At 44.2% G+C, this 1,153,433-nt stretch overlaps 7 protein-coding genes, 4 long non-coding RNA genes and 4 pseudogenes across 30 annotated transcripts; 7 read left to right on the top strand and 8 right to left on the bottom strand.

Moving 5' to 3' along the window:
* Positions 1–435: 435 nt before the first annotated feature.
* Positions 436–171,731, bottom strand: FLT1 (fms related receptor tyrosine kinase 1). The gene is made up of 30 exons (XM_022574557.3): positions 171,431–171,731; positions 144,780–144,876; positions 144,162–144,394; positions 121,477–121,601; positions 117,811–117,973; positions 117,566–117,702; positions 114,526–114,700; positions 113,412–113,529; positions 111,132–111,301; positions 110,618–110,777; positions 89,563–89,677; positions 81,613–81,721; positions 75,083–75,391; positions 70,382–70,528; positions 50,433–50,564; positions 40,730–40,836; positions 34,916–35,048; positions 29,967–30,071; positions 26,493–26,606; positions 24,994–25,082; positions 21,034–21,190; positions 20,504–20,601; positions 19,649–19,771; positions 17,577–17,688; positions 15,984–16,083; positions 10,456–10,561; positions 10,036–10,178; positions 8,107–8,191; positions 6,276–6,370; positions 436–3,491 (listed from the first exon to the last, which is right to left on the bottom strand). Exons 1-30 carry the CDS (start codon positions 171,492–171,494, stop codon positions 3,290–3,292), a joined length of 4,023 nt encoding a protein of 1,340 aa, XP_022430265.1. The 5' UTR covers positions 171,495–171,731; the 3' UTR covers positions 436–3,289.
* A 39,983-nt stretch (positions 171,732–211,714) lies between these two features.
* LOC111175110 (nuclear receptor-binding factor 2 pseudogene) lies at positions 211,715–213,253 on the top strand (annotated as a pseudogene).
* Positions 213,254–251,997: 38,744 nt separating this feature from the next.
* Positions 251,998–302,152, bottom strand: LOC111175189 (uncharacterized). Of its 10 annotated transcripts, XR_016388743.1 has the most exons (5): positions 294,887–302,152; positions 279,126–294,037; positions 278,811–278,894; positions 272,955–274,753; positions 251,998–271,312 (listed from the first exon to the last, which is right to left on the bottom strand). It is a non-coding gene; the product is annotated as an uncharacterized LOC111175189 (long non-coding RNA). The 10 variants fall into 10 exon arrangements; XR_016388742.1 differs by having other exon boundaries at positions 272,955–274,194; positions 274,654–294,037; XR_016388735.1 differs by having other exon boundaries at positions 278,777–294,037.
* An 11,642-nt stretch (positions 302,153–313,794) lies between these two features.
* POMP (proteasome maturation protein) lies at positions 313,795–381,957 on the top strand. The gene is made up of 8 exons (XM_089899297.1): positions 313,795–313,899; positions 314,767–315,105; positions 317,636–317,733; positions 319,459–319,519; positions 321,493–321,594; positions 323,306–323,399; positions 377,460–377,491; positions 381,823–381,957. Exons 1-8 carry the CDS (start codon positions 313,795–313,797, stop codon positions 381,847–381,849), a joined length of 858 nt encoding a protein of 285 aa, XP_089755423.1. The 3' UTR covers positions 381,850–381,957.
* SLC46A3 (solute carrier family 46 member 3) lies at positions 345,239–361,680 on the bottom strand. Of its 4 annotated transcripts, XM_089899691.1 has the most exons (7): positions 361,258–361,665; positions 360,561–360,774; positions 358,110–358,238; positions 354,376–355,246; positions 352,829–352,912; positions 348,529–348,685; positions 345,239–346,507 (listed from the first exon to the last, which is right to left on the bottom strand). In XM_089899691.1, exons 2-7 carry the CDS (start codon positions 360,771–360,773, stop codon positions 346,423–346,425), a joined length of 1,539 nt encoding a protein of 512 aa, XP_089755817.1. In that variant the 5' UTR covers position 360,774; positions 361,258–361,665; the 3' UTR covers positions 345,239–346,422. The 4 variants fall into 4 exon arrangements, with proteins under 4 accessions (XP_089755817.1, XP_089755818.1, XP_022430268.1 ...); XM_089899692.1 differs by lacking the exon at positions 348,529–348,685 and having other exon boundaries at positions 361,258–361,680; XM_022574560.3 differs by lacking the exon at positions 358,110–358,238 and having other exon boundaries at positions 361,258–361,660.
* Positions 361,159–370,409, top strand: LOC149746880 (uncharacterized). The gene is made up of 2 exons (XR_016388731.1): positions 361,159–361,884; positions 362,183–370,409. It is a non-coding gene; the product is annotated as an uncharacterized LOC149746880 (long non-coding RNA).
* Positions 381,958–396,390: 14,433 nt separating the features above from the next.
* LOC149746879 (bolA-like protein 2 pseudogene) lies at positions 396,391–400,612 on the bottom strand (annotated as a pseudogene).
* Positions 400,613–410,671: 10,059 nt separating this feature from the next.
* On the top strand, positions 410,672–902,955 carry MTUS2 (microtubule associated scaffold protein 2). Of its 2 annotated transcripts, XM_022574568.3 has the most exons (15): positions 410,672–411,066; positions 573,984–576,437; positions 581,263–581,503; positions 607,338–607,535; positions 740,332–740,493; positions 768,460–768,558; positions 788,921–789,132; positions 851,462–851,528; positions 878,664–878,878; positions 886,505–886,610; positions 889,834–889,907; positions 894,514–894,612; positions 895,708–895,827; positions 898,205–898,302; positions 899,404–902,955. In XM_022574568.3, the coding sequence occupies exons 2-15, from the start codon at positions 574,227–574,229 to the stop codon at positions 899,615–899,617; spliced, it is 4,116 nt and encodes a 1,371-aa protein (XP_022430276.3). In that variant the 5' UTR covers positions 410,672–411,066; positions 573,984–574,226; the 3' UTR covers positions 899,618–902,955. The 2 variants fall into 2 exon arrangements, with proteins under 2 accessions (XP_022430276.3, XP_022430278.3); XM_022574570.3 differs by lacking the exons at positions 410,672–411,066; positions 573,984–576,437; positions 581,263–581,503; ... (2 more) ...; positions 768,460–768,558; positions 788,921–789,132 and adding an exon at positions 840,397–840,828.
* Positions 807,584–809,647, top strand: LOC111175196 (2-iminobutanoate/2-iminopropanoate deaminase pseudogene; annotated as a pseudogene).
* On the bottom strand, positions 889,155–944,471 carry SLC7A1 (solute carrier family 7 member 1). 2 transcript variants are annotated; one of them, XM_089899689.1, is made up of 13 exons: positions 941,488–944,471; positions 939,131–939,227; positions 925,520–925,903; positions 922,287–922,445; positions 920,446–920,620; positions 918,729–918,850; positions 918,024–918,246; positions 917,161–917,300; positions 914,508–914,610; positions 912,554–912,771; positions 912,161–912,327; positions 911,330–911,438; positions 889,155–889,391 (listed from the first exon to the last, which is right to left on the bottom strand). In XM_089899689.1, exons 3-13 carry the CDS (start codon positions 925,887–925,889, stop codon positions 889,219–889,221), a joined length of 1,959 nt encoding a protein of 652 aa, XP_089755815.1. In that variant the 5' UTR covers positions 925,890–925,903; positions 939,131–939,227; positions 941,488–944,471; the 3' UTR covers positions 889,155–889,218. The 2 variants fall into 2 exon arrangements, with proteins under 2 accessions (XP_089755815.1, XP_022430282.1); XM_022574574.3 differs by lacking the exon at positions 889,155–889,391 and adding an exon at positions 905,363–910,101 and having other exon boundaries at positions 941,488–944,469.
* Positions 944,472–949,098: 4,627 nt separating this feature from the next.
* On the bottom strand, positions 949,099–974,347 carry LOC149746878 (uncharacterized). Its single transcript, XM_089899695.1, has 2 exons — positions 974,040–974,347; positions 949,099–950,049 (listed from the first exon to the last, which is right to left on the bottom strand). The coding sequence occupies exons 1-2, from the start codon at positions 974,279–974,281 to the stop codon at positions 949,701–949,703; spliced, it is 591 nt and encodes a 196-aa protein (XP_089755821.1). The 5' UTR covers positions 974,282–974,347; the 3' UTR covers positions 949,099–949,700.
* Positions 974,348–974,418: 71 nt separating this feature from the next.
* LOC111175198 (uncharacterized) lies at positions 974,419–1,091,424 on the top strand. Of its 3 annotated transcripts, XR_002644651.3 has the most exons (5): positions 974,419–974,715; positions 974,827–975,040; positions 1,022,333–1,022,412; positions 1,055,113–1,055,198; positions 1,076,674–1,091,424. It is a non-coding gene; the product is annotated as an uncharacterized LOC111175198 (long non-coding RNA). The 3 variants fall into 3 exon arrangements; XR_016388744.1 differs by lacking the exon at positions 1,055,113–1,055,198 and having other exon boundaries at positions 1,071,033–1,091,424; XR_002644650.3 differs by lacking the exons at positions 1,055,113–1,055,198; positions 1,076,674–1,091,424 and adding an exon at positions 1,023,391–1,030,474.
* UBL3 (ubiquitin like 3) lies at positions 1,046,099–1,116,414 on the bottom strand. 4 transcript variants are annotated; one of them, XM_022574575.3, is made up of 6 exons: positions 1,115,579–1,116,414; positions 1,096,377–1,096,517; positions 1,059,234–1,059,342; positions 1,054,088–1,054,174; positions 1,049,953–1,050,030; positions 1,046,099–1,049,023 (listed from the first exon to the last, which is right to left on the bottom strand). In XM_022574575.3, the coding sequence occupies exons 1-6, from the start codon at positions 1,115,603–1,115,605 to the stop codon at positions 1,048,971–1,048,973; spliced, it is 495 nt and encodes a 164-aa protein (XP_022430283.1). In that variant the 5' UTR covers positions 1,115,606–1,116,414; the 3' UTR covers positions 1,046,099–1,048,970. The 4 variants fall into 4 exon arrangements, with proteins under 4 accessions (XP_022430283.1, XP_022430284.1, XP_089755820.1 ...); XM_022574576.3 differs by lacking the exon at positions 1,096,377–1,096,517 and having other exon boundaries at positions 1,047,312–1,049,023; XM_089899694.1 differs by lacking the exons at positions 1,046,099–1,049,023; positions 1,049,953–1,050,030; positions 1,054,088–1,054,174; positions 1,059,234–1,059,342 and having other exon boundaries at positions 1,096,420–1,113,456.
* Positions 1,116,076–1,122,013, top strand: LOC149746877 (uncharacterized; annotated as a pseudogene).
* Positions 1,122,014–1,128,975: 6,962 nt separating this feature from the next.
* LOC149746876 (uncharacterized) lies at positions 1,128,976–1,136,203 on the bottom strand. The gene is made up of 4 exons (XR_016388730.1): positions 1,133,819–1,136,203; positions 1,132,029–1,132,073; positions 1,131,501–1,131,573; positions 1,128,976–1,130,571 (listed from the first exon to the last, which is right to left on the bottom strand). It is a non-coding gene; the product is annotated as an uncharacterized LOC149746876 (long non-coding RNA).
* Between the last annotated feature and the right edge of the window lie 17,230 nt (positions 1,136,204–1,153,433).

The raw sequence follows: 1,153,433 nt of genomic DNA, 5'->3' as shown, positions 1-1,153,433 counted from the left end.
CTCCGATCTGGTTTGCTTATGATGTTATTAGGAAGGTGATGGTATGACCGCTTTCTAAGACAATGTGTTGGTCACTTATTCTGTGTCTATTAGTGATTACCTGAATGGTTCCTCTTTCTAGGATGTGATCCACAAAACAAAATTGAAGAATACGTAGCTAGTGTCCTTTTCTTAGGGAAGCTCTTGTGTCATTGCCTAGTTATTTCGTATGGTTCCCAGCACACAACCTCTAATACACAAATATACACCCACGCGCGTGTGTATACACACACACACACACACATTCTGTGGTCATGGTAATGTTAGTGTTTGGGAAAGCCTGCCTCTTTTTTAATTGAGGAGACTTTGGTCTGCAGCCAGCACTCGCACTCAGTCTGTCCATTTTACTTGTGATCGTATTCATTTTATATTTTGATGTTGATTTACTGTTCGCAGTGTCTCAGTTGTTTAGAGCAGCCACTCTGTGGACTGGTAGAAGCTCTGTGCCCCGTCTTTAGTGGCGCTTGGTTTCTGTTTCTTGTGCCGGATTAGTAATTGGTATTTCATGAGCTCTCCCAGAACACCTGTCCACTCCCCCGCCCAGGGAAACCAAGACCCCTTTTTTCATTTATACGCAAAATGGAAAATATGGATGTTTTTGTAAGTTAATTTTATTATATGAAGATAGCATACAAAGTACATTCATAGTGACTAGAGATGTAGGACGAGATTCTGTCTTACTTATATCTGCAGCATATATTCTTGGTTTGTATAAAAGTAACTTTAAAATTCCAGTTTCCTTAAATAGTTCTGCACAAAACACACACACACAAATATACATATAGTTACTACCACTGTCGGTCAAAGACGCGCTCCTTCTTTGATCAGTTAAAAGGGGCCGACACGTGGTTGTTTCCTGTGCGGCATTCTTAGGGGCTGGGAAGCGAGGCGCAGCCAGAAGGCCGAGGTCACCTTCTCGGGGTTTGGACCCACTTGCTCCACGGGCCTGAGCGTCATTCTTAGACCAGCTAGATACAGGCTCGCGCGTGGTTCCCGTCCCCTCCTACCCACGCTGCTCCGTGTCCTTGATCTCACAAGTCCTGAAAGGGAGTACTTGTCCTGTCGTTGTTCAGGCCAGCCATTTCTGTCGGAGATGACAAATGGGTCTAATAATACCATCAGTCCACTAGTGATTGCATTTTCAGTGCTGTTTCAACGAACCCGTCTGGGACAAGCCCCTCGCCACTGGATACACTCATTCCTCCCAGCTTCCAGTTTTCATTCTATGTTAAGACTCCAGATAAAACCGGACTGATGGGACAGACCCGAGTCTCTGAGGAAGCCGGATTAACACAGTCTAACGTGTTCCTTTGGAAAGATGGTATTACTAAGGCCTCTTAATGATTAAGAGTTAGATTATTGAAATCAAGACATTATATGCATAGCTAAGGTTTTGCTTTGTTTTCACTAACTGCTGGATCCTTAACTGATTTGAGAAGACAGGAGAATCGATTGTGGTCTTCTTGTAATTGCCCTGTTTGACCTCCTCCCGGTTACCCGATTTCTACTGTTGCCAGGGGTCACAGGTGCTTTCGGGCTTGTGAAGAACAGGAAGAAGGCCCCCCCTCTCCAGGGCCCTGGCCCGATACTGTCTGCACTTGACTCTTGCTGGAGACTGGCTCCTCCAGTAGAGTCCCCGCCCCCGGAAGCAGCCGACGTCTTGCTGGGGACGTTCCAGCTCTCCCATCTCTTCATACGAAGAGCCTTGAAGCGAGACTGTGGCACACGGGGCAGGAAGCACAGGCCCGTCTATCACTTCCGTCTCAGGTTCTAGAGTTAAGAAGGGAAGCGTCCTCTTCTCTACCAGGAGCAGTGATTCCTTGTGGCCTGTCTGGCTCCAGCTGGCCCCAGAAGGTGTGCACATCCTGAACACGCAGCGTCACGCAGCGCCGGTGAGGGGTCCAGGGCCTCTGGACCCTGAGAAGTAGGCACCCTTTTGTACCCTGTCTCCCCATTTCCATCATCCTCAGACCCAAGGCAAGGCCCAAAGTAGATGAAAAGAGGCTTTTCTCCTACTGTCGGCTCATTAACTAATACCCGGAGTCCCCATTCTAGAAGTATCTTGCATAAATTACATACCACCTTTTTCCTCAAGGAGCATAAAGCGCTTAGTAGACATTGGTCAATGCTCTTCTGTCTAAGAGGCGAGCGTGGGTAGGGTCTCCACCGAATAAGAAGGACACCTGGTTGACTTCTGTCCTCGGGTCGCCACGGTTTTCGGGAGTTGGTCTGGTTGGCGTGGAGATGGGGTTTTCACTCCGCCTTCTCTTTTTTCCTCCATCTATCCTAGTTTGGGTCTAGAGTAAACCTACACAAGACTGTTTTCCTTCTCCTCAGCTTCCTTTTATAACTAACTGCACGAAACAGGTTAATACCAAAAACTGAGTTAAGTGTCTTGACTAGATGTTAATACTCCAGATGGAATCTGACGGTATCTTTGAAAACGTGGCTTTAAGCCGAACCGGTGATCTAGCAGACCAGACTCACTGGGCTGAGCTTCCTGGGAGCGGCGCGTGGGGAGAGGCGACCCCCGCCCCGCCCAGCTCAGGGGGTTGGGGTCAGCGTGTCCTGCTGGGGGGCCGGCGGGGGGACGGGCTTGGCTTCGAGCTCCACCCAGCGCTGGAGACGAAAGCCGTGCCCCGTCTGGGAAGAGGCACAGAACCCATCCCATAGCTGAGGTGGTGCAATGTGCTTGGTCGTTCCAAAAATTACGCTTGGCCTTTTTTGGCCTCTGCTCACCGCCCACCCCCTGTCCTGTCTGCTCCCTGGCTGGTTCTCGAACGTGGACCCAGTGGCACTGTCCCCATCCCACTCCGTCCCCGCGCCCTGTCCTGTTCTCTTCCTCTCTCCCCTCCTCCTCCCAGGCCGTGTCAGCTGCTGCAGGGCCCCAGAGCCACGCCTTTGCTGCACAGGCCTGTGACAGGTGACAGTGTGTGTCCTCAACCACCCGGAGCCCGGCGGCCCTGGGGCCCCGGGGAGGAGAAGCAAGTCCTGGGGCTGAGGAAGGATTTCTCCTACCCTCCGAGTCCCGCGAGGGTTGGCAGTGGTGCTCTTGGCTTTATCTATCTGGGGTTACATTCTTGTTAGTCAAAAGAGACAAAAAGCACTATTAACAGTCACACAAAAGCAGCTGGCTTCTGTGGAAAGGAAAAGGTGTCGATTTATATATGCATAATACTGGCAAAAGCTACTTTTCTGGGGGTATGAATACACACGTGGTTCTAGAAAGAAGGCTGTGCTGAGTCGGGCTCTAGACGGGTGCCGTGGAGTACGGGACCACGGAGTTGTAGTCGGGTGGGGGAGAGCAGCACGAAATCTTCCTCTCCAGCTCCGAGGGGTCATAGGTGAATCTGCGCCGGCCTCTGCTGAGGTGCCCACAGCTGGCATGGCAGAACGCGGGTCTGCTGAGGTCAGAAAGGCCCGACTCCTTACTTGTACTTGTTACTCTCAAGCTAAAGAAAGAAAAGAAAGGAAAAGAATCAACCGTACAAAGTTGATTTCTTGAACACACTCAAGTCCACCCCTTAGTGGGTCGTTTGCTCATAGGCGTCCTGGGGTTCATGGCTGTGGAGTCCCACCTCGCCCTCTGCCCAGGTCTCTGGAGCTGCGCACGGCCTCTCTGCCACCAGCTGGGGGTCATTCCGCCGGCCGGCCAGGGCCGAGGGTGGAATTAGTTAAGGCAAACCCAGAACTGCTGGTGGAAAATAGCCCCCAGGCTTGGGTCCAGCCCTCCCCTACTCCTGTGATTGGCTCAGAGATGCTCCCCAGCCCCGCAAATATTCAAGTCGAATCCCTGGAACCTAGGAATAGCACTTTATAAGGCAAGAGCTGCGATTGAGCTAAAGGATCTCCGGAGGCGGCGCCTGGCCTGCGTCCCCCAGGTGGGCCTCAAGCACAATCACACGCGTCCTTATAAGAGAGGCGGAGGTGGCGTCACGGCGCACGCAGGAGGAGCGGGAAGGTGGGGCCGAGGAGACGCGGGGGGCGGCACCGCTGGAGGAGGAGAGGCACGGTCTTCCCCGGGGCCCCCCGAGGGAGCGCAGCCCTGTGACAGCTTCATCTTGGACGTCCGGCCTCCGGAACTCCTGTGTTGAGCCACCGAGTTTGTGGAAGTTTGTTACAGCCGCCTGGAGAAACTACTAGAACGTCCTATGGAAAGGTGAGCACAGCCGTCCGTCTCCCTCTCCTGTTTGTGCTCCAGAGGAGAGGCATGTCCAGGTAAGGCGGTGTATCGCGGCAAGGGTGAAGGGGCAGGGGACTGGCTGCTGGCTTCCGTGCGTCGCATGCAGCCCAGGACGCCGCGCCGGGCAGAGGAGCTTCTCTTGTCCTCCCGTGTTTGGTGGGCTTAACAGCTGGGATGAGAATGAGAACCCCGGGCGCCACGACGTTGTTTGATTGGCTCTGCATTAGCGCGCCCACCAGCCTTCGATCCATGTTCTGTATTTTAGTCTCCGAGTAGAGGATGCAATGGGTGGTTTTCCTTTTTTCCACACAGGAAAGTGTTTCTGGAAGTGTTTTAAAGCAGGAAACAAAAGCGCGTGGGTCCCGCTTCTCCCGTCACTCCCCGCGGTGTCCCCTGACCTGCCCGGCGCGCGGCTCTGGGCCCCCGGGCGGGGGAGGGGGGGCGCCGCAGAGGACACGCGTGCGCAGGTGTTCGGGGCCGAACGTTCCCGGCCCTCCAGCTCCCTGGGGTTGATGCGCTGTGGGCCCCATCGCTCAGAGGCGTCTGTGGCCACCCTTTGACTTGGACCAGGGCCAGCAAACTAGCCGTGCGCTGGCCACTTGTTTGGGTTTTTTTTGTTTTGTTTTGTTAAGCAACAGATGTATTGACATACAACTTACATACTATGCGATTCACCTATTTAAAGCGTACAGGCCAGTGGTGGTTAGTATATTTACAGATGGCTCTTCTGGGCATTTCATATACATGGACTCATACGAGGCATAGTGTTTCATGAGCGGCTCTTTTCACTTAATTCAAGGTTCATCCATGTTGCAGCGTGTATCGGTACCTCATACTTTTTACTGACAGATCTCCTTCTATTGTACAGATATATGCATTTTAGTTATCCCTTCGCCAATTGATAGACATTCGAGTTGTTTCTTCCTTTGGTCATTATGAATAATGCTGCTGTGAACATTTGTGTGCAAGTTTCTGTGCGGACGTAAGTTTTCATTTCCGTGGGGTATATACCTACGGAGCTGAATTGCCGGTTCCTAGACTATTTAGCCTTCTGAGGAACTGCTAGACTGTTTTCCAAAGTGGCTGCACTGTTTTATGTTCCTACCGGCGAGCATACAGGGTTCTAATTTCTCCATCTCCTCGCCAGCACTGACTCTGATTCCAGCCATGCGGGCAGGTGTGAAGAAGGGGTGTCTCATGTGCCTTGCATCTCCCTGATGACTAACGAGGTTAAGCATATTTTCCTGTGCTCCCTGGCCGCGGTTGCCTGCTTCTGTAGGGAGAGGTGACCGCACACAGCTGCAGCTCCTTGCGCGTGTACTGGGGACGGCTGCTTCTGTAAGTGGCAGAGGCGAGCCGTGGTTTGCCCTCTGGCTCTGTGAGTCAGCAGAGCCCTGATTTAGGTACAAGAGGAGCAGGACGGTTCTGCCTGTGGGTGAGTCAGGGGCAGGCGTTTGAACCGGGAAGGGACGAGCACCAAGAGGGTCGTCCTGGAGGGTCCAGCGACAGCCCACGTTTTCTGACGGCGTTGCCACCGGCCGCTGTGTGGAGGAAGGAAAGCCACGGTCCACAGGACATGAGCACTCACTTGGAAGGGTTGGGGTGTCAGGAGGGCGAGTCTCAGGACTGGACGGCAGTAGTCAGGCCCTTCCTGTGCCGCTGCTGCCGGCCCGGGATGGTGAGGGGTGCGCGTCCCCTCCCTGCCCCTGTGAGCAGGTCTCTATCTGACTGTGCACTGTTGACAGCTGGAGACATGGGGCTCCTTTCCACCGAGGGGCTGTGCTTCATGGGCTCGGACTGCCTGTCCTTGCCCGTGAAGCAAGTTCTGTTTTCTCTTAAATCCCAGTCTTCCTTCCCAGAACATGGCGCTCAGATATCTGATTTTATGCCCTCTTTCCTGTCCTTCTGGGGAGAAAAAAGTGCTTTCTGCACGGCCTGGACACTATGGTCTAGGAGGGCAGGTAGCCCTCAAGTATCGCCATGAAACCCTCTCCCCTGGCATCTTCCTTCTCGCCCCTCCGGGAACTGGTCAAAGCCCCCCCAGCGTCCTTACTCAATCTTCAGTGAGGCTTTGGGTTTACTCTCGGCCCAGGTGAAGCGCTTTAGCAAGGGAGAGGCCAGCAGGGTGCCACTGTCCAGCTGGTAGTCCTGAAGGGAAGAAGGGAAGAAGGAAAAGGTTACACCTCTTGCTTGACCTGGAGGGGCCCATGCCAATCGGGGTGTGATGTTGGGATGCGCATCTAAGGTCACTCCAGGCTCTGGCCTCATCTTCCACACTCCCTGCCTGTGAAGACACAGAATTGTCTCCATATCGGCAAGTCTAAACTTTGTCAGTCACAAGAAATCCCTGTGCCCAGTGACTGAGGCCCTTCCTCCTGACGGTGAAGAAAGCAAATGTAAACAAAAGGGAAAACTGCGGGTACCAGGTGAGCGTTTTTCCTAGTCAACTTTTATGCAAATTATTGCTTAAATATATTAAAGATAGTTGGACGGATGACTTGGCAATGATATGTAAAGACTCTGAGAAATGATAAAGACACAGTTTAATTTTTCTTGAAGATTCTACAGAATTTTTTAGGCCCTCCTGTGTGGTGGTTTCCAGCCATTCTGTTTCCTTGTTGGTTCGTATTTAGCACTGAGTTTTATGCAGGGTCCTGACTCTGTTGACACGGCGTTTCCAGTGAGTGGACCCCACACGTGGTTCCTGCCACCTTCAGTCCCCCCGTGGCTCTGTCTGTGTCCTTAAGTATCGTCAGTAAAGGAGCCTCAGGAAGGGGCCTACCCCAGTTCCCCAGGTACTCAGGTGGGCAGGGCTGAGGGTCAAAGAAGCCTTCCATGTTTTGTTTCTTATCGTCTCCTTGGACTTAAAACCAGTGTTTCTAAGCAGCAAACCAAAATTTCCAGCCACTTTGCCTTTGTATTCACCAGCTTATTTGTAATTTTTTTAGTGTTTAAATAATCTTTCCTTTTTATCTGGTGTGTTTGGAAGGTTTTGGTGTTTTTCAGTGATGACTGTGCTGTGTCTCAAGGCCACGCTCTCTGTGGTCATCACCTTCACACCACAGTAGGTTTTTTTTTTTTTTTTGCGGTACGTGGGCCTCTCACTGCTGTGGCCTCTCCCGTTGCGGAGCACAGGCTCCGGACGCACAGGCCCAGCGGCCGTGGCTCACGGGCCCAGCCGCTCCGCGGCATGTGGGATCTTCCCGGACCGGGGCACGAACCCGTGTCCCCTGCATCGGCGGGCGGACTCTCAACCACTGCGCCACCAGGGAAGCCCCCACCGTAGGTTTTACAGGCCTTTTTTGGGTCACGACTCCGTGAGCGGCCCTGAGATGCAGCGGCCATGTCTCTTGTCCAGCCCTTCCTCTCCTCCCCTTATTCTCTCAGCCCCACATCCCAGATCTTTTAAAGGGACAAGCTGGTTGAGGCCTCTTGTTTGCTGGGCTGTATGGATCACTTTGCCCTGTGTGGTTGGGTGGGAGCAGAGGCCTAGGAGATTCTTCCAGGATCTCAGGGCTGCTCGTGGGAGAGGGCTCTCTGTCGCACCACGAAGGTGCAACCACTCATACAGCTTTTAGTTCCTCTAATGCTCTGAAAGCAAGGTTCCATCACTGATGGCCAAGAAGCTTAGAAACACACAGGTTTCGTAGCGGACTGAGTTACGCCCAGGCAAGGACATGGGCCCTGGAGTGAATCCTGGGTCATCTTCAAACTACAGAATTACTTTCAAATTAGCTCTGTGTATTCTATGTCTTGTTGTCAGCCCCCCTGAAATGGTCATTTCAGCCACCACTGATTACTGGCCCCCGTTGACCTAGAGCCACCGGACGACTGGAGCTTGTGTTTGGATGGGGTGCACTGAGTGGGTTCCTTCCATTACTTACATCAAGCATGGACGTGGCATTTGGTGAAAGTTCTTCAAAGGTTTTGATTTTTTCCAGGCTGATGAAATTGAGAGCATTTACATATCTAAAGAAGAAGCAGAAAGAATAATCAAGACGGGAAAATGCATCCAGTTTTGATTAGTCAGGAGACCATGGGCACCACATCCCAGCTAAGGTGAACCCAAATACTAGGAGTCACCTCATCCCTCTTGAGGCTGCAATTCTCTGGCTGTGTCTCCCTGGGAATCCAGACAGTGGTGCTACTTCCTCCTGTGGTTGCTAATCCACGTTGCATAGTTTTGAGCAAAACCCCCCAGAGGGACCCTTGAGAGACGAGGTAGCGGTCAGGCCTCTGGCCCCCCGTGGAACCAGATGGTGTCGGGCTGAGAAGAGACCTGGGTCGTCATCTGGTCTAAACACCCATGTTACAAAGAAATGGGAAATGATGCCCAGAGAGGTGATGTGGCTTCATCATGTACAGCTGCTACTTCTGAAAGGACATGACCCGTCAGGGTCACACAGCTGATTCAATGGCATAATCGAGCACCAGGGCTAGTCTCGTGTATCCAGTTTTGCGATCACAGATCGGGAGAAAGGGGTAGTATTTGGATGAGCTCCCTGTGACTGCCTGCTGAGCTTTGGTTGATCTGTTGGGAGGGGCCGGCAGAGGGACCCTCTGTACGCCCCCTCACCTGAGGCCCTGTCACCACCGACAAGGCCCCATCTCTTAGGCGAGCTCCCTATTGGGCCCAAGGCTAAGCAACAGACCGGAAAGGCCCGTGTAACTTTGACACCTTCCTCCCCAGGTCTGACCCAATCCGCCCCTGCTAATTTATTTAATCCACGCTTACTTTTCTCATCTTTAAAACAATGGATGACTCATCTGGGCCGGTTGTGAAGTATGAATCGTGCCGCTGACCTGTGACCCAGCACCGCAAATCTGGGCCGGCCACTGGACTTCTTCCAGGCCTGTCCCAGACCATCAGTCTTTCCAGCTCTTCCCTAGTCACCTGCCAAGCTTGGCTGAACTGAGGTTGGAGCCCTAGGAGTATACCCACTGCAGGCAAAAATGCTAGAAGGCCCCCAGGATAGTCTAAAAGTCCTGAAACGAGTCCTGACCACACGGGGACAGGGAGGGAGTGTCAGAACACCTGGGTTAGAAGTTCTATTCTGCGGCTTTCGAGCCGCACAGTTTTGGCGAGCTGTCCTCTGTGGAGCTCTAATGTCCCCACTTGTATAACAGGAACCCTTCATAGGATTGGTTTGAGCATGGTGCCAGACCACACAGCACGTGTCTAACCATTAGCACTGACTGTGTGTGACACACGTGTCACTGCTAGGACTGAGGTGCCGACCCCGCCCAGCACGGCTACTCAGTACATCTTTCTTCCCTTACACCTTCTCCAATTTCCTCTAGGCTAACGAGAGGTACTTAGTTTGTCAGGTAAGAAAACAAATCCACTTTGTTGCATTTTATCGAAGGTATCATGAAAAAAGTCAAGGTCATTGGGGGGAACAAAAGAGGAGTTCTTCTAGAATAAGACAGACTAAAGAAATGAAAGAAAATGCAAAGTGTTCTTGATTGGATGACGCTTTTAAAAAAGGTACATAAGACATTTGGGGGAAATAATGGAGATTTGAAAATTTAATAGTATGAAGGGATTATCAATTTTCTTTGGTGTGATAATTTTTGGCATGGTGGCACAGAAGACTATCCCTTATGAGATGTATACCAAAGTATTTAGAGGGAAGGTGTTACAGTGCCTTATGCCCTTTTCCAAAAGGTTCGGCAAAAAGAAAAATACACACATACACACGTATCGAGTACGTAGACGAAATAAGGTAAAATGTATGTTTGGGTTTAGGAGGTGGGCTTTTATTTATGTTTGAAAATTTTATAAAATGAAGTTGGGGAAAGAGAGATCTTACCTGACATTATCAGAACTTCCTGAATTAAACTTTGGAGCAGAAATATCTTCCTTGAAGAAGTCCTCTGAGAAGGCAGGAGTTGAGTACGTAAACCCACTATTTCCTGTCAGTATGGCATTGAGTGGGATATAGTCCTTGCCATCCTAAAACACCAAAGACAGGTGTAGTCGCATGCATTTCTACTTCAGCCTGTTTCTGTGGGACACTGTTTCAGTTCAACTATGTCATTTCCACAATCTTGATTGTGTTTGGGGAAGATAAGTCTGCACACACCCGCACACGCCCACACCCCCCACACACACGTGTTTTCTTTTACTCCTGAGCTCAGCTATTAATAGCCATTAAAATAACAGACAAAGAAGACACTCCCTTGACTTATATTGAAGGCATCTGGCCTTCTGATACTCTAGATAAATTTACCTGTTGTACATTGGCTTGAAGCAAGTCGCCTAGTTTTTCCACAAGTTCTGCGAATCTTGGCCTTTCTTTTGGGTCTTTGTGCCAGCAGTCCAACATGATCTGGTAGCTGTTGGGTGAGAGCACAGCAGAGATTGCTGGAGAGCAGTGGGGGGTACATAGACTGCCCTACACACTGGCCAAGGGATGGGTGTTGTCATGGGTATAAAGACGATGCTTCTCGTAGTATGCAGTGCTTGCTCCACTTTTAGATGTGGGTATGCAGCCACGACACATAAAAAGGGTGCTCGGGCCAGGTCCTGCTGGTAGTGGAAAACACGTCTACACAGGCAGACTCTCAAACCAACCCCCCAGAGCCCATGACGACCCAGGCTGTTGGCGGGAGGGGGGGCTGAGCTCTGAGTGAAGCCGAGCTGTCTGGGGGGAAACGCCAGTGGTCACTCGGCCATGAAGTGTCACGTCCTCCCCTCACTGTGCAAAGCAGGACAGTGTCCTTAAAGGTGGAAAGTGGATATAGACACAGATATCCACGGGTGAATAGTCTGCAGTCTTAGGACCTTCTCAGGCTGGAATGAAGGCTGCCCTGGGCTCCTGCATGAGCACATGGGATGTCTTACCCCTCACAGTTGCTTTGTCGAGCTCAGCAGTGGAGGTGGGCAGGGGGAGGCACTGTGTACACGACCCACATCGCATCCAAAAGGTGGACGTCCACACAGAGTGTGGGTAGCTCCTCGGGCCGTATGCTAGTTCCTTCCATGTGGCTGACTGCCCCACCCCCAGCATTTCAAAGCCACCATTACAAACTGGCCTCTCTCCGCACAAGGCAAAAGTACAGGCTGGCTTTTGGATATGAAACCATTTGTCTTAGTGTCCCAGAAGCCGACTCTTGTCCCGGGATTTAAATGTCAACAGGGTTCCTCTGTGATGCTCCTGACACTTTAGGCCGAAGGGTATCGGGCTCCTCTCTCAGTCACGTCTGCAGGGAGTAGAGGTCTCTACCTGCCCCTTTTGGGCACACCACCTCCCAGGCATCTGTACACACACTGGCTTTAGGATCTATTCTCTTTGTTCTCCTCGGGATGTTGATTGTAAGTCATCTCTTCTCTCAGGAGATCCCCTAGAGAGGACTCTGACCAGGTCGGATCAAAATCTAAATGGGCCTGGACTCTGGGTCAGAGCCCGGCTGAGAGCCCTGCTCAGGCAGGGACCTCCTCTCCAGACCCCTCACCTAACCCAGGGCCTGCCTGTGCGCACTCAACAAATGTCTGCTGAAGGAAGTCAGACTGATCTCCTAGAAGAGAACGTGCTGCTCCTTCCATGAATCCCTAATTCCCAAGGCAGACTACAGACACGGCTGGGACCTGGGCGCTGCCAGGATGCACCTGAGGTGACGCATCCCTGCTGCCACCTCTCAGATGTGAGCCTGCAGGCGGCACCCACAGCTCCAAGTGTCTCTTAAGGCTATCCCTATTTTGTGTCAAAGTCTATGAGGTGGCTGACGGACAGGGAGAATATAGGAAGGTTAAAAGAAAAAAAAACAGAGTATGAGGAGGGATATAAAAATAACAGTGAGAAAAGGTTGAAACTACAGGCAGAGTTAAGATGCACAATTTATATCATGATTTTGAGTAGTTTGACAGAGGCAGTGCTCTAAACTTCCAGGCAGCTGGTGAAAGGAAGGAATAACCAGTTCAATGATGCACGTGAGCCGGAAGCTAAAAATAAACCAGCTACTTGGAAGAAGTATGGCTATTCCCAGAACTGAAATCTGAAAGGAGGTTCTTGTAGACACCTCTCAACTGCATCATTATCCGGGTAATAATGACTTCATGGGATGGCCTTGTGCATTGTCTTTCAATGCTGGCCAAAGTCTCAATGGCAAAAAATCCCGTTCAGTAAAAACAATGCTAAGAGGTAGAACAGTGTGGTCCAGGTGTGTGTCCAAAGGCTCTGATTTAACCCCGGGATAAAATTCTAGGTACCCAAGGGGTTGGGAGCACCATGTGGTCTTCAGAACGTTCCACGGGCACTGGTCTTCACAAGCAAACTCTCCTGATACTTGGCTGGTGGAGCTGAGGTCCTCCTTTCTGATAGGATATCTGCTTGCTGGGTACTTAAGTCTTTGTTTAGGGACGGACAGGAGTTCATAAAGATCACATGTCTGAATTGCTAACTTTCCTCCATTTGTCCAAACTTCCGGGTCAAGACTCTTTTCAGAAGATGATTCTGGTTCCCTCCCACCTGTGTCTCACCTACCGGACCTGTTTGACCTAAATCCTAGGGGCGGGCTGTGGGTTGACTTGTTCTAAGAGTGGTGAGGGCCCTTGGGTGAGTGTGCTATGTGGTCCAGTGTCAGGTACCACTGCAGTGGGGCTCAGCTTATAGACACCAAGGAGGCTGGGACTCTGGGCTGTCGTCGCTGCTCTCTGGGAGACACGGGACAGGCCCCTTAACTCTCGCTGACGAGCAGTGCCTCAGAGTGAGGGCTCAAGGCACGTGCTCCATCCAGGCAACCCAGGCCAGCCTGCTAGCGACCACAGGGCTAGAGTAGCATAAGACAGTCCCGTGTGGATCTCATATTAAGGTCCGTTTACACATCTTACTAATTTATTGAGATAGGTACAGAAATGCACGCTACAGAGGCAGGTGGTCACGAGACTCGAGTCTGGGATCCTCACCCCAGGGGCGTGGGCTGTGGCAGAGGCTGGCCTGTGTCTGCCTTACCTTGTCTAAGGCTCCCTTTTCTTTAGCAAGAAACAGATTCTCAGAGACCACTGGAAGAACAGTAAATATATACACAGATATTCTATACAAGGCAGCCAAAGCAAGAAAGGCTTGAACCAGGCAAAAAGAAAAGAAAATATATGGGGGGGGGTGCCCTGAGAGTAGGGAGCATTTGGTCAAGCAGAGGCCCCAGACTTATGCCGACCAGCATCACTTCGCTGCTGAGAGGCAGCTGGTGGGGGAAATGCAAGGCCTGTGAACAGGATTCTCCCAGGTTCCTCTCTGCTGAAACCAGCCGAAGGGACCACCTGCGACTCTTGCTGTTTTTTATTTTGATTCTTGGTTTCTGACTTCTAGTTTCCACTCCTCTTGCCTAAGATTCAGTGCAAATCATCTCAAACACCAAAGGAAAAGAAAAAAAAAAATCAAAACATTCATTATTTCTTCCCTTATTGAAAGACATCTGATTAAACAGGCTCTGAGCGAGGAATGAGTGACTCACGTTAAAACCGTTTTACATCACTAAGTAAACAGGTTTAATAAAGAAAAGAGACACCAGTTACACCCAACCCCATGGCCCCTCTAGAAAACAAGCCAAGGGTGACGGGACTGTGAGAAAAGCTTCCTTTCCAAGCTCTCACCCAAGCTCCCAAGGGCACGCCAATTTAGACCAAGTTCAGGTCATAGAACCCTAGTTCTGAGAGCTGCCCTTCATCCTCACCAGGGCCTTCCCGCTGTTGGAACAAACAGGAGGGAAATGACTCCAACAGCTTTCAAACGCTGAAGGTTTGAATTCTGGACTTCCCAACAAACGATTCACAAAGCTGCTTCTTTCTTTTTATAGTTTCTAAAATAAACTCCCTAGAATTGAGGGACCATCCTTCTTTCTGTGGACTGGGGTACAAGTGCTACCTTATATAAAGACTTGAAGGTTTGATAAAGTCCAAGTGAGTTTTGGGCCCAAAGTTGATGTGAGTTGTTTTGGACCAGAACCTGGGTAAGAATTGGAAACACACCCTGCAGGTGTGTAGCGTGGTGCTGGGGGCTCGGTTTGCTTAACTAACGGGCAAAGTGGCAAATCGCTTAGACGTCCTGTGCCTTGGTCGTCTCATCTGTAAGGTGGAGATAATGACAGCAGCCACTTTACAGGGTTGTTATGAGAATGAGGTAAGTTAATATGTTAAAGTGCCTAAGACAGTGCCTGATGCTTAATAAGGACCAAGTAACGAATAAATGCTGTTGTTAATGACCGCAATCATTATTACTGTTAGTCACTGGGAACTTGCTTTTGTGATTTTCAGATTATATGAAAAGTCAAAGGAAATATTTAATTCAAAGCATGAGTGGACATATTAGACATTTCTTCTAAGGAACATGGGGTATATTCCTAATTTAACCGTCCTGTGATCTAGGGAGCTCAGTCCAGAGGACCGCCTTTAAATCTGTCTCCTCTCTACTTAGCCGGCAAATCACGAGACTTCTCAGAGGCTTAGTTTCGTCACTCATCCAATTCAGGTGAAAATTCCCGTCTGCCTGCCCCTCAAGCGGGCTGGGATCTTCGCTTAGAAAACTGTAAAGTGCAAAGTCATCTCATTTTAAACCAGACCTCCTGGTGTCTGCCCCTGTCCACCACGTAAAAGCAGTGAGCAATTGAGAACTCTCCTGCCTTTAAAATCTCTCTCCAGTCCAGCGCAGGCCTGGGGCTAATCTAGCCGCGTCCCCAGCTCTCAGAAGGGCCTTGTGCTTTGCTGGCAAGGACACCACGTACGACCGAGAAGGCCGGGTCCCTTCTCCCCTCTGCACTCAGGCCGCTCCCCAGCCCCGCCTCCGTGGCCCGAGTCCCCCGTCCTCATGGTCCCGGGTCTGACCTAGCTTGTCTCTGGGCCGTGGAGGAAAGAGAGGGCACTTTGGCCAAGCGCACACTTTCTTCGTTCCCTCCGACTCCTCCCAAAGGCCATCGAGGGGCTCCTCACAGCCCCAAGTTGTGCGGGTGGGAGGGGGAGGGCCCCCTGTCTGTTCGGGAAAGGTGGTACCGCCGCGAGCATGGGCGGGGGGCCGGGGGGGGGGTGGCGAGTCCTTGTCTAGCAGCCTGAGAGAACTGCCGGGGTCATCACCTTCCTGCCCAGGCCTCAGGGCAAAACACCCGCAGAGCGTCAGGAAGACAGAGTCTGAGAGGGGCGAGCAAGCACTTGTCCAAGGTGGACAGCCCTCACCCTGGTCCTCCCGTCCTCCTAGAGCCACGGGGCCAAGCGGAGGGGCCACCGCCAGCAGCAGCCCCAGCCCCCCGCTCCGCACAGGCTGAAGGTGCCTCGTTGCCCACGCGGGCCTCCGGGGAGCAGGGTTCCTACCCAGTCTGGACCCCCGTTCCTCTCCTCCACATCTCCCCCTACACTCCAGCCAGCCCCCCATGGTCCCGGGTGTGGCTGGAGGGCCGGTCAGCTGCGGAGCCCGTGGACCCACTTTGTGAGCGGGCACGGGGTCTGGTCTCCACTTCCCGGGCGGGCTGTTCAGTTGTGCCCGGGCTCCTAGCTAGAAGCTGTGTTCCTAACCTCGGCTCGCAGCTACGTTGGGGGTGGAGAGAAGCCCTAGGTAGGGACGGGTCCAGGACGTGACGCCTCGCTTCTGGAACGTGCTCCCGGCACGGCTGGGCCCCAGGGGGCTAGGCAGGGGCAACCCTGGAGTAAGGAGAGCCCCCTGCATCTCCCAGGACAGGGGCTCTGGACGTCAGCAGCACGTCCCCTTCCTGAGGCGGCCTGGCCGGCGGTGCGGGGGTGGGGAGCCATGGGCTGGAGGTGACGGGGGCTCACATTTCGGGCGTGGCGTACTCCGGGGCCCGCATCCTCATGCCGTCCTTCAGGCGGCTGCAGAAGTCCTCGTCCATCTGCACGCCCGGGTACGGGGACCCACCTGTACCGGAACACAGGGCACGTTATGGCCTCAGGGCACAAAACGCCCCGGGGGGCAATTCCGTGTCTCTTTCCTCCCTTCCAGGTGAGGGCTGGGTAGTGAACTCCTGGTGATCAGCGCACAGCGCAAGCCCCAGGGCAGCTCAGCGGATCCTTGCTGGCGACAGGCTTGGCTGCTTGGCGCCCTGGTGCTGGATGTCAGATGCCCGCAGGCCGTTCCCATGGCTGCTCTGGTCTGTTGGGTCAGGAGAAAGGGTGGCACCTGAGGGGTCCCTCCCCTCTCCCTACAAGGAACCCTAGAGAAAGCCCAGCATTTAGAAACTCCTTCCTTGAGTTAATGAGCTGCTTTTTAAAAAGCCAGTAGACTCGGGAGGCGGTCACTGGTGGCTCACTCACAGCTCACTGAGAACGACTTTAACTCACTACTCCCGTGTAAGGTTCGCACAGCACTGGGGGACCGGTTGCCGTGAGGGGCCCGAGGGAAGGGGGCCAGGAGCTGCAGGACTGGGCTGGCTGCTGTGGGGGCGGGGCCTGCAGGGGGCCCAGAGGAGCCTGGACTTTGCCTTTTGCCAGTTTTTCTGGGCAGGGTCGCAGGTAAAGGTCCCTCTTAGAGGGACTGGTGGCTGAGGTAGGGCTCGAGGGTAGCAGGCCCTCCCGATCTGCCCTGTTCCAGACCTCGAACCTAGTGTGTCTCAGCATTTGTTTGTCTGCACTTTCGAGTGACTGCTGTCAGGAGGAAGCAGCTGGGCGGCGTGCAGCACTGGCCCTGCGTCACCGCGGGGCCACTGTGGCCGCCAAGCTGCTTTCAAAGACTGGAAGCAGCAGGTGCCTGTCATCGAAAGCAGGGGAATGTTTTTCACACATTACAGGAAACCAGGGATGTTACTGGGTGACTTTTTATTTGCTCTGCAAGGCAAGTTTCTGGCAAAGTCCGAAAGACTCTTGGCTAGACCCAGCGTTTGGGAGGCCTCGGAGCATCGGTGCATGTCTGCGAGCAGATTGGGGCTCCGGGCGCATCTGTGTGCTTGGGCGCCTTGGACGAGGCTTCCAGCCACCGCAGTGGGTGCTGGTGGAAGCAGGGTAAATACAACCAGCGTTCCTGCCGCTCATTCTGCATAAACCAGTGTCTGGGGCTGGCTGTGCTGACATCAGAGGCACGGGTTGAGCTGTGTTTGTTGGGTCTTTCCTGGGAAATTCTGCGGGGAGGGGGGGACGTGGGGAGGGAAGAGGAATGGGTGTTTGAGGAATTAGAAAAAGGGGGCCGAGGACAGGGAAGGAGTAGCCAGACTGGCTGAAGACAAGCCTGACTGCGGATCTTACTCTGGTCAGACCTCGTTCACGGCCCTACGAACATCTTTGCGGTGCAGGCGCACGTGCACACGCCACTCGCCTGAGCCTACGTGGGTGTTAGATGCTGATCTGCCCGCGGACACTCGGCAGAGGGGCGGGCGTTCGGTTCTGGCCTGTCTGCTCTCATCCTGCCCCCAGGTTTACCTAAGGAGAAGATTTCCCACAGCAGTACTCCGTAAGACCACACGTCGCTCTTGGTGCTGTAGCTTTTGTCAAAGATGGATTCGGGAGCCATCCACTTCAGAGGAAGTCGAGTCTAGAAAAGGGCAAGGGGGCCTTGAGCAGGAGAACGTGACAACAAAGCACATTCGACCCATGTGCCCACGGGGTCACCTCCCAGATAACATTTGGCCTATAAGTCATTTCCTAGAGCAGCAATGGTTTCCCAGCATGGAGGAAACTCATAACATGCAGTGTTACGCTGAAAGAGGGAGAGTTGTGTGCTACACCAATTCCTGTGATGGCAACAGTTGTTCAGTGAGCCCTTCCTACGAGCACAGCATGTCCTGACTCTGTAAGAAATCCTTCTCCCCACAAGAGCTCACACTCTACAGAGACCTGGGAAAGAGTGATCTGAAGTAGAAGGCATCCTGAAACTCGATAATTTCCTGGAATTTTTCTTAAGGATTTCGAAAGGCATTCCTATTAAAAAAAAAAAAAAAAAAGGATTTAAAAAGTCATTGAATGGGGGGAGTTGGCAAAGGCACCAGAAAGAAGCAAGTTGATAGTTGATGGACAGTATTCAGGACGCCATGTGGCTGGTTTTCAAGCAGGAACTCCAGTGAGTTAGGCCCGGCCACTTCAGAGGGATGGGGATTGACAGGGAGCCTGGGATAGTGGAGAGACAAAGAGAAAAAGACGGGGGAGGGCCAGGGGGAGGCTGAAAGAGACACGGATGGACACAAAAGAAGCACAGACTGACACATGGGTAGATGCCATCTTTGCAAATCGGGGCTCTCAAGGAAAGCTTGTTGTTTTCCTTTTATAAAAAGAAACAGTGGGGCTGGGCTTCCCTGGTGGCACAGTGGTTAAGAATCCGCCTGCCAATGCAGGGGACATGGGTTTGAGCCCTGGTCCGGGAAGATCCCACATGCCATGAAGCAGCTAAGCCCATGCGCCACAACTACTGAGCCTGCGCTCTAGAGCCCGCGAGCCACAACTACTGACCCCGTGTGCGTGCCTAGAGCCAGTGCTCTGCAACAAGAGAAGCCACCGCAATGAGAAGCCCATGTACTGCAACGAAGAGCAGCCCCTGCTCGTCACAGCTAGAGAAAGTCCGCGTGCAGCAATAAAGACCCAACGCAGCCAAAAAATAAATAAATAAATGAAAGAAACAGTGGGGGACTTCCATGGTGGTCCAGCAGTTAAGACACTGTGCTTCCAGTGCAGGGGGTGAAGGTTCGATCCCTGGCTAGGGAACTAAGATCCCACATGCCTCACAGTGCGGCCAGAAAAAAAAAAGAAAAAAGGAAAAAAAACTGTGGAGAAGTGGTTCTCAAAGTATAGTCCTGGGACCAGCTGAGGCACATTCTCAGGCTCCACCCAAGACTTTCAGTTGAACAGGCTCTCCAGGTGATGTGTGTGCTCGCTCAAGTTTGAGAACCGCGACTGTGGAGTAGTCATCAGAGCCCAGACACAGACTTAATTAAGGCTTCAGGGTAAAGGCCAGAGAAGAGGGGGCACAGGAGGTCACCCGCAAAAGCAAAAATAACACTATGTTCAGAAACAGGCGGGGAGGAGAGGCCCGTGTGAGCTGGCAGCGATGCTGGGTCTGAAGGCAAACCCGGGAGGGACGCGATTTCCTCCCCGGCAAGGTCATCCTGACGCCTGCCCCCGCCCTTCCTGAGATGTGTACACCTGCTGAATCCATCACCCGGGTTTATTTGAGGGGAAGAGTCCAGGCTGTTCTTTCCAGCGGCCCAGGGAACTCCCCCAGGGGGCAAAGGGGAGGGGACGCTGTGGTCCCCGCAGGGCCCACCGAACAGCGCTCCGGGGCCCAAAGGACAGGAGCCGAGCAGGGACAGGGGAAGGACAGGAGGAGGGGACCGTGGCCTCCCGGAGCCCCGTGCGAGGGCTCTCGGGTCCACGGTGCACGCGGACCGTTCGCCTCCACAGAAAGCACGTGCTGGTTTTCAGCGACCTCTGCCGAGGGCTTTGGTCTGTGGTTTGGAAATGATAGGGCCTAAATGAGCCCAAGAAACGTCCAACTGACTTACATCTCCTTTTCTCACGTAATCGGGGTTCTTATAAATATCCCGGGCAAGGCCAAAATCACAAATCTTCACCACGTTGTTCTCAGACAGCAGTATATTTCGTGCTGCCAGGTCCCGATGAATGCACTAGAATAAAACAGTGGCATGATCAGTGCATGTCCTCGATCTCATCGGCTGATTTCCTGTGCCTTCTCAGTGTTCTCCTTCTGAACTCGGGGATCCATTTCGCACGCTTCCTTTACATGAAGGGAGCGGCTCCCGATGCATGTGGCGTCGCCCCAAACGTGAAGCACTTCTCTACCAATACAGACCCCCGGAGGCGCCCAGGTCAAGAAAGGCCCCGAATCCCCTTTGCTACTGTGTTGCAGGACAGCATCGGGGAAACAGAGCTGGCCGTCGGGTTCTCCCAGGGAGCACAACTTCCCCAAAACCTCTTATCCTGAGCTGCTGAGATCAGATCACGATCTAGCTGGAGTTTCCTGGGGGGACCCCACTGGGATGTGTTAATAGATGCCCTCCCATGGAGTCGTGTACTCTGAGAGTCTGGCCAGCTCTGAAAACACGCCAGAGGACGTTGTGGAGCACAGGTGCCAGGTTCATCTAGTCTGAAACCCAGCGAGCTTTTCCCCTGGAATTAAGTTCTACCTGCTGGTACCCAAGAGTCACCGTTCTCAGACTTCCTCACTCATATCAGGATAAATTAGGTCGCGTGTTGTGAAGTTCACTCTACATTTAAGGACACACGTACAAGCAAATACGAGGAAAAGTGGATTTATAGCACAGGTGTGTGTTTGCCCATGTGAACATCCACACGACCAGGCCTGGTGAAGAAGCAAAACAGTAAAGAGTGAGGCTGACCTTTCTGGAAGACAGAAACTCCATGCCTCTGGCCACTTGAAAACTGTAAGAAATCAGATCTTCCATAGTGATGGGCTGCTTGTAGAAATCGTCAGAATCTGGAAAGCATTAAAACCGTAACTGTTTGTAATGGCTCTTGTTATGCCACCAAATCCCAGTTTATTGGAACAATGTTAGCAAAACACGAAACAAACCAACAAGTAGATCAGAGTTCATTTTCGAGAGCATTTTTGAGTTTCAACATGAATATCCGAGATTTTTCCAGGCCTCTAGCCCATTTTGCCCAAGCATGGGGGGCAGGGGATGATCCATTAAGACAGAAAGGCCGGAGGGGAGACAATTGTACAGTTCCCTGTCAAAATTAGTAACTCTGTAAGTAATCTAAATTCAAATCTTACCTCCCCAGGTCATTACGCTTCGAGTCTCCCACGGGTGTTTATTAGGGTGATAAATAAGAAAAATATTTCAGAGATGCACGGTATGCTGTAAAAATATCCCAGACTGTAGGACAGGAAGGAATTAATACCTACCCTCCTCTTCCTCGGCATCACTCAGACTTTTATCCTCCTGAAACCCGGAGCTTGCGAAGCTCTCGCTGCTGGTAACACTGTCTAGTCTTTGTTTCTCGCCCTGCTCCAGGTCTGGCTCCATTTTCTCTTTCTTAGGCTCCACGTGTAAGGCTGCATCCTTTAACAGACCAAGAAAGACACAGATGAAAGGGACAGAACAGTAACGGGGAGACCAGTCCCTCAAGCTGGCACTCGCCTGCACTAGGAGAATGTCGTCCGACAAAATGGAGAGTAAATGAGTAGCCTGGCTTCGCAGCTGCTATTAACTGAGAGCTTACTCGGTGTGAGCCAGTACACTAAGAGTCTTTGGGACATTTTCTCTTTTAATCTTTCCAACAATTTTATGAAGTAGTTCTTGCTTGTAATACACGAGGGAATATGTTCAGAGAAGTCAGGTAATGAAAGTCACATGCAGCTAGTAAACGGCAAAGCTTGAACCCAGGTTCGGCCAACTCCAATCTATGCCCTTGAGCGCTTTTCCATGCCTTGCGCCATCTTGTGAAAGATGATACGGAATGACAGAAAAGGATCCCCAGTCAACTCAGGGCCTTTGTAATCCCTGGGAGGAGTAATAAGAGAAGGCTGCAGTTACCAATTTCTCTGGTTTCCTTGGAGAAGGAGGGAGCAGGAACGTTTCCTTGTCTCCCCTGCATTCAGAACAAAGATAGAGTTTGATGCTAACGAAGGTAGAAAAGGCCTTTCACCCTGGACTGGGCCTCTAAGCCCTGGTGTGTATCTGGTTCTTTCATTGACCATGTGATCTTGAACAAAGCACCTTGCTTTTCTGGGTTTCCTTTTTCTCATCGGAAGAGCTCTATCATCTTACTACGTTTTGACTCACGGGGAAGGAGTTGTTGATTCAGGGTGGAACCAGAAAAGATTTTTATCACCTTTTCGTAATTCACCTAATCACTGTGACACTAGAAACAGGACTCCCAGTGGCTTCATGACTCGACCGAGTACCTAGCTCAGTCCTGCTAGATGGCAATGCCAGACAGGGTCGGAGAGGGACTGGGGTTCAGTGGTGTCCCCCGATCCATCCGCCCTTTGGGGCAGGGCCGAGATTCACCAGGCTCCCCATCCTTCCTTGGCTTTTCCTGGAAGTGTCACAAAGTGGGAATGGTCCCTCCACTAGAGGGCGCCGTGGGAGCAAGGAGAGGACAGAGGAGGCTGCTTCAGCCTGACAAACCCTGGAAGCGTGGAGGGTCCCCGGCTCCTGCCCCCCGACAAGAGCCCCTCCTGTGCCGAAGGGGAGTCAGGCCTCAGAGGGAACCCCGACTGCCGTCCAGTTGACCTACCCGAGTGGAGATGGAGATCGTAACTCTTGGTTATTACGTGTCCCCGAGGCAGTTAGACTTGATTCTGCTCAGTTGGGGGACAGAAATTGTATTTTCCACAAGACCCTTCCCAGGACAGAAGGCAGCAGCAGAAGGGGGCTGGCAAAGATGCTGGGGTGAAAAGGGCTCGAGTCTTTGGCGTGACTCCAAGGACCGTAACTCAAGACTCCTTCACCCCTTCCTGACTCCCAATCAACGGTATATTTAGTTTTGCTTATTGGTAACCATTTCTGGTAAATGTTGATTTACTGAACTTTTGGGACTCTGACAGGATACAGTGAATTCATTACATATAATATGTAAAGATCCTAGTGAACTTACTTGGAAAATGAAATATCCCATTTCTGTTAAGCCATTTGGTTTTTCCTTTAGGTTCCAAATATGAAATACAGCCGTGTGTTTTCCACGAAAACACTAAGCTCCACCAAGAGGGAGGTGAATCATTAAATATAGCCAGAGAAGGAAGCAATCTCTTCAAACAAAGGACGCAGGAACCCAAACGTTCCATCCTGCCCGGGTCCCTGGGGTATTCTTGCTGGATTAGTTCTTCCTGAAGCCAGCCCAGGATTTCAGGACTGAGGAGTATTTGTACTGCTCTCAGCCCAGGGCACCAGGCTCCACTTTTTCTTATGTTTTTTTCCCCTCTTTACCTAGTGCAGTGCATGGAAAGAGCATTGAAGGCGGGGGGAAGTCAGGAGAGCTGGGTTTTCTCCTCGACTTCACCTCTTGCCTTGTGTGTCCTTAAGGCCAGTCACTTGACTTTTCTGGGCACATCTGTAATGTGAGCGTGTAGGCTAGCTGGTCACAAAGTTCCCTTTCAGCTTCAAGGGTCTCATTATTAGAGGGCATGGTTTAAAATTGGGAAAGTATGTTCTTGCGTATATGTTGCCAGTCTGGTAGAAAACCTATGTCTCTGGTTGGATCAAAGGCTGAGAGAATGGGCCAGCTGTCCGGTGGGTCTTCTTTGTGTGCCCTATGAGAATCTCACTCGCATGACAGAGATGGGCATCATTCTTGGGTGTCGTGTACCTTATCCGTCATACAGATCCTATAGGTCAGTGGCATTAAGTTAGACTCACCCGGTCCTTCTATCTCGGTGGATCAATGATAATGATGATGGTAATTAACATTTATGGAGTGATGAACGGAATTTGATTCAACAATTCCGTCAGCTGGGTTCTATTATTATCTCCATGTAATAAATGAGGAAACTGAAACTTAGAGAGACTGAGTAACTTGCCCAAGGTCCCAGATTTCTTGAGTGGCAGAGATAGGATTTAAACCCAGGAAGTCTGATCCTGGAGTCTGAGCGCCTAAACCACCATGCCACATGGATTCATCAACTACACTGCTAATTACAGGTGAATAATGTCAAGTCATCGTCTCGTGGGCTTCTCTAGTCCAGAGAAGGGCACACCATTGGTGAAATAGGTCACATTGGCCAAGGCTTATTAAACTCTCCTTCACTCAGTAATCCCTTTTAAACTCTGTTTGCGTTCAGGACTTGGACCCTTGTGTTCCTTTTATTACATAGCTTTATTTTAGTGGGTAAGGCCGGTTCAGTATGTGTATGGGGTGACACGGGTGGTGAAGGTGTGGGGAAGTGGGAGAAAAGGCAGTAGGGAGGGAAGAAGATGATTTCTCTGGCCCCATCACTGTTGTTCTATTGTTGACTCTAAAGTCAGTTGACTGAGTCCTTAATTTCTCTAATCAATGGAAACAATTATGCTTGCCATCATCTTTTAAGAAATGAGTGACTAAGTGATTTGTGCATGTCTGAGTATCTATGGAGAGAGAAAGAGACAGAGAGAGAGACACTTATCAAGATGCTTTGATATTTAGGTAGATGGCTAGTGAATTTTAATCTCTAATTATCACTGCATACAGTGGGCTCGAATATTCTCTGTGCTCACCCCAAAAAGAGTGTGATATATTAGCGTGGAAAGAAAAATAATTTTTTAAAGGAAAAAAGCAGAGATTGTGTTTTAAGCTCAGTCATTAATGGTGTAGACTGAAAAAAAATGCACAGCGTAAAAGCTGTGAGTTGGGTTTATTCAGTGTCTTTCTGAGGACTGTAGCCCGGGAGCAGCCTCTCAGAGAGCTCTGAGAAACTGCTCTGAAGAGGTAGGGGGCGAGGTCAGCATATACGTGATGTTGGTGAAAAGGGGACGTGCAACCAAGCACACATCTTGGCAGAAGGCTGCCACTAGTTACGCAGAACAGACATCTTAGTTAATGGTTTCGGGGCTTTTCTAAGTATGAGAAGATGCAAGAATCCAGGTTCCACACACACACACACACAAATTTTCTCCTGAAAATATGTAACGATCTGAAGGCCTGTTCTGCTAGTTTTCTCAGAGCACAGAGCGCCTCATTCCTGATCTCCGCCCCTGAACTCCTTTCAGGGTGTGTTAAAGGTCAGCGACTGCAGTGGCTCATGACTCAGTCCTTGCAGAGCTGGATGGATGGCTAGTGACATTCTTTAGTTGGCAATGGAAAAATAGTTTCTCTTGCTTTATGCTGCTACAGCCTAAACGGAAACTCACTGCTGTCTTGAAAAACCTCCAACCCCTAAGTTCCTTACCTTGTTGAGAAGGAATAAGGCCCGTTTGCTCTTGAGATAGTTGGAGAGATTTCCGTGTTTGCAGTATTCCACAATCACCATCAGAGGCCCTGCAGCCAAAACGACACATGCTCAGCCACACCAAGCCAGCCAGCCATCTGCCAGCCATCAGTGGGCCTGAGAAACCTCAAACCAACTTGTCTTTATATTAGTGGGGTCTGGGGGATGCAACTTGGGGGTGGGAGAGTTTTTCTGTTTTTGTTTTTCCAACTGGACCAGAGAAGGGGTTTAAAAAAAAATACAAAAGGAAAAGGAGACAATTGGTGGGGGGTCGGACTGGGGAAGAAGCAGAAAAAAAAAGAATAGGAGAGAAAGAACTGTGGGGAGGGGAGGGGAAGGGCCAAGGTCAGAGCTCTACCTGTAACTGCCAGTCACCCTCTTGGCCCCTTGGCCTCAGGACACTGTCACACCAGCCCCTCCCTCCCAGGTCCTGTCTGGCCTGACCCCCACAGCTGCATGGCCACCTGGGGGTGTCTGCACGGAGGTTGCCCCAGGGCTTGTAAGGTCTAAAAGCAGGGATCGGCAAACTCATAAAGAAAGAGACAGAGACGGTAACTGTTTTAGGCTTGTAGGCCACACAACTACTCAGCTCTCTGCCTTTGTAACCGGAAAGCACCTGTAGACGACAGTACAACCAAATGAGTGACCGCGCTCCAATCCAACTTTAGGAACGCACGAATTTGAGTTGCATAGCGTTTTCCCATGTCACAAAATATTCCCCCCCCCCCCACAACTACTAAAAACGGTCAAAGTAAGCTCCCAGGCTGACCGGCCATCGTTTGGCGACCCCTAGTCAAAAGAGGAAAGAGGGTTGGACACTGCAGGTCCCCTGGGCTCCCCGAAGGCGCCATCCCCACCGCTCACCCGCTGGGCTCTAGGCCCACAGGGGAAGAACAACTTCCGGTTCTGGGTCAAAGCGGAAGTGGACCCAGAGAGGCTTCTGCACGTGGGCCCTGTCCTGGGGCATGCTGGGAGTACTAAAGGCACCCTAGGGGAGGATGGAAAGGTGTGCGAGTCCTCAGTCATAATACACCCTGTCCCTGCACTTGGCCCTGTGGGTACGGCCTGTCCGAAGGCCGTGTCCCCACCCCACCTCTTCCTGGGATCCTGCCAGGAGTGATTCCTTCCTCTGGATGAAGCTTCAAGGGATGCTAACCTTCTGTGCATTTACCTTGGCTCCGGTCATACTCCTCCCAAGTCATCCTGGGAAAAACGCCCTGCACTTGACCTCGAGCCTGCGGAAGGAGGTCTCAAAGGGAGTCCTTCTGTTCAGAACCTTTAAGCTAAGTATCCAGGGAAGGCACTTCCAGGATGGGAGCACCTTCCATCAACGGACAGGCTGCTTCCTCTGGACTATTACCAGGCCATGTGCCAGGAGGTGGGGGTGAAGGGCTGCGGGACAGGGAGCTCGCCCAGGCCGTGTGAACTGGGACAGGGGCAGGCCCTCCCTTCCCCTTTACCTCCTTGCTTGGTGCAGGCTCCCAGCAGGTTGACGACATTCAGGTGGTGGCCGATGTGGGTCAAGATCTTGAGCTCGGTCATCAGAGCCTTGTACTCACTGGCCGTGGCCCCCTCTGTGTGAGGATCAAGGGGAGAATCAAGGCAACGGGACAATGGGGCTCTTTCCTCTGGCGTGGCCCTCCTGCCCTCTGTGTTTGGCAGTGCTCAGCCCTTACTGCACTGGCTTCCCCACAGTCTGCAGAAGGGCCAGCCTCCAGCCTGTATTCATTCCTCCCACCCTCTTGAGCCAGCAGGGTCTTGGTTACAGTGAGGCGCAAAGTGGTGGTGGGGTTAGTCACTGGACGTTTCCCTTGGCGGACCTCGTCCTGTTCAGTAACATGCTGACTCGGAGCTGGGCACCTGGGGAGAGCGCCTTCCAAAGGCTTCCTTGCGTCAGAACCAGGCCCAGCGAGAACTTTCCAGGCGGGGGATGATCCCACACCTCACCTCTTTTTCTCACTTCCCCTGCTTTGAGAAGTTACAAAGGGGCCTGCAAGGGCAGAATGGCCACTTCTGTAAACATCTTTGCCATGTGTTATTTTCTCTCTATAACCTTTTCCTCTCCGGAGTCTGCAGGGTTATCTCAAGTCATGAGGATCCATAAGCATCTGAATTCAACTTCATTCTCAGAGATAAACAGTGTCAATCTAAGAATTAGCAGAGTCTAAAGCCAATTAAGTTTGTCTTGTCTGTTTGTTCTTATTGGTTAACTTCTAAGGCATTTAAAATTTTTTAATTATGTTTATAAGTAAAAAAAAAAAGTCATATAAGCTTGCTGTAAACATATTTCAACAATATGATGTTTATAGAGTGAAAAGTGAAAGCCACCCCAACTCACCTTTTTAGCAGTAACCACTGTTCATCATTTGGAGTTTCAGAGCTTTTTCTATGCATTTATAAATATATGTACCCAATCAAAGGTCTTTTTCGTTTACATAAATGGAATCATATATAAAAATATAAAAGCAAATTTGATATATATAATTTGCTTTTCCCCCCTTTTAAATGTCATAGACTTTCCCAATTCTTTTAAATTGATTAATGGCATTCCTGACATTTAGACTGTCTACAGTTTTGTTTTGTTTTTGTTTTTGCCATTACAAATATGCTGGATAAACAGCCTGTGATCTTTGTACCCATGTGCAAGTATTTCTGCAGGACAGTCCTGGAAATGGGTCGTGCATTTCACATTGCATCTGTGCATGTGAAGGATGTGCATTTCACATTGTGGTAGATACCAACGTGGTATTTCATAAGCACAAATCATTTTTTAATAATAACCAGATAAACTCTAGAAGCCTCCCAGTGGGATTGGGACTGGCTCACAGTAGATGCTCAACAAATATTTGTTAGACAAATAAACAGCATGATTACTCTTCTCATTTCAGACATGGGCTTAAGGCCCAAAAAGGTTAAAGGTTTTGCTCAAGGGCACTTTGAAAGAGCTTCTGACTCATGGCCTTTGTTTGACATTCTGCCTTTCCAGTTTCTCCTAGAAACAGATGGCCAACCAGTTTAAACAAGAAAGCTTGAATGAAAATAGTTTTTTAGGAATGTTACATAGTGGGTGACTTGGCAGTCTTTTTCAATCAAGGCTGATGGCTTAAAAAAAAAAAAAGATAAGCATTTATACAGATACTACACACCCTATTTCTGTATTGCATAGAACACATTCTCTGGCCCGTTAAAAAAATAAAATTGCCAGTCAGAATGTCCCCCTCAAATTCATCCCTCCACGCGTTGATGCCCCTTTAGCCACAGTAGACAAGCACGGGCAGCCGACTTGCCTCTCCTAGAGATGGTGTGTCGTAGTAAGCAGGGAGACAAAACTAGCTGAGGAAAACAGATGCTTCCAGATTTAGTTTCAACTTATCTCAAGGCTGGATATACTAGCTTGCCTCCAGAACCCAGGCCAGGACCACTTTCAGGATTTTGGAGCAATGGATCATTTCTAGGAGGCTGTGCCTCTGCAGCCCTTCTGTAGCACTGAGGTGTGTGTGTGTGGGTGGGGAGAGCCTGGCACCCAAACCCTTAGTTTTGCACTGCTGAGCTGTGTGGCCTTGCAGAGGCTGTTTAACCTTTCTGGGCCATGTTTCTTCATCTGCAAGTTGGGATAATAATATCTACCTCACAAAGGCTGTAGAGAGAAAAATAAGAAAAGTGGCAACTTCATGTGGTTCAAGCTACTAAAGTAAAGTACCTAGTCTGGTGCTTTCTCACATGGAAGACACGTTGATGCCTCTTCTCTTTAGAATCTGGGTGGGAGTGGGGTATGGGGGGGTGCTGGACTACAGGTATTCTCACAGAGATGTCCACCATCATCTGGGTAGTTCACCTTGAACAAGGCCTGCTTTGTGGATGCAAAGCTCTTTCCCTGGCTACTTTCAGAGTAGAACTGTCAGGTTCGTTGCAGAGTTTTATCAGAGCCTTCACTCAACAGCCTTTTGAAGTGGAAAAATATTATTACATGGGACTTTTTACAATGATGGTGTCACTGCTGGATGAAAACGAAGGCTTTGAAGTCTCCCTCAGCCCACGGGCCTTTCTGCTGGAACCTTTGCCAGCTACCTGCTTGGCTGGGCGCATAGCCTTCTATGCCTCAAAATCCCCTGGCAATATCTTAGAGACTTTGGAAAGCTGAAAATTGCCCTTTGGGTTTTCAGTCCTGTTTCTTTTTGGTTTGGGAAGCTTAAAACGCATTGAAGTAACATAACAATTTCATCACAGTGAAGTATTTTCTATGCTTTAAAGGACCTATGAGTCTTGGAGATGTTTGGTTGACGTGACTTTCAGTGACGTTTCATTTTCACTCTGTCTTAGGGGGCGGGTCATAAGTCACCGTGTGCTTCGTCTCTACCTCCCAGTGCCTCACAGGGTGATAGTATCTTCAACATAGGAAGATAGGTTGTTGTTTTCGGGTTTGTTTTGTTTTTATCTCTAAAGAGGAAATGTTTAATGGGTGGGACCTGATGCTATAAAATAGCTTGAAGTTCTGATCAATTCAACTGTTCTAGCTTTATATTCTTACTTTATAGTGAGGTTCAGCCCCAGCTAAGCCTTTGAGATTTATGACGTACAGCTAAGTTGCCATCATGATGCCATAAATGGATCATTCCCAAATTTTGTACCTGTGGTTCCTGTGGGCTTGAGTCCCTGGTACTCTAGAAAAATCTGAGATGTGGTAGGAGAAAGATCTCTGAGGAGACGGAAATCATTTTCCCCATGGATAACGCTGAACTGTTTCCTTTCCAAGGTTCATTCTGAGCTCCTGCTGGCCTCATCTAAAGCCCCGGAGGTCAAGGGGCTTCCAGCAGAAGCAAGTTTTGTGGCCAGAGCAGAAATGGCTTCTGTCTGTTCCTAGGCCACACCCAACTTGGGCCGGCATTTAGGGAACGCAGTGGGTGGGCTGAAAGCCAAACTTACACCATCCGTACCTTTCAGCATCTTGACGGCCACCGTCCGGCAGGCGGGTGATTTCTTAATGCCGAATGCAGACGCTTGGACCACTTTTCCAAAAGCCCCTCTTCCAAGTGATTTGCCTACAATGAAAAGAAGACGTCGGTTTGCTTGCCCAGCCAGCAGGGTGAGCTTAAGTCTTTTTTCAGGAAGAAAGGGCCTTTTCCCTGTGTGTGTATGTGTGGCATGTAGCTCTGAATGGAATCTCCAATGAACTGACCCCAAAAGGGTCAGGACACATTTCTGGGGTATCTTCCTTTCAACTCTTTATTGTGCTTCTGCGCTGCCCTCATCCTTCACAGCTAGGCTAGGCCCCTAGAAGGCATCTGGTGCAGGTGGATGGCCAGTTTCCTCTTTTACAGAGTCCTTCTTGTGGGGAGAGGCTACCACATCCTGAGTGGTCTTTTCCATTGTTTACTAACGTCACTACCACAAAAATTTCCCTATGTTTAACCTAAGCCCCTTTTCTTGCCACTTAAGCTTACTTCTTCTGATCTGTTTTCAGCAAAGGGAGGAAATTGAGAAGGGGGGGTTACTGCTGTTATAATGATGCTTCAGAGCTACCAAAAAATAATGAAGTCGTTTCTCAGACCTCCTCGCCAGGCAAGATATTCCCAGTATTTCCAACGTGTCTTTACATGATGATTATAAATCTTCATGGTTCCAAACATGGGCCTAGTAATTTGTTTCAGCCACAGAGAGGTGGTTGCCAGATGCAGTGACAAAGTGAGGTCTCATTCACGGTACCCGGTACGTTATGTCGTAATGACTGTTAAACACATTTTTTTTTTTTTTTTCTCACCCTTGAATGAGACAAACTTCACTCAAAGGGGCAATGACCATGTCTGAATCTTCCCAGAACTTGGCCTGGTGCCTGGTGCACCTGGGTCCCCTGTGTATTAGTGCAGAATGAAGAGTCGCATCTGGGAATTTGTGAGATGCTGACAGCAAGTCTCATGTAGTCCTGGGTAGCCAGAGGGGCCCCCGTGAGTTGTACACCTGAACGGTGCACAGAGATGAGGAGGGACCACCCCTGCCCCCAGAACACCTCTGCCACCTTTTCTATCAGGGCTTCCTTCTGCTCCACCAGGAAACAGGTTGCTGAGTACGACCTAGAGGAACTGTGCACTCAAGCATGATATGGCAGAAGAAAGGGTGAGCCTGAGAAGTCGCCTTTTTTTTTTGGTTCTTCTGGCGGCAGGTGTGGGGGGGGTGTTGGAAAGCCAACAGAATGCCTCTGGTCAAAAGTAAGTCCTGGTAGGGGGAGTGTTACTTCCACACACAGCCTCCAGTTCCAACCAAGTCCTCGCGCTGAGACTGTTCTGATGATGTGCCTCCAGTGAGCTGACTTTCCTTCCCTCCTTCTTTCCTATCTTCTTCGTACGCCAGTCCCTTCCCCCAAAGGACACAATTTGTTGTTTGTGTTTTAAGATTCCCAGAAAATTGGTAATGAAGCTTTCCTGCTTCCTCATCCTATTAGAAGCTTTGTACTTCTATGTGCAACTCCCGCCCGCCACCCACCCGAGGTCACGTCCAGAGAGGAGGTGGAAAGAGCTCCGTCCCCAGTGACATCAGCGGCGGCTCCCCGCCTGGGTCTCACGGGGACACGCTCTGCGTTAGGAGGAGACACTGGTGAAACGACACGCTTCCCCTGGTCAAATGTGCACCTGTCGTGGCTGATCAGGTCATCCTCCCAGAGCATGCTCCATGGGCAGGGATAGAGTCTCTGCTCCCTTCTTCAGATAAAAGCATCCAAGAAGTAGCAAAGTCGGGAGTTCTCGTTTAAATAAAAGAGCCTCCGGTGAACCCCGAAATCACGTATGGAAGGAAGACTGGCAGATACCTTCTCCAGATTGTAAACATAGGCGCACTTTGGTTAGAGGCTTATCCCTTGCTTTTGTAGGGTAAAAGAACACCTTTTCTTCTGCACTGCCTTCTACCATCTAATATGAAGTGTCCTGAGTCTGAGACAGATGAAGAGCATCTCTGTGTTGGGACAGCTCTCCACAGGGTCCACAGACCCCTGCTCACTTGGGGCAGGCGACATCCTTTTCCTTTCCACAGCTTCAGCCCCCATGCATTCCCTTCTTAGCCATCACACAAAACACTCTATTTTGACAAGTGTTTGGGGAGTTTGCTTTGACCAGTGAGAAGGCGCTCGTACTCACTAGACTTCCCTGTCTTTTCATTTATTCTCTTGGAAGCTGACTGCCGCCTCGAGCACGGCCTGAAGCTATCACTGGCTCTTTAATCATCTGGCACAGTTGCGATCCTTTGGCAGATCTGCAGTTCCAGGGTCAGGGGAGCCCCGTCACACCGGACTCCATCTTGCCTGATCCTTCTTTTCCCTTAAAATCCTCCTTGGTGTCACCTAAATGCCACTGACTTGGAAAAGTGCTAGGTCACGGTCATACCACGAGAGGACATCGGAATCTCCTCCGAGAGTGACTGGCCAGGGTCCCTGGGACACGGTGGGGAGAGTGCAGGGCAGCCCGGGGCTGAGACCCTCTTGGGCATCCAGGGCTCATCTTACACCAGGCAGCACCATCCACTTGCCACACTCCACACTCCACACTCCACGTGTGCTTTCCCATGTTAGGTAATCCTGACTTTACTTTCCAATGGGAAGATGCACTGTCAGGCATTATCCCAACTTCTGTGATAAATGCACAGAAGTGGAATTCTTGCCCAGGTTGAGTGAGGCATCTCTAACAAAACAGGGTTTTTTTCCGTTCTGGGTTTCAGGAATTTCAATGGTAGCAACACCTTTGACCCAAACTCTCACTCTGTCTATCGGGTGCTATCAGTTCTGACTTCTGTCACCAGGGCTACGAGTCGTAACCCAGAGTACACTCAGCTGAAATCAGAAGCCGTTTGGTCTGTGTATTTCTCTACATTTCTAACCCACTGTAACTGCCCATCAAGCCAGCTTTTCCTCTGCATCCATCCAGACATAATTTTGGTTACTTTCAGTTGCCAGACGTTACTTCAGATTATTTTCTGTCATGTTTTTTTTTTTTTTTTTTTTGTGGTACTCGGGCCTCTCACTGTTGTGGCCTCTCCCGTTGCGGAGCACAGGCTCCGGACGTGCAGGCTCAGCGGCCACGGCTCACGGGCCCAGCCGCTCCGCGGCACGTGGGATCTTCCCGGACCGGGGCACGAACCCGCGTCCCCTGCATCGGCAGGCGGCCTCTCAACCACTGCGCCACCAGGGAAGCCCATGTATTTGTTTTTTAAGCCAAATAAATCTCCTCTGGCCCTTGCAGCCACACTCTGCATTGAAAGGCAGAGTTAGCTGATTTGACCCACTTACCCTTATCCGTCAAAGACACTCACACGTACATTAGCCGAATCATAGCATCTGGCAGCTCCGGGAAGGAAAAGAACCAAAAGATCTTCAAGGAGACTCTTCTGAAATGGGATTCTCTAAACTCACAGAGCCCCAGGGGAATTCTGGTAGAAGGGTTAGCATTCTCCCTTGATGTGCTGTCAAGGATCACAATGGTACTAGGCCAAGGAATGAAGAAATGGGACAGAAAGCTTGTGTTTCCTATACAGAAAGACGCATGTCTGCTTGTGACTAATAACTCTGGAAAGCAGTGTGACCTGAGAATGGCTTACGGTTGTGGGAAAACTATCCCATGTTCCCTGCCAAGGTCACTGGCGGGGTGGGCTGGGCCAGCTGCCATGTAATTTAGACTTGCAGAAGGAACTCATCTAGGGTGGCACCTGCCCTGAACGACTCTAAATTTAGTTGATTTTTTTCCCGCCCCGTCAGCAGCCATTGCTGGCTTTCGCCTGTCTCTCCGGCCTTTTAGTGATTCCTAATTTCCTTCCCCAAGCCAAACAGCAGGCACTCTTGGGGCCAAGTCTTCTTTCTCATGGAGGGAGAAATGTAAGTGGAATCATTTCAAGGCCCAAGAGAACAACAAGAAAAGCCATTTCTCCCTCTCTGTCCCCTCACACCCCTACCCCAATATAGTCTGCATGTGGGGGGGGGGGCCGTGCAAGTGAATTGGAACAACAGGCTCTTCAGGCAACAAGCTCCACTGGCTCCACGACCTCTTTTCTTAGTTCCGAATATTAATGATTCTGGCACACACAGGGGAGAGTGGAAAACTTTCAGAAGCCACCATCCAGATGTCTGGGCAAGAGTATCTGAGGCTCCTGTTGTTTTGTAGCACCGTGGGCTGGAGGTTAAGTTGCATTGTGCTGTCTGAGCTGGAGGAGATTGGGGGTAAGCTGGAGAGAAAGCACGTTGGCCCGGGGTTTAGAGCGTCCCTGTTACCTAGGAAGCAGCAATCCTCCCTCTTCATAAATGACACGTAAGTGACACCCAAGGGCTTTTTTCTCTGTGTGGACATTTCAAACACCCGGGGAAATTCAAAGCATGTAATTTATAGGTTCGTGCACAGGGGGTTTTGATCCTCAGCCTTGCAGAGCACCAACCCTTTCACCATGTATTTGGTTTTACTGCATCTCCTCATCCTGAATTGTGTTCTACGTCACCAATTTCTCATCCACAAAAATTTCATTAGTTAAGAGTGTCTGTACTTGTAAGACTCTGCTGGAACTAAGCTCTCCCCTTCTCCTCCACTTATCGGCTTTTACAGCTGTGTCCTTGTCCCTTCGAGGGGACAGACTCAAAAGCCTTTGCATCCCCAGCACCTAGACGAGCAACTGCTGCTCGGCGAAGGTGCTTAATAATTGTTGAAAGAATTAACAGATGCTGCCTTGTCCCCTTGACCTTCTGTCTTAGGATCCTAGAGACTTCTTTATCTCTGTGTCCATCTCCCTTGCTGGTTTGTGAGCAGCTGGAGGGTAGAATCCCGAGTCTAGTCGACTTCTGCGTCGCTCAAAGCGCAGTGCTTTGCAAGTAGTAGGTGCTCGGTTATGGGTTTAGGAATCTGTGGAACAAATACTTTACCCAGTTTAAGTCTCTCCCGGGCAAACTCCCACTTGCTGGCATCGTAAGGGAGCCGTTCGCACTGCTCATCCAGGGGAACTTCATCTGGGTCCACGATAATCGATAGGTAGTCAGTTTTCATCTCGGAAGAAGACTGAGAAATAGATCTCAAAGTCACCAAGAAGGAAACAACTTTAAAAACCCAGATATTCAAGAGACCACACTTGGCAACATCGCCTGCTATTTTGGTTCGGAGGGTTGAAACCACGTGGTGGGGAACAGGAAGGACCCTCCGCATACACACAGACACGTCACACGTGAGCGTGCAATTTTCATCAAGCAACCCCTTACTATTCCCACAATGCATTTCTGTGGCACCCGCTCCACCGTCCTGTCTCAGACCAAATGCGCTCAGATCCTGCTGTGATCCCATTGCTTGTTCTTAAACAAGCAATAGTCCTCTGAAAACAATGCAAGGCATTTTAATAAAACCATTCCAAACTGTGACTAAAAATAACTTTCCATGACCATTCTCCACATGCAGGAGTACACACGACAGATGAGTCAACAGCGGGCTCCATGACTGTGGCTTTTCTACATTTGCAAGAGAGGCCAGAGGTGGCAAAGTAAACCCAGGATCCCTGGGATGGTTGAGAGGCACATTTCACGTGAAGTGTTTAAATATGGTCAGAAGGCCTGGCCCCTTAGTTGCTGCAGCAACCTGAGAAGACTATAGTGAGATTAGTACAAGATTTTCCTGGAGGAGTTTAAGAAAAAGGGTTCTGAGCTCAGCACTTAATGAACACTGAAAAGTCAGCACTTCTGAAATAAAGGAATCCACCAACAAGTAGGCTACACAAGTTTCCTGGTGACCAAAATTTTGTGAGTCCCCGTTCAGATGTACTGGATTCATCCAAACTGTTCCGTTTGAATTTGAGTTATTTATGTTAAAATTCGTGTAAGATGCAAGCTTATTCAATATATGGCAAGTTCATATTTACCATACATTACTGTGACTCAGACGCAGGGAAAAGATAAAAATTAAAAAAAGGAAAAATGTACAAAAAGGAAAAAAAAAGATTTATCCTCAATAAGAAATAGTAGTTGATTATTTCAAAGGCCAAGGGGTGAGACTTACACACGGTCACATTCCAAGTTCTTTTGGCCACTGGTCAAATAAATAAGGTGGCCTCTACCTTCTAGTGCTTGTTTTATCTTGGTAATGCAAATTAAGCCCAGAAAACACCCTTTATTTCAGATCATACGTAACTGGTTTTACATTTAGTGTCTTAGGTTCACATTAATGGGTGATGCCCCGTTAATGTTAATTCATTGTAGAATTGACGGCATTTCTGTGGGCAGGACAGACGGGAGGTATGTTTGCCTATATATGCCAGGTTTTGATAACTCTTGCCTAGAAGTTATGTACACTTCATTTAAATGAGTTTCAGGCCCTTCCTTTCAGTGCACTTCCCTAAACAGGATCAGAGTTCAGTAGAGAAGATGAACCTCTCCATCCACCCGATTTCACACCGGCCCGCATTCTTCGGCCCTGACTCACCCCGTTCTGGGCTGTCACAGCTCACCTCATCCATCACTTGCAATCTGTCTCTTTCTCACAAAAATTATCACTAAAATGTGTGACAGATAGCCCAAGGCAGGAAGATTTGCCTGCCACGAAGAGTGGAAAATGGAGAAAGATAGGGGGCACGTTTGTCACGAATTGCGATTGCCAGTGGTGTTAGACGGGAGGGCCCCAGCCTGTCAGACGCTCGTGCGAGGCTGTGCGGCTAGAGAGGAATGTAAGTTCCTACGCTAGGGCGCTGGGTGTTCATTAGTGCTCACTGCTGGAAGAGGTTTCATGACTCAAGCTTTCAGTGTCTGCTGTAGCCACGGCCATGAGAAACGGTCTCCAGTCTTCCAAGAGCACAGGAAGAGCTGAGGCCCAGCCAGGGACAGCCTGGGTCCTGCAGGAAGTGAGGGAAGGTGGGCAGGGGTGATGGAGGCAAGGCAGCAGGCCATGAAGGCGGTCTTCCCACATGGCACCTGTGGAATCTGCGCTTCATCTCAATAAGGCGGATGAGAGGAAACGCCCAGCAAGCCTTCAGGAAGGGCTTTGAGACGAGTATGAAAGTAGAATCTTGGTTGACAAATATTTATTCCTTCAATTGACATTAACACCGAGCAGCCACTCAGGTGCTTGGCATGGAAATTGCACCGCCAGGCGCTTCAGAGTCCAGGCTCTGAATTTGACAGCCTGGATTGGAATCGGACCAGCATATAACCTTGGGGAAGGTGCTTAACCTTTTTAAGGCTAGTTTTCTTGTCTGTAAAGTAGTGATGATAATGGTACTTATCTCATAGGGTTGCTGTGAATATCAGATGAAATAGTCCACGTAAAGCAAGTACGGCCTAGAGTATAGGAAGTATGAATAAATGTTAGCTTTAGTTGTAACACTGGCCTATGCAGGGTGAGGATAAAAAGAGAAAATACAGGGCTTCCCTGGTGGCGCAGTGGTTAAGAATCTGCCCGCCAAGGCAGGGGACACGGGCTCGAGCCCTGGTCCGGGAGGATCCCACGTGCCGCGGAGCAACTAAGCCCGTGCGTCACAATGACTGAGCCCGTGTGCCACAACTACTGAAGCCCGTGCACCTGGAGCCTGTGCTCTGCAACAAGAGAAGCCACCGCAATGAGAAGCACGCACATCGCAACGAAGACCCAACGCAGCCAAAAATAAATTTATAAAAATAAAACGAGAGAAAATCCAGCCCTTATCAGCGAGGATTTACTCTGAGGTTGGAGGAATCGTCTGGAAATAATTCCTGACACCTTGCTCCCCCTCACCTCCTACAACCAATTACTTCTCGAATTCTATAGGCATCCGGTTACTGATAAGATACTTTCTTGCTCTCATCCTTTTTTTGTTTTGCGGTACGTGGGTCTCTCACTGTTGTGGCCTCTCCCGTTGCGGAGCACAGGCTCCAGACGCGCAGGCTCAGCGGCCATGGCTCACGGGCCCAGCCGCTCTGCGGCATGTGGGATCTTCCCGGACCTGGGCACGAACCCGTGTCGCCTGCATCGGCAGGCAGACTCTCAACCACTGAGCCACCAGGGAAGCCCTCTCATCCTTTTATTGACATTAAAATTTCCTAAATTTTTAGAAATACAAAGGACCTCTTCAATTTAGTCCCAGTTTGCCTTTCCAGTTTTATTTCCACTAGGTTCCTCTATGCAAGGTAACCAGACTCCTTCCCTAACCTGGGGAGTGGGCAGGAGTTCAGGTGGGATGTGTCTTTCTGCTGCTTTTCTTCCAGCCACAGCCTTCAAAGTCTGTCTCTAAGCTGGGCTTTCTCTGAAGTTTTTCTCCCCCTCTCGTCCTTTGAACTCTGTAGTCTTTGTACCTCCCTTACAGATTTGGCAAGTTTTGCTTTTGTTAGCTCTGTTTCCCTATATGATGTACCTCCCCTTTCAAAACCCCATTGTTTAACTTTCCTTTCCTTCGAAAGCAGTGGCCTTCATTGTCACGTCTCAAAGCCAATCACTCCATACAACAAAAGCCTGATGTTACTTACTCACCGTGGAGGAGGGCTGCCATCCCACATACCAACACTGTAAAGTACACCTTCCTGGTTCTGAATAGCAAGTCTAAGGTCAAACAACCTGGGTCAAAACTCAGCTCTGATTCTAACTAGCTTAGTGACTTTGGGCAAGTTACTTTACCTTTCCAAGCCTCAGTTTCCCTCTCGATAAAATGGGAATAATAATATATTTACATCTTTGTGTTTTTTAAAGGATTAACTGAGATACAACATAACGAACGTCCCACAAGGTGCCACAAAGACCTGGCACATTAATAAGGGCTAATAGGGACTTCCCTGGTGGTCCGGTGGTTGGGACTCCACACTTCCACTGAGGGGGGCACGGGTTCAATCCCTGGTCGGGGAACTAGGATCCCACATGACCTGTGGTGCAGCCAAAAAAAAAAAAAAAGCTTTCTAATAAGGGCTAAGACATCTCTAGAAATTGAGGAAGCCTCCTTGATACCTTCCAGGTCCTGTTGATTTTATCTCCCAAATATCTCTTGACTCTAATCATTTAGACTAAGTGACCATCATTTCTTTTTTTTTTTTAGTTAAATTATTTATTTCTTTTTGGCTGCGTTGGGTCTTTTTTCCTGCGGGTGGGCTTTCTCTAGTTGCGGCGAGCTGCGGCTACTCTTCATTGAGGCGTGCGTGCTTCTCATCGTGGTGGCTTCTCGTTGCGGAGCACGGGCTCTAGGCACGCGGGCTTCCATAGTTGTGGCACGTGGGCTCAGCAGTTGTGGCATGTGGGCTTCAGTAGTTGTGGCTCACGGGCTTAGTTGCTCTGTGGCACGTGGGATCTTCCCGGACCAGGGCTAGAACCCATGTCCCCTGCCTTGGCAGGTGGATTCTTAACCACTGCGCCACCAGGGAAGTCCCTCTCTCTCTCTCTCTCTCTTTTTTTTTTTTTTGATATTTGTTTGGTTGCACTGGGTCCTTAGTTGCAGCTCATGGGCTCCTTAGTTGCAGCACGTGGGATCTAATTCCCTGACCAGGTTTCGAACCTGGACCCCCTGCATCGGGAGTGTGGAAGTCTTAACCACTGTGCCACCAGGGAAGTCCCATGACCATCATTTCCGACTTGGACTACCAAGGTCTTCTGCTAGGTTCTTCTCTATTCACTCTTGCCCACTCTGGTCCTTTCTCCTCATACACCTGAAATCATCTTTCCAGACACAGATCTCTCACCCTTACAATCACCCACCTTTGTTAACCTCACCCCTTCAAGGCTTCCTCTCACTTCTAAAACACAGAGGGAGTTTCTTCCCGCAGCTTACAGGGCCCTGCCTGGGCAGCCACTGCAGCCTCTCCTCTCCTTTCCTGCGCCCCCTTGGTCTCTCATCCCCACCTCTTCCCCGGGTCAGTCTCTCCTCTTCACTGGGTCCCCTCTGCTTGCTCCAGCCCCAGACGTGTGCTGTCTCTCTGACTGCAGACTCCCCCTCCCTTATGTGTTGTTTAGTCGGCTTTGTAGCATTTGCTCAGCACTGTTGTCAGAGGTCCCTACACAGGGTCTGGCACTCTGCCCCGAGCAGGCACACGGGAAATATTTGGGCCATGAATGAATGAGTAAGGGTTGGCTCTTTCCCCCACTAAACTTCAGAGAAGCAAACTGTGCTACAGGCCTAATGATAGGAATCTGATGTCCTGAATTCCAACCTGAGCCTCACACTCTAAAGAGCTTAATTTTATCATGGGGCTCAGAGAGTATGGAAGAGCAGAGCTGAGACAGAGGTGGGCCTTTATTTTGCTTTTTCCCTTTTGCTTCTTGGCAGAGAGTGGGGTTAAGAACATGAACGCTTCCCAGGTCTCATGTTGAATTTAATTGAAAGACTTTATATCAAAAATGTCCCTTCTGTGTCTGGGAAACAGTCATCTGATCATTGTTCTAGCTTTTGTTCTGAACACCCCACATTAGGGTTGAGATACTTTTTTTTTTTTTGGCCATGCGGCACGCAGGATCTTAGTTCCCCGACCAGGGATCGAACCCGCGCCCCCTACATTGAAAGTGCGGAGTCTTAACCGCTGGACCACCGGGAAATCCCAAGCGACGTTTTAACGATGCATTTGCCGTGTTCACCAGGTCAGAGGGAGGAAGAGGGTCTGCCATCTGTCCAGGGCCTGCTCTGGACATCAGGCAGGTATTCTGGGGCGGGGGGGGGAACCGTGCATGATGTCACTACACCAATGGCGCTGCTAGGCATTTGGGCAGATTATGCAAAAAGAAGCATAGCATTTCATCTGAAATGGTCTTACCCTTTTCAGTTTTCGGATAAAGAGAGTTAACAGGAGCCAGAAGAGGGTTGCAGCCACACAGGTACACGTCAGAGTGATCAGCTCCAGATTAGACTTGTCTGAGGTTCCTGGAGAGAGAAAAAACACCAAGAGGGCGTTAAAGAGCAACTCGCAAACTCCGGGTCTGTGATTTGACAGAAGAAGGTCGGTGACCTGGAATGCTTCATCAGAGTGCAGTCGGCTGACTGGAGCAGGAATCCGCTTCCAGGACAGAGCCTCTTACCTTCTCGGTCCGGCAGGGTCCGTGCTATTATCATCATAAACTTACGTGGAAACGAAAAGACTTTCCAGAAATTTTGCTGTTGGGTTTGCATACAGTCTCAGAAATAGAGGAGAAATTAACAATGGGAAAAAACATTAAGGCAGGAACAAAACCTCATTACAGCGCTAGATCTGGACTACATGAGATCTCCCTAATGGGTTTTAGAGGAAATTCTAAAGAAAAAGAAAAAAAAAAAAGACATAAGAAGTCTCCCTGGGGACTCACAAAATTCTTCAAAGTGGGTTTTCAAAATAAAAATACAACCCCAGGACTGTCACAATTGCCTGCTCACTCCTTTTGGAGCGGCCAGGCCAGCGCTTCGCAGTCCCGCTGTTCACATCTGGGGCTTCTCAACAGGCGGCCTGCAGGGCCGAGCTCAGCAGAGGTACCAGCTAGAGCCAGTTCTTCCCAATCACCTTATTTCCCAGAATGACACAGATCCAAAGCCGAGCACTGTTTCTCCATGACCAAAAAGAAAAGACCCAACGTAACCAAGAGAAGCTTCCAGAGAGGACGGTCTCTGGGATTTGTAAAGGAATGCTCCAGTGGGCCAGAACTGTGGTTCCCTGCTTCCTGATTCCAGTGGACACTTTCCCAGGAACTCTAAAGTGATGTTCCTTTCTTTGAACTTCATTAAAAGGAGATAAGAGTCTTAGTATTAAGTTAGGCCAAGATCAAGTGAAACGTATTCCTTTCAGAAATGGTGAGGGACTTCCCTGGCAGTCCAGTGGTTAGGACTCCATGCTTCCACTGCACGGGGCGGGGCTTCGATCCCTGGTCGGGGAACTAAGATCCTGCGTGCCGCGCCGCCCGGCCGAAAGAAGAGAAAAGAAAACGAACTGGTCATGTGTATGATGATACTTTTCATTGAGCGCTTCTTATGTGCGAAGTCCTCACATGTGCCTGGTGAATAGGGGCAAGGATATCTCCATTTCATGGATGACAGTTCTATCTGGTGGGCTCTTTGTTTTAACTCAACGAAGACGTGTTGAGTCCTGCCCCAGGCAAGGAGATGGGAAGGTGAATAAGGGAAAGCTGCTGTCACTCCCCAGGAGCTCACTCACAACCTAACCAGGAGGCTTAAGGCAAATACAAAGAAACTAGGTACAAAGAGTTTGGAGATGAGGGACACTAACGCCTTTTGGGAGAGGTGACATGTGAAATGGATTTTGACCTACAGGGATGAAGGCAGGGGAGGGCATTACAGGCAGAGGGAAGGGTATGTGTGAAGGCCCAGAATTGGGAAACAATAGGGCACTGACGGAGTATATAATGCAGGATGCGGGACGGGACCAGACCACAGGGAACTGTGAGCATCCCTGTGGTTTCAGCTCAGTGCTGTGGGCAGCTGCAGCCCGTGAAGGTTCTCTGCCCTCAACAGTAGCAAATACACAAGCTAAAACCGAGGCCGCTTCCCTCTTCTCCGTTCAGCCACCACATACCTACACTTCCTGTGGCCATTATCCTCACCACGGCTAGAGGGGAATCTGGCTTTTTCTCTCCATCCCCAAGTCCTGCTTCTTCTGCTTCCATGGCTCATGAAATTGTCACGCCCTGTCCTACCGCGTGATCACCACCTAAGTCCCCCTGAATGACCGCATCTCCTAACCAGCCTTGAGTCCCCAGTCTCTCCTCCGCTCCAGCCCGTGTCATCTTGCCAAATCACGGATTCCATCCTGGGACTCCTTAAATTCCACCATTGCTGCCCACCCTCAGCCCCGTCAGGATAGAAAGCCCAAGCCCTTAGGTCCTTTCTGCCCAACCTTGCCTGTTTCTTCAGCCTCATCTCCTGCTGCCCTCCCACGTGCTCTACATCAAAATACTTGTAGTTTCGTAAATAGACCAGCCCTTCTGCACCTCTGTGCTTTGGCCTTCGCCCTTTCTCTACCGGGATGTAGGCTTCCCAGGGCTGAGGTCACACCTTACTCATCTTTCTATCCCCACTCACCGAACTGGGTGAATAAGCGGATAAATCATACTTTGCTTTGTCTCCAGAGAGTTTCACGAAGCTTTCAATGGGTCCCGGGCCAAATTCCCTTTCACGTATATTCATCGGATAAACACACGGAACATCACCCGTGTCCCAGGCTCTGCTCTGAGTGCTGGTGTACGGTGGTAAGTGAAAGGGCACGGAATGGAGCTCACAGTCTGGTGTTCAGGTATGAACTGACGGGTGTGTTCAAAGCGCTGCGTGAAGCAGTGGAACGGAGGTCCTCTCGTTCACTGCTGCATCTCTGGTGTGGAGACGAGTGCCTAGCACGTAGCAGGTAGGCATCCTGAAAGTGCTGGGTGAGTGAGTGAGTGAATGAATTTGGATTCATTCGCTGCTGTGGCATCTTGCCGTCACTTTTCCCCTGAATCTCCTGAGACTGAGAAGTTTCAGTGACCACCTTTTCTCTCAGTACGTCCTCTTGATGGGAAAACCGTAAGCGCAAGTTTGTGAGTTTGGATTTCCTCCCCCGCAGTAAGAGGTTTAACGTTGCCTTGCTCTATTCACACATGCACGCACGCGCGCACTTCTTTGCTTATGCGGCAAATGCGTTTTGTGGAACCGAAAAACTGATTGGGACCTGCTCCAGGGCACAGTGGCCTGGGGCTCCTGGAGATGCTGAGAGCATCTTAAGACACGGCTCTGTCTGCATAAAGCCTCCGCAGAGGCCTCCTGCACGGAATGCCCTGGGAGAGACCCCCTCTCGTGGGAACTTTCCCACTGCATTCCCCGGGGCAGGAAGTTGACCCCCCGAAGTAATTCCACGGTCCTTACTCTGGCAGAATTCCCTGCAGTGGGAGCAAATGTGTTTGTGTGCACTTAGGCATTTAAGGAATCATCTCATTAAAGACATCTTCAAGATGAACGTTAATTAGAAGGGAAAGGTCTATTTTATGTTCTATTACGGTTGACTGAGAACTAAACTCATTCTGTAAGATGTAGTATCTAGGCTCTACCTCTATCTTGTCTGATAACTTGATCTCCATCTTTATTTGGAAAGTAACTATTAGGATAGTCTGCTATAGATTAATTTAAATCAGCAGCGTCTCTTCCCATCCAGCTCTTGGATGTGTTTTCAGAGGTCAGACATCTACACGCTGGCCAGACTACGGATTTGACAATACTAGGAGTTAGCACTGGATCTCAGGGACGTCCCTCCCGTCTGATGTGTGTGAGAGACCAGCACCAGGACATGGTACAAGGGTATCTTTATACGCGATAATGACAAGAAGGTGGCTGTTTCGAAAAGGTCAGGTATTTGTACCTCTTATTTCAGGTTGCTGACCTGGCTGCCCAGAACATTGCATGTCAGTTACCCTCCCAGGCTTCGTCCCATCCCTGCTGGGATAGGAAGGGCAGGTGCCAGACAGAGGAAGGGCTGATTTCTGAAGATGGTAATCCTCGTCTACAGTCTGTACAGCTGGGCGGTGTCTTGCCGTCCTGCCCTAGGCCTTTCTGCTAGTGATGGCAGCTCTGTCTGCATGGGGCCCAGGCTGTGTGATGTGGCAGCATCACACCAGCCCTGACATGTGGCTCTGAGTGGTACCAGACTACTTGAGTCAACAGGCAACAGAATCAGGCAGCTCAGCTCGTGCGGTATAACTGGGTGGTGCCTCCCAAGAAGTTGGGGAAACTCCCCAAGCAAAAGACCAGGGTCCCTGGCCCCAGGGCCTTCCTTAACTGCAGAAAAGGAAGTCTTTATGTGACCCTACAAGCAGCTATGTCTGAGGCCAAGGACTCTGTGCCCCAGCTTCCTCATCCCTAAGGTGTGTGACAAGAGCACCCCACCTTACGGGGAGATGGTTAAAACCAGTGTGAGCTGTTACTTTGAAGGCCTACCCCCAACGCCCGCCTTTTCCTTTTTTTCCCTTCTTATTACTTTCTGGACTTCAAGTGCAAGATCGTTTTCTTCATCCAAACACATCTCATATAACACAATTTATCTTTTCTTTCTAAAACGAATCAGACTTTGACCCAAGTACTGATCATTTTCTAGGAACAACTGCGTTACTTTCCCTGAGAAATTGGCCTGACGCTGCAGCCTGGCTTAGGAGTTATTCTCTGGTTCTGGCATTGTTTTAATTTGAGGTAACTGTTTATGTGGGTTTACTGCCCACGAAGCTATTAGGACACAGAGAGGAGGGTGTGTTTCTTGTTCATTTTGCGTCTTGAGCGCTGGCCTAGTGAAAGTCTCAATAAATATATATGGATGAAAAGAAAATCAGTACACCTAGACCTGGCCTCCCATGTGAGCAAGTCAAGCAGTGCTACCTCCTTTGATTTAAAATCCAGTAACCAGTAATCCAGTTAACCTTATTATGTAAGTCTCTAAGGTTTATTGGACATTAAAATTGGCCTTCATACTATTTATGAAGCTTTATAGGAATCTACATAGATTCGTGTACAGCCATCAACTTGGAATTCTTCTTAAGGACAGTGATTGTAGGCATACTCTATTCGGATTAAATCTGAAGTACATTTCGAGAGTAATTTTAAGTAAAGATACTTAAAATTGCTATCCTATCAGTTCTGTAATACATTTTTATCACAGGAAGTTAAATCCTTAGGTCAAAGAGGAATTTTGTGGTCCAGAACACCATTTGTGTGACTTACTGGCTAAGTCTAGAAAAACTATAATACAGAAAGTTTTGTTGAAATGGAATTTGGTTTATCATATTAACAAATGATAGTGTTAGCTAATATTGAAGAAGTTTTTATCATATGCCAGATATGGTGTTAAATGTGTTAATCCTTGCAACAACCCTATAAGGTTGGTATGCCATTATTCGCACCCATTTTGCAGATGAGCAAACTGAGGCTCCAGGAGGGAAGTCATTTGTCCAAGGTTGCACGGCTCACGAGCAGGGACGCACCTGGCTTCAGAGTGGGGCCTCTTCCCCACCAGGCTGAGAGGCAGGAGAGCAGAGTGGTTAAACAGGGATCCAGTTCTCTCAGCACTGCCTCTTCCGAGCTTTGTAACCCTGGACAGGGTCCTAACCCTCTCGGGGCCTCGGATTCTCACTTGTAAGTAGGAAAAAAAACCCTCATTGGATTGAAGGAGGCTAATGCATGTTATGTGCTTAAAACAGTGGACCACACAGTCCACAAGCATTAAGATGTTGTAATCGAATTCCATGACCATTTTTTGCATTCTTGATCAAGGCCAACTTTACGTCATTGCTTGGGTTTAATTACAAAGGCATGCACATCCCGCCCCCAGCCCTCCCATGTGAAATTAGTGAGCTGCCTGCTCAGCGGTCGGTCTCTCTCTGTTCTCTCCTGGGGAAACCCTTCTGAACTGCCAACACCCATGACGGGAGTGACATCAGTCACCAACAGCTTCGTGTCAATTAGTTTATCACATCCTCCCTAGTGCCAGGAGAGCCGGGGGAGAGAAGTGGGGGCACGCAGGCTTTAGGAAGAGAGGAGCTAAGGTAGGGGCAGTCAGAGATCAGAGGAGGCTCAGAAAGGAGAGATGCAAACTCAACGCTGGCCAAGCGCGATGAAAAAAGGCTGGATACCCAAGACAAGTCCCTTTTGAGCTCTTCTTACCCTTTACTCTTGGGACTTTGTTAAAGATGTTAAAGAACATAGTGTAACCTTCCTGCCATGTGAGTCCTTTCCTGAAACGTGTTAATGTGCGATTATTGTGGCACAAAATTTACAAATCACACCTGTGGTGCCACCTGAAGTATTCAGAGTGCCCTGAGGCAGTCTTGTGCTTTCCATGGTTTTTGCATCCATCAGCCTTCCTCAAAAAAATGTTAAAAATGGTAACTATTCTTCAAGTTGTTTTCTCCTGTGTGATTATAAATGATATTATAATGCTTTGGTATTATTTCAATAGCAAAGCCTAAATCTGTTAGAGGAATATATATATACACACACACACACACACACACACACATAGTGCTTATTACTAATAATGATAAAGTATAGTTTATTTTAAATCCTTGGATGAAAATGTGCCCCCATTGCACTGTAACGGTCCCGTTGAGTTCCACGGGCTATGGCGTGCTATGTTAATTTCAGAAATTATTTTGGTTAGTTACAGTTTTGTTGCTGTTGTTTTTAATATTAGAACTTCCCCTCTGAGCACTCCACGTATGCTCCTGAGCAGTCCAAACCAAACAAGACCTGTGATTATTTAAAGAAGCCACTTTGATTCCCCAGTCCGCTCATCCTTTTCAGATACAAAAATAACACATTGTTTTATCTATGAGTATAAGAATCCTTTTTCAAAGGAAATAAAAAGAGCAGACAGTTTCCTTCCTGGCTAATTTGTGAACCTCTTTAAATATGTTAAACATAGCCACAGACACAACTTATTTCCCTGGTTTCACTTCCTAAACTCAACCTGACAAGATAGGTCAGTGTGGAGGGTCTATACTGCATATATTAGGAAATCAAGTCTAAAGCTTTTTTACTTTTTTCTTTAAATTTATTTATTTATTTTTGTCTGTGAAGGGTCTTTGTTGCTGCACACTGGCTCTCTCTAGTTGTGGTGCGCGGGCGCTACTCTTCGTTGTGGTGCGCGGGCTTCTCATTGCCGTGCTGGTGGAGCACGGGCTCTAGGCGCGCAGGCTTCAGTAGTTGTGGAGCACGGGCTCTAGAGCGCAGGCTCAGTAGTTGTGGCGCACGGGCTTAGCTGCTCCGCGGCATGTGGGATCTTCCCAGACCAGGGCTTGAACCCGTGTCGCCAGCCCTTTAAATATTTGAAGAAAACAATCCTGTCCTCCCCACGTGGACTCATTTTTGGACTAAGCGTCCTCATTTCCTTGCGCTGTTTTATCGTTACCGTATTAGGATATGCCTTCGTTTGTTTATGCTTCCCTTAGAAATAGGTACAGATATTTCATGCGTGGCTTGATGATGGCTGATCAGGTAATTTCTCAGCTAACCACGGTTTTTCAGCAGAGAGGCTGGATACAGCCATCACTCTGAGAGCAGAGAAAGAGTTACAAAAGAGAGCAAAGGAGGAGACGGCAGAAAAACTATAAAAAGCAGACACAAGAACTCAAAACAGGGCTGTTGGGGGCAATAATGGGTGAAAAGAAGGAGTCATATGTATATAGTGTCTGCAGCTACCTTGCAGATTAGACTGTTTCTCTAAGTGACACTGAAGATTAATGCCCCGTGAGGAAAAAGAGATCATGAATCAAAAGTACCAGTTCCTCGGGGTCGGGGAGGGATGGATTGGGCGTTTGGGATTAGCAGATGCAAACTATTATATAGAGAATGGATAATCAACAAGGTCCTACTGCAGAGCACAGGGAACTATATTTAATATCCTGTGAGAAAGCAAAATGGACAAGAATATGAAAAAGAACGTATATGTATAACTGAATCACTTTGCTGTACGGTAGGATTAACACAACGTCGTAAATCAACTATACTTCAGTAAGATAAATTTAAAAACAAAAGTACCAATTCCTCAGAAAAGTCAATGGACCAGCCAATAGGAAATGGTTAGAATTGTTTAGATTCTGCCATTGCCAAGGGAGATATCAGCGTGGGAGGTCCAGAGCTGCCACATAACTCACTGTCTTCTTTCCTGCCCCATCCACTTGGCCAATCCAACATCCTGCAAGGCCTCCTTCAGAGGTCAAGTCACTCGCCATATCATTTTTGGCCTCTAGGAAGTCCTTTAGCCTTTATCAGCGGCACTGTGTAGTCTGTTTTATACAAACTAGGGTTTCTGTGTTACCCACAGGAGGAGCTCAAAATGTTCACTGATCTGGTTCTAACGGTTTCATGTTCCCCTTAATCGCCTTCCAACTAGGTTTTCAAAGCACAGAGAGGTTAGGGATCGTGACTTGCACGTCCATATCCTGCAGCGTCCTGGGCAAATATATAAGTGGTTGACTTAATTTAATTTGGCTTCTCTCTAATGCCCTCAACAATATAGTGATGTGTTTCTTTCTTCAGACATTCACTGGTGGTTTTCTAAAGAGATTAATCCAACGAACATTTCTCGAGTGCTCTGGACCGGGAGAGTGAATAATGCGCAATGATGAGCATTGTATTCAAGGTCCCTGCCAAGTGCTGTGGGAGCACGGGGTTCAGGGGGCACGGTGGTGAGACACGAGAGATGGGGTGTAGAGAAAGTGACCCAAGAGCGAAAGTGAATTTGAAAAGATGAGCAGGATTACTATATATAAAACAGGTAAACAACAAGGACCCGCTGCAGAGCACAGGGAACTCTACTCAGTATCTTGTAATAACCTATAATGGAAAAGAATCTGAAAAAGAATGTGTATAATGTATAACTGAATCACTTTGCTGTTCACTTAAAACTACCACAATGTAAATTAACTGTACTTCGGTAAAAGAGATAAAAAAAAAAATAAAAGGTGGGAGTAGGATTGTCTGGGGGAGAACAAGTTGGGAAGGAAGGCTGTTCAGACAAAGGGAAAACGACGTGTAAAGGGCACAGGACCAGGGGGAGTGCGGTGTGTTCTGGTTTAGTCCAGGTGGGGGGCCTGGGGCGTGTGAGGGGACGAGAGCTGAGGCTGGAGGAGGAGCGTGTGCGGGACCGAGTGTGCTGGGGTGAGGACGATGGTAACCACGAACCGCTGCAAGACTTCCTGCAGAAATTCTTACATATTCTGAAGTCTACTGGGGAGCATTTGCAAACAGGCTACTGAAGAAATTCCATCTCTTCACGTAAAACCTCAGCGAGCCATAGATGTGTATACATCTAAGAGGTGCCAATTGGAAGACTTTACGGTGCTATAAATGTTATGTTTTCTGGGGTGATTTTTGGCTTTGGAGAACTGAAACTGAGGTCTAATCTCTGTTCTAAATGGAAACCACATGGCCAGATTCCACGGTCGGATCAGGTCCCTTTAGGTTTTGCTGCTCAACAAAACTGTCTGAGGAAGCCCTTGGAATATTTTTCTTCCACGTGGTCTGTTTATCATGTGTTGCTTCTCTCTGAGAGTATTTTGCAGCCTACTTCGTGTTAAAAAACCAGTTTACGAAAACGGCGGGAAGAGCCGGCATATGTGTAACTGGTGGGAACTGGAAAAAGAATGGATAATTTCCAGTGTGTGGGGTTTTTTTCTCTCTACACCCGTCTTCTGCTTTCTTGGATTTCTTTCTCACAGGTGTGGCCACTCTGGTCATTCTCTGTGGGTCAGTGTCATGGCTCTGGCAGCAGCTGGCTCTCCTGTCTTCCGGGAACTACCGTCCCCCCACGGAGACTGTGTTCCGACGGTGGCCTGTGTCCTCACCGTCAGCCTCGCCAGGAGGGGGACCAGCCAGGCCTTCCCAGCGGGACGGGGAGGGGAAAAGGAGGTCAGGGAAAGGAACAGACTGGAGGGGCAGCGGGCCACTGGGAGGTGGACAGTTCAACAAACAGGGAAATAAGTGTCTGAGCAGCTTCTCGCGCTTTCTGAGCAGTTGTTTACCTTGCACGGTGAGGTATGCCGAACTCTCCACGGACCCCTTCTGGTTGGTGGCTTTGCAGTGATAGACACCTTCATCCTCTTCCGTGACTCTTTCAATAAACAGCGTGCTGCTTCCTGGTCCTAAAATAATTCCTGGGGAGCGAGAGATGTTTAGATGAGTAAGCCTGGATGACAAACCAAAACGGCCACTTCTGTACCACAGCCCTCTTCCTATCATTATGCCTCCAGACGAGGAAATCCAGGCTCTGGTTCACCTGGGCCAGGGCTGTGCATTTGTTTTCTCTCCTCCAGGCTTTTTCGTAGTACCTTCTATAGCTCTGCGCCCCTACTTGGGAGATGCAGATCTGACCCAGGCCAGAAAGAAATGAGATGGGGCTACCGCCCCCAACTTGAAAGAGCACATATCAAGGAGGTAGCATATCTAATAATAATAATAATAATAATAATAAACTACCATTTCCTCAATGCCCGCCGTGTGTCACGCAGGACCAACACCCCATTCCTATCTCGACAACCACCCTGTAAGGGGTTATCGTCTCCATCTTTCAAACGCGGACACTGAAGTTTGGGGAGGTTAAGGGACTCAACCGAGAGCGTGCAGTTTGATGGAAAGCACATTCGTGGCTCAGGGGTCAGAGCCCATCCCATTTCGTTCGTCACAGTGGTAAAGAGCTTGGGCTGGGCTTTAATCGAGGCCTCACCAGCACAGCTCTGTCACTTTAGGCCAGTTACTCACCTTCTGTTTCAGTTTCCTCAGTCTTACGATGACGGTGCAAGCAGTTCCTACTCAATCAACGGGAAAATGAATAGCAAGCGCCCAGCACATAGTAGGTGCTCAGTAAATGCAGGTTTAAGTATTACTGTGGAGCCGCTGCGAGGGAAGGAGCGTCCGGACCCAGCCGCTTCAGTAGCAAGTACTGTCCCCGTGTATTTGAGTACTGACTGGGCTTTAGTCTGTGGCAGAGACTTGGAGGGGTAGGGAGGGGCAGGCTAAGACACCGTGTCTGTCGAGGAGGGAAGATCAACTCATACCAAATACAACATACATACATACATATTCTCTCTCTCTCTCTCTCTCTCTCCTCTCTCTTCCTCCCTCCCTCCCTCCCCACCCCTCGACACACACACACACACACACACACACACACACACACACACCAGCAAACAGAAAATGTTTGATGCGTGAGAATAAATACATGTAGCACAGCGGACCCAATCAAATGTAAAGTGTGGCTGGGGAGGAGCTCAGTAAGAATAGGCCACTCAGGGAAGGCGTCATGGAGTATATGGGCCTTGAGCTGAGGTCAGGTTATCACAGGTGATGGGAGAAGGGGGGCCACTGAGAAAAGGCAAGACCCTGAAATGAGCACACACCAAGTGCTTGTTCCGGAATAAATTGAACCCGACCAGACCAGAGGCTGTATTTTGTTAGTTGAAATAGTTTGTATTCTCCTGATTATAAAAACTATATCTGATATAGAAAACTTGAGAAATACTGGAAAGCATAAAGAAAATGTGAAAAGACAGACAAACCTACAATCTCACCCCCAGTCAGTTCTCCTTTAGTTTTTTTAAAGTGGCCTTTTTTACACAGCTTGTTCATTGACATAATGACTATTTTTGAGGTCCACTGTGTACTGGACACTAGTCTAGATGCTGGTGATATGGTAAGAAGCAAGGCAAATGAGTCCTTGCCTGCAAAGGGCTTAAATTATAGTTTGGGAGAAGTACCAGTAAAGAATGTCATTTCAAGTAGCCATAACGTTTGTGAGGGAAATAGACCCGGTTAAGGAGGTCACAAGTTAAGGAGGGTGAAGAAGCTGCCTTAGATGGGGTGTTCTGAGGAGACTCTGAGCACGTGACGTTTTGAGCAGAGACCCGGGAGGTGCGCAGGGGTGAGCAGGTGAGGACCTGGAAAAGGGCATTCTAGGCACAGGGAGTAACAAATACAAAGCCCGTGGGGCAGGAAGGAGCTTGTTTAGGGAAAGATACAGTGGCTTTGTCCAGGGGTGACTGTGTTTGTTGGAAGTGGTAGGGATTGGTGGCGCTGGGGATCTTTTGAAGGCTTGCTTATGGGTTAGCATGTGGTACATGAAAAAGAGAAATAAAAGTCTGGCTTCAGGGTTGATCGTTTGAACAGCTGGGAGGGTGGTGGTACCCTTCCTGGGGGGGAGCAGCTTTGAGGGAGAAAAATCAACAGTTCTGTTCTGTTTCGTGAGGTTTCATTGGGGGCCCAGGGAGGAGGTCGGGGTTAGAGCTGGCTGCAGGGACTCAACATTCGGGAGTCATGGAAAGCCAGGGGAATGGAAACAAAGCTCATGGGAAGTGAGTCCGGAGAGAGACGACAGCTGGCCTGAAGGCTGAGCCCCGGGAAATTAGAGAAAGAGGAAGCAGCAGGGATTGAGAAGGAGTAGCCCAGGAGGTTGCAAGAAAACCAGGAGAGCGTGATTCCTAGAACCAAGGAGAGAGCTTGGTTGAGAAGGGCGACGAGCTACGTTCGGTGCAGCTGAGAGACTACGAAGAAGGGAGATCACAGACCACTGGGTTTGGCAATGAGCCGTTTCAGTGACATCTGGGAACAGAAGCATGAGGACTGTCACTTAGAGACAGGAGGTGATGGAGGAGAGACGGCTAGGGGGTTACTGTCAGGAGGGTAGCTGGAGACCAGCACGAGGTCAAGGAATGAATTCGTTTTTGAAATGTGAAACTTTACAGCATGTTTACGTGCTGATAGGAATAATCTGAGATGGGGGGGGGAGAGAGAGAGAGAACGAGAGAGAGAGAGAGAGAGAGAGAGAGAACGAGAGAGAGAGAGAACGAGAGAGAGCGAGAGAGAGAGAGAGAACGAGAGAGAGAACAAGAACAGAAGGAACAGTACCAGGAGTGGATTCTTAAAGAAGTGAGAGGGGATGGAACTCAGTGGCTGAACTGGCCTTGGATAGGAATCGGGACAGTTCATTCAACTTAACAGGAAGAATGGCAGAGCGTAAAGGGACATAGACTGGACAATTTGGTGATACATTTTCTCAATAAACAAGAGGTACGCATCTGTTGAAACTGAGGAGGAGGTAAATTTGGAGGTTTGAAGCGAGAGAAGAACGTGTGAAATAGTGTGCTGGGAGAGAGGAAACAAGTCCAGTAGTGAAATGTTGGTAAGATTTCTCCTAATGCTTATACAAATTTAAATACTGACCCCACCCCCCCCAATATCATAGCATAAGTTATTCCCCATGTTCTTACATGCTTTGAATATAGTCATTCATCGTATGCATGTACCCTAATGATTGGTGTTAGGTTATATCTAATTGCTCATAACTATAAATAATAGTGCAATGACATCTTTAAGCATAAAGATTTTTCTGAATTTCAGATTATTTCCTTAGGAGAGATTTCCAGAAACAGATCTATTAGGTCAAAAGCTCTTGATTCATATAATCAAACTGCCCTCCAAAAAGATAACACCAGTCAAAGCTTCTACCAGCAGAGGATAAGAGACTGTTTCATCACTTTCCTACCAGTAGCATCTAAAAAATAGAAAACATAAAACTTTGTTGATTTGATAGAGTAAAATGATGGTTGTCTTAATTTGTATCTTTTCGGAACATTCTTTCATGTGTTTCTTAGCCGTTTTTATTTTCAAAGCACCTGTTTTGTGTAGTTGACTGGAAAAGGTGAGTTCAGATTGAGGAGAGCTTTGAAATCCTGGCTGAGGAGTTTCCATTCAATGGAGAAGGAAAGAGAGGGTCACAAAGATTTTTGAGGGAAATGACCTAATGAGAGCAATGTTTAAGGAAGTTTAGTCTAGAAGGAGAATGCAGGATGGACTGGAATGAGGAAAAAGTGGTATCTGGAAGTCCAGCTCAGCAGTGGCAATTCAGGCAAGGAGTGATGAGGCTCCAAGTGTGGACGGTGGGAAAGGAAGTGGACGGGGGAGAGATGGAAACAGACGCTTTGTAGAAACAAGCCACAGAAATTGGTGCTTTATTGGATCCAGGAATAGACAGAGATGAGTCCAGGATGGTTCTGGAAAAAAACATGAGAGCTCTGCCCTGTAACCTTGGCTAGATCATTTAATCCCTGTGGGGCGGTTTCCCCATCTGTAAAACAAACAAAAAACCCCTGCTTTATCTATTTCATGGTATTGCTATGAGGATCAACAGAAATAATTTCAGTGAAAGCTTTGAAGCTTTGAAAAGTGCAAGATATGGTATAAGTGGCGCTCCCAGAAAGTGAAAGTGTGGCTGGAGAGTGGGTGATCGGGGCAATGAACGTTTGGAAGAGCAGCGATCTGGCTGCCCACCGTGGTCTCCACTGCAGCTGACCTGAGCCTCAACCAAGTTTCTATCACTCAGATCCCAAACTAAGGCTAACGGCATGATCAAGTAAAGTCAAAGGACTTGGATTTCACCCAAGGAGACAGATGTGTAATTGTAGAGGTGAGAGGATGGTGCCAGGGATGCTGAGGGGCTGACATCATCTGGCCCAGTTCCCTCTTCCCATCACGTGGAGGAGAGATGGGGTGAGAGTGTCCAAAATCAACAAGCACAGCTCTTCTTTCTGACTTGGCCTCACTCTGCACAGCAACAAAGGCACAGACCTGGATACGGCGTCATCAGACCCCTGAGAAACCTCGTCACGCTTCTCTCATTCTCCACTCTCGCTACTTATTTCCCTTCTCACATAAATAGGCCAGTTAATCCCCTTATTATTTTTCCCCATTCATCAAATCTTCTGCCCATACTTAAACTAGGGGAGACAACTATAGTTCTTTTTTTTTTTTAAGTCTTTATTGAATTTGTTACAACATTGCTTCTGTTTTATGTTTGGGCCGGGGGGCACGTGGGATCTTAACTCCCCGACCGGAGATCGAACCCACATCCCCTGCATTGCAAGGTGAAGTCTTAACTACTGGACCATCAGGGAAGTCCGTCCCCTAGTTTCTTTAATGCCTTAACCTGTTGCTACCTTGATGCAACCTGTTCACTATGATACAGGCTCTGGTCTACCAGTGGAGCTCACCTTTTAAGGAGGGCTCTCTTTTTAGTTTTGAATTTTTTCATTGTAATTTCAAAGATTTTAAGAGTGCAGAAAAAATATAACCCATGTGGCTCACCATTAAGAGAGCCAGATGTCAGCGTTTTGCCATATTTGCTTTAGGCCCCTCTCTCTTTTTTTTGACGTGTTAATTTAATTTTAAAATTTTTATTGGAGTATAGTTGATTTACAGTGTTGTGTTAGTTTCTGCTGTACGGCAAAATGATTCAGTTATACATATATCCACTCTTTTGAAGATTCTTTTCCCATATAGGTCATTACAGAGTATTGCGTAGAGTTCCCTGTGCTACACAGTAGGTTCTTATTAGTTATCTATTTTATACATACTAGTGTGTATATGTCAATCCCAGTCTCCCAATTTATCCCTCCCCCCTTTCCCCGTTGGTAACCATAAGTTTGTTTTCTACATCTGTGACTCTATTACTGTTTTGTAAATAAGTTCATTTGTACCATTTTTTTTAGATTCCTCATAAGCGATATCATATGATGTCTGTCTGTCTGACTGACTTCACTCACTATGACAATCTCTAGGTCCATCCACGTTGCTGCAAAAATTTATAGATACTTTCCCCCTTCTCCTCCCTCTCTCCAAAGCTACCACTATGCTAAAGTTGGTGCACCTCATTCTCATGTTTTTGTACTTTGTCTACATATTGATGGATGTGTATCTCTACAGAATATATAATATTGTTTTGTGGGTTTTAAAATTCCAAATAAATTGTGTCATATGGTACATATCCTTTTTTAACTTGGATTTCTTTTCTATTCAACAGTGTTTTAATATTTATCCTTGTTGATACATGTAGATGGAGTTCACTTCACTGACATGTAATATTCCATTGTATTAAAAAGCCACAGATTTTTGTTTTTTTATCCACCTCTCTCCTATACGGTAGTTAGGTAGTTTCCACTTTTTTTTGATGTTACAAAGAAGGCCACAATGCACATCTGATACAGCTATGTGTACCTTGTTATGCAGTATCTCCTGGTACTGGGTTATAGGATATACCCATTTTCAACTCTACCAAGTATTACAAAATTGTCTTCCAAAATATACCAATTTACACTTTAACCAGCAATGAGTAAGTGCTCCCCTTTCCCATTACTCACCAGTATTTGGCGTTATCAGGTGTTTTAACTGATGGCAAAATTTTGGGTGTGAAGTGACGTCCCTGATTACTAGTTAGGTGGGACATCTTTTTCCATCTTGGTTGGCCATTCAGGCTTCTTTTCCTGTGAATTGCCTGTTCGTGTCCTTTGCACATTTTCCTATTAGCCTATTTGTTTTGTTCTCAATGATTTTAGGGTTCTTTATATGTTTTGGATCCTGAGCCCTTGTTAAATATGTTACAAGTCTTCCCCATTCTATGAACCGTCTTTGAAACTTTGTTTATGGTGAATTTTTTTTTTTTTTTTTTTTCTGTACGCGGGCCTCTCACTGTTGTGGCCTCTCCCGTTGCGGAGCACAGGCTCCGGACGCGCAGGCCCAGTGACCATGGCTCACGGGTCCAGCCGCTCCGCGGCATGTGGGATCTTCCCGGACCGGGGCACAAACCCGCGTCCCCTGCATCGGCAGGTGGATTCTCAACCACTGCGCCACCAGGGAAGCCCCTATGGTGAATTTTTAATTCAAAAGCTTTTAGAATCTTAATGCAGTCAAATTTATCAATCTGTTATCCTTTGTGCTTTTTGTTACTTGTTAAAGAAATATTTCCTATTCTGATTTTCCTATTCTGTTTATAGTCCTATAAACTATTCATTCCCCTTATATACTTTCTTCCCCAAAAAATCTGATTAAAGAATTTTGCCTTTTCTCACTTAGGTGTTTAATACATCTAGATTTTCTTTTGGAGAAGGGTATGTTTATTGCGTGAGGTAAGAATCTAACTTTTAGGGCTTCCCTGGTGGCGCAGTGGTTGGGAGTCCGCCTGCCGATGCAGGGGACACGGGTTCGTGCCCCGGTCCGCGAGGATCCCACATGCCGCAGAGCGGCTGGGCCCGTGAGCCATGGCCGCTGAGCCTGCGCGTCCGGAGCCTGTGCTCCGCAACGGGAGAGGCCCCAGCAGTGACAGGCCCGTGTACTGCAAAGGAAAAAAAAAAAAAAAAAAGGAATCTAACTTTTACTGTATAAATAGCCAATTATGCCAGCTTCACTTAAGGAATAATCTGTTCTTCTCCCACTGAGTTGTGGTGCCAGCTCTGTCAGATACTCAGTGTCCATATATTTGTGGTTCTGTTTTTAGGCTCTCTATTTGTTCACAATGACCTATTTATCTGTCCCACATGAGTTAAACCATGATTAACTTATGATTGCTTGATAACACAACTTGATATTTGGTATGAGATGATCCCTTTTTCAAAATTGTCTTGGACCTTTACACTTCAATATGGATTTCAGGTTTAGCTTGTCAAGTTCTGTAAAAAGCACTGTTGGAATGTTGATGGGAATTCCACTGAATTTATGTAGTAATTTGGGGGAAATTGTCATATTTATTTTTAGGTCGAAACATGAAATTGTCAATATTTTGACCTATAAAATGGCTCAAAAATGGTTCGACTTGATAATAAACATTCCCATCTAAGAATACCAAATATCTTTGCGTTACTTAGGTCATCTTTTATGTCATTTGACAGCTTTAGGATTTTCTCTTTAAATATATTGTTCTTCAATTATATTTATTCCTTGATAACATAATTTTTGTTATTATGCAAAATGGCATTGGGTTCTTTTTTTTTTTAAACATCTTTATTGGAGTGTAATTGCTTTACAATGGTGTGTTAGTTTCTGCTTTATAACAAAGTGAATCAGCTATACATATACATATATCCCCATATCGTACTGGGTTCTTTGAAGAGTCACTTTATCTGAATTTCGTCTTTCCCCTTTGGGTGTTAGTTATTAGAACAAGTAGAACTCATAAACGTGATGCTCTGCTTTGTGTTGCTGAGGTAATTTAATTGTAGGCCTGCTGCCTTCCAGATGGATCACCTAAATAATTTCCAACCACAAAAATCATGACAGTTCCCACGGAAACTTACAATTTATCATGATCAAAACTCTTCTTCACCCATCAAAGTCCAATTCAAATGACATTTCCTCCCTGAAGCCTCCCTTGATTACCTCAGTCAGAGGTGCTAATTTGTATCTGACGGAATTTTATGCCATTCACGTTGCATATTTTTGAGTTGACTTTGTACCTATTATGTGTAAGTTTTTCAAAGGTAAGGACTAAGTTTTACTCACTTCCCTTTTCTTTAGAATATAACAAAATGTCTGGCTCATGGTAGGGAATGAGTGTTACGTTTAGGAAAAGAAAGTAATTTTTGTTATGATAGTCTTGGCTCACCGGCTAAATGATAAATGCTTTGAAGTCGGCATGTGATAAGTTCTCAATAAACGGCAGCTATGAGGATGATGTAGGCAGCTCTAGGTGCACAGTAAATAATCATACCTTTAGACTGGCAGCTCTTAAAGGAATTCAGTAGCTGAGAGCTGTATCTGAATTAAGGATCAGAAGAGCGAAAATATAGATTCAGGATGGTCGAAGGTGACCCAAGAAAACTAGCGATAGGATGTCTGATTGATTTCCCGCAAACAACACAAAGGAGATAGTACATATCCAGTCAAACTTTGGAGGCTGGAAAACTATGTCTGGGGAAGAGAAATCCAAGCTTAGTAAATTTTAAAGGCTGACGAAAGCCGGGAATGAAGAATGATGGGCTCATCAAATAGCACTAAAAAGATGAAGGAGTCCTATGTTTTCAAATGGTCACCGTACAGCTTCTTCCTTCTTTATTGAGAATTTCACTCTAAGATCAAGCCTTGTGGCAAAGCCTTTACAGATGTAAGAAAAAAAAAAAGTTGGTAAAGTATGGAATAATCTGAGACATGGTGAAAAGCAGCCTTATAATAATGTGCTAAGTTGTAAGAGAGTTGTGAGATGTTTAAAACATATGGTCTAAAGGGGATCTGATGGGCGATGTGATCTGTGGTGAGACTCTTTGCTCTATAGCCTTGAAAAAGACAGAGAAAGAAGAGAAGCTCTTAGAAAAGAATGAGATTAAGGACAGTGATGAACAAGCTGTATAATATTCCTCTCCATGCAACCACTGAATAAGGGAAAAGGCATAAACAAAGGTTCTTTCCTTTGAGATAAGGTCTATTGCTTCACTAGTTTAACTTCCAAAAGTGGGTTATGATAACAGAATAGTTTCTAAACGCTCTTAAGAAATTGTAAACCAGTTGAATTGAAGGGGTTGTGGTTGAAGTGAGCACCCTGAAACTATGCCAAAAACACATGTATTTCTAAACACTTAAAAGTGAAAAGCATTTTTTTGCCCTTTCACTGTGAACTTTACTATTGTTCCAATGAAGTAGTTCAAGATGATTTGGGCACTTAAAAAACATGTCAAGTGGTGCTAACTCTACAGTTATTAGCTATAAAACCTTGACTATTCACTATTTATGTCTATAAATTATACACACATGCACTCATCCCCGCCCCAATAAATTCTTGTGGTATGTTCAGATTGGCCATAGCCCCTTCCATGAGGTTGGATGAATTTGTACTGCAGGATACAGCCATTCACCTAAAGTGGCCTTTCTGTGGATAGTAAAGTAGCGTTTCTATGACCATTTTAAGGCAGGAAATAATACGGCACTGCACAAGAGGTTAAAGTCAAGAAGGTATTTTTCCATCGTTAGGAGAATAGCTAAATAAATTATGGGAACACATACTACGTTATAGTGTATGCCTGCTTAAAAAAATGAGGCAGACAATAGGTACAGACATAGAAAGATCTCCAGGATATATCGTGATAAAAGCAAGTCATAAAACAAAACACGGAGTATGAGCTCAACTCAAACTTATCTTAGAGATGCTGGCTTTCCCATATAGCCCTACTGTAACCCATTATCTTATTTTGTTCGTCACAGTAGTTAGCACTATCTGATTGTATGCTGTAGGCTTATAGTTTTGTTTGTTAAATTTATTACCTGTACTTTCCCATTAGAATGGAAATTCAAGGTCCCTGTTTTGTTTCCAGCACCTGGTATACTCCTGGCACAGAGCTGGCTCTCAGTGAACAGCTGTTGAATGAATGAATGAACCCCATCTATCATTTGCCTCACATATATCTGTGTCCCACATTTGCATATATACACATATGTAGGTAAAAAATGGAAAAATCTTTGATGAAATACACATGAAACAGTTATGTGTCCATTCCCCATAAGGGAAATTTTTACAGCTTATTCTATTTTGGTACTATGTGAGCTTTTAAAATGAAAACGTACTCATGTATTACTTATTAAAATAAATAACAGTAGTTTTAATAATGAAATTGTAGGCCTCTTTACCATCAACAAAGAGCCACTGAATGAACGTTGAAAAGCTCTGTGGATCCAAAGACTTACATATTTGCAAAACTTTATAATATTGACTATGTATAGAATGATAAAATATTTTTGAAGAAAAGCAGATCTATGCTTCACAACAATTTACAGTTGTGGGTTAAAGCAATAAAAGGACAAACCAAAACCTATTCCTTCAGGAGACCGGCGAGAGGGAGCAAGGGAGAGAGGGAGAGGGATCTTAGAAGCAGATTATGCAAAAATCAAGCTTTGACTGAATGTGGGTGGAGGAGGAATGAATTTACCTGATTTAACTTTTTCAGCAGCAATTTAGTGATGGGCTGAGTTCACAGATGAGCTGATCTGGGAATGTATTTGTTGGCATATTTTCCTTAATTGAACCGGGCAGAGTGGTGACCCCAGCTGCATTGCTATGTGTCACTTTAGATCCTGGTTAAGCTGTTTCAAGTTTGTCCTTGGGGGGGGGGAGGAGGGGTTTCCATGCAAATGCTGAACTTGTGAGATAGAAAAACCTCATCTCATTATTTTGCCAAGAGATGGAGGAGAAAACTTATCCAGGTAGTGTCTGAGTTTTCTTTCTTTAGTCACCCAGGCTTCAATGTAAGCAGGAAATTGTGGATTGGGGATGGAGACCCGCTTCCACTCCAAGAGCCCAGACCATGGCTCTTAGTTTTGGAGTTAGTGACTTTGGACAGGGCACAGCCCCTGCTGGTCTCTGGGAACACTCCTGGGAGAGTCTGCCCTTGCCCTCCCCCTCCCCCATCCCTATCCATCTTTATTTCTCTCTTGTTTTTCTTGCTCTCCCTTCCTTTTTCTCTGCTACTGGTCTCTCAAACATCGACTGCTCTTCAGACAAAACAAGCTGCTGATCGTGGCCATGCTCAAAGTACAGTTCCATGTGTCACAAGAGGTCATAGAAAAGGTCAAAAGAGGAGGTGAATTCACAGTCAGAAGGGAAGAGCCTTAAGGGGTATGAGGTTTCCGTTTGAGGTGACGCGAAAGTTCTGAAACTAGACACTGGTGATGGGTGCAGGGCATTGTTAAAATACTTACTGCCACTGAATTGTGCACTTTTAATGGGTAAAATGGTAAAATTTATGTGTATTTTGCCACAATTTGTTTTAAAAAGGGAGAGGATCTTTCTAAAGCGATGCCCACATTTACAAGTTCTCTCCCATTTCTTATGTTCTAAATTTTTCATTTGAACATTCAAGAGGGCTTCTAAAAAGGCACCCAACCAAACGTAAACAACTTGCAGGGGACCTTGTCGTTTATATGAACGAGTCTGTGCCGGCTTATGTGTGACCCCTCAGCTGGGTCTTGCTGTGGCTGACAGCTTTTGGGAGGCTTTTCTGGGCTGAATGGGGATGAGGATAATAGGCTGGAAAAGGCATCCAAGTAGTTTTCTTTGGGCAAAGCATTAGGATGTGATACGATGCTATGTATGTACATGTAAGACCTAAATACGGTGGAACTTGACGATAAAGAGAGAGATTTGGGGGTGTCAGGATTGAGTCTCCATAAATAACTTCTACTGATTTCCAGTACAAAACGGGCCTCTACTCACGGGTTACTTTTCTGGATGTAAACCGTACGGCTCCACTGCCCTACATGCGTCAGTCCCACCAAACCAGCCAAGCATTAGCAAGTAATCGCAGGAAGTAATTCTCCAGTCTTTCAGCAGGTTAGAGCTGAGGCTAGGGTCAGGGGTCCTCTTGTCTGGGTTGGGCTAGTAGCTCTGAACTCTGGCAGTGCCAACCAACGAACTGCTATTACCCCAACTCCAATCCCCCCTTAATTCCACTCCTTTTCCCCTCACCTTCTAAATGGAAGTTTATCCTTAGAAAAGAGCTGAGCCTCGGTTCTATGCTATGTTCAGGGTGTCCTTCACGCTTACGTTGCTCTCACAGATACAACTAAACCTTGAGATATTCTGGCAGAAGAGTTTTGGATGAAGAGCTACCGGGGTATCTACTAGTGAAGCTTGGCCCTTCTTGGTCTGGGTACCTAGAACCCCTTACCTTAAAGACACAGATGGAAGAGGAAGGGATGACGTGATTGGCTGATGAGCCGATCACGTGAGCACATTGCCTCAGTGCATGATGGGAATGATAAAACAGAGCAGCCCACTCAGCTCCCCCTGTGCTGCCCTGTGTGTACCTGGGATGTGTATACTCATTTCTTTCCTGCAATGTCTCTTAATCTATTTTGCACCATAAGGGTACATTTCATGAGAAAGAAAAGGCAATTACTATTCAAGTTTTGCAAAAGGTTAATTGACATTTCTGAATTTTATTATTCTAGGAAATCATGCAAAAATAGCCTGAGAGTGACGGTCAGTTTGTCATCCCGGGGCATCAACATCCTCATTGATCTTTCTCCTCTGCTCTTCCTCAGGATCTTTCTCAGATCTATGAAAACCACTTGACACTTCAGGTGTAATTCTGTCCCCCAGGTACTAGGACAGTAGGTCACCTTGATCTGAATATGCGCTTACAGGTACAGATATTTGGTGTCAGTGACACAGTGACGACAGGAAAGATGCCCCTTTCAGATCCTTAGATAAATAGTCCTAGTGACCAAGATCTCACTTAGGAAGGAACATTGAGAGTGAGACGGAATTAATTCTTTCGAGATGGAATTAATTCTTCCTAAATTCTTTGTGGTTCCAACCCTACTGCTTTAATCTTAAAATATTCTGAAAATGTCTTGCTGTTCTAGAAATTTCGATGACGGTTTCTTGGGCTTTACTAAAAACATCTCAGGTCAGTATTGCCTTCTGTTCTCTGAAATATTTTCAGAGAGGAAGGGTATACTTTTTTCAGCAGTTGAATGGCTTTTGTCAGGAACCCCGTTTTCTCTGTACCCCCATCTGGGAGATGGTTTGTGCATGCATCAGTGTAGACCTAAGCTGGACCCACCTCCTGCCACCTCTGCTTTGCAAACTGATCTTGATTCCTTACAGTGTCACTACGAACTCAGTGGCCAACAGCCCCACTTGCTGTGCTTACTCAGCTCTGTCACAGCTTTAAACATTTTAGGACCTCACTGGAGAATCTGGGAAGAGTGTGAGCTAGAAAGGTGACGTTTTTGATCATTTTGGGGGAACTGCCAGTCCCTTGGGCAGGTGGCTGGAGGAGTTACGAAGACACTCCGGGGAGTCAGAGGTTCTCCAGGGTGACTTTATTCCATTGTTCCAAATCCTTAAAATGGTCAGCCTGACAGAAAGAATGTTTCTTAAAGAAGCTTTCCTGTCTGTCTACCCCTAAGAATCAAACCATACTCAAAGCAGCCACTGTCATGGAATCTGTCTCCAACTTAGAGCTCTCATGGTGCTTTTCTGGTACTGGTCATTTCACATTTTCCTTTCATGTCTGGTCCTTTATATTATACTCACTTTAGTGGCTCCGTTCTCTTTTAACCTGTCTCTTCAAAGTAAATATGTCTCAAATCACCTCCCTCTTTCAACACTTTGCACCCTATCAGTCCCTCCTAATCGTTCCCAGTCCTTTACTTGGGTCTAATCTGGAGGTTCTCCTACCTTTTATCACTCTTTGCGTATTTTCTCTTATTTCCTCCTTATCTCTCTTCCATTCGATGTATTCCACTAAGAATGAATGATTGAGAACCTACTGTACACTCAGTGTTGAAGCAGGAAAATTAAAGTACAAAGGATGTATTTTTTCAATTATCTAATGTATTAAAGATCTTTTAGTCCTGTGATGGAGCCACATTTTCTACCTGTCCCATTTATTAATTCACCTTATTCAATTTTTAGGCTCATTAACTCTGCTGCCCATTGTCCTGATGATAGTAAGTTAGGACACACATGGCTGGTGCCTGAAGAAGCTGTGTTCACTTAAAGACGTACACTAACTGATTACCTTAGATATTTGCTTATTCAGATTTTCATTTTCTTGTTCACTGCTGTATTTGCAGAGCCTTGCACAGCACCGGACACAAAATAGTGCCTTAATGATGTCTCCTGAATGAATAAAAGACTGTGGGGCTGATATGGAATGAATTCTGGACCTTTTAAAACTAACTGGATTTTGGTTCAAAATAATTTTTAATTTTATATATGGCATGTCCACTTCTTTAAAATGCTTTGAATATTTTAATATGCTTTACTTTTTTTCTTTTTTTGCTGTACGCGGGCCTCTCACTCTTGTGGCCTCTCCCATTGCGGAGCACAGGCTCTGGACGCGCAGGCCAAGCGGCCGTGGCTCACGGGCCCAGCCGCTCCGCGGCATGTGGGATCTTCCCGGACCGGGGCACGAACCCGCGTCCCCTGCATCGGCAGGCGGACTCTCAACCACTGCGCCACCAGGGAAGCCCTATGCTTTACATTTTTAAAAATAAAATTTTAAAAATAAACTACAGTTTTTATAGCTTAATCTTTAAGGGTTGGAAATGAGAAAATATTCATTGCTTTAAATGCTTGTTAATGCCCACGAGGTCATTTAAAACTAGTGTCTGTTCTCTCCTGAGTGATGGGAACTAGCGTTTAGCTCCACGTGCTCTGCGTTCAGAGTTGCTCTTCTGGTTTAAACCTTGGTCTGCTACCCACTAACCCTATGACCTGGAGCCACTTATTTCCCTTCTGTTTCTGCCTCCTCATCCCATAGCCTGTCAAACAGGCACAGTAATTTAGCAAACCTCATAGAACTGTTCGGAGGAGTAAACAAACTAACATTAGTAAGGAGCTTAGAATAGTACGGCCACCTAACGAGAGTGTGCAGAGTCAGAACAGACCTGGAAATGCAGTCGATAACAGCACCTACCTCAGATGACAGTCGTGGAAAGTATCAATAAACGAGACATTTGTAAAACTCCTAACAGTTTCTGGGTACCTGGTGAGTGCTCAGTACATTTTTATTATTATTTTCGAAAAAGAAAACCTATGAAGATAGTATATCTATCTTCAAAGGTTTCAACGGGCACACATCAAACCAGAGAACAGCTAAGTGATGTGCTCTACGACGTGACACAGATGGTAAAAAAAAAAAAAAAAAAAAAAAAGCGAACATCAGAGAGAAGGAAGGATTATGTGCTCTGGGATGTGAAAGGAGGCTCCTCTGGCCAGAGGCTGGGGGAGAAAACGAGCCAGTGCAGGCTGTGGCGGAAGTCACGGGGGTAGATGGGAGTTAGCAGGGTTGGGCCGTGCAGTCGAGGCCCTGGGAAGCCTGCAGGTGTGCTGGGTTGTGCGGCTGGCAGTAGGGAGTCCGCCCGTGGGTGCCCTGGGGAGGGGACTTCCTGCCCCCCCTAAGCACATGCTTCCCTGGGCTGCGTGCTTAGGACCTCTTCTGTCCCTGCTTGATGTCCCTTGTCCCAAGAACTTACTACTTGGCTTTCATAGAACTTTCTAGAAATTGCATTTCTTCTCTAGAATGGCTCTGCCCCCACGGAAAGGTCTTCCTGAAAGGAAATGAGAAGGGAGAAAAGAAGTTCCCCTCCCCTAAATTCTCTCGGCAGGTGTTTGATCGCCACTTGTCCAGAGCATTAACTCTCTTCTCTGTTTTCTTTGGAATCGAGTAAGTTGTCATTTACCAAAGACAATGATAATGGGCCAGATCGTATCAATGATCCAAGGTCACCAAAATACTCTCAGTATATAGGTTCTTTTTGAGTTGCCAGGCTTCATATAAAAAGATGCATCTCGGGCTTCCCTGGTGGCGCAGTGGTTGAGAGTCCGCCTGCTGATGCAGGGGACGCGGGTTCGTGCCCCGGCCCGGGAAGATCCCACATGCCGCGGAGCGGCTGGGCCCGTGAGCCACGGCCGCTGAGCCTGCGCGTCCAGAGCCTGTGCTCCGCAACGGGAGAGGCCACAACAGTGAGACGCCAGCGTACCGCAAAAAAAAAAAAAAAAAGATGCATCTCAAGTCTCCAAAGGATGCACAGTTTATTCTCAGGTTTTAAAAACCCAGTTGAGCTTTCCAAAGGCTTAGGATATAATGAGCTAGTTTTCAGTCTTTTTCAGCCTGTGATCTTGATGTTTTTCTACATCAGCTTTGGAACAACCAGTGAGTTAATTAAGGATGATCACTTTGGTTATCTGTAATCTTCACTTATAGATTTGTAAAAAGAAGCAACCATAAAAGAAGTGGTATTTTTGAAGATATCTACACACACGGACAAAAGGGTCACAGTCATACAGGGTGTTGCATTGGCTGCCGATCTGCCGCCTCAAATGGGAGTCTTACATATGAAACTTTACAAATACCATATAAATGCACGTAAGAAAGAGATTATCTCCAGAAAATTAAGAAAGTCCTTTCCGAAAAAACTATAGTAGTTTTAAAGAGTGAATAAAGGGAACAGAGAGAGAGAGAGAGAGAGAAAATTGACAATTTAGTATAGCGGAACTCAATAAATGCTAATAATAGCATATTAGAATGATATTTAGGGAAGGTTTTATATAAGAATTTATATAAAACTCTTTTTAGATGTTCTTCTTTTGGCCCTCAGAAGATCAAAGAAAGCTGTGAGGAGGACATCTTTGTTAGATTTAGAGTCGTTTGACATTTGAGCTGACTTATTAATTAACCCCCTGATACCTTCCAACAGATTCTGACAATTCGTGGGCCAATTTCTATACAGATGAGGGAGGTGGGTGGGAAGATAGTATTTACTAAACCATGTCTATGGGTCAGCTCAGTTATATTAACTCATTGCAACCATACCACATTCCTCTGTGGTCAGTATTATCTCAGTTTTATAAATAAGGAAATACAGGCTCAGAGGGTAAGGATAAGTGAGTCGCCCAAGTTCTCTGACCCATGAGGACAATGCTAGGATGCAAACCCGCCCGACACCTCATCATATTTTTCCATTTATAGTAACTCCCTGGTCTCTCCCTCTAATCCCAGAACAGTCATGAGCGTTCAAATTGGTTCAACTCTAATTCTTGAATCCATATCCAAAGCACAAAAACTGAATTTAAGTCAAATTTACTACTTTCAAAGAACCATCCAACATTTTACGACATTTCACAAAATATATTTTGTGATCAAGTCAGTTTGGGGAATACAGAACTTAACAGCACAGTTCACCTGATTTTTTCAGTACAGGACTTCTTTGGGTCTTTAATATACTAATGTGAACTCTGAATCTCTAAGGGGAGCACATTACAGACATTGTTTCCCAAGCTATTATTTATTCACATATTCATTCATCCTTTTATTTTGCTAGAATACTTCAAGGGCTGAATTTTCTATGAAACTACCTTTCTTTTCCTTTTTTATTTATTTATTCATGTTTGCGGTACGCGGGCCTCTCACTGCTGTGGCCTCTCCCGCTGCGGAGCACAGGCTCCGGACGCGCAGGCCCAGCGGCCATGGCTCACGGGCCCAGCCGCTCCGCGACACGTGGGATCTTCCCAGACCGGGGCACAAACCCGCGTCCCCTGCAACGGCAGGCGGACTCTCAACCACTGCGCCACCAGGGAAGCCCGAAACTACCTTTCTTAATAGTGTGTCATCTTGGGCAAATCACTTTACCTCTTTGCACCTCCATTTTCTACTCTTCAAATGGAACTAAAGATATTCCAAAGGTCCCTTTAGCTTTAAAAATTCTATGGTGCAGCCTCTCTCCTCCGCCAAAGTCTAGGCATTTGTGCTACCAAGTGAACTTGCTAAGGATAAGATTTTCTGAAAACCATTCATTCATTCATTCATTCACGAAACATTGATTCATTGCCAAGCACTATGACAGGTTTTGAGGACAAAAGGACAAGATACAAATAACATGAAGATACACTGTACCCAGGATGAGGCCGTGATATGATGATGAACACAGAGGAAGAGAGCACACACATGAACTCATGATACAATACAGGAAGAGGGCAGTAGCAACATGCATAGATAATACAGACTCGCACGAACCGGTGACTATAAAACAACTCAGGAAGAGAGAATAGAAATACGCCTAGATAATAAAGACTCACGGAGAACCTGCCTCCTCTTTGCAGGGGTTGAGTTAAGGCTTTCAGGAGGGAAAACACCCAGTGTCTTAAGGGATGGGTCGGCATTCCATGAAGGGAAGGTACTCCAGGCAGAGGGGACACAGGAACAAAAAAAGCATAGGGGCTGAAGCAGCATGACATGTGCCGCGATCTACAAGAGTTTGGCAATTGTTAGAATGTAAATAAAGTTCAAGGCGGGGGAGCATTCGCTGTAAGAAGTAGGCAGGGCCCGTTGTTGAAGGCCTTCTTTGTCAGATGCTTGAACTGGGTCCTGTGATGGAGAGCCAGTGGAAGACTTGGAACAGGGATGCGCCATTTTACTTGTGTGGAAGACAGATGCAAAGAGAGAAAAGAGAGGTAGGGAGACCAGTGAGGAGACTCCTGCAGATGTCCAGGACATAGACAGTGAGCACCTGAACCAGGAGACTGACGAGAAGAAAGCAGAGGAAAGGATGGATTTGAGACACAGTTCACATTTCGTAGGTACAACCTGCTCAGCCTGATGGATTAGAGGAAGAGGGGGAAGGAGAGAGACCGCCTCTAACGTGGATGATGGATACACGATGTCTGTACAAGAGGAGGAAAATCATGTGATGTGATCAGTTTTGGACCTGCTTAGTGTAAGGCCTTTCTAAGATATTTGTAGATATGTTAAAATTGGAGATGCTCTACCACAACCTTTTTCTGTGCATCAAACTCAAATGGAGATTTCATTTTGAGGATTTGCATTGAAGGATGACTCCATATTGCTGGTTATTTGATTTAGGTTGTCAGGATGTTGCAAATAAACGGCAAGTTTATCTTTAATAGAAATGTAATTACTAATCAAAATTATAACTAAGTTCATTTTACTCTTATTTAACCATGGAGTCATGAGGCACACAATAGTGTTTATACTTGCGGATTTAAGTGTAGTTGGTATTAAATATATATTTTTGTTGAAAGACAATCAACATGACCATTAATTTAGATTTTTTTAACCAGTATTATAAAATGTAATTTAAAATATTCTTCTTTTTACCAAATCACTGAAATTGTTATAAGGTGAACTAAGGAGGCTATAAATCTACTCTGAACTTCATCTATGCCAGGCGTTCAAAACTCTGCTATACCTCAAATCAAGGAACTAACGCCTCACTCTTCACTGCTGTCAAGATGAACTGAAACATTTTCTGAGGGGCTCTTACCATTTCTCTCTGAATGCACGATTTTTTTTTTTTTTTTGCCGCATGACTTGCAGGATCTTAGTTCCCCAATGAGGGATCGAACCCAGGCCCTGGCAGTCCTAACCACTGGACCGCCAGGGAATTCCCTGAATGCACGATTTAAAGCAGATTCTGGAAGGATCTTTCTGTAGGGGTAGGAATATGGTCTGTAGTAAGAACTGACTCCAGTATCCCTCGCTGGAAGTGATATAAGCATGAACCAGAACCCAATTCATTTTTGCAGGTCTATCAGCAAGTAGTTCTAGACATCCTGAAAGGAGGTGATAGGAATTTTAAGGGAAGAAGAGGGTGAGAAGAAAGAGTAAACACAAGGAAAAAAAAAATCTCTTACCAGGTTCTTGTTGTATTTTGTGGTTGTTTTTAAACCAGGTTATCTGAGGCTCTGGGACACCGTTAGCGTGACAATCTAAAGTCGTAGAACTGCTGATAGCCACTGTGTGATCACTGAGGTTTCGTAGGAGGTAGGGTGCTTCCTGATCTAGTGAATAAAGAAAGGGAATTGTTATTACTCGTCAATTTTATTCTTTTATTATATATGCATATCAACATTTTAAAAGTAGAGAGGAAAACAGCAAAACTCAACTATAAGTTTTCATTCATATTTTATTCCCTCAATTTCTCCTCTATGGTTAGCCTACTGCTTCCTCTTTATTAAGTTACTACAATAAATTGAAATCTGTTAGAACACAGGAAAATCAAGAACTCAACTCTGTATTTTTAGATTTCAATATCAAGGTTTTTGCCTGGCCAACTAGTTTCCTTCCTTTCTTTGAGAGAAGCTTTTTCTAAAACCTAAGGATTTTGCATGATATTTTAGGAACTAAAAAGGAAACAGACATGATTTTGGATATAGGCTTGTAGTGAGTTTTTACATAAATACAGAGAGTTATAGTAACGAGCTAATCGAATTTTGTATTTTTGTGTTTCATTAACATGTGAGGGCATGTTTGTGTCACTCAGCTGTCAGTAACCTAAACTGTAAGGCAGCAGACCAAGTGGGAGAATTTCTTGCACTCTGAGAGCTTTATTGATTCTCTCTTTCCTCCAATCCCTTCCCAAATGCAAACGAACAAAAGGATTAATTCAAGAGGCAGAGGCACAGACTTGTAGTTTTTGCACTATATAATAGTACAAATATTGTATTTTATATTACTTTCTCTTAAAACATACAAATATGATACAATTTATTTTAATAAAATGCCAACCGATATAGTACAACAAAATGGATTTAATACATTAGGATGCAATACATTACAACATTAAAATCTCACAGAGGGACAGCAGTACCCAAGGCCCCCGTGAGTACGTGTCTCTATTTTTATGGAATCAGTCCTGCTGATGTGTATACATTCTAGTTGGGCAGGTGCTGGATTGGTAACTCAAGCTTCCACGGTCAAAGAGCAAAGACAACTCCTGAAATCTTCCCCCCCCCCCTCAAGTCATCCTTCCCCCCCCGCCCCACTCGTTGCAAATCCTGGAAGACAAATCAAATCAAAACAGTTTGGGCGTCACTTACACATTCTGCGTCCCTGGTTTCAGTTACACAGTCTGAGCTTTCTCTGACCATTCCTCATCTTATTGTACTAACACTGTGGAAGCAGCTTAGGGGTGATTACAACGCTCTAAGAGATGACACCTTGCAATGGCTCTGATTCCATGTCCCTGCAGGATTCTGCCGAGTCCCCAAACCTTTCTGTTTTTAGTCCTGCAGGGAAACTCTCAGGATTAGCATTCATTAAAGCAATTGAGAAATCTCAGGTTAAGAAGTATATTACCACATGACTTTGAGAACATGTTGACATAGCATGACATGGCAGGGTGGCTATCTGTTAGGAGAAACAGATTTCTCATTCCGTTTTGATTTCCATAGCTTATCATTAGTCTTTTCACATTTTATACAAAATGCAATCTGAAGGCAAAACAGACTTGAAGGAGTGCTAATTTATAAACTCGTCAACTATAGTGTGAAATGCGTGATAGCAACAATCCTTTGGCCTGTTTCAGTGTAGCTTTCCTAGCCTCATCTTGCGCCCCCCCCCGGCAGACCCATTTTCATAGTTCTGGGTTTACATTCTGTCCAGTCTGTCAAATAGTTTTTCCTAATTGAAAACGCGGCCATGTATCAAAATCTTCCATTTTGATAATTCTTACATGCTTGATCATTACAATTTTGACATTTTTACACAGTCAAGACCCCAGACGTATCAGTGAACGTGACAAGAGAATAAAGAACAGTATATTACTATTTAGCATCTTTTACAGCCAACTTTGACGCACCTCATTTAAAACTCAGAACAGACCCAGTTCACTGAGTTATACTTGTAATAGCTTCCTCTGGCACATTTACTGTTTCCCAGGCATTAAATATGATAAAATAATCTATCATTGTCCATAGGTCTTATTAGAAGAAGGAAGTCTGAATACATGGCCTACCACACCCGAATTATTTTCATAGCTACAAACTGTAACATCATCAACACAGACAGGATTTGGCTTCCCTGACAGGTGTGTTTGAAAACAATGCTTATATAAAAGAGAGCATCTTCTTTTAACATAAACGTCACGCAGAACTCCCAAAGGCCCTATCTGTACTACACAAACTTCAGACGAGGGAAGCAGCCGGAAGGCTGCAGAATGAACAGAGGATTCTCAATGAAATACAAGGTTCATATGAACATGTCTGAAACATACAGTATGATGATATTTTTCTTTGTACCCTTTTGTGGAAAAAAAAAATAAGTTCTCATTTTTGGCAAGTTTCAAAATGACCAATCAACCAAGGAATTGTTTTTTAATCAATTCCCACTTTATAGTAATCTACTTTGGCATTTTAAATAGGAATGGTACGTTGAACCCATATTTTTAAACCTGAGTTATTTGGTGGAAATAGCGGCTTTCCAAAGTTTAACAAAGGGGAGCTTTCAAACTGAGAAAATCAGAATGAACGGACTATTTCTGCTGGTTATCAACAGCCAAAGATTGCTCCCCACCAGGTCCTTTTACTTCTCGGCATTCGAGCCCAAGAGATCTGCCAGGTCCCACAGATACGTACTTCCGATTCTCCATTTGGAAAGGGGACCGAGGAACCAGCCTCACACCCTCTACCCCATCTCAGTCATTCTCCATAGCAGGCTCTTGGTTCTTTCTCTATTTCCCCGTTATCCTCCCCTTACACCACACCTCGGAGACTAACTAAAAAAAAATCAAAACCCACCCAGTCCTTTCTTTTCCTTTTTGAAACTCTCTGGAAGGATTCGTGACTCTATGGAATTCTTCAAATTATCTCTCGGAAGTACTTCAAATCATCTTCTGTAACTACTAAACCCTTCCCCTCCCTAGGAAAGGATAGGTTTTGCATGTCCATTTCACCATGTTTTTCAAAAGTACTCCCTAAACCATCTCATTTGCTCTTTCAGCTTTAGTAAAAATTGAGACTCCCGCCCCCCCCCCCCCAGGTCCTCTGGTACTAAGGCAGTTTCCTGAAGGAACACACTGACTTATAATGAACAAAGACTCCAGGCAAAAGAGCCATAGGTAAAGTTTCCAGATACAATCGATTATTCTTTCCTTTGGGCTGACAACTTCCAGGTTACTAATTGTTTTCAGAGCATTTGGGGCTCCATAAAAGTGCTATTGTTTACTCCTTCACATTTGACAAAAGCAATTCCCACGTGAAAGACAAGTTGAGCCGTGGGACAGAGTCTGTTACCTAAAGGAGGAAACAGTCTGGTGAGTTCCCAAGCCTGAAAAGCTGTCATATTGTCACCTCCTACTGAACAACCCAGCCACTGTGTTCTCAGCCATGGCTATTTTGGTCATTATAGTTTGTTTTCCAGTAGTTCAGGCAAGTCACATGTAATGATCAATCATAAATGAAAACAACAGAACAACGCATATGAAATTGGTGAAAAAGTCACTTTCCCCGGGGAAAAAAATCCTACTCAATTTGCATATGGGGAAAGTGGACTTTGTTTTTTTTTAATGGACAAATTTGAGATTGACATTTAGAAGAATGCATTAAGCCTCTGGTCACAAGAGCCTTTATTTCCTTGATAAATTGATCATGGTACACAGTTGAATGCCATCCGTTGGACAGGATAAAGTTCTTTAACCAGGGACAAAAATATTAGAAACAAAGGCATGAGCCACTTTTGTTCAGGTGCTATCAGTGGCTATGTAGCCCACTCAGAGGCAGTGAGGAGAAAACCCACTGGACTTGTTGACTAGCTACTGGCACTGCAGGAGAGAAGTGGGCTTGATCTGGGTGGACTTTTGTAATTCATACTGTGATAAAGCTTTAATACCTCTGAATGACACCAACACCTTGCACCTCTGGGGCCCACCTTAGACGCTCCAGTTTAAAATTAATGTGCTTAATATAAAAAAAAAGCATCTTCAAATAAATAAGCATTATAACTTGCTATCATCCAGGTGCTATTTACAAATCAAAAGCAGATGTAACAGTACGAAATAAAACCCGGCAGAGGTCCGTCAGAGTCTCCAATTCAACTGTCCTCATTCCGAGCTGGCCAATGAACTGATTCATGTCCATCTTTGGCAGACACCAGCATCTGTTTAAATTATTCGGGTTTGGCAGCTTGGAAACATAAACATAAAAAGAGGTGGGCATTAAAGTGGAAGGAAAGGATCAGTCCCGAGTTGTTGTCTGTCAGGCAGGAGAAAACAGCAAAGAGCAAAACACACAGAGAATGCACTGCAGGGATCCTCCAAATCCAAACGTGCACCAGGTCGGCCCCAGAGAGCGGACCCCTCAGCCTGAACGGGGCGCCCAGAGCTGGGGGTCCCGGGGGGCTCAATGTTACTCCTATCATGGCCAAACTCATTTTGGGAGGAGCTTCTCCTCTGAGCCGGAAAATGAGCAACAGTGACAATAAATCAAGATGATATGACACAACTGTTACTTTGTAATGAGTCCTTTAATGTTTTACATTACTTTGTGAGGTACAATCATTCCTTGTGCTTTTAAATTTGGAGATCCGAGAGAAAACAGCCTTTCTGTTGCAGTGCTCACCTCTAATGGTCACTTCTTTCTTCTGGAGGATTTCTTCCCCTGTGTACATGTTCCTGGCTCGGCAGGCATAGGTGCCCGAGTCTTCCAGGGAAACGTTCTTGATGACGAGGTGGAGTGTCACGGAGTGCTCTTTCGTGACGGCCGTTTTCTGCTTGCGGATGCTGTGCTGCATGGTTCGGTTGTTTACTGTCCGCAGCAAGATCCAGGTAATGTCTCTGTATAAGAACTTGTTAACTGTGCAAGACAGTTTCAGGTCCTCTCCTTCCGTAGGCATTTTTTCCAAGTTAACGTGAAATCCATTGGGCACATCTGGAAAAAAAAGAACAAAGGACTTGAGTGCATAGGAAAATCAATGTCTCATCCTGAGGACGTATCTCATTCTAAGACAGTCAAGGATCTTAAGGATTGTTCCTACACAAATTCAGCATCAACATTAAAAGGATGGTATTTATCTTTTTTTTTTTTTTTTAAAGGGGAACGGATCAGACATGGCAGGTAGGAACCGACTCAGTTCGTTCCGTCAGAAGCGAGACAGGAAATGCAAAATAGGACGTAATTAGGAGGGTACGCTCATTTGCTCAAAATTGCTCTTCAAAGTGGATGCTTTTTTTTTTTTTTTTTTTACGACTTGGGATGATAACCCATTGCTTTATCATGTGCAGAAGTCCTCCTGGTAAGTGGGCAAAATAGTGAAGGACTCTAAGAGGAGTTTGTACTAGAGACTACAGGTGCTTTGATAGCCAAACTTATTTAACTAAGTTGTGAACAAGTGAGAACAGGAAGTCCCAGGTCTGCGCTAGGAGACTCCAGTTAACACTTTAATCCTAAACTTTGGACTGATGGCATCCTCCTCCTGCTGCTGGCCCATCACTCCCCCTGCTCTTTGCTGGCACCAAGGGGTCCTTGCTCAGGTCCCCTTTTATGGTGATTGCTCTACTCAGACATAAAAAAGCAAGATTTCTTTTTTTTTTTTTTTTTGCGCTACCCGGGCCTCTCACTGTTGTGGCCTCTCCCGTTGCGGAGCACAGGCTCCGGACGCGCAGGCTCAGCGGCCATGGCTCACGGGCCCAGCCGCTCCGCGGCATGTGGGATCCTCCCGGACCGGGGCACGAACCCGCGTCCCCTGCATCGGCAGGCGGACTCTCAACCACTGCGCCACCAGGGAAGCCCAAAGAGCAAGATTTCTTCTGAAAATGCGGACAACTAATCTCGAAGAGTTGCTAGATTGCAAAGTGGGGGCAGAAGGTTTCTAAATCAAATCTGCTCTTAAAAAACATATTAAACATTTTCCTAAAAGGACTGCATCATTGGAAGTCATTTTCTCCAGTGTCATTCCCAGGTAACCTTCTTCTCCATCTTCTTGGCGCCTCTAGCCACAGCTCACGAGCTCCCCTCCTCAGCTTTCTTAACCTGGACCATCATTTAGCTTCTGCACTGAGAGTTCCTTAGTCTCCTTTTGGACCATCTCACCAGACGATTTTAGAATACCATTGGTTGTTACTAGCCCTGAACTGGCCTGCTCTCAAAACCCTCCCATCGCTTGTTACTAGCGGCATATCTGTACTTGAGCAAAGAACTGGGGCCAACATTTCACAAAGAACTTTGAAGATGAAAAGCGCTATGTTATGCTATTATTATTATTATCCTTTGCACACAAAGCTATAAAGAAACCTTTAAACCTTAAGGGGACAATAGTCCAAAATTAGATATCATATCAACTCTTTCCTAAATCTCACTTTGCTTGTTTTTCTGATTTTTCTGGGCTCTGGCTTTATTATAAATTGTCACGTCTGAAGAAATGCCAAAGTATTCATCTGGAACCTGGGAGCCGGGGGGTAGCAGTGGCTTACGAAGCTGTCAATGACTGGAGAGAGAGGAGGCCAGTGGAAGTTTTCCTGCTTTTAAAATGAAAACCTAAGAATGTGCCAGAAGAGGCAGAAGCAGCTGACCATAGTTTTTTAACATAACAATAAGGTGTCAGAAATAGCCCCTCTAATTCAGCATCTTTTTATACTTGGGACACTTTCCAAGCATGAGGAGTTAAACATTAGCCATCAACTTTTACCCAGATACTAGGGCAGAAGTCTTGTGCACTGGTTGCAATCAAATTATTTCTGAAAAGACGGTAGGCTTCCATTTACGAAGTCCCATCCTGGTAGTCAGAACCCAAGTGGGTCCCAAGTAACACCACTGAGATCATGTAGAGAGTTTCTATTTACTTTAGTGATTTGAAACTTCCTGTGGAAATAGCTCACAGGTTTCCTGGTGGAAGATTTTGTTTATCTTTGCCAAGCACCACCAGGAATCTCAAAATAAAATGCATTTAGTGACATTGGGAAACCAGGGAGATAAGGCAGCGCTGTTCCTGTTTCACCCTCAGTAATTGCTAACACACCCAGAGTCATGCTGAGTGCCAACAGAACAGAAAAAACACACACGGAGGAAAAGAAAAGAATCGAATCCGTTTTCAGGTCCGTTTCTCATATGGGGACACTGTTAGGAGGCTAATTTGGTTTATGTTGTCAGATGGCACTTAGAAATGATCTGTTTCTCAGTATAGCCCCTCCACTATTCTTTTCTGATCCATGGAAGGTGATAAATAAGATGTCATAAACTAGGTAATGAATCCAGAGGGATTTTTCCCTTAATTCATGTCGATTTTTTTTTTTTTTTTTTTTAGCCTGAGTACAAAAACAGACCAAAGAAAGCATTGCCTTCTAACTCTCAAAATGAAAACAAGAAATCTTCCCACACTTAAGGATCTGTTGCAGATTCAGCCCAGGCTTCAGTAGCACCAACTAACACTCATCCATCCAACACATAATCACATCCACGGCGTCTTAGGAGATGTGGTGGAGAAGACGCCACCCTTGCTCAGGAGACATCCCACCCAGGGTTAGGTGAAAGGGTAATGTATTTACAGAGGTGCACACCTGGGGGTGGACATCTTGACTTGATTGGATCAAACGTGTGAATTAAGTTCATGAAAGAGACAAGCATAGACATTAAAAGGATGAAAGGTATCTCCTTTGTCAGGTGGAAATAAAGGCTTTACCTCAACTAGAGAACAGAAACAGCATTCTCTAAAAAGAAAGTGAGTGGTGACTAGAAAGTTTTGCTCCTTTCAAATAGATACTATGGACAAGTGAATGGCAGAGTTGGAGTAGAAGCTGTGGAGGATGCTAATGGCCATAGCAAACTGGTTCACATCAGTTCAGAAGGCAGCTCTGTTGTATTTTAGGGAAGGGGCAGCATGATTGGAATGAGGATCAGTACAGACCCGATTCTAGATCTTTTGATTTTGAGCAGTTCAATTTTAGACAGCTCTTTTAAAGCATGACCTGCACTAGGTCGGGTATAAGCATGGAACAAATATACATTCATTTTTCAGAAAATCGTCATGGAAGGTGCAACATTCCTAAAGAATATTTAGTCTCATCTCTAGTGAGGCTAAATCTCATGACAGAGATTTGAGTAAGAAAAAGGGAAGAGTTTTAGAAATAATGAATGTAAGTAATCTATGATTACCCATCAAGACTAGAAGTTTTCAAAACAGGGAGCAAAGCATTTAGGAGAATTATATTCCGGGCACTGGGGACTTGATTGGATGAGTTTGTGCTCAGTTTTAAGATTAAATTTCTGGAGGAAAAATGTCGTGAGCTTCGAGTTAGGTATGTTGGAAATAGAATTCCCATCGCTCCTTTCAATGGATGAGGAAAGGTTTCAAGCACCCCGTGGTTATAAACTGGACGATATGGTGGGAGGCGAAGGGGGATTGCTGCCTGAGTTCCGCAGGTGGTCAGCCGTATCAGCTGGGGCCCTTGCAGCAGCCATGCTGTGCGCAGATACAGGCCGGAGCCATGAAGCACTCGGGGGAGGGGCGGGCTGGATGTTGGTGCTGCAGTGAATAATGGGCATCGATGAACCTTCCTGGGACTCGTATCATGAGGGAAACGAGCAGGGCGTGCCCTCAGTCAGGGCATCCTCTCCCAGTACTCCCTTCAGACCCAGGCAAGGGGGCTCTCTGTTCAGGCTCTACCCCTCCCCACAATGGAGAGAGTCTAGCGGAGGTGGGGGGCTGCCCACACAGAGCCTATGCTATCCCCACTCTTTATCTTTCGTGGGGCCCCAGAATTCCCTGTAAAGATGATCCCAAGTCTGCTTCCAGACTGTCTCAGACCTCTTCCCCCTTCGCTCTGTCTGTCCTCCTGAGGTCAGACTGCTGGGCAGTCTGCACACTTATAGGGCCCAGGGAGACTGTTTGGGGGAGGGGTGGACAGAGTTTGGAGGTGTGGCCTGGGGAGATCATCCCCAGGAGGACAGGGCCCCTTACCGTGAGGGCCGAGCCCGGAGTGGAAGGAGAAGCAGGGTGAGCCGGGGGTGGGCTTCTCCTGCACCGTCAGGCACCGCCACACTCTGTGCAGTCCCGGAACTCTAGACCTGTGCCTGACTTTCCAGGTCATCATGAAAGTATCTTTGTCCACCAGAGGCTACAACATGTTTCACAGCTTGTTCATGTGATTCAGAACTTGTAAGTGGTTAGATGTATAGTCTGTGGGCCTCTGTTGGTCTTCTCGCCTTGATTCTGAAAATGCCAGGGCCAGCCTGTCCTCTTCTTTCTACCGATTCTTTGTACCCACAGGACTACCTCAAGTCCTGCTTCCTTCTCAGAGGCTTAGAGCAACGCTCTACAATACACGGCTACCTGTGGCTACTGAGCTTTGAAAGTATGGTCAGTGTGACTGAACTGAATTTCATTCAGTTAGTTTTATCTCATTTCAATCCTGATTTTAAAGAAGCGATGTAATCTTTTAAAAAATACTGATGACATGTTAAAATGATAACATGGGATCTGTTAGGTGAAATAAAATGAATTTCACTTTTTTTTAACTTTAAAAAAAATGGTCACTAGAAAATGTTAAATTATGTATGTGGCTGACATATTTTTATTGGTGGAATTGGCTTAGCATTGGTAAATTCATCTGTCACGTTACTTCTGCTCATTCCTTTTGATACTAGGATACAGGTAACATTTCTTCTTTGTGTCCACGGTGTTCAAACCGTCTTCCGAGAAAGACAGGGCCTCCTTGCTATCTCTTTGAACGCTCAACACAGCGTTGAACTGTCCTGTTTAATAGTTGGTGCTCATTAAACTTGTACAAACGTATTGAATGTTACGAATAGAACAGGAATGGCTCAATCTTTTGTACTCTAAATCACAGAGACAGTGGCCGTGGGCTTGGATGGTTAGGGTTAGCTTGTTGCACCCCAAATATAGATGACAACACAAGCCTTTGGACTTAATTAGTCTAAATCATCTGAGGTTGATTAAAGAATTAGTATGTGTGAAACTGCTCTCTGAATCCTTCTCTAAATAAAGGGCTTTTCCTATTTGGAATGAACGCAAAGATGATTTTATCTCCGCTTCTCGAATATTGAGGGTATAGGGACTGACTTGGTTTTCAGAGGCTCTCCCGTGTGCCCCTCCACCTCTCTAAACCGCATTTCCTCATCTGGAAAATGCAGGGCTATAATGTCGAATTATAGCCCCTAAAAGTCCCTTCTGGCTCTGACATTCTGTGAGCACCTACCCAAGGATCTCTCCCCTGGCACAGCTTCTCTGAGGGTCAGCTAACGTGCCAGAAGGCTCCCTGTGATCTGGCAACCCATACTTCTCATGCAATCGGACATAACCTATTTCTTTCTGGTGAACTCAAGGCAACTGCTACAGCCTGCCCCAGGCAGTGCGAAGTTTCCAGAGAGTTGGCCAACTGCCCAGGTTTTTTCAGAAAATTGGGGGAGTGTGGAGCCAGGCAATTGTTTTTATACTCTGAGCTACTTACTTCCTTCCTGTACCCATGGAGGGACATAGGGAGTGCCATTTGTGTACCTTGGAAGTTATAAGATTTGCAGACACCATCATATTTAAGGTTAAAAATTCTGAAACGCTACCAAAAAATAACACACTAAGAATGATCAACCAAGCGCAGCTTCAGATTTCTTTAGGAGAGCCTCATGTGCCAAAAAGCTGAAATTCAGTTGTGAAACATTTGCTGTACAGCAGAAATTAACACAACACTGTAAATCAACGATAACATCAATTAAAAAAAAAAAGTTGTGAAGCAGTTCGCCTCTTGGGTTACAAAGATGTCATCCCATGTATTAGAATTGGTTTCCTTGACTGTTACTGAACAACCCCTGTGTACCAGGCCCTGTGCTGGGGACTGTAGGGTGTTCAAAAATGAACACGACAAGATCCCAGATTGACAATCAAGCCTAGGAAAGAGACGTAGACAAATAGCTCTAAAAGGGAATTCAGGGAAATAACCCTTCAGGAGACCCAATGACCCAATGATGCTGTAGAAAACTATTCCCGAGAGCAAGGATGAAGGTACTCAAAGCTGGACAAGTCTATGGAATGTTTTTTTTTTTTAAATAAAAGTCACTCGAGTGCACTCAAAGCACAGAAGACTGCAAGAGAGACTTGAGGTCCCTGGGCTGTCTTCGTGAATACAGGACACGTGGCTTACCTGTGATGTAAAAGTTTATGTTTCTTTCCACAGTCCCTACTTTATTGGCAGCCATGCAACTGTAGATTCCAGAAATTCTAGAGTCGGCCACAGCCAAGGTGCTAGCCGTCTGCAAAAGAAAAGGCAACTTCAGCGACAGGACGAAGAACCACTGGACACCCCCTGAGATATTTCTGAGCGGGACATGATCCGGCTATTCCATTGCCTCAACAGAGGTAGAACTGCACACGTGGTGGTTACCAGAAACTCTCCCCTCGCCGAGCCTCAGCAAGAATGGAAAAACAACAGGAAAGCAGGTCCTCAGGAGACCGGGGGCTATGACATCCGACTCATATGAGGGCTTCAGGCTTATTTATCTCGTGCTGCTGGCGTAACAATTACAGACCTGAAGCCCAGATGCGGGACAGCACGTCCTACCCTATGAGGTGGTCAGGGCCACGCCAACGAGAGGGGGAGGTCCAGGCCTTCCCTTTTGTTTGGATGACCTGTGATCACGAACGCCACTTGGTAACAGGAGCCTTCTTTGCCGTCTGGTTCTGTAAGCGGTGTGTTAAGGGAGCACAGACACTGGAGAGAGGCTGGCTGAACCATTTCTTTTCTGGGACGTGGCACTGCAGCCCTAATAACGCAGAGGGAGGGGCGGAAACTCCCTGAGGCTCTTGCGGGTGTTTGTAAATTACTTAATTTCTCAGGCTGTCAATCCCTACTCTAGAAAATGAAGATATAAATCATGGATTCACACGGCAACGTGGCTTCTCTAGGGTTTAGTGCTGCTCTTGGGCAGATGAGCCCCTAACGAGGCAGAAGGAGTCAAAGCTATGTGAACTTGAAAGCACTTTCCAAACTATGATGTTGCAAAAAGTAATGTCTCAAAAAAAAAAAAAAAAAAAAGAACCACAAATTTATACAGCTTAAAGGTTTGCATGGCTGTCTCCTTTTAAAGATAAAAATTAGCAGTATGAAATGAATTGTTGAGAATTCTAAAATTTAACCCAACCTTTCAAAAAAGTAATGCATGCTATACATGAAAAAAAAAATGAAACAGCTAGTAAGTTTTTCATATTTAAAATTACAAAAAAGGTTGATCCAGTTACTTATAAATCGTTGCAGCCTATCTCCTAGGACACAAAGAACTGGTCATAAGCCCTGAAATTGTAGAGGCTGTGCTGATGCTTCCAGACTAATGGGGTGTCCCGGCTGGAGGAGAACGATCCGGTCACTTACAGGTTAACGTGATACATACAGAGAGGCTGAACTGTGACAGTGGGCTTTCTAAGATAGTAACACAAATTCTACAAAGGGTCCTAACATTTTTCTAAGTTGCTGAGTTATGCGGTAGGCACTTTACTCGTATTCTCATATCCCTTATGAGAAATTAAAGTATGTCTGTCTTTACAGATCAGGAAGACTAAAAAATATATTCGTAGTTTTTTTAGCCAGCAACTTCACTGCTCCAAATTCTCTGTAATTTCCACTAGGGTACAGTTGATATTTCATGATACCTTTTCTGTTTGTTAGATCTGTTTAATTACCTCTACCCACACATCCTCTGTGTATTACTGAAATTCTGGGAAATGAGTGTCTGCGATTCGTGGCATTTTCATCCAATGTGGAAGATACTGATTATTTGTTAAGGCATCACCCAGACGTCGTAAAGGGGACGGACGGGAGTATGACACAACCCTTATTCTTAACGTGAAGGACTACTTCTAGGTCACAGGGAAGAATTTCCCTACTTGAAGCCCAAGTATATCTTATTCTCTCTTTTACAGAGGAAGACTCCCACAAAAGCAAATAACCAGTGGAGAGAGCTCAGGTGTCTCTTTCTCTATTTTGATTACTAATCATTATAAGAGGCGGGGAATACAAAAATTCTGGATGGCTGTTTAATTATTGCACCCACCACTTCAGAGTTGTGGAGGAAAAAGTAGCTAGAAGAGAAGCTTGTAGGTGACAGGTGGAAGGACAAGAGAGATCACCAAGTGAGACTCTGACTCCTGGAATTTTCTCAGGAGACGAGCTTAGGTGCCTGAAAGCAGCATGAACAGGGTCAGAAGAGGAACAGTCGTGGAGACCTCACAGCCCCTCTGCTGTTTGCCTCTCAGCTCAAGCACAGCTTTCCTTACGAAGTTAGCGCTCAATGTTTATCCTAAAGGGCCTCAGCAGAGCCTTATTTAGAGTCTCAGACGTATTGCTGCTCAATAAATAAGTGAACAACTCATTTCTGTTTGGCTTGAACATCTGAAATGATGAACAACGATTACCTGAAAGTTGCATTTGGATTTCTTTTAAAATTATTTTGATTTCACTGAGAGCGGGGCAGCTGAGAACCAGAACTGGGTTTCGTGCCAAGGGCAATCAATTCAGATGTGCACACTTGCCATATTTAAGGCCTGTGCAGGCAACCGGGGGAGGGCTGTAGCCATTTTACAACACTGCGAAAACAGATAGCTCAGGATTTCTGTATAATCAGAGAATAAAACTGAGGTCCACAGAAGTGAAGTGAATCCAGGCCACACGATAAACCATGGAGATAACAGACGCATCTGAATCTCTTGTTTTGCCTGAATGACCTCTTCCAAGACTGACACCTTACCCCAAGTAGAGCCTACCCCAGAACTCACCTCTCCAAAGTTTCTATTAAAATTGAACTAGAAAATGACATTGATGGGAGCTTACATTATTTCTTTGTTTCTGGGTACCTCTATGTTACCCTTGCTGTGCGCCAGTGTGTGAGGCATTACCTCATTTAATTAATCCTCCCCGGAGCCCAGTGACGTGGGTGTATTACTTGTTCTACACAAGAGGCAACTGAGGTTATAAACTGATTCACTCAAAGATCCACGGTACCACAGACAGCCCCGAGCAACAATTATGCCCAGGTTTGTCTGACACCAGTGCCTGTGCTCTTAATCTACACGAAATTGCTGCTTGCCGCCTTCAAACCCTTTAAATCTAACAGTACAGATCTATTGGTAGAGTTCTGTCTATGCTTTGAGTCGGATTTTCTCTCGAGAATACCTCCTTTAATAAGCAGACATGGTCACTACAAGCTCAATGCTACTGTGTACAGAAATACTGTTTTTTTTAGTATTTTATACAAGTTGCAAGCTGATACAGTGTTATATGGTTTGAAAATATGATTGATGATGGACAAATTATAATTAGAGAAGAACATTTTAAAATAAGATGGAACTTACATCCTGTGAGCAACATTATTCAAAATGATCTGATTTCTAGAGGACTTTTATTTTTCTAGAGTATATTTTTAAGCTATAAATTAAAATACTTTCATGAAAAAACTATGACACTTGAAGTATAAACTATAGAGTCAGAAAAGGGAGGTCAAGTGTGAGTTGAAGGTGGGTGTAGTTTGGACACAAGAGAGCTTCTCACAGGACAGGAGTCTCTTGGGTTAAGGGGACAAATGTGATCCCCGGCAGTCATGACCAAATACTACTGTTTCAAGAAGGAAAAAATGGAAATAACAGTTGGAACAGCAAATATCAACTTAATACTTGAAAAGAGAAAGTATTTCAAACTCAAGAAGTTGAGTTGTAGCATATGTTTGAAATTATCATCATATATTTTATAAGGTACACCAAAAGAAATTCCCAAGGCTGTCTGCTTGTATCCATTCTAGAATTAGTTTCCATTTGCCGCAGTTTTTTTTAGTTCTGAACCCACACTTTGGGTGCCTCTGTTTTCCCTGCGAGGACCTCAAGGATTAAGATATTAGAAACAGACCCTTCAAATCCATTCTCTGGGTTCTTCTGTATGACCCAGGAACGCTGGTGAACACTGTCGTCAGGTACTGTAAATTTGGAAGTTATTCATTCTCCTTCCTTCCTTCCCTTTCGCTAAGCGTTAGTGATTCACTACTGGAACGTGGTTTGAACCTCATGGAACAGAATGGATGGGATGATGTGTAATTCAGCCTAATTTCCAGCACCCGCCTTTAAAAAAAACCTATATATGGATTTTATTCTCGGATGTTTCTATTACAGTTTCCTTTGAAGTGTTTCAGGGAGAAATAAAAGCAGATATGTAAAGGTCAGGGAAGAATCTAAAATGATCCTGGGGTGGTGCATTTGAGCCAACTGATGGGAAATAGAACGTGAGAAGGTAGACAAGGTCGGGGAGTGTGTGGGAGAGCGGAACCCAGGCTGTACTCCCGGGATGAGGCATTCATGCTTCGGTCATGGACGTGTCTTTTACGGTACACACATTTCTCAATGAAACCTCAAAACGATTTCAATGGAGATGTTGCTAAGATGTTAAATTGTCATGATCCTCCAGCCTCACAGAATTAATGCTGTGAAACGCATTTCCTGTGTATTTTTCCCTAACACAGGGCTCCTTCTACTTCCTGCCCCAAGTCTACAGAGTCTGGCAAACCCACTGAAACCATACCAAAGCTCCATGTTTGCCATTAGCAACTCCAATTGATGACTTCACTTCTCACAGATCTGGGCCAAAACCTGGCCATAAGGAGACTGAATTTTATTGTCTCGTGCACCCTTCCTTGGGTTAAACAAAACAAAACACAACAGGGGGGTGGGGCGCGGGGGGAAGCAAGTCCCTGAAAGGCAGCAGGTGCTCGAGCAGGACCTCGCTCCACTGATGGCTGGAGCAGGGTCCCGGGCATGCCGACTATATGACTGGGGAAGAGCATCTGTGTGCTCTAAGCTGGGACTTAACTTGAACAGAAAAGAAAAGCAGTTTTAATTGTAAAGGAAATAACAATGCAAAGAATTCTGAGATAGCAAAACATCCGTCTGTCATCTGAAAGACGTTTTTCACACACAAAGATATATTAATAGATGCTAAAAGCAAAATTAGTAAAGTCTTCTAAATTTAGGACATGAAATTAATAACTCAAAGTCTAATTTGTTACAGTTACTACTAGGATATGTATGTGTGTGTGTGTGTGTGTGTGTGTGTGTGTGTATACACACACTTCGTTTAGAAGGAGTATTAAAGGTTTTTCAACACAATTGTTTAATAAGTAGTCTTTACTGCGTAAGTTCACAATCAATTTGCGGGATTGCATTAGGGAATATAAGACAGTCATCTTGATAACAGGCAAACGAGACAGGTCATGTGTTAGGAGCTCCATTTTTTGGAGGAGAGAACTCAGGTTCAGAGAGGTGAACTGATTTGCACGTGGTTACACACAATAGAAAGGGCAGACCTTAACCCATGCTCTGCAGGTTGGATGGCCCAAGGGCCAACTGTGTCTGGAGGTCTCTGTTTAAAAACCTGGTGTAACTACAGAATTACAAGACAATAAATTTGTTTCAAGCACACATGGAAAAAATCAGGAAAGATTCTTTATCTCACCCAGGTTTTGTCATGGAGGCAGGTGGCTACTTCATGGTTCAGGCTAATCAGAAACATAACCTAGCTTTTTCACTTTCTATTTTCTGTCGTATTTTTTTTTGCGGCTAGAATACCACAAACCGGACTAGAAGTTCTTTGGAATTAAGCTCATAAATGCGTGTTTTAATATCCAGCAGTTAACAGTACCAGCACCTGATAGGGTCAGGGAAAGGCAAAATGAATCGGCACAGTCAAGGGCATCTTGAAATTTTCTAGTACTTTGTGACAACTAACTTGCTTTCTACTCTGAGGCAATTTCCTTTTTTTTCAAAAATGTAGTGTCACTCAAACTTTTGAGTTTACAGAGTTTCCTCTTTTCTAAGTATTTCATTAAACTGCTGTCGCATCAATAGCTACACGTCTTGGAATGTTTTAAACTACAGTTTGTTTGCATTTGAGAAAAAGAATTGTAAGCCACCTACAGCTTGCTGCAGTGGTTAGAAAAACTTTTCCTGAATCCTTGACGAGTGATCGCTGATATTATCGTGCAAGCCATCACCATCTTAACTAATTTCTGTATTGGCTTAGTTGGCAGAGCCCTGGGTTTTGGCAATGAAGACTTGGGTTTGAGCTTCTCACGTGCCACTTCTAAGCTGCGTGACTTGGAGTCAGTCATCTTATCACCTCGGTTTTTCTCATCTTTAAAATGGAGATAGCCACTCTGGCCCACCAAAGAATGATGTTGACATAAGCGTACGTCCAAAAGTTTTCCATCAGGAAGAATTCAGATGTTATTTGTTATTATGAAGTCCTACTCGGAGAATGATGCCATCTATTTTGTTGCTTTCAAATGCAAATATAGCTGAACAGATAAATAAGCATGACCACACTTAAGGAGGTAACACCCATATTAACAGACTACTCCAAGTCAAGATATGCATGTAGAAGGAGATATTCTAGCAAGGGGTGATTTGTATGGTTTTTTTTTTCCCCCTTCTTAAAGCATCACTACCCCTGTGCCTGATAATAGCAGATTTTGGAGTTGCATTTTTCACTAATTTGACAGAGAAGAAAACCACCAGGTCTGAGATCTGCTGCGATTTCCCTGGTTCACAAGGTATCAGCTAGTGTTGAGGTTAAGGGAGTGGAGAAAATATGTCCAAGAGCAGAAAAGATGCTCCTAGTCCCTGACTAGGTCAGGGAAACTTTTTTTTTTAAACTGAGGCATAATTGACAAATAACATTATATTAGCTTCAACATTTGTATGTATTGCAAAATGATCACTACAATACGTCTAGTTAACACCCATCACCACACGTAGTACAAGGGTTTTTCCTGTGACGGGAATTTTTAAGATCTAATCTCTTAGCAACTTTTAAGTGTGCAATTCAGCAGTATTAACTATCGTTGCAGTGCTGTATATGGCGTCCCAATGGCTTATTTATATATTATAGGAATTGGAAGTTTGTACCTCTTAACCCCCTTCATCCATCTTGCCTACCTCCTGCCTCTGGCAACCACCAATCTATGAGCTTGTTTTCCTGTTTGTTTTCGTCCACATATAAGTGAGATCATACAGTATCTGTCTTTCTCTGTCGGACTTATTTCATTTAGCATAATGCCCTTAAGGTCTGTCCGTGTTGTCACAAATGGCAAGCTTTCATTCTTTTTCATGGCCGAATAATATTCCACTGCGCATACAGACCACATTTTCTGCATCCATTCATCTGTCGATGGACACTTAGGTTGTTTCCGTATGTTGGCTGTTGTGAATAATGCTGCAGTGAATACGTGGGTACCTATGTCTTTTGAGCGAGTGTTTTTGTCTTCTTCAGACAAATACCCAGAAGTGGAATTGCTGAATCATGGTAGTTATATTTTTAATTTTTAAAGGAACCCCCATACCGCTTTCCATAGTGGCTGCACCAATTATATTCCCGCCAATAGTGCACAAGGGGGTCTGCACACCCTCACCAACATTTGTTATTTCTTGTCTTTCTCACAGTAGCCATTCTGACAGGTGGGAGGTGATATCTCATGGCGGCTCTGATTGGCCTTTCTTCAGTCAGGAAATCTGATACACTGTGTGTGTTTGTACGCCCCAACTTAGGCTTCGCCCGTGCGAAAACAGAGGGGAAAACAAGATATTTTGTGAAATGGAAACATTCCATTTTAGCCTAAAGTTTTGTGCTAGCTTTTGCTTACTGACCTCTCACTTTATTTATGTCAGAGGTTCTCAGTTCTGGTTACGCTAGAATCTCCCAGGGAGCTTCTGTGAACCCTGGGCTCCACGCTAAAGATTCACATGTAATAATAATCGGTAAAGTAGATTACTGTGCAGCCAGAGTGAGAACCACTGATGTGGACCAGTTTGATGCTCAAGAGGCATTTCTCCCTCTTCCGTTAGGACCAAGGACTCACTCCTTCGGGACTGGTGCTCGGTTGGGTATATACAGCAGATTGAATAGCCTCCGTGCATCGCTCCGTAAAGACATACTACTGATTTTCTTCTCTCTGAATTTTTGCTTGAGCACTTGAATTCCTTCTGGCTCTAATAAACCCAGAACTGGGAGCTGAGTGTGTACTTTTAGAATAAATATCCCCATGCTTATTTTGACGAACAGTACCTTATTCTTTCCTTCTAAGACTGCCGTGCGCTGAGTGATGCTCTCAATTCTGTTTCCTACGGTGCTGTCAGGATCCAGGATAAAGGACTCTTCATTATTGGAGCAAAAGTCATACCTATTTTTAAAAAAAGTAAGCCATCACTGTGTTGCTTTGCAGCATGGTCTAGCCCATGGTGACCCGTGAAATGAAAACCATTAAGTCCTCAGATAACAAAGTCACAATTTTCTTCTTTTCCTTAGACGCTTCCCCCCCAATATGCATCCTCAAAACTTAAAAACAGCAGACAGATTTTGCCTGATCTGCAAAACAAAACCAAACCAAAAAACCCACACCAGTGTATCTCCACATATCCTTCCTGTTCTTTATGTTAAATATTAAATAAAAATGCATAAATTAAAAAATCTAGTATCTAGATTTTAATTAGTTCCTAGTGGAAGAAACATGCAAACACGGAAGAAACGGAAGTTATGTTAATGAATGTAAACCTCAAGGATAACAGCATTTCACAGCTATAAAAGGCTGGCATTTAATATGAGAATATTCCATCATACAGCTAATTTTTTCCAGGGCTGATTAAGTGTATATGGAAACACACATCATGGAGCAGCTATTAAATTCAGTCTATTTCTTTTCAAGTTTTGGAGTATCACAGCAAGCTCTTTAACATCTCAGGCCTCAAGTGTTTAATTATAGAATATGTGTGTTGAAGTTGTTTAAGATCTTTTTTGCTTCTAAAAGTCCATGAAATCTCCCTCTCTTACTGTTTAAACTAGCTGGAGCAGTACCATTTTAAAGAGAGATTCCAACCTATATCCGAAAGTGTGTTCTTTCAAACACCTGATTGTCAGTAGGGGCCCGTCAGTTTACTACCTAAATCACTGGTGTAAATATCTATTGATCATTTATTATGTTTCTTCATCTCTGTTTCATTTACTTCTGCTGTGATCTCTATGATTTCTTTCCTTCTACTAACTTTGGGTTTTGTTTGTTCCTCTTTCTCTAGTTGCTTTAGGTGTCAGGTTAGGTTGTTTGAGATTTTTCTTGTTTCCTGAGGTAAGACTGTAATTGCAATAAACTTCCCTCTTAGGACTGCTTTTGCCGCATCCCATAGGTTTTGGACCGTCATGCTTTTGTTGTCATTTGGATCATTTATTATGTTTCGTGTATCCTGGGTTCTACACGAATAAAAAATCCGAACAACAGAAAGGACACTTACATCCACTCTGACCCGAGCAGTGCAGTAGTGCTTCAACATGCCTCTTCCCAAGCCAACACCCACAAAGCAGACCAACCCCGAGCATTCGGGATTCTAGTGGAATCCTCTTTGCTCCGAAAGCTTCAACAACTGTACTGAAGAAAGCCCAGGCTTCCGTGACTGAGTCAAGGCCATCCAAAGTCCATTCCCTACCTGCCTTTTCAACCTTACCGCTACAGACACGTTTCCTCACGGGCAAACCACAGTTTGGTTCAGCTACTTCAAAGAAGACTTGAGTCCTAGAGCTGCCCTGACTTCTAGCTGTATGACAGTTTTCTCCTCTGAAACACACAAATAAAATTATACCTGCCCTGTTAATCTCATGGGATTATACATGTGTTAAATTTAATTACAGAGGTTTTGTAAATTAAAGACACCCTAGAAAAGCAAGGAACTATTCTTCCTGTGGCTCGGGGTGTACACACACCTGATTCCTTCACCTTCACTCACCAGTTACCGCTGCCTCGATGCCCCTCACCACCGGCCCGATCTCCTCCAAGCAGCTTATCCTGATCACTGTGAACCCTTACAGTGCACAGGATCAGAACCACTTGATGAGCCTGTAGCTAGACCACCTTAACTTGTGCTGTGATTTCTATTTGCGTGAACTGCCCAGAGCCTAGCTCTGTACCACCACGTATGGCAAATGCAGGTGCTCAGTAAGTGGACACTGCAGGTGCTTTGCTTTCTACCACTCATGACGAAATGAACACTGATTTCTTTTTTTAAATTATTTATTTGGCTGTGCCAGGTCTTAGTTGTGGCAGGTGGGATCTTTAGTTGTGGCAGGCGGGATCTTTAGTTGTGGCATGTGGGATCTAGTTCCCTGACCAGGGATGGAACCCAGGCGCCCTGCATTGGGAGTGCGGAGTCTTAACTGCTGGACCTCCAGGGAAGTCCCCAACGCTGATTCTTTTAAAGCAGCCTTTTGAGATTTAAATATGGATTTTGGGGGGGGACACGATGCAAATATACAAAGAGCTATTTTATGTGCCTCAAAAAAAAAAATCTGTGGGTTCCCAAGGTGTTCCCCTGCCAGACTGGGTAGCTTAAGAGACAAGTGCGCGTAGGAACTGGGCTGAGTGCCTGCAGGCAGCTCACGGCCTTTGCTGCTTTCCGACCGCCTTATGGATTGATGCTGTTCATTTCTGTATCTCTCCTGGATGCAGTCTTTCCTCCTACCTCCCAGCCTAAAGAGTGAGGACCCTGTAAGGCAGGGAAGTGGTCATTTGTATGATTACTTGCACTGTGAACTTTTCATGGTGTCACTTCATATTCCTTCCTTCTGGCTTAGAATTTGTGGTGAGCAGACAGCTGGCTGGGCTCTAATCTGTACATGTCTTGGGCAGATTCTGGAGATTTTCAAGCCAGAAAGAATGCATGGTTGCTCTTAAGTCACTGTTGCCCTTGGCTACTTATGTGAGAAGAAAGTGAGAGGATGAAATAAGTGAGAGAAAAGGTAAGAGAGAAGGGATTGTGATGATCAGAAAAAAAAAAAAGTTCTGTAATTATCCCTGTCTGGTCCTCAAGCTGAGAAAGGACTCCACCATGTGAAACTAGGGAGTCTTCTGGGGTGGTCTCCCCTCCTGGGGCGGCACACTGCCATATAATGTCCTCTCCCCCAGAGCATTCACCAGTTTCTAAGTTTGCATTCAGTGCTTCTGAGGTCCCACTGGGCCGGCAGCTACAAGGACCATTGGCCACCTCTATGGGATCACTCTGTCTTCATAGTTATGCCAGGGCCAAGCATGTAACCGGCACCCCACAAACATTTGTAAACATACAGGCGTGAGGTACTGATGTGTGGTTTCTAGTAAGAGTTTTCATTGGTTTTAACTGTTTATTATTTTCAAACATATTGAAGAGTAGAGTCATAGTATAGTAAACCCCCATATACCCATCACCCAGACTTACTAATTACCAAGAGTTTGCCACATTTGTTTCATCTATCCCTTATTTCTTTTTACTTTTTCTTTTGAGAAATATTGTAAAGCAAATCACAGACAGCATGTCATTTTAGCCTCACATATTTAGTGCATGTCTAAAAATTATGCACGTTTTCTAATAACAACAACGCCATGATCACACCTAATAGAATTAGCAATAATTCCACGGTGTTGTTTGTATCTGGCCCATATATCAGATTTCTCCAAATGTTTTTAAGATGTCTGTTTTTACAGTGAGATTATAAGATTTAAAATAAAAAAGAGGGCTTCCCTGGTGGCGCAGTGGTTGAGAGTCCGCCTGCCGATGCGGGGGACGCAGGTTCGTGCCCCGGTCCGGGAAGATCCCACATGCCGCAGAGCGGCTGGGCCCGTGAGCCATGGCCGCTGAGCCTGTGCGTCCAGAGCCTGTGCTCCGCAACGGGAGAGGCCACAACAGTGAGAGGCCCGCGTACCGCAAAAAATAAATAAATAAAATAAAATAAAATAAAGTAAAAAAGAATTCATAAGGACAAACCATTCCTTAAGGAATTTCTGAGATTTTTTGACTAGCTATTCCTGTAATCATCAGGTAAATAAAGTGAACGTTTTAACTTATTGATTAGTAGAAGGAACGGAACCAAAGAGAAATTATACACTTTCTCCTTGACTTGAAATATATCATGGCCTTAAAACTTTATCATTAAAATAAGTTATTTTGTCCTACTTTTCATAACATCTATACCTTGAACTACTGTCTAATCTCAGATCTTTCACACACATGGGGTACATATATAGGTTTATATAACGTGTGTGTCTGTGGAGATATATATAACATGCATATGGGGGGTTGTTACATATGTGTACACCTGTGACATGTACACACGTTACACAGGTACTTGGTATTGTGACATCCAAGAGCTGAAGTTCTCTTGTATCTGAAAGAGAAGCCTGTAATTTCATTCCTTTTTCCCCAAAGAAGTGAAAAAGATAAGGGAGGCCTTAGACAAAGGTCTTAATTTCAAACTCTTGGTTGTCAGGAAATGCAAAGAAATATGTTAGAGTGAAGCAAGTCGAGGCATTTCCCGAGGGAAACGCAGTCGGCTGCCTGAGTTCACTCGGGCTGCCAACATACACCCCCGACCCCCCGCCCGTCCCTCTAAGGGCAGCTACTGTCGGCACAAGCCCTGGCCTGGAAACTAGAGTTGCTGCAAGGTCCTCCAAATGGAAAAGGACAGGTTCTGTGGCTATTTTCCATATTGGGGACTGTGATTTTTCCCTCTTTGTCACTGGAACCTTAAAAATAGAATGTCATTTAGGGGGCTGACTCTATAACAGCACTTGAAACGAGAGGTAGGGGGAGGGGAATTTGCCTGAGCCCTTAAGAATACATCAAGCTCTTCAGGAAGTAGATTGTGCCATGTTTGAAGATGCAAAGATAATCGCTGTGCTGGGAACCGTCTTGAGGGGGGAGGAAGCCGAACAACAAGAGGAAAGCAGCGTTCGCTCCTGATTTCGCACAGGAAGTCCTCAGCACCTCCTGCCAAAGGGAGATAAGAAAGCTCCCAGGCACTGTTCTGGACAAGGCCGCTGTTATCAGCTTCAGCTCCACGCTGTCCTCTCCGTGCTCCAAGCCCCCCATCCCTTTCCTAATGAGCTTTAGGACTCTGACCTCTATTTGCATACAGCATGCCAAGTACAATAGCGTGGAGGTATTTATAACCATCGAGAGGAAAAAAAAAATTTCCGGGGTAAGAGTGTACTCCATTGTCGATTGCCCTGGAGCTGAAACAAATTAGTTTTGGACTAGAGATTGATATAAATAAGTTAAAAGAAAGCAGCCAATTATGGATCCAACACACGGAGCCGGGACCCTCCATGTGACATGTCTGTCTGTCTGACTCCCAAGTAGGAGACATCTGTGGGGCTCTCCCATCTGGTCCAAGTTACCAGGCTGCTTTGCTCCACACATAGTGCTCGACACACACCCTCCATAGATGCAGATGATGGGTTTTTCCCTGTAGTGCTGATGGGTTTGCCCTGTTCCCTGCACGCTCGTAAGTATTTGGCTCCTTTGTGACCAAACACAGTTTGGAGCCACAGAGAAAGGCAAAGCCAACGCTGGGATCCAACCTACAGTCTTGGCAATTCTGACTGTCGGTCCCAACAGGCAAGCCATAGGCTGTAATAGTTACGGTAGACACTATGCGATATTACATTCTACTATGATAAGGGTTATACTTTCTATGCGCTAGGTACTGTGTTAGGTGATTCATGTACACTATCACACTGATCTCTACAACATCCTAAAAAGTAGGTGCTATCATCCCCCATCTAATGGACAAGGAAATTGAGGATTAAGGGAGGTTAAGTCAATTACCCAAGGCTAAAGGGCTAGTAGGTGGCAGAGGCGGAATTTGTAGTCAGCTCTGGCTCATTCCAGAGTCTGTGCACTTAACCTGTATGCTGTATGTAACATAATATCCATGTTCTATCAGCATCATATCAAAAGAAATTGTCATACTTCAGTGCTTCTTTGTATATAGGGAGAAAAGGCTTCTCAAATATTCACTACACAGATACCATTACTGCAACGGGGATTGAATGTCTTTTTCTAGCCCTTTTTGCATAACCTGGTTAACTTCCTCCCAAGATTTGGCAAACAGCTCTCATGATACCTAGCCCAAGTGTACTGAGTGCCCACTGTGTGCATGGTCTGCAACGACCATTTACGTTACATTTGTCATCCCATGATTTCTGACCTCAGGTCCCATTCACCTTTACAAACCCATCACAGGGAAAACAGTGCAGAGCGTGTACCCTTAGGTACCCTCTTGTGTCCACCTGTGCTTTTCCTTAGGTGCTGGATTTGAACAGTTCCGATCTGCACACTTTCTGCAGTCCTCCTGCCTTTCTTTCCCCTGCCCCAACCCAAAAAGCAGAGTTGGCACTTTCTTTAAAGGATGCATTGTTGCATCTGGTGGAATCAGAGGGGAGAGGTGACCTTTAGCCACGGATGGCTAGTGTCTGTGTTTTCTCCGGAGTGGCCCCCGTGGGACAAAAACAACAGACTCTCTGAAGTACCAGGTTGAGAGGGTTCAACCCTTCGCTCGGCCTTTCTAGAAATTGCCCATTTAGTGCTATGATGTACCTGTGTTATGGTACCTAAGACTCCTGTAGTTATCCAGTGTAAGATTCTCATTTCATAAATGACTTCTAGCAAGTTTCATAGCCACCCCGATCCCAGAAGGTCTACTCCACCACCTGAATCTTAAGAGGTGAAGGATCCCCTTTCACCCTATGATAAATGACGTTAGGCTGACCTTTCTTTCAAAACCTCTGTTCTGCTAAATTGGGCTCTTGGTTGGCTGAAGGGAAACCAGTTGTTACTGGGCTGCTTTTAATGTACCAGACTTAGGGTAGCAGCTACACACATGTAAGCTCAACTAATTCTCACGGTCACCCAGTGAAGCAGGTATTATGATCCCCATTTCACAAACCCTTCACCAAGAAGGAAACTGAGACTCATGAAAATCAAATGTCTTACTCATATTCATAGAGAAAGTAGCAGACAGATCTGCGATTAGAACCCAGATATTCCTAACTCTTCCTGCCACACCAGAACTCGTCCATCACACGGCATGAATTCTGCTCCCAAAGACCACCACCCCGCCCAAACCTTGACCACCATGCTTCAGAGTCACGTGTTAGGAAACTCTGGGGTTCCTCTGAAGCCAACCGGTACAGACACCCAGAGAAGCAAAATATTGGCATTCAGGAAGTAGAAGTAGCCCCTGGTCCTTTGGGGGAGGGGGGAGGGGGCACAGCAATATTTTATAATTACGTTTTTTACATAAATTCTGGTTAGTTCTCATCATTACAGAGTGTTAATGCTAAAATTATATGAAACCTTGGCCTTCTGTGGGCTGATGAGTTTCAGCATTAGACAACATCTCGCAAGAAAATAAAAAGATCCAGCTTTTATTACAATCCTTTTCCCCCCCTGGTAACTTAAAACTGCTGTCTGCGTGATTCCTAAACACGTTCTGGGATGAACGAGGCCTGCTTTGTTAGGAACTCCGACACATTTAGAGCAGCAGCTGGTTTTGAGGGGCCTCTGCGGGGGGCGCACAGTAGTGAGCCGGGCCCTACGCCCAACGGTTGCCTACCTGAGCCCGCGCCATCGCCTGGGAAGGAAGGCGTACGTACGTTAAAGTATAGTTAAAGCACATTTAGTTTGGAGGAGAAAAGGAGGCTCCAGAAAGTTCTACAAAGTCCCAACACACACAGAATCATCTCCCTCTCTCTCTTCTCCTTTCTTGGATGATGCAAGCTGAGGACTCGAGCGGACTCTGCTTCTCCACGTGATGGGATTTGTTTGCACGCGCTTACTGTGATCGGAACCTGTTTGTAAAGAATACTGCATCATTTCAAGGGAGGAAACAAAGGGGGAGAGCAGTAATAGAGAGCAAGTCGAGGCTGTAAAACGTCTTTTAAAAAAAGTGGAGAGGGGAAAAAGAAAAAAAAAAAAGACCACCTGGAACCGTGCCCGAGGGCACGACCGGGCGGCTCCCCAACCGCGCGCCATCCTGCAGAAGGGCCTCGTGTAAACTTTCCTGCGCTCCTGCGTGTGTCGTGTCAAAACATTAGCGATCGTGTGTCTGAGCCATCAGATGAATAGAATCCGCAACACTATCTTTTCCCCTTCTCTCACATTCTCTTAAAACAAACAGAACAATATAGAGGAGAGGATGCTGGCAGAAAAAGGCGTGTTTAGACAGAATGGTTCCTGCCCCTTTTGCTCCAGGAAAAGGGCCTGGGCCTCCAGGCTGGTCACAGGGTCAGGCTGGGGGGATTTTGTTGGTAGGGGCGGCGACTTCTTGCCCAGGGAGAGACCTCGTGACGCCTTGGAGCCCATACTGAAAACTACTTCTTGTCTGAATGGCGACGGGGGAGTGGAGAAGGCTTTTCGGGGACTGAAGGCTGGGGTCAGCTCCCGGGACAATGGTGGAGGTGATCCAGCGTCCTGGCCACCTCTGTTTAGATAAGAGCTTTTCCGTGAGCGTCTTGGCCTGCGCCGCTTCCTGCTCTCGAGGGCCCCGCGGTCCATTCACACTCAGAACAAGGCCTGTCTTCCCAGCCTCTGCTTTCCTTCCTCCTCTCTCTCCCGCTCGCCTCCCCCAAGAGCCCCAGAGACTCCCCCGCCCCTGACTCGCTCTCTTTTAGGGAATCTGGGCCAAGGCATCCCGACAGTCCCACACCGGGTGACTAGGAGGCCAAAGGGTGGGTACCTACTCGGTTACACCCAGATAGGAGCCTCGGAGAGGCCATCCATTTTCTTCATTCATTTTTCTGCCCTAGTGAAAGGCTGGTCAGCAGAGAAAGGGTGATTCGATAAATAAAAAAACCTTCAGGGAAACGTTAGGAGTGGCTACAAATAACATCCTTTAACACACGCAAGGAGCCTTAAGGTATTAACTCCAGTCACCCAGTGAAGCATATTTCAAGCTATGGTTACGTGTTGTTCGCCTATCACTTATTACACGGTGGTCAGTACGGAAACGTCCAGAAGGCCTTCGGGGTGCGGGTAGGGAATCACATTTAGCAGAAATTCTAGGGCTAGTCAGACCTGAGCTCAGATCATGGTTTTGCAACCGTCTGGTTATGGAACGCTGGATGGCAAGGCTGGGAGAATCATCGTCACAGGGAATTGATCAGAGGACTTACAGTCTTTTTAGTCCCTTGAATAGTTCTGAAATCACTGGGTCATGTCAGCCCACAGAACCACTTTTAATAAATTCTACATTGGTGTCATGCCACCGGTCACCAGGGAGGGAGGTGGTGATTACCAGTCCTGTGACACTCTCTGTACTAGAAATGTGGTTGAAGGGTTCGTCTGCTAAGACTACAGCACACAGAGGGTGAGAGGAGAAATCATTCTTCTTGGATTTTAGTTCCCTGAAAAGTTGTACTTCTGCTACGCTTTTATCTTATGGGCCCCTTCTTCTCGCAAATATCTATCACACGTCTCTTTCTCTCTCTTGACAACTAACATGTAAAGCATGCAGGCCATATCTCTGTCTTACCCCATTTTCATCCAGATTTGTTAAATTATTAATTGTACTTTTCTATGAACCACCTCGAATTCTTTGGGCACGGATGTGTTTTTAACATTGCCAACTCAAAGGAAGCAAAGCCACGTTACCACGTCTTACCGGTTTTCTTATAGGGATTAAAAAAATAGAAGGGAAACACTTCAGAGAAGATCCTTTTGCATCACCAAACATGCGGGTGGATGCTAAGTGAGTTAATTGGTGTAACATGCTCGGCACAGTGCCTGGTCCACGGCAGACAGGTCACTCATGTTAGCCGTGATTATCGGACCAGATTGAGAGCTACTTAAGAGTGGGGACTAGGTCTTATTCGTCATCCTAACCCCAGGGCTTAGTCTAACTAGCCGGGGAAGCAGAAGAGCACACGTGTCCTCGCTCAGCTATGGCCTGACGAGAAGAGCGAATCCCGATAACGCATTAGATGTGGACTCAACCTCACGTGGGTGTCAACCCTGCCATCCATCACTCACCTCAAACGTGCTGAAAAGGGGACACTGCTGACCCTCCAGTGACCTCACACATCCCGCCTCAACCAAGCGCCGTGTCACCGTCATCAGGGCTGTCCGTTCCCAAGGAGGAGTATTAATGACCTGGGATGAACCCATCACAGCGTCTGACGAGTTGATAGTGGTGGACAGTTTCAACTCAAGCAATGATGCTGACATGTGCAGAAGCACCTTCTGGGCTAACAGAAAATAACTAACCAGCAGTGGTCTTCTCCTGTCTTCAATCACTAGCACCATTTGCTAGGCAATTACTAGCACTGATTCAAATAAAAATTAATCTGTTCACACACATTCCATTTAAGAAGTAGAATCATGTCCTCTGAAAGAAGTACAAGATTTATTTCCTTCCATTATTAAGGATATGGTTATTGAAGAGATAAGTCAAGTGCATGGGAAAATATCCATAGACAACTGAGCACAAGCAAGTAGAATGTCCAGAGCCCATGCGCTACTGTAGGCTGGACAGTACGTGGGTCAATGAGGGTCTGAATAGCTGAGGCAGAATTCAGAAACGCAAGTAGGTCCAGGATATTACAGCTCCTCTAACTTCCTGCAGAATCTGAAGATTCTCTCATTTCTGGTCCCATCTTAATTTCTTTGCAGTAAATCACCATAGTCAGAAGACCTGTCCAAAGACGCAAGCATGCTTCCTGGGAGAACGTGAACCCGACAGCATGGATCGTTTTGTCAGATTGTCAGTGTTCACAGGATACTTGTGTGTATCTGATGCTACCTCAGAGGGAAGGAGCTTTGCAGTGGGCGGCCCCAGAGCAACCAAAAATACTGGAAAACTTTAAGCAAAACAGACGTGGGCTAAGTACCACTGGGCTAAGTACTTCATATAAATCATCTCACTTAATTCCCCTAAACAACCTTAGGATGTCAGCGCTGTTACCTCGATTGTACCGATCAGGAAGCTCGGACCCAGAGAGGTGGTTTACTTTGCCCAGAATCACCCAGCTGGTAGGTGGTAGTAGGTGGCAGAGCCGGGATTCAGGCTCCAGAGCCCATGTCCTTAAACTCTAGACTATACGGCCTTTCTGCATCCTCATGCCTTTTAAAAGTAGCTCTTGATGTCATCACACAGGCTTCTCAAAGCACATTTGCTTTCTGGATCATGAGCTTTTGACCAAAAATTATTCAACTTAATGTCTACGGAGTTGTAACAACACCAAGCCTCGTGGTGACGTGCTTGGAGAGCCACCGGCTGGCTCACTGGGATGAGGGAGAATCAAAACCAAATCAGGAAAGGGCGGTTCGGACCTGACGTGGACTTTCTTGAATGGGGGCTAAATAATTTGCCAGCCGGTCCTTCTGCTTGAGCTCGCCTTCCCTGGCCGGTGCCCCGGTACCCTGCTCTCTGGTTACCAGGGTCCCATCCCCCACCACCCACTGCGCTGACAGCGTGACGGACTTGTTCCTAACAAGGTCTTTGGAACTCTCTGTGCCTCATCTAGGAAATGGTAGTACCACAGTCCCCTGCGTCGTAGAAGTTCTGTTAGAATTAAATGAGGTGATACGTCTAAAGCACAGATTAAGCACTAATCCTATAGACAGGTGCTTAATAAGTTTCAGCTCTAAGGAAAATAAAAATAGAAACCCTAGGCCCTGCAGTCTTCTAAACTGGCCATAACCTTCTGTTTGGTGCCAAGTAGCTTCTAAACACCCATTTTCGTTTTCCTCACCTTACTTATCCAAAGACTTTTTCACACTCACAAAAGAGGATTTCTCAATAAGGTAGCAATCTGTGATCATCTCACGTGGTTTTCAGTGTTGAGGACAAGGGGTATGGAACATGAAAGGCCTAAGAAAAATGGGATGATAAGCAGCTGTACAACTTATTAAAAGGCCTGAGTGAAAACCTGAGCCTTTGACCTTCCGACCTGGAAGGCGAGTTTCAGAGCTGCAGGGCACATAACACGGGGCCGAGGACAGGAGAAAGAGCTCCACCCCCGAGTCTGTACAACTCCGTCACGTCACGCTGTAAGCGCAATGGGGTGGGCGGCGGGGGGAACCCTGGTAACCAGAGAGCAGGGTACCGGGGCACCGGCCAGGGAAGGCGAGCTCAAGCAGGACTGGCTGGCAAATTATTTAGCCCCCATTCAAGAAAGTCCACATCAGGTCTGAAGCGCCCTTTCCAGATTTGGTTTTGATTCTCCCTCATCCCAGTGAGCCAGCCGGTGGCTCTCCAAGCAACTCCTCAACCATCCTATCCCCGTGCCCCTCTATCACATCTGTCCCTCCCCCTTTCCATCTGACCTCCCAGTACCTTCCCATCACCTTTAGGACCCAGATCTTCCCTCTCCACAATGCTCCCCCTTAACTGCAGTGCTCACCATCTGCCATCCACTGAAACCATGTTGGTTCGCTTATCCAACCAGATTATAAGCACTTCCCATGGGGACTCTATACAGTGTCGTGGTGGAAATAAGAATAAACAGGAATAATAAACAGAACTCCAAGACTTGGGTCCAGTCCTGGGCTTGCCATTATCTAGCTGTGAGGTGAGGGATAATTATCTTTGAGTCTCAGTTTCTCATCTCTAAAATAAGCTTTTTTTTTTAATTTCTAAAATGTCTTAAACTCTTTTTTCTTAATTTTTAAAAATTTTTATTGGAGTAGAGTTGATTTACAGTGTTGTGTTCGTTTCTGCTGTGCAGCAAAGTGAATCAGTTATACATACACATACATTCACTCTTTCATAGATTCTTTTCCCATACAGGTCATTACAGAGTATTGAGTAGAGTTCCCTGTGCTCTACAGTAGGTCCTTATTAGTTATCTGTTTTATATATAATACTGTGTATACGTCAATCCTAATCTCCCAATTTATCCTTCCTCCCCCTTTCCCCCCTGGTAACCATAAGATTGTTTTCTACATCTGTGACTCTATTTCTGTTTTGTAAACAAGCTCATTTGTATGATTTTTTTAGATTCCACGATATCATACGATATTTAAAATGTCTTAAATTCTAAGCGAATGAATCGTTCACAGTGACTAGATCCAGCCACGCTGAGGCTGAGCTTTGCGGCCTCCGTGTGCCCGTTTCACACACTCACCGGCTGTAAGCTCTCCCTCTTTCTCCTTCATCTCCTTTCATCAGTCTTCCGTGAGCTCTGTGAGGCCCCCGGAGGGCTGAGTGCTTGCTGAATCCTGACCTAGAAAATTAATCCTGAACAATGAGCGAGAGGGAATGGGACTTCCCTGCAAGAGATCAAAAACGCCTGCGTGGTGGGCAAGTCACGGAGAGGAAAGTGTCCACAGGAAAAGCGCCAAATTAACTGTTTGACTTGCTGTCCTCCTGAGGTTGGTCCTATTCAGGCTCGCTCATCCCCTTGGGCTTTCTAGCCCCTCAGAGGGTCTCCTCCCACCTGCAGGTTTGGGGCCTGAACCAGCATCTCATCATCCCTGGTTCCCGAAGAGACGGTACTATGGGAGTCAAATTCCCCCAACTGCCGCTAACCTCCTTCTCCAGCCCCCGTTCAACTCTAACTCAACCGGTGGACTCTGTGATCAGTGGGGACAAGAGTAAACCCAAGAAGTGAGGTCAGTGCTCTCCTACCCCTGTCACCTCGGGGATTTCGGTTCCTTTCTCTGGGAGCCGACGGCGATCCACCTGAGGAGTCCCATGGGTCACCAATGAATAGTAACCTTCTGAAATGCCAACGTACTTAGCCTCTTTTACTCCACGATCTGAAAACACCTGAGAAATAACTTTCTGAGCTTCAGTTTCCTTATGGGGAAATTATGGCCATGATGTAGAATTGCTGCCCAGATTACGCATAATGTGGAAAGGGATGGGCGCAACTTTGGCACTAGAAAGGGCTGGTTGATGGAGTCTCTTACAGCTATTATCATGAAGTAGTCAACTGCACTCAAGGGGACCAAACATCCCATGAGGCTTCTAGAGAAGGTATGAAGAAGCAAGTATTGGAGCTCATTATGAAGCACTACCTGGGCCAGAGTCTAAATCCATCACACCCTTCCTTCTACTCCAATCCACCAGGTTCTGCTTTTTCACCTACAAGGGCAGTGAAGTTACATGATAAACCACAGACTAAGGTCCATATTTCAAGAAACAGTCTCCCAAGCCAACAGAGATATAACTAAAATGCCGCGTTCCAAGGATAGGTGCATGTTTTACAAGTGATTTCTCCTGTTTATGTATGACTAAGGATCTTGTGTCAGGACAGGAGTTTCTAGATTCAGTCATGAAAATGCCCCCTTCAATTTTTAAAATCTGTGAATATGGGCCAAAGACAGTAGGAGAGGTTCTGCCAGTCTTCCCAAATTGTGTGTCACTAGCTTCTGGTCCTCCTAATCCTGGGAAACTACACTGAACTCTGCTCAAAAGATCCCTCTAAAAACCATCCAGCATGGACTTCCTATGATTCAGCCTTTTGGCTTAATTTAAGCACATAATGAAACGTTTGATAGGAATTACAGGAGACAGTTAATTAGGAACAATTATTCATCGGACTCCCTGAATTCCTACAAAGAGTGGGAAAAGAGGAAAAAATCTCGCAAAGTGTAGAAAAGTGGCAAAGAGGCATCTGGCAAACGAGCTCGCTCTCAGGTCTTTGCATGAACTCTTAATAAGGGCTGTTGTCAGAGCACTCACATGGGGTGGCAAGCACTTCCTCATCTCGTAATTATATAACAGAACGCAAGACGTTGCCCATTAGCAAGTGAGCAGTCACTTGGCTTGTGATGAAAGCGTCCCGGAGATGGCCAGATTTACTCCGTTGTTTGTTTAAGCTCAAAGTCCTGCTCAAGTGGGCTTGGGGGGAAGTGGTCGCCTTCAAAGTCCCCGTTTTGATTCAGGGTTTTGCGTGTGGCAAGTTAAAATTCTCTGGAGCCTGCCTGGTTTGAGTCTGCATACCCATACACACACGAGACGTGGATACAAATTGTACGTATACTTAAAAGAAGCGTGCTAAATATTAAAACGTGTAGACTGTGGTCATATTTCCAAAAGAAGAGGTCTGCTTAAAACTATAGCTTCCCTCAGACATTGACCTACATCTAGCCCCCAGGAGATATTGACTTTTTCAATGCTTAAATTGGTAAAACTTTCATTTTGTAGACAGAAAATCCAATACAAAACTGTTTCAGCCTAGAAAGAATAGACATTCACGCTGGTAGTCAATTAAATTTGGGTCCTTGAATACATTTCTCATTAACTACCATTAGCAACCGTTTTGTCTTTGCCCTGTTAATTTTACATACCCCCCTGATGCACAGAACTGTGTTTCCCCCAAATGATCTAGACCTAACACATCCCTAATGATTCAGGCCTTCCTTTCTTTGCCAATTTGGTGACGTAAACAATAGAGAAATGCAATTAGGCAACTTCTGAGAGTTCCTAGATGCCTCTGTCCTCCCTTATTTTGTAGGCCACCCCCTGCCACCCCTCCCCCACTAAAACTCCTAGCACACTTAGTCCTGGAGTGGCCTCCTCATGGAACACTCATGCTGAGCAAACGAAGAGTGTTCCAGAAATGGGGAATCAAACTGTGAGGCAGGGACTGTTATTTTCTCTCTCTTTCCTTTCTTTTTCTTTTTTGATTGATTGAAGCATAGTTGATTTACAGTGCTGTTACAGGGAATATTATTTTCTATCAAACGTCTAAACACATAGAGTTTTGGAAGCAGGTCCTTGAGATTCCATGGATGTCTATTAGGCTTTTCTTAGCAAACCCACAATTTTAGCTAAGAAAGTAATAAAGAATACCCTAGCGCCTCCACCTTCCATGAGTTGAGAATCCAACTACAGTTTTTTGCATTCTGAAGGGGTTCATTGGCAAAACACCAAGTGAATCAAGCAAAGTTTTAGGGCTAACTGGGCAAAGAATGATAATGCCTTGGTCTGTATGGGCTGGACCAAAACTGACAGAGGTCGTCCAGGTTGACACTGAGGAAAATAGGGCTTCACACCGGTGGTGGAGGAGCTGCTGCATTTTTTTTTTCTTAATGGGTGATTATTGACATTACTGAGTCAATTCTGTACCACGGAATACATAATCACAAGTAAGACTTTTCTGATGACCATTCTATTTTTCATAAGTTGTTTCTTTTTCTGATAATTTGGCCGTGATCTTCAGAGTTAACCCTCAGGTCCAGTGGCTTTATAATTTGTAAGCAGCAGAAGGAAAATGTGTGCAACAACTAGGAAATCATTTCAAGCTTTTTTGAAGAAGACGTCATTTCAAGTGAATTTCTCACTTCACTCGTTACTCAGTGGGTATTATAGGAAAGGGGAAGCACGGCAGTTACCATTCACAGAAGGGGAAATTGAAGCCCAGATTAAATAACTGGCCAAGGTCACACAGAAGTCAGGGACTGGGCCAAGAATAGAACCCATTTCCTTGATTCCCAGGTCTCTATCCCCAAGACTGTGGAGGAGAGATCCTGCAGGTCCGTATATAGAGAGGACAAGTAATCACCAAATAGATCTGACTTTACATAATTAAACAAATTCTAAACACAAATGCTATGTATCTTTGTTTTGCACATGGTTGGTGCCCAATCAACATCTGTGTGATAACAGACGGTTGACAGTATATTTAGACTGAATACTGACCCTGTGCAAAACGCATTGTAAGATGTGGGCAATGTCAACACGGTAGAAGTAGCAGAGATTTCTCTCTACCTATTTTTATTGGTCATCACAGATAGTGGATGAAGGAAATGAGACTTTCACAAAGAATCTACTATACCTAACACTTTTTCCATTAAAGAACGATGATATAGGGACTTCCCTGGTGGCACAGTGATTAAGAATCCGCCTGCCAATGCAGGGGACACAGGTTCAAGCCCTGGTCCGGGAAGATCCCACATGCTGCGGAGCAACTAAGCCCGTGCGCCACAACTACTGAGCCTGCGCTCTAGAGCCCGCGAGCCACAAGTACTGACCCCGCGAGCCACAACTACTGAAGCCCACACGCCTAGAGCCCGTGCTCCACAACAAGAGAAGCCACCGCAATGAGAAACCCGCACGCCGCAACAAAGAGTAGCCCTCGCTTGCCACAACTAGAGAAAAGCCCGCACGCAGCAGCACAGCCAAAAATAAATAAATACATTTATATATAAAAGAATGATATATGCAACTCTATCAGTGTAATTTATTTATGACCTGGAAATGATGATTTGTGATGGTTAGATGGGGAGAGGGAATTAAAATAGCCTGTGATCTAAAGAATGTCTGTTCTAAAACCCAAGCTGCCATCATTAAAGGCTGCCGGCCTTAAACCTCCTTATAGAAAAGAAGCAGACTGCTCTTTCCTCATTCCTCCTGCGTTCCTCAAATCCATCCCCCTTCCATTCCCTAAAGAGGGGCCCCTTCCAAAGAGTCTAATATTGTTCCTTTACAGACCATCCTCCGCTGAGTGGGCAACCTTATCCACATAACAGTTCCTGTGAGACTGGACCAGCGCCGTGGCGAAGCTTATCAAGGACCATGAGATCGAGACCAGCTCACTGCGTGGGCGGTAAGTAGCCCTACTTAGTTCTTCAAAATGCAGGGGGGGAGGTGAATTTCTAGAAGTCTAACGTGGGCTCTCCGAGCAGGGGTCAGCTCTCTCACGTCCTGCTCTGCCCCATCCCAGCCTCGGCCAACCCACAGGCCAGAACCACTTCCTCCTATGGCAGGAAACAAACGAATGGGGCTGGCCACCCAACTGGGGGGTCACTTTATTCCCCCTGTATACCCTTGAGCTTATTCTCACTTTTGCCTAGCTCACCTACATGGCCGTTTTCTTTATTCTTCTTCTGAAAAATCATAAATTCTATTTTCCTCAATTCTATAACCCAGACCTACTAGAGATTTCTATTTCTAAGGCACGGCAAAATTACATTTTACTTTCCACAGTTTGTGTTCACTTCTCAGAAATATTAGGTAAACATTCTCACTGTTGTGAAACTAGGTCTACAGTAGGCAGAAAACTCTTTTCAAGTTCCTTAAAAGTTTCAGAGCCTTATTGAGAGACATTTACCCTAATGCTAGCAGTAATTACAACCTTGCATTATGTCCATGGCACTCTGTACCCTTCCCAAATACACTGCCTCATTGGATGCTCATATTATCTATGAAGTATATGGAATTACCTCTATTTCATATGAACAGAAGCTGTAAACTACACACACGTGAAAGGTACTATAAGTTCACCAACCTTCTGTGTGCTCCCTGGGTTTATGTTCAGGCTGACATGGGGCAAGTTTAGGACAATCTATTTAAGGAGTCCCTGCCAGCTTCTAAGCATGAGAAAAATCCCTCATTCGGTGTTAATAACTTATTTTTTCAAAATTCAAAAGAAATAGTCTACTACTTTATCACCCATATCTGTAGAAAAGTAAAAGGGGGGAAAGATTGTGCTGTATTTCCCCTCAGCTCATTACGTACATGAGTTTAAAAGTAACCACCCCTGCCCCACCCTTACTCTTAATGTTTTATGAGAACAAATTCTAGGTGAATCAGAAACCACAGTGTTTAAAAATGTGCTAAGCTGCTGAGTTACGTTCTTTCTCAAAAAGGAGGAAGTTTCTGTTCAATTTATTTATGGCTCTTAATACCCACAAAGATGACCTAGTTGAGCAGTTGTTCTGATCGTTTTAAAAATATATATTTATTGGATTCCAGAAAACCATACAATTTGAGTCTGAACTTCTTTACTTTAGACCCATTAACCTGTGGGCCATATTAAACCAATTAATAATTTTGAGCTACTGAAAACATATACCTTCTAACCTCAAAACTAATGCTTTGGTTGTGGTCCTTATATAGATCTATCCCTTATCTAGAGCCTCAAATTTAAATACCAAGAACTATTCTACATATTCAAGAGTAATGTGTATATATTAATCACCTAATCTCTTTTGACAATGATGCGCAGATACCACTCTGCAACTATGTACCATGTAACCCAGAATAAGTAAGATTTAAAAAATTCATGGAATGGAACATCCCTTATTCAAATGTCACTAAAATTCCTGTCTGCAACTGAAATTAAGTATATAAAATAGATTTATATAAAGACATATTTGAAAAATTTTAGTAGTAAAAGAGGGCTTCGTTTACCTGTCAGTTTGAGCTTTTATCTCTCTGCAGGGTAAAATCGAATTCTCCTATTTGCTTTCTAGTGCACAAAGGTCCCATATATCTTTCTGAAAATTATTTCTACGTTAAATGTACTGATTTAACCAACAAGCATCAAATCTGGACCTGACACAGGTAAGCTACTCAGTCTACTGACTTTAAAAATGAGAGCTTCTTAGGGATATGCACATTTCCTGCAGATAATTTCAAGCAACAATTTGAATCATCACTGAAAGAGTTAAAGCTTTCATTTCTGATCTGTCTTGTGACTGGTTAAAAAAGAAAGAATGCCTTTAACATTAAGAGAATAAGTCAAATGGCCAACAAACATTTACTGAAGATGTAAGGTACTGCTCTGAATTTTGAGAGAATTCCAAGAGGAATACGATATCCTTCCATGCCCCGGCAAGCTTACTCTATAACATGGGAGAAGGATCCCATACACCACAAAGATGCCAGAAGAAGAGAGGTAACGTTTACAAAGTTTCGCTCCAGCTGACCTCATTCCCCAAACCATATTTTATTAGCATTATTCAAATCTAACTTTATAATGTTATGTTCTATCACTCATAATTGTTATTTTCTCATAGTTACTAGCTCTAATCCTAAACAGAGCTGAAATTTTAGATTTGCTCCCATCAAAACAAAAATTAAGAATATCTTAAAAAGGCTGTTATTCCATAAAAATTCAACTCTATACCTTTATCCAAACCTAACAGCTTAAGTTAGTTATTTTAAATTTATCTGCAAGTTAGGTTAGCACAAATACTTAAAGGGACAAGTCCATAAATATGGATGTCCATCTCCAAATCGGCAAAATAAATAAAATCTCAGTAGATCTCCCTTTCTTTGGGGTTGAATGATCACAGTGGTAAAGAAGGTATTCAAGATATGCTTTTTCTTAGCAAATTCAAGATATTTCTGTTCTTAGCAAATGATTCACTCAGATGAGAAATCAGATGTGTGGAAACAGCTACTACTCAGGAATTCCGTAACTTACCAGTAACTTTCACGATCAGAATGATATGCCTTAAAATACTAAAACACAAGATGAAGACAAGTTGAAATTGCAGGAAGAATCTAGAAAACCAAATAGCCTCTTCCGTTTGTGCCAGAATTACGTCATATTTTTTATCAAGCTAATTTAAAAAAAAAAACTGCAATTCTCCCAACCACTCTGCTATAGTGGAATTAAAAGCAATAAAGAAAATATTTGGCCTAACGATAATTCTTGAGCAGTCTCAATGCTATCTTACCTGATAGTAAGATTGTAAGATAGTCGCACCTATCAACAATTCTATTCCTGTCCTTCAAATTTGCTCCCGTGAACTATCATTAGTATCAATCCTCTAGACTAAACAGTCATGGAAAACAACAAACAGGGCTTGGTCGTCAACAGGAAGCAAGGAAACACTGCACAGTTAACCAAGGGCAGGGCTGAATTCATTCAGCAGATACACCCTGAGCATCTGTGTGTGCCAGACACGGTGCCGGCCCCTAAAGACAGAGAGGTGCTGAATCAGCTCACAGCTTAGAGGAAAGACAAGTGCACGCACACCCTGTGATGTGACAGTGGTGTCAGCAAAGTGCTGTTCACGCTGAGGAGGGAGAAGGGGGTCTGAATGAGAAAGTCTGGAGGGTGGGGAAGGCGACAGCCTTGTTGAGCCTGGAAAGATATAGGAGGACCTCCTAGGAAGCAGGAAATGCATGGAAGCTCATTTCCGACAGATGAAGGAGCATGCTCAGAGCCTAGGAAAGGTAATGATCTTCAGCGGTGGGAAGATCTGATGCCGTACTCGGTGCTTACAGAGTGGGGAATGGGGAGACCAGTGTAACTGATGCAGTGGTGGAACCAAAGTCTGGGTGTTCTCGGTTGGAAAGCAAGAGATGCGAGTTCCAACCTGAGTTCCAAAGAATGGCTCACAGGGCGACCTTCATTCTGTCCCTGTGCTCCTGGCCTTAAACTGTAAGCTAGAGAGAAAAATTATGAAACGGTTAGGCATGGGTAAGGAAGAAGAGTAGATATATTGCCTACCTTTTCCCAAGGCAGGGAGAGCCTTTGCCCCCAGTGGACCGCACGTGCCATCTACCAGCTCCCATAAGACCCTTGAGTCCAGGGGTCAAAAAGCATTGGAAAGTTACTCAAGAAACGAACTGTCCCTACCTTGCTTTGGAATGATTATGGTTACAGGGATGCCAGAACCACGTGATGGTAGGTTGAGGGATACCGTAAATGGTGCAAGTCAGGATTTGTCTGCTGCCCAGTGGGTAGAGAGTCGGGTATGGAAACGATGATACAGCCTTTTCATAAATCTGGGGTTTCACTGAAAGGAGAAAATAGGACAGAGGTCAAGAGCTGTTATCATGACTCCCTCCCGGACCACATTCTCGCTGGTGTTGCTGTCAGGGAGACACACATGGACAGAGCCCTCGGATTTGTCATTATAACGCCAACTGAAAAGCGTATGTACATTCCGACCACAATGAGAAAAAAAAAAAAAATCATATTGCTTATGGAAGAGAGCAAGCAACCATGAAATAGTTGGGATGGGGAAATCAGTGGTTTTCAAAACAATTTTTTTTAAATTTTGCTTTCTTTGTTATACTGACTTTTGACACACATTTTCACGAATTTCACCCCCACCAGAACCAAAAGAAAGTCTGAACAGTGAACTTACCATTGACAATCAGAGTGGCAGTGAGGTTTTTTAACACATTTGACTGCTTTAGGCCCAGCAAGATCGTGTAATCCCCTGCATCTTCGGCAGTCACATCTTTGATGATTAACGAATAGCCACGAACCAAGTAGCGGGCAGATTTCTCAGTGGCTGGTAACCCATCTTTTAACCTGTGGTTAAGGGCACGATCAGTAAGTCATGTCACATTGCCTCTCCAACATCACCTTAACGTTGCCATTTAAGGATGTGAGATCCAGTTTAGACATCTGGAGCCTTGGATCCTCAATATTCATTTAAAACATTTAGACACTGACTTTTTAGTAAAGCCCAGTGGGATTTTTAGACTGGGAAACACTTCATGTTGATTGGCAAAGAGGAAAGAAGTAAGCCGAAAGAAAGGCAAGTGACGGTTTGATGCACCCACACGGACGCTGGTCACCACTGTGACTTAAGTATAACCCTAGAAGCACAGGCTGACTCCATCTGACATGTTTTTCAGAGTTCTCCACGAGGCTCCATCAGCAATACCAGGGTCATTGTGAGTCAGATCAACTAGATCACTTCTCCAGATAGAAATAAAAATAGATTTTCCTATTGTGGCCTCACGTGGAGTTCTTATTAGTTATATAAATGGTCACACCAGTTGCCCTTTCATGAGCTAGAGTGAAACCAAGATTATCAAGGTTCTTTCCCATGGGGAAGAAAAGTGAAGGCAAAGAACTCAAACAAAAGGTATAAACTTAAAAAGAATTTTTTTAAACTGCAGAGACAGACTTAATGCCTGGATACCATGCAGTTGCATACAGAACTGAGAGTCAGGCTTGAAGGCTTGTCCTGGCTCTGCCACTGTGTGCCCTGAACTTATCCATTTGAGCCTCAGGTTCTCCGAGTTTCTCAAAGATCTCTTTTACTGTAAAATTCTAGGATTTCATTAAATGACAGTTCTTTCAATGGGCATTTTTCATCTGTTAGTAGGAGTTTACTGTGTCCTGCATAAAGCTGTAATATTAGGAAGGGCACTGGTTCATAGTCATGCATGTATTACATAGTCATGCAAATTCCCATTACTAGTGGGTCTCAGTTCCAAAGCAGCTAAAACGCCTATGCTCTACTTTGTGACTACAAATCCCATTTTACTATCCTTGAAATTATTTCCTCTAAACAAGTCAGTATTTTCAAAAATGGGTTGATATTTTTGGTTTGTTTTAGGTCCTTGCTACTTAGCTACTGAAGAAGTCAGCAGTGTTGAACAGTTGGGGATACTCTCAGATACTGAAAGAGGGAATGTACTTCCCAGAGCGATTCAGTTCCTATTCAGGAATAATGTACATTCATAATATCTAAACAGTTTCATAGTAAATTTCCTATGAAACAAACAAAAAATCTCCTTTCTACTGCGAAGGCATGAAGGGGCATAGCACAAAGTCTCATTTTCTCTTTAATTCCCTATTAACGATTTGAGGAAACTGAAAACAAATGCTACAGCCATATGATACTGAAAGCAAAACAAGCTACGGTTGAGATTCTATATCGTATGGGTTGTTTTCCTAGTCAGTTTTGTACTCTTTGTTTAGAATGTGGTGGCTTGAGCCAAAGATCCTGGCGTTTCAAAATGATTTAACAAAATGATTGCAGATGATCAACAGATTACATTGTTTTACAGCAGGTATTGGGCTTGCATTAAAAAAGACCGCTTAAAGAGTTTCTGAATTTGCAAACTTCGAGCCAAAAAACCCTTAATTAGTTCAAGTAGGGCCATGAGTGCATCCCTGCCACTGAATAAGTCTTGTCTCTATTAACGTTTGTTTAATTTTAAAACAAGACTGGAACTTGCAGCCCAGCAGTATCTCAAAGAATTAATTTTCGATAAGAAGAGAATTATTATCCTCATCACAAGGGCCCACTTCTTCAGGGTTAATAGAGCATGTTACACACTAGAGATGCTTCCTAATCGTTGCTCGTTGACATCATAGGAAGGTTTAGAGAGGCACAGATTTAGTCGCAGGGAGTGAATGACTAAACTGAAATGAGCACTCAGAAAACGAATCCCTTGCTCCATCCTGTTATTTACATTATTTTCCTTCCCCTCCTGCCCTTCCCACCCACTCCCCTCCCAGCCCAGAAATCAGCCCAAGTTCTTAGTTCTTCACTGCTGTCTGGGAAGCTTATCTTGATTTTTTTTTTTTTTTTTTCTTTTCAGGAATTCAAGTCACTGGGCTCCTGCATCTTCCTACTGACAAAGCATATCTTAAGCCGGTAGGAACATAACTGTGAGCCTACCATACAACTTCTGGCGAGGGAAACGCCTTCACTTTCACAGAGAGCCGATAAGACCGCGTGCCAGCTACAGTCTCAAACACCTGCTGCTGTCGAGGTTTCACTGTGATGAACGCTTTATCTTCGAAAAGAGAAGTGATAAATCCATTAGAAAAGACTACATTTATGTAAACAAAAGAAAACCAAAAAAACGCCAACTCGCTGCCTCATTCAAGGAGGGTGCAACCAATGACTAAGTAGAGCTGAATTATGATCAAGGCCATCGGTGAGCCCAAATACTGATCAGTGAATAAAATCACTTCAAAGTACTCTAACTGGTTTAACACTTGCAAAATCAAATGGTCCCAGGGATATAAAAACCCAGTGGCAGGGCAACAGAAATAAAACACCTTAAACACCTATATTGAAACAACAGAAGTATAAAGATACTTCTAAAAATCTACCCGGCCAATGTGAATACCACGGGAGAAGGTTGTTCCACGCCCTTCTAAAATAACTAATTTGATATAAGACATCAACTGGAGAAAGTCAAAAGAATATCAAAGGCCGTTGATAGAACGGTCCCCTAGTTTCTGCTCCTTACAAGTTTTTCTTTTCAGTGGTAGAAACAAATAAGGTTTATTAAAGATTCTAAAGAGGGTGAAGTATTTTCTTTACAGAATTTGCCTACTGGCACTGAGCAAAACTAGTAGGATTTCAGGAGCGTAAAACCAGAGATAGAAGAGCATCAATTCTAGATAATTTATCACAGCATCTTTTTCTCTAAATCAGTAGCAGTGCCTGAGAAATTTCTCCCAGAAAATGAAGGTGAAGCGGACTGTGTTTTCCTGTTTTGTTTATACGCAACACTAATTAAAGAATTTCACATAGATTCTAATACCTGACTTATTAGCCACAATAAATTTGTAAGGAAAAGATTCTGTAGCCAGTGCAAAAGTATTACATTTAAAGAACACTTAATGTGATTTGCCCTTTGGCAGGGGGGCGGAGGGGGACAAAGTTGTATTTGTTCACGACAGTGTACCTCTTGGCCAAAAGAAAATTTACGTTTTGTTTTGTTTTCTTATAGAACCCTCCAATTCTGCAATGATTAGAAAGCAGAGCATGGGTTGCTTACCATATATATGCACTGAGGTGTTAACGGATTTCAATGACGGGCCGCTTTTCACGTGACAAATGTAAAGTCCTTTGTCTTTGTTCTGCACTTTGTCAATGAGAAGAATGCTGTAGAATACATTGTTACGGGAATTGCGTCGGTCAATTCGTTGCCTTATAGAGGCTCTCTTATTTATCTAGAAAGAAAACGGGTAACAAACGTAGAAGGAGTCACTGTTTGCGCCCAGAGTTACAGCATTTCTCAGATGATTCCTCAGACTGATATTTTACGCTAAGAGGCAAACCCACCCAGAGCGAGATGCACAGAACTGACATCTCTGTCTCGATGTGTTTCCAACACGCGCCGTGGAGGCACTGACTTAGCACTTTATTTTCCTCAAATGGACTTTCACACACGATATCTCAACAGTTTCTCACAAGCCAGGGAGATTGGCAGGGTTATTGCCCTTATTGTAGATGAAGAAATTGAAGCATCAGAAACACTGGCCAGTGTAGCCTGGGAACTTGGGTCTTCTGAGTACAAATCTAACTCTTCCCTCCAGCACCTACCTCTCTAACCAGTAACCTGTTCTCTAGGCAGCGGTATCACACACAGACTCGGGCCATGATTAGTATCTGGATTAATCACAGGGTTTCTCTTAATAAATCACCACGTGAGTTTTCTTTTGTTTCCTTTCAGAAACGAAGGGAAAGATTATGAATCCTGGCTACACCCATTCAGGCGTAATGATCCTAGTTTCATTATTTCCCGATTTGCGCAAGGCTTGCCAATACCTGCTAAATACCGCTAAATGGGTCTGGGGGCCTGCAAAGCCGTCAACAAGTTTAGCCAGCGATCTGGGGGGTGGGGTGGGGTGCCGTCCTATGTTCGCAGGCCTCAGGCTCAGCGGTATAAACTGGCCACAATGACCCACTCCTGGCTTTGCGAAGATGAGGTCACTGTGCCTTTTCCTTTCATTGTTCCTTCCTTTCTTTTCTTTCTTTTTTTTTTTTTTAAGCATTGCATTTTATAACACATAATACGTTATTTCCTCCTCTCAGTTCGTCCCCGTGACGAGGCACGGAAAAAGACTTTGGAAGCCGGTCAAACTAATCTCTGGGTCTTGAACTTAGCTCTGCTGTGTGCCACGCTGGATAAATCCTACCCACCTGTCCTTCTACTGCCCTGTCGGAACAGACACATGTTACGCCATTTTCTCCATTCTCAGCAGCGACCACAGAGAAGACATCGATCATAGCAATCAAAAATCAGAGACTCTGGGCTTCCCCGGTGGCGCAGTGGTTCGGAGTCCGCCTGCCGATGCAGGGGACGCGGGTTCGTGCCCCGGTCCGGGAAGATCCCACATGCCGCGGAGCGGCTGGGCCCGTGAGCCATGGCCGCTGAGCCTGCGCGTCCGGAGCCTGTGCTCCGCAACGGGAGAGGCCACGGCAGTGAGAGGCCCGCGTACCGCAAAAACAAACAAAAAAACAAAAAACAGAGACTCTGTGCCCTACATGAAAGGCTGAGGGACCATCGGCAACTCTGTTCACGTCGGTATTACTTCTCCCTTCTCCCTTTGAAAGAAGGCTTTCTTTCCTTTCTCGAGTTCGAGTAACATTGGTATTGTTTCTGCCCTGGTACCCTAAAACTGCCCCTGGGTTTCAGAACAGGGTCATCAGCACCGTCCAGCAGCCACGTGCGGTTATTTAAATTAAAATGAAACGAAATGTAAAATTCGGCTCCTTAGTCCCGCAAGCCACATTCCACGTGCTATTAGGCATAGGTGGCTAGTGGTTAGCGTTTTGGACCACTTCCATCACAGCAAGTTCCACTGGACGGCACCATTTTCGAAGGTTATGGGCATTCAGCAGATGTACTACCATACTCTCACAGCAGCAACACTGACAGGGTACACGTTTCTTCCCTCGTTCCATGTACTGAGTATATGATTTCCATCAAAACCCAGAATATATTACTACAAGTCGTAGCATTTTTATTTCAATGAAACAACACCATTTTCTAGAAAATACCTTATGACTGTTGAGTCAATGTGTCCCTACAGGGCACCTGTGGTACCATTTTGTTGCTAAGTTATTCTGTTTTCATAGCAAGCAATGTATATATTATACAGCACAGGGAATACAGCCCAATGTTTTCTAATACCTGTAAATAGAGTATAATCTATAAAAATTTTGCATCACTATGCTGTACACCTGAAACGAGGATAACATTGTAAGTCAACTATACCTCAATTAAAAAAAAAAAAACTCGGGACTGATGCATTAATCTTAATTATACATGCATAATTTAATCATAAGCTAACTTCGTGATTGGGCCATCTGAATGACGTAACAAGTGATTACCTGGGATATGCCACATGAATCACATAGACATACAAGAAATGGGGCTGGAACCACTTTCAGATGTTTCTTAACAGTTTACCAGAGATTCCCCGCCTAGACGTTTTTAAAACAATGATTGTTTGCAAGGATGTTTAATTTGAATGGGAACACAACTCAGCCTTCATTCTTCTCATTTTTCTGAAGGGCAGAATTGCTCCTTTGTCACTTAACAAGTGGAATATTGGATGGCTGGGTTGTATTATCTTTTCCAAACATGCTCCAATCAGGTGCATGCCTGCGTGTCTGCCAGTCTCTTAAATTAATGCGCCGAGACCACAACTTTTTGTTGTTGTTTTTACAAAAGATAGTCCCTGCCTGGCGTGTACTGATAAATTTCTCTCTCATCTCTAAATCCTAGAGAATCATTTCCAAGGATGAAACAATCCCCTTTTCCACCCAGAATCATGCAATAGAAATACCAGCCTACACACTTCAAAACAAAACCTCCAGACATCAAAGGACCGTATCTCTGCCTATCACACTCATGAAATGTCAGGCAAGGGAAGCACCCAAACCAAACCCAAAGCTTCTTTATTGACTTGAACTGCCAGAGGAGTCAGAACATTCTGCTTTTTCCCACTTCAAAATCTCAGTTTAGCATTTCACTTGCTAAAACTAAATACTGTCCTATAGAAGAAATAGAAAAGTAGGTCACTCACTTCCCCAGGGTAACTCCAGGTCATCTGAACTCTTGTGTTCAAGGGAGTGGTGGCCGTGCAGTTGAGGGTGAGAGCATGACCTCTAAGTAATCTGACTGGGCTTGGCGTGCTTATTTGGACGTCTGTGATTGTGTTGGCTGTAAGCATAAGAAGTCACATTTTTTTTTTAAAAAATCAACGTTTCATTAAGCAGATAAACCCTTGAGTATTCTGGCTTATGCTCATGCTTTCGGAACATCACTTACTTTGTCGAAGTGTGAGATAGTTTGTCTTGTACTCATGTCCGTTGACTGTTGTTTCACAGGTCAGAAGCCCTATTTCTTTGTATGTTGCATTTGATATTATAAAGCCCTTCCTACTGTCCCACGTTATTCTTTTTCCATCAGGGATCAGAGTATCAAATGGAAACTGGAAAAAGAAGAAACATGCTTTCACAAAATCGTATTAGCGCTGTGGTAAGAGATTCCCTCATAGTTTGTGAAAATGTAATTTTTACCGCAAATGAGAATAGCGCAGGCAAAAACTCCAGGTTGTCATAATTGGTTCTTTAGTTTTCTTTGCATGTAGGAAACGATACATTAACTATGACAAATTATAGTAAGCAGGATAGTTTGTTATTAGTCTTAGCAACAAGCTGCACCCACCTAGGGTAGACCTAGTGGTCATGTCAGAATTCTAGCGGGAGTGCCTGTATCTTTGGCCTCTGGGAATCTCTGTAATAAACTGGCCTGATACTCAATAGAAAAATTAATTAGGATTTTTTCCATTAGGGCTGCCAGGTTATCCTCTTGGTCTCATCATCGGGAGCTTTTAACAAGCCATACCTTGTCCTCTCATTTTGCATGATTTGTTAGAGGTGGCTGTCTTAAAAGGACTGTACGTAATTCCTGGTCCCCCAAGATTCATAGCGTTAACTTGGCACTCACTGGGGTTATCCCTCTGGGGAAGACTGAGGGTACTGACTCTGCACCTGGAAGGGAAGCGCCCAGAAGCAGAGGCTCCTGTCGGTGAAGAGAGCCGAAAACGGATGTGAGGCCAGAGACAGTTATGAATGAAGTGCTCGCAAATTCCTAGAAGTATTCCCAAACACAGTGAGGCCGAACAGAAGTAAAGAGCCCACGATTTGATTCTCTGCTTATGCCTTCTCCTACGTATCAAGGACTTAATTTACACCTTCTACCTTGGGATTAGACTTTGTAAAGGGCCACTGTCTCATAGAGCAGCCCAGCCAAATTCCCCTGATGCCAGATTGGCAGCCAACTCCAGAGGCAGTGGTCTGACAACTGCTTTTAACCCCAGCTGGACAAGGGGGAAAAAAAATCAGATCACCTTCTCACAACAGATTATAAAGATTCATAGAATTAACTGCCATAAGGAAGTTTCAAATCTTTTCTATCTTCTTTAAAAAAGCACACGCCTTACATCACTCTATCCACAATATCCTTTATATACATTGCTTGCGGAAGGAGCGAATCTGACTGGGATTTGTGATCTGATGGCAGAGATTTCTACTCCAAAAGCACTGGTTGCCTCTCCCAGTGAATATGTCTGCATTGGTGTATGTTACCAGAGCGTTACGTGGGTTTGACATGAATTGCATCCTGTTTATGAAGAACTGAAAGCAATTAAAGGATGCACTTCATGTTTTAGTAAATTAGGATGCTACCTGTAAACTTAGGAATGCCCTGCATTCCGTGGGGGGGAGAAAGGAACCTTCTAACTTGGTGCAAACTATTAAAGGAAAAACTCAGAAAAATATAACTCAGGGATTGAAATCTGGGATGCTTTAAAAACATGTGAAAACAAGCACGTGCTGAACCTACAAGAAAGGTCGGCTGATGGACTTGGTCTGCACAACTTAAAAATACATCAAATTTTCCTCTGAAGTGTTTCTCTTACTCTATCCGTTACTGCCACTCGTTGTAGTTCCTTGACAAAGTCACTTTATTTCTAGCTGACAAGAGCTAAAATTGCAAAAGACTACAAAGCCCATCAGCTGTGGCAGTGTGTGTGTCATAAAGGGGCAGACAGATGGGCAGTCTGGAGACACTGCTGAACAGGGAGGCTTGTCTCCAGCTGACCGGGGCCCTGCTGAAGCAGGCATGGGAAAAGGCGGGAGCAGCAAGTTAGAAGAGAAAGGACAGTAAGAGAAAAGGAAGGGAACGATCTTCTGTTAATTTCATGTCAGCATATATGTGTAATAGGTTAGAGTATTTTCAAAATATATGTGATAAACCAAAATCCTGGTTAGAATGTTATGCTTCTCTCCCTCTCTTTTCTTTTTTTCTTTCTTTTTTTTTTTTTATGTATTATAGATCTGGGTGGGAAAACACAGAAAATAAGCTTTCCCTCCCAAAATGTCTGCAGGTGGGAATTCGGGAAAGTTCCTCAAACAGACAAGCGATCTGCATTAGGGCGAAAAGGCAAGGGGTGTGCATGAAAAGAGAAGTTTCATATCCTCATGGTTTGTTCCATATCAGTCACAGACCAATTAGCATCTCGGACTCAGAGGGGTAATGGCAGGCTATGGAAAACATCACGATAATAAATCGATTATTGGGCATTAAACTCTTGGATACGTAACGTGAACAGCTAATCCTTGAACAGGCCTTGCCTGTGCCAGGCATGATCCTAAGGGCCTCCGAGCACCTCATGTAGGCTTCCTAACAGTCAGGTGAGGTGGGTGCCCCTGTAACCTCTCCCATCTCTCCAGTGAGGGCACTGATGTGGAGGGAGGTCTGATAACTTGCCCATTTTCCAGCGGGTTAAGTGGTAGTGGCGGGGGTGGGGGTGGGGGATTGCAGAAAGAATCCAGGTGGTGTGGCCCCAGCCTCTGCTCTGAACCACTCTGCCCCTCCTCCTATGCAGACTAAACCAAGAGCAAAGGATGGCAGGAACACGGAGGAAGAAGACAGGACACGGGCTCCAATGCCCAGTGTGGCCTGTGGCCTGGACGTCCCTAACTCCCTGGGAACCTTAGTTTTTTCTTCCACCAAGTGAGTGTGACCCCGCTGGCATTTCCAGCTCCAACATACTACAATTTTGTATTTCCTGGCGATGATACCCAGTTGTCATGGGAGCCGAGACCTGTCACTGATGGACTATATTGAAGATTTAAGTCAACAACTTGGGGGAGTGAATGCAAGGGGAGAGGACAGGGAGACACGCTACCTCTACGTGATGGGCAGCGCTCGGTGCTGCCTTGGGACAGCCTGCACTTTTCCTCTGAAAGCTCTAAGCTCTCAGGAGCCACTAGAGTCTTCCACGTGGGAAGTTTTTATCCAACTCTCAGACCCAGCACACGCCTAAAGTCACTGCAGCTGGCATGTCACATCTTAGGGGTTTTGTCTTTATTAGATTTTACTCCGAATCTTTTTCCTTCTCTACATGCACAATTTACAACATAATATGAAGAGAAATCTCATTTATAGCTTTTTTTTTTCCCGTAAGAGGTTAAATTTGGATGCCCATCGGAAGATAAGCCTTTTGTTACAAGGAACAGCCCAACTCAAACCAAAGCAAGAGTTCTTAAATGCCTGGCGAGTCTGGTACCCTGCCTGACAGTTCTTCCTTCAGCAAAAATCTGCATTAGTAATTTGTATACACAATAAAATTGGTTTTCCTGACATTTACGGACATTCAAATTTGTGGCAATACATAAAAATGTTCACGATTGTAGTTCTTTCATTATTCATGTAGATTTACGCTCAAGACATTATCCTTTTAGTCCATGTAAGTACACGCAGGGGGATAACGCCTAACACTCACATAGTAAAGAGCTGTTACAGAAAAGTCCGCCGAGAAAGCCCAAATGTCTCTAAGATAACTATTCCAGGGAGAGAAAACGACTCAAAATTCAGTATGCTCGCTTCCAGTAAAAAGCTTGTGAGAGTAGCACTGCTCAGTTTTACCTTTTTTAAAGTAACAGTGATGTTGGGTGATGTAACCCGGCAGGGGATGACGACCTCCTTTCCTTCGGTCATATTTACAATTTCCGGGATTTCACTGTGCATCTCTAAGAAAGGTCTACCTGTATCTGAACAAGAAAATGAAAATACATAAACGATTGTATTATGAACACGCAGACACTGCAGCTGGCGAGGCAGCACGGGCACCACCAGTTACATCATTCTCCTTTCGTGTAACCCATAAATCCACATTCTTCTCTCGGAATCTGGTGCTCTGTGTTTCTGTTTCTCTAAGAAAACCGAATTCCTTATTCAGGTCTTAGCCTTCCGTCAGGGAGCCCCGATGCCCTACTTTGCAATTGTGACCTGGGGGGTGGGGGGAACAGTAAAGGTGAATATTCTGCATAAACTTCTTTCCACAGCTATGCTAAGTGCCTCAGGAAGCGCCCTCCAGAGCCTTTGTAAGAAGTCAGAGGGGGCGGGTACAAGGGTCCTCTGTCTTTGGAGCACAGATGAGGGCGGATAGCGGCAAGCTGAGGTGTCAAGTTGGAGAGAGGATTAGCATTTGAATGACAGAAGCACATGCCTTCACCGTTTTCTAGAGCTTAATGGCAGCCTAATAAGATGAGAAGGTCCGAGCTACTTCGGGGGAGGGGGCGGGCTAAAGGCAGGAGACGCAGTGGGAATACCGCATTTATTTCACGTGTATGTGACATCCGTTTGTTTAGCCTGCACTGCACATCTACTAACAGCAAAGCATGCGGAAGTGACACAAAGAGGTCTGGAAAGGGCTCTACCTCATCACCGAGAGACCACCCTTCAAAGTATGGCACTGCCAACTACAAATAATTGGCACTTGCCGTCTACCTTTACTAGGATTGAATCATGAGCCACTGCAGGTGCTGGACCTCAACACCCCCTGAAAGGAGCTCAGGGTGGAGATCAGGAATGAGGCGCTCCGTGCGCCGGGAAAAACTGGCAGAACGGGTCTTCAGATAGTTAGATATTTTATGAGCCCAATTTTTTGCATCTCCTTGTATCTAGAAAAGCACTAAAATCCTTCAAGGTGACGCCTGCTCCTCGTGACTAGCAGAAACCTTCTGCCAAAAATATGTGCTTGATCGCGTGTACTCCCTCTTCACACCGAAATCACATATACACCGACCTTCTCCTCTATCTCTCTGGAGCTGTTTCTCAGAGCTACCTGAAATGCTGACCCCGGGCTAGAGTCTTCATTTTTGCCCCAGATGAAACTTAATTCACAGGTCTCACGTTGTGCGTTTGTTTTCAGTCGACAGAATTTTGCCAGTCTCAGGACCACCCGAGCGGCTTCCCTGCGATACCTCTAGAGACCGGAATGAGCATCCTTTCAGAAACATTCTCACAGTGCACTGTGCCCTTGCCCTTGGGACTCCACTGACAACGATCTCTTCAGGAGATACTGTGCTGTCAGCTTCTCCCCTGGCTCCAGCCTTCTATGCCCAGATGGAAAGAAGTCCTGTGAGGACTCTCTGTCTGGACCCTCACCTGCTTGCTATGGTTTAGGAAGCTCATCCTGGATGCTGAATGGAGGACAAAGTGGAGAAAAACAAGAGTATGAAGGAGGCCATGGCTGCCTGGACTAAATGGGGGCTGCAGACATTGTTATGGATTGAACTTTGTCCCCATCCCCAAAATGATATGTTCTACCCCCCCAGTACTTCAGAATGTGACCTCATTTGGGTCAAATAGGGTCACTGCCAATAGAATTACTTCAGTTAAGTAGGGTGGGCCCCTAATCCAACATGCCTGGTGTCCATATAAGAAGATGGCTATGTGAGGACAGACATACGGGGAGAACGCCACGTGGGGACAAAGCAGAAGTGGAGCGATGCAGCTGCAGGTCAAGGATCGCCGGCTGCCAAGGATCGCCACCCCCAGGAGGTAAGGAGAGCCAAAGAAGGATCCCCTACAGGCTTCAGAGGGAGCATAGCCCTGCTGCCATCTTGAGTTTCTAGAATGTGAGACAATAAAGATCTGTAGTTTTAAACCCCCCCCCCCAAAAAAAGTGACAATGCTGTAGCCTGCTGAAGGTGAGAGAGCGTGACATACACTAGAGGGGGCCCTAGAGAGACCAATCGCCACAGCCTATCTTGGATGCCCAGAGACACAGATCCCTACTGGTCCTCTGGGAAGCCTCGCTGGGCCAGCCCTTCCTGCTTCTACCCTCTCTGCCCCAGCCCATCTCAGCGGCTTTGTCAACATCCCCAGGACTCTCCTCTTTTAGCACTTATAACACTTCTTCTCTGGCTACACATGGGATGATGAGTTCCCAGGAGAGGAAACAGACCGTATTCATCTCTGCCTTGTGTGTATTAAGTGAATGAATGAACACATGAATGAATTGCTCTCCAACCCTGTCACTTTACAGATGAGAAAACAGAGGCGTAAACAGGTATAGTGCCTTGTCTCGCTGTGAACAGAGCCAGGCCCAGAGGCCAGTTTCTCCTGAGCTCCAGCCCAGGGCTCCTTCCCTGCCCCCATCCCCTCATCACTGGGCCCGCCTCCCCCCATCATAGGAAGGGCCTTCGTGGCAATTGTTTTTCAGAGATAGGATGATTGTCTCAGTTCCCATGTGCTATGTCACACTACCCAGTGTTGGAGGAATTCTGAGAGGTCGCTCACCGAGGGACAGGGCTGGGGGCGGGCAGGCTTTGGGACGGGCCCAGCATGAAGCTCAGAGTCGGGATGGATGGGTGGCGGGGAGGCAACAGGTCTTGGTTAAGAGCACACATTTTGGAGAATTCCCTGGCGGTCCAGTGGTTAGGACTCTGCGCTTTCACTGCCACTGAGGGCGCAGGTTCAATCCCTGGTCCGGGAAAGCCGCAAGGTGTGGCCAAAAAAAAAAAAAAAAAAAAAAAAAGCACACACTTTATAGCCAGGGTTCAAATCCTGGCTCTGTCCCTTCCTAGCTGTGAGACTGTGGGAAAACTGTTTTACCCTCTGTGCCCCATTTGTAACATCTGCCTCAAAGGGTTACTATGAGGGTGACATGAATTCATACATGTAAAGTGCTTAGAATGGTACCTGGCAGAGAGTACAATACTATGTATGTGTTAGCCGTTAATTTTCTTCTTCTTATGAGAGATTTGAACTTAAGGAGAGAGGGCAGTTAGGATATATGGAAATCCTAAATCATACTTATGATCTAAACTATAAAAAGTACAAATCTATATTCATATAATGGCATAGAAAAAAGGCAAAATGAATACACTAAAATGTTAGCAATGATTATCTCTGAGTGTTATGGGTCGTTATTATTTTCTTACTTACCTTCTGTATTTGTCAGGTTTTCTAGAATGCTCATGTATTATTTTATAATAAGATTTTAAATTATTGCATTTAAGTCTCAAATTCTAAAGCACCATCCAGTTTTACTTGAGGAAAACTATACATTTTGTATCTGATTTAATTCGGTTTTGCCCAGTATACTAGGAGGCATTAACTACCACATTTGTAGTTACATGTCTATTAGGAAGGCACAGTGGGTGTAGCATCTGGAGAGAGGAAAAGTTAATTATACAGAGACAGAGACAAAGATTCACTTATCAGCACGAAATTCCTCCCCTGAATAAAATTGCTGAGCTAGACATCCAGGCAGGGACTATTGGGATTTGATCATTCCTTTCCTTCCTCCTGTGAGTCTATATTTTTGTCTCCTTTGTGAGCCCCAAGGTAAACACAAACACCAGGAAATGGTTTAATTCACGTAACCAAACGGTAAATCCTTCACATTTAATTTACTGTCTCCTTAAGCAACCATTTTCAACAAAGGACACTGGCATAAAAAGTTCCTGCAGGAAACAGGAGACCTCAGTGCAGTCATTTTGAGGGCCTATGAATGCCAACCCCAAATGAAAATAGAAGCGGCTAATGCAACGTGCCTTTGAATTTCGTCTTTCCCTTGCTCACTCTGGATCCCTCAAACACTTGAATTTTATGATAGCTACTGGCCTTTGAAAGCCAATTGCAATTTGAGCACTGGGCCCACTGTTCAGAAATATCAGAACTTCGATGATTTGTGTCCATCCCGGCACAACTCAAAACACATGATCTGTAGCACAGTTAATCGCGGCATTTTAAATCCGCTGTGTTTGCAAATGAGCTTATGCCTGTAGATCCACACCCACACACCCACACACGGAATATTCTCCAGGCTCATTAATAGTATATTTCCTCTGCAATTTGTTTCAAGGAAGGGCTAAGAATGAACTTGCCTGACATATTATAATACAAACATTTTTTGTTTTGCAGGACCACAGTGACAGAAGAGGTCAAGGTTCCATTAATATCACCAGTAAAACCACTTACTACTCCCAAAGGATGCATTTGTCTTTGTCACAAAATTAAAAATGACTTCCAAACCCAGCCAGCGCTGCAGAGTGGTTTCCTGAGACCAAATTGGCTGGCTGTCGAAAGAGTGAGGAAGAGCTGCTCCAGAGATTGCCGGTGTACCCGCGGTGCAGACACACTGTCACCAGGGACTCATGCCAACACCAGCGACGGGGAGGTCATGCCACCCACCCCTCTCTGAACTCTTAGAACTCAAAGCAGTGACAGGAAACTGGCACAGAATATGAGGTTTTCTCATCCAGTGGGAGTAGCTGGGCTGTCATCCTTCAGGACAACAAGCAGGCTAGGACACAGGGAAAGATCAAACAGGGATCCTTGTTCAGGATGGTATGACGTGTTTTTTCCTTTTAAAATCTGTAATCACTCTGGCACATCAGGGCACGCAGACACAGAGGCCCCAGCATGGCAATCCTCATGCCACTCCATTTCCCAGTGGCATCGCCTGGGAGTTCTTCTACTGGGTTTGGAGCAAGTGAATGACCCAAGGATTTTAGGGAGCTTTTCAGACTTGAAGAGGAGTTCAAGAGTAAACATCTTGTTTCCTAGCACTTGTTCGTTCCCATGATTTTCATAAACTTTTTCTTGATCTCCTTTCCCTTTAATTTCATTTTTTTCCTTACCTATAAGTCCTGGTCAGAAGGACTCCTACTTATTTTCAAGGAGGATGTGATTTTAATTTATTGAGGACGAAGCGAAGAAGATAAGAAACTAGTTAACCAATCCCATGAAAAGGATTCTACCTAGACATGAGAGTTTTCACAAAGCAAGTCTTTGTGCTGTGGACCATTCCTAGTGCTCAAGGAGAGTTTGTTGACTGGTGAAATAGTTCATTTGAAATATGAGAAAAAAAAAAAAAGAAAGAGGCAATTTCTTCTTGACTTTCATTGCCCATCAAAGCTTTTGAGAATTCAAAAAAGAGCTTTGGAGCAACCACAAGAAAGCTGAAATAGCTATACTAATATTAGATAAAATAAACTTTAAAACAAAATATGTTACTAGAGATAAAGAGGGCATTTTGTAATAATGATAGGGTCAATCCAGCAGGAAGATGTAATAATTATAAATATATATGCAACTAACAGAGCACCAAAATACATGAAGGAAAAACTGACAAAATTGAAGAAAAATAGAAAATTGAACAATAAAAGATGAAGATTTCAATATTTTACTTTCAATAATGGACAGAACTAGACAGATGATTGAAAAGGAAATAGAGGACTTGAACAACACATAACCAACTAGACTTAACAGATATAAACAGAACACTCCACCCATCACAGCAGGATATACATTCTTCTCAAGTGCACATGGAACATTCCCCAGGATAAACTACATACTAGGTCATAAAACAAACTTCAATACATTTAAAAGGATATAAATAACACAAAGTATGTTCTCTAACTACAGTGGAATGAAATTAGAAACGAATAAGTGAAAGAAACTTGAGAAACTCACAAATATTTGGAAATTAAATAACACACTCCTAAGTATCTAATGAATCAAAAAATAAATCAAAAGGAAAATTAGAAAATACTTTGAGAATGAAAATAAAGACACAACATACCAAAACTTATGGGATGGAGATAAAACAATCTTTACAGGGAGATTTACAGTGGTATATGCCTATGTTGAAAAAGGAGAGAGATTTCAAGTCAATGACTATCTTCTACCTTAGAACTCTAGGTAAGGAACAGCAACTTAAACCTAAAGAAAAGAGAAGGGAGGAAATAATAATAAAGATTAGAGTGGAAATTAGCAAATCAGAGAACAGAAAAACAATAGAAAAAATCCCATGAAACCAAAAGCTAGTTTTTTGAAAAGATGAACACAATTGACAAACCTTTTGCCAGACAAGCCAAGAGAAAAGACAAACTAATAAAATCAGAAAAGAAACTGTAGCTATTACTATGAACATTACTAAAATAAAAAAGCATTATAAAGGAATAGTATAATTGCATGCCAATAAATTAGATACCAGATGAAGTGGACAAGTTCCTAGAAAGACAAAAACTGCTGAAACTAGCTCAGCAAGAAACAACCTGAATATACCTATAAGTAAAGAGATTAAATTAGTAATCAAAACACTGTCTACAAAGAAAAACCCAGGCCCAGATGGCAAGTGAATTCTATCAGACATTTAAAGAACTAATACCAATTCTTCACAAATTTTCTTAAAAAACAGAACAGAAGGGAAAACTTCCCAATTCATTTTATAAGGCCAGTATTACCCTGACACCAAAACCAAAGTCATCACAAGGAAACTACAGGTCAATATCTTTTATGAATGTGGATGCAAAAAACTCAACAAATTCCTAACAAACTCATTATATATAAAAGAATTATATACCATAACCAAGTGGGATTTGTTCCAGGAATGCAAGGTTGGTTTAACCTCCAAAAATCAGTGTCATTAATATACCATATCAATACAATAAAAAACAAAACTTACATGAGCATTTCACAAGGTGCAGAAAAAGCATTTGACAAAATCCAAACCCCTTTCATGATAAACACAGTCAACAAACTAGGAATAGAAGGGAACTTCCTCAATCTGATAAAGGGCATACACCAAAAAAACCTAACAGCTAACATCACACTTAATGGTTAAATACTGGATGCTTTCCCCCTAGGATTAGGTACAAGACAAGGTTGTCCACTCTCACCACTTCTATTCAACACTGTACTAGGGCTTCAATGGCTATAATGGCTATTATGAAAAATGCTGCAATAAACATTCCAGTCAGTGCAATTAGGCAAGAAAAAGAAATAAAGGGCACCCAGATTTGAAAGGAATAAATTTTCTCTATTTTCAAATGACATGATTTGTATATAGAAAATCCTAAGGAATCTACTAAAGAACTGTCAATTGGAACTAGTAAATGAGTTCAACAAGATTTCAGGATTCAAGATCAATAAACAAAAAAGAATTATGTACCTCTATGTACTTGCAATGAACAATCTGAAAATAAAAATTTAAAAATTCGTTTAAAATAGCGTCAAAAAGAATGAAACACTTAGGAATATACTTAACAAAAGAAGTGTGAAACTTATACTTCGTTATGGAAAGAAATTAAGGATCTAAAGAATTGGAAAAATCTCCAATGTTCGTGAATTGGAAGACTTAATATTGTTAAGACGGCAGTGCTCCTCAAATTTATCTGTAGCTTCCACACAATCCCTATCAGAACGCCAGCTGACTTCGTTGTAGAAATTGACAAGCTGATTCTAAAATTCAGAATTGAAAGGGATCCAGAAGTGCCAAAACAATCTTGAAAAAGAACAAAGTCGGAGGACTTGCTCTTCTCAATTTCGAGAGTTACTACTAAAACTATAAACAACAATGATTAAGACAGGATGGTACTGGCATAAGGACAGACATATAGATCAGCGGGGTAGACTAAGAGTCCAGAAATAAGCCCACGAGTCCATGGTCAGTTGGTTTTCGACAAGGCTGCCAAGACCATTCAATGGGGAAAGATCTGTCTTTTCAACAAATGGTGCTGGGGCAACTCCACGTGCAAGAAAACAGAATTGGAATTTTACGTCACACCATATATAAGTATGAACTCAAAATGTATCAAAGGATTAAGTTTAAGAGGTAAAACTGTAAAACTCTTAAAAGAAAGCACAGAGGTAAATCTTCATGATCTCAGATTTGGCACTGGATTCTTATATATGACACAAGCAACAAACGAAAGAAACAGATCAACTGGACTTCATCAAAATTTAAAACTTTTGTGCTTCAAAGAATACTATCAAGAAAGTGAAAGCCCAGAATGCGAGAAAATATTTGAAAAGTATATATCTGATAAGAGATTTGTATCTAGAATATATAGTTATATATCTAGAATACATTAAAATCTAGACATAGATATATGTATCTTAATACATATCTCTAAATTATATGTCTAGAGTATAAAATATATATTTATAATATATAACTATATAAAATATATTTATATTAACAACAAAAAGTTGAAGAACTCTTACAACTCAGTAACAAAGACAACCCAATTAAAAAAATGGAAAAGGGATCTGAATAGACATTTCTTCAGAGAAGATGTACAAATAATCAATGAGCACATGAAAAGATGCTCAGCATCGCAAGCCATCAGGGAAATGCACATCGAATCCACAATGAGATACTGCCTCATATGCACTAGGATGGCTACAACAGAAAGAAATGATAACAATTACTGGTGAGAATTTAGAGAAACTGGGACCCTCCTAAGCTGCTGGTGGGAACGTAAAATGGTGCAGCCACTTTGGAAAACAGTCTGGCAGTTCTTCAAATCTTTAAGCATACAGTTACCATATGACCCGGCATTTCCTCCCGTAGGTATCTACCCTAGAGAATAAAAACTTATATACACACAAAAACTTGTATAACGAATGTTTATTGCAACATTATTCATAATAGCCAAAAGATGGAAACAATTCAAGTGTCCATCTACTGATAAATGGATAGCTAAAACGTGGGAGACCCATACAATACAGTGGGATATTATTTGGCAATTTAAAACAATGAAGTGCTGATGAGAACCTGCTGTATAGCACAGGGAACTCCACTCCACTTTGCTGTACAGTAGAAACTAACAACATTGTAAAACAATTATACCCCAATTAAAAAAATAAATGAAGTGCTGATACATGGTACAGCACAAATGAACCTCAAAACATTATGCTGAGTGAAAGAAGCCAGCACATATATGTGAACATTGGTGATGTGGTAATGGCTACGTATGTCTGTCCGTGTGCTAAAGAAAATTAAACTGTACAATTTAAAAAGCTGAATTGTATGGTATGTGAATGATATCTCAAAAAGCATATTTTGAAAGAAAACAGAACTTTGGGCTCTTTCTCAGAAATGGTGACCCACTGTTTCCTGAGCTGGAACGGTTCCTGAAGATTACCCAGTGTAAACTCCTTACCTTATGGGTCTTTTCAACCTTTCTCTCCCATTCCCGTTTACATTCGAGGAGGCCACTCACCAAAAAAATGGAATTTTCTCCTGTGACAAAGTCTTTTTTTTTTTTTTTTTTTTTGCCGTACGCGAGCCTCTCACCGCTGTGGCCTCTCCCGTTGCAGAGCACAGGCTCCGGACGCGCAGGCTCAGCGGCCATGGCTCACGGGCCCAGCCGCTCCGTGGCATGTGGGATCTTCCCGGACCGGGGCACGAACCCGTGTCCCCTGCATCGGCAGGCGGACTCTCAACCACTGCGCCACCAGGGAAGCCCGACAAAGTCATTTTGATTGTAAACATGTAGTTTAGTTCCCCTTGGCAGCCCCAGGTCAGTGGGGAGCACAGTGAAACATCTCTGCCTTCATTCAGCTGGGAGGTTACTACTTGACTGGTGTATCTGAGAACTACAGTCCACACAGTATTTCCTAGTGAGTTATCCCCATTATCAGTCAGATCTTCATCTTGATCAATTAAAGCACCTCAAAAGAAAAGAAAGAAGAAGAGAAAGCTAGGAAGGAAGGGAAGAAGGAAGACAGGGAAGGAGGAAGGATGGACGGACGGATGGATGGACGAAGGAAGGAAATGAAACAGAAATAAAGGAGAAAGGAAAGGAGAAAGCAAGCAGCTCTGACGGACAACCACAACTCCTTCTCCTACTGCCAAGATTTTGGGTCATGTCCCAAGTTCTATTATTCCCAGCTCTGCCGCTGAATCATAAAACTGTAAAACTGTTAAGGGACTTGTATGATACCCTAACACTGACTCTCATGTTATACAAGAGGAAACTGAGCCCCAGAGAGAAGGAGAGACCTTCCCACAAGCATAGGAATACTACAAACGGCTGAGCCAAACCCGCATTCAGGTGTCCTGGTCCTAGACCATCCTCTCTCCACCACACCAAAATCCAGCCCTGACCCTCCTGAATGACTTGGGAGTGACAACTACACCTTCAAATACCCGACCAACGGGATGGAAGGAAGGAAGCGTGGAGGGAAGGAAAGATGGCACCGAGACAGGGATAACATGGGATCTTCTGGCAGGAGATCAGAAATATGAAATGACAGACTGATAAGAAATTCTCACTGTTAACATCAAGCTTGAGTCACTGGACCCTCTGCGTAGCTCTCTCTGCTGTAAGGTGCTGGGGGTTCTTTGGGGGGGTCTCTGTGACCACCTCAGGACCAAGAGCAGACAAACCAGACAAAGTCCTGTCTTATGGAGCCTAGAGATGGAAGTCCTTCCAAGGGGACAGTCATCCTCCAGTGCAGGGGGGTGCCTGCTCGCTGGGACACAGGTTCTCCTAGAGGGCAGCTGCCCATCAGGAGAACATTCCCTCCGGGGTCATGCACTGTAGGAGTCGGGAACCAGGGTTCTGTTGAGGTCAGGCACTGCCACCCTGCGACTCTCTGGGGCTCAATTTCCTCTAGAAAATGGGACAGGCACTTTCCTGCCCCCAAACCTGTGATTTGTTATGCATGCACATGAAATGTCCACACTGGGAGAAGCACAGTGACATCCCGCGGGGGGGGGGGCAGGGGGGAGAGGCAGGGAAGGCAAAGGGGGCAGGGTAGCCGTATGCGAGGCAGTAGGGCTGGTGGCCGCTGAGAATGTGAGGCCATGTCTGGAAGGGGCAGTCCCTGCTTGCTGCAGACAGCTGTTGCCAAGTGGGAATACAGGCCAGCGTGGCTAGAGTTTCCAGTTTTTAAAGATAAGTAGGAAATCAGATTTTTATGTGAACTCCTCCAATTATTAAATACTGGCAGCGAAAAGCACTACGCCTGCCAATCAAAACGTTTGTCAGCTGCATCTGGCCCGAACACTTCCAGTCTGCAGCCCGGCACTGCCCCCCATGGCCCCCCACACAAAGTTCCAAGGGAGTCATGGGTGGGGAAGCTCAGCAAGGCCGTGTTGCCAAGAGCAGGCACCTCGGAGTCAACCAAAGCTTGACTTGGGAACTTACACAAAGTACCCAAACTTGAATGTGGTATTAAATTTCTTCAACTTTCCTGTAAAAGGAGACTGATAATAGAATTTTTCCCATTGGGTTTCAAGGATGAAATGAGATGATATATGGTAATGAACCTCAGCCAGGGATCAATAAATGATAGCGATGCATACTAGGCCCTACCCAAATCTCAACAGTGGAAAGGCCCTGGGGCATCAGCTTATCCAACCCCACCAAGTGAGCACCTGTGCTGTGCTTGGAAACCTAGACACACGGGGAACTCACCACCTCCCAAGACAGGTCGTTCCACTGTTGGATAGCTTTAGATGTTAGACAGTGTTTTCTTACATGGAGCTGAAATCTGCCTGTCTTGACTTCTTTCATTCTTAAATAGTAGCTCTGCCATCTAGGATTATAAAGATGAAGCTTAATCTCTTTCCCACATAGGAAAACTTTGAAGGAGACGATCACACACTCGTGTCTCCTATTTTCCCACCCAATTCTTTACTTTTTTAAACATTTCTGTTCCTTTAGTTGTTCCTTGCCAGTGAAAATAAGAAAACCATCAAATTACTTAACACTCACAACCCGGTGGGGCAGGTACCCATTTTACAGATGAGGAAAATGAAGTTTGGGGGACAGGTTAAGGAATTTGCTCAGAATTCCTGTCTTCATTGTCCCTCTTGAAATGTAAACTAAACAGTATGACTAGCACCACCTTTATTCTGAACCCCATCTATTTGTTAATGCAGTTCAAGGCTGGGTTCCTTTTCTTGGTGAATGTGGAGTCAACTAGAAGCCTGAAGTCTTTCTCGCATGTGTTGTCTCAGCCGCCACCTCCCACAGCCCGTAGTCCTAGAGTGGTTAGCGGGCTTTGCAAGCCAAATACAGTCCTTTACACTTATTCCTGTCAAATCTCATTTGGTTAATCCCAGGCCACAGTTCTAGTCAGCTGGACATTTTTTGGATGGTGATTCTGTCACGTGACATGTGCATCTTTGCCCCTGATTTGGGCCCTTTGCTCCGTGTGCCCTTCGTTTCCTCATTAACACCCAGGAGGTCAGGTGAGACTAATATAAATTTTAAAACCTCATGTTTGGGCTTCCCTGGTGGCGCAGTGGTTGAGAGTCCGCCTGCCGATGCAGGGGACGCGGGTTCGTGCCCCGGTCCGGGAAGATCCCACATGCCGCGGAGCGGCTGGGCCCGTGAGCCATGGCCGCTGAGCCAGCGCGTCCAGAGCCTGTGCTCCGCAACGGGAGAGGCCACAACAGTGAGAGGCCCGCGTACCGCAAAAACAAAACAAAACAAAACAAAACTCATGTTTGTTTCACTTAGCAAACACCTCTGAACACCTCCTACTTGGCTGGAGCCATCAGGGTGAGCAAGACAGTCGGTGCTGTTCCTCACAGAACGGGTGAGGTGAGTCCTACGTGGGGGGGGGTCAAACCTAGATTGGGGGGCCTGAGGAGCTTCCCAGGACGGGTGATGTTTAACTCAAGACCTGAAAAATCAGTGCGAGAACGCTGGTGCAGAAGAGTGAGGGAGGGGTGGGGAGGGGTGGGGTGTCCCCGGCAGAGCATCCCTGGTCTAGGCCCCTCTTACTGCTCTCTTCCCATAGTGCTTTACAGTATGACTAGTTGTAAACTATTTTATTTGTATCACTAATTGCAGACCCTTGACAGTTAAGGGGATCATCTTTGTACTTCCTCCCCTGCCCAGTGCACTGCCTGTCACCATGGTAACTACAATTGACTGGTCCCCCTATAAGTGTAGGCACAGTGCTATGGATATTACCTCACTGAATCTCCTGACAAATGCACAACGTACCACTCTTCTGGTTTTACAAATGAGGAAACCGAGGCTCACAAGATGGTAACAGTAGCAACAGTAGCAGCAGTAACAGGTAAGCAGTGCACACGACGCGCTAGACACTAAAACTAAGCACTTTATATGTATAAACTCCTGATGGGAAAGGGGGCTGCCGCCTTCTCCACTGCGTACTAGTTATATGACCAGTTAGATGGGCAGTTACTCAACCTCTCTGTGAAAAGGAGATGAAAACGATTGCGCTGCTTCCTAGGGTTGTCATCAGAATGAAATCATTAACCAGTACAGGTGCCTAGGACAGCACCTAGCACACAGACCTAAGAGTGAACTGTTATTAAGGAATCTGCACAAAGACAAAGCCTTCTCATGTACCAGAACAGGGACTGAATCTAATTTGAACCCTGGATCATGTTTTCTCAAATATAGCTTATTTACATACACACTACTATATATAAAATAGATAATCAACAAGGACTTACTGTAGAGCACAGGGAACTCTACTCAATATTCTGTAATCTAAATGGGAAAAGAATTTGAAAAAGAACAGATATAGGTATAAATGAATCACTTTGCCGTACACCTGAAACATTGTACATCAACTATACTCCAATATAAGATAAAAAACATAATATATTGATATTTGATGAAGGATGGAAGAGAGGGGCATTGATTGCACTAGTAAGTCACCAATCGTGAATAGCACAGTCAGTTAGCCAAGATGACTGCCAACACAACCCAGCAAAAAGGCACTGGATGCCAAGACAACAAATATTTTAAATAGTAAAGGAAAACTGCAAGGATCACAGAGATCAAAACTAGGGCACCTCCTTGTCTCTAGGCGGGGTTGGCATTTCATTACCGTTGTTAGAGAAAGTTATGAAATGTCAGAAACTTAAAGCCTTTTCAGCTTGAGGGGATTTCTCCTGAAAAAGTCCCTTGCTCATTTTTCTTAAAAAAATTACACGAAGGAGATTTTTTAAAAATCCTTAAAAACCATAAAGTTTTGATGGACAATCTTTCACACTTTCTGTTTGTGGGGTGAAATATGAGAGGATATGGTCGATTTTATTGGATTTTTATTTGGACTTCACTGCCATCTTGAGATTTCATAATTCTACCTCAGTCACTAATTTTTCCTGGTCTTGGGTTGTGTCCAAGTGGCTCAGTCAAGAGTATGTTCATTCTGATTATTTTTGAGGATTTATGTAGTTGTACTCAATGCCTGGTGACACAAAATAGTGTTACTGCGAGCAAAGCTTAGCTGTGTGGCTCTCGAGAGCTGGCACGCCACATTTTTTTGGTATGGAGCCTAGAGAGTGTCGGGAAACGCTCTCTCTGAAGGAATGACCTGGACATTTAATTGGCAGGTACCACCAAGGGCTAAGGGTGAAATTCCTAGGAACACGCTAGGTGAACACAGGGCTTGAGGCAAGGGCTAAAGAAAGAAGATGTGACACTCCCGACTTCCAACAAATCCACCACCACAGGTGGCTTCTGTCCCAGCCACATGTAAATGTTTCCTATAATCAAGGTCCCTTGGTGTCTAATGACAAAAATGTCTCTAGAAGGGAAATGTGAAACGCCAGGGCTTGAAGATATCAAGAGTGTCTTCCATCAAATTTTCACGTAGCTGGAAGGAGAATGGATAAGAGTTAAGTCACTCTTCTCTAAACTTTTGCCCTGTGGTCCTAAATCAGCTGTTCTCCGTCCCCACCCCCGCCCCATGATGGAGAGAATGGATAGTCTCCTTCATACCTCAGCCTTAGAAGCACAGCACCAGCCTGTAGGGGGGTCTGCTTCCCAAGGAAAACTCCAACCAACCATGTCGTCAGTGTCTATCTTATAATCCTAGCAATATGTGTTTCCTCTTTTTCACAACTTCATCAAAATGCAAAAAAAAAAAAAAAAAATCCAGCAAAACCTGACCTTGTATTAGATGTTTGATGAAGCTGTATGCAGAGAGGCCAGAGAATTCCTAGGAATTCTTTACAGAGGATCGTTTGAAGTAGAATTCTGCAAATACAGGTCAGCCTCAAACTGCCGCCACTTTAGGAAACCCACCTGGGCTTCCAGACGCGTAATCCAAAGGCTGAGAGTCCAAGCTCTGTTCACCCCAACGTGTTCATCTGTCTCCTGGGCAGATACATCAGGCAATGATGTGAGAAGGATGGCAAACAAGATCTACCACCCAACCTGTCTGCACTGGCTGCTTCCTGGGGGTACAAGGTGTCTAGTACACTTTCTTCTCCACAACCCTGGGCTTCAAGCAGCATCAGGCTTAGTCCCTGAGACCAAAACTCTGGGAAGCAATTCTTACGGGAGTATTCGTGCTAGAATAAGCAGAGGTTTCAGAAAGTAAGTGAAAGAAGCCATGCATTGAGGATAGAGATGAAGTGAGTACGGGAGGTGAGGGGAGCAGCTTTTCCAATGGGCAGCGGGAGGGGTGATGAGTACCTGTTGAAACTGACTTTTAAAACCAGAGAAGACCCTGGACAGTAACCAAGCAATAACAGATAATATCATAAATTTGCTAAGAAATCCAGACCTAAAGAACTTGGCCAACCTATGGCTAAGTGGTCTATTTTTAAAGACGGTTTCTTTGTTGTTTGCTTTTTTTTCTTCCTACAAAATGTCAACTGTCTTAGCCTGCTTTTCCTCAGAGGAGAATTCTGATGAATGGAAAAAAACAGTTTCTCTTGAAAGTTTCTCCCACAAAAATACAACAATGATGCCACTGAAAATGTTTCAGAGGCTTTGAAAATCTGTTCAGCCTCTCTCTCTCTCCCCATCATGGTTCTGACCTGCATGGAAGGCGGCGTGTTGACAAGGCAGCCAGTGATGCAACTGAAAGCACAGAGACCTCCTCTCACTTTGGGCTGGGGGTCTGACACCCTTCGTGCATCCCTACCTTAGAACTGTTATCACCACCCAGGAAAAAGTGCAGATGGGGAAACTCTGAGTACATCTGCAGATCACTACTCTTTTCCTCAACGTCCCTGCTTGTTTCACGGCCGTGCTGATTGGACTTGCCACACACTGTGGCAAACTGGGCAACAGGCAACCACTGCTCAGCCACTACCCAGTGAAGCAGTGCTGCCCCAGCATCCTTTGCACGCCCCGCGGTGCACTGGACCTGGCTAGGAGTCCAAGGTAGGTGGTGTTGGAGCAGAACGATCCATACAACCTCAGTAAGTTCTATTGCGGGGCTCAGTAAGGACCATTAGAGGCATTCTCTTCAGTCCCTGGAAAGACGCGCTTCTGGGCAATAGCTATTATTTTAAGAAGTTCAACCCGTACCTTTTAAAATCCTCATAGATCTATTGTAAGTCATGGTCCTAGAAAGGAACCAGGGGCCTCCAAAACCCTAAGATGCCGCAACTCTGCTCTTCGTACCTTCCACAGAACGGGAGGGCCCTGCGGGCGGCAGGTGTGTGACCCATGTCTACCGACAGACGCCATCTGCTGACTGCAGCTCCTGGGTCACACCTATTTGTGGGAAACCCCATGTCAGGAATGTGAGGAGTGTGTACTGCATAAACCCACACATTTTATGACGGGTTGTAGCCACATCAACTCGAGGAGAGGGGTTATTTCCACCACCACGTTCTCGCCAGGCCTCTGTTTCAGGAGTGGCGTGCAAAAAAACACCATGGTGCTTACGATTGGTGCTGTTTTCTTAAACACAAAGTACAGAAATGACCTGTCTCAACCTGTTACAATTTTAATAAGTTCACCCGTTTACACTTTAATAAGATTGAAACTTTTAAACTTATTGTACTGAGTTCCACAATAAGAAATACATTTCACTTCAGACCCATTAAACACCTACACACACTCATATGTATTTTACACATATGTGAGTATAATGTATATATGTTGCGTATTTTATAAAATGGAAACAAAAGATGTAAAAGTTCCACTAAATGTTTACCCTTACTTTTTGCAATATACTTGGATATTTTCCATTTTATTGTTATTTGGGGGGGGGCGGGGGCCCCGCAGCTTGCGGGATCCTAGTTCCCCAAACACGAATCCAAACCAGGCCCCCCGGCAGTGAAAGCGCGGAGTCCCAACCACTAGACCGCCAGGGAATTCCCCTGCTTAATTTTTTTAAATGCTGATGACAGACCACTAATTTAATTACACAGCCCATTGATGGTTGGGATTTTTAAGAGGCCTGCTCATCCTGGTAAACAGAATGATGTCTCTTTCCCTTGCCACGTGAGCTGGAACGCAGCGGTGAAAGAGCGTGTGCCCGAACAAGTTCTGACCCCATCAGGCAGCAACACAAAGCTGTCTGGGATCGGGATTTGTTTCCGTAAGGCCTATCACTCAGAAAAACACCCTGAAACCCATGTAACCTACCATTCCTCAAAAGAAAGAAGACAACGTTGAATTTGAAATTTAAAAGAATGTAATAACCGTAGAATGTATACTGTCAAAGATGAACAGTTGGTTCATAGTTTGAAATCAATAGCTAAAACGGTAGCATCGCGGAAACAGTCTTAACCTTGGGATCTGACCTGGATTCTCATCCTGGCTTGTCATTTTATTCGCTCTGTCTTGACCAGGTCACAGCGGCTGTTTTCTCATACATAAAATGGAAGAAATAATTCCAAAGTGGTTTATCTCAGAGAGTTATGTAAAAGCCCTTCAGGAAAACCTGATGTGTTGAACAAGAGAGTATGTTGAATCCTTTTCAGAATATCTGCACCTTTAGTATTTTTACTTGTTGGAGATCCCCGAGCCACACAGAGCTTTTTCCCACTAAATACGTTTATGTGAAGGCACAATGATCATTCTCTCCCAGGATATCTGGGTTGTTAGAATTTCTACTACTTTTCAATTACATACACAGTGTGTCTGATCATTTTTCTACCTGAAAGTAAGCTGCTATGCAAATCTCATTCATTTTATACATAAAGGAGAACCAAAGGAAGGGAAAGCTGTTGTGAAAATGCTCCAACCCATTTGCTTTAATAGGCGTAGAGAGTAAAACAACCAAGTAAAGAGAAGCAGAAGAGATGAGTTTCTTTTACAGGGAAGAACTAGAAGATATCCACTCAACCACAGCGCAGACTCCCATTTTCCTTTCCCTTTTCAATTATAATGCTTCAAGAGAAGACATTATACTTAAAGAGCCCCGAAAGTCTTGGACCTGGAGAGGGGAAGGGTATATATAGGCTGACTTCAAAGCGTGGGGAACTCAACAGACTAAGTTCAAGGTCTTCTTAACTAAATTAGAGATACTGACAAAGTACTAATTACTTTGGAGATGCCATTAAAATCTCTTCTGGTTAGTTTCCTTACTTTACAGGCAAAACTCATACATGAAAATACTAATTGCAATGAAATCCTCTAACTTAGAAAAGGCTGATCTGGAGCCAATTTCTTGTCTATACCAAAAGGTCAGAAAAGAAATGCAAATGTGTTCCTTTTTCTCTGCAAGGCAGATGAACACTACCTAAGCAGCCCTGGCATTACCGTTCAACTAACATCTTTTTGTTTTGTAATTAGTAAAGCATCGAGGGGCACTTTTTGTTTTTCCTTATGACCCAGAATTTTGTAGCTATAATCGCTGGGGTAATCCACTCATTTTCCCAAAAGCAATTTTTAAAAAATGTATGTAGCATTTTTCAGTTACTCTCATTCAACAGCCACTTGTCAAGATCAAGCCAAGGGTGGGAATTTCCTGGCGGTCCAGTGGTTAAGACTTCGCCTTCCAGTGCAGGGGGTGCGGGTTCAATCCCCGGTCGGGGAACTAAGATCCCACATGCCTTGCGGCCAAAAAACCGAAACAAAGAAACAGAAGCAGTATTGTAACAAGTTCAATAAAACTTTAAAAATGGTCCACATCAAAAAAAGTTCTTTAAAAAACAAAAAAGATCAAGCCAAGGGTATATCAGGAGAGGAAGATGATTGTCTTAGAATCAGTGTAATTTACTGAGACAAGGCTCTACTTGGCTATGGGACCTGGGACCAGTTGCCCAGGTACCCCTACAGAACTCAAGCGTCACTTTCCCTCCTCCCTTCCACCACGACCCTCCAGCTCACCAAGGTGGATTGAGTCCCTCCAGTCCATCACCTTCTGTCCTTTCCCACAGCTATGACAACGGTGACCTTGGCAGCAGCCCTACCTGGTGTTCCTGCCTCAGTCTTGACCCCTCTGGTCTCCTCCCGCCACTGAGAATCTGAAGGGAAAAATCTGACCACTTAACTCTGTTGCTAACCCTTTTCCGTCGCTCCCCACGTAGCCTCAAGCGAAGTGGATTTTAGCCCCTTTGCTTGTAAAATGGAGAGAAGAAAGCTTCACGGGATTGCTGTGAGAATCGAACAGCATAATGTAAATAAAACCATTTGTTTAAATGAAAAGAAACCACGAATGTAAGAAGTTATTAAGGGAAATTTAAACTTACCAGTTATTTAAATCCCAGGTCCCATAGCCAAGTAGAGCCTTGTCTCAGTAAATTACACTGATTCTAAGACAATCATCTTCCTCTCCTGATATACCCTTGGCTTGATCTTTCTTTTTAAGAATTTTTTTTGATGTGGACCATTTTTAAAGTCTTTATTGAATTTGTTACAATATTGCTTCTGTTTCATGTTTTGGTTTTTTTTTAAAGTAAAGTAGTTAAATGTAGTCACTTGAGTAATTAAATTGATAATTTATCTACTTGAGTAAATACATTGAAATTAATGCATTATGTCAGAGGTTTGGTAGATTTCTACAAGCTGTAATGATAAAGTGGTGATACTCCTGAGTCACAAGAGACCAGACCAGTTTTTGTGCCCCTGAATAAAATTAAACCTGGAATGTTGTAAATATTCAATAATAATGGAAGCCTGAGACCAAATCTTCTCAGACACAAAATTAATAAAAGAATGAAAATAGGAAATGCATAAGATGTTAGGATACTTGGAAAAGTTACAGCTGCTGAATGAATTATATCACGGCTAACTTGGATTTCAGTAAAGTGTGATTATGAGATCAACATCACTCTACCGGGAAACAGACAACAAAATCCGTGTTACTATCCAGAGCAGTAGAGTTACAGGCACCTAGCCAAGTGTTCCCTAAATATTTGCTAACCAAATTAACTGAGAAACAAGGAACATTCAGGTGCTCTCTTATGGTCACCATTATTGATTCACGTATCTTTTGTTATTAGTGCTATTTAAAAGGCACGTCTCATAAAGATTTTCCCAATGAACGCATATAATATTCATGGTATTCCAATGATAATGCCCTATGAAACACAATGAACGCATTTTGATATCCTTCCCTCTCCAAGAACACAGTCTTTGAAATAGAGAATTTCCTTCTACCCAACCAAGTTGTGCAGGAGTTTTGAGATACTAGGACTTGTACCTTTATGCTAATGTTTGTGGGCTACTACCAGACAGCAGACATGATACATACATGACACCACGGCCAGTACTCACCCCCCCCCAGCCTCATACCAGACAGCGAGAATTAGTGATGCCTCTCTTTCCTACTTGGCCTGAAATTCATCCTCACTGTCAATTTCAACAGAGTATTCCACACAGCCCTGTTAATCGCTTCATGTATTCATGTGACAAATATTACCGAATTCTTGCTATGAGCCAGGCGCTGTACCCGGGAGGCACTTTGCAGATAAAAGTAATTAAGGCAGACATGGACCTTGCCCTCACAGGGCTTAGAATGACTATTGATTTGACACCCAGAGTGATCCTTACTTGCCAGATCTGCTCTATTGTATAGTGGAAGTGGAGATAATTCTAAATAGCTAAGTTTCTCTTCTGTTTTCAAAGGGGCTTGAAGCTGACAGGTTCTGCACACCTACCTACTGGCTGCATAACCCATGAGGCCTACTGAGTAATGTAGGAGTGAAAGATGAAAATAACCGAATGTTATTTCTTAGGGAAAAAAAGAGAAATGGTCTTCTTTTACTCATTTAAGTGTTTGATTCGGAAGGTCAGACCAATAAACCCACAGGAGAAAGTTTTATAAGAATTTTAGTGTAAATGAATTTTCCCCCCATTTCCCCTAGAGAGACAGGAATAAAAGCATTTTCTTTCCTCCACAAGCACCAGAACATAACCTACTATGTGGAGCTAGAAAAAGAGAACAGATGTCTGAGCACATGCCTTTTTCCATCGCCACTGGCACACGTCGTGTCTGTGTCTCTCCCTTTAATCCTGCTCCACCCCGACCCCGCCCTCTCTTCCCTCTTGGAGAAGGCAGCTCTGCCTTCTCCAAGCCAAGATCCCTGGCCTCCTTCCTCCTCTTATTTTTAAGTGGGCTGGTTGCGTTCCTATGATGGCGATCAGCTAGCAAGTTGTCGCCTCCTCCCGTTCTCTGCCCACCCCACCCCCTCCCCCCGGAAAAGTGCAAGATGTACAAACAGGGGTTTGGCGGAGCAGGACAGAAAAGTGACTCGGTCAAAGCAGGCTGATGCGAGCTAATATGTTACTGCCGATATCACACCTACTGTTCTACTGTCTCTAAGACTAACCCTGAATCTGGAAAATTACGTATTAGGCTCGGGTAAAACACTCCAAAAAAGATTCCCACCAAAATGTAAGTCTGTGGTGCTGCCTTCAGTGCAAAGACCCAGTTCTCTAACTCGCCGGGAGGAAGACCCAGGATGTGTGTTTAGGCTATTGACGCTGAGGGTTGGTTGTTTTGTTTTTTTAACTTGAGTTTGTGCCTGAGGTGCCTACTAATTTTGCTCTATGTGTTAGAGCTCTAGCTCTAAGGCTAGAGTCTTGTGCAAGTTTCGGAAACTGGCTGGAACAAAACAAGGAAGAACAAAGTGACAAGTCATCTTCCTTATTATTCTTTCCAGGGATCCATTGCTACTGCCACTTTATGTTTCTTTAAGGATTTTCTATTTCTTCCCTCTGAATATTATTTCATTGCTTCACTCTCTAAGGAAGGAAAAAACTAAAAAATTATACTATAAAAATTATAACCAGAACATGATTCCTTTTTTGTCTTTCGCCCTTTTCACTATGCAGTGGCATGTGCCTGCTCTCATATCTTTTTAATACTCACTTTGTGAACATGAAATAATACAGTATCATTAACTGGAATTAATTTTGTAACCTTCAAGTGACACTGCCAACATTACACTTATGAATTTAGTATAGAACCGTATTTTACAATTCCAACCTATCAGAGAATGCGGTTGTGTTAAAGGACAAAAATCTGTATTGTATTTTGGGCTTCTCAATAATTAAGAAATAGAACTAAAAGCTTGCCATTCATTTATTCATCCCACGATGTGCCAGACAGTATTCCAGGTGCCATGGATACAGTGGGGAACAAAATAGACAAGAGTCTCTCCCTTAAGGGAGCATGCAATTGACTGGCTGGTCCTTGAAAATTCTGGTTGAAACTGTCACTCAGGAAATACATTAAAACGCACTCCACAAGTTTCAACAGCTAGGGTAGGCTCTCTTTCCTGGCCCACTTCTTTCACAGTCACTAGGAAAGCTCCCTTTCCAATGGATCAGGTGGATTTATGACCCACTGCAAAGTTATAGCAAAGAGAATGTAGAAAATGGAAGTCTTACCATTAATAAATATGTAGATTGTAGATTCTGCTTTCTTTTTCTTGGAAGCAGGTGTAGAGAGATACTTGCAGCTGTAGAAGCCAGTGTGGTTTGCCTGAGCCGCGTTCAGAGTCAAAGTACTGCAGAACTGCTTGCCACTCCTTCCACAGGCAGATTTAGTTATGCTCAGCCTCCGGCTTTGGCTTTCCTTATTCACTGTTGCAGGCAAAGACCAGGAATGGGCCCCTTCCCCTCTGCAGTCACAGATAAGAAAACAAAACACAGTCAGTCACGGCTGGGGCCAGTTCTGAAGCTGTCATTTCTATCCTGATGTCTTTTCTTAAGTACAGTCACTTTCTTTACAGAAAAGTAACACATTTAGAAAAGCTTTTAAACAACTCAAAATGTTCGGGGCATCCCTTCCCCTGATTCCCTGTGAGTAATTCCCTCCCATCCCATGGATGAAGGAATCACCCTCCAGGGGAAGCTGGATGCATGAGGTTTGCACTTGGCAGATGACAAAAGACCACTGACATCTACCTGTCTACTCTGGGGGGGGGCACCTTTCTATTCTCCTAAGGAGTGGTTCTGCCTAAGGAAGAGCAATCAGATTGTCCCCAAACCAACACGGTCACCCACCTGCATTTGAGATACAGCGTCTGGCCTGCTTGCATCACGTGCTGGGTGCCTTTTAAACTCAGCTCAGGACCTTTTAATTTTGAACCTGAACTACATCCTGTAAAAAAAGTTTTTGAAATGTGTTATTTGCAAATTGCCCTCTCATCTTTTTTAAAAGGTGTATCTTTCCATAAAAGGTAACTTTTCATCTTTAACTTACTTGCATAGGCAAAACGGTATATCTGATACAAATTTATTTTAATTCACAAATTTTTTTCTATTCCAAGACTTCCTGCTCATGAATATTGTATATCTTACTATGCTAGATGATCTAAATAATATTCAAAAGCCCATTAATTTAGAACATTAATAAATTCAATCATGATTCAAAGTGCAACCATATTAAAATATATAGCGACTTCTTAAAAACTCTCAGGATTAAATGTCAGTGTCATCCAAAATATATTTCTAATACTGAACTACCAACATGGGTCATCTGGTTACAGAGGCCCGTCCGATCTTTTTCCTGAATACAAGGCATGGAACTTTTCCTGGACTCTAGACATAGTTGAGTCATTAGTTGAGCCATGATATTCTAGGCGAGTCATTTCTCTTTCTGAACTGGTTTCCTCATTTGGAAAACTAATTATAGAATCAAAATCAGTTTTAGAAGCCACTTGGTTTGTCTTACATAATCAACTTCCTTCTATAATGGAAGAGAAAAGAGGGAACTGTCTGCTCCTACGTGACATTTGAAAAGTATATTTCACGGGGATCGTTGTGAGACAATGAGATGAGCTATGCAAAAGTGTGCTAAAATCAACACATCTCCCTATGCCACAATATCTCCTCATGACACAGTATCTCCTCACGACACAATATCTCCATACAACACAGTATCCATCCCGGGGACCAGCTATGAGACCCTGGCCAGGTCACCTTCTCCAGATCACAGTTCTCTTATCTGTAAGACGGCAGACTGGACTGCGTGACTTTGGTTCTCTGTCCATTTCTGACATCCCCAGACCCACGATTCTTTGAGCCATTGGTGCCATAGAGGTTGAGACTCTACTGAAGCTCTCGACTTGGCAGAAGAGGTCTCTGATCAGGAGCTCTCCCCTCATCCCCTGCTCTCCCCCTCCTCCTGGTAAAAGCAGGAGATGGGGCTCGGGATTAGCAGGGGTAAGGGTCAGCAGGAGGGAGAAAAGATATTCTTGGAAGGAGGGAAGTTATGTTTGCAGAGCCGATCCTAGGGAATATCTTCTACATAAAAAATACGTTTCCAGGGCTTCCCTGGTGGCGCAGTGGTTGAGAGTCCGCCTGCCGATGCAGGGGACACGGGTTCGTGCCCCGGTCCGGGAAGATCCCACATGCCGCGGAGCGGCTGGGCCCGTGAGCCATGGCCGCTGAGCCTGCGCGTCCGGAGCCTGTGCTCCGCAACGGGAGAGGCCACAGCGGTGAGAGGCTCGCGTACCGCAAAAACAAAAAAAAAAAGTTTCTGAAGTGGAATCCAAAGCAGAAGACTGGGATCTTAGACCACAGACCTGCATGTGTCAGACTCCACGGGGTAGTCTAGCAATGCTCCCTAGTGTTTCTCTCAGGTCCTAATATCGCAAAGAAAACTAGAGTCGGTGAAAGATCTGCCCTGGAAGCTTAATCTCTCCACTTCTTGCCTCGGCATTACTGGATGTGCTGCTCCTTGGCAACCTCACGTGTGAGCCAGAAAGTCCACAGGCACAGCATGGGGACTTGGTGCTCTGTTGTCTGGGTGGCAGACAGATGCCCCTGTCACCGACACCTAGCAGAATCACTCCCCTCCCCCACTCGCATCAAAGAACGTTTTGCCGGGTTTGTAACTGCAAAGATGTTAGACGGCCATTAGCTGCTCTGCTGATGACGTTAATGTTTTGAAAGTCACTTTTATATACAACAGGCCCTGGTATCAAATTCTGATCGGAGCAAATGGCTCGATATTAACTAAATTTAAATTCGAATGACCGTTTCATCGAGCTCCCCTTGTTCTATCGAATAACCTCACAGAACAAGTCGACCCATTCAGGTACCTAAAGAAGAATTTTGTACTTTCCTCATGTTTATGAGTTTTCTGAAGTAACAGGGTAGCTCAGAATCAGTGATCCAGGAGGACACTACGTCCTTCAAAAGCCACAGCCAGCAGTAAATAACGCCTGCCCTAAAAAATGTCCAGGCCAGAACAGTTTCTGCCCTTCTTTGTGGCATGGAACTCCAGGGATTTAACTGAGCAATTGTTCGTGGGTTGGAAAAGGTCCACCCCAAGCTTCCTGTGGAAAATTCTGGCAATACTTGCAGGTATCTCTGTGGTTTGTGTGCACATATGAGTTTTCCCATCCAGGAGAGGCCAAGGGGAAGATGCCTTCCTTCCCTAGTATGAGGCGATTCCTACTTTTTTCCCCCTTTTTTGTTGCTATTTTGGTTTCCAAATTGTGTGAATCTTTCTCTATCAGTGCCCTAGAACACCAGTACTCCTGACCCTTGTCAGAGAGGATCTTAAACCTTGAAAGAACCACCCAGATCCCAGCAGAAGGAGATGTGTCATGTAGAGAATATCCCTCAAAAAATATGCCGACTGCACATCCCTCTCTGCGGTCCCCACTCCAGCTTCCAACCAAAAGAAAACCACCTAACTGAGTGGTTAAATAAGACACTGAGAGAAAAATAGGATTATTGGAAAGCTAAGGGGGATATATATTGAGAAAAATATTTTGCTATAGAATTTGTCTCCACTGACATCATGAATTTTGCCCTTGGAACAAGGAAGCTAGATAAAAGTAGTTGACTGAAAGAAAGGAAAGGAGAGGTATCAGGAAACAGCATTTCGAAGTAACTGGACACTTTGGGACATCACATCCTTCAGTTAATAGGAAACTAGAATCTCATAAAGATGAACGGAAGTACCAAGACTACAGTTTAACAGGAAAACTCATAAAGAAAAAGGAAAGTGAGATATTTATTCCTCAACTGCTCTGAAATGTCCTTAGGCCTTGAAATACTTCTTTGAAACAGTTTAATGCCCATACACCCACTTGTGTCATGAATATTTAACACTTTTTGAGTGTCTCCTGCGTGTCAGACACTTCCTCCGTCTTGGTGGTGATGTGTATAAGGACGTGAATATGCATACATCCAAGATCTGATATCTTCTTCCCACCATGAGCAACTCTGTTTGCTCGACTCATGAGTAGCTCAGAGTCACATTGTCCACTTAGAAATAAATCCACAGGATACTTCATTTCGAAGGGTGGAGTGCTACAACTTAACAATGATCCCCCATTGTGAAGCTCGGATGCGGATCAGAACTTTCCACTGTTTGCCATGGTAGAGCCTAGAAGTCTCGTTTAAAAGAATCATTGTCGCCTCAGGAAACTAGGTGGTCCATGAACTATTGTTTTCATCAAAGTCAACTACGACAGAACAACGAGGGTCAAAGAGATCTTATACGAGGAAAATTACTATTTAAATAAAACCAAACAAAAAACTCAATGCAATCAACATGAAAAGGCAGTCTACTGAACGGGAGAAAATATTTGCAAATCATATGTCTGATAAGGGGTTGATGTTCAAAATATATATTTAAAAAACCCACATACAACTCAATAGGACAAAACCAAACCATCCAATTTTAAAAATGGGCAGAGGATCTGAAAGACATTTTCCCCAAAGACAGACTGTCAACAGGTACATGTAAAGATACTCAACATCATTAATCATCAGGGAAATGCAAATCAAAACCACAATGAGAGATCGCCTCACACACAGAATGACTATTATCAAAAAGACAAGAAATTAACAAGAACTGGGGAGGGTGTGGGAAAAAAGGAACCCCTGTGTACTGTTGGTGGGAATGTAAACTGGTGCAGCCACTACAGAAAACAGAATGGATATTTCTCAAAAAGTTACAAATAGAACTATCACATGATCCAGCAATTCCACTTCTAGGTATTTATCTGAAGGAAACGAAAACACTTACTCGAAAAGATAATGCATTCACATGTTCACTGCAGCATTATTTACAGTAGTCAAGACTAAGTGTCCATCGATGGATGAATAAAGATGTGGTATATATACACAATGGGATACTATTCAGCCATAAAAAAGAATGAAATCTTGCCACTTGTGTCAACATGGATGGACCTTGACGACATTTTGCTAAGTGAAATAAGTCAGAGAAAGACAAATACGGTATCATCTCACTTACATGTAGAATCAAAAACAAAAACAAAAGCAAACTAAGTGTAGACTATGAAAACGGGCTTTATCACATGCTTCTTTATTAGGAAAAACTTAAGGTCAAGCACAGTGGGCTAATAGCATTAAAAAGCCAATATGTGTACGTGAACTTACTGACTGAACACTGACACTTCGTACTGTGCTTGTCTGAATATTTTCCCTCGTTGTTTGTCTGTTCTGTATTATTGGGTAGGTAGAAAGCGAACAGAGCTTTATGGCTCTTAAACAAACACCCCTTCTTTCCCCACATGATGAACCTCTGGGAGGAAGCCCATGCATAGACTGTTCCAAGATGCTGCTCTACATTTCCCACCCGTACTTCACTGGGCAAAATGGAATGCTTTCTGGGACCTCAATGGGAAGCGTGAGTAAAATTCCAAGTAAATAAAAAAGGCTTTATTTTGCAACCAAATCAAAGCCCAAATGATTAAGGTTCTTTCTTCAAACCTCTTCAAAGCTACCATGATGGACACTAAGAGAGAGAACACCCACCACAGGTCATTATGAACCAGAAAGCCTGGCCCATCACTTTTAAGACTGAGAGCAGGCTCTTATATAAAGTTTGACTAAAAGTTATCTTTAGAAAACTGCCTTTTTTATTGATCTGAGTAATAATAGCGTTCTGACCTGTTAAATGTAACTTCAAGACAAGGTCATTAGCCCCTCTTCCTTCTAGACGACACCCCCTCACCCCTACTATATTGAAATCAAAGGGCTGTTCTCTGTAAGAAAGGGGCCTTATTCAAACAGGAATCATGAAACAGCTATGTTATTCCATTTTTGATGGGGAATCATGGATCTCCCCAGCTCTGCTACTAACCAGCTCTGCTGTGGCCACTGGCAAGTCACCTTAAGCCTCAGATTCTTCATCCGCCAACAGAGGAGGCTGGACTTAGATTTTTACAATTCCTTCTGGCCTAAAAAGTCAGTGATTCTGAAATCCGCAGTGATTCACAACAATGTACAAGTTAGAAATCACATTTTAAAATACTTAAAACTACTGGAAGAACAAATGACCCATGTAAAAAACTGACAAAAGTATCTGAATAGACATTTTCCCAAAGAAGAAATATAAATGGCCAGGAAGCACATGGCCATCAGGAAAATGCAAATCAAAACCACAGTGAGATACCAACTTCACACCCGCTAGGATAGCTTCAATGAAAAAGACAAGAACAAGTGCTGATGGGGACGTGAAGAAACAGGAGCCCTCACGTATTGCTGGTAGTACTGTAAAATGGTCCAACTGCTTTGGAAAACAGATTGCAGCTCTTCAGATGGTTAAGCATAGAGTTAAACAGAGGGCTCAGCGATTCCACTCCTAGGTATCTACCCAAGAGAACCGAAAACGTATGTCCAAATAAAAACTTGTATACAAATGTCTGTAGCGGCATTATCCGTGATAGCCAAAAAGTAGAAACCACCCAAATGATGGGTGGACAAACAAATGTAGTCGATCCATACAATGGAATATTATTTGGCAATAAAAAGAAATGAAGTACGGATATATGCTACAACACAGATGACCCTGGAAAACACTGTGCTACGGCACACAGAGGTAAGGCCACGTAGGAACACAGAGAGAAGACAGCTGTCTACAAACCATGGAAAGAGGCCTCAGGAGAAACCCAAACTGATGACACCTTGAGCTTAGACTTCCAGCTTCCAGAACCGTGAGAAAATAATATTGTCTTGTTTAAAAACCAAAAAGAGGCCAGTCACAAAAGGCCACATGTTGTATGATTCCATTTATATGACACGTCCAGGATAGGCAAATCCATACGAGAGAAAATAAGAGTAGTGGTTGGCAGGGGCTTGGGGGAGAAAGGAACAGAAGTGAGTAACAACAGGAGTTTCTTTTGGGGGTGAGAATGTTCTAATATTAGATAGTGACGATGGTTGCACAACTCTTGTGCATATACTAAAAATCACTGACTTATACAATTTAAAATGGTGAGTTTCATGGTATGTGAATTTTATCTCAATAAAGCTGTTTTAAAAACAAAACTTATGACTAAAATAATCAGAGTTAAGTTGCATATTGAGCTATTTTGAACTTTGTCGCTACATACAACCTCATCAGTGTTAGATTTTTATACTTGTAGTTGTTTCTCCAGCTTAAAGCTTTAGAAGGCTGATGTTAGAGAATTTTTACTTCGTGTTCAATAACATCATTATTTATGTATTAGAAGATTTACAAACATATTGCAAAAAATTCACTGTTCCCCCAAATTGCAATCTTTTAAATTTAATGTTAATTTAAAACCACTTCCAAGTGCATCTTTTGAATTTTACCTATTTAAATTGGAATTTTAACAAATTGAGTCATGTCAAAAATTATGTTGCTAGAGCTCTTGGAAGAAATCTACGGTATTTCCTTTAATATTAAAATTATTGATTTCTAATGGATTTGGTTTTAATGCAAAGCTTTGTATATTAGGTCTCTTTCAAATGAGAGGCATCTGTCTTTGATTTTACATACCACGTTTTCAATAGTACATAATCCTACATGATAAATGACCTCTTTATCTAAATATAAATCCCCAAGTATCATGTTTCTAAAATTTGATGTTAAGACCCCGAGTCTTTACCAAGGTTGTGTGAGGTTAATTAAACATAATTCATAATAAAAGAAGACTTTTCTTTCCTCAAGATGTAGCTTATTAAAAGCTTAAGTCTCATAGACTAAACCTCATGGAATCTTTTTGGTTGGTGGCAAGGGTGGGAAAAAGGTTAAGAATGCAAATGAAACAAATTTCCAGAAACTTCCAAAACTTTTGTTTGAGATGCTAATGCCTACGGGGCTCTAATACTTAATAAGAAGTTAACTCTTGGTCTTAACTTCTGTGTCGTGCCTCTATTAAAGTATTTGTCAGATAGTATGAAGGGTCCCTTATAACTGAACACAGTTCAGTTGTATGTTCAGTTATAACACTGAACACACAACTGAAGACATTATACTACTTGAAGTATTATAACGTACTACTTGAAGACATTATAACGTACATTTTTCTCTCACTTCTAGCATGATGGGGAAAGACTAGGGCGCCTCTGTTTCGTCTACCAGCAGACTAAATCAAAGGTGGGAAAGCCATGGGAGTCTGTATGACAGCAGCGTAACTCAAGCAAGTCCCACAATGAGAGGCGACATTAGTTTTTTAAATGTTATTTTCCTCCCAGAACAACTGGCCTTAAATCAAGGAAGGATCTAGAGAAATGAAAGGATGTTTACGTAAAGACATGCACACATACATTGCTGCCTACAGGGAACATGCTTTCCTCCCCGGGAAGTTTGTTTTAGGAGTGGTGGAAGGTGGGTTTAGAAACGAGAGGGGGCATGTACATTCTCTCAGGCACAGGGAAACCTCTTTCCACGCTTGGACTCAGAAACTGACATGTACTCGGCAACAGCAAGAAGCTCTGACTCACTGCTGACTAATCCCTTGTGGAGATAAGATTGTGACTTTTAGATGGACAGATGTAGGATATTTTAGGTTATGATAACTGTGCTCTTGGTCCCAGGTCCACAAAGGACGGAATGGTTAGGTAGCTGCTTCCAGCAGGAATACACCTAATTTGTAGCAAGTTGCTAATCCCAGAGACTTGCTATTTTCTTTCTCATCTTTTTATTATCAAAGGGACCCACAAAAAAAGAATTCAATGGTTTCTTGCTTCAGAGTTTCTGCTATCCCAAGTAATCCCCAAATCATCAGATCCAAACTAGGAAGCACCTGATCTCCATGCCTTAAGAGAAAATTTAAGTCATTTATATAGCATTTATGTCTTGAATTCAGGTGTAAAAAAACAAGTGAAAAAATTGCTTAATTTCAGCGGTGACAGTTGGCACAGCCCTAAACCTACGTTTACTTGAATAATTTGCTTGTTTTAAAGCTTACAGTTCACACTTTGTCAGTCAATAAACTTTCCAGTGCAGCACACAGAGGACACCATGGTGTTAGCCCCTGAAGTGACCATGGTCTTGGTTCCATCCATACATGGGTGATGGACTTCACTCATTTTTCCTTAAACTCTATAAAGGTTATTGAAAAGAAAAACAGTCTGTGTGGTTTAAGATGTTTACCAAGAGAAAAGTCCTCTACTGACATCAGCATTCCTACGGTCAACGTTTACGAGGGGCACGTCTTCAGGGTACCTCTCTGAGCTTTTTCCTTGACACTGGCTTCTCGGAGGGTCATGGTTTAACAGGGCACGTTCATTTATCATCGGGCCTGTCACCGGCTACCATCAGGAGCCTACCCTCCGAGTGACCTGTACCCAGGAACAGCTCCTTTTCATGTGACATCAGAGTTAATTAAGGTTGGTCAGTGAGAAATCTCCTGCCGACCGAGGAGTTACCTTTTTACCCCCGCCAAACGCTCGACTCCCACACTGATGTCCTTTTATTGAATGAGTTCACAAGCCACCTCCATAGAACTGTCTAACAAGATGTCATTTCAATTTACCATACGATGTCAAGGGAGTTATCTGAGCGGCTTGGAGCAAGGGTCAGGATCTGGTTGACAGGGCACGAGACATAGCTCACAAAGCATTCAGTAGAGAAGACGGTAGGCTTTCCTCTGCTTACACAAAAGGAGATGAACAGAACCAGTGCACTTTATACCCTAAAAACGCAAAGAGGAAGGTTTGGGGTATTAGGGAGGGCTCGGCACGGCTGTTTCTCTACCAGTAGCAGGAAACGCACTACATGTGAAGCAGACACACCCTACCATCCTCCGTTCTTATCCAATGTTACTGTTCAGAGGACTGTGGGGAAACTGGACCTGATGACCCCTCACACAGAAGGGCTTATCATCACCGGCAGCGTTATGCTATCATTCATGTCGATTTACAAGTTATTTCAGGCCAGACTATATTAACTTTCAGGTTATAAACACCTGAAAAGAAAGAGCACTCCGCAGAGATTCAATAAACACACATGCAACATACAAACACTTGGTTTACTGGAAGCATCCAGGGTTTCTCTGCTGTTCTTCGTCTTTCATCAATCGGTGCATCCTAGCATTTGGAGCAAGTTGCATCATTAGGCATAGTAGTCGTATTAATAAAACGTGTGAACTGCCCTAATATTAACCTTCTATCCTCTGAATTGTTTAGGATTACAAGTTTCAGTTCAGCCAAAGGTATCCTCTGTGTTCTTTTTAAACAAACAATCCCTAGTCTGGAAGCACCGGACAGTATGTAGGCAACCCACAATTTAAAATCTCAAGTCTTCCCTATTCTACATGGCATTAGGATTATGCTTTGTTCTACCACAAAACATTTTACCACATACTCTGTGTATTACTGGTCAATGCCAAAGTTCCGGGCATCTATGGAGACAATGACAGCAGGGCCCCGGAATACATGTTATTTACGTGGATCCCTCTGGGTTCCTTTAAGAAGGAAAGCATCACAGAGGAGACCTGGGAAATATTTCATCGATTCAATAAAGGAGCTTGCCATAGAATGGTTAAAGTATAAGAACGGGAATTAGAACTCTAAATTTTAGTTGAGACATTGTGTATAACCTGTCATGTAACACTGATAATCCTCAGGTTCACACACAATTCTTTCTGGAAAAAACTGAATATATCGTGGAGCTGTATGTTGCAATGCTATTAAGCAACCATAAAAAATATTTATCATGCCAGGGCTTCCCTGGTGGCGCAGTGGTTGAGAGGCCGCCTGCCGATGCAGGGGACACGGGTTCGTGCCCTGGCCCAGGAAGATCCCACATGCCGCGGAGCGGCTGGGCCCGTGAGCCGTGGCCGCTGAGCCTGCGTGTCCGGAGCCTGTGCTCCGCAACGGGAGAGGCCACAACAGTGAGCGGCCCGCGTACCGCAAAAAAAAAAAAAAATTTATCATGCCAAAGTTTTAATTTCAAATCCAACATTATGCCTTAAAAATTTTGTCCCATAAAATGAAGAAAGGCTAGCGAGTAGGCAGGCAGGAAAGCGTGTACCTTAAACTCTAGCTATCCATGCAAGAAAAGGACGAAAACGTTATTATCCTTAACTCAAATTTTGGTCTATCCTTTTTATATTGTATATTCTTCAACTTTCTAACCTATTACAAATAATGACACAACCCCACTTGCTGAGCATATAAAAATACGGGGGAAATAAAATGAGATTGGAAGGCTGAGTGTGATAAAGTCCTGATGTTAATTTCAAGTTTATTCCGGTAGAGATTCTGGAGTCCAAACTACATAGAACACATCTTCCGCAGTACTTTAGACTGTATATAAAGGAGGTGCCTTATAAATTCACTCACTGAAAGTCGAGCGATCTCCAGTCTTTGTTACCAATAACATATACAAACCCTCTGACCCTTGAGATTTAAATAGCCAAGAGTGTGCAATAAAGTTATCCATCATAGGGGAATTGAGGTTTTGAAAGCTGCGTTAGCATACTTTCTAAGGCTCATTAAACACTGTCCTTGACCATTGTGTTTCTATTGTCAAAATCAGTTTCCGTCTAAATTAAACAATTTGGAATACAATTGCTTTTCATTACACATATTTTGGAGATTAATCCTGCACAGACAATGGGGTGGGTGTGTTGACTGAAAAGTTCTTTTAAATTCTGCTTTGCTTTAATTTTCATGTTTTCTTTAGACTCAATTTACATAGTAAATATGGGTAATAGCGGGCCTTCCTAAGATTTTTTTTTTTTTTTAAGTTTGTAAATTCTTAGATGGAATTAATGTTATACAAGTTTTGCTGACAGCCAAGCTTCTGGAAGGAAAAGGAACCAATTAAAAGCACTATGCTGCCACCAGAAGTATCTCAATTTTTAAAGAAATAATTGACTGAAGGTTTTTCAGTCACCTCAGTATGTGATATTCAGGTCTTCCTTACAAATATCCATGACAGACTTTAAAGTAATTTGCACCCAAAACCTGGAGAATATTGGTTTTAATTCTCGGGTCACTTTTACTCATACAGTTTCATTAACCTATTATAGAATTCGCATTTTTAATATCCTCCAAGATATCATATATCGGATGGAAGAAAAAATAAAACCAAACACCAATTTCTGTTATCAGTTGGCCATCGACCTCACAAGCTTTAAAATAACTTATGGATCAGCTCATTCTGGAGGACAAGACCAAACAAAACCAAGAAGCAGAAGTTACGTAAAAGCAGAAGGAAGCACTGTGAAGAGAGGTAGTGAGGTCCCCAATACTGGAGCTGTCCCCACAAAGTGAAACCACCAACCCCGAGATGAGACTGATGAAGTGAGTGGGTTAAGGGTTGGCCTCCCGTCCATGATTCCAGGAGGCTGGGAATGCATCACCCTCATTTATCTATCCTTCTTATCTCTTTTACTGCCAGCCAATCCTGGTTTCTTCCCTACTCCCTTCCTGATACTACCCCTTCCTCTCACCCCCTCACCTTGGTGCTCTCTCTGCTCTGTAACCTCAGCATTTACTCTTCCATTTAATATTTCAAACATATTCTAACAGAAGGATACAATAATAAACAAGACAAACAAGATCGCTTCTTTGAAGGGTTTATAACTTAGGCTGGACAACAGATAAGTATATACAGACAGATGTAATTTTATACTTATAAATTAGTTTTTATACAAGTGTAAAATTACATTATGTTAGTGGCTGATCAGAGGGAAGTGTACCAGATGTGGGAGGGAGGGGAGGAACCCAGCCCAGGGAGTGAAGGACGTGCTCTCAGAAGAATGATGTTGAAGGTAAGACCTGAAGAATGAGCGTGTGTTTGCTGAAGGGTCTCTTTCTCTCTCCTTCAAATCTGCAGACCCTCTAAAACGCAACTTTACTTTGCAAACAACTGTTTTCTTTTATCAGCTACTCTTAATTCTCTTGCTTCTACAGCTCTGCTTTCCTTGATCTCTTTGCTCAGAAGAGAGACCTCTATTGTTTCTTTCCAACGCCTTGGTGTGCATAGATAGACAGATAAATTTTTTTTTTTTTTTTTTAAGTCTGGGGTCTACCTGACTTCAGTTGCTATTAGGGAAAAAAAGCCACAAGTGAACATTCACTAGAAGATATGCCTAGGTCACACTGAGCCTTTTTTTGTTTTAATATAAAATTTATTTTTTTTGCAGTACGCGGGCCTCTCACTGCTGTGGCCTCTCCCGTTGCGGCGCACAGGCTCCGGACGCGCAGGCTCAGCAGCCATGGCTCACGGGCCCAGCCGCTCCGCGGCATGTGGGATCTTCCCGGACTGGGGGAAGAACCCGTGTCCCCTGCATCGGCAGGCGGACTCTCAACCACTGCGCCACCAGGGCTGCGTTGGGTTTTCGTTGCTTTGCGCAGGCTTTCTCTAGTTGCGGCAAGCAGGGGTTACTCTTTGTTGCGGTGCCCGGGCTTCTCATTGTGGTGGCTTCTCTTGTTGCGGAGCACAGGCTCTAGGCACGCGGGCTTCAGTAGTTGTGGCTCGCGGGCTCTAGAGCGCAGGCTCAGTAGTTGTGGCGCACGGGCTTAGTTGCTCTGCAGCATGTGGGATCTTCCTGGACCAGGGCTCAAACCTGTGTCCCCTGCATTGGCAGGTGGATTCTTAACCACTGTGCCACCAGGGAAGTCCCACACTGTGCTTTTTGAAATCATGGAAGAGGGACAGATACAGAATGAGGGGAATAAAAGAAAATGATCAGATGTGATCAGTCCTAGCCAGGACTTAACTTGTGCCTCCTCTTCTCTCCTCTTCCTAGCCTACACCATGGATGGTCCAGAGCTAAGGGGAAATGGTTTTCAAAGCAAATGTTCTTATCCAAGAGGGCGAACACAATAGCAGCAATAATAACATCACCTGATATGTTTAGGCTGCGTTGCTGTACCTGCAAATTAAGGTTCCCAAATCAACTGTCTTTCTTCTGTGCTGTTTGGGAACCTTGACCAGCTAAGTGTATCCCAGGAGGAGGGTCCATCTAAAGGAAATATCTCTTGGGAGCCATTTCTGTGGTGGCCAGGCAGCTTACATCGGAATTCTGAATTCTGAGTCTAGATTCGAATCAGGAGAACACAGCAGCTCAGTCAAGGATAAGAAAGGGGTCATTGGAGCCAGAGGATGTCCCAGAAGGGAGGAACAGAACATTTCAGATGTGTGGGGAGAATTCCTGCCAGCTCTTGGACATATTTCTGCCAATCTCCTCCACTATACCCGCACAATATCGAACCAATGTGGAACCCTGATTCCTAAAAGGCCTCTGAGACCCAGAGGGACGTCTAGGATACAGCTCTAGTCAGTTCAACCAGCATTTATTGAGTGACTACTATATGCCAGGCACTGTCCTAGATTCACAGCTGTGAAGACAGGGCAGAAACCAGCCCTTCCTCTTGAAGGGCTTTCAGTCCTGAGAGGCCCCTTAGGACATGAGTCACCAAGAAGCAGATTAGGTGAATACCACCACGTGTTCAAGATTATCTAAGTCAACAAACAGAGATCACCTCAAAGCTCGGTACACTTTGTTTTTAAAGGACACGTTTCTGAGTACAGGGAGTCACAAATTCTTCACTAACATAGATGAGTCATTTCAGTAAAATTCACAGTTAACATCACAAAATAAGACACTCAATGGTCAATACAGAGCACGATAGATACAACCATGTTTCCATCTTGAAATAAAATATAATAGGTTAATTGATGATTGCTCGAGCACTTTTTAAGGGAATATGTTAAAAGTGCTCTCAAATAAAAGGGTCTTCCAAGCATGCCTGAACTCATGCTAGAGGTTGAACATGAACCTGGAATGATGACTGGTTATGAAACTGACATCACGAGAATTAAATTCAATACAGCCCATGCTTTCCCTCATGAAATCACAGCAGAAAATACAGCATTCCAAAACACTGTCAGAAAACGTATTTCTCAAAAGACATTCCCCCTCCCAAGTTTCTACTTAACACTCTTCCAAAATGGTGAGTGAATTATTCCAGCAAAGCAATCCTATGCCCATCTGCTTGCACCATGAACCACACTGAAAATCAACGACAACAACTCTATTTCTACACTTTAGAATTTTACTACTCCTAAAAAGACATCTACCCAGATTATAGAATCACTAAGTTTAATGACCAGTCCAAAAGGGCTAAAGCAAACTAGAAATTCTTGAAAGTTAGCATGCATGAGAGTCTCCTGCATTTTTAAGTGACTTTGTGTGGCAAATACTGAACTTAAGGTATTTTTCATTTACCAGCTTTGAGGACAGGGAATGGGGCAGCGGAGTGAGCGGCAGAACACTTCTAATCTGCACACCAGTGATGTGTGTCAAATATTCCCTAACCCCCAAGAAGTTGTAGGTACACAAAGTCCATTCTAGGGCAATACAATGACTCAATTCCCATGCTTTTTTTTTTTTTTTTTTTTCCTTCTTCTCTAGTTCTAGCAGAATTCCCTATGGAGAAGATTTTAAAGCTATAAAAATTTCCAGAGAACAAAAATCTGATCCAGCAGGAGACATTAAGTAGAAAAGAGTTAAACAGAGTTTTCCAAAAAGAAAACAATACCATTCATCATAGACAAAATGCTATATAACACAAGTTTACATTGCCTTTTAAAATTGTTTGTTTGCAATCCCCTCTAATATATCCCTGCCTTTCCATCTGTTTACATATATTTTTGGTTTCTCTAATGCCAACTTAGAAAAAGAAAATCATAAAAATCAAACTGTATATATATAACCACTCCTTATAACTTTCATCCAAGCCATGTATCCCTTTGACCACACTTTCTACTGTTTCCTTGGAACAAAAGATAAAACTCCTCTATAGGTGGCAAAACAACATTTTTCTCAGATTCAGATAAACATGGCCATGTTCTGGTATCAAAAAATATCCTTCTCAACGTGGAGAAAAGGGAACCCTCCTACACTGTTGGTGGGAATGTAAGTTGGTACAGCCACTACGGAAAGCAGTATGGAGGTTCCTCAAAAAAGTAAAAATAGAGCTACCATATGATCCAGCAATCCCACTCCTGGGCATATATCCAGACAAAACTATAATTCAAAAAGATACACCTACCCCTATGTTCATAGCAGCACTATTCACAATAACCAAGACATGGAAGCAACCTAGATGCCCATAAGCAGATGAATGGAGAAAGAAGATGTGGTACATACGTGCAATGGAATACTACTCAGCCATAAAAAGGAATGAAATAATGCCATTTGTAGCAACATGGATGGACTTAGAGATTATCATACTAAGTGAAGTAAGTCAGAAAGAGAAAGACAAGTATCATATGGTATCACTTATATGTGGAATCTAAAATATGACACAAATGAACTTATCTACGACACAGAAACAGACTCACAGACAGAGAGAACAGACTTGTGGTTGCCAAGGGGGATGGGGGGTTGGGGGAAGGAGGGATTGGGAATTTGAGATTAGCGGATGCAAACTAGTATATATAGAATGGATAAACAACAAGGTCCTACTGTATAGAACGGAAAGTAATATTCAATATCCTGTGATAAACCATAATGGAAAAGAATATAAAAAAGAACGTATACATATGTATAACTGGGTCACTTTGCTGTACAGCAGAAATTAACACAACATTGTAAATCAACTATACTTCAATTTAAAAAAAACTATCCCTCTCCAGGTAAGGATCAAGGAAGAAATCAAATACTTCTTTCTCTTTCTTGACTTCTTGTACGTTTGAATGCCTGAAGGGAATGATCTAGGGAAGAGAAAGAGACCCAAAGGGCAATAGACCTTAAAGAAATGCTTCCATTTTTGTTAACTGTACGAGGACTACCAGTCAAACAAGGAAAGCAGAGACTGTGTTCGTGACCGTCCCAGACCAATGGGCGCTCCCTCTAGGACAATGCCCTTGGACAGCTGTCTTTTTCTCACGGGCATACTAACTTTCTATTCTAAACCCTGAAAACCAAACTCCTTGGTTTTCCTGAATTCCTAGATTTGATCATTCAAGATCTTTTGGATAAATGTTGGCGGAAAGAGTACTGATTTCAAAATCACAAAGACCTAGGTTTCCACCCTGGCCTGGTCACTTGGTAAGAATGTGACCCTCAGGGTTTCCATTCATAAAAGAAAGTTAAAAGCGTGCAGGCTGGATGGTTCGGAAGAGGTTCACAGCGCCCGGGTATGCACATTCCTCCTCCTTCCCCCGGGGACAGAGTCCTCCCCCACCCCAGTTCACGAAGCATCAGGGTCCACCCCTTTACTCCAGCTTCATTAAGAAAAAGCTCCAGGCCATTGCGGTTTCTGGGATCTAAAAGGCACACAGAGAAGTAGACATTTGATTCCCAGAAACAACCTGGCAGAGGGCAGCCCGGCCGGTCGGGGGACCTACCTGATGAGACCTCTTCCAGAATCAAAGTGCCCTTCTGCCCTCATCCGCCCTCCCGCGCAAGCTCAATTCATCCAAAGCCCCGTGTGGGAGAGCAATCTGGAAGCCTATATAAAGTCATGTTCTTAATGGTTTTGGAGCTCCTCCTCTGACTTGAATTTTTTGGAAGGGCCTTGAATACCCATGATAAGAAAACCCACATGATGAAAATTCTGTCTTAATGGAGCCTTTAATGGTGTCTGCCACACACAGCAGTGGAATCTCCCAAGGCCATTTGAGGCCGGAGTTGCAGTGGAGTCTCACATTCTTTGGAAGTGGCAAAGCTCCAAGGATAGAACGGTTTGGAAAGAAGGGAAGACTAGCACACTCTCACCCATGCTCTTTCCCTTCTCTCCTTTCCTTTAGGTTCTAAGGCGTGGTAAGAGGAGGGAGGTTTGGAGTCTGACGGAACCAGATGGAAAGAATTCCAGTTTAGGGAAAGTATTTAATTTATCTAAATACTTAGGTACTCTGTGATCTTAGGAAAAGTATTTAATTTACCCAAGCCTCAGTTTCCTCATATATAAGAGTACTGTACCTACCTCTTGGGACTAAGCAACATAATACGTATAAATCTAAGTCCTGACCATCCATAAGCGTTAGTTGCCTCCTTTCTCTCCACCCCGCTCCCCCCAAACACAGCCTCACCACATCCCCCCGGAAGATGCTCAGAGATCCTCTGATCTAAGCCCCGAGAAGCTGCCCACTGCCTACACTCGCAATCTGAGGGTCAGCTGTCCCCCACTTCATGCTGGTGCCATGGTGGTCTTGAGAGCCTGGCAGCTACCTTAACTGTGGCCTCTGTCCCCTAATCAACAGAGTTACGAATAGGAAGCTCTTCCACTGGACCAGCTGTCTTTAGCTCACAGGTTAAGAAGGGCCAAGGCATTATTCACTATTATTTTCTTGGCCAAACTCCAGAATCTTTTCAAAATCTAGATTGAAAAGAAAGGTTAGGGACTTCCCTGGAGGTCCAGTGGTTAAGACCCCGCGCTTCCAATGCAAGGGACACAGGTTCGATCCCTGGTCAGGAGACTAAGATCCCACATGCTGTGTGGCACAGCCAGAAAGAAAGAAAAGAAAAGAAAGGTTTAGTACTAAACAGCAGTGTATACCTCAAGAAACGAGCCCACAAGACTACGCAGCTCCTCCCGCCTGGAGAGAATCTCTTTCCCCACGCCCCACCCTGAGTTAGGACTGCTCTGACCGTCCCAATGTGGCATAGGTGGTGCTGTAAGAGTTCCAAAGGCCTTGAGACATCCGCTGTTGTCCTCTCAGACGGCCCCTGCCCCCAGTAAGGAGGGGGGGGCTAGACGGCTGGGGGGCAAAAGGCCGCCTGCGGAGGGTGCCCCCCCCCCCGACAGCCAGCGCCGCGGTCCCAGGGGCAAAGCCAGGGGACTACAGCTGCATGCGCGACCCAGGTGAGGCCCAAAGCAAACCACCCAGCTGAGCCGCGCCCAGATTTCTAACCCACAGACTCATGAGACATAATGAACTCCCCTCGTAGGCCACTGGGTTTTGAGGCAGCCTATTATGTGGCAGGAGATGACAGACACAAACGCTATCATGACTCAGGTTTGAGAAGCACTGATTCAGCCGTGGGTGAAGGATATGCTCCTTCTGTATCTGAAAATGAGAGCGTCCGAATAGAGCTCACACAATATTAGGTCTTAAACGCCCTATAGGTACCCCGAGATGCTCTCAGGGAAGGAGCAGCGGCTTATACTCTTGGCGTTTCACGAGAAGGGTCCCAGCACCACGATTCTGCCCAGTGAGAGGCCAGCTCTGTCTCCGATGTGGCAGCGACTCTGCTCACCAAGGGCGACAGACCCCTGGCATATCCCCGGAAGTCAGCAGAGCCATACTGCTCCGACAGGTAGAGGTCAGCCATCCAAGTGGGGACGCTGATCCCAGCAGAGGAATTCAGCTACAGAGGCTTGGTCGGGGAGGGAAAGATAACAAGGCTTCCGACAGCTTCGTGGAGGGCTTACTGAAGGCTAGCAGGGCTGGACCAGAGGCGCGAGGGCGCCCAGGACAGGTCAGTAGCATGGCACCTTCCCAAAGGACTCTGTAGCCATGTGCCCACATTTCTACAGAGGAAAGGCTGAGGACTCCACAGCGTGAGGCAGGGAAGGAGAACCACTACGAGCTTTCCTGTCTAGACCAGCAATCCAGGTCTGGTTCCTAACTCACATATACCCTGCTCTGCAAAACAGGCCCGCCCGTACCAAGCACTTTATCCCAGAATCCCCCTCGTTCTAAGAGAGGAAGAGTTCCTTTCTTCCTCACAGATACAGTTTCCTCCACCTTGTTAGATGTCTAGCAACGATTTAATTTCGTGCCTTTTCCAGACTGGCCCCAGGACGGATGCCTCCCGGGTAGCCAGGCCTCTCAGTGGAGCCCGAGGTCAGGGGCTCAAAGCAGTGATCTCTCCATCCGTGCCTCGGCATCACCTGGGATCTTGTTAGAAATGCAAATTCCGGGCCCTATCCCAGGCCTACTGAATCAGAAACTCTGGGGCCGGCCCAGTACTGCAGCGCAAGCTCTCAGGTGATTTGGATATATGATAAACTAGAAGGTTCCGTAACCTCGCCACCCATTGGAATCACCTGGCAGCTTTCAATGAACGATGCCTCGGTCCCACTCAAAAACTCACGATCAGAAGTGCTGCCAGGGCAAGAGGATTCTAGAAATAAAGCCCCCCAGATGGTTCTAATGTAGAGCCAAAGCCGGGGACCCTGGAGAGAAGCAAAGGGCTTCACAGCACTCAGCTGGCAGACTAGTTACTGATCAAGGCCGCCAAAGGGGGCCTTGAGCGCGAGTGGTTTCATATTTGCATATAACAGAAGACAAGGCTTTTCATTTATACAAGGTTCACTTCAGGCCTCGTTTCACAAAAGAACCTGATCGTTGTTATAGCTTTGCTTGTGTTGACCAGGCGGGAGGGTCTGTGGTTTGAAAGGAAATGCAGTCACACTCCACCTGTTCGATAGAAGGATAGAAGACCAGGCTGAGAAAAACTACCCATAAGCACTGTGGTAACCTGGGAAAAGACAAAAGCATCTGCCAAGATTTGCGATAATAAGACGAGGAAGAAGGCAAGTGCATTGAATTTCAAGCCAGCAAGAAGCACAGACAATGTGTCACCAGCGGCAGGATATGACAGCATGATGAGACAGTGGTGCCTCCTTGACAACAGATTACAGGGAAGGATGCTCACCTCCCTGGTTTTTACACCAGGTGACTTTGTTTTGGAAGCAAATGCTTTGTAAAACTTTTATTTATGGTTAAAACCCATCTGTTTAATGCCATTTTTATTGTACTATTTTTCACCAGGTCCCTATTTTCTAAGACCCATGGTTTGGTGAACCGTGGTATTCTTCAAGACCACAACCTCTGTATGCTTTGACTACAGGTCCAAGCTAAGCCTAAGATTTTGTTAAAAAAAAAAAAAGTCTTGAAGCAGGTCACAGGTGTCCCGGCAGAAGACAGGGCACAAGAACAGTGTGGGAGCCGGAAAGAAGCTCCTGGCTGGCCAGGGTCTAGTCCCTTGGTCATACAGGTCAAGGTCATCACTAGGATGCTGGTGAAGACGATTTAGACCCTGACACCAGAGCTAAGAATCCTTCACTACAATCAGCGCGCTTCTCAATTTTCTAAGGTGCAAAAACACATCTGGGGACCTTATTAACATACAGGTTCTGATTGGTTAAGTCGCCAGAGGCTGCTGGGCCATGGACCACACTTTGAGAAGCATGCTGTGGGCATGTGCAAAGTTTGGGGCTGGGGATGGGAGTGGGGGAAGGGAGGCACCAGCTCGAGGCTGGATCGGGGGTTCCGATTTTTCAGAACATGTTTCACACCTAGTAGGCTGGTCCTGCCAGAAGAATCTATTTGCGTGAATAGTTAAGGAGAACCTACTCTAAGGAGGGAGGAAATCAAGCAACTAGCGTGGTCCTGTAACCAGGCTCCTATTAAAGCAGTCTTGACTCTGAGTATCTCCCCATGCCACACAGCCCAGCACCCAATGACTCAGGTTTGAGTCTATGAGAGGATAAGTCAAAGTATAAAATCTAAGAGCACTAAAAATGGTATAAAGCACTGAGGAGTAAAGGTGAAGGCCCCATACTGATAGAGGGTTAGGACAGAACTGCTGCACGGACCCAAGCCCAGCTTTGCTGGCCCAGAAGCCCCAGGGAATCATCATGACCAAACAGGAGGGATCACAAGACATGGGTATCTCAGAGTTGAAAATCATAGCTGATTTCCTATATCTTAGCCACTCGTTGCAGAGGACAAATATTCTCTATTGAGAAACAGCCTCTTTAAGGAATCCACTGTAACTGAGGCCCAATGGACAGGCAAGAGTAACTAATAACCTGGAATAAAGTCATATCTGGCCCGGAAAGATTTCTTCTTTGAAATGACAGTGTGGCTACATCATTCATTCATTCCAACATTTACTGAGAGCTTCCATGCCAGCCATGAGAGTAGGTGCCAGGGATGTAAGAGCAGTTAAGACACGGGCTCTCCTCCCCAAAGAGTGAGGGCAGCCTCATAAACAGAATACTAAGCAAGGTGAGAAGAACGGGAGGACCCATATAGGGGCTATAAGAGGAGGCTACATATAGGATCGGAAGAAACCAGTCATCCTGTCTGGGGCTCTAAGGAGGAGCTCGTGGAGCTGGTGATTTCTACGCTGAATTTTGAAGGCACGGGAAGAAAAGATGCAGAGGGAGAAAAAAGGTCTTGCAGGCAGACAAACAGCATGAAAAGCGCAGGGCCCATCTAAAGAAAGGTGAGCTACTTCTTTGACGGCGGTAGAGTTTGTGTGGCTGGGACACGGGGTACGCGGAGGGAAGTGGTAATAGATGAAGCTACTACCGTAAGCCACAACTATTTAAGCTGCACCCATCCAAAAGGCGGATTCCAACTGTGCACAAGAAAAATTAGTTTTCTCCCCAAATCTCTCAGTATTTTACTGAGCAGCCATCATTTTGATATTCCTAATTAAACCCCTTACGGGCTTTAAAGGTTTCTCATACTAAAAAAAAGATGCCAGTTGGGTTTAACAAGTTATGGCATAGCCATACCATGAAATGCTATGCAGTTATTGGAAATACTGTTGTAAAAACTTAATGATGGTGCATTAAAATATGAACGATGTATTATGTTTAAAAAGGCAGTTTAAATAGATTTTTTCGCAGAAGAGCAAATAAACACATATCTACCACTACAATATGTTCATATGGTCCTAGTTTCATGTGTGTAAGAAAAATTTATTCGTGTGCTGATGGTGGGAAAGAAGACTCTTAAATATATTCAATAAAATGAGAAATAAGATTAAATGCCAGCATTTAAAACGAAATTTTAGCCCTGCAATAATGTTATTCAACAAATATTTTAACATCTCTACTCTGTTTGGGGTAGAGGAAATACAAAAATGAAGAAGAAATGTTATCTGTAGGGTGAACATCAGGTTCTGTTCCTGGGTCTGCCGCCAGCCAGCTGTTGAGCTTGAAAAAAAAAAAATCACTAAACTGCTTGTCTCTGAAAGGAGTAGATTAGATCCCTGAGGTTCCATCTAGCCCTCACAGTGTATGTGTCTGTGCAATGAGATCAATTCTCTCAAGGAGCACAAAATCAAGGAAAGGAGCAATAATCAGACATGGCTCTTAGGCATCCAGCTTTACCAAGACTGATGGGAAATCCCCAGGAATTCTTGACATCCCCCGACATCCGCCCCAGCAGCAATGCAGGAAATCTAGTCCACTATCTCCAGCAGACTCAATGGAACCATTTCCTTAATGAAACCCCCCTGCAGTCCCAGATACTAAACCAGAGGCTCTCCTTTCAAGCCCTCCCTCCATCAGCCCCCATTCCTCCAGTTTCCTTCCCCTTCCTCAATCTGGAATAAAATCCAGTACCGTCATCAGCCACATGCAATTTCCAAGGCACCCAAGTGTGTGAGGAATCAGCAATGCTCCTGGAAAGCATCTGGCAGGAGCTCTTGTCATTCCTTTACAAGCCTCCCCAGTGGACTGAGCCCAATGGAACAGAATGGACTGTTCTCGTAGATCGTTTTCAACCAAATGCAACCAATGCTTCTAATGCTTTTAACCGTTCCTAATGACGTATTTTTACTTAAAAATTAAGCCTGGTGTTCTTTCAAATGTCCTTCCTCCTCTAGCTACAATGACAAATGCTCTGAAAAACTATGATATTCACTTGCTATCCAACAAACTCCTGACCGTGCAGTTGAACCAAGACCCTAACACGAGACAGCTCTGCGTTTAACACCCGGGTGCCAAGAGAACTTCCCTCACTCTCCAGTCTCACACTCACTGCCACGCACGCCTCAATCTAAAGCGCTGCAGAAGCTACACATCTACTCTGTTATTTACTTGTTCTTGCTTTGCAGGATTCTCAAGCCGGAGTAAACATTAATCATAACTTGGTGATCTACTGCGTAACCTTCCTCAAGGATACTACCTTTTTTTTTTTTTGATGGATATAAAACCATTTTGGGAGGCGATATATCACTTTCAACTTCTATACTATATACATTCAAAGGAGATTTAAAATATCTAAATAGTTTTGGTAAAAACAAAGTGATTATTTGGTCTGTTCTAAAAAGCCATATAAAATAAGTTCCAGTTTAAATAAGAGGTTTAGTATTCTTGTTGAAATCGGAGACTCTTTTAGACTTAAGTTACTTGGGGAGCAAATAAGTATTATTTGCAGCTAGTAAGCATTAATTGGAAAAACCAAGAAATACAGACGGGTTTTAAATGACCAGTCTCCTTAGAAGACATCATGGAACTAGAGTTATGAAATAGAGTCTATTTCATTGAGTTACACATTCTGTTTAAAAAAAAAAAAAAAAATCCCAAGATCATGATTCGTCCTGGCTTGGGCATCCTGTAACAGCTTAGTTCTTGCAAGCGAATCGGTTGGAGTTAGGTGTGTTGCACTAGTGAAAAAGAAAATCCACCGTGGTTACTGACAGCAGGGGAAAGCCAGCTCAGCCTTTCAGCCCCGGCTCCGGCATCGCGGGGGTGGTCACCCATTCTATAGGCAAATGCAGTTAAGGGAGGGAGAAAAACAGACACCGTGTTCAGTCTGTTTCTTGGAATCATTCATTGAATTTTAGAGTTGGGAAAGGCCCCTAGAAATAACCATCTATTCTAACGTCTGAATTTTACATGTGAAAACACAAAACCCACTTAGTGCTCCCTAGAAAAGAAACTGGATAGCCTATTATAGAATTTTCAACAGGGAGAGAAAAAACTTAATAAATAAATAAATAAGGTCAAAATATTGAGGAACTAGAGTAGGTGACCACCTACAATTTATCTGCAATGTGATCCATCGTTTGGAAAACTACGTGGACCACCAAACGTGCACGGAATTAACATTTCAAACGTACAATTCCGGAAAAACACAACCCAAAGTGTGGCTCTATAAACCTTGGAGAAAAGACAAACTGTTATGCGAAATTAGCTTGATTCTGAGAGATTTAGTACATTCATTTTGGAAATGGGGATCATTGTCATGTACACTTTTGATTTAACTTTCTATCATTAATTAACACCACTCACAAAATTGGCAAGTGAAGCACTTCCGATTAGCTATAGCAAATTGTACATGTCAGCTGCTCAGAAACTCTAGAAAAGGGGGGGCAGACAAAAAGGGTCTGTGGCTTTCCTCAAGGGTGTGCTGCCTTAAAATAAGAAAATGAGACTTTGAGCTGGAGAAAGGAAGCCTAGTATCCTTTTCAGAGGAAGAGATTGCAATATAGAGGACTTGGAAGCACGTGAATATTGCAGTGTTTTTATTTCCCAGGATATTTAGAAGAAGGTAAATACACTCTTTGCGGGGAAAGGCATTATCTTTTTGTATTACTGAACCTCTGATTATTTTATACCTCAGTGAACGCCCACGTAATATTAATAACTCATAAAATTATATAGCACCCAACAGTGAGCAGAGCTGGCCCGTGATGGGTGCAAGCTGAACTCCTCATAAATCCACAGGGCAGAAACCTGGCCCCTATCTAGACACCACTCCCCAGACATGCAGCCCCTCGTTCAGTCTGAAAGCGCTGACGCAGCTTAGAAAGCAGGTACCTGATTGTTTTACTGTGACGCAGCTGTTAACCCGCGGCAGAAGCCTGTGGTTTAGATTGGCGATTACAGACCCCAACAGCTGATAGAACATTCCCTAAACCGGCAGGTGAAGAGGTTCTCACCTTGCCAATGTTTGTCTTGCTTTCTCCCTATAACACATATGTAAAACATTTTTTTAAAAATCACAAAAGAGTTCCAAGATTTCTGCCTCATTTAAGTAAAATCTAAGAGGAATCGTAAGATCTCACTCGCGTTTCTGAAACGCTTCCACGGATCTAAGTTGCTTTGAACCACGAACAGAACTATTCTTTGCTAGTTTTTGAAACAAAATAAAGATGTCTATGTGTGAAGCAGAAAATCCAATAAAGCATATACTTTCCCCTCCATGTTCTGGATTCACAGTAATTTACCTAGATTTACTTTTACATAATAGACGATGGACTTCAGCAAGTTACTTAAATGCTCCAAGCAATTGTATTTCAAAACACATGACTTTTCAAACCCCCAAATGTAGTTTTGAAACAGAAAAGCAGTACTTCACTTCGTATAGTTATTTTAGCAACATTTCCAACTTAGAGCGAGTTCTCTCCAATTTAGTACGAATTCGCCTTGCCTCTCGGTTTAACAGCTTCATCCAGGTGGAACTATTACTTGTTATTAAGAAACAAGTGGTTTAATTAGTCTTCCCGCTGAGAAGGAATATTTGTTACTGCCTTTTGAGTTTAACAAGCACTTAAAAAAATATATGCTCAACCCTACGGACTTTCCTACCCAGGGATCTTTGCAATAACCTATGTTACTGTATTTTATTTCATATTTTACCTTTCCTCCACGACGCTTAAGAGACAGGCGCTCCAAAACCTGGCTCTCTGCGCCCAGGGGGACTAAACCAGGGGGCTTGGCCACTGAGCCCCGCTGAGCAGAAAAGGCAAGTCCGCGTCCCTAAATGCCCTCGGGTTTTGGCGCCTCGGTGGAGGCCACCGCCACACTAACCAGGTACTACCTACTGGTCCCTGAAGGTTCTGCCGCCAGTGTCCCTAACGCCCAGCAAAGGCGCGGACCTCACCGATTCCTCAAACCGCACCTTTTGGTCCAAATCATTTGCCCTTTCTTCTCTCGGAACTTAAAGGCTAGGCTTGCAATTCTGAAACTTAACGGGACTTGGGTCCTCGACTGCCCTCGTCGGTCAAGGTCACTCAGGTCGGCGACCTGGGCTGGACCCGTGGCAGAGGCTCCACTCGGATGGATGCGCGCCCAGCGCTCAGGCCCAGCGGCCGGCGAGCGGGGGGGCGGGGGAGAGGAAGGAGAGGACGCTGGGGGAACGTTCCCTGGACACGCGAGCTCGGGGGCCCAGAGCGGGTCGAAGGATACCAGCTCTTGCCATCTTCAGGTATCTGTGTGCTCCCGCCAGGCACGCGATCCCCTCCAAAGGGGCTCACCTCCTTCCCTCGGGAGGCGCGACGTCGCGGCCCGTGCCAGACATCGCCAAGGCCGGGCCTCAGCCCAGCCCCCGGGCAGCCACGCGGGCGTCCTAGGAGCCGCTGATCCGGGGGCCTCGCGGACCCGGCCAGGCCACCTGAGAGCAGGCTATGGGGTGCCAGGCAGGTCCGGGTGCGCGGCACTTTCCGAGCCCAGAACCTGGGAGGGGGGCCCCGGCTTGGGGGAGGTGGCCAGGCAGCGAGGATCAGCGACTCCAGCCGCAAGGGGCAGCCCCAGCGCGGACCCGAGCGCGGCGATGCTCGCGGATCCCAGCCAGCTGCTCTCCGAGGCGCCCAGCCCGACCGCCCGGCGGAGGAGAAAGGGCGTCACGGCCCCAGGCGTGTCCGCTGCAACTAGTGTCCCCGGTTCCCTCCGAGCTCGCTCCCCGCGCGCACCCGGCCCCCCGGGCTGCGCCCCTGCCCCCGCCAGCCCCGCGCCGGCCTCCGGCCCCGGCCGCGCCTCACCTGTGAGAAGCAGACCGCCGAGCAGCGCGCAGAGCAGGGCCCCGGTGTCCCAGCAGCTGACCATGGTGAGCGCGACGCGGCCTGCTCGTCCGGTGCCCGCGCTCCTCGCGGGCGCCCGCCGCAGCCGCCCGAGCCTGTCTCCTCTCGCTCCGGCCCTCCGCCCCGAGCGCCCCTCTCCGCGGCTCCAGCCGAGAGACAACCACTTCCCCCGGTAATCCTCGCAGCCCGGCGTCCTCCGGCCGTTGCGTTCCAGCCCCGGAGCCCGCTCCGAGCCGCAGCCGCCGCCGCCGCCGCCGCCGCCGCCGCCGCCGGGGAGGAGCCGCGAGGAGTGCTGATCCCGCGCGCTCCGAGCCTCCAGCGGACCTCGATTAAGAGGAGACGAGGGCGGGGGCGATTTATAACCTTTCCCCAGCCCACTTCCTACCCCGGCACCTCCTTCCAGTGACGTCAAGGGGTCCCCCACCCCTCATCCGCCTCCCCACCTACCCTCTTCCTCCGGGACCTGATTCCCTACGGCTCGGGAGGGGGCGGGGGCCGCCGGGCGCGGGGGCGGGGAGGGAGCGCGCGTGGGGAGGCGCGGGCGGCGCGGCCCCGGAGCGCCGCCGGGCAGGTTCACGGTCCTTGCTCCCGGCTCCTGTCCCGGTCCCCTCCTCCTCCTTTAGCTCTCAGGAAATCCCTGCAGTCTCCCTCCGCCCGGCTTACTCAGCCCTGGGGGCCGCCCGAAGCTGGGAAGGGGACGGGGCTGGACCTCCACCGCCCGGCCCCCGGGGCGGAAAGTCCGACCCTGGGAAGCTGGCCGCGCCTCCGCGACGGTGTCCTTGGCACGGAGGGGCGAGGCGCAGGCCGGCTCCCTCCCCCTTCCTTGCTCTTCCCGCGCTGTCCCGCCGCCCCGCGACTCTCCCAACTGTCCCCAGACGTCTAGGAAGGCGCCGGACACCCTCGGCACAGGGGACTGCGCCAGGAGCGCCCGCGGGGACCGGACGCTTGGCTGGCACCTTCGGGAAGACAGCGAAGCCGCTCGGGTCCCTGGGGAGCGCGTCTGTGTCTTTTTCGACCTCACAGATGCACCCGCCCAAGTCATTTCCTAAACCCTCGGCTTCCTAGAAGCAAAACAAGCAATAACATCATGATACCTTGTAAAAAGCTGGGACATGAAGCTGCTCCTGCAACTTTTAAAGGCCGAGCACTTGAACTTTATTTCCCAAATGCTCGAAAAGAGTCTTTCTGATGGCTGCTTGCTACGCAAGATGAGTGACTCCACTGCCCTCCGAACAAAACCCCGGGGAATTAACATGAGGCACCAAATCATTTGCGATGACACTAATTCCACCTCGTTCCCCAATTATGTTTCCATTACCTCAAAGGCTGATATCGTCCTAGGCTCCACGGAGCAGCCCAGTCTTGTCCCTGTAAATACCGCTGGTTTGAAAAATACTTCTACTGCAAAATGCCAGATGGCCACGATAAAAAGGAACGTGATGGCTCCTAAACACTGGGCCAGCGACTCTTCCTGAAGGACTGGACTGCCTCCCGCCGGGGAAGGTTAGGCAACCCGGAGTTGCCACACCTCTGAGCGGTAGGGCCAGGACAGGTCCCCGCCGCCGGGAGCCCCACGCAGGAACAGCGCGTCCGCCCGCCTGGCGCTGGGGCTCGGGAGTGGCAGCCCCACGCGGCTCCGAGGGGAGTGAGACTACGCGGAGCCTTTGCGCACCTGCTGGCTTCTCCACTTTTTCTAGGGCTCCTACTCCCAAGCTTGACTCCTTCAAAAGCGAAGCATCATTCCGTGAACAGTTAATTACGTATCTCAGGGTTAGAGCCTGACAGCGGATCTTAACTCACAACTGGTCCCCCAGCCTCGGTCACAGTCTGGGACACACCCGCAGAAACGAGGTGTCCCCCTGCCTCACTTCAGAGCTGCTTGTCCCTCCCATGCTCTCTCCCAAGAAGCGGGCTTAGAATCTGGAGAGGAGGTTGACGCGTAAAGAGGCCACGACATTACAGTGTGAGGATCCCAGAGCTGGAGGGAGCCTGCGTTCACGATGGGCACAGAGAAGAGGTGGTCCGTCCGAGAACTCAGGAGCGCTTCTTAGGAGAGACACTTAGCTGACCCTGGGGGAAACGGTCCATAGTACAGTCTACAAAAGTTTACCACGACCCTTCAAATGCTATCTGAGAGACAACACTTCACATACCGGCTGTCAGACATGACTCTGCATCGAGTTTACTTGTGAAGCCACAACGGGTATCTGATGAATAGCTGAAACAATCTTCATGACCTCAGACGTCCATCAACAATACTAGCATAGGGACTTCCGTGCTGGCGCAGTGGCTAAGAATCCGCCTGCCCATGCAGGGGACACGTGTTCGAGCCCTGGTCCAGGAAGATCCCACATGCAGCAGAGCAAGCAAGCCCGAGCGCCACAACTACTGAGCCTGCGCTCTAGAACTGGTGAGCCACAACTACTGAGCCCGTGTGCCACAACTACTGAAGCCCATGCACCTAGAGCCAGTGCTCTGCAGCAAGAGAAGCCACCGCAGTGAGAAGCCCGTGCACCGCAACGAAGAGTAGCCCCTGCTCGCTGCAACCCGCGCACAGCAAGGAAGACCCAACGCAGCCAAAGATAAATAAATAAATAAATTTTAAAAATAAATGAAGAAAATTAAAGAAAAAAAAATACTGGCATATTGCTCAACTATTTAAGGTTAAAAGAGTCCTGGTCGAATCTAACTTAATTTACACCAAAATCATTCTGCATTAAGAGTGGTCTTCCACAAATTCCCAACTATTCTTTCGAAAAGTTGCAGGTTTTAATTATAGTCAGCAATTTCTTCACTTCTTACTTTGTTCGTTGCATTAGCCTCCTAACAAAGAACCCAAGATGCTACAAGTTCTCACAAGGTTTTGTTCTTAATTTCATTTTAGCTCAGATAGATATTAGCATTTAGGTAAATGAATATCTAAGCTAAACTCATGAGGTATGGTTCTCAACCCCCCACTCCCAAAAAAAGAGATAAGACCTTTGAACAAGAATGGGCTACAGCACCCTTCCAACTAAATCACTAACGAAAGGGGTTTTATAGATAACAGTGATGGAAAAGATCAATTTCAACATGCCTGGTGGGTATAAAAAGCTATTGAAATAGGCTATCTGCTTGCTTCCTGCTCACATACAAAAGAACGTTTCATCTCCTGCAAAACCAGACATTCTCTCTTGTTATCAGCTACAAACGTTCTCTTGAGGATTCTTTCCAGCCCCTATTCAGAGGCACACTGTTGGTAAAACCAACAGCTTTAATATTCAAGACTGAACAATAGTGCGGGAGCATCCCTGTGAGAGACAGGAGGGAACCCAGGGCCTCATCTTCCTAGGGTGGAGCAAGGGTAGAGCCGATCAGCTTGCAGTCACCAGGTCTCAATCAGGACTTTGTCCCCACGTGGGTTAGGTGGCTTCAGAGCAAAGGAAAACTATACTCCACGGCTACACACTGCGTAGCATAAATATGTATGGTTGGTTACAAGAACCAAATGACTTTATAAAACCCTTCTGTGTTATATGGCAAAAAAAGCTCCCAGCACATCTCTGCTTGACAGTTCAGGCTCATTTTGATTGATTCGGGCTTTCAGCTTCTTTCTGAGGCAGAGTCTCCTAGCTCTGGTCTCCTGGTTAGCCCTGCACCTCCTCCGTAGGAACTGTGACATGGACACTATACTTCTGTTACTGCAGCCTAAGATCAAAGGAGCCCTTTCTGTGGGCCACTTTGTACCCTGGATGCTTGTGGAACTCACTGTTGGTTAAAAGCCCCGAGGCTTTTTCACAGGAGCTGTGGTCTGGCTGTACTGGACAACCACAGGTTTTGATGACCCAAATTGCAGACCCTTATACCCACTCTTATTAAATTCCTTGTTTGATTTAGTCCATCTTTCTGGCCTGTTGAAATCTTTCTGGCATATAGAAAATTCAGTGCATTTTCTATATGTCCTGCTTCAGATTATCCAAAAATACGATACATATGCCTTCTGTATCATCATCAAAATCACTGACCAGGGCAGCGCTGAATAAATGAATAAAGGAAGGACGGAAGGAAAGAAAGAAGAGAGGGAGGGAGGGAAGGAGGAAGGGAGAGAGGAATCAGCAGACATTAAGTAAACCAAAGCGTTCTTTGTGTCATTATCTCTGATGCATGATGTGTCATGCATCATCACCAAGGGAGGCTGCATATTAGTTTGTCACCATTTACCATGTCATTATTCAGGAATAATTGATGGTCCTAGCAAGAGGTAATAAGACAGGTGAGTTTTATTCAAGGTATTTTAGGAAAGTTTTTTTTAAAAGCCCAGATGGGGATAATTAGAGAAGATTGGGGCAGGAGACAGCAAAACAGAGAAGGGACTAATACCTAAAGGAAAAGTAGCTGGCTAAGGAAGTCTGTACAGTGGTCATCTAATCGATAGAATTAACAACTTTTGCCAAAGGTTAATTTTATCTCAGCCTATAACTGTCAGCTATTGACTTTTCCTCTTTTTAAAAAATATGACATTACTTTTAATATACTCTTTTAGTTATAAAACATTTTAGACAGATGCAAAGATGGGGAGAGGGCTGGAGGATGAACCATAACCCCATCATCTCTATGAACCCACCGAGATCTCTTTGGTATATTTCATGTTAGTCATTTTCTTAGAGAGTGCTTTTAATTTTCTGTGTTTCTATATAGCCTTCATAATTATTATATTGAATAGCTGTAAAATGTTATCCTACTGCCGGACATTTCAATTTCACCATTATATATAATCCCCAAATGCATTTAATTTGACATTGGAATGTTAGTCAGTTAGGCACATCCAGACACTCGGTAGCCATTCAGAAAATGTATTCTCTCATTCAGTAAACATTTTTTTTTTTGTACCCATACGCAATCCTGGGCCAGTCTTGTTGAAGACGGTAGAATACAAGATATAATTATTGCCCTGGAAAGCCTTCCATTTATTTGAGAAGGCCAGACTTCATGAAACATTAGGAAACAATTCTACTGCAATTAAAACAGTTCTAAGGCAAGAACAAGATACAGTTGTGAGTACTAAAAGGAACTGTTCCTCACTGAATTGGGAAACGGTTTTGAAGATAGTAACAGATTTGTGTGGGCAGAGAGGGGAAGGCATTCTGACAAGGAGCGAAGGGAACGAAACCAGCCCGCTATGGGGGTGGGGGGACGTGTGAGGGGCAGGGGCGGCCAGTGGAGGAGGGAGGGCGTCAGGGAACAGCGAGGCAAGTTTCAGCAGGTAAGGCTGAGGGACCTTGACTACTTGGTAGGTAAATTTTTAAATGTGTTTCATTCTGCCAGTCCTAGGAAAGGACAGTTTAGGATGGTTAGACTAGCATATAGGGGATTAAAGGGAAGACAAGTGAAAGGAATAAACTGTTAAATAAATCTAGGAAGAAACAAACTGTTAAGCGGCAATAGGATAGAACTGGAACAATGATGGGAAGGAGAAAGCAAGAGGGTAGGTGGCTCTGGTTAGTAGTTCGGAGAAGGGATGGAGAGAGAAATTAACACCGGGGTCGAGGTGAGGGAGACAGAGGAGTCCAGGAGAGCCCCAAGGTTCCAGGGAGGACTCTAAGATCGCTGAGCATTGCCAGGATGGGGACGCTGGTGGGAGAGGAGGGGAAGGACTTGTTGGTTTCAGCCAGGTTCGGGTGAGCGGGCAACTGGAAGCAGCCTACTTTATTTTCCTCCTTGAGCCAAGACAGGGTTTAAAGTGATCGTCTGGCTCAGGTCCAGACATTTTAAGGAAGTAGAAAGTCATCATCGGATTGCTGTACCCTAAGACTGGACCCAAATTTATATACTCATAACGTCTGAGTTTTATGTAACGGCTGGGCTGTGACTAGGAAGTTTATTAAATGCCATGCGCTGGATTCCCACGTCTGAGCAACAGAGCTCTCCACCTTCAGCCCTTCCTTCTTCCAAAGTTCCGCCATACCCAGACACAGCCTCTGGGCAGGTCTGCTGGCCGCTTCCGTGGAAGACCATCCCTTTCCTTCCTGATCTCTTCCAGACTCCTCCCAGATGTACTTTTCATGCGTATCAGCAGCAGCAGAAGTCAGGGAGGAGCCCAGCCACTCTGCCCTGGACCACAGGCCCACGTGAACCAGCCGTCAGCCAGGATGCAGGAACGGGGCCCTGTAACGTTCAAAGATGCAAACTGGCAAATCTGACATCAGACGCCCAATCTGGCAAATACGTCATTTCGTAAGAAAGTTAGACCCCCAAGCTCACCTAATCCAACTGTGGAGGGAAGCCTTGAGTTCAATAAGTGCCTTTAGGTTGTTTTTCTGTTGAAAAAATAATATTCCATAAAATCAAGTTCTGGCTAAACTGAGAACATGGCTTCTGTGAAAGACATGACATTATAAGCTGCTTTCCACTAACGTTAAACTGCTACATAACTTTGTTTCTATAATTTTATACTAAAAATTTCTTCGGAACACCTATAAAAAATTATCAGAATCATTGTCTCCGTATTTTGGTGTATACCCCCTGTTTGTCTCCGTAAGAGAAAAAAAGTTGACGCCAAGATATGATAAACAAATCTTGGTTTTGGACATAAAACAGATCAATGTCCAAAGCAACAAGTCAAATACTAGGGTGGTTTTTCTTGATGAAATTTAAAACCCAGCCAAATAATAATAATAATTTAATAATAATAGTTTTAATAGGTATTTAATAAAAAACATAGTTTATTATTTAAATAGACTTCCCTTTCTTCACATCCTGAAGTAATCACAGATAAAGTGATAAAATGTCTGAGATGTGCTTCAAAATTATCCAAAAGGAGTAAAGATGAAACGAGATAGGCCCTATGTTGATAATGTTGAAGCTGAATCATGGGTATGTAATTTATATATGTTTCTTTCTTCTTAGGTATATGTTTAAAATGTTTTCTTCATAAAATACATTCTTCTTTCCTAGTCTAAAACTGAAAAATGCAAACTATCGACCCAAAGTAAATTTTAGTCTCTGAGTCTAGAAAAAAGTGAAGCTAGAGAGAAAAGGAGGACAGTGAATGTTACCTGGCGACCAGAGCTTTGGTTTCACTGACAGTCAAGAGGACAAGTTTCCAGCAAATCCAATGTTCGTTGATAAGAGGTATGAATAGGTGCAAAGCAGTCACAAGGGAAACTGATGGTTTAAAAACTACACTTGGTTTGAAAAGTACTGCTGTATTCAGAAGGAACACAGATAAGCAGAAACAAGATCAAGAAGGAAAAATACAGAAAATAGGAATATTTTTTAAAAGGAGAATCGAGGAAAATATTCTGTATGTGATGGAGAGGAGAGAAATGCGCAAGCTTTGAAAATCGCTTTTCTCCTCCATCGTATTTATTTAGAAATTGTCGTGGGTGACCATTAACTAAAGAAAATGAAGCTGAGGGAGGAAGTATAGAAACCCATGCTTAATCATCTCATGATATAAAGACCTTAAAAACTATGTGTTTTTTAAAAAACAAAATGAAACAGGATTTGTTGGCAAGCATCCTAGGCAATTTAGGAACAGAAAGGCAATATTGCAAGACATTTTTTCTAGAACATATGACGAAGTGTCTAAGGTTGGACAAAGAAAGATTCCAGAAGACTGACTGGGGAAGATAACACATAGAATCATAAAATATTAATGTACAAATGAACCTCAGAGACGATCACATCCAACCGCTTGATCTTACTTTAAGAAAACAGGCAGAGAGGTGATGTGCTTTGCCCACAATGAACCTGACTCTGCAGGACCTCCTTGGGCTTATGGTTTAGACTCCACTCCCACCCCCAGAATCCCCTCAGCTCTTCTGGTCTGTTAATGCCAAGCTCATCATAGGGGAGGAGAGAGCTGGTTCCTAAAGACCCATTGCTTCATCCCCTGGATCATCGTGAAATGATCTGATAACTCGGTGGAAGAAGGATCTGTCTGTAGGTCAGCTCAGATCTCAGTTAGGTCAAGATCACCACCTTTGAGCAGAAGGTCACCTGCGCTCAGAAAGCAACGGAAAGCAGAGAGCAAAGCACTTCTGCTAGTCTGGGGGGATGTGTGCAGCTTCTAGGGTCAGCCGGCCAGGGGCTCTCTGTCTCCTGCTGGATATATGACCTTGAGCAAACCCACCTAACCTCCTTGGGCCCCAGTCCCTTATCCTGGGATGTCAGCAGGACTGATGGGTTGTTGTGAGGATTAAAAGAGAAATCCAGAAAAGCGTTTATAATAGTGTATTTATAACACTGAGTAAGTGTTAGCTCTTGTGACGTTAGTAATGTTTCTTTGGCATGCCCGCTGCACTCTCCCTAACTGGTCCTCCCCTACCTACCCCCAGGGGGTGGACCACACTTCTGCCCTCAACTTCCAGGTCTCCCACGGGACTGGGCCTCGAACGGCCCACCACACTGTCTACACCTACGAGCCTTGTCCCTAGAGGACAGAGCCACTTCCCCTTACCCTAGGGCATCGTTTGAGACCCTGCCTCTTGTCTGATTTCAAGGGTCTTCTAATGCTGACAGCCTCCAGTTGCTGGCCCCATCCTCAGATGCCCGTCTGCTGAGTAACTGTTGCATCTCATAGCCATCCCTGCAGGGACCAGCTTATATGTCAGGTTCCACTGCTCCCTTTCCTCTCCACCCTGCCCTGGTCCAGCTGCCCATCCCCTCTCTCCATGGGCCTCTGCTACTGAAGTTCCCAAGCTTTATATAGGAAAACCTGCTCCTTTAACAGGCAAAAACCTTGATCCACAAAGGCTGGCAGTGATGGGAGATGCATCTTGGAGAAGGCCTCCCCAACCTCCTCTTGTCCCAAGATCTCCTTTCCTGAGTTTCCCACTAATCACTGCTACCACCACGGAGCTGGTCTTTGGGGGCCCAGTGTCGCCCTGCAGCATTCCACACGTGTGGATAAAAGCTTCCTTTACCTGCCATCAGCAGAGCTGAAATTGGCTATAACCGCTATCAGGATCACACAAGAGGCTCAGCTAGGGTAACAGCAGATGTGGTCCCCTCCCGAGCCCACCGATGTTCCCCAACCCCTCCCCGTTCCGTCGTTCCACAAGATCTGGCAGAACTCAAGGACCAGGGAGAATCCATAGGTAAAGGACTTAACAATAAGGCTGACTGGCCTGCCTGGCCCTCCTGTGACCATCATTCCTCCTGCTTGGCAGGCAAGCTACAGCTTGCTTTTGCCATTGCTTATTTGTTCTCTGGACTTAAAAATCCCCCACTGTAAAAATGGTGGTGGAGGATGAAGAAGGAATCCTGTGATTTCAGTATCTAGAAAGAACAGCAGCTGTAATTAACAACTCTTATATGAATTCAGTTTAGAAAAGCCCCAGTGATTCACTCCTTATAAATGAAGAAAATGAAACCTCAAAGTACTAAGTGATGCATCCAGCTAAGGCCACGGGACTCAGTTAGTGACACATGCATACAAGAGACCGGGTTTCCCTCTACAGCCATGGTGTCATGCCTCACAGATGAAGATTCACTTGAAAAAAAAACATGGTTTTGTTATTTGTCATCATTGATAGTGTTAGGTGACTTGAGGAGCCTGACCACACCTAGCAATTGGGAAGTTTGCAACAGGACACCAGGAGCGCCATTAGCTTAAGAGAACCCTCTAGGGCAGTGAAGTAAATTTCCTGACCGTTGGCCTGGTCCCCTGATACTAAAATTAAGAATGACCAGGGGGGCTTCCCTGGTGGCGCAGCGGTTGAGAGTCCACCTGCCGATGCAGGGGACACGGGTTTGTGCCCCGGTCCGGGAAGATCCCACATGCCGCGGAGCGGCTGGGCCCGTGAGCCATGGCCGCTGAGCCTGCGCGTCCGGAGCCTGTGCTCCGCAACGGGAGAGGCCACAGCAGTGAGGGGCCCGCGTACCGCAAAAGAAAAAAAAAATCACCAGGGAATTCCCTGGCAGTCCAGTGGTTAGAACTCAGCGCTTCCACTGCACGGGGCACGGGTTTGATCCCTGGTCGGGAACTAAGATTCCTCATGCCCTCGGTGCATGGCCAAAAGTAAGTAAATTTTAAAAAATAAATATATAAACAAAATTAAGAATGACCACAAAAGGAGATAAAGATCTCAGTCTCAGGAGGAAGGTATAGGAGGAAGACACGGACCCCACGCAGTGAAGAGCACAGCCTAGATTTGGGGTGAAAGAAGACTATACAGGTGCTTCTCCACTGCAGAGCTTCCCACCTCCTCACGTGCCCGGCTCCATTAACCACCATCCACAGGGTTTTCTGGAAGACTGAGAGCACAGCTTTCCATGGGATCTGGGAGGCTGGTAACACTCCGGCAGGCATTTAAATGCAGACTGCAATCCTGTCCCCTGAGGCATGTGAAAGACTTGTCATCCTCCGCTCGTGCTAGGACCTGCTACCTCTCCTTGAGGCACCTGACACCCTCTCCTGCCTGTTCAGCTCTCACCTGCTGTGCATGTCCCAGTCTAAGTGCCACATGTACCATGAAGTCTCCCCTCAGCATGACAGTCAACCAGGCCCCTCTCCCCTGCACACCTCTAGAACGCACAGTTCTGCATTTTATCCTGTGCTTTCTTGTTGAGAAACTATTGGGAACTGCAAGGATGTTTTTAGGCGTTTAAGTGCTTGTTTAAAAAGCAAATATAATGAATATACTAGTTAGGCATGCTTTTGGTTGCAAGTAACAGCGTACTTGACTACAAGTGACTTAAGCAATAAAGACTAAAGTTAATTAAAGTAACAATTACTCCTTAGCCTGGAGAAGGCAGTTCCAGTTCAGATGTGGCAATTCCACAATGTTGCAAAGTACCCAGGCAGGCGGTCTCAGTCTGTCTGCCCTGCCATCTCTGATGTTGCTTTATGGTTACAAGGTGACTTATGCAACTACATTCAAGGCAGTGAGTGGGGCAAAGAGGTCTTCTCCTTGCTGGGTTCTATCTATGAGGTGAGAAAAACTCTCCCAGGAGCTCTACCCAGCAAAATCTCCTTTATGTCTCATTGGCCAGACTGGGTCACCTGTCAACTGTTAGACCAGTCATTGGCAAAGGGGAGTGAAGTTAACATGATTGGTTTAGGACCATCATGATTAATTCCCTGCCACCCTATCCCCGTCCCCACCACACACACAGGGCAGGGCACTGTCTCCTAGAGCAAAGAATCTCTTTCCCTCCCACCAACCGGAACAAGTTCAGGGATCTGTTAGCAACCAAGAGGACAGAAATTATCCTTTGTGTGAGCAAAATCAACGTCAACCACAGTGAGTATATGGATAGACGTTGATGAACGACACATTAAGAGCCATAAAAATTGGCCTTCCTAAAGCACAGCATACATCATGTCCTTCCCATGTAAAAAAGAGTACAGAGTATCCATATCCCTCCTATTAACAGAGTACAGAGTATCCATATGCCTCCTATTAACCTTAACTTGGAATCAGAAGAATTGAATTAGAATCCTGGATAGCATGACTTAGCCATGTGGGTAAATGAATTCACTTTCTTGAGCCTCAGTTTCCTCATTTGTATAAAATGAGTGCGTTGAATTTGCTTCATCCCTTTTAATTCCAATACCCTGTGAGTTCCCTTTGGATTTTTTTTTTTAACATCTTTATTGGAGTATCATTTGGCTTTCAAGGCCTCCTCAAATCTGGTCAGAAATATATATTTAATCATGTTTTCTGCTTATTTATTTCTATCAAGATTCTTACTTCCTTTAAGCTAGTCCTTTCCTTGCCCCAGAACACACCATGTCATTCATTCATTCCTTCTTTCATTCCAGAAGTGCTCATTGAATGCCGACCAAGTTCTAGACATGAAGAGGATGGGGCAACAGCCAGGAGGGACTTGGGTCTCTGGATGACAATGAAGAAGCCCTGTACCACCTGATTCTTCTAGATTGTTTCAGGAGAAAAAATAACATTTTTTTTGCCAATATATTTTTGAATCTCTTAGCCTATATCCTAACTACTACAAAAGTCTCTCCTGATTTATTTGTTATGGGCTTAATTGTGTCCCTCCAAAATTCATATGTTGAAGTCCTAACTTCCAGTGTGTCAGCATGGAACTGTAGCTGGAGATAGGGTTATTTAATTAAAGTTAAATGAGGTCATTAGAGGGGGCCCTAATCCACTATAAGTGGTGTCCTTATAAGAAGAGAAAACTTGAACACAGACAGGTACAGAGAAGAAGACTGTGTAAAGGCACAGGGAGAGAAGATAGCCATCTACAAGCCAAGGAGAGAGGAAGAAACCTTGGTCTTGGACTTCCAGCCTCCAGAACTGAGAGAAAAGAAATTTATGTTGTTTAAGCCACCCAGTCTGTGGTGCTTTGTTAGGGCAGCCCGCCCAAGCAGGTTAATAAGCTACTCCTACCTGATTGCTTTCTTAGTTTTTTTTTTCTTTTTTTTTTTTTGGCTGCACCGCACAGCTTGCGGGATCTCACTTCCCCAACCAGGGATTGAACCTGGGCCACGGCAGTGAAAGAACCGAATGCTAACCTCTAGACCACCAGGGAACTCCCTACCTTTCTTAATTCTTAAAACTACAATTTTACCTTCTAGTCAATAATATTAAATTTAAATCTTAATTTCCTAATGTTCATACCTTTGTTAAAAGTTCACTAAGAATAGAGAACATGTCTTAAACGTTTGTAGAATTTCTATTGTTATTATTATTTTGAAGTCAAAAGCTAGATAACTCTTTAGCAGGAGTGATAAGGAAAAAAGGAGAGAGAGAAGAAACAAAAATAAACAATATTAGTAGTGACAAAGGGGCCACACAGCAGAGCTAACTCGACAGATACAGTCCAGAACTTTAAAAAAATCATAACAAAACTCTGAACTAAAGTATGCACATCACTTTGAAAACTTAGATGAGTTTGACAGTTACCTATAGAAAAAAATCACAAAATTGGACTAAAGGTTCAAAATGACAGATGAGATTCGTATCTAAGAATTTCCCTTGCTTAATATCTAAAGAAAAGAAATCATGAAAACCATCCCCCAGATCTGCATTAATGGCAAAGAGGCAAGGATGGAACCACAGCTTAATGAAATACGCTTCAAATATTAGTAGCCAAGGAGACAGGAAGCTCTGGAGCAGGGCTGAGCAGCACAGCAAGGCTAGACTTCTCATCCCACCCTCTACCCAAACCCTGTCGGTGAGCGGAGAGACCCTAGGAATGCTTACTCTACCCCCCACGAATACCCACTCTGAGAGGACCAAGCTACGTGGGTGTCTTCATCTTTCAGCTCTTCTGTCTGACAAAGAGCTGCAATAGACAAACAAATGAGCACATCACTAGGAGTCCCAGACCTGAGAACATCCTCCTGGGGTCTTTGGAATCCTGCATGAGCATTTTAACAAAATCTCACAAGACAGCAAAGGACCACATGGCCCAGCAAATCCTACTTAGCACCACAGATAAACTTTTCCCTTCCCACCATCCCCTCATTCCTATTTTAAAAATATAACATGAGATGCTCAACCACAAACTATTATTTGGAGAAGAAACACTGTTTTTAGACACAGTGTTAAAGAAGTAAAAAAAAAAAAAAGTCCCCCATATTGTATCAGAGAAAATAGAAGGTCTGGACAGAATTGCTTAAGATGAAAAAAAAAGCAAAAAACCCCAGCAAGACAACTATGCAAATATACAAAAAGGGAGGGAATAAAAGAAGTAAAGAAAGAGGAAGAGAGGGAAGAAGGAAGGAAACAGACAGACCAGCACGAGACTGGTGAAGAACTTAAGTTTGGAGACAACTTAACTCAAATGAATGAAGAAAACTCATCCTGATCTCTTTACACTAGAGAATGATTTTTTAAAAACCCATGGATTCAGTAAAGCAAGAGCTCAAGGATGTTATGGTAAATGGGGCAGAGATAATGCCACGTGTTTACCAAATCTTGTGTCGGTTTCTTCTTCCTGCACATATAGCCATTTTGCATTTCTTTGCCTTCTTTGTGCTTAATACTAACCATCTGACTAGTTCTGTGCAAAAAGTGTAGATTCTAGAAATAAATGTAAGTGGGGTGTGACAATTTCAGGCCAATTCCAGAAAATTCCAGGTCAGCAGGTGTGAGTTTTTTTATGCTGTCATTTCTCCTGCCACGGCAACTTAGAAGCCGGTGGTATAGCTTCAAGATGCAAGTATATTGCAGAATAAATCCTAAGAGTTCTCAACACAAGGAAAAAAATATATTTTTTTCTATTTCTTTAATGTTGTATCGATATGAGATGATGGATGTTCAATCACTAAACTTAACTGTGGTCATCACTTCATGATGTATGTAAGTCAAATCACTGTGCTGCACACCTTAAACTTATACAATGCTGTATGTCAATGACATCTCAATAAAACTGGAAGGAAAAAGAAGATGAAAATATCTTGGGCTCTGAGTTATCTCTTAGAAAGGAGCTACTCAAAAAACTGGAAAACTGTGAGCCCTCAGCTGACTTTGCATGAAAAAAATAATAAACCTATATGTGATAAGCCACTGGGAATTTTTAGTTAACTAATTACTGTAGCAGAACCTAGCCCATCCTAATGTATTGAAACAACAAAATGAAATTTTAAAAGTTTGCAGACATAAGGAAACCAATGGAACTCCCAAACAACATCATTACATAATAAACATATAAATTAGGAACAGAAAGAACAGACAGATACCACTGAGAATCTAATTACTGACATAAAGGAAAGTCATGAGTTATTTGAACTAATATATATGAAAAAGACAAAGAAATGAAAGCAACTAATGAGACACTAATAGAAACGGAAAAAAGATTAAGTTATACCAACTTAAGATAATTGATGTCCCTGAAGTAAAGAATCTAAAAATTTAAGAGAATATTTATTAAAATATGGAACAAAAATTCTGTGAAAGGGCTTCCCTGGTGGCGCAGTGGTTGAGAGTCCGCCTGCCTGTGCAGGGGACACGGGTTCATGCCCCGCAGTGGCTGGGCCTGTGAGCCACAGCCGCTGAGCCTGCGTGTCCGGAGCCTGTGCTCCGCAACGGGAGAGGCCACAACAGTGAGAGGCCCGCGTACCGCAAAAAAAAAAAAAAAAAAATTCTGTGAAAGAACTGACTCTGCAGATCAAAAGAACAAATCGTGTTCCAGGAAAACATAATACAGTAAAATACCAAGGAGACAACTTCTAATTAAACTATTGAACTTTAAGGATAAGGGAAGAATTTATCAGGTATTCAGGCCAAAAAGCAAATTACTTATAAGGGAGAGAAATTAGACTGGCCACACACCTCTCCCTCACTGAGGGAAGACAACAGGGTGAGTTCTATGGGAAAGGATACTAGACCAGGCCAGGATGTTTTTGAAGTAGAAAGGCAGAGGCAGACATTTCTCAAACATGGAAGAATTGGGGGAACACAATGCCAGGACTCTTCATGGAAAAGCCATATGACTTGACAATAAATCCAGCCAATTAAAAAAAGTAATCAAATATAAAAACTCGGGAATGAGGAAACCACAGTAAAAAGATTTAAGATAAACACTAAATCCACTTAAGACATATATATATGTGTGTATATATATAGTGTGTATATATATACACACACATATATACATACATACATACTAAACAACTCTGAGAATTATGCTACTTAGTAGAATGTAAATGTTGTGAATTGGGGCAAAAATCAGGAGGGGAAGAGAAGTGGCAGGAAGTAAGATACTATTGTCATCTGCTCTCATGGCAGCGGGTCCACTGACGCTACCTAAAAAATTTTTAATGTAATTTTAAAAACACAATGGATCGAATACCTTAATTAAAAAAAAATTCTGTTCTTAACTTTTGAGAAAACTTAAAGAAATTAATCTCTCTCATTTGCAATCCAGTTTTACTTTTCTTTTTTCTTTCAATAAATTCAAGTAAAACTAACAGTATTTATAAATATTCCTATCTATCTATCTAAAAATAGCATTTATAAATATCCATTCATCCACTCATCATCCATCCAGCCTCTGTCTGTAATGCATTGAAAATTGTGTGGGGACTTCCCTGGTGGTCCAGTGGTTAAGACTCCACACTCCCAATGCAGGGGGCCTGGGTTCTGATCCCTGGTCAGGGAACTAGATCCCACGTGCATGCTGCAACTAAGAGTTCGCCTGCCACAACTAAGACTCAGCGCAGCCAAATAAATAAATTAAAAAAAAAAAAAAAAAAGGAAAATTGTCTGGAAAAAAGATTGACTTATTAATGATGGTTATTTCTTAATGGTGAGGTTTGGAGTGACTTTAAAAATAATTTTCATCTTTATACTTTCTGCATGGATTATCTTGACAAATTATCATGGTGACTTTTTTCTCAAAAAAGGTTGAGCATATGTATGAAAATATTAAAAATGGTGATAGAATTTTGGATTATTGTTTTTCTTTATTTTTAATTTAAAAATTTTAACAACTAAAACTTCTTAAGAAGAAAAATTAGGAAACTCAAATAGATCAATAACCATTAAAGAGCCTGAATTAATGCCCCCCCATCCATCTCCTTCCCACCTACTCCCATCCCCAAAATATGTATAATCACATTCGTTCCAGGTACATTTTAATAAATCTTCAAGAACCAGATCATCTCTATCTCATAAAACTGATCAAGGGAAGAGGTATGAAATCTATCAAATTTGTTTTATAAGGTTACCATAACCTTGACTCCAAAAACAAATAAGGAACGTGTCAGAATTAAAGCTATAACTGGTTTCACTTATGAACAGTAGATCCAGAAATCTAAATAGAATATCAGCAAATCGAAAAAAGAAAAATCAGACATTTTGATGTTGCAATCATATTGATTGATCAATTCCACTGTCTTGAACCCCTGTCAGCCTTCATAGCATAACTGAATATTGTGTCTAATTTTGGTATCCTTTTTTTTTTTTTTTTGCGGTACGCGGGCCTCTCACTGCTGTGGCCTCTCCCTTTGCGGAGCACAGGCTCCCGACGCGCAGGCTCAGCGGCCATGGCTCAAGGGCCCAGCCGCTCCGCGGCATGTGGCATCTTCCCGGACCAGGGCACAAACCCGTGTCCCCTGCATCGGCAGGCGGCCTCTCAACCACTGTGCCACCAGGGAAGCCCGGTATCCATAATTTTAAAGGCTATGGATTCTTAGAGATAATTTAGAGAACATTCCACTGTAAAATGATTAAGAGGATAGAAAAATATGTACTCAGATTTTTTGTAATTGCCATTGATTGGCTCAGAAAGACAAAAATACCAGAAAACATATTTGAATTAATAAAACAACAACAACACAGAAAGTATGGATTTATCACTGCTGAAAAGCATGATTTTTCACTTGAACTACCATCATCAATAACTCTGTTAATGAGCCCCCCAAAAGGTATAAGCATCAGAGGAAAGTCCATAGGAGCAGGGCCACTTCAGAGGGCAAAATCATGCAGCTGTACACGGCCCCATGTTTGGAAAGGTCCATACTTGGTTTAATGCTCTGCTGTAGCCATCCTTAAATTCTTAATACTTTTTGGAAAGGGGTTCTACATTTTCATTTTACACTGGGCCCTGCAAATTATGTAGCCAGCCCTGCACAGAAGGGTAACTAAACTAGTCAACCAGCTAGCTCTGTTGGCCCTGAGGACGGGCTGAGACACTAGAGATGCCTCCAGCTGGAAAGAAGGTGATGGGGACATGATTCAAACCCATAAAGCGGCGAATAGGTGGGATGGACTTTTCCCATCATGTCTTCACCGTGAAACTTGAAGGTTGAAACGTTATGACCAAGGCCAGTTCGGCAGCATAGAGCCCGGAGGGCTGTTTCTCTTAGACTATACACCACTGAGCAACTCAAAGTAATCCCACTGTCAACATTTTAATCCCAAATCAAACTACAAAAACTATGAAGTGTTATCTTGAAGGGGAACATAAGATATCAAAAAGGACCACGTGATGGGAGGGGAGGGCACACGGCTTTCGGGAACCAGCAGTGTATATCTGCACATCACCAACTCTCCCAGCACAAACTTTTCAGGGCCTGGTTCTTAATGAGAAAAGCAGCAGAGGGAGCCCAGCTCAATCCAGCCCATCCCACAGATAGGTCTGCCCGTCCCATAGAACATCAATACTCTGCATTGGTAGTAAACATATGGGATGCCTTGCTCTGAACGGTTGTATAGGCATATTTTCAAATACGTGAAGGCATATTTTCAAATATGATAGCGAAGGATGTTAGGGATAACAATGAAAACAACCATTTACGTGCTTGACACCAAACCAAGAACTCTACAGGCATAATTTACAGGGAAAGAAAACTGAGTCTACTTTTTTCTTTTTTTTAGGTCTTTTGTCTTTTCAACCAGATGAATACTTTTATTAACATGGTAATTTTTTTAACACATGGTAGGATTTTGACCTCAAATACACGTCAGGTCTGCTACCCAAATGAACTTACAGCTGACAACTCATGAACCCTGAAGATACCTGGTCCCTGTCCACTTTCAGGTCCAATGCAGACAGTCCTCACTTTCCTTCCCCAGCCCCTTAAGGGCCCTTGCGAATACCTCTTTCATTTTTTGCCCAGGATACCCTGAAGTACATTAGGGTATTACATCAACTTGTACAGAATACCAAGATCTCATCTATCCTAGGAGTCAAATAAAGTCATGTCAAATAAAGCTGAGTTTGTCCAAACAAACTGACCAGATAAGTTACATCAGATAATATGTCATGAAAATTTAAATTTTGAACAAAATACATCTCTCCTGCTTTGGTCTCACATAGGAATTCAAGTGCCCAAATGCAGACAATACCATCCTCAAAAAATTAAAAATAGAACTACCGTATGATCCAGCAATTCCCACTTCTGGGTATTTATTCAAAGAAAGCAAAAATGCTAATTTGAAAAGATATCTGCACACCCCATGTGCATTGCAGCATGATTTGTAATAGCCAAGATATGGGAACAACATAAGTGTCCATTGATACATGAATGGATAGATATGGTATATATACTACATGGAATATTACTCAACCATAAAAAATGAAAACTTGCCATTTGTGACAACATGGATGGACCCTGAGGGCATTATGTTAAGTGAAATTAGTCGGAGAACGACAAATACTGTAGGACCTCACTTATATGTAGAATCTAAAACACAAAAACCAAGCTCGTTAGATACAGAGAACAGATTGGTGGTTGCCAGAAATGGGTAAAGGGGATCAAAGGGTACAAACTTACAGTTATATGATAAATAAGTCATGGGGATGTAGTGTACAGCATGGTGACTATAGCTAATAATACTATACTGCCTATTTGAAAGTTGTTAACAGAATAGATCCTAAAATGTCTCATCACAAGAAAAAAAATTTTTGTAACTATGTGTGGTGTTGGATGTTAACTAGACTTAGGGTGGAGATCATTTCACAGTATATACAAACATCGAATCACTATGTTGTACAACTGAAACTAATACAATGTTATACATCAATTACATCTCAATTTTTAAAAAAGGGTAAAAAGAATAATACAGTGAACATCTATATACATACTATTCACTTTAAAAATCTTCCCAATTCCATTTCCCTCTCCCTTCTTTTTATTACCCCCATAACACTCTTTATTGAACTTGGTGTTCAATTTAAATTGGCATTCAATTTAAATAATATTTTAGATGTCCAAATTACTATATATTTTAGGATTACACACTACATAGAAAATGATAACATTTGGGGAATTTAAAAATATTTTTCAATGTACGAGTATAATCCTAAAAACTTGGATTATATAGAAATTTGGACATTAAAAAAGACACAGGATGTGTTTTCTCTTGAATCATTTAGGTCAAGATTTATAAACTATGTTTTTGTGAAACTCCGGCACTCAGGAATTGGATGAGATTTTGAGCAGAAATTTGCAGAAAATACCAAGTTAACAGAAACTTTCTCTCTACTTAAAAATTTTATATCAACTCTTTCTCATAACTTTGACACCTCTTTCCACCTAGCTACATAATAAGCTACTCTGAGATGGCATGAAACTTTAGCCTAACATTACGTGTTCATAGAGGTAAAGTCCTGATCTTTGGTGCCAGGCTGCCTAGATTCCCCTCTGGTTCCCTTCCTTCCTAGTTGGTAGTCTTGGGCCAGAGGTCAATCGTATGGGAAGCTTAAGCTTCTGGACCGCTCACCCAAGGGCCTATCCCAATTTATTTTCATGTGTTTGTATTCCTTTTCTTAAAGGGGGCCTCTAAAACTGCATATACATCCGGCCCACAAAACCACATCTGCCTCCGCCTGATGCAAATTCCTTAACCTCTCTGAGCCTCAGTTTCCTCCTCTGTAAATGGGGATAATCATAGTAGAGCAGTATTACCTCACTGGGGGAATTATATGGGATAAACTTCAAAACAAGTAGAACCATGAGTGACATATAGTAAGCCCTCAATAAATGTTAACTATGACTACCATCACCATCATCATTATTGAACTTATTGTTTAATTTAGCATGTTTTTCACGGTGTTCCCTAAGAACTACATGACAGTCAGGAGCTCCACCATCTGTGTGTCTGGGAACCCCTGTTTGAAGGGTCCAGCTCCTTGGACAAAGAGGCCCTGGACCCCTTGGCAGCTTTGCAATCCTACTAAATCATGAAGTCCTAAGGTAACCTGGGGTTTTAGCCACTAGTTGTCGTGGTGGAGAATTGCTTTCAAACCTTTGAGGCCAAGATCTCAGACAATAAAAATGTAGTAGTTTTCTGCGGGGTATAACAGGTAAATGAAATACTTTCTAACTAAATGAACCTAGAGAGCATAGGCAGCATTTTTCAACACAGGTTCTATCTGCATGTCAGGTAGAACTAACTATTTTTACAAATTACTCATCATTCTTGAACGGCAGTAGTAAGTCTGCTGTACCCTGGCCCACAGACATACCTCCCAAACGCCCCCTTAGTGGGTCCATGTCATCCTTTTTTGGTGTGTAGGCAAGCATGTGTTTTAATTATGAATGTCCCATCAAACTTTATGTAATTAAAGATAGAAAGCTGTGCCATTTCAACGCTCTTGAGGTAACGTCCCAGGGACACTAAGAGTGAGGTAGGTATATGCGTCCAGCCATCAGAGGGCAGAAGAAAGCAATCAGAACAAGCTTTGGAAGCAAAATACATAGACAGGAGCTTGATAGGAAGAGATTCTTTCACCGGTTTAAAAAAACGAACATTTACTAAGTGAAAGAAGCCAATGTGAAAAGGCTACGTACTGTATGGCTCCAACTATATGACATTCTGGAAAAGGCAAAACTATGGAGACAGTAAAGAGATCAGTGGTTGCCAGGTCTTATGGGGAGGGAGCAATGAAGAGTGGAGAACAGAGAATTCTAGGGGCAGCGAAACTACTGTGTGTGATACTACAATGGTGGCTACGTGTCCTTATCCATTTGTCTAAACCCATAGAATGCACAACATCAAGAATGAACCCTAATGTAAACTATGGACTTGGGCGATGATGACGTGTCAGTGTAGGTTCATCAGTTGTAACAAATGTACCACCTGGCGGGGGATGCTCATAGTGTGGGGGCAGGGCAGGGTAGTGGGAACTCTATAATTCCCACTCAATTTTGCCACGACCCTAAAACTGCTCTAAGAAAATAAAGCGTATTTTAAAAATTTTAAACCTATAAAAATTTTTTAACCTATTAAAATTTTTAAACTTATTTTTTAAAAGTGAACTTTCGTCTTCTTGATTCACTAATTTTTAAGTATTGCAAACTTGCCTCTTCACTATTTTTAGCATCCACAGAACTCTGAGGCCTAATTTTGTTCAATGTTTCCCAGTGTCTGCCAAAGAAGTACAACTAGATATTACTACCGTACAATTAAAAGTCACGAAATGCCATTATGTGTTTAAAAAAACAATTAGAGGGCATACGTGGGAAGTCTCACAACTGAAAAGAGGAAAAACATTAACCTAAAAGTGATGATTAATTTAGCAACTTAAGGAAAACAATCCCACCACAGACAGAGCTGCACTGTGTGTAGAGCACATGTACTGTGACACACAAGTAATCCTGATTCATGGTCTTATTCATACCACTTCCATTGTGTTCGCAACAGTTACCTTCGCGTTTATCTCAGGAATTTTCTTTTCTGAACCTCCTTCCTTTCATAAGGTCCTTTCCTAAATTCACTTAACGTTTTCACTATAAAATTAGGAGAATGTAAAGGAATACTTAGTTCCTGAGATTCAAAGCAGGCTTCAGACGCTCTTGAGACCAAAATGACTTGATCGTGTTAAAAAAAGGGGGACAAAGGAAGTGAGGGTGGTAGGAGTTGAGATCTCGTGGGGCCCAAGAAAAGCTGGCTTCAGCAAGGGGAGCCTGGATCTTCCTCTCTTGCCCACCAGGGAGTGAGGAAGCTGGCTACCTCTGAACGGAAGACATGTGTGATCCTGGCAAGGGACAAAACTGTGCTGAGCCTCAGTTTCCTCATTTGTAAAACAGGGATGAAACTGCTTACCTTTTGGGGCAATAGTACGGGAGAGGCATTGAGGTGCTTTGCACCAGACTCAGCCCGCTGGATGTACTCAGCCCTCTGGACATGCTCAGCCCGCTGGACACACTCAGCGGGGCTTCCCCACTGACATGACTCATTTGTCAATCTTCTCTGCCGGTAACTCTTCATGATTTAAACTGTCAAGAGACTGTGTCTTGTTGGCTCAGTCGAGCCTGTGGATTGGTTTGCCCTAGGCTGGGTGACAGGTATGCATGCATGTGTATGTGTGTATGTGTGTGAGCATGCATGCATGCATGGGAGCAGAGGGGTGCATCGGCATATCGGATGCCTGAACGTGAACTTTGGCTTCAAAGTTCTTAACTTGGCAAAGAGCCTGGTTAAGAAAGGTGGCCAAAATGTAAATTCTTCTTCTTTTTAAAAAAATTTTATTGAAGTATAGTTGATTTACAATGCTGTGTTAATTTCTGCTGTAAAACAAAGTGACTCAGTAATACATATATATATTCTTTTTCATGTCCTTTTCCATTATGGTTTATCACAGGATATTGAATATAGTTCCCTGTGTAAATTCTTCTTTTTTTAAAATTAATTAATTTATTTAGTTATTTTTGGCTGCGTTGGGTTTTTGTTGCTGCACGCGGGCTTTCTTTTTTCTAGTTGCGACGAGCAGGGGCTACTCTTCCTTGCAGTGCGCAGGCCTCTCATTGCTGTGGCTTCTCTTGTTACGGAGCACAGGCTCTAGGTGCGTGGGCTTCAGTAGTTGTGGCATGTGGGCTCAGTAGTTGTGGCTCACGGGCTCTAGAGCGCAGGCTCAGTAGTTGTGGTGCACGGGCTTAGTTGCTCTGCGGCACGTGGGATCTTTCCGGACCAGGGCTCGAACCTGTGTCCCCATTGGCAGGCAGATTCTTTTTTTTTCTTTTTTTTAAAGGCTGAGCCTTCTTTTAATTTATTTATTTTTATTTTTTGGCTGTGTTGGGTCTTCGTTTCTGTGCGAGGGCTTTCTCTAGTTGTGGCAAGCGGGGGCCACTCTCCATCGCGGTGTGCAGGCCTCTCACTGTCGTGGCCTCTCTTGTTGCGGAGCACAGGCTCCAGACGCACAGGCTCAGTAGTTGTGGCTCACGGGCCTAGTTGCTCCGCGGCATGTGGGATCTTCCCAGACCAGGGCTCGAACCCGTGTCCCCTGCATTAGCAGGCAGATTCTCAACCACTGCGCCACCAGGGAAGCCCTAAATTCTTCTTTTGATTAGAAAGAAGACAACCGTGGTGGCCATACTGCACGTGCCATTTCATCCTTTCTCTTTCTTCATTCAGAGCTTTTGGGAGGAAGACAAAGGGGGCAAGAGGGAGAAGCAGAGGAGGCCTTTTTATAGAAAAGGTTCCGTCTATCCTAGGGGAGAACAGCCTTGCTGTTATTATAACTGGGAGTTAACACAAGGGAAGAGGCTGGTAGGAGGTGGGCAGTGCTGAAAGGTTACAGGTGCGTTAAAAGGTGTTTTCAACTCAAGTATACACATAAGACCAGGGTCTGAACGCAGCTGAAGATTGGTGACTCACTGAATTTCATTTATTACCATGTTTTATCCAGAAGTTTTATTTAGTTAAATCATGCTATAAGGAATACAATAAGTTTAAATTAACTTCTAGATCCCAAACTACTTAGGACAGGGTGGAGCCATTTAGAAACGAAAGCTTATTGCCAACAGGAGGTCATCATATGACCTTAAAGATCATGAATCTTTAAGATTCATGTTGAAGATTTTAAAAGAATGCTTACTACACCAACAGTTTCTATATTAAAGGCATCTTCTTTTACATGCGTAATTCATTCAAGCCATGCTATGCCCTTGGATTCACTGACTCTTATGGTGGACAAATCTAACCATTTGAAAATCTAAGTCACCACTGCTCGCCAGGTGGCAGCTTGCTGAAGATGTGAGCAGAATATCCAGGAGAAAATAAAAAGACCTGGAATCTAGCCTTGCAGACCGAAACCTGCAAGGTGATTGCAAACATCACTGGGTATTTCAAATCTTGCTGTGATTCACGTTTCTGTTTTTTTCAGATGTCATAACGATGACTCTCTATTAAGCTTTTAAAAGTTTACACCTGTCTCCTTTCAGAAAGGTTTTCAGCTGTCACTGGGTGCAGTCAGATACTTGCAATAAACTGAAGCAAGTGAAGAGGAGGAAAGCCCTACTCCAAGGAGGGGTGCAGAGGCCGGGAGAGTCGACCCTGCCACGGATGCTCATGTGAGAGGGGCGTCCACAGGTTATAGTAATCTTTAGTCCAAGTCTAGGAAATTAATCAGCAATAAAGGAAGGAGCCCAGGATGAAGGAAAAGGATGCCTGGATATGTGGGCAGAGCACCACAGGGGGAAATCGGGGTGGACACATTTCATAGGAAGGAGTAGGCAAGGGGCTCTCGACTAGGTCCCAGCCTCGGGACCCGAGTTGGGGAAAAGGGACCTGGCAACCGTCCTAGACACAGGCAGGAAACCAGGTTAGGAAGGACCAGAGCCAAAGCCCAGGAATAGAGTGGGATGTGGAAGGCCGAGGCAGGATGCTTCACAAAGCAAGAGAGGGCTTGTGTTAACTCCCTGAATGAATTTCTTTCACATAGACTCAGTTTAGAGGAACCAAGGAACAGCTCGACTGATATGTTTCAGTAATCCATGAAGAAAAGAAAAGATTCATCTATAGTTACCTACACAAGTTCAGCCAACATGAACAGCCCATTGGAAGACAAGAGACGCAGCCATTCTGCATCGGCCAGCTCAAGGAGCCCCGAAATCCTCCCAGCTGGAGGTTATCAAAGACGATCCGCCCGACTTGTTTAGCTTAAATTCGGGCTAATTCTGAGAAGACTTGGGGGGGGTGGGGGGTGGGGGGAGGGGGGAGGGAGCCACCTGCTTTCTGCCGACAGCAAAAAAGTAAGGTGGAAACGCCCACAGCCCAACAGCGTGTGGACCAGTGGAACCTGAGAAATCAGAGCTGCTGGGCCCAGGGAACTATTTCTATCGAAGAGGATAGAGGACTAAAACCTTCCTCATTCTCTCCAAGTTCTGAGCATTTCTTTTCTGAAAAATGTTCTTTCTGGTTCGTAGAATATAGAGCATATTCCGAAAGGTTTTTTCAGGGTTGGTGATGGGGAAAGTTCAACCTTAAATGTTTCCTCCATGAATAGGTCTGGGATGGCAATCTGCCTTTGTCTGCTGCTGTCATTCTTCTAAGGGGGATGTTTGCAAAATTGTCCTGAGCAGTAGGACCTCAAATATAAAAGCACTCTAGGAGAAGTGTCCCTAGAAACTTCCCTTCCCCACTGGTCCCTTGAAGCACATCCACGGAATGCCATTGGACAACTGCCACTGGAGGGCATTAGACATCATTTAATTTGCTACACGATGACTTTTGACCTCTGCATTCGTTTTACACGGGTCACTGTCTTATTCTCGTTGTCATGGTCAGACATTTATTGACGTGTTTCCAGGTGCAGGAAACAGTGATAGATCTGCAGAATCAGGATGATCCTTTAAGGGGCTCACAGTCTAATGGGATCACATGAATAAAAAGAAGAAGAACCACGATAGGGTCGACTCAGAGCGGCACACACTCTGTCAAAAAGCCACAGCAATGAGGCTCTCGGGGGCAGTAAGCATTCTGCAAAAGCCGTGAGGACCCTCCTGAGAAGTGAACTCACAGCACCACAGGGCTTTTTGCACACCGTCTCCCCCACTCTTGGCTAACCACAGGAGCAAGCCAAATTCATTATTAAAGAGTGTTGAGCATTTAGGATGCACGCATTTTAGGGATCACCCCATCTGTTTCTCCCCAAATTGATTCCTGTAGACGGCAAGCTATAATCGCTTTTCTAAACTTATAAATAAAAGAACATGTAAATGAAAAATAGAATGTACAGTCGAGCATTCACTCATTCAAGAAGCATTAAGCAGCCTTGGCTTTCAGCCCTGGTTCACCTCAGAGGACAGTAAGAGCTGAAGTGACTAGGAGCAAAGCAATTAGACGATGATTTTCACATTACAAAGAGTCCCAAGGGTTCCTTTTAGTGCTTCCCTAGAAGATTTAAATATTTAAGTATTGTTTTACAGACCATTAACTCTTGCAGTTGGACGAGGAGGGAGGGATGGACATGGGCGATCAGGAAAGGGCAGATTGAAACCTGGAGGGTTAGAAGGCAGGGCCACCATTAGATCAATAATTCCAATAACTCTTATTCATATCCTTCTCCCATAGGCTAGAAGGTCCTCAAAGCGCTTTCTCCACATTCTCTATTTTGATCTTAACATCAATTAGGCATGATGATAAACTCAAAAAGTGAGGGGTTCGAGGGGTGAATAGATGGACCACAGAGGATTTTTAGGGTGGTAAAACCACTCTGTATGATACTATCATGGTAGATACATGTGGTTATACATTGATCCAGACCCATTGACTGTACAACACCATGAGTGAACCATAATGTAAGCCGTGGACTTTGGGTGATTATAATGTGTCAATCTAAGTTCATCGACTGTAACAAAGGTACCACTCTGGTCAGCGGGGGGGAGTCTGTACCGCATGGGGGGAGGGGGTGTATGGGAAACCCTGTACTTTCTGCTCAATTTTGCTGTGAAGCTAAACCTGATTTAAAAAATAAAGTCTATTTTTAAAAATTGAGAGTTCAAAGTTCGATGAGAAATACCATGTTCAAAAATTAAATTCACATCAAATGTTAGAAGAGTTTGCTACAAAAGAAGATTAACGAGAGGCAGAGGTATACCCGTCACAGATTTGAGATGGAGTTTCCATCTTCTTCTCTACAGAGGATCACCAAGAGCAAGGTAGAGGAGAGCCAGATGGTAGTGGTATTGCAGTTACTAAAATGCACATCGTAGTACGTGTTCTACGCGTGTGCATACACAAGCATGCCGTGTAGAAAATAGCATGTGAATTACGTACACATATAGATCCTATGGGTACGTCCGGTAGCCAGCTGTTAGTATCCCCAGTCTACAAATATGAACAGTGGGAGGCGGTGGCAGCAGGGGTAGCAAAGAGAGTCACAAATGTCTGCATGGTTAGTGACGTTTATAGTGATAAATGCAGGCAAAGGAGACCCCACACACACACCCCACCGCACACCGCCTCCTTGGTTTTGCAATCGAGTGCTACTCCAAGGAACAATACAGGATGCAGGGCAAAGTGAGATGAAATACTAAGTGGACTACGATAATGTTTACGAGACTTTTGTGGGCCGAACAGTTGTTCCGTTTTGTGCATTTGGGGACCACCTAGGCAACTCGTCCCATTGCCCAAGCTTGCACAGCTTGGAGCAGACTGCCGGTACCTCCAAAGCCGGGGTCCCCTTCTGCCAATTTCCCCTTCCAAACAGAAGGGGCGCAGGAGGGCAGCGAGCCTTGGCACGGCGGGTCCCCGAAAGCCCCAGCGGGAGGGTCACTGTTGAGACATCCAGCCCCATCTCATTGTTCAGCGCCGGGAGTTTCCTCCTTTGGCGGTGACCCGGAGCCGGAGCGGGAAGGGGACGGACCCGGGCGGGGCTGTGGGATGTCTACTGCTGCCGCTCCTTCCCCTCTCCGGGAGCTCGGGTTTCCCGGGGTGTGTGCGGATTCTCCATAAAAAGGGAAAAGCACGATCCAAGTTAATTTTCCAGCGCCGAGAGGAAATGCTGTTTCCTGCATCGTACAAAACTGGTGCCAACAAGACTGACACAGGAGCCCATTGTCCCGCTAACAATGTGGTGATGGGGGAAGGACGCCTGAGAAAACAGACTTCGGGCTGCCGTGCGCGTTTGATCTTTCCCCGTAAGTGTGAGGGTGCATGTGTGTGTGTGTGTGTGTGTGCGTGTGTGCGGTATAAGGATGGTCAGGCTGCTAGAGACGGGCGCTGCCCCTTTCTGTCCTGCCTTCGCGTCCGCGGCGCGCTCCCAAAGATGGCAAGAGAGACCTAGCCCTCCAAGGCGCCCAGGGGACAAGAAAGAAAAAGAAAACGGAAGAGAAAAGGATGGAAATGGAAAGGAGAAAGGAAAAGGCAAGACTCCGCCCAAAGCCACCCAACGGGCGCATTTCAAACCTTCCACCGGCCTGGGTCACAGGCAGAACCGAAAGTTCCCAATCCTCGGCTCCACCCGGTGCCAACCTCGTTCCTCCCGTGACCTGAGCCGAGGGTGATTCTACACGGAGCAAACCCAGCGGCGAAGGGGGCCGGCGAGGCTGAGGGGCAGCCTCTCACGTACGACAATGTCCCTCGAGAGCTGAGCCCCTGGGCAGGGCTGACCCACTGGCGACTCGGGTCAGCGAGCTCCCCGTGCGCGCGCGCCTGGCCCGGCTCCGGGGCGCTGCGCCTCTGGGTGGCCCCCGCCCGGCCCCCGGCTGGAGGGCGCGGCGGTGACTTGCAGACACGTGGCTGTCTGGTTAATTTCACCTGGGCGCCCCGGGGTCAGCCTCTGCCTGAGGACACGTTGCTCCGGGCTCCAGAGGACGCGGGTTCATCCCAGCGCCCAAACGTAACCTCCTCTCCCTTCGCCCGCTCACGTAGCCCCAGGTTTGGGGACGTGAAGTGCTGGCGAGAAGGCAGCTCCGGCCACCGCATGGGCTGGGCGATAAACAATCTCACAGGATACACAACACCCTGGACTGTCACAAGTCCCTCGCAGGAAAAGATAAATAACATCTGAGGAGCCGCAGCGCAGCTTCCCCCGGGGCTGAACAAAAACCGCTGGGAGAAGTAAGTAAACAACAACGAAAAGAGTTCCCCCAGCCTTGGCCGAAGAGAAATCAGATCAGCGCCCTTCCCCCTGCCCTCCCCGGTAGGGGTTTCTTCCAGTGGAAACGAAGAAAAAAACCCCAAAATAAACCATACACGGTGCAAACGTTGTTCTTTAAACCGACTGGCAATTGTCACTTTCTGGGTAAGGAGTGTGTTTCCTGGGCACCCTAGGAAACCTTTCTAGAGCAGGGGTTGAGATGCCATGGGTTTTCTGGGGGAGGAGGCCAAAGAAGAATTTCCTGAGGAAACGACTCTTTTCCAAAGGTTTGCTCCTCGGGATCAGAGCTGTCAGCTACAGAAACCACCCTCACATCTGTGGTTCCATCTTGATTTCTTGTAAACAGATCAGAGGTGAGGGCATGGGGGCCAGGGAATTGAAATGGGAACAAAACCCAGACCAGAGAACTACAAATGCTGCATGGGTACAATTAAATGGCTGTTAAAAATGCACACCTACAGCAATCCCATCCTGGGAATATATCCAGAGAAAACCATACTTTGAAAAGATATAGGCACCCCAATGTTCATCACAGCACTACTTACAACAGCTAGGACGTGGAAGAAACCTAAATGCCCATCGACAGAGGAATGGATAAAGAAGATGTGGTACACATATACAATGGAATATTACTCAGCCATAAAAAAGAATGAAATAATGCCATTTGCAGCAACAGGGATGCAACTAGAGATTATCATGCTAAGTGAAATAAATCATAAAGAGCAAGATAAATATATGATATCACTTATATGTGGAATCTGATTTTAAAAATGATACAGATGAACTTATTTAACAGACTCACAGACTTCAAAAACAAACTTAACGGTTACCAAAGGGGGACACGTTGGGGGGAGGGGTAAATTAGGAGCTTGGGATTAGCATACACACACTACTATATATAAAATAGATAACCAACAAGGACCTACTGTAGAGCACAGGGAACTCTACTCAATATTCTGTAATAACCTATATGGGTAAAGAATCTGAAAAACAATGAATATATGTATATAACTGAATCACTGCTGTACACCTAAAACTAACACAACATTGTAAATCAACTATACTCCAATAAAATAAAATAAATAAAATAAAATAATTCAATAAGCTAAAAAAAAAGCACACCTAAAGGGTTCACCTTTCTCCCACTTGGAATGTGAGTGCCCAAGGCAGTCTTTGGCCTTCTGTGAGGGAGCCAGGTCCAGGCCTCTGAAAGTCAGTGCTAAGGCACTGGGCCTCTTCTTTCCTCCCCTCTTCCTGCAAAAAGTCAGGTAGCACCTAGACCGCCAGTCTCCACGGCCCAAGCAGAACCTCTCAAAAAGTCCAGCTCCAGGCCCAAATTTCCATCAGTCTCTTAGACACTGCCCAAATTGCATTATGAGATTTATTACTTTGGAATAAGGGTTAGACCCAAAATACAATTTCATTCATTACTCACACACCTATTATTTACCTGTTGATGTAACCTGGACCACTCCAGGAGCTTATTGCCCACTGCATACTCTTTTGTCTTTTCAGTAATCTTTACAACCATGTGAAAAAGTTTATGTAATGTTTTGAGATTAGGGAAAATGGGATGAGGACAGAGGGGTATGGTGAGAGTGTGGGCTGGCCACTTACTAAATACCATTCATAGCAGACTGATGTCCTGGTCCCTCTGAATGCTCTGACCCCTAACTCAGCAATGATGTACAGACATAGTGTATCCAGATTTCTAGATGTTCTCCAAGCTTTCTCATGCCAGCCACTTGGGGAAATGGAGCCATCTGGGTTGGGTGCTGGTACAAGTAGATGTATCAGTGGCTGGTTGAAGACAGGAGGCCTGGTGTTCCAATGACTATGCTGATGGGGTCCTACGGGAAACTTTCACTGTATTATACAACGTGGTCATCTACTGGACCGTAAGCACCTCTAGAGAGTGGCCCCATTCAATTCATCTTTGTATTTCCAGTGCCTGACTGGGTGCACAGAATATAGTAGCTGCTTAACAAATATTCATTGCTAAACAAAGGTATTGTAGACCTGCTTATCCAATGTGGAGGTGACACAAAGTTGAGATAGTAAACATAATTGATTTTAACATCAGCGTCACCCAAAGCCCTAGGAAATGGGGCAATGAGTAAATCTATAATGAGAACATGTATGGTCCCTCTCTTGAGTCCCCCAGAGTTTGATTCTGCAGATACAGATTGGGGAAGATATGAGTAATTAGCCAGCCACACAGACTGTAGCTGCTGGTAAATTCAGTGGGAAGCACCAGAGACCTCTTAAAAAACTGAATGTGACCTTCAACTGAATTAAAAGTAAAGGCTCTGGATCAGAATCTCCTCCATGTTCGCTGGACCCATTGAGCTCTGGGCTCAGTGCTGAGCTCCCTGGTCTGGGAAGATATCAGACCCGGCCAGATCCACTGACTGACAGGAGAGGGAGGGATGGGACACTCAAAATCCCAGTGTGTGAGGATGGTCGAGAGAACTGGTGATGTTTAGTCAGGATGAGAGGCGAGTCCTTTAGGAGCCGTGAGAGCTGCTTTCAAATATTCGGAGAGACATCAGATAAAAATAGGGATTGGATTGGGGCGTTGGGACAAACAAGAGGTAGAACATCAAGGATGCCAAAGGCTCTGCCCCCCTAAACCAGGCCCCCTTCATGGGGCTTCATTCTCACCAGTAGATTGGAAGAGGGATCCTGAAGGTGAAAAAAAAAAAAAAGGTATTGGAATCATGTCGGCACCCGTTCCCCAAACGAGACCAATGAGCTGAAGAACCGTGAAGCAAGGGTGACTGTCCACAGGGGACACAATTTCTGCTGACCGTGTCTTTTGGTGGCAGTCAGACTCCTGATTGCTATGGGGGTGGGGAGGGGAATGGAGAGGGAGATAACCTGAGAGAGAATTGATTACAGCGGAACCTGGATGGCCCCTTGCCAGGAACACAGTAAGATGGATTCAAGCGTCCCATGGGGGTGGGGACAGGGGTGGGGCTGGAGAGAAGGCTTTTAAGATCCCTTCTAACACTGAGCATGCACTATTCTATTCTTTGTCTATTTCTATTTTGTTAAAGGGCTAACTCTGCCTTGCTGTAATTTCTTAAACCAAATGAGATCATTAACGCACTTTTATATTACTATTTTATAAAGACATATATGCACCGTGGAAACAACCAAGCAGTGCATATTTCTGAGCCCCCGCTTAGAGCATGAGAAGTTTAAAGATACAGCCACATATTGCAGATGACGTAATGAACGTGATTACTGCAGGTTTGAGGTAATTAAGGTGCTGATACTTGCGAAAAGCTTTGTCTGGTCGGCAGGGATGCAGAACGACTTGAACTTGTATATATTGCTGGGAGGAATGCAAACATGTTTTAGAGTTTAGTGTTTAGTTTAGTGTTTCTAAAAGCTGTTTTAGAAAACATCTGGGCAGTTTCTTATTCATTTAAACATACACTCTCCAAATGACCCAGCAATCCCACTCCCAGGTATTAATCTAAGAGAGATGAAAACTTATGTCCACACAAAGACCCATATGCAAATGTTTGTGCACCCAGCCTTATTCATAACGCTGAAAACTGGAAACAACCCAAAGGTCCATCAGCTAGTGAACGGATAAATAAGCTGTGGTACATCCAGACATGGAATACTACCCAGTAATAAAAAGGAATGAATGACTGATCAGGAAACAATATGGATGAATTTCAAAAGCGTTACACTACGTGAAAGAAACCTGACACGAAAGCTACATACTGTGTGATTTCATTTACTGGACATTGGAAAAGGCAGAACTATAGGGACAAAATTCAGATTAGTGGTTGCCAGGTCCGGGAGGGGAGGGGAGGGGAGGGGAGGGCTTGTTTACAAAGGGGCACAAGAGAACTCTTCGGGATGATAGAAATATCCTATGTCTTGATTGTGGCGGTGGCTATGCGATATACATTTGTCAACTCACAGAACTGTACACCTGGAAGGGTGAATTGTACTGTATGTAAGTTATACCTCAATAAAATGGACTCAGGAAAAGCTCTGTCCTTATTTTTAATAGTTATTTTCAAGTGGCTTGCAGGGAGATGGCATTCAATAAATGTTGAATGGATAAATGAGTCTCTATGGAAGTTGTGGTTTACAATGAAGTCAGATTGTACAGAAGTGAAATTGGAAAAGAGTAAGTGCTCTGGTTCTCTCCAAGTTACCCTGCTCTCTGTCCGAGGAACCCGCCTGCTCCATGTGACACCTCAGGAGGAACCCCTCAGGATGAAGCCAGCTTTCTGAGGAAGTCTTTTTCATCTGGAATTGGGACATTCATTCAGGAAACACCCAGTAGCCAAGCCAATATTGAAACATGCAAATGTTGTTTGGAGGGTCTGCATGGGCAAGGCTGGGCTGGATGCACTGCACCCAGGAGAGATTCCCATTGGAGGGCAGTTGAGGATTCTAAAACTGCAAATGCCACCCCGAAGGATCGAAATCTCCTTCTATGTTTCTAATCTAGCGATTGTCTTTTAAAATTTATTACAGAATAGATAATAAAACACCCCCCCAATTTAAACAATATACTACTAGTAGTTACTATAAGAGTACAGCTGGCTTTAAGAAAATATGCCAATTTGTACTTATAGACCTGTTACTTTGCAACTTTTTTTTTCTCTACCAATATCACAGGATTCCTTTTTAAAATCATGGAAACCGGGCTTCCCTGGTGGCGCAGTGGTTGAGAATCTGCCTGCTAATGCAGGGGACACGGGTTCGAGCCCTGGTCTGGGAGGATCCCACATGCCGCGGAGCAACTAAGCCCATAAGCCACAACCACTGAGCCTGCACGTCTGGAGCCTGTGCTCCGCAACAAGAGAGGCCGCGATAGGGAGAGGCCCGCGCACCACGATGAAGAGTGGCCCCCGCTTGCCACAACTAGAGAAAGCCCTCGCACAGAAACGAAGACCCAACACAGCAAAAAAAATTAATTAATTAATTAATTAATTCCTACCCCCCAACGTCTTCTTAAAAAAAAAAAAATCATGTAAACCATTTTAAGCATATGGTTCAGTAATGTTAGGTGCATTCACTTTGATAGGCAACTAGTCTCCAGAACTCTATCCATCTTGCAAAATTGAAACTCTGTCCCCATGAAATAGCAACTCCCCACTCCCTGCTCTTGCCCCAGCGCCTGGTAACCACCACTCTACTTTCTGTCTCTGTGAACTTGACAACCCTAGGTACTTCATGTAAGTGGGATCATATGGTATTTATCCTTTTGTGAATGGCTTATTTCACTGAACACAATGTACTCAAGGTTCATCCATGTCATGGCGCGTGTCAGGATTTCCTTCCCTTAAGGCTCCATAATATTCAACTGCATGTATAGACCACGTTTTCTTTATCCATTCATCCATCGATAGACACTTGGGTTGCTTCCACCTTTTGGCTCTTGTGAATAATGCTGCTGTGAACATGGGTGTACAAACATCCCTTCAAGACCCTGCTTCCAATTCTGCTGAATATCTATACACCTATATGCCTCCTATATCCAGAAATGGAGCTGCTGGATCACACGGCAATACTACTTCTAATTACTCGAGGAACTGCTGAATAATGTTTTCCACAGTGGCTGTACCATTTCACATTCCTAGCAGCGGTGCACAAGGGTTCCGATTTTTCCAAGTTCTTGCCGATACTTGTTATTTTCTGTTTTTGGTTTTGTTTTGTTGAAGTGTTTTATAGCAGCCATCCTAATGGGTGTGAGGTGGCCTCTTTCTATGGTTTGATTGGCATTTCCCTCGTGATCAGTGATGCTGAGCATCTTTTCATGGGCTTATTGGCCATTTGTGTATCTTCTTTGGAGAAATGTCTGTTCAGTCCTTTGCTCACTTTTAAATTGGGTTGTTTTTGTTGTTGAGTTGTAGAAGTTTTTTTAATATATTCTTGGTATTAACCCCTTATTGGATATACGATTTTCAATATTTCCTCCCATTCTGTGTTTTATTCGTCTTGCTTCAAAAGGAGACTGGACCCCCTGCTTCAAGGAGGAAAACTCGTTGCTGCTATTCATGTTCCAGAGCATCTGTGGTGTGAAGCTGAGGTGAGACTTCAGCTGAAACCACATCTCTTCTTAGCTGCCCCCCTTCCCTCTCCTATTTCACTCACCTGCCTACAAATCCCTCCTAACAGCACTCTCCCAGGCTACCACTTGTACGAGAATTCCATCTGCTTGCAGGGAACCTGACCCAAGAGAGGGGGCTTGACTGACACATGTCAAGGGGAGAAAGCAGAGCTTGGAAAGTCCAACCACACACTAGCAAGGCCCTGGCAGCTGAAAGAATGTGAGCTGATCCCACAGAGCTTCTCTGCCAATGACCACTGTCCCCAGGGTGCTCAGCCAAAGCCACCCCTCAAGGAATTGATGAAGAGACAAGACAGGAAGTGTTACTTTACCAACCAGACAGGAAATTTAAGATATTGATTTACTTTTTTTTTTTTTTCTTGCTGCGTCGCACGGCTTGTGGGATCCTAGCTCCCCAACCAGGAATCCAACCCAGGACCCCTGCAGTGGAATCGCGGACTCCTAACCACTGGACCGCCAGGGAAATCCCTGATTTACTTTTAAAGAGAGATGATTTGCTGACTATTTGCCTATGTGCCCATGCTGCTCTACAGGACCCTCTTCCTGCCAGGCTTTTCCGGGAAGGTGGTGTGTATTTGGGATAAACCCTGAAAGATGAGATGCAGTCGGCAGAAGGTGGACGGGAATGTGTCCCTGGACAGAGGAAAGAGCTTGTGCAAAGGTTCTGAGGCAAAACCAAAACTCCCCACCACATCCACCACCACCACTAACGGGAAAAGTAGAGAGTGTCTCCGGGACCCAGAGGAAGCCAGTGTGCCTGGTGCTGGTGGAGTTCCAGAAGAAGGAGGATGGGATAAAGTTGAGAGAAAGGGAAAGGCCAGACCACGCAGGGCCTCGTAGGAAAGCCATGTGGATCTTATCTGAGATGTAATGAGAAGGTTTTAGGCATTGTGATAAAGCAATCTGTTTTCCATTTTTAAAAGATTATTTGGTTCTGGAGTCTCTCGTGTTAATAGGGAAACTTCTGCAAGTTCAAAAGAAAAATTAGTGACAATCGCAAGGGTAAGAGAATCACTTTTCCATGTATCCTTGAAACTGTTAAAAGCCATTTAAATTTCCAGGCTAGTACAGGAAAGGCTAAGGAGGGTAGCTCATTTGTTTTTAAAAGTAAATTGACCTAAGTCCATAGGTATATGAAACCATTCTGAGATTTTAATTTTCTTTTTATATCCTAGCAAAGGATGAACATTAGTTGAACAATTTTTACTTGATTAGATCATTTCAGGCAGTTCTTTTATTCAGGAGCCTTATTTTGATAGCTTATATGCAAAAGGCTTTGGTGACCTTTGGCAAAAATCCTGTTAAGCTTTGAATCTGGAAATTCTGCTTGCATGTACTGCTGTTTTTAAAATGGCAGCTACAATTTCAAAGCCTAAATTATTGTAACAGAAATTATTTCTTTAAATGAAAGGAGATAAAACGGTGCCTATGCAAATTCTATAAATTTAAAAGATGAATAATTTCCATCAAATGAATTTCCGTCCAAGTTTTCTGTTATATGTTCTCTCTTGAAATGGATTTTTTTTTTAATTGGAGTATAATCGCTTTACAATGTTGTGTTCGTTTCTGCTGTACAGCAAAGTGAATATAGCTAGGGATATATGTATACATATATCCCCTCCCTCTTGAGCCTCCCTCCCACACCCCTCCCTTGAAATCTTGTATAAACTTGTTCATTTCTACACAACTGAAAATATTGGGACTTCCCTGGTGGCACAGTGGTTAAGAGTCTGCCTGCCAATGCAGGGGAAACGGGTTCAAGCCCTGGTCCGGGAAGATCCCACATGCCGCGGAGCAACTAAGCCCGTGCGCCACAGCTTCGAGCTTGCGCTCTAGAGCCCGCGAGCCACAACCACTGAGCCTGCGCTCCAGAGCCCGTGAGACACAACCACTGAGCCCGCGTACCACAACTACTGAAGCCCGCGTGCCTAGAGCCCGTGCTCCGCAACAAGCCACCGCAATGAGAAGCCAGCGCATCACAACAAAGGGTAGACCCCGCTCGCCACAACTAGAGAAAGCCCGCGTGCAGCAATGAAGACCCAACGCAGCCAAAAATAAAGAAATAAAATAAATTTATTTTTAAAAAAATGTTGTATTTGTAGTTAATTTTGTACACTTTTGCAACTGACAATTTCCATAGTGAAATAATTATTTTTCCGTGTATCCCTGAAGTTGTTAAAATCCATTTTATTACTTTAAGCATTTGAAATATGCTTATTTATTTCCTTTCAACTTTTTTGAAATGTATTTTTATTGGAGTAGAGCTGCCTTACAACGTTGTGTTAGTTCCTGCTATACAGCACGGTGAATCAGCCGTATGTATACATATATCCCCTCTTTTTTGGATTTCCTTCCCATTTAGGTCAAAAAGCCGTTTTAATTTCCAGGATTTTCTTTCTTAAAAGTTTACTCCAGCAGTTTTGCGGAGACGATGTTAAGCACGGGCAGCAGTGGAAATGAAGCCAGTAAGAACGTCACTGGGCACAGAGAGGCGAGGCGTGCGGGTGACTCAGAGCATTGTGTGGAGAGAGGCTGGGGCTGAGACGTACAACGTGGAAACAACAGGCCCTGCCTTGGGCGTGGGCGGTGAGCACAAGGGAGGGATCCTGGCTGGTGGCCACGTTTCCAGTTTGAGCAGATGGCTGAACCGTGCCACAAGTTACTGAGATGCTGAGACTGGGAGAGGCACTGGTTTACCAGGGCTGAAGGAATCCAGAGTTGCCCTTAGGACACATCACCTTTAAAGCAAAACATGCCTCCTGGCGGGGTCGTCAATGGGCAGTTAGATGGAGGGGTCGGGAGGCTGGAGCGGTCTGAGGAATCCTTTTGGGAACGCTTAGCATGTAAGTCATGAGACAGGAGGGGGTCACGCGGGGAGAGAGGGCAGAGGAGAGGAGAGAGCCTAGAGCCACGCTGGAAGCCAGCATTTAGGAGGCATGCATGTGTCTAAGGGAAACAGGGAGAAGCCTGCAATCGATTCTGCAGATCAGCAAGAGAAGCTGGAGCAAAACTCAGCAAAGTGCAGCATCAGAGGAGCCGGGAGAAGCACGTGTTTGAAGATGAGGACTTGGGCGGGGAAGATGGATGCGAAGGTCAAGCAAGACAAAAACAGAGAAAGTATCCCCTGGATTGGTAACCTGGAGGAGCTCGGCAGCTCTGACAAGGACAGAAGCAAGGCTGGAGTGGGCTTGAGGAGTGAATGGCTGAGAGGAAGAGTCACACCGTGGGCAGCTCTCAAGAAGTTTTGCTCAAACGAGGGCAAAAGTGTCGGGGGGAGAGGCGGGTAGCAGAGAAACGTGTCATCGGTAGCGGCAAGAGGATGCAGGATAAACCAGTGATGAGCTTGATAGATGTTTAACAAAACCCCCTTTGGAAACCGAAACCTTCATTTGTATTGGTGTAAATACTGTCCACACAGCCAATTCCAAGTCACCGACACAATGTCAAAGAGTTTGCAGAATCCCTGAAAATATAACAACGGGCTCTGAGGAATGAGGGTGACCCATCTCCAGCATAAACCGTACTGGGAGTGGTCCCGAGGAGGAGAAAGAGAGCATTGTTTCAAGACAAAAGGGAGGTGAGAGGGCGGGGGAGGGGGGGTGAGTTGGGGGAAGGATGACAAGGTTCCGATTAGGAGGGAAGCCCCTTCCAAGTGCACGCCCAGGGGATGCTACTGCTGGTGGAGTTAAAGGATCCTGTGGTGGCTTCTGAACAGGAGCAGAGGGCCAGGGAGGGGTGATGGGTGAGAGGGATGTAGGGTTAGAGCCCAGAGGAAATATGCTGACCTAATCCAGGGGGGGGTGGCTGCTCCCCAGACGCTTGGTCTGTTGAGGAATCAGGGTCTGAGAGGCCAGCGTCGTGGATGTGTCATCTCCACAAACCTTGAAAGAGGCCAAAAATGCTGAACGAGTTGAGTGGCCAGGCAGAGAGGCAGCCGGGAGGTAAAGCCTTCTGGATGTGAGGGGCGTGTGTGCGTGTGCGTGTGCGTGTGTGTGTGTGTGTATGTGTGTGGAGTGGGGTGCTTTTCTGGAAGTCCATGCATGACGGACATCAGAAGGAGGTGGCATGGAAGAGATGCAGGGACTTACTCAGCAGAGAGGGAGAGACATGGTCTGCACGTAGCACTGGTGACCCGGGAAAACACAACTTTTGCTTGTGGTCCTGAGGTCCGAGAGGTGAGAGAGACCAACAGCCCCAGTTGCTAGGGCTGTACTGGAACATTCTCAGGGCGAGCCAGGTGCTTGTGAAGGAGCGGGGCGGGGCTGAGGGGTCTGCTGATGGCAAAGTGAGGCGGCGGTAGAAGCCTGGAGAGGAGGCCTGGCTGGGGACTGGGTCTGATGGGGGCTGCGCAGAGCAGTCTGTGGGTGTGATTCTGGGTGAGCAGAGGCTTGGGTTTCTGGCAGCGGCTGTGGTTAAGAGTGGCTTTGAGTCACGCGCCCTTGTTTGGGTACCACAAATTCCACACCAGTATACCTCCAACATTATCAACAAGACGCCAGACTTGAGATCCTGTGAGGTATTACCTGAGTTAACCTCTAAGCAGACTGAAATTCTCTCAAGTATCATTCAGCAGCCCCCAGTCACTGAGCCCTTAATTCCTTCACTTCGGACCTCCTGGGTTCTTGTCCAGATTCCTGGCACCCAGTTTAGATTTCTGGGCCGAAGACATTCCTGCCTTAGAGAGTTTTTCTCTCTGAAATTTCATTTCAAATACCTTTTGTATGTCCTCTTTAGCTTCTCCTAAAGCTGTCCATTTGTGATCCGTAAGACTGTTTCTTTTATAGCATTTGTTTTCCCTTAGTTGTCAGATTAACTCAAAACATACTGCTTCCAAGGGGGTTTTCTTTGATTCCTCCAACTTTTCTCCTAAACAAAAGGGAGGTTTAAAAACATTAGCCGGCTCCCTCTGCGCCCACCGCTGGCTCCCGGGGCGCGGAGTGGGGCCAGAGTCGCAGCCGCTGCGTCGCGCTCTCCAGCTGTTACCCTCCATGTGCCCGGGCTCCCTCGCTCCCCTTCCTCAGGCCGCCGCTTACCCCGGGGTCTCTGGAAATAATGGAAGGACCCCCTCAACCTGGCTCATCAGAGCAGACGAGCAGATCGTTTAGTAGCTGCAGGGAAATACGAAGAGGCTATTTCTTGTCACAAAAAGGCTGCAGCGTATCTTTCTGAAGCTATGAAGCTGACACAGTCTGAGCAGGCTCATTTATCACTGGAACTGCAAAGGGATAGTCACATGAAACAGCTTCTCCTCATCCAGGAGAGGTGGAAGAGGGCAAGGCGGGAGGAAAGATTGAAAGCCCAGCAGAGCACAGACAAGGATGCCGCTGCCCAGCTTCAGGCATCTCACAGACCCTCTGCTGAGGACGCAGACAGCCAGAGCCCCCTGCTCTCTCAGAATTACAGCCCTTCCACAGAGAAACACTTGCCTGAAATTCAGGGGGTCTTTGACAGGGATCCAGACACACTACTATTTTTACCTCAGCAGAAGAGCGAGCCAACAGAGCTGTGCATTGGAAGCAAAGCCCCAAGAAATGATAAAACAATTATAGAGGAGCAGGCAACCCAAATTGCAGATTCGAAGAGGCATGTGGAATTCTTCGTGGCTGAGAATGAAAGATTAAGGAGAGAAAATAAACAGCTAAAGGCTGAAAAGGCCAGACTTCTAAAAGGCGAAAGCCAAGGATATTCCAATATCCAGTCTTCCTCCCTTGGATTTTCCATCTCCAGAACGTCCCCTCATGGAACTCTCTGAAGATATTCTGAAAGGACTTATGAATGATTAAAATGGAAGGTCAGGGCTTCCCGGTGGTGCAGTGGTTGAGAGTCTGCCTGCCGATGCAGGGGACACGGGTTCGTGCCCCGGTCCGGGAAGATCCCACGTGCCGCGGAGCGGTTGGGCCTGTGAGCCATGGCCGCTGAGCCTGCGCGTCCGGAGCCTGTGCTCCACAACGGGAGAGGCCACAACAGTGAGAGGCCCGCGTACCGCCAAAATAAAATAAAATAAAATAAAATAAAATGGAAGGCCATAGAAGAGGTGAAAAAGAGGAAATAATACGGTAATACAGTTAATCCAGCAAAAAAAAAAGAAGAAAAAGGAAAACCACATGCAAGGGTGTCCCGGAGATGCTGCACCCAGCACCCTGCGGAGGAGAGGCATTGACAAGACTCGGAAACAGTCACTGTGAAGTATGTCGCGCATCGGATTTACTGACTCGAGCTAATGATTCCAGACTTGGCAGATACTAAACTCTTGGAGGTTCACTTTCTCCTGATACAAACCAAATGGCTACCTGGAATAATTTTTTTTCAAGCAACAATTATTTTTCTTCAGGGTTAAAATGTATAAAAGTATGTTATGTGTCATTAATCTATAATGCCATAAATGATAATGCAAAACCCAAATAGCAATGGTCACCTGAGGGGCTACCTTGTATTTGAAACATGCTTTCTATTCACGCATTGACTATATGCATCTTGTTATGCACATTTCCTTTGTTTAACAAGGTGTGTAAGACACACCTTTCTAGAAGAAACTGTGTGCCACACTTTGCACTACTCGTAACATAATGAGAACCTCAAGACTATCGGGAGAAATATTTAAATTTCCATTTTATGAAGAAAGGAACCAAATTATTAGTTATGCTTTTTTTTAAAATTACCAGTTTACATAATTAATCAGGGTGCATTTTAAGTTCTAACTTTTTTTGTTTAATGTATAATGCATCATTTGAAAATACCAAGGAAATATCCTTTTTGTTTTTAATGATGCATGAGTGGAAGTAATGCTGGTTGGCAGTACTGGTTGTAAGCAATCAATAAACTAATTGTATTTAAAAAAATTAGCCAATCGAAACCCTCCTACACTGTTGGTGGGAATGTAAATTGGTACAACTGCTATGGAGAACAGTATGGAGGTTCCTTCAAGAACTAAAAATAGAACTACCATACGATCCAGCAAAACCACTCCTAGGCATATATCTGGAGAAAACCATAATTTGAAAAGACACATGCACCCCTATGTTCACTGCAGCACTATTTACAGTAGCCAGGACATGGAAGCAACCTAAATGCCCATCGACAGAGGAATGGATAAAGATGTGGTACATATATACAGTGGAATGTTACTCAGCCATAGAAAGGAATGAAATAATGCCATTGACAGCAACATGGATGGACCTAGAGATTATCATACTAAGTGAAGTAAGTCAGACAGGGAAAGACAAATATCATATGGTATCACTTATATGTGGAATCTAAAAGTATGATACAAATGAACTTATTTACAAAACAGAAACAGACTCACAGACATAGAAATCAAATTTATGGTTGCCAAAGGGGAAAGGGGGGGAGGGGAGTTTGGGATTGACATATACACACTACTATATATAAAATAGACAATCAACAAGGACCTGCTGTAGAGCACAGGGAACTCTGCTCAGTATTCTGTAATAACCTATATGGGAAAAGAACCTGAAAAAGAATGGATATATGTATATGTATATGTATAACTGAATCACTTTGCTGTACACCTGAAACTAATACATTGTAAATCAACTATACTCCAATATAGAATAAAAATTAAATTAAAAAAAAACCAAAAAACCAAAAACGAAACATTAACCAATCAAATCTTCTTGATTCATGTACTGGTATTAGTCGGAATACATCTAGCAGTAGTCCTACTCTTTCTATAAGTCTTTTGAAAGAGTACCAGAGGGAATACATCCACCACAAGTATTTTTCTGACTTAGAAGATTCTTTTTTTGGGGGGGGTTGGGCAGTGCCGTGCAGCTTGTGGGATTTTAGTTCCCCGACCAGGGATTGAACCTGGGCCCTTGCCTGTGAGAGCGCTGAGTCCTAACCACTGGACCGCCAGGGAATTCCGGGACTTAGAAGACTCTTAGTAGTCAACCAAATACGATAATGCAATCTGTTTGTTGCACTAATATAATTGGTAACACAGCTGCCAACTCCTGTTTCAGAGGAAAAAATATGTTGAAGACAGGATTTTAAATGCCCAATTTTATAACCTGGAATTTTCCATCTTTAGAACCTAGCCTCTAGAAACAAGAGAAACGCTATCTTGGGTTCCTGTTTTCCAAGGTGGTGGCATTTAGTGGAGTAATAATACAAATGAGAAATTCAAAAGGTTACAGGAACAGCTGATAGAAAAGAAGCGTCAATTTGGTGTGGGTGTCACTAGCAGTAACGTTTAGTTTTATTTTCCTTCAACACAGAGAGTCCTCTGATGAAATTCTCCACATGCTTTAGAACTTTTTTTAAAAAAAAGCACACCAGGTCCCCAACCATTCTGTAAAAGGTGTCCAACAATTAGAGAATAATCATTTTAAATAACGTGACCATGGGCATGGCTACTTCCTGACCCCACTTAACCATATTCAGAAATCTCTAAGAGCCTGAAAGATAAGGTATTTCTGGCTGTGGTGGACAGATTCCCTTATTTTGATAATGTTTGAGGTCCACAATCTAAGCCTGTTTTGACGATCCATTTTTCTATTTACATTTATTGAGGGTCTGCTCCATCAATGTTTTGGGGGAAGCGTTAATCCATGTAAATAAGTTACAAGTAGTTGTAACGCAAAGCACGCGTGATGAGATATAAGGAAGACCCCAAAACACCCTGGGGGTTTAGAGAAAGGGGCGTTATTGCTTGCCAGGGAACAACAGAAGAAATCTTAGAGGCAGTGGAATTTGAATGATGTGTCACAGGAATAGTGAGTTTGTTTGTTTAATTTTTGTTTTATACTGGAGTGTGGTTGATTAACAATGCTGCATTAGTGTCAGGTGTACAGCAAGTGATTCAGTTATACCTATACATATATCTGTTCTTTTTCAAATTCTTCTCCCATGTAGGGAGAAGTACTGAGTACTTACAGAGTACTGAGCAGAGTTCCCTGTGCTATACAGTAGGTCCTTGTTGGCTGTCTATTTTACATATAGCGGTGTGCACACGTCAATCCCAAAAGAGATGATGGGAAGAGCAGCCAGGGCAGAGGAATTAGGAGAGCAAAGATGCATGGCATGTTTGGGAAATGCCAAGTAGACTGGTTTGGGGAGCACACAGGACACAAAAAGAATAAAAATTAGTTTATGGCCAGACTCATACAGATACCAGGCTAAGAAGTATGGCCTCCACGGGAAAGGCAATGGGGAGCTATTTTAAGCTGAGAGCACGTGGTGCTCCCGTAAGTTAAATCTCCTAGCACGTGTCAGATGATTTGGAAAAGCAGAGATTGGTGCAGAGCTGACAGCTAAGGCACTGCATGCATCCCATGTTTAAGATATTTTCTATTATTATTTCACTGTTATTATCATTATTACCTTTCACAGTCATTTATTCGACGCCTACCATTGTACCAGGCACACTTGTCAAGCCTTGAAGATACACAAGTGATCAAGACAGAATGTAAGGGAGGATAATCTTGTTGGAGTCCTCAGATAATAAGCAAGAGTAAGGAGGAAAACTTCAGGTGAATCAATTGTACTATGAAAATCAAACAAGGTATCCTTCCTTTCCGGGAACAGGGTGGGATAGGTTACTTGAAAGAGCCCTCCCACGGAAAACAACTAAAACTGCTGGGTAAAGTACATTTTTAAAAAAACCTTCTTAAGAGCTCAGATACAATAGTAAGGAATTTACTAGGTTGAAATCTGTAGGAAAGAGGGGCCTGGAGAATTCAGTGAATCTTGCAGCTGCTTTTGCCCCGAGGACAAATGCAATCCGTGAGAACTTGAATTTGGGGTTTGGTGGCCTAGAGGGGTAGAAGGGAAAATCCTAGCTCCTCAAACTGGGGGACTGGTAATGTGGCATCCTCATCGCACCAAGCTCAATTAAGATATGAGTCAGTGTAAGGCTCAACCAGGAGTAAGGCTTCCCACCCCCATGATCTGACCTCATCTCTGCCAAAACCCTGCAGGATTTAGTCCCTTCTCAAATATGCGATTAACTTTTTCTAGAAAGTTCTTCTGAACCATGAAGATCACGGAGACTATCTGAAGTGCACTACCAAGTTTCAGTTATTCAAATTCTCGTGTCTATTCAGAGCGCTTTGTAGACAGTGAAACAGAGCAGAACTGTGTGGGGCTCCTGGGCACAAAAGTCTTTTTGTGTCCCCATTTTCTTGTTTGCAGGAAATAGGCTTCATTCAGCCTCCCGGAGGGTAGGTTCAAACAGTTGCTAATCAGAGAAGGGAGGGGATTCGAGGCGCAGTCAAGAGACAATAGTGCAGCCTTGGGGCAGGGTCCCTCTTTCCCCTCAAGTGATACACAGAACAGTATCTTTGAGTTATTTTGCAGTTACTGAAACCCCACCAGGTGAAAGAAGTTAACTGTCTACTGCCCACAAGCGCGTGACCCCAGACGGGTCGGAACCTGAAGGTTGACGATGCAGACTCCCACTAAGGTCACCACCAACCACTCAGAATGTCCACGAACTGATCACACCCTCTTTGAACCATTACTATAAAACTCCTCACTAATCCCTCCCAGTTGGGACACACAGTTTTGAAGGCATTAGCCCACTGTGGCACCCTTTGCCTGGCAAAGCAATAAAGCTGTTCTTTTCTACTTCACCCAAAACTCTGTCTCAGAGTCAATTCGGTACCAGGGTACAGAGGCCGGATTTCAGCTGCAATAGGCAGGAGAAAAATCCACTGGAGACATTTGGTTTCCCGACCAGCATGTAAGGCTCAGAAGACCCTACTCCATCCTAACAAGTAAAACACCGAACACACCGAAAAATCAACTGCTCTGCTTAAATCTGAAAGAGAAGTGAGAATGCAGGGAAACTGCTACACTCTCCAAATTGGAAAGACACCGAGGCAGACACAGAGAATCACAACTTACCCGAGCAGAAATCCCCCAGCAACACACTTTCTCAGGAACCCGTGCTGGTGTGGAAAACGTGAGCTGTAATGTACGAGCTGCTGGCGCCTCGGTGAAGACGAGTCTGAGGGATGAAAACTCCTGGGACACCCAGTCATCCGGGGGCCTCCACGCATTGGGGAGTTTTAGTCCCCAGAGCTCTACCCGGTTCTCCTAGTGAATTATCAGAGAAAAGTCTCCCGCGCTGCTTCTGGCGGGAGGAGGCGTAAAGGAATCGGGTTGGAATACACCTGGAGCCCTCTGTTCTTTTTAACAAGGCCTGCCCTCAGGGGAAACTAGGTAACCAGAGCCTGACCTAGTGGGTTGTGATCGCAGCCTAACCAACCTGGGGAAGGGAAATACCCACCTCCAGCCCTCTTGAGCGATAAAACTGAGAAGCACCTGTGAAGTTCACAGGCTAGAGGCACAGCCTCAGAAAAGTCGATTGGAAAATGCATCTTCCTGGTCATGAAGAGAGAACCAAGTGCCCCCATTAGACTCTGCGGCGATCACGGAATTGGGTTGGGTTGGGAGTGGGGTGGGAATGAACAGTCGATATTTACATGATATGAAAGCCAAAGCCTGGAAGGGAAACCAGCAACCCCAGTGCGCTGTCCCGAAGGACATGTGGTGTTAAATCATAGGAGCATCTTAACACCGCGGACCTAACATCGCGGCACCGTCCAGACCTGGGGGCAGCACCTTCCTTCTGGGCGTGACCACGCAGCACCGCATCACGAGAGGCGGCCAGATTGGAGGGGTGGCCTTCGTTGTGGTCACGGAGGACGATTCCCACCCACCCAACCCCCCGCCACATTTATTCGTGCTGGAACATCACCACACCTTCAGCACAGGCAGAGAGAATCGAGGGTCCTGTCAGATACTTTTCCACCTGCTGGTTGTTAGCTACTTAATAAAGTGGAGGAGAAAAGCAGTTATTGGGCCTATTTTCTGATGAGCTGTTCAGTGCATTAACTTACTGGCAGGCAGCACAACTACACATCACAAATATTGACACTGTTTACTCAATTTAGCCTTTCTAATTTGCGAATAGATAAAAGGATTTTAAAAACTGGCTCTTACATAATAGTAAAATTGATTGGCACTTGTTAGGTATTTTACACTTAGTAAGCATTACAAAAAACAAAACAAAACAAAAAACCTACATACTCTGCAAAGGGCGTATCATTTTGCCCACGGTATAAAAGAAACTCAGTGGGGGAAAGGGGGCTTCATGTGATCCTTGTAGAACACCCCGTCTTCCTAACAGCACCCTCCTCGTTCTCTAGTGTAATTGTTGTAATTAAGGTCCATCTCCCCTGCACACCATAAGCTCCATGAGTTCAGGAACTGTGTGAGACTTGTTTGCACCTGCGCATGCAGGGTTAAGTGAGGTATATACGTATAGGGTGTTCGGTAAACACTGGTTGAATGGAAGAACAAATGAAGAAAAGGAAACTGAGTCCAAGGAAACAATTTGTGGGGGTAGAGATAGTTTGGTAAAGTTCTTTTTTGGGGGGAAACATACTGGCACAAACCCTTAGCATCTTCCGGAGGTTGTAAACTGCTGATAATGGAAGCAGATCTGAAGAGCACCAAGTGCCCTCAGTTATACTAACTCACAAGTTCATGGAACAAAGTTTGCTTTAGGGTTGAGGACCTCCTGGTGGCCTCCCTCTTTCTCTCTGGTCCCAGGCACTTTGGACATCAGTGCAGACACGGCCAAGTCCAAGAAACACAGCACGCACAGCCCATCCTGGAAATGGCCCAGAAGCAGCATCAAGAAGCCCCAACCATGAAGATGTGAAACTCTTAAGGGGCTGGGCCCCGAGTCCTGAGGAGCACGCGCTTTGCCGAGAAGCACAACAACACGGGCCTGAGGAAGATGCAGGCCAACAAGGCCAAGGCCATGAGGGCAGGCGCTGAGGCTGTCAGGCGCTTGTAAAGCCCAAGGAGGCCAAGCTCAAGACCCCAAAAGGCATCAACCACAAGCTCAATCAACTTCCCTACCTTTCCCACCCCAAGCTCAAGAAGCATGCTTGTGCCTGCATCGGGGCTCAGGCTCTGCAGGCAAAGGGCAAGACCAAGGCTCAAACCAAGACTGGACTGCAGCTCCACTTCCAGCTCCTGCTCCTGCTCCAGCTCCTGCTCCTGCTCCAGCTCCAGCTCCTGCTCCAGCTCCAGCTCCAGTTTCTGCTCCAGCTCCAGCTCCTGCTCCAGCTCCAGCTCCTGTTCCAGCTCCAGCTCCTGCTCCAGCTCCAGCTCCAGCTTCTGCTCCAGCTCCAGCTCCTGCTCCAGCTCCTGCTCTTGCTCCAGCTCCAGCTCCTGCTCTTGCTCCAGCTCCAGCTCCTGCTCTTGCTCCAGCTCCAGCTCCTGCTCCAGCTCCTGTTCCAGCTCCAGCTCCTGCTCCTGCTCCAGCTCCAGCTCCTGCTCCAGCTCCAGCTCCTGCTTCAGCTCCAGCTCCAGCTCCAGCTCCTGCTCCTGCTCCTGCTCCAGTTCCAGCTCCTGCTCCAGCTCCAGCTCCTGTTCCAGCTCCAGCTCCTGCTCCTGTTCCAGCTCCTGCTCCTGCTCCAGCTCCAGCTCCTGCTCCTGTTCCAGCTCCAGCTCCAGCTCCTGCTCCAGCTCCAACTCCTGTTCCAGCTCCAACTCCTGTTCCAGCTCCAGCTCCAGCTCCTGCTTCAGGTCCAGCTCCAGCTCCTGTTCCTGCTCCAGCTCCAGCTCCTGCTCCTGTTCCAGCTCCTGCTTCTGCTCCAGCTCCTGCTCCTGCTCGTGCTCCAGCTCCTGCTCCTGCTCGTGCTCCAGCTCCTGCTCCTGCTCGTGCTCCAGCTCCCAAAGATGTCCAGAGCCCTACCAAGGCTCAGAGCAGAGGTGTTTTCTGCCACTGTGAGCATGTAAGGACTGGTTTGATCCCTGGGCTGCTGAGGGGGCTGGTCTTCTCCTGTGCTATTAGTATAAATAAACATGAGGCAGGATCGGTTTAAAAATAAAAAAGAGGATGGCAGGCCCCTGCTGCTGGGAGGTATATAGCAAGGATGTGTTCTGTTTTCATCTGCCTCCCACCCTGACACATCTGGTAAAGTACCATCCTGTGCAGGGTTGTATGTTTTAAATAAACAATTTCCCTGTATTTAGAGTATCGTTATTGTTACTTCTGTTGTTTTCTCCTAGAGAAAGAAGGCAGTAAGGTTTTCTGGTCTGTCTCCCACTCCTGCCTTCCCAGTTCATCAAATCTAAAAAACAAAAGAGGCTTTCATTCAATCACTATTTATAGTGGGATTGGGTTCCCAAATGAACATATCAGGCCAAAGTCATAAATAGTCAGAACTACACTAGAAAATCTTTTAAGTTGCCTGTAAATTAGTGTTCTCTCCTCTCTTAGCCTAACAGCCAGTCCTGCCTTTGGCATTGGAAGGGATCACTGTGTCTTCTGTTGACACCAGAAGAAGTAGTTGCCTTGTGTTTGGGGTCCATGACATAGACACTCAGGAAAAACGCTCGCACCTTTAAAGGGTCCAGCAGATGCGAATGGGCAGTAACGTGCTTCTCATCTCCCACCACGCAGGGTGGCTGCTCAGTGAGGGGCAGACTCACCAGGACTCCATGTGTCCTCCCTCCCCACCCCTCCCTCCCGGAGAAAATACGTTACCTCTTCCAGGAGCTGGTCCCCGTGCTAGGCCAGGGGACACAAAGAAAATGTACTGTCCTCACCCTTGAGGAGTCCACAACCTAGTGAGGTCACAGCCATGAACCAAAATTGCATTACAACGGATGAGGTGCAAAGAGAGACGTGCGTAAATGGTGCAGAGTAACCAGCTGAGTGGGGCTGGGGAGCTGCCCTAAAGAGCTGGCATTTGACCTGGGTCTCAAGGGTTGACTTTGGCTTCTCTAGAAGGGGAGGAAAGCCTAGAAGGCACAGCACATCCCAGTCACGGCAAGACGTGGGGGAAGAGGGATCCAGGCAGAAGATGTAGATGGAAAATACCCTGGGGGCCATACTGCACTTGGTACCAGCACATCCCCTGAGAGAAACACCGCCAGAATTGACCCGCTCCGCCGCTCTGTACACCAGCCAGGGGAGCAGAGAATACTGAGCCTCCGGAACGCTTCCTCTGCAGGTAGCTACTGTGAGTAAAGGAAAAGACCACAGTAAACGTCTTCTCCAGACCCACCTCCGGGACAACCGCCTCTGGACGGAGTAACTGACAAGCATGGCCAGGGCCACGGGGTTCCCATCCCTTTGCCTGATCTTGTCTTCCTTTCAGCGACCTTGCTCTGGGGTGAGAAGCACAGCAGGGGGCTTGACCTTTGAAAACGCCGGAAGCCTCTAAATCTATTCTTCTCTCCTTAGCTGGACACCCTTCGTGCTCAGACCCCAGCCATGCCCGCTCAATATAGTTCATGGTGTGGGAACTTGATCTAGACCAACATGTGATCTCCAGCCAGTAGGGGTTTGGCAAGATCCCAGGAGAGAAAGAAATTTGTATTCTAAGCTGAAGCTAATCGCTCGGTATTGTGTTGCACTTCCCTGTGACAGGCGCCGTGTTCATGCTTGAGGCAAGATACAGCCTGAGTTAGAGCCAGTGTTAAAAGGAAGCAGGCCTGTGACATATACAAGAAAGGTGAAAACCAAGGTTCCACAAAGAGGGGGGTGGGATCAGACACAAAGCTATTTTCTGACTCAGAATGTTACGGGGAATCCTCGTGATGCCACGCCCTGCGAAATTAACGCTTCCTTTTCTTCATCCTCACAGTTGAGCCTTGTGAAAGGTCAATTGATGTCAACACTTCTCTGTTACAGGCAAATGTACAAATTCCCAGGAAAAATATTTGAGTATGTTAAAATCTTTGGGAAACATACAGAAAGAGTAAGGGAAGGGTGAGGCAAAATGCCACCCCCTCCTCAGAGCTGTTAAACAAGATTCAGGAAGAGATTTCAAAGAAAAATGTTCAAAACATCTGGTTCTTATCTGAAATATAATTAGAAATGTATCTTAATATACAAGGCATTTTTAAAAGCCGAGAGGAAGGACATTTCTGGGTGACCAAATGTCTTGGATGATGTCATAATCGTGGCATGAAGAGGAATACCAAAGACTCTTTGGCAATATTTTGAGAGATGTGCTTTTTGTATTGTTTTATTGTTTTTATGAAAAGTTGTTTACCAATGAAATAAGAAGGCAAAGAATGAGACTTTATCAAACGTTATTTGGAATCAAGGGATCCCTAAACCTAGGTGGTATAAAGAGAGAAGGTGGTAGATGAGATATGGTTTCAAAATGCTAATCGGTTATAAAGTAGATGTTTTGAGACGTTTTCTTTGCATTCTCTGCCACTTCCCACTCCTGTTTGTTTTTATTTGGTCCATTTTCCACTCTGAGAATAATAAAGAAAAAGGAGCATGTATTTGGTTAGAGAACAGCAGAAGGATATAAATGGCTGTTGTCTGGCTGGTGGTCCCAGCTCACTCACCTGGCTCTCCTTGGCCAACTTTTGAAGTCCTGGCATCCAGACCTATTGCATTAGAACCCCTGGGGGCCAGACCCAGGGAACAGTATGTGCTTTTTTAAAAAAACAAAAACAAAAAACTCCCCAGATGATGCCAACTGTGCAGCTAGGTTGGGAACCACTGTCATCAACTCTGCAACATCATGAGTGAGAGATGCCCTCCCCGCTCCCGCCAGCAACTAAGTATTCCCCAGGCTTTTGTACTCACAGACCGGGAACATTTCAAAACGCACTTGGGGGAGCCATATAGATTTTCGTTTGTCAAGACTGTAAAAACAACAGTTACCATTGACTATCATGATCATTTCATGAAATACAGGACATTTTAATATCAAAATAGCAGAAATGACATAGTCTCAGTATTAAAAATCTGATTACATATGTATTTATACACATACCTAGATACCTGCACACTTGTATATGTTTACATGTATATTTCATCATATTTCTTTCTCTCTTTTACTAAGAAGAGTTCTTGGACTGCCTGGCTTTGGGACCAACTTGCATCCTATCTGCAACACCCCTTCCAAGAAACTGACACCAAAATGAGCATTTACTATATGCCAAGCCCTTGTCTTATTGGTTTACATACATGAAATTGTTTAGTTCTGACAACCCTAAAAAATAGGTACTGTTATTATATTCATTTTTCAGATGAAGATATAATCACAGCAGGTGAAGCAGTTTGCTCTGGGTCACACAGTCAGTGACAGAGCCTGATTCTGAACCCAGGCAATCAGATTTCAGAGCCCCACATTCTCAACCTCTTTTCCGCACAAGTAGCTATCTGTTCATGTGTTATATTATTCAGCAAACACTTATTAAGCAACTACTATGTGCTAGGCAGCATGATGAACCCATGGATACAGAGATTAAGGAGGGTAAAATCTAGGCCCTTGGAACCTCGGTGTGTTGGGGACACATTTATTCCTACTCCTCGTGTTTCCCCAGAAGAGTGGGCCTTCCCACTCGACTTTCCAGGAAGGAAATGAAGGAGGAACCCATCTGACTTCTCTCTGTCCCCCAACTCACTCCTGGGAAGGAGTGGCTTGTGATGGTTTACCAGATGAACCAGGAAGAAGAAACCTGGTTGGCCAAGCAGTGAGTTTCCCAGGCCAGGCTCTCTTCCGGGGGACAGATGATTTGCACTGTTCTGAGGCTGCTGATGACCTGACTAAAGGGAAGTCTGACTAATTCACTGCCATCCTGGAAGCCCTGCTGGCCGCTCGGCTACAGAGGAGCCTGGCCCAAAGCCCAGTTCCTGCCGCAGCTGGACCTGTGGGCACTGGAACAGCACCTGGGAGTGATTAAGGGTTTGTCACCCAGTGAAAAATGGTCATCAAGTAGAACTTAGTTTGTACTGGAGGGATCTGCGCTGAAAACACATGACTGGGCATCTGTACCAACATCCTCACATCCACAAGGGCTGCCAAAGGCCAAGAGTCTTGTGTATAATGCACAAGTGCCTGCAAAGGTAAACCAGGAGGCTGGGGAGCCCGGAGGAGGGGTTTCCAAGCCAGACTGCGGGATGGGGCACATGAACGGAGTCCTGAAGGACCACAGGCATTTTAGACTTTGAGCAGTGGGGTGGGGGATGGAAAGACACCAGGCAGGGGTGAGAGCAAATGCAGAGGCAGGAGAGGACATGGCATACCATTCAGAATGACCAGAGCATCCGGGGCAGAGAGGTAAGAAGTGAGCCTGGAGGGATAGGCAGGGATGGAATTGTGAAAAGCCTTGACCGCCACGCCAAGGCCTTGTGTATTTCACCCTGAAGGCAACGAGGAGCTTGCGAAGGGTTTTAAGCCGCAGGGACATGATGATCACTTTCGGTAAGATTTCTCCAACAAGAGTGAGGTGAACTGGGGACCAGAGGACCTCCTGGGAAGCTGGGACAGTGGCCGGGCAAAAAATAATGAGGTCTGGAAAGAAGGGAGATGGCTGTGAGGCTGTAGAGGAGATTAAAGAGATGTCGTGGATCATAGTGACTGATCAGCTACGGCAATCAGGGGAAAAGGAGACCTCTGATTTCTGGCTTAGGGACTGAGGGTGCGTGCGTAGGTGCAATTCCCAAGATAAGGAACCTGAGATCAGGAAGAGGATGACAGTTCCACCGCGGCCAGGTGCATTCTGAGGTGCCCATGATGGGAGCTCTTGTCATGCTCTGTGGTCGGCCCCTCCCGTGGGTCACTGAACTGAAGCGGTTCTGCCAGCATGCCCACAAGACTCTCCCACAATCGCCAGTGGCACCCATGAGGCTGTGCTGCTGTCCTGTCTTATGGCCTGGAATCCCTTCCGCTTGCTCTGGGCACTGACAGAGCATCCCCACTGGCTCCCAGGCGTGGTTTTGGCTTCCGCCTGCCTGGGAGTCACCAGAGGCCCCTCCTGAGCTCATTCTTCCTCTGACTTAAGGAGGGAGAATACTTCCTCCTTCATCTCCACAGCAACTGGTTCCACCAGTTTTCCGGAGCATTTCTTCCTCTTCCGCTCCAGCTGAAAGCTTTCTTGATCATATCACTTAGCCTCCTGGCAAACTCGCCCTTCCCTTCCTCGTGCAAGACACCCCAACCTAGCCAAGAAGCCACAGTCCTGCTCTCTTAAATCATGCTCCCTGCTGATCGATCTGTCTCATGTGGATGCATTTGGAGTCAGCCCTGCCTGGGGCTGGCAGATTTCCATCAAACATCTCAGTGGATCTACTCTATTCTTAGGTCTGCCCTGACAGAAGGCACACAGTTTAACAGGAAGTTCAGGTGAGTAGGGCTAACCTGGGGTCAACAGAAGTGCTTGGGGCCACACCAGTGTGGCGTTAGAGCAACTCCAAGAATCTCCCCAGTGCCCCGGCTCAGACCCAGCTTTGACCAAGAAAGAGTCTTCAGGATCGTCCAGCTCCCCCCTCTACCCTCCAGGACTGGGCCGAGTTTGCGAGAAGATGGCTGGATTCTGGGTCAATCTGAAGGTCACAGAAGAAGCTTATTTTAGTACACGATAGAGAAGTTAAGTTCAGGACTGAATTTGATCTCAAATTTCCTCCTGGACCAAGCAGCTCGAGGAACTTGCCGACGTGGTTGATTAGTGTTGGTGAGGCCAGCGTGGAGGAGGCCTCCGGACTGTCTGGAGCATGGAGCCCCCGGACTGTCTCCTGGGCACCTGGCTGCCCAGCTCCATCTTCTATAACTTCATACTTTCCCATCCAGAAGGCTTCATTTTGGTGTGACTTGGAGTTCAAACATGGCTTGATCATAGATGGAGCCCTGGGAATGAAATGGAGTTGCTATAGGAGAGCTGGCACACAGAACCCAGACAAAGACAAGTGGCCCTACTGCCAAAATACAAAACTATCACTCTGTCACACTGCTGCTCTGGTGAGGCCGGCAGCCCAGCCAAGGGAATTACCCCAGCGTAATAACTTTCAACTCCAATCCAACTTTTCTTTCACCCCCCCTCTGGGTGTGTGATGTCATGGGAGTGGTTCTGGATTGGGAAATTTTCTGGGTGCCTGTTCTCTCTCTCTCTTTTTTTAAAATGATTTTCAGTACTCACAGTTTAGTAGATATGTTTGAGCTATCTTCTCATTTCCAGATTTTGCTTTTTTTTGTTTTTTTTCCTGAACCAAACGAATCTAGTGAAAAAAGTCCTTTTGGGTTGAATTAAATCCTTTAGAGAGAAAGTTGAAGTAAAACTAAACATTCCTGACTAGACAAAATTTATTAGATTTCTCAAAATGCTTTCGATAACATGCATACAAATGATGTGTATGAAGATATGAAATAATATACAACTCTTGGACAGAAGAGTAGAGGAAAACAATGCAAAGATTTGAGGCAGATAAGTTCTTCTGGCTTTGAGAGAGCCTTTTAACCTACATGCTTATCTCATACAGTTTCTCTGATCTACTGCTTTGTGCTAAACCACACCTGGTCCCTGTTGTTACTCTGCCCCACACCATAGGGTCCTTCGGGCAGGTTGTTTAACGTCTTTGGGCCTCAGTTTTCCCATCTAAAAATATTACATTAAAAAAGAGATCTAAGGGGCTTCCCTGGTGGCGCAGTGGTTGAGAGTCTGCCTGCCGATGCAGGGGACGTGGGTTCGTGCCCCGGTCTGGGAAGGTCCCACATGCCGCGGAGCGGCTGGGCCCGTGAGCCATGGCCGCTGAGCCTGTGCGTCCCGGAGCCTGTGCTCCGCAACGGGAGAGAGGCCACAACAGTGAGAGGCCCACGTACCGAAAAAAAAAAAAAAAAAAAGAGATCTAAGGAGATTAAATGAGCAAACACAGGTGGAAACTCTTGCATTTAGTACAAAGCAGTCAAATTAGAATTTTTGGTAGAGGTTGCTTCAAAGCACTGTTGACCTTTCATATATTAATTTAAATGTTTCCTTTTGATTAGCATTCACTGTGCGTTCATCCAGCAAGCAGTTCTCAGCATCACTATGGTGTGAAGGCGTCATCTTGTTCAGTGGCTTTGTCTGTGTTTTTATCTCTCTGGTATTTTCTGTGACCCCCCCCGCCCCCGCAATCCCATCAGACAATAGTAAGAGGCTCTGTTTTCACCATCCTCAGTGTTGAGAGGGTAGAGCAGAAATGTAGAGAGAACAAATAAAGCCACACTCAGCTTTTGTATTTCAAAATAGATCTTGGGTCTCATAGCGGAGACGAGATAAAAGAAAAAGGTTTTGAGTCTCAAAAAAAACAAGATCTTGAAGGACTGAGGGCATATAGCATTTGTACCATAAATGACGTAGTTGGGAGAATGAATAATCGGATGCGAATGGGTTTTTACACTCCAAAGGAATCATCCAGGCCAAATATGGGGGGGCAGGGGGAAGACATCAGAGGGAGGGGAGAGGCAGGGGATGAAAGAGTCCCTAGGTATGTCAGGGCACTGTAGATACAGACGTCCTTCCATATCAAGGATACTGGGTTTGGTGGTGAGGCTCTCTCATGCTGGTAGGGTAGGGCAGCAGTAAGGTGAAAACAGCACCCTGGCCAGTCTGCATGGATAAGATTTAAGACAGCCCCACCAAGTGTCCTCTAGCCCTAGTGTGTCGCATCCAAATATTTCCCATCTCTCCTTCCTGGAGAGAGGCAAAGAGATAACTGAGAGAATCAGTAAACCTGCATATGAGGGCGAAGCATGACCCACATGGACCCACTAACAGAAACCAGAAGAAACATGATTATCGCGGCCAATGCCAACGTTGGGAGATGACAACAACCGGGGACCTCGTGGAAGAGGGAGCATCTTGGCAGATGCCAGCATGAGGAGATGAGGATAACCAGGGGTCTGATTCCTTGAAGGCGTGGCATGTTAGCACCCTTGAACTCAGACCTATCCCCAGGTACATGGGGAGGGAGGGAACACTGAATCAATCAAGAAAATCCTGGGGCTTCCCTGGTGGCGCAGTGGTTAAGAGTCCGCCTGCCGATGCAGGGGACATGGGTTCAAGCCCTGGTCCGGGAAGATCCCACATGCTACGGAGCAACTAAGCCTGTGCGCCACAACTACTGAGCCTGTGCTCTAGAGCCCGTGCTCCGCAACAGGAGAAGCCACCACAATGAGAAGCCCACGCATCGCAACGAAGAATAGCCCCAGCTCGCTGCAACTAGAGAAAGCCCGCGCGCAGCAACGAAGAGCCAACGCAGCCAGAAAGAAAGGAAGGAAGGGAGGGAGGAAAGAAGAAAGAAAGAAAGGAAATCCCAACTCAGTTTACTCTGAAGTGATTACATTTTTACCACCAACAGAATAGGGGTGCAAGAAACAAAAGTAAATTTAGTCTAGAATATTAAGTTATACAGACAGCTTTGTGTCTCTGAGTTTTTGAAAGGAAACTCCCATTCAATGGTCAGGTGATGGCCCTGGGACTACTGATGACCTTAAGAAAACTGAAGGTCAAATGAGCTTCAATGTACCCTAAGGCTAATGTTGGAGCAGCCACTGGGTTCCCCCCCCGCCCCCGCCAGGTCCCAAGGCCAGAGTCAGGATTCAGCTTTCCAAAGCTTCCTTTCCCTCCAGATCCCCTCCCACCCCACCCTCCATGAACATATTCTCAGCCTCCTGTTCTCATCCCTGATAAAAGATATAAACAGAAACAAAAAAAAAAGAGAACCATATGAGATGGGGAAAAAAGTACAGTACCTGAGAAGAGGGAGGGTAGAGGGACAGAAATGGAAATACAAAGAGGGAGAAAATAGAGGGATAGCATTTAAACTCTGCATGGACGCTGCTGCCATGACTGCAAGGAAGGTAGCTATTACCTTCTCCTAAGGGGAGTCGCTCCCCTCTTGGTGAAAGGATGAAAATCTAAAATAATAATAATGATAGCTACCTTGATTAATAACTGCTCTGCACTGTGCATATACATACATATATGTATAGAGAAATGTAGATAAATGTATGGAGTATAAAGTTCAATAATTACAAAGTAAAGATTCTTAATGTCTTAAGAGACAATGTCAGCCAAAAAAAAATACTCTTGTTGGGGGTAAAGAGGTATTTCCTCATGGGAAAAAACACACACACACGCACACGTACGAAATATGCGTGTATGTTACATTGTAGATTAAAGTGATTTAGTTGCTTGGGTAACTTGAAAGTAAATACACACGTACGAAATATGCATGTATGTTACATTGTAGATTAAAGTGATTTACTTGCTTGGTTAACTTGAAAGTAAATACACACGTTCGAAATATGCATGTATGTTACATTGTAGATTAAAGTGATTTACTTGCTTGGGTAATTTGAAAGTAACCTTGTGACACTCCCTGAGGTAAGATGCAAAATCTGAACATAGGATGAGTGGAAATCTGGAACCCGTTCACTTTAGCTCTTCAGCATAACCTCCGGCACAATAAATTCTGCTGCTTTCTAAAGATAGCGGTGGTGATAAGATGTCTTCCTCGACAGAGGCTAGAGCCCTCTGATTCTGTTCCTCTGGGTTTGTTACCCTCTGTATGCCTGTGTCCTAATTCCCCTGCTGAATGGCTAGCTCCTTTTCTTTCTCCTCGTGTCCCTCCCTGACGCTGCTCTGAGACCTGGGGTGTGAGGAAGGCTCAGTAGATACTACTTGGTGGGTCGATTGCCAGCTGGGCGAGGCGACTTCCTTCAAAGCCAAAAGGATGACTTGTCTTGACAACTTATGCCTTGGGGATGAAAGGCAAGCCAAAGACTGATTTAAAATGTAGGTCTGGCTGTTGGAGCAGACCAAGGTGGGGAGAGTCCAACTGTGTGGTCAGACCACCACGAGGGCCCCCTGCCTTGATTCCTTGGTATGTGAAGGCCTCGCCGTGTCCTCCTTTGAGAAGAGAACAGAGCCGTCGCTGAGGGTGTGAAGTTCACATGTGATTTTTCTGTTGGATCAGTCACCTCAGATTCCTGTATTGCTTGCCCCCGCCCTTTCTCTGTGTCTCTTTCTGTCTCTCTTTCTCTGTCTCTCCCAATGTACACCGAGTTCATTTGGGGCATGTAAAAAGGAAGAAAAGGTATGGCAGTTCCTATGAGAATGCCCCCTCCCAACTGAGCAGTTATTTTATTCAAAAGTGGAAAGATGCTTGTTTTTGAAGCAGGGTCCTTTCTACCTGAAATGTCTCTTCTCCCCCCACCTCCCTCCCCTATACACCTCTATGGCATTCCTTAATTCTGGGAATGCCACGGTTGTACACCATTCCTGTATCCTCTATTAAAATATAAATACACTCGTTCAGATAGCCCATTCAAACAATGGTAGCAACCATTCACACTTTAGTATGAGTGAGTTTATCGTTACTCTACTGTTTCTAGATTTCACTAGAAAAGGAGCAGAAGGGACTTCCCTGGTGGCGCAGTGGTTAAGAATCCACCTGCCAATGCGGAGGACATGGGTTCGATCCCTGGTCCAGGAAGATCCCATGTGCTGCGGGGCAACCAAGCCCGTGTGCCACAACTACTGAAGCCCGCGTGCCTAAGAGCCCATGCTCTGCAACAAGAGAAGCCACCGCAATGAGAAGCCTGCGCACCGCAATGAAGAGTAGCCCCCGCTCTCCGCAGCTAGAGAAAGCCCGTATGCAGCAACGAAGACCCAACGCAGCCAAAAATAAATAAATAACTTAAAAAAAAAAAAAGAAAAGAAAAGAAGCAGAAGAAAGCATGGGCCCTGGGAAATGGGAGGCTAGAAAGAGATGTGGCTTTAGGGGAAGGAGAATTGGAGAAAAAAATGAAGCAAAAAGGTGAGGCTGAAAATACCAAAGAGAAAATTTTCTTCTTCCTGATTTTTCCCCAATGTCCTCCCCGCCCATCTCTCCCTCCGATGTTGCTCCTTTTCTTTGTGTGTACGTGTAGGGTACTCCTGTGTGTACCCACAGGCGCACCAACATGATTTCAACAGTGCACAACGTTAACTGATCCTTTGAAACCCCTTCACCATTTGGCATGGAAACCATAGAAAATCTCCATTTTCAGCCAAATACCTTTCATTCATTCATTCTCACAAATATTGATTTAATGGTGTGCTGGGCATTAGTGTTACAGAAATGTACAAGACAAATCAATGGTTTTTACCTATACTATAATGAAAATATGTGTGCCCTTTGTCTAATTAGACTGGGCTTGGGAAGAAAAAAGAAACAAACGTGGCTGTTTGGCTTAGGTTGGTGGGAACGTGTGTGTGTGTGTGTGTGTGTGTGTGTGTGTGTTTGCATGTGTGAGACATTGAAGGTAAAGGAAATCAGTGAGTCTTTAGAGTATTTCTATATTTATTTCTAATCATTTTGAAAGTTCAGATTACCTTGAATAAAGGTAATCTTAATTGCTCATGCTGCAATTCAAGCCATTATCTCCTTTTCTTAAGGTCATAATGTTGTAAATAGAGAATAAATTCCTAGCTTTAAATGCCAAAAGTTTAATAACAAAAAGCAGAGAAAAATAAAAGTATACTCCAATATATGCTTTTTATTTACTTAGTAAGTTTCACTTAAAAGAGACCGTGTTAATATTTCTTTGGGGGATTTTTTCTGCAAAGGATGTACTTACTGGAATTCTTAAAAATGACCCATTCAAATCTAGACTGAAGGTAGATTCTACTGTCAGCATAGTCATCCTTTACTGCCAGAAGGCCCTTGATATAACACAAAACTTTAAGCGGCATCTTTCTCAAGCATCTTTTTGCTAACTGAATGTTGCCCTTGAACTTGCTCGAACGGTAACCGCCGAGGAGCTCCCCTTTCCTGGCTCACCAGACAGATAGGAAGGAGGTCAGTCCCTGGCGAATCAGGGCTGTTTGTTCTGCCCCATGCAGACAAAACCCTCAGTGTTCCCACCCAGGACTGGCTGTGTTGCTCGTGGGACGTAAAATAAAAATGACAGGCCCCTGGTTCAGAATTTCAAGGAGGTGACAGCAGAGCATTAAACCAAGTGCAGGCCCTTCTGAGTGTGGGACTCTGGGCAAATGCAGTCTGCCTGTCCTGCACCCACCCAGAGAGAGACACAGCTGGGAGAGGCCCTGGCCACCTTCTTCTCCTTACTCCCCACCCCCAGCTCTGCAGCACTTCTGCTCTCTCCTAGGCTCTGGCTCCACTCTCCTTGTCCCAGTGCATTCTTCTCCTACTTGAGCAATGTCCCTCTCTCAGCCTCCACCCCCTCCTCTCTCTCTTCCTTTCTTCCGAACTCCAGCATTTTCATCCTTCTAGATATGGCCTAGACAATCTCTAGATGCAGATCCAAGGCCTCTTCCAAGATTAGTTCTAGCCTCAGATACATGTGTGTCTTTCAAAACTTCCCCATTATTTCTGGGTCTTCCTCTCTTTGGTGCCCAAACAGGTTTTAATGACCAAGTCCTAATGTGTCATGTGTGTGTGATGAGGCGGGCACACAGAGGTGGGATGCAGGGTGTAATCTGGGCCTCATTACAGGGCCAAGAAAGAATCAAAGAATGAAACGATGCTCCAACGCGATCCTGGACCCACACAAGACAGGGAACCACGAGGATGAAGGTGTAAACAATGGGCCCGGGAACAAGTGTTCACCCACAGCGCCATGCACACGAGAGCTGTGAACTTCCTCTGACACATGTTCTAAAGGAAGAGGAAATGTTCAACGCATATCCCAGATCACCTTTGTGGAAACCGCTTTCAGATGGTTCTCGTCTAGTGGCATGACTCACAAAGCAGTCTTTATTCATTGACCCTTTCTTCAGGGCCCTCAATGAAATGACTCACACCTCTATTTACTAGATTTTATTGGGAAGGTTAGGTGAGATCCTTTCCCCTGGGAACAGGAAGTTGTTGGTGTTTCTTATACAGATTAAACACCGCTGGGGGTACAGTAGCATACGCACTGTTGCTGGGCTGACTTCCTACCGGGGGTGCTGCGTGCTATCAGGGGCAGCAGAGCCACAGTTCTGGGGGCAGCAGAGCAGCTTTCAAAAGGCACAGTCAGCATCAGTACACTCTGAATAATCCAAATGCACAGAAGATAAGGCCCGACAAGATATTTCCTGTTTGCAATATTTAGAAGAGAGACCAAGAGTAAGAAAGTATTGTGGGAAGCGTTGGCAAAAGGCTCAGTGACTGAGTTTTGGGAATTGCAACCCCTGATCTTGCCTAGGGAGGATACTCAGGTGTCTGCAGTCAATGGGAAATACGGGGAGATCGAGTCCATTGGAGGTACCACTAGGGTCACTGCCTGTAGCAAAAGGGCAGGTCAGGAATTCACCAGGCAGCAGACTTCAGGCCCGGGGGTAAGCGGGGCAGGTGACAACTGCGCAGACGAAGGACTTTTTATTTTCTTTTCACTTTTTAAATTAATTTATTCAATTACCCTCCTTTAGGAAGATTCACATTAGAAAGACAGGGGAATTCTCAGCTGCCTAATCCAGATCATTAATGGGAAGTAGCTATTTGAAGAGCGTTAGAAATATTAAGACCAGGAACTCTTTCCTTGGATTTTTCATCTCACCCTTGCCTGCCCTGTCCACCGATGACAGCTGGTCCAGAGCAGGACTCCCCAGGAAGAATCCACTCTGCCTGTGTGCCCTGCTAACTAGAGAGGAAGAAGCAGCTAGCCAGGTCTCTGGAAAGTTCCTTGTCTGGCATGAAGGACCTTCTCTTTGTCAGTTGTAGAGAAATGTTGCAGCCTTGCCAGGCGCCACTGGAGGCTAAGAAGTATCTTCAGCTGACATCAAAGCAAGAGGCCAGCGCTACTCTCAAGACATCAGTCCTTCTGCATCCACCACCCCCGCCCCCGCCCCTGCAGTTAATGCTACAGTCACGGAAAGGGCTCTTACACAGGTCAAGTCTGGAGACAGAGCCTGGAGTCTAATCCCATAGCTCCCAGACGGGCACTTTAACCGCAGGCCAGTGGACGCTACAGTGTGTGTATCTCCAGGGATCCAGGCGACCCCCTCCCCCCAGTCCCATGGGACAAATAAGCCACACATCCCTCCCCCAAACAGCAGATACCATCTTGGGGAAAGAAGCCGGAGGAAGGGAAGGTGGTCTGAGACGCTGAGCAAGAGAAGAAAAACATGACCCAAGGAAATAATTTAAATGATCAGATGCACAAAGCCTTAACCCATATCAGGCATCCACTCAAAAATGTCCCCGTAACCGTTTGATGGCAGCACGAGAAAATAAGGTTATTTATAGAACAAAGTCATTACGTTTTTGTCCACACATCAAAGGGTACCAGGCATAAGTTAGCAGCCCTGCCACACGGTTGATTATTTATCACCTACTATATGCCAGATGCTACATTTGATGTGGAGGGGACAAAACTAGCTTAAGAGAGAAGCAGACAGGTAAGTAATTATTAGATAGCGCTGTTGGTAAGCTCTGTGACAGAGGGATACCTCAGTGACACAGGGGCCCGGAAGGGAGGCATTTAACTCAGAGAAGGCTTCTGGATCGTTGAGACTCGAGCTGAATTTGGAAGGACAAGTAGGCGTCAAATGGAATTTAGGTTTTTTTTTTTCTGTATGTTTGTTTGTTTTTACATCTTTATTGGAGTATAATTGCTTTACAATGGTGTGTTAGTTTCTGCTTTATAACAAAGTGAATCAGTTATACATATCTCTTCCCTCTTGCATCTCCCTCCCTCCCACCCTCCCTATCCCACCCCTCTAGGTGGTCACAAAGCACCGAGCTGATCTCCCTGTGCTATGCGGCTGCTTCCCACTAGCTATCTAGTTTACGTTTGGTAGTGTATATATGTCCATGCCTCTCTCGCTTTGTCACAGCTTACCCTTCCCCCTCCCCATATCCTCAAGTCCATCCTCTAGTAGGTCTGTGTCTTTATTCTTGTCTTACCATGGAATTTAGGTTTTAGATGAAAAGCTGTGGGAAACACTTTCCAAGCCAGGAGGATCGTAACAGACACAGAGGCAGGGAGGTGCATGACGAGGTCAGAGGACGGAGAGGATTCTATGTAGCTGAGGTGTGAGGAAAAGTCAAGAGATGATGCTAAAGTGTCCAGTCAGGAAGAGATATGTGTGCTGAGCTAAGGCATCTGAATTTTGTCTTGAAAGCTATTAAAAAAAAAATCATTGAAAGATTCTAACCAGGGCAGGACAGAATCAGATTCTCATTTGAAACAAATAATTTGGGTGGCAGGGTGCAGGACAAGCACAGGAGGGCAGGGAGAGGAGAAAGGAAGGCGGAAGCCTGGTGAGAAGTGATGAGGGCCTGAACCAGGAGGGTGGAGCTGTGAATGAAGAAGACGCTCCAATTTAAAACATGCTTGGGAGATGGAATCTACAGGATTTCATGACCCGTGAGATGAGGGGGGTGAATGAGAGGGACCCGCAGAGCTCTGATTGGATCGTGGTTCCCGAGTGGGTACCTTGCTCCAAAGGGAATACAAGACAACGGTGGGTTTGAGGAGGGAGGCGATGGGTTGGTTGGGACGTGGTGGATACGTTTGTGGTGTTTCCGTCCAGTATCGGTCAGGGTGGCCAGTAAAAGTCAGTGCCCCCGAGAAGTGAAATCAGGACCCGGGCTTGCTGTCGGGCTGTCGTGTTGGCAGTTACTGGGGGCCTTGATAACAGCACACGCAGTGTGGTGGTGGAGATAAGACCCCACTGGCCGTGGATTGAGGAGAGACTGATGACGTGAAGCTGGTATCCTTGCAGCCCTGTCTTGGTGAAGAGCCCCCCACCCAGGCTGGGCACCTTCCCCGCGGACGCCCAGCTCTTTCTCATGTCAGGTACTCGGTCAGTCACTGGGGCCTGTTGATTCTGTTCCCCTAGGGTGTCCACTGCCCACCGCCCACCCCCGTTCTCCACACCACCGCCCACCTCCATTCAGTCTTTCCAGGATGCTGCCTGAACCCAGGCATCCTTTAACAGCACAGATCTGATCATGTGACCCAGGTGAGAACCTTCTGGATCGAGTCTGGACCTCAGGACTGGATCCCTGAGCTCCTGCCTAGCCCTCACTCTCCCCGGGGCTCCTTCCAGCCCATCCCCCAGATACCCTTCCCTCACTCCTCCGCTCAGATTGAAATCATGTGGCCCCTTCTGTCCCCCTTCAGCTCTCATAGCCCCTGAGTTAGGGTGATGGGGAGCCGCCCACAGGTGTGGCGGCCGAAGTACCGCCGTCGCGAAGGGCTTCGGAGCTGTGAAAAATCAGGGTATTGCGAGGTCAGAGGGCTGAGTCGACCATTTAAAAGAACCCAGGAGGTGGAGGTCACGCTGTGAGTTTAGAACCGAAACTCTCAACAGATGTGAGAGCTGACAGGTGACCACAGGGGGCGTGGAGGATGGCCCCCGTGAAGGACATCAGCCTCTTTGTGGGAAGGTATAGGACAGTGGCCTGAAAGTGGCAAGAGGTAGACAGGAAAACCCTCAGGCATTTACCTCTTCCTCTGGGCCAGGTAAGGGGAGGGGTGAGGAAATATCATCCCTCTCCATTTGGTCAAACTGCAACCTGGAAAATCCTCGTACGCTGACGATGCCTAGATCTACGCTTTGACTTGGACCTCACTTCTGATTCACACGCCCCAAAGGCAGCTGCATGTTCATACACAGCCCAAACCCTTGGGTCCAAAACAGAATCCCCACCTTTCCCACCACGTCCCTTTCCCCCACTCACACCTTTTCCTGTCTTCCTCCTCGTGCGGGTGAATTACAGCATCCTCTCCTCGTTGCTCTAGTTGGAAGTCAGTCACCTGACTCCTTCCTCTCCATCGCTGTCGAACAGCAGCCATGTCATTGCACCAGGCACTCCTACCCTCCGGCACTTCCCTGGCAGTGCGGTCACTCCACTAGGCTCTGGTGTTCTGGCCGCTCTCCCCCTCCCTGGCTCATTCCCACTGCACCTACAGCATTGACATGGCAGCTGGGTTCATCTTCACGAAATTAAAAGCTCTTGCTGGGCCCAGGGCAATGCAGGGCCCCAGCTTGGGGCTGGGAAGTTAATCTCCTCTTCCCACAGACTCTGCTGTCCCAACCCATGGCCCATGGTGACCCCCAATGGGTTGTGACGTCCACACTGGGATGTACTTGGTACGCAGATCAAGGGCAGGCAAGACGCCCCACCTGGGCTGCCCACAGAGTGTCCATGGGGCTGCCAGCCCGAGGTGGGGTGCCAGTGCCTCGCTCTGCCCTGAGATGCTACGAACCTGCACCCAAGCTCTTACACGTGTGCAGCGAGGCCCCCGCCAGGGGTGGAGGGTGATGGTAGAAGAAGGGTCTCCTGCCCTCATCTCCCCAGGTGGAGGGCACGAGCCATGGGGGGGCAGGGACGGGGAAGGGGAGTCAGGCAGGGTGGGCCCACCAAGAGAAAGGGAGCAGGTGGGCAAGAACTCATGCTGGGAGACAGCGAGGGGTGAAGAGGTGGGACCGCACGTGAGCAGAGGCTCCAAGCCCCCTGACACGCTCTGTTGTCCCTTTATTTACAGAACACAAAGTCAAAGATAAAATTCTTAAGGATTCCAAGACAGCAGCTACAGAGTATTGAACCTCACCCTTCTAAGTGCACATCCTGTGCAACGGCACTGGTCACACCTCTCCATGATTTCAGCCCTGCCTCTTCCGTCCCCTCCTTAAAATCCTTCAGGGCTCACATCCTTTTTTTAGGGAAGAAAAAAGCCCAAATGCTTTCACTTGCCTTTCACTGTTAAGACTTCTGACACGCTGGTCTCACTGCCCAGAACACATTTACCCCCTCCCAATGCCCCTTGGTCTATGTTCACCAATGGGGTCTTGGTTTCACTTTCTCTGGGAAACTCCATGACCCCCCCCTTTTTTTTTTTGTTTTTTTGTGGTATGCGGGCCTCTCACTGTTGTGGCCTCTCCCGTTGCGGAGCACAGGCTCCGGATGCGCAGGCTCAGGGGCCATGGCTCACGGGCCCAGCCGCTCTGCGGCATGTGGGATCCTTCCAGACCGGGGCATGAACCCATGTCCCCTGCATCGGCAGGCGGACTCCCAACCACTGCGCCACCAGGAAAGCCCGACACTCTTTTAAAAAAATTTTTAAAATTTTTTTTTTGGCCGCACCCTGTGGCACATGGGATCCTAGTTCCCCCACCAGGACCTGAATCTGTGCCCCCTGCAGTGGAAGCGTGGAGTCTTAACCACTGGACCACCAGGGAAGTCCCTCCATGACCCTCTTGTTTGAGTGCCTCATTTATCTGGCCCCATGACACTAAGATCAAATGGAGAAGGAACCACACACACTCCAGAATGAGGGCTACAATAAGCACACAACTTGGAAGCTGGACCATCAGCTTCTACCCCCAAAATAGGAGGAGTTGCCCCTCGGACTTGATAGGGCCTGGGGCGGAAGAGTTTGTGACTGCCTTTACTAACCTGCCCCTCTCCTGAGGCTGTGCTGACCATGAGGGGTGTCATTGCCTGTGGGTCCACATCTCTGCTACTCGCCACATATGTGCCCACCGTGGAGGCTGGATTTTATCCTCAGTGCCTAACACGATGCTTGCCACATGCTAAGTGCTCAGGAAATATTTACTGACTAAATTGAATGAATGGGTTGAAATCAATCAGTGAATGAACGGAGTTGCATGCTCAGGTTATCGTAGCATTATCGTATCATAGCTGCAGAGCCTGTGTCCTAATACCAGCGTTTTCCCCAATAAAACACCCAGCCTCTAAAGGAGAGGATCTTAACTGGAGGTCCACCGGGATTCCAGGGGAATCCATAGACTGGGTGGAAGGACTACAAATGCCAAAAGTTGAACGCACAATTTGATGGGTACGTGTAGTTTGGGGAGGGAGGTGATTAACAGTTTTCATCAGAAACTCAGAGATGTCTTGAATCCCTAAAGTTAACAAATCCTTACTCTGAAACAGTGGTTCTTAAAGTGAAAGCATCTTCAACATTATTTGGAAACTTTATTAGAAATGCAAATTCTCAGGCCCCGCCTCAGAGCTGCTGAGCCAGAAACTCTGGGTTCAGGATCCCAGTGTGTGTATTGTTGGGAAGTTTTCTTGGACATTTGGTTCACACTCAAGGTTGAGAACCGCTAAAGAATCAGAAATAGGATGCTGTATCTTCCAATCAGTAGAGGTGAAAAAGAAAAATTAGAGACAGCCCAGAAGTAAACCCTCACATTTATGGTCAAATGATTTTCGACAAGGGTGTCAAGGCCATTTAATGGGGAAAGGACAGTCTTTTCAACAAACGGTGCTGGGAAAACTGGATATCCACAGGCAAAAGAATGAAATTGAACCCTTATCTAACTCCATATACAAAAATTAACTCAAGGGTCTTCCCTGGTGGCTCAGTGGTTAAGAATCCGCCTGCCAATGCAGGGGACACGGGTTCGAGCCTTGGTCCGGGAAGATCCCACATACTGTGGAGCAACTAAGCCCATGCGCCACAACTACTGAGCCTGTGCTCTAGAGCCGGTGAGCCGCAACTACTGAGCCCGCGTGCCACAACTACTGAAGCCCACATGCCTAGAGCCCGTGCTCCGCAACAAGAGAAGCCACGGCAATGAGAAGCCCGCGCACCACAACGAAGAGTAGCTCCCGCTCCCCGCAACTAGAGAAAGCCCGCATGCAGCAACGAAGACCCAACGCAGCCAAAAATAAATTAATTAATTTAAAAAAGAGACCACTTGTTAAAGAGCAGAAGATAAGAAGCAAGATATGCAAAATGAGAGTCCCATGGAGCCAGGAAAATATAGGGACGAACCTTCTGTGGGCCGACAGAGCCGTCTGCTGGGGCTGGAAACACAGACTCACAAGCCGAGATCGCTTTGATAATCTCTTTGATAATGAAAAGAAAGCATTTGACCTAAGAGCAGAGGAGGTTATATCCCCAAGAGACTTTTTTTTTAAATCTTTATTGGAGTAGAATTACTTTACAATGTTGTGTTAGTTTCTGCCGTATAACAAAGTGAATCAGCTTTACTATACATATATCCCCATATCCCCTCCCTCTTGAGCCAACCCCCCACCCTCCTCACCACCCCCCCCCCCCACCAAGGGACTTTGAAGTCCTGTCTCTTTTCTGGGCTGAACTGAGATTGGATTTCTTTAGCAGCTCCCAGGGATGGGCGGACAGCAGAAGGGAGCTTAAAGAGAGGAGCACGGAGCCATTTGAAGCCCGGCATACCAGACTTCACATTCAGTGATGCTGGGTAATGGTTCAATTTCTCTGAGACTAAATTGGCTTGTCTTTAAAATGAGAGTAACAAAATCACCTCCCCGAGTTATAAGGATGTTATAAAGAGGCACAGGAGGGACTTCCCTGGCGGTCCAGTGGTTAGGACTCTGAGCTTCCACTAAGGGGGCAAGGGTTCGATCCCTGGTTGGGGAACTAAGATCCGCATGCTGTGCGGCGTGGCCAAAAGAAAAAACAAATTAAAAAAAAAAAAAAGAGGCACAGGAAAAGTCAGGGGTAAAATGGGAGCTCAAATATTACTTCCCCTTCACCCCAGTGTTGACTCATATGGCTTCAAACTCATTTTGTATTTCTAGGTCTCCAGCAAATGTGTTTAGTGCGGCACTAACTGAACTTCTCTAGAAAACAAAGCCTGTCCTTGCCCTGCAGCTGTCCTCTATTTGGAATCCTTCAAATCTAAAAATTCAGAAATGTTTGCATGTCCGTTCCCCTCTCTGAATCGTCCTGGGATGTCCTGACTCTTGTTTTCTCACCCGCTTTCCCTTCAGTGGTTCAGATATCCTCTCAATATTTGTGTTTGCAAAGTTCCATCCCTGGGCCTGAATTCCCCCCAGAGTTCTCGTGGCCCAGATCCATACAGCCTGCAAGCATGTCCCTTTACCTCACCCGACACTCCAGTCTTGTTTTGCCAGCAAATATGTATGGAATGCCACTGAGTGCCAAATTCTGTGCCGGGACTGTGGTTTTCAGCTAAATTAGAAACAGTTCAGCCCTCAAGGAGCTCCCGTTCAGGGAGAGATGGATTATGCAGTGACGGTGGTACGGATGCGCTCTGTCCCAGCACCCAGGAGACGCAGCAGGCCAGGCGCTGCCTGAGGATAGAAAAGCCATCCAGGCACGAGGAGACATGCAGCCCCCAAGCTGTGAGGGCCCGGTCACCTCAGAGGGCCCACCTGTGCGGGGGTCCACCGGGGTTCCTGGTGGGCGCTGTCCACTCTGCAGACAGAAAAGGAAGCCCTCACACCAGTTGCAGCCTGGGAGTCAGAGCGGAGAGAAAAGACCTTCTGCCAGGGTCCGGCAGCCAGGGCTCCAGCCTCATCAACACCCAGCGCTCAGCTCATGGGATGTGAGAACCGCGATGCGAAATCAGGGTGTGGAATCCGGGCACCCCAAGGCCTCCCGGGCTTGCTTGGGAAAAGACAGGAGACGCATTGTGTGAGCTGCTGCTCACCGGGGATTCTCAGTTAAGCGAACATCAACGTTGACTCAACACGGGGGCAGCTGCTCTATGCTCAGGCTGTTTGCCAGGCAAACTGCAGGACCGGGGACACCGAGATCCAGCAACATTGCAGAGACCAAATCGCTGGGCAGAATTCATAAAAGGCTGAAGAGACTGGCATGTAAACAAACAGCCATAACACAGGGCAGTGTCGCTCAGAAGCCACCACATGCACAGTCACTCGGCAGCGTGACGTAGTGAAGAAGACACGGCCTTGGGTCAGACCTGCCAGGCTCAATCCCAGCTCAGACATGTAGTAGCCAGGAGACCAGGGCCTCAATGTCCTGATCTGTAAACTGGGGCTGCAGGAGGATTCACTTAGCCTTGATATATGGAAAGTGAAGTGCCTGGTATATAGGAAAGGTTCAATAAAGGGTTCTTGTTGGGCTTCCCTGGTGGCGCAGCGGTTGAGAGTCCACCTGCCGATGCAGGGGACATGGGTTCGTGCCCCGGTCCGGGAAGATCCCACATGCCGCAGAGCGGCTGGGCCCGTGAGCCATGGCCACTGAGCCTGCGCGTCCGGAGCCTGTGCCCCGCAACGGGAGAGGCCACAGCAGTGAGAGGCCCGCATACCGCAAAAAAAAAAAAAAAAGCGTCCTTGTTATGGTTATTATTATTATTGTGAGCTGAGCCCAGTGAGCTTTGCCCTCTCCCTCATCTTTGCGTTCTGCAACGGGTCACCAGACAAGTCCGGTGTCGGCTCTCCTGTCTGTGTTCCTCTCCCGTCCCCCCCTCTCACCGGGCCCTCCCTCCGGCCTCACCTGAGGCCCGGCCTCAGCAGCTGTGGACCTCCTCTGCTCACCTCTCCGCTGCCTTCAGCCTGGACACGTGCCTCCTTAACCGCATAGCTGGCCCTCCTCACACCAGCTGAAGGGGGCCCCTCCCACCCCTGTCATTTACACAAATCGCATTCTGCCTGGCATTGCGGTGTCTGAGCCCCTGGCGTTGACCCCATGCTGAATCAGGCATATGAGTGCAGAGAGCAGGACATTTGGATTGACTCCCGTTCAGGACCCAGCAGACTGCTCTGCATCGTAAGTGCTCACTAGGTACTAAATCTCTCTACAAAAAACAGCGCATATTAAATACGTTAGCAAATAAATGAAAGTACCTTTTCCCTATACCGTTCCTTATACTAACCCACCAAGACGTGGGTGAATAAAGGTTATCTAAGCCAATTTCCCATGGACCGTATCCTCCAATAGCATGCATTTAGCACCTAAGTGCTTGTGTCACTCTTCAAAGCAGGCCACCAAAACCACATATTGTGGTCTTTGGTTTTCTGGAATCTACAGTATAAAACAGTATAAAGCTTGATGCCACAAGTCCCATTCTGCCCTGGAATTAACAGAACTTAATTCCAGGGCAATTACAAGTCAAATCCCAATACTATAAACTCCAAGAGATCATAAAATACATCATAACAAACATTACTTCTGAGAGTCTGGCTGGCTAGGGTTTTGAAATCTCTTGGTTTGTCAGATGACACTCTGTTATAATCTCATTTCCCTTGTGGCATTGTCAGCAAACTTTGTACATACTGACGACGTTGTTGGCAGGGAGAGGGGTAGAGTTGTTAGAAATGCCAGGGGGTGGAAAACATGCAAGACATTAAGGAAAAATATACAAAGGAAATGAGGGCAGAATACGCAAAATGGGGAATTGGATGAGGTTTTGGTGGCATGGTGCTCTATTCTGAGCCTGAGTTTCTTCTTCCTCTTGGTGTTTCTTTCTCCAGGCCTGGACAGACCCTAAAGATGAGAGGGTCAGCTAAGAAATCCAGGGAGCAGGGCAGGCTGACTGGGGAAATATTTGTGAACTATCCCTTACAAGGTTATTCTATTCTAAAGAACTTGAAAAAGGTAGAACCTGCTTATATGAAGGATGAACATTGGAAAATGGTTTTCTTTTCCTACCAGTTTCTACTAATCTCAATCTCTACGAATTGAGATTCCTCCGAACTGCAACTAATGATCTGCACATAGTAGTTTCTCAATAAAATACTTTTGAATTGATGTTGTGTGTGACGGCAGGTGGTTTCGGTTCTGATTCCTGCTACGGGAAGTTGTGTTTTGTACAATTGAGGGTAAGGTTTGTTTCACTTTCGAAATTGTTCTGAAACCTTCAGCTCTGTGGGGTCTGAACAGCTTTGTAATGGAGAAGCTCCAGCAGGTCCCTGTGTATCTCTTCCAGGAGTCCTGCTATGCGTCTGCTAAAAGAGAAATACAAGCACTCAAAACATAGCTCATTTTACCTTGAAAAAAAAAGAAAGGCCACAGTGCCCCAGGGCACAAGCGACAGCCAATGAAATAGCAAATACCAACGAACAGCTGGAATTGGGTTTTTGCTGGGCCACAGATGGAAACACATTTGTACCTAATGAAGAGAGGCCGATGGGCTGGATTCTATAGGAAATGACAAGTAAAAGGAGGGAATGGAGCATGGACAGTGAATACTACCTGTGTTTTTAAATAACTCCTTGTGATTAAGGAAAGGTAGATTAATGACAAGTCTGGTGTTCTGAAGCACTGTTCCAGCTCCGTAGATGCACACTAGCAAATCCAACAACAAGCCTAAAACAGCTGGATGTAGCGTGTTAACAGAAGAGTGAGGACGGGGATTTATGTGGCATACTTGGCACATAGTAAACTTCAGCCTCTGCCATAGCACACGCTCTTAATAAAACATGCATGTCGAGCATTTATGTCGCCCTGTTGATGAAGCACTGATGACTCTTGCCACGCGCCTCAGGAAGGGAACCATATTTAGCCTGAGACGCTGCCCCCGAGGTGTTTTCATGCAGCTGAAAAGGCCACAGTCCCTCACCACACTAGGTCCCATCTTGCTGACGCCACCAGGTTTTCTGCCCTAGAAAGACACCCGCCAAGCAGCCAGGGGTTCCCTGGAACGTCAGTGAGACATCGGGGAGCAGAGGAAATCAGAATCTGACCTGGTGGAGTATCACTCCTGGGCCTTAGCTATTTATTTTCTCACATTCCTCCTGCCCGGCACCTTATACCTCATCTTCTACCCCCTTCTGTGACAAAGCAGAACCAATAGACATGAATACAAGGTTACAAAGGAAGTGGGCCAGGGAGAGGTTTGGGAACGTAAGCCCTGGGCTGGGTGGGAAGGTCAAGCCTGTGGTAGCCTTCATTTAGTCCAGAGGTGGGACGGCTCAGAGGGGACTTAGTCCCAAGAGCTCAAAACAGGGCAGCGGGAATGCTGTCCATGGGTGACAGGATGGGAGGGAGGTTTATACCCCAAGAGGAGTTTGACTGGAACAAGGAAAGGTTCACTTGTCTTCCAGAAGTTTTGTCTTCCAAAAGATGGTCAGTGGGGGGGCTTCCCTGGTGGCCCAGTGGTTGAGAGTCCGCCTGCCGATGCAGGGGACACAGGTTCGTGTCCCGGTCCGGGAAGATCCCACATGCCGTGGAGCGGCTGGGCCTGTGAGCCATGGCCGCTGAGCCTGCGCATCCAGAGCCTGTGCTCCGCAACGGGAGAGGCCACAACAGTGAGAGGCCCACGTACCGCAAAAAAAAAAAAAAAAAAAAAGATGGGCAGTGGGGTTTAGCAATCATGCTACACAGAGAGGCTGCTTCACCTGGGTGAGGGACATTCACTTCAGTATGTATTTATTGGAAAAGCATTTTATCAAAAATGATCATTTTCGGACTTCCTTGGTGGCACAGTGGTTAAGAATCCTCCTGCCAATGCAGGGGATGTAGGTTCGATCCCTGGTCCGGGAAGATCCTACGTGCTGTGGAGCAACTGAGCCCGTTCGCCCTAGAGCCCACGCGTCACAACTAGACGATAAAGAAACAAACAAACAAACAAAACAAACAAAAAAAGGACTTCCCTGGTGGCACAGTGGTTAAGAATCCACCTGCCAACGCAGGGGACACAGGTTTGAGTCCTGATCTGGGAAGATCCCACGTGCTGCAGAGCAGCTAAGCCCATGCGCCACAACTACTGAGCCTCCCCTCTAGAGCCCGCGAGCCACAACTACTGAAGCCCATGTGCCACAACTACTGAAGCCCGTGCACCTAGAGCCCGTGCTCCGCAACAAGAGAAGCCACTGCAATGAGAAGCCCGCACACCACAACGAAGAGTAGTCCCCATTCGCCACAACTAGAGAAAGCCCGCGTGCAGCAATGAAGACCCAATGCAGCCAAAAATAAATAAATAAATAAATTCATTTAAAAAAATGTTCATTAGGAGATGGAAGGTGATGTCCTCCCCTACACCCTTACACACACACACACACACACACACACACACACACGCAAATATTTCTCACCAGGGATGTCTGCCCCCCAGATATGGCCTCTAGTGCACATTGGCTTTATGAGAAGGCAAAGGAAGACTGCTTTACGGAAAAAACTAAATAAGATAGTTAGGAAAAAAATTTTTTTAAATATCTACTCCTTGTTATTTCACTATTATAGCTTCATTCCTTGGGATCTTTAAGAGTTACTATTTAAAATTTTAAATACCTTGGGTCAGAGGCAGAGGGTAGCCCATAAGCCCCCCAGTAAGTAAACAGAGCGATTTGTTCTAGAGGTTGTCCTGGGAATCTTTCATCCTGAATTATTTTGACATCTCAGACTCCCTGGCCTGGCCTGGTGTTATCCAGGGACCCAGGCCTCCTAGGCTGGGACTTAGATATCACTGAGGTAAACTTTTCCTTCTGGCTGGCTTAGGTTTCAGGATATAAACCTAGCTAGAGATTTATATGGCCTCAGGCCCCAAATGAAAATTAGAAAGCAAGCAACATATTGGGAAAATATTTGTAATTTGTGACTGAAGTTAATTGCCTTAACATAAAAAGAGCTCTTGCAAATCAAAAGATGAACACTACAATAGAAAATCAGCAACAAGAACAACGAACTACCCTCCACCCCAACACACACACAAACGGTGCAACAATTCATACGGGAAGAAATACAACATGATAAAAAGGCAAAGAAAACCAGTTCAAACACTCAAGTAATTAAAGAAATGCAAACTAAAGCAACAGTGGGATACTTTTTTCACTTATCAAATTAGCAAACATTTTGTTTTGTTTTACTAATGATAAATTTAGTATTGGAAGGCGTTCAGGAAAATGGATCTCTTTTATACCTTTTGTAGGAATGTAAATTGGCACAGTCTTTCTGGGGGGAAACTTGGGATATTTGTCAGTGGCCCTTTAACCCAGCATTTCTCAATATGCGCACCACAGGGAATTGGTTAAATAAACTATGGTACAACTACATGTCACTGTGAAAAATGATGTTGTAAAAGAAACATTCAGTGTCACGGATAAAAAAGTAGATTACAAATTAACATGTTCGGTACAAATATAATTGATTAAAAAATATATATATATATATATATATGTAGGCTTGAAGAATCAGATTCTTTGTGATATAAAATTATTAAGTTTGAAATGTATTTTGCTTCCATGAATGACACTACTTAGAAGTCTAAATAAAGAATTTCCCTAGCAGTAATTAGTTTGTCCTACAAATATTTATTAAAATCCTCCTATGGGCGAGGCACTATTCTAGATGAGAGATACAGAACTGTGATAGAGACTGTCCACAGGTCAGGGGACAGCATTAGATATGATGACCGATCAGATGAAATTATATTTGAGTTGAGAGCAGACTCGGGAGGAGACTCGAGCCACAGGAAAAGCCTTCCAGGTGGGAGGGAGAGCACATGCAGAGGCCCTGAGGCAGCAACAATATTGGAATGACTAAGGAACAGAAGCCGGTTAGTTCAGTGTGGTGAGAATCTGTGTATGAAAGTGAGTAAGAGGGTGGTAAAGCATGAGGCCAGAGAACTAGGCAGGGGCCAAATCACATACACTCTTAGGCCAGGTAAGGAGGTTAAATCTTATTCTAGGGTAATGGGAAGCCATTGGAGGACTTTACTGATAATTTGATAAAATGTATTTTTTTAAGGATAAAAATAAAATCTAAACTTTTGGTAATACGCAGTTAATAAATTAACTACACATATACAATTTCACTTGATAAAACAATTCTGTGGGATAGGTATTATTTATTTTCCTCATAGATGCTGAGTGACTTGGCCATGGCCATACAGCTAGTAGGTGGCATGATTGGGACGAGAAACTGGGTAAGTCGCTAGAAATGGAAAATTTTAAAAGTCTTGTAAAGTAAATAAGTCACGGGGATGGAATGAGTAGCATAAGGAATACAGTCAGTAATATTGTAATAACTCTGTGTGGTGGCGATTTTGAAGTGTACATAAATATCGAATCAATATGATATACTAAAATCTGATACTGTATGTAAATTACACGTCAATAAAAAAAAGAAAGAAAGAAACAGTCTGCAACACTGAATGTTAGTCATTTGTTGTGGTGGCTAAAATTCATACATTAGCATTCCCATATGAGTACACAGAATGAACAAATGAATTCTCCTGTCACCACCTCCCCTTAATACAGGATTTTAAGGAAGCAACCAAGGAACTCACTTGTGCTTCCCAGGTTATAGCACCAGGTTTGGAAAATCTGAGACTTTGGTTGCAACACTGGGCACCTGCACTTCAGATAATCTTCAAGCCTTTTGAAAGACTGGCCTAAGTGTGCTGGATGCAGCCTCTCTTTTGAAAGGGTCACCCAGCCCCACCTCCCTGGGTATCAGCTGTAGGAGGACCGAGCATTTATTCGAAAACAGAGGGACTGCCTCGAGCCATACCATCAGGCTCCAGCAATGTGTCCTTTTTCAAGTCAGGATGGGAAGAAACATTTGTCTTGGGCTTCGACCTGCTCTTTCACCATTCAGCCTCCGTTTGAATGGAAAGGCTGATTAAGCCGACCCCTCTCAGCTGAGTCTTTTCCAGCTGCTGCTGAAGCCAGCCTGCATCTCTCTGCTCCCTAATAGTGTTCCAACAGCCACTGGCTAGTTCTTCTCTGTGTGGGACATTGGAATCTAACTCCTCTCCCAGTCTGTCCTTGGCTTTCCCTGTCTCATTGTTGAGGCAGCTGCAAGCTGAAAGCATCCCATTTACTCAGTGGTCTCTGTTTTATCCCTGGATTCCCAAAACGCTGCTCTTGGTTAGCTGGACGTCCCCGAGTCTACGTCTTGCCAGCCTGTGCTTACATATTCTCTGTGCAGCCTGGCTGTTCTTCTGTAGGATCCTTCACACATAAATCTCCTCTGGGATCTGAGTCCAGCCTTTTAAAATAAGAAAATGAGATGTCTAGAGTAGTCAAATTCATAGAGAGAGAAAGTGGAATGCTGATTGCCAGGGGCTGGGGGGAGGGGGGTGGAGAGCTGTAATTTAACGGGCATGAGGTTCAGTTTTGTAAGATAAAATAATTCTGGAGATTGGCTGTGCACCAGTGTGAATGTACCTAACACTCCTAAACTGTACACTTAAAAATGGTTAAGATGGTAAGTTTCATATGTTAAAAAAAGAGAAAGAGACAATTGGATATTACATTCCTCCTGAGGAGGAATATACCATCACCTATGAAAAAGTCTTGCCAAAAAATCAAACCCATTTAAGTCTGATCAAGCCTCTGGGTTTAATGACCAATTTACAGAAAATGCAGGAACAGAGGAACGTGATAAACAACATCACGAGGAAGCAATCAGCAAAATCCAGACTGTGGGAAACTGTACAGGAAAAACAGTGGAGTTTCTTTAATAAATAAATTGCAAAGAAAAAAAAGTAGAAGAAGGAGGAAACCATAGATTAAGAGAGTCTTAAAAGACAAGAAACCAGTTGCAATGCATGGAGTTATTTGGATGTTGATTCAAATAAACCATAAAAATGTATGACACAATCAGGGAATGTTTGAGAATGTTCAGGAATCTAATGGTTATTTTTAAGTCCTTATCTTCTGGAGACAGATACTAAAATATTTATGGGTGAAATAGTATAATAGCTGGGACTTGCTTCAAAATAATTTGGGGTGGGGAAGTTGGAAGGTATAGAGGAAATAAGATTGGCTGTGAGTTTATTGTTAATGAAGCTGGTTGATGGGAGCCATTACTCTATTCTTTTCCACTCTATCTTTATGTCTGACATTTTCCATAATTAAAAGTTTTCTTTTAAAAATATTAACCTTATAGTCCACTCAAAGCTTTTCTCCTCTTCCCCCAGCAGTACAGTGTAGGGGATGGGGCCACGGTCTGCAAACCCTCTCCCTTTCTCCTGCACCTGGCCTGCTGGGTCCAAACAGGGGATGGAGCAGGGTGGGCAGGGCAGCCTCCTCCCTCTCCATACAGCCTGGCCATTTGTGTGGCAGGGTCCACATGCTGGGCCTTCTCGAACACATCTGTGGGTTCTCCAGACGAGCCGTCAGCTGGCCTTCTCTGCTGCACCTTCCCTAGCATGGAGGTCAGGCTCCAGCTCAAGTGTGGGCTCTCCCAGTCACAGTCCCCACCACAGCCACCTTCAGGTACCCAGGTAGGTACCTGAAGAAAGCTTAAGCCTGGCCATCTACTGAGCTGCCTACAAAACCCATAGGTAATCCTTGTATCCTTTCTGTGTCAAATGGAGGAAATACAGCTTCCCAAGTGGCACACCTGCTCCCAGCCACCTCTCTTGCTCTTTTCTCCACATCCAGGCGGCATTAGACAACATTTGGGCAACTTGTAGACAGAAGACAGAACTGGGGCTGTGGTTGGGATCAGGTTGGGCATATCCACTCTTTACCATTGATTATCTTGGTGTTTCTCTCCTTCATTTCTTGAATGAATAAATACATGATAAAAAGCTCCATGTAAGATATGGCCAGACTGAGCCTGCCAATAAGTTCTACCCGCCCAAGTATTCCAAGCAGGGAGAGTCTGGATTCCATGTGATGCATAGAACTGGCAACTAGGATAAGCTTGGATTTTTTAAAAATTAATTAATTAATTTATTCATTTTTATTTTTGGCTGCATTGGGTCCTTGTTACTGTGTACGGGCTTTCTCTAGTTGCAGCGAGCGGGGCTACTATTCGTTGTGGTGCACGGGCTTCTCATTGTGGTGGCTTCTCTTGTTGCAGAGCACGGGCTCTAGGCACGCGGCCTTCAGGAGTTGTGGCACACGGGCTCAGTAGCTGTAGCTCGTGGGCTCTAGAGCACAGGCTCAGTAGTTGTGGTGCACAGGCTTATTTGCTCCGCAGCATGTGGGATCTTCCTGGACAAGGGCTCGAATCCATGTCCCCTGCATTGGCAGGTGGGTTCTTAACCACTGTGCCACGCGGGAAGCCCCAAGCTTGTTTTTTTTTAATGACTATGTTTTATGAAAGAATCTCTAATTATTAAATATTTCAACTTGGGGGGCATATTTTACAGATAGAAAGAGTTGTAATTGTGCCCAGGAGTATAAAGTTAGTATCAGATCATCAGCACAATACCTGAATAAATTTCTTACTCTGAAAGCATCTTTCCTAGCACAAAACTAATGCACATGGAAGAGTCACAAAACATAGCATAGCCAGCAAAGAAGAGAACGGCAGATACCACTGATTGGCACAGGTACAAAGCTAAGTACTTTGTAGATGTTACCTCACATAATCCCCACAACAATCCTGCATTGTCTGCATTATTGTCTCCAACGAGAGATGAGGCAAGCAAAACTCAGAGAAGTGACTTTAGTAAATGAAGGAACCAGGATTAAACTCCACCTCCATTTGACTCTAAAAGTTGAGTTCTTAATCTCCATGTACTACTTATAATAAAACACTAAAAGGGACTTCCCTGGTGGTCCAGTGGTTAAGACTCTATGCTCCCAATGCAGGGGGCCCGGGTTAGATCTCTGGTCAGGGAACTAGATCCCGCATGCCGCAACTAACAGCCCACATGCCACAACTAAAGATCTTGCATGCCGCAACTAGAGATCCCTCATGCCTCAACTAAAAAGATGCCACATGGTGCAACAAAGATCCTGTGTGCCACAACTAAGACCCAAATAAATATTAAAAAAAAATAAACAAACACTAAAAATATTTGCCAGGTTGGGAGACAGATGTGTACGTATATGCATACGGTAGATATGTATGTATATATATGATAAAGATAGATATGGGTATAGATGTAGACTATATATATTTAATATTCAAGTTAAAATTTATTTCCCTTCTAAGATAAAGGATTTGTGAAAAGCTTAGTCTGCATAGTTACTAAGTCCTTATATTTTTTTTAAAAAATTTTATTGGGGTATAGTTGATTACTAAGTCCTTACATATTTAACACTGCTTCTAATCTATCATACGAACTACTTTCCAGAAAATGTGAATCACGGCTGAATTGAAGAGTATTTGGGAAATGTAGCAATGTTGTTTATATAAGTATACCATATTATAAGTCTACTGGAGGTCCAGTGAGATTTGCCTTTGTGGAATTGGAAACAAAAGAACAAGCAGCAAAAGTTATTTAGGTAAGTCCAGATCTTAAAAAGAAAAAAACAAAAAACTTAGTGTTATAAACAGTAACAAACTTTTGGGAACCATTTTAGTTTCTTAATAATCTACCAGACGAGGCACCAAGAAAACCTAGTATATTCCCTGAGACACTGAAAAGAAGCCCAGTCTAGTCGTAAGAACGGCCAGTGAGTTATTTACTTAATATTTAAATAGATATAGCTAAAGTAAAAGGGATGAGTGATAGTGTAAAATGATAGATGAATGATAGAAAAGAAGAAAGGCTGAATGAAGAGTCCAATAAGGAAGCAGCCAGAGAACCTGTAAAACGCAAAGATCCAGACCCACCTTACACCTGAGGGCTCCGACCTAGAGATTCCTGAGCCCCAAGGCACCCTCAAAGAAAAAAAAAACAGGACAAAGTTGAAGTATCCAGCTTCCCTGATGTCAGAACAGGGAAAAGACAAAGAGAGTAGCTCCGAAGATGCAGAACATGTAGCTTCCAGACCAAAAGTAAAGAAAACGGCTCAGAAAAACAAAAACAAAAAAACCCATTTAAAATGAAGCTTCAGAAGCTTAAAAAGAAAACACAGGTATGACTGTTCTGAAGTTAGGCTAAGATAAGTAAGATTATATTTCATCTATATTACTTAGCCACAAATAACTGTATTTTTAATTTCTCGAGATTTAGAAGTCTCTACAGAAGAGGAGAAAGGATACTGGAGATACAAAAGGTGGATTTCTCTCAAAAGCGAAAAAGCAGCATAAGAAAAAACAGAAAGAGACGTAAAATGGGGGAAGAGGTTGTACCATTACTAGTACGATCAAAGTAAGTCTATGGTATAAATTCTGTTGTTGGCAATTGACATGCCCTCTAAGGTTAGGCTATGTTTTAATGGCTATGACAGTACTTGGAAGGAAGAGTTCAGGTGAATTGCATCTTGTTGTAGATAAAGAAGGTGAAACTATATGGTTCAGGTATTTGAAAGCCAAAGCTTTTGATGTAGGGGCAAGTTTTATAATTCTGAAGACCATTTTGCATTTGTATATACATTTCCTGACACTGTAAAAGAAGGTGGAGACAGAGGAGGAGGGAAAAGCAGTACCACGCTGTATTGCCTAAATCTCCAATGACTCAACACTATTTATTGAGAGCACATCATGTACTGAGCAGTAGAGCAGGAGTTAGGCGATTTCCCAAGGGAATCCCCACAAGCCATATTTATATCTAGGATTTGTTTGAAGAAAGTTTAGAAGTCCCCATGGACACACTGTTTTAGCTAAATTCCTTAGCTCCCTATAATTTAAAATATATCTCTTTTGCATAAAAGTAAAGCAAAGTTTTGTTACTTTCATTTGCTAGAGGGAACTATACATTTCATGGTGCTAGACATGTTTGGCACAAGATGTAAATTTCAGTTATTCATTTAATTTTTATTTAAAATATCCTTTATCTAAAAGGCAAATTATATTTCACCTTTAGGGAAGCTCGGTATCTAAGACAAATAAATTTAACTTTTCTATGTAATCAAAATATGACAGAGATTAATTCAGACCTTTTAACTCTTCTCTAAATAAAGCTAGCTGGTAAGTGTATTAGTTACCTACTGCTACATTACAAATGATCCCCAAACTTAGTGGCTTAAAACAACAATGAAGATTTATTATCTCATACTTGCTGTGGGTCTGGAATTTGGGAAAGGCTTCACTGGTGGTTCTTGCTCAGGGTCTCTTGTAAGGTGGCAGCTGGGGCAGAGTCTAATCTGAATGCTTGAGTAGGGCCAGAGGCTCTGCTTCTAAGATAACTCACTCATGTGACTGGCAAGTCGGTGTTGGGGGTTGGTAGGAGGCCTCAATTACTCATCACGTGGACCTCTTTATACGACTGATCGAGTGTCCTCACAACATGGTGAATGACTTTCCCGAAGCAAGTGATCCAAGTAAGCAAGACAGAGCTGCAATGTCTTTTCTGACCTTGCCTTCACAGTCACACACTGTCATTGCCACAATATCCTATTGGTTATGCAGGTCACTCTATTCAATGTGGGGAGTACACAGGGACATCGAAACCAGGTAACAAGAATCACTGGAGACCATTTTCGAGGCTGGCTGCCACCGTCATCAAGGTACACTAAGAACCCATGATTCCAAAATAAAAAGGCGCTCATACAAAGAGCATGAAACACAATGTAGCATATTCTGTAAAGCACGGTGTGGTAGATTGCTACAGAAATGACCCCTAAGGATTCACATCTTCCCGAACCCGTGGCCTTGCATAGCTCCCTCTCATATTGACCCTGAGTTTGGCCATGCAACTTGCTTTGACTAATGGGATACTGGCAATGTGATTCGAGCAATAGTTTGAAAAGTAAATGTACGTTGGGACCTGCCCTTTCGTGCTGCTGGGGATTCTTCCTCCACCATGTAAACGAGCCCACACCCACATACACACATTATACGACCCCGTCCTTGGCCAATGTCCTCCTGTTTTCCTACCGAAACTTGCTATCAAGAAAAGGTCTAAATTCATTCATGCTGCATGTAAAATTTAACGATAGCTTAAGTGTTTTAGATCATTTTAACTTTAACAAGTACATTTTTTAGAATTTGAAAATCTGAGGGTGAAATCATAAGGAATATGTCAGAAGAGTCGTTATCGCTCCCTGCTCATGTCCTCCGACCCCTCACCTCTCCACCCTCCCAACTGGTGTTTGAGAGGGAAGAGGACCTGGGAGGAAGAGACATGACCAATGACAGAAATAGCCTCACCAGGAATAAAACACGCTTCATCTACACGTCCTGAGCGTGCTCTCAGTTGCTAATAATCAGGAAGCCAAAATCCTTTCACTGTGGCCTTAATAGAATCTTTCCTAAAACGCTTTTCTCACCCCTGTACACTCCCTGGGTCCACTGCTATAGGCTGCAAAACAACTTGACAAGCCCAGCAGTGTGCAAAGAAAGGACCCTTTAAAGGCTTTTTAGTCCATACACGGTAGCCTGTTACCTTTCCCCAGAGCAATCCATTCTTACCACCATGTAGGAAAGGATTGGGTCCTCAATGTGTTCTTAGGATCCATAGGGCCTTTTTTCTATGAAAATACTATTTAGAACTACCATATGGGAAAATGCAATGTCTGTACACATTTCATTACACTTGCTATCTTTCTTATACCTAAATGAAACGATAACACTCACCCATCGTCAGCAGGGTGTATATTTGGAATTAATTTTCTAGTAGAAGAGATGGATTTTCACTGTCATCCTCTCTCCCTTGTGATCAACATATCCATTTAGAGGATGTTCTGAGGCTCTGTATTCTAAGCAAGTAAGGTGAATAATACTACCTGCTATACATGCTTAGGGTGGCCACAAGAACAGAGAAATTCCAACAGATATGGATTTGCATATTGGTTCCAGAACTTATGGTTTGATTTTAGGTGCACTGCGTAGCCTCTCTGAGCCTCGTCTAAAGAATGAGCACAATGATACATCCCGTATTGGGTTCAGGTGAGAATCCCTAAGACGCTATGTTTAAAGCGCCAAACACAGGGCAGGGCACGTGACAAAGGGTCTTAATAAATGCTGGCTTCACTCAGCTTTCCTCTTCCTTCCTTTAGTTAACATACGAACTATGGGAGGTAAAGGCATCACTTCAGTTCTGATGTTTCGTGTATTTGGCCCGAATCTGAATCAAGTATCTTTTACCTGAATCAAGCATCATTGACCTGAGAGCAGAACATGATTATTAGCAGCTATAAACAAGGATGCAAAGATCCCTTCTAAAAGCTTCCAGTGTCAGATGGAACTCACTGATTCAGACTAACAACTACGACTGGGCCAACCAGCCCAAGACAAATAACAAGTGTGTTAATTAGTGAAATGGGATGAATAAGTGAATGGTGCAAGAGTTTCCGGTGTGGTTGTGTGCAGAGCAAGTCCAGACAAGATGGGTTTTGGAGGGGGGTGAGGAGTGGGATAGGAAATCATCACCTCGGTCCAGCTTATTGGGAAAGGCTTTGACAGAGAGGTCTGATTTTGGAATTATTTGAATAGTGGTAGGAGGGGGGTTTTGAGCTAGACGTGAAGCAGTGTTTCAGGTAAAGGGTGCGTCCTGAGAAAGAGTTCAAAGGACAGAGAGGATCTTGCTGTAGAGGAAAGGAGACACCCAACCACAGCCAACATTATTCAAAATCAGTAGGGAAGGAGTAAATCACTGACCCATAACAAGAGACGGGTGGCATCCGTGGGTGAGGCTCCTGAAGAGCTGGTAGCAGTGTGAGCCTTTGCAGAGGTGCAAAAATGTTTCCATGGGCATTGGCTCATGTTTAAGGCCCTAACATAGAGTGAGGGGCAGGGGACTTGGGGCCATTCCAAAGCCAAAGTTATTGGGACTCATGAACTTGGACAGCAGATGGCTTAAGGAGAGACCTAAATTCTCTTCATTTTTTAAACAACTCCTTTGGGGACTTCCCTGGTGGTCCAGTGGGTAAGACTCCATGCTCCCAATGCAGGGGGCCTGGGTTCAATTCCCGGTCGGGGAACTAGATCTCACACGCATGCCGCAGCTAAGAAGCCCATATGCTGCAACTAAGACCCAGCGCAGCCAAGATAAATAATAAATAGTTTTAAAAAATAAAATAAAATACATGACTCCTTTGGGAGCAGTGTGGCTGCCTCTTCTTCATTCCCATTAATGGCAAAGTCACAGAAAGGTTTTGAGTTTCAGCAGAAGAATATAGTAGAGACAAGGAAAAAGTCGTGATTCATATGAATAGGAGACAAAAGGACAGTTTGATGAGAGGGCTATAAAATTTAATTCCCAGGAGTTCTTTCTGAAGAAGCGAAACCTCCTCTGTCTTCACGCTACATTTGTTCATGAGCCCTCGGTCTGACATTTATGACATTCAATCAATGGATATTTGCTAGATCCAAGTTCATAAAGGCAGAATGTAACCTTAGCATACCCAGTGCCCAAGGATTTGCCTTTATGTAGGTTTCAGACCCCCTTTAGCTCATGTTTCAGGAAATCAGCTCCCTCCCTCCTATATCTCAGGTCCTACTGCATCTCCCATCACTTCTGCTCACACAGACCTTCACCTTTCTTCAAACCAGCAACTTCCCTCCACACAGGCTCACTGACTTGAATGTGAGCCTCCAGAGAGGAGAGATGTTCCCCTACCACCAAAAGTGGAAGAAGGAGGTTGGAAGTGGATGGTTCTGGACAGAAGTTAGAAGTAAACACACAGCTACACATGATTCTTAAAAATGATGGTATGGAAGACTGCTGTGTGTTCACCAAATTCTGTCTCCTTTTCCTCCCAGCAAACTGTAAGTCTGATTTCTGCTTCCCTTGCAGCCACTTGGGTGATGTGACTGAATTTGGGGGAATGGAAAGTGGGCAGGAGTGATGCGTATCACAAGCTCCCACAAGCTCCTCCAACCTGGAAAAGGATTAAGAGGCCACAGGGGCACAGAAACACCAGATGGAAAGAACCTGGGTCCTGAGTGACTGTGTGGATGCCTCCCCCTGCCAGCAACTCACAATGGATGCGATGAGAGAGAGAGGGAAACCTTTATTGTGTTGGGCCACTGAGATGCAGGGGAGGTGTTTGTTACAGTGCGTGGTCTATCCTGACTAATACACATGGAGATTAGAGGGTGGCTTCTCTTTGGGTTATAGATACACTAGTGCCCGTGTTAAGACAGATCACCTGTGGGAGGGTCTGGCCATGGCGCCTGAACTATGGGGCCAGAAACGATGAAAGAAGATAAACAGATGTTTAAAGGGATTGGGGTAGCATCAAGTGAAAATGTAAGATGACATCTAAAAATCTATTCTATGCCAAGTCCGTTCAACACAGAAAGAATATTCTTTTCAACAAATGGTGCTGGGACAACTGGATATCCACATGCAAAAGAATGAAGCTGAACCCATTCCTTATACTGCACACAAAAATTAACTCCAAATGTATCAGAGATCTAAATGTAAGAGCTAAAACTATAAAATTCTTAGAAGAGAACATAGGAGTAACTCTTCATGGAGCTGGGTTAGGCAAAGCCTTCTTAGATATAACATCAAAAGTCCAACAACAAAAGAAACAAAAATAAATTGGACTTCATCAAAATTAAAAAAACACTTTTGTGATTCAAGGGACATCAAGAAAGTGGAAGGACAACCCACACCATGGAATAAAATATTTGCAAATCACATATCTCATGTGGGACTTGTATCCAGAAATCTTACAACTCAATAATAAAAAGACAAATAACTCAATTTAAAACGGGCAAAAAAATCTGAATAGAAATTTCTCCAAAGAAGATACACAAATGGCCGACAAGTAACAAAATATGCTCAAAATCATTAGTCATTAGGGAAATGCAAGTCAAAACCACAACGAAATCCCATTTCACATCCACTAGGATGGCTGATATAAAAAAGACAGACAGTAATGTGTTAAGGAGGATGTGGAGAAGTGGAACCCTCACACACTGCTGTTGAGAATGTAAAACGGCACAGCCTTTTTGGAAACCAGTTTGACAGTTCCTCAGATTGTTAAATGTAGAGTTACCATACAACTCAGCAATTCCACTCCCTGGTATGTGTACACCCAAGAGAAAGGGAAACTTACATCCACAAAAAATCTTGTACACGAGTGTTCATAGCAGCATTATTCAGAGGAGGTAAAAAGTGGAAACAACCCAAATAGCCATTAACTGAGGAAAGTATAAATAGATGTAGTCTAGCCACACAGTGGAATATTATTCAGCAATAAAAAGGAATGAAATGCTGATATATGGTACTACTTGGATAAACCTTGAAGACACTGTTATGTACAAAAAGCCAGTCTCAAAAGCCCACCTATTGTACAATGTCATTTATATGAAATGCCCAGATCTATAGAGAAAGAAAGGGAGTTGGTGGTTGCTTAGGGCTAGGATGGGAGAGAGAAGACTGAGGTGGAATGGGACTCACCTCTAATGGACACAGAAGGTGACCAACATGTTCCTAAATTGATTGTGGTGGTGGTTGCACAATTCTGTGAATATGCTAGAAAAATCACTGACCCGTACACTCGACATGGGTGAATTGTATGGAACGTGAATTACATCTCAATAAAGCTGCTGAAAATTTATTCTGAATTATATTCTATTTGATTATATAATTGTATATGTCCATCCACAGAATGATATGATGCCTCAGTACAGAATAAGTGGGCTGCAAGTGATAGACCTAAGATTATGGTCCAGCAAGCATTGCTCAGGAAACCTGTCCTATCATCAGAGATCGCTGGGCTGGATTGCCCACAGCTCCCCAAGGCCTATGGAAACTTAAGCCAGTCTATGCCTAAGAAACTTCAAAGGGTACCTTGCATTGGTGTGGTAGTAAATATTTATCAACTGACTCTCTGGTGGGGGGAAAAAAAGCCCTGTTTTGCAGCGCTTTGCCAATTTCCCCGGTGTAAACGCTCCCACCATGGACAATTTCTAGCTACCGACATGAGATCACTGAATGTAGCCTTGGAAAAGAGACAAGCAATAATATGTCATCATATGGTATTTCCACTATAGAGATATAATAGATGTAAATCATCTCAAAAGCTTAACAAATAGTAAAATGTAGTAAAATAATTAGGAAGTTACAAGTTTTGCACATTTCTTACCTTTGTTTTTAATATAATTTATTTAAATGTAAGTTTTGTTTGCTTAATCGTGATAATGGATGGGTTTATCAACCAATTTGCAAAATTCCTGAAAATGTAACCATTGGCTCTTGAGAGGTGGTAAAATTGGTCCAGGAACCACCAGTCCCTTAGTTTATTTCAGCCTGTGATAGGTCAGAGCAAGAGAAGAGACCAATAGACAAAGTTTCTCTCTCCTCTCACCTCATCCATCCCCACCCTGCCCCACCGTTAACTGAACAGAATGCCCTGCCTCCCTAATGCAGAATCGGGCAATTCCTGGAAGACTGTAAATCTACTGGGAGTTTTGTTTTTCTTCCTATTTAAATAAAACGTCTGGCTTTATGGTTCTTTTCGCCATATTCACTTGCATCTCTGAATATTCTGTCCCACCCTCACCCCATTCCCAAGGAAAAATAACAAGGGAATAAGAAGCAGACAGGCATGGGACTTCCCTGGTGGTCCAGTGGTAAAAATCCACCTTCCAATGCAGGGGACGCAGGTTCGATCCCGTATTGGGGAACTAAGATCCCATATGCTGCGGGGCAACTAAGCCTATGAGCCAAAACTACTGAGCCTGAGCACCGCAACTAGAGATCCAGTGTGCCGCAAACTATAGAGCCCACATTCTCTGGAGCCTGCGTGTTACAACTAGGGAGAGAAAACCTGCACGCCACAACCAGAGAGAAGCCCGCGTGCCGCAACGAAGACCCGATGCTGCCCCCACACCCCCCAAAAAAAAGAAGAAGAAGAAGAAGAGAGCAGGCAGGAACAGCAGCCGGTTTAGTACCTTCTCTGCTCTCTCCAGAAAGGTAACACTCTGGTCCCTTCCATTCACAATGAGTGAATTTTGAAGTTATAAGAAAGGAGGCTTGAGTCTACCACTGCCACCCTAGAGTCAGGTGAAACTTGTCAAAGAGCAAAATTTACACGGAAAAGTGTAAAGACATTTTCAGGCTGTTATCTTGACAGCTTGAGGTAATATATTTAGAACAGAATCCGGGCTTGTTTTGTTTGCCTATTTTGTTGGTCAAAATAAATAGAACCTTTTCTCTTGAGGATTTAAAAAATTATTTTATTTTATTCTATTTATTGACTGTGCCATGTGGCATGCGGGATCTTAGCTCCCTGACCAGGGATCAAACTTGTGCCCGCTGCATTGGGAACGCAGAGTCTTAACCACTGGACCACCAGGGAAGTCCCAGAACCTTTTTTTAAATTGAAGAATAGTTGACTTACAATATTACATTGTGATTCAGCAATTTCAGGAGTTTTAGGCGATTCAGCATTGTGATTCAGTATTCTTATAGATTACACTCCATTAAAAGTTATTACACACCCATTTATGGTAAAAACCCTCCAGAAAGTAGGCATAGAGGGAACTTACCTCAACATAATAAAGGCCATATATGACAAACCCACAGCCAACATTGTTCTCAGTGGTGAAAAACTGAAACCATTTCCTCTAAGATCAGGAGCAAGGCAAGGTTGCCCACTCTCACCACCATTATTCAACATAGTTTTGGAAGTTTTAGCCACAGCAATCAGAGAAGAAAAAGAAATAAAAGGAATCCAAATTGGAAAAGAAGAAGTAAAACTGTCACTGTTTGCAGATGACATGATACTATACATAGAGAATCCTAAAGATGCTACCAGAAAACTACTAGAGCTAATCAATGAATTTGATAAAGTAGCAGGATACAAAATTAATGCACAGAAATCTCTGGTATTCCTATACACTAATGATTAAAAATATGAAAGAGAAATTAAGGAAACGCTCCCATTTACCATTGCAACAAAAAGAATAAAATATCTAGGAATAAACCTACTGAAGGAGACAAAAGGCCTGTATGCAGAAAACTATAAGACACTCATGAAAGAAATTAAAGATGATACAAACTGTTGGAGAGATATACCATGTTCTTTGATTGGAAGATTCAACATTGTGAAAATGACTATACTACACAAAGCAATCTACAGATTCAATGCAATCCCTATCAAACTACCAATGGTGTTTTTCACAGAACTAGACAAAAAAATTGCACAATTTGTATGGAAACACAAAAGACCCCGAATAGCCAAACAATCTTGAGAAAGAAAAACGGAGCTGGAGGAATCAGGCTCCCTGACTTCAGACTATACTACAAAGCTACAGTAATCAAGACAGTAAGGTACTGGCACAAAAACAGAAATATAGATCAATGGAACAGGATAGAAAGCCCAGAGATAAACCCACACACATATGGTCATCTTATTTTTGAGAAAGGAGGCCAGAATATACAATGGAGAAAAGACAGCCTCTTCAATAAGTGGTGCTGGGAAAACTGGTCAGCTACATGTAAAAGAATGAAATTAGAACACTCCCTAACACCATACACAAAAATAAACCCAAAATGGATTAAAGACCTAAATGTAAGTCCAGACACTATAAAACTCTTAGAGGAAAACATAGGCTGAACACTCTATGACATAAATCACAGCAAGATCCTTTTTGACCCACCTCCTAGAGAAATGGAAATAAAAACAAAAATAAACAAATGGGACCTAATGAAACTTAAAAGCTTTTGCACAGAAAAGGAAACCATAAACAAGACAAAAAGACAGCCCTCAGAATGGGAGAAAATATTTGCAAATGAAGCAACTGACAAAGGATTAATCTCCAAAATTTACAAGCAGCTCATGCAGCTCAATAACAAAAAAACAAACAACCCAATCCCAAAATGGGCAGAAGACCTAAATAGACATTTCTCCAAAGAAGATACACAGATTGCCAACTAACACATGAAAGGATGCTCAACATCACTAATCATTAGAGAAATGCAAATCAAAACAACAATGAGGTATCACCTCACACCAGTCAGAATGGCCATCATCAAAAAATCTACAAACAATAAATGCTGGAGAGGGTGTGGAGAAAAGGGGACACTCTTGCACTGTTGGTGGGAATGTAAATTGATACAGCCACTATGGAGAGCAGTATGGAGGTTCCTTAGAAAACTAAAAATAGAACTACCATAGGACCCAGCAATCCCACTACTGGGCATATACCCTGAGAAAACCATAATTCAAAAAGGGTCATGTACCACAATGCTCATTGCAGCTCTATTTACAATAGCCAGGACATGGAAGCAACCTAAGTGTGCATTGACAGATGAATGGATAAAGAAGATGTGGCACATATATACAATGGAATATCACTCAGCCATAAAAAGAAATGAAATTGAGTTATTTGTAGTGAGGTGGATGCACCTAGAGACTGTCATACAGAGTGAAGTAAGTCAGAAAGAGAAAAACAAATACCATATGCTAACACATATATATGGACTCTAAAAAAAAAAAAAGGTTCTGAAGAACCTAGGGACAGGCCAGGAATAAAGACACAGACGTAGAGAATGGACTTGAGGACACAGGGAGGGGGAAGGGTAAGCTGGGACAAAGTGAGAGATTGGCATGGACATATATACACTACCAAATGTAAAATAGATAGCTAGTGGGAAGCAGCTGCATGGCTAGTGGGAGATCAGCTCGGTGCTTTGTGACCACCTAGAGGGGTAGGATAGGGAAGGTGGGAGGGAGACGCAAGAGGGAGGGGATATGGGGAAATATGTATACATATAGCTGATTCACTTTGTTAACATTGTAAAGCAATTATACTCCAATAAAGATGTTAAAAAAAAAGTTATTACAAAACAGTGGATATGTTTCCCTGTGCTGTATAATATATCCTTGTTGCTTATCTATTTTATGCATAGTAGTTTGTATCTCTTAATCCCACACCCCTATCTTGCCCTTCCCACCTCCCTCTCCCCATTGGTAACCACTAGCTTGATGTCTATGTCTGTGAGTCTGTTTCTGTTTTGTTTTATACATCTGTTTGCTTTATTTTTAGATTCCACAAAAACAGACACATAGATCAATGAAACAAAGTAGAGAAACCAGAAATAAACCCACACAGCTATGGTCCATGGCCAATTAATCTACAACAAAGGAGGCAAGAATATGCAATGGAGAAAAGACAGTCTCTTCAATAAGTAGTCCTGGGAAAACTGGACATATAAAAGAGTGAGATTAGATCATTTCCTCATACCATATGCAAAAATAAACTCGAGATGGATTAAAGACCTAAATATAAGACTTGAAGCCATAAACTCCTAGAAGAGAACATAGGCAGAACATTCTTTGACATAAATTGTAGCAATATTTCTTGGGATCTGTCTCCTAAGGCAAAAGAAATAAAAGCAAAAATAAACAAATGGACATAATTAAACTTAAAAGCTTTTACACAGCGAAGGAAACCATGGACAAAACGAAAAGACATCCATGGGAATGGGAGGAAATATTTGCAAATGAAATGACCAACAAGGGGTTAATATCTAAAATATATAAACGGCTCATACAACTCAACAACAAAAAAACAAAAAACCCAATCAAAAAATGGGCAGAAGACCTGAACAGACATTTTTCCAAAGAAGACATACAGATGGCCAACAGGCACATGAAAAGATGCTCAACATCGTTAATCATCAAGAGAAATGCAAATCAAAACCACAGTGAGATACCACCTTACTCCTCTCAGAATGGCTGTCATCAAAAAGACCACAAATAACAAACTTTGGTGAGGACGTGGAGAAAAGGGAATCCTCCTACACTGTTGGTGGGAATGTAAATTGGAGCAGCCACTATGGAAAACAGTATGGAGGTTGCACAAAAAACTAAAAATAGAACTACCAGATGATCCAGCAATTCCACTCCCGGGTATCTATCGAAAGAAAATGAAAACACTAATTTGAAAAGATACATGCACCCCAATGTTCATAGCAGCATTACTTACAATAGCCAAGGGATGGAAGCAAACCAAGTGTCCATCAACATACAGCTGGATAAAGAAGATGTTGTGTGTACACATATATACACAATGGAATATTACTCAGCCATAAAACGAATGAAATTCTGCCATTTGGAGCGACATGGATGGACCTAGAGAATGTTATACTTTGTGAAATAAGTCAGAGAAAGGCAGATACTGTATCACTTATGTGTGGAATCTAAAAAATAATACAAACAAGTGTATATAGCAAAATACAAACAGACTCACAGATATAGAAAACAAATAGAACATTTAAAGATAGAATGTGGGCTGCTCAAAGGCCTCCTAGGAAGCAGGGGTGAGGGTGTTCTTCTCCCTTCTCCTGATGAGCTGGGATTCGTCCTGGACTCCTAGGCAGGATTCATCAGTACCTCCTCTGTGCTTCCACAGCTCTTGGTTTATTTTTCTATAACTGCACCCAGTCAGCACACATTTGTTGAGCACTCAGTATGTCCTAGGCAACTGGGGATATAGTTATGAAATGACCAACTCAGTCCCTTTCTGCAGGGACCTTCAAAGTCTATTGGATGTAAAGCAATTATACTCCAATAAAGATGTTAAAAAAAAAAAAGTCTACTAACTCATCACCTTGTATTATAATGCTGCACACACACATCTACGTCTGCTTCACCAGGAGCCCAAACAGCACAGCAAAACAGCCTTCCAGACCCAGTTGGTGCTCAATAAAATTTGCTGAATGCATGAAACAGGTTGGAGGGAAAGGCTATTCCCCAGGCCCAGGCCTCTGAAAGCTCCCAGGGAAAAATCTCCCCTGAAGAAACCTGACACTCTTCTATTTGTCAGAATTGGGACACAAATTTCCCAACTGCCATCTTCCCCATGACTTACAAACGGATTGACTTCCTAACCACAAATGAGTGAATGAATACATGAATCAGTAATTTAAGAGCAGCTTAAATTTCTGGGTCAGAGACACCCTGAAAAGAAAGTAAAATGATTGTTCAAAGGATGAAGATGCCTGGAAGTGGCAGTTTCTGACTGCTGAGAAGGAGTCTATTTTTAACCAGCCATTGCATAAGAATTTAAGAAATGTCTTTTGAAAAACTGAATGAAGACAAAACGGGAAGCCAGGAACAGATGGGAATGTTCCAGCCCCTTTCAGCCGTGCCCATCTACCATCTGCATGACTGCAAATATCCAGGACACAAAAACAAACACCCACAAGGAGACACGTAAACATTCAAGCACATACGTGTCTCACACGTGCAGGGCCACCTATGACCAGGAGGACAACTGGTGTCTTTTGGTTTTAGCAAATTAGCTCTTGAAAAGAGAAAAGTATTTTATAGGCAAAATAGCGTACAGTAATTTCATAGGCAAAATTAGTATAAACTGACTGGGCTTTTGTTAAGTAGGTGCATTCTACTGTTATATTTAAAACGATCGCCTTGATGCCTGATTTTACACAAATCAAACAGGGCCTCCCGACTTTGGAAGGTAGTTTATCTGATGGAGTGAACAGCTCTTTTCATCTGTAAGGAAATATTGTGGAAAAGTCAAATGTTTACATCCTTTCCCAAACAGTGTTACATCCAACAGGAAAAACAAGTACGAAACATATGTAAGACTCCACCACACAACTCATCTCACTCTTGGTGAACTGCACCCCACCACTAGAGAGTCAATGGAGAGAGAAACTGCTTCACCTGTAACAAGAGCAGTCTTCGTGGTCACCCAAAGAACGTGGAATCCGTTCTGCAGCCTGGCGTCCATGGGAGCACAGAATGCTCTAAAAGGGAGCGTACAGATCTCTCTCACTTCATAGGCAAGGAAACGGAGGCCTGCAAAGCTTGCAGACTTAACATGAGGTCCGGGAACACCTTTAACTACATTCAACAGGTTGCTTGTCGTCCCAGACACCTTCTCCACCTGTCTTCCTCCATTTGTTGCTGGAGGCCCACTTGTGTGGGCTTGTCTCCAATGTGGTCCTCAGATGAACATTATCAGTAGCACCTGGGAACTTGTTAAACATGCAAATTCTCAAGCCCCACCTTAGACCTGCTGAATTAGAAGCTTTGGGGTGGGGTCCAGCAATCTGTTTTGCCAAGCCTTCCAGGGGATGCTGACATTTCTTAAGGTTAGAGAGACACATCCTCTAGATGTGTGTCTAACGGATACCGTTAGAGAGATGGGTTTCTTAACCTCTGGCTTCCAGCTGGGCCTCGGCCAAGGAGAAACCCTGGCAGGAGGTCCCCAGACTCACGTAAGAGGAGTGAGTTAAGGGTATTTTTTTCCCCAGGTTCCCTCCCTGTGAGATTGCCTAGGACTGGCTGCATCCATGCACCAAAGGTCACTGGACCTCTCAGGACAGTCTCTGAGCCGTGTGACTCATTCCTTCTTGACCCAGTAACTACTCCCTCCCCTGACTCTACAGGTCTAGGGATGGCAACAATCCCTGCTGCTTGCTCTAAAATACTGCTCCATCCTTGGTGATTCCCCATCCACATCTTTGTAAAGGGTTCCTTTACTCAGCCCTCCTCTAATTATCCTGATTTAGATGTGCTTCCTGAGATCCTCACCTGATACAGATAGAAAGATGCTTGCCTGGGGTGATGGGTAAGGAGCACAGCTTTTATGGGACTTTTCTAACTTGGAATAAGACCCTTTCTGCTTCTCTCCAACTTCAATAACAGGAACGACTTTAGGAGAGTTCCAGATACCGTATTTACAGCAAACGAGCATAACATTTATTTATACTAAACATGACCATTGATGTTTATTGTGTAATTTTCAAGACACAGCTGTTTCTCCCCAGAGATCACCTAGTCGGAATTTCTTCTTTTCATCCTCTCCCCTCTCACTGTTGCACAACACGGAGCAAAAGATGTGGCTTATGCTGACTCGGACCCGATTTGCTTTTACCTGCCGGTCCATCTCCTAAGGTCTCTGCTCCCAGACTCTTCCTTCCCTTTAAATTCACTCTGCCTCTTGTTTGTTGTTGTTTTGGGGCCTTTTTTTTGAGGCGAAATACACATAACATAAAACTTACCATCTTATAACCATTTTTAAGTGTATGGTTCAGTGGCATTAAGTACGTTCGCATCGTTGTGGAACCAACACCGCTGGCCATCTACACACTCTTTTTATCTTGCAAAACTGAAACTCTGTACCCATGAAACAATAACTCCCCATCCCTGCCCCCAAGCCTCTGACAACCACCATCCTACTTTGTGAATTGACTAAGGATGTCACATAAGTCAAGTCTTACAGAATTTGTCTTTCTGTGATTGGCTTATTTCACTTAGCATAATGTCCTCAAGATTTATTCGTGTTGTGGGATGTGTCAGGATTCCCTTCCTTTCTGGGGATGAATACAATTTCACTGTATGTATTCATATTGACCACATTTCACTGTATGTATTCTATTGATCACATTTGTTTATCCGTTCATCCATCAATGGATGCTTAGGTTTCTTCCACCTTTTGACTACTATGAATAATGGTACTATTAACAAGGATGTACAAATATCCATTCACGTCCCTCCTTTCAATCCTTTCAGGTATATACCCAGAAGCGGCACTGCTGCATCACGTGGCAGTTCTATTTTTAATTTTCTGAAGAACCTCCATACTGTTTTCCATAGCAGCTGCGCCATCTTACATTCCCACCAACAGTGCACAAGGGTTCCCTTTTCTCCACACCCTCACCAGCTACTTTTTGATAGCAGCCATCCTAATGGGTGGGCGGTGGTATCTCATTGTGGGTTTTTAAAAAACGTATCTCCTCCACGTAGAATGCCCTCCCTATATGCCCATTAAGCGTCTTGCCCAGTTGAAATTAATCTCCTTCTTTGTATTATCTTAACACTTCGGACTTCATTTGAGCATCTATCATTCCCCCCTCCCTTTCTCCTTCAGGTTTTTATCTGCCTGTCTCCTCAGGTTGGATGCAAGTTCCTTTAGGGCAGCTGCCTTGGCTTGCTCATCTTTATATCTTCCATGGTGTTTGGCCCAAGGCATTGCACAGGTTCATCCAGTTAGTGGCAAAACCAAAATCAGACCCAGGTTTCTCAACTCTCAACCAAATACTTTTTCTGCTGCTGAGGAACAGTGGAACCACATAAAACAAAAACAAACAAACAAACAAAAACATTGTGCTGCTTTTGAAAAGGAGATCTGGCTTCCTGACATTAACGACTAGCCGTCAGTTTCTTACCAACATATTCCCAATAATTATACCAACATCGTGCTCTCAAATACGTAGAGTTCACGCCGTGGTTCGTGAGGACCAGTGACAGGATTTCTGACAATCAGCCCTGAATTGTGGTGCACGCGAACCGACTCTCCCTTTGGACCAGATACAGGCGGGTCTTGTTTTCACCATTAGAGCTTGTCCTGATCTGTTTTAATCCTGATGTGTTTTCATGGGCTCTCTTTCCTCTGAGGGATTGATGCTCCTGTGTCCCTCTTGCCTGATAAAGATGTCAGTGTTCTCACAGAAAATCCAGAAAGTAAGTTACAGGGCAGGAAGGATATCTAATCTGGTGTTGAAGTCTTTCATGATGCTGTAAGGGAACTGGCCCCAGCATCTCCCATGCATCCGCTTGTTTTCCTCCAATCTGCGGGATGAATTCCTCAATTGTTTTGTCCTCATGTCAACTCTTTAGAGTTTTAGCCACAGGAGTCTCCTGGAGATTATGATTTAAGCCCCTGATCAAGCAGCCGACATCCTGCTGACAAGACCGCCTTAAGCTCCAACGGCCACTCAGATCTTCCAAAAAGCATCTTTCTTATCACTTCAGGGAAGAGGCCTCCCTTTGGGGCACTGAAGCACCAAGTGGGATGCAGTGAGATCACAGGATAAAGGCGACTTCCTGCTTTCGGTCTCTTTGATTTCTTCTTTAGAGAATCTAAGAGGAAAAGAGAGAGATGGGAAAGCCCACGTTCCTCCTTTTAAAGGTCTTCTCGGGGAACCTGCCACCCTTAGCAGGCCTTGAGTTCGTCATCATAACGAGTTCCATATATCCTTGGAAGAGGGTTGCGATAGCGTGAGAGGCCATACAGAGCAATCTGATGAGTTCCCACTGTAGGACCTGGATGGTGAGGCCAGGCGTTAACAGCCAAAACATCCCTGCGTGTCCTTCACGTTGCAAGTGAATGAATCACGACCTGTTGTTTTTGGAGGCATATCTTGATCTCTACGGTGGACACTGCTGTTCTTCCTGCCGCCAGAATTCCTGTCAGTACTTGTTTCAGCGGGAGCATTGCGCATCTCGTCTGTGTCATGGAGAGATGGAACGTGACACAGTTTTTCCAGGGGTGGGCTGCCATTTCTCATGAAAAATTCCAGACGTTCCCTTGTTAGACACAACTTCCTTTTATCGTCAGGCCCCCTCCTAGGGAGGCGCACTGCCCTCAGTCACTTTCGAGCCTCGTGGGACATGGATTCCTTGTCAAAGACTTTCCTCCCACTGTAGTTGGTCCTTATACTCATGTCTGGATTGATCCCAATCCAGGAGAAAAACATGGGGCAGTTGCTGTCATCTGATTTCAAAATACACTGATTTGGGGTCAAATCTAACTCAAATTTGAGTTTCAGTCTGTGCCTGCCTTCAGCTGGCACCATGATGGGCTAGGAGGAGGGGGCGGTTACGGTACAGCGGTCAGGAGCGAAGCCTTCAGCACCCTACTGCTTTGTTTTCATGGCTTGTCTCTGCTGTTAGCTGTGTAACCTTGGCCCAGTTACTTGATCTCACTGAACGTCAGTTTGTTCATCTGTAAAATGGAGAGGTCATCGCATCCAATCTCCATAGCAATCATGCCAAATGAATCCGCACAAAACATTTAGTGCAGTACCAGACACTACTAGTGAGTAGAGGATACTGGATTTATCTGGTATGAAAGTAACTTCATAGAGTGAGCTTTAGTAACACAATGTAGTAATAAGAAGTCATTTCCAGGCTTCCCTGGTGGCGCAGTGGTGGAGAGTCCGCCTGCTGACGCAGGGGACACGGGTTCGTGCCCCGGTCTGGGAGGATCCCACATGTGGAGGAGTGGCTGGGCCCCTGAGCCATGGCAACTGAGCCTGCGCGTCCGGAGCCTGTGCTCCACAACGGGAGAGGCCACAGTAGTGAGAGGCCCGCGTACCGCAAAAAAAAAAAAATAGACATCATTTCCAGGGACTTCCCTGGTGGTCCAGTGTGTAAGACTCTGCTCCCAATGTCCCAATGCAGGGGTGCTGGGTTCGATCCCTGGTCGGGGAACTAAGATCCTGCGTGCATGCGCAACTGGGAGTCCACATGCCGTGACTGAGAGGTCCACATGTCGCAACTAAAGATCCCACACACCGCAGTGAGGATCCCACATGCAGCAGCTAAGACCTGGCACAGCCTAAATAAATAAATATTTTTTTAAAAAAAAAGAGAGACAGAAAATAAGTCATTTCCAGAGCCCTCTGCCATAATGAGCCTTGATTCCTGGAGCACCAAGCGGGACCCTCAGATTTATTCTCAACCCCTCAACCCTTTACTGTTCTTACTTATTTACTCAGTTCCTCCATCGCCCAGACCTGCCCTTGTCCAAAGGCTCAGTGGCCTCCTCGCTGTCTATTTCATTCAGGACCTGATGGTGAAACTAGGCAAATGGGAAAGCTGTCCCAAGGTGTGAATTCCTTCAACACCTTCAGGGCATGTGCCAGCCCCGTGCTAGACATTAGGGATACACCTTGAGCCAGGGGAACGTGGTCTCTAACCTCATGGAGCTTACTTGGATTTGAGGTTAACATGGTCACTCTGCTCTAGCCACACCACTTCTGCTTATTCAATGTCCTGAATATGTCAAGCGCGTTCCTGCCTCAGGGCCTTTGCACTGGCTGTTTCTGCCACTTGAACACTATGTGCCCAGACATCTTCATAGCTTGTTCCCCTAATTCCTTTGAGCCGATGGTAAAACAAGCGTTCCCGTGTCGGATGCCTTTCCTAATCACTTTATCTAAAATAGGCTTCCGACCCCTATTAGTCTCTGCCTTCCCTGTTTTATTTCTTTATAGCACTTATTAGCACATGACATATAACTGAGTCTCTATTTGTTAACTGCTTATCTCTTTCCACTAAAATGTAAGCTCCAGAGAACACAGACCTTGCCTATTTTGTTTACTACTGTATCCCCGGTACCCAGAGCCATGCCTAAGACATCCTGGGTGCTCAGATAATATTCAGTGATGAATGAGTAAATAAAAACAAATACTTAAACATGCAATTACAGGCTAATGAGCTAAGTGTGAGATTGGAGATACACAGGGTGGTATAGGAGCCCATGTGAAGGGTGCTCAACTCAGAAGCAGAGGCCAAAGCAGGGGCAGGAGGAAGTTAGAAGGAACGGTCTGTGCAAAGACCCGGGGATGGAAGGGAGCATGGTGCACTCGAGAGTCTGGGGGTCTTCAGGGTGGTTGGAACGTGTCATAAAGGGACAAGAAATAAGGCCAGAGGTACCAGTTCACAGGGCAGGCTTTCTAGTCCTGGTGTCCCCCTGTCATCTCACACTCTCTTGGTGGCTGAAGCACGTAAATAACAATCAGGTAGTGACCCAAGTGCTAGGATAGAAACGGCATATGCCTAAAACTAAAGGAAAATAGAAGAAACCACAGGCCTAGGCTGGCATGGAGTGAAACAGGTAAAAACACGAGAACAATTAGTACTTTAATCTTGTGTTACACTAGGTTAATAAATTCCATGTATTCATTTATTCTTGAATATTCTTTAACTTATTCTTTTAACTTAGCAAATATTAACTACCTACTCTGTGCTAGGCACTGTCTAGCCACAGAGGTGATTAACCCAGACAGATGTCGTACTCCCCACCTTCATACAGCTTACTGTCCAGGGGGGTGAAAGAAGGAAAAACAAACAAACCAAGAAAACAAAGAAGGAAAATCACTGCAAGTTGTAATAAAACCTGAAGGAAATCAATAAGAAGCCAGACAGGACACCTGCCAGCAGCAGAATGGCATGAACTCTGTGAGCGGCTGACTTACCCAAAGATGACCAGGTGTGTGGTCGGGGATGCTTGAGGGAGCCGTGGAAATGGTCACAGTCATGCTTCCTGTCTTCCTTCCTGGCACGGGTGACAGTTACCTAGAAATGCTTCTGTGAGGACCTGACCAGAGAATCTTCATTGGTGGGTTATTTGGAGGGACGTCCATTTTATTCCAAAACCTCTCCTTTGCATCTAATCACTGGCCATTTCTCCTTCCAAGAGGTACCAAGAACATCCCCTTCTGTCTCCAGGACCTTTGGGGCTGTCGAAAATGTCCAGCCCACTCTTTTTTTCTTTTCCATTATGCTTTATTACAGGATATTGAATATAGTTCCCTGTGCTCTACAGTAGGACCTTGTTGTTTATCCATCTTATATATCAATATAATAGTTTGCATCTACTAATCCCAAACTCCCACTCCATCCCCCCCATGCCCCCTCCCTCTTTGCAACCACAAGTCTGTTCTCTCTGTCTGTGAGTCTGTTTCTGCCTTGTAGGTAAGTTCATTTGTGTCATGTTTTAGGTTCCACAGATAAGTGATACCAGGTGGTGTTTGTCTTTGTCTGACTTACTTCACTTAGTATGATCATCTCTAGGTCCTTCCATGTAGCTGCAAATGGCAGCCCACTTTTCAGGGTCATCACTCGGCTCCTTTGCCTCTAGTTCATTTAGGACAATAGGTATAAATGCACCCTCTTCAGAGACTGTGCAGGGCATAGGGCCCCCCAAAATGCGGGAGCTCCCCTCTCCTGGAGTTAGATCAGTGCAGTCAGTCAGCAACGTCTCCTGAGGCCTGCTGGGCTGACACTGTTCTAAACTCATCTTCCACTCCCCACAGGGTTCACTTTATGATGAAGAACGGGCAAAGGGCCACTTCCTGGGGTTGTCAGGCGTGGGACCCCAATATAAATGCGCCCCTCATCGGGTGTGGGATGGCTCTGGTTGCGTTCCCTCTCAGGCTGCACCTGTGTCCTCCCCCCTACACTCCACAAATGTCCTCCTGCCACAGAGACGACTTCGGAAACCTCCCTTCCTCCCCTGGAATCTCTCCCATCAGAAAGGTTCTTTCCCTCTCACCCCACTAAGTATGTCTAAGTATGTTCCGCCCATGACCCATTCCCTTCAATACACCTGCCTTGTGGCCCCAAGTCCAGCGAATTGTCTTGCTGTTTGTCCTTGGGTTCCTACGAATACCTGTGGGCAGAATTATCAGCAAGCTTCGAAAGATCAAGACGTATCTGTGTATTTGGAACAATTGTTATGACAAGTCAAAAGTGAATCCAGAAAATGAGAAAACTTACGTAAACACACCCAAGACAGCACCTGTACCAGAGAAGCGCTGATAGAAAGCAGTTATCAGTCAAGGATAGACTGTTTTTATACGTATACCTGAATCACTTTTCAGTGCGCCTGAAACTAACACAACATTGTAAATCAACTATACTTCAATTTCAAAAAAAGAAAAAAAATCATATTCCAGAAAAGAAGAATAGGTCGTTTTAAACTCTGTATTTGCTTCCTGGGGGAAGAAATATGTGAATATGGTCTGGAAGGGCGTAGGGTGACTTTTCTCCCCCAGCTACACGATTCCCCCTGGCGACAGCCACTGCCAACCGTTGCTTGTGCATTTTCCACAGGTTTTGTGAAGAGCTTCTTAATAAGTGAGGCTTTCACTGTGGAGAACAAATTACTCTAACCTGGCTTCACAGTGACTTGTGGAAACGATCGTCTTCCCTCTCCTCCTGACTCCAGCCAATCCCCGTCATCACCTGCACGTTTCCATTGCGTTATTCCATTCTGAAAGAGAAGATGAATAAAGGTAACAAAAAGGCTTTGAAGGAATGTAGACTCTCCACTGTGGCCAAGGTTAACAGGAATCACACTTGGCTCGGAGCCCCTTCAGAGCTCTGAGCCCGAAGCCAGTTTCTCTATAATGGAATTGTTCCCTAATTGTTCCCTAATGAAAAGGAATTATAATGTTTGATATGATAATTATATATTGTAGAATCTATTTATAGAAAAAAATAAATGCACCATTGCTAGTACAATAGCAGAAATATATATATATAAAGGTGGTGGGACTATTTGTGAATTACTTGCTTGCTTGCTTTTTTCTACTTTCTAAATATTCTTTAATGTGCTTTATAATAAAAATATATACACTTTACAATTTGCAATACTTTGATTTAATTTTATCTGGCGTTCACTCTGCATGTGTATTTAAATATTAATTACGCTCCACTGAAAGAGGAAAGGTAATAAACTCTTCCATGAACACAAACACATCTAGCAAATGAAATCCACTCTGTTCTGGCCTGTATGTTTATTTCTTGAGAGCATATACAGCATCACAGAAAGTGATGATTCTCTGCCAGGCTTGAGTGTTGGGCTCACCTGGGGATCTTTAGAAAAATCCAGAGGCATAGGTCCTGCCCACAGAGATTCTGATGTCGTTCTGTGGTGTGGCCTGGTTTGGGGTTTTTATAAGCTTCCCAAGTAATTCTAACATGGAATCAAGGTTGAAAATCACTGATTTAAAAAAAGAAAACAGGAGTGAACCCCACTGAGAATTTACTAAAATAAAACGTCTAAGAGGGTGTCTTTATGAACTACAGCCAATCTTGCTCAAATTAGTAGAAAAATCTAGCATTTTGACAGTTCAAGAATGAAAAATACCATAGAATTTAAAGTTTATTAGAAATAATCATGATCTTCCATACTCAGCATGTGCCTGGCATTTTACATATATCACCTCTAATCTGCATAAGAGCTCTAGACGTTAAATAGCGTGGGACCTTAGTTCCCTGATCAGGGATCGAACCCTGACCCCCAGCAGGGGAAGCTCAGAGTCCTAACCACTGGACCGCCAGGGAAGTCCCCAGTACCCATTTTATTTATTTTTATTTTTATTTTTTTGCGGTACACGGGCCTCTCACTGCTGTGGCCTCTCCCATTGCGGAGCACAGGCTCCGGACGCGCAGGCTCAGCGGCCATGGCTCACGGGCCCAGCCGCTCCGCGGCATGTGGGATCTTCCCGGACCGGGGCACGAACCCGCGTCCCCTGCATCGGCAGGAGGACTCTCAACCACTGCGCCACCAGGGAAGCCCCCCAGTACCCATTGTAAAAGATGAGATTCAAAGAAGTTACGCAATTTGCCCCAAAACACGCAGCCAGTAACAGAGGGGCTGGGGGCTTACAACTCTGATGCAGAAGCCTGCGCTTACTTCCCACCCCACGTCACTTCCACTTAAGAATAAAAGATGCAACTGTCACGCAGAACAATGCACAGAGTATGATCTAACTTTCGTTAAAACAAACAGTTCTCAGTGTGCGTGCCTGGAAGAGATCCAGGTGGATGGTCACCACCCTGCTGACCCCCTTCTGGGGAGGCAGGCCCAGAGATTTTTGCTTTACATACTTTAAATATTTCTGTTGTTTGGATGTTTTTACAAGGAGCATGAGTTCTATTTGTAAAGTATAATCTATAAAATACTAATACTGAAGTAACCATCACCAGTAGTTGGGGCTCGAGGGTGAACTTCTCAAGTCCAGTCCAGGGTTCCCTAAACATTTGTCCTCTTCATTGTCAACCATGAGTCATAGCCCTGCCTCGGGGGGATTCACACAAAGGGAATAGGGTGTAAACTATACCTACATCATATCACCTATAATCATTATAATAATCTATGCATCACTGTGCCATAAAGCAGAAACTAACACAACATCGTAAATCAACTATACTCCAATAAATAATTAATAAAAAATGATCTATGCAGCTCTTTACCCTGAAGGATCTTTAAATTTCTTCCTTATTTAAAAACCTGGCAGGACTTCCCTGATGGTGCAGAGGTTAAGAATCTGCCTGCCAATGCAGGGGACACGGGTTCGAGCCCTGGTCCGGGAAGATCCCACATGCCGCGGAGCAACTAAGCCCATGCGCCACAACTACTGAGCCTGCGCTCTAGAGCCTGCGAGCCACAACTACTGAGCCTGCGTGCCACAACTACTGAAGCCCGCGCACCTAGAGTCCATGCTCCGCAACAAGAGAAGCCACCGCACCACAACGAAGAGTAGCCCCTGCTCCCCGCAACTAGAGAAAGCCCACGTGCAGCAATGAAGACCCGACGCAGGCAAAAATAAATTTTAAAAAAAGATTAAAAAAAAAACAACTGGCATTTTTGCGGATGGGGAACTGAGGTCCGACTCACGCAATACTTCCATGGCTGTTTACACGGCTTCAAAGTTTCCGAATTCAAAATCTCCTTTCCTGGCACCAGCCCTGCTCCAACTCTGCATTCTGGGGAGGTTGGTGACTTCCCATGAAGTCACATTGGACAGCGATTAGGTCATTTTTAAAACTTGTTTGCTCTTTTAACCATGAGGGGAAAAAAGTCCAAATGAGTCAAAACAAAACAGCAACCCTATGTGTCCAGAGATGTCCATGGAGAAAGTGGAGACAAACAAGCCGCACTCCTGCGTCTCCTAACAGCAGTGTGTCTCAGCTCACTCTTTAAAAGCTGCAGGGTGCCAGGCCCTGGGTTTTATCAGACCCCCTCAGCTATCCCCACAGCTCTACCAGGACTCACTGCAGGGGACCAAGAGCCCATCGTGTGGTTTCCAAACATCAGAGCAGGCCTCGGTCACAAACAGTTCCATGTTTTTGTTTTTAGCATAAGATAGAACAAATAAACTCTGCAGACTGCTTGGTCCTCAACGGTATTGATGAAGAGAAATTGCAGATCACAGAGACACGCTTTAAATTAACAGGATGTACATGAGCCAGACGTAATTAACCGAGCAGGACAAAGGGAAAAGAACCTGCTTTGGAACACTTGTTGAAACCCTCCATGCAACTTCTCAAATAAAAACTCCAGGATTTAACTGCTACCTCTGACATAGTATAAAATAAGGAACAGCCACTTCCTGGAGAAAGTTGACTATAAGTTGAAGGGAAAGGAGAGATTGATCTTCCCTCTGCAGGAAGCAGGGAGGTCCTCGTGGTCTCAACAGCCCTTTCATGTGCACACGTAGCCCTGAGACCGGGGTTCAGGCCGAGTTAATTAGCAGCGTCTGCTTGGGAGAAAGTTCCAAGCAGGATGCCGAGCTGGAAGGAGGGGCAGGCCAGAGCTCACGTAGGGGCCAACCCGTCCTGCTGGGCCTCTGACGACAAATGGGGTGTGGAGTCTGGGTGAAAAGGGGGTACGGGCATTGAAGAGAGAAAAGACACGTGCTCTCCCCCTCACACACACACACAGGGTGGGAACGCAAAACAAATGATGGGAAGTGTGATGAAAAAGATCTAGGTCCCAAGAGGAGCCAGATTAGAGAAATGCTGACGTGTTAGCAACGGGTCACATACTCGGAAGTGGGCACAGCCCAAAATGAAGGGCCCGGTCAGCCTTCTTCTGAAGAGGGAGAAGTAACTGGTGAGGGGAGAGTGTGTGTAAAGAGAGGAGAGACGAACTTTTCGTGACTATTAGAGGCTGTTTATCAGGTAGTTGGAGTGGGGGGGGCGATGGGAGCGTCCAGGAATGAAAGTCTTCATCAGAGAAAGAGCTGAAGGCCTCAGGGCTGGTTCCGGGATTAGAAAGGATGAAACAAGATTCAGAATCAGGGGAAATGAGAGGGCAACATGGGTGGGGGGAGAGGGGGGCAGCAGCTAACACTCAGGGAGCAGCTCCTATGGACCAGGCAGCAGCCCTTACCCTTCAGCTACACCATCTCTCTTTTCTCCATAAACTTGAGGTAGCTTCTAGAAAATTCTACTCCGGAGGAGGAATTCTGAAGCTACAAAAAATTAAGTAATAGGATCAGCTTACACAGCCATTAAAGGAGGTAGAGATGGGACTTCACCTCACTGCGGCCTTGATGCCAAAGCCGCTTGCTCTATCCCCTTCACCGTGCTGTCACTCAAGGTGCGGACAAGCCATGGAATACCTTAAAAGAAAAAAAAAAAGAAACAGCCTGAGAAAGTTGAGAGCAATAGGAAAGTATCAAATCAGTCTGACTGACCCTCTCAAGGGCTCTGACATCTTAAGATGCATGGCCTACGTGACATAGCGCCTGAGTAGGAGAGTTTAATATTTTGGCATATTGTTTTTCTGGGTGTGGTGCGCTATTGTTACAGGCTGCACACCCAGACAACATTGTGCGAGGGTTGCTGCTTACCTGGAAACTCCAGGCACCAGGATTTTAACTGCAAGAGTCAGAAGGGGTCCACCCTGTGCAGGTATCTTGCTGTAATAACAGCTGGCAGCTCTCTGGGACCCAGGACTTTATGAAGATGACAGAAGGAAGTATCGAGAATGCTTGAACCCGCACTATGAAATAAGACCAACGCAGGTATTTCTAGATAACTTACAACTTGATGCAACAAACTGTACATGATATAGAAAAGAGTTTTGGCATAAACTCCCAAATTCTTCTCCCTGAAGGGTAAGAAAAACTCTCTAGTCAGGGGTGGCTCAGGGGTGGCTCTCCTAAGCTCGTAGCTCTCCTAAGCTCATATCTCTACGTGGGACTTGCTCAGATTTCACTTTGTGCAGTAAATACTCAGTAATAATATTCCTAAGGAGATTTGTTCTCTGCCATGGGCTCACCCAAATGCCTGCTACTACTGACTGCTGCTTTGCCAAGGGTTTCTCTACCAGAAAGTCTGAAAACCCATGGTTCTGGACAGTGGTATTTGGATTCTGCCCAGTTTGTGTCAGAAGAGATTGTATTCAGCTTCTTCTGATGGGAAGAGTGACCTCTTTATTTGGGACCCTCCTCTGATTGAGAACAGGGATGCTGGGACACTTGGTGTGTAGTGTATCACAAATCTTTAGGAATAAGAGTTCAGGGGGCTTCCTATTAACTATTTCATCCTCAGTATTGTGGAGGCTGCACTACGATATGCCACTAAAGGCCTAGACCTAGTAGGTCTAGGTCCTTAAAAGAAAACCATCCAGGTTTTGATAGTAGGGGAACTAATTCAATTTAAATGAAACGTGAACACCTTTGATGTGCTAGGTGCTATGTTCGGAGCTTCACATACATGCTTTTATTTAGTCCTAGAATGTCCTTATGAGGTGGGTGTTCTATGCCCATCTTACAGATGAGGAAACCGAGACTCTAAGAAATTAGCTGGCTTGTACAAGGTCAAGGTCACACAGCCACTAGGAGACCAGAAGATCTAGGATTTCAAAAATTTTATGGTTGGTGGTGCTAAAAACACATAACATAAAATTTACTATCTTAACTCTTTTTAAGGTATAGTCCAGTAGTGTTAACTCTGTTCATATACTGTGCAAAAGATTTCTGGAATGTTTTCACCTTGCAAAACTGAAACTCTAAATCCATTGAACAATAACTCCCCCTCCCCCCTCCCTGTAGTCCCTGGCAACCGTGAGTCTACTTTCTGTTTCTATGAGTTTGAGTACTCTGGATACCTCTTATAAGTGGAATCATACCTAGTATTTTTCTTTCTGTGACTGACTAGTTTCACTTAGCATAATGACCTCAGGATCCATCCATGTTGTAGCATGAGTCAGAATTTCCTTTCTTCTTAAGGCTCCGCAGTATTCCATTGTATGCATACACATTTTCTTTACAGAGCTAGGATTTTAATCCAAGTTCGGGAGGCTCCAGATCCCATGCTCCTCTCTTGTGCGTAAACCACGTTCTCTGGTCAGTGCTTTAAAGAGAATTGTAAATTTCACATTCTACATTAAATGCAAGAGAAGTGAGACGGCGGTGTCCCGGCTCCGCTCTCAGCACTGCAAGCCCAGAGGTGGAGTGGCAGAGGGCTGCCTGACTTACACGCTTCCAGGGGAAGCATCCCGACCTTCTCCTCGCACCGAGCCCAGCTCGCCACTCCTCCCATCACTGCCTCCTGACACACGCCTGCTCCAGCACACGCCCGGGCCTCTCCTCTCCGGTATGTCACGTACCAAGGTCTCCAGGACGTCTCCGGCTGAATATAAATAGCCCTGAGACCTCAACCTCCCCACCCTTCCTCACCCAGCCTTCCCTGTTGCCCAACTTCCCCGTCCTGTGGGCTGTGCCGGTGTCCTGCTGCTTCTGCAAGTCTGCAGCCTGGTAATCTTTGCCGCCTCTCCGGTTTTCATCACTCACCAGCCACTGCCAAGGACAGCAGCTTCCTCCTCGGCAGCCCGAATCTTTCCCTTCCCCGGAATCCCATGCAAATCCCTCGACCAGACCCAGATGGCTTTGCACCTGCAACGTGGTTCTTCCTATTCGCCCCCAACACTCCCACCCTCCCCTCCCCCACCCCCGAAGACCGGTCTTGAATTACCTGTAACCGTTTCTCCACAGTCATCTAATCAAGGCAAGCTCAGCACCGTCCTGCTCAGGTCTTTCCCCCAGCTGCTCCTCCTTGCGTCCTCCATCTTCCCCTGACCCTCCTCGGTCAGCTTTGTTCTGCTCACGGGTATTTTCTGGGCCCGCCCCACCCCCAAGCCGTGCACTTGACCTTCACCTCCACCTCCAGCCTGTGGACAGGCACCTAAGCCGCCTCGGTCCTGGGCCTCCTCTCCCATACACTGCCAAGCGTCCCCACCCTCCTCTTCTCCCTCCTTCTCCTTGGATCGCAATTTGTGACCCAGATTCATTCCACCCCACTGTCTCGTCTGTCATTTCTGACCTTTCTCAGGTTTTGAGATAAGTAACCTGTGTCTTTATAAATATTTTAATCAACTATATATGGATTTATCTTTCTTTTCACCTAAGTTCCCTTGAGCATGAACTTGGATGGCTCTTCATATTCCCAAGTGGCTCCCTCGTCCTCCCAGCATGTATTATACTGTAAATAAATTACGCCATAAATAAATCAGGGGCGAGGAGAGTCAGGATAACATCAGAACTGTTTTTCCAACCAAGATGAGTTCAGTGGGGTCAGGGCTGGGAAGGAGACTCAGAAGCAGTGGAGCTGGGGTCCAGATGCTGATGAGCTCCTGAGACGAGGGCAGCATCTTCCAGCTAAACAAGCCCTGATGGAGATCCCTGAGAAGTTTAGCGGGTGTCTCTGTTCAGGTCTGGCACCTAGGCATGAAGGAGGGCTCCCCGGGCCCTCAGCTAGAGCACGATCCCGAGGGAGACCGCCAAAGTCTCCCAGCTACACCTGTCCCCCAGCATGGGATGCACAGAAGGACCAAAGGAAAGGGGAGCCACATGCTGGGCACCACAACCGGGGAGGGGGCCGGGAGGAGCCTCGCCATGGGCAGGGGCCGAGGGCAACACTCTGGACCAGGGGGCGGGTCCCAGCTCATTGGAGGCCAAAGACAACCATGGAACAGACACAACCAACTCTCGCTCTCCACCCTGTCACGGATGTAACAAAACCTTAAATAAGCCTCCCTTAATCCCAATTTAATCCTGAGAGAAGGAAAGGGAAAGAGAGAAGTGGGAGGGTCCTGAGCTGACTGAGGGTTTACCCCAAAGCAACAGAGTTTAAACCGGAAGTGACCCAGTTACTCAAATTGGCAAGAGCCAGGCTCCACCACCAGCAGGAAGCGGGGCTGAAGAGCTGAGCTGGCTTCATGACGGTCTGTGGAATTCCTCTCCTCTGTACAAATGATGTGCCCAGCAAACAGCCTGCAGAAACGGACGACTTGTGAATTAGGCCCTCTGGGATGGCAGGGGCTTTGGAGGTGACCTAGGTGGAGCCTGTCACTTCAGTGCCAAGGACGCAGGACTTGAGGAGGAGCAGGGATGTGGCCAGCAGGTGGGGACCCAACACCGGCGCCTGCTTCCCCGCCTCCCCGGCCAGGCTTTCCATCACCTGCCACTGCTGCCCGGCTCTGTCCTCCTCTGAAAGCAGGAGACGTCACACTGAGGGTTACAAGGACAGGCAAACTGAGTTAACACGACAGCATTGGTTTAAATGAAAGGACTCAGTAATTCCCAATATCCCACTGCCTGTATGTACATTGAGAATGTGAAATTGATGTGGGAGCAGGGGTGTGCAGAATGGTAAGAAGTTTTTTGGTTTTTTTTTTTTGTGATACGTGGGCCTCTCACTGCTATGGCCTCTCCCGTTGCGGAGCACAGGCTCCGGATGCACAGGCTCAGCGGCCATGGCTCACGGGCCCAGCCGTTCCGCGGCATGTGGGATCTTCCCGGACCGGGGCACGAACCCATGTCCCCTGCATCGGCAGGCGGACTCTCAACCTCTGCGCCACCAGGGAAGCCCTCTTGCTGGCTTTTAGGGGTGGGGAGAGAGAAGGGAAGGTGATAGAGAGACCCCTGGGGTCTTTGGCTCTGGGTTGATCATATGTTTGTGCTTATGGGCAAATAAACAGCCACAAATGAATCTTGAGTCACTGGGCCCAGGGAGCTAGGAAGGGGCGTGTGCTCGGTGTTGCTGTGGACTCAAGCATGAGTCTGCGAGTCAAGTTGGAGGCCTGTAGTACTTTCTGCTTACAAACCCCCAGGTGATGTGACATTTACACAGGTGAGGGTACCCGGCACCACTTCCTTGCACTGAATGTTAAAGAACAGCTAAGTTCTCTCAGGTTATTTTGTGCAAGGGAGTCAAAGGTGACAGTACTAATCATGACCATGTGACTAAGTACCATAGGAGGAAGGCATGGTGGACCCTGCTGCTTGTGATCCACCCCCGCAAATCCATATGTTGAAGCCTAATCCCCAAGGTGATGGTATTAGGAGGTGGGGCCTTTGGGAGGTGGTTAGGTCATGAGGGTGGAGCCCTTGTAAATGGGATTCGTGCCCTTATAAAAGAGACCCCGGAAAGCTCCCTTGCCTTCCACCATGTGAGGACACAGCAAGAAGGCACCAGCTATGAACCACAAAGCGGCCTCTCACCTGACACTGAATCTGCTGGTGCCTTGATCTTGCACTTCTCAGCCTCCAGAACTGGGAGAAATAAATGTCTGTACTTTATAAGCCACCTAGCTGATGGTAGTTGCTATAGCAGCCCAAATGGGTAAGACAACCCCATTTGTGTGTGGTGGGTAAAAATGGAAGTGGGCAGCTGAACCCGTCAGTACATATCCTTGCTTTGTTTTATTTATAATACTAACATAATATTCACCGTGTGCTGGGCATTTTCCCTAAGTGCCTGACTCAGGCTCACGTTCATTCATGACAACCCTGAGCCTGGTCGCTCCCCCAGGGAGGTGGAGCTGGGCTGGGGACACTTCACGGCTGGTGGCAGTCTGTGCCCCCTGCCCCGCACTGTTCTGACCTTCCCTGCGGGTCAGCAGTGCCGGGTCACAGCATGCTCCTCTCCCTCTGGCCCTAATCACCTCGGTAACCACCTAATTATTTGTTCACTCCTTCAGCCCCGTGTACCCCGCAATGGCAGAGTCTAGACCTGTGACACTCACCAGTGTCTCCAGGACCCAACTCAATACCTGGCACATCACATAGGCCCTCGAAAACGAATGGCTAGATTCAAGCATCGGTTCTATTCATCTGTAATATATGTAGAACTGAGCTGACAACAAGAACAGTCTTAGAATTAATCTTGTTTGGTTGAAATTGATACATTCCAAGTATATGAGACATTTCCAAAGTCTGAAATCGTCTAAAAACTATGGTTTTACAAAATAGCAATTTGAGATATCATCTCTTAAAAATGTACTCTTTTCTGGGCAGTTATGTTAAGCATGTGACATGCATTTTCTCATTTAATTTTTATCACAACTCTATAAAGTAGATACTACTTTGTCTACTTCTTTTCTTTCTTTCTTTCTTTCTTTCTTCTTGCAATCTCAGATGCACTAGCACCACATTGGTTAATTGTAATGGGTTAATTGGTTAAGGACCACTGTCGTTCCAGGCATGGCCCTCTCCTGCTCGTCTTTTATTCATTTATTCATATTTTAATTAACAAAATGAGCTTGTCAATGAACTTGCCACCCAACCCAAGAGCCAGAACGTGAACAGTAGCTCGCATCCATCTCTGTGCTCCTCCCAACCCATTCTCTTGTTCACCTCCCCACACAACCACTATCCAGAATTTTGCATTTCCTTGTTTTTTTCTACTGTATACCCAAATACTTGATTGCTTAGTTTTAGTTAGATTTGGACTTGACGAAAAGGGTGGCAGGCTTTTGTTCACTGAGCATCACATTCCTCAGGTTCGTCCATGCTTTTCACAAGGGGCTGGAGTTCATTCATTTTCTCAGCTGTGTAATTTTTCCATACATTCTTCTGTTGATGGGCATTTCTGTTGCTTTCTATTCTTTGTTATTATGAAGGGCTGTTTCTCTTAGGTATAATGTCGATTTTACAGAGGAAGAAATGGAGGCACAGAGAAGTTAAATAACTTACCCAAGATCTCCCAGCCAATGAGTGGCTGAACCAGGATTTGAACCTAGGTCTCTCTAGCTCTGAAGCATGTCATCTTTCACCACTTTATTCTACAGCCTCTATCAGCCTTCCCATAAGAAAAAGATAACAGGAAGTAAAGAACACATTTTCCTTCCTCATTTTACCGGTAGAAAGTGACCCCACCCTCGCTTTGTCTATAGGAGAAGAAAAACTTGTACGTTGAGTTAATTAGCCTTTCAAATAAAATCACTAACTCTCTTCAATGAAGCAGCTATCCACTCCTCCCCATTTCAAAAAGTGACATTGTTGGGTACAGTATTTATCTCAGAAGACTACGTGTCCAAATAGTTTGGCTTTACACCTACAATCTGTTTAGCTCCTGGTTTGGAACGTAAATTCCCTTTACAATAGAATCAATTGCATGTGCCTGTGTGTATTTCTTTTTTTTTTTAATTAAAAGTTTTAAGGTAGAAAATGATGGGAAAATAAAATGTTCGTTTCTACAGCCTGCTATAATGTTCCTAGAAGCAAGTTAACTAAATTCAACTCTTTGGGTTAAAAATAGGTTTTACATGGAAAACAGCTCAGTAAAATAAAAGAAGCTGTGATCATATAAACTGTAGATCACAATTTTAAAACAGAAATGATTTTACTTACTTGTGAGGAAACTTTCCAAAGAAAATGCTTAGTTATTTGGAATTTAGAAAAAATAGGAATGAATGCAATATGTGTTTGTGTTTATACAGTTTGCTCTTTGAAAAAACAGACATTGCTGTACTTTGGGCACTAAACTGTGTAAACCTTGAATTTGTGTAGATGTTTGATGTGGACCAGATTGAGGTCTGGTTTCTACAAGGTCACGTTCTGGCTCCAGAAACCTCACTGACCCGGTGCTGCCCTAAAACAGACCATTCTGTGGGCAACCCATTTCTTTTTTTTTTTTTTTCCAACCCATTTCTTTAAGAGATATTTCTCACTTCTATTTCCAACCTTTCTGTGTATGTGGATTTGAGGCACACAGATGTTTTTACTGTTGCTTAAACATATAAAACAGAAAAAGTTTATACTCATATAACAACTTTACAGAAAGTTTAGAAAATAGAAGGAAAAAAAATCTGACATACTCTCACCATCCTCATTTAAACTCCTGTCATTGTTGTGTTTTTCCTTTTCATCCTGGCCTGTGTGTATATACATCCTCTATAGGGCCAAACAGGGATGTGTCTAAATTTCCCTATGCTGCATGTTTTTGCTTGGGTTTTCCCAGCAGCCGACCCTGAGATGAGGTATTCATGCAAAGGTAGTTTATTTGGGAAGTGCAGGCAACACCACGGGGGGCATGGGTATCAACACAGGGAAGGGAGAGCAGCTGACAAAGAGCACCCTTATCAAGTGATAGAAGCTTAACCCCATAGGAAATTTGGGGACACAGTGCAAAACACGCAGCTCAAAGGGGTACTGAAGCTGGGGAACTTATACATCGACTCCCCACGGCCATTGCTTAAGGACTGCTCGGGGGTGGAGAAGGGGAGCCAATTACCAATTAGCTAATTCCTAATTTCTGTGTGTGTGTCCATAATTGAGGGTGCTTGGGAAAGACACCACCTCCCCCCCCACCCATCCAGAGATGCTCAATCTGGTGGCTGGAACTTGGTTAGAACAACTGAGAACGCTTGGTGGCAAGGGTGGACCCAGAGTGTCTGCTCTACTGATTTGTTCACTTTACACTCATTACGATACCTACCTACATGTCCTTGTTGTTACACAGTCTTTACCCTTATGAGATTAATTTCTGCACAATATTTCATAATGGAATCATAATCTAACTATCCCTCTAATATTGGATATTTACATTGCTTCAAAATGGAACAAGTGAGTTGGCAACAAATAGCTAACTCATTTCTGTCCAAGCTCTAAAAGCTGGAGCTGTATACCAGGGGATGGAAACATGTGTTCTTAAAGATATTGGAAGTTCTCTAGTCAAACAAGCCAAGCAGAACACCTCAGATGAAGACAGCCAAGAGAATCATGACCAGGTAGCCCAGCAACATGTGCTCTGAATCGGATGTACTGTTATTTAGAGTGACACTTGAATTGTTGGTGTGTGTTCACGTGATAGCTGTACTTTGTTCTTCAAGATGTCTAAAGGTCTACAAATTTTGTATATCAACAATTTGTACCCAGGCCATGATAGTTAGGAAGCACAAAGCTATCAAATCATTTGGTACCAGAAAGTAACATTGAAACAAGAGACCTAGATTTGGCTGTGGTTGGCTGCCATCTTGGGGCGGCCACGTGCATCTCTGTGTTTCACCTGGAAATCAAGGTGTGCAGCAGACACAGCCTGCAGCTTCTCCTACAGCCATATCACCCTCCCCCTTCTTCCTTGCTAACACTACTCTGATTTTATGTAAATGCCAGGTGGAGAGTCCCTCTTCTCAGGGAAATCAGTCCTGACACAACCCCAGGGGAAAGTCATATTTGGTTTGAGTCACTTGCAGTAATTCCTTTCTCCTTAGCCACATACTCACTTTCCCAGCTTCCTCTGAGGTTAGGAAAGGCCAAGTTAAAATAATAATTCATACATGATACAACATTTTCCACATGCCTTTAGGTACTTTGTGTATATTTAAACTCATTTACTTCTCAAAACAACCCTAGGGGCTAAGCATAGTATTACTATCCTATTTTACCAAGGAGGAAACTGTGCAAAAGAGAAGCTAAGTAAATTTCCTAGGGTCACATGGCTAGCAAGGGTTGGAGCAAAGACTCTCACTCAGGCGTGTTTCCAAGATCAATGCTCCTTTGTCATATGGGGAATACCCAGGCTTGTCTTTATGTAACCAGGAGTCCATCCAAGTATATGAGTGAAGGAGCAAAGGTTGTCCTGTAGAGACATTGGCTTTCCTGTACCGCCTTCCTCATCACCAGTGATTCCCACAGGAGTTACCTCCCGGCTTTGAATGATCAAAATTCAGAGTTTCTCATAAAGGCCTCACAATCACAAACATTAGTCAGAATCACCTTACTGAAAGGTAGCAGGTAAGAGTGCTTAAATCTCCCTTTTTCCTACCCTTTTGAGGTTAGGTTGTGTAGATTAGACTGCTTGAAGAATTGCTTTCCCTCCAGTTCCTCCCTGTGTCTCACACGAGTGCCTGCGCGCGCGCACACACACATGCACACACGCACGGCACCCATATTGGTGGTACTTCAGGACAGGCTCTCCTTCTCTTCCTGCTCTTTCAACTTCCTGTTCAGAGAAACTTTTCCTCACACCTCATCCCAACCTGCTCTCAGCTTTTTAGGTCACTGACTTGTATTTTTTCTTTAGTTTTTCTGTTGATTCTCACTTGTTGGCCCAAGGCACACCACATAATCTTTCAGGAGAGAAGGATGGGCTCTTTTCACAGAGTCCTTATGTTCTGTCTTAGCGACTGGCCAACACTGCTCCCAACTCCACAGGGCCTTTAGGTCCCACCTACCTTGACCCCAACCTCCAAAGTAGCAACTTGAGTTGGACCATCAAAGACTCAGGCAGTAACTTTCTAATTGTCAGTTGTCAGTGACATTGGGCCCTCCAGCAAGCACCACACATCCTTCATCTAGGTCCAGGTTAACAGAAATACAGTCCTGGGAAAAAAAATGATTTGAGGTTTTACTTGAAGAACCATTCTGATTTCTCTTTGAGAAATCACATAGAATGATAGAGTGGCCAGAACATTGGTTATAGGAAAACATTATCTCAGTGGTCAAATGGGAGAAGGCTGTATCACAGAAACTCTAACCCTCTAGCTTAATCCACCCTGGACATGACCTAGAGCATTCTGAGAAGTCCAGAGAGAAGCCCCAAGAATCATCACGAATTCACGAAGAATGAATCAGGCCAGGCTGACCTTGCCTTCCCTTTTGAGAGGGCTGGTAAATGAGAAAAGCAAATCTTAACCTCAGCTCTCAATACAATCAGTGCAAGGAGGGTGGAGTTATACCTTGCCCTCCAGGGATTAGACATATATTCAGTCTATATCACTCTGTTTCTGGCTCTTAAAATATAAAGGAGGAAGCTTTAAACCGGGCAGTTGTTACTCTTAAATACTCAGAGGGCTGTTGTGTAGTAAAGGATTCGACATCAGAGGGCAGTACCAGGATAAGTATGCACAAAACACAGGGAGGCTGTTCTGCACTCTGTATAGGGAAAAACTTTCTCACACTTAAAATGGGGTTTCTTAAACCTGACTCCTGTACAGACTCCCTCATAGAGAAAGGTTATTCTTGAAAATCCCCCGGGTTTACAAATATTTTTTCTATAACTTTTTTTTAATTGAAGTATAGTTGATTTACAATGTTATATTAGTTTCAGGTATACAACACAGTGATTCAATATTTTTATAGATTATACTCCATTTAAAGTTATTACAAAACAATGGCTATATTTCTCGGTGCTGTACTATGTATCCCTCGTTGTGTATCTATCTTATACACAGTAGTTTGTATCTCTCAATTCCCTGTCCCTATCTTGCCTGCCACACCCTCCCCACTGGTAACCACTAGTTGGTTCTCTAGATCTGTGAGTCTGTTTCTGTTTTGTTATATACGTTCATTTGTTTTATTTTTTAGATTCCACACATAAGTGATAACATAGAGCATTTTTCTTTGTCTGACTTACTTCACTAAACATAATACTCTCTAGGTCCATCCACATTGTTGCAAATGGCAGAATTTCATTCTTTTTTTTTTTTAAAGGCTGAGTAACGTTCCATTGTATATACGTACATACCACATCTTCATTTGTCTGTTGAGGGACACGTAGGTGGCTTCCATATCTTGGCTATTGTAAATAATGCTACTGTGAACAATGGGGTGCACATATCTTTTCAGATTAGTGTTTTCATCTTCTTCAAACATATACCCAGGAGTGAAATCGCTGGATCACATAGGAGTTCTGTTTTTAGTTTTTTGAGGACCCTCCACACTATTTTCCATAGTGGCTGCTCCAATTTACATTCCCACCACAAAGTACAAGTGTTTCCTTTTCTCCACATGGCTGCCAACGTTTTTTATTTGTGTTTTTTTGATGATGGCCATTCTGACAGGTGTGAGGTGGTACCTCGTGGTGGTTTTGATTTGCATTTCTTTGATGATTAGCGATATTGAGCATCTTTTCATGCGGTTGTTGGCCATCTGTCTGTCTTCTTTGGAAAAATGTTTATACAGTTCTTCTGCCCACTTTTTAATCGGGTTGTTTGTTTTTTTTCGATATTGAGTTGTATGTATGAGCTGTTTATATATTTTGGATCTTAACCTTTTATTAGTCATATCATTTGCAAGTATTTTCTCTATAGCATTTCTTAATTATGGGGCGTACAACTAGGTATAAGTCCTTATGCCTACAGTTATACAAATCTGGAAATTAAGTTAACAAACCACATTTACAAATGTATAAATTAAAAGCAAACAAACTACAGTATCAACAATATTGAAATAGGCTTATTTTAATGTGAGAGATGATATCATTTGCCGAAACAAAATCACCCTTCAGGACACGAATACGGTACCAGTGATGGCTTTTGTCTTGGGGAGGTGTAGACCACTGCATAATTTGTGATAACTCAAACCAAACACATTTCTTTTTCTGAACCACAGACAAACCTTCATTTATGAGGCATACTAGGATGTCACTTTCCTTCACTAAAATTAACATCATTTGTTGCCTGTCAGTCCAACTCTGTTCTTTACTTATTCGTCCCAAACAATTAAAGTAGAACTAGTCCCATAACACATAAACAAAAGTATGATTGAAAATATCTCTGGTGGTCCTCAGATAAAAAGTGGTCATTGCATTTGTCAAAACCCCTACGGGTAAGGGAGGGATGGATTAGGAGTTTGGGATTAGCAGATGCAAACTATTATACAGAGAATGGATAAGCAACAAGGTCTTACTGTACAGCACAGGGAACTATATTCAATATGCTATGATAAGCCATAACGGAAAAGAATATGAAAAAGAATGCGTATATATAACTGAATCACTTTACTGTAGAGCGGAAGTTAACACAACATTGTAAATCAACTATACTTCAATAAAATAAATTTAAAAAGTAAAATCCCTAGAATGTACAACACAAAAAATGAACCCTAGCAGTAAAGCATGGACTTTAATTAATAATAATGTATTGATATTGGCTCATCAACTGTAAAAAACATGCTACACTGATATATTAATCATAGGGAAATCGGAGGTGGAGGGGTTAGGGGGTATGAGGTATGTCTAAACTTTTCACTCAGTTTTTCTGTAAACCTAAAGGAGCTCATAAACAGAAAGTTTACTAATGAGAAAAAAGTGGTCACGGTGGCATGTTTACATATTAATTCTCTTTCAATTGTCCAAATAAAACAACAAAAATTTGCAGATCTTGTTTAGAACACTTAGACCTCCAAAAATATGTCTGTGCGTTCTAGGTTCCTCACCATGGTTCAAAAAGTGCTGAAATCGGGGGTTTAGGAATGGAATGGGGTATTCTGAAAAGTTGCTAGAGCTCTTTCTTCAAAGTGTTCCAGAAAATGCCTGCAAGGTCACCTTTCAGAGACGTTCTTCTGGGGATATTTGCTTTGGGAGAGAGGTCAGAACACATGATCTCTAATTCCAAGATTATATAATTCCAGTTTTTATGAAGATTTAACCCCGAATTAATCTGCTTTTAGCTCTGCTTTTCACAGACTTCAGTGACCCAATGCCAGAGCTATAATATGCTTGAACCTGCAGCTTTCTAAGTCTTTCTCCTAATTCCCACAACCCTGTCCAAATAGCAACAATTTCATTTAGGCCATCCAGTTGTCAATTTTTGGTCCTGGGAAAGAAAAACTAATAAACCCCACTTCATTCCAGCAAACCCAGATCACATTCCTTTCCGATGGCCTACCGCATTCCACTCCGAGCTAAGTACCATAGTTCTAGCTCTGCTTGACAACTTCGGGCAATTCATTTCCTAACTGTTCTCTTAGAGAAACCCTAGAAAACCTTTTTATTTCATGATTCCCTATGGAAAATATTTCCTTCCATGAATCTGAGGCTAGGATAGATCTGCAAAGGACTCCTGTAATTCTAAACTTTTTAAAAAAAATCCACTTTTTATACTTTATTGAATTCACATGTGTACATCTTTGTTTAGTTTTAGCAAACGGCATTGGCATATTAGAAGTTGTAACATCATGGGCACTGAGTAAGTAAAAACCCTTCTGCAAAGTGTTCATTGGGTCTGAATATTTAATTTCGCTTGGGGTAGAATAGTTTTCCATTTGAAAGTAAGGAAGCTGGATCCTAGTCATAAAAATGGGTGTCTAAGGGAGGAGTAGACACCCAGGTTTTCTGGTTCCCATCTGTCTCTCTCTCCCCTGCCCCATTACATCAGAGTTCTCACACTTCTGATTTGGGACTGCCAGAGAGGATGGCTGGCTGAGAGGCATGGCTTTTCATCGCCACCTACCGTCTACTCCAAGAACTGCATTAATATTTCAGACATCCCAGTCCCAAATCCATGAGTGGAGACAACTCTCCCAACCGCAGAAAGAAGAAATGTATTGGAATAGAAAGAAAGAATAAAATGCAAGAGCAAGCGAACAAAGATTCTGGGGAATCTGAAAAATGAGGCACCAAGGAAAACCTGTCTCTATCTCTATTTTGATATTTCCAAAAGGGAACCCTTATTTATAAAAGGTTACAATCAAACTCCAACAGGTTGGAATAAGGTGATGTTTCCAGTGCAATAAGATCTAGTAATTATTCTCACATTGACTTAAAAGCAGTTATTTGATAACATATTTATTGAGCGATGTAAATACCCCTGTTTTTATAATTGCTATCCCTGTGTGTTCCTTGTCCGAAAGCTATTACAAGGTTAGCATCAAGATATTTTTGAACACAGTAACAATCTAAAAAAAGACAAAACATGCCTCCCTGATGTGTTGAGATTCTTCTTTTTTCACTTCAGTGGTCATTTTTTTTTTCATACTTTCACCAGTTTCAGGAAAGGGTGGGTTAGAGTCAGGGGCTTCCTGAAACTTTTCAGAACAAGAATTCTAATTCAGTGTGTTTAGAGGGGCCCCCTGAGAATCGTGTTTTGGAACATACCAACCCCATGTGGTATTATCTTTGCCAATTTTGCAGTTTCGTGTGAGATTTATTTTTAATCTTTAACAAAGCATGCCCGTGTTTATCTTAAGTTATGAAAAAGTGTAACCGTTTAAAACAAAACTTTTAAAAATAATTAAATATACAATGAATGCTGAAACATAAAAGTCAGACAGAATGTTACCTTAACAAGAAAGAGCTTCCTAAAGATCAAAGGATTGTTGTTTGTTCTATTTGCTAAAGACAAGTAACAAGTACTTTCACTTTAAGGGATTCGGTGGCTATTTGAAGGAGGCTAGAAGTCTCCATTGCCCGACCCCAACAAGATAAACGCTTCCCACCCCTCACATTCACAGAGCTGGAAAATTTACTTATTGACGCTAAAAATATATACTTCGTGTTTAGAATGGAATGCTGAGATTTGATTGAAGGCAGTACATGAATCAAGCCAATGGCATTTGGGGGGCACGTCTTTCAATCTTATTTAAAATTATGGGGGAGAGACAATACTTTGGGCTTTCCTTTATTTTGTGTATGGGCAACATGTAATCAGTGCAGCACTGTGTAGGAATTAACTGAACGGGCTTCTGTACCCATCATGGAATGCAGCTGCTTCCAAGTTCAATGCACCTCTCATGTTGTGTTGATTCGATGCTACCTTTAATAAAGAAGGGAAGAAATGGGCTTTTAGAGCATGAAAGCCCCTTTTTCCTAAGTACCTACAGATCTGGGTTTTCTTTAAGTCAGTAATACTAGTTAAGTCACTTATGGACCGACACGTCAGAATAGGATAAGATGGAAATACACTCTCAGTTCAATTGGGGGTGGCCGGTAAGAGATGAGTTTGTATAATGGTGGTCCCTACTTTTATGCGGCCATTGTGATCAGTCGAAGCAACTTTAGATGGTGCAACAACAGGCTGTTTCCCATCTGCAGAGGTGAGCCCTACCAAATGCTGCAAAAACACTACTCAAAGAGAAACGACGGTTCTTCTCATTTATCTCCTGTGTGTCCTCTCCAAAGAGCTTCAAAATATGCTCGCTATTTTTTATGAAAGCTTCCAACTAATATTTATTTTGCACGTGGCTAGATGGTGATTTCTGTTTTTTTATGGCATTGTGGCTGAATTTTCTACCCAGGAAGTAGAGCAAAATGCTAAGAACTTGAGCTCTAGAGCCTTACAAACTGATTCTGTCACTGGCTTAGGAGATCTGGGCAATGAAGTTTCCTAAGCCGTAATTTGCTCATTTGCAAAATGGCAAATGTTAACAGGAATGAACTTGAAAGGTTTGAACATAGGTCGGGGGCTCAGCACAGGGCCTGGCATTCTGTGGTAACTGTTGTTAAAATCACTTGTAAGTGATTTAGGGGTCGTGTCCAAGACCCTCAATCACTTACAAGAAGCCTAAAAGATGTTAGACAGTAGTTGAGGGAAATCCCACACCACCTCTCTTTTCACCTCGGCTCCTTTCTGCTATAGTCTCACTGAACGATCTGAAGTTCTTACCAGGGTGCTCCTCAGGGGGCAGTCCACAGCCTCATGCCGCGAGGGGTCAAAGAATGAAGAAGGTCCTGCAGGGAAGACAGTGACCCCGACAAATGCAGACATGACAGAACATTCATACTGAAGAGGGTTTTGTTGGTCCAATCATTCTTCAGAACCCTACCTGGGACTGAATTTAACCGCAGTGTGTGATAAATATCCCATGACTCTGGGAAATCTTACAGAAAACAAACAAACAAAAAAACCCTCTCATGGTTGGGAGAGCAGTAATGCAAATATTCCGAACACCAGACACTCCCCAAATCATGGTTTAGGAATGCAATGAATCAGCAAATTACTTTGTTTTGCTTAGTTTACTTTAATGGGCGGCATTATGGCAGAATGGTGAAGTCAAGAAGCTCGGTTGTTATTGTTGTTTTAAAAATTACTTCATGGTATTGTCATTAGTAATTGTTTGTGATTGCTGATTGACAGTTTGTAATTACAAACCCATCAGAACAGCTGGAAAGGTAGTTCATACCTGTGAGAGATAATAAGTTTTAAAAGTATTGAAGACAGGGCAGGGGACTAGTTATTTTAAAAGGGAGGAAATAGGATAAATTATTTGGGATAGACTAATTCTGTTATATCAGGTTTCCAAGAGAGTTGTTTTTGGTTTGCAGAAAGACTTGAGCTTGGATCCTATCAAATATGTTTCATACATAGGTTTCTATTTAGTTTCCAATTGACTGAATAAGTGATTTTTTAAAACCCTTCCTTTCATCCACAGCATGATTAACATTAATATTTGGACTAGGTCTACAATGCTTTTCCTAAAGTTGATTTCATAGTTCCTTTGCAATTCTGGATTCGGAAAAGCTTTGGCCTGAGTATGGCTGACTCAGTGAAGGTAGACTGTGCTATGAGATGGCCCTGCCGTATCTTTATTGGAATGTTTTTTATAGTCACATCCTGATATGCAAATTATTGGTGAGTAGACACTTGTAGCCCCAATTCCATAACTCTACCACAAAAATAGAATTTCAGACTCTGTCAATATGAACATCATCTAGATAAAACTATATCTAGGTCTTCCGTGACAAGTTTTATGATTCAGTGCTTTGTTTCTATATACTAAAGTTAGAAACTCAGAGTGACTCACTTTTCTTTTTTGCATGCATCTAAGTGAACAAGGAAGTTAGACTGCTTCTGGTGTTGCTTTCTTTAAAAGAAAAAAAAAAAGACATGCTCCTTCTCAAGTATCCTTTTTAGGTCAGCAATTTTGAAGTGCAAGACTTATTGGTATCCAAGCGGAAAGGGCTGATGCTCTGATTTATCACGACTCCCTCTGAGTGGAGTTCTTCCATGGCTGGAGAAAGGAAGACATTTGTTGTACTAATACTGAATCTGCTTCCTGTGTAAAACAACCTTTAACTCTGCGGAGATCCCCCATTTTAATGACTAGGACATAGTGGAAATAGAAGGAAATCCAAATACCCCACTGGCAGCCATTCTGTTCCCCAGCAGGTCAAGCTGCAACCCTCCTCAGGACAGAAATGGTTGCTTGGGGAGGGTTCGGCTGGGCTGCTGTTTCTTCTATTTTAAGATATGACCATTTTGATTGTTTAAAGATGTGTATGACACTCTGACCCATTAAGAAGCCTGGGCTCTGTCGATCAGGGATCATGAGGTGGGTGGGCCTGGAGAATTCGGGAGGGAATCTTGTCAACTATAGGACCAGCTCTCAAACCCCAAGCCAGACTGCAGCTTCATTTCTTCATTACAGAAACATGACTGAGTCTATGGTGACTGCCATGACCATCGGAACTTCTCTTTCCGTGTAGAACCTGAAGTGGGATTCCCTACACTGAACGAGGTGAAAACCCGGCAGTGTTCAACTAGAGAAACAAGCTTTTCAAGTATATTTGAATTTTTGCAGTAAAGTAGCCCAGCTCTTTAGATTCTGGGAGAGTATGCCTGCGTGATGGGGAAAGGAGGTTAATAAATGCTTTCAGAGCTTCCCTGGAGCGCGGGCACTACGTGTCCTACTGCAGTACACAATCACGTTCTGTCTCAGGAAACCACACCTGAATAATGCAGTCGGTATTCCCAGAATGCAGTTAGCACTGGATGAACAGGAGAGCTTCCCACAGGTCAATCAATGGCATCTCTGCTTCCAGCTCACTTGCAGATTGCTCCTTCTCAAAAGACATGTCTACTTTCTAAAAGACAGCTGAGCTGATTGGGAGAGAGAAGAAGAGTAAAGGGGACCAGATGTTTTGATCTCTCTCTCATCCTCTATCTCACTCTCTCCTTCCTCCTCATCCCCACTTATACCTGCAACTCCCTCAAGCCAGATCTTCTGATTAATCTGGATTTTCATCTGTTTTGCCTCCTCCTCCCTAAGAATGAATGATTTGTCTCAGTGAGTACAGACCAAACCTGATGAAATAGGAGTCATGTATTTCACATGTCTTAGACTGCATTTCTGGTTCCTAAAACTCCAGCTAAGTCTGACAAGCTATGGTGTAGTAGAAGAAACACTGACTGGTACTTTAGCAGGTTATTTGATATTAGTTTGTCTTTTTTTTAAAATTGATCTGTAGGTCAGCTATAGGTTTTTGATGAAAAATTCTTAAATATAATCAAATTTATCAATATTTTCAGAAATTTTCAAACACAAAACACAGATTTCTCCAAGTACATGATCCAAAATGATCAGTAGTCATTTGAAAAATGTTACTGAGCACTTACTCTGTTACAATGTTTGTTGCACTTCACAGGAGAAATAAAGGATCATGTTTTAAGATTAATTTTGAATGTAACAGAATACCTGACTAAAGAGTATACATTAAGTAAAAAGGCAATTATTTTCCTACTATAGCATGAAGCCTAGAGATAGGCAATTCAGTGCTCAGTGAGGTTACCAAGGACATGGATTCTTTCTCTTCAATTTCTCCATTCTTGTGTTTGTAACCTCATAATTTGAAGGTGATTCTCACAGCTCCAGATCTCATAACTGTGTTCAAAGGAGGTGGTGGCAGTGGGCGGAAGGATAGCCAAGGGTAAATGTGACTTTTTTTGAGTGTCTCCCCTGTTTTAGCACAGAAATATGCCTAACAAATTTCAGGCAGGATATATAAAAAGGCTTTCACACCAAGACACATTGTGGTCAAATGCAGACAAAGGGAAAATCTTAAAAGCAGTTAGAGAGAGAAATACAGACTATTCACAGAGGAATAACAGACTTTGGGCATACTTATCAAAAGCAATATGGATTCCAGAAAGTAGTGAAATAATATCTTCAAAATGCAGAGTGAAAATAACTAACAACCTAACTTTCTATACACAGCAAAACTATCTTTCAAGAATGAGGGCAGGGCTTCCCTGGTGGCACAGTGGTTAAGATCCGCCTGCCAGTGCAGGGGACACGGGTTCGAGCCCTGGTCCAGGAAGATCCCACATGCCACGGAGCAACTAAGCCCGTGTGCCACAGCTACTGAGCCTGCGCTCCAGAGCCCGTGAGCCACAACTACTGAAGCCCGTGCGCCTAGCGCCCGTGCTCCACAACAAGAGAAGACACTGCAATGAGAAGCCTGTGCACTGCAACGAAGAACAGCCCCCGCTCGACACAACTAGAGAAAGCCTGCGTGCAGCAATCAAGACCCAATGCAGCCAAAAATAAACTAAAAAAAAGACCCAATGCAGCCATAAATAAATAAATAAATTTATATATAAAAAAAAGAATGAGGGCAAAATAAAAACAGTTTTTTACAAACTACAAAATGAGAGTTTACTATCACTCACCAGAGAAATTTCTATAGGATGTATGTCAGGATGAAGAAAACTCATCCCAGAAAGAAGGTCAGAGATCCAAAATAGCAAAGAAAATGATGAATACATGGGTAAATCTAAACAATCACTGGCTGTGTTAAATAACTGTAATAATGTCTTAATTATGGGGTTAAGAAATAATATAGAATCAAAATGCTAGTAAAAAATGGCATATAAGTAGGAAGGAGATAATAGAAATAAGGCATTCAAACGTCTGTACTTTGCTCAAGAGGGTAAAACACTAACTTAAGACATTAAATTACACATTTGGTTAGTTATACACTTTACTTAATTACACATACACATATGTATATTAAAAAGTCTAGGACATCCCATAAAATATAAAAAAACCAAAGGTATAAGTGCTAAACAAATAAAGGGAAAAAACAGATTAAGAGGAAACAGATAAGAGAAAAATAAAACATGAAACTTAATCCAAAAAAAAATTCAAGGAGATAAAAAAAGAATATAGAAAAAGTAGAACAGAATTCATAAAATATGGTAGAAATGGAATCCAAATATATTAAAATAAGAATAAGGGTAAGTGGACCAAATTTTTTATCAGATTGGATAAAAAGCAAGATCTTGCTACATGTTGTTTATGAGAGAGACATAAAACAAATAAGTTCATAAATGAGTTGAAAGTAAAAAGATAGAAAGACATTTAATAAATACTGACCAAAGAAAAACTTGTGTGAATATATTATCAGATAAGTAAAAAATACCTTAAGGTAAAAAGCAATACTAGAGATAGAGGTTCATTACCTATTGAGGAAGGTCCAATTCATTAGGGAGATGGAAACAATTCTACACTTGCATACTTCTAATAGCATAGCTTCAAAAAATAGCTAGCAAAAAATGACAAAACAAGAAAAAGAAACGGACAAATACACCATTACTGAGGTAGAATTTAACAAGTCTTTGTCAGAAGTTGACAAGATAAAAATATCAGTAAGAATATGAATGATTTGACCATCACAAGAAACAAACCAGGTCTAATGAACATATGCAGATGCCTGTACCCAGCAACTAGAGAATACACTTCTGTTCACAGGAACAATTATAAAAACTGACAATATACTAGCCCACAGAGAAAATCTCAACAAATGTCAAAGAATCACTATCTCATAGACCAGTCTCTGACCATTACACAATTAATAACAAAAACAAAAAGACTTGGAAATTTAAAAGCACAAATCTAAATTGTTCATGGGACAAAAGAAAAAGCAAAGGGAAATTAGAAAATACTTAGAACCAACAATAATGATTATATAGGAAAGCTTGTGAGATACAGCTCAAGTGGTAGATGGAGGAGGTGAATAGCTTTATAATACTTACATTAATAAAAAAGTTGAAATTACAAAAAGAACCCCCCAAATCTAAATAAAATTGAATAAAGGAAATAATTAAAAATAAGAGCAAAAATTAACAAAACAGAAAACACATTCAATAGAAAGGATCAACAAAGCAAAATGTTGGCTCATTGACAAAATTTTAATAAAACTGACAAACCTTTAGCAAATTAATGAAGAAAGAGAAAAAGCAGGTAAAATTTTAAGAATGGAAAAGGAAGTCAAAAATATAACAGAAATTACCCAGATAAAACATTACAAGCAATTTAGCAATAAATCTTAAAACTTAAGTAAAATGGAGAAATTCCTGGCAACATAAATTTACAAAACTGACTTAAGAAGAAATTGTAAATCTGAAATTTAAAATATAAGGGCTGATACTTAGCTTATATGCAACTGTATGATCATACAGTTTGCTTAGGGCCAGGGTCATTTCTGATTGATTAGTGCAACCATCCTAATTGGTTAAGTAATTTGATTACCACCTAGCCTATAATCATTTATAAAATTTTATCAGTAGTTAAAATTTTTCCCACAGAGAAAATTTTTCCCACACCAGGGCCAGGCAGTTTTATAGGCAGACGTACCAAGATTCGAGGAATGGATAATTCCAATCTTAAACTCTTTCAGAGAATATAAAAGGAGGAACATCTCCTAACTAATTTTATGAGTCTAGTATAACTTTAGACAAAAACAGACAAGAAAAAAGTTACAGTCCAACTTCATTCTTGATCATGGATGCAAAAATCTTAAACAAAACAATAGCAACTATACATATAAGAAAATAATGATCAGTTGGGTTTATTTCGAGGATGGAAAATTGTTGCACCATTAGAGAATTTATAAATGTAATTTACCATATTAACAGATTAAAAGAGGAGAACAACAAGGTCATTTCAAAAGAGGTTAAAAAAGCATTCAAAAAAATTTTACAAGGCATTTATAATGGAAACAAATGGAAAACTCATAGCCAAAAAGGAATAGAACATCCTTAGCCTACCTAACAAAGGATATCTGCAAAAACATCTCCAGCAAATATAATACTCCACAGTAAAAACGTTAAAAGCATTTCCTGTAAAAATAAGGACTAAGACAAGGAGATAAGCTATTACCATTCCTGACAACTTTGTGCTGGAGTTCTAGTCATTGCAGAGCATCAAGAAAAATAACAAAGGGGTATAAGGACTGGAGAGGAAGAAACCAAATTAGCATTATTTACAAGTTAAATGATTGCCAATGTAGAAAACTCAAAGAATCTTATTTCTTATAAGAAATAAGAAAATTTATCAAGGTTGCTAGATATAGGGTCAAAGGCAAAAATTAATTGCATTTCTTTGCATTTCTATATACCAGCAAAATAGCTGCAAATTTTAACTTTAAAAGGATACCATTTACAATAGCACAAAAAATAAGATATCTAGGAATAAATCTAACACAAATATTTTTGTGTTATAAAATTAATTTTGTGTAGATATTTTTGTGTTATAAAATTTTGTGTAAATATAAAATGTATTTTGTGTAAATAAATCTAACACAAATATTTAAGAAACTTCATGTTGAATGCTATAAAATCTTACGGAAATATATGTAAAAACACCTAAGTAAATGAAGAATATACTGTATGAATGGAGAAGTTCCATCTTTTCCATTAAAGTTGTCAATCTTCCCCAAACTCTAAAGATTCAATAAAAATCCAAATAACCTCTCTAACTCAACTTTAAATGAAAGAGCAAAGTGCCAAAGATAGACAAGTTACCTCTAAAGAAGGAAGTAGAAAGTCTTGTCCTATCATATAGATCAAGACATATCATAAAGCTATAGTTAGGACTTCCCTAGTGGCGCAGCGGTTAGGAATCCGCCTGCCAGTGCAGGGGACATGGGTTTAATCCCTGGTCCAAGAAGATCCCACACGTCGTGGAGCAACTGAGCCCATGCGCCACAACTACTGAGCCTGCAATCTAGAGCCCACAAGCCACAACTGCTGAGCCTGGGCACCACACCTACTGAAGCCCGCACGCCTAGAGCCCGTGCTCTGCAACGAGAAGCCACCACAATGAGAAGCCCGCGCACCGCAACGAAGAGTAGCCCCCACTCGCCACAACTAGAGAAAGCCCGTGCGCAGCAACGAATACCCAACACAGCCAAAAATAAATAAATTAAATAAAAATTTTTTAAAAAGCTATAGTTATTAAGACAATACAGAACTTGCACAGAGATAGACAAATAACAAATAGAACAGAAAAGAGAACCCAGAAACCCAGAAACAGATATTTGGCAAAGCTAGCATTGCAGATGAGTGGAGAAAATGATGGATTTCTCAATATGAAAAGAGCTGGGATAATACATAAGGAGAAAATAAAAGAAATTAGATCCCCATCTCACCCAATATGTGTATATATATTTCTGTATGTATATACAATTACAGTTACATTAGGGACATGTAAAAAATATGTGAAAGGTAACTCTTTGAAAATTTCTGAAGGAAAATATTGGTAAGTTTAATTATATTTAAGAATGTTTATCAAAAACCTACAGCTGACCTACAGATCAATAAAAAAAGACAAACTAATAGACAAATGAGCAGAAGATGTGAACAGGCATTTCATAGGAAAGAAAACATGAACTGGCCAATAATGTGAAAATACACTCAATTTCAAAAGTAGATATGAAAATGAAAATTATAACCACAATGAGATATAATTTTGTACCCAACAGCTGAGAAAAATGCAGAAGTTGATTAAGACCAAATACTGGCAAGAATGTGGAGAAACAGGAAGTTTATTAGCTGGAATGTAAATTACTTCAACCAATTTGGTTAACATTTTGGTATTATCTAGTAGCTTTGAGTTTACAATGTAGCAATTCAGCTCCTAGTAGAGAAACTCTTGCACCAGCAGACTTGTACAAAAAAATTATATTACCCCTATTTATATTAGCAAAAAATGGAAACATGGAAACATGGAAAAACATGGAAAACATGGAAAAACATGGAAACATGTTTCCATGGAAACATGGAAAAAATGGAAAAATCTAATGAACCAGCAGAATGGATTTTTTTAAAATGGTGTGTTTATACAATGAAATATTATACAATAATAAAAATGAATCAACTGTATGTCAACATGGATGTATTCCAAAAACACTGCTGAGTAAAAACTGGAAGTCTCGGATGAATGATGAATATACCTTATGATTTTGTTATTACAAGGGTAAAAAACAGGCAAAACAAAATAATACATTTAAGTTACAGAGAAATTGAGTACAACTATAAATATAAGGGGATAATTTAAAACTTCTTTTTCACACATCAGGACCAGATAGTTCAAAGTTTTAAAAATTATTCTAAACCATAGAAAAAGACCTGAAAGCTACACATTTGATTGCATAAAGCTAGCAAAATCTTAATCTGATATTTTTAAAAACAGTACAATGAAAGAAAATATAGAATGACCTCACTTAAGATTACTAGTGCAAAAATTCTGAATAAAATCTTAGGAAATAGAGTATTTTGGAATAACAAAAGAAAAATGTATTACAACCAAGTAGGGTTATTCCAGGGATACAGGGCTGGTTCAGTATTAAGAAATCTGTCAACATAATTCATTGTACCAGCAAATTAATGGAGAAAATCCTTATATAAATAGATGATTAAAAGCCATCTGAAAAAGGTGAGCAGTCATTCCAAATATAAACTCTACCTAAAATCTTATTAGAAGATGTACTACTAGCATAGGCTAGCTTATCTTACAAAGAGCCCCAGACCTCAGTGGCTTCACATAATAAATTATTTCTCATCACATCATAATCCAGTGTGGGTCAGCAATGCAGCTCTCCTACAGACAGTTATTCAGAGACCCAGGATATTTCCATCAGTGGCTCTGCCATCTTCAAGGACCTCAGAATTCTCCACCAAGTCCTTTGCATCTGAATGGCAGAGAAGGGAAGACAGAGTGGAGAACCACATGGCAGGCTGAGGTAAGACTGGAAGTGTGGTAAATCTTTTCCACCCACATTCTTTTGACCAAAATTCAGTTAGACGGACCTGAATCATAATACCCACTATCACCATTATTTACACCATTATTTACTCATTTTGGAGGTTGTAACAAGTGCAGCAAGAAAAGGAAACAACATAAATTTGAAAAAGAGATTAAATTATCTTCTGCTGATAACCTATTTAGAGACTGCAAGATAATGCTTTCAAAAAGAGCATACTACATTAGAATGGGTATCATCAGAAAATCTACAAACAACAAATGCTGGAGAGGGTGTGGAGAAAAGGGAGCCTTCTTGCACTGTTGGTGGGAATGTAAACTGATACAGCCACTATGGCGAACAGTATGGAGGTTCCTTAAAAAACTAAAAATAGAATTACCATATGACCCAGCAATCCCACTACTGGGCATACACCCAGAGAAAACCATAACTGAAGAAGACACATGCACCCCAATGTTCATTGCAACACTATTTACAGTAGCCAGGTCATGGAAACAACCTAAATGCCCATCGACAGATGAATGGATAAAGAAGATGTGGTACATATATACAATGGAATATTACTCAGCCATAAAAAGGAACGAAATTGGGTCATTTGCAGAGATGTGGATGGACCTAGAGACTGTCATACAGAGTGAAGTAAGTCAGAAAGAGAAAAACAAATATCATATATTAACGCATATATGTGGAATCTAGAAAAATGGTACAGTTGAACCGGTTTGCAAGGCAGAAATAGAGACACAGATGTAGAGAACAAACATATGGACACCAAGGGGGGAAAGCGGCGGGTGGTGGGGTGGTGGTGGTGGGATGCATTGGGAGACTGGGATTGACATGTATACACTAATATGTATAAAATAGTTACCTAATAAGAATCTGCTGTACAAAAAAATAAAATTATTAAAAAAATTTTTTTAAAAAGAGCATACTACAAAAAATTTTTAAAAAAGAAAAAAAAAAAAAGGGACTTCCCTGGCAGTCCAGTGGTTAAGACTCCTCCCCACCTCCAATGCAGGGGTCGTGGGTTCGATTTCTGATCAGGGAACTAAGATCTCACATGCCACGGGGCACGGCCAAACAAAGAAAAAAAGCATACTAGAATTAATAAGATAATTCAGTAATGTGGCTGGACACAAGATAAAAGAGACATATACATATACAAATTAGTACCTGCATGCATAGAAATATAGTACAAAGAGTACAGAAGCTCTCTTAATTCACTTCTCTTTAAATGACCCTTGGGACTTATGAGGCTCTCAATTTCATCTGTAAAACCTACAGATTATTAGCTACAGCAAGATAAATGTTCTCACCTTGTGAAACAACCATTTATTCCACTTTCACCAGTTGACTGTACACTTACTAATATCTAGTTGTGCTTGCTCCTAAACATTTTTATGACAGTTGTACTATTATTATAAATAAGTAATTTAAAGAAATATTACTGAATCCAATAAACAATAATGTGAAAAGAATGAATTGTTTTTATGAAAACTAAGTTGTCTGCTTTAGAAAGATTAAACAAAGTTACAAAAAATGCTGTTGGTTTGGGTGTGACAATTATAAAAGATTAAGGGGAAGTTGTAAGATTCTGTATTTCTATTTTTCTACAAGTATTTTAAAGTTCTTGATCCATGGTAGAGAAATCCAAACTGGAAACTGTATAGGATGCATTATGAATGTGGTTTATGCCACATTAGGGCATCCAAATCACTGGACCGATCCTTAAAGAAGTTTGTCCTACATAACAATATGGATCAATGAATACACACACACACACACACGTTTTTTGTTAAAATATGTAAAATAGGTATGTTGTATTAGTCAGGATAGGCTAGGCTATGTTGCAGTAAAACAAACAAACCAAAAAACAAATAAAATCCCTTAAATCTCAGAACTTAAAATCATAAGCTCTTCACCTGGGTGGCCAGCAAGGCAACTGTCTTCTATACGATGGCCCAGCATTCTAGCTACATTGGTCTTTTGGTACTTCCGCATCAACACATACTTCCACAACCAATATGGCAGGGAAGATAACGTGGGGAATCATGCTCCAACTCCTCAGTGCTTCCATGCAAAGTGAAACACATCAGTTCCACTCATATTTTCACTGGCCAGGATTAGTCAGATGGCTGTGTATAATTTTAAGAGACAAGAAAGTATAATCTTGCGAACTTGGAAGGAGACAGGGACTGGATATTGTTGAATAGTGATATCTATTACATAAGTTTCATTTTCTAGGATTTCTCAGTCTTGCCAATGTAAAAACAAAACACTGTGATAGACTGTATTACTGATCAAAACATTTGCTGCCCTTCATGTTGGAATATTACTTATCTCCATCCCACTGACGTCAGGCTTGGTACTGTGACTTGAAGGGCCCTTCCCTGTGGGAGGATTATGCATCCTTGACACTTCAGTGTCAGATACGGGCTTGTGCTTTGCTCTGGCTTAAGAATGTAAGGGCGGGGAGGGGTGTGACATGGGGCACTTCTTTGTAGAAGCTTTATGAGCCAGGAGACGCTGTACCTTGATTCCTTTCTCTCTACCCCAAGGCTGCAATGTGCCTGACAGCAGTCACTCCATTAGCCTGGGTGCCAGGGTGAAGATGATGTGAAGGAGATGCTGCCAGCTTGTGGTGGACACATAGCGTGAGCAGAAAATTATTTGTTGTTCTATACTACCAAGAATTCAGCTTGCCACTGCGGCATAATTGACCCTAAGCTGCATAACAGACACACTATTCTTACTGCATCAGTAAGAATGCTTATAGGAATAGCCAGAGAGAAGTGAAAATGAAAAAAACATATATTCCATTTCTAACAGTGATAAAAGTACAGAATACTTAAGGCTAAATTTGACAAGACAGGTTTAGGACATATGATAAAATTTACAAAATATTATTGAAGGATACAAAACATGTTAATTTCCCCAAAATTACTGTATAAATCTAATGTAATTCTAATCATAATCCCGATGGTTTCTTTTTATTTGATAAAAGCATTTTAAAGTTCATGTGGAATAGTAAAATTGACCTACAATGTTACTGCCAGGATTAAATGAGCTGAAATATGTAAAGTGCTTAGGGCAGTATTTGGCACAGATATGCCCAATGAATGTTACCTAATTTGGTTATTTGGAAAAATAATTAGATCATTAGAATGGAGAATCTCAAAATGTATCTTAGTACAAGCAAGATTTTAACATAGCCTCTAAAGGAAAATAAAATCAGACTCCTACCTTAATCCATATCCAAAAATAAATTCCATATGAATTAAAAGCAAAATGTGAAAAACTATTGTAGAATAAAATTTGAGAATAACTTTATACACTAGGAGTCAGGGAAACATTTTCAACTGAAACAGTAAGCCAGAGAGTGGTAAAGGAAAAGAGACATTTATTTAAAATGTTTAGGTCAAAGATACCATAAACAAAAGAAAAATATTACAACAGATTGTGGGAAATATTTGTAATGCATAAGACAAAGGTTAGTATCTATAGTATATAACAAGCACGTACAAATTTATAGGAAGAAGAAAAACTCGGTAGAAAAATGAGCAAAGACTGTGTGAACAAGCATTTCCAGAAAAGCAAATCTAAATGATAAATAAACATGAAAAGTTGCTTAATCTTACTAGCAATCAGGAAGACACAAACTAAAGTGACAATGAGCCATCACTTCTAACCCATCAGATCAATTTTGTTGGCAGAAATACGAAGTTATACATTCTGAATCACTGTTTTCTTTTAGAAAATGTCTCAAAGCAGCCCTTTAACAAATACAGTGGCAAAGGAATTACTTTGTATCCCAAGTAATCACACACAAACCACAGTATTTTGAAATTTCAGATTCTCAGGGAATATATTTTGAAAAGACTGATTCCTGTTGCTCTTTGTATTTCCCACACTGTACGTCTCTCTCAGCTCCAAACAAAGAATTCTGCTACGACTTGTGGTCACTGGACAGTGTCTTTTGACTTCATTACCACTCTGAGCCAGGACCCCAAGGAAGCCCCAGTAACACACCCCTGAACGCCCAACCCATGCAAGTTCCCGCTGTCTGCACCTGATTCCTCACCTAGTTTCTCATAGCCCCTGGCGGCGATAGGGTCAAGGCAACCTTGATATAGGAAATAAATTAGACCCATGTTAATCGTGCCCTGAGGCTAATTCCACCCAGTCTCCATCAGACCTTTGGAACACCAGCCATCATTTACTGAGCTTACAGTACTCTGGAGATGGCATGGAGAGTGAAATCAGGGAGTAGGTGAGCGTGGAGGGGGGCAGGCAAGCTGAAAGGCTATTACAATGTTCCTAAAGAAAGAGGAAAACTTCAAAAGGATATATCAGCTCCCAAAAGATGGTGAATGGGGTTTGCAGACTAAAAAGCTTTGAAAAAGACAAGGAGAGGCACATGTGCAAACAAGTGCAACAATGTGTTACAGATGCAGTGAAACAAGTATGTATATGTGATGGGGCACAAAGGGTCCCCTCTCCCAGGAAGGGGGAGGGCGCTGGGGCAGAGCACGTCAGGCAAGATGTCACAGAGGAAGTGATGCTGAGCAGAGACAGTGCAACAGAGCATTCCAGAAAGAGGGGAAAACAGGAATAAAAGTGCAGGGGCATGAAAGCAGTGACATTTTCAGAGAATTGCGAGTAATTTAATATGACTAGCGTAAAGGATTTAAGAATAAGGTTGGCAGTCAGATCACTGAAGGCCTGTTTGCCATTGGACAGAGTCTGGAATTAATCCTGAAGGGCAGGAACCAGGAGCAAGTGAAGGGCTTTAAGGAGGGAAGCCACAGATTTGAATTTTAGGGGACAAAACATCCTTGGCGCAGTAGGGAAGATGTTTTGGAATAAAGCAAGGAGTTCTTGTGGCTCAGGCGTCGGGTAATTACTTCCGTTAACTATGATACCCTATTTCTCAGGAGATTTCACTGAGACATTTTAGAAGGAATACTTTCCTTTCTTGCTGATGTAAAGATACCTAAGTAGAATGATAAACAAGGTCTTTTTTTCCCCATCTAAACTCCATTGTGTAAACTTAGTTGTACGCTCTAATTTAATAAATGGAGAGAGGCTGAATAGCCTTTGGCATCAGTCCCAGACACTAAAACAGTGAGAAAACAACAAAACATGGAACATAATATCTATCCATAAATCCAATTGTATGGTTAGGGCTATGGAGCATTTTAAGAGTTATGATTTCCCTGGCCAAGTACCAAAAAAACAAACCTTCAAAAATTAGAACAGCCATTTGGCATCCAACCATGCTGACAGAATGAAAAATGTTGAGTAAACAGCCTACGTGTAATTCACCACCCTTGAAGAAGTAAAGGAAGGGTGTTTTCTAAGGCTTCAGAATGACATATTTTACTAAGTAATAACATGGTCATGAAAAAAGCCAAGAGAAAACTTCCCAGCTCACTTAGAAAATGGAGTCACTCAATTTTCTTCAAAATGATAAATAGATATATTCTGTCATATAAAAGAATGTCTCAGGTCTGGTGCATTCACAGTGGTTATCTCTGCTCTCCATTCCCTTCTTTTTGCCTTTTGTTGTTTTCTAATTTTTTGCAGTGAGCATGCATTGCTTCTAGAAAGCAAAACAGTGAAATAAACCAATCATACAATCAGAGTGACTTAGGCTGTCTTTTTCAGCTTTCTGATTCCAAATAAGATTAATGTAAATTGCTTCTGAGATAACCTTCTAGTGTGCTTTGAATATAGGCAAATTTTCTCTCAAGTCTTTGTCTTCAAGGAATAAATTTTTGAATTTTCAAAAATACAAAAACTTCCCCTCTCAATTATTCATGCCAGTGGAGGGGAACACTGACACTAGTATTCGAAAACAGCGTCCAAGTAGAAAACATCAAGCATATGGCTATAATATACTAGGCTTTGTAAGGCACTGTACAATGTTTCTGGCAGATACGCCTTCTGAATTAAATTTTTAGTTAATATTAAAATGATTTTATGCTCCTACATGTGGGCTGGCAAATGAAGGGTAAAAGAAACAGGTCTAAAATTTAAAATTCATTGCATATAATCTACAAGATGCATGCTCCACAGGCAAATGAATAAAGACCCTCTATGCTGAAAATACAAACCGCTTCCTAAAAACACAGACCTGAAACAGGGCTATGAAAGCATGGAAAAATGGAACGCTAACCTCAGCTGTGTCTGATGCAATGCAGATGTAAAACAAAACTCCTGGATTCAAAAGAGTCAACTTTAGTAAGTACTACCAAAACCCAGCTTTTCATAATCAGAGGACACTCTTTTAAAAGCAGCTCCAACTGAAATCATAGTCAGCAAAGTACTTCAGAAGAAATATGAAACATCTCTTAGGGTTAAAGAGAAGCGTCTGTCAAATAAACTCGATGTAACGTATTCCTCCATCTCTTAACACTTATAAAGGGACTTGCAAAGAAAAATGTGTAAATAGGATTTATCTTAAATTAAGCACATTGAACCTTTCCCAACACTGTAAGAATTCAGATAGTTTAAAGAGGATCTGGATGTACTCTATAATTTGTAGATTCTTTTCAGGTCCTCTGAAACACAGTAACTTTCTTACTAGTTGAGATTTGTACTCCCTTGCCAAACCTTGTAAGGGAGCAATTTCTGAAATTTACACTTAATACAACATTCTAAGTTTTAGGTACCTTGAAGAGAATATGTCTTACAAACTTTCCACACCAATTGAATTACTTTCCCTCCCATGTCTCTCAGACAATGGGGCCCTCATTCTTCTACCCTGAATGCCGAGGGAAAACCATCACCACCAGCCCTTGCTGCCAGCCCCTCTCCAAATCCCCCCATTCTGATTTCAAAGCTCTACAGAATCCATCTGGCTGAGAAGTGCCCACAGAGGCTGGGAGGGAGAGAGGCCAAGTGGGCCTGGCCAGAATTGGTAGCTGGCGGGGGAGAGGAAGGCTGGGCACATCACACACACACACACACACACACACACACACACACACACACTCCTGATGTTAGAGGATGTCAGAGTTGTAGACTTTGTGGTGGGATGCCAGTTTTTGTTGAGTCTAGCCCTGGGGGAAAGGGCATAACTGTAACCAGACAAGAATTTAGGGCCTTGGCTTACAGTCCTGAGCTTTCAGGTTGGGCTCCAGGCCCAGGAAGGTGCTTCTGGAAACTTCTCCAAATAAGTTATCTTGGATCGCCCATATCTACCTCCAGCCTATTTCCCAACCATATTAGTCAGTCTCACCTATTAGGCACAAGTATCCATTTTCCCCCCACTTTTCATTTAATAAACATTTATTGAGTGCTTTCTATGTGCAAGGTACAGATACGATAATGTGTAAGACATCGCCCCTGCCTGTAGGAGCTTGTGGGAGAGAAACAGATAGATGTGTCCACAGATCAACACAACTGAGTGCTAGAGGTTATGGTAAAGGGCATATAGGTTGCATGAGGGCAAAAAGGAGAGAATTAACTTCTCTGCCCCATGTACTCCTCTGCTACCGTTACCTGCTCGGGCCCCGAACCCCCTGAACTCACTCGTCTTCCCTTCACAAACCCCTGCCACTGTGTCCCTTGGAATATGCAACCAAACTTCCCGGTACTTTTTACTTTGCTACAAGATCTTTGCACGTCTCAGCCCTGGCTAAAACCTAGCTTTCTCAAAAATGATGCCACTTTCCTCAAACGCTTGTCCAGTGGTATCTGCTCCTTCTCCCACTTTCGCTGACTCACGGGCCAAGAAAATGTCGACGCGACCTCTTGCTGCGGACAGTCACTGCTGATTCTTAACATTATCACTCAACCACCTCTTCTCGAAGTGCAGCACCTGCTCTGCTCCACCCTTTCTCTTCTTTTGGAGGGAAGAGGGTTCAACCAAAGTCATGGGGATTTTTCAACTCGGCACGCTTTTGCATCTCCTAATAACCAGCTCAGCTCTCGTCTGGCTGTACTCATTCGCGTGCTTCTCAACCATGTTTCATCACCGGCCTGCAGTCTAGATGGGAGTTTTTTCTACATTCAACAACACACTTTCCACAAGTATTTCTGCCAGAGAGGCCTAAGAGTAAAGTCAAGAAAGACAACAAAAAGTAAAGTAAAATGGGGTACTTGTTCTCATACAAGGCACACAACAAGGCTTATTGTTTAAAATGTGGGTATAGTAGGACCTACATCATACAGTAATTGAGGATTAACTGAAATGACATACGTAAAGAACTAAGAACAGGGCCTGACACATAACAGGTGTTAACTATTATTATTGTATCCTCCAAACTATATAACATACACAAAGCTTAAGCAATGATATCAAACCATTCTAGAATCAAATCTAATCTAATTCTTCACATTACTTTAGCATACTCAACACCGTCTTGTATTAACTGATGCTATAACGATGTGTGAGCTGCTCAAAACGAGGTGATCTTTCTCCTTGCTTGCCTTCACATTGGTCGCCAAAGGCCCATTTTTAAGACTTCATGATTTTTTTGAACTATTTTAAAACCACTTTCTAACCTCTCTTTGGAACTGCTTTCAACCCCTCAGCACTTTCTTCCCCTTTGGATTCTAAGACAGCAGTTTGCTTTTCCTTCTGCCTCTCTGACCATTTCTGTTTTGTCTCCGTGGCAGGCTCCCCTCCCTCTGGCTGCCCCTTGCAGTCTATGTTTCTCAGGGTCATCCCTCCTTTTCGCTGCTTCTCAAAGTCTTTCCAAGATGCTGTGCCACCTTCATTTATACCTTTATCGTCTCTGCCTTGAACTACTGCAATGCTCTAGGTGGTATTCTGGTGTCTGGTTTCTCCTGATTGCATATATCCCTCATGCTGCCACCACAATAATTTTTTTTTTTAATGTCAAGTGTTTATGACAAGGCCTCCATCATCCCCTGTTCCCTGTAAGAAAAAGCCCCAAACCTCAGCACACCATCCAAGGGCCCTTCACGTCAGCTCTGACCAATCCCTCCAGTCTCATATCATCTTGGTCCACCTACTCACCCAGAACTCCAGCCACATGGAAACAGTCTTCAAACATGCCCTCCTTCAAATCCTCACCTTTCCACGTTTCCTCTTCTTCAAGTGCCGTCTTTCCCTGTTCCCAACCTGATTCAGCTCCTTTCTCTATTAAGCATTGACCACAGCGCATTTTAAATACCTGTTTATGCGTCTATTGCCCCAGGAAAACAAAAGCATCTCAAGTACAGGGAAATGGCTTTTTCTTCTCTTTAGCTCCAGAATCTAGTATCAAGCCAATGCTCAACAAATATTTAATGACTGGGCTTCCCTGGTGGCACAGTGGTTGAGAGTCCGCCTGCCGATGCAGGGGACACGGGTTCGTGCCCCGGTCCGGGAAGATCCCACATGCCGCGGAGCGGCTGGGCCCGTGAGCCATGGCCGCTGAGCCTGCACGTCCAGAGCCTGTGCTCCGCAACGGGAGAGGCCACAACAGTGAGAGGCCCGCGTACCAAAAAAAAAAAAAAAAAAAAAATTAATGACTGAACTGTGAGCAATCAACAAACATTAAAAAAAACTTTTTTAAAAAGATGCAGTTTTAGAATGGATATATGTGTCTGTATAACTGAACCACTTTGTTGTACACCTGATACTAACACAACACTGTAAATCAACTACACCTCAACATAAAATAAAAATTAAATTAAAGAAATAAATAGAGATGCAGTTTTAAAATTTCTCCTTAGGTGGAACTGAGTGAAAGGAAAAGGATGCAAATGAAACACTCGATCTCAAATCTCAAGGTAAACATGGATATTCTGAAGAGCGAGAAGGAAACACATAAGGACAGCAGCAGTGCACAATACTCAAAACGTGGATTATCGCAGAAGTTCAAGGTTGTGGAATCCATGACAGTATCTACTGTCATGCGCTGCATAACACATACAACCTTATGACCTCCCTCCTTAAAATCCCTCAATGTCTTTTTAAAGATAAAGCCTCATACTTAATCTGGCACACAAGGGCCTCCACGATAAATCCGCCTCCATCTCCTAAGCCTCATCTCACACTCCTCTCTACCTTACTCACTGAAATTTAGCCACACAGGCCTTCTTTCCCACTTGAGCTTTTGCACAAGCAAATCTACCAGCAATGTCTTTCATATTCTCTCCTAATTCACTCTTACACCTTGACTGCCAGCCCAAGGATTCCTTAAATTAGCTCCATTACATGGTGACAACGCGTGAGTCCGTTTTACCACATCACATTTGGAAGGCAACAGAGTATAGTGTATGACTGTAACTATAATAGATTATGTGTCCTTGGTCATATCTATTTAAACTCTTTTATGTCTTGCTTTCAGCGCCTGTAAAACTGAGGTAAGTGTAGAACTCACTTCATAAGATTATTCAAAGAGTTAAAGGAGATAGTTCACGTACAGCACTTGGAATTGTGTTACTACATAGTAAAAGCCCTCAAAGGTCACTGATATCATACTTACTTAGTTGTCACCCTGCCCACCCCAAGAGTTCCTCTACTGCTGGAGCCCAGGAACCACACGAGCCTGTTCATTTCTGTATTCTTAGTCTCAGCCCGGGGTCCTGAACATAGCTGGCCTTCGATAAGTAATTAAAAAAAATAAAAGCAAACCGGCAAAAGCTTTGGCTTCCACGTTTGCCTCACTAGCTGGATGACTGCACGCGAATCACTCATTCCACCTGGGCCTCGTTTGCCCTTATGAAAAACGTAATCTCGACCTCAAAGAGATTTTGGATGAACAGGGCGATGCATCCAGCAAAGTACACTGCCCATCTCCCAACGCCGCACAAGCGGTCGGGGCTGATAACGAACAGAGTGAACAACCGCGTCTCCCCTCCCCCGCCCTCCTCCAGCCCACACCCCCTTACTGCGCCCTCGGTCCCCGATCCCTCGGGACTTCAGGCGTGGGAGTTCCAGCCCCGTGCGGCTCCCTCCAGGTGCCCCGCACCCTCCTTCCTTCCTCGCCCGGACGGACGCACTTCCGGCGGATGTGGGTGGGGGCAACCCCGGAAACGGAAGTGAGCCGCGGGTCGGCTGACGGTAACGGGCTGAGAAGCTGTTCGCAGAGCGAGTTGAAGATGGTGAGTGAGACCCTGGGCGACCCGAGTGGCCTGCGGGCTCGGGTCCGTGGGCGCAGGAGCAGGCCGCCGCTCCCCAGCCCGTTCCCCGGTGGCGGCGGCGGCGGGAGGAGGAGGCCGGCCTCGGGCGCCATGATTTGTCGAGTCACGGGGTCCGGGGGTTCGTGGCCGCCGCCTGGGCAGGTCTCCGGCGCTGGTCCCGCGAGCGGCGCCTCGGCTTCATCCTTTCCCACCGCCTCCTCTCTCCCATCCCCAAGTCCCCCAGTCGGCCCCGACCCCGGTCCCTTCCCGTAGTTGGCGCCGAGCCGGAAAGGACACCCCCCAAAAGTGCAACGGTCTGGGGTGCGGTGCGGCCGACTACCCCTCCCCCGAGGGGAGGACCTTTGGGAGCCGAGTGCCCGACATCCTCACCCATCCCTGATCCTCGGAACTGCCTTGATAACAAACCCACAGCTGTGGGTCCGTTTTCCATCACTCAGCTTTACCCCACAAACATTTTTGGGAGCTCGTAGTATGGCAGGTGTTGGAGGGGGGAAAATTGGATAGTTGCTACTCCCCGTTTGTCAGTATTGTTATTGGGTCTCCTCCTGCCTCGTCCCTTTTCTCTTTTTAACTTAAAAGTTTGATGTTTGGGAGAGATTCTTGAATCGTCATTGCTTGCGACTCTGATACCACCAGTACTGCTGCTGGGCCATCCAAATCTAGAAAGTTTCTGTTGGTAAATACTGCTGAACATAGTAAAGAGGTTTAATAAACATTCTCAAGTAACTAGTGTTAATTAACTTTTCATAGATTTGTTTTCCTCTGCTACTTTATTAGAAATATCATGTACTGATTCTCATGTTTTACAGGAGGGAATTGGGAAAGTGATAACAGTAGGTCCCAGAGATCAGAATCCCCCTTTTCTTTGTGTGTAGAAGAAACTTTTCTTCCGTTACTCTACAATAAAGCAGTCTGGGAGGAGGAGAACCTTTATGTAGGAAAGCAACAGAAGGTGTTTTTGGAAAGGTACAATCATACAACTCTGGTCCTGGAAAGAGTTCAGGCAGCTGGAAGGATGAGTAAACAGGGCCAGAGAGGTTCTGTGCCTTCGTCAGGTTAGTGGCCTCCACACTAGATTTCAGCTTCTTTTCCTAATTAACTGTGACTTCTGTGTGGGAGAGTTGAAACCTGTTGTACAGCTTCTTGAGTTCCAGGCTTCGGACCTTGGACATTATTCAGGCAAGACATTGACAAACCAGTGAAAGGTTTTTGTTTTGTTTTTTTAACAGCTTTGGTGAGGAAAATTGCTTATCAGGCAAATCTTGCTGTGCAGAATTGGAAAATAGAACAGGCTAGAGGCAGTGCTGTCAGCATTATCCAGGTGTGAGAGCCTGGACTGGGGTGGTAGATTGAGGAAACCCGGGACACTGTGCAGTACCTGACCTAGTAAAATATACAAATAAAGTAAAACATCAATTTAAGAAGCTGGTTTCTCAGAATAGTTTTCCTAGAAGAATATAACACTCCAAACTACCTGCAGCTGTTTTACGGTTTTCTGCAGAATTGCAGGGATGATGTATTTCAGCAACAAGTAACTTAAACTCAGCATCTTGTGTTTTAGCTATGGTAATATGTATTACATTTTAATTGCATGTTTACTCTATCTTCATTATATTAAGCCCTGGAAGACAGATATGTATCTTCAGTATCTAGTAGAGAACCTGCCACATAGTAGATATTTAATAAATATTTGGTGATTAAATTATAGTATAAATGAGTAGGGTGACCATACACTAGTAACAAATATACCGTGAGTCTTTGTTTTTATTTTTTTTTATTTATACCATCCTGATTAGGTACATTTATTTTTCATAGGTGGTACCCTCTTATGGGAACCAAATACTTTCTGAAATTCCCTTTCTTTCTTAGCTCCTGTGACTACTCTCTTCTAGCTGCTCTCTCTGTTCTTAATCCCATTTTCCTTGTTCTTCCTTGTCCATAAGGAATGGTATTCCCCAGGATTCTGCCCTCAACATTTTTCATTCTGTGCCGATCATTCTAACCTAAGGGGGGATCTTTCCAATAAAAGTAAATCTGATCATGCCATAACCCTTCAGAGGCTCTCTGTCTATTTCAGAATAAAACAAGTTTCTTTGCATATTGAAGCCTTTTCATTTTTTCTTTTGGCCAGCCTTTACCGCTCTACGCAGACATGTAGTTAGCTGGTCATCTCAAACGGCTTGTAGCTTGCTCATTTATATTTTTATACTTTTACCCATGTTCTTTCAATCTGGGTATTGAATGCCTTTCAATCTGACAGCACTCAGAGATCAACTCAGGAATCCTTCCTACCCCAAATTCGATTTTATTCACTGAACCATGTATATTCCTCTACCATAATGCTGAGGCTCGTGGTACTTGTCTAGACTGGGCCCTTTGAGGGCAAAGACCTTATCCTTTCTTTCCAGGGCTTAAACAGTGTTGTTTACATAGATGTTCAGTGTTTTTTTGAACTGTTTATATTTAATAGTGTTTTTCCTTTCTGTTGTAGAATGCCAGAGGACTTGGATCTCAGCTAAAGGACAGTATTCCAGTTACTGAACTTTCAGCAAGTGGACCTTTCGAAAGTCATGATCTTCTTCGAAAAGGGTATATGGGGGAATTGGGACTTTGACTTTGTTATGGTAAAATGTGAATTATTTCTCACAGTATTCTTTAAATATTTTGGTAGGCCATAAATGTATATTTAATTTAGGAGGTAGCAAGTAATACACTTTAGGAGAGGAGGGGGAGGGTAGGATTGGATGTGTTCTATAGTGGAAGAAGCATCTTATCAGAGTAGTAGGTTCCCAGGAAAGGGCATCTTCCTAGGAGATGTTACCCAGTAGCATGATTTGGTAGGATTCTTCTTTGTGCTGCTGATAACTTGGAGAGCCATTTGTCTCTTTATCTTATTAACTATTGGAGTAATTGACTGTTCTTTGGGAGACACTAGAACATAGCAGTAAAGAGCGTGGACTCTGGGTTTTGGTCCTGGCTCCGCCATTTACTAGATGTATGCCTGTGGGCAGGTTACTTAATTGTTCTACGTCTCAGTGTCCACACCTGTGAAATAAGGCTAGTAATAGCATATATGTTATTTTGAATGAGCTAACACATGGAAAGTACTTAGACCAGTACATGGCATTAGTAAGCACTGGGTAAACCTTAGATGCTCTTATTTTTCTTTTCTAGTTTCAGTACAGTTATGCCCCTTCCCTCGATTTTCTATATTTTTCTATGTGTTTAGGTCTGAATTTCTAGTACTGGTCCTTTTCCTTGGCAGATTGTTTTTCTGCTTAATCAAATAAGGATAATGCTTTCCTCCCCACTTTGTATGTACTGTGTTTTGAATTTTTGAATTTTGTATCTAATATTAAGGTGTTTACTCTTACTGTCTTAGAATATCATTCTAATATTGGTCTCTGGGAGCAGACATAATACCTCACTATTGTCTTTTCATTCCGTAGTAAAAGATGCACTATGTTGCCTTTGGAATTGGCAGTAGTATAGTATAATCAGATTTATAAGCTAGCCAGTAACCAATCCGGGTGATTCGTTTCTGTGTTTTTTGTTTTCACATGAAATGCTTCTCTTCCTTCCCAGTTAGACTGGGAAGATTGCCATGAGCAGAGCCATTATCAAATTCCACTTTGCAGATAATGTTCTGTACAAAGATAGTATTCAGTAAACGATTGTTGCAGGATTTCTAAGGTTTCCTTCAGCTCTCAGATCCTGGTTTGGACAATAACATAGTCATCTTTATATACCTAGGGTGATAAAGACCCGCGGCCTGGTTCTAGCTGTATATCACCTAATATGGTACTTTATACATGGTAGGTGTTTGGTAAATGTCAAACAGTTCGTTCAACATGTGTTTACCAAAAATATATTAACTATTGAATATGCATTAGATCTGAACAAAAGAGGCTTAGATATTTTATATAATACAAGAATCATGTCAGCAGAGTCATAGTATTAAACATACTTTTTATTAAATTTCTTCTAGATACAGGGCATCATTGAGCACCATTTTTGGGGGTGGTTCTCCCCAGTGAATTGAAGTCTTGACCACCAGTATCTATAATAGATCCATTTCAAACAATATTCAGTAAATTTGACTTCTTGTCTTCCTTTTGGTGTATAGTTCTATGAATTTTAAAACATGTGTTAATTCCCAGAACCATCACCACCACACTTAGGATACAGAACAGTTTACTCATCCCCCCAAAACTCCCTTGTGCCATTTATTTATACTACAACAGTGATAGATGTGATTTTGAGCTCTAGGTATTCAGTAATATATAATCTTCCATCTTAAATGTTTATTTTCAGTTTTTCTTATGTGAAAAATGAACTTTTGCCCAGTCATCCTCTTGAATTATCAGAAAAAAATGTAAGTATGTTACCTGTGTTTTTATTTTTATCCTTTAGTAGAAAAATATTTTTAATAATACTTGATTAAGACACTTCTGGTGTTGAGCATTTAACCATGAAAAACTTGAGGCCTTGTTTTTGATATCTTAATCTTTGAGTTATCATTGTATTGCTTCACTAAAGCTCCCTTTCTACACATTCTTCTTTGTCTTTTTTATAGACATTTCTAGAGGTTAGTCCACCTTTCCATTCCTTTCATATGTTCTCCTTTGATGATCCCATTTTCTTTTACGTTTTTCCCCTGCCATTTTTGCTGTTGGTCTTCCCTAGCCTATATCTCTAGCCTTGACCTCTTTTTCAAGCCCTGCATCTCCAGGTTACTGCTGGGCACAGTAGGTGCACAGGTGAATATGACATAGTCCCCATCCTTAAGGGGCTGAAATTTTAATGGGAGGATAAGCAGTGGATAGGGGCTTCATAAAGTGTTGTAGAGGACCAGGGATGGAGCAAGCATCTGTGGAAAGCTTTCTAGAAGAGGGCATTTGAACAGTTTTAGAACAGTATTAACCAGATAAATAGGTGGGGAAAGGTTATTCCCCAGAGGGTATAGCTTGTACAGATGTCCTAAAGACAACCTAAAGGGTTTTTAAATAACACATTCAGAGCAAGAGCAAGGAGGTGTCTTACTACTTGGGAATGATGGTGCAGTGTCACCCAGTTAACAGGAAGCTGACCTATTCAGTTTTTTTTGTTTTGTTTTGTTTCCTCCCTCTTCAGCAAGGGGAAAGATTTTTCCTTAAGAAAGAGTAGAACAAATAATTTGATGATGAAATTGAAGTTCAAATTAGACGAGAAAATAAAGGGTCCCCTGGCTGCTTTAGCTGCATTCTGGTTTCATGCTCAGAAGATGAGAAGGTTGTTTTTCAGAGATTTCAGATTAGCCATAGAAAACATATAAATCAGGTTTATGGAAGAAAAAGCTAACACGGATAGCTCGTTTTGATGAATAAGTGAACTACATCATAGATGACCCAGTAGACCAAAAGACTAGGCCAGAACTTCAAGAAAAACAAAGAGGTCAATGTGAAGTTCTGCATTTGGGTTCAAAGATAAATTATACATATTTAGATGGGGTAAACCTGACTCTTTTTTTTTTTTTTTTTTTTTTTGCGCTACCCGGGCGTCTCACTGTTGTGGCCTCTCCCGTTGCGGAGCACAGGCTCCAGACGCGCAGGCTCAGCGGCCATGGCTCACGGGCCCAGCCGCTCCGCGGCATGTGGGATCCTCCCGGACCGGGGCACGAACCCGCGTCCCCTGCATCGGCAGGCGGACTCCTGACCACTGCGCCGCCAGGGAAGCCCTGACTCGTTTTTTAGAAGTAGTATCAGTGCTTAGTAAGAGTATGATTCCAGAGTAAAATTGCTTATTAGTACCCAACACAAATTGGGTTTCTTTTTTCCCCCAGACTCAATTACTCAGAAAGGTGGAGTTTAAGGGTTGTAGTTTAATTAACAGGACCGTATAATGGGTCTGATTATTTCTTTTATGAAATCCTTTGAAGTAGATGCTTTCATACTTAGAAATTTCTTACTAATTATTGTCCCTGTATAAAACTTTCTGGATCTGAGGTTATTTACACCTTTTCTTTGCTCTACCAGTTTTGCAGTAATTCTAATCAAAAGCATTGAAATATGATTATGCTTTGTAAATACACTTTTGCAATGTGAAAAACATTCCCTTAATGTATTAGTTCTGTAAATCTAAATTTTAGGTGGTAATTTTACACCAGTGAAGGACACCTGCATGCCAGGTAAAATATAGAGATACATATTCTAAAATTTGTCTAAGAAATTAGTAAAAATACTTCGTTTTTATTTCAGTTACGGATATTGAAATCTTTCTTCAAAGTATTGTGTCACATGCGTATCAGTGCTAACTGTTTTGAAAGCAGAATGTTGAGTAACATTTAAAATTACATTGTTGTCTTTGTAGTTCCAGCTCAACCAAGATAAAATGAACTTTTCCACACTGAGAAACATCCAGGGTCTATTTGCTCCATTAAAACTACAAATGGAATTCAAGGCAGTGCAGCAGGTGGGTTTATGAATGTCAATTTGTATGCATCCCACCTGTGTGTTGATATCAATTGGAAGGAGCCTTCTATTTTAATAACAGCTGTACAAACCTTACCTTCTCTTCTGCCCTACAACCTATCCTACTTTCCCCCTTTTAGGATATGACCTTGATTTCTACTTCATAGAGAAAAGAAGCTTTGAAATGGAAAACTCCTTTAAATTATAGGCTCACTGTCTGAAAACTTACCTGTGTTCATTTTTCATGTTTTTCTCCTTTGGGGGGTTACACTGAATCTGAGATGCCTCTAGGAATATCCAGGTGGAGGTATCTAATAGGCAGGTTGTATATTGCTGAGTATACCTGTTGCTTAGGAAGAAGATCTTCGGAAATGTCCTTCCAAGTGTGTAAGGACTGTCCCCCCATCTGTGCTCTGGATTCTGTCACATCACACTACATTGATTCCAGTGATTGCTGGACAACTAACAAAGAACAGAAAAACTGAAAATTTGGTTTGGCTACATTAAAGTTTGTTGGGTACAAACTATGTGCCAGTGACTATATATGTATACTTTACACTGCACCATGCTACAGGTTTGAGAGGAAGGTGCTATTATCCTAGTTCACAGATGGAAACAGGGTGAGACAAGTCAGGTAACTTAGGCAAAGCCTAAGTAAGTAATAAAAGCAGAATTTGAATCCAGATCTCTCTGACTGTACAGCCCATGCTTTCTCACTGTACTTAGATACTAGTCTGCAGTATATGTATTTAATAATTGAAAAAAGTATATAACACTAGTTCACAATGGCATTGTGGTTTTTAAAGGCCCACAGGTGACTTTGATCTTCATTTCTAGTTACCACTACTGTTTTTTTTTTTTTAATTAATTATTAGTTTATTTTTTGCTGCGTTGGTCTTCGTTGCTGCATGGGCTTTCTCTAGTTGTGGCGAGTGGGGGCTATTCTTCGTTGCGCTGCATGGGCTTCTCATTGCGGTGGCTTCTCTTGTTGCGGAACATGGGCTCTAGGCATGCTGCCTTCAGCAGTTGTGACACGCAGGCTCAGTAGTTGTAGTTCGTGGGCTCTAGAGCGCAGGCTCAGTAGTTGTGGCACATGGGCTTAGTTGCTCCGCGGCATGTGGGATCTTCCCAGACCAGGGATCAAACCCGTGTCCCCTGCATTGGCAGGCAGATTCTTAACCACTGTGCCACCAGGGAAGTCCCTATCAGTACTGTTTTAAAGGGTCATAACTTAAACATTTGTGTGAGCAATACAGAACAACATAAAAAATGAATAATTGGTTTACTAAATAGAATACTGCTCTCGCTGAGATGGAATTTCTTCAGGAATTTGATCATCCCACGTTTATTGGGAACAAAGAGTGGTGTTGGGCTCTAGGATTTTGCATTTCATCACATGGTGTGTGCTTTGGTTTCCTGGACAGAAGCGAAGCCCTCGAACATGAGCAAGCCTGATGGGATTATTAAGTGTCAGTGAGAAGCTCTCAGTTTCAGTGTATATATTTTGTGTAAAGTGTTGAGGAATTTTTAAAATTTTGGTTTGGGTCTCAAATGTGACCTTGGATGTTAAATTGATTAACCCACATTGGTTAAATTGATATCTTACTTAGTTTTGTGAATTTTGCAAGTAAAGAATGAAGAATGAAATTTGGTCATGTATATTTTTTCCCCTTGGTTTTTTCTAATTTTGCCTTTTTATACTTTTCCTGAAGGTTCAGCGTCTTCCATTTCTTCCAAGCTCAAACCTTTCATTGGATATTTTGAGGGGTAATGATGAGACTATTGGATTTGAAGATATTCTTAATGGTAAGTGTCATTCCATACCTTTTTGTAGAGCTCCAGTAATGTACAAGACAACAGCAGCAGATGAAACCCCCAGCGTCTTTGTCCTCGTGGAGTTTATAGCTGATTGAATTCATTTGTGTTTATTCAGTGAAATAAGATAAAATTTAATGGTAATAACTGTTTAACTGGTTTTAAAAGTGAAAATTATTTATGGAGTTCTGAGATTATAGTCATTTCAGTCAATTAATGACAGTCATTCCTTTCATATCCTGAGGATAAAGTCTGATGTGTGAGTCCAGTACAATATTCTTAGGGTAGCTTAAACAAGGATTGTTGTTGCACTATTCAGAATGTTTGTGGGATGTGACTAGTTTTAAAAACAACTAGAAAAAATAAGGTCAAAGTTTTCTTTAAAAAATACCCACCCTTTCCTCCTATGTAATTGTTGTGTTTCTATAGATGGTGAATAGCAAAGAAGAATCTGTCATTTTTAACAAAATTCTCTGGATGATTATATTATGTATGACATAAATGGCTTTTAAGTAAGAGCAATACATGCAGCGTCCTTTATTTTTTTCTGGTTCTGAGGAAGGTAAACAAATATAATTCTGTCCAGTATTACTTCTGTTCATTATGCCTCAGCAGTTTAGGAGAAACAGAAAAACCCAACAGGATTAAATTATATTACTTTTGCTTGGCTGCTAATGTCCGGTAACGAGATGTTGTGGATGCAACAGAAATCTCATGAGACTCCTCTTTGAGAATCTTCCCTGAGGGAACTTTCTGAATGCAGGAAAACCTGGAATTCCTAAGCTTTTACATTGAATTTAGACCTCATTTAAAATTAGTAAGGTGATAGCTCAGGTTTATAATTATCTTTTAGTTATAAAAATGGACTCATTTAAAAATCAGCCTCTGTAAAGTCACGTGAAAAAAAGGGAGAGGGACTTACTGAGCATTTATTCAGTCAGTAAAATAATTGTTATATGTCAGACAGTGGGCTAGGCTTTGAATATACGACGGTGAAAAAAACAAAACATCTGTGCTTCCTAATGGGGGAGGTAAACATTAACAGTTAAAACACAAACATGTAGTTATAAACAGTGATTAAATTCTAAGAATAAAGAGGGTAGGTATATAGTTTGTTGTTGGGTAGGAGGGCCAGGCACCTCTGGGAATATGACATATAAATTGATTCCTGAAAGATACATGAATTAGTTGAGCTAAAAGTAGAGGGAAGAATATTTCAGACAGAAGAAGCTGTATGTCTAGGGTCTCTAACCTGAGAATAGCCGAAGAGCTCTGAAGGGTTTATTCCACTTAAGAGCTAGCAAGTTAGCCCTCTATGGTTTCATGGATGCTGGCAGAGACAGACTCCTCGAGACAAAGGGCAGTTTGTTATTCACTGCAGTAGCAGAAGCCAGAGCATCAGCTTTTCTGTTGGGTCCCTAAGCCCCAGTTCCCACAGGGCAGCAAGAAGAGGGTTAGATGAAACCTGCATATAGAGTGTATTTTGTTACAGTAAGGGGAACCCCAAGTTCAGGGCCCCTGAATCTTATAATGGGCAGTCAGCCTGCCTATTCTGTGCCCCAAGGGCAACATGATCTCTCTTTAGAAACAGCCTTGGAAAGAGAGTCCAGAACAAAGGCAGACAGTGCCTCTGCTTCCAAGACTTGTGGAATCAAGAAAGGCTCCTAGAGAATTGTCTCTCAACACACATAAGAACATGTTAAGAAGGCCCATGTAGCTGGAGTGTTTTGAGGGAAGTGGAAAGTAGAATAAGGTGAGGTTGAAAAGCCAGGTAGGTACAGAGGAGCCAGAGCCTTGCAGACCATAAAAAGTTTATTCAGAATGCAACAGAAAGCCATTGAGTGATTTTTTTTTCTTTTGACATCTGAAGACTGTAACTTTATTTTATTTTTTTCTTCAGCTCTTTTGTTTTCTTTCAATTTATAATCTTTTTTTTAATTTTATTTTTTCAAACAGCAGGTTCTTATTAGTTATCTATTTTATGCATATTAGTGTATATGTGTCAATCACAGTCTCCCAATTCATCCCACCACCACCACCCCTGCCCCCCTTCTGACGTTCCCCCCTTGGTGTCCATACCCATTGAGTGATTTTAAGCCGTGACATGTGATAGAATTTCAGATTTAAAAAGATCACTAGCGGGGGCTTCCCTGGTGGCTCAGTGGTTGCGAGTCCGCCTGCTGATGCAGGGGACACGGGTTCGTGCCCCGGTCTGGGAAGATCCCACATGCCGCAGAGCGGCTAGGCCCGCGAGCCATGGCCGCTGAGCCTGCGCGTCTGGAGCCTGTGCTCCGCAACAGGAGAGGCCACAACAGTGAGAGGCCCGCGTACCACAAAAAAAAAAAAAAAAAAAAAGATCACTAGCTCTCTTATGGACATCTTTATATATTCATTCCTTGCATCTCTGTAAGGCAGCTAAGAACTAGAAAGATCCTCTGTTTAGGTAGGTGATTTTTGTCAGGATGAGATCACTGCACTGCACTTTGGGTAGTTTCCCCCTTGTGGGGACTGTAACTGTATAATTTATGGACAGTTTTTGGCTTCACCTTAGGGCCTTGCCTTAGCTGTTCCTTCTGCTTAGAATACTTCCCCCCTCACTTTTCAGATCCCAGTTTAAATGTCACTCCTTCAGAGACTACCCAGTCTAAAGTAGTCCCAGTCACCCTGTCACCTCATTTTCATTCTTTGCTTATCACTTTTTCAGTATTTTTCTTGTTTCTTATTTGTTTTCCCCAACTTAAATACAGGCCTCACAAGAGCTGGGGACTTTGTCTTGTTAACTCTTGTGTCTCCAGTGCCTCATAAAGTGCTTAATCCATGATGAGTGTTGAAAGCTGTTGCTCACCACATTCTCCTCATCACATTTGACCCAGAAGGAATTTTAAAGTCTGTAATGAGGGAGTAGTGTGTTAATCTAAGCATGATATGAAGACTAGTCAACTGTGATGAAAATCTGTATAATTCTCCAATTTACATTTTTTAAAGTGTTGGAGGTGATCAGGGTTTTGTTTGCTTGCTCATCGGGGAAGCGCTTGGCCAAGAAAAATCTGCACATTATATTTTAAGGAAGGGAAGAGAATGTGAGGAAGGCAGTGAGAAAGTCACAACTAGCCTTTTTCTTAATGCTGAAAGCGGCCTTCCGTTTACTCTAGTTCTGTCACTTTGAGATGAGGGAACTGAGACTGACCAAGAGGCCGGGTCCTGCCTGGGAGTCTCACAGGCCAGGGCCTTGCTTACATGGTGTGCTGTCTTCTGGTGCAAGTGATTTATTTAATAAGCATGTATTTTATTAAAGTCAAAAGCTTTAAAAAGCAGAGTTTAAAAGGAAAGTTGTTATTATATAAATAAGGATATTCTTTGTTTAAAAATTGAAAACATTACAGCTGAGACTCAAGTCCTCCATGTTTAGCCCAAACCCATTTCTCTCCCTGCTTCCCTGTGTGCCTGCTGCGTGCTGCTTCTAGTTAGTGTATGTCCTTCCAGACTTTTTTCTGTGTCTTCATACAAATATATGTAATCAGAAAATATCTGGCGTTGCTTTGTGTATATATATTTTTTATCACAATTGGTATCATACTGTGTGTATCTTACGGTAGTAGGTATGCTGCATCAATACATGTATTGAGTTTTCTCTCTCATTAACACAAAACAGCGCTGCAGCAAACATCTTTGTTCTTTGTACTCATGTGCGGACATACTTTTTCTTAATTTGGGTTTTGGATGCCTGTTGTATACATAGCCATTTACTCTATTAATAATTGTAATAGTATCAGTTGTTGCTAAGGTTACTTTGTTGTGTGACAGATGTCAAGAGTAGAGATTGCTGAACTAATGTGACACAGTAATCTCCAGTCTCTTAGGAGATCCAGTGAGGAAACATCCAAATTGATCTGTTACTCTTGGTAATCATTATTTTAATGATTATTTATTTTTACAAACTGATTTTACAGTTTATTTCGTTGGGTATTTATTCTGTTTCTTGTCCTGTGTGGAGGAGAAGAGGCTTTGTTTGTTTGTAGGAACCTTAATGTTGTTATTCATTTTAAAAACTCTTAGGTGCATTATTGCAGTTAAAGTAAGACTTTTGTCTGACTCGTCAATACAGACAAGAGAGTGAAGGTTTTTAAGGTTTTCTTGCTCTAGACTTCTGGTTTGTGTATATATGTATTTGCAACAGAGCACAGAGTGATAGAAATAAAATGGGTTTTGCAAGTTAGATTACGGATTGTTTAATCTCTTATTAGACATCGTTCCTAGAGTCAACTGGAAAGCACTGGAAAACTTAAGAACTTTGAAAAAGAACTTATTCAATCTATATTTTCTTTTACGATCACCTGAATTGAGGTATACTTGACATACAGTAGAATGCACCCATTTTAAGTGTCCAGTTCTTTAATATGTTTGTTTTTGTTTGTTTTCAGACCCGTCACAAAGTGAACTAATGGGAGAACCACATTTGATGGTTGAATATAAACTCGGTTTACTGTAATGCAGTGTGCTGTTCATGGAAATAGAGGGGCTGCATCTTGTTTATAGTCGTTTTTTACTATAATTTGACATGCACAACATTAAAATTACTGACACATGAGAATTTTTGCCTAAATAGTATCTGTGATCATTTGAAGTTCTTTGGGTCTTTGGTTTATGTGATAATTAAAGGCACTAAAGGGAGATGGTTTAAAAACTTCTAATTTATATTAAAACAATAATGCCTTCTATGTCTTTAAAAAAATGTTGCTAATTAATATCATAAAACTATGCACAGGTTCCAATTCAGCCTGTTTCCTAGTTATTTCATAAATTTAATTTTGAATAATCATTGGTATTTGAGCCTGCAAACTTCATAGTAGCATCTTTCAGAATACACATCTGTTCAGTGGCAGCATTTCAAAGTAAGTACAAGATAAGACTATTATATTTTACCTTGTTTCAGTATAGTCCATTAATACTCATAAGAATAACACTTGCTTTATTGATGCTACTTTAGAATTATAACTACATTCTTTGATTCTTTCAGGTTGAAAAGTATAAGTTCAGAGGTTTTGATTTTGGTCTTGTCTTTAAAGTGAAAAATTAATCAGCAGATGTCAATTAAACTGTAGTACTGCATAGATTAGTATATCATAAGATGCTTAAATTTAAAAAGGAAAAAAGAACATTCATGTACACATACAACTGTTCATGAACAAATTCAATAATAGTTTATTTAAAAGTAAATCTTCCCTATGGTTGTTCTTTGTTAATAAGGTATTTTTTTATGGACCTAGTATACAAAATTAAAGATTATCAATTTCTCAGGAGTATTTTTATTGTCTAAGTCACTGATTTATGACTGAAGGCAGTGTTTTCTCTCCCCACTGGGAGTGGGGGGGGTCATTTAACAGTGTCTAGAGAAATTTCTGGTTGTCACAACTTTGGGGAGGGTTTCCAACTGGCATCTAGTGCAAGGAGGCTAGGGATGCTGCTAAACATCCTACTATAAAAATTGCTCCTGACCGTTGAGATTGAGCTTAAAACTGTCTTTGCCAACACAGTATTTGCCAACCCACTGTACACTTAAATTATGAGAAAATATAGAAATAATGAAGGTTCACTAATTGATTGTTTCTAAATGTGTTCTCTTTCAACTAATTAACAAGGTTGGATATTTCTGTACCTTAATTAGTTTTAGGAATAGTAGATACTCTTCCTGACCAGTAGAAGGTACTATGAATTAATGAACATAGTTTAAATGGAAAAGCTGATGCTTTAAACACAGAAATTGGTAATCATGATTAGTGCTTATTCTCTGAAGGTCTTCATGCTTCCCCCTCTCTCCTTTTCCTCTTTTACCTCCTTTGTGTTTACACCCATGATCCTTATCCCTGGGTGCGTGTAAAATCACCTGGAAATCTTGTGAAAGAATCTTGGTGTCAGGGTCTGAATCTCAGAAGTTCCAGAAGGACGAGTCTGGGGTGGATCCCAGGAAGTCTACTTTTGAAAAGCTCTCCAGGGATGAGAACCTTTGATTTGTATGCTTGCTTTCGCCTTTATAGTAATATTTATTAGCATCAGTTAATTCTTCCCGTGTACCTCGGTGCTGGAACGTTTGCTAGTAGTCTCTACAAACTGCAGTGTGTGCCTGGAGTTGGGATGATTTGGGTTCCTTCATAAGAGTAAATTTCAGGTTCCTCTGAGATACTTTGCCTAGGTGCCAGACTCTTCAGTTAGGCATTTTTTCTTTCAGATGCTGTGGGGTTTGTTTTAAGGAATTAGTTTAGTATTTTGGGGGTTTAAGAGATACTTCACAGGTTGGTGCCTGATTACAATTAATTTTACTAACACTAAAATGATAAAATTCACAATAAAAGATATAAACATAATTAATGGACTGTAATGTAGTTCTGTGTTACTTTTTTTTAATATGTATGTGAATAAAGGAATTTGTGGGTTTTATTGTCTCAAAGCGGGTGGGTTTGCAAATAACTGAGCACTGTTTGGCACATCATGGAATGGCTCTTTCACTAGACACGTCTCTTCACTCCTACCCTCTGTACAAAATATAAATGAGAGGCTTATTATTTTTTTATTAATTTTTCTTTTTGCAGTGGGTTTTATCCCTCTTTCAGGAGTACACATAAGTATAACCCAGTGCTTTCCTGCATTTTGTTACTCCTTTGAATGCAGACATTTCAAGAGTGTAGAAAATTGTCTGAACAGGTAGATTACTTTTGAAAAGCTGAAAGACTGTATAGTGTATAATCTTCCACTGGAGTCTACAATTGGATGAATCTAAGTTTAACCAAATTTTGACTTGATATTTCAATAAAGCAAAACCAAAAATGTGATACTTCATTGAACGTATTTAGCTCATGATTTCAAAGTTGAAATTCAGGTTCCTTCAAGTACAACAAATCCTTAATTAAGAGCCCATACCGGGCTTCCCTGGTGGCGCAGTGGTTGAGAGTCCGCCTGCTGAGGCAGGGGACACGGGTTCGTGCACCGGTCCGGGAAGATCCCACATGCCGTAGAGCACCTGGGCCCGTGAGCCATGGCCGCTGAGCCTGCGCTCCGCAACGGAAGAGGCCACAACAGTGAGAGGCCCGTGTACCGCAAAAAAAAAAAAAAAAAAAGAGCCCATACCTTGGTGGGGGCAGTGGCCAAGATGGCAGAGTAGAAAGTCCCTGAACTCACCTCCTCCCATGGGCATGCCCAAATGACAACTGTTTAACAGCACACAGCTGTCTATGGAAACAACCTGAAGACTAACAGAAAAGATTTTCCACAATTAAAAACATAAAGAAGGGGCTTCCCTGGTGGCGCAGTGGTTGAGAGTCCGCCTGCCGATGCAGGGGACACGGGTTCGTGCCCCGGTCCGGGAAGATCCCACATGCTGAGGAGCGGCTGGGCCCGTGAGCCGTGGCCGCTGACCCTGCGCGTCCAGAGCCTGTGCTCCGCGACGGGAGAGGCCACAGCGGTGAGAGGCCCGCGTACCGGAAAAAAAAAAACCATAAAGAAGGAAGCACGAGTCAGGTAGGAAGGACAGAGATACAGTATATCAGGACCCACACCCACAGGTTGGTGAGGAAGTGGGAGGAATATCACAATTATAGAGATCCTCCCCAAGGAGCAAGGGGTTTGAGCCCATTGGACTCCCCAGCCTGGGGGGTCCTCCACCAGGAAAATGAGCCCCCAGAACATCTGGCTTTGAAAACCAGTGGGGCTTATGTTCAGAAGAGCCAGAGGGCTACAGGAAACAGACTTCTCTCTAGGGTAAATGCGATCTGACTCCCAGTGTAGACGTTAATTCGAAAGGACAGAGGGTCAGACCTGCTTGCTGATCTTGGATCCAGGGAGGCAGGAGGCACCTGGGACTCCCCCTGGGGAGAGATGCTGGCAGCATCCATTTTGGGGAACTTGTTCTACCACAATAACACCAGTTGTGAAGCACCATTTTGGAATTCTCATGTCCTGTTAGCGCCAGGGACCTGGTCCCACCTATCAGTGGGCCAGCAGCAGCCCTGTGCCCCCCTGGGTCAAACACCCAACCACGTGGGAAGCCTACCCTGCCCTCCGGCAAGTACAAGCCACTGCACACGGCACAACCTCGCAACCAAATGGGCCAGGGTCCAGCCCCACTGCCAGCGCACCCACAGTAGTCAGTTTTGCCACAAGAGAAGGGCACACACAGCCTCCCTAGAGCATAAAGCTCTGGTGACCAGAGAGAAGCATGCTGCTGGACCCCGTAGAACATCTCCAACATAGGAACACTTCTCCAAGATTAGGAAAGTGGCTGACCTATGTAACATATAGAAATAAATTTGCCCGAGAATTGGGCAAAATGAGGAGACAGAGGAATATGTTCCAAGAGAAGGAATAAGAACCTCAGGAAAAGAACTAAATGAAGTGGAGATAAACAACCTCCCTGATACAAAGTTCAAGGTAATGATCTTAAAGATACTCAACAAACTGGAGAGAAGAATGATTAACGTAGTGAGACTTTCAACCAAGAGTTAGAAAATATAAAAAAGAACCAAACAGAGCTGAAGAATACAATAACAAAAAATACACCAGCAGGAATCAACAGTAGCTTAGATGATACAGAGGAATGGATCAGTGATCTGGAAGGCAGAGTAGTGGAAATCACCTAAGCTGAACAGAAAAAAGTTTTAGAAAATGATGATAGTTTTAAAGAGACCTCTGAGACAATATCAAGCATACTAACATTTGCATTACAAGAGTACCAGAAGGAGAAGAGAGAAACAGGCAGAGAACTTATTTGAAGAAATAATAGATGAAAACCTTCCTAATCTGGGGAAGGAAACAGACATCCAGGTCCAGGGAGCACAGAGAGTCCTAAACAAGATGAACCCATAGAGGTTCACACCAAGACATACTATAATTAAAGTGGCAAAAAAAAAAAAAAAAAAAAATCTTAAAAGCAGCAAGAGAAAAGCAACGAGTTACATACAAGGAAACTCCCATAAGGCTGTCAGCTGACTCTGTAGCAGAAACTTTGCAGGCCAGAAGGGAGTGACACAATATATTCAAAGTGATGAAAGGAAAAAACTTAACAACCAAGAATATTCCACCTGGCAAGGTTATCATTCAGAATTGAAAGAGAGATAAAGAGTTTTACAGACAAGCAAACGCTAAAGAGTTTGGTGTCACTAAACTAGCTTTACAAGAAAATGTTAAAGGGACTTCTCTAAGCAGAAAAGAAAAATCCACAACTAGAAAATGAAAATTATGAAAGGAAAATCTCACTGGTAAATGCAAACATACAGTAAAGGTAGTAGATCAGCCACTTATATAGCTAAGAGGAAGGTTAAAAGACAAAGGTAGTAAAATCACTTACATCCACAATAAGTAAAGGTTACAGAAAAAGATGTAAAATATGACACCAAAAACATTAAACATGGGGTGGGGAGTAAAAATGTAGGTTAGTAATGCATTCGAACTTAAGAGAGAAAATAATCATATACATGTTGTTATATATGTCTCATGGTAACCAAAACCCTAAAATCTATAATACACACACCCACACACACCAAAAAAAAAAAAAAAATTCAAACATAACACTACAGATAGTCATCACATTACAAGGGAAGAGAGCAAAAGAAGAAAGGAACAAAAAAGAACTACAAAAGCGACCAGAAAACAACAAAATGGCAGTAGGTACATATCTATCAATAATTACTTTAAATGTAAACATAGGAAATTCTCCAATCAGAAGACAGAGTGGCCAAATAAAAAAAACAAGACCCATATATATGCTGCCTACAAGAGATACACACAGACTAAAAGTGGGGAATGGGAAAAGGTGCAAATGAAATCTGTGGTGGAATGCTTATATCAGACAAAATAGACTTTCAAACAGACTGTAACATGAGACAAAGGACTTTACCTAGTGATCAAGGGATCAATCCAACAAGAAGTTATAACAATTGTAAATATATAGGCACCCAAAATAGGAGCACCTAAATACATAAAGCAAATATTAACAAACATAAAGGGAGAAATTGACAGTAACACAATAGTAGGGGACTGCATTTACATCATTGGACAGATCATGCAGAAAAGAAACATCAGCCTTAAACAATACCTTAGACCAGATGAACTTAACATGTATACATATATGAAACATCCAATCCAAAAACTACAGAATACAAATTCTTTTGAAGCATAATATACATGGAACATTCTCTAGAATAGGTCATATGCTAGACCACAAAACAAATCTTAATACATTTAAGGAGATTAAAATCATATCAAGCAACTTTCCTAACCACAACAGGATGAGACTAGAAATCAACTACAAGGGAAAAAAAAAAAAAGAAACCTACAAAAACACAAACGTGGAGGCTAAACAATATGCTACTAAACAACCAATGGCTCACTAAAGAAGTCAAAGGTGGAATAAAAAAAAGATAATCTGGAGACAAATGAAAATGGAAACAACTAGCCAAAATCTATGGGATGCAGCAAAAGCAGTTCTAAGAAGGAAGTTTATAGCAATACAAGTCTGCCTCAGCAAAGCAGAAAAATCTCAATCTAACCAAACCCAAAGTTAGTAGAAGGAAAGAAATCAAAGAGCAGAGTGAAATAAATGAAATGGAGACAAAAAACAAACAGTAGAAAAGATCAGTGAAGCTAAGAGTTAGTTCTTTGAAGAGATAAACAAAATTGTTAAACTTTTAACCAGGCTTATCAAGGAAGAAGAGAGGGGACCCAAATAAATAGTCAGAAAAAAAGAAGAAAAAAAATAAAGCTTTTGCACAGCAAACTATCAACAAAATGAGAAGGCCGCCTACTGAATGGGAGAAGATATTTGCAAGTGATGTATCCGATAAGGGGCTAACATCCAAAATATACAAAGAACTCATACAACTCAACATCCAAAAAACAACCCAATTAAAAATGGGCAGAGGGGCTTCCCTGGTGGCACAGTGGTTAAGAATCTGCCTGCCAGTGCTGGGGACATGGGTTCCATCCCTGGTCCGGGAAGATCCCACAATACTGCAGAGCAACTAAGCCCGTGCACCGCGACTACTGAGCCTGCGCTCTAGGGCCCGCGTGCTGCAACTACTGAAGCCCGAGCGCCTACAGCCCATGCTCCGCAACAAGAGAAGCCATTGCATTGAGAAGCCCGAGCACCACAACGAAGAGTAGCCCCCGCTCGCTGCAACTAGAGAAAGCCCGCGCACAGCAAAGACCCAAATGCAGCGAAAAATAAATAAATAAAATTTAAACAGAAAAAAAAAGGGCAGAGGATCTGAATAGACATTTTTCTAAGGAAGACGTACAGATGGCCAACAGACACAAGAAAAGATGCTTGACATCACGGATTATCAGGGAAATACTAATCAGAACCACAATGAGATAACACCTCACATCTGTCAGAATGGCTGTTATCAAAAAGACCACAAATAATAAGTGTTGGCGAGGATGTGGAGAAAAGGGAGTCCTGAATCCTGTTGGTGGGAATGTAAACTGGTGCAGCCACTGTGGAAAACAGAGTGGTTCCTCAAAAAATTAACAATGGGACTACCATACAATCCAGCAATTTACTTCTGGGTATTTTTCTGAAGAAAACAAAAACACTAATTTGGAAAGATACATGCACTCCTATGTTCATTACAGCATTATTGACAATAGCCAAGATATGGAAGCAATGTAAGTGCCCATCAACAGATGAATGGATAAAGAAGATGTGAGATATATATATATATATATATATATATATATATATACATCATGGAATAATACTCAGCCATAAAAAAGAATGAAATCTTGCCATTTGTGACAACATGGATGGACCGAGAGGGTGTTATGCTAAGTGAAATAAGTCAGAGAAAGACAAATACCATATGGTTTCACTTATTGTGGAATGTAAAAAACAAAACAAAGGAACACAACAAAACAGAAACAAACTCACAAGTACAGAAAGCAAACTGGTGGTTGCCAAAGGGAGGAGGATGGGGGGTTGGGCAAAATAGTAAAGGGGATTAAGAGGTAGAAGACTCTAGTTATAAAATAAATAAGCCACAGGGATGTAATATACAGCATAAGGAATATGTCAGTAAAATTGTAACAACTTTGTACGGGGTCTGATGGTTACTAGAGTTATCATGACAATCATTTCATAACGTATGCAAATGTCAAATCATGTAGTACACCTGACACTAACATAATATTGTAGTCAACTATATTTCAATTTTTAGAAAACCTATACTTTTGTTGTATTATACATCCTTAAATATTGTTTAAGTATGAGAACATACTGTTAGGTTTGTTAATAGAATTTCAGCAGAGGTTTTTTTTTTTTTTCCAGATCGAAAAAGTATAAGAGACTTTAAAATGTTTTTTCTTTTAAAGATGAAAAATCAAGTTTTGAAAATTTAGAGTTTGCTCCGAGATCTTGAATTTATTTCTAGAGCCAGTAGACATGCTTTGTCAGTTGTACTTTGTCTTTTTGCTTCTTTTCGGTGTCTCAACCTGGTGGAGACAAAAGCTATACTGTTCATCTCTGTGACGAAATAGAGGTCACATAGAGGATACAGCTTTGGATCAGCAAGGGACCAGAAGGAATTCAGCTTTCACTTTGGCTAGGCTTATTTACTTTTGGAGAGATGGATTGATTTTAACTCAAGACTTCAGCCACTCTTTTTATTTGTTTTCTGTATTGTATAGAAACCTTGCAAAACATACACCAAATTATTTTTTTCACCAATTTGGAAACTTGGAGAAAAATAGAATAATACATAGAGGGGAATTGCTTGGCAGTCCAGTGATTAGGACTCTGGGCTTTCACTGCCATGTTTCCGGGTTCAGTCCCTGGTCGAAGAACTAAGATCACATAAGCCACGTGGTGTGGCCAAAAGGGAAAAAAAAATACATAGAACACCCAGTATAACCTTCATGAGATTCACCAATTGTCAGCGTACTGCCTTGTTTCCTCACGAGTAGATTCAGGATAAACATTTTTGGCAAGAGGTCTACAAAGGTGCTGTATGTACTTACTGTGTCATATCAAGAGCCATGTGAGGTCAGGTTGTCCCACTTATTGGTGTTGCTAAGTATGATCACTTGGTGGACAAGTGGTGGCCGTCAGAGCTCTCCATTGTAATAGTACAGTTTTCCTTTTGTAATTAATAATAATAATTCTGTGAAGTAATAACTTGAGACCTTGTATACATCCTGTTCCCGAAGAACCTTTCAGCCAGAGGTTTTAGCATCCATGAAAAATCTTTACCTCAGTCATTTACAACATGGTCATTGGAGACAGGAAAGGGCCGAAAAATTGTGATATTTTATTATTCCTTCTGCATTTATTGGTTGACAGATTTTTGTAAAGCCAGGTTTCCCCCCCATTTCTCTTCCTTTTTAAGGTATCCTTTGGACTCATGGATTCCTACTTAATGTTTTATAATCCATTTCTATCATTACTCTTCTTAATGCCCTAAATCTAATCATTTTAATGAATACATAGACGTTCCATTTGAACAGAAGATTACATTGGTTTTAAAGTGCTACATTTAATTTTTAGCATTACTAATGTTTTTCACAGAATATTGAATATATTTGAGATACTTTAGTTATCATAATCATAGTTATCATGGAAGTTATGACCAAAGAAATCCTATGTTAGCCATAGGGAAACACTGCTGCCCTTAATCTACTGATGTCTTGCCCGATCACATGAGAAAGTCACAAGACCAGGACAGGCAAGGGCAGCCAGAGCCTTCTCCATTTGGCACTGTGGCTTAAAAGTAGGCACTATATTATGAACATTTAAGAAAAGGTCCAAGAAGCATTGCATTTTTCTTCTTTTTAAACTTTTTATCTTGGAAAATTTCTAACACCTAAAAACACCTAAAAGTAGATGGAAAAATATAATATAATCTCATGTTTCCATCATCTAACTTCCATAATTTATCCATGGCCAATCTTATTTCATCTATTTCATCTTTTTACCCACTTTCCCCCTCAACGTCATTTGGAAAGAAATTCCAGATATTATTTATAGGTGTAAATATTTCAGTTTATAAAGCTAACCTAACCACAATACTATTATTATCATACCTGAGTTAACAATAATTCCTTATAATTAAATGTCCAGTCAGTATTCATATTTCTGAAGGTCCAGTAATAGTTTTTAAGCTATTTTGTTTGCATCAGATCCAAGTAATTTACACGCATTGTGATTGGTTTTGTGCCAGCTGTTTTATAATTTATGGCTTCTACCTCCATTTCTTTCTCTTTTTCTTGCTAGTTGTTGAAGAAACCAAGTTGTTTGTTCCATAGAGTTTCCCACAGTCTAGTTTTTACTGTTTGCATCTTTGTGATACAGTTTAACATGTTCTTCTCACCCCTGGCTTCAGAGGCTCTCTCTTAATAAAATGAAAATTGAATACCTCCAGGGTTTGGCTTTGGGTGAAAGATAGGCAAGGTCAGCACCCAGATTCCATTTCTCTTTATTTCACCTTGCACTTTGTAGGACTCTTTTGTCTTATTTTGGCTGTCCGGCATCTACTCTGATAGACTCTGAATTCTTTAGGGGAACCGCCTTTCCTCTGAGTTGTGTTGTCTTGGGGGAGGTCGTGCTGTTCCCTCTCTAGAATGCTAAGAGGGCCCACCTCTCTGCTCCTGATGCCTCCTGGGGAAGGCTTGTGACCCAGGTCAGCTGATCAAACTTCAGTCCTGGACTTGGATTCTAGAGCAAGGACAGGAGGAGAACAGTGAGGCGACCCATCACTGCCAGAGGCAGTGCCCTTCGCCCTTCCGTGCTGCATGATCATTGCTGTGTTGCTGCCGCTTTATGTCTGGAGCTCCCCTGGCTCTTGATTGTTTTCTTAGGCTGTTCCTAAGCTTTTTATTGGAGCTGTGAGCTCCTACTTTTATTCCAGTAAATCCCCGTGGGCTTAAATAAACAGAAATAAACAGTACACGTTGTTGCCTGCAATCGGGATCTCTGAATGATGCAGTAATTGGCATTAAACAGTTGGTGTTACAGGAAACACGTCCCCAGAGAAATTTGGGAACTGGGGCTGGTTATCTCACTGAGTCAGGTTAGGCAGTGAATCCAGGTAGGAAATCTAGCTGTCCCTGGCAGGCACCTGTAAGATAGCTACCCCATCTGGTCACATGAAGTCACACGCGCAATTTACAGCAAGGTTCTGGGCAACCAGAATGGGAAGAAGTCAGGATGGTGGGGTGGCTGCTTCTGACAGCAGTGAAAGTTTAAAGCAAGTAAATAACATATTCAAATCTCCAAACCAACCTACAGAAACCTAAAGAGTGTCATTTCTTACAGGTAGAGCACTTGGCAGAAGACAGATGTGAGTCTCCTGACTTAGTACAGCTAGTGCAGTTACTGCCCTACCAGGTTTAAAGTGTGAAAACTGGAGCACTGTGTAGGACCCCGAGAACTAAGGGGGAATATGATTGAGGAAGGAAGCAGATTCTTCACTTAGAAGGAAGAATTCACTTCACTTAGAAGTCGTCCTTTTTTTCCTTAAGACTTCCTTCACCTGAGGGGTCAGTGTATCAGGGAAGCCAGTAAGCCTCTTGCCCCAGTGCTCTTTATTTTCAAACCCAGAGCCAGTGGTTAGAGCCCAGCATGCCCCCTGGAGGCCAAACCCAAAGAAATTTAACATGTAGAAAGAATGTGGGGACCTTGCCAGTTTACGTCTACAGGAATTTCAGGGACATGTGAACGAAGAGATCTTGAATGTGCTTTTAGATAAACAGTATGATGCCCTTACACAAGATAATTCCAGATTCATTTAACTCAAGAAGGTGGATGTGTTTTTAATAATTTCCCAAACTGGATTCAACACAGGCCTATACTGAATGAAGATGAGATGCCAGAAGTCCTTAGTGTAGTGCAGAGCAGTGGTTCTCAGACTTTTTTGTGCATTAGAATCACGGGGCAGCTTTTAAAATCATAGATGGCTGGGTCGCACCCCTCGAGTTTGTGATTCAGGAGGTTTGAGGTGAAGCCTGAGAATCTGTGTTTCCAGCAAGTTCTCAGGTAATGGTGATGCCGCTAATCCAGGGACCACACTCTGAGAACTGCTGGTATAGAGGGAGGAGATCAAATACTTTGAGAGGAAGGAAGGTTGGAGTAGTTTGCCGATGTAAATCCCCTATTCACTGGCCACCTAACTGTCTTTCGCAAGACAAGCTGGATAACATACCTTTACCAAGGCTTTCAAACATATATCAGTGCTGGCTTCAAAGCCCTGATATAGTCTTTCTTATTTAACATTATCGAGGTGTAATTTACATAGAACAGACGTACCTACTTTAAGTATACGGTTATATACATTTTGACAAATATACGTATACAACTGTATAACCACCACCAAACCACCCCTAAAAGTTCTGTCCTGTCCCTTTTTATCCCTGTCTTTCCTGATGCGAGCCCCAGGCAAACACTGACCTGCTTTCTGACATTGTAGATTAGTTTTTTTTTCAAGAATTTCATAGAGAGTCATACAGTATGTAATTTTTTGTGTCTGGCTTCTTCTGCTTTGTATAATGTTTAAAAACTTATCAATGTTGTTGAGTAGTTTTGTTCTCTTTTATTGTTGATTAATATTTCATTATATGGATATAGCAATATTTTGTCTACTCATTCATGTATTGAAGGATATTTGGGTCATTTCCAGTTTGGGGCTATAATGGATGAAGCTTCTATGAGCATTTATATACAAGCCTTTGTACGGACATCTGTTTTCATTTGTCTTGGTAAATAACCTAGGTGGCGTTGCTGAGTCACGTGGTAAGTGCATGAACATTCCAGGTGCTGGCACCCTCATTAGTACTTGGTCTTGTCACGCTTTTTAAACTTAGCCATTCTAGAGAGTGCATGGTGGCATCTCATTGCGGTTTTAATTTGCATCTCTCTGATGACTAATGGTGTTGAGCATTACTGTATCTTTGTTTTGTGAACTGCTTTCTCAAATCTTTTGCCCTTTCCTCCACCTTTTAAAAAGTACAGCCAGTCCCCAACTTACAATGGTTTGACTTATGATTTTTCGACTTTTCCATCGTGCAAAAACAATTGGCATTCAGTAAAAACCGTACTTTGAATGTTGACTGTGGCTCTTTTTCTGGGCTAGCGAAACGCATAGGTCCTCTCTTGTGCTGCTGGGCAGTGGCAGCGAGCAGAGCTCCCCGTCAGCCACGCCGTCACTAGAGCGAACAACCGGTGAACTTACAACCATTCTGGACCCAGACAACTATTCTGTTTTTCACTTTCAGTACAGTATTTGATGAATTGTGTGAGATATTCAGCACTTTATTTTGAAATAGGTTTTGTGGTAGATGATTTTGCCCAGCTGTAGGCTAACGTTAAGTGTTCTCAGCGTGTTCAAGGTAGGCTGGGCTAAGCAATGATGTTCGGTAGGTTCGGGGTATGAAATGCATTTTTGACTTATGATATTTTCAGTTTATGATGGGTTTATCTGGACGTAACCCCATCATAAGTCGAGGGAGATCTGTAGTTTGCTTACTTCGTTGAGTTGCAAGAGTTTTTTTTTTTTTTTAATGTATACTGGATATAAAGCATCTGTCAGATATATGTATTGCACATACCTTCTGGAATCTTGGCTTGCCTTTTCATTTTCTTATTGGTGTGTTTCAAACAGCAGAAAATTTTAATTTACATGAAATCCAATTAATCTGAGTGTTGGTGTTTTGTGTCTTTGGCATCCTATCTAAGGAATTTTGCCTAACCCATGATTATAAAGATTTTCTTGAATGTTTTCTTCTGGAACTTTTATATCTTAACAGTGTTGTCTTCTAATACATAAGCACGTATCTTTCCATTTATTTAGGTTTTCCTTAATTTCTCTCAGCAGTGTTTTATAGTTTTCAGTGTACAGGTCTTAAACATATTTTTAAAATTTGTCCCTAGATATTTTGTGGGTTTTTTTCAATACTATTTTTAAGTGGTATTGGTTTTGATTTTGATTTTACCAGTTGCTTGTTGCTAGCATATAGACATAGAATTGATTCTTGTACATTGACTTTGTATTCTATGACACTGCTAAGTTCATTTATTAGTTCTAGTAGTTTTTTTTTAATGAAGCTTTAGAACTTTCTGTGTCATGTCATATGCATATAAACAGCTTTACTTTGTCCTTCCCCATCCGTATGCCTTCTTGCCTTACAGCTAGGACTTCCAGTATAGTGTTGAACAGGAATTGTAAGATGGGGTATCCTTGTCTCATTCCCAATCTTAGGGGGAAAGTATCCAGTCTTTTTACTATTAAATATCATGTTAGCTGTATGGGTTTTTTTGGTTTGTTTTTGTTTTGTAGATGCCCTTTATTAGCTTGATCCTAGGTTCTTGAGAATTTTTATCATGAATAGATGTTGAATTTTGTCAAATGTTTTTTCTGCATCTATTGATATGACCATGTGGCTTTTTTATCCTTAGTCTGTTAATATGATGCGTTATTACATTAAGTTATTTTCAAATGTTGAGTCAGCCTTACGGTTTCTGGATGCCCTCACTTCGTCAGGATGTAGTATCTTTCTTATATATTACCTGATTTGTTAATATTTTGTTGTGAATTTTTTGCTTATGTTCATAAGACACATTAGTGTGCAGTGTTGAAATAACCTTCTAGGCCCAAGATGGAGCTGCTCCTGCCTGGATGCCACATCAGCAAACCAAAACTTAGGTAACTGTCGTGTCCATGAATTCTTCCCTTGACCAGAAAGGCAGTATATCCAGTCAGCCCATCCCCAAATGCCAAACCAGCTCTGGGCTTTATACAGTTGTATATAGCCTTTGTATCCACATCCTCAGATTCAGCCAACCTCAGATCAAAAATATTTGGAAAAAAAAATTCCAGAAAATTCCAAAAAGCAAAACTGGAATTTGCCATCCCAGCAACTATTGTATTAGGTATCATAAGTAATCTAGAGATGATTTAAAGTGCACAGGAGGATGTGCATAGGTTATATGCAAGTACTGTGCCATTTTACATGAGGAACTTGAGCATCCATGGATTCGGGTATCCTCAGGGGGAGGGGGAGGGAAGGGTCCTGGAACTGATCCTGAGCGATGACTTTTCTTGATCCGTGTTCTTTATCATATAAAAAGCTTCCTGCCTTCCACTCCGTTTTGCCGGTCTCCAAATGTAGATTGTCCCCTTCATGAAGTGTTAAAGTTTGTATCACTTAACTTGTCTTTTTAAATTATTATTTTTTTAGCAGTAGTTTGCTTTTCTTGTAGTTTCTTTGTCTGGTTTTGTATCAGGATAATGCTGACCTCATAAAACAAGTTGGGAAATGTTCCTTGCTCCTATTTTATGGAAACACTTGTGTAGAATTGACCTGTTTGTTCCTTAAATGTTTGGCAATGAAACCATCTGGGCTGTGTCCCATCTTGATCACATTCTAGCTGCATATCATTCCCAAGAAAGGTGTCTCTAAGTAATGATCTGTAGCCATGTAAGTCCAGAAACTTCTGTCAAGTGCAACCAGAATCGATTTGACTCAAGGGACTGCCTCACGCTAATCAAATGAGACTGATTTTTTAAGCCTGACCTGAGCCAGGCGCTATAACAAGTGTTTTATATTAACACTATTTTATGTATTCTGTATTACCATGTATTACCATGAGGGACATATCTCTCCAGTAACCAAAATATGTGTGTCCTCCATGGAGAGCAGGGGTTCAGCACACTACTGCCCTGGGCCAGATTCAGCTTGCTGCTTGTTTTGTTTATTGGAGCACAGCTATGCATGTTCGCTTATGCACAGTCTAGGATGCTTTGTGCTACGACAGCAGGTAAGTGAGTAGCCGTGACAGACTGTGTAGCCCACAAAGCCTAAAATATTTACGTTCTGGCTCTCTGGCCACTTACAGAAAAAGTTTGCTGACCCCTGATCTAGAGCAGTGATTCTCAACCCTGGCCACATACTGGAATCACCTGGAGAACATTTGAAAAACTACTGTTGTCTGCCTCCCGCTCCCAGCAATTCTGACTTGGTTGGCCTGGGCTGGGACCTGGGCATTGGCGGTGTTTAAAGCTCCCCGGCAGTTCTGCCCAGCAGCCAAGGCTGAGAACCACTGGCCTAAAGTAAGGCTTGGTATTTGTATTTGTTTAACTGCCCGCCCATGCTGATTGTCTGAATGTGCATTTAGGGATGAGAAGCACTTATCTAGGGCAGTAGTTTCCAGATCTGAATGTGTATCTGTCACCTGGGGAGATTTTTTTTCATAGATTCTAAGACCCCACTCCAGACCAAGTGAATTAGAATCTCCAGAGATTTTTTAAAATTCCTCAGGTGGTCCTGATATACAGACATTTCTTTAAGAAAGACTGAACTTAGGGCACCTTATTGTTATTAGCAAGATTTTTGGGTACTGATTGAGTAACCAGAGGATTATTTAGTGAGCATAGGAGTGGAGAAAAGGGGTTTCTTGAGTTGTGCGCTGCAGGCTATGGAGGATCCTACTGAATAGTCTAGCCTCACAGAAACGGAAATACACCCTCCCGAGTGATGAAAATGTTTATTTCTGTTAGATGTGGTATACCTAACCGCCCTTGTACAGTCCTAGATGAAAGGAACATGTTTTTCCTTTTGGTTCCTCTTTATATAGATGCCATAAAAACAAATCATCCGTTAATATTCTTTGTTCAGATAGATAATCAGGTCACATTACAGGAGGTTAGATAATAGCTTCCCCTCCACCCCTGCCACCCCATGTCTTGGCTAAATACCCCCATCAGCTTGCATGCTTCTCTAGGCTCCCGGCATCCCATTTACTAATTATCTCTTAGGACAGACTCTTTGGAGATGGCTAAGCCCATTCATGCTGTGTTCTTACCCTGGGCTACCCCAGTCCAGTCCCCTTATGCACTTACTGCATCTCAAATGGTCTTTGCTCAACTGAGAAACTATCTGTTAATCCTCCCACTGTATTAAACATTCCCATGTGTGCTCTCTTCACTTCAGGAATGTGTAAAATCAGGGAAGGTTGAGCTGGAAGGGACTTTGTTATAGACCTTATCTAACCTCAAAAAAGTCAACCTTATGGGCAGTTAGTTGGGTACTGGTAGTGCTTATGTGTTTTGGGGGGGCACTTTATACTCTCCTTGATACAGTTCTCAATATTGGATTTATAATCTGTCACACCCTTCTGTGAAGAAACTCAGCAGTGCCAAATCCATCTCTGTATAATACTGTTGCTTAGTGGTAGCTGAATAACCATGGTCAGGTGAAGCCTGAGACTTGCCTTCCTTGTCCATAAAATGGGAAAAAGGAAGATCTGCTTTGCAGGGTTATTAAGAGGGTAAAATAACTTGACATAGCATTTTGTAAACCATAAAGTACTTTTTCTTTTGTTCTGGGAAGAGCATTGAACAGGAAGTAAAACAAAAATCAATCAATCAGTCAATCTGAGAATAGCCCAGAAGACATTAGCTAAACCTGAAAGGAATGGTCTTGGAAAAAAGAAATTCTCGTCTTTTAAATTGTGAGTGCTATTTGCTGGTCAGACAGTCATTGATTACCTTACAGGAAAAAGCCGTAAACAATGTTATGAAACAGAAGACTCTACCTACTTTCAAGAGATTACAAAGGAGTTAATCAGCTAGGTGTACTTCAAGACATTTGTGTTATTATATATGGAAACTTAGAAAATGGGAGATATTGAAGGACCTGTGAAAATACCATAAACCATAAATGCATATGGGCTACATATTTTTCAATTTATTTGCAAGGCTGGCTTAATGACTATGGCATGGTATCAGTGGTTACTCTCATAATGCATTAAATATATAGCTTTAAATGATTTTTACAAGTGAAAACAAAACTCTGTGTTCATTTAGTTCAAATTTTATTGTGGATATAATGAGGAATCAAAGATTGTCCCTGTCCTCAAGGTGCTCATTGTCAAGTAGGGGAACAAACATTACAAGACAAGGGAAAATGGTTGGATGGCAGTACCCAGAGAGCTGTGGGGGCCCTGCAGGGACGGGGGTGGGGGGTGGAGGTGGGCAGGAGGGGAGGGTAGAAATGTCCGGAAGGGACACGGAGGAAGCGGAAGCAATGCCTTGGCTGAGACTTAAAAGTTTCAACGTAGGGAGGGAAGAAGGCCCAATGGAACCCTGTGTGCAGACAGGAGGCAGGAGAGGATGCGGTGTTTTCAGGGACCATGGTGGTCCCAGGATGAGTATAAGGCAGTAAGAGATGGATACCCTTTGACAGAAAGAAGGAGTGAATATTGCCTCTATAAATACTAGTTACTTTACATCATGATTGCCTGTTTACTCAGTTTTTACATTTCTTTAGGAACTATTTGTAATCTCTTCTTTCAGTCACCCCTGTGTTACTTATGGAAATATTATCATGCCTGTCACTGATGAAACATATTAGGAAAAGTGAAAACGTGTTCATTAAAGTGCTTCCCTTTGAAGGATATTGCAGCTACTGAGAGCTTTGACCATCACTAACACCTTGATGGGCTCTAAAAAACAAAGCATTACCCAAGTAGAAGAAAATTATATTATGAATACTTGAAACTTCTCTCATTCTCCTATAAGCGACTGACATCATAATTTTCAACAGTCATGCCTTCAAAATCTTTGAGAGGGTCAAAAAGTCATTTTGCAGATGAAGAAACTGAGGCAGACAAAGAGTTCTTCCTGGTCTTAATGTGAGAGACTGGAGTATATCAGGGAGATTATTGCTTTTGATTGTATCAGATTTCTTAGTCCCATTTTATACCGATAAGTTTCAGTTTCTTTTGTAAATCCCAAAGTGGGAGGTGTCTTGAGATTTGTTCTTTTATCTACTGAGAATGTGTCACGTGATCTTCATAAAGCGCTCAAAGTGCACGGTGCCGTACGAAGCTAGAGCAGCAACTATTTCTGACTGTTTAGTTTAGAAGAAAGGACTTGCAGCATTGATTATTCATGAAGTACTGATTGTGGAGCTAGTTTATATCCTTCAGAAGTCAGAAGTATATGAGATGAGCATTTGGATTTTTTTAAATCACAATCAATCATCTGTCTGAAGTGTCTTCACTGGATTCTTCTTGTAGAAGAAGGACATAGCTTCCCGCGTTCCTGCTGATGCACTTGACGGCACTGCCAGAGCAAATAAGACATCGATTAAGGCAATACATAGATAAGAAATAATCTGTATTCCATCTTTTCCCTGGTTACATGGCTTTTAATAAATTAAACAAAGAAGGAGGATACTGGTATTTTGAATCTAACAGGCTTGTTATGCATAGCTTTCTGAAAATAAAAATTAAAAAAATCTACATGAGTTCTTCCCCTTCCAGATCCCTAAAATGTCCATCTGTCCCATTGTCTCCTCCACATAGTCCACATAAAATAGTTGTAACTAAAGCTATTACTGAAGTTCATGTCTAATACCTATAACTGAAGCTAGGATAGAAGACATCAGGAAATAATGAAAATAGCGTGTAATTTTAAATTTAAAAATATTGAACAGATTAAAAAAAAATCTCAGAAGACCAACTACATTTACACTAGATGCATTATTAAAAGCACAATGACCTTTAATCTCTCTGCACTAACTTTTCCAATTATAAAAGTTATATGTGTTCATAACAGAGTATTTATAAATATATGAAGAGTAAAATGAACATGACCCATTATTCTACTTCCCATGTAATACAGTTCTTATTAAAGCCATTTTTCATGATACGGATGCACCATCATTTACTTAATCATTTCCTGTTGTTGGCCATTTTGGTCATTAAAATATTTTTTGCCATAGTGAACTTGTTTATATATAAATTTTTGACATTTCTGATCATTTCCTCAGGATAGGATTCTAAATGGGACCACTGGTTCAAATACCATGAATTTTTTGGGGAAACTTTTGATACACGTTCATGAATTGCTTTCCAAGAATGATAATGCCGAATAACACTGCTCCCAGCAAAGTATAAGGTTGATGGCCTCATCATGTGTTCACTAGCACAGCATGGAGTTTTAATTTTGCCAATTCAATAGGTGATAGTCTCCTTTTAAAAAGATACCTAGTAAAAATAGCTTTTCATCACAGTTACAGAGGAACTGTAAATACTATTGTAGTCCACCTAACACACATCTAGGTATCAGCATCCCACTGAGACAGTATGTACTGAGGTCCTACTCTGAATAAGACGCAGGCCAGCCCTTTAAGGAGCTCACAGCCATGGCAGAGTTTAAAGCCTGTGTGGATAGATTCTGTTCTCCCTCCCTCGCAGCCACAGCCCACAGTGCTTAGGGGAAGGCAGATGCCAGACCCTGTGCCCCACCTTCTACCCATCCCCATCACCCTGCTCTGCGGCAGCCCAGCCGTGTGAAATGGGCAAGCCCAGCAGAGGCAGGTTAATGAGCTCTTAGCTCAATGCTTGGGCCCCAGAGAATGTGTCAAATATATTTGCTTGTGCGTTTTCACAACCACTTATCTAGTTGGCTTACACATTTTGTTCATTAAAAGGGACAGGGAGAATACATATTTCTTGTAAGTTTATGCCTCTGGTCTTTTTATTCTATGTACTATTCACAAATAGAATTTTGTAGTTTGTATTTACTTGGATATTTACATTTGAAAAGGAAATCATCAAATAAGCCAACTCTCTGTAAAGGAAAGAGAATTCTTAATATCCAGTGCATGCTATCTGCTCTTGTCATTTACCCAAGGATCTGTATTAAAGTATATCTTCTTAGAGTAATCTTTGACCTTCAGGGGATATTATACTGTAGGAAGTCATTGTTTGAATGTATATATATGTATATACATATTCATAGAATATATGTGTATTGAATATACATACGAATATATATGTACTGATAATACATATATATTCTTAGACACTAAATTCATCAGTTGTTCATATTTAAAGATAAGGGGGTAACTTCTCAGAGTCTCTGTCTAACCCAGTGTTTCTTTCTCTTAGTCCTGGTTGGCCACACCACTGTCTCTTTCTAAGTCTCCAAAATTATTGACAGATGTCTTCATGTCTAAAAGTTCTTGAGAAAAGTACATTCCAAGGCAGAACTTCAACAGATCTATGTAATTGCACTGGTGAGGTCAGGGAATTCAATCCATCTATCCTTTGATAAAAGGATAAAAAGTAATGACATACCATAGACTGATGGCTGGAATTAGTAATAAAACAGCGGAGAGCAGAAAGACGAAGCCTTTGTACCAAGCAACAGTGGCTGAATAAATTCCGTTGAAAGTAGAAACTGCAGTGATTCCGCCAAGTGTTTCTAAGAAAGCGAGACAAGCGAACATGGTGCCTGTTTGGGGTCAGGGTGTGGAGGGAGTGAGAGAAAAGGCTGAGTTACAAAACAACAAACAAAAATAATGCAGAAAACGGCTACTCAGTGAAAAGTGCAGCCCTGGGGGCACTGCTTGGTGAAGGAAAGCTACTCCCTCAAAATCCCTGAGAAGGCAGTCACCCGTTTTGTGGGTGAAGAAACGGAGCTCAGGAGTTCTCCCTGGACCTAGTGTGAGAGGAGCTGGAATCAGTACTTCCAGGGTCCGTGCGGCAAAGCTAAAAGGCACTGGAAGCTGAGGCGTGTGGAATCTGCCACATCTCCCGTCCCTGCTACAGCCTAAGACGCAGCCCCACCTGCCCCTGAGGTTCGAGGTGCCACCTTCCACTCTCAGTCCCTGCGCTAATCTGGGACACACCTGCAGGGGCAGGATGGCTCCCAGGCAAGCAACGTCCCACCCACCGGCCCTCTGAAAGGTCAAGTCAGATCTGGCAAGAGTGACAGGCAAGGCGGAGAGATAATCTTCTTACCGTACATTCTGCAATTTGAATTTGATCTCTTCCTCCAGAGTAACAAAAAGTTCAGTCACACTAGATTCCTGTGTGACTCATCAAGTAACTACGTAAGTGCCCGGTGCTCTAGTGAAGGTTATGCCACAGTCTGACATTGAGTGATTCTTTAAAACGTATTTTTCTGTCTTACGTGCTTACAACTGGCTCCCCTCTGAGGGGACTCTGCTGTCCTTCCCGCTTGCCACACGCCGAGTGTGGGAAAGGGCAGGCCATGGAGCATTGCTTAAGAAGCCTGAAATGGCTGCATGGTCGGCCCAAGCTCACAATCAGAGAAATGGTCATTATTCTACAAGTTTTGAATTTAGTCTGGAATCCAAGACCATACTGACTGAAGAGTGAAACTTCCGAAAGACAGCTGGTCATCTTGATGTGCTTTTTTTCCTCTTTGTCAAATTCTGCATCACTACAATTGTGGCTGTTCTCAGCTCTCTGTGGCATAAGTTCCTACGTAGTTTCTGCAGACTCTTCTTAAGCCATTGCTTGTTCCCTACTTTGCCGAGTTTACTTTTCCATGACAAATTGTAATATATTTTTCTTACAGACAGTGCACATCCTATAAATAATTGTGTTTGATTGGACTGATAGGAAGGAAGAGGGCAAGCTTGAGGATCTAGCTTGGTTATAGTTTACATGTCTAGACTTTAACTTTCCCCATGGTCTTGATCTTTTAGACTGTGTATTGATTTTTATCTATTTAAACTTTCACTTTATTATACATATTCTCATACATTGCTTCAAAGTCTTCACTGAACAACGGGACACATGTTCATAAAACAAACATCTCTATGCAGAATGCTGGGTTATCAGAGATGTGTCTTCTTTTGACCAAAATGAAAGTTCTGTCAATGTCAAGGGCACATATGCTTTTTTCACTGCTGTGTCCCCAGGGCATATAGCTGTGCTGGCACCTGGTAGACACTTAATATATATTTGTCAAATGAATGAATAAAAGCTTCATTCAAGGGCAATTACCAGTCATCAAGTAGCATATGGACTTACTGCCTCTATGATTTATGACAATACAGGAAGTTAGTTGAATTGGAAAGAAGTTCTCCTAGTTGTGTATCTACGTTATTGTTTCATTTTATTTCTGATCCCTTGCTGCAGCCGGGGACAGGTGGTATGGTGCTAACCCTGTTATGCAGCCGCTTGAGTCCTTTCTTGTTGGGAACTCGGTCAGGCCGTGCTGTGTTCTGACAAACAGCCATCTCATGAAGTAGCTCTAGCTTGTTGCTGAACTTCCCTGAGCAGCACAACTTATGATTACTTCACTTCTTTTTAGTGCGAAATTATATTCCGTTGGACAGACACGCCTCATTTTGTTGATTCATCAGTTCATGGACATTTGCATTGTTTATGCTTCTTGACTATTACAGATAATGCTGCTGTGAACGTGTGTGTACAAGATTTTGTGTGGACATATGTTTTCATTTCTCTTTGGTGTATACCTAGGAGTGGAATTGCTGAGTCATAAGGTAACTGTTTAACTTTATGAGGAGCTACGAAACTGTTTTGTAAAATGGCTGCACCATTTTACACTCCCACCAGCAGTGTATGAGGGCTCCAGTTTCTCCACATCCTCGCCAACACTTCTTATGGGCATTTTCATCTTGGCCATCCTAGTGGGTCTCACTGTGGTTTTGATTTGCATTTCCCTGATGGCTAATGATGTTGAGCACTTTTTCATGTGTCTGTTGGCCATTGGTACATCTTTGGGGAGATGTCAGTTCAAATCCTTTGCCCATGTTTTAATTGGGTTGTCTTGTTATTGCTGAGTTTTAATAGTTTTTATATATTTTGGATACAAGTTCCTTATCAGACGTATGATTTGCAAATATAGTCTCCCATTCAGTGGACTGTCTTTTCACTTTCTTGATGGTGTCCTTTGAAGCATAAAAGTTTTTAATTTTGATAAAGTCTAATTTATCTATTTTTTCTTTTTTTGTTGTGCTTTTGGTGTCGTATCTAAGAAACCATTGCATAATTCAAGGAAGCAGGTAGGTTTTTACATACTGTAGTTTTTATATTCCTAAGTGGTTTCCCAGTTAATCCTCACCACACAATCTGTAAACAGCTGTGTGAATACGTAGCTACATATTATGAGTGGAAAAGGATCAAGAAATGTATTCTCAACCTTATTGAATTATGCAGTCTTCTCCAGTGTTGACTAAAGGGCCATAAGTACAACAGCATAATTATGCATTATTCATAAACACTTGATATGAACATTTGCACCAGGCTAAGACATGGAACAAAAGAAAGCTCCAAGGTCTCATAATATTCGTATGATCAGAGCAAAAGGAGGTCCACCACATATGCCTGGTATCTAACAAGTACCCAGTCCTAACTAGAGATTTAATTTTTGTTTTCCTTCCGTACTGGTCATTCTCTGTCCTCCCCTTCAGCTGTTGGATCTTCTGTGCCCTGCTCTGTGCTCGGGAGGCTGACCCCACAGATATTATGACTTGGACTTCCTTGGACTTGGTCAGTGGGGTCCAGGAGGAGAAGGCTGTGCAGTTTCTTCTCTGCTCCCTCCCTCCTTGGGCCGTCCTTTCCTCTGTGCTGCCCTTCCCTGAAGTCTCGATTGAATCAGCTGAGTGGGATGCTGTTTTTTCTAGGACTCTGACTCAGGCCCAGCTCTAACATTTGGGGGATCCAGCGTAAGAATACAATTAGAGGCCTACAAGTTCTAAGTATTTAAAAGTTATAATTCTGGGAGTTCCCTAGTGGCCTAGTGGTTAGGATTCTGGGCCTTCACTGATGTGGCCTGGGTTCAATCCCTGGTCGGGGAACTGAGATCTTGTAAGACGTGTGGCGCAGCCAAAAAAAAAAAAAAGTTATAATTTTGACTAACAGACTGTTAACTAAGGTATGTTCTGTCTCCCTACTCTGAGAAAATACCTTCCTAATGATTTGGAGGTCAGACACAAACTTAGAATTCTCAGACGTTTTAGAGTTCCATGTGGAACATGACAGCCCTGGGAGAGCTGGCCCTCACCCTCCAGTCCCCAGCCTGCAGGCTGCAGCCACCCACATTGTATTCTACCTCTTGTTCTGCTCAGAAAGGGTCATTTACACGTGGGTGTAGACACCCCGCCCTGCAATTCCAAGGTTGGGCCAGACCCTCCTGTAAAGAGTCACCCTTTGGCTACCCCTTTGGTGTACAGGAGAGCACACTGGGGTCACAGTCTACCCTCAGGAGAACGGGTCTGAGAAAGAGGATCATCAAGGCATTCACTGGATATGAGCTGTTCAGCTGGGAGTTATGGGGACCCACGTACACGTACCCAGAGTGTAGCCTAGAAGGGGGGAGTGTTGTGGGCTCCCAGGGGGCATAACGCCTGGCCCTGAGGTCTCCTCTCCCCTTGGGGCGGGGCAGCTCCAGAGAAAGCCCTCTAAAGCACCAGGCCCCGGGCAGGGGCTCCCTTGCTTGAATATAAGCTCTTCCTAACACAGACCTTACCAATTCAAAAGGAGCTCTGTGCAGAAAAAGGGTTGTAGAATATCCTGAAGAATCAAACACTGATTGTACACAGATATGAGTTGGTACAGATCATAGATTCATTCTGTTCCTTAAGCAAATTAAACTCACCTTGTTCAGTAGAACGAACCACTTTTGATATCATGGACCGTAGAACAGAGAGCGGCACAACAGTGAAAAGGAATGGCAGCCTGACTGTGAGAGGAATAGTCGGAAATTACTGGCTGAATCAGAAAACTAAGGGTCCATTTTAAAGGTAGAACACTTAATCTCTAAATACTTCATTTTCTATAAGCATCTTAACTCATTGCATCTAACGGCTGAATTAATTAATGGTAGAATTCTGTTTAATGAATTAAGATAGACTATAGACAGGTCAGTTTAAGATTACGCTCAAGTTTAAGTTTACTCTTAAATGCTTATTCTAGTGCAGAGAACAAGAGTTCATGGAAGTTACAGGTCCAGATCTATATAATCTGCCACTTGAAATGGATCTGTTTCCCTAGTTATTAGAGTAACGTCATGTTTAGCAGGTTGTGACTGTTAATAAATTTTTTGTTTTCTGTTTTTGCTCTTTCAGACTTGCCATTCTCATCGTTAAAATTCTTTTATTATATTGATCTACTTATTGGTAAATTGGTTTCTTCTTGCTTCTTCATCTTTGTGGCTGAATAATTTCACGAACACAAGTTGCCTCTGCTCTGAAATTATGACCCTTAATAGTAGCATTTTTAGTTATATGACAAAATGGTAAGATATTACATTTGCAGACCACTTTAAGTTTTCAACATGTTTTCACATATATTAACTTACTTGGAGTTGGCAACTCCAAGGGAAACAGGGAGGGAGAACTGGCATTTACTGAACCCTTGGCATTGCGCTAAGTGATTTACAGTTCTCTCTTCTAATATTCGTTATAACCCTCTGAATTAGGTACCACTATGCCCATTTTATAGATGAAAAAACAAGGGCTCAGAGTAGTTCAGTAACTTGCCCAGGGTCACCTAGTGCTGTAGATGGAAATTAAGCCCAATTCTGTTTGGTCACTCTGCTTCCCTGCAAGGTAGCAAGAGGTTAACACTGCCTTTGTAGAAAAAGACTAAATTGGATCTTTCTTGAGGTCCCACTTTAACAGATCCTTTAACCCTTTCAAACACAGTATCTCACTCAAGCCCTAGTTAAGGAAGCAGTCCTATTTGCCAGAAAGTGATTAATCAAAAGCCAATTCATGAAATGACCAATTTGCTGAAAGATCGATTTGCAAAATCTTCTTGAATATATTCAATGAATTTTTTTAATGTATCTTTTGAGTATACTTTAGACAGTTGTCTTAAAATTGTAGCCTTCTTAGCATCATTTTAAGAAATATTCAAGTTGGTGAATGCTATTTTGAAGGACTGATTCACATGAAGAATGTTCCTCAAAACAATTTTTTGGCAAATGTGCAAATTTGGAAAATTATGGTTATTCAACTTTTTTTTTTTTTCTTTAACGTCAGTTGGTTTTCAGCTTCTGGAAAGCTAGCTTTAAACAAATTACCTTTACTTGAACTAAAATGCATTAAATAGAGAATTTTATATTAAAGTTTCTCACCCAACAGACTAAATTCATTTTATGTAAACATCAATACACAGTTCTAGGCTACATTTGTAACTTACCTAAAAACATCATCAGTGTTGTTCTGGCAAAAGCAATCATAGCCATTCCTACCATGGTGGTAAAAATTCCAATGAAGGCCATGTGAATATCTTCCATACAGTAAGAAAAAAGCCATATTCCTAGGAAACTGCTGAAAAAAGAGACACTACCCAAAGCTGATCCATAACCTATTAAAACTTCATCCCAGCAGAGTGGTGAATCCAATTCATAAAGGATAAAAATGGGGGAAATGCCAACTGTCACGAAAAAATAAGTGATCATTGTAAAAAGCAACAAACAGAGCAAAGATCGTTGCTCACCAGAATTATTTTTAAAAAGCATGTATGTTCGGTAAAATAAGTTTTTAAAGCCTTCAGTCCATGATATAGAAACATTCTGAGATGAAGGCTCTTTCATCGAATCCTCAAGAAAGAATAAAATATAAATCAAGTTAACAGTAAGAGCCATAGTAGCAATTGAAAACGACCACACAAAACCTAGTTCTCTAATAAAATAGCCAGAAGACAATCCTGTTAATCCAGTGACAATTCCAAGCAGGAAGTCAATTATAGCTATTCGAATTGTTCTTTGTTTCTTTTCTTTACATTGATCAACTATGTAGGCAAAAGAGGCTCCCAGAAGTGTGGTGTAATTGCCACAAAGTGCACCCAAAAAGGTAGATGCAATCAAAAGCTGGATTGGAAAGGCAAAATAGGAAAGCAAACAGAGCCAAGCACTGTTTGCAAGAGCACCAACAGAAGACAAAATCAAAGGGAATTTTCGTCCTCCGTGGTCACTATGAGACAGAAGCATGAATGTAGACACGAGACCAGGAATTAACCCACTTATGTCCATCTGCAGATTAAAAAGAGACACTTTTTTCTGAACTTCCTGCAAAGAAATAAAAAGAAGACAAAGTGTTTACAGAGGCTTATACAATATGCCTAAAAATACCCTGGAACATACTTTTTCTTGATATTGCCAGTAGGTCAGGGATGGGGAATCTCTAGTGCATGGGTTTGATATAGCTTAAATCTTCATCCAGTTCACAAAGCAAATATCAAGAGGTGATACAATCATCAATGCTCAGTCACAATATTCAAGTACCACAGTGGAGACATTAATCCATAAAAATAAAAGTGTGTGTATTGGTGTATGTCTGACTTATATAGAGGATCCACAGAACCCAAGGCCTCAGGGACTGGTTATGTAATGACTTCTCTTTCTTCTGTGAACAGTTAGCACTAAGAGATCATGACCACTGTTCTAAAGCAAGAACGGTACCCTTTCCCATGATACACCTTTCTGTCTAAAGGGGAATGAATATCACATGTAAACATCGTATCTGATAGGCCTTTATTTAGATAAAGCTCAGTTGTCCTTTTCACGTGTCTCCACAAATATTCCTTTATTTACTAAAAATTAAGATAAAACTCGAAGAGGAGCTTTGTATTGACTAAAGATGGTAGCGTGCCATGAACTAAGGAGTGAGCTAAACTCAACTTTCCTGAGGCCCAAAACAACTACGTACACGTGGATTGGCAGATGTAACAATCGTGACACTAGGTATATGATGGGAAGAACTTGGGGTGATTTAAAAGCATTTTCTTCTCACCACTTTGCTGTATTTTCCAAACTTTATATTAAAGGATATGTGCCGTTTCTATAATGGAGATTACTAAACTCATTTTAAAAAAGATTTATTCATGTAATATTTAGAAAGCACCCTAAAAACCACAAAAATATGATGAACCACAAAAATATCAGATACCGAATTAATGGTTTTTTAAAATAGTGAGCCTATCTTTATTTTTATGTATTTATATAATTCAAGCCATTCCATGTTGCCAGGAAATGTTCTGGTCACTCAAACCCCAAACTTCGGTCATCTTTGCTTCTAGCCTTTCCCTTCGTCCATGCCCCCCAACACAATCTATCCTGTCCCGCTAAAGTTTCTCACTTTACCTTCTTGATGGTCCCATAGTTGCCACTTGGGTGACAACTCCCATTGGTTTTCACGTGGACCACCCTGGCATCTAACTGGTCTCTTCATTCAATTCAGAATATAATGTCAATCTCACCACTTTGCAGATCACAGACACTACTGCTGGGCGCATGTTGCATAGCACCACAGCTTACTATCGGCATGTCTCTCACCTGCCCAGAAGCTGCAGTGTCTCCCCACTGCCTGGGAAAGTCCACACTCCTTAGCCTGGTATTTAAGGCCCCCGAGACGTGGCCTGATCTCATCTTCAGCGTTATCCCCACTCTCCCCCCAGATACGGTCTATGCTCCAGGCACAGTCCATAGTCAGGTCCCACTTAGATTTCCCTGAAATTCCCAAACAGGGGTCATCACTCCTTTTTCTGAACCTTCTCATAGAACAGTTATCATTCCCCAGCTGTACTTTTTTGTGTATTGATTAAGAGCTTGAGCTCTGGAGTCAGAGGAATCTGGATTCAAATACAGTCAGTTCTGTACACCACAGTTTGAGTGGTCTTTAAAAACACACATCAGCTCGTGTCACTCCTCTGTCAACCCCCCAGTGGCTTTCCTTACACTGGAATAAATGCAAACTCCTTGCCACGGCGAGGGGCGACCCCACGTCACGGAGCCTCTGATTCATCTCCCCTTCCTCACTCCTCTCGGCCGACAAGCCATTCCACAAACCTCCATGCTACTTGCTGTTCCCTCTGCCTGATGGTTGCACAGCTCACTTCCTCAGTTCAAAACCACTTCCTCAGAAGGGCCTTCCCTGACCATCACTCAATCCAAAGCAACCCCACTAATCCCACCCAGCGCTCCAGCCCCTTATCCTTGTTGTTCTTCTCCTTAGAGACTCACCAGCTCCCTGATAGGAAATTATATTTTATTCGATCTGTGCATTGTGTGACTTCCCTCCTACAACCTAAGCTCCCGGCTGGGGTGAAACCTTGTCCTCTTCACCATAGTATCACCAGCTCCAAGAACAGCGCTTCCAGGGAGGGTAGGTACTCAATAGACAGATTGATTAAATGAACAAACCATCAAGTAAAATAGGCCTCTGTAGCTTGCGTGCTCTGTGTGATCCTGACCAAATTACTTGTCTCTGCAGCTTCTTCATCTGACCAGAGGGAACGTCAACAGTCCCAATCTTGCAGGCTGTCAGGAGACTTAAAATTAAAGTCAATATAAGGTGCTCCACACAGGGCCCTCATACAGTCAGTGCTGTTTCATTTTTACTAGGTTAGATCTTTTGAGCACATCTTTGTATCTCCTACAGATATAGAAGCCATCAAGTAAATATTTATTGAATAAACAAATAAATGAAACAGTTATCGTTTAATCAGCTCCTCAGCAAGATGTTCCAGTTTGGGGTTCCTCCTCCCATTTCCACGCCTCTGCCTAAGTCCTGTCCTCTCCTTTTTTCCTACTGTCATCCCAACCCAGTCTGTTACACAGACTGCAGCCCATGTTGTGAAATTCAGATCTTAACAAACTCAAAGCATATTTCAACCATACATCAGTGTTGAGACAGAAGAAATTGTGTTTGAACATTATAAACTCTGGAGAATTATGTGTTATGTGTTATAGTAGGGTAGATGGGAGAGATCAGAGTTAAAAAAAAAAGCTATTTCCTATACGAGGTTGAACAGAATGACAAGGTACTGAGACGGGGATAAACTAAGGAAAGTGCTATCAATTTTAAGGAAGGCACAATTTCATAGGCTAAAATGCACATATTAATTCCAGTTGAGCAGAAGGTATTCCTTACCTGATGGTAACCAGGGATTGTGTTATTAAAAGGTTTATAAATAAATTCCTGAGCGAGAACAACTTCATGATCTGTTGGGTGACCCGAAGTTGTCCCCTCCAGTGGCACAGTCTCTATCTTGAAAGCTGCCTGAAGAGAACAGGCCACAGTGGCCGGTGTAACACTTCAAAACCAATCATTTACAAGGGAAGGAGAGGGCGGTAAGGGCCTTAAAAATTCCTTTCTCCACAAAAGTCAATAGACATCCCAGAATTCCCTACTCTCTGCCCTTTGCCAAGAGTTTCCTTCCACAGCCTTGCCACTTTGTTAAGAGGCCTTTTAGAGATTAATCTCATCGCCCAAGAGAAGTATGTAGCTGTACTTACAGTCACAGGGCTCAGAAAACTTGAAGATTTGAAAGATAGGTTAGATCAATATCCATATGAATATATATGTTATATATACCTTAACCCCAGATAGATTGAAAAATATGACTTTCATCCAAATAGACTTTCAAAATGTTAAATATAAGTGAAATTGCTCCGATTATTCTTATATTTGTACCCTGAAATTCATGATACTATCTTGCATACCAATACGTATGTAAGTGTGTATATTTGTTACGTGGGAAGGTTAAATAAAAACGGCATAACGGAGGTTCAACACGTTGTATTCTTACACACAACTGATCTTTTGGGAGAGATGTGAGAAAAATCTGAGCTGAAAAAATCATTTATTTATCTTATCAGGGGCTGACCCTGTACTATGACATCTCTTATTTTTAGGGTTACAAGAACAGTCCACAGATCTCTAAGCGGAAGCTCACAGAGCAGGGAACATTTGTTCTCAGATTTAAAGGGGACAGAATATTCTCTGAGAAGCTCAGCAGGGACAGGATCCAGGGAAGGGGTCGGAAGGAGGTGTTCCTCTGTCCTAAGGAGCAAGTGGTGAGTGGGTCACCACGCCCTGTCCCAGTTGTGGGTGGGATGGTTTCTAGTTCCCCAATCTTAGAAGAAGCACCTGTAGCTCCAGCGCACCGACTGTAAGGCAAGGATCTAGGGCGGTATGTTCTCTTGAACATTAATTCAGTGAAACAGCAGTCAATCGATCAAAAAATGTGGCAGAAATCTTCAAAATGAGACCCCTGCTCTGGGCAGTGGGGGGCTTTCAGCAGCTGGGTTAGGCAGGGAGTGGGGCCAATACTCAGCACCTGCACAGTCACAGAGGTCACCAAAGCAGCTGGACCAAGGCCCGTCTCCCGTCACTCTAGAGGGTGAGGACAGCCGACCTTTCCAGACACTCAAGTCCTCTCCTCTGTCCCTCCCACTGCTCCCAGGGGGCTGGTGAAGGAACTCACAGTATGAAATGGAGAAACTGATGAGCCTCTGGAACCTTCTTACTCCCTGGGGATATATACATGTAACAGGAAACATTCTTAAAGGGAGACGAAACCAAGAGGAGAGCCCCTTGTTGGCCCTTCTGTTTTTATGACCTCACTCTAGGCCAGAACCTTGATATCTGCATGGCTGTTCAGAAATAATCTGTTCTTTTCTCCATGGGTGCAGATGACTCAGAGTCCCTTAGACTCTTTTCATCTTTTGACTGGGGAAGCAGCACCACTCTTTTGCCATCACAAAATATTCCCAAGGGGAAGAGTTCAAAGTTTACAAGTGTGGTTGTTTTTCAGGCATTGGGGGGGGGGATTTCCAAATCTGGATGCTCTCTCTGCTTTGCATTTGGACACTGGTAGACTGGTAAAGACTGCCTAAGGGAATGGAGACTGGCGCCGTACCTCCTGGGGGAGGAGGCTGGACCTGGGGAAGGAAGGGCTCTGGAGTATCTGGCTGAACATTTTCAGTGTCCTCAGAGCGCAAGTGGGTGCTCCCCACCCCCCATATCCTCACACAGATGCTCCTCAGCACTGGGGGGTCAAACTGATTTGATAACACCGAATGATGGATGACAAATGCGACCCTCACCCCATGACAGACCCTGGCGCCGGGCCCACAGTCTTCAGGGATGGTCCACTTTCTGGGGTCACTGAAAACTGGGTCATGCCCGTGAAGCAGAAGCGGGTAGGGAGGAAGCGGGCAAGGGAAAGGCAGGACCCATGCTTCACCCGACCCCTGGCCACCAAGTACCATTCCAGCCTGCCCTGTCCCAACTGTCAGGCTTTCCGTGGGGAAGAAGAAAGGAGACAACCACGGAGGAGATGAGATTGCCCTGACATTTTCTGAGACAAAGGAGAAGAGCCAGTGTCACAGAAGAAGGGGGTTTTAAGTAGAAGAGGCAGATTAAAGGTGTCAGGAAGCTTCAGACAGAAAGGAGAATAAAGGCTTTTGGTTTGGGACTTAGGGGTTTTCGTGTGACCCTTAAGAGATCAATGTATGAGGAGTGCAGGATCCTCTTTCCTTTAAAATCCTGTTGCACATTCCCTTTTTAATACATGTTAGGAATATTTTAATTTCTTACCTCCTGGAATGTGAAAATTGGGCTGCTTTTGTTTTTTGCACACTCGGAAACATTGCTATCGGGTGCAATGCTGTAGTTGCCTGTTTCCTCCCATATTCTCCTGTACACATATTGTGTTGTCAGTGGAGCAGTCAAAGTCATAGCAAATACACTAAAGCAGATGGCAGGTTCCACAAATGGAATCTTCATCTTGCTTGGGCAGGTAGCTGACATTCTATTAAGAAGAAAAGGAGAGAGATAATCAGTTGCACTCTTATCTGAGAGGCTGGATTTTCAATGATGGGGAAGTTAGGGGAGCTTTGTGGAGTAAACAAGCAAACTAGGGAACAGAAAGCAGTAAGCACTTCCTAAGACAATAACTTTCACTTAGGAACAGGGTATTCGGTAAACCTGAGACTGTCATACTTACCATTTTTAAGAGCCGGACCTTTAAGGACCCAACCCGCCCTTGAGATGATTCTTTAAGATAGTCTTAATAAGCTGTCTACCACTTTGGCTATCCAGTGGTCGCACCGCAACTCCCACACTGAATACTGCCAGCGGGTTTTCATAAGGGAAACAGTGCGGTTGCTCTGGGGACGAGACAATTACGTAATTGTTTATTATTGATTTTGCTGCTTGTGAACAGCGGACAGGAAGGGGGCCTTTAAAAAGCAGCTTCCAATCGTAAGGGTTTGTTTATGTTGTTTTAACTCACCCCACGGTCACAGTCTTCCTGCCGAGCTAGGCGCGGGTCTGACCGTTTTCGGGGCCGGAGTCTCGGGGGCTGTCTCCTTTCAGGGGCTGCTGGGCAGCAAGTGCGCACGGAGGCTGGGTCTGCGCCGCCGCGCTGGGATGGTAAGGGGAATTGCCGCTGAATTCGACCAGATGCACAGGTCGGGAGACCGCAAGCCTGATTTTAAAGCAAAACAGGAAAGCGCACTTCCGCGTCCAGAGTGACAACGGTGACAGTTCACCGCGCAGCCCTCGCTCAGCTCCTGCGTGGCCCTGCGGGCTCCGCCCGGCGAGCTCCCGCGGGGCCCGCGCGCCGGGCAGCTGCTCCCTGAGCCGTCGGCGGGCTGTCGCTGGGTCCGCGGCCCGGCCTGCGCTCGCGATGACTCAGCCGCGCCAGCCGAGCATCGCCTCCGGCCCAGGAGACGGGCCTCGGGGGTGCTGGTCCCCCGCCGCCTGGGCGGTCGCTGTCCTGCTTTCCTGCGACTGGGCCCCTTGGCCGGCACCCCCGCGGGGATTGGTCCGTTCCGACGTCGCTCCCGAGCGCCCGCCCCCGGAGGCCCCGGTGGGGTCGCCGCAGCCGGCAGCCCCGGGCTCGTGCAAGGACTCTGAGGTTAGAGAGCTTTTCTGGGTCCGAATATCGCTTCTCACGGAAGCACACAGGAGATTTGTTGCAGAAGTAACATTTTGGGATTCAGGCCACTGTAGCATCTGTGCGGGCCAGGCGAGTGCTCTGAGAAACGCAGAAGAGGGGGGGGGGACCGGGTAGGGGCGCCCGTGGAGGGTGCGGGAGAGAGAGTGCTTCTGGCAGGGTTAGCCGGGGTCTGGAATGTGGTCGCTAGCTCTTCTTGGTGATGCAACCTTGGGCTAATTATTTCATCGCTATGAACGTCCATTTCTTTATCTGTCAGGTGGTCATTAACAGCCTTACCGGATCATTGTGATGAAACCCTCGAGGTGTGCATACAGCACATCCCCGGGGCAAAGGAGGGACAGTACATTCCCCCCAGCAAGCCCACCAGGAACACACCTAAAGATGAACGAGCTGGATTTACTACTTCTTGTAACGGGGAGGAATGTATTCACGGGGAACCACGGGATCAAAAGCTATATTTTCCAGGGCAGAGGTCTCCAGGAGGATTTTGAAATTTTATGTTTTCAGTTTAATGACCTAGAGATTTTAACGTAAGCATATTCTGAATTGTCTTATAATCAAGTACCGGCACTTGATGTCACCTGTATTTGTATTTCCACTTATGATCACATTGGCTCCAAGTAGAAGTACTTTAGCAATGTCGGAGAAAAGAGGCGGACTAAATATATAAACGATACACCCAAGCTAAATGAAGACCAAGGATGCCATATCATGTTCAAAACATTTTCATAGCATTCCAGTAAAAAGTGTGGGAGAATTGAGTTACCACCTGACACATGAATAGACATACTGATCTCAAAAGAACCTGTGCTGTACCAGGCAGTGCCATATTCAAGTGGCAAAACCAAAACAGAATATAGTAGCTACTAGATTTTGTTAGTTTCAAGAAGAAATGGCTTTTAAGCTTCTGATAAAATCAGCAAAGTAAGATGTGGTGAAAAGATCTTAGTTACACTAAGCAATGACTGCTAAGTAGGTGATTGTCAATACTGTGCTCATGAGAGTTTAATCATACAACTCCAAGGACAAGTTGTTGAAAGACAATATAATCTGATCATACGACCTTGGTCAATAATACGCCAAAACAGACCTGGATAGGTCTTATCTACCTGAGAAATTCATAACCTAACTTCAATGCTTGTCTTTCTTGACCTCTATTGCCTTGGATGCCATTGAACAAATTCCTCCTTCTTGAAATATTATCTCTCTTTGGGTTCCATGACACAACTCGATCTTTCTGTCACCCTGAGAGCGCCTTAGCTTCCTCAGTGGGCTTGCTTCTCCAAGGGTACTGTTTCTCAGGTTCCGTCCCAGCTCCTCTTCTGCCCTGTCAGTCACATCCACACTTGTGATCAACCACCAGTATACCCGTCACTCCCAAATCTCAAGCTCACCCAGTTCTCTTGAACTTGACACCCAGAGCTTCCACCGGAGTATTTTAAAAAAAACACTGCACACTTTAAAGTGTCCAAAACATATACCATCTTCCTTATAAATCCAATTCCCCCCTGAAATCCCTGTTTCAACTAATGACATCACCTGTCCAGTCAGCAAAGTCAGAGACCTGGGAATCATAACTGGCTTTTTTTTGGCTGCGTTGGGTCTTCGTTGCTGCGTGCCGGCTTTCTCTAGTTGCGGAGAGCAGGGGCTACTCTTCGTCGCGGTGCGCGGGCTTCTCCTTGTGGTGGCTTCTCTTGTTGCGGAGCCCAGGCTCTAGGCACGCGGGCTTCAAGAGTTGTGGCACACGGGCTTAGTAGTTGTGGCTCGCGGGCTCTAGAGCGCAGCCTCAGTAGTTGTGGTGCATGGGATTAGTAGCTGTGGTGAACCTGTGGCATGTGAGATCTTCCCGGACCAGGGCTCAAACCCGTGTCCCCTGCATTGGCAGGCAGATTCTTAACCACTGTGCCACCAGGGAAGTCCTGTACCTGGCTTTTTGATCACCAAATGCTGTAGCTTTTATGTCATAAATATAACTGGTATGATTTATACCTCTTTTAGGTGTGTGGCTATAAGGCAAGTGGGCCCCTGGATCCAGAGCATTTGGGCTGAGCAGCAATTTTTCGGCTTGTCCGAGGTTGGGGCTTTGTCTCGCCATCAGCCCACTGGTGAATGGAATCTGAAGGTTGCTGGGGAGGAGGTGGGCAAATCTGCAAAGAGCCCAAGGATTTCCCCGGTAAATCAGAAATTCTGACTCTTCCCCTTTGGGGTTTCAAGTTATTCTAACAGTTGTGATGTGTTGGGACAGTCCTAGTAAGCCGAGTGGTGAGAAGTGTACCATAATGGCCCGCAAGAAGGTGTCCACCACGCTGCCGGTGCTGGTGCTGCTGGGGGTGCAGTAAAAGAGCGGGGCTGGTACGGCAGGCCCAGCACCAGAGCCTTTCCCGTCTCAGGGGAAGGCCAGTCAGGAACAGGGGAATGATGTTGCACCCTGTCCTCATCTGCTGCCTTGGGCCTTGGGGTTCCTTAAGAGAAATAACTGATTTTCTATAAATAAAAATATCTGTCTCTACAGTTGTACTGGGAACCCAGTCTCCAATAGTGTGGGGTAATCGTTGCTAGCCTGGGTTCTCCTCCCTCCCTGCGATCTGCGCTGCACTGTCTCAGTGGGTAGACTTTGAACCCTTACACCTGAGAGCCGGACTTCCTGTTTTCTGTGTCAGCCTCACCAGAGCAGCAGTTGGAAGCTTACGCAGTCACACCAGACTTCTCAATTTCTTTGCTCCACAACAGAAATACTAAACCAGACTGACTCACCTGGATGAAGTAAGCACCTTGAGGGGGTCTTAATTTGCAAGGAGGGGAAAACTCAGAGAATGATGAATGGACTTCTGTCAGTCAGGATGGAAGCTCAAATTTGATTTATTTGCGTAGTAACTTAAACGTGGCTTCATTTTCCACCACAGCAGGTGACATAGGATATATGTGAAAGCTCCTAGAACAGGGCCTGACACTTGGTGGGTATTCAGTAATCTTTGGATTGGAAGCTAAATCTTGCTTAATTAGACACACGTACTACTGTGTTTGAGAAGTTACGGAGAAGAACCTGACCTCTGCTTCAATTTGGCCTTTCCTTTTTTGATCCCACAGAGCGATCACTTTCCTCCTTAAGAGGAGTCAGCCCCCTTTTTACTGGGCTATGGGAGTAGGGAAGGATTTAAAGTCAGCAGAGTACGTGAAATTCAGACACAAGTGACTCCATAATATAGGCCACGTTTAGAGGATTAGTCCTCTGCCTTCCATCCCCAGCTCCTTAGAAAGGCCATTAAACTATATTTTTACAGAATATTTAGTTACATGGAAAAATTTCCATGCTATGACAGTAAGTAAAAAAAAAAGGAAATAAAAAGTATATCGTATATCCCAATTTTGTTAAAAATACATACTTTTTTGTTAAAAATACAAAAAAAAGTATACATATGAATGTGTAGAAAAAAGGCCATAAAGTAATGTATCAAATTTTAATAACAATTATCTCTGAGTGGTCGGATTACCAACAATTTTTGTGTTATTAAATACTATAGACAGTATAATTTTCTGTATTCTCCACATTTTCAGCAATAAACACGTATTAATTTATAATCAGAAAAAAGTTTATTTAAAAAGAAATGAGAAAAGGAATTGATAAAACAATTTCTTGTAAAATCATTATATTTGTTACAAAGCTTTAGGAAAAAAGCCCCAAAGGTTGATTCTTTTCCAAGTGGTTCTACAAGCTTTGAAGTTGAATCAGCAACCACATGGCAAACTGACATTCTTGGACTGTGACAGGTGGCCCGAGATAAGACAGGATGGATGCCAATGGCTGAAGGGGAATCAAGAGTCCTTTATCTAGAAAAGTTACTTAAGAATGGAGAAAGAACTGTTCTGAAATGGAGGGAGAACCAGGGTGAACTTTTGGGCAGCCTGGATCAACCTATTTAAAACCAGACTCACAAAACAGGGAGACTCATAGAGCATAGAAACCCTGTAGTCGGGGCCCATAACTTTACCCGTAAGAAAACCAAAACCAAAGGGAGTTGCTGTGTTATTCTTCATGGAACGTAGTTGCCGTTTTACAGTCCTGTGCTCACAGAGATATGGAAAGGACCCTGCTTGGAATCCAGGCCCTCCTGCCACCCATCTTTCCTCCTTCGTTTTCCTGACAGAAAATGAGTGGAGTTTTTAAGAAGGAGTTTAAGAAGGTAGTTTGGAAATTTAAGAAGAAGATTTTATAAAGGAGAAGCTCTGTGGTATGCAAGTGCCCTGGGAAGATAAAATGTATTCTGTTATCTTTCCACTCAGCACCTGCTCCCACCATTACCCAGTTTTTACTGCCGTGTCCTCCAGGCCACTGCACTCTCCAAGGTTATGAAAACAGGGCAGTCACGCCACCTTCTCTATGACACTGATGGGGAGCCGTGCCCGCGGGTATTTTTAAATGAAAGGAAATATAACTTGTGCTGTCAGCATTCACATCAGTCCCGACCAGATGGATTATTGTTTATTTTATTTCTCGTGTAACTCTGATCATAGATTTCTAATGCTCTGCAGAAAACCCTCAGGTTAAGGGGAAAAAGTAGGGCAAGAGAATTACCCTTGATACTGAGAAGAGAGAGGGGAAGAGGGAATAGGAAAAAAAGACAGAACACTAAGAGGGGAAAGTGTTATCACTTCACCTCTCTCCCCGCACTCCCTGGAGTATATAAGAGGGTCAACCCAATCATTGCTTCCTGGCAAGTGCCTCCCTCCTGTGATAGGCAGGATAGCGCCCCTGCTAAAGAGACCCATGTCCTACTCACTGGCACCTGAGAATAAATTACCTTGCATGGCCACAGGGACATTTCAGATATGTGGAGTTTCTGGATGGACCCAATGTAATCACAAGGGTCCTTACAAGTGAAAGAGGGAGGAAGGAGAGTGACAACCAGAGAAGTATTTGACTATGCTACACTTCCTGCTTTGCATACAGAGAAAGGATCCATGAACAAAGGAAGGGAGGTGGCATCTAGAAGCTGGAAAAGACAAGGAGACAGATTATTCCCCTAAAGGCTCCAGGAGGAGTGCAACCCTGCTAGCACCTGGGTTTTAGCCCAGTGAGACCCATTCCAGACTTCTGACCTCTAGAGCTTAAGTGAATAAATTTGTGTTGTTTCAAAAAAGAAAGAAAAAAAGAATACCTTCAGGTAATCAGAACAGGTAAGCTATAGGTATTCAGGACAAAACTAAGCGGAGCTCCTTATTAATGAGCTTTTTGGCTTGTTAGCTTTTCATTTTGCTCCCTACATATCTGCTCCCCACTGTGTCCCTTCTCCCACTGTGTTCCACTCTCACCCCAGCCAGACCCCGGTTTCATCCTGGACTTCTCCGTCTAGTGCATTCGCTCCTCAAGTGCTCATTCAGACCTGGTTATTCTACTTTATTCAGTCAACAGCAGCGTATCGAGGGACTGCTTTCAGCTCCAACGTGTAAAGAGCTTGGGAGTCATCACTCTCATCCTTAGAGCAAAAGAGCTGAAGGAGCTGAATTCAGAGCCTGAGGTCACAGGGCGCAGCTACATCCCGTGATCTGGAGGGACAGGCAAAGCCAGAGTCACAGCCGAGGTCTCCTTAGCTGGACAGAAGGCGCTAGAGACACATGCTGGCAGGAACATTTAATGGCAATTTTGATAAGTTGCTGGAGGCTGAGCGTGGAGTAGCCCGAGAGTAAGAGACTCCTGGGATCTGTCACCTAAGGGGGGCTCCATGCTTTTTTTTTTTGTCTACAGGACCCCCACTAGGTTCTCTTGCTGAAGAGCCCAGAATGATTTCCTTATGTCTGGCAGAGGGAGGGGAAGATTTTGAAATATGCCTAGAGCATCCTCATAACAAAGGCCTACTCTGTCAGGGAAAAGACCTGTCCCACCTGGGGACGGGCATTTCCCTGACTCCAGCCCCCTCTAGCCTTCCTATCTCACCTAAGGGAGGAGAAACAAAACTAATAAATACTTGTGCAGGTCACAGCCCAAGGACATGGGTCCACTGAAAGACTGCTATTTAATCCCAAGATTATATAAGAATGCTTCCCGTCCGCCCACACCTGGCCACCAGCGACAGAGCTGCAGTAAAGAACAGTGGGTTACAGCTTGAAGAGCCGACTCTATTTACTGTGAAGCCTCTGGCACCCGCAGCTACAAAAGGTTAAACACAGCCTAAAACCCCAGCCAGACTGATAGCAAAGCTCAGGCTAGCAGCCAATTTAGCTCAGTTCCTATAACGTGACACGTCATGTCCAACTTTCAACAAAAAATTGCAAGGCGTTTTAAAAGGCAAGCAAAAACACAATCTGAAAAGCATCAGAAGCAGACTCGGCAGATAGGGCAGAGATCTGGGCATTACTGGACAGACCATTTCAAATAGCTACGATTAATATTTTAAGAGTTCTTTTGGAAAAAGCAGACAACTTGCAAGAACAGATGGGTAATATAAGCAGCAAGATGGAAACTTCAAGAAAGCATCAAAAAGAAATGCTAGAAATCAAAAAACAAAGATCCCGCAAGCCGAGTGATGCGGCCAAAAAACAAACAAAAAAACCAAACCCCAAAAACCACTATAACAGAAATGAAGAATGTCTTTCGTGGGCTCAAGAGTAGATTGGACACAGCCAAGGAGAGAACCAGTGTGGCAGCTTCTTTGCCCTGCTGCTAAAACAAAATCAATCTCTAATATAAAACTGGCTGCTTTCTCTCTACTTCAGGGGTTACATGTTGCTATTAGGATAAAGTCCAGATTCCTAAGTGAGACCTACAGCACTGACCTCTACCTACTCCTATAGCTTCAACTTTTACCACTCCCCACCCAGAATGTTACGTACAGACACACTAAGCTCTGGTTTAGTAACTTAATGTCCTGATGTGCTAAGTTCCCTCCTCTTAATGGAATGTCCCTCCCCTTTCCCTTCCTGCTTTTGCCATCCAGTTTATCCCTTAAGACACAATTCAGGGAGCAGTGGCCACAGGACCCCTCCCACCCTTCCTTAACATGTAAGTTAGGCGCCTTCTCTCTCAATCGTTGCAATTACACTCTGTAGCATAATCAACTGTTTTCTTGACTCTTCGGCCCTGGACTAGGCTGTGGGTTTTTAAAGGGTAGGGGCCGTGTCTTAATAGGCCATGTATTCCAAGCACCTAGTACTTTGGCATAAAAGACAACCAATGAATGTTAGACGGATGAGTGAATAAACGAATGAATGCAGAAGGCTCATGGGAGGAAAGAAATGGGTAAATAAAACCAAACTAAACAGGCATTTGAGCCAAAAACCAATTTCTAGTGTGTATTAGTCGGCATTCTTGGTTACAAATAACAGAAATTGACTCTGGTTCACTTAAGAGAGCAGTTTTCTGGAAGGGCATTAGGTAGTTCACAGAATCAACAGGAAGTCCGGGGAGTCACAGAAAGGAAAGACAAAGCGAAGAAGTTGCCACAGGACTGGTCACGGGGACGGGTCCTGGTCCCAGGACACTGGCCGCAGTGCTGTTCTATTGACTCCGCCGCTGTGAGAATCTCAGGGTGATAACTCAGTCGCTCTTCAAGGTTCAGAGTCTCAGAGGGAGACTCCAACTCGCCACGCTTGGGTGAGGCGTCTGTGGTGTAGTTGCCGGGGACGGGAAAGGGGAATAGCTTCTCTTCAACTTCCCAAATAGGAGTGCCGTTCACATGCTCAGTAGCCGAGATGACAAAGACCTGTGGTTTCCCGGGGCTGCCGTGACAGAGGGCTACAAACTGGGAGACTGAGAACAACAGAAATTTATTTCCTCACAGTTCTAGAGGCCATAAGTCTGCAATCAAGGTGTGGGCAGGGCTGGTTCCTTCTGCGGAGGGCCTCTCTCTTAGCTCCTGGTGGCCCTGGCCGTCCTCGGCATCCTCTGACGGACAGCCGCCTCACTGCTATCTCGGCCTCCGTCAGCCAGGGCACTCTCCCTGTGTCTCTGTCTCCTCTTCTTACAAGGACACAAGTCACATTGGATTAAGGGCCATCTGCTCCAGTATGACCTCATCTTAACGAATTACGCCTTCAACGACACTATTTCCAAACAAGGTTTGGGGACACAATTCACCCTAGAACTCCCCGTATCTTCTACATTGGTGACTTCCTTCTATTCCATGGGATACCAAGGGCAGGGAAGTGGGGTTCTGTCCCACGTGCAGATAGCAGGGGTGCATTGCCTGTGAAGGATGTAAAGACATGATAAAAATGACTAAAAGATGGCTGCTTTTTATGAACAACTTGGGCCAGCGTTCTAAACAACATCAGAGATAATACTTCTCCCCACAAATGTGTGTTCGTTTTAAAGAATTGCTGTGTGTGGCAAAAATATGTCCACAAATCCTTCATACTCCTCTTTTTAACAGGTGGAGCCCAACTCCCCTCTCCTGAATGTGGGCTGGACTTAATATTTTTGTTTGGTAAATGCACATGTTAGTTCATGCATAATATATTTACAGTTTGAATTAAAAAAAATTTTTTTACACAAACTTGGAAATTTTATTTTTAAAAAATTTTAAAGGTTATATTCCATTTGTAGTTATAAGGACTTCCCTGGTGGCTCAGAGGTTAAGAATCCGCCTGTCAGTGCAGGGGACACGGGTTCAATCCCTGGTCCGGGAAGATCCCACATGCCGCGGAGCAACTGAGCCCGTGAGCCACAACTGCTGAGCCCATGTGCCACAACTACTGAAGGCTTCACGCCTAGAGCCTGTGCTCTGCAACAAGAGAAGCCACCGCAATGAGAAGCCCACGCACCGCAATGAAGAGTAGCCCCCGCTCGCCGCAACTAGAGAAAGCCCGCACGCAGGAACAAAGACCCAACACAGCCAAAAATAAATAAACTAACAAATAAATAAATATATTGGCTATATTCCATGTGTTGTACAATTTATCTTCGTAGCTTATAGCTTATTTATTTTATACCTAATAGTTTGTATCTCTTATTCCCCACCCTAACTTGCCCCTCCCCCTTCTCTCTCCCCACCAGTCACCACTAGTTTGATCTCTATATCTGTGAGTCTGTTTCTTTTTTGTTATAGTCACTAGTTTACTTCTTAGATTCCATATATAAGTGATATCATACAGTATTTGTCTTCCTCTGTCTGACTTATTTCAGTAAGCATAATACCCTCCAAGTCCATCCATGTTGTTGAAAATGGCAAAATTTCATCCTTTTTAATGGCTGAGTATGATTTCATTGTACATATACATCACATCCGCTTTATCCATTTATCTGTTGATGGACACTTAGGTTGCTTCCATTTTCCGGCAATTGTAAATAATACTGCTATGAACATTGGGGTGCATGTATCTTTTTGAATTAGTGTTTTCATTTTCTTTGGAAAACTCCTCCCCTCCCCCCTTTTTCTAAACATCTTTATTGGAGTATAATTGCTCTACAGTGCTGTGTTAGTTTCTGCTTTATAACAAAGTGAATCAGCCCCATCACGTACACATTTTTTTAACCTTGCTGTAAAAGCTTGAATTATGTTCAGATATTTATCCTCCTCCACAAGCCCTCAGGTAGGTCTACCATCTCTTGTCCCATAAATAGAATCATTACTGATCTAATCCAGCCATTTCCCTCCCCTGTAATTACTTTAGCCATGGGTGTGTGATGTAATCCTGACACATGAAGTGTCCGGAGAAGTCTGTGAGATTGCTTCACTGTTCAAAGAGGCTACATGGGAACACACCCTCCCTTTTCTTGTCTCTGGAAGTTGTGCGGTTGTGAGCTCTGGAGTTGCTGCAGCCATCTTGTGACCATAATGAGAGCTAGTAGAGGATAAACAAGCCACTGACAACAGTGGGCAAGGTGGAGAGATGGGAAGAATTCAGATCCCTGAATGAATCGTTGATTTGCTGAACTATTTAACAGTGGAGCAGGCTTTCCTCTGGACTTTTGCTTAGTTCTTGAAACTGCAGCATAGTTGGTTTACAATTTACATCTGATGAGCTTTTCAAAGCTTGTGTAGGTCTACTGCTGCTGTTTCTTGTTTCTGTTGGTTTCTTCTCATGGAGCTTTGTTTTCCTGAATGCCATTAGTCTTTATGCAGAGGTCGTTGCCCTAGAAAAATGGAATCTGAGGCTTCCCGGAGGCCTGGGAGAGAGGTGTTTCCTCCTTACAGGATTTGCACTTGCTACTGCCAGGTGCCCAGGGGCTCCACCAGTCAAGACCACCTTAAACCCCACACCTGGCTTGATATCCCAGAAGGGAACCTGGCCTGCAAATCTGCCCAAGGTAACCAAGGTGGGGCTGCAGCCAAGACTCCTCCCTGGCAGTTTTTTCTATTTCTTCTTTTCTCTTCCAGCCGTAGTCAACACCCAGCCTTCCTCGAGGTACGCTAGGATTGTGCGGAAAGGGAAGGTTTATCTCTGGTTCACAGTTACCTTGACGGGGATGGGGGTGGGGTGGGGGTGGGGGTGGGGGCTTTGGAATATCAGCCTATAGGAGGGACTCCGGGAAGACCCCCCCCTGGAATCCAAGCCCATGGGTTCTTGCTTTGCTTGTGCAGCAGATGCCCTGGGGCAAAGTGGCCGAGTCCCCTTGTTGCTCTGGATTCAGACTTTCCCTCAACTTTGGCCTGAGCGTCGGTGACCAGCTTATCAGCTCTTTGCTTTGTAAAGTGATGCCCTTCATATTTCGTCTAGGAAAATGCTCTTTTGTTGAGAGGGTTACTCAGGCCCTGGAGTTATTTTTACGTTGGAAAATACATTCATTACTGTTTAAGTCACTTGAGTCGTGGTTTTCTGCTGCTTTCAGCCAACTGGGCCTGCTCATGACATCAGCGCATTCTGTAGGAATTTCTGTGAGGAAGCCTGAAAGTTGGCCAGAGTCTCTAACATTAGGGTTTGGGATGCACTGATTTGGTAAGGATGTCTTAGTTATTCTGGGCAAATCTCTACAGAAGAAAAAAAACCCACCTATTTATTTGATTTATTTATTTTTTAAATGTTTATTTTATTTTTATTTGGCTGTGCGGGGTCTTAGTTGCGGCTCATGGGCTCCTTAGTTGCGTCTCGTGGGCTCCTTAGTTGCGGCATGCAAACTCTTAGTTGCAGCATGCATGTGGGATCTAGTTCCCTGACCAGGGATGGAACCTGGGCCCGCTGCATTGGGAGCACGGAGTCTTAACCACTGCACCACCAGGGAAGTCCCAAAACCATCTATTTATAAAGGAGATATTATGAAAATATTACAGCAAAATAGAAAATGAACATTTATTGAGGGCCACTAGGTATTTAGCACTTTCGTTTTGTTATCTCTGGACTGAAACTCCAGTCGCTTAGGTTAAACAGTGAGATCCTATCACTGAAGATATTACTCCAGGTAATGTGATAGAATAGAGAGGGAAGGGAAGGAAGCGGGGAGGAGGGGCGGGGGCCGGTGAGACAAGCAAAGAAAGAGGTCTGTTCCATCCTGCTCCCACCTGGAGCAAACTCACCAAAAGCAGTTCACACCACATTTCCTGCTGTTTGGGGCCAGTCAGAGCGTGTTGGGCCGTGAGCACGGAGGTCTCCGGGGTTTTCCTCATTGGGACACAGTCGTAGCTTGTGAATCACACTGCCAAGTTTACCGACAGTGCAGTTTACATTTGTCTTTATTTTCAAGCCGGGACCTTTAATTAAAAACCATATTTAGGGGACTTCCCTGGTGGCGCAGTGGTTAAGAATCCGCCTGCCAGTGCAGGGGACACGGGTCCGAGCCCTGGTCTGGGAAGATTCCCACATGCTGTGGAGCAACTAAGCTCCTGAGCCGCAACTACTGAGCCTACGCTCTATGGCCCGCGAGCCACAACTACTGAGCCTGCGAGCCACAACTACTGAAGCCCGCGCACGTCTAGAGCCCGTGCTCCGCAACAAGAGAAGCCACTGCGATGAGAAGCCCACCGGACCGCAACGAAGAGTGGCCCCCGCTTGCCGCAACTAGAGAAAGCCCACGCGCGGCAATGAAGACCCAACACAGCCAAAAATAAATAATAAATAAATAAATTTAAAATAATAATAAATAAATAATGTACTTAGAGAGGCTTCCCTGGTGGTCCAGTGGCTAAGACTCCACACTCCCAATGCAGGGGACCTGGGTTCGATCCCCGGTCAGGGAACTAGATCCCACGTGCCGCAACTAAAGATCCCACATGCTGCAACTAAGACCTGGTGAAGCCAAAAGAAACAAAAAAAACCCCCCAAATCCCCCTGTATTTAGAGCCACTATAGTTGTGGGGACTATACAACTGGTTTTAGCTGGACCAGGCATGTTGGAGAGAGCCCTGGGAAGCCAGGGTCCTGGGTCCAGCTGGGTTTTCCAGTGGCCTTCAGATCTTCGGAGAGTCTCAACGTCTCTGAGCCTCTTTGCCCCCAGCTTTCAAATACAGGGCTTGATGAGATGATCTTTACAATCTCTTGGATTCTGAAGTGCTGTTTTATGAATGCAAACTTATTCAAGATTTTATAGCCTTGATATGATGGCAGGTCACTGAGATGATTCCTGTAATACTCTTCTCATCCCCTGCACTGTTTTCCTCGTAATCGTCCCAGGCCTTCACCTGGCTCACGGGACCGCCATGGGGCCTTGCTGTAGAGAGTGCTGTGGTGCACACCCCAGAGCCCGCAGCACCCAGCCCTGCCTCTGAAATAAATGCCTCATGGGGAGGGAGCTCCTCACCCGACAGGCCACCCCTTCCCCGGGGACCACTCCCATCCACGCACTGGCCAAGGGGGTGTGTACCAGCCTGCTCGGGCTGCCAAAACAAAGTGCCACAGACTGGATGACTTACAAACATGGAACAGGAGGGAAGGGGGCAGGGCCCACAGTCTCTAAATAAATCCACTTCTTACCTATCACTTTGTCTCTCGCTGAATTCTTTCTGCGATGAGACATCAAGAACCTGAGCTTCATTAAAGTGTGTGATCTCTGTTGGAAGACTGTGGGTTTCGGCCAAGTTCGAGTCCCAGCCGCGTGGGTTCAAGTCCCAATCTGAGGTGCACGGTTTCAGCATTGGCTTGTAGATGGATATCTTCTTGCTGTGTCCTCACATGGGCTTTTCTCTAATCACCCACCCCTGGCGTCTCTTCCTCTTCTTATAAGGACACCAATCATTGGATTAGAGCCCCACTGTTATGACCCCATTTAATCTTAATTACCTCTTCAGAGGTCCCACCTCCAAATACAGTCGTATTCTAAGGTTCTAGGGGTTAGGGCTTCAACATGTGAGTTGCGGGGGACACGATTCAGTCCATAAGAGGGACTGAACAACTCTGAAGGGCCGTCCAGGCTCCAGAGCTTCCTGGAGACTAGCTAAGGCCCCTGTTGCTCTGCTTCTCCCTCTGCCCAGTCCTCCACTCCCCCTCAGGGGTCCACCCAGAGCCCTTCCAGTAAACGTCCTGCTCCCAGATCTCCATCGCATTCCCGTCTGTTTCGTGGGGAGCCAGCCCCAGGACACATGCCCTCCACCTTTCCTTTATTTCTCTTCTGGGGAAGACCACTTTGGTAGCATATCCAGGAGGCTGTCCTTATAGGTAAAAGCTTCCTTGAAATGCTTATCTTCTTACAATAAACAGTGACCATCACTGGAGAGGCTTCAGTGGAGGCAAATGGTCTGACCCGGTGGGCTCTAAGGTCCCTCTTATGGGACTTACCTGTTCATTGTCACCTGATAGCTCTTCCTTAAATAGTCCACGGGCACAGAGGCTCAAATAAATGTGAAAGCTACATTTCTTGTGCCTGATTCTGTGGTTCTTAGGTCAAACTTAGCTCCCTGCCCAAGCTCCCAGCGGCCCCCAAACAGTTTCACTTTCTCTCTGCCTACCCTTGTACAAATTAAGGAACGATTTCAGGTCATCAAAACTACAGAAATGAAAATTACACTGGAGTGAGTTTAATTGAGAATTGACTATTCATTGAGCAAATGTCCTATGTGGGTCACTCCACCACGGGGAATAGGAAAAAAGTAGAAGAAAACCCTCGCTCTAAAGTTGTTACAGGGAATTCCCTGGCAGTCCAGTGGTTAGGATTCGGTGCTTTCACTGCTGTGGGCCTGGGTTCGATCCCTGGTCGGGGAACTAAGATCCCTCAAGCTGCACACAGTGCAGCCAAAAAATAAAATAAATAAACTTGTTACAGAGCAGGTGGAGGAGTGAGTTATATTTGGACTGAAACTTGTCATTGTCATGGGCCACTTTGGGGAGGACTTGATGATGGAGCCCTTGGGAAATCTAGGTCCTATGACCAAAGATAACTCCAGCCACGAGAATCTCTTTATCTCTCTTCGCCTCATCGTTAAATGCAACACGCCATCCAAGAGGCACCAGTTAAAGATCTATGATAATTTTTCCGGATTTTGCAGGACAGTGACCTTGGGGGAAGATGTAGAGGAAGACTGGGTCTCCAGCTGCCTTGGACCAAGCTTTCCCACACTAATCTTGGCGCAGCTGGTGGGTTGGGAACCTCTTACAAACTATCTGAAAAGCTTTTTGAGCTCTTTGGAAACAGATACGGAGAAAACATAGAGATTATGTTTGCAATATTTATACAAGAAAAGTAACACATTTCTCAGTTGTTCTGTTCATACTGGCAACCGCTATTGTTCACAGAACCTACAGCCTCAACAAAAAGTTAGTATATTTATGTCTGTCCTGTTTCCTCTAAGAGTCCTATATGTTTCCCTAAGAAAAGATCCAAATACGCAACCTACACAGTGAGTACAGGAAACTCTCAAAGGTTTAGAAGAAAACCTCTTCAGACTCCAGTGCCGGACAGTGGCAGCGTATAGCTCTCGAATCCATCCCTTGCCTTCTGTCGCCTCACAGTGGAGCCTCGGCAGAGCGGTGCCTGTCTCCGCTCTCCTCTGGGAGCGTTTATCTGCAGTAGACATCACAGGAGAATCTGCATCCTGCAGAGCTGGGTACCAAGTCTAATGAAAGCCCCCAGGGAGCCTTGGCCTGAATTTGAGACGGCTGTGAAGCCCACACACCGGAGCTCTCGCCTGGCAAGACCAGGCTGCACTGTCATTTTCTCTGGGTTTGGTCAAGGTTCAAGGCTTCGGGGCATGAGGGGGTTCTGGAACTCCACTGGGTGCTTCTTATGCGGACCTGGGGAGATCTGGGCTGAGTTGGGCTCTGTGCTCTGAAATCGGTTTAAAACAAAGAGATTCGACAGAGACTAATTTACCCTCTCTCCAGGAGTCCCTAAACTACTCCAAACCTGCCCTGGGATTCAAGGTCTAAACTAGATTTGTCCCGCAAACCCAAGGCTGGCTGATTGGGCAAATAGTAGCAGGTTCAGAACCCTCCTTGGGCAGCAGAACTGGTCTAGATCCTTCTGATCCATGTGCACTACTTTAGGACATTTCCTAGATGGCTGCTAGGTAGAATTTGGGTCTTTGCTTAGAATGTGTTTACCCCAGACTGTTAATGTTTAATTCTCAGTTGAAGCTAATGTCAAATTACATTCATTTCTTTTTCATGACTTACATTTGTCTGTATGTCCTCTGTTGTTAGGAGTCATTTTCTTTAATTTTTTTTTTTTTTAGGAAAGCAGGCTCCTTTTAACCTCTGTGAGAAGGTGAGCTCTTTTGCATTTTGCAGTAAGTTCTGTGAGGAGGAATGAGTCCAATCTGTTCACCCAGTGATGCGTAATGAAAATACATTGCATTCATATGTCAGGGTTTTCTTCCAAAGACCACTCCCTACCATCACCTCTTTGAAGTTATAGACATGAATAGATGTATATATAGATACACATATGAAACCAGATTAATTAAGGATGTAGTTATTAAATGTGTGTTTATATATATATGTGGTATTAATACTGTGTATGTGGATGTATATATACATTGGTGGATATGTATAAGGGTGTGTGTGTGTGTGTGTGTGTGTGTGTGTGATGTAATTGTAAAACTTAAGTGAACTATGGTATAGGGACATTTTTGTCAATTTTGTCCAAGACCAAAAAAGAAAAAAAGAAAAATGTGTTTGTGACATAACATGGAAATCTTTTAAAGATGAATTTAAAATATCAACTTGCATTTGAAGTTTGTGTGAGCTCCCCGGGACAAACACTTCTCTGAGGTCCACCTCTCCCCCTAGACCGTGGAATTGACTCTGACCATCCCAGAATACGGATCTCTAGCCTGTTTGGGAGGAGAAGCTGTTTTGCATTTTCCAAAGCCTTGTGCACTCCTCTCTCGGGGTGAAAGGGTTGAGGTGATAGAGGAAATCCCAACAAGCCAGGCCCACATCCTGGGAGCCTGACAGCTCTACTGCTTCCTCGCTGGGAATCTCTGGGAACTGAGTAGAGGAGCAGAAGGGAAGGGGTGGACCTGAGACTGTGGCCCTGCCTTTCACTCTGTGAGACCCTGCTTTCAACTCTTCGGGTGTCTACCCAGAAGTGGGATTGCTGGGTGATATGGTAATTTTTTGGGGGGTCCACACCTTGCAGCATGCGGAACTTCCCCGACCAGGGATCTAACCCGTGACCCCTGCAGTGAAAGTGCAGAGTTTTAACCTCTGGATTCCAGGAAAGTCCAATCATATGGTAATTGTATGTCTCATTTTTTTGAGGAGCCTCCGTACTGGTTTCCACAGCAGCTGCACCCTTCAACATCCCCACCAGCAGAGCACAAGGCTTCTCATTTCCCCACATTCTCACCAACGCTTGTTATTTTCTGTTTTTTTAATATGGATTTTTTTCTTAAAGATGAGGAACTAACTGGGTTGTAGTCAGCCTTTCTCTAAACTTGTTCTGAAGCTCACCTCCTCAGAACCATATTATAAAAATGCAGACTCCTAAGCCCACCTCAGACCAGGTGGGACCTCAGAGTGTGAGCTTTTAAGCAAACTCCTGTGAGCACCGCCTCCTGCACTCCCAGGAATGCCTCCTACAAGTGGGACTGCAGAGATTTCACGGAGACACGACATTCAGCCCCCTAAAAACCACAGCGTGGAGGAGAACTCAAGCCACACCCATCAAGATAATCTCATCACATGGATTCAGCACAGGTTAAAACATCACAATCATTCATATTGTTTTTTCAAGTTCTCAGTCTTTTCAGCCGTGATCTACTAAAACATCAAATCAAGGTCTGGAAACATGACATTTTTAGCTAAGGAAATGCTCTTGATCAAAACCAGATTTTTACTGGTGATCCTCGAATGAAATAGCCCATTATCAGCTTCCTACAGAAATCTCCCCAGAGCTATTCTCAGGCAGCAGGGAAGCAATCTTCCCCAGGACCACTTCCCCGGCCATCACACCTACTGTGATCTGAGTCATGCCTTTTGTCTTGTGCCTGGAATTTGGGGATGTTTATGAAAATCTGTTGTAAATACTAGTCATAATTCCTCCTTTCACAAGATTCTTTATTTCAGAAAAATGAGTAGCCCATCACGTACAAACGTCATATCACTTCCAGCCCCATTGTCACCTGGAAATGTTCCCTCTTCTGTTTTACTAGAGATTATTTAAAGGCTTTTGAGAACAGTGTGTCATAGAAATCCTCCAGCGAACTTAGTGTCTGGGTTGCCACCAATCATGTTAAAATACGCTTTTGCATCAGCTGTACCTACTTCAGCTTTTGAGGGCAGAAAATGGAGTTTTGTGTTGAGAAGTAAATGCTAATGAAAAGCAAAATGTCCTTTTAATGCAGACTCCTTGAGTTTAACGTCTGTCTACTTGCTTCACTTAAGTTCCCAAAGCAGGTGGAGACATAATTAACCCATACATCATGATGATATTTTCTTTAGCACAATAAAACCTTATTTTCAAATTAAACTGCTCGGATATTAAGCATTAACATTTTAAGGTAAACATGTTGTGCTGGTTCAGAACTTTCAGAAAATAGAGAATAGGTCACTGGAGATTTCTTGCCAGGTGGTGTCTCTCAGCTTTCTACTGATGCCTTCGGATATGGATGTTCAACTAGACCAGATGAATATAGCAAAGCAGGACATAGTCCAGACTGCCCAGCTAGTCTCAAGCAAAACAAACAAAGCAAATGAAAAAGACAACATTCCATTGAATCCCTGTAAATAGAAATACCTGCGCATGTTGTGTAAACTGTCACTTATCCCTGTTTGTACTTGGCAGATGTTGGTGGAGGGGGAAGAGATAGTTAGAAATAAAATGGTCAGATGTGTGTGTCTAATTAATAGTCTGGGAGAAATAAGTGTACAGCTTATAGAAGCAAGTATTTAAAACTGATTTTTTAAAGAAAAAAATTATACTTTTAGTTTTTATAGGGACATAGTGAAATGGAATTGTCCAAAGTAAGGGCAGTTCCGTTCATGCAAATACCAGCTCTTTTGAAAGGCTCTGAGGCAGGTGAATTATTACCTGGGCATTTGGTGTCAATTTGACTGTTTGACAACAAGATGGGAAAGGAAGGCAGGCTGGGAAAAGTTGGCCTTGATTTTTAATTCTGTTCAATTGAAGATGGTAGCAAAGGCATCTTTCATGGGTAGTTTAAAACTCTGGAGAACAGAGCTTCTGAAACTAGGGTGCGTACATATCACCCAGGGACTGTGTTAAAATGCAGATTCTGGTTTAGCAGGTCTGGGGCAGGGCCTGAGAGTCTGCATTTCGAGGAAGTTCCAGGTGAACCCTATATTGCTTGTAGGAGGAACACACTGAGTAGTCAGAGACTATAGCTCTTTGTCGTGCTGTCTTTTGGCCGTTCTGGAGCACGTTGGATCTGTACCCACAGTAACCGAAGAAGCTTTGCATCTCTCACAGCTGCAGAGCAGAAAGCCCTGAACAACAGGAAGATGGGTCCAGCTAATAACCTTAGCCTCTCAGCTGTCAACCTGCTTGACTCAAACCGAGTCCTTGTTTTGAGATTTAAAAGTGTGCTTTATACTTTCTAGAGGGGTTATAGAGTGCAAATGAGATTGGTATGGATGGCAGATGACTCGCCAGCTTCATCAGAGACAACAGTGTTCCCATTTTACAGAGAAATCTGGGCCCTACAGACAATATCCTCCTTTTGGGAGAAGCCCTTGGGGATGGACAGTGCCATGAACATTTACCTCTCAAGATGAGCTCCCATTTTTCTTCCCATATTCCTGGTCCTGCCTGTTGTTTTATTTCACAAAAAGTGTTAGTTAAATTTTATCAGGAATGAGAGGTCATTTTGTCCCAGTGTTCTGTCATAGAGAAACACCAGGGATTTTGGAAATTTAGTGAGTCAAAGATCAAGGCCAAAGTCTGAAAGTCCTGTGTGGAGAGGTTGCCGCCTAATCCCGAAGTCTGCCAGGACTGAGTTTTTGCCTATTACACGGTTGCTTTCGTTAAGAAACATGTTTCATTGAGTCACAGGGTTGTGGGTAAAATAGTTTCCAATTTCTCCCCTTCCTAACGTCCACATATGCCACTCCTCTGAGGCTGCAGGGCCTACGTGCATCTGGCGACTTCAGGCTTCAGCTGTTAAGTTCTTAAACTGGTAGCTGCACAGTAGATTTTCGGTCCTTGTCTCTATATTCACTGGCCACACCAGCTCCATCTGGCTGTACCTCTTGTACACACCTACTTACCGAAACAATACCTGTCATCAGTCTTGAGTCATTCATCAAGCAGGCCTTTAGTTTGAGATCCACACAGTTAAAGGGGGCCTCCTTTTTTTTTTTTTTTTTTTTTTTTTATGATTACGAGATCCTGTTTCTGACATTAAATTTCCTTTACTCAATGTCTTAGCCATTAGGGCTGCACCTAAATAAAGAGTCCAATTTTCCTCCTCTCTGGGCACATGCTAAGTTTGTATTTTATTTTCTCTTTAAAAGTTAGGCTTATCGTGTGACTTGTGTTGGCCAATGAAATGTGGATGGAAGTTATATGTTACTTCCAGGAGGCAATATTAAATGCTAACGCACAATTCTGTTCCCATTCTTCTGCTATCACAGAAGCATTTCCCTAGAGCGATCTTCTAGCAACCCAGCAGCCGGGCCCCTGGATGGTTACGATGAGAGGCACACCCCCATCACCAAATCCTGCAATCCACACTACACATGTAGTATGAGCTGCAAATAAACCTTTATTGTATTAAGCCCCAGATGTGTGTGTGTGTGTGTGTGTGTGTGTGTGTGTGTGTGTGTGTGTGTGTTGGGGGGTGTTTGTTACAGCAGCCTAACCTGTTCTATCCTGACTGCTCCACTGGCATTCAGCTGGTGGTGTAATCCATCATTTGTAAGTATGGAACTGCTAGGAAATGGCCTTCAGATATCATCGTCATTTTCTTTCTTTCTTTCTTTCAAAAATATTTATTTATTTATTTATTTGGCTACATCGGGTCTTAGTTGCAGCACGTAAGATCTTCATTGCCTCGTGTGGGATCTTTTAGTTGCGGCATCTGAACTCTTAGTTGCAGCATGTGGGATCTAGTTCCCTGACCAGGGATCGAACCCGGGCCCCCTGCATTGGGATCGTGGAGTCTTAGCCACTGGACCACCAGGGAATTCCCTTGTCTTCATTTTCTATTGTAGGATGGGGGTTGGGAAGGAGGGGACTAGTTCTTTCAAGCTTAAGAAGACAGTTATCATAACCACCGTGAGGAATCACTTCCTCATCTCAAACAGCTGGCTGATAGGAACAGTAAGAGCTGAAGTTCTTGTACGTTGTGACGACTTCACAAATATTTATTTATTTAAAAAACACTTTAGGGCTTCCCTGGTGGCGCAGTGGTTGAGAGTCCGCCTGCCGATGCAGGGGACGCGGGTTCGTGCCCCGGTCCGGGAAGATCCCACATGCCGCGGAGCGGCTGGGCCCGTGAGCCATGGCCACTGAGCCTGCGGGTCCGGAGCCTGTGCTCCGCAACAGGAGAGGCCACAACAGTGAGAGGCCCGCGTACTGCAAAAAAAAAAAAAAAAAAAAAAAAGAAAACCCCAGAAAAACACTTTAATATGTGTACAGCATGTTCCTGATCATTCTTCCAACGCCCCCCTCAAGGGCACATCTCTCCTGGATCTAGATATATCCAGTCTTCAATGAAAGCTGTTAAAAGAGAGACACATGTAGTAAACCAACATCAGATTACACTCTCTCTAGAAGGAGGACTGACCCGAGTGCTCGGGGGTAATCCTTTTTTGGCGGGGAGGCGAGGAATCAGGTAGCAGGCCCACTTGGTTACTGTACTGTCTCTGCTCATTTGGAAGTTAGTTCTGGAGCCCTGGCCGGCAGGTCCTGCTTGCTTCCTCCTGGCATGACCCGCCATTTCTTTGACTTGGTGACCGAAACCTTCCCCAAATCTTCCACTCGCCGTATCTCACCTCTGCTGACATGGCCAGTAGCGGATAATGAAACACTGAGTCATCCATGGGCATTCCTTGTCATGATTTTCTCCAGTCCTTCCGGGGCTTGAAATTAATGCCAATAAAGAAAATATTAGTTCTCCCTGATGTTTTGAATGGCGGGCTTAATTGTTTAGGCTGCAACTCAGAAACCAAATACGTCAGATGGAAAAAAAAAATTTTTAATCCTACATGAGAGGTAGTATTAGAAAGTGATGACGATTTTGGCTTCTGAGCTCAGATTGCCTGAGTCTGAGTTCCACTGTGGCACCTACTAGCTGGGTGGCCTTGGGCAGCTTCCTCAGCCTCTCTGTGCCCCAGTTTCCTCACCTGTAAAATGGGGCTATTGTTAGCGTATCTTTCGTTGGCTGTTGTTGTGAGCATTACATGAGTCAACACCTGCAAGAAGCGTGCGTGGGAAACAGCAAGTGCTTAGGAAGTGTTAGCCCAGAAAGGAGGAAAAGAGCCCGACTGAGGGTACAGGCCCTGGCGTCCACTCCTCTGTGGCCTTAGGCAAGTTAATGACCTCTTTAAGCTTCAGTGTCATTGGCTGTCAAAGGAGGATAATGATAGTACCTACCTCATTGGAGTTTGGTGAGGTTGAAATGAAATAGTATGTGTAGAGGTCTCAGCAAATAGTGCTGCGTCACCCAAAATGCTCAATAAATACCTGTTATTTTACTACTACTACTATTATTTAAAAATTTTTTAAAAAGTCTCAGCATTAAAGAAAACTCTGCTATACCTCCTTTCCAAACATCCTATGCTTTCCTCTTCTTTCGGCGGCATTTATCCAACAGTTTGAAAGATCGAATTCCTGGCGTTGTCCAGTTTTTCTTTGATGGGGTAGTTTCTTTGATCCCGGAGAATACAATGTTTATGTTGGCTGTCAACTGGGCAACGCCTAGGAATTATTTTTTAAAATGAGCTCATGTAGTTTCCCAGAAATTCTCCGAAACACAAACGTTTTTAGGGGCAAAATAAATTTGAGGCTTCCATTAGTTCTTTAACACACCTTATAACCCATCTCCCAGATGCTAACATTTGCCTACACACCCTGATACTTTGCCAGAAACTGCATGGTTGTGACATCTAAGATGAGAATTGTTTGGGTTCATTCAGTACATTCTTTTTGGTTTGAAGTATGTTTTATACTGGAAGTTGAAAAGAATTACCTGTGTCATATTTAGACTACAATGATTTGTTTTCCTATCTTATGTACTTACCCAGGTCTATTTCCTACTTTATTTTACAATTACTCAAAGAGCATTGATTTCAAGGCTTCTGTGAAAATCTCCAAATGTTTCAGAATTAGGTTATTTACTGTACCTTCACACTTCCAAGAAACACCACATCCATCTCCGTTCCTGAATCAAAAAGGTCTCTAAAAATATCTATAGGTATGGAAATAAATTTATGATGAGAAAAACAGCATCTCTTTTTATCTCTTAACTCTTAGAAATGTATAAGCAAATGTACTGGTTCAAGGCACGTCTACTTCTCTCAAAATACTACCACCAATTTTCTTCAGGAATAATGCTGTCTCACATACTTTCAGAAACAAGCACTCCTGCATGGGAAGCCTTTGCTCCTCATTCTTCTGGGGATGTTCCCCTTTTAGGAAAGTGCTGACCCATCGCCTGGCTGCAGTCACGCGCCTGCAGTTTCTAAGAGCCACGTGCTGGCAAAGATCAGTGGGGACTCTGGCCGTTCTCAACGTCTCTTGTGACTGGACAGGGCTCTTTGCAAGACCAGCAATGTCTCTTCGGTTAAAAGAGCTTTTTGAAGCTTCAACAAATACCAAATCACTAAAAAAGTTTGGTGGGTAGGGCTTGCCTGGTGGCGCAGTGGTTGAGAGTCCGCCTGCCGATGCAGGGGACACGTGTTGGTGCCCCGGTCCGGGAAGATCCCACATGCCGCGGAGCGGCTGGGCCCGTGAGCCATGGCCGCTGAGCCTGTGCGTCCGGAGCCTGTGCTCCGCAACGGTGAGAGGCCCAACTCCGCCACAACAGTGAGAGGCCCGCGTACCACAAAAAAAAAAAAAAAAAAAAAGTTTGGTGGGATCCCCACATCACGTGGCGACCTGGCAGGATTCATCAGAAGGAGGCTGGCGAAGACAAAGTACCAGCGAAGTTGGGTTCATTCGGATCAGAACAGAAGAGGCAGCTGGGACTTCAAGGAGAATGATGAGCTGGGGAAGCGGCATCTAACGAAGGAGCATGTGAAAAAAGCAGGACATGCGAGTGCTGTGCATCCAGGGAAGGAAGGGCGGAGCAGGCTGAATGCGACGGGAAGTCCGCTTTAGTTGAACATGAAGGGATGGGGGAAAGTGATCTTCAGAAGGAAGCATGGCGCATGGATAGCCGCAGCCAGCGTATCGTAACTGAATAATTTGCTGTTTGGGAAGACGGAGAAATTGTGTGTGTAAAGGAAGCCACGATCCTGCAACTCGTTCAAAGTGTACCCCCTTTGCCCAGCCCCACGGCCCCAAGTGGGTGGCGGCTGGCGTGCACCTCCACCAGGGGTCACTGCGGTCTACGCAAATCTGGCTATTCCAGCCACGGTCCTTCCGGTGGAGCTGCGGACTGAACGGAATTATCTGAGAATGGCTTACTTGAAGGTCTCAGTTGCACAGGGCTCAGTGTGTTAACTGATGTCCTCCCCTCCGCCCCGAGGTACCATCCTCTGCATCATCTCTGCAGTGGGTGCGGTGCCCAGTTAGGCTCTTCCCAGGGGATGGAGCCCCGTATCGCACATCCGTGCATAAACACCCTCAGCTACCTGTCCCTTACCTCCGCTTCTCCTTACGGGCTCTGCTTACTTCTCCAGAAGGCTAGTCTGCACTGCAGCCTCTTCCTCAGACACCACTTCTCTCCCCTGCCCTTTCTTCAAAGTCTTCTTCCTTCGAGCTGATAACATTGAGTGGGGCAAACTCAGATTTCTGCAGCTAAATTTTACTGACTAGCTGATCAGTCACTAGCTGTGACAGGGGGATGTTATCTATTTCTTCTCAGGAAACCTGAACACCTAGGTGGGAAAGGCCTGATTTCCTGGAAGAGCACTTCTGGAAAGACCACCCCCCCAGGAAATGAAATAAACTTTTTATCCAGGTACTTCCTGTTTCCTCAGTTTAAAGTACTCCCTCCCCTTGCCATACTCTTGTAAAAGAACTTCAAAGCAGGGCCTCCCAGGTTTGGGCTCCGATGCTTTTTCCTTTTAACTCTTTGTGGTTTACTCTAATTGGGCATTTAGTTATCCTACAGAATGGTCTGTGGCTGTTAAAAGAACGCGATCATTAAATGCTATTCAACTAATTTCTGCTAATACTCTTGTGTGTATCCAATCTGAACACATCTGTTATATTATTCTTGTGGTTTGTGGCTTCAGAGGAGGATGCATGCCTTGTTGAGATGTCCTGTGAGATGAAAGGAACACAGTGGATGATACTATCACTTCCAAATGTAAATAATTATATTTATTTATTACAATTTGCAAAAATGTATACCCATTACACCTTCACTTGCAAAATTATGATCATTTCTGTTTCTCCATGGTCCAGTTTCAGTTCTACATGTAATCATTCTCCTGGAGAGGCACAAACAATGATGACGTTTAAGAGTCTCAAGGTTAGGGAGTCATTTCATAGATACAAGTTTGTTTTTTTTTTAAACTTCATAAAGCTAATAGTTCTTGGAAGGAACATGTAAAGAAGCTATCCATCATGTAAACCTCCTTATAAATAAATCTATTAGAGGTTGGAAAGATCTTAAGAAAAGGAGGCACACGAAAGGTGAGCTATGTGAGGTGGCAAATTCCCACCTCAAAGAGCCTAATTTTCCTTGCAGAATGGGAGAATGAAAAACTATTTCACAAAGTAGTTTGAAGAGCAAAATTCAAAGGAGATGATGCATGGGGAAATGCCTCATAAAACTCAAATACACAGAACAAATGTGAGGTACTAATACTGTTTTGAGGGAGGCAGACGCAAAGATGCTGCAGGAGAGGAGCATGAGGATGGGTGGGGACAGGGTAGACATCTGGATGGTTGAGCACCCCCAGTGTCAAGAAAGGGGGACAAAGAAGTGAGGAGACCCTGAGACAGACTCGTTTACTTCATGGCTTGGTACCGGGTATGGCTCTGGGGGACAAGTCAATGATGGGTGGTGGTGAGAGGTGGTGTTTCCTAGTGAATGGGATTTGGTGTCAGAAGAGCTGGCACTGCCAGTTGACAACTTGAAGACTTTGGGGAAGTTTCTCAAGCTCTTATCCCTCAGTTTCTGGTCTGTAAATGGCAGATAATGATAAGTGGTATTGTCAGCATTAAATGGGAATAACAGAAAAATTGACTCTGTAAACTAGAAAGGGCTGTGGTTATTCGATTGTAGATCAGCAGTGACTGACCAGCTCAGTCTCTGAAGTGCAGCAGTGGTACCAGTCCACACCAGTAGCCCTTGTGCTCCTCACCACCATGTGCTCCCTGTTTCACTTAAGAATGTCCTTAAGGACTTCCCTGGAAGTCCAGTGGTTAAGACTTTGCCTTCCAATGCAGGGGGTGCAGGTTCAATTCCTGGTGGGGGAGATAAGATCCCACATGGCTTGCGGCCAAAAAACCAAAACATAAAACAGAAGCAATATTGTAACAAATTCAATAAAGACTTTAAAAATGGTCCACATCAAAAAAAAATCTTAAAAAATATAAGAATGTCCTTACAGAAGCAGAAAAATTAGGTTTATTAAATGTCAGCCCTTGAGTACCTGTCTTTTCAATATTCTCTGTTATGAAATGGAAGTACATTTAAAGTACTTCTGCTGTATGATGGTTACGTGTGTAAGGAAAAGTGCTCATTCAGTTGTTTGAGATGTGAGCTCAACTAGCCACTGCCCGCCCTCCCCCCCACGGAACAACAATTTTACTTAAAGAATGATTAACCGTCAAATTATTGTTATTCAGTTCTGGGTATTTGAATACCAGAATATTTCATATTGTTTCGCTTAACACAGAGGAGTTTTACACAGGGAACTATATTCAATATCTTGTAATAACCTAGAAAGGAAAAGAATTTGAAAAAGGGTATATCTCTATATATCTCTATATATCTGAATCAATGTACTGTACACCTGAAACTAATACATTATAAGTCAACTGTACTTCAATTAATATTTTTAATTAAAAAATACATAGAAGTTTTAAAGTTTGATGTAGTCCCATGTATCTATTTTTGCTCTTTGTTTTATATCCAAGAAATCCTTGCCAAGTCCAATGTTATGAAGCTTTTCCCTATGTTTTACTCTAGGAATGTTATAGTTTCAGGCATTATATTTAGCTTTTTAATCAATTTTGAGTTAATTTTTGTTCATAGTGTAAGGATCCAACTTTGTGTGTATGTGTATGTGTGTGTGTGTGTGTGTGTGTGTGTGTGTGGTTGTCCAGTTTCCCCAACACCATTTGTCGAAGAGACTATCTTTTCCCTGATGTCAAAGATTATATATCTGAGGATTTATTTCTGGGCTTTCTAGTCTATCCTGTTGATCTATATGTCTGTCTTTATGTCAGTACCATACTATTTTGATTACTGTAGTTTTGTAATATGTTTTGAAATCAGGACATGTAAGGCCTGTAGCTTTGTTTTTCTTTCTCAAGATTGTTTTGCCTATTTGGGATTCTTTGAGATTCCATATGAATTTTAGGATGGTTTTTCCTATTTCTGCAAAAAATGCCACTTCATAAGGATTTTGACTTTGATAGGGATTACATTGAATCTGTAGATTGCTTTGGGTAGTACAGACGTTTTAACAATATTAAGTCATCCAGTCCATGAACATGAGATGTCTTTCCATTTATTTATGTCTTTTAAAATTTCTTCAAGTATTTTGTTTTCAGTGTACAAGTCTTTTGCCTCCTTGGTTAAATTTATTCCTAAATATTTCATTTTTTTGGATACTATTGTAAATAGCGTTGTTTTCTTAATTTCATTTACAAGTTGTTCATTAGTATATAGAAGTCTTTAGAATTGTTAGTGTATAGAAATGCAACCGATTTTTGCATGTCAATTTTGTATCCTGCAAGTTTGCTTAATGTGTTTATTAGTTTCAACAGGGGTGTATGTGTGTAATCTTTAAGGTTTCCTACAAATAAGATCATGTCATCTGCAAACAGAGATGATTTTACTTCGTCCTTTCTAGTTTAGATGAAGTGGAAAGAGTAGACATCCTTGTCTTCTTCCTGATCTTCGAGAGAAAGCTTTCAGTTTTCCACTATTGAGTATGACATTACCTGTGGGATTTTCACATATGGCCTTTATTATGTTGAGGTAGTTTTCTCTTTCTAGTGTGTTGAGTATTTTTATCATGAAAGGGTATTGAATTTTGTCAAACGCTTTTTCTGTATCAGTTGAGATGATTGTATGGTTTTCGTCCTTCATCCTGTTAACGCGATGCATTACAGTGACTGATTTTACTATCCTTGCATTCCAGGAATAAATCCCACCTGATCATGGTGTATAATCTTTTAAAAGTATTGTTGAAGTTGCCTTGTTAGTATTTTGTTGAGGAATTTTGCATATTTTTCAGGGATATTAATCTGTAGTTTTCTTTTGCTATAGTATCTTTATCTGATTTTACTATCAAAATAATGCTGGCCTTGTAAAATTAGTTAGGAAGTGTTCTCTCCTTTTCAACTTTTGGCAAGAGTTTGAGATACTAGGTGTTAATTCTTCTTTAAATGTTTGGTAGAATTCTCCAGCGAAGCCATTTGGTCCTGGGCCAATGTGATTTTTGATTATATAATAAATGTGTCTACATTTGAAAGATCCCTATTACTAGTGAACCAAAAATTTTCAGCTGACCAATGCATGATGCTATAAAATCATGCCTGAGTAAAAGTGTCATTTGAAGTGCAAGATAGACCAGTGAATTTAATGTAACAGAGTATGAACATTTCAACTGATATAGTTTCAAATTCTGTTTACATTGCAACTAGCCATTGGTTGCCTTTTGGTGTTGTATCAAAGAAAATACCAACACTTATTTTAAAAGATTATTGAAATACTCATCCTATTACAATTACACATTTGTGTGAGGCTGGATTTTCTTCTTATACTTCAACCACTACCTATCATGACAGATGGTGACAAAACGAATTGTGATGACGAGGGCATCTTTGCACTCTTTGGGGAGCTGGCCAAAATGACCTATAAAGAGTCTTCCATTCCAATCCTTAAATTCTAAGACCTCAACCTTTTTAAAGTAAGATTTTAAAAACTCTTGCCTAAAAAATCGTTGCCAAATTGAAACCAATGATTTGTTGTCATCTTTTTGTAAAGCAGCATGGCGATACATATGTGTGTGTGTATCCATTCATTCTTTTGCCCTGGTAATCTTATTACTAGGAGTATAGCCTGTGGAAATAGAGTCTAAGGAACACTAAAAGACAGAAAAAAAGGCAATTTGCACAAATATGTTTATCATAGCACAATTGCTGGTAGTGAAAAATTGGAGCGACCCAAGTAACCAATGCACAGCAAATGTTAAGCAAACAATAGTACATCAGTATAAAAAAAACTCTACGTAACCATCAATGTGACAAGTATATAGATTATATTCAATAAAAAATTAGCATGCTCAATAGCTTAGAGTATAACTCACTGATTATAACTCTAAAAATTCAAGTTTCAATATTGATCAGAATTAGAAACATTTTAGTTGATTTTTTTTATGTTTTGGTAAAGAGGTTATGTGTACATTAACATTTATAAGTGATAGACAATCACTGCAGGACTATTCAGGTCTGGATACAAATAGGCCAGGATGAGCCATGTCAATGTTGGTGGAGGCCTCTCTGGGTACTCCCATCCACTCTCTGGCCTCCTATCTCCTCACGGTCTGGTCGGAGGGAGGAAGGTAGGGCAGGGCAGTTGTGGGGCTCCCATAGGCAAAGGCATTGGCTGGGGGTCCATGAGGAGGGCCAGCAGAAATTGGGGTACCAGCTGGGGTTGCTTGGTTGACTTGGTGATATGTCACACCCCATCAGGTCCCTCTGGTTATTCCTGGATTGGCAGGGCCAAGGGTTTTGCAGTCCAATCCAACTATATTTACTCCACATTTCCTGAGTGCCTCTGTGTGCCAGGTGCTTCACAAGGCCTTGTGGCGGCTCGTGGGGCTGCGTTAGCTAGGGGCCCTGCCCATAAACAGCTCTTATCTGAAGAGCATAGGCAGATACCAGGGAGTCTCCATCAGCCATGAAATGGACGGGCAGTGATATTTTAGATTCTTGAAGATAAAATGTACTGATAACCCTACTGATTAATAAGTTGTCACGCTTTGGGGGCAATCGTTGACTAGGGCTGCTCTCTGGTGGCCTGACACCTGTGTTTCAGTGATTCATTCTGTCCCAGAGTAAGCTGGATTAAAAGACTGGGGAGGCTCAGAAGGGAGGAAAAGTGACCAAAGCAAACCAAAACAGCAGCCACGCAAACAGGGCAACCTAGTCATAAACTGTGTGGCTTTTTGGAGGAAGACACCAATGAAAAGAATCCTTTTCCTGAAGGTAAATGTTTTGTTTTGTCTCCAAAGTATTGTTTCTTCCTGTAGCAAAAAAGTTAGGGCAAGATGCAACTGTCCTCAAGGTCAGCTTTAGACATTTTCCAATGCAAAAAAATATTAATGAGAAGAACTGTGTTGTTTTGTTTTACATTTTTGTAAATCACTTTAATATCTGGCTTGATAGAAGACAGCTGGATTCTCATATTTGCTTCTGCATCCAGTCTGTTGTGATGTCACACATTAGGTACAACTCCAGGTACACCGGTGCAAGAATGAAAGGGAAAAAGGCAAATAAAATCATATTATTTTGAAAGTAGTTTTGACCTCTTCTGTCCACTGAAATGGTCTTGGGGATGCCAGGGGACAGTGTTTTGAGACCCTCTCTTTAGAGGATCCAACTCTTCCTGGGGCTGGAGGGGTCACGTCTCCTCTTTCGCAAACCTTAGGGCACTTAAAAGACCTGTTCTTTCTTCTCTGGGTCAAGAATAAATGCAAGTTTCCAAGACTCAAAGCCACGATTGCTTTCTGAGAGGAGGGTGAGAAAACCACTTCTCATTATTTTTTAGTGAGACACCCGTGGAAATCACTCCTGCAAATCTCTCAGTTGGATTAGTTGCTACAAAGGGACTGCAGATGGTGTTGGGTGAGGGTGGACGAGGAATGGTTTGGAAGGAACAGTACAGAGGGGGAGGGGGATGGGAACTGAGCAGTGGCCCCCTGGGAGGGCTCAGGACACACTCAGGTCCCCATTAAAACTGGGCCGTCTGAATACTCTTACACTCCCCTCTGGTCTTCTCCTTGCCTAATCTTTTCCTGAAATTTCTCTTTCACACCCACAATGGGGGCAGATACAGGGACCTCCCTGGCCTCTCTCCTTTATCCTATTCCATTTCCCTCTCTCTAGACTAGCATCCCTTGCTATCCAGTTGAAATCTTAGTACCTGTGTGGCCTTGAGCAAGTTGTCAGCTTCTCTAAACTTCACTTTCCCGATCTGTAAATGGGAGATTATAGCAGTATCTACCCCGGAATATTGTGCAATCACACAAGAAAATGCATGCAAATCACTTAGCACAGTCAGCATCTGGTCTGGCATGCAACAGACACTCATTTCACATTAGCCATTATTAGGAAGCATCTCTGCTAAGGCCTCTGTGAGGCGTAAGAACCAATTGACACTTCTTCTGTAATACAGGGCTTTCCTTCATATCCCCTCCATGTTTATTAAAGGCCTCCAAAGCAATAATAGTTGGAATTTTGTTTATATCCTACCTGGGGGTGGCGAGTCTGGGAGCATCCTCTTGTGCCGAAGGCTTCGGTATTCACCTAATTACCTTCAGCAGCAAACACTGGCCACAATAATCCCATTGGCACAACTCCTCCCTTTCTTGCTGCTCCTCCTCATTCTTTTTAAACCAAGACCAGCCTTAGGCCCACCTGAAATTTATCATGGATCACACAGCAAGTGCAAAAATGCAGAGCCATTTCTCCGTGGATCATTTCCACTCAGCTGCTTGCTTTTCTCCCTGGCTTTTTGGGCTGGGGGATGGGGGAGGGGGTGATTGTGGCCACAGCAGCTGCAGTCCTTCCCTGGGGCTCCGTTCCCCCGAGGCAGAAGGAGTTGAACCATCCACTTGGTCACAAGGTCCTCGCCACCCTTTGCCCAGCCGCTCAATTCTGAGGCTAATTTGGCAGAAAACAGGACTTGCATTGAGTTAGGATCAGGTCTTACGTACTCTCTTATAGACATTTTTCCTCATTTCTTTTATGAGCTCAGGTTAATAAAGTAATAGACCTTTATTAAAAAAAGAAAAAAGAAAAAAAACCCTTGGGGATTCCCTAGCGGTCCACCGGTTAAGACTCTGCACTTCCACTGCGGCGGGTGCGGGTTCAACACCTGGTCGCAGAAATAAGATCCCACGTGCCACTCAGCCAAAAAATTAAAAACAAAAACAACAGCAACAAAACTTTTTTTTTTTTCAGTTTATCATCCCAAGGTACTCAGATTTGACAACTGGATTATTTAGGGAATTGTCTATCAGTCACTTATCCAACATATATTTCTTTTTTTTTTCTTTTTTTTAAATTTATTTATTTTTGGGTGTGTTGGGTCTTCGTTTCTGTGCGAGGGCTTTCTCTAGTTGCGGCGAGCGGGGGCTACTCTTCATCGCAGTGCGCGGACCTCTCACTGTCGCGGCCTCTCTTGTTGCGGAGCACAGGCTCCAGACGCGCAGGCTCAGTAGTTGTGGCTCACGGGCCTAGTTGCTCCGCGGCATGTGGGATCTTCCCAGACCAGGGCTCGAACCCATGTCCCCTGCATTGGCAGGCAGATTCTCAACCACTGCGCCACCAGGGAAGCCCAACCAACATATATTTCTTGAGAGTTTCCCATGTTACGGACATAATTCTCTGTTCTGGAGATCCAGCAATGAACAGGGCAGACAAGCTTCCATCTCTGACAGAAGAGGATGAGGGGCAGAAAACACACAAGGAAACAAACCGGAAAATAGCCTGGAGGCCAGGTGTACTAGGTAGAGATTTTGGTTAATAGCAACAGAAACTGACTTTGTTTTAACAAAAGTTGCAGGGGGTACTCATAGAATCGAAGGAAAGGCTGAAGAATCAAGACCTGGAAGCTCCCAAACCAGAATAACTTTGAGGATCTAGGAAACTAGAAGTGACTGACAGATGAACAGTATCTTTTCAGCAGCACACCCACTCAAACCAGTCAGGTCCTGCCTTGCCCCCCCCCCCCCCCCCGTTCTTCGTAGCTCCTTCTGAGTCAAGATCTTTGCCTGGAGAGAGGGCAGCTGGTTGGTCTAGCTTGACTCACATACCCACCTCTTGGGCAGGGGAGGGCAGGCCATCTGTATTGACAGTCCCTCCAAGATTCTCTCAGATGGTTAGAGTGGTAACTCCCCAAAGCAAACGTGGGGTGCTGTTGCAGAAGCAGGAGAGATGGCTCCCAAGCAGACAAAAAGAACAGCTGTGCCCCAGTTTAAATCAGTTTCATAGGAGAAGCCTAGGTAGCGGTTTTAGCTTAGGTGGGTGTTCCAAAAATGGACGTGATTTTGGTTTGCATTAATTAGATCCATCTGGGTTTCAAGGTGGTACCAACCCCACAGTTCCCTATAATGGTGAGAATAGGATTGAGGATCTAAGTTTAGTCATTTTGAGAAGGACACTGACAATTTAAAATTTATCAGGATCTGGGAAGCCTGATGTATGAAGAATAAAGAAGCTGCTGTAAATAGTCCAGAGCCCCTCAAAGAGATGCTAGTGCCTCACTATTGTGCTGTATGCTGGAGTTAAATAGGAAGTTTCATTCCCTCTCTAAACATAACTTATTATATAATCTTAGTCTATCAAAGGAAAACTTTAAAACAGTGTCAGATTTGCTATTTCTGCACATTTTTGTTTATTCCTCTGTAAAATGAATTTGAGCCAGATAACCTTTGGAATCTCCTCCAGTTTTAAAATTCTGTGCTCTACGAATCTCATCATCTTTATCAAACTGTTATGAGATAGCTATGTTGTAAAAAAATTTATTATTAACTTGGTAACTTTGCTTGCCAAAATTTATTCTATAATATTTTTGTTTTTTCCAAGAGTGTTCAATTAATCTTCATAATCTTCCTTTAAGTAGAGCAGAGTCAAATGGAACTTCTTTCATTTTAAAGATCAGGAAAGGAGAAATATAGTGGTTCATAGATATGGGTACAATACATGTCATTTTGTCTATTTACCCTGACGTATTATTCTTGTCCCTTTTGTAATAATTATACATCAGACACTGTTAAGAGAGTCACGTTGTGAGAAGATTATTGTCAAAGAGGAAATTTTATATTTATCCAAAAGTTATCTATGGGGCAAGGTCTATTTGGTTATTTAGTCATGCCAAAGTCTTAAAAATAGTTAAGATGATATGTGAGCATAGGAACTCAATGATGAAACCTAAGATCTTTCAAGAGGAAGAAACAATTACAATTTGCAATTCCATTAGAAAAACACAATTAAAGGAATAAGAGTGTCTCTTCTCCAGCTGAATATTAAAGTTCACCACAAAGGAAAGCCTCGTGTGCAACATAGTTGTGGCTAGTTAGCTACAGTATGTGGTCTGGAATGAGTGCCAGCTCAGGGCCAGATCATGAACTCTACAGGAGCCAGAGATCAAGGATCATTTATGAAGCAACGCTTAGAATCACATAACTTGTAATATGCCTGTCTATTGCAATATTTCACAACACACCATGCACTCCCTATCTTTTCCCTTGACATTGATATGCAATTGCTCAGAAATGTCATATGCTTGGACTTATTAATAAAGAATTATTGGGCTTCCCTGGTGGCGCAGCGGTTAAGAATCCACCTGCCAATGCAGGGGACACAGGTTGGAGCCCTGGTCTGGGAAGATCCCACATGCCACGGAGCAACTAAGCCTGTGAGCCACAACTACTGAGCCTGCGCTCAAGAGCCCACGGGCCACAACTACTGAGCCCACCCGCTGCATCTACTGAAGCCCACGCACTCTGGAGCCCGTGCTCCACAACAAGAGAAGCCACCGCAATGAGAAGCCCACACACCGCAATGAAGAGTAGACCCTGCTCACCACAACTAGAGGAAGCCTGCGCACAGCAACGAAGACCCAACACAGCCAAAAATAATAAATAAAAATAAATAAATTTATTTTTTAAGAAAAGAATTATTGATACGTTGACAATGAACTGAATCCAAGGCAAAGCTCTGCAAACAAGCTGAATCAGTTCCCAAGGCGCTGGGCCACTAAGTTTATCTTCCTGACCCTGGGATAGAATGGAAAGGTCAGACTGCAGACCCCACGTCTGGAACAGCGTGACCTCAGAAAGAGCAGGAGGATAGACGTCAGTCTTGCTTGAGTTCTGGTCTTCTTGATTTGCCTCTGCCACGGGAGCTGTGTGACTCTGGAATCTTGTGTAAGATTCTGTACTTCTCTGGGCTTTATTTATTTCACCTGTAAAAGGAGTGAAGCAGTCACTCTCCAAGGACGTTGTAAAAGTATCACAGATTAGGTGATGGGAAAATATGATGGTTCTATGCACAGTTGGCGTTCTGCTTTCAGAGCAAATCTGCATACAGGTAAAGGGATAGTCTTTCCCATCCCATCTGCTGATCTGACAGGTATGCCCTGCAGGCCTTGCCCTGGTTATTCTTTTGTTTTGTTTTCCTCTTTTTTTTTTTTTTTGGCCCTGATCCATAATTTAATAGGTGTGCAGGTCTGGGTCCCTTATTTCTGCTGCTCACGGGCCCACTGCGCCGGGGTCAGGGTTTTCTGCTCAAAGGCATGGATGTGCAGGAGCTCTTCTGCTGGGCAAGTGTTCACAAGCCGGTGTCTCTGAAGCAGCGGCTTCCCCTTGAACTTGGCCGACACCACAAGGACGCGGAGGCTGGACACGCAACAGTTGGGAGTCGTGTCCCCCACTTCCACGTGCTCCATCTCCAGGTCCCCGTGCAGCTTCTCCCTGGAGGTACTGGGCGCTGAGTTCCACTGTGGCCCCCAAGCGGGGACGAACTGCAACTCGGACCCCTGCCGCGCTGATATTCTTTGGTTTTTACTTTTGTCTCATCAGTGGTTGTCAAGACATATCCTCATTTCAACAGTCCAGTGTTTACACATTCTGGGCACCGTTCCAGAAGCTGGGGATACAGTCATGGACTGAAAACTCTAGAAAATTCCTGCTCCCGTGGACATTCTAGTAAGTGCAGACTAATATAATACATCAGGTGTTGGCGGTAAGTGCTTGGAGGAAAAATAAAGCTGGTTACAGGGTCAGGTCCCACTTAGAGGGGGATGGGGATGCTGTTTTAGCTGGGAAGGGTCTCCTTGAGAAGGTGACATCTAAAGAGCTGTGCGTGAATGGAGGGGGGCGTCCCCACAGTCTCCAGGCAAGAGCAGCCCAGGGGAGTGGGCTTGAGGTGCTTTTGGACAAGGCACCCATCTTTCCATTCTGCACTGGCCCTGGTGCTCCTCATGGCCGGGAGGAGTGTCATCCTCCTTGGCCCTGGCCTTGGAAGCCTGAGTTTAAAACCCTGCTGATACTCTTGCTGCTTTTCCTCGGGTCCTGTTGCCCTCTGCTGGGCAGACCAGGTGTTAGCGCTCCCTCAAAGTCAGTGAAGAGAGTGCTCCCAAATCATGAATTTCAAAACCCAGTTTCAGGGGATAGTTGAATCATCAATGTTCTCCCTCTGGGCTTTGAAGCCTGCTGCAACTTTGAGTAACCGATTCCAAAGTGAATTGCCTTGTAGGTAGATGGGTTTTGTTTCAAAACAAGCAATCACAAACCTTAGTATCCAGACCTAAGATGTAAAGTACAGCAGAAACATAACATTTGGAACTGTTGGCAATACTGTTTTATTGCTCCATCTTGTAATATTGCTTACTGTGTATGAAATATTCTTTATAATTAAAAAGTTATTGGAAGGGACTCACACTTTAATGGTATCTTTGTCCAGGATTTAAAGAACCTAATAAATCCAGTTTCCAAGTTCCATATATCTGGTGATTTTTCATTTTATTGGACACAGGGGGAATTACCTAGGGACTATTTATTTAATGATTGTAAGACATCAAGAATTTAACATTTAACCATTAAATCACTGCCTGTAAGATAGCCTCTCCTTTTGGCAATGATGGTACCAGAACCATGGGAAAAAAAGTCATTAAAATTGGACTTCTGCTGTCTTTAACTACTCCACCGTGTGTGTGTGTGTGTGTGTGTGTGTGTGTGTGCACGTGTGTGTGCAGTGTATGTGAGCATCAGTGAAAGGTGAAAGATGAGCTTCCTCTGTGTGCAAGGACAGGGGTGTGACGAACACAACTAAGGTTCCTGTCTAGACTCTACTGCAGTCTAAGCGCAGTGCCACAGGCTTCATCTGCCTTACCTCATTTAAATTTCACAGCAGCTTTGCGAGAGAGGTATTATACGTCCCACAGAAAACTGAGCATCAGTGAAGCTAAATAACTTGCCCAAGGTTGTTAATCTAGTAACTGACAGTCTGGATACAATGCCCCAACCACCTGACTCCAAAGCCCCATGTCCTTCCACTATGCAGTGTGGCTGCCTGATGAATGACTCTCATCCTGAGTAGTTCTGTACAGAACTAAAGTCCTAAGGACCTAACAGATTGTGCAATGCAGTGGCACATTTCAGTTTGCAGATGGCAAAATTGCAGTCCCGGGGAATGAAGTGACCTGTTCTAAGCTGGGTATTAAGAGGAAGAGCTGGACTTGGACCCTAAGTCTCCCTACCCCTAGTTCAGTGCTCCTTCCAATATATCATGGTGCTAGAATAACTTAGTTATAGAAACTGGGGAGAAGTTTTTAATCCCCACTTTCCTATCTCCTGTGTGGTCTTTGGGCACTCCAATAACTACCTAGAGTGGGAGATATAAAAGAATGACCTGGTATAAGAGTTTAAATGAATTATATATTGGTCGTGGTCTCACAGAAAGGAAAGAGAAAGGAAGCTACCCAAATAGGCTGCCCACCATCACTTTACTATCACCCAGTGCAACCTTCCAATCAGTTGATCAATCAAGCGATAGGTACTGAGCATCTTCTATGAGCCAAGTACCAAGATGGGTGCTAGACGACTAGAAATGAGTAACTGCCAATGGGGGACTCACAGTCAAATGGGGTGAACAGACATGTAAACAAAAGTACGTTGCAATGCAAATCCCATACATACTGTGCTACGGGACCACAGAGAGAACAGCAGCAAATTCCCCTCAGAGAATCCGGGAAGGCTCCACCGAGGGACACACCTTCACTCACAGCAGGATACCTTCAATACAGTGATGCTAGTCACACAGCGTTTTTCGAGTCCTTCTAACAGTGCAGTATGCCTCCTTCAATTTCAACTTGTATAGATAAGAGGATTGTAAGATAATCTAGGAAAAAATAGTAAAAAATTTTGTGAGTAATTGAATTATTTTGGTTAATAAGGAACAGAGCTGTGGGTTACTAAAAGATTGTGGTGAATTTGAATTCTCTAGAGGAATTGGACAGCAAATGAAAGTGTAATTTCAGCTTGGTTAAACACAAAGTAATTGGGATAGTTAAATTGGTATGCCAATTTAATTAAAAATTTAAAGCAAAAACAAAGCTGTTAGCTAAAAGGGTGACTATTATATAATCTTAGTGAGTTTTCAATTTAAACATTTTTCCAATTAGAATTGGGATTAATTTTTAGGGGTCCCAGATATATCACACTGAACTCAGGAAAAAAAAATAAGAGGATCTAGGAATGATCAATACACCTCTCTTATTCCAGAGAGATTAGAGAATTACACACTTTTAAAGTTTTATAAAACAAAATGGAATTGATTATTTATTAAATCTCAGAATTGGGAAAGACTGTTTAGGTTCAAAAGGAATAGAAGAGCAACAGGGGGAAAAAATGTACAAACTTAACTAAAAATGAGTAAAATTTCCCTATGTGTAAAATTAAGAAACACCATCAAAATACAAGGCAAACTCTAGCGGGGCGGGGGGATAGTTAGAGCAATAAACTAATAATTATATAAATTATGTGAATATTAAGTTATCTATTAAAATTAGATAAGCTAATGATTACAAGAAATGATAAGGAATTCTCTAACACCCTGATAGATAAATAGATGTGTTAGTCAGCTATTATTACAATATTACTGCATAACAAGCCCCCGTAAAACTCACTGGCTTTTAACAGCAGCATTTATTCTCACGCAAGTCCGCTATTTGGCTGACTTAGGTTGTACTGAGCTGGGTGGCTCTGCTTCTTCAGGCTCCAAGTTCGCCGGGCTCGGCTCCAGGGTGCAGTTTGGGTACAGGTCTGTTGCAAGTATGCTCATCACTGTAAGGCCAGTGATCACCCAGGGCTGGTTGTCATGGCGACAGCACTAGCGCAAGAGAGCCACCAATCTGAGCAAGCACAGTTAAAGCCTTTTGCTTGTGTCATGTCTGCTCTCGTTCTCTTCGCCCAAGCAAGTCATATGGCCAAGCCCAACATCATTGGGGTGGAGAATGGTACTCCACCCACACTGGGAGGGGAAGCTGAATTAATCTAAATGATCACAATGGGAAAAAGAAATAAACTGGCAACCCACAAAATAGGAAACCCACAATTCATAGACGTACGGAAAGATGAGCGACTCTATTAGTAATATAAAATGGACATTAAAACTGCAGTGAGGTAGCACTCGTTACTTATTTATAAAGAAAGTGTTAAAATGAAATCACTCACGGTAAAAATTCTTCCCAACAAGAACTACATGAAATCCAGATGGTTTTACGGATGAGTTCAATGAAATTTTCTAGAAACAAATTATTTCATCTTATGTAAATTCCTCCAGAGGACTGAAAGGGTGGAAATATTCTTAATGCACTTTAGGGCATCAAAACAAGGAAAGAACACAAGAATAAGGAAAATTGCAGTTCAATCTCACTCCTAAGCGTAGATATAAAAATTCCAGGTAAAACATTACTAAACAGAATCTAACAGTGTGTAAAAAACATAGCATAACATAACGACCCCCTGAATAGCATGGCTTAAATAAAAGAGAAGTTTCTAGTGTGGTTGGTCTAGGCTGGCAGACAGCTCTGCTTCAACAGGCCGTCCAGAGATCTGGGTTCCTTTCACTTTGTCGCTAGGTCATTCCCGAGAGTCCTGCACTCATCTGAATCATCAGAACTGGGCCACTTCCACATCAGTGTCAGGGTCAGCACAGGCGAGGAAAAGCTGAGTCCAGGGAAAGCAGTGAGTCTTTCAGTAGGCGCTACCTGGAGGCTGTACCATCACTCCTGGGGTGAGTAGAATCTCTTTGGGTGGCTGTGTGCCCAGGAAGAGATGGATGGATTTTTGGAGACAACTGGCAACCTGCTACACTAGGAATACTTTTAACAAAAGATGTGCAAGATCTATATGCAGAATATCATAAGGTCTTATTGGAGGACATTGAAGAACGCCCAAGAAAATGGAATAATATTCATGTTTTTGGAAAGGAATACTCAGTATCATGAAGTTGTTTATTCTCTCCAAATTCCAAAGAAAATCTGAATGGAATCTTCATTAAAATTGACAGGTTCGGGCTGCCCTGGTGGCGCAGTGGTTGAGAATCTGCCTGCCAATGCAGGGGACACGGGTTCGAGCCCTGGTCTGGGAAGATCCCACGTGCCGCGGAGCAACTAGGCCCGTGCGCCACAACTACTGAGCCTGCGCGTCTGGAGCCTGTGCTCCGCAACAAGAGAGGACGCGACAGTGAGAGGCCCGCGCACCGCGATGAAGAGCGGCCCCCACTCGCCGCAACTAGAGAAAGCCCTCGCACAGAAACGAAGACCCAACACAGCCAAATATAAATAAATTAATTTAAAAAAAATTGACAGGTTTGTTCTAAAGAGTCAAGAAGCATAAGGTAGAAGAACTTGCTCTAGCTGATATAAAGACTTACAACTTTGTAGCCCTGTGCTGCCAGGGAAGTTCCTTGACTATTTTAAAATTAAGACTTCTTCAAAAAATACCATAATGTAAATGTAAATTAAGTCATTCGCTGGGAGAACATATTTGTAATATATACAATCAACAAAGAATTAGAATCCAGAATATGCTATGAACTTCTATAAATCTATAAGATAAATCACTGCATAGAAATGAAAAAATATGCAAAAGAGGTGGACTGGTATTTCACACAAGAGAAAATATGTATGGCACATAACCATGAGAAGACATGTTCTATTTCATTAGTAATCAGGGCAATATCAAGTCAGACCACAGCAAGATGTTATTTTATACCCACAACAATTGCTTGCCAACAGTGAAGAAGTCTGACCATGTCAGGTGTTGGAGAGAATGAGGATAAATGGTATATATTGCTGGTGGAAATGTACATTGGTACAGCCGATGTTTCCGTTGGTACATTGCAAAACTATTTAGCATTATATTGAATGCTTTTTTTTTTGTGGTACGCGGGCCTCTCACTGTTGTGGCCTCTCCCGTTGCGGAGCACAGGCTCCGGACGCACAGGCTCAGCGGCCATGGCTCACGGGCCCAGCCGCTCCGCGGCATGTGGGATCTTCCCGGACCGGGGCACGAACCCGCGTCCCCTGCATCGGCAGGCGGACTCTCAACCACTGCGCCACCAGGGAAGCCCTTGAATGCTTTTTGATACACAAGATGATTTTTATGAGATGTTCATATGGATTTATAATTTAAAAAAACCCTGAAAACAACCCAACAGGAAAATGATGGATATTATATAGCAGTGAAAAAACAAATGAACTTAAATTATGTGCCATAACATAGGTGAATCTTAGAAACATAATGTTGAGTGAACTAGCAAGTTGCAGAACTCCATTAGGTATGATATCATTTTTATAAGGCTAAAAAACCAAATTCACTAATACATTATTCAGTTATATGTACATATATGATAAAGTTATTTTAAAAGAAAGATAAGAGAATAATGGGCATAAAATACAGGATACAGGTTCTTCTGGGGATGGAGTGAGAAAGAGGCAAGAGGATAGAGGAGTTATTCAGGATGGATGCAAGTTATTGGCTGAGTTATGGGTTCACCTGTGTTATTTTGTTCTGCAACATATGTACATGTCACATATTCTTCTGTATTTTCCAATATTATATTTAAAAACCTGATAAAGAAAAATGAAAGAACTTGGATACTATTTACATTTATCAAATTTGCAAGCATTTTAAAGGAGATTAAAAGAAATGTGAAATAGCTTTTCTTGTACATTCATGATAGGAGTATAAACTGGTGCAGGCTTTTTTATTTGGATCTCTCTCTATTTATGTGTATATATGTATGTTGTGTGGCATATATGATATATATATGCCACACAAATATTTGATATAAGTATATACAAACACCTGTATACAATATATACACATACACACATATATAATTTGTGATATATATATGTAGTCATTAGTTAATATTCTCTAACCCAATAATTCAATTTTGGGAAAATAAAAGCTAAAAAAACCCCTGAAATTAAAAAAAAAAAAAACACCTCAAAATTAGTTGTTAAAATTAGAAAAAAAGTTATGAACACAAAGATGTAGTTAGAAGTTCTTTTCTACCTGGGCACTTTGTCACTTTCCTTCCCTCTGAGCCCTGCGACCAGAGGCACAGCCAGGCATACACAGTACCAGTGGAGGACACTCTCATGTCCAAAGTCGAGACCCACCCCCTCCAAGTTTCCATCGTGTTGTCCCATTTATTTCTTCCGCAGTCCTCGCACCAGCTGTCATTACCCAGAATGTAAATTCCCTGAGAGGAGGGACCTCACACTGCGCTGGGGTGAAGTAGGTGCCCAGTAAGCACCTGTGGAGGAATGAACACCTAGTGAAAGAGGAAAAGACCTTTCTTGGAGCAAACTGGTCAAGATATGGGAGGCCTGGAGGAATATAAGTACTTTGTGTGCCAGTACTGTGCAAATTTTATAACCATGTCTGATTTTTTTGGTCAGTATTCACTGCTCTCCAGAGAAATGACTTTCTGAGATCCTAGGTAAAATGCTAGGGGATTTCCATTCTCCTAAGAAAAGCCTCTTGCAACGTCTTCTGTGATTTGGTTTTTAGACACTACAGCATAAAATAACAATTAGGGAATCTGGGATGTTAGGAAAACTGGTTTGACTATATCAGGTCTCCTGAAGAAGATTCTTTGTATGCTATAGATTGTGTTAAAATCTATGTATACATTTTTCAATAGGCTTTGCCATAATAACTGAAGCTTATTTCACTGTAAGTACACAAAATAAGCAAAGGGAAGCAAAGAACATGTCTTTCAATATGCAGTATTTTAGTTATAGCCCTAAATTAACGTCACATTGTCAAGAGAGTCAAAATGCATTAAAATTCAAGTAGCTTCAAGAGGATTGCAGCCATTTTTATTCTACTGATGTTTCAGCCACGTCAAATATAATTGCCTGGGGGAATTTATCTGAGGTCTAGGGACAGAAATTATGATTTTTGTACCACTTGTATCATTTGAGCAGCCTCAAATTGGAGGAAAGACTGACCTTCAGGGCAAACAGGGAAAGACAGTGTGCATATGTGAGGCAAAACCCAGCCGACCCAGTTTGTGCCAGGGTCTTTCAGGCTATTAACTACAGTACTCTAAACCGTAATCAAACTTCAGGAGAAAAAAAGATCTTTAAGCTCTTGGACATTAGAGCCAGGTTTCAAGAATGGGAACCAACTGTGTAATCTACATTGGAGGTGGTGCTGACAGTATTTAATAACTGAAGCCAGTGTGCAATGAACATGTTGAGGAAAGAAAGACGGACAGCTAAGTCCAGCTCCCAGCGACACTGTCAGAAGCCTGAGAAGTCTGCCTTTGGTCCTCTCGTCTTCCAGCTCTGCTTTCCCTGCTCTGGGTGAAAGGCTTTCCATTCTCCCCGAAGCCAGGCTGGCGGGCCCAGAGCCGCAGTAGAGGGATGAGGAGTAGCTGGGATTCGGGAGCCTCTTATGCGGGGCCCAGGGCTTAGGAGAAACATGCTTTCGGGCTTTGTGTGGTCCACTCGCCTGGAAGCCGGGCGGTGTTCAGACTGGGGAGGTGTGGCTCCCTGTCACTGGCTGGGGAACGTCCACACGTGCCACCCGAGCCTTACACAGGACAGGCCCCAGAGCCTGGCAGTCTTGGGTCACCTGGCCCGGGAAGGAGGCAGGGAGGATCCCACTGATCCTTGAGGCAGAGGCTGTAGTTGTTATGAAAACCATCCTTTGCTTCCTGTATTATTTTGATTGTTGGTTACATTTGTTACAAATTGTGGTAAAATATACATAACATAAAATCTGCCACCTTAACCATTTTAAGTGTACAGTTCCGAGGCGTATATTCCCATCGTTGTGCAGCCGTCACCACCATCCCTCTCCAGAGCTCTTTCCGTCTTGCAAAACTGAAACTCTGTCCCCGTTAAACAATAACTTCTCATCCTCCCCTCCTCCAGCCCCGGCAACCACCATTCTACTTTCTTTCTTTTTTTTTTTAAATTAATTTATTTTATTTATTTATTTAGGCTGCATTGGGTCTTTGTTGCTGCACGTGGGCTTTCTCTAGTTGCGGCGAGCGGGGGCTACTCTTTGTTGCGGTGCGTGGGCTTCTCACTGCGGTGGCTTCTCTTGTTGTGGAGCACGGGCTCTAGGCGCGTGGGCTTCATTAGCTGTGGCACGTGGGCTCAGTAGTTGTGGCTCGCGGGCTCTAGAGCTCAGGCTCAGTAGTTGTGGTGCACGGGCTTAGTTGCTTGCAGCATGTGGGATCTTCCCAGACCAGGGCTCGAACCCGTGTCCCCTGCCCTGGCAGGCGGATTCTTAACCACTGCGCCACCAGGGAAATGCCAACCAGCACTCTACTTTCTGTCTTGATGAATCTGACTGCTCTAGGTACCTCATATAAGTGGATTCTTATAATATTTGTCCTTTTCTGTCTGGCTTATTTCACTTAGCATATTGTCCTCAGGGTTCATCCATGTTGTTGCATTTTTTTAAATTTAATTTTTATTTTATTTTGGAGTATAGTTGATTAACAATGTTGTGTTAGTCTCAGGTGTTCAGCAAAGTGATTCAGTTATATATATATATTCTTTTTCAGATTCTTTTCCCATATAGGTTATTACAGAATATTGGGTAGAGTTCCCTGTGCTCTACAGTAGGTCCTTGTTGATCATCTATTGTATATATAGTAGTGTGTATCCATGTTGTTATATTTATCAGAATTTCCTCTTTTTAAAGCTGAATAACATACCGTTATATGTACCTACCACATTTTGTTTATCCATTTATCTGTCAGTGGATACTTGGGCTGTTGCCACCTTTTTGCTATTGTGAATACTGTTCCTATGAACAGGGGCGTACAGATATCTCTTTGAGTCTCTGCTTTCTATTCTTTGGGTATATATCTAGAAGTACAGTTGCTAGATCATATTGTAATTCTATTTTTTTTTTTTGAGGAGCTGCCATATGTTTTCTATAGCAGCTGCCCCATTTTACATCCCCACCAATAGTGCACAAGGGTCCAGTTTTTCCACATCCCTGCCCCTAGTTACATTTTAGGTGACAAAGCATACCACTGCAACATATCTGCTTCATTTTAAAAACTGCCATCATAGCTGCTTTATTGTTTTCTTTCCTTCTCTCAAGCATTTATCTCACATCGATTTTTTTCTTACCAAAAGCCCAGAACTTGGTATAGTTTTGGCTTGGGGCCTGGGGTGCAGAGGGTAGCCAGGACACCAAAATAAGCCTTAATGTTTACAATTATCATAAATTACATTGTTAGGGCATTTTGCAGCTTATAAAATGGTTTTATATTTGTTACCACTTTGATTCCTGTCCTATAAGGTAAGTAGTGCATTTGTTATTATCCCCCCTTATAGATGGAGAAACCAGGGCTCACAGAAACTCAGTGACCTGCTTAGATTACACGGCCAACGTCACACCTTCTGATTTCTGACATACTTGGTGCTTTTCTCTTCATATCGTGAGATTTCTCCAGTCCACTCCACAGGCACATGCACAGAGACCAGTGTGATTATTCTCCCTTATGGGAGGACTGGTCATTCTAAGAAAACAGTAACTTCTGACTCAAGCACTTAAAACTGCAGTAAAACATGCAATCAGTATCTGTGCTGGCCACTGCATGTGGACCTCTGTAAATCCCCCTGGTCCCACCATTTGCTCCAGCCGCTGCTGCAGCAACCAATTTCAAGAGGCTTAGACCAGCTTCTCTTCGGTAGAACCAGACAGAACCTCACTTTGATTCCGTCCTGGGGATCTCTTGTTCTCTTCCCTGAAGAAACATCTGATGTCATAACATGGAATACCTGTGGGAACTCCTCATTGCTCACACCTGTATGCTCTGGAAGGGTGGGTGAGTTACGACTTATGGCACCACCATTGACCAATAGGAAATGGAAGTTAGTGGATAAAGAGATTCTCCCTTTCATCTCCAAAGGACATGTCTGAGATGCATTCCACAAAAGGTCCTTCAAAAAGACCTGGCAGGAGAGAGAGAGACAGAGAGAGAGAGAGAGATGGGGGGGGGGGGAGAGAGAGAGAAAACAGGAAATGGAAAATAAACAAAACAGAGTGAGACACAGGATAGAATAAGAAAGTAAAATACGCATTTGATTGGAATTCAGAAGGACAGAATGGGAGAAAACAATAGTAGAAGATAGTGTTGGAGAATTTTCTAAAATTGGTAGAAGACAAGAATTCTTAGATGCAGGAAGCACAATAAACCACAAAAAAGAGAAATAAAATGAAATCCACACCTAGACATAGAGAAGCAAACTGCAAAACAACAAAGACGATGAGAAGATGGTAAAAGCAGACAGAGGAGATGGGTCGCTCCTGAAGGGATAACAACTAAAACTGGCAGCTGACGTCACAGCAGCAGCAACAGAAGCCCAAAGAGACAGTAATTGTTAACCTAGAACTGTAGACCTGGTAACTATCGTGCAAAGATGGAAATGACATAAGGACATCTTTAGGAAACCAAACTGGAGAGTGTTTATCACCAAAAAGCATTCACAAAGGAATTTTTGATGATGTATTCCAGAAAGAAGGATATTGATTCCAGAAGGAAGATCTGAGATTCAAGAAGGAATGGTAAGCAAACATTGACTATAAAATAATAATAACACTGTCTAATTTGCAGAGGAAAAAAATCAAGTAAAGTTTTGCATGATGTCACGTAAGATGGGCAGGGGACAATTGAAGTTTAAGTGCTCAAAAGTCCTTCATTGTTCAGGAGAAGCACAGAGATGTAAAAACTTAGACTTTCCAGTTACCTACACATGTTAGAAGTTTAAGAATAATTACTGGAAGAAAATACAGAATGTATAATTTCTGTAACGGGAAATATAAAACAATGGAAATTTTCCCTCAGTCATCTAAGGGAGGCAGAAAATATCCCAAAAAAAGCAGGACCGGTAGAAAGCTCACAGATATATGGCAGAAGTAGGTTCAATTACACAAGTAATGGATATAGTTACATAATAATTACTAAGTAATTAAATGAGGTATATTTACAGATGAAAAGGTGGATGTTGTCAGATTGAATAAAAATGACCAGATATTGCACATTTACAGACTGGGGCCAGTTCTGAGAAGGTCTTGTCAGGACAATGGGAACTTTCAGAACAAAGGCTGCCCAGTAAATGGGTCCTGCGAAATGGCTCAGTCCCAGTACTGCCACCATGCTCAGCCATGGGCAGGGAACAGCTGGGGGGATGTGTGACCTGGGTGTGAGCACCGTGGTGGATCCGAAGATGTGACGGCTGGAGGCCATCAGTTAGTTATCCTCTCGAGAATTGAGAAGACACGTCATGGCCACCACAGAGAGAGGTGTCTTCACATTTTAAATAGAGGCATTGGGCCATCTTTGTAGGATTTGATGAGTAAGGGTTTGGGCAGAGGAGAGAGTGATCAGGGAGGAGGCTGGTAGCAAGAATTACAGGGTGCTGTGAGGGAGAGGGGGCAGGACCAGCCCCTTCATCCAAAGAAAGCCTTCTGGAGAACTACTTGGAGAGCTTGGCATGGATCACCCAGAGTTTGGGGACATACATGAACCCAGAGCCTCCTAATTCCTACGAGACAAGCTTTGACGAGCAAGGCTGGTCAGAGCTACCTGTGACCGGGGAACGGGGAGTCCGTGCTGCTGTGGCCGTGACCTGGATGGACAGGGTGGAAGGCGGCTGGGTCTGCCTGCCAGGGCACGTGACGCCTGCAGAGATGCACCACCAGTGGAGAAGCTGACTCGGAAGCCTGGTGCTGGGCAAGCTCCCCACCGTGCCATTCTGGATGAGCCAGTCTGCACAGAGTTAGCCCGGGATGTAGAACAAGGCAGGAAAAGGCCTTTCCCTTCCCATGCAGGCTTCTGAGCTTGGGTCCTGCTGGGAGCTGGTGGGTGGCGAGAGGGGAGTGGGGTAGGCTTAGGTGGAATGAGACGGAAGTTTTGACTTGGACTGGACTGGACTTTTTAATACCAGAGGATCAGACTGTTTATTAACAGCTGAAAGTGACAGGAAAAGCTTGAAATCTGCTCTAGATTCTTCCAGAGGAGAAGGGAGAGCTGTTAGAATATTTTTAAAAGACAGTGGTGTGATTTCCCTTCTCTAAGTAGTCCAGTAATGATTCAAAAATTAACTGCTGTAAAATATTGCTTAACATGGTACTTTGGAAAAAGACCTCCCCACCGCCCTTAAAAAAACCCCACCTAAATAGTGCGAGGACCAGCACCCACATTTCATTTTTATAACGGCAAAAGCTTATTCCATTGACATTTGAACCGGAGGCAGCGGAAGTTCTCTGATCTCGCTTACCTTCCACGTGCACTGCTTAGGGAAGCCGGGAGCACTTCTTTGAGACATAAATTAATATACTTATTCCTAAGAGGTCCTCTAGAACCCCTCGACCGGTGTTAGGCACATTTGGTGCTTATTAAACACAGAAATAAACCTGGTTCTAGAAAGAAACGTGTGCCTTTTCCGCAAGCCTTTCTACAGGTCATCTTCGGGCTCCTCGTGCACCAGGAATCCCACCGCCGGAGCCGGAGCGGGACGGCGCGCGCACGGCGGCCCCGCGGCCGGCAGAGGGCGCTGCGGCTCCCCGGCAGGGCTGCAGGGCGCGGGGCTCGGGTCCCGGCGTGTGCGTCTCGGGGAGGCCGGGAGGTGGTGCGCGCCTCTCCGCCCCGCGCCGCCCTCCCGCGCGGGCCCGCTCGCCGCCCGGCCGCTGTCAACGCCGCCCGCACCTCGCCGGCGAGGCGCGCGGGGTGCGCGGGCTGCGCGGCGCTCTCCGAGGCCCGGTCTTCGCCGCCGCCCGCGCCACCGCTTCTCTTTGTCCGGGCGAGGCGGCCGGAGGGGCGGCCGCTGCGGCCGGGGGGCGCCTCGGCGTCCGGTCGGCGGGTCCGGCCGTCGCCACCGCGGCCGCCGCGCGCTCGGAGCGGAGGCGGCGGCCTGGGCGGTGCCGGCGCGAGGTGAGCGCGGGGCGCGAGCGGGCGTGGGCGGGCGGCGGGGACCAGGCTGGGGAGCCGGCTCCGCGCGCGGGGGCGTCCCTGCCCCCTCCGCCTGCGCCACCTCTGCCGGCTTCTCCCGGCAAGTTTGTCGCCCCCGCTTTGCGGACCTCCTCGGAGGATCAGCCGAGTCCAGACCTGTGGCCAAATAGAAAACTCGAGCTGGAGGCGGAGGAGGCGGAGGAGGCGTGTGGGAAGCCGGTCCGGGATGAGAGTCTCTTGAAGGGCAGCGCTGGCTTCTTGGAAATCTTCCTTGGCTCTTTCCCACCCAGGTGAGCGAATCCTCTTCTGCTCAGTTCTGCACAGGGGCGGGTTGGGCTCCGCTGCCGGCGTTCTGGGAACCCGCGCCGATTCGGGGGAGTGATTGCCGCCGGGGCTCCGGGGAGCGCAGTGTTTATTTTGGCTTCTCGGTCATCACAGCCCTCGTTCTCTCCTGCCTGCATCCGTCACCTGCTCGGGCTGAGGTATTGCAGCTCATCCGGCACCTTCGCGTGCTGCCAGGTTAAACATTCTCTGTTTTAGAAGGGCTGGTAGGTGAGTTCAACCGAATCCCTCCCCGCCCCACACCCCCGGCTTTGGATAATTTGTTCTGTGTCTTCGTCTTAATTTAGTACGAATGTGTTATTTCCTTTGAGCTTTATAATGGTAAAGCAGTGAAGCGGTTTGCTACATCCATTTTTTCATTCTGAGCCTGTGCACAGAAGGAATTTCAGGCACATAAGTGATGTTACTACCATTCTATTTTAAATACAAACACGGAAAGAAGTACTCTTGGCAGGATACCAAAGGCGCCTGTACTCTGTTATATAAGTGCTTTTAAAAAATATTTGCTCATTGTTAAAGTTATAAAAGGGATTACCAGAGCATCTAAGAAGAGAGGGTGAAGATAAGTCAGAGCCATAATTTCTTCTTTAAACCAAAACTTTACTGGAAGATAAGCATGGTCTTAGCTGGAGATACCCTTTAAGATGATATAGGGCCGTTTCTTTGACCTCATTAGGTACAATTGTAAAACATAAAAAAAACAGAGTAGGTTTTGTAAGGGCTGTTAAGAAACTTGGTGAAAATTCTTTCACTACTTATTGATAGTAATAAAAAAGATCCCACAGATATCCTTTATGGCTTTTAAACTAGTGAATGATTTTATTTCTTATAGCTGATGGAAACTTTGTAATTATGAACTGCCAGTTATTAAAGATTTAAATAACCTTTAATATCTCTACTTGTATTTATGGGGTTTTTTTCAGAGAAGAAGAAGACAGAAGTAGAAATATCAGGTATACTGAGGTCTGGGCACCTCCTCTTGTGACCCACATCTCAGGAATCTGTTCCAAGTGGTTTTTGGTGATGCTGTGACATTTGTAATGTTAAAAACTCCCTTGTGATTCTAATGTGTAGCCTGGGGTGAGACCCATAGGATAGCGTTGTTTTTTTTCAATTTGTCACTTTGTAGCCTAAGGTGTGGCTCCAGTGGTTTAAGGAAAGTAAAAAATAAGTGGTTAGAAATATGGAGAGAGAATGGTATTGAAAAGAAGATGTGTTGAAGAATTATAGCATGTACACTTTTGTATTTTGTATATCTTTCTCGATTTTTTTTAAACCTGCAGGGAATAGTTGATGTTTATTGGGGACCCATGATTCCATGTAGACTACGTCAGGGAGTCCTGAGTGGGACATGTCTTTGTGCACAGGTAACAGTGAAGTTGAGTAGCGGTGTCAGGATATTCCTTTTTGTTTACGTGAAAAGACAATCACGTCTTATTAAAGATTGTGTGCTCCATGAAATTCAAAACTCATTATGTTAATATAGACTAGCAAATTAAGTGCAAAAAAGCTTTTATTGTCTTTAAGGTCGGAAATTAACGTGGCTGCTGAATCAATGTTTTCTGTCTACTTCATGTAATTCCAAATACCCAAATCTGGGGGCAGATCTTAGGGTTGGTTTGTGAAGGCTTATGTAAGTGCTATGACTATTGCGTTAAACTCTCTGTTTTGGCTATTACATAATCGACACAGTACTGGATTGTTAAAGCCAAAACAGGGGAAGGATGCACAGCCCCAGCCCAGCACATGCGCTTTTATAATGAATTGCTGCGGCCAAATTAGAGGGAACAGCAGGGACGGAGGTTTGTGAAAGAGAGATGAGAATAGCGTCTAGAGGATTGATGTAAGAGAAGACTGTTATGCTTAGCGGTTTTCTAGAGATTTTAATGCTGCGGTATAAACCTCTCTAGTCTTTCGTATCTCCCAGAAGAGGCGCATTGACTGGGAAGCTAATGATCTTAAGCTTCAGGGCCCCTCACTCCGGCTTCGTCCAAGTCCCGGGGAGGGCCACTTGCAATGTGCTCACATGGTCACAGAAGTTTGTGTTTGTAATTGTGGATTTTTTTAAAATAAGGAGGACACTCTCTCCCCCCTCCCGCATCCCATCATAAGAATGTAAGCCTCCATAAACCCTGAATCTGCTGTCTCCTGATTATGTTCAAATGTTAACTTTGAAAAATGCTTTTTCTTATTTTAACATCTGTAGTCTCATGAAAAGACAAAAAAAGAAATCTGGCCAATATTGTAGTTGAGCTGCTGAGAAAATGCAAACTGCTATCACCCAGGGCTCAGGTGGTTAACCGGTGAATCAGCTGTGCCTTGTGATCTCACACAAACCGGGACTTTTTTGGATCCGAGCTGAGCCGGAGGCAGAGAGAAGCTGAGACGGGGGCGGGGAAGGGAGGAAAGTGGGTTAAAGCCCTTGCACATCTCAGAGACGGCGGCCGAGGGGAAAGGGAGAAAGAAGTGAACTACCAAAAGATGCTTCATTAGTAAAAAGTTAATAGGAACAGATAGCATCAGCTCCATAGGAGACTTTCCTGTAAACTCCTTAGGATCTGTCTTCAATATGAATTCTAAACAGGGAGCAAACTCAGGCCTGGAAAATATCTTGCAGGAAACAAGTGCAGGCTGGGAAGGGCTAGGATAAACTATTGACTGTTCCCGTTTAGCAGTTTTATGGGTAAATGGGAGCCTTATTATGTCTGCCGCAGGAATGTTGGAGAGGGGGGTTATTGAAAAGAGTGGAGGATTTTCCCTTTTTCTCTGAAGCAATTTCTGCTTCATATCTGAATTTGGATGCTTCAGATCTTACCATCTTGACCCCTTTCCCACCGGTCTTTATACCCCCTCCGCCCACCCACCCCTTCAGACATCCACCCATCCACCCACCCATTCACCAAGACACTCCGCTTGACCAAACTTTAGTCAGACTCCTCTGAGCCCTCTTCTTGACTAGGCCTCAACCTTGGCCTATAGGAACTGCAACTTTCAACACGATCTTGTCGGTGTAGTGTTGTCCCCCGCCCCCCCAGAAGACTTGAGAAAACTCTACCTTGGCTTCCAGCCCCCTGAGGTCATGCCCCTGGGATGACCCACCCCCCCTTGAGTTTCTGTTTGGAAAAGCTCAAGTCTGCCACAAGGATTTACCCTTTGTTCCAGCCAACACCTGAGGATGGGCCCGATTTCCCTTTTATTCAGCATTTAGTAGAAAAACAGTACAATTACAATGCATTCTCTGTCTCTTTGAGATGTATACGTATCTCCTACAACCCAGGAGTATCCTTCTCAAGGACCTGAAAGCCGTTCCTTTGACATGTAATCAGGAAGGATAGGGCCTCTGTCTCCCGTCTCTAGGAGACGGGGACAAACTGACACGTAACGTAACATCGTTGACGATGACCAACAGCCCTGCCTGCTTTTTGTAATTGCCCGCTTCCGTGACTCTGCTTTAGCCCTGTCTGCTCTCTTGTTCCTCCTCTAAAACGCCTGGCCGCCTCCTTGTGGATTGAAGTTGAGCTGAGTTTTATACTGAAGTCTTTCTTTCCTCTTGCAGTATATACTGAATAAATTCTGTCTTTACTGCCTTTAACTAGCGTCTAGCTTTGTTTTTCTTTAATAACATCCAGCGGATACTTCTGAGTGTCTGTTTGTGCCAAGCACTGTTCTAGATGTTAGGTATCTTAGAGCAGTGAACACAACAGACAAAAACTGTGCCCCAGGGGAGCTTACAGTGCCATGGATAAATTTATGTAAAATGTGTATCGTATCAGGTCGGGATAGTGCTGTGGAGAAAAGTAAATCAGAGAAGGAGAAGTGTAGGGTGGGGAGTGAGTGTTGCTGGGACATGTAGGTCAGGGAACGCCTCCCTGAGAGTGGATGCCGAGTAGAACCCTGAAGGAGATGAAGAGGGAGCCCTGTGGATGTCCGGGGAGAGCGTTTCCCTCGTTGGGGAATAGCCAGTGCAGAGCCCTGGGAGGATGGAGCTGGGCTGGCGCCCCAGGCAGGCTCGCGGCCAGTGCTTCCCTGCAACAGCAACCCACCCCTCTAATTCTCTTGTGGTGGTTTCTTGGACCTACCCTGGGACCCTCCTCTCCAGCGACGTGAGGTTGTGTCAGCGAGTGATGGTGTTACTCTTGGGCTTTAGGTGGTGTATTGGTTTGGGATCAGGTACAGCTGAGGGCCTCTCAGGGCTACTGGAATCCAGTCCAGACCATTACATAAACCAGGAGTAGGGGGAAGAGTTGGGTGTCTTCGTTGATGGTTCCCACTGGCTTGCTGTAGGAAAGGGGCCAACAGGAAAGCCTTATTTCAGCCCGGATTCCCTGCCGTCCCCTAGGAACAGATAGAACGGTGGTGAGTAAAGGATGCCAACAGTGGGAACCACACTGCTGTTTCTTGGGGAATATCAAGATGTCGAGAGCCTAGAGCAACTCCTGGTGTGAGACTGAGCCAGCGAGAACCCCGCGGCCTAAAGGTGTTTGGGTTGGTTAGGGTTTGAGGAGGGGAGTTTGCTCATTGGTGGACGAGGCTCCTCTGTGCCTGGATGGCTGCCCTACGTGTACTAGCCAGAAAGCACGTGTGTGGACCTGGTAGCAGGTGGTCACGGATCCCTCAGTGGAAAAGGTGAGAAGCCAGTGGGGAGCAGCAGCACGTCTGCTGGAGAAAGGCATAGCCTTCCGGGTGCATGGGGATGGGTTGGGGGACAGGATACATAGCTGTTTACTTTGTCAAGCTATGAGCTTATAACCATTTCTATCCCTGACACAGACAAAGAAATCTTCCATATAGATTACGATTCTCTGGGTTGTTTGCTAGCAGGTTGGAGCATAACAGCAGGCTGAGCACAAAAGCAGGTGGCATTAGGAGGGTGGCATGTATAGGAGATTGGCAGGTGGCATTAGGAAGGTGGCATACGTAGGAGATTGGCAGGTGGCATTAGGAAGGTGGCATACACAGGAGATTGGCAGGTGGCATTAGGAAGGTGGCATACGTAGGAGATTGGCAGGTGGCATTAGGAAGGTGGCATACACAGGAGATTGGCAGGTGGCATTAGGAAGGTGGCGTACACAGGAGATTGGTGTCCTTGCCTCTTCTCTGTGCCTGTCATTGCTTTGTGTGGTCTCTCACTTTGCAGGCTTCCTTCACGTGCCCTACCATGTTTGGAAAATGGAGGATATAGGTTATTCCTGGGTATGTTATACCCTTCTTTAACTTTTGTGAATGAACCCTCTTCTAATTGGCTGTTGTTGTATAATCAGTGGGTTATATACATTGTGCATAGTGGTCATATTACATTGTCTTAGTCCTTTTGGGCTGCCGTAACAATATACATGAGAAACAAAGCAAAACAAAACAATATACGTCAGACTGGTGGCTTATGAACAGCAGATATCTGTTCTCACCCTTCCGGAGGCTGGAAGTCCAGGATCGTGTTGCCAGCACACTTGGTAAGGGCCTGCTTTTTGGTTCACAGATGGCACCTTTCTGCTCTGTCCTCACTTGGTGGAAGGGGCAAGCAAGAAGCTCTCTGGGGCTCCGTTTATTAAGGTACTAACTAATCTCACTCATGAGGGTTCTGCCCTCATGACCCAGTCACCTCCCAAAGGCCCCACCTCCTAATACCATCACCTTGGGCATTAGGTTTTCAACATATGAAGTCTGGGGGGACTCAAACATTCAGATTGTAGCATATATATAACCAGTAATTTATATTTAGAAAGCTGTTGATTTTAAGATATAATCGTGTAACTGGGCACTTTTCAAGCTCTTATCAGTTCTAACCTCTTTTTGGTTATTTTTCTTGAATATTCTAGGTAGACAGTCATATCATCTGTAGGTGATGATTATTTATTTTCTTTTCTTATTTCTATTTCTATTTCATGTTTTATTACCAGAGTTTAGACTAGATAGAAGGAGAAGATACCATTAACTCAATCTGTTGAGTGATTTTTTTTTCAACATAAGATTGAGTATTGGTCCTTCAAGTAGATGTACTTTCCCTGTCCTGTAGGGCAGGGGTCCCCAGCCCCTGGGCCTCGGACCGGTAGCAGTCCGAGGCCTCTTAGGAACCAGCTGCACAGCAGGAGGTGAGTGGCGGCGAGCGAGTGAAGCTTCATCTGCCGCTCCCCATCGCTGGCATCACTGCCTGAACCATCCCCTACCCGCCCCTCCCCATCCATGGAAAAACTGTCCTCCACAAAACTGGTCCCTGGTGCCAGAAAGGTTGGGGACAGCTGCTATAAGGGGTAGGTTGTATGACCCTTCAAGACTTCTCCTTATTAGTCTTGCCACTCTTTGTGCAGCTACAGACCCATTGCACCAGTAGGTTCAGTTCCCGTAGAAAAACAAAGCAGTGTGTATGCATAGTCATTAAAGGTGAGCCAGCAGTGTATGTGATGGGGGCTAAGCCAGTATTAATGACAGGTTGATGTTGACTTTGGCAACTTTGACTCACCCACAGAAATGGAAAGCCAACATAGTATATTAGCTTCTATAAAGACTGTAATTAGGCAAATAAATTTGTCCAGACACAGGCTAATATTGATATAGTGATTTTAAACGCTTTTCAAAAGTATTGTGGAATATAGAGCTGTGGATTACAAGAAATGGCAATAAAACAGCAGAAGCAAATAATGAACACTTAATAGGGAAGTTAAATTTTCACACTTGACCAGACTTACTGCACAGGACTAATCTAAAAACTTAATATGAGCACTATCTCTGTTAAACGACAGTATAAGAGAAGTAATCTCAAATCATCCAGAATTAATTATCTTTGTACTAGGCTGTTTGAAATTACTCAAAATAGCTTCTGAAGACAGGCAGTCTTTCTTTACGCACAAATAGTTGTCTTCTTAGGTTGGAAATGTTGCCACATATTAAGCCAAACATATTTTTGTACCTAATTCTTATATTTCTATCAGTTTATTTTCAGGAGAAGCCAATTTGAGAACTGAAATCATGCAAGAGAATAATTTTGATTGAAATGAATATTTCTAAGCTTGATGCATTTTCTATTAGTGTTGCATAATATTTTAGGAAGTATGTATGGCAGGCATGCCAAAGATTACATTTAGTTTCCTTAAAGACTCTAGAAAGTAATAAAAAAATTTATATTAGTTTAATTGGTAGCTAGTAATGAGTTTAATACTGAGAGAGCTAATTTGCCTCTACTAGCAGTTTTAAGAGGTTAGTCTAATATAAGTAACTACTTTGTGCTCTAACCCCAAACTTCATACTGAATTTTTTCTGCTAGATTTTAGAATTATCATTTTGACAACAACCCAAGATATTGTAATGGAATATAAATGTGAGTTAGAACTAATATCTCAGTTTGGAGCATGAAAAAAAGAAAGGAGATATGTGATCTGAAAATCACCCTTCTCCAAGGTTGGGACTAGAAGGATACTTGTCAGGCAGTTGCCTCAAGCACAAAATTTAAGGGGGTACTAAAAAACTACGCAATAAAATAAATAATATTTTCATATGGTTAAAAAATTAAAATTAGTGCAAAAATTCGTAAACAAAATATCAAAAATTTAAGAAAGACAAGATCAGTATCTGATTTTTCCTTTTGTGTAAGGCTCAGTATGTCATAGTGTGACTGCTCATGTTACTGATTGTGTTTTAATTAAAAATTTTGATATTTTGTTCACCATGGATTTTTTTTGCATTAATTTTTATGTTTTAAAAATATCATTTATCTTGGAACCACCTCTGGAATGTTGGAATAAGGACATTGTGTAAATTCTCTTTTCCAAAACAGCAGTGAGAACAAAATTTCACTGAGTGAGGCAAAAATTGTCAAAATAAACTATTTTAGAACTCTGGAAATTGATCAAAGACTTGCAACAATCCAGGGGGTGTTTATTCAAGAAAAAAGACTGAATTGTGGTAAGAATAGTGACCTTTGTGGCATTTAAATTTATTCCCATTACCTCTTCCCAGCACCAGGGTAGCCTTGAAAGCTAAAAGCTGCTGGAGGGGACAGAATAGGTTCAGAGCTCTTCAAATGCCCCATTCTTAGAAAACTGTCACTGTATGACCTGTCTGGCAGCTCCCTGAAAAGCTCAGAACTTGTTTTTATTTCTCCTGACTCAGAACTCATTCTTTGTAAACATCCTTAGGGGATTTGTTAGAAATGATCAGTGGCAATTGTTTAACAACACGGCTTCCTAAGGTGGCTACACCTGTAGGGGTTAACAAGAGGTTGACCAAAAAACTGAAAAGGAATAATTGGGAAAAGAGATATCTGTAGAGGGCTGTGAAAAACTTTGACATATTCCTTAGAATCTAGAAGGCCCATATGCATATTCAAGTCTGTACATATGCCTAAGTAAGACTTGAGAAGGCCTTAGTCTGTCACCTCTGGCTGACATTGAGGCTGTACACAAGCAGGAAGAATAGACAGAGTTGTAAACTGTCATCAGGGCATAGGAAGCCCATGTCAACATACAAACAGAGCCCACAGCAAAGGCTGTGAGACTTATTGGTTCAGAGCATTTAAGGAAATCTCTGTCCCATCATTAGCTGACTAATGAAGCAAATTGGGTAGAGACTTAAGTGGCTGCACATGGTAAAGAAAATAGACTTTATAGAATTAGTCCAGGAAATGGACAGAGAGCATTAGGAACAACAAAAGCAAACAGCAACAACAATAAACCTTTGGTTGGAGTGGCGGAATCTGATTTCTGGAGTTGCCATATTATATTATTTAAAATCAAATTTCAGCACACAATTGCAAAACACAAAGAAACAGGAACGTATGACCACGTCACAGGGACAAAACAATTAAAAATTTCCCTGAAAAAGTTCAGATGTTGGACTTACTAGACAAATGTTTTAAGTCAGCAATCATAAATGTGTTCAGAGAATGAAAGGAAGTCATGTCTAAAGAATTAAAGGATGAGAATGATGTCTCACCAAATAGAGAATATAAATAAAGGGATAGAAATAACTTTAAAAGAACCAAATAGAAATTCTGGAGTTGAAAAGTACAATAATGGGGGCTGAAAAATAGTTTTGAATTGGCAGAAGAAAGAATCGGTGAACTTGAAAGTAGGTCAATTGAAATTATACAGTTTGAGGAACAGAAAGCCAAATGAATGAAGAAAAATGAGCAGAACTTCAGATGATTCATTGTGAGTACCAACATAGGCATCATGGAAGTCCCAGAAGGAGAAAAGAGAGAGAAAGAAGACTTGAAGAAACAATGGCCCAAAACTTGTCAAATTTCATTTAAAAGATTAATCTGCACATCCAAGAAGGTCAGAACATTTCAGGATAAATGCAGAGCTCCACAGCCAGACACACGACAGTCAAGCTGTTAAAAGCCAAAACAAAGAAAGCAGCAAGAGAGAATGAATTATTATGTATGAGGAATCCTCAGTAAGATTAACATCTGACTTCTCATCAGAAATCATGGAAGCCTGAAGCTAGTTCCTTCAAAGTGCTGAAAGAACAACCACCCATATCGTTTTGCTATATCCAGCAAAACTATCCTTCAACAAAGAAGAAAAAAATAAGACATCTCAGAAAAACAAAAACTGAGAAATTGTCACTACCAGACTTGCCCTATAAGAAATATTAAAGGGGAGCCCTCAGGTTGTAATAAAAGAACACTAGACAGTAACTCAAATCCATGGAAGAAATAAAGAGTATCAGTAAAAGTAACTGATTATGTAAATATCAAGGCAGTATAAACTACCAAGAAAATAACTAAGACATATAAAAGAAACAACAAGGGAATTAAAATGCTATAGAAAAATGTCTGTTTAACACAAAAGAAGGCAGTAATGGAGGAATAGAGGGACAAAAAGACATAAGACGTTCAGAAAACAGAGTAAAGTGGCAAATGTAAATACTAATAGTAATTACATTAAATGTAAATGAACTAAACATGCCAGTAAAAAGTCAGAGATGGGCAGAATGAATTAAATAAATATGATCTGACTATATTCTCACTACAGCAGACCCATTTTATATTCAAACACAAATAGTTTGAAAGTAAAAGAACAGAATAAGGTATACCATGCAAATAGTAACCAAAAGAGTGCTGGAAGTGGCTATACTAATATTAGACAAAATAGATTTTAAGTAAAAAATTACCACAAGAGACAAAGAAGGTCATTATATATCGATAAAAGGGTCAATCCATCAGGAAGACATAACAATTACAAACACATGTGCATCTAACAACAGTTTCCCAAAATACATGAAGCAAAAACTGACAATTGATGGGAGAAATAGAAAATACAACAATAATAGTTGGAGATTTCAATATCCTGCTTTCAATAACAAGTTGAAACTAGGCAGAAGTTTAGCTAGGCAGCTAGGCAGAAGATCAACAAGGAAATAGAAGACCTGAACAACATTATAAACCAGCTAGAACTAAGAGACATCCAAAGAACAACCTACCCAACCATAGTAGAATACACGTTGTTTTCAGGTGCATGTAGGAAATTCTTCAGAATAGACTATATTAGGCCACAGAACATATATTAGGCCATAGATCATGTTTCAATAACTTTAAAAGCATTGAAATCACACAAGGTATTTTTTTTTATCATAGTGGAGTGATATTAGAAATCAGTAGCAGAAGGAAATTTCAGAAATTCATAAAATGTGGAAATTAAACAATATACTCTTTAATAACCAGTGGGTCAAAGAAGAGATCACAAGGGAAATTAGAAAATGCTTTGAGGTGAATGAAAACAAAGCATACTAAAACTTATGCCGGCAAATCAGTGCTTAGAGGGATATTTATGGTTAAGAATGCCTATATTAACACAAGAAGAAGGATCACAAATCAATAACCTAATCTTTCACCTTAAGAAGGTAGAAAAAGAAGAGCAAACTGAACCCTAAGCAAGCAGAAGGAAGGAAATAATAAAGACCAGAGTAGAAGTAAGTGAACTAGAGAATAGAAAAGCAATAGAGAAAATCAATAAAACCTAAAACTAATCCTTTTAAAAGATCAACAAAATTGACAAACCCTTAGCTGACTAACCAACAGAAAAAGAAGGAAGCCTCAATTACCAAAACCAGGAATGAAAGAGGGAGTTTTATATCCTGCCCACGGTAGAGAAATAAAAAAGACCATAAGGGAATATGATGAATAACATGTCAACAGATTAGAAAACCTAGATGAAATGGTTAAACTCCTAGGAAGACACAGACTACCCAACTGACCCAAGAAGAAATAGAAAACCTGAAGTGACCTGTTACAAGTAAAGAAATTGAATTAGTTAAAATTTCCTGTAAAGAAAATCCCAGACCAAGATGACTTCACTGGTAAATTATATCAAACGGTGAAGAATTAATAATTTAGCACAATCTCTTCCAGAAAATGGAAAAGGAGGGAATATTTCCCAACTCATTTTTTATTAAAAAATATTTATTTGTTTATTCTTGGCTGTGTTGGGTCTTCGTTTCTGTGCGAGGGCTTTGTGGAGTTGCGGCAAGCGGGGGCCACTCTTCATCGCGGTGCGCGGGCCTCTCACTATCGCAGCCTCTCTTGTTGCGGAGCACAGGCTCCAGATGCGCAGGCTCGGTAGTTGTGGCTCACGGGCCTAGTTGCTCCACGGCATGTGGGATCTTCCCAGACCAGGGCTCGAACCCGTGTCCCCTGCATTGGCAGGCAGATTCTCAACCACTGCGCCACCAGGGAAGCCCCCAACTCATTTTTGAGGCCATTAATATTTGGATACTAAAACCAGAAGAAAAAAACATAAGAAAGCACAGACCAGTATTCCTTATGAATATAGATACAAACATTTGCAACAAGATACTAGCAGACCAAATCCAGCAACATATAGAAAGGTTTATACATCATGACCAAGTGGGATTTCTCTAAGGAATGCAGGGGTGGCTTAAGATATGAAAATCAGTGTAATACACCATATTAATAGAATAAAGTACATGCAAGACTTCTACACTGAAAACATCATTGAAAGAAAGTAAAGATAAGCTAAATAAATGGAAAGACATCCCCTATTCATGGACTGAAAGACAATATTGTTAAGATGGCAATGCTTCCCAAATTGACCTACAGACTCAATGTAATCCCAACTGCTCTTTTAGCAGACTGATGCTAAAATTCATATGGAAATGCAAGGGACACAGAATAGCCAAAGCAATCCTGAAAAAGGAGAACAAAGATGAAGGACTCACACTTCCTGATTTTAAAACTTATTACAAAACTATGGTGATTAGATGGTGCGGTACTGGCATAAGTATAGCCTTTTATAGATCAGTGGTATAAAATCGAGAGTCCAGAAATAAACGCTTACATTTATAATTTTTCAACAAGGGTGGTAAGACAATTCAAAGAGAAAGAATAGTCTTTTTAACAAATGGTGCTGGAGTAACTGTACGTCCACATGCAGAAGAATGAAGTTGCACCTTCGCACTATATACAAAAGTTAACTCCAAATGGATCACTGATTTGAACGTCAAAGCTAAAATAAAAAGACCTTTAGAAGAAAACATAGAAGTAAATTTTCATGCTCTTGGAGTAGGCAGTGGTTTCTTAAATATGATACCAAAAGCATAAGTAACAAAAGAAAGCATATATAAGTTGCTTTAATAAAAAATTAAAAACTTTTGTGTTTTAGAGAGTATCATCAAGAAAAAGCCCATATAAGGGGAGCAAATTTTTACAAATTATGTATCTAATAAGAACTTGTATCCAAAATGTATTAAGAATGGTTGCAAGTCAATTATATAAATAACCCAATTAAAAATTGAAGGCTTCAAGTTGATATTTCTCCAAAGAAGATACACTAATGACAAATAAACCTATTAAAAGATGGTCAGCATTAGTTATTAGGGAGATACAAATCAAAAGTACAATGAGATATCACTACATACCCACTAAGATGGCTAACATAAAAAATATAATACCAAGTGTTGGTGAAGATTGGAACCCTGATATGTTGCTGGTGGGACTGTGAAATGGTACACTTTGGAAAATTGTTGCTAGTTACTCAGATTATAAACATAGAGTTATAATATAACCCAGCAATTCCATTCCGAAGCATATACCTAAGAGAGTGGAAAATATATCCATATAAAAACTGTACACCAATTTGTACATAATAGCCAAAAACTGGAAACAATTCAGCTGTCCGTCAACTGATGAATGGATAAAATGTGGCATATTCATACAATGGAATATTATTCATTCATAAAAAGGAATGAAGTACTGACATGTGTGAACTTTGGAAACATTTTAAGTGGAAGAAGCCAGACATAAAAGGCCACACATTTTGTGGTTCCATTTATATCAAATACCCAGAATAAGCAGATTTATAGAGACAAAATAGATGAGTGGTTGTCAGAGGCTGGGCGTAGGGAGAGTGATGGTGTATCTGATAATCGGGATGTAGTTTCTTTGTGGGGTAATGAAAATGTTTTCAAATTGGATAGTGACAATGGTTGTACAATTTTGTGAGTATATTAAAACCACTGAATTGCACCCTTTAAGATGGTGCATTTTATGGTATGTGAGTTACATATCAGTAAAGCTGTTATTTAAAAATTTATTCATCTTGCTTACGGAGTGTTTTGGTTCCTCTTAAATTTCGTGCCTGAGGCAGGTGCTTTGTCTCATCGTAGTCCTGACCCTGTCCTTCCCTACAGGGCTGCGGCCTCAGAATTCAGTAAAATACCTAGACTGGAAGATCAGAAACCTCAGGAAAGTTGGTGGTTACGTGTGAAGCAACAACTGATATTAGGGACTAGTGAGTTGGTCGAACTTTGAATGCAACATTCTGAGAGCTTTTAACATGTGAGCAGCGTCTGTACGTCCAGCAGGGCCATGCTGTATATCACCGCGGTGCAGTCTTTGGTGTCCGTGGCTCTCTTAGCGTTGGGAAAAGTTAAGAGCATCTTCACAGATTTCTTAATAAGGGAGAGACAGGCTATACTTTATAGAGCAGTGCTGTCTAATAGAAATACAATGTGAGCCACGATGTAATTTTAACTTTTCTAGTAACCACATTAACAAGGAAAAAAGAAACAGATGGAATTAATTTTAATATATTTTATTTAACCTAATATATTCAAAATATTATCTTCAGATAATTAATTTTAAAAATAGGGAATGAGAAATAGGTGAATGGCATAAAAAGAGATCAAGAAGTTTATTTTGCAACTGGCTGCACGTTCACACAAAAAACAAAGCAGAACGATTTTTGGTAGGCGGCTCATTTAACTGGTCTCCTGGTAGGAGGGACAGTTATTTACGCCCTTCCTGTTCCATCTCAGAAGAAAACATGCTTTGAGAACATGTAGACTTTTGTATCCAGGGCACTCACATGGCCTCGAGGCTGTTGGTTTTAGTCCTAGTGGCGCGATAGCCGTGGGTCTGGTTGTGCTGGTGTTTGCTGTGCTGCAGGTGGTGCTTGTAGCAGTGGGGGGATGGGTGGGAGTGGTGGTTAGGGAAGGTCCTCAGATAGATGGGTTCCTAAGTACATTAGACAGAAGTAAACCTCTCCTTCATCCCATCTGGACTTGGAGCTGTTTGATTTTCTCAGTGTGGTGTGATCTCTGCCCCTCCCCCGCCCCGCCCACCATATAAGGACTGGCAGCCCTTCTGCTTTCTTCCCTTGCATCTAACCCTTCATCCATCTGCCCCCTGCACCTTGCTCCTCACTCACTTCGTTGTTGTTGTTTTTTTGCATTGTTTACAACATTTTATTAAAGTACAGAATCATTGGAATTAAGCTAAATAGAAAAACATAGTAAATATTTACAAAAACCTTGATAACACCACTCACCTCACACACATGTAACGAATGCAGGAAGGGCTTACCAAGTTTACAAGCTGAGGGCTTCCCTGGTGGCGCAGTGGTTGAGAGTCCGCCTGCCGATGCAGGGGACACGGGTTCGTGCCCCGGTCCGGAAAGATCCCACGTGCCGCGGAGAGGCTGGGCCCGTGAGCCATGGCCACTGAGCCTGCGCGTCCGGAGCCTGTGCTCCGCAACGGGAGAGGCCACAGCAGTGAGAGGTCCGTGTACCGCAAAAAAAAAAAAGTTTACAAGTTGAAAAGTATGGGGATTTCCTCAAATTGGATGTAACAGCTCGCTGCTGAGTATGGCATCAATATAATATATAAGATCTTTGAGAGAATGCTGTCCCCGACTCTTCTCCAATCGAGTGCCTCCTAGAAATTTGTTCCTTGGGAGATTGACTCGCAGGCAGCCAGCGGGGACAAGTCAAGAGTTGAGATAATCACAATTTAGGGTCTAATTTTCTTCATCTGATTGACTGTGTTGAGGTTATATAGACACAGCCACGGTCCTCACTCACTTGGACATGCTGTCCCTTGTGCCTGCCCTTCTTAGAGATCTGCGTTCTTCCTCTCACCTCTTTGCCTTCCAGCCTTCAGCTTTTCTCTCTGCCACATTTATGCTCTCGGAAAAGACTCTTTATTGTTTCAAGGAGGAAGCCTAGAGGGAGTTGGCAGTAAATAGGGACCAGGTGGGAAGAAAGAGTGGAAAAGGTATTCTCAAGCCCTTCCAAATGCTGGAGGCAATTCATTCATTGTCTTTCAGGTGCCCTGAAGATGTGTTGGCTTGGAATGGAAACATTAATAATACCCAAACCCCTGATGCTGCTCAGAAAATGACGTGCGCACAGCGATAGGTAGTTTTGGAGATTTAATTGTTTCATAATCACTGGGTTTTCCAATTCTGTCTATTTCTTCGCTTGGAAAAAGGATAAAATTGTTTTTTTTGCAGGTAAAAAATGGTTGCCTATCAGTAATTTTATATGACTCAACCTAATACTAGCAGGCCTTCTGTGGTATCTATTGCAGTAGCATTTGGGAGGAGAATTTGTCTCTTTTCTACCATTGAGCAACTAATCTCCTTGCTGGACAATTTAGAGGAGAAAGTAATTTTTGCTGATTTATTTTGAAATACAGTTGTATTAAGGATTTAATTAATATTAATATTGTTAATATTGTAGGATTTACAGTTGCTCTGGCTCTTTATTTCTTCTGAATTATAGGAACGTCAGAAGCATAACAAGTGTAAATTTGGTGCAATTTAAGACAATTAAGATCTACAAAATGGACATGATTATTCATGTATCAGTGGTATTCTTCCCCTGATAAAAGCCAAGTCTTAAGTTCTTAAGATACTTCATTTATATGGTGTATTTAAGAATCAGTTTTCAGATGGTTAACTACTTGAGGGATTAAAATAGAAAACTGAAGTCATGTACTCCATTGAGGATTAATCTGAATATAAGATTAAGTATCTCTAAAATCCTAGACACAGCCAATGGAAAAGTAGTGAGTTTGTTGAAACAACTCCCATTATGAAGAGTCTATTTGTGGCACAATTATTGCCTAGATTCAAGAACTCCTGCACTAACTTTATTTTTCATTGAGAAGTAGTAGTGTAATGAAGTACCTGTTTATGTTTCCCTGAAGCTTGCTCCTGTCTTCTGAATTTTCCTGTGCCTTCTCTTTTTAAGGTTTCTGCACCTGGATTGTCAAGTAGGGCAAATTGTCACCAATGGCAGTAAAACTTGTTTTCTGGGGGTCAAGGTGAGTTTATGTGGATTTCTGTTCAATTTATGATTCCATTTGACTGGGGCTCATAGTTGCCTCTTAAATGTATGATACTTCTTGGTAGTCAAAGTAAATAGCTGGTGGTAATTTTGGGTAAATATTATTAATGATGCAAGCAAATAAAAATGAATTCTCATACGAAAGCTTAATTCAATTTTGCTTTTTTTTAAGATGTGAGGATTATATTCAGACGTTGACTGGAACTCAAGTTTGAGCAACGTGTTTTGTTAATGATTTTAAATTCGAGGAGTGTGTATATGAGGACATCTCTTTCCTGGTGGTGATTAATCTTCTCCTGCAACAAAAGGTTATGGTGTGATGGTTAACATGTGTTTAATGATATCAGTTGACGGAAGTAGAACAAGAGGATGCAGTCGTATTTAGGGGCTTGTCTTGATTAGAGGATGTGCTTCTTGAGAGGAAAAGACCAGATTGGGAGGGAAAAAGTTAATGCAGTGCAAACCGAGTTTATTAAATGATGCGTAGAAGCTTTAGTGAACAGCCGAGACCATGGAAAGTTTAAAACATTTGAGACGTTTGAGAGAAGCTTTTCTGGGGGCTGGTGCTAGTCTATGTGGCATTCTGTGCAAATTAGGCAAAGGCATCCCTTCCACACACTTTTTACGTCCATCTGATGGAGAACGGTTGGACTGTACTGATTTTTAGGACAAGACACTTTATTGCCATATGCTGGAAACTTGTAAGATAAATAAATTACCCATCTTTAAGTCATCAAAGTTGTAATAAAAATACAATTTTTAAGATGATGTGGATGGCGCCCCCTTGAATGTGGTGGCCTTGCACAGTTTGCAACCTGAACAACTGCCAGGCTGGCTTTGCTTTTTTTTTAAATTAAGTTCTGGTCCTTGAGGACAAGAGAGAAATAATAGTTTGGGGTATGGCTTTGATTGGACACTTGGATTGATCGAAAGACACTTATCAGAGGGACAGTAGCTTCTGTAGGTTTGGAGGCCAGAGGGCTGGCCTGCGTTTTCTAGGGGTAAAACTAGGGAGGGAAAACCTAAGCCATGTTTTAAACCAAATTAGTGACTCAGTTCCTGCAATTGAGTGATAGTGTGTACCTTCAGATTCCCAGCACTTCTAGAGTGGTTTTATTCTGTAGATCACCACCTCTGTAAAGTTCTTGTTCTTAAGGACTATTTATTTAAAAGCAGGTGTTTTTGTTGTTGTTGTTTATTTATTTATTTATGGCTGCGTTGGGTCTTTGTTACTGCACGTGGGCTTTCTCTAGTTGCGGCGATCGGGGGCTACTCTTCGTTGCCGCGCGCGGGCTTCTCATCGCGGTGGCTTCTCTTGTTGCGGAGCACAGGCTCCAGGTGCGCAGGCTTCAGTAGTTGTGGCATGTGGGCTCAGTAGTTGTGGCTCGCGGACTCTAGAGCACAGGCTCAGTAGTTGTGGCGCATGGGCTTATTTGCTCCGCGGCCTGTGGGATCTTCCCAGACCAGGGCTCGAACCCGTGTCCCCTGCACTGGCAGGCAGATTCTTAACCGCTGCGCCACCAGGGAAGCCCCTTAAGGACTATTTAAACTTGAGTTTTTCCCCTGTAAAAAGGAGTTGCTTTCAAAATGCTGAGTGTGCCTGTAATGGCTGGCTCTTCTCTAGTGATGAACTTTTGTAATTAATCTTCTGATGAGACAAAAAGCTGTTATGTTGTTGTTAGCGGGTGGATATTGATTGATAAATACAGGGTAAGAGAGATGCACCAGTATGTTGGGTCCAGAGATGGGGCTGCAGGTGGAGAATGTGACTGATGACTGATGTATCATTGAGATTTAAAAAGTAACAGATACGGGGGAAACAGTGTAGTGCGGGCAGGTGATGGTGATGGTGGTCTCCATAGCTGGGGTCATGGGTGGAGGTCGTCGTGACTGTAGGGGTGGTCAGGATGGTGGCGGCACCGGGGGTACCGTGTGGGGGTGGGCGGCAGTAGCCACTAGGACATCAATGACTCACTAGAGGGAAGGGCGTGGGAGATGGAAAAGATGCCAGGCCATAGAAACCAAATCTCCGGCCTGGGAAAAAAAAGCTCTTGCTTCTTGGGTGCTGATGACAGAATTCATTAGAGGGAAATCCAAGGGGCTTCTCTTTGGGGAATGACAAACACGTTTTGTTTCTGTATCATTTATCCATCTCTTCCTCCCCTGGAGGATACCCCTTTCCCTTAAGAATAACTACAAAGAGATCTCAGAGAATAGTTATAACTCCAGTGAACGTTGGTGTTTATTTCCCTTACCCCTGCCACAGCCTGCATTTCTCTCCTGTGTGTGTGTGTGTGTGTGTGTGTGTGTGTGTGTGTGTGTAGTAGGGTGGGGGGTTGGTCCTCTGAATACAGAAGTAGAGGAATACACGATCAGTTATTTAATTATTTATGGTTTGGCCGTGCCACACGGCATGCGGGATCTTAATTTTCCGACCAGGGATCGAACCCATGCCCCCTGCAGTGGAAGCGTGGAGTCTTAACCACTGGACCACCAGGGAAGTCCCTACATGATCAATTAAGAGAACCATTTATGTGATTTATGGGAAGAGGCCTTGGTATTATTTACCTCTGAAACCTCTCTCACCCACCCCCGCCACACATACATGATTTGTGTTTTGAAGAGAGAAATGATGTGGATTTAAAAAAGGTGAGTTTAGGGGCAGAAGGAAAAGGGGAAAGAGGATTAGGGAGGTTTACATGGATTAATTCCCTCATGGATAATTGCTTAGCTGTCTGTTTCACTTTGTTTGTATCTTTATGTCTGATTTTTTTTCTTTGCCTTTGGAATACCAAGGAAAGACTGAGAATATGGAGATGTTTGGGGTCTAATATTTGGTATCTGTGGTATTGAGCTGGTAATTTCGTGTTCCATTTTTCCTGACCTTTCATAGGGAGAATGATATTTGCTACCAGAAAAGATTTGTGAAAACACTAGCTTCATCAATGTTAAAATGAAACCATGGTATTTAAGAACAATCCAGCGCTCTCATTGTCATTGATCTTCATAAGTTTGGGGTTGACGTAGTTTATCACTCTGTGATCCCAGTAATTGTTTTCATTCCTTTTAATAAGAGGTCCTTTCTGCTGATTATGTAAAGATGTAGGCACACTGCAGCAGCAGTGACGTAGACATAAAGAATAGCTTTTTAAAAGGCGGTGGTTAGTGGGTTCTCATATGGCGGAGGGTGTTAGGTTAGGTGCATAGTGCCATGTACATCACCCATTGCTGAATGGCAGGGCTTTGCAGTGTGTAAATGCCAACTCTGTCTACCATCTAGTGAGTGCTGTCTCGCTTCAGTGCTGCGTGAGCCCGTAACACTCATTGTCTCGTTTGCTCCTTGAACGCTCTGAGGTAGGTGCTGACATTACCCTCATTTTCCAGCCCGGAAGTGGTGAGGGTTGGAGCTGGACTTTGCAGCCAGCTGCACCCTTAACCATTGGGCTCTACTGCCTCGCTGGACACCCACCTGGATCCACTCCTCAAAATCTTTCTCGTCTCTCAAATTCTGTGTGTTCCAGACTAGCCTTCCTCTTCCCCCATAGTATGAAGCATGATAGCATCGTAGACAGAACTGTTTTAAAATGGAGCAGATAATTCTATTATTAGCACCAGCTGAACAAGGTCAGAGGAATCCTAGATAGAAATTTGCACCCTGTAATGAGACGTGAGGGGATTGTTGGTTACAATTTGTTTCCTAGAGACCTTAGGGGTTTTTAAAGACTATATATTTTTTTCCCACCAAAGAAGGTCCTGTGATTCTGAAATATCTAAATGTCAAATAGGACTGAAACATACTCATATTCTGAGTATGTGAAGAAACTCAGCAGTGCGTGGCCTTTATTTTCTGCTTTAAAATGATCCTCAGGAGTAGATTAGAAGCACCAGGGTCTCAGAATCCATTATTTCAGGGATAGTGAGGTTAATCTTTTTCCTAATCCATCTTTCCCTTAGGCAGAAAATGTAGAAGTAGAGACCGGCCACATTTCAATATTTAAATCCATAGACCCAGAGCCCCGAATTTTAGGAAATTGGTTGTTGGGGGTGAGGGAGGAAGAGTGAATAAAAGTCCATGGACGATCGCATTGAGATGATGAGAAATCACTTAGACTTTTTTGTTGTTTGTTTCTAAACGGTGCATAAGACAGCTCAGTTTTCCCTGCACCACTCTCTCAAACTGTTAGACATACTGTCATCCAGCCCCTCGAGCTAGGAATTAAACCTGTGTTCTGTTGGATGCGAGGCCAGATTTCATTCAACTAGGTCATCGGGGCACACACACGGGCTTGGATCCCACTGGCACTGTGTCATCTTTGGTAATTAATGGGTAAGCCCGCCAGTAGGCAAATGAAATGGCTTCAGTCTGGCTATTAGAGGCAGATAGCAGGGAACTGTGTAAATTTGAACAGCCGTCCAGTTAGTGATGAATTACAACGGGAGTCTTGGAAAAGTTCCTGTGATACTCACATTATGTCAGATGAGTTCATCGTATTTAAATTGATCACAGAAATTACAGAAGAATTAAAAATGAATGGGTTATTCAAATGTTTTATGACATGGCTTTAACTTGCACATTTTTCATACAATGTATACTTCCACCCCCTTCTTTCCCCCTTTTAGAAACACCGAGAACCTGCACTGACATCAGCCAGTTGGCAGTGATTTCCTGGGGCAGAAGCTTGGGACTTTGTGTAGAGAGGTCATTTGGAGATCCATTTCTAGTTCTCCTTTTGAAGGTTTAGTTTGGTTCTATGTAACAATAGGAGAATGAACTAAATGGCTTTTTAAGATCTGCTTTGGCCTGCAAAGGGTTTTGTATTTAATTTGTCCTCATATTTTTATGGTTGTTATTTATTTTATTTAGCATCCTGATTGTTAAAAATGCTATGTGTGTTTAATGTCCAGGTGCTAAGATGGGGACATTCCTCTAGATGCCAGGATAGGCTGAACGGCCTTTTCAGAAGTTGTTGTCACCCCGTGTGGATTGGGGAGCGGCCTTGGCACATGGGGGAGGGAAGTGGGGGTCTGTGCATTTTCTAACCTTGCTCCTGTAGGTCCAGTTCGTCACCAGAATGTGCGCTCCATGAGGGCTGGCATCCTGTTTATTCACTGCTTTTTTCCTGGCACCTGGACCACTGAACACCTGACACATGCCGGGCGCTCAGTGAATGTTTGTGGAATGAATGAGGCAACTTGGAAGCATGTGGCTTTGTGGGGGGGGGGGTCCTTTTTCTTTCATCTCCATTGGAGGACAGGAAGACTCACACAGTCCTTCTTTCCACCTTCTTTCCACCGCAGAGACATATCGAGAGACCGTGGCAAGACTTATACTTCTTTTAAGAAACGGGAAAGAGAAAAAAGTCCTTTATGCGTGGCATATAACTTACTCAGTGGAAGCACTGGCTTTGCACTGGAGTCCCTCCTAAGTTAGGTTCCTCTTTATGCTTTTTTTAAAAATTGAAGTACAGTTGATTTACAGTGTTGTGTTAGTTTCTCGTGTATAGCAAAGTGATTCAGTTATTCATACATATATATCTATCTTTTTCAGATTCCTTTTCCTTATAGGTTATTACAAAATATTGAGTAGAGTACCCTGTGCTATACAGTAGGTCTTTGTTTATTTATTTCACATATAGTGGTGTGTATCTGTTACTCCCAAATTCCTAATTTATCCCTCCTCCCCCATCTTTCCCCTCTGGCAACCATAAGTTCGATTTCTATGTTTGTGAGCCTGTTTCCGTTTTGTAAATAAGTTCATTTGTATCATCTTTTTAGATTCCACATATAGGTAAATGTGTCCTTCTCTGGCTGGCTTACTCCACTTAGTATGGTAATCTCTAGGTCCGTCCATGCTGCTGCAAATGGCGTTATTTTATTCTGTTTTTATGGCTGAGTAGTGTTCTATTGTATAAACATACCGCGTCTTCTTTATATAGACAACTTACCTTGGTCACTCAGGACCGGACAAGTCATCAGCAAGTGAGCATGCAGGATGATGTGGAATTTGGTGACGCTCTGGCTTGTGTCCAGGCTCTGGCATTTTGGAGTGTGTGACCTGACTTGGGTCACAGTGTCCTTACCTTGAGATGGGGTGGCGCCTGTCCTGTGGTTCTGTTAGGACCCGGTGAGGTTACGAGGGAGAGCACCCAGTAATGTTACAGGGCCGGTGCTTTTCCCTTCCAAAGCAGGTCTTGTTTAAAAGTCTCCTTGAAGAAGTTGACGTTTCTAGACTGGCTAAATTACTTTTTTTAAAAAAAACATATATGCAGTTTGTTTTTTAAACTCCTCTCTCAGAATAAGGCATACAGGCACACCTCGGAGATACTGGGAGTGTGGTTCCAGACCGCTGCAATCCACGGAATATCACAGTAAAGCGAGCCGCAGGACGTTTTTAGTTTCCCGGTGCATATAAAAGTTATGTTTGCACTCTACAGTAGTCTGTGAAGTGTGCAATAGCATTATGTCTAAAAACAAAATTACAATGTACATACCTTGGTTAAAAAATACTTTATTACTAAAATAACGCTAACCATCGTGAGTCTTCGTGGAGTGGCAATCTTTTTGCAGTAGTAACATCAAAAGTCACTGATCACAGATCACCGTAACAAATGTGATAATAAAGTAAACCTTTGAGATGTTGCGAGATTGACCAAAATGTGACCCAGAGACATGAAGTGAGCAATGCTGTTGGAAAAATGGTGCTGGTAGGTTTGCTCCATGCAGGGTTGCTGCAAACCTTCAGTTTGTAGAAAACACAGTTGTTTGCAAAGCACAATAGAGCGAAATGCGATAAAATGGGGCCTGCCTGCCTTAAAGGGAGTCCTGCACGGGAGTGGGCTGCTCAAGTTATGCTTTGGCAGGTTAGGCGTTTACGTAACCGCACAGATCTGAACTGGTTTGTTAATGAACCGACGTTCTTAAGCCTGTGTGGGAGCCACTTGAAGGAAGACCACGGGGAAATCTCAACTGAGTTTTCGATGTCTGCCAATCCAGGGCAGCTTTCTCCTCCAAGTTTAATTTAAAGGAATAGTAATGCTGTGTGATAACCAAAATGCAGGAAAGAATTCGATTGGAAACACCTGGCTAGTTATAGATTCTAAGATGCATTTTGGCTCACTCAAGCGTCTTAACATCACCCAGAACATACAGATGCGCACTGAGTCCATCAAGGCAGAAGCTGTGCGTGTCCTTTAGAGATCTTAGGTCTGTTTTCCGTTTTTCTCTTCAGAAGAAATTAAATTATCCAGGCGGGTTAATCTCCAAAGACTATTATTATGAATGTGCAAATAATATGCCACTGATGAGGGAGTTTTAATAGACCACTTCTCAGAAGAACTCATGTTTTCTTCTGCTTCATGTAGAAGCAGTTCTTGTTCTGCATTCAGAAAACAAAGCAGTCTTTCAGTTATTAGGAAAATGCACACTTCACAAAACCGATGAGTTTTAAATGGGAGAAGGGTATTAGGACTCATCGTCTTCCTGAAAGACAGACATCGGGAAAATGATAGTCTGTGAGGCCCCTCGCTCTATAGCATCAGTACCCTGTGTGTGATGCCGCCCCTTCCCTTCCTTTACAGGTATTCACGAGCACATGCTCTTTCCTTACTGGACACTGTGCTGCTTCAGTGGCGTGAGCCACGTCTCATTCACTCCCAGCGTTACTAGACAAAAGGCCTTACACGTAAGGGGGCTCAGGAAATATTTGGTGAATGGAAATCTTGTCCCAGCAAAGCACAGAGAGCCCGATTTGTTGTTTGTGGTTCCCGTTGTCTGAGGTGGGAATGGTGTGGACGAGTTCGTGCCCCTCTTAGGTCCTGGTTGAGCCGTGGCACTGCCCTGTATTTAGGATGTGAGAGAAGCCTGCCAGACGGTCACCTAAGGTGACTTTCTTTGTAAAGTGGGAATATATTGAAATAAGCATGAACGGTTTGGAGTGTCTGCTAATGAGGTCAGCATCACTTGCGTTTGCTGGTGGCACTTTGGTTCTCCTTGTCGGACTTAGTGCAGAGGAGAAGGTGGGGATGAGGGTAGAATTGCCCATCTCAGAGGGAAGGGACGGGGGCATAGGAGCTCTGGGAGGGAGGAGGGACAATGGACCGTGAGTGGTCTGGAAGAAAAGGATGCCCTGCCATGGGGGAGTCAGGAGAGGCGCTCTGTGGGGTATCAGGCGTAGATTAGGTTCCACAGGCCAGTAAGTAACTTTTGGGACTTTCAAGACGTCTTTCTATCTTGTGGCTCTCCTCCTCTGTTATTTGCACTGCGTCTCCTGTTTTGTCATTGCTCTGGCACATGATAGGGAATTGATGAGGAACTGGTAGGTGGTTTTGCAGGGCAGGCCTCCTTTCCTCCCCGACATGGCCGAAGTCCTCCCTCCGTAACTCTTGTTAGCATCTCTGCAGACTTCCTTTTATCCTTGGCTGTTTCAGCACCTGCCAGGCCCACCTCCCCTGGGGCACCGTCCACGGAACCCAGGCTGCAGCCCTGAAGAAGGCTACCACCTTGGAGTTATGCTCTCTAAGGCCAGCTGGGCCTCGTGTGGCTCCAAGCAGCTGGGCGTTCATAGTTGGCAAAGCTTGACCTCGGATGGAGAGAGGGAGGGAAGAGCAGAGCTAGGCCTGCCCCGCTGGTGGGCAGGCATTTACTGGGGCCCCCTGCCTCTGCCAGGCTAAGCCCTCGTGTTATCTGACCACTCCATATATTTACCTACAGGCTAACACCTGGATTCCTTAGCAGAAATACGGGGCTCTTCACACACGCCATGGTTCCGTATTTTATTAGTATTTCCTAGTACATACTTCTTTTTTAGTTTAGGTGCGTAAGTGTTTATCGAATGTCTGACTTGTAATATTTCCTGTGCCAGATTCTGAGGACATGAAAAGGAATAAAATTAGGTTTTTACCTTCCAAGAATTTACGATCTAACGAGATAGCCCAGTATGTAAACAATATCAAAAGATTGGTTTAAAGGAAGGTCACGGGGGGAGCACGGAGGTGGGACCCCCAGACACTGCTTTCTCCATCCTTTCTAAGCCACTTGCAGTTATTATGTTTGGGGGTCCATCAGTATTGGTTTGATATTGGAGTTTTATATTTGCAGTACCATTTGACGACAGTTGTACTGAAAAATAATTTTAGGTACTGGAAGAACTCTAATAGTCAAAAGAATTGAACTGTACTCAGTTAATGGCACCTAGTGTGGCAGGAAGAGAGAGGAATATTTAGGAAATATTTTCAATAACGCGTTTATTGAAAACCACCTACCAGTTCCTCACCAATTCCCCATCATTTCCAGAGCAATGACAGGACAAGGAGACGCAGTGCAAATAACAAGTTTAAAAGAAAATTATATTAGTCAGAAGAGTCTTGCAGTGAGCATGCCTATGAATTACCATTTTACAATCTCCTAGCCCTTCCGTCTCCACCGATCTCCCCGCTATTGATGAAAGAATTATTTTGGCCTTAATGGGCTAGATCTCAGTGGAGGTGATTTTGCCGTCTCTCCCAGAGGACGTTTGGCACTGTCTGGGCACATTTCTGGTTGTCACACCTATTGGGATCTAACGGGCCAGGGATGCTGCTCAGCATTCTGTAATGCACGGGACAGTCCCTCCAAGAGAATTTTCTGACCCCAAAGGTCAGTTGTGCCGAAGTTGAGATTCTCTGGGCTGGATGAATAGCCTATATTTCCTGTCTTCACTAGAAAAATTTATAAGATCCCCACTCAAGTAAGTGCCCATAAGGATGTAAAAAAAATGATGATTTTGAACAAGAGGGGGTTGGAGACTAAGTGGGAGGTGAGGAGGTGGCAGTGATTTTTCACTACTGGCCTCTTTATGGCTTTTGCTGCATATCTTTTTTTTTTTGTTTTTTGGTGACAAGTTTGTTTTTATTAACTAATCCATAAGATAAATTGTTTGATTATTGCTTAGCGTGTTTTGGAGAACATTGCTAGTGTGTCTGGCGTCTAGCACAGACCCTGTAACAAAGTACACCATTAACACGCATTCGTCGGATGACTGCACGGGAAACGTGTTCCTGGAGAGAGGAGCATTTTTGTTTTCTCTAAACCCCTCTTGTACGTTCACGTCTAGCTAAATGGAAAATGTGCTTCCAGAGCTGATGAAAGTCATTCCAAAGATCCAAAGAGAGTGTTAGGACAGTAAAGAGAGGACACCTGGCTCTCCAAAAGGGGGAAGCTTTGGACTCTAATAGCAGCTTGTTTGGAAAGCTGAACAGGCAAAAACACGGCAGAAGTTCAGAAAAGCCCACTTGGTCCAGAGCCACAGAGGAATACCAGCTACCAGCAAACAGCTGTACCAGAAAGTAAACTCAGCACAGACCTGGAACAGGAAGGCGAGCAGGCACGATACAGAATCCTTAGAGGAAAGAGAAACTCAGCTTAGCGGTCGCACTGCCACCGGCCCCTGGCGCAGATGGAAGGAATGAGAGCGACACAGGACCTGCCTCATGGACCCAGCAGTGCGGGTTCTGTTGGGAAAAGCTCTTCCCGGTTTCCCTCCCACTGTTTCCCTCTATGAACCTTTTGCTCCAGCCACGTTTCCCGGCGGATTCTGTAAACACGGCTCTTGTTGCTTCTCCTTGTGTGCTCACCGTGTTCCTCTGTCCGGATGCCGTTTGCTCTCTCTCCTCTCTGCCTTTGAGTTTTCTTTTACAAGATCCAACTCAAGTTCTCGGCCCTTTGTGAAACCCTCCCTGAGTTTTTCTGCATCAGAAATCTTTAACCATCTGAGTCCTCCCTCCCTCCACTCCTCCAAATTCAGGAGACAACTTGCAGGCCTGGTTTATCACCAGGGCTTCAAGGGGGCAGCCGTCAGTACGTTGCATCTGGAATGTGAGGCCCAGAGTCGGGGGGGGGGGGGCAGGGGTAGAGATAAGGAGAAAACCAGGAGGACTCACTCTATAGAAACCTCAGGTGTTTAGAAAACCCATCTGGGGAGGAATTCATCTTTTTATGGTCGTTGAAGCCGGTGATAGGAACAGAACAGCGTCCCCCTTCTGTCCAGCAGGAGCTGATTGGACGGACGCCCACCAGGCGAGAGGTTTTAGCCAGAGCCTGCACACAGCCCTCTGCCTGTTGGCTTAAGATTTGAGTGAAGGTTCTGACAGTCCCTTCAGACAAAGGGGGACAAAGAAGGGATGTGAAGGAGGGCTTATAACTTGTCCGCAAACCCCAGACCCAGAGGCAGACAAAAATGTACCTGCCATCCTAACATTAAGACAGGGTAAGTCCCCGCTGTACAGGACCCCATCCCGGTTTGTGGACCCACGTAGAGTACAGCCAGTGCTTGTTTTCTCGGGGTCCAGGTTCAGCATGGAAGATGCCTGGGTCTCTTGCTGTGCCCTGGCCTTGGCTGCAAGCTCAGGAGAGAGGACATGCTTGCTCGTTGGCTGGAGGCCACCCCATCGGGCCAGGCACTCCTGTGGGTCTCACCAGGGACTCTGTCCACATTCAGCCTGGAACTTTGCAATATTGTGCAGAATTCCCAACAGCAGTGGCCTGTGATCAGCTCTATTTAGAAGAACAGTGTTAAGAGCATACATTGCCCAGAGGGTATGCTTAACATTGACGTGTCAAGCAGTAGAAGGGAGAAGAGACTTGTGAAAATGAAGTTTAATTTTGCTACAGAGAACTTTCATTCTTTGTGCTGCATTTTTAAAGGATGTCTCTAAACCATCCCCGAGGTTGGTCTTTAGACAGTTGATTCATTTTACAGCAAAAACTCAGACAGATCCGTTAAAATTTAAGCCTCCTGCTGGGTGTTAAAATTTCATGATCATACCTGTCCTCATTACAAATATTTGTTTTCTCTTGACATGAGACCACTGGGAAGAGAAGATTTACCTTGGTTTTTGTATTCCGAATACTCAGTTACCTATTTACCATGGTTTCATTTATTTCTACATGAAAATTTCCCTTTTTTTGTGTGCAGCCGAGTATGTCTCTAAGTTGCCAGAGAGGAATATCGCTATTAAATGCGATGATCATATGTTTGCAAGTTAAAGTGTATTCTGAAAAGGACGAAGGCGTATTCTTGCCTGAAGCTTGTTTGTTCTGTGAGAGCTGTGAGGTGTCTCTGAGGGCTGTTTCTATGCTGTGTTTTTTCCTCTGTCTTAGCCGTGAGGTATATTGCAGTTCCAGAGAAAACGTCTACATATGTTTGTAGAGGAAGTAGAGAAAGGTGAGGAAATGTGTCTGGACTGGACCTACGAGGAATAAAAAACCCATAACGTGTGCATAGTTTAAATGCAGGGCTAGTGATTCTGAGTCTAAATCGTATTTTTTAATGCCATCGTGTAAGCACATGCATTTGTACATTGACATTGATGGAATTCATCTTGAATGACCACGTGTACCTGAAGCTTTAGGGAATCTGATCTACAGAAAAAAGGAAATTAGAGTACTCGTTTCAAAAACGTTGTCCAATGTATGTGTGTGTGTCTGTATTTTGGGTTGGCCAAAAAGTTCGTTTGGATTTTTCCGTAACATCTTTGGGAAAACCCGAACAAACGTTTTGGCCAACCCAGTATGTGTGTATGTGTGTACACACACATACACACACACACACACACAAAGTATATATATATATATATATATATATATACACACACACACATATAGACACGTATATTATGTTAAATAGTTCAGGAGGTATTTATTGGGTGGTTATTATGTATTGGGTACTGTGCAGACGTCGTGGATGCAAAGGTAAATATGACATGGTCCTTGCCTTCCAGGAACCTGGAGTCTAGGAGGAGACAGAGACAGGTGAGTAAGCAGTTCAGGTACAGGTGGAGGGGCTCTCACCCGCGGCTTGAAGTGTATGCAATTCTGTAGGCCCTTCTTAAAAATCGTATGAAACTACAAAAAGAGCATCAGGTAGAGAAACGAATGTTTATTTAGGCAGTGTCAGCTCTCACACCTGGGCCTTGGGAGCCACTTCCCAGAGGAGGTGGTACTGGGGTGTGTCTGGTCTCCACGCTTGCCCCCCGCGCCTGTTCTCCCGCCAGCAGCCAGAGGGAGCCTTTGACACCCGCTGCAGATGACATCGCTCCCTGCTCCCGGGCCTCCACTTGCTCTCCCTCCGCGCAGAACAAACCCCATGCCCTTCCTCCTTCGCCCCCTGGCTCCTAATGCGCCGCCTGCCCGCCTTGCCGTTCATCTTCTTCCTGAGCCCGGTTCGCCTGGGCCACCCCTCCGCTCGCATGGTTCCTGCCCCGTGCGTGGCCTGCGGTCTGCTCCTACGCCGCGTGCCGGCTGCCCCAGCGTGGCCCTGGGAAGGGCCTTCCTGGCCACGCCCTGCATCCCCTGCCCTCTTCCTCCCGAGTTCTCTTCCTCAGAGCACCGTCACGGTGCCGCACACTCACTCGTTCGTCTGTCTCCCCCGCTGGAACGTAGGCTCTGGGAGGAGGCCTGGTTCTCCGCTGCGCTCTCAGCACCTGGAGTGGGGTCTGGCACACAGGAGACCCCGGTTAACTGTTAGATGACCAGGTGAATGAGGGTAACGGGGACGGTACTTGGGGGCTTTGTTCTCAGCGGCTTGCCAGAAGGGAAGTTAATGGTCTTCCAGGGCTCGAAATATTTTCAAAGGCTAAAATCGTGTTTGTTTCTGAGCAACATAAAATTTACAGAATTTCTAAATTCTTTGGCAAAAATTTCCCTGCCAGATGCGTCTGATTACCTGAAATAGGTCTGATACTGTGTTGTCGTGAACACCTCTAGTTTTGCTGTTTCTAATGCTTCCTTTGGATGTGGTTGGAGGAGACTTAAGGTAAAGAAGTGGGAGAGGGAGGGAAAAGTTAAAGTGTGTGTGTGGTGGGGATGCAAGTTTAAAGAGCTGCAAAAATCCCATATAAAATGTTTCCTTCTAATTATGCATTTGTTAAACTATCTGAAAACGGGTTTGATCATGAAAACAGTGGCATGCTGACCGGGAAGGTGCTCTCTGTTCTTTATGATCCTGCAGGACACACAAGCCTCTTCGCTAGGTTGGCAGTTTCCAAAGTGGGCTGTGTCCTGAGTGGGTGCCATGGGGAGGCTCCTGACATTTCCTTTGTGGGTGGAGGATGAGGCAGAAACTAAGGACGGACACAGGCAGCTTCGCTTGGTCACCTGTAATGTTCCGAACTGAGGTGTCCGGAGGGTGTGATGGGAGGTCACGCCTGGAAGTAAAAAGCGACAACCTCACACCTCTGTCGCCTTTGCAGGGTGAAGTAGCTTTACAAATCACATTATCTGGTTTTAACTAAATTAACCTAGAAATTGACTATCATAGTAGCCAGTGAAAGTGCAAATGAACATCCAGAAACAGGCAGAATGGATATGGTTTCTGCTGCTCCTTGTAGGAGAATTTCCTTAGCCAAGTAAAAATTGAAATGATAACCTAATCCTATTGGACAAGAAGTTGGCCGGAAATTCAACATCACCAAGATTATCTGAAATGCGGATTTAGAGCTGTGATTGTAACACTGTGTCTTCTCCTAACTGGGTAGTAAGTCTTGTTATATTAGTTACTGGTCAGAATACAGGTATATACAATTTATAAGTGAACAAGTTCACACATGTTGGGGGAATGTATGCTTGAAGTGTCTTACCGTTCGGGGGCGTCCGCTCAAGAAAGCTCAGTGCCCACTGCTCAAAGGTCCTGCTGTTCAAAAGTGTGGTCCCCAGACGTGGGACCCTTTTAGAAATGAAGACTCTCGGGCTCCCACCTCAGACCTCCAGAGTCAGCACCTGCATCTCACCAGGCTCCCAGGTGGTTTGTAGGCACATCACAGTTTGGGAAATGCTGCTCTAGGACGCATTTTATAACATATCGCTTCTGGGCTTTTGACGTCAGGGAGTGATTTCTCCACACAAGAAATCGTAGAATTAAACAAGTTTGGTTTTGAGTCTTCCTTGTGTCATTTACAAACTTGACCTCAGGCAGTTCAGTGAACATTCGAGACCCTGTTTCCACGTCTGTAAGGTAGAGAGAGCAGTACCTGCCTCCTGGGTGTGTGTAGGAACCTCCTGTACGGGAAGCTGGAAGAGGAGGGGGTCGGTGAGCGTGGGTTCAGTCCTTCCTTCCTCCCCTCGGCCTCCTTAGCCTGTGAACCCACCGAAGGGGGGATGGCTTATCTTACAATTTCAGAGCACAGAGGTGTTTAAGCTTTTTGCTCAGGTACCTCCTAAAAGAGTTTTGAAACATCGCGTACACTTTTTAAAGTTAACATCGAAAAATTTCACCACAAGTTTAAAGAGTTGCAAAATAATCCCTAGGTTATTGGGAATACGGGTAATTTAAAATAAAGCTGGTGATGTCACTGTTTCCAATCTAGCCAAGGGGCTAAAAAGCCGGGAGAGTCGCTAGGCTCTCAGTGGGGGGTTGTGGAGTGGGGAGGAGCCAGAGTTCACCGGCCCCTGACCTTGAACTTTGGTGGCCTCTCCAGAAGCAGCTGAGTCCCCTGGTGGCGCCAGCTCCTACCGGCCGGCCCGGGCCAGGCTCACGGGGGTCCTGGCTTCTTCCTGGGGTTGCTGCCCCCGGGGCTCTGGTCACACTGGGGGGCTGGCGTTGACCCCCGGCACTTGCTCCTCCGCCTGGCTCCCTGGTTCCCAGCGGGTTTCTCAGCTCCTCGTGCATTTGCGTGACCAGTTCCCTGCGTTAATGCCCTCTGTGACAGATACTTAAAGTGGATTCTGTCTTCCCTGCTAAGGGTCTGACTGACGCCCCAGTCTCTATACCAGTATTTGGAATTGTCCCATTGTCACCTGAAGAGTTTAAAGCCTGAATCAGCGCCCTAGAGAAAGATTGAGGGGGTGTGAAGGGTGTGCTTTCCTTAAAAACTGCAAGACAGGCAGATGCGAGGAGGAAGGATACTCCCAGCAGCAGGATTTGGGGGAAAAGTACATACAAGAGGTAAGCCTCTATAAACTGATTCCCTTTAAAACGAGCACCCCTGAAAAGCCTTAGTGTGCTCTAGTGTGAAGTTGGCTGCCTCGCAAAGGCACATGGGATGCTGCTTTGAGTAAATGCGGGACCGCTTGTGTCCCAAAGTCCCAGATATCCAGGGAGCCTTCTCTAGCACTCGTGGGGCCCAAACCCAGGCCAGCTCGGTGAAATGGGTGCCGAGTCTGCTGCATCCTGAGGCTGCACCTGATGGTTGCCAGGGCCGGGCTTCTCCAAGGACCGGCCCTGGCCGAGCAGGGAGAGCCGCCAGGAGCCAGGGCTGGGGGCAGGTAGGAAGCCCATCGGAAGCCCCAGCAGTCACGCCGTCAGCTGGGAGCTGGAAGCGGGCTGCTTCTCTCACTGCGCCACCAAGCGTGCTGAGGTCTGTACTTGTGTGCACCGGCCGCCTGGCTTCGGAGCTCTGCCACTTACCTGGGGACATCTCTTTGACAAATTTGGTTACAGAATGTCAAGGGCATTTATGGGCTAGCCACCTAATCTGGAAATAGCCTAAGGAGGATTTATAAAACAACCGCTTTCACTGGCCATGGGACAGAGTCCTTCCCCCCAGAAGAGTACTGTTTAGCACCTCTTTGGGCTTTTTGCTGTGGTTTTTTGTGAAGTTGCAAATATATCCTGAACTTCAGTCCATATTAAAATGGAACGAGACGGGTAGAGTGAAAAATACCAAACAACAACAACAGCAATGAAAGAACACAAAACAAACCTCAAAACCGAAAGAGGCGCTTACGCAGAGAGAGACTGTGTCCTGTGTGGAGTGCTGGCTGGGCTGGGCTGGGTGTTGTCCCCAGGGCGCGTGTTCTCCAAAATTCCTAGTTCTCACCGTGAACTTATCGGGTGGATGTTGTCACTGAGTCCGTTTCATTGATGGGGGAGCTGAGGGTCGCTTGCCTAGAGCCACGCAGATAACAGGAGGTGTAGCTGAAGTTGAACCAGGCATCCTGGCTCCAGAACCCAACTTCTCAGCCACTGAATCAACCTCTGAGCCCATTAGCCGCCCCATCTGTAAGGAGCTGTGGACGTTTCCCGAGGAGGCTGGTTGCCCTCTGCCTGGCTCCCCTGGGAAGGGAGGGCCTTGGTTGTTGAGGGTATTGAGACAAGGTTCAATTTACTTTTGAGCAATTAATGCTGTTTCAAAGAGCCATCCTGGGTACCGAATCCGCAGTTTCTTCTAGGGAATGCTGTACCATCTGAGAAAATCTGGGAAGATAATAGTTCTGAGAGACAAAGGCAGGCCTTCTTAAACTTAGGAATTTGACCTTCCAATTAATGATTCTTCTTTTTAAAAATCCAGAAGATTAAAGTCATACGGTCTGTGGGCTTTCCGGAGGGATTAAAGATCAGAGATCAGTGTTTTGGAAGCTGTTACGTGGGGAATGGGAGAGAGATCCAGACAAGAGCAAAGTTGGCTCTTGAAAGAGAAGGTAAAGCATTAAATACGTTGGGGGTGGCTGGGTGGTGGTGGAAGCCAGGAAGCGAGAGGACTTTAGACCAGTACCAGGAGGCAGCAAGAACCAGGGAGCAGGCTGCCTTTTGGGAAAGTGGGAAGCAGGTAATAGTTTTGGAAGTCAAACTACAGAACGGCCCTTTTCAAGTTTTTACATAAATAAAGAAGGAGTGAAAATACCCTTGACGCGGTGATGTGGAAGTAACAGCTAAGGGCTTGTTGGTGGAGCTTTGATGTCCAGTACCTAAGGTGTTCAGGGAAAGAGAACATACACGCATGGGGCAGAGGAGATGCCTCCTTAAGTTCAAGTTTGCACAGTCTAACCGTATCATTTTACTTTGGTATTTCCAGTGTAGTAGTCATCAGTCAGTCAGTCCATCCATCCGTCCGTCCATCCATCCATCCATCCATCCATCCATCCATCCATCATTTACATAGATACCTTCGAGCTTCTGCTACATGCCAGGCCCTGGGCTGGGTGCTAAGTACACTGTGGAGAACAAAGCCACATGTGGCCCCTGCTGTGTTAATGCCATTAAAAAGCCCCAGTATAGGTGATGATAGCCGCTACGCTCAGCACTGTGCAGGGCAGCTCCGTGCTCTGGATGTCAGATGATCTGACCTAATAAAAGAACGAGAAGAAGGAAGCCATCATGTGAGGGTGAGCCACTTCCCTGGGAGGCAGGGCACGCACATCTTCCCCAAGGTTGAAATTCTTTTACAGGAAGGATTCTCAAATGAAGTGATCCAGGGATCCAGGGCCCTTTCTACCTTGTGTTCTTTTTTACATTTATACCAGGTCAGTTATACTAGGGTTGTAGCTCAGGAATGAAACCCGTGGCAATGGCAGCAACACTGAATTGCAGACCCGCCTTTTTCACTGACCTGCTGTATAAAATAAAATTAAGACTAACATGTGCATAGCAATTAGTAGCTGGCCAAGTGCTTTCATGTGCTTACTTCAACTTGTATCTCTGCTTTATCCCAGCCCTCCTTCCTCTCTCTCTTCATCCGCCTACCTCCCGGGTCGGTAGGACAGGAAGGACCTTATTATCATCCCAGCAACATCAAATGCATTTTGAAGATTTGCTGCATTGGAGATTAAAAACAAAATTATCACGTGTGCCCACCCTCTCCCCCTCTCAACCTCAGCAACTAGAGAGGGGGCCATATACTTTCAGATACAATGTGTGAGTTTCTCTGAGGCAGACAGAGGGTTCTGGGAGTGTGAGGCGGGAACCCCCTACCTCGTGGGCGTGCGGGGGTGGAGGTTTCTGCCGAGTTTTAAAGAGTAAGATTCAGTTGGAAAAGGACCCTGGGTGAGGGCAGGTTGAGACAGAGGGTGGGCTTTGCTGGAGGAGGAAGTAGGAAGGCTGCAGTTGGAGAGCGTGTGCTCTAGAGCGTGAGTTCAATCCTCTGCGTTCTTTGATTAAAGGATAAAACTTCCCTTTGCTTCTGGAAAAAAAAAAAAAAAAGCTGCTGTTGAAGCCAGGTCCTCCCTTTCCATCTCCAGGGCTTATTCCCTGAACTAAGCCGCATTCGGATGGGGGAGGGAGGGGAGAAGATGGGAGAAGGTTAAGGCACTGCATGTCGGGAGGGGTAGGGCAAGAGGGCTTTGAATGGGCATCAACGGGCAGCAAGTACAAGGGAACGGGCTACCTTTGGGGGAGGGAGAAGTAGATAATCGTAGGTGATTTTTTAAGGTGTCATTTTGGGCGCCTTTATCAGGCTCAAGTGCAGGGCTAAGCCCTGTTCAGTTGTCACATGTGCCCTTTACACCGACCCCCTGAATTAGGTGTCGCTGTCTCCATTGTACCTTACAAGCGTCTGAGGCCCAGTGGGGTTGGAACCAGGGTGGACCTCACCCTGCCCTGCCCTGCTTCTGTCGTCAGGCCTGCAGGGCTTGGGTGAGGCCTGTGAGCTGCCGGAGGCATTGTCCTGGGCTGGACATCTGCGGACTGTCCCCAGGCTTGTCTGGCACGGCTGGATTCTTCGGAGACACAATGAACAAAAGGACTTGGGGGACTGCTTGAGGACCTCATCCCTGCAGTATGGTCCTTTCTGTGGAAAAACATGTTTATAGACCCATTTGTGAGCTGGGCCTGTCTCTGTGATGCTTTGCTTTCTAGGACTCGGAGTCCATGAGCCATATGCTGGCTTCCTCAGGCCTGTGGCCATCTGCCAGCTTCCAAACTAAGGCGTTTATGAGTTAGCAGCGCTCGCTGTAATACGGAGGACGAGTAGCTACTATTAAACTTAACTACTGAGGTAAAGCTTTATTTTCATAAAACATCTTGACTTTTTAAAGGCACGGGGTAAATCATCCTGTAAGTGATTTAAGAAAGACTGTTTATTTACGGAGCTTCGCAGAGGAGCATCATACAGAGAGAAGAGATCTAGTATGGGGAATGCGTGTGTTGCCCAAGAAAAACGTTTCTGTAGGAGAACAGCCTGCTGGTCAGCTGGGGGAGGAACGAAGCCTTCCTGATCACTTGCTTCCCCTGGAACTTGACGGGAGACAGACTGGGGGGTTTTATTTCAGAATGAACCTTGCTGACCAGTGAACTTCATTCTGCTTACTTTTGTTGCAAAACCTTGAGCCTGGGGGGAGGTGGAATTAGGGGGAGGGATTTAAATTGTATGTAGCTGTGATCAGTCAGACAAAGCGGCAGATACCTTGGACCAGATGGATTTAGAATTTGCTCTTTGCTGCAGTGTTCTGCCATCTGTAAGGAAAGCTCCCATTTGGAGATAAATCAAAATAATATTTCTAGATGTTACCGAGGGTCCTCGTCCCTTAGACAAATACTGTTGTTTCTTCTTTCCAGGTAACTGTCTTCATTTTCTGTGAGACAAGCAAACGACTGGTTTGTTAGAGGAGAAGTGAGTCAGCATTCCTAGCAGGCAGCCCTTTGTTGGCTTTTTGTGGGAATCCAGGAATTTGATTTTCTTCCTCCTAAAAGGGTAGTGTCTGAAAAGGCCTGAGCAGAGAACATGTGAGGACTCAGTGGGTGCCATCCCTTGAGCTGAGAGGTTGGAAGGAGAGATTTGGACTAGGAGCTAGGTCTTGACATTTTCAGACGCCGCGTGTGAAGGCAGTAGAGAGACCCAGTGTATTTAGAAGAGCAGGGAAGTTAGATCGGGGCTGGGCTGTCTTGCCTTCAGTCCTAAGGAGAAAGCAGGCAGCAGAGCACATCCTAACACCGCACTACTTGGCTCCCCATTTTAGCTTGAGATAGATGCGTACTGGGCTTAGCCCTTCAGCTGGACGCGAAGGTTTGCTGTCTGTCTGCTCCCTCCTCTGTCCTCTCTTCTCACTGCTTCTCTCTGTGTGCTGGACACTGGAGAAATTGGGACAAGTTCTTCTGGTGCTACTTTTAGAGAAACGCACTTAATCTATATGTGAACTCCACCCCCCCCCACGCTCACTGTCTTTGCAGACGTTGTCATTATGCATGGGGTGAAGTGTGACTGGCATTTGCCCACGTTTTGTGTCTGCCTGTGTAGCTCCCTGCTGGACAGCTCTAGTGTAGCCTCACAACAGGAACCCTCCTGGCCAGTGCCAGGTGCCTTGCTAGTTCTGTCAGTTACAAAGGCTGTTCTTATCCAAGAAATCAGTCTGTTAGGGAATCTTATCAGGCCCAGAGAGCCAGCGGACAGAGATGGTTGAGCCGCTGCTGCTCACGGATGGGGCCGATCAGGGGTGGTACTCCTTGATGGAGTGACTCCGCTGGCCCTGACGGGTGGGGGGAGGTTAGTTTCCCCAGTGCCCTGGCGTGAACAGAGAAAGTGTCCGCCGGCGTGAGGATGGTGTATAAAATGAGAAGTAGTAGGCGGTGGAGTGGAGCGCATTTGGACTGCTAAAGTGTGTGTGAGATTGTGTAGATGAATTGCCTGTTGGATAAGTGGTGGTCAGCATTGTGCGGGAGAATTAACCGTGGGCAGCCTGCACACCCACATAAAGCCCTACAAGATTATTGTTCTGCGTGTAGTTGGGGGACAGGGAGGCCAGACAGGCCTGTGTGGGTACAGCTCTGCCCCTTACTAGCTTTTCTGAGCCTCAGTTTCTCTTATTCTAATATGAGAACAGCCAGCCCAAGGGCTGCTTTGAAGAGCAACTTAAATGGGTGTGATTGTGTTCCTAAGTCGAAAACTCCCGGCGCTCAATAGGTAGTCGGCAGGCAGTAGCTGCTATTATATCAAGGCCGAAATGTGATCTCTGGGAATAGTCTTCAGAAGTCAGGAGTCCTGGAGCTGTGCCCGTGGTGTTTTGGCTGAGCCCAGAACAGTGCCTGGCACGTCATGGGTACTCAGTCCAGCGGGCCCTTGGTACCCACAGGTTCTGCATCCTCAGATTCAACTAACTGGGGATTCATCCAGCTGTGGGTTGAAAATATTTGCGGGGCTTCCCTGGTGGCGCAGTGGTTGGGAGTCCACCTGCCGATGCAGGGGACGCGGGTTCGTGCCCCGGTCCGGGAGGGTCCCACATGCCGCAGAGCGGCTGGGCCCGTGAGCCATGGCTGCTGAGCCTGCGCGTCCGGAGCCTGTGCTCCGCAACGGGAGGGGCCGCAGCAGTGAGAGGCCCGCGGGCCGCAAAAAAAAAAGAAAATATTTGGGGAAAATATTCCAGAAAATTTCAAAAAGTGGAACTTGAATTTGCCACGCCTGCAGCTACATACATAGCGTTTACATTGTATTTACAACTATGTACGTACATTACGTTGTATAGGTATGATAAGTAATCGAGATGATTTAAAGTATACGAGAACATGTGCCTAGGTTGTATGCAGATACCACATCACTTTATAGAAGGGACTTGAGCATCCACGGATTTGAGTGTCCAGGGGAGTCCTGGAACCAGTCCCCTGCAGATACCAAGGGACAACTGTACTTACCGGGATGTGGAAGAATCTGGATAGGAGGCAGATTTCTGTGTGTTCAGCGACTGAGGAGTGCATGTGTGAAAGGGAGATGTGACCACTTGGGAGACTTGCGTTGGGAAAGGCAGCCTGGGCCTTGTTTCCCTGACCCTGTTCCCAGAGATTCCCAGAAGACTCCCCATGGGTTCCCTCCTTAGATTTTTGGGGCAGCCCTCCTCCCCCTACACACCCAGCTCCCAAAAGTATGTGGGAAAGAAAACCTTTTTTATTTTCATCCTTAACATAGGAGGGAGAGTCTAACATTTACAAAAGTACTTAATCAGAAATAGACTCTGCCATACACACACACACACACACACACACACACACACACACCACACCCCTTCCCCACCCCACACTTGACTTCAATGTACATGTGTGACAAGAAAAGTAACACTAATCAATCTGAATGGGATTATTCAACAATACTGGTGGCATAGCTGGTTTGAAATTTGGAAATCATTCATTTGGGGTGACACCTGGTAAGATATATGCCCACTCCAGGGGATTAAATAGTAAGATGACCACCAACAATACAATCAAACATCAGAAAAGCTAGGAGAAAATAGAATGTGATATTCATGAGGTCCCTGCAGGGTAGATGACTTTCAAGGATGAGAAGCGATCCAGGGATTTCACTACATAAAAGTGAAATCATCTGATGTGAAAACAAAACGTAGCCAGAGTGGACAGTGTATTGGCTGCAAATATGATCAAGTATTAATGTTTGTTATATATGCAGAGAGCTTTTCTAGGTTGATAAAGTAGATACGTGGGAAAAAAGCAAACAGTTTGGAAGAAGTGGAGCTGATAAACGTGGAAATAGGTCAGTTTCAGTGGAATCAAATAAATGCCAATGGAAGAAGCTACCACTTTTATCTACTACACTTGAAAAACTCAATGAAAACAATACTTGGGCTGGCAAGAGTATGCTCTCGTACATTTTTGGTTGTGTTGTAAGTCAGTGTAAAATTTCTAGGAAGCAGTTTGACAGGCAATCCCCAAATCAATAAAGGCATGAATATCTAGTGATTTAGTGTTCTGGGAATTTATCCTAAGGAGATAGTACAAAAAAGAAAACCATCTACACACAGGATGTTTGCTGGAGTTTGATTTGTAATAGCAGAAAATTGGAAACATCTTAAAAGCTAAGGGAGTGGGACACGTCTCGTGGATGAATTCTAAGTCATTACAAGTGATTTTGAAGCTGATCATAATATGGAAAAAATTTATGATGTTGACTGAAAAATAGGAATACCATTTTACGTACAAAATGACTTCAGCTAAACATGTATGAAAAGAGAAGAAATAGGTACTAATAGATATTTCCCATTGGAGTGATGGTGCTAACGTTTTGTTTTATAGTTTCAAACCGTATGTATTTAAGTAATTATCGTTAGAGGGTGAGCAATAAGAAGAAATTAAAGAATTTCTACGAACATATAAAAGTCATTTGCATGGTACTTGGCCTCCTGTTTCTGCACCTTCCAGTTCTTTGTAGGAGAGTTTTGATAATAAAGCCCCACCTTTATCCACAGATAGTTAAAGCAGAGCCTCAGGCTCATCAAATTCAAATCCTCTTCTGCTTTTCTCCCTTCCTCCAGCTTCCCTCCCTTCTCATAAGCAATTGGTTTCCTTGACTCTCAGGAACTAGCCTAGAGGCTGTTTTGTCCCCCAGACAAAGAGTTGATTCCGTATTAAAACTCACTCCCTTTTCTGATGAACAAGTTCAATTCCCATACAGCCCTCCCACTCAGTTACCGTTCGTTGGTTTGAGAACACACCTCGCCCCCTGGAAAACTGCTGAGATGGACACAATCACCATCTAGCCCAGTGGTTCCGCCCTGGGTTATTATGCACGAACCCGCAGGGCCATTAGAGGTGCGTGTGCCCCAGGGTTTGCAAGCCTTCTAACATAGCCCAGGGCTGAGGGACTTTGACATTGGACCGGTGAGGTTAATACTAACCGCCTCAGCACTTCTGCCCCGCAGTGGCTGCAAAGTGAGCTTTGTGCACCTGTCGCTGTGTTCGCCTGGGGCAGGCTTTCCAGTGAGGAAAAGAGAACTCATTTTAGCAGAAGAAGAATGTTTCACAGGTGCCACAAGGGTTTTAGATTCTGCTGAAAACAGATATGCTTTAATATAAAGTTGATTTTCAGGCTCCAGCCCCCATACAGTCCTTCTTTGGAGTTCAGAAGTCATGGGTTAGGAGTCACTAATTATATCCCTGAGACTCTGGCTTTCTTCTCCTGCCACTTTGCCCACTTCTGAGAATCTGTGGAGATTAATTTAGGCGACCTAACCATCCTCGCCTCTCCCCCTATATATTCACAAATGCAGGAAGTTTTCTTACAAACATCTCCCTGTTGTGAGTTCCCAACGTAACAAATGTTAACTGCATAGTAACCATAGCAGGTATTTTATTATAAGGGTCATTGTTTCCTACACTATTTTATGGAGAAGACAAGGTTAACCTGATATCCAGTTATTGGGCCAAACCACATAGATCAAAATTTGAGCTGTGCTCATGTCCAGACGGGAGAGCTCTGGGCTTTAAGAATGTATCAGGCAAGTGCTTGGCACCTGTAGCTACTGAAATTCCCAGGCTTCCTGGCTCATCAGGGGGTTGAACTAATGGGTCAGGTGAGGAGTGTCTGCTGTAATTTACTAGGTTTTTGCTGCTGCCATTGTCACTGCTCACAGGGCCCAACTTGGCGTCTGGGTGGCTTAGTGGAACTGAAAGGCTGAAGGGGTGGATGTGGGTATAGGAGGTGCTCTGGTTTCTGAGGCACTGACTTCATTCATTTATTCAGTATATACTTCTTGAGTCCTTATTATTTGTCATCACTAATCTTTTTTTGTTTGTTTCTAGAAGTTTTGTTTTAAACAGCTTTATTGAAATATAATTGCTTTACAATGGTGTGTTAGTTTCTGCTTTATAACAGAGTGAATCAGCTATACATATACATATATCCCCATATCTCTTCCCTCTTGCGTCTCCCTCCCACCCTCCCTATCCCACCCCTCTAGGTGGTCACAGAGCACCGAGCTGATCTCCCTGTGCTATGTGGCTGCTTCCCACTAGCTATCGGTTTTACATTTAGTAGCGTATATATGTCCATGTCATCACTAATCTTGTGTTTCTTTCCCACTCTCTTGAACCTAGCTCTAAGCAGGCCAACCAAATTGTTAGAGAAGGGAGTGGATTGAGGATTAGTGGATTGAGCATAGTTCCACTGTGTTCGCAAACATTGCACATAAGACACTGTGTTGTGTTTCCTGGCAGTACCCTTGACTCCAGTGGGCTGTCTTGCCAGTGAATACTGTTGGTCACCAAGAGATTCAAGTCAGATGGTGGGTGGCTTGGTCAGTTCATCACCATCTCTGGAAAGCACATTTCAAGTTCCTGTAGCTTTGTTTGTTTGTTTGTTTTTTTGGTCAAGGAAGGGCAGCAACTTGGTTTAGTATTCCATTTCACAATAATAGAATGGAATAAGGGCTTTATGTTCTGTTGGGTTCATTTCTCTAAGAGTTTATCCTCTGAGTGATTAAAAGCCAAAGTGTCTGATGGAGAGTATTCCATGAAAACATTGAAGGGAATAAGCAATCCTCTGTTGTGTCCTCAGAGCTAAACAAAACGACTGGAGACTGCCAGCCATCACCACAGCAGGGGTCTTCAGTACAGAGAAGGATATGGGAAAAAGGTGTTCATTTCTTCTTAAAATAGCTTTTAAAAATAGAACTGAGTTTCCTGCAATGCTGTGTGTAGGAGGACAGGAATTAGAGTCAACGGAATATTCTAGGGGTTCAGTAAAATATTTTGAGCCAGAATAAACCTGAGAGCTCTGGACTTTATATGAGCTTATTGTCTACTTGAGGTGGTAGTATTTATAATGACCTTATGTAAGCTACCTCCGTCCCTCTTTTGGAGCGAGATAAAAAATTGATAAATAGTGAAGGTGACAATGCCAGGTTGTAAATGTGTCAGAATGAGTGCATGGTGTCCCATGCACTCCTAGGAGGAGTTTGGGGTATGGGGTGGTAGGAGGGAGGTGAGAAAGCTTTCTGGGGGAGGCTCAACTGATGTGCCAGGACCAGCAGCGTGGATTCCTGAATCCAGTTTCTTCGAATAAAGCCTAAACTATTTTATAACTTATAATCCAGTTTTTTTGGTTACCTGCAAAGAATTAGGGGACTTTGGCTCTCAGTCTTATGTGAAAAGCATAATAACAAGCAGGTGAGCAAAACAAAAATCTTTAAAAAGGCTATTCTGGTGTTTTTTTTCACCATTTAATAAATTTTAAACAAGTCATGATTGGTAGAACAGCAGTTAATGTTCATTGAATTAGTGGCTAAAGCCCATGACTTTTAAAACCCTACAGTGGTAGTTTGATGGTGACCAAACTAAATCAAAAGATTTAAAAGGTGTGGGCCTGAAATTTTGCTTGGTCAAGAAGTTGTGGGGTTTTAAACTCACTAAACAAAAACACCCCACTCAGATTCTTCACACCTAAGATGCCAGTTCCTTTAGGACCATTGGGCATTTTCAGCCTCTTCTGGGGAAAAATTGGGTGATTCCCAAGAGAGAGAGAAGTTGATGGACAAATAAGAACCGTGGTTATAAGTCTGTGGTCAACAGTTTATTTTCATTGTATTGTCCTTTTATTTTAAACGTTTGTTTTTGCCCCCCTGTGTGTAGTTGACGACTACTAGTAACTGAATTTTTTGGTTAGCATAGACACAGCTGCTCTTGGAGAATATGAAATCATAGTTGCACTCTTCACTTAAAATTTGAAATAAAATATAAAGAACTTTCAAGTGAATACAGCAAAGGAGCATGAGCGTGCATGCGTATGTATGTGTGTGCGTGTGAGTGTGTCTGTTTAGCCGCTCAGCCTGTCTGTGAAGCAGTTGGTAGCTTAGGAAGCAAACTGTAACAAGCTTAAGAATCACAGGTAAAGCTTCCAGGGTCCAGCCTCTGAGATTCTGGCCGAGTAGCTCTGGGTTGGCATTCAGGAATCTGCATTTCTGATAAATAAATAAATAAATAAATAAATATATATATATATATTTTTTTTTTGCGGTACGCGGGCCTCTCACTGCTGTGGCCTCCCCCGCTGCGGAGCACAGGCTCCAGACGCGCAGGCTCAGCGGCCATGGCCCACGGGCCCAGCCGCTCCGCCGCACGTGGGATCCTCCCGGACCGGGGCACGAACCCTCGTCCCCTGCATCAGCAGGCGGACTCCCAACGACTGCGCCACCAGGGAAGCCCCATTTCTGATAAATATTGATAAAGACTGGGCTTCGGCTGTCACAAAGGCCCGTGATTTAGAGAAGCACTGCTTTAGAGGCGTGAACTTGGAGCTGATGGAGCCCCTTCCATTTTCACTCTGGTTCTAGCTCTTTCCCCAGTCCTCTGGGTCAGACCCTCACTCATGTGTCAAGAGTCAAATTAAAGTGATGAAATACCCAGAAAATATGAAATGTTCATATTCAGTTGGCAAAGTGCCCAGCTGTTCTCAGCCGTTTGTGCTTCCCGGCGTGACTCTGGATTCCCCTGTAAGTGCTGGTAATGAGAGGCTGGGCGTGGTTATGCAAATTGTTTCAGCACCGAGTCTCCACCACTGGCTGCACGTCTTAAACTGGGAGAAAATATACCCTGTGGTGTGTGATAGTCAGGATTTCGGCTGTTGGGGGAATCTCCTGTACCGTGTGATGGATTGTGGTATTTCTAGCGTGTTCCACCCCAAATTAGCCCGTTGATTGGGCTGGCTCGGAAAGAGCAGTGTCATCGGGAACAGAGCCTCCGGTTTTCCCCGTGGGGACATCTTAGGGAAGACGGGGTACCCTAGAGTGACGGTCTCTGGGATGCTCAGCTGCTATGCTCTTTGTAATTGCTTTTCTCTTGTGATTTCCTTGATGAATGAGCCAAACTGTTTTCTTGAACACAAAACTGGAAACAAACCATCTGAGGCTGTGGGAGAACTGCGCTTCGAACTCCTACTTTCCTTCATTTCAAAAGCTAATACATTGTTTCTGGGGGTTCTTACAGGAGTAAACACTGGAGGAGCAGCGTCCGCGGATGGTATGTTTAAGTTTTCACGAGGAGTGCATTTGAGTGCTTCCCGAGCTAGGTGGTTCTGATGCTAATGAGCGGGACGGTGCTTGCGGTCCGCACGGGAGCACATGTGTGCGCTGCATTTTGCACCTGCATACGAGACGGTGGCCACTGTTACTGGTGCTGTTTACCGCACCGTCTCATTGTTTTGATCCTGTTTGAGCTTAAGTGTTAATTTATCCATAGCTCACCTGAAGCTGTGTGAATTTTTTTTTTTTTCTTCTGGTGAAATTCAGGCGACTGGAATATCATTTTCCTGAACTTGAAGTAGTTGGTAAGCACAGATGATGGTAGAAGTGTGCAGGTAAGGGTGTGGCAGGAACAAAGAAGCGCTGGGGCCACCTCCTGCTTCCCAGCACATGGCCTTTGACGGTTCTGTTATTCATCTCCGTGGCATCTGTGCTTCTGCGCTGCCTAGAACTGTGGGTTAGGAATGTGCCCTGTGAAAATACTAACATGACTGATTCTTGCTTTTCGGCTAGGTTTTCACGTTTGTTTTCAGATGGTTTGAAGTAAATACTGAGATCTATTACAAACTTTCTGCACAGAATTCTTATATTAAAAATAGTTTACATAAGATTTAAGCGGTGGTTTGCAAATAATGGTTTTAGGACAAACCACTGAATTTTCATTTTAACTTGTAGAATTTTGATTTAGCTTTTATTTTTGGCTGAGAACTAGGCAGGTAGGTTTCTCTGTCTTGTATAATTTGATAGGATTTGATAGGAGGAGGATTGGATATCCTCCTGTGTATGACTTCCAGGCCTGCATTTTAAAGTTGCTACATCCTGCTTTTAAACATGTATTTAATGATGGAGGGTTGATTGAAATTTAAAAATGAATTTTAAAACGCTAAGTTTTTGAGGACAGTAACAGATCATGAATGCATCGAAATGCAGCATTTTACACCTGCTACCTGAAGCAAACATTCAAGTTACAGAAATAATCCCTAATCTCTGCAAGTCTGTGAAAATGTAAGCAAAAGTCTTAAGTCGTATGTACTGTCCTGCAGTGGTAGGTGGGGGAGGGCAGAACGGTGGTGAAAGAAAGTGCTGGTCTAGTCTTGTGTAAGACAGATGCCAAGAATGGGAAAATGTTTAGCTTCTAACAGACCTTTGCCTCTTTGTATTAAGCAAACCCTCCTCTCTCTGTTACTACTCAGTAAACTTGCTTGTGGCTGTCACCCATTGGGGTATGTAACCATAGCTCTTTCTCATCTTCCCACTTTCCCCCTCATATTTGATTAAAAACTTAAGGAAAAAAATTATAAGAAAAAAAATGCAGGCGGGGCACTGTATTGACCAATAATGCAGAGTGACAGTTCTAGACCTCCTGCCTGTGCCAGGGACTTTCGGAGGAGGAGAAGTGTTATCCAGAGCTTGGCGAAAATCTCCTATGCAAAGTCAAAGGTTCGCTACTTTTCTGCCAAACATCACTTTGGATTGCTTAAAATATATCCAGTGGGAGGAAAGGTTAATACAAGAAGACTCACGTCGTATCAGTATTTAAGTTCTCTGGTAACGCTTCAACAGGGCATTGGGGTTTCCTTCAATACTAAGGTGAAGCATATTGGCAGTTCCTGCATCAGGCGGAGAGCGTGAGTCCAGCAGCTGTGCTGAGGATGTCTCACCTAGACCCCGTCGTTGCTGTTTTGCCCCCGTGACTGACGGTGGCAGCTTCTCATCTTTCTCCTGAAATCCTGGTGCAGGGACCCAGGGGAGCGATAGCTAGCGCTGAGCCTCTTCTGCACCGCTGTCATAACCAAGATGTGTGCTGTTGGCTCAGACTCCAGGGTCCTGGGACAGCTAACAGTCCTTTGAAGGGAATCCCGAAAAGACCCACGCAAATAATTCGACGACCACATAATCTTCATACCTACTTCTGAGGAATTCAAAGCACTTTCTGTTCAAATCGTGCATTTTTGTCTACCTGTAGCAGACGTGAAGGGGGCACAGGGCTGCTTTGAGGAAAATAGGAGGAGGAAATGGAAGTCAGAAGCATGGCATTTTCTCTCAAATTAAGAACCTAGTCAGTTTTGGATGTGCATTTTAGCCTACTCAGGTGAAAATTCACACTGCAGTATAGTAATGTGTGATTTGCTACCTTATGGTAGTGTTGTCCTGTATGACAAATTCATCTGTTTCTTGCCTAGGAACCTGTATTTCTGTGGCGGTTTAACTGTCTCCCACAGTCATCAGTAAGCAGTGACAATACTGGTGGTTTTCTGTTCGCTTATGCCGGAGTTCTAGGAAGCTCTCTATCATCCTTCTGGGTTGGGCTGTAGGGGGAGGAACAGGGTGGCCCTTCTGGTGTTAGACTGTGGGTCCTGGGTTCCATCTGCCCAGGGTCTCCCTTCCATGCGGTTTGCTACTGCTTATATTTCTCCTCGTGCTAGAGTTTCAGCCATTAGCAGGACTCAGGCCTTATAAAGGGAAAAAGTGGATTTAACTTAGTGCATTCTTAGCTTTTTGGATTTCAGGGACTAGAGAGCTATGGGAGAAATCTTCCAGATTTTTGTTTTGCCAACGAAGTAGTTAAAAAAATCTTCAGTCACCTACCACCATCACTGTCATTGTTTCTTTGCTTTTGTTGCCTATAGAGAGTTCATGAAGGAAAGGATATTTTAACTCCAGAAAGGTAGGAAAGCTATAGTCTCAGACTATCGATCCTTTAGAGACAGAGTAAATTCAGCTTTATAAAGAGTTCGGTATATGCCATCCTTTTTTTTTTTTTTTAATTTCACTGGAGGCTGACTGGTTAGAACTTTATTTCAGACCAGAGTCTGGGAAGCACTGGGCTGGGTGATCTCTAGGACTCCTCTCAGCATCCCCCTTCTGCAACTTGAGTGGGTGTAGGGTGCCCTTGGTTTCTCTTTAGCTCTTGGGTGCAAGCAGAAAGGAGGAGGTTGGTAAACGTGAGTGCAGTACAGGACAATTGCCAGCAACTTCTCTTGCAAAACCACCCAGCTGTAATGTTTACACAGTGTTGGTTTGCTCGTCTGCAAATCAGCTGCAGATCCCTTTCAAAGGGAAGAAATATTTAGAGCCCTTGAAGAGCTCTGTAGAATCTTGACCTTGGCTTCAACTGCCACCCTAGTTGGACCTAACTCTCTTAAGTTGCTCTGGCTTTCTATGTCCTCAAAGCTAAGTAATTAAAGCTTCCAGTGAGTTTAACTGGGTAGTTCATTGTTCAGATGACTTCACATTGGTGTTGATCATAGAGCCCTTTCAAAGCTATTAAATTCCAGTTCATTTTAACTGGAAAGTGATTTTAAAGTAATTTTACAATGGCTGTAATTTAAAAGTAATTTTACAATGGCTGGAGTTTCATTGGTCCATCTGTAAATTGCTTATCATTGTGAAGAAGGGCTCTTTTTCCTTTTTGTTAAAGGGTTTTGTTGAAAAGAGCTAGTGTCAAAAAAATTAAGGGAGCAGATCCCTGTGTGTTTTGTGTCTGTTTTCTGTGCAATACAGAATCTGTTTTGGTTATCATCAGGTTTTTGAATTACTTTAAAATGTTCACCCTTGGGCCAACACAGACTCTGATTTCTTCATACACATTGGAAAAAAGTATATGGAATATGATTAGATTGAAAGTTTTACTTAAAAAAAAAACTTAGGTCTTAAGGAGGAGTCCAAATGAAATACCTCTTCTTATTTGAGTTGTAAAACAAAAACAATCTTGATAATATTTCCATTCTCCAAATGATGACAAGTGGCCTCAGCTGGAGAAGCAGGCAGATGACGGGATAGGGGAGGAGGGGGGAAGGACCACTGGACTGGATGGCCCCGTCCCAGCCTCTTCCATCTCTTTTTCAGTGAAGATCTCTGCTGGACCGTTTCCCATCTCCTCGCAGTGGTTGCCATGGCTGTTGACGTCCATGCCCCTCATAGCGATTAAGCTTGTGGATTTGTTGGGATTTCTCAAGTTTGGTTAGATTTGCAATTGGTCAAGGATAGTGGCTAGAAAGACATAGGGGTTTGTAGGAGCAGCTCATGAGAGAGAGTAGGGTGACAAGACATTGGAGATTTTCAGGAAGGGAAGGAAGCATGTGACCTGATTCATGGTTTAAAAAGATGACTGTGGTTATTCGTGGAGAGTAGCCTGCAGAGAGCCAAGTCGGGAGGCGTCTGCATAAGAGACAAATGGTGTGGACTCTGGTGATGGTGGGCAGCTGAGGAAGAATGGGTAAGTTTAGAATATGTTTCAAAAGTTGTGTTGATGGGGAATTCCCTGGCAGTCCGGTGGTTAGGACTCCGTGCTTCCGGTGCAGAGGGCCTGGGTTCTATCTCTGGTTGGGGAACTAAGATCCTGCGAGACATGCAGCACAGCCAAAAAAAAAAAAAAAAAAAACCTTAAAAAAAAAAGTTGTGGTGATGGATGTGATGGGGGAGTGGAGGAAAGAGAGGACTTGAGGAACACTCTTAGGTATTGGGAGAGGTGATGCTCTTTACTTAGCTGGGGTAGTCTTGCAGAATAGTGGGTTTGGCAGAGAAAACCAAAAGTTTTGGATATGGTAACTTTGAGATTCATATTAGGCATCCAAAGGAAGGTCTGAGGGGCATAACCAATATGTGAAGAGTTAATGGCTGAGACTTTTCCAAATCTGATGAAAGACATCATAGACACAAGAAATCTCACGAACTCCAAATACACAGTCCCTTCCACAGAGTAACAATAAAACTGACAGCTGACTTTTTTGATAGAATCAATGAAAGTCAGAAGACAATGCAATTACGTGTTTAAAAAGCTAAAGGAAAATACCTGCCAACCTAAAATTTTATACCTGGTGAGAATGTCTTTCAAAGACAAAGGCAAAATAAAAACATTTTCGGGCAAAATAAAACTTAAAAAAAATGTATTGCCAGCAGACCACAATGGAAGCATGGAGATATAAGAAGGAATAATTAGTGGTCCAAGAGGCCAAGGTGGAAGCTGCAGTGCTTTTTATGACCTTATGATCAGGAATCACGTACTGTTACTTCCACCAGCTGTTAGTCACAGAGGAGCAGCCCTGGTTCACTATGGGATGGAACTGCACAGGGGCAAGAATACCAGGAGTCATGGTTCATCGTAGGCAATTTTGGGGGCTGGCTACCATGTCAATTATTTTTTTTTTACATACTATAAAAAATGTTTTGTTTTGGGCTTCCCTGGTGGTGCAGTGGTTGAGGGTCCGCCTGCCGATGTAGGGGACACGGGTTCGTGCCCTGGTCTGGGAAGATCCCACATGCCGCAGAGCGGCTGGGCCCGTGAGCCATGACCGCTGAGCCTGCGCGTCCGGAGCCTGTGCTCCGCAACGGGAGAGGCCACAACAGTGAGAGGCCCGTGTACCGCAAAAAAAAAAAAAAAAGTTTTGTTTTAAGTGGGTTCACTCTGAGGGGCCTTGATTTGGTATCAATTATCTTAAGATAAGTAGGACCTCTCAAATCATTCTTTTGTAGATGTTCGTATCATAATTGTAATTTACATGTATTTGTGAGGTTTACTTTGTTGTCTCCACCTCAAGACAATATTTTATGAAGGAAGGAGCCAGTGTATTCCCACCAAGTAGCACAGTACATGGCACATAATAGGTGCTCAGTAAAAATATATTAAATACATGAATTCAGTAGAAGTTATTTGTTCTTTGTTAGGGAAACTCAAAACTTAGGTTAAATAGATTCATTTTTTGGTTTTGTTTTTATTATTCTGGGTATGCCCTTACATTGCTGCTTTATTAAGCCTATGTTTTGAGGGCTCTGTATTCATGTAATTGTTCTATTTTAAAGGATTAACTTAAGTCTGTGCTATTGTGGAAGGAAAAAATATCCCATAGGTAAGTATATGCTGTTGGATTGATAAGAATTTAACTTCTTCCCAGGGAGAAAATTGTTCAGCTGAATTCTATAATTGAGCACTTGGTGTCCCTCGAAAACGTTGATGATCATTTCAACAACTTGGAGTAAGAAAGATAAAATTGTATCTTTAAATGAAAAAAATTGGTTTCTGTTCACAGATATTAAGAATGTATCAGTAAGTAAGAATTATTCTTATTAAAAAGATTTATAGCAATTTTAAAGTGATTATTTTGTAGGTTTCCTATTTGTAATGTTCTAGAATTTGTTTTATTCATCACTTGTTTTGCCTACTAAAACCCAAACTAAAAAACTAAAGTGTTTTTAAATTCAAAAATTGATGAGACTTGCATAGGTGGCAGAATGCCAGGAAGGCCCAGATTCTTAGCTGCCTACACACTATTATTCTGAGATGCTGTTATTTATTTATTTTTAAAATTATTTTTTAAAAGTTTATTTTATTGAAGTGTAGTTGATTTACAGTGTTGTGTTCATTTCTGCTGTACAGCAGAGTGACTCAGTTATGCATATATACGTATATATCTGTTCTTTTTCACATTCTTTCCTATTATGGTTTATCCCAGGATATTGAATAGAGTTCCCTGTGCTGTGCACAGTAGGACCTTGCTGTTTATCCATTCTATATATAATAGTCTGTGTGAGATGCTGTTGTTTACATGGTTTCGCTAACAGCTGAAACCTGACTTCCTCTGAGGGGGTTTTAGCCTTTCTAATCTCTTCTCTGCCTTCTTTCAGAATTAAGGAGCCTGATCTTGGACATTGGATCAGTGTTTTGTTCCCCTATAGATGATAAATTCTGAAGCAGAGAGACTCTGTCCTTGAAGAGTTGCCTTCATACGCTTGTGCAGAACACCTAGTTAAGATTAGTTAAGTAATGACATTTATTAGCACACATAAATATGGAAACCAGAAGGTGGGGTAGGATTCAATGTGACATCATCTAGAGGTGCCAGTTCCATTCCCATGTGAGTGTCTTGGCTCTCCCCTCCTCCATATCCTCAAGCTATCGTAGAGAAGGCTGCAGCATCTCCAAGCCTCTCCACTCAACACACAGTCTAGAGGAAGAGAAAACGACTTCCTGGAGGTCCCACAGGGTAGGGGAAAGGCTTTTCCAAAAGGTTTCAGGGAAGCAGTCTTGGTGGATCTTTGACTTCGGTGGAGTCACAGACCCATTCCTGATCCCGTCTTTGGTGATGGGAATGGAATTGTCCTTGGAACAATCAGGGTGAACCGTGGAGCCAGGGATGTGGCCAGCTTCTCCTGGGGGGATGCCTTGGAGGAAAAGTGAATACCTGAACAAAGTCAGGTTTATCAGGAAGGAGGGCGGATGACCGACACAGTATCCCCTACACTCCCTGTTGTGTCCCCGGTACCTTAGAACAATGCCTGGCACATAATAGGTTGTCTGTAAATGTTTATTAAATTAATTTGTCCTTTCATCTTCTGGCATCATTTCTCAGACTCTTTGTTTTCTTTTGTTTCCTGGGACATAAACATTTATACCTTGCTTATTATTATCTTACTTTTAAAAGCTATTTTAGAAACACTTATGTAAATAGCCTGTTGCTATTTCACAGTTAATAGAATTATTCCAAATAACTTACAACTAAAACAACTTGAGAGGTATGTGTTTAGACAACTTTGCTAGCGTATCCCAGTCTAAGGGCTCATCTTGAATGAAACTGAAAAAGCAAATTTGATCTATGATTTATTATTTATAACTTGTAAGCCAGTGGAAGTATAACAGAGAATGTCGTCTTATAATGATGGCATATGGTAGGAACCATAAAATCCCACATTACTTGTCGATACTTGTTCAGTTAAACGAAGTGAATTTAGTGTGAGATTACTATAAATCCTGTAACTAAGGCGGTGATGATGTTGCTTTAGTAAAAGAATCTGTTGAGAAGATACTCAGAAGCTTCCCCACTGATCTGTAGTAATATGGGTACATGTGTATTTTACCTGTTGATGTAATAAGCTGTAATTCAATTCTGATATTTAATGAAGTATGTTTAGCCTCCAGATAACGGATGCCCTGGCTGATTCTCTGCCCTGGTGCTTGTTGCCTCACAGGCAGCACAGGCCTTAGAGGTACTGGCTCCTGTGGTTCTGTGATCCTTTGCACTTGGAAGTGAAGCTACTGACCTGCTGAGTATAGAGCGTGGTCTGTGTGTTTTCTCTAGTTATGGTGCAAGGTTTGTACTTAATCATTTGAGTCATGGCTGGTGTATTAGGGTGCATGCTTTGTGGCTCCGAAAGACTTTCATTGATGTATATGAGGATCAAACCTACTTTTTGATGGCCTTTAGTCTAATGGTTCAGAATACTTTGAAACATTGAGCTTTGTGGCTTACAAAATGATGTATTTTCTTCAAGTGCCTGGTGGTGGATAGGAAAACTCAGGTGAGAATGGGCTTTTCCCCAGGTCATCTCTGGAACCAGTGAGAAACAAAGTTTAATTACTATTTAAGACTTCCTTTTCTTCCCCCCGCCATTTTCATATTCCTCTGTGAGGTTAATTCCAAGTAGGAAGTTCACATTTTAGACCTGAATGCAGGGTCATGGCGTTGAGGGTAGGGTTTACTTCCTGGAATGTTTGTTTCATTGGTTGCCATGAGACTTCTCCAGGCCCATTGTTTTATGTACCAGTCGTATGGAACCTTGATGGGGGGCTCCCCTTGTTTGAGTTCACTCTTGAAACATGCTTGCTGCACATTTGAGAGATGCATATCTCTTGGGCAGGTATATTGCTATGTGTGTTTTAAGAGAGAGTTTTAAATGATTTTCATTGAACAGTAGAGTCCCTTGATGATCCAGCAGAGGTTGAAAATTGATGTGAGTGAGAAATTCTAAAGTGAGGAGAGAATTTCCCTTTAGTGTTGAGTGGCCAGTTGACATTAATACTTGGGATGTATCCAGGCACCATGAGCATGATAAGTGGTTTTCAGGGTCAGCGCTCAACAACCTGTGAGGAGAACAGAGATGGTAAAGGTGGATGGATTGACTCGGGTCAGTGAGCCAAGGGGGGCAAGAAGTTGAAGTTGTTTGTACTAATAATTTCTGAAGTGATAGCTCATGGGGTTGAGGCAAAGAAATGGTGCTAGGAAGGATCCGATACAGTGAAAAAAGACCGAGGTTCAGCTACTAGAAGACTCTATTCACCATTTCATTAAACGTTTAGGCAACCTTTGCTGAAACTTTATTTCACCAACACTTTGTCTTACATTTCTGTTCAACACATTCTGGTTAATACTGTGATTTAAGGAAGAAATCAGTGTTCATTGTGCTTAGCTCACACTCATTCTGAAAAATTATGAAAAAAACATTTGCTCTTGGTGAAATTGAAATCTCATTTCCTTCCTGTCTGTTCCTTGTTGTTTCTTACTACAGATCACTCCAGGCTAATGAGAAAAAATTAAATTTTATCTTTTATCAAGAACAGAATAAATATAGCAAGGTTGATCCCTGAATATTTATGAAACATAGCAGTAAATGAATAAAGGAAGGCATTAATAAATAAAGTTTGTTGTTCTCTCTTGGATTTTGTTAAATGGAAGAGCAGAGTCCAGGAATCATGGTAAATACTCCGACATATCCATGCTAACAATTTAGATCATAGCACTGTATTTCTCCACCAAAAAGCAAAGGTTAGAAGAAAAGGAAAATTAAATATTGAAAAAAATCTATGGATTTTGTAATGGAAAAATAAATTTTAACGTAACATGCATAATTTGGAAAATTTGGGAATATATATAAAAAGGAAAAGAAAAACAATGTTAGTCATACTAGTCAGCAATAATCCCAGATAATGTTTTGAGTATTTTATTCCAGATTTTGTTTTCCTGTGTATAGTTTTTTTTATTATTATTATTGTGATTGGGGTTATTTTTAGTAAGTTTCAAGCATTTATGTTACATGAAAAGATAAGGTGGACAGTTGGAGAGAAAGATGACTATTTCACCCATGGTTAAGAGTACAGTATGGTCTATTGTTGAGAGAAATCTTATAAAATATGGAGTTCTAGGGCTTCCCTGGTGGCGCAGTGGTTGAGAGTCCGCCTGCCGAGGCAGGGGACACACCGGGTTCGTGCCCCAGTCCGGGAGGATCCCACGTGCCGCGGGGCGGCTGGGCCCGTGAGCCATGGCCACTGAGCCTGCGCGTCCGGAGCCTGTGCTCCGCAACGGGAGAGGCCACAGCAGTGAGAGGCCCGCGTACCGCAAAAAAAAAAAAAAAAAAAAAAAAGAAATAAAATAAAATATGGAGTTCTAGAAAAGACTATAGTTATATATTTGGCTTTTTAATTTAATGTATTTTTACAGAACTATGCCTGTAAAAACGAAAGGTGAAAGACCTAGAATAGCCAAGGGAATTTTGTAGAAGATTATAGTTGGAGAACTTAATGTTACCGAATTTGGTATCGGCCTAAGGACGGACAAAGGTCAATGGAACAGAATAAAGAGCCCAGAAATAAACCCGCACATTTAAGGTCAATTGATTTTTGACAGAGGCGCCAAAGTATTTCAGACGGGGAAGGATAGTCTTTTCAATGCATGTTACTGGAACAATTGAACATCTACATGCAAAACAGTGAATTTAGACTCTTATTGCACATCAAATGCGAAAGTTATCTCAAAGTGAATCGTGGACCTAAATTTAAGAATTAAAACTGTAAAACTCCTAGCAGTTTGATTTTTGTGTGTGACTTTGCACAGAAAAGATTTCTTAGGTATGACATCAAAAGCGTGACCCATGAAAACCTTAATAAATCAGACTTCACTAAAATTAAAAACTTCTGCTGTTCAAAAAACAACATGAGAAAATGGAAAGACAAGCCACAATTTAAAACTTTCGTTCTGCAAAAGGTCTTCTTAAGAGGATGAAAAGACAAGGTCCAGACTGGAGAAAATATTTCTAAACTACGTATCAAATAAATGGACACTATCTAGAATATATAAAGAGCTCTCAAAACTTCAATAGTGGGCTTCCCTGGTGGCGCAGTGGTTGAGAGTCTGCCTGCTGGTGCGGGGGACACGGGTTCGAGCCCTGGTCTAGGAGGATCCCACATGCCGCGGAGCGACTGGGCCCGTGAGCCACAACTACTGAGCCTGCACGTCTGGAGCCTGTGCTGCACAGCAAGAGAGGCTGCGATAGTGAGAGGCCCGCACACCGCGATGAAGAGTGGCTCCCGCTTGCCACAACTAGGGAAAGTCCACACACAGAAACGAAGACCCAACACAGCCAAAATAAATAAATTAATTAATAGAAACTCCTACCCCCAACATCTTCAAAAAACGAAACAAAACTTCAATAGTAAAGAACAAAAAATCCAGTTGGAAGATGGGCAGAGGACATAAGCATGAACAGACTCTATGGATATTTCACTGAAGAAGGATACGCAGATGGCAAATAAGCACATGAAATGATGTTCAGATCATTAGCCATCAGGGAAATGCACATTAAAACCACAATAAAATATTGCTACACACCTATCAGAATGGCTAAAATAAAAAATAGTGACTTTGAAGGTAAAAATGGTGAGTTTAATTTTAAAAAATAGTGACACTAGCAAATGCTGCTGAAGATGCAGAAAAACTGGGTCATTGATATATTTTCTGGTCAGAACGTAAAATGCTACAGCCACTCTGGAATCCTTTGGTAGTTTCCTATAAATCTAAACATGTCTTTACCAGCAATTGCACTATTGGGTGTATATCCCAGAGAAATGAAAAGGTACGTTCACACGTAAACTTGTACACAAATGTTCATAGCAGCTTTATTCAGAATATAGAAGAAGTGAAAACTGTCCAGATGTCCTTTAATGGGTGAATGTTTAAACAGCTGTGGTATAGCCATACCATGGAATACGCTGTAGTGGTAAAAAGGATCAGTACATGTGACAACTTAGATGCATCTCCAGGGAGTTACGTTGCATGAAAAAAAGCCAATATCAAAAGGTATTAATACAACGTTCTTAAAAGAACAGAAGTATGCAGATGGAGAACAGATTAGTGGTTGCCAGGGGTTTGAAATGGGGGACAGTGTAGCTGTCGGGCGGTAGCACAGAGGAGCCCCATGGTGCTCAGACGGTTCTGTATTGTAGTTGTAGTGATGAGATTCAGACTGTGGTTCCACAAATCTAAACATGTTATAAACTGCATTGAAGAGATGCTCACCATTACTAATGATTAGGGAGAGTAAATCAAAACCACCCATGAGGACTTTATACCCATTAGGATGACTGTTATTAAAATAACAGGAAATAGTAAGTGTTGGCCAGCATATGGATGGATTGGAACCCTTGTGCATTGCTGATGAGAATGTAAATTGCTGCAGCCATTATGGAAAAGAGTATGAAGTTCCTCAACAAATTAAAAATAGAACTACCATATGATCCAGCAGTCCCACTTCTGGGTATATATCCAAAAGAATTGAAAGCAGAGACTCAAACACATGTTTGTACACCCATGTTCACAGCCACATTATTCACAGTAAGCAAAAGGTGGAAGCAATCCAAATGTCCATTGACGAATGGATGGATAAGTGGAGGTAGTATATCCATCCAGTGGACTATATTATTCATCCTTAAAAAGGCCGGAAATTCTGAGATGCTACGGTATGGATGAACCTTGAAGACATTATGCTAAGTGAAATAAGCCGGAAATAAGAGGACAAAGGTATGATTCCACGTGTAGGAGGTACCTTCAGTAGTCAAATTCATAGAGACAAAAAGTAGAATGGAGGTTGCCAGGGGCTAGGAGGAGGGAGGATTGAGGGGTTATTACCTAATGGGCACAGAGTTTCAGTCTGGGAATATAAAGAAGTTTTGGTTGGTGGTGATGGGTGCACACAGTATGTGTGTACTTAATGCCGCCTGAAAATGGTTGAGGTGGTAAATTTTCCGTTATGCATATTTTACCATAATAAAGAAAAATGCGTGGAACTACACCGCTCACACACACACGCGGAGAAATGTGTGCATTTAAACTGGTTAAATCTGAATTAAGTTTGTAGTTTGTACCAATTTTCTGGTTTGATATTTTCCTGTAGTTTAGCAAGATGTTCCAGTGAGGGAAACTGGGTGAAGAATACATGGGACCTCTGTATTTTTTTGGCTACTTTCTATGAATTTATAATTATTTCAAAATAAAAAGTTCTTTTGTTTTTTAAATACAAGCCCCAGGTTTCCCTGGTGTACAGGAATTGGACAAAACTGGCTGTAATTATTGGAAGAGTTTGCCATTTTGTTAGATTCTTCACCCATATGTAGTTTAAGAATTAAAATTCTAAGGTCTAATAGAATTTTCCATTTGCACCTTTTTTTTTTTTTTTTTTAGGTAAGAGTCTGCTTGGAATGACTGTACTGAAATTTATCAGTGATTGATTTTTTTTTTTTTTTTTTTTTTTGTACGCGAGCCTCTCACTGCTGTGGCCTCTCCCGTTGCGGAGCACAGGCTCCGGACGCGCAGGCTCAGCAGCCATGGCTCACGGGCCCAGCCGCTCTGCGGCATGTGGGATCTTCCCAGACCGGGGCACGAACCCGCGTCCCCTGCATCGGCAGGCGGACTCTCAACCACTGCGCCACCAGGGAAGCCCTCAGTGATTGATTTTGACTTCAGGTTATTATATTTTCCAGATGAAAGAATGAAAAAAAGAACAAATGAATGGATGAGTGAATGAATACATAAATAAATAAATTTCTGTATAGTTGACTTTCTCTTAATAGATTTGGTTTGGGTGTTTTAAGAAAAGCATCATTCATATTTTTCTTTTTATCTTGCTTTGCAGTGATTTTTTTTTTTGTTTTGGATACATCATCTGGTAAACATTAGAGAAAATTTGGTGAAAATACAGACTTTTGTGTTCAACTAGGTTGAAGACGGTTCTTGACCCCTGAGTGATGCCAGAAGGCCAACAAGGAGGAGAGTGTCAGTAGTGTTTATTTACCTCTGTGGATAGAAAGGAAAAGGAGCTGACATTGATGGTCAACATTTATGGAAGCCTGTGCTCCAACCACCGTGCAGATGCTTTTCTACGTGCCCTACTTAGGGTGGTTAAGTGTTCTCCAAAAGAGGGTGCTGAAGCCCAGAAAGAAACGTGCTCTTCCCAAGTTGCACCGCTGATGAGTGCCTGAACTGGGATCCAGACTTGCTTGGCAGAGGCAGTGATGTGTGGAGCGTGAGCAGGCTTTGGGTCAGGTTTAGGAGTGTGTCCACCTTAACCATCTTCTCTCACCTTTCGCCCTGGATGGCCCTGCTTTACAGGCAGGAGGTATTTACAGCACACATTTGCATGGATCAGTCCTAAAGATGAATATTAAATATTATATTTCAAAAAAGTAGATACATTATCTGTTGATTTGTTATATATTCAGTAGATATTTATTGAGTCCTTCACTGGTTCCAGGCATTATTTCAGGCACTGGGCATATAGCAGTGGACAAACCAAACCAAAATCAAGGAAAATAAGTAAGAAATATATGTATGCTACGTGGTCGTGAGGGTTGTGAAAACACGTTCGGAAGGAAGGGTGATGGCTGTGCTGGGATAGCTGATGTTTTGAATAAGGTCATTAGGGAGAGCCTCACAGGGTCCCCTGAAGGTGAGGAGGAGTGAGGCTGCAGACCTCTGGGGGAAGGACACTCCAAACAGAGGGAATGGCAAGTCTTACAGCCCTGAGATGCGAATCTCTCTGTGCACTTGGAGCAGCAAAGTGGCCGGTGTATCTGGAGCACGGTGGCTGCGTGGGGGCTGGGATGGTCCGGTGTGAGGTCGAGGAATGTAGGGACCACACTGGGCAGGGCCTTGTAGGCCATCATTAGGAATTTTGCTTTATTGTGTGAGATTGGAGGAGGCTGGAGGGTCTTTTTTTTTCTTTAATTTTAATTTTTTTTATTGAACTATAGTTGATTGACAATGTTTCAGGTGTACAGCAAAGTGATTCAGTTATACATACATATGTATCTGTTTTTTTCAGGTTGTGTTCCATTATAGTTTAATACAAGATATTGAATATAGTTCCCTGTGCTATAAGTAGGTCCTTGTTTATTTTATATATAGTGGTGTGTATCTGCTAACCTCAAATCCCAAATTTATCCCCCCCCATTTCCCCTTTGGTAATCATAAGTTTATTCTCTATGTCTGTGAGTCTGTTTCTGTTTTGTAAATAAATAAGTTCATTTGTATCATTTGTTTAGATTTCACACGTAAGTGATATCGTATGATACAGTATTTGTCTTTCTCTGTCTTACTTCGCTTAGTGTTATAATCTCCAGGTCCATCCGTGTTGCTGCGAATCGCATTATTTATTTATTTTTTATTTTTTTTATTTTTATATATTTTATATATAATTATATATATAATTATATACATATAATATATTTTATAATTATTTATTTTTATTTATATATAAATATAAATATATAAATAAATAAATATATATTATATATAAATATATAAATAAATAAATAAATAATTATATATATAATATATTTTATAATTATTTATTTTTATTTATTTATATATATATTTTTAATTATTTATTTATTATCTTTTTTATGGCTGAGTAATATGAGGCTGGAGGGTTTTGAGCAGAGGAATGTTATCTTAATTGACTTAATTTTGAAAGCATCACTTGGGGGCTTTGTGGAGAAGAGGCAGAAGAGAGACAGTTCTGGAAGCAGGTGGGTGGAAGGTGGTTGCTGTAACACAGGTGGGACATTACAGAGGCTTGGAGCGGGGTGGTCGTGGTGGAGATGCTACGTGGTCGGATTCTGTTATGTTTTTCAGATTGGGCCCACGGGACTTACTGATGGATTAGATGTGAGGTATGAGAGAAAGAGAGGCATCAAAAAGACTCCCAGTCCTTCGGCCCGAGTGGGAAAGAGATGGAGTTGTGAGTGCCATTGGCTGAGACAGGGTAGAGCTTGGAGGGGCAGGTCAGGAGCTCAGTTTGGGGTTAAGAATGAGCTTCATCTTTGGGTGCTGAAGATGAAATGAGTGTCGCCTGTGTGCAGATCGCCGCTGCGGCTCTTCTGAGCAGGCACAAGTAAGTGTCAGATGTGGTTCTGGCTCTCAAGGAACTTGCTGATAAATCGGGGAGATAAAGTGCACACAACCGTAAAAAGTATGTGAAGTTTGTGAGTGACTTTAGGACTTCAGCTGAAGGGTCACCATGGGCTAGAACAGTCTAGGATTATCAGGTTGACTCTTGTGAGGAGCTGGCATTTTCCCTGGGCTTCCCAGTATTTGTTGGGCTTTGTTAGGTTAGCAAGCTGGGAAGCCAGCCTGTCTGGAGTGGTCCAGGGCACAGAGTCAGAGCATCCAGTAACAGGGCGTGAGTCACACTGGCCATCAGGGCAGGTTGAGTTGGAGATCAGTGGGGGCCGAGGCTGAGGAGGGCCCTGGGCTGCTGGCTGGGGAGTTTGCCTTTGTTTTGTAGGTAATAAGACATGATTGAAGGGCTTTGATTCATGTAGTTGAGCTGATTGAATTACGGCCTTAGGACGTTTCATCTCTCCCATTAGGTAGCCTAGAACTAGGCTTCTTTGGTGTTTTAATTGTGCTTGTTCTCTGGTAGCTTCCTTGTTGTCAACTACATTCCTCCTGACGCACTTGCCCCTTTGGCCCCCTGGACCCTCCTAATTCTTGAGTCACTCCCCGTCTCTGACCACAGGGCCTTCCTCATTTACTCAGGAAATACTTATTGAGAGCCTGCTCTGTGCCACCCCTCGTGTGGGATGTAGAGGACAAAGCAGGTGGGTCTAGTGGGCAACAGGTATTGAATGAATGATTGTAGGTACCACTGCATCATTCCAATCTTGCGATGCCCTCTGAAGGAGGGAGCACTGGGGAAGGGGTTCAGGGTGGGCCCCCTGAGGAGGAGGCTTTTACGGTGAGGCCTGAGACCTGAATAATGTGGGGCAGAAGGAAGTGGGGAAGCATTTCAGACCACGGCGCCTGTGCCGAGGCCCTGTGGTGGGATGAGCTTCCTGCGCTCTGGAAAGAAAGCAAAGGCTGGTGTGACTGCAGGGTCATGACGGGGTGTCCTCTGAGGTCTGTCCTTGGACCTCTTCTCTCACACCGCCCCCTCTCAGGGAATCTCGTCTCTTCCTTTGGCCTCAGTCATCACCTGGGTGGTTATTTCCACCTATTACCTCCCTCAGGACATTCAAACTTCCTTGCCAGGCATCTCCACCTGCGTGTCCTAAATGCGTGATACACTTAACGTGTTCTAAACCCTAGGAAGGATCTTCTCACTTCGCTATTTCTCTCATACAGTCTGTGTTCTTGGGGCTCTACTTTTCTTTATGCATTTCTCCTTGTTGCTTTTCTACCCTCTCTTTGATCTACCTTTGATGTACCCGATCAAAACACAGCTCAAATATTACTCTTCTGCAAAACCTTTCCTACCAATTTATCCCTGCCCCTGTCTACTGCAGCAGAATGAATGAATCCTGTGACCCTATAAACTGCTGTCCATTTCTTTATTAACATGATTGGTTCATACTACTGACCATTGCATATTTCTCTGTGCTCTTAATGGATTGAGTCCTTCTAGACCTTATTTCCTTGGTGCCTTGTATGTTATTTGGGACTTAGAGTTTTACTAAATAACTGTTTCATGAGCAGAATAAAAATAGATAATTGAAACACGGATGGAAATGCTTTAAATAGGCCAATGAAAGTAGAGAGAGTCATGTCCCATACAGAATGAGAATGTATCAAATGAAGAAAACCCATCCCTCTGATTTTGCCCTTGGCATCTTAATAAGGGGGTACTGTGGGTTATTATTCTGGTTGAAGGCCCTGCAGAGGCCTTGTGAAATCTGAAAAGCAAGAGATATATTTATTTTTAAACATCTTTATTGGAGTATAATTGCTTTACAATGGTGTGTTAGTTTCTGCTGTATAACAAAGTGAATCAGTTATACCTATATATATGTCCCCATATCTCTTCCCTCAGCAAGAGATATTTTGAGAGAGAATTGGTTCAACCTTTGGCTGTCATCCTTCACTTTTACAATTGCATTGTCAATGTCTAGGGCAAAGGGTAAGGGATCACCACATCCCTTGATTAAAGAAAAGATTTGGAAAGGTTGATTAAAGAAAAAGAAATAAAATTGAGTGATAAATGGACATCCGCTCCCCCAAGAAAAAATGTAATTGATAGTGAAGTCTGATAACCAAGAATCTACTTGGAAGTAATTAGTGTTTACCAACGGTGCTTCATATAATCCATTTATTTTAATTTCTTTTAAATTCTTTGTGATGATGGAGGTGACAGGCTCATTGTTCACTTGTTTTCGGTTCTTCCCCACAGGGGTAGCTCTTCACATGCTCCCTGTTCTGTGTGACAGGCTTCAGCAAGAAAAGAAAGGATCGCATGTCGGTGGCTTTCCAGTCAAGGGGGAAAAGTCAGGGGCATTTAGGGGGTCCCTTGGCTTGCAGAGATGATTGAATTAAGACACCATTGCCTACCCCAGAGTACTTAAGCTCATTTGTACCTTAACATTTTCTCTTCCGTGCCAGCATCAGCCTTGCAGGTAGATGCTCATTATTTCTGACTTTCGAATGGTAGCCAAGTCATCACAGGTTTGGGTGAGCCGCCTGGTTATTAGGTAATTGCTCTCTCTCTGTTGTAGGGCAGCCGATTGTGTCATAAAGCTGTCGTGCGCCCTGAACGCGGGCGTGTCTTGTCTGCAAGGCTTCCCTGTTTCCCTCAGTTTAGGTCTGTGCTGCAAACGCCTGTGAAACACAGAACGGTGCCCTGTGCTTCGTGCTGGGCTTTGCATTTCAAAGGAAAGGATGCAGGAGGTTTCCTCTTGGAGAGAGGGACGCCTGGTGCCTGGGGAGACATGGGGAAAACATTACACTCTAAGATGCTCTGATTTGTGATTTTCAGCATTTCCATGATAAACAACCAGTAGTACTGAGGAAAAGAGCCCCAAAGAGAAGCAAATGGAAACCTGGCAGGACCTCACTGAAGCCCCCCTTTAGTGTGTACATGTGTTTTCTGCCCTTAAGTGGAGTTTGAGTGTGAGAAGGCATATATATTCGACTGCGGTGGGTGGGAGATATTGGAGGAGGTTGGGTGAGGGGATGCAGTATGCTAGAGATGGTCTGATGGTACTTAACTAGGGTCTTGGCTACACTTGTCCACACCTGCATTCCAGTGTTTGTTTTGGAGGACTTAGCAAAGCAACAAAGTGTCTATGCAACGTAGCAGCTTTTTATTAGACTATAAAGCATGGCATTGTCCCTGGAACATCCTTTATTTTTGCCATGCAGCTTCACTTCTAATTTGTTCTCTGTAAGCATAGTATGGCCTAAGTTATAGGAGCTCTTGGTGGTTATAATTCTAGGAGATGGGTTGGAAGGGACCGTGTTGAAACATTTAGGCAAGTGTATTTCCAATGTCAGTGATTTGAGCGCTGGATTCATGATTTTTGCCATATTTGAGAACTACCTGTACTATTACTTAATAGGCTTTCTCTAGATTATATCCTCTGTTTGGCTTAGCTTCATCTTAAGCATAATATCTGGATTTCGTGAAGTTGCAGTCTGGATTCTGGAGCCGAATTGTCTGGGTTCAGTCCCAGCTCCACCTTTCACGGGTTCAGTGACTGGAGCAGGGCATGCCATCTCTCCACATCTTTGTTTCCCAAGTACAAAATGGGGATAATAATAGTATGTGTCTCATCGGGGTTTTGTGGGGATTAAATGAAAAAAAAAAAAAAAAAGGAAAAGACTTGCAGTAGTATCTTACACATAGTAAGTGCTCACAAAATGCTTTATTCATAGTTATATGTTTTTCTAATAAACCTGAAAATATTTAACCGTTAAAAAAATCCCTTTTATGCCAGCTAAAATTAGATTACATTCTACCAGCAGGATATGGATCTTGCTTTGAGTAGCATTAATCTTGTCATCTGGTCTCATCCTTCTTTTTGTGCTTGATTCTTTCCTACATCACCGGGGACTAAGGCCCCGGGAATTTCAGTGCATCTTAGCCCCTGACACTCTTAAGAGCCTGCCTTAATGGGGCCCAAAGCTTCCTCCCATCGGTCCTCGTTTGCCCTTTGACTTCACGGGAGCAAAGTCTAATCTGTCGTCTCCATCACAGTCCTTTACATCATTGAGGAAAGCTGTTGTGTCTCCCGGAATCTTCTCTTTCTTTCAGCCCTGAAAGTGTCAGCTTTTTTTCTGAAGCAGCCCCCTCCCCGCTGCCTTGCTTGTCTAATGTCATGTTTTCCATGGAAGGAAGCTGTGGGAGAAGAGACTTGTCCTAGGACACCTGGGATATGTTTTGCTGGTACTAATGAGTGTTCATAAACCCTGGGAGCACCTGAGCCTGGAAACAGCCAATGTCTTTTCAGATGCAAAAGTTGCAGATGGGAAGCAGATACGCCAGTATTTCTATTAAGAGCCAGGAACATTCATCTCGAGAAGTCTTGGAAGACACATTGTTGCCTCCCTGGAAGGGAACCAGGTGGCAGGTGAACTTGCTTTTCACTGTGTACTCTTATCTTTCAAGCTTTGTACTGTGCTGTGTACGAAGCTTTCCTCAAGCTTCGTACCTGTTTAAAAAAACCTCACATGCACATACGAGAAAAGCAGAATCATAGACTCCTGTAATTGGAAGGTATTTAAAAAAAATAATAGGGAGTTCATCAATAGTAAGTTCCTGACTAAGGGAACAAAAAGATAACAGGTGCAGTGCTCAAAGGAGAAGACAAAATAAATAAAAATAACAACAAACCTTGTCTCTAGCCCCCCTCCCCTGTCTGCAGGTCCCATTTGGTCCGGCTGGTTCCTGATTCTCTTTTAAGATCCAGCTTGGGTGTTATTTCCCCCCCACCCCGGGAAGCCTTCCTTAACCCCTGAACCCTGTCCACTGGGCTGGAACCAGGATCTCCCGTCCCATTTCCAGAGCATCCTGTGCAAACTTCTAGACACATATGATTCTGCTTACCATAGCCTAGTATCTATTTACCCCTCAAACTCCATACCCCAGCCTCCTGGAGGAGGGGCTGTCTCGTTAATATTTATATTCCCAGCATCTGTGATGATGCCTGACTAGAGAATGCATGGGCTGTGCGTTTACAGAGTGGTGTGGAGGCTGTGAAGGCTTCGTGGGGCAGCTGGTGCTTGAGCCGCCCTGAGGTCTCACGAAACACTTGCCAGGCTGAGAGGAAAGGGACAGCCCTCCAGGCAGAAGGACCAGCAAGTTCAAGGGCACAGAGGCACTGCTGAACATCCTTTTAGAACAACGGCGCACTGTAAAGAAGTATTTTAATCCAAGACACATCTAATATTTCATAGCAAAGCATATCTAATGTTTACCCAAATTAGTTGAAAGCTTTGTGCTTTTTAATCTTTATTTCAGAATGAAGATGATCCTGAGTTCATTCGTTAGTTAATTTATTTGAGGTTGTATTTCGAATCATCTGATGTGGATGGATGGGGGGTGTCCACAGGATTGGGTATTCTCCTTCCTGACCCACCTCTTTCCCTCCCTTCTCGCCTTCTTTTCCTTTTCTCCTCATTTCTGTAAGAATCTACAATGTAAAAGGTGTTGTCCAGACAGTTGGGGGACCTGAGTGAGGAGTTTATGGCCTTGAGATGAACAGGACTGTGTTACAAGGCAGAAAGGGATGAGCTGTCGGAGAATGCTCTCTGGGTTCTGTAGGAATCACAGGAAGGAGAACTTCCATCTAGAGAAGAGCAGAGGAGGCTTCTTGGCGGGGACCACATGTATTCAGCATGTGGGATTTAGGTGGGCGGGTACTTGGGCTGGTGGATGTGAAGGAGGGGGTTGAACGTGGTGGGCATTCCCAGGGGGAGGACACAGCAGAAGCAAAAGTCTGCAGGCCGCACAGCCTGGAGTGGACTCAGGAAATGACGGTGATCCACGTGGCTGGAGAGGACAGTAAGGAGGTTGATTAGCAGGTGGTTGTGGAGGTCCCTAAATGCCAGAGGGGAAGTTGGGACTTTCTTCTTTAGGCAGTGAAGGAGGGGGCTCACTGAAGATGTTTATCCTGCAATTGATGTATCAGAGTGGAGTCAGAGTCAAGTATCCTAAAAACCAGATAAAAACCAGTTGGAAAAGCTACTTGCTAAATCTAAGAACCTACAGAAGCAGGAAGAAAATGATTCTTGGTCACGTGGTACTTTGAGATCTTCCAGGATCCCTTCTGTGCACGGTTTAATACAGGAAATGGCATAGGGCAGATACAGATTGGAAGTGACCAAAGGAAACAATCAGAATGGCCATCTCTTCCTGAGAGTCAAAGGTAAAGCCACTCGTCAACTAATTTGATCTGTGGTTAGAAGAGTCATGTTGCTGCCTGGTGTGAGCTGAGTTACAAGTTCATTATATCCATTTCTATTAGCGCTGGGGTGCCTGGTAATTTTTCTACGGTTTTGGTTTTGATAATGAGGAATTCTGAACCTCTTTCTGAAATATAGGAATAATAGTGCCCCATAAAGCACAGGGCTTCCCGAGACGCTGTGTTTTGCTGGTTCCCTAGAGGAGCTTCGATTTCAGGAACATCGGAGGGAGACTGTATGCTTATGGAGATACCCTCCAAATGGCTTTTAAAGCTACAGCTGGCTAAATGAGAAGATAGGTTAAACAGACTTTCCATGTGAATAGAACATGATTATAATTATTTTTATCCTCGAGTTGTGAGGCATAGTTTCTGCCATGTGCAGATTTGCAAATTTTTATGACTCAAAGAAATTTATTGTAAAGCGAGGATCCAGAGAGACATCGTTTTGCCTCAAGACTTGGGATTTTGCACTTATAGCAAGTAAGTCACACTTTGTTTTTCAGTGATGGGGAGAAGGCACGTAGAGTGAGAGGTTGTCTAGAGCTTTTAAGGTTGTATCATTTGCTTCTTTGGGGCCACTCTTCACTATTTAACTTCCCTCTTTATTACTGTCCCTTCTATGGACTGAATTGTGTCATTCCCCCCTCCCCCCCAATTAATTTGTTGAAAGCTCAAACCCCCCAGTGTGATGGTATTTTAAAATGGGACCTTTGGGAGGTAGTGAGGTTTAGATGAGATCATGAGGATGGGGTCCTCATGATGGAATTAGTGCCCTTATAAAAAGAGGCGCCAGAGAGCTTATTCTCTCTATCTGGCTTGTGAGGACATAGTGAGAAGGAGGCCCATCTGCAAGTCAGGAGGAGAGCTCTTAACAGAAATCAAATTTTCTGGTGCATTGATCTGGAACTTCCCAGCCTCCAGAACTGTGAGAAAATACCTTTCTCGTGTTGAAGCTCCCCAATCTGTGATATTTTGTTGTGGTGACTTCAGCTGACTAATACAGCCCCACTAGGACAAAGACTTGTAAAAGTACACCTGAGGGTTCAAGAACATGTGATTACTACATAGGAATGCTGTGCCAGTCCCTTTTGAGGTTCGTTCTGACATGCATTTTTGGTGTGTAAGTGTCTGATAGAGACAGGCTGAGGTGAAACTGGGGTCTGCTTGTATGACAGATTCTAGTAAAGGGGAGGACATACTTTGCTTAAGAATAATAAAAACTCTTGGAGCCTGGGACATTGTATGCCCTATGCATGGAAACTTGGAGCCATTTGGGTTTTTAACTAGCTTAACATTTAAATACAAAAATTCTTGGATACATGGAGAGATGAGCGAATTCGTTAGTTTATGATTAATATCAATTTTGGAGGCCAGAGTCCTGCAGCAGTAAAGGAAGTTCCTAAGACAGAACAGTTTAAAACAGAGAAAAGGTCAAGAACAGTATGGAAGCATTTCAAAGAGCTTGAAATCCATCTGTCAGTTTTGGCTCTCCTAGAAATCACCCATGCGCAGTGGCTGAAGGCCAGCCTCGCGTGGGCCAAGGTGTGTTTAGAAAAACAAAGGAGGAAGGAGAAAGAAGCTCATATCTGTATGTGGAGGTGGTCCCAGTGAGGTTCTCGTACCTCTCAGGTCTGAAATACAGTGGGATCCCCCGAGTATGTGGTTCATGGGTCTCTGAGGCTGCAGCCCCATCAGAAGAGCATTTTACTGTGCTAAGCTAAGAGTCCTAGGCAATATTTCATGGGTTTTATTTGGCTTGTTTCTTTTCTCATTTGTGCAGTGATGAGCTGTGCTTCCGTTAAAGTTTTAGGATACGGAAAGATAGTTTGAAGAGGTCTGTAATCCAAAGAAAATTATACACAGATATCTTAAATTTGAAACCACATAACTCCCCAGTATTAATTCAAGCAGTTAGAGCGTTACATTCATTCCTTTAGATTAAATAATATTAACAGACTGTGTTTACCTACCAGGAATAGTTTAAGCAGCAGGGAGATTTAGTATATAACTCACTGAAAACTTCTTTCCTTAAAAAAGTTGATTGATCTTCTATAGGTCCATGAAGTTGAGTGTTAAGTTCTTGAAAAATCAAATCAAAACAACAACGTCTGTGTACCGGAAAGCTACGTAGCAGCCTTGGACTTGTACTGTCTAAGACACTAGCCACTAGCGCACGTGTAAATTCAAATGAATTAAAGTGAAACACAATAAAACATTCAGTTCCTTAGCTGCACTAGACACCTTTCAGGTGATCACGGCTACGATAGCTGTGGTTACCCTGTGAGACAGCAGGGATACCGAACATTTCTAACCACCGTAGTCACTTCCATCAGACAGGGCCATGTGAGACCGTGTTCTCTGCCCCCACTGACTTTTACTGTTTTGGATCCAGGACAAAAACATGTGAAAAAGGAGATGACAAAAGAAAATGTAATCAATGTGTTGTCAACAGTGTCGCAGTGCAGTGTATGACTGATTACTGGAATAACTTTATAGGTAATAAGTGATCCAAGACATTAGGCTGAGATGGTCAGGGAAGAGGTGTGATTTTTATTTGATATTCAGGTAACTGGTAGGATTCTGAGAGGCAGTGATGAAGTGGGAGGCATTCTGTAAGAATGTCCTGACAGTTTTGTGGGGAAGGGAGGTGAGGGGGTAGTATAAGATGCGTTTGAAGTAGGAACAGCTATATAGTTAGCAGGACCGAGGGCAAAATAAAAAGGTGGGGTCTCTCGTTAAAAAACTATTGACAATTTCCAGACCATGACAGCAGAGCATGGGGCCCCAGCGTAGGTTGCCTTCCCTGGTCTGGGGGATGGTGAATAAACCAAACTGACTAGGTTCTACTGAGTTCTACAGATGAGTAGTGAGAGAGATGACCAGAAGCACTATCAAAACTTCAACACTTTTTCTCTGTCTCACTTTTGCCATCCCAAGGCATCCCGGGTTGTTGTTTGGGGCCAGAGCCCTTCTCATCACCCGGTGACTTGTCCTCCATCCTGAGCATGACACCAAAGACAGTGTGTTATTCTTCTGGACACAATGCAAAGCGTTGTGCACGGCCAACTCCTTCATCTCTACTGATGGCAGGCATTGGCTCTCCAAGGAAAACAAATGATGCAGTTTAGAAAGTACCAGCTGATGCCGTGCCAAGCTGGGGACGTGGCGCTCATTAGCATGTTAGTCCACAGTTGTACCAGAACTTCCCTCTTTGGCTGAAATGCCTCGAAGGGATTTATCAGTCCAAATAAAAAAGCAAAATAGAAATCACTGTGGAGGTAAAGACAATGTGCATACCTTAAATAAAAAATAATGCTGTTGGGAAAATGGTGCCGATAGACTTGCTTGATGCAGGGTTGCCACAAACCTTCACTTTGTAAAAAATGTAGTATCTCTAAAGCACCATAGAGCAAAGTGCAATAAAATGAGGTATATGCCTGTCTTTGCCTACTGTGTGGGTGGTTACAGAGAATAGTAATAAAATAATACAGACTTGATTCCCTTTATTCACACTTCTTCTTTAATCCTTACCACACCCACCCTGGTCCAGCGGGGTAATGTCTCAGTTTTACTTCTCTGGGCAATAAACACATTTCCTCTTGGCATGATTTAGCTTTTTAGTTTGAGATGATTGTAGACTCACAGGCAGTTGTAAGAAATAATAGAGATCTTATGTACCCTTTATCCAGCTTTCCTCAATGATAACGTCTTGCAAAGCTATAGTACAACATCCCAACCAAGACGTTGGCATTGGTGCAGCCCCCCTGATCTGGTTCAGATTTCTCCACTTTCACCTGTATTTATTTGTGTCTGTATGTCCAGTTCTGTGAAATTTTATCAAATGTGTAGATTCACGTATCATGACCACAGTCAAGATTCTGAAGTCCCGTCACCACAAGGATCCCTCATGTTGACCTTTTATAACCACTCACTGGCCCCCCCGCCCCCATCACCCTTAACGCTTGGCAACCATTAATCTGTTCTCCATTTCCATAAATTGGTTATTTCAAGACACACAATGTAATCATACAGTATGTAGCCTTTTAGGATCGGCTTTTTTTTCACTCAGCTGAATTCCCTGCTTATTAATACAGATTGTTGTGTCAGTAGGTTGTTCCTTTATTCTGCTGAGTAGCATTCCATGGTGGTGATGTGCCACAGTTTGTTTAAAAGGTACCTAGGTAGTTTTCATTTTGGGGCTATTACAAATAAAGCTGAATGTTCATTGCTAGGCTACCATAACAAAGTACCACAGACTGGATGGCTTAAACAACAGAAATTTATTTTATTGTAATTCTGGAAGTTAGAAGTCTGAGATCAAGGTGTTGGTGGGGTTGGTTTCTTCTTTCTGTCTCTTTGGCTTGTAGATTTCCATCTTCTCCCTGTGTCATCACATGGTCTTCCCTCTGTGTGTATCTGTGTCCAAATTTCTCTTCTTATTAGAGCAGCAGTCACATTGGATTAAGGCCCACCCCAATAACTTAATGTAACCTTAATTACCTCTTTAAGGACACCATCTCCAAATATAGTCATATATTGAGATGTTGGGGGTTAGAACTTCAACATATGAATTTAGAAATAGGTAGAACTCAAGTCAGCCCATAATATTCATGTACAGGTTTTTCTGTGAATGTCAGTTTTCATTTCACTGAGATAAATGCCCAAGAGTACAATTTCTGGGTTGTATGGTAATTGCATATTTATTTATTTATTTTTTGAACTACCCAGCTGTGTCACAGTGTGGCTGGTTTATATTCCCACCAGCAAGGTATGAACGATTTAGTTTCTCTGCATTCTCAGCAGCATTTGGTATTGTCACTATTTTCCATTTTAGCCATTCTGATAAATGTGTTGTGATATCTCATTGTGGTTTTAATGTGCATTTCCCTTATTGTGAATGATGTTGAACATCTTTGCATGTGCTCGTTTGCCATCTTTTATTTCCTCTTTGGAGAAAAGTCTTCATGTCTCTTGCCCATTTTAAAATTGTGGCTTGTTTGTTTTCTTCCCATGGACTTTGGGAAGTTCTTTACATATTCTAGATACTAATTCATTTTCAAATATGTGGCGTGCAAATCACAGACCTGTAGCTTATCTTGTTATCCTCTTAACAGAGTCTTTCACAGAACAGATGCTTTAATTTTGATAAAGTCCAATTTATCAGTTTTTTCTCCTATGTGACTGTGCTTTTAGTTTAAGCCTAAGAACTCTGCCTAGCCCTAGACCCCAAAGATTTTATTCTATTAAAAAAAAAAGGAAACTCTTATAGTTTTATGATTCACATTTAGACCTGTGGTCCATCTTAACTTAATTTTGGTATAAGATGTGAGGTTTAGGTTAAAGTTGATTTTTCTGCCTATGGATGTCCAATTATTCCAGCATCATTTGTTGAAAAGGCTCCCCTTCCTCCGTCAAATTACTTTTACAGGCATACCTTGTCTTATTGCACTTTGCTTTATTGTGCTTCACAGATACTGTGTTTTTTACGGATTGAAGCTTTATATCAGTCCTGCAGTGTCAGATGACTTTTTAGCAATAAAGTATTTTGAAATTAAGGTATATTCACTGTGTTTTTAGAACTAATGCTATTGCACACTGTAGACTACAGTATAGTGTGAACATAATTTTATATGCACTGGGAAACCAAAAAATATGTGTGACTTTATTGTGATATTCGCTTTATTGCAGTGGTCTGGAACTGAATCTGCACTATATCTGAGGTCTGCCTGTGCACTGTTGTCAGGTCCCTGCTAGACATATTTTTGTGTCTATTTCTGGATGTATTTTTGTGTTTCTACTCTGTTCCTTTGATGGATGTGTGTGTTCCTCTGCTGCTATCGTACTGTCTCGATTATTGTAGCAGTATAGTAAGTCTTGATAACCAGTAGAGTGATTCCTCCTATTACATTATTCTTTTTTTTTCTAAGATTGTTTTAGCTATGGTAGATCCTATGCCTTTTAATGAATATTTTAGAATAAGCTTATTTATGTCTACAAAAAAAAACTTGTTAGGGTTTTGATGGTAGTTGCATTAGATCAATTTGGGGAGAATTGACATCTTTACTATGTTGAGTCTTCCAGCCCATGAAAATGATATGTCTCTTTATTTCCTTAGATCTTCTTTGATTTCTTTCACCAGCATTTTGTAATTTTCAGCATAAAAATCCCATACATGTTTTGTTAGGTACATACCTAAATATTTAATTTGCTCTGGAGAGATTATAAATGGTATTGTGTTTTTAATTTTGGTTACTACAAGCTCTTTGTTAGCATATAGAAATGCAATTGATATTTGTGTGTTGATCTTGCTTCTAGCTTTGTTGAATTTATTTCCAAGAGTTTTTTTTTTTTTTGTAGTTTCCTTGGGAATTTCTACATAGTAAATCATGTCATATGTAAATTGGGAGAGTTTTATTTTTTTCCTTTCCAATCCAGATTTATTTCCTTTTCTTGCCATATTGAGCTGGCTAGAACTTCAACTACTATGTTGAGTAAAAGTGCTGAGGGCAGACTTCCTTGACTTCTTCCTGGTCTCAGAGGGAAAGCATCTAGATTTTCACCATTAAGTATGATGTTTGCTGTAGATTTTTTGTAGGTACTCGTTATCAATTTGAGGAAGTTTCTCTTTGCTTCTAACATGCTGAGAGTTTTTGTCGTGAGTGGGTGTTGGATTTTGTCAAATGCTGTTTTTTGCATCAATTTATATGATTTTTCTTCTTTTGTCTGTTTATATAGTGGATTACATTGATTTTTCAAATGTCAGACTAGCTTTGTACACCTGGAATAAATCCTACTTGGTCATGGTGTATACACTGTTGGATTCAGTTTGCTAATATTTTCTTGATGATTTTTGTGACTAAATTCACAGGAGATATTGGTCTATATTATTTTTTCTTTTTTGTACTATCATTGTCTGGTTTTGGTAACAGGATAATACTGGCCTCTTAAAATGAGCTGAGAGTTGTTCCCTCAATTTCTATTTTTTGGAAGAGATTGTATAAAATCAGTGTTAATTCTTTAAACATTTGGTAGAATTCTCCAGTGAAACCATCTGGGCCTGGTGATTCCTTTTTGGGGAGGTTTTTACCTTATGAATTAAATTCTTCAATAGTTATAGAGCTGTTCAGATTCCCTCTTTTGTATTGGTTGAGTTGCGGTAGTTTGTGGTTTTTGAAGAACTGGTCCATTTCATCTAAGATTCCTTTTTTTTTTTTATGACATCATGACTTCTCTGTATTTGAAGAACTTCCTTTAGCCATTCTTTAAGGGTAGGTCTTCTAGCAACACATTGTTTTAGTTTTCCTTCATGTGAGAATGTCCTTATTTATCTATCATTCCCGAAGGATAGTTTTGCTGGATAAAAAATTGCAGTTGACAGTTCTTTTCTTTCAACACTTTTTTCTGGCCTCCGTGGTTTCAGATGAGTATCCAAATTGGTGTTTCCTTATAGGTAATCTATTGTTTCTCTCTAGCTACTTTCAAGATTTTTCTTGGTATTCAGTTTTGAGAAGTTTATGATGTGTTTTGGTGTGGATTTCTTTGAGTTTATCTTCTTGGGAAATCATTGGTTTTTCGATTCTGTAAATTTATGTCTTTCACCAAATTTGGGATGTTTTCAGCCATTATTTCTTAAAATACTCTTTCAGTCTACTCTCTTTCTCCTGTTCTTCTAGGACTCCAAAAAATACAATGGTTGGACCTTTTCTTATTGTCCCACAGGTGCTTGAGGCTCTGTTAATTTTTTTTTTTCAGTTTATTTTTCTCTCTCTTGTTCAGACTGGGTAAATTTTATTGTTCTGTCCTTGTGTTCACTGATTCTTTCCTCTGTCATCCCCACTTTATTACTGAGCCCATCCACTGCGATTTTTATTTCTGTTAAAATTTTCAGTTCATTTAAGAAAAATTTTAGTTGCTTGTTGAAGCATTTTTATCATGGCTGCTTTAAAATCCTTGTCAGGTAATCCCAGCATCTTATTTATCTCACTGTGGGTTGGTGCCAGTTGATAGGTTTTTCTTACCCAGGTTGTGATTTTCTTGGCTCTTGGTCTGATGAGTGATGTTTTCCATTGTATTCTGGATATTTTGGCCATTATGTTAAGAGTTTCTAAATTCTATTTACATCTTTTATTCTGGAAGGCAGTCATACTGTTTTGGTTTAGAACGCAGATCCTGGCCTACTTTTGTGGGCTGTGGTTCCATTGGTAATTTAATTTTGAAGCCTGCTTAATGATCTGGTGCCACTGGGGCTCACATTGGTCCCTGCTGGTGCTGCCTGAGGGGGCGGAAGTAGCTTCCTGGCCTCAGGCCAGAACCCCTTGCACCTGTAGATGGGGGAAGAGTATCTCTGGCTTGTAGGGACAGTGACTCTTCCTGTGTCTGGCTGTTTGTTGTGTTGAGATTCACGTTACTGGTATTGCCCAGATGCCCAATGTCTCTTGACGGGGAAGGGAGTCTCCAGTCCATGGAAACAGAGGCTTGATGTTGTTGTGGGGAAGGTCCCTCTAAGCTGTGCTCCCTGGTTCCCTGGTCCCTCTAGGTGGGGAGGGGAATCTTGGGGGTGTTCCAGGTACTTTTGTGGTGGAATTGCCCTTGTTGGAGCCATCTCCCCCTTCCCCCTATGTTTCTCTGTGGAGGTTGGTATTCTCACTTGACTGGGAGGAGAAGGCTTCCACTGGCCGCTTACCGTCAGCAAGGGTTCCCATCAGTCGCCCTTGCTTGGCTCGCGTGGTGTTGTCAGCAGTACTCCCTTTCGATTCAGGGGCGGAATGCGCCTACCTGCGCTGCCTTCTGTTGCTAGGTGGAGAATCAGGAAATGCCAGGCCTGGGCCGCCTTCTGCTTTTGGGAGGAGATCCTAAGGCGCTCTGCTGCTCTGTTGTTCCTTCAGTCCTAGGGTCCCTAACCATGTACCTTCCTCTGCCTTCCTCTGCCTTCCACCTTTCAGAATTCTGCCTTGGTTGACTTTTGCTTTGTTTCCAGGGTTTATAGTTGTACTTAGGTGGAAGGGGCACAGAGAAAAGAGTCCATGCCATGTTGACCAGACTCATATATTTTTTGTTTAGCTTTCATTCGCTTTCTGTATTTGCTTTTCCCCCCTTTTGCTTGAAAAGCTTTGAGAGTTACCCTGCAAGCAAGCAGTATCCTTTAGCTCTTGGGTACAGATGTATCTGACCAAGCTAAAAACTCCAGTAGAATTTATTTTGTGGATTCATTTAATTCTAAAAATGTGGAGACAAAAGTCTAAGCTCACATGCATAGAGAATAAAGGGGAGGGAGCTGCTGTGGCCCCTCTGTGGGGACGTGGGGCTAAGCTAGTGTGCCCTTTGCTCTGTGGCACCATGCCTGTGGTCAGTGCTTGTCCTGCCTGAAGGGGAGGGTTGTGGCCATCTGGTCTCCCAGTTTCAATCACTTGTAGCAGTGCCCAGTAGCCCTCAGCCAGGGAACTATCTTTGGATTATCTCAAAGTAATTCTTTGGGCACTGGAAAAGAATGGAAAAAGTGTGGAAATCACTTTAAGATTAGTGGGAATTAGTGGAGAAGTAGATGAGATCTCTACCTGATGGCCTTTTTTTCAAAAAAGGGTACTTGCATCGCCTTCTGCTCAGAAAGATAAACCAGCACCAAATTTGTCTTCTCAGGCAAGATGTGTTCCATTAGTAAGACCGGTTCCATTATATACTGTGCTATAAAGGAAATAATTTCATTCATCGTCCTTATCTCAGATTCTTTTTTTTAAAAAATAAATTTATTTTATTTATTTATTTTTGGCTGCATTGGGTCTTCGTTGCTGTGTGTGGGCTTTCTCTAGTTGCGGCGAATGGGGGCTACTCTTCGTTGTGGTGTGTGGGCTTCTCATTGTGGTGGCTTCTCTTGTTGCGGAGCACGGGCTCTAGGTGTGCGGGCTTCAGTAGTTGTGGCTCGTGGCTCTAGAGCACAGGCTCAGTAGTTGCAGCACATGGGCTTAGTTGCTCTGCAGCATGTGAGATCTTCCTGGACCAGGGCTTGAACCATGTCCCCTGCATTGGCAGGCAGATTCTCAACCGCTGCGCCACCAGGGAAGCCCCAGATTCTTCCTCTAATGATGAGAGGACAGGGAGATGAGAGAGGCCTGGATTGCCTCTGGGTCCTGGAATGGTTTGGGTCAAGTAAGGCACTTTTGGATCATTTTTGCATTGTACCCAGAATTGGAATGTTGTGCTTAATTATTATGACATAAGAAGCTGTTGACCATCCCTAACTTTGCAGAAGTCAATGGAACTGAAGATTCCTTAAGGAAAGAATTTGAAATATATTGATTCTGGTTCTACGCATTTAATGACTAAACAATTAATGAATTCCTGGTTAAGTTCCTGTATTTTCTGTTTTTTTTTTTTTTTTTTTTGCGGTACGCGGGCCTCTCACTGTTGCGGCCTCTCCCGTTGCGGAGCACAGGCTCCGGACACGCAGGCTCAGCGGCCGTGGCTCACGGGCCCAGCCACTCCGCGGCACGTGGGATCTTCCCGGACCGGGGCACGAACCCGTGCCCCCTGCATCGGCAGGCGGGCTCTCAACCACTGCGCCACCAGGGAAGCCCTGTTTTCTGTTTTATATGACTCATGTTTTCACTGGACAGATGAAAATGTGTTTGATACTAACACACAGTGGGGGAACATGTAGTCAATTTAAATGTTTTACAAACTAACATTTGGTTGTCCTACGTAAAGAGATCCAAAGCATCAGCTACTTTTAAGCTGCTCAAACCTTTTCTAAATATCCAGCACTATGTTTTCAAAATCTTAACTGCCATCTGAGTGCTCCCCTGGGCCTCCCATTCCTCTCTGCGGTGGGTCTTGTTTGTCCCACACTGAGGGCCCCTCACACTTGGGGGAAGCTACCTTTTCCATAGGACCTGGGTCTGAGTCCACGGGTCGGTTTTGAATCTGGTTCCACTGTTGAGAAACTTGGGGCCTTGGGTAAGTGACCTCACCTCTGCACCTTGGCTGTCTCATTTACACACTGGGGGAATAGAGCACTTCTGTGGCGAGGTCCTGTGAGTATGAAATGGAACAGTGGATGCAAAGCACTGAGAACAGTATCTTGCTGCTAGCAAACACGTAGGAGGTGTTAGCTTTTCCTGTGGTGGGTGGTTATTGTTATTGTGAAACCAAAAGAAAGTAGGTATGACTGCGGGAATTCAAATAAAGACTTAAAGGTATGACCGGGCTTCCCTGGTGGCGCAGTGGTTGAGAGTCCACCTGCCGATGCAGGGGACGCGAGTTCGTGCCCGGTCTGGGAGGATCCCGCATGCCGCGGAGCGGCTGGGCCCGTGAGCCATGGCCGCTGAGCCTGCGTGTCCGGAGCCTGTGCTCCGCAACGGGAGAGGCCACAACAGTGAGAGGCCCGCGTACCCCGCCCCCCCAAATAAAAAGGTCTGACCACCTTGGAATTGTTATCCGTCACCAGGATCTTGATGCTCTGGACGCCTAATAAAAATGGCACGCATTGATATTTAGTTCGATGCTGCGTTGCTCTGGGGGGGTAAACAGTCTTGCTCTGTTTGCTGTTTTCTGCCACATCTGATGCTACCCCCGCCCCCTCCCTCCCCAAGGTGGGGATTCTCTTCAGCCTCTAGTTATTATGGTCTTCATAATAACAGTGAAATTATCTATTGAACACACAGATCCCCGTCTAATCTGTTTCTAAAAGGTACGGCTTTAAAAATAGTGAGCTTTTATGATGGTGAATTTTGTTGTACTTTGTTATTAAGAGAAGATGATGTTAATACTTAATGAGTAATGAAAAATCAATTAAATGCATTTAGGGAAATTAAAGTGCTGACAAATTTATAATGGCTCTTCTGGTTGTTAAATGGGATTGACATGGGTTCACAATTGGCGGTGGACAGTAATTTGTTGAATTTACTGAAATCTATTTCCATTAAAATGACAGCTGTGTAGAAGAGCCGTTGTCACCAGGGCATTTAGTTACGGGGCCCAGGAGTGTGAAGGAGAGAGCTAATCACATAAAACAACTTGTACTTAATTTTAATTAGGTAAATTCCCCTTCATGTTTTAATCACGTCAACTCAGTCACAGATGGTGTGGAAGCCAGTGGCAGCCATCTTATTGTCTCACTCTGGTTTCTTTTTCTAAGTTACTTAAAAAAAAAATTAGTTCTAGACTTCACTTTTGTACTTGATTCATGCATTCTGAATTAACCTCGTTCATGAAAATAGTTTGTCAGCCATCTTTTCAGTATTTGAAATTTCGTCTAGTAACCACCTACAAATCATGTTTACAAAAATATACTGAAAAATCATAGTACAATTTGCAATGAAAAACAGAATCTGACGTGAGAGACTTATATCAGCGAAGTTGTTCGTTGATAAAATAACAGTAGATCTAGAATATGATTTCCGAAGACCATTAAGGCCTTTTTAGTTTTGTGTGTGCTGTTTGTTGTATATTCGTTTGTTTGTTTTTGCAATGTGGATGTAAATGGGATTTTGGTCTTTGTTGGTTTATTAGTTTCTTGTTTTACTAAGATATTGGGGGAAGGTACCAGATAATCGAGGTTTTGTTATACTTGTGGGATATAACTAGGTGTTATAGTGTTTATAGTCATGAGATTTTCTTCTACTTAAATGTACAGCATGTATAGCATAAAATTATTTTTTAGTTGATGCAAATAGAAGAATAATTTATGAATTTTGCAGCAGCCTGAGATTTTATGTAGTAAATATTTTTTATGTATTACTGTCTGAAAAATATTGTGCTAAATCAGCACAAGGAAGATACAAAGATGTATTTTTTTAAGGCTCTACTTTTAAGTTCTCTGTAATGGAGAGACAGACAGATAAACAATAATGCAAAGTACTTGGAATAGGAAATCAGTTCCAAACAGAGATAAAGTGATTTCAAGAGAAAAATCTGAGAAGTCCTGAAACTTGACATTTGAGCTTGGCCTGAAATAAGGATTTTGATGAGTAGAAAATAGATGGAATGGTCCTTCCAGGCTGAGATTCAGCCCGGCATGAGCAGAGGTGTGGAGAGAGAGAGTCCGTACTGCTTTCGAGGAGCAGTGGGAGAACTTGGTAAATATAGGTGATGGGAGAGGGCTTTATTTAGTAGGAAATGAGTCTGGACAGTCACATTTATTCACTCGACAACAAACACTTGGGTACCTTCTGGGTGCCAGGTGTGTGCCAGCTGCTTGGGCTACGAAGGTGGCCACGGTGGGAGCTGAGTCTGGAGGAGAAGCGCAGGATCTGGCTGCTGGGGAGGTGAGGGCAGTGCCGTGGAGCGTGTACGCTTTTGGGAGCTGTCGTTGCTTTGAGGAGGAGAGTTCTATGCTCTGACGAGAGCTTATGAAGAAATGTCTGGTGAGCTGTGGAGGGGAAGGTGGGATGGAGGAGGGGGAAGCAGAGGCAGCGAGGATGGAGCAGGGTAGGGCGTGGAGGGGACACAGCATCACCCAGGATACACTGAGATTGCAAAGGTCCAGCTCAGCCATGAGCCGCCTCTTTTTTCTATGCGAACCTTTCCAAGAAAAAAATGTTTATGGGCTGTGATCTTTAATTTTTCTTCTTTAGAATAACTTGTTTAGCCTGATGTAGTAAAAATAGGTGTGTTTATAACTGAAATTATGTATGAAATAGAAGATTGTCTTTGAGAAAACTGGCGTGGTGTTTTATCCACTAAAATGTGGTTGTCCAGGGGTAATTGACCAGCAGTTTTCTCATCATTTAGCCTGAAGGCAGACTGAGGGCTGGGTGGGTTGACTTAGCACATGGAGAATATGGGGTGGTGGGTGGAGCCTCGCCTGCCTTGCTCTCTCCCTTTGGGGCCAGGAATGGGAGCCAGGCACGGTTCTCCATAGCACTTCTGGTTTCCTTCCTGGTGAGATTCAGTGTTGGGTCTCTCTGTTTTCATATGAACCAAAGGTAGAGTGGAAGTGCATAGAAGAACTCAGTGTACAGAGAAATGGTTGGCAACTTCACTAAGAAGAACGTCTCACATATCTAAGATTATTTTAGTCCCTCAGGCATTCATAGGTTTTAATAAGACCAGCGATTTTTACTTTAGTTCAGCTGTTGGTTTTTGAGTACCTGCTTTGTTCCCCTGGTAGAATTCCACCTGGAACATCGACTGTAGTGGAGTGGGATCTGGAACATCTTAAACTGGTTGGACACAGTTAACGGTGGCCAGTGTTAACTCCAGTGCCCCTGGCGGGGGGCACTCTTGTTAGGAACCGTAAGGTACTTACGGGATTGGGGTGGGGTGCGCCTTGGGGGCCATAGTTGACTGAAAAAAGTATAAAGGTAATTGCAGTAACTCCTGCTAGTGCGGCTGAGACTCACTGCCTTTTTATAGCTGTTTGTTTTAGAAGAATTAGAACAGTCAGGTAGGCAGACCTGGAGTCCAGTGGACCTGGTCCTGGTTTTAACTGGCTGTTCTGTGACTTTGGACAAGGTATTCACGGTAGATTGAATACTTGAGTCCCCTTTTCGGCCCCTGTTATGGCATCATACTTCACACTGTGGCCCTGGCGCCTAGTTGGGGAGCACACTCCTCCTGGCCTTGATGCTGGGTGTGGCCGTGTGACTCGCCACGTGACTCGCCTTGGCTGGTGAGTCTGAACATCAGTGAAGGGGACGCAGGTGGAGGGCATGCAGGGGGAGGCTTGAACGGGCTGTGTGCTGGGCTCAAGCTCAGGGGGGCCTCACTGAGGAGAAGTGCCCTGGAGTTGCCACCCCCATGGCCGTGGCCCCAGAGTGAGACCCGGAACAGACCCGAACCCACCTGGACTCGGTGCCTCAGTGAACGCGCAGACGTGTGCCCTGGACGATGAATGGGGTCATGAGCCACTGGGATCTGGGGTTTCGTTCTGTAGTGTCGGTGTGGCAATAGGGAACCAACACTCTGTGCTACGTCCTCTCCTGTAATCTGGTCAGTACAGTGCTGGACTCCTAGTAAGCAGGCAATACATCTTGTAGCTGGTTTGAATACTTAAAGTATGAGATACACACAAATCAGTGCATATCTTCAGCACAGTGGGAAATTAACCAAGTAAAGAGGAAGGAGGTAAGGCTGTAACATTGTTTTGTGCATTTACTGTAAACTCCTTATGGTTCTGGGTGCTTTATGTTTACTAATTTTTACTCATTACTCAATGTATGTATTAGTCAGCGTTCTGCAGAGAAAGGGGCTAGCAGGATGTGTGTGTGTGTGTGTGTGTGTGTGTGAGAGTATGTCTTCTCTCTCCCTCCCTCCCTCCCTCCCTCCCTCTCTCTCTTTCGACTGATTTACTTATTTTGTGGGATTGGCTCAGGATAGACGGGACTGGCAGGTCTGAAATCTGTAGGGCAGGCTGTCCGGCTGGAAACTCCGGCAGGGTTTCTATATTGCAGTCTTGAGACAGAATTCCTTCCTTGTTGGGAAACCTCATTCTTTGCCCTGAAGTCCTTCAACTGATTGGGTGAGGCCCACCCACATTACTGCTTTACTTAAAATCACTGATTATGAACTTTAATCACATCTAAGAAAGGCCTTTACAGCAACATCTAGACTGACTTGTATTTGGCCAAACATCTGGGCACCATAGCCCAGCCAAGGTGACACACAAGATTAGCCACCACAGACATGTGTTTATGGTATTTCTGCTGTGTGATTGGGCTGGGCACACAGAGATGAAACAGAATAGACCTGGTGGCCGCCCACATGGCATCCACCATCCAATGACTGTTACCTTGTTTTTACTGTTGCAGTAACTGTGAAGATGTGCTCTATTTTCCACCATATAGCAAATGAGGAAGCCAAGGTTCAGGTGATAAGTCATTTAAGGATCTTACTATGCCCATTCCCTATGCTGCCCCTCGCGGGAGATGTTTCCCAGATGACGATGGCCACGGTTCTGGGAGATGCAGCTTATTTATACGGGCTTCTCTGGCAGAAAGTAACTCATGATTCCTTGACTTCAGGCCTGGATGGCTGTTAGTCAGTTGGACTAATGAAATGGGAATTTATCGATGTAAATTTTAACCGCAGCAAACACTGAAGGCTTTTATGAGTGCACATTTTATATTATCAGATGACACTTCCCAGGAGTGGAATTAACAGAATTAGACCCCAAATTCTACCAAATACCATGATTAAGTTAAGATACTTGCTGGAAAATGAAATAAATCTGTCACACATGCCTGTAAACGATAGATTAATTGCGTACAAAAGTCAGCCTGACGTTGTCCCTGATGGAGGTATTGACTGTTGGTGTTTATTCCATGTCGCTCTACTATCGCATCCTGTTTTTGTGTGTTTCCCCCCTCTGTGTACTCATTAATTGGTTGTCTGTGCTAGTGTTCTTGTGTCTGTTTTCCAGTTTATGCTTCTAAAGAGAAGGGTCCTTTCTGTTTCACTCACCATTGTACCCTAAGGATACAGGGAGGGGCTGTTTAATGCTGACAATAACAGGCCATCCTTGTGGTGAATGTGTTATGTGATTTGCTTAAAGTTTACTTTTATATTGAGTTATAACTTACGTACACAGATCTTAAATGTATAGCGCGATGAATTTGCACATATGTATGTCTGTGTAACCACAGTCCACCTCAAGGTATAGAATATTTCCAGGACTCCAGTGGGTGTGCTTCTGCCCAGCCCTCCCATACTCCAAGGTAACACTGTTCTATCACCATAGAAGCTTTTCGCCTGTGCTTGAACTTTGTGTAAATGGAATCACAGGGTTTGTTCTCCTGTGTGACTTCTTTAGCTGTGCATGATGTCTGTAGCATATGACACGCGGAGTTTTTTCTTCGTTGCTGTGAGATATTCTATTGGATGGATAATCTGCACTTTATCCATTCTGCTGTTGAGGGACATTTGGATCATTTACAGTTTTTTTGGCTATTATGGATAATACTGTTACGAACATTTCTGTACATAATTTTTTGTACTCATTTCTCTTCATATATACTCAGGAGTGAAATTGCTGAGTTGTAGGGTTTAGTTTTAGGAGAGACTGCCAAACAGGTTTTGAAAGTGGTGGCACCAACTCATCCTCCCGCTGACGGTGTGTGATCGTTCCAGTTGCTCTGCATCCTCACCAACACTTGCTCTGTATTTGGTTTTAAAATACTTCAAGCTTTGGTTTTAAAATACTCTTCAAGTTCTCTTGAAGAGATCTATGGAGTTGTATAAGCAACTCTGCTGACAGCAGTAGTGATCACGTGCTATCTCCGTTTGATTAGCTTATTGAATTTTGTGCTGTTCCTGGCAAGCCCTTTGTGTAAATTTCCACAGATTATTCTCCGATGACCTCTTGTAACGTTCCAGATGTTTGGATGCTGAGGCGGTGCCTCAAGACCAGACATGATTGCTGAGTCTGAATTTTGTATTAGGGAAATAAAGAGAGCTGCTCCGGCTCGGCATTGCTTCTCCCTGTGTTCCTTAAGCCCCCGAGGGAGACTTTGTTAGGTGTTGTGCTGTTCCCTAATTCTCTGCTGTTGGCAGGAAAACAGGTGGAGCACACGGCACCCCTGTCAGCTCCAGCCCCGCTTGCGAGCCTGAAAGTCAACTTGATTTTTTTTAGGTGATTTTTTCCCCCTTTACAATTGTAATATCGGTTTCCCTTGGCTACGCGTTTTACTTGGAGATAAAAATGATTTCTCTGACTTCTGTCCTGACCTAGTTTTTGCCTCCAAATGCGCTTGTTATCTCTAGGAGTCTTTAGGGATGTCTGACTCACAGCTGAGAAAGTGGTGGTGTGGCTTTCTCCCTTTCCTTGGCGCCCGTGCCTTTTGAAGAGCTGCTGCTGGAGGCCTTGGGTGCCCAGTGTGGCCCGTGCGAAGGGAGAGAGTGCTGTCCTGGGGACCAGGGTACCGACCCACGCCTGGCTTTCCCTTCGCCTCCCTCCGTGCTGAGACTCTGTCCTGCCCCGCAGCGTTGGTGGAGGGGGTGTGCCGAGTGCTTGTCTAACCTTTCCCTCATCAGATGTCCACCTGTGGCCCCGGAGGCTTTGGAAACCCGAAGACCAAGGATTGACCCGGTTGTCTCTGCTTTCTTCTGGGACACCGATCCTGAGGAGATGGTGCTGAACGCCCAGCTGCCTGAGTGGGGACCCTGTGCCAGAGGGAAGAGTGGAGAAGGAAGAGGGGGCCCATCTGCTAATATTTCAGGGTGGCATGTGATTTCACCTGCTTGGTAGTTCTAGTTCGCTTCTTTGTGCTATAAGAATATGACATGACTTTCTATATCTATATGGTATATAGATGTATATATTTCCCCGTAAGGGGGGCTGTTAAAGGAGTGGGGGGGGGGAAAGGAGCAGAGTTTGAGTTGAGGGAGAATTGAGGGGATCAGATTCTTGTGGCTTTAGACCAGAGAAACAGGGTGGGTGCCCAGGAGGAGGAAGGCGGTCAAGCCACTGGATGGACTCCCAGGCTCACATCACCATGGCGCCAAGCTGCATGTTCTGGCCGTTCGGGGCAGTGAAGGCGGATGCCGCGTGCCCTGGGAGAGCAGCCTAGAGTGAGCCTGGGTGCAGGAGGCAGCTGCCTTCTCCGTGGCTGCAGGGTTTGGCTTCCGATTGAGGGGCAGCGGAGGCTCCTGTGGCCTATGGGGCCAGTACTTGGGTCGGCTAATCCCTAGGACAGAAGGCAAGGGCTTGGACTGTGTTCTGGGGAGAAGGCATCGAGTTGGGATGGCCCAGGGCCTTAGCCACCTTATTCCTTGAAAAGAAAAGCAACTTTGGTGGATGCCTAACCACTGACCCACGCCTCCCTGTTTATCCAATGGTCCCGTATTCCCAGGAGTAAGGATGTTTCCCTAATCCAACCCCGTGTGCATGCAGGCTTCTGAGAATATGAAAATCAAAGCTTGATTTACTGTTAAACATGCCTGACTTCATTAAAAATGTATTTATGTTTTCCTAAAGGATTTAGTAAAAGAAGGATATCTCTATCCTCTGGTTTTTATGATATTAGAACAATAAGAATGTTTTCTTTCCCTCTTTTGTTCTTAAATTAATTAATTAATTTATTTTTGGCTGCGTTGGGTCTTCGTTGCTGTGTGAGGGCTTTCTTTTTAGTTGCGGTGAGCAGGGGCTACTCTTCGTTGCCACGCACGGGCCTCTCATTGCGGTGGCCTCTCTCGTCTTGGTGCACCGGCTCTGGGTGCGCGGGCTCTAGAGCGCACTCTCAGTAGTTGTGGCGCACGGGCCTAGCTGCTCTGCAGCATGTGGGATCTTCCTGAACCAGGGCTCGAACCCATGTCCCCTGCATTGGCAGGCGGATTCCTAACCACTGCGCCACCAGGGAAGCCCCTTACCCTTTTTAAAACCAGTAGTTGGTATATCACAAAGAAGGTTAGAGTTTTTAGGCGATATAGTCTGGAGGAAACAAAAACACTGACATTTTATATTAAAAATAATTTTGCTCATTTCTCTTTCTTAGTAGCATACGTAGTACACAACTGAGAGTTTCTCCCAAACATCCTGTATGGGGTCTTCAGTTCCAGAAATTAAAAGGAATTTATTATTGGAGAAATCGAGGCACAGAGAGCCACAAAAAGGCCAAGGGTTTTGCTTAATCCCTGTTACCTTTCTCACTAGAGACTAAATAAGCAGTGGGTTTCTTGGGCGACTAAAACTTTCAGTTTAAGATGTTGAAAAGCATCTGAGATAGTTTTATTTACTTTAAAATGGGAATCCATGTAAGTGATCATAGTTTAATATTGTGTTTTTCAAATGAACCTGGCACTTGTTTCAATAGTGTGGGTGTAGAGAAATGAGATAAGCTGTGAAATCAGATTTCTACACTTGTAATTTCTTTATTCTACTTTCACATTTCTAGACTTTTCAGGAATTAACCAAAGTCATCTGGCACAGTCTTATAGCCATCTTTCTCTTCTTTGTTGGGCAAGTCTGTTTTCATAGTTCTATTTCATATTCCTCTTAAACTTTATAGTCTTTTATGAAGTTTACATTTAGCTTTCATCATTCTTATGCATAAGCTTCTCAGTTGGGCCGGGAATCTAGGTTACTTGTGCCCAATTAATATTCCTTGTGTTAAGATGTTATTTCTTTACTGTCAAATGTTAATTTTTAAATGTCAATTTCCTTATAGCCACTGTAGTACTTTTTAAATGTAGGAGTAACATATAGCTGAAAACTAGGCATTTTTAGCTTGAGAAATAAAGGGGGAACTACTTAAGATTATCTTTTTATTTTTTGTGTAAAAGGAAATTTTCATATTTTAATTTGTATAGCATATGTATCTAGGGCTGAGTTGGTTTTTACACTACTAATTGTTTCCGTATTTAGCCCTAAGGAAAGTTTATAGTCTTAAAAAAGCACCAACAAAGCAGTTTCCAAATGTTTGTCAAATTATTTGAAGTTGAGTATTTGTTTTATACTCTAAAGAATAAGCTTTCCAGTTAGTAACTAGTTCAGGATCAATTTTTTCTATATTGTGTTTTTTCAAGTATAAATTTAAATTTGAGCTCTTCTGGCAGTGGTGGACTGATTTGTTGTAAAAGAATTCACCTGCTGAAAATAGAAAAACTAAAAAAAAAAAAGCCAAAACAAAACAAAAACCTGTGTTTATACATGCATGTTTGGAGTGGTGCTATTAACAGCAGCCAAAAGGTGAAAACAATTCAAGTGTCCATCAGCAGATGAATAGATAAACAAGTTATGATATATATGTAATATGGAGTATTATTCAACCATAAAAAGGAATGAAGTACGGATACATGCTGCAGTGTGTATGAATTTCAAAAACATTATGCTTAGCAAAAGAAGCCAGATACAAAAAGTCACATATTTTATGGTTCCATTTCTATGAAATATCCAAAATAGGTAAATCCATAGAAATAGAAGATTAGTGATTTCCAGGGGCTGGGGGAGGGGGCAATGAGGTTACTGGTTAATGGGTATGAGATTTCCTCTTGCACACATGGAAATGTTTTTGAAGTAGGTAGAGGTGGTGGTTGCACGACATTGTGAATGCCACTAAATTGTTTACTTTAAAACAGTTCATTTCATTTTATGTGAATTTCACCTCAATAATAATTTAAAAAACGACTATTTTCAAAGTGCACTGGAGAGCTACCAATGCAATAAGGGCTGTGGATCCAAGATCCCAGAGGAGTGAGCCTGACTGTTGGCACTACATTTCCCCTTGAAGCATATGCTTGTTCAAGCTGAGCAAAGCTTCTAGAAGACTCATGGGTGGCAGAGAATAAAAATGCAGTTCAGAGCCCACCAAAAAAAGAGGGGCTCTAATAAACACATCATGATTTTATTTGGAATACCTTAAGCTTATAATCTAGGAATATGATTGAGCTGGAAATAGGCCAGCGCTTGCAAAGACAGAAGCCTAGCACAATCTCATATTAAATTAAGCAATCTTCCCTACTCTAACTGCCTGCTAGAAGCAAAAGTAAAATCCCTTCTGGAGAAAGATAGCATTCTTCAGAGTCTCAAGTTATCTTTAACAGTTTTCATGCATAGTTTCTAGCCTTCAATTAAAAAAAAATTAAGTATAAAAAAACACAAGAATTGACTGAACACCAAGAGACAAAACAGACAAAAGAAATGGAACATGTAGTGGGGTTACCCTGTTATTGGAGTTATCAAACGCAGACTTTAAAATAACTGTGATTACTATATTCAGGCATAAGTTGGAGAATTGGACTGGAGCTAGAACTATAAAGGAGTAGAACTGGAAACTATAAGAAAGTATAAAAAAAACTAGATCTAAAAAATTAACTGCAATTAAGAACTCAACAGTAGGCATAAGTGCAGATTAGATACAGCTAAAGAGAGAAATAGTGAATTAGAAAATAGATTAAAATAATGTCCAGGCTGAGGCATGGAAATTAAAAGCAATTAGAAAAAAATGCCAAACAGAAAGGAGCATAAGAGACATGGTAAGACAATCTAGTGTACGTGTATTTAGAGTCCCAGAAAATGAGGGAAGGTAGTAGGGAGAAAGGTGCAATATTTGAACAATAATGGCTGAAAATGTATATACCATGAAAACATTAACCAAAAGAAAGCTAGTGTGACTATGTCACTATTATCTAAGTAGACCTAGAGATAAGGATCATTGCTAGAGGTAAAGAGAGAATGGTAGCTATTCTAAATATATAGGTAACTAAAAAAGACAGCTATAAAGAAAAAAGTGACATAACTAAAAGTAGAAATTTCATTATATGATATTAAAAAGTCACTATCAATCTCTTTAGAAAATACTGGGCTACATTAAAATGAGGAAATTATTCTTATTAGGAAAAGATGATTGAGTTTGAAATGGCAAGCCACAGAGTGAGAGAAGATATTTGTAAAATGCGGGTGATAAAGATCTTTATATCCAGATATTTAAATAACTAAACATTTAAAAAGCAGTAACAACAACTCAGTAGAAATGTAGGCAAAAGGCTTGACATATCCTTCACAAAAAAAGAGTATCCAAATGGCCAATAAATAAAGAAAAGATATTCAATCCCATTTGTCCTCAGGAAAATGCAACAAGACCACAATGAAGTACCAGTAAACATACCCCACAAATACTAGAATTAAAAAGACAAAAATATCAGTATTGACAACATTGGAGGTTATTAGAACTCTCATACTCTGGTGGAAGTGTAAATGGGTACACCAATTTGTAAAAGTGTTAGTCAAAATTTAAATATTTGCAGGTCCTGTAGTCCAATAATTCCTTTCTTAGGAATATAACCAACAGAAGTGTGGCACATACATGCATCAAAAGACATACCACGATGTTCGTGGCACCATTATTATTATTATTTTTTTAATTGAATAAGAGCTACCATGTATTTATTCCCTCTTACATGCTCAGTATTTTGTGTTATCTTTTTTAAAAAATTGAGGTATAATTAATATATAACATTAGTTTCAGGTGTACAACATAATGATTTGACATTTGTATACACTGAAAAATGATTACCACAATAAGTCACCATACACAATTACAGAATGTTTTTCCTTGTGATGTGAACTCTTTAGATCTGCCCTCTTGGTGACTTTCAAGTACACAATATAGTATTGTTAACTATAGTCATAGTCACCATGCTATACATTACATTCCCATGACTTGTTTATTTTGTAACTGGAAGTGTGTACCTTTTGACTCCCTTCACCCCCCTTGCCCACCCTGTGTGTTGTCCTGATCAATACTTTAAACGACACTTTGGTGTAAATCATATCTCCATTTTAAAGACATGAAAACTAGAGTCTAGAAAGATTAAGTGGATGGCACCATTATTCTTCATAGCCCCAGGTGTCCTTCAGTAAGAGAACAGAGGAGCCGCCTGTGGTGTATTCTTACAGTGGAATCCTGTACGGTAATCAGTGGAGCTGCTGCTGAACACAATGACAGGGACACACCTCACAGTGTTGAGTGAATGAAGCCAGACAGACAAGAGTACACAGTGTATGAGTTCACTTGTTATCAAGGTCAAAAATAGGCAAGACAAATCTCTTGTGTAAAATGTGAGAGGAGAGCTTGTCTGTAGGGAAGATGGTTGGGGGTGTGTGGGAGGGCACTGGAGGAGGCTTCCAGAGTGCTGGTTCTGATTTGGGTGGTAGTTCTTTGGGGTTCACTTTGTGTTGTCTCATTTAACTATCTAATTCACTTTTCTGTATGTATGTTATACTTTAATATAAAAAAGTTAATATAAAGATACTTAAGAAAGAAATGTAAATTAGAAAGTTCCCACATCTGTATCACAAAAAGCTTGGAAGCATAGTGAAATGAACATAATATCCACAATTATTCTTTTGGCTTATTGCTTAGAATCCCTTCCCAAATTTACTAGCTGTGTGATTGGGGCAAGTTACTTGTCTTGGTCAGCTTAGGTTGCTACAACAAAATACCATAGACTGGGGGGGTGCTTACACAACAGACATTGACTTCTCACAGTCTAGAGGCTGGGAAGTCCAGGATCAAGGCACCAGCAGTTTCATTTCCCTGGAGAGGGCTCTCTTCTTGGCTTGCAGACGGCCACCTTCTTGCTGTGTCATCACATGATGGAGAGAGGGAGAGCTCAGTCTCTTCCTTTTCTTAGAAGGGCACTAATACCATCATGGGAGCCCCACCCTCATGTCCTCGTCTAAGCCTAATCACCTCCAACAGCCTCATCTCCAAATACCATCACATTGGGGTTAGGGCTTCAAGATATGAATGTGGCAGGAGAGGGGACACATTTAGCCCACACCTTGCTCAGTCCTCTTAGTTCCTTCATTTCCTCATGGGTAAAGCAGAGGTTATAAAATGGTATTTCATACTGTCATCTTAAGGGTCAGGTAGATAATACATTGAATGTACTCAGAGTGTTTGGTTCATAATTGATACCTAAAATTATTCATTTCAAAAACATTTACCAAGTTTCCACTCATGTACGTGGCATTGGGCTGGTGATGGTGACACAGAGATAAATAAGACAAAGTTAGGGAACTCCTGAAGGCCTCAGTCTAGATGGCTGTGCTGTCTAATATGGGGAGCCACCACCCAATATAGACATTTAAATGGAAGTAAAATAAAATTAAAATAAACTTTCTCGGTTTCACTGGCTACTGAGAAGTGCGCCATAGCCACATGTGGCTAGTGGCTGCCATGCTGGACGGCACAGATACGGGACATCTTCGTCACCATAGAAAGCCCTTTTGGACATTGCTGGACAGGGCAGGTCAGCATATGGGGATACAGGTAGGCATTGGCAGGTGTCCTGGTACAGGTGAGGCTTGAACTGTTTTGAAAGATGAATTTTCTGGTGGGAGAATGGGGAGCTTGGCCACTCCAGTACAGTGAAAGCACAAAGACATAGGGCTTTTGGAAGCTTTGACTCACCTGGAGATAGTCAGGAGCTTTAAGTAGTTCGGTGTGGCAGGAATCCCGGCTGCAAGAGATGAGACTGGAAGGGAAAGCATAGCCTGGGTCCTAAGGGCGGAGGATGGCCAATTAAGGAGCTTTTTCTACAGGACACTCAAGAGGGCTTTTTATCTATGACTTGCTTATTTCTTGAGTTAATGCTTCTTTTATCAATTTAACTACAAAAACTCATATTTAGCAAAAATATTTTTCGTAGTCTTTTTTTTTTTCAAACATGCAGTGGTGTTACTTTTTTTTTTTTTTTTTTGCTGTATGCGGGCCTCTCACTGTCGTGGCCTCTCCCGTTGCGGAGCACAGGCTCCGGACGTGCAGGCTCAGTGGCCATGGCTCACGGGCCCAGCCGCTCTGCGGCATGTGGGATCTTCCCGGACCGGGACACGAACCCGCGTCCCCTGCATCGGCAGGCGGACCCTCAACCACTGCGCCACCAGGGAAGCCGAGGTGTTACATTTTTATGTAGGTGCCTGTGCCTCTTTTCCTTTGTAGTTTCTAAGCATAGAAAGTGTCACCTCTAGAGCCTGAGATATTTTCAATTTTGATTTATTTTTATATTTGTTAGTATAAAATGGTGTCAAAAATTAATTTTGTGTATCTAGAATGGGGTGCCTAAATTTTACACATCCACATAACAAATATCTGTTACAGATATATTTGTGTGTAAAACATATATACATCCATATATGTGTGTGCGTGTGTATATATACATACACATGCACACACACACACAGATTACTAGCTAGTACTTGCCAAACCATTTCTTAAACAATGTTTTCCTTCCTGCTGATGGATTCTCTGTCACGTATTACATTTTTATATATAATGAGGTTTATTTCTGAGTCATTAGTTCTGTTCTATTGCTCTTTCTTTTCTTATGTCCGATATAACATTGTTTATTTATGCCACAAACATTTTAAGTATCTTTCTGTGTTTGTAAATCAAAACTCATGATTACTTAGTTCTCTTTCTCTATTTGTTTGAAAAATGAATTCTGTGTTTGTTTCAAAGTTGAAACTCATGATTACGTAGGTCTCCCCAGTGGTCTGAATAGGCTGAATCACACAGCTTGTCACTGAGGTCCGGGCTGGCATGGTATTTATTGAAAACACCACTCACTTAGGAGAGGTATATCTTTAGGAAATGTATGTGCTGGCCTTGTAGTGCTTTGCAAGCCTGCTACATACGTCATGGATGATGACTGATTCAGTGGTGCGTTTAGTACACAGCCACCGAGAGTGGAAAGGATCTTCTGTAGCAGTGTTATCATCCTTTGAGGTTCATGTTTGTGTACTTTAATATTGCCATGTTCATCTACAAGTATGAGCTATAAGAAAAAGTTCTGTTATTGACATTTTATTGATTGGAAGACGCAGAAAGCTAGAAATAACTTGCAGGTGGAAGATGCTTTAAATTAACTGGCCTAGCTAGAATTGCTTTTCCTTTTCCTGACATTTCTCTGTGTGTGTGTGTGTGTGTGTGTGTGTGTGTGTGTATACACATGTGTGCACAGGCACACGCTGAGGAGTGGGGTTGAGGGTACAAGGGGATAGGACTTTTGTATGCGGTGGTAATTCACAAACGTAACCCTACAGTGGACCATAAGGAGGTGGTGGCTGGGTTTTGAGGAGGTGACTTCCCTGGCGTTTGAAGTGTTCCTTGAATATATCCAGTAGCATCACCTGCTGTGTCTCATGTTCTGGCATTTTGCCTTTAGGCGGATCATTTATGTAACCAGAAAATGGTTCCGTTTTGGGGAGGTTGCTGTAAAGAATAATTAGCAATTTTCTCAAACATTTCGAAATTCAGATATTATCACTTAGCTTAAATGGAATAGCATTTACAGAAATTAGTCAGCAGTTTTAAATTGTTGCCCTTCATTCATTCCATGTGAACTATTCCCATGTGGAAACGACTCTCTTGTAGAGAGCTTTACCATTCCAGGGCACCTTTGTCATGTCTCATCTTATTTGATGTTTACGACATTCCTGTGAGGTAGGTATTAATATTAACTACATTTTACATGAGGAAACCCAGGTTTATAGGGCGTAAGAAACATCCCTCATAGAGAGTAAGCCCCTTTTCAATCTACCATGTGTCGCAGATTGTCAGAGGTCTCCCAACCTATTCCTCAGGGTTTTCTATAAAATGAAAACAAACAGAATCACTCTAATAATAATGGCCATCCATCTGTCCATGATCATTCATGTTTATAAAGACTGCAGTATAACTGTGTTTAAAATTGCCCCATTGAGGAACATATTTATTTATTTTAATAATTTATTAGTTATAAGTGCATTACAAATATACAACTATAATGAAAACTGCACAAGCCATTTTATTCATACAGATAATCATTTCCCCTTAAGTTCTGTCCTGAGGCCAGCCTATGAGTTTTGCCATATATATTTTTCCTATTGCTGTCTGCTCATGGGTTATGTCGTTTATTATAGGAGGCAACGGAAAAGGAACTCCATGCCTATTTGAATCAGCTCCGCTAAAGAAAACACATGTTTTCATAGATCAGGCTGCTTATTTCCCTCTTGTTTAGAAAGTTTCGGGCTACCCTCACTTATATTACTGCCCTTACTGAATTTCTCCTTCCCATTGGGGCTGCATTTGCCATGGGCCTCGCATGACTGATTGCTTGTCCTCCTGCCTGAGTATCCGCTTTGATGCTCTTGTATTGAGTCATTGTGGAATTTACTTATGAACTTTGCAAAGTGGTCTCAAGGTAAATTAAGATATCTTCTTGATGTTCAAGCCTGTCATTTTACTCTTAGCCTTAGTTAACCAACCTCCCTCCCTCCCTCTTCCTCCTTCCCTCCCTCCCTCCCTCCCTCCCTCCCTCCATCCCTCTCTCCCTCCCTCCCTCTCTCCCTCCCTCCCTCTCTCCCTCCCTTCCTTCCTCCCTCCCTCCCTTCTCCTTCCCTCCCTCCCTCCTTCCCTCCCTCCTTCCCTCCCTTCTCCTTCCCTCCCTTCTCCCTCCCTTGCTCCCTTCCTTCTTTTTCAACTAGGACCTAGGAAATACTAATGCCCTGACAAATCATGGCTCTTCAATTAGCTGCCAGTCGGAATAAATAATTCTGATTTTGTTTTTTACTTTGTGCTTTCTGTACATTATTGTCACTTCATTCCATCACTGCATTCTGAGATTATGAAAAGTCTTCATAAAGACCATGCTTATTTAGACCTGATGAAAGTAGCTGGATTTCCCACATACGACGTCTTTCCCTCTGCATCCACTGCACAGTGGTTGGGTTGAGTTGGGATTAACGCAAGGATTTGTCGAAGAAGATGGTCTCTAACCCACGCTGTATCAAAGAATGATCCCTCTGCATTTTCCCTTGAAGGCTGTGGCAAGATCTTACCAAAGTTCAGTGTCCTTTTCTGAGTGCCAAGAATCACCCGAGTGGGATGTGGGTCCCTTCCTTCCCTGAAAGGAAGTTTTGTTATAACGTTGACAATAACTAAAGTGTCGATAATGGTAGCTGCTGCTGCTGTTTCTATAGTAATTTTATATTGTTTTCATGAAATAAAAATCATTTCAGAAAATATGCAAGTCACCATTACTATGTCCCTCTGCTAGGGGACTAAATGTGTTGAAGAAATATGAGTGAGGTATTCCTATGCTCAAGAAGCTTATCATTTAGTGCAGGGTATAAAAAAATCTACAAATAAGGAATAGAATGTGATAATCAGGAGAACAGAAACACAAGGACAGACTGCAGAGGGATTCATTGTAGCTGGAGGATTGGGAGTGCTCCTTGGAGGACTTGTGTTTGTGCGGGACAGCAAGGAATGAGCAGGTTTTGGACACATGGGGCTGGGGGAGCAGGTTCTTCCTAATGGGGAGAGAGTGGGGGAGATCTGTGGTTTGGGAACAGAGAGCGGCTGCATTCATTTTGGGCACGGGGTTTTAGGAAGAGGTAGTAGATAAGATCAGTAAGATTAGAAAGATGGGCTGGACTCCCGATCACGGACACCTTTGGATTGCTTCATTTGCTTTTCTCCCTCCCTTGAACATTTATAATTAAGTTTTTCAAAGCTCACAAGCATTATTATACTTTCTCAACAGAATCTCACTGTATTTCCTGAGCATTATTAGTATGGGGAATTGGTATCCCCTCCTCAGCAAGGCTGTTTCTACAAAATTACAGGATGTGTTTGAAATGTTGCTGTTTTGCTGAGAGGCTAGGTTGCTTTAGTGCTCTGATTTGCGTCGATCCTGGGGCCGTGACCTTAAGGACTCCTGTGGGCCAGGAGAGGAGGGCAGTGGGAACTGGGGAGCATCATCTCACCTCTAAAGCAGGGGCTGGTGAAATAGAGCCCACGGGTCAGTTTCGGTCACCACGTGGCTTTGTATGCATCGTGAGCCCAGAATGGTTTTACATTTTTAAATGATTTTTAAAAGTCAAGAGAAGAATGTTTCATGACACGTGAAAATTATATACGATTCAAACTCCAGAGTCCGTAAGTAAAGATCTATTGGAACACAGCCAAGCTCATTTGTTTATGTTTTGTCTACGGCTGCTTTAGTGCTACGGCTGCGTGATTTAGTGCTTGCGACAGAGACCATATGGCCGCAGAGACTAAATTTACTATCTGGTCCTTCACCTGGAGGGCTTGTAAAAAACATGAATTGCTGGACCCCACCTCCAGGGTTTTCTTTTTTTAATTGAAGTATAGTTGATTCACAATATTATATTAGTTTCAGGTGTACAGCATTAGTGATTCAGTATTTTTGCAGCTTATACCCCATTGTTACGTAATTATAAGATAATGGCTACAATTCCCTGTGCTGTACAGTATATCCTTGTTGCTTATCTATTTTATACATAGTAGTTTGTATCGGTTAATCCCATACCCGCAGCTTGTCCCTCCGTCCTTCCCTCTCCCGCTTTGGTAACCACTACTGAGTTTTCTATATCTGTGAGTCTGTTCTGTTTTGCATATCCATTCGTTTGTATTATTTTTAGACTCCACATATAAGTGATTTCATACAGTATTTGTCTGCTTTATTTCACTAAGCATAATATTCTTTAGGTCTGTCCATGTTGCTGCAACAACATGGACAGACCTAAAGAATATTATGCTTAGTTCTTTTGTAAGGCTGAGTAGTATTCCATTTTGTGTGTGTGTGTGTGTGTGTGTGTGTATATATATATATATGTATATACCACATCTTCCTTTTCCATTTGTCTGTTGATGGGCACCTGGATTACTTCTATGTTTTGGGTGTTGTAAATAATGCCGCTATAAACACAGGGGTGCATGTATCTTTTTGACTTAGTATTTTCATTTTCTTTGGTTATATACCCAGAGTGGAATCACTGGGTCATGTAGTAGTTCTATTTTTAGTTTTTAGGGGAACCTCATACTATTTTCCACAGTGGCTGCACCAACATTCCCACCAACCGTGTACAAGGGTTCTATTTTCTCCATATCCTCTCCAGAATTTATTATTTGTCGATGTTTTGATGATAGCCGTTCTGACAAGTGTGAGGTGATACCTTGTTGTTTGGATCTGCATTTCTCTAATAATTAAGGATGTTGAGAGTCTTTTCATGTGCCTGTTGGCCATCTGTATGTGTTCTTTGGAAAAATGTCTGTTCAGGTCTTCGGTCCATTTTTTTGATTGGGTGTATTTTTTTTTTTTATATTGAGTTGTATGTGAGGATTGAGAATTTGCATTTCCCATTTGATGCTGCTGCCGCCGGTCCTGGGACCACCTTTTGAGACCCACCGGTCTGTAGCAGTGCTGCTCAAACTATAGTATGCTTGGAAATCACTTGGGGAGCTTGTTAAAATGTAGGGTCTGATTCATCAGGTCTGGGGTAGAGTCTAAGAGTCTGCATTTCTAACAGGCCCCTGGATGAAGCCACGTATCCAATGTCCAAAACTGAAGCCCTTGGGCAAGTATGACTCGCATGGTCCTTTTTGCCTGGGATGCTGATACAGCCAAAGGAGCCGACTTCTTTTGAGATGGAGAAAAATTTATGTGAGTAGGTTGTGAGCGACTATTTGGGGAAAGAAAATTAACTGGAGCTGTAGGATGTTAAGCAAAGAAGTATGCTGGGGCTGTTTACAGTTAGTTTTCATTTTATGGGGATATTTAATTGCGTCTGCCACTTATATACATCTCTGAATAGGCAATAATAAAAATATTTTTATTTAACTAAATGTTTCTTTATTGTGATTGAGTTCACTCTCATTACTGTGGCTTACATAAGGTTTTATATTACTTTATGTGAGCTTCCTAATTGAGCCTTGAATGTGTTAATTAAAATTTCACTGGAATTTTATGTTTTGGGCATTAAGGAATATGGCTGAAAGGAATGTCTGCTTCTCAAAAGCCAGGGATGCTTTCAAAGTCCTGGTGCTCTGCTTGGTAGCTGCTTATTGATGGTTATATATCCTGAACTGAATTCAGGATCAGGGGCCAGACTGTTGCTTTGGGATGCATGGGCCAGTGTTGATTTTATAGAAGGTACTGTGGAGGAAAAAATTTTGTCCATGTAATTTTATAATTTTATTTTGATGAAGTACCAAAAAAGTTAATATCCAATGTGTTTGTGAGTGATTTATTCACTTAGAAAAGGAGTCTTCCAAGTATCTACCAGAGTTACAAGAGATCTTTTGGGCTTTGCAAAAAACTGTTTGTGCCTGTTGATGGAAACAAGTTATGAGTGAGCTCTTCTTGTGGACCTGAAGCAGCCTCCTACTTAAAAGCATTTTCAAAGTATATTCTTCACATGTAAAGAATCTGGTGCCTCAGCACTAGTATCACCAACACCTCCTGGGTCTTGCCACTGTTAGTTAATTGACAATTTAAATGTTCTATTTAAGGAAAAGATGAGAAGTCAGTTTTTTGTTTAATTTTACTTTTTGTATCTTTCATCAGAGAAAGGAAAATAATAAATAATTGTACGTATGCCACTGTTTTTTCAAGAAAGTACTAGAACCTATTAACATTTTTTTTTAAGCAAATGGCATGTATTGGCCACATGGTTAAATTTGTATACAGGATTTAAAGACAACTTTCGAATATTAATTTGTGGAGGGTAATGGGAGATAGGGACAATTTATGATTCTTGGCAACTCGAAATTTCAGTGGGTTGGTTGAGAGTACAGTTAGTTTTAAGTGTACTGTTTATGCCTGGAGGGAAATTTTCTTTAGAAATTCAAACAGAATTTACAGGCCATCTTTTTCTTGTTCAAAGATGACAGATCATTTTCACAGTTAGCATATTTATGCAATCAAAATTATTGAGCATGACGTTAACTAATTTTCTTTAACAAAATAATTGTACTGTTGCCCTGTTGTCCAGGATTTAAGCTTTTTTCAGAGCTGGAAATTTGTGCCCAACTCCCTGAACAACTGTTTATTTACTGGCTTGTGTGGCTTACACTTACCTCTAAGCAAGTGATGTGTTACTGCATGGTGGGTAGGAGTGTTTTCAAATGATCGTCAGTTTCCTAAATCATTTGAAATCATCTCTCTATTTTAAGAAGATAAGGCTCAGGTCTAGAGGGAGAAGTTACAGGGAGGCAGTTTTTGGTTCTGTACAGGAAGGCATTTCATAATTCTGTAGGGCTGTTCAAAATAGAATGGGCTTGTCTCGTTAGGTAGTGACATTCCCTACAATTAGAAGTGTTCCTACCTGCCGGAGAATCTGTGGGTGGGATTCCTCTGTTAAGGTGAGAAATTAGTCTTATTGGTTCCTAAGGTTTTTTCCTCATCTCAAGATTGCTTATTTCTGTAATCATAAAATTGCTGCTTCCCATGTGTTTAAATGTCAGAGGAGGAGCCTTTATGACTTTGTTGGCAACTTATTTCAGAGCACCATGGTAGACACGTAGCTTTCACTGTGATAATGTCAGCCATTGCTCGTTTCACAGGTGTGGCGGGGAGGAAAGGGACCAACTTTTATAATCAGTGTCTTATAGTTTTCTGCATACAGGTCTTTTATCTCCCTACGTAGTTTTATTCCTAGGTATTTTATTCTTTTTGTTGCAGTGGTAAATGGGAGTGTTTCCTAATTTCTCTTTCAGATTTTTCATCATTAGTGTATAGGAATGCAAGAGATTTCTGTGCATTAATTCTGTATCCTGCTACTTTACCAAATTCATGGATTAGCTCTAGTAGTTTTCTGGTAGCCTCTTTAGGATTCTCTACGTATAGTACTATGTCATCTGCAAACAGTGACAGCTTTACTTCTTCTTTTCCAATTTGGATTCCTTTTATTTCCTTTTCTTCTCTGATTGCTGTGGCTAAAACTTCCAAAACTATGTTGGATAATAGTGGTGAGAGTGGACATCCTTGTCTTGATCCTGATCGTAGTGGAAATGGTTTCAGTTTTTCACCATTGAGGACGATGTTTTCTGTGGGTTTGTCATGTATGGCCTTTATTATGTTGAGGTAAGTTCCCTCTGTGCCTGCTTTCTGCAGGGTTTTTATCATAAATGGGTATTGAATTTTATCCAAAGCTTTCTCTGCATCTATTGAGATGATCATGTGGTTTTTCTCCATCAGTTTGTTAATATGGTGTATCACATTGATTGATTCGCGTATACTGAAGAATCCTTGCATCCCTGGGATAAACCCCACTTGATCGTGGTGTATGATCCTTTTAATGTGCTGTTGGATTCTGTTTGCTAGTATTTTGTTGAGAATTTTTTGCATCTATGTTCATCAGTGATGTTGGCCTATAGTTTTCTTTCTTTGTCACATCTTTGTCTGGTTTTGGTATCAGGGTGATGGTGGCCTCGTAGAATGAGTTTGGGAGTGTTCCTCCCTCTGCTATATTTTGGAAGAGTTTGCGAAGGATATGTGTTAGCTCTTCTCTAAATGTTTGATAGAATTCACCTGTGAAGCCATCTGGTGCTGGGCTTTTGTTTTTTGGAAGATTTTTAATCACAGTTTCAATTTCATTACTTGTGATTGGTCTGTTCATATTTTCTATTTCTTCCTGCTTCTGTCTCGGAACGTTGTGCATTTCCAAGAATTTGTCCATTTCTTCCAGGTTGTCCATTTTATTGGAATATAGTTGCCTGCAGTAATCTCTCATGATCCTTTGTATATCTGCAGTGTCAGTTCTCCTTTTTCATTTCTAATTCTATTGATTTGAGTCTTCTCCCTTATTTTCTTGTTGAGTCTGGCTAATGGTTTATCAATTTTGTTTATCTTCTCAAAGAACAGCTTTTAGTTTTATTGATCTTTGCTATCATTTCCTTCATTTCTTTTTCATTTATTTCTGCTCTGATCTTTATGATTTCTTTCCTTCTGCTAACTTTGGGGTTTTTTTGGTTCTTCTTTCTCTACTTGCTTTAGGTGTACGGTTAGGTTGTTTATTTGAGATGTTTCTTGTTTCTTAAGGTAGGTTTGTATTGCTAAAAACTTCCCTCTTAGAACTGCTTTTGCTGCATCCCATAGGTTTTGGGTCGTCTTGTTTTCATTGTCATTTGTTTCTAGGTAGTTTTTGATTTCCTCTTTGATTTCTTCAGTGATCTCTTGGTTATTAAGTAGTATATTGTTTAGCCTCCATGTGTTTGCATTTTTTACAGATTGTTTTCCTGTAATTGATATCTAGTCTCATAGCATTGTGGTCCAAAAGGATACTTAATATGATTTCAATTTTCTTAAATTTACCAAGGCTTGATTTGTGACCCAAGATATGATCTATCCTGGAGAATTTTCTATGAGCACTTGAGAAGAAAGTGTATTCTGTTGTTTTTGGATGGAATGTCCTATAAATATTAGTTAAATATCAGTTAAGTGTGCTCGCACACAGGGTCCTTGGTGGCGGCAGCAGTAGCCTTAGCATCTCATGCCCGTCTCTGGGGTCCAGGCTGATAGCCACAGCTCGCGCCCTTCTCTGGAGCTCTTTTAAGCAGCGCTCTTAATCCCCTCTCCTCGCGGACCCAGAAACAGTGGCCTCTTCCCTTTTGGGCAGCTCCAGACTTTTTCCTGGACTCCCTCCTGGCTAGCCGTGGTGCACTAGCCCCCTTCAGGCTATGTTCATGCAGCCAACCCCAGTCCTCTCCCTGGGGTCTGACCTCCGAAGCCCGTGCCTCAGCTCCCAGCCCCTGCCCGCCCCGGCGGGTGAGCAGACAAGCCTCTCGGGCTGGAGAGTGCCGGTCGGCACTGATCCTCTGTGTGGGAATCTCTCCGCTTTGTCCCCCGCACCCCTGTGGCTGCGCTCTCCTCCGTGGCTCCGAAGCTTCCCCCACTCCGTCACCCACAGTCTCCGCCCACGAAGGGGCTTCCTAGTGTGTGGAAACCTTTCCTCCTTTACGGCTCCCTCCCACTGGTGCAGGTCCCGTCCCTGTTCTTTTGTCTCTGTTTATTCATTTTTCTTTTGCCCTACCCAGGTACGTGGGGAGTTTCTTGCCTTTTGGGAGGTCTGAGGCCTTTTGCCAGTGTTCAGTAGGTGTTCTGTAGGAGTTGTTCCACATGTAGATGTATTTGATGTATTTGTGGGGAGGAAGGTGATCTCCACGTCTTACTCTTCAGCCATCTTGAAGCTCCTCTTTCCTTCCTTTTTGAGACTGAATGATATTCCATTGTATGTATACACGTTTTTTTAATCTGTTCATCCATTGATGGACGCTTGGGTTGCTTCCACCTTTTGACTGTTGTGAAAAATGCTGTAGTAAACATAGTTATGCAAATATCTCTTTGAGACCCTGCTTTCAGTTCTTTTAGACACATACCCAGAAGTGGAATTGCTGTGTCATATGTTAACTCTATTTTTAATTTCTTGAGGAACTGCTACACTCTTTTCCATAGCAGGTGTTCCATTTTACTTTCCCATCAGCAGTGCACAAGGGTTCCAATTTCTCCACATCCTTGTCAATAGTTGTTTTCTGTTTTGACCGTAGCCATCCTGATGAGTGTGAGATGATATCTCATGGGTTTGATTTTCGTTTCCCTAATGACTTAGTGATGTTGAGCATCTTTTTGTATGCTTGTTGGCCATTTGTTTATCTTCTTTGGAGAAATGTCTATTCAAATCCTTTGCCCATTTTTTTTTTTTTTGCCGTACGCGGGCCTCTCACCGTTGTAGCTGTGTCCCCTGCATCGGCAGGCGGACTCTCAACCACTGCGCCACCAGGGAAGCCCATTTGCCCATTTTTTAATTGGATTATTTGTTTTTTGGTTGTTGAATTATAGGAATTCTTTAGATATTCTGGATATCAACCCCTTATCAGCTATATGATTTGCAAATATTTTCTCCCATTCTGTAGGTTACCTTTTCACTTTATCGGCTGTGTTCTTTGATGCACAGAAGTTTTAAATTTTAATGTAGTACAAATTATCTACCTTGGTGCCTTGCTTTTGGTGTCATATTCAAGAAATTCTTGCTAAGACCAGTATCATGAAGCTATCTCCCATGTTGTCTTCTGTTTTATAGTTTTAGGTCTTAGGTTTATGTCTTTGATCTATTTCAAATCAATTTTTGTATATGGTTTAAGGTAAGGGTCCAACTTCATTATTTAGGCTGTGGATATCCAGTTTTCCCAGCACCATTTGTTGAAGAGATGGCCTTTCCCCTATTGAATGTTCTTGTACTCTTGTCAGAAATCATTTGATCATATATGCAAGAGTTTATTTCTGGACTCTACATTCTGTTACGGTGATCCATATGGTCTTTATGCCAGTAACACACTGTTTTGATTACTCTACCTTGTAATAAGTGTTGAAATTGGGAAGCGTGAGACCTCCAACTTTGTTCTTCATTTTGAAGATCATTTTGGCTATTGTCATCTTTGGGATTCATCTTTGGGATTCCATGTGAATTTTAGGATGGAGTTTTCTATTTTCTGCAAAAAATGTCTCTGGGATTTTGATAGGGATTGAGATTGCTTCCAGTCGTATTGGCATCTTAACTATATTGTCTTCCAGTCCATGAACATGGGATGTGTTTCCATTCATTTGTGTCTTCTTTAATTTTGTTCAGCATCATTTTGCAGTTTTTTATGAACAAGTCTTTTGCCTCCTTGGTCAAGTTAATATTTAAGTATTGTATTTTTTGATGCGATTGTAAATGGAATTGTTTTCTTAACTTTCTTTTCTGATTGTTCGTTGTCAGTGTGCAGAAATGCAACTGGTTTTTGTGTGACTTTGAATTGTGCACCTTTGCTGAACTTGTTCATTCTAACAGGTCTTTTTTGTTTGTCTGTTTGCTTGTTTTGTGTGTGGAATCTTTGGGGTTTTCTACATATAAGAGCGTGTTGTCTGAAAACAGAGATAACTTTACTTTTTCCTTTCTGATTTGGAAGCTTTGTTTCTCTTCCTTGCCTAATCGTTCCATCTAGGACTTCCAGTCCTATGTTGAATAGAATTGGTGAAAACAGGCATCCTTATATTATCCTTAATTTTGAAGGAAAGCTTTCATCCTTTCACCGCTGAGTGTGATGTTCGCTGTGGGCTTTTCACACGTGGTCTTTATTATGTTAAGGTAGTTTCCCTCCATTCCTAGTCTGTTGAGTACCTTCTCTTAATTAAAAAAAATTAAAGCGAGGCACCATGATTAGGAAACCAAGATGAAGGACCTGACCTGGAGATAATATCGACAAACAAATGATAATAGTTGATAGAGCCTCTGCTAATGGCTAGGGTGAAGCGGTGTTTATTGAAGGGCAGGGCGTAGTGATGGAGTGTGTATGTGCAGCGCAAGCAGGTAATGCAGCTTTTATGTGGGTATGCACCAGTGGTAGATTCTAGGATGGAATTCGCAAAAGAATTCCATGAAGTACTTCTTATTCCCTGTCACTGTTACACTTGTTTTTCCTTTTGTAGAAAACAAAATTTCTGTATTTATTTTTAGTTATAGAAGTAAAACATATTTGCTTTAATATCTGAAGCAATTCTGTACAAAGATCATATATGGGCAAAGTTACTGATCTAATGTTCTTTCTGAACCAACACAACCTTCCTGAGATAATCACTGTTAATAGCCTGGTGTATAGCCTTCCAAATCTCTCTCCTTGCTCCAACAAATGTGTAAGCTTATTTATAAATATAGTGATATTTTGTCTTTATCCAAACAGAATATTTTTATACATTATTATGCAATTTGTTCTTTTAATTTAACAGTAGTTGGTGTATATCCCTGCAAATTGCTAGATACAGATCTAATCCGATCTCTTTTTAAATAAATATATATATATATATGAGATCATATACACATTGGGTGTTCTTTGGGATTTTTTCTCTTTCTGTTTTCACTTATTTTTCCTCTGTCACCCTAAATAACCCACGTGAATTACCCTGTGTATATCCTCCTGTGCTTTCCTCTTTGCCCAGATAACCATATATGAACATATAAGCTTACGAATATATAAGGATTTGGGGGTAATTGTTTACTTTATTAACTGGTATCATATTAAACACACTTTTCTGTGTTAATTTTCCCGTCCAGCAAAGCCTCATAGAAGTACCTCTGACTCCATTAGTATAGTTCCCATTCATTCTATTTATGGCTATAGTCCATGGTATGGGTATGGACCCATCTTTATTTATTCAACTGTTACCCTATTAATAAACATTCATTTTGTTTCCTTTTTTGCCGTTAGGAATAGCAGTGCAGTAAACGTATTTGTACATCTCTTCTTTTGCACTAATTTTTTTTTAAGAAAATGTTATAGTAGTTGAAATCTCATCAGTGTATTTTTAGCAATAGACATTGCCGGATTGCTTCTAAAATTTCTCTAACAATTACACTGCCACCAGCAATTTATGAGTGTCTTTTTTTGACATTTCTGTTAGCAATAAGTGTTAATCATCTTTATAATTTTTGCTAGTCTGAATGGGTAGAGTGCATTTGAGTCGTTTTCCCTATGTTTGGTCTTTTGGAGCATGGCTTTTCTGCAAATTTCCTATTCATATGTTTTTGCACATATTTCTATTGAATTATTTTTCTTTTTTGTATCTATTTCTAAGAGGGCTTTCTACATGTTATTGATATTAGCACTTTATTTTAAACATTTTATCGCAAATATTTTTTCCAAATCTATTGTTTCTATGTACACCTTGCTTATGATAGCTTTTGCTCTATAAAAGTTTTAAAAGTTCCCATAGCAAAATACATCTTTTATGTTTCCTTGTTTTCAGAGGGAGATAAGGTCTCCACGCATCTTTAGGTTGTACACATAGTCCCCTAGATTTTCTCTTGGGAGTTTATGAGTTTATTTTTGGCATCTAGCCTTTACTTTATCTGTAATTTATTTTTACATGTGGTGTAAGAAAATTATTTTGTTCCAAATAGACAGCTGAAGTTGCCAGCACTGCTTTTAACTCAAAAAAATACTGAAGGGAGAGTTGAGACTTCCCTCATCAGAGGAGAAAACATACCATAACAGCTACTAGAGTGAGGCAGAACGGAGACTCCAGAAATATCCCGGTGCAAGTACAATTTTAATATACGACAAAGTGACATTTACGTTTCATTGGTAGAGAGCAGTCTATTTGTTTTACCCATTTCCTTAAAATTTCAGGGGAAGAAAGAACTTTCAGAGCGCATTCATTTTTGCTAACAATGTGGATGAATTTTTGTGCCCCTTGCCAGTAAGTTCTGCAGAAAAATGTGTAATCTTCACTCCAATTCCCAGTGGCTTGTCTTCAGTGTAGTTCCGTGAATGTGACAGTGAAAGCTCGTTTCCTGGCTTCACTGTGCGTGCTGACACGTCTGAGTTAAGATCCCAGTGAGTCATTTCTTTTTTTTTTTTTTTTTTTGCTACGTTGGGTCTTCATTGCTGCGTGTGGGCTTTCTCTAGTTACGGTGAGCGGGGGCCACTCTTCGTTGCGGTGCGCGGGCTTCTCATTGTGGTGGCTTCTCTTGTTGCGGGACACGGGCTCTAGGCACACGGGCTTCAGTAGTTGCAGCACACGGGCTTAGTTGCTCCGTGGCATGTGAATCTTCCCGGACCAGGGATCGAGTGTTGTCCCCTGCATTGGCAGGCAGATTCTTAACCACTGCGCTTCTTAATTTCAAAGCATTGCAGATGATACAGACTGCTCAAGCTTTCTGTCCTGAAAACCAAAATCACATTGCTGCCTTCCCTTAGTTTCTCTCCCGTTATCCCGTGCATCCGAAGCCTTTGGCAGCGTGTTCTAAATGAACGTACCTGGACTGGATCAGGAGGGGGAGGTGCTCATGCGTGCATTGATGTTCTCAGTGTGGCCACCCTGGCAGGTGGCCAGTGCCGAGAGATTCTCGGTGGGGAGGTATCGGGCTGGGCATCTCCTTGAAGACAGCACATCTCGTTTGAGTAGGGCCAGGAAGCACAGGTATGATTTTGAGCAGGTAGATATTTGGGGCCTGGGTTGGGGAGTGGCCTTCCAGGACCTCGAGCCACGGACGCAGACGTGTATGCGTGATGGTTTGGAGGAGCGGATGTGTGAGGAGAGGGAGGGAGTGATCAGGTTTAGGCAGGAGTGAGCCGAGTAGGGTCCTAGCACGAGGGACCCACACAGGGGGCTGAGTTGTCTCTGGAAGTGTCCCTCGACGGTGGTGGAGTATATCCAGAAGTCTCTTCATAGCCCTGACTTCATTTCTCATGTGCCCTGTTGACTGTCCCTAAAACAGCTACCATTTCCTGAGCATCGCCAGGTACCCGAATTCATTAGGCACTTTCTATACAAAAGGGCTCTAAAGTCAGTTGATGGATCCTGGTTTTGCAGGTAAGAAAGCTGAGGTTTGAGAGGCTGACTTTCCCTGTGTAATGGTTTCTGTGCAGCCATGCGATTCTGACTCTGGTCTGCTTGGGTCCAAAGACTGTGCCCCCCATGCCCCCCGACACCGTCTCCTACCCCCATGTTACGTCCACGTGCCCGCCTCCTGCCGGGCATTGAACAGTTTTTGTGACGTTTCCCACAGTGTAGCTCCCATTATGGAGACTGCATCCCATGAATAATTAAATTGCCTTTAAAAATAAAATACGAATACAAACGAAAGGCAGACTTCTAAGTATCTACAGAAGGCTTTTGTGTAGCATGGCATTTAAAGAAAGCCTTTATCTTGTTAGCATTACCCCACACCAGCCAGAGCCAGCCAGATAGGAGTGTGGTGGCCCACTTAGGCTATCTTTAATTGCTCACTATAAATAGCCTAATGATGCTGCCATAAAAGGACTCTGATATGACTGAGGGGCTCAGTGGGACCCACATATATGATGATTTTCTAGGTGTCTGTGTCCGGGAACATTGATGCTCCTGCACGAGATGGTTTTCACTGCTGAAATGTGGGCTTAATTTGCAAGCCAGTCATTTCTTACCTCCCTCCCTCCAGATGCCATTGTCCCCATCATTCCTGTCTGCCTGCATCTGTGGTCAGGTTGTAGTTGGCACTCTGTCACTCTCTCATCCCAACCACATTTCCACCACTCACTTGGCCTGACACGGACAGACAAGTGCCTACTGCAGCCCAGTCCGATGCCTTAAGAGGACCCGCACAGGCATGGGTGGCATGCTCCCTTTCTGCCGGGGGAAGCCATGGGAGCCTGGACGCCTTGCTGTGCTCTGGGCATTGATGAGTTTTCTTGATTCCAGAACCAGACCATCTCTGCCACGGTCCTCACCAGCCTTTGCCACCTCCACTCCCAGCCCCCCTTGGGGTTCTCTCTCTCCCCAGGTTGGATGTCTTCCATGTCAGTGCAGTGTGGCTGCAGCACCAGTGGTCCTCTGGTTTTCTTTCTGCCCCACCCCTGCTTCAAGGCTGGGCTCCCACCTTTGTGTGGAGCATTCCAACAAGACCTGGAGTCTCCCCACCAAGACCTGTAGTTTAACTACCAAAGTCTCCCTTTTCAAAGACAGTGGACTCTAGTAGAACTGGAGATTTGAAAGGTCAGGAGGATTGCACCGAAAGGAGAGGGACTGGTGGGTAGAAAACATATAGAATAAAGACCTAGAATCTAGGGGATTGTGTATGGCTAGAAAAAGAAGAAAACCAACACCAACAAACCAGACGCCATAACCTAGAATATTAAAGGGAGAGCGAGGCAGTGGGTGACGGAGTGTGGGCGGCAGTCATGGGGAGACTGGTTAGAGCTGGTGGGGACAGAGGGGAAGTGACCTTCTCTGCTCATCACCCCAGAGAAGATGCAGGTAACTTTCAAGACCTGGACTCTGCAACTACCTTTCCACATGTGCTAAAAACTGTACCACATCACACAAAGAACTCTGGATTCAGAGACACCGAGTTGTCTAGACTGAAAATCAACTCAGTACTTTGGTTTACAGATGGCAGTAACTTGAGGGTAGTATCTGGTATCCTGTCCCTTCATAGAGAGGCCGTCTTTTCCTTGTAATAATAAAAATCAATAACAGTCATGGTATTTGGAATTCATTGAATATATATATTTTTGGGGGGCTGCCTTGGGTCTTTGTTGCTGTGCGCGGGCTTTCTGTAGTTGCGGCGAGCGGGGGCTACTCTTCATTGTGGTGCATGGGCTTCTCATTGCGGTGGCTTCTCTTGTAGAGCACAGGCTCTAGGTGCGCGGGCTTCAGTAGTTGCAGCACTTGGGCCCTAGAGCACACAGGCTCAGTAGTTATGGCTCATGAGCCTAGAGCACAGGCTTAGTAGTTGCAGCACACGGGCTCAGTATTTGTGGCACACTGGCTTAGCTGCTCTGCAGCACGTGGGGTCTTCCCAGACCAGGGATCAAACCCGTGTCCCCTACGTTGGCAGGCGGATTCTTAACCGTTGAGCCACCAGGGAAGTCCCTGCATTCATTAAATATTTATGTCTCCTTTGCACTGTGGTTTTTCCTCTCTAGAGTTCATCAGAACTCAGTAATGCAGAGGATATTTTCCTTATACTTTACACTTTCCTTATACCTTATACTTTCCTTCAGATAACTTTCCAAGGCCACAGAGGTGAGTTTAGAACGTACAGTCTCTCTGGGGACCAAGTGTTCTCTCTCAGGAGCGTAGATGGGCATGAGGTCTACAGTCTGATGTCAGGCACTGATTATGAATGCCATGGAGTTCAGGAACGTCGTGTTCTGTATTTTGTGATATGCGTGTGGGAGAAGGTGTGAGACTGAGCCCTGATGTCAGCCTTTAACCAATTATTAGCCTCGGCATCTTGGAAAAACATGCCTCTGGGACGTGTTCCCTGAGCACAGCACACTTCCTGAAACCAACAGGTGCTGGGACCGCTGTGTTAGAAGTGTCAGTTTTGGTTATACTCAAACAGTAATGAAGTAAGAAAAATTTCAAAGTGCTTATTAGGTATCTGCGTTTAACTTGTTCCTTGTGCTTAATTATCCCAGTAGTGCGGCATCCTCAGTTTCCAGCTTGCCTGTGAACTCAGGCGTCCTTCCTGGGTAGTGGGTTTGTCAGAGGCACCAGAAGAACATTTCCCCGGTGGTCTGTACTTGGCCTGCGTCGCCTGTTTTCCCGCAGGCTTCTGCTTGCTTGATCTGACCTTGAGGAAGGTGAAATGAATGTTACAAACACAGCAGCACTTCATGTTATTGGAGACCATTTGTCGCCCAATTTCAGCTAACTGGGATATGATGAGGAAACTGAGCCAAAGGGACGTCGCAGTAGCCCAAGTAGCTGTCGGCAAATTTGCTGTTAAAATGGAGAGTCTATTATTCTTAGTCTGTTTACTACGGTTTAAAAATATCTCTGAAAGAACTGTCTGATTGCTCAGCCTGCACACTGTTAGAAGTAGTGGATTAAAAGGTGTGGGGACTCTCTGGAGGCAGCCACACTGACAAGAGTGAGAAGTAGAAAAAGGAGCAGGCTATCACAGGAACTTCCAAAGCCGGATCAACAGGACCCGTTTAATGTGACGGAGGAGTGCTCATCACGTAGTAAACGCGAAATGAGTCTTGTGGAATAAATAAATGTACAACTGTGGAGGTTGTATTGTTGAACCTTGTCAGAAAGGTTAAATTAATTTTAGTGGCTTATGTTTCAGAAGGATAAGGACATACATTTTTCACTTTGAAACTATTTCTATGTTTAAGATGTAATTTAAAAATTAAAAAAAATTTTTTTGTTTAAAAAGACAAGCTGAACTTCTGTCTCTGGGAAGATGTTGTAGGCATACTTTCCCCTGTTCTTCTCAAACGCAACTACAAACTTTGTACTTTATACATAAAACAAACATGAAGTGGGTCTCAAAGGTGGAGAGAAGGAGGCAGGCCAGCTAGGGACCTTGAGGAATGACACTGTGGTGAGTTTTCTGGGCTTTCTTCTTGCCTAATCTATCCCGGACTTGGAGCAGAAGAAGCCAGCAACCCAGAACAGTCATGGGCAGAGATTAAAAGCTCTCCCTCACCCCCCCGCAATGCCTGGTTTCTCTCACCAAAGGGCCACGGAAGAAGCAGGTTCGCAAGACAGAAAACTTTTAGACAGTAACCACTCTGCTCTAGTCAAGCACCATAGAAAAAGTTGTGGCCCCATTCCCACCCATGCTAGCAAAGACTTGGTGGGGAATCTAGACTTTCCCTTGTGAGCCAGTAATGAGGTGCCCTGACATCCCTGCCAGAGTGGTGGCTCTGGGTAAGGAGCCTGGGATTCTGCCCCCATTTGGTAGTAACAAGACCCCCTCCCCCTCCCCAGTGTGGTGGTGTCAGAGGAGGTCTAGTGGGGTGTCATGACTTTTCCCACCCTTAATGGTAATAAGGCCACACACCCTTCCATGGTTCATTGGGGGCCATGTGGGGAACCTGGACTTCCAGCTCCACTGGTCAGTAATGAGGCAGTGTCCTTACCCTCATCCTTTTCTGCCAGAGCAATGCCAGAAGGTTTAAATAAGAGGTTCTCATATCATAATACCCGAAATGTCCAGATTTCAATAAAAAAGCTTTTGTCATACCAAGAACCAAGAAGATCTCAAACCAAAAGAAAAAAGACAACAGATGCCACACTGAGATGACACAGATATTAGAATTATCTGACAAACATTTTAAAGCAGCCATCGTCAAATATGCTTCAACAACACATGAAGGTTGTTAATGTCATTAGGGAAATGCAAACCCAAACCACAGTGAGATACCACTTCACACCCACCAGGACGGCTATAATCAAAAAGACAGACAATAAGAACCATTGGCGAGGATGTGGAGAAACTGCAACCCTCATACGTGGTGGTAGGGATGTAAAATGGTGCAGCCAGTTTGGAAGGCAGTCTGGCAGTCCCTCAGAAAGTTAAATACAGTGTTACCACGTGACCCAGTAATTCTGCTCCAGGTATATACCCAAGAGAATTGAAAACATATGTCCACAAAAAAGTCTGTACATGGATGTTCACAGCAGCATTATTCATAATAACTAAAAAGTGGAAGCAGTATGAATGGATAAACAAAATGTCCTATGTCCATTTAATGGAATATTATTAAGCCGTGAAAAAGAATGAAGTAGTGATTCATGCTACAACATGGATAAACTTTGAAAACATTATGTTAAGTGAAAGAAACCAGTCACAGAAAGCCACATATTGTTTGATTCCGTTTATGTGAAGTGTACAGATCAGACTACTCTACAGAGACAGAAAGTGGATTAATGGTTTCTGGGGATTAGGGAGAAAGGAGCATGGGGAGTGATTGCTAAGGGGCATGGTGTTTCATTTTGGAGTGATACAAAGTTCTGGAATTATTTAGTGGTGAATTTTATGGTATGTGAATTACATCTCAATAAGCACAGTGTTTCAAAGAGCAATTACAAACGCACTTAAAATGAATGAAAGAAATAGGAAGTCTCAACAAAGACATAGGAGATATAAAAAAGAACAAAATGGAGATTTTAGAACTGAAACATGTAACTGAAATAAAAAAACAGTGGATGGGCTCAACAGTAGAGTGGATGCGCTCAACAGAAGAATGAAAAATCAGGGAAATGGAAGATGGAATGATAGAAATTATCCAATCTAAACAACAGAGAGAAAATAGATTAAAAAAAATTAGCACAGCCTCAGGGACCTGTGGGACATTAACAAAAGATCTAACAATTGTGTCATCAGAGTCCTGGAAAGAAAGGAAAAAAAAAAAGAGAGGGTGGCCTGAAAAAGTACTTAAAGAAGTAATGGCTGAAAACTTCCTAAATTTGTCAGACATAAACCTACAAATTTAAGAAGCCTAAGGAATACTACATAGAATAATCCAAATAAATCCACACCAGAATATATCCTAGTCAAACTTCTGAAAATCAGACAAAAAATCTTGAAAGTAACATTAGAGAAATGACATCTTATCTATAGAGGAAAAGCAGTTAGAATGATATTGAATTTCTCATCAGAAACTATGGAAGTGAAATCTAGACATTCTATTTAACTCCATTGTAATTACTTTCACTGACTCTCCCACAGTTCTGCTAAAACTTAAAAGTTCAAATTATAAAACCTCCAATTATAAAAATATTCATTGTTGATAAATTGGGAAATACAAATTAACAGAGAGAAAATGCAAATGTCCCATAATCCCACCACGTGGAAAATCATTGTTAATTTTTGTTATGTTTGTTTCCAGTCTTTCTACTGTACACTTTACAAAACTGAGATCATCTAAGACACACAGCTTTGTGGTGTACCTTTTTACTTATCGTTGTATCATGAGAGTTTGACAACTTGGTTAAATAGTGTTCATGAATGTGGTTTTTAATGGCTGTATTACCTTCCATACTATGAGGGTAAAATGACTTACGTTTGGTCATTTTGGTGGTCTGCGAATTTTTGTTATTTTAAATAACACTCCCGTGCACATCATTGAATATAGATCTCTGACTGCAGTACTGAATGTTTTCTTAGGTTAAGGTCTGAGAAGTAGAATTCTTAGATTAATGAGAATAAACTTAAAATCTCTTGATATATTCTGTCAATTTGCTGTCCAAGAAAAATAGTACTAGTTTATGTGATGGTAATATACGTGTGTGTGTGTGTGTGCGCGCGCACACGTGTATTCTTAAAAAACTATCAAATGCAGTCTTCCACCAATCAAGTCAAGAATCTTGACGTGCCTTCTTCTCTCTTCTCTCCTCATATCCCACACTGTTCCTGGCCCCAACTTTGTGATATTTCCCACGTTATGATGTTCTGGGATAGTAGTTTTAGAACGTCCCTAATGTTTTCTCAAATAATAAAATTACTTAGACTTAATTATCTGCTTTTCTGGCTCTCTGTTGTTTTTTGAGTTAACATCTTCCTCTTGCCACCATTTCTATTTTTATGTATCTTCCAGTATATCTTTAATATAATGTTACGGATGGCAGGACATTGTGAGGAATTAGGGGAAATGCTACTTTTTTGAAAGGAAACAACAAGAAAAACACAGTTTTCTGTTTCCAGCCAGTTTCTGCCATTGATCACTATAGCTTTCGAATCTGGAGATTTCTTTGCTGACATCTCTTGGTCTCCTTTTGCCTCAGTCTCATGTTTATTATTATTTCATAGAATAGATCCACAGTTGCTGGTCTTACCAGCCAGATTGGGGGAGGAGTGTTTGAGGAAGGGATTCGGAGTCCTCTCTACCCAAGCCTCACCCTGACCTCCTCAGGTGTGCTGCGTGGAGGGCTACGTGGGAACTGGTAGAGCGTCATGGACACAGGGTCTGTGTGTCCTGCATCCCAACCATCCTGGTCAGTGTTGCCTCAGGGAGTGTGGGGTCCAGCTTGCAGATGGAACGTCCTGAGCATCCCGTGGGGTTCTCTCTCCTGCACCATCAATTCTCCCTTTTTACTGTATCACTCCCAAAGAGCACATAGACGTGCTGTAATGCATCGTTCCTTAACAAACAAGAAAAACCCTTTCTCCTCCCTGCTCTTTCTTCTGTCCATTTCACATCCCCTCTTTGCAGGAGGGCTTTTTGAGAGTCATCTGCGGACATTGTCCTTACCTTCTCATCGCCCCCTGCTCTTCTGATCTCACTCCAGTCAGGCCCCGCCCCATCGCTCCATGGGTACTGCTCTTGCCAGCCTCGCCAGCCACTTTCATCTGGCGTCCCCAGCGGTCAGTTGTCGTCATCTTACTTATTCATTCAGGAACCTTTGCACAAACGCCGACTCCCTCCCCCTTGGAACACTCTTTCTTGCCTTCTTTGTCACCTGTGGTTTTACTGCGTCTTCGTGGTCACGTGTCCCATTCGCTTCCTCAGCTCGACTTCTGAATGATGGAGTGAGCCAGGGCTCAGCTGTGGGCTTGCTGGCCTTCATTTCCACTTCTCCCACACGGTCTCACCCAAGTTCTTGACTGTAAAAGCCATGATCTCTCTGAAATTTTCGTCTCTAGCCCCAGCCATTCCACAGAACTCCATACTTGCTTGGCTAATTGTTTACTTGACACCCACACTTGGATGTCTGATAGATATCTCGAAATTAACATTTCCAAAGTAGTAATCCTAAATCTTTTTTACCAAATCTGTTCCTCCGCAGTCATCCCCGTTCTAGCAAATGCCAATACCCTCCACTCTGTTGCCTAAGCCAACAGCCTTATTTAGTCCTATTGCCTCTATTTTCAAAACAATATGTCCCCTACTTTCTTTCTTCACTGATATTACTCTAGTCCAACTACTTACTCTCGCTTATACCTGTTCCTGTAAACTGGTCTTTATTCTGCGATTAAGAGGGCTTTTGAAAATGTGGATTGGATTGTATCATTCCCCATACGACTATGAGTAGAATCCCAAGCCCTTAACACAGACAGCAGTGCCTCTTCACGTTTCTTTTTCTTTCTTTCATTGCGGTAAGGACATTTAACGTGAGATCTACCCTCTTACATTTCTAAGTGTATTAACCCTAGGCACGGTGTTGTCCAGCAGATCTCGAGACCTTATTCCTCTTGCATAACTGAAACTCTGTTTGTTTCGCTTTTCAGTTATTCGAAGCTATTGATCTACATGTTAAGCTCAGAGATTCTTTCCTCAGCCGTGACCAGTCTACTAACAAGCCCATCAAAGCATTCTTTTATTTCCGTTACAGTGTTTTTGTTTTGTTTTGCTTTTGGTTTTTTTTTGGTACGCGGACCTCTCACTGCTGTGGCCTCTCCCCTTGTGGAGCACAGGCTCCGGACGCGCAGGCTCAGCGGCCATGGCTCACGGGCCCAGCCGCTCCGCGGCATGTGGGATCTTCCCGGACCGGGGCACGAACCCACGTCCCCTGCATCGGCAGGCGGACTCTCAACCACTGAGCCACCAGGGAAGCCCCCGTTACAGTGTTTTTGATCTCCAGCATTTCTTTTTGGTTCTCTCTTAGGAGTCCCATCTCTCTGCTGGCATTGTCCATCTGTCCTGTGTGCCGTCTACTTTATCCATTAGCGTCCTTAGCACGTTAATCAGAGTTGTTTTAGATTCCCAGTCCCTTGCATGTCTGGTTCTGATGCTTGCGCTGTCTTTTCCAATTATGTTTTTTGCCTTTTGGTATGCTTTGTGATTATTTTTTTGATGGCTGGACACGAGGTACCAGGTAAAAGGAGCTGCTGTAACTAGGCCTTGAATTATGTGGTGGTGAGGCGTGAGAGGCTGGGGAATGTCCTGTGGTCCTATGATTGGGTCACTGTGTTTCCAGGAGCTGTGCCTCTGGCCTGTGAGCTTCACAAGTGTTTCTCAGTTTTTTTTCCTCCTCTTTTAGGTGGGACAGGATGGCTAGGGCAGGCTGGAGGTGGCTGTGTCCCTTCCCCAGTCAGTCTGGCTCTGAGCACATCCCAGCAGGCCAGGCTCTGGTTACCTTGTTTCCCCTGAGGGCAGGCCTTGTTAGGAACAGAGGGCTCCGGTGTATTTCAGCACGGTGCCTTTCACCTCCAGCTGCTGGGAGCAGGGGGGGCCTTTTCTCTGATATTTACTGTGGGAACCTGGTTGAGCTCCTGGCGGTAAATCTCACAATGCTGTGGGCCCCCCAGGACCGGGTCCCCCACGGCCTCTGATTCTCAGCATTGTCTGCACCGATCATCCAGCAGCGTCAGGCACAGTTCAGGTTTTCCTGCCCCGGCACCGGCTCCTGCCGTGGCTTCTGCTGGGGAAGCCGTATGTGCCTGGTTGTCTCTCCAGTCTCGGGGGCCGAGTTGTGCCCTGTGTTGCTTCCCCATCTCTTCAGGATCCAAGAAGAGTTTGTGCTTTTTCAGACTATTTGATTTTACTTGTTAGGACAGAGTGGTAACTTGCAAGCTTCTTATACGTGGAGCCAGAACCTGGAAGTCCCTAACTGAAGCTTTTATCTCCATCGATTAGCAACCCACATTTCCTGTTCCCCTCCAGCTCCTGGCACTTCTAAGCGCACCCCTGTTCTCTGCTTCTGTGAGTTTGATTATTTGGGGTTTGGGTACCTGATGTCAATGGAATCGTGGTATTTATTCTTCTGTGACTGTCTTATTTCAATGATCATAATGTCCTTAAGGTTCACCCATGTTGTCTCATGGTGCAGAATTTCCTCTCTCTAAAGGCTGAATGACATTCCATTGTATATATACACACCACATTTTCTTTGTCCATTCATCCATTGATAGACAGACACGTAGGTTGCTTCTGCGTCTTGGCTCTTGTGAATAGTGCTGCAGTGAACGTGGGGGTGCTAATCTCTCTTCAAGATCCTGCTTTCAGTTCTTTTGGATAAATATGTGGAAGTGGGCTTGCTGGATCATATGCGAGTTCTATTTTCAATCTGATGAGGAACCTCCATACTGTTTGCCATGGAGGCTGCTGCATTTTACATTCCTACCAACAGGGTTCTGATTTCTCCACATCCTTAGCAATACTTGTCTGTTGGTTTTATTTATTTATTTTTTTGACAATACCCATCCTAACAGGTGTTAGATGAATAGACAATTTCAGCAAATGCCTTCCTCCCCCCCATTATAAACAGGAGCATGTTGAACATGTGATAGGAATACAAGTGTGTTAGATGTGAAGAAATAAGCTTCTTCTTTCCCGCCAGGGGGGACTTCCCTGGCGGCCCAGTGATTAGGACTCAGAGCTTCCATTGCAGGGGGCATGGGTTCGATCCCTGGTTGGGGAACTAAGATCCCACATGCCGCAAGGTGTGGCCTAAAGAAAGAAAAGAAAAAGAAACTGGGTGTCTGTTCTCTCAAGCTGAGAAAGAAATTGTAATGAAAAATTCAAATTAATAGTTGAGAGAAACATGAAACCCATTAGGATTTTAGCAAAAGGGGCTATAGAAAAATTGAATGGGCTGCGATGTACCGAAATAGCATTCCTGGGTGTTTATTTGCATTGTATAATGGGGTTCAGACATTACATGTATTGCTTTTGCCTCTAATAACAGCTCCACCTCATGTTATCGTGATGCCTCTTTTATATGGAACTTCCCAGGTGCTTCACCTCATTTAGTTCTCATTTAAACATGTGAGAAAATAGAGACAGAAACTGAGGTCCCAAACAGCGAAGGGACCTGCCCGAGGTCTGAAAGCTTCCGCGACACCAAAATGGGACACAGATTTAGGTGTTCTTATCCCGTTTGCCAAGTTCTTTCTGTGATAGCAAAGCTTCTCTTGTCAGTAAAGTAATGGATAAAGTCCGTGGGCTGCACTCAAACAGCCACACTGGACCAGTCATGGTAGCACTGCTGCCAGGTGTTAATAGCCAAGGGTGAAGTCCCACCTATGAATTGTGACTTTAACGAGAACTTCCAATTTCACAAGGTATAGACAGGATTGAGTCAGAGGGTGTTAAAACTGTACGTTTGGAGCGACTACTGCAGAGAAAGAAATATTTGCTTGGCTGAAACTGCCTTTTTTTTTTTTTTTTTTTTGCGGTACACGGGCCTCTCACGGCTGTGGCCTCTCCCGTTGCGGAGCACAGGCTCCGGACGCGCAGGCTCAGCGGCCATGGCTCACGGGCCCAGCCGCTCCGCGGCATGTGGGATCTTCCCGGACCGGGGCACGAACCCGTGTCCCCTGCATCGGCAGGCGGACTCTCAACCACTGCGCCACCAGGGAAGCCCTCAAACCGCTTTTGAAAAAAATCTCAGCATCTTAGATGTGCATAAGGAAAGCTGCCTCCGGAGGGTGTGAGAATGTGTCTGCAGGTGCGGCTATGATGGGGGCATGGGGGACACCAGCCCTCCGAGCATCACAGCGTCACAGGCGTGGTAATGGCTGGCTTCTCTGATGCAGTGCCGCTCTGTTCTTCCAGGGCCCTCCACCACAGAGATAGTCAGCATTATTAATCCATGGAGTAATTGGTCCCCACAGAGTCCTTCTGCGTTATTTTAGCAGGTCGCCTTGCGAGGAGTCAGCTAAAATCATGCCTATTCAGCACCAGGCAGCATTTCAACCACCAGAGCTTCCGAAAAAGCAGTATGTGTTTGGGAGCAGAACATTTCGATGTTTAAAAATCCCAAATGATCTTAGTGTTTTAACGTGTCCAGTTGTCAAAAATTCCAGAAGCGCAACCACGTAGGTGAGTCTCACCTTCTGGGGCACAGTGTAGTGCCCACCTCCCACTGACACCCCGCCTTCTAAGAGCTGCAGGCATGTTCATTTCCTGTCTTATGGGAGAAGTGTGTACCTTGAAAAGGTAACTCTATAAACTAGTTTTAAATTTTGTGAATTTTTTCAGACATACAAAAATACGGAAAATAATTCATCTTGTATGGACATCCACGTTTAAGAGATGCTGCGTTTTTGCATTTGCTGAAGGTTTTTTTTTAAAGAAATGTTGTTTCAGATGCAGCTACAGCTTCACACCCCTACCTTAATCCCTTCCCTATGCGTCCCTCCCCAGGAAGACTTCTGTGCAGAAGCGCGACTCCTTTCCTTGTGTGGTGTTATCCCTTTACTATGTGTGTGTGTATCCGAAGAAATATATAGCTCATTTGTCGGTGTTTTAAGTCTGTGTACACTCCGCATATGTATTGATAACTTGCTGCTTTTTAGACGAAAACGTAACATTAATTTTAAGCTTTATCAAAATGAAGACCTGGATTTAGTTTACTCAGTTTTCACGGTTCTGTGATACAAACATGAAATCTCATTTTTCCCATCTGCTTTGATGGACACTGAGATTACGTAAACATTTTCAGTCTTAGCAAAAGCAGTGCAACAGGACTTCTGATGGATAAGTCCATAGACACAGGGGAGAGGTATCCTCTAACCCTCAAAGGTATCCCCTTTGAGCATTTTTCAAGCTGTCACACATTTATGTGTCATGAAATCAATTTAATGGATTGCAACCCACATTAAAAACTAATAAAGGTTCATTATGTTATATAAATAATATCAAAATGCACTACACATTACGTGGGTGGGTTTTGTTAGGCTTTTCTTTTAGTTAGATGTGTATGTGTGTGGGTTCACTGGGTTGTGAAGTCAAATGTATTTCTTACTGAGGGTCATAGTAAAGGAACGTAAGGATTCACCACTCAGAGCACACGCTGGGTCCTACTGCTGGGTCCTGGGCCATGTGCATCTTCAACTCTGTGGATTGTTGCCAAATTGCTCTTCAAAGTGGCTGTATCTTAATTGCAGTGTTCCTTCCTGTTTCGCTACTTTCGCTGTTTTAGCCCTGGGATTTTGTGACCAGGGTTTCGTTTCTTTTTAATTAATTAATTAATTATATTTAATTTTGGCTGCGTTGGGTCTTCGTTGCGCGTGGGCTTTCTCTAGTTGCATCGAGCAGGGGCTACTCTTCATTGTGGTGTGCGGGCTTCTCAATGCAGTAGTTTCTCTAGTTGCAGAGCACGGGCTCTAGGCGTATGGGCTTCAGTAGTTGTGGCATGTGGGCTCAGTAGTTGGGGCGCACGGGCTTAGTTGTTCCGCGGCATGTGGGATCTTCCCGGACCAGGGCTCGAACCCGTGTCCCCTGCCTTGGCAGGTGGATTCTTAACCACTGCGCCACCAGGGAAGTCCGTGACCGCGGTTTCTAATTGTAAATTTAGTTTGCTTTTCCTGATTATTAGTGAGGCTGATAATAAGTCATTTCGAAGCGTTGAAAATGAATGGGGGGAAAATTCGTATTTTTTATTTTAGCACAGTCCTGAGAAAAATGACGAAGGAAAGTGAAAAGTAGAGGCTGGGGTCCTTACTAGGTTGATAGGGAAGAAGGAAGGTGAGAAATATCTAATATTTTGGTGTCTGATTTTTAGGACTTTAGCCTTAGGAAGGGACTGGAATTATGTTGCTCTCTGCTGTCTAGTACGTGATGGGAACGGTATTGCTAAGTGTAAACAGTGGTTACGCTTGGGCAGAGAGTGAAAATAGATGCCTTCCATAGCTGCAGTCTTATGAAATGCTTTACATAAAGTGTGCTGGGTGTGGTGTATTTGCATGTTTAACACGTAGGACTGTTCTTCACTGATTCAAAGAGTTCTTCTCCCCCCTAGTTTTCTTGAGTCAGGCCTCCCTCTTAGTCTGTCTTTTATTCTCCACCTTTGATCCCTGTGTGGGCGCAGAGCACTCTTGGGGCTGGTGAGTGGTACCTGACAGGGCATGTCCGGACTGAGAGGTGATGGACAGGGGCATGTCCTGGAGGGGGCGGGGCCCATCTCACGGGACAGCTGTGTCTCCGCTTTGGAGGATTTTTGTTTTGAGGGACTGTGCCTCCAGTGTTGCTAGATATTTTCATGTGTTTTCCAAGAGAAATTAGAAATATTTTTTTAAAAAATTAATTCTGTGAATCTGTTGATTTTGTTTTTAAAATACTGACCCACCTTTGAAAAAAACCAAAACAGTTTTGGCCAAACAACCCTATCTGAATTTAGTCTTCAGGCCACTGATTTGCACTGATTTTCTGTTAGGAGAATTGAATTGTGAAATGGCTTTAGTTTTAAAAAATCGTGAACACTAAGGTTGATTCCTTATGACCTACTTTGTCATTTTGCTTGTCTCCTCCTAGGTGCATGAGTGGGTGTTGAAGGAGCTGTGAGATACAGAATTACATCCGTTTTTCCTTTTCCTTAGTACCTCCTACAGAGCTTGTTTAGTAGGTTCCTAATAAACATTTGTTAAATGAGTGAACACATGAATGATGAAAACGTACAGTTCCGGGGCTCCTTTAGAACTGACGGTTTTAAAAATTGTGGTTACTCTTTGTCAGATTTGTATTATTTCCTTAGACTTGTAGCAAACGGAGATTTCTAACAAGACTCTCCCCATAAGCAGCCGCGTAGCACAGGGAGATCAGCTCGGTGCTTTGTGACCACCTAGAGGGGTGGGATAGGGAGGGTGGGAGGGAGACGCAAGAGGGAGGAGATATGGGGACGTATGTGTATGTATAGCTGATTCACTTTGTTATAATGCAGAAACTAACACACCATTGTAAAGCAATTATACTCCAATAAAGACGTTAAAAAAAAAAAAAGACCCTCCCCGTGTCACTCCCCGACAGTTTTGCTGTTCACCAAAATGCCACATAGCTAATTCATGATTCATAAAGAAAGCTCAGCACATTAATAGATTAGATAGTCGGTAGAATGAATAATAAATGGCAGAGCTATGTATACAAAGCAAATACGCATTGCTCTTGGAAAATCACGTAACGGGGGTTGGCCCATCTGGAGCCTTTGCTTCCCTGGGGGAAATGAGAGGACGGAGTGATAATCCTTCAGTCATTAAAGAAGAAAGTGAAGTTCCATGTGGGGCATGTGATGGAGCCCAGGAAATTGCAGTGCTGACGGAATTCGGGAACAATTGACACTCTTCCGCCCTTAACTCCATAGGCAGCCCGACTGGATTGGCAGCAGGACGTCATCGAAATTGTCCACGTTGGGTGGGTTGGAATTTTAGCCACAGCCCTTTCCAACCCTGGTGGCCAGAGTCATCAAGGCATGATAGTTATTTAAGTGTCTCGATTCTAAAAGCTGACTCAGAGCCATTCTTAGGTCTCCTTCCTCCCTGATCCTCAGGCCCCACCTGGAGACCTGACCCTCCTCCTGGGCAGTTTCTGGCTGCTCCCCCTGTTGGCTCGCTTCCCCCCCACCACCCGGGCCTGGGCCACAGAGGCGCACGTGTGGTCCGTGGGACTCTCGTGGTCCTTTCAGTCTCCGGGCTCCCCTCCAGCACTCCACAGTGGGTCTTCAGGCTGGTTTCTCAGCGGGAGTTTCCAGTCCCCGGGCCAGCATCACGGCCATGCCTTCCAGCCTTACATTTACACTGTAGGAAGGCTCTTCAGACGACCGTGGCCACGGCTGGTCAGGCAACTGGAAGGTCTTGTCCGCAGTCCTTAGCCTCCTTCCTCGCACTGTAATAACATCTGCTGAGTGCTTTCCATACGTGGGCACTGTTTTAAGTATTCGATGCATATTACCTCGTTTAGTCTTAGCCGCAGCTGCACGGGGAAAATACCGTCATCTCTCATTTCTGTGGTGGGAAAACTGAGGCACAGCAACATCTTGATCACCTGCGCCATTTTTAAAAATTTATTTTTTATTGGAGTACAGTTGATTTAAAACGTTGTGTTAATTTCTGCTGTACCTTTGCCATTTTGAAACTCAGCTTCTCTCTTGTTTCCGTACCGGTTCCTTGCAATGAACATTTAAGTGCCTGCTGTATTTCAGTCGGAGAGGTGCAGGACTCTTTCCGTCCTGAGTTTACAGCAGAGCGGGAGAGCGTTCTAGGGTGTGGCTTTCACTGTGAGTTGCACAAGGGAAAGTTGAAGTAGGTACAGGCAGCTGTGGAAGCTCAGTGTCTATCCTGAGGGTCAGGGACGTCTTCTGGGGAAGGGGCAGTACAGCCGTCTGGAAGCCTGTTGAGATAAGATGGGAGCATGTTCCAGGATGAGGGCACAGCATGGCCAAAGGCAGCGGGTACAGAGCAGCCTCATGTCTGAGGATCCAGACAGTGTGACATTACTACGTTGATAGGACTGCACTAGGTGAACATTGGAGGAGGCCTTGTGTGAGGTGCTAATGAACTTGGCCTTCACTAAGTAACGCTGTGGCAGCTGTTGAAGAATTTTAAGCTTGGGATAGACGTGGACAGAATTGTAGTTCAGTAGACTGCGGTGAATTTTAGAGGAAGGATAGTGGGGGGAGGGTTCAGATCAAGGGGGATCAGTTACCCGGCTATGGTGGAGTCCAGGGGAGGGATAGTGAGGCACAGAATAGAGTCAGTGAAAGTATCTATAGTAGGAGGATACTAGACAGAGTGCATATGAGAAACATTTAGAAGTTAAAATCAGCAGAGCATTTTAATAATGGCAGAAGATTGGAAGTAATCTGAATGACTGCTGGTGAAGGATGATTAAATTAGGTTCATAGATACAATGGAAAACGATCAGCTGTTACAAAGAAAAAGGGCAGTTTTGTGTGGACTGGAAGGACCAGCTTCCAAGAGAGTGGAGGTGGGTGGGAGGAGAGAGGTGCAAAAGCTGTTTGCATACTGTGCTCCCCCGGAGTGTAAAAGGGAGAATGTGCGCACACTAACTGTGGAAGGAGGTAATTGGCTCCCCCAGGACAGATAGGTAGTTGGGGGAAGGGATGGAGTAAGGGATGTGGATTTCACCAGCACCAGGTGGGTCCTTCCATCTTTTGAACTTGGTGCTGTGGGTACAGATTACCTGAGCTTTACAGTCCTCTGGTTGTGAATTGGGTCTGAGGAGTGAGGGAGAGGAGAGAGCCGTCCGTGACTCCAGGTTCGGGAATGTACGTGAAGAATCAGGTGGGGTCCAGGCTGGAGGAAGGGTGACGAGATGATGAGTTGTATGTACAGCTGTACATATTTTTCTCACAGTGGGATTAAGAAATTTATGATCGTTCAATCTTATTACCATATCGCTTTTCCATTTAAAATTACCCAAAGTGTTGTTTTAAGATATTTCAACCCAACTGGCCTTCGTTTAGACCAGTTTTTTTTTTTTTTGCGGTACGCGGGCCTCTCACCGTTGTGGCCTCTCCCATTGTGCAGCACAAGGCTCCGGACACGCAGGCTCAGCGGCCATGGCTCGCGGGCCCTGGCGCTCCGCGGCATGTGGGATCTTCCCGGACCGGGGCACGAACCCGTGTCCCCTGCATTGGCAGGCGGACTCTCAACCACTGCGCCACCAGGGAAGCCCTAGACCAGTTTTAAGAGAGGAGGAATTTTAGCTTAGGGAGATCCCTTTCAGCTGCTAGAGCTGTTCCTTTAGCTCCAGTGACAGAAGCAGCACTCCCTCGCAGCCCCCTGCACGGCTGCCGCCATAAACTGCAGGATTAAGTGCACATGGCTGCCCCGCCCCCTACCTCCCTGCCCTGGCCCCATCCTTCCAGAGGTTCTGTGGAAGCTCTTAGAGGGCGTCCACAAGTGGAGGAGGCTAGAAGCTGTGAAAAGCAGTGCCAGCTTAGAAGGGTTGACCCTGGGGGCAGACCTAAGATGGTGTCAGCCTGCTCTTGTGGGTGTCCTGGGTTCAAAATATCCTCAGGTAGATGGCTTAGATGTCTTCATGTTTACTGCTTATGCTTCCCGGAATTCTATACATTATATAACCCTTTGGGTTACTGGCCAACTTTTACTGCATGCAGATGTCTTTCGATAGATTATGGTGCAGTTAGGCATTCTTACATTGGTCTGGGTTACCTCCAGGAGCGCTCGGTGGCGACGGGGCGGCAGGCGGGAGTGGATCAGAGGACCTCTGTGTCCCTCCAGCTCCAAGGTTCTGTGAATCAGGTTCCTGGCATTGGGATTAAGAAGTTTGACAGATGGGCCATTTGGAACGCGGACCAGCTTGGGGAAAATGGACAGGCCTGGTGGGAGGCCATGGTGGGAGGTGTAGGACAGTTCTAGAAGTGGAGAGTTGGACTTACAAAGTGAGTCCAGAGGAAAGCAGAGAACCTTTATGTGTTTCTAAAAGTCTTGTCCAAGGCTGACACTCTTTTTAGGAGAAGGAAAGCAAAGTCTTAATGACCAGAACTTAAGCACTTATTATAATCAGTCATTCATGAGTTAAATCGACTCTGGGGAATTCACCTGGACATTTAAACACTAGAATATTTTTTGATTAAAAATTTAAATTAAACACTACTGTAAGGTAAACACTTAGTTTACAGTTTAGAGGAAACACTATTGTATTTTTTATGGGATAATGTTTTCTTAGTCCCTGACAATTTACTTATCCCTAAACTTTTAGAATATAACCGATTTGGTAAGAGGCGAGCTATGTTTACTTGCTCTCTCTTCATCAGTTACTCGACAGAACAGAACTGTTTGAGTTATAGGCATTTATAGCCCGTTAACAGCCTCACATGTTCACCCGCCATCGTAATGTTACTTTGCGGTATTATCAGGTAAGAGATGAAAGCCTTTATTATAATCAAAATGATACAGAAGTGTTTCTCTTCACTGGGAAGCAGGCAGGGAAAAAGAGAATTAAACAAAGCAGCACTGTGCTAACTCAGTTTCTGAGCTGGTGGAGTTCAGGGTTTACTTATTTTCTTAATGGGAAATTCAAGCATTATGCATTCAGAAAGTTATCATTTTTGCCTGTTTACTGTTTTCAGTTTAAAAGTACTGTTTTCAGTTTAAAAATTTACAGGGAATTCCCTGGTGGTCCAGTGGTTAGAGCTGTTCTTTTAGCTCTGCGCTTCCACTGCAGGGGGCACAGGTTCAATCCCTGGTCGGGGAACTAAGATCACGCATGCCACGTTGCATGGCCAAAAAAAATTAAAAAAAAGAAAAAATACTAATTTACAAAACTGACCTCTCTCAGCAACACACTTTGATGTGGGTTATAATCCATTTTCTATCTCTTTCTCAGACCAGCACAGCCCTCTGCAAGAGATTCATAGCCCAGCAATGGTCAAGAAGATAGGAAAATGACTTCTTAATCACAGTTGCACAAAGTGTGGTGACATTGCTCCATGAAATAGCATTTCTCTGCCAAGTTCAGAAACTGTATTTTCTCGACTACATTTCTCTTGTCACGTGCTCTTTCTTTTCTTTGAGCATCCTTCTTGCACTTGACATTTATTAGAGTATGCTAAGAACATAGAAAGTTTAGTGAAATAGGCAAATGTCTGCTGGTGAAAACTTTCCCCATAGTTTAAAGAACTTGCATCAGAGGGATTTTCCTAGTTTCATAAAACAGTTCAGACAAGGATGAACTAGATGGAGCCCTGACCCCTCACTTTGTAGATCCAGTTTTGCTTAGTGAATAGCATACAATATCCAAGGAAGCCGACTCAGGAATGCAAACTTTGTTGGATTAGGCAACACAGAAGAGCTTAAATAACATCATTTGCAAGGAGAAGAGTGTCAAAGGGAGCATCATTTGTATCTTTGTTTTCTCATTAGAATGTAGAAATCGTACACCTGGACTTGTGTGAATTCTTACAGCATTCTTGTCCACTTAGAATTATGTCGTTCTCGTATTGGAACTCGACTGAGAGAGTGATTGCTCGTGTCTGTTGGAAATTACTGTGATATGAAGGCTGTGAGTATAGTCTGTTTTAAAATAGAGACTCAGAAGAATTACAGGAATGTGTGTCCTGTGGCGTGTAATTACTTGTGATCATGTCCTTTGGTTGTAAGACAGCAGCACGTCCTTGGCGCCGTGACCCAGTGGGCTCCGTGCCTGGCCCTCCAGCCTCCCCTCTCTCATGACTGGCCACTCGGACCCTGCACCACCTGCCCAGGTCATTGTCAGGGGCACTAGCGACTTTTTTTGGCTTTAAAACGATTCCAATTATCAAGAAACATTTCTCCCTCAAAAGAATTGAACATGGCATCCAGAAGAGAACCAAGGAGGCGTGCCTTATCTTTTGTGATGACGGGTTTAAATTGAAAAGCACATCCTCAGGGCTTCCCTGGTGGCGCAGTGGTTGAGAGTCCGCCTGCCGATGCAGGGGACGCGGGTTCGTGCCCCGGTCCGGAAAGATCCCACGTGCCGCGGAGCGGGTGGGCCCGTGAGCCATGGCCGCTGAGCCTGCGCATCCGGAGCCTGTGCTCCGCAATGGGAGAGGCCACAACGGTGAGAGGCCCGCGTACTGCAAAGAAGCACATCATCAGAAGGAACTTTCTCTTGCTTCGCCAAACTACATGATGAATTTTGAAAAGGACATCTCTTTCTAGATAATTTGAGGGCTTTGGGGTACATTCAGTGTTTGAAGGGTACATTGATTGTTTTATCGATTTTGTGGATATTGGAAATAAATTGATTATAATAAAGAGTCCATGCCATCAAATGGAGCAGTTCTTTTCCCAGGGAACATTTTACACTCTGGCTTTTTCAGTTTATTTAATTATTTTTTTAACCAGTAATACACTTACACTGTTGAAAACAGTTAAAAAGATGTTTAGAGACCTTACTGCCGCCTCCATTCTCATCCCACCCCTCACCCCATAGATAGACAGGTTAGTTAGGATCTCTGGGAGTGTTCCTTTATGCATATGCAAGCAAATGTACAGATATATTGTCTCCCCCCTCACCTTCCTACACAAAAGGTAGCCCTTCATACATACTGTTCTTCCTTGCTTTCTTCACTTAAGGGAGTGTCCTAGAGCTCCGTCCATGTCAGAACACAGAGAGCTTCTCCGTTTCCTTTACAGCTGCACATTAATTCTTTGGGGGAGGGGGAGGTAGATGCACCATCATTTATGTGACCTGCTTCTACGGACGGCCACTTGGATGGTTTCTGATGTTTTTCTTCTGCAGACACTGCTGTGATCTTTTACGCGCGTGTGCAGGTGTCTCCATCTTTAGGATAAAATCTCAGAAATGAGATTGTTGGGTCAAAGGTAAATGTATCTGTAATTCTGACAGTTGTAACTTGCTAGACCATAAGGTTTTTATTTAAACATTTAGAAAAAAAATTGGTCTTTCACCAGGAATGTCAGAGAGAAACTCTTTCCCTGTGGCAAAGTGTGACCAAAGCTTATCGTCCAAACCAGGACACTCTTAAGAGTGAAAGTGGCTCTAAAAATAGTGGGGCAGAAGGCAGGGACCAGGGCTTTGCTGGCAGCCTGGACGTATCTTGACTTACTCGTGGTCTCGCCAACAGAATGTGCTGTCAAACTTTCACATTGTTCTCAAGGGACCTTGAGTGGAATTAAAGTTCAAACATAAGCATTTAATGAGGCCAGCCTTTAAAAGTAAAGTTACCAAAGATGGTTGCATGACAGTGTGAATATACTTAATGCCACTGAGCTGGGCACTTAAACCTGGTTAAAATGGTAAATTTTATGTTATGTGTATTTTGCCACAATTAAAAAATAAAAATTAAAAAAGGAATAAACTGGATACATGAAACTGTATGGATCGGTCTCAAATTATGCAAAATGAAAGAAAGTCTCAAAAGGCTACATCTTGTATGATTCTGTTCATAAGATACTCCGGAAGAGGTGCAACTATAGAAACAGAAGATAGATGAGTGGTTTCCAGGAGCTGGGGTATAGGGGAGAGTTGAGTGTAAAGAGCAGGGGGAAATCTTGGGAGTGCTGAAATGGTTCTATGTATTGGTTGCGGTAATGATCACATGCATGCTGTATGTGTTTGTCAAAACTTGCTGAACTACACATGCAAAGGGGTGCATGTTACAGTATGCAGGTTATACCTTAATAAAAAAATTAAAAAGAAATGGAATCAACAAGTAAAGCCACCCAGGATTGTTTCCCTGGGCCTCCGGGAAGGTTGCCCTGACTGATGGTGTTCTTTCCTGCACAAGTGCAGGGTGCCCTGAGTGGCACTTGCCAACGGGCCTCCCGCCTGGTGACCACTTGTGTCACTTGCATTTTTCTAGCTGTCGTCGGTGGCCCTGCTGCTTCAAGACATCTGGGTCTGTGAGCATCCGCCTGGCCCACCTCAGGGACCTTGCAGATGCCAATGTCAGGGTCCCAGGCTCGTCTGGCCCCCGAGGGCATCATCACAAGGTCAACTGGGTACGAATAGGTCTGGTTCTCTGTCTACCTGGAAGGAAGGAGCAAGCCAGGGGACCGGTTCCCAGTGCCCGGACTTTCTTTGCCTGCCCTGAGGGTTCAGTGTCATCTCTCCTTGGGGTCGGGAAAGGATTCTGATGCATTCTGATCAGTCGTGGCGGTGACAGAAGGTGCCAGTTTTGATGGCCAAGGTGAATATCTGCTGCGTGTGGACCAAGTAATTAGACCTTTTAGATGGGCAAGAACAGAAGGCCCCACAGGTTAAGTAGAGTCCAGGGTCACGAAGACACTGAGGTGGGAAGGGTTCTGGGGGCCCTCAGAAGCAGTCAAGAGTCACAATCAGAGGAACGCTGAACATCACTAATGACGAGAGAAATGCCAATCCAAACACAGTGAGGTACCACTTCACATCCATTGGGATAGTTATCATAGAAACAGAAACAAAAACAAGTGCTGGCGAGAATGTGGAGAAATTGGAACCCTTGTGCACAGTTGGTAAAATGGTCCAGCTGCTATGGAAAACAGTATGGCAGTTCCTCAAAACATTATCAAAACTACCATATGATCCAGCAATTCCTCTTCTGGGTATATTCCCCAAAGAATTGAAAACAAGGACTCAGACAGATATTTGTACACCCATGTTCATAGCAGCACTATTCACAAAAGCCACAAGGGGGAAGCAACCCAATGTTTATTGACAGATGAATAGATAAACAAAATGTGGTCCATCCATACAGTGGAATATCGTTCAGCCTTGAAAAGGAAGCAGATCCGGACACGCTACAGCATGGATGAACCTTGAGGACATTCCAATAAGTGGAATAAGCCAGTCACAAAAAAGACTGTGTGATCCACTTATATGAGACATGGGAAGGAGCCAGACTCATAGACACAGAAAGTAGACTGTGGGATGAAGGGGCTGGGGGGAGGGGAGGTGGTGAGTTGGTGTTTAATGGGTACAGAGTTTCCGCTGGAGAAGATGAAAAAGTTCTGGAGGTGGATAGTGGTGTGTGAGTTTACTCAGTGCCACAGAACTGTGCCCTGGAAAATGGTTAAAATGGTACGTTTTATGTTACGTATATTTTACCGTAAGAAAAGTCATCTTAAAAAACAAATCAGGGCTTCCCTGGTGGCGCAGTGGTTGGGAGTCCGCCTGCCGATGCAGGGGTCACGGGTTCGTGCCCCGGTCCGGGAAGATCCCACATGCCACGGAGCGGCTGGGCCCGTGAGCCATGGCCGGTGAGCCTGCGCGTCCGGAGCCCGTGCTCCGCAACGGGAGAGGCCACGGCAGTGAGAGGCCCGCGTACCCCAAAAACAAACAAAAAAACAAATCAGAGGGGAGTAAGCCGAATCAAGTGAGCCTTGCCTGAAAAGCCGGGTGCGAGGGGGATCCTGCAGTCTCCCCAGGTGGGTGAGGCAGGGACGTGGGTGCAGAGTGTGTGCTCTGCCCGCTCACGGAGGGTCGTGGTCATCGCAGGCAATGCACTGTCGCTCCTTTGTCTCCTGCGTTCCCTCCTGGGAGTCGGGATGATACAGGTGCCTGACCTGAGATGAGCAGGGACCCAGAGGTCAGGGTCTGCTGGCACACCTGGCCTTGTCCCTTCCTCCAGAGAGCCATGGTTGTCACCTGGTCCTGCTCAGTCCTCCCAGGGAGCGTCTCGTGAGTGGCAGGGGGCCTTCCTGCTCAGCCCTGCTCCCGGCTGGCTGCAGCCGTGGGTCCTGCTGCCCAGGCCCTGAGTCTGGACGGAGGCTAGAACGGTGGGTGGGAAACTCTGTTCCCACCCCACAGACGTCCGGTGCAGGACCCCCCCTGGACTTTCTCGGCCTTGGTGCCTGGGTGGCGGCAGAGGCAGCGGGGAGTGGGTTTGGTGTCTTTTGGCTACAGGTATTACGTAGGGGGGCTTTGTTGAGCTCCTGAGGCTGTATAAGAAGGCCTTTCTTTTAAGGTTTAGTCATCCTGTAGCTTAATAATCTTTCTACCTAGAACTTGGGCAGAGGCCATGGGCTGGACAGAGGACACTGAGTTGTGGGCTGCATGACGGCCCAGGTCCCCCCTCCTGCCTCACTGACTGGAGTATGAGGGCCTCCACTCTCACATCCTTTAGGGTGTATTTTCCCAGGGGGCCCTGAGATCTCTCACGTGGAGATCCCACCTCTTCAGCCCTCCACAGATGCCCAGCTTTTCTCAGATACCCCATAACTGTCACTTGGGCTCAGTCTAATCGCCCGCTACACACCCTCTTGTTCACGTGCAGTGGTCATCAGCCTCAGCTATGCTGTCCAAGACAGCAGCCAGAAGCCACGTGTGCGATGGAGGGCTTTCAAGGTGGCCAGTCCAAATGGAGATTTGCTGTGAATGTAAAATGCACACCAGATTTTGAAGACTGAGCGTGAAAAAAAAACATGTAGAAAGACCTCATCGATTATTTTATATCCATATGTTGAAATGATAACAGGTTATATTGGGTAAAATAAAATACATTATTAAAGTTCATTTTGCGTGTTGGATTTACTTTTAAAATGTGGCTACTAGGAGATCTGAAGTTACATATGCAGCTGTCATTCTCTCAGCACTTTACTAGAGCGTCAGCATCACCTGGAAGCTGGTTAGAAATGCAGGTTCTTGGGCTCCACCCCAGGCCCAGGGAAGCAGAGACTCTGGGGTGGGGCCCAGCGAGCTGTGGGGGCTCCACCCCAAGCCTCCAGGTGATTCTGACGCAGGTCAAGTTTGAGCGACTCTCTCTCAATCAGTTTCCAAGTCGCTAGTGATTTTATGGAAAGCATTTACAGCGAAAGGCAATGAATAAGAAGGGGAGAGCCAACTGGTATCAGTGAATGAAGCTGGGGTATTCGTGAACCCGTGACTACAGCTGAGACGCTGCTGGTCCTTGGATCTCAGCGCGTGCAGGATGGGCTGCAGGGCCCTGGATGGCACCCTCACAAGGCGGCCGTGGTTTGGACTCTTGCTTTGCCCCGGGCTCCCTCCATCTCTCTCCACTCTCTTGCCTGCCTGGCCTCTGACCCACTTTGTTTCTTTTCCCATTTCCAGCCCCAAGTCCAGTGGACCTGACAACAGACTTTGGCTTTTTCCCTTTTCATCATTCCGTGGGACAGAGGCTTGCGCTCATTCGGGGCTGTTTCTGCTACGCGGTGCCCTTAACTTGATGCTGATGGCTGAGTGTAGTCACGTGCACTTTGCTGGGTTCTGAATGCTGTCTTCATTCTGCTTAGAAGGGAGGGAAAGACGTTCAGAAGAATAAGTCAGGGGAAAGGTGCTGAAGTAGCAGGGGTTTTTAAAATCTCATATAGTTGAAAATCTCTTAGGGAAAAATCAGAATCCAAGTATGTCCCTCCATTAATTTCTTTTGGGGGAAGTTTTGGTTTCTTTCTAGTATAAACCAAAGGGATCTTTAGGAGAGCTCTGCATCTGTTTTTGTTGTTTTAAAAATTTTATTTATTTATTTATTGGCTGTGTTGGGTCTTCATTGCTGCGCGTGGGCTCTCGTTGCGGTGAGCAGGGACTACTTTTCGTTGCAGTGCACGGGCTTCTCACTGCGGTGGCTTCTCTTGTTGTGGAGCACGGGCTCTAGGGGTGCGGGCTTCAGTAGTTGTGGCATGTTGCTCTGCGGCATGTGGGATCTTCCCAGACCAGGGCTCGAACCCGTGTCCCCTGCATTGGCTGGCAGACTCTTAACCACTGCGCCACCAGGGAGGTCCCTCTGCATCTGGTTTTGATGAGACCAAATGTATTGCATCTAACTCCCGGTCCGCAAAACAGAGTTAATGGTTTCCAATGTCACTTAAAGCTTTGCAGCTCACATTCTGTCATTGAGGGTGGGAGTGCCTTACAGATATGGGACAGTGGTTAAGAGTCCCCATACTGGCTTTGACATCTAAGGAAGCTATATTTGGGTTCTTTTTGAACCTTGGTGGCCTCATTTGTAAAATGAGGATAATGTAGGTCCTTAATACTTTCTTTAAAACCCTTGGGGCCAAATACATGCAGGGATTTGCATCTTTTTCAGATTTCTGGTTTGTGCCTCTACCGTGTAGAGCATGGCATTCCTACTAGGGTCTGAGGCAACATCCTGCAATCAAATACATTAATGTTTCTGAAATAAAACATTCTCACTAAGTGGGATATTGAAAAAACACTATATATAGCTTCCTATCAGTTTAGGTAACATGTTGCCGTCAAATGAATTATGAAAACAACCTTAGTTTTGACACCTTTTGGTGTTCAGGATTGTGGATAAGGGGTTGTGGACTTTGGTATTGACTGTGTTGTCTGAAGTAACGGAATAAACCCAGATTAGCAAATGTGCAGCGTTGGTTTGCTTTGGAATGGCTGAGGAATGCCCTGGGTTGGAAGGAGATTCCAAAGAGCTGATACATCGTCAACCTCTCATAGTTGATATTGACACCAGCAACCTAAGAGTACTGGACTTTGCTGTTCAGAAGGATAGAGGGGCTTTCCCAGATATTGGTGCCTAATGTAGTGGTTTTGATTTTTAGACAGAAGATAAATTATCCCAATTCAACTGCATCCTTGAATCTGGCTATACGCATGCTACGCAAATTTCACACAATTTTATTTGTGTGAAAATAAAACCCGGAGTTGATGCAAACTTACACCACAGTGTCATAGATTTGTTTGATGATGGAATGTGACACTGTATATAAAGCAGACAGCACAGAGCGCGGTCCTTGGTAGCTCAGTAAATGTTAGCTGCGTGTTACATTGTTATTAGGATTGTACATGTTAATAATAAGTAGCACTGCCTGTTGTGCCAGATAAAATGGTTTTTATCTAAATTTGCTTCTTGTGTTTTAAAACACTTACAACAATGGAGGAAATTATATTCTTGTATTTTTAAAAGCTTATCTTAGATTTTCCCTGGATTTTAACTCAGTGACCTTGGTCAAGTCAGTTACCCTCTATGATGGTTAATTTTGTGTGTGCAGTTGGCTGGGCCATGGTGTGCAAATACTTGGTCAAACATCATTCTGGATGTTTCTGTGAGGGTGTTTTTGAATCAGACTGACATTTAAATTAGTGGACTTTGGGTGAAGCAGCTTGCCTTCCCTAATGTGAGTGGGCCTCATCCAATCAGTTGAAGGCCTGGACAGAAGAAAAGAGGGCCCCCTCCCCTCTCCCCACCACACCCTTCCACCGCAGCAAGAAAGAATTCTGCCTGCAGATGGCCTTGGGATTTATGGCTGCATCAGCTCTTCCCCAGCCTTCTGGTCTACCCTGCAGAGTTTGGACTTGCCAGCCTCCAGGATTATATGAGCCAATTCATTGAAATAAATCTTCCTCTCCCTCTCTCTCCACACACACACACACACACACACACACACACACACACCCTATTGGTTCTGTTTCTCTAGAGACTCTGAAAAATACACCTTCTCTTGACCTCATTTAGTTTCTTAATTTATAAAATAAGAGGATGGAAGATGATTTCCAAGGTTTCTTTTTAGCAGTGTGAGAAGTTATTTGGGTTGCAAGCAGCTCAGTTCGGGCTTGGGGAGTTGTCTAAGACGGCTCAGGCCATCCTTTGGGAGGAAGGGATAGGAAGGGGACCGGGCTTTTGCGAAGGGGCTGGAGACACGGGGCTCAGTTCAGAGCCGGTGATGGCCCGAGGGGAAACCACGTGGAGGTGTCCACGGGCACTTGGACTGTGGGTGTCACGGGATGAGGGTGAGTCACAGAGGGATGTTAATAGGTGCAGGATGGGAGAACCTACCTGCTGGGTCTCTGGGGTGCTACTCCAGGAGGGAGGAACCCACTTCTCAGGCTCAGGCCCCAGAGGGGTGCCCTGCAGCTGGGGCCTCCACCCGACTGAAGTGACGATGCCGTCTTGAGTGTCTCGGAGACAGTGGCCCCAGCTTGCCTCCTCGCCAGATGCAAATAGCTGGACAGAACAGTTCCTGAATGTTTACCGTGTCCCCGGATGAATTTTGGTCACTGTCCCGAACATAGGATTTTCTAACAGGACCAGCTCTCGACTTGACTGAGGTCTATTCCTGCAGAGCCTGAGCCTCAGGTGGGAAGTTTGAGCTGGAGGAGTTTATTGTTATTGTTCCCTTTGTTCCTAGTGACAGTAATAATAGCTGTGTTTAGCTGGTTTAGCGTTCGTCCATCCAGTAGGGAGCCACTGGCCCCATGTAACTATTAAATTTACAATTAATTAACATTAAATAAAATTAAAAGTCTAATTCTTCAGTCACACCAGGTACCTTTCAAGTACTCAGGAGCCACATGGAGCTCGTGGCCTCCGTATTGGACAGCACAGGTGTGGACCATTTCCATCACCACAGAAAGTGATGCTCTAGTCTCCGGCTTTGTACACGTCCTCTTACGTACTCCTACGATGTTTTGGAGTGGGAATTATTATCCCCATTTTTTAGGTGAAGATATTGGAGCTTAGGCTGAATACTTGACCCAAATCACAGCTCCTAAGTGACAGAGAGGGGAACTCAAAACCTGTCTCTCAGACTCTCGTGGAGTCCCGAGGAACCCGCTGTTTGGATTTGCCAGCCGGTGGGTCGTGGTGAGTCTTCCCCCACTGTGGGCCAAGGATAGAAGCCTGGGTGAGAAGGAGGGAAGAGGGGAGAGAGTGGGGAGGGGCACACAGGATTTCCAGAAGGATGCAGCATCCGAGACCATCCAGTGCAGCACAGGGAACTAGGGGCGATGACACCATGTCTCTGGGGTTTGGTGACGTGAGGGCAGTGATCTTTGCTAGGGTGGGCTCAGTGTCGAGGAAGGGAGAAAGCTGGATTTCAGGGCTTTGGGGAGTGAATGGGAGGTGAAGGAGAGAAGGGAAAGAGACAGAGAGGGATGCTAGAAAGAGAAGTGGAGTCAGAAGACAGAGGACGTTTTCAGGGTTGAGGGGGCTTGAGCCTGTTGCTGAACTAAGGTAACGCTTGTCTGTGAGAACCAGGCTGGGAGTAACTTCGAGGGCAGCGGTGGGGGAGTGGCGAGATGCCGGCAGCCCTGAGACGCGCTCTGCCTGCAGGGGCAGCTGTCATGCTGTCCCAGGGGACTGTGGCTGGGAGGTCGTGTTAACTTTCTGTTGCCAGGTTCCAGACACGTGCATTTTTTGGTGAAATGTCCCTGATTTATAAACATTTAAAAAATAGCATGGTTACTCCTTCCGTTAGAAGTATATATCCACTCAGTGAAATGTGAATGGATTTGATGCCACAGAACTATACACTTAAGAACGGTCGAAATGGTAAATTTTATGTTCTGTGGATTTGAGCTACACAGAAGCACATGCACGCCCACATATGTCTCTAGGCCATTTGGGCACCCAGGCTGTAAACCTTTGCTCCTGGGCTGGGGGATAGACCCTTACAGTTGGCCGTGCAGTAGAGTCCTACAGCCCAGGCACCTCTGGAACAGCTAAGTTAGAGTGTGGGGGGCTGGGAAGGGCCCAGGCATCAGCGTTGTTGCAGATGAATGGGTGATTCCCATGTGCAAGCAACGCTGAGAGCCTGTGGTGTAGAAGATGAGATCATTGGAGGATAAAGACCCTGAAGAGATAGGAAGGAATCACATTAAGACCCCAGATGTAGGGAACCCCTCTGCTTCTGGGACTGGAGGGACCAAGTAAGGATATGTGCAGATTCTGTTTATTTTATTATTTTATTTTTATGTTATATTGGACTATAGTTGATTTACAATCCACAATATATTAAAAAAAGAAACCCTTATACAACTTAATAGAGAAGCAAACAACCTAATTAAAAAGTGGGGAGAGGCTCTGAATAGACACTTTTCCAAAAAAGACATATAAGTGGCCAACAGGCACAGGAAAAGGTGCTCAACATCACCGATCATCAGGGAAATGCAAATCAAAACCACAATAAAATATCACCTCACACCTGTAAGAATGGCCATTACCAAAAAGACAAGAAATAACAAGTGTTGACAAGGATGTGGAGAAAAGGGAACCTTTATGTACTGCTGGAGGGAATGCAAACCAGTGCAGCTACCATGGAAAACACTGTGGAGGTTCCTCAAAAAATTAGAACTAGAGCTACCATATAACCCAGCAGTTCCGCTTCTTGGTATTTATCCAAAGAAAACAAAATCACTATCTTGAAAATATATCTGTACCCCAGTGTTCAATGTAGCATTATTTACAATAGCCAAGACATGGAAACAACTTCATGGATTTTTAAAAACGTGGCACATGTACCCTCAAGATCCATCCATGTCGTCACAAATGGCAGGATTTCCTTCTTTTTATGACTGAATGATATTCGATTGTATACGTGCCAGATTCGTTTAAAATAAAGGGCATGAGGCTATTGCCACCGGGAGAACAGAGACTCAGCTCCTCCAGTCGTGAAGTGGAAGGAGCTGTGTGCCTGCCCGGCTGCATCACCACGTGTCTTCATGTTCCTCGTGTGTGTGCAAATCTGTCTGCTCCTTAGGAACTGGTTCGGGACAAATGTGTTGTAAAGCAAACGTGTCGTAGGTGGGAGTGACCACCTTTTAGGAATCGCTTTACCTTTCGATGCCTATCCCCACTCCACCACCGAAGAAGTCACAGATTATCATTTTGGAGAAAACAGCAAATTATGGAAATGGATTTGTGAGCAAAGAGATCAATCAGGAAAAAGATGAAAGTCTAACTCTACAGAGCCACTAACAAAGCTTTCAGTGAGCTGAACAAATCCAAAATATTTACTGAATATGGACGGTTATTTCCAAAAATATAATTATCACTTTTGGTACAAAAATGTTAAAAGTCCATTAATTATCAGCTATTCAAAGAGGGAGACAAAGACCAGAGGTGTTCCTCGGAGGAGCATTTTTATTAAAGGGGAGTATATTTATGCGTACTGAAAATTAGAGAAGGTTTTGAATAATTCAGGGGGGAAATGCAATTGCATTTCCCCCCTGAATTGAATGTAGTTTCAAGTGATGGAAGCTCCGTGCCTAAAATATTAGTTTAATATGAGAACAAGCCCCTTTCCAGCACAGAGATGTTGCTCATGCAGCTTCCCTTGTAATCAAAAGCAATTGTTTGTAAAATAGCTTTGCGGTACTTGGTTTCAATTGGTTTTGGACCAGATTCTCATCAAGAGATGCAAATGCTTTCTTGTCAACAGTTTCCTCGGCTTAGATGTGTTTGCTGAGGGAGATTTGTATTGATTCCCTGTAATTTAAGATGCTCTGCTGGGCATGTGTTACACAGTTCTCGAGGCTGGGAGAGCACCGGGGGCTGTGATTCGGCATGCTGGGTCAGCTGTTGGTTTGAGAAGGAGCCAGAGAATCGAGGCTGCCACGGAAAAATCGAAAAATCGTTGCTTGGTAATCGGGGGCCTTTGGGGATGAATTCTCTTCGTGCCTCAAAGCTGAACAGTGGAAGAAGCTTATGGAGATGAGGCCAGGATAGTGACACCTTTTCAGAAAAGGGATAAACGTATAAGGACATGTTAGGGAAGCATAATTAGTTCAGATATTCGGCTAAGACACTTAAAAAACATTGGCCTCATTGACGGAGTCCATCACCAGCTTCCCTCACCCAGGAAGATATCCCCCAGCAAACTCCAGGAAGCGGGAGGGGGAAACAGACGTGGAAGAGGCTTGGATTTGGCTTGTGGGTGATGGGAATAGAGGAGTCACTGAATCCCGGTTGCCATGTGATGGGGTTGGGTCTTCTAATGCAGAGGCGTCTCTTTGGGTGCCCACAGTGGCCGGACAGGGGGTCCAAGTGCGGGAGTCTGGTACGTGGCTGGGAGGGCGAGGATGGGCGGTAGCCACCTTGGGCCTCGTGTCGGGGTGCCTGTGAGGGGCGGGGTTGAGGTGAACAGGAGCCAGTGCCGCTGCTGTAAAGGGCTGCCGCGTGGGGATGCTGGGCCCTCACTGCCAGGTTGCCTGCTTTTCCACCTGAAGTCAGGAATCCGGATGATTTCTGGAGGATTCCCTGATTTATGTGTGATGGTACTGAGGGTAAATCATTTCATTGTGGGTCGCATAAAATGCCTCTGTGGGACAGAATGGGCCCATGCGTCTGCGGCCTCTGCCCCCTGCCCTTCTGTCTTCACCGGGGCTTGTGTGTGTGCGGGGGCACCAGAACCTTCTCCTGCCTGCGAGGCTTCACTGAGTGATTCATTCATTCGATGCTATCCGAACCAGCACAAGGTGGGTTGGGGGCCTGGAGCATTCCAGGTGGGAAGACGTTAGCGGCCTGGGACTTTGAGAGGAGCTGCGATGTTCCTGGGAGGATGTCTTTCTGTGTGATTAGAGAAGTCCATGTGGGCAAAAGGGTGTGATAATAATAAGTTCAATCGTAGTTAAGAGAATGAAGGGCTTCATGGTTGCTGGAGAAATCGGGTTGTGCCCTGGCGGCAAAAAGGAGCTCTTAGCGGAGAAGTAGCTTGGCCACGTTTGCGTATTTACAAGATGCCACCTGCTGCTGCGGGAGGGCCTGGCGAAGGGCACCGGTGGGCTGGGGCACGTTTAATTTGAGGGCAAGACTTTTAAAAATGAGACTTTGGGGGCTTCCCTGGTGGCGCAGTGGTTGAGAGTCCGCCTGCCGATGCAGGGGACACGGGTTCGTGCCCCGGTCCGGGAAGATCCCACATGCCGCGGAGCGGCTGGGCCCGTGAGCCATGGCCGCTGAGCCTGCGCGTGCGGAGCCTGTGCTCCACAACGGGAGAGGCCACAGCAGTGAGAGGCCCGCGTACCGCAAAAAAAAAAAAAAAAGAGACTTTGGTTCATTGAAGGCTGCAGCCATGTTAATGCGGGCAGTTGGGTCTGTGCTGCTGTTGGTCGTCGGGAAGCATGTACACGAGCACCGTGGGGCCACACGTGTGCGTTAGAGACTCGCCAGTGCTGCCCAGCTTGTGCTGGACAAATGCTTTGCCTGCCTTATGAGTACGTTTTCTCTGGTTTATTTCTGTTGAGGTGGTGGAGTAGTTATGAAACTTAGGTGTGACTCTTCATTTTCTAGAACAAATTGAATTTTTTTTTTTTTTTTTTTGCGGTACGCGGGCCTCTCACTGTTGTGGCCTCTCCCGTTGCGGAGCACAGGCTCTGGACGCGCAGGCCCAGCGGCCATGGCTCACGGGCCCAGCCGCTCCGCGGCATGTGGGATCTTCCCGGACCGGGGCATGAACCCGTGTCCCCTGCATCGGCAGGCGGACTCTCAACCACTGTGCCACCAGGGAAGCCCAAACAAATTGAATTTTGACTCTGAGCTTTTTTCCTGCTCTGGGCTGGCAGGAGATTTAATCTTAGCTTCTTCTTTTTTTTTTTTCCCGCTTCCTCCCTTATAACTTTTTGTGCAAATGTCCTGGGGTTGGAGGCGACTCTGGCCAGCCGGGCTCTTCCTTCCCAGGCTTTGCTGCTGTGGAGCAAGGCCAGCACAGTCCCAGCTGCCATGGGGCACTGCAGCCCTCTCTCCTTTTCAGGCCTCAGAGCCTTGGGGGGGAAACCTTTCAGTTGCCCACACCCCCTCTCTGTAGTTCTCGTGGGGCTCCTCCACTGGCCTGGAAACCCTTTTCTCCTCCGTGGGTTTAAGGATTTGGAAACAAAAGCCAGGAAGGGAGTACCTCACCTGCAGCATTTGTTCTCCTGAGTCAGACCCCTCCTGAGGTCGAGAAGCTGACAGCCAGCTACCTGCTTGGGCGGAGAAAGGGAGAGCAGAGGGAAGAAATTAATATTTCAACAAATGCTTTCCCACAGTGGCACGTTGATGTAACTGTTTGGTTTTAGGGCCAAAAGGGAGCAGATATGAGGGCTGTGGGGGAGGAGGGGAGGAGGAGGGGGGATCAGGACCCCCCTGATCTCAGTCCCCCTGTGGGACTGAGAGCAGCCTTTACCAGATGGTGAGAGGGAGAGTGGGGGGTGGGCAGGGGACGGGGAGGGGCAGAGGGGACGGGGACGGGTGGGGGATGGGCAGGGGAGGGCAGGGAGGACAGGGGAGGGGCGGGGGGACAGGGGAGGGGCAGGGGGATGGGAGGGGCAGGGGGACAGGGGATGGGCAGGGGAGTGGCAGGGGGAAGGGGAGGGGCAGGGGGGACAGGGGAGGGGCAGGGGAGGGGCAGAGGAGAGGCAGAGGGGCAGGAGTTGGTTTGTGCCAGCTGCAGGTGACCAGAACCCAGGAGAAGATTTGGTCTTGGGTCCTGGGCTTCCTGGCCCCTGTGAGAAGACTTTCTCTGGCCCTGGGCTTGGGGCTCTGGGAGGGGATGCCCAGCTCTGAGGGATGGTGTTCACAGCTCTCAACTGGGAAAGGAAGAGAGTCTTCGCCCTCCTGGGGTTAGCTGCCCGGCTGTCTTCCTGAGGGTGATCAGAGCTGTCGCTGCGTGCTCTCGATGGAGGACCTCACGGGAGGCAAGGGAGGAAAGTGGGGCCCCGCCTCGGCCTCCCTTGTGCACGGATGTCAGCACCATTGAGACTTGTAGGCAGATTCCACTCCTGACACATTTCCAGCAAGGTGCTAAGAGTGTTTCTTTTGTAATTTGTATTTTTGGCAGTTCACAGCCTCCCCCATAGCTTGGTTTGTGCTGGACGTTTCCAGGACTCCGTTTGGCTGTCCCTCGCTGCCCCTCTGGGCCTTTAGAAGACTGTAGTCCTGGCTGCTTCTATTGGCACCTGTGTTCCCAGGCAGACACCGCAGTGTCTGAAATGCCAGTGTAGCTTGGCTAGTGGCCTCCACTCCCCTTACTGGCTGGGAGCTCGTTGAGGGTAGGGACCATCCTATTGTCCATTTGACTCCCAGCACCTTGCACGGAGGCAGGAGAGCTGTTCTGCAGAGTTGGGGAATGGCTTTCTGACAAGGGGGCACTGTGGTAGAGACCCGAAGGTGACCTTGCTCACCTGTGTTCTGGGTCCCGTCTTTTCTTCTCAGAGACCTCACATGTCGATAACCTCCTGTTTCTCTCCTTGAAAGCTTCTTCCCATCAGAGTTTAACTATGTGATAGACACTGAGAAGCAAGTAAAGAAGAAGGAAAGGAAAAAAAGAAGTTGGGAGGAGCAAAACTCTCCTTGCCCCCTGTCACTCCGGCCACGCCTTGTGGACGCTTCTTCTCTTATGCATCCTTCCCTTCTCACTCCATAGGCACCTGGCGTGAACTCTCCTGCAGCAGCCCCTGTTGGGGTCTCTCACCACTTGTTTGACATGAAACTGATGGAACATTTTTCGCCTTTTCGCTTAGCCGGTCGGCAGCATCTGACTCTAGTCAACGCGCCTCTTACAAACGCTGGGTTCTTTTGCATTCTGTCCACAACACCAGATTCTACTGCTTGTTCCCGAACCCTCTAGCTGTTCTTTTTCCGTCTCCTTTGTAGACTTCTCTTCCCGTTAAAGGGTTCAGTCCTGAGCCCTCTTTGCCTCTCCTTCTATCTGCTCACCCTGGGTGTTTTTTTTCCTTATCTGTTTCTGTGGCGTAAATGACCATCGGCAAACTGAAGACTTCCAAATACACATTTCCAGCCAGCATCTCTTAACTTATCATCCGATTGATTCCATATGGCCAATCGCCTTCCAACATTCTGACTTGAAAATCTCCCACATGTAAGGTCGGCGTGTCACAGCCCGACATTCTTCCTGCTGACTTTTGCTGTCTTAGAGACCCGTTCGCTAAGTCAGTGCTGGGGGTCGTCCTTGACCTCAAATCTTAGCCACCACCAACTATAGCCATTTGACCTCCTAAGTGGCCATGAACCTGCCCACTCCCCATTGTCTCTGCTGCCCCTTCCAGCATCCTCCCCATGCTTCTTCCCCTTCCCGCCTGCTGCCTTGTATCCCATCTTTGCTCAGGACATACCGAGAGGCTTTCAGTTCCTGGCAAGCTGCACTTTCTTACCCTCCAGGCCCATCCATGTTGTCCCAAACGACAAGATTTCACTCTTTTTTATGGCTGAGTAATATTCCATTGTATATATAGACCACATCTTCTTTGTCCGTTCATCTGTTGATGGACACTTCGGTTGCTTCCACATGTTGGTTATGGTAAATAGCGCTGCCGTGAACATTGGGGTGCGCGTATCTTTTCCAATTAGCGTTTTCATTTTCTTCTGATGAATACCCAGGAGTGGAATTGCTGAGTCATATGGCAGTTCTATTTTTAATTTTTGAGGGACCTCCGTACTGTTTTCCCCAGTGGTTGCCCCAATTTACATTCTCACCGACAGTGCACGAGGGCTCCCTTTCTATACATCCTCGCCATCAGCTGTGCTTTGGGATTGCCTTTCACAGGCGCCTGGTCCTCTGCAGTGTAGCCTGCACAGAAGGTATTAATGAGATTTCTCTTTAACACTTCTTGTCCTGGTTCAGTCCTCGTCTTTTGTCTGGTCTGGGCCAACTGTTTATTCTGCTGCTGTGGTTTCTGGTCTCCAGTCCAAGTTACATAGGACTGCCTGACCTGTTGTCATCCTTCTTGTTTACAATTATGCATGGGTTTCCCATGTCCTAGAGTAGAGGCCAAACTCCTTAGCCTGACATTTGCATCATTCAAGATCTTGGTTGTGAGCAAGAGAAACCCACTCTGAAAAGGAAGAAAAGGAAGCAGAAGAGGAAGGCTGTGGCTGATACCTAGGTGATGGGCAACAGCTGGGGGGTGCGCGTTGGTGCTGGGACAAGTGAGGCAGTCTGCCCTGCTGTTGCCCGACACACAGTCCCTGCTGCGCGGGTACAGCTGCAACAGCTCCTGCTCACGTGGGCAGCTCACGTCTAATCTTTCCATCGTCTCGGTCTTTGTGTCGTGTGCTCAAGGTTCAAAGTCCCAAGTGAGAGCATCCATCTGACCAAGTCAGGTTCACTTCCGTAGAGGGACGAGGGGATAAGGGGCTCCTGTCTTTTTTTTCTTCAGTGGGTGGAGATTCCCTGCCTCCACCAAGGCTGACAGCATTGAGAATCGCCCCCAAATAGGAAGTTGGTTTCGTTCCTGGCGGCCAAAAACAAACATCCCTACAGCAATGTCACTTAAACATTTTTTGTCTGCAACCTAGAAAGGATATGTGTGCACATATACACACACACACCTGCATGCACACTCATGCACACACTTGCTTAACTGAAAAAAGTTTCAGGAAACAATACTTACCCATGAAAATGTGATTAAACTGATCTTCTCTATTATATTCTCATTTTTAAAAGTGCAGGTCATGTGTCACTAAATTGATTCCAGTTTGAAAATCTTGCCCTACAGCGTTTTCCGTGTAGTATATTCAAAATACTCGCAGTGAATAGTTTTATGCATGAAAAGCTTATTTATACACTAGACACACCTTTTCACAGTTCCAGTCTTTAAACAAATGTTTGCAAAGTAGATCCTTGAAGAAAGACACTTATTACTTTGACAATGAAGGGGGCAAAAAAAGAACAAGAGAAAGGAGAAGGGGGAGGACAAAACACGAATTTGTTGTGTAATAAAAGCAGCAATCTGGGCTTCCCTGGTGGTGCAGTGGTTGAGGGTCCGCCTGCCGATGCAGGGGACACGGGTTCGTGCCCCGGTCCGGGAAGATCCCACATGCCGCGGAGCGGCTGGGCCCGTGAGCCATGGCCGCTGAGCCTGCACGTGCGGAGCCTGTGCTCCGCAACGGGAGAGGCCACAACAGTGAGAGGCCCGCGTACCGCAAAAAAAAAAACAACAGCACTTTGTAGTTTCCAAACAGAATATCCAATCATATAATCAAAAAGTACGCAGTATAATAGTTCAGCATGTTTATATAGCTTTCCAGGAAAATTTAAATCAGTGATATTGCTAGAAAGCAATGGGATTTCAATTTTTGGTGTCATTTAACCAGACATGTTTCATCCAGCAAATATGAACTGAGAACCTGCCCCGGGTGAGGCCCTTTGCTGGGTGTTAGGAATGGTACACAGGTGCCTGGGCTGGGCTCCTGGGCTTAAATTCTAGTCGAGAAGAGAAGACAAGGATGTAGAAAATAGTTGTGCCAGGTGGAGAGCGATAAGGATCCTGAGAAAGGAACAAAGGAAATGCAGAGAAATGTGGATGCCCAGTTCCTGAGGAGCAGGTTCTGTGGAACAAAGGAGGATGTCAGAGGCTGTGAGCCGGATTCCCCTGTGACCTGGTGTCCGTCCCGGTGCAGCCCATGGGGCCGTGCGGATTGACACAGGCTGTGGACCAGAAGGGCTTTTGTGCAGTCAGGATGCCCGTCTTAGTCCCTCTCTGTTCCTAGCACTGGGCCACGTTGGCACAAAGTAGATGCTCGGTAGGTATGCAGTGAATGAATTAACCTGGTTTTGGCAACAGAGTTCCTGTGGACAGTGGTGAGGGCTCAGCCATGAGCATAATGGCAGAGGGATCCTGCACAGCCCTCCGTGGGGTCCAGATGCCTGTGGGAGCTCATGGAGGGGGAAGCAGTGCGAGCTCAGCAGCCAGAGAGTGGCGAGGATTCCCAAACATGGCTTTGACGGCAGTGCTTGCCCATTCCCCCATCAGAAATCACAAGTTTTATCTGTGATCCAGCAAAGTTTTCTTGAGCACTTGTTATGCAAAAGGTCTGGAAAAGGGATCTACAGATGCTGAAAGGCAAGGGCCATGCCTTAAAGAGCAGCCAGGCTTTGTGAATGAAGCAGGGTAAAGCTGGGTGGGAGACAGACATCTATAGAAATGACTGTGAACAGTCAGGACAGAAAGGGTGGAAGTGAGGCTCCTTCGGAGAAAGTGTTGGCCAGCGCCCTCTGGCTGCAATTAGGTGGGAAACTTGGCTTTGGCAGGTGTGAACTGCGCATGTTATGGTCTGCGTGTTACGGCTCTCTAGTAGTGATACCAGTGTCTTGTAACCCTGCTTCTTCCTATCCCAGATTAACCTGGTCCTGTTAAGCTAGTACATCGTATTCATCCATCCAGGTACCTCTCTGGACTCTTGAGACTCTGCTGAGCACAGAATCTTCTCTCCAGGAACTTGCAGCACGGAGATGGTGTTGGAAAGGAATCGTGCTGTGTCATCTGTTCTTCCAGAATGAAACTATTTCTGTGTCCTGGCACATGGCCTATAGTAACGATTTCTTTTTTTATCTGATTATAGCCAATTCTTTTAAAGATGAGATTCTGCCCAGGGGATGCTTTCACCAATCCCTTCCTAGATTGGGAGTCAGTCTCTGGAACACAGGCTAAATATTTATTCAGTGTTGATGAGCTGTGCAAATTCTAGAATGGAGAGAAGGGTGACGACTAACCAGAGGGGAGGCGTGGCTGGGGCTCAGAATGGACAGAGTAGAGAGCAGGGAAAAGTGGAGGATGCTCAGAGCTGAGTCAGGTACAGACTCGGGTGCTGTGTTCTGGATTCTGGCAGGCACCAGCCGAAAGCAAACAACAGCAGAACTCGTTCTTACGTCTGCAGGAATGACCCCCTCTGTGGCCCCCTCAAGCCTGTAGCGATGAGTCTGTGCACATGTTTTTACTGCAGTGATGCAATACTACTACCATTTATTTGAGCCCCACCACGTGAGAGGTGTGCTACAGACCTTCAAGTCCTCACAGCAGCCCTACAAGCCGCTACTATTTTCAGCTGCATTAAAATGCGGATGAGGAAACAGGGTGAAATTGGTGAGTGACGGCACAGCAGAGGACGGCAGGACGGGATTCAAAGCAAAGGATGCCACATTTCTGTCCCTTATTCCAGGGGACCTGCTTTATGTTTAGGGTGGTCGTGTGGCATTCTGAGAGGCCCAGAGATAGGCAGACCTTTATTAGCTCTTTCAGTGGTGATGCAGGGGGACCGTGTCTTCTAGTAGAATGTGCTGGATAATTCGGAAACGTCCTGAGTTGCTACTCCAAAGGCAGCTGGAGAATCTTAAAATTTCATTCATATGCATCCACCACTCTCTTCTGAAATTGTCACTTCGTTTTCCTAACAAGCTCTCCATTCCTTTAGAACCCTCCTGTTGAGTTCAGAATGCTGTCTGCTTTACCTGCTCAGGCCGCTGGTGAATCTAGGGTCTGTTCTTCTCTGAGCAAACCAGAAATACGGCGCTTTTCCTCCTGCTGATTCAGTCACAGCTTCAGGCGTCCTGTCATCTCAATGCGAACAGCCAGTCTGTTGAGTTTCAGTGCATCTGATACCACGATCTCCTCAGATCTAATAAATTTTATTTATTTATGTATTGATTCATTTATTATTTCTGTCTATATTTTGTTAATTATACTTTTTTTATTGAAGTATAGTTGACTTACAGTATTGTGTTAGTTTCAGGTGTGCAGCAAAGTGAATCAGTTATATATATATAACTGATTTTTCAATCTTTTCCATTATAGATTATTACAAGGTATTGACTGTAGTTCCCTGTGCTTTACAGTAGGTCTTTGTCGTTTATCTGTTTTATATATACTAGTGTTTATCTGTTAATCCCAGCTCTTGTAAATTTTAAATTTAAATGTAAGCCAAGAAATCACTCCATAGATTTTTTTCGATGAGTTTGTAGCTTTAGATCTTCATTAAAATGATAAAAAAATTCACACTTTGCTTCAGTTTTCTTTAAATATTCCATAAGAAACAGTGGTTTTAAAATGTTTTAACTTTTACTTTACTGTAATGGTAAAAGGCTTAGAAGAAGAAGCTGCAGTCCTCTGCCCACCCGTCCCCATCCCAAATCCTACCCCTTGGAGCAACCAATTTCAAATCATTTTGCTGTTTCTCCCGCTAACTCGGCTTCTGTTTCCCTTTTGGACATCAGCAGTTGGTTTTTCCTCACACAGTGGAGAGGTCAGCTCTCACTGCACTCTCCCTTCCCAGCCTTCCCAAATGTGGGGACACCAGCAGAAACGTTTTACATTATTACATTGCATGACATTTACTGACGGGCCCACTAGAGTACTAGGCAGCTTTCTCTCCTTTGGGCTTTTCCCTAAGGTTAGTGAACACCGCATGGGACATCGCTGGGTACTGCCCAGAATTCCCTCCCTCTTCCTCTTTGCTGGTGCAGCCTGATTTTGTTCTGATGTCCACCCCTTGGCCACTTGACTCAGTAACTCCTGATGATGCCAAGCTAGTCACCAGGGCCCCGTTCCCCTGCTCTGCGAGGGGTGGCCTCAGGGGTGCTTCTGGGAAGGTTTCTTTGTTCTTAGAGAGACAAGCAAGGAAGAAACAGCCTTCCCTATCACCTGGCGAAGAGAGTGCCAAGGGCCTGCAGGACACTCTCGCTCAGCGCAACTGTCCCAGCTCAGCAGGACCACCAGCTGCCTCTTTTTACTGGGTCTGCCTTCCGTGCCTACTGTTCTGCTCCTGTCTGAACCGGTGCATCTCTGGGCCTGGGCCCCGCCCTTCTTTTCTTGGGATTTTCTTTCGGTCCCCTGTCCTGGATCCCCTGTCTTCTTCATTTATGTATTCATTTTGCAGAAGCATATTCTTCAGAGGTTTGGGAAACAGATGTGTTTGAATTACTGTGTGTTTGAAAATGAATTTATTCTCACGCTTGATTTGATAGTTTAGCAGGGTATGGAATTCTAGGTGAAAATCATTATTTCTTGAAGTGTTAGGATTGCTCCCTGACTTCATATATTTGTTATTACTGTTCAGGGATCTGTTGCCAGTGATTCCGTTTATTTCCCTGGAACTTCTCTTTATTCCTGGTGCGTTCGGGGTACATAATGCTGTGCTTCGCAGTAGGCACCATTTTATTTTCTGGGCCCTCAATAGGCCCTTATAATCTGGACACTTATGTTCTTCAGTGTTGAGAATTTTCTTGTTTTATTTGTTTGGTAATTTTCTCGTGTTTTTTCTGTTCTCTCTTTTTCCCCCTGCATTTCTATTAGAATTTAGAGCTCCTGCATTGATACACTAATTATTCTATCTTTCTTAGTTTCTCCTTTTGGGGGATTCTAATTTCTGAGACTAATCGAATTTCTAGATTTTATCTTTAAAACCTTCTATTGATTGTTGCATTTGTCATATTTTTAATTCCTATGAGCCCTTATATATTCCCAGACTGCCCCTTTCTATACCATCTTATTCTTGTTTTATGGACACTCTTCTCTCTCTGAGGGAATTAATTAGAACTTTAAAATGTTTTCTTCTGTCCTTCAGCTGGTGATGGGTAAACAGACCGTGGTACAGCCATGCAGTGGAATACCAGTCAGCAATAAAAAGGAATGAACTATTGATACAAGTGATAATATGAGTGAATCTAGAATGCAATATGCATTCTATATTAATATTAGCAATGTTAATATAACTAACTATATTAATAAAACAATAATAATATGGTGTTATTATCTAGATTCATCTATATTAAAAGTGAGAGAAGCCAGATTTAAATGGGTACATGTACAAGGATGTAATAATGTACGGCACAGGGAATATAGTCAATATTTCATAATAAATTTGTATGCAGTGTAATCTATAAAATATTGAATTACTATGTTATACACCTGAAACTAATGTAAGATTGATTGTAAGTCAGCTATACTTCAATTTTAAAAAAGGCTACATGCTGTATAATTATATTTGTAAAACATTCTGGAAAAGGCAAACTATAGGGATGGAGAATAGATCAGTATTTGCTAGTGGGTCGTGGTGGGGGAGGAGCTGATTATGAGAGATGACCGGAGAGAAATTTGGGGGGTGATGCAGCTGTTCTGTATCTTGATTGGTGGTTACTCTATGCATTTGTCAAAACTCAGAACTGTACAGTAAAAAGAGTGGGTTGTATTGTATGTAAATTAGAACATAAATTTTAAAAAGGTTTCTTCTGTTTTCTGTATTTTCTTTAATGCCTTGTCTCTTTTTCATCTGAGGCCTTCCTTATGAATCTTGTAATTCTTAGCTGTCCATCCCTACCTGTGAGTGGGATTGGAATCCAGAGCCACGTGTTGTGCTGCGTATGCCTTTGCTCTTGTGGAGGTGTTGAGAGCGTGTAGGCTGAAGAGCTATACAACGTGCTCTCACACACACTTGTGCAGGTGGCATGCCAGGCAAAGGAGTAGTAGTAATTCCAGTACAAAGAAGTAGTAAATTATTTTCCTCTTTTCTGAATCAGTTGTCTTTTTCTACTTCAATGCATCCTTGGGTTTCCTCTCCTTTTCTCGTTTCTTCTCTGGCCTCCTAGCTTCTGGTGGGGAGCGGAGAGTTTGCAATTACTTTTCCAGTATCACTTTATTCCTTTCACGTTAATCAGAGGACCTGGCACAGGTCTCCCCGTTCCCTTGCCAGGCTCTCAGGCTGCAGGCCTTGGTCTTTCCAGGCTGGTGCGACTCTACCTGCCTTCCTGTGGGGTTGAGCAGACCATTTCCCTCACCCCAAACGCTCCCAGGACCCCTGGCCAGGCCTGTCTGCCTGGAGAGAGGTTTTCTCCTGATTTATTCACTGCATCACGACTCTATTGACACCAGCCTGCTCCCTGGAGATTCCTTTGTCTCCACCCCTTCTGAGCTGTGCTCTTACTTAGTTCGGAAGAGGCCCGAAGGGTAAACCTGGATCCTATTTCTCTGGTCGGGAGGAGGACAGTCAGTGTGTAAATGTGCTCCTGCAGCCTCGGAGAGCTGCCCAGTTAGAGGAGCAGTCCCCAGACACGGGTCAGGAGCCTTCCTGGACGCTGTCAGGACCGCACGTTGGGGGGCCAGTTAGCATCATGGCTCCCTTTCCCATGCCTGAAACTTATGCACACATGTCATGCATGTACGAGGATGTGATTGTGAATCACTAAATGAAAGTGACTAATTAGCTTTTCGGCTGTTTTATTGAAAAGATGAGAAGCATGAGACTTAATGGTATTTCTTTTGATTAAAATGGATGTTTGAGCATCTCATGTTATTTAAGAGTGAATTTCTAAACTGTGCTTTTAAATATTTAAAGCATGACCATTAAAATTCAACCTTACTCAGGTTTGTGCTTTCTGGGAGTGTTTGATTTTTGTTGCTTATGGAAGTTGTCAGTTTTGATCATTAAGATGCAATGCATGAAGCCCCTGACCTATCCCGAAAATGCTAGCAAGCCAGCTTTCCACCCTGGGATTGTAGATTGAGTGCTATTCAAATACTCATCGCCATGTTGCTCTTTAAGGAAGCATTCTTGAATTTTGTTGGGAATCCTACGGGTTTTTTTTTTTCTTTCTATTTTTCTTCAAGTTTTGGTGAAATGTTGGAGGAATCATACAAGTTCACTAAAGCAATATTACTCATTCAGCTTGATTGTATAGAAGAACCAGTCATTCTCCCCAGCATAGATCATTTATTTTTCTTGCATGTTTCTAGGCCAAGTTGGTTCCTAACTAAGGAATATATTTTTTCTTTTTCTATTTATCTTCATTTCTTTATCTCTCCCATAGAGATAAAGACATTCCAAACATGGTGATCAAAAATGCCTTATTCATTACATAGTATAACTAATGAAAATACAGAGACTCTTAACAAAAGGCCCTGGGCCATGAATGTATATCCTTTTCCATTTAATTGTAGTTTTTTTGCAGTCACCGTGAAGTTTATTTATTTGCTGTCTGGTTGTTACAAACTTTTTTGCCTGGACTGCATCATGGTGTTAAATATTTAGCTTTATCCTTCTAGGTATCTGGCTCATTTGACAGAAGACAGGTTATATGCTTCTGATGAAAGATAAAGGAAATGCACCTTCCGGAAAAAAGTGGTTTGAAAGAGCCCTGTTTGTAGTGACCCAGCGCAGGCTTTTGAGCTGAAGGTGATTCTCACCTTATCCCTGATGGTGTGAGAGAGACTTCTCTCTTCTTTTCAGATAGCAGACAATCCCTGAGATTTACAGCCTGCAGTCCCGCAGATCAGTGAGGGTCATGTGTCACACCCACCACGAATGCTGAAGTCCATTGCCAGGGTCTGAGGCACACGGAAGAGAGTCAAGGTGTGCAGCTCGAGCACGCCTGCTGCTTTGAAATAAACGCACTTGGAGAAGCGAGCTCGAGCGGGGCCTGGCAGAGGGAGTTTGAGAAGGTGTCGGTCCTGCCTCTCAGCTTGTACCAAGCCACCCGCCAGGCCCAGCCCCAGCCCCCAAGAAGCAGCCTCCCTCCCCACCTGCTCGAGCAGACTTCAGGATTCGCCCGTAACTGCCTGACCCAGCGTCCGCATTGCAGAGCAGATTGGGCCATAGGTCTAGTGGGGAAGAAAGGGGGAGGGTGGATTTGTTGGGAATATTCACATAAGCCATTTGTGGTTAGAAACGAAGAAGAAGGGAATAAACTCATGAATATTACAGTGTTATATTAACACTTGGGCAGGTAAATGCATAGGAGGAGATGCTCTTTTAAGACGCTCTTTAGAGTGGGTCCTCAATTACCTTCAGGTGCTAGGCAGGTGACATAGGCTGTGAAGCAACCAGGTGTGAGTTCATAGGCCAGATAGCCCCTGGAGAAGAAGGCAGGGCATGCCTTGCAAACGAACATTGGAGCTCAGTCTTTTCAAAAGTGCTCCTCACTCCTCCATAACTCTATAACCCAAACCTCGTCTGACTCAGCACTTGGGATGCCAGTTGAACCGCTTGTGTGTGAATACACTTCCTTTCCTGTAAGTCAAGAAGGATCTGCTTTTATCTGGGTTTGAAGCCTGTCTGTCTTTTCAGTCTCCTGTTAATAAACACAAGCCCATGCTAATGGTATTGGAAGAGTTTGGGTCTCCTCTAGTATTTTGTAGATGGAAGATTAGTCTTCAATAGCTTAGCTTTTCTGACTTGTCTCATGAAGTAATGGCAGGGAATTTATCACCAACTCTTGGTGGTCAAATTCAGCTCTTCTTGATACCTTTTGAAACTGCCAGTCTTTTAAACTGGATGATGACATTTTCTTCCTTCACCAGAACGGATAACTCTTTGAGTTTTCTTCTGCTAAGAATATAGGGATTGCAAGGAGGAATGAAATCCACAGATAATCCCATGCCTCATTTTAGCAATTATTTTGCCCCCTTTCGTCAGAAATGCTTTTGAGAGCAAGCGGTGTTTGACAGATTGAAGCTTCCAAGTGGCTTCTTTCCCTTAGCCCTTCCCCACTGGGGGAATAAGAGGTAAAGGGATCATGGGGAAGAAAGGGGGATCTGTGACTGCAGCATCACACACCCAGTACCCAGACCTTGAACGACGCAGTACTTCTGGTGTACATGAGTGTAAGGTGGCCAGCTGGAATCCTTGTAAAACTACACACACACACAGACACACACACACACCCCTTCATCAATTGCAAGAAGGGGCGAAGACCTCATTTTCTCCAGCCTCTCAGCTGCAGTTCCTGCCCCCCTCCTTGTCATCATGTGGTCCTGAGTATTTCTCTTTAACAGCGTATTCGATTACAGCCTGCCTGGCCTTTATTACCGTTGCTATTAGTTGCATCTACATCATATCCCTTTTCCCTCAGCAGATTACCGTTTCTCTGAGGATCAGGACCTTTCATTTATGGATTTATTTCCCACTGTTCCTCGCACTGTGTTTTTTATTGGCTGATGGTTATAAGTTGGCTCCATCTCAGAGCCCTTTCGAGTCCTGTGTCCACGAGCCCTTGTTTCCCTGGCCTTCCCGATGCCTGAGGCTGTCAGGTCCTTGAAGGGGTATGAGGGGCCTTCCCTCCACCCCCTGCTGTGACAGGTCGTGGCTGGGCGACTTTGAGTCAGTCCAGAAGCTTCTCTAGGCTGCAGTTTCCTCATAGACAATGAGAGGGTTAAACTCATTAATGTCTCAGTTCCTTCCCACTCAGTGATTCTGTGATGAATATGTGCTCGGTGAGGCAATTACCCAGAGAGCCAAACACATTAGGAAGGGTTCAGTTATGCTACCATATTCATGAATTCAACAAAGATTTGTTGGGGTTTATTGAGGACCTACAGTGTGTAGCACAGCCTTCTGGTCACGGGGGACCAGTGGTGAGGGGGGCTTATATGATCTTCATCCTTGTGGAGAGTATGTTTTACTGGGAGTGGAGGACAGTGAACGAATAAACACATGGAATAGCTGGGACAGACTGGGAAGGAAGCCGTGGGGGCTGTGACAGGGGACAGAGGATGAACCTCAGGAGAGCCTGAGGGGGGCGCAGCCATGCAGAGAGCCTGGCATTGGGTGCCAGGGAGCGACAGTGGCAGTGCAAAGCCCGTGGGGAGGCTGAAGGGGACGGTGAGGAAGGAGAGTGTGGGGGAGGGGAGAGGGGACCACACAGGTCAGAGCAAGAAAGCCATGGAGTGTGTTTGTGGTGGGGAAAGGACCCCATCTGACTGATGTGTCAAGATGTTACTCTGGACACCTTGTGAAGGGAGAACGGCTCTTTAGAGAAGCAAGAATGGAGGTCGGGAGATCTGGTGGGAGATTTGTAAGTAGCTTATATGGGAGATGATGGTGGCAATGAGGATGGAGAAAAGTGAATGGCTGGGATGAGCCGTGCAAGTCCATCTGATACACTCTTGCTGATGGATGGAGCTACAGGAAAGGGCCAAGGAAACTCCAGGTTTCCAGCTTTGGTCATGAGGTGGGTGATGGCACCAATAATTCAGGTAGGAGAGACCTGGGGGGGGCCAGGGAGACCTGGGAGTTCTCTTATCTGGCCCTAATTCCCTCGAACAGTCCTTAAAATTCTAATATCTCATTTTCTCTTGATAAAATCTATATTCTGGAAATAGCTTGTCTCTCAGTTTGCCATTAAAAATAATGGTTAAAAAGAATTTCACTTTGGAGATACACACACAGCATGAAAGAAGGGATACAGATAGCCAAACATCATATGAAATGGCGTATAACTTCCGTAGACGTAAAGTAATAACAAAATAAAATAACAAGATTTTGTTAACCTGTTAACTTTAAAAATTGAGGATTTCAGGGAAGCTTAGCCTGGTGGCTTAAGAGCATGGACTGTGGATTTAAATTCTGGCTCTTCCACTTACTTTCAGAAGTTCTTTAACATCTCTCTGCTTTAGTTTCCTCATCTGTAAAAACAAGATAGTAAATTCTAGCCATAGGGTTGTTATATGGATTCAGTGCAGTAAAGCACTGAAAACAGCACCTGGTAATGGTAAATGCTATTCAAGTGAGGAAAGTAAGTTCCTAGTGTTGAGCAAACTTCATTCCATTAAAAAATGTTTTTGAATCCCTGCCATGTGCCAGCTGCTGTTCTGGACTTGAGAATAGAGTGGTGAACAGGGATTTCCCTGGTGGTCCAGTGGTTAAGACGCCATGCTTCCAATGCAGGGGGTGCGGGTTCGATCCCTGGTCAGGAAATTAAGATCCCACATGCCGTGTGGTACAGCCAAAAAAAAGAAAAAGAATAGAGTGGTGAACAGAGGGTGGGGAGGGGGTCGCCTGCTTTCCGGGAGTTTATATAGGAGGAGTGGAGGCAGATAATAAACAGGTAGATAAGCACCAGAACCAGATCATCTGGGGTGGTGAGAAGTGTGTTCTAAAGAGGGCGCCCAGATGTCCAGTTTGTACTTGGTGTCTTGGCATTCTGTCTGGTTTAGCATTTTTGAACTCTCAGAAATGTTCCAGTTTTATACAAAAACTTGTACATGAATGTATTTAGCAGCTTTATTTATAATTGCCCAAACCTGGAAATAACCCAAATGTCCCTCAACTGGGGAAGGCATGAACAAACTGTGGTACGTAGCACAGAATCATACTTAGCCGTAGAAATGAGCAAGCTACCGATAGACCCCAGGTCATGGTGAATCTCCGATGCCCTGTGCTGTGTGAGAAACCAGGCACAGAGCCTGCACACGGTATAGTGACATTTCAGTGACGTTCTGGAAAAGGCATAATTGTAGGAACAGAAATCAGATCTTGGTTGCCAGGGGCTGGGGGTCAGGGAAGGGTTGACTTACAAAAGGGGGGATTTTGGAACTCGTGGAACTGTTCTGTATCTTGATTTGTGGTCATGGTGGTCACAAGACTGACTACTTTTGCTAAAACTTGCAGAACTGTACAGTAAAGAGGGTGAAATTTACATATGTAAATTATACTTTAATAAAAAATGGAAAAGATTCCTAAGCAAGAAAGAAAACAGTTTTGCTCTTTGAATGGCAGACGATCTGGTCATTGGAGTTATGAAGAGTTTTGGGAGAGCAGTGATGGAGCAGGAAGCAGGGAAATAGAGGGATAGAAGGAAGATTGACACCTTTTTTCTTGAGGGCAATATGTATTCATTCAACAAATAATTATGAGGCACCCATTATGTGCCAGGTCCTGGCATATAGTCTGGGCACAGATTGTGCCTGTAAACAAAACAAAAGCCCCTCACGGGGCTTAGAGTTGTGTATTAAAATGCCAATGTGCATTCCTGTTTATACAGTGAGTGTACCTTCAGGAATATATTGTAAGGAGGTAAGGGAGGGGCCGTAAAGATACGCATTCAGCAGTGTTCTGTGAAGAATTATTTTAAAAGGCGAAAGCTGAAAACAACCTAAAGTCTGACAATGGGGGATTGGTGGGTAAATTATGGTAAAAGTGGTCATTAAAAATGATAAAGTATTTATTACATGTATTTATGTGGGGAGGTGTCTGTGATACACAGAGTATAAAACTGAAGGTAAAATACTCATTTCCTGAGTATTAAAAAAATCTGGGATACTGCACATTAATCTCTGTGTCTTGGGGTGGGAGTAGGGGACTTTGGTATATTTTTTTAACACAGTGAAGATCCTTTTTTTTTTTTCAAATAATTGGCAATCTAAGTATTTCCATTTGGGGAAAAAATCATTTAAGACAAACACAAAACAAAATAAATATTAAATATAATAGGCCCTATATTTTCTGAGTGAAATTCTGTGCTAGAAGGAAGGATTTGTTTTTTAAAGGAGAAAACAAATGCTTTTTGTTGGCAAATGCGAATGAGGCTGTTTTTGGAGAAACATGCAACATTTTTATTGGAGAAACTTAAAATATCAGTTAGTTTAATATTTTGCTTAAATGTCAGATTAGTCTAACCTTTGAAAAGTCAGGTTACCTCTTTTCCTGGCCCTTTATAAAGGGGGAAAGAGAGCATTTCGTTTATGTGTATATTCTTCTTCACTCTTTTTACTCAAGGTAAAATAAAAATAAAATAGCCTCTACTAGCTAAAAAAGAAGAAAAAAGATGTTTTTCTGAACACAGTTCTGATTATACATTAAAAGAAAATGTGATGTACTACTCATGATATGTACATAGATAAGGAGAGTGAAGCAGGCTCCATCGAGCGGTTATATTTTTAACATAATTTGGCACGTTTTCACAGGATTCAGCACCACGGATAGCTACAGAGTCCCAGAACATTTCGTTATCATCCCCCAACCAGTGATTCAACTTTTAATCATATTGCAGTGAAACTGAACTTGTAAAGTTCATTCAGTCTGTGGTGCATCAAGTTTTAAACTATACCTATACCTGTTGAGAATAAACATATATAACATTATGAAACATATAAACATTATGAAATAGGACCCAGAACCCAGCTATTCCTAAATAATATGAATAAATAATATGAAATAGGACCAAGAGCCCGGCTATTCCTAAATGGTTACCATGGCCGAAAGTATAGAAGAGTGATAACCACAAAACTTTCTAAAGCAGGTGAATCGATTGACTTGTATGTAAATGTTTGCAAGTCACTTCACATAAAACTATCCTTTCAAATGTGGTGGAACATCATAGACCTCAATATACGCTCATTAAAAATGTCAACTAAACTTTGAAAGTTGGGATTTTGACTTTTTTGCATCATTATTATATTTACCATTACATTTTGGGTTCATAGCCTATACATTTTTCTGTATCCCAGAGTTCTTCTGAAGGATTATTTATTGCAGTAGGAATTGTAGCTGGAGCTTCTTTGGCAACTAAATTTTATTAAGTCAGATGGAATTGCCTTTACATTCAAAGGCACAGTGCTTGAATATTTATGTGAAAATTCACAACTGATAAAGCATTCCACAGCAGACCTGGCAGCTCAGGAAGGCTGTATGCAGTAATTTTTCAATCTTTTAAAACCCATGCCTCCTTTTTTTTTTTTTTTTTTGCGGTACGCGGGCCTCTCACTGCTGTGGCCTCTCCCATTGTGGAGCACAGGCTCCGGATGTGCAAGCTCAGCGGCCGTGGCTCACGGGCCCAGCCACTCCGCGGCATGTGGGATCTTCCCGGACCGGGGCACGAACCCGCGTCCCCTGCATCGGCAGGCGGACTCTCAACCACTGCGCCACCAGGGAAGCCCTATAAGTCTGGATTTTTATGACCATGTTTGTGCTGGGGTGGGAGGGATGTTTATCTCAGTAGAGTACCCTGGAGTGAAATCCAGATCCAGAGAAAACCTCTTGCCCGTGTAGATTCTGTGACTGTCTTCTGGTGAAACAGTGGTGCTCTAGGGGGGAGGAGTGAATCTGTGCAAGAAGGGAAGGAAACAGGAAACATTACCTCCTGTATATAATTTTGCCTTTTATAATTGAAGAAGGTTTTAAAATTTGCTTTTCCTGTCTTGTGTGAGCTTCCTATCCTTTTTTGGTTTCTGGTTTTGCTTTTCTGTCCTTGTTCTTACGATAGTGACTTTTCCTTTTATTCTCCCCTGTGATCTGTATAATTTCACCAATAGGCAGCTTTTCTTTTACGGCTTCCACTCTCTGCATGGATTTTCCTTTCCTGCCTCTATCCCTGCTCTGTCACATCTTAGCTGTGTGACTTTGGGAATGTTACCCTCTCTGTGTTGTCATTTCCTCACCTGGAGAGAGAGAGAAAAAAAGCAAGGAGATGTGAAGATCTGTTTCTGGAGGCCATTACAAATATTAAATCGTTTACCTTAACTTAAAATTAAAAATTAAAGTAATTACAATTTAAAACTTAAAATTTACAAACATGTATTAGTGCTGAGAATAATCCTTGGCCCCTAGAAGGTTCTAGCTTTCCATCCTCTTTCCAATGAACAATGTTTATTGTTTACTGACAGAGAACATCTGTTATGTAATTCTTAAATATTAAGGTACAACTCTTTCTAGCAAGATTTTACACCTGCTTGTCACTCTCTAGCAATCACATTGTGGATTGCGGTGTCTGAATGCTCCGGTTTGGTTTGTCACTGCTGAGAAGAATGCATTTATTTCCTTCTTCCAGCCTCGATAGTTCAAACCCAAGAGGGCTCTTGGCTTCATGCTTATAATTCTGCCCACAGAGAATTAGAGATGCTTACTTTGCCTGGTTGGCTCACATTTATGGAATGTCTTGCTCTCCATGACTTTCCAGGACGCCCATTTCCCGACCCAGAGAGCACGGTGTTCTTTTAAACTGCTGTCTTAATGATTTGCCTACATGCTTTTTGTATTTCTGCCCAGAGGCACAAGGAAAGCACCTTGAAAACTGAATAATGAAAGAAATATGGATGCTTTGAGACTCCCCTCTGTATCAGGGAATGGAGGCTGGGATCAGAGTGTCAGCACCTTGGTTAGGCTTGAGGCTGGACCTGGGGGTACCACTGGCCTACTGAAGACAGGCCTGGAAGAAGGCAGAGAAGGAGAAAAAGAAAGCAGAGTCCAGGGCTGAAGGCGGTGGGAGGATGAGGACCTGAGTGCGACAGGGACAGAACGGAAGTGCGGCATAGCAGGGAGATGCAAGTGCAAACCTGTGCACAGGTGTGTGTATTTGGACAGGATTCTACGAACATGGGGAAAGGAATGGAAAGACCTAGATCAGGATGTCACTGTGCCTTGTGTGGGGGGCGGGGGAGGAGGAAGAAGGGGGAAATAAAAAAATAACTGACCAAAACCCAGCTTATAGGAAATGATGTCATTTATGGAAAACGTACATGCTTATGTACAGATGCAAACAAATGAAAGGAAAAGAGAGCTCCATCAGCTGGGTTCTTAAGGGTGCCCATGGGAGGCTGTCAAGTGAAAAGTTAAGTTGGGAAGATGGGGGCTGGGATGGAGAGGAGCGTGAGGGTGGCTGCAAGTTATTGGTGATTTTTCGGTCCTTTGGTTTTCTTGTTTATTATGTTATTTTGTTTTATAATAGACACATACAAATGTACATATATGTAGATATATATATGGTATATATACACATGTACATGTTTAGTATATGTACAAATATACATGTATGTGTGGATATATAGACACACACACACTCTTTTGAATGTGTGAAGTAGCATATGAAACGATGAAGGGAAGACAACTGGGTTGCCACGTAACCTATTTTGGTAGAAACGTAACAGTCTCCCGTGTAATGTACGTGTGCACTCATGCATGTTTGCACGAAGCAGAGGAAGGCGTGGAAGGCGGCTGTTCACTTTGATTCCCCACTGGGGGAATTGGGTACGAGGCAGAACCTTGTTACTTTTAAAGTCTCCCATCCCCAGGGCCTAATGAATGCATCCACCATAGTGGATGAAACAGTGTTAGCCTTGAGTGGTTTACTGATGATCTGTGAGGCTACTTTGGTAGAAATTTAAATACTTTATTAGAGTTTAATCTCTATCAGGGCAGAAATAACATTGATCTTCATCATTCATCTTGTCATGGATTCATTCACTCATGCTAAGAGTACATATTAAGTTCCATATAGATAGATAGATAGATATATGTATGTGCCAGGTATTTAACAATATTTTCTTTGATGCCTAGCACATTTGAAGTTTTCTTTTTTAAGTAAAAATATAGGGCTTTTGAAAGTTCATCATAGAAGAACCTGATCTAGTGGATCAGGAAGGCTTCCTGGAAGAAGTGGCATTTAAGCTGCAAACTGAAGACTAAACGGGAGTTTGTTGGGTGAGGTCAGGGGAGGATTCCATATTCCATGCAGATGGAAGGGTATGTGCAAAGGCCCTGAAGCAGGGAGAAAGGAACATGGTAACGTGAGGAATGAGGAGTGTGGCTGCAGCCTAGTAAAGGAAAGGATGAGAGGAAATGAGGCTAGAAAGGTATGTAGGGGCTGGATCATCCAGGACTCGCAGGCTACTAGAATTTCCTCCAACTTTTTATTTTGAAAAGTGTCAAACCTATACAGAGGTTGCAGGTGTAGTCGAGTGGATCACCTGGATTTTCAAATTGCTAACATTTTCCCATGTTTGTGTGCTCTCTCTCTCTCTTTCACACACACACAGACACACACACACGCACATTTTTCTCTTTGCTGACCGTTTGAGAGTAAGTTACAGACAACATGTCATGTTAAAAAGCATGTCATGTTTAATATCATGTATCTTCCAGGAACACAGATTATCTCTGGTATAATTGTGATACTGTTACACACCCAAGAAAGTTAACATTGATAAAGTACCTTTACCCAATAGATTGTCCATATTTAAATCTTCAATTGTCCCAGTGTTGTCTGCTAACTTTTTTAAAACTCCAGGATCCAGCAAGGATCATGCATTGTGTGCAGATGTCCATTGGTGTTTGGGGGGCAAGTGTAGCCCAGCTATTTTGTAGAATGCCCACCAGTTTAAATTTGCCTGATTATTTCCTCATGATTAAACTCAGGTTGAACATTTACAGCAGGGATACTCTCCTAGGGGATGTGAGGCCTGAGAACTCCCTAACACCCAGAGCACATGATAGCACTTTCCATAATGATGATGTTACATTTGATGGTGTCTACCAGCTTTCTCCATTGTACACATGAAATTTTCCTTTGTAAGAAATAAAATAATCTGGAGGGTGGTGCTTTAAGATTCTGTAAATATCCTGTTCCCCAACAATTTTGCACTCAGTGATTTTAGCAACTGTTGGCATCCCTCATCCAAGATAATTATTACTCTGGTGAATACAAAGTGGTGATTTTTCTAATTGTCTAATTTTTTGTATATTAGTTGGTATTCTGTGAAGAAGAGCCTTCCTTTCTCCTCTGCTCTTTTTAATCAGTATCAGTATGAACCTGTGAATTTTTAAAATACAAATTTAAGACTTACTGTGTATTTATAATCCACTTCTAACATGAATCGTTTTGATGTTACAGTTTCCCATATTTGGCCAGCAGGAGCCCCTGTCTAGAAAGGCTTTTGAGAAGTAGTACCTGGATTGAGTGAATGAAGTAACAGTAGAAAAGTGATGAATAAATCTGTGTTTACCATGCTTTTTTTTCCTCCCGAGACTCTATATCTGTCAATCTAGCGCGCTTTTCTTTTTATTTCTCTCTAGGTCTCATGGGCTAATTGGCTCTCGTTCAGCTGGAACCTAACAGAGAAGTCATCCTGCTGTGTATCAAGACAATGCCCAGTTTTAAAACTGCTCTGAAAATGATGAAGACAGGATCGCCCAGTGATGCTGTCAGGGGGCAACAAGCAGCTTGAGAATTCCCTGTTCACCAGGTAGCAGCTTGAAGGAAGCCCCTTTCCATTAAGGAGGACTGCATGGCAGGCAGCCCCCACTGAAGGCTGGAAAATGAGTGTCCCGGCGGCTCCTAAGAAATCATGTTACACTGAGTTACGGGACAACAGAAATGGAGTGAAAAACAACAATGAGAGCGTCCTAAGTCTGGGAGACACCAATGCCAACCCCGTCATGTTGGAGGTCAGCTCCTCTCCTGATGAGCCTGTGACGTGTGCCCTGACAGATGAAATTGGAAATGCAAATTCAAGGGGGCCAGAAAGTAGTACCCGTGTCCAGAAGGAGTTTCACCCCCTTCAGGGCTTTTCGAAGGCATCTCAGGTTGGCCCTGCCAGCCTGAAGGATTTTAAATTTTCTCCGATGGCTCAGAGAGAACGGAATGAAGAGCCCATGCTGGAGAGAGGCACAGATCCCCTGCAGGCCCCTCGGGGCCTTCAGGGACAATGTCAATCAAGTTGGAGGACTGTCACAGGTGAGGCCAGCCCAGAGGTTTCGGCTCAGAGGGAGGTTGACGTTCCCCGGCATGTTCCCAAGGATAAGTTGGCCAAGACCCTTGACAATGCGGAATTGAGGAGGCAGTCTCTGGAGAGAGCCGGCAGCTCTGCCGTAGCAGTGGACATGCTTACCAAGGAGTGGGCTGGGGGTCTGGCCTGGCCGCTTCCACAGCCTGCAGTGCTGGGGTCCCCAGAAGCCCCCCGTCCGGTACCCAGTGGTGGGGAGGGGCCGCAGAAGATGGGGGCAGCCCCTTCTCCAGGGCTGGCTTGTCTTCCAGCTGATGGTACCTCAGAGGGAAAGAGCTCACGTCATCCTAAACCATCTACCTCAGTAATCAAGGAGACCACCCCCTTAGAGACCCAGCCGGATGGGGGACAGGTACCCAAAGTTAGCACCCAGAGCACAGAGCCTTCCGCCCACCCAGAGTGCGCTCCCAGTTCCTCTCCAGCCTCGAGAGACGTCCTGAGGAAGCCAGAAGCACAGCTAGGTCAGGGAAAGCCCGAGCCCGAGATGGAGCTGAAACGTGTGCAGCTCAGGGCCGCGCAGGAGCTCCAGTCCACCCAGGCGGACGGGCTGGGATGTCCTCAGGAGGACGGCGTGTCATCCCCAGGGAGAAAGGAGCCGTGTACAGAGGGAGCACAGCAGGAAGCCTCGGCTGCGGCACACAGAGGGCCCCACCCGCCGGCTATGGGAAGAGGCAGGGGCGAGCAGGAAAAGAGAGGTGAGGAGGGGTCTCTCCAGACCACCCCCAAGCCGAGCCCCGCTTCCTCGGGAGCTGCTGGGCATCAGCCCGCGGGCAGAAGTTCACCAAGTGCAGCTAGGAAACTGGGTGAAGCCCCATCCAGCAGCGTTTCACCCAGGGATGGTCACGTCGCTTTTGTTCCTGGTGATCTGACTGACAGCAGGCCCTCAGGTGCCAGCGAGGAGAGAGGGGTTCTGGGTGGTGGGAACGGGGACGGCGCTACGGTTTTTAATTCAGATCGTTCTGTTGGAGAGAGCGGAACTGGGGTCCCTGAGCCCCCCGACCCTCCAAGCAGCAGCTCAGAAGCCGGGGAAAGCACAGAGATCGCTACATCCGTTGCTGAGACTAGGAACCGTCTAGAGACTGCAGTGAAGACTGAAAGCACCCCCCAAGTAAGGGCAGATTCTCTTCCCGGAGTCCCAGCGCCCCTCCACCCAGAGACAACCGTGAATGTGGCCCGGCAGCCCGTGCAACCCAGCAGCCGTTTTCCGGACTTGGGTGCCTTGAATGTGGACGCGGGGGTCCCCCCGGCCGCCCCGCCTTCAGCCAACAGCTCCAGGTTGTCACACGCTTCCCTGAAAGTGCCTGACAAGAACCCCTGCCCTGGTGGGATCCCCAAGCCTGGCCTCACCCGTCCCGAGGACACACCCACCTCACAGGAGGGAGCGGAGGGCCCCCAGGTTGAAAAGACGGAAGAAAGGGCAGATCCCCGGCCCCTCGTTATGCCCAAGCCCAAGCACGTGAGGCCCAAGATCATCACCTACATCCGGAGGAGCCCTCAGGCCCTCGGCCAGGTGGACGCGTCTCTGGTTCCCGTGGGGCTACCTTACGCCCCGCCCTCGTGTAACATGCCTCTCCCCAAAGAGGAGAAGGCGGCAGGTGGAGACCTGAAGCCGGCCGCCAGCCTCTATGACAAGTTCAAGCCAGACCTGCAGAGGCCCCGGGTGTTCAGCTCCGGACTGGTGGTGTCTGGGATCAAGCCACCGGGACACCCCTTCAGTCAAATGAGTGAAAAGTTTTTACAGGAGGTAAGAGAATGTCACTCTGATACAGTCTATAAGTTGAACGTCCTAAAGTTTGTTGTGTATTTTCTATGAATGGTGAAAACAGAATTTCCTCTCTTAGCAAATTGCAGACTCTGATGGATGCGCTTGTACAGAAATGGACGGTTTTAGCTAGAGGAGGTCGTAGGCAAATGGACACTTTCGATGAGAAGAGTTTGACGATCAGATGAGATGGAGCTAACGTCTGAAGAGAGTCATTTAAATTCTACCTGACATAATGCACAAAAGTTAGATAGGTGTGCATTCAAACCGGCTTCCTTGCTTAAATAAGGGAGCATAATTCTTCTAGGTCAATGGAAAAAAATCCAAAATAAATACATTGTTCAAATTAGTCAGACTTCATCCTGTGAGGGGGAGTATTTCCCTTCTGGGAGAATCTTGTATTCGTCCATGTCAAGAGCACAGTGAGTAGAAAATAATGTGTTAGGCATGGGCTGTGTTTTAAGTCAAAACAGTAATTACAACTAGCATTTAGTTGAGTGTCTACTATGCATTGGGCCCACATAACATCACATTTAATCTTTGCCGGTCTTCACTAATCCTTGCAGTGATTCTCTGGAGGGTGGGATTGTGGTTCTTTTCATTGTTCAGATGAGGAAGCAGACTTGGAGAGCTCTGAGTCACTCATCCAAGGCAGCAAAACAAGGACAGCACTGAGATGCTCACGCACACCCACCCAGTTTCCTCACTCTGTGGCCCCTCTCAGTACTGGGGTGCTATGGCGAGTTGTGCTCCCAGAGCTCAGAAAGAAGATTTTCTCTGGATGCAGTCTCATGGCAGCCAGTGATCAATTAAGAGGAAAGCAGCATCAGATCGTTTCTCTCCCTGACACCCTCCGCGTCTCCTCAGGCCACTCAGAACACGGGCTGGAGCCTATAGGATGCTCAGCTGTTAGGATGCACTCGATCTGGCTCCTTTACTTCCCGACCACCTCTCCTTCCTTCACTCTCTCTCTCCCTCTGCTGCCTCAGGGCCTTTGCACTTCCGTCTGCTCAGAATATTCTTCTCCCAGATATCTGAATGTCTTTCTCCTTCACGTTCTTTAGGTCTCTGTTCAATGATCACTTCATTGGAGACTTTCATTTGTAACAGTTCATTAAATAAAGTAATTTTCTACCCTCCCCCTGCCCCCAAACAAAAAGATACCCTAGATTTTTCTCTGCAAAACACAATTGTGAAAGAAACTTTATTTGGAGATGTAGGCAAAAATCCTGTTACTGTTCTATCTCTTTGACCCTTCTTTATTTTTTTATGTATGTTTCCTTTCTTTGTTGCTTCCACTCTCTCCATAAAATATACAGTAATGTCTATATTAGATGCACATCCCCCCAGATATTCTCTATTCTTAATCCTGTAGAAGCCACCCCAAGTCTCCAGGAATTGGGATAGTATGAGTGTGCAGCTTTAGTAGTGCTGAGGGATTTGGGGAGACCCCGTTGGTGTGGGGACAGCAGTGCCACTGTGCACCAGCCGCTCTGAGGACCATTTCCTGCTGTAATCAGAGCATTCGAGGCCCAGGTCCTTTCCTCAGGCTACAGGATAGAGCAGAGAAGCCCCAGGGGTTGTGCTGGGCTCATTTCTGCGGTAGTCTCTAATCACAAGTGGAGAATGGGCTGGCCTTTGCCCTTTGCTCCTGTAGCTGTGACTTGGTGTAACCCAGAGAGTCCCTCTCCTGTGTTCAGCCCCCAGAAGTGGCTCTGAAGGTCATCGTGGGTCTAGTCATGCCAGGAGGATAAAATACGCTGACTTGTTTAGACTGCTTTCTGCTCTCAGCTATCCTGAGGCCTCTGGGACACTCCCTCCTATTGACTTCTTGGGGGAATCCTTTTTATTTATTTTTAAAATTTATTAATTTATTAATTTAGTTTTGGCTGTGTTGGATCTTCGTTTCGGTGCGAGGGCTTTCTCTAGTTGCGGCGAGTGGGGGCCACTCTTCATCGCGGTGCGCGGGCCTCTCACTATCCCGGCCTCTCTTGTTGCGGAGCATGGGCTCCAGACGTGCAGGCTCAGTAGTTGTGGCTCACGGGCCTAGTTGCTCCGCGGCATGTGGGATCCTCCCAGACCAGTGCTCGAACCCATGTCCCCTGCATCGGCGGGCGGATTCTCAACCACTGCGCCACCAGGGAAGCCCGGGATTCCTTTTAATTACTGGTGTAAGTGGGGGGAAGGGAGCAAGAGTGAGAGGACCCGGTGAGCTTGTGTGCTTACAGCATACAGGTGTGTGATTAGGGCTGAACCCTGCTGCTCCTCCCTGGTACCGCCTCATCACTATAGGACACTGTGCCTGTCAGAGCTCTCCAGAGAAACAGATTGTACATACAGGTATGTATATGTATGTATCTTTCTATCTGTTGAGACTTTAAGGAATTGGTGCATGCAGTCGTGGAGACTGGCAAGTCCAAAATATGCAGGGTGGGCTGGCAGGCTGGAGACCTAGGGAAGAGTTGATGCTGCAGTTTAAATTCAAAAGCCATCTGCTGGGAGATTTCCCTCTTCTTTAAGGGAGGTCTTTTTCTATTAAGGCCTTCAACTGACTGGACGAGGCCCACCCACACGATTTGAAGAGTAATCTGCTTTATTCAAGGTCTACTGAATTAAATGTTGATCTCATCTGAAAAACAGCACTAGAGAAACATCTAGGATAATCTTTAACCACATATCTGGGTGACGTGGCTTATCACGTTGGCAAAGTGAGCCGTCACAAGCCCTCTCCTTGCAGTAGCTTCTCAGTGAAGCCTCTGCATTTGCCCCATTGTCTCCCCAGCCTGCCGTCCCCTGAGAACAGGACAGGGCAGATAGGAAGAGGGACAGTCCAGTAAGAACTTAGTTGTTTGTGGTGTGTGCCTTGATGGGTTTTAGGAGTTTGTTTGAAATCACAAGGATTCTTTAGTTTCAGAATTATTTCTCTAAAACTACTGCATTAGAGAAAGAGGGAAAAAACCCATTTGGGGTTAATCTCACTGTGCTTATGACTGTACGGTGATACCTGCTGTGTTCTGTCAAAGATGAAAGAAAAGAGTGTGAAGCTTTTTGTAAACTCTCTTGTTTTATTAAAAATGCGTAGATTAGGCATCTAAGGGGTACTTTTCACCTTTTCAAAGAATTTTTTATCTTACCAGAGACAAATTACCCAACAAAACGGCAGGCATTGAGGTTCCTGAAATTGTTAAGGTCGTTTTCAGATGATGGAATGATGGATTTTGACCCCTGAAACCTATACAGTTTGAAAGAACAGAATAATTACTGAGATAAGACCTTGCAATCCTAAAATCCTGATAGATGTAGGTTAGAAATGATAATAATTTCTTCACGGGAGCACCTGCTAACAGCAGTGAGCAGTGACACCAAACACTTAGACACTAAAATAAAAAAAAATTGAGCAAATATGAGTATAATAGAAAAACCAAAGATTGATAGTAAGAGAGTAAGTAGAAAATGGTAAAAATTTTATCAGAGAACAGATGTAGAATGTTCTTTCACAGGAATGTAATTTGCTGGGGCCTGGATTCCATCTACGTACTATAGCAATCATGCATATTTTACAATGTGATTATGATAAAACTTTAAAGGCCTCATCTTCTGTTTCAATAGCGTCAGTTTAAGGAGAACTTCATATCTATGTCATCATTAAAAGAGTATTAAATTAAGGGTTTATCTCTTCAACAGCCTGGATCAAAGCTTTATACCCCTATTAAAGAATATTGTTAAATGCCTGTGATTCCTGCATAGAGGTCTGACACGTAACAGGTATTATGATTTAGAGCAGAGTTAGTTGACATCTATGTCTTTTCATACATAGCCTCTGGCACGTTTTTTTTTATCTTAAAGGAAATAAGATTATTTCGTTGTCTTTTTTTTTTTTTTTTTTAACATGAATGAACACTGATACTATGAACAGGCTTTGTGAGTACAGAATTGCATATATAAAAGGTAGCCATCAATTGTATTCTAATCCAGACTTAATCACAGGCAACAGTAACATGATGTTATGTTGTTAGATTCAGGAAAGAATGAAACATGATTCCTTTATTTAATAGATGTTTGTTGATTTCAGCTCTGTGCTAGACATTGTTCTAGGTGCTATGAATTCAGCAGTCAGCAAGACTCTGCCCCAAAACTTCCATTCTAGTGAAACTTGCTCAGACATTCCTGGAGGCAACACCTTACTAGGGAAGACAATCAGAGGTAATTCACAGTCTCTCATTTTTAATTATGTAAAAAGAATGTAGAAGCCTGAAAACACATCTTTCCATTAACTTCTCTATTCTTCCAAATAACCTTTTCCCCCTCATTAACAATGCATATTTTATTTCCTAAGTAGCCTAATACTTAACATAAATTGATAAGGTTCATCAACTTATTGTAAGACTAGGTCACCAGGAAAACTGTGCCTTTTCTCCGTAGGAATAATGAGACTGTCATAGTTCCGTGAACATTTGCTAAATTCTTTCCTTGCGTCATTGACATTTTTCGTTTATAGGTTGACTACTTGCACAAATTCCAATGATTTTGTAGTGATCAAATTTAAAAATCTGATGGAGGGAATTCTTTTTCCTCCCAGCGATATGTAGATTCATAGAGTATTAAAACCAGCATAGACCTAAGGGATCGTCCAGTTGTTGTCAACTTAGAGATGAAGACATTGGGCCCAGAGAAGGTAAGAGATGGGTGATGAAGCAGCTCAGTGGTTCCAGAGTGGTCACTGTTGGAGCCTTGGTCTCCGGACCAGGTTCAGCACTCATCCTCTGATGTGCGGTTCTCTGAATGAGCTTCTTGTCATTTACCATAGGTTACAGAACGCCCTGGAAAAGAAGAATTTTGTTCTCCTCCCTATACTCACTACGAAGTTCCTCCAACTTTCTATCGATCGGCCATGCTCCTTAAGCCCCAGTTGGGATTGGGTGCAATGTCACGTTTACCATCTGCCAAGAGCAGGATCCTGATCGCGAGCCAGAGGTCTTCAGCGAGTGCCATTCACCCACCAGGAACCATAGCGGCAGCTGCCAGCCTCTACAGTTCCGACCCTGCAGGTAACCAATGCCACAGGGACTGCTTTTTCCTGCTGTACTTTTAAATAGTAATCGCATAAAGTGATGGTAACTGTCTAAGGTATGAATGCCTCTCCTTCTTTAAAAGAGCCTTTTTTCTGTTCTTCCATCTGATTGTAGATACAGACATTTGTCAAGACTCATCTATCTGCAACTGTCATTCTCCATTTCACCCTCAAAGCGGTGGCCCTTGTGACCACCACCTCATTTCTTATAGTTTCTCCTATACACGTAGTTTCTCTGATACATCCTATAGACTAGGGTTCAGAAAGGGCCAGATAGTAAATATTTTAGGCCTCCTGGGCCATAATGGTCTGTATTGTAATTACTTAGCATGAAAGTAGCCATAGACAGTCCGTGAATGCGTGGGTGCAGCTGTGTTTCAACACAACTTATTTTACAAAAACAGATACAGGCACACCTTGGGTGTGCCTGCAGTTCCGGTTCCAGACCACTGCAGTGGAGCAAGTATTGCAATTAAGAGAGTCATACGAGTTTTTGGTTTCCCAGCGCATGTAAAAGTTATGTTCACGCTATACTGGAGTCTGTTAAGTGTGCCATAGCATTATGTCTACAGAAACAATGTATCCACCTTAATTAAAAAATACTTTATTTATAAAAAATCCTAACCATCATCTGAGCCTTCAGCAAGTCGTGGTAGTAACATTAGAGATGACTGATCACAGATCGGTATAACAAGCATGATAATAATTTACAAGTTTGAAACATCATGAGAATTACCAAAATGTGACACCAGCAACGCAACGTGAGCAAATGCTGTTGGAGAAATGGTGCCGACAGACTCGCTGGAGGCAGGGTTGCCTCAAACCTTCAATTTGTAAAAAACGCAGTACCTGCGAAGTGCGGTAAAATGAGGTATACCTGTAGCGGGCTGGGTTTGGCTTCCGGGCTGTAGTGTGTCAGGGAGACCTTTCTGCAGTACAGCGGTGACCGTATCTCTCTTTTCAGCTGTTCACACGTCTTGAGCGCCCCATCCCAGCCCCATTCTCCTGCTCTGCAGTGGCTGGCCCGTGTCCTCTCCTGATGCTCTCTGCACTTCTCTGTTTTCCTCTCTCCATCCCTTCTTCTGCTCATGTGGTTTCCTCTAGGTTTTATGTCTTATTTTATTATAGAAATAATATATACCCCTTGTCAAAAACTTTGAATATAGAAAAATATGAAGAAGAAAGTAATTGTACTTATATTTTTAGCATCCAGCCCAGAGTTAATATTATGGAAATTTTTCTTCCCGTGTGTTTCTTTCTATGCATTTTTAAGTAGTTGAGTTAATACTGGACGTGAATTTTGTTTCTCCTAGTAATATCATATTGTAGGCATTTCCTATGCCATCAATGTTTCAGAAATATTTTAATGGCCACGTAAGATTCTGTTTTGTTCATTTATTCATTGATTTAACAAATTCTGGATCCTTATTAGGTGCCAGAAGGTGTAACTTGAGGACTGCAGCAATGAACAGAGAACTCCTGCCTTTGTGCAACTTAGTCTAATGGATGAAATAGACAATAAAACGATAAATGCATAACTGGAAATTGTGATAAGTGTCAGGAAAGCAAGAAGCACAGTGTTTTGAGAAATTGCAACCAGGAGAGTGCTATATGGATGGGACAGAGGTGCTTCAGGGGCAGCCTCTCTGAGAAAGTGGGAAGAATGCATGGGGAATAATACCAGAAGTTATTCATGGAAGTTGGGTTCTGCTTATTCTACACTATCTTCAATAATGTTGCAATTTGAATCTTTGTACTTATTTGTCTTCTTTCATATTGTTTTCTCAGAATAGATTATTTGAAGTTTAATTATTGGATAAATACATATCCAAACATTTTTTAAGACTGACTTATTTTCTAGAAAATGCGTAGTAATTATTTTCACACTAGAGTTTCTTGAAGGTGCTTCTCTTTGCCACACCCTTGCCAGGATTGAGTATTACCATTATTATTACTCCTCCTCCTATTATTATTATTGCATTTCTTTTATTATTAGTGGAAGGGAACTTTTTTTTACCTGTTTGCCATTTTGTGACTTGTCATTTACTCAGGTAATAACTGATGGTCTTAATGGCTAGTTGTTTTCTTGGTAAGCCCTTCTGTAAAAAATCAAATTATTTTTTAATGGTTCCCATGGTATATGTATATTTTGATGGATCTACCTGCTGTTACATAGCTGCTACAGGTCAATTATGTGTTCAGTCACTCATTCAACAATGAGTACTGTGGGACTGTTACATGTCAGCATTGTTCTAGGTGTGGGCATAAAGCAGTGACAACAGGCAAAAATCCTTGCCCCTGTTTTAGAATTTTAGGATGGGGGTAGGCAAACTTTTTTTTGTTTTTTTTTTTTTAGTGAATAAATAAAGCACATGGTCTATTGAGAGAAATCACTAGTATTGAAGAAAATGAGACATTAGAGAAGGGGGAATTTGGGATTTGGGCCAAGAAGGAGGGAGATTCCAATTTTAAATAGGATGGCTGGAAAAGGCCTCCTGAGCGATGACCTTTAAGCCAGTCCCCAAAGGAAGGGAGGGAGGGAAGAGCCAGTGCAAAGGCCCTGGGGTGGCAAGAAGGCCAGGGAGGCTGGAGCAGAGTAAGTAGCGGGAAGAGTGGTTGGGGAGGAGAGTAGAGGGGTGGCTGGCATTGAGGGAACTTGCAGAAGGCCTAGGAAGGTCATAAGGATGTGACTGTTAGTCTGAGTGAGAAGACCATTGGAGGCTTTGGAAGTAGGGCAGTGTGATCTGAGTTTTGTGGCGGGTTGAGAGCACGCTCTAAGGGGACAGTTTGTCTGCATATCTCCCTTCCCTTTGCCCCACACATTCTCAGTGCCTCTGACTCTCCAAACTTTGATCTCTGTGTCTTCAACTCACTGTGACGGACAGACTGTCTTTGAGTTCCTCCCTCCTGGGCGGTTGTTGTACAGTTTCTGAAAACATTAGTTTTATATATTTTGTTTCATTTTGTAATTGTTTATGGCAGTTTCCATATCAATTAAATCTTTATGGGTGAAGTTGCTTTTACATATTCATCAGAGATTGTTGACGTCAGATTATGTTTGTTGTAGCTAATGAGAAAACTTTCTGTTTTGTGTTTGCTCTTTTAGTTTCAGACTATAATGGTTGTTTGGGGTTTTTTTGTTATTACTTTAAGAATACTTTTAAAATGTTTCTATATATGGTTGTATTTTGTTTGCAGTTTGTGTTTAATTTTGTGCCTGGCATCACATATTCAGCACGTTGGGATTCTCTGTCACTCTTACCTTGGTTATTCTTAGATCTTTATTTTACATGGTCACTCGAGGCTCTAGCAGCATCACACTGGCAATGAGAACAGGAGGTAGGAACAGCCCTCAATGCTGCAGCCCGTAATTTAGCGTTCACATTTCCAAATTCAGGTGATGTCCCTCATTCTGAATCCTAAGATCTGGTTTGATATGTGAACTGCATACACTGTATTTTTTTCAGGTCTTAGGTGGGAAAACACTTAGGTCTCCTATAGACAAGTAAACCTGTGACTTAAACTTTGGGAAGAATTCCTGTTGTTCCCACTCCTGGGTTGGCTCTGTGAGTACCATTATGTGTATCATGGCTTTAAAGTGGCTTAGAAGAACCAGATGTGCAATAAGTACACGCTACCCCACAAAGCATATTCTTACACAGTTTCTTTGCTATAAATGAATACTCTTTCCTAAGACCCTTAAAGTCTTACAGATCCTTTTGGTGTTTTTGGCCGTGCCATGCAGCATGTGGGATCTTAGTTCCCCGACCAGGGATTGAACCCGTGCCCCCTGCAGTGGAAGCACGGAGTCTTAACCACTGGACTGGCAGGGAAGTTTCAAAGTCTTACAGATCTTAATGTGATTCTGTCTGCTGAAAAATAAATAAACCTAAGCACTTGCTTACTTCTTAGATAATTTCTGTGTTTTTGTATACAGTGTTTTCTGACTCCACAGTCATGCATAAACCTATGAAGTTTTACTGTCATCAGGCCTGGGTATGAAACTCAGGATGCTATTTAAGTACTCAAAGTACAGCAACAGGACGGTTACCTCCCTTTAGGTGGACGTAAAATCTGTGCTAGTGAAACCTAAGATTGTATATAAAAACAATTCATTATTAGAGCCTTCACATCTAAAGAGTTAAGAAGATAGTTCTTTTCTGTACTGCCTTTTTAGTAGATTTGTATATGTTTTATGTTCCTTTTTCTGAAATACATCTCTCACGGCATTATGTAATACATTATGTAAAAAAATGTTAACTGGTATACAACATATCAGGATGTAATTTGTTTTCATGAAAATAACTGTACCCAGTGTTGCTGAAAGCATGACGTTTTTGTGTCAGCCAGTGCACCCTGAAAGAACTATAATAATTTTTGATAGGGATAAAGTGTCAGAATAGAAGTTTTTTAAAGACTCGATGAGAAATACTTTTTTCTATAAATAACCAGAGAAGTTCAATCAGGTAAGTTGAGACAGTTTTTCTCAACTTATATTCAGTTTTGTTATGAATTCTGCTTATTAAAATAAATTTTATTTTAGAGTTCAACATACCTCTTTGGTAATTTTTTTCAAAAGGCAGGTTGAATCCTGCCAAATTTTAAAATGTAGGCTATTAAGTTAATGTAATATATATTGAAGAACAAGTAAACTTGATTGGAACAATTTAAAAACACAAGCACAGTAGTGATTGTGGAGAGCTCTGAGCGGTCATGATGATGTCAGAAGTTTAGCAAATTGTAAGCATATACTCAGTATTTGTAAAGGGAGAATCCTGAGGTGAGAGCATTGTCCCCACTTTGTGGGGACACAGAGAGTTAAACCAGAGATTACAACAGGAAGAGAGCCACACTTGATAGAGACGTGCAGAACGCACGTGAGGGGGCTATCCAACTCAGCTCGGGCAGGTTGGGGCTCTGGAAAGATTTTCCAAATGAGGTGAGTTGAATTGAAGTTTGCAGGATACATAGGAGTTTCCCAGAAGGGGTAATGGGAGAATGTGTATCTGCCAGAGAAATAGGTCATCAGTTTGGGCGATTCAGATCCCTTACAGGGACCGATTACTCAGTAGGGAGGACTGGAGGCTGCTTGGTAGGGTGGGGCTAGTGATGGACAGTTAGTCATTGGACACATGCGGAGTTTGAGGTTCCTTGGGAACATTCAGGTAGAAATTTCCAAAGGGCAGAAATGGGGACTGGAGAGAAGTTGGAGCCGAAGGTCAGTGTAGGAGTCATTGCCACCTAGATGTGAGTCGAAGCCGTGCAAATGGATGAGCAGGGTCAGGGCGGGAGAGGGAGGACAGAGTAAGGAAGGGGTCAAGAAGAGGACTTTGTGTCCACATTTAAGGAGTAACTGAAGAAAGACGCCTGCAAGAGGCAGGAGACTGCAGGGTGGGTGGGTGGAGGCCATTGGGAAAATGTAGCATTGGAGTCTAAGGAAGGGGGAGCTTCCAAGGTAGGAAATGGTCAAGTCTGTCTCACAGAAGACAGGACAAGGAAACATGCAAAGAGGCTGGGATCGGAAATTAGGAAGCAGTTGGTGACCTAGTTCTGAATGAGCAATTTTAGTAAAACGTGGGGTGGAAGTCACGTCTTAGTAAGGCTGAGAAGTGAATGAAAAGTGAGGAAGTGGAAGCAATGAGAATAGACCGCTGTTTCTAAAAATGCACCGGTGGAGGAGAGCCCTGGGTGCTCGCTGCAGGGGAAGCAGGGGAAGCAGGGCTGTGTGTTGTTTTGTTTTTCAGAGCCTGTTTGAGAGGTCGGACTTAGTTGGAATCGTGAGCGAGAGGGAGTGGCCTGGGGAGAGAGGCTGAATGGTGTGGTGGTATTAACTGTTGGAACAAGGTGCCCAGGTGGGTGGCAGACAATGAGATCGCAATCCCATGTGGAGGGTGGACCTTGGAACAGAAGCAGAGCATTGATTCTTGTGAGACAAAGGAAGGGAGAAAGAGAAGAAACACAGAGTGGGTGAGGTGTTGATTCCTGTGTTAAGAATGAGAGTAGAGAATGAAATACGCCATTTGCAGCAACATGGATGGACCTAGAGATGATCCTACTAAGAGCAGTAAGTCAGACAGAGAAAGACAAACGCCACGATATCACTTACATGTGGAATCTAAAATATGACACAAATGAACTTATCTACAAAACAGAAACAGACTCAAAGACATAGAAATCAAATTTATGGTTACCAAAGGGGAAAGGGGGCAGGGGGAGGGATAAATTAGGAGTTTGGGATTAACAGATACAAACTACTATATATATAAAGAACAAGGCCCTATAGGGAACTATATTCAATATCCTGTAATAAACCATAATGAAAAAGAATATGAAAAAAATTGTGTGTGTATATAAGTATAACTGAATCACGTTGCTGTACACCAGAAACTAACACAACATTGTAAATCAACTATACTTCGATTTCAAAAAAAGAATGATAACAAGTGTTTTGGCATTGCTTAAGTGCCACGTTACTATTTTTATCACGGTTTTACTTACTTTCATGACAACTATAGCATCTACCAAGAAAAATTTAAATCAGGTGGGAAAACGTCCCTGTAAGACAAACTGATGAATTCCTGAGATGGTCCAAGAGAACATGGCATAACTATGGTTCCTTTGGTGTCTTAATAACACTGGGTGACCTTGGGATGAATCTTGGAGGCTTCGGAGGAACCATTAAGTTTGTACTGGAGTTTGTCTTAGTATATCTCTCAATGTCACCCATTTCTACACACTGTTGAAATGGACATTGACAGTGACTATTTTTTTTATTGTGCATTCAGCCAACAAAGCCATCCCATCTTTGACTTACTTTCATTGCAACTGAGCATGCCTAAAATGCCCTGCAGAAACTTATTAAAAATGTAAGTTTCCTTGGCCCAGACCCAGAGAGTCAGCTTCAGTGGCCCTGGGGTGCATCACAGGCGTAACAACTGTTCTTCTATTTATTTGGACAAACACTATTAGTATATGTAATGAATACTGAGCACCTACTATGTGTCAAGTTGTTTCAGCACTGAGGATACAACCATGAACAGGATAGAAGAGATCCCACAGGCAATTATGATGGCAGTGTGACTCAGTGCTGGGACGGCAAAGTCTTCTGCGCTCAGAAGAACATAAGAGGGGATCTAACCCCAAGTCGGGGTCCAGGAAAGTTTTTAGGTGAAGTATGGTATGAAGGAGCAAAGGATTTGAGGTATGGGGGCCAGGGATGAGGGGGGGACGAGAGTGGCTGGGTATTCCAGGCAGAGGGAATGCTACATGTGAAGATTGGTATGCCTGGAACGTAAGATGTCAAAGGAGGATGAGAAAAAAGACAGGAGATTGTAATGACGTGGTAAGCTGTGTTAAGGAATCGGCCTTTTCTCCTAAGAACAAGATGGTGCCATTAAAGGATATTAAGCAAGGGACTGATAGGATCACATTTCATTTAAAAAATACCTGTTAGACTGAAGTTTGCAGAATGGATTGAGGTGTACCGAGGTCCTGAGGGACAGGAGTGGGGTGGGGTAACAAGGATGGAGACAGGGACCTTTTAAGAGACTGATGCAGGATACCCTAAATGATAGCCAAGGTGGTGGTAGGGTATAGAGAGAAGTAGATAGGTTCTAGGGGGTGGATTTGACTAACCCCCGACCCTGTGAGCCGAGTTCACATCAGAATAGATTGTGGGAAAATCCTTCAAGGATAAAAAGCAAGGAAGAGTAATGGCAGCCCTAACTCAACTCTACAGGCAAAAATCCACTACTGATTCTAATGGGACACAGCTGAAGGGGGCGGACCTTGCGATTAGCTGCTCCATTTATTTGCTTTTTAAAGTGATAGTAAAGGATGAGGGTGAATCATCTAGACTTTTTTGTTTTGCCATTTTGACCTTGTTTGATATGGAATCTCAAGACTTCTGTCTCATTTATCCTTGTATATGAGCACTCATCACAAAGCTTGTCTTCCCGGATTTTTCTATACCGTGGAAAGGGGCTGTATCCTTATCTTTATACGTTCTTGTCCTTCCTTAATCCAAAACCATATAAAAACATGATTTCAAAGCAGAGGTTCAGAAGTTGGAGAGTATTGAGTGGTTTGGGCAGGTAAAGTCTCAAACCGAAGCGAGGGATGGAATCATGCAGTATGTATTTACTGGACACCCACTGTGTCCTGGGCTTTTTGTTTCAAGATGCCTTTTTCTTTCTCCTGGTGCCTGCCTCTGGGACTTTCAGTCCTACAGCTTCTGTTTGCCTTCTCAGCTAGATGTTGTTCTTCTGGAACTTCCCTTCGTTCTTTCTCCTGGGATGGATCCATGTGTTTCCTGGTTCATTTTGCTGGAGTACATCCTCGGTAATTTTCTAAGAGAGGGTTCAGGGAAAGCAAACTCACAGAGTTTTTGCCTTTCTGAGACAGCCTTTAGTCTGCATTCACTAGATCGAATATCATTTTCTAGGTTGAAAATGATTTTCTTTCAAAACATGCAGACTTCCACTGTTGCTCTAAAGAAACCTGGTGCCAGTCTGAGAAATACATATATATATATATATATATATATATATATATATATATATATTTTTTTTTTTTTTTTTTTGGTAGGAGACCTGCTTTGTTTCTCTCTGGAAGCTTTAGAATCATCTGTGTCCTTGGCGTCTTAATTCTCTGTTTCCTGGGATTTCTATTATTTGGTTTTTGGGTCTCCCAAAGTGATTACTTGTGTCTCGTTTTTCTCACATGTTTTGTTACCTCATTCTTTACATTTTTCATTTTAGACCATCTGACTGGACTTTATTTTCTAACACTTCTCTTGAATTGTTGTTTGGGTATTTTTAATTTCCAAGGATGCCGTCTTGGTTTCTGATTGCGTCTTTTCATAGCAGATTGCACTTTTTTTTTTTTTTTTTTTTCCAGTACGCAGGCCTCTCACTGCTGTGGCCTCTCCCGTTGCGGAGCACAGGCTCCGGACGCGCAGGCTCAGCGGCCATGGCTCACGGGCCCAGCCGCTCTGCGGCATGTGGGATCTTCCCGGACTGGGTCACGAACCCGTGTCCCCTGTGTCCCCTGCATCGGCAGGCAGACTCTCAACTACTGCGCCACCAGGAAAGCCCCGCACTTTCTTTTATTGTTGCCATATCTTCCCAAATTTCTCTAGGGATAATTAGATTTTTTTAAAGATAGCTTTTTTTTTTAACATCTTTATTCGAGTATAATTGCTTTACAATAGTGTGTAGTTTCTGCTGTATAACAAAGTGAATCAGCTATACGTATACATATATCCCCATGTCCTCTTCCTCTTGCGTCTCCCTCCCATCCTAAAGATAGCTTTTGTTTCCTGAATTCCCTCTATATGCTCAGGGGCAGATTTTCTCTTCGTTTTTCTCAACTTTTTTGTTGTTTGTGTTATGCCGGCAGCTTTTCTCGAAGTCTTTGTGATCATTCATGCTTACTATTGAGTTGGATGGACCAAGTCCATTTGTTCGGACTCTTTAGGAGTCTGTTTCCCCTAACCCTGGGGCTTGGCACGGGGTGGCCAGGTAGGGGTAAATTCCTGGCTGCTGGACACTGCAGGGCCTGATGAGGGAGACAGTGGGGTGGAGGCTATAGTGTCTCCCTCATCATTTCAGCCTCTCGCTCCTCCTTCCCGGGATCAGAGGCTCTGCGGCCCTGGCTGTCCGGCTGGAGGTCAGCACTTGTTTTTCCAGGGCAGCGCGGCTCTCCCGTCTGCTGCAGGCTGCGCTTTCCTCTGCCTGCCAGTCGGGGGCCTCCGTCTCTGTTCCAGAAACTGTTGAAATATCTGGCTCGGTAAGTACCTGTCTCTTGTTCTAGGTTTAAATAGGTAAAGTGCTTAATAGAAGGAAGTCGATAAATATTAGCTGTTATTATTAATTGTACCTCTTAGAATTGAATTACTCACTTTAAGGCGCCTTTGGTAAGCGAGGGACAGAATGCCTGTGTTCTGTCCACCACCACGAGCTGGCGGTCTCCTTTTCTCCTTAAATCTGGCCACCAGCACCTCCCAGGGCGCTGCTCAGTAGTGTAAAGGTTGTTCCGTCAGTATTGCACAAGCAGTGTGAGAGCTGTGCTTTAAATGCGCTCCATGGAAAAGACATGCGATGTCATCAGAATCTCCTGAGTCTTTTCCTTAGCAAAGAGAGCAAGTGTTTTGCTTTTCCTCTGTTTTGCAGTGCTAAAACCAATGATCAGAAAACATGATTCAAGTGCATTTGCTCATAAAGATATTGTTCCTTTCGATGAGCCCTGAGCCTCGGATGATTTCCCCGAGAACTACAAATACAAATAGGATGCAAGAACTTTCTCCATCCTCACGTATACCCACAGCATTTTAGAAGCATTGGTAGGTTTAGAGTCAGTTAAAAGTAATTGACTAACACTTCTAATTCTGTAAGATGTGCTAGTACAAGGTCACCTGTATTTGACGTCTCTTTTTAAACAGCTTCTATTTATAAGCAGATCTGTCCGGCAGAAGTATGACATTGGCAGTATTTACATTACTTGTCCCTGCTGTGAATGTCCTTCTGTTTGTAGCACTCTCTCATGCCTGCTCCCTCACCGACCCTTTCCAGTTCCCTTCTCTTACACAAAGGCTTTGACTAATTTATACACCGACCAATTATGTATAGAGAGGCCAACTCTCCCTGGGGGGGGGGGGTTACTCTAATACAGTGGAAAATATGTCACTGGATATTTGTGAATCTCTGGATTAAATCCAGTCGCTTTAGGTGAGACAACAAGATCTAAACAGAAATACAAATGCAGCTGCTCAGATCCCGGCTATACTCCGATAACGCAAAAATGCTTAGTCTCAATTTTTTAGATAATTATAAGGAGGTAAAACTCAAGATTTGGGCCTCAATTAAAGACACACTGCATACATAGGTTTATTTGGTTTTGCAGATTATTTATTGCTCATTTAGCACAGTGTTCTGTTTTTACCTTTAGACCCATCTCTTTGCAACTCCAGAAACATTAACAAAACCAAACCAGAACAAAAAACTTTCACTAGTTCTCTTTCCAGCCTGGATATTAAATAATGCCAGTGAGCCAGCAATCTCAGTTAAGTTTTTCCCCTGATCATCATTCCCGGACTGTGGACAGACACACCTGTAATGAAGTGAGCAAAAACACGGGGTCTAAGCCCCCTGCATCCCTCTGCAGCCTTAACCTGTTGAGGTACCACGCATCCACCCTGGGCCTTTCTGGGGTTTGCTTTGCCGCTCACAGGGAGTGACCCTACAGGCTGTCCAGCCGCTCTGCAGGAGAGCCTTCCGCGGGGCTCTTGTGACCACAGCTTGCTTCTATTGTTTTTGCAGTGAGAAGGATTTTCCTAGAGTTCCTACACATTGCTGTGTTTTCAGGTGTGCATGACCTCAGTGGCGCATGGCTGAACCACAGTGGTTCCCTTGGAGGTTTCTCAGGGATGTCGGCCTTTTCTTATTCCTACAACAGAGAAGATTTCTCTTTACTCACCCTCCCACCTTCCCCCCACTCCCCCAGCTAATCAGTCAGCCAGACCTGCTGATTTTGTAACTTGAATACATCTACTCCATCCCTGCTCCCAGAATGTCAGGACTTCTCTCCTGATCTGCTGCCCCCCAGCTGACTTCCATACCTCTAGTCTTGACATGTCCCAACTCATCCTCTGCTCAGCAGATCAGTCCCTGTCCTCCTTCCTTTAACAGTCTTTTTTATTTTAACATCTTTATTGGAGTATAATTGCTTTACAATGGTGTGTTAGTTTCTGCTTTATAACAAAGTGAATCAGTTATACATATACATATGTTCCCATATCTCTTCCCTCTTGCGTCTCCCTCCCTCCCATCCTCCCTATCCCACCCCCCTAGGTGGTCACAAAGCACCGAGTTGATCTCCCTGTGCTATGTGGCTGCTTCCCACTAGCTATCTACCTTACGTTTGGTAGTGTATATATGTCCATGCCGCTCTCTCACTTTGTCACAGCTTACCCTTCCCCCTCCCCATATCCTCAAGTCCATGCTCTAGTAGGTCTGTGTCTTTATTCCCGTCTTACCCTTAGGTTCTTCATGACCTTTTTTTTTTTTTTTCATAGATTCCATATATGTTTGTTAGCATACGGTATTTGTTTTTCTCTTTCTGACTTACTTCACTCTGTATGACAGACTCTAGGTCCATCCACCTCACTACAAATAACTCAATTTCATTTCTTTTTATGGCTGAGTAATATTCCATTGTATATATGTGCCACATTGTCTTTATCCATTCATCTGTTGATGGACACTTAGGTTGCTTCCATGTCCTGGCTATTGTAAGCAGTGCTGCAATGAACATTGTGGTACATGACTCTTTTTGACTTATGGTTTTCTCAGGGTATATGCCCAGTAGTGGGATTGCTGGGTCATATGGTAGTTCTATTTTTAGAATTTTAAGGAACCTCCATACTGTTCTCCATAGTGGCTGTATCAATTTACATTCCCACCAACAGTGCAAGAGGATTCCCTTTTCTCCACACCCTCTCCAACATTTATTGTTTCTAGATTTTTTGATAATAGCCATTCTGACTGGCATGAGGTAATAGCTCATTGTAGTTTTGATTTGCATTTCTCTAATCATTAGTGATGTTGAGCATCTTTTCATGTGCCTCTTGGCCATCTGTATGTCTTCCTTGGTAAAATGTCTATTTACGTCTTCCACCCATTTTTTAATTGGATTGTTTGGGTTTTTTTGATATTGAGCTCCATGAGCTGTTTGTATATTTTGGAGATTAATCCTTTGACTGTTGTTTCATTTGCAAATATTTTCTCCCATTCTTAGGGTTGTCTTTTTCTCTTGTTTATGGTTTCCTTTGCTGTGCAAAAGCTTTTAAGTTTCATTAGGTCCCACTTGTTTATTTTTGTTTTTATTTTCATTACTTTAGAAAGTGGGTCAAAAAAGATGATTTTGCTGTGATTTATGTCAAAGAGTGTTCTGCCTATGTTTTCCTCTAAGAGTTCTATAGTGTCTGGTCTTACATTTAGGTCTTAAATCCATTTGGAGTTTATTTTTGTGTATGGTGTCAGGGAGTGTTCTAATTTCATTCTTTTACATGTAGCTGTCCAGTTTTCCCAGCACCACTTAATGAAGAGGCTGTCTTTTCTCCATTGTATGTTCTTGCCTCCTTTGTCATAAATTAGGTGACTGTATGTGTGTGGGTTTATCTCTGGGCATTCTATCCTGTACCATTGATGTATATTTCTGCTTTTGTGCCAGTGCCATACTGTCTTGATTACTGTAGTTTTATGGTATAGTTTTAAGTCAGGGAGCCTGATTTCTCCAACTCCGTTTTTCTTTCTCAAGATTGCTTTGGCTATTTGGGGTATTTTGTGTTTCCATACAAATTGTAAAATTTTTTGCTCTAATTCTGTAAAGAATGCCACTGGTAGTTTGATAGGGATTGCATTGAATCTGTAGATTGCTTTGGGTAGTATAGTCATTTTCACAATATTGATTCTTCCAATCCAGGAACATGGTATATTTCTCCATCTGTTTGTGTCATCTTTGATTTCTTTCATCCATGTTTTATAGTTTTCTGAGTACAAGTCTTTTGCCTCCTTAGGCAGGTTTATCCCTAGGTATTTTATTCTTTTTGTTGCGTTGGTAAATAGGATTGTTTCCTTAATTTCTCTTTCTGATTTTTCGTTGTTGGTGTATAGCAGTGCCAGAGATCTGTGCATTAATTTTCTATTCTGCAACCTTACCAAATTCATTGATTAGTTCCAGTAGTTTTCTGGAGGCATCTTTAGGATTTTCTTTGTATAGTATCATGTCATCGACAAACAGTGACAGTTTTACTTCTTCTTTTCCAATTTGTATTCCTTTTATTTCTTTTTCTTCTCTGATTGCTGTGGGTAGGACTACCAAATCTATGTAGAATAAGAGTGGTGAGAGTGGACATCCTTGTCTTGTTCCTGATCTTAGTGGAAATGCTTTCGGTTTTTCGCCATTGAGTATGATGCTTGCTGTGGGTTTGTCATATATGGCCTTTATTATGTTGAGGTAGGTTCCACCTATGCCCACTTTCTGGAGAGTTTTTATCATAAATGGGTGTTGAATTTTGTGAAAATCTTTTTCTGCATCTACTGAGATGATCATATGGTTTTTATTCCTTAATTTGTTAATGTGGTGTATCACATTGATTGATTTGCATATATTGAAGAATCCTTGCATACCTGGGATAAATCCCACTTGATCATGGTGTTTAATATGATCCTTTTAATATGTTGTTGGATTCTGTTTTTCTAGTATTTTGTTCAGGATTTTTGCATCTATGTTCATCAGTGATATTGGTTTATAATTTTCTTGTTTTGTGATATCTTTTTCTGGTTTTGGTATCAGGGTGATGGCTTCGTAGAATGAATTTGGGAGTGTTTCTCCCTCTGCAATGTTTTGCAAGCGTTTGAGAAGGATGGGTGTCAGCTCTTCTCAAAATGTTTGATGGACTTCGCCTGTGAAGCCATCTGGTCCTGGACTTTTGTTTGTTGGAAGATTTTTAATTAATGGTTTCAGTTTCATTACTTGTGATAGGTCTGTTTATATTTTCTAATTCTTTTGGTTCAGTCTTGGAAAATTGTACCCTTGCAAGACTTTGTCCATTCTTCGTGGTTGTCCATTTTATTGGCATATAGTTGTTTGTAGTAGTCTCTCATATCCTTTGTACTTCTGTGGTGTCAGTTGTGATTTCTCCTTGTTCATTTCTAATTTTATTGATTTGTGCCCTCTCCCTTTTTTTCTTGATGAGTCTGGCTAAGGGTTTATCAATTTTGTTTATCTTCTCAAAGAACCAGCTTTTAGTTATTGTTTTCTTCACTTCTGTTAAATTTATTTCTGCTCTGATCTTTATGATTTTCCTTCCTTCTACTGACGTTTGGTTTTCTTCGTTCTTCTTTCTGTAGTTGTTTTAAGTGTAGGGTTAGATTGTTTATTTGAGACTTTTCTTGTTTCTTGAGGTGAGATTGAATTACTATAAACTTTCCTCTTAGAACTGCTTTTGCTGGATCCCATAGGTTTTAGATTGTCGTGTTTTCGTTGTCATTTGTTTCTATGTATTTTGTCATTTCTTGTTTGATTTCTTCAGTGATCTCTTGGCTGTTTAGTAGTGCACTGTTTAGCCTCCATGTATTTGTGTTTTTTTTACAGTTTTTTCCTGTAATTGATTTCCAATCTCATAGCGTTGTGGTCAGAAAATATGCTTGATACGATTTCAGTTTTCCTAAATTTACCGAGGCTTGATTTGTGATCCAAGATATGGTCTGTCCTGGAGAATGTTCCATGAGCACTTGAGAAGAAAGTGGATTCTGTTGTTTTTGGATGGAATGTCCTATAAATATCTATTAAGTCCATCTTGTTTAATGTGTCATTTAAAGCTTGTGTTTCCTTATTTATTTTCATTTTTGACGATCTGTCCATTGGTGAAAGTGGGGTGTTAAAAGTCCCCTACTATTATTGTGTTATTGTCAATTTCCCCTTTTGTGGCTGTTAGCATTTGCCTTATGTATTGAGGTGCTCCTCTGTTAGGTAAACAATATTTACATTTGTTATATCTGCATCTTGGATTGATCCCTTGATCATTATGTAGTGTCCTTCTTTGTCTCTTATAATAGTCTTTATTTTAAAGTCTATTTTGTCTGATATGAGAATTGCTACTCCAGCTTTCTTCTGATTTCCATTTGCATGGAATATCTTTTTCCATCCCCTCACTTTCAGTCTGTATGTGTCCCTAGGTCTGAAGTGGGTCTCTTGACTGCATATGTATGGGTCTTGTTTTTGTATGCATTCAGCCAGTCTGTTTCTTTTGGTTGGAGCATTTAATCCACTTACATTTAAGGTAATTATCGATATGTATGTTCCTATTACCATTTTCTTAATTGTTTTGGGTTTGTTATTGTAGGTCTTTTCCTTCTCTTGTGTTTCTTGCCTAGAGAAGTTCCTTTACCGTTTGTTGTAAAGCTGGTTTGGTGGTGCTGAATTATGTTAACTTTTGCTTGTCTGTAATGGTTTTAATTTCTCCGTTGAATCTGAATGAGATCCTTCCTGGCTAGAGTAATCTTCGTTGTAGGTTTTTCCCTTTCATCAGTTTAAATATGTCCTGCCACTCCCTTCTGGCTTGCAGAGTTTCTGCTGAAAGATTAGCTGTTAACCTTATGGGGATTCCGTTGTATGTTATTTGTTGCTTTTCCGTTGGTGCTTTCAGTATTTTTTCTTTGTATTTAATTTTTGATAGTTTGATTAATATGTGTCTCTGCGTGTTTCTTTTTGGTTTTATCCTTAATGGTACTCTCTGTGCTTCCTGGACTTGATTGACTATTTCCTTTCGCACCTTAGGGAAGTTTTCGACTATAATCTCATCATATATTTTCTCAGACCCTTTCTTATTCTCTTCTTCTTCTGGAACCCCTGTAATTCGAATGCTGGTGTGTTTAATGTTGTCCCAGAGTCTCTGAGTCTGTCCTCAATTCTTTTCATTCTTGTTTCTTTATTCTGCTCCCTGGCACTTATTTCCACCATTTTATCTTCCAGCTCACTTATCCGTTCTTCTGCCTCAGTTATTCTGCTGTTGATTCCCTCTAGAGTATTTTTAATTTCAGTAATTGTGCTGTTCATCACTGTTTGCTCTTTAGTTCCTCTAGATCCTTGTTAAATGTTTCTTGTATTTTCCCCATTCTGTTTCCAAAATTTTGGATCATCTTTACTATCATTGCTCTGAATTCTTTTTCAGGTAGGTTGCCTATTTCATCTTCATTTATTTGGTCTTGTCGGTTTTTACCTTGCTCCTTCGTCTGTAACTAAGTGTTTTTTTGTTTCTTATTTTTTTTTAATGGGTAGTGCTATATTCCTGTCTTACCGGTTGTTTGGTCTGAGACGTCCAGCAGTGGAGTTTGCAGGTAGTTGGATAGAGCTGGGTCTTGATGCTGAGATGAGGACCTCCAGGAGGCCTCAGTCCGATTGATATTCCCTGGGGTTTGAGGTTCTCTGTTAGTCCAGCAGTTTGGACTCAGAGCTCCCACCACAGGAGCTCAGGTCCAACCTCTGGCCTGGGAACCAAGATCCCACAAGCTTTGTGGCGTGTTAAAAAAGAAAGGAAGAAAGAAAGGAAAAAAGTAGCAGTATGATATGAAAGAATAAAAAACAATATAAAATCGGAAAGATCAGGAAACATAAAACTATTTGAAACAACTGCAACAAGGTAAAATAAAACCACAACAGAAAAAAAAAAAAGGGAGGGTGGGGAACAAGCCAAAAGGAGAGATCACTGGTCGCTGGGGTTTCTTCCCGTCACCTTATGTGTCCATGGTCCTGGTGCCTGGTAGGTGCCCTCATTGTGAGGAGACGCGAATTCTGTGTCCTCCTAGTACGCCATCTTGACTCCCCATTTACATTCTTTAAGTTTTTATTTTACTGCCTCAGATGTCAAGAATGTTGGACAATGATGGATGGACCTTTATCAATACAGTATTGAACCATAAGGCAGTGTAATCTGATTTTAGTTGATTGAGGTATTCTAGCATTACAAAGTCATATTTAAAGGAGAATCAATACAAAAGGAAAAATGGTGAGAATAAATACAGCTTTTCATGTTTCCTCTAAATGTGAAGATTTGCATTCTTCAGAGGATTCATCTTTCAAAAGAAAAACGGTATTACTTTGAAAGAGCAACACATCTTTTAAGCACTTAATAGCAGCAAAATCCCTTTTGTTGTTCACATAAGAATTTGTATCTTTTTTTGGGCAAAATCTTGACAGAATACAGAGCCTTGATAAAAATAAAAGAAGTGGGCCCACTTAAGCTCCTTTGCATGGGATTTGAATATTTGATCCTAGAGGTTTTTTGTTAAAATGTTCATTAATTTTCGAAGTTATTTAATTTCCCCATTATGGTCATATTAATTTGGAAGGGTCTTTGATCTGCTGTATAGAACGTTTCTTCCATCTGCCGGTTAGAAGGGGTTTTTGTGCAGGACTCACAACGACAGACCGAGCCCTCTGTCTGTCACAGGCCCTTTGGAAGTTGAAGATACTGATAGAGATTGGGAAAGTCATCATTGCTCCAGCTCAGTGTAAGCCTGTTACTGAACTGAAGACAAGATTTGTTCTTTTTAAAAAAAGTTTTGTTTTAATATAACAGCTGTATTGACACAATTCATATACTAGATAGAATTCACCCTTTTAAAGGATACAGTTCAGTGGTTTTTAGTCTATTCACACAACTGTGCAACCATCACCACTATCAGTTTTAGAACATTTTCATAGAAACCCTATGCCTGTTCTCAGGCCCTCCCCATTTCCTCAAACTCCAGCCCCTGGCAAGCACTCACCTACTTTCTGTCTCTATAGATTTGCCTATTCTGGACATTTCATATAATTGAATCATACAATGTGCAGCCTTTTGTGTCTGGCTTCTTTCACTTGCCTTAATGTTTTCAGGGTTCATCCGTATTGTAACGTGTATCAGTAGTTCCGTTCTTTTTGTAGCTGAAAAATATTGCAGTGTATTGACCTTCCACAACCTGTTTATCCATTCAACAGTTGATGCACATTTGTTATTGTTTCTACCTTGTGTCTCTTATGAATAACGCCAGTTTCTTTCTCTCTTTCCCCCTCCGCTCACCCCCAGTCCTTTTTTCCTTTGTTGTTTTTACTGGGGGCGGGCTGTCTCTCTAATCTGCTTGTATTGATAACGTTCTTCCAGAGAGCTTCAGCTCAGCATCGTCTGGGGTGGGGCCTCCCCGTGGCAGTGGTTGCTTTATAAGATTTCAGGACCCTGGGCTTCAGTAGGGTTTGAATTAACTCCTTTGCTGTCCCCAGAGATGCCGTGGGTGTTCTTCTGTATAACCCTGAGATCAGGATTTCTGACAGAGGTACAGGCGGCAGCAGAGACATTTCAGGGTCCTGCTGAGACATCTGCTCTTAGGAATGTAGACCTCAGCGCTCACATGACGGCTTTTTTTTTTTGGTCTTGTTTTCCCCCTAATGACTGCTTTTTCATGAGTGACCACCCAGTGGGCCTGCATATAGGACGAGGTAGTCTTTCCCCTGAACCAAGGATCAGTCACAACTCCATTCCAAGACGTACACATAGGTCCAGGCGAAGATACGTGACCCAAGGCCCACTCCAATCCCATAATCCTGTTCCTAAAAGCCAACTGATTACTGACACTTCCACCTTAGGTCGGGGAAGTCTATGTAACGGAGGTTCTGTAGGACTCATTAATGCAGCACAGAGCCCCACGGCTCAAAGAACCAGCTTGAAGCGCGTGCTTGCTATTAGTCAGCAGAGCTAGTTAGTAAGCAAGGCGAGAAGAAAGACTCCCTGTGATGGTGGTCACTGTCTCAGTATCCTGATCACAGCACCTATTGTTGTGGCCACCCTGGAGAGGCAGTGATACTGACCAGGGTCCTTGACCTTCCACAATCAGTAGAAATTGACTAGAGCCCAGACAAGAAATTCAGGCAAGGCTTTATTGGGGTCCCTGCTGCAGCAGAGGGGAGCCCAAACAAACCACAGGTTCCCTTGCTCGCTCCCTGAAGAGGGGCTGGCTGGTCCCTTATATGGGGTGAGAGTAGGGGTGTGTCAGGCCGGAGGGGTGGCTTAGGTGTTTTGCCCACCCCTTTGGTGGTGTCGAGTGCAGGAGGGCATGCGCAGTCCCCTGCTTTTGCTCCCGACACCCTGTTTTTGCTCCCAGCTCTTCAGAAGTGGCAGTTGGGTTTTTTGGGTCTTTCTGTATCTTCTTGTCTATGATTTGCCCCAAGTGTGCATGCACACAGTTATTTTTAGTCCCTTATCATTTCTTTGTAATCTGTTACTCAAGGAATATGTGTCCGGGTGCAAGCCCTGCAGCAAAGGGCCTCAGGTCCCAGTCTGTCTCAGTAGGAGGGGCCCCCACCGCCAATAAGTTTTGGATGTCAAGACTGATGCTGCTATACACAAAGCAAGAGGGTATGAGGAAGGTAATTACTCACGTAATTGAGGTCTCTGGGGAGAGATCGGCAGGCCTCTCAAACATGCCTGATATGGCTTGAGAGAGCCAGGAAAGGACACTGGCTCAGCTCTTTTTTACTGTTGTTAGAGGTTAGAGGTGGGACGGGGCAGGGTTCAGTGGAAGTGGTAGGGGCCTGCGTAGTTTGAATCTCCTCCCAGCGGCAAAGGAGGGAGCACTGGGCTTAAGTTCTTTCCAGCTTTCTCAGACGTGGGGCAGAGGGGCGTGGGGAGTACAGAAGGGGGCGCAGCGTTTGAAAGTTGACAGCTGTGATCAATCAAACATCGAAAAAATAGAGTCTGACCCTTTATTACAGTTCCTGAGTATTTTATTCTTGTTACTATAGTAAGTGAAATTTTCTTAACTTCATTTTTGGATTATTCATTGCAAGTATATAGAAATACAATTGATTTTCATGTATTGAATCATGTATTAGTTCTAATAGTTTTTTAGTAGATTTTATAGGATTTTTTTTTCATATACAAGATTGTGTCGTCTATAGCTAGAGAAAGTTTTGCTTTTTGTTTCCCATCTGTGTGCCTTTTATTTTATTTTCTTGCCCAATTGCCTTGGCTAGAAACTTCCATAAAATGTTGACTAGAAGTGGTGAGAGCAGACATCCTTGTCTTGTTCCTGATTTGGGGGGGGAAGCATTCAGTCTGTTTTCCTTGGGTATGATGTTAGCTGTGGGTTTTTCCTAGATGCCCTTATTGAGATCATTTTCATTTTTTCCTAGTTTGTTAGGTGTTTTATCATGAAGTGCTGTTGGAATTTGTCAAGTGATTTTTCTGCATCTATTGAGATAATTGTGTGGGGTTTTTTTTATTCTATTAATGTAAGTACATTGACTGATTTCCATGTTAAACCAGTCTTTCATTTTGGTGATAAATCTCACTTGGTCATGGCATATAATCCTTTTTATAGGTGGCTGGTTTCGGTTTGCTGTATATATATATATATATATATATATATATATATATATATATTTTTTTTTTTTTTTTTCCGTACGCGGGCCTCTCACTGTTGTGGCCTCTCCCGTTGCGGAGCACAGGCTCCGGACGCGCAGGCCCAGCGGCCATGGCTCACAGGCGCAGGTGCTCCATGGCGTGTGGGATCTTCCCGGACCGGGGCACGAACCCATGTCCCCTGCATCGGCAGGCGGGCTCTCAACCACTGCGCCACCAGGGAAGCCCTGCTGTATATTTTGATGAGGATTTTGCATCTACAGTAGATATCAGTCTGTAGTTTTCTTTTCTCTTGATATTTTTGTCTGGTTTTGGTATCAAGGTAATATTGTCCTCACAGAATGAGTTTGGAAGTGTTCTTTTCACCCATCCCCCCATTTTTGGATAATTTGTGAAGAATTGGTATAAATTTTTCTTTAAGTGTCGGATATGATTCACTAGGGAAGACATTTGGGCCTGGACTTTTCTTTCTGGGAAGTTTTTGAATTATGAATTCCATCTTTTTGTTATAGGTGTATTTTCTATTTCTTCTTGAGTAAGTTTTCATAGTTTGTGTCTTTCTGGAACTTTTCAGTCTCACTAGATTATCTAATTTGTTGAGATATAGTTGTTCATTAATATTCCCTTATAATTATTTTTATTTCTGAAGAATGAGCTGTGATGTCCCCTCTTCCATTCCTAATTTAAAAGTTTGTCTTCCCTTTCTCTTGTTTAGTCTAGCTAGAGGTTTGTCAACTTTGTTGATCTCTGTAAGAACCAACTTTTGACTTCATTGATTCTCTCTATTGTTTTTCCATTCAGTTTCATTTATTTCCATTGTCTTATTTATTATATCCTGCTTTCTGCTTGGTTTAGGTTTAGTTTACTCTTTTCTTTCTTCAGTGTCTTTAGGTGGAAGGTTGCTTTATTGATTTGACATCTTTCTCCTTTTTTAATGTAGGCATTTATAGATATAACTTTCCTTTTAAGTACTGCCTTAGTTGCTTCCCATAAGCAACGAAAATTTTTAAAAAAGGAATAAAAACCCCAGGAGATTAATATTGGGACAATACTATTAACTAGACTACAGAACTTAGTCTGATTTCACTCATTTTTACAGGCACCCCTGTGTGTGTGTGTGTGTGTGTGTCTGTACATGTATATTTAGTTCTGTGAAATTTTATCGTGTGTTTACAGCTGTGTCAACACCACTTAAGTCCATTAACATTTCACTTCTGGAGAGAATTAGAGCTTGTACTTAGAAACTAATTCAGTCCTGTGTAACCCAAGCATGGAGCTAAATCATAGATAACCCTTGTAAGGCTAAAGTCAACTTGACTAGGCTGAACAGGCTTGATATCAGGCATCTACAGAGAAGGGGGTCTACAGAGCTGAGTCAACCGTAGTCCTTTGAGAAGGGATAGGGAGTATCAGGGAATCACAGGTGACATGTTTAAGGAGACAGGGGCAGGATTCAAAAATGGGCAGAAATCCAGGGAGCAGGAATTTGCCGAATGTAGTTGATAGTAGTGCAGCCACAAGGATCTTAATCTGTTGTCAAATGGAGGTGAATTTCTGATGGCTTTTCTTTCCAGTTGCTGTGCATAATGAATGTGAGTGGGTAGGACTAGCTCAGAGGAGCAGAGTTGTGATGGACAATTTTGATTTCAGATATACAGTACAGTCAATAGAAATGTGTTCCAAAACCAGGTACAAGAAAAATGGTGTCATTACTTGGTTACAGAGTCTCATCTCCTATATATTCACACCTTGATGCTGCTCGATTATGTGACCAGCACCTGTCTCTGCCAAGGTATTGCTGGGCCCTAATTCTGCTGTTAAAGGTCAGGGAGGGTAAGTTGGACAATGGTAGATTGGCAGTGACCATAAACTGTCTCAGCAATGAAAGTACTGAATCTGTGTGTATTGCAGGGCTGAACGTTCGTTGGAACGTTAGATGAAAAAACAGAAACAAGCAAAAAACAGAAAAGAAACAGGAAAGGAATGCACTTGTATCATTTCAATCTTTTTAAATTTAACGATGCTTATTTTATAGCCTAATATTTAGTTTATCCTGGAGAAGGTTCTGTGTACCCTTGAGAAGCATGTATATTCTGCTGCTGTTGGGTGGAGTGTTTTCTAGATGTCTGTAGGTCTTGTTGGTTTATAGTGTTTGTCTTCTGTTGCCTTGTTGATCTTCTGCTTAGTTGTTCCATCATTGAAAGTGGGGTATTAAAGTCTCGAAATATTTTGAATTGTTTATTTCTCCTGTCAATTCTGTAAGCTTTTGCTTTGTGTATTTTGGGACCCTGTTTTAGTTGTATTTATATTTACAGCCGCTGTATCTGCCTGATTTACTGACTTTGGATCATGATAAAATATCCCTCTTTATCTCTTTCTTGTTGTAAAATGTGTTTTTTCTGCCATCGGTATAGCCACTCCAGCTTTCTCCTGGTTGTTCTTTGCATGATATGTCTTTTCCCATCCTTTTACCTTTAAACTAATTGTATGTTTGAATCTAAAATGTCTGTCCAGCAGACAGCATATGTTTCAGTCTTGTTTTTCATCCAGTCTCTCAGTCTCTGCCTTATGACTGGATTGGTTGATACATTCACGTTTAATGTTACCGTCGATATAGTTGGATTTACATGCGCTATTTTGCTATTTGTTCTCTGTCTGCCTCATGTCTTTTTTGTTTCTCTACTCATTACTGCTTTCTCTTGCACTGAGTAAGTATTTTCTAAGGTAGCATTTTAATTCCTTTAGTGATTTTTCTCACTATATTTTTTTGAGTTATCTTCTTACTGATTGCTCTAGGGCTTACCATATCATCTTAAATTATCAGAATCTACCTAATATTTATACTAATGTCAGTGGGATACAGAAATGTTACTCCTATTTAGCTCTATTCCATCTTTCTCCTTTTTACATCCAGGCCTGTTACAAACCCAGTAATACATATTTGTAGTTATTACTTCATATAACTTTATGTCTTTTAGAGAAGCAGAGAACGATAATTCTAAGGCACTGACATGACGTTTACTTTCTGATACAAAGGGGCCAATATTACTCGTTAAACAGTGATTATTTCTTCTTTGTCCTAGTTGAACATTTTTTTCCCAAGCGTTAGAACAGACCTGAGTTGGGAATATTCGCAGCACCAGCTCCCTGTCCCCTCTTCCCTTTGCACTCACCTGATTCCTCCCCTTCCTAGTCCTGACCTAGACGTCAGCAAACCACAGTTGTACAGATTCCGCCGTCACCTGGACGTACGAGCGACCGTGGCCTCGCTCTCAGGGGAGCTGCTGCTAGAGGAAAGGGCTCTGCAGGCCCAGCCTGGCATCTGTTGGTCCTTGATGTATTTCCACATATAGATGCTTTCTAATATGTAGACTCTTCATTGATTTTTTTAGACCTTGAATCTTTTTTACAGACAGCCCATTTTAATTTTAATCTGCAACCTGGTGGAGCTTCCGGTAGATGATGAAGAGTTGCCTGACTGTAGTGTAGGAACAAGCACGCCCAGTAAATGTGGCTGCAGTGAAAGTTGTTAAATGGCTCGACTAGGACAGTTATACAGAATAGCAGGACGCTTGGCCCTTTTTCCTTTTAAATGTCATATTAAAGAGCATTTGTGGGCTTCCCTGGTAGCACAGTGGTTAAGAATCCACCTGCCAATGCAGGGGACATGGGTTCGAGCCCTGGTCCACGAAGATCCCACATGCCGCAGAGCAACTAAACCCGTGTGCCACAACTACTGAGCCTGCGCTCTACAGCCCGCGAGCCACAACTACTGAGCCCGTGCACCACAACTAGTGAAACCCGCATGCCTAGAGCCCGTGCTCCGCAACAAGAGAAGCCACCGCAGTGAGAAGCCCACGCACTGCAACGAAAAGTAGCCCTGGCTCGCCGCAACTAGAGAAAGCCTGCGTGCAGCAACGAAGACCCAACACAGCCAAAAATAAATAAAATAAATGAATTTATTAAAAAAACGAGCATTAATGTTCTGGTTCTATCTGGTATTGAGAGAATTCTCATAGGGTTGGGACGATCGTCACAGTAGCTATGCGTGGAGCCCGGCTCAGACACAGGAGTGCTGAGATCATGCACTTATAATAATGTTTTACTATTTCAAATGAGCTGGCTTTGCACATATCTGGGAACTAATTTTGAAGTTTAGACTAACATAAAAACAGATAATGGAAAAAGGAGAGAATGAAACCTAGCCTCAGTTTAAGCACCAGCAAGTTCTGTGCTACAAGCAGCAGTACACTAACACGTCCAGGCAGCTTTATCAACCCTGTTCCTTCCACGGGAGGAAACTGTGGTGTTTAGTGTTAGGTCAAGTGCCTGAGATTACGCAGTAGTAATTGGTAGAGACTAGATTTCAGCCAGCTACACAGTTTGTGCTCTTTCACCTCGTTCCTGCCACCACTAAATGATTCTTTGTATGTGTCTCTGTGACTTACTACATACAGTTTATAGTTGTTGATGAGTGTTTGGCCACAAGGGTTCTTCACCCATCGTATGTCAGAAGCAAGGTGTATCTTAGCTTCACAATTCTGGGGTGACCTGCAACAGTATGTGTCCTCATTCCATTCAGCCCCGTAAGCACTTTATACCTTTCTTTATGGCCATATAGTAGGGAGAGTTGTCTGTTCTGGTCTCGTCTGCCTGCTGTCTCTCCCCCTCTTAGCACCTGGCCCGCAGTGAGGGCCCTTTCTCACAAAGACGCCTTTGTGAATGTGTTGACTCAGACCGTGCAAGAGTAATTGTGGTCTGTTTATGCTGGAGCTGGGTTAATGTTCACAATCTGTGTCTTCTGTATCTTGCTATCAACTGAGATTTTTTTTCTGGTTTGGGTTCATTTTAGCAGATTTAAAGAAACCTTCCGGTTCAAATGCTGCAAAATCCAACCTACCCAAATCTGGACTTCGTCCTCCTGGCTACTCGCGCCTCCCGGCAGCCAAGCTGGCGGCCTTTGGCTTCGTCCGGAGCTCCAGCGTGTCCTCGGTGTCCAGCACCCAGTCAGCGGACAGCGCCCAGCCCGAGCCCAGCCGGCTGGCCAACCGTAAGTGGGGCGGACGGGTGGGCGGGCTTGCATCCCAGACAGGCAGGACCAGCAGAGGGCGAATCGGCGTGTGGGTACAACAGGGTTGCATTTTCTTTGCGTTTAGCTAAGAGTTTGGGTTGACTACCTTAATCTACCATTGTTGGGACTTTAAAGATAATCTGCCGAAGAAAAATAAAAGCCTGTTTGGCACTACCATTTTCTAAGTTATAGGGAGTTAATGTGCCAGAAAAAGACATGAAATATTAGTGGGAAAATCATTTTAGTCACCTGTGATTACCTGCCATGCCTTCATATTGGTGGAGCTCTTGATTTCTAAAAGTTAATTAAACAATGTTAAAAATAGGGGAGCCCAGCGGAGCTTCTTCTAGTTTGTGCCCAGGAAGGTCCCTGTTAGCTGAGATGGTGTCACTCCAGGCCTGGTTCCTGACACTGGCGTCGTAAGCTGCATTTTAAAGTATGAACTAATAGCGTCCGAGCGGGTCATTTCAGCTGCTGTCCCTAAAGAAGACCCAAGGCTGCCGCATTTGGGCTGAGCCTTTGAGGACCAAACCCATCTCAGCCTCATCGACTTCAAAGCCATTGTTACTGGATCTGAAGCCATGACACCTCAGATGTTGGGTAGTAAGAATTTGCCAGGGAAATGTACGCGGTTTTCATGTGGAAAGCTGTTTTGAAGGGATTATAGTAGTTGAATCAAGTTGGAATAAGAGAGAGAGTGAAAGACGGGAAGGGGGAAGGGGAGGAGGAAGAGAGATTGAGAATAAGATTGATTTTGTATTATTTTTTTCAATTTCCTCTCTCCAAGCTTGTTTTTTCCCTATCCTTTCTCGGCTTTATAGAGCTCATGGGTGGAACATTTGTACCTCTGTAGCTCTAAATTTTAGTCTACCTGGTTATTCCTAAAAGTAATGCATCTCGACGTGTTTGTAAGCATTTCTGAGAGGTTCTTGGTTCACTTGATTTCCTGAAGGTGCTGTGTCTCAGACCTACTTTCATACGGGAATCATGTTAGAAACCCCACTGGAATTAGGGATTGCATCACGGCACAGTGCCAGTCTCAAATTCGCAAATGCGTAACTCCTAATTTTTAGACATGTGTGTGCGTGTTAACAGTCTGAAGGTTTTGAAATAGAGGAGTGACGATTTGTCATCATTTTTAGGAGTGAAATTCTCAGTGGCATGTTTCTGTTTTAGATGGAGCATGAATGATAAAAAATCTCATATGGTATGTATCTTTCCAAGGAAGGAGTTAAGATTTTGATTTCTTAAAAAAAAATTAACCTCAAGGTGACCTGAGGCATGTCCCCATGGCAGCCACTTTTTCAAAAGGAGAGCTGACAGGTGTGGACGGAATAATTCCAGGTGTGCTTAGGGCATTTCTTCTCACCTGTGCTTCAAAGCATACTAGCTAGGGACTCCCTGAGCAGCCGAGATAAGAGCTGTTATGTGCCAGAGAAAGTAACTCCTGGTTTAAAGATTTCATAGGAAAAGAAATATTTACTCTATTCAGAACTGTTTTCTGTTTCTAAAATGCAATATGTTAGAATTGATCTGTAATTATTTGCCACCTAACTATATATAAAATTTGTCCTTCACCAGTAAATCACAGAAAAACTTTGCCCGTATTTGAATTGATGTCTTAGTGCCATTAACCGTTATGCTTATGCTTGTTATCAGATTCAAGGTCAAGAAAACTCCTGTTCCTGTTCTTTAGCAAAGAAATGATGCTTTGATGACAAGGATTAAGTAAAATACGAAGCTCTTGCAAGAGCTGAAAGTTCTTAGACAAATCCTAGGAGCAAATGTTGCCAGTTTAGCTCATGGAAACAGCTAACATGATGTCAGAGTTGGTTCCTTTTTTGTTCCTTGTCTTGTCTTTCTTTAGACACTACTTAGGGTTCATTTTAGGAATATTACTATAAAAAGGGATTGCACCACAGCAAGTCGATGCCTCAAAATCTGAAACATGATTACAATGAGGAACTACTTGCAAATGTGCGACTCATGATTTTAGATACTCACGTGCCTATAAACAGTCTGACAGCGTCCACGTGACTGTGAATGCTGTGTGGGGGACACTTTTAAGTGATTCATTGTGAACCTACTAGTGTTTTGTGGGCCACCTTGGCTTAGCTGCGACTTTTCTGTGCTGTTTTCCTGGGTCCAGATGGGCAAGTGATGCTGTAGAGTGGGGCCTGGGAGCCCCCTGAGTGCGGGTCTCAGCTGTTCCATTTGGAGTCTACCCTCCACCCCGGGCTCAGGCTCTGCACCATTCATTCAACCCCGCTGGGCAAGGGCTTCCCAAGGCGAGTGCCCTGCTGTGTTTTCTGACCTTTTCCACGAGGCTTTGGCAGATGGGGCCGACACAGGGAAAGGAATCGTCTGCAGGTCCTTAGAACCTGAGGGTATTTTAGCATCCTGTCCACCCCTGCATTTTATAGCTGAGCGAACTGAGATCAGAATGACCTGCTCCCATCCTGGGAGCAGGAGGGAGTATTCCTCTTCCTCTGTTTAGTTCTCAAAGCTGCCATGTATGGTAAAGACACACCCATGATGTGAAGTCATTTCTTTCTATTAGTGAAGCAAATCTTAGAGTTGAGTTGCCTTGAGAGGCCCCTCAGGCCCAACCCACCTGTCCCTGCCCCACCCCTTCCCAGGTGTGTACTCGCTTCAGGTGATGGGGAACCTTCCGTCATGTGAAGAAGCCAGCTGTTTGGTGAGCAGCTCGCATGGTGAGGCCGTGCTCCTTGTGGGTTCAGGCTGCCTCCCTGTAATTTCTTGCTAGCAGCTCAGTTTCTCTGGATTAACACTCAACCTTTATCCTCACTGTGCTGCAGATCACCCTCCCTTCACTCCTGTACAGGTTCATCACGTAGAGGTTATGAGGCTGGCCCATTTCGAACCTCAAATAAAATTTCAAATGACATTAGGTCGTGACGCACAGCTTTTTTAAGATTGAAAGTGAACAGGAAAAAAGTAATTCTCTACCTTAAAACTTAAATTTAAGCTTAAAATCACAGTATTTGAGCAGATCTGACCTAATACGCAGCTCATCATTTTAAAAATTCTCCAATATGCTTCAGGCAATAGAAATTTGGAGAAAAACAATTACAGCGTAATTTAGTGTTGGTGACAAACTATAGCCCAAAGTATACCTAGTTGTCAAATTTACCAGCAGTTAGGCTTATAGACTTGATTTTTCTGGTGGGTAAGGAGGTATAATTTAAGGTTAAAACCTTTGGGGGTGTGTGTGTGTGGGAAGGGAAATAGGAAGACTTAGGGTCTCATGAATTAATCATTAGTGAAAATAGATCATATCACACAAGGATAGAATAATTTATGTGGGGGATCATCTCTCATTGTGGACTCTGAATAACCTATTGGTGCTCAAGAAACAGAAAATATCTATCAGAAAATAACATGAAGAAGGTGGCCTTTGCAGCTGTCCTTTCCAGTTTCTCCTCCTCTTTTTCTCTCTTCAATATTCTCATGTTTTCTTTGTGCGGTGAACTGAGACCAGAAATCATGAGACAAAGAATTTGAAAGGAGAAATAAAAAAGAAATCTGAAGGATTTTCTGTTTTTCTTGTTCTGGTGCAGGAAAGTAGTAGAATGTTTAGAGATATAGGGATAGAGCTGGATGTGGACAGAGAGACTGACATCGGTATAAATAATCATGATGCATGGATATATGTGCCGACAGCCTTCTAAATGAGTTGGGGTGGAGGCTTCATTTCTGATTAGGGTGGTCAGGGAGTTTCTCAGAGGGGGTTGTGAGCTGGGCAGTATTTGGGGAGGTAGAGGTGGGCTCTACCTAGGAGATCCTTTGGGAGGAGCTGTTTGTACATCCAGAAAACCTCCGGAAGCCAAGGGGTTGCCATTTCTGATGCAGCCTGCTGGTTCATCATGGTGGGGTCTGTCTCCTTGGTGCTGAAGTCCAGTGTTTGAGCTCCCCAGGGTCTGTCCTCAGAATGCATCTATCCCAGTGCTGCCATCTTCCCCTTGGTCCTCTTTTCCACAGTTTCAGCTCTTAGCACTTCGGACGCGGTACCAAATCCATATCTCCAGCCCCAACTTCTCTCCAGAACTTCTCATCTACATTTCAAATGACCTGTCAGATATCTCCAGCTGGGTGACTCAAGTCACCTCAAACTAAACGTTTCCGTCAAAATGAATCTTCCGTTATCTTTTCCAAAGTGACGCTGCCTCTCAAAGTTGCTCTATGATGTAATGACATCTATGATCTCCTGTCTACAGAGGCTGGAAATTTTAAAATCAGCCGTTACCGCTCACCATTTTTTTTTCTTTTGTGCCTTCCTTTGTATTCAGTGATCAAATCTGATCAGTTCTTTCTTACATTTACTCTATCCTCTTTCTATTCTCCTCCTCATCTTTGTTTAAATCTATGTCACCTGAACTATTCCCAGTACATCCTCACTCTCTAATCCACAGGCTCATGGTCCTATAGACAATTTTCTTTTGAGCCTGTTGTGAATGCTCCATGTGTCCCTGTACTCACGTCCACTGCTTTCCAGAAGTTACAGGTCCTCCGGGACTTGCTTAGCCCCCTTCTCACCTTACCCTCACCCAGTCCCCTGACATACACCCTCAACCAGACAACGAGAGCTGTTCACATTTTTCTCTGAGGGCTTTGTGCTTTCCTGCCTTTGGGTCTTGGTTTAAACTATTCATTTCTAGAATGCTCTCCCCTCCCACAGATCTCTCTGTGGATTCAGTCATTTTCAGTGTGATTCAAATACCATTTCCTCTAAGAAGCCTTGCTTCATCTGTGAACCTGAAGTGGTCCTTCCTCCTAGGAACTCCCACTGCCCCTTGCTTGTATCACTTTTGTGGCTTATCACATACCATCTTGGTATAGTTATTTGTTTTTATGTCCTGTCTCCCCTGTGGATTGTCAGCTCTTTGAGGATACAGGGTATGTCTCTTAATAATTTTAGTATACCTCACACTACCTAGCATGGGCTTTCCACTAGTAGAATTTCAAGAGAAAGACTTTTTTTTTTTTTTGCGGTACACGGGCCTCTTACTCTTGTGGCCTCTCCCGTTGCGGAGCACAGGCTCTGGATGCACAGGCTCAGCGGCCATGGCTCACGGGCCCAGCCGCTCCGCGGCATGTGGTATCTTCCCGGACCAGGGCACGAACCCGCATCCCCTGCATCGGCAGGTGGACTCTCAACCACTGCGCCACCAGGGAAGCCCAAGAGAGACTTTTGAGAGAGGAACTTGGGCAACTTTCAGAAGTATTTTGTACCAGAAACACATTTTCAGTCTGTTAGGACTTTCACAGGTCTTGATAGTTGAAGTTCCATCACTGTGGTTCTCACACTTTTCTAAACTTTCTCAATTATCTCTAAAATGTTGCTTCCATTGACTGTGGTGTACCCATAGATAATTTTTACAACTCAAAGCATGGAAAAGATAATAGGTTATTTGTAGTATAATTATATTCAGAGCTAAATCGTTATGTGGACTGACCTACTAGTCTCACAGATGTCTAAGATCTTATATATCTCCTTGCATGTAATTAGCCATTTTAAAAGAATTGGGCTAAAACCCAACTGTTGAGGCTTTTCATGAGAGAATTTCAAAGTTTCCAATTAATTTCTAATTAGACATCTCAATTTAGAGAGACTGGATATTCTCATTAAATTCTAGAGCTTTAGTTCTTATTTTCATACTTAATAAATAGGTAGGTGGTCTTTTAATTATTGAATAAAATTTGGGTTCTGGAGATAATGATCTGAAGTGGAAATCACTAACCATTTTGGAAGTTAGTCAATGCAAGTAAAGGTTAATATGAAAGCTTTTTGCATGTTCATTTCAGCGTTTATGCTTATGAACACTATAGAATTCTTCTACATACATGACATGTTTGATTTTCTGTAACTGACATGCATTCTAAATAAGATAAGAGGGCTTCCCTGGTGGTGCAGTGGTTAGGAATCCACCTGCCAATGCAGGAGACACGGGTTCCGGCCCTGGTCCAGGAGGATCCCACATGCCGGGGAGCAGCTAAGCCCGTGCGCCACAACTACTGAAGCCCGTGTGCCTAGAGCCTGTGCTCAGCAACAAGAGAAGCCACAGCAATGAGAAGCCCACGCACCGCAGCAAAGAGTAGCCCCCGCGTGCAGCAACGAAGACCTAACGCAGCCAAAAATAAATAAATAAAAATAAATAAATGAGAGTCGACAAGAAGCATTATTAATAACTCCTACCGAAACAGCCATCAACCTGTCTCGTTCCATTGGCGAAGAGGGAGTCATTTTTTATTCATGGGAAAAGGAGCTGAACGGGACCTGTGAGGTTAATTTTCAGAGAAGCTATTGCCTGTTTGAGATTGAGCCTTATTGATGTCCTTGTACATTCCTTTTCAAAACACTCGGACACCGATCACATCTACCCAGAGATGAGATTAGAGCGTAAATGTGTTTTGTTTTGTTTCAAAGAAAACTGACCATTAAATGGTTGAAAGTAAGATAAACTGAAATTGGGATGATAATAGTTTTATATGTAGTAAACGTAATGTCTAATTGAACTGCCTCATTTGGGGGGCTTGTGTTGTTTTGTGAAGATCGGGTTGTCTACTTGCCCTTCCCCGGTCCTGCAGTCTTGCAGCATCTGTTACGGGGTGAGCATGGAACTCAGTGCTGGGGCCAGGACACCGTGTGTAGTTAGTGTCTGGTGGGGAGGTGGGGTATCCAAGTGCATCCTGCAGGGAGCTGTGAGAGGGCTGTGGCTGGAGACAGCATGGCGTTGGGGAGGGGTTGGGGAGAAGGAACCCGAAGGACGGAGCACCTGCCCGTCCTGACCCCACGCCCCTCAAGTCCCCTTGGGCTGTCTCAGCCCTACTGCGTTATATCTTCAGATCTAATTATTCCACTCTGCTTCTAGGTAATGACAGATGTTCTGGATTTGCTGTAAAATAATCCAGCAAAGAAAAGAACAAAACAAAACTGGAGGGGGGGCAGTATAGATAAGGAAAGTTAGACAAAAGTTTGATAATCCTTGAAGCTGGATGATGGAACTCTGAGGGTTCATTGCACTATTTACTTCCTGGTTTTGGGTTTTTTTTTTTTTTTTTTTTGTATGTTTGAAAATTTCCATTTTTATTTAACCTTCTGTGGAAGAAGGTTAAAATCCCATCTTCTCTCTGTATTGGTTTTCCTTTCTTAAGAGTCAGTATATTCTTGTCCTGCCCCTAGGTTCTCCAGAACCTTTTTTTTTTTTTTTTACATTCCAAGCATAGCACAGGGAGATCAGCACCGAACCTAGAGGGGTGGGATAGGGAGGGTGGGAGAGAGATGCAAGAGGGAGGAGATATGGGGATATATATATTGTAAAGCAATTACATGCCAATAAAGATGTTAAAAAATATAAATAAATAAAATAAAGTGACATCCTTAAAAAAAAAAAAGAGTCAGTATAGCATAGTGGTGGAGAATGTGGTCTCTGGAAGTGCACTGCTGGGTTTGCATTCTGCCTCTGCCGCTAGCTAGTTCTGCCACTTTGGGCAAGTCACTTACTCTCTCTGTGCCTCTACTTTCTCATTGTAAAATAATAATAATATTAATACTAATAAATAATGTCAAAAGCCACTGTAGGATTGATGAGAACATTAAATGGAATTAATGTATGCAAACACGGCCTTGCACAGTAATAATAATAATGTTCCAGTGGCTGTTTCCATCCATTTCCCACATGCAGAAAGTTCTCTGTTGGGAGGGATTTAAAAGCTCAGATGGGAAAATTCCGTGGTGGATTAACCATGTCTGGTGTGGGTTGAAGAAACTGGTATTGATAACATCTAGGTCAGGGAGTCGATGTTCACTCCATTTCTCAGTTGTTATCGTCAACTCTCTCATGTACGGTGAATGCCTTTCTGAGCGTTAAACTAAAACATGCATCATTCATGAAACCGTAAGGTGGCAGTTCTAGAAGTTTATCTCTTGATTTTCATGGGCGTCTCTTACTTTTGGGCTATAAGCTTGTGGTTGTTTGGCTATTTATAAAACATAGGCAGGGAAAGTCATGTTTTTATCTCTTTATCTAAAAGGGCTCTGCCATGCCCTTAGCATGTTATCATTTAAGGGAATACATTCAGTTGGGCTCCCTTTAAATGAAATGTATTTATGCAAGGTGACTAATACATAGCACATTAATCTAAGCTGATGGCTTTTAAAACCTCTGCTCAAAATAGAAACTGAGAGTTGGATCTGATTTTTATTTCTGTGCCTCTAATGTCTGCAGGAAAAAAATGGGAACATTTGATTTTGCAGTGTGAAAAGGGCTTCACACAGCTTCTCATTTTGCTAGAGTCTAATTTCCATTGTACTAGGGTTTTACTCTGTTGGATATCTCAACCCGATTTGGGTGGGTGGGGAAAAGAGAATAGTGAGAACAAAACCCAAAATAAGCTCCTGATTTTCTCTGGAAATGAGGAAGTCAAACACATGCCACTGGTGGATTTAAATACCTATTTCCCTGGTATCTGTAATTAGGTAAAGTATTCTTTGTAAGGAAAAAAACAGAATCATTTTCACTGAATCTCACTGTTAATTTTCCCAGTGATTCCCACACATTCAGTTCCTTCTTTTTTCCCTTTCTTTGCTTCCTTCATACACTCACATCAGAATGAGTTCTTCTGGGTGTTATTCGGTGTTGCCTGTAAGTGAAAATATTTTCTTTATTGCTTAAGTAACACCTAGTTTATCCATTTTGAATCAGATATGTGAGCAAAACTGTTAGAAATCACATAGCCCTTCAAAAGGTTAATAGTGCCGTATTCTTGCATGTTTTAGCACATTCAAGGCATTTTATGAAGAAAGGATACTTTGAACTATGAACTGAGATAAGAAATATGCCACACTTGCATGCATAATATGTAATAAAATCAGCATTTATGGTAATAGAATAATCTTTGGGAAAGTCAGTTAACCTCAGTGGACTCAGATTTTTATTATAAAAGTTGGAAGGTATCGAATTAAATGAATTGACCACTTTTGGCTCTCAGAGCTGGGACCTTGTGGCTGAATTCTATAAATGTGTGGAATCATTTATGGTTCTTCTGTGGTGAATAATCAGAATCGTATTTGAGAAACATTAATATGGTAAAATGTAAGTTAATTAGTTTGGAGAAGAGAGACAGAGAGTGAGAGGTCTCAGTTCTGCCAAAATTAGGGATTCTTCCCGTCTTGGCCTGACCTTATTTTGTTATTCTTCTCCTGTCATATGAGATGGACCTTTCAGGACACTAACAGACAGAGAACAACTCAAAAGTTTTACTGCCCTGATTTTTTCCTATAAAATATAGAAAGTCACACCTTAGAAGTCACCTTGCTCCGGCCCTTTGCCTAATGCTGAGCATCTTGGGTTATTGGTCCAGCATCAGAACAGAGACAGGGAGGTGCATGACTTCCAGACTCATACTGACTTCTCCTGGGAACTTGACCAACAGTACGTGCTTTCTTGTATTGCTGTAATATGCACAGTCTATCATCTGGGAAGGTTCATAGAGATCCTTGCAGGGTCTTCCTTAAGGCAGCAGAGATCAATAATTCCTTTTGCTTTTGATGAGAAAGAAAATCAATTAATGGTGATGTCAGAGGGTTCTTTGGCTCCCATAACAGGCAGCAACTGGGAGGCGAGGGTTGGTGGGAGCCTGAAGTAGGTGTCAGCAGTGGGCACGGAAAGAAAGGACCAGATGGAAAAGTGTCAGAACCGAGAGGGCAAGAGCGCCTGAGAGGGTGGGGTGACAGGAAGGGTGAGGGGGCCACTCACAGAACTGGGGGAGCACACTCAGGCGTAGGTAAACGTGAGCCCACCTCCCGCAAGCCCACCTCCACACCTGGCTGGCTGACCCCAGTGTCGCTACGTGGGGGGCTGCATGGGGTTCAGTTCAGAGATCTGCTTGTCAAGCAGGTCAGGACTTCGTGAAGACGATAGGGGTACGTGAGAATAATTAAACCCATGTGATAGAATTAGATGCACTAACTATGTATTATTTTTGCCCTAAATATATGCAGTCAGTTTAGATTGTAAGTGGTGGTAGGTTCTGATCTAAAGGTCTAGTTCTTCCTCCCTAAGGAACTGGTGAGAACCTTCTCCCAGTACAGCTAAGATGCTGCCATGTCACTTTTGTATAACAGGCCTTAGTCTATGGTTCCATTTATGTGCTAATTTCAAGTTGACCCCAAGGGAGGAGTTTTGTCACAGTCTTGGTAAGGAGGGTTACTTCTTCCCATAAGTTCCGGAAAATTCCCTCAGTCCATTTTCTTTTCCACACGAGAGCACTTCTTCACTGTGCCCGTGATGTTTTCCCTAATTTGAGTGCTTTGTTCATTTTTTTAAATTCTTATCAGAGTATAGTTGATTTACGATGTTGTATTAGTTCAGGTGCACAGCAAAGTGAATCAGCTATGCATATACATATGTATAGATTCTCTTCCCATATAGATCATTACAGAGTATTGAATAGAGTTCCCTGTGCTATGTAGTAGGTCCTTATTAGTTATCTATTTTATATATAGTAGTGTGTATGCGTCAATCCCAGTCTCCCAATTTATCCCTCCCCCCTTCCACCCTGGTAACCATGTTAGTTTTCTACATCTGTGTGGAGTGCTTTGTCCTTTTTCTGTGTATTGGGGTTCCTGAGGGCAAAGAATGAGATACCTCACAACCCTTTTTCTTAGGTAACTTCTTAACATGGGTCGTGGATTTCTCCAGCAGAAACGTGGATGCTGTACCCACAGATTTTGCATCTCCCTGCCTGCTGCCCTGGGAGGGACTTGGGTTGAGCACACGCAGCCCTGGCCTGAGCAGGCAAGGGCCAGCATTGTTGCCACTGGTGTGGCAGCAGAGGGCCACCTGCAGCTCTCAGAGCCGCAGGAGGGTTGCCCTGCTCTCTTCCACCTCTGCTGGTCCCTCTGCCACACCCTCTCGTCAGCCTTTAGGGTTGGCTCCTAAATTGTGACAGCAGCAACGCAGGGATCCTCACTCCATTCCTGTACGTGTGACGTGTGTGTGTGTGTGTGTGTGTGTGTGTGTGTGTGTTTTGGACATATGTGTCTATGCATACGACCTTACTACAACTTTGCCGAAAGTCACAATGAAGTGTCCCCACCTCCACCTCTTGCCCTTGCCACAAATAAATGTGATGGGAAACGGCCACCCCAGAATCTCCTACCATGGCCCCTGTCACAGAAATCCAAGGCTCGAATCTTTTCCCTAGCCCTCTTTATTAGAAACTGTGTGTGGCAGGGAGATGACAAGCAGACAGCCTCAGCTGTTAACTGCCAACACCCATTTACTCTGACCCCTTTGAATAGAAAATGAAAAACGCCAACACATCTCGGGTGCCGTTAGCCCCGAGGTTTGCCTCTAAAGTCGGTGCCTACACAGGAGACTTCTGTTGCCACCAGTGAGGTTTTTTTGTTTGTTTGTTTGTTTTGTTTGTTTGTTTTTGTTTTTGCTGTATGCGGGCCTCTCACTGTTGCAGCCTCCCCCGCTGCAGAGCACAGGCTCCGGACGCGCAGGCTCAGCGGCCATAGCTCACGGGCCCAGCCGCTCCGCGGCACGTGGGATCCTCCCGGACCGGGTCACGAACCCGTGTCCCCTGCATCAGCAGGCGGACTCTCAACCACTGTGCCACCAGGGAAGCCCCACCAGTGAGGTTTGCTAATAAAAGCAAATGAGCCTGGATGGACCTGTCACAGTGGTTTCACTGAACAGATATGCTAATTAAGCCGGAGGTCAAGGAGCAGGTGTTGTTTCAAGCAGGTGTTATTAGTTTGTGTCCAACAGCGGCTCTGAAAGAACACAAGAAACGGTCCAGTTCTTCCTAGTTTTTATTTCAGTTGAGGAATATATGTGCTCACTGGCTGGTGACTGATTACCTGTCCAGGAAGTGTCAGTTCCCTCCGGCTGGTCCTTTCTATGCCTTGGGCATCTTCGTGCTTGCACCAGCTTCCTTCTTCCTGTATCCTTCCTTAGCTGTCTGTTGCTGCCAGAAGCCTTGCTTTACCATCACAGAAGCCTACAATGTCCACACTGGCACCTCAGGTATCATCCAAGTGATCGTGACCGTTCTACAAAAAAGGAGAGGATGTAAGGAAAGTCGAGGTGACTTATCACCACCCCAGGTTGAGTTAGTGATGAACCCGGGGCTGGAGCATCAGTCCGACGCCTCATCCCATGATGCCCGCCAGGGTGAGAGGCACTGAGTGTTGCTCCAGGAGGGTTTATTGGAGAAATGGATGCTTGTTCCACGTGTAGCTCGATTCCATCACTGAGCTCCTACGATGCAAATTGGCAGCAACTGGAATCTAGCAGTTTCCCGTGACGTTCCCTCTGCTGAGGATCTGCAGGAAACCTGGTCCAGCTGCCCGCAGTACACGGGAGCCTGTTAGCCGTGGGTCGGTACTGGTTACGGTTCTGTGTGAACGATCCCCAGAGACAGGGAGGGTGGAGGTGCGAGTGTTGTGTGCTGAGCACAGAGACTGGCAGGACCCTGTGCTCATTCCCAGACTCCAAGAGAGGCGGTGGGGGCAGTGAAGGGTAGCTGGGAGTTCAGAGGACGCGGATCTAGATGCTGCCCTGGGCTGTCACCTTGGACAAGTCACACATATCTGTGGGCCTCCGGTGTCCTCCCTTTCAAGTGAGGGGTGGGACCATGGTTTCTGACACGCCTTCTATGGATCCTGTGTCTTTGGTCCCAAGACTCGTGAGCAGAAGTTTCTCAGGGGTCCAGGGCCCCGGGGCACAAGTTTGTTCCTTCTTACATTTTCATTCGGAAACTGTAAGGAAAGACCCCTTCCGTTTCCCATATATTTTTCCTTTGTTACGATTGAAGGACATACAAGTTATGCGGTCTCTATATATTGCTAAGAGAGTTGATCTTACAGGTTCTCATCAGAAGAAAAAAAATCTCTAGGAGTTTGGGATTAACACACTATTACACACACTATTCTATATATAAAATAGATAAACAACAGGGACCTACTGAATAGCACAGGGAGTATACTCAATATCTTATGATAACCTATAATGGAAAAGAATCTGAAAAAGAGTGTGTGTGTGCGTGCGTGCGTGCGCGCATATATATATATTCAGTTACTATGTATATATATATATATATACATAGTAACTGAATCACTTTGCTGTACACCAGAAACTAACACAACATTGTAAACCAACTACACTTCAATAAAAAAATTAAAGTAAAAAAACAAAACTCTATGAGACTTTTGATGGATCTGAACTACATTCATTGTGATGATCATTTCACAGTGTATACATATATCAAATTATTATGCTGTACACCGAAAACTTGTACAATGTTATATGTCAGTTATAGCTCAATGAAAAAACAAAGATAAATGCCTAGATTTCTTTCTACATTAACGTTAATAATTAGAATTATTGGCGACTTTTAAATATGTTTGCTCACTTATATTTTCTAAGCATGGGGAGCGAAGTGAGAAGAAAAGAAAAAGAGAGAAGAAAAAAGAAGATGGAAATATATCACATTTTTAAGAGAAGAATAAAAAGAAAGGGAAAAAATGGCTAATGGTCCCATTGTTATCAGAGACCAGAGAAGGAGTTTAAATTTCAGTAGGAAGTGACTGGGGAGTCCATCACCTAAGGATGGCCTGGTGCCCCTGGGGTCTGGTGTGCATTACAATCCCCTCCACGACTGAATTCAGTTTCTTCTGGCAACGAGATCAATGTGGGGCAGCAGTAATCTCTACAACATTCTGACGAAAATTAAAAGATGAAAGGAGGCTGTATAAAATAGTTAATATAGCAAGAAAAAGCAGAACCTGCTTGTCTTTGGAAAAGACTGATAACAGCCTCTTTTGTAAGTTATGTCAGGTTATGGGACAGACAATACGTGGGACAAAACGCCGGATCACTTCCCTAACCGTATGAGAACGTTTGAAATTTCCCATCTTTCTCTCTTTCTCGAGGGAGTGTTCTTTCAGTGATGATAACATTCCCCGTAATTCCTTATTACTTCTCAGGAGGTAACCATATAGATGTTCTGTGAGACGGCTATAAGGAATAACTCTCACTCATCCCTAAGAAAACGGTGTCAGTATAAGTTGGACAGACGTTGTCAGGCGTGTATCTCCGATCATGCTCATATTCAAAAAACTCCAGAAATACCTTAAAAATTTTTATTGAAATATTGTTGATTTACAATGTTGTGTTAGTTTCAGGTGTACAGCAAAGTGATTCAGTTATACGTATAGATAGATAGATAGATAGGTATTCTTTTTTTTACATTCTCTTCCATTATGGGTTATTACAGGATACTGAGTAACGTGCCCTGTGCTATACAGTAGGTCCTTGTTGGTGATCTATATTATATATAGTAGTGAAAAAACTCCAGAGATAATTCATTAAGAGCCCATTGCTTTTGTCCTGTGCTGGGCGCTGGAGGAGCAAGGGAGAAATATGTGCTAAAGAGGAGGGTCTGGGCATTAAGGAGCTTATACTTCTGTTATTCTTTTTTTGAAAAAAGACTTCTCTCTAGAAAACTGATTTTATATAAGGAATTATATATATATTGATTTTGGACAGGCAATATCATATAGATAAATATGGGGAATTTTTTAAAGAACTACGGTAATAAAGTGAAGTTCTGTACAAGGTGTATTTAGGCTAAGGCAGGGGTGTGGAAAGAGCCCAGAAATTCATGGAGAAGGTCATAGTTCAAGGCCCCAGTCACCCTTTCACTTCTCCAAACCTCGTTCCCCACTGTATTGTGAGAATGAGAGCATGTAATTGAGGCTTGCAATAGGCTGAAGGCTATAAAATGTAGCATGAATAGGACTACTTATGTAACGCAGTGCGGAGCAGAAATTTGTGCTCTACTGTTGCCCCTGGGTTGAGCCCCTGCCCCTGAGTTTGGGACAGTCATCCTAGGTGAGCAGATGAGGCTCATTGGAGGGAGAGGGAGGGGCTGAGATGCAGTAGGTCTTGAAGGACAGAAGGCTTTGTGTTGGTGGAAGTGAGTGGGGGCACATTCCCCCAGAAGGAGTGATGAGTAAGGGGACTGTTAGATCAGCCCTCACCCCTGTGGGTCCTGTCACTGCTTGGGCTACCTTTCCTTCTCTACCAGCCACACTCACTTTTTGCTGATGACTAAAAAGGAGAATATGTTTTCCTGCTATTTCATGCAAGGCATAGCTTTTCCCCACCCATATTCACAGCTCCTTTGGGAGGATCTAGGTTACTTTTCTTTCCCTCCTCAGTGGCATCTGTTAATAGAGACAAAAAGACGTGTTTTTGCAATGTTGTCTAGAGTGGCTTCTCGTACTTGCACTCGTGTTAATCTCTGTCTAGCTGAGGAAGGGACATGGGTAGATGGGTAAAGAATCAGGCTGAAAACAAGAGCTGTTGAATTACTTGTAGAGGCTCTTACAGGAGTTGAACTTTACATCTGCCCAATGATCAGAAACAGAGAAAAGAAACTAAACAATGTGACTTTAAACAAATTCCTGTCTCCACTCATATCACTGTTTCTTTCCTTCAGTCCCTTTAAGCTCTGTCAGAGGGACATACCGTATAGCAAAGGAATAAAAAAAATGTAGCTTTTGTGACCAGTACCTGATTGTCCTCCAGCTAGACCATCAGCTTTTCCATTGCTGGGTCTGCAGTGTTCCCAGTGCCTAGTTCTGTGCCTGCTCTATTTTAGGTGCTAAGTAAAGGTTTAAAAATTGGAAATAACTTTAAAACTGGTAAAGATAAAATTTACTATAATTTCTAACATACGTATTTCCTTTTCTTTATCCTTGATCTTTGGATGGCTCATTTTTTTAAAGCCTATCATTTTATATTCTCTCATCAGTTCTTGGAACATTTTATTCAAGCTTACAATCACTATTCATTGATTTAACTTCTCTAATAAGTATCTCTTTAGCTTCCTTTCACCATACTTAGATTTAATGATTATGTTTCTTATTAACAACATTTACTGATGGTTACTATTAAAAGTAATATAAAATGAGTGTTGGTGGGGATGTGTAGAAACTGGAATCCCTGTGCATTGCTATTAGGAATGTAAAATGGTGCAGTCATTATGAAAAACGGTATGGCTGTTCCGCAAAAAAAATTAAAAACAGAATTACCATATGATTCAGCAGTCCATTTCTGGGTATATACCCCACAGAATTGAAAGCATGGTCTTGAAGAGATATTTGTATACTCATGTTCATAGCACCATTCATCATTCACAATAGTCAAAAGGTGGAAGCAACCCAAATGTCCATTGACGGATGAATGGATAAGCAAAGTGTGGTATATACATATAATGGAATATTAGTCAGCCTTAAAAAGGAATTCTGGCGTATGCTACAACATGGGAAAACCTTGAGGACACTATACCAAATGAAATACGCCAGACAAGACAGGACAAATATTGTATGACTCCATATATATGACTACCTAGAATACTCAAAAATCAGAGTCAGAATAGAATGTTGTTTGCCAGGGACTGGGGGAGGGGGCGTGGAGGGCTAGTGTTTAATGGGTGTAGAGTTTCATTTTTGCAAGACGAGAAAAGTTCTGGAGACGAATGGTGGTGATGGTTGTACCAGCTGAACGTACTGATGCCGCAGAACTGTAGACCTGAAGCGTATTAAGATGGTGGGTTTTATGTTATATATATTTGACCACAATTTAAAAATAAATTTAAAAGAATCTGGTGAGAGCCAGTGATACAGTAGCCACGAAGGAAATAGGAAACTGGATCAAGTGGACCAGGATGTCATTTTGATGACTTCAGGAAAGCTTGTAGGTCCAGTGGGGCATCTGGTGTTAACATCCAATTGTGGGAGTGTCTTACGTGTAAATATCCTGTATCATCCTGAGGTCTGGGTGTGGTAGGCCCCACATTCAGTTTCTTGAGCAGCTTCATCGGTTTAAAAATGAGTAGCTGCTCCAGTAGTTTGCAGTTCAACCCGAGAGACACTTGGGGTTGCCGAGCAACATATGACTGCCATCAACAGGAGCACATCTAACAGTAATTTTATAATCGCTTAAAATGATAGCAGAAATGTTCAATCTAAATGTTTTCATTTCTACCTACTCCAACGAAAAATATAAACAACCTGGATTGTCACACGCCATGCCGTTTCCACAAGGACAGCGTTTCATGCGTCAGCTCCCGCGTCTTGCCTTTTTTGTCAAAGTGTCTTCCAGGAGACCAGGGGACACCAGTGGGTATCTGGTGCCGGATTCACACGGTGAGGGCTGAGCTTTGTACATCCGAGATGTTCTGAAGTCACTCAACAAAGTAACGCCTCACAGTGGCAAAAGTTTTCTTTAATGATGATTTTTTTTCCCCAATCCAGAGGACTTCCTTTGGTTAAGCTTAGGAAAAAAAAAAAAAAAAAAAAAAAGAAGTTAAATTACTCATTGTACTTCCTGCATGGAGCATCACAACAGACCTAAACGAGAAAGATTTTTGTTTGAAGCATTCTCGTTCTAATGCCCGAGATCCACAAAAATGGAGTCAGTAGGAAATGTTCAAAACTGAAGTGATTCAACTGGATTGGCCAAAGGTTACATATGGAAGAAAGGGGATTCTTTTTCCTTCTAAATCCAGAGCTTTGTGTTCTACTTGGACTGCAGCCTTCACTGTATTTGACTGACTGTATCTGGGGCAGACCAAGGAGGAATATGGTTAAGCACGTGAATTATTCTGACACTCCGTTGCTTTCTCCAAATGCCCCCAATCAGATTGGTGGGGAGTCCTGGCACCTGGACTTGTTGTTTGCCTAAACTCTACTCTTTCCCGGGAGCTCGCGTGGCTGAGGCATCCGGTACCCAGTCATCTCAGCTCCTTGCCTCTGTGACTCCAGTGAACCTCAGTTCCACGCCGACAGCCCTTCTGCTCCATCCTTCCCACCCTTTCCCCTCCTGCCCTGTTTCCTACCGTGGCGGCTCCAAACCTCCCCGGTTCTCTGGAGTTCCTCCTTATCCACCTGCCTCTCCATGCTCACCTTGAGCTCTTTCTTTCCTATTTCTGTCCAAAGCTAAAGTAACTTCTCCATGTGTGCCCTTGACCCCAGCTCATCCCACAACCTGCAGACCCCATCTCTGGTGAGAAGGCCTGGGTTGGGATCCTGCCTATGTGCCTAGGAGCAGTGGGGCCTTGGGAAGCTAGCTGGCCTTGCTATGCACCAGCTTCTCATCGGCAAACTGTGGTTAGCGGGCCCTGTGTCACAGGGTGCCTTTGAGGATGAGGAGGTGATGCATGGGGAGCACTGTGATGCCTGGCTTCAGCATCTTCACTTCTCTGCCACGGATGCTGGCTCTGGGGCCTCCACCTGGGCTCCCGGGAGCCCATTCCTGTGCCCACCAGCTTCCTGCCTGCCTGCTCCCCCCGCTGGTCCGGCTTCTCCCACAGCCCTTCTTTCCAGGCTTTCAGTCTTTATTAACGTTTCCTCCAGGAGACTTACTTGATTCCCCGTCTCCCCGCCCCACTCCAGGCCCAAGTGTGAGTGAGGGTCTCCCCGGACCTCCGCTCCGTGACAGTCAGTTTTATGTGTCAGCGTGGCTGGGCTGTAGTCTACCAAGTTCTGTCAGACACCGATCCTGGCATTGCTATAGGGGCGTTTGGTAGACGTGTTTAACATCTGTAATCAGTTCACTCTAAGTAAAGGAGATTGATTATCCCCTATAACCTGGGTGGGCCTCATCCAATCATTGCAAAGGCCTTAAGTGCAAAACTGAGGCTTCCCTGAAGAAGACAAAATTCTGCCCCAAGACTGCAACATTGGCTCCTGCCTGGGAGATTCTTCCCCACAGGCTTGCGGTATGGATTTTGGACTCACCAGCCCCCATCATTTTGTAAGGCAGTGTCTTGAAATAACTGTGTGTGTGTGTGTGTGTGTGTGTGTGTGTGTGTGTGTGTGTGTATGAAAATATATTTATTCCCACACTCACACATACATACGCGTGTTCATATTCTGCTGGCTCTGTTTCCCTGGAGAAGCCGCCTGGCTCAGCATTCCCTGCACGCACACTGCATCACACCCCGTTTGCTTTCTGACTCTCCTCTGCTCTGACAGCTATGTGCAGGCAGGACCCACGTTTCTCCATGTGCCAATCCCACAACTCGGTTTGTCCTGAATGAATGAATGAATACTGGGGAAGTCCGTCAGAACGTATCATGCCATATCCTTGAGCATAATAAAAACAATTATGTAGAGAAGAATAACTCTCCTAATTGGCAGGTGATTTTCCGTCACCCCTGTAGACGGAGTCCACAAAGAGCGCTGTCTCCCTTAACCCCTGGCTCAGCCATTAAGGGGCTTGGCTGTTGTCCTCACCTTCTACGTCACCCACTGGCCTCAGAGATAGAATCAGTCATTTATTTGGGCCATGACTGATTTATTCTTTTCACTTCTGTGACCCACTTTGGGATTTAGCTCTTTCATTTTCCTATGCATGCAGCGTTTAGATGAAAATAGTTCATAAACAGCTGTTCGGGGCTGGGTGACTTTTTACCCCCACTTCACCCTTGATTAGTATTTTTCTCTTTCTATAATCGGATTCTTTGAAAGTTCTGGCAAGAGGTTTGTTCTGAGACGCAGGCTGAGGCTGTGTTTGAAGATGCTGGTATAGATACGTGATGCGTTATTTACTCCAAAGTCCAGGTTTCTCTCTAACGTTATTGTGCAACATTTTTATTTTCAGTTTGGAAGCTGTCCTGCACTGATCACTGTTTCCACTCTTTCTTCGTGCGGTTGATCTGCCCAGCACAAACCCAATCCCTTCTTTTCTTCCGTATACTGCTGAGAGGGTCACCAGTCCTCAGAAATCATGTCTGGACGCCGCCAGCATTGATGAGGACCCTGTTTCTGAGCGGGCGCCGTGGGTCTGTGATGCAGTTAGGCTGCCTGGCTCTCTTTCCACATGACATAATGTATTCTGTCAAAGTTGGAACACGCTGAAACTACGAACTCAGGCAGTTCCCTGGTTTGCTTGGATTCAGAGACACTTGAAGGAACTAAAAATAGCTTTACAGGGAGAGAAGTGTGTTGGGCATTTCCCCTTTTGCAGGGACTTCTATGCGCTCTGTCTCCTGATTCTTGGGAAACAGTGGCTCTGGCTCCAGTCGCAGGGCAGCCACAGTGTAATCAGGCAGTGGAGGTCAGTGACCTGTGCCCTCCAAGGATCCTGTTCAGTCTTTGTGCCTCCCCAGCCCCTGAGAAAGAAGAGCTCAGCACCAAAGAGGGGGGTGGGGACTGAACCACAGGGATTTGTCAGAGCTTTGGAGGGATAGCCTCGATCCAGACTGAGAGAGCAGGAGGTGGGGTTGCAGCTACAGGGATGAGGGCAAAGAGAGGCTCAGGATGGGAAGGCGGTCTGCAGTTTGAACTTAGGTCATGGACTGGGACGTTCAGCAAGGTTGTCCTCACTAGAAGATGAGCTCTGTGCGCTAATTGCTCCATGCAGGTTGACAAGGGGTAGATACGTGGTTGCCACAAATTCTGTGAGAGAGTCGGGATATTAAGCTGAGTTTCCCCATCCTGGCAGCAGCTCAGGCTGGCTTTAGTCTTACAGAAAGAATGTGAACTTAGAGCTGGACAGTGTGGGTGTGAACCCCAACCATGTCACTCAAGTTGTGAAATCACCTGTGCTTTAGTTTCCCCACGTGCTAAAATGGGATTAATAATTCCACCCTTCCTGCTGCACACTGTGGCTTTAAAGATGGCCATTGCAAGGAAAGAAAATTACAGGCCAATATTGCTGATGAACCTAGATGCAAAAATTCTCAACAAAATACTAGCAAGTGGAATTCAAGAGCATGTTAAAATGATCATACACCATTATTAAGTGGGATCCATCACTGGGATGCAAGGATGGTTCAACATGCCCATATCAATAAGTGTGATACATCACATTAACTGAATGAAGGATGAAAATCATACGTTGATTTCAATAGATGCAGAAAAAGCACTTCACAAAATTCAACATCCATTTGTGATTAAAAAAATCTCATCAAATTAGGTATAGAAGTAATGTACCTAAACATAATAAAGGCCATATACAAGAAGCCCACAGCTAACATCACAATGACAAAAAGTTAACGATCAGGAACAAGACAAGGATGCTCAAAATTGCCATTTCTATTCAAGAGAGTACTGGAAGTCCTAACTATCGTAAAAGAAAAAGAAATAAAAAGCATCCAAATCAGAATGGAAGAAGTAAAGTTGTCTCTGTTGGCAGATGATATGATATTAAATATAGAAAACCCTAACGGCTCCACCAAAAAATGATTAGAACTAATGAATGAATTCAGTAAAATTGCAGGATGCAAAATCAACGCACAAAAATAAGTTGTGTTTCTGTACACTAACAATGAACTATCTGAAAGAGATATTAAGAAAGCAGTCCCATTTACAAAAAATAATAAAAAAGCTTTTTATTAAATTTAACCAATTTATTTAACCAATAAATTAAACCAAGGAGGTGTACACTATACACTATTCTTTCAGTGTATAGAACCTGTATGCTAAAAACTGTAAGACAGTGGTGAAAGACATTGAAGAAGAAGACACAAATAAATGGAAAACTATTCCATTCTCATGGGTTGGAAGAATTAATATTGTGAAAATGTCCTTAGTACCCAAAGCAGTCTACAGATTCAGTGCAATCCCTATCAAAATTCAATGGCATTTTTGTCAGAAATAGAAAAACACTGGGGGGGCAGGGGTGGTGGTGGTGGGATGAATTGGGAGACTGGGATTGACATATATACACTAACGTGTATAAAATAGATAACTAATAAGAACCTGCTGTATAAAAAAATAAATAAAATTGAAAAAAAAGAATAAAACTAACCTAAAATTTGTTTGGAACCACAGAAGATTCTGATTAGCTAAAACAATATGGAGAAAGAAGAACAGAACTGGAGGCATTATGCTTCCTGATTTCAAGCTATATTACAAAGATATAGTAATCAAAACAGTATGCTAATGGCATAAGAACAGACACTCATGCATATGTGGTCAATTAATTTATGACAAAGAAACCAAGAATACAAAGCGGGGAAAGAAGAGTCACTCCAGTAAATGGTGCTGGGAAAATTGGACAGCCACATGCAGAAGAATGGAACTGGACAGTATCTTACACCATACCCCCAAATGAACTCAAACTGTATTAAAGACTTAAATTCAAGAACTGAAGCTATAAAAGTTCGAGAAGAAAACACAGGGGGGGTCCTGTCTTTGGCACTGGTCTCAGCAATGATTTTTTTGGATTTGACGCCAACAGCACAGGCAACAAAAGAAAAATAAGTGAGACTGCACACATCAAACCAAAAAGCTTCCGCACAGCAAAGGAAACCATCAAGAAAATGAAAAAGCAGCTTATGGAATGGGAGAAAATATTTGCAAACCACATATCTGATGGGAGATTAATATCCAAAATATACGTGAACTCATACAACTCAATAACAAAAACCCAAATAACCCAATTAAAAATGAGCAAAGGATCTGAATAGACATTTTTTTTCTAAAGGCGTACAAATGACCAACAGGCACGTGAGAATGTACTCAACGTCACTAATCAGGGAAGTGCAAATCAAGATCACGAGGCATCACCTCACACCTGTGAGGTTATCTTTTGTCGAGAAGACAAGAAATAACAAAAGCGTGTGGGTAAAGGGAACCCTTGTGTACCGTCCAGCAGTTCTACTTCTGGGCATACATCCAAAGGAAATGAAAACAGAATATCACAGAAATATTGCACTCTCACGTTCATTGCAGCATTATTTACAATAGGCGAGATACGGAAACAACCTATGTGTCCATCAACAGATGAATATATATATACGTATATATAAATTCATCCATTAAAAAAGAAGGAAGTCCTGCCTTTTGTGACAGCATGGATGAACCTGGATGGCATTATACTAAGTGAGATAATCTAGACAGAGAAAGACAGATACTGCATGGTGTCACTTATTTGTGGAATCTAAGGGGGAAAAAAAGCCAAATTCATGGCAACAGAATAGAAGGGTCATTGCCCGGGGCCAGGGGGAGGGGGAAATGGGAGGATGTAGGTCAAAGGGTACAAATGTTCAGTTGTAAGAATAAGTTCTGAGGATCTAATGGTGACTATAGTTATTAATATGGTATCATATACTTGAAAGTTGCTGAAAGTAGATCTTAAGCATTCTCATCTCAAAATAAAAAAAGGAAGAAAGAAAAAGAGTTAATTGTGTGAGATGATGCATGTGTGATTATCTTGATCTTGGTAATTATTCCACAGTGTATGCATATATCAGATCGTCACATTGTACACTTTAAATATAGACAATTATATTTGTCAATTAAGTTGGGGAAAAAAATTAATGTATTCAGGTAATGCTTTCACTGACTATTTGCTGCACGCCGCATACCTTGTAAAGTGCTGTACATACCAACCTGTGAAGACCCCACATCCCTTCTTTCCAAGAGCTGCCGTCCGGTGGGGAGATCAACACTGAATCAGATGTTTGTAAGATGCTATGACGGAGGCATGTACAGAGAAAGTGAGCCTCTGGGGCAAATGTATAGTTTGCTTGGGACATCAGAAAGGTGGTGGAGGAAGAGAAGACAGACCAGAAGGCACAGCAGAGTTCATGAGGGGGGACCGACAGAGAGGGAATAGCAGTGTGAATTCAGAGGCCTGATGTGCAGGAAGCCAGCAGGAATAGGTCCTCCGGGGCCCACTGCCAGGCAAGCATTTGGGCCTAAGGAAATGCATGGCCGGGAATGACTCAGATTTGTGAGTTAAATAAGAGTGCCCGAGAGGCAGTGCGGAGAGGGGGAACTCAAGGAGACCAGGGAGGAGTGGTCCAGGGACAGATGATCGGGGCCTGTACCTGGACAGAGGCAGGGTGGAGAGGAAGGGCCGGGTGTGAGAGGTCTTCAGGATGACCTCCCTTTCCAAATTGCAGAGTGCCATAAAACGTAGGGACAAAACCAGATATCAATGCATGGAAATTAAATCTCACTACTCTTAATTTAAAAAAAAGAACTGGGACTTCCCTGGTGGTCCAGTGGTTAAGACTCTGCTCATTCAATGCAGGGGGCACGGGATCGATCCCTGGCTGGGGAACTAAGATCCCACATGCCGTGCAGCGCGGCCACAAAAAAAAAAAAAAAAAAAAGAACTATCTTATATGTGAACTATATGTCAATAAAAAGAAGAAAAAAAAAAGAACTGTCGATGCCTACAAGAGCAAGGATGAAGAAACATATCACTTCCCAAATCAGCAGTGAATATCTCTGAATGGTGGCATTTGAGGCAGTTTCGGTTTTATTTTGTTTTGTTTTTTCTTTTCCTTACCACTATTTAAAATTTTGATGACAGCCATGTAGTACTTGTACAGTTAGTACATGTATAAGGGAATGCCAGGTTGCCTTCATCTGTGTTTATCAAAAAGGACCATCTTAACAGCTTTGAGTCTTTCTGAGCCTTGACGTTTTGCTCACATATAAAAATGAACAAGGACTGAATATATTCAGTGGTTAAATGGGAAATAAGAAAAAGAGGAAACCTTTCATCTTTGATGCTTTTATTTTCTAAATCAAAAGATGACCCCAGTTTGAAGGAAATTGTAAATGATAAAACTGTGACTGTATTCCAACCATGGCCCTAATCATGGGGCCGAGTAGAGCGTTCCTTTAGGCTTTTCTAAATGTTTTGGCAGGCACAATTTTACAGAATGATGGACACTCTGTACACTTCCCCTGCTTTATAAATATTTAGTACCATGATTACTCATAAATCCAGGCATCGCTGTGGAACTTTTTTTCCCTGGCAGTCTGTTTTTTCATCTGGAATGACATTAAGATTCAGAAAGGACTGGCTGTCATTTAGCTCTGTTATTTGGGAGATCTGTAGTTCTGTTTTTCTGTCCTTGTGCCAGGGCTCAGAGTTTGTGGAATAGTATATTGATGTTCTTTTCACAATTGGAGTTATAACACTGAAAATTTCGGTTCCTAATGGGGAACTTTTCTTTTTTTAACATCTTTATTGGAGTATAATTGCTTTACAATGGTGTGTTAGTTTCTGCTTTGTAACAAAGTGAATCACCTATACATATACATACATCCGCATATCCCCTCCCTCTTGTGTCTCCCTCCCACCCTCCCTATCCCACCCCTCTAGGTGGTCACAAAGCACTGAGCTGATCTCCCTGTGCTATGCGGCTGCTTCCCACTAGCTATCTGTTTTACATTTGGTAGTGTATATATATGTCCATGCCACTCTCTCACTTCGTCCCAGCTTACCCTTCCCCCTCCCCATGTCCTCAAATCCATTCTCTATGTCTGCGTCTTTATTCCTGTCCTGCCCCTAGGTTCTTCATAACCATTTTTTCTTTTTTTAGATTCCATATATATGTGTTAGCATACGGTATTTGTCTTTCTCTTTCTGACTACTTCACTCTGTATGACAGACTCTAGGTGCATCCACCTCACTACAAATGACTCAATTTCGTTTCTTTTTATGGCTGAGTAATATTCCATTGTATATATGTGCCACATCTTCTTTATCCATTCACCTGTCGTTGGACACTTAGGTTGCTTCTGTGTCCTGGCTATTGTAAATAGAGCTGCAATGAACATTGTGGCACATGACTCTTTTTGAATTATGGTTTTCTCAGGGTATATGCCCAGTAGTGGGATTGCTAGGTCGTATGGTAGTTCTATTTTTAGTTTTTGAAGGAACCTCCATACCAACTGTGCAAGAGGGTTCCCTTTTCTCCACACCCTGTCCAGCATTTATTGTTTATAGAGTTTTTGATGATGGCCATTCTGACTGGTGTGAGGTGATACCTCATTGTAGTTCTGATTTGCGTTTCTCTGATGATTAGTGATGTTGAGCATCCTTTCATGTGTTTGTTGGCAATCTGTATATCTTCTTTGGAGAAATGTCAGTTTAGGTCTTCTGCCCATTTTTGGATTGGGTTGTTTATTTTTTGCATATTGAGCTGCATGAGCTGCTTGTAAATTTTGGAGATTAATCCTTTGTCAGTTGCTTCATTTGCAAATATTTTCTCCCATTCTGAGGGTTGTCTTTTCGTCTTGTTTATGTTTTCCTTTGCTGTGCAAAAGCTTTTAAGTTTCATTAGGTCCCACTTGCTTTTTTTGTTTTTATATCCATTATTTTAGGAGGTGGGTCAAAAAGGATGTTGCTGTGATTTATGTCATGGAGTGTTCTGCCTGTGTTTTCCTCTAAGAGTTTTACAGTGTCTGGCCTTAAATTTAGGTCTTTAATCCATTTTGAGTTTATTTTTGTGTACGGTGTTAGGGAGTGTTCTAATTTCATTCTTTTACATGTAGCTGTCCAGTTTTCCCAGCACCACGTATTGAAAAGACTGTCGTTTCTCCATTGTATATCCTTGCCTTCTTTGTCATAGATTAGTTGACCATAGGTGCGTGGGTTTATCTCTGGGCTTTCTATCCTGTTCCATTGATCTATGTTTCTGTTTTTGTGCCAGTACCATATTGTCTTGATTACTGTAGCTTTGTAGAGTAGTCTCAAGTCAGGGAGTCTGATTCCTCCAGCTCCGTTTTTTACCCTCAAGACTGCTTTGGCTATTCGGGGTCTTTTGTATCTCTATACAGATTTTAAGATTTATTGTTCTAGTTCTGTAAAAAAATGCCACTGGTAATTTGATAGGGGTTGCACTGAATCTGTAGATTGCTTTGGGTAGTATAGTCATTTTCACAGTATTGATTCTTCCAATCCAAGAACATGGTATATCTCTCCATCTGTTTGTATCATCTTTAATTTCTTTCATCAATGCCTTATAGTTTTCTGCATACAGGTCTTTCATCTCCCTAGGTAGTTTTATTCCTAGGTATTTTATTCTTTTTGTTGCAGTGGTAAATGAGAGTATTTCCTTAATTCCTCTTTCAGATTTTTCATCATTAGTGTATAGGAATGCAAGAGATTTCTGTGCATTAATTTTGTATCCATCTGCTTTACCAAATTCATGGATTAGCTCTAGTAGTTTTCTGGTGGCATCTTTAGGATTGTCTATGTATTGTACCATGTCATCTGCAAACAGTGACAGTTTTACTTCTTCTTTTCCAATTTGTATTCCTTTTCTTTCTTTTTCTTCCCTGATTGCCATGGCTAGGTCTTCCAAAACTATGTTGAATAATGGTGAGAGTGGACATCCTTGTCTTGTTCCTGATCTTAGAGGAAATGCTTTCAGCTTTTCACCATTGAGAATGATGTTTGCTGTGGGTGTGTCATATATGGCCTTTATTATGTTGACGTATGTTCCCTCTATGCCCACTTTCTAGAGAGTTTTTATGATAAATGGGTGTTGAATTTTGTCAAAAGCTTTTTCTGCATCTATTGAGATGATCATATGGTTTTTATTCTTCAGTTTGTTAATATGGTTTATCACATTGATTGATTTGCATATATTGAAGAATCCTTGCATCCCTGGGATGAATCCCACTTGATCATGGTGTATGATCTTTTTAACGTGTTGTTGGATTCTGTTTGCTAGTATTTTGTTGAGGATTTTTGCATCTGTTTTCATCAGTGATATTGGTCTATAATTTTCATTTTCGTAGTATCTTTCTGTCGTTTTGGTATCAGGGTGATGGTGGCCTCATAGAATGAGTTTGGGAGTGTTCCTTCCTCTGCAATGTTTTGGAAGAGTTTGAGAAGGATGGGTGTTAGCTCTTCTCAAAATGTTTGATAGAATTCACCTGTGAAGCAATCTGGTCCTGGGCTTTTTTTTGTTGGAAGATTTTTAATCACAGTTTCGATTTCATTACTTGTGATTGGTCTGTTCATATTTTCTGTTTCTTCCTGGTTCAGTCTTGGAAGGTTATACCTTTCTAAGAATTTGTCCATTTCTTCCAGATTGTCCATTTTATTGGCATAGAGTTGCTTGTAGTTGTCTCTTATGATGCTTTGTATTTCTGTGGTGTCTGTCGTAACTTCTCCTTTTTCATTTCTAACTTTATTGATTTGAGTCCCCTTCCTCTTTTTCTTGATGAGTCTGGCTAATGGTTTATCAATTTTGTTTATCTTCTCAAAGAACCGGCTTTTACTTTTATTGATCTTTTCTATTGTTTCCTTCATTTCTTTTCCATTTATTTCTGATCTGATCCTTATGATTTCTTTCCTTCTGCTAACTTTGGGGGTGTTTTTTGTTCTTCTTTCTCTTATTGCTTTAGGTGTAAGGTTATGTTGTTTATTTGAGATGATTCTTTTTGCTTGAGGTAGGATTGTATTGCTATATACTTCCCTCTGAACTGCTTTTGCTGCGTCCCATAGGTTTAGGGTCCTCGTGTTTTCATTGTCATTTGTTTCTAGGTATTTTTTGGTTTCCTCAGGAATCTCTTGGTTATTAAGTAGTGTATTGGTTAGCCTCCATGTGTTTGTATTTTTTAGAGATTTTTTTCCTGTAATTGATATCTAGTCTCACAGCGTTGTGGTCGGAAAAGATGCTTTATTCGATTTCAATTTTCTTAAATTTACCAAGGCTTGACTTGTGATCCAAGATATGGGCTATCCTGGAGAATGTTCCATGAGCACTTGAGAAGAAAGTGTATTCTGTTGTCTTTGGATGGAATGTCCTATAAATATCAATTAAGTCCATCCTGTTTAATGTGTTATTTAAAGCTTGTGTTTACTTATTTATTTTCATTTTGGATGATCTGTCCATTGGTGAAAGTGGGGTGTTAAAGTCCCCTACTGTGATTGTGTTACTGTCGATTTCCACTTATGGCTGTTAGCATTTGCCTTATGTATTGAGGTGCTCCTATGTTGGGTGCATAAATATTTACAATTGTTATATCTTCTTCTTGGATCGATCCCTTGATCATTATGTAGTGTCCTTCTTTGTCTCTTGTAATAGTCTTTATTTTAAAGTCTATTTTGTCTGATATGAGAATTGCTACTCCAGCTTTCTTTTGATTTCCATTTGTATGGAATATCTTTTTCCATCCCCTCACTTTCAGTCTGTATATGTCCCTAGGTCTGAAGTGTGTCTCTTGTAGACAGCATATATACGGGTCTTGTTTTCCTTACCATGTAAGGAAAGCTGCCCCATTTTGCAAATAATGGTACAACCATTATTTAGATTCATATCTATTCTCATTGGTTTTGATACTTAGCTCTAGTCCTTTTGGGTCATGACTTCCTCACTCTTGTGCTGTTAAATTTCTGACTTGTGCAGGTCTTGGGTCCCTGAGACAGAGGTGTCTGGGGCCAGAGGAGTAGCTATCCTCCCCTTCCTCTGCCATCTTCCATCAGCCAGCATTTCCTAGGTTGGATTCTCTCCACCAAGCATCACCTGTCCAGTGATTAGCAACCAAACATCCCGTTGAAATGTTAGGGTGCCTGTAGTCATGGTTGTCAGCCGGGAGGGTTTTCTTCTTCCTCTGAGTTTTCACGGATGAGGAACTGCACTGGGGGCTGCTAACCAGATGCCATTTTAAACCCTCATTTTAGCTTTCCTCCCCTCACAACTGAGAGACAGAATATGTTTATGAATATATGCAGAAAATCTCTCCTGATTTCATCAAGATAAGCAGTTTCTTAAATGAGGAGAATATCTTCATTTAAGAATACGTGAGGAAAAATGTTAAATTTGGCATCTTCAGACGCTTAGGAACAAGCTATGAGGAGACAGATGCCCACAGGATGGGAAGGTCATCTTCTCAGAGGGATGACAGTTCCTAAGGAATCTCTGGGCTGTTCCCGGAGCCACTATATTTCCTGGCACTGCGCACAGCTCTTGGGGTCCCGTGCCTACATGGCTTTGCCATGAGGCTGCCCTCTCTGCAGCCTTGTGTCCTGTAGGACAGGATGCCAGAGACTGTGAAGGAGAACAGGAATTAGCTCTAAATGCTGCAGCAGTTATGGGATGGTTTCCTTTTGTAGGCAACCAAGTCGCTAGTGCTTGGTGGTGTCCTGAACAAATTGTTCTCTGTCCTGAGCAGTGGGATGGGGTTCACCGGCCTGGAAGATGATCACCCAAAGGTATTTGTTTGTCTTTTCTCCTCTGCGTGCCCCAGTGCCCTGTTAGGTGATTAGGAAGCACCAATCACAGGAAAAGGAGCTTTTCCTCCCCTGAGCGCAGTGACCCATCATTTGCATAGATTTGAGTGGAGCCCATGCAGTGCGCAGTCAAGGAGGCTGTCCTCATGGGAAGCAGCCATGTGCAAACTTTCCCACGGGAGCTGCAGGTCGTGCTTGAAAATACAACACAACCTGTGCCGGAGCTTCTCCCAAGTCTGACATTTATGCTTCTGGATCGCTGGTGTAGCTGCTGAAGAAAGGCAGTGTCAGTGTCCCCTGGACATCAGGAGGGAACCGAAACTGCCTCGGGGGTCCCCGATCCCTTCAGGGACCAGCAGACGTGAACTGCATATTCTAATTCTGAACTACATAGGTTGCTGGCATAAAATACATTCATGTTTGCTTGTTGAGGAAATTAAAGCATAGAAAACTGAATTACATCTAATATCAAATCTTAGCCATTTTTTTTTCCTGGTCAACAACTTACAGGACAAGCAGAATAGAATACCTCCGTGAGACCTGTCTGTCTTCAGGGTGCTTACTATTCAGTGTAGTGGAGCAGACAGACAGACAGACAGACAGGTGGAGGTGATTTTGTAATATAGTGTAGTGAGTGCCAGGATAGGGATAAATAGAGGGTACCCCGGGAGCACGAGGGAGGGGTGTCTCACTATGATGGAATGGGGGGCAGAGAAGCTTCTTGAAGGTGAACCTTGAAGGATACAGAGGAGTTATGCAGGCAGGTAAGGAACAGAGGGCATCCCAGGTAGAAGGTACAGCTTAGAGATACTGCTGGGGAGACACAAATAGCTCAGTTTGACTGGAACCTTTTGAAGAAGGTATAGCTATAGAAGGTACACAGGAGCCCCAGGGCAAGAGCTCTGTGTGCAGAACTAATTTTGGTTTTCCTAGACTTAATCAGAGCTGCAAATACATACTTAATAAGAATAACGTGCTTCATTTATTTTCTTCCCTTTGTACCCTTTTGGTCGAATATGCTTTGTTAATAAGCCAAGGTGGGATAAAGGAACAAGTGGCATTTAGCTAAACATGTAGTTAAGTACAAAATATGTGCAAAATACTGCTCTAGGTGCTATGGGTGTTAGAAAAACACTCATAATACTAGTGAAATTTTATCATATGCTTCCTGCCATCTGAAATAGCTTACGATCTAAATGGGGATCTAATTTTTTTCAGGGACATACCCTTTTGGAAATTTGTGTTTGTGTGTGTGTGTTATGTTTGTATGTGTTTTTACTTATATTTACACATATCAGTCATTTGCTCTCAGACTTTAAAGGGCATCAGAATCACACGGAGGGCTTTTTAAAATGGTTTTCTGGGATCTGCCCTCAGTACTTCTGATGCAGTATATTTGAGGTGGGGTCCAAGAATGTGTGTTTCTAGGTGATGCTAATACTGCTGGTTCAGGGACCACTGGTATAAATGCAGCAAAATGAAAAAGTTCAGGTGTATGAGAGGCAAAGAGTTAAGGCCTAATTGAGGAGGAAAAGGTGAATCAGAGATAAATGTTGTACCTGCTTTTATAGGAGGAGAGAGAAGTCAGGTTGTCCTGCATGAGCCAGGAGGGCATGTTGGCTTGAAGAGATGGTGTATAGAAAACAAGTGGAGGAGAAGTTTTGCTTAAAGGGGCAATAAGCTAGTCATCACAGTTGATGTAGAGAATTCCTGGTTATGAAATAAGGAAGACATTAACAGAGGATATTGGATTGGGAAGGAAGGGTGAATGAAATGTCTAAAAGGGTTTTTAACCAAGGAAGAATGATTGTATCTTAAATATTAGTCACAGGAAATCACTGTAGGAACCTCAGAAGCAATAAGATTGAGCTTAACAAAATATTCTCCAAATCCTGAGATGGATAAACAGAGGCTGGGAAAACCCAGAAGCACTAAGACAAGCAGAAGTCTGCTGTATTTTTCTAGCTGTAAGGTGATGAAGCCTTATGCCCAGCTTTTCTTGTGGAATTACTAGTAGAAGAAGTAAAATTGAAAAAACACAGATGAAACTATGGAGAACTTATAATTTAATAAGGCAGGCAAGACACATCTTCCTCCCTCCCTCCCTCCCTCCCTTCCTTCCTTCCTTCCTTTCTTCCTTCCTTCCCTCTTTCCTTCCTCCCTCCCTCCCTTCCTTTCTTCCTTCCTTTCATTTTTTCTAAATACCATTCTCCACATATTCTCAGTGCTTAATAAATTGTTGATTGAGAAAATAAATAACCTACAGGTTACTTCCAAAAACATTTTCAGCCTCTCTTTTCTTATCCAAAAAATGGGGATTACGTAGCAAGCCTACCTCTGGGTATAACACAGATAAAATAATTGGTATAAAGTGCTTTCATCGTCTAAAAGTCTGAATCTAATTATTATTGCTAACGACAGAATAAGAAATCAAGTTCTCGTCGTGTGGATTTAAATTGGTTCAGAGAAAGGAAATTTGTGCAGATTCCCTTCATAGAAAGGAGTTAATGGGGAGCCTCAGGAATTGGTGCCTAGCATTTGAAATAATTAGTTGGAGAAAACTAGCTAGCTCATCGAAGTAGCTGATGGCACAGAATTATGTAGGCTAGTGAAAACCACGGAGAACTCTACAAAATATTCCAGAAGGGTCTAATCAAACAGTATGACCAGAAAATAGGACAGCAGCTCCATTTTAATGAAGACAAACGACTTGCTTAGAAAAGGAAATAGTTTCAGTTTCCTCAGCACGTTGATTAACCAAGAGATACGAAGAGGAAAAAGCGGCGTGTGGTTGATACAGACACCGAATGCTAAGGTGCCGTATTCATTCATTTGTCCGTTCACTGGATTATTCATTCAGCGCACACTTCCTGACTGTCTGTGCGTCACGTAGGTGTGCTAAACACCAGGGGGGGTGGGGAACAAAAGTAAACCAAGACACAGTCCAGTCCCATTCTGTAAGCTAGCTCACAGCCCAGTGAGGGGGATGGAAAGGTAAGCATATGAGGCTGCAAAACCACCAAATGAGCACTTAGGTTAGTTTGTTAATTGCTGTGTAACTAATCACAGAAATGACTTAGAGCAACACACGTCTCTCTCAGTTTCCATGGCTTGGGAGCCTGGGCACAAGACTCAGAGTCAGGTCTTGGCTAGCTGCATCCTCGTCTGGGGGCTCAACTGGGGGTGGGGGGAGAATCCATTTCCACGCTCACTTAGGTTGTCGGCAGGATTTATTTCCTGGGGCTATTTGATGAGGGTCCCAGCTTTTGGCTTGCTGTTGTCTGGAGGTCACCTTCAGCTTCTAGATGCCACCTGCACTTCCTTGACACATGGGCTTGTCCAGCATGACCACTTACCTCCTCAAATTAGCAAGGAGAATCTCTTCTTCCAGTCAAGGATGGAGATTAACATAACATAACCTAATCTTGAAAGCGATATGTCATCACCTTTGCCATCTTCTGTGGCTTATAAGCCAGTCCCAGGCGCCACCTGCACTCAAAGGTGAAGGGGTTACACAGGGCATAAGCAATAGGAGGTGGAAATTATGGGGGTGAGGTCCCCCTGTGGACCTGTCTGCCAGGTAATACGCTACAGGCTTCCTAGCAGAGAATACATCTGAGACAAATACATTCGAAAAGTTATCAGACGTCTATTCGCCCACTGTCCTTGGCACTTGAGTTACATCCATGGTGTGCATGTTCGATTTGAAGCAAGATAGCTTTAAGAAAAAAGTTGAGAATTAAACCTTTGAGAAGTGGTTACTATAATTTAAAGCAGATTTACACTCCCATTTCTTGATCCAAAGATTTCAGCTCTTTACACAGATATTTTAAAACAAAAATGACCAGACAATTTATATTATAGACCATCATGTATCCAACCTTAGCAGCTGTCTTTATTTTAGAATTGCACAGTGTTTGCCACTTCTGAACCAAGAACCATTAAGGTTTGGTAGACATGCCAGGAGAAAAATGTTTACTTGGAAACTTGAGATAAATAAATTAGCCAACAAGAAAGGCTAGTTACCTCCTATGCAAATATGGCTAAATGTCCATATGGAGATTAATAGTATTTGGCTTGTCGTGTTCACATTTCCTGGGGTAGCAGACTGGAGTGCCCTGATTGTACACAGGCCTGATTTCATTGGTCTCCTGTCTGTACTATGGGAAACACAAAAATCTCTGCGTTGCAGGATTGTTTTAAGGGCGAAAGATCATTTATGCAGAGTGCCTAGCACTGTATAGGACGTTTCAAGTATGCAATGCATGTTTGGTGAATGAATGGATGGATGAACAAATAACTTGATGAATTATTATTGTGTGGCAGTTTTCACTCAGGGTGGAAAAACCAATGAGATAGCAAACCAAGGACTAGCAGGTAACAACAGTTGTTGCGAATACTCTTGTTAACTTTAGCAAGGTGGCTCTAAGACCTATTATATGTTAAAAAAATCCAAATAAAGCTTATATATGATGAGGTCAAAGCTGAATCTATTACTCAGCTGATTCTAAGCCACACTCATTAACCATCAATGAAGTACATTCAAGAAAGAAGTAATGTGGGCTTCCCTGGTGGCGCGGTGGTTGGGGGTCCGCCTGCCGGTGCAGGGGACACGGGTTCGTGCCCCGGTCCAGGGGGATCCCACATGCCGTGGAGCGGTTGGGCCCGTGGGCCATGGCTGCTGAGCCTGCGCGTCCGGAGCCTGTGCTCCGCGGCGGGAGAGGCCGCAGCGGTGAGAGGCCCGCGTACCGCAAAAAAAAAAAAAGAAAAAAGAAAAAAAGAAAGAAGTAATGTTCATCTGAGAAGCCTGTGATATCATTTAGGTTACAGTCATGGTTGTCACCTTACAATAGACATCAACTCCTCTCCTTGGAGAACTCCTATAGCTGATAAAATAGAGGCTACCAGCTAGCTGATTGTGTGTGATTTCTGCAGTCACAGTTATCTGTCAGAGCCACAATCTGAAATCGGACACTTCCTGTCTTCCTGGTCATCTAGTTGTAAAAGGAGGATTTTATATGCATAATTCTGATATTCACTATGTCTCAGTTGTCACCAGTGAATCTTCCTTAAAGACTAGTGCTAAATAATCACCTCAGAATAAATAACTTCTGAGGTGTTAGGATAGGAGTTTCCTAAAAGTATGACCGGGATGCTTTCATTTTTCTTATCTGGGAGCCTTAATGTGTGAAGGGAAAGTACTTTATGTACTTCGGAGGCTGATCATTTGTGTGACCTTGGAAGAATCCCCTAACCCTCTGCATTTCAAGTCTACACACACAAAATGTGAGTTGTACCAGATGAACTCCATAGTGCCTTGCCCTTAAATAGTCCAAAGTTCTTTCCAAGTTGGCTGATTTGGACCAATCGGCAGTTCCGGTGGGTCTTGACACTTCAGTGTACTGCAGTAGTGCAGGCCAAACGGAAGCTCAGTTGTCTGGTTAGACAGGGCAGGCTCATTGCCTTGTCATTACCATTCACCTATTAACAGCCTAAAGACATAGTTTAAAAACTCACATTTCTGAGTTATTTGTAGTGAGGTGGATGGACCTAGGGTGTGTCATACAGAATGAAGTAAGTCAGAAAGAGAAAAACAAATACCGTATGCTAACACATATATATGGAATCTAAAAAAAAAAAAAAAGTTTCTGAAGAACCTAGGGGCAGGACAGGAATAAAGACACAGACATAGAGAAAGGACTTGAGGACACGGGGAGGGAGAAGGGTAAGCTGGGACGAAGTGAGAGAGAGGCATGGACATATATATACACTACCAAACGTAAGGTAGATAGCTAGTGGGAAGCAGCCGCATAGCACAGGGAGATCAGCTCGGTGCTTTGTGACCGCCTGGAGGGGTGGGATAGGGAGGGTGGGAGGGAGGGAGACGCAAGAGGGAAGAGATATGGGAACATATGTATATGTATAACTGATTCACTTTGTTATAAAGCAGAAACTAACACACCATTGTAAAGCAATTATACTCCAATAAAGATGTAATAAAATAAAATAAAATAAAAGCTCACATTTCCAGTTCTGCATGACAGACTCTAACTGCTAAATTTAACTAACTGCCCTCAAACGCACAGTCATTTATTTCCCTCGGAAACAAATGAGCCGGTTCAACTCTTACCCCATCCTGGTTCCATCCTGGCTGCTGGGCACACCGTCTGTCAGCCTCCCTACCTGAGCCCCTTCTCGCCCAACGTTACAACTGCAAATGCTCTGAAAGGGAATCCGGGGACTCCCGGTGCACAGCGCTTTCCCGCTGCGGGCTTCCATCTCCTGGAGGGGAAGGTGGCGGGCACTAGGCTCCCTCCGTCCCAGCACTGTCTCCAGCTCTACTGCTGCCCTGATGGCAGGGCCTTGGTCCCATCTTGACCATTCTCTAGTTTTCCCCTGGCTCTTGCTGAGTGAGCATGGTCTCCCCCTGCCCACCCATCCCCCCACTTCTCCCTCCCGCTTACTTCCCCTTCTTCCTCCTCCCCTTCTTCCTTTTTGGTTTTCTTTAACAGCCTTTCACTTGAGTTGGAAAAGGATCAGGTGACGACACTGTGTCTTTTAACATTTTGGAGGCTCTGGGCTTTATTTGGTAGGAAGGAAAATAGAAGGTTGTAATGCCAATCTGTACTCTCGGTTGCTCAGTCAAGGAGTTTTAAGAGCAAAAAGAATATCAAGGTGGCTGGAAGAAGACCCAGCCATGGGCACCTAAAAGAATCGAATCTTCCCCATTCAAAAGGCATTGAAGGGTGGCAAATAGAGGCACATTCAGATGTTGGAGGTCAGATTATTATTATTGTTTCTTCCAACCCTGGCTTTGCTCTCCCATTGTTCACTGGATCTGGCTAGAAAAATTAGGGAGAAACAATATCACTGAGTTTTGTAGACCCTCTTAATAGAAAATAAACTCTTAGTTGTGAGCATTTAAGGTTTATGGAGAACGAAGTTTTCAGCATGGATTTCCATCATGAAGTACATCGTTGTTAAATATCTGAGCTCATTTGTTTGGTTACTCTTGAATTTGCAAATGCTTCCAGTGTTTGAAAACATGAACTAATCTGTACAATCATTTTACATATCTTTCTCATAATATTGCAGAAGTTTATAGTCTTACTGGAAATATAAACGAATTAAAAGGCCATCATCTCATGCATTATTAAACATAGCAAATCCTACCACTGGCTAAATTAATTAACCATTAACCTTCTTACAACACCATGTGTCAGGAATCAATTTCATAAGTGATACACTTTTGCAATGATGGCGCAAAATGGGATTTCTGCACAGCTAATGCCAGATAAAAAGCCAAGTGTTGGGATGTTGTTAGATACTTCTGCAGGAAAAGCAGTGCATGAAAAGAATTCAAATTACCTATCATCCTGCCATATGCTACAGCTTTTGCTTACATAATATATTTAATTGACATCCAACTTGAAATCATTTAATATGGCTGAGCTGGATTGGATTTTATGTGTTAACTATTACATATAGTGAAATATTCCGCTGTTTTGGTGTTTCTGCTTCCTAATTCATAACCTCATGGCTACCCCTTATATTTTGAATCTATAATTTCTTAAGAAGCTGATCATTTCAAAAAGAGAAAAAGTAGCTATTGGTATAAAGATGTAAGTCACTTTAAAATAGCCCCTTTCATCAGGGTAAGTGGAAAAGAAGGTAAGTTTAACTGATGTCAACTCCTGTTGATGGAATGAAATCCCAAGAGTGAGCATTCTGAACACATATGGACGTGTAACAAAAAACCTGGACCTATTTTTTAAAATTCCGGTTTCATCCCTCTGAATTGTAAGGATGAATTCTCGTGGTTAGGAAGGTTGAGAAACATAAAATATAATACCATCACAAGGGTTTATAAGATTTGGAAGGTTTACCTATATTTGATGAAACTGTACTTTATCTGATAGTACTAAGCATGCGTTTTCAGCCTTGAAGTGATGTGTGGGTGTCTGTAACATCCCAATAGGAAAAATAAGACTTGAGAGAACTGTGGGGTTTAAGAGGATCAGACTTTCATTAAGAGGAGCTGATAGCATTTGGTCTTTCCATATGTCTATATAATTTGCAGTACCCTTGGCAAAACAGAAACACATAAAATAAGTCCAGTGCATTTGATCTTATCTGAAAACAAAGCAGAGCCATTGTGTCTCCTCTTTCAGCCAGGAATTACACTTCACTGCCTCGGCACATAAACTGTGCCCTCGTGGGAAGAGCAGGATTGAGTGAAAAGTCTAGGATAGGGTCATAAAGTGGCTGACTCAGGACAGATGTACTGTAAGAAAAGATTCCAATATTTGATCTTCAAATTATAAAATCAGTATCAAATTGTGGAAAACGTGTGTGATAGAGGAAACCCACCAGTAATTCTAGCTGCGTAAGTCGATTATGTGTGTGTGTGCATATATGGGGTTTTTGTGTATACATATCTCTAAGATTGTAATCATAGTGTAATATAACTTGATTTCTGCTATTACCCACTTAATGGTGCATTGTAAGAAGGGCATTATTAAAGATACTTAACAACTGGTACAGCACAGGCGTTGACACAGGAGTCATGGGCAGTAGCTAATCAGAATGGACACCAGCCATAAACAGCCACTCACCCGGACCCGTGCACGCTGGCTAAGTACCGTTCTTATCCGTTGCTGAGGAGTCTTCACGACGCAAACGTTAATGACTGAATTAACCACAGTTACCTAGCCCTTGCCCTACTGTTAATAATTTAGGGGACTACCATGTTTTAATGTTACAATCATGCAATGAACAAATTATGTTAAAGTATTTATAAGAATTGGATTATAAATGGTTATAAACTTGATTTTTAGTTTGTGGCTGAAAAGAATAAATCCTACATGAATTAGGAGTTCATGGGTGGCAGTATAGGTTCCAACACTGCTTTACCCTTTGCTCCTGAATATGTCACTTTAATATATTAATATATCTTGAAATAGCTGTCTATATTGATTTTTCAGTCTACCAAATGAAAGTGATTCCTGTTATTGAAAAAAGGCTCTCAGAGTTATACAATACAGGGCACTGAAGTGCTCATTACAAATAAAGAGATCTAGAAAGGTGTCAGATGATGGGGGGTCGGGGCAGGGGAAGAGCACGGATTTGGAACCTGGGTCTGAATCCTGGCTTTACCTCTTACTGGCTGTGTGACGTTGAGCCGGTCACTAGCCGCTCTGAGCTTCCCTCTCTTCAAATGGACGCAGCACTTCCCCTGCCTGCTTTGGGGTTACTCTGATGACACAAGCAGAGAGTCTCATAAACTCCCAAGTTTGGAATGAGAAGGATTATTATTTAGTTGATGCAGAACATCTGTACTGATATCTTCTAAAATTTATTCTGAAGTTCTGTGAACCTAGAAAACTATAGAAGAACAAAAACAAACCTCCATCTACTCGGCACGCAGAATGAGAAAATCTGAAGTTTTGCCAAATTTCAGATAGCTTTTGAAAGAAATAAATCAGTCCCAATCCACACCGCTCTCCCCTCCCCACCGAGGCACCCTGGAGTCTGATACTGACAAATACACTCCTAAGACTTTCATCCCTGAGATAACGTGTGCCTGTGAGGAACATCAAGTACTGTGTCTTTAAATACTAGGTAATGATATCAAAATGCTCTGCATTCTGTGACTTACCCATCGTCCGTGAGATTCACTCACGTTCACACGCATAGCCCTGCATCACTCGTTTTCATGACTGCAGTGGAACTCCGCCTTGAACTCCACTGTGTGTGCTCTGTCCCACTGCTCTTGGGCGTTTGGGCTTATTCCTAGTGCAGAGCTACGATAGCCCATATTGTCCTGAGCGTGCCTGCACACGTGTCCTGGTGCACGCGTGTGAATGTCTCTCTAGCTCAGGAGGTGGAATTGTTCGGTCACACACACACCTCCATATCTCCACCCTTACTAAATTAGAGCAAAATACCCTCAGATACCTTGTTCTAACAATTTGCATCCTCCCTTCATCAGTGTATAAGAGTTCCAGTGTCAGAACTTCCCTGGCGGTCCAGTGGTTAGGACTCCAGTCTTCTAATGCAGGGGACCCGGGTTCGATCCCTGGTCGGGGAACTAAGATCCCATACGCTGCACGGTGTGGCCAAAAAAAAAAAAAGAAGTTCCAGTTTCTCCACATACTCACTCATACTTGGTGTTTTTCCCTTTTTAATTTTAATAGTATCTTGAAGTGAAAAATGGGTCCACAAATAAATATTGGGGTTTTATTTGATTTAGAAAATGATAATATTTTGGTTTCAATATTGAACTATGGTAACCAAACTAAATACCTACCATGAAAAAATAGCAAGTGCCCACGACCTTGGGTTCTGAGGCTGATGGAAGCCCCAGCTGCACTGTCTCTCCTAGCCATGAGTGCTGTAGGCTTCAGACATCTCTTTCAGTCCTGGAGGGACTGACTTTCCTAGATCAGGAGAAATACATGAAATACTGTGTGTGGCCGCTAGTCAAAATCACCAGAGTTAGAGGCAGAAATCTGCATTTCCGACGGACCCCCAGGGTGAATCTTCACACCTAGGTTTGCTCTTCAAATGAGGTAGGAAAGATCAGTGTTGGACATAGGTCCATCACCATTAATTCAGAAAGTTTGTTAAAGGGTCTAAGAGACAAGATAAAAACAGAGAAAGAAGTTCCAAGGAAACATGAAAAGCCAGGTTAAGTGTCTCTGGCTTTTAGAAACTGAACTCTTAGTCATGGCATGAGTGCCTCCGCATGGTGGATTCTAACCTCTCTGCCTTGCTGAGGACAGCACATGCCAGCACCCAGGCACAAGCGAAACCCTTCACTCCCTCACATGTCTCTGCTCCCGGGAAGCGGGACACTGATCCCCGGGAGGGACCCCCTACAAATGGATCAAAAGGTTACCAATTCTAGAGGACCTACCAAACACCAGGCACTGGTGCTTTTCACGTATTTTCTTATTTAATCCTCAGGATGATTCCACAAGGTAAGTTATTACTTCCTTTTTGCCAGTTAGAAAGCAGGAAATGGCAGAGCCAGGGCTGAGCCTAGGTCGGTCTGGGAAGCTTGAAATCACTGCTGTCTTTCCATACCCTGGCAGCATCAGAACCACAGAGGCAACTAGGTCAGGAAAGAAAAGTCTGTAGCAGTTCAGGAGAGCTGTTTTTTGTCAAGCAAGGAAACCACAGAAGAAAAAATACCTCTTTGGCTTCTGTCACACTCAGGGAGTCTCAAAGAAATGAGGGGAGCTTCTGCGTCTTCTACCTCTGTCTGCCCACTGGTTCACACACACACTGTGCCCACCTCTCGAGAAAGGATGACACAGGGCAAAGAGAAAAATAAGTCATTCCAGCTGGCTGGCTCCCAAATCTGCCCTGGCGTCCTCACCCCCAAACTTCCTCATGTTTTGCCCTGGGTCTTTACCAGACGATTTTTGAATTCTTTAAATTTCAAGACGCTCAGGAAACTCACTGTCCGAGGGTGGCAGTAATGAGAAGGAACGATGGGTCCAGGTCTGTTCTTCAGTGCATCCGCCCCATCCTCCATGCTGCCACCTCCAGAGGAGACACACTAGCCAGAGGACACAAGAGGAACCAGCAGACCCCAGATAATGTGGAAAGCTCCATTTGATAGAGCAGCAGTTTGCAAATAACCAAAATGACCGATGATACGAGATGTATTAAACAAAATTAATGCACAGAAATCTCTTGCATTCCTATACACTCAACGTGAAAGATCAAAAAGAGAAATTAAGGAAACAATCCCATTCACCACTGCAACAAAAAGAATAAAATACCTAGGAATAAACCTACCTAAGGAGGTAAAAGACCTGTACTCAGAAAACTATAAGACACTGATGAAAGAAGTTAAAGATGATACAAACAGATGGAGAGATATACCATGTTCTTGGATTGGAAGAATCAACATTGTGAAAATGACTCTACTACCCAAAGCAATCTACAGATTCAATGCAATCCCTATCAAATTACCAGTGGCATTTTTTACAGAACTAGAACAAAAAATCTTAAAATTTGTATGGAGATACCAAAGACCCCGAATAGCCAAAACAGTCTTGAGGGAAGAAAACAGAGCTGGAGGAATCAGGCTCCCTGACTTCAGACTACTCTACAAAGCTACAGTAATCAAGACAATATGGTACTGGTACAAAAGCAGAAATATAGACCAATGGAACAGGATAGAAAGCCCAGACATAAGCCCACACACCTATGGTCAACTAATCTATGACAAAGGAGGCAAGGATATACAATGGAGAAAAGACAGTCTCTTCAGTAAGTGGTGCTGGGAAAGCTGGACAGCTACATGTAAAAGAATCAAATTAGAGCACTCCCTAGCACCATACACAAAAATAAACTCCAAATGGATTAAAGACCTAAATGTAAGACTGGACACTATAAAAGTGTTAGAGGAAAACATAGGAAGAACACTGTTTGACTTATGTCAAACAGCAAGATCTTTATTGACCCACCTTCTAGAGTTATGGAAATAAAAACAAAAATAAACAAATGGGACTTAACGAAACTTAAAAGCTTTTGCACAGCAAAGGAAAACATAAACAAGATGAAAAGACCGCCCTCAGAATGGAAGAAAATATTTGCAAATGAAGCAACTGACAAAGGATTACTCTCCAAAATTTACAAGCAGCTCATGCGGCTCAATATTAAAAAAAACAAACAACCCAATCCAAAAATGGGCAGAAACCTAAATAGACATTTCTCCAAAGAAGACATACAGGTGGCCAAGAGGCACATGAAAAGCTGCTCAACATCACTAATTATTAGAGAAATGCAAATCAAAGCTACAATGAGGTATCACCTCACACCAGTTAGAATGGGCATCATCAGAAAATCTACAAACAACACATGCTGGAGAGGGTGTGGAGAAAAGGGGACCCTCTTACCCTGTTGGTGGGAATGTAAATTGATACAGCCACTGTGGAGAACAGGATGGAGGTTCCTTAAAAAACTAAAAATAGAACTACCATACGACCCAGCAATCCCACTACTGGGCATATACCCAGAGAAAACCATAATTCAAAAGACACATGCACCCCAATGTTCATTGCAGCATTATTTACGATAGCCAGGTCATGGAAGCCACCTAAATGCCCATCGACAGACGAGTGGATAAAGAAGATGTGGTACATATATACAATGGAATATTACTCAGCCATAAAAAGGAACAAAACTGGGTCATTTGTAGAGGTGTGGATGGATCTAGAGACTGTCATACAGAGTGAAGTAAGTCAGAAAGAGAAAAACAAATATCGTATATTAATGCATATATGTGGAATCTAGAAAAATGGTACAGATGAACCAGTTTGCAGGGCAGAAGTTGAGACACACACGTAGAGAACAAACATATGGACACCAAGGGGGGAAAGTGGTGGTGGGGGGTGGGCGTTGGGGTGGGATGACTTGGGAGATTGGGATTGACATGTATACAGTGATGGGTATAAAACTGATAACTAATAAGAACCTGCTGTATAAAAAATAAATAAAATACAATTCAAAAATTCAAAAAAAAAAAAAACATTGTGTGATGGAATACTGCATAGCTTTAAAAATGATGCTACAGAGCATTACCGTGAAGAAGGTTCGTGATTGTTACTGAAAAGTTCAGGTGATACAATCCTAATTTTGTGTTTTAAAAGTGTATATATACATGTGTTATATATGTGTGTGTGTAAACTTTAAAATACACATCTATAAATGTAAACTTTTTTACACAAAAACAAGACTGGACGGACATATAGCAAAAATTAGTGAGTAGTTTTATAGTAAGTTTTGGATTTATTTTAATAGTGTGTATATACCTAAGGAGCATGTATGGGTACACACATACATACTCCAAACTTAAATGTAAAACCTAAAACTATAAAACTTTTAGGAAAAAAATAGGAACAAATCTTTAAGACCTAGGACTTAGCAAAGAATTTTTAGATTAGACATCAAAAGCATGGTCCATCAAGGAAAAAGTAGGTAACATGCAAGTTAAAACAACAGTGCGGTCACTGATGAATGCAGGAAAAACTAGGCAACTCATACCTTGCTGGAGGGAAGATAAAATGGTACAGCCACTCTGGAAAACAGTTTGGTAATTTCATGTACAACTAGCCATTCGGTTACCATACAACCCAGCAGTTGTACTCCTGGGCATTTATCCCACAGCAATGAAGTTTTATGTTCGCACAAAAAAACTGTACATGAACGTTCATGGCAGCTTTCTGTGTAATAGCCACAAACTGGAAACAACCTGCAAGTCCTTCAGTAAACAATGAAATAACTTTGGTCTGTCCATACTGTGGAATACTACACAGCAGCTGAAAGGAACACATTATTGATATACACAATACATATCAACCTGTGAATCTTCCGAGGTGTTGCTGAGTGAGAAGAGCCAATCCCAAAAGGCTACATATTGTATGATTCCATTTGTATAACCTTCTTGAGAAGACAAAATTATAGAAATGGAGAACAGATTTGTAAACAGTCCAAGGGGTTGTGGCTGGAAGATGAGGAGGTGGGAGGAAGATGGGTGTGGTTATGAGAGGCCAACACGAGGGATGCTGTGGTCTCTCACACACACACACACACACACACACACACACACACGAATGAATATAGGTAAAACTAGGGAAATCTGAACAAGATTGTCTCAGTGTCCGTATCCTGGTTGTTATATTGTATTAGAGTTGCCCAAGACATTATTCTTGGGGGAAACTGGGTGTAGGGTATGCAGGATCTCTCTGTGTTATTTCTTATGAGTGCATGTGAGCCTACAATGATCTCAGAATAAAAAGTTTGATTGAAAACATTATATAATTTTTTTTTCAACTGAGTAATTTTGTCTTTTTTTTTTTTATCGGAGTATAATTGCTTTACAATGTTGTGTTAGTTTCTGCCACACAGCAAAGTGCATCAGCCGTACACATATACACATCGCCTCCGTCTTGGACCTCCCTCACCGCCCCCCATCCCACCCACCTAGGCCATCACAGAGCGCCGAGCTGACCTCCCTGTGCTGTGTAGCACAGTGCTATACAGCAGGTTCCCACTAGCTATTTCACACCTGGTAGCGTATTTACGTCAAACCTTATCTCCCAGTTCATCCCACCCTCCCCTCCCCGCCCCATGTCCACACGTCCATTCTCTGCATCTGCCTTTCTATTCCTGCCCTACAAATAGGTTCATCTGTACCATCTTTCTAGATTCCACATGTATGTGTTAATATACAATATTTGTTTTTCTCTTTCTGACTTACATTTACATAATTACATAACATGTGTTATTATTTGTGTATAACATTGTAGTATATATATTATAGTTTGGTATTTATAAGAAATAGATTAATTACTAATACATCACTGAAGAACTTGACCAATTGGAATACGTATATCGTTGCAAAATAAAATTAATAATTTGCTCCTCTTTTCAGCAAAACGCTATGAAAGGGTTATTGGTACTCATCGTACCCGGTTCTCCCATTCTCTTTCAAACCCGTTTTCATTAAGGTTGCACCTACGCATTTTATCCAAAGGTACTGAACACACAATGTTAACTGCAGACTCCTTCCCTGTCCCCACCTCTCTTAACCCAGCAGCCTCATTTGTCCTGCTGGATGAAGTCCTCCTTGACAACTTTCTGCATGTGGCTTCCTGGTTCCTTAGAGAGACGTGGCCTGGGATCAGTGGCTGGGCCTCTTCAATGCCTGCATGCTCTTGGTGATCTCACCTGGTTTATGGTTTTAAATTCCATTTATGTGCCTATGACTCAGTTTTATACGCCAGCTCACTCCTTTCTCTTGAACTGTGGATTCATACACCCAGCCGCACGCCTGACATCTCCACTTGGATATCTACCAGGCATCTTAAAATTTAGCAGGGGGCAAACCAAGCCTCTGACTTCCAGCACTGCCCCCCACCCCCGCCACAACAGAGCCTTCTGCACCCACAGCTTCCCCCTCTCAGCTGTTGCATTTTCGTTCTTCCAGCTGCTCAGGCCAAAACCCCTGACATCTGAGGTTGTCTCTGGCTCCTGTTTCTCTCACACGCCAACATGTAGTCTGTCGGCAAATCCTGGTGACTCTACCTTTGAAGTACATTCAGGATTAAACTACATCTTTCCACTTAGATCACTGCCTCTGTGCTCCAAGCCTCCATTGTCTCTGAATGGGTTTCTCCAGTAGACCTATCCCTAAAGTCACTGGAGCTTCTGCAGTGATCCTTTTAGAACCAGATTAGATGATGTCAATCCTCTGCTCAAAACTGTAGGAGTACCCACCGCGAGACGCAGTCAGCCGATCTACTGTGATGGTCCCGTGTCCCCGGTCCATAAACTTCTTGGACTCTCCCCACCCTCACTGGTTCCAGCCACACGAGCCTCCGTGCTCTTCCTCGGGTCTGCCAGGCTCACTCCCACTTCTGCCTGGAGGGCTCCTCACCCAGGATCCACATCACCAGTTCTCCCAACTCCAAATCTTCACTCTACTCTCACCTTCCCAGTGAAGCCTACATTGAATCTCCTATTTAACGGTGAAAACCCTCCCCCCATTTAGCATGCCCAATCCCTTACCCGAGTACTTTCCAAGACACTTAACCGCCTCTTAACCTCCTGCATTAGTTTCCTACGACTGCTGTAACAAGGTCCCACAAACTGAACAACAGAAATCTACTCTCTCACAGTTTTGGCGACTGGAAGTCCAAAATCAAGGTGTCAGCAGGGCCGTGCGCACTCTGCAGGCTCTTGGGAAGAATCCTTCCTTGACTTCCCTACTCTTCTAGCATCCGGTGCTTTTGCCAGAAATCCTTGGATTCTCAGGCTCTGGCAGTATACCTCCAATCTCCGCCTCTGTCTCCATGTGGCCGTCTTTCCTCTGTGTGTCTCTCTGTGTACAGATTCCCTCTTCTTCTTAGGACACCGCTGATACTGGGTTCAGCGCCCACACGAATCCAGTGTGACCTCAGCTTAACTGGATTACATCTGCCACGACCCAAATAAGGTCATCTTCCCAGCATCCTGGTGGACATACATTTTGGGAGGACACTATTCAAACAGCACCCGTACCATATGATTATACAGTTGATGTATTTTGTTATTGTGTGGCTGCCTGTTCTAGAATGTAACTTTCTTAGAGGCAGAGACTTTTGTCTATTTGGTCCTGAATGTATCCCAAGTTCCTAGAATGTTTCATAGCAAAGAGTGGAATCTCAGCAAATTAAACAGTACCCTTACATATCACGGAATGAACTTCAGGGGTTTACTGACACACTTCTGTGGTATTCTACACATGAGCAATGTCATTCAACCCCCTAGACAAATGTTTATTCAACAAATAGACTAGCAAGTGATTGAGTTAAAACAGAGACCTTAGTTAGCCCTTTAAAATGTTATGTTTTCTAAATCATATAATTCTGGCTCTTTTTATTTTTTTAATTAATTAATTATTTATTTATTTTTAAATTTTAACTTTTTATTTTATATGGGAGTAGAGTTGATTAACAATGTTGTGTTAGTTTCAGGTATACAGCAAAGTGATTCAGTTATACATATACATGTATCTATTGTTTTTCAAATTCTTTTCCCATTTAGGTTGTTACAAAGTATTGAGCAGAATTGTTCCCTGTGCTATAAGTAGGTCCATGTTGGATATCCATTTTATTTTATTTTTAAACATTTCTTTATTTATTTTTTGTGAGGTGATAGCTCATTGTGGTTTTTTTTTTAACATCTTTATTGGAGTATAAATGCTTTACAATGGTGTGTTAGTTTCTGCTTTACAACAAAGTGAATCAGTTATATATATACATATGCTCCCATATCTCTTCCCTCTTGCATCTCCCTCCCTCCCACCCTCCCTATCCCACCCCTCCAGGTGATCACAAAGCACCGAGCTGATCTCCCTGTGCTATGCGGCTGTTTCCCACTAGCTATCTACCTTACATTTGGTAGTGTATATATGTCCATGCCTCTCACTCGCTTTGTCACAGCTTACCCTTTCCCCCTCCCCATATCCTCAAGTCCATTCTTTAGTAGGTCTGTGTCTTTTTTCCTGTCTTACCCCTAGGTTCTTCATGACATTTTTTTTTCTTAAATTCCATATATATGTGTTAGCATACGGTATTTGTCTCTCTCTTTCTGACTTACTTCACTCTGTATGACAGACTCTAGGGCCATCCACCTCATTACGAATAGCTCAATTTCGTTTCTTTTTATGGCTGAGTAATATTCCATTGTATATATGTGCCACATCTTCTTTATCCATTCATCCGATGATGGACACTTAGGTTGTTTCCATCTCTGGGCTATTGTAAATAGAGCTGCAATGAACATTTTGGTACATGACTCTTTTTGAATTATGGTTTTCTCAGGGTATATGCCCAGTAGTGGGATTGCTGGGTCATATGGTAATTCTATTTTTAGTTTTTTAAGGAACCTCCATACTGTTCTCCACAGTGGCTGTATCAATTTACATTCCCACCAACAGTGCAAGAGTGTTCCCTTTACTCCACACCCTCTCCAGCATTTATTGTTTCTAGATTTTTTGATGATGGCCATTCTGACTGCTGTGAGATATCTAATTGTAGTTTTGATTTACATTTCTCTAATCATTAGTGATGTTGAGCATTCTTTCATGTGTTTGTTGGCAGTCTGTATATCTTCTTTGGAGAAATGTCTATTTAGGTCTTCTGCCCATTTTTGGATTGGGTTGTTTGTTTTTTTGTTATTAAGCTGCATGAGCTGCTTATAAATTTTGGAGATTAATCCTTTGTCAGTTGCTTCATTTGCAAATATTTTCCCCCATTCTGAGCGTTGTCTTTTGGTCTTGTTTATGGTTTCCTTTGCTGTGCAAAAGCTTTGAAGTTTCATTAGGTCCCATTTGTTTATTTTTGTTTTTATTTCCATTTCTCTAGGAGGTGGGTCAAAAAGGATCTTGCTGTAATTTATGTAATAGAGTGTCCTGCCTATGTTTTCCTCTAAGAGTTTGATAGTTTCTGGTCTTACATTTAGGTCTTTAATCCATTTTGAGCTTATTTTTGTGTATGGTGTTAGGGAGTGATCTAATCTCATACTTTTACATGTACCTGTCCAGTTTTCCCAGCACCATTTATTAAAGAGGCTGTCCTTTCTCCACTGTACATTCCTGCCTCCTTTATCAAAGATAAGGTGACCATATGTGTGTGGGTTTATCTCTGGGCTTTCTATCCTGTTCTATTGATCTATCTTTCTGTTTTTGTTGCCAGTACCATACTGTCTTGATTACTGTAGCTTTGTAGAGTAGTCTGAAGTCAGGGAGCCTGATTCCTCAGATCCATTTTTCGTTCTCAAGATTGCTTTGGCTATTCGGGGTCTTTTGTGTTTCCATACAAATTGTGAAATTTTTTGTTCTAGTTCTGTGAAAAATACCAGTGGTAGTTTGATAGGGATTGCATTGAATCTGTAGATTGCTTTGGGTAGTATAGTCATTTTCACAGTGTTGATTCTTCCAATCCAATAACATGGTATATCTCTCCATCTATTTGTATCATCTTTAATTTCTTTCATCAGTGTCTTATAATTTTCTGCATACAGGTCTTTTGTCTCCTTAGGTAGGTTTATTCCTAGATATTTTATTCTTTTTGTTGCAATCGTAAATGGGAGTGTTTTCTTGATTTCACTTTCGGATTTTTCATCATTAGTGTATAGGAATGCCAGAGATTTCTGTGCATTAATTTTGTATCCTGCTACTTTACCAAATTCATTGATTAGCTCTAGTAGTTTTCTGGTAGCATCTTTAGGATTCTCTATGTATAGTATCATGTCATCTGCAAACAGTGACAGCTTTTACTTCTTCTTTTCCAGTTTGGATTCCTTTTATTTCCTTTTCTTCTCTGATTGCTGTGGCTAAAACTTCCATAACTATGTTGAATAAGAGTGGTGAGAGTGGGCAACCTTGTCTTGTTCCCGATCTTAGTGGAAATGCTTTCAGTTTTTCACCATTGAGGACGATGTTGGCTGTGGGTTTGTCACATATGGCCTTTATTATGTTGAGGAAAGTTCCCTCTATGCTTATTTCCTGCAGGGTATTTATCATACCTGGGTGTTGAATTTTGTCAAAAGCTTTCTCTGCATCTATTGAGATGATCATATGATTTTTCTCCTTCAATTTGTTAATATGGTGTATCATGTTGATTGATTTGCATATATCGAAGAATCCTTGCATTCCTGGAATAAACCCCACTTGATCATGGTGTATGATCCGTTTAATGTGCTGTTGGATTCTGTTTGCTAGTATTTTGTTGAGGATTTTTGCATCTATGTTCATCAGTGATATTGGCCTTTAGTTTTCTTTCTTTGTGACATATTTGTCTGGTTTTGGTATCAGGGTGATGGTGGCCTCGTAGAATGAGTTTGGGAGTGTTCCTCCCTCTGCTATATTTTGGAAGAGTTTGAGAAGGATAGGTGTTAGCTCTTCTGTAAATGTTTGATGGAATTCGCCTGTGAAGCCATCTGGTCCTGGGCTTTTTTTTGTTGGAAGATTTTTAATCACAGTTTCAATTTCAGTGCTTGTGATTGGTCTGTTCATATTTTCTATTTCTTCCTGATTCAGTCTTGGCAGGTTGTGCATTTCTAAGAATTTGTCCATTTCTTACAGGTTGTCCATTGTATTGGCATAGAGTTGCTTTTAGTAATCTCTCATGATCTTTTGTATTTCTGCAGTGTCACTTGTTACTTCTCCTTTTTCATTTCTAATTCTATTGATTTGAGTCTCCTCCCTTTTTCCTTGATGAGTCTGGCTAATGGTTTATCAATTTTGTTTATCTTCTCAAAGAACGAGCTTTTAGTTTTATTGATCTTTGCTATCATTTCCTTCTTTTTCATTTATTTCTGACCTGAGTTTTATGATTTCTTTCCTTCTGCTAACTTTGGGGTTTTTTTGTTCTTCTTTCTCGAATTGCTTTAGGTGCAAGGTTAGGTTGTTTATTCGAGATGTTTCCTGTTTCTTAAGGTAGGATTGTATTGCTATAAACTTCCCTCTTAGAACTGCTTTTGCTGCATCCCATAGATTTTGGGTCGTTGTGTCTCCATTGTCATTTGTTTCTAGGTATTTTTTAATTTCCTCTTTGATTTCTGCAGTGATCATTTCGTTATTAAGTAGTGTATTGTTTAGCCTCCATGTGTTTGTGTTTTTTATGGATCTTTTCCTGTAATTGATATCTAGTCTCATAGCGTTGTGGTCAGAAAATATACTTGATACAATTTCAATTTTCTTAAATTTACCAAGGCTTGAGTTGTGACCCAAGATATGATCTATCCTGGAGAATGTTCCATGAGCAGTTGAGAAAAATATGTATTCTGTTGTTTTTGGATGGAATGTCCTATAAATATCAATTAAGTCCATCTTGTTTAATATGTCATTTAAAGCTTGTGTTTCCTTATTTATTTTCATTTTGGATGATCTGTCCATTGGTGAAAGTGGGGTGTTAAAGTCCCCTACTATGAATGTTTTACGGTCGATTTCCCCTTTTATGGCTGTTAGTATTTGCCTTATGTATTGAGGTGCTCCTATGTTGGGTGCATAAATATTTACAGTTGTTATATCTGCATCTTGGATTGATCCCTTGATCATTATGTAGTGTCCTTCTTTGTCTCTTGTAATAGTCTTTATTTTAAAGTCTATTTTGTCTGATATGAGAATTACTACTCCAGCTTTCTTTTGGTTTCCATTTGCATGAAATATCTTTTTCCATCCCCTTACTTTCAGTCTGTATGTGTCTCTAGGTCTGAAGTGGGTCTCTTGTAGACAGCAAATATGTGGGTCTTGTTTTTGTATCCATTCAGCCAATCTGTGTCTTTTGGTGGGAGCATTTAGTCCATTTACATTTAAGGTAATTATCAATATGTATGTTCCTATTCCCATTTTCTTAATTGTTTTGAGTTCGTTATTGTGGGTCTTGTCCTTCTCTTGTGTTTCTTGCCTAGAGAAGTTCCTTTAGCAGTTGTTGTAGAGCTTGTTTGGTGGTGCTGAACTCTCAGCTTTTGCTTGTCTGTAAAGGTTTTAATTTCTCCATCAAATCTGAATGAGATCCTTGCTGGGTAGAGTAATCTTGGTTGCAGGTTTTTCTCCTTCATCACTTTAAATATGTCCTGCCAGTCCCTCTGGCTTGCAGAGTTTCTGCTGAAAGATCAGCTGTTAACCTTATGGGGATTCTCTTGTGTGTTATTTGTTGTTTTTCCCTTGCTGCTTTTAATATGTTTTCTTTGTATTTAATTTTTGACAGTTTGATTAATATGTGTCTTGGCATATTTCTCCTTGGATTTATCCTGTATGGGACTCTCTGTGCTTCCTGGACTTGATTAACTATTTCCTTTCCCATATTAGGGAAGTTTTCAACTATAATCTCTTCAAATATTTTCTCAGTCCCTTTCTTTTTCTCTTCGTCTTCTGGAACCCCTATAATTCGAATGTTGGTGCATTTAATGTTGTCCCAGAGGTCTCTGAGACTGTCCTCAGTTCTTTTCATTCTTTTTTCTTTATTCTGCCCTGCAGTAGTTATTTCCACTATTTTATCTTCCAGGTCACTTATCCGTTCTTCTGCCTCAGTTATTCTGCTATTGATCCCATCTAGAGTATTTTTTCATTTCATTTATTGTGGTGTTTATTGTTGTTTGTTTCATCTTTAGTTCTTCTAGGTCCTTGTTAAATGTTTCTTGCATTTTGTCTATTGTTTCCAAGATTTTGGATCATGTTTATTATCATTATTCTGAGTACTTTTTCAGGTAGACTGCCTATTTCCTCTTCATTTGTTACGTCTGGTGGGTTTTTACCTTGCTCCTTCATCTGTTGTGTGTTTTTCTGTCTTCTCATTTTGCTTATCTTACTGTGTTTGGGGTCTCCTTTTTGCAGGATGCAGGTTCGTAGTTCCTGTTGTTTTTGGTGTCTGTCCCCAGTAGGTCAGTTTAGTTCAGTGGGTTGTGTAGGCTTCCTGGTGGAGGGGACTAGTGCCTGTGTTCTGGTGGATGAGGCTGGATCTTGTCTTTCTGGTGGGCAGGTCCACGTCTGGTGGTGTGTTTTGGGGTGTCTGTGGACTTATTATGATTTTGGGCAGCCTCTCTGCTAATGGGTGGGGTTGTGTTCCTGTCTTGCTAGTTGTTTGGAATAGGATGTCCAGCACTGTAGCTTGCTGGTCGTTGAGTGAAGGTGGATGCTGGTGTTGAGATGGAGATCTCTGGGAGATTTTCGCCATTTGATATTATGTGGAGCTGGGAGGTCTTTTGTGGACTAGTGTCCTGAAGTTGGCTCTCCCACCTCAGAGGCACAGCAGTGACTCCTGGCTGCAGCACCAAGAGCCTTTCATCCACACTGCTCAGAATAAAAGGGAGAAAAAGTAGAAAGAAAGAATTAGTAGAAGAAAGAAAGAAAGAAAGGAAGAAAGAAGGGAGGGAGGGAGAGAGGAAGGAAGGAAGGAGGGAAGGAAGGAAAAAAAGAAAGAAGATAAAGTAAAATAAAATAAAGTAAGATAAAATATAATAAAGTTATTAAAATAAAAAATTATTAAGAGAAAAAACAAAACAAAACAAAAAAAAGGACGGATAGAGCCGTAGGACAAATGGTGGAAGCAAAGCTATACAGACAAAATAACACATAGAAGCATACACATACACACTCACAAAAAGAGGAAAAGGGGAAAAAATCATAAATCTTGCTCTCAGAGTCCACCTTCTCAATTTGTGATGATTCATTGTCTAAAGGAGGGAAGGAAGGAAAGAAAGAACGAAGATAAAATAGTTATTAAAATAAAAAGTAATTATTAAGATAAAAAAAAACAAAAAACGGACGTATAGAACCCTCGGACAAATGGTGGAAACAAAGCTATACAGACAAAAGCTCACATAGAAGCATACACACAAAAAATGGAAAAGGGGAAAAAAATCATAAATCTTGCTCTCGAAGTCCACCTCCTCGATTTGGGATGATTCGTTGTCTATTCAGGTATTCCACAGGTGCAGGTACATCAAGTTGATTGTGGAGCTTTAATCCGTTCCTCCTGAGGCTGCAGGGAGAGATTTCCCTTTCTCTTCTTTGTTCTCACAGCTCCCAGAGGCTCAGCTTTGGCCCCGCCTCTGCACGTAGGTCGCTGGAGGGCATCTGTTCTTCGCTCAGACAGGATGGGGTAAAGGAGCAGCTGATTGGGGGCTCTGGCTCACTCAGGCCGTGGGGAGGGAGGGGCATGGAGTGCGGGGCGGGCCTGCGGCGGCAGAGGCCAACGTGACGTTGCGCCGGCGTGACGTTGCACCGGCGAGACGTTGCCCCAGCCTGAGGCGCGCCGTGCGTCCTTCCGGGGAAGTTGTCCCGGGATTCCGGGACCCTGGCAGTGGCGGGCTGCACAGGCTCCCCGGAAGAGGGGTGTGGATAGTGACCTGTGCTCGCACACAGGCTTCTTGGCGGCGGCAGCAGCAGCAGCCTTAGCGTCTCCCGCCCGTCTCTGGGTTCCGCGCTTTTAGCCGCGGCTTGCGCCCGTCTCTAGAGCTCCTTTTAGCAGCGCTCTGAATCCCCTCTCCTCGCGCACCAGGAAACAAAGAGGTAAGAAAACGTCTCTTGCGTCTTCGGCAGGTCCAGACTTTCCCCCGGACTCCCTCCCGGCTAGCCGTGGCGCACTAGCCCCCTTCAGGCTGTGTTCACGCCGCCAACCCCAGTCCTCTCCCTGCGCTCCGACCGAAGCCCGAGCCTCAGCTCCCAGCCCCCGCCGGCCGCGGCGGGTGAGCAGACAAGCCTCTCAGGCTGGTGAGTGCCGGTCGGCACGATCCTCTGTGCGGAATCTCTCCGCTTTGCCCCCCGCACCCCTGTGGCTGCGCTCTCCTCCGCGGCCTCGAAGCTTCCCCCCTCCGCCACCCGCAGTCTCCGCCCGCGAAGGGGCTTCCTAGTGTGTGGGAACCTTTCCTCCTTCACGGCTCCCTCCCACTGGTGCAGGTCCCGTCCCTGTTCTTTTGTCTCAGTTTATTCATTTTTCTTTTGCCCTACCCAGGTACGTGGGGGTTTCTTGCCTTTTGGGAGGTCTGAGGTCTTCTGCCAGCGTTCAGTAGGTGTTCAGTAGGAGTTGTTCCACGTGTAGATGTATTTCTGATGTATCTGTGGGGAGGAAGGTGATCTCCGCGTCTTACTCTTGCGCCATCTTCCCGGAAGCCTGGCTCTTTTTAAGTGAAAATTTCACTCTTGCTTGATAAGATTCTTGGTGATAAGATCCAAAGTGTATATGTACTTGTAAACAAAGTGTTTTAAGGGAAAGATGCTTCCTTTCTTGCTTTCTAATGGACTTGGAGTTACTAGAGTCAGATCAGACCCCTGAGGATCTAAAACTCGGTGTGTCTGAGGCTGGCTGTTGTTCCTTGATGCTGCCCAGGGGTTTGATCCTTGTCTGCTGCGGGTCACGGATGAGTGTAGAGAGCTGAGTGGATTCTGAAGGCCTTGAAGAAAATACTTTGTGTCTTGTCTCTCCCACTCCCTACAAGTCAGATCTTGTCCAGTGCAGCCTTTGTGTGTGTGTGTGTGGTGTGTGTGTCACAGGACCAGAATTAGGGTGATGTGAGTGAAGCCTTCACCTTGGATGCCAAAAAACTCATCGATAAAGTAAATAATATTTTTACGCAATATTCTTAAAAAAATAATGTTAAAAATCCACAGCAAACAAAATACTGAATTTAAAAATAAAACAGGCTGTTGCTACTTTGTTTTATGACTCTAGATCATCATGCATGAGCCCAGAGATCTGTTCTGGGTCCATGTGGCCAGTCCTTCCGTCCCCGTTGGATGGGTTCACAAGGGTTGACCATTGTGTGGGCACAGATTGAGCAAAGTGGGTACCACACACAGTCATTTTTTATTGTAGAGGATTTTTTAATAAGTGTTTCCTCACACTCCAATATGAGTCGCATGCCAGGCTGCATGTGTGTTCATGCATGTTTGTTCATGGATGTGTTTGTATGTTCAATTCCTGTTCTAGGGTTTGGCTCTAGAACAGCTACAGATGGCTATGTGGTGCTTGGTCAAATTCAGTTAAGACAGCCCCCAGAGTTTGACTTCATTTCAGCACCACTAGAAGGGTAGGCCCAGCCAGGCTGACCCCAGGGTGGGCCAGGTTGTTCCTGAGCCCACAGAGGACGGTGTAGCCCAGTCTGTCCTGCTTACCAGAACCAACATTGTAGTCCACCCGTGGGGCACTTCTGAACTTCACGATGAATGTCGGCACACATCAGGGAAAGCATTTCAGAATAGCCTCCGTGATCTTTCCTCCACTCCAGGTATCATGAGTCCTGAATCCCTAAGTGGGTGAAGACACCTTTTTTTTTTTTACATCTTTATTGGGGTATAATTGCTTTACAATGGTGTGTTAGTTTCTGCTTTATAACAAAGTGAATCAGTTATACATATACATATGTTCCCATATCTCTTCCCTCTTGCGTCTCCATCCCTCCCACCCTCCCTATCCCACCCCTCCAGGTGGTCACAAAGCACCGAGCTGACCTCCCTGTGCTATGCGGCTGTTTCCCACTAGCTATCTACCTTACGTTTGTTAGTGTATATATGTCCATGCCTCTCTCTCGCTTTGTCACAGCTCACCCTTCCCCCTCCCCATATCCTCAAGTCCGTTCTCTAGTAGGTCTGTGTCTTTATTCCTGTCTTACCCCCAGGTTCTTCATGACATTTTTTTTCTTAAATTCCATATATATGTGTTAGCATACGGTATTTGTCTTTCTCTTTCTGACTCACTTCACTCTGTATGACAGACTCTAGGTCTATCCACCTCATTACAAATAGCTCAATTTCATTTCTTTTTATGGCTGAGTAATATTCCATTGTATATATGTGCCACATCTTCTTTATCCATTCATCCGATGATGGGCACTTAGGTTGTTTCCGACACCTTTTTCTTGATCTCATGTGTCCTGTGATTGAACTCTGCTAAAAACTCCAATTCCCATCCTTTCTTACCTGCCCTGAAAGAAGCTCAGAGAAGCCAGAGCAAGGCTGTCGGGCCAGTCCCCACTGTCGCGGAGAGAACAGAGGATCCCGAAAAAAGAATCGTTAGGCAGCATTTCCCCTTCCCGATGCTGTAAAATCTACCCAGATCTGCCTGTAGGTGGTGAGGCAAGATTAGTGGCAGACAAAATGGGGAGCAGCTTGAACAGTCCCAGACATCTGCCCTGTGGGTCCAGATCGGAAGTGACCCTGTGCCCGCGCTGGACTGAAATGCACAGGCCCTTCTTCCTTTGCCTTCCAGGCTCCATGCAGCATTGTTTTATCTGGTGACATTTCTTCTGTCTGCTCATTTTATTTGCACCATTATTTCTGTCCTAAATTTAGCAGCCCTGGGCATTGAGCCTATATTTTTGACAGCAATTTTGGCTAAGGTGCACTGTGGTGGGAAGACAGGTGCCTTACATAAATCTTAATGATGTCAGTGATTATAAACCACCTGAGTGCTCAGAGATGATCTCCTTATAATTGGCTATTGACAGGGCTCTTGGAGAAAAGCCTTTCTATTACGTAATATGGTTTGAGGTATTACCACCCTTTGTCTAGGGATAACAGATATGTGAACTTAATTCATAGCATTTTTGCACTGGAGTGGGAACCCACAAAGAGAAATGACTGCAGATAAGATCCTTTTATGGAATATTTAGCATAAAGAGTGCTTTCATGAAAAAATTTTCTGAGAAAATCCTGACACCATATGTAATTATGTATTGGTCTTATGAAATAATTTCAAAGAGGAAATAATTTTTTCCACCTTAAGTACAAATAATTTAAAATCAGGTGCTCTACTATTAGTCATAAATGAAACAAATTAAAATAATTTTGTGGTTTTTTTCTACTTAGGCATTGAAATTATGGAAAAGGCATTTCATTTAAGGCAGAAGTGTATCATTATGAAATATTGAAAAATATTCTTAAAGGTTTAACTTTAGGAACAGGGATGAATTTCTCTGTAATCAGGAAAATGTTGGAAAGCTTGAGTCTAGGGTTTGCTATGGCTCTTAGGATAAAATCTGCACTGCTCAGCGGGAGCTGTGAGATGACTCTCTCCTCCCTCTGGTGTCATCACACACAAGCTGCCCTCACTCTTTCCACTGACACAGCCCTGACCATCCTTCAGGTGCTTGCATACTTCCTCCTGTCCCAGGACCTTTTCATATTCTGCTCCCACCCTGGGCCTGTCGTCCCCTTTCTTTTTCGCACTAAGTAAGAGATCTCAGCTAAAGCATCTCATCTTCAGGGGAGCCTGTCCTGACCTTCTTGACCACATTAATCCTCACCCTCCACAACCAGCCACATAATACCCACTTCACATTCCTCTCCTTCATAGCTCTTATCAGAGCTGCACTTCCATAGTTACATTTAAGGCTGTTTAATCATCTCCCTCAACCTCTGTATAGCCCGTGAGTTGCTTAAGAGCTGAGACCTAAGCCTGGTTTTGCTTGGTGTGATATCCCTTCTGTCTACCCTGATGCCTTAATAAACATTTTGGAAGGAAGAGAAGACACTCAATGTGAGATTGGTCCTTTTTAATGGCTCTTTTATTTGACATTAAAAAATATTTCTTTTAAAACGCTTGCTGTATTTCCGATAGAAGTTTTGTGTTTTCATGAGTAGACAATGTTGCAGAGAATCTCTTTTGAGATATAGTCGACATATAAAGTTGTGTATGTTTAAAGTATACAACGTGTTGATTTGATATAGCTAACACCTCCATCAGGTCACAGAATTATCATTTCTTTTTGTGGCGGGAACATTTAAGATGTAGTCTCTAAGCAACCTGAAGTATATAAACCAGTATTGTTGACTATAATCACTATGCTGTGCATTAGATCTCCAGAACTTACTCATCTTCTAATTTCAAATTCTTCTCTTCCATATTTATTTGGCCGTCATTACATTTCCGCTAGCAATACAATGTTAACCTGTCCACTGTGCTCTGGCCGGAAGCAAACGGTTTGAGATGCAGTTCCTGCTGTTCTGGAGCATTTTTTCTTTTCTACTGAGGACAGTGGGGGATAGTTAAATGCCACGAGAAGTTGAATTTCCACAAAACTGATGCAGTGAGAAAGCATGTTTCTTACCAAAACACTTGTGTCAGGGTACAGCTACCGGGGAAAGGTGAACTCTGCTCTTACTGTCAAAAGAATGGCCTCCCACTCATCCTAACTGGAGTGAGGACACAGGATTTTAAATTTCGTACAATATCTGTTTCTCTAGGACTAGGATTTTTATCTGTAAATATCAATACTTTTGGATTGGAAACTTGCGTTACAGGAGCTTTGAGACACAATTTTATGGATCCATAGAATTGAAGAGAAAAATAGACTGACATGGAAAACCAGAAAAGGTTGTAGTAGAATTTCTTGTAGGATTCTTCCAACAAATGAACCCTTCAGCAAACCTTCTTGAGATGTCATTTCTTCCTAAATATAAAGTGGGCTTCCTTGTACCCCCATTTCTAGACACAGAACAACCCATGAGTCTTCTTGCTACTGTTGATGGGTGTCTGCTCCAGGCCCATTATCTACCTCTACCTTTCTGAAAGTTTCTTCATTCTCCAGGAATTCTCAGCAATAAATGTCCAGGATTTAAATGGATATGGTTTATTTTTTCTGTGTTTGTAACATACTTAAATACATTGGTTTTTATTTGGGAATGCAGACTAGTAGCTCTTTGAAGTGGTGGTTTTTATATGTATTTACGTATAGATTTTCAAAACAAATAGATTTTATACAGACATCTTTTTAGACTTTCGCTTCTGAAAAAGTTTTTTGAGGATTTGGCATTTAAATGCTTACCAGGTCAGTAGCTTACCATTATTAACAATAATATTTAATTTAGTTTTAAAGTAGTACAGCTCAATTGATGATTTAAAGAAAGTAAATGAATGTCAACTGCCTTTCAGTACACTTCTGTGTAATTAATTCAGTTTTTCCAACAATGTAATTTGGAAGAACAGGGGCATCTATCAAGCCGTATGTTTTACATTTAATGTCACATATAGGTTCTTGTGTTCTTTAGATTTAATTCTCAAGTATTCTCTAGAACCAATTATTAGGGTTTTTAAAAATAAAGTACTTCTAATAATACAATCATTTTTTAAAAGAAACTCCTGTCTAAATAAAAGTAGCTTAGTGCTTTATGTAAGTTGAACTGTAATACAGTCTTCCCATATTGATAACTCAGAACCATTTTCATGGCTTCTAAATTTGACCATTAGAAAATAATTAGATTTTTAAATTGTCTTATTTAACCAGAAAAGTTAAAATCAGAATATATTTTAGGAATAAGCCACAATAAAGAACCTAATTAATATTATACTTGCCCTTTCAAATTCACATATGTATAATACCGAAAGAAATAGAAAGGGTACATGAACAGAGAAACAAAGAGGGAAGCAAACCAATGCTTTTGTGTTCTTTTAACCAAAGTACAGAGGGACACGGTGAGATGTATAATTTTGTTGAGCTTAATCTCATTTTAAATGATATCAGCTGACATTTAGTGTATCTAGTATGACAAATTTATTTAAAGTTTACATTGATGAGCAAACTTGGAAAAAAGCCAGAACAACTCACTAAATCCCAGAAAATTTAGAGGAGGGTTTATTCTGAATGTTTTTTATGTTACCCAAATGACTGCCCTTGACTGTTGGTCATTAAACAAGAAACAATTGGACTTTCCAAACTCACGTTAGCCCTGAGTGTGATTTGTGCTTGTTATATACGTTGATGATGTTTCAGATTTTAGCTGAGCTCCACACGTATGGGCGCTTAGAAAAGCACCTCATTCAATAAATTAGATTAGATGATAGCTCTGTTCTTAAAAAACGTGTTGGATTTGACAGTGTAGCAGTCAGTGTTCTTTTGTGAATTCTCTCAGCACTCTTGCAAGGAGGGTAATTGCCCTTCGCCGCGTCTTATAGTTGAACAGATTAAATAACCTACCAATGCCTAGGCAGTGCCAGAGCGGGGGTCGGAATGCACAGGTCAGAAATCTCTGTCTGTGCCTTTGCTTACTTAATTTTACCCAAACAAGGAAGCACTCATTTTCAAGCAGGAAGATGGGCGAGGCCTTCAAATATGACCCTACTGTCAGCCAGAATATTTTATTTGCAGCCTGGTGAACAAATTGCCCCTTCGTTATTCCTCCCTGAGTCTTTATTACCATTATTCCAGGATCACTGTAGTAAAGTTCAAAGCAGGAGGAAGGAGTCAAGCTGGGAAATGCTGATTCTGCAATTTAAGCCTCGCCTCGGGGCGGAGGGGGGTGGATAATGCTAATGTTTTGCATACAACATCACACACGACTCCTTTCACTTTATGAATCCATGTGTGTATATGTGAAAAGAATACGTTGTACCGTGTATCATTTCTAGGTCACGCACACGTCAGTCCTGTCCATATGTTAACAGTGGAATTAGCTGTGGAGTAGTCACCAATGAGGTTTGTGACCTGCCCCGGCTTTTAGTGGGACAGCTGCCTCAGTTCTCACTTCTGTGCCCCAGACTTGCTGGGGCAAGACAGCAAGTGAAATTTAAAACAGATCTCACTAATTCTCATGAAACTGCATAGATGTTGCAGGGTGAAACACAGTGGTTTGCGTTTATAAAAGCGGGATTTAAAAGGAAAGTGGAATATTAGCCCAAGGATGGGGTGCTTTTTAGGTCCTTTGGTGAAATGGCCTTTCATTTCACAGGAAAAAAAAAGAGTGAAACGGATAGCATGCGTGTGTCTAGGTAACACAGTTTCTAAGCATTTAAAAGTAAAATAAAAATAGTTGTTTGGAAAATAAAATGGTTTCGAGTGTGTGATTCATCCTTTTGCATTGGAAAATAAGAGGGGGTGCTTGCAGCAGTGAGCTTATATCAGAATAAGGCAGACTTTTAATTTATATGTGTGTCAGAAGCATTAGGTATCTGCATTGTACACAGGAGATTATGCTGGGACATGGCAAAATTTCAGATAGATGATAGATAGATAGATAATTATGTATACGTATTTTATACACATAAATATAATTATATATTTCATTCTCAATTTAGAGATATTCTCATTTTATCTACCTATTTGCTCTGCAAGTATTTAATTTTCTATTGTTCTCCTGAATTTGGGCCAGCAGCTGAGGACATTTCCAGCCAGTTCCCATGTGATAAACATAAGGGTTGTTCTCTTCCATCACAAGGACTGTCTACCCAAATCTGCAGAAAGTAAAAGTGATGACAAGGAAGTTGCAGATGTGCCTGAAACAAAGATTTGATGATTTGCATGTGCCTTTCATATTGTCTCACCTCTAGCTAAATCCTCCAGACCTGTCAATTCAGAGTGTTTCCCTGTCAAGAGACCCCTGGATCCTTCACTGTGAAGAGCATGTTGATATATTAGAAGAGGTTCAAAGAAGAGGTACAGCACTGGCTAGTAAGGGCGTGGAGAAGGAAGTAAAGGCCTGATATGAATTGTCTGTGGAAGTGAAAACTAGGAAGCAGGGACAGAGAGCCTAGGGGAGGAAGATGCTCGGGTATGAGGGACCAACTGATTTAGACCAGGTGGAGGAAAATGTACAAGGATGCAGTGAATCTGAGAAGAGGAAATCTTAGCATAAGTGCAGAAAGAGCTTTTCTTAATGAGAGCTTCTAAAAAGCAAGGAAGCTTGCATTATTACCCTATTGCTATTATTATTATTACTGCATTGCTATTAACTCTGCTCCCGTGAGCACTGACACCGGAAACAAAATTGAGCACTAATGAATTGGAGCTGAATTCCCACTCGAGGTTCGTCAACCCCGCCCCTAATACTCATGCCACTCCTTATCAGCTTCTACTTCCAAGAGACCTAGAGAGCCAAGGAGACTCTGGGGCTGAATTATTTAAATCAAATGACAGATTGTATATAAGATGCTCGTGCACCGTAAAACTGGATACAAATGCTTACTAACATAAGTGCGTTTCCGACGGAGCCCACCTATCTGGTCTCCTTACTGCCCCTCCATCCTGAGGTCCCTCAGATGGGGCAGGGTATCTGCTCTCAGGTCCTGGTGGCCTAGGTGAGGCTCACACATTGTATCAGGGCTGACGGGCAGCCTGGAGAAACGGCTGTGAAACCCAGTTGGTCCTCCAGCCCCAGACGGTGATGGAGGTTCTCTTTCCCATTAAGTGTGTGTCTCTTGTGGTTGTTGTTCGTGGCTCTTTGAAACAGCTTTCTATGTTTAGAGACCATTGATTAAAAAGAAAAATCTTTCTAAAACGTGGCAGCCATCCCAGGCTTGCACTTGAGGGAGCAAGGCTTTCTATCTCACTCGTCTTTGCATCAGGAAATAAGATGTTCACTGACTGGTGTTTGACTTTTAGAAATTTGCTGTACCTTCTCCAGTTTCCTCTTCTCCATGTTTAAACTGTGGATTGTGGTGCATATTCTTACAAGGAAATTTGTAAACACAGTCCCTTCATTTAGCCGCAAGACTTGGTCAGTGGGGATGGAGGGTTCTCGCGAATTAAATTTTTGGGTTAACGTAGAGCTCTTTTTGTTCAGGTTCTAGGCAAAAACCTTTCTCCAGTGTTTCATTGTACTCCTTTGCCTTACAAATATAGACCACTGGATACAATTAAATCCTGGTTGAGTGAGTAAGAATCTTATTGACATAAAAAGCACAGGTAATTGGGCAGAAGTGTGATCTGTTTGAGAACTTCCTCTCCTAAGTGAGCGGTGATGAGACTTGTAGGGTGGGATGGGGAAGACAGAGTAGACCTGATATTCACAGCAGTGGAGGTGAGATCTACAAGTGGCGAGAGTCAAATGGAGGAAAGATAGGGCAGATGGGTTATATCAGTCAGGATTACGTTTGCCTGCATATGACAGAAAATCTAAAATAATTGTGACTTAAGCAAGGCAGAATTAATCTTTCTCTCATGTGAAAGGAATCTGGAGAAATCTGGAGGGCCTGTATGACTTGGTGTTAGGGACTCAAGCTCCTTCTACTATATTTCTCTGCCAACTTCAGTTCAGTGCTTTTGCCTCATGGTCCAAGAAGGCTGCTTGAAATCCAGCCATGCTGTCAGCATTCCAGTCAGTAGGAAGGAAGAGGAGCCAAACACAGGCTAGTCCCTTTCTTTTCAAAGCAGTTTCTGAAAGATGCACACTTTAGTTCTGCTTACATTTCAGGCATCAGAATTTAGCTACTTGGTCCTACCTAGCTACAAGGGAGGCTGGGAAGTGTCTTTCTTCTTCCAGGTGACCACATACTCCACTAAAATTATGGGGTTCTAGTACTAAGATGGAAGGAGAAATGCACATGGGGAGACAGCCAGCGGTCTTTGCCATGAGGTTTGGAGACAATGGATGATTGTGGTATCATGGAAACAACACCCGTTAGTAGGAATCTGTGTCTGGAATCTCATGACTGCTTTGCTAGTGCCTCCCTGTGTGACACGGCTGGGCCACTTGACTTTACTGAGCTTCAGCTCTGTCATTTTTAAAGTATAGGTGCAGAACCTGATGCTCTGTAAGGTCACTGCCCCTCAAACATGCTCTGTCTCCTCTCCTCCTGAAAGTGTTTGGTCAAAACAAGACCAAAGTGATTTACGATTCTAGTTATTTAGGGTTTAATACATCAAGGATTTACTCTTGTCCGTGTGAATGCTCTTTGGCCTGTGAAGAGAAAAGTCACCCAGCAAATCAAAGCATTTAATAAACTGAACAAAATGGCGTAATGAATTAAAAGATTAGTCAGACCTGATATTTCACGGGGAATTAAATGTTGGCAGTGTCCAGTTCAGCGTCTTCTTCGCTGTAAGATTCTTGGCTCTGACGGAATTTAACATTCTAATTTATTATAATAAGATTCAACTGCACACTCAAGCTTGAAATCGTTCAAGGAGATAAAATTACAAAAAGAACCCTAGGCAGGGGGCTTGTTTATCTCAACAAAAATTTGAGCGTCTGCCTACCGCCAGGCACTGCATTAGGGACGTTTCCAGGCTAGTGCAGGGTCCCACACAAGCACACGAGGTCAGGTTAAGCTGTGCACAAAGTGGAAGAGGGGAACGGAGGAGGGAGCAGAGTTGTCAGTTCAGATTGGGGCGGGCTGGGTGTGGGACGCGTGTGGGCCACCTTCGTGAAAATGTGCAGCAGGGGAGTCGATATGCAGGCAGAGAACTTTGGGGTCGAGTTCAGGGTAAATATGTAGGTTGCGAAATCATCCCTGTATGAGTGGTGGACACGAGCTCACCTAGGAAGGAGGCCTGGGCTAGGGACTCAGGATGACAACCTTTAGGGCAGAGAAGAATTAGTGGAGAGAGTTGGGAGGAGCTGACAGGTAGGAGGAAATCAGGAGATCAGTGCTTCTTAGAAGTCGCTCTATGAGGAGCAGCCCTTGTGTGTGTGTGTGTGTGTGTGCGCGCGCGTGTGCGCACATGCGTGCACACACACACACGCAAACAGTGGTTTTGTTGACCACTGTGAGCACTGTAAAGTGACTAGCATAAAATCGGGGTCATTGCAGCCCTTCGTAAGTATGTGTTGACTAAAAGAATGAATGCGCAGTGAACAGATGAATGTGTACAAATACAAGTAAGGAATAGAAAGTGTCCATTGGCTTTAGGAACTGAAGGGTACTGTAGGTGCGAGGTGGGGCTAGACACCACTTCGGAGTAGGTGAGCTATGAACAAGGTGTGGGGTGGAGATGTTCTGGGGCAAGAAGGGAAGGTGAGAGATTTAAGGGTCAAACGTAAAGGAGCACATTAGGAAATGAAGCCCTTGTGTGTGCTCAGAACCTGAGGGCAAGGAAGAGGGAAGAGCGTGTTTGAACTCAGAACAACGGTGACCCGCAAGCATTGGCGAGCCTGGGATAGGATGCCGTGGGCAGGAGCAGGGCCAGCTCTGGGGGTGAACGAGCCATGCAGCCACACAGAGCCCGGCTCTCAGCAGGGCCTCACACTTGCTTTCATGTTCTGTTGTCACCATCTTGAAATTTTTAATAATTTTGAAACAAGGGGCCTTGTTTAAAATTTTGCTTTGGGGCTGCAAATGCCATCCCAGCCCTAAGTAAGATCATAGAAATCGTCGAATCACATTTTTCATAGGTTCTCATCCTCATTCTTTCATTCATTCTTTCCTCTAACATACGTGGAATTTGTGCCTACTGTATGCCAGACACCCTTCCGGGCAGTTCATTCTTTGATCTGGGATTTTGTCTGTGTTGGTTGCAGAATAATTGCACCTGTTGATTTTTTATTACAGATTTTTTTCCATGACTTATCTTTCTTTTCTTTACTGATATTTGGTAGAATGTGTTAAAATCAGTATCTCTCTATCCTCAATCTTTACTTCTTAGAGTCAGCCATTCTACTGTAAGGATTTGTCTGTTTGCAAATAAACATCGAGAAAGGATGCTGTTCCTTGGTAAGTTTGAACCTCAAGATATGTAAGTAGCTGAGCTACTTGCTTCAGTTTTCGAGTTCATTTTGTTTTCTCCTTAGGCCTAAATGTTAAGGATCTTAAGGAAATAAATTAAAATTTAAGCACCTGTGTGATGCTAAATGTTTTACATATTGGTTTTACCCTCACATTTTAATTTATTTGCTTATAAAGCTCCAGCTTTTGGTCTATTGCCTATCTATAATTTTCACATGTGAGTGGAAGGACTTAGTAATTGGAGATATTAGGGCCTTCAGTACTGTGTTAAATGTCTTCCATTTCCTTAGGAAAAAGTTGTAGTTCATCGTGAATCATTAGGATGGAAATAGCATATTGATTCTCTCCCGAAGAAGGTCAAGATGATGAATTATTTGAACCTTCTGAGAAGATTATGATTGCATCGGTACTGCATTCAAAGAAATTATATGGCTCTTTCCACTTTTATTTTGTGGCTCAAGTACATACATACATACATAACCTTCTTAAACTCCCCTTTGTCTATTTCCTGAAATTGAAATTGCAAAAACCATATCTTTTGCATATATTACTGTCTGCTAGCCTCTGAGGCTTCAACTTAGATTTGAATTGAGATGTTTCTACCTCTCCCCCGTCAGGATGATACTTTCCTGCTCTCTTCAGGGAGTACAGCCTTCTGCACTCCCTTCCCTTTAAGGCAGACTGTAAACTGTGACGTTGTCCTTGCAAAGGCAGCCTGATTTTATTTGATTTTCTATTAATTGGAAACATCACACTTACAAGTTAACAGTTGTTTCACTGTCATTTTCCCCTTAAATGAGGCTTTCTTTACTTGATTGGAAAATGTGCTTCATTGATCCCAGATGTTTCCATGCTGCCTGGACATACAGTGATATGCCTGCACCATTTATTTCGCATAATGTGACATCTTGCATGTTTGGGTGCACTCTTAATGTATTCTGTTTACCTCTGAGCTTATCAAGAAACCAATTTCCTGACAACAAATGAAGGAGGGTCCAGTGGTAGTTTGCACATTTCTATTTACTGTTTTACCCTTGAGAAATCCTTCACACTGCTTAAGCCTCAACATTTAAAATAACCAGTGAGCCATCAGAGGCAGAACAGTAGCTGGCATGCTCTATTCATTAGTGTTTCATGGTTGTCCATATTGAGTTATGGAATTTGAAAGCATTTCATTCCATGGAAACAAGGTTAGGTTTGAACTGTAAAAAGGAGTGATACACGAATAAAAGATTAGCCAAACTTCATTCTGTTTGCATTCTAAAATTACTCTCGATTTGCCTAATAAATATATTGCCCTCCACTGACTAGGGACTTTGTTGTCCAACTTGGTTTGCAGCAGATTACAGTTTTCTCCTGACACCCCCCTGGTCACGTGCACAGGAATTTCCCTTCTGCATAGTATTGCAGACCTTGGGTGGAATAAATTGAAGGGCTGATTCCTTTGTCCCAGGGGGGCAGATGGCGATTATTTATGGTCAGTATTTCATGAAAATTAAAGTCCCTGCTGTTTATGTTTTATAAGGATTAACTATTTGCAGAGTAAATGTGAAATGCTGAACTGTGTCTGGCCAGCCTCTTTCTAGCCCCTAAATTGAAGCAGCTCACTCTTCCTCGGCTGACAGTCATTCAGCCTCTTCATGCCTCAATTATATTTTCAGCCAATAATATGTTCATAAATCAAATGGATAGTTTGAATCTGAGTAGAATGTTTAAGTCTTATGTATATCCAGCACCTGAGAATCGTATTTTTGAGGTTCTTAACATATCGTTGTTTAGTGCTGTTTTTAGAAATTTTACATTCTTTTATTACAAGCTGAAAAGGATTTGAAACAGAAAAATTGACACTGAAGTCCAGTATTACTTATACATTGTAAGGATAAAGTCTAAATTCTTTCTTTGAATGATGAACGCCGATTATAAGACTATGCCTCTTATTTTCAGGATGCAAAGACTAATGGACAGTAAAGCATAATTATTTATGGATGACTGTAAAGGAAAGGGGTTTGATTCCACTGACCCCCAGGGGAGGTGGATATGCTGTCCCTCCCTCCATAATTATAGTTATTTCCACTTGAAACTTCCATAGGCAGTTAACAGAGGAGAGAATGACAATACCCCATTGCAATAGCCATTAGACAACGTGTGTTCTCCACTTGATATATGTGCTGGAAAAAAAATCGCTTTAGGATGGTAACAAAGGAAGCAGCCTTTGTAGGTATCTGTCATGTGTACAGACTGTCGATGACCTTGGGGAGCATTTTGGCTTGGAGGGCTACAGTATTTTGAGTGCTTGGTTAGATTGCTGGATATATTGAATTCACTAATGATTGCCTTTGAGCAAGACAGTTGAGTGTAGGTAACAGAAATAGACCTTTGGCTTTACGTGCCCATGGCCACCAATTGCTGTCTGGAAGTACAAAGCTCAATTATGCAGGGTCTCAAAAATATGCTTTTTTGGTTTTTTTTCTTGAAACTTACAACAGAGATTTGCTTGAATCCTGGTGTGGCTGATGAGCATTTACTTAAATATCATACATATTTTAAATATATAATTTATGTAAACATTCAGGTACAACTGTAACAGAGACAGATTCACCCAACAGCCTCATGTATTTGTATGTTCTCTTTATGTATTTAGTGGGTTTCAATTTACAATCCCGACTTGGTCATGAAGAGAGTCATATTTTTCTTCATTTTTCCATAGCTGAACTGTGTCATTCATTGTCTGTTCTCTTGGTGCAGGTGGTACATAGTACTGTTTCCAGGGCTGGGTGAGCTCTCGAGTTGGCTGGGCCATCTCCGTATCTCGGCTTTCATTGGCACTACTGCTTTCCTGAGATCCTCCTTATTTATTTTCTCTCCGAGCTTCTGCCAACGGGTCCCCATGCCCTACATCGTGGCTGTCCCCAGTAGGCATGTGGCTCTTGACTCTCAGCTGTCTTCTGTTTACCTTACCTTACCTTAAATTGTGGGAACACTTTCAGATCTCTTCCATGCCCAAATACCTGGGCAGGGAGCCATGATGGGTCCTCTCACCTTAAGATTTGCCCAGATGTCTTCCTCACTCTCCTTATGGCCACCATGTTGGGGCAGAGAGCAGGTTTGAGGGGAAAACCAGAAGTTCACTTTTAAACATCTTACATTTGGGATGCTAATAGACATGCTGGTAGAGTTGGCAGTTGAATATGCACGTCTGGAGTTCAGGGGAGAGGCCTGGACTCTAGATAAGAATTTGGAAGTCATTAGCCTTTAGGTCATACTGACAGCTATGAGCCTGGATCAGACCACAAAGAGAGTAAATGTAGATAGAAAAGTGAGGAGAGAAGGTGGATTCATTTAAAGGAAGGAAAGAAACCTGAAAAGCTACTGTAAATAATGATCATAATTTAAAGGAAATCATTACAGGCTCTAAGCCTGGGTGGGATGTTAATGCAAAGGATTGTTTAACATGGGCTCATGTAGTAAGTTACAAAGAAATGGTATGGAAGTGGAAAGAAACCTGTAAAGTTAAATGTAAAGGGGGTTACGATTTTCATAGATCAATTACTGGCCTGAATTTTGTCAAAAGGTATTGTTTGAGGCAATGCCACTGGAAATACTTAGCAGGAACTGTGGTAATAACCATGGAGAGGTTCTTCCTTAGAGGAGAGAGACAGAAGCACCCATCTGGATGGCTGAGGAAGGGGTTTTCGGTTGAGTCTCCTAAAATTCTTATACCTACTCTAAGCAAACTAAATATTATACAGTGATGCTAGGCGTCCTCAACCCAGGGGAAAAAAAGCACAGAAAATAAATATCTTTCTCAAACAATTGAAAACAAACTTTGAAAATTTGATTATTTTTAAAATTTTTATTTGGAAAATCTGAAAGTACATTTGATTTGCACTGTGATTCCAGTAGGTACATTGTTGCTTCAGATTGTACCTATGATTTCTGATTTCACTTAGGTTTCCAGATTTTCTGGTTTATCTCACTTGTTATATAAAAACAGCTAGGTCCTTTCCTTTGAAAATACCTGTAGGAATTTTTTCCTCAGACTGAGGAGAAATTTTATGGGTGGACCATAAATAAACTCTTTAAAAATTAGTCAACAGTTGCTGTGTTCTTAGGCATCAATACTGTGTAGGTGTGTGAGGTGAAAATACTTTATGCAAAAATAGGAACATAAAATATGTTAAATGAAGAGAAAGCTTTCTCAGTCCTAAATTTGGTTGATTAACTATTTTGTCTTTGGTTGGTTTCCAAATGAAGGTGTTCTTTTAAAAAGAAAAGTGGTGTTTAATGACTTGGAATACTTCTCTGTAAAACCCTCTTCCAAGGGGGTTGAATAATTTATGAGTCTTTAATATTGGAGAGGGAAGGTATTCCTCGAAGGCTGGCTTTTCATAACCACTTTGCCATGGCTGATTGATCTCTCTACTCACAAGGCTACACCCGCACGAAGCACACAACCCCGTGGTCACTGAACTCCAGTACTGAGCACATAAGAAGAGGCTCACAATGACACAGACACATAAACAACCTTAATTTTAGTGTATTAGAAAAAAACAAACATCCCTGAGATAAAGAAAGAGAAGTGGGATGTAGGGCAAAGACAGAAGTTGTGTTTCACTAAAAGCAAATTAAGTTGCAGCCCTACTGTGGTAAGTCTGCAGGTGTTTAAGTTCACTCACTTTGGAATTGAAGTGCCTGAAATGTTTCCTGAGAGGTTGGACTTGCATGTGTATCCATGGCCATACGTCTGTATCTTCAGATAAATCTGCAGCATTTCACACAGTAGTTCATGATCTATTTTCTGTTTTCTTTAAGCTTTTGATTATACCAACTCATCATTTTGCTCCAGGTCAGGGGTCACTGACCAGCCTGTGTACTGGCTTCCCATGAGTCCAGTGGCCTTCTCTGGTTCAGTCCATTATGAACAGGGATACTGGGTTGTTCACATAATATTAGATTTGGCTACTGTTGGTGGGACAGTGCCCTGTGAGATGTCTCAGGGTAGGTCTTCTGACCTTATTGGTACACTCATGTCCTGGTCTTCTGATAAAAGTATAATTTTCCATAAATGATGTTCTCCTCAATATACAGATATTCATAACAGGACTTGTGAGCCTGATTGAAAAGAGACTTTACTTATATCCACTTGATTTTTAGCCTACCCATTTTAGTATCTCCTCGAAAAAATTGTTACCTTTCCTAGGATTGAACTCTCTTCCCTCTTGTATAGGCCATATCTGGAAGGTCCTAAAATCTTCCAGGCACTTTGATTCCAAAATGGAAAAGTGATTTGAGGCAGAGGGTAACAGTTGTGCAAACAATGGGCTAACCAGAAAGTTTAAAAAAGTTGGGGAATGAGGTATCCACGGGGGGCTTGGAAAAGCTCTGATATGTTCCTGGTAATCTAGAAGGCCATGCTCATACTTAGGTCTGTGTATATTCCCAGGGCTGTGTGCATGCTCATGGAAGACCCGAGGAGGCCCTAAGCTCTCACCTCTGGCTGAACTTGAGGCGTTAGGCAAGCAGGAAGCAAAGGCTGAGGTGGAGTGTAAACTGCCTGGCTGAGTATTGAAGGCATGTGCCAACAGCACAGAGCCACTCAGCAAAGACAGGAGACTTCTTAGACGTTCCAGGCATTTAAGGCAATCTGTGTTCAATCATTAGCTGTCTGCTAAGATAATAGACCAGAGACTTCAGTGGCTATACCTGACAAATGAATATAGACTTTACAGAATTCATTCGGAGAAGTCACTATACAAGCAACAACAAAAATAAACCTTGGGGAAAGAGGAAAGTCTGATTTCCAAGCTTGCCAAATTATATCATTTGAGATGCTCAGTTTTCAACAAAAATTAATGAGATACACAAAGAATTAAGAAAGTATGGCCAAACACAGGATGGAGGGGGCTGTACAGGGGAAGAGACAGTCAATGGAAACTGTCCCAGAGAAAGCCCATACCTTGGATATATTAGCAAAAACTTTAAAGCAGATGTTTTAAATATATTCAAAGAATGAAGGGAAACCATGTCTAAATAAATAAAGTATGAGAAAAATGCCTTGGCCAAATATAAAATACCAAAAAAGAGATAGCAGTTACAAAAAAGAATTAAATAGAAATTCTGGAATTGAAAAAGTACAGTAACTGAAATGAAAAATTCACTAGAGGGGCTCAACAGCAGATTTGAGCAAGCAGAAGAATCACATAACCCGAAGATAGATCATTAAGATCATCCAGTTGGAGGAACACAGAGAAAAAAGAATGAAAATAAACGAAGAGTCTCAGAAACCTGTGAGACATCATCAAACATAATGACATATGCATAATGGAAGTTCCAGAAAGAGAGGAGAAGAAGGGGAAGAAAGAACACTGATGAAATAATGGCTGAAAACTTCCCAGATTTGATTAAAAGTTTGAATCTACACATCAAAGAAACCCAACAAACTCCCAGTAGGGTAAACTCAAAGAGAATTATCTTAGACACATCAGAATTAAACTGTCAAAATCCAAAGATAAAGAGAGAATCTTGACTAGAGAAGAAAGTTGTCAGAAATTCAAGCGATCCTCAGAAATATTAACAGCTTATTTCTCATCAAAAACTGTTGAGGCCAGAAAGCAGTGGATGACATAGTCAAAGTGCTCAAAGAAAAAAAATATAAGCCCAAAATTCTATGTCCAGCAAAACTATGCTCCAATAATGAGGGAGAAATTAAACATCCCCACCTTAACAAAATCATCACTATGAGATCTTCCCTATAAGAAATACTAAAAAGAGTCCTTCAGTAAAAGAAATGACAAGGGGATTAATATAGTAAACTAGGCAATAGCTATATATTTAACACAAAAGAAAGCAGTCAGTAATGGAGGAAGAAAGGAATAAAAAGGATATAAGTAATATAGAAAACAAATAGCAAAATGGCAAACACAAATTCTGCCTTATCAATAATCATATTAAATCAAATGAATTAAACATTCCAACTAAAAGGCAGAGAGGTGAACACTGGATTAAAAAAAAAACTGTATCCAATTGTATGCTATGTACAAGAGACACACTTTAGATTTAATTTAGACACAAATAGGTGAAAATAAAAGAATGGAAAAAGATATACTGTACAAACAATATACAAAAGGGAACTAGAATCTGTACGTTAATATCAGACAAAATAGATCTGAAGATAAAAATTGTTACTAGAAACAAAGAAGAATAACATGATAAAAGATTAATCTATTGAGATTACATAGCAATTATACACATATATGCACCAAACAACTGAGACCCAAAATACATGAAGCAGAAATTGAAAGAATTGAAGAGAGAAATAGAGAATTCAACAATAATAGTTAAAAACTTCAACACTCCACTTTGAATAATATATAGAGCACCTAGGGAGAAGATCAATAAGAAAATGGAAAACTTTAACAATATTATAAATCAACTAGACCTAATAGACTTCTTTTTTTTTTTTTTTTTTTTGCCGTGCATGGGCCTCTCACTGTTGTGGCCTCTCCCGTCGCGGAGCACAGGCTCCGGACGCGCAGGCTCAGCAGCCATGGCTCACGGGCCCAGCCGCTCTCCGGCATGTGGGATCTTCCCGGACCGGGGCACGAACCCGTGTCCCCTGCATCAGCAGGCGGACTCTCAACCACTGCGCCACCAGGCAAGCCCAGACCTAATAGACTTCTGTGGGACACTCAACTAACTAGTAGCAGAACATACATTCTTCCCAAGTGCACATGAAACATTCTCCAGGACAGACCATATATTAGGCCATAAAACAAGCCTCAGTGAATTTAAAAGGATTGAAATTATACAAACTATGTTATTCAATGGCGGTGGAATAAAATTAGGAATAAACAAGTGAAAGAAATTTGGGAAATAAAAAACACACTCCAAAATAACCAATGAGTCAAAGAAGAATCCCAAGAGAAAAATTGAAAAATACTTTGAGGTGAATGAAAATGAAAACATAACATGCCAAAACTTACGGGATACAACTAAAGTGGTGCCTAGATGGAAATTTATAGCTGTGGATGCATATGTTAAATTATATGAGAGATCTCAAATCAGGAATCTTCCATGCTTAGAAAAAGAAGATGAGACAAAACCCAATGCAAGCATAAGGAAGGAAACAAGATTAGAGAGGAAGTAAATAAATAGAGAACAGAAAAATAATAGAGAAAATCAATGAAACCACAAGTTCTTAAAAAATCAACAAAATTGAAAAATACGAAAAAAGAGAGAAGACTCAAATTACTAAAGTCAGTAATGAAAGAGGGGAGGGACATTACTACCAACTTTAGAGAAATAAAAAGGATTATAAGGGGATACTATGACCAATTGTGTACCAAGAAATTAGATGATGTGGATGAAAGGGACACATTCCTAGAAATAAAACTGCTTTGAGCATTAAATGGGATGTTTGTAGAGCTATTATTATAGGTATTGGCCAATAGTTATTGCTAAATAGATGTTAGTTACTGTTAAACACATAGACTTATTCATTCCTATCCATCCTTAATGTCATAAATTCAGAAACATTTCCGTAAAGATACCTCACTTTCCATTGCAGATTACTTTACCTGTTACCAAAATTAATGTAATTTAGTTTAATTTTTGGACCAGGGTAGGTTCTGACCTGTGTTTGGAGACTCAGTTCCACAGGCTGCAGCATCGTCGTTTTCTTGCTTCTGGTGTCTGCCCCGTGGTGGGTGAGGCTGGTCTAGAGGCTTGTGCAGGGTTCCTGGTGGGAGGGGCTGGTGCCTGCCCACTGGTGGGTGGAGCTGGGTCTTGGCCCTCTGGTGGGCAGGGCCATGCCACAGGGCATGTCTGGAGGTGACTGTGGGCTCGGGAAGTCTCTAGGCAGTCTGTCTGTTGATGCGTGGGGCTGTGTTCCCGCCCTGTGGGTTGCTTGGCCTGAGGTGTCCCCGTGCTGGAGCCTGCAGGCTGTTCGGCGGGGCCAGGTCTCAGCGCCAAGGACCCAAGCTGTCTGCCTCCAGCCTGAGTTCACTCACCTCTAGATGGACACTCCCCAGTATGTCCAGCACCAGCTTTATGACCCCAGAGAGAGCCAAAGCTGCCCCCCACCTCCCCAGGAGACCCTCCAAGACCAGCAGGTAGGTCTGGCCCAGGCTCCCGTGGAGTCACTGCTTTTGCCCCGGGTCCTGGTGCCTGTGAGACCTTGTGTGCGCCCTCCGAGAGTGGAGTCTCTGTTTCCCCTAGTCCTGTGCAGTTCCTGTGATCAAGCCCCGCTGGCCTTCAAATGCTCTGAGGGCTTCTCCTCCTGAGGCCGGACCCCTAGGCTGAGACTTATGAGCTCAGAAGCCCACGAACGCCATACTCAAGTTTTTATACCTCCGACTGTTTTAAACATAGCCCAGATAAGCGGACTTTTAGCCATCTGTAGCCTGCCTGCTTTCCATGCACGGTAAAACTGGACCCAGTATCTGCAAGCCACAGGTAAGGTAAGCCACGGGCTCTAAGGACCCCAAGCTGCTGCTGCCCTTTGGAGCACTCAGACCCGGAGACTCCTGCCACACTGCTGAGCAACGTCACCAAGTGTCCTCTCCTGTTCCTCTCTCCCCCGGGAGTCCCCTGGCCTTCCTTTCCTTCTGAGTAGCAAGCCAGTGTGGTAGCCTCTGGACCAGCCTAGGCTGTGAGGGACTTCCCCTGCACGCAAGCCGTCAAAGCATCATCCAGTAACGCTTATGTGTGCTACTGCCACCTGTGGTCATATCTTTCCTTGCTCAGCCCTGAAATTCCTCGAATCCCCTACACAGGCACCATGGGGGTAAACAGACAACATGTAGATTCTGGAAGTCAGAAAACATTAGAAAGAGAAGCACCGCTGGCCAGATCAGATGCAGCTCAGCTCTGAGCCTGGGAAGCACCTGAGTCCGGCAGCCCGGAACTCAGGATCCTGCTCGGGATGCGGGTAGTGTGGAGGTCCTGGAGTCCCCAGGGGCCCTCACACCAGCCTGGGGTGCTCGGCTGACTTGTCAATTACAGGTTCACCTCATCTCTAGAAGGTGTGGCACTCGGGATCACGGGAAAGAATGTTCAGGACTTTCACAAGCGTTAGGTTCAAGAAGTTCATCATTGGGAACTTCTTAGAAACTTCTTCAGAGGATAGAAAGCCAAAAGTAATTTGTTCTGTTATGGAGATCTTTTTTGTTCCTAAAGAAGAGACGATTACAATTTTTAGTATTTATCTCACTCCGTGGAGAGACAGCCTCCCATGTGTTAAATTCTCATAACAGTTCTTCATGTTATCGTCACAATATTAAGGCTATAAAGCTATCTTTGTTTTAGTTAAGTCATTAAAACTGGCAATATCCACTTAGGGTAAAAATCATTTTCTCTAGCCCAGGCGAGGGGACCCTTAAAGAAATTCACTGGAGGGGGAAAAAAAAAAAGAGAGATTTTTTTTCTCCTGTAATTACTTAACTTGCCAATTTACTTGATTAATCTTTTGCTCTTTTATGTAGCCCAACCACATGTCTTTTTGTTTGTTTTCCTTTATTACACTTAAAATATAACTTATTGCCCATTGGATTAAGCTGGGAAGCACCATCTCACAGCTGAAGTGGACCCCAAGCAGTCGCTCTTATGGAAGGAGGGGACAGTGTCTTCAGTGATTAATCCTCGAGGGTCCACCTATTGTTTCTTCTCCCATGTGCTCTAGTAATAAGAAAAGTAACATCGTGACGGCTGACACAATATGGCACTTACGTTAATATGTGCTTTTCACATATTAACTCAATATTTATGCCACCCATGAGTGAAGTACTTCTTTTAAAATTGAAGGATAGTTGATTTACAATATTCTGTTAGTTTCAGGTGTACAGCAAAGTGATTTGGTGATACATATATATATGTGTGTGTGTGTGTGTGTATCTATATATCTATATTCTTTTTCTTCTATGCTTTTCCATTATAGGTTACTACAAGGTATTGAATATATTTCCCTGTGCTATACAGTAAACTCTTGTTGTTTATCTATTGAGTTAAATACTATTTGAACCCCATTATTCAGGTGGGAAAACCAAGGCAAAGAAAAATGCCTAGATTTATAAAGCTAGCAAGTGGTAGAGTTGGGATTCAAACCCAGGTCATCTGGCTCCAGAATCCATGGTCCACATGCTCGGCCACCTCTGCTAAGCCCCAGGCTGTGGAGGTGGTCAGAACACTCATGTGTCTTGGAATTGGTTTGACCTCACTGTGGCCTTGACAGACTCCCAGGAGAGCTCAGGGGCCTATGGGTAGTAGGCACAGGCGAGCACGAGAAGCTGCATTGATTGGACGCAGCAGTTCAGTGCTGCTGGATAGAGAGGATGAACTTGCTTGGCATTTTTTCCTAGTTAACTGTGCTCTCGTTCTCAAGCTAGAGCACTCCGTGTGTGTAACTTAGTGCCTTGTCATTCCAGCACTTTGGAGGTTATCAGAGTAACAGTGTCGTGGCACTCTATCAGCCAAGGGCTGCTTCCCAGGCATTTCTGGACCGTGAAACCTTGCCCACAGTTAGCCTGGGGGCATTTACATCATCACCATAGTGGACTCTGGTGACTATGTGTTTTCCCCTTTTAATTCAAACAGCCAGGTGTGAGTGATTTGCTCTGAGAATATATCGGCAAAGCCATGTCATTACAGAAGGGCTCTCTGGAACCCTGTGCAGAGAAGCGGGAGCATCATCTACAGCTGCCACGTGGCCGGATGTCGGGGCCTAGAGGTTTTGGTCCTGGGCATCCTCAGACCCATTGCTCCGGAGTCTCAGCGTGCCTCAGCTTGTCCAGGTCCTAATCATTGTTAGTCGTACTGTTGTTGGAGGTTCAGAAATCCAGTCTGAGTTTGAGGGTGACTCTTTAGACAGTGATGAGCAGTAGGAAATGGGAAAACGTCACAGGGAATCTCAGTCTCTTGCTGGCTTCAACATTCCGTGGCTGGCATTAGAATTTCCAAGATATCAATGTGTTTTTGTTTTTGCCTCGTTTGCATAATTGGCTCAGAGGGAATCTGATTTATGAGGAGAAGTACAGGTATAAGAACAGTGATGAGGGCTTCCCTGGTGGCGCAGTGGTTGAGAGTCCGCCTGCCGATGCAGGGGACACGGGTTCACGCCCCGGTCCGGGAAGATCCCACATGCTGGGCCCGTGAGCCATGGCCGCTGAGCCTGCGCGTCCGGAGCCTGTGCTCTGCAACGGGAGAGGCCACAACAGTGAGAGGCCCACATACCGCAAAAAAAAACCCCACAAAAAACAATAAAAAGAAAGAAGAGTGATGAGAAGCACTTGTTAAGGAGAGAGGTGATAATTAACTCTTGTCTCCCTGGGTACCAGCATAACTGAGATTTTGACATCCTGGCAGCTAGGGAATGAGCCTGTGTTCTCTATGCGTCTGGAAGCTCTTTTGCAGTGTTTGTGAAGAAGGCTAACTAATGTGCAAATGGTGGGCTGAGGACTGGGGGGTATCTGGGCTGCTGTGCCCAAGAGACCACAGCTGGACTGAGCCGGCGCTGAACAACGTCACTCAACGGTTGATGATCCTGGGAAATCCTGGGGGTGGGGCTAGGTGTCAACCTACTGCTCCCTGATCACGAGAGCCTTCATATTCAGACCTGAAAAGAAAGGGCAATAGCTCAGGGTACATTTTCCCTGAGTGTCTCTCTGACTTTTTTGAATGGGTGTGGTTGTACAGTAATGACTGTGAAATCACATAAGCACCAGTTTCTTGTACCGGCCCCTTTAGCATAGCGAAGTCTCCAGGGCCTTGCAGAGTAGGGCTTTGTACGGCATCTGCAAAGAAATATGTCAGTGACGTGGTGAGTATAATGCAGTGAGTTATTTCCCAAGCGGTAAATAAAGCTGGGAAGAGCTGTGAACAGCCCGCAAGTCCATAAGGATGTCATAAATCTCAAAATTTGCTTTGTGTCAAAATATTTTATTGAAGCATTGATGGTACTTGGGCAAAATTTAATGAGTAGTAAATCAGTCAAATTAAGTGGTTACAGTTTGTGTGTATATGCTCATAAACTTCATCTAGGTCTTAAATGTTTTGTTCAAGTTTTCTGAGACTGGGATTTAGTGAGATCATGCTTGGGAAAAGGTCGAGGTTAGTAAGTATACGGAATAATAGGTGTGTAATTGTGTTCAAGGCATGAAACCTGCTTGTTAAAAAAGCTAGCCATGTCTCATTTGCCATACTCCACTTGAAATTTCAGTCGTTTGTTTTTAAACCCAAACTGGTGCATTATCTCTGAGGCCATAGTCAAGCTGCCTACAGAACACTCAGGAACGGCACCCTGTGTTTTAAATTTATTAATCCCAGAGTGGTTGAAAAGCAGACATGGTAAATTAAGATGTAAGACAGACAGTAGGATGCCTTCGGTGTGAGAGGAAGAGGTGGGGGAGAAGATATCATGGAAGCACTGGAAGAGAAGATATAACCAAAAGATGCATTTCGTATTTTCATCCAGGATTAATTCACTGGGGAGACTGAATCAATAGCATAAGTTTACGTATTAGACCAATGAGCAGAACGTTGAAAATGGATTATTTCCAGCCTTCTGACTGCAGAAGTCATGTTAATATAACTTGAAGATGTAAAAAATTAATAAACAGAAACCTCAATTAAATGGAGTTGGGGGTCCAGAAGAGGGAGCTCTCAGGACCCGTGAAGCTCCTCTGCTTTCCTTTTCCCTTTTCAGCCAACAAAAAGCCATGGACTGTTTGACTTTAGCCCTCCCAATTTCCTTTCCCCTCTATAAAATTCTTCTCCTTCCCTTGCCATGTGGGGACTTGCACATGACTCGCCATGGTTGCAGACCCTGAATTGCAATTCTCTTCTGATCCTGAATAAACCCATCTTTGCTCTAGAGATATCTGGCAGTCAGTTTGTTTCAGGTCAGCAGAGATCTCTTTGCGGTTGCTAAACAATGCAGGAGCTGATAGGAGACTGATACTCCTTGGGTATAATTCTTGTTTTCTCAGGCAGTGATGTGGAGTACTGAGTCAGGGAAAACTAGAAAGGGGGAAAGTAGTAGAGCTCACCATTCAATTCCGTTAAGCACTTCTGGGCCAGGCATTGTATTAAGTCTTAAGAGGTACAATAGTTAATAGGTCACAGCTCTTGGATTGGTGTTGAAAGATACACAGAGTGTCATCTTCCAAAAGAGAGGAGAGTTGAAAGCCCTATGGGGGGGAAAGCCCTATGGAAGGGTTCTCAGCTCAGCCTGGCCCGGTCAGGAGGGTCATCCCGGTGAAGGTGGGGCCTGCGCAGTTGTCGGGGGAGTGCTTCATGAGGGGAAGCAACCTAAGCAAAAAAAAAAAAAAAACAGAAGCAAAAAGCAGTGTGATGTGTTCAAGGAACTAAAAGAAATGTGTATTTTGGAAGCATCAAAGGGGGTGGGGCACTGAGAGGTAAGCCTGGCAATGGATTCCTGGGCTGCATCAAGGAAGGCCTGTGCACTTGCTCCGGAGTCTGAAGGTGGCACCTTTGAAGGTGACTGACGTGAACAGATGGGTGTTTTACAGAGATGGCTCTGGCAGCAGGGAAGGGAGGAAGATGAATTTGAGAATCACAGAGACTGTCCAGATAACCAAGCTGAGATGACGCAGGCTTCAAGTCCTGCAGATGTTACAGAAAGATGTGCACACCTACATTTTGTGGATTTCTTTAGTCTATTTTTTAAAAATATTTCTTTCTTTATTTTGGCTGTGTGGGGTCTTGTTTGGGCTCCTCTCTCTCTAGTTATGGCACACGCGGGCTTCAGAGCATGTGGGCTCTGTAGTTGCCGTGCATGGGCTCTCTAGTTGAGGCACACGGGCTCAGTAGTTGTGGCTCACGGGCTTAGTTGCCCTGCAGCATGCAGGATCTTAGTTCCCGACCAGGGATCGAACCCATGTCCCCTGCACTGGAGGGCGGACTCTTAACCACTGGACCATTAGGGAAGTCCCTAGTCTATTTTTTTTTTAAAGTAAGAGCTGTTGTAAACACGGAGAAAAGCATAGGAAGTAATACAAACATCCATCTTCCAACCACAAAGGTTTAACAGGTATTAATATTTAACGTAATTTGATTGTTAAGGAGATAAAACATTACAGTTTAGTTAGATTTTCCTGTGAACCTCTCCTCAGTCTGTCTCCTCCTCATATGAATTTGGTACTTATTATTCCATTGCGTGTGTTTTATATTTTGCTACACATATTTGTACCTACACCTAAAATACAGTAATTTTTTTACATATCTTACATTTTTACGTCAATGTTATCAAACTATATGTAATATTCCATAACTTTTTCCATTCTCCTTTTTTTTTTTTTTTAAGTTTACGGTGTACAGCATGATGATTTTTTCCCCCTTTATTTACTTATTTTTAATTGAAGTTTAGTTGATTTACAGTGTTGTGTTAGTTTCAGGTGTACAGCAAAGTGATTCAGTTACACACACACACACATATATATAAATCTATTCTTTTTCAGATTCTTTTCCTTTGCAGGTTATTACAAGATATTGAGTATAGTTCTCTGTGATATACATAGACCCTTGTTGGTTATCTGTTTTATATGTAGTAGTGTGTATGTGCTAATCCCAAACTCCTATTTTATCGCTTCCCCCTTTCCACTTTGGGAACCATCAGTTTGTCTTCTATGTCTGTGAGTCTATTTCTGTTTAATAAATAAGTTCATTAGTATCAGTTTTCTAGATTCCACATACAACTGATGTCATATGATATTTGTCTTTCTCTGTCTGACTTACTTCACTGCCATTATCTTTTAAATATGTCCATGTTGATACATCATTTAGCTTGAGCTTTTCCTGACAACTATTATACAGTGTTGTGGTGTGTACTACAATGTGTATATTTGTACTGTTGATGAACACATTGTTTATTTCACTTTAGACTATTTCTAGCAGCGGGCTCTGAGCAGCTGTCACAGCCTATCTCACCGAGGGTCCCCTGGAGAATTAAGCCCTAATGCCCCAAATCACCCATTATTTGTATGAATTAATTTCTTGCCTACGCATCTAGAACTGTGCTAGTTATGTAACCTGTGCCCCCAGCAATGGAAGCGTGGAGCCTTAACCACCGGACCGCTCCTTGGGAGTTTTGAGAAGATAATCCTCCAGTCATTACGGTTCAGATGAGAACCACTTGTTGAGAAAATCTCTGAGTAGAATTGCTGGGTGTGTCATAAGGTATGTGCATAGTTCTTCTTTCAACCAGGTGTGGGCAAAGGCCCTTCAAAGTGATGCTCCAATTCGCTGTATAAAAAGACTGTTCCCCATCTTTGCCAATAGTTGTTGCTGTCAGATTTTTCTGTCTTCGCCAACTGAGGGGCATTAATAGTATTGTAACGTTTTAATTTTCATTTTCCTAATTATTAGTCTGTGTGAGCACCTTTTTTGAATATAATTTTTGTGACTGGATTTCTTCTACTAATTGCTGATTTATATGCTTTCCATTTTTCTATTCAGGTATTGCCTTCTCCTTACTTATTTTATTCTTACACATTCTGGTTACCAATCCTTGGTTCATTATACGAATATCAGATATATTTTAAATTTACTTATGGCATCTGTTTTGGGCACAGGTTTTTCACTTTAATTTAATTTTAAACAGATTTATCAATCTTTTCCTTTATGGTTTGTGCTCTTTGTGTTTCATGAGAAATTCTTTCCTACCCATGCTTTTCCCCCAGTATATTTCTCTAAAGATTTAAAAATTCACTTTTCATACTATAGTTTTTATTCCTCCTGCAACTGATCAGTTGATTTTTTTGGGGGGGGGGTATGCGGGCCTCTCTCTGTCATGGCCTCTCCCGTTGCAGAGCACAGGCTCTGGACGCGCAGGCTCAGCGGCCATGGCTCACGGGCCCAGCCGCTCCGCGGCACGTGGGATCTTCCCGGACCGGGGCACGAACCCGCGTCCCCTGCATCGGCAGGTGGACTCTCAACTACTGCGCCACCAGGGAAGCCCCTGATCAGTTGATTTTTATGTGTAGCATGAGGTAGAGGTCTCATTTCATTTTGTTCTTCAGAGATAATCAGGGGCCCAGGAACTACTTATTAAACAGTCTTTGCACATGGCCAGGGTTCACCCCCATCTCCTTGCTTTTAAATGTGTCTAGGATTGTTTCTGAGCTCTCTGCTCTGCTGCATTCTGTTTTTCTCTGTGTCAGCACTGCACTGTCTTAATTACAATAGCTTTACCCTACGTTTTGAGATGTGGCAGGGAAATTTCTCTCTTTATCATTATCTTGCCTATTCTTGGACCTTTGTTCTTACATATGAAGTCTAAAGTCAGTTTGTTTAGCTAAAAAGTAAAATTCTTAGGATTTTTTATTATAATTATTCTTTGAGTTAATAGAATAATTTGGGGAGAACTAATATTTATAGTATTGTTTTCTTTTCGTGAATATGCTCTATCTTTGCATATATTCAGGTGTTCTTTTTTGTCTCTCAGTAGCACTTTGTAATTTATTGATACTTCAAAAAGACCCGTCACATCTTCTGTATGATTTAGTCCTGGGTGCCTTGTAACTTCCTAGCTGTTATCTCTTCAAATGTTTCTCCTGCTCTTCATCTATCTCCTGGGTCGCTTAACTGTTCATCTTACGTTGCTGCTTCGTGGGTGAATTCTGCAGAGCCCTCTTCTAATTCACTAAATCTTGCTTCCACCATCCAGTCTAGAGTTCATCCCACCTGGACTGTTTTTATTTATTTAAATGACTGTATCTTCCATTTCCAGACATTCTAGTTATTTCTCTTCTGGATCTATATGTTGTTACATTTCTCCCTGTTTTCATTCCATAAGGTCTTGGTGGTTTGTTTTTTTTTAATGGGTGTATTTTATTTCTCTGAGTATCCTAAACATACTTATTTTAAAATCTTTGTCAGACTAGTCCATGAAATGAATTCATTCACGGTAAATTCATGTAGATTTTGCTAGCTGTGTTTCTTAGCATTATCTGTATTAATATTTTGAGGCTTTGGCTTACTCATTTTGTTATTACTGTTTCTCTTTTTCCCCCTCCACGTTTGCCTTCCCTGCTTAATGGTTGTGTCTGCCAGGCCCTGAGTTGTCCAGTCAAAACGAGGTCCTCATAGGTGACTTGAGCTCCTGTGCCATGATGACTCTGATCCAGTCCAGTGCAGTGGGATGTAGTGGGAGGTGGGACGGTGGGGGGGGGGGGCGGGGAGAGGCGGGCGGAGGCTGCCACGGTTCCCGTCACCAGGCTGTGTCTGCTTCTTTTAACCTTGCTAGGTCTGCAGTGAACAGCAGACTTGTTCAGCGTCCTTCACAAGGCTGGCCGGATCTCTGATGGCCACTCTGGGCAGCGCAGTGCAGTGAATCCCTGCCCCCATGGGAATCTGTCTGCAGACTGGGAGCCTCGTGGACCCTTCCCACGGCTTCATGTTCTGTTCCAATCCTGATTCACAAATCTATCTCCGTTTGGAAGACGACCATGGTTACTTCTATTTATATTTTAAATCTGTCATGGGCGTATGTTTGGAGCGGAGGATATACATCAAGATGTGATCATATTTTGCCATCTTGACTAGTCCCCAAACCTGATTTTAGAAAAGATAATTTGCAGAGGGGTGTGGTGTTACCGTCACATTTGCCTATCACAACAGTGCAATTCTGCATCCTTTCAGTCCCTGCTCCCATCAGTCTTTATGATCATAGAATTGAGGGTGACATTCTTTCAGTGAATCATATCATGATCCACCAGCTGAAAGATTAATTCAGAAAACATGATTAGAAAGAGACATCTGAATAGTTTATCTGAGACATAAGGCATGGACATCAGTGACAGGATTTAAATAACTGCAATGAATTCTCTTTAGTTTTCTTGTCTTACCCAATTAGCATCAAAATGTTTTTACCAGTTTAGGTAAGGCAGTGTCAGAAAGTCTAACTGCTTTGCTGGTCATAAATTATCACTGTTCGTGTGCTGACTGAAAGAATACTTTCTGTCACTAAAATACCCAGTTTCCCTTTTGGAACAAGAATGATAATACAACAGTAATATTGTTCTGGGATGTACCATACTCTGTGTAATTTTTTCAACAATTTGTCAGCAGTCTAAGTAAATAAGAAATTGTGCCTCCTCTTTAATAAACTCTCTCTGTTCATTACTTCATGCTTCTAGAATACAATGTCCTGTAGAATTAGGGCTGTGTCTCCCAAGATGCCATATTAAATTTAAGTTAGTGCCGGCCATATTTTTCCAGTGTTGCACGGAGTTAATATTAGCCTGTATCTCATCTTCTTCAGCCATCAGTCTTAGAACGTGCTAATGAAGCAACCTCCCTCAGATTAAAAAGATAACATTACAGATTCTAAGTGGACCTTTCAGATTTGCCCTCATTTTTATCTCAAATTAAAATGAAAATGGTATAAAGTACTCGCGGGATAGTTCATTGTTGGTTCTGCCAAATAATATTTGACATTATGGCCAAATTTAACGCTCAGCGTCTAAGTGGCTTTTTATGTTCTCATTTACACTATGGAGAGAAGATGTTGGCACTAGATTTTTTTTTAATTAAGTAGTTTTTTTGCTGTAATTGAGATGACAATTTTGGATATATTATAAAAAAGAATTATTCATTTAACAAACGATTAATGTGTTTATATTATATGTAAACTTTCATTCATTAACTTTTTTTGGTTTGTTTTTATGTATTGATTGATTGGCATTAGATTTTTTTAAAAAACCCTGTCAGTATCGGTCATTTGTTTATTTATTTATTTGGCCACACCATGCAGCATGAGGGATCTTAGTTCCCTGACCAGGGATGGAACATGCGCCCCTTGCAGGGGAAGCGTGGAGTCCTAACCACTGGACCTCTGGGGAAGTCCCGGCATTAGATTTTAAATGTTTGTAACAGCAGAGCTTTTCATGTGAAGAATTCAGAGAGCTGGACACCCTTGCTCCATCAGAGGCCACATCACTTGATACTTCGTGGAAACTCCATTTGAATTCCCAAAACAAGACCGAGATTCATTCTTTAAATGTTAAACGTGACATAAACATTTTTTCCCCTACAAATCTTTAAGACTATGGAATTCAGTAGGGATCATCAAAATCCATAGAATGTGAAAATTCTTAAAAACTTGAATTGCTTTTATTTACACTTGGAACCTTTTTAATTGGTTTTTAAATAAATTTATTTATTTTAGGCTGCATTGGGTCTTTCTTGCTGCACGCGGGCTTTCTCTAGTTGTGGCGAGCGGGAGCTACTCTTCGTTGCAGTGCGCGGGTTCCTCTTCGTTGCACGCGGGCTTCTCGTTGCGGTGGCTTCTCTTGCTGTAGAGCACAGGCTCTAGCGCGGGCTTCAGTAGTTCCAGCACACGACGGACTCAGTGGCTCACAGGCTGTAGAGCGCAGGCTCAGTAGTTGTGGCGCACGGCCTTCGTTGCTCCGTGGCATGTGGGATCTTCCCGGACCAGGGCTCGAACCCGTGTCCCCTGCATTGGCAGGCGGATTCTTAACCACTGTACCACCAGGGAAGCCCCTGGAGCCTTTTTAATATTAAAATCTTTGCTGAGGAAAGGGGATCTCTTTATGCCTTTTTAGCCAAAGAAAGAAATTCGTATAACTAGAGATAACCACACAGATAAGCTTTGCGACTTGTAAAGCTTCACTTAAGTGCCACAGTTAAACCATTGTGAAGATGATGTTTGATTTTAGAATTGTTTCAAGAAGATTACAGGTTTTAGAATGACAGCAGGATTCCTGGGTCTTCTTTCTTTTCTGCACTGTGCCTGGAACCCTAATCTGGAGGTGAGAGAGGTGGCCCCATCTCACACAGAAAAACCCCTGTTAGGTCATGAAAAATTGAGAGAGACCCGCCTCTGGCTGGGGGTGTCGGCCATCATTGAAGGTCTCCTTGCCGTGATGGATGGCTCTGTAACCTGGGGGCATGTGACCCAAGGCCCATTTCCTGGAGCTGTAGCAAGAGACCGAGCTTGGTGGCTTCTCTTCTAGCTGGGGAGGAACCAAGAAGCCCATCACGTCAGCTTCTTCAGGCTGTCCCTAGACAGCGTCCTCTCCGGCATGCTGAGGAGACTCTGAGAACACTCTATTGCCACTTGGGCTGGGATGCTTTCCTTCTGTGAAAAACAGAGGAGGATAAAATTACAGTCAGGCTGATACTCTAATAGCCTCTGGGAGGGAAGTTACTTTATCCTTGGAATGAACTGGTGTCAGGCTTTGCTGTTGTAACTCCACCAGGTAACAGTTACGCACTATTCCTATAGGTTACGTACTGCTTCTCTCATGTGATCTAGGACATCTCAAACTTGGCAGAGAAGAGAAAACCCACAGCCTAGAGAATATTAGAGTGTAGATAGCTGAAGGTCTCATGTTTCATTGAAGCCTTATGTGTTTTCCAAAAAATCGTGCGAACTTTGCATCTTATTCCAAAATATATCCAGTTTTACATTAATAGAATTATAGTGTCACTTTTGTGAATTATTACAGCCTTTTTGAAATGCAATTTGGCAATATCTGTTAACATTAAAGATACATGTACCCTTTCACTCAGCAATCTTCTGGGAATCGGTCTCATAGAAATAAAAGCATCAGTACATCAAGATACATGTATAATGATACATATGGCCACATGTCATGGCAAAAATTGGAATAAAATGAATGGCACTCAACAGGGAAGTCATTGAATATAAATTGTGGAGCCACCACGTTGTGGAATTGTGCTGCCATTAAAGAGGATGAACTGGAATTCTGCTGGGCGACTTGAAGGGATTTCTGCGAGTAAAGCAAAATGCAAGGAATACATCTAAGAGCCCATGTTTATAAAACAATGCCAGAATAACTGTATATGTTTCTATATGTTTTGTAAATAATACTAGCATGAGGAAATAGGTAGCTCACCAGGTTACCTGTGGTAGGAGGGATGAAAGAAGGAGGAGGGAGGGGAAAAGAAAATATTGCATTTATATAATCATGTGAAGTTAGATATGTATGTGTGATCTGTGCAATACAAATTTTAAACAAATTGCTCCTCTCTTGTAAATTCGGAAGCCGACAGGCTCATGCTAAGTGGCTTTGCCCTCTCCCTGTCTCATCACAACATAGCCCTGGGAGCAGTGATGTTCTCACTTGAGATACATGACCTGACAACATCCGTAGTGCGAAGGTCTGAGAGGTATAAGCCACCATGCTGCCTCCATCTGTGGGAGTGCCTGCCCTCTGGGGAGGTTCTGTTGGTCCTGCCATGACGTGAACGTGAAGGGGCTTCCTGACTGAGGCAGGCTGTGGACATTTTTAAGGTTCCCTAGACATTGGTACCTTGATTCTGAGGCTTGATTTCTGCTGGCTCTTTAAGCCTTTAGGTCATCATCTGATTTGACCTCTAGCTTTCTGCAGGGATTCCTGGTTGTTTCTCTGGTTCCACCTTTGGTTATAGGCTTTGCTCTTGTTTTGACCTCTAACTTTCATGTAATGTCTACATTTGAACCATCCCTTTACTATAAAGTACTTTATTCCCTTTTTCCTTCATTCTCTTCTTTTTTTTTTTTTTCCGGTACGCGGGCCTCTCGCTGCTGCGGCCTCTCCGGTCGCGGAGCACAGGCTCCGGACGCGCAGGCCCAGCGGCCATGGCTCACGGGCCCAGCCGCTCTGTGGCATGTGGGATCCTCCCGGACCAGGGCACGAACCCGTGTCCCCTGCATCGGCAGGCGGACTCCCAACCACTGCGCCACCAGGGAAGCCCAAGGATAGTTTTAAGATATACTATATTAAGTGTTATTTCCTTTCATTGACTTTTCATGGAACATTCTGCAACAACTGTGTTATTGATAACAGCAGAGAGTCAGGTGGATCTGTTCATGTTGCTTTAAAAGCATGAATCCTATAGGTGAATTTGGATCTTTGGGTTGGACTCTGGCTCATTTTAGCTTACTAGTTTCTTTGCCTTGAAAACAGATGCATGGGATCTTTTTGGAAGGGAATCTTAAAGGTCATCTAATCTAACCATACTTCAAGTACAATAATACTTTCTAAAACGTCTCCACAGAGAGCTTGGCCAAATTTCTAAACATTTTCCTGTCACTATAAGACACTCACTGTCTCCAGAGTAACTCATTTTCATCTGTGGGCATTTCTTCCATAGTTATATTAAATTTGAGTCTGACCAGGGATCTTTCTGTACTCTTAACTGGCAGCCAGGTGAAAATCGGATCCTTTCTTGCTGATGATAAGATCATCACGAGCCTCTAAAATGTTCCATACGCAATGAGTAGCATTATGGCAAAAACTACCAGGCATCCCAGAAGAGAGGACCAAATAACTGAAAACCAAGAGGAAAAAACCCTGATAACATCACCTTGTGAGATGCTGGAAGGTTAGATTGCTGCTTGCTACTCTGCAGAGTGCCCTGCAGTGCAAGTCACTGAAAGCTTCAGGGAGAAAGCAGAGGGAAGGTCTGGCTCACATCTTCCTATGTTTTGCTTCGTGCTGGTATGTTGGCTGCTTTGGTTGCTCTCTGATGTCTTCAGGCGGCTAAATTTTGTATTTTTGTGTGTGGGTGGTTGTCACTATCTTCTGTAGGAAGGTTGATGTACTACAAGCTATTCCTTCATAGTCAGAAGCAGACTGAACATACCTGATAATGAAAAGTGTCAGTTAAACATGGGTAATTTAGTTTCATAAACTTTAAAATCAGATAACATTTTGGAGGAATTGAGGTTTCAGCTTCACAATCTGGGGACTAGAATTTGGGCCTTCATTTTCATTTCTAGAGACTAATTTAAGTATAGGAAAATGAGTTGAATTATTCATGCATATGACTTCACTAATAGTTCCTATATTTGTGTACTGCTTGTGAGTATCTCAACAAAAGAGGATCCAAATTATCTAGATGGGTTGCAGCATCATCCAAGGATGCCAAGTCTTTGATCCACTTTTTTACCCTCAGGATTCTGCTTGCATGATGAGGACGAATTTACTTCTCAGCACAAAAGAATATCTTCATCACCACCACCTGACTTTATATAGTATTGCTAAATACCATATTATACATCTGGTCCGTCCAGCCAAGCTTTGAATTGCTGTGGTTCAAGCTGTAGGAGTGTATCTAGTTCACAATTTTATTATGTTCTGTTTTTAACTTTTCAGTGCAAAGCCTTTCTTGGTGAATGATTCAATGAACTGACTCAAATTATTCTTATACATGTTGTTGTTGAATGTTATGTAACATAACACGAACGTGTTATATTTTATATCATGTGTGATTTTACCACACGTGGGAGGACTATCTTTAGACATGCTTATTACTACATTAAATTACAAAAAAACAACCCAAAACCCACTTAAATGCTTTTCCCAACCCATCAATATAAATAATTTCCTGCTGCTGTCTATCTCATGGGCACCATGTGCAGCACTTCTCTCTTCAACCCACCAGTAAATGTAGTTTACAATGTTCTCCTCAACTGCAAGAGAAAATGTCGCAATTTATCTTTTTCATGCAACTTCTCCTGCAAGTTTTCCACTAATTCCGCAACACCCTGAACAGCAGTGTTTCCAATCGCACTTAGATTTCCACAAGGCTATTTCTGTCTGGGCAGGATACATAGTTACAGCTGTGTTCAATTAGCATTTTTATAAACTCACCATCCCTAAAAGGTTGACTGCTCAGCAGTTGTTTCACTCAATTCGTTATTTCACAGTTGCAGCTATTTCATTCACTTTGTTTCTATTAGAAACAAATCTGATAGTTTTTAATAGAAACAAAGTAGAATTTTTTCCTCATTTTATTAAGTTTTTCTTACAAATCTTTCCTTATGCCAGCGTTTATTGTGGCTTATTTAAAAACGGCATCTTCTGCCGTATTCTTTCAGTGCAGACACGCATGTTTGCATATTAAACACCTAGCATATTCCTCTGTGGAAGTGAAGAATATTACTTTCTCATGTTTTTTATGGCACATTCAGCTTTTTGGATCTGTCTTGTGTTTTCCTGCTTTTAATATGGATGAAGAAATATTTCACTTACTTCCATTCAAGTGTAAGAGAAACAGTGGCACAGCTTGGTGACTGATGGCGGGTGACGTTGCGTGTTAGAGTTGGGTGGATGTTGGAGTTGGGTAGACATTAGAGAACAGTGGAGACTATGGCAAACTGAAGAGTCAGTGCCCTGTCTGAAGGTGGAAGCCACTACCCAACTCCAGCCAGGTGTCATTTAGTATATTTCCATATCTTCTGATTTTTTTTTAAAATTAAAGCAGAAATTCATATTTTTGGTGAAATCCCTCCATTTTGAATATGATGAATTCCATGATTTCCAAAAACAACGTGTGGGCCAAACATTGTGTCTGTTGAGCTGTCTTGGCTTGCAGGAATCTCTGCTTTATATCCTCATAGACTCCAAGAATGTTAGAGCTGGAAGAAACTTTAGAGCGTATCAAAAATAAACTGCTGTTGAGGGGGAAGAATTCAGAACCCAGACTCCTGACTCCCATTTCAGGGCACTGCAGGTTTCTAATCTGTTGAGTTTTTGATCTGCACTGTTACTGTGAAACCCTGCTATAACCAGATAGTCAAAGCAGAAAGAGTTCAGGGAGTGGTGGGTGGTTGGTGGGTTGTAAATTTCCTCCTTTTGACCTGAATTAACTGAGCAATTCCATCCATGTTTTTCTCATTTTTACCTCAATAGATATGATGGTGGGGGGCAGGAGGGAATTAGTATTGTCTGGGTTTCTCCACATTATCTGTGACTCAGAATTAATTAATATGCTTCTATTTTCTTTCAAGTAGGTAGAAAATTCTTCTTTCACAACATCGGGTATTCACTATTTCACAAGAAATGTCCATATTAAATGCTGTGGGAGTGAAAGCATTCCTCACAAGAGTTAAAGTGTTTGAATTTAGGGTTGCTTTTTTTTTTTTAAACCAAACTAGAAAGGATTTTTTTTTAACATCTTTATTGGAGTATAATTGCTTTACAATGGTGTGTTAGTTTCTGCTTTATAACAAAGTGAATCAGCTATACGTATACATACATCCCCATGTCCCCTCCCTCTTGCGTCTCCCTCCCACCCTCCCTATCCCACCCCTCTAGGTGGTCACAAAGCACCGAGCTGATCTCCCTGTGCTATGCGGCTGCTTCCCACTAGCTATCTATTTTACGTTTGGTAGTGTATATATTTGACAGTGAATGTCTCTAAAAGTTCAGAGTCTCCTGTCCAGAGGGGACATGAAAGCATTGGGCCTGGGTATGAAGGAAAAGAACATCACAATTACTTTGAATAAACACCGTATGAAATGTGGGCTCAGTCACATGCTGGCCTTGCTGTTGCCTTTTTAGAATCTACGTTAACAAGTTTTCACCTTTCTTTCCACCCTGTTCCTTCCAATTGTGATGTGGTTCCACCATTGTCTGGGGCCATTTATTGAGGGTTTTGGCTTTTGCCTTTTGTGTGTGTTCATGTGTGTCTGGTTTATTTCACTTGCATAATATCCTCCAGGTTCATCCATGTTGTAGTAAATGGCAGGATTTCCTTCTTTTTTTAAAGTTAATTTTTATTGGAGTACAGTGTTTTTTTTCATTGGAGTATAGTTGCTTTACAATGTTGTGTTAGTTTCCGCTGTACAGTAAAGTGAATCAGTTATGCAGATACATTTATCCACTCTTGTTTAGTTTCTGTTTCCCCATAGGTCATTATAGAGTATTGAGCAGAGTTCCCTGTGCTCTACAGTAGGTCCTTATTAGCTATCTATTTTATATGTAGTAGTGTGTATACGTCAATCCCAGTTTATCTCCCCCCTCCCCTTTCCCCCTTGGTAACTATAAGTATGTTTAAAAAATTTTTTGGCGATGTGGAAACACCCTGAGCCTGGCATGGTGGGGGTAGGTAACCAAGATGTGAACTCTGCTCAGGCAGGACAGAGGAGGACAGACATGATGCCCCTAGGGGGACAGTGACGCTGAGCCTACTGGCTTCTTGGGACCGGGTCAGTGAGTGTGCTGGCATAAATTTACCCAGAAGCGTAATAGGTCAAATTGCAGTCAATGTGGATATCATTTTAGACTTCTTTTTATGTAAGTTTGATCATCTGAAGCACAAAACTAAACAGCTTTATTACCACCAACGGTTAACAGCCATCAGCTGGTATGCCATGACAAGCCGTAATTCAGAGTGTGCTGGGAGAGACGTAACTTTGTTCTTCCACCCACCCACAGACATTTTGTATTTGCAGTGATCCAATCTCAGCTTTTTAGTTCTAAGAAGTTGCTATTTCCAGGGAAACATTTCTGCCATGATTTGGAAAGGGAGAGGTAAATCTGCCATATCGCCTGGAGGTTGATAGGAAAAGAAGGAAAACAACTTTTTTTAATGCTTTTTGGAAAGAGGAAAAAAAACGAGCCATTTTAGGCATTCCCATTTCAGAAGGTTATTCTCATCTGAGAAAGACATTTGAGAGGTTGAAATGGAATATTGCCACTGCTGTGCCTCACATATTGAAGAGAAGTAATAGGCAATTATTTTTGTAGGTTCTTCTCATAAGAAAAGCTATGTAGGACTGGGCCGACCTTCATAAGATAAAATGGGGAATTGAGCAGTTATTCAATGAATTTCAAACAGTGTCAAGAACCCAGCATGATTTTTGCCGTAAAGTATGTAGATGGAGTTTTCTAGAGTGAAAATAGCTTCCAGTCTCTGTCCCATTATGATGATAGTATGGTTTCATGTGAAGAAAAAATTCAGGCAATAGAGAAAACCACACAAAAGAATTGATTTCAATTTTTCACTTCAGAAGTATCTGTTGAGTACCTACTGTGTGCAGGTTGGGTGCTGGGGATTCATCAGTATTCAGACAGGCACAGTTCTTGCCCCTTCTCACCACGGCCTGAGTGTTTCACTGGAAATGGTTCTTCCAGACATTGCTTGATACACATGCATATTGTTGATGGATAATTTTGTAAGAGATCATCTCGTACGATGTGAGTAGTTCTGCGTAATGTGATCTATTGTAAGCGACGATTCATTACTGAGGACTGCGTAACTGTATCGCACTCTGTAACACAGAACTGCATAGTGTTCGGTTCTGTGTTTCCACCATTACTTAAGTAAAACATCTCCTACTGAAAAACATTTAGATTGTTTCTAGAGTTATTTAATTTTTATTTAATTTATTTTTTTGCTATTTTTTTAAATTAATAGGTTTTATTTTTTAACAGATCTGGGTTTACAGAAAAATGAGCAGAAAGTACAGACAGTTCCCATATACCCCTTTACCCTTGTCCCAGTTTACTCTATTAATAATAGGGTAAAACATCTGGTATTAGTGTGATACGCTGGTTACAGTTGATAAGCCAGTATTGACAGATTATTATTAATTAAATTCAGTAGTTTGCATTAGGGTTCACTCTTTGTGCTGTATACTCTGTGGATTTTGCAAAATGTATAATGACAAGTGTCCACTGTTACAGTGTCATACAGAGTAGTTTCACTGCCCTAAAAATCCCCTGTGCTCCAACTGTTCATCCCTCTCTCCTCCCCGACACCTGAACAACTGGCAACCACTGAACTTATTGCTGTCTTCATAATTTTGCTTTTTCCAGTGTGCCAAACAGTTGGAAACATACATTATGTAACCTTTTCAGATTGGCTTCTTTAAATTAGGAATATGCATTTAAGGTCCCCCCCCTTTTTTTTTCCTTAAAAATCTCATTTCTTTTTATTGCACAACAATATTCTATTGTATGGATGTACCACAGTTTGTTTATCCCTTCACTTATTGAAAGACATCTCGATTGCTTACAAGTTTTAGCAATTGTGAATAATTTGCTTTAAACATCCATGTGCAGCTTTTTGTGTAGATGTAAGTTTTCAACTCATTTGGATAAATGACAAGGAGCATGATTGCTGGATCGTGTGTGTGTGTGTGTGTGTGTGTGTGTGTGTATTTTAAGAGTATGTTTAATTTTGAAAGAAACTGTCAAACTCTCTCTTCCAAAATGGCTGTACCATTTTGCATTCTCACCAGTGATGAGTGAGAGTTCCTGTTGTTCCACATCCTCTCTAGCATTTGGTGTTGTCAGTGTTTTGAATTTTTCCCGTTTCAGTAGATTTGTAGTGGCATCTCATTGTTTTAACTTGCAATTCCCTAATGACATATGATGTTGAACATCTTTTCATATGCTTATTTGTCATCTGTGTATCTTCTTTGGTAAGGTGTCTGTTTAGATCTCATGCCCATTTTTAAGTCGGGTTGTTTGTTCTCTTACTGTTGAGTTTTAAGAGTTCTTTGTATATTTTGGATACCAGTACTTTATGAAATATATATTTTCAAATATTTTCTCCCAGGCTATGGCTTGTTCTTTTATTCTGTGAACATTGTCTTTCATAGAGCATACATTTTGTTTGTTTTATTTTATTTTTGGTTGCATTGGGTCTTAGTTGTTTCATGTGGGATCTTCTTTGAGGCATGTGGGATCTTTCATTGTGGCACGCGGTGTTCTCTCTAGTCATGGTGTGCGGGCTTCTCTCTAGTTGTGGCATGTGGGTTTTCTCTCTCTAGTTGTGGCACACAGGCTCCAGAGCACGTGGGTTCTGTGGTTTACAGCATGCGGGCTCTCTCGTTTAGGCGAGTGAGCTCAGTAGTTGTGGTATGTGGGCTTAATTGCCCTGCAGCATGTGGGATCTTAGTTCCCTGGCCAGGGATCGAACCCACGTCCCCTGCACTGGAAGGCAGATTCTTTACCACTGAACCACCAGGGAAGTCCCTGAGCATATATTTTAAATTTTGATGAAAACAAACTTATTAATTTTTTCATTCATATATTTTGATTTTGGTGTTATATCAAAAATGTCATTGCCAAACCCGAGATCACCTGATTGTTAACCTTTATCCTATGTCACCGTCTAGGAATTTTAGAGTTTCGCACTTTACATTTAGGTTTATGATCCATTTTGGATTAATATTTTTTTAAAGATGGAAGGCCTGTGTCTAGATTCAGTTTTTTGCATGTGAATGTCCAGTTGTTCCAGCACCATTTGCTGAAAAGACTATCCTTTCTCTGATGAGTTGGCCTTGCTCTTTTGTCAAAGATCAGATGACTCTATTTATGTAGGTCTGTTACTGGGCTCTGTGTTATATTGTCTATTCTTTCTCCAGTACCACACTGTCTTGATTACTGTAGTATTAGAGTATGTCTTAAAGTGGAGTAATGTCAGTCATCTCTTTTTCTCCTGTAATATTGGGATGACTTCTGGATCTTTAGCTGTTTCATGTAAGCTTCAAGATCAGTTTGTCAATATCCACGAAATAACTTGCTGGGGTTTTGGTTGGTATTGCATTGAATATATAGATCAAGTTGACAAGAACTGGCATTTTGACAACATTGAGCCTTCCTATCCATATTTATAGAATGCCTCTCTGTGTTTTTTTAAGATCTTCTCTGATTTCTTTCATCAGTGTTTTACATTTTCCTCATTATAGATCTTGTACATTTTTTTGTTAGATTTATATCAAAATATTTCACTTTTGGGGTGCCAATATAAATGGTATTATGTTTTCCACTTCAAATTCTAGTTGTTCATTGGTGGTATATAATAAAGCAATTGACTTTTGTATATTAACATTGTATCCTGCAACTTTGATATAAACACTTATTCCAGGATTTCCAGCAGTTTTTTGTTGATTCTTTGGGATTTTCTACGTCATCTGTGAGCAAAGACAGCTTCACTTTTTTCTTTCCAATCTCTATATCTTTTATTCCTTTTCCTGACTTATTGCATTGGCTAGGACTTCCAGTATGGTGTTGGACAAGAGTGGTGATAAGTGGACATCTTACTGTGTTCCTGATCTTATTAGGAAAGCACCTGTTTTCTCTGCATTAAGTATGATGTTAGCTGTAGTTTTTTGTAGATGTTCTTTATTGAATTGAGGAAGCTTCTCTTTATTCTTAGTTTGCTGAGAGTTTTTATCATGAATGGGTGTTGGATTTTGTCAAACGCTTTTCTGAATTTATGGATACGATCATATGATTTTTCTTTGTTAGTATGTTAAGCAATAGGCTCCATTAATTGATTGATTTTTCTAATGTTGGACCAGCCTTGTATAACTTGAATAAATCCCACTTGATTGTTAAGTTAGATTTCTACGGGTACTACCTTAAAGTACCGCAATGAGTGACTTAACATAAATTTACTGTTCATAGTTTTGAAGGCTAGATGTCTGAGATCCAGGTGTCAGCAGGGTTGGCTCCTTCTGAGGGCTCTGAGAGCAAGAATCCATCCCATGCCGTTCCCCTAGCTTTGGGTGGTTTGCTGACAGTCTTTGGTACTTTCTTTGTTTTGCAGACACATCACTCCTATATCTAATTTACTTTATCTCTGTCCTCTTGCATTTTACTATAAGCAGCAAAGAGAAACCAGGCCTCACGTTCAGCACTTTGCTTAGAAATCACCTCAACTAAATATCCAGGTTCATTACTTACAAGTTCTACTTTCCACAGCACAGCAGAATGCAATTCAGCCAAGTTCTCTGTCACTTTTTAGCAAGCATCATTTTTCCTCCACTTTCTAATAACATGTTCCTCGTTTCCATCTGAGACCTACCAGAAGCGCCTTTAACGTTCATATTTCTAGCAACAGTTGGTGAGTCTCTGGTGAGGTAGTTTCTCTTAAGGGCAGGCCTCTTTGAGAACAGAATGGGCACTGGACTTATTTCAGAATGCCCACTCTTCCCCTCCCTCTGCCGGAAGCATGGGATTTTTCTCTGATCTTCACTGTGGAAGCTGGTCAGGAATCTGGAGGTAATACTCAACGAAAGTGTGAGTCACCCACTAAGACTGGGCCCCCCTGGAGTTTTTAACTTTCAGAAATGCCCCTACTGAGCCCCTAGCAGCTCCTCAATTACAATTAGGTTTTCATGCCCCCAGTACTGGTTCCTGCACAGATTTCTGCCTGTGGGTTTCTCCAGGAAGTTGTGATTCTCTGTGTCTGCCTGTCTGTCTTTCTCTCCAACTTTGGGGGCAGCAGTTTGCCCTGTGTCCTCAGTTTTCTGATGGCTCTAAGAAGATTTGCTGATTTTAAGTTTTTGAGCTTTTTTCTTACTGTGTGGGTGTGAGTGGTGACTTCTAAGTTTCTTACATTCCGGACTAGAAACTGAAGTCTGTAAGTCTGTGTTTAATTTAGCTTTTTTTTTTGACTTTGTGTGTATGTGGGCTGAGTGTTTTTGTTTTTGCTTTTGTTTTGCACAATTATTAGCAATACCGCAACCTTGCATATATGACAAGTTGCCTTCTGTAGACTGACTCTTCAAAGTGGATCGAAGGTTATACAAAATACTAACTGACGTGTATTGGGCCAAATTTCCTTATGGTGAAGTCACTGTACTCGCAGCAGCATGGATGACTTTGCCTGCTTCCACAGCCTCTCACCAACATTGACTATTGCCAGACTTCTCTATCCTTGCCAGTTAGATAAGCAGAAAGAGAGGTCTTCTAGTTTTACCTGCATTTTTTTTCACCGTAAGTCTATCTTCTCACATATACTGGCCTCTTGTATTGCTTCTTTTGTTAATTACCTGTGTGTGTTTCATCAATTTCTCTGTGTGGATGTTCATCTTTTTCCTAGTAATTAATAAAAAGTTTACTTTAAGTTAGTAAACTTTTGTCTATCTTATATTTTGTAAATGTTTTTTCCACATGTATGTTGTTTATATTTTTAACTTCATAATAGGATTTTTGTTAAGTTTTTTACTTTTTTAATAAAGTGTGTATACCTTTACCGTTAATTCTTTTGTTCTTGTTTTTAATGTTTCTAACAAAGATTTTCCCCATTCCTGACATATTCGGTTGTTTATTTTGATTTTGGTCTTGGATTTTGCTCAGCCATATTTTCCTCTAGTCTTTAAAATATGTATCTTTGGTTCACCTGGAATGGGTTTTCATGGAAAGCCTGAGAATGGGGTCAAGCTTGATTTGTAGCCAAACATCATCTAGCCAGTTGTACAAACACTTAGAAAATAGCTCCTTTTTTTTTTTTTTTAACTGATATAAATACCACCTTTATCACTGGCTGGGATTTCCTTCTGGGCTCTCCATTTATGGATTCGTGTGTTTCACACCGTGTAATTCTATAGCATTAGCGCTGGTATTTATATAGCGTTTATCTCTGGTGAGTGTTACAACCTCTTTACTTCTTCCTTTTCTGTTTCTTACACCTCCAGCTAGTCTCACAAATTCATTCTTCAGGGTGGCCTTTCAAAGTCATTTTTTCAAGATCACCTCCCCACAAAATAGGAGTTAGTACTTCTTTTTATTATTAGCCTCACACATTTTCGGGTAAGTTTGTATATAAGTTTTTAATTGATTTGTCAGTAATTTGAATGGGATCTTTTGTGTGCTTCCTTAAACCAGTGAAACTCTTGCTGTTTATACTTTTAACTGGTCCTTTGATTGAACGCTTACTGATTGTATTTTCAGTTGATATATTTTTACCAGGTATGTCAGTAATGATATACTAACAAAGAATTCAAATAATGATGATTATTTTTCATTTATAATGTTAAAACTTTGCTTTTACTCTCTTGTTTAGATGCAGTTTTTAAATAATATTAAATAATAATGGTGTTAATGAATACTTTTATCTCATTTGGGGCTTTGTTGGGAGTGTTCCTAGTGTTTGTTAATCTTAGTGGTTCAGCTGATGGTGTGAAATACATGCTTTTATCATTTTAAGGAATTATCTCTATTCTATTTTTATTCAGTCGTTTTTTTTCAATCAGGAATAGATGGTCAGTTTTGTCATTGTTTAAATCAATAATCAACAGACTCCTGTGATTTTCCTCCTTGAGTTTTTGATACACTCAATTATTTAAATAGATTTTTCTGATACTGAGTTATTTTCTCTGTACTCTGGAACTAATTAATTGGCATACTCATTCATTCATGAAACCATTTTGGCCTGGAGCTTATTATAAATCAGTAATTGGCAACTTTCTCAGTGATTTCTTTGTTTTTTGGCCTATTTAGGTGTTCCAGTTAATTTCTGTAACATGTTTTCCTGCAAAACTATCCACTCTCCCCAATTTCCTAAAACATTAGCATACAGTTCTTTAAGTTTTACTTGTATCTCTGTCTTCCCCTCTTATATCCACTGTTATATATTTACCTAATTTTTGACTAGGTAGAGGTTTGTGTGGTATATTGAGGTTGTTGTCTCAAAATACAATTCCTAATTTATTTATCTACCATGACTTCTTTTTCCTAATTTCTTACTTTTTAAAATCTTTAGGACAATCTTTTGCCTTTCCATGGGCATATTTATTTGTATTTTTTATAATCTCTTCCATTGATTGCTTACTTCATTTATTTTATTTTGTATTAGCACAGAAGGTGTATTTACTCTGAATATACACCTGACTGTATTCTGAAGGTTTTATTAAATAACTAGGGTGAGATTGGTCCTATTTGATTATATTATTGGCTGGAACTACAAGGATACAGAATCCTGACCTCATTCATTCACCTTTTCCCATAAGGTCCCTAAGACTTAAAGCCCCAGTATACAGAACCTAGAAAGCTGGGATGAAGAGCGTAAAACGCTTAATTTTTCCTAGCCAGAATAGACTTAAATAGCTTCTGATAAATAGCACTAGTTTCTAGAGGCTTGTTCTATTCCATCGCTTTCAGTATGCAAGCCCAAACTCAATATAGTATTAGAAAAGCATAGTCCATGATCATCAGCATTGAGAAAGGGAAATAGAGGAAGACATTGTTGAGCCAGAAGAGGCACATTAGCTCAGAACGTCTGGTGTTGGACTGGTCTGGGCCATGGCAGCACCTATACAATGGAGGAAGAGGAGAGAGAGAACCAGATGTTCCTTCCTCCTCTCGCGCAGGAGCAGGTGCTGTGTCATCACCCCAGCTTTCGGAAAGGGAGGTGCAGAACAGTCACACCTAGGCTCTGTGTTTACTATTGGTTGCTAGCATATTTGTCCCCATCAGGTCCCGGAATGTGACCAGTTGCCAATTCTTATTCTTTGTTGTGAAGACCAGGAGGAAGGTAGAAAGATGAACACACACACAGGAAATAAGCTTATCCCTAGAGGCCAACTGTTTTCATTTGTATCCTTTGAATTTGTGTGACTTTCTGCCATTGTGACTTTGATACCTTATTTGATCCAAGACTTGTTTAAAAAAAACCATTTTAAAAAATTTCCAGTGGATCTGGTTTGCTTCTGTTTTAGGTATTTACGTTGAGTTATATAGAACTGTGAGCACCGGAAGTGATTTTAAAGGTTTTTAACATTTTGGAATTGATTGACTGTGAGCTCATGTTCTGTGCTGTGGCTTTCCAGGGCAGTCCTGTGTGCTCTGGGTCGTAGAAGCATCCTTTAGATGATTTTGTGTCTCTGACAGGGCCCAGGGGCTTGCACCAGTTCTGGGTCCTTTTTTTTTCTTTTAAAATAAATTTATTTATTTATCTGTTTATCTTTGTCTGCGTTGGGTCTTGATTGCTGCACGTGGCCGTTCTCTAGTTGTGGCGAGTGGGGGCTACTCTTCGTTGCAGTGCGCGGCCTTCTCATTGCGGTGGCTTCTCTTGTTGCGGAGCACCGGCTCTAGGTGCCGTGGGCTCAGTAGTTGTGGCATGTGGGCTCAGTAGTTGTGGCTCGTGGGCTCTAGAGCGCAGGCTCAGTAGCTGTGGCTCACGGGCTTAGTTGCTCCGCGGCATGTGGGATCTTCCCGGACCAGGGCTCCAACCCATGTCCCCTGCACTGGCAGGCGGATTCTTAACCACTGCGCCACCAGGGAAGCCCCTGTGTCCATTTTATGGTCATTTCTCAGCCTGGGTTTCCTGTGCCCTAATATCCATCCCATCTCAGGCCAAGGAGGCTCCCATTTCTTTGGGTGACTCTGTACCAGTCCCCAGGCAAGTGGGGAGCTTCTTTGCTACTTCTCCAGGCCAAAGGCGGAATACTCTGGTCCCTGAATGTCATGATTTGGGGCAAGTAGCTCAGTCTCCAGCTCCCTGTGGTTTGTCGTCTGGACTCGGTGCCCACAGGGCTGTCAGAACCCTGGATGTTCAGGGAACGTCCAGGGAGTCATTTGGCTTCGACTCCTACTTCTGTGACTTTGATTCCTTCTTGACTTTTTATAGCTGGTGATTTATTTCCCTTTCTTGGCTTCAGCTCAACTATGCAATTAAAAATTATCTGGCTCTGTTTTATCCAGAATTTTGCCATGAGAAACCAAGGGGCAAAGGTAGAAAAGGACCCCTGTGTGCCAGTTGTGTGCACACCATTGCCTGGGGATCTGGAGTGATGGTCACACTGACCGTGCTTAGTGGTGCAGCTAGGGGCCTCAATTTATATAGTTATATGGCCTGTACACATCTCCTTCTTCAATTAATTCACTTCAGTTAAACTCAGCGAATACTCACTGAGAAGCTGTTACAGGGTAGTTACTGTGTTGGGTGCTGTACAAGACAGAAGTAGTCTTAATCACCAGTGATTCATGGTCCAGTAGGAGGGACAGACAGAGCATGGAATGGGTGGAACTTGCATTTTCTTCTGTGGCGCTTGGGGTACCTCAGGGGTCAGGCTACTTGTTGGATTCTGGGGGTAGATCTCACCAGAGTAGACAGATGTGGGAACAGTCCAAGAGGTTCTTACATTTGGGAGGAGCTCAGACTCCTTTGAAAATCTGAAAAAAAAAATACCTATGGACCTTGTTCTCAGAAAAAAATTCATTTTGCACATGGTTTCTGGGTTCCAGTAGCCCCTCTGTAAGACCTCGTAGGGTTAGAAACTGCTGAAGTCAACGTAAGACAAAGCTGCTTGGGTTTCCATCGCAAGTCTTTCGGGAAAGAGAAGTAATTTTGTTTCAGCCCCGCAGTCAGTAAACAGAGACCACAGATGCCATGAGAACTGCAGATAATGTGGCCAGTGTTTCATCAGGATGTACGTTATTCTTCCTAGTGCTGTCTAATACGATCACCGGCATTATCCCTAACAAACTATGGAGATGTTTAAAAACTCAGTGCCCGCACGGGAGAGTGTGCTGACGACTCTGGCCTAATTAGCCATCTTCTAACTGTAAGAATGCTAGCATGTAAAATCCCAGCTACCTGATGTGCCGTGGTAGTGGCCAGCGGCAGATTTACTGCTCTTTTAGTGATGTTGGAAACACTCTTAGCGTGAGATCGAATATCTGACCTTTGTTTGCCAAGTCGAGGACGCTTCCTCCCGCTTTTGCTATCTTTCAGTTGCCTTTGCACTGCATGAATCACAAATGTAATGCTAGAAACATGAGCTTTTGCCAGTGTAAGGTAAAAATAAATAAAATATTAATTTTTCTTCAGTGGGATTCTCGATGCACAGTGAACATTTCCCTGCATTATCACCTGTAGATGATTTGGTTCTGAGTGACCTCATATGATTAAAATCGCCAGGTGTGGGGAAGTTCTGATTGTGGGATGAACGTTCTCAGCAAACAAATGCAATTTTTACCTTGCTTAGAATTTTATGTTATGAAGAGTATTTTCCATGAACTGCATTTGTTTTTATCTCGAATCTGTCCTTTTACCTTTGATTTGCATTTTTTTGAGTTTGTAGGTATGACAGTTTCATGAAAACTTTAGACATAAAACCCAACCTTACAGAAAAGAAAAATTATAATTCTTCTAAATGACCAAAGATGCCTCATTCTTTCATTCTACCTACCAGCTTCTTTAAAGATGTTATATATTTGTTTTTATATTGTAATTATTGATAAAGGAGAGAAGAAAAACTCAAATATATTTTAAATTTAGCATGAATCAAATGCAGGTTGCTCTAATCTGAAATTACGAAGAGGAGAAGAACTTTGAACATAGTTTGAAGAGCCCCAGACCTGGGTTAGAATATCTAGGGGCTGTTCCCAGCTCTGACCTTGCCACTTTCTGTGTGACCTTGAACAGACCACTTCCCTCTGTCAGTTTCTCTTTTCTTGTCTATAAAATTGACATATTTCTAGAGTAACTTTATTTTTTTTTTTAACTTTTATTATTTTTTAAAATAAACTTATTTATTTATTTTTGGCTGTGTCGGGTCTTCGTTGCTGCGCGCGGGCTTTCTCTAGTTGCGGCGAGCAGGGGCTATTCTTTGTTGCGGTGCGTGGGCTTCTCATTTTGGTGGCTCCTCTTGTTGTGGAGCACGGGCTCTAGGCACGTGGGCTTCAGTAGTTGTAGCGCGCGGGCTCAGTAGTTGTGGCTCGCGGGCTCTAGAGCGCAGGCTCGGTAGTTGTGGCTCACGGGCTTCGTTGCTCCGCGGCATGTGGGATCTTCCCAGACCAGGGCTCAAACCTGTGTCCCCTGCATTGGCAGGTGGATTCTTAACCACTGCACCACCAGGGAAGCCCCCTAGAGTGACTTTAAATGAAAATCAAATGCCTAATAGCTCAGTATAGGACACCCCCCCAACACTTTAATCTTTTCCTGTCTTAGCAATTGTCTTATTTGTTAAGATGTATTAATTTGTTGTTTTCTTGTGTGTTACCTTTTACCTTCATGCGGACAGGGATTTACATGCCCAGTACCTAACACAGTGCCTGGCATAGGCTAGCCGACCCTCTCCTTCTTCTAGAGTCACATCCCCTTGGAAGCCTTTACTGCTCTGCCTTCTCCCTGATAGGTGGAATTAACACTCAGTCTCTCTTCAAACGCCCACCTACCCAGTACTTATTTCTGAAAAATAAAAGCACGTCATACATTTAACTGCATTTGTTTTAAGTCTCTTTCTTCCTGCAAGTCATTTAACCTCTGTAAGACAAGGATCCTTTCTCACTCATCTTCTTATCCCTGGCATCTAGGATGGTGCCCAGTATATAGTAGATGCTTAATTTTTAGGTGGATGAAAAACGTTAACATGTGGTTATTGGCCTAGCACAGCAGGCAAATTGACTTATTCTCTGGCACTCTGTCCCTTTAGCCCCAGAAACGAGCCCATTTCTGGGTTAGCAGGGGATATGTTGGTGTGAGAGGTGTGCTGTGGCTGGGATTACTGTCCATCCTGCCTCGCTTGTACCAGCCCCATTTCAGGTCTGCTTACCCCAGTGTCCCATTCAGTTTAGTAGTCATGTCAGATGTATGTTATTTTGATGTTTAAGAAATAATTTTCATTTTGAATGTAGTTTTAAATAAAACTGTATTATAATTTATTTTTTATAAATATAAATTCGTATAATTTTAATAGCTTTGTTAGCTACTAAAATTAATAGCTATTAATTTTAATAGCTCTGTATAATTTTAATAGCTTTTTACGTAGCATAGAATCACCCATTTCAAGTGTAAAGTCAGTGATTTTTAGTACATTTACTGAGTGGTTCATCCATCACCATGTCCAGCTTTAGGACATTTTCATCACCCCAATAAGATCCCTCACACCCACTTTTACTCCCAGCCAGTAATCTACTTTCTGTCTATAAGTTTTCCTTTTCTGGAAATTTCACATAAACGAAACCATGCAGCATATGGTCTCTTGTGTCTGTCTTCTTTCAATAAGGATTGAGGTTCATCCATATCATATCTTGTATTGGTAGTTCATTCCTTTTTTTTTGCTGAATAGTATTCAAATTTATGGATGCAACTCATTTTATCTATCTGCTTAATAGGACTGTATTATCATTTAAAACCAATATTTTGATAATATGTATTTCAAAAATTGTATAATTTAATTATTTTAGTGCCCCCTTTCCCCTCTGAATTGTGTGTTAGGATGATATTACCCTGGCTATAGGCCAACCTGTCTATGTGTGGTTTCCGGGGTAGAGAACCCTTGGAAGCCATACTGGTTCAACTTCTGTTCATATCAACATGTACTGAGCACCCTTGTGCTAGACTCTGAAGATGCAGAAACAAGTAAGACATCATCCCTGCCTTTGAAGACCTTACAGTCTAACAATAACAGCTAACGTTAATTGAGCACCTACTATTGCTGGAGATGGTTCTGAGTACATTACGTGTATTGTCTTATTAGATCCTTGCTGTAATATCTGAGGAGGAGAGTATCCTTATCATCCTCCTTTTGTATGTGAAACTGGGCCCAGAGAGGTTAAGTAACTTGCTCTGGCTTAGGAGACTGGCTAGATGGTAGTGCCTGTAACTGAGATTGGAAATGCAGAAAGAGGAACACTTAGTGGGGGCAAAACCAGAAAAGTTTGAGATAGTTTGAATTTGAGGCACTCAAGGAGAGTTGTCCACCAAGTATTTGTATGTACTCGTGTAACGTTGCAGCAGGAAATCAAGGCTAGAGATGGAAATCGGGTATCATCAGCGTGTAAGAGGAGGCGAAATCGTGAGAGGGCTGAGGTCACCCTGGGAGAATGTGTAGTTTGAGAAGAGCCTTAGCTGAATCTTGGGGAACACCGCTGTGCAGGGGGGCAGCAAGAGGCAGGCAGCTCTGCACTAGGGGGAAACCCTGATGGATGCGGGAGGAGGGACTAAAAAAGGGTGGAGCCGCAGAAGCCCATGGGCGGGCTGTCAAGGCAGCAAGTGCAGCTGGAAGACCCAGGAAGATGAGACCAGAAGTGTCTCCTGATACGGGAATGTGGAGGCCATTGATTACATCCGCTTTCGGGGCATTGGAGAGCTTGGAAGCCAGTTAGCAGTGGCTTTCGAAACCAAAGGACCATGATTAGTGGGGTCACACTGGTGGCTGCTCTTTGAAGACATTCAAGAACTAAAGCCTTGAAGGCTCAGAGCATCAAGGGAAGATTGTCTTTTCAATATCACAGCCTTGAGACTATTTATAAGCATAAGGCAGGGAACCAAGAAAGGAAGTTTTGAAGACGTAAGAATAATGGAACAATTCTGTGGTCCTCAACCCTGGCTGCACATTATCAATAGAACCATCCGGGTTGAGGGCAGTGGGGAGGGATGCTACTTAAGAAGAACAGAAACTCTCATTCGGTTGACCTGGTAGTGGGGCTCAGACACTCATATAATATACTTTTTAGCTCCCTAGATGATCCTGATTTATAGCCAGGGTTGAAAAAGCACTGGAATAATCGATGGAATGGTATTCCAGAGGAGATGGTAGGAGATGGGATTAATACAACATGGAAGAGTTGGCCTTGACCAAGAAGAAGAGTCAAGGACAGGTATATTCGTAGATGGGTTTACAGATGTGGAAGTAGGAAGATAAAGTGGTATCTGCCTGTTGACCTCAACTTTCTCAATTAAAGTGTGAGGCTAATAGTAAGATGAGAGGAGCTGAGGCTAGACGGCTTGAGAAAAAGGTAAAACTTTGGAATACCTGCGGCAGGGACCGGGAGTGGTAGATGACAGTGGTCCGCTGGGCGCTGCTGGCCTATCAGTAGTTAGAGACGCACAGCGCTAACGCGGTCCTGATGCAAATACAAACACGGAAGGCCATTTCCTCTGCCAGCCTGAGAGCAGAGAGCGAGAATTGGATTCCTGACGCGGGGCTGGGATTTTGCCCAGAAGGGGCTCAGTAGGAACGGGGTAGTGCATATGGGAGACCCTACTGATGGAAAATTTCAGGATGAGTAAGAAGCAAGTGAAAGCAGGAGGAAGTTGATTAGGAGCAAAGGAAGGACATGGAGACTGAATGGCCGCCTGAGGTCCAAGGGAAGTGCCAGTGAGGTCAGGGGCGTGAGAAAACTGACGGGATGGGGACTCGCGCCTGGCGATGATATGGGAGTTTATGGTGTCGAATGTGGATCGGCTCCAAAGTGCGGTGCTTGGCTATGGTTAAGGTTGAATGAGGTGGATGGAAAGTAAAAGGCAGTTGGATTGAAGGTGTAAAGGAATTATTAGGCGAGAGTGTTGGATGTATCATTCATTTGGATGTTGACAACATCCTGGTAAGGGCTTCAGTGGGATTGTAAAGACATGAGCCAGATGCCAAGGATTTTGATGAATAAGAGGGAATAATCATGGTACTGGAACAGGATTATGGGGACAAGGGGAGGTCAAGCCTCAGTCGTGAGCCTCAAACAACGGGAAAGTTTCACAGGAATGTGGTGAGTGATAAATGGTTTCGGTGGGGATGAGGCGAGCAGAGATGGGAAAACTTCCTTCCAACTCAGCTCCATAGTATTTGGCCCACGGAAGAATAAGAATTTGGTCTGGAGAAGGGTGCAGGGGAAAAGGAAGCCTTGGAAGAGATCAGTTTGGGGGAGGCAAGGAAGTCCAGAGTGTGTTCCAAGCAGAGGCTGGCGTGGAAAGGAAGAGTTTCTCAAAGCCTGACATTGAGTTAGGGGCACCTGTGTCAGGTCCTGGGGACTCGCCACGTGAGAACTTGATTCAGTTCCCCTTCCATCCTATCACTCACCAAGGAGAAAATCTTTAAAGACCCTCTAACACTTGCTCATCTTTCTTTTCCCCAGAGAGAGAGTGGCCTCAGGTGTAGAGCTAGATTTTAATATGGTCTTGCGGGCATTTCATTGAATAGTTACCTTGTATTTACGGAAAATGTTACTGGTGTGTTTATGTTTGATATAGAATCCATTATTAAAAACGTTTTAAAGTTCTTTTAAAAAAGAGTTCATTTTCTAAATATTCAGTAAATAATAGCAGAGTGGTGAGCAAATGTGGCAAGAATAGCCAAGGTGGTACAGGAATGACTGAGGCTTTGGAGGTAGTGACCCAGTGGACAGTTTGTGAAGGACAAGATGCAGGGGGAGAATTTGGAAGGGAGGGCAGTAGTGGCAGAGGCAAGAGGCTGAGAATGAAAACTGTGGGAAGAGAAAAGGACCTGACGTGGGGGCACCCTGAGACTGACCTGGCAGAGTTCTAGATCATTCCGATCCTCCAGAGTCCCCCAAAGAGTCTCCAGAACCAGAGAGACCCCCAGAGCTCCTCCAGTTCAGATCTCACACTGCCGCCAGACATGAGACCAGAAACAAGGCAGAGGGATGGCCAATCCAGGGCATCCTTTTCCCGTCTGTGCTCCCCAGCAGCAAGCAAGCAAGCGTCCCTTGTGTTCACTGTGAAGGTCCCTATTGAAACTGTAGAGAGCCTCAGATATAACCAGATGAACCCAAAGAGCCCCTGCTTGGGCTTCCTCATCCCCCCTCCCTCCGCCCCAGCTCTTACTCCACTAGGACCAAGGTTCTAAGCAAGTGTTGCTGAAGGGCGCTTGGGCTTTTAGGCAATGAAATCAGGCAAAGGCAACATTAAGAGGTTTTTATAGAAATGGATAGGGGGAAACGGCTGGCGAGCTAGTACTCCAGTGAACAAGGAGGAAAATAAAATATTTACGTTGAAGTGTTTGGATTATGTTGTGGAGACATTGGCTCTTACAGTTCTGCTATGAGCAGGGAACATTTCATTCTGTCACCAGAGTCCCAAAGAATTTGGTTGTGGGATTTTGGACAGGAAAATGAATGAGCTTCAACGTCAGCATCTCTTCTTAATGGCCTCAGCACAGCACTGTTGCTTACAGCGGCTCAGGACAGTACGCTTCTCGTTCACTTGCAAAATGAAGAGTTGCTCTGTTGTCCTAATCCATCTTCGGAAATAATGCATTCTCTCCTGCACGGCTGAGTTCTCCATGCTAGATCATCTCTGAGCCCCACTCCCCAGGGAAGCACGTGGAGGGAGAGAATGAAGACATTTATTGTCACTGTGACACGAAGGGTCTCACTTTCCCTCATGCTTTCACAGAGAGGAGGGAAGGATTTGGATTTTAGGCTTTCAGAAATTTCAGTTTAAATTTAGTTCAAATAGGTCTTCTCAATTTGAAAAGATATTGATCAGCTCTTCCGATAAACTACAGGTTTAATATATGTTGGAAAATTTCTTAGCTCAGTACCAAGAATTTCCAGTGTTTTATTGCCCATAAATTCCAGTTTGAGCACCTGTGTGGGGAAAACAAAAATGACCTTCAGTGCTCAGAAGATGTGAGATTCCTACAGATCTGTGCCGACCGAGCTTTAAACCCAGGGCAGCAGGGATGCCTGGTCATCCTGTCACTCAGGCTGTGTTTTCTTCATCCAGTCACCGACTCTCTTGAACTTCACGAAAGCTTCCCTCTTTTCAGTGACAGTTCAAAGTGAAGAAGAAGAAAGAGGTGACTAGATGCTGATTTCAGATTTAAAGTTGTGAGTGAGGCTGTGGTGGAAATTGGAGAAGGAACATAAGATGTTCCACCCAAGTTCGTATGAGCAACACTATTTAGCATAAATTAAGAGCCAAGTTCTGTACTTACTCAGGTAATATCAGTCAGCCTCGCCTTCCTTGCCTGTGAGGTTGGGATAGAATGCCTGGCATCTGGGGTGTTAGGAGGGCTTTTGGTTTGCTTGCTTGCTTGTTTGTCTTTAATTGTGGTAAAATATGCATTAACATAGAACTTACCAATTTAGCCTTTTTTGAGAGTACAGGTCAGTAGAATTAAGTACATTCACATTGTTCTACAACCATCACCACCATCCATCTCCAGAACATTTTTATCTTCCCAAACTGAAACTCTGCACCCAGTAAACAGTAACTCCTCATTTGTTCCTCCCTCCAGCCCCGGGCAATCACCAGGGCTTCTCCTTTCAGTCTTGGTGAATTTTTTTTTTTTTTTTTTTTTTTTGCGGTACACGGGCCTCTCACCGCTGTGGCCTCTCCCATTGCGGGGCACAGGCTCCGGACACGCAGGCTCAGAGGCCATGGCTCACGGGCCCAGCCGCTCCGCAGCATGTGGGATCCTCCCGAACCGGGGCACGAACCCGCGTCCCCTGCATCGGCAGGCGGAGCCTCAACCACTGCGCCACCAGGGAAGCCCCAGTCTTGGTGAATTTGACTATTCCAGACACTTCACATAAGTACAGTTATACTCCCTGTTTTCTTTCGTGTCTGACTTATCTCACTTAGCAAAATGACTTCAAGGTTCCTCCACGCTGTGGCACATATCAAATTTCCGTTACTTTTTGTGGCAGGATAATGTTGCGTTGTACAGTATAGACCATATGTTGTTTATCCGTTCGTCTGTCCATGGGTGTTTGGGGTGTTCACACATTTGGCTATTACGAATAACACTGCTATGAACATGGGTGTACCAATATCTGTTTAGCTCCCTACTTTTAATTCAATTGGGTATATACACCCAGGTGGATTGCTGGATCATATGGTAATTTTATGTTTAAGTTTTTGAGGAACCACCATACCGTTTTGAAGTTTTAATAAGAAGTTAGAACCAAGCATTTGGAATCCTCTGAACCCGGCAGTTCAAGCTTGGAATGGAAATAAAACTGGTTTGTCCTTCAGGCTGTAGGGTCCCACCTCTTGTCCAAACTAATTTTACAGGTGAAGTAATCCCCTTTCTCCAAATCAGTGGGGAAGTACTTCCAAGCGAGGGCTCTAGTTAGGGCATGACATAACTTGTTCCCATGGACACATTGTCTTTTCTGACTGAGTTCTTAAACTAGGTCTAGCTAAAACATAAGGTAACCAAACGATAATAATAATGTATACCTTTGGGACTCGTCCTGTTAACTAGCCCTTTCTAGGAGCCAGGATAAGAGTGTCCTGGCCACACTGAGCAAGGGATGTGTGGGGACTGTGTGTTGAGAAAAGGTAAGTGGCTGGAGGGGACACATTGGTTTAAAATGGGAGAAAATTTTAGGTGTCACAAGGACATTTCTTGATGAGATAAAGCAGGAAGAACATTCTGCCAGAAGGCCAACCTAGAGAGAGATTTGGATATTTATACTAAATGTGCTTCTTTGGGACTTTCCTGTCTTTAACACCTCATTTTACATTTTGAGTTTTTTCCCTTTCTTCTGAGGGCTTCACCCTAAGTCCTTTTCTCTTCTCCCTCCAACAATCACATCCATCCAGTGGCTTCACAGTTTACGCTGTCCACTCCCCGTTTTCCACCTCCAGCCTAGTGTCTGTTCTGGGCTTCTTTATTTATTCAGCAGATTTTATGGAGTCCTCACTATGGGCCAGGCAGTATTCTAGATGCTGGTCTAGATGCAGATGTGGTCCTTGTTCTCGGATGTTGATGTGGAAGTGGGGATGACAGTGCAGGGAGGATGCTTCAGTAGGATGGTCCAGCTGTCCCTGAGAGCTAACATCTGAGCAGACATCTAATGTCTGTTCAACATCTCTATCTGGATGACACCAAGCTCTGAAACTCAGTTTGCCCAAAGCTGAATTCATGACCTGCCTCCTTTCCCTGCAATCTGTCCCTGCTCTAGAATATTCTAGAATATTCTATCAAAGTAAGTGATGCTACCATCCTCCTCCTGGGAGTCATCTGTAAGAACTTCCTCTGCCACCGCTTCCAGTCAACCACCAACTCCTGTCCATTTTACCCACTGTGTATTTCCTGAATCTGTCCTCCTGTCTGTCTTTACCACCATCTCTGTCATCTCATACCTGGACTACCACAAAAGCATACCCCTCACTCGATAACCACTCTTGCTGTCTCCTCACTGCAGCCAGAGGGATCTTTGAAAAAAGTACATCAGATCATGAGCTCCCCTGTGAGGGCCTTTTAGTGACTTCCAGTAGCTCTTTGGTTAAAAGCCGGATATGTGATCCAGGCTCCGCCTTCTTACCGGATTCAGATTCACCCAGCATCACCGCCACCCTTTGTGCCCCTGTTTCTTGACTTCACCATCCTTCAGACCACCGACAAGTTCATCCTTCCTTCCCATCTCAGGGCCTTTGCACGTGCCGCTCCATTTCCCCAAACACTCCCCACCCCATTCACCTAACTAACCTCATCCTTCAGGTTTTAGTTTACATATGACTTTGTGGATGAGTCTTTCCAGACCTTCCCCACCCCCAGATTAAGTTAGAACTTATTCTTTTCTTGTACTTTTCTTCGGTAGGCTTGAGGATATTCATCCACCCACTAAACAGATACCTATCAGATAGCTTCTCTGAGCCAGGCGCTCGTAGGTGTTGGGATATATCAGTGAACAAAAGAGACAAAATCCCTGTAGACTTACATTCTAACAGATGAGACTAAATAAATAAACAGACATAATAAACCCAGAAATGGGATAGTTTATCAGAAGGTGACCTGGGCTCTGGGAAAAAAAGAGAGCAAGTTGGAAAGTTGGGCAACAATGATGGTGGGGGATTTGGTTGCCATTATGTCTAACTGTGGATAATTTTAAGTGTTATATATGCTTTTCTTTTTTTAAAGATTTCAAATGACTTTATTATTTCTTTTAAAATATTTATTTATTTGTTTGTTTGTTTATGCCTGCGTAGGGTCTTAGTTGCGGCATGCGGGATCTTTCGTTGAGGCGCGTGGGGTTCTCTAGCTGTGGTGCGCGGGCTCCAAAGTGCGTGGGCTCAGTAGTTGCGGCGCACGGGCTTAGTTACCCCGCGGCATGTGGGATCTTAGTTCCCCGACCAGGGATTGAACCCAAGTCTCCTGCATTGGAAGGCGGATTCTTAACCACTGGACCACCAGGGAAGTCCCAAGTGTGATTATATGCTTAATGTCTTCCTTGCTAAATGTTTCATTCCACTGGGGCTTACGTGGTGTAGTCTTCTCCAGGCACAGAGGAGGGTCTTTTGAATGAGATGAATGAATGAATAAGTGAATGAGTGAATGAACAAAGAAATGTGAAGACAGAGAAAAGAATGGCCTGGACCTGGACCCAGGCACTGGCTTAGGAATGGAAGAGTAGATTTAAGAAATACTTCACGCAAGAGCAGGCAGTGGTGTTTGGCCACCGGGTTGACTGGACGTGCCCTAGTGCAGGGCAGCAGTGCGTCTTACTGGCATGGAGGTTACTTACTGGGAAGATTGGTGCCATGTGACCATGAGCTGCTGCTTTAGGGCAGCTGGACATGTCCAACGAGCTTAGCCTTCTCAGTGCTTCACTTGCATAGCAGTGGGGTCTCCATTCCAAGAAACACAACTTCAGGTCACTCAAGGAAGAACCCCACCTCAGTTTAAAAGTGTCTTTTGCCTTTGCTAAGCTTCCAATCCATTTAGCTTTCTCCTTGTGCCCCAGTGATTCCTTCCCTGTGACAGGAAAATCGAGTAGCACTTGATAGAAATATGAAACCACTGTCAGCTCAGATCCTCCACCTCCCTCGTTCTGCACGTTCTCAGCTCTTTGTACTCTTGATCTGGAAACATGTAACTACCAGCTGAGCTAGTAGTCGGACTATATAATCACGGACCACTTGCTGCCTTGCTCTCCTCTCTCTCCCTCCCTCTCCGCTGTTCGGTAGTTTTAAAGTTACACTACCCGTGCCACCACTTAAATTTTTCTTCACAAAATTGCTGACTTGAACTAAATGTGCCCTGTGATTTTTTTCTGAAAGATGCCAAGTTCTGAGTATCCCCTAGCTCACAAGCAAAATGATTTTTGCCCACGGTGCACACTTGCATCAGCGCGAAGTCATTCCCAGGTGAATATTTTACGACTGCAGCCACTGTAATTGCACCCCATGTAGCTGGAGGCACGTGTGAGCAGAACTGGCTAAGGGAGTAGGGATGGAAGCATCCAGATGAGGGTGGGGCAAGGGAGGCGGATCAGCCTTGGGCTTTGTTTTTGAGACCAGTCCCGGTGCTTTTCCATTTCAGATGAGATTAAGTGAGGATCTCTTCCTCTGTTATGTGATTTTTCTGTTAGGATTGCTTGCAGCCCCCTCTGGTCCATCTGTCAAACTGTCATTACCCCAGAATTAAAATTCTGACTATTTATACACAAAGGTAAAGGATCTCACCCATATTCAATATTGGTTCTAAATTTCTTTTGGCTCATTTGGGAACCTTGTTCTGTGATGGTTTTACATTTGTCTAGAAAATGCCATCAAAGACTAATTAACAGTGTCAGAAATATACCAGATTAAAGACTTCTCTTAGGACCACACTTTGAAAATCCCAGGCTCTACCCTTTGGGATTTGAGGAAGCCAGGAGAGCGCAGTTCTGTGGTTCATGGACTCCTAACTGCTGTGTGAAGCAGAGCTGTCAGCCAGAGCCTGGGGGCGGCGGGGTAGAAGGTAATGGGCGCTCCAGGCGCAGGGACACTGATTTCTAGAAGATGGATCGATCCCCAGGAATCACTCACCCCTCCAGGCCGCCAGACAGCTGAGGTTCGGGAACAGCCTTCAGTTTCTGGGCAGGCTGTGCTGAATTGTTGAAAGGACTTGGATTTTGGAATCAGACTCGAATTTGAATGCTGACTGTGCATTTATTGCCTTTGTAATCTGTCCTGGCTCAAATTACTCAGCCTTAGTTTCTGCTTTTGCAAAATGAGCAGCAGATTGCACAGATTAAATGAGTGCATCTGTGTAGGTGTTTAGGAAAAGTCATTTGTCTGGTATTAGCCCTCCGCCAATGTTATTTTCCGTTTCCTGCAGGCCTGGGCAGTGACAGGGGTCTGCTCCTGGGAGGGGTTTGGAGCATTAGCATCATATCGAGCAGTAAATCAGAGGCAAAGGTCCTTGTTGGGGATTCCAGCTGTGAGGCTGTGGTTTGTAAAATGACAGGGCAGTGAGCCAGGGGGGAGCCCCGTGCCCAGCACGGGTGTATCACGGTGTCTGCCAGATAGCAACTTGGGGAGCAGGAATCTGGTGGCCAACACTGGGCAGCTTGTCCTGGCATTGAAATGGGCCCCGTTGCCGCCTCCTATAGGGGAGATTGGTGAGCCTGAGCCCCCATGCTGACTGTTCAGGGCTCACTGTTCAGGGTAGGAAGGGCCACAGTGAGGGGCATGGGCCGAGCCTGGACAGAGGGGCGAGGAAGGCAGAGCACCAACAGAGGGAAGAGGGCATCATTATATCTTATTGTCATCACTGTATTTTCATGTCCTGTTTCTTTAAGGTCTGCAAATACATATGGCTCTGAGAACAATTGTCAACAGAATAGACGGGTATTTCACTTCCTAAAAACAGGGAAGGAAAGAAACAGAAGACTTAATTCTGGTGTTTAAAAATGTTTGACATTTTGCAAGAAACAAGCAGCATCTCTACTACTGTGGGACTCTTAAGTGGTTTGTAATCACCATGACTTTTCTCACTCTTAATTGATCATAAACCAGCTTTATCTGCTTTGGAATGAACTTTCCTCACACCTCATTCAGGACCCTACCAGACTTGGAGTTGGTCCAAATCAGGGCTTATTAGCACATCTTAGCTCATTAAAGACTTGTCCAAGCAGGTATTCTCAACCCAGTGATGGCTCACCAACAGTAATATGGGCCCCTCCCCTGCTTCTAAATGCTTCCTCTGAAGTTGCCTTCTTCTGGTCAGACCTTCACTGTTGCAGAACAGTTGATGTACCCAGTACTGTTTACAATACATATTACTTAGGACCCTTACTTTGTCTTATTGATCTACTAAAACAGCTTTGGATTGCGTCTTTGTTTCCAGCCTTGCCCCATTCTGATCCATTTTCCCCGTTCCACAGCCATGGCCATCTTTCTAAAATGTATACATGACCATGTCATTCCTTATTGAAACCCCTCGGTAGCCTTTTGTTGCCTTCAGGATCAAGTCCAAACTCCTTCATGCTACCATGGGGCAAGTAGATGTACATGCAGAGGACTTGGGAACCTCAGAGCAAAATGTTATTACCATTACCTGCAACCTTCCCAGAAGAGTTTACTATGGTTGTAACGCTTAAGCTGAGTTTTAAAGGATGAAACAGAGTTCACCTGGCAGGAGGGGAATGGGAAAGGCATTCCAGATAGAGAGAACCACACGCTTAAAGGCAACAAAGCAAAAAACATCATGGTATATTCATAGCATGATAAATAGTCTAATATCAGACTTTAAGATCCAGGGAGGGAGTGGCCTTCCTTGGTCTACTGAGGAGCTTGGATTTACTTTACAAGAAGTAAGGGAAAGCGGCGGGGGTGGTGGTGGTGGTGGTGGGATGAATTGGGAGACTGGGATTGACATGTATACACTGATGTGTATAAAATGGATGACTAATAAGAGCCTGCTGTATAAAAAAATAAATTAAAAAAAGATGAAGTAAGGGATCGTTGAAAATAATTAGTTTTGTTTTTGAGAAAGAGGAGGATGTGAAAGAGACTGGAGAAAGAAGGTAACATTCAGTGAATATCTCCTGTGTGTCAGGAGCCCTGCTAGATGCTTCGTCTAGGTTATTTCTTCTGATTTGCACCAGAACCCATTTTATAGATGAGAAAATGTGGATTCAGAAGGACTCAGCCTTTTTTCTGAATCACTCCAGCTTATATGTGGTGAATCCATGTGCTTTCCACTAGGGTAGCCAGCTCAGGGGATCAGGGCAACAGCTGGGGTGTCCTGGCTTGTCCTTGCCTCTCTCTGCTGCAGCCTCCCTTGCCCTAGGGCCCATCTCCATGCAGCACCATGCTGGACCAGCTCGTCACGTCTACTTGGCTGATGCGCTAGCTAGTAGTCTGTGGGAGTTTGCTACTGTCACCTGACAAACTACCACCAACTTATCCACTTAAAACAATACCTGTTTATTTGCTCACATATGGCAGAGCTGAGTTCTCTGCTCAAGGTCTCAAAGGCTGAAGTCAAGGTGTTGGTTGGGCTGAAATTCTCCCCTCCAGGCTCTGGGGAAGAATCCACTTCCTAGCTCGTACAGCTGTTGGCAGAATTTACTTCCTTGTGGTTGTAGGACTGAGGTCCCCTTTTCTTTCCAGCTGTCAGGGGGGAACTACCCTCAGCAACCAGAGGCTGCCCACACTCCCTGCTGCTGGTCCCCTCAACCTGCAAGCTGGGGATGGGGCGTTGAATCCCTCGAGTGCTTTCAATCTCTGACTTGCTCTTCTGCCTCCAGCCAGAGAAAATGCTGTGCTTCTAAAAGGCTAGTGTGGGGCTTCCCTGGTGGCACAGTGGTTGAGAGTCCACCTGCCGGTGCAGGGGACACGGGTTCGTGCCCCAGCCCGGGAAGATCCCACATGCCGCAGAGCGGCTGGGCCCGTGAGCCATGGCCGCTGAGCCTGCGCGTCCGGAGCCTGTGCTCCGCAACGGGAGAGGCCACGACAGTGAGAGGCCCGCGTACCGCAAAAAAAAAAGGCTAGTGTGATTAGGTCAGGCACACCCAGATAACTCCCTTTCCTAATATCCAATGTGCTGTATAATGCAACTTACTCACTGGAGTCAAATCCCTCAGATTCACCTTCCTCCGGATTATGCAGGGCATGTACACTGGGGAACCGGGCTCTTGGAAGACATTTTAGCATCCAGCTCACACACATATCTTGATTACACTTATGTTTAGAATTTGCCTTTATTTAAAATAAAAATTTTCCTCCTTGGAATAGCCCAGGGTTTCGTTCCTATCTGCTGCCTAACACTTTGCCAGAAGTCCCCTTAGGGAAGGAGACCTTAGCAGATGTTCCATTTCATTGATATTTTAGGAAACAATTTATTCCACTTCTGCTTAAGCCCCTAGGCAGCAGGCTGGCCCATTCTTTGCTTTCTGTGCACACAGCCTTAGGTGCCGTGTTCACGGCCTAACACAAAGAAGGTTCCAGTCCCCATTCCCTGTACCTACCTGGCCCAAAGCTACTGCCACTTAGTTAAGGCGAAGCTTTCTTGGAATTCTGTGCCCTTCAGACACATGTTCTGACCAATGCAGAATTCAGATTCTGCTACTGATTGAAATGCTTCTGCTTATAAACCTTAATTTATGAATTTTCAGCTCTATGAGTAACATTTATACTTATTTTTTATTTACAAACATTTTTCAACTTTATGAATTTCTAACAACGACAAAAACAAGAAGTGAAAGAGAATTCATGAGCCGTCAGTTCCTCAGTTTGTGGGAGAGCAGGCAGGAACAGATGCTGACCATGGCCCAGTGCAGACATGGGACTCCCTGCTCTTTGGGGTTGCAGGGTGACCCCAGGTGTTCACCCGTGCCTGGTTTGCACCTCACGGTTACCCAGCATAAGACATCGCCATTGTTGGAGGAATGGAGAAGAAAGCCCTTGGAGAGAGGAGATGCACAAGAGTTGAAACTCACAAGCATGAGCTTGGGATCAGAGATTCCTAAAATCCAGAAGCCAAGAGACAGGCCTGGCTTCACTGCTTCAGGCTTAGTGTGGAGGATGCTAGCAGCATCCTTGAGAAATTTCCCTAAGGGAAGCGGTCAACTGAAGCCTTTGCTCACATATCATGAAATCTGAAGCATTTAAAGGGGTTGTAAGGTTCATTTACGAGTCTGTTGACGATAATTTGCAGAAGCCAGTTTGAATAATGTTTGCCTGAGTGATTTTATGATAGGTTTTTCAATATTTGTGATTTTATTTTGCATAGATGATGGTTGAACAGCAGGTACCAGTCATACCTTTACCCATAACAATGAATGGAAATAGGGATTTCGATTTTGAAATTTATATTGGGAAGGACTTTGAGGAGAAGGATTGTGTCCATAAACTAAGGAAGAGCAAATGGTTTTCAGAGGCCAGGAGAGGGGAGCCTACCATTTATTTAGTGCTTACTGCATATGAGATGCTCTAGACATGATTTTGTGGTCCCAGCGGTGCTTGCTCCTCTAATGTTACAAATGAAGATGCAGGGGAAGAAAAGTTAGTGACTGTCGCAGGGTTGCCATGTTCTCAGTGCTCAGCGCTTACCATGGGCCTCAGCGACCACAGTGCTCTTTTACTGGAGCCAGAAAGGCACAGCCAAAGCAAAGCAAAGGATTCTCTTTGTTTTGTTTTGATTCATAAGTCCAGTAATTATAATGCTTTAAAAACTGTTTATTTCTCTCTATAACCCTAGGATTCTTCCAAGGAATGACGTATTTGCCATTAAACCATGATGACTTAAACTGCTTGAAGAGCTTACCATCTGTTTTCTACTGAGGCTTTCCCCATACAATTTCAGTTGAAAACAGTTGCTATTTATGTTATTTGGACATTACTACAGCTCCTGGGGGTTCATGGTTTTGGACCAAGGCTGTCAGAATCAGGAGGATTTCAGTACCTTTTCCCAGTTTCTGATTGAGACAGATGAGGGTGTTACATATGGAAAGCAGGAAAGGTCCATTACTTGACAGGCATTAAAGCATTGTTGAATAGTGAAGGCATTTTTGTAGAGCCCTAGTTTAGCTAAAGAAGTAACCAAAAGTTAGCTATCAAGAATTATTAAAGAATTAGCTATAAAGCTAACCCAGAAGAATTTTAGATGTTACCAGTCTCGTTTTCCACTAAGACAAGTAAGTACTGTCTTTTCACTAAATCTTTCAGTCTTTCATTCAGCTAGAGCAGTGGTTCTCACTGGAGCTGGTTTTTGCCCGTAGAGGGCATGTGACAATATCTGGAGACATTTTTTGATTGTCACAACAAATCAGATTGGGGATGGGCAGGGAAAGAGGGTGCTACCGGCATCCACTGGGTAGAGGCCGCCAGGGATGCTGCTAAACATCCTACAATGCTCAGGGCAGCCTTCACAGCAAAGACTTATCCAGTCCAAGATGTGGATAGTGCCCTGCTGGAAAACTCTGGGCCAAAGGGAAAAAATAATGAAGTTGTCATTGAGGAACAAAACCAATACTATGTTGAAAGAGAGGAAAAAAAAAAAAAAAAGGAAGATAACTACCCTCTCGGACCCTAAAGGAAAAGGGAGAGTTTTCTAGCTCCCTGGAGGGGAGAGAAAATTCTTAGAGTTCAAGGGATGAATATTATTTGGATTTACAAGTTGGCGAACCTCCTAAAGCCAATAGGCTGTTCTTTTTTTTTTTTTTTGTGGTACGCGGGCCTCTCACTGCTGTGGCCTCTCCCGTTGTGGAGCACAGGCTCCGGACCTGGGGCACGAACCCGCGTCCCCTGCATCGACAGGCAGACTCTCAACCACTGCTCCACCAGGGAAGCCCGGCTGTTCATTTTTTAACAGGCTGTTCAGTTTCTTCTCCCTTAAAGGTTTCATATTCTCCAGAAACTACTAAGTAGAAAGGGTTCTTTTTCAGAGGGCAAGAAATCCCGGCTAGAGGTACAATTCTGACTTCTTCTAGCAGCCCCTGAAGGGCTTATAAATATATAGGAAAGAAGGTTAGGGCTCAGTTGCAACGACCCACTTTTCAACATTTGACTTGGTTTCTCAGGATTTGGACTTGGTTTCCTGCCAGACTGTGGCTTACAGAAGCAGTGTTTGATGTGGAGTAACTCATGCATTCCTCGGATGCTTCAAAACAATTAATTAAACAGATCTGTGACACAAATAGCAAACTATATTAGAGCCCCAAATCCAAGCTATGGAAGTGGAACACCTAACCTTTCTTATTGCTCTATTAATAAAAGCCAGTAGATAAGCCCTTGATCATTTCTGTAATTTCTTATACCTTATTAATAACTTCAGCAGAATTTAAATTGAGTTCAGATCAGTTGCTCTTATCTTTTAACAACTCCCATATTAAGCATATAATTAAAATGCTCCAGTTTAACTATTTTCCCCAAGGTATTAACTACTAAAAGATTCACACAGCGATGAACCAGAGTATTCATGGATGAGGCCTCAAGCTTTTAAGTACTTCAGATAAGGAAAAGGGATTTATTACAACTGGTCTAATTGATATAAAAGAGGAATGGTAAGAAGTTGCTTTTAATTACTCAAAAGTCTCTTGAAATACCGTGTTAGCCCTTGGTCTTTTAAGTCACTAACCTGCATCAATATTTGACCATGTTCTCTCCTTTGGGAATGTGACTTGGTAAATATTAAAGAGAATTTCTCAAGTCAAAAAGAAGCTTTAAGTCACAAATGTCCTGGGCTGGGTGGTGCTGGCTTTTATCTTCCGTGATTACATCTATGGTTTTAAGAGAGATGGTATGATCACCCCTGGCCTTTGCTCTCTTTGTTAACCAGCTTGGTTTTTCTTATAGTAGCTCTGTTCCCTAGAGGGGAATTAAGAGAAGATGTTATAGAGAAGATGGCATTTAATGATGGCATTTACGTAAGACCGGAAGGCCTGCCCACGTTGCAGGATGTCACAGATGGGAGGGAAGGGCACCACTCATACAGGCCCACTCTCCCTTTAACCTTTGTGTTCCTGGACTGTGAATCTCACCTTACCAGTTCAACTGCACCCATATTCCCCCTGTTTCCTGAGCAGACATAAAAAAAAAAAGAGGACCCTCTTTGCTATGTATTAGAATGAATTCCAGGAAGAGATGAGGAAGCTTTTCTGGAGAGTCTGGATGGGGAGGGGTGGGTAGAGAGTAGGGGGACAAAGGTGGGGTTTTTTTGCTAATCCTCTGTGGTGATTTAATTGTGATCATTGTTAAAAGAAGGAAATTTTGGGAAACTATGCCTAGCCCTGGGGCACTGCGAAAACTGCCTATTGAAGCAGTGGGAACTTGTGAAGGTAGAGATGGCTGTCAGTGTCGGCGTCCGCGAATCTGCTTCCCTTATTGATCTGGTGGAGTTAGGGATGTCTTGAGGGTATTTCCGTAGGGCTTGCACGGGACAGGATTTCGTAAAACAAGGTGCCATTAGGAGTCACGTGGGACAGATGCGGCGCTTGACAACATGACAGCTGATGATACGTGTGATGACAGCTAACATTTACTGAGTACCAGGCACTTTGCAAAGTGATCTGTATGTATTTTCTCATGTAATTCTCAGGTTGGGAATTCCCTGGTGGTCCAATGGTTAGGGCTCCGCGCTTCCGCTGCAAGGCGTACAGGTTCGATCCCTAGTTGGGGAACGAAAATCCCGCATGCCGCGTGGCACAGCCAAAACAAAACAAAACGAAAAACAACTGAAAAAAGAACATAATTCTCAGGTTAACCTAATGACAGAGGGTAAATAAATAAGCCATTTCATAAAAGAGGCTTAATTAATTAACTCTTTAAAGAGAATATTACTGGTAGGTTTCACATCAGGTATTGAATTTAGGCAGAGCCTGTGGTGTCTGTGACTCTACTATATGGCACTATAACTATTATTATTCTTAAGACCTTGCTGTTAAAGTCCAGCCAGCAGAGCGCAGGAGGGGAGGCCCTGCAGCAGGAATCCAGAGAGTTTCCGTGGACCTAGAGGAGCCCTCTTCTACCCAGTACCTGACCTGGAGAAGTGTGTCCTGCTGCCTGATTGGGATGCCATGATGTCCTCTGGTCCAGGGCTGGAATCATTTACCAGATTCCTGGAGTACTGTGTTGAGGAAGATGCTAAGGCCAGCCCTGGATTAGTGAGAAGTTAACATTCACTCTAGGTGAAGTGGGAGTAGTGAAATGCATGCCATGTGTTTCTCCTTCTTTCACTAGGACTTAGGCTACTGGGGAAAGGTGATAGAGGAAGAACCATGATTCTTTAGAGCTGCCTCTTCAGAGCCAGACTCCAGTTACTGCCTTGGAAAGATGTGAAGCCAGGAGATGTTGGTGGTTGGAAGAAAAGACAAGAGACAATAGGCTGATAAGGCTGATGGGCTTTGAATGAGGCTCAGTGTTGGGTTAGTGGGCGTAAGGTCAGTGTTGCCTTTACTAAGGGCTTATAGGTGCCTCATGCTGTCCTAAGCACTTTGTTCTAAACGTGTAGTAACCCTTTTAATACAACAACTCTAATGAGTAGACACCACTGTTATCCCCATTTTACAGCTGAAGAAATGAGGCACAGAGAGAATGAACAACTTGTCCAGGACTTGAACCCAGGCAGTCTTAACCACTTAACTGTTATCCTCTCAAACTTTATGAAACCCAGAGATGAATGTGTAAGATGAGACTAAAGCAAGTACTGAAATGATATAGAGGAAAAGTATTAGGTAAATGGTATCCTCTCTTGGGGAGAGGGGTAAGGGTGCTTGGGCAAAAAGACCCCCAAACCATTAAATTCTGTTTATCTTTCTGTGTATTGTTTCTAAAAATGTTTGAAAACCACCACACTACCATAGACAGTCCCCACCTTTTAGGCAACCGATGCCCCACCTTGGCCGTGCTCAGTGACTGCATTCGTGGGAGCTGTTGAGGAAAGTGTGAAGCTTTTAGTGTCTCTGGGCTCAGAAATTGAGAAGAAGAGTTGACTATGAAAGGAAGCACTGACCCCATGGGACAGGTTTGCACTCAGTACTTTGTTCATACAGCAGATACTTCTGAAGCGTAGCCTTGTTTATGGCGGGGCAGGAATTCACAGGGTAGAATCCTGCCTGCCTGGAGTTTGTACGGTTCTTGATGTGATGGTGGGAATTGAGGTGGGAAAAATACGTTGGGACCAGATAATGCAAGAATTCGAGGGCCACAAAGAAGAGTTTGGAGTTTATGTGGAAGACCACACAGAGGTATAGGGAGGCGGATTCACTGAATGAGGGAATAGGGGAGGACGGGGGAAGAGTGGGGTCCATGCCATGGTGTCCCCGACAGGTGCTAAGGGGCTGACCTGGGTGCCCGCAGGAGCAGACAGGGATTTAAACTTGGAGTCTGTAACGGAAATGGAAGCCCACTGACTTGCACTGGTCGACAGAAGGGAGAGAGTCAGGAGGATTCTGACGCTTTAATTCTGAGTTTCCAGAACAATGATGGTCGTTAATAATCAAGAATAAAGGAGGGTGGGGGCCAGTGTGCAGCTGAGAGAAATGTTTGCTTTAGACGTTACCTTTTCCCCAACCTCTCCACTTAAAGTACCCCTTTCACCCTTGAGTTTGTCCTGCTCCTGTGTTTCTTTTGTAATTGGTCGCAGTTTGAGATGATTTTGTCCGTCCCTGTCTGTGCTCCAGGTGTCCCCCCACGGGAATGTAAGTGCTGTGAAGACAGGACCACGTCTGTCCTGTGCCTCCTGCCTGGGGCAGAGCGTGGCACAGAGAAGGCTTAGTCTCCTTCATTTTGACAAAGATATTTCTTTGCCGAAATGGTAAGCTAGCAGGTTTACTTTAGCTCTTTAGTGAGAAGTAAAGCATCCACCTGGATTAAAATATGCAGGAGGGGGCTTCCCTGGTGGCGCGGTGGTTGGGAGTCCGCCTGCCGATGCAGGGGACACGGGTTCGTGCCCCGGTACGGGAGGATCCCACGTGCCGCGGAGTGGCTGGGCCCGTGAGCCATGGCCGCTGAGCCTGCGCGTCCGGAGCCTGTGCTCCGCAACGGTCGAGACCACAGCAGTGAGAGGCCTGTGTACCGCAAAAAAAAAAAAAAAAAAAAATATGCAGGAGGTGGTAAATAAAACATCCAGTTGGTACCTTAATAATTAAACTAAATTTTGCTGCCAGGTGATAAACGCTGCTAAATCAATGAAATATGCATCAATTAGGCAGTCACGCAGCCAGAACATTATGCAACTTGATTGCCTGGGATTGTTTTAAAAAATCAGTGAAGAGACTAGTTTAATCATTATAACATGGATAAATACTCAGAATCAGGAAAACATGTTTCTTCCAGTTTGGCTGTAATGCCTTCACAGTATTAATAACTGATTTGCTTTTCTTCTGCAACCTTCCCCTTAAGAGCCTCATCCTGGTCTGGTTAGTGTTCATTCCTCCTTGCCATTCTTTCTTCTTTTAAAGTTCAGCCTCACATAGAGAATGGACTTGAGGACACGGGGAGGGGGAAGGGTAAGCTGGGCCGAAGTGAGAGAGTGGCATGGACATATATACACTGCCAAACGTAAGGTAGATAGCTAGTGGGAAGCAGCCGCATAGCACAGGGAGATCAGCTCGGTGCTTTGTGACCACCTTGAGGGGTGGGATAGGGAGGGTGGGAGGGGACATGGGGATGTATGTATATGTATAGCTGATTCACTTTGGTATAAAGCAGAAACTAACACACCATTGTAAAGCAATTATACTCCAATAAAGATGTTAAAAAAAAGAATAAATAAAACTTCTGTGTATACTTACAAAAAAAAATAATAAAGTTCAGTCTTAGTTATTGGCCTTCCCAATAAATGAAGTGGTAATAAGAGCATTGGGATGTGCATCACAAACCCTAACGTCTCATCCTGACTGCAGTCTTGGTCAGAATGATCCTTTCGAGCAGGTTGGGTAGATACCACTCATCGCTTTGTAGGGGGCTATCAGGGCTCCTATAAATCTACACTTCCTCCGCCCAGTGCCTCAGGTCCTGTGAGGGACTTTCATTCCTTTAGTGCAGCCTTGTCTGGCCTGAATTTGCACGTGGCCTCCTCTGTCTGTGGCGTAGGACCAGAGCCGCTGAGACCCACACCTAATTTGGTGGGAGTAGATGAGAAAAGTGAAGGAGTTAGCGATGCCATCCTTCTCACTTGGGAGCTTGGTCCTTCTGCTGTAGTGGATGGGATGCAGTAGTGGGTTCCAGGGGTGTTCTTTTTTGTGTTATTCAAGAGTGTGCCGCCAGGAGACAGAAGCACCCTGGGACGGACGGGTTGGGATCTGCTGTAGCCACAATGCAGGGACGCTGGATGGGAAGTAGGAATAATCACTCCTGCGTGAGAACAGGAGTTCTCAGGGGAGAGGTGAGAGCTGAATCCCAATTCGAGGAACCTGTTCCAGCCAAGGGATCCAGGAAAGAAAACTGATGTATGAGAATTTTTTTAATTGATTGATTGATTTTGCAGATAATTCAAATACCATAAGATTCACCCTTGTATGCATAAATCTGGTAGTTGTTAGTATATTCACGAGGTTATACACCATCACTCCAAATGCCAGAACATTTTCATTACCCCCGGAAAGAAACCCTTTACCCATTAGCAGTCAGTCCTCTCTCCCCTGGCCCCCTCGCCTCTGACAGTCTCTAATCTACTCTTGCTTCTGTGCTTTGTCTATTCTGGACATTCCATATAAATGGAATTGTATAATACGTCGCCTTTCATGCCTGGCTTCTTTTATTTAGCATAACATTTTCAAGGTTCATCTATGTTGTGGCTTCTATCAATAATTCATTCCTTGTTATGGCTGAGTAATATTCTGTTGTATGAGTAAACCACATTTTATGTACCGTTCATCTCTTGATGGACATTTGGGCTGTTCTCCCTTTTAAATTATTATGCATAATGCTGCTATGAATATTTGTGTACAAGGCTTTGTGTGGACATATGTTTTCAAGTCTCTTGGGCATATACCCAAGAGTAGTACCGCTAGGTCATATGGTAACTCTGTGTTTAACATTTTGAGGAACTGTCAAACTGTTTTCCAAAGAGACTACTCTGTATTACAATCCCACCAGCAATGTATGAAGATTCCAATTTTTCCACATCTCTACCAACACTTCTTATTGTCTGTGTTTTAATTATACCCATCCTAGTGGGTTGAAAGTGGTATTTAATGGCTTTGATTTGCATTTCCCTAGTGACTAGTGACGTTGGCATCTTTTCATGTGCTTATTGGCCATTTGTATCAATATCTCTCTTTGGAGAAATGTCTGTTCAAATCCTGCGTTCATTTTTAATTGGGTTATTTGTCTTTTTATTGTTGAGCTATAAAATTCTTTATGTATTCTGGATACTAGACCCTTATCAGATATATGATTTGTAAATATTTTCTTCTGTTCTGTCAGTTGTCTTTGCACTTTATTAATAGTGCCCTCTGAAGGACAAATGTTTTTATTTTGATGAAGTCTAATTTATCTGTTTTTCTCTTTAGTTACTTGTGCTTTAGGTGTCATATCTGAGAAACCATAATCTCAGTTTTCTTCTAAGAGTTTTATAATTTTAGCCCTTCCATTTATGTCTTTGATTCATTTTTAATTAGTTTTTTTTTTTTTTTTTTTTTTTGCGGTACTCGGGCCTCTCACTGTTGTGGCCTCTCCCGTTGCGGAGCACAGGCTCCGGACGCGCAGGCTCAGCGGCCATGGCTCACGGGCCCAGCCGCTCCGCGGCATGTGGGATCTTCCCAGATCGGGGCACGAACCCGTGTCCCCTGCATCGGCAGGCAGACTCTCAATCACTGCGCCACCAGGGAAGCCCTTTAATTAGTTTTTGAATATGGTCTGAAATTCATGACTTCATGAGGTTTTTTTCTTCTGCACCACACAGCTTTCAGGATCTTAGTTCCCCGACCAGGGATTGAACCCAGGGCCATGGCAGTGAAAGCGCCAACCACTTGAATACCAGTCCTAACCACTGGACCGCCAGTGAAAATTTGAAAGACTCAATTGATCAGCTCAGGGTGTTCAGGCATGTGGGGAATGAACTGTAGGAGCTGTCCCTGGAGGAAGAATAAGAAGCTGGTTTTCTCCTAGGATTTGGTGCTGAACAAGCATCGTTGTCCTGACAGTTTGAAGAGAAAAAGGTAGAGAGATCAGGTTTATGTATAGAAATGGACCCAGCTGAATTCTATAACCATGCAGAATATAGGCCTTGCAAATTCTCACACTCTAATGAAGGAGATCTTACTTTCCAAATAGGAAGTCAATGATATGATGATTTGGATATCTACAAAAGATGGCCCCTGTCCGGCAGTGAAGCAGGACGCTGTAGTCCTTTGGTTATTATGAGCAGAGGGATCCCTTCATACTTTGGTGATGATGATGTGACATCTGATATTAATCCTTGAATACTTTCCAGGTTCCTATGAAAAGCTCATTTGCTGTGTTGCTAGCCTGTAAGTGTTCATAACTAACACATAAGAGCATACCATGCACCGGACACCACTCTAAATGTTTGTGTTTTTTTTTTAACTAACTCTTGCATCACCTTTTTAAAAATCCACTTGCATTAGCTCTTTTAATTCTCACAGCAGCTCTGTGGAGTCAATTATCGTTATCGTCACCTACAGATGAAGAAACGAGGAGCAGGGAGGTGGGAGGGAGAGGAGGCCTGGTTGTCTTTCCCCCGAGTCTGCACCATTTATCACGTGGATGGTTCGGGACACAGTAGGTTCTGGTGGTTGGGAATGGGATGACTGATCAGATGCGTGGACCACTCACTAGCTGTATCCTCCAGAGCATCTTTCTGGCTCACACAGGCATGGTTTATTTCCGGTTGTTTTCTCCTCTTACCATGCAGTGGTTTGATGTTGTCTGCATTGTTGTGAAGTCCCCGAGCAGTTACAGAGTTCAGCAGCCGTTTCCAAATTCAGAGTACTTGTCATTTACTGAATCATGTGTCTTTAAGTACTGGCTGACTTAAGCTGGTTTTCAATGAGGGGTACTGTTCACTGCCAAGCTGTCTCCCACAATAAGGGACAAGAGCAGGGTTCAATTTTATTTTATTGTATTATTTTGTTTTGTTTTACTTTTTGGTAATTCAAGACCTCTCTCAGAAGGGAGTACAGAGCTTCCTTGATGCTTCCTACTTCAAACAGATGAATTACTTCCCATCCTGGAGAGCAGCCGGATCTCCAAATTGACATGTTCACTGAATTATAAATTTCATGTAAGAGAATAATGCCAGGCACAAGAGCATTTGATAAAAGGGCATTTGAACTCCACAAATGATACAAAATATTCCCCTTCTTAAGAAACTTTAATAGTTAAATAAAAGGCTCTGTGTGGAAGATTTTATGTTCAATTCAACTTCCGCTACACATTTCAGTGAATAGATTATTTTGGCAGTATGTCAGCAGGAGGCTGAACATTAGATAATTCCATGTGAAATATTTCTAGTGGCCGAGCCATTGCCATCCCCCCTCAAAATGTCCTACAACCCCCAGAGATTCTCTGAGTCCTAGGATGGGACTGGTGAGCCTGTGCTGTGATTCAGAAGCTAAGACTCACTGTTCTGCAGGTGCCCGGTGTCCCTTTTCTTGATGAGGTTTCAATCAAACACGTGCTTACTTTATTTTTCTGTTGAGGTAACATTGATTTATAACATATAGGTTTCATGTGTGCACCATTATATTTCTACCTCTGTATACCCTACAACATGCTCACCACCAAAATTTTCGTTTCCATCCATTACCATACGGTTGATCCCTTTTACCCATTTCGCCCTCCTGCCGCCAGCCCCCAACCCGGAGCCCTCTCCTATGGGAACCGCTGTTCTCTGTATCTGTGTGTTTGTTTGGTTTAGTTTTTTCATTTATTTTGGCTTGGGGGGTATTTGCTTTTTATAATTTCACATATGAGTGAAATCATACAGTATTTTTCTTCGTCTGACTTATTTCACTTAGCGTAATCCCCTTGAGGTGTATCCATGTTGTCTCAAATGGCAAGATTTTATCTTTTTTATGGCTGGGTAGTATTACATGGTGTGTGTGTAGGTATGTGTTTATGTAGCACATCTTCTTTGTCCATTCATCCACTGATGGGCATTTAGGTTGTTTCCATATCTTGGTTATTGTGAATAGTGCTACAGTGAACATGGGGGTGCAGGTATCTTTTTGGATTAGTTTTTTTGTTTTCTTTGGACAAATACCCAGAAGTGGAGTTGCTGGATCAAATGGTAGTTCTATCATTAATTTTTTGAGGAACCTCCATGCTGTCTTCCATAGTAGCTGCCTCGATTTCCGGTCCCACCAACGGTGCCTGACGGCCCCCTTTTCTCCACTTCCTCCCCAACACTTGTTACCTCTTGTCTTATTGATAACAGCCATTCTGACAGTTGTGAGGTGATGTCTCGTGGTTTTAATTTGCATTTCCCTAATAATTTAGTGATGTTGGACATCTTTTCATGTGCCTGTTGGCCATCTGTATGTCTTATTTGGAAAAATGTCAATTTAGCTCCTCTGCCCTTTCTTTAATATGGTTGTTTGGGTTTTTGTTAAGTTGTGTGAGTTCTTTATATATTTTGGATGTTAACCCATTTTCAGACATATTATTTGCAAACATCTCCTCCCATTTGGCAGGTTGTCCCCTGATTTTGTCGATGGTTTCCTTTGCTATACAGAAGCTTTTTAGTTTTCTATAATCCCGCTTGTTTATGTTTGCTTTTGCTTCCTTTGCCTGAAGAGACACATCTAGAAAGATACTGCTAAGACCAATGTCAAAGAGTGTACTGCCTATGTTTTCTTCTAGGAGTTTTATGGTTTCAGGTCTTACATTCAAGTCTCTAACCCATTTTGAGTTAATTTCTGTGCACTGTGTGAGACAGCGGTCGTTTCATTTTTCTGCATATGGCTGTCCTGTGCTTGCTTTTTAATCTGAAATTCAGGATACAGTGTACATCCTTTCAGCGGAGTTTCATCATTTTTATTCTGTTTGTGTTTATCGAATGCATTCTCCTAGCCCTGTTTAAAACTATTTAAAACCTTGCACGAGACCTTCAAAGAACCATAGGGCATAGGTTCTCCGTTAGGAAATCACACGTTCTTTAGTTTTCCTTCCTAAGTACACTTTTCTTTAGAAACCAAACACATCTTACCCATTTTAAACAGACTTTCAGAGGGAGGAGAGCAGCCATCTCTTACTCTAAGGGGTTGAATAAAACTCCTGAGTATTTTAACACTAAAGCCACTTCATAATGTTATCATTTTGATGCAGGCCCTATCTAAATAGAATGTTATGACTATCCTTTTAGAATGATGAAAACAAAACAATTTAATCTTTCACTAAAATTCTGTATACTTCTTCCAGCTGTCGTTGCCCGTTTTCCACAGTAGATGGTCATGTTCCTAACTGGATAGTTTTATCCCCAACAAGCGGTAATCTCAGTGTATTCAGGCTCTCTGTTTAATTTAGTAGATTAGTCCTTGCAGCTGTACCCAAAGGTACATTTAGAAGATTTACCCTTTAATAGGAATAGATGGTGGTGTCATTGTCTTTAAGAGATTACAAATGTATAAACCATAATAGGTTTGAAAAGATATAGAGGAAAAGATTAGGCCACGGCCATTCCGGGCATTTAAATCTGACACAAATCCCAGGATGCCCTATCTTCAGAGCAGTCCGTTGTAAACAAGCTGTCCTATAGACGCAGAGCCTGTTCTGTGTTGAATAGGAAACTGAAATGATGAATAAATACCTGCCTTTGCAGTAGACTGGACTCTAATGCAACGTCCTCCTAGTTTGATGAGGCCTCAGCTTTTCAGACAAAAAGCTTCATGAGTTTCAAAGGGATTCTCTGTCTCCATATTCTCACCCATCTACCTTCATCCCAAGCCTCTTCTTCTCAAGGTAAAATCAGCTGGGTTTCAGGGAGCGCCGAATACACTTCCTGGACCAGTGGTGCACATGTGCATTCTTACTCTCGTCTCCTCTGGGTCACTCACACTGTTTCTCACTGTTGCTCATCCTCTGTGAGTCACAACATAAATGCTTACCGTATGCGTCTGTAGCTACACATCCACACAAGCAAATTGTGTGTGCGTGAGCACATGTGTAAAATCTTCAGAGAAGTGAGGCTGCTCTTGGCTTTTGTGGAGCCCCTGGCATGGGGATTTGAATGACAGACTTCCCTGCGGTGGCTAAAGGGAGCTGTTTTCCACATCTGGTCCCAGAGAAATGGTTTTCAAGGCCACTCACTAGGAGTCGGGTCAAGTTCTAAAGCAGGTGGCAGCGGTAGGATGGTCGGCAATGGCACACGGCAAGGGGTCCATCCATTTTTCATGAACTTGTATGCTTCCACAGGTTCAACCTTTGGGACTGAAGACCAGCCGGCTCTGAAGGCAGCTCTGCCTTCCAAAGACACACCCAAAGGGGCTGCCCGGGTGGCCCCTCCAGCATCCTCCAGTGTGACAACACCTCGCAGGAGTTTGCTTCCGGCGCCAAAATCCACGACCACACCGGCGGGTAAGACTTGCGCTGTGGAGAAGCTCTGCAGTGGAGAGCCTCTTCTGCATTAAAGTCTTTTGAAAGTCCTTGGGTAAATCAGTTGTTTAGATGGGATGACAGATGAGTTTCAGATGGCATTTAAAATTAATAATAATAACACTACCACAGTTTTCAAGGCACTTCCATATATTCCCATGTTTAAGTTCTCACAACTCCCTCTCACTCCTCTCTGTGACTGGTAACCCATCAGACCACACAGTTTTCATTGCAAAGAAAAAAGGATCAAGCTGTTTTAGGCAAATTTGGTTCAGGGAAGCAGGCGCTGGTGAAATCACTGGAAGGCCAGTAGGAGTGAGCTGCAGACTGTGCCCCCGGGAGTGGGTCCCTGATCCCTGGGGGCAACTGCTGCCTCTACAGGGATTCAGGGGCTCCATCCCCCTGCTGGTCCCAGGCCCGCACCACCCATGCTGGGATGCAGGGATCAGCGGCTACCGCAGAAAGCCTTGCTCCCGAGCTCACGCCGTGCCTGCTCTATCCAGACCAGCAAAGCCGATGCCCCGAGCCCTGCGTCTCCACACCCAGGAAGCTAGTGAGGGACACAGGGAATTCAGCTGACGCAAAGGTGTGACAAATGAAGGTGCTGGTCAGCAGCCCGGTGCGGCCCCCGCCCCGCCTCCTCCTCCCAGATCGCAAGCGTGCACGTTTGCCCGCGGGATGTCCAAGCATCCCGCCAAGCGTGTGGCTTAGCTTTCCATCTTCCGCGCTGTAGGAAGACACACTAAGAGGAAGGAAGCTTGGATGTTGAGCCTGAATCCACAGTAGATGGCTCACCCCCGTGGCTATTCATTGCTCCAGGTTATTCTTCTGTGCTCTTATACTCATGTACCAGTGCATATACGTATACACGCAGATGGGCTTGCGTGAGTTCCTAAAAGTAAGATTGGATTGTACCCATCTTTCTACATGTTACTTTCCTTACTCGAAGCATGTCATAGAGCTGCCCTCAAGTCAGTGTATGGCTCATTTTTCAGTGGCTGCCTGGTGTGGATACACCATGATCTATTGAACCATGCCCCCTGGCGGACATTCACTTTGTGACTGGCGCTTGCTGCTGTAAACAGTGCTGCAGTGCGTGTCTTTGGTGGCGTGCTTTCTACAGGATTGATCCCCAGCAGTGGGGGGGCTGTGCTTGATGCATTAATAGATATGATTAGATTCCTTTTCAGAGAGGTTGCAGAGCTTCACCTTTCCACCCATATCCCTGCTAAGAATAGATAGCATTTTTTAAATTTTTTGTCCATTTGGTGGAAGTGTTATTTTAAATTTGCATTTCCCTGACCACTTGCCCTTCAATGGAGTACCACCTTGTAATCCCCTTTGGTAAGACTTAAATTGACTTGCTTGGTTTTGCTCTTCCTCAGTGGAGGAAAAGCTCCTGGGGACAGTGACTTGTGCATTTTATTGAGCACAGTATCCCCGCTGCTGCAGTGTCCCCAGCGACTGACACGCAGTGGCTACTTAGCATCTGTTTGTTAATGGTTGGATACATCAACGAATGAATGAATGAATGTCACACGGCCTTTGACTCTTGGTTCCAGTTTAACAGTTTGGCCTTGGTTTCAATAGAAAATAACTAGACAAGCCTGCACTGAGTTAAAATACAGTTGTTGAATCAATCCTATAGACCAGTGTTTGTCAAATTTTAGTGCATCAGAATCACCTGAAGTTGCTGTTAAAACACTGATTACTGGGCCTCATCCTAGCATCTCATTAGTAGGTCTGAGGTGGGGCCTGAGAATTTGCATTTCTAATGATTCCCAGGTGACACTGCAGATCCTGCTGGTCTAGAGGTCACACTTGTGAAACCACTGTTACAGAAAAATGGACTAGGAATTTGAACAGACAGTTCTTAGAAAAAGAAATGCGCGTAGCTCCTAGCCATATGAAAAGATAATCAGCATCGCTCATAATAAGAAAAACATAAAGTAAAACTGCAGTAGACTATAGTATCTTACCTGTGAGATGGGCAAACATCCAGGTGTTTGAAAACATACACTGTCGTGAATCTGCAGGAAAAGAGGCATTCTCGTACGTTTACTGGCTGGAATATAAAATAGCTCAACTCCTATGAAAGGAAATGGGCAATATCTAATAATAAAATCACATGTGCATTTTTTCTTTGACTTAGCAGTCCCACCTCCAGAAATCTTTCCCAAAGGTAGACTGGCAAAAGCAGAATGCACAAAGTGATTCATTGCAGTGCTATTTGAAATGGCAAAATACTGAAACAACTCAGCTGTCCATCCATAGGGGACCAGCTGAATGGATTGTCATACATCCATGGAATAAGAAGACTTATTCCAAGTGACTTTAAAAGAGTAATTTGGTTGTTCCGCCCTAATAGTATGTACTCTATGTTCAAAAAGAGTTGCAAAAAAAATCTTAAACTGTTTTTAGTAATTACATTATTGGTGGTAGCGTGGCTGTTGCGATTCCAAATCTGCTGTTATTCTGAATGTGTGTATTATGGGAAAAATAGGATATGGGCATTATGGGATAAAGTATGAACTTATCTGAAATTTATCATTAAACTGTATTGCCGGGCTTCCCTGGTGGCGCAGTGGTTGGGAGTCCGCCTGCCGATGCAGGGGACACGGGTTCGTGCCCCGGTCCGGGAAGATCCCACATGCCGTGGAGCGGCTGGGCCCCTGAGCCATGGCCGCTGGGCCTGCGCGTCCGGAGCCTGTACTCCGCAACGGGAGAGGCCACAACAGTGAGAGGCCCGCGTACCGCAAAAAAAAAAAAGTATTGCCAGCTCTGTCCACTGAAAAGTTATAAACAGTGACTAGACCAATAGCATAGAGTACCCCCAGTGCCCAGACTGTGATCTCTCAATACATTTTGCATTAACAGGAGATAAGGGTCTTTGAAGAAATGGCTGGTTCCAGGTCTAGGGCAGGAACTGTAGACCCCAGAACAGACAGCCAAGAGGAATTCAAAGACTACTAGGATTCTGTCAACTCAAGAGTCAGACTTAATAAGCTCCTACTGGAAGAAAGAGAGAGAGACAGAGAGAGGGAGGGAGGGAGGGGAGAGGGAGGGAGAAGAAGGAAGGAAGGAAGGAAGGAAGGAAGGAGGGAGGGAGGGAGGAAGGAAGGAAGGGATTGAATATTAGTAAGATTCATAATTGCAGTAGAATAATATTCATCAAATCAAAATATATGTGTATCCATGAGGTCATAATGATACAAAATAAAATAAAAACTAGTCACTTTGGTTGATGCTAAGAAACTTTTTTTGAAATTTGGTAAAGAAAGAAAAGAATAAAATATTTTAGCCACTTCTCCTATTCAGTCTGTATCTCATGATAACCAAATAGTTGGTGAGGGGAAAGTTCTCTTTTAGTGTTTAAAAGCATTCTAGTTAATAAATAAGGTATGATAGAATATCACCTTTTCAAAGCTTTAGTGAATCAGTAGGTAAAGGCAATGATCATCAATGGAAAGGGAAAACCAGACGTTACGAACTAAACTGATACACAACATTACATGTGAATTAGTCTTGGGGGAAAAATGAATCCGCCCTAGCCTTTAGATTTACTAATTTACTAGAAGTAGAAAGGACAAAGAAGCATATTAAATAACACCATGGGAATAAAATCAACCAACCAGACTGAAAAACTCTATAAAACAAACCATCCAACTTACTCAACAGTAGAAACAACAACAAAAATTGCAAAAAAAAAAAAAAAGGCAGATAAACATTCTGGGAGGAGGACAAAGGATATAGAGGGGGAACCTGTAGATTATAAAAAACTTAGACTTATCATCCAGTTGCAAAGTACGGATCTTGTTTTGTATCCCAATTCAAACAAACACACCAAAAAAAATTTTTTTTAAAGATAACTGAGGAAATGTGAACCAACATTGGCTCTTAGATGACATTAAGAAACTGTTATTCTGAGTATGATGGTAGTATTTGTGGTTATGTTTTTGTTTCTGTTTAATCGAAGTATAGTTGCTTTACAATGTTGTGTTAATTTCAGGTGTACAGCAAAGTGATTCATTTGTACACATACGTATATTCTATTCTTTTTCAGATTCTTTTCCTTTAGAGGTTATTACAAAATACTGAGTAGAGTTCCCTGTGCTGTACAGTAGGTCCTTGTTGGTTGTCTGTTTTATATATAGTAGTGTGTGTATGCTAATCCCGAACTCCTCATTTATCCCTCCCTGTGGGTGTGTTTTCTTAAAAAGCCGTCTTTTAGAAACGCACAAATATGAAGTGATACGCTTTCTGGGATTTGCTTCAGAATAACCCAGGATGGTGGCACGTGGAGTCAACATGTTACAGAAGATGAAACATGGGTATTGCTTGTTGTTGAAGTTGGGTGATAGAATACATAGTTAACTAGACTAGTCTCTCTGCTTCAGTACATGTTTAAAGTGTTCCATTGAAAACTGTGCAGAGAGGGTGGCTGTTTTAGTGGAGGTAGAGCTAAATGGAAATAAGGTATTTCAGGTGTGAAGAATAGAGGGCAAGGCAGCAACGGCGTTTAAGACCATAAAAATTTCATTATTTTTTCAAATACTTCTGCTCTGTAGAGGATTTTGGAAAGCCATGTGATCTTGATAACAAGAATTCTCTTCCACTTTGTATTACTTTATAAAACACTTTAATGTGCTAAATATGACTTGGTCCTCACAAAAACCTAGAGTGGTGGACAAGGAAAGTATTATTTTGCAGATGGGAAATCAAGATTCAGAGGTGAAATGACTTGCCCCAAGTCATGTGGTGGCATCAGGAAATCACATAGGTTGTGTATGTGTCCTGTGCTTTTTCCACAATAATATAAATATCCAGCTGTGGAGTATAAGAATTCCATCTGTGGTCCCCCATTACCATTAGATTTCACATGTGTGAACTGGGGATGGTGGTAAACAGAAATGGTACACAGGATTCCTTGTCTCAGACCAGGCTCTCCTTGGGATGTCTTGGTTAGAATTCGGTTGGTGATGCCATGAAAAATAGGTGTTTAACCAGAGGGAAGAGAGGGGAAGGAATGATACTGTGTGAGGAGGGATTGCACCTTCATGGGGGGTAAGGGATGTTCCCAGCAGAGAAAGGGTCACCATGATGTTACCAGTTTCCATGCCGAGTGCTCAGAAAGTACTTGTGACTTGGGCAGGTTGTTACATAATGAAGCAATAGACCAGTTCCTGAGGACAAGTGAGAGTCCTGCCTTTCCCCGTGTCCTAGAACAGGCTCCAGCAGATGCTCGGAGACTCCCACCTGTTTCACATCCCTTACGCAACTGCCCCGAGGTCAGCTTCTTAGGCTCTGATGGCAAATTCCACAGGCCTCGCCCGGTAGAAACAGTTGGCAGCTGCCCCCAGTCACGTCTCTCTTTTCCTTCTCTCTCTCCCCCAGTTTTTCCTCTCTGTAACTGTGAGCTCTGCCAGCCTTGCTCTGTTACTTGCAGCCTCCTACTCCAGGGTCCGCAGGGGTGGGAGTGGGGGGCAGAGGGGGCAGCCCCAGACTCTGGAGGACTGGGTGAGACAGGCAGTGGACAGAGCTCCCGAGCCTTACTCGAGGTCTGCTCGGAAGCCTATTTTAATGACACCCTAAGGCTCTGTGTTCGACTTTTCCAAGGACATAAAACTTCTTAGATATTTTCCCATCATTGACATAAGGAGGAGGTGCTAGGGTTTTTTTTTTTTAAGATTTATTTTTTGGATGTGGACCATTTTTAAAGCCTTTATTGAATTTGTTACAATATTGCTTCTGTTTTCTATGTTTTGGTGTTTTGGCCGTGAGACATGTGGGATCTTAGCCCTCCGACCGGGGATTGAACCTGCACCCCCTGCATTGGAAGGCATTGGACTGCCAAGGGTGTCCCAAGGGTGTTTTAGAACGAGGATTAAGCACCACCCTTTACTAGACGGAGGACCCCAGACCAGCCGCTGTGTAGACTATGGCTGTGACCCCTGTGACATGCAGTCATCAGGGGAAGGCACGGATTGGGAAAATGAAGCAGAAAGCTCCCTTGAGAGATTTCAGGATGTTCTCTTCTAACTTTCATCCCACTCCAACACCTAATTTAACAACAAGTATAAAATTGTGGTTAAAAGATAAATTTTATTACCGAATTTTAGGTTTGCATTAGTTCCACTGCTATGAATTTTTCATTTAAATAAAATCTAGTTCCTACTACCAAATCAGCTTTCACATCACCTTGTTCTGTCATCAGGCTAATTAAAAAGCAGAAGGCAAGCATGCAAATTACAGTTAAATTCCAAATAATTGTATTTCTTGGGACTGTGAGGTGTTTGGGTTACTTTAATTACTTAGGTAACACCAACGCTTGTTTTAAGGGCATGCTGTTGGAAACATTTCTAAACTGTGATGCTTTGCTTGTGTCCCTTGGTGATTCCAGGTGACTTGGATTCAAGAATAATTAGAACAGCCCTTAACCTTGAGGGGCTCAAAATAAGGTAAACAGATTTGTACACTGATAATTAGAGTGAGAGCAAGAGATCTATAATCTTATCAGCTGGCTGCCAGTTAATTCTAGCAGACCAGGAATTCATAGTAAGATGGATTAAGAAACAAATGACCTGAAAAAGTTTAAATTAAATATAATAGGCTTTTAAAATTATTTAACCACTTTCTATTTATTATTTGTTTAATCATTTTCTAATTTATGTGTTATGTTTTCACTTTCTGATTTCAGAAAAGATACAAGGCAGCATGTAGTAAAGGGCACAGAATAATAGAGATACAAGGATAAAAATCCAAATAATAAAAAAGAGAAGAGCCTGATAAAACTGGGCTCAGAGCTTCCTGACTGCAAGGGCAAAAGAAGAAACACAATCAGGGAAAAAAAAAAAAAAGAGTGTGCCACTTTATCAGAAGAGAGAAACTTATTTTTTTAGCACAAATGTGTAAAATTTTAACTCTGTGAATTAAAAAAAATTATATTGAACAACATAATGGACAATAATTTTAATTGTATAGTTTAAACATATCTTTTCTGATAGGAAAATAATTGGATAATATTTTAAAATTTTGGAATAGGGAAGGCCTTTCTAAACATGATGTGAAACCTGGAAACCTTTAAAAAATGATAGTTTTAACTACATACAAATTTTAAATTGTCTGCAATAAAGGACATCCTAGAGGTAAGAAGGATGATAAACTGAATGAAAATGCTTCAACAAAGTGTTATTATGAAAATCAATAGAAAAAGTACAACTTCATTTGAAAAGTAGGTAAAATATATGAATGGGTGACTTATACAATAGAAGTACAAAGAGGTCAGTGGCCATAAACGTATGAAGAGATGTTCGAATTCACTAATGACTAAATACGTTCAGTGTTTTTCATAAGATACCATCTTTTTCATATTGGATTAGAAAAAATAAAAAGGTTTATTACAGCCGGTGTTGGTAAGAACATGGCAAGAAAACACTCTTGTAGCATTAGTGGGACTGTAAACTGGGACAGTCTTTTGGAGGGCAGTTTGTTAATATCTATGAAAATGTAACTGTCTTTAACGTGTAACCCAGTATTTCTCCATCTGGGACTCTCTTTTACAAAAATACTTGCTCAAGCAGCAATGATGTATGTATAGGAACATTCTTTGCAACACTGATTATAATACTAAACAATTAGAAACAATCTAAATATCCATCAGTATGGACGTATTTAAATAGGTTAAATATGTATCCATTCAATAGACGCTTATTTAGGTATTGAAAAGATTGAGCTAGGTCGGTATGAATTATTCAGAAACTGTCCCTAATACATTGTTAAAGCAAGAAAAGCTGCAGAACATGATCCCATTTTTTCAAAACCCGAAATGAAAATAAATCTTTTTTTAACGTATACCTTTTTGTATATTTATAGAAAAAAGGTGGAAAGTATCATTTAAATAGTTAATAGCTATTATCAGTGTGGTGTCCAATTGGAGAAAAGTTGTGATTAGGAAAAAGAACTTTCATTTTTAAGTTTTGTATTCCTTCTATAGTTAGAATTTTTCCAAATGTTTCAGTTTTTACAATGAAATACGTAAAAACAACTCAGTAAAAAATGGGATAATAATTTGCTCCCAGAAAAATGCATGAAGAATATAGAAAAAAATGAAACAATAAAATATCTCATAATCTCAGTCCATGAATAGCTACTAATAATATATGTTGGCATATTTCCTTTCACTCTTTTTTCTAAGCAGGTATGGATTTTTTTTCCCGTAATTGAGCTGATGCTTTATAGATACTTCTGTATCTTGCTTTTTCACTTAACATTATATCCTAAGCATTTTCCAATGTCATGAGAAACATGTGAAAATTTAACTTTTAGTCCTGTCGTAATAACTTCATATTGACTTACCCCAATTTGTAGGACTCTTTATCCCTTGTTCAGCATTTAGGTTGTTTTCAGTGTTTCATTACCACAAAACAAGGAATTGCAATAAGCTTATTTTGCAAAAACGTATTTTGCTGGGGTTGTCCAGACTACCCTCAGGCTTGATGATTTCCCTAGAAGTACTCACAGGACTCAGAAGTTGTTATATTCATCATTACAGTTTGTGAAAGTGGAAGAATCCAGAGTAAAAAGTCAAAGGAAGAAAGCTCACAGGGCAAAGTTCAGAGAAAACCAGACACCAGGTCCCAAGGGTCCCCTCCCAGTGGAGTCATGCAGGTGTGCTTAATTCCTTCAGCAACGATATGTAACAGCACGTCACCTGAGTCTGGCTGTCCAGGGCTTTTATTATGGGTCAGTTACATTGGCATATAGCACCTGCTGGACTGTCTAGGCAAACTGGTACCATGTGACCCAAGACCTCAGGTAGGCAGAACGCTTTCCTCAGTCAGAACATGCCAGAAGCTCAGCTCCCAGGAGCTGGCCAAAGGCCAGCCAGGAAAACAAGCCCTTCCTGGGAATGGGCAGGGCTTGAGCAATGCAGGGTGTTTTTATGATGGATTCCTAAAGGCAGAAATATGGAGTCACATTGAAATACGGCTTTACAAATAACGCAGACATATTTTGTAGCTATTTCTTATAGCCATAAATCAACTAAATCAAGGAAACAACATTAAATGAGTTGTTTGGAGAGAGATTTTTCTGGAGCTAAAGTGCAATCTAGGAGTACATCCTTTATGAAATTTAACTCTATAATCGAGAGTTTAGAGGACCCTTAGAAGGAAATGATTGGCATGTGTTTTCAGCTGTCCCTCTAAAGTAAGAGTTGTCTTAGTTCAGTTTATGATGGCAAATAAGTCAATATTAATTTGTCTTAAGTGTAATATTCTATGTTGGATAATTGGAAGGATGCTTAAATGTTTTAGATATCAGGAATATAAATAACAAAACTATTTTGTTCAGGTCTTTTCCTTTTTTCTTTTCTTCTTTTCAAAGATATGTTTACTGAGCATTCTCTGTGTACCATGCAGTATGCTTGGGGATTTCTATATTCTACCTAATTTAGCTCTAGAGGAAACTGGGGTTTAGAGAAATTAAGTAAAGCCCCTCCCACCCAGGGTCATACAGCTTCTGTGCAGCAGGACGTGGATCAACCTAATCTGTCTGACTTTAAAAGGCATATCCCTAACCTTTGTGCTGTGCTGCTTACAGATTCTTACACAAATGGAGGCCAGTTAGTTACATTTTATTGAAATAACTATCACTGAAAAATACAGCTTAGAGGTTGAATCTTCTTTCTGGGACAATGCTAGTTACTGCACATACAGCTCCCAGAACCCCTATAATAATTCTGTATTCTGTCCATGCCCCTCTTTCCCCAGGTTTCCAGACACAGGTTGAGAGCTAATGCACTGTGCTAAGCACGATCCACTCCTATAGTATCATCTTCCTGTAAGTTAATAATGATCATTGCCTTCTTATTTATTTATTTATTTGGCCACACCCCTCGGCTTGTGGGATTTTAGTTCCCCGACCGACCAGGGATTGAACCCATGCCCCCTGCAGTGGAAGCGCGGAGTCCTAACTACTGGACTGCCAGGGAATTCCCTTTATTTATTTATTTATTATTATTTTTTTCATTGCCTTCTTTTCTTGTGGTACGCGGGCCTCTCACTGTTGTGGCCTCTCCCGTTGCGGAGCACAGGCTCCGGACGCACAGGCCCAGCGGCCATGGCTCACGGGCCCAGCCGCTCCGCGGCATGTGGGATCTTCCCAGACCGGGGCACGAACCCGCGTCCCCTGCATCGGCAGGTGGACTCTCAACCACTGCGCCACCAGGGAAGCCCCATTGCCTTCTTGACATCAGTGTGACGACAAAGGAAAGTGCCGTGGATTTAGTGCTAATGATTTTTTAAAAAGTACTGAACATCCTCTCTGTGGCTGTGTAAAGGGAAGAATTCTAGAAACATAACCTTGATCGTTTGGTGACTCTTTTTCTCAGAATTGTCATGAAAAGTTGTTCTGTTGTTCGTATGTCAAATACAAAATTTCACCAGGGTTTTGATCCGTATAGTTTTACACAAGTAATCAGGCTTTACCAATTGACTTTTCCAACTGGTTTTCAGTTGTTGTAGCAAAAGGGAAAATATTTTCAGTTGAAGTATTGATCTGGTGATAGACTACTTCTAGGTCAATATGCCTTCTGACACTGTCATGTTGACATGATGTATAACAGAAAATAAAATTCCTTTAATCATGCTGAGCTGTAGAAGGACCTCCCGTGGTTATATAGAAGAGGAACAGCTGATGTCTTATTGTTTGGGTTCCTCTTGCCCTAAGGAAAATATTCTCTGGAAATAACGAGGCTGTTATTTTATGGGCTACAGAAACTCCACTTGTATCATAAAACTTAATTTTACTTCTTGAACAGGGGATTATTACTTCTGCATTAAATTCCACAAGTTTAGGTATTTCTGGGCATACTATAATTTAAAAAGTCAAGTAGCTTGTCAACACCACCAGAATGTGTTTACCGAGCACTTTAAGGGGCAGGCTTCCGGAAACAGCTGCTCTAGCACGTTCTCCCCTGCCTCTCTTCAGTTTGGCCAAGCATCATCTCCCGTCTCTGGGCACATCGTCAATGAAGAGATTGAGTAAGAGCTTGCTGAAATAAAATATTCTGCTCTAGGAAAGGACAGGACAGGTAAAGGGATCACTTTGCCACTGGGATCTTGGGTCTGGGTGGTTTGAGAGGTTCTCCTTGCCATAGCATATGCTCTTTTAACATAAACAGCTCTAAGAGCCTATCATTTTTCTGACAGTGAGGGAATCATGGCACCTCACAATGTGGAAGCCCGCGTTGACCCGGGAGTGGGACCTGAAGGAGGCAAGTTCAGAGCAGTTAGGCTGTGCTGGGCTTTTCAGTGCAGACGGTGTTATCACTTGGTGTTGGCTGTGTTCTCCCTGAGGTTGGGTCCCCGTGGCTAGCCCAACTTTAGCTCATTTGTCATTGTGAAGCCAAAGGGGAACCTGCAATGGGTTGGGGATAGAGGAGAGTAGAAATGTTAGAAAGAACTTTTGTGGGAGAAAAATCGATACATTTGAGACCCATTCCTTTGCGTGAGGTCATAGAGACAGGAAAATATGGCGGGATGATGGAGTGACTGTCCGTTTCATCGTTCAGAGGGTGGCATTCGTGGGTGTCCTGGAAGGCCTGTTTGCTGTTCTTTCTGGCCAGCAGTGGGGAGGTTCCTCGCAGCGGCCAGGAGGTGCTGTGAGTCACACGCTGTGACCCCAGGGTCCAGCTCAGTCACCCCGGGGAGTGACGGGCATCCCACGGATGTTACAGGGCACCTTCTTTGAGTTGAGCTCCGTGCTGGATGCTTGGGGAAATCATGATGAATGAGACAGAAACAGTCTCTGTTGCTACAGAGCCCATGGTGTAACAGGAGAGGGGAACATAAAACTTGTACTTACACAGGTAATTATTTAATTACAGTTATGCTTGAGTGCACAGTAGAGGCGTATCGTACAGACCTACTGTAGTGCGCAAAAAGCGCGTAGGCAGAGACCTAACGGGTCAGTCGAAGTTGCCAAAGAGAATTTATAAAATGCCGCGACCCTCCTTGCTATTAGGCCCCCTGCAGGCTGGTGTGAAACCTTTTATTGTGTGGTGGCCCCTCCAAGGTAAGGCACAAAATCCTAGCTCTCACTTAAGAGTATATGCACGTACTGCATCTCAAAGGTTACACGCCTGGTATTTTGCCCACTCTGCTTGTCAGCCTCAAAGAGCTATGGGAGCTGGTCCAGAAGTAATTAACGCAAATGGTCCTGGAGAGCCGGTTTTCCGTTGTGATTTCTGACATTTATATGCTTCAGAACTCTGCCTCCTGTACTATAAATGCATTGTTATGCAAAGTGCTACCATGATGTAGCCCCATCTCTTAGCCTGATGATCATGGAACTTTTAATTACATGTCAGTGTTTAAAACTTCCCAATTCGTTCCAGATTTATATGTTTTACTAGCTACCTTACACTGATGAAATACCAAATACTAAGTACTGTCTTCGGGCAGGGATGGGGGGAGCTAGAATAAATGCAAATATGATAAGAAAGAGACAGATGCCAGCCATCCGTTTTCTAAGATAAGTGGCAAAGAATAACACGTTTCTTGGACATTGCAGAGTCTTCATATTGTCCGTCTTTAATCCATCAATCAGCATATTTGTGTTGAGAACTGCTTTGGGCCCCAAAGCAGCCTCACTGCTAGGAGTCTAAAGCCCATGCTGAAAATGAGAAGCCTGCACACGACCACCAGACGCAGGACCCTGAAATACAGAGTCCCCCAGCCTAGCAGTAGCTCTGATTGTTGAACAGTCCACATGGCAGGTAGATGGGGAATGAATGAAAGCCGAATGCCTCACTCATTAAGTATATGCAGCTTTAAGTGATGTGACAGTACCACGCTGTGTGTCCGAGCTGGGACAATGGGATAAATATTAAACAGGACAAACAGATGTGATGATTCATTGATGAGCAACTATAATAATAATAATAGCCAGCATTTATTGAGTACTTATTGTATGCTTAGTCGTACCCACCATTTCATTTCATCCTCACTTAAAAACCTTATGATGTGTAGGTACTATTCTTAAGACTATTTTATAGATTAGGAAACTGGGGATTAGAGAGATCAAGTAGTTTTCCCAGGATAACAAAACGAGATTTACGGGTTGGGTGTAAGTAAGCCCCGGCATCCATCGGCAAAGCCCGTACTTGCACCCGGTGCCGGTGCCCTTTCTGTAGCCCTGACAGTGACGGGCCTCTTCACACAGCTGCTGTGACCAACATCACCCAGCAGAGAACCCACCGGCTTGGGCTGCCAGCCTGCAGTGCTTCCGTGCCCATGACCTGGGAAAATATAACAGCAAGGTTACAGGACCCTTTTCTTATTCATTGGCTACATCTTTTTAGGTTTAAAAAAACAAAGATACCTTGGACATATTTCTGTCTCCACATGATTTTTGTTCCAATGAGTGCCACTGTTAATTGAGAGTTTCTACGACACAGACTTCGGATGGCAGAGGAAACAGGGAGTGAGCTTTGAAGTTAGACCCAGCAACAGCTGGGTGACTTTAATTCAGTTACTTGACTTCTCTAACCTTTGATTCCTTATTGGAAAAAGAAGAATGTATAATTTTTGTCACCCTGATTCAGGAATGATTTAATACACTAGTACTGCACTTGTAATCCATAGGTTCTAAACAAATATTTATAATAATTAAGTTAATATTGTTAATAAGTACCATGTTTGTAGGTGCCTGGCATTATGCTAAGCATTTTTAATATTTGCCTGGTGCAGCTGGAGATCGTAGAGGGCTAGAGGCCAGGAAGGTGGGACTCGAGCAAACCCTCACGTCTCATACCCCACCCTGCTGCCCCTGAACGTGCTGTACCTTTGCACACGGTCCCACGCCTGTTGTGTCCTGTCCTTCTTGGTGATTGTCCTTCATAGTTCACACCTCAGCTCAAACATCACATTCTTCGGTGAAGCCCTACCTGACTCTTCCTCTGAGCTCCCTGAGAAATCTTTAGCCAGACCACTGGGCTGGCACCTGATGCATCGTCTTGTCACTACTTACGTACATGTCCCACTAGTTAGTGAATTTCTGGACGTAAGGATTTTGTCTTTCACCTTGGACTCTCCAACAGCTAACACCCCATCAAGTACGGTGGACCCACCCAATAAATACATGATGAACAAATGAATAAGGGAATGCTTTGGATTTTTCAAGGAATGAATAGTTCAGAAAATAAGAAAGGGATGATGCAGCCTTTGGAATAAAACTACAGGGAACTAACGTGTGGGCGCTTACTTAATACTAAGTAGACCATATTTATATGGGGAAAACATTAGCTGTGAAAAGCACAATTTTATTGTGTTCTTGAATTAATGTGAAAGTAAATTATTGGATGGAATGAGGCAAATAATCCCAGACCATTTCTTTCATTTGGGCTTACCTTAACTAAAACTGCCACAATGAATAAAGCCCCAGTGTCTATTTGGATAGTTTCAAAAATACAAAGTACTTTTTGCACCACGACTTACTTATTCACATTTTCTCAGTGCCTAATAGATCACGCAGTGTCTTGATTCCCCAGAACTGGATTATTTTCCACCCACAGATCCATCATATGCAGAGCTTTACTTATTTTTCTTCTAAGAGTGTGTAAGGTGATTTCTCATTACTCACTTAGGATGTGCCTGTTTATTAGGTGGGGAGAGAGAGGTACTGCAGAAGAAATGAAAAAGAGAAAGAAAATAACAGGAGGTTTCAAAATATCAGGAATTTACCTAATCTCAAGGTTGACTTCATTTTCCACAAAGGAAGAACATGATTAGTTAGGAATGATAACCAGCTCTATTTATTTACAAATATTTACTGAGTGGGCGATTTTCATGTGATGCATTGTCTAATGGGAAACTCGGACAGGTGAAGGGCTTTCAACCTATAGCGCAATAAGCTTGTAGCCACAGAGCATATTAGCACTATCCAGAGACCTCTAGGTTGAGGTCTGGAGGATGAGTTGGAGCAGAGTTCACTGGAGAGAAGAGAAGGTAGGAGGTGGTGTGCAGTTCTGCAAGAGAAGTGACAGTGATCTGAATTAAGGAGTTGCAGTGACTACGTAAAAAAGAGGTGGACTAAATTTAAGAGAGATACAAGATGTATGTTTCACAGGATTTGGCATCTTATTGCATATAAGAAGTAAGAATGAGGGAGGGGATAAGGATGCGATCAACACTACTGGCTCAGGCAAAAGACACATCTACCGGGACAGCGAAAATAGGACTGAGAGGAAGTTTCGTTAGGTGACAGAGTTCATTGTTGGGAGTACTGAGTGTCATGTGCACCAGGAGAGATCCAAAAAGAGATATTTATATATAGGTTGTATATATAAATATACACACACAAATAATAGGAGTTCCGTAAAAACAAAACAGAGAAATCAGAGGGGAGGAAATTATCAAAGCAACCTTTCAAGAAAATTTCCCAGAACTGTAGGACTAGAAGAGCCTGCCAAATGCCCAGCATAATGAATGAAAAAAGACCCACACAAGGCACATCGCGAAATTTCACAACACTGGGGAAAAAAAAGAGGTACCAAGAGAGTAAACAGATCACATACAAAAGGTTAAAATTTAGAGTGGCATCGGAGTTTTCAGTATTAAACCTGGAAGCTAAAAGAGAAATGCCTTCACAGTTCTGGGGGAAATGATTGCCACATCGGAATTCTGTGTGAAGCCAAACAGTCAACTGTAAGAAGAAATTTTCAGCCATGGAAGTTGTCAAATAATTTATTTCTCATGTACATTTCTCTGGAAACTCAAAAAAAAAAAAGTACTCTACCGAAATAAGGAAGCAGACCAAGAAAAAGGAATACATGAGAGGTCCAGAAAAAAGGGATCCAGTATGGGAAAGAGACAAAGGTATTACGCGGAATGATGACGAAGGGAGATTCTGGGATGACAGCTGTGCAACAGTGCAAGAAGTTATGAGTCCAGAAGAAAATGGAGAATTGAAGCCTCCGGGGAAACAAAAATGAAACCTTTTACATAATTGTGAGAGGAGAGTTGTGACTGATAAAGAGTTCTGGGGAGAATTAGCAAAATGCATAGATATAAACAATCTAAACAAACAACAACCAAGGCAACTACTAAATCCAAGGAAAACAAAAAGTCATACAAGTAAGGAAATTGCTCAGTTGTGAATAATATTTATGTAATTGTAACAAAATGAACAATAAATTTTGACTTAAACAAAAATTATCGTACACCTGTATTGAAGAGGGAGGTAGTGCCTATAGAGAGCCTATAGAGAGCAAATTTGTCATTTTCTGTAGTAGAGAGCTATTAAGGTGTCTAAAATGTAAGTATCAAGAACTAGCAGTATCTGGGACATCCCTGGTTGCGCAGTGGTTAATAATCCACCTGCCAGTGCAGGGAACACGGGTTTGATCCCTGGCGCGGAAAGATCCCACATGCTGTGGAGCAACTGGGCCCGTGCGCCACAACTACTAAGCCTGAGCTCTAGAGCCTGTGAGCCACAACTACTGAGCCCGCATGCCGCAACTACTGAAGCCCACATGCCTAGAGCCTGTGCTCCATAACAAGAGAAGCCACCGCAACGAGAAGCCCACACACTGCAACGAAGAGTAGCCCCCGCTTGCCACAACTAGAGAAAGCCCGCACGCAGCAATGAAGACTTAGTGCAGCCAAAAATAAATAAACTTATTAAAAAAACTAGTAGTATAGACATGTTACCTACATGTATGGAGATAAATACTAGGAAAAACAGCTTAAAAAGTTGGAAGTGATGATTATGAATTGGGCATATGGAGGGTGGGACAAGATACTGGTCTTTTTTGTTTTGCCATGTGGAATAATCTTTTAGAAAGGTACAGATGTAGAACTATGATTTTAAAAAAATAGGTTAAAAAAAGAATGCAAAAGATGAAAAGAAAACAATAGGAGAATTGCTGGACTGGGTTGTGGCCGCAGTTACGGCTCTCGACTGTGAACTTGGCGCCTCCATCTGTGTTGTCGTGTGCTCAGCTGGACTAGGGGAGGGTGACAGCTGGGTTAAGGGAGGGTTGGATTCTGCAGACAGTTGTGACCAAGTGGTTCTGCTGCCTCTGTGATATTAGAGCAAGAATGTAGACAAGAGGATAGTAGAGGTGAAGGACACTGGGGGCAACTTCAGGTTGGATAAGAAAGGAGGCAAAGACAGGAGGAGCCTGGCAGTTTGGGGTAAAGGGATTTGTTGTCTAGATTCATGAACTGATGGAGTGGCAATAACACAGCTGGAGGATACAAGGTTGTGCTCAGAAGGTGCGGTGTGTGATTTTCAGAGGTGAAGTTCTAGGTGATGACACGGTCCAGGGTGATACCCAGGTGTCCTGATTGAAGGTGCCTGGCAAGAGTAGCAAATGTCTAAGTACTGAAAGGCTGGGATGTCAGATGAGTTATGCAGGGGTCATCGAAGTTTACCCGGATGATGGCAGGACCTGGGGTAAGAGGAAGACCACGCCTAAGGGTAAGTGAGGGACGGTGACTATAATGGAGGTGACAGCAGGGAGCAGTGTTACAACACATGAGCCAGAAGTTTGGAACCTCAGGGGGAAAGGAGTTTCACGTGAGCATGGGGCCTTCAGGTTCTGCTGTGTTGGATAGTTTGAAAGAAATCTCCTGACTTGAAGATAAGTTGGATGAGCAGGATGGGGACCATTTGAGAAGCTTTTCTCTGGAAGTTTAAGGATGGAAGTGGGAGAGGGAGGTTATTTACCAAAGGAGTAAGTCGTTGCACACAGTGCAGACTGAGTGAAAGAGAGGAACGTTGGGGCCAGGGATGGAAAGAATGCTGGGATTCATTGACCTCCAGCTTTAGAGAACAAATAGCTTGAGCATTCCCTGGTCTCCTGGTCACACCCCCCAAACAGAAGACCTTCAGCATCTATGTTCCCTTGCTCCGAGCATTCTCCCCCATACACCCTCCTGCTTCCCTTTAAACCTTCCTATGGAGTCAGACTCACCTGGATTCATTGTGTTTCGTACTGCAGGCAGGCAGTAGGGCTCATTACGTTCAGGACTCACCGAGGCCTTTGTGGGGCAGTGAAATGCGAGCTAAAATGAGGGCAGGGAGGCGCAAGTTTAGATCTTGCTTAGCCTCCTCCTAGTAAATGGGGACATGTCTCTACCTCCACACCTTCAGTTTCTTCATTTACAAAGTAATAATACCAATAATAATACCAACAGAGATGAGAGAGGGTTAAAGTGAGGTGATATACGTAGAAGCAACTGCGGGGTGCCGCCTGGCATTTATAAATGCTTGTGATAATAAACACACTCCTTGAAATGTGACTTCCGTGACAGCTCTCACCTTCTCTTTCACTGGGACAGTGCTTGGTGCCTACTTGGTGCTTAATAATGAACGAATAAGAATATACTTGGGGGATTACAAAGCTTTTAAACAGATATAATATTTTCCCCCCAAACTCACTTCTTCATTCTTTTATCCTTACCTTTTCATAACAATCTTCAGAATTAAATCATCCCTGCTTTTATCCCAGGAAGTAATTAGGTCTCTGTTGTGAGTCTGATTTTTTTGTAGGTCTCTATTTGAGGACAGAGACCTCCTTTATTTTACTTTAAATTTCCAGCTACAAGGTCTGCCCTCGTTCATGCAATAAATGGAGTTGACATGGAATGAACCTTAAACAGGTTAAATCCAGCATTTTCTCGAGTGTATTCAGATTGCTCCCTCATTAACTCCATTCTCCACTAACATCAGATATTCCTGTTGATTTTTTTTTAAAAGCAGCTAAAACCTGTTTCCTTCTTTTATCCCTGCAAGCCCTCCTGAATCCTCTCTTACGCACTCTGTCTCTCATTTATACCTCATCCAGGTTCCTCTTTTATTTTATGTATTCGTATCTAGATAACATTTCCTTTCTTCATCCTATTCAACCCCTATAAATCTTCCCTCATTCTGTTTGTCTCATAGGTGACATCAGAATCCCTACTTCCTGATGACATCGTTCATTTTTTCCTAATCACCTCCTCCAGTTCCCTTCCTGATGCTCATAGCACTCATTGTTGCCACGCTGACCTTTCATTTTTCTTCTTGTTCCCCTTCATCTTCCTAACATGGCTTTTCATGTTGTCTGGGTGGGGTCTCTAGGGCTGGGGGAAGAATTAGCCCCGTTACCTGTGCTTTCACAGGTGGATGGAGTGAGAAGGTTAGACGGTTGGGGGATAAAGTCAGTTATTGTGCATATTTATTTATCCTTTTTTTCTTATCTTTTCTTACTTCTTCCAAGATTGATTTGCAGGGATTTGTGGCCTATTGTGGGTGAGGTTAAGAGCCTCTCCAAATTCCCTTTGATTTTTTTTTGATGTGCATATTGCGTTTTATAAAAAAAAGTATATAGCATTCTTCTGTTAAATTGAATTTTTCTTTCCATTTTGATGTGCTCAGTGAGGATCCTGACTTAGCCATTGACATTTGTCATTTTTTTTTTTTTTTTTTTTGTGGTACGCGGGCCTCTCACTGTCGTGGCCTCTCCCGTTACAGAGCACAGGCTCCGGACGCGCAGGCTCAGCGGCCATGGCTCACGGGCCCAGCCGCTCCGCGGCATGTGGGATCTTCCCGGACCGGGGTACGAATCCGTGTCCCCTGCATCGGCAGGCGGACTCCCAACCACTGCGCCACCAGGGAACCCCATCATATTTTTTTAAGAGGACAACCTCGTGCTCATCCATCGCTCTTGATTGGGCAGCTTTAGTCACATTCTCATGGCTCCCACACAGGTGGGCTTGGCGTTAAGCATCGTGATGAACAGGTTGTAATAAAGCACAAGGTGGGTCTTGGAATAAAACACAAACACTTGTCAGAGTCACTCAGATCACCGTGGAAGACCTTGTCCGCGTGAGAAGCTGAGCTCACACGCTATTCTTCCCTCTTCCGAGGAGCTCTGTACGGTTTGCCAGGGAGCACCTTCCAACTTAGGCCTTAGGGCGGTGTTCTGCTGCTCTATTTATGGTGAAACGCTTTAGGGCCATTTGGATATGTAGGGATCGTCTGGAAATGGGTGACCACCATCTGTGACCATGTTTCAAATGAAACTCTATGACTCCTTCTCTGAGACCAGAGTGAGGCTGGCATTTCTTTCCCCACCTGCTGCCTTCTTCCTTCCACCCCAGAAGCTCCGATGATACGGCTCTGGATCTTGTATATACACATTTGTTTATATAGCTCTGAATCTCAGCCTGTGTAAGGTACACAAGGAGTAGTTTTGGCCAATATACAGCCCCATGAGAGATGAGTGTGTATATGTATTCATTAAAGAGCTATTTCCACTGGCTGGCATCCTGTAATTCAGGTCTTGTTTGGTTGCAAGTTACAGAAACCCAATTCAAACTGCCTTAGCAAAAAAGAAAGCAAAAGATCAGAGAGATTTTGGCTCATGTAACTGAAAAGTTCAGGAGATGATGCTAATGTAAGGTGAGGCTGTACACGGTACTTAAACAAGGTCATCATCAATGTTTTCCATCTCTTGGCCCTGCTTTCCCCTTGGTTAGCTTCTTGTTCACAAAGGCTCTCCCCTTTGGTCAAAGATGGTCAAAGGCAGTTCAGATTTACGTCCCACTAGCCTAGGTATCTATCAGAAAAAGAATTCTTTTCTATTGGTCAAAGGCAGTTCGGATTTACATCCCACCAGCCTAGGTATCTATCAGAAAAAGAATTCTTTTCTAGTAATTCCAGCAAAATTCTCAAGGTAGGGTTCTCATTATCCCAGGTTGGATCTTTTTATTCCTAAGCCAAGATGCTCTGTCACACTGGTGTGATGCAGAGCTCTGGTTGGCCAGGCCTAGGTCACATGCCCACCTCCAGATCCAGGCAGGTCAGCCCCACCCAACCACATGGACCAAGAGCAGGGAAGAGTTGGTTCCCCAAAGGTCAGCAGTGGGTTCAGTAAATAGAAGCTGGTCAGGCCAGACAAGAGACATCCATCCACTAGAGGCATGCAGTCTACGCTGGGTGAAAGAAAACAGGGAAAGCTGAATGTGCTTTAAGGAAAGACTGCTATTCAAGAGGAGTTGATGAAATTAGGAAAAGCTTCGTAAATAAGTGACAGGGTGCTAATATAGGCCAAGTACTGAGTACCTTTTTGGTGAGCAAAAAGAGTTTCTTCATTTTTTCATTCAGGTAGACAGAGAAGGTGTGATAGGCTGAATAATGGCCCCCAGATACGTCCATGTACTAGTCACTGGAACCTATGAATGTTACGTTGCATGGCCACAGGGACTTTGCTGACGCGATTAAGTTAAGGCTCTTGAGATGGGGACAGCGTGCTGAATGATCCAGATAGACCCAGTGTAATCACAAGGGTCCTTATAAGAGGAAGGAGGGAGGAGTTGGAGGAGAAGGAGATGTAATGATGGAAGCAGAGCCCGGAGTGAAGTGCCTTGAAGGTGGAGGAAGGACCACAGCCAAGGAAGGCTGGAAGCGGAAGAAGGCAAGGAAGCGGATTCTCCACCAGAACCTCCAGAAGGAACCAGCCCTGCTGACACATTGACAGTAGCCCAGTGAGACTAGTTTCATACTTCTGACAACCCCCCACCCCAGAGCTGTAAGAGAATAAATGTGTGTTGTTTTCAACCACCGAGATCATGGTACTTTGTTCCAGTGGCAAACCAGAAACTCATACAGGAGGGCTTAAGAGAGGGGTGAGCTGACTTTGAGGATGATGAGGTGGGCCAAGCAGCTGAGGGAGAGACTGAGCCCTCCAGACTACGAGACAGCACAGTGGGAGCACAGAGCATCGTAGGGGACCGCGGTGTCACAGCAGGGGACTCGCAGCAGAGGAAGTGCGAGCCTGGAGCTTGCTTGTTCCACAACACAGAATTGGGGCTTCCTACTGAAGACCAGGGAAGGCTTTGGAAAGCTTTTATTTTATTTTATTTATTTTTGCTGTGTTGGGTCTTTGCTTCTGTGCGAGGGCCTTCTCCAGCCGCGGCGAGTGGGGGCCACCCTTCATCGCGGTGCGCGGGCCTCCCACTATCACGGCCCCTCCCGTTGCGGAGCACAGGCTCCAGATGCGCAGGCCCAGCAGTTGTGGCTCACGGGCCCAGTTGCTCCGCGGCATGTGGGCTCCTCCCAGACCAGGGCTCGAACCCGTGTCCCCTGCATTAGCAGGCAGACTCTCAACCACTGCGCCACCAGGGAAGCCCCTGGAAAGCGTTTAAAAGTAAAATCACGTAATTTGAAAGGTCATTCTGGCAGCTGTAAAGAGGCTGAATTGACTAAAGATGAATGTGAGACACAGACTGAGAAATCACTTAGGAGACTTTCCTAGTTGTCCCAGCAAGAAATGAGGAGGACTTAGCTAAGGGAAACCGTGAGGGTGGATAAAGGGGCAGAATTAGAGAGACTTAGTAACCGGTTAGATTTGGGAGGATAAGGCCGAGGACTCACTAGCTCCTGGTCTCAGTGACTAGGGGGACAGGTGGCCAGGAAAGCAGATACTGGAAGAGGAGTGGATTGGAGAGGAAGATAATTAGCTCCATTTAGGGTGTGATGATCTGGTCATCCAGTAGGTAAGTGGTCATGTCTAGTTGACACCTTGAAACGGGTCTGGATCTCAGGAGAGGTGTCTGGGCCCATCTGGATTGGAAATAACAGATTTCTGTAGTCATCAGTGGGTATAATTCAGTGGTATAAGCACGCTGAATGGACAGGCTCATCCAGAAGAGTGGCCTGGAGAAGGTCGAGGCAGAATCCTGGGGCAGCTTTACTAGGCGTAGGGAAAGGACTAAGGGAGAGTGGCCAGAGGGGCAGCAGGAAAACCGTGAGACCAAAACTGGCATTGCTAGGTACTCTGGGATCTTACAGAGTAAAACGAAAGCTGACGGTATACTCAAAAAACATTTAAGCTGAGTCCAGATTGCAAGAAAACTGCAAGAACAACTGTAAGTCTTGACTAATTGCCTTAATTTTCTGTGCCATCAAGAGCCCCCAGAACCACATGGGATTCTCCAGGCAGCACTCTGTTCCCAGGGGGAAGGGTCGTGAAACTTCCGATCAAAGTTATTCTTGTAGAATTGGTTGCACTAGGCTGGTTTCCTTCCTTATCCTTTCAGAGAGCTGATAGATTATTTTCATTTTGGTTTTGGTTTCATGCCTTTTATTTTTTATTATAAAAGTAATGTGTGTGCTCATGATTAAAAGTGGAGATAATGCAGAAGCATATTAAAATAAAAAGTAAAATTCCCTTGATCCTGCTTCTCAGAAGTAACCATTATTAAAAACATTTAAAAACTAGTAAATGAAAAAAAAAAACTAGTAAATGGCCTTTCAGTTATTTTTATATATTTACAACTATAATACAGGTAACATTTTTGCGTCATAAAAATGGGATAATACCGTGCATACTGTTCAACAGCTAGCTTTTTAATTTATTTCTCATGGACATCTTTCCATGCCAGTATAATACAGAACAACCTCATTCTTTTTAATGGTGGCATAGTGCTACATCATATGGTTATACAGTAGTTTATTTAATCATTCCCCTGTGTGCATTTTTGGTTATTTATACATCTCTATTGTTGTGAATAATGTATGAAATGTCTTTAAATGTACATCTTTTCACACTTGTAGAAGTATTCCAAAGAGAGATCTGTAGAAGCAGAATTGCTGGGTCAAGTCTATCAATGTTTAAATTTTTGATGGAAGCTGCCAGATAGCACTCCATGAAGGCTGGATGGAAACTATTGAGACTCTGAATAAATACTTACGTTTAGTTACCCCTTAAAGTGTTGTGTTTAGCACACACTTTGGCCTTTAACTCTTCCCTTCTGAGTTCCTAGGAGTCTGGCTGACTTTCTGTGTTCGTTGAAACCTAAAATCTGAGCAGAGGGAGGCAATAGAAGAGTGAGATGATCCATAAGTGGGATACTCTGCAGAGTGGGCGTGGCTTCAGTGGAGTGGAGTCAGGGCTGGGCTTTCAGGACCCCGCCGGTCCAGCCTTCTGTAACCCCCAAATGCCTGGACATGGCCTGCCTTGAAAAGAGCCCGGTAGGAGATGGGCGGACAGTGGGGCATAGACTGAATGGCCACGCTGTCCAGGGCAGGGTGTGTCCTCTGCTTGAAGTTTATGTCCTAGTGGGGAAGGTGGACAGTAAACAAACAGATGTGTGGATGTTTTGGGCGGTGACAAGTGCTGTGAAGAAGAATGAAGCAGGTGAGGGGCAGAGTGGCAGGTGGCAGGAGGGCTGTTTTACCTGGAGTGTCAGGCACAGTCTTCCTGAAGATTGCCATCTGTGCAGAGACCTGAATGAGCAGATGAGTGAACCAAGCCTAAGGTCTTGGGGAAGCATATTCCACGCAGAAGGAGCTCAAGCTAACGTGACCAGAATGGGAGGAAGTACAACAAGTCTGAGCACCAGCAAGGCTGGCAGTGTGGCTGGAGTGTGTGAGCAGGTGCAGAGGGATGTGTGTGTGTGTGTGTGTGTGTGTGTGTGTGTGTGTGTGTATTAGCTAGGGTTCTCCAGAGACACAGAACCAGTAGGAGATACATACGTACATACATAGCATATTTTATATAGGAAAATAATATATATTTATGTATTAATACATTTATAATACAGAATATCCTATTATATTTATTATGAATAACATATATACTATTACATATATACCTTAATGTAATATATTTTAATATATAATTATAATAAATATATAAATATATTTTTAAATATATAGATTTTAATATATTTTTATATATTTATAAATATATATAATATATAAAAATGTATTTATTATATATTTTAAATATGTAATTATGTCTATACATATATTCATATATAGTATATATATAATTATAGAATATAGTATAGAGTACATATATAGTATAGTATAGTATATATTATATATATTATAGAATATAGAATACATATATATAAAAAGAGATTTATTGTGAGGAATTGGCTCACATGATTATGGAGGCTGAGAAGTCTCAAGACCTGCAGTCAGTGAGCGCATGGTGTAGGTTCCAGTCCAACGGCAGGAGAAGACTGATGTCCCAGATCAACCAGTCAGGCAGCTGAAGTTCCTTCTTACCCAACCTTCTGCTCTACTCAGGCCTTCAACAGATTGTATGAGGCCCCCCACACTGGGGAGAACAGCCTGCTTTACTCAGTCTGCCAGTTCAAATGTTACTGTCATCTAGAATAAGGTATGACCAAATGCCTGGGCAACCGTAGCCCCATCAGGTTGACACATAAAATGAACTCCCACAGGTGTCTGATGTAGCCTAGGGACCAGCACTTCTGGGCTGTGCTGTTCATTGGCCCACAGTCAGTCAGTGAGCCCTTGAAATATGACCAGTGCTGGACACTGAAGTGATGTTCAGCATGTTGGTTTAAATAAAACATATTATTACAGGTAATCGCACTGGACTTTGTACATTTTACATGTTGTTGGTAGAAAATTTGAAATTACATAAGTGGCTCACATTGTATTTCCGTTGGGTAGTGCTGGTCTGTAGGGCCTTGTTAGTGTGGCGAGGAGTCTGCATTTCACTCTGAGTAGCTTGGGAGGTGAGAGGAGGGTTTTGAGATTGGGAATGACTTGCTCTAAGTTAGGTTGAAGTTAATTCACCTGCTGCCCTGGGGGCATATGCAGTAGAGGGGCGGCGGTGGTGGCAGCAGAGCTGGTGGGAGGCCTTGAAGAAGGAGGAAGGGGCGATGGTGACCTGGGCTCTGCAGGGGCAGTGGGGAGGGGGAAGAAGTGGTCAGACCTGGGAGATGTTCACCGAGGAGATCCAGCAAGCTTTGCTGATGGACTGAATGGGGGCTGGGAGCCAAACAAGGTGACTCCTTTGTGTGTTCGGCCTGAGCACAGTGAGTGAAGGGTGGAGCCGTTTGCTGAGATGGGAAAGGCTTGGGGTATGTTCACTAAATGCGTGAAGCACCTTTTTTGAGAGTAGGAAGAAAAAAAGTAGTGGCTAGACATTCAAAAGGGAACTCAGACCTTAGAAGAGGTAAACCAACAAGACTGAAACAGTTTGTCCAAAGGCGGTAAAACAGAGGAGGTGCTCACAGGTGTGTGGGAAGAACGGCAGGAGACAGGTGGACAAGGATAAAGTGGGGTGAGGCAGGTCCGATGGTGTCGGGAGAAGCAGTAGCCCAGTCAGGCGGCCAGAAAAGGAGACAGGGACAGAGAGGTTGGCTCCAGATACCTGCCTCCCTCTCCAAAGCCTGGAAATGATCTCTCCCCAGTCATCCACACACACACACACACACACACACACACACACTTGCACGCACACATACGTATAAATGATCTGTAATAGTGCTTTTAAAGCTGTGAGGGAAAAGTTGACATATTTGAACATTTAAATATTTTAAAACTACTATACAAGGAAAGGTACTCTAAATACGTTGTAAGAAGTGAAAGGCTGGAAAATATAATTTGTATAGCAGGCAAGGGATTAATATCCAGCAGAAATGAAGAGTTCCTACACACCAGTAAGAAAAATGGGCAGAGGGTTTAATTAGGCAATTTTCAAATAAAGAAATGCCCATGACCAATTTGAAAAGATTCCGAGTGTCTGGCAAAAATTGAAATGATGAGACTTCAGTGCCGGTAGGGCGTGGGGCGTGTAGGAAGAACTGGCCTCGCACACCTGGTTGGGAGTGTAAATTTAGTAGCTTTTCATGGAGGGCAGTTGGGCTGCGTCTGGTAATATTGCAAATGAGCAGGATCTTAATCCAGCAAAAGTGTATGTGTGCATTCATCCTGTAAAGATACTGGTACATGCGTACAAAGAAACAAGTAGAAGTATGTTTATTATAGCACATTTAGCTATTTTAATAGCTAACACGTGCAAACAGTCTAAACGTTCGTCAACAGGAGGATGGGTTAAATTATGGTACATCTTTGCCCATTAATATGATGTGGCATTTTTTTAAAGACCTATGAATGCACTGATATGAAAAAGATCTTCAAAAGTGTGGATATGTAAAAAGAAATTGCAGTATGGGATGCATTTAGCTAATTAATAGCTGTATTTGTATTTGGGTAGATATACTTAAAAATACCTAGAAGAAGGTTTGGAAGCGTAAACGCCAAATTGCTAGCTGGTTACCTCTGGAAGAGGAGTAAGGGTGCAGGGCGTGGGGCAAAGTGGGAAGTTTGTGTTCCGCTTCTAAGGAGCCATCACCATCACGAGGGTTTATTTCTGAAACGACATAATAAACTGTGCTGAGGCGGAGACGGGTCTAGGTACACCCAGGTCGGCGTTATTCCTGATCTTCCATCCATCATTCTTGGACTTTCTGATGAAGGGGATGTGACGGGGAGGGTCTGTGCCCAGCACACAAGGGAGAAACGGTGCTGTGTCCTGAGTGCCTGGTCTTAGACATGGCCCGAGCTCAGGCTGTCCCGTGCTGCTGCAGCCGGCTCTGCCAGCAGGTTCTACAAAGGCTCAGCTGCAGCAGAGAGAGAGCTCAGAGGCTGTCCAGGTCACCTTGGTGGACGAGTGGAAGTTAATTAGAGGCAGACTGTGTCCCCCGCGGCTCGACTCTCATGATGCTGGAGTCGTTAGCAGTTAGATTCGGCTACAGCTTCCTTCTCCATGTAATGAAAATTTGTTTTGGCAGAAGGAGGCAGGCAGACTGAGGACAGCACAATTTTAATTCCCAGATAGTTTGTCAGGGTCTTTGGGGTGCGGTGACCTCCAGAGATAGGGGTGGTTTTCATCAAATCAGAGACAGCAGTGTACTTATTCCTCTGACCACTCAAAACGAAATTCCCTCTGCTATAAACAAGTGTGTCATTCCTGAAGCACAGGGGGTGGTGACCATAGCAACAAATCACCCAAATATTATTTTGTTCTCTGTGCCTTTTGTTAAGCCTCCCTTTGCACAAACAATCTGTGTTTGTTTCAATTGTAATGAACTCTCTTTGTTTCTTTTTCTCTTTTTAAACTGTATATAGGAACGAAGAAAGAAGTACAGAAAGATCAAGATGCTAATAAACCTGCAGTTTCATCTCCTAAGAGAATGTCGGCTTCAGCCGCCAAGCTTCATTCGCCAGGTATTTAAGAAACGTGAACTGTGTTATCTGCGGAGACTTGAACTTGGAGTTTATTGTGTTCAAATGTCATTAGTGGAGCAGTGCCAGCCCATGTGGTATGAGTGATGGTTCCAGGGCTTGACATACACGTACGGATGTGTTCTGACTCTAGCTGAAATGAACCAGCTGTTGGCATCATTTTGTCTTAAAACACAGAATGTTATGCTACGTTTAAGTGGTAGAATCTTCTCTGTGTAGGAGTATCTGCTATTCCAACAGAATATAAAATAATTTATAATTGAAAAATAGACTTTGGAGATCTAACTTCAAGAGAGAATATTTCCCAAAAAGAAGAAAAACAGAGAAATAAATGGTAGATATCAAATACTTGTTATTTTGTTTATTTACATCCTGATATGAATAAGCTACGTAATGTCACATGAAAGCTGAAAATGGCTTATTAAGAAAACTCATGCTGTAAGGTATCAACCCCTTTGTAGAACAGAGTGCAATATAACCTCAGGACATTTTCTTTAAGCACACAAGTAGTAGCAGTAATAGCAGCTAATGTTTGAGTTCTTACTGTATACCACACGCAGTCCTAAGCTCTTTAGATATATCCATGTATTTAAGGCCCACAATAACTGGGAGACAGGTACTATTATTGCCTCTCCCTTTACACGTGAGGAAATTGAGGTACAGAGATTTTTGTTAATTTGCCCAGAGCCACAGGAAATAAGTAGTAGAGTATTGGTTTGAATGCAGACACTCTGAACCCCAAAACTGCAGTCTTAGTTGCCACACTGTTAACCAGAAAGCTTGGAGAATAGTGAACTTTTTAATATTTCTGGTAAATTAAAAATGTATAGGAAGTAATCCAAAGCCACACACGAGAGGGTCAGGAGACAAAACCTGTTACCGATCGAAAGTTCGTGTGCACGATGCACAGTGAGGCCAAACACATGGAAATTTCGGAGTTTGGAGTAGAGAAAGGTTTATTGCAGGGCCATGCAAGGAGGTGGGTAGCTTGTGCCCACAAAACCCCCAACTGCTCAAACGGTTTCAGCAAAGCATTTTTAAAGGCAAGGTAAGGGAGGGGCGTGGTTAGTTGTTGCAAACTTCTTGGTGTCGAAATCCTTTGTTCTTGCAGCTGTGCATGTAGGTCAGGTTAGGCTGTTCCTGTAAACCTCCAACAAGACAAATGCTTTTCTCTGTTCTGCAACATTTTTTCTTTATAAGAATGACCTTCTTAAAGGTCAGCACCTTGAGAATAGGCTATCCTGTATAGTTCAGGCTATAGGCAACATTCTTTTACAAAAGGTGCAGAGCCAGCATGACTAAGCACAGGCAGCAAAGCAAAAGAAACAGATCTAATATGGAGTCAGATTTGTTCTTCCCTATTACAAGCCCAGTGCCTAAGGAGGGTGGGAGATGAGATCGGAGAACCCTTCATAAATCTGGAATTTCTGAAGGGCAACACCCTCACTAGACAAATTAGGAAGGGAGAAAAGCTCACCCTGCGGGAGGAGTCTGGCCTATTGTGCTCTGGCTCTGAGAGAAGGTGGGAAGGGAACCAGTCCTCCTTTAGGAAATCCTCACCTCAATCAGCCCTGCCTCAATCAGGGAGCTGGAATGCCTGCTACCACTACAGTCTGAAAATTCAACTTAAAATGCTACAGTACTTGTGTCCACTTGGTGAATAAAATGTGAAACTGCTACACACACAAGGAAATAAGCCACTGTGAGTGAGGTCCTTATATTGTAAGTAAATGGATAAATTGTGGTATTTATACAGTGGAATTCTATTCACCAGTAAGAGAGTAAAGATGTTTTACATTGTGTAATTTCAGACTTGGTTAAGTTAAACTATACATGTTAACATTTTTAGAATTACCAATAAAATAGAGTTCTGAACCAGTAAGGGGAAAAGTTGAAAAGAGGGGTTAAGAAAAATTTAAATCTATATAAATGAAGGCAAAAGAGGGAGAAAGGAAAAAGAAAACAGGGAGAGGGAAAGAGAGGAAAGAAGGAAGGGAGAAGGTAGGGATATGGAAGAAATTGAAAGAATAAAATAAGGTATTAGAAATGAATTCAGGGACTTCCCTGGTGGTGCAGTGGTTAAGAATCTGCCTGCCAGTGCAGGGGACACGGGTTCCAGCCCTGGTCCGGGAAGATCCCACATGCCGCAGAGCATCTAAGCCTGTGCGCCACAACTACTGAGCCCGTGTCCACAACTACTGAAGCCTGCGTGCCTAGAGCCCATGCTCCGCAGCAAGAGAAGCCACTGCAATGAGAAGCCCACACACCACAACGAAGAGTAGCCGAGCTGCTGCTCGCCGCAACTAGAGAAAGCCCGCGCGCAGCAACACAGCAAAAATAAATAAATTAATTAATTTTTTTCAAAAAAGAAATGAATTTAAAGATGTCATAATGAATGAACATGAACTAAACTCTTAGACTAAATCACAGATTTAGATTACCAGACTGGATTCATTTATTGAACAGTCACACAGTATTTATTAAGTGCACATTGTATGACGTAAAATCTAGCTTTAGACTGTTTTACAAAGTACACACCTAAAATACAAGAATACTAGGGAATTCCCTGGTGGTCCAGTGATTAGGGCTCCACACTTCCATTGCAGGGATCTTAGTTCCTCAACGGGTTCAATCCCTGGTCGGGGAACTAAGATCCCTCATGACACATGGCAAAAAAAAAAAAAAAAATCCTAAAACGTTGAAAATAAAAGGACTGAAATATTTATGCCAAGAAAATACGAAGCAAAAAAAAGTGTGTGGTATTTTGTATTGAAGCATCTTTATTTGATATAATTAATAAAGATTAAACTACACATACTGAAAGTGTACAGTTTGGTGAGTTTCGACATATGTATGCACATGTGGAACCATCACCACAGTCAAGACGGCAAACATGTCCACCATCCCCTGGAGTTTCCTGGTGCCCCTTTGTCATCCTCTCCACCTAGCCCTTTGCACCCACACCCCAATCCCCACTCTGTCCCTAAAGATTAGTTTGTATTTGCTAAAGGTTGATACAGATGGAATCATATATACTCTACTTTTATCTGGCTTCTTTTACTCAGCATGGCTTTTTTGAGATCTATCCACGTGGCAATAGTCCATTCCTTTTTATTGGTGAATAGAATTCCACTGTGTAAATACCACAGTTTATCCATTTACCTATTGAGAGACTTCGGGGGTTTTTCCCCAAGGATTTGGCTGTTATAAATGAAGCTACTATGCACATTTGTACAAGTCTTGGTATGGCCTTCTGCTTTTATTCCTCTCGGCAAATAGCTAGGAGTGGAATGCCTGAGTCATATGGTAGCTATGTGTTTAACTTTTTAAAACTGTTTAAAAGTTTTCCAAACTGTTTTCCAAAGTGGTTTTACCATTTTTTATTCCCATCGGTGGTGTCTTAGAGATCCAGTTTCTCCACATCCTTGCCAACCCTTGGTATGGTCATTTTTTAAATAGTATACATTATAGTAGGTACACAGTGGTATCTTGTGGTTTTAATTTGCATTTCCCTAATAACTAATGATGTTATAATGTTGAGCATCTTTTTGTTTATTTGACATCTGTGTATATTCTTTGATGAAATATATATTCCAGTCTTTTGCCATTTGGGTTTTTTTGGTCTTTTTATTGAATTTTGAGAGTTTTTATATATTCTGGATGCAGTTTTTTCAGCTATGTGATTTGCAATTTTTTCTCCACAATTTGTGGCTTGTTTTGCTTCTCTTAACAATGTCTTTTGAAGATTAGATGTTCTTAATTTTCATGAAGTCCAATTCATATTTTTTTTCTTTTATGGACCATATTGTGAGTGTTATCTAAAAAATCTTTGCATAACCCAAGGTCACAAAGATTCTCTCCTACATTTTATTCTAAAAAGATTTATAGTTGTAGGTTTTATATTTAAGTCTATGACCCATTTAATTTAATTTTTGTATATAGTGTGAGGTATGGCTTGACTCTCTTTTTGCAGAAGGATATACAATTGATTCTACTCTGACCATTATTATTTCTCTTCTGCTTACGCTGGATTTAATTAGTTAATGTCATTCATCTGAAGTCTTTCTGCTTTTCTAGTGTGCACTTAGTACAGTAAATTTTCCTCTATATACTGCTTTTAGATATATAATTTACAAATTTTGATATATTGGGTTTTCATCTTCATTGAGTTCACAATATTTTCAAGTTTCCCTTTTTGATTTCTTATGTCCCCTTGATTATTTAGAAATGTGTTTTTTTAGTTTGCAAATATTTGGGACTTTCCAGAGATCTTTCTGATTTTATTTCTAATTTAATTCCATTGTGGTTGGAGAACATACTTCGGATGACTTGAATCCTTTCAAATTTATTGAGACTTTGTCTTATGACCCACACCAAGGGCTGTCTTGGTGAATCTCTCATATGTGCTTAAAAAGAATGCCTTTTCTGCCGTTTCTGTGTGGAATATTCTACAGTGTCATAGTTCAAGTTTGTTGATAGCATTGTTCAAGTATGCTATAGCCTTACTGATTTTCTGTCTGCTGTTCTATCAGTAATTGAGAGAAGGTTATTGAAATCTCAGAGTATAATTGGGGACTTGTCTTTCTCCTTTCAGCTCTATCATCATTTTGCTTTGTGTATTTTGAAGCTCTGTTATTAGGTACATAAATGTTTAGGATTGTTTATCATTTTGATGAATTTTCCACTATCGTTATGAAATGACCCTCTCTCCCTGGTAATATTCTTTTCCCTGAAGTCTACTTTATTCAATATTAATAGTGCCACTCAGCTTTCTATTCATTTCAGCATGGAATACCTCTTTCCATACTTCTCCTTTTCATCTATTTCTCTTTATATTTAACTTGTTTTTTTATAGGCAGTTTGTCATTGGCTCTTCCATTTTTATCCAGTCTTAAATCTCTACCTTTGATGTACATTTAATGTTATTGGTTTGATTGGGAGTAAATCTACCATCTTGCATTATTTTCTATTTATCCCACATGTTCTTTTTTCCCCCTATTTTACAGCCTTCTTTTACATATTTTTTATGATTCCGTTCCTCCCCTTGGTTGATGTATTAGCTACCTATATCTTGTCGTGTTATTTTAGTGGTGGTTTTAAGGTTCAGAGTCTACATCTTTAACTTTACACATTCTAGCTTCAAGTGGTATTATATCGCTTCACATATAGTATAAGAGTTACAACAGTATGCTGGCATCTCTCTCCTCCTGGCATTTGTGCTACTGTTAGCAAACATCTTCCTTCTACGTATGTTCTGTGTATAAACCCACACTACATTGTTATTTTTGATTATCAGCACTCAGTTTTCTTCTTAAGCAAAAGTCTTTTAGATCTACTCAATTAGTTCTCACTGCTGGTGCTCTTCATTCCTTTATGCGGATCCAGATTTCTATCTGGTATCATCTTTCTTCTGCCCGAAGGATTTCCTTTAAAATTTCTTATAGTGGAGGTTTCCTGGTGATAAAATCTTCCTGTTTTTGTTTACCTTCATTTTTGAGAGATACTTTTATTTTGTTCAGAATTCAAGTTGGCATTATTATTTTCTTGAGGTATTTAAAGATGTTGTTCCACTGTCTTTTGGTTTGAATGGTTCCCAATTTAAAATGGACTGTCATCCTGATCTTTATTTCTCTGTGCCTGTGTGTCTTTTTCTTCTCTGACTGCTTTAAAGATGTTCTCCTGGGCTTCCCTGGTGGCGCAGTGGTTGAGAGTCCGCCTGCCGATGCAGGGGACGCGGGTTCGTGCCCCGGTCCGGGAAGATCCCACATGCCGCGGAGCGGCTGGGCCCGTGAGCCATGGCCGCTGAGCCTGCGCGTCCGGAGCCTGTGCTCCGCAACGGGAGAGGCCACAGCAGTGAGAGGCCCGTGTACCACACACACAAAAAAAAGATGTTCTCTTTATCACTGGTTTGGAGCAAATTGATTACACTATACCTTGGTGTCATTTTCTTTGTGGGATTTTTTGTGTGTGTGCTCGAATTTTCTTGAGATTCTTTGATCTGTGGGTATGTAGGTTTCATCAGATTTGAAAAATTTTGCCCATTATTTCTTCAGAAATTTTCCACCCTAACAGCCTTATCTCCAGGGACTCCAATTATGCATATGTTAGGCCCCTGGTAGTTGCCCCACTCCTGTCCAAACTGATACTCTGTTCATTTCTTTCAGTCTTTTTTCTCTGTGTGTTTAATTTTGGCTAGTTTCTCCTGCTATATGTTTGCTAATCTTTTCCTTTCCCTTTTCTTTTGAAAAAATAACATCCGGGCTTCCCTGCTGGCGCAGTGGTTGAGAATCCGCCTGCCAATGCAGGGGACATGGGTTCAAGCCCTGGTCTGGGAAGATTCCACATGCCGCGGAGCAACTAGGCCCGTGAGCGACAACTACTGAGCCTGCGCGTCTGGAGCCTGTGCTCTGCAACAAGAGAGGCCACGATAGTGAGAGGCCCGCGCACCGCGATGAAGAGTGGCCCCCACTTGCCGCAACTAGAGAAAGCCCTCGCACAGAAACGAAGACCCAGCACAGCTAAAAATAAAAATAAAAATAAATAAATAAAATTTAAAAATAACACCCAATTATTAGTTCTATAGGTCACAGTTCCACAGGTCAGACATCCAGGTGTGGCTTCATTGGGTTCTCTGTTCAGCGTATCGCAAGGTTGAAATCATGGTATCGGCTAGGCTGAGTTCTTGAATAGAGGCTCTGGACAAAAATCCACTTTCAAGTGCATTCAAGTTGCTGGTAGAACCACTTCATTGTAGTTGTGGGACTGAGGTCTCTGTTTCCTTGCTGGCTGTCTGTAGGGGCACTTTTAGCTCTTAGGGCCCCCTCATTCCTTGCCATGCAGCTCCCTCTATCTTCGAAGCAGTAATGGTGTGTTGAATGCTTCTCAGGCCTCAAATCTCTGACTTCCCACTCTGCAACCAGTTGGAGAAAACTCTGCTTTTAACAGGCTCACCTGATTAGGTCAGGCTCACTAAGGATAATCTCCCCCTTTGTTTATAATGTTACATAATTGTCATATTCACAGATTCCACTCACACTCAAGGGCGTTTTGCAGGTGTCTTAGTCAGCTCAGGGTGCTATAACAAATACCATACTGGTGGCTTAAACAACAGAAATGTATTTCTCATGGTTCTGGAGCCTGGGAGGTCCAAGCTCAAAGTACTGGCTGATTTGGCTACTGGTGAGGACCCTCTTCTGGTTTTCAGATGGATGCCTTCTTGCTGTGTCATCATGTGGGGGAAAGAGGTCATCTCTCTCGTGTCTCTTCTCTTAAGACCACTAATCCCATCCATGAAGGCTTCACCCTCATGACCTAATTACTTCCCAGAAGCACCACCTCCAAATACCATCACATTGGCGATTAGAGATTTAACATATGAATTTTGGGAGAACCCAAACATTCAGTTCAAAACAGCAGGATATGTATGCAAGGGTGCAGAAACACAAGTCCAGATTACCACAGGGGAATTTCAAGCCAGCTTTGGTGAATAGAAACCTATGTAATGGATAATGGACAGACCTGGGGGCATAGTATTTCGGTTCCAGCCTCACCTCCTTGCTTCCTTCATCCCTCTCTGAGGGTGACTCTCCTTTCTTCAGATTACTGGATACCAGAGAAGAAGGTGAACTGAAACAGGGATAACTGTATCAGGCCTTGAACCTTCTCCTGTCATCTGGGTGAGGAGTGGCTGGTGAAGTTGAGGTGTGCTTCCCTCCCCCGCTGATCTGTAGATTGGCTGAGGACAGTCACTGTATTTTATGTCATCAGTCCCATCCCCAAAACAAAACAAGCCATAACAACAAAATTCCCCTGACCCACTTCTCTCCCCACCTTTGTAGCCAGGCTTGGGAAAGAGTCTTCCATGATCCCCGTCCTTGTCCCTTTGCTTACAAGGGACTCCTCCCCTCGCTGCCGGCTAGCGCCACACCCCACCCCACCCCGCCCATTCCACTGCCCTGCAAAGGCCACAAGTGACCTCCTGGTTATTAAGTCTAAGTGGACATGTCCTGTTCCTTATCATATCTCTGTGGCATTTGGCATTATTGATCACTCCCTTCCTGAAACTTTCCTTCCTCCAACTCTGTGACACCAATTCCTACTGGCTCTCTTCCTGCATCTGAAAACGCTTACACTGAGTTGCCTTCCCTAGAAACTCTTCTGCAAATTCTAAAGGTTGCCAGGTTGCTTGGCCCAAAAGAATAGACTGAACCAGGTTCAAATCCTGGCTCGGTAGCTCACGTGATATATGACTTTGGACAAATAACATAACTTCTCTGAGTCTCAGCTGCTTCTTTGGTAAAATAGGAATTATGTCTGTGCTGCAGGTCATGGGGAAGGTGAGTGATAACACATGTAAAGCACCAGCATGTCAGACCTATTACCCTTCCAGGACTCTAAGCTTCTTGGTAACAGAAAGCATATTTTAAAGGGACACAGGACATTCTGAGGCAGCTGTTTTGACCCTGGCATTTTGATAAAATGGCAGCAAAACGCCCCGAGTCCCCATGTCCAGGTGGGTCTATCAGAACATTCTGAGTTTTTTTGTTAGCTGAGCTGTAGTTCACATACTGTACATTTCACCTTTTTAAAGTGTACAATTCAGTGGTTTTTAGTATGCTCACAGAATTGTGCCGCTGTCACACCACTACTTCCAGAGCATTTACCCCCAGAAGAAACCCACACCCCTCAGCAGTCACTCCCCACCCGCTGCTTTCCCCAGCCCCTGACAACCACTGGTCTCTCCTCTGTGTTTCAGGGATTTGCCTATTCTGGACATTTCATATAAGTGGAATCATACAGTATGTGCCCTTTTCTATCAGTTTCTTTCATTTAGCATGTTTTCGAGGTTCATGCATATCAAAACGTGGATCAATATTTCATTCCTGATTTTGTCTAAATAATATTCCGTTACATGGATATATCATATTTTGTTTATCTACTCATCGGTTGATGGGCATTTGAGTTGTTTCCAACATTTGGCTACTATGGGTAATGCTGCTATGAAAATCCATGTCATTAAACTTTTCTTATGCAGTGTCTAATCTACTCTTAATCCCATCCAGTGTATTTTTCATCTCAGACATTTGAGGTTTTAATCTCTAGAATTTTTATTTAGGTCTTTTTTTTTTGTCTTATTTGTTTCTGCTTGACATGTTCAGTCGTTCCTCCAGCTTCTTGATATATGGCATATAGTTACAATAACTGTTAATCATAGGTGTCATTTCTTGGCGGGCTTCAATTGATTGCATTTCCTCCCAATTATGGGTTGCACATTTGCATGTCTGAAAAGTTTTTTAGCTGACAGACATTGTGAATTTTTCCTTTTTGGGTACTGGATTTTTTTTAATCCTGTAAATATTCTTAAGCTTTGTTCTTGGGTGAAACTATGTGACTTGGAAAGAGTTTGAGCATCTTGGGTCTTTCTCATCAGCCTTGTTACATGGTCCCGACTAGCGATCAGTCTAAGGCTGATTTTATCACAGCACCAGGGCATGACCCTCCCAGGTGTTCAGATGCCCCGGGAATTGTGAGGTTTTCCACTCTACCAGTGGGAACAAGAACTAATCCTGGCCTCCTGTGAGCTCTTGGGAGTGTTCCCTCTAATCCTGCTTGGAATGCTTTCCCTGGCCTTGGACACTGTCCTCACAGGCTGCACTGATCAGACTTGTCCAGATACTCGAGGGGTCCCTCTGTGTGTCTCTGTCTGTCTCTGTCCTCTTGACTACTCTGACCGGTAACCTCTGACCTCTGAACTTCCCGAGCCCCCAGCCTCCACCTTCCCGACTTGGGGAAGCCACCAGGCTCCCCGTGGGTTTCCTGACTCTCTGTGCCATGGCCTGGAAGGCCACCCAGGCCATAGGGTCAGGTGATTGTAGGGATTGTGGGGGGCACCTCATTTGTTTTCTGACTCTGGGGATCACTGTGCTTCATTTCTTAATATTTAATGTCTTGAAATCCACTGACTTACATATTTTGTTCAAGTGTTTTGGGTAGTTTCAGATGAGAAGGGAAATCCCATCCTTACTTCATCTTGGCCAGAAGTAGCTATAATTTTTAATATAAAAACTAAGCAATTGCTATAATACTATTAAACCATGATTTTTCACCCTCAAAGAAAGGAGGCAATCAGATTTACCTTCATAAATAGCACTTGTACTTCTGGTAAATAATAAGAAATTTCCTGAAGATGAGACTATTTTACATCAATTTTTGTCTAGAGCGTGGATTATAGTAACAGATTTTTCATAGTTGTCTTTGGAAACTCTGCTTGTAACATCCTTTTTTTCTCTCTCTCTTTTTCTATACATCAAAATAGAAAAGTCTGCTCTTTCGTTGGAGTGGGAAAGGTAAACCTCTTCTTTCTAGGGTACTTACTATACGGCCGGGCGCTGCCCAATTTAGTAATTCCTGCCCTCACCCGTGCTCGGAACTGGCCGGAAGGAAATTTCCTGCCGTGATGCCGTCTGCCCTTCACCTTTCCCCACCACTAACCACGTGCAGGCAAGCGAGTGCCAGTGCTAAGTAGAAGGGAGTGTGCCGCTGGGCAAAGTTTTCTGAAGTAAATTTAGATCAGTTTAAGAAAAATAAAGCCTGTCCAGGACCACAAAGAATTTGGCCCGGGGTGCTCCCCGGGGTGTCATGCTGGTGCTAGCCTGCAAGAAACAGACCCCCTCTCTGTTAGGATGTGGACCAAACTCATGAAGTGCTTTTCCTTAAGCTGGAGGGCTATCAAAGTTGTGTCCTTTCATTCTTTTCTTTCTCGTTTACAAGTATTAAGATCATGGGCCTTCTCTGAGATTATAAATATGCAGGTCCCAATGCTGCACAGCTTGCTTGTTATAATGTCAGTTAAGCTTCCAGCTTTAAAATTAAACCAGGCTTTTCCATCCATTAGAATCCTCTGGATAGTGACCAGATGACTGCAGATGAATTTTTAATGTTCTCTTTCCACTTTGAAGGGCGTGTTCTTGCTGGCGCTCAGCCTTTGCACGCAAACTGTTTGCATTCACCTTTGTAACAATATAAGGTTACTAGCTCTTTCCTCTGGGTTGTCAGCTGTCACTGGGACCATCGTAGATTCTCTCTGCCCCTAATCAGAGTAATGCAACCAGTAGGATGTGACTGGGGCAAGACCGAGATAATGGGAGAATGTTCTAGATTTAGGGTATGCCCCCAAAAACCTGTGAGATCTGTCAGAGATGTTGCAGAGTGGATCAGCAGTGCGCTTGAGTGGTGAGAGCCCCGGTGAGGAATCGATACTAGAAACCCAGACGCGGCCGGGCCCCTCCTGACGCTTGCTTACCGGCAAGGGCAGGACCTCATTCCTTTACATATCCACTGGGCCGTGCATGTGTCATTCACAGAGCAGGTGCTCGGTAAAAGTCGTCAGATATTTTGGTCCCCACAAAACACATGACATGAAGTGCACATGTGAAATCGTCTGTCTGAAGGTCACCGCAAGACACTGGTCTAGGTATTTCTGTTCATATATTTCACATCGAACACTTGCATTGGGGATAAGCCTCATTAACAGTTGGGAAGTTTACAAGGGTCAGAGAGTAAAAAACTAGTACTTTTACTCTTTCATTTAACAACTCCCAAACCATCACTAAGCCCCATTTTGAAGGTCTGTGTTTGTTTTGTTGTTGTTTTGTTTGTTTTTTGAATTTTATTTATTTTTTTATAAAATAGGTTCTTATTAGTTATCTATTTTATACATATTAGTGTGTATATGTCAATCCCAATCTTCCAATTCATCCCCCCAGCCCCCCCTCACTTCCCCCCTTGGTGTCCATACGTTTGTTCTCTACATCTGTGTCTATTTCTGCCTTGCAAACTGGTTCATCTGTACCATTTTTCTAGATTCCAAATATATGTGTTAATATTCGATATTTGTTTTTCTCTTTCTGACTTACTTCACTTTGTATGACAGTCTCTAGGTCCATCCACGTCTCTACAAATGACCCAATTTCGTTCCTTTTTATGGCTGAGTAATATTCCATTGTATATATGTACCACATCTTCTTTATCCATTCGTCTGTCGACGGGCATTTAGGTTGCATCCATGACCTGGCTATTGTAAATAGTGCTGCAATGAACACTGGGGTGCATGTGTCTTTTTGAATTATGGTTTTCTCTGGGTATATGCCCAGTAGTGGGATTGCTGGGTCATATGGTAATTCTATTTTTAGTTTTTTAAGGAACCCCCATACTGTTCCCCATAGTGGCTGTATCAATTTACATTCCCACCAACAGGGTAGGAGGGTTCCTTTTCTCCACACCCTCTCCAGCATGTGTTGTTTGTAGATTTTCTGATGATGCCCATTCTAACTGGTGTGAGGTGATACCTCATTGTAGTTTTGACTTGCATTTCTCTAATAATTAGTGATGTTGAGCAGCTTTTCATGTGCCTCTTGGCCATCTGTATGTCTTCTTTGGCAAAATGTCTATTTAGGTCTTCTGCCCATTTTTGGATTGGGTTGTTTGTTTTTTTAATATTGAGCTGCATGAGCTGTTTATATATTTTGGAGATTGATCCTTTGTCCGTTGATTCATCTGCAAATATTTCCTCCCATTCTGAGGGTTGTCTTTTTCATCTTGTTTATAGTTTCCTTTGCTGCGCAAAAGCTTTTAAGTTTCATTAGATCCCATTTGTTTATTTTTGGTTTTTTTTTCATTACTCTAGGAGGTGGGTCAAAAAAGATCTTGCTGTGACTTATGTCAAACAGTGTTCTTCCTACGTTTTCCTCTAAGAGTTTTATAGTATCTGGTGTTACATTTAGGTCTTTAATCCATTTTGAGTTTATTTTTGTGTTTGGTGTTAGTGAGTGTTCTAATTTCATTCTTTTACATATAGCTGTCTAGTTTTCCCAGCACCACTTATTGAAGAGGCTGTCTTTTCTCTATTGTATATCCTTGCCTCCTTTGTCATAGATTAGGTGACCATAGATTAGGCGTGGGTTTATCTCTGGGCTTTCTATCCTGTTCCATTGATCTATATTTCTGTTTTTGTGCTAGTACCATACTGTCTTGATTACTGTAGCCTTGTAGTATAGTCTGAAGTCAGGGAGTCTGATTCCTCCAGCTCCGTTTCTTTCCCTCAAGACTGCTTTGGCTATTCAGGGTCTTTTGTGTCTCCATACAAATTTTAAGATTTTTTTGTTCTAGTTTTATAAAAAATGCCATTGGTAATTTGATAGGGATTGCATTGAATCTGTAGATTGCTTTGGGTAGTATAGTCATTTTCACAATATTGATTCTTCCAATCCAAGAACATGGTATATCTTTCCATCTGTTTGTGTCATCTTTGATCCCTTTCATTAGTGTCTTATAGTTTTCTGAGTACAGGTCTTTTATCTCCTTAGGTAGGTTTATTCCTAGGTATGTTATTCTTTTTGTTGCAGTGGTGAATGGGATTGTTTCCTTAATTTCTCTTTCTGATCTTTCGTTGTTAGTGTATAGGAATGCATGAGATTTCTGTGCATTAATTTTGTATCCTGCAACTTTACCAAATTCATTGATTAGCTCTAGTAGTTTTCTGCTGGCATCTTTAGGATTATCTGTGTATAGTATCATGTCATCTGCAAACAGTGACAGTTTTACTTTTTCTTTTCCAATTTGTATTCCTTTTATTTCTCTAGTTCTAGAGAAGAACTTCCAAAACTGTGTCGAATAATAGTGGCGAGAGTGGACATCCTTGTCTTTTTCCTATCTTAGAGTGCTTTAATTTTTTCACCATTGAAAATGATGTTGGCCGTGGGTTTGTCATATATGGCCTTTATTATGTTGAGGTAGTTTCTCTCTATGTCCACTTTCTGGAGAGTTTTTATCATAAATCGGTGTTGAATTTTGTCAAAAGCTTTTTCTGCATCTATTGAGATGATCATATGGTTTTTATCCTTCAATTTGTTAATATGGTGTATCACATTCATTGATTTGCATATACTGAAGAATCCTTGCATCCCTGGGATAAATCCCACTTGATCATGGTGTATGATCCTTTTAATGTGTTGTTGGATTCTGTTTGCTAGTATTTTGTTGAGGACTTTTGCATCTATATTCATCAGTGATATTTGTGTGTAACTTTATTTTTTTTTGTAGTATCTGTTCTGGTTTTGGAATCAGGGTGATGGTGACTTCGTAGAATGAGTTTGGGAGTTTTCCTTCCTCTGCAGTTTTTTGGAAGAGTTTGAGAAGGATGGGTGTTAGCTATTCTCTAAATGTTTGATAGAATTCACTTGTGAAGCCATCTGGCCCTGGACTTTTGTTTTTTGGAAGATTTTAAATCACAGATTACTTGTGATTGCTTTGTTCATATTTTCTATTTCTTCCTGGTTCAGTCTTGGAAGGTTATACCTTTCTAAGAATTTGTCCATTTCTTCCAGGTTGTCCATTTTATTGGCATAGAGTTGCTTGTAGTAGTCTCTTATGATGCTTTGTATTTCTGTGGTATCCATTGTAACGTCTCCTTTTTCATTTCTAATTTTACTGATTTGAGCCCTCTCCCTCTTTTTCTTGATGAGTTCGGCAAAAGGTTTATCAATCTTCTCAAAGAACCAGCTTTTAGTTTTATTGATCTTTGTTATTGTTTTCTTTGTTTCTATTTCATTTATTTCTGCTCTGATCTTTATGGTTTCTTTCCTTCTACTAACTTTGGGTTTGTTTGCTCTTCTTTCTCTTCTTCCTTTAGGTGTAAGGTTAGATTGTTTTTTTGAGATTTTTCTTGTTTCTTGAGGTAGGATTGTATTGCTATAAACTTCCCTCTTAGAACTGCCTTTGCTGCATCCCATAAGTTTTGGATCATCGTGTTTTCATTGTCATTTGTCTCTAGGTATTTTTTGCTTTCCTCTTTGAATTCTTCAGTGATCTCTTGGTTATTTAGTAACGTATTGTTTAGCCTCCACGTGTTTGTGTTTTTTACGATTTTTTTCCCTGTAATTCATTTCTAATCTCATAGCATTGTGGTCAGAAAAGATGCTTGATATGATTTCAGTTTTCTTAAATTTACCAAGGCTTGATTTTGTGACCCAAGATGTGATCTATCCTGGAGAATGTTCCGTGTGCACTTGAGAAAGTGTAATCTGCTGTTTTCGGATGGAATGTCCTTATAAATATCAGTTAAATCTATTTGGTCTATTGTGTCATTAAAGCTTGTGTTTCCTTATTAATTTTCTGTTTGGATGATCCGTCCATTGGTGTAAGTGAGGTGTTAAGTCCCCCACTATTATTGTCTTACTGTCGATTTCTTCTTTTATCGCTGTTAGCATTTGCCGTATTTATTGAGGTGCTCCTATGTTGGGTGCATATATATTTATAATTGTTATATCTTCTTCTTGGATTGATCCCTTGATCATTATGTAGTGTCCTTCCTTGTCTCTTGTAACATTCTTTATTTTAAAGTCGATCTTATCTGATATGTGTATTGCTGCCACAGGTTTCTTTTGATTTCCATTTGCATGGAATATCTTTTTCCATCCCCTCACTTTCAATCTGTATGTGTCCCTAGGTTTGAAGTCAGTCTCTTGAAGACAGCATATATACGGGTCTTGTTTTTGTATCCATTCAGCGAGCCTGTGTTTTCTGGTTGGAGCATTTAATCCATTCACATTTAAGGTGATTATCGATATGTATGTTCCTACTACCATTTTCTTAACTGTTTTGTGTTTGTTTTTGTAGGCCCTTTTCTTGTCTTGTGTTTCCCACTTAGAGAAGTTCCTTTAGCATTTGTTGTAGAGCTGGTTTGGTGGTGCTGAATTCTCTTAGCTTTTGCTTGTCTGTAAAGCTTTTGATTTCTCCATTGAATCTGAATGAGATCCTTGCCAGGTAGAGTAATCTTGGTTGTAGGTTCTTCCCTTTCAGCACTTTAAATATATCGTGCCCCTCCCTTCTGGCTTATAGAGTTTCTGCTGAGAAATCAGCTGTTTACCGTATGGGAGTTCCCTTGTATGTTATTTGTCGTTTTTCCCTTGTTGCTTTTAATAATTTTTCTTTGTCTTTAACTTTTGTCAGTTTGATTACTATGTGTCTTGGTGTGTTTCTTCTTGGGTTTATCTTGCCTGGGACTCTCTGCGCTTCTGGACTTAGGTGGCTATTTCCTTTCGTATGTTAGGGAAGTTTTCGACTATAATCTCTTTAAATATTTTCTCCAGTCCTTTCTCTCTCTCTTCTCTTTCTGGGACCCCTATAATGCGAATGTTGGTGTGTTTAATGTTGTCCCAGAGGTCTCTTAGGCTGTCTTCATTTCTTTTCATTTTTTTTCCTTTTTTCTATTCCGTGGCAGTGAATTCCATCATTCTGTCTTCCAAGTCACTTATCCGTTCTTCTCCCTTAGTTATCCTGCTATTGATTCCTTCTAGTGTGTTTTTCATTTCAGTTATTGTATTGTTCATCTCTGTCTGTTTTTTCTTTAATTCTCCTAGGTGTTTGTTCTTTAATTCTTCTAGGTCTCTGTTAAACATTTCTTGCATCTTCTCAATCTTTGCCTCCATTCTTTTTCCGAGCTCCTGGATCATCTTCACTATCATTATTCTGAATTCTTTTTCTGGAAGGTTGCCTATCTCCACTTCATTTAGCTGTTTTTCTTAGGTTTTATCGTGTTCCTTCATCTGGTACACAATCCTCTGCCTTTTCATCTTGTCTATCTTTCTGTGAATGTGGTTTTCGTTCCACAGGCTGCAGGATTGTAGTTTTTCTTGCTTCTGCTGTCTGCCCTCTGGTGGATGAGGCTATCTCAGTTTCCTAGTTTAACTGGATAGAAATCAGAATATTCTAGGCGACCAGAGTTTTTATTTTTTTTGGAAAGAGACTAAACACACATAACTTGACTCTACCTGGCTGCAGACAGAGGTCAGTGGCATGTCTGCCTGCCTTGAACATTTGACCTCCCCAGAAGCAATATAAGTACCACAAAGAACAGGGAAGGAGGTAATAAAATCTTCCAGCGCATGGAAATGTCCTCAGGGGATGTGGCATGGCCCTCATTTGAAGCGTGTATGGTGGCTTTTCCAGAGAAGTTTGGGTGTAAGAGGTCAGAAGTGGGTCACCGTCATCACAGTCATTCCAGTGCCGACCGTGTGCTCCGTGAGCTGCCTGTGATCACTGGCTCACAACTCTTCTGTCCCGTGTTCCCGTTTGCCCTTTACTTCTAAGCAGGTTTGTATTTAAACCTCATTATGTGCTGGCTTTTAAGAAAAGACAGCAGAAGGAAGCAAGATCCTTTTTAATTTTTAATGAACCAGGTGAAGCTGGCTGAGTGTCATTCACCTTCCTTCAACATAAGCTCTCTCTCCCCAGGACCGTGGGTGAGACTGTGAGGCCATCCTTCCGTACCGTCCTGGGGATGGTCGGACATATGGGCGGACAGGAAAGTGAGTGACAGAACGATACTTCAGGGAATAACTGTAGACATATTTGACAAAATCCACAGCACAGGAAAAGAATGCTGTTTTTAGCGAGGATCGGAGCTATGCTGACGACAGTCCAATGATCATTAGTCACAGGCAAAGTTATATTTGATATGCTGGGTTGGCCAAAAAGTTCATTTGGGTTTTTCTATAACATCTTACAGAAAAATCCAAATGAACTTTTTGGCCAACCCAATATTTAAAAAGATGGCAGTTCCCTTTTCAGCTAAAAGTGATAGAGAACTTCACATGCAACCTTGTTTCTCCATGTTTCCTTCCAGTAGTCTTAGCACTGAGGCCTGAGCATTGGTCTGTGCTGTGAAGTGCCGCCAACCTGGAGTCCCATGCAAGGACTGGTTCCATCAGGTGGTGTGGTGTCACAGTGAGGCTAAACGTTGGCTTGATACGCTCATACCAAAAGCTGATGTTCGCAGGGGAGCCAGTGTCCTGGCTCAGAACGTCGGCTTGGTGGGCCCAGGAGTAGAAATATGGACTGAGTATACCGGTGTTCAGTAGAACCCTCAAATTTGGAGTGTGTGAATAAAACCAGTTTAATAACAACACCAGTATCAAAGTAAACATCAAGAATAGGATTTCACCAAATCCTTTCATATCAGCTGTTTACAATATAATTGCTAACCTAAAAATAATGATGATGGTAATAATAACAGAGGAGAAATCTGACAGCCAGAAACACAGGACAACATGAACATTTACTAATATCCACGAGTTCAGAGGTAACTCTATATGCTATAGATTGCAATTAGCTTTAATTGACTGAGCTGGAAGTATGTTTTACTATTTCTTTAGATTTCTAAAAGAAGTGCTTTCTATTGTAATGGTGTCAGGCACCTGGTACCTCAACACATTAAAAAACACTGGAGTGTTTTATAAAATCACCAGCCACAGCAATAAAATGGTAAACGGTAACCCTGAAGAAAGTCTGCCTTGGGTCTTAGACTGTGTCTTAAAATTTAATGCAGGCAGTGAAATTGCTCACACTTTGTCAGTAGTTATTTTTCTTTTGTTTTCAGTATTGAGAATGTTGGGATTAAGTATATATTAAGATTGATTTGCCTTCTGGAATGTTGTATACTCTTATGCCGCAAAGGCAGTTTTAAAGAAGCAATAATTTCACATTCTACTATTCCATTAAGCCATACTAATTGAAGATATGTCATATTCCAGTCTCTGATGATTTCCTCTTTTTTTATAATTAATTAATTAATTAATTTTGGGCTGCATTGGGTCCTCGTTGCTGTGCACGAGCTTTCTCTAGTTGCGGTGAGCAGGGCTACTCTTCGTTGCGGTGCGCAGGCTTCTCATTGCAGTGGCTTCTCTTGTTGCGGAGCACGGGCTCTAGGCGTATGGGCTTCAGTAGCTGCAGCACGCAGGCTTCAGTAGTTGTGGCTCATGGGCTCTAGAGCGCAGGCCCAGTAGTTGTGGCGCATGGGCTTAGCTGCTCCGCAGCATGTGGGATCTTCCCAGACTAGGACTCAAACCCATGTCCCCTGCATTGGCAGGCGGACTCCTAACCACTGCGCCACCAGGGAAGCCCTCTGATGATTTCTTAAAAGGAGGAAGATTTGATTAAAGTTAGCATGGTTACCATTAAATTAACAATCAGAAGTATTTAGATCAATTAACAATCTTTTCCCCTTAAAAGATGAGGCCATTGTGTGTTCTCAGGCCCATGACTCTGCTGCAACTCAAGGTGTCAGGTACTGAAGAGGCCACTGCTTTGTGATTTGTTCTGTATGTTACTCCCTGATGTTTTGGAGGCAGAGAGGGGAGACGAAAGAACTGTGGAAACATTAAAGTTTATTCATGATTGTGTGGTCAGTGTCCCTGTCATGTCCTCTAGGACGTGATCTATTGGAGCCAAGGAAAGAATATTCTTGGGAACGTAAGTCCACTGGCCACCGCAGGGGCTCTCTGGGGGTGTCAGGTCTGTCTGAGCCTCATGCTAGAAGTACAGCCGATCCGAGGAAGACTCTTGCTTACCCGAGGGTCTGGGACCGTGATGCAGTGCTTGTCTCTGAGCTCTTTCCTGGGCCTTTACGCCTTAATGCTTCAGCCTAATAATCTTAAAGCCTCCCCAACCCCAGGCAGAATTTCTGGTTCTATCCTCTGTGCACCCTCCTCAACATACACCCCTAACATTTGCCCGGCAGGAACCGGATCTCAGAGGCTTTGTGGGCCATGTAAGGAACGAGCACTTTCTTCTTACTGCAGCGGAGCGTAAGGAGTGGAGGGAGGGGTCCACGCGGGCCATGGGCTCTTTTCTGTTTATAGAGATCATTCTGGCAGCTGTGCAGTGAAAGATGAGAAAAAGCAGGGCTCCCGTTAGAAGGTGAGAGGTTATGGTGGCTGGGACTGGACCTTCAGCCGTGGAGGTGGTGTGAATGCTCACATGCAGGGCATGGGTGCTGTAGGAATTTAAAGCCAGAAATCCCTGCAGCAGAGGTCATCAGACACGTGACTTGAACCTGACATTAAAGAAAGGGTTGAAGGGAGGGAAGGGCGTGTAGGCATTACTCCCCGATGCCCAGTGAAAGAGTTGCTAGGTGTTAACTCTGACTTCGACCTGGATTGACTGAGTGATTTCCCATTAGACATTTTCAAAGAGGAATCCCCTTGAAGAAAACAAAAACAAAAAGCACAACTGCTCCAGTCTCTCTAAGCAGACCTGGAAGAAATGCAGGCAGCTAGAAGGAATTGGGCCATTTTGTCTGTTTCTCTTTTTCCCAAGCCTGAAACCTTGCACTTCAGACCACATCAACAGAGCCATATTTAAAGTCCCTGTTTTTAATTTGTAACACCTAAAATGACAAATGATGGGCAATTCCTTGTCAGCTACTTGATGGAATCCTTCGGTCATAAGGAGCGGTTGTCACATTCGGGCTGAATGTTTTCTCACAGGTGACTGTTTTTCTTTCTAGGATACCCCAAGCAGAGGCCCACGGCCCCCCGCAACGGGGCCTCCCCCAAGCCGGACCCACAGGCCCGAGAGGCCGAGCGGCAGCTGGTGCAGCGGCTGAAGGAGCGGTACGAACAGCAGGCGCGGCAGCTGGGCCTCGTGCAGGGGGAGCTGAGGAAGGCCGTCCGGGGCTTTGAGGCACTCGCCGTGTCCACTCAGCTTTTCTTCAGGAAGGTGAGTCCACATCTGGTGAATGTTGAAGGGCTTTCGGTTTGCGGGGAGGATGGCGGTGGTGACGGTTGTTGTGTGTGTGTGTTTCAGTTCGAGTTTGGGGTTAGAGACCAGTTTGATTTTCAGGTCATACAGCATCTCCGCCAGCACTGCGTAATGTTTTGGGTACCCAGTTTAGACTTGAGCGTGGAAGACATTAGTCTGGGAGGAAGGATCCATAACCTGGACTGCAGAAGGGAAAATTGTGTAAAAAAGAAGGGAAAGGGTATAAATGAACGTTTAGAAGGTGAGGTCTTGGAAGAGAATGGAGCATGTGATTGTTTGCATTTTAGACCCGAGACAGCCAGGGTCTGAAATGTCTACACCTTTCAGTACAGAGGGAGCCAGGGTCACAGAGCGGTGCCACTTTGGCTGTTGAGGGGACCTGGAAGGTGCCGGGCTGGGGCCTCTCCTCGGGGCCACGCTCACAATGCGTGCGGGACAGCATGGGGTAGGGGCGTCCTCCCTGCCCCCTCGGTTCTTCTGACAATGCAGAGAGGCTTGGTTTCCTCAGCCTGAGTGTCCAGAGGCTCCTGGGCCATCCGGACTCCGAGTCTGTTACCAGCAATGGTGTAGTTTGGCTTTCCTGCCTCTGAATGTGAAAGGGCGGTGGTGGGAGTGCGGGTCTGTCTGACTTTGTGCGTTCGTGCTCCACCTTGAGGTGGCCAAGCCCTGTTTGGGGGAGAACTTGAACATTTACCTTTGAGGTTTATACATTATGAGTTAGCACATCAATAACCCATAAGGCATTAGTTTCATGTATGGACCTTCCGGTATCTGTAAATGAAAGTAAAAATGCTATATAAATGCCCCCCAACTAAGAAAATGAACTAACTAAATTTCTAACTCATTTAAAGAAGAAAATCAGAAGAATATTAACCAGCACCATGTCTGCTGGTTTTCTTTATTATCTGTACCGTGAAGTGTGGAGGGCTCTCTGACCTTTGACGATAGCCTGCAGCCTCTCTTGCCCTACAGTGTAGAAGCCTGAGCTGACCTGTTCTGTTGTTTCTTTTTTTGCTTAAAGCTTTTGGCCCAAAGAGCTAATTACCAAGTTATTGTTGTGATGAAAGACAAGACAAACAGGTTTCAGTTTTACCAGTAGTTTCTGCCTCTTCCCTGATCAAAGTGTTAACACCAGCAGTAAATGGCCAATTTGAATTTTATGTCTTCCCTTCTGGTCTAGTACCATTGGGGTCAACCTTAAAGAGCTGCAGTTGCTGCGTTCTCACCCCTGTAAGAATTAAAGTTACAAACACATTTTTGAGGTGCCAAAGGGGCCAGACTTGTCGTGGTAAATATTGAGCATTTTTCTTATTAGACAAAGAGTGACGTGTTTCCCGTTCTTCAGCTGGATGTGTATTTTCCACTGACTGTGAAGTCTTTAATAAAGAGAGGAAAACAGCGTTGTTCGTTGCAGTTCAGTGATAACATTTACTTTGTAACTCTGCCCGCTCTGGGATTGCACCTTCCATGCGTCATCCAGCTTCACGACAAATCCTTGATAAAGGTTTCGTGTGGATAGATATGCCAGCAGACATCGAATTAACACATTGGTAACATGCGCTGTGTTTTCAAGTTGGAACTTTTGGACCCCATTTACGGCATCATGGCAGAGAAGAGAGTTCCTGTGTTGAATAAGGGTCGGTTCCCTGTAGTGATGCATTTCTAGGCCCCAGGAAAATCCCTTGTGGCCCATGGACCACGAGTTTTATTTCACTGCAGCATACACATGGCTCTGCAAGCAGAGACCCAAGGGCAGGTGATTTGTAGCCATCTCCATCAGACCCCCCTGCTGGCTGGAGCCGCACTCGGCATGACATTTCAGCAAGACGGATGGTGGGCATGAATTTCATTTTCTTTGCAGTAAGTCACAGCCAGCAGCTCCAGACAGGCCTCCCCAATGGCCATGGCATTTCACTTCCCACACAGTGTGTTCTTCTTTCCGTCCTTCTGATCTCAACTCTTTCTCCAGAGACCCCTCAGAAGAAAAAATGGACATTTTTAAAGTCTGCAGTTGAACATAAGTGGCTTCCACTCAGGCTGGCATGTGTTCTACATGGTTTAAGATGATTGATTTGAGAGTTTGCCAGGAATACCAGACTAGACCAGGGAGTGTGACCAGAGTGGAGCATGCGGGGAAGTGGAGGCCAGGCAACCTGGGAATTCTGATGATGGGGCCCCTACTACAAGGGCTCATGATCCTGAGATGCTCTCATGACCCGTGTCCCTCCTGGGGGAAGCCAATGCATTATTATTATTATTGTTATATATGGGGCAATGGTCACAGCCCAGCATGGCAGCTGTGCAGGGCGTGACCTCCACAGCCAGCCTGAAAAAGCAGTATCTCTTTGCTCTTCTGCTTAGAAGACCCTGCTGGAACTCTACACCTGTATCTTTTCTACGCTGTAGCATATTCGTCTACAAAGCAGGTATAGTGGAGAGAGGGGGCCATGCCAGCAAGGAGCCGGTCCCACCTCCACCTCCATCTTGCACGAGACCTTGAGCGAGTTGCGGCCCCTCTTTGAGCCGTGACAGCATCACCAACGGGAATACGTCCTTGCTCCCCTCGGCTTCCCGCTGCAGAATCACCTCTGATGAGAGTCATCTTTGACTCTCAGTTTCCTCAGTTTCAAATAGGTTTGATAATAACTCTTTACAAGGTTATTGTGAGAATGGAGTGAATTAATGGGCAAAGGTGCTTTGAACAAATATTCAATAAAACATTCTTTTTGAGGACAAGGAAAATGTGACCAATATTTTACTCTCCAGCAGGTTGAATAAGACATATGTGAGGAATGTAAAGCTGAAACACAGACCACACCCCTCTTATTTCATTTTATGTATATAAAGGATTTGGCTTGGGGTGAACTTTAGGAATAGAAATAATCTTCTAGTCCAGCTGTTCAGCTGCTGCTGTATATTTTTTCCAGAATGTGCTGATGCTATTAAGTATGGGAGGTCACTAGAAAAAGGAATTCGGAGCCTGGATAGGGATCTGTCATTTCTGCCCCATGTTTCACAGCTCCTGGCAGGGCGGCTGTGAAAGTTGTCAGCTGTGGTACAGCCTGAGCCCAGCGTCCAGGGATGCTAAGATGCCACATTTAGGTGCCAACACCTACCTCACGCTTGTGCTCGTTCCAGGCGGCTCTGTTCCCCCTAACAAGGCACGGCCCTCACCACAGGCCAGACAGCTGTGCTGAAATCCGTGGTCCCAGACCTCTGGGGGGACTGTCCTAATAAGTGTGATTCTTAGGGACTCTCACTTCTCAGGGTCAAGTTGAAAGACTTTTATCTTTTGCTGCCTGGTTCCCGGGAACGCTACTCTTTGGCAGCCCCTGTCGGCTAATCCAGGAGATGGTCCTGTATTAAGTGGTGTGCCTCGCCCTGTAGCATCAAGCTTTACACAGGTTACGTCTGAGGGTGTATTTATTTTCGTTTTAGTTTTAATCAGATTTATTATATTTATTCGATATTTTTTCATATTGGTTTGTGTCATTTTTATCATTAACTTTATGAATGTGATAGACGATGGTTTTTAACTATTTTTTATTTATTATTAAATAGCTTAGGCCTACAAGGCATGAGAATTTATGTCAAGCATTTGTGTACTTTCTAAGCTTAATCAAAATTAATAATGCATCAGCTTCCTTCCCCCTAAAGTGTATATATACGAATGTATATTTTTTTCTTTTACTCTTTGACTTTTTATCACAAAAATATATTGAATAAGTGTGGAGAAGTGTGGAAAGAATAACACCTAAATACTCATCATTTAGGTTTAATAGTTAACGACATGTTTCCGTATTCACTTTATCTATGTTTTTTTAAATATTTACTTATTTATTTCTTTATTTGGTCGTGCTGGGTCTTAGCTGTGGCATGCAGGCTCCTTAGTTGCGTCTCGCCAGCTCTTTAGTTGCAGCTTTAGTCCCATTTTATCTATGTTTTTGTTGTTAGTTAGGGATACCTATTTTTAAATATAGTTCATATACTTAACTTTTCATCTTTAATTCACTTATGTTAGTAGATTTTTATCAACACTGCCCCGACCATATGAAAGGTTCTGTGGAGGGTTCAAAAAAGTAGAAGGCAAAGCACCTTAATAACAATATCGCTCCTGTTTATTGACCATCTCCTATGTCCTAGACACTTTACATATAGTATTTTAACCCACCCTGGTGTGGACATTATTCTCATGTGACAGTCGAGGAGACCAAGGCTCAGGGAGGTTATATAGCCTTCCAAAGACAACAGAATTGGAAAGCGATGGAGCCACAATACAAATGCAGGTCAGCCCGTATCCACCCCATATTTTTCCCACAATATTGTGGTCGTTTCTCTCTCTCTCCACCCAGCCTTCAAGGTTTTGATGTAGTTAAGGGGGAAGAACAAAATGTGAAACAATAATCTAAAAGTTAAACACATGTAGAGGATGCTTAGAGAAAATGATCTAAGGTAATAGTCAACCTGAAGCCACAAACAAAAATGGTGTATGTTCTGGTAGAAGCCCAGCACTGTGAGTGGGAAGGGACGCCCTGGGAAGGAGACTGGCAGGGGCCGGGATGGAGAGCCGGGTGGGATTATTGTGAGTAAAGAGGAGGGGGAGCATGTGTATGGGCAGAGGACAGTCCAACCTGGTTGTCTGCAGAGTGGTGGCCCCTCCTTACCTTGAAGCCCAGGGTAGATTAGTTAATGATTTGAGGATGGAGATCCAGGGACTCGGAACTGTTTTTGGAAGTGCAAAGGTTCCTCTGTAACAGACGGCAGTTCCTCTTGGTGAAGGTGGCCCAGATTCACCTTCCCTGCTCCACAGCGGCTGCTTGCATCCAAGCAGGCTGTGTAGAATCCTTTTGGAGAATAAATGCATGCTTGCTTGCTTTTGCCATTTGATACATTTGCATGGATCATCGGATGAAAGTCTGCCCTAGGGCCCCAAAGCAGCAGAGAAGCTGTTGTATCCAGCTGCCAAGGGAGTTCATGTGTCAGGACACTTTCCCACCGACGGGAGCTTCAGGGCAGTGATTACACCTGATCAAAACTGAAAACCGAGGGGCTTCCCTGGTGGCGCAGTGGTTAAGAATCCACCTGCCAATGCAGGGGGCACGGGTTCGAGCCCTGGTCCGGGAAGATCCCACGTGCCGCGGAGCAGCTAAGCCCATGTGCCACAACTACTGAGCCTGCGCTCTAGAGCCCACGAGCCACAACTACCGAGCCCACATGCCACAACTACTGAAGCCTGTGCGCCTAGAGCCTGTGAACCACAACCGTTGAAGCCCGTGCGCCTAGAGCCTGTGCTCCGCAACGAGAGAGGCCACCGCAGTGAGACGCCTGCGCACCGCAACGAAGAGTAGCCCCCGCTCGCCACAACTAGAGAAAGCCTGCACACGGTAATGAAGACCCAATGCAGCCAAAAAAAAAAAAAAAAACCCTGAAAACCGTATGCTCTCTGTTGCTCCCTAAATCCTAAAAATGTCCATTTAAATATAGTATTTTGTGCTTCTCCCGCTTAGAAACAGTGCCCTGTGTTTATCTTTTTTTCCTTAATTTTACCTTGAATAACTAAAGCCTTCGAGAAAAAGTGAGCACCTAAGTTGGCATTTCTGAAAGTTCAGCATATGACCTGATGGGAATGTTGATGAAATAGTAAATTGGCTATTCCAACGATTGTTGTTCTAAAAGAACTTTTGTGTCCCAAAAGTCATTGTGACCACAGTCCTTTGCTGGGAGAACCAGGAGTGTTAGCTCTTACCCTTAGGACTTGAGCTTAAGGAAATGCTTAGCGTAACCCCCAAATATCAAAATATTCCCAATATCAAGGGATAGAACACCCCCTCCCCGCCCCAGCTATGCCAAGCAGCTCTTTGAAGTAATAAGAATCCCTGGCCTGGGGTGTCAGTTATGGAAGCCATCCCACATTCCAGGAGTATCCTCCTTATCTCCCATCCTCTCAGGAATTTCAGGTGGGATGAGCTTAGTTTTTTATAGTTACTTGTGGCTCTGAATTTCTGCTTCTCTTAAATTAGCTCAGCTTATGGGTTCCTGCCATCCCACATGCAGCATCCCTGCCTACCTGGTGTGGCTCCCCTTTGTTGGTTTCCAAGATTCTTTGTGCTTTGTGATGCTGGGAGCTCCATTAGGGAGTTAAACATGGGTTTAGATGTCAGGGGAGGAAAAAGGAAGCTGTAGAAAAGTAGACTTGGGAGACATTTGTATAGAAGTGGCATTATAGAGGGAGGAGATTGACAAGAGCATGTGTACAGAAGAGGGAGGCAGACACAGGACAGCCCCTCAGCCCAAAGAGGAGCAGGAAAGAAAGGAAACGCAGGAGATGGTGAGAAAGGCTGTTGAAAACAGGAGAAGTCCCACCTCAAATAAGCCAAACGAGGGAGGAGTTTCTGTAGGTTGGAGTGATTTGTAATACCAGGTACCAGACAGTGGATGAAAATGACACAGAATGAGGAAATTTCCCAGAGTTTGGCACTCTCACAGGAGTATCTGTGAACAGGTGAGGACGACCAAATTCTCCTGGTTCCTTGACAACCAAATGGTTTAGCAAGTCTGGCCTCTGTCAGCCCACGGTGAACGTTTCCCTGTGAGAAGTGGCAATGGTGACATCTACAGGGCATTGGCTGGAAATGAAATCTGTGCCCCCAGAACAGTGCTTGCCAAATATTACCTTAAATTCCAGGGCGTTTTACAAAAAGCAGGTGCCACTCTCCACCCCTTGTTCACTAAAGTGCGAACTGCAGACCTGCCTGTTCCACAGACGTAACTGAAATTAGGTTTGATATTAAAATCACACAACTGCTTTCATTTTTCATTTTATTCCTGACAATCAAAGTACTAAGCAAGAATAAGATTGATGTCACACACTGCAAGCAGCTTCCCTATGAGATAATTCTTAAAAGCAATTATATATTGCACAAACCGGAGAGTCAAACAATCTATATCTGTAATTCAGTCCCTGGAGAGCGTGAAGGCCCATGACATCTGCTTTACCAGGAACAGAGGAAGAAACATTTAAAATTCAAATGTACTGAGACTCTGTGACATGCAGTACCCTCTTGAAAACAGAGACAACATGCAAACTGTGCTGACAAAATAAATAGGAAGTGGTATCATTTCTCAAACTTTTCTGCAACAGTATTTCCCCATTATTTTTTCAGTTTGAAAGAAATGCAGGGCCAGAATTTTATATCTATTTTACAGGCATAAAGGAGGCCAAAGAAGAGGGGGAAAAAGAAACGCAGAATAAATGCAACGATTAGAAAAGTTACAAAGATATTAATCCACTAGGATAATAATCACATTAAATGTGAGTGGTCTAAACACACTAATTAAAAGACAGAGATAGGAAGGATTTTTTTTAACCCAACTATATATTGTCCACAAGAAACCTGATTTAAATATAAAGACTCTCCTGCATACCTGAAACTAGCACAATATTGTAAATCAACTATACTCCAATTTAAAAAAAATAAAAGAAAAATAAAAATAAAGATGCTCACAAAAGTAAAGGGATGGAGAAAGATATACCATGCTAACTGTAATCCAAAGAAAGTTGGAGTAGCAATATTAATTTCAGACAAAGCAGACTTTGGAACAAAGCGGATCATCAGAGATAAAGAGGACACTGCATTATGTATAAAGGGGTCAGTTCTCCAAAAGACATAAAAGCATGGGGCTTCCCTGGTGGCGCAGTGGTTGAGAGTCCGCCTGCCGATGCAGGGGACACGAGTTCGTGCCCCGGTCCGGGAAGATCCCACATGCCGCGGAGCGGCTGGGCCCGTGAGCCATGGCCGCTGAGCCTGCGCGTCTGGAGCCTGTGCTCCGCGACGGGAGAGGCCACAACAGTGAGAGGCCCGCGTACTGCAAAAAAAGTAAAAATAAAAATTAAACAAATAAATAAATAATTAGAATCATACAAAATATGTTGTCTGACCTTGATGAAATTAGACAAAAATCAGTAGGAGAAAGATAACAGGAAAATCTTTAAACATTTGGAAATTAAATAACATACTACCAAATAACTTGTGTATCAAAAAGAAGTTTCAAGGGAAATTAGAAAATACTTTAAACTGAAGGAAAATAAAATTACAACATTTAGAAATTTGTGGAACATGGCTAACATAGTGCCTAGGATGATATTTATAGTATTAGAAACTCAGAAAAGACAAAAAGTCTGAATCAGTGATCTAAGCTTCTACCTCAAGACACTAGAAAAAGAATGTATGCTTGTAGCATGTATCATAGGGTACAGTATAGCACAAAAATAACCCCAAAGCAAGCAGAAGAAAGGAAATAATAAAGATAGGAGGAAAAATCAATGAAATTGAAAACAGAAACATAATAGAATCAATGAAACTGAAAGCTCGTTCTTTGAGACAGTCAGTAAAATCGATAAACCTGTTGTAAGTCTGACAAACAAAAAGACAAACTTACCAGCATCAGGAATGAAAGAGGGGAAATCTCCACAGACCCCACAGGTATTAAAAAGGAATGAGCTATTGATACACATAACACTTTGCGTGATTCTCAAAGGCATTATGCTGAGTTGAAGAAGCTACACTCGAGAATTTGCATATACTCTCTGATTCTGTATATATGATATTTTCCAAAAGGCAAAACCATAGTGATGGAGAACAGATTGGTAGTTGCCAGGGTTCAGGGATGTGGGGTGTGCAAAGGTAGATTTTTGGAGTAGTGTAGCTGTTCTATATTCTGGTTGTGGTGGTAGTTACATAAATCTATACATGTTTTTAAATTCATAGAACCGTACACAAAAAAGTCTCCCCCACGCACACAACACAGTCACTGTTACTATTTTTTAATTTTTTAAGTAAATTTTTTTGAAAAGAAAAAGTCACAATCCATATGGTCATTTTCTTATTATCCTTTGGGTCTTATTCTTTTGAAGCTTATAGGAAAGGCAAATAGATTTAGTGTTTGGTGAGACAGGTTCTCACTTCTTCACGGCAATAAGTTACATCTATAGCAGGACAGTGTGTAAAGTGTCAGTTTGCGGTGAGTCATCTTCAAGCATTCATCGATGTGCTCTGGCCCAGCCTCTAACTTGGTTGGCCTCTGACAAGGTACCACTCGAAACAGTACAGCCTCGTAGTTCAACAAGGACTCAGATTCTCAGCTTCACCCTGAAAAGCCTGAGAGCCAGAAGATTTGAAGAGGGCCGTTAATCTGGGCAGCTGTTAATCTCCAGCCTCCCACTCTTCCTCAATTAGAGGGAAATTATCCAAGCTGGGAAGGGGGAAGAGTGTTCCAGAAGAATCTCAAGATGCAATCTTAGTCTGTATGCACCTGCCTCAGGATAAGCCCAAGAGGAGAGACGAAAACCCAGTGGAACCCCCATAATTTGGGGGATCCCAGGGTGATGGGGAGCTTTGCCTTGTTCATCTCACTTGGACTCCTGGTGGTGACAGACCTCCCTGACCTCCCTCGAGCTGCAGTGGATTGAGGGTGACAGAGCAGAGGTGGGTGGAGAGCGGGGAGGGCAGAATAAGACCCCCGAGAGCTTCAAAGGATGGAGAACACCACCAACATGAGGTGGAACAGGGGATGGGCATGGACATGACAACCAGAGGCCACAGTGAGGACGTTGTGAGGACAGAGCCAGGGATCACAGCCCTTAAGGCATGGTTATACACAGCAGTGGGTGTGATGTGAAAGACGACACTCAGAATCCTTCCAGATGAGTCACAGCTCAAAGGCTGCCAGCCCAGGAGCATGATGGAAGGAGAAACAGAGGCCGCCCGCCCCTGCCCACGCCAGGACCCACTTGGAATCAAGCCAGGGTGGCGTAGGAGAGAAGAAAACCCAGGAGAGGGGGGTTTCGAACTGGAAAGTGGCTGATTTCTGTCAATCTAAATTGAGAAATTATGTGATTTAACTTTCGCCTAAAAGCAACTAGACTACCTTTCCCCAAACTGAGGAAGATCAGAGGCTTGAGGTAGAGATTACGGGCAGTCAGAGAAAAAGAAAACTATACTTGGGAGTACTTGAATTTTTGAAGTTCATATATATATAACATACCTTTAAAGAATTGTTATAACTGAAAATAGGGAGGAATGGTGGAAGTCGTGTGTTTTGACCTGGTAATATGTTCTAGCCGCCAGATGAGGCCCCCCGGGGCTATAACAACCACCCAGAGACTATACATGAGACAGTCTCTTTTTTCAGATGGAACACTGGAGCTCAGAGAGGCTAAGTTGCAAAGGCTGCACAGCACAGCCAGGATTTGAAGGCATCTGACTCTCAACCTGTCCTATTTCCCTGGTGTTTCACAAGCCTCTCACAACAGGAAGAAACACAAGGGTAACCAGTCGTTCAGATCCCAGGGTACCCCTGTCCCATAGCCGGGGACATAGAGAGGCTTAGGGGACACAGTCATGCTGGCATCAGAGTGGCCATCATCAGTCCTGACATTGGGCAGCTGTGAATCTCAGCTGACCCCGGAGAACAGTCTCAGACCGTGAACTCACCCGTACTCCGTGAGTTTGTATTGTTACTTCAAGTAACACATATTAGCGCTTGCTTTAAAGATAACAGGGTTTAAAGTGGGGAGTTCCCAGGAGACAGGGGGCTTCCCCCACCCCACTCATTTCTCCGTGGGGTGGATTTGGCGTAGCCAGTGAGCTGTCCCGTGTTCGTAGTCTCAGTCATTAACCTCTATTTGCAATAGTTAAGTTGTTCTGCTAGAAGAAGGAATGCACCCGAGATGGACGCACAGAGTACGCTTCTCAGCAAAGCAGAAGCAGGTCAGCTTAGGCTGCCACAGAGCAAATGCCTGCCCGGGAACAGCCGTGACCACCTGCTTTTGCATTCCCCTCTAGGAAAATCTACACTGATTTTAGGAGGACTGGGCATAGCCAAGGAAGAAGGAGGTAGAACAACCCAGATTAGAATCTGTGGCTGGCTAGGATCCTCCCGCCCCTGGGAGTCTATAGCCAGGGGCCTAAAGGGGCAGATTTCTGGGCTTCTGCCCAGATACAAGTGGTCCCGGAGTTGAGGAAGAGAGGGGAAGCTCTGGGGCATATAAAGTAGACTAGCCAGAGTGAGGAGAAAGTTTGTGTCTGTAGCAGGCAAAGAAGGGCTAAAATTCCTACCACAACGAAGCAAAAGGGTTTGATGCTATATAGTCAGAAGCTGTAGTGCTTATGGCATTTAGCGTAGTTACAGTGTAGAAAGTAACCTGCTAGCATAGGGGAATTACGTAGAGGTGCTGAAGTAAGACTGCTTATCCCTCCTTGTTATCAGCTAACATTTATGTATCTTACTGTGGACCAAGCCCTTGGCTGGGGCTCACCGCCCCTTGTCCCGTTTAATTCTCTCCACAGCCCTGTGGTGGGCACTGTTGGGACCTAGAGAGAAGGGTCACTTTGCCTGAAGTCACACAGTGACGCAGAGCCAGGCTGGAGTCTGACCCAAGGGCAAAGGTCCTTCAGACTTCATTACTACATTCATACTTGGTACAATAAAGTGAGAAAACGCAACAGAACTGGGCATCAGAAAACGGATCCAGCCCGATCCTTGTCAGCACTGCGGTCTGGAAAGTCCACAGACCCTCTGTCTGTTTCACTTTCCTCATCTGTAAAAGGAGACCGTTCTGAGGGTGAACCGAGCTAGTGTCCACGAAAGTGGTTGGGAGATGCTACCACTTGGTGACGATGACTGTGTAATCAGGAAATAATCCTCAAGTCAAGTGCCTGCTCTGGACCAGCAGCTGTGCTCGGGACTGGGAATACAACAGAGGGCAAAGCAGACGTGCTCTGTGTAACTGTGCTCGGGACTGGGAATACAACAGAGGGCAAAGCAGACGTGCTCTGTGCCCTCGTGGAGCTTGGTGGAGGGATTGAGCACGTCTTTAAATAGAAAAAACAGTATTGGAGGGTGCAACCTCGTCTGGGAGCTCCAGTGTGCAGGCTCTGAGATGGAAGAAAAAGGTGGAGAGGTCAGGGGACACGATGGCAGCAGGTGTGGCGGGGAGAGGGGCCTGTGTGGAAAATCACTGCGGAGGGGAGGGGACGTGCGTGTCCATGGAGTTGAGGGGGCGCCGACAGAGCCCTAGGCTGGGGAGCTGGTTGACAGGCCCGACCTTGCAGGGCCTCCTAAACAGTGAGGGGGAGCCCGCTCCTTACGGAGGAGCAAAAGGAAGACCCTGTGTGGAAGGGTGATCTGAGCAGACTCACGTTTCCAGAACAGACGGGCAGGGAGACCAAATGGGAAGCTAAGGCTGTTGTCCACACGGGCGTGGATGGTGGTGGCTTGGACCAGCGTGATGGATGTGGAGATGGAGAGATGTCCATGGTGGTGGGAGAGATGTTAGGAGGTAAGTCGGGTAAGAGTGGTGATGTGTTGGAATAAGGGGTGAGGAAAAGGTAGCCGCCAGGGCTGAGGTCAAGGTCTCTGGCTGGGGAACCACATGAATGGGGTACCACTCACTGAGACGGAAGATGTGATGGGTGGGCTCCGCGGAGGTTCATGGGCTGAGTTCTCAGACATGAAGACATCCACTGAAGATCTCCAGTAGGCTGAATAGAACTGGTGCTCATGACACCAGTAGCTGGTACGTGTTGTCTGACTTTTAAGAGGAAGTGGCAGAGCAGCTCCTGGGGGCCTCCATGGTCTGGGTCCAAAGAGATTCTTCTTTGGTATAAAACACAGTGCCTTTCCTTCCGGAGTTGGCCTCGTTTGTGAGGTCAGATGACCACGTGACACAGTGAGAAATTGTAAGTCAGTGTGTGTCTGGTGAGCAGAGCTCGGGGTGTGCTGGGCGTGAGTGCAGAGGCTTCCTGGAAAAACTGATACACGGGACACACCTGGCAGGCTGAGGGACAGGTGGGAGGGAAGATGGTGATACACCGACGTGAGCAGGAGAAGAGAGAATAAACACAGCTCTGTGCTGGGACAGGGGCAGCAGGAGCGAGGTGGGAGGCCGACTGAAGATTGCAGCGTCTACATAAGACATTGGGCCATGGCGTCCAGCCGCTTAACACAGAGATGTGTTTGAAGATGAGACTTGTATTCTTGGAATTGTGACTTTTCCATTTCAGTGGCTTCTGGTCTTGTTAAAAGATCAGTCATGGCAAATGGCAAACCCAAGTTCAAATGACATGAAAATTGAGTGTGTGTGCGCGTGCGCGTTTATGTACGTGTGTTTCTTTCCCACCCTCACGCAAAGCTTTAGGCAGTATCTAATAGCCAGCTTAGTGAAAATGATATTTTAAAATAGATGTGAGGGCCTCAAGGAAATGATGTCTATTTCCACTCCTGATCTCAACTATTGGGGGCAGCTGGGGTGACCTGTAATCAAACCTGGGGGCCCTGCACTGAGAGGGAATGGACAGCTCTGGAGAGCCAAGCCAGAAATGGAGTAAATGACTGTTCTCGAATTTTGGTTCACCTGGAAAAATGTCTTCTGATTTGAATAAAAACATGTCGGCACAGGGAGGATGTCTCTTCCCAGGCTTTGGGCTTTGCGTTGCTGCCACGCCAGGCCTGCCGTCTCCCCTCACCTCTTTTGGGAGTGGGAACCAGCCCCTGTGATTTCAGAGCCCATCAGAAAGTGTTCACACGGGAGCATAGGAGAGGGCGGCCGAGGGTGTGGGCTCGCCCTCCTGATGTGCTAGGAAAGGAGACCCAGTGACCGTAACATCAGCATCTTCTAGTTCCATCTGCTTATTACTGTCCAGGGAGCCCATCCACAGGCTACTTACAGAGAGGAGGCGTTTGTCTAACTTCTGACTGTCCACTTTTTTCAGTAATAGGGAAACTGACTCATGTGAAACACACAAAGTAGTTCAGGGACGACCACTTTGGGGCCTATTTAAAATAACTTGACCTATATTGTCTATAATTAAACCTGGAGTGGGATTGCGTTTTGAAAAATTCTCTTAAGCTGATTTATCCTTTTTCAGTGCACCACAGCAGAATCCCCAAAGAAAGGGAGAAAAAATATCTGTGTGTATTTATAAAACATCCTCTTTGGATGAATATATTTTGTGAGAGGAAGACAGCAAGGGGAAATATCACAGCCAAAAGGATGATCTTCTCTTCCGTTGGAAGAGACTTTTTTATAATGAAACAAAGTCCTGATGGGTTCATTCCATTTACTTGTCCAAGTCCAGTGGAGATCCTGTGTTCATTGGACTCTTGATATTATCCGAAACTTCTGATATAGTCAGGATTTATGCTCCCACTCAATAAAAATACCAGCCTTCTGCAGTCCAGGGTCTGATCTGTTATGTTCTGTCCAGAAGAAAGTAGTTTCAGATGCAGAAGCATGTGTGTTCATGCTCTGGGTGCTCTTTCAGCACGTAGGGTGGGAATCCAAACAGTCCAGGAGAAGGGCTCGGCCCAAACTATAGAATTCCCACATCCTTTAACAGTCCGGGCCCCTGGAGAGCAACAGGACTGAAACAAAGGCCTCTGCTACTTGTGATCGCTGAGGCTCGTATTCTGTGTGGTTTGTTTCTCTTATCTTCGGTCCTGACAACAGCTCGGATACATGAGAGCTGTGCAGCCACAGCTGCCGACCTCACTCCGGGCCACACACTGCAGACAGCCAGTGCCGCCACAAGTACAGCCTGGGAATCATTCGAACGTGGCAGCCCCAGGCAGCAGTGTCCCCACCCCACTCCTGTGTCCAGACTGCCTTAATTTAAGCCCCTTCACCTGAGACAGTTATTCCCAGCTGAAAACAGACCACAGCTGCTGCTCAAATAGTACTGGTGACCTGAAAACATCTAACTACAGTTTTCAAAATACGATTAGGGGGAACCACCATATCAGTTTATAACACTAGTGTTGGGACCAAATTTTTAATTCCAATCCCAGTTAGATTCATCCATTCATTTCATTTTCCTTCTGGGTCTCCGGTGTGCCAGCCATGCTGCTGGGCCCCCAGGGTCCCTCAGGGAACAAGAGGCACCCTGACTTCCGGGCTACAGTGGGTGAGCGTGAGGTAAGGTGTCAGGAGCGTCGTACGGCAGGCTGAAAATGTGTCATCATTTGTAAGAAATACAGGATGATTCTACCAAAATACTCTCCCAGCACGTGTTCTTTTATGGTCTGACCAGATCATTTCTGGTTTCATTGTCCCAGTGGCGCCGAGAGTAACTCTTTCAGCCTGTCCCTGTTCTCTGAGGAGCGATGCTTGGAGCAGCCCTGGGTGCTGGGCACCCCACACCCACAGATCACTGAGTTGCCCGCCCTTGTTGCCCAAATGCCCAGGCAGAGAGGGAGTAGGAAGTGTAGAGATGGCAGAGACAGCCAAGAAGGTCCCAATTGCTTCCTTCCAGAGCCTTTTCTTTACTGGTCTTGCGCTTCCCATCAGAAAAGGGGGCTAGAGAATTCCTTTAGCCCCCTGCCCCATCACACCCACACTGGGCAGGGGCCCCGGTGTTCCCCAGCACTGAAGTCTTTAGTGCAGGTGTCCTACTGCCTGGCATTACTGGAGCCCTCCCTCCACTGGTGGCCATCTGTCCTGTCACCCCAGCTTAGGGGCAGATGAACGGCAGGATGGAGTGGCCATGTGTCAAGTCAGTCAGTGACAGAATCACCAGCACCTACACCACCATCTCATCCGGACGTGAACTGAAGTGAGACATTTTCTTGTTTGCCAGAAGAGGAGAAAGATTCTCACCCACTGGGAGAAAGACATGATTATTTTAGCTTTCTGATCAAACCTTTCCTTGCATCTTCCCATACTGGGAAAGGTAAACCAGTAGGAGTGGGTGAAGGGTTGGCTGTGAGGTGTGGGGTGCTTAGGAAAGGTGTTTAGGGAGAGCTTGGCTTCCAGTTGCTTAGCTGGGTGGACAGTGATGCCATTTTGCTGAGACTGATGTGGTACCTTCCACAATCTAAGGAACTGAGGTCCTATCAGTGGCAGTTAGCATTTTAAAATCCTCTTAGTGATATTTACAGCTGTCATGATAAAAACTAGAAGCTCCGATAGCCTGTCCCACCTAGAAATAGAGCACATAACCCCTACGTTTGTAGCAGCACTATTCATAACAGCCAACGCTTGGAGACAACCTAAATGTCCATCGACAGATGTATGGAAAAAGAAGATGTGGTACCTATATACGATGGAATACTACTCAGCCATAAAAAAAGAATGAAATAATGCCATTTGCAGCAACATGGATGCAACTAGAGAAAATCATACTAAGTGAAGTAAGTCAGAAAGAGAAAGACAAATACCACATGGTATCACTTATATGTGGAATCTAAGATACGACACAAATGAACATATTTACAAAACAGAAACAGACTCATGGATATAGAGAACAGACCTGTGGTTGCCAAGGGGGAGGGGGAGGGATGGACTAGGAGTTTGGGATTAGCAGGTGCAAACTATGAGATATAGAATAGATAAACAACAAGGTCCTCCTGTATAGCACAGGGAACTATATTCCATATCCTATGATAAACCACAATGGAAAAGAATCTAAAAAAGAGTGGATATATGTATATGTATAACTGATACACTTTGCTGTACAGCAAAAATTAACACAACATTGTAAATCAACTATACTTCAAGTAAAATAATCAAAAAAAAAAAAGAAAGAAGGAAGGAAATACAGTGCATATATGGTGGTGGCAGCGCTTCACCCTGTGCACCGTTTGCTGGAGCTCAGAACTTTGTCGTGCTGCCCTGTGAAATCACAGCTGTGTGGCTCTGAGGACCCAGCATAGCCCCTGCCCCAGAGCCAAGGTGGGTTGTCCCCAGCTCTACCAGCCTACAAGAAATCACCCCGTGGTTGGGCAGCGACCAGGATGAGGGGGCTACGGCACATCCCGGCCCTGCTCACAACCCCAGCGTGTCCCCGGGATTGGCCTTCAGTCTGCTCTCAACCCCAGCGTATATGCCCAGGGTTGGCATTCAGTCCGCCGGTGCCAGGCTCCTGGGGAGCTGCGGATCTCAACAGTGGAAGAATCAAGATGCGACCCAGAAGGCTGGCTTTGTCCTCTTCTCTTTATCTTTTACGCTTTCCCTGATTCATTTTGTGGGTAAATGAAGTGCCATTTGATAAAATGCAGCACACCGAGCTTTCTAAACAGAAGAGTCCTCTGCCATCTCCCCAAACGGAAAGAATACTCAGACTAAACTTGGTTCTCTAGGATCCAAAGTCCGGCCTCTGTCTACACACGCAGAGCTTGGATTTAATTCTTTATTTTGGCTTCCTAGCTGTCAAGACAGCTAAAAGCCACGTTCATAGCTTATAGTAATCAAGTCAATTTTGACTTTCCTACTACACATCATTTTACCTTCAAACAGAAATAATTAAGCCACCTTTGCAGGCATTGCATATTGGGCTAAAAATGAGGGAAATGCCCTATGACACATGGTCTGTGAATGACTTATATCGGATTATCTGAGTAGAATTTGAGTTTGACTCTGTTAGTATATGATTTTTGACGGGCACGTTTTCGCCTTTTGTCTCCACCTGAACTGAAAAGACAGGTTCATACTTTGTGTCTCACTGTATGTATCTTGCCCAAGGCTGTTGTCTTGCCCCCAGCCATCTGTCCTAGTGGAACTGCCATCACAAAGTGCCATTCGCATTTGTTTATCCATCCCTTCTTTTTCTCATAACGTGATGATCTGTAAATTACGCTTGTCAACGTCTCCTAGACGCTGTTACATTCTGGATGGCTGTGTGCTCCTGGGCACAGCTGTTTCAATCGTTGTTTCCTTTTACTGACAGAAAGGAGAAACCAAAGGTTGTTTTGACAATAATCTTTTTTTTTTTTTTTAATAAAGAGAAACTAGTGGAAGGAAGGAAGAGTAAGGAAGCATGAGGCCCAGATTATTTGTAGGAGAGGGATGTACAAGAGGGTCAAGAGTGGCTTATGAATCAAATCAATTGATGCGTTGGACAAACAGTGGGTTTGTAAGATGCATTTACATTGAACCTGAAAAGATGTTTGGAACTGAAAGAGGCATTGGCTGGGAGCAGAGTCACTGCAAATGATGCCGTTGAAAAGGTGGGGGGGCACGTAGAGAGTCAGGCTGAGTTTTGCCTTATTAAGAAAATCCATAGGGCGTCCCTGGTGGCACAGTGGTTGAGAGTCCGCCTGCCGAGGCAGGGGACATGGGTTCGTGCCCCGGTCCGGGAAGATCCCACATGCCGCGGAGCGGCTGGGCCCGTGAGCCATGGCCGCTGAACCTGCGCGTCCGGAGCCTGTGCTCCACAACGGGAGAGGCCCGCGTACCGCAAAAAAAAAAAAAAAGAAAAGAAAAAAAGAAAATCCATAGCGTTTTTGCACAGCAGGGCCAGGATTATTAATTAGAATGCCTAAAATCCATATTTATCACCGGTTCACTAGGCTGTGCTGTACTGCCACTTAACAAACCCTTCTGGGGATGCTACGTGTTTTGCTTAAATGGCAATTTTAAGAAGACCAGAACAGACCCGTGAGACACGTGTAGGAGCAGTATACGGGGTAGTTGTCTCCAAGGGAAAAGCATTAGCCATGTCGTCTTTGATCAGAAAGGTGATCAGCACCGCGAAAGCCCCAGCGGCTGTTGGTCCCTACAGTCAGGCTGTGTTAGTCGATGGGACCATTTACATTTCAGGACAGCTAGCCGTGGATCCTGCAAGTGGATAGCTTGTGCCAGGAGGGGTGGCAGAAGAGACTAAACAAGCTCTTACAAACATGGGTGAAATCCTGAAAGCAGCGGGCTGTGACTTCACGAATGTGGTAAGAACAGCTGTTTTGCCGGCTGACATAAACGACTTCAATACTGTCAGTGACATCTACAAGCAGTACTTCCAGAGTAGTTTTCCTGCGAGAGCTGCTCAGGTTGCTGCTTTGCCCACAGGAGGGCAAAATGTTGAGACTGTAGCAGTAGCTGTGCAAGGACCTCTCGTGACAGCATCACTCTGAGTGGGCCCAGTGTTATTTAGTCTGGAATCTTAATAATGTTTTTAAATTAACATCTTAATTTTTACAGTCTTTGTTGGGAAGTGTAAGGTTGACTGAAATATCTGAAGTTATTTTGGAAATACCATGTAATAAGGGGAATTGAACGTGAATTGAAGATTAATGATGAATCTAGTTACTGATGTTATAAATTACACCTCTATAACACTCATATTACTGGATGTGGGAAAAGAGACACGCATTACATAGTTACTCAGAAAAATAAAAGTAAAGGGAGATAACATGTAGGAAAGATGAGTTACTATTCCTGAGAAATACTAAAGAGCACACCTAATTCAATTAAACCGTATTAACTTAATGGTGTGAAATATTTAGTTCTCGTGTCAGATACATGATTCTGCTTTTACTTGAGTAAAATTAAAGCATTTAAGTTTGAATGGTAGAGGAGAAGAAACTGACCAAATTTTATATAGATAATATTTTTCTAATGGAAATAAATAGCATGCAGGTTAAAAAAAAAAAGACCAGAATATAACTCTTTTTGTCAGAATTCATTAATATATTCATTATGTTGGGGGAACACTGTCATGTCATGTTTCCAAAATATAATGTCTTTTGGATTGTTTTAAAATTGCTGTCCTGCAAAATTCATCAGCAGTACACTGAGAAAAGGAGCAAAAGTCCTGGTCTGTCTCTCATGCTGTCAGAATTGAAGTGAAGTACATAACACCCAGCCAGGACTCCTACACTGACACAGTTTGGGGGTCTTGCTTTCCAAGCTTCATGAAACTAGTCACAGTTGTTTGTGGACTAATGAACTTGTATTTTTGTGGGCTTGTGCTCAGCTGTGGGCAGGATGTCACTCAGTCACACCCTGTGGGAGAAGACTGCCAATCATTGATGAAAGACTCTTTAAAAGAACAGTCACATAGTTTGCGTCACTTAGAAGCTTGTAATCCAAAGAATGAAAGAGGACCACATCTCAAAACACCAGAAAACACAAACAAAGGGAACCTATAATGAGTATGTAATAAGTCCTGGTCTATATGTTTCAGTTCTCTGGCATTTGAATCTATATAGGTAAATGATGTGTTGAAAAAAAATCCCAGAGTCACTATTAGCTTAGCCTAGAATAATGCCTGGTATATAGTAAGCATTCAATCATATCTGTGGGGGTTTTTTAAATTTTTTAAAATTAAAAAAATTAAATTTGTTTTAATTGAAGTATAGTTGATTTACAATATCATGTTAGTTTCAGTGTACAACATAGCAATTCAGTTTTATATATATATAAAATATATATATTATGTATATATCTTATATATATATATTCTTTTTCAGATTCTTTTCCCTTATAGTTTATTACAAAATATAGAGTATAGTTCCCTATGCTATTATACAGTAGGTCCTTGCTGGTTATCTATTTTATATATAGTAGTGTATATATGTTAATCCCAACCTACTAATTTATCCCTCCCTCCAGCCCCCTCTCCCCTTTGGTAACCATAAGTTTGTTTTCTATGTCTGTGAATCTCTTTTTATTTTGGAAATAAGTTCATTTGTATCTTTTTTTTTTTTTTTTTAACATTCCACATATAAGTGATACCATATGATACTTATCTTTCTCTGTCTGGCTTACTTCACTTAGTATGATAATCTTTAGATCCATCAGTCATATTTGCTGAATGAAATAATGACATGAAAAGAATTATTACAAAGTGCCATACAATTTGTAACATACCTTTAAAAATGTAATGTTAGGAATGAAGATTGTGACTATCACAGTGCTTGGTACAGATTTACTTTTTTAATAAAATTAAATTCAGGAAGAGTTTCCTGTGTAGCTACCATCATGCCTGCACGGAATCCAAAGAAGGAATCCAAGTCAGCCACGTTCTTAGTGGGTTTGGGGGGCTTGCTTGTAGCGCCTCTCGTCAAAATATTTTCTCCAAATATGTCTGGAGAAATGGGACATGGGAACCACATGTCTGTAATTTCCCAAATCAAACACTTCTGGGGAGATGCTAGGCCAGTGACGAGGGAGTGGAGCAAGGTTTTCATTCTTGTTCACTCACTGCCTAGGGGGCAGCCTCTGTCTGGGACCTACATCCAGTTAGGATACTTGAGGCCCATCACACTTAATTATGGTTTGTTTTCATCCTTGTACTCCTTAGCCATCACATAAAAGCCAGCCCTGCTCCCTCGTCCATGACTACCTCATCCCTTTTATGAACTTGTCTTCAGTTCAGTTTCCTAGAAGCTGAGTTTGAGACAGGGATCTTGGTGCCCATGAGTTACAGGGAATTGTGCTCTAAGAACACCCATGAGGGAGTCAGGGTAGGGAAATGGCAGGGCTGCTAGGATCATGCTGAAACCTGATGAATGGGCCACAGCAGTGTTTCCGAGAGAGGGATATGCTGCCCCCTCAATGCACGGCAGCCTCCAAGGCCATGTTTCTCTCCTGGTGTCAGGAAGTTCAAAGTACAGTAGTTGGTCCTTTACTTTGGAGGAAATGTTCTCCTTTGCCACAGACTACCAGACTCCTAAAAACTTGATTGACGTGCTGGCCCCTGTATCTTTGAAGAGTTCTTCCCTTACCTTCGGGAGCACATGATTCTGACCAAGACCTTCAAAGTACTTGTCATTCTTTGCTCACCCAAGTGGATTAACACAGTTTCATCAATGTCCTGGACCAGTGTGATCTTCTGCAAATGTTCAGATGGCCTAAGTCCTTTCAGACTTTACTGTGACAGAGAGCAGAAGAATTAACCCAGCCCTGGGACGAGGCTTCCATGAGTAATGGTCATTCCCTGTGGCGTTAGCTGCTTCAGATCCTCTGTTTTGATTGGGGTGGAGGATGCATCTGCCAACTCAGTAGCCACAAACCACACACCAGGGTCCGTGTTCACCTGCTCTAGAAAGTATTACCACATCAGGCACGTTGAAGCTGGTGGGTTAGGTTTGTGGTGGAGCTGTATCTCTCACCATGATCCATCTGGGTTTTTCTAGGGGCCAGGCTAGTGAATTGAGTGGGGTACGATGAGGACCACCAGCCCTGCATCTGTTAAGCCTTTGGAAGCGGCACTAACGTCTGCCATGCCTTCTAGGATACAGTCGTGCTTATAATGTCCTGTCTTACCTAGGATGCGAAGGGACGGTTTCATGGACTGCTGCTTTGACTTTCCTATTACAATAGTTCTTACTCCCTAATTCAAGCAACCAACGTGAGGGTTCTGCTAAGAATGTCTATTCTGATCATATATTTAGGAATTAAGGAAATAATCACTGAGGTCCATGGACTTGATGGATACACCATGACTTGAACCTGGCCTAGGACTCCATCAGTTACCTGGGTCCCATGTGCGCCTATTCTAGCAGGGGTGCCTGATAGTGCTCAGTACCAGGCCACGGGGTGCCAGTGTCTGCCACGGCCCTGGATCCAACATCCTCCAGAATGTCTGGGTAGTCCCCTTTCTACAATACACAGTTAGCCAAGTCAAGACCGTAAGTTCCTTTGCTGAAGGACTAGAGGAATCACTATACATATGTGTGTCATGGTGTTTCAGAGTCTTGGGACCCAGTTTCTTCTTCAGTAAATGGGTTTTGTGTCTGAGAACTGATCTCAGTCTGGAAGCTGGACAAGGCATCCTGGCTTTCCACTGGGGTGACTCACCTCAGTCTTTGGCTTGCCCACTCCTGGTTTCTTTGGGTTGTATGTCAAGCAGTGCCCTGTTGGGTGCCCATATGTCTTGTCTCCAGGAACACTGTGTTCTCTTCTGTAGGTCTTGCAGCTCACCCAGCATGCTGTCCTCAGAGTCTGGCTGATGGCTGAGTGCTGCCACATGGCCTTGGGCATCCTGGGATCCTCTTATTCCCATGGATACTGGAAAGTCCTGTTTTGTGACAGCATCTCCTGCTATCAGCTGGGGCTCACAGAGGAGAGCCTCTGCTGAGCTTCTTGGTGACAGCGGTATAACCCCTGTCACCTCAGTAAAAGGTCCTCCTGAGGACCATAGTCAGCTGGTGGGTCTTCCAGTCTCCCAGCTTGCGCACTTCTCCAGCTTTGTGTCCCTTCCTCCGTGGGCTGCTGTGGCAATTCTGAGGTCCCTTCTTCATTTCTTGTGGGCTCTCGCTTTTTCCAGGCTTTTCTGGGCCGGATCCCAAACCCTTGCCAGGGAATGAAATCTTTGTCATGGAGGGTGCCATATCAACAGTCTCCCCATCATCCACCTTCACACTCTGCTCTTCCCCTCGACCCACACCCTTGGGATCCACTCCCAGGCGTATCCTCCTGTTCCTGCCGTGAAACCTTAACCAGTTCCTGCCGGTCCTTTGGTTTTTAATCTCTCTCCTCCCTCTGCAGGCCCAGGACTTTCTGGTTGGCTCCTGCTGAGATCTGACCCTAGTTATTAGTGTGGTCGCTACCAGTGGAGGTGGGGCAGACCTGAGGAGGACAAGTGTGGTCCTCTAAGGCACCCACTTCGTTTGGGAGAGTTGGGGGGGCAGTTCTGTTCACCAACAAAGCGGGGATAATCACTTCTGCAGCCCGCAGCGTTTAGGGAAATATGAGCGCATCTACCCAGATATCTTCATACTAAGTGTCGAGATCCCACCCCTTCCCCCTCAGGGCTTTGCCTGTAATGTAGGAGACTTACCAGAGCTGAGAGTCTTCCTTCTCTGAAAGGACGTGCCTCTACTCTTAGATTAGATCCTGAGCCTAGTTGATGGGGATGAAGGGTTCCTTATGTGCTGCCATGGAGACCTCTGGCTCTCATACTTAGCTTCAGTTGATGCTTCGTTGCCCCAGTCTGTCCTTTTCTCTTCAAAGCATCAGCAGTAGCCACCCAGTTTCGTGGTCCCCCAAATCCCTGTATCCCTTCAGATCTCACAAAGCCAGAGACAACGCACGAGCCAGTGTGTCCTTCCCCCCATGCGTCCTTTCCCAGTTCAGCACACGTGCTGTAGAATTCCAGGGACCATCACTACTCCTCCTGCCCCATCATCGCCAGGGGCAGGTGGATGATTCACCTCCAGAATCCATCCTTAGGGTCTGCTTCCCAGCACTACTTCTGGGACCACCTGCCTTACATCAGGCTCCCCAGAAGCAGAGCTGAGATAGAGACTCAGGTGCTTGGGATTTATTGAGGGCGTAATCTTCAGGAAAAAGCCATTAGGGAAGCAGCGCAAGAAAAGGGAAGCAGCTGAGCAAGGGTGTGGCCTGGGTGAGGTCTAGTCACGCCTGATCCACAAAGAGCCTCAAGGACATAAATTGCCCCCAGCGTTGTCCTGTCCAGAGGTAAAGAGCTTGAGGACAACACACTGACCTTCTTCTAAAATGTTCTCTCCATTTCCTTGCCTTAACTAAGGCTCTTAACTGTGCACATACCAACTATTTCTTGTGTTTCCCACCCAAACCTCAAACTTCATCCTAGTCTGAGGCTGTCTGCCTGCTACCCCTCCTTGCCAGGCTCAGCTACCAACTTCTGAAACGCTCTCATGACCACCCCATCAAGCCCCATTCATCAAAGACCGTCAGGCAGGCTCCCCGTCTTTGCTACCCCGACTCCTCCCACGATCACTGTAGGTTTTACCAACAGCTAACAACTAAACCTCCAGTTCTTGGACCTTCTTAACTCCCGATACCTTTACAATTCCACTTCAGCTACCTGTTCCATGAATAGGTCCTGGATTCTGCCTTCAGCCAGATCCACTTTATACCCTAAATGGTCATATCTCATTCTGACCAGTCTGCTTTCTCTGCCCAGCTCTCATCTCTCACTCCTGCTAATCTCTTCTTCAACACACAAAGACCTCCCTCCAATTGCTAGGGCCATCTGGTTTCTTCCGCTGTGTCAGGACCCTTCTTATCTCCATTCCCTCCATGACCCAGGACCCCTTGGCTGAAAGGTGAGTCCCTAGACCAGCAGCATTAACAACGCCTGGGAACTTTGGAAATGTTTAGTCTCTGGCCCCGTCCCAGACCCCCTGAATCAGAATCTGCATTTTAACGAGATACCCAGGTGATCTGTATGCACAGTCAGTCTAAGCAGCACTTCCAGAAGCTGCTCTGCCTGCAGGCTCCCTAGCTCTTGTCCTTCTGCCAGATCCACCAAGCAGAACTCCGGTCCCACGAGGACACTGCAGCGTGGATACTCCCAGTTACGAGCCATGGCTGATCTGTGCCTCCAGTCACGGTGGAGCTGTCAGGGCTGTTGTTTATCAACCCTTTTATTTGTTTTTGTCATCTGCAGTTTCTCTCAACAGCTTTTCCAAATGCTTACCATTTCCTTCAAGCCCTGATTCAAACCCCGACTCCTCTTTATAAATTAAACTAGTTTTGTTTAATATGTATTAGAGTAAAATATTTGCTCATGTTTTTAATCTCTTTGAATGTAATTGTTATATTTTGTTAATACAAATTTTTTCCAAGAAAGAAAGAGAACTGTGGAACAATTAGGAATTAGAAAGAAAAAAAGAGTAAACAAGTGGAACAAAAACCACCTGTTTGATTGTATTACCATTGCAGATATCTGTTCTATTACTGTACTTCTCTGTGAGTTTGATGTTTTATATTTTCAAAGGAAATTTAAAGATCCTGCTGGTGCAAAGAGAAATTTAAAAGTTTCCCTTGATAATATGTACACTGGCCAGCCCACGTGTCTCTCATTATACCCTTTGCTTAATCTGAAAAACTGCAAACCAAGAATTTAAATTTGAAATGACCTTGTGTCTGAATAAAAGAAAAATCTCCTGAGAGGAATGCATTCTCAACCCAGGCCTCAAAGAATTCTTGCAGAGTTCCAAAAAGAGGAGCACACAATTTTTTAAAAAATCACAAAGCATGCACACAAAAAGTCCCATGTTAGAGCCAGCAGAAAACAACAAACAAGAGAACCACATACAGAAGATTTCATTATTAAAATTATCATAAACAGTGTTCAAAAAAAAAAGCATGCATAGAGGGAAGTCCAAGAAGGAGGGGATATAGGTATACATATAGCTGATTCACTTCACTGTACAGGAGAAACTAACACAACATTGTAAAGCAACTTTACTCCAATTAAAAAAAAAAAAGTCTGCTTAAAAAAAAAAGTGTGTGTAATATGTGGGACTTTAACATTTTTATTTTGTGTTGGAGTAGAGTTGATGAACAATGTTGTGTTTCAGGTGCACAGCAGAGTGATTTAGTTATAGAAATACACGTATCTGTTCTTTTTCAAATTCTTTTCCCATTTAGGTTATTACAGAGTATAGAGCAGAGTTCCCTGTACTATACAGTAGGTCCTTGTTGGTTATCTGTTTTAAATATAGCAGTGTGTACATGTCAATCGCAAACTCCCAATCTATCCCCTCCCACCCTTCCCCACTGGTAACCGTAAGTTCATTCTCTAAGTCTGTGAGTCTGTTTCTGTTTTGTAAATAAGTTCATTTGTATCATTCTTTTTTTTTAGATTTCACATATAAGCGATATCATATGATATTTGTCTTTTTCTGTCTGACTTACTTCACTTAGTATGATAATCTCCAGGTCTATCCCTGCTGCTTCAAATGGCATTATTTCATTCTTTTTAATGGTTGAGTAATATTCCATTGTATATATGGAATCACATATATCACATCTTCTTTATCCATTCATCTGTTGATGGACACTTAGGTTGCTTCCAGGTCTTGGCTATTGTAAACAGCGCTGCAGTGAACATTGGGGTGCATGTATCCTTTCAAAACATGGGGTGCATGTTTTTCTCCAGTTATATGCCCAGGAGTGGGATTGCTGGATCATATGTTAACTCTGTTTTTAGTTTCTTAAGGAACCTCCATACTGTTCTGCATAGTGGCTGTACCAACTTACATTCCCACCAACAGTGTAGGAGGGTTCCCTTTTCTCCATACCCTCTCTAGCATTTATTGTTTGTAGACTTTTTGATGATGGCCATTCTGGTGCTGGGAAAACTGGACAGCCACATGTAACACAGTGAAATTAGAACATTCTTTAACACCATACACAAAACTCAACTCAAAATAGATCAGAGACCTAAATGTAAGGCCAGACACTATGAAACTCTTAGAGGAAAATATAAGCAGAACACTCTTTGACATAAATCACAGCAGTATCTTTTTGGATCCACCTCCTAGAATAATGGAAATAAAAACAAAAATAAACAAATGGGACCTAATCAAACTCAAAGGCTTTTGCAAAGGAAACCATAAACAAAATGAAAAGATAACCCACAGAATGGGAGAAAGTATTTGCAAACAATGAGACCAACAAGGGATTAATCTCCAAAATTTACAAATAGCTCATGCGGCACAATATCAAAAAAACAAACAACCCAATCAAAAAATGAGCAGAAGACCTAAGTAGATACTTTTCCAAAGAAGACATACAGATGGGCAAGAGGCACATGAAAGGATGCTCAACTTCGCTAATTATTAGAGAAATGCAAATCAAAACTACAACGCGATATCGCCTCACACCAGTCAGAATGGCCATCCTCAGAAGGTCTACAAGCAATATGTGGTTTTAGAAGAGAGTCAATCCAAAGTATGACTCAAAGACTGTAAAAAATCACCAAAGAATCAAGTAGAAATTCTCGAACTTGAAAAATAATTAATTGAAATTTAAAACTTTATGGTTCAGCTACAGAAGAGATCATTCATGAAATTGAAGATTTGAAGAAATTACAGCATGTAGCCCAGGAAGACAAAGACAAAGAAATGGAAAATAGCAAAGGTTAAGAGACATGGGGTGGTGGGGGTAAGAATGAAATAGGCCGACATATGTAATGAGACTTCCAGAAAGAAAGAAGAGAGAGAATTAGAAGAATCATCATTAAAAACTATCACGACCAAGACTTTTTTCAGAATTAATAAATGACACGAACCCTCAGACTTAAAAAGAACAATGAATCAAAATAAATAAAAAGAAATTCACACGCACATACTGTGTGGTATAATTGCAGAACACAAAAAACAAACAGAAGATTTTTATAGCAATCATAGGGACCAAAAAAAAAAAAAAAAAGGAGTATCTACAAAAGGAGCAACACAAACTGGGGAGTAACTCCATAGCAACAAGAATGGAAAGAAAACAGTGGAATAAAGTTCTGGGAAGAAATAACTGGCATTCCATGTTAATAAAACTTACTCCCAAAATTTGGAGAAAATAAGGACATTTTTAAACAAACAAGATTTACTGGGGGGTCGGAGTCAAGATGGCAGACTAGGAGGACATGGAATTCGTGTCTCCGCACAGCTAGGGCCCCTACCAGGCACCAGTGGGGCACCACGGACATCTAAGGTGACGGAAGGAACCCCCAGTGACCAGTTTGCGGGATCTTGGTTCCCAGGCTGGATGTTGGGCCTGAGCTCCTGTGGTGGGAGCTCCGAGCCCAAACCGCTGGACTAACAGAGAACCTCAGACCTCAGGGAAGATTAATCGGAGTGAGGCCTCCCAGAGGTCCTCATCTCAGGACCAAGACCCAGCTCTGTCCAACTGCCTGCAAATGCCAGTGCTGGATGCCTCAGGCCAAACAACCAGTAAGACAGGAATACAGCCCCAGCCATCAAAAACAAACAAACAAAAAAATATGTTACAGACGAGGGAGCAAGGTAAAACCTAGAAGACCAAATAAATGAAGACGAAATAGGCAACCTGCCTGAAAAAGAATTCAGAGTAATGGTAGTAAAGAAGATCCAAAATCTCGCAAACAGAATGGAGAAAATACAAGAAACATTTAACAAGGATCTAGAAGAACTGAAAGAGCAAACAAACAGTGATGAACAACACAATAACTGAAATTAAAAATACTCTAGAAGGAATCAATAGACGAATAATGGAGGCAGAAGAACGGATAAGTGAGCTGGAAGCTAAAATGGTGGAAATAAGTGCCAGGGAGCAGAATAAAGAAAAAAGAATGAAAAGAACTGAGGACAGACTCAGAGACTCTGGGACAACATTAAACACACCAGCATTCGAATTATAGGGGTCCCAGAAGAAGAAGAGAAAACAAAAGGGACTGAGAAAATATTTGAAGAGATTATAGACAAAAACTTCCCTAACATGGGAAAGGAAATAGTCAATCAAGTCGAGGAAGTGCAGAGAGTCCCATACAGGATAAACCCAAACAGAAACACCGACACATATATTAATCAAACTATCAAAAATTAAATACAAAAAAAATATCAAATGTAGCAAGGTAAAAGCAACAAATAACATACAAGGGAATCCCCATAAGGTTAACAGCTGATGTTTCAGCAGAAACTCTGCAAGCCAGAAGGGAGTGGAAGGACATATTTAAACTGATGAAAGGGAAAAACCTACAAGCAAGATTACCCAGCGAGGATCTCATTCAGGTTCAACGAAGAAATTAAAACCTTAACTTCTCTAGGCAGGAAACACAAGAGAAGCAAAAGACCTACAAAAACAAACCCAAAACAATTAAGAAAATGATAATAGGAACATACATATTGATAATTACCTTAAATGTAAATGAATTAAATGCTCCAAACAAAAGACATAGACTGGGTGAATGGATACAAAAACAAGGCCCATAAATACGCTGTCTACAAGAGACCCACTTCAGACCTAGAGACACATACAGACTGAAAGTGAGGGGATGGAAAAAGATATTCCATGCAAATGGAAACCAAAGAAAGCTGAAGTAGCAATTCTCATATCAGACAAAATAGACTTTAAAATAAAGACTATTACAGGAGACAAAGAAGGACACTACATAATGATCAAGGGATCGATCCAAGAAGAAGATATAACAAATGTAAATATCTTTGCACCCAACATAGGAGCACCTCAATATATAAGGCAAATGCTAACAGCCATAAAAGGGGAAATCGACAGTAACACAATCATAGGAGGGGACTTTAACACCCCACTTTCACCAATGGACAGATCAACCAAAATGAAAATAAATAAAGAAACACAAGCTTTAAATGACACATTAAACAAGATGGGCTTCATTGATATTTATAGGACATTCCATCCAAAAACAACAGAATACACCTTCTTCTCAAGTGCACATGGAACATTCTCCAGGGTAGACCATATCTTGGGTCACAAATCAAGCCTTGGTAAATTTAAGAAAATTGAAATCATATCAAGAATCTTCTCCAACCACAACACTATGAGACTAGATATCAATTACAGTAAAAAAAAACTGTAAAAAATACAAACATATGGAGGCTAAGCAATACACTACTAAATAACCAAGAGAACGCTGAAGAAATCAAAGAGGAAATCAAAAATACCCAGAAACAAATGACAGTGAGAATAGGACAACCCAAACCTATGGGATGCAGCAAAAGCAGTTCTAAGAGGGAAGTTTATAGCAATACAATCCTACCTCAAGAAACAAGAAAAATCTCAAATAAACAACCTAACCTTACACCTAAAGCAATTAGATAAAGAAGAACAAACAAAACCCAAAGTTAGCAGAAGGAAAGAAATCATAAAGATCAGATCAGAAATAAATGAAAAATAGAAGAAGGAAACAATTTATAAAGATTAATAAATCTAAAAGCTGGTGCTTTGAGAAGATAAACAAAATTGATAAAGCATTAGCCAGACTCATCAAGAAAAAAAGGGAGAAGACTCAGATCACCAGAAATAGAAATGAAAAAGGAGAAGTAAAAACTGACACTGCAGAAATACAAAGGATCATGAGAGATTACTGCAAGCAACTCTATGCCAATAAAATAGACAACCTGGAAGAAATGGACAAATTCTTAGAAAAGCACCACCTTCTGAGACTGAACCAGGAAGAAATAGAAAATATAAACAGACCAATCACAAGCACTGAAATTGAAACTGTGATTAAAAATCTTGCAACAAACAAAAGCCCAGCACCAGATGGCTTCACAGGCAAATTCTATCAAACATTTAGAGAAGAGCTAACACCTATCCTTCTCAAACTCTTCCAAAATATAGCAGAGGGAGGAACACTCCCAAGCTCATTCTACGAAGCCACCATCACCCTGATACCAAAACCAGACAAAGATGTCACAAAAAAAGAAAACTACAGGCCAATATCTCTGATGAACCTAGATGCAAAAATCATCAACAAAATACAAGCAAACAGAATCCAACAGCACATTAAAAGGATCATACACCATGATCAAGTGGGCTTTATCCCAGGAATGCAAGGATTCTTCAACATATGCAAATCAATCAATGTGATACACCATATTAACAAACTGAAGGAGAAAAACTATATGATAATCTCAGTAGATGCAGAAAAAGCTTTTGACAAAATTCAACACCCATTTATGATAAAAACCCTCCAGAAAGTAGGCATAGAGAGAACCTACCTCAACATAATAAAGGTCGTATATGATAAGCCCACAGCCAACATCATTCTCAGTGGTGAAAAACTGAAAGCATTTCCTCTAAGATCAGGAACAAGGCAAGGTTGCCCACTCTCACTACTATTATTCAACATAGTTTTGGAAGTTTTAGTCACAGCAATCAGAGAAGAAAAATAAATAAAAGGAATACAAATTGGAAAAGAAAAAGTAAAACTGTCACTGTTTGCAGATGACATGATACTATACATAGAGAATCCTAAAGATGCTACCAGAAGACTACTAGAGCTAATCAATGAATTTGGTAGAGTAGTAGGGTACAAAATTAATGCACAGAAATCTCTTGCATTCCTATACACTAATGACGAAAAATCTGAAAGAGAAATTAAGGAAACACTCCCATTTACCATTGCAACAAAAAGAATAAAATACCTAGGAATAAACCTACCTAAGGAGAAAAAAGACCTGTATGCACAAAACTATAAGACACTGAAGGAATACAAACAGATGGAGAGATATACCATGTTCTTGGATTGGAAGAATCAACACTGTGAAAATGACTATACTACCCAAAGCAATCTACAGATTCAGTGCAATCCCAATCAAAGAACCAATGGCATTTTTCACAGAACAAGAGCAAAGAATTTCACAATTTGTATGGAAACACAAAAGACACCGAATAGCCAAAGCAATCTTGAGAAAGAAAAGTGGAGCTGGAGGAATCAGGCTCCCTGACTTCAGACTATGCTACAAATCTACAGTAATCAAGACAGTATGGTACTGGCACAAAAACAGAAATATAGATCAATGGAACAGGATAGAAAGCCCAGAGATAAACCTACGCATATATGGTCACCTTATCTTTGATAAAAGAGGCAAGAGTATATACAATGGAGAAAACACAGCCTCTTCAATAAGTGTTGCTGGGAAAACTGGACAGCTCCCTGTAAAAGAATGAAATTAGACAGCCCTCAGAATGGGAGAAAATATTTGCAAACCAAGCAACTGACATAGGTTTAATCTCCAAAATATACAAGCAGCTCATGCAGCGCAATATCAAAAAAACAAACAACCCAATCCAAAAATGGGCAGAAGACCTAAATAGACATTTCTCCAAAGAAGATATACAGACTGCCAACAAACACATGAAAGGATGCTGAACATCACTAATCATTAGAGAAATACAAATCAAAACTACAATGAGGTATCACCTCACACCGGTCAGAATGGCCATCATTAAAAAATCTACAAAGAGTAAATGCTGGAGAGGGTGTGGAGAAAGGGCACCCTCTTGCACTGTTGGTGGGAATGTAAATTGATACAGCCACTATGGAGAACAGGATGGAGGTTCCTTAAAAAACTAAAAATAGAACTACCGTACGACCCAGCAATCCCACTGCTGGGCATATACCCAGAGAAAACCATAATTCAAAAAGAGTCATGTACCACAGTGTTCATTGCAGCTCTGTTTACAATAGCCAGGACATGGAAGCAACCTGAGTGTCCATCGACAGATGAATGGATAAAGAAGATGTGGCACATATATACAATGGAATATTACTCAGCCATAAAAAGAAGTGAAATTGAGTTATTTGTAGTGAGGTGGATGGACCTAGAGTCTGTCATACAGAGTGAAGTAAGTCAGAAAGAGAAAAACAAATACTGTATGCTAACACATATATATGGAATCTAAAAAATAGTTCTGAAAAACCTAGGGGCAGGAAAGGAATAAAGACGCAGATGTAGAGAATAGACTTGAGGACATGGGGAGAGGGAAGGATAAGCTGGGAAGAAGTGAGAGAGTGGCATTGACATACATACACTACCAAATGTAAAATAGATAGCTAGTGGGAAGCAGCCGCATAGCACAGGGAGATCAGCTCGGTGCTTTGTGACCACCTAGAGGGATGGGATAGGGAGGGTGGGAGGGAGACGCAAGAGGGAGGGGATATGGGCATGTATGTATATGTATAGCTGATTCACTTTGTTATACAGCAGAAACTAACACAAAAATGTAAAGCAATTATACTCTAATGAAGATGTTTATAGAAAAACAATAAATGCTGGAGAGGGTGTGGAGAAGAGGGAACTCTCTTGTGCTATTGGTGGGAATGTATATTGATACAGCCACTGTGGAGAACGGTATGGAGGTCCCTTAAAAAACTAAAAGTAGAACTACCATATGACCCAGCAATCCCACTGCTGGGCATATACCCTGAGAAAACCATAATTCAAAAAGAGACATGTACCACAATGTTCATTGCAGCTCTATTTACAATAGCCAGGACATGGAAGCATCCTGAGTATCCATCGACAGATGAATGGGTAAAGAAGATGTGGCACATATATACAATGGAATATTACTCAGCCATAAAAAGAAATGAAATTGAGTTGTTTGTAGTGAGTTGGATGGACCTAGAGTCTGTCATACAGAGTGAAGTAAGTCAGAAAGAGAAAAACAAATACCGTATGCTAACACGTATATATGGAATCTAAAAAAAAAAATGGTTCTGATGAACCTAGGGGCAGGACAGGAATAAAGACGCAGATGTGGAGAATGGATTTGAGGACACGGGGAGAGGGAAGGGTAAGCTGGGAAGAAGTGAGAGAGAGGCATGGACATATATACACTACCAAACGTACGGTAGATAGCTAGTGGGAAGCAGCCGCATAGCACAGGGGGATCAGCTCGGTGCTTTGTGACCCCCTGGAGGTGTGGGATAGGCAGGTTGGAAGGGAGACACAAGAGGGAGGGGATATGGGGATATACGTATGCATAGAGCTGATTCACTTTGTTGTACAGCAGAAACTAACACACATTGTAAAGGAATTATACTCCAGTAAAAGTGTTAAAAAAAAAAAAAGATTTACCCGCCTACAGACTCTCATTAAAGGAACTTACAAATAACAAAAATGAGAAAAAATAATCTCAGAAAGAAGGTCTGATTTGGAAGAAGAGATGTTATGTCTGGAAATGGATGTGTTACAAGCAGTCAGCACTTAATGAGGAATGAAGGAAGAACCCCAGTAAAACAGTGGGAGGCAATAAAGAAGAAATAAGGATACAGACTGCCTTGGAAGAGCTTATGAATTGATTGAGACCTTAAGAACATCCCTGAGTGGCACAGAAATGATGAAGTGATAAAGACCCAAGGTTCTGGAAAAGAGGAGATTGTGTGATGTTATTACTGCGGCATATGTTTAAGAAACTGAAAAGACCTAATCTCTAATCAGAGACGATAGTGATCTCTCCTGGAATCTCTGAAATCTGGCCTTTTTTCTTCCATGGACTGAATAGAGGGTCGTAGGATGGCCCTTTGTCAACAATGGCCAGAGTTAATGCTGAACCGTCATCATTAGTGATTCATTCCTACGAGTTAAACAGACCCTCTCCCTAGGATATAGTATGCATAGCAGTTCAGAGGTGCACCTGGTGCTTTAGCAGAGTGGGCCTGGGTATCATTTGTAAAATTTCAGATCTTATGCTCTTTGCTATTACTCAGAAGAGATGGGACAAGCCCACTTTCCACATCTCCTACTTATCTTTTTTTCCCTTTGGTTGTTTGTCTTTTGCATGTTGATTTATGATAAATTATATATTAGAGACGTTAGCATTTTATCTATCATAAGCATTGCAAAAATTTTCTTTGATCTGTAGATTTCTTTTTACTTGGTTATGCTGTCTTTTAACATATATAAGATTGCTTTGCTCTGTAGTCAAGTCTATGACTATTCCCTTTATGTCTTATGGGTTTGATTTCATACTTAGGAAGACCTTCCATCCCCAAGATGATAATGATACTCATATATATTTGCCACCAATACCGTGATAGTTTTAATTTCAATCTTTAGATCTTAAATCCATATGAAATTTGCTTTGGTATGTGATTTGAGGTAGTGGGTTCACCTTTTTGTTTTTCCACATAAGTAGTCTATTGTCTTAACACCACTGATGGATACTCCGTTTCTTCCCATGGATTTGAAATGCCACCTTTATTATATTATGAGTTCCAAAAGGTACATTGTTCTGTTTCTGCCTCCTTTTGTTCCATTGATCAACTTACCTGGGCCAGACCAAACTGTTTTAATTACTGTAGTTTAGTTGATAGAGATAGAGATATCAAGCATTTCCTCATCATTATTTAAAAAAAATTTCATGGCTATTCTCAGGTATTTTTCTCTTTCAGTTGAATTATTGAAACAACTTGTCAAGTTTAAAAGAAAAAAAGGCTCATTGGGATTAAAATTTTAATTGCCCCGGATTTGGAGATTAATTGGAAAAGAATTGACATCTTTACAATATAGGATCATTTAATCAAGAGCAAAAAATGGTATTACCTCATTTATTCAGGAATTAAGTTGTGTGTGTGTGTGCGCGCGCGTGTGCACACACACACATATGTCTGTGTCAATATCCATACGTTTTTCGTATTGGTACTGTACATTTCTGAATATGAAATGTGTGCATGGGTTTGTTCCTCCTTTCAACTTTCCGCCCACAGCCACCTATATAAGAATCACCAATGATATGTGAGTGCCTTTTGATTATGTCACTGTGCTGGGTACCCAAACCCCAGCACCTTGGCCCCGACAAATTTGACCATCAACAGACAAGAACTCTGCCCAGTGGCATGTTTTGTCCTGGAGAGTGTCTGCTTGAACCAGTCAGAGCCTGTCTCTTAGGGATTTTGTTTTGAGATATAGCAATAGAATCCGCAGGGTAGTGGAGTCAAGAAGCTGAAAAAGAGAAAGCAGTGAGCAAAAGCCAAGAGACAGTATGAGTAAGCATAAAGCACGTGATAAAGAAAAGCATTTAGAGGTAATAGTGGGCATCGGCTGCAGTGAAGCAAATACAAAATATAGGAAGAGCTGAATCATGCGTATGGCAGAGTTGCAAGTGTGGGAAGCAGGGAACACCTGTTACTGAAGGATGAGACGATCACTGGGGCAGCCCCTTGAATAGTCGTATTATCGAGCCACCCAGAGCTGTTTTGTCTCCTGTGTATTCCAGTCTTCTATGAAGTTGGTCTGTGATATTGTTTTTCACTTCTCTGTATTTCTTTCCAATAAATGCCCATAAACTTAAAGCTCAGCTTTGGGAGGGAGGGCAGGGAGTTAGATGCATGTCCTCAAGCTACCATCTTAAATGAAAAACCTATTTCTCCTTCTTAGCAGAAAACCTTCTTCGTCATGAAGAATAAGACTAGTAAGCACGCTCTCCCTCACTTTCTCCCACCCCTGCTCTCCTGCAAACGTGCCTCTCTGTTACTCCTCCCTTGTTTCTCACCAGTCTCAGGATGAGTAGCGCCTTCGTCTGATTCAAGTTCGGTGTCTTCTCCCCCCACCTCTTGACCCCATGCACACAGGCTTGTGCTCTTGATTATAATCCCTGGCCTCTACTCTGGGGGCTTTGCTCATCAACCACCCTCCCTACTTACTTCTTTAGTTCCTCCTTCCTTCCTGACCCCTCTCACCCTATAAACATGCTCTTCGCCCTAAGGTACAGCTCCTGTCATGCCCCCTCTCTATCTGTGGGCTAATCTTTCTGCTCCTTCACCCATCTTAATCAGCTTCCTGTGGGTGCTGCATTCACGGAGGGCATCCCCAATGATGTCCGAGTTGCCGGTGGTAAAGGGTATTTTTCAATCCCCAACTTGACTCTCTTTGCTGATCATTTTGGTTGTGCCTTAATTCTAGAAACTTCACTTCCTTAGCCTCTGATATCACACTCTTCTGATTTTCCTTGTTTTCTACCACTTCTTACCATTTCTTCTCTCTTTTTCTTTTTAAACTGAGCTCCTCTTTTTTATCCCATCCCTGAATAATCCTGTCCTGGTTACTAGGTTACTACTAAGGGCTGCCCAGACTCTAGCCCTGAGCATCCCAATGTGTACATCCAGCTTCCTGCTTGTTTCCGCCCAGCTGCCAAGAACATCAATTCAGCAGATCTCAAACAGTGTTCCTGGGCTTCCTGTAATACATTCTCCTACCCTTGTTCACTCTATTTCATTTTGGCACCACCATCACCTAAACTAGGAAACTGGTAGTCTTCTCTGTTGGTTAATTCCACGTGTCACCTTGACTAGGCCATGGGGTGCCCAGGCATTTGTTCAGACGTTATCTTGGTGTATGTGTGAGGATGTTTATGGATGAGATTAACATTTGAAATGGTAGACTGAATACAGCAGATTGCCCTGTCCGCTAAGGGTGGGCCACATCCAATCAGTTGATCCAGAACAGACTTTTACTCAAAAAGGCTGAGTAAGAGAGCATTCTTTTGCCTAACTGCCTTCAAGCTGGCACATTGGCTTTTTCGTGCCTTCAGACTCGATCTGAAACATGGGCTATTCCTTGGTCTTGAGTAAGCCCGCTTTCCAACTGGACCTGCACCACTGGCTTAGGCCTTTGAACTCAGTTTGGGAGCTACACCATCTGCTCTCCTGGGACTCCAGCTTGCAGGCAGCTGACTGTGAGACTTCTCAGCCTCCATGACTGCATCAACCAATTCCTCAAAATAAATCTCTTCTTATATTTAAAACATATGTATATATACATATGCATATGTATATACACATGTATATACATATACATATCATACATTTTCTATGTAACTGTGCAGATGCATATATATAGGATATGTAATTGGAGATATGTATATATCTGTTGGTTCTTTTTCTCTGGAGAACCTGGACTGATACACCCTCCTTGCCTTATTCTCTCCAGTTTTTTCTCATGAATATGTATACTTACATCTATATACTTTTCTTACATCTATTTATCTTGTCTCTCCAGGACACTCCATCCAGTCAGTCTATCTAGTACTTCACCTGTCTCAAGTCTTGATTGCTTGAGAAGGAGCTACCTGAAATACCAGTCACCATGTCCCTTCCCTATTAAGAACCTTCCAGCAGCCCTCCAGGGTCACAGGGTCAACAAAATAGAGCCAATCTCCTTGATTTGAGAGTCTAGGCCATTACCTGTCCCCTGCCTGCCTCCCTGGCTTTCTTTCTTTCCACAGAAATCCCATTTTAACATTGTCCTTGGAGCCACAGGAGGCTTCCCTGGCTTACTTACCCCAGACAGAGACCACCGAACTGATAGATTCAATTCTGTGCTAATGCCTGAGTCAGCCCCGTGTCCTATCAGACTCCCTGAACCACCTCTAGACTTTAAACCTACATCATGGACAGAATGAGGAAGGGGAAGAGGTTGGGTAGAAAAAAGATGTGCTTCATTCTTTTTCCCTTGGGACTTGTCTTCATGACAAATCAGAATGTGCAAAGCAAATAGCTGTCCGGTCACCAAAAGGGAGATGTGCTCAAAGTTGTGCCTGTAGCTAAACTTCTGATAAACGCGAAATCTGGGTTTCCTTCTGCCTTCCTGAAATCTTTCTGCCCAATCTCCTGGAATCCTTACTTAACTCCAAATAAGAGGTCACTGGAGATTCAGTAATAGCAAGTTTTGTTTTTTAAATGTTACATTGAGTTACTAAGCTTCAAGAAGCTTTTCTTGTTGTTCACCATTGCTATATTGATTGTGGAACTAAATTTTTTGTCTTTTTTAAATACTGACCAGTAAATCTTCAATTGTTTTTCGTATTTTCAGGAAAATAAAATAATCCAGCCTATAGTCAATGACGGAGGAAAAGTGCCTGTTTTTTTTGCCACTGAGGAGTAGTTTAATGTTCTTGGGGGAATTTGTGATTAATTTCATTTGAGTAATCAGCACTTATAATCATGTTAAATAGCTATGGCTTAAGCATTTTGATTTGCTTCTTAAATAATCTTATCAGAATCCCGACAGATTTTTTCAGCTTTAAATCATATTGACAACCTGTTCTTGACTTTATTATCCAAATATGAGGGTGAGGGCTTTTAATATTTATTTATTTGTTCGGTTGGGCCAGGTCCTAGTTGCAGCAAGCAGGCTCCTTAGTTGTGGCTCCAGGGCCCTTAGTTGTGGCTCACTGGCTCCTTAGTTGCAGCCCGCAGGCTCCTTAGTTGTGGCGTGCGAACTCTTAGTTGCAGCATGTACGTGGGATCTAGTTCCCTGACCAGGGATCGAACCCGGGTCCCCTGCATTGGGAGCACGGAGTCTTATCCACTGTGCCTCCATGGAAGTCCTGAGGGTAAGGGCTTTTAGAAATTTTATAAGCATCAAAAATTTTTAAATGAAAGTGTCCAGTTTAATACTGTTTCTTATTTATTGGAACAGAAACCCAAATTACATAGCACAGCCCACCCAAAAAAGTTAGCTTCTGAGGTTCTGTATTTTAATCCTGCAGAGTATAAGTGACTTATAAAACCTTTCAGAAAAGACGTGGCATATTTAGTAGTGAGAGAGCAGAATCGTCACCTCTGCAGCAGGTTTGCCATGACACTGGAGAATGTCTTGCTACAAGTGAGGTTCTGACGCATGTGAGGTACTCCAAACATACAGAAAAGTATAAGGAATTATTTAATGACAAGTATGTGCTCGTTATCTAAGTTTTGTTTTTGGTTTTTTTTTTGCGGTACGCGGGCCTCTCACTGTTGTGGCCTCTCCCGTTGCGGAGCACAGGCTCCGGACGCGCAGGCTCAGTGGCTGTGGCTCACGGGCCCAGCCGCTCTGCGGCATGTGGGATCTTCCCAGACCGGGGCACGAACCCGTGTCCCCTGCATCGGCAGGCTGCGCTCAACCACTGCGCCACCAGGGAAGCCCGTGTTAAGGTGTTTTATCATGTCAAGAAAGGGTCCTTCAATTCCTATTTTCTTGAGTGCTGTTAACAGGAATGGGTATTGAATTTTTGTCAAAGGTTTCTTTCAGCATCTATGGAGATAATTATATTTTTTCCCTTTGATCTATCAATATTGATTTCCTAATATTGAAATGACCTTAAATTATTGGAATAAATCTCAACTGGTCATGGTGTATTATTTTCTTTATATGCTATTGGATTCTGTTTGCTAATATTTTTTTTCAGTCCTTTTGTATCAATATTCACGAGTGACGATGATCGGCAAGTTTTTTTCTACTTTCTTTGGAGTCTTCATCAGGTTTAGGTATCAAAATACTCAATTTATTAAAAGAATTTGGAAATTTTCCTTTATTTTTGCATGAGTATTTTGAGCCAGTTTTCTATTTGCTGCTGTAACAGATCACCACAAACTTAGTGCTTTAAAATAAAACAGATTTGTTATCTAATTGTTGTAAAAGTCAGAAGTCCAGAGTGGGTCCCCCTGAGCTAAGATTGAATGCAGGCTGCATTCATTTCTGGGGGTTCTAAAGGAAAATCCACTGTCTTGCCTGTACCAACTTCTAGAGGCTGCCTCTAATCCTCAGTTCACGGTCTTCCACCTTCAGAGCCAGCAGTGGTTTTTCTCTTATCACGTTTCTCTGACATTGACTCTCCTACCTCCCTCTCCCACCTTTAGAAGTGCCTGTGATTACTTTGGGTCTTCTGGATAATCCAGGATAATCTCCCTGTTTTAAGGTCAGCTGATTAGCAACCTTAATTCTGCCTGCAACTTTAATTCCTTCTTGCCATGGAGCATAACATAGTCATAAGTTCTTGGGATTCTGACATAGACATCTTTCTGGCGAAGGGAGGCATTATTCTGCCTGCCACAATCTTCAGTGCTCTAGATCAATTTATAGAACACCGGAACAGTCAGATCTTTGAAGGTTTGATAGAAGACCACGGTGAAAATATCTGGGCCTGTTGTTTTTGTGTGTGTGTTAGTTCTTTAATCTGTGTAAATTTGCTCTGTTTAAACTTTTTCTGATGGGCTCAATTTTGGTTATCTATGTTTCTTTAGAAAAGTATCCATTTAATAAAGGATTTCAAATTTATTTGTATAGCGGCCTGTTACAACTTTAAATTCTTGTTTCTGTTTTCTTCTTGTCATTTCTTGTTTGTACATTCTCTCTTTTTCCTTGCTCAAGTTAGCTAGTGGCTTGCAATTTTGTTAACTTCTTTCAATTAAATCTACTGGTTTCCTATTCTCTACTTCATTAATTTCTGCTTTTGCCTTTACTCTTTCATTCCCAGTGCTTTCTTTTGGTTTACTTTGTTGTTGTTTTCCAGTTTTTTCAGCTAGGTATATAAGTCATTTATTTGCATCCTTTATTTTTCACTTATGAAAGCATTTCCAGCTATGAGTTGTCCTCTCATAACTGCTTTAAATGTATCCCATGTGTTAGGGGTTTGGTGGTTTGTTTTTAGTGGTTTTTAAAACTTTAAAAAATTTCAATTTGTATTTTCTCTTTCACCCAAGAGTTGTTTAATGGGATTGTTTTTAGCTCTGGGTTTTTTTTTTTTTTGCGGTACGTGGGCCTCTCACTGTTGTGGCCTCTTCCATTGTGGAGCACAGGCTCCGGACGCGCAGGCTCAGTGGCCACGGCTAATGGGCCCAGCCGCTCTGTGGCATGTCGGATTTCCCGGACTGGGGCACAAACCCATGTCCCCTGCATTGGCAGGCGGACTCTCAACTACTGCGCCACCAGGGAAGCCCTGTTTTTAGTTTTGATTAATGATTTCTCTTCTCATTTCATTGGTTAATAATCTCTACTTTTATTGCACTGTGATCAGAGTATTGGCTTGTAATATTTCTCATTCATGGAACTTACTGATGTTTCTTTATGATCAGTTTTTATGCATGGTTCAAAGGCTCTTGACAAGATATATTTGCTTAAATTATCAAAATATAAAGTTCAGTATATACCCAAAAGGCCTACCTAATTGATTCTGCTCTGCTTTGTTTATCCACTTGATCTGTCTTGAACTGAGAGTGGTAAATCTGCTTCATAAAGTTGGTTACTTTGTTATTTGGAGCATAGATATTCATAAGTATTTTATTTTCATTGTAAATTTGGCTTTTAGCATTAAAAGGTGCCCTTCTTTGCTGTGTTTAACACTTTTAGGCTTGAATTCTTATTTGTTAGATATCAAGATTGCTGCTTCTGCTTTCTTATTGTTTTCATTTTCCTGGAATACCTTTATCCATCCATTTGTATTTTGCCTTGCTATATCATTTTGTTTTATATATCACATGAATGTAGCATATAGTTGGGTCTTACGTTGTGAGCTGAATTGAGAATCTTTTTCTTATAATTGGTGAAATTAGCCCATTACACACATTGATATGGCTGATATGTTTGGTCTCAATCCTATCATAATGTTTTATAATTACATCTATTATGTTCTATTGATGTGTTTCTTTTTCTAAAGCTGTATATTCTTTGCCCTTTAATGTTAAAAAATGGAATTTAGGAACATTTTATTTTTATTTTAGTGGTTACCTTTACACTTACACCTTTTTCAGTGTTCCCAGTCCTGTTTTCTTATCTAACCTTTGACCATCTGGTTTGCCAGTTTTTAATTGTATCCTTTAACTCCTACCTATTGCCTTCACAGCAGCCAAGGAGCTTAACTTACTTTCTTTATCCTCTTCCTATTTTCTAGTTTTCTTCTTCCTAGTTTTCTTTCTTACTAGTTTTTTAGTTGCATTATTTCTTTTTAGTTGTCACGACATATAGAATTTGTACATTAGTCTTCCATCCTCATACTCACATTTGGTTTTGTCTTAGATCTACAATTCTGTGCATAAATCCTTACGTCAGTCCTTTTGATGAAAATTTCCCAGTCATCTCTCAGTTGAATGACACACAAACTCTAGGCTATTCCTTCAGAAAGACTCAGGTACAAAATTCCCTATGTCCTTGTGTTTTAAACTTTCTCTATAGCCTTGATACTTGGGGAGCTTGACTTTTTAGAAAGTCCTTGTTTTATATGTTCTTTCATTAAGTTGTTCTTTGTTCGTCTTTAAATACTGCTCCATTGTTGTCTTACTTTGAATATCTAACATTTCTGCCTTTGTAATTAGGTGATCTTTTTGCCTAGAGATCTTGATTTTTTTTCTAATCTCTAAATTCTAACAGACTTAGTAGAAGTTAAACATCTTAGTGTTGTTTAAATCTGGGCTACTTTTCCCAGGTACCCAGTGCGTTTTTTCAAAATGAAGATTCAATTCTCTGAAAAGCTTTCTTACAGTATTTTTTTTTAACATCTTTATTGGAGTATAATTGCTTTACAGTGGTGTGTTTGTTTCTGCTTTATAACAAAGGGAATCAGCTGTACGTATACATATATCTCCTCCCTCTTGTGTCTCCCCCCCACCCTCCCTATCCCACCCCTCTAGGTGGTCACAAAGCACCAAGCTGATCTCCCTGTGCTATGAGGCTGCTTCCCACTAGCTATCTGTTTTACATTTGGTAGTGTATATATGTCCATGCCACTCTCTCATTTTGTCTCAGCTTACCCTTCCCCCTCCCTGTGTCCTCAAGTCCATTCTCTACATCTGCATCTTTATTCCTGTCCTACAGTATGTTTTTTAAATATCATACCTGTTCCATTATTTTGTTTTTTCTCTTCAGGAGTCTAATAATATGAGTATTAATCCCTCTTTATCTGTTTTTCATTTCCCGTATTTTCTCCATGGCCCTTTTTTAATTCTTTTTCTCATTTTTATTTTCTTGTTTGCTTTTCTGCCTTTTAAAGTGCCTTTTATTAAATTTTCATTTTAATTTATCTTGCTTTGAGTACTTTGTAATTTAATCTTCATTTTTGAGATCACTGTCTTTTTCTTCCATTTCAAAATTCAATCAATAGCAGAGGTGTAAGAGGTGGTCAGATTCTTGGGCTATTTTTCAGGGAGAGCTGACAGGATTTGCTGCTGGACTGTATGTAGGATTAGAGTTCATTATATTATTTTCAAAGAATTGTGGTGACCTTCACTGCAAGTGCAGACTTTTTGCAAACATCAGGTATAATCACTAGTTGTGAGGCACCTACCATTTCCTTCCCTGAAGTGGTAGCATATTTGAGAATCTGGGCATATGATGTAGAGTAGAAGCTATGGAGCCGTTGGTTGGAGGCCATGTGGCAATCTACAGTGAGCGTTGCTGATAACGTTTAGCGACAGACCTACACAGATAAATGGCCAGGGTCTTCTCATCAGTGGAAAAAGAGAAAGAGGAAAATAGTAGGGCGGTTGGGAGAGTCAGCTTTCTCCCACGCTTAGGTAGTAAAGATAACAACGCACAGTGGCACGCTTAATGTCTTGTACTTCTTCAGAGCTGCAAATCGAAAGAAAGGTCCAGGCGGGTGTCAGAGCGGTTTCTCTGTCTCTGCTTTATGATACCTATGCAGTTGGGCCTGAGGATTAATGTTCTGCCGGGGTCATAAACACCCCCCACCAAACATTAGAGCAACAGCTGTGTTGTTCCCTATTAGCAGGTCTCTATGTCTTGAAGTTCTCCAACTTTAACTAGGGTGAGTCTGCTCAACGTTTAATGTATTTATTCAACATGTACCGGTACTTACTGTGTGCCTGGTGCTGTGCTGAGTGATAAGGATGCTGTCATGTCCTTAGAGGCTCTCTCAGAGCTGGTGACCTTATACAGGAAGGCCAACAGACAGGTCAGAGAACTGTTTGATTGCCATGGTGAGAGGTGCTACAAAGGAAGAGTAGAGGTTTCTGGGAAAACCTTCACCTAACTGAGGTGCTGGGGACTAGTCTTAACAAAAGTAAGAAGCCATATGCCGAGTTCAGTGAGCTACACATCACTCCCATCCCTGCAGTGATCCCGTCTGTTCTTGGAGAGGCTACTGTTTCATCACAGTATAGTAGGAAGGGTTAGGGCACTGGGACAGACACCTAGATTGGTCACAGACACCATCCCAGCGTCCAAGTCCTTTCACCCTTTCTTTACAATGGCCAGTCAGTCGCACTGCTGACTGATATTCAGCTTGTGGTCCACAGTGACCACCCTTCTTATCTAATGTATGTCAAATAGACAGATGCACTTTGCAGCTTTGCCAGCTGTTGCCCATCTCTGTATCTGATTCTATCAGTTATCCAGTCTTGTCCAGCCTATTTATCCAGCTAGTAAAGGTCATTTTGAATTTCACGGCTCTTACAAGAGTAGACAGCTCTTCTGAATATAATGCAGAAACTTAAGGAGGATACCTCTCCTGCAGTCATCCTAGTCACTGACTTAAAAGGAGAAAAAATAAAGGTACTGTCAAAGACTAACAGATTAAAAACAAAAAAGATTGTCATACCTAAATAGCAGCCTTCCTACTTGGGTATTACAGAAAAGTGACAGCTCTTTTGACAAGTATCTAAGAACAGAATAGTATATATGTCATTTGTTTCTTTTTTTTTAATACCCTTAATATTCTAGATCCTGGTTATTACATCAAAGGTGTTTCAGAGCATCTATTGTCTGTATGCAAATGATCGTAACCATCAATTACTTCCAGTTTCAAAATTTCTGTTTCATATTTTCCCTTTCCAGCCCGTTCCCACCTCATTAAAATCTCTAGATGGCTTGTGTCTGGTAAATGCTGTGCATATTTTCCTGGCATCCCCTTTGCTGAAATCCAGTGCAAGAGCTGCAGCCCATATTTTAGATGCATGGAGACAGGAGGGGCATGGACGGCGGAACCACAATAAACAGGTGGTTGCCTTGACAGTCTGTAAGAGGCTCTCTCATGATCGTTTTTCATGGTTTTTCTTTTGAAATAAGTAGTGAGACAGACATACAGTTCTGATCTCGTTGACCTCCTGCACATGGCCCATGGCTGACAAACTGCACGAAACAACAAAACGCTTCTGCCAGGAAGCCACCATCACTGAGTTCCACTCCTGCGAGGTCCTTCCCACGTCACTTGAAGCAGTGGTCATGGAGACCAAGTCCCAAGGCAGACTGCTGGTGCCGTGGGTGTGAACTGAGGGAGGCACAGCAAGGGGGCGGGATATTTTGGGGAAGGCAGATGTAAACAATTACGATTACATGGAGCAGAATGTCATAAGCAACAGCAAGTACACACAATGACGTGAAATCAGAGAGAAGGAGAAAATTCACTCCAGTGGAAGGATCAGGCAGAAGAGGTGAAGTGGCACTGATGGGACAGCGCAGTCGGGTTTGAGCCGAGGGAGCCTTGTGTCTGATGGGTGATTGGGGCTGGGGGATAGGTCAGGAACTCCAAGTTCAAGGAAGACAGAGAAACAAGAATCATAAAACTGACTATTTTAACGTTGACTTATGCCCAAGGTTTCTACTGTGTCAGTTTGAAGTTATTCGTACATTGGTTTGTAAATGTACCTTAAAAAAAACACACACACACACACTACAGTAGAGGCTCTTGCTCCAGATTCTGAAAATGTGGGGCAATTTCATAAGTATGTTTGAATTTCTTTTATATTTTTATATACTTACATCCCTCATCCAGATTATAACACAGACTTACAATTATGTAGGCCTTACAGATAAAAGCACAGTGGTAAAGACACAGCCTCTGAGTCAGATCTGAGTTCAGGACCCCACTCCATCTTTTCCTCGCTTGATGTTTGCATGGCAGGATGTCCGATCTCTGAGCCTCATTTTCCTCATCTGTGAAATGAAGACGATAATAGGGCTGATTTCGCGTTGCTCTGTGAGGGTTACATGAGCTGTTTGCATGTGAGCCCTAAGCACAGTGCCTGGCATCTGCTAGTGATCAGTTAATGTTCATCATTATTTATCGGTCTAAAACATCACGTGTTTATGAGGTTTTCTCTGAAGAGGTATCCCAATAGACCTTCTTATAACTTTTCTGAATGTTTGTTCCTACTCCCATGCAAAAAAAAATATACCGGGAGTAAAATGCATCTCAAGCTTTTTTTAAATATTAGGAACTAAAATGTCCCAGATTTCATCAGGCTGCGAGGTCACAGCTTCCTTTGTGCTAAATTACAGTAGTCTAATCCCCCATCCTCTATGCCTTCAAGAAGTTTAGCCTTTTCTTCAGATATCCATGCATTTGGGGGACTCTTTAGAAAATTCCTATGCCGGCCCTTGGCTTGGGCATGTTGTATAGGCCAGTTGATCTCCCTCAAAGTGAGTTTCATTGAGTACTTTTTCTCATCTAAAGGCCCCAAGAGAAGGAGCTGTTACTGTCTCATTCCATCCTAAGGCCTGATTTCTTCGTGACATCTTCCAAGGACGTTTTGTCTGAGGGAAGGACCACTTCCTTCAAGGGAAATCTCGGTCCAAACAGGTGGCCCTCAAAAGACAATGAACAACACGGGATTTGTGATGTGTAACTCCCACCCCCAACTAGAAGGAACCAGGGCACCTGGAGGGGAGGGATGGCTGGTCCCAGATCTGTAGCAGGAAACATCCCAGGTGAGCCTAAGATACTGTGTTATGTCAGAAAGCAAGAAAGGGAGACGAATGAGTTGTGTCAAAAGGACACAGGGGCCATTAAGAAGGTGCTCCCATTGGTCAGAGATGAGATAAACTGAGCATCTAAAAAGGGTAATAAATGCAATCGATTAAAACACATTGTGTATATTAACATAAAAACATGAATTTATAATGATGTTTGGAAGAAGTGAGAGAAAGCAAATAACCTCATTGGGTACCATTACAACCCCAAGTCTTTATTCAGAAAATTGGCACTTAAAGGGAAAGGAGTAAGCATTTATCCCATCTTTCCTGTACAACCTGTATTGCTGGGAATTGAAATCGCCCTAGTTGATAAAGAAAACTTCTTTTCTTATATAAAAGTTCTAGCCAAGAAATGCCAAAGGATGATAGAGTCAGAACATCATGTTGTAACTCCTGATGAAGTAGTCGATTCAGGTAACCATCATTAACGAAAGCATTAGATGAGCTGATGATGGGGAACTTTATGATGGAAGAGATGAAGCCATCACGTCTGATTCACTGACGATGGAACCCCCAGTCATTGTGTGCTTCCCGATGGGTTGCAGGGTCATGCCCACAGTATCACATCCGAGGTATTGTTGCCCAGGTACATTCAACCTCGAATCTCATCCAGGCTTAAGAACTAAATTTTATTTACAGGGTTGTAGGAACAAGGGAAATGACATTACAAGGAAGCAAAGAGGCAAGTCCAGAATGTGGGACATTCTATAAGCCAACCAACCCAGTTTCTGAACAAATCAATGGCGGCAGGGAGATAGGAAGGGGAGGGTGGACCCTACTGGTTGATAAAAGAGGCCTAGGAGACTTAACACCTAATGTAATATGTGAACCTAGTTTGGGTCAAGAAAAGCAACTGTAAAATAATTTTGTTTCAGAGAAGCCAGGGAAATGTTATTACAGACTAAGTGTTAGATGCAAGGATATATTGTAAATTTTGTTCGCGGTTTTAACAGCATTGTGATTATGTAAAAATGCTCAGAATTTTCAGCAATGCGTACTAAAATATGTAGGGCTTGACTTTAAAATACTTTAACAAAAAAAACAAAGAAAGAAAAGGGACAAGTGAAAATAAAGTTTCAAATCTTGATAATTGCTGAATCTGGGTGATGGACATATGAAAAAAAAAAGTTTAAATAAAAAAGGGATAGATGCAACATATGTGCCAAAATCTTGGTAACTGTTGAAACTGGGTATATGAAGGTCCTTCATATTTATCCCTCTGTTTTTGAGTACATTTGAAGTTTTTTCACTGACCAAATAAAGACGGCGTAACTCTAGGACACTGGTACATTTCTCAAAATCTGGGTTGTTTGCTCTGAGATCTCACTATGTGTGCGATTTGAGCACAGCCAGTCCCGGGCCCCTTGGCGCCCTCTGTGCACAGGAAGAGAAGCTGAATCCATCTTTCTTTGGGAAGCCTCGCCTCTCACCCTCTCTCCTGTGGGCAGCAGCGGGAGCAAGCATGCTCAGACCTCGCACAAGAACAAGCAGTCATTTTCTAGGACGGTGCAATCTAAATCCTAATTTAGAAGGAAACCGTGTCCTCAGGTGCAGAAAAGCAGTTCTGCCCGAGGAAAGCCTTCTGCACATGGCCATGCTGGGAGACGCCAGCTTCTTAGAGCCCCCCTGCCCTGCTGCTCCACCCACAAGAGAGGCTTTGCTCTGTCTTCACTTGATCAGAAACTTACTGTGCAAGGACCGCCTACGCCCAGGGGAATGCACGCCACCACTTCTTTATTTTTATCTGTCGTACAATGCACATGACATAACATTTACCACTTCAGCCACTTAAGTGTACAGTTCAGTACCATTCGGTGCAGTCACATTATGAGGCTCCAGCCTCTAGAGCTCTTTCCATCTTGCAAAACTGAAGCTCTGTCCCCATTATCTCCCCATTCCCGCCTTTCCCACAGCCCCTGGCAACCACCGTTCTGTGTCTAGGAATTCGACGACTCTAGGGACCTCATGTAAGTAGGATCATACCATATTTGTCTTTTTGTGACTGGCTTATTTCACGTAGCGTAAGGTCTTCAAGGTTCAGCCATTGTAGCACGTGACAGGATTTCCTTCCTTTTTAAGGCATAATAATATTGCGTTGTATGGATGGGTACATTTTGTTTATCCATTCATCCATCGATGGACACTTGGGTTGCTCCCCAAGTGTCTTGGTTTGTGATCAGTGCTGCTATGAACATGGGTGTACCAAGGCATCGCTTCTTGCAATATCAGGTTTTTCTCCCATGGTGTCAAAAGCCTCCAGCAACAGCTCTCAGACCAGGTTGAAGCTCAAGGTCCTGTCAGCTCTTCTCTCTCCGAGAGGTCTGCCTGAGCTCACTGCCAGAGAGGGCAAGCCTGTGTGAGAGGGAGGCACCTGTGTACCTCCTGACATCAAAGAGCCCAGGCGGTGGTCACTGCCTTCCCCTGATACACTTTGTCTGAAAACAATAAAAGTAATACATTCTGGCAAGATGGTAAACAGTGGAAATTCACTCCCTCACCCCTATTTTCCATTCCCCAAGGATCAGCTGCTGTTGGATGAACGGTGGGATTTTTTCCAACAGATTTATTGTAGACATATACAAACGCATATGTGTGTATAGTTCTGCTTCATTTTTCATAAAAGTTTCCATACACTGGAAAGGGGCTAGATATCGAGGGTGTTCCCATTTTTATGCTGTTACAAATGATGCTAAACTGAATATCCTTATGCATACACTCTCGTATATATGTGTTACTGTAGGATAGAAGTCGATCTGTTGGGTCAAAGTGTATGTACATTTAAAATTTTAATAGAAACAGCCTAAAGAACTATACCAGTTTACCTGTTAGTGCTAAAGAAAGATTTGAGTTTATTCTTTCAAGTTTAGGACAAACATTCTGGTCTGTTGTTATTTAATCACCAAATATCCTTGACCTCTCTACAAGCAAATCTAAGTCGCCTGTGCTACTTAATTAAAATCGTCTTGGAAAACTCTCAAGTTAGTAAGATTATCTAATTTTAACTATTGTCTGCTTCCAGTCTTAGGTAAATTTAATGGGCAAAAATGTAATTGTATACTTCTGCAGACAGTACATTTCAGGATTTCTCCCCTGAGATATCAGGAAGTATAAAGTTAATTTCATAAATATTTGCATCTCTCTCAGGATTACACAAACATATTTTTAAATACCACGTTTCTTTTGAAATTAAAAAAAAAAACCCTTCGCTCCCACCCCTGTCCCTTTTTGATTTTGAACTTTTTGAAAAATTACAAATCGTCCAGAAAGATCCAGTCCGCTAAGACTTTTATGCTGATATGCCCACGAGATATAGCTGCCCACACCCCAATTTTAATTACTTAAGCCACTTGAATGGTTTGGTCTGTCAAATAAGACAAGCGATTTCACGATTGTATTTCAAATATAAAGATTTCCTCCAATGGGGCAAAACTGTTCGTGGCACACAAATTTGAAAAGGAGCAATGGGTGGTCCCCTCCGCGCCGCCCCCCTCCGCCCAGGCAACGATGCCCTGAGAGGCGGGTTACATGGAGGAAAGGCCGTGTATTATGCATCACGTTTATAAGCGTCTTTACTTCTCGGGAAAATAGAAAGCCAGTATTTGAGCAGAGCCACGTCTCTCGCAGTCCTCTCCGTGGTCCTCAGCCCAAGCATCCCTGGAAGACCAGCCCTTTTGTGTTTCCTGCGTCCTCTCCAGGCGTGGCTGCGTCGCGCCGGGGCGCGACCGCGCGAGGGGGAGGGCTGGGAGCGGCGCGCCGGCTGTCCCCTCTGGGAGGTGGCATCGGTAAATGCTCGATTGTTACGCGACGATTGATTGGCCTCACTCTGAGGATTCCAGTGGCAAAGTGACCCTCCCTCCAACTGTCCCCTCCCTTCCTGGCTCCCGCCCTGCCTCTCCCCGCAGCGGGAACCCAACACGGCCGCCCCGCGTTCCTCCTCCTTCTCTCCTTCCTCTGGTTCCCGGATTCCAGAAGTTATTAGGAGAAATAAGGTAGCCGAGGGGACCACATGGAAGTTGTGACAGCTCCCAGCGGCGCGCCCCTCTCGCTGGATCCATCACCTCGCCTTAGCGATTACCCGCCGACACACTGAATGAAGGAGGTCCCCTTGCCAGCCAGCCTGCCGAGATGGGCCACTGCTGCTGCAAGCCTTATAACTGCCTTCAGTGCCTGGACAAGACGGTACTTTGCCTTCCCTGTCTCTCTCTCCCTCCCCTCCTCCTTCCAAAGGGCAGAGAGAAGGCCAGAGCCAGCGCCTCTGTCCCTGTCCCCGGCATGCGTGTGCACTTGTCTTGTGGGTGAGCATGAGGCCGCCCTGACTGGCTCCCGGTGCCGAATGGGAGCGGTGTTGGCAGAAACACCAGGGTCTCCCATACTCTGCAGTGCCTTACATAATTGCCTTCCTGCAGTCTCAGATGTAACTGTTGCATTCTCCTGAAACAGGAGGGCTCTGCTCCAACATCTTGAAATTCAAACTGCCAAGAAATCCTTGGAATATTCTTACTGCATTTTAATGTACCTGCGAAATCTAAGACGGTCCAGTGGGGAATTTAGATTAGCTAGACGTGTTTCCCTCGGCCAACTGGTAACTTTGAAAGTTTGCCATCCTTTTTGACAAACAGCATCCATCCTTGTAATTTCTGTTCTTAAGGTCAGAGAAGCAAGCACCGGTCCAGTTATTCTCTCTGTACGTGTTTGCCTCACGTAGGGGTGAAGAACATAGAGGTGAAAACTTAAGAAGCTGGAGAGCCTGAGGGTGTGTTCCAGTTTTCACTGGAAGGAAAATTCACAGCCAGGGAATGGAGAACAGAGTGTGAGCAAGCATTGTATGACAATTCCAACACAAAGCCTCTTTGCTTTTGACATTTGCCTGTGAGCTTGCAGAGGGATTAAGATATGCTTTTAATTTCACTATTAGAAATATGCTGGCATTTCTAGTAGTGATATAAAATAAAATATATCACTTTTGTCTCTGTGGTATATTTTATTATCACACACATTTGGATTTCTCAAGATGCATGAAATGGAGTTTAACGAGAGGTTGAAGTTGCCTCCTTTCTACTCATGGGCGTCAGCTGTATGGCTTGAGGTATAGTATGTGACCAGGTGAAGGGAAATGAATGGCTTAATATAAAACACATTACGAGGAGGTCACTTTGGGAACATCTTAGTTATCAGTTGTGTTTATGAACCTTGACCTAAAGGAGGGTTACGTACCACCTAGGAAAGTTAAACTGATGCCTTACAAGTCCCCTGGTCCTTCTCTTCCAGTAGAAATAACTATCTCAGTGGGATTGGCTTTTGCTACCATGACTAAGAACTGAGATATTTATGTACACATTTATGTGCTTTTGACAAATAGAAGTATGCAACCTTTGCACTCAGTTATCTGCAGATCCAACATGGAAGTGATTAAGCCCTTTTTTCAAGAGAAATGGTCACCAAAAGGTGTTGAAGGAAGCCTTGTAACAGTAATTATTATAAAAGGGAAGGATTTGCTACAAGTACAACAATATTGTAATGTTCATATTTCTAAGCTCTGGTACAGAAGTTTTCGAAATAGCTGATTAAAGGTCTTTTTAGAGAAAATATATTTTGAAGTGAGTCCATCCTCCTCTTTTGTTTCAAATCAAGCTGTTGAAAACTATTATCCCCGTGTCAATCTTTAAATTGGAGATTTTAGGAAGATAATTAAATGTTATTTCATCGCAGTGTGATGTTTAAGTGACTTGCAAATGTTTTAGCTTTGAAACTTCAACCTTAAGGCAAATTATTCTTTCCTGGTGAAAACTTAAAAGCTTACACAGCATTTATAAACTTTCTCATTAAGTTTACACCCACATTTCTTGATGTTTCTTTGCTGTATTTTAGAATGGTATTCCCACTGGCAGTTTTATAGATGTATGTTCATAGGTGCTCATTTTAGGGATTAAGGGCTTTCCTTTTCTCATTAAAAAATTTGTTGTTTTATTTAGTTACCCACCTTTCAGCATAACTTCGCAGGCAGTATGCCAAAATCATTTGTTTATTCAATAGTTACCTATTGGGCCAGGCATGGTCTCCTAGGACTATTATGGGATTCCATTCCAAACTCTGGAAATCAGTTTACTCTTTAAGTCCCACAATAAAATCCTTCAGTTTGCTGATCAGCCCTGACAATCCCAGCATCAACCTGGTTTGAAAGAGACCTGATAAAATGGTCAATGAAGTTGTTTCTGATTACTTTAGCCCATTTTAATAAACCATAAAAAAAGAAAAGAAACATTCCCTCCGAACTCTGTATAGATACAAAATAGAAAAATTTATTTTGTGAAGTAAAAATGTCTTTAACAGTTTGATCGTAGTGCAGCTAAAGATGTTTTGAAAAGAATGGGGAGACAATTGTAGATAAGTCATCAGTTCAGAGATGCGCCAAGAAATATTAGTCTTTTTTTTTTTTTTTTTTTGCGGTACGCAGGCCTCTCACTGCCGCGGCCTCTCCCGTCACGGAGCACAGGCTCCGGACGTGCAGGCCCAGCGGCCATGGCTCATGGGCCCAGCAGCTCTGCAGCATGTGGGGTCTTCCCAGACCGGGGCACGAACCCGTGTCCTCTGCATCGGCAGGCAGACTCTCAACCACTGCGCCACCAGGGAAGCCCCGAGAAATGTTAGTCTTAAGATGCTTCTTTAACATGAGTTTATTGGTGGGGGGGGGGGCGCGGAAAGTAAGGAATCTTACCTAGAGTATAAAATGCATAAAAAGTTGTTAAGGGAACAAATAGTTTTTAAAAGCTGATCGTGCGTAGGCATTTTAACGTTAAAAACACCTGTAAAAACATCGATGGTATTTCTTACTCGTTTGCTCTGTGCCCAGTTATTATGGGGACTAGCAAAGAATTCTTAAAAGGCACAGCCCGTCCTATGGAGTTTACCAGTTATTTGTTTGGTTGTATTTCCACCTTTTCCAGAGAAATTGCAAGTGAGGTAGGCAACAGTAACACATACAGGGCAATTCAAGCATTAGTACAAGACTGGAGTATCATTAAGTGAAAGTCATGTGGTACTGATCCTACCTGTTTCTGGCATCCAGTGAAAGGAGAAGTGAGTGCTGGAATCAAAGGCGAGGTTTCTTGGAAGGAGTGGATCCTGACTTGCACGTTGAGGAACAGGGTAGAGTTTTGAGAAGGACTGTACCTCTAAGCAAAGAGTTCAGGGGTGAAGATTTTTTAGCCCACTTTCGTGAAAGATGAGAGTCAGCATCGGGATACAGAAGCACATAGGGAGCGTGGGGAGATGTTTTCTAGGCTGAAAACCAGACCCAGGTTTTTTGACTTGAGTTAAGAAGAAGTAGGGATCCATCTTGGGATTTGAGAGGTGGTCTGTAGGAAGACTCATTCTCTACAGGCATTTGAAAGGGACAAGTATGACCCAGGAAGGCCCCTGGGACACCCAGATGGATCCCCAAGAGTCCATTCACCAGCAGGCTCAGTGTGGTCCAGGCTCAAGCCAGCAGCTCTGCACATGCAGACACTTGCCAGAGTTGGCCACTCTTAGGAACGTTGAGGTACTAAGAGAAATCAAGTAGATGCACAATTAGAATGCCAGCTTGTTTTTTAACAATGAGTAATACACCTGACAAGCAAGCAAATGATTACAAGCCCGATAAACGTGGGATTTCTTTTTAGAGTCAAAGTCTAGCCTCATAAGAAGCTTTGATGAGGATGGAATGTTATTTAGGCATCCAGTGACCTCATGTCCCATCCCCACTCCAGCCTGAAATCATGTGGGAGGCTGTGCGATTGTTACTCGCCCTGGTGACTGCCTCTTCCAGTCTCCCTTTGCTTTGCTTCCATTTCTATGACCCGCTCTTGTCTTACTGCTTTAGGTCTGGTCCTTTCCCTTTAGGGGTTACTTTGCATATCTCTACCCTAACCTTTTCTGTGTTGCTTATCATCTCAGAGGCTAATCTTACTTACCTTTTCTCTAAATTCTCGGTAGGGGTGTGAGTTGGGGGAAGGCACCTCACTGCTTCTCCCAGGTATGCACGGGTGATGGGACAGTAATAAATTTGGGAAGGTCACTCAAAGACGATAGAATCCAGAAAGGTCAAGAGACTTCTTCAGTGAGACATAAGTGGATTAAAAATCATGGTTCTGGCTAATTTTCCTTTCTTTTGCTTGCTCTGGGATCCAGAATTTTCCAGCCTTACTTCTTTCGATTCACATTTCTTCTCCTTGGGCCCCACAAGTCTCTGTCCTTCCTAAATGTTCCTAGGTAATCCAGGTTTGTTCTGATGCCCCCTATTAACTACCGCCTCTTAGGTAAGCTAGATGTTTTGCGGTCATCAACACCCAAGCATGCACAAAGGCAAAGGCTGGAATGATGCATCTTAAAATTTAGTCTGGTTTCTCTTGAAACCAGATATGGCTTTGCTCATTTTCCACGCGACCAGACACTGACACATATTTAAGAATAATGTGAATGATGCTTTCCCTTTGACCAGTCTATATTAGATTTCATTTCCGAGTAGAAAAGCAGACATAAAATACAGTGGGCTGTGTTAATTATATGTGAAAGAAATAATACTTATTAAGTCAAAGCATGGCATCAGTGCTGCCTTAAAGCCATAATAACTGAAATGAATAAAAGGTCAGTTCACCTCCCAAAGGAATTTTCCACAGAGCTATATTATGAATCTGGCCAGTCTTCACAATAATACTAATATTGAAAATGAATGCAGTATTCACAAAGGGTGAAAAGAGAACAACACTGAAGACTTAGGTGTTCTGTTGATGTCACCTGGTGGCTGGTTCGTTTTGAAATACAAAAGAAAATGTTCCCCTATTAAGACAAGTTCTACCGTGTAGAATTAAACCCTCAGCTGTGAACTCATGAGTGAGAAGCAATATTGTTTCTGGGAAGAATGAAAGAAATCCCTTAACCACTTTGTCATTTCATGTGTAGGTATATGACTTAGGATTTCAAAAATTCATAATAAAAAGGATCTGGATGTTTCCTCAAATACCAGAATTCTGTAGATATTTTAATTTTTCACTCCTCGTTAGGGTTCTTTTGTTTAGCCTGGGAAAAAGTGGCCCAGCTCACATGATTGAATTTTCCTGATCACCGATTTCAGGGCAGGCTAAAAAGATAGGAGAGATTAGTTGGGAGTCTTTAAGCTTACATATATATATATATATTTTTTTTTTTAATGTACATACGTATGTCCCTCTTTAAAAAAATACATCAGGGCTTCCCTGGTGGTGCAGTGGTTGAGAGTCCACCTGCGGATGCAGGGGATATGGGTTCATGCCCCGGTCTGGGAAGATCCCACATGCTGCGGAGCGGCTAGGCCCGTGAGCCATGGCTGCTGAGCCTGCGCGTCCGGAGCCTTTGCTCCGCGACGGGAGAGGCCACAACAGTGAGAGGCCCCGCGTACCGCAAAAAAAAAAAAAAAAAAAGAAATCAAATGGGGAAGAGGGAGCTGATAAAAAACACTCAGAACTAAGTGAATTTTATGAAGTTGTCATCAGTACGCTTGTAGCTGATCAAGCATTCTTTCAGGGACAGTCAGAGACCAGAAGCAGACACTTGGCAAGAAAAGGCAAAGGGCCCCTCTGATGGGGGTGACAGAGGCTCCCAGAAATAGCCCCAGGTGCTGTCTTGTGTTGATGGCCCTTCTGGCCTTTGCCTGGGCTGCTCCCTTCCTGGGCCCCCTGCTTACGCATCCTCTGGTCTCAGGAAATCTCCAGGCCAGCCCTGCCTGGTTGAGTTGTATCACATTGTTTTGTAATTGCTTATTTGTTTACTGACTCCTTGGGAGACTCTTAAGCTTCTTGAAGGCAGAAGTATCCTGCCTGGCCTGTCTGCCTGCCACATAGTAGACACTAAGTAAATATGTGTAGTGTTGGGTACATTCCTGTTTCTGGATCATTTAGGGTGAAAGCACCCCAGATTCACGCAGCGTTTTATGTGTTGATTATCATTCAAAACAGATCCGTTCAATTTTCATCAAAACCAGGCTGTCCTGCCGACTTCTAATTGGGGGAGGGGCTTAGGTGGCTGTTGCCTAAGTAGGGTCACGTGGATGATGATACCGCAGATGGGCGTTTTCACTTCCCGCCCCCACCGATCACACAGGCAGCACCAGCCCCCAGAGCAGACAGCCCCCCGTGGACCAGGCATGCTCGGATGACAGAGTGTGGCAGGCTTGCTTGGGGCTTGGCCACACATCCACTTGCTTGAAGTTGCAGGTTTGTACTCTTTGCCAGGCTTCTGTAGCTAGGAAAGATCAAAGGCAGCGTTCCTCCAGAGCTTGCAGCGCCATGTCTAAGAAGAAATGTGGGCTTCGCTGTAGCAGACCTGGTAGGACAAGAGGTGGAGGGGAGACTCGGATGTTCCGTGGGGAGAGCACATCTGGGATTCCGTCTGTGAGTGCAGCGGACCACGCCAGAGACACTAGAGGACTCGGACTGCAAAGGAGAGGTGCGTGACAACATAAAAGAGGCGGCCAAGAAACACAGCTGCTGGTGAGGGGCCGAGATGAATGTTCTCCAAGTGTCCGTTTCTAGTTAAGCCCATCCTAGAGTAAACAGTAATTTTAGAGAAACGGGCTTCTTCGACTTGACAGTTTCTGGACTGTATCACTAGGGTAGTTGGGATGCCTAATGCTGAGTTCTATTTTTAGCCCAGCGGCCTGAACGCAGGGGCTCATGTGCTTGGCACCAGCGAGGAATTTTCCACTCATTCCCCATGTAGGGAAGCACTGATCTGACACTGAGGCCTCGAGGAGGCCCTGCTTGTATTTCAGCCCTCCCACTGCATCATGATTCCGGACCTGGCTTAGGGTGGGGGAGGGGGTGGTGGTGCATGAGAGCCCTCGGAAGGGAGCCTTTGGGGCAGCCTCACTCCAGACGTTGAGCAGAACCTCAGGGCCCGGCAGGAAGGCTGCTGGGCTCCGTTGAGCCACAGTGGCTGGAAAGATGACTCTCTGAGGCAGGGAGTGGAGAGTGGAAATTCCCTTTAGGTCCCTTTCTTGCCTAAGGAGCAGTGTCCCTGAAGTCTCAGTTGTTGACTCATTCCGTTGCATCGCATCATTCTGGTTTGGTTTGCAGGAAACAAAACGTAACGTAATTGATGCAGAGAATTCACAGATTAGAAGAGTTGATATCATTTCAAAATCAAGCACTTAAGGAAGGAGGGCTGCAGCCAGACTGCTCTGGCTGGCCTCCGTGAGCAGAGCCGTGCCAGCGCCTGCAGGAGGAGCACGTTGGGAGGCCATCGGGAAGGGCTTGAGAAAGCTGACTGAGGGAAAGCGAAGTAGCTGCCCTATCCGATGTTACCGCCACACAGAGGCTAGAATGGAAATGAAGTGCAACTGACAAATCCACACCAAGGACAAACACAGCGAGGGCCTGGGGCGGGTGGGGTGTGAATGCAGCCAGGCAACACTTACATTGGAGCAGTCATCGGGGGTGGCGCTGCCTCTCCTCCAGTTAGACGGGGAAAGCTTCGTGGTAATGAGAGCTCGGATCCAAGCTGAGGACGGGTGCAATTGGGATCTCGGTGTTGGGTCTAGGTAAGCACGGGACAGAGGGGAGCATCTCCTCGTGTTAGTGTTTGATAAAGAGTGTGGAGCCTGGGTGAAAACTCCTGCTTGGCCACTTCCTGGCTGGTTGTGCAGGTTACTTGGCCAGTTACCTAACCACAGAACCCCAGTCCCGTCCTCCAGAATGGGAAATAAAACCCAGGACCTGCTTGACAGTATTTGGGGGAGTAAGTGAGCAAAAGGGCTTACCCAGCGCTGTGCCTTGGCATCTAGGAAGTGTTTGGTCAAAGTTGGTGTTAATACTGACGTAGTGATCAGCAGACCTTACCCAAGCTCGTTTTCCTTGACATTTTAGCCACCAGGTTTGTTGCTTGTCTTTGTCTATTTGATGACTCTGAGATCAGTTGGTTTTGTCATCTGTGCCTGCAGAAGGTTGGGGGTGAGGGGGGCCTGGGTCTTCATGGATCGTCTTCCTCTCTGCCTCTCAAAAGGGAGAAGGTGCAGGGTCTCTCACCTCCCTGGTTTCCCTCCTATTTCCCCTGCATCTCTTCTCCCTTCCCATCCTCTTCCCTTTCCTCTCTTGCGTCTTCTCTTTCATTCTCTCACTTAACGTTTCTCCTAAAGCAAAGATGGGTGGGCAGGCCTGGCCACAGATACCAGCGGTGGCTTTTGATCTAAGTGACTCAAGTCTGAAGATCTTCATGAGCATCATTACCATCTCCAGCTGAGGCCTGTCCTCCTCGCTGGACCTTCAAGCCACTCCGTCCCCAAATGCCTGATTCTTCTGTGGCTGGAAAGCGGGGTGTGATGGGTTGTGACGCAGGATCCCTCTGCACGGGTAACATCCACCCAGGGCTTCGTCCCAGGGCTTCTGCAGGCTCTGAGGGAAACGTTGGCTTTGGGTGAAAGATTAGAGTCAGTTTGTTGTTTTTTGTTACATTCTAGTCGATCCCTGCCTAACCTCGTCTAAGTCTTTGCAACTCTCAGCGGCCCAAGAGTGAATCCTTGGAGATGCTATTTCTGGACCAATGAGGACAATATTTCAATTCTCTGGCTGTGCTTTGGAAATTGAGGATAGGAGCGTTCAGAATTATTCTTTTATTTATTTATTTTTAATTTTATTTATTTATTTATTTATGGCTGTGTTGGGTCTTCGTTTCTGTGCGAGGGCTTTCTCTAGTTGGGGCGAGTGGGGGCCCCTCTTCATCGCGGTGCATGGGCCTCTCACTATCACGGCCTCTCTTGTTGCGGAGCACAGGCTCCAGACGCGCAGGCTCAGTAATTGTGGCTCATGGGCCTAGTTGCTCCGTGGCATGTGGGATCTTCCCAGACCAGGGCTCGAACCCGTGTCCCCTGCATTGGCAGGCAGATTCTCAACCACTGTGCCACCAGGGAAGCCCCAGAATTATTCTTGATAGTAGAAACAAGTTAGTTTTTTCACTAGTTTGAGATTGTTTCAGGGTAAATACTGAAATTTACCCTCTCAGGAATACCAGGTTTTCTTAGTTTGTAGCAACAAGTCAGCCGGCTGTGTTACGCTGCTGTTAGACCAAGCACCTATGCCTGTGATCAGTCTGACTAGACACTTTTGCCTGTTCTGAGTTCTCTAGTCTTTGAACTTAGAGTAGAATCAAGACAGAGTCAGGAAGGTGCTTTAAAAAGAAAAAAAAAAAAAGCAGAGAACAAGACATATGCCAACTCTAAACACATTCAGGCACTCAACGTGGAAAAGCACCTGTCGTCTATAGGATGTCATCCAGTGGCAAACAAAATCAAAGGAAACAACAGAGTTGTAGTAACAGCTAACACTTGTGTAGAGCTTGTAAGTGCCAGGCACCCGTTCTAACTGCTTCACGTACGTTAATTTATTTAACCCTCAGGACAACCCTGTGCTGTGGGCGTGGCATCGAGGCAGTGTCACGTAGTGATTAGGAGAACGTACACTTTCAGGGGTGATTTCCAGCCTTCAAATTCAGGGAAGGCGAGGATGGTATGGGCTGGGGTGAGGAGGGAGCTTCACGAGTGGGATGGGGGTCCACTGTCCCTCACATAGTGTATGGTTGCTGCATTAGTCTTAAGAGAAGCATGACTTCATCATTGTTAATGCCTGTGACTAAAATAGCTCGCAGCTTATTATGCAAGTAGAGTTTTACCTAGGCATGACGTTCTAACATTGCTTAGCAAATGCCCTTTGGATAACCTGAGACCCTGCCGTCAAGCCAAAGTAGCACACGTGTCACCGGGGTCTAAGCGCAGCAGACACAGAGACAAGATCGTGACAGCCGTCTGTTCCCATTCGGCACAGGTTGTCCGGAGGTGCTGACATCGAAGTCAAAGCAAGTTTAGGAAAGAAAGAGCATTCACGAGGCCCTGAGGATGTCTGTGCTAGATATTTGGTACCCATTTTGGCCGAAATCCCCTCTTTGGAAGTGTTTGCTTTGGGAGTACATTCTGCGTGATGAAGGAGCCTTTCCTTGAGGGCCTGTACTTTTGGCATCTGTCACTTGAAGAGAATTTATGTACCACATCTTTCCTAGTTATTTTTAGTAGTAATAAAAATCACAACAAATGTAAATACTGGTGCTGACTCATGCCTTCAACTCATCTATTTTATGTCATAGTATGTATTTGATTTGAAAACAACAAGCAATCACTTAGTGACAAATGGCGTTCTTCACAGTAAGTAACACTTTGAGTGTGAGTTTTCTTCGTCTTCCTTCTACCGATGCAGAGAATGGAACAAAACACCTTGGAAACTTAAGTTTTGGTGTTGGTCTTATTACAAAGAGAAATGTTTCGTGTTAGGTTTTCTGCCCATTATTCATTAGGTAGGTAACAGTGCATGTATGGACCAAAGGGTAGGTTTAAGGGGACAGCCGGGAAAAGAAGCATCTGTCCCTCAGAGAAATATGGTATTTTCATGGTCAAAAATCTCGTAATAGTGACAATAATTAAAAATATATAATAATATATAACAGCAGGTTAATGTGTAGGACATAGACATGCAGAGAATTACTGTAGGTTGAGGTATACAGAGTGCAGAAATAATACGTGGGTATTATTAATATTATTAATATTACACGGCAGGCTTTGCGATTTGAATGTGATACAGATGAGTGAGTCAGACTTGGCTTTGTACGTGTTATATATGCTTGTATAATGAGAAGATTCTCTCCTGAAGGGCTCAACTTATAAGTATTGGCTTAATATAATTCATCAATTGAACATGTGAACGTGCTTATTTAGCCTAAAACGAGGGGACTCTCGGTATCCATTTTGTTTTTTCAGAATGAAAGTGCCCTTGTGAAAGAAAAAGAGCTGTCAATCGAACTTGCAAACATCAGGGATGAAGTTGGTAAGTAGGGCATTGACAATGAGGAACGTAAAAAGTGTCTTTTTCTGCTATCTGTGAATGTATAACAAAAGCAGTTATGTCTCAGGTAATAACCAGAGCACACCTGCCTGGACAAAAGGAAGTACCATCCCCAGCACAGTGGTGGGTTCTTGTAGCCTTGCGGGGAGCTATGATTTCTATGTCATGTCTCCGCTGTTATACGGGCAGCTTCCTAACAGTTCACGGTGGAACTAATCGGGCTTGAGTCTGCTCCTCCCAGATGGCAGCACATCTCTCTGTCTGCCTTGTGTGGGGTGACAAGCACCCCTCCATGTCACGCCCCACCCCTGGACAGGCACAGCTCCAGCAGAAGCAGCTCAGCTTTGGTGGGTAACTGAGGTGCTCCCTGTAACTTGCTTCCTGCCACTGTACACCCTGCCGTGAAATACTCTGTGATCTAGAACACGAATCTGGATGGCTTAGAAAATGCTAGGGTTCATGTTGAAACTCCTTCTCGTTGTCTGATACGATGGTGTAGTTCTGGCTGAACCGCAGGACACCTTGCCAATGACAGGAAGATCCCCAGAGCCTGGGATGTGGTAACCGGCGCCCCTCCCTCTGTGCTTTCCCGAAGCTTCTGAGTGCAGCAGGAACCACACGGGGATCACGCTGGGATTCTGTGTTGAAGCCTTACTTGATTTCTGCATTAGTGCTAAGAATAGAACAAGAATTCACCTGCCAAATGAAAAAGCCGTGGGGGGAGGGGAAGGCAGCACCACGGCCTGGGCCCTTCAGCCCAGCATTCGGCCCCAGAGGACACTTTAGCAGCGAGTTCCTGAACCACTGGAGAGGCTGCATTTGTGAGAGGGAAAGACGGGAATATCAGGATCGTCTGTTAACCGTAAAGTCATAAATTCTAGTGTCTTGACCTGCAGGGTATTCCCTTGAAGGGAAAGGGGTATTGAGCTTACAAACCAGACTTCCCAGTGATCCTGTAGAGAGATGATCAGTCCTGTCTTGTTACCCCCCAGCCTTATTTGGACCTCTTATCAGCTGAGTCTGGGGGGCGGGGTCACTGGAGGGGAGGGGCCAGGGGTGCGGTTCTGAGGGGGAGATGGAATTTCTAAAGATTGTAAATTTGACATAGAAGAAAAAAGAGAAGCTGCGAAAAGTCAGAATCCTTTAGGGGCACTTCTACAGATCCCAGAACAGGGCTGGCCTGTCCCCCACATTCAAGAATCGCTGCTTAAAATTCTTCACGACCGTTAAAATGCTGCCCTAAATTCTACCGATACCTGCTCGTAAATACCCATCAGCTTTCTGCACCCTTGATGTGAAGAAATTCGATCAAAGGCCTTCAGCCTCCGGCCAGAATCAGCTTTGCTGGTGGTTCCCAGCCCTGGTGCGTGTTCGAATCACCTGGAATGCTTTTTAGAACATCAATTCCTGGGACCTTCCCTAGGGCACCAGAATCAAAACCTTTGAGGGTGAGGCTGAGGCATTGCTTCCTTCCCCAGGTGTTTCTTAGGTGCAGTTTGAGAATCACTGAATTGCGTTGAAGGAACAGGGCTTTTGATTTGGATCAGGGACAAGGCCGGGGAGTGGGAGGTTCCCGCAGGCCAGGGCTCCGGGCAGCAGGAGGGGCCCAGGCAGAGGAGCCAGGCGGGTGAGGGAGGGTGCCGAAAGAAGACAGATTCCACCTGCTTTGATCTCACCCTTAGGGTTGGCCTGGCTCCCGGGAAAGGGGAGGGAGGTCCCCCTCCCTTCTCATCCTCCTTCCCTTGCCTTTGCGGGTCAGGCTGGGTGTCCATCCTCTGAGTCCGCTCCCATCTGGATTAGATGAGCTTCCGGGAACTAAACACAAAAAGTAACCCCCTGGTGTGTTCGCTGACACACTTCACATTTACAATACATTTCCATCTGTGACTTCTCTGGGGGAGCTACCACAGAATCTTCTAGCAGGCGTGTAGTTAGAATCCATCTCAGAGATTTTGAGATGTGTCATCCCACACTGATGGAATCTCTGACCATAATAGTTTTTAAGTAGGAAATTTCTGGCAATTGACTTACAAGTAAACTTTGAGGACATCTCCAAATAAGTGGTGTGTCTTTTTTTAAATTAATTTATTTTTATTTATTTTTGGCTGCGTCGGGTCTCTTGCTGCGCATGGACTTTCTCTAGTTGCGGCGAGCGAGGGCTACTCTTCGTTGTGCTGCGCAGCCTTCTCATTGTGGTGGCTTCTCTTGTTGCGGAGCACGGGCTCTAGGCATGTGGGCCTCAGTAGTTGTGGCTCGCGGGCTCTAAAGCGCAGGCTCAGTAGTTGTAGCGCACAGGCTGAGTTGCTCTGCGGCGTGTGTGATCTTCCCGGACCAGGGCTCAAACTCATGTCCCTTGCATTGGTAGGCGGATTCTTAACCACTGTGCCACCAGGGAAGGCCAAGTGGTGTTTTCTGATCCCACTTCGGGCATCAGGTGTGTAGGAGATTTTTCCACATGGAGAGCACTTGCTGGGTGTTCAACAATTCAGTTCAGTTTTGACACTATCAGAGTGAGTGCAGACCCCACAGGTGAAGGGCCAGTCCTACTAGACTGCAGGTGCCAGTCCTAAGTCCCAGGAGCCTCTTATACTTCTGACCAACTGGCTATAAATTCAGGGGTTCCCACACCCCCTCCGCATAGTCAGTAATTCGCTAGAATGACTTGTACAACTCAGGAAAACACTTTACTTATGTTTACCAGTTCATCATAAAGGATACAACTCAGGAACAGCCAAATGGAAGAGACGCACAGGACAAGGTATTTGGGGGGAGGGGGAGGTACGGAGCTTCCACACCCTCCCAGGACAGGTCCCTCCCCCAGGAGCTAGCTGTGTTCACTGACCTGGGAGCTCTCTGAATCAAGAGATTTTATAACCCCTTCTCCAGCGTCTCCTCTCCCTAGAGGTTGGTGAGTGGGGCTGAAAATTCCATCCCTCTAATCACCTGGTCTGTCCTGTGACCAGCCCCATCCTGAGGCTCTCTAGGGGCCCCCCAGTAAGTTACCTTGTTAGCATAAACTCAGAGAAGGAGCTCATCATAAATACAAAGGCACTCCTGTCACTCAGGAAATCCAAAGGGTTTTAGGAGCTCCAGGGACAAAAAGCAATGTATTATTCTACCACACCTAGCCAAGGTACCTAGCCAAGGCTCTGCCCAGTTATGGAGAATGGTTCCTTCATTTAACAAGCTTCTGAGCACCTTTATGTAGCAGGCAGCTTCATAGCATTTCAGAGGTGATCCAGGTCTTAATGACTATAGTCTGTTCACCACGTTTGTGAGATCGGTAAACTGAGACATGGTCAAAGATCTTGGCTAAAGTTGGAACGTCTGTAAGAAGTACCAATAAGAAAACCTTAGTTCTCCTTAATCTCAGTCCATTCATTCATTCAACAAATATTTATTAGGTGCCTAGTATGTGCCAGGCACAGGCTAGGCAGGGTCACCATGGATGGTGAAGCAGTCATACCTTGCAGGGGGCGCCCCTCTGAGTGGGGGCTGAAATGCATCCACATTGCAGCCGCTCACCAAGCCCTGGACCCCAGCCTGGGGTTGCTGCCACCCACAGGAAGGGGTCTTTTTTTCTAATTTTCACAAAGGCACCATGTGGACTAGCTATGACCTGGTGCCATATACGGACAAGTCAGTGGTGGATAAGACACAGCTCATGTCCTCGAGGAGCTTACGATCCAAGACTCCGTGCAGGAGGGGCTATCTGAGATGGGCCTGTACAGTGACTGAGACTCGGGTAGATGCACGTGGGAAGGGAAAGAGCACAATTATTGAGCACGAGCTATGCCTGCTGCCCCCAGTGAATGTGCCCTGGACCTGTAGGCACCATGACCATTTGGGGGCATTACCCATCCTGCGTACCTTTGGAAAGGAAAACCCATTCCTCCTTCCATGGATTAAAAACACTTTTCGCACTTATCACTTAAGAGTTATAAAACACTTTGTCATAAACTAGAATCAGCTACACCCTGATTATAAAACACCCCTTTCAGTGTTTGGGGTTTTACCACTTTTTGCTATTATGCTACAATGAGTGTACTGTTTGCAAATTACTTTTCTCCTCTTGTGTTATTTTCTTGGAATATAATCTCAAAAGTGTGGACCAATAATTTGGGTAGGATTTCACGTTTGATGTAAACTCATCTATATGTGCAGTGTCCTGGATATTCTGTAAATCACTGCGCAAGATTCTGGTGGATTTAATCTCAGTGTAGCTAGGGTTGCCTTATAAGAAGGGAATTAAATCAATTTCTCTCTCTCCCTCTCCCCCTCCCCCCTCCCCTCCCCCTCCCCTCCCCCTCCCCTCCCCCTCCCCTCCCCCTCCCCTCCCCCTCCCCTCCCCCTCCCCTCCCCCTCCCCTCCCCCCCCCCTCCCCTCCCCCTCCCCCTCCCCTCCCCCTCCCCCTCCCCTCCCCCTCCCCCTCCCCTCCCCCTCCCCTCCCCCTCCCCCCTCCCCTCCCCCCTTCCTCCCTCTCTTTCTCTCACACACACCTGAGAAGGGACACATAATTGCCAGTCATATACCAAGATGTAGTTTGGGATGGAGCCTTTTGTGGTCCAAGGGTAGAGTCCCTGTGGAGTGGCTGAAATTTCTGCCATCTATGATATTTGTATCTCCTATGAAGACAGGGATCTCTAGTCATCCTCCTGAAAGCTTCTCATCTCAGGTCACCCTCCAGGGTTGATGGCTCTTGCCTTGTCTTTGGAGTTGGCCTGAATTGGGTCTATCCTTGGAAAAGCCTTCCTCTAGCTATATTGGTTGTGGGATGAAAGGGCATTTCGGATCTCCAGGAAACCAGAATCCAGCATCACATCCAGGGAAGGAGGAGTAAAGATGCTAGAAACATATTTAATATATGATTTTTTAATCACATCTTAAAATTTCCCAAAAAGTACAGTTCTTAAAGTATAAGCCCTGATTTTTGGATAAAGTGGCATTCTCCAAATTTGGAAGTCAAATACTGGATCCTTGAAGGTTCATCCTTTACATTTGTAGATGCTGAAATAGATTTGTAAGATGTTCTTCCCGGAAGCAGATTACTTCCTTTTGAGACGTTATGCTTCAGGTTGTTGACCACCATCAGGTAGATATTTATGGTCTTCTCTCCAGCAAAGCTGCCTTATTAGAAAACCTGAGCTATAAGAAATACGAATTAAAAAAATATGAATTAGATGAACTCCACAGAAAAACATGCAATAAATAGCTAGGTTCAAATGTGGCCTCTGGCTCACACTCCTTACTTAGCCCCAGTGCTCTCACAGGCAGACCAGAGCCCTGCTGAGACGTACATGCAGACACAAGTTGGACCAACGCTAAGAGCGCTGCACATCTGCCACCAGATTCCTTCCTCGAGGCTGCTCAGAACTGTGACTGTCTGAATGTGCTGTGAAATTGCCTCTCATCTTTGAAGCTCTCAGTCACCCAGCCGCCCTCCTCCTGGCCTTCTTTACCTGCCACTGCCCCGGCCACCCCTGCTGATGGACAAAGCTTCTCTCTGCACCCACGTGTGGCTCTGTCACCCCCTCCTCTCTTGAACTTGTTACCTCTGCTCTGGCTCTTCCCAAGCCAAGGCCATGGGTTTTTAGCTTTCTGCCAGCCTCAGACTTAAGATGGACTTTGCTTTTCCATCTCTACTGAAAACTTTAAAAACACTTAACATGAAATATAGTTTTAAAACAGAAAGCAGTAATTAACAAAGCAATCCTTCTGTTAAAGTGTCTCAGGTATTGTACAGGAAGCTAAATGGTTAAATCCACATTTAGATTAAAGTTAGCTTATTGAAATAAAACAAACAAACAATGCCTGAATGTTTTCTATAACATGAAATAAAGTCATACTAAAGACCTCTGAGAGCTTTGGTATAAAGGTACGATAGAAATCTTAGTTTATGACAGTAAACACTGACTTATTTATTACGTTCTTAAGTTACTAAATAGAATGAACTTTTCAACTTATTCTCATTTATAACTAGCAACCTAAATATATTTACACACGCCACTGTAAGTGTATCTGTGAGATAATTTTACCTTCCAGGGTTTATGCATAAAATGTGTCTTCCAATTTATGATCATAATCTCTTGTATTTACAAAGCACTTAGTACTTACCAAGCTCTGTCACATGATATGTTTTATTTATTCATTCAGACAGCTCTGTGAAGTAGGTGCTGGTGTCTTTTACAGGAAATTGAGGCTCAGAAAGGTTAAGCGACTTCCATAAGAGCATACAGCTGGGATGGGGCAGAGTCAGGTCTTAACCCAAGTCTAGAATTCTTCTACACATCGTATGCAACTTTACACATTGTGCGTAACTTTACACATTGTGCGTAACTTTACACATCGTGCGTAACTTTACCACGGCATCCCCAGCTCCCCCACCACCTTTTTTGGGTAACTTTTAATTTAATAGATTGAGAAATCAGATAAACAAAATAAAATAGTTTTGTATCCCAGTTCTCTATGACTCCCACCCAAAACCATGGTAGATGCTAGTATGAGTCTGTCCAAACGTAGATTAGAGTATAATTATGTAACAGTGTTATGTTAATTCATCCCTAAGCTATAGCCATTAGGATGGGATTCAGGAACAAATAACAAACTCCCTAAACAATGGTAGCTTAATCAAGCTAGATGTTTATTCCTCCCTTATGTAAAAGTCAGGAGGTAAAAGCACCCAGAAGCAGGTGTGGTTCTGTTCCACAGAGTCCACAGGGGGCCCAGGCTTCCAACAGCTCAGCGTTCACCCATCCCCAAGACAGTGGTACTTCTCCTCGTGGTCCCGGGTGGCAGTGGTCAGCACTGGGTGCCACGTGGTCATCATATCTCTAGTCCAGTAGTAGGATGGAGGAGGGAACGAACGAAGAAGCAGAAACAGTGGGTCAGCTCCTCTTGGGGAAAAGTTTCCAGGAACTTATATCTCCTTGGCCAGATCTAAGCCACAGGGCAAACCTAGTCACAAGGGGACTGGGAAATGTGCTCTTTTTTCTTGGTGACCTTGCCCAGATATTTTGTTACTATGGAGGAAGGGGAGAACTGTGTGGGGAGCCTCACTTGCCTCCGTCAGTAAGATGGAGGGAATAGTCCTGTCACAGGAGCTGAATGAGAGCAAAGGGTCTAGCAGAATGTCTGGCAGAAAATTGAGGGCACAGTATATGCTAATTCCCTTAAGTTTCAGATTAGATTCTGTTGTATTCCTTCCCCTCACAGCTTTAAAAAAGATGAGTTAAAATGCAAAACCCAAGAGGACACCTCAGAAAAAATAACTAATCTTGGGATCACAAAAATAATGTACATTTTCTGATTTATAAAAATATCTCTTCGAAGCACACCAATTAAAAGACAGTTTGCCAGATTGGATAAAATAGCAAGATGCAGCTATGGGCTGCCGAAGAGAAATCCACTTCATATATAAAGATATAGATATTTAAAAGTAAAAGGATGGAAAAAAGCTATACTATGCTACCACCAATCCAAAGAAAGTTGAAGTGTCTATGTTGATATCACACAGAGTAAACTTCAGACCAGCAGTGCTACTAAGGATGAAGATGGCCATTACAGAATGATCAAGGAGTCAGTTCACCAAAAAGACGCAACAATACTAAATATCCATGCGCCTAAAAATAGAGCTTCAAGTCACATGAAGCGAAAACTGGTGGAACTGAAAGGAGAGATAGGCAATTCCACTATTGCAGTTGGAGACTTCAGCCCTCCTCTCTCAGTACTGAGAGAACGAACAGGCAGAAAATCAGTTGGATTTAAAAGAGCCAAACAACAGTGTCAACCAATAGGACCTAATTGACATTCATAGAAGATGGCATCCAACGTGCAGAACGTACATCCTTTTCAAATACACGTGGAACATTGACTTACATGGACCATATGCTGAGCCATAAAACGAACCTCAACAAATATGAAAGGATTGAACCATACAAACTGTTTTGGACTGTAACAGAATCTGACTATATAGCACAAAAATACCTGGAAAACTCCAAACACTTGGAAATTAAACAACACACAACTAACACATGGGTCAAAGAGAAAACCACAAAGTAAATTAGAAATTTATGTTGAATTGAATGAAAAAAAAAAACATCATCATCTCTGGAATGCGAAATTCTCTCTGATCAGCGGAGTTGAATCTTCTCAATCTTCTCAACAACTTTGGCAGGGGGGGACCCAAGTACATATTTACTATTTAACTGTCACTGTCCTAGGTTCTATGGTGGGGTGCAAATAGTGTTATTTAGAAGATTTGATCTAGAAGGTTTGGTCTGCTGTCAGAAATTTGAGTGTGACAGTAGAGATTCAAATATACTGCTTTCTTTGCAAGATGGACCACTCAGCGTGACGAGGCCTGGGAGTTACCTGCCCCTGCTATAGGAAAATGATGTTCTGAGCTGGGAAAAATTCAAACCAGTGATGTCAACTGCCATGATTAGATTTTATCCCAGTAAATGTAATTTTTAAAAGTCATTTTAGTGTCTATCTCAAACAGGTGCTTACCCATGCACAGTAATATCAAAACCACAAACTCCCTTAGATGTACCAGAGACTGGGTTTGGTTGCCATGGAAAATACATGTTCCACAAAGCTGCTACTTTCTTTGAGACAATGATTTATTCCAATTGGCAGCAACACATTTTTTGATATTTATAAAATTCTTTGAAGTCTATAGGTATAGCACCTTTTAGTTATTTTATATGGAGATGTCTGTTTTGTGATCCTCTAAAATATTTACTCCTTTATGAATAATGTTAATATTTTTAAATCTGTGGGTTTAATCCTTAACCTGAATTGACCGAAAAAAATAAGTCAGGATACCAAGGGCTGCCCGTAAACTACCCTGTGGACAAGCAGTTTCTTGAAACTTGGCGTCAGCAGCTTCCTTACAATTGTGACTTCATAATAAATCCAATATCTACAGTTGTGTATGGTTTACAAAGCTCTTTCACATATTATTTCATTTAATCCTGACAACAACCCTAGGAGACAGACAGGTAAGGTAGATAATACCACCACCGTTTTAAAGGTGACTAAATTGTGGCTATAGAGAATGAAAGCAAACCCCAAATCACGTAACTACTAAGGATAATGGAGCTGGGTCCTTATCTTGTTCCAGCATGACCATAGCATGCTGCCTTTGTGTTGTAAGATTTCAACTGGTGTCTTGGGGAAGATAAGAAAAAGCAGAAAAAGGCGTGACCTGCTATATAGCTTTAACCTGAAAATTGCTGAAGAGTATCTTGCAAAACACAGTGCTTTAAATGACAGTCACTTACAAATTATGCAAATGTAATCACCGCCCACTTGTGAGTTTCCCGTGCACTTGGATCCCTCTTATTTTTCTTTGTATCTTGAGCCCCATCCCAGGGCTTAGCGCATTAAATGGGAACCATTCATTGCTTCATTGTATAAACTTGACTGAACCCAGGAGATGCACCTGTTAGTGTACCAGGAGTGGAAGATGGATGCGACATGGTCTCTGACTTCAGGGGACACCTGGGCACTGGGGAGGCAGATGCAGAAGCAGGTACTTAAAACCCAGGGTACTGAGTAAGGTGCTGAAGGTCTGGGAGTTCAGAGGATGGTCTGTAACCCAGTCAGGGGTCCAGGAAGGGCTTTTAGGGGTAAAACAGCTGAGCTTAAAGGAAATGGAGGAGTCATTGAGGAAGTGGTTCTTCTACACTTGAGCAATTATATCAACAGCGTTAATGACGTCATTGACTCAATTTCTCCTTTGGGAGATGGGAAAAATAGTAAAGACTGGTTTTCCATGGGGTGACCCCTAAACCAGAGGAATAGGGCAAATGAATTTATCTGTGAAGCTCTTTAAACTGCTTGCATACAAAGCAGGGCAGTGTTTGGGATGTTAGACTCCAACGAATCTCTCTTCATAGATTTTTTAGACGTTTGGTTTTTCTTGTCTAATGCCATTATGAAATTACTCTCACTCATTCAAGTAACCACAGATACCACCAGGTCCAGCTTCAAGAGTACTGTCAGTCTATTTCCTTAATTTGGCAGTTAATTTGAATAAAGTAATATATAAATTGCAGTATATGCTCATGTTCTATTCAGATCACTCTTTTTGATTAAAATTGCAGTGTTTCAGCCAGATGTCAGGCCTTCAGGAGGTTAATTCTGGTGAAGATGATAACTAGACCAACTCTGCAGCGCAAGGAACCGTGTAAAGACTTACTAGGTTTTGGTGATAATCTGATTCTGATCTCAGGGCTCCTTAACACAGCTATTTTCTTAAAAAAAAAGGAAAAGCTAGTGATGAAGAATTTGGTCAGAATTTAGCTAATCAGAATGATGGTTCCAGATGGAGACACCAGGCTGGCACCTCAGTGTGGGCATTGTTAGTGCACCAAGAATGGCTCTGACTTTCAAGGAAACGCCTTTTAAGTAAGTTTACTAGAGCCTGATATAGAAAACGAAAATCCCAATTTATCAATTTACAGTAAGTAACGATATGTCTCCTTATAGGCACGTCTACCTCGAAAGCTAAAATTGTAACCAGAAGACCGCTTAGTGGACCAGAATCAATCATGTGCTGTAATAATAATGGCATCTCGCTGGGAGAGCCTTGGGCAGCCATCTGCATACCTCTTTTGTTCCTGGGACCTCAGTTCTCAGCCAGGGATCCCCATGGGAGGAGATGGAAGCCTGTTAGAATCACCTGGGAGCTCCTACCAAGTACCCATGCCTTCCCTGCTTCCAGCTATTATAGAGTAACTAGTACTGGACTTAACATGCCACTGTACACAGCTATAAGACACAAAATATATAAGGCAGCTGTTTCCAAGCAATAGACACCACAGGCCCGTGATCCTTGAAGAAAAGGGATCACACTGAGTCCCCTGTTGGCCCCAGCTTTCTGCCTGGAGTCATTTACCAGACCACAGCACAGAGAGGTGCTCCAGCAGTGACCACGATGTTGCTGAGCTGAAGAAGCAGTTACCAGAGATCCAGGTGATTAAAGCAGCTAAAAATCGTGAGGCCATTGGGACTTCCCTGGTGGTCCAGTGGTTATGATTCCGTGCTTCCAGTGCAGGGGGCGCCGGTTCAATCCCTGGTCGGGGAACTAAGATCCCACATGCCACGTGGCCAAAAAATTTTTTAAAAAAAGAAAGAAATCATGGGGCCGAGCAGTGGAGAGCAGTAACCTGTGCAGAGGAGGCCCCAGGAGTTTGCACGGGGGGTTCCCGGGTGGTCTTAGATGAAGCATGGGCATCACATGCCCCGGGAGGCCTGGCAGAGGGCAGCTGCTACAGGACTGACATGGGTGAGGGCAACAGAGGCTGCATCGTGCTGGGAGACGTTGGATTCCAGCCCAGCCAGGGTGGAGAGACCTCACTGAGCACCTCGAGACAAGACCTGAGAAAGGCCAGGCTTTAGGAGTAAGGACCATGACCGAGTAAGTGTCTCTCTAGGAAACTCAAGTGGACCCACCCTAACAAAGACTAAAACCAAGTGTGGTGGAGTCAGAGGCATCCAGTAATTTACCTGCCTGCCTACGAAACTCAACACCTGCTAAAGGAAGACAAAGTAATACACGCTTCCTACAGTATACCATCCATGATGTTGAACACTTATTTTTAAAACTTAGACCTACAAAAAGCAGGGCCCATAATCAAGGGGAAAAGTAGTCAATAGACATGCGTGTTGAAATAACCCAGATATTGGAACTAGCAGATGTGAAATTTTTAAAAACTGTCATAAACATGTTCAAGCACTTCCAGAAACAGAGGAATGTAGTGAGTAACCAGGTGGGGAAGCACAACAGAGAAACAGAAACTACAAAAGAACCAAACGGAAATGTTAGAGCCCAAGAGTTGAATCTCTGAAATGAAAGATTCACTGGCTGGGCTTTACAGCAGGTTGGAGACCGCAGGAAAAGGGGTCAGTGAATTGGAGACAATCAACTGATACTATCCAATCTAAAGAACAGAGAGAAAAAAAAGATTAAAAGAAAATGAACAGTGTCAGGGACCTGTGGCAGTGTAAGAGATGTGTAATTGGCTTGTCAGAAGGAGAAGAGCGAGTGATTTGGGGAAATCTTTTTGGAAAAAATGATGTGCAAAGACATCCCAAATTTGGTTTTTTAAAAGAGCAACCTGCAGACCCAAGAAGCAGTGAACCCCAAACAGGATAAATGCAAATACACACATCACACCAAAGACAGCCTAGCTAAAGACACACATCACATACAGAGGACAGGGCTGCGAGTGACAGTTAACCTCGCCAGAAACAGACCGAGGCAGTGGAATGACATGTTTGAACTGCTTAAAGAATAATAAAAAAAAACAAAAGCAGAAGTCAGTATCCAGAGAAAACATCTTTTAAAAATGATAGAAACTTGGAATTATAGGAAAGAAATAAGATTGTCAAAATGGTAAATGTGTGGATAAATATAAAAGATTACTCATTTTGTTTTAAGGTGATTTTTTTTTTTTTTTTTTTTTTTTGCGGTACGCGGGCCTCTCACTGCTGTGGCCTCTCCCCTTGCGGAGCACAGGCTCCGGACGCGCAGGCTCAGTGGCCATGGCTCACGGGCCCAGCCGCTCCGTGGCACGTGGGATCCTCCCGGACCGGGGCACGAACCCGCGTCCCCTGCACCGGCAGGCGAACCCTCGACCACTGCGCCACCAGGGAAGCCCTGATTATTCATTTTATTTTAAGTGTTCAGCTTGATGATCTTTGTCTATGAATACATCCGTATAATCACCACCCAAGACAAGACGTAAGACGTTTACATCACTCCCGAAAGTTCCCCCAGGCCTCTTTCTCCAGTCAGTTCCACCCCCTCCCTACCTCTGAAGCCACCACTTCCGTATTTCTGTCACCATAGATTAGTTTTGCCTGGTCTTGGATTTCCTACAAATGGGATCAGACGGTATATGGTCTTTTGCGTCTGGGTGTCTGGGTGCTTTTGCCCTGCATGAGAGATTCATCCACGTCGCTGAGCGTATCAGTAGTTTTTTCCTTTTCATTGAGTCGTGTTCCATTGGCATGCATATGCCAACATGAATTATCCACTCTTCCGCTAATGGACATTTGGGTTGTGTCCGCATTTTGCTGTTATAAATAAGGCTGTTATGAATATCCTCGCACAAGTCTTCTTGTGGACAGAGATGTTTTTCATTTCTCTCAAATTCCTACACGAGAAATGACTGGCTCATAGGACAGATGTGAGTTTTACGTTAGGAGAAACTTCCATACAGTTCTGGAAATGGCTGTTCCATTCTTGCGCCGTCCCCAAGAGTGTTTGAGGGTTCCAGTCTCTCCACATGCTTGCCAACATTCGGTGTTGTCAGTTATGTTGTTGTTGGTTTAGCTGTTAGAGGAGGTGTGAACAGTATCTCATCGTGGTTTTAATTTGCAGTTCCCTGATCACTAAGGAAGTTGAGCACTTTTATGTGCTAATTAGCTATTGGATGTCTTCCAGGAGCCGTCTGTCGCCCATTTTTTCTTGCGCGGTTTGTCTTTTTGCTGAACGGCAGACACCCGCTTCACCTGGGCACGCAGGTGCTCTCAAGGCTGCCACACTCCCACCTGGCCCACCCTCATCGTGCTCATGATCTGTCTTCTGATTCCCAGCACTTAAAGACTGACTCAGGATGGCCTAAGTCTGCAGCCTCGGATATCAAGAAGAGAAAGCAAATCTACTCCTGAAATATGAAGCATTTTAAGTGTCGTTCTTAAGATCAGTTTGAATGCCCATTCTGCATAAAAGTGTTCTTGGTGTTTTGTCCCGAGATCGGTAAGCTATAATCCAAGAACTCAAAAGAGTTTGTAACTAGTTGGAAAAGCAGACATGGCAGTGAATGATTATAGCATGAGATAAAGTTAGTGGCTCTCTCCTTAAAAATCCCTTTTTGTCCCTGATGCTGTCCTAAGCCCCCTTTCCTCACTCTCTGTGATCTCCCTGGTAATCTCATCTACCCCTGTGGCTTCAACTACCCCCTAAGCAGTGCCCTCCCGAGACCATGGCTGCAGCCCTGGTCTCTCCTGAGGTCACCTCTTGGTGAACCACAGGCAGTACAGCTCTTCAGGAGCAATTAATTTCGTCTCCACCTACCCCACGCTCCCCACTTCAAAGCAGAACCAAATCGCCACTTCTCCTGTTACAGTCCTAATTTATTTCAGGTACAAGCTAAGCTGCTGTAACAAAAAGGCACCCAAATTCAATGGAATAAATAAGAAAGAGGGGTATTTTTCTCTCGTGTAATTGTCCGCAGACAAGAAGCCCCAGGTTTCAGCCTGAGGGAAGGAGAAGGAGGGAAAGTCCAGGGCAAGCAGCTCCCTCATAAGAATCTGGTCTAGAAGTTGCCACATCACTTCTTCACATCCCTTGACCCAAGGACAGTCACGTGGCCCCATGGAGCTGCAAGGGAGGCTGGAAGATGGCGTGTCCAGCAGGGCATCCGTTTCCGCTAACACTTAGAGAGTATTTTGAATAAAAGAAAGAAAGGGAGATGGGGGACAGGTAGGCTCAACCACAGTTTGAAGCTCAGTTACTGACACCACAGTTTGCAGAGGAAACCGGTACAGGAAGTGGGGGGCATCGCCGACTCTGCCTCTGCGTCTGCTTCATGCTTGATGTCCAGGAAGTCCCAGGTTCTGTTGGTTCTAGCTCGGAGGTCCGTCCTACTTCTGTCCTCTCCTTTTCATTCCTGTAGTGACCTCATCTCTCCTTTTGCAAACGCCTTCTCACTCATTCCCTTCCTTTCCTTCCTGCCCCTAGCGTCCGTCCCCTGTCACTTCCCCGCTTAAAAACCATCAGTAACCGGAAATGCTTGTGACAAAAACAGCACTTGCCTCTAGCTAGAGCGTCTAACATGCCTCTCAGACCTACTCTGAGACAGCGTTTTTGTTTGGTTCTGTTTTCATGTCTGCCTCTCTATTCTTCTTTTTTTTTTTTTTTTTTTTAGCTTTTTAAAGCATTGAAGCATAGTTGATTTACAGTGTTGTTAGTTTCAGGTGTACAAAAGGCTCCTGGGTGATGGAGACACAAAGAGCTTACGATCTCCAGCAATAAATAAGGAACCAGGCGGGCAGTGCTTACTGTACATGACAGGCTGGGGTGGGAGGCAGCTGTTAGATGGAGGTGAGACCCTGTAAGAGAGGGAGAGTCCCCGCACACACAGGCATGAGTATGGAGAGGTTGGGCTTGGCCCTGGACCAGCAGGATCCCAGCTGTGCTGGTGGGGGGTGGCAATCTAGACTGGCCTGAGTAAGACTGTGGGTGTCCCCAGTAGGGGACATCTGGGGACCATATCAGAGGTCCATGTTATAGCTTTTAAGAAAGGTTATAACATATTTCAGTTACGTAAAATCCTCGGTTATTTCAGAAGAGGTTCAGTCATTCTTGGTCAATCCTGTTATTGTCTTTACACAGTGCTGAGTTAAAGACCTCCTTCCTCCAAGTGCTGTGGCAGGAGCATGGGCTGCAGGGTCCAACAGACTTGGTCTTAGTCAATGCTCCTGTGCAGGAGATTAAGCCCTCTTAGCCTCAGTTTCCTCATCTGTGAAATGGGGGTTGCACTAAGACTTAGCTCCCAGCTTCTAGTGTGAGGTTGAAATGGGATAATTCAGAGTAAGTGCCAGGCTCAGCATCGTGCCTGGCCTCTATTATTACCTATTTATTGTTTTTGAGGGGGGGTACATAGAATCACTGAAATACTACAGTAAGAATATTTCCCACCCTTCATGAATGCTAGGGTGGGACCTAGCATAAAGAAACAGTCATGGGCTTCCCTGGTGGTGCAGTGGTTAAGAATCTGCCTGCCAATGCAAGGGACACGGGTTCGAGCCCTGGTCCAGGAAGATCCCACATGCTGCGGAGCAACTAAGCCCATGTGCCACAGCTACTGAGCCCGTGCTCTAGAGCCCGTGCTCTGCAGCAAGAGAAGCCACCGCAATGAGAAACCTGCACACGGCAACGAACAGTAGCCCCTGCTCGCTGCAACTGGAGAAGGCCCTGGGTAACTCAAAAGGGGTGTGGCTTGCCCAGGCCGCTGTCTCCTCTGAGGGAAGTGATCCCCTGGTACTCTTCAAGCCAGCATGTATTTATGGAAATCTGCCCGGGCCTGGCATTGTGCTGAGATGGGCGTCCATAGAGGAAGGCTGCACGGGGTCTAGCTAGAGTAATAGACAAGTGTTAATGTGCGTCCTAAGCATACTCTTGAGCTATTATTAATTTTGCCTAAAAATTTAACTTCTTCTGTGTCTGTGCTTAAAACTGGTGGGTAGAAATAATTGGAGGTGGTCCATTTTGTTCCTTGGAGTTGATTTGATGTATTTGGAAGTAGTATAGCAAAAGGATGGGAAGAGTTCTTGGGGAAATGCACACCTCTTTAAAAATTAGATTCTATAGATTTCAAACATCAACCCTTCATTCCTGTGCAAAACTAAAAGCGATAAACCCTCGAACAACAAGTAAAGAGTCATAAGTCTGGGAAAACCTCCGAGAAAATGTCCCAAATCCCATGGAGAACACAGAATATCCAGGCCATGCATTTGACATCCTAAAGGAAGGAATGACAGTATTTAAACTTACCACCATCAAATGGACTAAAATTTATTATCTAGCAGCCCCTTGGTCTCCATCCCCTCCAAAAGCAAATAAGGGGAATGGGGCCACCCAAACTGGGATAGAGGGTGGAGGTCAGCAACACGCCGTGGAATCCCTGCCAGCTAGGAAGCTAAGGAAGGGACAGGGTCACAGGAGTTCACTGGTTAGAACCCTGTAGGGTGGGTTCTAGCCAGTGAAAAGGGGTCCAAAATCTCAACTGAAGCTTCTGTTTAAACATTTTTCAGGAAGTTATTGAAAGCTCCTTCTAAAAAGGATGTCCAACCTAGAGATAATGTTCACTGTTCAATTTATGTAACAAATATTAATTTGAGGTAAAATTAAAGGGTCATTTTTCAATACCATTTTGGACAGGACAAAAAAAAATATTAAAAATATTAAAAGCAGTAAATGCTCACTGGACCTACTATCTGGCCTGTTCAAAGCCAGCCGTCAGAGCGGCTCCCATGGTGTGTTAGATGAGCCGGCACCGGCTTTGCAGCCCGAGTTAACCTGCAGGAGAGGAAAGAGCAGACTCTGTGCAGAACCATCTCCCCAGAAAGCCGCTTCCTGTTTATGGGCAGTGGTGTTATTAGTTCTTATGTAGATGGCATTGGTTTCTCTTTTCAAAACTCATCATTATAACCATCCTCTTACATCCAGTTCCTCTTTCCTCCTTTGCCCCCATACTTGCATTTTTCTCCTCTCAGACCAAGAAGGTTACTTCTAAGCATTGCGATTACATTCACACACAGGATCGGTCATTATCCATTTGTTGAAAGGCTCATCCTTTATCTTAAGGAACACATAAAAAGGGCACAAAGTAATTTATGACTCGAAAAGCACCTTAAACTAATTGGGATTTTTGTATCTGTTTCTCCTTATATTTCTTTGTTTCCATTCTCCCAAAACATAAGGCAGAAGAGCAGTATTACCATTACTATCGAAAGAGCACTGCTGAGGTTCAGAGCACCTGGAGGGACTTCCAGCTCCCGAGTTCTCGCTGTGTCAGCTTGGACAAGTGATTTAACCCCTCTGAGCCTCCATTTTCTCTTCTATAAAATCAGAGCAAAAATGCTGGCTTCCCCCAGCTTTGAAATTTGTTGCAACGATTTAAACAAGTTAATATTGTGTGTTAAAGAACTCTATAAATGAAGACACAGAAACGTCAGTCGTTGACATTGCTACTAATGTCTCCTGTCGTTGGGCGTTGAGTCATTCTGCAAAGCACATTTTCTCGGCACATGAAGCTTCTCTCTTTAGGGCTCCATTTTGGAGGGAGATCATCATAAAAATGGTATGCCCTTCCCTGTCTTCTTCAAGAGAGGACAGTGGGCAAATATAAACTCTTCCTGATGACCCTTGGTCACCATTACAATATCCATAGAATTCTAGCATGCCAGGGCAGAAGGGGGCTTAACACTAAAGGTGCCTGTCTTCATCCACTCGGGCTGCTGTAACAAAATACCATACGTTGGGTGGCTTAAACAACAGACATTTGTTTTCCCACGGTTCTGGAGGCTGAAGTCCAGATCAGGGGCTGGCTGGTTTCTGCTACGGCCTCTGTCCTTGGCCTTTGGGAGGACATCTTCCGCCTGTGTCCTCACCTGGCCTCTGAGACATCCCTGGTGGCTTTTCTTCTTGTACGGACACCAGTCATGTTGGACTAGGGCCCCACTGTAATGGCCTCATTCTAACTTAATCACCTCTTCAAAGACCCCATCTCCAAATAGGGTTGCACTCTGAGGTCCTGGGGATTGGGGCTTCAACATGTGACTCTAAGGCGAATACACTTCAGCCTGTAACAGTGCCTGATCTCCTCATTTTATGGATAAGGATGTGGAGACCCAGAGAGGTTGAGTGAGTTGCCAAAATTCCCACAGCTCGTGTCTGCAGAGCCTGGGACAGAGGCTGGCCTGGAGACCAGGGCTCCTTCTGCCTCCCCCGCCTTACTGAGTCTTGCCTTTGTCTCCTGTCCCTTCCGGGTGTCCCCTGACCACTTCTGTCCTGGGCTCTCACTCCCCAACCCCTCCCCACCCCTTCTAATCTGTTGGAAACTCTGACAGGCCGGATTCAGTGTGCAGGAAGGGTTATTTACTGTCATTCTGTGTGGAAGTTTAAGTTGTAAGGGGGTGGGATGTAAGTGGGCACTTCAGGACACATATTTGGGGATCTTGAGGCTTCTATATATATAGTCATCCAGTTTGGAGGCCGTGTTCCCCAAATTTGACCCACAGGTAAATGTTAATGCACTCTAAAAAGCCACCTTGATGAGAAACCTTTCCGTATTTGTTCCATAGCATTGGAAACGCCTAGCAGCTAGAAAATGCCCTTCATCTTACTGCATCCCGTGCCTCTCGTATTCTCCCCCGAACCATTTACACACCCTCAGGTAGGGAAGCACATCTGTCAACCTCTGCCCGCCTCACTGGGGGAGATTTAATAATGAGAGTTTATCCTGAGGTCTCATGCTTTTAAGACGTCAACACTTATAAAATAGGCCACAGCATATGCCCACGTGAAATGAAGTATTATCGTTAATGATTGAAGTGTCGCAAGGCTTGTCAAAATTCAGCAGTCCTGAATTTCACATTTTTCATACTAATTGACAGCATCCAGAAGGGCCCTTCTTGAGTACCGCGAACCAGAGGTGAATTCCACCATAACGTTTGTGAACCATGGGCCCTTATATGTACATGAATCTGGCTATTAGTTCAGTAGAGATTTATTTGGTGCCTAATGTGTGCTTTTCTCCCCAGTTCGACTCCTCCTCTGATGTTTGTCCCCAGTCGCTCAGACCAATAGCCTGAGTCATCCTCGATGCCGATTCCTGGCTTTCCCTCACCTCCCTCGTCCAGTCCAGGAGCAGATGAAGGTGGCTTTGCCTCCCAAATGCCTCGCACACCCATCCAGCCCTCACCAGGCTGCATCCCCAGTCCCGGGCACCGTTATATCCGCCTGGATCCCAGAAATGTCCTCCGCGCGGCTTTCCTTGCCTCTGTCGGGCAAGTCTCCATGCAGCCACCAGGGGGCTCTTGTAAAAGCTTCATGAGCTCTTGTTTTCCCCCGTTTAAGACTGGCGGGGGCGGGGGAGGGCGGTCTTCCAGTTAGAGGACTACAATCCCCACCCCTCTCCGGGGACCACGGACCCCCGCGTGATCTGACCCCGCCTCTCTCCATCTTCACCTCCCCCCACTGGCTCCATCACGGGTCCTCGAGCCCCGTGTTGTCTTCCTGTTCCTTAAGTGAGCCGAGTGTTCCCACCTCCGGACCTTTGCTCTGGCGGTTCCTGCGCCTCGAAACCCCTACCTCTAGCTCTCTGGACGCCGCCCCTTCCCCGTCGTTCACATCCACCTGGGTGGTGTTTTCTCCGGCACCTCCTTCATCCGCCGGCCGCCGGAATCTGACCCCGGCCCTAGCCCTTCCCTAGCGTTGCTCTCATTTAACGTCCTTCACTGCAGTTATCTCAGGTTTTCACGAGCTAACATTTTGCCGTTTAAAATTTTTGCCCGCGTCTGTCTTTGCTCGCCTGACAGCGTGTCTGATTCACCATTGGACGGGGCGTGGCCCGTAGCAGGTGCTCAGTAAATTCAACTATTGTCTACTGATGTTCCACCTGCCTCTCTGGGCCCTGGGGATACCGCACGGACCTGCAAAGATGCCAGGAGACCCAGGACTCTCCCCCTGGCTCTTTCACTCCCATTTCTACTCCTAGTCCCTGAACCTTTCCTCCATCTCAGCCCCTCCTTTTCTCTCGTTGACATTTTCATCAAAAAGAAGGTCCTAAAGAAAGAGAAAGAGAGAGCGGGGCAGTAGAGGGCAGTGTGGCCAGGATCTCAGGCAGCGCGTTTCATGGACTGAGCCTGCGGCCTCCTGTGAGTCACTGTGATTTGACAAGTGTGGACAGAGGCCTTCGCCACCAGAGGGCTTTCCCAGGTATTATAGCTCCCCCTGGTGGGCACTGATTTGTTACAGGATCACTGCCATCAAAAAAAAAAAAAACCCGAAAAAACTTCACAAAGACGCTCACAAATCTTTAACCCCACGTAACTCTACTCCTAGAAATTTGTCCTGATGAACAAAGCAGAACAGTATATGAATGACACAAAACAAATGTCCGACAATAAGGGCATGTAAATTACGGTGCATCCACATGAAAGTACAAGGTAGCCGTAAAAATATTAAGTAGGAAGACATGGAAACTTCCTAACAGAATATTCAGAAGTCATACCACTGCAACAGCTATGAAGGGACTACACAAAGGGAAAATTTCATTTTCTTTGTGTAGTGAGTTACAGGTAATTTTTAAATTACATTTTTTCCTTGAAAGTTATTTTGTCTTTTCAATTACTCCCCATCTCTCAAAGAAACAACTTAATATTTTATCTACTGTGAGATGTCCTGTCAATATGTAACGATACTGACTGTATTATTTTACTAGGGCTACTGTACAAAGTACTGCAGGCTGGGGGACTTAAACAACAGAAATTAATTTTCTCATAGTTCTGGAGGCTGGAAATTGAGATCAAGATGCCAGCAGGGTTAGTTTCTTCTGAGGCTTCTCCTCTTGGCTTATAGATGGCTACCTTGCCTTCCCTCTACAGGTGTCTGTGTCCTGTAGACTCCAGTCATATTGGATTAGGGCTGACCCTAGTGACCTCATTTTAACTTAATTGCCTCTGTAAAAATCCTGTCTCCAAACATGGTCACATTCCAAGGTACTGGCGGTTAGGACTTCAACATATAAATTCTGGGGGCACACAGTTGAGCCCATAACAGTGACTGTTATAATAGTACCACGTATCTATATACAGTATCATTTCTTCATATTTAGATGGCTTATTTTATGATCGTTATATCTAAAGCACTTCCTGTGACATGAAGGGCAGTATAGTATCATTCCTTATGCTTTATCATGAGTTAGAGCCAGATAATTTTCTCCAGTTTAAGTCTAGTGCTGTAATTACTAATGTTTGCTACCTCTTTGGTAAACCAATAACAAGTTGTAATTATTCAAGGGACATTTGGGACAATTGTTTAAAGAAAATTGATCTTACTCACTGGGTTTTTTTCTCTCTCATTTGATTTGTGAACTGTGGTATATATGTATATACTGGGTACACACACACTCTATATATTCATGCATACATACATATATATGTTCAATGATTTAAAACTGTACAACAGACTCTAATAATCTTGTTTTTGCTTTTCCAACTCATGCTTATGAATTAGAAATGTCATAATACTCTTGGCCTGTCATAATCCTGTTCTTTTAGAAATTATTTTCTCAGCTGCTTAGGTTCTAGGGGTTTATTGTTGCGGTGTTTGCCTCTCACACTATAAAGTCCCAAATGTTTTCTCATGAATAGAAATAATGAAAGCAAGACTCCAGATGTTACCCATTAAATTAGCCTGCGTTAATCCCTGTCTGCCCCAATGGATACATTTTTGAAGATTTACCAGAGGCAAGAGGATGTTTCTTTCTTTAAAAGGGACTCCGTTATTGGAGCTCTTTCCCTGGTGCCTCAGCTGCGCTTCCTATCCAGTATCTTCTGCAGGCCTGGGGCTTACGACATGGGGTCATTTCAGGGATAGAAGGGTCACCTCTCGTATATAATAGCGATTGGGAATTGGGGGGTTGGTGCTATATGTGGGAAAGTGATTACTTTGCCACTTCATAGACAGCAAAACTGAGGCCTGCAAAGCTCATGATTTATTTAAGGCAACAGTACAGTTCAGGGACAGCTCTAGGATGAAAATCAGTCATTTCTGACCCCTCAAAAGAGTGCCAGGCCCATGAATCATCCTGCCACGAACATAAATAAAATTGCAAATTAGATGGAAAAGTCCTATCCTTTCTGACCACAGGCTACATAACCTTTTAAAACCTAGTCTTCTCCTTAGTCATGGTAGTAATTTTAAGAAATGTTTTAACTCATAAAATATGAAAACACATAACAGGATTTTCTTAAATACATACTGTTGGAGGTGTTTGTTGGGCAGTGAGCCCTGTAACTTAAACGCACAACCTCTAAGGGAGGGTCAGAAATACAGATGCATTTCCATTCCAAGTAGAAGTACACTGTCATGCTCTTTCTGCATCTTGCCTTTTTTGTTTAACGGCGTATTACAGATCATTCCACGATAACATGAAAAGATTCACCTTATTTTTTTACTGGTTACCCGTATCCCATTGCACGTAGGAATTTGTCCTATGTGAATAGTGGATTTATCATCATTTATTTAACTAGCTCCCCACTATTTCCTGAAGGCAAATCATGCTGTAGTAGTCATCCTTGACCAAATTTTTTGTGCCCTTGTGAAATTGTTAGGTTAAAAGATACGTGTCATTTAATTTTTCCTCCAGTGTAACTGATTTGTTATTATTCATTTCTTTACCTTTTTGTCTGTTTTATTCCATCTATGCGATCTATATAGTCAACTTACTGTTCTGATTTCCTAAAGATACTGATATTAGTATATGACAAATACATTTTTCCCATACAGAATAGTACTTGTTAAAGAAAAATACATGATGAGCATTTTTTATTATCTTCATTTGAGTCTTAGGTGCTGTTTCTAGTTAAGAAACAGTAAGAGTGGTTCTCAGGTTCCCTTAGCCTCCACAGATATCCGTGTGTGCGTGTGTGTGTGCGTATAAAACAGTGTAGTGGTGGAATTTTTATTTTGTCAGCAAACATCTTCATCATTGTTATACAGAATCTCAAAATCCAAACATGAACTTTTCCTCTACAAAAACATCTAAATTTATCCTCTGAGATATTTTTCCTGTCATGTTATTTTGCAGATTTTCTTTCCATATTTGGTAGGAACTTTATTGAGGTATAATTCACGTACCATAAAATCACTCATTTAAAATGTGAACTGAAAATAATTCAGTGGTTTTTAGTATATTCACAGAGTTATGCAACTGTAACTATAATCTGTTTTAGAACATTTTCATCACCCCAAAAAGAAATCCTTTAGCTGTCACCCTTCTCGAGCTCCCATCCCTAGCTTTTAAATTTTGAAAGATACTTGTGCCCTCCAAAGCAGCTTCTCAGTTATACCCCACCATCGGTCCCTCGAAGGCCAGTTTCCTCATACCCTCCCTGTATTATCAAAATATTTCATTTTGATCAGCCTCATAGGTGAAAAACACCTCCTGCTTCGATCTGCATGTATTGAATCGTGAATGGTGCCGACCATCTGTTCTCATGTTTCTTGGCTGTTTATGCTTCATCTCTGCACTGCTTTGTGGACCTATTTTAAATACAAACAAACATGTTGTTGTCACTGCTTCATTTTGATCCCGTCCACCGGGGCAGGATGCATGGGGCAAAGACTGCTAGGAAGTTAGTTCTACGGAAACAAGAGCACCCTCCAAAGAGGTTCCCCCATGCACCCAGAAACCCGCCCCGGGGCTCGTTGCCCGGGACTGACCCGTCATTACCCTGTGCCCGCCCCCCGCCATTCTTGTGTTTTGGATGACACTCCACCCTCCCCCAATGTAGGTAAAATAATTGCTCCTTGGCGGGGCGGGGGAGGGATGGACTGGGAGTTTGGGGTTAGTAGATGCGAACCATTACATATAGGATGGGCAGAGCACAGGGAACTATATCCAGTCTCCTGTGATAAACCATGATGGAAACGAATAGGAAAAAGAGTGTCTGTGTGTGTAACTAAGTGTTTCTCCGTTGGCCTCAATCTGGCTTTGTCTCAATCCATGAAACACTGTTTTTTAATGGACGTTCCATGGTCTTTGTTCTGTTAAAACCCAGTCAGCCTAGGATAAACCTGTCTTTATATGTACACCTCTTCCCTAGTCTGTGGATCCTGATAGCTTTTTCACTAGCTAGGGTCCCTGGTGAAATTCGAATAACTTCCCCAAGTTGGAGGGTCTTTGGGGAAAGCTGGAGCTCTGTTTCAGCCGGGGCTCAGACTCCTGGGAACAGGTGATTCCTCACCACCACCTCCAGGCCTGAGCCACTGTGACCTTTAGCTCCTGGTAGGTTCTTTCTGTGGGGACTGTAGCCTCCCGTGACCTCACTACCAGGGACCAGAAAGCCTCAGCCGGAGTCTGCTGTTCCTGCTGTATTTGTTAGCGATCAAGCAAAACGCCCTTTCACTACTTGTGGTGGGAAGCCCGGGGCACGCCCAACCGTTCGTCCTGAGGTACCTATACCTGACCGGAAAGATTTACTCACAGCAGGTGTGACAATAAGGTATATGTTCAAGGGAATCCCTAGCATATTTGACACCCAGCATTTGTAACACTCCCTCCTCTATACCACAAACTCATTTTCAGGATAACGTCGTGATAATCAGTCATAAGCCTAATTTTCCTGACTCACTCTATAAACAATTAGAAAAAAGAAATTTCAATTTAGAGATGATTCGATTGATACTCAAATGAGAAGCACATAGTGCCAAGTCTGTGATATTCCTGCCAGACCTACCTGACCTGAATGTCATAATGAGGAAAGCTCAGAGAGGCCAAATGGAAAGACTGGCCTGTCGTCTTCAAAAGCGTCCAGGTCCTGAAAATCCAGGGAAGACTGCGGACGTATCCCAGACAAAAGGAGAGTGAGGATAGTTAAATGCAGCTCGTGATTCAGAACGAGATCCTTTTTCTAGAAAGGACATTATTAGGACAACTGGTGAAATTTTAATGGGTCTGAGCATTGGAGGGCACTGTTGGATCAGTGTTGATTCCTGACTTTGATGACTGCATTGTGGTTACGTAGGAGAATGTCCTTGTTTGTAGGGAATATATACTAAGGGATTCGGGGTTGATGAGACAGCAGTCAGCCTCTGATTCTCAAATGGTTCAGGGGGAAAACGTCATTTGGACAATAATGTCCTTGTACCGTACTTCCGACTTTTCTCTGTTTGTGATTTTTCTTTAAATACAAAAATTGCTTTTAAAAACCTCGACGGTAATTGTAGCAATTGCTTAGAATGTAGACCAACCAAAAACTTTGGCGGAGTATTTTTTCACCAACATGCTTTAGAGTTGCTGGCACAGGTGACAGCAAAAAGCAGAGGGCTTTTCAAGTCAGTGTGGTTATTGCTTTAAAATTCCCTGCAGACGGTGCGTCCTCTATGGGGGTGCCCACCACCCACCCTCAGTACACCCTGATTACGCTGGCACGTCCTAACAACTCTTCACGGTTGTGTGTCAGAATCCTCCAAAAAATGATGGGACACAGGACACAGGGCCAGTTGAAGCCCTGGACCAAGAAGGCCTTTGGGGACAGCGTTAGGCTGCTGGGCCGGCCAGACTCTTACACGCTGTGCACACAGGGCAAGATCCAGCCCGTCCACAGCTCATTTCGCCAGGGAACAAATGTTTTTAAACATCCCCTGTGCTAATTAACAAACTCTTTGAGAGCCGAGCGTGGCAAAGAAACCCTTGAATTAGCTGCACCTTTAGGGTGGGACTTCTGGTTAGGGTGTTTCAAATGCCAGGTAACTACCTCGGATGAATGGTCCTGATCATAACAACCACCCCTGGTGTGCAGGTTGTCCTGAGCCAGTACAGATGCTGCTCACTCAACTTCAGAGTAAACGACAAGCCTCCCCAGACTGTGGCACAGAGCAGGGAGCGCAGAGGCCCCAGTCTTTGTGGAGTAAGTGAGGCGTCCGTCCACTTGGATGTCTGCGTGCGTGTGCATCATCACCTCCACGGGACCTAAACAGACTAGATTGTCAAGGAAGGCTTTCTCCTTCTTGGAAGCAGTTTGCAGTTGAGGAAGAGACTTTGAAATGAGAGCAGTCCGCTCTGGCCCAGGGGAGGCACGAACTCTAAGTGCTGTCGCAGCCCCTCCCCGCGAAGCAAACCAGAGCTGCGGCAGGGCGACCCACCCGTGCAAAGGGGTGTTGAGTGGTTACCGTCCTTCCTCCAGTGGGGAAGGGTGCTGCTGGTGACGTCTCGGTCACTGAAAGGACCCACACGCACACTTCCTCTGCGATTGTCCCATTCAGCATGTCAGCCTGGAGAGAATCCCGTGCATCCCGTCTTGTCTCCAGCCTCCAGGCGTGCCCAGGTCTCAAGCCTTGATGGGTGTAAGAGTCACCGTGGCCCTTGTGAAGAGTTGATGTGCTGGGCTCCTGTCTGGGGTTTCTGATCCACCAGGGTGTGCCTAGGAGCGTGCATTTGTAACAAGCACCCAGTATCTGTGATGCCCATGGTCTGTGGACCCTCAGCGAGCCCTGATCCAGTGGCAGAAACATGCGGCTTGTGGTCAGAAAGCCCAGATTTGCCTTCGCAGCTCATGCTTCTCACACTGAGTGGGACCTTGGGCCGGTTGCCGGAGCTCCCCAGGGCCCAGGTTCACCCCAGCATCCAGGGTCTGTGTTGGGGATCAAATGTGGTAGGGAGGAAAGCACTTGACAAACAGTGAAGCTCTGCAGAAGGATGGGGACCTGGCCTTGGTCCTTACGTCCACCTTGATGTGGTACTCGTGGGGGCTGCAGCGCTTTCGGTGCGTCCTGGCCAGTTTTTTAAGTGTCGCTCTCCCTGTCCCCAGCCTTCCATGCGGCGAAGTGCGAGAAGCTGCAGAGAGAGAAGGCGGAGCTGGAGCGGCGCTGTGAGGATGAGGTGCGCAGGCTGGGCTGGCGGCAGCAGGCCGAGCTGCGCGACCTGGAGCGGCGGCTGCAGCTGCAGTTCGAGACCGAGGTGGCCCAGCTCCAGGAGGAGCACCGCACACAGCTGCTGCGGATCGGGTGTCAGCACCAGCGGCAGGTCAGTCTGCGCCCCGGCCCGGGCCCTGTCCCTGCCGTCGTCGTTGTCGTCGGGAGACGTGGGTGGGAGGTGGAGGGGAGCCGCTTTGACCAGGAGTCCGTGCAGCAAGCAGGTGAGCTTCCGGTCAGGGCTGCTCTCCTCACCTCGTTTCTCTCCTCTGTCCCCTCCCGTCGTCCCCGGCAGCCACTCTGGTCTCCCTGCCTTGTGCTCCCAGGCACACTCCCACCTCCGGGCTTTTGCTCGCTGTGCCCTCTGCCTGGAATGCTCTCCCTCTAGAAACCCCATGGCTCCCTCTCTCCCTCCCTTGCAGACTTTTCTCAGTGAGGCCTTTCCTGATCCAAAATCACAGCTCCTTCCCCACGTTGTGCACACTCTTCCTGTTTAGTTTTTCCTCGTCACTTACTACTACCTAATGTATGAGAACTTTTACTTTGTACCCTATTGATCTTCTGCGTTTTCCACAAGGACAGTGACGATGACAGACACATGTGTATCTAGCACGTGCTGTGTGCCAGGCCCTGCTCTTCCCTCTTTACATGTACTAACTCATTTAACCCCCACGATAACTCTTAGAGGGAGTACCATTATTGTCCCCATTTTACAGGTGAGAAAACTGAGACCTGGAGGTTAAATAACTTGCCAGCATTCACGCTCATGAAAGAGCCAGGGTTGGACCCAGTCTGATCCCAGGGTCCGTGCTCTCGAGCACTGAACTAGAGTTTTCTGTCGGGTTTACTGCTAAATCTCTGGCACAGGACTGCCTGCCTGCACAGAGCGAGCCTTCAGTGTGTATTTGCTGAATGAAAGAAGGATTCCGCTCATTAACCTTAGCCCAGCAGTCTTCCTAGAAAGGGTCATTCATCCTGGCATAGCTGGGGAAGAATTCCCAGGGAGTCTGTCAGCCTGAAAGCAGGTAGGAGCCTGGCGTGCCCATGCCCACGGCTAGCTGCCGTGTCCGTTACCGTGTTGGCGCTGGTGTGACAGGCAGGTTAAGACGAGACCATTCTGCTTCCGAGAGAGCTCGTATGCCCCTCCCTCTTCTCTTCCTCCTAAGTCCCCAAGGCTCTGACGCCTTAATGCCCACCTTCTAATTGTGTATCGTTACCCCTAGTCTGCTCATGGTATCCCTAAGGCAAACTGGCATTTGTGAAGAGCTCACTTTACATCTCAGGCTGGTGCCGAGTGGCCCTTCACTATCATGAACGTTTGGGCTGCCTCCCCGGTAGGTAATCTGGATGGCGCTGGTCCCCAGAGGCTTGTGAATCATAGCGGGCATGGGAGAAATCTCAGAGTAATAATAAGTGCTATTGTTGGAATAAACGATCTCCTATTTGACAACACTTTCTTCTATTCAGCATCTTGGATTAGTCGTCCTCCTTTTTCTAGAGGCCCGTGGAAACCAGACGCATCTGCCTGCTTGAGGTGGTACAGACTTAGAGGCTGGGAGACAGATAGGTTACAGCTAAGGTTACCTGCTGGGCTGAGATTAGAGGTGGAACCTTCAGCATCTTGGCTTCTCAGCTGGCTTTAAGTGGACATTTGCACAGCTGCCGTCTTGAGTCTTACCTGCTTCGTGGTCCCTTGATACAGCTCAGACCTGGTGCAGCTATTGGCTTGTTCTGTGCCCTGTATCCTGGGGCTATTCATTCCCAGTTTTACACGAAGAATGTATTTATACCCATATTCACTGACTTTTGGTCCAAAGTTCTGGGTTGGTTGAGAAGATGCCAAGAGATGGAAGGAAGGGCAGGAGGTGGTCCCCTGGCAGAAGGATGAGCCTCTGAACAAACGCTTATGCTGGGGTGTCGTGTGTGGGAAACCGGGAAGCCAGGGCCACTGCCGAGCGGAGCCCGTCCGCCAGTGGAGGGAGCCGGGGCAGAACCTCGCTAAGTTTTGTCGGTGCGGGAGCATGTGCTGGGGGGCGTGGCCTCATCTGCCTTTGAGCTGGGACAGCGGCCTTTTAAAGCTTTCATACTGAGAGAGATTGGAGGCCCTGACTTTTCCACTTGAGAGTGAGTTACATGAGCTACTTATGTATGTTTTAAAAGTGCTCTGTCTCATGAGAGCTCTGAGTCCTGTTCTCCCTGATCCTTTACAGCTAAAGTGATTCATTTGGTTATTCATCCATCTAAGCAAAGAATAGTCAGTGAAGGCCCGCCGCACACACGGCCTCATGATGGCACACTGCAGGAGATGCCAACATTTATAAAATGTGGACTTGCTTGTTCCGTAGCCTCGGGTTATAGATCCAGGGAAGTTCTGAGGCAGTTTCTCCAGAAACTGTAATACTGAGTGGGAGATACAGATTCTGTGTTTAGGAACTGAGAGTGTCCTTGCAGATGGGAGGATGAGGGAAAGCTTTATGGTGGAAAGAGCATCAGCACGCTTTACATTCGAGTAAATCTTTCCTATAGAAACCCACTGGTTTGGGGGCAGGGGGAGGGATGGATGGTTGAAATCTACGTATTATTCAGGCCCCTGATTGTGCTCCTGCTGCTGGATGTTGGCTGTTGTCTTGACCTTCAGCTTCTCCAGCAGGGAGTGCGCAGGCAACCAGGAAGAAGGTGAAATGCACATCAAGCCATATTCTAATTTCCAGGTACAGTAAATGCTCATGTATTTGGTCCAGGAGGGGGCTCGGTGCCTGGCCGTGGTGGGGATCTGGAAGGTCTGTGGTTCCAGCAGTCCGTGCCGACCCTCCACACTCAGGTCCTCTTTGTGGGGGACAGTCGCGTTCGGCAAGGCTGACCCATAGATCCTGCCATCTCGAGCCTTAAAACTCCAGTTCACCAATGGGACCTCTCCTGGCGCCCCGGTGCCCTGGCCGGCAGCGCGGAGGCTGCTTCCGTTCTGACGCAGGATTTTCTGAGGCTTTCCTCCGATCAGGAACTCCCTCTAGAAGGCCGGCTGACCTCTGACCTTACCACAGGATGCCCCTAGGAAGATCCAGCCGTCCACTTGCCTCGAGCGGCAAAGACCGTCTTTCTCTCTCTGTCTCCACATGGGAGTCACTGGGGATCTTCTGGCAAAGCACTCCTCCTGCCTGCACCCCGCGCTAATGGAATCAGAGTCACGGACTGGGGCTTCCCAGGGCCCAGAGCTGCAGCTGTCTGGTGTCGGGGGATGTGCAGGGCCTCCTTCTTTAGCCCTGCAGACAAGTTAGGGTGTGAGCAGGGGCATGGCCTGGCCTCCTGGCTTTCTTACGTGCCTTTAAAGATATGCTAGGACTCTTATCTTAAAAGTCGGATTATAAAGGTGTTTCATCAAATCAGTGCTCATTCTAGAGCTAGCCGCACATTAACAGAAGCCAGATTTCCCAAGCTTCCCTATCTCAGGGCACACGAAACAGATTTTTCAACGTAAACACAAATGCTTTTCCTTTTCTGCTCCAAATGTACTCGCCCACGGAGCCTGGTGTTTAGTGATCAGACTTGTGACCTTTGACCCTCTCCCTCCAAGACCCTGTGGCAGTTTGTCTCTCTCCCTGAGCCGGCCCCGAAGCCCCTCGTGCAGGGCCCCCTGGTTCCTAAAGGCATTCTGGATTCTGCATTTTGAGCAGACTCCTTTCCAGAGGAGCAGTGGTGTTCAGCCTTTGGCGTTTACGTTGGCTTTGTCTCATATCCGGGACACACTTCGTAACCTTTCCTAAAGAAATCATCCTTTTAGACTTAACTGGGAGGCCCAGCGTGCCCACGCTTAATCAGACCGTGCAGAGGCCACTTGGGCCATCATCTCGCATTCTGTCCCATATTCGTCCCGCACAGCAGGTGCACAGCTGCCATCAGCGAAACCACACTCTCTAATCAAATAGAATGAGGTCCCGAGGGCCCCTCTGTCTTCCGGCGCCAGAGCCCCGCCCATCGCAGCCCAGAGCCTCCGCCTCCGGACACTGGAAAGAGGCAGAGCCGGGCAGATAGAAGCCTCTGTGAATACCTGCCCACGTAGTGGGCGGCAAAGGGGCAAAGGCACAGCCCGGAGGGGCATGAAGTCAGCCCAGGAGCTCTGGCAGGGCTGGCTGCCTGCTCCGAGTCGGTACCCAGGATGATGTAGCAGGGATGCAGGGACAGAAGAGATGGTGAGTCGTCTTGTAATCCGGAAGGAGAGTCGTTCAGAGAGCCCTGGAGAGAAAAGGCAGGGGCAGCTCCCTCTGTCTCATCAGATAGGAAGACACGTCACAGATGGGGGCGAATGGGAGTTTAATCTGGTTTTCTTTAATGAGGAAAGCCGAGACAATGTAAAGCCCATGCGTCTTCATTCTAAATGGAAGTCTTCTCTCAGTGAATTGCCGAAGGCTCCCATAATTGCATTTTGCAAATGGCTGAATGAAGTAAGCCCACAGCTCTATTCTTACCCATCGGAGAGGGCGGCTTCCCAGCCCTTTGCTTTGCTGGAACTCAGCTAAACAGCAAACAGCTGCAGGAACAGAGCCTGGTGCAGGGACCAGCTGCTGCTCTGTACCCCTGGGACTACTTGATGGGCACATGGACAGACCTCCGCAGCCAGCTCAGAACTTTGTCCTCCTGGAAGAGGGAGGAGGCTGGCCCAGCAGAGATTTTGGGGGGACGGGGGCACCCAGGGTTCTAAAAGGAAGAAAATGAAGCTTCACCCAGCATAAGTTTGCTGTGGCCGGATAATGGTTTAGCGCCTCTGTCTCATTTTTGGTGATCTACAACGCAAAACATATCTTGTGTGTCCCTTGGGTCAACTTGTCTGAATCCCCTCAAATGCCTGCCCACCTGGAGGTCTTCTCAGGCTGAGAGCTCGGACGGGCTGCTGCCCCGTGCTCTGGAAAGAAGCGTAGAGCCATAGAGGAGAAGCCATGGGGATTGAAACTGGGATAAGAAAGGGGACGGCCAACAGTGCACGGCCTCTTCCTTGTAGAGGGAACAGCCTTTAAAAACCATACGAATGTCTAGAAACCTAAATCACTCGAGAGTAAGGACCATGATGCCCAGATTTTGGCTCACTGACTCTCACTGGTTTCCTTCAGAACATCCTGGGCTTTCCTCTCATTGCATGTGGAGGAATTAGGGGATCAGTATTTCATCCCCAAAAGCCCCTCTGAGAGGCTGTAACAGATCACACCCTTACATCATCCTTGGTATATTGGGTGTGGTATTCCATCACCACTAAATCAAAGACCTGACTCCACCAAGCCAGGAGCGCATGCGATGAAGCACCACCGTTGCTGATCAGAGCAGATCCACCGCCAGGACGAAAGGGACTCTTCTGGAACGTAGTCCCGGCATCCATCTCTCTTTTCTGAAACCACCCGTGGCAATTTGGGTAAGAACCCAATAAATTAGAATCATACTAAGGACTGATGAAGGATTCTTCTTTATACTGAACTAACATACCTCCAAACAAGGCGTGGGTACTTGTTTCTAACGGAAGTCACCAGTGGAGCGTAAGGAAAACCAGTTCCATTTTTTTTAACCAATGATTTGTTTTTCCAAGAGACTGAAAGTCTTTGGACAAAGATTCCATAAAAAAACCTTCATATAAACAGGATCTGGACAATTAAAAACTGCGGTAATCGGCCTTTCTGCTGAGTGGATTCATAGCTCTGAGCCTCGAGTGAAGTATTGTTTAATCAAGAATGGCCAGTAGATAAAAGTGAATCATCGCATACCATGTCCATTTTCATGGCGTAATGCAGCTTTCCGAACGCTGTCAAGTTCGTTGTTGGTCTTGGCAGTGATATTTCTGTTTTAGTGGTTGACACTTCCTTTTACCATAGGAGAGAGAAGTCGGGCCAACTTTCCCAAGCAATGATGGTATCCAGAATGGGAATCTATCCCATTTTAAAATACAAACACTCCCATGCGTCCCCTTCACAAGCGGGCTTCCTTTCTTGTGAAGATTTCTCCCTCCTTTTACAGATCAAAGATCAGCCTGTGAATTATCCCCAGAGAAATGAGACCCTCTGAGAGGTGGCTGGACAGTGTTCTGAGCCGGTCCGCCGCAGAGCTTCAGGGCATGGGCAGGTGCGCTGGTTCAGTGTTGTTCAGATGCTAGGTTTTGACACCTTAGTACGCTGTGAAATGAATTTCGTGGTTTGTAACTGCATTTTGAAAGACAACAAAGGAACATAGAATAAAAATTTAAAAACGAGATGACTGCAGGTAAGAGGGGAAAGTGTCCTTTTGTGAAACTTTGGTTTCACACACACGCCCCATGTATGCATGTGTGTGTGTGTGTGTGTGTGTGTGTGTAACAATGTACAATGGTGTTTTTACAATGGGTCACCGACAGAGAATTTGGAGAAACATTGTTCCGGTTTGCTATCACAGGGAGAGGTCGTCTTATGCAATGACTCCTGTAAGTCATACATTTGAAGTTAAAATAACAGCTGCAACAACAAAAGTAGCAAAAGCAGTAAAGTTAGAAGGTGTGTGGTGGGGCCAGAGATCAGGAAGGGGGAAAATAAAAAATCCTGGGCTGTCGTAGCACAGGGAGATCAGCTCGGTGCTTTGTGACCACCTGGGTGGGGTGGTGGATAGGGAGGGTGGGAGGGAGGGAGATGCAAGAGGGAAGAGAGATGGGGATATATGTATATGTATAACTTATTCACTTTGTTATAAAGCAGAAACTAACACGCCACTGTAAAGCAGTTATACTCCAATAAAGATGTTTAAAATATATATATATAATGAAAAACAAAAGTCAAAAAAAAAAAAATCCTGGCTGGCTGCACTACCTGTGATTAAACTCCTGGAAATGTACCATCAGCCAGAGAAACAGCAGCTTCTTGGGAGCAGGTCCCACAGCCTGGGCAGGGGGAGGTCTGCACCGTGATCCGGGGGGCAGGTTCACGGCTGGGAACAGGGGTGGCGAGCACACACACACACCTGCCCACTTGCCTTGGGGCTGGTGAGAGGGTCCCTGGGCACTGGTTGCTGGTCTTGTGGGGGGAGGCAAGGGCAGTATGTTTCAGAGCTTCGCCGTGGATGTCAGACAGCCCTGGGCTGACTGCTGGCTCTGCCATTTACTAGCCTTTGGGCAAAACACCTCAAGCCTCTCTGAGCCTCAGTTTCCTCGTCTGGGAAATGAACATGAAAACATTTACTTTATCATTTTGCTGTGAGGCTTGAGTGGAGAAGCCGAGGGTGGGTAGCTTAATAAATGTTAGCTCCCTCCAGATACCTCGCGTGCTGTAGCTCCCACCTGCTGCCAGGAAGCAGAACGGACCACCTGGTAGGGGAGGACCCTCTTCTGTCCCTTATTACCTCACGGAATGCTTGGTGGAAGGGGAAGGAATGGGGTGGAAGGAAATGGTCCAGAGGGGGCCCAGGGCAGTAAAGAGGTGGCTTCGGCAGCTACCCACCCCACCCGGGGAGCTGCTTCCCGTTGCATGAGCGGCAGGGCTGTGGCAGTGACTTCCTTGTGACATCCCCTGCCCCGCCGCCCCTGACTCCGGGACTCCCGCGTCACCAGCAGATCCTGGCTCTGCTGCCTCGGCACAAGGCTGAGGGTGGCCGCCATCACAGCAGAGTGTCCTGCCCTTGACGTTTGGGCCACTGACATTTCCCCTCGTTGCAGTCCACCTCGGTCCTCCAAGCAGCGAGGCCATTGGAGCCCCCGGTCCCCGGCTCTCTGTGTAACCAGAGCTGTGATCTCCTGCAGGTGGAAGACATCACCGCCAGCCATGAGGCTGCTCTCCTAGAGATGGAAAACAGCCACACGGTTGCCGTCTCGCTCCTGCAGGATGACCACGACCACAAGGTGCAAGGTAGCTACGAGGCTTGGTGCGCGCGGTGGGCGGGCAGGGTGGGCTGTGCGCACTGATCCTCTCCGGCTGCAGACACGGGGAGCCCTCCCTTTCCCTCTTGCTTCCCTTTCCCTTCTTCTTTCCTTTCCTTCCTGGTTTGTCCTTTGTGTTGCTTCTTGGGTTAAGAAAAGACAGAAATCCAGGACCCGGGTGACTACAGTAAGTCCCCTACATATGAATGAGTTCCGTTCTGAGAGCGCGTTCGTATGTCCAATTCGTTCGTTAAGTCCAACAAAGTTAGCCTAGGTACCCAACTAACACAATCAGCTATATAGTACTGTACTGTAATAGTTTTATAATACTTTTCACACAAGTAATACATAAAAAACACAAAAGTAAAGAAAACATTTTTAATCTTCCAGCACAGTACCTTGAAAAGTACAGCAGTCCAGTACAACAGCTGGCATCCAGGGGCTGGCATTGCCCGAACAGGCAAGAAGAGTTACTGACTGGAGGGGAGAGGGGAGGTGGGAGATGGTAGAGCTGAAGGATCGTCAGCAATAGGGGACGGAGGGCCAGCTGCAGTGTCACTCACGCCTGACGTTGATGGAATGCACATTCGCATCTTTGAAAGTTTGCAGCTTGAAGGTTCTTTTGTAGGGGACTTACTGTGCTTTCCTCTGAAGCCGATCCTCTCAACCCTGCCTGAATACTGGAATCCCTGGGAGCCTTGGTCCCAGAGCAGGGTTTGGTAGCTGGTCTGGGTTACAGCCTGGGCTTGTTAAAGCTCACAGGTGAATGTAACAGGTAGCCAAGCTTGAGACCCACTGTTCTACAGTAAGTGTAGAAATCCTGGGCTTTGTCTTGTTTTGTGGCCTTATAACCGTCCCACAGGTGTGGTGTTGTCAGGGCCACGCCAGCATCTGACTGGGCCTGGCTCTCCACACCTTGCACTCAGACCACATTCACCATGGATGTAAGTGGACTCTCAGCATCTTTTTTTTACATTTTTTTATAACTTTGAATTATCTTTGGATACGTAGGATTTTATGTGGGTTGTAACAATAACAACAACATTTAACTAAGTACTACTAAGATTTTGACTCTGTGAAAGAAGCTTTTTACACGTTAACGTGCATTAACGTTATATAGAGAATTTGTTTTTCAATTTCCCCTTTCCTCATTTTTTCCTCCCCAGTCAGCTGATTGTTAAAGTATATGAAAAACAATTAATTTAACAATAGATTAATAAATTCTGAAGTTTTGAGAATTAATATCAGAGTTTTAAAGTTATTTTTAAATGTTCTTTGTAAACAACAAGGCCCACTGTGCAATAATCAATACTCACGTGACTGCCCCCTCGAGCACCAACCCCGCCGCCTCTGGGAACTACCCATACGTGGAAAAGTCCAAGCTGGACGCAAGGGAGAGGAATTTCCTGAGAACTAGTTAAATGTATTACCTGTTCCTGAGAGCGTGTCTCATGCTTAGAGTACCAGCTCCCACCCTTGGATGCACATTGGAACCACCTGGAGAGTTTTTTTAAAAATACTGACGTGTAGCTCCCATCACAGAGGTTCCGGTTTAATTGCTCTGGGGTGCAGCCCAGGCATCGGGATTTTTTAAAACTCCCCAGGTGATTCTAATATGTAGCAGAATTGGAGAAGCACTCTCTTAGAGCACAGTCTTAAGCAGGGGACAGAGTGTCAGGACCTTAAAATAATGAAATACATTATGAGTACATAGATAGTCGCCATGGTTTATGCCACCTAATAGATACTGACTTTTCTTTGCTTGTGAGGTATAGGGTATCTGAAAATGCCCTAAAGCCCATCACTACACTGTAGGAAAATGGTCTCAGGAAAGGGAACAGGAACGGAAATGTTACAATGAGTGTTGCCTTTTGTTTCCGGATTTTCGTATAAATAGACTTGGTAGATTTTTCTGACTAATGAAGACTCGCTTAGACGCCACATCCAGGGCCTTTGAATTACATATAATGTGAAGACAATGTAGGCGTATGTAATGGTAGCTAAAAACTTCATTATTATGGATGATGCTCTCAATGACTATTAAAAGTAATCATTTAGACAAAGGCAGGTAGACCAGAAACCCACATGATTTTATGTCAATAAAATAAGCACAAACTTTTTTCTTTTTTTCCCAAATGTAAATTTCAGCTATAACAACTGGATTTCTAAGAGACCTTTAACCATCATCAGCTAAAAGATTTGGGTCAATGGAAACCACAGAGTTTTTCTTAATTGCAGCTTATGCCAGCCGGAATGATAATTATTGGTCTCCAGCACTCTCCTGTGCTAAGCATATGATCCAGGTTGATTAATGAGACCTTTCCTCTCTCCAGTTATAACGTGAAAACAAATTGCTTGTGTAGCTAGAATGAGACGGGCTTCACCCAGCTGATAAGACTATTCCCATCTGGAGGAAAACAGAATCCATTTGCTTAATAACTCTTACATGACATCTCTTGCTGCCTACCTTGCAAATTATCACTGGAATGACACTTTTCACGGAATAGAATTGCTCCAAACTCCGCAAGAGGAACCAGTCCAATGGGTCCTTCCTTCTGTCTGAGTGGCTTAACATCGACTCTTTGCTTAAGCAAATCCTAGCATCTGTGGTTTCCAGAGTGTGGCCCAGAGGCCACCAAGGTGACTTTGCAGGCGCAGCAGTGGTCCCGTTCACCTGTCCATTCTCCAGCAAGCCCATGCTCCGCTCTCCTTGGAAAGGTCCCTGCTTCAGCCCGAGATTGCGGCTTCGTGGTAGAAAAGAAGAGTGATCCTGGGAGGGAAGAAAAGGGAGATTTAACATTAATTACCTAGTGGTTTTACCATTAGGAATAGTTGGAGAATTCAATGAGTGCTGTGAATGGAGAATCTGACTTGGCCAGGGTGTTGGTAGAGCTGGGTATAAAAGTGAGTGTGTGTGTGTGTGTGTGTGTGCGCGCGCGCGCGTGTGCTTGTGCTCTGTTTGCTTCCCTCCCTCCTTTCTTTCCTCTTAACCCTCGCCGTTTCTCCTATTTCCTTCCTCATCCTTTCTCCCTCTCTCCTAAATAACATTGCATACAATTTCAAACTAATGGAGAGGTCTCTTTAGGCTTAAGTCCGCTATATACTGGTGTCCCTTACTCACCTACGTCACTAGTCTTAGCCTGGCAAAAGAATCTTGTTTGATCCCTTTTCAAAAGAAAGATCAACCTAACAATTTGATGTCTTCTCTCCAGAACTGATATCTACCCACGAGCTTGAAAAGAAAGAATTGGAAGAAAATTTTGAAAAGCTGCGGCTGTCATTACAGGTCAGTGTTTCCTTAACTCCAACATCAAGATAATGGCAGCATTGTTATTCCTGTCCACAGACATTTATCCAGCACCTACCGTGTGCTGGATCCTGTACTAAGCATTGGAACACGGGGGTAAATAAGACCTACTCCCTGCTCTTAAGGAGTTTACTGTCTACTCAGAGCTGTGATACAAATAGTGACAGACCAGCACGGAAGGTAACACATACTTGCACAGAATACCGTTAGCGCCACAGGGGTTCCGAGAGACGGCTCCCCATGTGCTTGCGGTCAGAGTCATGTTTGGGGAAAGGGGAGGATTAGGGAGCAGAGCATTCTGGGCAGGGGTAACGGGATAAGGAGACTCATGTAGGGCAGAAATCACAGGACATGTTGTGGGAATTGTAAAAGCAAGTTCAATCCCCTGGAGATGTAACGAAGCTTCTTGGCGTCCTGCTTGAAACCTACACAGAGTGTGGGTCTCAGATGCCAGGGGCGCTGCCTGGCTTCCTTCTGGTCTCGGAGGGGAGAACGGAGGTCTCTGCCTTCCAGAGGCCTCAATCAGCTCCTTCTGTGAAAAGATGTTGGCCGCCCCCAGCCCTAGAGAGGGGCTGCCCGGGAAGCCAGGGGGAGGCTGGTGGCCCTGCTTCCATTGCCAGCTGTGGACGTCCCAGTCATAGAAAGATTACCTTTTAAATATTAGGGACATTCACATCTGGAAATTTGGGAGGTGATTACCATAATTCTAACACAAAGGCAGGAGTTTCGTTTCTTCAATGGCTCACTTTCCCCAGGCAGTGTTTCTTGCACAGAACCTGCCCTGCCGAGAAAAGAATCTAGGATTATGGAGTGTCACACTATTGAGTGTACTATTCGAAAAGTTTTAAATGGGAAACCACCTGCTGCAAACCCACCCCCGATCCATCGATCCATGGATCCATCGGTGGGCCTGCACATGCCCACGTGCTCCCTGTGTGGCTTATCCTTGGCAGATTAACCCCAAACTTCTTTGTGTACCCCACATCCCACACCACCCAGATATATTACCCTTAAGGAACACAAACCAGGAAGGTAACAGCCCTACTGTGATGTGTCAGAAAACCCCAACGGTCCAAAACCAAAAGAAGGGAGAGTTCTGCTTCATCCGTGAGTCTTCACTTTGCCACTCACATCACACAGTCATGAATTGTGCACATTTTAGTGGTAACTCATGGGCAGAATCCATTTGAGCTGGAGATTTTCTGGTGTGAGGTGGGTACAGTTGCTTAGGCCAGTTTCCTTGGGCTACTGGCAGCTAGAGAAACAGGTTTGGGGTAAAAAGATTTGAGTTTGAGGTTTAAATCCCCACTGTACCTTCTCTTAATAGCTTTGAAATCTTGGACAGCTACATAAGCTGTAAACCTTAGTTTACCCATCTGTAAAATGGGGATAATGCCAATTCCTTCCTCAAAGTGTGAGCAGCTTAAGGGAAATAATATGTGTCAATGAAAACATTAATCAATAGTCAATCCAAGAAAGAAACGGAGAATTTTATTCGAGCCAACCTGAGGATTAGAACCAAAGGGAGACAGTCTTTATGTGGTGTACAATGGAATACTACTCAGCCATAGAAAAGAACGAAATTTTGCCATTTGAAGCAACATGGATAGACTTGGAGGGCATTCTGCTAAGTGAAATACGTCAGAGAAAGACAAATACTGTATGATGTCACTTATATGTGGAATATAAAAAACACAGCAAACTAGTGAATGTAACATAAAAGAAGCAGACTCACAGGTACGGAGAACAAACTAGTGGTTACCAGTGGGGGGAGGGCACGTAGGGATGGGGGAGGGGAGGTACAAATTGCTGGGTGTAAATAGGCTCAAGGATGTGTTGTACAACACGGGGAATATTTTGTAATTGCAGTATTTTGTAATAACTGAATAGTAACCTTTAAAAATTGTATTAAAATTTTTTTAAAGATTAAAAGACAAAGCGCTAAGGACTGTCCCTTAGAGGTCAATGCACAGTTATATAAATTTTTGAGACAAAGGGTCTTACATCAAAGTAACATATTGACAGTGTACGTAGTCCAACAGGGCAAGTAGTGGGTCATCGTGACCCCTTACAGGATTGAGAAAGGAATGTTATCTCCTAAGGAGTTACCTTGCTGGCGCCAGGAGAAAATTGCTTTTTTTTTTCCCGGTGAGCAGGCATTCCTGTGTCTTCTAAGGGGATCTAGTTAATGTATAATGCAGATGCACCGTGCACACTGAAGAGGGGTAGTGGCCCAGATGGGCAGAGAGAGAATTTTCTGTTTAAAAATTTTCTGGTCCTGCCTTAAAAATAAATTGATTTCATCATGTGTAAAGGGCATAGAGCACTAGGCAGCAGCTGGTGCGATTGTAATAGTTTCAGGCGTTGTTACATTTGCCATCATCATCATTGTTATGGGGCCGTTGGTTAGCTCCAAGTGGTCCATGCCGGGCCAGGTCACCAGCTGGGTCTTGGTGCTCTTACCTTGGCATAAAGTAGCCAATCCAAGTTGAAGAACAGCACGTCCTGTCTGATTGCTGGGGCGCCATTGTGCGCCTGAGGATCTGTTTTGAATAATGGCGAAGAAAGCAGAAAAACCACGGTGTGATAGTTCAGATGCCACCTAGATGGTACTTGCCTGAGTTTTTCACTGTTTCACTTTTTAATGGAAGACAAGAGGCTCGAGAGGAATGCTTGCTCTGACGAGGCTTGTATAGGAGGTGGGTAGCACTCCAGTCATTTTAATTTTTGCAATAAAATAATATCTAATATTTATTGAGCACTTACTGTATGCCAGGTACTGTTCTAAGTATTAACTCACCACCATCCTCTGGGTTAGGTATTATCGTACCCATTTTACAGATGGGGAAACCTGGACACAGTGGTTAAACTACGGAGCGCTCCAGTCATTTTATAGTCACGTTCTACGCATGCGTGCTGGGGCCCAGCCGGCTGTCCTGAGCCCTGATTTACACTGGCTCATGTGCCTTCCAGCTCCCACTGACACTGTCTTGCCCTCATGCAGCAGCATGCGCACTTAATGGCACCGTGGGGGGCTTTTATTTCTTAGAGACGAAAGGGAAGTAACTGGAAACAAAAAAGGAGAGAAGGAAAAGGAACCCGCCAAGGATGGTTTGCAAAACTGGGTTCTCTGTGATGACAGGAAAGCGGTCGAGCCAGCACGTGCTATGTGGCAGTGCTCTCGTGTGCGGTTCCATCGTTGACCGCACCCAGCTGCTCACATGTGGTGGGCGGGGCCATCTCTCTTGCCAGAAGTGTTCACGGGAAGACCTCAGTCCCTGGGTTTTAATGTTACAGAAGTGGTGATGGGGGTGGAGAATTTTGGAACACGTGGCACCAGCAAGGCACCGTCTCTTCCCTCTGCTTGGGCATCAAGGCTCTGCCCGGCTCCCTCTGCTGCCCGCCATCGGTCAGGGCCGGGGCTGCGGGGAGAGGGCTCAGCGTGGTGGCACCTGCGCTGGCAGCAGGGCTGGGGCCCCGGGCCTCCCCACACACGCCTCCATTCTCTCCACCTTCACACACAGAGCAGCCCCGTGGTGGGCACGTGCTGGGATGGGGGTCCGGAGGGCCCTCTGGGTCAGGGGTGGGGGGAGCGTCTGAACGGGACAGATTTCACTCACGTGGCAGCTCAGGCCAGGGGCCTGCCACCCAGGGGCGCCGAGCGGAGGCCAGAAGAGGGCCGGGGGTGAGCGGGAGCCGGCTGTGGGGGAGGAGCGGATGTAAGGTGGGTTGGGGGCAGCGAGACGAGACAGGCGGATGCGGAGGATGCAGACGCTGCGTCAGCGTCACTTGGTCCCGAGGGCACGGGGTTTTACGTAGGGGGGTGCTCAGGCTTGCGCTTTAGAAAGCTCCCCCTCCCCCGACCCTGACTCCCCCTTGAGGGCAAACGAGTTGCCGGGTCTGGGACAAAGTCAGCGAGTGGCTCCACCCGGTGGAGGGAGTAGGATCAGGAGTGTTTGTGGATCCCGGGACGTGACGCAGGAGGCCGCATCCTCCGGGCCCTGCCATTGCTGTGTTTAGTGTGGGGGGAGGGGCTCGGGCAGAGCCAGAAGTCAAGGTTGGTTCGACAGCTTCTGGCTTGAACTTAACAGATGAGAACAGCTCTTCTCTGAGATGGATTAACCGTCCTTCGTGAAGCGGGGGGCTAGAGCCCCGCCACAGACTAAGATGCCTCTCTGCTGATGGGCTGCTTTTGTGAAGTCAGATGATAAATTATTAAACGCCTCCACTCCGCAAGCTTCTTGCTTTCCTGGGGGTGGGGGGCGAGGACAGCTCTCTGATCTCAGGAGGCACTGAGTCGGGCCACCTGCTTCGAGTGCCCCGCCAGCGTGCGTGCACTTTCCGTGCGACAGGAACATGCATCTGTCAGTGTTCTGTGGTCCATTCTGGACAAGGCACGGAGGCAGGGAGACTGGGGGCCTCTCCCTGCTGCATGCGAAGGCCTTTTGGTGGAGCCCGGTGGGGGCGACCTCTGATCTGGACGCCCTGGGAAGAGCCCCCAGGGCAGGGTGGTGGCCGTCATCACCGCCCCCCAGGTGCCACGTCTGCAGGGGACCGGGCTGGACGTTTCGTGTGTTACCTGCAGGACCAGGTGGACACGCTGACCTTCCAGAGCCAGTCTCTGCGGGACCGAGCCAGACGCTTCGAGGAAGCTTTGAGGAAAAACACTGAGGAGCAGCTGGAGGTATCATGCGCTTCCGGTCTCCCAGCACCCGCAGGGCCCTTGCAAGGCAGTTCTGTTGGACTCCAGGAAACCCGGGGCTCCCCCAGCAGTTGCCCCGAAGGCAGGGCCCCTGTGCTGATCTGACGCCAGAGCGACAGCGGTCAGGGCCTCCCGGGATTTTAAGCATGTGCCTGTCAGCACCTGTGCTGAGTCGGGATGGCCCTGGGTTCTCCATCTAAGTGTTATTCTTGCCTCATTGCACACGGCTCCCCAGCCCCTGTCCCTGGGCTGCTGTGACGAGCTGGGCCTGGAAACACCCCACCCTGGCCAGGCCCCATCCCAGCCCCACGTCCCGTTCCCTCCCAGTGCCGCCTGCAAGGGAGGCATCCCTGAAGCCCCAGTTGGTAGGGTGAGGGGTTTTTCCTCAGGCTGGCACAATTCCTTCCCTCTGATGTGAGGTGCCAGATAAAACACACGAGGCAAAATCCACAACACCCAGTTACACGTGAATTACAGATAAGTGAGTTTCTTAGTAACAGGTAGGCCTCATGCAATACTTATGTGAAATTCCAACATAATTGAACGTCCTGTCTTGTTTGTCGCCTCCGGCAGCCGTATTCTCACATTTACTTTTCTACAACAGCCTTCTCTGCCTCTTAACCCACTCTGCTCATTTCCTGTGCATGGCGGGGGGCGGGGCCCTCCACGGGCACAGATGGGGCCTTTCAATCCCCACCTGTCTGTTGAATCAAGTAGTCTGCGCGAATGTTAAAAGCCAATGTTGAATGTACTGTTTTTGCCCGCTAAATTCCCTTGGGGCGATAGGCTGGTAGTATCCGGCCACCCCGGGATCCGACGTTTCAGGGAATGACGGCTTCACCTCTCCTGCTCCCCAAGGAGCTGGATTTTTAGTAGCTCCCCCAGTGGAAACTCGTGGGCATCGTTATCAGGAAGGCTGTGAGCATTGTCTCCCTCTCGCGCTCTCGCTCTCATTCTCCAGCGCCTGTTAGGAAGCTTGTTAACGGATGAGTAGATTTCGCTGAATTCATGGTGCTGGTCAATACTGGGCTTCGCCGGGGTGCCTGGTGAAGAGCTCCTTGCTCTCTGCCCCTGTAGGTTGCATTGGCTCCTTATCAGCACTTGGAAGAAGACATGACGAGTCTGAAGCAGGTATTAGAGATGAAGAATCAGCAAATACACCAGCAGGAAAAGAAGATCATTGAGCTGGAAAAGCTGGTGAGTTGGCCTCTTACCTTGGGAGGCCCCAGTAACCTGCATGATATCCCTGCTGCCACAGTGGATGTCAATATTAACAGCATCCATGGCCCCATCCAGGTGGGGGCCCTTACATGTCCGGTGCTCACAAGTGAGCAGAAAACGCCTTTCTTAGGAAGCCAGGAGTTCAGAAATCTCAGAGGTGGCCTCATTTGTAGAAACCCGGAGGCCGTCTGATGCCCCGCCTGGCTCCCCATCCACCACTGTGACGTGCCAGTTCCTCCCCACCCCGGGGAAGATGTGCGGTGAGCCTGCATCTGTGGAGCATCGCTTTTGTGCACCAGGCACGACGCAGACACTCTGTGCGTGTTTGTTCTTTAACTCTGACAGCAATCCACTGAGTAGGTGCTGTCAGGAGCCTCCTTTCACAGATGCGGAGACGGAGGCTTAGGACGAGGTCATGTCTCACCCAGGGCCGAACAGTGGTCCAGCCCAGGCGTGAGCCCTGGGCCAGAGCTCCAGGCCCCGGCTTTCGGCCCACGCTCTGCCTCGCCTTTCAGCCTGGCTCCCGCAGAACTAGCAAAGGGCACCCCTTTGGGGGAGTAGAGCAGCCAGAGTTCACTCCCCGCCCCTGTGGGTGCGAGGGCTGAAGCTGAGACAGTCTCATCCGGAGTCAGCAGCAGAGAAGCCTGCCTCCAGGGAGATGCCATTCTGAGGGGAAGGTTGGCCCAAGGGTCGCAGGTAGATTAATTTTTTCTTTTTTATTGTTATATTTAAAATAAATTTTTGATACTCTAAAAGGAAATATAATTTCCTCTAAAAGGAAATTATAAGATATAGATAAGAAAATTAAAATGACATATTTCTACACTGTTAATATTTCCAGAGCCTTTCTTCTGTACAAGTGTACACACCCTAATATACGACCCACACATACATACGAGTGTTTTGTATCCTGCTTTCTTTCAGTTAGCAAACCCTCAGCTTACCATCTCAGTAACTGATCACCTCCTCTAACTTTTCAAGTTCTCCGTATGTCTCGGAAATGTCCTTGAAGCCGCTATGTCCAAACCAGGAGCTGGTCCCAGACCACCTGTTGCATTCAGCCGGCACGTCCCCTCTCCTGATCTAGCACCATCCCTCTCTGGGGACATCTCTCACTGCACGGATGCCTGTCAGTCAGGATAAGGGCAGACGGGGGTGTGAGTGCCTATTGCCAGCATCAGAGGCAATGCTGGCGTCCTGGCACCCTCCAGCAGCCCAGAGCTTCCCAGCAAGGCCAGAGCTAAGGCCAGCGGGGGGCTCGCGAACAGAGTCCTCCCGTCTCAGCCCTGCAGCCCTCCTCCTCCAGGCAGGGCCACCTGCATCGTTATCTGGTCAGCCACAAGCCTCCGGGCTTCTTTGGCTGTATTTAGCCATGCTCCAGGCCTTCTGCAGGTACGCAAGAGTTCTCATTCCAGAAATCTTTCCAGGCAGAGGGGTGGGTAGGGGTGGGGGGAAGAACTGATTTAATCACTTCCCACTTCCTGGGAGGGCCTTGCTGAAGGGCAGGGGCAGAGCCCAGTCCTTTGGCTCTGATGCCTAAGCCTGAGTCATGGAGAAGTGGCGGTTTTCTTTAAAGATTACTCTAGCATTTATTTCTCAGTGCATCTTAGAATGGAGCTCTACCTCGGCTAGGTCTCAGGCCCTGGGGACACACCGACAGAGAGAGCGGGGCGTAAGTTGCAGAGGAGTGGCAACCACAGAGGATGTTCTCTTCTGATCACGTGCCACGCTGGGCTCGAGCTGCACGTTCCCGGCTGCCCAGAGCCTCAGACGGAAAAGAGTGTGTCCATGCTGTTTGCATTTCCAGCCCTCCATTAATTCAGAATGTCGTAGAATGCACACAGGCCTCAGAGATGCCAATGCAGGGCAGACGGCCTGATGGGAAGAACCGGGGGCCCCATCAGCCAAACGGGGTCCAGGTGGTGCTCACGGCTCATTTCTGACAATGGCAGGGGTCTGGGGACACTCGCTATGAGAAATATATTCTACATAGGAATCCAGTATAGGCACACACATAAGTTCTATATATACAATACATACAATCCACTATATACACTAATATATACACACACATAATATATCTAAAAGGGAAATATATACTGTATCTAAAATATATACAACAATACTTTTACTACACACGGTGCACTCTGGTATTTTCTATTCTGTTTTGTTTAAAAAAGAAATGCTGGTCACGTCCCTCTAACCTGATTTTACAGCCGACTAATGCATTGCAAACTGCGGTTTGGAAAACACTGTTCTTGATAATGTTCCAAAGCCCAGAAGCCAAGGGCATTGGTCTGCCATCTATCCATAGGGCCTTGCTGAGAAGCTCTTGACACTGCATCTTTTATAGGCAGAAAAGAACATTATCCTGGAGGAAAAGATCCAAGTTCTCCAACAGCAGAATGAAGACCTCAAAGCCAGGATTGACCAGAACACCGTCGTCACGAGGTAGGTGGGCCTGGGCGTCGGAGCTTCCAAAGCATGTGTCGCCGACAGGATGGCTTTGCTCTCGACCTTGGGGCGCTCTGCTTTTATCCTCACTCCTCCGAGCCCTGAGGCTTCCCCACACGGGCTCTTGGCACTCCCCGCGCCGAGGGAAGCATAGAGCACACCGCTCTGAGCACCCAGCCGATGCCCGGGCTCCGCAGAGCGGTGGGTCCCACCTTGGTGGAAATGAGTGACACCAGCCAAAGCCTGGGGCACAGCTGGGAGGTGACGGGGATATTTCTGGAGGAGGTTTTGGAGAGGCTGCCAGCTGGGGGTTCCTAGGCTAAAGAGAACCACCGTGTGAGCCGACGCCGAGCTCCATCACTGGGGCCTGCGGCTGCTGCAGCAGCGCTGGGCCAGCTGGTCATGGCAGGAGAGCTGGCCTGGCCAAAGGGCAGCAGGGAGGGGAGGCGCCAATGCAGCTGCTCCCCAGGGACACTGCTTCCATCTTGGTGCTGCCTTCCTTGCTCGGAGGGCCCCAGGAAGGGGGGTGGGGGGGCAGACCCACTGCTGTCACGACAGAGGCACAGAATGCCTCGGTTCCTTTTTCATTTAGCATCCATTAGCCGCAAACATCAACTAAGCATCCATTACGCACCAGGCCTCAGACTGGGTGCCGGGCACTCGAGGAGGACCGCTCTGGGGCCTGTTCTCCAGGGCTCCCGGTCCAGCAGGCGGCCAGATGCACAGACCAGAGGTGATGGCTGCCAGGGAGGCCTGAGCCAGGGGCAGGGCGTCCCACACCAAGCCGCACTTCCCTCTGTCTCTTCCGGCGGCTTCTGCTCTCTCCCCTGGCCCCCAGCGCCTCCCCTGACCCGGGCAGAGGGGCTGTGGGCAGATCGGGTGTTGGCGGAGGGTCTCTGGGAACGGATGTGTGGGTGGGATGAGTAGCAATCACGTTTCAACCCCGCTTCTTGGTCCCTGGGGTCTGGCAGGACCCTGTTCTCCCCGCGGGCACCCACCACCTACCCCCTTTCCCTGCAACCCTCGGCCTTGCAGACCTCAGGTTAAGTGCCTTCCGGCGTGACTGCTGGTCGACAGTTGCTTGTTCTCCCCGTGCAGACAGCTGTCAGAGGAGAATGCTAACCTCCAGGAATATGTGGAGAAAGAAACACAGGAGAAGAAAAGATTGAGCCGAACCAACGAAGAGCTGCTTTGGAAGCTGCAAACGGGGGACCCAACCAGCCCGATTAAACTGTCCCCCACGTCCCCCGTTTACCGAGGCTCCTCCTCCGGGCCCTCCTCTCCCGCCAGAGTCAGCATGACGCCCAGATGACGCCACCACGCTGCGGGTCGAGCTGCGGCGCCTGGTCCACGAGGGTTTCCGCCTCGAGGGAGTGGTGACCATGGACCGGCCCGACTGACCCTGCGCGCATGCCCAGTAGCTGCATAGCTGCATCCTAGGCAGAGTCCTTTTCTGATCCTCGTGTAAGACTGTCCTGGTACTGGCACTTCGGAAAGTGTAAATGGTAGTGTCTGATGTGCAAACGTTTGACCGTAGTTAGAGCCAAAAGAAAGAAACGCCAACTGTTCTTGAGCAATGAACTTTCACTGCAGAATATCAGGTTAGTTACAGATAGCTCCGTTTTGAATATCCATTGAATAATCATTGTGTACTGCACCGATATGTGTGTATATTTAGATATACGTATATACACATGCAGCGGTTCTGAATTGCATTTTTTATAACATGAAGTGCTGACATATTTTGGTGAAGGTCAGCAGTTTTCTAACTCGTGCCTAAGAATTATTGGGAAATGAAAATGCATTTCTATCTACCTTCCCAGGAATATTTCTACCCAAAATAGAAAAAGGAAAAAAAAAAAAAAAAGATACAGAGAAGAAGCGCCTTCCGACCTGCCACCGCGTGGTACTCTGTTTAACACAAGCACCAGCCATTCACGAACGGTAGCTGCCTTTGCAACAATCAGCTTCTTAGAGTCCACGCGATGTGAGGCCACTGTTACTCCATCCGCGAGTTTTCAGCGTTTAATACTTCTGTCATGAGCGGATAAGGGGCAGCAGTGGGAAACCCTGAGGGGGTGAGGAGTTTTGCAGATGTCACTCATGACAGTGGATCATCTATAGTCTCGTAAACACAAGTTCTGCTTTTGTTTTCCTAAATGGCATCTTGGAATCCATCATTAAGCTCTTTCATCTTCGGGAAAATATGGAAGCACATGACCTTATAGGATGAGGGTGAGAGTGACCTCGGAGTTGGCCAAGACCATTCACGCTCCGTCCTCAAGAAGGAAGACCGCTAATAGGGTCTGTGTTCTGACTAAGCGTAGGGTAGGAAAGCATATACTCTGCCATCCTGTTTGCTTTACTCTGATGTGATGCTGAAAATGGGCAACGCACCAAAATATGACCCTCAGCCCCACTTCACTGGCACCCCCCTTCGGTCTGGTTCCGTAACCCAACCTCATTCCTGTACATTGAGAAGCTCAGGGCTTCCAGCAGGGGCTTCCAGAAATCCTGGGGGATCAGTTCCAAGCTGTGCTAGACCATCACATGGCCTCCCAGAAGCCCAGGTGCATTTTCTGCCGGGTGATCGAGCAGTGCCACAGCTGACAGAGGTCCCATCTCTGGCCCAGGAGGTTCTTCCAAACAGAGGAAGGAGCCCGGGAAACAGCCAGCCAGCGGTGGCTGGCTTCCGGACTGGCGTTTGGCTCTGAAACGGTAGAATTAGAACCTGAGAGGTATTCCTGTAGTGCTGTGGACGATTAGAAGCAAGACACACAAAAGAAAGAAGCGGTTTCAACAGTTGATATGGTGATGATAATGATGCCTTTGTTCACTGTTTGTGACGAAGAAGACCCTGCACTTTTCTCCCTAAGGCCCCTCAAAATGGTCCTGAGCACAGGACTGGCTCTGAGCATACCCGAGGCGGGCGGCCTCATGTAGGGTTGCTTCGTGGGCCAGAGCCACAGAGCAGGGAAGAAACGGCCCACGGAAGGGCTTGGCTGGCCCAGAGCCCTGTCTGCTCTGTGAATACGTGGCCGGCGTAAAGACAGACCTGGTCTGTGTTCCTTGCGTGAGTCAAGGTTGGGCTTCCTGGCCTCGTGTACATCTCATTTCTAGCAAACCTCCAGGTGTTCGCCCATCCTGGGGACATACACAGGAGTATCCACTAAAGAAACATTTTTTTCCTTTAGTGGCTCTGCATGATGCTGTGATGTTGAGTTGGGCCTCCCATTAGAGTAGATCATGCCACGTTGACGAAACACACAAGTATTTATTCTTTTAGCAGGCACCACCCGCAGACACAATAGCTCAGCCCTCTGAATTAGGAACTGCTTCCCTAACCGCACTTGCTAAATGCAGTTACGCAGCAATACAGATATCAGTGTTATGTTAGAATGTGGTCCACAGTGTGTTAGCCTATTGCAGTCAAAGTTGTAGTGGTGTTAGAACGAAGTAATCCCTCACCAGGTGACTAGAGCGTGGCTCTAACCAGCCCTGACCTTGGGTACTTGAGCTAATTCCCACCTTGCCCTGGCTTCATTTCCCTGTCATGGACGCCCATCATATACGGCTCCTATCCCAGAACACGAGGGGTGGCGGCCACCGGGCCCCTTCTGTGCCTCTCCAGCCCCCACACTGTTAGGACTTGGACCTCTGTCTCCCTGGCGTCCACCTCCCAGGCCAGAGCTGCTGCCACGCGGAGATGCCGCAGCCTCCCCGCCTGCCACTCACAGACCCGCGAAACTGCACCAACCTCTTCCTGGCGCGTGGGACCCCCGTCGGCGCCCTGCCCTCCCGCCGCCCAGCACACACCCGGCGAGGTTCTGGCGGGGTGGGACACCTGGTGGCCATCTGAATGGGGTCGCTCGTTCCTCTTACGGCCCCTGCGGGTTCTGTGTTGCCGATTTGTGTTTGAAGCATATTAAAATGAACCTGAGGGACCTCTGTGACATGCACTTGATGTGACCGTTGGCCTGGCCCTCCCAGGCTGCAGGAGGTCCGGTGGGGTCAGGCAGGGAGGTCAGAAGGCCGGGCTCCCCTTGTGTGTGTGCGCCGGCTGGCCGTCACTGAGTCTTCCCCCCGCCTTCTCGGCGGACTCAGGATCCCCGCACCCGTCTTCCAGCCCGGATCCTTCAGCAGCCTTGCCCAGGCTTTGGGGGCTCAGCGGCTCTGCTCCGTCTCCCCCGTCCTGGGGAGGCCCGGGTGGGTTGGAGGAGGTTGGAAAAAGGACACGAGATTGAGGCCAGTCCCCTCACCGTCAGAGTCGAATTCAGACGTGGACCTATTGCTTCTACCCCAGAGTGAGCTCGGTCTGTCCTCAAGCCCGTCCCTTTGCACCTGGCTGGTCACAGAGCTCTCCTCTCAGAGCACTGGGAAAAGGCCCACCCGGCTTGGGGGCCCGTGGTCATAGCACTGCCTTGTCACACGCTTTCTCATGCCCTCGGGGTTCTCGGGGGCCAGGCCACGCCCTGAACCTAAACACGCTCACTTCCCCCACCAGGGCCTTCAGCCTCGGGGCCTGCCTGCCTGGGGTCGCAGGCTGGTTCCCTGTGGGGTCTGGAGGGACCTCCGGAGACTCCAGCCACTCTGCCCTCCCGAACCACTGCCGGACAGGAGCCCCTTGGCAGGTGATAAAGCCCCTTGAGTTACTCCGGACCCGCCGGCACCACTGCCGGACCCCCTGGGTCACCCACGTGTCCAGGTTATTGGCGATGGCTGCTATTCATGATCTGCTTGTCAACCCGTCCCAACCTGTTCGTTTCTTCTGGCGTCTTGTGCCACCACCTTTTATCGTACCCACCCTGCATTGTCCTCGCCGTCAGCACAGCCGCTTAACAGAGGGGCGCTGGCGCCCGGCCCACGGAGGAAACCAGGGTGGAGGGGCCTCGCATCCGTGGAGAGCTGTGTCCCGCACAGCTGTCTTGCCGTGGCAGAGAGCCTTTTGAAGTCAGCGCTCGGTCCCCGCTGTGCCAAGGGAGGCCACGGCCGGCTCTCCCTGCCTGCGAGGCTGGAAGGAGTGAGGAGAGCGAAGCTCAGGTAGAAGTCGGGGGGGCAGGGCGTCCCACCCGCTGCTGGAGGCTCTTCTCACTCCGTGGCTGCATCCGGGAACGGGCACCCTCGCATCGCATCCCTGCATCCCTTGTAGGCAAGAGGCAGGGTCCTGCCCGCTGGGGAGTTTGGGTCAAATGCTCTAAACAGTCACCACCACTATCACAGGCTAGAGCTCATTCGCTTAAGTTTGCTAAATTTTTTTTTTTTTTTTTTTGAACCTGTCTGCTTTTCTCAAACCTCTTTAAAAACAAAAGCAGGACACCTCGGGTTTCTTGAACGCCCAGCTCTGTTCCTTCCCCCTCAGCATGGGGGACATGCAGGCGAATTTGCCTCCCTCACCAAGTCTGGGCGAGTTTTCCAGAGACAGGACCACGCGGGATAAAGTGCTGTGCAGCCTAAGCTGGGCCCTCCCGTCCCTGCGGGATGCCCGGGTCCCTCCCCACAGACAACCCGGACAGGCTCAGCTGCTGCTGTCTGTTTCAACTGCACCCGAATCCACGTAGCAGGGGCTGCGTTAGCAGACGCTCAACAAGTAACCGCACGGCTTCAAGGAGTAAAGATGTAAAGCGTCCGTGGGAAAGTCCGACCGCGCAGCTTCTCCCGGCTCCGCACCTCAGTCCTGAGTGCCCGCGGATCGGTGATGCGAAGGAGGCCAGAGCTCACGTCATCAGCGGACGTACCACCTGCTTTATTCCCGAAGCCTCTCTCACATCGCATTTTTTCTGACCGTATTTATGGCTTGGTGGACAGGCTTATACAGTAAAGCGAAACGATGCCCCTTGGAAGAGGGGCGGACAGGGCTACCCCGGGGAGGTGTCCCCGCCCTCCCGGCCGTCTGGTGGCTGAACAGCACCCCCCCGAGGAGTCCGTGAGATTCCTCCCCGCTGCGGAGGCTGGGCTGTCCGTCTGACTCACCAGACGTGTTTCATCACCAACTTGTGCTCCAGGTAACTCCCCACCCCCAGGCCTCCGCCCCCCCCCACCCCTCCCACCCCCGTCAGGGTTTCCTAGGAAACTGCCCGGAAGCCTGGCGGGGGCGCTTCAGGCGCCCGGCCGCTAGGTGGCAGTGTGGCGCCACGGGACTGGCCGCACCGCGCCGAGGCGGGCTCCCGGGAAGACTTGCTCGGGGGCGCTCGGGGAAGCCGGCCCGTCTACAAGTCGGGGTCTGGGCTCACGGGCGCCTGACAGTTGTCACAGATCGCCTTGGGGGCGGGGGAGGGCGGGGCGGCTGAGGGCAGGAAGGGGCACCCTGCCTGCGTTCGTCCCCGCAGAGCCCTGGGGAAAAGGAGGGAAAGCGTCCACGCGGTCCAGGCCTGGTGGGTGGTTCACCAAGCGGCCCACAGATGCCCCTCACGTCCCTGATGCTGAGCGTGCGGGGCCGGCAGCAGACCTCCCAGGGTGTTCACGCCAAGCCTCAGGGCCTGGGAATTCAGGCCCCCTTGACTGAGTGTGCCTCCTGCGTAAGAAAGCGCTTCCTTTCTCAAGCGGGGCGGGCGGTGGTGAGAGATCAAGGATTATGAGAAGAGCTACAGCCCTCCCCATACCCTCCCGCTCCTGCGCGCACCCCACCCTCCAGATGGGTGGCGGGCGTGTGGCGGGCAACACAAGGCCAGTGCCCAAGGCAGAGGGGTTTGCTGCACTGACACCCAAGTCCTTCTGCAAACGAGCAGCGTCATGCCCCGCAGACCCACTGGCAGGAAGACCTCTGGGCCCAAACCCAAGCCAAGTCCGGAAAAGAGTGCAAGGTGGGGAGACAGCATCAGAGGATCCTAAATGAGGGTCGAGGGGTTCCCTGGCCGAGGCGCTAAAGCCGGAATGAGGATCTCCACCAAACGGCTGAAGGAGAACGAGGCAACGCGACATCCTTCCGGTTGTGGGGAAGCAGGCAGATTCTCAAGAAGCAAAGAGCAGGATCTGAACTCCCTGCGGGGCACCCACCCCGGGGCACCCACCCCCTCCGCCCCCCAGAGCTGCCGGAATTCCTGAGATCACACTGAGCACGCCCAGGCCATAGACGGAATTTATTAGGATTTGCGGAAGCATGAGAGGATGTACCACGAAATAGCCTGACTTTACAACATGAAGTACGGTATCAATGCACAGTGTTGTCCAGCAAAACTGGGATACAGAGCAGAGGTTCACATTTTTTAAAGGAGATGGACAACATCTACTCTTGTCCTTAAAATAAAAACGGAGGGGGGGGGGGGACCAGCAGAGGCCAATCTGATTTGCAGTTAGTGTCAGAATCTAAATCTAGTATCACAATTATAAGAAACTATAAGAAAACTATTAGAAAAATAGAACATCAAACAAGCAAAAATATTATACAATTTACATAATAAAAAACACACAATTCTCTCAATAATGGCTCCACGTTCAGTAGAAGAAAGAGTGTACTGAAGAAACCACAGCTCTTCAGGTTTGATTATAAACCAACCCTCAAGAAGACCATCACCCTTTGTGCTCCTTAGACCCATCAATGCTGAAAGGCACGACGTAAGCAGGAAACTTATCTTAAATATATAACTTCTCCAATGGGAAAATAAGTCCCAAACTTAAAAAGTTTGTCATCAAGAAACACAAAATCATATACCTTGTTAATAATTTAACAAAGTCTGAATGCATCTCCCCAGCCCTCCTCCCTGACTCTGGAGAAATCCCATTTGGACTTCAAGCCAAGGTCTTTTATCTCACGGGGGTTTTCAGCAGTTCAACACATTTACAGGGTGGGCCAGGGGGGGCTCCGGAGAACTGCGCCCTGAGACCCTTGGCCAGTCCACACCCCTCTTGGAAGAGCACTGCCAGCCAGCGAAGCAGCGGGCACAGAAAGACTGGGCCATAGTGATGAACGGGAAGGTCAGTTGAGTTTTTTTTTTCTGCCTTAACCTCCCATTAGGTATTGTAACTACGATGACGAGATACAGAATGTATGTAGCTTCTTGCACCACTGGACCAATAAAGCATTTCATTACCCAAAAAAGTCCACAAGAGTCTGATAAAATGTACATCTTGCTCTCCCTAAGGAGCCTTACATACAATACTCTCATTACCAAGGCAAACAGATGCATTTTAAATTACACCTAACAATTACGCACAACATATATTTAGTTCCGTCTGAAGTTAACTCACACAAGCGTCACACGCCTGCGCCCAGAGTGTGCTCACGCCGGCCATGCCTCTCCATCCATCCTACAACACTCGGGCCACCGGGCCTGGCACCAAGTCCCCTCCCTCCTGTCTCCACGGGGCTGGTTCTCGGGTGCCAACAGAACAAGCGGCTCTTCATGTGTCAAAGCGGGGCATCCAGGTCAGGAAAGACAGGTCCCAGCATGAAGCCAGGCAGCTTTTCTCCAGCAACGAGGCCCCCTCAAATGCCCGTGGGCTCGCCGACAGTCTGGGTGGGGCCGTTAGGAGACGTGTCCACACACCCGATGCTGACAGCTCTGCCTACAACGTCAGGCTAGACGCCATCCTAGGCGGGACGGCAAGACCTGTCAACTCACCCTGCCTGCCCGGAGGACGAGGTGGAGGAGAGAAGGCCAGGTACAGCCCGGTTCCCCCCCCCCACCTCCCCCCGCTGCCTCCCGCCGTCCGCCCCCCTGACGCCATGCACAAAGCACAGCAAACACTTAGCGAGGCTCCTGCTGGGCCCGCGCCCCTCCCAGGTGTGAACAGATGTGTCAGAGGTGGAGGAGGGAGTGCCGCGGGCCCGGGGGCTCCGGGTGGGCACAGAAGCCTCCGCAGTGCTGCAGTTGCCAGTGGACACGGCAGGGCAAGGCCTGTGGTGTCCAAACTACACGGAACCAGGAAGCCGACCACCTGATGGACACGGACTCAACGGAACAAAACCCAGCGTGGGGGAGACGCAAGTGACCCTGACGACAGTGTAAACTCTGCAGCTTCTCCAAGTCGGCCTGGAAAGATGCTCCGTCCCGCGGCCCTCTGGGTTTGTAAAGGCAAAGCCGGCCCAAAGTCGGGCAGAGGAGATGTGAGCAGGTGAGCTGGGGGCCGTGCGGAAGCTTGAGCTCCTGCCCGAGGCCCCCATGCCCCCCCCCCGGGGCGGGGGGTGGCTCGGGGCCCACTGCCTCTCCGGAGACCCCGCGCCCCTCACTCTTTCTTTGGCACAGGTCCCGGGGACCCCGCGTGGGTTTTCACAAGGCCGTGGACACGCAGAGAGGGGGCCGCGGGCGGCAGGAAGGGGCGCTTCCCCATCACAAGCGGGTCTTTCCAATGTGACCGTTTGGGGCTGGTGCACAGATAAAAGGAGACACGGTATCCCCCGAGGGGCGCGTCACTGGAAATGTGGAACTTCTGACTCTGCAGGAAAACGTAGCCAAGCCGTGGAACCGAGTGCGGGAGGGGCTGGGATGTGAAACCGTCGGGCACTTCCGGCAGTTACTTTTGGCCGTGTGTCTGTGTCCGTGTGTCTGTCTGGCAGGTCTCTGTGTGTACGTGTTTGTGCGCGTGTCCAGCTCAGGGCCAGGAAGGAGGGGTGTGATCAGAAGGCCCACTGACTTCGGAGGCGCCGCCAAACACCATTCCTGGCAGCACCGCCCCACGCACAGAAGAGAAAACCCTCGGCAACGGCATGAAGACCCGCTCTCAACAGGCCCCGCCCGTCCCGGGACCCCAGGTGCTCTTTCCGGGAGGGAGAGCGGGGGGCTTCTCAAGGCAGCCACTGCCCTTCTGCGCGGCGCCTCGCGGCTCTGGGTGAGGAACGGGACCACGTGTCAGGACGCGCTCGCCCCGTGAGATGCTGAGACACACCTTCTTGGCTGGAGAGCCACGAGCGCTGCTGGCTGAAGCGTCAGTCGTGCCGTCTGCTGGGGGGCGTCACACGGGGAAATGTCAGCCAGAACGAAAAAGAGAAAGAACACCTCAACCTGCCACCTTTCTGGGACACCCTCTCTCCCTCGCGCTCTCTGCCTCTGTGGAAAAACAGCAGACACATCATGCAAACCAACGGCTAAGAGGCCCCAGAGGACGGCAGACACCAAACCGCACAAAACACGTTACTATTTATCACGATGTCGTGCTAAGCACCAAGCTACATAAATTAAATACCTTTCTTTGGAAATCCAAGCTTTGGGCTCTTACAACCCTCCCGCTGGAAGATTCACAAGTGACACTGAGAATAAAGCTTCCACGAGCGACCAGAGTGGCCACCAGAGCCTAGAACGAAGGCCGACCCTGCCAACTGGCTGCTTCACTCATTCTTGCATTTTCCTCCAAGAACTTTCTGGGGCAGAGGGAGAAAAGCCAAGTGCCATCAGTTCATCAGGCTTCTTTCTACCAGGTTTGTGACAAAGGCCAGAGGGAGAGGATATGGGGAGCGAAGCTTCAAAAGCAGCGTTTACACTTCCCGTGGAGTCCAACACGCCTGCCCCTCACCTGCCAACACAGGCCCTTCCGTCTACTGAACTACTCTCTCTCGGGAAGGAAGACTTGGCCCGGCTACCAGAAGTGTCCCCAGGGCCTCGGGAGGGAGCGCCGCGTGCACAGAGACACACGGACACCGAGGCAGGGGTGCGGGGCAGGGTCACCGACCCGCACACAAACCCGCAGCGTCTGCACGCCACACGAGAGGCACAGTGACGTGACCCCAAACCGTGTCACGTGCAGACCCCGCACCCTGGACAATTCGGGGTAATCATCGCCGTGCGCCGCGCCACTGTTAAGTGCCTGCTGAATTCAGTGGAGTGACTGACTCACAGCGGCAGACAGGAGGACTCCACGCGAGGATAAGACACAAGAGCGGCCAGAAGCAGCTGGAGGGCCACGCCGTCACTCAGGACGAGCGGACGCCGGCCTCGGAGACCGTGAGACCCAAGAAACCGACCTCCGGGCGGCAGAGGAGGGCGCAGGGAGGAGCCAGGACCACAGAAAGCACTGTTCTCGGCTCGGCTCACTCGAGGCGGGTCCTCCAGAAATAGTGTCACATTCCAGTCACTCAGGACTCGGCCAGCGCTGAGAGGCGCCAGAGCAGCAGGAACCGGCCCGGGGCCTGGACAGCTGGTGGCCGCAGGAAGTCCGGGTGGAGTGGCCACCGCCCTGGCCCCGCGCAGAGCCCGGTCCCGTGGCCCGAGTGTGCAGTGTGCGAGGGGGGCCGGAGCCCCTGCCTGGAAGGAGGGGGGGGGGGTCACAGTCCTCAGGCCCCTCCGGAGGCAGCTCAGCAGAAGCAGGAGAAGGAGACCGTCTAGTTTTCCTTCCTAAGTAAACTAAACCGCTGTCCTCAGGCTGGGGGCGGCACAGCTGGGGACAGACCGTGTCGCGGTGCTCGGCTGGCATCTGGGGCGGCTGTTCGGGGCTGGGCGGGGAGGCGGGGACTGGAGTGTCCAGCACAGTCCCTGGAAGGGAGGCCGGACCGCTCAGGTGATGAGAGGAGGTGACCTCCAATCTGCCCAAGGCCGCAGCAGCAGGGGCGCCCGACCGGCGAGGAGAAGGGCTGCTGTCTTGCTCAGAGAGAGGCTCAGAGGCAGGTGGGCAGCCTCGGCCCCGTGGCCCCAGCTGGGAGCTGCCAGGTGACGGGCCCAGCGGGCCGCCCCGTCGCGGCTCTGTGCTCTCTGGGTGCGGGCGGGTCCCGTGCATGCGCAGGGGGAGCGAGGTGCTGCCGGGGCCTTGGGGGCAGGGCTGTGCGTCACTTGCAATGGTCCAAGTGACCGTCAGGAGTCCTTGCTGGGTCGGCGGCCAGGGACGCCTCCTCGCTGTGCCAGAGACCATAGCCAAAGTAGATGAAGAAGCCTGCGGGGCCGAGGGCAGAGACCGGGTGTGAGTGGGCACCGTCGGGTCCCGGGAAGCAGTCCCCGCAGCAGCCTCCGCCCAGGCAGGGCCCCGTGGAGGAAGGCGCGACGCATCGTGCAGGGTCGCCTCTACGCTCAGCAAAGGCGCATCCTTCTGGGCAGCCTCAGGCCGGGGGAGCGGCTGGGTTCGGGACCCCGGGGGCGGGGGTGCGCGCTGGTTCCACAGCCTCATCCGCTGCCCACCTGGCGGGGTGCCCCGCGGCCGCTGGGGGCGGGGGGGCAGGACAGACCCTGTAGGAGTCACGCTGTCCCCGCCACGGTGGACTTCCAAGGGCGCTAGGGCTCCCCAGGCTCTTCGTGCCGTCTGTACAGCCCTCGTTCTCCCTACCTGAGTGACTCAGACATTCAGGTAGCCTGGGACTGCGTGCAACCCGTGAATTTAGTCATTCCAGTGAGTGTCAGGGGCCACAGAGGTCCGTGCTCCTAACTGTCCTCCCACCCCGGGGCCACCTTTGTGCCAGTGACACAGGAGAGCAGGCCTTGAAGGAAGGACCCAGCCACCAAAAGCCCTGGGACCCAGGAGCGTGTCGGGAATGCTCGGAAGCGGGCGTCCTCCACCTCTGCCACCTCCACTCCCGCAGTCACTGGGGCTGGGAGGTTTGGCCGCAACACGGCCTGGAGGTCACCGCTCTCGTCAGTGGCCCCGACCGGTCAAGGCCAGTCTCCCGGGCATCGGCCCCCGGCCTCCGACACCACACAAGGAACCCGGGTCCGTCTCTGCAGCTCCTGCTGTCAGAGGCCCAGAGAGGGGCCACGGTCGGTGCTAAATGGGGCCAGCACCCACAGGGTGACCCCCCTGCTTCCCACAGGCCCAGCCAGTCCCCGCGGCCCAGTGTTTGGGATGGACAGCAGACTCACGGGCTCGTTCTGAGAATGTCAAGCTCTGGCCCGAGATAACTAGTTCAGACAAAGGCTTTCAAGTTATCTAAAAGGGAAGGGAGGACCCACAGCCTACCAGGAGTTCCTCACTGTCAAGAGAGGAAACCGCTGACTACGCGTGTTTTCGCTGTGTTTTGAAATCTGAAACGGGGGCGGCTGGAGGGCACAAGCCATCAGCCAGTAGCAGGGAGGACGAATGAGCAGCTCAGCATAGGCTGGCGGGGCTGGGGACCTCCGAGAGTCGCTGGGACATCACGTGCTGGTCACCTCGAAACCCACAAGTCACGTACCTATCAGCATCCACACTGCAAACCGGACCCACGTGCCTCGGTCCAGCTGCATCATGAGATAGACGTTCACGAAGATGCTCAGGACTGGAAGCACCGGCAAGAAGGGCACCTGCAGAGACAGGAGGCGGAGCGTCAGGTCTGACGCGATGGAGAGGGCGAGACAGACGGCGTCTGCTCGACTCATTTAGCGAAGCTACCCAAGAAAGGAGCGCACCCGAGGCTGATACAGACGGCCAGGTCTACGTGGCGAGGGGCTGAGTGCCAGTCCCCAGTCCCGTACCCACACCCCGTCTCCCAGCACACACTCCTATCCCCCCAGCGCACATCCCGTACCCCCAGCACCCCCCAAATACACCCCCGCAGGCAAATCCTAGTAGGTGGGAGTTTGTTCTACGCTACTAATCGCCCAAGTGAGCTGTCGTCTAACTTCCCCTCTTACTCTTCCCCTGAAGGGGCCGGAAGAGGGGCTTCTGCTTTATTTCTAAGGCTGAACTACCGTATTATGTGTAGAACCTAAAAATGCAGAAGCCCTGGTCATCCCCAAGGCTTGGTGATGACATGCGATCCACCAGGGCCAACGTTTATTTATGAGAAGCCCAGAGGGCGCAGGGCGCTACCCCACCTGAGAGCCAGGGCCCGGCCTCTCTCAGCAGGCGCCATCTGTGCCCGGGAGCCCCAGGCTCACATCCCTCGAGGCCGGCCAGCGAGCACCTCCCTCCGCCCACCCAGGCCTCGCAGAGCCCAGGCAGGCAGGGCGGCCTCCCGGCAGGAGCGCCAGGCTCACAGCCTCCCGGGGGGTTCCCTCCAGCCCGGTCAGGCCGAGCTGCTCACCTTGAACGAGAGCTTGGTCTTGCTCTCGGGCTGCCGCCAGATGATGGCTGTGACCACACAGCAGAGGAAGGCGGAGCCCACGAGCATGAAGACTGCCCACAGCTCCCCATTTACCAGGGCCCCGTTGCCAAGCACAGCCACCATGCAGAAGGTGATGACCAGCAGGGCTAAGAGGGAGAGAGAGAAATGCACTTCAGTCATTTCCCAAGTTCCCACACACAGATATCCTCATTTCTCCCCAGAACCCACGGAGAGGGAGGCTCCATTTCTGCAGGCACCCACCCCAGTTAGGACAGAATAACTGACGTCACGGTCCAGGGCAAGTGCGGCTCTTGCCCACCCCCGTGGATAAGCAAGACCCCAAACACCGCACAGGGAAGGGCAGGCTCTTACCTATGAGGCTGGTTGAGATGTTCACAATTAGCCCAGAGAATTTGGAAGGCTCTGTATTTTGCGGTGAGAGCACGGTTTTCAGAGAAAATTTTCCTGCTTCTGGTAAAAAGCCCATCTGGGAATCGCTGGTGCTCACCAACTCATTCTGGTAGACGGGGTCGAGCTCGTCACTAGTCCTGGCCATCTGGTATACCATGTTAGGCTGCTCCGGTTGGTACCTGTGAAGCAGCAGTTTGCTTGACCGCCGTGTTATGTGCTTTAACTTAACAAGCAGAAGGACACACACTAACTCAAGTTCTTAGTAAGCCTTCAGAGGTAAGCTGCCCAGGACACAGGGCATAAAACGGGAAGAGGGTGATCAGAATGATACATTTTCCCGCAAACAGAAAGAGAGGAGGAGACCCAGGCCTCACCTTCTGCTCCTACCTCTCTGGGCAACACCCTCCTTGGTGTCTCTGTTATGAGGCAACTTGACCTCCACCATGAACCAGCCCAGAGGAAGGTCCCGAGAGTGTCTCTTGCTCTGAAAAGTAGCACTGGCCCTTGGATGCTTAAGATATTAGGCCACTTCCAACAAAACTATGGCTGTAAGGGGGCTAACAGCACAGACAGAAATAGAAAGCAATTACGTTAGGACCCTATCTGGTGCAGAGAGCCAGAGAACTGTGTCTGCAGTCTGATGAATTCGAGAAACTCTGTTTGCAAGACTTAACTGGATCAATTTATTTTAAAACTCCAAGTGCCTTGGAATAAATAACTCTATAGAGCTGGGTGAAGGACCATGATTTTCAAGACACAAGCCACCCGCAAGTGAAACACTCATTTTAAATGAGGCTCCGTATCTTCCCAGCCAAGATGATCAAAGGTCGGATCCTTCCCACCCGCTTTGCAAAACGGAGCGCTCTACGAATTATTCTGCATATAATCTAAGAGCGAATATAAAGATATTTAACCACTTTTTTCACTGACTCACTCATACAATACCATTCGGTCTGTTAAGACAGTGGGGTGGAGCTCAGAGAGATTTTAGCACTGAGCTCTTGGGAAGGAAGAAGGGGTGGGAAACTAGCAAACTAGCTCTAGCTGACTCTCCAGAGCCACTACTGAGGCTCAAGCCAGGTAATTAGCTGTAGAGCACGTTAGGGATGGAATCAGTGTCCTGGCAAGTGTAAAGCCCTGAGAAAGTGGGGGGGGGGGGGCTCTCCCCAGGTGAGCACACGGAGCACCTGCACGAGTATCTGTTGTCATCATGTGCCCTTACCTGGGGTCGTTCCTGGGAGTGAGAAAGCGGAGCCCTGTCTCCCAGAGCAAAGGGGAACTGGAGCAGGGGTGTGCTTGAAAGGAGGGGCACCGAGGCAGCGGAGGACCCCAGGACACCAAGCCTCGGCCCAGAACTGCTTTATTAGGGCCCTCCACGGGGCTGGCCCGGTCCAGACAGGACTCCAAGCCAGAACCGGGAGAGTCTTCCTGAACATCGTTGGCTACTCCGGGACCTGTAACGGCACTCACTCCTCTGGGGCCGGTGCACTGCTGCCACGGAAGCATCACACTGACCCACGTTTCACAGGTCTTGGATTCTCCCAATTCCCACCAGGGCCTGACCCCAGTCCTCTCTGTCCCAGAACCTGGACCAAATTGAAATCGTTACCCTAAGCCTTCAAAAATTCTGATCCAAGGATCCAGGCCCAACAGTCGGGTTGATAACCTGTCTCTACCCTCCCAACATCTAGCCAGGAAAATCAGGGCCCATGAGAGAGACAGGTGGGGCCACCCCGGACTCTTCAGGGATATTCTCTGTAACCAGGCTTTCAACCACCAGATGCCACCCTCTCCCAGGCGGGTCCCAAAGGAGCTGTCCGCAGCCTAAAGTTTACACTGTATAAACCACTGACACAAACCACTAAAAAGAAGGCTGGCAGGGTGCCTGTCCTGGAACCCAGAAAGCCGTACCTACCGTAAGACCAACACACAGGCAGCCACCAAAGAGTAGGCCAGGAGAGTGCCAATGGACATGAGATCCACCAAGTCCTTCAGGTCGAAGAGGAAGGCCATCACACCTGGGGAGGAAACGAACGTCAGGACCGAGCATGGCCCTCCACAGCCAGCCAGAACCACAACCCACCTGCGACCCAGGCTGTGTGAGGCGTGCTGCTTCTACTTTCCCCCTCGCTCTCCCTGGCCCTTTCCATGGAAAAACACTGTGACTTTGCTTAAAGGGGAGAAAAGCTCAGGATTAACCATGTACGCAGCTCTCAACAGACAGTAGTAACAATTAACATTTATATGGAGAGCACTTCCATCAACAGGATCCCTTTTGACCCTCATGGCGATCTTGCCAGCCATCCCTACGCTACAAATGGAGAAAGTGAAGTTCAGACATGTTGAGAGACTTACCTAAGGTCACACAGCTATTAAGTGGAAGAGTCAGGCTCTAAGCTAGCTTCTTATGGCTCTGAGTCCAATGTGTCTTCCCCTACACCATGCAGACGCACAGACAGACATGTATATCTATCCATCCCCCCATCCACCACCCACCCATCCATCCATCCATCCATCATCTACCCATCATCCATCTATCCATCCATCCATCCGTCATCCACCCATTCATCCCTCATCCCTCATCCAATGGCACTCGTGAGCATGCCAGTCACTGGGTGCTAGGTATGTGCCATTGAACAAGGCAGACCAGACAGCCGCTGGCCTCCCCAAGCATTCACCGGAGACTCGCATCGCAGGCAACAGTGGTGAGGAGGCGGCTGGGGGCAAGTCCACTGCCCTCAACAGAGGATCCTAACCCAGAAGATGGGCGTGGAAAGCAGTGTTATTCCCAGACAATACAGTCCCTTCACCATGACCCCACTTCAAGCAAAACAAAACATGCATGCTTCTTTGAAAATCTTTTGTAGATTTTTATGAGAATATGCATGTCTATTTATGTGGGTATATGTGTCAAGTTTCCCATTTAAAAAATAACTTGGCTGGATCTACTTTGGGATATTTTCAAATCACATGCAATCAACACAAGCTGAAACATAAACACTAAGCCGTAACTTTTCCACAAATATTTCTCAAGCCCACACAGACCACTGCAACTAAAACAAATTCAAATTGAGGCTAAAAAACAGAATTAAAGAGCAGTGAGGCCCTTCTGGATAATTAGAAGAGGATCCCCCTGTGTGTGCTACAAATGCCTACGCTCCCACTCAGAGGAACTCGAGCCAAACTTCTTCCATGTGAGGTGATTTTAGAAAACTAAATACTTATTTACCACCCCTGCCAAACAAAAAGAAAAAGCAAACCCCTGGTTTGGCTATGTGAGTACTCTACAGTCACTTTAAACATTATAGTTTGATGTCCCTTAATCAGCACAGGAAGGAAACTAAGGCCAGTCTTCAATACAATCAAATTACAAGTAAATACTGAAAAAACACTATTTCCAATTCCTTAATCCCTTAAACATACTGGTCACATTTTGACACATGGTGCCCCTTAATCTGCCCACTGCAATCACCCTCAAGAATGCAGACTCACACAACAAACGTGTAAAATAAGAAAAACTGGCTTTCCCTCATTGTATAATGTTAATCCAAAAAGCTATACGCACACGTTGCTAAGGGCGTAAATGCTACTAACAACAATTCACTCTTTAAGATGGTCATGCGCCTCACTCAAGGCTATTTGACAAGTTCCTGTGATACAACTGTGACTGGTATCATGTGTCATCATTTACCAAGAAGACCCACTGCTCTACTCATGGGCTGGAAGGAACCAGCCATTTTGGCCCCAAAACAAACCAGGAACCAAGAGGCAAGCTCTGCACTCACCGGGCGAGAGCATCCTCACTTTACACCTCTCTGAGCCTCCGCTTCTCATCTGTGTGCACCTGCCTCCCGGGCTATGAAACGCAATTCAAGGAGGAAACATAAAAAAAAAAGCACAGTCTCCTTGCGGGGCTGCCATGGCTTTCACGGCACACACAGAGCTCCAAGGGTTCTCTAGCCCCCGGCTCTCATCTCTCGGGACTGTCCTCTTGGCGAGGGACCCAATATGCGGTCAGATCAGCCTCCTCTGGACCTGCCATTGTTTACAAACTCAGGGCGAATGGCTCCACCAGCCACACCCTCAGTGTCCCCTGGGGAATAGGTGACACGCTTTATAAAGCGTCGATCATAAGGGATTCTCACTTCCCAGAGAATTCACAAGCTAAGACACACGGATGGTGAATTTCCAGTACCAACAAAAAGTCACTTGGTTTGTACCGTGTAAAATGTCATCCCACCAAGGTCTGCTCAGGGACATTCAGAAAAGGGGAAAGACACCGGGCTTTGAAGGAACAGCGTGTATTCTAAGCTCTGTCCAATGAAACGATAACAATTAAAAAATTCAAATTGTTTGAGAATTCCATCACATCCTCTGTAAAACTGGCTTCTGCCTTTTGTCAAAAAGGCACTTAGTTACCTTGAAATAAACCAGGTACAAGAGTAAAAACCCGAAGTTGAAAGAGACCAGTTACAGTGTCTCTCAGACCAGCACAATTCAAGATATTTCCCTAGGGAATAATAACTCCACTGTTAAAAAATACTGGCATGTGAAATTCCGGTTCTTACCAGCAATGGCACCTGAGGTTAACGTGGCGATTATTGGTGTTTTGGTCCTATCGTTGATCTGGGCCAAAAATTTAAACAGCAGCCCATCTTCAGCCATGGCATAGATAACTCGAGGCATGGGAAACATGGACCCTAAAAGGCTAGATGAGAGGAAAAGCAAAATGCATCCATAACATATCTCATGGGAATAAAGGCACCGTAACGCACCATGCGTGTTTACCACCGAGGAGAGGCAGCTGTCTCCAAACTGTGAAGCCCGCACCTAAAAGACAGGGACTCAACACACCAACCCCCGGAAAAGCACTTACTGCAAAGTCTAACAGGAACGGGAGACGTGTAATGTAAACTAGCGTGGCAGCTAGCCACAGTTTTATGGAAGAGAAATTTTGTATTTATTCCCGTGATTATTTCTAGCTGAATCAAACGGAAAATAAAAGCATCGCTGCATTCATGAGGGATTTCTCTGTGGTCAATCCGTTTTTAGCAAATACTTCCTGTGTGTCCAGGCCAGCAGAAAACATCAGAGCAAAGTGTTTCTCATTAAAAGGCACGTGCTCCCCTTTTCAAGGTAGCCTCTGCTTTATGGCCAAACTAAGGGCCAAAAGACAGCGTTCACAGAGGCGGCCTGGTCCAGTGGCCACAGATGGGGACAGAGAACCAGGACCTTGCTGAGTAGACGGTGCTAAAATGTGGGCTTCAGGTTCTTCGAGATGAAATGTCAGTAACACAAACAGCCCTTGGGGTGACCGACAGCAGCACGAGGGGAGAAGCCACACAATCGGGGCTGGGGTTTGGCTCTATTTCAAGGGACGAGAGGAATATTCACAGCAGACCCGCCTTCCCGAGAGTTTCCACTTCCTCACCTGGTGGAAAGGGCACAGAGGGAGCCGATGGCCACTGCGTACTTGGCGCCCTCCCAGCCCACGTGCTTGAAGGCGTCTGGCAGGGGGCTGTCCTTGTCCAGGCAGAAGTAGGGCATCATGAGCGTGAGGGCGGCCGACACCCCGAAGTAGGCGACGAAGCAGATCAGAAGGGACGCAACGATGCCCACGGGGATGGCCTTCTGGGGGTTCTTGACCTCCTCCCCTGCAAGGAGCAAGGGGTCAGCCGGGGGGCTCGGGACCACCCCACGGCACGCGGCCCTGTGGGGACCAGGGTCTTCCCCCAGCACCACAGACCACGACCCCCACAAGCCCAGGGACAGTGTTCTCGGCCTTTACACTGATGGTCGGCAAGGAACACGCGGGAGGCCCGGGAGCCCGGCCTGTTCAGTCACCAGGACGACGGTGTTTTTAGCGGCCCTATTTCTCCCGGAGGGCGCACAGGTCTGCAGTCAGCCGCAGCTATGCCATCCTCCCGGCCCGCAGGGGACTGGCGGTCTCGTTCAGGGTGCCGCTTCCCGTCAGGCCTGCCACTCGGGGAGCGGTGAAGCGGAAGATTAGCAGGAAGGTGCGCACGCACACAGTACTCAGGAGGGAGAGCGCGGCAACGGGCACACACGCACACCCAGGAAAGGAAACAGCGACCTGGCCGGGTGGGCCCGGGTGGGCCGAGGGTGGCGGGCATACCTGTGGTGGCGATGCAGTCGAAGCCCACGAACGCGTAGAAGCAGGTGGCTGCCCCCGACAGGACACCGGAGAACCCGAAGGGCATGAACCCCCCGACACCAGGTTTCCCCTCCTCCGTGTCACTGGAAGAGAGAGCCACAGTCAAGGGGCCAGCGCCCGCTCCGTGGTCCCCAACAGGAGCCATCCCAGCTGTCCCCCCTGCGGCCGGGCCCCCCACCCGTGGTGAACAGTCCTGGGACAGCTGTCACAGCCACCACACTCCTGGGCGACGGGCCTCCCTGCTTTTCACGGCCAGGGCTGCAAGGGGCCACCAAGCCCTTTCCAGACGCCCCGGCTAAATACTGATTTGTGTGGGGCAGGGACCGCAAGGCAGGGTGCCCGTCAGGAAGGGGAGGAACCGGCGACCGCAGCCTCTCCCCCGGGACCCCCAGAGCACGGCTCAGCTGCCCGCCAGGCGCGGCGGTTCCCGCCCGCCCGGGACCAAAACGCAAAGTCTTGCACGTTTACCAGCGGCTCATGTCTGAAAACAAGCATTTCCAGAGATGCCGCGGTTGGAAAGGGTGAACTGTTTCGGTGGAGAAAAGCCGCCCCTGCCTCCCGTGCGCCAGGTGAACGGCGCGGGCGCCCGTGCGGGTGGGGCGGGTCTTCCGGATCCGAGTGCACTGTCCTCACGCTCTGTCCCCTCGTGGGAGAGCTGGGCCATGCCTGTGCCCACAGCCCAGATGCAACCAGGCGCACGAGGACGGCGTCCTCGAGGCTGACGGGACAGCCGGGCGGATGATCTGGTCCCTGAAAGCCAGTGTGTGGTCTCGCTGGCCAGCCCCCCCCCCCCCCCGCCCCCGACTGTTCATTCCAGGACCCGAGACATCATTTTAAAGCCACTGCACTGTTAGGAAGGTCTCTTCATCAGAGCAGTTTAACCTTTAGCCACAATTAAAACAAAATGAAAACTCCCCACTCTCCATCCTAGGACCCTAAAATTTACCTAAAAATCTGACAAAAGAGATCAGAAAGTCCCGTTGCGATGTTTGGCTTTGGTTTCCTGGATAAGATGAGCCTGTCGGTAAGGGTGCACCTAGAGGCCTGGGGAGCTGGCCAGGCGCCTGCCTCCGGCCCTGGGTGTCCTGAGCCCCAGATACGGAAGGGAGATGGGGCCACGGTCTCTCAGGGCTGACGCAACACAAGCTGAGTGCGAGTGAAAGAGATTATCATAATCGCATTCTGATACTTCAGTAATTCTGAAAACCCCTGAGAAAAGCCCGTGAGAAAAGTTCCACGTATTACTTCTTTGTTCTAGGGCATCAAATAGGAAGGCATTTCAAAATAAAGTGGCTCCCACCACGGTGCTGCAGAGAAAGTCTTTTCTGAAAGCAAAATTCAGAGCTTGATCATGAGGGAAATATGAGGGAAAAGGGATTCCTGAGTGAGTCTGACAATGAGCCCCAACCACGCACAATTCTGGAATTAGAATGAGGACGCTGCTTCCCCGACACCTTCCTTAGTCACACAGTGCGCAGTCAAGTACCAGGAAAGAAAACTTAACCCAGACTTCAAACAAATCAAACACCCTCAGCTACCTGACTGTCAAAAAAACAACTAAATAATAACAAAACATTCTAGTTCAAATTACACTAAAGAAAAAAGACTCGTATTGTCATAGCCGACGGCATCACCAACCTCATGACTGTCACACACTCAGAGGCAGAGCAACACTCACTTGTTCAGGCAGAGGTGGCCAGATGTGTTCTGGAAATCCTCCTCCGTGAGCTGCCAGTTTTTAATGGATCCTTTCACAAATCCCGACACCATGATGAAGCCCAGGACCAGAACGTTGATACACGTGAATATCTTGTTGACCATGGCTGACTCCTTCACGCCCAGGGTTAGAAGTCCTGTAAAAGCGTGTCAACAGAAACTCTCTCTCAGTGTGAACCTCGTACCAGGCACGTCCTTCTGGGATGGGGACGGGGACGGGGACAAGAGGGTGACTTAGAAAGAATCCAAGCAGCGTCAGACCTCCGAGGAGGAAATGGGGCTGAATTAATTCTCATCCTAGAGGCAGGGATCAAAATAACCAGGGTCTGAGGGGGCGCTGAACAAAGCCATCAAGGCTGGCCTTCCAGATCCCCTCTGGACTCGAGACGCCAGGCCAGGGGCACCAGCAGAGGCAGTGACGTGTCAGCCAACGGCCCCCGAGAGCAAGGCCCTCCCTCCCCCAGGAGGAAGAGAGCCCTCCCTCTTCCTGAACCTCCATCCCCCAGAGCCACCCTCGGGGGCAGGGTTTCATTTCCTCCAAGAGACACTTTGCTCGGATTCTCGGGAGGGTGAGAGTTTCCCAGGAGAGGAGTCATGCACTCACTGCTAGGGGGCGCTAGCAGTGACAGCCACCTGGGCTGTGGGACCCCTGCCACGTACGGGTCCTCCTGGGACTCAGCGCACGGAGAACAACGTATAAGCTAGACTAGTGCCAGCTTGTAAACTCCGGACAAAGACGACACCGAATGATAAAAACCCACGGGAGCCACATGACACCACTGCCGCAGGGCACGCTTCTGTAGTGAACTCTCGGCTGGGCGAGAAAACAGGCAGGGAAGGTGCCTGGTGACATGTGACCACTGACCTGATTGGAAACTACTGCCCTGCCGTGTAGGTCTCTCATACGTTTTAAAACAAAAGACGCTCTACGTAATAGACTGAATTCTGAAAAACAGGCATTAGGACAGAATTGAGCAATTCATCACAGGGAATGCTTCTCCGCTGCGTTTGGGTTCTTCAGCGTCCCTCCCTCTCGTGTTTATGAAAATCTCACTCGTGCAGACTTAATTTCTGATACATGTCCCTGCCAGCTGGACCAGAAATACTGCTGAGACTGGCCTGTGCGGAATGATTTCAATTATGTGGTGTGTAAAATACGGCACGTTGTTTTTAAAACCCATCCAAGATTTTCTAACCTCAAAGGAGAATTTATCTGCATTTCAGCTTAATGTTTATATAAACAAAACTCCCATCCTAGTGGCTGAGACTCGGATAAGTGTCACTAAGAAGCCGCCATCAGCTGCGTTCAAGCCATGTCTGCGATTTTAAAATTCCGTACCAGCAACTTCGTGGTGAAGCTTATTTATTTAAAGGGTGTTTTGCCGGCCGTTGGGTGTAAACCACCCGAGCCTTCGCCAACACTGAGGCCCTCATTCCTCCACATCGCCCTGGCTGACAAACGCCAACTTTCCTTTTCCAAGTAGTCATCCGCTGACTGCAAAGAATTTGTATTTCTGTATCAAAAAGCCTGCAGCATTAACAAAATCTTATTCCACAGTTACGCAAACACCTGAGATTCTCTTTTAATTAAACGACACGTAACTCGACCGATTCAAGAGGTCAATCCTACGTGAATCTCTAAGAAGCCATTTTGACAAAAAAGATGTCTGTTATCAATTACAAAAAGGAGAAGAAAATGGAGGGGTGGGAGAAAGAGAAAAGGAAGAAAGCAACTTATTGGGAGCCTGTCCTGCACCTTGGACCCCTCGCTCCAACCCAGTACCTTCTGGTGTGTGGCTTTACCTGTTAAGATGAGAATTATGATCACGGCAAATATGTCCGGGTTTTCGGCCAGCACCCCGGGCGCGTTCAGGGCCATGTGCGTCCGCGAGAACTCCCCGATGGGTTTGCCAATCAGCTCGTCAAACGTTGCACTCCAGGCTCTGGCTACGCTCGAAGTACCTGCCACGAAACACACCGTCAGACGAAACTGAAGGGAAAGAGTTAACGGAGCACCTGTCACCAAGCTCGGCACCGGCGGCACTCACGTAGGGATCGCAGCCGGCGCACGGGGGTCCCGCGGCAGCCGCCGGACCCCGGGATGTGCTGACTCGGAAGTGAGGGTCAGTTAGTGTTTGCAGAGACGTGAGAAGTGGAGCCTGGCAAGAAACCCGTTTTCCATCACAATCAATACGACGTGTATAGCATGCGTTTTGAACGTACATGTAACTCAATTACAATAGAAGTCTAACAAACTAATGTTACCCTGAGCACAGAGAGGCACTCTGACAGTACTGAGTTCTACTTATTTGATCTCATCCGACAAGAACTCCTGAGCGCGAACCGTCCAGGTGACTTCACGACCCACTCCTGGGCTGCAGTGAGCAGGGGCCACGCTCCTCAGGAAGCGCCTCCCCTAAGACCCCAGCAGCAGAGCTGACAGGCCTGCCTCCCGCTGCGGCGGACTAAGGATGGCGGCTCGGGGCTGGCTCCACGTCAGCAGCAAAGTCCCTGCTCACCCCTGCCTCTGCTGCTCCGGGCCCGGGCGGGCTCCGGGCCCGGGCGGGCGCCACCTGACGCGGGCCGTGGCCCCGAGGGTCTGCCCGACGTGCTGGATGCGGCGTCCAGCACCCCAAAGGCCAAGAGCAGCTGACTGCTCTCTCTGTCTCTTAATCTGAATAACGGCACTGCTTTTCCAGCAATGCTTCTCGGGAAATGTCGCTAAAGTTCCAATATCCACAAAAAGTTTCTTTATCTTCAAAGGGGGCCCTGCTGGTGACCGTGGTCTGGATCTTCCACAGAACTTGGCCAGAGTGACCTGCAGGACTCCATTTCACCGTCTGGCCTCACGCTAAGTGTTCTTCCAACAACTCAAAAAGGAAACCCCATTTCTTCATCCCGAGTAGCCAGCCTATGATGAGTCCTGTCCTTCGAGGCCACAACCCAGTGAAGAAACAGGTCACTACCTCTCCTGCCCAGAGGCCAGCTCGCTGCCAACAGGGCTGCCCAGCTTTTCCTGCCAGCCTACCCCTCCCCACCCTTGAATCGTGGCTTTTAAAAGAAACACATTTGATAGAAAAGCTTGCCCTTGCTCAGGAGGTGAGGCCGAGAGCCGCCTGCAGTAGCACGGGGGTGCGTCTCACACGACAATACCACTCCGGCCAAGACCCCGTCGTCACCTGCTGGTCCAGAAGCTGCAGGCGCTTCACGTTCACCATTCTGTTTTATTCGCAGGTAAATCCTCTGGAAACATAACGGCCCCTTTAAAATAGCTGCATTCCCACCGAGAGGCTGCAGCTTGTAAGGACGTGTATGGTTGCAAGTTTTGGTGCTGCACTGAGAAAAACGTGATTAGGAATTTTATTTTCCAACCCAGAAGAGTAAGCTCTCGGCAGGTGCTGGAAAGAAAGGGAGGGTGTCGCCCAGGGAGCCTGGTGGAGCCCAGGCGGAGGCCCAGCACCACACACGGCTTCCCAGAGGACGGGCGTGGGAGCCAGCGGGGCCCACGGGGTTCAACTCATCCCACGCCCCGGTTTTCTGATATCACTTCAAAGAGCTAAAGCAGAACTGGAACAGTTAGTGGCCATTTGTATTATTTCTGTCTGCGAACCGGCCACTCGTATCCTTCAGTTATTCTGACATTCACGCGTTTGTTTCTTTTAAGTGGATGTATTCAGCTTCGGCTGTAATCAAAATACAAATAACATAAAGAGAGTAACACTGAAACCTATCGAACAGAGAAGACTATGTTTTTGGTGTTTTCGTTTGTTGGTTGGTTGTTTCTAACGCTGACGCCAAGTCCAGAGTCGGCAAGGACGTGAGGAAAAGGGGCCCTTGGCCGTCAGGAGGATCGCAGGCAACACGGGCCTTGAAGATGCGCAGGCCCACTGACCCAGACCTTCTGCTTCTTAGACCATTTTAAAGGAAAAAGCACAGCTTTATCTTTTTTATGCCAAAGTCATTAAGTAATTTACTATTTATAACAACAACACAGCTGGAAACAATCTAAATACCCCACAAAGGCACCCAATCAATTATCTGTATATAAATCTATATAATGGTACATCATCAAGAATATTACTGTGGGGCTTCCCTGGTGGCACAGTGGTTAAGAATCCACCTGTCAAGGCAGGGGACACGGGTTCGAGCCCTGGTCCGGGACGATCCCACATGCCGCGGAGCAACTAAGCCTGTGCGCCACAACTACCGAGCCTGTGCTCTAGAGCCCGCGAGCCACAACTACTGAGCCCGCGTGACACAACTACTGAAGCCTGCACACAGCAATGAAGACCCAACGCAGCCAAAGACAAAATAAATAAACTTAAAGGAAAAAAAAAAAGAATATTACTATGGAAAAATAACTAACGCTATGAAAAATGTACACTATATATTGTTTTACAAGTACAGAGACACGCTAGACAGAAAAATATACATTCAGGTTCACAAAAATATTAACCGTGTTACATCCCTAAACTCTGTGAACGGGGGTGACCCTGCTCCTCCACGGGGTCTAACGTTGAGCGGGATGCCGGGCACAGAGGAGGTACCTGATAAACGTTCGCTGAAAGGATGAATGAATAAGAGAATTAATTTCTCCAGGTTGTCAGAGTGGGTAATTTCTACTTTCTTCTTTGTGCTCTTCCACATTTCCTAAATTTTTCTGTATCAGTGATGTATTTACTCAAGTAATCAGAAAAAAAATACTGAAAGAGACTACGTCCTTTCTAACTAGATACAAACACCCTACTGATTCTGTGTCTGTCGTGCTAACAGGACTGGCCTCCTTGCTGGCCTGGCTTGTCCCCACTAAGGTCATCCCATGTACTTGATCATTAAAAAGCAAGGGCAGTGATGCCCGAGGGTGGCCTCCGCCTTGCGTTAGAGGAAAAGGGAAACTGTGTAGCAGTTCAGCGAGGCGCAGGTGCCGGGGAGGCGCCAGACTCTGTGTGTCTAGGGAGCCAAGCGGGGCGCGGCCCATGGCTGGGGTGGGAACAACCGAGGCGGCAGGGGGCAGGCTCCGGGCCTCCCGGACCTACCGATGATGTAGGAGAGGATGAGGTTCCAGCCGGTGATGAAAGCCCAGAGCTCACCCACGGTGACGTAGCTGTAGAGGTAGGCCGAGCCTGTCTTGGGGACCCGAGCACCAAACTCGCCGTAGCAGAGGCCGGCCAGCACGGAGGCCAGCGCGGCCACCAGGAAGGAGATGACGATGGCGGGCCCCGCGTTCTCCCGGGCCACGGCCCCGGCCAGCACGTAGACGCCGGCCCCCAGCGTGCTGCCCACCCCCAGTGCCACCAGGTCGAACGTGTTGAGGCAGCGGGACAGCCGGCTCTCCTCCCAGCTGCAGTCCACCACCTTCCGCCGTAGCATCTGCTGACCAACACCCACCAGCACCTTGCACCCCATCCTGCGGCTCAAACCTGCCGAGAGAAAGAACAAGGTGTGTGCTTCAGCATCGCCCCGCTCTCACCCATCAACCCCCTTCGAAGCGCAGCACGGACGGCGAGGTGCTCCCGTGTCGTCATCTACAGCTAAGGCCTCGCACGTCACGATTCCACGACCCGCGGTCACAACACCCACCCACGGCTTCCCGGTCTCAGGCTTAACCAGCGGGAGAAACACCCGGAGGCCCACGCGCCGGCCGACTGGACTCTGGTCTCTGAGCCTCCACACTGATTTCAGTTCTTAACCAAGAGGCTTCTACGGGCAGAAAGAGCACGAGAGGCACACATTAAGGACGTCGTTCCTGCCCTCAATAATCGTGCGATTTGCCAGGAAAAGCAAGACGCCATTCCAAGTGGGCTGCTGGGGAAAGAAAACCAAACCACATTTTAATTTAATTATTAGGACCCAGAGGCCTTGAATAGCAATGACAATGCCTTTTAGAGATCCTCCTGGGATCCTCTGAGACGGCAGGGGTCAAGCCATCTCCACTTTAACACAGAGTTAGGTCCAGAGCAGAAAAGCGTTGAATTACTAACAAGGTAGGGCTCCTTGTAACCGTCACTACTCGGGGAAGCACTTCTCTGGACCAAAATGTTGGCCCAACGTGCTATGTGATGCACTCCTGATCACATGCCAAGAGGGGGCCCCCGTGCACATATGGCTCCCGGCCTCCGACTTTCACACGGGACACACCCAGTGGGGGTCCCAGGATGCCACCCACACCGTGAACAGCATCCTAGGCCAGCATCCCAGGACAGTGATTTAAACGCTGACAGACACGGCCCCGGCCAGGTGGCCAAGGTCGACATCAACAGTGACAAGTTATAGTTGACCATATGATGTGATAAGAAGGGCCTTTACCTCTGACAGCCTCCTCCCCAAACCCATAAGCCCAGGCTAATCCTGAGAAAAAGATCAGACAAATCACAGGCGAGGAACTCTCTTCGAAACACCTGACCAATCGTCAGGAGTCATCAAAAACAAGGAAGGTCGGAGAACCGTCTCGAGCAGGGGGAGCCCAAGGAGACAGGACGCCACACGTCACGTGGGAGGGGATGGGATCCCGGAACAGAAGGAGGATGGCAGGGAAAAACTAAGGCGGTCTGAATAAAGTGTGGACTTCCGCTGTATCAGTATCGGCTCGTTAATCATAACTAAAATACCACACTAGTGTAGATGCTACCAGAGGGAAAAGTGGGTGCGGGGCACGTGGGCACGCTCTGTACTAGCTTCACGGCTCTCCTATAAATCTATAAACGTGTGCTAAGATAGTTTTCAGACAACAGCACGTGCAGAGATGAGCTATCACCATGACTTTTAGCTACTAAAAATTCATCTTTATGATCCATTGGTATTTACTGACCTACCTTTGCTGTAAGCAAGTCACTGGAAAGCAAAACGGTCTCAATGGAGACGGCAGGTCCAGCCAAGTCCACACCCAGCCACCTGGCGCCCTGGACCGCCCGCCCACACCCTTGTGGCCCCGCCCCCACCCAGCCTCAGGCCAGGCCCCCGTGGGTCATGTCACTGGCCAGCTCCCGGTCACAGAGGGACCAGTGGATGGTCCTCTCTGCCAGGCCAAGAGGAGAGAGAGAGTTTCTCAAGACTCAGTTTTTAGCTAGAGTGGGCAATAAACTCATCCGATCCGACCTCCTTCTCGTAAAGACGAGGGAAAACAACTCAGACACCCAGTGTCAGACAGGGTCACGAGCTCGGAAGGTGCGGGGGTGGCTCCACATCTGGGTCTGGCGTTGGCGGGGGGAAATGATATCACCGTCAGTGAGGTGGGGAGGAAGTGGGAGGAAATGAGGGAAGAAGACCTTGTTAGCGGAACAGCAGTGGAGCAGGAAAATCACAGACACAGGGGCTGATAAGAGCTGAGGGGGCAGGGACAGACCAGGAGACACGCAAAGGAGCAATGGCGCCCGGGGTGTTTCCGGCCACGCACTGGCCAGCTGCCGATGCTCGGTCAGGCAGTGAGGACCTGGCGGGGCTCCGGTGCTGTCCGGGGAGCCCAGGGTGCGAGTCCTCCTGGGCCTGCCTTTCTCCTTCTTCCTCCCAGGATTTACCTGGATTCATTCAGGTCAGGCTGTGAACAACAGCAAAGCCTGTAATAAACCACTGCTTGGATAACAAGTCAAAAGGGCAGATGCACCATTTCAACACAACCCTTTAGCAGAAGAGGAATGTGTGAAGATGCAGCACATAACTTCTCAGCATCGTTTTGGGGAGGGAGGGGAGTATTTTAAGCAGCCAGGAACCTTCAAGGGAAGCGGGGTGTGAAAGCTCCCGATTACTGGCGTTGTTTCTAACTTGGCTGGTAAATGGGACTGACATTTAGAGAGAGCGCTGACCTGCTCGCGTCCTCTCCTAGATGTAGTTGTTGGTTCATAACAGACGGATTCTCTCCCCTAAACCAAGTGCAAAGCAAAGACAATGCAGTTAAATAGCGTTTTTTTTCCCTCAGCTTCACAGAGGAAAGTAACCCCAGGGCCCGGGAGGCACCTGCCTTCCTCTGAACGACCAGACACACGGTGCCCTGGGCTCTTTGCAAGGGCTGGGTCCACAGCGCACACGCCTTTCCAGATGTGCTGCCGTCTGGAGCAGAAGCAAGAGCTGCTGGAGTGACCCGACGGGGACGCCTGGCGAGGGGCACACTGGAGCCTGGGGACGCTCTCCCGAGAGCCCGGTGACCTCTCGGGAAATGACCCTTTAGGCCGGAATGACCCCCCTGGACGCGCAGCTGCAGTGCGTGTGCCACATGCCCCTGGGTGGTATCACCGGCACAGGCGGACACCCTCTCCAAGAACCCACTCACTAACCCTGGGGGGGCCCCCGCACCATCTTCAAAATAAAGGGGGCGGGGCATCAAATTCCGTAAACTTAGACACAGATTTTAGACACAGGTTTTCAACCGTATGTGAAAGGGGCTTCTTGGTTGAGACCACAAACCGAGACTCCAGGGAGGCAGTGGACTTCTGAGCGGGGACACAGCGCCCCCGTTTCTCGCGAAGGGTCCTGGGCTGTTCCTCCCTCACAGGAGCCGGAGGGAAGTGCTCCGGGTGCCAGTGGACGGGAGCACAGGAGGGCCCGTTGGTTTCACCTCGGTTACTTCCTCGGTGCTCCCCGCTGTCTGGGGAAAGGGCAAACCCAACTCCTCTGGAAGCCACTGGGACAGAAACACAGCTGCTGAGGCCCAGCGCTGAGAAGGAGGAAAATGCAAGTGCGCCGTCTGTTTCTACTTTCCAGGGCGGGAGCAAATGAGATGCTCGCTAACCTTGTTCAGGTTTATTTTAAAGAAACGTCCTTTCTGTCTCCTTGGGAGTCGTGCAAAAACCGTTCTCCGGGTGGCATCGCCTGGCGGCATTTCGTACACATTACGGCGCGACTCACATTCACGCCTGGACTCCTAAGGTGGGCACTCAGCCAGCAGTGAGACCAAATGAAACTTCCGTGTAAAACCCATCTAACCACGTCAACAGCGGCAACGTCAGGGTCACGCGGACTTCCTGCTGCTGGGATTTACGCAGACAGTCACCAAATACTTTGAAAGGATTATCTGGAAATTACGTTACCCTCTCACGTGGGGAGGAATCTGTGCAACAGTCGACACCTACACTTTCAGTTTTTGACAGAAATCCTGTCATAGCAAGAGCCTCAGATGTGTCTTACTCCCGATTCATCTATTATCAAAGAGCACTTAACCTTATGTGTTATCCTCTCAGAAAAGCAAAGAAAATCTGCCCCTTTCCCACAGAATTTCTAACTCCAAGTTTTACTCTGGTAATCACTGTATAACAATAGGAGCAAGTGACCAGTGGGTCCAGACGTCAGAGATAAAGATGCTGTTTTCAAGGCGCCTGACAAAGGTGGGCAAGTGGGAACTGGATGACTTTTTTTTTTTTTACTCTCAAACGTCATGACAGTCCCATCACTGAAAAAGTCCGCTTAATGGCTCGTGGGAGGGAGGGGAAGAGGTCAGACGTAGGCTGCGGTAGACACTAAGTTCGTAAATCCTTTGGGGAAAGTCTCAATATTGAAATTTTATTGCCCATACTTGTGCTTTTCCTTTAAGCGATCTTTACAACGGTCCCAGACATGGGAGCCACCTAGAGTAAAATCTGCCCTTCCTGTGGGAGAATGATGCACCGTGGTCCACACGTGTCCCGGGCTAGAGAAAGTAGGTCCTTGCTAGGGCGCTCACCTGTGGGACACACAGACCGGGGGGCCGACAAGCCAGCAAACTCACTTCAGCTCTCCTACGGCCACGTGGGGGACTCCCCCCAGGAGCCCCCAAGGCTCTAGAGCGCATGCAGGTTTCACAAGGAAGGGAGCAGAGGGCCCACGACAGGGCCCTCTCAACCAGATGTGGTCCAAGGGGGTCCAAAAAAAGAGCGTTTCGGGACGTGGGCCATCGTGGGGACGGAGACTCACGGCAAGGAACAAAACCTGAGTTGAAGGAAGTTCTTCTCCAAGCCAGATTCACATCCCCCAGATGTCAGGAGGACCAGGTGCAAGAGCTTAAAGTTAAAAAAAACCTGTGGCCTGGAGGGGACCGGCTAATGCTGATGGAGACCCCACGTGTGGGCACGTGGAAGGAGGGAAGGGAACAACAGAAGGGAACCAAAAGCACGGGGGCGGGGAGGGGACAACACAGCGGGGAAGGTCTGCGGTGGGTGACAGCGGCCGGCTCACACCCCACGTCCTCAATGGGCAGCAGGAGCCTGTCTGCCTCCAGGACCCAGAGTCTCTCTTAAGGTCCCTCAAGATCTACACTTGTCTGACCCCAGGCAGCAGGGCCATGCTGAGGATAAAACTGAATTCCTCCAAAATTCGCATATCTCACAGCTGTTAAGATGCCCTGTGCTGACACGGCCAGGTTTAGGGAAAAGCATAAAGCCGGTCCCAACCCAGGAAGCAGAGCGTCAGGGCCGGGCCGAGGGGTGATGGGGCTCCTGAAGAGGGGTGTGGGACCAGGCTTAACGGTCCGTCTCAAAGACCACCACCTCCACGGGGAAGAAAAGGTCCACTCCACCCAGCGAGGATAGAGGCCTAAAGCCCGCCTGGGCCTGTCTCTGCTCCCAGTGAAGACACTTTGTGCTTGGCTGAAGTCCACAACCAATAGGTAATGTGGTCTCCACCGGCATGGGGGGCACAAGGCCCACCATCCCCGGCCTTACCAGAAAGCCAACCCCCAGGACCCCTGCCCCCGGGCTGACCCTTCCTACCGATTCAACAGAACTAACCGCAGGACGCGCCAGAGGCCTCTGAGGTCCCGTAAACTACGGCAGGTATGTTCTGCATCTCAGTCCTAACTCCCGGCCACCAGGCCCAGGAGGGCGGCCCTGGGGTCCAGCTCAGGCACGCACCCACCCCGCAGAGCAGCTTCCAGGGGCAGATTCCAATGCAGGGATGCCACAGGGAACTGGAACCGCTGACCACGGGCACAGCGCCCCCTGTGGGCCACGCACCAAGCCACTGAGGGGCAGGGAACCCTGTGGGGCTCGGGGGCTGAAACGGTGCCATCACCCACGACCACGCCTTGCAGAGGCCCAAGCAAACAATCCCAGGCTGAGAGCGAGGATGTGGCACCAGCTCGGGACCTAGAGCGAGATCGTCCAGGTGCAAATCTGCTACCAGACGGGGTGCAGACAGTGAAGTGTCTTCAGTAGTTCTAGTACCGTGGGAAAACGTCAAATTAAAAACTACATGATATGATCCCGATGGGGATTAAGTGGAGGTGGGGTGTAAATACCAAGATATTAACTGAGACTATCTTCCGGATCATGCATTGCAAAAAACAACAGGAACAACTAACATTTGGGGGCACCAGCCAAAGGGAAGATCCTTTACACAAATGATCTTATTTAATTCTCACATCACCATTTCCAGCAGGCAATACTTTGCATTCTGGAAATAGGGGGACCCAGGCAAGCTAGAACTCAGTCATTCCCAACCCTGGCCGCCCATCAGAGTCCCGTGGGGACAGTTTTTAAACTAACGATGCCGGCCCAGCGCAGACCAAGTGACTTCTGTGAAGTTCTCCCAGGTCACCTGGTGGAGGGCAGGCAAGCCAATCAAAGATGGAGTCGGGGCTCAGACCCACATCTTACTGCCTCCAGAGCTTTGAGCTGTTCTCTGAATTAGGATCTCCTGGGTCCTGGGGGTGTGCTGGGGGGGGAGAGAGGCTGTGTAAGAAAGAAGGGGGGGGCTTCCCTGGTGGCGCAGTGGTTGAGAGTCCACCTGCCGATGCAGGGGATACGGGTTCGTGCCCCGGTCCGGGAAGATCCCACATGCCGCGGAGCGGCTGGGCCCGTGAGCCATGGCCGCTGGGCCTGCGCGTCCGGAGCCTGTGCTCCGCAACGGGAGAGGCCACAACAGTGAGAGGCCCGCGTACCGCGAAAAAAAAAGAAAGAAAGAAGGGGGGACAGATGGCATAGCTAATGGCCAGGGGGAGCGGCCCCCCATCGTGGGGCTGAGCATCCACACGTCCCACCTGCAGGGCCCCATCTAGTCACCCTCCGTCCCCCCCAGCACGCAGGAGGCACCCAGCAGTGCTTACGGGACCGTTAACACGTAGAGTGCCCACAGCACACACTCAGTACTATCGCTGACTTAAATTCAGGAAACTAACAGGACACGGGCTGTCTTTCTGTCCTTCATCTTAGGTCATACACTCGGCGTGACCATCAACGACTAACGAGGGTCTGTCCATCAAAGGAGATCTTATTAGCTGGATATTTAAAGGTCTGATTCACCAAGGAGTTCGGTTCTGTTTCTCTAAATGAATACACAGGCAAGAAGATGCTAGCTGGGTTAAAATCTAAGCCAAGCGACATAGTCTGGTCTATGAAGCCCTGAAATAGTTCCGGATGGTCCCTCCTATCATGGGGGGTGTCCCATCCCCAGCCCACCCCGCTCCACTGTGGGGACAGCTGGACTCCCTGTCCCCTCTGCCCAGGGCTTTCGTGAGGCTCAGGTTCCTTGTGTTCAACTAGTTCGCGTGGCTGGGGCCTCAGTTTCCACATCTGAAAGATGGGGTGGCCCTACGGTCCTGCCCGTGCAGGAGCTCATGAGGACTAAATGAGGTAACCGATAAGCACACTGGGAAGAAAATCCCTCTAATGCCGAGCCAGCACTGCTTCTTCCTTTTTCAGTCTCAGCACCTACCCGTCGCCTCTGCCTCACAGAAGCAGGGGGCACACACTCCCCGGAAGCTCTGCGTTCCCGTCACAAGGCAGTCGTGAACTGACACCTCGCCAGACACTGTGAATGCTGCCTACTTAACCACACAACCTTTCCAACATTGTTTACCCAAATCCAAGAATGACAAGAGCCGAGCAGCCGGCGGGAGATCCAGTAAGTCCTTCTTCATGAAAACCAGATACAATCTGGAAACGTTTCCTCCTAAAGCCAGCAGGATGTGATTAGAGAGTCTTTATGTCTCTGGACGGCATTTCCATCACTAGGGAGGCCACGCTTTATCAGGACACATGCCCGGTTTTGTGTGCAGAAACACGTTACAACAGAAATGCGTGTTCCGTCAGGAGCTCCGAGCTCCTCTGACACATACCTTAGCCAGACTTATTCTCCAGGATGTAAAGAAAACAAAGTTCTCTCCCTGGTTCACAGCGACATGAAACCGAGCAACGTACAAACTCTGGGGGGAGGGTCCAGGGGGAGACTCGTCACCTCGGCCCTCCAGTGCAGGGTCCACGAACCTGAGCCCCACAGGGGCCCGGTCCTGAGCGGGGAGGCTTCATCAAGCCGTGCGCGTGTGAACTGTGGGCACTTCACCTGGGCCTTGACGACCGTTACCAAACTGGCTCTCCAATCTCAAATGGAAAAGAAATGTCTTAAATACACTTCCCCTAAGACAGGGCTCAGACTGACTCTCACAACATTGCCTCTTCAATTCTCTAGGCCTCTAAGGCATCCTGAAAGGTCAATTAGTTTTCGGTGGCTCCTTCTAGAAACGTCCTCTTTCAAAATGCCCCAGGACACCTGGCATCTGGAACCAGAGCAGGCAGGGGGTTCCTGCCAGGCTGATCTAATTCCGCTGCACAGTCAGACCGTTATTCTTCCATGTACTCAGTTACTCACTCAACAAACCCTAACACACCCAGGCAGCGCACCGATTTACCCGTAAGCCTGCGCCTACCTTAATCCCCAAATGCCTGTAATTTCCTCCCTTCCCCCAGTCTTCCCACCGTCACAAGCAACTCTGAAAAAACTCGGAATTTCCAGAAAATGCACTGGTTCAAAAGTAAAGAAGGTGTGAAAAATCAGGGACAGTCTCCCAAAACTGAGCTGAAGAAGAGACTCTTGGGGAGCTGGGGTCCACTGGAAACCAGCACTGCTCTACACGACACCAGCTCTTCGCCAGACACACACACGAGGTCATTTCGTCCTCACCAGAAACCAGCACAGGTTTAGGAAAAACGAAGTGGTTCACAGGTTATTCAAAAGCTGGGAGAGAGAAACTTGTAGATCCGTGTTTCTGTGCTATGCATTGTGCGGGACATACGTGAACTTTAAGGTTCACCTCCCACCTTTCAGCAGGTCACACCCTGACCTGCCTGGGAGACGAAGCTCAGGCCCACTGCGCCGCAGGTGATCCTGGCCAGACTGCACAGGTGAGGCTGGGCCGGGGTGTGGGGAGCTGGACCGGCCAGGGCCGTGCGCCTAGGAAAGTCACGGGTGGGCAGCTGAGGGGTTCACACTCGAGATGTCAAAGTTTCGTGCAGAGGAAGGGCATCAACAACCTACACCGGGAGGATTAATCAGGTCTTGTGCAGGACAGACTAGAGGGTAACGGCCTTCTGTACTTGGGTAGCAAATCGATATGTTCCCCTTTGAGCAGGGTATTTTAATCCAACTAATGAAGCCCCTTTGCGCAAGCAAATGCTATATTCTTTCATATGTACCAGCATTTGTTTCCCGTCCCTGTTTTCTCCCCTCAGAGCCCTGAACTATTCCCAGCACCCACGCCCTGGTTACCATGGGGATTATCTGCGCGGGGTGGGGTGCGCCCTGCAGGAATAACCCGTAGTAGGAAATGCATGTTTTATGATGGGTCTTGCTGGCGTACTGGCAACCTACTTTCACTGGTGACCAAAACTTCAGACACTCACCCCCAAGAGAAGAGCATTTACAATTTGAAAGAAACACCACGGCCTCCCTCGTGGCTCGCCACCTCACCTGTTTTCCTGCCACAAGGTTTCCTCTCACATCACACACTTAGAGGACACGTCCAGTGGGTGGTAACAGAATGCCTCCGTTACAGAGAACGTGATGCCGTTTAGCCCAAGTCACTGTGAGGCATCGGAAGCAAAGGGCCAGTTGCACGAGGGCCTGTGAATACCGGAATGCAGGACCGAGTGACCAAAGGCCAGGAGAGAGTGGGCCAGAGGATAAGGCTGAGCCCGAGACGGAGAAAGCAGCCCAGAGTGCTGGACACGAGACCAGAGCTGGCCGGTGGTGCTGAGTGTGAAGGGGCTGTTTTCCTGCACGTCAGATGGACCGTGTGTACACCATATGTCACAGGCAGAGCCCCCAGCTCTGCTGTAATGGACACTCCAGTGCAATAACCTTAAGGACAGGCTGTCCCTCCAGAATGTCACCCGAACGTGACCCCAGGGCCTCGCCATAAGCCAACGTTCAATGTCCGGACTGCAGTGAACTGAAATTCTCCCTTCTCTGGTCCCCACTTAATGACACTTAGAACCCACATCATCAGAGAACGAGGAAACACAGCACAGACTTCTCCTAACGCTTTTAAGGAATTCTTAAAGGCTGAAAATAGAAGTTGCAACTTATGCCCCAAATAATGCTCTCTACACGCCCCACTGCACAGAAAGACCCACGAAGAGGGCGCCTGCCTTCTTTCTAGAAATTCACAGCCGCATCAGTCACCTGAGACTCAGGGTCACATTTTCCTATACAAAAATGGGACAAAGCCACCACTGGGTTCTAAAGCAGCTCACAAAAAGCAGTTTAACCCGAAACGTTCCTGAAGTGCATCCGAGCTCTCTGGAGCTGCCCACTGCCCAGCGGGGTCAGTGAGGGCACAGGGACACCGACGTGGGTTGGGAGAATAAATGGATCCTGTAGAAGTTGTGATCCTTTAATAGCTGTAAAGTCATGGGTCACTGTGGAAAAAAGAAAGGAGCAAAACAATTTTTCACCAAAATGAATATCAGATGGGAGCACATTTAATCCCTCCTCTCAGGGCAAGGAAAGGTGATCTGCGGTGGACGGTGTCTAAGGTGGCCCGTGGCCCACGCCCCCTGGTGGGAGTGGGAGTGGGGTGGGAGCTGGGGCTTGCCTCTCCCAGCAGAACCTGGCAAAGGGGAGGGATGTCACCCCACAATTATGTGATACTATTTAAGGCTCTGTCTTACCAGCTTGAGGAAGTGAGTGGCCACACTGGGAAAACCCAAGCGGCAGTCAATGTGGCCTCCAAGTCAGCCAGCGAGAGGCTGGGGCCCTAAGTCCCAAAACCATGAGGACATGGATTTGGCCAACAACCCAAGGAAGCCTGGACACAGATCCCATCCCCAGCTGAGCCTTCAGCTGAGAACCAGGTCCTGGTCCACAGCCTGACTGCAGCTTCACGGTGCTCCAGGCACCTCGCTAGCTAAGCCACGCTCTGACTCCCGACCAGATGAACCATGAGAAGACAGATGTCTTAGGCCCCTAAGTCTGCGGTGTGTGTGCAGTGACAGCTGACTAATCCATGGTCCAGACAGCCACGAGATAACAAGTGAGTCTGCATTCACTTTCTCTTTAAACCTTCAAGGACCCAAAAACCAGAGCCCAACGTTTCTTTAACTTTCTCTGCTTCAGTGATGGAGTTAACCTTTAATTCACCTGAAACTATTTTTTCTTGGTTAAGGCGGAATGATTTGAAAGGAATTTCCTCTTTCTGGAAGAATGGTGTACATTAAATAGCTATTATTTCACTTTTAAAAAATGGTGTTTCTACCCTGTGCCCCTCTTTTAGGACTTGCAGGAGCTACAAAGATAAGGAATATGCTGTCCCTGCTCTCAGGGTGCTCGCAGCCTGGAAAAAAGACCAAATTAGCCATCCATCCATCCAACAAGTATTTATCTGACGGACACCTGCTATATGCCTCTCCCTTCCCTGTGCTATAGGGAAAAAACAAAGTTCCCTGCTCTCCTGGCAGGAGAAGACAATACAACAAACCAAAGAGCACAAACAGGCGGCAGAGACCCGAGCCCTCCGGAGACACGTCACCTCCGCTGCCACCTGGCACCTGGCCTCTTCACTCAGGAAGGGCGCCGTCACGGTGTGGCCGGTGGGCTGTGAAGTCCCCTGATTTAGACACGGTTCAGGACCTGCCCGAGCACTAGGAACCATCCAGGGCTTCCCCAGACACCTCATCACGGCCCTGCCGCCCCGAGAAGCCAGCAACCTGAGGCTCTTCACTCAAATGTGAACACTCCCCGCAGCCTGGGTGCCAGGTAACAGAGGAAGGGGCTCTAGGAGAGGCTGAGCAGCAGAGAGGAGGGGATGCAGCGTGAACAACTCTCACTTAAGCACTTCTACTAAACAGGTGCTGAAAACGAGGAGGAGAGACCAGGCTGCTCAAGGCTCACGATGGGACGCGCTCCCACTTCCCTGCTGCACGGATCTAACCTGACCCTTCGGGGAAGTGCGCCCGGGAACCTTTGCTTCTGACATTTACAAGCTGCAACAGCCTCCTAAACAAGGTGCTCACTCAGAGCATCGACCTCTCGGGAAGGAGGAGCTGGGGAGCCACGCCCGTCCCTGAGAGGCGCCTCCATGTGGCAAAGGTCACGGCTACACGTCCACCAAGCCGCCTGATGAAGGACTCAGAGGGCTGCAGATCCTGATCGTGTGTGCGTTCTTAATACGGCTCCATACTCGGAAGTAACAATATGAACGGCCCCAAATGACTGGAAGATTGCAGGGCGGCGGGGGAGTCAGGTGCAGTTCTTTTACACACACACAGCTGAAAACCCCTTGTGATAAATGAAACAGTGACGATAATGACTGTCTGCACACTCAGCGACCCTGTTTTCTTAACCAAAACCTAAGCAGAGCAACAGCTTTCCAGCATTTTTACCGTAGAATCCTTTCCCCAAACTACACCCTATGCCAAACCCAAATACAAGCATCAGGGGAAGGTGGACCCACTCTTATGTAAAGGGACAAGGGGTGAGCAGCCCCCCTGCTGGCCTTGACCTTCCCCGCCCTGCTCCTGTGCCCCACCCCTGCCCAGGACTCCAGGGCTCCAAGGACCAGCCCGAAATACACCGACCTACAGCAGGTCGTTATAGCCCCTGAACCCAAGAACGAGCTACGGGAGAATTCTTAAGGACAAGAATGACAAGCAGAGGAGTGAGAGGCACAGGAGCAAGACAAGAAGCTTGGGAGCAGAATGGAAGGTGGAACTGGCCCTTGACCTTGAGAAACCACAAAGTCTCCCAGAGTCAAAGGCAGACACGGAGCGGATGCATCACGGCCGAGGCTCTGTGGCCGCCCACGGGGCACAGTCCCTCCAAGGGCTGCAGATCAGGCGGCGCCCGGAGTGAGGGAACATCCTCTCCCCACGGAGCCCTGCACCGAAGGCCTTGCTGTTGCAGGACGTTAAGAGGTCTGTACGAAGCAGAAGTGCAGGTAAGAATTCAAGAACCCATTAGAGTGAAAAGACAAACCTTTACTGGTGAGTCGATGGGACGGAAGAGCTGGATGGGCGCAGCAGTGAGACATTAAAAAGACAACTTAGGGGGGCTTCCCTGGTGGCGCAGTGGTTGAGAGTCTGCCTGCCAATGCAGGGGACACGGGTTCGAGCCCTGCTCCGGGAAGATCCCACATGCCGCAGAGCAACTGGGCCCGTGTGCCACAACTACTGAGCCTGCGCGTCTGGAGCCTGTGCTCCGCAACAAGAGAGGCCGAGATAGTGAGAGGCCCGCGCACCGCAGTGAAGAGTGGCCCCCGCTCGCCACAACTAGAGAAAGCCCTCGCAAAGGAACGAAGACCCAACACAGTCAAAAATGAATAAATAAATAAATTTAAAAAAAAAAAAAAGACAACTTAGGGCTTAGTTATCAGTTAACTTAAAAAGCCAGTGGCCAGCGAAACCCCTAAATGAGTAACATTCCAGCAAAAAAGAGCAGACTCCCCTGCCGGGGTGCTGACAGGCAGACCGTACCTGGCCTGTGGCGTGAGGACTGTCACCTTGTCACCCGAGGATCCCTGGGTCCTGGAGCGAAGACGTCTCAGGAGGGACGAGACAGGGCTGCAGGCTCCTGGGAGGCAAGGAAGAGACGTTAGACTCCATCTTTTCTGACCCCAGAACCTCCAAGCCTGCGGCCATCGCAGGGAGGAAAGATTCTGTTCAGCTCAGCATCCGGAAGGCAGACGAGGTCCCACCACGGGGACAGAGCAGCACGCGGGGAGCACCGCTGGGGAGAAGATGGGAAACCAGACCAGACGGCCTCCAAACCAGAGGTTCTACCCCGCCACCGCTACAAACGTGGGGTCATGTCTAAGTAAGGACGACAGCAAAGCATCTTCCAGACAGGCTACGCCCACACATCCAGGACACAGAGGTGGAGCTGTGCGCGCTCTGCGGCCCTGCGAGGGGCCAGCCCGGGGAGCAAGTGCTCTCCTGACGCTGGCATTGAGAACCGAGGTCAGCAGGGGCAGAAAGCCTCAGCTGCGTCCTCCAGGAAACGCGGGACTCCAACCTGTGCGATCGGCCCCTCTCCTGTCCTTGCTGGCACGTGCAGTGTCAGGGCACCAGTGCAGAGCATAAGCACTAGTACACCACCCTCGCGGGCCCTGCGCAGCCACCTGCCCGTGACTTCCGATGGGCCACACACTGCTCCGACGCGGGGCGTGCTCTGTCACCACATGCCGGGGCAGCGGCCTGCAGTCCCGGAAGGCATGAATGCGGTGACGGTCACTCCTCACAGGGGCATCCAGGAAGAACCTCCTGGACGAGTGGCATAAAAAGTCCTCTGTCTTCCCAACTGCGGCGTCCCTACTCTACACAGGCTCATGCACCCACCCACCCAGGAGCTGGGGTGGTTTAGCTAAGCTTCCTGCGTACGACTCTGCACCTGATGTGAACCCAGGTGCGGATTAGTGCTGAGCCAAAAGCTCACGTGAAGATGCTCATCAGCAGCTCAAGCTGCATCACTTCAACGCAGCAAAGCAGGTTTCCAGCGGCTGCAGCCAACCGCTCCACCCCACCAACACCTTCTGTATATTGATTCTGTGCTAATGTCTCAGCCTTTGCCACTTCCCACTTTGAAAATGTCCAAACCTACATGAAAGCTAATGCACATATTTACACACTTTTCATCTACATTTGCCAATACGTAACATTTTGCCACATCTGCTCTATCGTTATGTAAATATACACTTTTCTCACGCACCGTCTGATACTGAGCTGTAATAGCTAATATGACACTTGACCTCTAAGTACTTTGGTAACTCCCAAGGATGAAACTCACCCACATAACTGTAACGTCACTTGTTAGAAACCGAATATTCATTCAGTAGCCTCTAAAACACAGCCCACGATCAAATGTCCAAAACCAACAACATACTGGCATTTGTCTGTCATGGGCCAAGTACCACAAGAGCAGTGAGAGAAACGAAGATGAGTTAAGGCCCAGGTTCACAGCCCAGGGGGAGACAGACACACAGATCCTTCCTGGGAGCTGGGCACAAAGGGGGAGCTGACTCACACGCGAGTCTCTGTCTTGGCAGAAGAGAAAGTGATGGCTCCACCTGAAGACCTCAGCAAAGGTCTCTGCAATTTGGGGCTTTTCAGAGGATGAGGTTACCCAACTTACACGCAGAGAGCGGGAACGGAACACAAAAACGGAGAGGCTAGAATATGACAGCCAGAACAGTGCCGCCCAACCCCAAAATGTCCAAAGCCTACCTCTGGGAACTTGTGACTACGTCAGGTTACATGACAGGGAGGCTGCAGAAGGAACGAAGGTGCTCATCAGCTGACCTTGGATGAGACGCTCCCGGGGTGGGTCTGATATGTAATCCCCAGGGTCCCTGAAGGGTGGGGGAGGGGGCGGGCAGCCTCCAGAAGCCCACAAAGGCAAGGAACTGGATTCTCTCGAGAGCCCTAAGAAAGGAACACACCCTCCCAACACCTGGACGTGAGCCCAGTGAGACCTATTCTGGACTTCTGACCTGCAGAACTGAAGACTAATATTAGGTTGGCCAAAAAGTAAGGTGTTAACGGAACATCCCGAATGAACTTTTTGGCCAACCCAGTAAATTTGTGTTGTTTTAAAGCCTTTTTTTTTTTTTTTCACGTAGAGGCTTGAAACAAGGCTGGAAACTGTCAAAGTGCTCAGGGCTGGGGCCGAGTCATCGAGTCCAGCTGCCAAGAACCATGATAGGATCTGTATTTTAGGAAGAAAGCCCCGGAATGAACGGAACAGAATCCGGAAGGAAAACAACTGGCGATGCTTGCTGCCGAGGATAGAATTTGAGCTTTCAAGCAAAAATCCTAGAACTGTGGAAAACCGGTACCTGTCACCAAGATCTCAGTCGACAGCTTCCCCAAACTTAGAGTTTTCTGAAGACTTTGGTGGTGATGTTAACAAATGTGTTTCTAGAAAACATATACGATGAAATCTGTCAACGCTTAGATCTGGATCATTCAGTGAAACAGTCACATCCACCGAAACAGAATCACAGATGGGTAAAAGATTGATTAAGTACAAAATAGACCCATTTCAGAGTACAAAAAGCTCACGGATATGGTTTCAGACTCCACGGGGTACCAGCTACCACCTGTCGAGTTTTTGTGCGGTACCAAAAAATCTCCACAATCACCTGAAAAGGCTACTAAAGTACTCTTCCTCTTCCAAGTACAGATCTGCGGCCACATTTTCTTTATGTATTTCAACTAAAACAGTACATCAAAACTGAATGAGGTATAATCAGACATAAGAACAAAGTGGCCTTCTGTCAAGCCAAACATTAAAGAGATTTGTAAATATGGAAAACACCACCACTCTTATTAAACTCTTTTTGTTTTGGAAACTAGTTGTTTTCCATAACAAATGTTACTTGTTAATGTAAAATCGTTTAGTGTTATTGTTACTTTTTGCAGGACTAATACATAAGTATTTTAAGTTGTTCTGAATTTTAATTTGTAATGTGATACATACAACCCACATAAGCGAAAGTTCTGTGGAGTTCTCAACAATTTTTTTTAAATTTTATTTATTTACTTACTTACTTATTTATTTTATTTTTTGCTGCGTTGGGTCCCCGTTGCTGCGCGCGGGCTTTCTCTAGTTGCGGCGAGCGGGGGCTACTCTTCGTTGTGGTGCACAGGCTTCTCATTGCGGTGGCTTCCCTTGCTGCGGAGCAGGGGCTCTAGGCGCCTGGGCTTCAGTAGCTGTCGCACGTGGGCTCAAGAGCGCAGGCTTCGTTGTCCCGCGGCATGTGGGATCTTGCCGGACCAGGGCTCGAACCCTTGTCCCCTGCACTGGCAGGTGGACTCTCAACCACTGCGCCACCAGGGAAGCCCCTCAATAATCTTTGAGAGTGAAAAGGGTCCTGAGATCAAACAGCTTGAGGACCGCTGCTTTAGGGATGCCACACGGTGTGGACTCAGCCAGGCTGACACAGGCCCCGTCAGCAGAGCTGCCCTCCTGCTTCCTTAGGCAGGACGAGGCAGCCTGAGAGGGAGCCTCATTCTGCTCACATTTCCCTGTCATGGTATCAAAGCAGTTAATGCCAAACTGAAGTGCTAAAGAAAGGCCTGCCGTACATTAAACCAGGCTGAACCCACCAGGATTAATGGGATTGGAATGCATAGTAATAAAACTCATTAGCACTGCTTTTCTTTAATCCAAGAATGTTTCAACCGATTTGTTCTACTTCGGATTTGAAAAATTTCACTTGTTAAAAACAGGGTAGTGAGAATGCTACAACCACCTCATACCTAAAGAATGTGATTTCACTCCTTTCATAAGTACAGCAAGCAGCATTCCAACACCACCCTTGCCGGGCCTCCAAGGGCACAGACACTGCACAGGTGTGACCATGACACCACGTGGCTCTGTGTAACAGGGGACACCCACACACTGCTGGGAAATACATACATAGAATAACCCGAAAACATCAGCCAACGTACTTCCACTGAATAGTTTCCACTGAATAATTCCAAAGGAATCAGGTCTTCCCATCAAGTACGTTGATGGCAACTACTAAACAGGTTTTTGGCTTTATTGAACACGACGCCCAACTCTGGGGCGGCTTAAACAGCTGCTCTGCCTTTGAATGAGTTTGCGTATTGTTCTTCATGCCACAAACGTCTCTGAGTGCCAGCTACACTTCTGGAAACCAGAGATGCAGCGGTGAACTAACTAGGCCAAAATCCTGCCTCGGCAGAATTTACATTCTGCGACTAGGAACACGTCTTTGAAAAATAAGGATGCATGAAATATCAACAGGAGGTAGCACGCTTCTGAGCTCCTAAAGCAATTCCATGAAATTATTAGAAATAAGATGAGCCCCCCCCATTATACGAGCGAATGCTCCAGCCCATGAGAAGGTGAGATATGAAGGTCATTGTAAGGAATGAAGCTATAAGAACAGAGTTCAACGCAGTTAGGGGAATTCTGTTAAGTCTTCTGACTGCAACCAAGCACTGTGGCAAGAACAGAGCTCCCTGGCTGGCCTCGAGCCCCTGGAACAGACAAGGACCTCCCAAGGGGATGCATGGGGGGTTGGAAGCCTGGAAGGAGGGCATCTGTAGTTTAAAAAACAAATATTTTAATTAAATTTTTTCTTTGGTATGAATAGTTTTGAAATTTCAGCACGAGATTTTTGTTTGTTAAAAGGGAGCATGGACTCAGAGGCTGACGAGTACCGCGAAGAAGTTAATATCCTTCCTGTTCAAGGAAAGAGAGGGATGAGGGACTCAAAACCTGAGTGGGGGAGAGAGGCCTCCAGGCATCACCCAAGGATCCAAAACTGTCCTCAGAGACGCTCGCACTTTGTTCCCCTTTCCGTTATGACCCTGCAGGACGGGCGCCATGGGGCTGCATCAAGAACTGACATCACGGCAGCTGCTCCTGCCATGTGCCGAGAGCTGGTGACTCCGACATGGCCTTCCAGACCACCAGAACCTGGGAGCGATCCCCTCTGTCCTGAGCCTTCCAGTCTTGAAGCTCTGCATTTGGCATTTATCCAGAAAGGAGCCGACTGTCATAGACTGAAATAATACACTCACGAGGGGCCGACCTGGCCGGTACCGGAAACCACAGTACTTTTACACATCGTGTCCCCAGCCTTCCCCGCGACCCACACCTCCTGCCGCCCAGGGCTCTATGAGGGCAGGCCATGCTCTTGTTCACAGGTGCTCAGTGAGAAAGGACTGGCTTCCACCTGAGGACAGGGGGCTCGTGATGACGGGGGGTCTTACAGCTATTGCTAAATCCGTTCCCCAGAATGGATTCCAGCGTCCACTGAGACTGTGACTATATCACCTCTTCCCACAATTTCCATTGTCCACCCTGTTTCCACCTTTACTGGGGACCAACACCAGTTTCTGTCCACCCGCTAAGGCAGCAATAACATTTAAACATAAAAGCTGTTTGAAAGACCTCACAATATATATAGCCACCTGTGGTTCTACAATGCTTATTAGGGGGGAAAAAAGTTACAAATTCTAAAGGAAATGTGGTCAAAGAAGTAACAGCAAGATATTAATCCCACTCCCAGCCCTTCAACAATTAACATTACTCCCGCCAGTTCTGCACCAAGGAAAAGACCACAATTTGATAGATCATCCTTCCTTTGAGACGCAAGATACTCCACGACAAGGACACTGAATCCTTCTCGGCTGTGCGCTGCAGCAGGCCAGGCGAGGCCGTGCTGCCCACGGGCGTAGATCTCCCGGGGAGGCTCAAGGAGGGAGGGGGCATCCAGAGAGCCTGGGGGGCTGGGGGCACCGAGTCGGGGGCTGTAGGGCAGTGGTTCTCAACTGGGGGTGATTTTGCCCCCCAAGGACCACTTGGCCATGTCTGGAGACAGCTTTGTCGTCACAGCTGACAGAGGGTGGTGCTGGCATGTAGCGGGCAGAGGCCAGGGACGCTGCTGGACATCCTCCAGTGCCAGCACAGTCCCCACCAACAGAAGGGTGCAGAGCGCCGAGGTGGGGGGAACCAGCCGTGCTGTGCAGAGCTGTGAGCGAAGTGCTCCACAGATGCAGTTTTGTAATAAGCGAACTGGTTTTTAAAATATTTTAAAGTAATGTTTTACTCTTAAAAAACCTACAAATAATGCCTGCGATTAAAGATGTATTCATAAGAAAGCAAAACGTTGTCACCACGTCGCTGGAAAACCCTCGATGTCCCCAAACCAGGGCTGAGAATTACTAAGAGGCAAGCAGACAAAGGAAAAGGTACAAGATGAAAAAAACGTGCCGAGGACTAAGACGAGCTGCGCTTCTTAATCCAGGTTCTAAGAGTGAACCGGACCCTGAAGTTCTGCGCGAGCTCGTTCACCCTGCGTCACGTGGACATGCTCAAAAGTCCGTGGGGACGGGACCAATGGCGGGGGCCCCCTGAGAGAGAAAGGAACCGGGCACCCGCCACGCGGTCCCGTCAACGCTTCACAGGTGCGGGGCGGGGCTCAGGACAGGTTAAGTACCTGGAGCGGCTGTCAGGCTCCACCGCCGCCCTTGTTATACTGTGTCAGTGTCTGCGTGGGGAGGACGCCCAGACTCTGCGGTTCTGGAGGAGCACAAAGAGGGGGCGCGGTCCGCACGCAAGGACGGCGGCTTCCATCCCAGAAACGCTCCGCCTGCCAGTGAGCAGCCAACCTCTATTTTTAACACCTGACAATTTGAGAGGCGAAATCTTACCTTCTAAGAGTTGGGCAGGACCACCTGGCCACCTAACTCAGAAATCGCCGCAGACTGTAAAAGGGAAAACTGAGCAGGGCAGGAAAGCGGTGGGGAGAGAGAGGAGGGGGAGCCACGGAGGGCACGCTGACTTTCCATTCAGTCATTTCCCTCCGACACGGCCACCCAACTCCACCTCCGGTCCAGCAGTAACCGGCAGGCATCTGCCGTCAGGTGTCTCCGCAAGGACGGCAGCAGCGATCGTGGCGACTGGCGTTTACTCTAGGTGCCTACTCGGTCCCACCCAGACCGAGCTCTGACGTTTACACAGCTAGCACAACCCACTGCTCTTACGGAAAAGCAGCTTCCTAAAGCAGGTAGAAAGCAGAGCCCCGGCTCAAACCTCAGCGCGTCTATAACCACTCTGAGGCTCCTGAATTATCTTTCATGCTACTGAAACTCTACATGAGGCTTCCAGTAGGTCCCCGAGGACAACGGGCCGTGTGATTACAGTAAAACTTTAATTAGACACAAGGATGACCCTCCCACTTCGCAAGCACAGTCAGAGGCAGTGGAATGAGGAGAAATCGTTTTCCGAAGACGACCTGGCCTTTCAACCCCTGACTACCTGAATGAGCTTTTGCAGATTACTCTGAACCCCAATTTCCCCACTTCTGCAATGAGGAAACAACTGTCAAACTCACAGAACTGCTTAAAAATCATTGGAAATTGAGATTATGCCTATAAATACATCAAGCACTTCTTAAAATCAATTCATTGTTGAAGGCTTTCTCTGAGTAAGTGACGTAACTTCAGAAATACTTTCTCTTCATTTCATACTGTTTCCAACTGCACTGGCTCCTGACTGGCATTTTGTTTGTTTCGGGGTTTTTTTGGCCTCACCGTGTGGCATGTGGAATCTTAGCTCCCCGACCAGGGATTGAACCGGCGCCCCCTGCGTTGGGAGCATGGAGTCTTAACCACTGGACCACCAGGAAGTCCCCTGGATGGCATTTTGGAATCTCTCTGCCGAAGAGCTAATGAGCGACACCAACAGATAACATGCAGCCAAGGGGAGCTGCTATCTAAAGAAATCCTCCCATTTAAGTGAAGAATTGTTTGACCTGTGACTGTCAGCCCTTAATTACATGGTGCGTCAGTATTTTAAAAGAACTGTCTCACGAACTAGCGGTTGGGGTCCACGATGGCGCCTGCCCTGGATGTGGACATTTGAGGTTTCTGTCTGCCAGTGACTTAACCCGAAGAGTTTAATAAAGGAGAGTCTTTGCCAGTGAGGAAGTGACGTTACTATTGCTGGGAAGGTGAAAGAGCTACTCAGGAAATATATGAATACAACACAAAAACTGCAGGGTTTTCTCCAAAACAGCAGCAGAGAGAGGAAGCCTAGGGGAATTTCAGGATGGAGTCATCAGGGGGGCAGTGGTCAAGATGGAGGCGTGGCCGGGCTAAGGCAGAAAGGCGGGCGCCCATCGGACAGAACGGGGGGGTGGGGGTGGGGGGGTGGGCAGGGAGGAGCACAGTGGTCCCAGGAGAGCGGGGCCCAGCCTGCCAGGAGGCCGGCAGAGGGAGCCGAGGTCAGGGTGCTGCTGCCCACGGTCTAGGCTGAGCTTCTGCAAGATCTCTTCCGGCTCGACGATGGTTTCCCTGGAAACACACATTCTGGCCTCACACCGATGCATTCTCCTGAGACTCAGAAAATATAATCCACGGCCCTTTGTGCTCAGGATCCCCTCAGGCCACCTGCCAGGGCCCAGGCAGATCTGTCGATCACCAGGCAAATAAGCCTGTGTGCCGGGAGAGGATGATGTCCCGCCGCCACGCCCAGTGGGCGCCCCCCAGGAGGCAGACAGCAGCCCCCCCTCTATTTCCCTGCTCCCGGTTCCTGGGCAGCCTCATCAAGTTACCCCCTCCTGCCCCTCTTAACCAACACTTTCTATTTTTAAAGCCATAGCATCAATGCAGAGACAGACCCTATGGTCTGGGGCCAAGGACCCCTCACCCGTCCTCACTCTCAAAGGGCAGTGAGTGGGCTCGTTACTAACCCACCGCTTTGCCAAGTCAGAGTCTGAGCCACTTTCCCCTTCTGGGCCCGAGCGATGGTGTCATCAAAGCCTACGAAGAGGAATGTGATCATTACACGACAAGGTGAATGGACTTAATGCCGCCGAAGTGCGTACTTCAAAATGTACAATAAAAAATAAGTAACGGCTTCCCTGGTGGCGCAGTAGTTAAGAATCTGCCTGCCAATGCAGGGGATACGGGTTCGAGGCCTGGTCCGGGAAGATCCCGCATACCGCAGGGCAACCAACCCCGCGAGCCACAACTACTGAGCCTGCGCTCTAGAGCCCGCGAGCCACAACTACTGAAGCCCACGCGCCTACAGCCCGTGCTCCGTGACAAGAGAAGCCACCGCAATGAGAAGCCCACGCACCACAACAAAGAAGAAAAGCAGCCAAAATAAATAGATAAAATAATTTTATGTATATATATAAAAAAGTAACATTCAGAAACTAAAAAGAGGGCTTCCCTGGTGGCACAGTGGTTGAGAGTCCGCCCGCCGATGCAGGGGACACGGGTTCGGGCCCCGGTCCGGGAAGATCCCACGTGCCGCGGAGCGGCTGGGCCCGTGAGCCATGGCCGCTGAGCCTGCGCGTCCGGAGCCTGTGCTCTGCAACGGGGGAGGCCACAGCAGTGAGAGGCCCGCGTACTGCAAAAACAAACAAACAAACAAAAAAAAAAACTAAAAAGATTCCTCAAAAATCTGAAGTTATTGCTATAGGACCCAACCACTCCTAGATATATAACCAAGGTAAATGTAAAAAACTCGTTACAAACACTAGCATACAGGTGTTCACGGCAGCATTATTCATAACAGCCCCAAAGCGGTTAAACCACCCGAATGCCCATCAACTGACGAACGGATAAACAAAGCGCAGTCTACCCACACAAGGGAATATTATTCAGCCATAAAAAGGAATGGAGTACTCATTCATGCTACAGCGTGGATGAACCTTGAAATCATTACGCTAATGTCACAAAAGTCCATGTACTGTGTTAGTTCAGGTATATGAAATGTCCAGAATAGAGACAGAAAGTAGATGAGTGGCTGCCTGGGCGGGTGGGTGGGTGGGTGATGAAAATGTTGTAAAATTGTGGGAATGGGTTGCCTAACTGTGGATCTAATAAAAACCACTGAATTTATACTTCAAATGGATGAACTTTATGGTATTAAATTATATTCAGTAAAGCTGTTTAAAAAAAAAAAAAAAAAAAAAAAAGCCGAGAGGCACCCAACCCACAAGGAACTGCCCAGTAACGGCTTTTCTGTTAAAGGTGCCCAGGCAGACTCTACAACTTCTATCCAAGCTCAGCTGCGAAAGCAGCACTTTGTCCCCCATATTTTAATTCTGCTTCAAGTCAAAACTCTGCCCTTCCCCACCCCACTCAATCAATAATTATAGCTCTGGCTGCAGCAGATAAGACGGTCTCCACTGTATCTGCACAAGCCATTTAATATACGTAACAGTCTTTCTGCTTTGAGAGTTTCACGAACGTGAAATCAGCTCCTGTTTAATAAGCCCTAACTATACGCACTGCCTCTGCTTTTGTCCCGTTACACTGAACACAGGCTCCAGTTTCAATACACAGCTTAAATTTTCACAGTGACAGGGCACAGAATAATAAAACTGAGGAAGGCTGCAGCAAGTGTTGGTTTAAATGATACTTAGTTTAAGCTTCTAGCTCACACAGGGCCCAGGGGAGGGGTATCCCTCTTGCTCTGTGTGTGCCTATGGTCCAGGACCTCAGAGAAAAGTGAATCAGAAGAAAAGATCATCAGGCAGCGAAAAAATTAACAAAATTAACAAAGTCTCTTAGCACCAGCACAGTATTTTCTAAGACCGTCACGGTGCACTAACAGGACGAATAAATCACCGGTGAGGCAGGGGAAAGACAGGCCCAGCTTGGGAAGCTGCAAGGAAAAATGCACAGGAGGCGATTTCTGGGGGGGCACTTCCCGTACCGAATGTTCAGAATGCTCCCAAGGCTCAGCCACAGACTTCTGTCTGCCAAGGCACACCTGACAGGTGAGTTCACACCACCCTCCTGGGCGTTCACAGGCTCCGGGTACATCTCCCTGCGGGCAGGTGTCTGCCTGCCCCTCTCCTCCCACGATGTGGCCGTTGACAGCGCGGTGGCTCTGGAGAAGCCTGAGAAGACAAATGAGCCTTGGATGTGGCCAGGAGAGCAGCCCGGGTCCGGGAACGAGAAGCCTGCCTGTGCAGCCCTGCAGTTACCAAAGGGGATCAGGCAAGCACTTGCAAGCCTGGGCCTCTGAATTTCTGTACTCCGATAGACTCAATTTGTCCTCCTGGGGCTAAACCACTGGCTGTGTCACTGCAATTCTACACACGAAGGCAGGCAGAGAAACGTTAACTACAAAGAGTGGATGGTGCCTCCCAAAGGCTCCCGCTCAGGGGGCCCTGCTCCCCGGGAGGGGCACCGCACACCTGCCATCGATCAACCGGGACTCAAGTCAAAAATGGCTCTGTTCTCGTTTTCTCCACCAAACTTACACAAAATTTCTTCTCGAGGAGCTTCTTGAGAACATTTTCATCTGTGTGAAGTGGTCCCAACGCGCTGCACATGAAGTAGGAAACAGGAAGGCCGGCGCTGGGAAGGAATTACTAGATGACCTACAACATTCCGAACCAGGCTCCCAGCACACCACCCTCAAGAGTCTCTGCTGGATCTGCGTGCCTCATACTGTTGTCATACTGTTCCTTAAAGGAATCCACCTTTTCATAATTAAAATGTTTTCAGAAAACCTGTATTCGTCTCATAAATGGAGCACCACCAAAAGATATGAAATCAGAGACGAAACTCAGCTCCGTCATCCCACGGGAGCGCCGTCTGCTTCCTGCGGGGACCCCGAAGGGTAGGGCCTGACAGGTAGTGAGCGCCCGGCGTGTCAGCATCTAACAGACGTTAGAATTTAACGCACTATTACGATAAAAATGTTCGCGTTCTCCCTGAAATCACCTCGCACGCAGAGCACACCCAGCACGCTCTGGCCCACGAGCTGGCGAACTGCGGCACTTGGGCCCATTTTTGTGTTGACCCTGAGTTCAGAGTAGTTTCTGTTAAGTTGGTTGAAAACAAAAAAATAAAAAAGAGGAAGAGGAAGATGAAGATCATTATTCGACAGAGACCACGTGCAGCCCAAAAAGCCAAAAATATTTGCTACCCAGCCCTCTTCAGCTCGTTCTCATTACACCTCTACTTTGCCAATGAGGCGACCCAAGACCAATTCCGCTGAATGACTCAGGTCCACCGCACACAGGTCTTCAGGCTTTTGATAAAGGAATTCCACCCAAGAGGCCATCAGTTAAACGCTTTCAAAACAGGCCTCCGTCCAACCACTTCAACGTCATTATAAGGAGTGAGTCTCGTCTACAGCAAACCAGATGGGGGCGGGAGCAGGGCCGGGACACAATTCCTCCACCTGTTCTTGCCCGCCTCCTCAGCCCCCACCACTCCACCCCTCCCACCAGGCACTGAGGCTCACCTGTGTGCATCCTGATCACTCCGGCACCCGCAGGTGAGGGAGGAGACCCCCGGGATGGAAGACCCCTCCGCACCGCCAGCTGCAGCCCCCTGGTTACCCGAGACAGGCCGCTAACACGCCGGACCACCCCTGCCCTGTCCCCGCCTCTGTAAGCAGGTACTAAACTCACTTCACACGACCCGGTCTGAGAGTGCCCTGCTGCCCGCAGGGGCCCTGATGGCTGCGGCCCTGCAGGCAGTGAGCTCTGGATGTCTGCAGCTGCTAACGTCCCGTCAAGAACGCGGGCAGCCAGGCCACCCCACCGACAAGGCCTCTATTATAGAGCCGCACAGCTGGACGGGCCTTGAAGCCTCTGGTGGCCCCTCCCCCCCCAAAGGGCGCAGCTCCGGGGCCAGCCTAGACCCCCCTCACTCTCAAAACTGCCCAGAGTCTAGTGATTCGTTGTAACAACACACTGCATTATAAGAAGGCATTTTTTAAAAATCTTCAATTTAATGAAATCTGAGCAGCTGGTATGTCACACACATGTCCCAGTCACATTACACAAAGTAGGTTAATAGAAAGAAGAGGTCAGGACGGGGGGCAGGTTTCCTGACATAACGCGGAAGCTCTCTCACAGCCTCATTCTCGCACTGCCTGGCCTGGCCCACGGAGTGAAAACACGTGGTAGCTCCTGCCTGAGCGTGAACCCCTGGGCAGGTGTGGTCACAATGTCCTTATGGCACAGAATGAAGTGGCCACCGTGCCCGGCGGTGCCTCTTCTGAAGGTCCTCTGCCCTGACCTCAGCATGAAGAGACCACAGGGATCCCGGCACCCGGGGGAGGGGGGGAGCTGGAAGCTCGGCCCAAGTTACTGATCTGTTGAACCAAGCACATGCGAGATGGACACACCTTTCCTACATCCCATTTTATCAGAAGTCCCAGTGCCCCCGAGCTGGGTGCGCTCGGGCACGCATCACTACCCGGTTTTCTGATGGAAAGACTGCTCCGTTTCGGCCTCACCACCTGAAAACCGGGTAGTGAGTCTTGCCTCCCCTACGCCTCCCCACCCGACCCCTGCCTGCTCCCGGCTGTGGAGGTCAAAGAGCAGAGAGGGAAGAGCGAGGTCAACGTCTCAGACGCAACCGGGTTCAGAATATGGCGGGCAAGTGACTTACCTTCCCCGGGCTCCCTCTCCCTCTGCATAGTTGCCTCCCGGTCAGGGGCAGGGCCCAGCGGATTAACACGTGCGGGGCCCTGAGGAGCAGCTGGCACACAGGAAGCACTGGTTAGTACTAGTTTCTTAATCTGTAAGAGATCTTACTAACAACCAGCAGGTAAAGTGCTCTGAAGACTAAGCAGGTACTTTAAACGACAACTGTGTTTAATTATATGAAGGCATCCTGTAATTGACCGTGCACCAAGCAAGCATACAGTCTAAAAAGTACTGGGTTGGCCAAAAAGTTTGTCATCTTATGCGAAAACCCGGACGAACTTTTTGGCCAAACCAATAAAAATAAGCTTACTGTTTGACTTATTTCCATCCGTACCAGTTCAGATGGTTGAAGGTTTGAGGGCTACTGCCTCAAAATACTTAAATTGACTTAAAACTGTTAAAAATATTAAGTATATGAAATGTACAAAGAAATAGACATACACATTACAACTAATATTGAGTTTTTGACCACTGATTTTTATTTCTGAATCTGTAAACATCCCGGTTTCTGTAGTGCTGACAGCCGCCGTCGTCCGCCGTCGTCCGCGGTGCGTGGGTCGGGGGCTGGCGGTGACCGTGGCCGTCCTGGTGTCCGCTGTCATTTAGGAGCCAGGGTGGGGGGGCTGCTCTGGGAGCCTCCTTCACAAGCGAGCAGGTCAGACGGTGCGGGCTGCGGGCTGACACCACTCCACCCAGGGGCCTCTTCACCTGTTTGGCTCTCGGGCCAAATCCGGCCACGTTAGGAAATGAAATGCTCTGTTTTACCTGCCCTGCCGCGGGGGCGGCTGCTTCCACTGCGAACCCCCTGGCGGAAAGCGATGCCCAGTCGAGAGGCCACTTTCCTCCTGCCAGGAGGTCTGGACGCGCACAAAGCCCAGTTATTTGTTTTGCCAAACTGTATATACATTGAATGGAAATGTTTGTTTTCTGTGTCCCACTCTACGTCTCAAGAGACAAATGATTAAAGAAGAAATTCAAGGGCATCTTTTTTCCGCTCATCGCCTCCAACCTGGTTATATTAAGAGCCCCACTTCCTGCCTTTTAACTTACGTTTCTGCCGGCCTATCATCCACTCTTCTTTGTTGACCTTTACGTGTACAATGTTGCTTCAAAACCCTTCTTCAAAGGAAAGGTCAGAGTGAAATGTCACCGGGAACGATGCCAGATGGCCAGCAGCCAGGGGCACCCGCTCCCAGAGCTGAGCTTACCTGTGGGGTGTGTGACCCAGGGACCAAAGGCAGGAGGGACAGCCCGCGGCTGGACCCCCTGACCTACTGCCGGCCACGCCCACAGCGGAGAAGCCCAGTTCACCAGCCCAGACCCCCAGGACCCCCAGGACCCCCCATCCAAGAGCTGCTTACGGTGCGTCCACCGCACGCACACGCTCTGTTGGAACTGTAGGTGACAGAGAAAGCTCCGTGCTCCCTGCCCTGGAGGTTGGTCATTTAACAGGAGAAAGGACATTAAAAAAAAACACACAGAGTGAATATGTAAGAGGATTTCCAAAAGGTGGAGGGTTGGGAAGCTGAAAGAAACCTCTAAGGTTACTGCACAGGACAAAAGATGGCTGTGACAGATGGGGAAGAAAGGACCGACAGGATGCAATAAGTGACAACAGTAGAGGCAAGAGATGGGAACGAGTCAAAGGTAACTCTAAGCTCTCAAGCCTGGGAGACTGGAAGACTGAGGACTCGTAAAGAGGCAACGTCAAGAACACACATTCGGGTGGCAAAATCCAAGTCCAGGTTTGGAAGCACTGAGTTCGAGGTGAGGGTGAGACCAAAGGAGATGCTGCGACCTGCCATTCTGACTCCACCACTCACTCTCTCAGCTCTGGTTTACAAAATACAAGTGATCCCAGGCTCACAAAAGCAGCGCGTTAGCAGCACGGAAGACCAGCGCCGGCTCACGCTAGAGAACTAAACTAACCAACATACCAACTAGAGACAAGCAACACATACGCACAACTGGCAAAGGCCAACTGAGTACGTTAACAATTCAAATCTGCAAAACCTGATCTAGAAAAACTGCACTCGGAAGGAATAAATGGCACAAAAGAAACAGTGGCTAAAGCTAAAATCACCAGAATCTGCTGTGGACAAATGGCTGAAAATGCTGGCAATGTAAATGCAATGTAATTTACCCTGATGAGAATAATTTCAGAAAAAAGCAAAATTTGAATGGTTTGTCTGTGCTCTAAAAACTTAATGACTTAAACTGAAGTTCACTCAGGGAAACTTTTTCATCCAAAATTCATCTGTGATGATATTTCTGATAAAGTATTTATATTCACAAACAGAGTCAAAACATCCTCAGAACAGAACCGTGTGTCAAAATGCCCTGTGTTCAGCAGCACAGACACCCGGCACACAGCGGGGCACGCGAGCAGCTGCAGCAAAGGCTCCAGGTGGGGCTTGTGCAGGGGTCAGTGCCAACAGGGGGCTCGGGCGGGAAGCTGGCTGCTAAGAGCCCTGTGGGGAACAGGCCCACGCTTTGAGCCCAAGGAGGAAGCATCGCTCTAGGGAAGGGGAAAGAGCAACCTTAAAAAGAGTCCAAAGCAGGACTTGCCTGGTGGTCCAGCAGTTAAGACTCCGCGCTTCCAATGCAGGGGGCACGGGTTCGATCCCTGGTCAGGGAACTAAGATCCCACAAGCCGTGTGGTGCAACCAAAAAGTCCAAAGCAGCTGGACTTTCCTGAAGTGGAGAAAGGGGTGTGACTCCATGTTTCTCCCTGAGGCCCACACCCTCACCTCTCGATGTGAGCCAGGAGCCAAAACAAGGCCAGATGAAATACAGGATGCCCACTTGAATCAGAATTTCACATGAACAACGAATAATGGCTTAGTGTATCATAATTATGTCCCAAATATTGCCAATAAATATCTTTTCAGTATAAAAAAAGTTGTACTAAAAAAGTATCCATTGCTTACCTACAATTCAAATTTAACTGCATGTCCAAATTTAACTAGTCACCCGTCCAGCATTTTTAGTTGCTCAACCTGGGAACCCTCGCCTGGTGTCCACGGCCCAGGCCTGAGCACCTCACCTCCACCCACACCCTCCGTGCCCCTGACCACCAGCCCTGAGTTCCACAGACGGCCTCTCTGCAAAGGCCTTTCTGCAGACCAAGCAGCAAGTAAAGACCCCCCCCCACATCCGTATCTAACGAGCCTCCCCCCCAACACACACATACTGTGCATGGAGGAAGCTGCCACCACAGACTCAGAAAAGGAGAGAGTCTGCGGGAAAAAGGGAATGGCCAAGCGTGTGAAACATTTCAGAGACAACAGGGGGTGCGGGCTGATGACAGACCACTAGAGGGTCTAATGAGAAAAGACTGTCTAAAAGTGAGCAGTTTCAGTAGGAGCTTAGTTTCCAGAGGGATGAAAACAGGTGCTAGCTAAGAGTCTGGCATCCTCTCTAGTCAGCTGAATCGTAAAGAAATGGCTTCTCAGCCAACGGCTTGCATCTTCACGGTGCCTGCAGAGATGCCACAGAACGTGCCCTGTAAGGACCAGCCAGCACTTGGGTAACTCAGGCAAGTGCCTGTGGGCAGCCAATCAATGCTGCTGCGTGAATGAATGAATCTACACTTTCTCAAAGCACTTGTTCTGAAATTTGAAATCATACATAATCACTGAAAATCGAAGTCTAGGGTCAATCTTCCATTCCCTGGCACGCACCACGGTAGCTAACGTTCTTTGCTCTTTCACTAGTCATGGCTGAGGATTATTTGTAGGGCGAGTCATGAGCATCTGTGCTGGGCCCAAACCAAACAAATGAACCAAAAACACCTGCTATTCCACCGGATGACGCACACGTTAAGATTCACAGGCACAAAGCCGAGAAGCAAGGCCACCACTTCCCAAACTAAAGTCACTCTAGTTCCGAACCCGTTATTTTCTACGCCCCTTTGTGTAACTGTCGTGGCTGGTATTTAGTTACGGGAGTGCTTAATCAAACAAACATCCAAGAACACCACAATTTTCTTATTTATACATAAAAGTATTATTCAACCCCACGCCAATTTCCCTTGCTCTGTGCTGGAAGAAATCCCAAGGACGCCTTATCAAAGCAAAAAACTTCAAAAAAAAGAGGACGACATATATTTTTAAAAAGAGAGTACTGCATATTGCTTCTAACTTAGGATAAATCCCCAGCATACTTTGAGTTTTTATAAAGGAACTTTTATTTGCTTTGCTACTATGAAGTTTCCATTCTGCTAAAAGGCCCCTAATTTAGAATTTACAAACAAATCGAGCCTGGACAAAGTGAACGCTGTGTTGAGCTTTGGGATACAATATCACCCGGCATCAAGCAAACGTGCTCTACGTCTCTGCTGCTAAACGTTTAGGTATTTTATGATGGAGTAAAAAACCTAAGCTAAAAGCGGGTTTAATGCTCAAATTAAACCAAAGGTTTTTCATACCAATGCCTGAAACGTTTAAATTCAAATGGAGTCTGTGTTCTTAGTACTTGTTTTTTTCAAACCTGGCCCAAGGGAATGTATCTCTGTCCTCATGCGGGGGACACTGGTGCCAGCTCCGGTTGTCTGCCGCTGCCTTGCAGCTTCTAAGGAAGGACCTATCCACCCACAGCTCACCATTCAGTGCTGGAGATACACTTTTTATTATTAATTTTCAGCAAACGTCATTAATGCTCAGGGTTGCCTAGCGCTCCTGTGAACAAGAGCAAACACTCACAGGACCGGCAGAGTCAAGGAAGACCATGCTTTCTGCAGGTGGAAAGAACCACACGACTGTCTCAGCTGAGACCCACCAATGTTCTAACAGCAGGGAGACAGTTACTCCACTGACACAGTCCTAACACTGGGGGTTGGTCACTGCACCATATCTTTGGTTTCTTGGGACCCCAATTCGCCCTAAAGGCTGACACCAACAATACCAATCTCAAATCAGACCTACAGTACTTCGTGGGGCTGGGGAATGTCAGACTTGGAAGGAAGGTGCTCCGGGTCACCTGCTCCTCCTGTGCCGATGGCCTTACCTGAGGCCATCCGCTGAGGACCCCTGTCAGATGAGGGCACTGTGGTCTTTCCAGACGACAAACGTGCCGTGTCTACCGACGGTAAAAGTCAATGGAAGAACGAAAAGTACAGACAAGGGGAAGGAACACCCGCTGGCCAAGCGCTGAGTGCAGCCCCGGGCTGAGGGTCCCGGTCGGCCACGCTCCCTCGGTTCCCAGACGGCCCAGCGGGCAGCGCCCACCTGAAGGATGCAGGCCCTGGGCTGGAACCCAGGTCTGTCTGGCACCTGGTGCTCCCACTTCCCATCCAGGCGGCCCAGGTGAGAGGAGCCCTTGCCGTGGCTGGTCGTCTCCACTGCTGATTTTCATTATCGATTACCTACATTTAAATGCCAATATGAAACTTTACAAACTCTCAACAGAGAAACACAAGGCCAATTCTAGAATCCAACTACAATTCCCTACATAATGTGGTCTGCTGTCACTGGGGTCTGACGTGGCTAAGGTACGGTGACCTTGACAGTCAGACGGGGCTGAAGGCGCCCTCGCCGGGCGCCTCTCCTCTGTGCCACCTTCTCTGTGGCTGACTTTGCTCCTGGCGGCGTCCTGTTGGCCCTGACACCGTGCTCCCACCCAAATGGGTCAGGGTCTGCAGAAGCAGGGCACCGCTCAACCGGCCCCCGCGAGCCAAACGCGCCCCACCGGGTGGGAGAGGCTGAGGGGGGACACGGGATGGCCAAGGAAGTGAGGATGGGGCACTGGCTGGAGGGGAGCGGACGGGAGGGAGAGCGCCCTGCAGAGGGCAGAGCAATACTCCAGAATTCGGTTCCAAGAGGGGGCTCCTAATTCAGACGAGAAGGCTGTGCCCATCCTGGGCTCTGTCTCACTTCACAAGGACCACAGACTATAAACAAGACAACGCAGATGGGCGTCTTAGGCACCAAGCTCGCCCTGCTCCTCTGAAATGCCACGCAGGCCAGACTCAGAGAGCCAAGAACAGAAGAAATTATATCTCGGTCAAACCTGGTCTACTCTGGCCGAGAGTCCTGTCTTTGGAGAAGCTCACAAAGCAAACTTTGTACGTAGGCATATCCCATGATAGCATCTCCAAAGATTCGTGATAAACCCCAGCTCCACGTGCCAGCCAGCCGGGGATAATGCCATCCTTCTTGCGTCCACTTCCCTTTTCCGCCTCTGCTCCTCTGGTTCTGTCATTGACCAGCTGCGTAGCACTATGTGCTTTTTCTTTATGCTGAGGGAGTTGAAAGTCCTGACCAGGGCCAAGCTGACCACCAGGGCTGGTGGGGAAATCGGCGGCTCGCCACGCCGTGGTCTACAGGAGTTTCAAACTCGGGTCGCATCTCTTTCTGCCGGTGCTGCCAGACTGGGGGCGGGGGGGGGGGTCCCAAACCTTCCACGTGGCCCTTGTACGAGCTGAGCTCTCCTCCATCCCCAAACAAAAGCCAAGGCTTCACTGGGATTTGCAGACTAGAAACTTCCCCTCTCCTGTAATACAACCCTTATCGGATTTCTGTCCAGAGAGCAGATATGTAAGACACCTGAATCGTGGCTGTACAGCCGAAGTCTCTCTTGCAGATCTGACCGTTTGCCATCCTCTATCTGCCGTTGACCCTTACATGAACTCGGTGGCACAGCTGAGTGCGCACTGCCCCATACAAGGGCAGGTTATCTTTATACACACATCTGCATATCTAAATAGGAAAGCTCTGTCATCTCTGATCCTGTCCACTAAGGCAAACCCAAAGGACCTTGGGCAGAATGCCCTTCCTTAAGGGGCTCCTTGAAATCGAGGCCCAGGAAAGGCACCTGGTGTCTCAGGGTCTGTCTCCAGGCTGGTCCACCCCAGATGCAGCGAAGGGCGCTTGGATGCAGAGAGAAACCCAAGTCTGGGACATCCGCTCTGGTCTGCTATTTCTTCCTGGAAGACAGGGCACCATGATAACCCACCCATGCTAGAAAAGCAGTGACCCTTCAGTATCGCCCGCATCGGCTCCCTGTCTCAGCCTGTCGAAAGCAGCGAACCTTAAAGAGCCACGTTTGCCCTTTTCTGTGCCCGCGGGGCCTGGTGGCAGGCAGGGAGCCTCCGTTCTCTCTCACATCTTTGAGGCCACCTTTGTCTTTATTCCACTGCCAAGAAGTATGTCTCTTGGAGGAGGCGGGGAAGAAGCAGAAACAAGGACCCTGAGAAGGATTTTCCAAAAGAAGTGTTTCCAGTGAAAGACAGCTCTTGCTAGAATCCCAGGCCCAGAGCTTCAGCTGGGCTCTGCTGCTGACGTGGCTCCATCCATATCCAAGCTGGGTGGGTTAACAAGGGCAAGCTTGCTTGCTTTTTCCTTTGATGGCGCCTGTATATATTTTGGTGTGTATGGCCGCCTAATCCTTTTGAAAGATAACCTCTCTCAAGCTTCCTCTCTGGTGAGATAGTTTGGAAATGAAACTTCTCATGGCCTATCCCAACATTCCAAAACCCACAGGAGACGCCCCCCACACACATCAGCACCCGGCTGCCCCTGCTAGGAAGTCCTTGCCCAGGACTACGGGTAAGCGGCCGGTAGTGTTGCATCAGACCGTGAAATCCTTGGTCTAAGGCTGCTGCTCGCTCTTTCCAGAGATGCGCTGAGGAAACACACTGCTCTGACCAGCCTGGGCTCTTCTGGGGGACTCCTAGGAGGGGGTGCGAATCTGATGGACCACGTGGAGGCCCGCGACCAGGTGCTTTTTTTTTTAATAACAGCCACTCTTCTCCTTCTGGTTGCAACAGGTCACGCCACTCGACATTTCTGGGCTCATACAGGCCAAGTGACACTTCTCAGTCAAAATCTCTGTCAGTGTCCTAACGCCGGAGCTTCTGGTCTCTACTACCTCGGATCTCTACTGTTCCTACTCAACATCCATTCTTATAGTCTGGACACCCAACTGCTGCACGGAGCTCTCTGGAGGCTCCATAGTTACAGAATGTCCCCACTTCCTGCTTAGGGCTGGAAGCCCCAAAGCGAGTATCCTAGTGCCACCTCTTCGGACTCCAGAAGCAGAAAGCGTGGCCCTGAGGGCTCGGACCCGCCCAGGGTCACTCGGTCCAAGGCTCGGCTGGCAGCAAGGAGGTCTCTGGACTTCCAGGCCAGTCTAACGGGGGGGTGGGGGTGGGGGGCGGGAGCGGAGAGGCCTGCCTGGGGCACTTGCTGGGGAGGGGATGGTGAATCCACAGGGGGACCTCAGGGCTGGGCAGCAGGGGATGAAGGACTCCAGCTCTAGCCCCCGTCCATCCATCCCGGCTCCCCTGACGCCACCATGCCTGACTCCCGGCTCATTCAAGAGCTGGGAGGGACCGCATCCCTCTTCCGAAAGTCACCCCTTGTCGCCTCAAGACGACCCACAAGCAGGCGGGGAGCACGGCTCCTGGGCTGGACGGCACTACCTTCCCCTTTACAGACATTCCCCACACCTTCACACACACACACACACACACACACGTCTCAACTTCCCCACTGGCGGCTTTGCTGAGCTATCAAGACTATCCCCTTCGGCTGACAGCCTTCCCCTCTGCCAAGGTGACGAGCGTGGAAAAGCTGAGGGATTCCTCACGGCCCGACCACAAGGGCGTGGAAAAGCTGAGGGATTCCTCACGGCCCGACCACAAGGTCTCACCCATGCAACACACCGCTCATCCTGCCACCTGGTGAGACAGATAACGTGCAAGTCTGTAGAGACTGAAAAGTGTACGAAAGGTGATTATAAGACACTCTGCACGAGACGCCATGAATTAAATCTGATTTTCCCCAAGAAACAATGCCGTGGTGGGATTTCATAAAGCAATACATGCAGGAGGCAAAATGCAGACGCTACCAAAGGCCACAGAGTCAAGGACAGGGTCAGGCCCCGCCCCGACCCCTCAGACCCCACCATCACCAACGCCGTGCACAGCCCTCCAAGAACAACCGGTCTTGGCTCACGGTTTTTACAGAAGTGATCACAAATCCCAGATTTTAAAGAAAAACATAAATGATGTTTCCATATACTACTTAACAGAGAGCCTTCCCATGAGCATATGAACGAATGAGCCAGACAACACGGCAAAAATAAAAATCAAGTACGACTGAGCGTAGTAATAGTCCGTTCCCATCACTTCTTCCCTCATTATTTCCCCTGTGACAAGGAACATTTAGATCAATTCAAAGGTCAGGGGCCGAGGCCACACCTCTGGGGCCTCTGGGCTGCGGGAGGAGGATGGACCCACACCTGAGCACCCGACCGTTCCCGAAACTTCCTCAGAGGCAAACGGAAGGAAACTGCAAGGGGCTTAACACCTGCAAGTCTGCCCAAACCCACACCCTCCCTCACCAAGCGGCATCCTGGTCTAGGGTCTTGGAAGCAGGGAACCCCGGCACCCCAGGCCCCATCCCTCCACACGGCTCCCCTTTAGTTAAAGGTCCTGATACCCCCTCTTCCATTAAGAACTTCCTGACCAAGAGAGAACAAGTAGCAACCTCTCCTTAGCCCCTTCCACCACCCCGCAGTCTCTGAAGCCTCTGCAGCTAATCCACACCTACTGCATTACAGCAGTCACCACCTCTGAGGTGGGCTCTTCACTGGGCAGAAACCTCCAGAGGCTGAAGCTTAACCCTTTACACACCAACCCTAACTAGAGCTCACGGTTACTGAACACCAGGCAACGTTCTCAACTCATTTTACGTATCTAATCATTAGCACAGCCTACGGCGCAGGGAGTGTAGCTCTCCCCACCTTCCAAATGGGGAGACTGGGAGCTGCAGGTGTTCCCACACACGGACTCCTGAGACTGGAGCTGCCGAGTTCTGGTGCCTCCTTCTAGGTATGCTATTCCTATCACCTCTGCCCCTGCCGGGAGCTCTGCCCCTGCAGCCTGAGTTTCCACTCCCTATCTGCAGTTGGTGGCAAACAGATAACCAGGCTGGTCAGAGATGAATGTGCCCCACGCCCCTCCCACCCCAAGGGCCCGGGGACAGCAAGTGCTTGGGTTCCTGAAAAGACATCTTTTGAGCATCTACTCAACACCAGGCACTGGTGGGTCCAGGAGCCTGGCCTCAAGGGGCATGTAGTCCAACAGCAGCTGAGGTCTCCTTGACGAGATCCAGTTGCCAGTAGTTTGACAGATGCCGGCTACTCCCAGAGAACCCAGGAGCTGGTTAGAAACTCTGCCCCAGACCTTCGGAATCGGATCTGCAGGTCGGCGAAATGCCCAGAGGGGATCTGTGCGCAGGCACCTGTGAGCCTGTGAGATGGGTTTCTGAGGTCTGACTTTAGGATGTGAAAGGCACTAGGACATCGTGCAAATTGAACTTACATACTTATGCAAAATGTATTCCTCTTCTCCATCCTGCCCCTGCTGCCACATCTGTCCAATCCTACCTATGCGCGTTTTCGATGTGGATGGAGGGGTAGCAGTCATAACGAAGAGGCAGTATGCACAGTGCCATGGAAGCGTCTCCTGGTTTGTGCGCTACCTTCCCAGCCATGGTTAGTCTTGCCCCTCGGTTTACAGTTTTGTATTTATTAGTGCACACTTTGCATCTGTAGGTCCAGGTACTAAGGCGAGGTCTAGACGAGCAGGGCTGTGGCCCTCAGGCCACACGCACAATGAAGTCCGCCCGGAAGTCCTGCTGGCTGGGGGCAGTGTAGCGCGGGGGGAGGGGCTGGGAGAACTGAGCCGGCCCTCGTGAGCTGGGGACAGCGCTGCTGGCTCCCATGCAGCGTCGGACTGGAGGGAGGGCTCTTCTGCCTCTATCCCTGCTGCCAGGGCCACACACCTTGCTGGAAAGAGACACCCTGTGAGGGCTCGGGTCAGAGCCAGCAGCCCCCGAAGAGGCTGCGAATCTCCCAGTAACCGGGGGGCTCTCCAGGGCGACTCAGCAAGAGCTGCCTTGCGGATGCTCAAGGCAAGACAGTTCACAGGCAGCCAGGAGCTGCAGGGAAGCCTGAGGAATTCAAGGTGGCAGAGCCCTTGCCGTGACTCATCAGACCACAGACCTGAGAGCCTTTCAGTAACTAGGCCTGAGTCCTAGCACAAGTTACAGCTGGTATTCTCCAAATTCTGACTGCATCAAATTCTGAGGCTAGCAAGACATTCTTCCCAGTTCAATGTGCATTACTCAAAGAATTAGTGAATATTGTTGCCTAATGTCTCCCAAGGTTGCCCTCTAGGGAGAAAGAAAGGTCTTCCAACAGAAGATTTCCTTTAAAAACCAAACTTGCTGCTAAAAATGTGAGGTTGTAGACTAATGGGGGACATGTTATACAATTACAATTGCAGATAATCCCCTATTTCACATAATATTAACATATATAACAGCATAAAATCAAGTTCATGAGGATTCTTCTCAAATACTAACAACAGTGGTAATATTTGTAATTTATAAATGAATTTTTAAAAGACTACAAATTAAGCACTCTGAACTCTTACAATAAACTTACTGAGAAGCACAGCAAATAAAAGAAGTTACAAGAAACAAGGCCAGATATTTGTACAGTTTCAATAAACTACGTGATTTATCTTGTTCTAGTTCTGTTGTCACTGTGCTTTTGTTCCACAGAATCAATTCCTTTGATTTACAATTGTTCTAGGAATTATATACAAAGACTTATTAGTTAAAGAATATTAACTTTCTAAGCAAAAAAAAAAAAAAATTCAAACGCTTCTCAAAACAGAGAACAAGATGCATTCAACCTTTTCAGGAAGAACTATTTAATGGTACAATTGCTATTGCTAATATTATAATCTCAATGCCCTGTTCAATTTTAATCCATCAGACCTCAGAGTCTAAAAATTAATATTTCTGAAAGAGTGACTTTTCTCCCTCTTCTTCCTACAAATCCTCAACTCTGAAAGAGAAGGCTCACCTTTCAGGTGGACTCTTCCTCAAATCACACTGAAAAAAGTAAACACACAAAAAAAGGTCAAAGTGCTGAAATTAACAAATGTTTGGGCCATCCCTGAAAAAAAACACACAGCCTGACCAGGCCACCCTCAAAACACCAGCGTGTGAGGTCAGCTTAGGACAGAGCTACCCGGGTTTGCATCAGCAGCAAACCACACTGGGAATTCACACAGGTCTTGCCTTGTGTCCCTATTTGCCTTCTAGGGAATCATCATAGATAATACTGTCCACTTCGGTCAGAAGCCCTTAAATCACCACAAAAAGAAAAAACCTCTACCCTCTGACTGTCTTTGTCTAAATCGGTGTGGACAGAGAATTCCTCCCAGGCCCTAGTCCAGTGAGTGTAAAACCCAGGACACCACAGAGGAGGGGAGGGTGGGCATGGAGGCCAGCACGCCCACGCCCAGCAGTGTCTGCAAACTGCAAGTCGCCACCAGGATTTTTCGCGATGCAATAGAAAAGAGTAAAAATTACCAGAGTGCAGCGCAAGTACGAGAATGAGTACTGTTTGGTGGGAAGCTTCATTTTAATCTGTATATAAATACGTACTTCCCTGTGTGTGCACCTGAGCAGTGTTTCAGTTTATTTCCTCTTGTAGACTGCAGCCAAAGAAGCTGACAGCCGCCACCCTCGGGAGAGCCGGGGTGTGGGCCCCAGCAGCCCTACCCCAGCCCGAAGGAAGCCTCCCCAAGGGGCTTCCAGAACCCTGTGCAGATCGGGCTCTGAAACCTAAGTGCCTGTGTCCTTCTGAAGGAGGAACGAAACGAGCTCACCAGCGGGAAGCACGGGCGGCTGTGACACGCAATCACTGAGACCAGGGCCATCCTCAAAGCCAACCTGAGATGCTGTGTTACTAAAGAACCTTCTGAATCAGAAACAGGGCGATGTGCGGCCTACTAGTATATCTTGGTAGTACTGATACTAGAAAATGAGAAACTTTCCCTGGGCAAATCAGGCAAAATTCTCAACAACAGGACAGGTCAAACCGGTGAAATGGTACATTAGCCACAGAGCACCTGAGAAGTTGTCTCCTTACCCCATCTGTGAAGGAGCCTAGCAGCCAACCCAGGAAAAACTTATCCCAATACCCTAATTTCAACAAGACCCGATTACTCCAAAAGTAGAAACGTCTCAGTCACTCATTCATAGGGTGATGTGTATCAAAGTACAAAATGTGGTACATGTTTGTAGCCAAAACCCTCCAAAATAAACCCCAAATCGAGATGCCAGGACAGAATTACAATAGAAATTCAAAATAATTTATTGTTCTTTCCACTTGCCAAAATGTTACTACTTAGCTCAAAGACACCCCGCCTTTAAACTATACTGCTGTTTCACTAATTATAAAAATAATTCATACAACGAATATTTGCTGAGCACTAGTTCAGGTGCTACACACCTAGCAGTGAACAAAACAGAGCCTGATTTTCAGTGTTTTCTTTCTGTACAAGTACATGTATCTCATTAAGAGAACACTGATTATGGAAAATTGCGTCCAGATTTTTTTCACTTTTAACAGTAAAGTTTTTCCCTTAAGATCAAATGTTCCTTGAAAACATCACTTTTATTGGCTACGTGGTATTCCATCGTGGATGGTGTCATAATTTACCAAAGGACATTTCTAAATGCTGACCACAGGATAAAAACACAAACGAGAGAGACACAGTTAAACACAGCATGTTAGATCCAGATTTAGGACCTTAAGGGGGAAAAAAAGGGAAGATACAACCTTACCGATCACGGACCCCAGGCAGTGGACATGTACACGGTCACGGCTTCCCCGTGTGCCACGTTAAGGCCTAACTTGTGAATCTCCCTTTTTTATAAGCCCCACTCCCTCTTTGATCCAAGAGAACATTGTCTGCACAGAACAATACGTTTTCATTTCAATTTCCCTTCTTTTCAGGAAAGGAAATGTTTGCACTTCAAAGGGTTTCTTTGAAGAGCAGCCTCCGGTGCTGGCCCGTCCAGGTTAGGAGTTCCGTGGCCCCAGCGGGGTGTGCAGAGTCTGGGCGGCTGCCCACCGCAGTCCCTCTCCAGGCCACCTCCTCCAAGGAGAGGGTCTGGTGCGGGAGAAGAGAAAACAAACATGGAAAAATACTTGGGGCTTTTGATCATGGCTTTCAGAGGCCCTGTTCACACACAGTGTAGGTTTCACAGCTCAGGGAAACTGAGGTACGAACCATGGGGAGCCGGGTTCTAAGAACGAAACCCTTCTAGAAACCAGCCCCACCCAGCGAGGGCCCCTTCCAGGGCCGGGGAAGGAGTGGAGTCTCGGGGGTACTGCTGGTGATGACAAAGGGGACGGCTTTGATAAACGAAACACAGAAAGGAGCAAGAGCCACACCTCACCCAACAGTCTGGAACCTTCCCCCAGGAACTTCTGGGCTAGCACAGAACACAATTCACCATTTAGAATCTCTCCGTGGCGGCCGGGAGGCTCAACAACCCTATGAAATAACCGCAAGTTACAGGCCAGGCGGCCAGGACAATTCCTCTCCATCAGGGCCCCTGCCCATCCCTACCCTCTGCTTAGTCTGGGAAGCCAGGGCTACACAGGAGACAAGAGAGGGCCTGCCACGTTTCTTTTCAAGGCTTGAACAAGTTCTGGGGATTTAATAATCATCTCCACCCTTCCCCACCCCGAGGGGGTTATGTTTGCCTGCTCAGGTGGGCAAACGGCCAGGTGGTGGGCAGGAGCTTGAAAGGCATCCGCTCCAGACAGGGCGCCTGCTGCTCCGGCAGCCCGAGGCCTTGCTCCGGGCCCCCGCCCTGTGTGTTCAGGGTGCAGGTCTGCGGGACCACGTCACCCTGAGCTGAAGTCTTCCGACCAAGCACCTTCCTGCAAGCCCTCTACCCTGGCCGGGCGCTCAGCCTCTCTGCCGGAATTGTGGACGCTGTTTATTTTCTCTTTATTTTACTTTTCTGTAGTTTCCAAATTTTTCACAATACATATTCTAACTTTTAGGAACATTTTTTTTCTTAAAGAGGCTTATAAGGTAGAAAATTAGACCACAGTTCCATTGAAAGAGCCTATCCTGAAAACAAAAAAAAACGCAAGAAAACGAAAAACAAAAAACCAACTACCTACATGCATATGTAAAGGCCATTATTTGGACAACTGGAAGTTGAATATGGACTGTGGACTTGATGATGTCACAAATGTTAAATTTCCTGATTCTGATGTCGTACTGCGGTCACGTAAGAGAATGAATGTCCTTATTCTTAGGAAACACACTGAAGCATGCCGGGGTAAATAAAAGGACATGATGTCTTCCACTTAACTCTCAAATGGTTCAGGAAAAAATGCATCCCTGTGTGTAGATAGATTAACTGATTGACAGATAAACAGAATGAAGGAATGAAATGTAAACAACCAGTGAATCTGAGAAAATTGAGGCACTCCTTGTAACCCCTGCAACTTCTCTTTAAGTTTGAAATGCTATCCACAAAAAGTTGAAAGAGCAAAGGAAGAAAGGAGAAAGGCAGGAAGGGACGGGCACGAGTTTCCCCACTCCACCTGCCAGCACCCACGGCCTCCCCATGGGGCCACGGCCACGGGGGCCCTGCCAGCACACATCTCTCCAGCATAGACGATGCCTGCTGCTACCCTGGCTCGGACAGCCCCCAGCCCCGGCTTCCTGAGGGCGTCAAGGAAGCACCTTCCAAGAAAGAAGACCCCTTCCCACCTCCCGACACTACAGAAGTCAGCAAAGTGAAGATCCTGGGAGAACGGCTACCGCCACTGGCCTTGAGAAGGAGGGAGAACCGAGAAGGGAGCCACTTTCCCCTACAAACCAGACGACCCCCTGCAAAGGGCCCTCCCCCCAGCAGCGGAGGAGGGGGAGCAGAGACGACCGATGGAGATCAGTGAGGCTGGGCTCCCGTGGCCCGGGCAGGAAGCCCCTCGTCCAGCCAGCTCCGGTGATGCCAATGTCAGACTACTGACCCAGGAGGAACACAGCCCAGCCTCTGTCACACTTCGGCACAGCTGTGTCAAGGACCCCAGAGCTCCAGCTGTGCCCGGAGCCCAGGGCTCAGAGAGGAAAGATCTGCGCTCAGAGGAACCGGGGCAGCTAGAGAGAAACAGCAGGCTGCCGCCCAGTGGTGGCACAGCCAGCTCCCGCGCCTCCAGGACTTACTTGGAACCAAGAGGCACGTGGCAGCCCGGCATCTCCAGGTCCGTACGCTAATCTCAGGGCCCGGCGTGGCCCCACGCACACGCGTGCCAGACCACGGTTCCCAGAGCGAGCAGCCGGAGCCCCAGGCACAGGCTGACGCCCACAGCCCAAAGCACGCTTGGTGTTAGGGCCCTGGAGCCAGGCCCCAGGTGCAAATCCTAGCTCTGCCACTTACGACCCACCCCTGTGCCCATCGGCAACTTGTGTCACTTCTCAGGGCCTCCATCGCCCCATCGGCCAAACAGCAGGACCAACCTCAGGGGGCGGCTGTGAGGATTAAATGACAACAAAGAAAGTGCGGAGCGAGCCCCACGGTGAGCACTAAGGAGGGCTTGGAGTCTGGATCTTACTCAGCCCCAGGGCCTCTCCCTTCCTTCCTATTTGGTGTAAGAGACTTTGGTTAATGGTACTTGGTAGGCAGATAAGAAGATACAGAGGAAGAGAGCATTCCCAAGCCGACCTTAAAAGGTCACCCCCAGCATCTTCATGGGCAGGAAGACGACGGTGACAACAGTGTGATGAGACGCCGGTAAGACGTTTGCTCCCTTCCCCTCGCCGCTGCCCCCGTGATGGGGCCCCCATCCCACGCCAATGCACTGGGGCACCTACCTCAGCCCTCAAAGTAAGGGATGAAAAAAGGTGGGAAACAGACTTGGCCCCAGTTTTTAAACCCAAAGCGCTCAGGGTAATTTGGACCAAATGTCTGGGGTCAGGATGGACGAGGGCAGACACCCCCAAAACACAGAGACGCACACGCTCACACGCACGTGCACACGACACAGGCAGGCCACCCCTGAGGATGGGACCGTGAGCTCTGCTTCCCAGAGGCGTGAGGAGGGGACAAACCCAAGGCTGTGGATCTGAGACCTACGGGGACTGGCCTCCCCAACACCCCGGTGCCACGCCACCCACTGCAAGGCAGACACAACTCCAAGGAGAAGGGATGACCTTTTGACACCTTGGCAAAATGGGAGGGCAAATAAAGTTGTTACAGATTTTCTTCTCCTCCACGCCAAAATCAAAGAACTGTGCTTTGTTTCCAGTAAAACAGCTAACGTTTATACGAAGCACCTGGTATGCGCCAGAAGCTGTGTTAAGTGCGGAACCGGGATGATTGCCTCATTTAAATCCTCTCAGTCCTGTAAGGTAGGCACTAGAAGCCAATTATTATGCAGGCAATATGGAAAAGGATTCAAATGTGGCTCCGAGAAATATCTTAGAAAAGGCACTGATCCTGTAAGCGGAGCCCACTCTGGGGCGGGGGGGAGGCCCACGGCACCTCCTTCGTCCCCGCAGTGCGTGGCCCGTCAGGGAGAGCAGGGGGCCGCCCGGAGTCGGCACGGCGAGCGGGTCTCCGCGATGCGGGGCTCCCTGTGCGCCCAGCACGTGCAGAGAATCAGGACCCACTCCTCCGCACGTGGCAAAGTACTTGGCTGTTCTCACAGGCAAGAACCTTATCTGCATGGGTCTTCTGAAGAAAGCACTACGGCAGGAAGACAGAATGTTTCAGAAACAACTGCCTCCAGAGGGGAAAGGTGACTCAGGAAGAAGGGAGACAGTGTGGAAACACACGCTGTCCTACGGGACGAAGGACATTCTTTCTCCCTCCTCAGTATAAATCCGCCTCTTGGTAACCTTTGAAGGCTGAACGGAGCTTGATTTCTGGTTGCCTTTATCAGAAGAGAAGGCTGGCAATGGAAAGAACTTATTTTGTGAAAGAATCTAAATGGACTGACCTTTATTCTTTCAAAGAATATTCTGCACTTCATGTTTATTGGCTTCCTCATTATGAGGCTGAGAGGGCGGGCTTCCCCAAGCTACAGGCAGGGCAAGAGCACGTCTGCAGGGTTCCGACAGCCCAAAGGACATACTGGAGGCTGCACAGAGACGGCAGCAAACCTGCACCAAAGACGCCTCGGATGGCGCCGTTCCCGGCACTGGACCACCCGCCCCGGCTCCTAGAAGCAGCGTCTGCATTTCAGGGCGATGACCTCAGGCTGCACTGAAGCTGGCCTCTAACTCCACACAGCTCTACCCTCAGTTGACGTGGTTTGTCCACCAAATCTACCACCTGGCGGTCCCCAGTGCTAATGACAATAACCAGAGGAAAAGCCAAATGGAAGACTCGGGTGTGGCATGACGAGGGAACCTCGTGCCGGAATCTATCCCAACGTGCAGAGATGTCTCTCCTGCAGCCTGTGTCCCCTGGGTGAGCGAATCCTGACCGATGGGTGGAGCAAACAGCTTCAGCCGCTGCTCTGCCGAGGCCAAAGGCCTGAAGGAACGTCTTCGGAGCCAAATGAAGACAGCAGTCCACCAAATCCTCTTACCAACGTGCTGCCCGTCCTTCTAGCAGATTCACAGGTGGCAAATGCACTAACCCCCCCCCATGATAAACTGGGACTTGCTTTGAACAAGTGCAGGGGTAGCTGCTGTCAAAGTTGCTTTGCAGTTGGGGGTGGGGACATGATTACAGAGAAAGAGAAGCCACTGAAGTTACCACGGGGCCCATAACCTGCCACCAAAGCTGCTACTCTTCTCTTGACTGGAACAGACCTAAAACCTTGGGCAGATACAACCTTGGCCTGGGGTCCAATGCCAGGGGCCTCCGGCCCAAGAAACCCCCGGCAGGCAGGCCTCCTGAAGGCCAGGAATGAAAGAGCAGGCGCGCCCCACGGCTGCAGACCCCAAGCGGGCCATGGGACAAACCCACGGCCAAGATGCCCACTGGAGGGCGCAGGGGAGATCACGGAGGCCGCAGGCTTGCCGGGCAGAGGGGGAGGAGGCCCCAAGCCGCGGCGGCACGTGGGCACAACAAGGCAGCTCCGGCTCAGCTCCGGCTCAGCCCCGGCCCGTGAGGATGGAAGCGTCTGGAAAAAGCCGGTTGTGACTTTTACCGAGTCCTTCCCGACACGCTCTCCTCAGCCTTCCCCACCTCACTAGCACAGTGGCTCCGCTCTACATGGAACCTCAACCGGCCTTTCGCGCCTCACACGGAATCTTCCTTTAAAATCCACAGACAGAGCAAGGACACCAGCCTGCAGACGGAGCAGAACTCAATCAGCTCACATTCCTACCGTGTCCACCCCGACCAAGCTGCCACCATCTCTCTCTCTCACAGAAACGACATATGGACACACTCTCTCGTGCAGAAATAAGCTGGGCTTGGGTTTTTTTCCAGACTTAAGTTACCAGTCTCTGCTCTGGCCTCCCCCCTTCTGCGCCTGCCCGTCCCCCATCTCTTCTCCACCCAGGATCTGAAGTGGCCCTTCCACTCCCTGACAGCCACCCAGCACTCCCCGCTTCTCTGAGAGAAACAGCCTGCCGGCAACGGGAGCAGACAGGGGTGAGGGCCCCAGGCTGGAGAAGAGCACCACGGCCCACCCGTCCGCAGGTCCCACCTGGAGTGAGGACCCGGCCCCAGGTGGAAGGATGGCCATCTCAGAAGATGCCTGTGGCCCAGACACCTCCAGGGTCAGAGGAAAATGTTTCTCCCCATAACAAGGACACATTCATTCCTGTTTCAAATTCCTCTCTGGGATTAATAAACCAATACCTTCAAATATATAATTAATAATGTAAGGGATTAATTTAATAAGACATAATGCTGGGCCCTCCAACGTAATTACATATTTTTACTGGCCTGAGTAGACAAGAAACGACAGACTAGAACAGTCAGTAAACATGTGTTTAAGCCCATCAAAGAATGGAAGCCTCAACCCAATACAATTAACGTGTGTCCTAAAATGCAAGCTCCTCGAGGTCAGCAATCTCGTCTTTCAAGCCTTTCTTCCTTTAAAGCAAATAATTATATGCATAAGAGCACCCATGTGGTTCAATCCAGATTTAAACAACTGAGTACATTTCTGATCTCTATTAATTCTCGTCCTGTTTCTTTAGTCAAAACCCCTTTGGCACTCTTTAAATTTTACCTGTAATAATTAAACATGATCTTAATATGCTAAACCTTTAAAAACTATTTTAATCCATTGTTGATTTTGTCCCCTAAGTTTCTATTCTGACTGTGACTTAAACAAGACCTTTTTGTTTTAATCACAGAAGGGTGTGTGCATATAAAAATAATAATTTCCACTGAGATCAACTAAAAATATCAGGGGATATTTTTGTAGGTATCATGGTTTCCTATTATCGGAACCAAACCTAAGTGGCAAAAAACGTTAAGATGAATCCCGAGTAAATTATAATTCAAATGAAACACAATTAGGAAATTCAGCCAGAGGCCAAAACACAGTCCTGGTCACAGTTTTAAGAGCTCATTTAGGGAAATACACCTGGGATTGAGACCCTCACCCCCTCCTCTGTTTACAAATCTGGAGTAAAACCTACGCCAGGTTACTTCTACACATGAGAGCCTGAGGGCGGGTACTGGGCAGTGTTCCGTTTCTTCCGGAAGGCACTTGTCTGGCTGTCCTAATCATACAAGTCAAGCACCACTCCTCTCGGGTTCTCACAGCCACTGAAAAGGGGAAGGTAGTAGTACTACAGCGCCCTGCTGCCGTGTACACACTGGTCTTAGAATGACTGCGGGACCCGCCTGGCCCGGGAAGTTTCCTACTACGTAGAAAGGAACACACTGAGAATAGGTTGTCTCGGTGAAGCCGGAAGAACTGCCTCCTGCTCGAAACCATCTGGAAGCGTTGAGCACCGGCCTCTACGGGCCAGATTGGGTCACAAGGAAGCCCCCGGCGGGGGGGACTTCCCCGAAACAACTCCGGGGACCCGGAAGAGAGGTGGAGGCGGGCCAGGGAGTGTGCAGGGTTCCAGAGAGGAAGAGACGTGGGCGCCGCGGCCAGCTTGCGGGTGCGCGACGCCGTCCTCGGCCGGCCACCTGCCGCGGGACCACCCTCCGCCGCCCGGCGGGCTCTCCACCCGCGGCCGATAACACGTCGTGGACCTCGCGGCGGGGCGGCGTGCTCCGCTCCGCGCCATGTAAGGGAAGGTCTCGGGACGCCTGCCGGGCCCAGTGCCCGCTCCCCGTCCCCACGCCCCCGCGACCACCCGCGCGTCCCGGCGCCCGGTGCCCCGCAGGGAGCGCTGGGCCAGCACCCCGGAGGCGCCAGGTCGCCCACGCTTCCTCACGGGGTGTTGCATCATGCACCACGCCGCGCCTTCAGCGAACCAAAATGGACTCCGTGGCGGAGACAGCCTCATGGGCACCGGCCGCGTACACCCCCGTCCGCCCTGCCCGCGCCCACCCGGAGGATGCCAGGGCTCCCCGCGCGGGCTCCGCGCCCCTCCCCGCGTCGCCGGGGTCAGCCCCCCAAGGTGACCCGGACCCGGGCAGCTGCCCCGGCGCCGGCGGAGGACGGGGACTCACCGGGCCGGCGGGTGGCGGGATGCAGGCAAGACCGCGGCTGGACTGACGGACGATCGACCAAGGCTCGGCGGGACTGACGGACGGTCGGGCGGAGGCGCGGCGCGCGGGGAGCCGGAGCGGGAGACTCGGGTAACGGACGCCGGGTGGCCGCGCGCCCCGCCGGCAGCTGACCTGCCGCTCACACCTGCCGGCGCTGAGTGAATGGAGTGTTGAGGGCGGGAGGGATCGGGAGCCGGTTTCATCAGCCGCGCCCCGCTCCCTGCGCCCGCCCCCAGCGCCCCGCCGTCCGGCCCGCTCGCCAGCGTCACCGCCTGGCACCAATGGCAGCACGGCGCGGCGGCGGCTCCGGGAGCGGGCGGCGGCGGGGGCGGGGCGGGGGGCGGGGCGGGGCGCGGCGTCTTCGCGCGCCCCGCGCCCTAACCTGGGATTCCCCCGCGGGTGGGCGGCGCCTGCCGACGCGCTGGTGGTCGTCCCGCCTGCGTGCGGCCATCCCTCGGGCAGTGGGAGCCCGCCTGCATCCTCGGGTCCCCGCAGACCCCCGCGCGGGCCCGACTGGCGCGGCCGCCGGACTGTCCACCCGACCGCAGGCCCCGGCGAGCGGACCCCGGCGAGCGGACCCCGCGCTCGCGGCCAGTTTGCCTCCCCCAAAATGAGAAGATTGGGGAGGGACTTCAAGGTTGGTTTTTTTTTTAAATTATGATAAACCTTCATTTCTTTGTCATTGGAATATTTTATTGCTGTTCCCTTACTTTCAACAAATAATGTATCCTCGCCCCTTGTCCGGAAGGGCCGGAAGCCTGAATCTGCCTGTGCCCCTGGCGGTAGGACGAGCACCTGGCCGGCGGGCCTGTCTCCGCGGCTACTTCCGGAGCTACTCTCCCCGAGATGGCAGAAACTAGCACCGGGTCCCACCGCGCTCACCTCACAGGCTCCCTCTTGGCGCCCAAAACCAAGCAGAAGCCACAGTCTATAGAGATCCAGTAACCTGTGACATGAGAGAGGTAAGTAGGTCATAGATTAACCCCGCCAGCCTCCTCTCTAACTTTGCAGGAAAACAGGAAAAACGATAGTACGGTGTCCACGGCCTTTGAGTCCTTTCCACGCTTCCTACCCAACCCCCCTCCCCCCGCAATGTCCTTGGTCAGTGATGGGGCCTCATTATCAGCCACAGGGTGCGATAGTCTTGGAATTACACTAGCAATTTATAAAGCATATAACTGCAGGGTGCTACTAGCTTCAGAAGCGTTTTCGTGAACACATAGCAATGGGCTAGTATTTGCAAGGCACTTTGGAGTGTTTGGTATCATAATCAGTGACTACATACACGTTGTTTTAAAACAAAATTTCAGTTTCAACTGTTCATTGGTGAAAGGATGCTCTCAAGTTGCATTAAGGAGGTCTCCTGTGCTGGGGCTCTTCCTGAATCCCACACAGCCTCCTTAACCCGCTGACACTGCCATCATAGGATTTCACAGAGGGAAGCCTGGTGTGATTCAAGGACCACCAGCTTTGCCTTTGCACTTGATCTGGATTTGAATCTGAATTCTACTCTTTCATTCCTTTATGGTTTTCCACAAGCTATTTCACTTCTGTTTGGAGCTTATAAACCTTTTATTCTTAGCAGAATATCCCTTAGTACTTGAAATATGATTGTGGGATTTTTTTTTTTTTTTACTCTTGGCAGTATAAAATAGAACTTAATAGATTGTAGAGATGCTCTGCTCGGGCAACAAGCAGACGGATCATAGAGTTAGTATCTGTAAATTCTGAGAGCAAGTGTTCCAGGCCCTGATGGGTGTATGGGTAGAACTCAACCAAGACAATTGTCAGCACTGTGCTCCATTTAGCAGCCTCACCCAGCAGACTTCGTCTTCAGTAAAACTGTAGGAGACCCTCCATGACAAGGCCCGTGAGCAAGCAACTTGCTGGCAGAAAAGATTCAGTGCGAACCAGGGGAAGAATAATGATGCTCAAAGCCTGAGCAAAAAGTTAGGGGAAAATGTCGAAAAAACTCGCTGGATTTATAAATAAAGCGAAATCAGGCAGGTTAGGATCACACGCAGGTCCAGAGGGATCATGAGTGACAGGCCACCCTGATGAGACTCAAAGAACAGCGGATCCAAGATTCCAAAGACTGTTAAGGAAAGGAAATGCTAGAATTTAAGCCCTAGGAGCACCATCCAGGGTGAAGGTGGACAGACCAAGTCCCGGGCCAGCACCGTTAGGCAGGATGCGGTCCAGAAAACGTAGAGAATCAGGGTCAGACAGATGCGGTTTTGGACTAAACTCTACCTCCTGCTAGCTGCTGGCCTAGGGGAATTGTGTTTGTCCTCTTTTAACAACATACTGTATGATGCCAACTTCTGGAAAAAGCTAAATTATGAAGACAATAAAAAGATCAGTGGTTGCCAGAGGCTTGTCGGGGGAAGAAGTGGGAGGGATGAATAAGTAGCGCACGGGGATGTTTAGGGCAGTGAAACTACTCTTAACGATACTGTAAGGAGGCTACACGTCATTATACGGTTGTCAAAAACCACAGAATGTCCAACACAGACAGTAAACCTTTATATTAACTACAGAATTTAGCTAATAATAATGTGTCCACATTGGCTCATCAGTCATAGCAAATGCACCACAACAATTCAAGATGTTAATAATAGGGGAGGGCTTCCCTGATGGCGCAGTGGTTGAGAGTCCACCTGCCGATGCAGGGGACACGGGTTCGTGCCCCGGTCCGGGAAGATCCCACATGTTGGTTTCCCTCCCCCTCATCCCGTACTGGAGGACTCCTCTGGACACAGATCAGATGCCAGTGGCAGCACTTCTGGATGGCTTTCATTTTAATAACAGGTGGCCATCCCCACCGCAAGCACTCTGGGACCCCAGGTCCGAAACCATCCTCTAGAGAAACATGGTATGCGTGCATCAATCCAGAGCCTAAGGATACATCATCAGAAGTGGTGTATTTCTTTTCTTTTCTTTTTTTTTTTTTTTTTTTTTTTTTTTTGCGGTACGCGGTCCTCTCGCTGTCGTGGCCTCTCCGGTTGCAGAGCACAGGCTCCGGATGCGCAGGCTCAGCGGCCATGGCTCACGGGCCCAGCCACTCCGCGGCATGCGGGATCTTCCTGGACCGGGGCACGAACCTGCGTGCCCTGCATCGGCAGGCGGACTTTCAACCACTGCGCCACCAGGGAAGCCCTAATTAATTGTTTCATTGTCTGTCTTCCCCCCGCTAGGCTGAAACTCCATAAAGGCAAAGCCCTTTTGTACCTGTGCACCGCTGTGTGCTAAGCAGAGTGCCTGCACAGAAGAGGCATTCACACATTAGTTAAATGATGAGTAACCGGAGGGGATTCCAGATGAGAAGCAGGGATTCTACATGAAGCAGTGATGGGAAGGATAAAGCCCCACTATCTTTTCTCAGCTCCTCCCCAACTGGCTACAGATTGGAAATCTTATTACCCTCAAAGACAGCTCCCCGTTTCATTGTCTCCTATCCTCCTCATTTCTCAGAGACAGATGCTATGAGATCATTGCAGTCTTTTGGAGATCCAGGTCCCCAATCCCATAATATAAGGCTCTATTCAGGAGAGGAGAGATATGAATACTTCCAAGGAAGTACTCTTGGGCACATCATTTTAGTTAATTATCATCATCTCATCAAACCATCACCTTATTGAATACTCCCAAAGATAAATCTTTGTGTTCTTATTAACCATTTCCCTAAAATAGTAGGAGACCAAGGATAATCTGTCCCTGACTTCTTCCTTGGAGATTCGTGTTTCCACAAGTCACAGCCAACCATAGTTTTAAATGGTCAAAAACAGAAACAACGACTTCTCTGTGTTAGTCAAGAATCACTCAATTGCAGGTAATCCATACCTGATTCAAACAACTCTAGGAAATCTTTTAAATTTATTGTTACATAACTGCGAAGTTTAGGATTTGCCAGATGTACGTATGTCTGGAGCTAGGTTTTCAAAATATATCTCAATCTCTCTATCTCGCAGTTTTCCTGATGGCTGTATTCTTTGCCAAATCTCTCATTGGTAAAAGCAGTGGTTTTTGAAGTGCAGCGAAGAAGGAAACCCCTTCCAGCATCCATTTCAGTCCTACAAAAGGACCACAATAGGCTCTGCTTGGGCCGCATGCCCAAGCTTACATACCTCCCCCTGATTCCTGCAGAGTGGTGTTCTCTTTTGGGCTAGCCTGGGTCACATACCCACCTCTGTGGGGCAGGGGGACAGTGCAGAGAGGAGGTTGATTGGCAATTCCACTAGTATCACAGAAATAGAGGAAGAGGTAGTCCCCACAGGGAAGGAATGTGAGGAGACAAGAAAGAAACTGGTGTCCACTCTCTATTTCCACTCCCCTGCTCGTTCAGATGTCCCCCAGCCCATACTAGAGGCATCTGGACCATGTGTTTTTCGTGTGTTACCACCATCCAGCTCCAGCGACCACTCCAGGCACATCTGCCCTGTCTCTGAGGCACATATGCCCTTGAAATAGTGATTTCATTTCCTTTGGATAAATACCCAGAAGTGAAATTACTGGATCATATGGTAGCTCTAGTTTTGATTTCTTGAGGAATCTCCGTACCATTTTCCTTAGTGGCTGTACCAATTTACATTCCCACCAACAGTGCACAAGTTTCTTTTCTTTGATAATAGCCATTCTGTGTCATTGCTTGCTCTTCTCTTGTAGACAGCATATAATTGGACTTTTTAAAATTCATTCTTCCAATTTCTACTTCTTAATTGGAATGTTTAATCCATTTACATTTAACATAATTACTAGTAGGTTAGGGCTTTTGTATGTCATTTAAAATTTTCTTTATGTCATGTCTTTTTCCCTTTATTTCTTCGTTACTGCCTTCTTTTGTGTTAGATAAAATTTCCTAGCATACCATTTAAATTATCTATTGTTTCTTTACTATATATTTTTGAGATTTTTTTTTTATTGGGTGCCCTGGCAATTAAAATGAAATTGTAACTTAGAACAATCTAGTTTGGATTAATAGCAATTTAAATAGTCTGCTAAACTTTTGCTTCTTTATATTCCGTTCCCTCCCTTTTCTTTATACTTTTATTGTCATACAAATTACATCTTTATACACCGTAAGCCCAACAAGGTAGTTTTATAATTGTTGCTTTGTACAGTTGGCCTTAAATCCAAAAGAAGAAAAAAACTACAAATGAAGACACATTTGTACTATCTTTGTAAAACCCATGTATTGACCTTCTCTGGTGTTCTTCATTGTTCGTTTGGATTTTAGTTACTGTCCCATCATTTCAGCCTGGAGGACTCTGTTTAGTATTTCTTGTAGGTCAGGTCTGATATGATGAAGCTTCTCATTTTTTCGTCTCCTTCATTTTTGAAGGACAGATTTCCTAGATGTAGGATCTTAGTTGACAGTGTTTTTCTTTTAGTACTTTGAATATGTCATCCCACTGCCTGCTGGCAACCATGGTTTTTAATGAGAAGTTAGTTGTTAACCTCATTGAGACCCCTTGTGCAGAATGAGTTTGCTTCCCTCTTGCTGCTTTCATCAGTCTCTCCTTTTCTTTGGCTTTTTAGCAATTTGATTATGATGTATTTGGTGTAGATCTCTTTAAAATGATCTACTTGGAGTTCATTGAGCTTCCTTGGTGAGCAGATTGTTTTTCATCACTTAGGAAGTTTTGGGCCATTGTTTCTTCAAATATTCTTTTTTCTCCTTTCTTTTCTTTCTTTCTTGGACTCCCCTTATGTGTATGCTGGATGGTGTCCCACAGGTTTCTGAGGCTCTGTTTATTATTCTTTATTCTCTTTTTGTTCTTCAGACTGGATAATCTCGATTAGTCTATTGGTTGTTTTGTCTGCCTGTTCAAATCTTCTGTTGAGCCCCTCTAGTGAAGTTTTCATTACAGCTTTTATACTTTTCGACTCCAGAATTTTCATTTAAAAAATAATTTATGGAGGGGTGGGATAGGGAGAGTGGGAGGGAGGGAGACGCAAGAGGGAAGACATATGGGAACATATGTATATGTATAACTGATTCACTTTGTTATAAAGCAGAAACTAACACACAATTGTAAAGCAATTATACCCCAATAAAGATGTTTAAAAAAATAAAAAATAAAAAAATAATTTATATCTCTTTATTGACATATTCTATTTTGTGAGATGTCATTCTCATACTTTAGTTCTTTCAACATGGTTTCCTACATGATTGATGACTTTAAGTCTTCGTCTAGTAAATCTAACATGTGCCCTTTCTCGTGCACAGTTTCTTTTGTGTGCTTTTTTTCTCTTGTGAAAAGATATTCTTCCTAGGTTTTGTTGTTGTTTTTTTTTTATGTCTTGTGATTTTTTGCTGAAAACTGTACATTCTAGATAAATAATGTGCCCACCCTAGAAATAAGATTCTCTCCTTCCCAAGGTTTTTTGCTGTTGTTCTTGCTGTTTTCTGTTTATTTGTTCAGTGACTTTCCTAGACAAATTTTATAAAGTCTGTATTCTTTGTCATGTATAGCCACTGAAATCTCTGCTACTTACCTTAGTGTTCAGCAAATGATTGCACTAAGATTTCCTTATATGTCTTGAACCAATAAGTCTCTCGTCCTTTCTCTGGGGCTTCTGTGTGCGTGTTGGGGCATGCTTGCCAAGTTCCCACAAGTAGCTTACAGCTCTGCATTAGCCTACACTTCTTGCTTGTGCAGACCCTCAAAGTCAGCCAGAATTGAGAGCTTAGGGTCTTCTCAGTTGTTTCTTAGGCATAGACACAGCTCTAGGTATGCACACAGCTCTGTGTGTGTGCTTGTGGTCTTCTAGATTCCCAGGAATATATAGAAACTTTTGAAAGCACCCTATGGATATCACGTGTCCAGTGTTTCCTTTTAAGTTTTTCTTCATAGCCTTTTGTTAGCCTCAACTTGTAACGCTTCCTTAAGCAACTGCAGTGTTAAACAATTAATGCTGATTGTTTTGACACATACCCTGTCAGTAGGGCTGTTCTCACAGAGGGAGTTCTAAGTCACATCAAAGAAAGAGATGCCCTGAAAATGGAACTTTTCAGCAGGCTGTCAGGCAGGTCAAATATTGACAGTTCTTTGGGAACGGCCCTTTTGGGAGCTCTGCACTCATTCTGCCCCCTCTAGCGGCTGCTAGGCTGCTAGCGCTCAGGCATATTCTCTTTGATCTTCAAGGTTACTGAGAGGGAAAGCATCATCTCTGCAAAGCTTGGCAGTGTCTCTTGATTGATGAATGTTACTAGACTAAAATTAGGACTTCTGTCTATCAAAGACACCACTAGGAAAATGAAAATGGAAGCCAAAGAGTGGAAGATGGTATTTGTAATACATATGACAGACAAAGAATTGTCACAAATCTGTAAGAGCCGGTTAGACACAGCTGAATTTTTTTTAAAAATTGTGAACAGAAGGAATTATTTGGAACACCATCTAAAAAGACAGAGATGCAAAATATAAAACCGAAAATAAGGAAGTAAGAGTAATAAGTCCTAACTTATACAAAGAGACAATTTTCAAAGATATGTGACTAGGATATTTTCAGAAATATTGCTAAGATTTAAATTCTAAAATATCAGAATCCAAATGAACTTCAAGTAAGGGAAAAAGTCCACAACTAGAAACAACATAGAGAAACTATAGGACATGAAAGACAAAAGACCTTAAAAGCATCCAAGAAAAAAAGACAGATTACCTATGAAGAAATGGCAATGAGAGTAAAATCTTATTTTTCAGTGACCATGATATCAGAGCCAGTGAATTATTTTCAATGTGCTCAGAGACACTGAAGTTACCCACAGTTCTCTACCCACTGACACCATCTTTAAGAACAAAGGTTAAATAAAAACATTTTCTGACTTAATAACTAAGAATGTTTTTCTCTAAAAGACACTCATTAAAGGAAATACTAAAAATATGTGGAAAAAATACCTCAGGTGGAATGTCTGAGGGACAAGAAGAAATGGTGAGCAAAGATATTGCTAAATATAGATACAGATGGTATAAGGTAAATAAAGTAGCGTCTAACTTAGGGGTAGGGATAATAGAGTAGAACTAAAATAGTGAACAACTGGATGTGTGGTCAGATTTGAATGGTGCTTTGTGATTAAGAGATGCTAAATCCAGATTTCTTTGGTTTGAATTCTGACTTTGGTACTAATTATCTGGTGGTACCTATTGCCTTGCTTTAGGCAAGTTAATTAACACCTCTGTATGTCTATTTACTTCTCTTAATATGAGGATAGTAATAGTATCACTCATAGGGTTACTGGGATGCTTAAATTAGTTAATATATGTGAACCACTTAGAACAGTGCTTGATACATGGCAAGTGCTTTATAAGTGTGAGCTATGATCATCAATAAAGCATTCTCAGGTCCTTGTGTTGCCAGGTGAAATACAGAATCATGGTGAGAGACTTCATCAAACTTCTTTTGACAGCAGTGATTGAGAAAATAAAAATACTATTAGCAGGTTCATTTTCATTGACTCATAAACTTTGTAGCACACTAACTTAAACTACATAGACTTTTCAAAAATCTATTTATTGATCTACACGATAATTCCAAGAAGTAAAAACCCGACAGGTTGTGGCACACACCGCTAGCGGCCTTCGTGATGTTCAGCCTGCCTTTCTCACACACAGAACACTGGTTTCCTGTAGAGTGTGAATGTGTCCAGCTAAGACACTGACCGTCCCAGATGTCTTTACAATTATATGGCCGTAGCCCCTAGTTCAGATCGTTGAGATTTAAGTGAAAGTCATTGGGTTGGATTTCTGGAAAGGCCATGTCATGCTTTATGCCTTTAAAGCTAACGTGCCTTGAACCAATGTGTTTCCATCCTTTCGCTCTGTGTGTGTGCTCCTCATGCCTTCAAAGCTCCCGTAAGAAGTTGACAACTCTGCCTTAGCTCTCACTTCTTATTTGTACATAGCCTGAAGGTCAGCCAGAGGTGAAAACTTACAGCCTTCTCAGGTTTTCCTGGGCATGTGCACAACCCTTGGCATGAACACAGCCCTGCACATGCATGTGGCCTTTTAGATTCCCAGGAACGTACAGGAGATTTCAAATGTCCCTTGTGAACTTTTTTCCAAATAATCTATTTACTCAGAGAGAATTCACTATAACTTTCTGGGAATTTAAAAGTGGACTTTGACAGATTGTTTCCTAAAATCGGCCAAGAAGAACAATAAAGTGGAATTTTCTATGTCATCAAAATGACAGTAATGATAATAGGGTGGCATTATTCAGAAATATATAGCATGATGGGAAAAGAAGTCCATAAATAGACACAACACACATGCACACACTTTGCGTATGATATAGGCTGCACTTTAAATTAGTAGGGAAAGGATGAATTATTCCATAAATAGGTTGGAATGATTGGCAGTTCATTTAGGAGAATAATAGATCTTTATGTCATTCCTTACACAGGAATAAATTCCAAATGGTTTAAAGATATAGATAGACAGATAGAGAAATGTGTTAATAATCTTAACGTGAGGAAGGATTTTCTTTAGGACAAAGGAAAACGAGAAAACAAAGGCAAATCTTGACAAATTTGACTATCGACGAGTTAAATACGTCCTCATAGTGAAAGTCCCCACAAATAAAAGTAAAGGCAAACAACAGGCTGATTGACAGTTCTTATCAAATATGTAACAGAAAATGAAAAAACTAAATAATGGGATCCTGTTTTTAACCAATTAAATTGGCAAAAGAGAAAAAGCTTTTAGGAGGTTGATCGTATACCATGTTAATGTGGATGTGAAGACACAGTCATACTCACCTTCGCTGTTAGTAAGAGTACAAAGTGGTAGAGCTGTTTTGGGAGAGGCAATTTGACAGGTTCTAACAGAATTTTAAATGTGCGTCACTCAAATACAATATTTTCACCTCTAGGAATCTGTACTGCAGAATATTCACACGCTCCCAAAGGGGTGTTTGCGTGAGGCTGTTCACTGCCCTATTTTTTGTGGCAGAACTAGGAACTTGAATGCCCTTCACTCCTCTGTGTGTGTGTGTGTGTGGGGGGGTGTGTATATGTGTGTGGGGTGTGTGTGTGTATATGTGTGTGGGGTGTGTGAGTGTATGGGTGTGGGTATGTGTATATGTGTGTGGGGTGTGTGTATGTGTGTGGGGGGGTGTGTATGTGTGTGGGGGTGTGTGTGTCGGCAGTGTGTGTGTGTCAAAAGAGGGAAGGGGGTTACAGAGAGAAAAAGAGTCTACAGTAAAGACTCAAATTACTTCACAGTTATTTTGGATGGTGAACTTCTTCCTTTAACTGTTTTCGGTGACCCAGAGTGGTGACAGGACAGCTTGGCTTTGTGGGTAAATATACCACAAGAGGGACTTTAATGTTTCATAACATATGCTTCTGTATCGTTTACGTTTTTCAAGTGATTTTTTAAAATAACAGAAAAGAAAAAAGCAAGCTACAGAGCTATGTACTATGCTCCAGTTAGGGTTGAGGAACTCCACAGAAATAGCTATGTGTTTGTTTATATGTCATAGACGTCTGATACAGGTGCACACTCAACTGTTAACAGCTGAGTGAAAGGGAGGCAGGGAGAGGGCAGATGGGGGGCTTTTACGTTCAATACGCTTCCGTTCTGTTTGATGTTTTTACAAGTTTGTTTTCTGCTCTTGAAATTTAAAAAAAATGAACAAATAAATAAAACATGTCAATAAAGGGAAGGGGAAAGAAAGCCAGTTGCTTTCCAGCAGAAGGAAAGAAGGAAGGAAGGAAGAGGTGGTGTTTTCAAGACTGGGGAAGCGCGAGGAGACAGGAGTGACTCAGAGGCGAGAGAGGACGTGGGTCAGCCATGCTGTGACGTCCCGGGGGGGGGGGCAGGGAGGGGACGCGCCACATGCATGGTGTACACCTCCCTGCAGTGGGGGAGAGACGCAGGGGACCGGGAGGGAGAAGAAAGAGAGATTTTGAGCTTGACCGTCTGTGTGAAGGGAGACAAAAGGAGGGGTCCAGCCAGAAGAGCAGGGACCAAAGCGCATCCTGAATAAATACCAGAGGGCACGGCCGTGTTCTCATTTTTAGACATGTGCTCCTCAGCTTTATCAGCAATTGTATTTCTGTGAAAACCAAAACCGTTTTCTTCAGTTAGAAACATGTCTTTTAAACCATGGCCATAGGCCGCCTGTGCCTTAGCTAAGGTGATTCATAATGAAGGACCCTTCAAAGCAATTGGCTGTCTTATCTCTATCGTCTTGTATTTCTGCAGCAGGACTTGGGAATTAGCTTTCACCATAGGAGGGAGTGAATAGTATTAGAGAAGAGAAAATTGTATATGTGACAAATGCACGTGGGATAATAATACGATTTGAATTGAAGGAAGACTGGCCTGAGAAAATGCACAGGAAGCATGCTGTTTGTGTAAAATGTCCCTAAAACCCGGGCAGAATCTCTAGCGCTTGTGGGTGTGATGCATAAAGGTGCAGGGTGCAGGCTGAGTTAAAACCAGCTAAACTGAGATGAATTTGTGTTGTGGGAGAGAAACATAATGTACAAGGGACTTAAGAACCACCAAAGCTCTTGCTGAAGGAGACACCTATGGTATCTCTTGTTGTGTTCTGCTTCTTATTCCCTTTGAGCAAGAATAAAATTACTGTACTTTTTGCTCTTCAAAAATCTTCTCTGGGCTTCCCTGGTGGCGCAGTGGTTGAGAGTCCGTCTGCCGATGCAGAGGACACGGGTTCATGCCCCGGTCCGGGAAGATCCCACATGCCGCCGAGCGGCTGGGCCCGTGAGCCATGGCCGCTGAGCCTGCGCGTCCGGAGCCTGTGCTCCGCAACGGGAGAGGCCACAACAGTGAGAGGCCCGCGTACCGCGAAAAAATCTTCTCTGCTTGCTGTTTCTCTGGTGCGATTGGCCAGCATATTCTGATCCACAGAAAGAGGAAGGCAGTGGGGCCACTCCTTCCCCTCCCACTGCACGGGGAAGGACTACTGAAAGCGTGCAACGCGAGGATGTAAAACTCACTAAGCTACATATATCAGTAGTTTCTGGAAAGTGTGTGTGTGACGGTAGCTTCTCATGTAGCTGGCTTTTTTCCAAAGCCATGCACCTCGGGGGGTCATTCTGTTCTCAAAGCTTGTCATGTGTCCAACCGCAAACAGGGCTAACTTGATTCTCAAAGAAAAGTGGACAATTTGAGGTTTTAAGATAGGGAAAGCTAAAAAATAAAACCCATGAGAAGAAGTCTGTGAGATGCCATTAAATAGACCTGGACGCTAGTGCCCACCAAGCACCAAGTATTTGAGAGGCAGTCCTATAACCACCCAATATAATGGTCTGGATAAGAATGAGATCGTATTGCCAGAAATTTTAGGGTCATAGCAGATCATCTTGCCTCTTAAAAGGTGAACTTCCGTGAAGAATTTTGCATCCAACGGATGGCATGGAGCTGAGAACTGTCCTACCAAAGGGTCATCACAGTTCACTCTGGGGTTTTGACACGTCCTCTGTCTCTCGAGGCTGCGGGAATTGCTGACGTCCAGTCCAGCTTCCAAACACTGAACTTCTAGGACGAACTTGATCTTGTTCGTGAACCCGAGGGTAGCAAATTAACACAACATAATTTTATTCAGCAGAGTAGCAGGAGTTAAAACAAGCAGAACTGGCAAAGATTCAGATGAAGAAGCGTTCCTGTGTTCGCTGGTAGGTGTGTGAGTTGCTACGACTCGTTTTGGCAAGCAGTCTGGCAATGCTTATGCCTCAATTAACTCATCTCTCCCCAGCAGTGAAGAAGCAAGGCTCCAAAGGGGGCAGAGGCAGAAAGCAATTTTCTCTCCCCTCCTTTATGGTTTCTTCCTTGTTCCCAGCTAAAGTCTCCAGCAGCTTACATAACCTTTTCTGTTGCTTTTAGATTAAAAAAAAAAAAAACCTCTGGTCACTTCTGTTCACAACATTGAAAGTGTCCAGCCCTGTGTAGAAGTCAGAACCGTGGATTTTACGTCAATCTTTTCCCTGGGCCTGGCCTGGTGGCGGCTTCTCAGCTGCTTCCCTACATGGCTCCACGCCTGCAACCTGGCCCAGGTTTCTGACCCCGCCAGGAAGGACAGGAAAGGGGTAGGGTTCATGGACATTGAGCTCACGGCCAACAGCACTGTAACTCATGCCTGAACAAAGCTTCTCTGATACATGTGTTTTCAGTGTAGGGCACAGCAAATTTGCAAGTACAGAATCATGAACAGTGATTCTAGTTCCATCATAAACAAATTCTTCTCAGATCATGCTCTTCCAAAATGTCATCAGTTTCTTACTGGGAATCTGATTTTATAGGAGCATATGCCAGAAATCTACTGCAAATATCATACTGAATGATGAAAAATTAGAAGCATTATTATTAAAGGAGCAAGAAAAGGCTCCCGTCCCATTCATTGTGCTGGAGATCTTTAGTCAGAGTGATAAGAAAAAGAAAAAAGATATGAATACTGGGAAGGAAAGACAAAAATGTCTTTGATTTAGGATGATGCAATTATTCGTCCATAAAATCCAAGAGAATAAATTAAGACCTAGTTAACCAATAAGAGTGCATCAGGGTGGACAGGTATAAAATCACATATGAAAAGTAATAGCTTCCCTATATGCCAACCAAAAGCAATTAGGAAATATAATTGAAAAAACTACTTCCATTCATAACACCAACAAAATCTCCTAGGAACAAACCCAACAAGAGAAATGTAACACTTATGAGGACAAAAAAAATAAGGCTTATTAAAGGACAAAAAAGAACCTGAAAAAATGGAGAATTAACCATATTCCTAGTTCAGATAAGTCAACATTTTTTAAAATGTCTGTTCCCAAATTAAACTGTATATTTGTTGCAATACCAGTCAAAACTCCTTTCCCCAACCCAAATCTTACAACCCATGTCAAATGGTTTCAAAACTTCATCTGAAATTTTTGAGAGTATGCACCAGACCAGCAAAGCCTGCTTTGAAATAGGAGGCCAATGAGGGTATCAAAGTACGTTATAAGTTATAGTAATTTAAAAATGTAACTTAAAGGGAAGGAATAAACAGATCAATAGAACATAATATATAGAGTCCACAAACAGACCTATGTATATATAGGAATTTAGTAAATAACAAAAGTTATACTTTGGACCAGTCAGTAAAAAATTTACTAAATGATGTTGGAAAATAAATGATGCAAAAAGGTCTTTGCAACATATAATTAAAAGACAGGGATGAATAGACAGAATATACAAGTAATTCTTAGAAACCAGTAATGCAAAGTGCAAAAGAAAAGTGGGCAAAGGACGTGAAAAGACATTTCAGAGGAAATCATACCAATGACCAGCAACTAAATGAAGAGATCCTCAATTTCAATAGCAATCAGAGAAATGCAAATTAAACAGGATTGAGACATCGTCTCCAGCAGTCAGTTTGGCAAAATTGAAGAGACTGATAATAGCAAGTGTTGATGAAGAAGTGGAGAAATGGTATTTTCCTGCATTAAAGGTGGCTCAGCTCTTTTGGAGAGCAACATGGCAGCATGAATTAAAATGTTAAATATACATAGTTGCTGAGCCAAAAATGCCTTTCTAGGGCTTCCCTGGTGGCGCAGTGGTTGAGAGTCCGCCTGCCGATGCAGGGGACAGGGGTTCATGCCCCGGTCCGGGAAGATCCCACATGTCGCGGAGCAGCTGGGCCCGTGAGCCATGGCTGCTGAGCCTGCGTGTCCGGAGCCTGTGCTCCGCAACGGGAGAGGCCACAACAGTGAGAGGCCCGCGTACCACAAAAAAAAAAAAAAAAAAAAAAAAATGCCTTTCTAGGTATCTAGTATAGAGACATACTCTCACATATGCTCAAAGAGATACTGATGGTAACAGTGAAAAATTGGAAACCAGCTTAAGTGTTTGTTAAAAGCAGAATGGTTAAATAATCTATCATACTTTGATGCTGTGGATCATTGTAGCAATTTTTAAGGAAACCTAAATCAATATATACCAGCGTTAAAATATCTCAGACATACATCGTCAAGTAAAAAAAGCATGTTGCCGAAAATACATGCAGTGCTATGTAATATATGTTAAATAAAAAATCTGCACAAACTGTTCGTTTCTATCTTTAGCTACATAGGTATGTATGTAAACACATGGAAGAATGTCTGTAAGCACAGATGCCAAATTAATAGGCAGATGCTACCTCTAAAGAGGTGAATGGGATTAAAAGTGGTCATCAAAGAGACTCTTGCTTTGTTTTTTAATTTTTAAAAATTTCGTTTGTGGTAAAAAAAAAAAAAACCCACATAACATAAAGTTCAGCATCTTAATCGTTTTCAAGTATACAGTTCGTTAGTGTTAAGTATATTCACATTGTTGGGTAACAGATCACCAGACCTTTAGCTTGCAAAACTGAAACTCTGTACCCATTAAACAACTGCCCATTTCCCTCTGCACTCCGTCCTGGTACCCACCATTCTGCCTTCTATCTCTATGAATTTGAGTACTTGGATACTTCATATATGAGGAGTCATACAGTATTTGTCTTTTTGTGACTGCCCCATTTCACTTAGCATGTCTTCAACGTTCATTTATATTGTAGCAAGTGTCAGACTTTCTTTCCTCTTTAAGGCTGAATAATATTCCATTCTCTATATAGACCGCATTTTATTTATTCATTCATCTGTAGATGGACACTTGGGTTGCTTCCACCATTTGGCTATTGTAAATAGTGCTGCTGTGAACATGGGTGTACAAATATCTCTTCAAGACCCTGCTTTCCTTTCTTGTGGGTATATACCCAGAAGTGGGATTGCTGAATCATAATGGTAGTTCTGTTTTTAACTTTTTGAGCAACTGCCATACTGTTCTTGTTTTTATTATCTAAGTATTTCACAACAAGAATATACTTATGTATTCTTCATGTAATTAAGGGTAAAGGAAAAAATTAGTCTAGATAAGTGTGATTCAAAGGACACCATGCATAAGTAAATGGTGGTTTCAGTGAAACTAAGAATGGGCAAATGTGGTGGTCTCTGTCTTAGCAAAACGCCTGTGAACTGAAAGTGTTGAAAATTATGGGTCTAGCATTGAATTAGCATGCCTGATAGTTTTATTGTTCTCAAATACCTGCTAGCCTTGCCTAGGGGAGGCTTATGCATCCCCACCCTACAGATAACCCCCGCGGCCATCTGACTTGCTTTGGCCAATGAAACGTGAGCAGAAGTGCCGAGAGCCAAAGCGAGGTTTTCTGTGTCCTCTTCCCGTGTCCTCTTCCTGCTGTGACAACCATCACCATCCCAGCCCAGGTTGTAAAAGCAGTCGGGGTCCCAACGGGAGGTCGTGTGCAGCAGAGCTTCAGCCAAACTTTGATGCAAGTCAAGCACGAGTGAGAAGTACATCTTGGGGGTTGTAAATGACTGGATTTATTTATTTATTTATTATTGACGTGTAGTTAATTTACAGTGTTGTGTTAGTTTCTGGTGTACAGCAAAGTGATTCAGTTATGTATATATATATAAAACTGAATATATATATATATATTCTTTTTTATTTTCTTTTCCATTATGGTTTATTACAGGATATTGAATATAGTTCCCTGTGCTATACAGTAAGATCTTGTTTATCCATCCTATATATAATAGTTTGCATCTGCTGATCCTAAACTCCCAGTACATCCCTCCCCCAACCTCCTCCCCCTTGGCAACCACAAGTCTGTTCTCTATGTCTGTGAGTCCATTTCTGTTTTGTAGATAAGTTCATTTGTGTCATATTTTACATTCCGCATATAAGTGATACCATATGATATTTGTCCGGCTTACTTCACTTATTATGGTAACCTCTGGGTTTATCCATGTTGCTGCAAATGGCATTGTTTCATTTTTTATGGCTGAATAGTACTCCATCGTGTATATATGTGTATATATATATACATATTTGCGTGTATATATATATATACATATATATATATCACATCTTCTTTTTCCATTTGTCTGTCAAAGGACATTAGGTTGCTTCCATGTCTTGGCTATTGTGAATAGTGTTGCTGTGAACATTGGGGTGCATATATTTTCTGAATTACAGTTTTCCCCCAATAATGCCCAAGGGTGGGATTCCTGGATCATATGGCAACTCTGTTTTTAGTTTTTTGAGAAACCTCCAACAGTGTTTTCCATCGACTGGATTTATTTTTGATATCACAGAACAACATGGTCTGTCTGCCTCATGCAAGACGTTTATTTAACACCCCTTGTCTGCACGAGGACTGTGGACTCCTAGTGGGAACAGGAATCTGTAAATCAAGGCCTCTTCGGAAGACATGTATGCACCACTGCAAAGCCAGGGAAAAGGCCAGCGCCATCCGTGCATGTTGCATTTCAGGGCAGGGGCTGAGATCCACAGAACTTCAGGGTTTCTGGGATTCTTTGGAACAGTTGTTTCAAGTAAGCATCAATCCTCAGCTCTGAGTAAAAATGACCTAAGAGTATGGTTTCACTGTCTCTAAGAAGACACACAATGTCAAGATGAGGCCTGTGAAGTGCACATTTTCTCTTGAACTTGCTACGTGTAATGTTGAGAGTTCCCCCGAAGTGCACTGGTTAATTAGCATTTTCTTAATTAGCATCTTTCAATCTTCTTTATGAGACAGAAAGCATTGTGGATAAAGCATGGTACACCGCCGGCTAGGAATGTGGGATTCTAGGTCTGACTCCATCAGTGACTAACAGGATCTTGGGCAAGTCCTAGCTTCTCTGACCTCATTTTTTTCTGTTTATAAAATAATTCTGGCTCATCTATATTATCTGATTTGTTAGGACAAATTTCATGACCACATCGGCATGAAATCTGGATGAGGTTGATACTGAAATGGATCAGACACACTTAATCAAGATGGTGAAAGAGGAGGCTGGAACCAGGACAGAAAACCCATTCCCACCCCAGCCAAGGGTTTCCCCGTGTGCCGGGTTTGCTGGGGAGGTCAGGGAGAGAGGCTGGCAGCCAAGGCATTTTGAAAACATAGCTTTTATTTGAAATTCACGGTACATTTGGTTAAACTTAACTTCTAGTAAATTACGTAACATATTATGATCTATGTAATTATATATCATATGTTACGATTTTGGATGGATAGATAGATAACGTTTTAGTTCTTAATGGATTTTTTGGTCTTTTTTAATTTTCTGAGTTAGAGGAACTCTCTGGATGGTGTTAAAGAGAGAGAGATGAACCAGATGGGGCTAATTCTGATATTTGGAGCAGTGAACCATTTCTGGTCTTTATCCTGCTCTATGGTGGATGGATGGGGTAGACCCAGTGAGCACCTCTCTTTAATCGTGGAGCCATAGAGGGATTATTGTGGTCTGAGGATGCCATCCCTTCACACCTGACCCTTTTCACGTTGACATGTGGAGCTGATGCTGCCGATTGGCAGGGCACTGGGTACTTTTTTAGATACTGTATGTGTCATATTCTCGGTACAATTTTTAAATTGAGGGGAGCTGCAAACCTTATCACCTGGTACTAACATACAGGTAAGTGGACATACTGAGCATTATTTAAATTACATTTCTTTCAGGCAAACAAACAGCAACAGCAAAAACTCGAAACAATAATTGATTAAAAAAAGAGGGAGGGGTTGGAATGATCGGAAATGGAATCGTCACCATTGGGAAAAAGTTCAACTTGTGATTCTTATTTATATCCAATCTTTGTGAGCATCCTTTAGTTTATTTACATAAAATCAACTTGGGCTTCATCAACTCTGCTGAGAAAAAAAAGATGACATTTACCTGTAACCACCAGCAAGCGCTTTGGAGAGGACAGGTTCTTAAATTACGTCATTAATTTCCAGGATATACACATCACATTTGTGTTTGCAGAGCATAAAAATGTATTAGAGGAAGCCCAATTTCACGTGCTAATAAAAAAGAACACAGAAGATCTCATTCACTAGCAATCTCTCTTCCTTTTGATTTACAACTTTTAGGGAGCAACGGTGTCATTCAGCTGCAGGGTCACAGGGCCGCCTCCTGGTGGAATTACAGAGTAGAAGTGAGGAGGGAGGGTCATGGGGGGCACTTTTGCTCTACTGACAGTGTTTGATGCCTTAAGCTAGGGGATGAGGACATGGGCATCTTAATTATTCTTTATTCCTTTTCTTGGCATATCTTAAATATCGCGATAGTATATTATTTTTAAGAAAAGAAGACCCAGTTCTGAGGGCTTTGGGAACTAATTCAGTCATCTTAAGTTACTTAGGTCTGTGTACCCTTTTGGCTCCAGTGAGAATTATTTTATACAATTAGGGATAGGAATGTTGGAGAAGAAAACTTGAATTGATTAGGGGGATAGCTATGATCTTAGAGAAGGCAACCATGGCTTGTTAATCTTGCCCTAGACTGTGTTCCCAGAGACTTGTCCAAGACCTTCAGAGCGAGGGAGCTGAGGGGCAACAGTCCCCAGCTGCGGACCTGGAACACCAGCATGCCCCTTGCTGTAAGGGCTGGTGGCTGAGAGGTGGAGCCTGAATGACCCAGGCACGAAAAGGACAAAGCCCAGCAAAGAAGCTGGTTTTAGAACCAACGCTGACTCCCAAGAGGCTACGTGTACAGATAGGTCACACCTGAGATGAAGTAGTTTCTGCCCGGGCCGTGGGTTGGGTGACTCGCTGCTAAAGGTCAGCATGGATGACACAGGAAGGACAAGGCTGTGGTCCTATGGCACAACCTAGAGACAGGTCCCCCTTGACCCCAGGGACAGTAGTGGGAGGTGTAAGTGTCAAATCTTGGGGAGCCTGCCTTTCTGTGGCTGCTTTGGGGACAAAACCTCTTCCTCCTCTGACCCCTTGGGAAGGGGAATCTCTTAAAGCGAGACCCATGACCTGGGACAGCAGATATGTGAACTCAAACTCCATGCAAACAGGGATATCAGAGCCAGGTGCCCTGTCCTCAGACCGTGGCGGCCTGCTATCTCTGGGTGCTTCCAGGGTCCTCTTTGGGAGTGCGTTCGCTTTCTCTTCCTTCTTAATGTATCTAAACCAGAATCCCTCGGTGGGGATTTTCTTCTCACACAACTTCTTTAACTGGGTATAATGATCCGCACACCGAAAAACTCACCCTTTGCAAGTAGACGGTCTGGTGGCCCTGGGGTGGACTGGCTCCTTCAGTTCTTCCTCCGCGGGCTAGTCTCTGTCGAGCCTGTTTGGGGGAGCAGCTTCTTCCTGTGCGTTTCCCCCGGCAGAGAGGAAGGCAGGCCTGCCTTTCGCCGTGGCTGCCTGCGGCCTGTGGTCCCGCGTTGGCTGGGGCTCTGCGTGCCCACCGGCTGCCCATGTGCTGAGAGCACAGGCTCGCGACGTCTGAGGCAGGGAGAGAGCTAACTCACGCACACTCTATCGATTTTTACCATCGTCTCGGTTCCTTTGACTCCCTCTTTTCCCCTAGGGAAACAGTTAGGAAATAGCCAACAGCCCTTGCAGGCAAACTGAGTTTCTGAATTTATTGCATTCCAAAAACAGTGGAAAAAAAATCAAGCATCGGGCCTCAAAAGGATCACGCAGAAGCAAGTTATGTTCCCGTTTGATGGTGAAGCAGCCCGGCAGTCCATGCCTTTGGGGATAGGACGTACCCTGAGAAGGATATTCCCTGATGTCAGGAAAATAATAGGCTGGCATGCGCGTGTATCTTCCTCCTTGAGACTAATTAGAAAGTTCAGGAAACCTAGTCAAGGAAGGAATATCTGGTATTTGCCTGGTTCTCTGCACAAAATGGTAATCCAATGGTCAGGAATAACTACGGGTGCACATATTTTCTGAGAATACAATAAACAGAACTCTAAATTTACAAAACGCTAAGAAGTAAAGAGTAGCCATTAGCTTTCCAAAACCAATTGGCTTTTTTATCCTGCTGAAATTTTCTTGTAAGGGATGAAGCTAACAATAAATGGGTCAGAGACTACAGAGCGTTCCGTGCTAAAATTTCTGAGATTCACATGTCAATACCTCAGAATGTAGAGCAAGACAGACCCTCAGAAACTAAAGACTCTCAGTCAGGGTTATATGATTACCCAGGATCATGTGCCAAAATGTATTTTAAATTGATGTTGTTGGAAATTTCCCCCATAAAAGCTAATGAAAATGATAGCTCCTGGAGTTCTAATAAAGTTGAGAGGTTAAGAAAGATCCTAAATTAGTTTTACTAGTCTTAAGACAATGCTTGTCTACCGTGGAACAGTGAAAAACCACCAGCCTCATGAACCAGGGCGGTAGTGTGAATCCACATCCCCTGGGAGCTTGTTAAAAATACAGAGGCCCAAAAAACAAAAACAACAACAGCAAAAACAATAACAAAAACCAAAATACAGAGGCCCAGGTCCCAGGCCGCAAGCTCAGTCAGGAGATCTAGCTCCCTCGAGCATTCGGAAGCACACCAGTATCTGAGAACCCTAATATAGTGGAAACAGTTGGAGTTTGACATCAAGTAGACAGTTGAGATTCAGAGGCCACCATTCCGTGACCTTGAGCAAGCTGCCGCTCTCTCTGAACCTTAGTTCTCTCAACTATTACGAACTTCCTGGGTTGTTGTGAGGATTAAGTTAACGGCCTGTTTATCTCTGTGTTTGCCACCTAGTGGATGATTAATAAATGTTTCTTCCTGCATGAGTTTACTAGGACTGCCATAGCAAAATACCACAGACCAGGTGACCTAAACAACCGTCATTTATTTTCTTACAGTTCTGGAGGCTGGAAGTCCAAGGTCAAGGTTATCAGCAGGGCTGGTTCTCCTGAGGCCTCTCTCCTTGGCTTGCAGACAGCCGTCTTCTCGCCGTGGCCTCTCGTGGCCTCTTCTCTATGTGAGGGTCCCCACATCTCTTCCTCTTCTTATAAGGTCATCAGTCCTGTAGTCCTCTTGGATTAGGGCCCCACCCTTATGCCATCATTTAACCTTAATCAGCTCTGTAAAGCCCTTATCTCCAAATACAGCCACACTGGGGGTTAGAGCTTCAACATGAGCGTTTGGGGGGAGACATAATTCAGTCCATAACACTTCCCTTCACCCTATCTTTTTACCTGTGCTCTTGCCTTTTTCCTTTCCCATCACCGTCAGCAGTAGTTTATGTTTGAATCATCTGTAACTCAAAAGAATCATTTTACAATACTTATCTGAGGAAAGCACTGGTTGAAGATGAGGTGAGGATGGGGTGCAGGTATTTTGCCGAAGGCATTGGCTTCATGGGAATCCAGTCCCCAGAACCCTGGTCCAAGAATATAACAGAGACTCTACTCTTAGCTAAAGGGTCTGGTTACTCTCACTAGTTCAATTTCATTTTTTGTTTTTTAAAGTGACCTAGATGGAGAAGGTGCAGAATCCCCCATGTCTAAATTCTGAGTCCTCACATTTCCAAATTCTGAAGGGCTTTTTTTTTTTTCTTCTTCTTCTTAAGATAGATCACAGCAGAGAAAAAGAAAAGTCTTTTCAGATTTCATAAGCGAAAGCTTAACTTTGTGATGTATCATTTCCTGACAGAGTGGTTATTTAGCGCCTATGTTTAGAGCCCATAATATTCAGTTTCAGATGTGTGAGGCCTCGTTCTAAGCAAGCTGCCTCGCCCTTCCCTGCTGCTCAAATGTCTCCTTCATGGTTGCACACAAAGCTCCACAGAGGCTGGCAGCCTCCTAATAGAATCTGTGATGTGAATTTCATTCATTCTGATGTTACAAGGCAGCACCTGGCCACCTCAGCTCCTCCCTGATGTAACTGGCAACGCACTGAAATGAGTCAGTCTGTGAATCACTCAAGAAACCTTCAGCGACTGCATTGTTCTCTTATTCATACTACAGTGAATTAAATCTTCTGACCTGGACTATGAATTTTAGCTCTTTCCCAATCAAGTTCCTTGGCGCTACATTGGTTTTTCTTCCGTGAAACTGAAGCAGCCTTCTAAAAATGTATGCATTTATTATGTATGTCCCTCTGCCTGGTTTAAAATGTGCCACTCTGATTACTCTGAACCGTGATTGAATGGAGAAGCCTGGGAATAGGATGTATTCATAATGAATTTTTCCTTTGATACCTTGGGCGGAGATTAAGGCCTCCATTGAGGGGCACTTCTGATGCGATATTGACAGGACCGTCCTGACCACCGCAGTGGGCTGAGGCAGCCCAGAGATCCTCACTTTCTACCCTTCTCACTTCTTGTTTGTCCCACGCTTGGGAAAGGCACTGTATGGTTCAGTTCTAAAATATCCGAGCCCAAGGAGATCCTGGCATCTCTGAATTCAGTCCCCTCTCTCTTCCTCAACTTCTGATTAACCAAAGTCAAACTACATAGTTTTCCAGTGTCCTCCACCCTGAGGCAAGGTGGGCTTTCCTGGGCCCGGGCTCAGCCATGTGACTTACGTTGGCCAACTGGGTGTTGACAGAGTCGATGCAAGGAGAACTGTAGAAAGTGCTCGTGCGATGGGGCCAGCTCTCTGGCGCTTCTGCTTTTGCTGGGAGAGGAACGTGTCTGGTAGCCGCGGGTCCAGGAGGAGGGAAGACACGGCACATGTGACCAGCTTAGTCTCAGCTAAGCTTTTCCTCTGCAAAGCCTAGAGCGGTGCTCCCAGCTGCTCTGGGCGGACAGTTTATTCAGGACTTTAAAAGTGTTGCTTTGCTGTTACTGTAGTTGCCTCTAGTGCTTTACATCCTTCAAAGTAAGCAGGTGAAGCCACCTGTACTTAGTGTGGGACTGGGCTGCCGCATCTGTTCTGCACCCCTGGACCATGGAAACCTCTCCCCCGTCGCTCCCCCCCGCTTAGGGGTACGTGAATGCTGCTTATTACTCAGTGAGATGAATGGTGAGCAAAGGGGAACGTTCTTGGACCACCTGATGTCTTTTTTTTTATATATAAATTTATTTTATTTTTGGCTGCGTTGGGTCTTTGTTGCTATGCGTGGGCTCTCGTTGCGGAACACAGGCTCTAGGGGCGTGGGCTTCAGTAGTCGTGCCTCGCGGGCTCTAGAGCCTGTGCTCTGCAACAAGAGAAGCCACTGCAGTGAGAAGCCCTCGCACCACCATGAAGAGTAGCCCCCGCTCGCCGCAACTAGAGAAAGCCCGCACGCAGCAACAAAGACCCAATGCAGCCAAAAATAAATAAATGTATTTAAAAAAAAAAAAAAAGAATTCCTCTTAGAAGTCTTCATTCGGTATTAATAATTCAGCTTCTGGTCTGTTTTTGCTTGTATTTGCAAAACATATTTTGTTCATTTCTGTCACATTTCCCAGTCGGTAGGTCTGGTAACGGGCCTTTTGGTCAGTATCTGGTTGGATTTTATTGTTTGCCAGTTGTAACCTCTTGTGTTCCTGGGACTTTGGCTCCCGTGTCGTTGTCAAGCTCTGCCTTGAGGTCTTGTCTGTGCTCTTGCCAGGCCTCCTCACCTGTCCTCCAACTGCACTCCCTCCAGCCATGACCACTTCAGATTGCGTCACCTCCACCCGTACGTGGCGCCGTTGCTACCTGCTTATTCCAAACTGCGTCCCCAGAGCCTCTAACATGCCAGCACACGGGAGTTCTCAAGAAGTATTTTTTTATTGAATGATGATAGGTGTAGGATCAGTTAGGTTCATCAGTAAGGAAGAGAAAACCCAAATACCAGTGGCCTAAAAAGAGTTTCTCTCTCCCTTATTTAAAAGTCCTTAGGCCTTTAGGCATTCAGGCCAGAGCTGGTGAGGCTTTGTTCCATGCAGTCTTCAGGGACGCAGGTTCCTCCCACATCGTCATGCTGCCCGCCCAGGGCATGTTCGTCGTCCTCATAGTGCCAGACGGCCCACGTCTCAGGCCACAGGATGGGAGAAGGGACAAAGAAGAGCCGGCAGGGTCTCTTAGAGAAGGTTTCTGGAATCTGCCAAGCAGACGAGCACTTCTTATGTAGCTTTAGCCAGAATTTAGTGTCAGGGCCACGCTGCCTACAGAGGAAGCTGGGATGTGTTGTCATAATGTGGATAACTTGGTGCCCAGCTAAAAAATTCTGCCACTGTGGAAGAAGAGGAAAACACGCTGGGGAACCTTTAGCAATTGCAGAACGCTGACGACCTGAAAAGGTATAGCGTATTTGTGGAAACAAGGGGACTGTTGGAGCGAGCGGGTCGTAGTATGAGCAAGGTAGCATGCTGGGCCAGCTACAGAGACCAGGAGGGCTAACCTGTGAAGTAATGCCACGACTTCGTATATCATCCTGTAGTCTGTTTATCAGTGCGGGTCCGGAGAGGAAGCAGGCACTCCTCAAAGGGGTGAAGTGAGTTTAATGAAGGACTATCAAAAGGTGGATGACGCAGGGTCGGCAGCAGCAGGAAGCGGCATCCCTGCTACGAACGCTGAGGCAGGTGGGTAAGTTTGCTGGAACCCAGCAGTTGTAGTGGTAGGAGATGGGTGTCAGACAAGAGCCATGCCTCCGGTAGACAAACGTTGCCACTGCAGCGTGTGGCCTGGGAGCAGAACTGGTGACACGTTTGCAGTGCAAAATGAAAATGAAGACCCCTGTTCAAAAATTATTAAGAATTTCAAGATGGCAACAGCAGAGCATTAAACCAAGCATGGGGCTTTTCTGAGCATGGGGGCCCATACTGCTGTGCAGGTTACACACCCGTGAAGCTGGCCTCGCCTGGCAGAGAGGAAGCTGGAGGAAGCGTGCCCTAAACTTGTCTCTTTTCCAGCCCTCTGACTTTTTCCCATGCCTCCCCTTGTCCACACCCAAGTGGAAGTCCAAGCATAGGAGCCTGGTTGAGGCCGTTCTTGAAGGTCAGCCCCAGGTAGGAAAGTGGGTAGTGAGTCTGGAAGGATAGGCACAGAATGTCTAGCTCACTGTGGAGAGCCGTCAGAGAGTTTTAAGCAGAGTGGCACGTCCAGTTTATTTTTAGGAAGAACTTTTTGACGGCATCGTGCAAGGATGGATTGGAGAGCCTGGGGGCAGAAAGATCAGTCAGGAGGCTATTACGATAGTTCTGCAGTTGCTTTCCTTTTTTAAAAAAATCAAAACTCACAGTAAGAAGTATATATTTATATTTTTATATTGTTCATCAGGTAACACACACACACACACACACACACACACACATAAAATCTGAAGCCCATGAAACAATACTTAACCTCACTAGAAGCAAAGTACTCTGCTTTCACTTAGAAATACTGGTTCCATATTGTAATCATTTCACAATACGTGTACATCAGACCCTCACGATGCACACCTTAAACTTATACAGTGATGTATGTCAATTATTCTTGAATAAAACTGGGGGGGGGAGGGCTTCCCTGGTGGCGCAGTGGTTGAGAGTCCGCCTGCCGATGCAGGGGACACGGGTTCGTGCCCCAGTCCGGGAAGATTCCACATGCCGCGGAGCTGCTGGGCCCGTGAGCTGTGGCCACTGGGCCTGCGCGTCCGGAGCCTGTGCTCCACAATGGGAGAGGCCACAGCAGTGAGAGGCCCGCGTACCGCAAAACAAAAAAACAAAAACAAAAAAACTGGGGGGGAATGCTCGTTCCGAACCATTTTGTTGATTTTATGAGTCACTAATGAGTCACAACTTTCAGTTTAAACAACATTAGTCTAAGAGTGTAGTAGGCAGAATAATGCCCCCAAAGATGCCCACGTCCTTTGATTTTGATTGAGGACCCTGAGATGGGAGGTTATCCTGCACTCTCCGGGGATGGGGGCCCCGCGTTATCACAGGGGTGTTTATAAGGGGAAAAGGGAGCAAAAAGAGATGTGAGGAAGGAGACAGTGTCCTAGTGGGGCAGCTGGCCGTCGCTGGCTCGGAGGACGGAAGAAGGGGGCCACGAGCCAAGGAATGCCTGCCGCCAGAATGTGGAAAAGGTGAGGAAACACACTCTCCCCTGGAGGCTCCATGAGGAACGCTGTCCTGTTAACACCTTGATTTTAGCCAGTGAGATCCACAGCACTTCTGACCTCCGGAGCTGTGAGGTGATGAATGTGTGTTGCTTTAAGCTGTCAGGTTTGTGGTGATTCATGACAGCAACAGCAAGAAACTAGTACGAGGAGGGAGGTGAAGGGAGTCGGAGTGAAGGCAGTGTGGGTGTGGAGAAGGATGAGAGATGTGGCATCCAGCTTCTCTCTCAGGGTGGAGGGCCACTGACCTGAGACAAATCACAGTTTTCCTTCGTCTCATGTGTTATAATCCTGGGAAAGTTAAAATGAATATCAAAGACTTAGAGGAGGATAGAAGTCTGGTTTAAAACTCTTTGTTTTAGCGACATGACCATATGAATTCAGGGCAGATAAATAGAGTGTGCCGTAAACCTGTGAGCGGATCTGGAAGAAGACGGATGGGGCCACCCAGATGGTTTCTTCATTTAGTTCCGGCTGCCCTAGGAGGTTAACCTGTGACAAAGTGGCTCTACACCTCAGAGGGAAAGGATGGACTAGTCAATAAATGGTCATGGACAACTGAGTGTCAACATGAGAATACAAAGTTGGACTCAAATGTGGAAAGCAAGACGTTGAAACTTTTAGAAGTATAGTAGGATAGCTTCATAACATCAAGGAACAGCATAAAGTCCAAGTTATACACCCAAAACAAAAGGGGAAACAGATCCATTCGATTATACTAAAATTTAAAAACTTGAATACAGCAGAAGTCTCCGTAACAACATGGTAAAGCCAACCAGACCTGGAGGGGACTTGTAAATACAAATATCTAATAAAGTGGCAGTGCCTAGAATATCTTAATAACTCTACACTCTGCACATCAGTGAGAGTCAAGCAACCCAGCAGGTAAGCAGGCAATGGAGATTAACTGACAGTTCACAGAAGAGGAAACCTGAGTAGCCCATAAATATACAATGACACGTCCTACTTCACTGGTCATTGAAGAAATGAAAACGAAAATGAGAGGCCTTCCCACTGTCATCAAATTAGCCAAAATTTTTAAATGTGACAGTGTCAAGTGTTGGAGAGGATGTGGAGAAACAGGAACTTCCATACTTTCCTGGGAGGAGTGTGAATGGGTCCAAGCATTTTAGAGAACAATCTGAGGTGTCTGGTGAAGAGGAAGATTCCTAGAGATGTTCCCTTGAGAAACCCAAGCATGTGCACAAGGAGGCCCACAAACTCCTCTCATTTAAGCATTGTTTAACCTGGAAACGAAATACCCATCATTAGAAGACTAGACAGATAAATAGTGATATATTCCCCCAAAGAAGTAATATACCATAGCTGAAAATGAATTAACTAGAGCCTTGTTGTGTTACCATAGATAAATCTCAAAAAACATAACACTGAGCCAGAAGATCAAGTTGTAGTAAAATACATATAGTAACATCGCACGCAAAACAATATTGTTTATGTACAGAAACATCAGTATAAAAATCACAAAAACAGACACGAGAATGGTAAGCACCAAACTTAGAATAGTAGGTCCAGGAAGGAGGGAGGAGAACGGAGTCAGGGAGGGTGGGAATACACAGGAGGCTGTAGCTGTAATGTTTGATTCATACTTTACACTCCTTATTTTATACTTTATACCTTTTGTGTGCTTGAAAAGTTTTATTTAAAAAATCAAACCCTTCACCATGGCAAAAAAGCCACCTACAGTACTGCCCCCTCTGTGGCTGTCTTTGCCAACCTTTTCAGTCTCCCCATCCATCACGCCCATGTATTGTACTACTGAACTCTCGGTAGACCAACGTTTGTGCTGTTTCCTGAGCGTATTTCTTTTCACAGCTCCGTGCCTTTACTTATGCTGTCCCCTCCCTCTGGACCCCACCTGGAAGACCATTCATTCATCCTTCCAGACTCATTTCATGTTTCACCTCTGGTGTTCTCCAAGGTATGCTTCTCAAACCCTGATGTGCAGAGGAGTCATCCTTAGATCTTGTTAGAGTGCAGGGTCTGATTCTTCTGGTCCACGAGGATCGCACTGAGTACCGGGCCCTCATGACCCCATCCTCTTCCAGCAACATTAGGAGCTCCCCACTCTAGATTCCCATAGCTTCCCCTACATTCCCTTCTGACAATATTCCTTGCATTGTTCTGCATCTGCTTTCTTTTTTAAAAATAGATATCCATCTTTTTCGTGAAACTCTTAAGGGTAGTAATCTCCTAAGAGTATTTATCCTGCCCCGGACTTCACTGTACTGCCAGCACCTAGCATTCATTGGCCGAATATTTGAAGCGTTCCCATGTTGAAAGTATAATTGTCTTTTGCACCTCAGGTGAAGCCTTATTAAATCTTTTCAAGCGTATCTGTTTAAATTGTGTTTTATGTCTCAGGCCAGTAGCAACAGGTATGTAGGGCGGTAAATGCATACTGTGTGCAGATCAGGTCTGAAGAAGTTCCTAATTACAGTGCTCATCGGAGAGGGGAGCTGGGAGCTGGAAACCCTTAAAGATGTTCAGATCCCTTAGGGCAGAGAAAGCTTTGGAGATGCGGGGGATTTAGTTACTTGGTCACAGGGCATGGATTTTGCTCTAATCATTAAGATGGCTTAGGGGAGCTTTGCAGACCTGTCCTAAGAAAACAGGCTCTCTGAGAACAGGATGAGTGGATGGGCAAACCAAGGGCTGCCCGCTGATTAACTCTAATGGTCTGACCACGGCTCGCCCTCTGCGCTGCCCATCCCGTCCGTGGGCACGGAGCCCGCCTGGGTGCGCCCGCGCGGCAGAAGCAGGCCGCTGAGCGGAGGCGGGTGGAGCCTGGCCAGCTGCCACCTGGCACCTGGCCACCCGATTCCAGTGCTGGCGGTGCCACTTGGCGGCCACGCCACCTTGAGCAACTTCCTTCACCTTTCAGGGCCCAGGGGTGCCGGATTTAACAAATAAAATATTGCATGGGAGGTATGTAGACTAAAAAAGCATTCCTTGTTTATCTGAAATTCACACGTAATGGGGCATCCGTATTTCATCTGCCAACCTCCTCTGGGCCTCGCTTTCTTCATTTCTAACATGGGGATGGTCACCTTATGATCCTTATAAGGTGGCGAAGATGAAATGATTTAATATAGGGAAAGTGCTCGGAACGGAGCCTGGCTCAGCGTACGTGCTCACTGCGGCGACTTTATCGTTACTCTTTCGCGTCGCTGTTGTCAGCGTCACTTACCTGAACCATTGCCGCAAGTTCTAACAGGCCTAACCCTGACTCCGGTTCCTTTTCCCACCTTCCTTCCGTGTGACGGCCGGAGATATCACTCTAAAATATTGGGGTGGCCAAAATGTTCGTTCGGGTTTTTCCATAACATCTTCTAGAACTCTGAGCATGCATTTTAAATTCTACTGCACACCTCATGGCTTCCAAATCCACATTCGTCTCTCTGGGGTGACCTTTGTGAAACGAAAATCAGAATGGAGTTGGTGTTGCTACGAGAGCTCTCTACAGTGTGGCCGCTGAGGAAGTGAGGCTTACGCACGTCTCAGCCGGGATGGAATCTGAACTTTGGACCGCTTGTCCTAACGAAGACATCCAGAACATCCGCCAGAAACTCAAGATACTTATCAGACCCTTACCCTACTCATGATAGCCTATCTACTTATCAGACCCCTACCCGGTCCCTTATGAACAAATACTCATTTCTTGTGTTGGAGAACAGCCTCGTGGCTTTTGCCTTTATAAGCCCCTGACTCTTTCGTTTTACCCAAATCTGTGTCTCCCGAATTGCAATTCTTAAGACCCCCAAATAAATCTCTTTGTTGTTCAAGGCCTTGAGATTGGTTAGTGTCCAACGCCTTCAAGACTTGCACTCCCTCACCTTTCCCGTCCCTGTTTCCACCAGCCCTGCCCTCTGTGCTCCCTGATGCCCGGCCTCTCCCTGACCCCGTTCCTCCCTCTGTGTCCTTCCACGGCTGCCCCCTCAACCTGGAATCCCTGTCTCCCCTCGGCCCCTGATCAGTGGCCTCTTATCCTCTGGAGCTCTGCTGAAGAGTGCCTTCTCTGGAAACTTCTCTAAGCCCCCATCGTGAGCCTACCCCAGTCGTCATCCACCTACGTATTTGGGTTCTCCTGCCATACTATATTATAGTTATTTCCTTTTCCATGTTATATTTTGTCTAACAGGATAACATCTGTGTGTAAATAAATTTTAATCCACAGCCTAGAGCTTTTAGTTAGTATCTGAAGTATCTTGGTCAGGAACTCACTCATCTAGGGTGGTGATCAAACATGAAAAGTTCACCACCCAGAGGAGCTGCAGAAACTTCCAACATCCTTATTGCCGTCTACACCAGAGGCCTTGCTCTTTGGCTAAGGGATGTGGAAGCAATTTTTCACCTCTGGAATGGTCAGTATGCAAAGATACATGGTGGACCAGAAAGACTCGTACAGGCACTGCTGTCCTGTCACGGGCAGAAGAGAGGGAGCCTGAGGTCTCAATCCCACTTGGCTGGGGTCTTCCACTTCCTGGAGGCTTCTGCCATCTGATTTGATTGAGTTGATTTATTGTCAGGATACAGTTGCATTTGCCTCTAGTGAAGCTTTCATGCAAGGTGTCTGTTGGAGAGCCTGAAAGAACAGAGTGCAGGGACTTCACCAAAATTACGCAACAACTGGAGAGACTGGTTGGGGTTCTACCTGCTTGCTGACAGAAGTTGCTTCACGTTTGGGAATATGGCTCTTATTGTAACACACCACCTGGTGGCGGTGGGGGGGCGGGTGTTGGCAGGAGGCACCTGCACCCTTCCATGCATCCTGGGTCATTGAAGCCACCGTCGTCCACCAAAAAGGACCCGACCAACATGAAACCAAGTTGGTTTAGTCTGCAATACCTTGTCTCTCCAACTAAAGGTGAGCTTGAGAGCAGGGGCCTATATTCATCTCCTTGGAGACTCCGGCCCCTCCCTCTGCAGCTAGCACCACAGGGGGTGCTTGTACCGAAGGAGCAGGAAAAGGCCAAGACCCTTTATTGCTGAGCCAGCTTTAAAACGTTGAGGACAGACTCAGACATCCAGTCAGCAAATAGGGTCGGGATGAAAACATATAGGAAAACAAAGAATACACAAGAAAGGTACCTTTTTTTTTTTTTTTTTTTTTTTGCGGTACGCGGGCCTCTCACTGCTGTGGCCTCTCCCGTTGCGGAGCACAGGTTCCGGACGCGCAGGCTCAGCAGCCATGGCTCACGGGCCCAGCCACTCCGTGGCGCGTGGGATCTTCCCGGACAGGGGCACGAACCCATGTCCCCTGCATCGGCAGGCGGACTCTCAACCACTACGCCACCAGGGAAGCCCTTGATGTTTATTTTAATCTTTATTAGAAGGACCACTTTGGACTCTGTGATGTTTGTGATTCTCTATGGCTTTAGTTTTGTAGACTTAACCCTGAAGAAGTTATTCCACTTTTCCAAAAGCCTCACTTTTTCACTTTCAATTTTATTATTATCAAGAAAATGATTCCTCCGTATTTCTAAAAGAAATCCCGTCAGTCACATATTTTTCTTTGTTTTAAAAACACATTTCCTTTTTAAATAAACTTTTTTATTTTGTAATAATTCTAGTTTTAAAGACAAGTTGCAATACAGAACTCCTATATTTCCTCCATGTGGTTTCCACTAATATTAGCATCTTTCATGATCGTGGTAGGTTTGTCAAAGCTAAGGAATTAACATTGGTCAGTACCGCCGATTAGACTCCAGCCATATTTGGATTTCATCCGTTTGTCCATTAATGTCCTTCTTCAGTTCCAGGATCCAGTCCAGGATCCCACATGGCACTTAGTCTTCGCGTCCCCATAGTCTCTCCAGTCTTTGACAGTTTCTCAGTCTTGCCTTGTTTATCACGACCTTGACGGTTCTGAAGTGTGCTGTCAAGATGTTTTGTAGAATGTTCCTTAATTTGGGTTTGTCTGATGTTTCCTCATGATTAGACTAAGGTTCTGGGTTTTGAGGAAGAATACCGACTGGCAAAGTGCCTGAGAGGGATTTTTTTTAGATTCCTCAATGCCTTTAATGCTAATGGGGTGATGTGTATGATGAATTCTCAAAAGGGCAAGCTATTTCTTACAGAAAAAGTTTCAAGGAAAAGATATCAAAAGGTACCTTTCTGCTGTTATAAACATTACCACAGTAAATATCTTGGAACGAGACAATATAGTGAATAATTAAGACTTGTAAAAAATCAATAAACAGAAACCTCAATGAAAAAGAGTCAGGAGCCCAGAGGGGGAGCTCTCACATCTTGTGAGAACAGCAGAACCCAACAGGAAGAAGGAAGACTCCGCTTCTTTCCAGGCCAGGGCTCAGCCAATGAAAAGCCATGGACTCTGTTTACTTTAGCCCTCCCAGCTCCCTTTTCCTCTTTATAAAAGCACTCTCATTCCCTTGCTGTGCAGGGACTTGCCCCCGTAGCTCACCATGGTTGCAGACCCCAAATTGCCATCCTCTGCTGATCTCAAATAAACCCACCTTTGCTGGAGAAATATATCTGGCAGTCTTTTTGTTTCAGGTCAACAGACAGTAGGCTTTGAACTCGCTCTGTGTGCAAATTCTAGTTCTGGCCCTCCCGAGTACAACTTTGAGCAAGTTCCTTGGTATCTGTGCTGTTTCTTTCTATAAAAGAAGGAATGCGGTGTCCTTGCTGGTGCTTATTATTTATTATTGTAGTAAAATATACGTAACATAAAATTTACCATTTTAACCATTTTAAAGTGTAGAGTTCAGTGGCATTAAGGACATTCACACTTTTGAGTAATTATCATTACCATCCGTCTCCAGAACTCTTTCATCATCTCAAACTGAAATTCTGTATCCATTAAACAGTTCCCCGTTCTGTCTTCCATCCAGGCTGTGGCAACCGCTGTTCTACATTTTGTCTCTATGGATTCGACTATTCTAGGTATAATACTTGTCCTTTTGTGTCTGGTTTATTTCGCTTAGCATAGTGTCTTCAGAGTTCATCTATGTTGTCGCATGTATCAGAATCGAATTCCTTTTTAAGGCTAAATAACATTACTTTGTATGTGTATACCACATTTTGTTTGTTCAGTCATCCGACAATGCCCTTTTGACTTGTTTCCACCTTTTGGCTGTTGTGGATCATGTTGCTGTAAACATTGGTGTACAAATATCTGTTCCAGTCCCTGCTTTCAGTTCTTTGGGGTTTATAACTAGAAGTGGAGTTGTTGGATCATGTCACAATTTTGTGTTTAATTTTGGGGGAAAGTGCTCTACAGTCTTCCACAGTGGTTGGACCATTTTACATTTCCACCAGGAAATGAAAAGTGAGAGTTCGAATTTCTCCACATCCTTGCCAATATTTATTCTCTGGGTTTTTTTGGAGGGGGACATGGGGTGGATAATAGCCATTGTAATTACTGTGAAGTGGTATCTTCATTGTGATTTTGATTTGCATGTGCCTGATCATTAGGGTTGTTGAGCCTCTTTTCATGTGCATATGGGCCATTTGTATGTCCTTGGAGAAATGTCTATTCAAGTCACCTCTTGACCACCAACCACCTCTGTCTTGAGACTCTTGTCTGCCTTTACTTCCAACACCCTGCTTTCCTCCGGTTCTCCCTCCAGCCCTCTGATCAGTCCTCCTTTCTTCTCACACATTGTGGCAGAGCATCTCACAGTTAGTCCCCTAGAGGTCCCTGACTCTTCCTGTACTAGTTTAGCTCATGCCACCTTCTCAGAGAATCTCATGGCCGATGTGAGATTTGAGGAACTTATTTCCAATGAAGACATCGGGTATTTAATTAATACATTATAAATAAATAAATAAAGAGGTTCAGTTAAAAATCCAGTAAAAAAAAAGGAAAACTGAATACTAAGAAATACTCAGGTAATCAAAAGAAATCAGGAAGGGCAACAAAGAGAGAGAGGTATCGGATGGGACCAACAGAAAAAAATAGGAAGGTATTAGACTTAAACACAAAGGTCTCAAAAGTTACACTAAGTTTAAGTGGACTAAATACTTCAGTTGAAGGGGACTGTCAGGCTGGATAAAGAAAGCAAGGTCAAACTTTATTCTATTTATAAGAGACGTATTTTAAATATAAAGGTATAAATAGGTTAAAATTATGGGAAAATATATACACCAATCATAAGAAAGCTTGAGTGTCTATATTAATATCTGGATTTCAGACGTGCCTCACCTGCTCCCTCAATCACATATTCCTTGCAATAAATCCTTAATGTATCTCCTACTAATTCTGTCTCTCTGATTCGACCTTGAATGATAGACACTGATACCAAAACTAGTTAACAACAGGCAGTGCACCCGGCAGACCCACAGATCTGCCCTTGCTTCAGTGGTGTTTGGACGGAACAGACCCAGGGATGCCCCTTCTTCCAGCCTCCGACCACCTTCCAACCTCTCTTCTGAGAGAAATTAAAGAAGATCCAAATAAGTAGGTTGTCCACAGGTTGGAAAGCGATATTGTTATGATGTCATTTCTCCCCATATTGTTCTATAGATTCAACGCAAAATCCCATTCAAATCCAAGAAGGCTTTTATTGTAGAAATTTACAAGCTGATTCTAAAATTTATAAATAAAGGAGACTTCCCTGGAGGTCCATTGGTTGGGACTTTGCCTTTCAGTGCAGGGGGTGTGGGTTCGATCCCTGGTCCGGGAGCTAAGATCCCACATGCTTCATGGCCAAAACACCAAGGCATAGAACAGAGGCAATACTCTAACAAATTCTATAAAGACTTTAAAAATGGTCCACATCAAAAAAAAAAAATCTTTAAAAAAATAAAATTTATAGAGAACAGGGAACTTAGAATAGCTGAACAATTTTGAATGAGATTCAGAAGTTACTATAAATTAACTATAAACTGTCAAGTAGTAACAATTCTGAACAAAATGTCAAGTGTTACTATAAAGGTGCATTAATCAAGAAAGTATGGTATTGGCATAAGGATATACCTAGACATCAGTGGGATTAATAGACCCTCAATGATATATGGTTAGCTTGTATTCTGTGTAGCTGCCAAAGCAATTCCATGGGGTAAAGTCTCTTCCATACATGGTGTTAGAACAACTGGATGTCCATATAGAAAAAAATAAATCTTGACCTTACTTCACACCATACCCCAAACTAATTATGAAACCTGAATGTAAAAGCCAAAACTATAAAGGTTTTAGAAGTATGCATAGGAGAATATCTTTGCAAGCTTAGAATAGGCAAAATTTACTCAGATGAGACACAGAGAACACTGACCAATGTTTTCTTTTATGAAGCATTGACTTCATAAAATTCAAATGTCCTGCCCATCAAAAGCCACTGTGAGAAAATTAATAGGTAAGCCATAGATTGGGGAAAAAATTGTGATAGGTAGGTAGATAGGGATATCTATAAATAGATAGATCATAGATATGATAGATAGATAGATAGATAATAGATAGGTAGATAGATAGATGACAGATAGATAGAGACATCTATAGGTAGATACACAGATAGATACCTGACAAAGGATTTGAATTTAGAACATATCAAGAACTTGTGCAACTGAATAATAAAAAGATTTACAACCCAGTAATTGAATAAATGATCCCGATTAAGATATTGAGTTCAGAGTTCACTTTATATATAGTCTCTGGAGGCAAAGAAATGAAAGTTGAATTATACTATGAGAAAATCCACTCCCTCATCAATAAGGCTCTCCAAGCTTTCAAAATAACCACATAAATTCAAGATACAGTATCACAATTCCAGTCACCTTTGGTGCGTTCTATATAGAGGGTCTACACAGACCTTTGGAAAGATTAGCCGGATAACCCTCACGGTTTCCTTAAAGCACAGGTGAGGGAGTGAACAGTTCAGCTTAATCCCATAAAGAGGAAACTGCGGAAGATCTGCTCCTGAGCGGCAGCAACCTTGACTCCAGGCAGACACACAGATGCTCGCCGTCGCCAAGGCGGGACCAGCTCTGCCAGAGCGCGCCTTTCCCACCCTTTCTGATTGACTCACCCGCCCGCCCACTCAGCACTTAATCATGCCCCCCTCTATGTGGAAGTCAGGGCTTGTAGCTTGACTGTGGGCTCTCCTTCGAGGAGCCTCTGGTGACTCATTTCCTGCTCCAGCACAGGCTGGGAGCCCAGGGTCTCCATGCCTGCCCTGTCCTGCGCTCCCCTCCACCTTGCCCACGGCTGCCCTTGACGTTGCTGTAGAGTAACAGTAGTAACGTCTCTCTGCGAAACCCCGGTGTGGACTTCCTGGGCCGCAAAGCTTCACCTTCGTGCCGCCCTCGGAGCCGTCGCGTGTGCTGGTGCCTCACCCGCAATGCCGTTCCCATCCTTCAGCTACCCAAACAGCAGCACCGTTGGTAGCCACCATGTCCATGAGGTCCCCCCCGCATCCTCTCTCCTCCCAGCGCGTCATCCTCTGCGCTCGGGAACTTTACAGTGCGTACCACTCAACAGCTTTGTCCTCCTCGGAGAAGACAAACAAGAAACTTGTAAACACATAAATAAGACAATTCAAAGTACAGAGAGGCGTCGTGAAGAAAATAAAACAGGCTGCTTGACTTGCAAATGAAGTGTGGTGGCATAACCTCTGAGGAGGTGACTTCTGAGGACAGACCTGAGGGATGAAAGGGAGCCAGCCTTGCAAAGATCCCGGGGAGAATGCATCTGCCGGGAGTCACAGCAAGTTCAAAGGCCCTGGGGTGGAATCCTTGGGGCATTTGAGGGAAAGAAAGAAAAGCAGCGTGACTGGGTGGTGGGGGTGAGTGAGGGTCAGTTGCGGGTAGGTGGACCAGGTCCGTTCAGGCGGGGCTGGGGGAGGTGAGGAGAGGCAGGTTGCAACCTAACTGTGGAACAAGGACAGGAGTGAAGGTGGTGTGCTGGGCCGTCTCCTGAGGTCGCCGGGACCCTACTTGTGAGAGGCATTTGGTCTTTTCTTCCACAGCCTCAGGAGCGGAGCTTTATTTGCCAGGCCTTCTGCCAGAAGTTCCACAGGCCACCCTGTTGGAAAGAAATTAGCTCCCATTCAGGGGACGCAGAGAGGGAGCTGCGGATTGAGAAGGCGATAGACAGAAATCCTTCCCGATAGGCAGGACGGCGGTTAGGAGACAAGGCAGAGAATTTTCTAATAGCTTCCTTCCTCTTGGCTTCTTAGAACTAGAAAACCAACCTTGCATTTTACATAAATCAGACCGTCAGAAGAAACTCTCAGTCTCTGGGTGATTGAAAAAAAAGAATAGAAATTTCTAATGGCAAATAGGTGAGAAAGTGGAAGAATTCCTGGGTTGGAAGTGAGTGGTTCACAATTCAGTTTCCAGTCCATTAGCACTGAGCTTTGAGAAGCCAGATAAAGGGGTGTGATCGGTGAATTTCCTCTCTCTTCATAATCGTAACCAGAACAACAAGCATGTTTTGAACACACCCTGGGAGCCAGGCACACGTAACGTTAAGTAGCTCACCTGGAAAATTTACAGTCTTCACAACCACCCATTTTTCAGGTGAAGGTCGGGAGGTTGAGGAATGTGCCCGTGATCGTGTACCTGGGCAGCAGAACAGCTAGGACTCAAACCCTGGTTCTCGGCTCTGGGGTCTTAACCCCCGCCGCTGGGTGGCTGTGCGCTTTCAGCACCTGCTCCTGGCCTGCGGGCGCTGGCAGAGCTGCTCCCTGGGCCCGGCAGCTGCCCCGAGGCTGGTCCTGTTCAGGCAGAAGCCGCCACCCCTTGGGGAGCTGGCCGCCACCGTCAGGGCTGAAGCCCGAAGCAGAAGGGAGACCCAGGATTGGCAGAGTCAGGACGATCCCTATTTATGCTCCCCTTAGGGGAAAAGGTGAGGAAATTGTGGTTTTTATGAATGTGTTCACCCTGGCCTCTCGTTGACTGCACACCTGAGCGCACCCAGCCCTCTCCAGAAGCTTCTTCCTAGGGGGTGGCTGAGATGTGAGCAGTGGAGGAGAAATTCCTCACACTGTTTGTTAAAGTAGGTTCCATCTCTTAGGTGGTGTGACCCTCAAGGCTGAGCATTTAGTCTGACCAGAGGCCCTAGACACGTGCTTTTCTAGATCCAAAGATGGAACTGAACTGAATCGGTTTAAAATAAGAGCCAGATGTGACAGGGAGGGGCACCCTTGGCGAAGGCAGTTGGCCCCCAGACAGTCCCATGGGTTGGCGCTCCTCCAGGTGTGCCGCCTCCAGGTGCTGGCACCACATGGCAGGCCCGGGGCCCTGATGTGCCTCTGTGTGGTGGGTGGAACTGAGGCCCCCAAAACGTACGCCCAAGTCCCAACTCCCGGAACCTGTGACTGTAGACTTAACCTGGGAAAAATGCCTTTGCAGATGTATTTAAGTTTAAGATCTAGAGATGAAATCACTTTGGATTTAGAGTGGGTCCGAAGTCCCATGACAGGTGTCCTTATAAGAGCAGAGATCCTTATAAGAGCAGAGAGAGGTCTGGGACACGGACACACGGGGGAGAAAAGGCACGAGGAGATGAAGCAGAGGCTGGAGTGGTCAGCCCAAGCCAAGGCAGCTGGGAGAGGAAAGCAAGGGTCCTCCTCTGGAGCCTCCAGCGGCTGCATGGTCTGACCAACACCTTGAGTTTGGACTTTTGGCCTCCAGAATCATGGTGGAGAGAGGGGAATCTCTGTCGTTCTAAGCTGCCAGTTTGTGGTCATTAGTTAAGCATCCCTAGAAACTGGCAGAAGGTTCTACTGCCCCTCGTCATGAGGCCTGACTCACTAGCTACACTGCACCCGCTCCATCCCCAGGGCAAGGGGTTCCCTATTTCCGGGAGAAATGCAACCGAGAAGGGGAGGCCACCTCTGTCCAGTGTGCTGTCCCTTGTAGCAGAGCCCTGGGCAGGAGGCGGACGCTGGCCGTGGTCCAGCTTCAGAAAGGCCCCCGCTCGGCACTGGGGTGGACCCCTCCTCCCTGCCGCACTCTGGGCAGCTTCTGGGGGGTCCGGCCAGGCCCCTCGACCCTGCTGGGGGGTGCGGGGAGGTGGGGCGCAGGTCGGTTTGTCTTTGCTGATTCCCTCTCTTCTCTTCTTCCCTCTCTTCTGGAGCTTGAGGCTCCAGAGTCACCCGGGGGCTCTCCCGGCCCTTCTCCGAACGGGCCCTGATGGAGCCGCCGCGTCCACGTCGCACAGGCCCGTTTTCCTCGTTGACCCGCCTTGAGTGTTGAGTGATTCCAGTTTCTTTGGTCGCCTGTTTACCAGCAAGTCCCACAGAGGGCTGATCCCATCTTTCCGTGTGGATTTTTCTAGTTTCACTCTAAGGACAGTTTCCAAGTTCTCGAGGGCGGGAGACACCTCATGGTTGGGGCTCCGTGGGGACACCCACCAGGGGACAAGCTGGTCCTCTGCGAGCCGAGTAGCCACAGCGAGATGCCAGAGGGATGGGCAGGTTCGTCCTTACTGCTCTTTTTCTTCTGTGTCTGTGTGTCTGTGTGCGTGCGTGCGTGTGTGTGTGAGACTGAATGTGTGCGTGTGTGTGTACCCGTGTGTGTGAGACTGAACGTGTGTGTGTGAGGGACTGTGTGTGAGACTGAATGTGTGTGCGTGTGTGTTGAGGTAGGAGCCAGTCACTGGCCACCAGTTTCTTCTCACTAAATGAAGGGGGACTTTGAAGTTCTTACTCTTTTTCCTGTCAGTGCTAAAACGCTGAGATCCTGTGGAGCTCGTCCCAGGAGAATTTAAAACCAGAACCAGCGAGCCCGCGGGTGCTTTCAGCAGCTGCGGCTTACAGAGCGCTCCAAACCCACAAGAGAAAGAACGCTTTCGGGTCCCCTTCCTCTTCCACTGGCGCCTGCAGCAACCAGCGCCTTCGGCACAATCTCCTGCTCCCTGTGAGGCACCGCTCTTGTGGTGTGGTTTCACATCTGTCCTTGAGCCGCCCTCCAGCTGGTGAGGCTGCCGCCTGCAGCGCGGGCCTGAGGCCGGTGCGAGCTTCGCCCTCGGCCCGGGAGGCGAGTTCCCAGGCGGCCCCCTCGCGGCTCAGTGCCCCCTTTCCTTGACCACGGTAAAGAAGGACAGTAAGGCCAAGGACTTGCGTTGCAGAAAGAAATAGACCCAGGGGCGTGCAAGAGCAGGAAACGCCGTGATGAGGGCTCCGCGGCACATCTGCGCAGCTCCATTTCATTCACTCCTGGACCCCCAGTGGCCCCACCATCCCAGACGCTCAGGATGTCGGAGGAGTTGGGATCGCTCGCGTGAAGATGCTGTGGCCTCACGTGCCAGCCCTCACGGGAGGGCTTTGCGCTACTTTCCCTGCCGTTCCTCCTTTGCTCTGTCTGCCCTGTGTCTGTGGATGTGGTTCGGGGAGCGGGGAGGGCAGGTGAGTAGGGATTGATCGCCCGGAAACGGTCCTTCTTATGACGCTGGGCCCCCCTTTGGTCTTGTCAAGCTCCATCCAGTGGAAAGACCAGCCCAGGTACGGACCCCACCCAGTGGTTTATGGGGGTTGATGTGTAACTCTGGTTCCCAAGACACACAAGGCAGAGGCCAGAGGGACAGCCTGGGAGGATGTATTGGGCTGGCCAAAAAGTTCGTTCGGGGTTTACGGCAACACCCGAACGAACTTTTTGGCCAGCCCGCTACAGTCAGATGCGGTCTAAGAAGAGTCCGGCTGCGACCTCGTCCACTAGGCGCCTTCACTAATTCATTCCACTTGAGAAACAGTGACTGTGTGCCTTCCGTGTGTCGGCCCTCGTTCAGGATGCTGGCGGGCGCGCCGGTGAACAAACCCGCCGTGGATCCTGCTCTGGACCCAGGCGGTTGGCTTCCTTTCCTAATGCTGAGGAAGTGCCCAGGCAGGAGAACGCGTCTGTCTCCTCCCCGCCCCAAGTGTGTGGATACGGGGGTTCAGTGGCTGCCCCAGCTCCCACGTTTGAGCGCCCCATCTCCACCTTTGGTCTGCAGGGAGCCAGAGCTCCACCACCCCTGCGCCCAGCAGGCTTCTGGCCCCGGGCCTGGCCTTGCTCTTTCAGGCGTTGGTGACCCACATGTAGTACCCTGGCCTTCAGCTGGGACACCGTGCAGCCCTGGTGGCCTTTTCTGCTCATCTGAGCCCGGTGTGTGCTGTTCACCCATCCAGCCATCTATCCATCTGTCCGAACAGCCACTGCTGAGCGCCAGACCCTGTCCGAGGGGGTGAGGATATAAAAATGTAAAGATAAATTTTCTGTCTTCATCACAAGGTAAATTTTCAGTCTTCTCACAAGTTTCAAGTTCAGCTCCGTTCCCCTGAATGAGGATCCCAGTGCTGGTGGCTGGATGGGGCCCGGGGTGCATTCCAGGTCCCATTATCTCTTTCAGAGGATGTGGCCTGAGGGTCCTCTCGTCAAGTGGACCCTTCGTGGTTGTCCTGTGCGTCCTACAGTTTCCCAACCTAACTGGGCAGATCTGTCCCCACTCTGACTCTGTGCTACATGTAGAATAATGGGCTTAATTCCCCTGGGGGGGCAAACTCCTATCCCCCAAAACTACCTCCCCCGCCCCCGCCGCCCTGGAACTCCTCCCTTCCCCTCCCTAGATGGGAGCCCACTGGCCATGGGCGTGAGCAAAGACGGGCAGGTCCCAATCAGGATCTCCTGCCACCTTCCCCTCCAGCCACCCACTGCCACTGGGCTCTCTGTGCACCTGCTCATCCCCACCTTCAGGATGCTGGTCCGCCACCAATCCCTCCATCTTCTAAAGGCAAATGCACAAACCTTGACTCTCAGCGGTGACCGTGGGGAAACTCACACTCCCTTTCTTGCACCAGCAAGTCTGAGAAAAACGCAGGCGTTGTGGCATGGGGCCCCCCAGAGGCCAGCAAGGGTTACCACATGCCCTCAAAGTGAAGACAGCCTCTCCTCAGAGGGACCAGCCTTTCAAGTACAGAGTGTTTCTCGCCGGCAGAAACACAGGGCCCAAGATTTTTTCTGTCTTTCTCTTCCGGTATTTCTGCGGTTTAACTCTTTTTAAAAAATATTTTATTATGGTTGATTTACAATGTTGTGTTAGTTTCAGGTGTACAGCGAAGTGGATCAGTTATACATATACATATATCCACTCTTTTTTAGATTCTTTTCCCATGTAGGTTATTACAGAATATTGAGTAGAGTTCCCCGTGCTAAACAGTAGGTCCTTGTTATTATCTGTTTTATATAGTAGTGTGTATATGTTGACCCCAATCTCCTAATTTATTCCTCCCTCCACCCCGGTTTAACTCTTTTTAAGCTTTTGTTTCAATATAGCAGCTTGAATTCATATATTATACAGTTCATATATATGAATATATATTCATATATTCCTGTGTATGAATATATACAATTCATATGTTTATATATTATATGAATTATATATTATACAATTCATCCTGGAATTCATACATTATACAATATGTAATATATGAATTCATATGTGATATAATTCACCATTTAAAGTGTATGATTCAGTGGTTTTAGTATATTCAGAGTCTTGTAACCATCACCACAATCAACTTTAGAACCTTTTCCTCCCCCCAGAAAGAAACCTGTCACCCCCATTAGCTGTCACCCCCCACTTCCCCCCGAGCATGCCGAGCCCCTGGCAACCACACACCTACTTTCTATCTCTGTGGATTTGCCTATTAGGGATAACTCGTGTTACTGGAATCACATAATATGTGGCCTTTTGTGTCTGCCTGGCTTCTATCACAAAACAAGCTTTTTCTCCTTATTTCATCTGCAATTTAATTAGACTGATAATACAGCCCATCAACCTAAACGGGACACTTGTAGAGCGAGAGCGGTGCTCTTGATAATTACCCTGTGACATCAGGCATACACATGGGCCACCCCTAGTCAACGTGGCAGAGGCGTGGGCATCCTGCCTTCAACTGAAAATGGTTGCACCTCACATCCACCGTGAAGCCACCTGCCTCCCCTTCCCTAAATCAAAATTCCCAAATCGCCCTCAGCAACCTCGGGTCTCACCAGGAACTGAAGTTAATTTACTTGTAGAGTTGCTAATGCTCTGTTCACAGCTGAAGCGTGCTCGTGATTTATGGGAGAAATAAGACTCATGTCCCCCAGAGATGAAAACTGGCAGTTGTATTTTTCATCTTGGAAGCATGAAATTTGACTGCACAGGCTGCAAACTGCAAAGGAAAGCAGGCGCAGAAAACACAGCTTTGTCATGACAAACGTGAAAGGGATGGCATGAACTGCGGGCCTTCAGAATGAGCCTCTCGGAGGCTTCACTGGGTGGGTCGCACGTCGCAGCTCTGAAAAGGGCAGCATAACTATTCATTGTTGGGCTGTTAAAGGCACCTGGCTTGGTGTCATCTCTCGCTGCGCCTGTCCCTCCCAGGTTCTTTTATGTACTCTCAGAAAATGTTTTCAGTGTTCGTAAACCAATGAAAAATTTATTATTTTTACATTATAAGTATCTGCTGGGTGGAGATAGAAGTTATGCCTTTAGGACAACAGCTTCTCACGGTCGCTGCTGACTCATGAGCACGCGGTACGGTTCAGAAGTAGATGTGTTTAACTATCGATGCCTGCCCCTCACCCCGCCTTGCCGCAGTAAGGCGTTATGAAATAAGGAGATCTCTACCACCAAACACCTGCATCACTGTCATCAAACGAGCATTGATGGTCCCCCCACATGCAAGATGCTCTGCACCATGCTGACGGGGCTGCAAACAACATATACTCGGGCTGCCCTGGAACGCTACACACAAAGGCACAATTATATATAGTAACCAAGAAGTCATCTTCTCCAAATCTCTGGCTCCCATCATGCCCCTGCCTCAGCCTCGAGCCTAAATTCTCTAAGGAACCGAGTGATGTTTCTGTGATTTGTGTTCTGAATTCACTACCCAGGTCGATTGAGGGCCACCTGTCACAGCGTGGCCAGGGATCACCCCCTGTGGAAGCTGGTTTTGATTCCCGCTATTCAGATGCAGGGAACGTCCTTGGAGCCAGACGTTGCGTCTAGACGCTTCCAAGCCAAGGAGGACCCTCATACCAGTCCGGTTCTGGGCCCCAGATGCCCATGTGCTCCTCTGGTGTCCCAAGCAGCTTTTGTTTGTGTGTGTTTTGTGTCTGAGCTCATCCATCTGGCTCCCCTTCTGCCACCTTTTCTTCTGTTTACACCCACAATCTCAATTTGTCTTCCAGCTCTTTCCAAACCAATTAGGCTATGGACAGATTTAGTCCATTTCTAGTCCAGATGCTCAAATACATCCTTTTCTGCATTAAAAATAATCGAAGTAGGCTCCCAGCCAGCCGCAGGATTTACAGACCCTTGAAATTCTAGGAGAAATCCGCAGAAATCTTTCTGATTCTGGCGCAATCCCCACATTCATTCAGCAGGGGGAAAAAAAGGCATTGATTTCATGGGAGCATGGAAAGCATCTTAAGTGTTGGTCAGAGCACCCAGTCTCTCACAGTCAGAAGATCTGGCCTGGACCACCTGGTACATTTCTTTCCCGATGCGATGTTCCTCTCCAGTGAGGTCACGCACCGCTCCTGGGCAGGGCAAGCCGCTTCTCCCAGCATTTGTGTATCCATCCCCTCCAGCCGGGGAAGCTGGGGTTTTCTTGTCAGCACTATGCTCTCCACTTTGTTGCTTATTCGGGTGCTGTTTATACAGATACGTCATATTCTCTATGTGTGTCGCGTGTTTAAGCTAGGACCATCATTTCTCACCTCATCTTAAAGCTTCAGGAAAGGGTTTGCTGATGAAATGGGTATGGTGTTCCAAGGAGAAAAAGCTCACGTCATCATGCCCAGGGGAGGAAAACAATTCCTTAGCTGGAGCCCAGCGGAGAGCTTGCAGAGCAGGTGTTCGTGCCTCCGGGAAGAAAATCATGCGATGTTGCGGGTTTCCTTGCTGACGGGAGAGCTGCCCACAGGCAGATACCTCCTGGCCATTCGTGCCCACACGGAGGCCTCCCTCGGCTTCCCGGGGAGAAAAGCCAGTGTCAGAATCCAGTGTGCGAAAGACTCCAGCCTACTCCCAGGAACCTCAAGTAGGTGTCGTAGGTGAGGCCCCGGAATCTGCAGGTGAATTGGATGCAGGAGGTGCCAGCTGCAGAACCTGGCCGTGCTGTACCATGGCCTCCCTGGATCCCCCAGGATGCTGAGCTCCAAGCACAGGTGCTGTCATGCTGCCCAGAGGTCCAGTTGGGAGCCTCAAGGGTTAGAGCAGAGCGGGGACACATCATTCCTGGGGGCCAGCTGGAGCACCCTGCGTGCAGCCCACGGGCACCGTGAAGGGCCCCTCATCAAACGTACAGGCAGAGAAACGCTGTCCCAAGTCACCCCACAGGAGCCATGGGTCCAAGCGTCGGAGGAAAAGAGAGGGATCAAATGTCACCCACGATTGTCCCAACACCTTAGGTTAACCCCGAGGGTCAAGGCTTCTCAAACAAAACCAGCTCTCATTTATAGATTGAGACTGACATTGCCCCTAACTACGTTCTATACTGTATGTATGAGCCGCTTGGTGTCATTTACTGAGCATTTACTCTGGGCCACAAGGTGGGGGGTCCTTCCTGTGGGAGGAGATGGCGTGTGAAGACCCTGAAGAGGACGGTGCTCCCCCCGCCAACCCCACCATCGCTCTCTCCTCAAAGTGTGGTCCGAGGCTGGCAGCGTCAGCATCACCTGGGGGGAGCGTGTTCGAAATGCAGGCTCTCAGGCCCCCAGCCCCTCTGAGTCAGAGTCTGCCTTCTAACCAGACCCCCAGGTGACTTGAAAGCAAGTTAACAATTGAGATGCACCATTCCGCTCCTCTGAGGACCCATGGAGGCTCCCATCTCCCCATCAGTGATGCTTTTTCTTGTTTCTGTCTGAACAAATAAATGTGTCTCAGCCCATACTTTTTTTTTTTTTTAAAGGCACAAGCCCAGATTCCTATTAATAAATGAATTCCAAGTGAGCGATTTCCAAAGCCAGAGGGGACACGGCATGGCTGAGCTCCGGGGGGAACGGGCGGCGTCTGCAGCAAACGGCACCATCCGCAGCACCTCCCAAGGTGTTTTATAAACGGCCAAATCTGTCCCCTTATTAAACAGCCGCCCCCAAGCCCCCAGCCATAGAAACACAAGGCCTGCGTTTCCTGACGCTATGGACTTGGACGGGGCCTCCTCTGCGGCGGGGAAGCCAGTGGCAACGGGAGCCTGCAGGGACCCGGCTCTGTCCCCTGCTCTGAACGCAGGCATGTTGGAGGCTGATGGGGGTGTGCCCAGGATGGAGCCATCGGCCGAGCTGTGACAGGCCTCCAGTCTTCCAGACTGCTGGTCTGACACTCCATCCAGAATAAAGCAGGCTTGAGTTTTACCAGCTCCCTTGAGTGACAGATTAAGTGTGGCCCATTGGACGGAGTGCTCGTCTCAGGCTGGCGGGGAGAAGGCTTCCGTGCCGGCCTCAGGGCTGGAGCTACTGTGCCTTAACCATCTGTCTACAGCGGTGGCATCGTCCTCACCTCCCACCTGTTCTACCAAAAAGTCAAGGACCCTAGGGACCGGATTTCAAGCACTTCCCTGTGGCCCGGGCCACATCCATAAGTTCTAAGGATGTCATCTAGTCCTGATACAGACTTGCTTGGTATGGGTCTCCTGCGGTTGCTATAATCAGTATTAGAATCAAGGTTAGAAGTCGTTGCTGAGAAGTGGCGGCGAGGAAGGAGGCTTGTCAACGAGCCCATCAGCGTCTGACGCAGAAACGGCTGCAAAGAAAAATTATTTGCTGAGTCCTCAGCCTCAAAGTGGCGACAATGTTAACTCTCTCGCAAGGCTTTTTAGAGGAACAGAGGAGGAAACGTAAATGAAATTGCCTCGTGCGTATTAGGTATGTGGTAAATGCTTGTAGGATCTGGAACCTTCCTCTTTACCACTGAGTAGAACATGGAATAGGGAAAATCCATTTTGGAGTCAATCCCCAAGGCTGGGTTTCCGGCACACGACGTGGGTATCACTTGAAGGCGATTTGACCCAAAGGTATTAGTGTTCATGGCGGAGCTGTGCTGTGTTTACAGGGGGCCCTGATGCAAGGCAGAGGCTCAGCTCTGTCACAGCCTCATCAGGAGACAGTGGAAACTCAAACACTATGGATTCTTTCCTGCCAGGCTTTTTTCTATTATTATTTTTTTATTGGAGTATAGTCACTTTACAATGTTGTGTTAGTTTCTGTCGTACAACAAAGTGAATCAGCTGTACGTATACATATATCCCCTCTTTTCTGGATTTCCTTCCCATTTAGGTCACCACAGAGCACTGAGGGGAGTTCCCTGTGCTATACGTAGGTTCTCATTAGTTATCTATTGTATACATAGTTGTGTATATATGTCAGTCCCGATCTCCCAATTCATCTCATCCCCCCATCCCCCCTTGGTATCTATACATTTGTTCTCTACATCTGCGTCTCTGTTTCTGCTTTGCAAATAAGTTCATCTGTATCATTTTTCTAGATTACTCAGCTATAAAATGGAACGAAGTTGGGCCGTTTGCAGAGACGTGGCTGGACCTAGAGACTGTCATGCAGAGTGAGGTAAGTCAGAAAGAAAAACAAATGCCGTAAAATACCGCTCATATGTGCAATCTGCCAGGCTTTTCTGGAACACCAAACCCCCTTGATCTGTCTACCTTCCCACCTGTGGGCTCACATAAGCCAGTAGAGGGCAACCTTCCCCATGGGAGGTGTTACCTAAGGCAGGGCCAGCTGTGTGGACAACTTGGGATTTTCCCGCGGGCAGGTTGGTACCACATCCTGTCAGCCAGGCCTGTTCTCCTGCTTTTTACAGGGAAAAAGCTGCCTTCTTGTGCCCAGCCTCTCCCAACAGTGTGTCATCACAGGCCACTCCTGGGCTGCTAGGTTCTGTGTGGTGGTCAGAGGCAACCAGCGGCCCCGCTCAAGAGAATTTAATTCTCACCGTATGTGTTAAGGGCCGACTCAGTAATTTTGCAAGCATTGTTTAAGTATTTGGGAACGTTTTGTTCATTAGACAACCAAAGTGCTTAAAAAGAAAGTTAAACATATTTTCATTATAAAAGCACTATGAAATGTCCAAGGGAATTTAATTAGCCAAAAGTTCTAAAGTCCTTTTGTAAACAATTACTTGAATTTAAATAGATTTCTAAGCGAAATCATAAGATTTGTTAAGTTCGACTGAAAAGCTTGGGAAAACCTGGGTTTTACAATGCGTTACTTTAAAAAAAAAAATTGAACACTGTATTCATTTTTAACACCAAAGTCGCCTGTTTTGGTACTCAGTCTCCTTTCAGGACCACAAAAAGCATGCAACGGCAAAGGTGCATAGGAGAAACCGGGTGATGTGTTTCCCCAGGGAAACACGATTTTTCTTACCTGTTCTGAGTCTTATTCTTTTCCCACTGGATCTGGTTTTGCCCTTTGAGGGAGAGAAGAAAAATGTGAATTCAGTGTGTTGTCAGAGACGGACGATTTCACACGCTGAGCTCTATTTTTCTGCTAGAAAGTAATTCCTTCCTCCCTATCTCCTCCTAATAGATGATCTTCCATCTCGATTCTGTCTCCCTGAGATATCTCATCTACTTCTGGATCCCAAAGCTCTGTGACTTCTCTTCCAAACACTGGGCCCCTGACTCAGATACTAGCTGTCCCTAGGATGGGATGCTGTCATCTCGAATTCAGCACATCTCTGTGATCTCCTGTGCCTCCTTTTTCATGTCACCCGGCTCAGAACCTCGGGCATCTTTGATGTCTTTGCCGTGGACCACTTTTATTTAATAAGACCATTCGTTCTTAGAATTTCCTTACCATCGCCATTACTGTTAGAGGCCAAGTCCTTACTTCCAGACCACAAGAACTTTTTTTTGGAGGGAGGGGGATTTTTTTGGATTGATATATAATTCACATCCCATTGAAATTCACTTGCTTAAAGTATACAGTTCTGTGTGTGGTTTTTACTACATCCTCAGGTATGTACAAATATAACCACCACCCACCCCCAGAACACGTTCATCATCCCCCAGGGAAATCCTGAACAATGACTTTTGAATGAGCCTTATTGCTGATGGTCTTTGCACTCAGTTAAATATATCTAGAGGTGGTTTGAGGATTAAGCCATGTTCAGTTCCAATGCTGAGAGCGCCATGTTGTCCTTAGCTGAGGTGGCTGTGGTGTCATGGCTCTGGGCTCTGAACCCCAGGAATACGACATACTATTTTTGTGGCCTTAATATTTCCTGTGCCCAGTTTTATCATCTGTAAAATAGGATAACAATGGTACAGTACGAGAATAAGATAAACTGGCAAGATGTGAGCAATCAATGGACATAAGTTGTTATTTTATAAACTTCTCATCCAGCCATACAACTTTAATGCATCTTCTTAGAATTTTAATTTTGAGATGACTGTCAATTCACATGCCATTGCAAGAAATCATACAGAGAGATTACTCAGTTCTCCCCAGTGATACCATCTTGAAAAACGATTGTCCAAATCACCACCAGAAAATTGACATTGATGCGGACAAGATACAGAGCATTTCTGCCATGACAGGGATGCTTCACGTTGCCCTTTCATAGCTCCCCAGTCACTCCTTAGCCCCTGGAAATTCTGAATCTGCTCTGTTTTATCATTTCAATCATGTTAAGTCAATGCGACCATAGGGTAGTTGGGATTGACTTGCTTCACTCAGCACAATTCCCTTGAGTTCCATCCAAGCTGCTGTTTGTAGACACTGGATTCACTTTGATTGCCGAGTAGTGCCCTTCGCTGTGGGTGGACCACACGTTGTTTGACCGTCTGCCCACAGAAGGTTTCCAGATTTTCACCATGACAATAATGCATATTTTATTCAGACTTCACTGCTGAGAAAGAACTCTTTCGTAGATCTCACCTGTCCAATACAATAGCTCTGGGAGACAGACCAGGCCATGTTAGCCTCACTTTATAGTGAGAAAATGGATTTGCCCAGTGTCACATAGGTTGTGCATGACAGAGCTGTCCCTCAGATCACCCGAATAAATACCCTGTGCTTTTTTTTTTTCACCATATCACTCTGCTTCCTTTATAAACTCATTCATTCAACAAACGTTTCCAGAGTGCCTGAGCTCCAGGAACACAAAAATGACAAGACACTGTCCTTACAGAGCGCATGTTAGAGGGCAGTCAGAAATTCAGATAACAAAATAACAACCCAGAAAGGTAATGACTGTGATGCTCAAGGTGGGAAAAGAGAAGATGTGTTTGGATATGTGTTTGGGGGCAGCCTCACCAGGTCCCTGCACGTTGTGGGCATGGGAGCTGGTGACAGTATCATGCAGTTGAAGGCAGTGGTATGTGTGTGCTGCTGTATAGAAGGTTCTGCTGAAATTTCCCATGGAGTGTGACAGTTCCCTGAAGGTCATTGGCTGAGGACAGATGCAGGCTGGGACCAGATATTCTAATTTCTGTGACTATTCGAGTCCCCAGAATAAGCAGAGCCTTGTACGCAGAGACCCAGAGAAATACAACTTTCCTCGGGTGGCTTCCGCAAGAGGAGGAGAGACATTTGCATTTGCCAAGAGACCCGGACCTCAGACCCTGGAGAAAAAGGGACCCTAAGAAAAGCACTGGGTCCACACAGGAAACGAGCCCCAGGGCTTCTCAGACCCACACCGCGTCTCCAGGACAGCACACAGCAGTGGAATTCCGGCCACCAGTTTCAGAAATGACGCTGAGAGCAAGCCTGTCTTCACAAAGCTAGTCATCGTGTTGGGGAGACAGACCAACAGACACACGCGACGTACACAGTGTGACGGGTGCCATCCCAGGGCCCACAGGGTGAGCGCAGAGGACATGTGACAGCCCAGCAGAACGGTGCTGCAGGGCAGACAGGACATTTGACGGAATGTGGGAAGAGTTAAGAGCTAAGGCATGGCACCCCTTATCAAGTTTGTTGCCCACGGCCTCCCACGCCGTTCCTATCCCGCCAACATTAAAGAGAAAGCAAGCGCCCTGGATTTCCCAGCTGGGCAGGACCCAGCTACTTTAGGTCACAGCCCTGCCCTCGGGGGCTTATTCTCCACAGTTATTGGCTGGCCTCTGAAGCATCCTTCCTCTGCTGCAAGAAAAGGGCTCTTGTTTGCTGCTGAATGGCTTCGTCAGCCTGCTTCCTGCCCACATCAGCTTGGAAGCCCAGAGGCTTCTTCTCGTTTTTGAACCACCTCCGCCCCTTTAAGTTCAAACTGATGACGCCGCCATCAGTTCAAACCGTATAAACATGGTATGGGTTTCCCCGGAATCAGGAGGAGTTTATAAAAGTCACACTCACAAATATTTTGAGATGGGTCCCTGTCTGGCTTGGGATTAGATTTAGAATGCTGTAGGATAACACCCTTAAGAGTCTTAGAAGTCTTTTGACCAGCTGAGAGGTCTCGGAGACATGCCATTAAATATTCCTGAAATCGTAAAAGAGAACCACATCCTTGAGAGGACCCTTTTTTTTTTTTTTAATTTATTTATTTATGGCTGTGTCGGGTCTTCGTTGCTGCGTGCAGCCTTTCTCTAGTTGCAGCGAGCGGGGGCTACTCTTCGTTGTGGTGCACGGGCTTCTCATTGTGGTGGCTTTTGTTGCAGAGCATGGGCTCTAGGCACGTGGGCTTCAGTAGTTGTGGCTCACGGGCTCAGTAGTCGTGGCTCACGGGCTCTAGAGCGCAGGCTCTGTAGTTGTGGCGCATGGGCTTAGTTGCTCCGCGGCATGTGGGATCTTCCCAGACCAGGGCTCGAACCCGTGTCCCCTGCATTGGCAGGTGGATTCCTAACCACTGGGCCACCAGGGAAGTCTGAGAGGAACTTTTACCCTAAGGCCATCTTATTTTGAGAACAGTTTGCCTTCTGGAAAGGCTGGGAGTGTGAAGCAGTTTAATTTTGAACCCAGAAAATCCTGGCTTCTTTATATATTCTCTAAATTATATTTGAAAACTGAAAAATTCTTCTTCTAGTTCATTTCTCTTTAATCTGTCCCTTATCTGCTGAAAGAAATCAATTGACACTTTCAACCTTCTTCCCAAAACTTTCTTAGCCAAATCGCTATCCATTAGCTATGGCTGGTTTTATTTTCCACATTTCCACATTTGTCACAGTTGAGCAGGTGACAGCTTTGCTAAACTTTCCACCACTACGTGACACGGATTGTTTTCCTCCAGCTTCCAATAACAATTTCCTCGCTGCTTTTACAGGCCCGACAACGACCTTCCTAAAACTCTTTTAAGCCGTGGCACAGGCTTAAAGCCAATGCCGTACGGTTTACATTTTTAAATGTCAACACGCCGTTCCCGGTACCAATTTCCATCCTGGTTATCTGTCGCTGTGTAGCACACTGCCCGAAAACCTAGTGCCGTAAAACAGCAATATTTTCTTATCTCTCACGGTGCTATGGGTTGACTGGTCACAGATGAGCGGTGCTCATGGGGGTCTCTCACGGTGCTGTGGGTGGACTGGTCACAGATGGGCGGTGCTCATGGGGGTCTCTCACTGTGCTGTGGGTTGACTGGTCACAGGTGAGCGGTGCTCATGGGGGTCTCTCACGGTGCTGTGGGTTGACTGGTCACAGATGGGCGGTGCTCATGGGGGTCTCTCACTGTGCTATGGGTTGACTGGTCACAGGTGAGCGGTGCTCATGGGGGTCTCTCACGGTGCTATGGGTTGACTGGTCACAGGTGAGCGGTGCTCATGGGGGTCTCTCACGGTGCTGTGGGTGGACTGGTCACAGGTGAGCGGTGCTCATGGGGGTCTCTCACGGTGCTGTGGGTGGACTGGTCACAGGTGAGCGGTGCTCATGGGGGTCTCTCACGGTGCTGTGGGTGGACTGGTCACAGGTGGGCGGTGCTCATGGGGGTCTCTCACGGTGCTGTGGGTGGACTGGTCACCGGTGGGCGGTGCTCATGGGGGTCTCTCACGGTGCTGTGGGTTGACTGGTCACAGGTGGGCGGTGCTCATGCGGGTCTCTCCTGTGATCGCATGCAGATGTTGCTGGGGGCTCACGTCGAGGATGTGAGACCAGAGAAGAAGGTCAGGGTTAGACCGTGAAAGATCAGTGTGCCTGGTTAAGGAATTTTAACTTTAAAACATAGTCAGTAGGGATTCCTGGAAGAATTCTGAGCGAGGAAGTGAGGTTATTAGCCCTTTCATAAGAAAATGATGAGAAGCCGGGTGGGAGTGGAGTGAGGGAGAGGCCGGAGGGACGCAGGTTGTTAGAAGGCCTGGGGGTGGGCAGAGGCGGTGGGGTGGGGCGAGCTGAAGTTTAAGGGTAAAAAGCGATGTCCAGGCTCATCTGTTTCTCTCCATCAGTCCTGGCAGCTTCTAGTGGAGGCTGCGCCCAAGTCGTTCTCCTCTTCAAGCCTCTAGGAGCATGCTCAGGGTGGAGAGTGGTTCCAGAGGGCACTTTGTGGGGCTCAAAGACCATGCTACCCCCGTGTCCTTGTCACGGGCTGAACTTAACTCATGCCCTCGGCTGTCATCTCGTCAGCTTGATTCCAACTTTTGACGACTCTTTCCTCCCTGAGATGCTCTCTTCCTTGCATGCCGTGTCCAAGACACCCCATTCTCCTTCTTCTTCTACCCCCTGCCTGCTTCTTCTCTGTCTCTCTGCGGATGTAGCGTCCTCTACCTGGCTGTTCCATGTCAGAGCCCCTCAAGCTCAGCCCTGGGCTCTCCTTACCCTTGTCTTGGAAACTTGACTCTGAACTCAGACGACTTCCAGTACTTCTTTGCTCTCTTGACTCTTGTAACAGATAGGATTGGGTTTGACTGTAGATGAGAGAAAACTCCAAGTATCAGTAGCCTAAATGCTATAAAAGTATTTCGTTTCAGGGATCTAGTCTTCTTGTCACTCTGCCATCCTCAACCTAGGACTTGTACCTCATGGTCCAAGATGACTTCTTGGGTTCCAGCCATCACAACCACATTTCTGTCAGCAGGCAGGAATAAGTCAGGAGGAAGGACACACCCTTTCCTTTAAGGATACTTGACAGAAGTCATACCTGGCACTGCTTATACTTCATTGGTTAAAGTTTAGTCAGGTGACCACCCTGGCTCAAGGGAGGTTTGGAAATGTATGGCCAGCTAAAAATTAGATGTTCTAAAACTAAAGAAGAAGGAGTAAGTGGATGGACAGCAGGTTCCAGCTAGTCTTTGCTACATCTCCCAGATACATACCTCCAGGCCAGACTTTTCTATAGCCCCTGCCACTTTGATACTCAAATCTCAGAACCAAATATCCAAGACTGAACTCATGATCTCTCTCAAATTTGTTCCACTTCTGGTATTTCCTTTCTCGGTGAAGGGCACCCCAATCTCTCCAGCCGTGCAAGCCAGAAACCTAGGCGCCATCCCTGGCTCCTAAGATGGATAGCATTAATCGTTCACAATTCATCCTTGCCGTGGCTTCCCTGGGCAGAGTCCGATTCGCTGGCCCACTGTCTTTGGGCTTTGCCATTCGGCATCCTGGGGCTGATGGTATATGAGCAGACACTTATTAGGCCTTGTCCAGCCAGAGGCTTGAAATGTGCTTCTGTGTTTTGGCTTGGCCTCTTGCCCGTCTGACATCCACCATGGAAGAGCTTGCCCCCAGGTAACTGCAGATTCTAGAATGAGAAATACATGGATTACCTGCAACCCGAAGCAGAAACACCCCCAACCAACCTGCAGACCTATAACAAGAGAAAGAAATGAGTATTGTAACCACTGAGAATTTTGGGTTGTTTGTCATCCAACATTACAGTGGAAACCACTGTAACTGTGTTATTCTACTGCAGTGGAAACCTAATTCGTATAACCTTGTACTTCCATATCTGCTCCTCCATTTAGTCCTGTCAGTTTATCTCGGTAATATCTCTGGAATCTCATCACATCTCTCCAGCTCCAGGACCACCATTACCTTAGCCCAAGCTATTGCCACTTTGCCTGGACCACTGCAAAGCCTCCCGCCTGGTCCCACACCTCCGCTCTGGCCCCTTGGCATACAGCTCTCCACGCTGCAGCCAGACGCCCTTTGGAAAAGGCCAATCTTATTTATTTATTTATTTGCTTGTTTGTTTGGTTTCGGTCACGCCTTGCGGCTTGCGGGATCTTAACTCCCTGACCAGGGATCAAAGCTGGGCCCACGGCAGTGAAAGCGCCTTGTCGTAACCACTGCACCACCAGGGAATTCCCGCCAGTCTCATTTTAAAGAGGGATGGGTCTCTCCGCTTTCTTGTCCCAGGCGATTCTTTTATTCTCATTCATTTACAGATAACAGGGGGGTTCCCTATCCACGGGGCCACTGTTCCCCATATCCAGGTTACTATTTCACCACTATCTCTTGGGGGGAGAACTTTTTTAAAATTTATTTTATTGAAGTGTAGTTGATTTACAATGTTGTGTTAATTTCTTCTGTACAGCGAGGTAATTCAGTTATACATATATGTGTGTGTGTGTATATACACACACACACACACACACATTCTTTTCTATTATGGTTTATAACAGGATGTTGAATATAGCTCCTGGTGCCCCACAGTAGGACCTTGTTGTGTTTCCATTCTCTATATAATAGTTTGCATCTGCTAATCCCAACCTCCCAATCCACCCCTCCCCCACCCCCCTCCCCCATGGCAACCACAGGTCTGTTCTCTACGTCTGGGAGCCTGTTTCTGATTCATAGGTAGGTTCATTTGTGTCATATTTTAGATTCCACGTATAAGTGATACCATATGGTATATGTCTTTGACTTATTTCACTCCGTATGATAATCTCTAGGTCCATCCATGTTGCTACAGATGGCATTATTTCATTCTGCTTTATGGCTGAGTGATATTCCATTGTATATATGTACGACGTCTTCTTTATGCATTCATCTGTCAGTGGACATTTAGGTTGCTTCCATGTCCTGGCTATTGTAAATGGTGCTGCTATGAACATTGGGGTGCATGTATCTTTTTGAATTAGAGTTTTCTCCAGATATATGCCCAGGAGTGGGATTGCAGGCTCATATGGCAACTCTATTTTTAGATTTTTGAGGAACCTCCATACTGTTTTCCATTGTGGCTGCACCAATTTACATTCTCTTGGGGGGGAGAACTTACATGTGTCACGAGCCTTTGAACCGAGGGCAACAGTCTGCGTGGGCTGAACAAAGGATGATGTCACCCTTGCTGGGCTCATGATGAGGGGAGAGCAGGCTGTGAGGAAGATGACCCCTCAGCCCAGGCCGCCTCCTGGCAGCGTGCTTTCCCGGGTGTAGACAGGCTGCCACGTGGGCTAGGGTCCCACCCGGCCCTCTGGCGCTTCTGGGGCAGAGGTTGGGCAGTCCGTCCATGCCTTTCTCTCTGCATGGTTCCTACGGGCTGGCCAGTCCTTCTGGCCTCGTGCGCACGATCCCCACCCACCCCCGCCCCCGTACAGTCCAGGTTATGATCTACTCACTTTGGATAAACTTCATCCCCGTGATCTCTTCGGGACTTTGCCTTTTGGTTCACTGGACGCTCTGCTCTTAAAAATCAGAGCTCTGGTTCTCGCAGCTATTATCTCTGGACTGGAAGCCAGTGGCCAAACCTTGACCCCGTGTTTATCTTTGCCATCCAGGAAAGCACAGTTTTACTCCTCCCCAGGAAGAGCCGTGCTGATTTAGGAGTGCAGAAAAGAAAAGCACAGGAAGACATGAATCTATATGAAACATATTTCAATGCATGATAACGTCACTGTCTGTCTCCACTTAAAACTACTCAGTAGCTTCCTGCTGATCTTAACACAAAGAATAAAATCTTAAACATGGCCCAAAGAGCCTAAGTGGTCTGACTTTGGCCTTCCTCTCCAGCTAACCGTCCACTCCAGCCCCTCCAGCCTCCTTTCTGTACCTTGGGAGAGTCACATTCCCCGCATCGTTGAGGCCTCCTTCCTCTGGGAAGCCCCTCTAGACACCCGCAGTCCCTGTGACAAACCCCCAGAGCCTCACTCCTTTAATTTCAGGAATTTCTTTCACTTGCTGGATTATTTGGTTGCCATCTCTCTCTCCCCGATTCTCTAAGCTGTGAGAGAACTGGCATGTAGTTGTCTTTTTCATCACTATTTTCATTCTTTTTTGGCTGCGCCATACGGCTTGCGGGGTCTTAGTTCCCCGACCAGGGATCGAACCGGGCCCCCCCTGGAATGGAAGCTCGGAGTCCTTAGCACTGGACCGCCAGGGAATTCATTATTTTCATTCTTCAGTGAATGAGTGAATGGGATAGATGGATAAATGGATGGATGCAGGGATGGTAGTTACTGGTTAAAGACAATCGTGCAACTCTGGGTCCTAATCCAAATGGGTCCATCAGAGTATCAAGGAGCAGACACAGCCTGATGAATGGTCAGAATATATATAGCTGCCTATTTGAAATAGAAAAATTAAGTCCTCCTAAATCACCTGGTCCCACCTCCTGGAAATTTTACCAGTCAGGGTTATTCCTTTGTGCTGGTCCTCAAGAAACTTTTACTAAAATTCCAATAATTCTAGGAGAGTTCAGTCCTCACGAGCTGTATTTTAGGCAGCAGAATTCACGGCTGAGCCCTGGAGATCAGGGAGAAGGAGGGTGGGGAAAGAAGAGAGGTGGGGAGGGAGACACACCGTGAGTGAGACCCTGAGATGGAGTCAAGCCCGAGAAGGCGTCATCAGCTTCACACATTTGCCAAGATCCCACCCTTTTATGCTTCACCATCCAGCAAAAAGTCACTTCCCTGTTTTGAGTTTTTCCCCCAAGGCACAAGGATACAAAAACAAACCAGGGAAACTTCTTTAGAGGTAACTGGAAGCACATGGATATGAGATGTTTAGCATTTGAATATATCCTCTTGGAAAACTCACTCATTCATCCATTTACTCATTAAAGAAATACTATTGTCAGTCACGTGCCTGGCCCCGGGGAAACTGGAAATAGAGAAAGAACCAAACAGACTGCGTTTTTACCCCCATGGGATAGAGGGAACTTCCCACAAGGGCTTTTAGAGAAAAAGACATGCGTTCTTCTGGGTCCACCCAGACTACCCTGGCTTGTAACTGCCTGGAAGCAGTGGGACAGGGGGGATCTGGGGAAAGTTGGGAACTGTATGACATTGTTGAGAGGCACGAGAGCATCAAAAGGGAAAGGAAAGAATATTCTCTTTTCCCATCTTTTTAAATCTTTGGTGCCAGGACCTGGGCAGATGAGGGCAGAGAGGGATGTGGTTAGAAGCCGGACTCCAGGAAGTGCCATCAGTGTGGTTTGAATTACTCTAATGGCCTGATGCCAGCCTGTAGCTTTGAAGCTTTGCTGCAAATAGAGAAAAGATGTCTGATCTGCAAAGGAGAGTTTAACTGGCTGGTGATGTGAGAATCAGATCTGCTGCATCTTATTTCACTTTACTTGTTTCCTTTTGTTCCCGGTATTCAATTTCTACCCTTCTTCAGTTACGTAAGAGCTGGACTCTTCATGTTCCAGCATCCTGCCCTTAATGAAATTCCTTCTATTCCTTTTCTTACTTTTCTTACACATTCTTCCCCCCAGGCCATTACAGAGGGCACGTACAAAATACAGCAATTCTGCGATTTCAATAAAAGCCATGTAACCTCTTCCTAAGGCACCACTCTGCTTTGGAAAAGTCAATATTCCTCCATTGGCAATTTCCCATAATGTGGTTAGTTTAACAAAATTTGAAAAAAGCAAAATGTTGTGAGAACAATTGCATTCTTCCAAATTCTCCTTAATTTCCTACCCTCCAGTGTTTCTGAGACTGTTTCACGTCTTACCTCATTGTTGGCTAAGGGAGAAGGTCAAGAAGAGCCGGCCTGGAACCATTTCAGAAGAAAGGGTGTATCAGTCAGGGTGGCTTGGTTGTAAGGGACAGAAACTTTCCATGAGTGAGCCCAAGTGGAAAAGGCGTGGACGGAGGGTGTGGGGCTTGTTAGCAGAGGGACGGGAGGGCGCCTAGGCAACAAAAGGAGCAGATGTCCCCCATAGAGGCCCAAAGCAAGCGGTCCCTTGCCATCCCACACTCAGCTGGACAATCACGAGGATGGTGGGGACGCAGCTGGAAGAAGAGGTTCTCCTGTTCGGAGAAGGTGCCTGGGCTGAGGGCTTAAGTGTTCTTAATGGGCAGAATGCTCGTCTTCTTGCCCCACGGTGCGGGGCCCCGTTCTGGACTCCCCTGCTTGGCAAAAAAGAGAAAGCTTTCAGCAGAGCTGTCTACAAGAGCTGTATCCACTTCCTCCCCAGTGGAGCTTCCAGCCACCCGTCTCTGCCCTGGAACTGTGCATGGCTAGATTCCCCACAGCCTCCATACTGCCAACTCCAGTGGACTTTCTGGTCCTCCTGTTGCTCTACCGGACACTATTCCCTGGGCATCTCTGATACACCCCGTCCTTGCCCTGTCCTTGCCCCATCCTGCACTGGCCTCTCCTTCGTGCTCTTCTGCCAGCTTCTCCTCCTCCTCTGGCCCCCTAGTTGTGGGAGTTGCTCAAGGCTTGGCCCTGGGCCCTCTTCTAGTCTCTGTGTTCTCCCGTTAAGCAGGTCCACCAGTAACATTCCCGCTTAGGGGTGCCCCGGGCACCTCAGTCATAACATACAAAACATTTATTTTCCCACAGTTCTGGAGGCAGGAAGTGCAAGGTCAAGGTGTCCGTAGGGCTGGTTTCCTGCCCCCCCCCACCGCCCTGTTTGCAGACGCCTTCTCCCTTTGTCTTCATGTGGCCTCTTCTCTGTGTGTGTGCGTGAATCGCAGACATCTCTCCCTGTGTGTCCTAATCCCTCTTCGTATAAGGACAGCAGTCATCTTGGATTAGGGCCCCAGCCTAGAGACTTCATTTTAGCTTTAATCACCTCTTTGAAGACCCTATGTGTGTACAGTCACACTGTGGTCCTGGGGGTTAGGACTTCAACATAGGAATTTGGGGATGGACACAATTCAGCCAAAACAAGGTATTTTTATGATCTTATTTTATTTCATGGGAATTGATGCTGCCTGCCTTAAACACAACACAATTTTAATGAACCCCACTTGGACAATAATTTTTCATGACCATTTGAACACTGATTACAGACTTAATTGGATACATTTTCTAAACAATTTAAACTAAAATTATAGTCTTACCATGACTGACCGTTCGAAACTTTCAGTATTTTCATTTTAAATTCTAGAGCGGACGGTTTACGTACCACAGTATGTTAGTTTTAACAACTACATGGTTTTACACTATAGAAAGGCTACAGACACACTGAAGGTGGCTTTGACAATCTAGTAATATCGCCTGCATCTTCACTAGGACGCAGTTTAAAGGTTGTACCCAGTACTCGAAGGTTTCCTCTGAGGCTCCTTCCTTCCTGCTCCCATGGAGCTTGTCTCGTGTTTCCACCACCCTCCTCGACTGTGCCCAGCTTGCAGAATACTGTATGTGTTCCAGTCTGGATTGTGGGTTAATCAAACAAAGACTGTGTATCCACACGTCTTTCCATCCCTCGGCATCTAGCGAAGGTGCCCCCGAGCAGGTGTTATGGTTTGAATTGTGTCCCCCACAGATTTGTGTGTTGAAGCCCTAACTGCTGGTCCCTCAAAATGTGACCTTTTTTGGGAACAGGGTCATTACAGATGTAACTGGTTCAGATGAGGTCCTACTGGAGTAGGTTGGGTGGGTCCCTGACACAATATGACTGGTGCCCTTATAAAGAGAGAAGTTTAGACACGGACATACAGACACCTTGCGAAGATAAGGACAGACATTGGGACTCTTACAAGCCACGGGACATGTGGGCCGGAGGCATGGAACAGATTCTCCCTCCAGCCAACCCCGCTGAATGCTTGAACTTGGACTTCTAGCCTCCAGAACTGTGAGGTAATCTCTGTGTTTAAGGTGCCCAGTTTGTGGTACTATGTTATGGCAGCTCTAGAAAGTTGAAAAAGTGAGTATCAATAAACACAGTGAAAAGGAGCCTTATTAAACGTGTACTGGGGGAATTCCCTGGCAGTCCAGTGGTTAGGACTCAGAGCTTTCACTGCCTAGGGCGTGGGTTCAATCTCCGGTCCGGGAACTAGGATCCTGCACGCCACGCCAAAAAAAAAAAGTGTACCCAGTACAGCATAAATTAACACAGCATTGTAAATCAACTATACTTCAATAAACTTTTTTTAAAAAGAAGAAAAGAAAAAATGTGTACCCAGACAATAGGCATCACTGGGCCATGTGGGTCCCCTTCCTAGAAATACTTGTTGACTTGATTCTCTTTGGTTTCTTTGTCCCTTTTGTGCTCTCTCTCCTCCTGACAAGGCTGCATGGGCTCTTTTTTTTTTTTTTTTTTTAACATCTTTATTGGGGTATAATTGCTTTACAATGGTGTGTTAGTTTCTGCTTTATAACAAAGTGAATCAGTTATACATATACATATGTTCCCATATCTCTTCCCTCTTGCGTCTCCCTCCCTCCCACTCTCCCTATCCCACCCCTCCAGGTGGTCACAAGAGCTGATCTCCCTGTGCTATGTGGCTGCTTCCCACTAGCTATCTAGAGGCATGGACATATATGCATGGGCTCTTAAGTGACGGGCAGGGGGCCTGTTTCTTGCACTGCACAGGGCGCCTCAATCTCTCTCCGACGAATCAAATATTCTTTGAGCGCCGCTGAGGCACATTTGCCTAGAGTAACGCACACCCAAAATAAAGGCTCAGATGAGAAGAGCTTTATGACCCAAGCTCACCAGCACAAACTTATTTGCAGACACATATTTTTAACCAGCTCAGCAGCTGTCCCTGGGCCGGGCACAAACTGTACAGGGATGCTGTGTTTCTGGCTTTCACATTTGTGTACGATCTTGGAGACCATTCTCGACTGTTTACAGCTACAGCTACACTTCTTACTTGGGAGCCCGTTGTGGGGATCCCCACAGCAGTTTTGGGGAACTGAGACAGAGAACCAATTTGCATTTGCACTCATGCACATACCCCCTCCTGTCAAGTGCTAGGTTCTGAGTGTCCTGTTGCTTAAAATTCAGGTGTCCTAGCAGCTAGGGGCCAGGATCCACAAAGCTGCCACCTTCACGTTTATTTCTTTGTTCAGTAGGGATGCCTTGCCTCCCAATGCATCCAGAAGGAAGAAAACAGCTGGGATGGGCCCGTTAAAAAAAAAAAAGGAACAGGAAAGAGGAAAGGAGGGTCACATCTTTTGAGCCCTTACATGTGTGAGTTCTGGGCAGATATTAGCTCATTAAATCTCAACACTGATCGAACCACGGGGACACTGGGGATTGTACCTCTATTTCACGTGGAGCGATGGATGTTAGAGGAGTTAAACGATGTGCCCACACCCATTAGACTGGTTTATGGGGGCGCTGGGATTAAAAGCACATCTGTCTGACTCTTGGGCTTGTGTTTTTCCACATTACCGACAGAGGTTATGTCAAGGCTGGGGGGCAGCTGTGTAGACAGTAAACAGAAAAGGAGGCTAAGGGTTATTAACAGCTGTGAGTAGGTGTAAAACAGAGCTAAGAGTTTTAGGACAACCAAGGAACAGGTTGCTGAGCTCTCGTCCTATAAATAGGTCAAAGCAATTCATCAAGACGAAAAACGTTTTGAGAAATTTGCTACAAAGATCTTCTGTCAAAAAAAAAAAAAAAAGGTCATGAAGAACCTAGGGGCAGGACAGGAATAAAGACGCAGACGTAGAGAATGGACTTGAGGACACGGGGAGGGGGAAGGGTAAGCTGGGACAAAGTGCGAGAGTAGCATGGACATATATATACTACCAAATGTAAAATAGCTAGTGGGAAGCAGCCACATAGCACAGGGAGATCAGCTGGGTGCTTTGTGACCACCTAGAGGGGTGGGATAGGGAGGGTGGGAGGGAGGGAGATGCAAGAGGGAGGAGATATGGGGATATATGTATACGTATAGCTGATTCACTTTGTTATACAGCAGAAACTAACACACCATTGTAAAGCAATTCTACTCCAAAAAAGATGTTAAAAAAAAAAAAAAGATCTTTTTTCATTATGCGGTCAATGTAATGATGTATAAGGCCTTCCACCATTCAGGAACTGTCTAATCTCCCCCTTGGAAAGCGGGGCCGCGCTGGTGTGGGTTCAGCTGTGGGATGTGTCTAGGGGTGTGGGCAATGTTGGGAGGTGAGTGGCATTTACTAGAAGCAGGGCCTGGACACCAAGGAGATGCCAGGCCAGAGTCAGAAGGAACAGGTCAGTGCTGGGTCTCCAAGCCCCGTGAGGCTGGGCCCAAGGGTGTGTGTGTGTGTGTATGAAGGATGGAACCAGTGCTTGAAGAGGTCAAGAAGGTGGAAATAGAGTAAGTCTGGAGTCATTCCCGACCCAAAGGCAATCTGCTTCTGTGCTTTGTTTCTTTTTTAAAGTAGCACCTATGGCCTCTGGGGCGCACGTGTAAGGCAAGTACAAAGAACAGGCAGAAGTCGTTTCCAACTGGCCGTTTTTGACATCCACCCTTGATAAAAAGTGAGAGCACAGTTGAGCTACAGGAAGGCTCCCTGCGGGTGGTTCAAGTAATGGGATGTAGCCCTTGGATGCAGGGGACTCTGAGAACAGCTGGCACAAATGGGCGTAAAGCAGCTGAGGGTCTCCAGCCTTCCCATGCCCTGGGATGGCTGCAGACCTGCCTGGGACAGGACCTGGGAGCCAGAGCGGCCTGTTAATCTGAAGAAGGGCCATGTGTGATGTCACACAGATGATGTCACCCTGCCCTAAGGGTTCTGTCTGGTCCGTCTCCCCAGGTTCAATGAGCAGACGCCCCCTGGCGCTGACTCCAGAGCCTGCGATGTGACCCAGCATGGGGACTGCTCTGTTCTCGGGGCCTGGTCGTCAGCCTCCGTGGGAATGTGTACTGAGACCCTGTCATGGACCCTCACCCATCAGGCCTGCACTGCAGCCTGAGGCGTCGGCAGACAGGTTGGGTAACGGAACATAGGCAAGCCGTGTACTTTGTCCATGAAACAGGGCCCACGCTCTAAGGGGGACTCGCCTTCTTGGAAAAGAATTCTTCTCCCCATCCCTCGGGGCCTGCCCTTGCCAGCTGCAGGGATTTCTTCTTCTTCTTCTTCTTCTTCTTCTCCTTCTTCTTCTTCTTCTTCTTCTTCTTCTTCTTCTGAAGCTTTATATCTATTAGAAGTTCCAGAGTCAGGAGAATCACCACCAATATTACACAGGCTACCAGGAAACTGCTGACACTCGCACTGAGCAAAAATACCTGCCACACAGCTGCTCTCTTCCCATGGCACGGCTTCAGCCAGGTAGACCCTCCTCTTTGGTAATCTTCGTCCAGATTTGACAGGAGCTGCGAGCCCGCCGTGGAGAGGTCAACCGCAGCCAAGGGCATTGCTCCCGTGCAGCTGGTGAACTTTGCCTTTCGGCACCAGCTGCAGGGATTTCTTTCCAGCAGTTAAAATAAACAGTCCACACGTGCATGGCCAACCTTGGAGGAAAGGTGTCAGGAAGCAAAGAGGCCACAGGATTTGAAGTCAAATGTTTTTGAGAGCAGCTCGGCTCTCTTGGCTTGGGAAGTAGCTTTTCTTTGAGTCTTAACTTTTGCGTTGGAGGACAAGGTGGTGCTCACGTGGTCCAACCTCCACATTTTATGGCAAAGGAAACTGAGGACAAGTCCATCCGGGATCGCCATTGGATGGGAGAGCTGAGGCCCTAAGCCTACTCTGACCCTCGGGGCTGGGCTTCTCTGTCCCGTGAAGAGGACCAGTGGGGACACGGGGTCAGAGAAGCCCCAGGGGAGACAGATGTGCTCTGGATCTGGAATTAGAGGACCCAGGGAGACAGTTACATCGCAGGGGAAAGCGAGAGGGCGGGTGAAGGGGTAAGTGCATGAAGGACAGACATGACGGGTATCTTCCCGGGGCCAGTGAGGGCACCAGGCTGATAGGTTTGGGGGGAAAGTGAGAAGTAAAGCTGGGTAGTGTATTGGTCAGAGCGAAGGATTGCAGAAACCAGGGTCCCTCCCAGCTAGTTAAAGCAGAAAGGACTTAATGGTATATATCACCTAGAGAATGGAACAGATAGACAAACAGGCTCTAAGCTGAGCCTCCAAGAGTGAGTCCCTTCCCCATGCGGAAGAACTGGGCTGCCGGGAGGGCTGAGGCCTCCGTCATGATCAGAAAGCTGCCACATTAAGATACTGCTGCAAACTAGAAGTCACTGCTTCCAAAGCAGAACGCACGGCCCCTGTGCCATCGGTACCAGCAAAGCGGATGCTTTGTGCCTGGCTCCTCTTCCGACACACCCCAGCTGTGAATCAGAATCTCCCCGGGTTGCCTCCGAGAGGAGGAACTTAAAACTGGACCTCTAGCTGCAAGAGAGTCAGGAAAATGGATCTTAGCTTTCACTTGTGCAGCTAATGCAAAAGGGTTTGGAATGAGTGTTGAACAAGCCAGTCCCCGGGATTCGCTGCAGGTGGAGAGCCCAGAGCCGCAGGAAGGAGACCTGTGCCAGGGAGCTTGGATTTTTGTGGTCAGAAGTGAGGAGTCACCGAGAAGTTCTGGGCCCCAGAAGTGTCATGAAAAAAGTGATTTTGAAAAGATTGATCTAAAAACATTATTCCAACCAGATTTGTCACCCGGAAGTCTTAGGTAAAAAAGAAGATATAGGAGACGGTTGCTGTGATCTGCTAATAATCTCAGAGATAAAGAAGGCCTGGAGCAGGGACAGCAGGAGCAGAGAGGAAGAAAATAATAACTAACAGTAAATTGAGACTATTCAGTGACTGATGAGACAGGTAACAAAATGAACCACAAACTCTGTGAGCAGAGACTGTCTCCCTTGTCCTTGAACTCTTAGTGCCTCCCCCAGTGCATGGCTTACAGTAGATGCCCAATGAATGGATCTCAGGTGAGCGAGAAAGACAAGTCAAGATGGTAAATGATCGTCAAAAGGCAGGTGATTAAATAACTTTAAAACAGTGAGACAACAGATTTTGCTATTTTTCCCTCTTTTTTTTTTTTTTTTTTATTTTTTGCGGTACGCGGGCCTCTCACTGTTGTGGCCTCTCCCGCTGCGGAGCACAGGCTCCAGACGCGCAGGCTCCGCGGCCATGGCTCACGGGCCCAGCCGCTCCCCGGCATGTGGGATCCTCCCGGACCGGGGCTCGAACCCACGTCCCCTGCATCGGCAGGCGGACTCTCAACCACTGCGCCACCATGGAAGCCCCTATTTTTCCCTCTTTGTGACCGGCAACTAGAAAAGCACTTTACACAGAGTGTGTGGGGGGAGAGACGGAGGGGTGGAGGAATATGGGAGAAAGTGAAAAATAGAGCTGATTCTCCGGCAGAAGTGAGGGTCTAGGACAGTGACTGAGTTGGGAGAATAATCCGACCCTGAGGGTCACCCCAGGTGGGAATGAACAACACCCTCAGCCGGGCGGGGGGACACCAGCTCCAGATGCTCAGTGACACATCAGCAGAGCGAGCAGGGGAAACTTCTCCAACAGAGCCTGCACACCCCGCAGCTGAGTTTTCTTTCTTTTCCTTCCATCCGCCTCCCCCCCACCCATTTCCACAAACTCCACAACATCATACTTAGAGAGCTGAAGTATAAATTTCGTAAAAAGCAAAGGACTGGACCCAGCTGAGAATCAAAGTGCTGACATCAGAAGAAAGACGGAGGTCATCTCAGTGACTGCACACGGAAAAGACACCAATGTTAAAGCAGAGAAGATAACACATCCGGCCCGTGAATGGTGAGAATCCAATAGAAGCACAATTGGTGTCCCTGAAGCAGAGGATTGACAAGAGGACCAGAAGATGTCCTGAGAGATACATATGAAAAATTTCCCAGGCAGAACTGAATCTGCAGGTTAAAAGCACACTCCACATTCTTGGAGATTTTGACACTGAAAGCCCTTTGCCAAGGCATAGCCTGGAGAAGCTGTTGAACTTGAGGCTTAAACAAAGAAATCTCCAGGCATCTAGAAAAACACAAATCAACTACAAGAGAGACAAATTAGACTGGCCTCAGAATTGTTCACAACAGTCAGAGCCTGAGAACATTGGAGTAATGTCTACCAAGTTCTGAAAGAACGTGCAGCCTGAGATCATTCCACCCCATCAAGGTGTCATTCAAACGTAAAGGTAACAGACAGACATCTTTAGGCAGTGCTGTGAATCTTCTTAAAAAGATATTTTACAATAACAACTTAACCCACTGATAGATGACTCATGATTTAAAACCATCAGGACTCGGGAAGCTTTGATGAAAGATTGGTAAGTGAATATGGAATCCATTTAAATGTAGAGTTAAAACTGAATAATTATGATACCACATAATTAGAGAGCAGTGTATGTGTCAGAAATATGGGAAGTATTAAAATAATCATATAACTTAACAAAATTCAGAGGGGGTCAGATGGAAGAAGTAATACCTCTTTCATCTTTCAGAGAAAGGAATCAATTAGTATTGTCTGAAACTGAAACATAAAGTACTAAAGATAAATAGTAACCTCTTCTTTTTCTTCATAATCACTCTTTCTTTAATCCTAGAGGGATATTTAGGAAACAACCCTCTGGTGGTGAAGAAACTTTTATGTGACAGTGATTCTTTGAGTTTCATTTCCATGTCTTTTGTTGAATGCAACTAAAATTCAAAACAGCTTCTGTTGTATGACCCCAAGTTTATAAAGCAGTTTTGCTTACGAACCGTCTCTGCTGTCAATATGAACAGAGAATATTCAGATCATGTTCTTATTTGTGCGTGATGGGCTTGGGGTAAAACTAAAATGAAAACACTTTTCACCTCTTCATGTTTAAGACTCTGAATTCTTTATAATAAGCATTTTTAAAAATACAGAAACAGTGTATTTTATTTTATTATATAATTTATTACAGTAGAAAGGCTGGAGGGAAATCGCCAAGTCCCTTCTGGGGGTGTGTGAATGTGCATGACACTCAGTGGTGCAGCCCACCTGCAGGAAAAGTCCAGATTTCGGAGTTATGGGTGGGGTTTCTGAGCTTCCTCACGTCGTGGCCCGGCTCGCTTTGCAAGCCTCAACTTTCTCATTCCCTCCCTGTCAAAGTCAAGTCCTCCGTGCTCCAGCCACACCGAGCTACTCACAATTTCCTCGCCAGTGTGCCCGCTTTCATTTCTGGGCCTTTGCATTTCTGTTTGCTCTGCTTGCGTCGCCCTCTGCCCATTTTCTCTGAAGCTCTGCCAGGCTCCTTTTCCTGGGTAAGGCCTACTCATGTGTTTGAAAAAAAGTTTTATTTTTCTTTTACTGTGGTAAAATATATATAACATAGAATTGACCATTTTAAGCATTCTTAAGCGTACAAGCCGGGGCATTAAGTGCATTCACGATGTGCAGCCATCCCCACTGTCCACCTCCAGAGCTCTTTTCATCTTCCCAGACTGAAACTGTGTCCCCGTGTCCCCATCCTTGCCTTCCCTCATCCTCTGGTCACTTCTGTTCTACTTTCCATCTCTATGATGCCTATTCAAGGTACTTCGTATAAGTGGAATCACACAATATTTGTCCTCTTGTGGCCTCTTATTTCACTTAGAATAGTGTCTTCGAGGCTCATCCGTGTTGTAGCATGTGTCAGAATTTCCATCCTTTTTGAAGTCGAATAATATTCCATTGTCTGACGATACCACATTTTGCTTTTCCATTCATCTGTTTGGGTAGCTGCCACCTTTGGGTGCTGTGAGTAATGTTGCTGCGAACGCTGATGTACAAATCCTTCTCATCTTTATGGATTCCACTTCGACATTATTTCTCCCCGTGGGTATCGCGGCTGGGATGCTGGGGGGGTCTGGCCTCGTGGTCTGGGAGCGGGTGGTGGTGGTGAGCATGCGCAAAGGCACGCAGGGAGGAGGGGGTCTAGGGCGATGCGGCGGGAGGGGCGCAGGGGCAGTACTACTCGGCGTGCGCAAGGTCTCCTAGAATCCAAAGCGGCTGGGACCCTTATTCCCCGTCTCCATCCTCTCGCCCGGTTTTCCATTTCTACTTTAACTCCACTTACTGCAGTCTTTCCACTGTGTTGTGTTCTCGGTATTTAAGTGGTTCTGGTTTTGGTCATTGGCAAGAATTAAGGAGACCATTCCGAGCCACGAGTGTTCTGATTTAGTTCAGCTGATGTGAGCAACCCAGGCGTCAATAGGAAAAAGTAAAAAATTAAAATAATGAAAACTCCCCCGGTGGTTCCGGCATGCAGCCAGGGTTGGCACCCAGCAGTGTATCCCTTCCATGTTCTTTTTGTTTTGAGCACAGCAATCGTGTACTTTCTATTTCCGTTCAACCCCAGTTCATTCCAGACCTTTCTAACACCATTCTCAGAGGTGTCTGACACTTACTAGATTTCTCCTTGATTTACATAGCCAAACACCCAGTTCTGCTCATGCTGTTTAAATTATGATGGGAGAGCTGACTTGTGGCCACAACGATCTCTTCAATGTCTTTTTTCCTTCCTCATCAGGATAATTTGTGACTACATAGTGATTTACTTGTGAGAGATCTGCACGCAGAATCTTCCTATTTTTTCTCCTTTTCGTAAGCTACTTCTTCATGATGTCTAGAACACACATGGGTGCTGGGCCCTCCATTTCCGACATAAGGCCCTCTGACAGCTCTGACGGGCGGTCAGATGAGTTCTTGGGCCAGTCAGTGCTAAAAATGTTTATTTTAAAATAATCCCTACAACCCTACAAAATAGGTATTATCCTTACTCTATATATGAAAAAACGGAAGCCCAAAGATTAAGTAACTGGACCTCGAAGCCAGGCCTGATTCCAAAGCCCTGCTGTTCTCGGGCATGGTATCCTGCAGTCTGAGGGCTGAATGGCAGTTATCAGTCAAAATGGAGATGTGTTAATCAAATTTTTAAAAACGCTTGAGAAACACTGGTGGAAGGTCGCACGCTAATTAGTGGAACTCAGTTAAGCAAAGCCCCGGAGAGAAAACCACGTGATGCAGAAGGGGACCATGAGAGGGGCCAGGCTCCAGAACGCCGGAAAAGCCATCTTATCCAGCAGACAATTGAGAACGGAATAAATCCCCCTCTTTTATTATCACATGGAACATGTGGACAGTCTTAAAAGCAGCACCGATTAAAACCTTGAGGTTCCAGTTCCGTGTGTGGTCAGGCACTATTCCCCTCTAGATCCTGTTCCCTCCTTGTTATTTAAAAGGAGCAAAGTGTCTTCTACTACAACGTAGACTCCCCTTACACCAAAATAAGGCTTGAGAAATGTCTGTAGAAAATAAAAATCAGATACTGAACAATGTCTGAATGTGTAATAACTACACTCTAGAATCAGTTGAGTCTCTGCCTCAGACTCTTTTGGTTTTAAAACAAATCACTTCCAGAGCCACGTTAAGAAAATATATGTTTGTTTACCCAATTCCTTTTCTTCCCCCCCCCCCCCCCCGCGCCACGCGGCATGCAGCGGAAGTGCAGTCTTAACCACTGGATCACCAGGGAAGTCCCCCAGTTCGTTTTTTTATTGGTTGAATCAAAGGAGAGATTCACATCCCCTTTCCCCAAGTATTGATTTACCATGCCTACTGTATACTTCTTGAAAGTTGGCGTTTTGAAAAAGAGGCAGAATAAAAAAATATTGAAGGACATTTGATGTCATTGTCAAGAGCCACAAAATAATAAATATGTTTTCATATTCTAGTACTGGCTTAAACTTTACCGAGACTTGGACGTTTATTTACTTTTGTCCACGAACTCTTTCGGAAGCCAGTCCCCACCCCATGCCCCGGTCTGTGAAAGGGCTTCACACACGCTGTATTCTTCCGAAGAAAGCGCACCAAGCGCTCGGAGCCGCACAGGGGAGCCGCAGCCAACCACCCGCTGCCCACGTCCGAGAAGCCCACTCTGCTAGGTCAGGGAAACCGTGCCTAGGAGACAGCCAGCAGCCTGCAGTTTTGTTTCAACCACAAGTATAGGTTACACGCCCTTCTTCAAGCCCTCCTCCCACCCCTAGTCACTCTGTTTGGCTAACCAGTGGCTATATTGCAAAATAATAATGGGAAAAAAATTAAAGAGATGCCTGCAACAGTTACCAGTAAGGATGGTGTGAAGGTACACAAAATTTTGGTTGATCACTTCTCTTTGGTTTCGGTAACAGAGAAGAAAAAAAGGCTGACATAATGCTGATTTTACTGAGGAATGTAATAAAATAAATGGAAGGAAAAAAGAGAAAAATAGTAGAGACAAAGAATATTTCTACACCAAAATTATGAAGTCACTTAAAAGAAGGGAAATATTCTACAACAGATGAAGAAAGTTTTAATTTCGTTTCACATTAAACATTGTTCACCACAGTCAGCTAACAGAAATTATTGTAACATTGGTCAAGATGACATAAAACAAAGGATAGATGTTTGTCATGAGAAAACCTCATGTAATGTGCATGATGATGTTAAATACTACATTTTTCATGATAAGATACAACTTATCTTGAAGAGGAACCAAATAAGTCAGATCAAGGAGACATGCTGAGGTTTTAATAAAGAAGAAAAGCTTTGCCTTTTCCAGAATACTTCAAGTCTAGGACAATTTAGGTAAAAGACATGAGTTAAATACCAAGTGCTGGGCAGGGTCACAGGCCCGTAGCTCAGGTTTTATTTACAGGACTGGACCTCTGCGGCTCTCGCCTTTCAGCAAGCAAGCTGTTTGTGGCAGAGGGACCTTCAATGGGATATGATCGATCAATTTTAACCGGCAGGCAGTCCAAGGAACTATTTTCAAAGGGATGGTTGAGTATTTTCATGTATACACTATTAAGTCATCTAAATTTTTGGTGTTTCCTGTATATAATTTTACTGCAATTTTCAAATTCTTCTTTTCATTTTGCACAACAATGATATCAGGTATTGAGAGACATAATTCTCTACTGATGAACCAGTTCATCCATTTTGCAAACTCTAAATTGAGGTCTTGTGAAGGGAAATTTATAATGTGGGAACACACAGAAAAATATATTGAAAACCAATAGAGAATATGGTTAACCATAAAATTTCAATCACAATTAAATGTAGTCTTTAACTTTGGAGAAACAGAAGAATAATTAGAATTAAAATAGGTATTAAAAATAATTACCAGTAGTTTGTATTAGGAAAGAATACAGCCATAAATGGCTTAATTGCCCAATTAAGTAACTACCAGATTCTTCTTTAGTCCACACTAACAGAATTCACATGTGAGTTAGTCAACAAAGCACATAAATGTTCGACATCTCTTGAATAGAACATCTTAGTGATAACAGGGACTACATAATTCTACCCATTGTCGTGACTGTGCACAAATTAACCAGGTTAAATACCAGAGATACACTGGGATTCGTCCCAAACCTAACAGTAGAATATTAAACAAATTTTTTAAAGATTCAGAAATAAAAACTGAACAATTTTAACATGGATGAGACAGTGCTTAAACAATTATCAACCTAATCAAGACCTTTAAAATTACCACCAAAATGCACTACAATATTTTTTTTATTTAGTTTACAGAAAGGATCTATAAGTCCAGGTTGCAGAAGGAAAATGTTCAGTGCTATTTACATTCATTTTAAAACTCTGCTCTATACAAATTTAATTCTGATCAGTATGAACAATATTTTCGTAGATCTACTGCATATAAAGCCTTTTCGTCAAAGCATTAACAATGAATAAAATAACCTGATTACCTTTAAACAAAGCTGACCGTTTGAAACGATTTACACTTACTATTTGTAAGGGCCGTGGACACTCATTTCAGTACAGGACATAACGTCAGCCTGCAGCTTCATTTTTATAAAGGCTAAAGTTACTTATATGGAACATTGTTCTATATACTACACGCCAATCTATATTTAAGTTCTATAGTTAGGTATTTTATAAGTTTTTTATTAAATATATTCTACACGTATTTGTAATTTCATCCAGGAAGAATTTCTTCCCAGTGAAAAAATATAAAATCTTTTATATTTTTTACAGGTTTAGATGAAACTAGCTCATGCTTTAGTGCTGTGCAAATTGTTTTTAGCATATCAATTTTTAAATTATTGGTACAAAACAAAACAATGGCATCCCTAATCAAGTGTGCCTTGAAAATCAGCTTTTGACTTTAATACAATTGCAAGCACTAATACCCAATGCAAACTACATAAAGAAACAAAATTAGTCCTATGGAGAATTTTTTAATTTTAAGAATTCATCTGAGGTCTCTAATGAGTAACTGTGACACTGGACACAGAGATGAGCAATAATTATGGAAAAATTCAATTTGCTGATATTCGAATACACAAAAGTGATGAATAAGTGAGGTTTTCTAATATTTCTGCGCAATCACGGAGGTCTGCGAGTGGCTGGAATTTACCCCTGCGTTAAGGCTAGGACGCGAGCCCTCACCCATCCTGTGCTATGTGAGCCAGCCCTCCGTCGCTGTCTGACTGGAGCGCACATGTTAAAGGAAAAGCAGCTAATCTCATCAGCCCCTCTGCTGAGTAATTTCAACAAGAGGCACGTTTTGTCTCTTCACTTGTCGCAGTGAGAACGGTCGCGCTCAGTGTAGGATTCTGGGCCAGTGCAGCCGCCACGGCTGACTTTGGTAGCATTCACCCAACGTTTCAGTTTCTTGTCCACTTTTTACTCTCATGTTAGCCCAGTAATTAACTTCATTAATTGCTGTGTCTTCCAGTGTGGACTGTATATGTGAGTATATTTCTAGGTACCATAAACCATGTTACAAATTCTGCTGATGAAGAAAATAACTGTCCATCTTTTTCAGCGTACACTGTATTTGGAACACTTGATTTTGTTAGTTCTGGTAATGAAAATTTTTGTGGCAGCAAAATCGTTTCTGCTATGAAAGGTAACTTGTTAAGTTTTCCCCTGGAGATTGACTTGCATTCAAAAATCAATACATTTTAAAACTGCTCAACATAAACAAAAATACTGGAAATAAAAAATCATAGTGAAAAATGTTCTTGGTTCTTTTTACTTTCATGAGAAAAGATGACAGTGTTCATGTGATAGTTCAGGTCCACGTATTTATAGGCAGACTCTTCCTAAAGGTTCTGAAGCGACGTTGGGTCTCCTCTGGCCCAGCAGCATGAAAGACGAAGACTACATCACACCACACCTGGCAGGCAGTGTTTACAGGATCACACAGCAATTACTCTCTCCAGTCTTTTCGCGATTCCTCTGACCTAGGGAAGGTGAAGAGAAGCCTTGTTTATAAAAATGCATGGGGGGGCTCCCCGGGGGGGGCTTTCCTGGTGGTGCAGTGGTTGAGAGTCCGCCTGCCGATGCAGGGGACACGGGTTCGTACCCCGGTCCGGGAAGATCCCACATGCCGCGGAGCGGCTGGGCCCGTGAGCCATGGCCGCTGAGCCTGCGCGTCCGGAGCCTCTGCTCCACAACGGGAGAGGCCGCAGCAGTGAGAGGCCCGCGTACCGCAAAAAAAAAAAAAAAAAAAAAAGCATGAGGAAAGGGGCATAATAAGAAACAGCAAGCATAGTAAGAAACAGGATTTTTCTGTTTAATGTTTGCATTATTTTAAATTAAAAAGCTATAGTAAATACCCTCTTAATTTTAACCTGTTTCCAAAATGTCTGGTTATTTGCTTACTAACAAGTTCCATCCATAAACTATGAATAGAGTTTCTGGTGACTCGTTAGGTCTTAGCAATCATCCACAAAGTCACCTTCCCTCGCCACTGAGACGCAGCTCCAGGATGGATGGTAGCACCTCACCCTGCACTATCCTCCAAGAGCCTTCCCGGAAGCAGAAGGCTTCCACAAGGCAAGCAGATGGCTGGGCGGGGAGCGGGGCGGTGATACCTGTCTTCACCCCCAAAACAGAGGCCCGCAGAGGTTTTTAACACAAGGGCCCACTTACCTACCCAGACACCCTAGAGATTCCACAGTCCTGCCCCTCCCTCTCCTCTCCCCCAAACCAAGATACACACATAAACACAGAGGAGAATCAAGGGACACGCTGATTTAGTTTGACTGCTAAGGACCAGTCACCATAAACTATGAAAACTTCTTCCCCTCAGAATTTCCAAGAAACGCTGAGCCACTTTTGAATGGCTGTCTGTGGCTCGAGTGAGAACCTTCTCGAGCGCACGGCTCACCTTGAGAGTTGGGCTCTGGCAGTGTCTCTCTGGCCACCAAGTGCATCACTGTTGTTTTGCCAAAAGGAAGTTTTAATGCTATGTGAAAAGCAGAAGACAACTTGTTACATATACACCAACCTGTTGAAATCACTAACCAAAATTGAAACCATTTTAAAAATTGATTGCTTTTTGTATGACTTCCTCAACAGATGGCATTTCTTACCAGAGAGAGCATCTCTTACAAAATGAAATTAGGTTCATATTATCAGAAACAATTTTTATAATTCAGAAATTATTTAGCTATGGCTGTCAGCTTGACACATATATACACATTGTTTAAGGAAGGGGACAAGAGAAAATGCATAACTGGTTAATACTGGATAATCTTTAAAGGAGAGAAGGAATTTCAACAAGGTTTTAAAGAATACTTTTTCTAAATTAGGGGGAAGTTTAGATTAAGAGACATTTGTTTCTAAACCTAATTATGTTTAGTCACATAATAAAATTCCTGCACCAGACAGGCCACTATAATGTAGAAACAGAAGAAATGACAAACATAATTTTAAACATAATAATAATATAATAATTTTATTATTTTTAACCTTATATGCTTCAATTAGAAAATACTTTTCTTAAAAAGGTTACTTTAAAAGAATCACTGTCTTGGCATTATTAGTAATCACTGTTTTCTAATCAAGTCTTTAAAAGGTTTTTCTCATTTATAAGTAATAATTTTTATTATGAAATATTTCAGACACAGACTAATATAACGCACCCATGAACCACTTACGCAAAAGTTTCATGGCAAATCCCTTTGGCATTCTGTGTATAAAATTAGAAGCAGCCGGTAGATCTAACATCTGGAGTTGTTTCCATAGCTGTGATGTTTTAGTTCTGACATTTCAAACTAGTCTCTTGACTGCAAACCTAAGGCAGGCTTAGATCATTACTCAGCGAGCACCACCCTCCCGCCACTTGCTCTTTCAACCCGCTCTACAGGGTGGCGGTTAAAAAGAGCCCTGATTATCTTCAACATTCCTAATATTTCATGTAATCAAGGTGAGTTTCCATCTTACTTAAAGCTAGCCAGCCACTACTTGGTCTGTTCTCTTAATTTCTGAAGTTAAAATGAAGCATCGTGGCCCCAAAATACACACTAGGCTGAAAAAAAAGGAGGGCCTTTATTGGATAATCTCCTAGGCCTGACTTAACACTGAAATGCAAACAGGACTTTACATTATGAAACATTTCACTAAATGTATTGGGAAAGCCTGACTGAATTTAAAATGTCCACATACCAAGCTGTGTTCCACTCTCACACCGCCTTCTTGACTCCAGTAAGCCAGACCTGGGTTACAATTGCACCCTGCTACTTACTGACTGTAAGATGAGTTCTGAGAGTTCTGTTGACCCCTCCCTACGCCTCAGCTTCCTCCACCTAAATTGGAGGTAGTAATTCTATCACCTGCCCCCCACCACTGTATTGATTAAAAGAAACAATCCAAGGAAAGTGCTTGCCTCGGGGCTTGGCACAAAAAAGCACTCCATAGATATTACCATGATCATCATGTTTCTGGGCAGCCAGGAAAACAGACCTCAGAGAACAGGTGAGTGAGCTGTGAATGTGCAGAGATGCTGCACAGGCCTAGAAAGCTGCTGAGGGGCTTACTGTTTGAAGCCACACATTTGATTGACGGGGACTTAGTTTTCTTCTCCATCTGAATTTTAACTAGAAATTGTAGACATTGATACTAAGAGAAGGTAAAGGAAGAGGGATACCAGATCCAAGATGCTTTCTCTCCTTCACTGTGGTGCTTCTGCTTTCTACTGGGACACTGCACAGTACCCAGAAGAAAGGTTCTCACCCTTTACAGAAAAATGACCAGGACGGCAAATCGGTAGTAGATTGGGAGACAGGGCGGGGGAGAGTGGGCATGCAGAAATCTGCATTTAAAATTAAGTATCCGATGCCCACAGGGTTATACATATGGAGCATGTCTCAAGCCGTGCAAAGCCAGCCTAGGCCTTCTCCACACTAGCCATTCAACTGTATGACCCTGTGTGCCGTCTCCTCCTTATCCACATTCAACAATACAGGGAGACAGGGCCTTCCCTGGTGGCGCAGTGGTTGAGAGTCCGCCTGCCAATGCAGGGCACGCGGGTTCGTGCCCCGGCCCGGGAAGGTCCCACGTGCCGCGGAGCTGCTGGGCCCGTGAGCCATGGCCGCTGAGCCTGCGCGTCGGGAGCCTGTGCTCCGCAACGGGAGAGGCCACAGCAGTGAGAGGCCTGCGTACCTCAAAAAACAGGGAGACAAAGAAAAACAGCGACCAAAAAGCCACAAATAGTTCAATGTTATTACCCAGATTTACTGATCAACTTAAAAGGTCTAGGTTATATTCCTATGCTCTTTGTCTAAATCACTAAGACCAGAGATGGTTTGTTCTTGAAAAGATTGACAGCAACATAGAATGAGAGTAATAACGTAAGTCAATCTGTTAATCGGTCAAAAACAAATTCCAAAAAAAGTCAATAGTTTGATTTTAACACAAATTCTGTTATGTTTAATATGAAGTTGGAACTTTGGGGCCACAACAGAGAGGTAATTAAAGAATTAAGTTGATAAGAAATTGCTCCTGTAGATCAATACTCAAAGGGAAATGGAGTCTCAAGAGTCATTCGTGGAGTCAATAGATTAATTCAATCAACACTGACCCGTCAACACTACAAGAGCTTATGTGAGGCACAGACAATCAAAAAAAGACTAAAATATGGTCCCATCCTTAATGAATGTAAAATATAGCCATAGACAACACATTAAGAATTGGTCCATGTAACTACACAAAGAGCTATAAAGAAGTAATAATAACAATAACTACAAACCAAAAAAAGCTATATTTTAAACAGCAGATACCTCTCAGTAGATAGATAGCGGCACTTTTTAGACCAGTGTTATCAATGCCTCCAAAACTTGGCTGTGTGTAAAATTACATACTGAAACACTCCATCGACTTGATATTGTCATAAAAATCATTTGCATTCATCTACTCCAAGTCACATAGTATTTTAACAGTGAATTTTATGTGTTTCTACTATGTAGTACCAGAGCACCTTGAAGGAAGAGATTGTTTTTCAACCCTGTATCTTTAATTGTTTAGCAGTGTTGGCACGTAAGAAATACATGCTGAAAAAATGAATGAATGAACGAAAATATTCTACCTTTAAGGAAGAACAGATTAAACATTTCGATTATTAGGTTTAGAGGAAAAAAAGTCATGACTATATGTAAACAAAGATATATTACAGTAGATCACTTCCTTCGCCTACATATTTCTAGTTCTCATAATATATTTGAAATACTTGTACTTAAATAAAAACAAATCCTGCTGATGGTAGACAATGTTCCACCCAGAAGGGGGCACTATTGAGCTACATTTCCCCATTCACATATAAAGAGCAGTAATAGCCAACAGTTAAAGTGTTTACTATGTGCCAAGCACTGTTCTATGTGCTTTGAATTTATAAACTAATTCAACCCTCCCAACCTATGAGGTAGGCACTATGGTTATCCTAATTCACTGATGAGGAAACTAGGACAGAAAGCAGTGAAGTAACTTGCTCACGGTTACAGAGCCAGTAAGTGGTGGAGCTAAGATACAACTCAGACAATCTGGCTCTAAAATCTGCTCTTTCAGTCACTACACTACAGTTTCTCTAATGTTACTCACTTACCTTTATTCCTGCATGATTAGCAATTACATCAGTTAGAGTCAAACTGAAAACATACCTTCAGTATTCTATTTGAAAATCCATTACCATAAACCTTTCCTAGTTTGTGTGTCTCGCTTTAACTTAAAAATATTACATCTAAATTATATTATCCAGAAGTACACTTAAATTACATTTATAAAATATAGGTATGGACTCCCATCTGTAATGGCTTAGAGTTTATTCTACAAGGCAGTAAACACTTAATCGTAGTGCTAAAATTAAACGGAATGAAAAATGTAAAGAAGTAGACATATCAAAAATTAGGCAAAATTCACAGTTTGAAATTATATATTTTTAGTAAAATCAGACATTAGCATTTAAACAAACAAATGAATAATGCTGCCATGAGACAGGCATTAAATCCCATTACAAAGGTAACTATTACCTCCTAATGTGACATTTCCATGTAGAAATCGTCCTTGATAAATAAGGCGTAGAATGTTTGGACTGCTGACCTGCTCTTCTTCCCAGTCTGAAAAGAACCAGGGAATTGTTAGGTGCATTTCAACATAAAATTAAGGTATTAGTGCATTGTTCTAAAATTCGGCTCCAAATCAGATAGAATACATCAGAGAAGACGCCTGGCGCTTCCTTATAATTGGAGCAGTCACTGCCCACTTAATCACTGTTCTTGCTGTTCTCGTTAAATAGCAAGAGCTGCTTAAGGCTAGTTTTTGCTTCTTAAAGAACACTAAACTGTGCCAAAATACGGTCCTGAAGTTTAAAAATGGAAACAAATGAGTTGGGGAAAATCGAATCCTAGTTTAAAAAATGTCAGCTGAAAATGTTAATAACCAGTAATTAACCGAAAATATTATAATATTACCAATATTTGTACCTTTTAAAATATACATTTGAGGCTGGAAACAATAGGTTTAACAAAGATTTTTAAAAGAATTAATATATTGATATAGAGCATAACAAAAAATTATACCTCAATAACTGGAAAACAAACATTTAAAAAAACAGAACAACAAAAAAATTAGGTGTTTACTTTTGGGTAATGTTGATAACTTTATCTTTTTTTGAAGCCAATTGATAAACATTAAAGACACAACTTTAGTTCACTTTACCCAAAATTCTCAGCATAAACTTGAAAAATAACATATTAGAAGGTGCTATATAAGTATGAAAGCTAGGATAATGTACAAAGAAAATCAAAAGAGAAACTGGTAGGTAGAATGAATAACAGAATATTTCATTTTAGTGTATAACTTACATTACAGTAAAATATGGAATATGATTCTGTTAAAATAATGGTTTGAGAACAGTAGTATCGTGACAAGGTATGGGGTTAGTAATTTTCACTAGCTTGTAGATACAGAATTTGAAGCTCTGATTTTGAAAGGTTTGAGAATTTCGTCATCATCTTCCTCAAGAATTCTAGTATCATGTGTTTGTTTCCTATAGAAGCTCCTGTTTTCAGGAGATGATAACTGTCAACACACAAACTAGTTTAAAGTAGCCTGAAGAGCAAGGGACAGAAGAGAAAGGAGGTAAGTAGAGCACTTTTCTTCTTGCCTTTTTTTGAGTGTTCAAAATGATGAATATGAATTTGATAAAACCAGTGCCTGTCAGTGACTCAGCACAACAGGAATGGGTAAGGAGAAGTGAAACTCATTCATTCTCCCCCAGGCCCCCGTCTCGTCCCTCCCCCTGGGGTGTCTCTGTTGCCTTCTGACTCCAGGGCTCCCAGGTCCCTCTTCTCCAGAAGAAAGAATAAGTTGTCAGTTGTTAACACTTTCGTATGGATTACTTTGAATTCATCACACCCAAAATTATTGTTTAATAGAATATTTCTTTTTCCTTTCCTTTAGCGTTGTTCATTTTATTCTGTCACGATAATTTCTACCTAATCTAATTTTACATGGGTCAAATTGTATTTTGTGTTAAATGTCCTCAATGTCAAAATGCCAGGGTTAAAATATTCTCCTATAATTTTTCTTTTTAAAATAATTTTCATTCAATTTATTCGAACTAAAAAATAACGTTTACCCATCTCTCCCCTCCCCACACCTTGTGCAACCACCAATCTGCTCTCTGTTATCTATGAGCTTGGCTTTTTTTTTTTTTTTTTTTAAGATTCTACATATAAGAGATATCATCCGGTATTCACCTTTCTCTCTCTGACTTATCTCACTTTGCATAACTGCCCTCCAGGTCCATCCATGTTGTTGCAAATGGCAAGATTTCACTCTTTTTTTAATGGCTGAGTAATATTCCATTGAGTATGTGTGTGTCTCTCACAATTTCACTATACATTCATCCACTGATGGAAACTCAGGTTGTTTCCATATATTGGCTATTGTAAATAAAGCTCCAGTGGGCATAAGGATGCATATATATCATTTCGAATTAAGTGTTTTCATTTTCTTCAGATAAATACCCAGAAGCAGAATTGCTAGACCATATAGTAGTTCTATTTTTCATTTTTTGAGGAATCGCCATACTGTTTTCCAAAGTGGCCGCACCAATTTACATTCCCACCACTGTGGCTGGGAGTGTAAATTGGCCTCCTTTTCTCCACATCGTCAACAACACTTGTTATTCCTTGTCTTTTTGATAACAGTCATTCTAACAGGCATGAGGTAACATGTTGTTATGGTTTTGATTTGCATTTCCCGGATGATTAATGATGTTGAGCATCTTTTCTTGTGCCTGTTGCCCATCTGTGTGTCTTCTTTGGAAAAATGTCTGTTCAGATCTCCTACCCATTTTAAAACTGGATTGTTTGTTTTTTTGCTGTTGAGTTGTGTGAGTTCCTTGTATACTTTAGATATTAGACCCTTATCAGATATATGAATATTTCTGGTCAAGATATAAAGACAAATGACAGTAATTGTCTAATTTACACGGAAAAAAAATTCTAAAAATGTTTAAAGTATTTTTTTGAGATGCAGAAACTTGACGCCACATATTTCTTTATCCTACACAGAGTGTCATGATTCTCATGTGCTTCTGTGGTTTAACACGCTATCTTCCTTTCCTTCTCAGAGGATCTGAAATTTAAAGAGACCTGTAGAAGAATAATGCTTACAGGAGGAATTTCAGCTACTAGCAACATATATTTAGTGGGTTATTTTTTGGAACTCTGACCCAATAACACTATGTGCCTGACTAGTCCATCTATTAACAATATTCCACTAAGCTGCACAAGAATATACCAAAGGAAACCCACTCCTTCCAAAAATATATTGCACAACGTATTTCCTTCTACTAATTTAATACTCACTACTTTTATTATTAGCACCAATAAATATTTACATTTGCTGACCTTTAGTGCATTATGCGATACAAAGCAGACCTAGATTTTTTAATGTTTTATATAAAATAAAAACTATTTATTTTTATTCCCTGCAGTGTCTAAAACTGCTGAGTAGAACTGGCAAACTGAGGAAAAGATTGGGTTCAAAAACCTTTTCTATGAAAATAAGTAACGTAGAATTGATACAATTTCCAACACTGGTAGATGGTTTGGGAAACTATGTTACAGACCTGCACTTGAATCTCACCTTTGTTTACCATTAATCAGGATACTTTAAGGAACTGAAACTACTTTTAATGTCTAAGTCAAACAATCACGAAGGTGAAACTATCTCCTTTACCTCAAGTTATGGCGTAACCCTTGCAGCCGGGGTTGTAGTGCCCTTTTCTACAACACGCCCACAGATGTCAAAAGCCTATCTTCAACCTCCACCCCACAAAAGTCACAAAAGGCATCTTTACACTTAGTACAACATCACCACCACACAGGTATTTAAAAACGCTTTCCATACTCTTACTTATCTACCCTGTCTGGCTATGAAGAAAATCCAGTATTCTAAGAACCCAAGTTTAGTTTACTTCAGCTCTTCTGAAATTCCTTCTTATCTATGACCTCTAGCTTCAGTCTCTTCCTGATTTAGGAGCTAGTGTTGACTTGTTCCTTGGTTATCAGTGAGAAGAAAGATCCAGTCATTTGAAAGTGTTTGTCTAAAGCAGAGTATTTCTTAAACTCAGGTCTATGAGTCCACAAAGACAGGTTCTTAGGGTCTCAAAGTCCTCTTCAATAAGTTCTAGATTCTGTTTTCATTTTAATGATAATCTGCAAGAGATTATCTAGATAATTCAAATAATTACCTTACAACCAAGTAAAGCCTTGGGATTTTAGTGCCCATGTATGCATTTAAGTTTATGATTGTACTGGTGCCAAGCAGTACTTCTTTGTCAAGAGGTTAACAAGAAAAGAACAGAGGTTGACTTAATACATAAACGATGCATTCTTGTTAAGTGAAGGCTGAATGACAATTTGGTACACTGTGTGAATGAAGGTTTTGTGGTGAATCTGCAGATAACTGGGTTCTCATACAGCAAGTAGCAGCAGAGGCATGCCACACTCAACAGTACCATATTCATGGTGCAAGCAGTTAGTTTTAGCAAAAATATATCATGTGGCACATTGAAGTTGTTAATTTGAACATTACCGGTTTTAGAGTTATATTTGCATTTTCTTTGTAGATCTGTTTTAGTTTTATGGTTGTATACAAGTTAATAAGGATAAAGAGTTAATTGAGTTATATGTCTCTATCCTTAAAAATAAACATTATAACAAAAATAAGTCAGCACTAGGGAATCTACAAGAATTTTCTTCCTGTAAGGAGTTCCACATATATTTTTTAGGTTGAGAAACACTGACGTAATTGATTCATTTTGTATACACTGTGTTCTTTGTTAAAACAAGTCTTGTGATTTAAAAGTCCAAGCTGCTTTGGTAGTAAAGTTAAGTGAAATCAGCTGAAACAGTCATATCACTATGGTACATGCCATTGAAAGGGTCAAGATGACTTGGGTTAAGTTTAAAGGAAGAACATAAGCTAAAGACTCACTTGAGGATGGCAAGCCAGTCTTATTACATAGAAAAGAACCAGAGAAAGGAATAAGACATACACACACCCCGCCCCCGCGCCCAAATTCTGTTTGTCATGGATACTGGCTTGAAAATGCAACGTATAAATGGATTTTATACCTTCTTGACCTTGTAGTAGTTCAGAGAACACAGGAAGTGACATGAATTAGAAATTAACTTTGTGTCAAGCTCAATTTTAAATAGGCTATGTATAGAATAGACCAAAGAGAACGTATTAAAATTTGTTAAAGACAGTTTTTCTTTCCTTTTATTTGTGTTTTGGTATAAATAGGGTTACTGATATGAAAGTGTGTATGTGTGTGTGTGTGTGTGTGTGTGTGTGTGTGTGTGTGTTAGCTACCTTGTGTATTCTTTAAAAAAAATTTTTTTTCTTTTATCAATACATTAAAACAGCTCTAAAGCCAACCAGGGACTTGATGCACTGGCTCCGTTATCATTCTGCAGTGAGGGAGCTGAAAAGCAAAACCCAGGAAGGATGCAGCAACCCCCTTAACTTTAAGCCTTATACCCTCAATCATTTGTTTGTTCTCTTTTATTTACTTACAACTTTTTCAAAATGTTTGTGAAACAAGGTAGGGCATGAAGAATTAACATTATTCATTCCCAAGAGAAAAATACCACTCACCCATTGGCCAGTTGTCATACACATGCTTTGCAATGTCAGAAGCAGAATCATTAGGAGAAAACAGGAACTCTTTTGTTTTCCCGCTTACCAAGATGAGGCGCAAGTTTATCTGAAAGAAGACAATGATTCTTTTAATATAAATCTTGAAATTTTTAAAATAAAATAATAACTCATAATCTTTTCATTTCAATAACATTCTCAGTTATTACTAATGCCATTTTCTGGTTTTTATTTACTTAAATTATAAAAAGATTCTTTTTAAAGAATGGGAATTTGAGACATGATTTTATTTCCATTATTTAATATATATATGTGGGGGGGGTAATTTACCATAATAAACGAACAAAGGAAAACCAAAATTCATTATACTTTTAAACTTAACTACTCCAGCAATGCTCAGAATTGGACTTTTACAGGTTATCACTATAACTACAAAATACACATTTTCCATTGAAAAGCTAATAGTGGTTACCCTGCAGATCACATCACTAAACAGGAAAAATAGTTACTTGCTAATCTGCTTCTTAGGAAAAAGAAAGAGACAAGGATTATATACAACTTTTTATCCTATAAAAAATTTTCAAACCTAAACAAATGAACCAGAAACTATAATTTTAAAGAACTTTATTAGAGTTAATAGAGGATTCAATAATTGTAATTACTTTAATCCCAATTACATGATCGCTCATTTCTGTGGGAAGGGGAGGAGGCGCCATGTGTGACAAAGAACACAGATTCACCCTCACCGGAAAACCTAAACTGGACGAGAGAACTACAAATTTTGAGGTCCACGGGATTTACAATTCCAAGTCAATGTATTTTCCAAAAAGTTCACTTTTTCATTTTTGTCTTTATCCATAATTAATGATATTATTTAAAACCACGATATTCATTAATTTCCCCTATAAGTTACAGAATTACAAGTGCGGTTTTCTATACCTCCAGGCGTCTGTTAAGAGACCAAATAACACCTTCCTAAAACTTCCAGTCCTGAGCTCAGCGCTGGGACTAGCCTAGCTTCTTTATATAGAGAGAACAGAGAATGTCATTGTACCAGTTTGAATTGCGCCAGGTCCTAGGTTACCCAAGCTCTCCTCCTCAGTTGCTAACATTTTTTTTTTCCTCAGAAAAAAAAACCCCAGAAAATCTTTAAGATGACAAAGCCTACAGTGAAAACACTGGTGCCCACTGCAGCAACACCAGGACACCAGGTCACTGATTTACCATCTGCCACGACGGCGGCCACTGCCACTCCCAGTGCCTCACCACTTTGAAAGTGTGCGGAAAGTTACAAAATATCTCCTCCCGAAAAATGCTATACACGGGCTTCCCTGGTGGCGCAGTGGTTGAGAGTCCGCCTGCCGATGCAGGGGACACGGGTTCGTGCCCCGGTTCGGGAAGATCCCACATGCCGCGGAGCGGCTGGGCCCGTGAGCCATGGCCGCTGAGCCTGCGCTTCCGGAGCCTGTGCTCCGCAACGGGAGAGGCCGCAACAGTGAGAGGCCCGCTTACCGCCAAAAAAAAACCAAACAAACAAAAAAAAATGCTATACACAAACAATTCTGCATTCAATGGAATGCAACGGAATTCCATAGTAGATGGAATAGAACTGGGTTCCATATTAGAAACTGTATTCTAACTGTATGTACACTATATCTCAATTTTTAAAGTATTTTAAAAGATAAAAAGAAATCTACATTTCAGGTGAAAAGCCCTTTCGATATGTCCAATATGAATTTTTGCTGCCTTTCCTAATTAAAATGAACTTAGACCAAAGAACTTAATACAGGAAGAGATCTGATGAAATCACACTGCTATAAAGAAGTAATTTGATTCAGAAACTCTTAAGTTCCATTAGAACAAAATTCAAGTAATAGTTTGCAAGAATGATTTTATTGTAAGAAAGCACCACCTTATTCATCTCCTATAACAAGTAATGAGTGATTCCCAAAGCAAGAAACCTAACATCTACACGATACAATGTGAATTTTAGTTCTCACACATATATCACTGTTCAAGGCTGTCTCTTTACGTGTGAATATTGGTAAATACATATTTGCTCTGAACTTATATGGAATCTTTTAATAGCTTCAAACTACTGTGTAACAGCCCTTCAGTTATTAATGCCCAAGAAATTATGCCCTTCATAATGGTTCAGCCACATGTCTCTGCTTAACCAGAAAGAAATATAATTAAATTCAGGCTTCCTAAGGGTTATGTAAGTGATATGAACCTACTATTTCCTGGAATCAACTTTTAAGTTTAACGTTCATTTCTATTGAGCTTTTCTTCAAATTATATTTAAAAATAGCAAAGAAAAGAGGGAAGGAGGACCTAGTCCTTATCTTCTATAAAGTTTACACTAACGCATACTTTAGATTTTCCCTAATATCCATCAAATATGGAAATGGAAAAGTAAATGATAGCACATCCTTACTATGGAAATTTCCCACAGTCATTAAATGACGTAAGATATAGATCTATATGATTTGACATGGCAAGACATCCACAATACATTAAACAAAAACAAAATAATCCACATACCTCCACCCCATAAATACATAACACTAAGTGCATTCATGCTGCAAAGTTCTTGGCATTTCCTATTTTAAAACTGATATAATCACTGTCACTAATAAACTGATATTTCACTTTCATATTTAAAAGTCAACGGTCTAACAAATTTATGTTTATCTAGATGTTCAGAATGTTGAAAACTTCTGGCCTGTAGATGTGCTTGACACAGGTTAAAAAATATTTTTTGAAATGTTTACAGGTGGGCATGAACTTTTCAGTTTGACACACACCCTACTAATCTCGATACACTCACACTGGTCTGCTTCATACACTTGGACCTGGCTGGCCCCAGAAAACATTTAAGTTTATAATGCGTGGTAAAGTTTGAAAGTGGCTTTGGGCTACAAAATGAGAACAGAAAGCAGAGTAGGACTTTAAAACCTACTTAGAGGGAAACTAATCACCCCTTTGGGTGGGGAAAGGGGAGAACATGACAACTGCAAGAATAAGTCTAAAAGTACATCAACCTAAGAATTTATCAGATCTTACCGTTAAACTATCTGTAACTGACAGTAGCAGTTAAAGACTGCATTTGGAAAGAAGCTTAAGTCCAAAATTAAAACTAACAGCAATAAACCCACAAAATTAAGTGGCTGAGTAAAGTAACACATTGCCTGAAACACTTCCACTGCCTGGAACAGTGCCTGGCACGTAGTAGGTGTTCAACCAGTATTTGTTGACTCACTAATGTTTCAGTTTCTTCAGTTTGAAGACTCAAGTAGAGATGTAGACTAGATAGGTCAGCACCAAGATCAAAATCCAGGCTTCCACATTCTGGGCATTTTATTAAATGACGAGTGTAGTAAGTAGAATGAGAATGGATAGTAATTTTGTGGTAGTGACACGGACATGTGGATATTTCAATGTGTAGAACCCTCAGTGTTTAATTTGTCCGGGTCTGGATCTTTAGTGTCAGCAATATGCCACAATTTATATAAATGCTATCATTTAGTAAGGCGCTCTGAAAGGTGAAGTTAATCTTGAGCTACCATATTAACATGTATATTGTGCCTAGTTTTCAAATGAAGATAAAGACTGGGTTTATTGATACGTTAGATTAACAGATGAGTCTGGACTTGATCCTATGCTTATATCTATGTGACAGCCTTGTCCCTAGACTAGAAGCATGAATCCATCTGCCTCAGTATGCAGTCAAGTATATCTTAGGACTGTAACACCAAGGGAGGAAAACACTGAATTCCCATCATTTCCTTTAGAAGAAGTCCTGAAAGCAATCACCCAGACAAACATCTAGCTACACAGGTTGGTCAGCAGTTAATTGTTCTTATATTATAGTTAGAATCTCTCAGGCTTATTCAGATAAATAATGTCAATTATAGCTCCCCTCAGTAAATGTATAGCAATTCCTACAAATTTCTTTGTAGGAATTTTCTTTTAGAAGATTATGTATTAATTATTTAAATACTCATTAATGAAAGACCTTTTTACTTCTTTGAAGCCAAATCAATCTATAAAATACCTTAAAAGAGCCTCTGCTCATGAGGTAGTGGGATTCTCAACACATCGACAGATTACAACACTCTTATTTACAGCTTAAAATGTGATATACTGATATACATACTTATCTAAAAACAAAACTGTTAATTAGGACTCAATGACTTGGTATGAGACAGAGCTCTTATTATGTAATGAAATCCCCAAGGGATGGCACTTAGGTCATCCAAATGAATTGTATATTTTATAATTACTTTTGAGGCAAAACAAATCAAAACAAGACTATTAGTGTGGTAGAACTACCATGATAATTTCCCGTCAGGCCAATGGAAACAACAGAAGCTCTTCCATGCACGTAATTTCAAGTTAAAAAAAAAAGTTTTCGGTCAAATTGATTGCCATTCCTATTTGTTACATTATATCAATTTGGAGAAATCTCATCTAGAGCTTAATTCACTCAACAATTTGTTTTCAACTGGTCAGGATGGAAAAATTTAGAGGAAGGAAAGAGGTGGCATGGAAGATGGGACTAACTGGAATATAAACGGGCAATAGGAGATGGACCATGCGCTGTAAAAGAAATTTGAAAATATGACTGTTTTCTACAAAAAGATCAACATGTTGATCAAAAAAGGAACTCCTGACTTCCCTGAGAGTCTCTGAGGAGTAAACTGAGTCCTGGGGCACGCTACTCCACTTCCTAGGGAAGCACCTTGGCCTTTGCAGTGCTCATTCCTGCCTTTTTTGCTAAAGGATGAATAAGTGGCCAGTGGGAAAGATGTTAGACTTTCTTTGAAAATCACTTTTTAAAAGCTCTCAATTTATCTCAAGGGGATTATACCCAGTAAAAAAAAAAACAAAACAGTCAATCCAAAAGGCTACATACCATATGATTCCACTGATATAATGTTCTTGAAATGACTAAGGTAGAGATGGAGAAGAGATGAGTGGTGGCCAGGTTTTAGGAAGAAGGGAAGGCAGTGGCTGTGTTTATAAAGGAAGCACAGGGATCCCGGGGGTGGAACTGCAATGTGTGCTGCTGTGTTTAAGTGGCACATGAATCTGCACATGTGATACAACTGCACAGACACGAATGAGTGCATGCAAAACTGGAGAAATCCGAATAAAGTCTGTGGATTTTATTAGCGTCAGTTTCCTGTTGAGCTGCTGTACTAGTTACAAGATACTGCCATTAGGGAAAAGTAGGCGAAGGGTGTGTGGGATTTTTCTGTACTATTTCTTACAGTTGCATGTGAATCCATAATTACCTTGAAATAAAAAGATGTAAAAACAAGCGCTCAACTTGCTAAAAGTTGATATGGTATTATGTTTGTCTCTACTTATTTTTCTTATTTTCATTTGAAGATGAAAAGCGCTTATTTTAAAACATAATCTTGTATTAAAATAGCTACTTGATCTAGAGGAAAAAATATAAACCGACCACTGACTTAAGACAAGGTATGAAGTTGAAAACAGATAAGCATTTCTTTTCTAGAGTTACGGATTTTTATAAATGGCATATTTTGAATTTTTGTTAACTGTATGTTAAAGAAAAATGGAATGAAGGAGGAATGTGTTCATGTTTCTACACAGGACTGATTTAAAACAAATTATTCAAGTAACTGCAGTGCTTAAATATGATAATTATATATTTCACAAACTTTCTTTTAGTTGTTTTATTCAAACGTTTTCTGAAACAGACACTATGTTTGGTGCCTGGATTACAAAACATTTAATATGAAATCCCTGGAGGATTTCATACCCTTGAAGCTATGAGACATACAAACATAATTATGGAGGACAGGCGTGGCTACAAAATGCTCAACAAATATTTGCTGAATGAACATGAAAGAGAACAGAAAGGAGAACCTGTGAGCTGGAGATTCCAGGGCAGGGAAAAGAAGTAAAATGCTGCCAGCTTGCCGTCTTTTGTGTGGCTTACTACACAGGTACCTAGTTAGCACTAGTCTAGCCAGGCTCTGACGCAGGTGTTCCTACCCACATTTCAGAGCTGTGGGAAGGAGTGTAGAGACCTTAGCAAGTGGGAAGCTGAGAGCTGAACCCAGTGCACTAACAACCCAGAACCTGCTGTCTGCCATTCTGCTCAAGCAAACCAAGTGGTCCTGGCGAATTCCTCACCATGGTCTCCATGATTATTCTCTGTCATCTAGATCACACTTGCCCCCACTATGCCCCAATGACAGGTACCTTCTTTCAGTTCCTCAAAATCGCCAAGTTCTTCCCTGCCTCAAGGCCTTTACCCAGGTTGTTCCTTCTGGTCAGAGCGCTCGGTGCCCCATGCTCCCTACCCCAATCCACACACACTCTGGGCTCATATGTTTGAGAGGGGATGGCATAAAAAATTCTCCCGAGCCTAACCATCCTGGATGAAACGATAAAACTAAATTTTTGAAAGAAGAGCAGGAGAAGAATTTCAAAATAGAACTGAAGAAGCCAAGACAGCATTCCTACTTTCTACTGGAATGAAGGAGCAGTCCTATTTGTGAAGAAGTTAATATAAGGCATTCATGAAAACAGATTTTAACTTCTAAGAAAATACACCTGAATTCTTGTCTCGGAATTTACTTGTATTATGTAGTCATAAACTCAGGTACACTGAGACTTGCTAAATGGATTAAAACAATGGGATCTGTTTCTATCTCCTTTTTAACACTTAAAATGATGTAGAGTCTAATATACATGAAATATGAAATCTTTAGAGGTAAAAACTCAGTGGGATTCCTTATTTTTAATTGTAGAAACACTTACCTACCCTGAAAAATAGGTAAAGGGGAGGTCAGAGAGTTCTCTAGCTTAAGTCCCAAGTAAAACTTTTACAACATCTCATGTTACGTGGAATGTTAATCTCCAGAACATTTGACTCATTTAAAAACGTGGGAGAACTACATCCCAAAGCAACACTTAACGCTTTTTGAATTACATGAACCCATCAACTGTTTATATTCATTATTTTTTGACCACTGGACAATAAAAATGAATTGATAATAAGAGTGAATTAGCCTACTTGCTTTCTATATAGATTGACTTTTTTTTTCATCAGTGAAGAAACAAAGAAAATGTTGAGTTCTTACAAGTACAATTTAAAATCAAACACTGTAGCTTAAAATTTGTGCAGCATTTAGTGCCTGGCACATAGTAAGTGCCTAACTGACCCTTATCACAAGTCTCCTGTTACCATCGTCATCATAACCCTCATCAGTTTAGTAAGTCATGTAACACTAACCACATGGTGCTCTTTCTTTAGATACTTTATAATGTACATTTACTTTAAAATAAGTTTGGGAAACTTGGATAAAATTAAAATTCCATGAGAAAACTGGATAATATATTTTCTTGAGAATCCTTGAAAATTATTCTTAATAATTTTTCCTTCAAGTTCTAAATCCTATAAACTTAGAAAACATGTTAGTAATGGAATTAAATTATGATCTTGCATCACTTAAAAACCTGCCTATAGGATATCCCTTTAAAACTTGCCCCTAAATAGGATACAAAGTAGCTGCTTTAACAAGATTTCAATATGAAATAGTAGCAGCCTGATTTCCTACACATACTATCAACTAAACAGCAACTCTGAATGAAAGTAAAGCACTCTCTTTGGGACACTGGGTTTGTATACAGGGAAACCCTTGTTTTGAGGATTTTTAGGTCTTATAACTCACTTTAATAAGAACAACAGTTCAGTACAATTGTTTCTGTCAACCAAGCACTTAATATATTAAATTACAGACAGGAGAAAGGGAAATGGCAAAAGCAAAGCAATAAAGGACACTGGGGAAGGGAGAGAACTTTTTCTATATTCATAATATATATTTTCATGTATTTCAGGAAGGTGACAGTTTTTTTCTCTGCCCACCTCTCCTTAGTGGAAATACAATGGTGTTAAGTTTTTTGGCTAACAGCCTAAAATCATGAGAGAAGAAACTAATATTTATTGAATACCAACTAAGTACTAGAACTTTTCCTTACATACATTGTATTTTGGCACCTACTATATAGCACTGTCTCTTCTCTCTAATCACCTAGCTACTCCGATAAATCCAGGTATGACACAGCATGAATCTTTCAGACATCTATACTTCTTACACTTGTCTTGGCTTTGCCATTATTTGAGGTGTGTGCCAGGTTACATTTGAGGTTCCTGTGGGTGTCAATTCCCAGATGCTCTTCCTCCTACTTCTTCTAAGCTATTATCAAATTCTCAGTACTATAAATTCCATGCCTTTTACAGTATTCCTCAATCATTCAACTTTTAAGACTGCAGGGAGTCTCAGGATTCATCCAGCTCTTAGACAGGGAACAGACAAGGCAAAAGGCCCTGGAAGACTAGCTAGTTAGTGGCAAAGCAGAACAGGAACCCAAGCCTCTCTCCTAGGTCAGGGTTTGCTCCAGCATAACTTCAATGCCTCCCTAAACCACCCTCCCAGTCTCCTCTAGAGCTTTCAAAATATTGGACTTAATGTCTTATTCAGATAGGCACTCCAGAAGGGCTTGCTTTTCTCTTAGGAGTCAGGCAACTTTTGAGGCAAAAATACTCCTTATCTGCTACATACTAGCTGAAAACTAATCCTGCATTTCTCTGAATGATGGAACTTCTAGAGAATATAAGTAAATGTCAAGAGGAAAAGAGTTTTCATTTACCGTAAAATAAGTTTGGAAGTGCCAGGTTAAAAAATTCAAACAAGGTATCTGCCAGGAGCTTGGGGAAGGAGGAATGTGGAGTTACTGTTTAATGAGTAAAGAGTTTCAGTTTTTCAAGATGAAAAGAGTTCTGGAGATGGATGGTGGTGATGGTTGCAGAACACTATGAATGCCTTTAATACCACTGAACTGTACATTTAAAAATGGTTAAGATGGTAAATATTATATGTATTTTACTACAATCTAAACACACACAAAAAATTTATAAAGCAAAATTCAAAGTTTCCTCACTGCAAAACTTCTCAGAATCTTTCATGTGCCAAAATGAATTTGTGAATTTCCAAGGGGAACAGGGGTCTGTATCAGAGTATTCAAGACTTCTACTTTCAGCTGATATTCCCAGAGACTGAACACACAAATGTCTGTTAAACAAGCAACTAGGCTAGATGCTGTAGAAGATACAAAGATGACCAGTAGCTCTCCAGTACCCTGGGTTTGCTCTCAAGCATTCACCCACCTCCACAGACAATGAGGCTAAGGCAAGAAGGTCACTGAAATTCAAGTCTGTTTCCTTGAGTGGCACACAGGAGTGGTTTGTGTGACCACTCCGGCCTACACCGCTCAGTACGGATTTTCAGATTTGTCGGGCGTGGTGTGTTGATGCAGAGCCTGATTTGCATGGAACAGAAAATCAGCCATCAGTTCTATGGCCCATTTTATCACAAAAAAGTGCTGAAACAGTTTTAATTAAAATTATCTACACCTGCTGTTAGAGGATGTCAAAATGACTTTCCTCTTTACAGCGTAACTGTGAGTTAAATATTTGCATCACTGTCAAATGAAAGGACAGTATATATCCAAAATGGTCTTTAATATTAGAGTAAAATTCACATAAGATGGACCCATTAAAAACACACAATTGATAAGTCTTATCTTTCCCATATACTTTTTTTTTTAATTAATTAATTTATTTATTTTTGGCTGCATTGGGCCTTCGTTGCTGCGTGCGGGCTTTCTCTAGTTGCAGCGAGCGGGGGCTACTCTTCGTTGTGGTGCGTGGGCTTCTCACTGCGGTGGCTTCTCTTGTCGCAGAGCACGGGCTCTAGGTGCACGGGGTTCAGTAATTGTGGCTCGTGGGCTCAACAGTTGTGGCTCGCGGGCTCTAGAGCGCAGGCTCAGCAGTTGTGGCGCACAGGCTTAGTTGCTCCATGGTATGTGGGATCTTCCCGGACCAGGGCTCGAACCCGTGTCCCCTGCATCGGCAGGCAGATTCTTAACCACTGTGCCACCAGGGAAGTCCCTCCCACTTTTTAAAAAAACATGAGGAAAATGGTTTAGACTTGATGGTCTGGCTGTGGCTAGAAAAGAAAATAATTTTAATGTGTGCCTTTGCCCTAAGAAAGAAAAGCTTAATAGTTCTCTGAGGGATTGTCCCAGATGACTGTTAAAAGTCCCTTCCAGCTCTAATATATGATTAACATTAAACAAAAAGGGCATGTTATTTAGAAATATAACCATTTTATTATGCATAATAAAAATGCACAGGATATATAAACATTCACTAATGACCAAGTTATTCCTATCCGTCACACTTCGTATTTGAATTAACAGAGATGTAATGATGTAAACCCACTGCCTTGATTTCCTGGTCACATCACTAACTCTTATCTTTAATTCCCTTATAAACCAGTGCCTATTGAAGTCACACTAGTGAACTGTACTCGTGAAGGTCACCGAGGGCCATCTAATAAAAAACATCAAGTATAGATAGCTTCCTCTCATTTCTCATGTTCCTTAGTCTTTCTGCAACATTTGGCACAGTTTAACTCCTTCCCTCTTGAAAATCTTTCCTTGTTAGGCCTCTATAATTCCCAAAATGTGTTTTCTGGAACACTAGCATCCATTAAGTATTCTGGGGGAGAAAAGGGTTCAAGTGATCGGATAAATCTGCAAAACATTACTTCATATATTCCCCTCTTGGAGATTTGCCATGTATGCTAACATATTAAAAACCCAGAGAATTCTTGCAATGAACAAATTCATTTAACTTTCACACAGTTGTAGTTTTTAACCACAGAACCAATTTTCTTTCCCATATTACCCGTTACCATCCCACAGACCTAGTGTTCAGTAAAACATACTTTGGAGAATACTTTTCCTGTTCCTTTGAACCTCTTTTTAGTTGTTCTCTTTCCTCTTGCACTTACTCCAAATACGGGCTTTCCAATGTTCCCTCATCAATCTTTTCTTTCCAACACCCTATCCAGGAGACATCCTCATCCACACCCGAGGCCTCAGCTGCCTCTGCTTGGGACACCCCCATTCTCCATGGAGGACCACTTTCACTTCTCCAACTGTCGGCGACCATTTCTAATTAGAGAGCCTGCTGTCCCCTCAAAATCATATGTTTAAATTTGAACTTATCCCTTCCTAAACAACAGGTTTCCCTCCCAACTTATTTATTTCTGCTCAGCTCTCCCGGTCTCCCAGTCACTCAGGCTTGAAAGCTCAGAGCCATCATTTACTCTGCCCTGTTTTCTCCTCTCCCCTCTCTGTTACTAAATCCTTTCAGGTTCTCCCTGCTGCCTCTCTCACCCCCAATCCACCCTGCACATTTCCAAACACTTTTGACAATTAAAATTGTCAGTGTGCTACAGGTAGCTAACATTTACTTATCACTTGAATGTGCTACACAGTACTTTGCATGAAAGTATGCAGTTCGTGGCCGTACAACCCTGTGAGACAGGTACTGCTGTCTCCATCTTATAGATGGTAAATGGGGACACGGAGGTGAAGTAACTTCTCAAGATCACATAGTCACGGTCGAAACTTCTCAGCCCAATCCAACCACAGCTGCCCCTCGGTGTCCACCGGATTGGGGCTCCGGGGCCATGGCGGGTGCCCATCTCCCTTACACAAAATGGCATGGTACAGTAAGTGGGCTTAGGGTGTCTGTACCCACGGATGCGGAACCCACAGATACAGAGGGCTGACTGTAGTACTATTTCCCTGGGCAAATTTCTACTCCAGCCAAATTGATATATTCATTATGAATCCTATCCTGGCAAGAATCACGAGAATGACTTCCTGATTCCTCTCTTTCAGTTCTAATGTCTCCTTTGAAGCCTATGTGACAACTTCAGCCTACACTGCTCGTTCCTACCTCAGAGTTTCTACCCAATCATGGGTGTATACTGGGGTGACCCTATGTGTCCACGTTTGCCTGGAAGAATTGTGATCGTTGTTGTATAATTGTTGTCTCGCTATTATGATGCGCAGTGCCCCCTTTTACTCTCAGAAATATCTCAATCTGGACAATAAATAATAAGGTCATCCTACATATATCATATCATTTATTGTAGGAAGATACAGTTTATGTCATGTGTCTTAACTCTCCAATTAAATCATGGTCCTTGAGGGTGGAAAAATCAATCTTAAAACTTCATAGTTCTCTTCTTTCATTAAGTTGCGAACTTAACATACACAAGCACAGTTGCTTATGTGTGTGCGACAAAACAATTTTGGAGATGAGCCTTTGGCTGGGTTTTGTTTCCCAATTAAATCCTACTTTTAGCTCTAAAGACGAAAATTGCATTTTAAATTAATTCATATAGTTAACCTCAGTCACTGTGCCTGAAAAATACTACGTATTTAATATACTGGAAGATGAATGAATAATGTACTAGAATATGCCAGACTATAGCCAACATTCCTAAAATATTTCAACAATGTAATGTAACAGGATACTTTAAGTATAACCAGGAAGTGGATCTACCAACAACTACCAAGAAAAATATGTATTCTAATGTTTTTACTATTATACACAGTTAGGTGATGATAGACTCACTGTTTTCCACACACAACTATCATGGACTACGTGCCCTGAAACAGCCCATAGTGATAATAAAAAACAGTTACCCTGAAGAGGGAAAAAAGAAAAAGACATTTTAGAAAATCATCCTATTCTTTACAGTATGTTTGTAGTCAACTCATTATTCAAAAGTGATAGCAAACTCTCCTGTTTAAGAAGAATACATTCTGTCTGGCTATGAAGACGACGATTGTTCCAGGCCGCCTGTGCTTCACAGGCCTATTCAGCTCACGCAGACAATTTGCATCAACCTGTGCCTAGTGATACTGTCACTCAGTGGTGCCCCAGAGAGCCGCCACCTCATGTGCTCTTAACGTTGAGGTTCTCATTTATAAATTAATGTCTCTGGAATACTCATGAATTCTTACTTGAATATAATTGTTTTATTCATTGTTATTTATTAAATTTAAAAACCATAATAAATGATTTTACTTAGGTTTAGTGTGACAAAATTATTTAGCAGCAGAACTCTACAAAACAAGCAGGAAATGAAAATGGCAGACACGTAAATGCATCGACATCAGCATATAATATTAAGTACAATTATCAGGAAAATATAGCACAAAATTCTGCATCTATGCAGGGTATACCATCTAACCTAAGAACGTTATTGCTTAACGTAATCGCTAAGTGTTCATCGTTGGGGGTGAATGCATCATGCTATTCATTTAAAAAAACACAAGAACTGTATGTTCATAAAAGTTGTTACTGAATATAAATATAAACCCAGCAGCATCAAAACATTTAGCATTACAATACAGAAAGCAAATGCAATGGCAGCAGATGGTTTCAAAGAGGGGAAACAAAGAAGAAAACTACACAGTAGTAAAGTACAAATTAAAACTAAAAGGAAAAACTTTACAAAGAAATAGTTAAGGAAAAGGGCAGATGAACTCCTGGGAAAAAGTAAATGACTAACAGAGAGCAAAAGAAGGATTATTTATAAAGAGGAAAGACTGTTATGAGCAGATTAGACAATTGTCTAGAAACATGGACATGAAAAGAGTAGAATGCATCTTTGCCAGAGAAACAATTCAAGAACTAAAGAACCCCTGGCACTGAGCTAGAAAATATCACTTATGCTTTCTGCAAATTTAGAAACTTAGGTTCAGAGTTAAAGAAAAATTGTCTAAGGTTATAAAAAAAACAGAAGATAGTTAGAAATCCAAATAAATTGGTGCAGGTCAGTTAAGTATGACTATCTTCTGACTTGGACTATATGCTATACGCTGAGCAATGTTCTATTTTTTAAATCAATAAAATAGCCTACGCTCATGTCTATTAAACAAAATCCACAAGAGTAAGTGAGGAATTTCAGAAGTTTCTAACATATATCAACAATAGCTCAGAGTAACGAACACCATAAAATAGATACAAAAGTCTGGGAAAGGTATTTAATGAGTCTCTTGATCTCTCATTGTAAGAGCTTAATAACAGTGTTCCTATCACTTTGATTTCTTATATTAGAGCTTATTTTCAGAATATTCATGACGTTAATGTTTGAACAATTACCAATCCCTAACATACTGTCCTTACTCTATCTTCCGTTTTAGAAAGTACTAATAGGGCATAAAAATTGCTTTCTTAGGGAATATAAAAAAATTACTTTTCCTGTTTTCTTCAAAAGTAATTCCACAATGCTATGCATTTGATTACGCTTTCTTGCAGCGGTTGTGGGGAAGAACTAAATGCATCAGGACTACAAATAACAAAGGCAGAATTCTACCCAAAGTTACTGTTATGATTATTACCTCCTGGAGCCCCAATAGTCTTTCTTGGCACTCCTAAATGATAAGACTGCAAACACTCATTTCACATTCAAGTATTCAGGCTACTCACTCATGAATGGAGTTAGTGGTTTTGATCACATATACATAAATTTTTATGTGCATAGGACCTCATGCCTTCGAGGAACAACTCTCCTGGTAGTGACTTTAATCTAGCAAATACTAAGTCATCTGGATCCTAACCACCTCTCATTTATAAGCTTTGATGTCCCAAGGCTTCACGTGTAAATCCACTGTTTGAAACCTGGATTACATTTCTATAGAAAAAAGGCTATTTACGGCAGTTAGTTTCCCAGCGAATTCCTAAGCCTATTTAATCTATTGTAATAATATGACTAAAATACACCTAATATGCAGTGAAAAGCAGTAACATTATTAGTAATCGCAAACACCCATAACTCTTACTGTGTGCCAGGTCATCTTTTAGGTGTTTTTCCTATGTTGACTCATTTGATCCTCACACCAACCCTATGGGAAAGTTACTATTACTACGCCTGTGTCTACAGAGGAGGAAACTAAGCAGAGACTAAATAACCTACCCAAACCTGGTTAAGAAGTACCAGAGCTGGGTTTCAATCCAACCCTGGTTCCAGGGCCTGCACTTTCAGCCACTAGGCTAAATTGCCTATAATTATTGACAAGTTTTAGTTAGTTCAGCCTGCAGAGCATCCAAAGTTTTAAAAGTACATCATGGTTTTTTACTTCAAATGACTCATCTGACACTTTAAAAGATTCTTCTGAGGCTGGTTTCATTACTTCACTCAGTCACTATTATTTAATGAATTATTCACATATGTGCACGTAGAATTTACTTCAGGATCAGTGTTCGTGGTCAGAGCCCCTGGCCCTTGGCTGAAGCCCCTGGACTACTCCATTTGTCTCCAAAATGTATGCTTCCTAAATAAACAAATCTGAGTTGTCCTGCTTTTTAAAAATAAAAGTAAAAACAAATCAATAAATAATCTCTATCAGGAAGTTAAACAGAGGAACAATTACCATGACTTCTACTAACCACTCCAGAAATGCACTGAATTAATTAACTTTGATTCCTGTTCTTAATGTTGTCTTCTATGTTGTATTTACTGGGGGCTTGATAGCGTCATCTGTTCATTTTCTGTCAATTTCCCCCTCCACTGCTCTTGGCAACACCAATCTTGGAGCACCATCTCCTCACCCCAGGAAACAAAGATTCAAAGGAACTACTAACAGAGGTTCAAATCCAAAAGATTCACTGGTGCGCATACAGGACTAGTTTTAGACTAGCTGTTCTGTGAAGACAAGAAGGCAGGGGCAGGGGCGAAGGGCTGGAGGATGGAGAGAGAGCTCAGCGATGACTCAAACTAGAGAGAAAGAAATGAAGAGACAGGGTCTCCAAGTTAGTTCTAGCTTCTAAAATTACCTTTAATTCTTATTCAATTTACAAATCTCAAAATGTATCACTTGACTTTTGATTAACTTCTTAAATTTTAAACTGCAATTATAAATTCAATAGATTTTTTTCCTTTTTACATATTTCAACTACCTGATGGCAAATCTTCCCAATTACTTAATAATTCCTAAGAAACTAATAAACTAAACTTATAAAAACATGAACCTTAAATTCTTGTCAATGTCACAGTAATGTAAATACACTTATAAGTGTTTATCCTAGAAATCACAAGCAAAAAAAAAAAACTCAATTACATATTTTACATTGGAAGTACATTGACCTCAGCATCATTTAGTCAGCCATCAGAGAAATCAAAATCAAAACCACAATAAGATATCATTTCAAACCCACTAGGATGGTTATAACCAAAACAATAGACAATAAGTGTTGGCAAAGGTGTGGTGAAACTGGAATCCTCAAATATTGCTGAGGGGAATGTAAAATGGTACAGCTGCTCTGGAAAACAGTTTGGCAGGTCCTCAAAACGTTAAACACAAAGCTGTCCTATGATCCAGCAATTCCAGTCCTAGGTATGGTTGATTCTCATTATATGTAGTAGTTCTGTTCTACACAGTTTCATGAACACTGAGTAAGAGGATACTGAGCCACTACTATTAGGGTTAGGCTGTGAGCCTCTGGTAACAATTTCATCAACCAATGAATACATAACCTGATTTTATATGTGTTTCTGTTTAAAGATACCTTAAAAAGATGTTTACACAACTCTGTGAACATTCCAAAAAATCCACTGAACTGTACACTTTTTAAAAGGGTGAATATCATGGTATGTGAATTATTTCTCAATTTTTAAGAATTGGAATTACATTGAACCTGAACCTAATTGAGTCTCTAGACTTCAATACCAGTTTACAGGAAAACTGAGGAATAGAGGAAGAAATAAAATAACACTATGAAAAAGCAAAACTTAAACCAAACCCGAAATGCAGTACATTGTACAAGACATATGTCCAGCTCTTCCAACAAGTCAATGGCATAGGAAGAGAGAGAGAAAGGGGGTTAAAGAGGGAGGGAACTAAGAGAATAAAAGATACTCACATGACATAATCATATGCAACGTGTAAACCCTTTTAGATCTTAATTTGAACAAACCAACTCTTAAGTAAAATAAGGGAGATCTCAATATGGACTGCAGAGTAAATGTTATTAAGGAATTACTGTGATAATGAAGTCATGATTATATAGATTCTTATCTGTTAGAGATTCATACTTAAGAATTTAAGGAAAAATGACCAAAAACCTGGGATCTGTTTTAAAATACTCTATTAAAAACAACTTGTTGGGGGAGGATGGTGGTGAACAGGTATAATAAGAATGGTATACATGTTTTTAATTGTTGAAGCATGGTGATAGGTACATAGGAGTCCTTTAGACTATATTTTCCACTTCTATGAATGTCTGAAACTTTCTATGATGAAAAGTTTTTTTAAATTATAATTATAAGGCAGTCTTATTATTCAAAGAAGTCTAATTCTCTTAACTATGAAAACTACACAAACGGCCAAATATGGAGAGATTGCTTATTTGTGTATTCTTTTTAAACTTAATTCAAAATCTTCCAGGAAGTAAAAGACATTTGTCTAATAAAAAAATTATACCGTCACAAACAATTTTGGGATAACTTTCCTATGAAACTTTTAGGGCTACCATCTCAGCTGTTAAGATTTCTTCAAGATCAGAGAGGCCCAGGGACAGACCCTTGCCTGCAACCACAACGGCCAGCTGAACCTGCATGATAGCTGCTGCATCAATGACACCAGAACTTAGAGAAGGAGACAGGTCCCTCGGCAGCCTGCCTCCAACCTAAAGGATGTCTTACTGACCTCCAAACGAGACACTGACCGTTACCTGCCAGAAAGTTGTCGAACATATACATACAAATCATCTGCCTTTGCAGTCAACAATTATAATAAAAAATGAAAAAAACTCAAAATAATCAACGATCCGTTCAATATGAATGGTGCCTCTACCTTGGGTGGGACGACGCTGACCCTTAGATTCAGGTGTACTATTAATGTATATATGCTTAATTTTTCTGTTTACTCAAAGAAATCTATAACTCTACTCGGGCAGCTACAATACTGATTAGATGTGACATTTATCTGAATTTTAAGATATGTGAATGTCTTCCCATGTAAATATATAAGAACCCTGAACTTGGTTTGTATGTATTCCATATATTTTCTACCTTTTGGAGCCACAGTTCTTTTAGGTGATAAACTAATAAGGATATAATCTTGGATCTTTTTCATGACTTGGTCTGAATTCTGATCACAACTGGTAAGGCCATTCTACTAAAAGGTATTATTTGCAGATTCCTTCAGCTTTTTAATTAGGTACTGTTCTAAATTCAGCTGCTGTTCCCCAAGGGTTTCCTATTCTAGATTTAAGGAAATGACAGGAAAATTTTAGGAAAAAACTTGAGGGCAGGAAGTCCCTGCCACGTAAAGAGAACATGTAAGTGTCTCTTTTCTTTAACAACTGACATTTCAATTACAGTGCCATGGAATAAGCAGTTCATGTACTTACACATTAATCATTTACATATTTATTAGTAGAAATACCTCACGAAAACACAACCTAATCAAATAGGCTCTAAAGAAAAAAAAAATCTTAATGTATTTTTCTTATTCCCCATATTCCTGTGTGTTCTGTGCACCCGTGTTCTGTTGGTTTGTCTTTGTCTCCCCATCAAAACTGTACATTTCTTCAGGTCACAAAAAAGGAAAGGAAAGAGGAAAAGTATATGCTAGGTGCTTTGTTATTCTGTGAATGAGATGTAATACAGTCAACACAAGCTTAGTTGGTGAGTAAAATACGTTTGAGGAGTACAGACAGAATCTTAGAATTAAAGGAGGGTAATGTCTCCATAGGACGTTTTCATCAACATAGGGTTCTCTGGTGAATACCCCTCATCTTCTTTAAGGTCTCCTAACACATTTACATTCCCCAATATGTTTTCAAATCTGTTATTTAATTCACATTACATACATTACCTACATGCATCTGGGAGGCACTTTAATGACTGTTACTTTACCTGTAATGGCTACTGCAAAGATCAGATAAAATAAGTATGAACATTTACTCTAAATTCTAAGACCTTAAAGTGCTGTTAGTCTCATATTTATATATAAGGAATAATTCGCTTCAATCAAATAAAATGGCTATCCTTAATTTGTCCTTTTCCTAACCTTGCTCAATTATTTCCTGCCTTATATATGAGGTTTGCCATACATTTAGGCCTATTAATCCTTTGAGCATCAATTAAACATGTAACTCCTATTTAGACTATAAACTCCTTAAGGACAGGAAACACAAGAACTTCAATTCCTTCTGTGTCTGTACTTCCTTCTACTTCCTCTCACCATTGGCCAGTTTTTTACAGAGTGGGTATTTGTGGCAGCATTATTAAATATCCTTAATGAAGGCATGGTACAAGTACGGAACCAGCTAATCATTCTCCCTAAAGTGCGTCAATAAAATCATTAGGGGGCCATTAGAGAGGAAGAGGAAAATACCATGATTACCAGGATCACGATGCTGTCTCTAACAAGCCATAGCAACCACTGAAGAGGTAGCCCTAAAAAGCAGCAGCTACATTCCACATGCTTACTAACAACCCTTATTCCAAAGACTCAAGGTCCTCTGAATGTCTACAATCACTCTACAAATGTTTCAGTCTTTAAACCATTATTATTTTCATAATTTAAATCTGAATAAGGTAGCCTGAAGCATGTACAATTAGAAAATACGTGGAAAACAAACCACTTCTAAGTGGTCTTACTGTGCTGCAGCACAGCTATTATACAGCGTATATGTGAATTACTTCTCAAATGAGGGAATTCTGCAAAGAATTAAAAACCTGTAAGACTTTTCAAACTACCATTCTAGTGATTTCTGACATGCTTGATATTATTGTTGGTGGTGATGACAATAGGATTTACTGACTACTTACCATGTGTCAGAAAGTGCGCTAACTATAATTATATAAAGCAGATATCATCTTTATTTTCCAGATGAGCAGACTGAGGCTTAACTGAGGTTAGATGTCTGGCCAAAGCTAAGTGGAAGGTTTTTCCAGTTCACTGTACAGCCTGGGTTTGGTTATCAGACCTAGCACTTAATAGCTGTGACATCCCAGACATATTACTTGACTGTTCTGGGAGCTAAGTGTCTTAGTTGTAACATCACTACTATCAACATCTGTTTCATACTGCAGAGTCTGAAAAATGTTTTGATTTCTATTAAGTTACTGGATATTCACACCACCCTCATTTTCTCATTCTGCAGATGACTTACCCAAGGTCACATGCCCGGTGGCTAGATCAGGGCTCACATACAGACAATACCCTAACTACTCACAATCTATTCTGAAGCTCAAATGAGACAGTGTGTGAATGTATTTTGTAAACTCTACATCCTTTTGTAAAAATGTAAACTAGCATATTATTATCCATGTTCCCTGATTAGGGAGGTACTGATTGTATTCAATGATCTCGAAAGTTATATCTAGATGTAAAACTGCAAGTTAGAAGAGTTTTTTTCTTTTGCTTTAAAAAAAAATAGATTCCCACCATCTAAAGACTATTAACATTTTTCTTTACACAGTATGATCACGCTCAATAGAATATAAATTTTTTCTTTTCCTCAAGATAATGTTAAGAATCTCTCCATGGTATTAATCATGCATTCAGCCAAAAAAAAAAAAATAGCACCTACTATGGACACACTGGGTATGTAAGCAAGCAAACAAACAAAAGATAACCTGTAAGAAAGTGCTATAAAGGAAACAAGGCTCTAGAATAGGGAGCTTTAGGAAGGTTTCATTGAAGCGCTCTCTGAGGAGATGATACTTAAACTGAGACCTAAACTAGCAGCCAGAAACACAAAGAATAGAGGCAGTAGGACACTGCAGGCAGTGGGAACAGCGTTTATGAAGACTTCAAGGAAGAAAAGGAAAAACCTGCCCATTTCAGGAAAGAGAACACGAATGCTAAGGGCAGCCTAGCAGCCGAGGAAGGCTGGTACAGATGAGGCTGAAGGGCACACGGGCCAGATCCCACATAAGCCGGGAGGAGTCTGAGTAGTGCTCAGAATGTACTGCGAAACCATTTAAAAGTTTTAAACAGGGAGGCACATGATCCAAATTCCACTGCAGATCACCTTGGCTGTTGTATGGATAAAGTAGCTAGTAAGATAAGAAGAGAGCCCAGCCCGAGCCCTGAAGAAGGCTAACATTCAGAAGGCAGATCAGAGCTGGCAAAGGAAACTGAGAGGGAGGGGCTGATGAGAGAGCAAGACAGCTCTGTGTGGGGTCATGGGAACCAAAAGAAAGTGTTTAAAGGAAGACCAGATGCTATACTACTTTAAGTTCTGCTGAGAGGTCGAGTAAGATGAAGACAGAGAAGCGTCTTCTGGATTTGTAACCTAGAGATCACTAATGACCTAGAACAGTTTCAGTGGCGTGCAGTCTATTCTGTGCACAACCTTTGTAAATATTTAATGACTTCTTATATCCCACTGAGTGAAAACACAGCCATTTTTCCTACAAAAGTGAGTTTTCTCCACAGGAATTAGATATTTTAAATTCAATTAAAGAACATGATTTACCTTATTTGAACCAATATTGTTTATAATACAAACTATGACGAAGAACTAGCACTCTATGTAGGAAAAAGCAGCTGCACACAGGACACACAGGGACGCAAAGCTACTCTGTTTGAAAGGCTGGCTACTATGCTGGTGTTGTGTTTTTCTGCTCACCGTTAAGTTATGAATTTCCAGCCTCTACAATAAAGGCCTGAAAGAGATACTCAAATCTCCAGCACCCATGTATGCATGGGCCCTTGACAACTTCAGGTTAATGGGGTACAGGTTAAAGTACCTGGGGAGGAAGGGCTCTTTCTCAAATAAAGTGCTGCTCAGGAAAAGCCTTTTGTCCTTCCACCTTTTCACCACCTGGAACATAATGTGATGTTTGGAATTACAGTAATCTTTAGACCACAGGAAGGAAATCCACAGGCTAAGGAGAGTAGAGCGGAGTGACAGGAGGAGCCTGGTTCCTTGAGGGCAGTCTCAGGCCACTGTATTAGCCCTAAAAAGCCACCTTCCAGATTTCTTGCTGGAGGAGGCATGTAAACCCCTCACTTGTTTTAAGCCATAATAGCTAAACACGATGCTAGCAGATACATGATATATTCATTTCATTCCTTCCTCAGTAAGAGTATTTTTAAAAGAAGCAATGTTTAGTACAAGAAGACATCAGAACTATAGCAAATTCCACTGCAACTAGGAGTGGCATGTGATCTAGTTGTGAACAATGAGGTACAAGGAAGACTGATGGGGGCTCCTAGGAAATGAAACCCTTTGCTGATAAGAAGAAAGTGCTGAAGAAAAATGGTAGCTGGGCTGTCCCTGCCATGCCCTCCACACCACCGCTTGCCCTCTGCCCTTCCTGCCTTTTGAACTGGTTGTGATATCTGGAGCCACATGCTATCCTGAAGCCACAGGACAACAAGCACAAGGATGAAAAGCCCATCTCCAACAATGGAAAAACCCTGGCTGCTTGATGGCACTACCAACTGCTAAACCAGACTGCCTTTCTCCAGATTTAAGATAGTTAAGTGTCTTTATTGATAAAGTCATTTATTATTTACTATTTTTTTAAGTTTTTTTTCTTTTTTCCCCCCAGCAAAAAGCATTCCTACCTTCTTTCAAATAGCCAAGTGTAGCATTTCCTCCTTTACTCTGGCTTTGCATCTCCTTTCCAAGTTTCTTCTCCAGTATAGGTTGAAATTGTACTAATGTCCTGTCCTTGGAATGCTCTCCCTTCTAAATCGTATCAGTTCTTAAAGGGCCTAACTTAATTCCTGTGTTCCTCAAGACCTGTTCCAAAGGAGCCACAGGGACCATGTCCTGATGCCCACAATTCTCTCCAGTCATTTACTGACAGTCACTCACCATTCTCCACCCCCTTTACTTTATTCCCCACATAAACCCTCCCGTTCAAATCAGCGCAGCAATTAGCCAATTCAAAATTCAATCTAAGAATTTTCAGGCTGGGAATGCAGAATACCTTCACTGTGGCTCTTTTGCTACTCTTAACTGAAAGCCTAGTTGTAAACTCATGGTTACGTTACTTTAAGTATATGCAACTTATTTTCTCTTCTGGATCAGTAATTCTTAAGTATAAATCTGAATGTATCTGGGAAACTTTTCCAAAATACATACACCAAGAACCATCCCAAACCTACTGACTCATTTCCAAGGGCACATGTTGAAGGTCCCAGGTGACGCTGATGTGTACCCCTGGGTAAGATTTTTCTGCTGTAGGTATTCTACAGCTGCACTGTTCAATAAGGTAGCTGCTGGCCATATGTGGCTATAGAAGACTTGAAATTAATTTAAATTTAAAATCTGATGTGAGATTCAGTTATAGGAAAACTTTATGTCTGGAATGTGGGTGTGTGAATTTACTTTTGAAATGTAGATTTTATGAAATTTAAATACAGACGGTATTTCCAATGAAAATTTAACATCTGAATTGAAATGTTTTATAAGTAGATTACAAAGACTTGGTACGAAAAAATGTAAGATACTATTAATAATTTTATACTAGTTACATGTTAAGATGATAATATTTTGGATATACTAAGTGAAAATATATTTAAATAATTGATTTCCCCCATTTCTTTTACTTTTTTAATATGACCACTAGAAAATTTTAAACTATGTGTATTGCTGCATTCTATTTCTGTTGGACAGTACTGTTCTTTAAAGAGTCATTTTTACCCAATTGTGACTAAGAGTTATGCTATTTAAAACTCTCTATCACATTTACTTGGAGAGAGCTACTCACTGTGCTACCCAATGTCTCCTTTAGAAAGGCATGTGTAAGTCTGAAATTTCTCTCAGACTTCAGTGTCAGGAAGAAAATTCCTTTTCCTAAGCAACTGGTATAGTTTTATTTTAGGAACAATGCTAATCTTATTACAAATGAGGCACCTCTTCTTGCTCTGCCCACAGGAAGCTCAGAGCCAAATAAGAGGCAAACTTTATTAATTGTATAGACTCTTCAGGAACACTTCTCTACCTAGTGCCCAGATTTTATTTTTCTCTTTGAAAGTCACAAATTTTTTTTTTTTTGGCAGTGAGGTAGGAAATAACCTTCAATAAGCATCAAAGCTTAGATAAACACTAAAAACAAAACTTAGTTAAATTAAATATAGAAAATTGTATTCAATTCCTTAAACTGTTATTTCTCATTTTCTAATTTACTCTGCATAATTCATTCTTTTCAATGAAAATAAAGCAACCTTTAAACAACACACCACAATACAGCTGATCCTAGAACAACATGGGGGGATAGGGGTCTGGACCCTCTGAGCAGTTGAAAATCTGAGTGTAACTTACAGTCGGCCCTCCATAGATACAGTACCTCCGTATCCATGGTTCTGCACCCATAGATTCAACCAACTGCAGATCGTGTAGTACTGTGGTTTTTACTATTTTTAAAAAATCCATGTGCAAGTGGACCCGTGCAGTCCAAACCCATGTTGTTCAAGGCACACTCATATACTTTGGAGAAGGAGAAACAGAGTCACTTTTGAAATAAGATGAAAATCGTTAGAGGACAAAGGTGTCATTAGTGAATATTAGTGACACCGTTCTGCTTTATCTAATGAAATAATGTTCAGAGTCACAAAAGAAGGAACCCAAATCAGGCTCCTCGAATTCACTCATGGGAATTCACTCCTATTAAGCCTAACCAAAGAGGAAACAGCAGTTTCAGGTCTAACTTAGAAGGTTTAAAAAAAAAAAATTATGTAATGTTATTTGACTAAAGATTTTGTGAAATTCTCTCATTCATTTACAGCCAGTATGATAAGTATAGATTGTTTAATTACCTCAAATATCATAAGCGCAACAAGACCTTTCGGCAGATACCTATTTTACTAAGTCCTTAACTAAAACTGAGCATACCAACTAGCTTACAGATGTTATCAAGAAGAACAAATTTATATTCTACCAAACAGAACACTTAATCTAGAAATGAAACTCATGGTAGCAATCTGAAAGACTGCTAAAAGCTTCTATTCTTCACATGAATAGATCATTTCATATAGGTATACACCAACTATGTAATAAGAAACAATAATAAAGATTTTAATTCTGACTTTCCAAGCCAAATTTTCCACATGGGTAAAGGGGAGAAAAACTAATACTTTTTCAACAATCCATCAGAGTCACTGAACACCTACTCTTTTTCAAGCACCATAACCGGCCCAAGATACAAGGCTGAATAAGATGCACAGGTCTCATGCTCTCACTGGGGAAACCAGAGTGTGATTAAGCAGGGCCGAGGTGGGCTGCTGTCTAGGAATTCAGGTCTATAAGGGACACTAAAGCACCACTGGACTATACTGTCCATGTATGGCTAAAGTCAGCTCAAGCTCTAAAATTGAACAGTATAGAGATTTTTATCAGGAATAATAAATGTTATCATCTAAATCTTAAATGCCCTTTAAGAAGCTCTCTGCTTTAGAAAATTCATGAATTAAAACTACCAAAACTTGGGAAATGTTTTGTCTAATTCTTTTTTAGAAAATTGACCTTGCTTTAGCAAGCAGAAATGAAGCCGTAAGGTATTTGTTTCTATGTGGAAATGTTATGAAAATAAAATTAGTTTATCCTTATTCCATTAAATACATGTTGAGCAAACATTTAAAAAATATTATCATTAGTTCCTAACCCACATGAACTGACCCAACCCCAGGCAAAACAAAGTAGCAAGTGAAATGTCAATCCAGTGTAACTCAGCACTACAAAAGAAATCCTGTGTCATTCACAGGCACAGAGCCAACAAGCACCAACACAGACTTAAAAGGCCTAGAACAGCATCCCAGAGAAAAGGGGCTCCTACACCAAGATCTCAAATAGGAGTTAGTCAAGTGGAAAGTAGATGGGGGAAATACGTCTTATAATACATCGGCTTCAAACCTCTGAGATCCTCTAGTCTGGAGGCTATAGAATTGTAAATACACATACTTTGAGAAGTACCATGAATTACCAATCTGCCACGGAAAAAGGAATCAAAGAGATTAAAATTACTTTACCAAGTTAGAAGTTTGCTGAATAAATCTGGGAGGGCCAGAAGTCAAGGCATATATTTAACCCACTGCAAAGCTAAAAACATCCTTGTTCTATTCTCAGTCTTCTGAATACTATTTAATCCCCAAATATGTACTATCTTCTCAATTCAGAACCACAAAACAAAAATTCAGGCAACATTACTGGCATTTTGTGGAAATTTTCAGGAAGCTGTGCTTCCTGTACTGCATAGAGATCTAACTCTAAGTTACTAGATGAGTTCCACACCTGGGCAAACAATTGGCTTTATCATTCACAGGTTGGTTACACGGATTCCAGTCCAAACAGAAAAGCACCCAGCGGAAGATGTCTGGAAAACTCTCTTAATGCAATAAAGGAAAACCCATACAGTCCTTTCTTAACTTTATCTTCTGGGGCCAACTAATCTATACATTTCTAATGGAGATAAGCTTTCAATATTTGTCAAATAACCAGTCCCTGCATGGAGCCATTATAAATTTAATTTATCACACACTGATGCCTTTAGGACCTATTAGGTAGGTGCTCAGGGATATTTTCCCCTAAACTTTCAGAATGCTTGCTAGGAATTCTCTTTTCAGTATTATTTAATTATGTTAATGTTACTATTATTATGTTACTCTTTTTTTTTTTTTTTTTTTTTGCAGTATGCGGGCCTCTCACCGCTGCGGGCCCTCCCGTTGGGGAGCACAGGCTCCGGAGGCGCAGGCCCAGCGGCCATGGCCCACGGGTCCAGCCGCTCCGGGGCATGCGGGATCCTATTATGTTACTTTGCATAGAGTCCCTTCTTCTCCTCAGTTAAAGCACTGAAGGTATTGAACTTACTAGATTATGAAATATAATCACAGAATTTAGGGAATTTACTTTTAGAACCAACTAATAGTAAAGAGTTTTTTATAACAGAAGCTGCCTGTTGTGGCTACCCAGAGAGCTGCTCTCTTGCTATGGGCTAAGATAATCAGTTTTAAACTGTGTCTAAAATAAGAGCAACTATGCCATCAATGTTGACCTCTGGAAATCTTGTAATCAAAATCAATTTGGTTATAAGAATTGATTATAAAAATTGCTGTTTAGAGGCCTTCATTGTTATTTTCTTGGTCTTGGCTAAACTCTACACAGCAGAGATTGCTACATAGCCACTAGGTAAATTAGGGGTTATCTATCCTATGTTGTATTATATCTTGATTCAAGACATGGAACATGAATTACCTTGGCTGCATGTAACAATCCTCAAGAGCAAGACAAAACTCTGGCAATGCTGCTATGCTGTGTCCTCTTTATCCCTGGACATTTTGTGCTGAGGACTGTTCCATTCCAAGCTACAGTGCTAAATGCTAAACCACTTCGATTTTTAAAATCATACGTAGAAGGTGAATACGTGAATTTAATTTCTTGTCTGCTTTATTTTATTCATTCTGGAATAAAGGAACGGAAGCATTTTCTAGTTTAGACTTTGAATGTCAACACGGGGAAAGGCTACTACTACACAGCTCAGTATGCTATAATGTTTAAAATAAAAATATAAATTTCAATAAATAAATTTCAGTTCCTCTGTTTCCTTTGCCTCCTGTTTGACAGATCTGCAGAAGCAGCAGAAACCTTGAATTTTTACAAATGTGATTTCAGTTGTGCAGGCTTGCTCTTGTGATTTAATCGCTGCCATGGTCCCCTCCCCGCTCTTGGGGGTTGGGGATGTGTGATGAGGAGAATAGCTGCAGTAATTGTAATGACAGAATGGGTCAGGGGAGGCACAAGGAAAGGGCCATAAACAAAAGAGCTTCAATGTATTAGAAAAAACAGGGTTTCTAGAGGCTTGTGATGTTTTGAATGTCAACCTGTAATCCAACTCTAAAAGCAGAAAGTAATCATAGGAGAAAAAAAAATCGCCAGCCAACAGAAGGTCATCAAGTTTGTTAAAAGGGATATTCAAGTGCAAATTCACAGGTACACACGTACATGTACGGATACACTTGCACATGTGGCCAATCCCTACTCGGATCCAGAACTGGGTCAGGGTTTTGAGAGATGGGAGAGCAGAGAGCTGGGTGAGTGGCAACCAGACATAAAGAAATGCCTTCTCTGTAAGCCAAGGATTCCAAATGAAACTTGATTCAGAGAATTTTTTTAAACTTTTGCTTTTATTCAGTTCAAGCCTTATAGAAAAATAACCTCTAGCTTGAACTGTTTGCAAATGTTTATTTTTAGCTCTCCATTCACCCTTAACTGCATAAAGGAGTGAAGAAAAGGAAGAAGCAAAATAAAGCTAAAAAATAAGAAAATAGCCATACTTCACCTCGAGTTCAGATATACTCACAAGCTTTCTAATTCATGATCAAGAAGTCTAAATTTGGACTAAGGAAAAAAGATACTATCACACACATCCTCTTCACTCAGGAAGAGAAAGTTAATAGTATCTGCAAAGCCTTCAAACCACAGGAATTCAGAGACACTTAACATCAATTATTTAAATGACTACTAACCTATCGCAGAGCAAAGGAAAAAGAGAACAAACTGTTTAGGTCACTGACCAGACATATAAACACTATTTTCTTCCTTTTCCTTCCGATAAAAAAGGAAGATAGCAACCTAATGATTTCCCAGATTAAAGCCAATCAATCACCTGAAAGATATTGCTCTGTCCAAGAACTATTTTTAAATCTTTGGGCAATTTTTTTAGCTTTCAAAAATAGTTTCTTACTTACTGAAAAAATTCTTACTTCACATAATATGTATGTTACAAGTGCGCTTGTGCTCAACGTTAGTGGCCAATGTTTACGTTTTTATATGCTGACAGCAAAGTCAGAATACATTTCACTTCTTTTAGAGGTAAGAGAGAAAAACTGAGAACTCTAAGAATATTGCCTAAAGTAGGATTAGAAAAGAACTTTGCTATACTATGCCTTCAACATTTCTCAATGTTCATAAGACAAAAATCACTTTAATGCTAAACAGATTTTGAAATGTTAAATTTTTCAGTGCCTTCAGTTCAAAATTACTAAAAGGTAGCATAAAAACTTGTCTTTATATGCTTTTATATCTGTATGATTGATAATATTAGGTAATTATTGCTAATTGTGAAGCTGTGATGATTACTGTGGTTGTTTTAAAAGTCATTGTCATATATATCAAATATCACATGTAACATGATAATTGGGATTTGTTTCAAAATCATTCAAGAAAAGCAAGTAAACATGACTATGAGCTGATAACTGTTGAAGCTGGAATATGGATACATGGGGGTTTCATTATACTCATCTCTCCATTTCTGTAAATATCTGAAATTTTTCATAAAACTTTAAGTGTTTACAAAATCCCACCTAAGGGACTCTTAATGTTGTCATCTAAAGGAGTTGAGTCAAACTGTAAAGCTGGTCATTTAGCTTTGGGACAGAAAATGAGAAATATTCATAGCGTAATACGGAAGAGAATGGCCAAGTAAGGTGTTTTGTTGCAGTATGCATCCATACCAGAAGTCCGGGAATAAAGAAACGTGATTATAGAGTTTAAAAGAAATACAGCCACCAGTGAATAAAAGATTCCACCAAGTCCATGAACTAAGGTGGGTGTTATAATGGTACTTTTACAAATCCGGAAAAAATTAACCTACCTATCCATAGAATTAGAAGACTTAATATAATAAAACAGTCATATATTTTCTGTAATCCATCCTGGATAATTAATGTTTATTTACAATAATGAATTAAACTACTAGGACACTGCAAATTATACAGATTTATTTTTTATGAGAAGTTTTCCAAAATAAAATAAAATGTGCTCTTCTTTCAACCAGAAAGGACATCATTTAAAAAAAAGGAAAGTTAGAAGAGAATTATATTAAGTAATTTAGAGAGAAACAATTTAGAAAGAATTCAAGAACCCCCCCACCCCCACCAAAGAATTAATGAGCAACATTCATTAATGTTAAAGGCTGATTAAAAGGCCAGAGACCTCCATCACAAGGAATAACTCAAGGGTAATAATCCCTCTTCCCCACTCCCTACCCCCCAAGTTTTTCTATAGACAACTGCAAGGATAAAATGTCAACCACTTCAGAAATGTGAAAGATTCTACAAATAAGCTTAATAGAATGATTTACGGTATTTGGATAAGCCTAACAACGTCTCCTAAACTTATAGTATTCCCCTTACATGGTATTTTCTTTGTTTTCTGGAAAGAAGCTTCTCTAATGAAGATAGCGGTATGTTAGTGACCCTGCAAAAAAGATGTACCAGAGATAAGCAGGATCTCACTGAGAGGTCCTTAGACTTTTTATAGTAACATAGAATGAATTCTGGATTTAGACTACTCCCAGATTCCTTGCAGTCTTAAGAGTTTATTTTACATTCATGGTTCCTATATTTGAAATAGTATTAGACATTTAAAAATATTAAATTCAAGGTTGTTTTTTTTCCCTTGAGTTATCTTCCACTCCTTTGTTCTTTCAATCTAAAGAATCAGATATGGACACCGTTCAAATCAACATGCTAGGCTACAACCATGATATAAACAATAAACTCAACTGCATAATAAAGATATTAAAGGACACCCTTTACCTGATTTGCTATTATTTGTTAAATAAATGCTCCCTTTTTGCTCTGCAATCTTACTACATGTATACATAAAAGAAACTGGCTCATTTCTAATGTACATAGTAGTACTGAATAATAGAATACACCTTCCCAGAATTCCAGAGATGTTATACTCACATAACAGGCTCTGGAGACAGAATACCTGGATTTGAATCCTGGTTCCATCAGTCACCAACAAATTGCTTAATTTCTCCATGTTTCAGTTTCCATATTTTTAAAATGGGGATAATAATAATTCCTAGCTCATAGCATTGTGGGGAAGTTTTATTGAATTAATGTGTGTGAAACACTTGGAATACTGCCCACCTGGGCACTCAATACTAACTAAGCTAAACTGTATTTACATATTGAAAACAACAGAAACTAGACAAGAAGGCTTATTGACTTAGGCTCCAAAAGGACCTTGTTATAAAAGACTGAAATCTGAGCAATGTTTCAGTATATCCGATACTACTTGTGGGTTTTTTTTTTTAAACCTATTGTTTGTAGTACCTGATTTATTACACTAAATTCATCAGAGAAAAGTGAAATACCTCCCTTGTGACATAACAAAGCTGTAACACATATCAGGACGGAAACTGTGTTTATTATTTATAACTGTACAAAGTCATCTCATAGTAGTCATGGTTCTTGGTAACTAATCAAATTGCTCAGGAAGCTATTCTGCCAAAGTTTCTTGGTAGGTCTAACTTTAAAACCTTTAAAATGAAGTAAGAGATGGTGCTACTGTTGCTTTGCAGATATTAAATTTCACCTGGGGCTTGAAGACTCAGTCCTTTCCAAAAGAACACGCTAATTTCTTTGGTTGAATTCTCTACCATTTTCTATTGTATATCCTTTATTCAGTGAATATGTATTCCACAGATAGCAAAGTTTAGTATTCCAATAAAAATCTTTCCGAAAAATTAATATTTCTCTAATACAAGGCCATAATATAAACTCTGACTTTCTTTAAACCTACTTTCAGTTTATAGTATTGTGTACTGACTTTGTAAAGAAATACATATTCTGAATTTTCTGACTGCACGTAAAAATCCCCAAAATAGAACCATCAACAGTGGCTCTCAAGGAATTCAGATGAAATTAAGAGTGTTTTATAAATAGTTGCCAGGCGATTGCAACTGGTCTTCTAAAGTCCTTTGTTAAAGTACTTAAATTAGAAGATTAGAAATCTAATCTCATTCAGGACTGTTGAGAAATAGTGTTGATGTTCTTAATTGTGATATAATTAACAATAACATCACTGTAATATGCTGTGTTGCTTGAATATATCTGGCAGACAAAGTAGCTTATGAACTGGCAGAGACGGAACTCAATAAGTCAATGACCTTTACACAAATGTGATTTCTAAAGAGTAAACAGAACGTATAAATTTTGTAAATCATACACTCAGAGACTTGTTTTTATTTTATTTACTTTTGACAGGTGGACTGGAGAGTAAATAAACTATAAATAGAATTTAAAGTATACTATTCTTTTAAAAAATCTTGCATACCATAAACGTATATAGACATTATCTTTATATCATATATGTACTTCCAAACCTAGAACAGGATAAAGCAAAGTACTAATTGGAGAAGGGAAAAACTTAAAAAAAAAAAAAAAAAAAAGGTTGAGTCCTTTTGTAAGATCAGAAAGCCTTTAAGCATTCTTGCAAAACTCAAATATAAACAAACTCAAACTCCTCCTTCTTTGATTCTACTGAGATAAAGTGCTCTGATTTAGGTGAGTTTTTGTTTTGCTTTGACTTTAGGGGAGCTACCAAATAAAATTAGCAAAATATTTCTAGTCACTGGCACTCCATATTAGACTCCACAGAATCCCCAGAAAGACGACTGCATTTTAAAAAGCAAAAATGGGGACTTCCCTGGTGGCACAGTGGTTAAGAATCCACCCGCCAATGCAGGGGACACGGGTTAGAGCCCTGGTCAGGGAAGATCCCACATGCCGCGGAGCAACTAAGCCCATGCGCCACAACTACTGAGCCCGCGCTCTAGAGCCCCCGCGGCACAACTACTGAAGCCTGCGAACCTAGAGCCCGTGCTCCGCAACGAGAGGCCACCGCAGTGAGAAGCCCGCACACCGCAACAAAGAGTAGACCCCGCTCGCTGCAACTAGAGAAAGCCCAGTGTGCAGCAACGAAGACCCAACGCAGCCAAAAATAAATAAATTTATAAAAAAATAAAAGGCATAAATGTACACCCCTAAGTTCATAGCAGCACTATTTACAATAGCCAAGACATGGAAACTACCTAAATGTCCATCGACAGATGAATGGATAAAGATGTGGTGTAATGTATGTGTGTACGTATGTGTACACACACACAAACACAGCCATAGAAAAGAACGAAATGATACCATCTGCAGCAACATGGATGAACCTAGAGATTATCATACTACGTGAAGTAAGTCAGAAAGAGAAAGACAAATACCATATGGTATCACTTATATGTGGAATCTAAAATATGACGCAAATGAACTTATCTATGAAACAGAAACAGACTCACAGACATAGAGAACAGACCTGTGGTTGCCGGTGGGGGGTGAGGAGGGGGTTGGGGGAGGGATGGAGTGGGAGGTTGGGATCAGCAGATGCAAACTATTACATAGAGAATGGATAAACAACAAGGTCCTGCTGTATAGCACAGGGAACTATATTCAATACCCTGTGATAAACTGTCATGGAAAAGAATATGAAAAAGAATACATATATTTGTACAACTGAATCACTGTGCTGTACACCAGAAACCAACACAGCATTGTAAATCAACTATACTTAAAATAATTTTTAAAAATATAAATATAAAGCAAAAGTGGTACCCATTAAAATATAAAGCTATTTTATTCTTTGGAAAAACCGAAGACTTTAAGGTTTCTTAAGAGTAAACATAACCTTATGAGTGAATGTGTAAGACTACACATAGCTAAATTTGATCTTTAAGACCTCCCCAAATCAGAACATTTCAAAGTGAATCATCAACTGTATACATACACACATTTACATATACCACACAGAGAAAAAGTCTAGAGGGTAGAGAGCAAAAACATTAACAGTATTTATACTAAGTAAAAGAATTTTATAAACGGTATTTTCTTTAAAATGTTTTACAAGTTTTTCAATAATCCTATTGCTTTCTAATCAGTTACGGAATTAGAATAAAACAATAACAAACAAAACAATGAAGTTTACATTTTTAAAACTAAATACATAAAATAAATAGACTACGGCCAAGAAAGGGCAAATAAGACAAGCTAGATAAACACCTGCTTTTAGAAAACACTGGTCAAGTACATGGAGACATCACAGAAAGGATAAATGTCATTCATCTTACTGTGGAAGATAAGTTATATTTCATTGATTGCTAAGTGGCAATCACACTAACCTACTTGATAATGCACAATTATGATTACCTTTCTAAGTAGTTTATCTTAAAAAAAAGTTACACCTTAGCTAAAATTAATACTATAGGACCACATAGGTAACGACTATGTTTTCAAACAGATAAGAGTACAAGTGGGTACTACTGTTCCTGCCTTTGTACTACCTGATGTACCTATTCTGGGACATCTCCCTTCTGTACTTTTGATTATCTTTGGTGTTATGTCGCAGGTAACTATAACTTACTAAGTTATTCAAGTCATCTGGGAAACAAGAAAGGGTTTTACAGTTTCAGGGTAGACTGCCCTCCCTGTTGTCCAACTGAGATGGCCATTTGAACTAGTCCGGGAAGACTTCAGCTATATAGCTAGTGGTTCTACTTGAGAAAGGAGATTTCAGATATGACTCGTGTGTTGGCATAATTTGAAAATAAAAATACAATAATAAGCTTACATCTGCACTCTGCACTATAAACAACCTAAGAGTGAACCCATCTCTACTTCAGAATAATGATATTTATGGAAAAAGTTTTCCCAGTTTCTTATTTTTCTTGGCTGCCTGTCCTAAGTCCCAAAGGAGTAAGGCAGACAGCACTCTGGGAAATGAAAGAGCTGTTTGCTTGCTTCCTATGCCAGCTGGGAGTCTGACAGTACCTCTGCGAGGCGAGATGTCTCAATTTTTTAGTAAACCTGTCTTTCTCTGGGTATGAAGAATTAAACAAGAAACATCAAAGCATGAACTGAATGGCTGCTACTGAACCAACAACCCTACTACTAGGTAATAAAGAATATCCCTGTGCAGGATTAAAAAGGATCAATTTCAGAGCAAAAAGCAAGTATTATTAATGTTTGTCCAGATTATATATAATAGCAAGCAAAATACTTTGAAAAACAGAAAGGGTTGAGAAAAGGTAGATATGGACACAAAACTGAAAAATAGTAATGACTTCAAAAAAAAGTGGACATGTTGAATTCTTCTATGTCTAGCACTTCAATATGGAAGAAAACTCTGTGAATTATAACAAAAGCACTGTTTTGTCCACATTAAAATATTTGACAATGAATTAAGATCCACACAACCTTCAACAAATTACACAAAATGGACTTTAGTTGGTCCTCATCCAATCCTCCTGCAACCTCTGCTGTTGTCCACCCCTACTCCTCCTTGGGTTTTCTCCTTGCATGGCTTTCATGAGCATCAAACTTTTTAAAAAGTTTATTTTTCCAATAACTCTGTTCCTTTTCCCATTTTAAAAACTCTCCTATCTCAAAATAGAGGCATTGTACGTTTGGGTTGTTCCCCATCTCAATGAATTCACGTAACCTCATATCGGTATTTTTCTTCAATTTAATGCACACTAATTTCTATTTTTAGCCCTCTCTTCTTTCGTGAGGGCTATTCCAGTAAGAATGTGGAACAGCCCTCATGAAAGAAGGCTCACATTCTTAAGTAAGAGGGCTATTCCTCTTACTTAAGGAGAGGTCAAAGATGACTCCCAGGTACCTATACTATTTTCTCTTTCTAAAAGAATTCCATTAGCTTGATTGTATGTCTTTCTATGTCATGTAGACTAAAACCCAGAAAGTTAAAAGAAAGGCTGATGACAGTATACACAATGACAGTAGCAAAAAATGAATGCTGACACTGAGAGAACAAAAATCACAAAAAGTAAAAGCAAAAGCTTAGCAATTTGGGACCATTTGAAATACAAGCCAAAGAAAAAACTGTCAGAGATCTCTTTAGTCCAGTGAGAGAAATAATTATGTAAACTATATAACTGCACTGTCCAATACAGTAACCATTAGCCACATGTAACTACATTTAAATTAATTAAATAAAATTAAAAATTCCATTCCTCAGTCACACACCACTTTGCAAGTGCTCAATCGCCACATGTAGCTAATGGCTACCTTACTGGACAGCATAGATGAAGAATACTTCGATCACTGCAGAAAGTTCTATTGGACAAAGCTGCAGTGCTCATTCAACATTCACTGAGTATTCCCTATACAACAGGCACATGCTAGGGACAGAAGTACAGAAAGATGAGTAAGATAAGGCCTCCCTCTGCCCTCAAAGAGCACATAGTCTGTCTAGTGGATGAAACAAAAAATATTTACAAGTGCTAGAATAGAGGTAATAACATTTATGAGAGAGTAATTGATTAAGAGGCTCAGCTCTGAACTCCAGACCAATTAGCTGGAATTCCAATCCTTTTATCTAGGTTCTCTGTGGACTGGGCCTTATTCACCTGGTGTTACGATGGTACAGCAAATAATGCTGAGACTCATCACTACCTAGCAATCCTGGGCTCATCGGAACCAAGATGCTGAAACCTAAACAGGATTTACGTTAGCTTTGTCCCCCTGGACTTGGTGCTTCACACTGCTGGCAACCCTTGAAGGAAAAAACCGTCCTGCTACTCTGGCTTTTTTCCCTTGGTCCCTCCCAGGAAACAGCTTTGCCTCAACTGTCCCTTTGGTTTGGAGCTCCTAGCACGTGCTATACTTATAATGATGAAGTCCTTGACCAAGTAATTAAGGCATTACCAAGGAATTAACACTGCAATCGAGAATAAGTATTCAGTGGAAATGAAACAAGAAGGGAGGGGAGAGGTGCTCCTAAGCAGAAAGGGCAGGCTAAGCAAGGATGAAAGACAGAAGCATAAATGTTAACTGAAAGATCTGTGGGCAAGCAGAGGATTGATTCATTACAACCCAAACACAGGGCACACACAGGGGGCAACAGCAGGAGATGAGGCTGGATTGAAACCCAACTGCTAAGAGCCTTAATGCCACCACCCAAGGAGCCTGGCCTGTAAGTGATAACCAAGCGTTATTAAGTAGAACAGTTAAATGATGAGATCTGTGTTTTCAAAAGACAAACCTGGGAAAAGGGTGAAAGGCAGATAAATAGCAGTAGATAAAGAGTAACGATATCTGGATGAAGACCTGGCTGAAGGTAGTGGAGATAAAGAACAGGAAATTCATCCGAGAGACATGAGAGAAAACTGGTTAGCTCTGACTATTGACAGGATGGATCTGGTACACTGGCATCCGATAAATGTTTGTTGCACAAGTTAGTGAGAAAGATACTGATCACTTAGATGACAGAGAAGGGCAGAAAAGGAAAACCATGAGAAACACAAAAATTTAAGGGAAGGACTGGCAGTGAGAGAAACTGAAAAGGAACAAAGAAATCAAACGAGGCCATAATCCTTCTGCCTGGAATGTGATTCCCCAAGATACCTGGATGGCTGTAGCTCCTTCAGACCCTTGTGCAGATGTCGACGTCTTAGTGAGTTCTCCCCTGATGGCATGATTTAAAACTGAACAGCACAGGAGTTCTCTCTCAGCACTCTCCAACGCCCCCTCCTGCTTTATTTTTCTCTGGAGAAAAATACCAACATCTATTATACTATATATTTTACTTATTTATTGTGTTTAATGTCTGTCTCCCTACTACTTAAATGTAAGCTCCATTAGGGGAGGAAATTTGTCTGCTTCATTCACCACTGTACACCAGAGTCTAAAACAGTGCCTGGCATATAGCACCTGCTCAACAAACACTTGCTGATTGACTGAATGATGCGAAGAAATAAAAACAGCAGGATTACTACGCATATACTGATAAGCATGGAAGTAAACTGATATCTAACTTGGAAATTATATTGATTATACTGAGTGCTAAAAGTAAAAATCTATATAACAGTCCTTTAAGTACAAAAAGCTCAAACATATTTTCTTCAAATATGTGTTTCATATATACTATATTCAAATATATGTAATTAATTTTAACATAGGCTTTCTGTTTACTCACAAAGTAATGAGAGAGACTTTATAGCTTGAAAAATCACTCACAATACTTGACAGCCACACTGCAAATCCACCACTTCAAGTATTTAAATCCTATTAATACCTTTTCAACTTCCATTACAAATTTCTAATTTCCTTTCTGAAATTTTGGCTATTTTAAAACATTAAGCAAATGCAAGAAGCTAAAGTTGAAATACCAGAATGTCAGTATAAGCACAGTCATTAGCTTTAAGATATAATGAAAAGGATATGACATTAAAAAGGTAAAGAATGGTCAAAAGTTAGAAATGCAAAAATATCCAAGAATACAAAAAGGCCCACCTAGCTGGCTGGCTTCAGGAAAAAGACCAAATATCATTAAGTCTCACTTTCCTCATCAATAAAATGCAGCTAATACTAGCACTTACCTACCTGATAAGCTTGTTCTGAGAGTTTTTGTTGGATTAAATCTGTTTCAAGTAATTAACTTGGCACAGTGTAAATGTAATTTACACAAAATAAATGTAATTTACTCCTTTAACCCACAAATATTTATGAAGAATACAGAAGGCATCATACTTACTGGCTACAGTGGCCAGTGAAAGACATATACCTATCCTCATAGAATCTAGGACAACTAAAATAAATCTAAAGACAAACAAACGAATTACCAAGTGTGACAAGTGTCACAGAGGAAGCCTATGGGGTCCTGAGTCAGAAACCAAGGGAGTGAGAGAATTCAACCTTAGATGTGGGCAGAAAAAGTATCTCTGAGGACAGGCAAGCTAATAAGTCATTACCCATACATGTAGGGCACAAAAGTACACTGATAAGGGTTCCAGGCAAAGGGACTGATACGTACAAAGACTCAGCCCAAGTGTGGGAAAGAGCTTGTGGCCTCTGAGGAACTGAGAGGATGCAGTGTAACTGAAGCACAGGAAGCCAAAGGAGGTAAGATCATAGAGACAGGCAAAAGCCAGACGATGCAGGACTCTGAAGGGCCACTGTAAGAATTTGTGACTTGATTCTATGGGACTTTATTCTTCAGTGGAAAGCTGCTGAAGTTTTCTGGTTTTCTTCAGAGGGACAGATGATCCAATTTACATCTCATAAAAATCACTAGAGCTATTTTTGGAAAGTGTAATACAGGGGAATGTGAAAAGAGGTAGAATAATTAGTTCCAAGACTAATGCCATAGTCCAGGAGACAGCGATGGTACTTGCAATATGGTGGTAGCAAGGAGATGAAGAGGACTTGATGGATTCCAGATACAGTTTGAAATGGATTGAATTTGGGGGATGAGGGAATGGAAGAAATCAAAGATGACTCCTAGATGTCTGACTTAAGCAAATGCTTGGCTGATGGTGCCATGGTAAGTAACACAGTTAAGAATTTAATTAATTTTAGCTATTCATAGCTACTATTAGGATAGAAGCGAGAGGAAAAAAACCTGGTGATCCTATAGCCAAAATAGAGGGAGGGAGGGAGGGAGGGGACACTAAAGCACAGACAGAAAGGACAATTAGGTCAAGCTGTGAGGGAAGAGCAACATCAGACCAAACTTCCCACTGAAAACAACTATAAAAGTGACATAAAATACCAAACAAACTGAGCTATCTAAAGGAAGAGAGAGAACAACCAAGAGAACCAGGACGTCAGGAGCCTTGAGAAGGGAGACACATAGAAGGTCCCCATTTCCCCCTTGAGGTATTTGCCAATTACCACTACGGGGTATACAGGCCAAGCAGAAAGCAGCATCTCGGAGCTTCTATCAGTCCCACGGGGCTGGCAAGACAAAAATCGGAATTCTGTACGACACCAAGGCAGCTAGGAATTGAGGATCCCAGATAAAAAGGAACCACAAAGAATGAGCCCATCATTCTGCTCAATTTTTGCCCTCCAGGAATGTGCTGGACATGGAATGAAGTGGAGGTAAACTCCTCAAAAAGACGTTGCGAAGAGGCTAAAAGCTGAGCAGAACTTTCATCAGCCTCACAATACTTAAAATTCAGGGCTTGCCAAGGAAGAGGCATCTTGGTAAATACTTCAAACTTTTAAATGAGACCTCAAAAGAGCTATGTGCTAAGAGGCTATTTGAATTTCCTGATTACCCTGAATTCAGGCTTATGTCTTATCAATCATTGATGAATCAAAGTGATCAATGCTGTCCTAACTGCCTGCCAGAGAATATTAATAACATTTTTCTGGGACTTCCCTGGCGGTCCAGTGGTTAAGACTCCACACTTCCACTGCAGGGGGCACAAGTTCGATCCCTGGAAGGGGAACTAAGATCCTGCGTGCCACACGGTGCAGCCAAAAAAATAAATTTAAAACTTTTTTAAGAAATAATCTTTTTCTATCTGAAGAAAGATAACATCATTCTGATCCTCTATAATTTTTCATCACAACGTTAATAAAACATTACCAGGCATACTGGAAAAAAGGATCAAATGATCAAAAGGCAGACAACAGAAATAAGCTCATGGGTGATGCAGGTATTAGAGTTATCAGACAGAAACATTACAACAATGTTTATATACTCAAGAAAATAGGTAAAACACTGTGAGAACTTGAATCTGTGTAAGGTTTTGGACTGAAAATACAAAAACTGAAATTAAGAACTCAATAATTGGGTATAACTGGATACTGGACAGAGAAGATATGATAGGTAAACTTGAAGATAGTTCAGCAAAAATATCCAGATACACAGAGGGGGTAAAAATAGTATGAAAACTGTGAAATGACCTAACATACATGAATTCATAGTCCAAGAAAGAAAGGAAAGAATTAGGGCTTCCTGGTGGCACAGTGGTTGAGAATCCACCTGCCAATGCAGGGGACACGGGTTCGATCCCTGCTCCGGGAAGATCCCACATGGCTCAGAGCAACTAAGCCCGTGCGCCACAACTACTGAGCCTGCACTCTAGAGCCTATGCACCGCAACTACTGAGCCCATGTGTCACAACTACTGAAGCCCATGTGCCTAGAGCCCGTGCTCCGCAACGAGAAGCTACCGCAATGAGAAGCCCGCGAACCACAACGAAGAGTAGCCCCCACTCACCGCAACTAGAGAAAGCCCACGCATAGCAACAAAGACCCAAAGCAGCCAAAAATAAATAAATAAAATAAATAAACTTATTTTTTTTTTAAAAAAAGAATCCCAGCTTATGAAGAGGGTGTGGAGAAAAGGGAACCCTCCTACATTGTTGGTGGGAATGGAAGCTGGTGCAGCAACTGTGGAAAACAGTATGGAGGTTCCTCAAAAAACTAAAAATAGAACTACCATATGACCCAGCAATCCCACTACTGGGCATATACCCTGAGAAAACTGTAATTCAAAAGGACACACATGTACCCCAATGTTCATTGCTGCACTATTTACAATAGCCAGGATATGGAACAACCTAAATGTTCAATGACAGATGAATGGATAAAGAAGATGTGGTACGTATTTACAATGGAATATTACTCAGCCATAAAAAGGAACGAAATTGGGTCATCTGTAGAGATGTGAATGGACCTAGAGTCTGTCATACAGAGTGAAGTGAGACAGAAAGAGAAAAACAAATATCGTATATGTGGAATCTAGAAAAATGGTACATATGAACCTATTTGCAGGGTAGGAACAGACAAAAAGACGTACAGAACGGACATGTGGACACAGTGGGGAAAGGGGAAGGGGACGAATTGGGAGATTAGGAGTGACATATATACACTACCATGCGTAAAATAAGTAGCTAGTGGGAACACGCTATAAAGCACAGGAAACTCAGCTCAGTGCTCTGTGATGACCTAGATGGATGGGATGGGTGGGGGGTGGGAGGGACATCCAAGAGGGAGGGGATATAGGTATACATATAGCTGATTCACTTCATTGCACAGCAGAAACTAATACAACATTGTAAAGCATTTATACTCCAATAAAAAAAAAAACTATGATGCGTAAAGAGATTCATCTTAAGCTATAAGGACAAAGAAAGGTTTTAAAGAAATAGCTGGAAAGAGAAGTTAAAAAAAAAGGTACTATATAATATCCAAAAAAAATAGACTTTAAGGCAAAAATTATTACTAGAGATAATGATAAAAGGATCAATCCAACAGGAAGATACAACAAATTTATTTGCAACCAAGAACTTGGCCTCAAAATATATAAGGCAAAAATTTGAGAGAACTAAAAAGACATATAGATGAATCCTCACACAGTTGGAGATTTTAACACATTTCTCTCAATGAAGTGATAAAAAAGACAAGGAAGTTGGTAGTGATACAGTCGATTTGAACATGATTAATAAACTTGACTTACATGATATTAATCACACCACACTTAATTTTCTAAAACTGACCAGAAAGCAAGTGTCAACAAATTACCAACAACTGAAATCAGAGAAAGAATGATCCTAGACCACAGTAGTATTAAACTAGATATCAACAATAAGAATATAGCTAGAAAAATCCCCAAGTGCTTAGACATTATGCAATATACTTCTAAATAACCAATGGATCAAAGAAACCACAATGGAAAATTTAAAACAATTCTAATTGAGTAATAAAAATATATCAGACTCGTGAGATCCAGCTAAAGTTGCATTTATAGGGAAATTTCATAGACTTAAACGCATACATTAAAAAAAGAAGACTGATCACTACTGATTTGAGTATCCATCTCAAGAAACTTTAAAAAGAACAGCAAATTAATTTTTTTAAGAAATAGAAGGAAAGAAGTAAAAGCAGAACCTAATAGAAAATAAAGAACTTTTTAAATCTGAAAATTGGCTCTTTGAAAATCAATGGTGATCAAGAAGAAGCACAAATTACCAACAATCAGATTTTAAAAGCACATATCATTACAGATACTACAAACATTAAAAAGATAATGAAAGGATATTGTAAAAAAATGTAAGTAAGCCACATTGGAAAATTTAGATAAAACAGACAAATGCCTTAAAAGCAAACCTTGTCAAAACTGACAAAGAAGTAACAGAAAACGTGAATAGTCCTACATGAACTGAAGAAACAGAATCAATAATTCCCACAAGAGGGCTTCCCTGGTGGCGCAGTGGTTGAGAGTCCGCCTGCCGATGCAGGGGACACGGGTTCGTGCCCGGGTCTGGGAATATCCCACATGCCGCGGAGCGGCTGGGCCCGTGAGCCATGGCCGCTGAGCCTGCGCGTCCAGAGCCTGTGCTCCGCAACGGGAGAGGCCACAGCAGTGAGAGGCCCGCGTACCGCAAAAAATAAATAAATAAAATAAAAAAATAATTCCCACAAGAAAACTCCAAATGGCTTCACCAGTGAATTCTTCCAAACATTTATGGATGCAATAAAATCAATTTTCACAAACTCAGAGAATAGAAAACATTTCCCAGGTCACTTTATGAAGTCAGCATAACCTTGATACCTAAAAGTGTCAAAGACTTTACAAGAAATTAAAAATTACTCGTCAATCCTTTTCATGAACAAAAATGCAATGTAAACGAAATATATTCTAGTATATTAAGAAGATAATGTATAGTGAAAAAGTTAGGTTTATCCAGAAATTCAAGGATGCTTTAAAATTAGTAAATGTGTATCCCTCCCCCATCCCCCCAATTTTAAACACATATCTAAACACACAGCAACTACATTCAAGAATTTTATCCTAAGAAAATAATCAGGCAAGGCACAGAGATATACTCTAAGATATGTATTATGACACTGTTTATAATAGCTTTTAAATGCTATATGAATATGGAATAGCTAAACAATTTATGTACATTTATCAGAATCAGTTCAAAATTATAAGATGGTTCTATAACTTGTTTGTATGGGTAACTGTTAATGATATATGACTAAATGAAAAAAGCAGGATACAAAAGCAGGAGTATTTCTAAGGCAAAAACACTAATTTTATATGAAAGTGAAGAAAATTAAACATATATCATGAGAGAACATTTTGTCTAGACATAATGAATTGCCATCTTAATTTATGTTCATAAACAAAAGATATAATGCCTAACTTAAGACAATTTTCTTCAGCAGAAAGAACATTTTCTTCTCAAAATCTAGTCAAAGAAAATTGCCCAAGTATATATTTTATTTAGACCATAAAAAAATGCTACTAGATTTGAATCTATCAACAGAGATCTGCATCATACATAAGCAGTTATACTAGTATGAAGACAAAAACAAAATACCCTAAAAGCACTAAATCAATCTATGTGTTGTGTGTGTGTGTGTGTGTGTGTATATATATATATATATATATAACAATAATAGTCTGCATTCAAAGTGGTAAGTTAATAGGAAAAAGTTCTATTGTATAATATAAATATAAGAGGACTCAAAATTCCAACAAGTTTAAAGAAAACTCCCTTTAATTTTAGCAACTAATAAGAAAATCCACCTGCATTAAAATCATTCCAACCCAGAGGTTACATAGTATTTTGCAAGGATACCTGGAACAAGGTTTTGGGAGGGAATCTGAGGTATTTTGCTTAGGAAGGAGTGCCTAAGGGATTTAGCACTGTCTGCTCAGGTATGGTAGGGGGAAAGGGCTTAGTGTGTTTATCACTATTGCCATGAGACCCAAGTTCCTACCCTAGCTCTGCATTTTCCTAGCTACTCCTGATTCCAAAGTTCCTTGCCCTCTCTGAACCTAGGTTGTGAGAAAGTAAAAACAGCTCTGCTGACAATCACACTGTGGTGCCTCTAAAAGACAGACAGACAGACAAAGCCGACAGAAGACCGACAGGTAATAAACCCTCCCAGGGCCACTCTCAGCTCCAAAATGACTAACACTCTCCCCCAGCCCCCTTCCTTTCTCCTGACTCCTAAACAAAGACAGCTGAAAGATCTGATAACCAACCCACTTCCACTTTGTGTACGCAGCATTCAGTCCAGAGCTAGTCTCCGCTTCCCTGCTCTCTCATCAGAATCATTAGGCACAGTGCAAACCCCAGCAAGAACCTCTCCGGATACCCTTTTAGGAGACTGCGTGGCTGCTCAGGCACAGGTTCCTCCTCGCTGCAGCAAGTCAATAAACCTGACTCGTTCCACTACAGATGTATTCCTGGTGGTCTTCTCCTGGTGGGTAATAGCTGCTTCTTTTTCTATATACCAACCTATCTATCCAGGGTCACTGAGAGGATTAAACTAAATGTTATCCTGTAAAATGCCAAGCATCTGCCTGGGAAACTGCTAGTACACAACAAATGTTAGCATCTCTCCCCTATGAGCTCAAAATAAAGCTACACATGTAATTTTATTTTTTTAATCATCTACCTAGTTCATCCCTGCAAGAATCTACATCTCTGCAAAACACAGCTAACAGCCAAAAAAGATAAGCCCTGAAGTAAACAGAACTCTAAGCAACCAAAACAGACATGATCGAGTCCATGAAATACAGATTATGCACTTCACTGTAAGAACTCCTAAAAATCTCACTTGGACACCATTTGCTCATTTTTAACACACTTTATTCTAATAAATTTTGAAAATCTGGTTTCCACACCCACAGCAAATGAGAATCAGCAACCGTAAAAAGTTAGAGAGGAATAGGTACTTACCACAGAAAAATGTAATTGCTTAACAAGGCAGGAGATGGGAAAACTATAAATATCAAACAGAACTTAAAATACTTAGAAATCTTAAGTCATCTTACACACAACTTCTAAAATTTTTTGACTGAACATCCCAACTATAAAATACTTCAGCATATACTCCCAATATATATATTCATTTATAAACCATATATTTTATGTCTATTATAAAACGTATACTAAAACAGAATTAAAATATTGTTTTAATTATTAACTTTTTAAACATTATCTGTTTTAATATTGCAATCACTAAAAATACTATTACTGTTAACATACTAAGAGCACTGTTACTGAATACGCCTCTTTATTTTTTAAAATCTTGCTTTCCCCTTTTGTAAAGTTCAATGTACTCTGAAACTTGGTTTTAAGAGAAGTCAAGTCGTAACTGAAAAACCTAGCTCACAAATGCATAGATCCATATAGAACACTATGTCACTTACTGGTTCACAAAATCCTATCACTTTTCTATTGTATCACTAAATATGCACAAGTCTTTGTTAAGTCAGTTTCTTGATGTCAATGTTATCACAATTTTATTTTACCTGATGTCAGTCAGATATTTTTGCAAACTAAGGAAAATGTGTTGCTTTTTACGTTTCTAATAAACGGGTCTAAAGCCCACTGAAATTCTCTCTGAGGAAGATTTTTCAACAGACTGGAAAAATCTAAACATGTTTTCAAATGTTCTCTCCATAACACTTCTGAAAAGCAGGTATTTTTTTCACTTACTGGTTAAAAATGTCAATTTTGCCTTAAAGAGACAACTAATTGTTTTCTAAAAATTATTTGCTGGGCTTCCCTGGTGGCGCAGAGGTTGAGAGTCCGCCTGCCGATGCAGGGAACACAGGTCCGTGCCCCGGTCCGGGAAGATCCCACATGCCGCAGAGCGGCTGGGCCCGTGAGCCGTGGCCGCTGAGCCTGCGCGTCCGGAGCCTGTGCTCCGCAACCTGAGAGGCCACAACAGTGACAGGCCCGCGTACCGCAAAAAAAAAAAAAAAAAAAATTATCTGCCAGGTAGCATACTGTTGATAGCTTCTTGCCATCATGGAAAAGATCAGCATCTAAAATGTTCATCTTTTGTAAAATAAAAATGTGTAATTCAGCTTTGAGTTCTACAATTCTTTAAGTACTTTGACAGTGAACCTCTGCTCCCCGTTTCCATACAAAGTATCATAGATTCTTTTAAAAAGTATTTTTAAAAGTAACTATATAATACACTATGACAGAAAAGCTGTAGAAACTTTGAGAAACTCATGGTGCTGCTTTTGTTCTCCACATTACAAAATTCCCACACCTTCCCCCAGCAAACCATGCTCATGAGAACGTGGACCTAGAAAAGCCTGGAGGCTTTTTCAGATCCAATCCATATATTAATACAAAACCTCAATTCTTCCCTCTTTTTGGAGCACAAAATAACAACTAGAAGTTATAATATTTTTATTCTCACATCGCAACTGACTTGCCTCATCTCACTTTGTAAATTACTAGTAGTGAAGGGGCATAAGGCTTCACAATCTATATTAGATGCTGAGGGTATGACAGCTATAGTTTATAGAATAATGATTACACAGTGAAGGAGTCAATGAACTTCACTGAAGTGAATCAATATTATTCAAATGATGGCTCTAAGTCACGGAAAGTAAATTATGCGTAGCATATTACACGTAAGCAAATAGGACAGTAATCCAAAATAAATTGGGATATTCCCCAAAACAACCTTTAGGTATTCAAAAAATTTACTGATTCAGAAAAATTTATTACCCAGGGTTTTTAGTTACCATGAATTCTAGTCACTTTCAGTTCTTCCCCCCTCAGAATGAGAGGAATTCTTAGAGCATATTTAAGAAGTATATACTTCACTCTCCTAAATCATATTTACTGTTCCATGTTATGAAAACCAGTAGAGCCATCAGTACTTTATCGATCATTTAAAATAACTTCAAGCCTTACACTAAAAATATATTTTTCATATTCCAAGTAGTAATAGAAGCAGACATCACAGACTTCATATTTAACACCATTATTATACACAGTAGTAGTATGGGACAATATTTACCTTTCCCATAAGTAACAGAGAGAGTAATGTTTTAGGAGTCAAGAAAACTCTCAATAGTTTTTTTGTTTGTTTTTTTTTTTGCGGTACGCAGGCCTCCCACTGCCGCGGCCCCTCCCACTGCGGAGCACAGGCTCCTGACGTGCAGGCCCAGCGGCCATGGCTCACGGGCCCAGCAGCTCCGCGGCACGTGGCATCTTCCCGGACCGAGGCACGAACCCGTAGTTGTCCCCCGCCTGGGATGGCAGGCGCACTCCCATCCACTGCGCCACCAGGGAAGCCCCTCAACAGTTTTTAAATGTCTATTCTGTTTTAGAAATGACAGGAGATCTAATAAAGACACATATTCATGTAAATTTGACATCACGTAAGAATCTGAAATACACTGACAGAAAATGGTTCACTGGAAGGAAAGATCACTGTGGCGTAGAATGAACTAAAAACCGTTTTCACAGGAAAGGGACATGAGCTGGAGTAGGATTCAGAGCTAGAAAGGAAAAGGCATTCAAAGCAGAGGGAAATAATGTGTCATTTGTTTTCTCAATAAAAATGCCTAATTCAGAACACCAAATTTAAGACACATTCAAGTAAAACAATTTAAAGAAACACTCCATAAGAGATATGTTAATAAGCCGTTCATCAAGTCACCTACGTGTGTGTGTGTGTATGTGTGTGTGTATAAGTATATATACATAAATGGTACTATCTACCCTTTAGCTTCATAGAACCTCCCAACTTATACTGGGAATAAGAAGTTCCACCAAGAGAACGAAAAATTAAGAAGAGCTGTAAGTAAAGAGAAAATCTGTGCATTACATCTTTTTTTTGGGGGGGGAGGATTTTTTTTTAACATCTTTATTGGAGTATAATTGCTTCACAATGGTGTGTCAGTTTCTGCTTTACAACAAAGTGAATCAGCTATACACATACACACATCCCCGTATCTCCTCCCTCTTGTGTCTCCCTCCCACCTTCCCTATCCCAGCCCTCTAGGTGGTCACAAAGCACCGAGCTGATCTCCCTGTGCTATGTGGCTGCTTCCCACTAGTTACCTATTTTACATTTGGTAGTGTATATATGTCCATGCCATTTTCTCAGTTCATCCCAGCTTACCCTTCCCCCTCCCTGTGTCCTCAAGTCCATTCTTTACATCTGCGCCTTTATTCCTGTCCTGCTCCTAGGTTCTTCAGAAGCTTTTTTTATTATTATTTTTAAGATTCCATATATATGTGTTAGTATACGGTATTTGTTTTTCTCTTTCTGACTTACTTCACTCTGTATGAGTTTCTAGGTCCATCCACCTGACTACAAATAACTCAATTTCGTTTCTTTTTACGGCTGAGCAATATTCCATTGTGTATATGTGCCACATCTTCTTTACCCATTCATGTGTCGATGGACACGTAGGTTGCTTCCACGTCCTGGCTATTGTAAATAGAGCTGCAATGAACATTGTGGTACATGACTCTTTTTGACTTATGGTTTTCTCAGGGTATATGCCCAGTAGTGGGATGGCTGGGTCATATGGTAGTTCTATTTTTAGCTTTTTAAGGAACCTCCACACTGTTCTCCATAGTGGCTGTATCAATTTACATTCCCACCAACAGTGAAAGAGGGTTCCCTTTTCTCCACACCCTCTCCAGCATTTATTCTTCATAGATTTTTTGATGATGCCCATTCTGACTGGTGTGAGGTGATACCTCATTGTAGTTTTGATTTGCATTTCTCAGTGATTAGTGATGTTGAGCATCCTTTCATGTGTTTGTTGGCAATCTGTATATCTTCTTTGAAGAAATGTCTATTTAGGTCTTCTGCCCATTTTAGGATTGGGTTTTTTTGTTTTTTTGATATTCAGCTGCATGAGCTGCTCGTAAATTTTGGAGATTAACCCTTCGTCAGTTGCTTCATTTGCAAAGATTTTCTCCCATTCTGAGGGTTGTATTTTCGTCTTGTTTATGGTTTCCTTTGCTGTGCAAAAGCTTTTAAGTTTCATTAGGTCCCATTTGTTTATTTTTGTTTTTATTTCCATTTATCTAGGAGGTGGGTCAAAAAGGATCTTGCTGTGATTTATGTCATAGAGTGTTCAGCCTATGTTTTCCTCTAAGAGTTTTATAGTGTCTGGCCTTACGTTTAGGTCCTTAATCCATCTGGAGTTTATTTTTGTGTATGGCGTTAGGGAGTGTTCTAATTTCATTCTTTTACATGTAGCTGTGCAGTTTTCCCAGCACCACTTATCAAAGAGGCTGTCTTTTCTCCATTGTATATTCTTGCCTCCTTTATCAAAAATAAGGTGACCATATGTGCGTGGGTTTATCTCTGGGCTTTCTATCCTGTTCCATTGATCTAGATTTCTGTTTTTGTGCCAGTACCAAAGTGTCTTGATTACTGTAGCTTTGTAGTATAGTCTGAAGTCTGGAAGCCTGATTCCTCCAGCTCCGTTCTCAAGATTGCTTTGACTATTCGGAGTCTTTTGTGTTTCCATACAAATTGTGCAATTTTTCTTCTATTTCTCTGAAAAATGCCATTGGTAGTTTGATAGGGATTGCATTGAATCTGTAGATTGCCTTGGGTAGTATAGTCATTTTCACAGTGTTCATTCTTCCAATCCAAGAACATGGTATATCTCTCCATCTATTTGTATCATCTTTAATTTCTTTCATCAGTGTCTTACAGTTTTCTGCATACAGGTCTTTTGTCTCCTTAGGTAGGTTTATTCCTAGGTATTTTATTCTTTTTGTTGCAATGGTAAATGGGAGTGTTTCCTTAATTTCTCTTTCAGATTTTTAATCATTAGTGTATAGGAATGCAAGAGATTTCTGTGCATTAATTTTGTATCCTGCTACTTTACCAAATTCATTGATTAGCTCTAGGAGTTTTCTGGTAGCCTCTTTAGGATTCTCTATGTATAGTATCATGTCATCTGTAAACAGTGACAGCTTTACTTCTTCTTTTCCGATTTGTATTCCTTTTATTTCTTTTTCTTCTCTGATTGCTGTGGCTAAAACTTCCAAAACTGTGTTGAATAACAGTGGTGAGAGTGGACAACCTTGTCTTATTCCCGATCTTAGAGGAAATGGTTTCAGTTTTTCACCACTGAGAACGATGTTGGCTGTGGGTTTGTCATATATGGCCTTTATTATGTTGAGGTAAGTTCCCTCTATGCCTACTTTCTGGAGGGTTTTTATCATACATGGGTGTTGAATTTTGTCAAGAGCTTTTTCTGCATCTATTGAGATGATCATATGGTTTTTCTCCTTCAATTTGTTAATATGGTTTATCACATTGATTGATTTGCGTATACTGAAGAATTCTTGCATTCCAGGGATAAACCCCACTTGATCATGGTGTATGATCCTTTTAATGTGCTGTTGGATTCTGTTTGCTAGTATTTTGTTGAGGATTTTTTTGCATCTATGTTCATTAGGGATATTGGCCTGTAGTTTTCTTTCTTTGTGACATCTTTGTCTGGTTTTGGTATCGCTGATGGTGGCCTCGTAGAATGAGTTTGAGAGTGTTCCTCCCTCTGCTATAGTTTGGAAGAGTTTGAGAAGGATAGGTGTCAGCTCTTCTCTAAATGTTTGATAGAATTCGCCTGTGAAGCCATCTGGTCCTGGGCTTTTGTTTGCTGGAAGATTTTTAATCACAGTCTCAATTTCAGTGCTGGTGATTGGTCTGTTTATATTTTCTATTTCTTCCTGGTTCAGTCTCAGAAGGTTGTACTTTTCTAAGAATTTGTCAATTTCTTCCAGGTTGTCTATTCTATTGGCATATAGTTGCTTGTAGTAATCGCCCATGATCCTTTGTATTTTGCAGTGTCGGCTGTTACTTCTCCTTTTTCATTTCTAATTCTGTTGAGTCTTCTCCCTTTTCTTCTTGATGAGTCTGGCTAATGGTTTATCAATTTTGTTTATCTTCTCAAAGAACCAGCTTTTAGTTTTATTGATCTTTGCTATCGTTTCCTTCATTTCTTTTTCATTTATTTCTGATCTGATCTTTATGATTTCTTTCCTTCTGCTAACTTTGGGGGTTTTTTGTTCTTCTTTCTCGAATTGCTTTAGGTGTAAGGTTAGGTTGTTTATTTGAGATGTTTCTTGTTTCTTGAGGTAGGACTGTATTGCTATAAACTTCCCTCTTAGAACTGCTTTTGCTGCATACTATAGGTTTTTCAGTTGTCACGTTTTCATTGTCATTTGTTTCTAGGTATTTTTTGATTTCCTCTTTGAGTTCTTCAGTGATCTCTTGATTATTTAGTAGTGTATTGTTTAGCCTCCATGTGTTTGTATTTTTTACAGATCTTTTCCTGTAATTGATATCTAGTCTCATAGCATTGTGGTCAGAAAAGATACTTGATACGATTTCAATTTTCTTAAACTTACCAAGGCTTGATTTGTGGCCCAAGATATGATCCTGGAGAATGTTCCATGAGCACTTGAGAAGCAAGTGTATTCTGTTGTCTTTGGATGGAATGTCCTATAAATATCAATTAAGTCCATCTTGTTTAATGTACCACTTAAAGCTTGTGTTTCCTTATTTATTTTCATCTTGGATGATCTGTCCATTGGTGAAAGTGGGGTGTTGAAGTCCCCTACTATGACTGTGTTACTGTTGATTTCCCCTTTTATGGCTGTTAGCATTTGCCTTATGTATTGAGGTGCTCCTATGTTGGGTGCATAAATATCTAGAATTGTCATATCTTCTTCTTGGATTGATCCCTTGATCATTATGTAGTGTCCTTCTTTGTCTCTTGTAATAGGTTTTATTCTGAAGTCTATTTTGTCTGATATGAGAACTGCTAGTCCAGCTTTCTTTTGATTTTCATTTGCATGGAATATCTTTTTCCATCCCCTCACTTTCAGTCTGTAGGTGTCCCTAGGTCTGAAGTGGGTCTCTTATGGACAGCATATATACGGGTCTTGCTTCTGTATCCATTCAGCCAGTCTATGTCCTTTGGATTAAAATTTAAATTTAATCCATTTAAATTTAAGGTAGTTATCAATATGTATGTTCCTATTACCATTTTCTTAACTGTTTTGGGTTCGTTATTGTAGGTCTTTCCCTTCTCTTGTGTTTCCTGCCTAGAGAAGTTCCTTTAGCATTTGTTGTAAAGCTGGTTTGGTGGTGCTGAATTCTCTTAACTTTTGCTAGTCTGTAAAGGTTTTAATTTCTCCATCGAATCTGAATGAGATCCTTGCTGGGTAATCTTGGTTGTAGGTTTTTCCCTTTCATCACTTTAAATAGGTCCTGCCGCTCCCTTCTGGCTCGCACAGTTTCTGCTGAAAGATCAGCTGTTAACCTTATGGGGATTCCCTTGTATGTTATTTGTTGTTTTTGCCTTGCTTGGGCATTAGATCTTAATACACCCTTTCTTCAAAGTTAAAATTTTTCTATTCTCTAGACCTTTATCGAGCATGACATTTTCCCCTGGCATACTCTATATCTGTCATTTTAACTTGGAAAAGTGATAAAACTTCAGTTTGAAAAGAAATTCATTTTAATAATTTCCTGTCCACTAGAGGGCTCCAACATTTCTTCCACAAATGTTACAGATATGACATTACAATAAAAATATTCATTAAGCACTGAAAAAACTCAAATTATCATTAGCTCACTTAACCCCAGACTAAAAATGGTTACATCTGCTACAATTTTACATTAATAGTTTTAAAAGATACACGGTTTTCCTGTATTTTATCATCTAAAACATTTTGAATAACCAAAATTGCTTTGCCATTATTCTCACACTAATTGTCAATGTCTCTCTTAGGTACGGTTTTCAATTTTACAGATATCATAAAGTATACTTTCAGTCCAAAGCTCTAAATAGTAGTTCAAATGTCTTATATAATAGTTTTATAAATACAATAATTTATGTCTTGATAACTTTCCAAATCCAGAAAATTACCAGCTTATCCACCCAGCCTTAGGCTTTATTACTAACAGAAAGAGTAAACATTTTCTTTCAGAAAAACCTAAGTCATTAACATAATTCATGCTACAATTATAAACAGTGAATACTGCCCATCATAAACTATGATTTGCACTGAGGCGAAAAAAATGAATCATTTAAACACAATGTATTATAATGATATTCTGTTCAGATATTTTCAGATTTTTCTCACAAATAAGTTATTACACTGGAATGTTAGTAAATCTCCTAGTTCAAACTCAATCACTCTTAGCAAAGGAAAAGCCAACATTTTAAGTAAACACATTTATATAATTTATAGGACATCTTTACAGAATGTTCATTGGAAAAATATCAACTGCAAATTATTTTTTGTAAAGAATATAGCAAATCCATTCACTGGGGGTACCACTCCCACCCATCCTCAAAAGACTGACTTGCTAAATTTGGATTGTAAGAAAAAGAGACTACTTATGGTAAACAAAAAAATTTACTGAATGTTTAAAAATAAATTTTAAATGTTAGTTATATTTACAAAATAAAAAAGTGATGCTAAAAAATCGATTTTAGAGTCAAAATAATTGCCGTAAGAAGACTTTACCAAAAACATCAAATGATTTAGCAATTATTATAGCTCATTTATGAACTATCTCCAATGAAAACATGACAGGGGTTATAACTTCACTGCCCCACCTCGTCTCCTAAACAGGATTTTCCTATACAACTGACAGGCACCGTTAACACGTGAAACAGCGTAACATTTGTTTCTAAATAGCACATACGAACTGTCGCCACTGAGAAACTTGACATTTTTACTGCATCTAGCAAAAATGTATGTATTCGTACTTGCAAGAGTGTGTATCCTGATCACTTTAGAGTTGTACTTCAAGGGAAATGTCAGAGTGTGGAAAGAGGTGGGAGTGGACCGGCTGACGCTCTCCAAGAGTGGTAAAAGTCTTCTCACTTTAAGTCACAGATGTAAATGCAGATTGTCAATTACTGATAATAAAAAGTTGAACAAATATGAAGCATTTAATCGACAACTTTCAACCAGTATTTATCATGTCATATTTCAAAAAGTTGAGGATTCTAGGTACATATCAAATAAAAGCACTTCTTAAGCAAAAATGCAATGTAAGTACTAGCAAATGAAGGTTTAAAAGGTTTTAACGCTGGAAAAAGCCCTCAAGACCTCCAACAAGTTGGACAGCTAGAAAATGACACATAAAAAATATTCAGAACCATCTAATCTGAGCTGTACCTTAGATACACTCTGAAATAGCATCACCAGGGCATTATATGTTTATTACATAATACTGCTTTGCCCTTGCATATCACCTTTAATCAAGGGATCTCAAAGCACCAAAGAATCATCAAGGCCTTAAAATACAGTCTGAAACAGAAATAGTTGTATTTTATAACTGCAGCTATTAATAAAACCTTGCACTACTTCCCGGTCCCCTGATATGAACACTAGCTTCCAAACCTTCTCTCTGACTTGGAAACAGTATTCCCCAAATCATCTCAATTTGTGACTGATGCTACCCGCATTCCAGCTTTTCTTCATCACTGGGCCTAAATAAAGTTGTGGCACTGTTTTAATGACACAAATCTATTTCACGACAACTTCTGTGACAGATAAACAGTACAAAGGGTGATCATATCTCACAGTGCGCATGATGATATAAGATGGAGGCTTTAGAGAGAGAGCCAATCTTTGCTGGAGGTGATGAGCCCACAGAGCAATTATCCAACAGAGGAAAGAGCATTTTCCAGCTCCGTCCAGAGACCTCTCCAGGCAACTTCGCGAGTAGGGTGGAGGAAATCAAGTCCAGCTATCCTTAGGCAGGCCGGAGACTATTCTCCGGTGTGCACACCAGGAGGGAAGGGAAAACTAAAAGGACAATGCTCGAGTCTTAAGAATCAGGAAGGAGAGTGTAAGGTTGCTATGTGGCCACCCTAGAGACAGAACACTGTGGTTCCTTTGCATTTAAATAGTGCACTAAAAGGGAAATCAAACGCTAGCAAAATGTCTTTAAACCAAGGTCAAATTATGCCAGTTAGAGCCATTTAATTTTTATTTTACAGCCTGTAAATGAGGTTCACTCTTATTGAAACATCTGTCATTTTAAAATTTAATCACCAGGAAAGTTCAATTTTGTTTTTTCGCTGAAATATACAAACACTCAAATGTTAACTTCATGTAAGTGAGCATAACTATGTTAACTTCAATTCTTTCATAAACAAGATTATTCACCTTCCTGTTAATTGCATTACGTTTGTCCCTAGGACAGCAAAGTGTAATTTCACACTCATACAAACCCACCTCCCAGCACTGTAAACCTCCACAGTTCCTGTTAGTCAACAGTCTCATATCCTTAACCTTTATGCAGAGTACTTTTTGTTTCAGGTTCTTAACATTCCAGTATGAAGGCTCAATCAATAATATGTTTTATGAGCTTTTAAAAGTCCAGTGATGTAATACTACTAAATATTTGGTACTAAAAGTCCTGGAATATTCATTCAAAGTACCAAAATACAGCCAGCCTAGATTTGTGAAAATTCCAAAACGTCTTAATATTTCTGTTGCCATACTTGCTCACCCATACGTTTCAAAAAGCTCACAGCAAATTCTGGTCAAGTCTCTCTCCAAGAGATAACACGTCCCTGTTTTTGGAAATATCAAGCTTGTACCTACTGCGTTAATGATCAGTGCCACCGAGCACGATCCCCGTTTTCCTGTCCACCTCTGTATCTAGCAGGGACACCCGTCCTGAGCTCTGCCCACTGCCACTGACGTTTTCAGAAGCTTTAAAGACACAAGTGTTCAGAGGCTTCTAGCAAAGAAGAAGAGATTTTCTCCACTTCAGGCTACCTTGCTACGTGTTCCCAACTTCTCCATTGTCTTTAATCATTTAGAAAACACAAATGAGAAAAATCCGCATTAAAAGCAGTACTTTCTCAAGAGGGACACCAGACCCTCCAACTTCTCCAGATCTCCCAGCACCGTGGCTTTTCAACAGTCCCCCGCAAACCTTCACCCCACGCCTGTATCCTGATTTAATAAGACTGGCAACCACAATTAAATCAAAGGGTGTCGTAACTCTTATCCTTCACTTACCATATCCGCCGGGACATTACTGGACATCTTGCCGTTTGATATCTATACCCAGATGTTTACGCCGAAAAAAAAAATCAAAAAGAGACAACAACAAACAAAAAAGAGAAATCTTCGAGCTACAGAAATCAACCTTCACGATCTTGACTGGTTCGAGATGTGCTTCCCCCTAAAATAAGTTCTTTCGGAGCCAAAGTGCCGGCCGGGCCGAGGTTCCGAGCGAAGAGGAACAATCGCCGGGAGCGGTGTGGCCAGACCAGGAGGGAACTCCTGGGGTAGCAGCCCCGTCGTCGTCGTCAGCAGCAGCAGCCCCAGGACCGGCCGCGCCAGGTGGACCGAGCTGAGTGACACACGGACATGGAGCGGGGTGGGAGGGGGTTAAATCGTCTTCCTCCTTTCCCAGCCCGGCAGTGATTCACACTTGCTCCCAAGTCGAGTCTTCATTAAGCAGGAAGAGAATGCCCCGGCGCCGCGGTACACAGATAACTATGTGGCTACACATGGACGCGTTCCCCGGCGGACGGCGCGGGGAAACGGCTCAACTCGCGCGGCCGGCGTTGCCAGCCGGGCCGCGGAAACCCGCGCTCAAGGGCATTTAACTCGTTGGCAGCCGAAGCGCAAGCCCGGGTCGGAGAGCCGGGGCGGCGAGCGGGGAAAGCGGGGCGCTCGGCCCGGCGGGAGACCCCACGGCCCGTCGGGGCTCAGGCCGCGGGCGCCTCCGGGCAGCCGCGGGGCTCAGGACACATAGTCTCCGGCTTCCCGGCGCTCCTCTCTCGCCTCCGCCTCCCCCGGCTCCGCCTTCCCCTCCCCTCCCTCGCGAGCTCCCCGCGACGCCGACTTCGGCTGGGCCCCGGAAGAGCCCGGGTCCTTCCTCTCCTCAGCCCGGGAACCGCTTCCTCTCAGAGCTGTCTCTCCTCCTCCTCCTCCTCCTCCACTTTTCAGTACCCTACGCCGCAGCCGCCTCCTGTCATCGCTCCTCAAGCCAACATGGCGGCGGCGGCGGCGGCGGCGGCGGCAGCTGCCGGAGCGCGAGTCGGGGACCTGGGAAGAGCACAGCCCCCCCTCGCAGCCGCCGCCCCCGCCTTCCTTCTGCCCCTCCCCCTCCGCGAACACCAAAGGCGTCACTACGGAGACCACCCTCGAGCATCACGGGAAGTGTAGTCTACGCCGGGGGGGGCGGTGCGGAGGGAGCGGGCCGCCTAACGCGTCCTCGCCCGACTCCGAAGCCACGCCCCTCCTAGCAACAGTTGCTAGGAGAGGAAAGCTCGCTTTAGCCAAGCTGCAGCAGGGAAGTTAGGAGATACCTGCTACCAGAAGTGCTGTGATCGTGGGAATTATTGGGCGAAAATTATTCTGCACAGGGAAATGCCCTCGTGCACAATATACACGCAGAGTTGAAACATGGTTTACCTCCAAGCAGAACCATTCATTTTTAAGGATAGCACGCTCTCCACATCCTGCAATCTCAAAGCATTTTGTATAGTGATTTCGTCTAGGTCTCTCCTCAACAATACATTTGGAAGATCAGAAGCATTGATTTCCAATAAGGTCATAGAAGTTCAACAAGAGTAAGGATATAGTTAAGCAGGGAGAATGTTGGAACATATGTTTCTTGAAGACCCAGGCCCATAAAGCTACAATCTAGTTAATTGAAATTACCAAAAACTGCATTAGATGCGATAGCGTATGAACCAAAAACTGTATTAGATACGATAGTGTATGATGCTAAATCTCTATCAGGAAATAGCTACTACAAACTACATGAGGATTTGCCCGTTTACCAGGCTAGCCCTGAAATTCTATTTAACTCAAGATGTAATTGAAAATTTATACACCTGCAGTGATTAGCAAACAGCAGAAAATAATACCATTAGTGAGAGACTTAGATGAAGAATACATCTACCCCAGATTTAGGAACAAAATGCAAAGACCACAAATGTCTATCTGACTCCCTATACATACCTCTCTTAGGGTATTTTAGGAAGGGTCGTCTCAATGAGACACCTGTATAAAAATGCCAACAAGCTAAGAGTCTGACAGCCACCTCTCCAACCTACAGTTATGTGACCTCATCTGTGAAACAGTCTTGCCTTCCTTCCAGGGGTAAAGTAGGGGCACTTGTGAGGATAAATTCATGCAGGGAAAATAAATCACTTTGTAAATAACAATGCATCATTTGATGTGAAACGTTACTACTTATTCATCCAGCAAACAAACACACTAGGCACTCTGCTAGGCACCAGGAGTTCAAAAATGAATAATCCAGTCAGTGTCCCCCATTGTCTAGGAGCCTGTGTCATTCCCCACAGCAATCTCTCCAGTCAGGTGTGTATCATCATGATGGAAACTCACAGGACGTTTAGAGTACCTGCCTCTTGATTAGCCCTGCTGGAGAAATTCCAAGCCCTCCTGGAGGCCTATATCATCCTGGGGTGAGTTAGAGTGGTAACCAGGGAGGAGGAGGGTAGATTGAATTCCCAGAGAGACCAAAGGACAGAAGAAAAAAGAGGCCTGAATCTGCCCTGATTAGCCTTCAGGACTTAGTATAGATATTTCTGAGTCCATAGCTACATGATTTTCCTTGGCCTCATTCTCCATGTTTAGCAACCACAGAGGCCTCTCCAGCAGCCCTCCAGGAAATAAGGGCAGCTGAAGATGTTTCAGTGAGTTCAGAAGGAATATTGAAGGCTGTTGCTCACAAAGTTAGTCCTCCACCCTACTCCAAACCCCAACTTTCATCCAACTACTGCCCTGGCCAAGGCTCTGCAAGAAGCAGAAGGTGGCAGGATGTATAGAAGCCTCAACTCACTTCCTCTGCTGTTTCCCAGCAATCATGCGACGACAGGAGACATAATGACCACCACTGCCAGCCCAAGACCTTGGCATTTCTGATACCTGGTGTTGCTGTTTGACACTGGTTACCCCAGCCACCTCCACAAAAGGCAGCATCTTTCAAAAGTAAAGTCCCTGCACCTGGCTGTATTTCCAGTCTCTCTTCTAAGAGAGGCTGCGACATTATTCTCCATTAAGACTCATTATAGCTCTTTCCTAATAGAGTTAAGGCACAAGGGAGCATGACTGGACACAGTTGCAGACTTTTCCACTCTCCTCTCTTTCCTCTGTACTTCCCGACTCAGGTGGGTGAGAAGAGAGACGGGAAAAAGAGCCCATCTGTCCCCGGCAGGAAAGGATAACATCTTCTTAATACCTTCAATCTACTGTCAGCATCAATTTGAAGGAAGCAAGTGACACGGCATTTTTGTATTACAAAAAGTAACTCTATGGGAAATCAAAAGACCTGGCTCTGGTGATGAATTTGCTGTGTGACCTTTGACAAGACACTTTGCTTCTCTGAGTCTCAATTTGTTCATCTGAGGAGGTGGGACTAAAATCTCTAAGGCCCCTTCTAAGAGTCTGTGAAGTCAAGTCCTGGAAGAATAACACATGACACCCACGACCTGTTAAAAATATCTCCCCCAAGTGGCTGCTCATGGGTATGAGGGGTTTTTTGGGGGGTGGAGGGTAGAGCATGATGGAAATGTTCTAGAATTACATTACGGTGATGGCTGCATAACTCTGTAAATATACTAAAAACTATTGAATTGTACATGTGAAATGGGAGAATTTATATTTTTTTTAAATTATAAATACACATAATTTAAAATGTACCATCTTTACCTTTTTGGGGTGCACAATTCAGTGGCATTAAGTACATTTACTCCGTTGTACTACCGTCGCCACCATCCATCTGCAGAACTCTTTCATCTTGTGAAACTGAAACTCCAAACCTAATACACAACTTCCCATTCCCCCTCCCCCTCCCCCCAGCCCCCGGCAACCACCATAATACTTTCTGTCTCTATTAATTTGACAACTCTAGGTACCTAATATAATTAGTATCATACAGTACTTGTCCTTTCGTAATTGGTTTATTTCACTTAATGTCTTCAAGGCACATCCATGTTGTAGCATGTGTCAGAATTTCCTCCCTCTTTAAGAGGAAATAAATACTCCACTGTATGTATGTACATATTACATTTTGCCTATCCATTCATCCATCGATGGACACTTGGATTGCTTCTACCTTTTGGCTATTTTGAGGTGGATGATTTTTATGATATGTAAATTGTATGTCAGTGAAGCTGTTAAAAATATAATCTCCCCTATCTGCCATGTAAGGGGTCTGAAATGATTTCCATCTTAGGATCATTCCTTAAGGGTCTTCACAAAAAACTCTGGAATTTAAACTAGAGAGAAGCATTATTTTCTATAAGACCAGTAACCTTTAATCAGATATTACTTTGCTTGACTATCTCATTATGCCATCCATTGTCATTTATTAAAGATCTGGGGGTAGGAAAATGCCACAAGAGGCAGAGAAAGGTTTGCAACAATGCCTGGGGGGTGGAGACAAGGGTTGTGGAAATACCATACTCTGTGGGCAAAGTGGAAGTAAGAACTTTGAGAACCTCCTTTGCCCGCTATGTCCGGTTTTACCCAAGACTGGCCTGGTCCTCTTTGGTCCCAGTGTAAGAGACACATCAAGGTTTTGCTTTGTAAAATTATACTACATTTCTTTCTCATGAGAAAATCTATATGAAGTCCCCTGAAACCAATGTGAAGACTCCCATCATAGAAGTGTTCTCAAGAAATGTTCATTTCCTACCACAAAAAAGGTTGAGGTCTTTTCTCTGAAACTAGATGTGATTTGCTAGTTACTGGTTTAGTAATGGACTTTCCCCCTTTAGTCTTTACTCTTGCTGCAGCAGAATAAACGGACTATGTGTGTTTGTAGATTTGAGAATCGTGCTCTGAAGCGTTTGGGATATGAAGAAAAGAATTATATTGTGTAAGGCAAGGGAACAGGCCGGACACGTTGGCTGACCTATGTTCACTCCTGAGGAGCACCCCTACACACATATTGCAAATATGTCCAGCCTTTTAACCCTACACTCCCCTAACCAGACATTCTCAACCCAGTTCCCATAAAAATCACTAGGAACCACTTAAAAAGACAGATGCCCCAGCCCTTCCCCAGAACAATTAAATCACACTCTCCTGGACCGGACGTGACACCGGTATTTTTCAAACCTCCCCTAAGTGTTTTGATGGTGCAGCCACAACTGAGAAACACTGTGTATGTCAAATTCCTTCAAGTTCAGCTTCCTTCCTCTGCCTCAGTCTTGTCTTAGTAATAAGAGTGATAACCTGTAGGTACTGTGATTTGTAAAGGTGGCCACAGTCACAGAGATGTAAGGAATAATCATAAGCCCACTGCTCTCCCCTCCCCCGCCCCACTGTGTTCATTTACTCACCCAGACCTTGACCTCTCCTCTGATACAACGCAAGTCTCTTTACCTCAAGACATTTCCCTCTGCTTAGAGTCCATGGGAACAAGCACTGGGCAGTTTGAAAGCACAGAGGAAATGAGGCAAATTCAGCCTGGAGGTATCTGGAGTTGAACCAGGTGAAGGCCAGGTGAACAGCCAGGGTGTTCAGGAAGAGCATACACACACACACACACACACACACACACACACACACGGGTTGAGACGCAGACTGGAAGCCAAGGAGTCAAGGAGGGGAGGTGGCTGAAGCCCAGATTGCTGCTTGGGAATGGGGGAGGGGTGAGGCAAGAAAAGGGCAGGAGAGAGAAAGTGGAGGCCAGTCACCAAGCACTTTGCAACTGAGGCTAAGCAGTTTGGATTTACTCTGATAGCAAATGGAAGCCATTGAAAGGTTGTAGATGGGGGAATGCCATGATGAGATTTGTTTTTATAGGAGGATGGAAAAGGGCCTCTGAACTCCAACAGTACCTTTTATCTGTATGTTTTGGGTTAGTTGTCATGGACCCACGTAATCTAAAAACTCTTAGGCGGTCCTGAAGATGATCAAAGCCCAACTCTTTTTTCTTTTTTTTTTTCAGACCAGAAAGACCAGTTTTATAGGAGACCAGGACTGACTCCTAATACAGTGCTTGTTACTCTCTCTTCTGCTAACAAAGTTCCACAAAAACAAGGAGTCATTCTACTACATAATACATAGTCAACCCAGTATGTACTTTTCTCTTTTATTTTTAAAATAAAGAGCAATGCCAATATTATAGAAACTTTGGAAATTAGAAAAACTATTTTTGTTTTTTGTATATTTCCTTCCAGGTTGTTTTATGTACATAATTTCACATATTTGTGGTATGCATAACATTTTCTTTTCAATATTAAATGAAAATTCTTTTTTTTTTTTTGCGCTCCGCGGGCCTCTCACTGCTGTGGCCTCTCCCGTTGTGGAGCACAGGCTCCGGACGCGCAGGCTCAGCGGCCATGGCTCACGGGCCCAGCCACTCCGCGGCATGTGGGATCTTCCCGGAGCGGGGCACGAGCCCGTGTCCCCTACATCGGCAGGCAGACTCTCAACCACTGCGCCACCAGGAAAGCCCTGAAAATTCATTTTTTAAACATTAAAATTTTTAATGTTACAAATGGCTACCTAATCTTCCTAGTCATTTGTGACGGTTGCATACTATTCCACTGTGTCCATGTACTATAATTTATACAATCATTTTCTGTTTGGGGGACATAAAGGTTGCTTGCAATTGTATGCTCTTTGTGCAAATAAGTCTTTCTGCATTTTGAATTACTTGTCTAGGGGAGAGTCCAGAAACTGTTATCATGGAGTCAAGTCTATACGCCTCCCCATGGCTCTTGAACTGTGCATTCAAGTTATTCTCCAAAGGGTTTGCCTGCTTAGAATGCTGTCTGTGAATATGAATACCAACTTTACCATCATCACCACCCCAGCCCTTATGTGTATCTATAGCTGTACTACCTGTTTATAATATGCACGTATACCTTGCACACAACAGCAGTGCACAGTGGTGACTGGGCAGTCAGAGCTCCACCCCGCTACCCCATCAGCCCTTCTCTCCTCCAATTAAAGACACAATCCAAGTAAAAACAGGTATTTTCTATGTAAGCACAGCTTCAACAACACACCCACACCCACATCCATACACACACACACACAACCCCAACCAGATAGGAGACCCCTCATATTTAGAAGTTTTGGATCTATCCCTGACTATGTATGCTATTTATTAGGTTAAAAAAAAATCCTGTTCCTTGTGGATTTTCATTTTGCATTGAGATGATTTCTATCTGGTTGAGCCTTTTTCTGTGTGTAAGAAATAAACATTTTTGAATGTTCATTTCTTACACAGAGAGAGCAAGCAGAAACAGGACAGCAAGTACCGTACAGTCTGGGGCCAGTGTGGATAAAGCCCAAGAAGCTTACCTGGTGCATAGCTGGGGTGATCCCTCACGTGGGGAGGATGCATCTTCCCTCCAGCTGGGCATGGGTGACATGACCGTGGAGTTTTAAGGGTCATTTTAGTATAGATATCAATCAGATAACATAAAGAAATTATTTTCTTATTTACAAATAATTTATTGACATAAGACAGCTCCTGGGCCACCACATCATGAGTGAAGGAGGTAACACCCAGTTTTGCTACAGGTTGGCAGCTTTGTTATTTCTCCCTTGGGCTGCAGCCACCTTTCTACCTGTTTGGATCGTGGGTGTTCAACTATCTGTAACCTCCTTAAGGGCCTGAACTGGGTTTTATTCATCTTTGTAGCCTCAACGCTTAACATAGTGAATGAATAACACCCAACACCCTTGCCAGTAAGTGCACGGAAGAGATGAACATTTATGTTCTCTTCCCAGTTCCATGATTTTGTAAAGTCGGGGATTACCTTTTAATGTTCTATTCAGACCTAGAGGTGTGCCTCATTAACGCAGAAATGATATTCAGGCTCAGCTCAATTGCTTTCCCACGACTAAGAGAATATGCCAACGGAAAGACAATTTTTGTGTGAAGGCTGGAATTCGCTTTTGAAAAAACGAGAGTTATGTCTTTTAATGGTCACATAGTTCTAGCAAGCTTTTGCAAACATTACAGCCACGGGAGTTGGGCAGTCTAGTCTAGTCATAGGCCACTAGAAAAGTAATACCTGTGCTTGACCTCTCGCTGATGTCCCACAATGCCTTTCTTCCTGACCTGACCCCATGTTTGCCCACACTATTGAATATCTAAAGCTAAAGTTGGAAGGAACCTTAATGATGGCATCATCTTCAACTCTTTTAACAAGCGAGGAAATAGAAACTTTTTGAGAAGCACGCACATTTTCTCTGTACTTTTCAAATGTACATGAGAATGAGTTTCCTCTAAGATGTTCCAAGAAACAAAAAGGCAGAATAGTTCCTAGTGGCATTATGTAATTGTTGAATTATTATATAACTGTGTTAAGTCATGACAAATATACCAAATGAATATAAAATGTATCATCAAATTGGTATCCTAAAATACAATCATTATTCTTGGTTTCCACTGTCACAGAAATCAGCCCACCATCACAGGATTATTCAATGAAGAAAAAAAAATTTTAATGCCAAAAGTAATAAAACTCTATTCAATTTAAAAAAACTTAAAAATCCTGCATTAGCATTATACTCCCATCAGTGTAGGCAAAACAACTGTCCTTAACACTAATCTTGTGGCATGTGGCATGAACTGGAAATTCTGTTTCTTTTGTACCCCAGTAACCTCCACCATAGTCATTGGGCTTTTGTTTGTTCATTTTTATTTTTTATGGAAGTTGCTTTACAGTGCTGTATGAGTTTCAGATAGTCATTGTTTTTGACACGAGTTTTTTGATTGATCCATAATTATTCCACACTGTTCAAATTGTGTTTTTTTCTTTTCACCAAGGCGGATACTGACCCTGTCCATCATTAATGCATTGCACATTATCTTACTATCTAAGAGAGCAGAATGAAGAATCACAGAAAGATTTCTCCAAAGCCTTGTGTACGCCCTTGAAGGCTTCCAGTGTATCACACTGACAGGGAGGTTGCCAGTCGGAATGGCTGGGCCAAAGAATGGCCTCTGTCATGACTGATTCAGTCCTTGAGTCAGGCCTTGTTGGGCAACTGCCCTTGTGGTTGAATTTCACGACCATGTTTCCTACACTGAATAACCATCAGTCTCATCCTCCATGCCGATCGGGGAATTCACAAAGGGGCCGGGACCTAACCGTCTCACAAGGGGCAGCAGAGGAGAAAGAATTGCCATGTTTAACTGCACATCTCATCCAGCAGGCCAGGAACCTTCATGCCACATCACCATCTCACCTTTTGGGGTGATTCATATGTCATTAATTTATCACACAACCTTTGACTTAATACCACAGATAAAACAGAAAACCTAAAATGAACTTAAATCAACAGATTATAGTGAAAGAGAGAGGGGGAAATAACATATTGGTTGTGAGTGTGGGCCCTGGGTTTAAATCCTGGCTCTGCCATTTACCAGATGTGTAAACGTGGGTGAGTTACTTGATTTTCTCATCTAAAAAAAATTATGAAAGTAAAAAAGTGCATACACAATATATAAATTTAAAAGAGAACTCTTTCTAGCACACAATAAGCTCTCAATACTAATCTACGATTATAATTATAATGAAATGGGATACAGTGATAGAGGCTTCAAGTGTTAGTGCTACAGGTTTGTCTCAGTCTACTTTTTCTGCTATGCTAGGATTTTCACATGTGATAGTAACTCGACTAAACCAACTTCTCTTAGAGCGAGTGTTCTCAGCTATTTGTTCATGCTCAGCTCGGATCCAGCAACACTGTCGGCCTCTTGTTATAGAGACCAATGGAACCACATTTATGAAAAGGTCGGCCTCATGGCTAGCAGAATAAAGCAAGTTGAACATGGAATTTGAACCCTAAACTGTGACCTCATGGCCTCTTACTTCACAGACAAAAGGAGTCAGGTAAGAAATCTCACAAATTTGTGTCCAGCCCTTAACCTGTAGCATCCATACTCTTCCCTCATCAGCTTTGGGGGAAGCCCTAAGCCTCTCCTTCTAAGAATCAGCCCTCTACCCACCCAGGAGCCACTCCTTCTGTCCCCAGAACGCTGTTCCAACAAACAACCCTTCTCTTGTCTTCCATCTTCCGTCTCTCCCTCTCCCGAGGTTCTTCTGCCCAGGGTGACCATATAACATGTTGTCCCAAATCGGAAAAGTTAAAGAAAAGGGGACATTGTTGATACTTGCACAGGGAAGCTGGGACTACCCCAGGCAAACTTCTCCTTACCATGGAAATATGCTCAAATCTCTCCTATCTTTAAAAAGAAAAAAAACAGGCTCTCCCATTTCTCAGAATTCTTTCTAATTCTTCCTATATCTTGTTCCTCCTTTAATATCAACTTCTTTAAAGTATTGAGCATGTCCCATACACTCCTTTTTTTTTTTTTTTTTTTTTTTGCTGTATGCGGACCTCTCACTGTTGTGGCCTCTCCCGTTGCGGAGCACAGGCTCCGGACGCGCAGGCTCAGCGGCCACGGCTCACGGACCCAGCCGCTCCGCGGCATGTGAGATCTTCCCGGACCGGGGCACGAACCCGTGTCCTCTGCATCGGCAGGCGGACTCTCAACCACTGCGCCACCAGGGAAGCCCCCATACACTCCATTTAACCCTCACTCAGGGCTGCTGCCAGGAAAGCCAATCAAGTGAAGGGCTACGGGGCAGATGGTTCTAGATATTTCTCACTTAAGGGACGTATCGTGCATACACATCTAAAATCCTAACCTTCCCTGTATGCCATCAGAGCACATCGTAGTTGCTCAGTAAATGCTGTGAGTTGGATAGTTAAGCTGCAGATACTAGGAAAGTTCAGCGGCCGGGAACAGCGGCCGGGCTCTGCATCTCTTAGGACTCTCCTACTATCCCCCTGTTAAGAAGACATTGCTTTATAAGATTGGTCAGATTGTCATGGGGAAGCAAGGAAAACAGAGTCAGCAGGGAATGACTGTGTTTCTGATTTGTAAACAAAGCTGCCACTGGCTCCTGGGTATGGCCAGTTCTGACAGTTTCAAAGTTCTATGGGGATTTAGAGAGGAATTTTCTGTTTTGACCTCGTGGTTAGCTTTTTCATGAAATACTCCTCTGTATGTTTCCTACAATTATTTTCACCTTCATCACTTTTCCATCCCTGATCTTATACCCACGTGACATTGAAGTAGGAACATAAGTCTTTGGTGAGATCAGGATCCCAGGAAGAGAGATTAACATGGTAATTTTGTTAAAGCCCCGGAAGCACATTTCCCAATTCTACTTAGTGAATTTGTGTCTTGCCATCTTTAAGCAGAACTGAAATCACAAGCATTTGGATTTAGCTTGAAAATGAAAACACACGTGAGTTCTAAACCAGCTTCAAAACTGAGAAAAAAAAAAAGGTTATTTCCTACTTATAGAAAATCTAACATGAGAGATATCCCTAAAACACGTTATTTTGTAAGTTCTTCAAAACACTGCAGCAATTTGCACAAAAGTGTGCTTGGTGATGCTTACGATGCACACAGTGGTAGCCTAAGGATTTGAGAAGTAAAGCCCAGCCATTTCCATTATCACTGAAAAATCTCCATATTTCATTACATTTTAGCAAAGTCATCTTTTCCCTAAATCCTAGAAGCTCCAAGCACACTTCACCCCCAAATATTTCTATGTGCTACAGAGAATACATGGAGAACATAAACAGAAGAGAAGGGGAAGAGACAGAAGCAGTACACCCAGGCATAACATTTGCAAAAGAGTTAGCAGAAAACCAGGCAACAAGCACAGATGCCATGCGTGCCCCCAAGCAAGAGGCGGAGGAGGGCAACTACTCCCTTTGCCAGCTCTGCTTCTTCCCTGAGGGGCCCAGGGCAAGATCCTTGACCCCCTCCATCTCGTCTCCTCCTAGCTTTCAACACTTGCATTTGTGGATTATGCCTAGGCTGTTTAGTTAACTTGCCCAAGGGGAATTACACCAATTACGAAGTCATGGATGGGAATGATTTTCCCTTGCAATTTTTCATACTGCATGGGGTTTTAACCAGGTAACAGAATGGGCAAAGAACATGGAATGTTCCTCCACAAACCTTCCAGACTCTATCCTGTGTCTGCCTGTTTTCAGGATACAGAAAGTGAGGACAAGAGACCTCACACCAATCAGAATGGCATCATTAAAAAGTCTACAAGTAACAAACGCTGGAGAGGATGTGGAGAAAAGGGAACCCTCCTACACTGTTGGTGGGAATGTGAATTGGTGCAGCTACTATGGAGAACAGTAGGGAGGTTCCTTAAAAAACAAAAAATAGAGCTACCATATGATCCTGCAATCCCACTCCTGGGCATATATCTGGAGAAAACTCTAATTCAAAAAGATACATGCACCCCTATGTTCAAAGCAGCACTATTTACAATAGCCAAGACATGAAGCAAACTAAATGTCCATCGACAGATGAATGGAGAAAGAAGATGTGGTACGTATATACAATGGAATATTACTCAGCCATAAAAAAGAATGAAATAATGCCATTTGCAGCAACATGGATGGACCCAGAGATTATCGTACTAAGTGAAGTAAGTCAGACAGAGAAAGACAAACATCATATGATATCACTTATATGTGGAATCTAAAAAAAAATGATATAAATGAACTTATTTACAAAACAGAATAGACTAACAGATATAGAAAACAAACTTATGGTTACCAGAGGGGATAGTGGGGTGGGTAGATAAATTAGGGGTTTGGGATTAACATATACACACTGTTATGTATAAAATAGATAAACAACAAGGACATACTGTATAGCACAGGGAACTATATTCAATGTCTTGTAATAAGCTATAATGAAAAATAATCTGAAAAAGAATCTGTATATGTATGTATAACTGAATCACTTTGCTATATACCTGAAGCTAACACAACATTGTAAATTAACTACACTTCAATTTAAAAAATGGTTTAAAAGAGAGAGAGAGAAGGAAAAGACAAGAGGAGAATATAAAGAAAAGGAGGGGGCAGCAGAAGGCGAACTGAATGGTACCAGCTCTCCTAGGCAACCTCCACGTGTCAGGCATCATTTGGGACTTCGCATCCTTTATTTCATGTAAGCTTTACAACAACCCTGTGAGGTCACATTGTTTTGCCGAATTTTACAGATGGAGAAGAGACTCAGGAGATAGATAACTTTCTCAAGGTCCCTGGGATTCAGACTCAGATCTGTTTAATTCTGAGAAGGATTAAGGAGAAGGGCAGGGAACAATTAGAAAAAGTACCGTGTGGTAGAGTTGAGTTAAAACCTTAGAAGGGGGCTTCCGTGGTGGCACAGTGGTTGAGAGTCCGCCTGCCGATGCAGGGGACACAGGTTCGTGCCCCGGTCCGGGAGGATCCCTCGTGCCGCGGAGTGGCTGGTCCCGTGAGCCATGGTCGCTGAGCCTGCGCGTCCGGAGCTTGTGCTCCGCAACGGGAGAGGCCACAACAGTGAGAGGCCCGCGTACCGCAAAAAAAAAACCTTAGAAGGACATTCACTCTCTTTAGCTCATGCATATACACTTTTCTTCCATAAAGAACAAAAACAGATAAATAGCTTTAGGGACCCAGAAATAAGTTATTGGAGTCATAAAATGCTGGCTTTTGAGTTTAGTTTCTTCTAAGGATATAATCTATCCATCAAATCCACTCCTGGGGTTCTCTTATTCCTGGAAGGGTGTTCCTACTTTCTGCACAAATATGATTCCAGGTAGCTCCGCATCATGACATAGTCAAAGAAATCAAATAAAACTTTGCCATTTATTTAAAATCAAATCACACGACTAACATTTATTAGTATAAAACGGTGGCAAGCTTAAATGCATCTCCTGACACTATAACATGCTTGGAGGCCTGAACAGATCTTGTGCCTTTTTGCTATTCTTTTTCTTGCAAGCTCCATCCCTTTAGGACATGAGCAAGTGGCCCAAAGCTCATTTTTTAAAGTGTTCTAAAGAAGCACTTGTCAAATTTCAAATTCAGATTTCCTTGCAGGCTGCACATGGAACAAATGAAAGATGGTTCTCTTGAAACTTGAGTGTGCTTCCCCTACACCTAGTGGTTCTTTGGGGCTTATCGTGTACGGTCGTTAAATTAAAAAACCAGTTTCCTGTGAATAAGGTTATTCCTTTGGAATATGCTAAATAACAGTTATAAAAATATTTGGGGGAGGGTTTTGTTGGCATTGGAGGCCGCTTTTTTTTTCCCCCAAAAGTTAAACTCCAATTATATTTCAGCATACGTGCATTCTTTACATGGGCATGTGCTGTTTTGTTCTAGTTTCTGTGGTAAATCAAATGTGCGAAGTCTCAAGTTTATGAATAAATCATATTAACAATAATTCTTATGAGGCTAAGTATAAAATTAAAAGTCTTGATTAAAAACCATCAGTACCTCCATTGTCGGGGGGGCACTGTGGTTCTCAGAACAGCTGCCTGGTGCTCCCTGTGCTTTACTAGGTTGGGATGCCTTCGAGCTGGCAACCTTATTCACCCTTTATTTATAGCACTATGGGTGTGTTTACTTCCATTCTTGTAAAAACTTTCTGCTGATGGCAAGATACACAAAGCTTTCAGATCAAGGAAGGGACCTACCATTTTTGGAACCGATCATGTTTTATGGGATGATTCATTATGGATTCTTTAGCTAAAGTGGATGGTCTTTTTTCAGCCTTTGTTTTCAGCACAACTAACCTAACTGGCTGTGGGTCTGGAATTCACTTTATCCACACTGACAAGTAAATGAATACATGGTCCTGGGTGGAGGGTTGACATTTCTAGGTTTTGATCAGCCCATGTATTCTAGTCTGATTCTAGAATCAGAGGAAAACTTAGGCACATCCTGTAAGGGTTAATCCACTAGGTCTCCAGCTTGAGTTCCTTCATGTCAGGGAATCTGAAAAGATGGTGATGGGGGAGAGAGGAGGGAAGAATCCTTGAAATAATTTCAACTCTTTAAAAAGGTTAATAAAAGTTGTATATTTGTAACCGATAAGGCTGCTCAGGAGACTCAAATGTCACATTTCTTGGATTTTTGGCTGGAACATGATGGCATTGATCATCCCATGGAAAAATCTATTAATAAAAAATTAATAAATGCAGTTTAGGAGATGAAAATCTTTCAGAAAAATGGGGTGCATTGGGGAAAGATAACAAAATATTATGCAAAACCACTGACTGGGGCTTCCCTGGTGGCGCAGTGGTTGAGAGTCCACCTGCCGATTCAGGGGACGCGGGTTCGTGCCCCGGTCCGGGAAGATCCCACGTGCCGCGGAGCGGCTGGGCCCGTGAGCCATAGCCGCTGAGCCTGCGCGTCCGGAGCCTATGCTCCGCAACGGGAGAGGCCGCAGCAGTGAGAGGCCCGCGTACCGCAAAAAAAAAAAAAAAAAAAAAAGATAACACTTAATAATCATGAGAGCCATTCAAGAGATACATACACTGTACCATGTACTGTTCAAGATGAACCCTGCCTGAATTAGCTTTCTGACCCATTCTCACATGAAACTAGATTATCACTACAACGGTACTTTGGAATATCTATTTGTATCAATACATAAAATCAATACTTAAAAGGCTTCTTTTACTCTAATCTTTGCAAAAATAACAAAAGGATTAATTAAGAATGACTGAGTTCAGAAAAGGCATATAAATGAATTTGTCTTTTAAAACTTGTCAAAAATCACAAATACAAATGTAATACATCTTCACTAGAAAAATGTGAAAGGACATAAAGACGGAAAAATAAACTCCATCCACAATCCTAACCCTAAATCTTCTCCTACCCCACACCATTTGTCTTGTTTTCTACACTTCTTGTAAATATTTGGACTCAACCTATATATAAAAATTTCGAATCTTGCTCTTTTTTTTTTACTACCATAAACACTTTGCAAGCGTCACAACTCTTTGTAAATATCATAGTGAATGACTGCATATCATCCCATCATAAGGTCATGTAACAACATATATATTTATATATATATATTTACATTTATTATTTTTACCTGAGCTGGAACAGGTCCTTGAATATGACTTTTATATCCTGTCTCTTGCTAAACCCAGCATCTTGGGAAAATCCTAAGGAACAATTGTCCAAGGTCCAGTTATAATTAAGAACAAAAATTAAAAGTCCTTAAATTGTATCATTAACTCTTAGTCAAAGTTGAATGTATTTTAAATGTGCATTGATTTTCTTTCTTTTTGATATTTATAGCTCAATCTAGCATCCTTTAGACCCAGGTCTTTGGGCTGTTAGCAATTGGTAGAGATTTATATTTCGACTATGTACACAGTAGAACAAATATATATTATATATATATAATATATATATTATATATATATAATTGGTGATTGATGTTTCCACCTCCCAAAGTCCTTAATGCCAAAGTCCTTTTTTCAGTTGAACTGTATTAAACTTTATTTAGTTTTTCTTTTTTTTAAAGAGATTTCACAATATCCTTGAGTTGCCCTGGAATATTACATAACTAGGGTCTTGGAGTCAGGATGAAAGTTATGTTAATATCACATCTTACGTGACAGGAACAACATTCTTCTGGTGTTTTGATGAAGCAATAGTTCTGAGGAATGAAAAGGAAAAAAAAGATTATCTCTGGTGCCCACAGAGCATCTGGGGGGTGTGGCGGGGTTCTGAAGGGTGGGGGGAGTCCGGGGCAAGCGAGGAGCGAACTAAAGCATCATGGGCACAGGAGGCAGAGTGCCCGCACACCAAAGGACCGAGAAAAAAAAAAAAAAGAAAAGGAAAAAAAAAATGCCATTGTTTGCCTGGCTGATTTTAAAGTCTCATTTTCATGGAATGAAATTCATTTAAAAGTCATTATAAGGCAGTTTTTAGTTATTACATTCTAGTGATGGAGGAGTTTGTAATGTATTCATAGAAATAATTAAATGTTCATAATAGTGCTCTTGTTCACCATTTCTGAAGACAGCATTCTTTTAAACTATAAAAGCTCAGAACCCACCTATTATTTTTGATTGATCCCCTGAAATGCCCTCTCGTTCAGTTTCAAGTAGTAAAACACATTGAGGATTTGGAGAACCCAAAAGGGAAGTTCATAGAGGTTGACTGAGCTGAACAGTCAGAATTAGAGGTTTTCTTTTTAAAATGCGTTACTTTGAACAACATTCAATTAAAAATCTTGAGAAAAATGTAGGTCGATGGAGAGGCAGAGCCTTTAGGTGGGATAGATTTCTTTTTTCCCCCTAATTCCTATGTTGCTTGGGATAAAGTTCCAGAAAGGAACCCTTAAAGGCATGAAGGGTCTAGGCCACCAGTCCAGCAGTCTTTATGGCAGGGGACATGACTTTAAATTTATCCCGTCTTGGTTGCAGGAAGGAAAATTCTTTCTCTGCAAAACCTACTCCCACTTCCACCATCAGATTTCCTCCGATTTGTAGAAACTGTATCAGCATTTTGTGAAGGTGAAAGAGCTCTGAAATAAAGGGCTACATTTGCTTTGAAGGTCCAGCAGGGACAAAGCAAGATTCTTTTTCTCCCTGGAGGATTGGAAGGCACAATAAAAGACAATAATGTGAGTGAGGGGCACCAAGGAGAAATATAAAGGACACAGTCCGGCCCTTCTTGATAGGGCTAGCTTCCTATTCTCCTGGTTAGAAAAACATGCTTCGCCAACTAAGTTTGTCCTTTTCCATCTCCGTGGTTTTGTTTTACATCAATTTACAGATTTCCTTGCTCTGCCCTCATATCTCTTTGTGCTGGATTCTCCCACTCTTGTGACTGCCACTCTATGAACAGAATCAGTTGTAAATTTATTCCTACTTTTTCAGCTCTGTGGAATATCAGGGGTTTCTTTGTTTGCTTGTGTGTTTTTGTAGGATGTAATCTCCCAAATAGCCTGGTAAATTTTAAAAGAAGATCAAAGATATTCAAACTTCAGCCATGCAAGGATCTCGACCACCCCTTTCTGTGGCACAGTGGCTCCCAGGCCACATCTGTACCTTGCGTTCCCTTCCATTTACAGCAAATTACCCTTTACACACTAACTGTTTACACACTAGCTGTTACACACTAACATCAACACTGCCAAAACCAGAGCGTGATTGGAGCAATTGACTCTTTTATTCTTTAAATTAAAATTAAGCCAAAAGACCAATGCTCAGAGAAGCAAATAAAGCAAGGTCTACCTGTTTTAAGAAAGTCTGAAGGATTACATTCCAGATCTGCAAACCCCATGCATTTGGGAGTGATTATTTGCTTTGTAAAAGAATCTTTGACTTTGCAAAGGAGCCACTAGAGGATTTGCTTGAAAGCTCTATTGCGCTGAAAGTCATTTGGTTTACTTACCTTTAATTTACACCAAGGGCTCTTCTCTTGGGTAAAGGCAGCGATATCCTGCAAATGGCCAAGGATGCCAACCACTTACTAGAGAAAGTCTGACAGGTATTACCTGTTAAAACTGCTGACTGGGTTGGTGGGAGTTTTTTTAAGAATGAATGACAGGCAGACATCCATACATTGCACTAAACTTTGGAGAAGTCCCCGCTTTGGAGAAGCAGAATGGTCTTGTCTGTCAGTGGAGACCTGTTTGACTTGGTGAGGTAATTGTAAGTTGCTGACCTTAGATCTTGGCTGAGATAATCAGGTTACTAAAGTACACAAAGGAGAATTAGCTCTAATACAGAAACTTGAGACAAGAGTTTAAGGGAGGGTCCAGAATAATTAAAAAACTGTGAATATTTTCAAAGAATTCCCATTGTGCATCTTAAACTCATCTAAATGGAAAAACACGAGGTGAGTTAATGAAAAATGTGGAAAGCTCGGATCATAGCTTAATTGTACAGTTTTGTTCAAAATAATAGATTAACAGATACCGAGCACCACACACCATGGCCAGCCAGTGTGCTGGGCATTTTCTCTCTATTTCATTGAACACAAAGTCATAAATTGATGAACCCAGCAATTTAAACCATGTTTAAAGGCAACGTTTCTTTAAATCTGGAATTAGAAACAAAATCTTACTCACTTTAGACTGGGTTTTTCCTCCTAATGGCAAGAATTTTACATTTGCAAAGGGACAAATAATGTTGAACACATGGGTAATTAAATATTGACTTTAGTGCATCTAAATTATTGCTCATTTTACAAAAAGATTAGAATTAGGCATTATATATGCGTGATATGGCTTAGAAGTAAGATTAAAACCTAGTTTCTTTTTCATTTATTTCCTCAAATAGCTTTTTAGTGGAAGGGTTTCTCTTTCCTTCCTCTCCTTGCATCCCGAAGGATTTTGTTGAAGAAGGAAACCCCAGGCTCTCTCGTAGACAGCGACAGAAGAGAGCTACGGGTCATTCCTGCCCAGTGATGGGACTGGCTTTCCCACTGTAGAGAAGAAAGGGCACCCATCCGAGTCCTTTTCCTCCTAACCAGTGCCGAATGCCTCAAAACTGAAATTTCACAAAAGACGTTAACAGGATTAAGTTCTGGCCAAACAATTGCCTTTCGCAGTTCTGAAAACTCTCTCTGAAGTTGGCATGACTCACGCTGCCCTCACTGGACCTTTCCAGTCCTCATACCTCTCTACCCACCTAGTTCCTTACTCACCTCGGCTCTATTTTTAGGCATCTACGTTGTTATTTCAAGGACTGATTTATAGCATGACATCATTGTTAGTTACCTTCAGTTGATATTGTTCTCTAACTGTGGCGCTCATTCAGTCTTGTCTCCCCCAACAAGACAGTCATGTCACCAGGTGACTCACACTCCCCTACGGCGCCCAGGAAATCACGAGTGCAGCACATGTGCTCTGGCTCTCGACTCTGTGTCAGGGGCTTGGATCTCTGACTTGGTGAGCTTAGGTGGTAAGGACCTGAAACAATAACAATTGTATAGTAAGGGACTATTTTTTAATACTCACATATTTACTTATTCAGTATTAGACCTTTCCTGATGGTTTCTTCCTTGATAGGCAAAAATTACATTTCCTTCTCCTCTTTCATCTTCTCAGTATACTTGAGAAGGTCATAATTCTACCAATATGTCATAATTCTACAAAAATCATATACTGCAGAGCCAAGACTTATACACCATAACTGCAGTTTCTTTAGAGCACAGCGTTCTATTGTTGAAGTTTCAAACAGCCTCATCTCTTCCCTTGTTATAATCCCCAATGCTGCATCTGGTCGTTTACATTTTTGAATTTCTGCTTTTTCCTGGTTGCCTCCCTCTCAGAACTCTCTGCCCTGCTCCAACCTGATTTCCAGCCTCGTCAACCTGCTTTATAGTTATTATTCAGGCTTCCCTTCCACCCCATCCTCACTGGATCCGCTTCTCCCAAATCCCTTCTAATTTTAGTCCCTAGTTTTGCCTGAGTCCATCCTCCAAAATCTGGGCACATTGCTTGTATGAAGTAATGGCTTTATTTTACACTTGAGTTGGAATTGATAGTTTTGCTGGGTGGGGGACATTTCTTCATGTAAAAATAAGGTGTTTTGATAGTTGTGGGGTTTTTTGGTAGGTTTTTTTTTTTTTTAACTCGTTTCCTGCCGGGGGTCCATTGTTGCAGCAGTGGGATGAAAGAGAGAGGGAGAAGGAAGAGAATGGCAAGATAAGGGCGCTGAAAGGAAAGATAAAAGGTCACCGTGAGGTTACTTGCTCCCTGCTTTCCAAGGCCCGCCTTGCATTTCAAGGCACTGCTGTCTTCAAGGAAATTGGTTTTCAATTACACGTCTGTCATAAGCTGTTGCTTCGGGGTCCAGGACACAGGCTCATATTACTGTATTTGTTCTGGAAGCGATGCCAATGGAGGCTCAGAAAAGTGATGTTTATTCAGGCGGTATTCGGGGACCCAGGTGGGCTCCTGTACTTCCTCATTGTCTATTTCCCTGGCTGTTAGCCAGCTCTGAGTTATAAGAAGTTAGAGAGAAGCTATATATAAGCCACCGAAATAACAACAACTTATTACCGTTTCACAAATAATTACTAAAGTTGGCTTTGATGGTTTCAAGAAGTAAAAAACATAACGTTGTGTCAATCCGTGGTAGCCCCATAATTTCCAAATGGAAGGATGTTGAGGGGTCACAGTTTTGTTGGAAGGACCAGAGCTAAGGGACTTATCTAGAAGCAGTGTTTCCATGTGGCACACACTGTTTTTACTTAGATTGTCTACTTATTTGGGGTAGCAGAGGAATAGCTGATGGAGATTTTAGGGAGAGTCTAAGACTTTCCAACACATTGTTATGTTGGACGCCGGGGTCTTTTTCAAACATTGTTTCCAATGTCCGTGGTAGGAAAATCAAAAGAATACCATGTCTGAAATTTTAAAAGTTTTCAAACTGCAAACTTCCACATTCCCTCTCACCCAGGCTCCATGTATCTTATTTTGAACACCACTGGCATAGTTTTACACAAGTGATCAATATGAGGAGAAAGTTGAGATAAGTATCTGGGAATCCTAATTGAATCTGATGTGCTATGTGTGTAAACTTGGAGCTGCCTGACAGTTTGCAGAACTATATTTCTTGTATCAGATGTCAAGAAGCCTGCCTGCCTGAAAATACCTACCATAATTACCTGCTAGGGTACGCCTGTTAGTCATTCCTTGAGTCTAGTCACCCAAGACCTTACTAGAATGTTATAGTAGAATAAAAACACTCATTACGTCCCATGAATAATTTAGTATAAATTTAATTATTGCATTACCTAGTCGGTCACCTGCCTGATCCCAAGGGAATGGGATGTAGGATTGGTAAATCTGGATAAATGAAGAGTGACTAGAAAAATTGCAAAGCATGGGTGCTTCAGTGGAGGACATCAGTGCAGAGGCAGACAGAGGGCATCAGAGGACAGTGGGTTCTGGGAGAAGATTCATAAAAGAGGGCCCAGAAGATGAAAAATCAATTCACCTAGTCACTATTTTAACTATGGCTAGTTCTGTATTTGTGGCATGTAGTTAGGATTCAATTTGGTTGTAAGTAATACGTTACAGTGACTTAAGCAAGAAAGATTGTTTTTCTCCTATGTTCTGTAAGTCCAGAGACCGTTACTTCCGAGCTAGATTGTACTTCGTAGTTTCAGGAGAACCCAAACTCTTTTTGTTTGGTTGGTTGGTTGCTTGTTTTTGCATGTATAGTTTCCATTTTCCATGTCCGTCACCTCATGGCTCAAGATTGCTGCTAGAGCTCCACCCATTGCCTCTACATTCTCATCAGCAGAAAGATCGAAGGAGAAAAGAGGGGTATGACCCCTCTCTTCCATTTTCACTTATATCTCTTGGGCCGGAACTTAGACATATGTGGTCTTTATTTTGTATCGTGAGCAATGTATTCTATTACTGTGGGAAAAGGAGAGAGAATCCTGAGTCCCTGCCACAGGTTTACAGCTCCCATCTATGCTGGTTCCACTGCTGGGTTTCAGTCACACCTCAGCATTTCTACCAATTTTGTAGGCAGTGCTGGCTAGAAGTCTGCTGTGTGTCAGTGAAGTAGGAGACTGGAGAGGCTGTCAGTGAGCAGCAGAGATGGCAGGGTGCTGAGGGAGCCATCACTCAGGGACAGGGCCACCAGTCACTGAGCCTGCGGATGTGGCACTCTGTGGGGGAGGAAAGAGCCAGGTCACCAGCAAGAGGGAGCCTGAAGAAAAAACAGAAAAAAGAAACAACGCCACAGCTGCCCCTGTGAAATTCAGCTCGGCTTTTTCACAAGCACATGGAGCACATCAGGAACTCTCAGAAACACTGGGAGACAGGGAGGCGGACCTTGCTTTGGACCAGGATCCGACATTAACTATCAGGGCAAAAGGAAGTGAAGCACCGGCTACAGTTAAAACCTTCGATAATTCACAACTGAAAGCAAAGTTCTTTCTGTGAGTTTAGGTTATGATTTGGGCAGAACTTCGAGAAACTCGTTTCTTCACATGTCTCTTTTCCTGCTTGGGAAACCTGATGGTGGTTTAATTAACCCCAACTGAATATCAGCATCAGGTAAGGTCTGATCTGGTCCTTTTATTAACTCTGTCAGATACTAACATCAAAGCCTCCATGGGCTTTGTGACTGTGAGTATTACATTCTGCTCTGTTTCTTCCTTTTATGCATTAAAAATTAAAGACAGAGTTATTTCAAAGTTATGGTCTAAAAATTAGGGCTTTCATGGTAATATTAATTTATTTCCCCATTTTCCATGTCCTGTTCTAAGATTTTGCAATTATCAGGATAATTGGAAGTTTAAAATACCACGGTCAATAGGACCGGTTCAATGTTTTGTTTTGTTTTTTTGTAAGAACTTAGATGTTCTAATTTTATAGCTTTCTGTGTTTTATGGCTTTTTTATTGCCTCTGCAAAGGTTCTGTCTTAATATATATGAAAGTTTTTAAGAGCTGCATCTGCTGACATCTATTTTACTCCTATCTTACAGAAACAAGTAAGCATGCAAAAGATGAGATTAGAACCTTGCAATATACACAATTGAAAGAACATTGGTGATGTGAATAACACCATTCAAGCTTAATGGCCTTTCTTTCCCTCACCAGAGGGCATGGATCATTATATTTGCATCTGAAGGTTGTGTACTTAGAATAGCTCACTGCTTGGGCACAGAGTGTGGCAGGTGACAGACGTTGCTAGATGTCTACCGTACCATTCCTCCTAGACTTGCTTTTTTGGATAGAAACCTGACGGGAAGATGAAATTTCTCATCCTCTTTTGTATGGAGGTGCAGCCATGGGACTAAATTCTGCCCAATGAGGTTAAGAGGGAAACTCCTAAAAGGATGAAGGATGCTCTCCTTTGATTTCCCTTCTTTGTGTCACTTGGAATGTAGATTTTTAGATCATGAAATGATGGAGTAAGGTTGATGAAACAAGAGGACAGAAGGAGCCTGGATTCCAGAAGAGCCCTCATATTAATCCTGGAGGCAAATTCTGGTTTTTTACCTAAAAGAGAAAGTTCGATCTGGTGTAAACACTACTATTTAGGATTTCCTCAGTTAGGCACCTAAGATGAATTCTAGCGGATGGAATGGGATTCTGAAACATGGGATGGAGGATACAGATGAGAGATAGCAAAGGCAAGAATCTTGTATTCTACAAGTTGTGGGTCCTAGTTGGGACTCACAGTCACCTGTCAAGCTTCTAGACCAAGGAAGATTCGTCAGCTTTTCTATCCTTTGCAGAGACTGGACAATGCTTGAGCAGGTACACGAAATAGCTGTTGAATAATGAATCAATAACCCAATGAGTGAAGAAAAGGAAGTCTTGCTGGGGGTGGGGAATGTGGAAGGGACGATTTTTGCTCATTAGGCCAAAAATACATGAGAGAACTTGCTTTGTGCACTTAAAAAATTAATTTTAAATTCGTGATGGATGAATATGCTTCAGAGTGATTCAAATGCTAAGGTAGTCTTAAAACTATTCTTAAAATTGATTATCTATAATTAGCCCATCAGGTATGTGTTGAACATCTATGGGTCCAGCACTATGCTGGGTATATAATACTGTAGTTTGTATTTTAAAATGATTTCTCATTTGTGATATATGATATATGATGAGGCACTCCGGAGCCTCATCCTTGCTCTCTCTCACCTATAGGGTTATTTCGAGGCAGTGGTAAGTCAAGGGAGAGCATCAACAAATACTCTAATTACCCTACAGATCTGTCTTTTTCTCTCCTGCCCACCGGTGTAGCCCATGCACCTTGTCCCAGTATGGAGACTAAAGAAGATACCTGTAAAGGCCAGAGGAATGAAGCTCTAATGGTGGAATATCAGGCATCTTGCCAAATAAAGAAACTAATATAGTCTCGCTCTGTCCAAATGTGTTGTAATGAAGGTGGAATTCTACTGTTTCTAGACTCCTCTTTTCCGTGCTGCTCTGAGTTCCTCAACCTAAATCTTCACTGATGACCCAGTTCCCAGTGTTTGTGACTTTTTGGAGACCCAGATAGTCAAAGTTGCACTATAGGTACTCTGGGGTCATCTGAAAGAACTGTGAACCACTCCTGGAATTATCTCCAGAGAATACTAACAGGATTATTCCAGATTCAGTGATTTCAGTTTCACATTACTTGGATTGGGGGAATTTGGGGAAGATGCCAAAGTCAGGTTGGTCACCCCTTAGGGTTGGGATATGAGTAGGAATGTCTCTAAATCAACCCTGTTCGGTAGAATTTTCTGCAGTAAAAGGAATGTGGCTATTGTGACTGAGGAATTGGGTGTTTATATTTTATTTAGTTTTAAATGATTTAAATAGCCACATGTGGCTAGTGGCTACCACATTGGAGTGCATAGTTCTAGAATTTTGTATTCCTAGTTGTTATAAATGTGTCTAGAGAGCAAGGATTTAACATCTTATCCAAAGGAGAATGCTAAGGTCAGCCAAGAAAAACGCTGCCAGAATGGGTGGTCAAGCTCGAGAGGTGATTGCAAGGCATCAAAGCTGAGCGCAGAGGACCAACTGGGGCCAGAGACAGACAAGGCCAGGTGGAGACAATGAGGGTGTGGGACACACAGGCAGCTTCCCCTCAGCCCACAGCTTGGGACGCTTTGCCTACAGCTGTATTTTTTCTTTATTTATTTACTTTTTAAATTTTCATTGGAGTTGATTTACGATGTTGTGTTAGTTTCAGGTGTACAGCAAAGTGAATCAGTTATACATATACATGTATCCACTCTTTTTTTTTTTTTTTTTTTTGCGGTACGCGGGCCTCTCACTGTTGTGGCCTCTCCCGTTGCGGAGCACAGGCTCCGGACGCGCAGGCTCAGCGGCCATGGCTCACGGGCCCAGCCGCTCCGCGGCATGTGGGATCTTCCCAGACCGGGGCACGAACCTGCGTCCCCTGCATCGGCAGGCGGACTCCCAACCACTGCGCCACCAGGGAAGCCCTCCACTCTTTTTTGTTTAGGTTCTTTTCCCATATAGGCCATTACAGAGTATCGAGTAGAGTTCCCTGTGCTCTACAGCAGGCTCTTATTAGTTATCTCTTTTATATATAGTAGTGTGTATATGTCAATCCTAATCTCCCAATTTACCCCTCCGCCCCATCCCCTGGTAACCATAAGTTTGTTTTCTACATCCCTGACTCTACTTCTGTTTTGTAAATAAGTTCATTTGAACCCTTTTTTCTTTAGATTCCACCTAAGAACACTTAACTTGCATTTGATTGCCTCAGCCTTCTTAGAAGGTCCAGGCCTGACGTCCAAGCAAAGTTTGGCCATAGAGAGAAATTTGAAGATCACATGTCAGAAGCCCGCAGATTATACTGTGTTGTCATATTTAAATACTAAGCTAGATTTTTTTTAGGTAAAAAATTTTCTTTTGCTAATATGTTGCTTTGGGGTTCTCCATGGGGTCTTTTTTTCTCCTGATATGAGAAATCTTCTTTTGCCGCAAATCAACCAAATACCAAAAAAGAAAATTTGGGATGAAAGCAAAGGTATATCGATATTTTTCTGTTCAAGGTGTTTGTAATTTTATCTAAATACTTATAAGTTAACTTTCCCATCTTTAATTAAGAAAGTATGTGAAACTCTCTTTGAAAAATTCATCAGAAAGCCCACCTGACTGTGACTGGCATTTTCAGTTGCCCTGGAAACAGGCTCAAGACTCTGTTGCATTGTTTCAACTTAATGGGACAATACAATAGTCCAGTGTCTTTCAGATCCGCTGTTTCGTGTGTCTTTAAATTTATCACTATAGATACTGGGTACAATTAACAAAGACTTTGGAAGGAGGGATCCTGAGAGCATTGACAACACTGAATCATGCCTTTCTAGTTTTTCTCAATGTGAGGCTTTCTTTGGAATTGTAGAAAAAGTCAGGAGGAAACGTAATCCCACAGGGAACTGGTCTTTGAAAATCCTTAAAGCGAAAGGACTCTTCTTAAAGAGTTCTTCTTTCTCAACCAAGGCTCAGAAGGGTTAGACTACTGGGCTCAGGACGTTTGGGGAGAGAGAAAAACATCGACGCTCCTTCAGTCTTATACTTGTGAGAACAGAAGTGATCAGGCTCAGATTCGTGCTTGCTAGCCAAGCAGACAAGTAGCAGGAGAATGAATGCTGTGGTTAGGAAGTTGCGTCACTGGGGTTGGGGTGGAGGCAGGAGAGCCAATCCCGTGCATGGACACTGTGTGATTGGCAGAGAAGTCAACCTATCCAGGTGTGTTGGGGAAGAACAAATTTTCAGGATAAGTATTCACCATCCAGGAGAACTCTGATTTTGCTAGCCCATTTTCCTGGGTCTCGTTATGTAGATTACTTACGTGTTGGTAAAAGAAAGGATGGACTGATTTATACAGGAAGGGGCAGAGAACAAACCTGTGCTAACCCTTGCCCCACTCCTGACACACTGAATTAGAAGGTCTGCAACTGAGGTGAGAGCATTGTGTTGAAAGAGCTTCCCAAATGATTGTTGTCTTCATGCTTGATAAAGGACCATTGTTCTAATCGATGCACCCATAGAATAGGTCAGATCTGAAGAAAAAGGTACATTTAGGAGTAGGCATGGCAGTAGTGTATATGGGAGGAGGTCATGGATTATGGTATCAGAGATAAATAAATGGATTTTGGCAGTCGGATAATAAGCGGTAGCTGTAGCACGGAGCGTCATTACTCATGGCGGGGTCTGCGGGTCAGCAGCATCAATGTCATCTGAGAACTTGTTAAAAAATGCAGAACCTTGGACCATATCCTAGACCTGTGGGATCAGAATCTGCATTTCAACGAGGTCCCCGGTGTCGTGGGAAAGGTGGTCTAGGATTCTGGTGGTGGGAGCAGCAAAATACCCTGGGATGAAGAGGCAAGGCTTGGGAGCCAGACTGCCTAATTCACATGATCCTGACATCCCATGCAGGCTGAGCCCATGGGCAAGGTGCACGAGGACTCTGTGTGCCTCAGCTTCCCCATCTGTAAACTGGGTGCAGTAATATCCCCGCAACTCTGGGCTGTTACAAGGAAGAAATCATAAATCCAAGTAAAGCACTTATCTAGAAGGTAGTAGGTGCTCAGTAAATGCTAGATCCTAGTCATCTTTCCTTAGATGGAATGATGTTGGACCAGTCTCTTCACCTCTCTGGACCTCAGTTTCCACGTTGAGAACATGAGGGCAATAATAACTAGTCACTGGGCTGCAGTGAGGGCTATCAGAGACATACGTGTTCTGTGGTCTGTAAACACATCTCCAGATGTGAGGATGCTGTCGTCGACCGCCTGTCAGGGGGAGAAGGGCAGGTACGAAGGCGAAGCTTTCAGCCAATCCCAGCAAGAAGGCAAGACCTCCCGAGGGGAAGGGGACCACCGAGGTTTTTCTGAAGCCCATTGAGAACCAGACCACCCTCAAATATGTGATAAGGTAAAAGGTCATTGGGCTCAAGTCATCCTGTCCTCTGTCTTATTCTCTCCCCCTCCACCCATGGACCGGATCGGACCACCCATGAAGAGATGTTTGTGCAGTCGCTGGAGGGTAAATGACATCTTTGTGCAACCCTGGCTGGAGTGTGGCAAGGAACAGCGGGGGTGACCACCCCCAGTTCTGTCCTAGAGTCCCCCGGACTTCCCTCTTTCTTTCTTGTCCTAGACAATCCTTGGGCAAGCTGACAACTCAGACTTTGACACTTTGGGTCCTCTTTTTATTTTTTTTATACATTTATTATTTATTTATTTATGGCTGTGTTGGGTCTTCGTTGTGGCGCACGGGCTTTCTCTAGTTGCGGCGAGCGGGGGCTACTCTTCATTGCGGTGTGCAGGCTTCTCATTGCGGTGGCTTCTCTTCTTGCAGACCATGGGCTCTAGGCGCACGGGCTTCAGTAGTTGTCACACGTGGGCTGAGTAGTTGTGGCTCGCGGGCTCTAGAGCACAGGCTCAGTAGTTGTGACACACGGGCTTCATTGCTTCACGGCATGCGGGATCGTCCCGGACCGGGGCTCAAACCCGTGTCTCCTGCATTGGCAGGCGGATTCTTAACCACTGCGCCACCAGGGAAGCCCTGGGTCCTCTTTTTAATCTTGACTTTCTTCTGAGGGTGCAGCCGAGCAGATCTGGGATACATTCCATTATTTGCAGAACCGAGAGACATAAAATCTTTTACACCTACTTCCTGTAGCTGGCTTAGGGCCTAAGGGGCAGAAAAGCTGACCCTGGATTTATTGCTGCTGCTGGGAGACTTGGGAGCTTTCGGCAGCAACATCACATTTTTTTTCCATCACGGCTCAGCTGGATGGAAGCACTGTGAGTGAGGCTCAGTCCCAAGTGCCTCGGGACACTGTCAGGGCCAAGGAGTTAATGCAGCCACTACAGGGGCCCCTAGAGGCCTCCAAAAAGGTCTGTGTGAGAATATGTACCAGTTGGGAAGGAGCAGAATCCACAGCGAGTCATCGGGTGCTGACTGCTTCTTCCTTGTGCAATCCCCCGCCTCAGCACTTGCCTTCGGCTTGGAGGACCGCGTCCACAGCACCTCTTTCTGTGTCTTCCTTGTCCTCCAAGACAGCCTGTACGATTACAGTTGCAAAATCTAAAGCCCAAGTGAACACCTGAGGAACGTAAGCTGTGCCGAGCAAGTCTTTGCTTTTCCCTTTTATCATCCATTGCCCCATCTAGAACCATCTGTCAAGGCTTTGACAGCAGAATGCCCCCCCTCACAGAGACAGCATAAAACTTGAGTTTAACCAGAGCAGAAATGCTGGTTCTGACCCTCTCAGTCATCCGATCTCCTGAAGGAAACTCCCAGCCCGGCCCCGCCCGGCCTGAGCGATCCTATTGTGTCTTCTAGTTGGGGAAAGGACTCTTTCTGTCTCAGGAACAATGTTAGTCACTGTTCAGAAGAAAGCACATTTGTGATGCTCCAAGATATTAAATAAGAATGGCCTGATTCTCCCGAGGCTCTCTGGGAAGACAGAGTTCTGAAGACTGACTCAACTATTTACGACTTAACATGGAAAGGACTGGATGGTTTGCCAGAGAGAAGCAGGCACCTGCTGGTCTCAGCACAGGGCAACTGCAGACCCTCTTACTTGACAGAAGACAGATGGCCCGGTGTGAAGGTTGGTTATGTAGCAGGGCATCCGCGTGTGTGTGTGTGTGTGTGTGTGAAGGTTGTCTCCCCGTTACCCTCTGAGAGGGTCCCACGTCAGGAGGTGGGTTCTCAGAAGGAAGGAGGGCACCTGGGACATCATGCCCATTCACTGGTCCAGAGATGCTGATTGGACCCCTAGGGTGGTGCAGCTTCTGGGTCCTTCCGGGGTGTTGGGGTCCCTGACCCTGGCCAGCGTGGAGGGGAGGTCCCGCGGTCCTGCTCGGAATGGAGCAGGTGGTGAGGCCCCTTCCCCAGGGAGCATCAGGCTGCTCTGAGACAGTTTTGTCCTTCAAAACAAAAGGGTCCCTTGATGTAAAAGAAAATGCTGGTCCTAACTTCTTCGTTTACTCTTGGAGGGTAACAAGCCTCCCATTCACTTTCCAGAGGGTCTCTTTCTCTGGGGCCTCAGAGAAGGCGCATTGTTAGGAGACTGGAGGATGGAAATGTGGGCCAGTGCGGGCCGTGCTGTGAGCTCTCAGGGCGCTTAAATACTTGGAAACAAGCCCCTCCCTCCCCTTTCAGAGAGAGGCTTATTCAGGTTGGAGATTCGGAAACTTTCTCTTTTGTGATGTAGACTCTTTTGATCCATCAACCGTGGCATTAGTTTCTTCTCAAACCAGGTGAAAAAATGACTGTAATAAAAACAAGTCTGGGTTTTCCTGGTTTATGATACATCCCGTCACTTGGACACATGCAATTAAGTCTTCAAACCCCCTAGACATAGTTCTCTAAAGAATAGGGGAATCATTTGAAGACAGGTGATAAGTTCCTCGAAACAGAAAGGAATGTGTTCTTTGGGTACGAGCAAAACTTCAACTCGTCCTTTTTTTTCTGGAGGAAAAAAAGTCTCTGGTTTAAGGTCTCCTTAAATCACTTCGGCAGAAAACCAGTTACACTGGCACAAAAAAGAAACCAATTTTCAAAAGGAATGAAAACACTTAAGATTGAACTACACCCTCCCAGTCCTATTTTTTCAACTCTCATCTGTCTGTGGGTGACTCTAACACCTGTGCCTGGATGCTTCTCTCTGGACTCCAGATCTACCTTTCCAACGCCTGCTGGATTTGTCCACCAGTGGGTATCTTGCTGTCCCCCAACTTGAATGTGTCCCACTCTGGACTCCACCCTCCCCTTTGGAATACCACCTCCTCTTGATTCCCTTGTTTCTGCTGATGGCATCAACTCTTGTAACCAAGAAGGACCCTATGGGAAAGAGAGCCCCTCATGTCCTCTGCCTGCCTCTTGTTTGTAGGAAAACTCTAGCCTACCAGGCTTTTCCCAAATTCCAAAGAGTAAATTTAATCAGAGAAGTGAGAAAGTGCAGAAAGAAAGGAAAACAGTCAAACAAGACAAAATAATAATACATTAGCCATTAAACAAAGTCAAAGCCCTTTAGTTCCACCTCAAGGACTGTAGATAATATTCTGAGCCATGTCCTTTGAGCTCTTTTGCAGATACTAGAATCTCCACCATGTGGAAGAAGTTAACTGTGTGTTGCCCACAAGCATGGAGACCCCAGACTGGTTGGAACCAGAAGGTTGATGACGTTGACTCCCGATTACCTCCCCACCAACCAATCAGAAGAATGTCCACGAGCTGATCACACACCCCACAACCCTCCTCCCTCACCCTGTCTTTAAAAACCTTTCCCTGAAAGCCTTCAGGGAGTTCAGGTCTTTTAAGTCCTGCCTGGACTCCTTGCTTGGCGCCTGCAATAAACGCTTCACTTTCCTTTACCACACCAGGTGCCAGTAGATGGGCTTTACTGTGTAATGTCAAGAGGACCCAAGTTTGGTTCAGTAACATTATCGTTGTGAATGTTGTCAATTCTCTCTCTTTAGTGATTCAGAACCCCCACCCCCACCCCCCGGTTCCCACCACTAACAAACATGATAGTGAAAGACCTTATCACTGCTTCCTTTGACAATTGCAACAGGCTTCTCCCTTGTCCAGCCTTTTCCCATGCCAATCCTTGTTCACAAATCATGCAGAATTAATTTTCCTAAAGCACAGCTATAGTCATCTCCTTGCTGTAGTGGACATTTGTCAGTAGAAGCTGCCCAATGTCACTGAACATCCTCCCATATTTTGGGCTAATGTCTTCCTAACATAGAAACCGCACATCCCAGACTCCCTTGCAACTAAGGCTCAGGTTTATGATTTCAGGAATCCATTCTCCTGTAAATGCATGTGGGGGGTTGGATCTTCAGGAGTGAAGGTGGGATGTGTTTTCATGACAGTACCTCCTGTTTCCTGGCTTCAGAGCCAAAATGTTTAGCTCACCTGAAGTTTCTATAAGCTACCTAATCTTGTGTGGAAATTCTCTTTCAGCTCGGACTAGGCAGAGTGGATTCTGTTGTTGGCAACTAATAAGCAAAAAATTAAGAATAAATATTGATGGCTCCTCGGTGCCTAATCAAATAAATGGCTGCTCCCCAGCCTGGCATCCACATTTCTCTGCAATGTCTCAGAGCAACAGGACTCTCAAGGCCATCAGAGTTGTGTTTCTATTTTCCTACTTGTGCTGCCTTTGTTAAGTGCATTTCCTCAGATTTTATGATTTTCCCCCTGTAATCATAGTTTTCCTGCATTAGCTTCTACTTTGGTTTAACAACTGAAATAAAATAACCACTAGGAACAAGCTTTTTATCATGAGGACATTCCAAAACTTAGTGTGTGGCTCTCTCCTCTTTGATTTTTAGACACTGAGATCAACAGCTCCCAAAGGCCCCAAATTATGCTAATATATGTCCTGTATAAATATAAAACCCATCAAGTCTTGCTTGGGAGAAAACCCTACAACATTAAAGGGGAACTTTATTAGCATCAAAAAAGCATTTTTGACGATGTCTTTCTACACACCTTTCATTTTCTTCTCATATTTTCCTATCTTTGACTTTGTCTATACAACATCAAATGAAAGTGAAAAATTCAATCAAAGAAGTTTTTTATGTTACGCAGATAAAACATCTGGAAGATTTAATTTCTTCTTTTCCATCCTGTGGATGGTCTTGTAGAGATTTAGCCTGTGTCATTTACCAAGATAGCTACTTCCTCATCTCAGTCCATCCTTCACCTTCACATGAATTTTTAAAAATCCTTAATTTTTGAGAAGCTCTTTTCCACTTTAGAAAGACAAAGGCTTCACCAGAACTTTGAGGATGCCCATAGAAAGGGATGCAATATTCATTGCTAACCTGCCTCTTCCCAGTCTTGCTTTGATAATGTTGGAGATGACGAATTGAAGAAAAGGATATTTGGATCAGAACAGGAAGGTTCTGACTTTGTTAAGCCCTATGAATATGGAAGTAATTGTCAAAATCAGTCCCGGATCCTCTGCTGGACATGGTTCACGTGAAGCCTCCATAGGCATCATTGTTCACTGACTGCTGGAAGGGCCTAATGCTGCCTGTGACTGTGCCCTTGGATCTGATACCATGTTGCTGACATTGACTGTGAACTATATTGTTCTCATTAGTAGTGACCACCTTGGTTTCCCAACTGATTGGAGCTGCACTGCCTTGCTTCAGTGTTGATGGTCGACGCTGTATATGAGATCTAGTCACAGTTTAATAGCTTCCCTTTCCTTGGCAAAGAAAACATTTTTCTAAGATCTACAGTTATCATTGAAGCCAAGTTCATTTAGACTCATTGTCCTTCTTCTTCTCCCATTCTCACTCCCCATGCATGCTACAAACATCACTGTGAACTGGCAGTGTCAACCACGCCACTGAAAACCAAAGTGTAGCAAGGTAAGAATGATGAGAACCCAGAACTTTTACACGATCAGATGACAGCCTTTTGGATTACATTCTTAAAAGGTTTTAACTATATCAGCCTAGCTTTAAGAATGGCAAACACCACGAAATTCTACTGTCAACATTTTGCATGATAAGTCTTTACTGACTGAATTTTAAAGAGGGAATGAAAAGCTTTGGGAGGGTTTGTTTTACCTAAATGAATTCAAGTTTTCTTTGTTCTGCATAGTTTAACTGCCATTACCATAGATAGGTCATTGGTTTTGACTTCATGAAACCATTGGAAGTTCCCATGATAAACCCCCGTGCTAGCATTTTATATCATTATATAATAATAATATAGTATATAGTATAGATGTAAGAGCATTTATATATTTAAATATTTATAAAGATATAAATTAAATTATACTGAATTAAGATGTTTAATTATGAATTAAATATATTTAAAGATATATATTTCAAGCTTCCCCTCTAGTGTGGTGAATGAAATGTTAACGCCAGTTATTACGGGACCGTTACTTACTGGCTAAGAGGGAGTGATGTTTGCAATCACTCCCAGCTTTGATAATCATTTGTCTCGTGATCGCCAGTTTGCTGGATGTGAAGATTTAGGGCCTGTTGGAGTCTGTGAGATTTTACAAAAGACGTGTTCACCGTCTTTCAACACGTTTCAGGAAGGTCAGGCTTGACCATACAACCTGGACAACCGTGTTGCTGGGGCAGATTTAATTTGTCTCCTGGTAAATTATCTACCCCATACGTTGAACAAAACTGGAAAATCTTGTCATCTGGTTGCCAGATGCTTTAGAGAAAATTGAGGTGAAAACACTGAAGTTCAGTCAGTACTTTAATAATTTCAGTTTTATTATTTTACAAAGCTTTTCAGATAGGGATCAAGCCTATATATATGCTTGATATCTATCTATCTATCTATATTCTGACTCCCTTTTCAAAAGTTTATTAAAATCCACTGTCTTTCAATTTAAGGGACTAGAATACTACTCAAGTTGCCATCTCTTGGAACTCCAAGACACTCAGCAAGAGTGAAGTGATCCTAAACATAACCCTTTAATATTACAGATTCTGTGGGGCTGATCTCAAAAGACTGAGGAATAACCTGGGGTGAACTTTATGTATCTAACCATCTGTATCCTTATCAAGAAGCTGAAATACATCAGAGATTTACTGTTTGGGCCGAGAGCCATGCTCAGGACGGGCCCACATTGATTACACTCTGGGAGTAATTGTAAGCTGTCTTCACACTTGAACTCTTAGTGAAGTGAATGCATTTTCTCCTTCCTTTATGAGGCTATCATGAGCTTTGTAGTGCCTGGTAATTAAGGACCATGATGACATAGTGGAGGCCCCTCAAATGGACACCCCACGTGAGGCTGAGCAACATGGTGGAATGGGCTGGGAACTTACGGCTGGAGATCCTGGACTTGAACGCCAATCCTGCCACTTATGAGTGGTTTGACGTCAGTCTCTCTTCTTGATCATCTGTGAAAGGAGGATAATCACGTCCTTTCCAGGCTCCTGGACGAATGAAACGACATAATGCGTGTGAGTACATCTGGCACCTGCTGGGTCCTAATAAGCCTTAGTTGAACCCGAATCTGGACTCAAAAATCACCAAACACTGGACAGTGTCAGTGTCGCCAGCACTGGACCAAATTAGTGTGCCTCCATCCTGGAAGAAGCAGGGACTCTCTTGGTTCCTTGTTTACTTTGGAAATTCCAGCGAACGATGGAAGGTTCGAGGCATCAAGGTTTAAGGAGACACGATTCGGTTCGGAAGTCTCCGGGAAACCTTGGAAGAAGAACTTGCTCCGCCTCCCTGGGTACCCTTCAGGATGGACGGGGAACTTCTCAGACCACTCTCCCAGAGACCCTTCCACATTGAACAGGACTCTCAGGCCTATTTGTAGTGCTCTAGAATCCTTTGGGATGTTTGGGGGCTAGAATGAGCTTCCAGGGGCCGAGAAATCGTCTTTGGTCTGAAGTTGCTGGAGTAACATGCTTTTGATCACCCTGAGCAACACAAGATCATCTCTTGTCACCCAAACATAATGGAGCTTGTCTTACTCTTTAAAGAATCACCACTTCCCTAGTGCAAAGGCTTCCTTGTGATCTGAGGAGGCAGGGCTGGAAGGAGAGGGTCCGGGGTGGAGACGGTCACTGCTTTGGCCGGAGGGTCGCTCACTTAATAGAGTGGAAGGAGCATGGACTTCACAACTGCACAGCATCAGTTGTCTTAGCTGTGCAACTTGGCCAAGTTCTCCAGCATAAATAAGCCTCAACTTCCTCATGTGTATAGCGGGTAGAATGCCACCTATCCACAGGGTGGCTGTGAGGATTAAATGAGGTCACAAGTGTTAAAGAATCCACACACAGTAGGCATTCAATAAATCTCAGTTCTCCTCACTGACCCCCAACTATCTCCCTCATTTTTTCATGTGGTCTCAGACCGTGTGCATGTGCCCAAACCCCTCTCCCATTCACGGCTCAGTCCCGTTTTCCTGGGGCTCCATTCCTACAAGTCTCCCATATCCCACCAAGTTTCCACATCCCAGCTTCTTTTCCCTTTGGTCCTTGAGATGCTCCCCTGCTAGTTGCTATGTCCTCCCCGGCACTTCCCATCCCAGTGTCTTCTTGGGCAACGCCTTTGTGGCATTTCTGCTCTGGCTTCTCCAGGTGGCCGTGTGCCTCTCGTAGCACTGGGGTATCCAGTCTCCTTGGTCCTCAGTAAGCAAGTGGGCGGTGCCAGGCAGAACACCAGCTATTAGGCCAGGGTGGTGCAGACCCCCTGCCCCTCTGGCTCGGTGGAGAGGACAGCGTTTCCTGCCACTAGCCGGGTGTGTCTGCAGTTGTGTGGGTGAGGGCACTCACTGTCTGCACGTGAGTGGCCTTCTCCTGGCAACAGGGAGAGGAGAAGGGGAAATAAAATGCTGGCTCATGACTACAGAGCACCTTTCTTATTGCTGCATTTACCTCCTTGATTCTCACCATGGCACCCAGGGACCATGCAAACAGATAAAGGCGGGGGAAGCAGAACAGAGGGACCAGATACAATAAAGAGGGAAAGGCGTGCGGGTAATGGGTGACTTGATTTGATTTCATATACATTTATATCAGCTCTTCTACCCAAACCTAGAAAGATGTCAAAATGTGGGAACAACAAGAGCCTGGGAGAAAACTGAAAGAAATCCAGGCTGGAATAAGAAAACACCCTTTAATACTCCTGCCCTTCCTTTCCGTGGGGGGATCCTGTGTTAGAGAGGGCTGCCAGGTACATCTGTGTCAGCACCGTTCTTCAAACTGTAGGTCCTGACCCAGCAGAGGATCAAGAGATCAACTTAGGCTGAGAACCAGCATTCTTTAAAACTTTTGGATTGAAGTCTAATGTATACAACCACATACATAAATCTTAAATGTATAGCTCAGAAATTTTAAAATATATGTATATATGCATAAAAACAATACCCAAATCAAGATATAGAACATCTCCTGCAACCCGGGAGGTCCCCTCCTGTGACATCCAAGTAAACACTCACCCACTTCCCTAGAGACAACCACTGTTTTGACTTCTATGACCACAGCTTAGTCTTGGCTATTCTTAGTCATCATGTAAGTAGAATCATACAATTATACTCTTTCATCTGTCTTCTCTCACCCGAATGTTATGTTCATACGGCAGTAGTTCATTTTTTATAGCCGTGCGGTAGTTTATTGTATGAATACACTGCACTTTGAGGAATTAATTCTACAGTTGAACATTTGGTTTATTTCCAGTTTTGCGCTGTGACTTTACAAGTCCCTTGGTGGACATATTCACTCACTTTTCCGTGGGTATATTCCTAGGACTGGAATTGCTGGGTCTGAGGGTTGAGGCATGTTTATTTTTAGAAAATACTACCAAACAGTTTTCTAAAGCTGAACTATCCAGTGTGATAGCCGTTGGATGTAGGCTCTCCTTATGGCTGTTTAAATTTAACTTCAAACAAAATTTTAAGCTGAGTCCTACAGTTACATCAGCACAGTTCAAGCGCTTAATAGCCCCTGGTGGCTCGTGGACAGTGCAGACAGAGCCCATTTCCATGCTCAGAGAACTTTCTCTGATGTTCCAAACTGACTTCCAGCATTTCT

Source organism: Delphinapterus leucas, chromosome 18 (genome assembly GCF_059928025.1).
Source record: "Delphinapterus leucas isolate spDelLeu-1000000601 "Yukka" chromosome 18, BTC_Dleu_Yukka2, whole genome shotgun sequence".
Classification (NCBI taxonomy): domain Eukaryota; kingdom Metazoa; phylum Chordata; class Mammalia; order Artiodactyla; family Monodontidae; genus Delphinapterus; species Delphinapterus leucas.
This window is presented reverse-complemented; position numbering and strand designations above follow the sequence as displayed.

Coding starts and splice junctions, on each gene's coding strand:
- FLT1 (XM_022574557.3), bottom strand. CDS start 171,494: ATGGTCAGCTGCTGGGACACCGGGGCCCTGCTCTGCGCGCTGCTCGGC. Junction 21,191..24,993: donor CCTTATTCCTTCTCAACAAG/GTAAGGAACTTA, acceptor GGTCTGTTAAAG/GATGCAGCCTTACACGTGGA. Junction 16,084..17,576: donor GTGGGAAATCTTCTCCTTAG/GTAAACCTGGGG, acceptor GTTCCGGTACAG/GTGGGTCCCCGTACCCGGGC.
- POMP (XM_089899297.1), top strand. CDS start 313,795: ATGGATATTCTGAAGAGCGAGAAGGAAACACATAAGGACAGCAGCAGT. Junction 313,900..314,766: donor AGGTTGTGGAATCCATGACA/GTATCTACTGTC, acceptor TTGGATGAACAG/GGCGATGCATCCAGCAAAGT. Junction 323,400..377,459: donor ATTTGAAGATATTCTTAATG/GTAAGTGTCATT, acceptor TTTTTTTTTTAG/GAAAGCAGGCTCCTTTTAAC.
- SLC46A3 (XM_089899691.1), bottom strand. CDS start 360,773: ATGTCAGCTACCTGCCCAAGCAAGATGAAGATTCCATTTGTGGAACCT. Junction 355,247..358,109: donor CAATCCCTGGTTACCATCAG/GTAAGGAATACC, acceptor ATTTCTTTGCAG/GAAGTTCAGAAAAAAGTGTC. Junction 346,508..348,528: donor ATTCCAGCCATCAGTCTATG/GTATGTCATTAC, acceptor TTGCTCTGGCAG/TGCCGTCAAGTGCATCAGCA.
- MTUS2 (XM_022574568.3), top strand. CDS start 574,227: ATGAGTGTCCCGGCGGCTCCTAAGAAATCATGTTACACTGAGTTACGG. Junction 576,438..581,262: donor GTGAAAAGTTTTTACAGGAG/GTAAGAGAATGT, acceptor CATTTACCATAG/GTTACAGAACGCCCTGGAAA. Junction 895,828..898,204: donor TCATTGAGCTGGAAAAGCTG/GTGAGTTGGCCT, acceptor CATCTTTTATAG/GCAGAAAAGAACATTATCCT.
- SLC7A1 (XM_089899689.1), bottom strand. CDS start 925,889: ATGGGGTGCAAGGTGCTGGTGGGTGTTGGTCAGCAGATGCTACGGCGG. Junction 922,446..925,519: donor CATCCTCTCCTACATCATCG/GTAGGTCCGGGA, acceptor GTTTCGTGGCAG/GTACTTCGAGCGTAGCCAGA. Junction 911,439..912,160: donor AGACCAAGCTCTCGTTCAAG/GTGAGCAGCTCG, acceptor CTGTCTCTGCAG/GTGCCCTTCTTGCCGGTGCT.
- LOC149746878 (XM_089899695.1), bottom strand. CDS start 974,281: ATGAAACCGGCTCCCGATCCCTCCCGCCCTCAACACTCCATTCACTCA. Junction 950,050..974,039: donor TCCCGCCACCCGCCGGCCCG/GTGAGTCCCCGT, acceptor TTGTCTTCTCAG/GCTTCTCCAGAGCCACCGCG.
- UBL3 (XM_089899694.1), bottom strand. CDS start 1,110,346: ATGGGCGATTACTACAAGCAACTATATGCCAATAGAATAGACAACCTG.